Source organism: Melozone crissalis, unplaced genomic scaffold (genome assembly GCF_028551555.1).
Source record: "Melozone crissalis strain CALT ecotype California unplaced genomic scaffold, PUWL_Pcris_2 ptg000042l_1, whole genome shotgun sequence".
Classification (NCBI taxonomy): domain Eukaryota; kingdom Metazoa; phylum Chordata; class Aves; order Passeriformes; family Passerellidae; genus Melozone; species Melozone crissalis.
Window position 1 is genome coordinate 47302461 of NW_026535820.1, and position 1153433 is coordinate 48455893.

The 1153433-nt window shown below is 36.2% G+C and overlaps 1 protein-coding gene across 2 annotated transcripts; it reads right to left on the reverse strand.

The window, feature by feature from the left end:
* Positions 1–266060: 266060 nt before the first annotated feature.
* On the reverse strand, positions 266061–795599 carry CDH12 (cadherin 12). Of its 2 annotated transcripts, XM_054284702.1 has the most exons (13): positions 795400–795599; positions 489312–489448; positions 422972–423387; positions 391165–391459; positions 344673–344792; positions 337845–338012; positions 318969–319156; positions 308896–309149; positions 284021–284157; positions 277252–277373; positions 276514–276631; positions 271972–272223; positions 266061–268525 (listed from the first exon to the last, which is right to left on the reverse strand). In XM_054284702.1, the coding sequence occupies exons 3-13, from the start codon at positions 423200–423202 to the stop codon at positions 268029–268031; spliced, it is 2382 nt and encodes a 793-aa protein (XP_054140677.1). In that variant the 5' UTR covers positions 423203–423387; positions 489312–489448; positions 795400–795599; the 3' UTR covers positions 266061–268028. The 2 variants fall into 2 exon arrangements, with proteins under 2 accessions (XP_054140677.1, XP_054140678.1); XM_054284703.1 differs by lacking the exon at positions 489312–489448.
* Between the last annotated feature and the right edge of the window lie 357834 nt (positions 795600–1153433).

Consider the following 1153433-nt stretch of genomic DNA (forward strand, 5'->3'; position numbering starts at 1 on the left):
TGCATCCATCATGAAAGTGCATGTCACTACACACTAATGGTTATTTGATTAGCAGCAAATTGAAATTATCTGGATGAATTGTCAGTGGCAATGATTTAGGTATAAATCAGTGTTAACACCAGGGTGAAAGATAAGGGGGACGGAGCACCGAGGCTGCAGTGGGCTCTTGAAGAACAATCAAAATAAAGGGTATGACCATTAGTCTCAACTTCCTTTACTGGAATGAAGCAAAGACACAGTTTAACTGGTTTGGAGGCTGCTATCATTTTGGATGCTGCATGCTTAATTTAAAAAGGATCATTAAGAATTAAGCAGCTAGTCCAGTTGCAGTGGTTCTCCTAGGAGGAGGCTTTATTATCTGAATTACTGTGCAGGAAAATGAGCAATTAAAAATGCAAATGTTCTCGTGCTCTTGATTCATTTGAGTATTTCTAGTGAAGACAAAATGCTGCTTATAAAGAAGTAAACAAGAAAAAAGAAAGTATGATTATAAATAAAACATAGAGGAAGAAATAGCTTCATTCCTTAGAAGCTCAGATAATCTATTCCCTCAGACATTTAAAATAAGCAACATTGAGACAGGAGATATAAGTAAGAAGAAGGACATATGTCTACATTATTAAGATATTAGATTTTAAATGTTTTTTTTTCTTTGCTATGAATATCTATGCGATATGTCTTCTAAAAAGCTCTTTAAAACATTTATTGAATTCAAGGACAGGGAAATAATTTGTATTCAGTCTACAAGGTAGAGAGATTACATGTATTTATTTGCATAATACAGAAGCATAAAAACCAAGACCATATTCTGTCATAAACAAAATATGATTGTACAGCTATTAGTAACGGGTGAATACCAGACCAAAGCATGTACAGGTACTTTATGGAGGAGGAATTATTATATGCTTGAGTGTTGCTGAATGGAATAATAAAAGGGAGTTTCTGCTAGGATTATACCTACAAATGGGTCTTTTTAGCTGTCAGCTTATGTGTAGAGAAAAAAAAAATAGAAAAAAAAATCTAAAGAGGTTTATCCAGTGTGATTTCAAACACAGCTGAATAGGGGTCAGGATTGCTCGTTTTGAGAAGAAGCAGTCTGGGACAAAAGCAGGGTAATCGTGAAACCTCACGTGGTCCTCTGCATTCTGCCCACAAGTCCACACCCTAGTCCTGTCAACGTATGCTGCCAAAGGCAGTTGGGTGAGCAGGGCAGAAAGCAGGGCAGCAAAAAGAATTCTAGGAGGAAAGTAAGGATTTAGAAAGTCTTCCTAGGCATTGATCAACAGAGAGGAGATGATGTCTGATAGCTCAGCATTTCAAGCATGAATGGCAGCTAAGTAACAGAGAACCCCTGGTTTTGCTGGCACTGCAGAGTGCAGCTGTGGCTTAATGCACACAGAAAGATAACAGTACTGAAATCAAGATCGAAGGATCTATTTGTTAACATTTCCAGTTGCCATAGGATAAAGCATAAATGGGTCTAAAAGATAAATGAAATTTACTTAAACAAAGATGATAAGCAAGAGGTGGAAAGTGCCTATTTAAAATCAGGAAAAATCAAGGAAGAAAGTGAATGCAGCAACAAGACCTGTAGTAACACAGATTCTAATTCACCTGGCAACCTTCAGAAATGTGAAGCAATCTCCTTCTCTCTGTTTATGATTTCTGCATCCTGTCTGTTGAAACACCATCTCTCTGATTAAATCTGCTGTAAGATCCATGTTCCATGGTAAGTTCATGTGCTACAGGATATGGGATGCAAGTTAAGTAATTCACAAAATTTATTCAGCAAAATCTCCCATTCCAAATGTTGAGAGGAACACATTTTTGTTTTAAGGGTAGCATAGAAAATATCCGAGTATATTCTCTTTTGAAATCTAAAGACTGGATAATACAGCCTGAAGACAGGTGTTAACACATCAATATGTCAACTATGTGAGGAGGATAAGCAGAATCAAATAGGTCAGAGAAGGTCCTGCAAATCAGAGAAGTTATTGAAAAAGAAGACTGAAGGAGCTTACCGTCTTATCCATATTTTTCTTAAACATTTTACTTTATTAGGAAAAGGAAGAAAGCACAGATTTCTGTTCATTTGTGTTCATTGTCTTATATGTGTTTACCTTAAACAATTTTGTGGGAATTAAGCTAGTGACATAGTGATATTGACCTGATCACAAATTATTTAACTATAACTCTGTAAAAGGACTAGACAGAGCTAAGCTTAAAGTAACTAACTAGACATGTATCGTGTAATAATTACTTCAGTGTAATTAGAATATATCAATCTCCTCAGCTTTTCTGAGAAAAGCTGCTAAGGTTTTGAGAAAATTTTGAATACAAGAATTGGGCAAATGGTTGCACAAAAAAATATTATATTATGTAAAAAAAAAAAAAAATCTTTTTCATGGAAAAGAAAGGCTTTGATGAGTCATAGGACTGTTCAAAAAAACGTATGTTTTTCAGGTAATGGGCCAGTGATCTCAAGTATTAAAGACTGCTCTTCTTTCTTGGGGTCCTCAGATCAGTGTGTGTTCTTTGTACATGACTGTAGACATAAAGAAAAAGCTACATAAATATAAGAATACAGGGTTGTTGTTGGTCGGTTTTTTTTGGGGAAAAAGTATTAGCAATTACTTTTGCTAACCTTGTTTTTGTGCTGAAATCTGTGTAAAGTATCATCTCATCAAAGCAAAGAAACTGAGAACGAAAACTCACTGCTAAAGCTGGAGTGAGCAGACATTTGCCTTTGAAGATTGCTCAAGATATAAAGTTTAGGTGCCTGCTAAGGGAAAATTAATTATAATTGCAAATGAAGAGGGCTAATAGAATAGATCTTAGTATAAATGTTGACTACTTCAAAACATATATATGTATCTCAATGCTTCTAGATAGATTAAACCTGAGGAAATCACATAGCTAATACAGACACACTGACAACATCTGAGCTAAAGGCAGTCATTTGCTTTTGTCAGAAACTCAGTAAAATTCCTTTCCATACTTAATTTTTTTTGGTTTTCTTTGCGGGAAAGCCTATGAGGTTTTTATTGGACATGGGAAAGTGATGATACATGTATTTTTAAAAGACCTGATTTAGATTTATTTTTTTCAAGCACTTACAAGAGCTTTTTGTCATTATAAATTATATCTGAAGCAAACACTAACAAAGGTATCTGGTAATATCAGAGTTCGTTTCAGCTATTTTTTTCAGTTCTGCTCATTTTAGTCATTAGAGTGAGGTTCTCAGACTTTCTGACTAACAGGTGAGCTAGCTACTTTCTCTCTAGAGTAAAAAAATTCTTGATTTTTTGGTGGTGTTGGGGTTTGAAAGCTTTACCTATGAGCTCGTTTTGTTTTGAGACCTTGAAGCAACTGCAGATTAACATAATTTTAACAGGACATTGAGCTTCAATATATGTGGTTAAATCAAAGTCTGGTCTTGATTTCAATTATATTGTATTCATTCCTGAATCAAATTGCAGAAAGCATTAGTTCTTGTTGACAGAGTAAAATTTATTTTACTAAAAGATTACTTCATTGTATTATATACACGACCTATAACCTGGCAAAAAATATTGATTTATTAACAGAAATAACATATTATGCATTTCTCAGATTGATCGGTTTTCTAAATAAATAAGGTCTGAGAAACATAATTTTTTGGATAAAATGTGAGGATTTTGCTGAAATATAGTAAAGATTCAAGTAAATATGTTTAGAGTTTAGATTTTGGTAGCCATAATTTGGCAGCTTGAAGTAATTAAAGTTGTAAACATTTATACAACACTCTGAAAGAATTTAGCTACTGAATGTCAAGTATAGGGATAGCTGAACTAAAGTAATATTGGCCATTATTAACTCAACTTTCATTTTGTTTTTGGTGACCTTGTTGTATGAGAAGATAAATATACTGAATAAGTGTGTGTATTCAAACATGTAAACTCTTTCTTTTCCATCAGTCTTAAGTAGTGGGGACCATCTTAACTCTTCTATGTTTCTCTGTGTGTGTGCATATGAGAAAGAAAATTTAAAATTTAAAATTTAAATTTTAACATCATAGTAAGAGATATTTCTCCTGTTTCTTAGACATCCTTCAACTCAAAAAGACATCTTACAGGTTTTCCAATACTAAATACTCTGTTGCCATATGATTTTACAAAAGTGGGGGAATTTTTGTTGAAGTTTGATTACTCTTCTTTGGGTCTAAGGAACAAAGGGAAAGAAGGTGAAATCTATATAAAATTATAATATATTGTCATAATACTATAATTTACATAATATTTTATTATTAATATAATATTACTTAAAAAGCAAAATAACTTGTCAAATTTGGTCAGAAAGAACGCAAACAATACTAAATGAAAACAAAAATAATGTTGATTTGTTAATAACTTCAAAATATTAATCTTAGTTGTTCTTAACAGTTGTGTTCCACCAATGTATACAGATTAATCCTTGTTCTGCTATGTGACAATACAGATTATGCATATATGTGCTGTAAAGGTACTTTGAAATATGTTTATTCTAAGACTGCAATGCATTTTTTCAATGCCTGAGATGTGAACATTGTGAAATAGATAAATCAGTATAAAAACTCAATATTTCCCTTCCCACCTCTGACTACCCTGTGCTGGGTTGTGTGGTGGACAGCCCACACTGTAGTGGGAAAAGTAGTCTTTGGATCTTCAGCCTCACACATACCGTGTATGGAGCTTACCTGTGGAATACTGTTCTAATTAACAACCTTGACCTTGCATTTTAAAGTTTTTAAATAAATTCCTCATCTATCTTACTGAGAGATCTTTATTTCTTTGCTTTCTTGAACTGTGTTCGCATGCCACAGCCAGACATATACAGTGTAATCTTAGGGTTTTGGAGCCGCTCCTGGTAATTTTTTTCCTGTGAAGACACTCATCTTATTGTCTCTATTACTAGGAATTTCTCTTTTACTTTGGAAATTCTCTTTTACTTTGATGATGATATTGGCCTAGAGCTGTAGGTTTCAGAATTATCTGCCACTTGTCCTTTGCCCTGATACCATGGCAAAGAACAACCAATTGTTTTAAACTTTTTGAAGAGAGGGCAATTTAAGCACCAGAACTTGGAAACTGTGAAAAAGCTTTCCTTGTTATTGACCTCCCTCTATATTTTTTCCTCTATCCTGTGACAAATTTTGTAGGGTAAACCTTCTCAGTTACTTTTAGTTAATGTTAAGCCTTTAAGTTTTCTTTTAGGTCAGGGAAGATGATGAAGTATATTGGAGATGTTACATGTGTCTGAAGCTGCATCTTCAGATGGGACAACAGCAGATACGAACATTTACCTATTGCTAGAAATAGAACTATAAATTGCATTTTCAGTATATCACACTTGGAATATATAGAAATCTACTCAAATGAGGTGTATAAAGCATCACTTTTGCTGCCTTGCAAGCTCAGACTAGTGATTTTGTTTGAAAATTAACTGGTTAAGGCAGGCTATAGCCAAACAAAATAACAGAGCTGGAAGGATTCCAAATGAATGACATAAAAAAGTGATTACAAAAATGAGCTCTTCCTGCACACATCCAAGTTAAAGTAAGGATTTTACAAAAGAATTATGTCCAGAAAAAGTAATTTTCTTTTGTTTTATGGAGCAAATTTCTCTTGGACTGAATTTTCTGTCTCAGTTTCAAACTGCAATCCCGTAGTCTTCAACAATGCCCTACTATGGTATTGCTTCATCTTTGTGTTCAATTCAATTTAGTCTCTCTAACATTTTTTTATATAGTTTATGAAACAAACAGTGATATTTTCTTCTCACAATGAAATTTTAGGCCTCTGCAAGGGTCTTATTTCTACTAATGTCTTTTCTTTATGACTTCTGCAATTGTTTTTATTTCCAACACACCTAAAAATCCTCTAATCTTCATGAAGATTCTCTGATCCATTGTACAATAGCCTATTTTATTGCCTGAAATACGAACAGAATGATGCAACATTTCACTGCATGTAAGCAGAGATTTTTTTGTTCTTGTAGGAATAAAGGACAATTCACTTCTGAACTGAATGACAGGGTTATATCAATTAGTGACCTTGTTTATACCTGCTTCTGGTTAGATAAGGAATTCTAGCCAAAGTGATGAAGGTTTCTGGACTCTGCATGTGAAGTAATTGATTGTCTCCCCTTTCATGAAGCTCACACCTCAGGTAGGGAACTAACCTGTTTCAATAGCTCAAACTGAGTCAGATGGAGAGTTCACAGACCTGATCTGAGAGAACAGAGCCCTTTAGGATTTTTTTCATTAACATTCTTCATTAACTAAGATTGATTTCCAGAATAAAACAACTAGCCAGCAGCTAAAGTCTCTCAGAATCAATTTACTTTGTAACAATTGCAGAAGTCGTCTCCCCACCGTCCATTTTTTGTTCAGAAAATATGTTACATGGAATAATGCAGAATAAGATCTTGAACTTATTAGAGTTAATTAGAGTTAACTTTAAAAGATCTAGAACTGATGTAAACCTGTTTTGTTCTAATGAATCAGGAAAGCAAATACTCTAGAAAAAGTATTAATGCATATTTTGGACTAGATTCTAATGTTTGGAATCAGGACAGTTGGGCACATATGTGCCCATCTAGGACTACAGCTACCTTAATGTTTTAGGTATCTTTGGAAGTTTTCTAGATAAAATATATTTAAACCTCTTGTTCTAAATATTTTCCATATGCTCTGAAAAGATGTACATGTATTTTCTGCTTGACAATTCAATTTTCAGCAGGATAATAAAAAGGTAACAAGATAATAAATACTTTCTTCAGTGTCAGTATTAGAATTCAGCTGAGAGGGACAGCTTTCTTCCAAAGAATATTGATTTTCTAAAACTTAAAATGTACTTATGTCTTGATTTCTACCTACAGTTCACAAGAAATCTCCATCCTAAATTTCAAGTCCATATCTATTGCAGCTATCTTGGAGCTATCCTCCCAGTCCAGGTGGGCACCAGAGGCAGGATATTGCCTGGCTGCGCTGGGAAGTCCTCAGGACAGAGGCTCCATCACCTGTCCCAATGCCCTGCTCCCCACAAGGAGGCGCTTCTGGCTCCTCTGCAGATGCGTTGGAAAGAAAAGGGTTTTTTTCAGAGAAATTCTGAACAAAATATGACTTTAGATGAAATGTGTATATTTTATGTAGCATGCCAGCACTTTGAGTTAGCAAGATGTCAAAAAAAGCCCAATGTCTGTTTATAAAAATATTTGTCCTGAGGTTCATCGTTAACAAGCACTGACTGAAATAGGTGTAGAAGGTAATATTTCAAGCCTGATTTATTACTAAAGTTACCTTAAGACTTACTTTCTTGAATTGTGTAAGAAAATTATTTAAGACATAGCTTTTTTTTTATTAAGAATTTGCAGATTACCATCATTCACCTCAGATTTGTTGGCTATAATTATAAGCTTATTTAAATTCTGATTTATAATGAAGACTTTTCAACAAATCTAATGCAACATAAGAAATTTTTTTGAGTTCTGTATGCTTATCATGTATGTCAAGAAAGAAGTTTGGTAAATAAAAAAATTGGTAAATAAAGTTATCTTCCGGACATATTTTTGATTAAACTTTTTCTGGTATAACTTGTCTGGTATTTTACTTCTATTTGCTCCCTCAGGATTTTTTCCCCTAAGAAATGCCCGTATGTGTTTTCTTTTATTACAAACTGCGGAGGTAGAAAAGAATAAAAATTGCTTGCTGACTGGCTTCAGCTTTGGCTTCAGCAAAAGGTCTTTTGATACAAACACACAAAAACATTTCTTCTAAATATGGGAGAAAGCAGAAGGAAACAAGGATCTTTCTTGTTCATTTATTGAAAGTTTGTATTTCAAAATGATTGTAAATATTTTTAATGGAAAAAATATTTTGTTTGTGTTGTGTTTACACAAAAAAAGCAAGCCTTTAAAGATTATATGAATTTATTACTAAGGTCAGAAGAAGGTTGGAAGAGAGCTCAGATAATTAATTTTAAAATTGTGATTTTTTTAGTATTACCCCTGTAATATCTTCAACTTCCCTCATTTTAAAGCACTGCTCTATTCAGTTGTTGAAATAGAAAACACGAAACAGCACAACATGTTTCTAGTAATCAGAAATTGTCTCTTACAGGTAATCAGAATATAGCAGGTATTTCTTAAGTCTCAGTGTCCATGAATCGTGCCTTTCTGCTTTCCACTGTTCTTGTATCTGGACTAAAGGATTGATTCAGGAGCCAGGATTTGGTGTTTAGTCTGCAAACTCAGCCTCCAATTTGTGTCTACAAAAGGTGTACAACACTTCATTTCTTTGGTATGTCTTTCTAGTTTTTACTTCAAAGTCTTTAAGGAAGAACTTAATAAACTAAAGACCTTCTCTTTATTTTATGGTTTTTTTAATGTTTTCTGACTTCCAGTGTATTAATCATTAAAAGTACGAAGCTCACTTTTTACAATGTCTTCAAGTTCCTGGTGATATAAAAGTGAAACTTTACTTTTCTCAGAGATCAAGATAGCTCTGTCGAAAGTACATGAAAGTGAACACCTCTGACAAAGTTTTTAGTGGAAATAAAAAAAACAGCTAAAAGAAAAGCCAAAAACCATTAACTGTTTAGGGAAAAACTTCATGAGATATAATTTGAAAAGCCAACTGAGTGAGCAGGGTGAGTTTCAGAAAAGGTTCCATCTTGTTGTGAACATAAGCAATATTTACACATCTCATCTTACAAACAGGAGTAAAGCTTGTAATTCATTGTCCTGCTCCCTGGAAGGGTAGTAGAGGCAGAATTTTTATCTTTTGTGGAAAATTCTTTCCCAAACCTTGAAAAAATGTGTCCAGTAGAATGAACTTCTCTATACCTCGCTATTATGATTACTTATTTACTGTTCAATAATTTTTTCAAAAAACAAAAAAATAGTGGGACTTATGTTTATTGGTCTCTTTTTGTTGAAATAAACAAGCTATTTATTAAAACATTAATTGAGTTTTGGAGATTGAAGAAATGTCTTCCCAACACTCATGATTCTAAACAGAAGAAATTGAATTGTAAAATTCCAAAACTTTCTGTGAATCCAAAATAAAGACATAAATAAAACATCCAGGGAGATTACAGAATTCAATGATTATGGCAATTCAACCTCCTTTTTTCTGCTATTGTTATTGTGGTGTTTTGTTTTGTTTTGTTTGTGGATTTTGATTTCTTTTTAGTGTCTGAATGCAGATTTAGGAAGCTTTATATTGACAAAAAAAAAAAAGAAAGCTGGACAGTTTAATGGGAAAACTATGTATATAACACAGAAATCTTTATTAACATTAGTTATATATAAGAGCAAAGCAGTGAAAGTAGACTCTGACCTCAGTCTCAGACTGTCATTCTTAACTTCTCTTGTACTATTCCTTTATTGTTTTCACATAGAAAAATGCTAAAACATGAGTCATGAAGAGTTGAGGAATCATATTCCCCAGTATAAATAAGCAATTCTCATTGAAATTGTACAGAATTTGGTTGTTCAAATTAGGTTTGCCTAATGTGACATATGTTTCTGCTAACCATATGTCAAACTGACAATGACCTTTTTTTATAAGATAATATATAATATAAAGATGAATTGTTCTTGCAGGTGATAGGAATAGTAGCACAAACAGGATTCTGTCAATGCCACTCCTTTCTGAGGCAATTGAAAAATCTTTCTGCCTGTATTTGATTCCTCTCCAAATTCACCCGCTACTAATGTGAATTTTCAGAGGTGGAATGAGTTACTATTTCATAAAACAGCTAAAGACTAATTTATAAGTTTGTTAGTAATTTGCACACAGATTGCCCACAGAAGAAAAATACCACTCGTAGGCTTTACAGAGTTTTAAGTAGAGTAGTGACAGTTCTGAACAGTTAAAACAGAAGGGTATACACATCTTAATTTCTTCCTTTGAATATTGATTTTCCCTTGAGCTCATACGGATTCAGTAGGAAGAGATGAATTTCTCTAGAAAGGAAATTCAGAGCCATTATCTTGCCATTATCTTCTATAGGAGTTTGCTGTTCTTTTATACCGCTGTCTAGTGATGTTACTGGATTTCCTTTCCACAGACGAAATTTGCTTGAGTATAGGTATGGGTTGCCATTTAGAATCTGAAGTCCCATGTGGCCATTGTCAGCTTAGTAGAAAATTTGATTACATGTAAGAATTTGACTCCAAAATACAGTTTTAATGGTCTAAAGTAAGAATTCTTTTGCATAGAGATATATTTAGATCATATATGCACATAGTTTGGGAGTTTCAGAGCCAAAATGCATTTAGCATCTAATCTTTTGAGGCATCTTTATTGATGTGGAATGCACAGCTTTCACTGCTATCCAAGCTGATGTGCTACATCCAGGTTAGTCAGGCACTCCTATAGTTAAAATCTCTCATTGCAGACTACACAGAAAAACCTTCACATGAAAAATGCATTTACTGGAGGGTATAAACAAATGAGAAAGAGCTGGAAAAAACAAAAAAAAAAGGTTTTTTACTGTGTAAATGTGTATAGTCTAAGATCCCTGGAGAAAGAGAAGTGCAAAAACATTTCACAAAACAGAGAAGAAACCATGAAGTTTGAATGAGCCATGTAGTATGGATTATTTAAATATTTGTTTCACTAAAGAAGGATAATTAATCTATAATTTCAGATGTAGACAAATTTCTGACAGATGAGAAACTTAATATCCATTAAAAAATGAACTTGAATTTTCTGTCTCAATGCACCTTACCAACCATTCTCTGAAGGCCTTCTTTCCAGCTCATATAATATATAAGTAGTCCATCCATTCTTGTGAAAATACAGGAAATAAATCTAAATCCACAAGGGCTTAATATGCAATAGCATGATGATGATTCATTCATATAGTGTATCAAAACTTCATTTCATTTGGAGGTACAAATTCAAACCTGAAAATACTTCTTCTATTTCTCCTCCTAGTTTAGTTGTTGCATTTTACCTTGTGAAAGCTCCTGGTTCAGCCCTTTCCTTGTGGTATGTTATCCTGATGTGTTTCATACACAGTATTATTAATATTCACACATAAGAAACTGGAAAATATTTTGAAGTTTTCATTTATTCTGTTTTATGGTACATGCTACATCACAAAAATATGTCAGAATTAGTAAAAGTAAAATTTAAAAGTATTTTATATTCATAATTTCAACTGAAACTACTTAGTCAGCTTTGACACAAATTTTGGAGGACTTTTCCATGACCTTTAAGTTCAGGTCTGTGATCATCTCTCTGCATCTGTCAGTCAAGGATGTCCCTTGACAGCTGGAGTTAACCCCGGCAACAAAGTGCTCAGCCTGGAGAAAGTTCTAAACCTGCTTGAGCATAGTCATTTTCCTCTCCTTGCTCCTCTCCATCTCTGTCATTTGAATTAAGCTCCAAGAAACCGTAACTGTGACCCAGGGTGGCATCAAGTGGTACTCATTTGAGCCCTTCTTCCTGCAGCCCTGACTTAATACAGCTGGGGCCCCTCACTCTGGCCATAGGCTAGTGGTGAGGATTAAGTTCAGGGTTACATCTACATCATACAGACAGACACAGAAAAGGAAAGCAGCACATGATGCCTCCCATCCTCTTCCTCATTCTTGTGAATTAAGATATAGAGTTTCTTGCAGCCTTAAGGCAGGAGGAGAGAAGCTCAGGGCTCACTCTGCTCTATTTAATATCAGGTATTCAGTGTGTGGGAGCAGAGATACCTGGGGTCTATCGCTGCAGGGATGGTTCAGTGTATAACACTAAAGACAGCCTCCCTGCCAGACAGCACTTCCATCCAAGGCTGTGCAGGTACACATTCACTTGAGAGAAGAGTGGTTACGTGTAAAAAGGTTTGAATGTAGGACAATGAAGTTGTTGGTCTCCTAGTGAATACAAAAAATGATTCAATGATTCAACTGGAACAGTGTTTAGGAGTTTAGCTTTCCAATGTATCTGAATATACAGATACCTCAAGTCTGAGAATGACACAAATATACATGGGATATAGTGTTTTGTGTGGTTGCAATGAGTGATCTCCCAACAGAGGGAGATGTGGACTTTCTAAACAGGTAGTCAGGGACTTAGTAATTTGCTGAGCAACTAATTAGAATCATATGTTTATCATTTACAGACAGAAGTGTATGGTACAGGAATTATATTATCCAGCATTATCAGTGTTTTTAGCAAGGCTTCTTATTAGCTTGGAGTTTAGGATACCACAGAGTAAGTATTTATAGCTGTATAAAGGCATGATCTTCAAATCTAACTAATGTGTATTTATTTTGTTTTAAAGTGCTGGATTTATTGCTAGTAATTTATTGTTAGTAATAAAGCCAATTTTATTACCTCTATCAATAAAGGTCATTGATTGTAATAATTTTTCCTTTTTCCTTCCATCCACACTGGACCATTTATTAAAAGGCACAGACAGTATTACGATAAATATTTTTGTCACCAGTTTTGCACAGAGAACACATAACTTCATGTCCATCAGTTTATTGGTGGCAGAAGCATAGTGCCACTCTTTTAATGGTATTGCCACAAAGAAGCAAGCTGAGAACATCACTAGAAGCAGTAAAATAGTGTCCATCCTCCTGTCTCTCTTTCTAATCCATATTAGCTATGTCATGTGCTGACTTTATTAAGAAATTGAACACAAGTCTAGCAGATAAAAGTCTTGTTCTTTACAATTCCCTTGGCTTTTCCTAGGCTCCCCTCCCTCCTGCTCCACCTTGTGGCAAGGATTCTGGGCATAAACTTCTGTGTGAGCACAGCTGAATTATCAAGACACATGTGAGGTGTCTTAGAAGCATCTTACTAATTACCAAGCTATGATCAGAGGTTATTGAATCAATGGCTGAAAGGAAGCCAAATGGTGGTTGTGCAATTATTGATTTTTAGCCAAACAATTATTTAAGAAAAATATGACAATTATTTAAATCATAATTTAGGCAGTAACTCGATGATGACAGACAATGAGTTGGACAGCCCTCAAAGTACTACTTCCTCCACTTCTAATAGTTAAGTTTATCTCTGGCTATATAAAAATACCAGTAACATATAATCTACATTTAGGCCCAATGCAAATTGTCACTTTCTTCATTATAGATATCAGATGTTAGGTAAAGCATCTTTCAGTCTCAAGGGGCAGCCTTGAGAGAGTTCCTCATCCATGGGGAGTTCACCAGCATGCAGCCTGCTGCCACATGGGATAGCCTGATGAGTTCACAAAGGCTGCAGATTTTGTAGCATGAAGGTGATTAGCTGGTAGTCAACCTTCCCACTTTGGTGTGTGTCCAGGGGTACAGCTGTAGGAGTTTTAGCTCCAGCTTGAGTTCATGTTGTTGGCTGCTGATAAGACACATCTTAAATTCCTTAGTTCCTGAGAAGAGGCAGACTGGTGTAACTCTCATGGTTTGCACAGCTGGGCTGATTTCAGTCAGGATTGCTGTCAATGAGGACTGAACCACAGCACCAGGCACTTGCTCAGACTGGGTGGATCTGTCACACTGGTCATGTAATTAGAGACCCTGTAAAAGGGCTCAGTCAAGGTGAACTATGCAACCTTAGGGTTACCTTTGATATATAATTTATAAACCCAGTAACAGGAGAACTTTGTGCTTCTGAAATAACTAACTTTGTTTATTGCCAGTATCAACTGATATGCAAAGGCTTTTGGTACATCATCGCTATAACAGTACAGTATTTACTCTATATTTCATTATGGCTGTGGTAAATATACAGGGATGAAGTTGGCCTCAGTGCATGTGGACATGACGTTACTGACATATAAAGATGCATTATTGGCTTCAGTAGAGCTGTGTTGTCTTACTGCTACATCTGATTATTGCTACTTCTGTAGTATATGTATGGGCCAACATTGTTATACTAGTGTAATTTAATTAAAAAACAAAATACTCTAGTGATTGTCCCCTTTAAAATGATCACTACAGAACATTTCTTCAATTAAACATTGTTTTAGACAATAATGTGCTTAACACTACTGGAAATAAAATTCAAATTTTCATTAATAAATAATTTTGAAGCTAAGTTTCTTTATATTCAAGTGTCTTTCTATTAAAAAAAAAAAAAAAAAGTAGAAGATGAAAAGCATTACTCCAATATTCATTAACTTTATAGAGTGGCATTTTAATATTGAGATTTAGTGTATAATACAATCTAGAAGGTGTACCCCTATTAGAATGATGTATTCTTATCTATGAATAAATATTATGAAAAAGCTTGATTTAGTGAAATATTTGGTTATTTAGAAAAGTTTCTTCATAAGCTATTAACTGTACATATTCCCTGAGATACCACCATTAACTACATTCTTAGGAAACCTTGACATTAGCATACATATAAAGAGTATAGTTTTTGTTTAGAAGCTCTTAAAGTTTTTTCAAAAGTAGTAGTGAAACCTCTCTTACTTAAAACCTTATTGCTTATATTCACCAGATCCTTCTTTTTTAAAAAAGAAAGAGAATACTTTGATTTCCCCAGGAAGAAAACTCAAATAAACTTGCTGTAGAATAACATTACATGGGACAGCTCATCTGAAGTTTTTGCTGGAGAATATTCTTTTCTCTTTTAAGAACTGACTTCAAAATAAATGCTCTGAATTTCCTTGTTTCCATCTAGTTTTCACTTCTAGTTCTGGTCAGGAACTGGAATTGTATCTCTTGGTATTTGCAAGTTATTGGAGCAGTTCTATGATATGAACAAGCTGATCAAATAGGTGGCCAAATATGTTCTTTTATAGTTTTGTCTTGTTTTAGAGGTATTTCTTAGCAAGTAGCTTTGCAAGAGAAAACACACTAAAAAGAAATTCTAAAACACTGCAGGTTTTTTCCTAGCAATTTCTTCAATCTTGGCAATAATAATGCCAAAAACAAAGTGACATAATTTTTTAATAGGAAATGCACAAGGGATGGTTGCCCTTTGTCTTTTTTCCTTTGTAACATTCATCTTCTGCATATATATTTTTAAAACAAAGCACAAACAAACAACATTTCCTGAAATCATAACCCCAGGAGGATTTGAAACAGTGATACAGTAAATTTTGTCTTCTGTGATTGTTTCTATGCTAAGAAAAAATATTTCCTCCAAGTGAACAGTGAATGGCTTTCCAGTGAACTTTATCTTTGGAACCTTTCTAAAGTAAAAAGCTGTCCAGAAAATATGGGACTACTGAAAGAAAATTATTCAGGCATCTTTTCTGATATTAAGGTCCTAATTATTTTGTAGTCATTGCCTCATTTGTGAAGTAATCCAATTTATTTATGGTTTAGCCATTAATGTTCTCTTTATTAATATGCCAAAGATTTGCTGAAGACCACAAAAATCTCCCAATGCATAGTTTTATTCCTGCCTATAAAATCTTTTATATAAAAATGAAATAATGCAAAGACTTCAAATTGGTGCCAGATATTCTGTCTATAGTAAGTCTATTTGCATTTTTCATTTCTACTCTTAAAAATGTATCTAATGATACTCCAAGTTTTTAGGTGAAACCTGGCATGTTTTGAGGCTTTTTGTTGCCTGCATTGCCTTTAGACTTATGATGATATTATTTTTTTCTCTGTCTGATACTAGAATGTAATTCCCTATTGAACATATTTGCTTAAAATGTTTGCTGGAGATGTTTGTCATTTAATGTGCCAGTTTTTCCAGGGCTCTGGAGACTGTCTTTTTTAAACTTATCTTCACTATATTCCCCTAATTTTCCCAGGATAAGCACTTTCAGTTTTTATTCCAATTTGGATATGAAATTCACATACACAGGTTTCTGTAGTTACTCTGCCTTTTCTCTAGTGTTAAATACTGTTGTTTAGAGAAAAAAAAGATTGATTTTGGAGTCATATGTAGACATCTCTCATCTTTAATATATTGATCTCACAAAACAATTCAATTCAACATAACATAAGTTTTATGTTTGTTTATATAATCAAAGGGCTTTGCAGGAAAGAAAAAAAGACATAGAGGAAAAACTTGTTCTTAGGAGTTAAATCTCCATTTTGATAGATGCCCTCCTCATTGGAATACAATATTTGTTAATTATTAAAATATATCCTTCTCCAGTTCATATAAGCTCTATGGTTGTTCTGAGGTTATGATTAATACACCTTGCATATTCATCAAGTCTTTTCCTCTCCTTTTCCTTTCTATCTGAATTTTATTCGGGTTTCCTGATTTTAACATAAAGATGGTAAAAACCTATTTCACATACATATATAATATATCTGGTTTGTCTCTTTCAGTGCTTAATATTTGCTATTTGGAAGCTATAAACCCTATGCAGAATCAGTTTTGATGTCTTTCAATCACAGGTTTTTGAGATTATGTGTCAGGACTTTAAAGGATGGGTCACTTTCCATGTACTTAGGATAATAAAAGGCTTCTGGTACAATGTCTGGACCTCTGTTTGTGTTAGAAATCACACAGGTAACTGAGCTTTCAGTTTATCCTGCCATCCTTTCCTTCCCTGTGTCTTCCCTTCTTGGACCTTTCCTACCTCCATGGAATATGAGCAACTTGAACAGATCCAGAGGTTGACTGCAGTGGAAGCCAGACAAGGCACTGCTCTTTCTTATCTCTTTCCTCAATATCTCTAAAATGGAAAATATTTTTCTCTACCTACTAGATATGATAATTGCATTGTCTTACTCTTTTTTCTTTTTCTTATTTTAATTAAGAGACAATGATCCAAATATTTCTTAGTTACAAAGGTAGAGAAAACAATTCAAAAGACTTAGAGAACATAAATAATTAAATAAATAAATACTAGGAGCCACTAGAGCCATTCTGGATAGGAAGAGTGTGGAGAAATTAATTTTAAAAAGAGTAATAACAGAACCAGAGGATGAAAATAATAATAAAAATATGTACCTGGATCTTTAGGAATCCTATGGCATCATTTGTAGAGTGAAATTCAAACAAAATTGTTGTATAAAACACAAAAAACACACATTAGTCCTGATTTAAAGTACATCTCAAATGCATGCAATATTGAAGAGAGGTCTTTTCTTTCAATTCAAATTCTTTCAATATTAAAAAGAGGCCTTTGAAGCCTTTTCAAAAAGTGCTTTGATAAGGACTGTTGCATTCTCTGTCTTAAGCATAACACCTAAATGGACATTTAACAAGAGTATAGTACAAGGAGTTTGTTTTCTTTGCTCTTGAGCACAGTAATAATCCATGTGACAACTCTTACTCTGTAGATATAAATTGAGAAAGCTAAGCAAGCAGAATTTTTTTTTTTTTAAAGTTAAAGTGATCTGCTTGGTAACTTCTCTGTCCAAATTCTAGTTATGCACATTCAGGTCACATACAATACTCAGCTGAATTCTGCATAACAAACAAACAAACAAACCACCAAAACCTTCACAACTCATTAGCAACGTGTACAAAGCAATGTGTACAGAGACATCATTACCAGGCATTGTAGAAATACGTCCTGGACACAACTACAGTGTGCTATTCAAATGGATTATAACAAAATTAGGAAAAAAAGGTATTTAATTAAAAAGCAGCATAACTTCTAGTCTGGTAACATTTTTTCCACCAGTGACAAGGGCTGAGATTTTCTGCTGAAACTGTATATGAACAGAACTCAAATAATTCCACTTTCATTTTACACTTAAATTCCAGAGGGATTTCTTAGAGTTTTGCATACATGATTCATAGGATTTTTGAAAATCTAAAGCCACTGTCATAAAATATGCAGTAACCAAGGGTCTTCTAAATGAATTATCACAGTTTATTATTTTCAAAAATTGAAGAATACAAACAAACCAAAACTATGCATTCCCAATGTACAATGCAGGTTTCTGTTTATTTTTCTGAAGTCACACACTTCTAAAAAGACTTCTAAGACCAAAAAGACTTCATAGACCATAGACCAAGAATATTGCCATGATTCAATAATTAATTGATCTGAACTACCTGTGGGAGCATTGTTGTTGTTGTTTTGTTTGTTTGTGGTTTGTTTTCTTCTGTTTGGGTTGTGTCGTTTTGGGTTTGTTTTTTTTTTTTTTTTTGCTTTTTTGTTTTTTTTGCGGTTTTTTTTTGTTTTGTTTTTTGTGGGGTTTTTTTGTTTGTTTGTTTGTTTTGGTTTGGGGTTTTTTTGTTTTTTTTTTTTCTTTTTAACAATCTACAATAAAAGCCTTTTTTTGGGAGGAGAAGGAAAAAACTCTGCTGGATGATGCCCTGTGGGGGAGGATTGTACAAAACCCACTCAAGCAGTTTTGACGTTAGGTGCTTTATCCTTCCTGGCATTTAGGCCCGGGGACTGAGAGAAACACAGTAGTTTCATGGATGGCTTTATGCATAGCAGCATAACTGATTTAATTACAAGATATGCCGCACTCTAATCTTTTGAGGTGATGTGGGTATGCTTAACACAATGTAGGCATTAATGGGACACAGCTCACAATAAAAAGAAAAACCTAATGAAAGCAGAAAAGTAGAATTTCTGTTTACTGAAATTAAGTCACCAATTGTTACCTAAAAATACTTTTGTCACCGCAGAAAATTAGACATTTTATTGCCAGATTCATCTGTCCTATTTTATCTGTCTACTTTATTATGAGGTGAATCATGTCTAAAGTGTCAATGCCTTATGGGAGAACTTCATCAGACAGCTCAGATGTGTGCATACATATTTTGTCAGATCAAATTGTAGCGAGAACAGACAGACAAACCTGAATTGGTTGAGTTTATGTTGAAGTTATTCTTACTTCTGCAGGAATAAAGGAATAACAGGGAAGAAGAGTGGGAGGTGGTGGACAGCAGTGACACAACATATAAGTGGAATTTTAGTGTTGCATAAAAGGATTTAACAAAAATAGCCCTTACAAGCCAAGACAGAAAGAAAATATGGTAATTTTCCCAAACTTGTGTTCAGCAGACGCTGAGGGGCCCTTCAAAGGCAGTGGCCATAGATGCCCTGAGTGAAATAGGGGTCTGTTTTAGAGGGAAGCAAGTTCACTGATAACTTCTATAAAGAAGGAGATGAGTATCAGAGCTCTAGAGGCCTGAGGAAAATAAAGGAATCATCATCATGTGTTGTGAAAGTTAATGCTCTACTCAATCAGACCTGCTGAGCATGGAGCTCGTATCTTTATCTGCTACTTGGAGAAATGGATATTATTTACTCCAACAGAGCATTTGTGGTGGTGAGCCTTCACATTGCCTTGGTGGGAGGCAATGGTAGGTGTTGTTATCCAGGAGGTTACCACCCTTAAATATCTGGGTTTATCTAGCCTTTGAAGGAAAACAGCCTGTTGCTACTTTCTGACTTTGTAGCCACCTTTCAGAGGTCTGACTAAAGCTATTTCTTTACTTAGGTAACAGTAAATGTGCTGCTGAGCTGAGGCATGTTTCTGGAGAAGTGGCTGAGCAAGGGAAAACTTGAAATGCAACAATGGTATTAAAGTTACTACAGCTTAAATGGTTGGAATTTTCCATCTTTTCCTACAGTTATTTCCCTCTTATGCACCTTAAAAAAAGTTTGCAAAATCTCTGATAGGGGTTAGAAAAAGAGACATTCACAGGAGCTGGCAGGAAACATTTGAAAGAAAAATAATCAAATATTTAAACCTGCAAGAGTGAAAATTACACTGTTTCTCACTGACCATGTGGTAACAAGTAATTTGCAGAGTACAGACTCTTTTTCACAGCAGATTTCAAAATTTCTCTTAGCTCCAGATGAGAGTGAAAATGGAATGTTTTAAATTCACTACTGGTCATGGTTTAATCTCTGCTGGCAGCTGAGCCCCATGCAGCTGCTCACTCAGTTCCTTCTGCTGAGATGGGGGAAAGAATCGGAGGGTAGAAGGAAGAAAACTTGTAGGTTGAGATAAAGACTGTCAATGGGGAAAGCAAAAGCTCTGCACACAAGCAAAGCAAAACAAGGAATTAATTATCTGCTTTGCATGGAGTGCTGTTTTTTGCTGGGATAGAATCAATTTTCTTCACAGTGCCTGGTGTGGGGCTGTTTTGGATTTGTGCTGAACACAGGGTTGATAATAGAGAGGTGTTTTTGTTACTCCTGAGCAGGGCTCACACAGAACCAAAGTCTTGTCAGATTTCTGTACTTCCACAATTGTGAGGAAGCTGGGGGTCCATGGGAGGCTGGGAGGAGACACAGCCAGGACTGGTGACCCAAAATGACCAAAGGCATATTCCAGAACATGTGACACCATGCTCTGTGTATAAAGTGGGAAGAAGAAGGAAGAAGGCGGGAATGTTTGGAATGATGGTGTTTGTCTTTCCAAACAGTGGTTACATGCTGTGGGGCGCTTTTTTCCTGGAGGTAGTTGATATTGTTAGTTAAAAAACCCTAATAATTCTTGGGCATAATCCATTTAATTTTAGTATTTCTAATTCTGCCAGGTAAATAACCAAAGCCATTCTTTCTCAGACCTATGTCCGCAATTTTTTCTTATGTTATTATGTTCTTACTTTAAATGAATGGGATACTACTTCTATTTGCCGTTTTCATTATATGGTGCTACCTATTATTAATTGTGAGAAAATTGATCTTTTGGCTTAAAATAGGTATCATTATTATTATTCTCCTCAGATATTATGATGACCACAAAGCCAAAAAATTTTAACAATGGTCCATTAAACCTGTACCTCGACTGACTGACATGAGTTTTCCCTCTGTTTTTTTGACCACAGAGACCTCATGAACATCTGAGTCCCAAGGAAAGACATATTTTAGTGGACTTCAGCATACTGTATAGGCATATGTGTTTGCAAAGCTCTGCTTGGCAAAGCAATAAAGCTTTCACTCTTCCATACAGGAAAGTGTACATTTTAATGGCTAATACCATTAAAACAGAATTTTAGTTCTCTCTGGATACAGAGATAGTCTGAAGAATGACATTATATATCTTTGGCATCTAAGCAGTTTCATTACCTTTTATTTTATGCAGTGAATACTTAAAATGTCCATTCAAATGACAGTGTAACACAATTTAATGGATGTCAAATGCATCCTTTTCCAATATAGTGAATGTTATAGTCAGCAGCTCTAAAGTACTGCCATCCATTTAAACATGATTTTATTCAAGATGAAATCGAGCAATTTGCATCTAAATGCAATATAATAAAAAACTTACCAACTGGATTCTGCATTCAGTTGCATAGGTGTGATGTCTTGAACCTCAGTGAACTCATGCAAGTCTGTCAGTGGAAGTATCAATGCCCATCAGCTCATTAGTGCTCAGACATTTCTTTAAATGCAGTTTTTTGAGAATAGATAATGAAATTAAAAAAAAAAAAAAAAAAAAACAAAATGCACACAATATTTGGTAGTGACCAAAGTCTCTAAAATTTTATATCAGCTGAAATCTCTGGCCCTTTTTATATTTAGTGTTTGCATTCTGAAGTCATGTCATTGCCAACCACTTCATAAGCTCTTTAACAAAATTATCCATTTTCAAAATGTCAAAAGCTCTTTTTATTAGCAGTAATAAAATTTCAAAAGTGAACTTCAGAGTGCAACCCACTCTTTTCAAAATCATTACTAATTCAAAATATTTTCCCCAGGATTATGATATAGACATTGCTAATATGACATCTGTTGAAAACATATTTAGAAATCATACAAACTGTCCCTAGCATTTCCAATTTTTGTATCTTTAAAAGAATTAATCATTAAGCTAAACTTTAAAAATAAAATTATTTAACTCTACTGTTATGGCCAGAAGAAATTGCGTCTAAAATCAAAATTCAAAGACCTATCACAGCTACCACTCATAGAAGCAAATTAATCAAAAGGACTCCCATTTCCTCTATTGTCTTTCCTATATTTTTTACCCAGTTTTTAAGGGGGAAAACTCCACTATATTACCTATAATGAGAGCATCTGAAGTAAGGTTTGAGCTGCAACACCACTACTCCTTTATTAACCCTGGACACTCCTCAATACTTCTTCAATATTTATATTTTTAAAAATGTAGCTCACAACATACTTACGCTGTTTTAAATGCTGAACCATCTAAAAAACATTTTGTTTGTTATCTTGTTCCTAAGGTTCAAAGTAAAACTGGAAGAATAATGACTCTCTTTCAAGTTGATGGTTGAACTGCAAAACTGTCAAAATTAATTCAAATGGAACCAAATTATTTTTAGTATTAACTTTGAAAAGTGAAAAACCCTGCCAAAAAAATTGCTATTTTTAAGTCAACTTTATAATTTTTTCCTAGTTGCCATAATGAATATCAAAACCCACTAGTAAATGAATAAAAAATGACAGGGGAGAAAATATGACTTTCAAAAGAAATGTAGAAAAGTTGATATAAATTTTTTTAATGTTTCCAAATAAGCATTTTTTCTCCTTTAAAATCTATTTTAATGATTTCCAGGTTTTCTTCTGTCTACCTCTACTCAAAACCCCCAAAAGTTTGTACTGATTAAGATTTCAAATGTCAAATTTTTGGGAGAAAAACTCTTATCTTACCTAGTGCTAGCAAAGCTTTCAAACTTTGATGTAATATCAATGGTTTCTAATCCTGTGGAAGTTTGATCTTTTAATGTAATGAATAAGAATTTATGGGAGATTTCAATGTTCTTCCTGAAAAATGTTTTACCAAGTAATTTTCATTTAAGATTTAGTATATGAACTCTCAAAGTTTTCATATGATGAAAGACAATAAAGAAAACATACAGCAAAATTGAGTTAACTACAATCAATGTACAAAACACCTGCAGAAATTCCTACAAAATAATAAAAGTCTCCACATTAATTTAGCTGCAGAAAATTTGAACATCAGGAAGGCTGCTAGGAATTTTTCTTGGGACTATTAACAAAATAGCACAAGAACTTACCTTAGTATTCAAACTAAATTGCAAGATTTCCACAAAAATTTCCCCATTTCCACAAAATTTTTCCCTGGGCAAAATCTCTGGTTTTGATTCAAAACTTAGGAATGCAAAACCCACCAATTTTTGAGGGGGTAGAAAGGGAATGTTAAGGATGTGCAAGACTGGGAGACACAGGTTGGCAATATTTCAAAAGAGAAGCACTAAATAAAGAAAGAAATTAACAAACACAAAAAACCTTCAAAAATAAAACCACTTATACTGACATCCTATTTATATTCATCACCTGACTGCTTTAAGGAACACTGAATTTGAACAACAAATATAAGATTTTTTGCTGTCTGGGACTAGTCTCCATTTATACCAAAGGCCATGAAGTACTCTTGATTACTAAATATCATAAGTAGCTTAATATTTTAAGTAATTGTTGTAGTCTCCAAAATTGTCTTTAAAAAAGAAAATATATATGTATTTTCTGATAACATTTCTGATTAAATTTAAAGTTCCTGAAGCTTTATCTTAACTGTCCAAACTTGCTCTTTTGCTTTCTCCCTGTGATTGGGAGTACGTGTGTTGGTATGTGTGCATGTGTGCAGGTATCTTCATGCTTAAACTAAAGATATCTTCTGTTTGTGAGGAAATCTAGATCTCTGCAACAATAAATCCACAACTGACCTGATTTTTATGCCAAATACCTCCCTGAAACCTTCCTCAAAGCTTAGATGTCACAGACACTCTGACATGAGTTCCTGAATTTTGCCTTTTGACTCATGTGCTGTCTTATTTCATTGACAGTCTTGACTGAGATGATTTTTCTTTGGGAGCCAAGGACTAGTCTGTTACAATTTCTAGTCTGTGCAAATCACATGCATTCTCTGAACTAATTATAGATTATTTATACATGTCCTGATGCCAGATAAGCTAATCATGATAGTTTCATTAAAATATTTTATTTATTATATCAAATTGCCTAAATTAAAATTCACCTGGGAGTACAGAGATGGAGAATAACTCTTTATTACAACTCACATCACCAATATATCCATCTTTTTCTATTTTTAGACCTTTGCATTTCCAATAAGAATGGCATACTCTCAGTACTCATTTTTAACAGAGTACTTTATTTATATCCAGAAATCAAAGGCCCACCACAGATGTCCTGGACATATCAACCCTGTTTTTGCTGTTTTTCCAGTGCAGACAATCATGTGGTGTAAATCCAAGAGAAGCAATACACAGAAGCACCCAGCACCCAGTCTCTCTGGTGCACAGTAGCCTTGATCTGGGTGAAAGTAGAGTATCAAAGTCTAGCACTGCCTCAAACACTGGATTCTTAAAGGAGGGGTCAACAGTGAAAATTTCAAGTTTTTAAATCTGGGTTTCTTTTTCTTTTTCTTTTTTTTTTTTTGGTGTTTTGTACATCTTACTTGGTGGAAAATGTCTCCTGCTCTTCTTTCATGTGTGCCATTCATTGACTGGTGGCTGACAGCAGTAAGAATACTCTGAAGTTCTCATCAATCATTTTTTCTACCCTGTAAAATTTTTTAGGCTGGCTACATTTTCCTAGTGTAAATCTCTGCATTCATTTATTTTCTTCATCTGATTTAATGATTAGTTATTTGCTTTAAATAATGTGAGGGAGATGACTCTCAATGGGGAGAAAAACTTGAAGGTTCTGCTGTGGTATGATGAAGGAACTATTACTAGCATGATTTTGCAAGACTTCTGTCGTCCTATCACATTTTGGAAATTGAAGGGCCTTTTGTGGAATGCTACTGGGAAAAGAACAAAAAACAGCAAACACAACTAAACGGTAAATTAGTTTTAAAGTTTATAAAAATATTTTGTGAAAAGCTCTTTGCATCAGTCCTCTAGCTCAGAGCATTAGTCATATCAATGTTAGTCCTTGAGAGATGTTTTTCAGTATTGTTCTACGCAGTTGGAACAGCAGCACTTATTTTACTGCTTCTCTTGGAAAATGAGGTCAGCTTAATGAAATATTTTTTTCTCTTTCCTGACTCATCTTTTGAACTTGAAACTTTTATAATTTGGTTATATAGAGTTTTTCCTTTTTAATATTTTTTAAGGGAATGTCAGCCCTCAGGACCTCTCCACGTATTTCAATTTCTATTTCTACTGGATACTTTGTTTTATTTATTTTGGCTGCAATAAATATATTTCTTTGGTTTATATTTTATTTTATAATCATCCTGCTCAAATTACACACACCAAAATATTTGTCCATCTTTTTACTATCTATCACAATTCTTATCTGAGTCTAGATATGTCATCTGCAGCGCACAGCTGAAAAGCTAGTTTTCCCATTCTCACTCCAAAATAATAGATAAATCTGAAGTATGTGGAGATATTTTACCCCAATGCAAAGAGGCTGGTTTAGTCCTGATCCTGGATAGAATTACTTAATTTAGAGGTCGTTCCAACAGCCTATGTTTAATTTTTTTTGAGTTTTTCTTCCTGTACTATACAACACTGTTGTAAAAATATATCTTTTAACAAAGCAAATCTTTCACAAGGACAATATCTTCATATGTAAAATGTTGTCAGAAGAGAATTCTCTATATTATGGCATTCCATGGATTCTTATGGATATGATAACAAGAACACTTTCTTCCCATTTTATGAATCCAGAGCTGCAGACAATAAACCCAAGCCATCACATGCCATGAGCTTCTAAAAAAAGTGAGCTGAAGCATAAGGCACACTGGATGAGAAAAAGTCCTTGCATTGAAAAGATTGCATCAAAAATGATCAGAAAATAACAGGGCTGAAGTTACTTCTGTTTCTCATTTCCAAAGTTGTGGTATATTTAGGTTTCAATGGAAACAGCACAGGTATATGTACAAACTCAACCTGTCTAGGCACTGCAACACATTTTGTGGAGAAATAAACTTTTAAATGTGTATCTGGCTATGTAACACTGTAAGATAAAAACTTGGAGATCCCTTGAGGCTTCTCTTGTGGATATTTCTCAGTTCTAATGAAAACATTCATTTTGTTTACTTCTTCTGAAACTCACCTCTATATTTTGAAGATTGCCAAGGTGACAATATGGCATGCTACAGGAATTTAAACTTCTGTCTACTGAAAAACTAGCACAGCACATGTTTATTACAGTAAAAAGAGGAAGAAATAACATTTCAGAATCTCTTCACCCTGAAAAAGCAATTCTTCCTAAACTCAGCAACATATTAGAAAACCATTAGTTTTTAAGGTATGATCCTAGACTAGCAATACATTCTAGGAAGGAATATTACTGAAATAAAAAACATATAATAGAGTCCATTACTAGCTACATTCATATGATATTTTTTTGGCAGCATGCTTTGCAAATTTTTTGTCGGTGCTATGATTAGCAACACTTTTTTTAGGTCTTGGTCAGTCTTCTGTGTTTCCCAGCATCACTGAATATTGGAACAGAAAGGTTTCATATAATCAAATTCCAGCCCCTAGTGAAGAGGGGAATAAATACACTCTTGTGTATCATCTTTAATAGAACAAGATTTTATTAAATTTCATCTTGATTTTTCTTAAAATTGTGCAATTGGAAAGTTCAACTAGGGTGTTTTAGTAAGAGAAAATAAGAAAAAATGCAATTAAGAAATTAAGACAATTTTTAAGGGTATATAAGAATAAAAGCTGTAACATTAATCTAATGGAAGATACAGTTGCAATATAATTGTTCTATAAGTAACATGTTGCATAGCATAAATGAAAGAGCATCAGTGTGGCAAAGTGAAAGAAAGTAATCAAAGGGAAATGTTCCCAAATGTTTACGCTTGCTGTTTTGATGTGCTTAATTGACTCTCTTTTGGTGTTTTCATTGCCTGACAGAAGCAGAAATAACAGAAGAAAATTCTGATTTCTTAACTTCTTGTTACTTGTTCAGGAGGGAGATAGACATTCTCACACTTTGTGTCGTACATTGTCAGAACAAGAGGTATGCGAAAAGAGGAACATGAATGAAATACTCAGAATCCCCAGAGCTTCATCCAGAGTTACTGGTTCATTGTTACTTTGAAAGACTAGGGAGATCATCAGCCTTGTACTGCAGACATTGGGAAAACTGGGGCACTGTGCTGTCATAAAGTGGTAAAATCATTTAGGGAACTTTTTCCCTACTGAGCTGTTTTCTTGTTATCTATATCATAATGGGAAGCAGTTCTCATGCTAATGCTGGATTATTTACTTTGGCCATTAAGTTATTTATTAAAATTATTCAGAGGAATTTCCAAAAAAGAGATTTCTTTTTAAAAAGGTCAAAATACAGTAAGATGTCTAGTAAGATGTCTAGTAAGATTCAGGTTTTAACAGCTATTTATTGCTGATTAAAGTACATTAGTATATTGGCACCTACAAGTACAGTGCTTCTGTGCAAGGACAAAGTACTTGTTCTCTGAAATAGCAGGCACTCAAAAGTACTTCAGTGAGAATAAGTGTATGAAAAATCTCTGAAATGAATGTGAAACCTTTCCATTGATGTTATGAGAGAAAATAAATAGAAGCCTTATTTTATACTTAAACAGTTACAGTAAAAATTAAATACTTTGGTGCCATTATCTTAGCGACAAAGAGTAGAGTATGCACATGAGAAGTTAAATGAACACTGTGTTTTGAGTGGTAACTATTCTGGCAGGACAAGACTCTTCAAGGCAACAAAGTGAAGGTCCCACTGAAATAAAGTTTAATATGATAAATTAAAATTTTCATAAAAAACCCAGAGTATCATTCTTCAGCCAATGTGTTTCACTCTGTGTTCTCACCTTTTATGCCTAACTATGCTGCAAAGATGTAACAAAGAGGAATATTTTTGAATATTTTGTTTTCTACTTTCTTTATTATTAGCCAGTCCTTTCCTCCTCTTCTCTTCTTCAACCTCTTTCTTCTCTCAAGCCTTGCTCTCACAAATTGTTCCTTCTTTTTTTTCCTCTCTGATTTAGATATCTAAGTCTCAAACTAAATCTGGGATAATCACTTTATCTTCTATGTACTGGTACTTTTCAACTGTAGTTCATACACCCACAGACTTAAATTACCAATCATTAAAAATATCCTGCTTGTTTTGAATCCCTGCTTGTTAACTTTTATATTAAAAAAAAAAAGTAGATATAGGATTTTCTAAACTGAATAATTTAATAGAAAGCAAGAAAAAATGATCACCCACATATACATGCAACAAAGACATTGCAAGGAGTGAGGTAAAATACACTCTGAAATAAAAATAATTAAATACCTTTTTCATACCTCTTATTATTGTGAAAAAGATAATTTTGTTGGGGTATGGTCATTACCTCCTGTGAAATAAACCGTTAGATTGCTCTTATGAGGATTAGAACTGTTATTTGTAACTAAGCTGCCAAACTAATGAGGTTATTTGACACCATGACAATACATTTATATTTATATTAATAAATCGTGAATTTCACATGAGAATGGCTCATCACTGGCAAGGAGAAAAGATATTATGCATACTATGAATTAAGAAAGAGTCTAAAACATGCTGGTTTTGTTTTCTTTCATCATACTTCTGAACAATTTAAAAAAGGACTGGCAAAGCAGGGTCTGATGCTGATCCTGTTCATAATAAAAGACATGCTTCCTTAGGGCCAGATTTCAGCTTCTGATTTTCAGCTTCCTACAGTGCAGCCAAGATCAAAGTAGGATTCTCATAACACCGATGCTAGATAGCAGGCATTAGAAAATGCTGGAAACATCAGTCATTATACACATAGCAGACAATTCTTCCCCTATATGAAAAGAAATGGTTTTGAAAAATTGAAACAGGGTCAGACAGGAACTCTCATATGAACTTTTGCACTCAGACCATGAAATATAATCACTGATTATGAAAGAATGAAGCTTACAAGTGATTTCTGTTCATTTGTGCTTTGTTTTCAATGTGCTGCTGGCCAAGAAGGAAAGAGAAAGGCACTGAGTTTTGTTTACATAAGAGAAATTTCCTAGTGAGATCAATAAAATTTGGTTTAGACACTTTTATTAAAAATGTGACCTTATATAATAATCATTTAAACTGCATCCTACCTGATGTAAACCAAGATGAAAATAAATATTGCTCAGATCAGTGAGGTATTTTACACAATCTATTCCACCTAAACCTTGAGAACAGTTTGAATGCACACACTCACCTACTGGGAAACAGAACTATCTATGGTAATGGTCTTTCATCACAAATTTCTCCCCTAGGAACACTGAATTTGCCACAGATTAGGAAGGCGTACAATCACAGTCATGACCAGTGACTTGTCTGTGATGAATTGTAACTCTGACATATTTTTGTGGTTCTTCTGAGATTTAATGTAGTTGAAGAATTTAGCTTAGAACTTGGTATTTACATTAACTGAAGATTTTATGCCTAAAAATCTTTTGCATGTATTCAGAACCTAGAGGATTTTCTTCCAGTAGGTGTGTCTCTTATTGGATTATTTAAAACACTCCAAGAATTCTTCAATTCAGATTAATATTCTCTATAGGTACTCCTTCTCTTTAAATAATTAGTGATGTTGAATTCTGAGCCTAGAAATGTGATAGTTTTGTTTCCTCTATTCCTTTCCTGTTTCTCAAAATATTGATACAGGGGCTGGATGGGTATGAGAAACATCCATCTTTTGTATTTCACTGTTCCTCCCCAGAAGTATTTCAGAAATAGAAAAAGAAAGATAGCTACTGAGGGATATGACTATCCAAATGTACTTCCAATTACAGCAAGTGGGGTGTAACAATGTGCATAGGACTGAGAAAGTGAATAGTCCAATAAAGATGAAGTGTGGGAATCTACTCCATGGAGGAATAATGGATGTTCACATGCAGTTTCTGCTGCAGTGTCATTTCAAAAACCCCAGGCCATTATGATTTTTTTCATTTATGTAATTGATATTTTGTTGGGGTGGGGGTTTTGTGGGGTTTTCATTTGTTTATTTGTTTGTTTGTTTTTGTTTGTGGGTTGGTTTTTTTTTTTTACTTTCAAAGTGGACATTGCCTATATAGAAAGATTGTAACTCATTCATCATTTGATTGCTATGTGAAACAGTAGCAAATCTATGTAAGCCAAGAAAACCTTCAAAAATATTTGGTTTGGAGAAGCCAGTCCTCAAAATATGCAGCTATCTTCAACTTCAGGGAAGAGGATATTTTGGAAGAATCCTATGAGAAAAATGCAGAACTCTAGATAGACAAAAGTTCTCCCAAACCATCAAAAACTTAATTCTGAGCTTGGCTTCGCCTGATACAAAGAGTCAAACCCAGTCATTTAAACAAATTTGCAAGAAAACTAAGGCCAGCCCATATTTTGACACAAGCTGTAAAACCACCCACTGCTGTCATTGTATCACGTCTTTTCTGCACTGAATCAGCAGCATTTCTTGTCACTTTTTCAAAAAAAGTCTTGCTGCTGCAGATTTTTCAGCAGAGCAAGGTATGAGCGAGAGACAATAGGAGGGAGGCCTTTGAAGAGTTATAAAAAGCAATGTAAAACAAAAGGGAGATCAACAAAAGAAGCTAGAAGAGAATACAAAAGTGAAGGCATAGGATAGGCTGGTGGGAAATAAAGAAAACTGCACATGGGTGGGAAATGATTAATTTTGTGACAGTTTATAAAAATAGGTTGTGAATCTGCAGAGAAATCATGATTGAGACAGCCGAGGAAAATTCATGTACCTTTATGCATGTTATTTGTGAAGGAATGGAAAGAGAAATTACCTCATTTCAGACATTGAGGCTCCCTAAGACTTGAGTGGCCTCTCCATCTCCGTGTAACATATCTGTGCAAAATACTAGCAAATGCAATTGAGTTCAGTAGTTATTCTCTGTCACTCTGCTATTTTATTGTGAAATGTTACTATCTTAATAATTGCAACACAGATTGGTAACAAGGAAAATATTTTTATAACTCTATTTTTTAGGATAGAAATTTTTTAGATTTCATTCTTAATAAGAATTCAAAAGCAACTCATCTGAAAATGTCTGAAACTTTATCACAGAACTCCTACATTAATTTGTGAAGTTTACCTTTAATTTCTCAAGTTTTTCTTGTACCAAAAACCTTAAGCTTTAAAAAATTTTGTTTCATTGTTCTCAAGTGTTGCTGGTATGTTTGATCTATGTTATTTTAAATTGGTTCCATATTTAGTTTTTCCTGAGCAATTGAATGAGAACCCCACAGGTGCTTTGGTACCAGTAATACCAGAATCATACCTGGGCCCTGGATAACAGGGCACTGAGGGCAGCAGGGTGCAAGAGGGATCAACTGAGCCATCATGTACAGGATTTTGTAGGATCTAGAAAGGGATGCTGCAGCACTACAGGTGCACCTGCAAAACCTGACAGAAGATAGGTGCACTCTCAGCCAGTGAGGAGCACACCAGTCTTGCCTAGATGACCTCTTTCCTCTTGCAACCCAGAACTGATTTCCTGACAGTCTTGAGCACATATCAGACCCCTATGTTATGCCAGAAGATAGTACACCCAGGAGCAAGTGGTGAAGTCTATTACATAGAGATATTGCATCCCTAAATTATATTATGGCAAAGAGTGACCTTCACGACTAGGATATAAAAATGGTTTCAATTTCAATAAAGTGTGTTTCAAGGCAACTTGGGAACCTACTTACAGGATGCTTCAGAGTATCTTATTTTGACAGTTTGTGTTCTTTTTGAGTTCTAAGTTTTTCTCTTTCATCTTTCTCTAGTTTTTGTTACCACTTGTTTTATTTAAAGTATGCATATGAGAGACAGTGGTGCCTTCTGAAACAGAAAACCATACAATACCTTCAATTAACAGTGCCACATGATCCATAGTTTGCTGTCAGTTTTTCTTTACTGTGCATATTTCATTATACCAATTACATTGTTTTTACCACTAGATCAAGCACAGGCAAGAATTTTAATAACTACTAATTTAAGAAGGCACTGAGTCCCATTTGCAGCAGAATAGCAAACATTTCCTTGAAACTTATTATTTGCTAAATGCTGTTGTGAAGCTGGGTCTGAGGCTGATCTCTTTGTTAGTCTTCTTTAAAATTCTACCTAGCAATTCAAAGAAAAACATGGTCTTTTATGCACAGAAATTTCATAAACTAAACTCTAACAAATGCCCAAATGAGAGAGTATTCCTGGACAATGAGTGTGTTAAAAACAAATGGGGTCTACTAGAATTTATTCAATGCCTTAAATTCTTGATGCTGTATAATGCATTTTGATTAATTTTTCTGTTAGGATGAGCTCTAACAAAATTATTGGTTTCTTGGAATTCCCAGCATTACAGACATCAGACGAATTTAAAAAAACATTCTCAGTAACTCTAAAACAGCAATAAAATAATCATAAAGGTATGCTGGAGTAATAGAGCAATGAGGGGTCCCCAGGAACAGAATGAAAGTAAGAGTCTTGAGGAAGAGAATACTATAAATCGTAATTTGTTTGATAACCACTTGTTTAAACAGATTCAAGCAGAAGCTCTAATAGAGTATAAGGTTAATTAATAACTTAGTTGTAGATAATAGGATGAAAATCATACTTCAAGTTACCTAAGATGACTAAAAGGCATACTCATGGGGAAATTTACATATGTAAATAACAGTATAATTAACTGCAACAGGACCTCCACATGCACATTAAGAGTTTAGTTATAGAATCATGAGTAACAAGCCATCTGTTTCAGTATTGCTCTTTCTTACCTTTGTTACTGTGCTTTCCTTTTTTAAAAGGGGTGACAGCTTTTGTTACATGCCTGTCAGCCTATTCTGAAGAATGATAATAAAATGAAATGTCTTGGATCAGTGCATTGACTTGCTCTTGCACTTGCTCTTGCAGTGGGTGAAAGAACACTGCTTAGGGACAACTTTATGGGATCAAAGGCATATGACTGTTGCATATATGAATTATAAAAAATAAAAGCTGAGAAAGCATTGTTTTTAAATAAAAAAAAGAAATCTATGAAATTCTTTCTGTATGAAAATAGTGGAATTTAAATTTGATGCATATGTGCTGAAAAATGCACAATCAGGTTTGAGTAGAACAAATAAAGCAGGACAGCAAGTCTGTTTGTGTCATTTGTTTTGATCCTACCTATGAAACAGGATCCAAACACCATTATTCCCTTCTCTTTTTTTGACTTCAAGTGACTCACTCAGGTTTTTATTAGGTATTCATTAACTTCTCTGTAAGTCAAATAACTCAGTTTTGTGGCTCTGGTTCTCCCTTTATTCATGCTGTGAACTTCCATTTATCGGTTATAGAATAGGCAATGAATCAGAAGTCATTTCATCCTTGGAAATAATGAGAACAGTTCCTTGAGTTTATTTCTGACTTCTTAGGTTTTGAGCAAATCTTAAAGGAAGACAATTAGTGTCCTGACAGTCAAGAAGTAATTTGAACACAGATTGGTTCCAGTCTGCTGGTTGTCTCAGAAAAGCTTAATTACTTCATGACCTCAGAAAGCAACTGCATTGTACAACTAGACTGTTATTAAACTGGTTTTTTATAATTATTTTTTCTACTATGTTAGAGAAATGTCAAATTTAAAACAAAAAATTAAAATTGAAAACAAAATCTAAACCCATAAAATTTAAACGTCAGTATCAATATTTTTGAAAGGTTGAATTCTTACTACAGTAATTCAGAAACTGTACTTAATTAAGAGGAATTCCTCAATAGTCTAGGTTATACTCAGATATTCACAGTGAGATGTTAATGAAACCTCTTACACTCTTTCTGTTCTCTACATATTTGGAAAGGAAATTCTTTCATTTTTAACTCTGCAGAGTAAGGTTTTAATCTCTTGAAGCATGAACTCTCTTATTGCACAGTGGGACTGACACTACTTATCCTGTTTACTGTCTGTGGGACATACTATGGTACACAAAATTTAGTAGTAATAATATATCTTTAATTAAAACAACTTAGTCTTGCTTACTTGCATATATTCCATATGACATAAACTGGGGACCTGAATCATTGCAAAGTGAGGTGATGGCAATGTGAGCATCTGCTAACATAAATGTGATTCTAAGAATGTTGATGCTTTATTAAAAGGATTTGAAATCAAGAAAATTAAAAGGTCACAGTTCATACGATGTCATACATAAAATCTTTGTATAATATTTTTAGACTTAGTTTAAAATCCCTATAACCATTTTTGCAGGATTTCTTGGGTCATTACAGTTCCACTCTGAATGTACTTACCAACATCCATGAACAGCAACCCAAGTTAATTTCATTGGGCTACCTGCTGCTTATGCTGAAGAATCTTGTATTCAGAAAGTCAGTCTTGTTCACAAGGCTTAGAAAACCCAAAATACTTTTCAAACTCAGCACTTGAAGACTATCTTTAATCTTTACCTATATATGGTAACAGTTCATAAATCAGAGGTGATGGATAGGTGCATTTTGGGCTATAGGTTGAGGACACTAGAAGAGAAAAGCCAAAGTTGCCAAATTGCCCTGTATTCTGAAGCACATCTATCTCAGTCTCATCTTCCAATGAAATGTACAAATGTGTACCTTTCTATAGCTATGGAGCTCCCTCACACTCTTCAGGTTGCTGTTTCCGCCTTCTCTCCTGCCAGATTGCTGAAGTGTGTTGCACCTGTCCTGTGATTCAGCAGTGTGGACAGGACAAGTGAGAGGGAGCAGGGATGGGTTTCTGACTGTCTTATTACTAGATTATAAGGAAATGAGCCAAATGTGTGTTTAGAGCAAGATTTGTGTATTCTGACAAAGCTGGTGGTCTGTGTGAAGATTGTTGGGTATATAGAAGTCACTTTACTTTGTTATCTTCATGGGGAGGCGTCCATAAGAGCATTAGTACTAGAAGCAAACGATTTCCAGACAAATTGTGATAAGAAAAGTGAGGAGAGCAGCCTGAATTCTTACACTATTATTAATGAAAGGGATGGCCTATAATTATGTCAGTTACCCTGCATATTGTTATCTTTAGAAGCCTTGGAGAAGATAGAAAATGGTTCTGAGCATGCCTCTTTTACAGAACAAGCATCATCATCTGCACTGTTCATTCTGCCAGCTGCCAGTTGCTGGGAGGGGATAGCTTTTAACAGGCACCAGAAGCCATAAAGGTGTTCCCTGTGGAACATGCCAGAACATGTCAGAATTTGTCATTAAGGAAAATGAAGAAATCTGAGAAATGTGATGGATACTGGGGAGTAAACTGTCACAATAACATTTTGTCTCATTTGAAAACAAAAGCACATGTGAATAAGAGAGTAAAATATCCCCTATGCATTCAGAATAAGACACAGTTAAAGATCAAGGTAAAGCATCTCTACAAGGTAACATCTTAAGGCATAATTAAAGCACACATTCTGAATAAGAATAGACTAAATGTTGTGATTTGTGAGTTTTTATGCTGGATAAAAATTTAATTCAAAAAGTATTTATTTGGATGAAATGAAAGCTGGTGAATAGTCATGCCTTATAATATGACACAAGTTTGAATGAAAGATGGGGTATGATAGACATATGCTGTGGGCGTCCCACTGTGAAAAAATTCAGAAAAAAAAGTAGAGATTTCTGTGTCCTGCATCTTCCTGAGTTCATATTGTTGTAGGCAAGGGAAAACCTTACCTTTCACAGAGCTACCACCCGTTCTCTTTGGGAGGCAGCTGCTTCAGCTCGTTACGGACTCAGAGTGAAACTCATCCATGTCTGGCCTCGGAAGCCACCACGGCTTACAGCTGTGATTGTAAACCCCATTTGCTCCCCTGCCTTCTTGTGCCTCTTTCTCTTCCTTCTGTCTAACAGATTAGCTTTCAGAAGGAAAATTCAGTGCTTCTCTGCTGAAATACCACAATGAGAGTCTGAGCACTGAAAGCAAAACATCATTACTTACAGCCTAAGAAGGTTCTCCTGTAAACAATCAAACCCCTCACATCTAATTCAGTTTAGAAGGATTCAAGTGAAAGGGAATACTTTTCTTCAGTCCTCCAAGGTGGCTTTTTTCAGTGAAAGGTGAAAAGTCAGGTTTTATTGCTCTCTTGTATCCTTGAAGAGGTGAAGATATTGGATGTTGTAAGGAGTATTTTGTATACTGATTTTCTCATATTAACTTTTATTATGTTTATGCTACTGTATATAGTATACAATGGTATGTAGTATTTTATTCTATATTTTCCCATGTCAGAATAGATTAAATATGCATTGACTTTGGAATATCTTCAAAAATATCCACATCTTTATTTTTTTCCCTTAATACAAATCTACAGAAAATTTGCAAGATGTCACATGTGCAAACACATCTTACCAAACAATAGTAGATATTATGTAGAAAAGAATTTTAATTTCATATCCAGATTTTTAAAATGAAAATATAGAAGGAAATTTGAAAAAGTTCAGGACTATCTGGAGTAATTTTTATAGTCATGGCTACTTTGGTAAGTTATAGACAGGATACTCAAGATTTCAAATTGCTGTTGTAGTCATTTATTTATTTATTTATATAAATTCTTTCACTTTTTAAAATTATTTCTATGCAGTTATCTGTTACATGTAAACTAAAAGATACCCTGGTATATTTTCATAGCCATATACTAAAAGCAGCTACTTATATCCATGTAAAAAAACTCTAGCACAACTAGTATTTGTTATGATAGTCACAGTGAACCACAACTGGCATGCTGTTAGAAGAAAAAAAATAGCAGAAATAATGGAAATTAACTTGTCAAGACAAAGACTGCAGGACAAACTCTTTATGCTATGCTCTGTCTCTTGTCAAATGTGCAACTGAATGAGGTTTATAACAGAAAAGCAACATTATTTAATGATATGATTTTTGGATGGATTTTTTTCCTCAGAAGGAAATGAGATTGGGATGCAAGGTATATGTTAGTGTGTGCGTATGTGTTTTGAGCCACGATGCTACTGAATCTCACAGCTAAATGTGGGCATTGAGAGACTTTCTAGTCTTGTAGTTTAGGCATAGCTGAATAAACTTGGTAGCTTCAATATTTGTTTTAGACTCTCAAAAGAATTCACAGCTGGAATTACTACTCCCATTCCTACTGGGGGAACTCTGACCTGGACTCACAACATCCACCTGGCTGAACAGTTGACGTCTTTTTAGTCTTTTAGCCTGTAAATTATCACAGATCATGTTAATGGCGATAGGTTGCCATATATCTTACATTTAGGCTAAATGAGAGAAGCAATGAAGCAGCACATGAGTAAAATAGTGGGAAAATCAAGCTGGAGCAAAAGCTTCTCATGAAGTGAGAGGGAGAATAATTTCTGAGAAGTGAAATTAGTTGACATGTTTTCCTGCATGTATATATGAAGAAAAAAAAATAAGAAGAATGAAAAAGAGAAAGTAATTTGTGTTAAGAGGGGGCTAATAAAGAATGAGATTCCTAAAATCACAGGCCTGTCTGGAAAAGTAGCACTGGAAACCATATCATGTTTATTCATCTTTTTTTGAGGAAGCAGGATTACATGGACTTTTTTTTTTTTTTAATTAATAAGTGAGGGAGCACCAAAAAGAAAGTAATAGTAATATCCCTTCTTTTTCTCTCCTTTCCCTACCAATTCCCATGCAGAACAATACAGCAGGATGCTGGTAGGCTGGACAATACCAGAGAAGGGTAAGTGTAAGTGAATATGATTTCAAACTATGTGGTAGGGGTTTTGGTCTTCCTAGCATAATATTCTGGTTAATCTCTAACAGATATATTTATTTGTCCATGTTGAATATATTTACCATTTTTGTTCCATGTGAAAATGTAACTCATCAGAGAAGCAGTTTGATTTAGAATATTTCAAAAGTTAATGCTCTGCTACACAATAAACTTTAATTCCCTTATCTTGTTAGTATTTGCAATAAATGACATTTCATTTCCCTATTATGAAGCATCTGGTCTCAAGTCAATAATTTTGTCATTGTGCAAATAGAAGGATATCTAGAGCTATGTCACACACTGACAGACCAAATGTCCTCAATTTTTATGCTGTTACAGTGAAATATTAATCATCTGGGTGTCACATAGATCCATCATCAAAATAAAAATTTGCTCATATGATTCAGTCATAGTTTTGCCATGAACTGCATGGGAAAGAGAGAGTGAGAGAGAGTGAGCTTGTGGGATGTGACTAATTAGCTGGTACCTGTCCTCTAAGGCTAGAAGATTAAAGAAGAATAATTGGTGTTAATAAAGGCCAGAATAAAAAATCTGGTGCTGGCTTCTGCAAAGTGTTCTGAGTTTTCTTAGGATTGAAGCTAAACTGAACTACACTCCAAAACAAAAGCACTTGTGATTTTGGGTCGAAAGAGCTGAAAATGGGGTTGAAAATTTTCTTGTTTGCAAGAAAATTTTAAAATTATAAAAATAAAAACAGTAGGCATGAAATTAAGTAATTTGATAAAGTTGAGCAGAAGGCTTTCATGTGGATCCAGGGCAAGAAACAGATGGACTTAGATACCAGCTGTTTGGATGGAACAGAAAGGCAAATTCGAGCTTGGGGAGAATGACTGTAAATCAATAAATGTTGGAGTACACTCTTCTTCACTACTGAAATGGTCCTGATATGCTTGAGTTACCTAAAACTGCATATATTACATAGTCTGATGGTAAGAGGCTTTTAGGGAACTGACTTAATTGTGATGTTTATGAAAATTTATTTTCTTAGTTCAAGAAAAGAGCCTGCTGGATGTATAAGCAGTTGGGTAGCAAATTCTGATCAATCTTTATTCTTACACCAGAAGAGTCATTTAATTTTAACTTAATTGAAGGTTTTGTTTTGCAAAGTAATTTAGATTATGTTCAGCAAGTTATTTCTTTTTGTGTCATTGGAAAAAAAATTGTATTACTTATGTTATTATTTTTAAAGTTAACAAAAAAAATACCAGTTGTTAAAATATATGTTTTGGGCAATAATGGCTGTCAAGAAGAAAAGGTAAATTCTGTGTTACTTTTTCCTCTATGTAATTATTGCCACACAACTCCAGTGATGCAGTGAGCATGAGGCTGTTACTGGGTTATGGTGCTTTTACAGTCCTAATCAATACACTGATTCTAGATAGCATCAGATTGATCTTCTGGCTTCATGGTTGCCTTACTAAGGGTAAATAATAATCAGCACTTGATCTGCTTTATTTTCTTGTCAAGAAGCTCTTGCAGTCATTTCCTCTCTTGCTGGTTCACAGGGAGGGTAACAACCAGCAAAGGCTATCAGATTCCATCATCAGGTCCACAAGAAAAAATTTAAAAGTTCAATCCTGATGATGAATCACAAGGCTGACTGGGAAAAGAATCATATTTTCTCAATAACAACTTGAGAACTTGTAAAAGGATATTAAAGACTCACCTCTTTTAGCAGTATTTACAAATACTGATTGCAGTTAAGCACTGAAAATTAGAAAATGTCATCGATCTGTGTTTTCTTGATTCTCTAGATATAGCTGAATATTTTCTCTAAGGACACAAATTTTACATTTCCATCATTGTATTCTCAGGTCATATTGAATAGCACATGATTTTTCTTTCCTATCATAGAAAATTTGTATCAAGTCACATAACCAAAACTCCTCTAATGAAGCTTCTTTTCTTTCCACCATAACCTAAAATTTTGTTGCTAGTTCCTATTTTCTTTTAGTTGATTCCATTCAAACAAGAAATGTGCACATCTCATCTAAATTTCAATAATTATGGATGGGGGGGGGGAATGAAAAAGGATAATGAAATAGATTTTCCTCCAACATAGACATCCAAAAAGAGAGGAAAAAAGCTCTCTTCCCAGCTCAGTATTAGAAAAATATGTGGATGAATTATTTTTCATTATGCAATATTGAAAAATTAGTTGATAAGATATAAAGATATATTCCTACCTATAACAAGTAAACTTCTCTTTAATATTCCAAATTTTTCTTGAACAGATTCCTGTAGTGTGCATCATTTATCAGAAAACTTTTTAACTAATATGTAAGCCTCTTTTGTCAGGTACATTATATTGCTTGTAGCATTATTTTGAGTAGCTCAACTTAATAATGGAAAACAACATGTCAATACAACCTAAATTTCTTTACTATGTTTCTAAATATCTGTATCTGCATACTTTAGTAGTCTTATCAAATATATTATAGCTTTACTCAATATTGATTGCTTTTATCTTGTCAGAAAGTAAACTATAAATCATCTGTGTTTTTCAAAGTTCCAGTTCAGAAGTTTTAAAAAGACTGTCTTCCAACTGTATGGAATGACAATTTTTTCCAGTTTTATATTTTCCACATTTCAATCCTTTTGGAAGGTATTTGTGCATGTAAATATCCCCCTCACCCCCCACCCCTTTCCAAACTGGAATGTAATCTGTTTGCTAGATGGTGATATGTTACTGACAATGCAATTATTTATGATTTGTATATCCCAGCTGTTGTGAATGTGTGTGGTGAAGCAGTTGTTTCAAGAAACATGAACAAAATCAGATTGTAATGAATGTTTCTGTTATAGATCAAGGGCTGCTGTAGCCTTCCAGATCAATGTGATTTCTGAGAATGCCTGAGAATCACTGAATGGAGGGAAAATTAAAGAAAAAAATCAAAATTTCCCTTCAAATTTTGTTACTGTGTTAAGATATCAGGCTCCAAGCATAGCCATAGCCATAACATGCAGTTGACTAGGTCTGTAGATAGTAGTCTAGTGTAAAATATTTCTCTAAGTGATTTTGTTCGTATAAATTGCTCATCTTTGTTCTAGGCCAACTTTCATCTTGGGTACCTGTAGCAGGATGCTCTACCTAGAATGGGGTAAACCAACTCAGACAATGTCCTTGCTATTGTCAAATCTACCAGTGACGAATGGAAGAGAGGCCATCATGTATTTTTTGGTGTTAAAGAGTGCTAAAACCAATTTGACTCATCAATTCCAAAGTTAAACATCCTGACAGTGAGGGGAAGATCTGGTAGAACTGCTAAAATACCCAGAAAAAGGAACAAACAAGTGATATTGATGTTAACTTATTTAAACTCGCTGAGCTGACACAGATGACCTGGAGACATGTGACTGACAGCCATTCACTTTTTACTACAAAGCATATAATAAAAAATCCCACTTTTTAACAACAGGGTCTTGTACCATACCCCTTCTTGGGGTGTGTGTCAAGATTTCTTTCTTGAATAGGGACACCCTCTCTAGGTGTCTGAGCAAAAGAAATTTGCCCACAGTAGTGGGTAAGAGTAACATCAATGTGTATTTAATAATTGATATTGATAGCTTTTAAACAATTGCTTTAATAAAATTGCTTCAATATGGTTTAGAAGGCATGTACTATCTATAATAGTAGTTATAGCTCCTATACTGTTTAATAAATAATTGTGATTAAGTATTTTTGTTTATTCACTGTCATAATAAATGTTTGTATCTATATAAATATATCAGGTTTGACATCCTTTGGATGGACTAGTTGTATAAAAGTTCAAGTATATCTGTAAAATCCTTTAGACATAAACCTTTGGCAAAGTGTGGCGCTAAGGTTGGATGCAGCCACACCTGGGATCCTCTCTGAGAAGGAGTTCAGAAAGCAAAACACTGACCTATCTGAATATTCTGAATTTTCAGGAACAGCCTCAACTGACTATTGAGAGTATCTTACTTATCTACAGCCTAGTCTATTTTAGAACAGCAACCACCGTGGGGAGTCTTTGGGATAAACAGATTAGATTCTCCATTCAGATTGCTAATTGATAATTGAAGCATGCAGATAATGTTTAACAATTTGTTCAGGCACAGCATGAGCTACCTGGGAGAATCTCCAACTCCATAACAGTCCAAGGTGGACAACATGAAGATGGAAGGAATTCATTTAAACCTATCTCTCCAGTCAGTCCTTTGGTTCATCTGTGCAGAAGGAGGAGCAGTGGAGTTCCTGGACCACCCAGGGAACTCATGACTAAATCCACTGTGTGTGCACGCAGGCACAGCCCTGACACTCAGCCGCATTGTAGCTACAGGACAGCTATGGGACAACTGAATTTTTCTGTTGTGGTTGCCATATCAGCCATACAGCATTTGTCATGTGGGATTGAGTACCAGGAGATGGTAAAGTGACATTCCTCCTCAGGAATTTATCATTCCTCATCTGAAAGAATTCAACTTTTCTGCACTCCTGAAAATCCTGGAGGTGTCTCTGAATTTGAAGATTCGCTGGACCCCTTGGAAGCATTCATCACCTTACTTATTGTATTTTTTCTGCTATTTTTTTGTTTATATCTTGCACCTATTATAATTCTGGTTTAAATTCTGGACTCTAAATCACCATGCAGTGTTGGGACACAACACATTAAACCAAACCACCAAGCACAAACCAAAGCAAAATCACAGAGCTGCCCACATATAGAGCTGTAGAAGAATTACTCCCCCAAAAGAATGAGACATTGTCAGATGTCCTTAATTGAAACTGTCTATGAGGATCTGAATTGACATAAGGGGAAAGAAATTCGTCCACCTTGTGCATAATTGAGCATTAGCACGTGTAGTTCAGGGAGATACTGTAGAATATCTCTCCTTGGAGGTTTTTACAGCCCTCCTAAGCAATTGGCTCCTTTCAGTGTTGACTATTCTGCATAAAAGACCGGATGTGAGGATCTCTGCAAATCTCTTCTGAGCTGATTTATTCTATGATACTGTGATTCTATGAGAGCTGGAAAAAGAAACAAAGGAAGCAAGGAGATAGCCATCTGAAGATACAGAAAAAATATTTTTTAATATTTTGAATCTTAACTTTTAATTCCTCCTTTTTTAAATTTCAAAGTGGGAGCAAATATCTGTGTGGATTTTCTGTTACAGTAAGCATTTACTATTAGCTATATTATCGTATGTCAGGCTTCATTTATATTATCTGAGACTTGGTTTAGTCCTTTTTAGAGTACATATCCATAATGTACACAATGTAATTTGCTCAAGATAAAAAAAATGAAAATTAAGAACATTCATCAAAAACAACAAAAAACCAGCCCTAGGAAATAGGAATAATATGGTGAAAATTTAGACCTTTGTTTACTTTACCTTGGTAGCTATAGGACTATAGCAGTTTTTTTCACAAGCAGTTTCCATGTAATAGAGTCACTTCTTCAGAAAATCTAGAATAACATTATGGTGAATCTAGTTCAAAAGGGACTTTTTTTATCTACTTTACAGGACAAGATCAGGTCCATAAATCATAGCAACTCTAGTCTGAAGGGAAAAAAGATTTTTCCAATGTCATACACATTCCTAATAGAATGAATTGCCTAAGGAAGGTATTTATGAAAACACTAACCAAAAGTGTGAGCCAGAAGAAATCTTGTGCTGAAATTGGAGTAATATATCAAAGTGACAGAAATAAGACAGTGGGGTTTCTTTTAATCAGTGAGTTCTGTGTAATTAAATGTGGAGTAAGCAAAGAGACTTTTACTGAAAATAAATTAAAATATAGAGGTGTTTACATGTTTGCTTTCACACACCTTCAGTAAGAATGAAAAATAAAATTACAGGAAGACAAAAATATATAAGTTTTCTTCATGGATGAAGCACAATGCTACAGCTTTGTTCAGTGCATGTTGTTAGAACCAGTCAATGCTCTTTAAATTAGGAATTCTCTGGTTAAAAACCAAAACAAGGTAGAGAGGCTGCTCATCATTTCATTTCTGAGATCACCTAAGACAGAAGCAGAGTCACAAAGAGCTGTGAATGTTCCCATATATTTGATAATTATGGTGCAGTTCACTGGCAAAACTCAGCATGGAAAATTCATAGAATATTTCTGTTATCCTTGAAACTCAGCAACAAATATGAGGGAAAAGTAATTTTTGGCATAGTGTTAAAAATGCCACACTCCAAATCATTGCCTTAAAAACTGAACAATTCAGTCATGGGAGCTAAAAGACATGGCAGGATGACAAGCACTGCAGCATGTGGGTAAAATAGATGTCTGTTATTTTATAGCATTCTGTCGTGAAGCAATCACTGGATTTGAGGATGTTTCAAATAAAATCTCTTGAACTGATATGCAGTGTAGAAAGTTGATTTATGTAATGAGTTCAATGGGATATTCAAGTTTCTATTGCTGCTAAAACAAATAAAACCCAGAAAAGACATTTCTATATTCACTAAAAATTCAACTTTCATGAGATCCTAAGAATACAAACCACCTTGACATATGCCTGGCCCTGAAATGCCATCTGATTTCCATGAATGTCTGAATATATCTCACTTCATATTCTACTATTCTTCTAAGGGTGATCATTAAACCCTCTCAAAACAATTTCTGTCAAAATTCAGGACTCTGTGTTCAGTGTAAATTCCCCAGTCAATATGTAAATATTCTGAAGACTGACTGCAAGATGTAACTCCTCCTATTCTAGCTTGCTTACAGTGAAGATAGCTTTCTGCAGTGCTCCTCAATAACCTTCACCTTTCCTAAGTTTATGCCTTTGCAGCTGTCTGTCTCAATTCCCCTCAATGGCTTGAATAACAATTGCAAAAGAGAAGGGAAATATGCAAAATTTTCATACAGATTCATAGGTAGGAAAGCAAATATTTTAGTGCCATCTCCCAAGGGCTGAAGTCTTTCACCTTTGTTTATCTCTTAGCTTTGTATGCTGACTGAGAAACAATGGTGAGAATGTGAGATAATACATAAATATAAGCTAGGATCAGCCTGGAAAACTGGCAACAACATTCTCTATTCAGATAGATGTTTAGAGCATTGTTGTTTCAGGAAGTCAGCAGTGATGGATGCTTCTGATTAACATCTAGCCGGATGCTCTGATCTGCTAAAGAAAGCTGTAGACTTGCACTAGGATGTTTTCAGCCTTTGTCTATCTCAAAGCAAACTATGCAGCTCCCTGAGAAGAACCATGACATTTTATATCCCACTGGACTAAAAATGTCTTTGGGAATGCTCCAGAATGTAAAGCTCTGTGTGTCCTCCCATTTGTTCCTTGAAATCTTTATAACTGAGCAAATCCACCAGCTGGTGTGCGTAACGCACAGATATAGTGCCCAGTCTCTTTGGAGTACTATGTACCAGGATTTTTCACGGATTGCAGTTTCAGGACACTCTCTTTAAAGGAAAAATCCTATTACCTGGTGTAAAAACTTATGATTTTCCAAGTATGAGAAGCAACATCTGCTCTTACAAGCATAGATATTTGAACTTCATTAATCCTCTACATCCCCTCTGGGTGTATTTGAAGAATGCTGAAATAAAACTTTTACAGCCTTTATTTAAGAGAATTCTACCCCATCAGGAAATTCAATCATCAAGTTTGGAGCATGTTGCTCTTTATATTGAGATCTATGAGCAAAATAGTAAAATTTTTTGCCTTGATTTGAGGGCAGTGTGGTCACATCTGTCAATAGTGCTGTGAATGGTGCGTTTTTATTTATGTGAATATCAGTGGGAGTTGAACATTTTAAGAATTATATTCTGTACCTCAGATATTACTATAGGTTTATATTATAGTTTGAGTCACCACTGTGAATCATTGTAGCTTTTTGTTTGTCACCTGTGCACTTCCCACAGCAAGTTATTTATAGCACTCAACGCCTGCATTTAGGTTATTGTTTGACAGCTTTGTAGTCAGATTTTTAGTATTGCTATTGTACAGGTAGGTTTGCAGAACTTCATCCATAAGTTACATCCTGAGTGGAATTGTCCTAGAGGAAGGGACTTCAGCTGAATTTAACTATGAATCAGATGTAATAGCCTGGGAAAGTCTTCGACGTTATCTTAAGCCTAGAATGATAATGTGGTACTTATGGGCAATAGTGCATTTTTTTATGAACAGGAACAAAAGATGTCTCACCAGAAAGTACAGTTTTATACTATGATTTGAAGCCACAAGGGAATCAGGATGTCTCTCTCTATTGACTTTGGAATCACCTTCTCTGCAAACACAGGCGCAACAAAAAGCCACCGTCTGGTCAGAGATGCCTACTAACAGGCCAGAGAAAATTGCCTACCTAACCTAGCTAAGATTACTAAAAGTCCAAAGCCCTAAATTATACATTCTGTGTTTAGCTCCTAGTGACAGGAGCAGGACTGAAATGGAGAAATTAAAATAAAGCAATAGGAGAAAATCAAACATGATGATTTATGGGCTTGATGTGCTAGATGGGTCAAAAACTCACAGATTTCCTTGAATTGTATTGGCAATAATATTCAAAACATATATTTCAATACCTTGATTTTTACCCTTTTAATATCTGCTTTTAATCTACAGGGTTTTTTCTTAAGGAAACGTTTTGTTTGTCTTTGTATGTCTACTAGTGGGATGTTTCTGCTTAATTGATCAACTTAATGTCATATTTATATTCCTAATTGTAATTTTTATTTAAAATTATATTGATAGGAAAATTCATGACTCCAAGATGTTTCTGTAGCACCACTATAGCTCATAGATATACTTTTAAACTTCAAATCTGGTTAGAAGCGTTTTAAAGCTGTGAAACATATACAATGTCTTCATTGTTTTCTGCTGTTTCTCCAGGTAGTAATATTATATTGACACATCATGCAAGAAACATGTAAAAGGTGCTAGCTTTGCTTAAATAATAGGAAAAAAATATTCTCCATCAGAACTTCATCCTAAACCTATTTTTTAAAAGAAATTTTATTAAACTCAGTTGACTTTCACTAAGAAATAGTACACTGTAAAAAAGCCTCTAAAAGCTTGTTTTCATTAACTGTCATATTCATCAACAAAGGAAGACCTTGCAGAATATATTACCATCATAAATTATGTGGGAGGCTTTTTGAATGTTTAAGGAAGGCAAGGTCTTCTTTACTTACCAAAGACAGCTTATGTACATTCTCATACAAAGAACATAAAAACATAGATAAAGCAGAAAGAAACCTCCTTCATTGTTAGAGAGTTCATGGTCCATTATTTGTTTAGGCAAGTCTCTGTGTTTCCTTAACATAGAAAGATTAATATTTCTTTTTTATCTTGCTGGTGTAGTAAAGGAGAGAAGAAGCAAAAATTATCAGTGGGATTCAAAACTTTATTTAGAAAAAATAGCTTCCATATCACAATTCAGAACTTTGATAAAGTAGTGTTCAGAACATGATGGTGGGATGAAGTCCCTATGCTGATGTCTACTGCTTTATCTGAATTATTATCATCTCAACTTTTGATAAAATTTTGTGGAGATCAGGATTTAGGAAGTTCTTGGAGGAGAGAAAGGGTATAAAATTTTCTGACAAAGCCCTCCCTTTAAGAATTGGGACTTTTTTCTTATGTTTTTTGTCAACAGCACAATTGATTAATAAAAACTATTTTTATCAAATTTGCAGCATAAATATTTTGAACGGACATATTTGCAGCACACAGACTACTTTGTGTCTTAAAATGACTATAAACTTTTTCTGTGTGACATTATTCTGTTTGAAATGTTAAGATGCAGCTCACTACCTACAGTTACCTGTCAGATTTTGTGCACCGGAATGAGTTTAGTTTGTATTCCACCTTCAAAGGCGGAGCTTCTGATGCAGAGAATTGTATCAGTATGGACTCGTGCAGGTGTGTAAACCTGGACAAAGTGGTTTGTGTTCTTCAGCATGGCAATAACTGGGGTATTTTGTCACAGAGCTGCTTAGCTTTTCTTTCCAAAACTTTGCCTCTTCAAGGGTAAATTGAGACTCCTTTTTTCCATGGTATTCACATCAGCAACTTTTCTCTAATTGTGTCCTTAGTACAGTCCCTTTCCAGTCTGCCATTTGTCATCACAAAATCAGGGAAAGAGAGTAGATTAATTGCAGTGCCTGCTCTTAACTTATGGCTTATCCAGTTCATTGCACCAGTAAGTAATTCCCACAGAGCATTCACAGAGTAAAGCTACACATTTTATGAGGCCACTTTCTCAGATTCCTTTAAAAATTTCTGTTATCACATTGCTTACTTATGCTATTTTTTCTTGGTATAGACCTCAGTAATTTCTACATGTTTTATTGTATTTAAAAAAATGTCTCCAAGTACAATCTAAGCACAAAAGTGTGTCCATGCAGATTTTCACATACCCCAATGCTTTATGTTAATACATATAAATACACATCTTGAGATTGCATGAGATCAACTTTGAATATAAGGCAATATAGGAATGGTTCACAGAAACTGTATTGGGGTTTTGAGGTGCTTTGATTCTTGTAATGTAATTCTTGATGTAATTATAGGAGTTTATCATGAATCTGGTGGAAAGTTTTGTTCCCACATAACCTTTATCACTTCCCTTTTCCTATGGTAAAAGAATGCATAATAATTTCCTTTTAGTTATTGCCCTCTCTGATCTGACCTTCAAATGTCAGACTTTCTGCTTTTTGATCATGCATAGAATATGCACCTTGACTCACTTATGTGAAGCTATATAAGACAAAGGTCCTGTCATGATTCAAGCTTTGAGTGAAGTAATCATATTATATCCATCATTTACATCGAAAGAGCAGATATTTCATCCAAACTTAGCATGCTTCCTACTGATGTAAAATAGAAGTGACAGAAACAGAAAAAAAAAAAAAGACAGCTTAAAGAACAAAACAAATGTAATGTATGCTCCTTTTCAGACACTACTGCTTGAGCAAAATCATATTGGATTGTTTAGGAGCTAAAGTAATTGTCTTCCAAGTACACTTCAGTCTTTAGGCTATATTGTATTTCATGCTACAAGTGTTTTCAGAAATGGCTCAATGCTTGCAAAATGCACTTAGTGCCATTAATCTCTCTAATTATTGTGTGACTGCATAAAAAGCCAAAACATTTTCTTCCTTGTGTAATTATTTAACACCAATGACTTCAAATTATGAAGCATCAGGTGTTTTTAATTTACTTAATTATCAGTTGAATTTCTCTGTATCAGTTGAAAGCTTTATATAACCTAGTAAAAATGTCATTTGTTCCCCGGGTAGGTCAGCATAATGTTGTTTCTGATTTTGAAAACTGGAAGACATTAAAGATAGATGGTTCACAGAGGAACTTTATGTAGAAAATAATTATTTTCAAGGTATTGAGCATTTTCAAAAACAGTGAAATCTTTATAGAACTCTCTAAATGAGAAAAATAAATATGAAGATCTTAGAAGGCCTCATTTTCTCTATCTATTTACCTGCCTAGATCAGAAATTGCACACTTTACTGAAGTCAAATGAGTAACTTAGATGCAACATGGTTGTGAATGAAACCAAATTCTTGCAATATTTGATTTTGTTTGTATTTGATTTATTACTATTACTTCCCTTAAAATTTCCTGTAAAGAAATTTTACAAGAACTTTAATGTGTTCCATGAAATCTTGAAAAATATTATTTCTTTCATCATGATAGTGAATCACATTCAAGAGCTTTCAAAAGAAAGTATTCTTATGGGTCAAAACAACCCCTGAAGTTACATAACAAGTAATGAATTTTCTCCTTATTGGCAGAAAAAAAAGAAAAAAATTCCAACTCCAGCTGCTAGGAAGATTTTCCACTTACCTTTTTGACATACAGCAATTGTGTTTACTTTGTTCTACATATTTTTTCAGCTTTTCTATGAAAAAATTATCTCAAATAAAAGTTCTCCAGCCTTATCAAGCTTTACACACTGTAAGTACCCAACAAATGAAATTACTAAGTAAACACATGTTTAGTTTTTTGGGTTTATTTATTCATAGAAGCTATAAGATATATTGAGAGCTGTAGCACCTGAGACTACATGACGGGATAGAAATGCCAGTCCTTGAATGATTCCAGGTCATTTCCATATAGGATGGAATCTGGGCTCTTCACCATTAGATGAAATTAATATCTTTATTTTCTAGTGAAACCAACATATCCAGGCTGTTGCAATGTGCTTTTGGGAATCTCATGCTAAGGATGCCTGGAACTTAAGGACTGAGGAGCATCACACAATTCCCGATAGTCTCTGGTTTTGTGTAACTAACTGGTGCAGGACAGGATGTCACAAGAATCTCCTCCCAGCATTATAGCCAACTGATCTAATGAGAATGGGCACTGAACAGTCTTCTCCAACCTGCTTTCTCACAGAATTTATTGTTGGTATGTCTCTTCTATCTTGGAAATTTTTAACCAGAAACTGTTAGTAGACTTGGCTCTTACTATCACTTCCTCTTTTAAACAGAAAGATTTTTAAAAGAAGGCTGGGGGGAAATAAATACCTATTTATTAAGAAACTAGCTTTTTTTGAATGCATTGTGTATAACTTTTCACTGTTGCAGTCTTTATTCCTCATGTTGTGAAACATTTTTCATTTATATTACTTCCACTAATTATATGCTTGGATTAATGGTTTTCATTAAGAATTATTATTAAAGTTTTGTGAATGATGATTGATTCCTTTTTCTCTTAGGAAGGAAACTCTGATGAATTTTATCTGAATTTTTGCAATCTTTTGAAAGGCATGTGAGTGACTGTATCCTAATAGACATGCCATTACTCAGTTTGTGGAAAATTTGTGGTTGGGGAGGACTGTGATACCCCTGTGGTTTAAGATTTCCCAGAAATAATAAGTTTGTAGGCAAGAAAGACTATGTAATTAGTGCTTTTGTCAGAAAGCTTTCTTGTGGAAGAATAACTTTAAGCTAAATGTAGGAGAAACAGGGTCTAAATGTATGTCCTTAAACTAGAGTGAAAAACTAGACTGCTTTAAAGGTTTTGTCCTTTCAAGGTATCATGGCCAGGACATTTATTCCACCTTAAACTGGAGAGCTGAGTGTTTGAAGTAGCAGGTGGAGATTCCTCTTTCAAAATTTTAAAAATAATCTGTTTTTTAAAATGGTATTTAGGCATTTTACTATTGTCCTGATTTTAGAGTTAATTTTTGCAATAGTAAGGAGGGGGCATGGCTAAAATGGGGAGGTTATTCTTTACCAGTTCAGGTCATTGTCAGGTGCAGGGAAGGGGGATTTGGGAAGCAGCATTCTTTCTGAACCACCTTCTCCTTCCCTTTTGTTCTTAATGTCATTGCCATTGCTCTTCCTTTTCTCATCTTATTGCTTTTTCCAGTAAATTATATCTTACCTTGTTATCTCAACCCATCATCTTTGTCTTTTTTGGCACCAATTCACCTCTCAGGCGACTCAAAGACTAGGGTGGGGTGGAGGGGATGAAGATGGCAAGAGGCAGCAAGCAAATGCCTTGTAGGGAGAACTAAATTGGGGAGTACCATTCCTAAACCATGGAAAAGCTATGAAACAATCTAGCAAAACTTAAAAATAATGTCTTACTGATCATCTTTGTAAACAATTCAGATATGAATCTTTAACTGGTTTTGAAACCAGAAAAACTAAAAAGAACAAAAATAACAGAAAACTGTGAATAGTTTTTTTGGTATTTCTTCACATTGGCTCTTTTGGAGTTGCATGGATAAGGAGAGTTTATCTGTAGTTTAAGAGGCATTTTGCTACAATATTATTTGTTGGTTTTCCCTTATCATCAACTAGGAGTTTCCTGCTTTCTTGAAATATGCATTTTGAGAAATAATGTGCTAATTTTTTTCTCTACGTACGGTAAACTACACATTATACCTTATTGAACTCTATCCTGTGACCTATCAGTTCTGGGAGATTATTACACAGCTTCCACAGCAACAAGATTGCTCATGTGTCAAGGAGAGCAGACCTTTGTGTACCTGCAGAGAAAAAGGGTATCACTGACAGGAGTTTATCATGAGAGAAGCCAAGCTTTTTAAGGTATAAGGTGAATTACACAAGGAAAAAAACTCCTGAAAACTATTGCTGAAAATTAGAGATACCCTATATATTTTAGCTTGGCAAAAGAAGTCCAAGGGAACCAGAGGTCCTAAGGCACACTTGCTTGTCATGAGGTTTGCTGTTTGCAAATATCCTGGACTAGGGCAGGAAGGAGTGTTCTGGTGACACTACCAAGGGCTTCCCAACTCTGAGGATCCTGTTCATTTTTTCCATGTGAGTCACTTCTGAGGGAGATCTGGGAAGAAATAGATACACTGAGAATGATGAGGACAGCTTGCAGGTAAATGAAAAAGTAGAAATCAAGGGTAATAAGCACATGGGACACTGTGATGGGAGTACTAGGGCTTTTGGAAAGGATGAAACAAGTGTCAAAAGGCACTTTTGAAGTTCCTGCATACAAATGCACACAGCCTGCTAAGCTAGCAGGAGGCCAACATGTGGCGTGTGGGACTGAAAAACTAAGATGTGATTGCAGTAACTGAGATGGGGGCAGCCTGTGTGTCGGAAGGGCTGTGGTGGATTGATGTCTGGATACAGGCCCCTTAGGAAAGACAGGGAACAGGGAAAAGATGGGGTTGCCAGCACACTAAGGAGCAGCTCAGATATATGGAACTTTTCAGCTATCCAAACAGGTGACAAACCTATTGAGGGTGTGGGGATCAGAAGTAGAGAACAAAGCAACAAGGGCAACATTATGGTGAGAGTATATTATGGACTGCCTGACCAAAGGCACAGGTGAAAAAGTCATCTTTGTTGGGCTCAGATGACAAAACCCTTCCTTTGGTATGCTACATGAGGAAATTTAAAGCAAGCTCAGCCTGCAGCACATGAAGAAATGAAGGGGTTAAGTTCAGTGCTTCATTTACTGCTGTAAGATAGGATAGACAGTAAAACTGCAAAATCAAAATGCATTAGAAAGTTCTATAATTCTTGACAATTTTAATATAATTGCTGTTTATTCATATTCATATGTTGACTTTCTTTGGAAGTAGGATGCTGGGATAATAAAGTTAATAATATAAAACAGATTTACTTTATAAAAAGCATATCAGCATCCTGTAAGTAATTTTTTTCTTCCCATGTCAATTTTTGTAGGGCATTAACACAACCACTGGATAGTTAAGTCATTCATTATTCTAGTCTTACATCACACCATTGTTGATGAGAAAAGGTTCACTTTCTTAAGCTCTGAACTTTCCATTTCCTTATTAAATAAAACAGAAACTTCAACTTCACTAATGCAAGCAATATTTATGGTATTATATTCCCAGGTATTTTACTTAAATGATGACTGACATTTGGAGATGCTAGCAAGTGGCTAGATCTCAAATTAGATAAGATTAACTAGTATTAGCTAGAAATTATGTCACATATTGACCTCCTAATCCTATGCATTGAAAAATCAAAACAAATATTCCATTCCTGCTCTAAAAATCTAGTTCAAGAAGTAGATATAGCAGGCATATATACACCTTGAAAATGAAATTTAAAAATTCTATAATTAAGTAACACCTTGAGGAGGTCTATCTAATTTTTTAAATTATTTGAAACATTTGTCTGTTATCTGCATTAAGTGCATCACATTTTGAAAGGCTATGCTCTTTTAACAAGTCAAGTGTGTATTTTTTCTGTGTCCCTCCCATTACAACATTGTTCCTGCTTTTCCAGTAGACTAGTTGAAGAAGCTAAAGAGTTGTTATCTTTTAAACAAATGTTATAATGCTCTCTATTTGACTATATTTTTTAGTTTGGTCTCTTGGGAACAGAAAAGAGATAGGAATCCTGAATATTTTGAGAGCCAAAGGCTTATAGAAATTATTTTACCACATTTACTAGGCTTTTGTTTTTATTTTTTAAAGCTTGTGCAGCAAATGAAATTAATTTTACCAAGCATAAAACGCATTAATAGTAAACCACAAAATTATTCCCATCTTGACTTTCTCTTGAAATGCATATACAATCTGTAATTCACTGATAAAGGTCTGTTGTTTAAAATTGCACTTCTATTACTTATTAAACCTCTACATTTGAAGAAAAATAGAAACTCTTCTGTTAATGTATTAATTTTAACATACAAAATTACATGCTAGTTAATTTTCAGTTTTTAGAGTGTACCACTTTGAAGCAGAGCCTTCAATATATTTAACAATTAAATTTAAAGATAAATGCTTATATCCTTACAGGGATGCAATGCCATGGGAACTGGGCTGTAATAGAAAAGGCAAAAAATTGTTATTATGAAAATACTAGAAATGCCATCTGAGTTAAAGCAGTGGTGCCTACCATGGTGCTTCCCCACTGGCACCTATAGTGGGAAGGAGATGACAACAGTGTGATCACCACCAACAGTGTCACAGTAAACAACAGGAGCCTGGCCAGTGGCCTCGTACCTCCACAGCCTGCATCAGGCATCATCATTCCCTTTGGAAAACTCAACTCTCTGAACCGGTGCTGAGCTCTCAAGCTACTGCAATTACTATGCCCTGTTTTTGAGGAAAGCCAGCTTTGTCTTATATTAATATTCAAAATAAGCTGTATTAATTTGGTTGAAAGCTGAGGGTTCAGGGACCAATTAACAATCAGTTCAGATATTCCTGTCTCAAGGGTGGTACTACCGCTTGGAAGAGTTTGACACTTGGACGTTATATTGGTAATATCCTTTAACATTTCTCAGGAATCTGGGCCAAGCCTTTTCAAGAATGCAGCCAGCTGTTAATGTATTAGTATTTATCTCTTATAACCTTCATACTACTCGTTTGTTCTACTATTTATTGTTCAGGACAAACTGTTATTCATACAGGAATAATAATAAAGCGATATGGAGGTGACGATTTATAATCCATAAAGAAGGTTGCTTTTGTTATTAAAAATGGCAATATAATCTACAAAAATAAAGGTATGTAAAAGCAACAGAAAAACTATATTAGTGTACGAACAAAAAACTCCTTAATGGATTTTTAAGATGAAGAAGTTGCATTTTTTTAATAGTTTCAAGAACACCCTTCAAATTTGTTCTCACATGTTAATAATAATTTGAGTACAAATGCCTATCTCTTTTCTAAGACACAGTCTGCCTGAAGCTTACTTTGAAACCTGGGGGTTTTTGCTCCTTGGTTGTGTGTATTTTATTAGAAAGTTTCATGTGGAGAGGCAAATATATTTTGCAATTTCATTTTTGATTGTTTATTGGAACAAATTCATTTTCTGACAGTTGATGTGCTTTGAATCAATGAGAAGATTAAAACTGAATTTCATTGTCTTGCGCTTTCCAGATGCCAGACATGTTTTGAACAAAAACCAGAACCAAAGTAAATTTTTTGGCTACAACTTGGCAGAGAAAGCCTTTACAGAATCATTTAGGAATTATTGCTTTTAAAAAGCTGTTTGAAAAGCAGAATTTTTCATTAAATTCTTCCATTAAATACTTCATTTTTAACAAACACAGACATTCCCAAGTGCACTTTCTCTCTCTGTTAAGGGATTACATTTGCAATCAACACAGGTAAAGTAACAAGCATAACTAAACAACATGAAATAAGGAGGGATATAAAATTTAAGAGAGATTTATTTTTAAATCATGATTTTCTATCAGCTGGATGTAGTAAAGGGTCTGGGAGGAAATTCTAAACACTCTAAATCAAGAGTGTCTAAATTGTCATCTAGAAAACAAACCCACAGTCTCTTATTTGGCTGTTTTCTGCTGGGGTTAGTTTGGATTTAAGTAAGTGTACACTCAGCTGTCTGCTATTTATTCTTTCTTCTGAAATTTTTGTTAAGAATATATTTCCTAGCTCTCTGAAAATTCCCCCTCCTTTTCCCCCTCTCCTCTCTTTAATTAGACCCTCGGAATAGGAAAATGATATGCTGCTATTGTCCAAAGTAGGGCTGCCACCTAATAGGGGAATAGTAATTGTCAGGATGATGCTGTGAGTGTTCCTTAGCATCCTGTGGAAGAGTGCATATCTAGGATTAGTGAAATAAAGCAGCAGTTAATTACTTTTTTTTTAACCCAGCCTCCTTTCTACTTGCATTAATCCAGCTGTAAAGCTTAAACTGCATTGATTTGTTTTGTGAACAGTGTTGTCATTTCAGTGGTGTTCATTTCAGCTGGGATAGTCCTTAGTAGCTGATGGCTTTTTAATGTTTTAATTATCAACTGTTTGCTGGTTACTGTCACAGACTGCCATGTAATAGAATGCATTTAATCTTCATATTTGTATGCAGTGGAGACCACTCCAATAGGCATTAACATTTTGCAGCTTTGTTCTTGTCTTAAAGAAGCTATTATCTATTAGCTCACACTTGGTTCCCTTACTTGTGTATTTCTATTTTTTTCCAATTTTTTCTATTGTCCAAAGCATCACAAGCAATTGGTCCTTGTTTCTCCCAAGAACTTATTTCTCTCTGCAACCTTGCCTTTCTATATTGATTATATGCCACCGGCACAGTAAACTGCTGTCTACAGTGGAAGATTTGAATTTACAGACAAATTAATTCATATAAGCCAGACTTGGACTGGTATTGTGTGGTTGGGAAACAAAATCAACAGCAACTGACCTTGTCTTAATCTCTTGAGGCTTCCTTTGCAACTGATGAAGGAAGGAGAACAGACACAAGTCCCACAGCAATTTCAAAGCCATGGGCTCCCTCTCTCTGTCTTCATTCCTTCACTCACTTTCAGGAAAGCATGCAAATTAGTTTCCAGCTGAGAGTTGCATTTACAGCCACCTCACACACTGCTCAAAGGTCTGGAGATCCTCCTTGAGCTGAGGGAGAACTTTTCCTTCTCTCCCTCCTTTCCTCCCTCCCTACGTCCCTCCTGTCCTCCTTGTACTCTTTGCTCTGCATAGATCAGCAATCCCATGGAAGCAATAGCCCTAGACTCTTACACTTAGGACATAAAAGCTAAATTTGTTTTTTTGTTCTTTTTTTTTTTTAATTGGTGTTTTCTACCCTTTCATGCTGTTTCATACCCATCTTCTTTCTTTCATATCTGATGGAAACATAAAAAAAAGCCCACTTGTTAAATCTCTTTTTGATCACATGGGAGAAACACTGTTTCTGCACTCAGGACACAATTAAATACCCACCTCCATACTGACACAGGCTTAAATCTCTGTCTGCTCTCCTGAAATTCATAGGAATTAGGCTGTGTTTGATTTTTCGAACTTTTTGATGAGGTAGTCCTGCCAACAACACCTTTTATTTAGATTTGTATTTTTAATAATTTATCCTCTTAGACTCAAATTTTTATGGTGGGTCAAAGGGCAGATACTGCATATATGGAGCTAGGAGTGTTTTGGCAGTTTTAATGTAGTAATTTTCTAATTATATACTAAAATTTCAATGTATTTAAATCCTGCTACTATGATGTCTTTTCTCTCAGGCAACAAGTGCCCTTTTTATTTACCTCTACAGATATAGGTCCTGGTCTTCATTTTTCATATCTGTGTTGGGATCTGGAGGCTCAGACTCACACACAAAGGTGAAATAGAACAATCACTTGAAGTTCTCCAAATATTTTTGTAGCATTCAAGGCTTCAAAATTTGATCAGGGAACCTGTATCCACACACATATAGTGACATTTTTTCAAAAATAAATAGATTTCCAAGATTGATCATTTACCTGGAGAGAAAGCAGTACCTTGATTACTTGCGTGTGGCACAAAAATGTTCAGAGTCTGTGAGCTGCAATTCTTCCCTGGAGTCAATGGAAATTCTGAGCACTGAAATGTAAAAAGAATTGATCAGTCTATTGGCTTAGCATGCCCCTGACCTACTATCTAACATTTATATTAATGAAGGCTGACAAGTTGCTTTAACCCAAAGATGTGTTTGCTTTTAGGTAATTTGCAAGTACTGCCCACACATTTCAGGAGTGCAACACAGAGAAGGAAAAGTCTATTTCTGGATCTCTACTTCTTTGAACTGTTCTGCCAGTGCCATCTGTGGTTTGTGCATTGGGATTTCAGAACTCGGCAGTTCTGATAGGGATAGCTTTCTTCTCTGCTGGCCATCTGTCACAGGTGCAGGCACCAGAACACATAATATTAATTTTATAGATTAAAGCTGCGGTTGGACTAGCATGCTTGTTCATTACTGTCTGCTTTGGGTCCATGTCTTTCTTTATTTCCTTTTTTGGGTGACATTCAGAAATGAGCTTGTGAATCTCAGTGTAGTCTCTAGGAAAAAAAAAAAATAAATAAAGAAGGAAAATGTTACATTAGGTTCCCATTGATTTATGAAGCCGAAATGTTTGCAGGAAGAAGTCTTGAACAGCTTGTTTGTTCAGCTCAGCAGCAGGGACAGCCTGCAGATGATTAGTTCCACTCATGCCCATATGTGTCATGGCAGTAAATACTGATTAGTACAAATGGGTTTGTAGGAGATTAGGCTAATTGAAAAAAAGTCAAAAACAAATGTATGTTGGTGGCTTTAAAATGTGTAAATAACAAGGGGTCTGCTTCCTGTTTGCATCATTGCTTTTAAAGGGAGCAAATTTATGCAAATACATGCAAAATCTCTCTAGGATGTTATTGGTTATCATGTGTCACAGTTTTCAATTTTTACAACCTGTCTCTTTAAGACAAAAAGAAGACCAGATTTCAAAAAATGTCACGTACTAGAGAGACCTTGAGAATGTGACAGATTAATTTCATGGAGCTTTGAGGTTCCAAAATTGTGTATTTATTCCATAATGGGACTAAAGTTAAACATGTTCAAATGCCTTTATTAAAATGGATGGCTGGAAAGAATGGTTTTGTTACCCCTGTACAAGTCCAGTTCTTGTTCTCACTTCTGGCTATTATTTTCCGTCTTTTCAGGATATAACAAGTCAAAACAGATATAATTTCTTAGCAAATTGTGGGGTTTTTTTTCATGATTGCTGTGGTACTGCAAGCAAGCAATTGCTTTTTATGTTGAAAATTCAGCCACCACGCAAACAGTGCAATCTTAGGTAAGTATGTATGCAATTTATTAGAGAGCTTGTAATGTAAAGGCTATACCTGATTTTGAGTCTTTAGGTCAAGGCCTCACAGTGCAGACTGAAGTGCATAAACTGTAGAAATTTCCATTAAGAAGCTTAACAGTTTTATTAAGTACAATTACTATTCCACTGATGTCATCTGTCAGTCCAAATCAAGGACTGAAATCCTCAGCAGGAAGTCATAGTAACCTATGTCTTCCCTCTAAAATTCTTGAAGTTATCATCAGCTTTGTTAATATGAGGATCTTGCCTTATACACTTCAGGAGGATGTCTGAAGTGGCAACAGGCCAGAAGTGTAACATTTCGTCTGAAAAAGTCTTTTGTGCACTTATTATCTTGGTTATTACCATCAGAAAATGGTAAAAAGCTGACTTTATTTTTTTTTAAGAGGACCCTTTGAAACCTGAGTATTTATGTACTGCACCCTCCTTTAAGACACAAAGTTGATTTTAGTTACTCTGCCTCAGAATTCAGGGGAACACACAGAGGTAATAACTGCTTGATTTTGTGGAGAGGAGCATCAAAATTTTCAGAGAAGTACTCCTCCTCTTTCTCCATGAATTTAGCCAGAGAATTTGAAGACCAATAATAATACTTGAAAAACTTAGCATTAATTATTTCATCATGTCTCACTTACACTGTTGACCTGGCTGAATGACAGGTTACAAATAAACTGATAACTCTTTATTAAAGCTGCAAAATGTTAATAAATAAATTAAGATTCTGTGTGTTTGGAGTGTAGAACATAGAAGGCAGTGTGTAATGCCTATGATTATGTATTACCTCCACTAAAGATTACCAAAGCTTTTTATTTGAAAAAAAAAAAAACCCTATATATAAATGAGTAAAAAAAAAAACCAGCCAATTTTTAGGGTGAACAGAGAAAGATATCTTTATTTTATAAGATAAAACTGGGAGGATTTACTCTGTTCAGTCCAGAAAGAAAAATGGAAGTGTAGAGAGTAAAGGTCTGTTATCAGGAAGTACAGAAAGTTGCAGAATTGGCAAGATACAGGGAAGAAAAATTAGCTGTTTATTCCAAGCTCCTGCTCCTGATGGAGAGGAAATGGGTATCTAGAATATTTCTCAATACTGTGATTGGGTTTTTTGTTTCTTATGGAAGACAATAATGTTTTCTGTTTGAGTTTTTTCTTTCTTTGATTTTGAAAGATTTTTAGTGTTTGGAAAGTTTGCTAGCATCTTTCTGGCGCATTTGCGAATTCTATGAAAAACTTTGCAAGTGATCAACAAGTGCTTTTTTTTTTCTGAGCTTTATTAAAACCTGTTCCAGAAGTGAGAGATGAGATTTTAATTCCCAGAAGGCTTTCTTCACAAATTCACCATTCACTTTCTCAACAATATGCAATGGTTAGACAAGAGACTTGCAGCTGAATTTTTCTGCTCAAGGAGGCGAAATAACTACAGAGGAAGAGAGGACCTTTATGGTAAAAGGATATTTGACTGTGGGACTCTCTTGTGGTGGAGATCAGATTAATATTTGTCCTTTATCATCTTAAAAGTTGAGATAAAACTCCACTTTCCATGTGGTTAATATGTGATTGAGTATTAGGGAAAGTCCTCAACTGTATAGCAATACCAGGGATGAAGCAAAAAATAAAATTATACTCTCTAAAGACTAACATTTCTAGCTGTGCATCTTACTGATTCCATTTCCAATTACCCTTTTATATCTGAAATATTGCTTTCTGCCATAAGGTAAATGAGCTAATCTCTGTAAATTAAAAAAAAATAAATTAAGTATCAATTACTCTTTTCCTCAATTTCAAAACACCAGACTTTGTGCTCCAGGTTTTTTTGTTGGTTTTTTTTTTTTTTTGGTTTTTTTTTTTTTTTTTTTTTTGTAGTTTGAGACAGAATGTTGTTTGGGGGTGTTTTTGATCTGGTAGTGGCTGAGGGAATTTCCTTTTTTCCTTGGATAATCCTAGAATCATAGAATTCTGCTCCTCTCAGGACTATATAAACTATGTAATATGGTCAAGAGCACTGACCAGATGCTCCTTGATCTCTAAGAAGTTTGGGGCCTGTTAGAATTGTGGATGCTGGGAATTTTAGACTTTCTGTGCTGACACACTCTGACCCCCAACAGAGCATTTAACCTACAGCCATGGAGAAGGCCTCCAAAATAGATTGGTAGCACTGGGATTATGGGTGTGTAGTTTGATTAGAAGTGTGCAATATCACAGGATGGAAAAGCCTTTCCACAGGATGGGAAGGGTTTTAGAATATAAATAATATAAATAACATTAGTAATAGAATATTATAATAAAAATATAAGTAATATAAATAGAGCAAGATGGAGGTTTTAGGGTGGACGCTGGTCCTTCTTCTTCACCTTCTTCTTCATGGGTTTGGGTGGTATTTTGTAATTGGACAGAAAAGTCTGCATTGTGGACTGTGATTAGTTGTTGGGTTAAATTGCTGTTTGTTTTGGGGGTTTTGTTGTTTTTTAATCCTACTTGTTGGTAATAAAGGCATTCCAAAAAGTACGAACTTCCTTTACTTCCTTCTGGTTTTTTTTTGGTTTTTTTTTTTTTTTTTTTTTTTTTTTTTTTTTTTTTTTTTTCACGAAGGTAGACTCTTCAGAAGGCGAAATGCAATGAATTCTTCTACTATACTTTGTGCAGTGCCAGCCTAGCTGGTACCATGTATGTAATAATTTGTGTCATGCAGGAAACCCATAAGAAAGAGTTGATTCCAGATTCTGAATATCTAGTGTAAAACAGTAGAGCAGAAGTTGCATCAACCATCAGCCAAACACATGTACATTGCCATCTCTTCTTCATCTCTGCAGCAGTCTACAGCCAATCCTTGTTTTATGTCTGCATCCATTTTTCTGTTATCCGTTCAATATCCAACATTTTCTAGACTGCTGTGTGCCCAGAATATTACTGTTGATTTTCCTGCAAATTAAGTTTCACTCATAGTGTAAACATGGGGGTTTGAATAATATAATCCTCTAGGAAGTTCTCAGAATATGGCTCCTAAAATAAATTAAGATAGCTGAAACCCTTGGGTACTATGAAGAAAAAAATTTAATGTTTATAAAGTGCCCAACAGATGATTAACTGCTATTATGTCTACTCACAGCCCTAGAGAGAGTTCAGTTATAATAAATAAGCAAGAAGTGGCTGTCTATTCCCAGATTTTTCTTGGTTTTTTTGAACTGAGTTGAAGTGTGTACCTTCTATGTTTCAAGAGCTCTCCTTCAAATAGGTCAGTTATTCCAGTTGTTGGAGTGGCAGCAAATACTTCATGGCATTTAGAAGTTGTATTATTACTCATTACAAAGATTACATGTATTTTTGAGATCACCATGAACTTTCACTTGCACAACAGCCTCAGGGATTTCACATCATTGCTTGAATTTAATCTAAAAATTTATCTGTTGCCTTCTTTCAATTCTTGCTCTTTCAACTAATAATTATTCTTTTTAAAGTTGATTTAACTCGTGATGATACCGTATCAAAGAGGTGCTTCCAAATTCTAAAATAAAATTGGCCAGTGTTATGTTTGACAGGATTAGTTATAAAGGGGAAAAAAACTGAACTTTATAAATTTTAGTGTCAGATAAATGCACAATTCCTAAAATTTGTTCCTTCTGGACAGACATATTCTTGTTGATTATGTTTCATAATAAGTGTTGGGAGGAAAAGCAAAAAGGAAGTATTCATGTTTACTATACTGTAGATATAATTAATTCATCTGAGCATCATTATCACTGAATAGTCCCAACTTTCTTCAAATTGTATTTCCTAGTGCACCATCTCTTTTCATCCTGTGTTTGATCTGCATGGTTAACTCTCCAGTAATACTAGGACTCCTACCATGTGTATGAACTTAAAAATTGATCTGGCAATGGACATGTTGCATAAAAATTAAGCCTCCTGACCAGCAACAGGAAATCTTGTTCTCAGTGACCTCTGCTGGTATCCAATGGCTGAATGAAAGAAATGGTCTGCCCATAAAGTCTGCCAAGTTGATCTCATCTTTGTGGAGAAATTTATGTATTTATTTAGCTGTGATTTTTTTCTGAGCTGTGAGAAATTAAGGAACTCAGAGGCTATCAGGAGATTAATTTCCAACATTTTTTAGTGTACCTCCACTCCTTAAATACTTTTGGCTAAAAGATTCTGTGATAGAAGTCCTTTAGTGTAGTCATACCTATTTCTGACTTCTATAGATATTCTGTTTAAATTGCTGCAAATAACACACAACTCATCTTTGGATCCATGCTGTGCAAAGACCCTCTGCATGCTTGATACACTATACTGGCTAAAAGATCAAATTTGTAGGTCTATAAAATAAATGGTGTAAAATATCTCTTGCTCAGCTCAACATTTCTGTTTTCAAAACAGAAATCATCTCTGTCTTCTATGCAAGCTTTCAGCCCAAGCAGAATCTGTCTATGTCCAGGATGGAGCTTTAATTCCAATACCATGCTAAGAAGCCAACCTGCTATCATTCTTAGTAATAAAAAGTCATATTTCTTTGTGGGAAACATCTCCTTCAAAACACACTAAAAGAGTATAGACTCTTTATATGTGCAAGTACAAGGAAACAGCTGGTTTGAGAAGACTCAGCTGGTTTGAGAATCAACTCTCATTCTGTTTTTTGCATTGTTCTTGTGGGATTAATATTTTCCACTGTCAGTCTTAGAAATAGATCAGGAAATGTAAATTATCATTAAAAATGTATCTGGTTTCTATGTTGATTCATCACTACCTGAGGCAACTGCTTACCACAACGTCCATCCTTCAGGAAAATGTTTCCCATTCCAACATGCACAGCTATTCTATAGCACTGGAAAAAAAGTTGTATCTTTGAATCAACGCTTTCTACAATCAATTTAGTGAGCTTTTTGAAGAGTCAAATACTTCTCTAGTCATGTTTCAAAGTCTCTTCTAGACTAATTTTATTTTATAACTGTAGAAAACTATTGTGAATTGAGAAGTCAGCATTAAGAAAATCTATGCAGCAGCCCAAAAAAACAGAGTAGAAAGGAGATGCATTACAAATGTTTCTGTGTGGGCATAGAGAAGGAATTACCTGGAGAAAAGTCTGCCGTCTTCATCCCATATTAAAATAATTAAAATACATTTCTGTCTTTGTTTCTCTTTTGTCCTCTCTGGATTTCCTTGCCTCTTACTCTTATTCTTCAATCTCTAATTGATCTGCCAGCTCTCTGCCCTGGTCGACTTACTCTTTGTGCCCAGTTTAGCACACTGTGCTCGTTGTTGTACTGCCAGACACTCAGTTGAGACAGCTGGAGAGGAGAACTGTAAGAGAGATCTCCAGAGGTGTATCTCCAATGCACAGCAGTGAGGGGAAGAGCCAGAATGCAGAGGCTGGAAGAGTCTTCTGCCAGGGCCAGCCAACACCACTGGAATGCAATAATTATTGGAAAAAGAAAAATCTGCCTTGGTCAAATAGAACATGTAGAAAGACAAATACTGTGCCATTCTACTTTAAATAACTCCTTTTCTTTTTTCTTTTTTTCTTTATTTCATAGCACACTTCATTAACATTCAATATTAGGTCAATATTATGCCAAAGGGAAAAGTGCACACCTGGTAATTACTGTCCTATAAACCTAAATGCTGAAATTAATGTGGAAGATTTTAACACGAAGTCAGTAAAAGTCAAAGACAATATAAATTACTATTTCTTAAGTAAACTAATACTGGAAACTCAGAATGACATAATTCACCAAATTTACACAGTTCAGTTGAGTATCTATCTCATTACTAAAAGGGACAGGAGTCTACTAAAGCTAAAAATAATGATTAAAAAATAGGTCTCAAATTGCACTGGATGTCCATTCCATTTGTATAATCCATTGCTTCCTATGAGTCATCATTCCTTAATAATCAACAAGGAAAACAAATTAAGCAGAATTTTAATGAAATTACACAAAATAAGGCATGCATATATTCTTAGATTTACATGCAAAAAATGCATCTTTTGAGATGTTTTAATATGAAAAAATGTTCCTGTTAAGGGATTAATGAATTGAAAAACTGCATTAGTACATTATTAAAAGCATTATGCTTTATTTCAGAACACTTTAATATGTATGCTCAATAGGCAAAATCTATGTGGTATGCAAAATGAAAACACGTAGGATGTTTTATTTTCATGTTCAGTACTCTCAGTGTTGAACCTATCCTGCATGGCTTATTCCCCATAACGTCACTTATTCCTATATAGCATGTCATATTGTTTAATAACAGATTCACAGGCTGTATTTCAATTGAAATTTTCTCTTTCTTTTTATATTGGTTTTGTTCATCTGTTGGATGTAAATATCTTTCATCTGACCACAATTGTTTAATGCTTAGAAATTTTATACTGGAGGAAGATTACTTCCAGTCAAACTGAAACACCCTTGAAAATGAGTGGTAAGCAAAATTTTGCACTTTACATTTTCAGCTGAATTGTTGTTTGGGTGTTTGTTTGTGGGGTTTTTTTGTTGTTTTTGGGGGGGGGGGGGGTTAGGTAATTAACTCCGGTCATGTTGCAGCTCATCATAAGTAATGGGCAATGGTGTCATGATCTATTTGGATCTCTCAACTTCCTAGGACAATGTACTCTGTGAATTAAACTTCATTTTTTGGGCTCACTTGCAAAGAAAACAAAACACAACATCTAAAATACAACATCAATTTTGTTTGTACAGAGTTGTCTGATATCTAAATTCACGACTAATCACCTAATTCATGATGTTTTTAAGACAGATATTCTCTAACCTGCAGCTGGTATACCTACGAAGAAAAAAATAGCCACCAAGCTGATGGTAGCTCATCCTTCCTCCCCCATCAAGGTGTAGGTGCTCCCTGTAACACACTGGGAAGCACAAAACCTTCAGCATTCAAGTTGCTGCTGGATCTGCTTCAAAATCTCTTTTGGGTAAGCCAGTATATTTTCCAGCTTGGAAGTTTGATCTATACCTTTTGCTTTAGTCAGCAGATTCTGGAGAAACTGTCAGAGACCCAGTAGACAGGATTACAGCTGCTGGAGAGAGCAAGCACAGGTGATGGTGACTGCCTCATCACCTTTTGCCCTTCCTGCCATGGTCCTGACTACACGTTGCCCCCACTTTGACATAGTGGTACTGCTCCTAACTTACCTCAGCCCTTAGCACAAGCTGCATGTCAGCCAAAGTCTAAGCAGGATTTCAGAAAACAGTCACACTCCTGCTGCATGATTTCCAAATTCTTGTCTATGTAACAAATCCAGCAGTTTGGGGATGCAGCTGTTTTTGCAGTATATTTTTTATGCAAAAGAAATCTTTCTGGGGCAAAGAACATGTGTGCATTTGACTTGGCTTCTTTTTCAAGGCACACACAACACATCATAATACATTTTTCCTCAGAACAATTTTTTTTTTTAACCTGATTAAAAAATCAGCTATTTAAAATTATTCATCTAATAGAATCTGGATTCCTAGTGCTTCAAAATCCTAGAACTATGCAAGCCTATTGCAATATTTTTGCCCACAGAATTTTTATAAAACATTAGATTAAAATATCTGCAAATGATGACAAATTTTAGAGAACTTTAAGATGTTTCTAGAGAGCCTTATTTCTAAAAATTTTGAACAAGAGCCATACCACTACCAGCAAATTAAAAATCATTATTCATACTTACAAAAACTGTAAGCAGTTATAAGGTAAATAATTTCTTAATATTATCATTAAGACTGATAATATTATTCACTTTGTAGGCCACATAAGAAAGAAAGGGCAACATCTGCTCTCTAAATTGTACACAGCTTAACTTTTACTTTGAAAACCAGAAATTATATCAGCTTTTCCTTCAGTTGAATAGCAAACAAAAATTAATTGAAGCTGTAGATCTGATTTCCTTCCTCCTCATCTACATTTCATTGCAGATGCCAAGCAATCCACTATCCCCCATGATCTATGTCAGTTTAATATACAATTTTGTCAAAGTGCCACAAACTATCAGGGCAGAAGCAACATGCAAAGATATTGCAACAGAAGACATTTTACTTCTCTAATTATAATTATTATTAATTATTAATTCTTTGGGTTGGTTTTGATGATTTGAGGGTTTTTGGTGTTTTATTTCTTAAGTTATTCTCTCCTTGTTGGAAAGGCATACAGAAGAAAATATTTGGAAAAGATGGCCGTACAAGCAGGAGCTAGAAGTAGGCTATTGTATGTCCAGCAAGAAGGTAAAATGAAAAATCTTCCCTCCAGACCTCTGTTTCTTCTGTCTTTCTACAGTGAAAGGAAGGATTAATTAGTTATGCTTTTCTAACTATAAGCAGTAATTTTGAGGATACACAACTGCAGATTAAAACTGTGTGCACTAAAAGAGAACTGAGCAGAGCAGATGTTTTGCAGCTCAGCAGTCATAAAAAGGAAAAGAGTATGTGAGAGATAAAAAAATTTCTGAGTACTCTCCAATATTTTTTACTTTGATGTTTTACTATTTTACTTTTTATATATAGTATTACTCAGGGATTTTTAATAAGAGAATTCCACCGCAATATTTTAATTCAAACTGCATTTCATTTTTAAAATTGTAGAACTCTAGGTTTGAGCTGTAGCATTTCATGGATTTGCATGCTTTCTTAGCAAATTTAAAGATAGCCATAGTATTTATGAAGAGCTTCATCTGCTGTCAGATTTTCCTCTCACTTTATAGTCAATATTAGAAGCAGATTTACATTTAATTTTCTAGTACAGTGATCTACACCTATCCTTTTTTGTCCTTGATCTTCTGTTTAATTGTAAAGGAGTGTCTTTCAAAAAGCAGCTTCAAAGTCCACAAAATGCCACTGGCATAAGGAACAATATTTAACAAGCTGTATCTTTGAATATGGAATTCAAATGGACTGAAAATTTCACCTTTTTGAATGCATGAAGTGCAAGGGAATACCAGCTATATGCCTTAAGATTATTACCGTTCAATTTGAATAGGTATTTCATAAAAATTTACTTTTTGTCTTCTGTAGATAGAAAAAGAAATAAAGGCAGTCTTTTCTAATAAAAAGTATTTTTCAGGACACTTTTAAAGATTCTATGTGTATAGTAGTACCACCCACAGAAAACTGTATTAAACAAGAAGTGTTTAAATTGCTGTGTTGGACACTCAAAGTACCAAGGAAATTTGCCTTTGGTAAAAGTTATTATGTGATGGTTCAAATACCAATCAGATTGTTGTATAATATGTACAAGAAGTAAAAAACTCTTTCCTGGGTAAGCTGTCAGTATGTGGCATCTCAGTTTTCATCCACTTATTTAGTCAAGGACGAAAAATTTATATGACACTATCTATAATTTATTCATTTTTTTATAGCCTCTACAGCTGTTACAAAAAATTCTGCTAATCCTATACCCTAATGAAGAAACCAAGAATTTTGTCATCCCATTGATGGACTCTAGGTGGAACAGCAACATAGGTAAATAGATGGATGGATGGATGGATGGATGGATGGATAGACAGACAGACAGACAGATAGATAGATAGATAGATAGACATAATTATTTAATCATGAATGCCATTTTTTGGTTACAACATAAGTTTTAAGATTGACCTCAACTTGCATTTGATCCAAGACTGAGCCTTGTTTGTCCCCATCATGATTTTTTAATCTTGCTGTCACTTAGTTGTAATTATTTTAACTGTGGATAATCTGGTGCTCATCGTATGCTGTCCTATCATCCAAGTGTTAACTAGGACTGACCATTAATTTTGAGTAGTTTGATTCTGGAATATTAGAGGCTATTGTGAATTTTTTGTAATTTTTTTTTTTGTAATTTTTCTGCTTTTCATCCTTCCAAGTTTACCTCTGGAGAGAATCTAACTCTCATTTATGGTAGCAATTAGCAGTCATTTCAAAAGTTACTGAAGGACCTCTTAAGTACCCATAATCTGTAAGTTCTAAATTCAGTAGGCAAAAATCAGGAGAAAGGGTTTGTTTTCTGTGCTGGCACACAGCAATTATTCTGTAGCAGTGTGAAAGCCTTTGTTAGCAATATTTGCCATTAGTTTGTTTAATGGATGGATTGAAAGGGCTTTTGGTTTGCTGGTTTTTTTTTTTTTGTTTGTTTTGTTTTGTTGGTTTTTTTTTGTTGTTGTTGTTGTTGGGTTTTTTTGTTTTTTTTTTTTAATTTAAATAATTCTGGACTAAGTTTTTTTGTCATGCACTGCAGTGGGTCAGAGACTTAATGCCTGATGTTTTAAGGACTGTAGGAGTATGCTAAGGCTTCATGAGACAAGTTTCTAGACTCAATCTCTTGATGAGCATATACTCTGTTGTGGACAAGCCTTCTGCCCATCGACCTTTGCCTTCTTGTCTACCTAATGTTCTTTTTTCCCCTAACTCCTAACTACTTTCTCACATAAAGGAGTTTCCAAGCTTCTTATTTTTTTTTTTCATGTTTCTCTTTATCAGTCTTGATCTCACTTATCCCATTTAAGCCCCCTATCTTAGTTCATGTTTATGGGCCTTAGGCCTTGTTTATGGGTTTAAAGAATTTGAAACAGCCTTTCCAGCTAAATTATACCTGAAATTACAAAGTTATCATGCTGTGCTGGAGAAAGAACACTCATTTCATTCAAAATTGCACATAGGAGTTGCAAAGGGACAGAGCATACTCTGTGCAGTTGCCACCTTTTGAGATCTTGAGAACTTTGCAGCTAATATGTGATATTTCAGAGGCTTTTATTGAACACAATTTTATAGGCTTGGCAGGAAGTTTATCTTTTTCAGAAGAGGATTTGGCATCCCTTGTATGGTTCAAGTTCTTGCTCCAATACCCCACTTTCACCTCTCACTGCACATACAAATATCCTTTTATTTTTGCTCAGAAAAAAAAAAAAAATTCTTTCAGTCCCAGCAAACAAGAATCTGACTTATCCATCTTGTCATTGTGGACAACTGCAGCAAAAATGTGTAAAGTGGGAAGGATGTTTACATGGAATACAAGATCAGCATTAAAATAAAAGTAGGAAATATAGCAGAAAAAAGTAGAAATAGGTGGGATTACAGAAAAAAATAACGGGTGCTAAAATTCTTTATACTTTACATTGATATCTGTAACATTGATTTTTATATTTTCCATTGATATCTGCAACATTGATTTTTATATTTTCATACATGAAATTTTCTTTAATATGTAAATTAACTTATAAAAACTAGAAATCTTAATTATAGAATTTGCTTCAAACCTGAGTTTTGTTTATATAACTTAAAGTCTCAAAATGCAAATTTATGCCAGCTCATTTCAGTGGCTGAGGCCTCTTGGAAATATCCTAAAGGTGGGTTTAAAAAATACTAATTTTTATAATAAAATAATAAATCCCGACTCATATGGATAAAAATAAATCCTGACCAATATGGATAAAAATTCCTTTTGATCTTACCTTCCAGACAGTTTTGTAAATATCACTAAATGATGCATGACATGGGAAGCAGCAAAGAGCAGACAATCCTACTCTAGACCTGCTTTAAGCAATACCTCCACCTAGGATAGAGTAGCAGTTTAAACAGTGTATTTTAGTCTAGAAATAACAAATGCTTTTTGTGCAGAAACTTGCCTAAGAAGATAAACTGCAGACTATTAGGAAGGTTGTCACGGTATTTTTCTGTTTCTGGCCCTAGAGAAGACAGTTTGAACTGGAATGTGTTATGTGGTAAAACTAAACTAAGAGATGCTTAAAATTATTTAAATTAAATTGAAATAACATTCTCAAGTGGAGAAGACCAATTACTAGTTTTAACAGTGTGTAATTTGAAGTACGCTCTTAATACAGTTGCAGTGTATATAGTAATAACAAACTTGTTTTGATTTGTAGACGGAAGAATCAATTAGCAGATCCAAAGACAGCATGAAGTTATATATTCATGCATAGATTCTATGTCCATATACCGTTTCAATACAGTTTAATCTACAGAAAAAACTTGAACATGGCTAGGCATAAAATTGGGACTATCTTCATCCCACCTTCTGTCTCTGTACTCTTGAAAATAACTAAGGAGTAGATCTTCTTGTGAGTTTTATTTACTTCTTCAGTTTAAGAAGCAACAATCAACCACACCCTTTTAACTATCTATCGCTCTGACAGCTATTTTGTATGGTCTTTGCACTTCTTTGTTTTGTGGCTTTTAATGAGTACTAAAAACTCAAGACTGGAAATTCAATATTACATCATTTGCTGAGTTAGCGTAGGTGTCTGCCCTTTACATTATACAACATTTTAGCTAATGGACAACAAACTTTTAAAAAAATATTTTACGGTGTTCATGTGCACAGGAAAAACATGGACAGCAGGAAGAACTAGGGAAGTTCTTTCAATCAAACAGTAATATGAACTCTTTAGAAGTCTATATGAGCTTTCAGCTAATATCTGTGAAGAACTGGAAAAATAGAACATTGTAAGAAATGACAGGTTTAAATTTCACTTGGAAGAACAAACAGGAGGAGTCAAGAGAGCAGCAGGCTTTGAATTTCCCATTTAGCTGATATCCCTAAAATTGAAATGAGTACGTTAAAGTGGTAATAGTGTAATTCCATGAAGAATTATTTGTAGTCTGCATATTTACTTAATATGGGCGGTAAAAATTTAAATTCTGCTCAAATTTGAATTCTGTATGTGTGTGTTACCTAAACAAGGGAAATCTGACTCAAGCTAGAGAGATATTTCTAAGATTAGAAAATTATTAAAATATGAGATAATGAAATTACTCTGTTGCCTCCTGTATTCATTACATGGTACATACAGATTAAGAAAGATGTTTGCAGTCTCTTCTTTTTGAGGAAATTTCCTGTTCATGCAAGGGTACTCTTAAAATAGGAGTGGGAGCAAATCATCTGCTTATACACAATGTGGAGGATTCTGCTGTGCTAAAGAACTGATGTGATGATGATATATTTAGTAGTCAATTATGTGGAAAGATTCTCAATGCTTCAGAATCTAAGACAAAATATTTTGTATCCTAATCTACAGCTTGATTTGCTAGTACCTCAGGAAAGATTTCAGGATCAAACATTCCCTCCCCTAGACACCCAGAGATGGTTTCAAAGTGTTAAATACAATCCTATCCTGCACTTAATGCTGATGTGCAGGAGTTGAGAAGGAAATATGGAGTAAAGAGAGAAGTGTTTTGAATGTTGAGGGAGGAAAAGAGGTTGTGCAATAGCTATGAATGGGGAGGAAAAAAGAGAAACTGTCTTCAGCCATCAGTAAAGGTAAAAGTATTAAAATACGTAAGCCTGTAGAATGTAAAAGTTTTTTTGTAAAATTAGGAGATGAAGAACATTAGGGGAACAGCTTAGATGTACAAGGGTTTAAAAATCCTGAGGCATACAAACCTAAGTAAATGCTCAATTGAGAAAAGTAGGATTTCTCTGAGCTTCAGTGTTGTCCTATTTTTGGAAGAAAATAGATAAAACATGGTTATGTTTGCATATGAAATATTATCCCTTTAGGAAGAAGGTATCTGAAATAATTGCTTATTCCCTCTAACTTTCTCTTTTTATGTAGAGTTGGATTAGAGAGAATTGATCTAAATTACCTGGGTAAAACATGAACACCTAACATTCCTGTGTAAGTATACAGTGCAGATTCTGGAGCTGTCTCTCACATGTAACAGTTTTAGGTTTTAAATATGCTAAAGTCATACATGGTTAGAGAAAAAAAAAAGGGAATATTATGGGAGCTCTATTTCTTACAACACATTCTCAGAAAAACCCCCAAATCTCAAAACTGTTGTCTGTTGTTTTGAAGACATTACCAGATGGTTATCAAAGTAAATCTCAGCTGGAGCCTTTCTCCTTAAGCATTTGAAACTTCAATATATTTCATGCTTCTTTTTTTTTTTTTTTTTTTCTCTCTATAATGCTAAGCATGGAAATTTTCAACTTCAAAGAGAGGTTTTGTCATTCTCTTCCATACATCCAGATGCTGATTTAAAGTTTTTTCAAAGATTGTCCAGCAAAACTTGTATGTGTTGCTGACTGTACTGTGCACCACATGGTCCCAGTTTGTTGCTTCTATGGTCCACTGTAGACCAGCCATTGATTTGAGAAGTGTTTGCAAACTTTGCTGCTTCCAGATAGAATACTGAGATGCTGAGAGTTCACAAAGTCATTTAACTTCAGTGCATTTCAAACAACTGTGCCAGTGCTGGCAGAAAAGGGAGCTCTTATGCCCAGGAAATTTACATTATTACTGGCTGGCTTCTGCAGTGAGTGCAGAGTCAGTGCAGTAACAAGCTTCTAAGGAAAAATATATGTGCTGGTACTTACCATGCTTATATACAGGAAAGACACTAAATATGGATTACATAACTTGAAAGCTCCTTATATATTTGCAAATAATTAATCATTATTTTTGTCAGTCTTCAATCCATGCACTTCCAGGAATTCTTGATCTGACTTAAGTTCTCACCCTATTATGGTAATGTGCTATGAAGGTCCATCATGAAAATACTTCAAATGAAAATTTCTTCTTCCCTTTTCCTGAAATCCATTATGAGGAAATGACTCTCTAAAGCATTGCATCTTGGAGCACCCTTATACAGGTGAAACAGTTCATTCTGTGAGACCCCACTGTAGATACTAAGTTAGCAACTGAGTCAGCTGTCAAATAAAGTTGTTTGTTAGCATCAATGCTAATGGAGTTCGTCACTCAAAATTCAGTGAACGTTAATACATATAATTATTTAAATTTATCTTACTGAGGATTCTGTTGTGTGTGAGATGCAGTAAGCAAAACAAATTTGACTGTTTTTCACTAGCAAGCCATAATGTTCTGCCTAACTGAGAAGAGGTCATGGCTTCTCAAAACACTTGTGAAATGGCTTCTTTTTTTCTGTTTCTATCTTTGTCTTCACATAGGCTTCTGTTTCTACCTATGTCTTCACATAGGCTTATAATTATTTAATGCCCTTGCTGAAATCACTTCTAATCGATTTGAATGTCATTCCCTATATTCCCACACACAGTCAGTTAGGTAGCACTTCAATATGTGACCTCTGAATCGAGGGACTGAATGTTCAGTGATGTTGTCTGCTGATTTTTTGCATGCATTGTTCTGTCTCCAGACACTTGCTGACTTTCCAGGAACTTGCTCTGCCAATTTTAAGTTTGAACACATTGTAATTTTATTCTCCCTTCTCCTTATAAGTTCTCCACCTTTGACACCTAAAAAACCCTTCTCTATGAAGAGCTCGTGAAAGTGCTCTGCTTTCCAGGGATATTATGATGTACAACACGACAGTTCCCAGTCAAGGCTCAGTTTGTGTGAGCATGCAGCAGCTGTGGTATTTTCATCAACATTTGCCATAAATTTTGAAATCCCAGACATAAGCACCATCTGGCTGTTCAAGTTGCTTTCATAAGCTGGGCAGTTCCTAAGTAGCTCAGTTTCTGTGGATACATGCAAAAAGATCTATGCTTCAGAAAGTGCTGGGGTTGCTGAGAAGGACTACATCCAAGGTAATCTTTTGTGATAATAACCTAGGTACATTTTTAATTTTAAATGTGCATTGGTTCTCTTTTTATACAATGCATTAATGCTTTGTAGATTTAGGAAAAGAAAACTAAAGTTTGGCCTGAATGTAGTTTTATGCAGAAAAGTCCTGGTCAAAAAAGGTACCTAGCATTTCTTCTTTAAAATTAATTTATAGATATTCATGATAATACTGTTAATAATCTTGAAAAACATCCTGTGATCAGGCTAATGGTTTTTTCTTCATTTGATATCATCACAATTCACTGCAGGGAGTAGCAGGTGCTATGCAGCTGTTCCTTACCATCCTCTGTCTGCTGTTTAAATATGTCAGTAACTCACTGTCCTGGTGTGACTTTGTGATGCTTGTATCCCCATGCACCTGTTTAACCCAGAAATAAGATTTGCACCTTTAAGACTGGCTGTGAGAGCAAAGCTGGGGAGAGAAGAAGTGCAGAGTTTATTATCAGAAGCTGCCCTTGCTCCCCCACTTCCTCTCCTGGACTGTGCTGTCTGCAGACAGACAGCAGGACAGCGCTCTGCTTTGCTTTTAGCTAGCTTCTAACTAGATGAGGGAGAAAAATTCTGTGGACTGTGGTTTTTTCTTTCCTTTGGACCTGTTCAAACCTGCTCTGGACTAAACACCAGAAGAGCACCAGCAGCTCGCACCTGTGGTTCCCTGAGCTGGGCCTGGGCCGTGGCATTTCCTGCAATGGATGGACTGATAAAAGACTGAGTGGGCCAAGCCCATGAAGGGGACTTGCTGAGTTTGTCATCTCTTCAGAGAGGCAAGAGGTTTTATTGTTTAGTATTGCTTTTTAGGGTTCTTTGTGCTGGTAAATGTTTTCGCTGTTAAATAAACAATTTTTTTCCACTTTTCTCCATGGAAATAATTTTCCAAACCAGTTTTGGCGGGGGGGGGGGGGGGGGGGGCACTCCAATTTGCTTTCTAGAGGAACCCCTTTGGTTTTCTCCCAAATTTTGCCCTAAAACAAAATAGTCATTGTTATGGTGACTGAAATACTTCTCATTTTGATAGTTGATAGATGTATCCATTAACAAAAAGCTGCAGGCCATGTCATTATCATCATATTCTTTCTTCTTTCCAGCATTACTAAGTGGTTTGCTACATATTTGCTTACATCTGGGAGAAGAAGTGCTCTGCTCAACAATTAATTCTTCTTATCATGTTCTGGATGATTTCCCCTCCTTTCTTTTTCTTTTCCTCTTTTAAATTGTGATAGTGCAACAAAATTCTAATCAAATTACATTTTGATCAGTAGATTTATGCAGTGATCGCTTGCTAGAGAACTATGTTAAAAGACAGTGTCCTTGAACAAAATGCTGATCAATTTACTGTCTCCTGGTGTTTTTCAAAATTGAAAAAAAAAACTATGACTAAATCTGGTTTCTTGAACTGGAAGATAGCTAGTTGAATACTGATGTAAGAATTCATCAGGAATGTTTGCACAAATTTCAAACATCTGGATTGGTTGCTGTGGGGTTTCTCTGGCTTATTTTTATTTTTTTTTATGCAGAGGCTTTTGCTTTACTTACCTTTTACATCTGATATTTATGAGGGTTTGTAAGAACGGCTGTACTCTTTAAAGAATGCATATACTACAATGTCTATAAAAAAGGTTTTATATTTCTTGTTGACAATCCTTTTAAATAATTGTTTTGGTTTAGGAATGGTATTCTCCAATTTTGTCCTCCAACTGAAACCATGCACTGCTCTTTCCCCTTTTCTGCAACCCCCCTCCCCACTGCAGGATGGAGAGCAGAACTGGAGGTGCAAACAGAAAACATCACATGCTGGGATAAGTACAATTTACTGGAAATTGCAATGAGATAAGAAAAAAAACCCCAGTAACAGCAACAATATTAGTAATAAAAGCGTACAAAGAGTGATTCATGTGCAAGATGCTCACTGCAGAGTTCACAGCCCACCCACAGCCACACCACTCTGACTGGAAAAAAGCCCTTCCCCATAGAAGAAACTCCCAGCAATGACATGAGGTGGTGTGGAATAATATCCATGTCCTACCCATGTCCCCTCCTGTCTACTGCAAAAACTAACCCTGTCCTGGCTAGAACCAGGAAAAAAATGTTTAAATCAACAAAGCAAGAAGACAAAAAATATCACTTTGCCAATATTCATCCCTAGTAATGAGTACTGCTGACTAACATATGAAGAGCTAACCACATGTATATTCTTCTGCAATCAACACAGGCAGAGAATTCTGTGTTGTTTGCAGAGCAACCCTGCAGAGAAATAAACTTGAAATTACTAGCTTCCAAGGATTTCATAAGTCTAAAGTTCTTGGCCAAGTTATTTCGTGGACAGATTTTTGCAGCTCAGCAGAAAAATAGGTAGAGATATTCCACATCTTAGTATCATAGCAATGTGGCCTCTTGACATTTTGGGAAACAGAGTCTGAGAATCAAGTCTGCAAACCACTGAGGTGGAGGAAAGAGTGGGATACCTCCTTCTGAAATGTTCACTTTAAATATACTCAGATTGGTAAGCACTTGATTTTTCAGAGAGTTTTACCAACCTGAGTTCCCACTGAATTCAGTTTCTTTTCTTAACGAATGTCAGGCCTTAATTAAATCTTTAACTTCAAGGGAAATTTAGACAAAACACAAAGGTTTCAGGATATCCTTTTTCTATGTGTGTCCCTGAAATACCAAACTTTCTGAGGCTTGTTAGACAATTTTTACATTTGTAAGCTTATCAATAGTAGTGAAATTTACACCAAACTGGTGAATACACTATGGGTTATTATAAGCTTTTTGAAAACATTTATTTGAAAATTGCTAACCAAAAAGGAAATCTGTTAATTTTTTTAAAATCTATATAATTTCTAAATAACTTAAATCCATAACCATTAACTACAATGACTTCTGCTAGCTCTTTCGCCTTTAGCTTTTCACTGATTCTTGTCAAGTATTATTAAACCATTTCTGTTGCTCAATCAATTTGCTATACTTAAGCTCAGGAATAAGACTAAATTCTGTGTTTTCGTGAAGTTCCACCTTCATATTCTTGAGGCAGAGATGCACTGTTGATTGGGTTGGTTCTAGGGCACTGTTTTAAATTGATCTTTGACATGTCAATACCCTTTACATGCAAAATTTTCTCTCAAGTACTGATACAAAAAATTATTGCAAAAATTAATTTCTTTCTCTTTAAATGCAAACCAAAATAAATGTGCAGGGAGGGAGAAGCCCAATGTTAGGTCAAGGTTCCTTAAAACACTATGTTCTGACTTGCTTTTTCATAAATAAGGGTAAATGCACAGAAGATATGTGTGGAAGAACTCAAAACTCTATATTGAAAGCAATGACAATAGGATTTTTTATTATTGTTTTTCTGTACTTGCCCTGAGAAACACCAATCAGACTATAGAAAACACTTGTGTCTCCAACAACCATTGCTAGATCTTCTGATGAAAGCACTTCCAGTCAATAGAGACCTCTCCAGATTGTCAAGACCATGAAAAAATCACTAAGTGAGGCCTCATGATACCATCAGAAAATTCTTTATGTAGCCTTGGAGGGGCCCTTTTAGGCCCTAGAGACCTACAGGGATGCAGCTGGAAAAGCACAATGACACAACTTGTCATTATGTCAACTGCATGTTCATCATTCTCACAGCCATGGTCCTCCAGCTCAGGGCTTGGCACCACCTTGGTCCATCACTGGTGTCGAAAACAGAGGCACAGAAAGAATTTATAAACTCTGTCTTGTCTATGTCCACGTTTGTGAAGCGACCATCCCCATCCTCTAACAGGCCAATGTTATTTCTGCACTGCATTTTGCCATTAATGCATATAAAACCCCATATTTTTATTTTTCTCCCACCATTCTGGTCAGCTGGAGCTCCAGCTGAGCTTTGAGCATGTGAATTTTGTTCACATAGTGGCAAGAAGCATCTCTGGTTTCCTTCCATATCACCTCACCTTTGTCCACCTAATTTTTATATTGTTTCATGGTAAAAAAATTTAAATAATTTTCTAACCTGAGAATCCACTGCAGTGCAATAATATTTTTAGTCCTAGGGAACCAAGATCAACAATAAAAAGGTTTATCGTAACCATTCCTCAGCTATTAGAACACTGTCAACTACATCCTTTCTTGCGGAATTTTTATGCAAATGGATTTTTCATGTCATGGAGAATCATAGAATACTTCAGCTTGGAAGGGATCTTAAATGATCTAGCGCCAACCCCACTCCCCTTGGGCAGGGACACCTTCTACCAGACCAGGTTGTTCAGAGATCTATCCAAGCTGGCCTTTAACACTTTCAGGCATGAGACATTCACAGCTTCTCTGGGCAAGCTGTTCCAGTGCATCAACACCCTCACTCTAAAATTTATTTTCTTTACATCTAATCGAAACCTACTCCCTCAATTTGAAACCATTCACACCTGTTCTGTCATTACATGGTCTCGTAAATAGTCTCTCTCTGTCTTTCTGGTAGACTCCCTCCAAGTACAGGAAGGCCATAATTTGGTTACCCTGAAACATTTTCTTCTCCAGGCTGAACAATCCCAACAGTCTTAGTCTGTCTTCTTAGGAGGGGTGCTCCATCACTCTAATCAAGTTGATGTCCCTCCTCTGGACTCATTCCAGATCCATGTCCTTCCTGTGTTAAGGTTCCCAGAGCCTCCAGACAGCACTCCAGGTGGGGTCTCACCATAGTAGAGCAGAGCAGAGAGGCAGAATCCCCTCCCTTGCCCTGTTGGCTATGCTGCTTTAGATGTAGCCCAGGATAGGATAATGTTGCTGTCTGAAATGATAAGAAAGGACATGATTTTAAGATAGGGGTTCATGTTTCATACTGTACAAAATGGTGTAGCACAGTGGTTTGTTTCCTTCGCAGTGTTGCTTGATTGCTGTACAGGGCTGATCACAAGCCTAGCCTGAGATGTGAGAAAAAACCAACTCCCCTTGCTTTACAAGAGTCAGTGTGGAATGATAATAAATAAAGAACTTGAAAAGAGGGACTGACAAAAATGTCTACTCCTTAAAAAAATCACTGGAGAAATTGTTTTCAAATATTCAATTTTTATTTTCCCTACTGAGCATTGATATATTCCCTTTGGAATAAGATGCAGTGTATGTGACTACATGTTCTAATGAAATGTGTATTTAAAATTCTTGTTACCTTTTCCCATACTGTAAGTAAAAGGGAGAGAGTTGAAACCTGTGATCTGCATGGGACTTCATGATCAGTTTTGTGGTCACATTCAGGGAGAATTTTTAACTCTAGCACCTACATAAGCAGCAAACATCAATCTTGGAATTCATGATCAGATGATACATTTAATAGCATGAAACATGAATATGAAATTTTGAATTTCAGATGTAAAATAAAAATAGATTTTCCTGATCACCAGAGACTGAATCCCTAGAGAACCAAGTTCCTCTGTACTCCTTGAAATGCTTTGCTCATACAGGCTGTTGCCTGCAGGAAGTAGTGAACTCACAAAATCTTTTGCCTATTTTACTGATCAGCAACCACTTTATCCTACTGATGTTAAAAAAAATCACAAAACCATAATGATACACTAGCAAGTTTGCAGTACAAATTTGTGACCTAAGCATACCAAGATTACACAAATAATACCTCTAAGCTTATTCAGATTCACTCAGATTCTAGCAGTAGTGCACATGAAAAGAAAGGGAATTTTCCTGTCCTAAATCAGCTCCAGATTTTGGCAATTTACTGATTAGAGCTTTCCAGCTTAGCAGGGTCGAGAATCACTGATTCATATCATTGAGCACAATTTGGATGAATGAGCTGCTGTCAGCATCAGCCACCATTTTGTTCAAATGACTGCAAGTCTGGAGATTTGAATGTGTAAAAAAATTATCAGATTTTGGATATAACAGATCTCTGTCCTTCTGTGCAGACACTCTTGAGTGGCTTGAGGTTTTCTTACTTTGGCATGAAAATGAATGCTTGAAGGCATTGAGAGGTGAAGTAATCATGAAAGACATTTTGTGATGTCTTGGGATGGAGTAAATTTGTTCCTCTGCTAGTTGAACTGAGTTTCTTTAATATTTTCTTTCTTTTCTTTCTTTCTTTCTTTCTTTTTCTTTCTTTCTTTCTTTCTTTCTTTCTTTCTTTCTTTCTTTCTTTCTTTCTCTCTTTCTTTCTTTCTTTCTTTCTTTCTTTCTTTCTTTCTTTCTTTCTTTCTTTCTTTCTTTCTTTCTTTCTTCCTTCCTTCCTTCCTTCCTTCCTTCCTTCCTTCCTTCCTTCCTTCCTTCCGCCACTTCCTTCCTTCCGCCACTTCCTTCCTTCCTGCCTTCCTTCCTGCCTTCCTTCCTTCCTTCCGCCACTTCCTTCCTTCCGCCACTTCCTTCCTTCCTTCTGCCACTTCCTTCCTTCCTTCCTTCCTTCTGCCACTTCCTTCTGCCACTTCCTTCCGCCACTTCCTTCCGCCACTTCCTTCCGCCACTTCCTTCCTTCTGCCACTTCCTTCTGCCACTTCCTTCCTTCTGCCACTTCCTTCCTTCCACCACTTCCTTCCTTCCTTCCGCCACTTCCTTCCACCACTTCCTTCCGCCACTTCCGCCACTTCCTTCATTCCGCCAATTCCTTCCTTCTGCCACTTCCTTCATTCCGCCAATTCCTTCCTTCCGCCACTTCCTTCCGCCACTTCCTTACTTTCTCTCTCTTTCTCTCAATTTCTTTGTTTTTTTCTTTAATTAATCAAAGAAGAAAGGCCTTCTGAATACTACATCTCAAAAATCACAAAAACAGTTAACAATCCTTGGTTTTGCAGTCTCATGGTGCCAACTATGTAGGGATAAAATCATAAAAGATATTACAAACTTTTGCAGCAGTTTCAAAGTTGTAGATTACTTTTACCCTGGTTGTGAGCAAGGTACTGCACAATGTGTGTAATATCTTGGAGTGGGATTCATGAGTGCAAGAGCTCTGATTTGGAGTAACAGTTGATGATAAATCTTGTGGAAACTAATATGTCTTAAATCTTATTATTCCCTGCCACTTAGTTATTTCTCACAGCCTTAAGGGAAGGCTGCTATCTTCTGGGGAATCAGAGCCTACACATCTCCTGGAATTCACACTTGAAGCTTGATTGTTGTTTTGTTTTCTAAAGGAAATATTATTTCACTTGTAATGCTCTGACTTGGATTGTTTTTATTCAACAGTTTGAATGTTTTGTCATTTGATTATGAAGAATGTGTAACTACTTACTATCCCTCCCCTGAGTAGGCATGGAATTAATCTATTTTGTTGTTATTCCTACTGGTAATTTACTCTCAAAGAATAGGTGAGAATACCTTTTCTTCTTTCTGTTGTAAACACCTCCTGGCCCAGAGAGATTTTCCCAGATCTAGCAAAGCAGTCAACATTTGTCACATCATGGTTTATTTTAAGTCTTCATATAAGGCATCTCAGAAGCCAAACATGCAAAATATTGAAAGAAGCTTGTAAATAAATGTTTCTCATGCCGTCTAATTTTCAGAGTAATACTACCATATTCTATGTGGCTTGTATGTGGAGGAAAACAGCCTCCGGCGAAGCACTGGGATAAGTCTGATTAAGATAAAAAGAATTAAATCTTAAGAGGTCTTGAGGAAAGGAGAGGAGACCAGACCAGACCAGACCAGACAAGAAAGGGAAAATCACAGAATGCCCTGCACTACAGTTATGTGTTGCATCACTGCCTCATCACAGATCTGCTTTTCCCTATCCCTCATGAAGGACAAATGAGTTACGGTATGCCATTGTTTTGGGGGATTAGTTAGGGGCTTTTCAGAGACGCTCTAAGAAGTAGCCCTCTTTCACTATAAGAATAGGAAATATTCAGAACTATTCAGAACACTACACCTTTTTATGACTTCTAGAGCTAGTAGTATAGCCTCAAAAACTTAGAGACAGTCTACATAGATTAAATTTTAAATGTAAATCTTGATAATATATTTTTAACTCTTACTGTGTTATCATAATGGTTTTGGAAACACATCTTCTTTAATACTTTAATCTTGCCTAAGTTCATTCTTAGTAATAGAAAAAACTCTCAGGGTAAGTAAATACATTATGACAGACTCTATCAGGCAGTTACTTACTAACATGAACAGAGTTTTGGGCTGCCAGAATACTGTAGAACATCTGTTGAGCACCATTGTGCTGCTGAAACCTTTTCATACATGAGCATTATACGCTTCCCAAATACAGATTAGCTTTTGTAACTAATAAAAACCCTGTTTGTCAGCAGAAAGATTTTATGAAAGACCAAAATTTTGACTCTTCAAGAGCTGCTGGCGCCCTATTGTCCAGATACAGCATATTTAAAATTATTTAAGGTCATTAGCCTAGATGAAAGTTGTGAAAAGGATCATGACTTTGAAGCCTCACGATGGCAATGCTCATGAGTGTTCACATCTTGCTTGACTTGCTTGACTAACTATTTGATATAGGGTTAACACAAAGGTTTAGGGGCTATCAAATGTAAAATAATTGAAAATGTATTGGAGCAAAGACCACAATCCAGCTCTTTGTCCCATCAAAAGACTAAACAGTCTGCATCACTTAGGTCTCTAACTCTCTCAATCCATCAACTAAATAATTATTCTCTGTAAAGCCAAGTAGTTTCAAGTCTCTTCTCATCACAGGCATCATAGCCTTTATTGAGATGCATCTTGAACTCCTTTTTGGCATAGCAGAAAGTTATTGTGTGGCTAGTTATTAATCTGTGACAGCCTAAATTCTGGAGTCAACCACACTTCACAGGAAACTTGGAGTCGGGATTGAGGTGAGGAGATTGAGTCATTGGAGCTGAAGTATGAAATAATGTTAACATTTAAATGCACACAAGTCTGTAGATGTCCCCAGAGTTATGTGTTTAAGTGGAATAGTGGTTGTGAATATAAAAATGAGTGTTCCTTAAGTATCTAATTTTTGAGTAGTACTAGGTTGTTCTTCAAGTCTGAGGATTTTTTCATGGTCTTGTTCTTGGATCCTCAAAACACACACACAATAAAAAGAAGCCACAAGATTTTCCTGCCATGAGAATGTACAAAAAATTGTGTACAAGTTGGGTTTGATCCCATTTTAATCCTGTTGAAACCAATAACAAAATTTCACTGAGTTACACAGCACAGTGTGGATACAAAGGGAGCGTATCCCTGCAGGGACACTATGAAATTAGTCTGTACTGGTGTTCAGCATTGCTCCATAACTGGTGTGTATCTCACTGAGTCATCACTAGCTTATTGAACTGCCAATTAGATGTGGGTAACATTACCCCTTTCATTTGTTTCATTATTTGTTTGATATTATTATGATTATTTTATATCAGCTCTTAATACTGATTCAAGAAATGCTTGGCAAAGCTCAGAGAGAAAATTACAGTATTAGAATTGCATAAGGACCTGGGTTTCATGGCTTAGGACAAGACTGACTGATAAAAAATAAATTTGCACACATTATTAGCTTACCTGGATTGAGGAAAAAGTCTTTTCTTTTGACAACTGGTGTCAGTGTTAGTTTGCACAAATCATCTTGGACTCTAGCAGCCAAAATGTTGTTTTCCTCTCATGCCAGACCCCTGTGACTACAACAGGGTACAACTGTCACTGTGAGAAATGCAGAGAACAGAGAGTCACGCTTGTTTTCTGAGCACCAAGTTGGCAACTAACTTTGTTTGGCTCATGAGCATGTCCCTGACAGCATGTGAGAGGCAGCTCTGAGCTGAGATGGCACCTGCAGTGCACACAGAGCCAACTGCTATTCAGAAATGAACAAAGGTGTCCACTACAATTTTAAATATACTTTGACTGATCGTAGGGTGTGGTTTTTTTCTCCATTCAAGATCCACAGAAAAGATGCCTACTTTAATGCTTATTACTAATAATGCTACTGTGACATAGATTTTAAAAGGATCAAAAACCATTTGCTTAACTTGGTTATGACAACAAATCAAACAAACAGTTTATAATGTCTACGAAAATGAAGAAAAAGCCAGGCAACTGGGGGAATTATTTTCACAAAATTTGGAGTCATTATGAGAAAAAAATCAGTCTGACAGGCAGATCATCTTATTATCTTTCTTTGTTTTCTGCCAAACTCACTTGCCGTGAGAAAGATATGCTTTGGAAGAAGTTGTCACACATTTCGTAATGAATGCCTACTACAAATGTAAATATTTCACATAAAAAAAAGTTACCAGCTCCCTTTTTTGTCAGTATTACTTAAATATAGAAAAAACACAGCAACAACAACAACAACAACAACAAGAAAAATAATAATAACTTTTTGGATTAAATAATATCTAATCTTCCATAATAATTATACAAATTTTTTCCCTATAGATAACACATTTTCTGTAAATCAGTTTCTGGATTTTTGCTGAATTAAAATATTTTGTCTTTATGCCCTTGGTTTCTGAAGTTCAGGCTAATTAAAAACTTGGGATCCTGCCCTGTGGGCCACATAGCTGGCTGTTAAGGACACGAATAATCTTGCCTGAGAGATATTTAAAATCAGGAATTATAACAAATAGAAAGAAAACAAGGTCATGTCATATCTAAATCTGGGCTAAAGCAATAAAGAATTGTCCACCTCTATTACCTAAATAGGTCTGTCATCTGCACTCCTAAATTTAATTTCTGAAACATGGACCAAGTAATGGGCTTGCACTTTTCTTGAATAGGTGCCAAAACTTAATATAATTTCAACTTAGATTTGAAGATTTTAAGAACTAATCTTGGTTTAACTTGTCTTACCACAAACAGAAGTGGTTTATTTCAGACAATGGCTTTATTGCATCTTCAGCATTCCTGTGACTACAGGATCTTGGAATATCCCTTTGAGTTCTTTGTGTTTGACATCACTACCATGTTGTTTATTTCACCTCTCATCTACTTCTCAAGGACAGATTAATGAATAAAGACAGTTGTTTCCTTTTATGCACTTTGCATTGTCTACTTCTATTCTTAGAGGTAAAACATATTTCTCTGGTTTGAAGATGGCAAATTAAATGGGCTTGGAACACGACAGAGCTTTGTTGTGATCACCACAGATTTGTGGTGGTTTTAATACCTGAGGGCAAATTCATTTTAGAGTTTTGGACAATCTGCCTGTGAGATTTACTCTGATAACAAAGTCTTTATTTCTTTATGTTATGGCAACACTGGATCTGGAGTCCACACACTTGGAGAAGTTAATCTAAATCTTCAGTATCTGGAGACCTCCATGTTGAGGCCTGTTGTATCTTCCACCCTTGACATCCATTGATGTTATTTATACATTTGATAACCTGCTTTTACATTTCATAGTTCCACAAGTCCATGTTAAATCCAAATGTGGTGCATTTGACCTATGGCTTTTATGTATGTTTGATCCTACCTCTTTGTCCTGATACCCAAGCAACCAGCTTTGCCCCATTTCAGCTCTGCATGTTTTAACCAACCACTGGCAGGTTGTCTATAGTCACGGTGTCCCTGTTGCAAGCCCACACCTCATCTTTCCTCTTCCCAGTCCTCTTCCCAATCCTGCACCACATAATGTATTTCAGCTTCTGAGTGGAGAGCAGCTATAATGCCAAGTATTTCTCTGCGCTTCATTGTTAAGGATGCATAATTTCTTCTACAGAGAGCAAATTCTGTTTGCTGAATTCCTGCTGTCTCTATAGAAATGTCATCATACCATACAAAGATAAATAAAAGAAAACAAATTAACTATAGGCATCTAGTCAACAGGAGAAATTCCTGTCATAGCTAAATCAAGTAAAATCAAGTTGCAGAGAAGTAAAGAATAATTAAGGCCGATTAAAATGGCAAACCTTCATCCTGAGGCCTTATAGATTTTCTGCAAAGTTTGAGGACTACTACTGTAAATGACAGTACTGTATTATACAGCTATGTGACTGCAAACTTCACTCCATTACTGTATAATACATTCATGAAAAGAATTACCTATAGTCCATAACACAGGACTTCATCAGTCTTTGTCCCTGTGATTTTACCTCTCGTCAAAGAATGTATAATTTGTGCCAAGTTTGATGATAAGAGCAAAGCAGAAGATTGTAAAGATTTAATTAAAATCATAGAAGAATCTATGTAGGATAGTGTTTTTAAAAGGAATATCTAATTAGCGGGTTCCGAATATGGCACTATGCTTTCAGAATGAGTCTGTCATTTTACAACAGAAAAATATTTGATCTGCAAATTTATTTTCTACTATTTATTTAGTGATTTAAGAGCAGTGTTTGTGTGACTCAACTACATAGGCAACAAATTTTCTGTCTCGTGAGCATTTTTGATATTTCTAAGGGGTTCTTCTCAAAAGTGTTTTCCAAACTTTATCTCAATAGAAACAAAATGTATTCAACATTGAACAAATGAACAGTATTTTAGGGGATAATGAAATTGTTTACTTTTGATTATTTAAAACTCCTTGACCTCATTTCATCTTCTAGTTGGATGTGCTTTTAGTTTCAAAGTTAAAGATTAGTTTTACCTCAATATCAAAATTGTCTCAGGGCAATGTTCCTGAACTTAAATACAAGAAAGATATTGTGAATTGAGGGAAATTAAAACCAACCAGGTTTGGCTGACAGTAGTTTTTAATCATTTACTGAATTTCTAATCAGGCTGGTTTACTTGCAAACTCTTGTAAACAGAATTCACTATGAGAATGAATATCTATTGACTCTTTAAAAATCCTATGTTCTGTTGTAGATGCACCCAGCAACCTTCCTATGGAATTCAGAATCATAGGTGCTTTTCATGAGAGATATAAACTACCTTACCCAATTTCAGTCCCTTTTACAGGGGGCAGCCTACCAAGGCAAAGAGAAACAGTAAGCTGTAGCCAGTAGTGCATACAGTATTCTGTACCACAGGTCTCAGTCACTGCTGAGATGAGCAGAGTAATAGCATTGGTTTCATTAAATATACTCCAGCATATGAGTGGAAAAATGTAACAGTCCGATGCTTTTAGCTGAATAAATTTGAAATATAGTTGAATAATTACTTCTGTATCTGGACTTCTCACAAAATGAGTGCTGTTAGACACTCTTCAATGGGTATGAACCATTGCAGTTCATTAGATATTAATGATTCTTTTCCTATTTTACATCACTTGAGGACAATCTCTTGGACCAATTATAAAAGAAATTACAAAGTCACATCTTGGGAAGGACAAAGGGATTAAATAAAATGCCAGCTAGGATGGAAAGTGACAATCAAGGTATAACTGCTCTTAGACTCTTTATAGTCTTAGCTCTTAAAGCTTTTTTATTCTTTTGCTTTGGATTAAATTACTAACAAAAACTCTAACTGCTTGCTTTTAACCAAGTTTGGACTAGTACAGTACAATGCAATATGGCAAGAGTAATCATTTTTATAGCAAGTAAAGTAGTTAAAGACTTCACAATTCTTGATATTTGACACTTTCCATGCAAATAAGCCTTTTACTAAACAATACTGGCTAAGAAATATCCACAAATTTTTAAACTCATATTTAAAAGACTTTGTGGGTTTTTTTTTCTTTTCTTTCACATTGTTGTAAAATATAGCAAAAAAGTTTAAAATAAATTACCTTGTTAATTGGTTGCACTTACTGGATATTTTATATTCTCAATGTAATGTTAATATTTGCATCAACTAGAAGTTTTGCAGTTTTATGTTTGAATCAACTTTTCTAATAGAGCAGGTCATTATAAGCACAAAGAAATGGTTCCTCTTGAGTAAGTGTACAACAGGAGGATTATTTGGAGAAAGGATAGCAGGTAAGTTGTTATGAACAAAAACAAGTGATCCTGATTAAAATGTCTATTCTAAAATCGAGGATTTACTTACTAAGATTGTACCCACTTTTTACTCCAGAAAAAGAAGGGTGACATACCTTTTAAATATTACTATTTTTTTAACTGTCTAATTTCCTTTCTTTTCTCATGCATAGATTACCCATTTTACTCTACTTGAAAAGTTATATGTAAAAGTCATTATGCCAAAGATTTAGGTAATTTCAATTTTTTTCATGGCACATAATGAACCATATTTTCCTAAAAAATATATCCATTTTGAACTTTAAAATGTCAGTATATTCTGGCTTATGTGGACATAGATTCTCATTCCTAATTCATCAGAATACCTATATTTCTTTTTCCCAAGGTGATCACTGATTGCCAGGATTGTTCTACCATGCAAGATCTGACAGACATAGACCATCTTCAGTGTGATAAGAGGAATTAATATAGGAAAGGGTATATAGAAGAGCACCATCTCTACATCTACAGATGTTTTGGTGACAGAGTCATTGGGAACCCCTTTTTCACCTTAAGAGTCTACAATTGCAGGAATGCAAGGCAATTTTAAACATCTATATGAATTTGTGCCCAGGTGTCAAATGCTGAAAAGCTCTGATTAGGCCTCCTGTTAATCCTGAAGTTGATATACCTGCATGTGCTAAGAGGAACATTCATCTTTACAGGTTTTAGTCTATATTTCTTTTTCTTGAATTGTTTTTCTTAATGCTACTGCAAATTTTTCCTGGATGTTTGTGTTTTTGTCACTTGACTGTACCCAAGCCTGGTGGTTGCTCATTTTATTTTATGTATCTTCTGTGGTTCTTTAGGTTTTGAGAAAAGAAAAAAGGTTCAAACCTCTGAGCCAGCAAAGAGACTGACAGGCACTGTTGTTGTTGTCAGCCATTTTCAAACAGCGCGGCAGGACAGAATTATTAGACTCAGGATGACTGAAGTGATTGTGCCTTACATTCAGTCATTTTTCAACCTCTCTGGTTTTTTTCTAGTCTCTCCTTTTATCAAAGCCTGGTGGATTACTGCAGCTCTGTGATCTTCTCCCACTATGCTCTTGCAAAATAGTTTGACATGTACTCACTCTTCTACTTCTTTCTCCTTTTGTTATGTGTCTACAGATTTTTGTCTTGTTTCTTTACCTTTTTCTTGTTTCTTTTTTTTTTTTATTTTATGTCCCCTTTTTCTTTCTCCATTTCCATTATATAGCAAGTGAGAGAAGTGAGTAGCCTTTGTTAGAGCAACAGGATAAAAGTCCTCAAGATACTGCTTAATAAAAAAATTTAAAAAATATGTGAAACAGCAAGCAAAAAAACCCACCCTTATTTCCCCCTCCAAATAAAACTCCACTCCTACACCCCCCTGATCCTAGAGACTCACCTTGCATACACCTTATATCTTGCATACTTGTGTAGAAGGGAGGTAGAACAGTGAAAGTATACAGACCCACTGCTGAGTGATTTGATCCACAAAAATCCTAAGGACCCAACAGGCTCTATCCAAGGTGCTGAAAAAGATGGCCAGCATCCTTTAAAGATGCTTTCTCTTGTCATTGATAAGTTGTTGTGGAGTTCAGGAGAAAGTACCAACAACTGGATAAAGGTAAATAAATTCCACACCCATCTCCCAAAAGAAAAAAAAACAATCAACCCATGGTTGTCTGACTTTGATGCTGGAGCAAGTCCTCACAGACCCGATTTTTGGGCACACACAGGAGATGATTGGAACCAGAAGTCTTGAATTCACTGAAGGGTAAACCATGTCTGACCAGACTGATTCCCTTCTGTGATCAAATGCTGAAATATGTGGGTCAGAGAAAATTGTGGCCATTTTTTATTTGGACTTCAGCAAAGTTTTTGACGTGTTCTGTATTCCTGTATCCCAGTTCAGATGCTATGGACAGGTAAAAAATGATGATCAGGTGTGTAGAGGTGTACTTGGTAAGGTGTATTCTAACTGAAGCCTGGTATCAGACTACCGCAAATATCTGTCCTGGAACTGTGTCCTTGTAATAATTTTAATAATGTTAATAATTAATTCTTAATTATAAGAATTTAATTTTTTTATAATTTAAAATATTAAAAATTTTTAAATTACTAAAAATAACTCACAATTATTTTTTGCTAGACTGAAAGAGGTGATGAATACCTGTCTCTTTTAGTTTGCAGATGACTCCAAACTGGGGGAGAATAACCAGGTAACCCTCTTGAGGACAATGCTGCCAGCTGGAGAGGTCTAGACAGGCTGTAGGAAATGGACAGTAGGGACATTATAGGGTTCATCAAGACCAAGGTCAAGCATAGCCCCGGGGTAGGAAAGACCCCTGCAAGCCATAAAAAAGCAGTGTCTTTTTGTTATATTGTGTAATGGACAGCCACACTAACAGGAGATTAGTGTGTGCCAGTTTTCCTAAAATAACTTCAACCTAAAAGGAAATTTGATCATACACATAGCAGCTCCTCTTGCACTGTTAAAATTTACCATCTAATAGATACACATAAATAGGAAGAGAGAGGCATTTTAAAAATGCAAAAGGTTTTCTTGCATATAAGATACAGAAATAAATATATTGTTACATAAGCTGCTTTAAGTATTTAGGAATTTAGGTGATTTTTTTTGATTTCGGGGTTTTTGGAGGGGCCTAGCCTTTTTTCTAAAATCGTCCCTAATTCAGTAAAATAATGAGAGCATTATGGTCTTAGGAACTTTTATGAAACTTTATTTTCATAAACCACTATTATAAAACTTATCAGGCAATACTACAGGAACTATACAAAGCTCCAGTTCCTCTAGTATTCAAATATTCATGCTCTGTTTTCTGTAATCTGTAGTGTTAAAACATGTTAAAATTAAAATATTTTATGACTCGTTATGCAAAAATGTTGTGAAGGATCCAATTTCAGATGAGACCTCTCCTGAGTAAAGATTAATAACTTTTTCTTTCAGCTGTGTACACAGATTTACAAAGTGATGTAGAACAATAACTTTTCCCAAGGAGGAAAAGTTCAGTCTAAGAAATAGGTACAAAAGTCAGTGGAAGCACAACAATATTTCTCATGGGTATAAGAGAAAGAAAACTTATTTTAATTTCTTCTCATAACTGGAAAGGCATAGAAAAGAATAGGACTTGTGTTTCTACATGGGGCCATTTGGTTTTTTTGTGTTGCATCATTCTTTCCCCTCTGTTGCCCACATATTTCACAAAGGCATAAATCAACACATACGCACACCTGCTCTGGATTTACAAGCATCTGGTATGTGAGACACTTGTTTTGGTGAAAATCTGCGAACTCCATTGGAGCAAACTGGAAAAGGAAAAAAAAAAAAACAAACAGAAAAAAAACTCCCCTAAATGACAGGTCATAAATCTTGTCTGTGGGCATCTGTTTTGTAAAGAAACTTTATATTTCTCTCCTATCATAATCTGCAACTATTAAGAAATTAATTATTCCAAAATGTTAAAATTTAAATTCAGGCTTTAAGCCCTAATATCAATGGTTTATAGCTCAAAAATAGATGGTGTTTTGAATGGCTCCTCTATAGATTTTTACACCCCAGAGAGCTTATTCTTAGAAACTTATTCAAAGCTAGGCCATACTCAAGAAGGTAAACTATATTTGACCTTTGCAAAGCCTCATTTAGGCAGTAGAAGCCCTTAAGTCTTTCTTAATGCATGATCAGAAGTTAGCAATTTTCAGCCTACCTCACACAAAATTGGCAGCTGTTTAACATCTTTTCAGTTCTTCTTTGCAACATAGATTTTCTGACTCTTCATAATAGCTTTTTTGGTGCTGAAATAATTATCTCTGATTGAAAACACTGTTGATGTCCTTAAAGCTATTAATAGATTTGCTTTGAAAATCCATTTCAACCATTGGAACAGACTGCCTATACGAGTGCTGCAGTCACCATCTCTGGAAGTGTTTAAAAGACATTTACATGACAATTATGGGCATGGATTAGTGGTGGAATTGACAGTGTTGAGTTAATTTTTGGACACAATGATCTTAATTGTCTTTCTCAACTTAAACAATTCTACAATTCTGTGATTCTTCTGTATTTTATTTCAGCAGACTTCACGTTAAATATACTGATATGATTCTGATCTCCCAAGATGATTACATTGGTTTCTTGAAGAAATTTTGATCTTATGCATGATGTATAGAGATAGTCATTCAGCCACTGGTCTAAACAAAAATGACTGCTTATATAATTCTCTGGAGCCATTAAGAGAAGTAATTTAAGTGTTTCTGTTAACATTCAGAAATTCCTCTTTCCTGCATAATAATGTTTCTTACATAATACTTGGCTACTCTTTCATGAAGAGTGGGTGGAAGGGAATCAGGGAAGAACCTACAAGATATGCTGAAGAAAGATCCATTGTTTTGAGTGACTGCTAGGGTTGTAAAATTATCAGGAAGTGGTAAAGAAAATAGAGATACCTTTTCTCAGATTTAAGGGCTGTGCTATATCTTTCCCTTGATGATCAGCTCAGGCTCTGCTACAGCACATGAGCTGGAAGGTGGTAAGTGAGGATCTTTTAGGACTTCAAGGTACTTTCTCATTTTATAGCTATGGATTTTGGTTCGACAGCAAATGGACTAGATCCATAATTCCCAAATCTGACATTTTTCCCCTTCTTGATCAGTGAGTAAGCGTGTTTAGAAAAAGCCTAGTGAAACTGAAAGAGGTGAACAAAACTGATGATAATGCTTCACTGTAGTTTGAATGTTGATAATGAAAAGACTAAGGTAGTCCCTGGTACTGTAAGAGCTGCTTGCTTGGAAGACTGAAATCGAGCAAGAGGGTTAGTAAGCCTTTTGATGACATAGCTTTAGTATGCAAACTGATTAATGAAGATTTTCTTCCGCTGAAATCAAAATCAAAATAAATCAAAATTAATTGGGATGATTACAATGGTTATATATTACGGTGCCATCTGGTGTCAAAAGAATGAGAGACAGAAAAATGAAAGCATGTTTTCTGAAGATGCTTCTCATGGTAAAACAGCACTACGTTTAGAGATAGAACATGTTTCACTACAGAAGAGGTCATGAGGCTCATAAATATTGCCAAATTTTGACAAGTTTTTGTCTGTATCTTTATTTGATTAATGTGGCCAGATTTTGGTAGTGGCGGCTACAGGGGTGGCTTCTGTGAAAAGCTGCCAGAAACTTCCTCCATCTGACAGAGCCAACCCCAACTGTCTCCAGGACAGGCCCATACTGGCCAAGGCTCTGCCAGTTAGGGATAATGCATATATGAAGGAAATAAAAAATCATTGCACAGATGTAATTATTCTCAGATATGAGAGGAGTGAGAATATGTGAGAGGAACAACTTCTGCACACACCAAGGTCAGTGGAGAAGGAGGGGCAGGAGGTGCTCCAGGTGGTGGAGCTGAGATTCCTCCGCAGCCTGAGGTGCAGACCATGATGAAGTGGCTGTGCTCCCTCTTAGAGGACCATGGGGATGCAGAGATCCACCTACAGCCAATGGAGAAAGCAGTATCTGAAGGACTGCACCCTACTCCATGCTGGAGCAGTTTATGAAGAACTGTGAGAAGGATTTAGGCAGGAGAAGTTGTTGGAGAGCTGTCTCCCGTGGCAAGGGCTCCAGATTGGAGTAGGGTACGGACTCCTCTCCCTTAGCTGCATCAGGAACAACATGTGATGAATTCACCATAACCCCATTCCCCCCATCTCCCTGCACCACTGGGTGGGAGGAGGTAGACCTAGAAAGGAGGGAGGTGGTAAAGTGTTTTTAAGATTTGTTTTACTTCTCCTTATGATGCTCTGATTTTGATTTTCAATAAATTAAATTATTTTCCCCAAATCAAGTCTGTTTTTTCTCTGACAGTAGTTGATGAGCACTCTCCCTGTCCTTTATCCCAATTCACAAACCTTTTGCCGTATTTTCTTTCCCCATTCCAGTTAGATAGAATTACTTTGGGGGGGGGAAGGGGGGCACCTGGCATCCAGTCACGGTCACCCCACCACAGTATCATACTTATATAAGCTGCACTGCTATTCCAAATGTTTTTGGACTTCAGGCTACTGTATTACTGAATTTAGCAGAAATTCTACCTTCATACTATGTGCCATATCAGTTCCTTGAACATTGCAGGTTATTAATAATAAAATATTATAAATTGTGTAATAAAGATCACATCTAAAATATGTGAGAGACGTAAAGATCACAGTTGCCTCAAAAACTCTTAAGGCCACAGAAGGAATATGCCATAAGACAAACCACCATAGCAGGTGGCCATTTCCTTTTATTTCTTTTTCTCTCACATTTACTGCTACATGAAATCTGTACTATTGGCTTTAGCGTATGGTCTCATTTGCACCTTAATTTGGGCTGAAGCATCTCTCAAAACTTGATAATAACAATGTATCAAAAGCTTTTTTAAAGTAAAAAATTATGTCCTATTTTACTTTGCACTGAGGCTTACTAGCATAGAGATATAAAAGATAAGGATCAAAGTCAGTTTTCTTTTAAAGGTGATTTTTTCCTTTCAACATAATAGAGTCTTAAATCTATATTATTGACATTAATGAGTCATTCCGACGACACTATCTAAAAATGCATACCTTGCATGTGAGTAGTGCTGTGTCTGGCTTAGCAATGGGCACATTGCTGTACATACAGCTGTACCATAGACATGTAAGCAAAACCTATCTAAAATTATGCACATGTGCATAGGCTATCTAGGAATATAGGTATGGGTATGACTATTATCATATCTTGTGCACGCTTGGCTATTTGCAATAAAAAAGCATCTTGTGGTCCCAGGGGAGACTGAGGTTCATTCCACTGACTGCAGCGCATAAAGATGTAGATATTGCTCCAGAATATCTCTATATATCTTTGTGTACAGGTGCACATGGCCATGCAGCTCTGTTATTCCTGCTCCAAGACAAGCTGATGCAAGCTGTTTGTAACCTGGAGTGGTGCAATAAAGGCAGCATGCTGTGCTGAGTCAGAGTCTCAGATCATGAGCCATGGCAGTATGGTTGAACAGCTTCCAGCCACCTCTGAGCATAGGCAGAGAAGATGCACAGATGTTTGCAGCTCTCTGCCTGGATATGACCTCAAAAATTAGTTCTCCTATATAATTTTGTAGCTGTAGCATTGTAGGTTAACACCCTCCAAGAATTAGAGGTCCTAGTTTGCTCTTAAAATCTGCCAAGACCAACTTGGATTGCTGTTCTCTTACAAACTAGTACTTGAGGAGATTCTGTCTCTAATAAAAACACAAACTAGTCATAGCTATATAGATCCAATATTACAGAAGTTTGTGGTGGGTATGTGGTTAAGATAAAGGAAAGGAGATAAAGGGCTGGACCAGGTGTAGTGGGTTGACCCTCTCTGGATTCCAGGCATCCACCAAATCCCATCACTCCCCTCCACAGCTGGACAAGGGAGAGAACATGTAATGGAGGGTTAATGGGTTGAGATACGAGCAGAGAGAGATCAATCACCAAAGGACACCACAGGCAAAACCGGGCTTGAAATAGAGATACTGCTTGAATATTTTTATTACCAAAATCAGAGCAGAATAATGAGAAGTAAAATAAGACCTTGAGAGCACCTTGCCCCCACGCCTTCCTCCTTCCCAGGTCTACCTTCTCCTACCCAGCAGCAAAGGGAGACAAGGAACGGGGATAATGGACAGTTGTTTCTGCTGCTGCTCAGGGAAAAGAATCCTTCCCCTGCTCCCGTGTGAGTCCATCCCACAGGATGCAGTCCCTCAGGCACAGGCTGCTCCAGCATGAGCCCCTGCAGGGTCACAAGTCCTAACAGGAAAACTTGCTCGAGAGTGGGCTCTTCTCTCCACAGGTCAGCACGTCCCTGCCAGGAGCCTGCTCCAGCAGAGATCTCCCACAGGGTCAGAGTCTCTTAAGCATTTCCCTGTTCTGGCATTTCCCTCTTCCATGGGCTGCAGGTGGATCCCTGCATCTCCATTGACCTCCATGGGCTGCAGGAGTCCAGCTGCGTCATGGTCTGCACCACAGGCTGTAGGGGAATCTCAGCTCCAGTGCCTGGAGCACCTCCTCTCCTTCCTTCTCCACTGACCTTGGTGTGTGCAGTGATGTCCCTCTCATATATTCTCACCATACTCTTCTCTGGCAGCGATTACAACTGCACATCCACATTTTGTTTTTCTTTCCTCTTAAAGATGTTACCACAGAGGTGTTACCACCATTTCTGATTGACCTGGCCTTGACCAGGGCATATCTCTCCTGGAGGTAGTTGGCATTGTCTCTGCTGGACATAGAGCAGAGACATAGCCCCCCACTACCAAAAGCTGGCCATGCAAACATAATACACCTTACTAAGAGATTTCAACAACAACAAGCTACTGAAAAAAATGACAATAAACTCTTCCTCACATCCTCTGGGAAAAGTCATGATGGGCTTAAACTGCAACAGAAGAGATTTAGACCTGACATTAATAATAGCTTTTTAATGGCAAAGAGAGACTGTAACAGATTTGTTAAGGGACTGGGAATCCCTTCCTTTTAGACATTATTATAGAGATGTTAGACAAATATCTCACAAGCACTTTTGAGATACAGCTGATCCTGCACTGGAGCAGAAGAAATTTACTGATTTGTTGAGCTAACCTCTTTCATCTCAAATCTTCTAGGCTTTTGTGAGTCACAGATCTAAAAGAGAGCAGATAGAATAGTCACTGATAAAGACTTGCAGCCTGTCACAACCTTACCTTATGAATCATACTCTTGGAGAGTTCTAAAGATTCATTTGTGATGGTAGAGTTACTGTCAATGAACTGAAATGCTCAATCCATTTTATATAGATTCTCATCATCCTGATCACCATCTGTACACCTCAAAAAGCCTGAAACATGTTCTTTAGTATTGTCAGTCTTACTCAGCTTGTTTTCACCTTCCTGCTGCTGCTGAAGGTGAAATGGAAGAGAAGAAAAAAGGATTGGGAAAACTCAGTACTTTGTTTTATCAGAGGGGGAATTTGTTGTATTGTATTGAATGCATGATGTATTTGTTATAATTTTGAAATTAATTTAACCATCAATACATGAAAAAGCTGAGGGCTCTAGAATTTTGTGATAAAACTATATTTCAGGAAAAAAATCTTTTTTGACAACATCGAAACGTTACACAGAGCCAGCATTTAGCATTTAGCCTACATGAGAGTTTTCTGCCTGATTGTCCAGTGAAAATAAGGTCAGAAACTCTGACTTTTATTGTTACATGTTGACCAATCCATTACTGAATGTTGCTTTGGAATAAAGATACGAATGCTTCAGACTTAGCAGCCTTACAGTAAGAGACCCTGACCTGTGAATGACCTATAATTCAGTGTTTCCTGGCTCCTTTTCACGGACTCAGCAGTCAATTTGGCAATAAAATAGGGGCTGGAGAAGACTTCCAAATTCACTACAGCTGTGGTGTTAGAAATGCAAATGCCTAATGTCTTTCAAAGCATGTAGGACCAAATAGATCTCAGACAAGCCAGGATTTGTGGCTTTCTCACTGTATCTCATAGGAAAGGAGTTTTGCTTCTGTTGTTATGCTTTATGTTTAAATAATTATGGAACTGTGTAATAAAATAGTTTATGTATATTTCTTTTAATATAAAAAGAATTTTTCACAGAAATTATTGCTTTTTGATCATCCTCTCTCACTGCCATGTGCAGAGAACTACATCTCTGTGTCATTATTTTCTAATGGCATCAGAAAGGCAGAAAACCTGGGAATGATTTGCTTTCATTCTTACCTTCAGTTACATTTCCAAGAACCATATGTAAATAATTCCTTCCTAGCTTCTAGAACAGTGTCTTTGATTCTTTTCAGTGTTTTTATGCCATCTGCAGGTCTCTTCAAACCACTGAATTCTTTAAATATTTTTTCTATAAGGCTTAATGGCAGACAGCTTTATTTTCAAAACAGTTTTAATTATTTTGTAGATTTACACACCACTTAAATAAATCCTTCTGTAAATTACTTATTAATCACAAAATCCAGATCAAAGACATCAGTTGAAGTGGCAATAGGAAAGCTTCAAAAGCCCTGAATTTTTAAATTTTATTTTTTCTCATTGTACAATAATTTTGTGGTGGCTTATGATAAAAAACCCTTTGTCTTAAATCTTTATTTGAACTATTTCAATTAAATGGTAAATTTTTTTTTGGAAGAGCTAATTGTGAAAATTTGTGTTTTAGGAAAAAGCTTTTAAAACATAGTCCAATAAATATTATAAATGCATCTACAATATGTATAGATCAAGTGCTATTTTTATTTAAGAATTAATAGAAAAAGTATTTTTCGGAGGATTTTTGCACCAAAAAATCTGATTGAGATTATTTTATAGTCAGAGGGATACAATAAACATGTTCTCTTCAATATAGTTTGCTTACCAAAAGGCCCCACAGTCTAAACCTAACCATGAACAGACAAATTGAGGCGACAAGATGTAGGGTGGAAATATAGTGTAAGGAAGCACAGAGATTTGTGACAACAGGATTACATATATTTGTTGAAAATGGTATGATCTTTCAATCACTTTTGTGCTGTGTACAGTTAAAGAATCCACTGATGAGATTTCTACCTGTACTGTCAAGGACAAAACTCTAAAGCCCTCCTCAATGTGGTTCATTGTGCTCTGTATAGATAAGGCAAACCACTTAACACTGACAAAAAGTGTCACAGAGTATTTCCAGAAATGACTACAAATAAATGAATGCATGAAGAATCAAAATAAAAAATAAATGCTAGTAGCTGACTCCTACATGGACTAATCTATGTTATAAATATTCAAGTAAGACATATAAAATATGGTTGAGAAGAATTTTAACTGAGAGACAATCTTTCCTACAAGCAAAACTTTACAGGTCTTGTTTTTTCCTTGTGTTCATTTTCTACCAAGAAAAGAAAGTAACTTTTATTTTACAATTGAATGGGTTTTTTTACACTATAAAATGTCATTGCTTTTTGTTAACTGAGGAAGAAGTGTTGAAGTGACCTTGTTTCCAGGTAGATTTATGACATGTTTTCCAGCTAAAGAGAAATGAGAGTTAAAAAATGCAATTACAGCTATGCAAAGTAACTCAGTGTTGTGAACAAAGTGATGCACCTCATTTTTGAGAAGTAAACTATAATATAACTTATTTTAAAAATTACCAAATTAATAAAGTTCAGTGGAAAATATGACAGCAATTTAACAAGATTCAATGGCAAGGCTTGTGAGACTTAATTAGGACTTGATCTCAAAACAGTTTTCAGAGATGTAGTCCAGCTTCAGATGTGTATATATTTACCTACAGATGAAAAAATCATGGAAGAAACTTGGGCAGTGGAGTTTGTAAATTTGATCTAGTACAATAATTTTATGAACTTATTTAAGTATGTATTGACCTATTAGGTATCAGGGTCAATCAGGTATCACAGTGTCCTTACAGTGTGCATCCTCATCATTAATACATACACGTTTATCCATTTTAAAAAAATAGTACCAACTTCCCACTCTTCTTGCACTTTCAGCCATATAAGTACTATATTTTACCATTCCAAGCATCCTATTTGTCAGAGATGTGAGAAGAATTCCCTAAAATAAAGTGAAAACCTTAAAAAAAAACATTGGAAACTTTAAAAAGTATCTTTAACAAAGATATTTTTCATGTATTGCAGCCATTCCAAAGTTTTAGCAGTTGAATCTTAGTCAACAAAAGCAAATTTCTGCATTTTACCAATAATAAAGAACCTCAGGAAAAGGTTGACTTGATGATCACTACTCTACTGCATTTTAAGATTTGAAAATGAGATGGAGATGAGAAAAGAACCAGGAGAGAACCACCTCAGTTTGCAGTTCCTCTTCACCACAGAGTTTTGGGTTTTTTTTGTGCACAGGGATCTTCTACTAGAAACCTGATGAAGCACTGCCAAAGATGCCCTAAATTTAAATTACCCTATCAGTTTAATACTCACAAGATCACCAAAATAACATGCAGTAACATACAAAATAATTGCCTAGGAAATAGAAGCAAGTACTTGTTGTCTCATTTAATGGCTTTTGGAAGAGTTTTTAAACTGCTCATGTCCATGCTGTCAACCATGCTAGAAGGAATCAAATTACTCTATTACCTTTACTCCTTTTGTTTTTTTCTTTCCTGCTTCAAAATGTTATGGACTATTTAGTACACTGTAGGTCCTTTCTTTCTGGCTGACCTGAAGATCTTCTGTATGATAGTCTTGTACAGCCAAGTTGAAAACTTCAGTATCCACTTCTAGAAGTGCTAAATATTAAGGGTAGAGGAAGTAAGTGCTGGGTTATGAAGACAGTCCAATTACGTAATTGTAAAAATCTTATTAATTTAATTGTAGATCTGAACTTGAATATATGCTGAAATCTTCTTCATTTGAATTGGGTACTAGTACTACTACCTGTAACTTTTATAGTTCTACTACATGTATGCATGTGGCATTTATGAAGTTGTTTTTAAATTAGTGACTTTAAACACCTATGTTATTTTTACTTAAAATTCTGGAATTCAAGTTATTGAAACTCTGAAGACCATATGTGATTTTAGGAACATAACTGCACCAAAGACTATCACTGAAGCATTTTAAGCTTTTAAGAACATTCTGTTGTGTATGATATGTATCTCCCTGCTATACAGAGTAGAATAGTCTAACAGTTATTTGCCACTTTTAAGGTTGACTTGTTGTGACCTGTGACTTAACTAGCTATGGTAAAAATAGTACAGGGGAATCACACTGAATCCCATTTATAGCACACTGAGTATAATCTGAAACTAGGTGAAGACAAAGGTCTTCTAGAATGCTTGAGGTAACTAAAATTATAAAAAGAAAAAAAATTATCAGACACAGATGAACATTTCCTGATTTTAATCAGGGGCTTCACCAAGGAAGACACTATCATGTTTCACTGATAGCACTTAGAGTACCACTTAAAGATCAAAACTGGAAATTAATTCAGGGGGCACAGTATGGATGATAAATAAGAAGAAATCTGTAAACATACTAAAATAATTCAATCAATGGAAGAGTTAATATAACTTGTATGAAGTGGGGTTTTGTGTGTGCTTTTAAACCAGATTCACAATCACAGATGTATTGAAAGAATTCCAGTCTTTTTCAGAGTACTTAGTAACAAATTCTTGCCAAAGTCTTTTTGGGTCTATTCACCAACACAGGACAAGATGTGGAACCAGAGTCTGTACATGACAGGTTTATATAGGGTTGTTTGTTATTGGATTTTTGTAGGGTTTTTTCCTCCAGAGTGGTTAAATATCTAAAAGAATATGTTCATGAATTTTAATTAACTTTACTGTGAATAAGATTATATGTCTTAGGTTAGTATTACAGAAAGAAAACTTTTATCTATCTAAACTTTTTTTTTATCTACCTAAACTTTTATCCTTTATCATGTATTTTTTTAAATGTGGTTAGGAATATTGGGAACTAATGTTGCAGTTCTTTTTGTAAATGTAATAATTTACTAAATGGAAAAAAAATGCCTCTTCTAATTTTCAGATAATTGGAATTTTAACAGTCTGTGTTATCCAGAACTATTGCTACCTTTTAGTATCTTTCCTTGACATTTTTTTTTTTTACTGAATAGCAATGCACATGCCTGAGTAATAATGCCATGTGCTATATTGATTCAATGTACTATAACTGCCAAGATGATTGAAATGCACTCTCTAGTGGTCCTTGGCAACTCATATATTGGGATTATGTTGCATTTAGTCCCATGGGATTTGGTGATTTTCTGTATCTGTATGCCCTTTGAGAATGATGTACTTTAAATCTCTAAGTAGAAGAAATCTGTGTGGGTGATGAACCATTTTATTCATAGCCCTGTGGGAATCCATAAACATAATTTGTCCTCTCTTGTCAGTTCATTGGCTCCTAAGTAGAACTTTCTGTGGCTTCCTTCCAGGTCACAGCATATTTTGTGAGAAAATTAAAAAACAAAAAGCAATGAAGTTTGAAACATCAGTTTAAAAATCACATTCCGAATCAGGGCTGTAAATAACAATCTGAAGTCCTCCATAGCACGGTTGTACTAAAAAGAAAGAAAAATTTTTTCTTTGATTCTTCTGCAGCAGTCAGCTGGAAATGTTGCAAGTGTTTGATGAAGCATGAAATTCAGGTTCACATGATATCAGAGTTTCATATTTTGAATTAATTTCTGTTTTTCTGCATTTCTGTAAATTAATGCATCTGGTTTGTGTTCCTCTTAGTCGATAAAAAAGTTGATCAGTAAATGTCCTGTGCTGGTGGAGATTTGTTGATACCTTCAAAAGCAAATGTTTATGTATGTGTACATAGGCATGACTGTCCTTATGTGTGTGCATATACATATATGTAAACCCTTTCTTTGACATAACCTTATCACCTCTATCCTTTTTATATCTAGCAATTCATTAAACAAATGGAATTTAAAGCACAATTAGAATCATGGCTTTACTCAAGAGAAGGAGAATTTTCTCAGTGGCCACTATTGTTGAAGAGTGCAATATTGCTGAGTATTCTCCCTGTGAATTTTAGATCAAACTGTATTACTGTTGGTGATTTGTGATCTATTAGAAGCACAGTCTGCCCAGAAATACTTGTGTAACTTTGGTCTTGAAAAGATGTCCCGGTATTCCTTCATGGATAAAATCCCTCATTTGCAGGTTTCCTTAATAGATTGTTTGTTTTTTAAACTGGTTATAGTGTAGCATTATGTCATAAGACCTATATCTCACAAAAATTGTTCTAAATAAGATAAAATTGATTGCATAAACCAAAGCTGTCTAACAAAATCTGATTTTGTGAATTATTCTTACATGATGCTTCCATTTCTGTAAAAATGCAGATGTCTTTTAGAATCTGTTTGAAGCCATATGGATGCCCATGATGCATAACACTTGCTGAAAAATACACTTGTATATGGGAACTTAGCTCACAGGGCAGATTATGTTCTTATTGTCTAGCCCAGCAAAATTTAACTGACTTTGGTAGTTTGCTTTAGCTGCACAGATTTGTACTTAATTCAGCATGAGCTGTGTCCTCCAGATCTGTGCACACAAGATCAAGTCTTGTGAATTTATGAGAAAAATGTGTTCTTTTTCTAGAAAAAAATATTTTAGGCTTAGCTAATGAGAAGGGACAGAGATCTGTATCTATTCCAATGCTTGTGCTGCTGGTCTTGAACCAGTTCCTTTCAAACCCTGAACAATTTTCTGCAATATCAACCAAAAGTTCTCTACAGAGGTTATTTTTTTCCTTCTATTGTACCACATTGTTTACATCTTCATTCACATTGTTCTTCAGAAACAATTGAATAGCTGCACTTTGTTACATGGTTACATTTATCATATTTATAATGGATAAATAATTGTGTTTTCTAGATAGGAAAATTATTTGATTGCAACATCTGTTGCTGTAAAATAAAACATTGCAGGTTATTAATAATCTTAATAAATGCAAAATTGAGATTGGATTTCATAGTCTGTGAGCAGGCATCACTGTCCTGTTCACATGGAAACTACTTCTGTGGGACTCCTTTAGAGTCATGGAGACATTGACAAATGATTGCAGATGTTCATTCTAGAATATTTTTGTTCAAAGAAAATATTGTTGGTGAGTCTCTTAAAACTTGAAATTTGACAGTTTTATCAGCAAATTCAAAATCCTTCATCAAAGCAGTCATGTGGAAACTTGTGGTGCTGTTTTGTTTTGTTTTGTTTTGTTTTGTTTTGTTGTGTTGTGTTGTGTTTTATTGTGCTTTCTTGTGTTTTGCAAAAACCAGTTAGTCCCTTGTTCAGTACCCTCTTTAGAAAAAGTCTTTCAAGGTTTCCCTTTCCAAAGGAAAATATTTTTTATTTTATTTTTAGTAACAAACTGAAACTGAACAACTTAAGGCAAAAATCAAGTATGTTATTTTTCTTTGTCCCCCATTTCATAAATGTAAGGGGGAAACAAGACTTGTCAAAATAAAATTCATCATTATTACTCTACCACTTTTTATCTGCACTCATTAAGTCAAACATGGTCCTAAAACTAGGACAGATTCATTTTATGAGTTTTTGCTTTTATTTCCCAACTCCAATTTCTATTATGGCAAGTATGATTTTGGCATTAAACTGTGTACCATGTAAAACTAAAAATAATAAGAAAGCTTCAGGCTGCATGCACAATATTTTTTTTTTTCACTTCATCCTTCAAAACTCAGGATGGAGAATGACTGTTAGAAGAATTGGCCTGTTAGGACTAATTACTTTTTCACTTTAAGCCAGACTTTGTATATAATTTTATATATATTTGGTATTCAGGGTCTTCTCATAAGAAGAATGTGGAAAAATCACCTGAGAATTCACGCTTCATTCCTGCTTCGTATCAATGATGTCGGTCATAATATGAGTTGCCACACAGTTAATCAGAAGTATCTATGAAAACTTAATATTAAAAATGGATTTTTCAACCTTTACTCTGGCTGCCATGGGATAAAACTATCCTTAATTTTGTGAGAAAGATAAATACGACTGAAAATAACATATAATACTGAGCTAGGCAAAGCTGAGAGAACAAATTATATTAAAAATAACCTTGGATTGATCTGGATTAAGTTGATTTCAGTTTAAATTAAATTAAATGGATGAACTAACAAAATTAAGTCTAATTATCATGCTGAATTTCAAAAGATAAAAAGTTACAGATCAGGATAAGGAGACAGGAGAATGCTTTAAGCTGCTTCTCAAAAATATGGACAAGGTAGGGGTCTTCATGTCTATAGAACCAGAACTATCAAAATGAATAGCCTAAAAAGGGGTTTTGTTCACAAATTTGTAGAAACAGATTGAAGATCAGTGCAAAGTTCTATATTAGTACACTGTGGCCCCAGTCTGGAAATTCAATTTAGAAGACAGATATACTCATACTGAAATAGCTTTCTGACTGTCAAAATTAATATTATGCAGGGCTAAAGAGATTTGCTGTCCTCATTTGTTGCATGTATGAGTTCAAAAAGGGAAATTTGCTGCGTTCCTGAGCCCTTAATTCGCATTGTTTGCAGCTTGTTGCTTATCTAAGGTGTGGGATTGTGGGAACGGAGGGAAGCACTATTTTCCAGACAGGGAAAATTAGAAGGAATAGGCAACTTTGTAAAACATTGTCGAATCCCAAGTATTAAGGGGTTTTCGATAATTATGTGTACTTCCTCACCTATAAGACAACTTTGGTTGGCATTATTATGTGCAGCTTCTGAACCTATCGACATATTAAGGATTTTCATTCTCAAGTGATCCTGCAGCTAAGACTACAAGGAGAGTCAGGGGAGGAATAAATTTCTATCTGTAGCAATGAATTTGCTCTAAAATTACCCCAGTGTAACTTGAGGAGCTCCAGAGTCAAACCATATTTTCAAAATGTTTTGTCTTCTGAGTCAATTTCCCAGCATTTAAAAATACGTATCCAATATCTGTTTTACTCTTGGTTTTCATTCTTGTCTGTTTGTTTACTTTTGTGGCTTTTATGTTTATGTAAAAGCAAAGCACAGAGAAATAATGCTTTCCTTCACATTTTGTATGCCTAGCTGTATTTTGTGTAGTGATTCTGGGTATTTTAATTAAAAGCAATTCTACCCCTCAGTCTCTTTTTCTGCCATGGTGTTTAGTCAGAGGTGGTGTTGCTCCTTTCCTTGAAGCCTTTTTTCAGCAGTTATCTGCACTCCTGAATGCAGGCAGGATTGCTCACAGAGGGTTCCTTCATATACTGCATGGTAGTGTGCTCAGAGACAGCTGCCTCTTTTATGTATTTTATTTTCTGTTTGAATTAACTTCCCCTTTAGGTAAACAGTGAGACATCTACTCTACTGTTGTTTCTGACATTGTATTAAAAGCTCCTTTACTTTCTGACCAGTAAACAGTTACTCTGTAACTTTCCCTCAGGCCAGGTTCTAGCCCTAGACTATAGGCTTGCATCCCTTGTAGGTATCTGTTCCTCTGTAGTGTTAAGCAGTACAAAGAGTGTCTGAGGGCATTCATTTTACAGAGAGTCAGTTTGCAAGCCTGAATTTTTTCAGCAAAATATATTTTTTTTCTCTCCTCTCCCTCAGGAGTGTTGACCCCAATCAACAGCTAAGTACCCACCTAGTTGCCTACTCACTCTCCCCACTGAAGAACAACAGAGAGTATTTAAAACACAAAAGCTGTCCAGTGGTGGAGAGGAAGGACAGAGCAGCTTTAGTGAGTGCCTGGCATCCAGTCAGGGTCAACCCACTGCAGAGGGTCTCGTTCACTTCACTGATCATTGCAGAAAATCCTCTAACAGGCTAGTCAGCCTTGTTTTGCTCACTTTCAAAATGAAGTCAAGATCAGGCATATAACTGCTATATTGCACAAATTATAGTAGCATCTTGGTCACTGAAACCTGAATGCTGAATTTATGAGCCAGTATTTATTAATGGAACTGATTATTACCACATTTTTGATGCTAAAATTCAGAACTGTAAAAAGGCGTCTTTTTTTCACGCAAACCTTCTCGACAACATAAATAAATTTAGTTTATTTTCCAAGCAGGTAGTATTGCTCATAAAATCCTAAGGCATCAGTGGTACTAGAAGGATATCTACAAGCACAGAGGACTAACCCAGCAGTGCTTTAGTATATCAAGATGGACCTATGTTATCGTTTTGAGTTGTATTGTGAGTCTGATTTAGAAGAATATTTCTTGGTTGTTCTTGCTGACATCTGATGTCATGGAGAAGCCCTGAGGCGGCTGAACTGAATTGTTTTCAGACAAAGCTGAAGCAGAGATGAGCTTAAGAAAGGCAGGTCATACTGATACCAACCACTGGGACTGCAGGATCTGACTGGGCCTGCAGAGCAAAACATTCTGTAATAGAGATGATACAAACACTGTGGCCTCAGCAACAGCTGTCAGGCTCTACTCTTATTGTTCCACACTACTTGCTAATTTCAGCATAAGATAGAATAAAATTCAAGAAAACATTATCTTCAGCAAAATGTACTGTTAAAATTACCTAAGATAGCATAGAAAACCAGGTGCACTTTCCCAGAATAGTCCAAGCTGGCATATCAAATGGTATCTGGGAAAATGAATAATTGCTGCAATGGTATGCAGCTAATTGGTAGTACTTCTCAATGCCACACAGATGCAGATTTAAACTGCTTCGCATTCAAAAACTAGTGTGGTTTCAGCTTAGGTATTTCAGGATGGTTCTGCACTGTGCATAAAATACAGCTCCTTGTTTTGCAAATGGTACTGATGAATTCGCATAAGAAAACTTTTGGTCTGTTTTTCCCTGCCAGAACAAGACTTCCAGGAATCCTAGGCTTTTAAAGTAGCCATAGCTACAATTTTGGATATTTCTATTTGTTCTTCTTAATAGCTACTAGCAGAACTCAGGCGTCTAATACTTCCACAGATTCTAGATGGACAGCAACAAGAGCTGAATTAAAAGTCAAGCAGGTTGCTATTAAAGCATTAGCTCAGGCCATAAACTAGCTAGATCATAATAAGCTAGGAAAATTAACCCAAGATTTCCTGGGCTTAAGCAGTGTGTCTGGCTTCTCAGGTTGTTTTGTCCTGGTTCTGTCAGTTGCTTCTTGCTCTCCACTCATCTACCACCTGTCCTCCCCTGACAAACTTAAGGGAATCTTTCTCTCCATCATCTGTCCTGCAAGGTCCTGCTAAGTATCCCTTACAGCCTTTCCCCACACAAACTTCTTCCAGTAGCCTTTAATTGCTCTGCTATCTGCACTTTGCCATCCCTTTCTGCCATCTCCAGCAGCTTTGCTAACAGTTTTTATTTTCCAGCTGTTGGAAAATTGCATGTGGTTCTGAAAACAATACACCACCTTTTAAAACACAGCAAGTCCTTCCACAGTTCCTTTTATTCTCCCTTTATGTGATGAGACATCTTTTGTTGTTGTTTGCTTTACTCCAGTCTAAATCAAGCTCCATCACTCCAGAGCAGGAAAACATTGCTTTAACTCAGCATGACATCTCTGTAGGCAGACTCAGATGTTGCTGGCCTACACTTCTCTACACTATTACAAATGTAGCGTTTCCTCAATTTGTAAGTGTAAAGTCACTCAAATGTACTAAAACAGTGTCTGCAAACCAAAACCGGTTCCAGACTAGCAATTGGCAATTTTATCTCCTACTCTCATCTTCAGATACTATTTAAGCACACCTGGTTTAAGCTCCTATCACTTCTGGAGTTATTGGAGGAAACTAGAAATTAGACATCTGCTTTGCACGTGTTCACACAGCATAACACAAAATTGCCTCTTTTCCCATCAGCAAAATTCAGGTGCTCGATTTTAATAGCAAATCTTATTTTATCCCCAACTCAACTAAATGATCCTTGATTATATCAGTATTATAAAAGTATGAAACTAATTTTCTGAAGGAAACACTGTAAGAAAGGTATAGTAATATAAAGACAAGAACCTCCTTTTTCACCTCTTGCATATCCCAGAAATTTTTTTCAATCTCCTTGAAAATAATGAGAACATGATTAAGCTTTAAGGTCAACAGAATGAAACATTTAATTGTAGAAAATGAGACAAAGATATACAGCAAAAAAACCACCTACATTTCTTCTTTTGTCTCCATGGTAAAACTTTAAAAAAGTCAGAACATATTAATATAAACTTCAACACTTGAAATTATATTGTTGGGAAAAAAGGAATCAAGCACACAGAAAAAAAAGTATACCTGAGCTGAAGCTGAGGAGGCTATGTTCCATGTGCCCTTCATGAAAGTTAACTAAGAAACAAAAACTAAAGGGGGAGTAACGAGGAGAGCTGCTAGAATGTAATCAGTTAACTAGTACTTCCCACTGTTAATCATAAATTTAGTTAAATTATGACCACTGCCTTACCAATGCCCTGATGAAATACTTATTAAAAGAAGTGTATTCTTTAAATTATCTATGAAGTATTTAATGGCTTTGAGATATCTTACAGTCTCAGTACATCTGCTCTTAAGGAAGTCTGATTACTCTGTTGGATTCCCTTATAGAACTGAGCATAATCAAGAGAATAAATCCAGAATTCCTCTTTTGGATAAAACTTGCAAGGTTTTTTAGCTTAGTTTCTTATAAAGGTGATTTACTTTCTAGGGTTTTGCTTTAACTGCAATGTCTGTATTAATAGTGTACAAATTAATTTTAAAAGTGTGTTAAGTGATAAAATAACACTACACTCCATTTACATCTTATGCAGTTAAATAAAACCTGCTCTTCATAAAAGCTTAGGCCAATTGTGAAGATGGATTTAGATCTGCCAAAATTACTTGGTTTTGCACTCATCCTGACACACTCTAATACTTTATTAAAGTAGTCATAAGTAGAATATCTGTTATTCCCTGGCTGTTCTTCCAAACATAATGTTCCAGTGTTAATGGGCCTTTCTAGGTCAGAAGAAATATTCTCAAGATCTCCAGAAACCCTATTTGTCACAAATATTTCCATGTTGTTTCCATCTCACTCATCCTCCTGCAAAAACATAGCTCCTACTTAGGATTTCTCCAGGTAACTGGAGAAAATAGGAAATATAGATTTCTTCAGATCACTTGAAGCAATTTTCTTGAGGGAGGAAGGAAAGGGGGCAACACTGGGGCAAGAACTGATAAAGTTCATGGTGGAGCTGGATGGGCAGTAAGACATGAATTTTCCCTGTAAGAGATTACTCAGAAAATCTAGATTCTTAATTATTGCTATCTTTGCTTTAAAGATGAAATTTGGAAAAATTGCATTAGAAGATTTTTTTTCTGTGCAATTTGTATAATGTGCCTCAATTTTCCGATGTCTGAGCTAATTTACATCCATTTTGATTAAACTTTTGTGCTCATGGCAGCAAAGGACAATTGGAATTGCCATTACAGGTCAAACCACTGATCTGCTAATTCAATGTGCTATTTCTGTCAGCGGTCAATACCAGCTGCTTCAGGGAATGAGCACACATAATAAACAGTTATGGAATAACCTGCCCAGAGGCAAATCATTCCTAATCTTATCTACTTGTGTGTATATCATTAATTGTGAAACGAAAAATGTAGAGAAACCGAGAAAGATAGCTGAAGAAGCAGGGAATTGCCAATTACCGCAATAAGGGATCAGTAAAACTGGAGTCTTTGGCACACTTTTTAGAAGCATTTTGTAAGAGTTTCCATATTAATATTGCAAACAAAGTGTTTATCTGATCCTACCCTTGCACTATCTACCTGCATATAAAGACTGGTCCCTAAAATCAAAAGAATGATTGCATATCCTGCTTTTATTACCTGTGTATGCATTTACATGTATGCATTACTCTAACTCTCAAGATCAGAATTTTGCTGGAGTGTAGGGGAAGATTCTTTCCTACCCATTTGAATCACATAAGAAAACCCAGCATTTCAATTCATCTTGTATAGCTTGAATGAAAATGAGCATTCCAGATTACATTTTTAAATTGGGTTTTGGAAAAACATATTTTTCCCTGACTACACTCATTTTGAAGAAACATATAGAACAAGGTTATGTGTGTATATATATGGACATACATTTTGTTCAGTACTAGCGTTCTGTAGAGACATCTTTAAACCCTCTGTATCTTGATATTCTGTACTTCATGGGTTAGACAAAAGAGCAAGCTCTGGTGCAAAAAATTGCTACATAAAAACAGTTTCAGCTTGAATAATCCCAATGACTGTAATAGTCTCCAGATGGAAATGATCTGAATTTAATGAATCCTCCTTTTTAAAAAAATAAAAATTCTAAACTTTTGTTTCTTTGATATAATATAATAAAAATCAAGATGCCTGGTTAATTTTAGGATGTCCTGCAGAGCCAACATATGGTTTTTAGTTGCAAGTGTCTTTGTACATTGACAGCTCTTTGTTTTTGCAGCTAAGTTGTGACTTTCAAAGCTGCCTACTAGATTTAATTTCAACAGGGACTGGAGCATCTGAATCTCTCAGGTGGCTTTGGAATAAACTTCAGTTAAAAAATCTTTTTCTTGAGACATCATAAATAGTCTGAAAAACTTATTTTAATAATTTTGGTTGCCCTCTTAACAACAATATGAGATACATTCCTATTTTATTTATGGAATGTAATTAATGTTGCAATGTATCTTATAAATTTGGAAAAGACCTTTTGGTCATACAGGATGCCCTCAGTGCAAGTCTATTTTCTTGTGTGTTCAGAGAATTCCTGCAATTAAGACCTTAGAATACAAGGAATTTTTTCCATGGCTATCATTCTCATTAGCAACAATCCGTTTCTCATATTCTGTCCCTGTTTTGCCATCTTAATTTACTCTAAATTTCCTGCTTGTCCTAATTGCTAAACCATAATTGCTTCCTCTGTCACTAAGCTTTAATTTCATAGCAGCCATGCTGTGAATGTACTACTCTAGATAATACCATGAATATAGTATGTAGGTATATAAACATAGCAAAGGATATTTTCTGTTACAAAGAATTCACGAAAGCACCATTATGAGCACACAATAGGATCTCAGAAGGATTATGTACTTAGTCTAAATAAGATAGGAAATTGGTAAGAGCACTTGGAATGAAAATGAGGTCTTCTGAATGCCATCCCATTGTTTGAAACTGTTTTTGTCTGCTCTCTTATCCTTCTGTTAGCTAAGAAACATGCAGTTGGCAGAGAAACAACAGGTGTAGCAGGGCTTCACAGAAACTCCTGGCACTATAATGGTGTTGCAGACATTTCAGATTAGACTCACTGCTTAAAGCTTTCATTCTTTCTGGGCAATTTAGTAATTTGAGCTCTCTGAAGTGTGCTGTTTTCTTTGGAACTTGCAAAATGTCTGTCTTGGAGAGATACTCTGATACTCATAATACAACAACATATCTGCAGTAAAGTAAGAAGAGCCCTAGAGGAAGAATATCTCTGAAATATTCCTGTGTTTAGTTTCCACACTTGTACTGGACTATTCCTAAAGAATTGTAGTATACAAAAAAATGTATAATATAATATTCAAAACCAACTCTTCATCCATCATTATTTAGACAGTGGATTAACATTATTACATTGTATTTCCCTTAATCCAAGGTGAATATTATTCTGCCTTATGTTTCTACTCTTTTTGAAGTCTCTGATTTTACATCTTTTTTCCAAGCGTTTTCTGCAGTTCCTTTGTCCAATGAGTTTTATTTTTAAATATTTCCTTGAAGTCTAAATCATTGCAATTTCCACTGATTCTCCATTTTTATAATCTAATCTTGTCCAAATGTCTTCATTATCTCATCCACCTTTCTTATTTGTACACTGGCAGTTATTTTAATTTAGAGGTAGGCTGGCATCATGACTTAGCATCCACAGAGAAAATTTATGTTGCAGAATGAGCAGCTGGCAATAGCAAGGTTCAGCTTTGAGGATGCACTTCTCACCTGTGTAAGCACCCAGAATATCTCTTTGTGGCTTGAAGTGTGTTGGGTATTCTGGATCTTACTGCAACAGTATTGATAAAGAATGACAGTCTCTCGCTTGGGTATCAGTAAGAGACTTTATAAAACCTTAACGAATGTATGCATGAGAGGTCAGATCAGTGCAAGAAAAGTGAATCTGCTGCACTCGTGTCCATTGCACCTTTTCCAAGGAGAAAAAAGTGGTGGATAACCCCGTATGAAAAAATATTTGGAGATTTCTGACAAAGAAGACAGTTTTTTCATTGGCATAAAATATAATTGGATCTAAAACAAAAACAAAAACTCCAACACATAACCTGAAGGAAGGAAACTTCAGAAATATGTTGAAAAGTTCTGATATGCAAGTAATTAAATATTTGAAAACTCAGATAAATTAAAGCATCTCAACTTATATGTGAGCTTTTTAACAATAGAAACAATTAATTAGAGGAGCTCCATATCTTGGGCTATATGTTGGATATCCAGTTGCAATCCTTTTTTAATTGTGTCTCTGAGTGCATTTTACTGCCATAATTATACACAAAGGAGAAGATTTAAAGTAATTAATTTTCTGGACAAATATTTTTTCTAATGGAGTGGAAGGCCTATAATGTCAGACTTTTAATAGCTCAGTTTAGCTTGTCAATATATACAATTAATTTTTATCTGTCAATTTGAAATTGTGTCAGCTCTTTGATTTATCTTATCTGAAGGAAACAGAAACATGCACAAATATTAGTGTTGAAAGGCCTTAAGGCTTGAAGTTGAACAACAATAGAGCCAAAGCCAGTATTAAGCATTTTTCAGAGAAAGCATTTCTATCTGGAAGACCTTTTAATATTTCCTTAGATATGAATTTTCTAAAAGACTACAAAGGTATTTAAGACAATACAAATAAGAATTATGGACCACTGGGGGAAAAGAAAAAGTGTGTAACCATAGCTGAAGTTAAACGAATTATTTCTTCAGAGAGTGTGTTCTCAGTCTTTGAATGTGCTATCAGAGAAGATAGTAAGCTTGAATGCAGAAGTGTGGATGGATTTATAAAAGCAATGAATAAATTTATTATCCGTAGTTACACTGAATATTGTGCATGTAAGAATGTGATAATGAAATTTCATAGTTGAGAATTTAGGCTGGTCACCCCATCTGCTAGATTGGACTCTTTCCTAGTATGGAAAATTTTCTAAGTCCTCTTCATCTTCCTTGTCACCTTATGTTTTGAAGCATCAGCTTATCCATACTTTCAAATTCATACTGAACTTGAAATTTTTTCAGGGATGGAAAATTCTGTATTTTCCTGATAGCAACATATGTCAAAATCGTTATAATTGGTGAGTAACATGACTGAAATGGGGAAATTTATATATTTATATCAAAAGAGGCATAATGCAGTAGAGAGGACAATACAAATCTGAAAGTTATGGTAAATTTCCAAGCCTTTGACTAGATAGACTGCACAGTAGGATTGTTTACTGACTAGACTGGAAATTATGAAAATGTAGCAAGAGTGTTCTTCAGCTGTATAGTGACCTCTTGCATAGCATTGGAGATATCTGGAGAAACACTAGCTAAGTCACATTTGAGTTTGTTGCTTTGCCAGTTCATGTTTTGGGGTTTTTTTAAAAATATATATTAAAGTGTTTCTCAGACATTTCTCTCATAAATTTTGAATGGACTTCTGCCACTTCTAAGTACAGAATGTTCCAAAGGTTGCGACATCCTTTCATGAATGATTTCCTGAGATTTAGTTTATATTTTTCCTTACATTATGTTACTATATTTTAGCTTAATATAATAATGAAAAAAAGAAAAAAAAATATCTCAAATATCTCAAAAAGAACACATCTAAACCAAAATAATCAAAAGGAATTAGGATATGGTACAATACTACAGGGTAGTTTTCTTTTATCATTGCTGTTAAAAAAAGTTCCAACGTATCCAAATTTTTATTCTCTGGGGCACCCCTATTTATAAACATTACAATATAGGGATGAAGAAAGCTGCACAATTTTAATTAAAAAATCAAAGGCACCGAAACTTATTTTAAATGTTATATGAACTTAAAATTGGAAAGTTGTTATAGGCTGCACCAATTTGAAAACAATTATGCAATCTAGTTCTTTGATAGATTTCTGTGTAATTCATAAGCAGATTCACGACTAAGCCACAAGTACACTTAGCTTAATTTGAATATTTTCCAGATGCTCATTGAAATGAGGTGGTTGCCTCAAAGGATATAAAAATTCCTTTGTTGTCACAATGGATTTCTCTCCTCTAGAAAGGTACATGTAAGCAAACCACGTTTCACTGCTATTAGGATTTAATTTTGCCTTTTGGTACAGTCAACTCTGCTTTGTTTGGGAGAATTTCAGAATATACTTATTGTGGATGTGGCAAATATTGCCAAGATTTATATCCAAGATGTTTCAGGACCCAAATCACCTCTGGGATAGATTTGTTTCTTTGGTATTAGTTCAATGCACCTTCCAGGCAGAAACTAAAGTTCTTGTAAATTCAAGTGAAACTCAAATTTAAGTGCATTGTCTTGATTTCTTTTTTCACACTTTAAGTTGTTATTGAAATAGGTTCAGCGTAGACTCAACCCATGTTTTCACACATCCCATTTCACCTCTCAACAACAAAATATGACCTCTATCTGCCCCTGATTACACAGCCAGGCACAGCCCCGTTTTGATGCCCTCTGAATGACACATCCTTTTTCTTTGTGGTGAGCCTTCCACCAGCACCTTCTGACACCTGTAGTTCCAAAATACAAAATATACTGCCTACATGCAGACTGTTGAGAGGAAATGAGGTGAAGGACACAGCTAACTGAAAATCAAAGTAAGACTTGGTATATCCCTGGATTATGACTGGTCTCCAAAGTATTTATGGGTATAAGTTTGATTCATTCGTAAGTAAACATGTCTTTGATATTTCAGTCCTTTTTTCTTTTCCAAAATGTATTTTCAAATCAAAAAACTACCTTAAATTTCCATTTCTAATGACAGCAATTTTTTTTGAGACTGAAGTGTGAAGAGCTGTCAAAAGATAATGTATTCATATATTCTGTTCTAGTTAAGCTCTTTCTGCCCTCAGCAGTTTCCTGTAGTGACTGTAGGTCAAGTCTCCTGTCAGCAAATTTCTCTACAATTCAGCTGGTAAGTTCCCATCCACTCTAAGTATCATCAGGTAAAACAAGTGGAACATGAATCAAGGACAATGTATGTGTCAGGCACGAAGAATCCCACATTCCAGTTTGCAGAAGACAACAGTGATTGTAGATGCATCTGTAGTGCTGCCAAAGTATGACTAGACTGCCCCGGATGAGGTAGAGCTTCAGATAATTTCCTGAGGTCCTTCTCCCAAGAGAGTGAAAATAAAGTTTTAGTTTTAGGACATTTAATTAAGTCTGACCTATTTTTTTTTCAGCCAAGAATGATATAAAAATTTTTATACCTTAATCTTCATAGGCACTCAAATAAAAGAAAGCTTTTTGTGTTATTTGTGCCCATCCTGAATAGATTACAACTGTCCTATGAGCTCCCTTTTCATTCTTTGGAACAAAAACATTTCTTTAAACTTTTAGTCTCTTAGATTGACTCTTTACGTATTTACCTTTGAAAATTCAGAAAAAGTTGAATTACTCACTGCCTTCAGACTGCAAAGAGACCTCTCTGTTATCTTTAATCTGTTCAATATAAATAATTTGCCCTTGATCAACAACAGTTAACAAAAAACTGGTGATGATGAATTGTCTTGATAATTTAGGGGGTTGTTTAAGGCTAGGAAAAGGAAGTTGAAATACTTGTAAGACACAAAATGAGGTGACAGAGAAATGTCAATATATAAAGAAGTGTTTATATATTAGAAAGAAGGTTGGAGGGAAACAAAGCAAGTATCAATAAACAAATTGGAATTTTATTATAAGTTGTGTAATGTAGTCTTTCTCATTCTCTAACAGATTTTCTTAGGTTATTCACAGTACACATTAACAAGTCATTCACATGTTAGAAGAGAAGATCTAGTTCAGGCTTGAGACATGAATGAAGCTAGTGCTTTCAGCTCTGAAATACCTCATTTATTCGGGTTCTTCTGCATAATTCTGCATTCAGTTTTTTGCATATTAGCTCTGCTGCAGAATGTGCTATTTCCTCAGCTGCGAGGCATTCTCAGTAGTAAAAATTAGATGTAGAGAAGTGGCAGATTGAGTTTCTTTAAAATTCTACATTTATTCATTGAAAAATGATTGCAAATTGCCAGCTTTCATTGTTGATCATGTTCTTGCTCATACTATAGCAAACAGTTGGCTAGAGTATTTCTGGTTGGAATATTTCAGGACCTACAGAGAGGCTCACGTCTCTCAGGGTGATAAAGCATGCCAAGTTTCTGTCTTGCTGCAACTGGGTTGTGATTTGTCAAGCTACAGTGCAATGGACAGGGTGACTGGGACCCGTACATGCTGTTTCTCAGATATTCTGCTGAAAGGTCAGCTAAAAATCAGCAGGTGATGTTTGGAGATAAAAAGTGCAGCCTTGCTGTCCACAGAGCCACAGTATAACAAGAACTATATGCACTTCTGAAATCAGGTAATTTGTTTTACTCATCTTTGTCTGTGCAGCATAGTAGTCCAAGCTCAGGTTCCTGGGACTATCATAAATCAAATATTATTTGTAATGTACTTTGTCAGTGTGTGGAGTCCCCTCAGATGAACATATTTTTACAGAAAGCAACCATTTGTAAAGACAGTGGTTAAGAATAGTCCCTAATATACATAAATTAATAACTAAGAAAGAAACTTTAAAATTAATATGTCTAAAGCCTTAAAGAGGAAAAGCAAAAGAATACTGACCTTATAAATGAATGTACTCTCCATGCATTATACACGAATATATTTCATAAAAACCTTAGGGCCCTCAAAAATGAATACCTATTTAAAGAATAGTATGTTAAAAAAGACAATCCATTGCTACATGAAAAGTTGACAGGTTTTTGTACATTTTGAAGCAAAGCAGAGGCAATTCTGAAGAAGAGCCTAAATGTTTATGAATTGCATTACCTTTTGTCAATTTATGCAAGCTTGTTAGACCTAAACCAAAGCACAATCACTAAATATCTTATTTAAGTTGCACAAATATAATTTAGGATAATGCACATCTAATGATATTCCTTTTATTATTTTACTTACACAGAGATCCATATAAGGCTCAGAAGCCCCTTAGAACAACTAATGGATAAACACACACATGTTGAGAAAGACAGCTTGCCCCAAAGGTTTGCAGTTCAAATAGAATAACCAGGAAAACATGCTCTGAATTGAGTCTGCACAGCAGAGCAAAGGATTCTCATCTCCAAAGTTCTAGTCCAGTAGCCTAAATATTGGTGCATGTGTTTTATTTCAAAGGCAGTAAAACCTTGTCTCTTGAAGAGTACTGAACTCCAGTCAAGGAAAGCATTCAAATCTAAGATAAAAAGTAAGGGGCTAAGAAACACCATGTTTCCAATTCCTGGGGATATAGGTATGAGGATAGCTCTTTCAGATCAGAACCAATACACCTTACCCTTGACACAATATAAATCAATGCAATAATACAGACTATACCCCACAGAGAAGCCTCCAAATTCTGATCAACTTAGGCCTCTTTTCATTTAGATATTTCTCTCTGACTAGATTAAATTTATTTCTGATGTTTTTATTCTTTTCTTAATTAAGATAAGGTTATTTTTAAGTGGGTTTTAATACTGATGTTCTCCATTGCCTATTCTTTCCTGTTCCTTCAAGTGATACTTACATGGTAGATGCAGAGTGAAAACAATCAATGTTCTTTCTGTATAAATGTAAACTCTTACACCACCCCGCTAATATTAATTTCCTTGTTATGCTGCCTGAAGACACACATAACAGGTTCATAAAGCCAATGCTCCCAGAAAATACTTACCATGTCTCTTGCAAAAAAACCCCCAGAAAACAACAACCCTGGTGATTTTCCTACATGTCTCACTGACTTTTCTCTCCTTAGACTGCTCTTTTATAAAAAAAAAAAATCTAAAGCTAAAACATTCCCTTGTTTCTTGCATCCTATCCTACTATTTTTATACATCAGACTCAATAATGCTTATCTTATCTATTCCTTCTAAGTAATTAGCATGCTTGTGATCTAAAGCCTATTACCAATTATTTAATTTATCTAGTGAACAAAACTTTTTTTTTATTATTCTTCAAATGTAAAGAAAGGAAAATCAAGAAACATATGGTAAAAGTCCCACTGCAGGAAATAGGATGAGGTTACATGGGTGATGTTCAATAACAAACTGAATTTTTACATAGTTATTTGTCATTAAGGAATTATTGGGGGTATTATACAGAAAAATATTATTTGCACACCCCTGTACCACTGAACAGGGGAGAGAAAATGAACAAAGGATTCCTTACCTGAGATAAGAACCAGAAGAGATTAGTCATCAAATACTGCCATGCAAACCTAATACACCAAGGGAATAAAAATGTTTTACCTACTCAAATACTTTCCATTAAGACATCATCTCTTGTGTTTAAAACTGCTAAAACTGTTCAAAATTAATTCATAAACATTCGTGACTGAAGCACAGATAATTTCTTGGGGATTGATAACTAGTGAGAGAAGCTGTAGGTATGAACTACAGTCAAGTGCCATAAAATCTAGTTAGACAATAAACTCCTTGAAATGCCCTATGCTTCAGTTGGTATTTGAGTGAAAGGAGAAAACAAGGTTCTGCTTTGTTCGGCCATAAATGTTGGATCAGTCTATTGACTTCGAATTTGCTTTGATTTATCAGGCAGTAGAAATTGATTTTCTTCATTATGAGATTCAGCTACTTAATTTATCTCGCCTTTTGTCTTACTTTGCAATGTACAGTACTGCTACAAGAGGAAGAAGTCATTTTGGTCTGTTGTTATAATAAATAAAATAAAAAGCTACTTCATGCTTGATTCAAGAATGTCATTGAACCATATTGAAAATGTATAACAGAACTTAAATGCTATATGAAATTTGTTTTTAATTAATTGGCTTTTATGTGTGATCACTCTCCTGTAGTTTCATTGTTTAATGTATTGTTGTCAGCTCTAATTTTCAATTTTCTCTTATGGTTGGACTGTTCATCCAGTAGTGTGCTTTGTTATTTTATTGTCATAGTAGGCCAGAATTTCTTGCTCATCAAAGCAGGAATGAGAAATTTAATTGCAGGTCTGCCAGTTGTTTCAAAATGTGGCTTAATTATCAACAAATTAGAAAAATAGTCTCTAACTAGAAATGCTATATACTCCTACTCTTTACCTTTACCCCCTTCCATATTCTAAAGGACAACCTGGTAGACTTGAGAAAAATATTACCTTGGATTTTTCTAGGATCCCAATGAAGTAATTTGCAATCCTTTAACACAATAGAAACGGGTTTAATATCTTTTTAATTCATAAATATGCCAGTGTTTAGGTGACAAAACAAGATCTGCATCTTGAGAAGGTTTCAAAAGTGTGTAATTCATGGATTATATGTAAACACGGGAAAAAAAATGGGAAAAGTATGAGCCATGTCAATTACATTGCCACAAATTTTGTAGAGGGCAAAACCAACCAAACCAGAAAATACAGAAAACTTGATACTCAGAGGAATAGAAAGAGAATAGTATCACCACTAAAATGATACACTAATAGAAATTATTGAAAGGAACAGGAATAGATTTTCCATATACAATGGGAAAGAAAAGGAAACGGTAGAAGACACTTCTGGTTATGTAGCTGAGTTCAGAAAACAAATTGAAAAAGATAACACCATTTTTAAAATATAGTAAAAGAAAAAAAAATCACAGAAAATAAAATCAATTAAGTATATTGAGGGACCTGAAATTAAAAATTTTGAGTTGTAGAACTAAAAAAGAAGAACATTGAAAAGCTGAGAAAATACATGCTTATAATAATTACAGCAGCTAGAACAGATACAGATTAGGCTGTTAAACTTCAGCTGCATTGTTACTAGAAAAGGGAATATTTTTCCTTTTTAAGACACTCAATGTGAGGCTATAGCTGATGAATTTATACTAACTGATTCAATTCACATAAAAATATTTTGGAGCTGTAAATGTTTTTGAGTGAACACAAATATCAGTACATGCTGCTGAATTCAGCTTTAACTTATTTATCAGCAACAACCAATAAAAGATCACATTCTAAAATCTTTGTAGTGTTCAACTGCTGCAGCAGAAATAAACATGAATAAATAATTAGATTTTGATAGGAGTAATAGGTATAAATAATAAAGTATCTTTCCTTTAGTTAAAAAAAAAATGAGATCACAAATGATTTTTCATAGTTAGATATGAAATGACAAGAACTGGTGGAAGAAAAAAAAAAAGGGTTTAAAAATGAAGGACAGTTTGAAATGCAGGTGTGAACCCACACAGCTTGTCTTAAGATATCTGGACCTCCAGCTGCATCTCACAAGAGGAATTTTTCCAAGGTTCTCTGCAGTGTTTCAGACTTTATGATGTTGCCATGACCTACCACTGTGCCCCTTAGTTGTAGCAGGAAAATCAAATGTGCTAATTCTTAGCTCACACAACAGTGAAACAGCAGAAAATGCTGAGGAAGGAGTTTTAAGGCAACACATTTACTTCTGTTATAGTTCACTGTGCACAGCACTAGCTTAAACTGACAAAGAGCATGGCTCAGGTGAATGTATTTACTGCAAGATGCAGTGGTGGAAAAGCCAGCACAGTTTGAGTCCACCAACACTCTTGTGATGAATTTCCAATGTGGAGGAAGGGCAGACAGCAAGAGTGACAATGTTATAAATCAACAAAGCTACACATGCCAGAGCTTGGGAGAAAATATTAACTTATATCTGTATAGTTTATGACAAAAAAGGGAATCCAGTCATCTTTGGAAACATTAGTTATCACTGCTGTAGACCATTTCCATTGCACATTTTCCCAAAAAAGTAGTGTTCCCTCAATTGCCTCAAAAAAATTCAGCTTCTCTGATCTTCGCCCATTTCCCAGTTCTGTGGGGAAAAAAAGCTCTGCATAGTTCCAGGTAGGTGTTCATTTCAGTGTCAGATCTATTGCAGCCAACATGTTAGCTCTTAAATATTTTGGTCAGACATCCTTTTATTATTCTATTGTTTTGTATGCACCTTGTCTTATTTTGGGGGTCAGCTTTTGCCTTTCAAAGCATATGACATATTCAAAGCAGATCAACTGCTGTACTTTCCAGCAGTTTGCAAGACAAGTTCATGATACCTTTTCTGTTACTTTGTCACATTTTCTCCTTCAAGAGAACAAAGTTTTATAAACATAGTGTTTCATTGATACTTAAATTAATTTACCTTTGTGTCCATAGCTGAAAACATTGTAATGGGAAGAATCACATTTACAGATAGGTTGTATTCAAGATTTCAGAATGAGTTATAGTTTTACAGAGATCAAATTGTCCAAAACATAACTGCTCTTTTTTATCTGATTTTTCTCCTGCCTAGGTTGAGTAATGTGGAGATAAGTCAATGCTATTACAAATAAATAACTGTCAGCCTTTTAATAGAGATTTCTATAGCCTTTCTATTAATTGTTATAAAGCCACAGAGCTCAGGAAATATTTTGACTTTATTCTCAACTATTCTCAGAAATTTATGAAATGGCAAATATTAAGCAGAATGACAAAGATTAAGATGATTTTGCTAGCCCTCTGTTGAGCTAATATAAAGACCATTAAAAGATGAATATTCTGGCTGTCCTTAAGCAGCTTATCTTGCTGGCATTTTGTACCATTGCAATACTAACTGGAATCAAGCGTGAACATTTCCTCTGCTCTACAGTAATAGCTTCCTTTAAACATTGCACTGCCTATTTGAGAATTAGAGTAGAAATATTAAGAGGTCTGGTCCTGGAAAACCAATACCAATACATATAAAACCGTTGGGAAAATACAAAATAGACACCAAGAGATCAGCTCAGAAGAACTTTCCATATAACCTGCACTATTAACTATCTGCTCTGGGGGACCAATTGTGCAGAGCAAGAAGCCATGTCTGTAGACGGTGTGTTCACATATGACAGGAGAATGATAATTTTTTGAGAAGGATGCACTTCTCTAAATCATACCAAATACATAGAATAAAACATGTTTGTCAGATGCCTGTATCCTTGCTTTAGCAAGTTGAAAATAACGAGTGCTACTTGGATGCTGACTCAGATATGCCCATTTATGGGCATATAGAGACCAGATTTGCATCACCTTCTACTCATGGCAGCACATATTTCATTTTTTCTGATTTACCTCAATGTGAGACATCCCTTCAGACTCCAAACAGTAGAAAATTTTTGGCAGGTACAATGTGACACAAAGAGAAACTGTGGCATCTACTGAGAAAACAGACAAATTAGCTGTTTCTAGTTACTTCCATCATGTCTGCCATTCTTACTGTAGTGAGCAAATGAATCTTTTTTCTCTCAATGCCTCACCTATAGCAACAGGAAAGGATGGATGGAGTAAACACAGATGGTAAGAGCTCAGAAAAAAATTAGGTATGGGGAGCTCAACTGGTGAGACCTTAGCAGCCATGTTGTAGTCTCTTTGGTTTGTACCCTGCCTGAATTCCACACATTCAGCTTTTTGAGATGCAGGGTGCTTCCACCCTGTGTTGTTCCCACTGGAACTATCTGGAAGTTCCTCCTAACATTTCTCTGCTTTTCTCGCGCCGTGAATGCATACTCAAAATGTGAACACATGCAAATACTGAGTAATTATGACTTCTGACTTTACCTTTCATAAATCAGTAAAACTAGTCTGTAACCACAGAGTGTTTCAGGCAGCTTAGATTTTGTCTATAATAACAAATTTTTAAGAGTGCCTGGAGAAGTCTGTGAGAGTGATAAGTGGCATGAACTGTAACTGTCCCTGAAAGCAGGCTTACAATAGAGCAGTGATGCAGTTGCAGACAGATAATTATCAAACCCATCTGAGCTTCTGGTGCAGCACAATATGAAAGTGCTCTCTTTGCTACATTGTGCTTTCCTTGTGAAAAATGTTTTAATGGTAATTACTGCTTACCAGAAGATTCTTCTTCATACTGGAACAATGCTGTTAGGAACTGGGCACTTCTAGAGCATCTTAAAATCCGTTTTTTGGAGTTTCCACATTCCCTTTTTCACTACAAAAACAGTAACAGCTCAACAAATTCAAAATACCCAACACACTTTTGTATAGATAGAAGCCTCTACATAGGTTTAATAAGGACATGAAATACAATTTTTTATTATTATTAATGGTTCAGCTAGCTTTAAATTTTATTTTGTCATATAAGCATTGATTTGAAATATAATAGATTTTTCACAGTCTTTATAAGAAAAGACTAGTTATTTTGAAGCCGTTAGCAATCAGATTTTCTTCACACAACTGAGTTGAGTTTCGGAGGGGAACTCATTTTGCATTATACTTGATAATACTCTTCAGATTCAGACAATGATGGGAGAGGAATAAGAATAGTTTTTCAGAATCCAAATAATTTTCCTTTCTCTCCATTTCTCCTTCCATTTGGAAATGTTTAGCTTACATTTCAGGAAGAATGCTCTGCACATTCATATGTACAGGAGAGTGTAATTTCACAGCCACATTTTACAAAGCATGTAAAAAAATTGAGTCTATGGTTACAACCTTTTACCTATTTTTAATTAAGAGCACAAGAAAAAAGTAAATCATGCTGAGGTAATGACAGGCTTGATGTGTGCTGGTGCTTCTGACTTTAAGGAATACACTTCAGTATATTTATGTCTCTTAAATAAACAACTGCAGAGTGAAAAAAAGTATAAGAACTCAGGTTCTTCAAGAAAAACCTCTCAGGGATGGGAGAGAGAGGGGAGGACACAATACAATATGGTGGGGGAGCAGATGTGGGAATGGAGATGTTAGAAAGGACAGGGTTTTCACTATGTTTTTACTCCCATTTTTCTTTTTCTCTGCAGTGACCTCTTAGTCTTTAATGGCCAGGTCATTTCTTTATTTCACTGCAGAAATCCTTCTCATTACCTTTTTCACAGTAAGAGAGGAAAGTTGACTGTGTTAAAGTGGCCATTTAGCATCTACTTGGTGAAAGGTACTGCCCATCTGCCTGATGAGTATTTTACTTCCATTTAAATTTTTGCTGACATAGAACTCTCTTAAATACCTGAGCAAATTGAATGCCCAGACCTTGACATAGCATTCTGTGACTGCTTGCCAGCATTTGACTCTAGGAGGGATTAAAAAAATTTCCTTTCAGACAGCACTTGAAATATACTTTGCTTCTAGAATCTAAAAGGGAGATAAGTCTTTTATAGATGATGTGTCACAGCTGATCAGATATTTAGAGCATGATGCATTAAATAAATTCTTATCAGAGTAATAATCCTGTAATTCTGAGAGAAACATAACCTCTTGTGTTTCTTTTACATAGTGAGGGGTCTTTGAAATCAAGAATTTTGGCAGTGTAGAGCAAGCATTACTCCACCCACTGCTGTGAGCTTTTTTTCTCTTTCAGCACTAGCTTATGCTGACCGATGTTGGCTTCTCTGTGAAATACAACCAGAAATTCTTAGTTTTGTATAAAGATGGAGTTCTGTTCCTCTTAACAAGCAATGCATAGTAAAGTAAAATCAGCCTAATGAGTCAAAAGTCTGGTTTGATTTTTTGGAAGAACATTTGTTATTTTTAGCCCCAAGGAATAAATAAAGAAATTAGTTGCTCTATTATGTATATTCAAATAATATTAATTTACCAATAAACTGTAGAAACATACTATAGAAATATAGAAATGAAAAATTACTTCCCTTCCTCTTTTTTTTTTTACAAGAGATTGTGCATATAAATTTTGACTTTAGTTTGAGTGATGGCTGCCATCTGCTGAAAAAGGTAAACCTGGAATAACACAGGGATCGTACTTGAAACTTAAACCTTTTACCAAAAAGCCTTACAGAACAACTTTTTCATCACAGACAAGGAGAAATTACTAATCAGCTTATAATGGGATCTTCAAAGTCCTCTAATATGTGCAGTTTGGGGTAGTGAAGTTTCTTTCATGCAGTTTCTCTGGTGGTTTTGAGGTTTTATATTTCTTAATGTCCGAGCAACATGACTATGCTCACGTGATGTGCTCCAGTTGTCAGACTAATGACAAGTCCTAATTATGAGATTCTTTTGGTTGATCCCATGTGACTGGATTTTCAAAACAGAACAGAGGTAATGAGGTACCGAAGATCAGCAATTTTCTGACGGTCAGAAAAGATCAACCCAAACTGACATTGTTGGAATTTATTCTAAACATAAAATACTTTACTGCCATCAAGCATCCAGTGGGTGTGCTGTGTACTCCAGAGCATAGCACTTAATTCAAAACTTCAAAGAATGCTATTTGAATAATTTATTCTATTTTGCATAATTTCCTGTATGATTCATGCTCATAATTTGGGAAAAAAATCTTGCATGTAAATAAAAATATTATAGTGTTAGAGCAGTTTAGAATCATATTACCATTGTATTAGGAATTGCTTCTTGTAGCCATCTAATACAGTCTAAAGGCAAATATATGTTTTTCTGCATTATATATTCAGAAAAAGAATGCCGAACATGCCCAGGTTTGTGCCTTACTTCATCTCACCAAGAGGAGGAGGGTAAGGCTATTCATTTGTATATTAAGCAAATTGAAATTGATTTTGGAAGCTCCTGCTTCTCTCTTCTGACTCAAAGCCAGCGTTTTGGACACCTCAAATTCTTAAAATTAAGTGTGAAGGATTTGGGCCTGAATCATGAGCTTTGCAGTAATGATTTTGTTGATGGAATGGAAGGAGGATGATGAATTTTGAATATCACATTCCCAGCAGCCACACAGGCCTTTTTTGTCATGTAAGCTGGTGTGAGCCTCATGTCCTGGAACTGCACCTACTCAGGAAGATTCTACCCCAAACAGTAAAGTAAACTGTGTTCTGCACATTGGCACTCCCCTACATTAGCTAGGAAATTCATGGATATCATCCTAATGCAGTTAAGATGAGAAAACTGCCCTCTTGAAAAGCACACCCATGCAAATCACAGTTTTAGTTACTTGTGAGCCAGTAGTGCTGATTTAAGCTTCCCTTTTTACACATCTTAAGGCAGGGTGCAGAGAAAGCTGTTCTCATTCTCATTTTACAAAGCCAGAGGTGCACACAACAGCGACTTTTCTTGGTGACATACACAAAATTGACAGAGCCAGAACTCTGACCAGGTCACTCTTTCATGCTGTGTTTGGGATTTTCCTTCCTAAACCACAGGGCCTCTACTGAGAAAAGCAGGATTAGGAACTATGGTAACTGTTACCACCTATGCCAGAGAGAGTTGAATAGTGTGTCCTGCAGATCTGGTTGTGGAATAGGTTATCTTAAGTATGATCACATGGCATATGCAGGATAATGAGGGCATCAGGCTCAGCCATCATGGATTTAGGAAAAGCAGATTCTGCTTAAACAACCTGATCTCTTTTTATGACCATGTGGCCTACCTAGTGGGTGAGGGAAAGACTGTGGATATTATCTACCTGGGCTTCAATAAAACCTTTAATATTATATCCAGGCTGAGTCAAAAAATGACTGGAAATCTGCCTAGAAGAAAAGGACTTGGGGATGTTTGTTGACAGCAGCTGAACGTGATCCAGCTCTGCCCTGGTGGCCAAGAAGGCCAATGGCATCCTGGCCTGTATCAGCAATGGTGTGGCCAGCAGAACCAGGGCAGTGATTGTCCCCCTGTACTTGGCACTGATGAGGGCACACCTTGAGTCATGTGTTCAGTTCTGGACTCCTTACTACAAGAAAGACATTGAGGTGCTGCAGTGTGTCCAGAGAAGGACAGTGAAGGTGGTGAAGGGTCCAGAGTGCAAGGCCTATGAGGAGTGGATGAGGGAACTGGAGTTGTTTCATCTGGACAAGAGCAGGCTCAGATTTTAACCTTATTGGTCTCTAACACTGCCTGAGAGGAGGTTGCAATCAGGTGGGGATCAGCTTCTTCTCCCAGGCAACTACTGACAGAACAAGAAAAAATGGCCTCAAAGTGCACCAGGAGAGCTTCAGGTTGGACATCAGGAAGAACTTCCTCATTGAAAGGGTGGTCAGGCTTTGGAACATGCTGCACAGGAAAGTGGTGGCGTCAGCATCCTTTTAAGCGTTCAAGAAATGACTGGATGTGGCAATCATAGCTGTGGTCTAAAGGACATGCTGGTGTTGAGTCAAAGGTTGGACTCCATGGTCTTGGAGGTCTTTTCCAAGCTTAATGAATATTGTTTCTGTGACCTGCTACATCGATGGGATCACAGGGCAGTAGGAAGGTCTCTATCCTGGACTGCTCAGAGAAATCTAGCAGGAATCTATATTTCCCAGCAGTAGGATTGAGCTACAACATTGGCTCTGCCATGTGGTCAAAGCTCCTCCTCTTCTTGTGTGACACGCTGTACACAGTATCACAGCTTGTAACAAAAAAAAAAAAAAAAAAAAAAAACAAACCTGCGCATACTGGACAAAGGGAGAAAAAAACCCTGAGAATTTTCAAGACATGTATCTGTTAAGTGTTCAGATTAAAAGCCCCTAAATTCCTTTAATTTCAATACATATTTTAAAAACCCCAGACTCCGACAAGCCATGAAATACCTTATCTTTAATACAACAAGCTTTAGTAACAATATAGCCTATAAAATACCATGTGAAGAGGAAAGGATTATGCTTGTTTGACCAGAAAGTTAGTTATGCTCCAGTTATCCTATCTCAAAAAATTTCAGAGTTGCGGAGTTTTTTCCTTGCTGCTTTTCTTATTTATTGATCTCAGTTTTGTCTATCAGATCACAGTGTTGAGAAATATGAACTACTTGACAGCTTCACATGATTAGCTTAAAGCTCAATACAGTGCTGTTCAGCTCTGTCTTCAGTACTTATGAATACAAGGCAGACTACAGGGAAAGGAGCCATTGTCCTTTAAAGTCTCTTTGCAGGAGGAGGTGGATACTGGTGGCAACTTCACAAACCCTCTAGTAATAACCTCCAGACCCTAGCTGCCACTCAGCAATATTTTGTGACCTTTGGTCCCTCAAATTCATTTCATCTTTACTTCTGTGATAAAGAATGAATGTCCTTCAGTCCACAAGCTACATCTCAGAGGACAGACAGGCTTAAAAACTCAAAGCACACATTCCAAATCCAATCTTCAAGCACAAAATTCTTTTGAGATATGAAGCTTTTCTTTATTTTTTTTAATAGAGTGCATTTGCAATAGTAGGAAAATAGAGTTTATAATTCCATTACTTGATACACTGCAAGAATTCTCTGATAAAGAATATATTCTAAAATGTGGTGGTCTTTTTTCTTTAAACTGTTGACAAAGCAGTTGTGCTATTTCTGCTTATCACTCTGTAGAAAGTGAGGTCCTGGGTCTTAAACAGGAGATTTTACTTACATAGGATGGTGCCATTCTAGTTCCACTCAATGTGCAAAGGGCAAGCATTCAGTGAGGCTGAAAACAAAAAATGATTGAACAGAAATTATCACTAAACATTGCATAGGTGGCAACAATCCTTCATTTCACAGGGAGTTGATATATTTTATGCTCTCATGACAGTCATCTGAGTTAGGAGTTGAACCAGAAATGTAGAGACCATAAAAATAAGAATAGTAATTCAAGTCAAAAAAGGCAAAGCATCAAGAAACTAGAACTAAACAATACAAGAAACTTTTTTTCCAGCTTGATATGAAAGACTAAATACAAATAAGTTGAAACTATTGGATTCTTAACCTCAGTTTGTGTTTTTTTCCAGTTGTTTGCTCATTATTTGCCAGCCAAATTGTCCATGTTGCTTTAGTAGAAAAAGAGTAACACATATTTCAAGCCTTTAAAACACAAATCCCACTGTCTTTGTAATTAAGGTACAAAGGGTAAGAGAAACCATCACTTTGACTCACAAGGTTCAGAGTATCACACATACACACACAGACACACATACCCCCTTGTTTTTGAAACTCTGTCCTGGCTGTCATGTGGCTTAGTTACTGAAAATATTCAAAAGGACAAACCATTCCATTTGGGTTACATTTGGTTGTTCAAAAGGACAAACCATTCCATTTGGGTGACACTTTGGGTGAGAAATGTTCCAAGGTTGTCAGGTGATTACTTTTTCAACTCCTTGATATGTCAAGAGGTATCTGTGGTGTGTGGTCAGTGCACTCCCACCTAAGCCGTGCAAGAGTTCCTGGTATGGCCAAGGGCCACTCACCTGCCAGCCCCTACACAAAGGTCAGGGCCCACTTAGAGCTGCTGAGGTCGTACAGCAGCCCTGGGCATGAGGCAGTGCAGGGGGGTGCACCGCCACACCTGGGGAGATGTCAGCCTGGTGTGTGTTTCACACAGCACCACTTCTGGTGGCAGCTGGTGTGATCCCTACACATTGTTTCCATCCATTGCATGGAGGCCAGACATCTAAATAGTTTTGACCACAGAGCACTAATCTGCCCAATCCTGATGCTCACCCATCGTTTAGTGTCCATGTAGCACCATGACATAATTTTTGTTGTAAACACCAGTGAAGATGAAAAGTTTTAAAATACTGGCAGATTTTTAATAAACATGTCAAGATATTAGATTGTGAGCCACCTCTTACATCCCCTTCAGTTTTATTCCAACTGCCTTTTGTTCTCAGCCCTGGTGTTATCTTCATGCCCTTCCATGGAACAGAGCTAAAGAGCCACAGTTTTAAAGGGGAAAACGAACTTTTTTAGAGCCTCTTTCCACTGTGTTGCTTGTCAATTTTTTCCATTTCAATGCAAAGATAAAGAATATTCTAATTAAATAATTTGTTTTTGATCACAGGTTGTAGATATTAACCTTGCCAAGCAAAATATTTTTTGCTATTGTGTTCTCATCTGCAATCAATATTCCTGATAGTAAGGAAGAATAAGGCATGTAGTGGGAATAAATGTTAAACAAAAGGAAAGACAAAATAAATACTAAAAGTCAAAAATTGGAGCTTTGTCTTGCAAGTGCCTGTAGTATTTGTAAAATTAATGTGGCTTTGCACAGGAAAAAAAAGGATTCTAATCCATGCATTAATGGTTTGACTACAGTTTGGTGAGTGTAATTGATCAGGAAACCTTTAAAAATAATATTTTCAGAATTCATTTCATGAAGCTTCTCACTAATAAAGAAAGGCAAGAGGCAGAAAATAGGAGAAATTTGAGACATCAGTGATGCTTGCTTTGCCTCTCCCTCAGCGTCCTCCAACACAAAAGAGGAATGAAGCACCAATACCTGGTTCTTAAGAAAGTGTTAAGGTACAGCAATCTCAATGCAATAAAACTATTTCAGGGTAAAGAAATAGGAAAGGGTGAACTAGCAATTCTATCCATATTTAAAAAGATTTGCAGTTTAAAAATACATCAAGCTTTCTGGACAATAACAAGTATAGCTATCAAATATGCATATTAGACAGAGACACGATCCTAGTATACAATGAAAATTAAAAGACTGAAGTTTGAAAATTCTACATTACATATTTTCAGCATCAGGCCTAAGGTAAGTATCTGTCACTACTGAAGAAGAGAGAGAGGTATGTATTTATATATTAAAACAAAACAAAACCCCAAATACAAATCCAACCAAACAACAGAATAAACAAAAAAAACCCCACAAAAACTAAAAAACCAACCCAGGTGTTCCAGGAGAAAAAGAATTCTGGATTAGGTTACAGAAGGTATCACATACTATCAAGCTGTGCATGTTAAAGTTGTTTTTTCTTGATATAATGCTAGACTGTGATATCCTTATTTCTGTAATGACTCAAAATGGAATACTGTATGAACCAGCAGAACTGTATCACTGAGTCTGTGTAATGGTACAAAAACTTGTTCAAAGATTTTCTTTGAAATCTCCTTTTAGTGTCTATTTTAAATAAGATTATTACAATAAATAAGTATCAATATTCTCCAATAGAAACAACTTATGCAATATAAAGAGGCATTAATTATTAACTAAATTAATAATGTGTTTCTAATGATGATTTTGCATACAAACTTGTATTGCAGATGAATTTCAATTTCTAACTTATTTTAATATTTGTCTCGCTGTTCTCTTTGATTAAGATTAAACCATTCTTGATTTTTTGTTCTTTTTTTTTTTAAGATAACACAACTTCTTCTCTTCAGTGTTTTCCTGATTTTGTCCAAGAAGGTTTTCTTTTTAACAATAGAAATTATATTCTAATTTTAAATAACTGACTTAAACCAAATTTTCTGGACTAGTACATGTAATTTCTAGAAGGGAAAAACAATTGCTTGTATAGTATTTATTTTATAATCTCCGATTCACATTACATTCTGAAGTGAGAGTTTTTGGAAACAAAGGAAGGACAATCTGTAAAATCATACAGTTTCTCTCTTCACTTTTTGAAAACCTTTAAAAATATTCAAGCTAATATTACAAGTTTATTTTCTTTTATTCCCTTTATCTTGTCTGAATCATTAAATGGTTGCACAGCTGAGAGTAAGGCTGGTGTCTTCCCAGCCCTCAGCATTGCAGGGCTGCTCAGAGGTCAGAGCCCCAGGTACCAATAGGTTCATCAACCTGCACCATGCAAGGACTGTATTTCACAGCTGTTTGAATTAGGGCATTCAATTTTTCTTAGCCCATATTCTGTTGTTAAAATATGATCCTTTATTTCAACATAAGGTAAAGTCAAGAAACACTCTAAAATCTAGTTCAAAAATACTATTCCTGATAAGGAAAATCTGGTTTTTTTGCAGTTTAGTGTGAATTGTCCCTGAGATTCAGAACCATTTGCTTCAGTATGAAAAGTTTTCTCTTTACTTCTGTTTGCTGTGCTAACCCTGGGTCCTGTGCAAAGAGGGTTTCAACTCCCTCCCTCAGGTGTCGCCCAGTGAAGCCACCTGGAGCCACCAGGACTGTCTGTGTCCAGTGAAGGGCAGTCCCAGCTGATCCACACATGGTCCATCCTGGCACGACCCTCTGTGCTGCTGCTGCTGCTGCTGTCACCAGCACTGGGGCACCTGCATCTGGAAAAAGGCACGGTATAAGTCCTTCAGCATGGCCTCTGATTCCAGCACTGGCAAGCCCTCCCAGGTCCCCCTAGCCCAACCACCTTAATGGGGGTAAATCTCTAATGCTCTATGAGGGAAGCTCAGGGTCCCAGAAGATGATACAAAGTGGGCTGAAATCTTTTGCACTATTGAAGAGGGTGTCAATAAATAACAGAACACATGGTGCAACCCTCTGCTCAGTGAATGGCATCTGTATGTTTTTATGTGTTTCCTACATGTTCTGCACAGTATCAGGTCTTGCTATTGAGTGTTTAGTGTCAATTTTTTACACTCACTACTTTTCACTGGACCACCATGTGAGTCAGCATCTTTGAAGCTGACTGGTGATATGACTGAAATACAGGCATTTTGCCTCATTGATTCACTTGGAATTGTTTTTAACTTCTCTTTGAAAATGTCTGCTAATGAATGTATTTTGCCTGTCTGGACTGACCTTTGTTACCAAGTTAATACTTCAAGCCTTCTTCCCAAGAGTCACAAACATTTACTCATTTACTTCCTGGAGAGAGTCAAAATGGCTCTTAATCACCTCTGAAATGGCTTCCAAAGCCAGCTCCCTCCATGAACCTTCAGTAAAACACATCAGGCAAAGCTGCTGTCACATCCCTGGAGTTTCTCCTCGTGGAAGTGTTCAGTAATGGTGCAGCACAGGGGAAAGCTGACATTGTCTTTAGTTTTCTCTAACATATTAAGGACAAGCAAGATTATCAAATAAACATAATGAAAAAAAACCCTCTTGAATTACGTAGTAGTTGTCTCTCTCAAACATTGCCCTCCTTGTCACCTTGTGTTTTCCTGTTGTGATGTTACAAACCAGGGTATCAGTACGCTTTGTAACAGGCAAAGGTTCCTGCTCTCAACCATGTTCTCACACCTTCAAAGTTCCCAAAAATCTGCAAGAACTTCAGCCCTGCAGAAGTCAGAATTCAAACTATTGGAAATTATGTTTCTTCTGGTGTTTTTAATTTTCGTCCAATTTTGAAGACTATGTCCATCCACATGTAGAAAACTCTAGGTCTGCCTGTCATTAACACTTAAGCCAATAGCTTAATTCTTGTATTCTGAAATCAAGTCTGGTCACAGTGGGCTTAATGCAAAACTGATGATAGCAAATAGAGTTCTTATTAAATTTATCAGGAGCAAACATGGCTTAAACAGAGCTAAAAATGACATGTGGAGTCTAAAATTGTCTAAAATGCAAATCAGACTAATTTTACCTGCTCAGAAGGTATGCAAAAAATCACATTGCTTTGACTTGATGTTCACACTCAGACGACAAAAAAATGTATTTTTGTTCATGTTGCTGTGATAAATGATAATGCAAGAGGCTAGAAAAAATTCATTAACAAACCATAGTTCCAATGAAAATGGATCAAAATCAATTGTCTTTTATTTTCCAGTATATGCTTCTGAAATTTTGAAGACAAAGCCCTTGCTGAATGTCGCTACCTAAGCATATTCACTGTGTCAAGTAACAGTGAGAAACTGTAGTCTCTGCTGTATGTGCAGAAAGTATTTTCCTGATTTCAGTTTATTAAATTAATTAAATTCAATTGTCAATTAATTAAACTCAATTGTCAAGTCATTTACAGATGAAAAAAGTAAGAAAACCTTTCCTTTTTTTTTGATTCCATGAGAAATATATAACTGAGGTAAAATCTACCAGTCAGAAAATCTTATAGATACTTCCACCTAGGAGCAATCAATTTAATCCACTCACTAAAAGTCCTACTTTGTTTAATATCAGTTTGAATAAAATTCATATTATTTTATGAAAAAAGTAAGATTACTATTTATTTGGAACACTTGAGTTAATTGTTCTTCATTTGTGTATGTTAATGTCATCGGTTAGACATTAGATTGTCAGAAATTGTTGTCTCATACATTTTTCAATAGTCTGTGTTTCCCACAGTTTGATCTACAAACTAAAATTGTTCAAGTCAACACTTTCACTTCCCTCCTCTTTGGTTCTTAATGCTCATTTCTGCTTTAGCACTACATAGGACTCTGTGCTGCCTGAGCAATAAACAAAGCAGTGGGATGTTTAGTTCTAAAACTGACATTTAAATATATATTCATTTATAAATCTATACACAAAGAGAAGGATTATATATAAGTATTTTTGGATTTATCTAAAAATGTATTATTTTTTACCTAAAAATTTATTTGAGCATAAATTCACTGTTTGACCATAGAACTATAGTTAGACTCCAATAAAAGGGCTGCAACTACGTGAAGACATGGATTACTTCTTTTTGTGGAGATACCAGTTTCCTGACATAAAAAGTGTGTTAAATTGTAACCTTAGATTTTCTCTTCACTGTAAACACGTGAGTTGTTTTCCCAAGGGAGAAAAATAACATAAATCTGCTATCTAAAAAGTGGCATATGGTTTTTGCTTCTGTGTAATTAGTAAATGCCAATAAGATGCATTCTGACTTGGAGCTTACCTAGAGTTGATAATAGAAGCACAAGCTAGTGACTCATTTCCACTAAAATGCTTACTTAGAAGAATGTACACTCAATAATTGATTATTTTAATGAGATAATTCAGCTGATTTTACTTAAAGTAGAACTGTCTCGTTTTATTCTGTTTATTCCTGAGGGTGTAGAAAGCTGACCTGGAATTTTCTAGCTATAGTTTTGTAAAAAAATAAAATCCACTTCTTTTTGTTTTCTAGCCAATATTAAAAAACTGTCAAAATATCCTCTTCCTGTTAAAATAAGCTTCTTAGTTTTAGATGCTTTCAAGATGTTACTATTTGTTATCAAATGGAATAAAAATGTTTTGAATAATTCATATTCTCATAGTATGGGAATTTTATTGCACGTTTATGAAAGAGTTTGCATCACATTGCTGAAGAAGCATTTATCAGGCATTCAGATAAAATATTGAGATGTTGTGTCTTTTAGAGGTAATTTGAAAGCAGAGTGTTTGACTTTTATTACCTCCATAGAAAACAGCACAATAATGTTCTGCACTGTATATTTCAAAGCAGTGGCTACCGTGAGGTGGATAATGATGTGTGCTCCCTGTTTCACATGCTTGTGAATATGCAAACAGGGAGCTCAGCTGCCTATCACATTTTTTAGAGCATGACTCCACACATTTGGGTTTTTTAGCAGCAAGCAGATTTGTGTAGCTACTTCTGATTCTGCTTGTTCCCACAAGGGAACATGGGTCCTTTAGAACAGACACCGCCAGGAATTATTCTCTTTCATTATCTGTGAGATGTCTGAATTTAAAAGAACACTACACAAACCTCACAACTTATTCCAATGCATGCTTTCTAATACCACTAAACCTTTTCTTAAATTCCCTACCATTTAAAAAATGTGGTTGGAAAACAAAACTCCATCATACACAGATACACTGACCTTCATCTTTTTCAGCATATTCTTATCAAGTTTTTTCCTGAGCTGCTTAAAGCAATTCAGAAAACGGTACATCAAGGGCCCAAAAATGTTTGTTTAGCTTTAAATGCATAATTGTTGGTAGTTGTGTGTTACTCAGCTTTATTACTGTGGTTATACACACCTACAGTATCCCCAATTTTTGTGGCTACAGCTGACAGTTTATTTGATGATCACCCCACAGTGCTGATTCAGTTTTTGTGGATATGGGACTGTGGCCATTAGTTATTTATTTTATTCACTGTGGCAAAGATAAAAATCAGATGCCTTGAACTGTTATAAAATCATTATGTTGCTCTTCCAGCATTTATAAATAAGGAGTTTAATATTTCAGACAGCTGTAGTCCTTAGGATCTCTATATTTGAAACAAACCAATGAGCTTGAGTTGTGGAGATCAAGAAGCAAAATTTCATGCAGGGAATTACATCATACAGTAGATGAACAGCTAAAACTTCTATATAATGAACATTATGCTAAGAATTCAAAACATTTAGATTATTTTCTTCTTACAGTGAATTCCAATTACAAATGATGCTCCAGAATATTTTTAGAAAGCTTTATAAAAATCACTGGTTTTGCACAACTCCAAGTTCGTAGACATAACATTACCGAATCTATTCATTAAAAAATCGTACTGAAAAAAACAGAGAACTTCTTATGAGCTTTTGATTCCTCAAAGCACTGAGATACACAGTTGGCTTAACTGAAATGAGTTGAAATTTTATATTTATGTAAGGACTGAAGTGTCTCAAGACAAAGACATGAACTGACTGTCAGTGTAGACACTCACACACAGTTTATGGAGCAAGTCCAAGTTCTTTTGCTCAGCTGGCATCCAACAGAGTGAAACTATTTATAAGGAAGGCAGGATTTATAATTCTAATTCTATATCAACAGTTTCAAAGGTAGGGACATCAGACAGAAATTTTACTTCACATAAATTGTTTCATTGGAAATATAGCAACTTTTCTCACCTCAGAATGAAATAATTTTCTTTTCCTCACCCATTCATTTTACTATATCTCACTACCGGACTGAGACACATAGTAAGAACTTGTGGAAATGAATCATCATCTTCCATTTCTATCCATTTGCAGAGTGTCCATGCCCTTAAAATACACATGCTGAGAGAACAAATCTCATTGACTTGCCCATGTTGGATGTGACATTTTTTGAGGTGCTCTTGTAATACTGCAGGAATTGTTAATGATATTTTGTTAGATGTTAATCTTTGCTATATAAGCAATAAAATTTTTAATCTATCCTTTAAATGCCAATTTGGGGGGAAAAAAAGGGGATAGCAAAACAAATTTCAAATATCTAGACCAATAGAAAATTTAGAGCTCTGAATGAGTTTAGTTACATTTGTGTTATATCACTACATCAATTTTCTATTGGATTTTCTTTTAAATAGCAGCTTTGAAATTGAATTGTAGTTTATTGCAAGGGCCTCTTGCAAGATCCAAGAGAAACCTCTAAGTTAAAGCCTAAATTAATTCATAGCTGAGAAGAAAACTAGAGATTCCACTGTGGGGAAAAAAATAAAAGAAAAAAAAGTGACTTTTTAATTTTTTTCCATATCCCTTCGGGAAAACCACTTTGAAAGTTTAGTCACTTTTGTTATTTACCTTATATATGTATATAAGTGTTTGCATGTATTACATTATTTTAGCTGACAGATCCAGTTTTGTAATGTTTACTTTATACATAGAGTGCTTTGCTAAAACTAAAGTAATGCAATTTTTGTTCTGATATACTCTGCAGATTGTATGAAAATTAAACTTTTTGGAGGATTTTTCTTGAAGATAGCTGCTTCAAATTGAAAACTAAGATAGCCATTTATAATCACAATTGTACATCACAGATTTTCTGTACAGAAGGAGTTGATATATTCTCAATCAGTAAAGAAAGATTAAAGACTTTTGCAGCATAAAACAAAATTCATTTCAGCTTTACAGTTCTTCAGCACAATTCTCTCTCCATTTTTAATATTCATTGTATAAATTTTATATATAATTCTAATTTGTTAATCTTCAAGCAAGTCAAAGATGAGGCAACAGTGTGCCCTGGCAGACAAAAGGGGCAGCTGTGTCTTGAGGAGGTTGTGGCCCTGTGGAGAGAGCAGCTCACACTGGAGCAGGTTCCCTGGGGGCACTTGTGACCCTGTGCAGGACTCACACTGGAGCAGCCCCTTCCTGAAGGGCTGCGCCTTGTGGAAGGGTCCCATTCTGGAAAATTTTGTGAAGAAACGTAAGCTGTGGGAAGGACCCACGCTGAAGATCCTGGAGGATTGTCTCATGTGGATGGATCCCAAGCTGGAGCAGGGGAAGAGTGTGAGGAGGAAGGAGCAGCAGAGACAACGTGTGATGGATCACAGAACGTGCTGGTTTGGAAGGACCCACAAGGTTCATTGAGTCCACCTCCCGGCCCTGCACTGCCCCACCACCAGGAGCCACAACATGTGCAGGACCCATTCCCTGCGCCCCAGTGCAGAGAGAGGAGGTAGAAACATTGTGGGAGGTGAAATTGAGCCCAAGAAGAATGGAGGGGTGGAGGCAGATGTTTTAAGATTTCTTTTATTTCTCATTACCATACTCTGATTTTATTTGCAATAAGTTCACATAATTTTCCTAAATCAATTCTCTTTTGACCATGACAATGTGGTGACAACATAACGATTCTGTATGATCTCTCCCTGCTCTTATCTGGACCCACGAGCCTTTGACTGTATTTTCTCTCCTTATCTGAACCCATGAGACTTTGGCTGTATTTTCTCTCCCCTGGCCAGTTGAGGAGGGGGAGTGATAGAGCAGCTTATTGGGCGCCTGAAACCCATCTACGATAAACCCGCTACAAACAGTTTTCAGATATTTTTTATTTTTCTGTTTCTATTCCTAATCATATTTAACCAAATGTATGATTACTTTCAATTCAAGGCACCTGCAGCCTCTTTAGAAATAAATGAAAGATACGAGTATGCAACAGTTCTGAAAACCTTGTTAGGTTTTTTTTATGGGTTGAAATAGGCTGTTGTAGCTAACTTTAGGACAGCTTCATAGGATAAGACTGCTTTTTAAATAGCAATCACCGAATTTAATCTGTGGAGCCACAGCTGTGAGTTACATGGACAGCTTCTTAAATGAGGAACACTCAAGACACATTACTTCCCAGGAAAAAATTATATTAAGAGCCAAATACAGTTTCTCTTTTTGGCAATGTATAAAAACATGAAGCTGACTGGTATTTGGAAGAACTTTATAGCAAAATAGAACCCATTATAAATACAGCCAGACATTTCAAATTCTGAATACAACAAAATGTCTTAAATAAATAAAAAGAAGAAATGGGATTATGGTTGCTACTTAATCTTTCTTCCATTTTCATTATTACATTTGTTTGCTACTTCTAAAAGGTTGGTTGTTTTTCAAAAGCTGATAATGAATTTACTTTCCCAGTCTATTTACAATGACTGCACACATAATGCCCCTCTGACAGTGATTTTTTTTCTTTTTTGCATAGATTTTCTGTACAATGTGTAAAAAACAAACAAACAAAAAACAAACAAACAAACAACCCCAAAAACAGATTCAGAAAAGATATTGCAGTCTTATTACAGAAATACTTCTTATTTATATACAATCAGACTCTGAAAACTGGACAGAATGGGACTATGTAGCATGGTCCCTCTTGACAGACCATGTGCTATTTCATCTAGTGGATACAATTTAAGCCAGTGATAAATTACCAGGCTATTCAAACAGAATATGGTTAAACAAAGCTCTTCCTGAATATAGTTCCTGAATATATAATAATACTACTAATAATATGGAAAAATAGTCTCAATTAATTACTTAGTAATTAATATACTGTTTAAATAAAAAAATACTAGAATAATCTACTTATTTTCAGTAATGTATTTCATATATTCATTGATCTTCACTAATTTCCCAGGTCATTATTTATTTCACTTTTTATTTCAACTAACTCCCATGTATATCTACTTGTTTGACTTTTACCAAGAACATAATCAAAAGCTTTGCCTCAGGATTTTATGAACCGGATTTTTTATATGAGTAGTAATAACAATTTGTTATTAAATGATATTACCTGATCAGTTTTGTTCATCTCAAGAGCTAAGGAAATACACACAAATCTAATATTGAAGCAAAGCAAATAACAGTTAGCTTTAATATGTGCAGACTGTTGCACACATTCCATATGTACCAATTACATTTTTGCTGTTCCCATCTCTGTGATTCCCAAGGCTATTTTCTAATGGTTTAATATCATAACACCTTTATGACAAACTGTGTAGCCAAAATACCACTGACCTTTAGCTGTAATGTAAATTTCTAGAGAATATACGAAAACATGATTTTGTAGCAAAGACAAAATCATCCTAAGGGACCAAGAGGAATCTAAGAGCTGGACTTGTTCTACTAAAGAAATCTGGGTAGTTGTGCTGCTGGCCAGTGACTTCCACAGCCAGTTCCTGGATCAATGCCACATGTTGTCATCCCAGCACAGCATATATTCACTCTCAGGACTGAAATTCACCTTTATGACATTCTTTAATTTGTCCCTGAATAAATGACAGTGATATAGCTGTAGGGGCTAGTCTGGGACAGCCCAGAAAATTAGAAAGTCTAGGCTTATGTTGTCCTTCTCTCTTTGTAGACAGTAACATATTATTTATTTATTCTTTAACACTACATCAGGTATGGATGACTACATGAGGTAATTCCAATGATGACCTAAATTAACATACGTTACATAAATTAGTTAATAATTGCATAAATTAACATACATTTCTGTATGTGCTGTGAGGGACTTATTTTTGTTCTTATTAATCCATCAGCATTTTTTTATTCTTCTTTTACAATGTTAATGATTGTTTTTAATTATATCACCTAAACCATCCTTCAGGCAAAGTTCAAGCACTGATAGTGGAAATGAATGAATGGAACACGTGCTGCCAAGAGAATGATACTGTACTTTCCAACAAAATAACCAAGAAGGCTGCAGGCAGCAAACCTTGCTTATCCAATCCCCTTGGTTCCTGGGAAGTTAGAGGTGTGTTAGCATCATGAAAATAAATAAGAAATAAAAATTATTATTTAAATATTGAACAATCAAAGGAATACTCAAACTACCCAGTCAGCAACGGAAGAAAAGGAAAGCTGTCTGAACTAATTTTGCAAATGCATACACTTCTGGTATTGCTGCTCACAGAAAACAATTCAGAAACTATTGCCAGATTACAATATATCACTGCTAGCTGCTTTAACAGGATTAGATGAAAAAAGGTTTATGTCTGCACTTTAACAACAGTGTGGATTCTCATTTGCTTTAATGCACTAAGCATTTCCTTTCAGGCTAGATACGTGATGGTGGATCCAGTGGCCTCAGTCAGGAGTGAGCTGTGTTACACACCATGCACTGGAGAGTTTCAGCCCTGGAAGATTCAGGGATGTAACCTCTCACTCTTGCAGAGATCTCTGCAGGTGTCTGGGTGCAGGAATGATGCATACCATTGTGATGAATAGAGAAATAGAGACAGGAAAGGATGACGGAAGCATGGTAGCTCCAGTTAGTTACACTGGCTGAATTATGTGTATATTACTGGTTTCAGGTTCATTTAAAAGGTTTAAGAAGAGAATTTTATCGTTCTCTTTTTAATTTTTATTTAACAATGACTCTGGCTTTACTTCTATAAGTGTTTTTTTTTTAAATTTACTTTTCTTCATTTTCCAAATCTTTGTTTCTGCTTCTTCCCACCCCCCAATTTACATAAATATGCACATATTTCAACTATTGTCTAAGATGATGGACATAGTAAAATACAGTGATGGCCTACAGTACGATGATTTTTCCTGTGTGAGTCAAGTTTCTCATTTAAAACTTGGCAATGTAAAGGGCCTGTAATGGAGATACAGGCTTCTATTATGTTTAGTAAAGAGACATTTCTCTTTAGAATAAAACATTTAGAGAACATTTAAATTCTAATTTGTCTTTTAGGTCAACCATATGTGTCATAAAATGCTATTTAAAAATAGTGTAATGGTGATAAGCCCTGAGTATGGAATAACATGGAGAGACAAGTTGTAGGCACATTATTGTGTTTCAGACAGCATCTAATTCTTTTGAACTACTGCTATTTCCCTTTCTTTCCAAGACCATAAATTAATTTTATAACTTGTAAGTCTATGGTGAAAAGGATTGAAAACACAATCTTTAACACAGATAGAAATCAAGAATTAGAATTAAAACCTCTTTCACGAGAAGAGACTTGCAAGTCCATAATTCAGTTAGCATGGTAGGAAACTAAAATTATTTTGATCACTGAGGGACATAAATATATGGATTTCCTAGATTCAAAATACAAATCACAGCTGGTTATGAGTGAAGTGGATGTGATAATTTTGTGTTGCTACCTACAGAAACAATGACTAAGAGTTTTCTCTTTTTCTAGCTGTCAATGTAAATACTCTAGAGCATTAACAAAAGCACTCTTTCACACTCTTGATATCTGCCACCTTTATAGACTTGCTTGAAAGAATATGCTATCTGAAAGGTGCCACATGTGGCATTGACAGACAGCAATTCTGAGTATGGCAGACAGCCAGTAAATCATTCAGTAGAACTTTCTGTCCTTCCAGCCATATCTCACAGAATCCACAAGTTTGGCCTTTGAAGTATACTCCAAAGTCAGAGGTTATATTCTTTTTAAACTTTTATACCTGAAAGTGACAAAAAGTTACACATTCTCCTGCTAATTGATTTTTCTCTCCTTTCAGAGCTTAAGTTCACAAATCCCAGCATGTGCTAACAAGTCTCTCAGTCTTTCCAAGTAGTCTGAGTGAAAAGAGTGGATATTTTTCCCTTCTCCAAGGGTGGAAAAGAAAAAAAATATTTATAGGTTTTTTTGGTCATTCATACTATTATCAGTTTGTTAAAAATCTGTAAAAAATATTCATACCTGAAATTAAATATTCAGCTCTTGCCTGATTATAAACAGATATGAAAAAATATGTAGCCTTTTCCTATTTCTTGTACATTCATTTTTTTCAGCTGTTCAAATATTTCCAGTAATGAACCAACTCATCTAAGGAAAACTGCTACAAAGACTGCAGTAAATACCCTAATAAAGCCACTGTGTGTGTTAAAACTGTAATAAATCACCACTACAATCCTACCTGTTCTGTCAAAGGGTCAGCCTAGCCTAGAAATTTCCTCCATGAATGGATTTATTTGAACACCCAAAAAAGAGTAAAGAAAGGACAAGCACATGTGCTATCTACTCTGAATGTGTATAACATTATCACATAAATTAGTCTCATTAAACACTGCTGTCACAAGTCAACACTGATCATGACTTCACATGCTGTGGTAAAATCTGTTTTCAAAAAAACACGGATCTCTAGCCCTCTGAAATTACTGTCTTTGGGATGACTCAGATATACTCGATACATCCCCCAGGTTTAGAGCATTTGAATTTTTATCACACAACTTTATATTTCAATCTCAGGAATGCAAATGCACTATTACAAAAATATGAACGCATCTGAAACAGAAATAATTCATTTAAATGTGGTGTATAGGCTGTGGAAAAATTCATGCTGTGGCTGTGTAAGAGACTGGGGAGACGGCCTCGAGACATTTTGGGGTGAGAGTTTGAGGCAAGGGGAGGGACAGGTGAGGCCTTGTGCTGCTCCACACCTCCCATCACTAAAGCCTGATCCCAACCATGCAGTGGCTGTCAATCCCTGCCACACTGAGGCAATGCTCCACACCTGCCTCTGGAGCCCCTAACCCAGCTCCTGAGTAGCTAAATGACAGGAATTCCCACCTAGGAGAAGCACCCAGGAAAGCCAAGTGGTATTTAAAGCCAAACATGCAGTGAGCACATGTCTTGACCCTACTTCCTCTTGGAATTTCCATCAGCTTGAACATTTCTACAGCAAGAGTGGTAGCTATATTTGCTCTTTTCTACACCTTGTCCGTCTCACTTTCTTCTAATTCCATCTTTGCAGAATTTTTGTGTATATAAAACCAGACTGGCTTAGATTTTCTGGGGTTGAATGGGTCAAGTTAAAACTGTGGCAAGTGTTTTATATTGACTGAATGTTGCTTAACACCTTTTGTGAAAGTTCTTCGATTTACTGAAGTTGCCAATAAAGTTCTTTTTGGTTTTTTGACCTCTTGAGAACATCTTATCAGTTTTTCTCCTGTGCTTCTAACTCAGTGTGCACAAAAAACTTTTAAGTCTTGTTGAGTGGTATTTTGGCACCTTACAGTCTCTTACAGACCTTCTGTGTATCCTGCAACTGCTTCAGTAATTCTGACCTGGCCATAAAACACAGGGCAACATGTATTTGCTCTTCCTTCATTTTATATAAAATAGTAATTTAAAGGCAGCTTTTGTTTCGTGCAGTGGTTTCCAATGGATGTTCTGAACTCAAAAGGAATACATTTTGTTTTTCCCTTGTCTTAGAGATAGATAAGTTAAGTAATCATTTCTCTTAGCACAAGCTCAAAACTGTCACAGTGATTTGCTAATCCTCTTGCTTTCTTTGCTGCCTCAGGCACACAAAGCATATTTTCTGTCTGGTCAGAGCCAAGGGTATGTGGAGATCCCAAGGGATCTTACTGAAGGATCCCTCACAGGGCCAGCCAGCAGACGCAGGAGATACACACACCCCATGCGTCCTGGCCCCTAAACTAGATTTTAACCTGGTGGGATTTGTTCTGCCTTCACTGTGAGAAAGGCACCAGCCAGAGGGTGATGGAAGTGTTGTGGGTGTGCTCCTGCCTGGCAGCTGCAGCCTGGATCCCTCACAGAGGGTGGCCTGGCTGGACTGTGCTAGGGGAATCGTGGCTCAGAGCCCCAGATGGTGAGGGGTGCTGGGACCCTGACAGTTGACATCCTTCTTTCTTTTGATAAAATTGGTTTAGTTAAAGGCCAGAGTTGATAATCCATTTGTTTTAAGGAGTTTTCAGAGTTTTACGGAGGCTATGGAGTTTTAAGAGTTTCTGAATGCATGTGCACGAAGTGTGACCGCTCCCACACATTTTTATATATAAACACGTGAAGGGCTGGAAGTCCTTGCAAAACAAAAGAAATATCAATTAATAACTTAATAACTGTGACAATTTCAGTGTAGATCAAACTAAACCAAATTTTAACACATCTTCCATGTTTACTAAGGAGATAAAGTCTCATGTGTTGGGTCCATTTTACTTTGTGGAAGACTAAAAACATTTTCAGGGAAGATGAAAATCAAACAGCATGACGGCTTTTACCATTTTTAGCAGGCCTTCAAGGGAAAACGGAGATAAGAGAACTAAAACTGCACAAAAGGCCCCCAGTCAGACCCATTATCACCTAAGTTACATTCAAGTGCTACCACTTGAAATAGCATGGACTCTTTAGCAGACCCATTTTCTCCCTGGTTTCACTACTTTGGCAGCAGGTTTCAACAGCTTTTACCTGTAGCTGTGACCTGGGAAATCTGGACGTATATCATTCAGTAATTAATTGCCAAGCATATTGCCTGGAAGCAGCTATAGAGTCCTTGTGAGCCTTTTCCAGAGATGAAATTGTCTCCAGCAATTTCTTCTTCTGAGACTTCGGACATAAAATGTTAAACCAAACAGTCAAAACAAAATAAATATCTCTCTGTCTGGCACGAATAGTGGAAATAGTCCCAAGGTGATATGCAACAACCCTCAGTAAAGAGAGTTACAGCTTCCTTTTTCCAGTTTTATCTTCAACTGTGATTTAATTCTGTTTTGTCATTTTCAGCACTCTTCAGTGCTGGGATTCTGAGGCTAATGGGTTTAGATGAAATGTGGGCTGAATGAAGGAAAGATTTTCAATGGTGTAATTTTAGAAGAACTAAGCTGTAGAGAAGAACTAAGCTGCTAGGGGCAGGGAATGACTTCTCCAGGGTTTCCCAGCAAGCCACTGGCAAGGACAAGAAGTAGAATCTTGGTCTCCGGGGGCTGTGCCTGCTGTTCTGTCCAGCAGCCTCCACAGCTGATTTTTATAAGTAGCAGTCACAAAAAAGCAGTCACAAAAATGCCTTCATCATAAACCAAGAAGCAAGATGTATTCAAATGCTTCCAGCAATTGTCAAGCTGTTGATTCAGTCATCCCTCAAAGCATGAAGAACAGCAGCTCTTTTCATTCCTGAAGTGCATATCTGCACTGCACAGGCATTAGGCAGAGAAGGAGCTGCCTAATTAGGAGGGCTTGTCCTGGCTTTAATAAAGCTTAAGAACAGCTGCTTTAAGTTGCATTATTGGCCTACGGATGCCACTAAAGATGATTTCTCCCCTTCAAAATGGATCTGTTCTGTGGCCTTTAGCAAATCAATAAGTCTACTTCAATTGAATGGAAATATTCTGATTTGCTGTCTTGTGTAGGGTGTGCCAGCAAGTTATGGGCTGCCCGCTGTTAACTCCAAATCCAAAAGGAGTCGTCACCATTTAGAATGACATATTGCACTATTTTGTAGCATTTTCAGAAAGGCTGCTTAGCCAGGTGCAACTTTGATCTCACAGGGGAAGGAGCTACAGCTGCAAATGGATGGAAACACAGGATTTTGTAGTGGTAGTGAGAGAGGATCGCCAGATGGGAAATTTAGCAGGAAATTTCAGTGCCATTATAAATCTCATCCTCTGCATTTCCAAGTGAAAACGAATGCTTGAATGCTGAAAATTATGACATATTAAATCATTATTGTGAATTGCAGTTCGCTGGCTCAGATATACCTGAGGTTCTGGAATTACAGATGGCAAATTTAACCAAGCATTGTGATGTGCTTTTGCTGCAGATATTAGGGAAGCAGGGAAAAGTGTACTCAATCTCTGACAATAGCTTCCAACAGTATTGAGAAACGCAAACAAGGGCAAAGAGAGAATTAATACCCAGAAGTTTGTTCTCTGGGTATACTCTGTTCAGAATAACATAATCTACCGCTTCTGTCATCACCTATTTAGTAAAAAAATATATCTAGTGAGTACTGAAGGTCTTGTCCTTACAGCAGAAGGATTGCACACAAAGATATAGATGTGGTATTAGATAAGTTAGATAACTAAGTAATTTTGGGATCACTTTTGCGTGTATGAGGCACACTATCCTGTAGACTAGTCAAGAAAGGGGAGGTAGGGGTGGATAAATATCTTGGATATTAACTTTATTTACAGTGGGAATAATTTGAGTTTTAGGAATGAAGAATAATGTCCCACAAAATGACATATTTCTAAAACTTATTGATGAGAGTAGGTAAATTTGATCATCACAAAAAATATATGTCTAATATGTATTGATAGGTAATAAAATCTATCATTCTTCACTGTCAAACAATGGAGATAAAAGGAAATGTAATAGGACTAAAAAGAATAACTCCATCTGTTTCCATATACTTCTTAATCTACTCTCAAATATCTGGAGCTTCATTTCATTCTAAGAGCAAAGCATCCAGCACTTTTTTGGACATCGAATATTCTTGAGGACTTTATTAATATCAAATTACATTAGAAGTCTTGTCAAGTTTTATAATCAACTTTGCAAATGAATTACTCAGGAGTTAATGAGTTATCAGTTAAGAGATATTGCCAGTCTAGTTTCTCTAGACTGTTTTGCTTAATAGCCTCTCTTAACTTTTGTAACATGCCCCATCTCAGACCTTTAACTGTCTTTGGGTAAGACTTTCTCCAACCTCTTTTTCACATGACTCAATGCATTGCTTATATATCCTATTATTTCACTTCCTTCATGACATTTAACTTCTCTTTGAGAAGTGATAACAAAGTTATGCAGGTTCATTTAGGAAAAAGATGCCTTTTGCTTTTATGAAATTTTCCCTTCAGCAAAATAATTTTATTATCTGTGTCAATATATAGAAGAGTAAAAAGAGAGCACAAACAGGCAAAAAAAAAAAAAGGACAACCCATTTTTTTCATTCATGTGGATGTGGAGTAAAAGACAAGTTGTGCTTTTGACTGAGACATATCAGTAGCACATAAAACAAATTCATGAACTTTGTCTTTTATTTTTTCAAAAGGCAAGAGAGGTAATGACTTTATACAGTGCTTTGGACATCATCTAGTTTTTGGAGCTAAAGAACATAGAAGATAATCTAAAAAAGAGCTGGGTCAAGTGTGAGAAACTGCAGGGGCTCTCTTCAGTCATTCGGGAGCTCAGACCTTTTGGATCCAAACATTCACAAATGCAGGAGTCAGACAAGACATCCTGCATATCCAAGCACAGTCAAGGCAGCTGCCAGAAAAACAAGCAGGCAAAGCAGAGAAGGGGTGGTCTTTAATTGTTTTAACAGCGTTCTGAGAAATTACAATAGCACCTAACTTACTTTCCTGGCTTTAGAACTTTTATTGCTGCACAACAAAGACCATATTCAGGTACCATGAAACTGAGTACAATATTTGAAGGATGTGCTCTAGCCCTAAAGGTAATTGTTTGTTCAATATCTGTGCCCTAGCCAAAGACTGAAGAAGGTTATTGTGTCCTCTAAAATTGCTTAATTTGCCTATCACGAGGTACCTAAAAGAACAGTCTGCAGTCACTAGCAAAGATAAATAGGGATCAGCATTTAAGCTTCTAAACCTAAAAGTCATGCACCTTTATTACCACTATTTATCTTATTTATTATCTGATCAATTTTATTTAAGACCAAGACACTGAATGAGACATTATCACTTCAGAATGGCTATTTCTCAGAAAACACACTTCTAAGAAAAGGGAAGTGAATCACAAAGAATTTGGCTTTCTTCACTGCATGACTTAGATGTAAAATAATTATGTATATATATACATATAATTATTTAATAATTATAAATGGTAACTGTGGATTGTTAGGAAATAGTTCCATTCTGAACACGATCATTTCAAGTGCATGGCAAAATACCAAAAAGCTGATAAGCCATAAAACTTTTTGTCTCTGTTTTGTTCTACCCTTGTGTTAATATAATTTTTTTCACAGAATTCTGAAACCCAAGAGGTCTATTGTCACCATTTCCTCCAGTAGGCCACGTAATTTCCTTAACCAATTTATGCATCAGACCTGTAATTCCTAAATGAAATTGTCTAGAGTAATTTCCTGTATTATGTTGTTATTTTCCCTGTTAACATTTCAAATCTTTTTCTCCTGAATTTGTAGGTTCTCACAGATGTTGAGAAAGCAAATCTGAAACACTTGTTGGATGGAATAGATTGATCTCACAAAAACCCAATTTTCTAGGTAGGCAATGTCTTCCTCTTGGGACTTTTTGCTGCAGTATTCTAGAAAACAGACTTGTTTTTAATAGCATTATAGTTGTTGTGAATAAATTCCCAGAGATGGCTGGATAATTTTTTTTTTTCAAAATTTGATCATAACTATCTCAAAGAATTACTTATTTTACTTCTGTATACTCAGTTCTACTAAAAATAATAAATATTACTAGCTTTTTTTCTTGGTAGCTGACACATTAGTATTTCAAGATATTTCAAGTGTCAAGAAGAATCTCACACTTTTCTTTTGTAATGCTGAAAATCTCACTAGGAGTTTCTTTAGTTTAAACCTGCCTTAAGCAGTACCAAAGACAATAATTTTTTAATCAACAAGATCTACTTAGCAACATCAAAACATATAAATATTTATCTACTACAAAGAAGCCTAACTATGGAATTCTTTCAGACTCCACTGATTTACACCAGCTAATGTTATGGCCTAGAGGTTTTGATCTAAATGACCAAGTAAATGTGTTCAAACCCACTTTTTTCAGTTATTGGATTTTCCTGCATTTAATGAGGAGTATATTTTTTGGCACTTTCAAAAAGAATTTTAGTTTTAAATAAGAGCTTATTTGCTAATTACTTTTGCTATTTGCAGTTTTGAAATTAAAATATCTAAATCATAGATAATGAAATGCATAAAGTTTGATTATACAGCTATGGAATCCATCTTAAAAAGACAACAAATTAAATATAACTATAAGGCACCCTGAAAAATCTTAACAAATTAAATAATAAGAAAGCTTGTATGTAGCATTTATTTATTTTTTTAAATTGTGTATTTGTACACATATTATTACAAAATTTTTGAATTAGAAAATTCAGCTGTGTTCCAAAATTACAAAGAACTAACTCTTGCCTTTGGTTAGCTGATAACTAAAGGAATATTCTTGCCTTTCTTATGTCCTCCTAAAGACTTAGTGCAAATAAACTCTTAACAAATATTTTAATGTTTTATATAGGGTATGAATGTGTACATATTGCATACGTACACCTATTTTATGTACACGTACAAATATACATAATCTTTCTAATCGAAGAGAAAATGTTGAACTCAACTCCTTGATATGGGGTAAACCTTTGAATTAGAAAATTATCACGCAGAGGAGAAAAAAATCTCATAATCTTCAAGGTATGATCTTCTCTTTAGTTTCATCCTTGAAGGTTTGTGTCTTGAAATACACTAAGACATGAAAATGTTAATATATTTTAAATTTAAATCTTTTAAATGTATTTTAAATTTCAATTTTTTCTTCTAAAATTTTGATTTTTTTCTCCATAAGTATTACGAAACAATTTCCCTTTTACTCTCTCACCAAGTATTCCTGATTCCAATTTTTCCTCCATTTTTACTTTAAATTTGTTTTTTTCAAGTTTGGACTGTGGAAAGTGCTACCTCATGCATTTCCTGCATGCCTGGAAAAGAAAAGCAAACTTCATCTGGGTCAATATAAATTTTATGAACAGTGGAGAATGACCTGGAAGATAAGAGCGACTGTTAACATGTATTACCTCCGATAATTTACTGCCACCACCACATCTTCCAGCTCTGTGGAGCAATGGTGTCTCCTAGTGGACAAGTAGCTGCAAACGGCAGGCAACAACTCTTCAGAAAATATTCAACTCCATTTCAGTTGGTATGTGCAAATGTATTATCCTAATAAAGCTAATAATTGTGTAAACTGTTTCTGTTGGAAGTTATTTGAATGGAAATTCATTCAAATACTCCATATACCTGGATTTACATACTTTGGAAATAGATAACTTCTTTTGGAAAAAAAAATTCGTTAAAACCAGCAAATTTTGTGCCTTTGGTTTTACTTTTCTTTGATTATGACTTAAATTATCTTCCCTTCCTTGGCCAATAATGTATTGACCGGATTATTTTAAACAAAACAAAAAAAAAAAAAAAAAAAAAGAAAACAGAAAAAAAAAAAAAGAAGAAACTTAATTGTGCTGAGTCTTTACACATTTTCATGTGCCTTGCTTGCAGTTAATGGGAAATCTCAGCCCCTTGTGCAAAGCAGTGCTTTATAAATCACTCTAATTCCTTACATTGCATTTTCTCTTCCACACACAAAAAGGGAAGAGAGTAAACGTCTCCCTATCTTCAAATTCAATTGGAGGCATTTTACTTGATGAAATGTGTATTTGCATAAACATTTCTCACTGGGGATGGCATCTAAATTTGCACTGTGGATCTTGACAGCAGAGCTTATAATCTTAAATTCTACAACATTGATCTAGAGCTCCTGTTTGCTAAGTAATTTCCTATTCATATTTAGCTTAGACTTTAAACAAAATAAGATCCTGATCTTTGTATACAAAGATACTCTTTGTATGAAAATACTGAGGACCAGATGTTGTTACTTTTCAATATGTCTGACAAGCAGAGTTGAGACATTTCTTTCACAGCAAGCTTACAGACTGAAATGAGGTTTTATTTAGCAACAAATTATTTTATGTTAGAAGAATATAAAAAAAATACTTGACTGCACAAAAAAACCCCAAAAAAGTTGAGTAAAACATTAAGCTGGTGAGATTCCGGTGTCTGTGAAAAATCTCATATTGAACAGGCAGAAAAAGAAGTGCTCCTTCAGAAATACAGATAAACACATCAATTGGCATCAATATTAATAGTTAGGAAAGAAGTATTCAGAAGTCTGAAATGAATTTTCAAAATTATTGTTCCCTTCTCTGTTTCCTTCTTTTTTTTAGTGGCTAAATATGTCTATGAAGTTGTGAGACCCAGTTCTACCCCTGGAAGGAGATGGAGACAGACTTACACAGAAGCCTTAAAGTGGACAGAGAATGACATGAAACCAGCTATTACTCAGCTTAAATCAGGTTTGTTGAGTTGACATACTAAAAAGCATTGCCAAGGAACAGGGCTAAAATTCATTTCAGACTTCCTGCATATAATGAAAGGTGGCAGTTGTATTTGTTCTAGGAAATGTTATGCACTTGACTTTTACTCTCAACAGGAAAAATTACATATTTTTAATTAAACTTAAATGGAATTTATACATGGACATTTAAATCCATCTGAGTGCTTTAAATTTTTATGTTTTTACTCCCTAAAGCTGCTGTTCCTACTATATAAAAGTTCAATGTGTGTTCCCATATATGCCACTTTGTACAAATTCATAAAAGGGTTGAAGAACACACTTAGGTAAACATGAAGATTTTCATAGGCTATGTATTATATGGATGGCTTATTACCTTAGTTTTAGCTACATTTCAGATCCTGTAGTTTTTCAGTAGTTTGAAATATTTCTATACTAAAACTCAAGTACATTTTACTCAGGAGGTCCACACAGAAAATTCAGATGCTGTAAAGCACAAATTTGGAAATGCTCAGGGCATAAGGTTTACTTAATTCCATTTCTACCAGTGTTGTGATTATAAAAACACTTTGCTCTTGTTACTAAAGGCCTTGTATGATGCTTTACATTTTTCAATAGTGAGGTGCTTTCCAGGGAAGGAGGCATCAATATCTTCAGGTTTCAGTTGTAACAAATTCTTCTCTAAAATGTAAGCCTTCTAATGTCTTTGGCAATGCAGCATCTGTATATCTGCTTTAATCCTTTCTTGCATGAGTGTCTATTCCCATAGGTGGAATAAAGATCCTGTAAGGTGAAAAGATGAAGAATAGCTGTGTCCAAGTTAACCTGTTGATAGAGCAGAGATTACTCTGTATCTCCAATGCAATTTTTACAAACAGAATGACTTACTGTAGTAAGAGCCATTTAGCTTCTTTAACAAGAGTCATTCTTTTTGCTGTGTTTCAGCCATTAAAGGAATCTCTGATGTGGCTCGTGCTTTTCTTTTTCTTTTCAGCAGAAGCTTTTACCATGAAGGGAATACTGAGAAGAGTTGGCTGAGTTTTCCTAACTCCATTAGCACCTTTAGAATTATTCAAGACATTCAAAAAACATTACTAATTTACAGATAGTGTAAGCTAGACAGTCAGAAAAATCGCAACAGAACACAGCTTTTATTTGCACATAAGACTGGCTCATTTCTAATTTCACTGTTAAGAAAAAACTTGATAGTACTGATCAAAAGCTGTGGCACATACAGATATTCACTGTCATTCCATTTCTGCAAATTTCAGTTGCAAACAGGCAAAGTGCTTATCAATAAAACACAAGATTTAAAAGTCTGTATTTTGGGCATTCAGATTGCCATATAGGACCATTGCTTGTAAGTTAAGATAGCTTTGTTTTAAATGTTAGTGACTTGCAAAAATATCTAAAATCAACACAACTCAGGAGGATGGATTCACCAGAGGTTTGCTTATAAGCATGTGCATAAAAAATGGGCTGTTTACTTCAATTTGGGAAAGCTAACAAAGGTTTTTTTTATTGATTGCCTTCTATCTTTAGCTGCATGCAGGACCGATGAGCAAAACAAGTGACACTTCCACCTAAATTTGTCTGCAATGCAGAAAGCTGAGTGAGAATAAATACAAATCAACAAACCAGAGATATCTGTAGTTCCCAAAAGAGAAAGGGAACAAAGGAGAAAAAGGAAGATGCTTGAATATATTATGATTAATTATCTTAGGAGATACAAATAAACTATATTAATTGTATCACTATTTCTAAAATTTGGCCAGAAAAAAAAAAGTCTGAATCAAAGTCCTAGAAACAAATGCACTCACAGAGCTAAAGTTATTATAGAATGAATTATAGTAATTGCTCAGATAGTGGACAGCTGCCATTTTAAGCATTTCATTTTCTCTTTGGTACATATGAAGTTCATCTTTCTGGTGCAGAAAAATTGACAGTGATAAGTTACTTGAAGATGGCCTTAGAGAAGACACAGCAACAATTTCTCATCTAATTCATTTTTGCTGTGACATTGTGAACCTGAACTCTGCTATCTATTACAGCTAATGTAGGGGCCAGATTTTCAATAAAAGGCTGAACACTTTTGAAGGTCTCTGTTTCTGAGACACCCACGTAAGTGGCCAGTTGTCTTTGAAAAATATCCCACCATGAACATTTTGCTGAGAGGCTGCAACATGATCACACCTGACACTAAGCCATTGTTTTGAAATAACTAGACATTATATTCACCTAAGATTCTTTCACTGTGGGTCTGGAGCTTACAGATGCAAGCTGTCTTTTATCTGATCAGGCTGGAGAGGGTACAGTATGTGTATGGTTCTACCAGATAAGATAAGCGATATAAACAGGTATATAGAAACAAAAAATATATAATGGTATCCAGGTTTGTCTATTACAGCCCCTGCTCAGGTCAAGGGAAAATGAGAAAACTGTTTCAACCCTGGGTTAGGGTACAACCCTCTCTGTAGCTTGCAGCTTGTTCTGCATTGATCCACCACTGAACAGCATTAACAGACACACTGTGGTTGCACTGGATCTATGTGAGTTGATTTCATCTGAAAGACTGATGCGAAACTTTCTTAAGAAAAGGTGATTTGCAATTTTTCAACAGGTTTAATTGAATCCAAAATTCAATTTGTTCATGCCATCTGCAACCTTTAAACAATCAATGGCTATACAATTTCAGCAATGACTCTTTAAAATTAGAATTATTGAAAAGGCTTACAAGTAGTGATAAACAGACTGAGGTGGTATTGATTGGCCAGTGGAAGACATTGATTTCAACTGTAAACAGGTGTTATGCTAGAAGAATTGCATTACAGCATGTCTTTTTGCCACTCTTATTCTGAGTCACCTGTAAACACAATAATGACATTTATTTGATTATGATTTTAATATGCTTTTAATAGCTTGAGGAGATTAATGGTTGAGGAAACAGGAAAGACTGAAAAAGGTCATGTAAAATGGATTCAAAGCACAAGTTTCACAATATTTTCTTATTGAATAGATTGTGAATGTTTATGATTTACTGAACAATTATGCTTACCATATAAATGTATTTATACTGTGCTTGAAAATTGGTTTTCTCAGAAAAGGAGAAGAGTTGTGTACATTCTTTTTCATCTAAATATTTTCAGTCCTTAATTTAAGCAAAACATAAATTTTGTACTGAAATTTGTGAAATATATAACGTATGTATGCCTATTCACATGCTTTGTGGATATATTATTTCAGAGAATAAACTTGAAAATTACTAGAAATCTTCCATTTTATTTGATTTAGGCTATGATTAAATATATTGGTATTATATCAAATGACGTATCAACATAAATAAATAAGAGATGAGGACTAGAATAATAATAGGCACTGTTTAAACCCAAAAGATGGTACTCTACTCATTGATGGGCTTTTAATCCAAATGTGAAGACATAGAATGACTAATCTAGCAGCAGAAAATGGGTTAATATATTCTCATTCTAACTTTAATTGGTAGGTAAACAACTGAATGGGGAAAAACTGGGTAAGCCACAAGGGTAAACAAGATTACATAGAAGAGTTAAAACCATGTAGAGAATAGAAAGAGAATTAAAAGAGATATAAGATAAACAGCATGTCTGCAGAGTTTAGAGAAAATTCACTAAAATTTAAGTTTTGCAAAACAAAGATCAAAAGTTCCTGGCAGACTTAGAACCTTACCCTTCACATCTGCTGCAGGAGCCTTGGTTTTGACTGTTGTTGTTCATCTCTTCTTTCATCAGCAGGGATCCATGTTGCTAATTCTATACTTGCACTGTGTGCAAGTCTCTTATCTATGTCAGTGGAAATGTCAAGCATGAAATGTGTTTAGCATCTGAAACAGATTTGTACCAAGAGGAAAAATTTCCCTCAGTTTTGTCTTCAGGCTTAACTCAGACCTGACCTTAGAAAAGCATATGCAAATCTGAGCAATTCTTGGAACGAATTTTGAGTCACATCTTTTAAGGAGCTGATCACCACCTCATACTGACTGTATACCCACCAATTCTGGTGAATTCAGTACAATGACACCCACTGGACACATTTCTGAGAGGTAGTTTAAGCCCTCACAGTCTGTCACTATGTGTCACTTTCATAGATGTAGAGTCTAAAACAGTTAAAAGGCATCACAGTTCTTCTATTTTTTACTGGCCTCAGTGGGAGCTAAAAACTGCAAAATCCAGAAATGGGATGCAAATATCCAAATGACAGCTGGTGGTTTTGAGAAACGAGGTTACTTATTCAACTTACATAAAATCTAATGGCAAAAAATCTGTTTAAATTTAAGCCCAAAGTTTAGGAAAACTGTATTTTTAACCCCTGGCAGCTCTAGATTTTTCTTTCTTTATACATCCATTTTGTAAAGATCCTAGGGTTTTTCATGTTTATTCCCATTTTGGTGTTGCTGTGCACCACTGTAATGCAGTATAACTTCATAATATATCTGCAATTTTCCATATGTCCACTATAAGATATTCCCTTCTATTACATTTGAAAAACAGAGTGATTTGTATTTTATAAGTTTTCTCCACCTGTGCTTATGGAAAGTGTAATGAAGAATTTGTCATTTGCTTAAGTCATTAAGAAACATAACAGATGCCAAATTTTAAAGCTTGTACTCACTACAACATGATATGGAAGGGATTGTAGTATCAAAAGAAAATGTTTTTAATTTGATGTGTAGACATGACTTGCTTCATAAGGCTTCAAAGCTTCATGTCAGCTTCATACAAAAATATTTTCAGTAGGATCTAAAAACCACATCAGCGTAAGTTTTGCTGATTATCTGCTTCTATTGCCTATCACGCACATTCTACACAAACATACAAAAGGGTCAGGACAGTAGGCAGTCTGAAGATCTTGATTATTACTTTTTTACAGATATGTTTCTGTATTTCTAATTTGAGACCATCCTTACACAAAAGAAGGGTGTACTCCTTCAAAATCTGAGATGTGAGAGCAATGCATGCTGAACAGGAACACTTCGCTCTCTTGGGTACTGGGAAAGGTTGGACAAGCCAGTGAGATATAAACTTCCTCTCTTTTATAAACACAAAGAAGAACACATTCTAGAAACATCAGGAACCACAAAAACTTGAGGACAGAAACTGAAAAGTACCACGTAGATCAAAAAAGACAAGATGTATCTTGGATGAGTGATAGCAGTTCAGAAGTTGCAAAAAAAACCTCTATGAGGGCAGCTGAAAGGCATGGACCTGGCTGGCCTGCAGGCAGCTGCTGGGCTGTGGCACATGGTGGATGCTGGATGCATATTTACTGCCAAAATGCATCTGAGTCTCAAAAATTGTGTGAATACTGTAAAAAAATATTCATCTGAACACTTTTTAAATACTTTTATTAGTATTCAGAACTCTTACTTTATTACTGTCCTGCTTCAAAACTTTGAGTCATCCAGTCAAGGTGTAGAAGCTACACTTGATGGTCTGGGTAACCAATAATACAGGACTCTTAAGCCAAAACAGACTTACAGCCAAAATTGAAATCAAATTTGAATTCTGTACATAAACACAGAAAAGTTTGTATTTCGGAGACAGAATCTAGTGTTGCCTTTTATATGTTTGCTGAAATGCTACCCGACATTTGGGTCTGATATATTTTTTATTGCAATTTTGTAATGGGAAGGTGCTGTTTCCATTATAGTTTTTTTTTTTTTTTTGCCAGAATCTGGTTTTCATTTAAATCAAAAATGTTGATATTTATTTCATTTAGATACATACATGCCTAGAGATTTCATCTGCATTAGTAGGCTTTTTTCTCTTAAGCAATACAGATGAAAGCATCAAGAGATACACTCTTCTACTGCCAGAACATCCAAATGCCAACTGCATAGGAACAGATGCAGTGCTCTATTCTGCAAATAGTTTGAAAAAAATGGCTCTGGATGGTGCAATGTGACCCTTTATAGCAATGTTATATTAAGTGTGAAATGGAAAGATGTAATCAAGAAAACCATAAAAAATTGACTACTGCTTATGCAATTCAGATCATAAAGCCAAGGTACTAACTCAGACTGTAGATACTGTCATGTTACTGAATGCAGACAAATTTAGCACAGGCTGCTGTCCAAATGCAAAAAGCTGTAGTTTAAAGGTAGTAAGGAGGGCAGATTAACAGTTTCTATGTGATTTTGTAACACACCGAGATGTATGGAAAACATCAAGTAAATTGAAATTAATACTATCTAATAACATATGCATACAAATTTATTTGAATTTGTGGTCATGAAATAAATCCTTTAAAGATTTGCAAAGCACATTATAGAATGACAGATTTTTTTAAATTTCTTTCAATAAATTTTCCTTAGTTTTAGAAAATACTGGGTACTTACAGTGGAGCAAACCATGATATGGAGGAAATTTCCTTGCTTATCTCTCTCTCTCTGCGTCTAAACTCTACAGTGGAGTGAGGAAAAACTCCTGACTTCCACTCTGTAGATGGTTACACATAGCCTCCATTCCAGGGCACTGGTCCCAGAACTAGGAGTAGGTTGTGGGAGTAATTCGGGTCTGAATCTTGGTCTGTGTGGACTTAAGAATTCACACAGGTTCATGTGAACTTGTGTGGGTGGAGGAGTCGCATGGCACAGAATGTCCTTGTCTGCAGTGTGAATTCTGAGTGGGCAAGGTCAAGACAAAACAGATTATTTTTTGCCCAGGTGAGGTCTAAGCCATATCTTGTTTCAGACTGAAATACCTGAGGCTTTATGTTAATTGATTGAAACAGTGACTGGATTTAGAATGAAGAGTTAATCCGCCTTCAGCCCTAACAAATGTCTTTATTACTAGGGAGTGCTTTCTATTTTTGTAAAGGTCATAGATTTAAAAAGGAACAACAAAACTAAAGCTGATCTACGACTCTGAAGAAATATATAGCTACTATTCTGAAGAAATATGCAACAATGCTTAGCATAGTACCCCAGTTGTTGAGATGATTTTCATCTTCTTGGATGATTTTCCTAGCCACTTTGGTGTTGCTGCCAGTGCCCTGGGGACACTAATAGGTCATAATAACCCTGCCCAACCTCACTTGGTACCACCACCTACACCCTCTACCAGTGAGCCCAGGAGCCTTCAGAGCAGCCCTGGGTCTCCCTCTCTTCCCTGGGCTGAGCTGCAGGTGTGCCTGTCTCCAGTCTGGTCCATGCTCTACTTCTTGGCATGGCTTTGATTCTGTACTGTTAGCAGCCTGACTCCAGCGCTGTTTTCTGGTTGAATACCTCACTCTTGTAACTCCAGTCCTGCCTCTTGGCCCCATGTTATCTTGCTCCTGACTGGCCTCTCTGGATTGACCCCAGTCCTGATTTGTTGCCTGCTCTTGATGTGCTCTTGCTACTCTCCAATACTTGTACCTGACTGCCTGACATGATTAGGGATGTCAGCAACTGGTGAGGATGATGGCCTTGTCTGGTCATCTTTATCTCCTGGCTCCTCCTTCATCTGGGACAGTCCAACTCTTTCTGCTCTTTGGAAACTGTAGGAAATGGGGACACAGATGCCATGTTTTTGTCAGGAGTGACTGGGGCGTGTTGTGTGCACCAAGAAGGGCTGGAAGGAGCAGGTAGAAGAGCCTTATCAGGCTGAGGACTGGAATGCTGAACGCTCAGACCCACCAATGTGGTGGCAGTCCTGGTGCTGACAAACATGCCCTTTCAAGGAGATAACAAATGTATAACCCACAGGAAGGCCTTGTTCAGAGATTACACTTAGCATGCCTTTAATTCTCCCAAGTTCTCTTGGGGATCTGTGCTCCCACTGGGCTCACAGCAGCAGTAATTATGCAGTGCTGAGTCTATTTCTTACCACGTTTCTGCTATGAAACCAGTAATTTCACTAGGACACCTATACCAGTGCTTTGTGATTTTTCTGTATTTTTGTTACTTCTACTTTCTAAACTGTAGTTTTGGAGTGCCATGAATGCTGGCACCCAATATTTTGTGTCTACCAACCATCTGCATAACCTACCTAGCAGGCAGCCTGCCCAGATTTACCTGGCAAAACAACAGCAGACAAAAGTATTGAAATCTGCCCTACATATGGGATGGTCTGGCAGGGCTGGAGGCTGCAGATCAGAAAGAAAAATTGCTGTTGTGGGCAGACTCAGACTGTTCTTTCTGACATTCCCAGGAAATAAACACCTTTGACTGTTTTAAGATAATTAACAAACATAAAAAAGAATCCCTGCATTTCTTTTGCATTCTTGCCACCATGCTACCTTAAGTGCTGAAACCAAACATGAGGTAATTTAACCTCAAGTCACTGGAAAAAAAATCATTTTCCTCCTAGAATAATTTCAAAATAATTTTTATGCTCAGTTTCATGGATGAGATATTTCAGTGTGATGATTTCCATCTTAATAGCCTAATCAAACTATCTTTAAGGTTTAGGTAATTTCTTATTTGTCTGAACTACTTACTGAGTATAAAATATCTGTTCAATTCATTATTCCTTTAATATTCCTGAAAAAAAAAAGATGGGTGTCTGGTATGATTGGGGTTTTTTAAGACAGTTCTTTGCTGGGAAAGTGAATAGTGGTTTTGAATTCAAGATATAGGATTTAAACTTCAAAGTCTTTTTATGTTCTTTTATTTCTTTGTCCTCCAGTACAAGACAATTTTGTATGTGTGTGTATATATATATCTGTACAGAAACAACCTTCAAAGATCACAGGAAATTATTTTAGCAGTATCTCAGAAGGTGGCCTCAAACAGCAATTTTTATTACTGCAAGGGATGCTATAAAATAGATTTTTGCTTGTGTCTGTTCCCACATTGAATTCAGACTTCTCTACAGAAACAATGATATTATTACTTCTTTACCCTCTAACTTACTCCTCACTGGTTCAATTCTATCTCACAGGCTACATAAGACTTTGGGAGAGAGTCTTCTAACCAAATTTAATGGTACATCTGCCATTTTTTTTAATGACATCAAGTTTACTGTATTATAAAGAATGGAAAAGGTACACCATTATTTTTTTTTTTCTGAAAGACAAGTACAACCCAAATAAGCTAAGGATTAATTGTGCTAAATGATTTATCTAATGGAGATTTTTCACACAAGAAAAACTGGGCATATAGATAACAAGTCTGTGGAGACCTGGTAGAGGGAGAAAAAAAGCTGCCTTCATTTGAGAAACTGCAGGTTAAAAATCTTGATTCAGTAAAGTATTTTAATACTTTAGGCCTACCTTTAAGCAATTTGCTTCATTGTATGTGCTATTGTTAAGAAAATATTTGTGGCTATATCTGGGAATACATTCCCAAATCTATGAAACAAATGGCTTTATCACAGTCTCACAGGAAGCCTGTTGCAGCCTTAGGAAATGGATTACTGCCTAGTATTTATGAATCCAATACCATGACCTTAAATTAATTTATTTTATGGCTGTTTGGATAGGAAAATCTTGGCCTCTGTACATGCATTCTGGCATCTTAGCTCTATACTGATGGCAGGATTACAGATTCCACCAGACAGGTCTATTTTTCTTTTTGCCTGTACTGTCCTTCAGCATTTGTACCAGAGTCAGTTTATTTTCTGTTTCTGACTGAGGGCAAGAGATTGTACTAATCAGATAAAATAGATCTCAAGTAAACATAATGGATATAGGCTCTTTTAAGCCTATTGGGACACAGTAGAAGAACCAGTGCAATAAGATCATCTTCGTTAACAAATAGGCTGATGTGCAACTGAATAGGGAGAAAATTCATGTTAAATTGTATCTGGGATTGGTCTGGGTGTACAAAGATATCTTAATGGTGCTGTTTAACCATCATTGCAGTTTGCTAAATAAAACCGTGGCGGGTTGGGGGTTATGTTTGGGGATTTTGCAACTTGAAAATGAAAGGTGGGAGATGAACTTAAAAAAAAAAAAATCATCTGTGGTGAGGAAGAAAAAGTGTTATTCCTAGTGAGCATAATCCAGGTGAAACATATTATATTTACCTCATGCTATTTGTGGTAGAAATTAGTGGGTTAGTGCAAGTTAACCAAGCACTTCACTGAGAGAAGTTAACTTCTGCCTCCAGAATGATCATATCACTTATTCTAGCAATGAAAAGACCCCACCTGAACAAGACATCTTTCAAAAAACCAAAATGCTCTTTTTAATATTACCACAAGCTATCCTGCTCCTATTTTAACTTTGTTGCAGTTTGCAACTGATTCATTTTGGGGATAATGGGGATAATATACCACATTGCTGTTTAGAGTGATGTTTACTGTATAAAAAATACAATTAGAAATACATTGGAAATTATGAGTACAGCTTCTGTTTCAAACTTAAAATCACTATTTCAAAATGTTTATATTGCACATTCTTGTAAGATGCTTTCACCTTGTCTTTAACAGTAGTTAGTAGATTTTCGCAGTATAACAAAACATAATCTTTTTCATCTATGTAAAAAGGATTTAAAGCAACAGTATTTAAAAATTATGGAAATTCTGTAATATCCTTCACAATTAAAAATAATAGTTATTTTAGTTTCACAGGTGATTACAGAAACAAGACGCTTTTCACTGTTTTGTGTCTGGAAAGGTATAGATTACAAATGGAGAAAAAATATCAGTACTGAGAAAATATTTTTGTTAAAGTAGATATATTTTATATTTGATATTTTATGAAACCATTAAAACACCTTGGTTATTAAGCTCTATTAAAGCATTTCCTTTGCAAATACAATATAATGCAAAAACAATGAGTCTTACTTGAACTCATAGCAGCTTAGCTCAAAATCTCTGATGTTTCTAACCTCAATCATATTCCTATTTTATACTGACCCTGGAACAAAGCACGTCCTTCAGAATGCCCCCGGGAGCTCATCCAAGCGTCATGTTCCCCATGCCTGTAGTTGCTCCGGCTGTAAGCTATTTCTGAGTCCCTTTCTCACTGTCCTTGCTGATTACTAAAATTCCATCTCTGTGGGGATGTGGGCACTGCTCACTCATGCCTCCTGTTGAGAGGAGAGGTGGTTTCCTACCACAGCGCTGGCTGTAGCGTCCGAGCAGTCATCAGCGAGCTGGCAGTGGTGATCCAGCACCTGCAGCCATGGCATCGCCTTCTCCAGGTGGTGAGCCCTTCCTCACTCTGCTGAGGCTCACAGGAGCCACCTCTGGGGAATCCATGGGTCTCTGGTTTGGGAATAGCACAATGTTGTCCCTGCAAGAAGGAGCCTCCCCAGACATCCCCCAAGGCCCACCAGGGATGGTGCTGTGCTGCTGCTGGTATGTGCAGCTGCCCTGCCAGGTGCCTCCTGTGACAATGGTGACCCTGATGCCACTTATCCCTGTCCTTGGCGTGCTGACTTCCAGCCCCGTTGCTACCTGCCAAAGGAACAAAGGGCCCTGGAGTAAAAATTTATTGTCACCGTCATATTTTCTAGAAAAATTCCTTTGCTCGGGATTCTTCTCCTGGGAAGCTGAGAAGCCTCAGAGAAAATGGAAAACGATATTATCTGATTTTCTTCCCCTGTGTTTTGGTGCGTTGGAATGTGTTTGGAGATTGTTTACCCACAGGTGATTGTTTCATTGGTTTCATGTGAATTATTTTGACTTAATGACCAATCACGGTCAAGCTGTGTCAGGACTCTGGAAGGAGTCACGAGTTTTCATTACCATTTTAGCCTTTCTGTAGTCTTTATTATAGTTTAGTTTAGTATTCTTTAATATTATATAGTATCATAGAATAATAAATTAGTCTTCTGAGAACATGATTTCATGATTAATATGAAAGATTTTCCATTCGAATAGAAATCCCTCCTTCTGAAAGCATCCACACAGTCATGGTTATTCTGAAAACTTTTAATATCATGGAACAGTAATATTAAGGCCATACATGTAAGAGAAATGGAGAAATATTGTGTGGTGTTTTTAAATACAAGATTAAAATCCAAACTTTAATAATTAAATTTAAAGAACACAGCATAAACTGAGAGTTCCTTTAGTAGTATTTTCAGATAAATTTATGTTAGGAGTAATGATGCAAATTAAAATTAAAAATAAACTTTTTGATTCAAGCGATGGCTCATTACTTTATACATTTTATAAATATTTTTTATAAAAATACTTTAAAATTTTAAACTAGAAAATGCTGAATATAAGGAACATTAAATAGAAAATGTATACATCAGTAAATAAGTTTTCATAATCAACAATTTGATTACATAAGCTACATGTGTACAAAGTTTGGTATGTATCTTTAACATAATTTAAAGGACATTAGGAATACTTCAGATAACAAAGTTTTTAAACTTTATTGACAATTACCCTCAGTCTTATTAAGTAAAATTCCATTAGCTATTCACAGCATTTTGACCACATAAATATAAAATCCCGTGAAGTCCACATATCTAAAAAGTCCACATATCTAAAATAGCTTAACATTTTCTAGAGCCAAGAGGGGATATCTTTGCAGCCCTTGGAGCATTCAGGTAGAAGAAGCATGGTGCCAACTGTATTTCAGTTTGAAGAAATTTCATGGGGGAAGAAAGCTCAGCTTCATTCAAGAATGTCAACTTATATGAAGCACATCTTAGTGATAAACCAGCAAATGGTCTGCATGAGAAGGTTTTTTTTGCAACTTATAAAAACAGGGTGTTCAAGAAGTCTTGTATGAAATGGTTAGTTGTCTTTATGCATTAGTCAGTACTTCCATTGATTTGATGAAGTCTGAAATATCATAAATTACACTCTCTAGCCACAGAATTATGTCAGAAGGGAACTTGAGAGTAATTGTGAATGTATACTGAATTTTAAACCTGCTTTCTCATGTCCTCCTAATTTCCACTGTTGGACACTTACCAATACACATTTTTGAGATGCAAATGCAAAGTGGGGAAATCTAATATGTCATGTACAAAGGACTGCATTTGAAGGAACAGATGTTTACTTTAAGCATCCCTTTAAGAATATGGTATTCTGAAGCACAGAGACATTGGACACAGGATTTTTGGACCTGGCTATTAAGCAAACTCTAGTCTGAATGCTGGGTCATTAATGTGAGCCATACTGCGTTAGTGATTGTATTGATTGGTAGTTATTATTGAAGTTAATTTTGTTGCTGATAATGATTGGGTAATTACCTTAGGGTCAATGAATTCAAATTCATCAAATGCTGACTGTGGAAATGACCACGGGAAATGTTAAAAGGTGACCAGGCTGACTACTTCTGGTAATTATTATTTCTAGTTATTAAAAGTTCTCAAAGGCAAGCCTATAAATTTACTCCAGTTTAGTAGTTTGCCTACTCAGTGCCTTGAGCATAGTACTTAGGAAGTTAAATTAAGTGATCTTAATACAAAAAATGTTGAAGTGATTTGACCTAGTTCTTATAGATTTTATCCTTTGGGAATGAGGGAGAACCTTGTTCAACTGTGACACTTGTACCTTAGGAATTTTTTCTTTGAACAAATTTCTAGAAGAAGATCTTTTCTGCTTCCAGTTGAGAAAGGATACGAGAATAGAGGGAAATAAGATAAAACTTAGGTCAAACAGTACCAGTTTTATAAAAATAAAAGGCTAAATCATAGTATCTTGGGAGCTCATTTTGGGCCTCCTGAAAGCTTTCCACTTGTCTTCTCTAGTTAGTTGTTATCAGTCTTTGCCAGTCACCCTCCTGAAGAAGCTCTGACTAGAAGAGTTTGTCCCACACAATATCTAGACAAGTGTTGAATATTTCTAGGGGTAAGAGCTGAAAAAACTAGCTGAGGAACCTGACTGGTCTCACAGTAAAATAAGTTTTTCATTTTTTTATATGCAATTTCCTATTTTTCTCTTTCTGGCCATTTATGCAGGTTTTGGTTTGAGTAGAGTTGATTTCCCTACCTTTATTTTCTATAGCAATCACTTTATGAAGGAAAAAGGCTACCATGATAAACATGTTGTTTAATGTCTACACAAACCAGCATCATAACTTATGTCTTTAACATATTTAGCAAGAGAATTCCCACTAGCTGATTTTATATGCATGCATGATTCCGTGTTTCTTTTCTTATTCTAAACTACCCTGATTTTCTAACCATAGTGTAGTGCTGTTCGTGCGGACAGTTTCATGTTGGAATGTCAAAACATATGAAAGATTACCGTTTTACAAATAAGATTTGTAAATTAAAATTATATTTTTTAGGATAGACTAAGGATACTTATCTGTATGTATCTATATCTTTATCTAGCTATATCCTGTATTCATCTATTTATGTCTATATCTATATCATTTATGTCTATATCTAAATATATTGCACATAAAAAATTTTTCCTTAAGCATGGAGAATTCTCCATGGGCACCACTGTTACCTTCACTCCGCCAGACCAGTTCATTTAGCTGATTTGGCACCTTGATTTCTGTGCAGCTCTGGCGTTAGTTCAAAAAAGCTGTTGCTTCCAGGGGCAAAACTGCACATGTGCAGCTCCTTGGCATGTTCACAACCAGGTTTGCAGTGCTCATGGGGTGAGAGCAAAGGCAGCACCACACCAAAGGCAGTCATGAGTGTTAAACACTCATGTGTTACGCAGTGACACTGGATGAGCTCTGAAATAAACTCCCGGCAAAAAATATCCCAAGTGCAAGAGGATAATTAGAGTTATTTGGTGACTTGAATTTTGTGGTTGAGGGAAGCTCAGGCCCAACAGTATTTAAAATTTTATGAATTCAATTTGCTTAATGAGGTGCAGCAGAGGTGACAGTATCCCTAGTGCAAAGTGTGTATTTAATTTTGACAAGTTATGCATGGGCAGGAACAACAGCAATTTCCTTTTGACAAGCACTATTACTTATAAATCACACTAGTGGCACAGCAGCACTAATGCAAAAGGATGAGCAGATTAAGGAAAAGCTACCTGATCCTATTCCCAGCTCTCATCCCTCAGGTAGTAGAGACAGCCCTGTAGTTTTGGTCCTGTGGCAGACAGCACCCATTTAATCCTTGTCGTAGGGGAATCTGTATCTTTCCCCTTTTCTGCAGTAGCAGGTCTGGCCAGACTATGTGAGGGCCAATGGAACCAAAGGAGGGTAAGGGAGCCCAGAGACATTGAGCTCAGAGGTCTCTGCAATATTCAGTATTTGAGGAGGCTTTGCTGGGGAGAAGCCCGTGCTCTTGAGAAAGAGAAAGCAGGAGTGCGAGAAAGAGAGAGCAGGACTGTGGGAGTGCCCAAGGAGCAGCTCCCAGACAGCATCAGTGACAATGTACAGGTCAGAAGACTGTAAATTTACAGTCAGTGCTGTCAGTGAGGAAGAGACTAGGTAGCCTTTTGAGTTGGGTATCGCATTTACAACATGGCAAAAAAAGTCTTAAAACTTGTGAAACATTCACATTAGGAGGTTAAAAAAGAATCTGAAGATTACGTCTCTTCCTAAAAATGGATAATTTGTGTGAATATTAGAAGCTAAAGCACCCACCTATTTGAAATATCTGCTTTCCCAAAAACCAGTTGTATGCAAAACAAGCTCTAAGATGTTGCTACTGCTTTTCTGCAAATTTGTTGTCATGCCATGGATGCCCTGTAAAAGTTGTACAAACTTGAATATTACTTACCATGATTCTTTTTACAAGAAAAACTGCGTTGTTGAAAGGTTCAAAAGGGAAAGAAGCCACAAAAAGAAACTGTTCTGTCTAATGAAGACCTGTGTAAATATCATAAGAACATTTCCCTGACATCCCTTCAAGATAAAGTAATAACTGCATTATTGTGTATTTTTATAACGAAAATGAAATTCTGAAATCATATAACCTTGGAGTAACACCAATTCTTTCCCTTTTTGTTGAGAAATGTGAAAGAGGAACTTTTTATCTCTTCATGTGATTTAGAAAAGATGAAGCTCAGTGTATATTTTAAGAAAATATTTGAAATTTGTTTTAATTATGTGTCGACATATGGTAGTCTGACCACACCTTGATTGCAAAAGCCAGCAATGATGTGCTGCAGTGGGATCACTGTAGTGACACCACTCCAACAGCCCGTCTCACCACAAAGTGAAGGGGGATACTGAGCACTAAAAGGGCTGCTCAAAACTATTGCCTGTCCTAAGGAATTATCATACTTATTTATTGTTTTGAGATCTTAGTGCTGTTAGGGCCTATACAGAGGGACCATCTCATGATGATCTTTCTGTTTGCAAGGAATTATAAAGCTATTGTTACTGGGTGAAGTTGCTTAAGGATATTTGCTATCTCGAGGATGAAGGTGCAATTCTAATCACCTGATCAATATGGCTCTTCCCATTTATATATATGTATAGCACATAATTGTATCTATATCTATACCTAATCTAGATCTATGAATGTGTGTAAATTCATGTTGTTGCTCTCTATATACTCCTAATCGTATTCCTGTATATAAAGTAACGTTCCAAAATTCTTTGTCGATCATAACAGTCTTTTCTCTGATGAGTCACATCATTTTAAGTTAAAATCTTTCTTTTTAAAGATACAATGAACTGCATGTAATTAAAATATTGGAAGATAAAACTTGTGGCTTAGCAAGCTGTGAAGGCTATGAAAACTGGAATAAGATATGCAGCACAAAAAGAACCGTGAAGATACACTGAGTTTCTGATGAGGAAAAGATCAGCAATATGAGCTCATCAGTAATGATCATTACAGAAGGAAATAGGTATTAAGGCACATGACTCATAATGAAAATAGCAATAAAAATGGTTCATTCAAGGAACTGAAGTCATATAAACACCTGTGTTAATAAATGTGAGTAGATGAAACAATGAATAGATGAAAAAGCAGTTCACAGAACTAACATATCACATTATTTCATCTTGTGGAAAAAATCATAAACTAAAATTCTCTCTGGCCTTGATAACTTTTGTTTTCATGGCTAGCTGGCAGAAAATCCATTGAAATAAAATTCCACCAAGTTTACTGGTTGTTTTCCATAGTCTCACCTAGATGCTTCATGCTTTTAAATTCAATTTCACCATGCATAGCAAAGCTAAGTTAAAAGAAATTTTTAAGTTAGACAAAAAGTAGCATGAGAAACAATATTTTCATGAAACTGATAGAACAAAAGAGTGCAACCAGAACTGTGATAAAGTAGTTCATAACCTGCCATAGACTGCAAACAGTATTTTCAGAATACAAAACAAGAATATAGAAATTAATTCTACACACCTCTGGCTTTAGGAATTGTTATTCTTCATTTATACTGATGCCTCGGAGAGGCTATCTGGAACAGAGGCTAGACTGAGTTAGAAAATAAAGTAGGTTTTTCTTGAAAGGCCTTCAAAGGATACATCTTGGGCAATGTAGGAGCCTTACAGAGGCTGCGCCCAAGATGGATGGTGGCCACCAGTTTTTTGGACAAATGTGAGTTTGGTCTCTTTGCCTATCAGGGATTAATTGTGCAATTACAGCTCCAGGCAATGAAGTCACATTCCCCCACTTTGCTCTCCCCCAATTCACTTTTGTTTATAATTTTCTGGCCTGAGGCTGAGATGGCCTTGGTTCCATCTGAGAAAGGATTGTTTTGTCTGAATAAACTGTGAAGACACTCCATATGAATTCAGAGTTATCCATTAATGAAGCACAGGATCTGAAAAATACCAAATCTAAAACTCAAGGCATTAATAATTGTAGATAGAAATTCCAATAAAAATTAATTATTTATTCAGATACTACATAGGTCTTTCAATTTCATAGAGCAAAACATCCCAAGAATTCTTATATTATGTAGACAAAATATCTCTTTTTTCTTTTTTTTTTTTTTTTTGTTTTTAATATACACAGAAAAGAATTTGGTATGAACTTAAATTCCCTTTTTAAAATTTTTGTCCAGAAATTATGTGTAAATGCAACTCGAGCAACTACCATTTATTTAGGTCACCAGACACTAAAGATATTCCTTCAGGAAGCACTTGAGGTGCTGTAGCTGGAAGAATTTGCTCGAGGAATAATAGTCAAATACCATCTTTAAGCACAGGTTGTTGGTACTCAGAAAGCATGTCTCATACCTTTAATTTGCCATGCTTCAGCAATGATTTCAAAACCTTGAAAAGCCTTATAAGCATAATCGATTTTTTTTTTAATTGGATTCTATAAAAAAATTCCTTTTATTAGATTGTCATACCACCAACAGCAACCTACGGCTTTTCTTTCACTGCATAAGTTTAGCTCAACAGAGGTCTTTTCACGCTTGAAAAATATGTTTTTTTATTTAAGTTTAGGAAACACAGATCCTAAGGAAATATAATAATGGTCACAGATCACATAGTCCTCTCCTTCCTACTGCCTCTCTCAATTTATTATATGTTGAGTAGTGGTTTAATAATAATAATTATTCTATTTACTCTAAATTAAGCAGGCAGAAATGAAGACAACTCCTTTTGGCTGAGGAAAAAAGTTACCATGTATACTGTAAGTTCTTTATAGTTATGTCAAATCGTAATATATTTCTATGTCTTACAGGATTTTCTGATATCTGGATCTTATTGGAAGAGTGGTTTCTAACTTTCTTCATGGAAGTGTGATTCCTGAATTATTCTGGGGAGCCAGCTGGCTACAGTGGGTTCACTGCTGCACATGTCCCTGAATCTTCTCTGTGTACACAATATGAGTATGTAAGTAACTCATGGCTTGTTTCTTCTCACAACCAGAGGAATTCTGCAGTGCAATTGTTACCCAGATTATGGCACTGTATTCATGTGTTATGATTCTGTCAACATAACTGTTTCTCAGGTTACAATTTTGGTATATGAATTCTTTAAATGTGAGTTGAGAATACTGACAGAGTAGACTGCTTCACAATTAGTCTTTTAATTGCTTACAACTTATTAGATCAGGTCAGTAATAAATTGGTTTTGTCGGGTTAACATCCAGAGCAAATCTTTGAGAATAAATCTGCTTTAAAAAGGGAGTAATAATATGGTTTGTTCAGCTACTTTTACATGACAATATAAGGTGGATTTTTGTAGATTTAAGAAGTCATTTTTTCAACAATCTCTCGGTGTGGGGAGCCATCAAGTCGAAAAACATATTTTGAAATGCTCTATGGCACAGATAGATTACTTAAGTGTCAGAAGGTGGCTTAGGAGGTAGCCCCAATGATATCCGTGCACAGATACTTACTTAGCCTCTTGTAAGCAGTTTCCAGGAGAGTGCAGTGAGATGACAGCTCCTGAGGCCATTGTTAATCTTTCATTGGTTCCTGGCATCAGGGATGACTTTACACACTACATGACACTAGTTATAGTTTAAAAGTACTGAGAAATTACCTTGAAATTCAAATTATTTATCCTGAAATTATGAATAGTCTTCACCTCCTCTAATCTCTTGAGGTAGATGTGTCTGTAAGGAGGCATATGGATTCAGCTAGGAGTGTTGGTGTACATGGCAGGTGGTTGCAATCAGCAGTCTGGAGCTTCTACTTTGCATTACTCTGTGGACTTAGGAATAGAGAAACTACACAAAGACTTTCAGATACAGTCTTCTGCTTTATGCATTTAAAGAACTTTTTAACACTGGGCTATCGGTAGCTTTAGCAAACTGGCAAGCATACAGGAAAATATTAAATACACTTTTAGTACCCTTTTCAGGTAAAAAGCTTAAACAAATATTTTAAGATTAAGCACAGATAAACCAAACATTTGCAGCAAAACTACAAAGACCAGCAAAGGTGCACACAGAGTAAAGCATTTAGAGATTTTGGTGATAAGTGTTAACAAAATATAAGGTCACAATAAATAAACATTTGGTGCAATGTGAAACAAAGCACTGTTAAACAAAGCACTATGCCAGTTTGAACTTGGCTGAATGAGATCTAAAAAAATTTATATAAAAAATAATTATTAAGAGATCTATCTGGGAAAAAAATTACTGATTTTGAAGGTCTCACTGAAATACAATGCTTATAAAAAATATTTTAAACTGTAGCTACTGAAACATACAATACTCTAAGACCTATTAAAAGATTTTATAGTTTTGCAAAAAAAAAAAAAAAACATTTAAAAAAGAACGCAGCTCTGTAAATCTGGGATACATTAAAGCTACCGAAGTGTGTAAGAGCATAAAGTACTAAATTCAGTAAACTTTATGGCTTAACATGCCATTTATAAACACATACTGTAGGTACTTTAAGTAAGAATAATTGTCTAAAAGAGAAGAGAGAGCATAATATTAGACACTCATACAGATTGTTGTTTGGGAGTTGTTAAAGCTGCAGTAAATCTAAATTGACTTTTTTCTAGGCGTACATATATATCTCAAAACTTTGTTTTACAAACTTTACAAATAATGTGTTGTCTAAACTACACAGAACAACTTGAGATGGAAGAGGAAGAATATTTTATATTATCATCTTTATTTTTTCCCCTCAGAGTTTATATACTTCAAAAGTTAAATGGAGGTCTCTGTATCTACTATGTAGGCAACCGTATGAAAAATGTAGTAGTCTGAAGATCAGTCACCGGTCCACAGTAGAACTCACCAATATCAGTGTTTATGACACTGGGCATTTCTTTGTGCTCTCATTTGTTTTTCCAAAAATCAATTGAAGTTTATGTAAATAATACCATGGTGTGGTTTAGAAAGCAGCTTGGCTTGCAGTTGGTGTCTTTGTTTCTGTTCACATTTCCGGTGATGCTCTTCAATGTTTTCCCTTTAAGTCACACAAACTTAATCTGCAATTTTCAAGATATTAAAGCACCATATTTTCCACAGCCACGTTGGATTTACATATTTAATGTCACTCTAAAATGAAACCAAACACTAGGATTAAATTTACTGTGATTTCCAGCCTAATGTCAGAGGCTAGGGAGTCTGAAGAAGTCGTCTTAGCTCCTCCTGTCTTTGGAGGTAGCTTTACCCACCTGCCATGCCTTCCTGAATCCCTTCTAGCCATCCTCTCTTTGGTGCACTTTCTTATACTGTTTTTGTCTTCAGACTTGTGGAAAGAGTTTAATTTCATTGCAGTATTGTCATGCAGTGAGAATTCCCAAGCAATAGTCAAGTATCTACCCTCCCTCATAAAATCAAGGTAGACTTGCCCCTGACATATCCCCTTTAATGTTCTTTTTGATCTTTTCTTGCTTAGGAAGAGAAGGGAATGTGAAAGCCAGGTGAATCAGGATTATAAAATCCCTAACTTCTCTCTTCTGCCCTCTTAACATGGATCTGAGATACAAACATAAACTAATGAGATACCTGGGTATTACTCTCTATTCTCTGCTCTGGGTCTAGTCCATTACTACTCATAAACAGTGTTCACTATGTTTGACCCATTTATTATTACTGTAAGTGATTCAGAGAAACAGCACAGAGAGGGGTCTTATATCCCGTGTCACAGTTTATTAGAAAATACAACCTGATAAAGATTCAGAGGCAGGTTCCTTCTTTATTCAGTACTTCATCAATTCAGCAGGCATGGCACATATTTTGACAGTTCTATAGCTTACGCTTTCTCTTTTCAGAATGAATTAAATGATCGGTGTGTTGTGTGAGAACTGCTAAGCATAATAATCTCATTAATAACAATTCCCTTCATATATTAGGTGCAAAGATATCACTATACACTGAACGAAACAATTTGTTGGCTTAGAATACCTTGCAGCAGGAACTTGATGGATTAAAGAAAGATGAGTTGTGTGAGAGCTGTTCTGAGGTATCCCCTCAGTTCTGTTTTGGCAGCAAAAATGTTTCTCCCAGAAGGAAAGGGTCCTCCTTAGTATACATAGATGCCTTGCTGACAATCTCAACCCAGAGACCATCCATGTAATTATTTTCAGTTAATAACCTGAACTGAGACTATCCCTGAGAATTACATCGTGAGTAGGAGAGCATTGTCCAGAGCCCTCTCAAGCTCTGTAAGACTTGGAACTGTGAGCACTTCCCTGGGAGCCTGTACCAGTACCCAGCCACCTCTTCATGGTGAACCTTTTCCTAATATCCAACATAAATGTCCCCTGACTCAGGACACTCCTTCAGGTCCTGTCACGGGTCACGACATAGAAGAGATCATAGCCTGTTCCTCCTTTTCACCTCATGAGGAAATTGTAGATTCCAATGTGGTCTCCCCTCAGTCTCCTCAAGGCTGAACAGATCAAGTGACCTCAGCTGCTCCTCATACAGCTTCCCCTCAAGGCCCTTCAGCATTGTCATAGCCCTTTTTTTGGATGCTCTCCAACAGCTTAATATATTTTTTGTATGGTGGCACCCAAAACTTCATACAGACATAGGAGATGAGGCTGCCCCAGTGCAGAGCAGAGCAGAGCAGAACAATCCCCTCCCTTGCCCAGCAGGCAATGCTGTGCCTGATGCCCTTCAGGACACACTTGGCCCTCCTGGCGGCCCAGACACACTGCTAATCACAGACTAATGAAGATTCTTTGAGCAGTTTACAATGAAATCTGAACAGATTGAAAACAAATCACTTCCTAAAAATTTTCCCATTTTCCATCCCCCATCCCCAGTTGAAATACAGGTCTTGCTGGAACACAGATGAAAACTTAGCCACTTATATTTACAATTAACAAGAAAATACTGGTTCTTGAATAATATTTTCTGGTTTGGAGAAGCATTTGGTGTAAAGGTATCTTAAAAAAAGGTTTCATTTTTAAGTGTATCTTGCTCATTAATAACTTTTTTCTAAGACTAGTTCATTTAATAATGTGATAGAAATGCAATGTAATGTAATCCCAATGCTCCTTTCTGTGCATTAGGAATTACTTTTCCATTTTACCATTTTTGAAACAGAAATGGTGTTTTTTCAGTATGACAAGAAAATATAGTATAATTTCTATTCCTTTTTGCGTGGAGGCTTGCATCCTAATGAAAACTTTTCACTACTCAAGATTTGTATGTTATGAGCATGGTTTAGGTCAACAATTTGCAAGCACTTATTTCCTCAATATTTTGGGAAGTTTATATTACTTGAGGAATATAAAGAGTCAAAAATGCTTTGTGGATAACGTTGTTATGCCTGTATAAGAGTTTTGTCTGTTTGTGTAGTTTTCCCAATCCATTATTTCCTGATCTCGTCTCTGCTTTTTGCTTTTTTAAGAGGTTTTCTTAAGAATTCTGTTCAGCTTAGCTCTGAGTTTTGTACAGAGAGGAAGGTGTATATGGGATACTTCCTTCCTGGGCACATGCAAAATAGACAGCTGGACAATTTATTCTCATCATACCAAAGAATGACAATATTTTAGAGAAGGATGAGAGATTCTTACTTCACCCCAACTGAGTGGCTGGTTATTTTCTGCTGGAGTTTACTTTTAGAGCTTTCCAGAATAAAAGTAATAAGGCCTGAGTATGCTTAATGTCATTGACAAATGCAAATGAGGAGCTGCAGTATATATTCCTGCAAGATACATTTCTATTAGTGGGGCTGCTTTGGCCCCTATACAGCAAAAGGCACAGTTTTCTCCATTAGAAATCTGAAATAGTCCTTGTACTGAGCAGGACATAGTCTTGGCATAGCCAATGGTAAATGTGAAGTTAAAATTACAAATAAAGTTCCCAGATTTCTTCCATAATTTTATGGTTTGGTTTGGGGTTTTGTTGTTTTTGGTTGGTTGTGGTTTGTTTGTTTGTTGGGTTTTGTTTTTGGTTTTTTGTGTGTGTGTGTGTGTATATGTCTGTGCTGTTGTTGTTGTTGTTTTGTTTTTACTTGTGGCTTGTTTGGTTTTCTTTTGTTCTATTTTTCAAATTGAAAAGAGGCTGCTGAACTTCATGGACTTTAAGCTCCAAATTCTGTGTAAGTAGTTTTTTGTATGTGACAATCACAAGCCTCCTGATTGCAGTTAATCATCAGCAGAAGGAGCTGAGATTTATCCAATATTAATTATTAAAGTTAGCACTACCTACACAATGAAAAAAGTGATATAAAAGGGATGCAAATTCTAAGTGATCAGGAAATGTTAGGGTTGTACAGACCTACAGAAACCATATGAAAATTCTGCTAGGAAATTAATTATTTTGCTTAGATTTTTAGTCTTTTGATAATAGTTGAAAGGCTTCTTTGTAGAAGAAGTCCTTGATGACATGGTTTGTTACATCTAAATTTGCAAGTAGTTGTGCTAAAATTTGGGACCTTAGGAAAGGATTAGTCCAGATAATAAAACAGTGGCCTTAATCAATTCAGTAGGAGGAGAAACACACTGAATTTAGAAATGTTCTAAAATCAGACATGTTTTGTATACCTTGAGGAAGGGAACCCTTCAGGAAGGGAACAAAAGTACTGCTAATAGGTCCATTATTTGAGCGATTCGTTCTTGGTGGCAATCTCTGCTACAGTTCTTAAATTCTGGGAGTGGATTGTCTTTCTCTCACTTGGAAAAAGTCATCCTTGTTCCTACTAAATATTGGATTCTGATGAGACTGTCCAGAAGACCCAGTGAAAATCTTAGTGGATTTAGAAAGAAGTAGATCAGTAGGTGATGGGAATTGCTGGTACAGACAGGCAGGAGATATTATTTTGTCTTTTCCAATGCTTGAGTGTGAGTGATTTTTCTTTTTTTGCAAGAATCTACATTTGCAAAGAAATGTCTTGTTGATAATATTGAATACTTTATTAGAATCTGAGTTTGGTTTTTTTTGTCATATAGAATGAAAAAAATATTTAATCTACCTAGAAATAGTGTATATCTAGAGTGTTTCTAAAAAGTAAGGTCTTAAAGACTAACCTTTTCAACATTTAAGTCTCACCAAGAGCTGTATCAGAAATGGCACAAGAATGCAAAAGCAAAAAGTTGTGGTCATAACCCATCATGTGGTAAGGGTGAGGTTTCCTGTCTGGTGCAGCAAGCTGAAAACACTTCTGTTATAAGGATTTAGATTCTTAATTTTACTCTTCTTCAGTGTTTAAACACATGCAGCAGCATCAACTTAAATATCAGCTTTAATACCGTATAGGTTATTGCTTTTTTTTCCCCTTTGAGTCTGTGAATAAGCATACAGATTTTATTTAACACACTTCTTGCTGATTGAAGTTCCTTTGGATGCTGATAATATCCTCAGGCTTTCCTGCTCTCTTTAGTCAAATTATAATTGTGACATTGGACTTCATTTAGTGGGAAGATATTCTCATATGTTCAGTAGACATGTATTTGGAGAAGGTTTAAAAAAGGTATTTCACTGGCTTTTCAGAACTAAATCTCTATTTAACAGGTACCTTAGATTCTGCCCCATCTTTGTTTGTTACTTTTTACTTCTGTATTCCTAAATATCTGATGAATTCTCCTAGACATAACCACATTCAAAACATTGAAATCATCTGGTTTCTAATCTCCTATTATTGTGTCCACATGTAGCTGATGGAACTAATGAAATACAGTTTTAATCAAGGTGTGCAACATGTCCCTAGCCTAAAGCTGGGTCAGTGCTACCTCCACAATAAAAATCCTTTGTTTCAGTGTAGGGCAGTGAGCTCGTTTTGCACAATATTTCCCCTTTGGGAATTTGAATACCTAGTAAATTGAGAACAGTTTGTGGTTACATTAAAACACTTTATAAGGTTAGAGCAGCCTTCATTCTCTTTCTCTGTTGCAATAATAAGTGGATATTACTGAGAATTATTTATTGTCTTATCTCTGCCAATATGGCAGTTCAGTATTTATTGTTCCCATATTTCAGAGTAAGAAAGAGAATAAGTATTAAACAGCTATGACAACCTTGTTTGCTTACCTAAGAGCCAAAATTTTATGGCTGCTCTAAGCAGAAGACCTAACCTTTACACAGGCTAATTAGTTTAAATTCCTTCATCTTTTTTCTCCCACCTATACTTTTACAGAGCCGAAATTTTTTATTGCTGTAGCTTGAGATAATTCTGGTTTTTCAGAAAGTAGCTGCAGTGAATTAGTTTTCCCTTAAGCTTTGATTATATTTCTGCACAGAAAGTCAGTGGGAGGCTAATGACTTTAAGAGAGCCATTGTTGTGTACATGTTATTTAGCTGAATTAATCTTACTTAAATGTTGGGAAATGTTACTTACTTTAATGTGGTTCTATTTTTGTAAGCAGACTCTTACAGATCCGAGAAGATAACTTAAAATTATAATAATAGTTTCCAGAAGTAGTGCTTCCTTCTGCAGGATGTTTTCCCTATGTTAGGAACCTTGAACAACAACATTCTTATCATTAAGATTGCCAGTCCTTCCTTCAATAATTTTATAAATAAGAACATTCAGGGAAATCAAATCAATGTGAATTTAATTCTTACAAATTACTTAAACTGCATTAAACCGGCACATTGTTGTTTCTATTCAAAATATACTGAATTTACTTTAGACAGAAACGTAAATCCAGATGGGGTATTTTTATGCTTGAACTCCTATACAAGTATTTACCTGAATCAACAATTAGGATTTAAAATTTTACAAGAAGTTCATAATGTCTCTGTGTCCATAAGGATATCATCTACGTTGCAATCAAGTGTAGATGATCAGCTCATGACTCCTTTTCAAGAAATCGCCTTCCTATACTTAGTTCCTTTATAACAATTTTCTGCAGGGGATGTTTTCACAGTGGTAACAAAGTGAATATTAAGTTTGTTTTTTTAATAACACCTTTTTTTTTAATTGCACTAACTAGAATAATTTTGATATTAACACTATTCATGCACACGTCAACATGCATGTTAACAGCCTGATACATTTATTAATATAATAAAAGCATGACATATTTTCTAGTGATATTTTAAAGAATGAAGATTGACTTGTACAGTGGTTTGTCTCTGGAGAAAGTATAATGGGAAATGTAATAATTTCCCATGAATCTCCCCCATTGTACCCTTTGTAAGGCAACAGCATGATCCTTTCAGTCCCTGCATTGCAGGGTTTATTGAGGGATACAATGGTTTGAACTGCAGCAACACTGATAATACTGATGATTTTCACTGACCTACTGGTAAATATGATATTTTAGTTTGTTTTTCTAGTGACTAGCAAGGATGAGAAAAAAACTGAAAACTGAGGCCGAGCACAGAAAAGGCAATAGTGGCACTTGGTGTAACCTAGGGCAGAGGGTAGGAAGACTCCTAAGAGGGATCTGGACAGGCTGGATAGATGGACCAAGGCCAAAGGTGTGAGGTTCAATGAGGCCACGTGCTGGGTCCTGCACCTGGGTGGCAACAACCCCACACAGCACTACAGACTGGGAACAGAGTGGTTGGAAAGGTACCTGTGGTATCAACCTGTGGAGCAAGCTGCCCAGGCAAGTGGTTGAGTCACCATCCACAGTGATATTTAAAAGATGGAACAGGTTTCAGTGGGGAACTTCGTAGTATTATTAGGCTTATGGCTGGACTCAAGGACCTTAAGTGTTTTTCTCCTCTAAATTACTCTATGATTCCATAGATAAGCAAAGGTGTTTTAATTTATGTAATGACTTTTAAGACTGTCAGCTATCTTCATCATTAAAGATTAAAAAAGAATTGTGAGATTGTTTGTCCTCAGGGAGAGGTGGGGGTCAGGAATTTTTTTATTACCTATATTTTTTCAAAAACCACAGACTTTCAAGATTTGTAAATTTATGTTCTATATGCTGTATTACTTACAAAATAATTCAGTCTCACCAGTGTCTGTCACACCGAGAAATGTTGTGGCTCAGGACATGATCTTGCTGAAAAAATTTGATTTCAAACATACAATTGAGTGTGGTGGAATTCTTGGTAGCTCTCTTAATGACCCTTATTCTTAAATAAGAAAAAGTTCTGATCTTGAACGTATGAAAAATATAAAAATATTTAGTAAAAACACATTTTTGAAAAATGTCACCATGCCCTTAAAAAATGTCAAATCTTTTTAAACAACTGCATGACATTGGTTCCTCCCTGGGAGGGGTGAGGTGTAGGTGATCAGAATTATACAGGGAAGAATTTGGATATACGACAGTGATCATATTCATGTGCTATTTTTTACCTCTAGAAGTAGTTTTCACTTCCTGCTAATTTTTTTTTTCTTATTGTTATTTACATATTCATAAAAAACGAAATCAGATTTAGCTAGAAACTGTGTTCTGCCTGTTAAACTATTTGACATTATCAAATTGCATAAATCTTCTGATATCCATATGTCAGATGATAAAAAAAGTTATGATCTAGTTCTTTTTATAAGAAATTTACAAAACCCTTGAAATCAGTTCAGGTCAGTATGTGCAATACCTTTTCACTGTTAACAAGAATCAATCTGTCAAACTCTATTTTGTTAGTTTTCTAGAAAATGAGTTTTGATGATCTATAGCTTGAGGCTCCTAATTTTAAATGGAACAACAGATAGAATCATATACTGTATCAATTTTCTGAGCACACTAAAGTGCAAAGTTTTACATAGTTTTAGCTTTTCAGCATGACTTTTAAATGGTTTGGATTTTTTTTTTTTTTTTTTTTTTAGTTCTTCAACACACAGGCTCTGCTATGCAGGCACTTTCTGTTCTGTATGAAAAATGGAAGAAACACATGGATCACTCAGAAAAAATCAGAAGATTCATAGATTGATTGATTATATATTTTACAAATCTTGAAAATCAATAGTTAGAAGAAAAATGTTAAAATGGTTAGACACAGTAATACAGTAATGGACTAGTTGTTTTCCATAGCCTTGTTCCTAGGTTTCTCTAAGGCAATGAATCAGGAAAATCATAGGCAAATTTGCTCATTCTTGTGTCAGTCAGTAACACAGAATTCCTTTTCCTAGTTCTCCCTTCTTTTTCTTTTCTACATAAGAAATCTTATAGAGATGTCTGGGGGTTCTGCATAGCTCAGATTACATTAGTAAAAAGTGAGTCCCTAATATCCTTTTGTATATATTCTTTTTTAAGTTTAGTTAATTCTAATCTGTGGAGAGAATGGAAATTCCTGTGCCCCACTTAAACAACAGCTTTTCTATTATGGAACGTCATTATAGAGCTAAAATTTTGATGAAAAAATTTATGCAACTATCTACCACGGAGTTTGGCAGGCAAATACTGAAAATCTTATTTAAGATTTTTGAAGTCATGCTATCACCATTCACTTATTTCAAGAAAAGCTTCCATTCAGGAAATACTCAGGAAATACCTTCTTATTCAGTATTTTTGTGACCTCCAGGAATGGATTTGAGCTGTGACCTTCTCAGACTAAAAAGAGCATGATTTTTACTAGGTCCTTTACTGCTGCTTAGTGCTGACCAGCAACAAACTGATATAAAACTAAGGTCAGTTTTAGACAGTCTCATCTTACAAGGAACAGATGTTTCTGCTTCTGTAGGGATTTTGATTCATAGAAAACATGAAAGCTTTTGTCTTTGACCTCATTGGTATGGAGTGCTTTTAAAATTTTGACCTATCTGAAAATGTAAGTCATTCCACTGGCTGCTGGTAATAGCTAGTTCTTGTTTCAGTTTAGTGCATTAGGATCTTGACAGTGTTTCACAAAAATCTAACTCTTTTTTCCTTTCTAGGATGTATTTTGGAAGCCTTGCTAGACCAATTACTAATGAGAGTGACTGTAATTACAGGAATGCACTAATATGTCCAAGTACAATCAATATTAATTCCATTGGAAATAATGTGGATTTATAACTTCCTTCAAAAAATAAAAATATGAGTTGCAACTTTGCCAACCATAGTTAGTAAGTAAGAAGTAGTTACCTACTAAGACTCTTATTATGCTAATTTATACTTTTAATTTAAAACCTTCAATATATTTTTAAAATGCTATGGGGGGTTTTGTGAATAAGAAAAAAAGTCTGCAGTTTATGAGTCCCATTTGTGAAAAATATGATTTTCTTTTAGAATAGTTTTGACTAATTTATGCAGACCTGAACATAATTTTTAGCAAGAACAAACATGTACCTTATTATCCAGTATAGAAATGCCCAGTCCATTGTGCGATGATAAATTATAATTTGCTGATCATTGTAAGAACGACAAATGTTTAATGACCAGGAGAGGTGAAGTGAGCTCTCAATAAGTAATCATTCTCACTAAGTAACAAATATAAGTGTGAAATGAATGATGAAAAACATATAGACGAAGTGGTGACGTATTTCTTTGCAAGATTGGTTTAGACATCTAGCATGGACCAAATTAGGAATGACTTTTAGAACCAACACAAATGAGTAAAATTCTAATGGAATCAACTAAACAGTCACTTAATAATATGAGATTTTGGTTTCAATCTTTCTAATAATGTGTCAAGTATTTAAATATTCATATAAAATATTAACTTTCCCTTGAAATTACTAAAACCTTCTACCATTATGCACTAATACAGAAGGCCTAGCTGTATTTTACTGAGGGTTAGGTATCACATTTTATTGAACCTATAAAATTTTATTGGAACATATTCTTCAAGATCTATTAAAACTAGAATTTATCATTACATTTTATTGCCAATCCAACACTTAAATGTCTTAGAGGGGTTACTACAACTTACCTTTGTGTAATAACCTATTTAATGGTCTCACCTTTCAGTATGCATATTTGGAAGCAGTAATACATCTGAAAGGCAGTTTGATACAAATTAACTTTGCCAGTGGATCAAAGTAGGTAGGTACCTTGCTTGCTCACATATCACCTCTGTGCAATCAGTCCATAATTCACCAGTAGTTTTACCTTAGTTAGCAGCAACAGAAACAAAAAGGCTAAAAGTGCTGAGGTAAAGGAAAAGTTACAGTTACACAAACCATAAAATCTGAAATTCTTTCCAAATCCTTCCTGAAGGAGTATTTGTGCTTTCTGCAGTGAATTTTATTCCAAGGTTTGAGAAATCCACTATATTGTCAGTGGCTATAATATCTGTTCAGCAATCCGCATAATATAAATTAAATCTTTTAATCAATCATCAGGCAGCTGATGTTCTTCCTATTTATAATTAAGTAGCCTTGGATGAAGCTATGGGGATTACAAACAAAGCAAAACAAACCAAACCCACAAGAGACTTGGCAGGTATTTTGTAAGTGGCTCCCAGCCAGAAAGGCACTTGCTCATAGCCTTGCACAAGTGCCTCTTATGCCTTGCCAAATTTCTCACATTTCCTGTTGACCTCTGCCTCCAGGTTGATTAGATATTTATGAACAGTACCCCTTCACGCGTTACTGACCAGCTTCCTTGCATTTGGTGTCGTCTGTAATCTTTGAGAGCGAGCTCTGACAATTTTTCCCAGGGACTGACAAAAATGTTAAATAGGTGTGGTCCTGCAATATTGCCCTCATGGTTCATAAACCAAAAGTAGCTGGAGAAAATGTACTCTGAGAACTGAATGTGAGGTCTCAATTCCAGCACATCCATCCTAGCCAGTTCCTTCTGCTGGTGCCACAATCTGGGTTCCACCAACAGGCCTTCCTTGCCCTGACCAGCTGCACTGGGGTCTCTGCCCAGGTGTCTTCTGCCAGGTCCAGGAGCTCTGTTTGGGCTCAGGCTTGTCAGGCTGGGACACCTCATCACACCTTGTGCTGAGTTGTTGTTGTCCCTGTGTTCAGTCTTAAATTCTGCTCTCTCTGAGCAAACCCTCTGGTTTGCTGAGCCCTGGTTTGATCAGCCCTGACTGATCCCCTCACCTTGCCTGGGATTGCCATCCAGTGGATTGCCAGCCCCAGTCCAGCTCTGCTTGGATCCTGCTGGGCTGCACCCTGTTAGGGACAGCCTGGCTTGTGCTGTCAGCATCTGCTGCTCCTGCTCCAGCAGCCCTGGAGGAGCAGCCTCACTGCTGATGTTTGGTACATGGCTTGTTTAAACATTTCACAGGGCAAACATACCTGCCTGTCCAAACCAGGCATCTGTTATAGAATACACAGGGTTTTGGTTCACTGAGCCTTCCATAGTTCCAACCAAATTCTCCTCCAGCCTCTGAAGGAGGTCAGTGTAGGGAAGGGATAGGTACATGGAGAATTCTAGCCTTTTTATGGTAGAATAGGATAAGAATAAATAAGAATAAAAGGAAACTTCAGCCTTGCCATAACAAAAATTACTTTCTCTTACCTAATAGTATTCTCGTTTTCAGTTTACATCATATTAGTGTTTCTACTGATGCATTTACTGCTAGCACTACAAAAAATCTAAGACTGATAGATTATTAAAAATTCAGAAATTATCTTTAAAATTTTTCATTTTCTGCCCAAAGGTGTGTTTCATGGTCTTTCTTCTTTCGAGTAAACCTGTAGGAAGAAAAGAGAAGAAAACACATCTAATTTTGCCCAAATTTTTCTTTATTGTCAACTCACTATCTTCTGAAAAAAATGCATAAATGGAAGTATAGAAAATTATTATTGTAAATGGGATCATTGCATTCACTTTTTCCAAGAGTTTTGATAGTTCTGCCACTTGTAAAATGTTTATTTTCCATTTCATTCAGACCATGCTATATAAAGAATGCCAGAAGGACCTGAGAGATGACTTCTTAGTTTCAAGAAAGTAGTGAAAAGTGCATGAGAGTGACAAGCACTAAATCTTCTTCTTGATGCTTGCAGCTCAGTTTAGTAAACAAAGCACTTCCAAGATTTTGCACTGTGATTATACCAATTTTCTTTCATCTATAGGACAGAAATTATTTTATTGAATGGTTTTGTCTCCTGAAGGAAAGTAATTTTCTGCATGACCAGCAGTAATGTAATGTGGGAGATTTTAATAAGGGACAATTATTTTTAAAATTAAACTTTAAACAGAATGCAGATTGTAATAATATAGCAGGGAAGTGCTCAAGATTATCGCACTGCTTTTAAAATTGTTAACATTGAAATGCACTCTTTGATGATTCAGAGCAGCACAGAGCTTCCAGAATTAAAAAGATTTTTCCACTTTTTCTATCCTTATTTCTTGCATCATCAAAACCTTCCTAAACTTTAAATATAAAAAGAAAAAATTACAACATTCAAAGAGAGAAATCTAAACATTGTTGGATTTTTTTTTTTGTTGCTGTTGTTGTCTTTGCTTTGAGGGGTTTTGGCAAAAAAAATACAGTGTTAACAATAGAGTAAACACCAGAGAACAAAATGTTCAAGTTAGGAGCTGTCATGTTCCACTCAACTTTTTATTTAAGTACATTGATGACAATCTCCAAATATATGATCAATGCCTCATTTTACATCCAGCAATGAGACAATATTGACAACATATTCAGACATTCTCCTGAGATCTTGGTCTTGCCATACACAGCTTCTCAAATGTTGGAAAATTTGTGAGGTTTTTAGAATGTGAGGATGGCACAAATAAACTACAGTTAACGTTAGGACTCTAATGATGATCTCTATACATCTGTGGGTCTTCAACCAGTGCTATCAAAGTTTCTGTTATTTTGTATAGTCAGTAAGGCCAGAAAAATGTGCCCTGTGACTTTTTACTAGAAGTGAGAAAACCAGAAAAATGTCATGTTTTCTGATTTACTGAGCTTGTTCCAACGAATGAGTCTGCTGCAGCGCAACTTTCTCTCTTTCAGTTATTTTAGACTGGATAACTTATGACTTATAAAGGAAATTCTGTAAAGAGGATACATACAGCTAAAAAGAACAAGCAATTACACAGTGGCTACTCATAGAGCGGATCATCATCAACTAATGAGTTCTTCAGCTCTGCCTGGTTAATATGCCCATTAATATGCTCATGATGAGCCTTTGCTGGCCCATCAATCTTAGATCAGGAAGAATTGGCCTGTGTTGCTCCCTGGAATGGACCAGTGTTCAATGTCAATCAATGCTCAGCACTGTAGTTTCACTGTTTCAGTTTTTGTTTTACTTACCATTGTCTGCTCTTTCATACCTGTAGTTTTCCTCCTGAATCCCTAAGCTGTTGCTCATCTCTGTTTTATTTTTCTTACATTCCATGACTCCAGGTTATGCAGTTTCTTACATGCTATTTTTCAAAGCCTAAGAGTTTTAATGGTAAACCTGACCCAAGGTCGTGCAACTTGATATGTCGAACATACACACCAGATTGCAAATAACTGAACTGCTGAGCTAATGGACAGAGATGCAGGGAGGAAAAACCCCAATAAAATAACATGTGCAACAATTTTTTTTTTTGTTCTTTTCTCAAACGTGGCTAAAATGAAATGGTTACAAAAATTCAGCTTATGGCAAAACACTTGATGCAGAATCTCAAGCATTAATTTCTAGAAACCTAGTGTGTAATTAACACCCCTGTCAGGCAGTCCTAATCGATGGTGCTAGAAATAATTAAGGCCTAATTTGGGATTCTCCTCCTGATGCATGTTTTCATTTGATTCAGATCTGTGTGACAGCTGCCAGATTGGTCAGTACATTAACAATTTGGCTGGGAGCATTGCCATGTGCAAGGTCCTACTGCGTTAGCGGAAGCTCCGGAGTTCTGGGGCCAGTAACAAGATTTTGTGTTTTGGTACAGATTTCATACTGGGAAGAAAGCTACAAAATCCACTTCTCTGTTAACCTCACTTCTTAAGAATCTCACTTCTTAAGTTAACCACTGATTAACTTAAGGACAGTATTTTTTACTGATTCCATGCTACCTTGAGCTTGTAAATGTGGAACTTGGCCACCTTTTATAAGGGTGCTGATTATCCGTTCTAATATTCAGAGTAACTGAAAATAAAATAATAAAACTTAACTTTGGATCTGTGAACAGTTATATTGGACAGAAAAATATTTTACAGAACAGAGAGAGTCAGATCCTGAAAAATTCTCTTAGAGCTCAAGGACACTGCCATGAGGAAGCTCAGTTAAAATTTTGGAGATATGCTTTTAAGATACAAGTTGATTGGCCAGATTTTAAAATAGGAAACTAATACTTTGTTAAGGCTCTATTAGTTTCTTAGGGATAACTATTTCTGTCTTAATAATTTTACGTTATTTTCTTTTACTTTCAGTGGGTGAAAAAGGAATTTTAGGGAAAAATAAAATATCTGAGCCATATTCCAAATTTCAAAGCATACTTGACAAATAAGAATGTACTCAACAGGAATTTGTTGTACAAAAGAAGAAAAAAACTTCCACATGATTTTGGCAAGACTGATGTTAATTTGAGGTAGAGAAATTAGTCAGTGAATATGTTTTTACAGAAGACTCTGCAAAAGCGAATAGTGATTACCCAACCAGGATATGAGAATATCCAGGTCTTCAGACAGATGCAGATTGATTTTAAAAAAAGTCTCGTATGTGTTAGGTTGGCAGTGTTTTGCAGAAAACTAATTTGTATGAAATGAACACATTTCTAAAACCCAAGTAATGTTTTTCATTTCTTTTTTTGTTGTTGTTTTTTAAGTGATTAGGTCATTAAATATCATGCAAGCTCTTTCAAAAAATAATTTTCAGAGATTCCTCATTAAATCAATTATTGACAAGGAAGGATATATCACCTTGCATAATTATTTCTAAATCAGACCTTACACCATGGAGAATACTGTCAATTAATTATCTCATGTTGCAAACAGTTAAGAAAAAAAACCAAATACTTTCCCTGCCCCCAATGAACGCATTTTTTAATGAAGTTGTCAGCTTCAATTAGCTTTGAGAGAGACTCAAAGATAGAAATGCTGAAAAATTTGTAGAGTATATGTACTTATCTCTCGATTATTAAAAAAAAAATAAAATTGAGAGATAAAATCTCTCAGTGTCTTTTACATCTGACATATGAAGCATGAAACCTGAACTGGATTTTATGCTTACAATGAGAGTGCATTTGAAATAATAATCAGGATTTTAAACTGAACTTTTATTTCCTGTTCTAGATTGAATGATGGCAATATGGATTAAAACTAGCATGTTTTTCTGACAAAAAATCTATGCTAGCATGTAAAAGGAAGATTTAAAAAATATTTCTCCTATGGTTGCCAGATCATGTTAAGTAAAGTGAAAGAATTTCAGATTAGCAATCTTTTCTGACATAGAACATCTGGAATTTTCTGATGAGAACTTCCGAAACATTTCAGAAAAGACCAAGAAAAATTGGAAGGGTGGAGAAGGGTTTGTTAGGAAACAATTTAAATTAAATTACAAAAGTGGAGGTTAGATTTGCTAAGATTAGAGTTTTATGTTATTTAAAGAGCGCAGAAGAAAAGGATCCAAAGTGCAAAGTCTAATAGCCTTTTGAGTGGCTTTGTCACCGAGATTTCTTATAAATTTTGTTATTATTCAGATAAATCTTTGAAAGTACATATTTTTTTTTTACTCCTTTAGCAGTCTCATGATCACAGTGTTAGGGAAGAAGTATGTTGGATAAGTTCCTCTTCCAGAATTTAAAACACCAGCAAAAAACAGGAAATGGCACTTTCATGCAGCCACTCTGAACAAAGAAACAGATAATTTATTTCATGTCCACAAGTTCTATACAGAGCAAAAGCCCATTTGAAATTGTAATGGAAGTGTTAGTACCTAAATGATAACTTGCAGAAGAAATACATAAAGAAAATGGGGAAGTCACTTAGTAAGTGTCAAAACTATAATTTGCTCTTTCCTCTTGATACACTGCCCATAGTTTATCTACTCCACTGCTCTTATGTAGTAAAAAGAACACAAGTTCAGGGCGTAACAGATTAATGACATGTTTGTAGCAATATGAACGAGAAGGTTCAGAAATTTACATTACTGTGAGCTACAAGATGGATTAATGTAATTTCTGTTTACAGCCTCACATTTAATTCATCAGTTTTTCCAGGAGAAAATTCATTACTGGTATCATGCTTCGAGAGAGTTTTGGAGTACGGTTATATTAGTATTGTATAACTGGAGACATTTGTTATAAATACAGAGCTTAATTCCATAAAATGCTGAACAGTTTCCTAATGGAATATAACTTTTCTTTGATAACAGGGTGAAACAGCGTCAGTTTCTTGTCTAGGTCTTGGAATATAAATGAAACTAAAGTATGAAAGTAAAGGTGATAAAAATTGTAGAGCTCTAAAACGGCATTTTATTATTTCATCATCTTATTATCTCTAGCTTTATTGTTTTTCTGAAACTTTGTTTGAATTTTATCTTTCTTAATCTTCTCAAAAATACAATTAAATTAAATTAAACATAGACAGAAATTGAAAATATTTTTTTTCTTGCAGGGTACAACAGGATAGTCATGATGCACTGCTGATACTTAGCTATATTATAAAACCCAATATAGAAGAGGATTTAAGAAGAAACTTAAATACTATGTCAAATAGGAATGGATTTCATGTATGTGTGTCACTGTTATTTTTCTCTTTTCATCTTTTAGTGTATTAGGCCTTATACAATTTCTTCAAGGTTTTTTACAATCAGTATGATATTCTCTTTTTTTTTTTTTTTTTTTTGTGAAAAACATCTGGAATGAGGGAAAAGCTGCAGTTCTGTACTGTAAAAACTAATTTTTCTTAATATTCAAATCCAGTTAAAAATGTAGATGTGCCCTCCTTTGGGAGAATTTGCATTTCTGTAAAAGATAGGAAGCAAAGTAACCTACCTGTGATGAGAACTAGCTCTGTTCTTGGCTGCTTGCTTTCCATTTATGTCTGCCTCCCAAGCCACAGCCCTGTGGCAGGCCCTGCTATAGTAGCTGGCTCTTTAAACCAGCTCTGCCAGTTTAACACATTTTTATATGAATATATCATCTGCAGTCGGGAGGATTTGATAATTTTTATGCTGTTAGGAAATTGAATGGTTAAACAATATAAAATATAAAATACAAGACACACAAGGCAAAAAGTTCAAAGATGGTATTTCACCAGAAATTAATAAATTGGTTACTGGAGCTTTTCTCCTTTGTTCCTAGGGGAATTTAAGACAACAGCAGAAGCAGGAATTTGTGATGGGTTTGGGAAAATGAAGACTCTAGGCAACATTTAATTCATTTTGTTATTTCTCCAAGCAGTGAGCAGGCAAAAGAAAATACTTAACACTGTATTGCCAAGATCTTGAGGTATTACAGCAATGTGTATTTCTTGTTTGTTAGTAAATTAATAGTACCTTATAGTTTACTTACAGTTTGCTTATATATGGGTATAGGAAACCAGAGATCTGAATGCCACTGAGTGTAGCTCTCATGTACCCTTTCAAAGATGTGTATTTTTTGTCCCTTCCTCTCATTAAAATGATGGGTTAACATAGTTACTTTTGGTATGCAGAAGCATCTGGAAGCAGCTGGAAAAAGGAACAGGAGTATTGTTATTAACAAAAAGCCTAAATGGACATTAATGTTGTAGTGTATTTTTTACTGGATAAAAATACTGAAGAATTTTCTTCTAAGATTATCTTAAATAAAAACTGTACCAAAATATTTTGGATGATTATGTCTTATATGTTCACAATGCTTTTTCTCTTGTTCCTTTCCATGTGTTAATAAAATGAACAAACTAACAAAACCATAAAGCCACTGTAAGTATCTAGGTCTTTTAAAAATCTGATCTTTTATATAAACTAAGTCAAGAGGTTTAATTCTTATTGCATATTTCCAACAAAAATGGGAGTTGTACAATCTAATATATAAGACTGTTAAGTCTTGGCAGAGAGACTTCTTATAAGAATTATAAGAATTTAATAAAAATGACAGCCTTGTACCATTGTAGAGGTTGTAGCTGTTTTCTTCCTGCCTATTTGCTTTCAAAAGGAATACAGTAGGGTTCAGCAAAGCTCCTGGCAAAGGTGTGGTACCTCTGCAACACCTCTTCCTCTGAGAGAGTTACCAACAGTCAGAGAGGAAGCAAAGCACAAGGCGTCAGAGAAGTGGGGGCTGCGGGATTGGGTGAAGGGACAGAATTTTGTACCATTTTTAAGTTGTACATGGTTGACTATGCATTCTGGGATTGGGATTTCAGTACAGCAAAAGTAACACTGTGCATCTCTACAAAGGGAGCCGATATTGATCATTGCCCATGTTGGACAGCATTGTGGTGCTGTCTTTGAGGTGAAGTCAGAAGGTAAGGAGAGATGATGTATCCCTATCCTTTGCTTTTTTAATCAGCCCATTTTGAAGAGACAGGAAGCACTGGGAAAGATCAGGGGATGCCTCTGGCACAACTATTGTACTCATTTTAAACTTCCTTCTGTCACTATATTTCAGTGTAGAGAACCTAAGGCTAATCATTGAACAAATGTCAATCTATCAGAATAAATTTAGTATAGACAGCTTTAAAATCTTTCATGTGATTGTAGTTCTCTACATCCTAAGGATAGAAATTTTAAGACAACTTCCAGTTACTTTTCCTCATTCCTAATGTCAGCATTATCCTTCCACCCTCATTTGGGACATTCTAGTAACAAAAATATCTAGGATTTGTAATACTTCCAGACAAGGATATACATTTTCCCTAGTTTCCTTTACAGAGGTAATTTCCATCCTTTTTGCATACTCTCTGGGTATTTTTTATTATTTTATCTCAGTGTTTTAATTTTAAGCTTCAAATATACGAGACTGGCAGCCACACAATAAACCAATTATACTCCAGTTTAAAATTATGCATACTCATTTAAGTCCTGCAATTTCTTGCTATTGATCTGCTGTTGGATTTCAGACGTTTATTCCCTCTGCCAGTCCCAATTTTCAAGCTAATTTGTGGCCACCTGGTATTAGTAAGCTCTGTTTAGAACACCAACATCACATGGCAGCATGCAAAACAAATATTTTGCCAACAGTTTTTGACCTTTAAATAGCAGCTTATGTCAATGTGGCTCTATGTAGTTATCCAATAAGCTATTATCTGATTTACAGAATAGAATAAGATAGTGCTTAGTTGAGACTTTAGATTCTTGTATGAGCCCTAATTAAGCATCTGGGTTTAGTCCTTCCATAAAATTATGCTGATGTAAGAAAGATTGTACTGGGTTAATCCAATATGTTTCCTCACATTGTCACATAAGGGGGTCATAGTGGAGACCCAGCAACTGCAAGAGTTTAGCATTCCATTGTTTGGTTTTTTTGTAACTTCCCGATCAGTGGTAGAATTTATATCACTGTACTTATTGCCAGAGGTCTAGAAATTTTTGTAAAATCATCTGGCATTTGGCCACATCAAGAAAGAATTTTGAGCAAGTTACTTCAGTGAGTGTGGTGTTTTTCTTGACTTAGAGTAGGCTATGAAAAACATGGCAAGAAACTGATCAACATGAAGTGGTGTGACCAGGTTATGGAAAATTTTTGGGTAGGTGGTCAGATACCCCGTCAGTCATGTCTTTTCTTTATTCACAAGTATCCACTAATCAAAAAAAATCTTTTTTCTTACCTTCTTTTGAGGCTCAGGATCATAACTGCAATATTCAAAACATAGGACATTACCGATATGAATTTATGCACATTACAGTTTTGAATTTATACCTTTTCTAGTAACTTGTATAATTCTAATTACCTTTTTTGACTGCAGACGAACTTCATTTGATAATCTTAGTTCCTAATATATGGTAATATGGAAATGCTCTCTCTTGAATCTGTAGTATCCTTCCTTGGATGTGGGATAGCTAAGGAATGTGAGCCCATTCAGTCTTCCTTCCCTTCTCCTCAGCCTTTTCTATCATCTTGAGTGCTGATGACTAGCACTCTGATAATGTTTTGAAGTTATTTGCATTGATTTACATCTCTACCCCTTTAACAATGACAATTAACAAAACTTAAAATACAGATAACCTTTTTCCTTTGGTAGGAATGACCTAAATAAATAGTGCCATTCTATGTAATTGTGGGAAGGAAGGGAATGGAAGGGAGGGGAGGGGAGGGGAAGGGAGGAAGGGAGGAAGGGAGGAAGGGAGAAAGGGAGGAAGGGAGGAAGGGAGGGAAGAAGGGAGGGAGGGAGGGAGGGAGGGAGGGAGGAAGGAAGGAAGGAAGGAAGGAAGGAAGGAAGGAAGGAAGGAAGGAAGGAAGGAAGGAAGGAAGGAAGGAAGGAAGGATGAGCTTAATTTTAATTATAAGCTGCATAACAATCTGTAAATAGGCCATGACTTCTATGGTTTGTTTAAAAGGCCACAGTGATGCTAGACTTCAAACATCAGCTGCAGAAATTTTGTAAAAAGAGATGCCTTTTGGATGGATTGCTGTGTTGCTTATCTCTGTGTGTGCTGACTTCTCCAAAGAATTGGTAGATAGCTCAGACAGCCTTTCCCTTTATAAAGGCTCCTCTCATTATTCTCCCTCATATTTCCATTATATTTTATCTTTTATAACTTCTTAGAAATGAAAGTCATACTGCAGAGAAACTCAATCCTCTTTTTCATTTGCTAACCATTTGCATAACAGAATCCACTTATTTTTCTTCATAGAGAGCTAATGTTATAGGCTTGTCTACATTAGGAAAATAGGTCATATTTTGAAAAAGCTAAATTATTAATGCTTCAAATAGCATGAAAATCAGAAGGAAAAATGGTAATGAAATCTTGATATGTTTTAATACCAGGAGAAACTAAAGCAAACTCAGCTTAAAGGCATAATATCACTGGACTGAAAATTGTTATAAAATGTGAGAACAAATTAAAAAATAGTATTTGAGAAGTAAGGAGATGAAGACAAAAATATTTCAATTGCAAGAAAATTCTGAAAAATAATAATGCAGGAAAATGTTAGTAATTTGAGCATTTGTGTTTGCAGGATTTGTGCATATTTCTCCCTTTAAAAACATAGTAGCAGAGCAGCAAAAGTCCCCAGATTTGTGACCTCCTGGAGAAGGTGGTATGGGGATTCATTATAGCATAATATGCAAAGCACAGCAAAATCAGTGTGTTCATCAGTCTCTAAGCAAGCTCCATTGCTGCCTAGATTAATGCATGCCATGCTGCTGGATCCAGCTGCTCAGGCATGAACAGTCATGTTCATGGGGAAATAGCAATAGGAGAAACAGCCTTTCATAGAGTTTTCTTCCTATGAGGGTCACTTCATGACAGCAGCATAATCTATTACAAGCCAGTTTTGAAAAGGGGAAATGAAAAAAAAAAAGAAAAAGAAAAAAATAGGGAACTTAAAGTGTTGAATCTTTGCAATTGGACTGGAGTCTGGGATACTGTATGCAGTATCCCAGAGAAAGACAAAAACAGAAAGCAGGCACTTGGCACTGCTAATAGTTGGTGTTGGAGCCGTGACTCCACTAGGAGGCTGTAATAGGTAGCAATGGTAGATAGTTATTATGTATGGAATGGGCAGTAGATGATGATAAAATAAAAATGCAATTCAGAGGCTTATGGATGCGGGCTGATAGAAAGAACATGTAGGCACATGGTGAAACTACATGTAAAGATCTTTGAGCAAATAAATGATCAATTGTCAACTACTGGCCACTAAACACATGCAATGCTGAACTGGGAAAACTGGTTTCAGAACTAACAAAGGAAACACAGAATAGCTATTTAGCATATGCAAAACATGTCATATACATTAAGTTCAGATATAACACAGAATTGCAGACCAGTAGAACTAAAACAATGTACAGTGCATGTTCCGGAGTACAAAAAATTAGTCCATAGGATGAGGAGGGAATAATATTTGCTATCAATTTACCAAATTTGCCAATTATTACAAGGGGGAAACAGCTTCATTCACTTAGATTAGTCTTACACTAGAATCAAAGCTATTGATATATTTATTATGGACTTGTGTTAACCATCTATCTTTGATTTATCCATTTGGGATTAATATATGTTGTACAACAGACAAGGCAGAATCCTAAGCATTTATAAATTGTTGATAATCATCTCTCTGCAACTGAATGCCCAAAATTATAAACATGCTTGGGCACAGTCTGAATACTAGCTGCTCATGGCTTCCTATGTGGAGGTCATCCTCTTTAGCAAGGGCAGAAGTTTATAGTGCCAGCAAGGATGGGCGCTGCTGTTCCTACTCTAGGGTATCTACCTCTCTTTTGTTACAAAATCTCGTTTCTTCTGTATTTCTTTGGTGAACTTTTCATTTATTTCCAAAATATGGTAGAATTTTCCTATTTACCATTTACTCTGGCTGGTGTCTTTCTTGCCCATTAACACCTCCAGAGTCAATTGGTACCCAGCCATGATATTTAATGCGATCAGTTTTGGGCAGGCACGCTGCTGAGCTTCGTGTATTTGATCTGTATGCACATACTGTGTACACTTGTTCTAATCCTGGCCAGGTTGCTTTCAGTCTATTTGCCAACAGCGGGCTGTATGAGCATGCCCACACCAGTGAAGAATTCAGATTATTGACAACTCACCACAGTAATATCCACATCTATTCTTGAGGAACGTAAGGTTGGGGATCATAACAACAGGGAAGGTTAAATACAATGAAATCTCTATATAGGAGATTTCTAGTCTTGTTGTTAAGAAAAATAGTTTGAAAATTTGATGAATTTCTTGTAAAGGTAACACATAATGTTTTTAATATATTGATCATTTATTAGTTTAATATCTTATTTAGAGTATCAATACATTTACATGTAAAGTGGGTTTACTTATCCCTCATAGATTGCATGGAGAGTCTGATATGGTACTTCCACTTGTAGATTTAATTTGCATGAATCACAAGGCCAACAGTTCTTTAAGACACATTGACCAATATATTTATAAAAAATACACACCAGAAAAAAAAAATTAGAAACAAAATTCTTGAACTGCTGCCTATGACATATACATAACATCTCCCTGGAAATGAATTCACTTCCAGAAGACTAGACAATAGAAAAAATGATGGTGATTTTCACAGAGGATTTCAAGAGTGATGAGTTAAGCAGATAAATTCATTGAGGAAATTAATTGAAAAAGATATTGATGCTGACATCGCGAGAGTCAGAAACAGTTAGCAATTTGCCCAGGGACTTACAGAGAATGACAAAGTGGTTGTGAAAGAGGGTCACGCCTGTCTAATGCAAGGGATAGGTGCCATTTCATGGCCTCTGGAGTCTGGCAGTGAGAGATTGCAACCACTGACTCATGGACCAGTGACTCAGGAAGCCCACCAACTCAAAAAGGAGAGAAAGATTGATCATCTGGCCTAATTAGTATGAGATGCAAGAAAATTATTTAACAAATAAAGGGTAATATACTAATTTTAAGAGAACTAAGTAACTTGTAGCCAACAAACTGGTTTTTGGTTTTTTTTTAGTGTTCTAAAATGTAGCAATAGTGTTAACTTTTGAGAATCTGTGTATTTAATTTCTGGAAAAGCTTCCACCTTGCACCCTGTTCAGAATCAACAATGTAGCCTATCTAAATTAGGCCCTCTGCCCATGTTCAGAGTCCCTAAATTGGCAACAGTGCCACCCTAAACTCAAAGGTATTAAGCTGACACAGGACATCTGTGAGTTTTGGGTGATGACGTGTAATTTCATTAAAAATGTTGGTTTGACAACAGTACGGTTTTATAAATAATGGATTAGAAATTTTTTTTCATACTTTGTTTTTTTTTTCTCAGTACAGGTACATGTTAACCTCTTAAGTGCTATTCTCTGATGCGTGTGTGTGTAAGGGGGAGGAGAAATCACTAAACATTTCATCCTATACTGTGGCTAAAATACATTACTGACAATCATATCTAACTCAAATCTCAAAACAATAACTTGAGTTGCGTACTTTAGCAAGTTAGCTCTATTCTAAGTGTATTTCTTAACCCTAAATTCATTGTCAGGGCACAGGACCAAATGATCTTAAAAAATTATTCAGAGGAGGAAAGAAAAACATCCTAATGATAATTTTATTTGGGCTCTCTAATTGCTATTTGGCAGCCTTTAATTGATTCTGCTTCTGCTTCATGGACAACAGACAGGGACTTTGAGAGATTTCAGGGTGTCTTAAAGCAGCCTATGCCTTATCCAAACAGTACCTATTGTGTGAGGAATTTACAGATGCACAACACCTCTCATTCTTGACATTTATCATCTCTGCCCTTCTTTGAGAGTTGTTGCATTGGCATATTTACATCCATTTATTGGTACAATATCCCTTTTCTAGTAGACATAATGAATCAAAGACCTTGCATTTGCAACCTTGCAACCTTCTTCTGCTAACCTGTCTTTGTTAGCAGAAGAATGAACTCCATAGGCTTGGATTTTCCATGCTCCCAGAAGGTTTCCTTTATTTGCAGTGCAGCCCTGTCCAGCTTAGGAATTATGTTGTTGCCATTGCTGGTAAGAGGCTTGGTGCCAGTTACACTGATCATGTCAGCCTTCGGACCTGCCAGGCTTTACCTGGGATTGGCCTGTTCATGGACCTGTTTCAGCTTGTTTAGCTGTAACACCAGCTGTGTGATGGCCAGGTAACGGATGCCACTCTTGGTTTAATATTTTGTTTAGCCTAGTACTGCTGTGTGAAATAACAGTAATTGCTACTACATGTTTGTAACTACTAGGCCAAAAAAGCAAGTAATTTTTCTGCATAAAATAATGAAAAAATATATAGCTTTAGAACAAAATGCAGAGCATAGGGATACAGCTTTTGGATGACAGCAGAAGCCTACAATGTACAGGTGAGAGTGATAACCACAGGCCTACAAAAAACTGGTAAACGCCCAGCAGTTGTTCAGCAGCAGCATGTTGCCTTGGAAGCTGGGCAAAACCAGTTTTAGGGATAAAAACATGAAGAAAGGGCAAGTAAACAACATAAGCAACACAGACTTTAGTAAACCTGAGTGCAACGGGGAGTTGCAAACCACTGGGAGGAAAAACAGTAAGGTAGATCACATTAATATATATAAAATCATGCAAAACAAAGACAAACCCTTAGACAAAGACAAAGAAGAAACACTTAGCATTGTGTCTGTCCTGCAGAAGGACTTGCTCTTGAAAATGCTTTGAGTGTAACAAACTGATGTGAATTCAAGCAAATCAGAAAGTAATTCAGATGCAACAAGTTTGTAACCATATTTGAGCTTTGCACATATATTAGGACACTGTTTTGTACTGCAGACACTGAGTTAAAAAGCCCCAGTTTTATGCTACAGCATTAGTAGTCTCTTTATTTTTTATTATTTTTCTCTTTTTACAGGTTCTGGCAGCAGAAAGTATTCTATCGAAAGTTGGTAGCAGATTTAAAGGAGACTGGATAGTAAAAAATCACATGATAGATGGAAAAAATACTGTTGCTTTTTCAGGTTTTATGTCTATCCTAACTTTTGCCTCCTTGAAATACTAGGAATAAATACGAGTTGAAGTCGACTATGCAGATTTTCACTGTGTTATTCTGGTTTCCATCCTGTTCCATGGTTAAGGGAGAAAAAATCCAGACATTTCACCCACTGATAGTACAAAAAGTAGTTTAATAAAACAAAATTGGTTTGAATAACAATAGAACATTTTATTTTTACATATGTAAATGTTTGGATTTGTAATGTTTAGAGTTTAAAGTACTTTCTTCAGCAAAATTTTCTGTGCAGGTTTTATTAATTTCATAGAATTAACCCTGAACTTTACAAATTTCATGGAGGCAGTTATTTCAAATTCCCCATATGATTCAAATGATTTCCTAACAATTTCATAAAGGCTGTATGCTCTTAGTCCTCTATGTGCTGTGTATAGCATGCATGTGTTAATTCAAGTTTACACATGGCTCACAGGAGTACTAGAAAAAACATTTTACAGGGATGTGTTTGGAAATTTCTATTTTCTGTGCACAGAGAATGGTATTCCTTAGGGCAGAGTCCATGGCATATGAATTTTCTGTATGAGAAATAGAAACACTTCACAGGTCTAAGGCTTCTGGTAGAGTTAAGATTGCCTCATAGGCCAGTGCTTATGGGACCATGGGCTTTGAACTAATGTATTGAGATGAGCAAGATTGTTTGCTATCACAAAGTCTTTACCATTATCTGTTCAGTCTTTTTGTATGATTTCAGTGACAGCTTCGAGAATTGCTTGTCTATGCTACAAATTTTTTTCTTTAGTTTTGTGTTTCAAAGTTGCAATTTGTTCTTTAGTAAGCAGCTGAACTAGTCCTCTGTCCTTACATAGTTCTAGTATGAATGCTCAGTCTTCACTAAATTTTGCTTATATACTAAAGGATATAGCTTTTAGGCAGAGCACTGTTAATTGAGAATTTGGATGAAGATACTTAATGCTAAATTATGTATTAAAACAGCTGAAATTGGAATGATTTCATAAGTGTTTGCCCAATGCTTCTTTAGATACAGACTCTTACTACAATGCACTAGACTCTTTTCTGCACCTAAATGGAGCTAGAGCTTTTTAAGAAGAATAAATAATAAAGGATAAAATTAAAAAGTCTAGAATAAAATTAGTGATTCAGGTCAGCAGAAAAAATCCCAAATGAACACTGTCATGTCCTAATAGACATAAATGGTTATTTTGTTTCTGTAAAACCAGATATGGAAGATGGTCAGGGGAATATATAATTAGCCAACTGCATCCTGTTTGCTGTGTGTGGTAAGATTGGCAGTCACCAACCCTGGTGCTTCACACCAGCAGGGGATTTTTTTCCTTTTTTTTTTTTTCCTTTTTCATTTTGTAGTCCTTATGAAAATGAAAGCAAAAAAATGGGGTTTTTTCTTTTTTTTTCTTTTTTTTTTCTGCATGTTTCCTTTTTTTTATGCTGTGGTCTTTTTTATAACTTTATTCTATTAAAAAGGAGAAGTGAATGTCCCTCAAGGGAATAAAAGCCATGACCTTGGCATTATCAGCACCACGCTCTGACCAACTGAGCTAATCTCAGGGTCACACTATGAACTATGTTTAAAAATTCAAACCAAATTCTATGCATTTTAGCAGGTGAATTCATAAAGAAATTCAAATCTTTTAAGATTAAATACTCCAAAAATATTTTGCACAATACTATGGCACATTGTTAATATTTTATTAAGGTGTTGTGTTTTGCAAACTTAAAGAATAAGTAATTTTAAGATTAAATATTTGTACAGGGATCTAGATCTCAGCATTTTAACAGGAGAAAATCACAATTTTTCATATAATGGATTGAAATCTAGACCAATTTTATGAGTAACTCTTCACACACATTCTTTTCCTTATATGTTTTGGGGGATTGGAGTGGTTGGGACCACAATGTTTCTTGTGAAGTATTTTTAGCATATTTATGTGTTTTGAAGTTCTGTGATAACATTTATAAGTATTAACTGTGGAATAATCTTATATTTTTAAGAGATATTTGTTCCTGTAACATGTTCGTGGCATTTCAGAATGGTGACCTACATATTCAAATGTATTCCTATGATAATATTGATAATATATTCAAATAATTTCTATTTAATTTTTCATATATCCCTTGAAACTTTTACTAACAACAGTGGTATATGCTTACACTGCTGATTATGGAAAGTTTAGATTTTAAAAGTCTTCAGCACAATGGTCCTCTTAGATGAATCTGGATGTAACCTTCTAGAAATAAAAATGCTTTTAAAATTAAATATTCGCTGGCCTCAGTGTCTTGGGAACATTTCTCAGGGATGGGATCTGAGCAAGTGCTTTAATTGCAATTTAGGATAGTTCCATGGAGCCTGAAGATAAGTTAAAAATTCAAGAGGAAACACTTAATATAAATCTGCATGTAGATTATATGGTTAATAGAGTCTTTCTGTGTTTGTGACTTTGTTTTTTATCTTGTTTTTATTATTTTGTGTGACAACTGATTGCCCAGTTGCAGCTGACCAGCAGAACTGTGACATTACACTGAAGTCGTCACCTCTTAGAGCCCTTCTCAGCAACAGTGGAGTAAGAGGTTGCTCTGCCTGGGACTCAGGAGCCACTATTAGAAATTAGTGCCTGAAATGAGACTGATTTTACTCCATTCCTTTGATGAACATATATTTTTGGTCATTACACTGCTAGTCCCTAAACAGAAATATTTGCTCATATATACTGGATAAGGCATTTAGAAGAAAAGGAAGCTGATACCTGTTGAATCTGTGCATGGAAAACTCAACAATTTTTAAAGGAAAATAGGGGGTACTAATGCTACAGTATGCATGGTCCACATTAAATAGGGTTGGATTTATTGTTTTTTATTCCTGGCTGAGTAGGAAATATCTCTGCCTTTCCTGTGTTCCAGCACAGTGTGCTATGAACTCCTGCAGACTGCAAAGCTTACTACTTCAATGAAAGGTTATTGTAAATTTTATTCTGTAAATTACCCTGAAAAAGTATAAAATTAATACAAGTGACATCTACCAGAGACAAAACTAAGAAGTTTTAAAGCTTTAGCAGGAAAGGATAAAATATAACTTTTTTTTAAAGAACTGAGGAAAGTTTTTGAGAGGTTTTTTTGTATGAGTAAAAATGTGAACTATTTGGGAGAACCGCATAGAATGTGCCTGGAGAAAATGGGTAAAGAAGGATATGTAATATTAATAGTTATCCAAGAGCACTTTGTGATGACTTCTTTTGGATAATTCATCGCAAGAACTGTGTCAGTAGTGCTGTGTGCTCATCCATGAAGTACTAAAATCTTTGTAGTTGTGGCAAGGATAAATCCCCATATGTAAAAATGATCAGTGAAGGAAGAATTACTTTGCATTACTGAAAGAATGTTAAGATTCTGAACATAACATTTCAAAAGCATCTGTCTCAGCTTCAAATTACAAGTTCTACCTCTGGTAGTCAAGGGTATTACAAGCGCCAACTTGCTTTATAAACTTACTCTTGGATACCTATCCTCTATTTCTTTTTTCAGTCTGTAGTATCTGATAAAAAAACAAATCACTTTTTCTTGAGCAAGTATATTTAGTTCAGGGAATAATGGAATTTCTGGCTTAGCAATCTCTCAGAATTTTGGGTGAGTTTACAACTTTCCCTAATTTGGAATACTGAGGAACTAGAGATTCAAGCACCTCAAGGCCAAGTCTTACAAGACATTACCAATTAAGTTATAGAACTAAATGATGCAGTTTAGTCTCCAGTGAAAACTATTCTTAGAGCAGCTTTGATCTGTCAGCCTGTGGAGGCTCTTACCTAGTGGCAAATCCTGACACTTGAATATGTCACTGACTGTAGGCTGAATGCTTTGCAAGTGTGTGGCATTTAAAAGGAATATCAAGGAGGTAGACTTCCAGTAAGAGATGTGTTTATGTAGTTAGGATTGCTACAGAAAACACTCTGGTTTTGAGACTCTGCATTTTCTGCTGAAACCCTAAATATGACAATCCTGAATTGGTTCATCAGGAAAAATTCATGTAACCATATGAAACCTCAATATGTAAAATATTTTATTTTGGCTGAAAAAGCACTGAAACAACCAAACTCCCTATCATGACTGTATAACTGTAGATTTTAAAAATAATTCTTATTATGAGAGAATGTGGTTTTCACTGCATAGCCTGAGGTCCTGATGCCCCACTCACCCTTACAGCATAAAGCACCTTAAATTACTTTTTTCCTTCATCCTCTAAATTTTATGCTGAATACTGTTAATAGTTCTCTGAAAGAAGCATGTCAGACTTATCATAAACCTCATTCCCAGAGACAACTGAGATCACTGAAAAGATGTTCCCTTAGCCACAGGTAGGCTAAGTTGGCCTAGCAGTTACTTTGTAGAGCCTTTAAAGTGTATGTGAGATCTTTGTGGAGTAATAATTTTGTGCTGAAGTGTCCCCTAAATATTCTAATTTTTCCTATTGACTACAATGATATCTGTAAAATGTGAAATTGCAATCATCAGGGAATTACATCCTCTGTAACAGCTGGAAGCAGCAAAATTTTTTCACTTCAGAAACCTTTCAGATCAGCAGAAAATCTAGATTACACAAAAGGAGTTAGAAGGTAATGGTGACGTTTTTGTATCACACAAAAGGCAAGTAAAATATTTCAATGAACACTCAAATTTCTTGCAGGGTTTCAGCTACAGTCAGCCAATAATGTAATACAGCAGAAAATTAGCTTATATATGTTGCTGTGAACATATGCTTTTATTATTCCCCTTATGTTATGCCCTTGGGGTTATTTTATGTTCAGGAGTTTTCAATGCAGACATTACTTAAAATTCATCTCTTAAATTATTATGTCACTTACCCTCTGTCCAATAAATCTGGCTTAATCATGGGATAAACCCTGCATCTCTTGCCTGGGATTACTAATAATAGCTCTTCCTTAAAGCAATGCTTGAGTGGTTAAAGAATCTATTTTAATTATTCTTCACACGTGCTGTAAGAATAAACACTGCTGTTTTTCAAGCATTTGTGTTCCATAATGAGATGGCTTCTTGAAGCTAGGGATTACAAGGCATAGAAGTGCCAGCAGTCATTAACTGGAAGAGAGTTCATTATCTCCAACTGAAGAAAATCAAAATGGTTAATATACATCTTATGCATCATTAAATTGGCCTTTGGGGGTGTGTGGTGGATGGAGTGACATACTTCATTCTTAACAGATAAGTAGCAGTATGTTCATTGATAGAAACCAGCAATTTAACAAATTTTGATAGTAAATAGTACAGTGCTTGAACAAGATTTGATAACAAAGCACTCTTGACTATTTACTGCACCGAGAACCGGGTCAGACAAAACTGTCAGAGAAACCCTCATACAGAGTTCTGAGTTTCAGAAAGGACATCCTTATGTTCTTAACTCTTCTTAAGAGTGGATTTTAGGTGCAGCTGGATCCAGATTTAGTCCCAAAGTTGGTCAGTGCTTTATGTGTAAAGTATTATATACGCACAATAAATCATACATGTCAGCAAAGATTTCAATATGAATTAAACGCCAAGGATCTGCTGTGTTAAGGAATATTTCAGTCTAAAGGAGTAACCTTCAGAAGCTTCTCTGCCCAAGGGGAGATTCTGGCACATAGCCCACTGCCATGCAAGAGAGCTCAGCAGGCCCTGGGCTGTCCAGTATTTATAGGATAAAACAATTGACTTAAAGTCATATTTGCATACTGACTAGAGATGTTAATTTCTTCCAAACTTTGCTTGCATCAAACCACTGACCAGCGCTACTGTTAGGTACTTGTGTTGCTGACATTAGCTCTTGGCTCTTGGGTTGTTATCTGTCTCCTCCAAATCCACAATGAGAGCTACAGCCAAAAGGACCAGACACATCCATGGTAGCTACTGGAACTGGTGGTAAACACTTAGTTAGACTTATGGGCAATAAAGCTCAGGTTGAGATCACAGCATGTGGAGTGGAGAACAAAGTATCACAGGATGTATGGCACCAGTAGATATTTCTGAAGTCCTTCTGTTATAAGAGAAGCAGATCTCTATATTTCTTTGCCTCTTATGACTTCCATTTTCTATGCATTTTAAGATTTATTAGAGAGGAGACAACAAAAACAAGTTTGGTGAAGAGGAGCTCCTAATAAAATTAAGTCACAATCTTTGCAAGTGATTCACTAACAAGAACATACAAACCTTTTAATGTGTCAGCATTTTAATCTTGTGTTGCTTTAGTAGCTGGAAGTCATCCTGGTTAGCCTGGTTTAAGAAAAAGTTGAAGACAATTTCACTTTTATAATCTTGCTCACTAAGGTTTCCTCCACAAGCATAGTGAGTAGGAATGCTGAAACAGGACCCAGAACTGAAAATAAAGAGGATAACGTTTCCTTTAATAGCTCGTGTTCTTGAGAGAAAGCATTTATTACTTCACTGTGAAATATGTTAGTGTGTGAAGAGAAACAATATGCTGGTGTTCTCAACTAAGCTGGCCTTGTTAGGATTTTTATGAGCAAGTTCTGCTAGTGTTCAGTCCGTAATATTAATTTAAACAAAATCATACTGCTAAAGGATCTTCAATTTATTAATAATGCATAATTTACATTTTTGATGCTTACTAATAAATGGATGTATTATGCCAATTTTCTCTCTAACATTGAGGTTTACTGAGCTATTGTAACCATCTGGTTTCTGGTAAACAAAGGAAATTTTCATTTGTTCTGATTATCTCATTATGCCAGAGAGTTCCCACATAAAATTGTTATGGGTTGTTTTTTAGGATTTTTTATTGCATTCCTTTGATGATATCCATAGATAACTTTTTCCTATAGTCCTGCAATACACCCTTAAATGTCTTATCCTTGCCAAACATATGTCCCTGTCACTATCTCTGTGTTCTTTAACTGAAGCATAATTTCATGCAAAGTGATGTTGTGTTCTGTGCTGCCACTGGAACTTCAGTCCAGATAGAACCACAGAATTATGGAGGTTGGAAAAGACCCTGAAGATTGCCAAGTCGAACCATTAACCCAATACTGTCAAGTTCACCACTAATCAAGTCCTCCCTGAAATCTACATTTACCCATCTCACAAATACCTTCAGGGATGGTGACTCCTCCAGTTCCCTGGGCAAGACATTCTAATGTTTGGCAGCCCTTCCAGTAAAGCAGTTTTCCCTATATCCAGTCTATACCTTCCTTGGTAAAATGGGAGGCCTTTTCCTCTTGTCCTATCCGATTTCACTTGGGAGATAAGACTGACCCTTACCCTGGTGGTCAATTCTTTTCCTGCTGCAGCAAGACATATAGTTGGGCATTTTTTCTTTCAGAGAGCACTGCTGACTTATGCTCAACTTAGAGTCCACCAGGACCCCAAAGTCCTATTCTGTGCTTCAGCTTTCCAGACAGTCTGCCTGTAGCTTATTCCGGCACAAGGCGTTACTCCTTACCAGGTATAGGTCTTAGCTCTTTCCCTAGCTGAACTTCATGAGGTTCCTGTCAGCCGTTTTCTCCATGTTCAAGATACCTCCTGGATAGCAGCACAACACTCTGGCGTGTCAGCCACTCATCCCAGACATCTGCAAACTTGCTGAGTGTTTGCTCTGTCCCATCAGAATCATGAATAAAGGTGTTCAACCGAATTGGACCCCATACTCTGGGTTACATCTCTAGTTTCTTGTGATTTATAAAACTGTGGCTCTAACTGTCTGTTGTATGACAGCACTGTTATTCCAGGGTCTTGCCCTTTTTAAGTAATTAGTCTTTAAAGTACTATAGAGACATTTTTACTAATTTACTGAAGTAGATTGATTTGCTGTCTGTAGGAGCAAGTTGCTTAGTATGAAATAGGTCCTTCTCTGCCTGGTCTCTGAAATTTTTGAAAAAATTTGGCACATGAAAAAAGGGTGGGCTTTTAAGATTATTTTTGATAGCAGTTGTTACTAACAGCTAATTGATCATTATGCATGTTTTTCAGTTGATTTTTTGGCATCCCTTTAAAGAAGTTATCAGAGAAGACTATTGTCTGCATTTAGTACACTCCACCTGAAATGCAGGTCTTTAATATTCAAAACTGATGTAGGGATGTCTATTTCTGTGAATGATGAAATATGATAAATGTAAAAAAATTTCTGTGTGTAGGTAGAATATGTATACTTCACACATAACTAGAAAAAAATAGCATCACTTAGAAGACTGTCTTTGATATGCTACCACTTAGATCCTTTGCACACCTTAAAAATTTGTGAAAAACTCCACTGTCTGAGAGGTATTCTGACAAAAAGTCATGCTTCTACTGAAATGAATACACTTTGAAAAACATGTCAAGTTTTATTATATATGGTTATTAACCCATGTACTTAAAATCTAAAACACAAATTCAAAATGGAATGTTGATTTGAATTTTGATATGAGAATAAAAACACTCAAAAGTTGAGGAGGATTTCATTTAATCATAGTGAATATTCAAAATATGAGAAAACATAATTTTAAACTGTTAAAATAGGGATGAGCCCATAGAAGTTCTTAAACTGTAAGATTTTGCTCTTACCTACACCTACTAAACAAGTTTCTTTTTTTACTGTTGGAACTCTGTATGCATGAAAACACGTCTTATGACTGAGTTTATGGCCTTAGGGAAAAAAATAATGAGTATTGGGTTCAGTAGCTGTAATCAAATGCTTTCTTCAAATACTTTCAAATTTCTTGTGTGTGTATGCGTGGGTGTATGGGCATGTGTGTGTCTGTGTGTGTGTGTGTGAGAGAGAGAGAGAGAGAGAGATTATGTTGCTTAGTATTTGGACCTAGATAAAATTATTTGAGGTTTTGTGAATTGTACCATTTCTTTCCTTTTAATTTCAATTCCCTTGAAATGTGCTGAAAAATGCTGCCGCAAGACTTTCAAGTGAAAAAAAATCTGAATTTTTTTCCAAAAAGTAGAAGTATGCTTATCCAGTTGTGGGTTATCAATCATGCAAATGACAAGGTACTAGCTATTATGTTAAGTCAGTACCTTTTTCTCCAGATCTTTGTAATAAACATCTATTGCTCTTACAAATAAGTCCGAAACCAATGCCTTTCACAAAATATTGTGCCTTGTTTTCATCTCTGAACACAATAAATAATGACATTCATACTGCAGAAATACCTGGTACTCTGAAGAAAAATTTAATCAAATTATCTATGCCCTTGAGTAATATCACAGCAATCACTTCAATAAAGATAACCTCTGTTTTTGTATCAGAGTATAAACTTCCATGGGGCTGTGTAATACATTCACTTAACTGCATTTTGTATTGAGAGCAACCTGAGGGTTCAAATGAATTATTCGGTTGTCTGAGATTTTCTTTTTATTCTAGATAAATGCTAAGCCAAACTGCTTCCAAAATGTGAAGTACCTCCACACTGAGGTATTTGGAAACTCTCTAGAAACTTGGAGAGGTGCCTTTTGCTGTTGAGCTGCTTGAGCCTATAATAATGATCCTGGGCTGGTGGAAGTGAATAAGGTGTGTAAGATTGTACAGAAATAATATATAATTGTTTTATGTAAACAGCCCGTTTGCCTGCTTTTATTTCTGCATTAGCTGATTTGGTATTGGAATTTCTTTAATAAGTCTAAGTGATAAATCTTCCTTTTGCCTGTAGGAAGGCAATAGGTAGCCTTAGCCATGGAAGTTCTGGTTAAAAGGTTAAGAAACTTCTGTTTCTGTTTTTCTGGTTCTTACAACAGTAGATTCTCCTAACTATTCACAAAAACAAACAGACAAACCCACCCCAGTAGTTATGAATACTTTTTCTTCCCGTGGGGAAGAAAGGGCAACTTAGTTTATATGCCTAACGCCTTGCCAATGCAAGGAAAGGTGAACCAGAGTGCAGTTTTACACACATCTGTTCTCTCGGTATTTTCATATCGAGTACACCATTTTCACACTTTGCATTTTGTTTTCTATTTATCCCTTTAAAGGATGGGAGATTAGTTAATTCAGGAAGCTTAAGTTCAGCCACACACTGTTCACATTCTTATGTTGTTATTGTTGTTGTAAAGTACTTGACTTCTCTGTAAAAGCAGTAATGTGTTCTGTTTAAATTCTATTACAACTCCTAGAGCAAGCCCTTTTCTGTAAGTTCAGAAGCTTTTTTTTTTCTTTTTGTAAATGGAGGTCTCTTCAGGGTATGCATTTTATAGGCATGAAAGGAGACCCGTAGAGCACTGACTGTCAGCTTTATGAATATTTTTTCAGAACACTGGTTTCATTAAACTACTACCAAAGTAGGGAAGAGGTTTTTTTTTTGTTTCCCCCTGTAGCTGTGAAATTAATTTTATAAATCCTAGATGAAATACATAGAAGGCTCCTAATCTTCATTGTGAAGTTGTTCGGAGGTACAGCAACAACTTACCCTCTGGAGCATTTGCACAAGGCATGAAAGTCCAAAATCATGCCCTTGGTTTTCTTCATCTGCATCAAAGTTTAGTTTAGTTTTTTTACATTCCTGGTGGTTAGAAAAACCTTCTGTGCATTGGTTCCTCTATACTGTATTGTGCTGGGAGGCCTTGAAAGATACTTTTTGAAGCTTATACTATTGCATTTGTAGGTGTCTGGCTACATCATAGTCCCTCCTCCCTGTTTATGTTTGTTACACTCATTGGACGGTGAATGAATTTTTATATATTTTTCCACTGTCCTTGGAGAAACTTACTGGATGTGTCTCAATCTGTTTGTATCTAATTTAGATATGTGGCCTTTTAAACAACTAATATTTTCTTGTCAGCATGGTGAAAAACTTCCATGCTATATGACATAAACTGATAGATCTTCTGCCCTACATGTTCTCCTCTAGTATGAATAATCTGTTTTCTGAGCATTTGAATGTGTTAGACATCATACAGAACATTTGGAAAAAAAGAACAAAGTGAAGTGTCATTACATTTTTTTCCAAATGGCTCACTGTGCTTTCTGTCTTCTTGGAACAGTACACTAACAAACTGATTTATGACTGTAGTTTATTGAAAATCCTAATTTCAATGAGTCATTTCAAAAGTCCTTGAAAAAGTCAGGAAGCCCGAGACATCAATCATTATAACTTTATAAATCATTAAATTTCATTTTATTCAGGGAAATCAGAGATTTTCTGTACTACAGATCTTTGCCCCACATTATGTTAATAATATTCTTCTGCATATTTTCCTTCTCCTACAGATTTTATCATTTCAACAACTGCAAATCCTTAACAGAAAAGATTTTATTTATTGGAGACCAAAGAATTTAAATAATTTGCTTATAATTACAAAGTGTAACAAAGATTTATTTTGAGTGCTTCTTCTTGACTAACTGTCATTTTCCAATCACTGTGAGAACTTTCAGTAGAAATCAATGGGCTTGGACTTTATAGCACATGAGAACATGGATTTTTAACATTAGTATTAATCGTGTGTCTAAAAGTTAAAGACAGAACAGATGACACAAAAAAATAAACCAGGCAAGCAATTCTGGGAAGTACAAAGTCCTGACATGACTTAAAAGGATGTCAGAGCAAACCAGATTTTTGTTCTGTCAACGGTGTTAAAGTTAATCCTAACTGTTCATTTCAAGCTGCCTGCTCACCCTATGACAGCTATTTTAACAGAAGATCTGGGAGTCTGAAATTATTCATGTGTTAGTGACTGTGGAACTTAATACCAAGATGTGAATAAAAAATACTTAATAGTTAGATCACAGTTCTTTTTCAGTTTTACTTTGCCCATCTAGTAATGATCTATTAATAAACATGAATATATTCCAGTGTAATGATAATAACAAAGATATATGTGCTGATTAAATCAGTTTGTCTTCCTTAAGTAATACTGATATATGCTTTGTTTCCTACTGTAAATTTTAATTAAGGTGGAAGGAAGGCTGGATGAAGAAGATAAAATATTGAAGTTGAGAGCCAGAATTGAAGGAGAACTGGAATACGGTGATAAACAAAATGATGCGCACATGAGGCAGGAATATTTTAATAGATATTATGAAGTATAAAGCACACAGATTGCGGTGATACAGTCAAATGATTTAGCATACCTGACACACATATCTGGAAGAAAATGGCTCTAACAGGGAAGAGGTATGAAAAAAGAAGTAAAAATTGAGACATTGAGAAACATGGAGTCTCTCTTTGCTCTCTTGATTGAAGAGAGAGCCTTTTGAGTTTCACTCCTTAGAGACCTGATTTAGCTGTTTTGTTGGCATGAAGTTATGAGTAGTTGCACCAACCAAGAATGTAAAAAAAGTACATTGGACTTCCTGAATTTACTAATTTTAAGTATAATTCTTGAAACTCTTGAAAGTGAACTCAGATTTCACTGTTTAAATTTTTAAACATTAATAAAATAAGGAATATGAAATTATAGGATGTTGCAGAAGTGCTGGCTACAACAGGATGAAAATGTTACTGTTCAAACACCAAAATAAATAAAAGTGAATAGAAAGCTGATACAGATAGGATTTTTTTCTAGATGTCTCCCTTAAATAAGTACAAATTACCTGAAAGAAATAATTAAAACACTCAATTGAATACAAGAGGAAAATAAAAGGATATCTTGCCAAAAGTTTCTAAGGTCAGGAACCTTAGTTTCTAAGGTCAGGAATGTGGCTGCATGTGTCCTATTTCACTTGCAAGTCAATATGCAAATAAATGAACATAATTCAGTGCAACTTCTGTGGGTTTGACTAATTTGTGTGATGGTGCACTGCAACTGTAAGTGGAAATTACAAATTATCGATGAATGTTGTGTTTTCAGATTTTTTGTCTCTGTTCTTCAGTATTCCAATATCCTACTCTAATGCTAGTTAGATAAGGAAAAAAATGCATGGTACCAGAACATACATTATTATGCACCAATGCTGGAAGAGGTCAATTGAAAGTAATTAATACATAAATACCTTGCTTACAAAGAACACAAATGTATGCTTAGTGGATTTCTGTAAAAACTACCTGGAAAGGCAGTTACTATACTAAGAATCAGAAACAATTTTTTTAGAAACAAGAAATCTGCTGCAGTTTTTTAGACTCCTGTGGTCATGTCCCTTTGTATATCAGCTGAAGTATACCCAGTTTTACACATTTCAGTCTGTTGTTAAATGCTTTATGATCATTGAAACACCTTTGTGATGTGCCGAATGCATCCAACTGTAAGACAAGTGTCATAATAAAGGGACTTGAACTCTTACCTCTTTCCCAAAAGACCAAACTGCCAGTGAAAAAAGTAAGCAGGGTTAGCTTTCTGTGTGTGTGGTGTGTGGATCCGTTTTGTTGGGTTTTTTCTTGTTTATTTATTGACTGGGTATGGTGTTGACCCTGGGAATACATTCAAAAATCGTTTAATCTTTCTAAAAATCTATTCTACAATGCATTTCAGCATTTCAGTTACACTTTTCTGAATGATAAATTAAAAACACTGTGGAGTTCTAAACAAGCTGAAAGCTCCCCCTGCTGTTTCAGAGCACTAGGAAATGACTCATCCCTTTGGATTTTTTATTCAAAAGAAAAGACAAGATCAAATGCTTAAAACGAGCTAATGGTCAAAAAACGTTTATTTCAGGGATGACATTTTCAGCTGATGAAAGGCAGAAGATGATATGTATGCATTAGTATTAAATTGCGAAGAAGAATCATCAGAGATAGGAAGAAGTTCTTTTAGTTAAACTAAATGAGGAAAAATGTTACTCCACATTCCTTTTTTTTTAATTGCACCACTACTTAATATAGGAAGAAATATTCAAGGTATTTGAAAAATTTATTGTTAAGGTTATGCATATATTTCAGTTAAGTTCAATTAGCAATCTCTGAAGATTACACTTTTGTGAATATTGGGTAGTTCATCGTAGCAATATTATATTCTATAAATGGTGCTCGAACTCAATCTCAGTTACCCCTGTCTTCACTTGTGTGTTGAAGAAAAACACCTACATATCTGGCATAGATGCCTTTCTACCATTCTGCATAATAAACAGTATGTCTTATTACCCATAAAATTCAAAAATCAGTTGGTGGAGGGATAGGTAAAACTTAAGGGCATGTTTTTGAGCAAATTTTGATTTAAGGAGAGTACCAAGAATATTTTGCAATACATTATGCAAAAAGCATGCTGTGCTTGGATGAGGTTGCAAATTACACTTGTGCAGTACAACAGAAACCAGAGAGATTGCATTGATGAGAATGAGAGGAAACCACCTGAATTGCATGCAGACAGAAGAAACAAAGTGGAACTTAAATTCTTTTTCTAGTTGCTGCATTGTGCTTCCGATGTCTTTCACAGGGAGAATAGGATCACAATTCTCACTTTTCCTGTTTTTTATTCTCCTTGAAATGCTGATCACACATCACTCTCTTGATACGTGTCAGCCAAACATGTAACAGGATATCCAGGTCTATTTTGTTCTCAAATTGTGTCATCTACAGCAATCTGTGCTTATCTTTCTGGTTGACCATGCCTGGTTGCCAGACACCCACACAGCCATGCTCTAATTCCCCATCCTCACAAGGAGAGAGGGAGTAAAGAGAATGGAAAAGCTTCTGGGTCAAGACAAAGACAGGCAGATCCATTACTGTCACAAACAGCGACAGCAAAACTGACTCCACTTGTGCAAGATCAATTTAATTTATTGCCCATTGAAAATAAGAATAGGATGGTGAGAAACAGAGACAAACCACCCCACATAAATACTTTCCCTTTAACTGTCAACTTTAGTTCCAAAGATCACCTTCACCTTGAACCTTCGCTCCCAATTCCTCTACTTCCTTTCCTCCAAGGCATTCCTGGGAATGGGGGTCTGTGGTCACAGCTTTCTGTTGCTCCTTTCTCCTCCCACTTTTCCCAGCTCCCGTGGGAGACCTTTCCAGAGGCTGCAATAGTTCAGGATAAACTTGCTCCAGTGCAGGTTTTCCACACTCTGCAGCCTTTCAGGAAATGTTCCCCGTCTCTGGTGTTGAGCCTTCCCACGAACCGCAGGGCCAGCCCAGCCGGGCCGGGCTCTCCCGCAGGCCGCAGGGCCGCCCCTGCCGGGTCTCTCCTGCCCCCGGCCCTGCTCCCGCTGTCCCCTCGGGGCTCGCAGGGCTGTTTCTCGCTCGCTTCCCCTGGCTCAGCCCCGGCTGCCGGGCAGAGTTTTGCCCTCCCTTGCCCAGGCTTTCCCCGGGGCTCAGGGGCTCAGCCGTGCCCTGCGCTGGGGCCGCCGGGGCAGACGATGAGTTGCAGTGTGCACACCATGCCTCTGGTCAGCGGTCAGCCACCCCAGTGATGTCCCCTTCCAACGTCCTGTGTATCCCCAGCTACTCACTTCGAGCAGGTGAGGAAGTGCAAGCACAGCTCAGCAATAGCTGGATATGTTACCCGCAGCCTATTGGCAACAAAGGCAGAGTGGAGAGATTGCTGCGACGAAAGTCAACCCCAGAACTCCATCCCTTCAGCCCAGTCATAGAATCATAGAATGATTTGTGTTGGAAGGCATCTTAAGGACCGTCCAGTTCCACCCCATCCTGCAATCAGCAGGGACATCTTCAATTAGATCAGGTTGCTCAGAGCTCCATCCAACCCAGCCTTGTACATATCCAGGGATTGGGCATTGACCATCCCTCTGGAAAATCTGTTCCAGCATTTCAACATCCTCGTCATAAAAAAATTTTCATTCTTATACCTTATCTACATCTATCTTCCCTCAGTTTCAAGCCATTACCTTCTGTCCTATTGCAACAAACCCTGCTCAAAAGTTTGTCTCCATCTTTTTTGTAAGGCCCCTTCAAGAACTGAAAGGCCACAATGAGGTCCCCCTGGAGCCTTTTCTTTCTCCAGGCTGAACAACCCCATCTCTCTCAGCCTGCTCTCAAAGAAGAGGTGCTCCAGCCCTCTGATCATTTTGTGGCCCTCATCTGAACCCGCTCCAAAAGGTCCATGTCTTCCTTGTGTTAAGGGCCTCATGGAGTAGGGGCAGAATCACTTCCTTCCACCCTCTGGCCACTCTTCTGAGATGTGTATGGTTGGCTTCCTGGGAGCAAGAACATCTCAGGCTCGTGTTCTGCCTTTCATCTATCAGCACCCCTAAGCGCTTCTCATCCAGTCCCTATTTTATTTGTGGTGAAACCGTTTAAGTTCCAAGTATTCTGTGTCTTATAATTCCCTCTTGATTTAGGATTATGAAATCTTACCTATTGTGATACTATCAGGTTTCTCAAGGAAAGTGTGAAAAATTTAGAGTTTCTAATATCAGTCCCCTGTTATACACATTTCCTATCTTTAGATTTTCTTTTTCTTTTAAGAGTCCCGATCTGCTGTTTCTTCAAGTTTCGATTTAAATCACAGCAAAAATCTAGTTTAACTCTGTCAGGATTATTTTTAATAGCTCTTTGATTTTCAATTCCTTCTTTTTAACTTTCTCCTTTTACAAGGTTAAGGGGTTGTGAAGTTCTTGCCTCCTTTGTTTGAATTCTGAGTGTTCACCTTGTCAGAGATACTGCACAGAATCTTTCACAATATTGAATAAAAAAAAAGTCTTTAAAAATCTTATTGCTTTTACTCAAAATATTCTCTATTGTGTTAAGAAAGAATCTCAAATCTCTTCATAATCTTGCATACAACAAAATTTCATTTGGCTTAATTGACTTTAATAAAACTGCTTCATATTTAAGCTTGTCTAATATTTGATGCAGGATTCACTGATGAATAATGTAGTCCAACCCTCTCTGAGGCACAGTTCTATCTCAAGAATATTTTGGTACTGTGCTTTTCTAGTGTTTCTCTCATCTAAAGGGGTCAGTTAAAATATAAACTGATACAGAAATCCAAATTACTCTTTTTCCTCTGCTGTTTGAGATTTCTATTTGAGTTTCTTAACTGCAGTCTGTGAGTTTTTTAGTACATCAGATCTATAATGAGGGGTTTTGTTTCTGCTGGTATGGATAACAGTGGTGGATGAAAGGTCTGTTTTACATAAGAGTTTATAAAAATATGAATGGCTTATGTTGGCAAGTGTTCATTATCCCAAATAAAGGCTGTACAATAAATCCCCTTTACTTATGTTTTAACATTACCCTGATCGTCACTTCATTTGACTTCTTCATGCTTATTACATTATTTTATTTACCAAAACACACAAAGAGGGAAGCTATTGCCATAAAATTAGAATCAGAAGATTCTTTAGTTTGGAAAATATCTTTAAGATCACCCTTAAGTCCAACCATTGGCTCAGCACTGTCAGTCCAAAACTAAACTACGTCTTTAAGTGCTACATCCACATGTACTTTAAGTACCTGCAGGAATGGTGACTCAACCACTTCCCTTGACAACACTTTCAATGAAGGGGTGAAACTATTATAGAGAGGAATGAAGTCAAGTATCAGGGAGAAGTTTAGAGGGAATAATTGAAAATATAGTCAGATGTAGACTGAGTAGAGCTAAGCAGCTCATTATTGTTTCAAAAGGTCAGGGTTGGATTTGCCTGTTTCCATACAAAGACTGACTCATAGGCTGCCCTTGCTCCCTTCTGCCTAAGAGCACCTTCTATTTTCTTCAACAAAAAATCATATAAAAATGCTTAAAAAAAGAAATCTAAGCTAAAACTCAAGGGTTTATGTTTAAATAGTTAGGAAGTGTTCTTAAAAGCTGACAGTGTAGGGTGCTAACTGGTTAAGAGAGAGCCCTCAGACTGTGGCTTGTGTGATTTAATAGGAAAACTGACTGAACCAAGGCTGATATCTATCAGCCAGCTCAGGATAAGGAAAACTAAGACCATGTTAGTATAGCTAAAAATCAAACTATTCAAATAGGAGACTGCTAGTAAATTTTGCCTGCAAGTGATTGATGTCATAAGCCTTGTAAATTCTCATTAAAAAAAATAGTATTTTATTTCTAGTAGGATTTCTGCAAGAGCCTAGCAGAACATGTAAGCCTTTTCTGTATAAACTAGAAGATGGATGGAAGGAGAAATTATTTCTAGATCTTATTTATTTTTCACAACATTTGAGGTTAAGTTCATTTTGGCAGCTTTACCATTTACTTGGTATGTTCATTGGTTTCTGCCTCTTTTATTCGTACAAGTTTTGCATTTATATATGAATATATATATTTATACATACTTATATGCGTATTTATATATGAACAGAGATGAACAAAGGACAAATTAGAGTTAATATTTTGATGGATCTGCAAGGAAAGAAGAATGAAACACTCTACCTTTCATCATAAAAAAATGAAGTTCCAGAAACATAGTGACATGAAAAATACTTATTTAAAGCTATTAAAATATACCAGTTAAAGATCCTGCCTCTGGCATGTTGATCAAAAGGGTGAGAGAGAAAAAATTGATCCATCATATCACCATTAGTTCTTTTACAGAAATAATCAGTGCAAGGTAAACACAACAAATACTGCTTGATGGGCTTCTAATAAAAATAATTTCATGTCCATGAAGTTCCCAAAATCCATGAGAGACTGACAAGAAAATGATGCAAATACCTAAGATTTCAGCTGATGAAAACCAGCATTGCGGCGAGGTGTATCCGGCCTCCAAAGTCAGTGTCTGGCTAGCTGAGGTTAAGGCCGACACCCAGCTGCAATCCTTCCAGCACCCCTCAGCATCGTAAGGCCTCGGGCTGTGCTGGTTGCAGACTGGATCGCTGCTAAACGATGAGAAGGAAGGAGCTGGACACTTGCTGGGGGCGAAACAGGTTTATTGGAAAGCCCATAATGCCAGCCAGGGAGGGACCTCCTGACGTACCGGCGAATGACCAAGAACAAAGGGTGCATCAGGGTCATAAAGGGAAGGGGTGGATCCGGGAGGGGTTTACAAAATACCAATAGGGGGAGAAGAGGGGATGAGCTTAACACAAATGACATAGTGGAGAGCCCAATAGGTACAAGGTATGGGAGGGGCCCCGGGACCACAGCTGACCACAACCCCCAAAGACAAGAAGCTTCTGGAATACTAGGTGGAGTGGGGGTGTGATTGACTTGGACCAGGGAGGAGAAAAAGCATACATATAAGGGAAAAAGGGGAGGAGGGATTGTATAACCTAACAGATTGACAATACACGTAGCAAGGGTTGCTAAGGGAACAACATAACTGGCAGGGCTGTGGCGGGAAAACTGAGGCGGGCAGAACCATTTTACACAAAATGGTGGGGAGCAGATATATAAAATGGGGGAGGAATTAAATGAACTTAACGAACACACTACAACACAGCATTAAACTTAACTGACTATATGTAGATATTTCAAGTTTCAGTGTTTTGGGATGAGTACTCTAAATAATTATTCATTGTTTTCCAAGGACTACTGAGTGTAATTTTAGACACAATAAATCAAATATTTTTATTTTTTCCCCAATATCTTATTCAGGATTTGTATTGTATATTATGTATATTACAAACATTAAGTTTTGGAGGAAGGCCTGGCTCTTTTTGCAGTTGTGAATAAAAATGTGCAACTACATTGTTAGAGATGCAGCTTGGTCTGAAGGGAGATAAAATATTACATTATTTGAGAATCTGCCACTGAACTGCTTTGAATGATTTTTTTTGCTATGAGTGTGGACAATGTCACTGTGTCATTGTCATAATTGATATTACATCAGAAAAATACTTTTTTCTTTTATTTTCAGAATATTAAACTGCTATGCACCATTTCAACGCATAATGAGAATCAGTACGTTCCTATTGATAACATATTATGTTGGAATTTGGGAGGCCTAGGTCTTATTTCTGACCGGTGGTGCTTTTATAAAATATAATTCATTTTTTTGTTTGTTTTCTGAGGTGTAGTAAACTTTATAAATGATAAAATATGACTATAATTCTGTTTCCATGGATTATAACCAAGCTTCTTTGTCAGTCACTGCTCTTCTTATTCCATTTGTGCAGGCTTAAAATGTGCCTGAACAAACTTTTATACTGATTCTTAAAAGTATACTGATCCTAAAAATTCCCCATACTGTAATATGGCCTTAGAAATAAAAAAGGTAACTCTTTTTAGGGCTCCTGAACTCCCAGCATTAGCAAACTTTGCAATGGCTCCAGTGACTCTCATATTGCAGCATGTTTTCACCAACCTAATCTGTGTATACTGGAGGATGGAGAAAAACAAGACAAGCACCTCTATCTAAACAGATGTATTTTCAGTTTATATGTTTGGACAGATGGTTGTGGCTGTGACAGAGTGATTATTAAGACAGTGCTTTTGTTCATAAAAGCAATATTTTCTCAGAAGAAGAGTTTGTTTAATGACGGTATTTTCAAAATTCTTATTACTAAAGAAGGATTACTGATCTGATACTGCTAGAGGAATTTTGGCTGTCATCCACTGACATGAAACTGAGATATTTTCCAAGGCCTTAGGTGAGGTCCCCACCAACTCAGTGCATGTAAAAATGTTTCTTTATAGTGGCAGTTGAAAGGTATCTTTCTCCTCTTCTGATGCTTGTGATATCAACTCAGAATCTAGCTCACATTTATCATCTAAGGCCTGTATCTTCTACCCAATTAATTGCCCTTTAGACATGTTGAAATAGTGTGAGGAGGAGTATCTATGCTTCTTGAAGTTTTCAATGCCCATTACTTAGATGTTGACCTTTGCTGGACAAGTGGTTCTAACGAACTGCTATTACTTCCCCTCCTCAACTGGACAGGCAAAGAACCATAAAAAAAAAAAAAAACTGCTTTGCTGGAAGACCTCTTTGATTATGTGAAAATTCTATACAAAACAAAAGTTTTCAGGAGATTAGAGTTGGTCAATTTTTTCTTGCCAAGATTTAAACCAAAATATTATTTTGAGTAAAATAAAGTTTTTTAGAAATTTTAATCCTTTTTGAAAACATGGGGTTTTTTTCCTTCTACTTTCTACTTCTAATTTTGAGTACTTCAAACTTTTTTATTCCAGTGCCAAATTTTGGCATTGATCAAATTGCTATTTACACAGTCAGCATTTGGGAAACTTTCTCCTAATATTGAAGCATTTTCAAATGAGATTTCCATCTGTTAGAACTCATTGGAAAAATACATAAGTGGGTAGACATAGAGTTTAAAATGTATGGTGTGGCACTTGATCCTTTTCCATGCAAGTTTGAGTCTATGCCATCCTAGGGCTGGCAGCAGACTGTGATGGTTATCTAGCTGAATGTTTTCATTAGATCTGACAGTCTCTTCAGATGTAACATGGTGTGTTCAGTTAACTGCATATTTTGATAGGGATGAATGGTACTGCTAACCTGAATAGCTCTGCTGATTTTTCATGGTTTTGTTTTAGAGAGAGGTAATGGATAACAATCTTCTAACAGAGGAAAGCAATTGCTTTTGGACATTTATAAAAAATCACTTGGAGAGATGAGAGTTAGATTTTAGGGATGATAGTACCAAAAATGACTTCACTTATAGCTTATCAACACTCACTATTGACTTATCAAGTCTCACTATTGACTTACTGCTTTTTCAAAAAAGCAGTGAAGTAAATCAGTCATTCAAAACTCCTCATAGTTTCTAGATATTTGTGTGAGGATGGAAAATTGTTTGAAGCATGTGCATATGCACTGGAGGACTGGACTGTTCTCAAGTGGATTCAGTAAATTTTAAAGGTTTGGAAGGTTTAGGAAGTGAGTGAATATGTTAATCACCAAAAATATTTAGAACATGAAACCTCTCTTTCCATCTTTCTTTCACCTTCCTAGCAAGTGACAATTGTTCATGATCTCCAGGTTATCCAAGCAGTTAGGCTTGTTTTATGCCAGACAAAAGCATTCTTAGCTCTTAGCAAGCACTTGTGAGGAGTTATGTAAAAAAAATCTGTGGTAGCTGTGAAAAAATCCCTCATTGTAACTTCACTGCAGGGGTGAAGCTGATAATGTGTACTTCTATAATACAGTACTTAATCTGTTTTACACATGGAGCTTTCAGGACAGTATTTATAAGACTTTGAATTAGTCACCTGAAACTTCATGAGCTCTTCATGTCCTAAAGACAAATGCTATGCTGATGGGCTCTTTTCTAAATGTTCTATTCTTGCACCACTCACTGTAGATGCAAAGCTGGGATATGTACCTTCATTTATATTTAAATAACCTGTTATTGATTTCTTGTTCTTACCTTCCTTCTGGCTTCACAAGACAAGCAAAAAGTGAGATGACTTTGCTCTTTCAATGATCACATAGCTCCTCTGATGCAACATTTCCATTATGCTGAACTGGTGTCTGTGTTCTCACTTCTCGTGTTCTAGCAGGGACATCACACTGTGTAGTGCAATGAAAACACCACACTTACACAATTTTAGTATTAAGATTTGTGGTTTTTAAAATGCAACAGAGGGTTTTTTTATTAGTCTAAATTTTGGATTTGTTTTTTTTGTTCTAAGAATAAATGAATACTGCCTAATGAAGGCAAGAACTGTTTCTTGCATGACATGACTATGATTCTGCATGATATAAACAAGCTTATTTCTGCAACACAGTTTGTTAAAGGGAAATGTGTAACCAAAAATTTTGTAAACTGGGGCACAGTAATGAAAAATCTTTACAGTTCCAAAATACTAGCGTTGAGTAAGCACACAAAAAATTCAAATATGTACAACTTTACTCATTGTCATGTTTTCTTAAAATCTATCCTTTTGATTGTAAGGTTACATGTTTACATCTGATATAATGTCTTGTGTACTGATTTTTGGTCAATCTTCAATCCTAATGCAGAGTGTTATAAAACCCTGAAGACTCAGTGATAAATGGAAAGGATTTGGCATTGATAGCATTATCATAATTCAGAAATTGTTCAACAGAGAGAAGTCATTGTTCTGTATGTATAGGAGAAACAGTTACCTTGGTTTTGTGCCACAGAGTGAATGTATGTACAGTGGCAATAAAACTGTTGCTTTTTAATAGGTTTTAATCAGTGCAAAGGAGTGTCCTAGGGTGACATTAGGATGCTTGTGTTCCCATTCGTGTGTTCTGTTTATGCTGGATATTATGTTCTGTGCCTTCAAGACTGGCTCTGAAGAGTGAATGTTTTGTTTTGGTTTTGCTATCAGCCGCTCCCCCACAGCTGGTGGGACACAGAGATGGGGCACTACTTTGTGCTGCTCATTAGTTAGTTTAGCTAAGCAGTCCAAATTTTTCCTAGACTGTTTCTCCTTTCCCTTTTTTGGACCAACTTGAGCCTGTTCCGGACTGGGACCTGGGAACACCGAGAGTTTGCACCTTGTCGCTGCAGCACCTGCCCCGGTGCCAGAGGGATTGATAACAGAGCAACCACCCCCAAGAGAGACTTTCTGAATTTGTCATCATTTTCAGAGCGGTGAAAGAGTGGTGTCATCCCGTATTGTTCATTCTGTGTGCTGGGGGGTGCTGTGCCTGTTAAATGAACAGGTTCTTTCCACTCCTCTCTGAGGAAACCTTCCTGAACTGTTTGGGGGAGGGGCCGTGTGGGTTTACTTTCTGGAGGGGCCCCCTTTTGGAGGTTCTCTCCCAGATTTACCCTAAACCAGGACAATGAGTAATACAGCAATTGCTAATTCAAAATTGCAAATTGCTAGTTGACAAGAACAGAAAACCCAACAAAAATATTAACAGCAAAACCTCCCCTCCAAAAAACCAAAAAGAAAGCAAACTAAAAGTTGCGTAATATAAATAAAATTTAGCATCAGTTTTCAATTTCCTACACCATTTTTATTTAAATTTATTTTCTATCTGTGTGGCTTGTTTTGTAGTCTGTGAACTTTTAGTTTGTGTCCCCTGGTCACCATTTTATCTTTTGATTCCTGTCTGATTTTCCAGCGGATCTCATGCCAGGGTCATGCTTTGTAGTTTGCATCTCATCTCTGTTACACTGACACTTGTGTTATGCAGTTCATTTTCAAGTCCAGGTGTTGCAGTCATCCAGGTTGACTCTTTAGTTAAATCTCACATAAAATGTCTTTTAACATTTGCAAAAAGAGATTTCTGTTTTTGCAGACGAACAAAAAGGTTTAATTTTTCTGGTTGTCACTAAATCAGACTATCTTGTTCTATCTTCAAGGATACAGTCTTCTAGAGAAAAAAAAACAGAAAGCAGGAGTATTTGTAACTATATTGGAGCTCATAACTCTTTATTAGTTAGCTGATCCTGCATTGTGCATAAATAAGTTCTGTGGAAGAAAAAATCATCTTGTTAACATTTTAGATTAAGGTTCAAGGACCACATAAAAAGGATCAAGGCAAGTCTACGCAGAAAATGATCATTTTGATGAGTTGTTGATGGACTCTCTGAAAAGAAATACAATATGTGCTTAGTTATATTATTATCATAATCAAGATCACAAAAAAAAAATTAAAATTCCCTTTACAGTTGGGATACACAGACTGAGTAATTTTGCATATTCAAACATTTATTCATTCTTTTTGAATTATCCTACATATTAGACTTTATTGTTGAACAGGTTTATTTCCTTTGGGATACAGAATACCCATGTATTTTCTATTAACAGAATCAATTTCATAATAAATTATATATCAAGCATAAATTTATGTAAGGTCTGAGTTATTTTTTAATATTGTTTTCTCAGTTTAAAAGTATCTAATGATAAAAATAGCACCATTTTAATTACCACTCATATTCTATTGACTTAAAAGGAATTATAAGTCCACAAGCATTCTGTTTAGACTAGTAATATTGTCTAGTATTTTTGAGTAATTTTCCTCAAAATAAAAACTAAAAATTATTTTATAATTTTTCTAGTTATAAAGAGCATTTACTTAAAATAGTATTCATGTCAAAACTTTTTTTTTTTAAAAATATTTTCTTAAATGCTATATTTATTTCTCTTAGCCTTCTTCTGTAGGCATCCTTATCGCCCTGTGTGATTTTTAAGCATACTACAAAACAGATCCTGTTCTTAGCCTCAATAATCTTGTGTTCTAGTAAAGGAGGACATAATACATAATTTGAACCACATTCATTTTATAGAAGTAATGAGAACTTGAAGGCTGCATTAATTTATACTGAAAAGAAAATGAAAGCTGTAGGTAAATAATTAACATTTATTTAGTTAGTAAAAATGTAGACAGTCACGCATTAAGGTCTATAACTTTGACATATATTGAAAATAATTTTGCAAAGAAATCCTATGTCACATTCCCATAATAGCAACTAGTACCTATGGAAGACTATCTACACACTTCTGAAAGTGTGAAATTTAGCTATTTTGAGTTTGATCCACCAAAAAAAGCACCTTTTTAATTTTAAGTATGCAAGTACTATCCTGAGGCGTCCCTAGATCTGAAGCAAAGCCATTATTTTAAATGTTATTTTTGGGTCAAGATTAGAGAGATCACCTTGTGGATGCTTTCTTAAAAAAATAATAACAGCAGACAAAAAATACAAAACACATACACACTTGCCTCCCAAACTTTTCAAGACCTAGAATCTTCTTTTCCATAGTTATGTGAACTCCATTCTCAAGTAAGTTAGATACCAGTTTCAGTTAGTTGGGCTCAGAACGGCTTTTCACAAACTTAATCTGCTTTGAACAGAATTTAACCCGAGAGACATTCCTGGGATTCTATGCAGAATCATAGAAAAAGATAAAATCAAAATCACAGATAACTGAAAAACCCTTTTGCAGAACAGTCAAGTGATAGTTAAGTACTGAAGTCTGTGCTTCAGGTACTTAGTATTTACAGTGCCCTTGCTCTGGTGTCATGTCATTACCTTACCGTCAGGCCCTTCAGCCACCCCTGTCATCTCTGCTGGATTCTGTGAATAATTTTAGCACAAAGTAGACACATATGAGGGAGAGACTACAGCAGTAATCTAGAAATCCCAGTGGGTTATGGGAGTAGCATGAGAACTTGCCTTTTAAAGCTCGGCTTTCTGTGTGACAGCATTTATGCACGCTGATGAGTCTTTCATAACTTAGATGAGTATTCTAATTACAGGACTGTATATTTTGGAGTAAAAGAAAATGGTTTGGGCTTTTTTCTGCACAAAGTTGACAAACTTTTGTTCAAGTGTATGTTGATATCTCAGTTAGTTAGAGGAGGGGTAATCTTTTTCTAATCTAGCCTTAAAATATAAATAGGACAGTGGGGAGTGGAAGTAGAACACTGAAACAGCGAAAGGCCTAAAACACTGTTGAAAGTCTAGTTTTCTGTAAAGCTTCAGTTCTCGATCATTCTGATGGATACTGCTCCACTATTTGTGTTGCCTTCTTTTAGGGCTTTAAGTTCTTCATCACTTCTGTTGATATTTGCTGCTTGTTTTCACAACTTGACCAGTTCTTCTTCCTTTGGGATTATCCAGTTCAGAAGAGGATCTCCTGATTTTGGTTTATAGGTCACATATGTCAAGACATATGTTCAGAACATATTGTCAGGACACTCTGCATATCTCCTGGATATATGTGCTCAATACTAATGTGCTTCCAGCAAACATTGGGATGACAGAATTCCTGGTTGAACATCTGGGCTTGATGTGACTCATGAATAACATGATTTGTTTCAAAAAACTTTCATAGGAATAATTTAAGGTTTTCCACAATTATTACTTTCCAGGTATTACATATCTATTAGGCTATCAAAGCATATTTTTCAATTATTTCTGTTTAATCCATACATAGTCTAGTAGCTGTGCCCTAAGTGACCTTCTGACCACAATTAATATGCTGAATAAAGAAAGTAATGATAGCTGTTTAATTATTCATTCAATTCAGTTCATTATGAATCATTCTAAAATCTTAGCAAGACCTGCAAGATTTCAGCTGAAAGGATATTAACTGACTGTAATTGTTAGACTAGTGGGCTTAAACAATGAACATTATAAAAGACAAATAGTAATTATTTCATACTTTAGCTATTCTAAGTCTGAGTGATCTGCACTATTTTCAGTCTAGATTTCCTTCTGAAAAGTTTTTTAAAAATAATTGTGGATCAAATGACAAAGAAAAATAATCTTATTTTTGGTTTATGTCAGATATTTGATTGTTTGGGTGGAATTTACTATGGCATTCTGTTGTACAACTTTCAAGATCAGAAGAAGCTATACTTATGTCCATTTTAATAACCCGTAGGAAATGGTCTCAAATAAAAAAGGAATTTTGCATTGCATCTGATCCAAAAAGTTTCAGTTCAGTTTGGTAATAATTTAAAGTGATGCATACACTACCAAAATATTTTGGTGATGAGCCCTTGCTTCAATTTGGCTAATTAGATAATTATAAATAAGCTAATTTAAAGTTTTCCCTCCAACTCAGAATATCCAATGGTTCTGTGATGTTTCTTCCTTTGCTCATACAAAGGATTTGATTTCAGGGTAATTATTTGTCAGATATATATCTGTTTGCCTGCATTCTGCTGCTTTCTACTTTGAGTGATGTGTAAGCAAATTAAGCGACTCCATAAGTCACACATGTAAGTAGGAAAAGGTAAACTTCCTGTTTATACATCTGCATGCACTTATTCATGAATATGTGTTTGATACATGAATACCTGCATGTGATTTTTAGCCACTAAATTTGATTTTTTTTACTGAAATTATAATTCACAAAGTGTTGCTTAACTTATTAAAAGTGAGATGTAGTTGGGAATTTTCTCCTTTAGCTCTTTAGAAATTTAGCTCTTAGCCATACCAATTCTTAAGTAAACATACTTGAGTTGACTCCAAGTTACTCCGTTTGCACCTGCAGTGCAACAAAGTTGCTGAGTTATACCATATTATTGATTTCTGCTCAAGAGTCTCTCAGAGATTGGGAGGTCTGTTTCAGATTGCTGCCATTGCAATTTGGAAAAAAAAAAAACTTTAATTTCTATTATAACTTATTAGGTTATGAAAAGATTACATAAGTTACATGAGAATTCTGTGAAATAATAGCTTCTGTATGACTTAGAGTACTGAATGGCTTTGGATGAATATATGAGTCAAAATATTCCTAGTATTTTTCAGGGTCATAATGATTTTAATTTACTCACAGTGTTACCTAAATGGAGGTCTCTACTTTCTGTTCTTCCAGTCAATCTCTATATCACATTCATATTCATAATTAGAGCCACTGTACAAGAGTAGTGCAAGGATTGATGAACCATCCCATAATCTGAAGGATGGAAGAAAAAAATTCAGTTATCTGCCTCACCATTTCTGATCAGAGAAAACTTAATTACAGGTTATATTTATGCCCATTTTTCACTAGATGAAAGGAAGTAGCAGTCACACACAGGAATATGCAAGTGTGAGATATTGTAAATCATATTGTCATTTATGAATGACCCTTTTTGTGAAAAAGTACTATAACTGTAAATTTAGATACTTCAGTATTGAAAATTTCTCTTTTATCGCAGAAAAAAACTGCAGAATCATAGAAAAAAGATAAAATCTTTTCGTTTTGATCTTTCTAAATCTGCCATTAAAATATTTTCTAATAGATATATGTTTTGAATGATCATGCTTGAACCTATTATTTCAAAATTCTTGAAACCCATACATTATTTAAGGTCAATAACATTCTGTTCTTTTCATGCAGTAGAAAGAGAAGTATATGAGCAGCAGCTCATGATCTTCCACGTAATGCACCTTATCATGGAGGCAGAGAAATCACATAAATTACCAATAATAGTATGAGCAAACCCACAACAGAGCTGGAAACATAGCTTACATCTCTGCAGGCTCCACTTGTGTGATTCTACAAACATATGGAGGATGTGCTGTTCATTTGTATAACTCCTCAGTCAGGAACACCACCTCTAACATCCCAGCCAAGTGTTGTAATAAAATGTGATTTCCTGCAGTAATGTGAGGATCCTGCTCTATACTCAGTACTCCTTTCATGTGCTGCAAACATTTTATTTATACAACAAATATCTTTAAGAACTGTGGATAAGCAATATGCACTGACCTAGAGTATAATTATTCTAAACAAAATATGAAGGTTCTACACATGCATAAGTGTAGGGATGCATGGCTGTATCATGCTGTCCTTCACTAATATATGTTCAGTGTTTTTTTCCTAGCTTATACTTTTCCCTGTCAGTTGAAAGGATACTCCAGGGTTTTTCACAATCCTTATTCTATAGTATCACTACCAGGGGATTGAATCTGGCCTTATACCTTAGATGAGAAGGATGCTAATTTACTACTTTGTTCACATAAAACAGCCTTCCTATAAACACAGTTATTCTCAATAAAATGTGGAATCTGACACATTCGGTCCCTAATAAGCAACAAAAAATATCTAAAGCAATTAGACACCTCTAAACGCAGTAAAAAATATTTTTGCACAAATTCCTTTATTTCTCCAACATATAAATCTTAGTCTCTGGCCCTCTGTCGTGCTGCAATAGAACTAAGTCTGAGTGGGTTATCTACTATGGTAAAACACACTCTTGCTATTGCTTTTATAAGAGAGCTATGATTCTTACAGATCAGTACTACAGTATTAACAATTTACTGAAATGCATTAGTAACTTGGTGCAATCTGGACAGTAGATTCACTGTGCAATTGCAGTCGTGCAAATACAAAACTAACTCCCAAACTAATCACATGCTGAATGACACAAGGACTATCAATCCTTAGACAAAGTATATCCAAAGCTCTGGTATAATAAACTTTTGTCTTAGTGACTACTTTATCACTCCTGAAATATTTTTTTTCCTAAATTAAACGATTGATGCATCTACTTTAGTAGTTTTTGGGACTAAAACTGTTGACAGTGCTGTACTACAGTGCAAGGACATTACCACCTTTTATGCTGTATTTTGAAGGGAAGAAGTCTCTCTGGGTTCATCCTTTTGCTTTTAGGCTAGTAGGAGGAAGATTAACTGGGGCCAGACAGGTCTGGAGTCTTCTGGAGTGTACTATATGGCTCAGTTAACACAATAAATTAGAATAAAATACTTTTGTCGTCTCCATTTTGAAGCAGATATGACTGAGATGTGAGGCTCTTTATCTAAAATTCAGCAGAAAGAAGACGATACTGTGAATTCATGAAAGGAGATTAACTGCTGATAGTGATTGTAATGTAAAGCTCTTTTTCTCTTTTTGGGAGAAATAAAGCTATTTCTTCTACATTTTTTTTTAAACTGCTTTACAGAGATTTTTGTCTGGATGTCGGTTATTATCGATAAAAATTGGGGATAGACTGGGGTTTTGTCATCTTCTAAATTGAAAGACTTCCATGGAAATTTAGATATGATACCTTTTCTTGAAAACAGAAGCATGTGAGTTGAGTGATCTGTTCAAGGTATACAAGTGTATCCATGTGTTTGATCCCAGAAAATATGTTTCAGCAGTGTGTTGTATAATAGTCTCTCCATCTTTGTGCCATAATATTCAGTTTGTTGCTTTTTCAGAAAGAAGTTATATACCATTTCACAAATTTATCAGCCTGCATTTTACAAATTCACTCCTAGTCCTCATCCTATATTCCCTGAAGAGAATCTTTTGGAATCTCTCACTTTGGGTTGTTGAGCTACATGTACAAATTCAGATTCTGTCTGCTTTGTGTCTGTGCCACTGCTTTTTTGCTTGGTCCTGTCATTCATGTACTCACAAAAGATGGACAAGTCTTCCAGAGAGAAGGAATGGCTTTTACTAGAGGCAACTAAATGAGATGTTGGAATAAAAATTAGGAAATTTCTTTGTATGCATTCATTCTTCAGATTTTCAGAGGGTTATATCTACTCTGTAAACAGGCACCTGGAAATTCTGTACACTTAGTCATCCATGTCCAGGACACAGCTGAAATATGTTGTGGCATCTTCCTGGACTTATTTTTTTTCTCCTCCTAAACATCTCATTTCTGAGACATACCACTCTGACAATGTTTTTCAGCGTTCCAGTCCTTTTTTCATTATTGATGCTTCACAATTTTTTGGGGTCCTATTCAAGTGTCAGGATATTTGTTTTTTTTTTTTTATTAAGGCATTTTCTCATGTCAAATCATATGTGACCTGTGATTAGCAGGTCATACTGGTGCTCATGTAAGAACATTTGGTTCACTTTGGTCTTTCATGTTTCACTGTTACTTTCTCTCTGATGAAAAGAGAAAATCTGTTGTTCACACAGCATTCCAAAGAGTCTGCCAAGTACATGGTGCTGAGCCTGAGCTAATTCATCTTGAGATAGACTTACTAACTCTCCCTGCCCTGGCTAATGGAAATGTTCTGTATTCTGGGTTCAAAGCAGTGCTGTGAACTCTGTGCTCATCCCTGAGACATAGCTCGAAGTATCTGTGATATTCTTTGGTGACCCATATAGACATGGGTCCATAGTCAATCTTCAGGAGACCTGATTTGGAAATAAATACAGAAATTATTCTAATTATCAAACAGTCTTAAAACAAGTACCAGTATCATAAGATAAATGAAGCCACTTCCTGGCACCAGCATTCTTTGCATTTCCAGAAGCAGTACAACTGCAAACAGCCTGAGATTAAACTCAAGAGGGGCAAAGGCAACAGAGTGGTAAAAACAACACATTTGACAAGCTGTCAGGTTATTTTCCTCTGTAAGAGTATGAAGTTTACATCAGTTTATGCCAGAAGGTGCAACCTTTTTGTCAGTGTTTTGCAGCATAAGTTTCATTTCATTGATACCAAGTTCATTTTTTTAGAAACAACTACATAGATGTCAGTAGGATACTGGCTGTCAGAGAATTTTTGGCTTTGTTTTTGTTTTTTGTTTTTCCCCAGATTAAAGTAGCATGTTTTTTAATTGTACTCTCTTGGTTATTCAAGCCTGTGTTCATGCCCACTATAAAATTAGGCCCTCTTAGTAATTCAGAATAATATGCTGAATATTATAATATACTTAAACTTATTATGCTGCACAAAGAAAGGACACTATTTTGGAATAACTTTGAAATGTCAGAGAACAAAATGTAATTAAAATTAAAACTTAGAAATGAAATGGAATATTGATCCACTTCATATTAAATCAATACAGTCAATGTTCATCAAAAATGCCTTTTCTTCACTTAAACACAGTGTTCTAAAACTCCTGCAGGTGTTCCTGGTCTGAATAATTGCTAAAATATTCACTATATATTGTCTTTCAAATTTTTTATAAAACCTAATTATCAGGAAACCATTTGGAAACCATTTTAATATTTTCCCCTAAGCAGAGAGGAAATAAGAGTTTTAAAATTTAGAGTTTTTTACTTTTTCTGAATGAGGGAGGTACTGTTGCACCTTTTATCAGGATTAGTCTTCCATGTTTTTCTTCCTTTTAGCATTGGAGAAGTTTGGAAACAGAGTAGAAAAAAAAATCAGCACAGAATAAGAAAAGGTTTTTTACTCTTTCTGGAAAACATGGGGAGGTTAATATGAAAAGAACAGCAAAAAGACAAAAAAAAAATCAAAACACCAAGAGTTGATTTTGAGTCATTCAGAAATGGAGAGGAAAAAAGATGACAAAGATGACACACTGAATTCCATAACAAGCCTCTTTCTTTTAATTTTCCACCCAATTTTGGTCTAACCAGTTTCTCATCATAAGCACTATTTATGGGTCAATTTCATAAGTATAGCAGAAGCAAAATCTGAGGGAAAAACTAGCAAAACCTTATCTGGCTTGGTTTTGTTTATGTCTGTTATTATGCAACTCTCTTTTGCTATGACCAGAAAGGATAAGATTAAAACATTTTCAAATTTTTAGCAAGAAATTAGGGGCAGAAATACTAGAATGTAATATCTTTTCTTATCTCTATTATGGTAGAGAGTTTGAATGAGTATGGCTCACCTTTTGCAGTACTTTATCCTTCCCACATTACAATAAGGACCAATTACTACCTGAGATGTGGTATAAAGGGGTAAGATTCAATGAAACACAAAAGTGAAAAGTGAAATCCCAGAGATCTGAAAAGCAGGAAAGTGACCTGTCAGAAACTGAGATCTTGGTCTAAAAATTGAGCATAACTCATTCACTATAGAAGTCAGATGACCTCCTCAGGATCAATCAATTTTAAGGTCATGCAGAGAATTTTTTCCAGTAGCAGGCACTGTGACCTGATCTGTCCCTATCCAACATACCCAAGAAAAGGTTTGCCCTATTTTGTTCTTTTCCTTCTCTCATTTTTCTACCAGCTCAAGCTGTCCAGTTCTCTTTTGTTTGCAAAGCTGTAGTGAGCATTTCTCTCTTGTTCTTCTTTCCATTATCTCCACATTTTCCTAGAGTTTTAACTGTAAATTAAGATTATGTAGGGTGTCAGAAATTTCTTATAAGAGGTCTGATATACCACATAAGATTTTTTTATGGACATAATTATATTCAAAACATTAGTTTTTTGCTGCTGGCAAATAACTCTTTCATTCACAAAATAGGGGTGCCTCTTATAAGATTTGCATCTCCAGCTGCAGCAGGTTATACCCAGGAACACATAGTGCTACATTTCTACTTTTCAGGTCTGCTGAATTTATCGCTGGCAAACTAAAAGAATTTATAATCCTTTTCTCCAGTAATTTGCACTATTTGTGAATTTGTAATTGTGAATGAGACCAGACTTATAGTGTAACCCACATATGCACCTGGGGTCCTACTGAACACAACCAAAGTTGTAATTCCAAATTGGTTCCAATTGGAAATTAAGCCCAGCCACACTCAGCACATCTAATCTCCGAGGACCAGATGGAACACAAGGGGGGTTTATTTTCTGCCAAATTTCTAGAATCTTAATGCAACAATTTTCCACTTAACCAAATAATTTTTTTGAAAACCCACTAAAACAACAACACCAACAACAACAACAAAAAAGTTAAGAGAATTTTTTAAAATTTAAATTTAGATATTTTTCCATTGATGAAAGGAAACCAGCAGACAAGGATAGATGGAAAATTGTATTTATTATTTAAAAGAAGCAGTGAGTTTAATATCCTATTAAGACTCCAATGTGATTTGCTCTTTGTTAAACTTAGAAGGGAAATAAAAAGTGGGAAAGGTCTAATGCCCCTTTTGATGAGGGTAGTTAACCATTGAAGTGGTTTTAAAAGGTCATATTTTACTACGGTCACTAAAACATAGTATTTACGTTAAAGGCTCTTATTATTGAGATCCTCAGAGAGATAATTTTGAACACAAAAATAAAGATATTTAAGTTTTTCTAACACCTAAAATCCTTTAATTTTACTCACAACAATTAAACTTGCAGTCTCTTTAAGTCTCACAGTTGAAGGATCATATTATTGATTTCTCTTTACTTTCTGTTCAGTGAGAAAGTCTTTGTAACTTGATTTATTGGTAAGATTTCCATGATTCCCAGGCTTGAAAGTAAGTAGCAATTAATTGTCTCCCCTTAGTGTGTCTCTAGAGGTGACACTGAAGTGGCTTTCTCGGGATTTGGAGGTTAGTATTTTAAAACTTAGATTAACCTTGCTCAAAAGACAGGAATTTTCAAAGGTATAATCGATGTGGTCCTGAGATGTACTGCAGTTTTTCTTCAAGCATATTTTAATTCTGATTTTAGTTGCAAAGATAGCTTCTGATTGCTCTAGTATGATACTTAAATTATTGTTAATTCTCCAGTAATGCAGGCACAGGAACACTACAAACTACCGGCAAAATAAAGCCTTAAACTCATCCTGGCATTATAAGTAAAACTTTGTGGAGTAGTGAAGAGAATAACTGAAAGCACTATGATTAAAAAAAAAAATCCTCTGATTCATTGTCTGAACAACTTGATTAGCTAATACCTTAGTATCATCTTGTGAAGTTTATCTTTAATTGGTGGTTACAGATTACCATGGCAATGGTATCTTATAGATTTTTTGTATAAATTGCATCATTCTTTTCAATGTTACTGCATACAGAGCATCAGTTCCCTGTAAAAAAGTAGCAGAAGTGTCTGATAGACTAGCATAGTCAGGAGAATTATATTTAAATGCTACCCAGTATCCTTGGCGGATATCCATTAGTTGTTGAAACAAACCTCTACCAAAAAACCAAGCTATTGTATCATAGTATATCAAGGAATTGGCAACCAGTTTGACTAGCTGATATTCACAAGCAGGTTCTCTTGGAAACTGAGGAATTTTCTTGCTCTGAGTGTGAGGAATTTGATGAGGTTAGTTTGGGGTTTAACACATTCTGGTATTGTACCCTGCATGAGCTTAATTACTATTTCTTTGAATTTTACAATGAAAGACAAATTTTTATAATGATGCATTATATTAAGGAAGGAAATTATTTGGAAAATTAAGTTACTTTCTCACAAAACTTTTTATCCTTACATTTTTGAGAGAACGCTACCCTCATCATTTGGAGAAAGTTCGTTAATGCTGACATTTCCTGCCAAGACTTTTTAAATCAGTTTGTAAATATTAATATCCTTTTAAATTAAATTGGAGGAAGAAATTGTAAATGTATAAAAGATATCCACATCAGTTTCAGGCTTATCAGAATCTTTAAAAATAGGGCAGAAAGGTGTGTTCCTATGGGAGCAATGTAGAGCCTCAGCTGCCACTTGAGATGCCCACACAAATCATGACTTGACCTCTACAAATCAGATGCATGCCTTCCTTTTCATAACCATAATTGTCATTTTGTAGTTAACTTCACGTTTAACCTCTGGTATATCCTGTCACTTATTTTGCTGGGAAGGTGGAATGTAAATTTTGAAATGTGAATCAGCATAATGGAAAGTTGCTCAAAGTATTGCATTTATACTCTGCAATTGCATTCTAAGAGTTTTACTGACCTTGGGGAATGCAAGTAAAAATCATTTCCACAAAAATTGAACATGTATTTTCTAGGAACCTGTAGATAAACCTTATGAGCATTTGAGAACTTATTAGATGGGCACAGCTTTCTCATTTTTGAGCTTTATCATCTAGCTAAAGCACTTTGAAGTAGTTTTACAGATTTGTGTAGCGGAGAAAAGTCAATTACATTCTTGAATTTATTACTATTTAGAAACTGATACATTGCCAGGCAAATTAGGAGACCACCAAATTAGTAACCTTATTAGCAAAGCCAGAAATGCTCAGCAAATACGTGTGTCTAAATTTATTCCATTGGTTTCCATTGCTTTTTACATGTTTTTTACAAGTTATGAAGATTAAAAAATAGATATTAACTAAATGCTGCTGAAACGTACATTGTCGTGGGGAAACTACTCAGTTTTCCATAAGTACCAGAATGCCTGGTACACTGATGCTGAACTTATCTTTAGACAAGCTGTTACATCTGCACAAAACAGAGCATTGCAGTTCTGCACAGATCTAATACTTTGGGGTCCAGAGCTAAGGCCTATTTATTTCAATGGACCTGTGTGCTGGGTTTGTGTGGTCAGGTTTGAGTGGCAGAGGGGCTACAGGGGTGGCTCTGTGAGAAGGCGCTGGAAACTTCCCCTTGTCTGACAGGGCCAATGCCAGCCTGCTCCAGGATGGACCCACCACTGGCCAAGGCCGAGCCCATGGGAAATAGTGGTGGCGACGCTGGGATAGTATGTTTTAGAATAGGACAAAAACTGTGCAAGTGATGCCAGAGGAGTAAAAATATGTGGGATAAACAACTCTGCAGACATCAAGGGCAGTGGAAGAGGATGGGTAAGAGGTGCTTCAGGCAGCAGAGCTGAGATTCTCCTGCAGCCTTTGGAGGAAACCGTGGTGAGGCAGCTGTGGCCCTGCAGCTAATGGAAGTCCATGGGAGCAGAGATCCACCTGCAGCCTGCGGAAGACACCGAGCCAGAAGAGGTCGATGCTCAAAGAAAACTGCGACCATGTATGAATACCTATTAAATCAGGCTCCTGGCAGGATCTATGGACTCATGGAGAGAGGAGCCCACGCCGAAGCAGGTCTTAAAGCAGGACTTGTGATCCGGTGGGGTGTCCATACAAGACTACACTGTGCCTGAAGGACTGTGTTCTTGGAAGGGACCAACACTGCTGTAGTTTGTGGAAAACTTTAGCTCACAGGAAGAACTCGCATGGGAGAAGTTCATGGAACACTCTCCCACGGTGGGTACCCCAAGCTGGAACAGGGGAAGAGTTCTCTCCCTCTAAGCGGGAAAGAGTGGCAGAGACAATGTATGATGACCTGACCAAAACTCCAATCCCACAACTTGCTATGCCTCTGTGGGAGAGAAGGTAGAAAATCAGAGAATATAGTTAAATCTGGGAAGAAAGGAGGTATGAGGAGAAGGCATTTAAAAATTTTGATTTTATTTTGCATTATCCTACTCTGATTTGATTGGTTGTAAATTTCATTCATTTCCCCAAATCAAGTCTGTTTTACCTATGGCGGTAATTGGTGAGTGATCTTTCCCTGTCCTTACCCCAGCCCATAGGTCCTTTGCTATACTTTTTCTCCTCTGTCTAGCTGATGAGGAGAGTAATAAAACACTTTTGGTGGACATCTGGTGTCCAGCCAGGACCAACAACCTTCACAAAACTGAAAATTGTATGGCACTACTGCTTTTATTCCCAAAAGAGTATCAATTAAACTTTGAATTTGTACATATATGGAAATAATCCTCCCAATAAGATAAAAAACCTCCAGCTGTATCAACAAAACTGGACTTCTTTCATCAAGAGAATCCTCAGTTAAAGGGTGGAAACAAGTTTGGTTTGATAATCAGCTTGTTCTCACTTGCTTTTGAAGTCTCACGTTCCTAATTAGCAGCTCACAGCATGCTTCCCATGTGCAATGACTGAGAAAAACAAGGGCCTCCTCATCCACTGATGAGAATCTGTATTTTTTATTTCTTCTCTGTTACAGGTATTTACACTTTATTTCATGCTATTGAGCATGAAAGATTAATTCCGTTAAAGATTTTTCTAAATGGTATTTTCCATTCTGATTCATTATCTTGCCTAGGAAATCAAAACCAAAAACAATTTCTACTCAGTAGTTTCTCAGAGTGAGAAAATGGTGGCTTCTTTGAAGTCAGGGAAATATTCTATTTAAGTTTGATAACTCAAGGGTTGTTCTAGTTCAAATGCAGGATGAATAATATGAAGTGGTTGTTTACAAGTGGAAAAGTACCATGAAGTTTAAAACAAACAGAACCCAGACTTAGGGTATATTACAGTGCCAGATGCTGCTATGGAATGAGAAGGCATAACAGCAGAGTTACCTCCAGCTATTTAAACAGATAAATTCCAGATTTACCGGCAGTACTGTCAGCTGGATGTGACTCTGGGTTCCTGCTTTCATATGTGTCCTTGACAACAAGACCTTCTAAAGTACTCTGATAAGGAATTTTTGACTTAACATGTATTTGCATGCTTAGGGAGCCTATAATAATATTGCAAAACCCATCATCTTCACTTTTAAATTCTATGGTGTTTATATCTTTGCTGAAATTCACTTTGCAGTTTTCTGGCAAAAATGAAAAGTAAGATACCACAGTTGAGGTAGAACTGAAAAGAACTTGATTCTGTATTAAAATAACCATTATAATATTAATAAATTTAGTTTATTTTTTGAATAATAAAAAATTTTAATCCTTGTGCTTAAATAGTGGAATGAGCATTAACTATTTGAAATCTTTTCCACTTGTGTCTCCTGACATGTCCTAGGAAGCCCTTAGAGAGTCACAAGTCTTGCTTGTGATCCACAGTTAATCCATCATAATTTCAAAAATGCTGCTCTTTATTAAAGTATGTATTTTATGGAATTATCAGTGTTAAAACCGTAAAATTTATAAAACTCGTCTTCCTTTCAGACTTTATTCTGCAGAACCACATTTGTACAAACATACCAGCTAGAATCAGAGATCTCAGAGAAAAATAACCAAAAAGTATACAGATACACTTCTTACCAGTAGTCTACTTAGACCAAAGGAAGGGCGAGAGAGATCATACGCCCTGAAACAAATGAAGATACATGGATGAGAGAAATGTGAGTGTAGTTCTATAAAGAAAAGCATTCAAAGATTCTTGCTGTATTAGCCATGAGAAAACAGTGTGAAAAGTGGCTTAGTGGAACCCCTGGAAATGTCAGTTGTTAATAAAAGGGTCTGCAACATTAGCACTCTCTTTCAAAATATCAAAACCTGTAGCCCTTACATCAGCTGGCACCAAGCCTTGGTACCATTTTACTGCACAAGAAAGCCCATTCTCTTGCCTTGGAAAGATTACCTAATTGCATTGAAGTACTTATCCTTTATAATAAATGGTTGAAAAAATTGCTTGCATCATTTCTTCTTTCTGTACCTTACAAAAAATAGCTGAGTTTTTAATGGCTTTTCTGAATGCCAGAAGAGTTTCTTCTTGATTTTGTTTTTGTGTTCATCAGAGAACAAAAGAGATTCATGAGACTTAGGTTGCCTGTCAGCATATTATCCTCTTCCTTCCTCTTTTCTATTTTATTTCTTTCTTATGGAAGGTTGCCAAAGATGTTCAGTATTGTTTCCACTTATTCTTGTGTTTTCAGCAGATTTAAACAAAAGAAAACATAGTAAATAGGAAGTTACATATAATAGCTGGATGAGAAAACTACAAGTGCCTTTATGCCATTTCATAAAAATTACCAGAGAGAACTTCAGGTTTAGTGCTCAGAAAGACTAGCTCAGACACTTAAAATTGTCACAATTGTTTGAAGATAACAATTATACAGCTGTTTACAGAATATAACTTGCGTACCAGCCTCTTATGATTCTATTATGCTATTCTTCCATAGAATCTCCACCAATGGTAAACGATAATACAATAAAATAGAGTTCTGTTTAATGTAAGAAACAAAGGGTTGGAAAAGAGCAAAAAAAAAAAATTTTGCAGAACCTTAGAAAGTAGGAGATAAATTTTTTTTTTACGTTTCCCAAGATGGATTTGTACATATAGAATTCCAGTGATGGCTAGATCTTGTTCTAATATACAAGCAAATACAACATTTCCATGAGTGAAATTAGAATTCCAAGGTTTCTCACCCAATTTTCTGTGCATTTTACATATAGTGCAAAGAAATACTGTAAAATATCTTCATACAGTTCAGTCATGATTTGCTCATAGTGAAGCTAGATTCTTTCAAACTGTGATTTTTTTTACAGCATACATATAAAACAATGTAGACTAAAATCCTGCTAGTGATACTCATTGATGTTATTAACATTATATTGAGAGTAGAATGAAGTTACGTGAAGTTTGCTAGTTATATTGGGTCTGGGAAGGCAGCAAGAAAACAAGATGTACAAAGCTGTCAAGCTGTCAAGAGAATAGAGTCAGGCTCTTCTTGGTGGTGCCAAGCAATAGGACACGAGGCAATGGGCAGAAACTGATGCACAGGAATTTCCTCCTGGCGATGAGGAAGAATTTCTTTACTGTGTGTGTGAGCAAGCACTGGATCAGATTGCCCAGAGAGTTTGTGGACTCTCCTTCACTGGAGTTATTTAAGAACCATCTGGACAAAATCCTGTGCCTTGTGCTCTCGGATCACCCTGGTGGAGCAGGTAGATTGGACCAGAGGACGCACTGTGATTCCATTCAAACTGGCCCATTCGGTGATTCTGATTTTGTCAGAAATAGATCAAAGTCTCAGGTAACGCTAGATCACGTTTCCCAGAATTTTTATGGCATCTCTGTCTCTGGAGATACTGAAAACTTGCTTGGACAAAAAATTTGGAAAACCTGTTGTAGCTGACCCTGCTTGAGCAGCAGGATTTGACTAGGTTACCTCAAGTCCCTTTCATCCTAAATTGTTCTGCAATTTTGTGTAAATAAATACCAACATATATTAATTATTTTTATAAATTTGTTATATCAAGTACAACATTGATTCGTGCTGTCAGAACTGTGGACAATTCTTAAAAAAAAAAAAAAAATAGTCCTGCCAGGAACAATTGAGACAAAGTTGTGAAATCATATGACACAACTATGTGTCATACATTCTAAAAAATGTTTTTCCCTTTATAATAGTGTGCCACTAGATTTTTGTTATTAGGAATTTGTAACCATTCATTTTGTTTCATTACAATATTTGTAGTCTTTCATTATAATTTGCGTTGTCTACTTCAGTGTGTTCTGTGGAACAAAACCTTTCCGTGGTGTAATCAAACAATTTGTTTCTACAGTTACAAATGATGGATCAGACTGATGTTTCCAAATATCATTTCTGATTGCATATTTTTCCTGCAGAATCTTATTGGTCTTTTTTCTCTTTACATTTGCATACTCTGCCTCTGAAAATGCACACTTTTTTTTTCTCTTCTCCATACAGTTGTTCCTACTAGGACAAATAAAGGTCAATGGATACTGGGAGATTAGGTTATTTATATTGCTCACTGCCTTCTGAGTCCTCTACCACAGAAAACAAGCTGAATCACTAATACAGTGTGTGCTGCAGAATGAGATTACACTTTTGGGTTTTTGTACTGTACTTTGAATATGGTAAAGGTTTATTCATATTATAAATACATTTTTATTAAGATAAATCTCACAAAGGTTTTCTCTAGTTGCACAAGCTGAAAGTCCTAAGAGAAAGTTCTTCTACGCAATTTGCACTTACTTCCGATAAAATACAAACAGTGCATTTTTGGCAAAAAGCGAATTCCAGGTGCAGTTCCATAAAGTTAATTTGGGGCAAATTCATTTGAGAACAGCAAATTTTGGATGCCTGGTGGATGACCAGTTTATGTTTACGTGATGACTGACAAGAGAAAGATGGAAAATTAATTTCTGACAGGAACAAAATGCAGGTTGCAAACATTTAATAGAGCATCTTTTAATTATTAGAGTGAGGAGGATGTGCAGAAGTGAATTCCTGCCTAACAAACTCTGTATGGTGCCAGGAAATTGTCCTGTTGGCAGAATCAAACTAGAGCATTTATTATGTGGGATAGTATGGTCAAAGCTTTCATTTTGCGTGAGAAAAAAAAGACTCATAGTTGTGATTTTAAATACTCAGGGGTTTTTGTTTTGTTTTTTTTTCAATACAAACTGACATTACATGAGAAAGGAAGGCAGAATCTGTGTAGTCTTAATTGTGATGTAAAACTAGTCTACGGATGTAAGATAACTTTGAAGTTGCATACTTGTTTCAAATAGCATCATGTTTTTATTGTGATAGGATAATTTGGCTTTACATAGTTAAGAGAGAAAGAGTGAGTATTTTTCACCCAATTACTATTCTCCATTGCTTTTTTTTTTTTTTTCCTGTTCTTAGGAGCTGTTTTCATGTGGAGTGCAACTACTGTTTTCATAAAACAACATACTTCTTGCTGTGCACAAATGGCTCCACAGTGTCACTTCAGGACAGCATATACTGTGGGCTGTGTGGAATCACATCATCCTTTATGAAGCAGAAAAGGCTTTATGGCTGCAAGCATCTACTACACTGTAGGGATTTGTTTAGTGTCTCACCAGAATCATCAGTCAATTTACAGAAAAGAGGAAGAGCCTGGGCCCAGTATCCTGCTGGTACATAATTTTGGAATTACTGGGCAAACTAAGAAGTGAGTATCTGCGCAATGGTGTTATTTATTGAAACTAAGGCTGGAAGATACTTTTTTAGGTCAGCTTTGTGGATAAGTACAATTTACCCTAAAGAAGGGGGTTTTGATCTCCTCCAGAAAGAAAAAAATATTCTGAGCTGAAAATTTGTTCAGGTGATGAGGTCAATATTAAAGTATGCTCTCAAATCCTAAGTAGCCATGCATTTCACCCACATGTTTGGAAGGGCTAGATAAGGATGACTATCCAATTAAATCAGAGGTTCAAATCCTGACACAATGGGAGAGGCAGAAACTAGATTTCTCAACAATCAATATAAAAGTGAGAAATAAACTGAAGAGAAAAATACAAATATATTTTAAACTTTTTCATAGGGAATTAGTAAATTCTTTGGTGAAAGGGAGAAATGTGGGGGGTTTTTGTTGTTTGTTTTCAAAGATGCATTATATTAAAAACAAAAGCATTCACCTAAAAAACTCATTGCACCATTCTCAAGATCAGATTGTATTATTATTTTTCAAAATAGAGTGTCTAGAAATGCATGGATGTTTGCCAAGTGGGCACCCACTTGGATTGCTTTCATACAGTGGAAGAATAAAAGTAAATGTGTAAATTCCCTTGTTCTGAAAAAAATGCTGTCTTCTATTTTCACCAGATGTAGCAACTCATGCACTGTGTTACAGGACAATGCTAAAATCTCTTTACTCAAGAATGGAAGCATAAATAGCACTTGATGATAGTGTGCAGTCTTGGATAACTTGGTGACAATTTTAAGCTTTATAAAAGTGGAGAAGTATATTTGACAAAATTCGCTCGGATGGACTTTCTGCTTTTTTCACTCACAGTATTATTTCACTACTCTCTGGCTGAGTTTCTAATGATTTAAAAAATAGATTGATTTAAATCTTTTGCCTCCTGAAGGAGGCCAGCTCTTATCAGGTGTTCTTCTTGAAAAGTCGGTGGAATTAGACAAATTCATAGCAAAGTAAAACAATCTCTTTTGTTTCTTCTTTCATTTTGAAATGAAATTTGCAAGGAACTTATAAATGTTCTAACAAGAAATTCTTGTGGTATTTTCTGAGACTCCTGTCTGAGGGAGGATAAATGAACCTGACTCCATGTTCTTAGAAGGCTAATATATTATTTTATGATCTATATTATATAAAAGAATGCTATACTAAACAATACTAAATAATAGAGAAAGGATACAGACAGAAGGCTAAAAGAAAATAAAAACTTGTGACTCTCACCAGAGCACAGACACAGTTGGATGGTGATTGGTCATTAAGTGAAAACAATTCACATGAAACCAATGAAACATGCACCTGCTGGTAAACAATGTCCAAACCACATTCCAAAGCAGCAAAACACATGAGAAGCAAATGAGATAATATTGTTTTTCTTTTTCTCTGAGGCTTCTCAGCTTCCCAGGAGAAGAATTCTGGGCAAAGGGATTTTTCAGAAAATGTGATGGTGACAAATTCTCTTCTTAGCTGAGAAATATTTATGAAAAGTTTTCTTCAGGCAATGAGCTCTCACTGCAATATGCACCAATGAGGATGAGGAAACGAAACTGAAGGTATATTTGGTTAAGCTCAATAGACAAACAATAGACAAATCATTGTATGCCCAGAAGGCTTGGGATGGAGAGCACTCAGAGGAAAAAAAACCCAAAACCCCACAACTTATAGTGATTCAAAGCAGCACTAGTTTTAAAGCCACCGCTGAATACATTGTTTGGCATGACCTAGACCTACCTGTTATGTTCTTTATTGCTTCTTGTGCAGGCAGATGTGGTAGTTACCTCCACATTTATCTGTTTTTGGTTAAAAAGGACCACTGGTTTATGGGGAATCATTGGTGCTGCTTTCCCTTGCTTTTCCTTGCTTCCTGGAAGAGCCTAGTGGAAGGGAAGTGCTAAGCACAAGAAGGGGGTCTACTCTTTCTAACTTGTTAGATAAGACTTATGTAACACTTCAGAAGACAGCCCTGCAAATAGAATCCCTGCAAATACTGGTGAATGTTGTACAAGACAAAATGCTAGAACATTTCTTGCTGGGATGTGACTTCTACACTAACTTTTATCTTATGCTTTAAACACAAACACCACAAAATGACCTTGCTGTCACAGCCAATTATGTGAACAGGGTTCAGGATTCACCACAGGCCAGAGTACAAGTCTGTAGCTAGAGTACAAATGTATTACAGACTTTATAAAGTACAATTTTTGATTACTTTATAGAAAAGATCCTGTATAATGATCCTTCAGTCCCTCAGTTCTCAGAAAACAGTATAGTTCAGTTATGAGAATTTAAATGTTTCAAAGCCATTTTTTTCTTTTGATTTATACACTTTTTAGAAAACCTTTAATGGTGCAACATTTGCTAATGTTAAATAAAAAATATTAATGGCTATAAAAAATTCTTTTACTTAGAACACTTAAAGCACTACACACTCAAATGTGGCTTGGGGAAAAAGAAGGGTTGAAAGCTGATGGGAAAAAACAGAAAGTCATAAACCTGCTGAATTTGAGACAGAATATATTTATAACTTCACAGATTAATGTTCAGTGCATCTTTCTTCCCTCAACTATTTTATGGATAGATTATCCCTTTTCTATTAATCTTCTTTTTCTTCCACAATCCTTTTGTCTTTTGGACTTTGCATTCTTATATAGATCCTGTATGCAGACCTGCTTCTTGATTCTATTTCTGACTGCAGATTTGGTGCACTGATACAACAGCTGTTCAGAAAGCTGCCTTTAACAGGATGGTGGAAGAAGGGTGAGATGCTCTGACTTCATACCTGTGCATGCAGTCATGCACTTGTGGCAACTTTAATGGGAATAATTATGGAGTACCATACTAGTACTCAGCCTAAAAAACAAAAATAAAAGAAAAACCTCAAAGGTTATGGAATTGATTTGTTTTACTTGCCTTTACATCCCAAGATTTGGATCTGGGATAAAGTTCACTCCTTGAGTTATGGCCTGGCTCACTGAGCAATCTGTGATGAGGACAGGGAGAAGAATGATGGGAAGAAGTAAAAGATCAGAATGAGTTTCTGTATGTGTGTGAAACCCCAAAATGCTTCAATTTGATGTTTCAACTTCCTGTTTCAAGTCTCACCCCAAAATCTAATTACATTAAAAATAAACAAACAAAACCCAATAACTGAAATAAGCAATGCTCCCCCCCCCACAAAAGGCCCAACAAGAAGAAAACAAAACAAAATTTTCTATTTTTAGCTCCCAAGGACAGTGTTTACTTTGACTGAGAATTATGATTTGAGGGAATAAGATGAATATAAATAAGAAATCCTTTCTTTTTATGAGTCTTAAATACTAACATTTTTTCATTGTTTTTGGTGACATATCCACACAATCAGACATATCCACACAATAAGTTGTTTGCGCAGCTTTACCTTCCAAAATAATTTTATAATCTTAACGCTAGAGGCTCTTTCTTCCTTAACAGCAGTGTAGTTAAGAAAATTGCATAATTTATTGTAGATATAAATCAATGTAGCTACATTGCTTAGTTTTGAAGGAATTAAAAGTATAATCTGATGAGTCTGTCTTGAGTACTGCGGCCTTCAGATGAGATGCAGAGCATGTGACGGGCAAAGGTTCTGGGTTTTGGTCAGAAGCAGTGTTTTATTACATTATCCTTAATGAGACTATAAAACATAAAACTGGTTTGGGTAGCAATGATAAAATAAAAAGGTGGCATCTGGAATTTAACTTGCAAGTTCTTTATATAATACACAGACTGGCTTGGTTATGAAGTACTGCACAAAGCTAGCCAGATAGTTGTACGTATCATTGTCTGGCAGCAAAGTGATATTTCAGAATGAGAATGTGCCATAAAATCTTTTCTGCTAAATAATCTATAAAAAATATTAAAGGTGATTTTGTTTGTAATGTCAGAACGGGAGTTTTCATAGCAAATTGTGTCACATAAATGAAGTATTCAGACTGAAGTCAGTCATGAGGGAAAGACTTGTTTGGCTTCAGGCTGTCATTGCTATTATTGTTGAAACGATAAATTGTTATGAAACGACATAAATTGGTATGGACACAAAATCTTGGTATTTCAGTTGGCAGTTTTATCCACCTGAGAAATGGTATTGAAAATTGTTGCCTTAAGACAATTTCTGCATAGAGTCATCTCATCATGTAACTCTTACTGCTTTAACATTTTTGGATGGGAATAAAAACAATAATAATTTTTCACAGAGGCAGTCTAGAAAACAGCTTATAGAGAACCAATGTGTCTCCATTGTCCACTTGTTGCATCAGAACTTGGAGTGCAGTCTGGTGCTGAATTTGCAGTAGTAAAGAGTAAGTGGCTCTGTTTTCCCCAATTCATTTGTCTCCAGATGTATCCACATATCCAGAGGTGGCCTACCTACTGTCTCGTCCCCATACATGATCTCTCAAGCAATTAGAATAATGCTCCAAACTGACTGAGACACTGATCTGGATGTTTTACTTTCTCCTGTACTTGCTGTTGTGTCCCAGGAGAATAGGAAAAATCAGTTTTCTTGCTTGTATTTTTCTAGTTTTAAATACCCCTTTCCAGACATCATCTGTCTTCAGGACAAAATGATGACAGAAGCCTTAAGTTAACAAATGCCTTAAGTTAACAAATGGAGTATTGTCAGAATTGAGGGGTTTTTCTGGTGGTTTTTAAAGGCAGTAAAATAGAAACTGATTAATTCTCATGAGGTGATTCATGAATGCTGTATTTAAGGAGAACATTTCCCTTAAATGGGTGCAGATCTTTGTCAAGATAGAGTCTATTTTCTTCATAATATTTTGTATGGGATTCTGTTTTGGATTTGTGCTGGAAACAGTGTCCTTCACGCCTGGCACAGGCATGTTCTCATTATTGCTGAGCAGGGATTACACAGCACCGAGACCTTTTCTGCCCATCACACCACCCCACCAGCGAGGAGGCTGGGGCTGCACAAGGAGCTGAGAGGGCACACAGTGGGGACAGCTGATCTCATCTGACAAAAGAATATTTCAGGTCATATGGCATCCTTCTCAGCATATAAACATAGGGGAACAAAGAAGGAAAGAGAGGTCTTTGAAGTGATGGACTTTCTCTTCCCAAGTCACTATTACACAGGATGGGGCCCGGCCCTCCTGAGGAGGGCTGAACACCTGCCTTCCCATGGGAAGCAGTGGATTAATTCCTTGTTTTTCTCTGTTTGTGTGTGCAGTTTTTGCTTTCCCTGTTAAAAGGCATTTATCTCAACCCAGGAGTTTTCTCTCTTTCACCTTTTCAGTTCAGTCTCCCATCCCACCAGGTCAGAGTGAGCAAACAGCAGTGTGAGGATTAGTTTCCAGCTGGGAGTGCACAAGGAGAGTAGGAAACAGAATGACCTTTTCCATCCATTACTGATATGTGTTTCTTTCATTTCCATGGTTTGTGAAAGGAAATTTATGCAGGGTTTCATTTCCCACTGTAGCTGGTGCAAACCCCGCTGCTCACCATGGGATGTCTGCAGGGACACTTGTTCTTCTCCACAATTCCCACAGTGTCTTGAAGGATTATTCTGCTACTCAGTTAAGTTTCTAGTCTAAAATATTTCATATAACTTCAGCACATGTATTGTTTACTAACTCCTAGTTAGATCTGTTTGAGATATTGGGGGAAGGTCCCTTTGCCCTCCCCTGCCAGATTCCTTTACATGTTTTGGTTATCCTAGAATATATATGCTGAAACCAAATTTTTGACAATTCTCAATTCGGTTTTCAGATGGAAACCATTGTTTTCAAATGGTTGAAAAATTTGACTTTGTAATGAATTTTATGTTTTACCTTTTCCCTAAATAAGAGTTTTTGTTTAGAAAATGTAATTTGTCTGTAATATATTGTTGAAAATTCAGTAACCTAAATGAAGCATATAAAAGTTTTCAGGTTTCTTTCCTGAATTAATTATTATTGATGTCAAACAACTCTTATAAAATTTTAAATTATTCCAACCAATTTAAGAGGAGAATAATTTTCAGAGCTGTCAGAGAACAGGGAAGTTTTCTTTCCTCCTGTTTTACTCTCGGTTAAAAATCTGTGCCAAATTCTGTCTTAAGAATTATGAAAACTAAAGCAGGCAGCAAGTGCCAAGATAACTATGTTTGAGCAGAATCATTACCTTTTTCAATTAATTGTTTAGGTGAACATTCTGTAAATGTGAAAGTCGTGTTGAGTTTACATTTTTCTCCCTTCAGGTTTGCTGAATGTCTTAGTGTGAAGTTCTTCATTATTCATCACCTTATCGAGTGAAGTTTACCATATTATTGCTGGGACAAGGCTGATAAATCCCTAAAGGAATAACACAGTGCATCCCACCTGTCAAATCAATAACTGCAGATGAAGGTTAGCTGGTAAATGGGATTAGGTCTTCTGTTATGGGCTGTGTATCTACACACCTCTAAGATGTTATTTTTCTCAACATCTTTCCCTCAGGAAGTCTGTTCATTCTGGCAGAGGTGAATGACTCTTGCTTCTTCTGTCAAAAATAATTGAAAATACCTGAGTGCTGCATTCTTCAGCTTAAATACATTGCCTTGGGTTATTAGTTGAACAAACATCCAATTACGTTTCTCTGATGTTTTAATAGTAAAATGAATAATTATTGGTTTAAATGTTGACTACAACAAAATGAAAACTTTCTTTGTGGATAGAACTTTACATCTACACGTATCAGAATATTCTGACAAATATCAGAATTTTTATCTTTTATTTTGTCAGATAACTGGAGTTCTTCTTAAAGAGTTCAGTTCTCTGAAGTAATGGGATAGTTTACTTGGGACAACCACCTTTCACAGTGCTTTATTAGAAGCAGTATAAGACATTCACTAAGGACTTTACATCCTTGTAAAATGCCCTCAGTGATATGTTTGAAAATTGCTAATAGGAGTTTGAGGACAAGGGAGAAAAAAGTACCTGTCATTCTTCAGGCTTGCCATCAAGTGGCATGTTCCCTGTCATAAGGTTGAATATTCCCAAAAGCTGGCTTTATCAGATGTCAGGTATCTCCATAGGCTCTTCAAACAGATTGCAAAAACGTGAGAAAAGCTTACATATGTACTCTTTATTTATAGTCCCCAAAAACTTACCCTGGGGAAAGGTAAGACACTGCTTTGTAAAATTCTCCAAAAAATGTAATTCAGAATGGGACATCTTGAAAAGATTGTCCTGAACCTAGACTGGGAGCTGACTTATGAGGAAAGGTGGCATGAAGAGGAAAGAGTAGAAAGTAGCACAGCTAAAGATGCTTTTGTTTAATTTTTTGCCTGTAGTTCTCAGATAAATAAATAATAAAGCACAACTTAGTAATGGTAGGAACACTCCAAAATCCTATTTTTTCCTTCAATAACCTAAAAAAAAAATATCAATAGAGCCACTTTAAATCATTTCTAAGCTGCTGTAGAACAGAGTAAGCAAATGCCTGGATGCCTCTCCTTAAATCAAAGGTTCCAGCTTGCTGATTATTTTCCTTTTTTTATTTTCTTCCTTTTTTTTTTTTTTTAATTATAATGGTTATTTAGTTACATCATCAAAGACCTAATATTGCTAGTACTACCTGCATGCCTCTCAGGCACCTCTACAAGCACCTAAATGAAACTGTATCAGAGAATGTACATCACCCTGCCTCCGTTACTTCACTATAAACCAAGAAATGGGTTTCTATCTAAAATATACAGGTAGTTTCCATATGGAGATTGAACCAACAAATGAGCCTTAAACTCAGCTAAAGGAACTTCTTACCTTCCACATACATCTCACATTTCTTTTCAAATATATTGTGACTGTGATTAACTACTGCTGAATGGTTTCTGAAAGCTGAAATACTTTCACCTTTTCCTGTACTGATATTCATATTTTAAATTCATAACACTTATTAAAAGCATGTTAAAGGAATTGAAAATAATGCAGACAGAAGATTCTTTTTTTATCTATCTCTCACTGCTAACATTTTTCTGGTAAAGATCTACATATTTAAGTGAATAATTGTATAGACACCTGATTAAATTAACACTTAATGAAGAGAAAAAAGGTTTCTCTTATTAATGAGCTTAGACATATGAAATACAAACTACAAGCAAAACTATACCTTCTTACCCATTCTTGTAAAATACTGAAAGCGGAAGCTCTCTTTCTTAGACAAACTGCAACGTAACTACATTTTGTAACTGTAGCCTGTGTCTTTCTTCAGAAGAACATTTAAAATCAGTAGCTTTGTAATCTGCTTTTAAAAATGTTTGTTTCTTGGCAGTAGGTAGAAATCTGAGATTATGAAAGCTTTTCTAGACTGGTATATTTTGTTATAACTATGCAATAAATTATGCCAGCCTAGATTAAACCCATCAGACATATGTTATATTCTTTCCTGGATTCATCAAAACAAGCATTTTGTTTTTTCAATGTGTAAATACACATCTACTTTTTGCTTTCATGTAGAGCCAAATAGCCTGTTGATGTTGTAGGAACCCTGCTTTTAAAAGTATAAGTATTTCAGTGTCTTGAAAATGTAATTTTTTGCTTGCTTGCCTTAAAAATTTATCTGAAAAATCTGGGGGAAAAAGGCTGTTTATATGTATGTTTATACAGCCTGCAGGAAGGGCAGAGATTAATTAATTTTTGATTAAGCCATTCCAAACAAATAATTTTAATAAAGATGTTATTTTTCTTAAATTAGACAATGCTTATTTTAATTTCATATTTTTTATTTGTTTAAGGAATTGATTTTATAACTTTTATTTAAAAATAGGGATTGATGATCAGGAAAAGCTAAGGAGAAATAGATTTGAAAAATATACTTCCACTAATGAATAGCAGTTTCTCTTTGTTTCATTTCAAAAGGTAAGTGCTTCCTAAAAATTAATGCATTTTTCCTCCTTCCTCTGAAGTAGGATGGTGTTATTTTTCTCAGTTTGAAAGGAGAAAAAGTCTCTGAGAGATTTTCATTACACAATAAATTGTCTGAATTTCATAGTTACTACTGTAGAACTGGAGATGTCTGATAGGCAGTTGTGGGCACTATTCATACTCATACCAGTAAATTAAAAAAAAATTAAAAGTACTCTGAGCGCTAGTGGGAATATTTCTATCACACATATGAGGAAATTGCAGCAGACAGAAAATTTAAGAGAGATTAAGGCAATTGACATTTCTATTAGGTGTTGGTATTTTGGTACTAATGAATCTTTGAAAATATTCCCAGAAATTTAGAACTATTCCACTTAATTTAAAATAATAAACTGGGACACCTAAGATAACCACCTATTCACTTTCCCCCCATAATCAATGAAAATAGCTGCACTAAAATGAAGTTGCATTAGTAACTGGAGTATTCTAACACTTCAGAGTAGGAAGGAGACCAAATCATCCTGAGAAGCCAGAACATGGAGGAAAGCGTTATGTGTAATTAAATACCTCCCTTTTCTCACCCTGTCCATCTTCTTTTCTATGCTTTTAAATCTGCAGGTCATTGTTCTTTATTCATCATTTGGGCATATTGATGATCTCGTTTTCTACTGAGAAACACTTTTATTGCAGATTGACTAATTTCTGAAATAGGGAATGAAACTGTTCTTTAACAAGAAGGAGAAAAAGATAGAAATACTTAAATGAATGCAGTTTTATAACATATCTACTACAGTTCTTTTACAATTTTTAAGTTCTTCCTATGGTGCAGCAAATAGAATATTCTCTTTTTTTCACACATAGTAGTTTCTGATGCAGAAGACATGGACCCATTGATAATTGCTTGCAGAATGATGAAAACTCCAGCTGGTTTATACAACTGGATTCTTTCTGCCTAGAGTGTTCAAAAAAAAAATCTCTGTGTTTCAATTCAGGCTGGTAATCCTTATAGTTCCCTGTCCTTCATGTTAAAACAGGCAGCAGGAGAGATTTTCTAACACAGTGAAATCTGTCAAAAGCTCCTCTTCCCACAGGGAGCTGCTGATTGCTGGTCTATTGTGCATAGTCTCACAGTAGTCAGTGGGACTTCTAAAATGGAAGCAAACTTCTCAGTAGGGTAAATGGAAAACAATTAAAATTTGTGAGAGTTGAGAAAGGTCATTTTGATCTGTGCTTGCCATCCATTCATGGCCTTAGTCCAGTATGGACAAATTCCTGCCTTTGTCTTGGGGGGTTGAAGGGATTACTGATATGCCTAAGAAGTTTGTGTGAAAGCACTTTACAAAATCAAGCCAAAATGAAAGTTTTCAAAAGCTTTTCTTCTTTGCTCTTACAAATCATTATTGTTTCAGTAGGAGCAGCCAAAGGCAGCCTTCTCTATCTTTCTCAGTGCCAACTATTGACACATATTATTAGCAGCTACATAAAATGGCCCAGTTGGAAGTCAGAGGTGGAGAAGGTTATATCTGCCTGGTAATTTGAGTTCCTGTTAGAAAGTACAAAAAAACCTATGCACTGATACATGCATTGACTTTTCATTGCTTCCCAGATAAATTCTTACACAGTGTTCTTAAGCTCAAATCCATAACAAGTCAAAACAAATAACATTCTCATGGACTTTGGCCAGAGCAGAGGGTGCTCAAACGAAGCTCATGAACATCTACAAAATCCCATATGGACGGCAGACACCATGTTACTGCAAAGTTTTACATTTACAAAAATCTTTTGATTATGATTTTAGGGATTTTTTTTAAATGCATCAAAAACTGCTTAGACTAGATGCTTTGTTTATTCACAATAGGAAAAATTACAGAGCAAGTAACATTGGATGGCTTTTTCTAGCTGCTTTTCAAGAAGCAGTGAAAAAATATTTGGCAGGGCCTCACTGCTAGTTTAGGTTCTTTTGTATGTACAAAGTTTTAAAGTGCAAGGTAAATAACATAAGGTTGTCCATTAAAAACTATCAATATTGCTAATGTAAATATTTTAATTCTTTCTCTTTTAATTTCTTCATATTCATATTTCTTTTGTAGGAGTTTTGATGCAATTCAATGTTTCTGTGCTAACACACTACAGAATACACAGAATTTTAACTGTTTCTATGCCTACTTCACAGAACTCAATAAATGCCATTATTTCAGCATTACATAGTAATGATTTGAGGACATTTTGAATGTCTTCACATATTGATTCATTAAGTTTATACAATATTTTTTAAAGCATCCAAAAGAATTCATTTAAATAGCAAAAAAAGTGAAAGAGGGGGCTAACTGAGAGAGACAGACTGTTTGAAATCACTTTATAGATGGTATCTCTGTAATATAATTTCTTCCTATAATTTTTGTCTTCCCTTCTTAGAAAACCAAACATTTTGCCCTTTCTAATTTAACAAAAGTTTCCCTTTGGATTTAAAAAAACACAACATCAGAAAGTTCCTGCTGGTCAGAATGAAGAATTAAAAGAGCTGTCCATCAACTGCATTGTCATTTGTAAGTAAAAGTCTGTGGTCTCTTTGTCTATATAGAAAACCAGTTCTTCTAACTCAAAGAACTGTGGTGGTTGTAACTCTAAACTGAATTGTGTGCCTTAAGTAATTGTGGTGATTTTAGCCTGGATGGACACCAAGAACCCATCAAAGCCATTCCATCACTCCCTTCCCTAGCTGGAAAGGGGAGAGAGAAGAATTGGGAAAGATTATTCACCAATTGCAGTAAGGGGCAAAAGAGACTTGATTTGAAGAGAGACTTCATTGGAAAATTATTGAGTTTATTATCAATCAAACCAGTGCAGGAATGAGAAATAAACCTAAAACTTAAAAAAAAATAAAATAATTCCCCTCTCCCTTCTTCCCAGGGTTAACTTTATTCCTGAATTCTGTACTTTGCCTGCCACAGAGGGGCAGGGGGACAGGGAATGACGACTGAGGTCAGTCCATCACATGTTCTCTCTGCTGCTCCTTCCTTCTCAGGGGGAGGACTCCTCACTCTTCACCTGCTCCAGCCTGGGGTCCTTCCCAAAGCCTTCAGATCTTCATAAACTGCCCTAGCAGGGGCCCTTTCCATAAGGTGCAGTTCCTCATGAACAGCCTGCTCCAGTGCAGGTCCCCCACAGGGTCACAACTCCTGTCAGCAAATCTACTGCACTACAGGCTCTCCTCTCCCTTAGGTCACAGTTCCTACCAGGAGCCTGCTCCAGCACAGGCTTCCCACCATGTCACAGCCTCCCTCAGACATCCATCTGCTCTGGCAGGAGGTCATCCATGGGCTGCAGACAGATCTCTGTTCCCCCATGGGCTGCAGAGGAATCTCTGCTTTAGTGCCTGGAGCAGGTCCTCCACCTCTCTCTTCACTGACCTTGGTGTCTGCAAGGCTGTTCCACTCAGATGCTCTTATCCCTCCCTTGTTATGAGTAGAAAAGCTGCCCATTTTTTTAAAAAGGTTGCAGAACTAACAGGTTGGGCCAGTTGCTGCCAGGGTGGAGTTCTAACTGTTTGTTATTGTAATCACCAGTCCTTGATGGTTAAGAATTCCTCCTTTTTTTGAGTGACACCCTGCTGCTTCCTGGACGATAACACCCAGAAGGTGAAGGGATATCGAGTTGATATGTAAATGGCATTGGATACAGCATGCAATGGGGGAGAGCTCACCAAACCTAGCCAAAAACCCCTAAAACAATGACCCAACACAAAATTGACGAATCAATGTGATGCCTAGATGTGAGGAATAGAATCTAGTATTCGCCAAGGCCTTTTTAGCCCTCACTCTAACCTAAGATGCTGGCTAGACAGAGGACCTCTAATGTTGAACCAGCAAGCAAGGGATTTCCCAATGCTCTCCTGAGGATGGAACCCCCAGCTCTGCCCACAGACCAGCGGACAAAGCTTTGGTCTTCCTCCTCCTCCTAGTCACTCCTGGGAGCAGCGGCAGTGTGAGCACAGACCCATTGGTTCTCCCCACCCGAGCTGATCACTTTTAATAAAGACATTGAAAAGGAGAAAAGTCTCCTGTGTTTATTTCACCCTGGCTGCAGTTGCAGCTGTGCAGTAACACATTCCATTCTTGGATGCACTTTACCAGAGGTGCTGTCACTGCTGCTCATGGGCTCAGCCCTGGCCATCAGTGGGTCTGTCTCAGACCCAGTGGCCGTTGCCTCAGCCAGGAATGGGGATGTTTTTATCAGGTTCTCATGGAAATTACAACTGGACTGCCCTCACTACCAAACCCTGTCCCTGCAAACCCAGTAATTGTTCAGTTAAATCTGGCTCACATGAAGCTGTTACAAGTCTTACTGACTTGGAACGTTCAGCACTTTTTCTTAGCTGAATCCAGTTCATTGCTCTTAATAAAGTTATGAGCGCTTAGCAAGAGAAGCATTACACTAAATACAGGAACTGTGGAGAGCCATTGTTGGGTATTTGCTACTAATTTATGCTTTTGAGGTACACAAAGCCCTCTACTGTGTCAATATTCATCAGACTGTGTTGTTCTGGTGGATTCAAGCTTTTCCTCACAGTCAGTGGTACTCCTGAAAAGAAATCCAAGCTTGTTGATTTCGGTTAGCTAGTATTTGATTGTCAAATCCTTTTATTCTTGCTTCTGTGAAGTTTTGGGCAAGCTGAAATGACTTTATTATAGAAGGAGTACTACCTCTGATGTTAGTGTATAAAAACTTACATTATAGCTATATATATATCTGCAGTGACTGCCATTTTTATATCCATTTCTTAATGCACATAAGAAAATTTTGTTATTAGCAATCAGCTTTACAATTTGAGATTTAATTGACAACATCCAATGCTATTTTTATGAAATAAAAAGCACATAAAAAAATGAAATGAAAACTCACTAAAAAATAAACATGCATGCTATACTATGGAAATAGGTCTTAACAAATATTAATAAGGACTCAAATAGGAATCGCCAATACTACCTGGTATAATTTGTTTCTTTATGTGCATATACTGTTTCTAAGTGCAGCTCCATCCCATCGGATGCTGCAAATTTTGGATGTACTGTAACAAAGGTACACTTACCCGGTGTGAACACGGTGAGGCCCCTTCCCTGCCTTGGAAGGACTCCTAAGGCTCGGAGCCACATGAGAGCAGCAAAGAGCCAGACTCCAAGGGAGGGTTGTGTGAGCCATCAACAGAAGTGAAAATGCCACTGTGGCTTCTTGATTCTCCTCCTTCCTTTTGCTTTTCCCAGATAAATTTTAAGAAGATCATAACAGTGATGGTAGAAAGTCCATCGCTGCAGTCTTTTAGAAATCACTGGACAGAGTTGATGCCACTCTCTTGCCATGAGGAAAGTTCAATGGCTTTCAGCGGGAACTCCCAGCATTACTTTGGAATCCCAAAGCAGATTTATATAGCCTGTTTTATTCACACTATGGGTGAAAGGAACTGTATCATAGTTTTAAAACCAAACTATTCTCCTTTATTCCTAAGGTATGGAATATGGAAAGTTTTCCTCTGGTGCACTGCTTTAGTAATATTTTTTCTTTTGAGTACTCTTTCTTCTTTTGACCCACTTTGCTGTTCATTTTCACAGCTACTTTTTCTGTCACATTGATTACAAAACATCTGAATACCCTGGTTCTTATAATTGTTTCAATGCTTTATAAATTCACACATTCATGGGAACTTTAGGTAATCTGAGGCAAGAGAACCCCCCAGTATCTATTGCCTTGTCAGTACAATCTTAGCTGAAATTGCAGGAGTATACATTTCATATTTCAGTATTTTTACTTTCTATTGTTCTACTTAGAACAATTAACAAAGAATGAACTTAAACAGCAATAGAAATTCATAGAAATCAGATTAATAAGCATGCATGGCCTGCAGTCCTCTTAGTTTGCACTAAACAGAGTATTTCATAACTACACACAAGGAAATGAGTCACAATTTCTGTCAAAATTGAGACAAGTTCCTCCAAATGTAAGACATTTGTTACAAATTAAGATAGTAAAACCTACCAGCTCTATGGTTTGATATGGCACTCAGCAGTTGTGAACCAGGATACTTCCATTTTCTGAAATCTTAGTACTGATCCTATTTCATATAGGCAAAGAAACAGATCAGGTGGTTACCCTCTTATTTCATTGTTATCCTGATACATTAGTATTCCATTTTTATGCTGATAGAGAAGTTGGTCATTACTTTTTATTTTTCTAAATTTTAGTATAAGCACTTTTACCAAATGACTGTGACACTGATGTCTACCTGCTCAAACAGTGCAGGCAGAGCTGAAGGGCAGACATCTCTGCTGCAGTATCCTTCCCCTAACCATAAAATCCCAGCTCCCACTGATCAGAACCAGAATCCAGTCTTTCAGACAGAGAGCAGTTTGAGGTTTTGCTTACACTACTGTTGCCTTGAACATGCTGGGGTACTTTAGAAAATTCTTCTCAGATGTTCTGTTGAGCGAAGGAATCAAGTCCTTGCAGCAAAGTATTCCTTTTGTGCTTGCTGTGAGTAAGTGTCATAAAACATTTCTAACTGCATCCCACCATTTTTCTGGGGAAAGGACTGCATATCTGCCACATTGCATTACAAGCACAGGCAAATATCTGACCTGTCCCAAGTCAGAAAGGCTGCTGGATTATCAGCAGCTAGTGTTTTTCAGATGTGTATTTGTGTTCTGCTCCAGGGAAGTCCTCTTCAGCAGTTTTTCAGTACCATTGAAACACCTGTAAACATTCTTTCTCTAAGACAGAGCCTATCAAGCAAGGGGAGGGAGGCAAAGGCTAGAGTGTAGCTGGAACAATTAGAGCAGAAGGGGATCTCAATGCATGTGAGTAGTTGTAGCATGGTTGAAGTACACCACAAAATGATGGTAAGAAGAATATTGATTGTACATCAAGATTCATAAGGGTTGCAGGACTATTGTGAGTGCTTCAGCAAATTGTTGCCAAAAATGTGAGTTAGTGGACAGGCAAGAAATAAATGATATATTTTGGGCTGTGGAAGGTATATCTGAGAGAGCATGATTTTGTAATGCCCTCTTAATGATCAGGAGTACCAGAAGAGAGGTAATCCTACTGACACTTCAGAACGGATCAATATAATAATATAATAGTAATTCAGGAGAGATCTGGCCACCTCTTCTAGAACTGATGACATATCACTGTCCATAGATCACAAGAACTTTGGTATCCAAATGATTCATTGTCCAATTTTCTGTAAAAGTGGAAATAATTCTGGTAAGGAGACTTAGAGAAATAGGTTAGTGAAATAAGCTAGAGCTGAGGTCTGGAACATGAAACTAACTCCAGCTGTATATTAATGCTGTACCTGTGTTTATTTTCCAACCTGTTTGTATGCCACTACCGTAATTTCTTAGCAGTGTAACATTTTTCAGTCAGTCATGCTGACTCAGCCAGTCAGGCATTGTAGGCTGGAAAATGTTGTGCCTGACTCCGGTGAAAATATTCAGTGACAGATTCCTCTGTGGTGCTAACAGAGGCTTTAAACCACAAAGGCTTTGAAGTCTTTGCAAATTCCTTCTCAATATTTTTAACTTCATTTCCAGAGGTTTTTTTCCAATACAGAACTGTTGATTGTGCAGCAAACTGAGTAATCTCAGTCTGTGTCTCTATACTGTAATCATTCATCCTATTAGAGTTGCCAGATTGATGATGAACTCATTTTCTTAAGTTCCTTCATATACTTAGAAATCAATGTATTAAATGTATTAATGATTTTAAAAATTACTTTCACTGTTTATAATACTTATTGAAAATGGTGAACATTTGGTTTTAAACTTAGTAGTTTAAGATTAATTTAATAAAATATTATTTAAAATAACTTCTTGATGACTGTGTGGAAGTAAAAACATCAACAAAAAATTCAAATACAACTTAATAAATAAAATCAGGCATAGCCACATCCAAATATATAAATTATTTCTTGTGTAGTAAAAGTATCAGCCTAGTGAACTGTAAAGTTAAAAAAAAAGTTTCAATGTAAGAAATCTGGGGTTAAAAAAGGGGTGTTATTGTTTGGTTACACAATACTCTAAAATTTTCATCACAATTTTCTCTTTTTCTCTTTTCTCTTGGGATTTTTTTGGAAAGTAGACTGTTAAAAAACGTTACTGTCAATTTTTTTCCTATTATGTTGTACCTCCTTTGTTTCAGTGTCTTCTCTACTATTTGTTCTGTGAATCATACTAAAACTTTCTGAAACGCTTTAGAGCCATAGTTGAGGAAGTTTCATGTATTAGTTTTAAACACATTTCCTGTTAAAAATGTGTTTCTTGTTCTAGTGCCTAGAGTTGCCAAACTAATCTACTACACTTCTATAAAATTTTAAATTAAAGTTAATGAATTAAAAAAAAACCTAATATAATAAAATATACATGTTTTCAGTGAAAACTTGTTCCATACACCAGAACACACTTTTCAACTCATAATAGCCATTATTTTAATGTACAAGTCTTGTGTCACTGCAATTCAGGATTATTTCTATTAGAGTTCAAGGTGTTACAGTACTGTAAAAAAAAAACAAGACATCCAATCTCAAACATTCCAAACACATTACCTGGCAAAAAATATATTAAAAATTATTAAGTTTTATTGTTTAAAAATGTTTGAATCTTTAAGTAGTTATGTAGAATATCCATATGTCCCATCACATAGGGTGCAAATAGTGTTGTAATATCTCATTAAAAATTGCTTACTTTTTATGTAGATTTTTCATGGATATACCTTTTGTTCTAAATTTTATTTTTCAAGCTCTTGGTATCTGAGCATTGCAGGAGAAAGGCAGGAAAGTTTCCTCTGCATATTTTTAATAATTATTATGTGCAATAATCTCTTTTGCAAGTTTTTTCTCATTTCACAAGTGAAACAAAGTTCTTCAGTTACATTAAATATTGCAGATTCAGCAAGTGCAGAACAGACAAAAAGAAGAACTGTTGCACACTCAGAAAAACTTTTCTACTTTCTATTAATGGATAGTTCCAGAAAGCAACTCTAAGCCAGAGAAAATTCAACTTGATACTTCAAGATTAGCTGTGTCTAGGTGAGTCAGAGCAGCCAATGTATGAGACCAAAACTGAGGCGTAATCAGAATGTACCTGGTCAGATCTTTCTGTGATACAAAATCAGGCAGAAGGAACTTTCTAACACAGTTTTGCATATTATAAATTGAGCATTTCTTATTGCAGTTCATTTGCCAATCTGGGGATCCTTCCCCTAACGGAGCACCCCAGCATCAGCTGAATGGAGTTTTTATCATGCTCACCTGATTACATATTCATTATTCATGCCCTCTTACTTGATGTATATGTATTAATTTATTGTACATAGTCACACTCCTTGTCAGAAGTCCTTGTGTGGTCTGTTGGGGTCTTCTTTGGTGATCTTTAGTGTCTGTCATAATATTTGAGGTGGTCATTCATTGACCCCAGTCCTTGAGTAAGATCAATGCTGTTGTTTTGTATGACTCCTGCTTTGTCAGCCTTGCAGAACTGAGCTGGCATCCTGTTTGCTTCAGTTTCATCCTTTATCTGCTTTCCCAAGCCTGTGCTGTTCTGTTTTACTGTCCCTATCAACTGGAGCATTTTCAGTCGCAGTCCTAAGAAACATCCAAAGGCCAGCCAGTACTTATTCATGGTTAATTGAGTCCAATCCTCTTATGGTAAAGACATTTCAGTCTTCATGATGAAGGAAGAAAAATTCCTGGAAGAAATACAATGAATGAAATGTCATTATTTCTCCACACAGGGAAGAAGAGTTTGCCAGGGATTTGAGATTGTAAAGGGCAAGTATTAGCTGTGAGAGAAGAATCCAGAGGGCACAGTGCCTTGCTTGTGAGCCTAACCTTTCCTACAGAGCATGTGGGTTATGTTTTATGGGCCTGACCTGCTAAATTATCTATTCCTTTGCACACAAATTTTATATAGTTTCAGCAGATAGTGACCTGAATACACTATGAGAGAAGCAAGATACTTTACTTGCTGCAGTCTTTGGAGTGCTTTAAAATTGGGCTCTTCAATTTTGTGTGCATACTTTAACTGTTGAGCTACTGCATGGGAGAGAATGGAGTTTTTTGTCATTGGCAAGTTTAGTTTTTTCTTCTGTTTTGATTGATTTTTGCAAGTGACTTTTGCAGCCTGTGTGATACACTAAGACTGTGCCAAATAGGATTCCAACTGGTGATTTAGAAAACAGAGGATTTCATCCTTCATTTCAGTAGAATGTAGATATGTTAGCACTGTCACTGGTTTTCTACCCTATCTGAAAATTCTTCACAGAAAACTTACCCTGGTTAGTAAAGAAAACCTATGGACAACTTCTCATCTGAGAACCTGGCACAATCTTAGGAGGAAAAATACTCTGCAGGGCATGTTTTCAATTGTGTAAAAATTAAGTCATGTATACTATGTAGGTGTCTGTGAGAAGTTTCAGATTAGTTGGTTTTCACCATCCCTTTGGAGGCTGTGCTGAGTCTAGCTGGGATGGAGTTAGCTTTCCTCATAGCAATCTTTTGCACCTGTGAGCAAGCAGCACTGATAAACACAAATCTTCTGGCTATTGCTGAACAGTCAAGGTTTTACTTTCCCCACTCTGCCACTCCAGTGAGGAGGCTGGGGATGCACAAGATTTTGGGAGGAGACACAGATTAGATTACTCCAGCTGGCCAAAGGGATATTACGTACCATATGGTGTTGTGCTCAGCAATAAAAGTGGAGAGGAAGGTTTTTCTTGGAGGCAGTCCTTGTTTTTAGACTGGCTGAGCATTGGTGTCCATGTAGGGGGAGGAGATGTGTTCATCACTTGGTCTTGGTATGTGTTTTTTTTCATGCTTTTCTCTTTCCTTCACTTCTTAAATTGTTTTTAACTTGTTCCATGCATTATCTGACTTTCCTCTCCCTATTCTATCCCCCAACCCATTGGAGAGGGGAATGAGTGAGGGGCCATATGGTGCTTAGGTACTGACTGGGGCTAATCCTCCACAGGGGCTCTCTCACATGCAGAAAAAGACAGATTTTTGTGTAGAGAGAAAATAGGATGCATGATGGAGCCTGGTCAGCTCAGAGACTTTGAACTAAAGGGAGAGAACAATTTTGGTTTGCAACATCATTTCTGATTCATGTTACGCTGTTTTATTTAATCCTGCAATGCCTTGTGTAAATGCATGCATGGTCTCTGAACTACAGAAGAGCAGTGGAGGCCATTTTATAAGGAAATTGTTGTGCCTTACAGTCCCTTGAAGATCATTTCAATGCGAAGAATAGTCCCACTTAGATTTTCCCACATATTTAAATTTTCTCTGCTGCTGAGTGTTTTAAATGGGGATCCCACTCTGCTCATCGCAACAGTTTTCTAGAGCAATTACCCAAAGGAGTTGTCAAGTCAAGGCACTGTTTCATTAAATCTGAGCCATGAGAGAGCATTCTCCTCACCATCAAGAGAGAACTCAAGCACTGCTTTCAGCTTGGGTAACAAAGCACTATCTACAGATAGGCAGCAATTCAGACATCAGTATCTTGTCTTTGAACATCTCTGGTCAGCAAATTGCTTCATTAAATCGTTTTTCTGATGTTACTTACTGTGGTCCCTTGCTACATATCATATTAAGCAATTTCAATCATATCATTTGGATCAAGCAAAAAACCCTTATTGTATGTGATATAAAATTTTAATTTAAATAAACAGAATTGCAATCATAAAAATTAGTCCTAGAAAGAAAAATGTAGCACTTACCAACTGTGGGAAAGCATTACTGGAAGCAATACCCATTCATTGGTGAGTTAAATTCTTCAAACCTGAAAAAGATAAACTGAAATTTTGTGCTCAAATTTCACCTTTTATGAAATGAAGATTAATATCTTGCTGTACTGTATTTGAAGCATTTCTGTTTCATTTGTCACTGACAAATTCCCCTTCATTTCATAGAATATATTTTTCTTAATTTAAGACTAAAAACACAATTGAGCTAAGAAATGTTAGCTTGTTATTTATAGATACAAAAGGATGCTAAATACAAATAGCCATAAAAAAAAAGGAGGACATAACAACTCTAGAGTCCTTCATCTCCTACTCCTTGTGTCTCCATCCCTTAACAGAGAGGATGTGTTTTTACATACTGTGGTAGAACAGGAGAAAATCCTCTACAGGTTTTGTTATTGCAGTTAGTTTTTTTCTTTTCTTTTTCACACTCTGTCTGGTTTTTGCCTATGTAAGTTGGCAGAACATTAATTTGATGTTTGTTCATTCTGAAACATCTTATGCAAACCCAAACTACAGTTCTACACCTGTCCTCCTGTGTCCTATACTTTTTGGTCAGATGTTTCTAGTGTGAAACTTCAGCTGTAGTCATTATGCAGCAAGACCCACAACTGGGAACATAATGAATACACAGGGGGATAAAGATCCAATTTCAATGTAACCCAAACAACCTAAAGCAGCAGGGGCTGAAGGCAATGGGAGCATTTGAATAATATTAAATGTATCCTCGGACCTCACTTACTGCTCTGACAAAATGAACTCCAAGGACAAAATTAAAAATATAACTATTTACTGCAACCATATGACCAAATAATATAAGACAAGCTTTCAAGGCATATTTATTTGTGACTCCTCTTAATTTTACTTAATTTCCTGACCATACACCTTTTTGTGTATACTTCTTGAATTGTCCTTTCTATGGAGGCATACAGTAGAAAAACGTACATTTGAGTGTAAATGCAGGGTATTCAACATTTGAAATCAATAAATCACTTCTAACATTACAACACATAGCAGAAGAGCAGTAGTCTGCATTCTAGAATAGTGGACTAATACTGGCCCCATTTCTAGTCAGTCACTTCATTTTCCTCTCTCTTTTTCAGGTGTTCTTGGAACACAGGGATGTATTCAAGACAGCTAACAAATGAAACACATGCAAAAGAGGACATGTATTGTAGAGGTTATCTTCTTTATGCAGCAATGGTTTTTTTCTGTTTGTTTGTTTTTTTTTTTTTTTTTTTAATATAAACTAAGCCAAACTGTGTAATCAGCCCTAACAGCAGTGTTGGTGCCCCTGTTAAAGACAGAAAATGGTAAGGTCTATATAAGGTGTGCAGTATTGAAGGAAATACATAAATTACAATGGTTAAAATCTGAGGGAAATAACAAAATATGCATGCATATAAGCATATGGTATGTAATAAATAGGAAAAAACTTTTTATCTATGTGATCTGGAAAATTAGAACTGAAGGAATGTTGATATGAAGATCAAGTAAATTTACAATAAAATAATAATAGGAAAATAAGTTAGTCAAACTTGGGTAATAAACTTTTACTCAGCACTGGCAGAAGCTGAGATCCCAGCAAGACACCAAGAAACACACCATGTTATGAGACTTCTCAGATGCTAATCAAGCACTATTCAAGAACACATTCAGCCAGATATGATTCCTATGTATTAAGGAACCCGCAAACTATCCGTTTTTCAGGACTTTTTCAAACCTCTTTTTCAACCTGTGCAAACTCTGAGCCTCCATGACTCTCTCAGCTAGTCATTACATGAAGAACCACATCTGTTTTTTTTTTTTAATTTCACCCTTACATCTACTTGTTTCATGTGATGCCCCTTACATCTTGCACCGGAAATTACAGTAAATAATTTATCCCTCTCCACCCTATCCTCATTGCTATTCTATTGCTTCACTCCTACCTCAGCTGTCTCACTGAAACAAATCATAGTTACTATGGATGGAGCTTTGACAAACCTGATCTAGTGGGAGGTGTCCCTGCCCATTTCAGGGGGTTGGAACTAAGATCTTTAAGGTTCCTTTCCAACACAAACCATTGTGTCGTTCTATGATTCTGCTCTGCTTATGTAGTTAGGCCCCGAGTGCTATTGAGCTTGCTCAAGCTAAGGAGTCCAAGTGTGATTTTATCACAAGTCACAAAATGGATGAGGCTGGAAGATACCACTGGAGATTATCTAGTCCAGCCTCCCTGCCTATAGCAGGGTCAATTACAGCAGGTCTCTCAGGAAAAAATCCAGTTGGGTTTTGAAGAAGATCTCCAAGGCTGGATACCTGAAAACTTCTCTGAGCAACATGATCAACTGTTTAATCGCCTGACAATAAAAGCAACCTTCTTCTCGCATTTTAATGGAATTTCATGCATTTCAATTTAAGTTCATTAACACTTGTCCTGTCACTGGGCACCACTAGGAACACCTTGCTCCACCTTGTTTACTTCCATCCATCAGGTATTTATACACATTGACAAGATTTCCCTGAGTCCTGGGAAGCAATTTGTTTGGAAAAACAGGCATGAAAGTAAGATTAAAAAAAAAGTTATCTGAGAATTTTAGTTTAAAACTATAGTTGAATAAAAGAAGCCTATGAATTAAATAAATAGGTTAAAAAACATTCCAAAGTCCCACCAAAAAGCTCCAGGTACTTTTCTTAGTTTTGCTCAAAATAGCAATGGCTGCTGGTCTTCTGACTACTTATCTGATTCTTGATTTAAATAAGAACAGAAAAGGATTAAGGTTATTATAGATTTTCCATTACAAAAAGATTGTGAATGAGTGTAATATAAAATTTGATTTTCATTCACACTTAAATGTCACCTCAGTAGGGTTATTATTGGGGGTCATTTCATTATTTGCTTTCATTAAGTTTTTCAAAGCTCAAATATGTTTTTATACACACAGGATTTGAATGTCAATGCTAATAACATTCATAGTAATAAAAGTAATAATATAACTGCAAAAACAGTACAACCTCAAATCTCAACAAGTAAAATACAGTCACTAATGTAATATTATATGCCTTTAACCCAGCAAATTATTACCTTTCATTCCTGTATTCATTCAGTAGAAATCTGTTATTCCATAGCAATGCAGTCTTAACTCTCATATCAATAATGGAGGTAAACCTAGTATGAATATATCATCTGCAGAACCAGATTTTTAGCAGTATAAAATAAGGATATGGAAATCTTATTGTCAAGGCAAGAATATTTTGAAGGCAATCTCTAGAACAATATTATTAGTAAACTATTGAGTCATTTATTGTCACTTATAATGAACTCTGTTTCCAAAACCTAGAGTAAACCCATACTAACTGCGATTGTATTGCTAACAGTGAAATTAAGCCAATATATAAAATAAGTAAAAATAATGAAAGTATAAAATATTCAACCATATCTTTGTGCAGGAGACATAATCTACTGTCATTGCTTTCCAAATCCTTGCTCTTTGACTCACTGTCATTTTTGCAGATCTATGTTACAAGAATAGCAGTAATTTCAGATTTGTGTGGTAGAGGTCTTAAATCCAAATATTAATAATCTTTTATATTCTGACTCCACAGAGAAATTGTATTAATTCCCTAAGTATTGACATTTTCAGTTTTCTTGAGAGGGCAGGGAAGATTTTTTTTTCCTTCTTCGCTGAAATTCCTGTCAGATGTTCTGTTATACATTTGTCTTCAATTCTTAATGATTTAAGTTTAATAGTTGGCTTTCCTTAGATACTTCCACTCTTAGCTGAATGCTTTATTTCAGCACCAATAGTGTATGTCATAAATATTTGACTTAAAAAGTGGATTTTTTTGTGCCAGTGAAGTATTTCAATTACTTCATATGTAGAAAGTGTTTTACAGAATGTTGTGATTTGCAGGGGATGTACTGATTTGAGATGATGTTAAATGTGTATGCACTAGTACCCTATTTTTGGAAATTAAAACAAAAACATTCTCTCCATTCTGTGCCTTTTATACATTTTCTTAGTTTCTTGACACTCTGATAGTTTTTGCGGTTTTGACAGAAAGAGAGACATCCACTTCAACATCTTAACTCTGCAAGGCTTGTTTTAAGACATAGTTTTTAAAACCAGAAGAAATTAAGTGATACAATTTACATGTGCACTGGGGCTCCCTAATCCTACTAACTTCATGTCATCTCAGATGCCTTGACATATTTTAATTCTTGTAAATTTCATATTTCTTTAATTATCATTTAAAAAATAAGATGTTAAAAATCTGACAAATATCTTCTAGAAAGGGAGTGAAAGAACATGGAATTAAAAACAAGTTTCCTGAATCCCAAGCTGTGAATAAATGAAAAGCAATTCATTTTCTTAGTTCTACAGAACTGTTTACAAAAAATACCCCTATTATGTAAAAAATGTTTGATCACTTTTCAACAATGGTCTTCAAATATTTTAATCATATATTTTTAGGCCACTTTTTAAGTACTTGCATTATTTTTCTAAAATCTTCCTGGATGTGTATTAATTATGTGATAGCAACATCTCAGCTACAAATACCTTAAATGTCAAAAATATACACTTACTTTCCATTTTGGTATTGATTTAACATACAGCCACTCACTGTCACATACAGATTGTGTGTAGCAGCATGTTAAAGATCATGTGTTCTGTCTACCCAATTTGGAAGTCAGGCTCACATATACACTGTCCAACTTAGAAAAGAATGCCTACCTATTCAAGAAAACTAATGTTCAGCCAGTATGAGCTACAAATACAGAGAATTTCCTCAGGAGTGAGCATGCCTCACGGTGTCAAAAAAGTCAAACACTGCTCTCACTTATGGTGATTTTACTAGTGAAAGGCATATAAAGAACTAACACAGTTGCTAAGAGCAGGGCTTGGCTACAGTTTGGCTACAGATGTGCATTTTCAGACTGCACGTCTGGAAATGAGCAGAATCAAAGGTATGTTTTAGTTGCGACAACAGGGCAGGAAGCATTACCATGCACATGCTACATGAGGAAGCTTTGCTCATTTGTTGTGACTCTTGTATGAATCAAGTCTCAATTGTGAGTAGTAGAAAATATAAATATTTCTTCTTTTATCCAGTGTTCTGTTTTAGGCCCATTGTGCAGTATCAAGTTGGCTTTGATATACTGTCAAGATGTGTGAAAATTTAAAACAATCTTCCACATGAAAACTTCTGTGCTGTCAAATGAGGTCCATCACTTCCTATGCTTTCCTGACCTGTAAGGAGAGAGCTTTTATTGATTTAGTCTGTCTTTAGGAAATGCAGGATAACTTTCCTGAAAACAATAAAAACCACGTTTCCTTGTTGCCATTGGCTGTGTCTCTTCCTCAGCACACTGCTGGTAGAAGCTATGCCAATTGTGCTTTTGATGCAGCCCTGTCCAATTGCACTGAATGATCCAAAACTCATCTATAATGTGTTTCCAAGTCTTATTGAGAGATTAAGTTCTATAATGTTGAAATACATTTACATTTCCCCCAGAGGGTAAAGGGAAACTTACGCACATTAATATCAGATGTGTGAGCTAAGTATATCTGATAGTTATTAATTCTTTAGCTGTACAAAAGGTAAGCTATAGACCTGAGGTGAACAAAAGACTTCTGGTTCTAGAAAGACTCAGGCTGACCTTGGCAGCGCCATTAATCATGAGTAGAGCTCAAACAGATTGTATAGCACTGCAGAGACTTTGGGAGGAGAATAAAAGGATATATGCACTTTGGGAGCCATAAACCATTGTCTTACAAAATGTCTATGCCTTAGATCATCAGAAAAAAGTTACATAAAATAGTTTTGCAAGACATTTTCCAGGACATAATGCCTTGTGCATATCTGAACTTCTGCCATCTGCACAGCTACATTTAGGCATGAGTATGTACATAAAGAGTAAACAAAAGTGCTGGTTTATATATTTATTCTGCTTCTGTTTAAATTTTTTCAAAAACAAAATTAAGAAAATGTCCAACCTCAAAAGTTTTTCTCAAATGTTTCCTTTGGGTGTGGCAGTGAAATATGGAAATATGCTGAACTGTAGCAGATCATCAATGGAAAAATAACTATATTTATAATATATATGCTTATGGTGACTACAGAGTAACAATCTAACTGCAAAGAAGAGTGGTGTGGAGTTATTTACATGTATTTCTTTAGTGATACTTATAATGGAAGAGGTGTCTTAGTACTGAAAATACAGTAATAATCTTTAAAAACCCTCTCCATTTTTATGTTCTAATAATAGTCTCATTTCAAAAGAAGCAGGAGAGACAAGGGAAATTTCCTTAACATCAAGGAATAGCTGCTTTCATCTTTTTATTATTTTGGAAAAATGTAGTATTTGTATGAACATTTTAAATATTCATCAATTTATGTTAAGATATTTTCCTTTTTAATTTCAGCTTTACATCTTCAAAGTGAGCAATAGCATTTTAAATTTAAATTCTCAGTGAAACTTTGGGAGAGGAAATATGATGTCTTGACATATTGTTTTCTGTAAAAAAAGACAACAAACATAACCCCCAAACACAATGTACACACCCCCCTCCTCCCCCACAATAGTCATTAGATACTCCAGGAAGTGATCTCCATTTTTTTCTAAAAGAAGTCAGCATGTTGCTATTGCTTCTTGTCTTAAAGTTCATGTTTGATTTACCATTCAGTTTTGTAACACCATCACAGCAGACAGCTTACCACTTAAATGATAAAAGTTTCAATAGGCACTTTAGTGGAATTACGAAAAAGCTACCACTCTTCCACCATGATGCCAGAAAGCTACCTTCTTTCTAAGTCAGGTCAGTAAACTGCACCTTGTAGGCCTGAGCTTGTCTCAGTGTAATTCCAGAGTAACAAAATAACAACAACAAAAACCTGTGTATGTTACAGGGTTTATCATTCTTTCTCAAATCAAACCAAAGCTGACGGTATGATAAATGTAGTAACTTGCTGGAAACAATTGCTGTCTTTTATAATCAAAGTAATTGTGTCTTATATAAAGCTTAGGTTTATCTTTTAATTTTGCTGTTGGTTTGCTTTTCTTTTTGTTTCACTGTTGTAGTTGTACTTAAGTGACTTTGTCAGGGTTATAACTTTCTTCTCCAAACATATCTGCCAAGATCTTAAAGCGAGGTCCCCAATCACTCAGATAGTCATAATCCTGATCTGCTTCTGTTGTGAGGGAGTCTATAGAGCTGAGAGACTCTGCAACAGATCCATTTCCTTCATAAGCATACGTTGCCAAGGAGTCATAAGGGGGTGCAGATGGATCTACATCATTTTCCTGCAGCCTTTGATTAATGAAATCTCTTATGTCTGTGTTATCTTCTGCTGGTGGTCTGTGGCGCATAAAACGCAAGGTGTCTGGTTTTATGTCCCTGCGTATTTTATTATCTTCAATCACTTTGGGATTCCTCAGGGCACCTATGTCAAAAGCCTGGGTGTCCTCTTCTCCACCTCCTTCATCATCATAATGGATAACATTATCTCTGATGTCTTCTTTAGAGGTCATCAGGGTGTCTTTCTTCTTCTGCCTCCGTAGTGCTACATACAGTACTACAATAACTGTAATGAGAGACAACTGAAGTTAAGACATGCAGAGAAATAATTTGGTACTCTGACGACACATCATTATATCTTTCTGTGAAAGCCACAAGCAATCAAAGGGACTTTTGTCCTTAGAAAAGAGCAGTGCTTAGCAGTGCTGTAGCCAATGAAAAATTATATGCTCTTTGACATACGAATCTAACTTTCCTAAGTGATTGCAGTACTGCTGGAGGAAGTATCAAATAATTTTCCTGCTGGCCTGCTCTACAAACTAATTGAATTGAAAAGAACTTCAGGTTTTTAGTTCAGAGAGACATTTAAAAATATTTTTAAAAAATATTTTGCATAGAAAAATAGAGAAAAGAAACTAAATTTACACTTTGAAGACAAGAATAAAAAACTAAACCAAAACCCCAACCCAAAGAGTATTACAGAAAAAAACCCTGGAATTTTGAATAATAAAAATTTTGAATAATTTCAAATTTTGAATTTTTGGAATACAGAAAAAAAAATCCTACTGTATATTTTTATGCAGTATACTTCAGCCTCTTCAGAGATCTGCTTCAAAAAATTACTTGTTATAAGGTTCTTGGGAGAAGAGGGGTCTAGGAGAACTGGTTGATTTTCAAGTATCATGTCCTCCAAACTCAACAGTGGTCCAACCTGAGGAGCAGGAAATCAAGAAAAGGCAGCAGGAAGCCTGCATTGATGAATAAGAAGCTCCTATTTAAACTCAGTGATAAAAAAGAGGTGTCTAAGAGTTGAAAACAGCGACAGGTGAGCCAGGAGGAAAATGCAGTGCCAGTCTGAACACGCAGGAATGCGGTAAGGAAAGACAAAGCCCACATGGTGCTGTCTCAGGAGGGACACAAAGGGCAGCAAGAAGGGCTAGTACAAGTAAGACAGAAAGAAAGGGTAGAAAGGTAAAGTGGGCCCATTGCTGAATGGGGCAGGGGAGCTGTTTTGTAAAGTTCTCCTTCAGTAATTTCATGTCTCTGAGACCAGAAGGAAGAAAGAAGGCCTAATCCTTGGTGGAAGAGGATCAGGTTAGAAAATACTTGAACAAACTGGAAGCACAAGAGCATGGGATATGGTGAGATACAGATATGAATGATGAGGAAGGTGGCTGCTATCATTGTGAGGCTATTTGTGATAATTTCTGAAAGGTCATGGTGACTAGGAAAAGTTTCTGACAACTGCAGCAAGTGTCACTCCTGTCTTCAAGTAGGGCAAGTAGAATGAGTTAGGGAACTAGAGCAGCCAGTCTCACCTTGATTTTTAGAAAAATTATGGAGAAAATAATTCTGGAAACTAAGAAGGGGCATAAGAGCAACAGGGATGGATTTATGAAGATGAAATTGTGCTTAACTCACTTGATAGCCTTCTACAATAAGGTGACTGGTTGATGAAGGGAGAAAAGTGCAATAATTTTATCCTAACTCTAGCAAAGCTTTTGATATTGTCTTTCCTAACAATCTTCTCAGAAAACCTGAAAGTGAGGGCTATCCAAGCAGATGGTGAGGTGGATTGCAAAGCTGCCAAACTGCCAGACTGTAAAGGTTGTGAACAGTATTTCAAAGACCAGATTGAGGCCAGTCTCTAATAAAGTATTACAGGATTTGGTACTGGGACTACTTTTGTTAAATACTTTCATAAATAGCCTGGATGTGGGATTGAGTGCACCCTCAGCAAATTTTCAGGCAATAAAAGAGTGCTTTTGCCACTGTTCAAAGGGATCTCATCAGGCTGAGGGAGTGGGCCAAAAGGAACTCGATGATGTTCAACAAATAGAAATTCCAAGTCCCACACACAGAGAGGAGTAATTGCCTGCTGAAGATGCTGTTGGCCAACTGACCAGAAAGCTGCTTGATGGATGAGGCCTTGCGATCCTGAGGGACAACAAGCTCACCATGAGCCATCAACATGCCCTTCTATCAAAGAAGATATGGGACTGCATTAGGAGAAACACTGCTAGCAGGTCTAGTGAGATAGTTATTGCCCTCTGCTCACCTCTGCTTATGCAGGCTTGGAGTTCCAGGCCCAGTTCTGGGCTCCTCACTAAAAGATGGACATGGACTCCCTGAAGTGAGGCCAGTGTAGGCCCACAAAGATGATTAAGGGATGGGACCATCTGCCACACAAGCAGAGACTAAGAGAGCCAGGTCTGCTCCTTTTGGAGAAGGCACAGAGGGATCTTACCAATGTGCATAAACACCTGAGGGATGGAAGTAAACAGAGCCAAGCTTTTCTGAGGGGTGTCCTGTCACAGGAGAAGAGGCAATGGGCACAAAATGAAATGTGGAAAAGTCCATTAAAATGTTAGAAATAAAAGGTTTCTTTATCACCAGGATGTCAAGCAGTAGAATATGTTGCACAGAGATGTTGTGGGGTATTCATCCTGCTCTAACTGGAATTGTGTCAAAGGAGACAGCATTCTTCTTGCTTCAAAATACTCACATAAGTCATTTGGTTTACTTAGTTTTGGTTTTGTTTTAAATTCTTCAGAATGAGTATATTTGTGAATTTAATTGCTACTCCATGGGAAGGGTGACCATTTGCCATTCTTGTTCTGATTTGAAATAATATTTTTTCTCACAACATCACTTTTTGACACAGAGCAGAAATCCTGACTTACACCCACTATTACTCAGAAGCTATTTATGCAACCCCGAGTCTTTAGTAATTTACTTAAGTGGCACCTACATCATCCAAATGCAATGAGGTATTCACATGTTATATATTCTGTGTCAGGATCTATTTTTGGGTATTCATTAGACTATCACATGACCTTGGAAGCCATTAGTATCAAAACAAGGCATAGGCCAACATCTGTATGACTCAGTCTGATTTCTGAAGCCCACATGGTGCTTGTATAAGCTTTAAAGTTGATTTTATTTCATTATCAGTTGCTTCAGGCTATATTCCAAGTAAGATGCACTTTGGATAGGCTGTTAATAAGACAGTACATAAATATAAGTTAAAACAAATAATAACGCCACCTTATGAAATCAATGCCTGCCTAAAATCAAAAAGCTTCCTGTGAAGTTTTAAATAGATGTGGCCAGTAACAGTCTGTTACAATTACTTTCTTCTCTTCCATTTCTTCATTCTTCTTTTGCTTAAGTGAGCAAGAAGAATTAAATAAAAGCTCTTACTATGTTCTTACTGCTGTTACTGTCAGTAGGACTTGTCTACCTCAGTAATAATCTAAAAATTGGATCTTTTAATAAAGAAATTGAAAATAATTTCAGAGAAAAAAATTATGATTTGGATTCCTCTGAAAACTAATGCAATAATATCCATGTGATATTGCATGGATCAGCAGATTCATGGTCATGAGCAGTGTTTTGGGGTATTCTTTTAGAAATAAACTGCCACACATTTTCTATGGTTTTTGTTAAAAACTAGGGGAAGCTAGTGAATAATCACAGTAAAGCACTTTGCAGGGTTTCGTGAGAACTAACCTAGAAGTATAACAATGCACAACAAGATTGCAATCAAAGCTCCTGTGCTGAGGCCGACTGGTAAGAAGATTGCTTCCACATTGCAGGACTGGATGGTGCCATCAGAATCACATCTGCAAACACGGATGGTCAGAGTGTTTGTGCTGCTCTGGACAGGGTAACTGCTGTCTTCAATTACTATTGGAAGAAAGTACAGCTCTTGCTGCCTTCTGCTGTAGCCATTTCTCCTGGTTTCAATCCCAGCTGTGTTGTCTGTAAAACATGACAGTCATTAGCAGATTTTTATTGCGTACTTCACTCCATATTTTAGCCTATATCACCTTCAGTAATAGCCTGGTATTTCATATTTGAACCTTGGTGAATTACATGCATTACATAATTGCCTTGCTTTGCCATTACAGAAGGCATTGTATTCTGACTGGTGCAGTTATTTTTTTCAGAGCCTGAAACAATTTTCCTTTTCTTGTAAGCCTTTTAACAGCTGAAATTTCAAAGAAGACAAAAATAACTAAAAAAAACCCCAAACAAAACATTAAAAGCATGCTTCTGAAGGCTTTTCAGTTTTTTCACCTGATCTCCTTATATTCTAAGCCTGTGGTCCAAAGGATTTTGATTTTGTATGAATTTAGAATCATGTCTGAGTCAACTACCTAATCTCCTTAAAAATACAAAATAATACACCTGGACAATATGCAATCATTTTAGCCTTCCTTCCCCATTAAAAATAACTAGAGAAATTAACTGAGTACTAAAAATTCAGTACAGTTTCCATCAATTAATCCACTTCTAGACTTTGTCATTGCTTCACAGTCAGTTATTGATGCTTTTCTGAATCAAAGCAAGGAATTGATGTAAAGATGAAAATAATTACATTAAAAACAAAACTAAAATTAATTTGGCAGGGAATTAATGAGATGACAGAACTAAATGAAAGTAAACTGCTGCAATTACCATTTTTCCATCTCACGTATATTTTTAATTATATTTTTTACAAGATGTCACATGATGGTTTTCATGCCTCAGAGATTTGATACAATGTAGAAGGATTAAGGGCGCTGAATTTCACACTCAAATACTGGTATGGAGTTCTGATTAAGGACAATTAGATGGAATCCTAAATATCCAAAATTAGATATGCTATGATTAGATGCCATTGAGAAGGTGCATAGATTAAAAAAATACGTCAGACACCTCCTTTTCATCAAACTCAAACATGGACAGGTCAAGTTCAGTTACACTTAGTTTTGAAAAGGAAAAAATATCTCAGAGTAGTTTGAATCAAACCAGCTTCCATCTTCAGCTTTTTATTTCTCTCTATAATCACTTGCACTGTATAAAAAGTTAAGGAACTAATTTGAAGACATTCAGTTACATCTTATTTCTATTATTTTTTCCATATTTCTATTATTAGAATTATTTATATTTTATTTTTTCTTCTAATTGGAACACTGAGGATCACTTTAAAAGCTTACAATGCAACTAAATGACTTTCCATCCTCCTTTGAGAAGAATCAATCAGATAAACCTCTTATCTCCTTGGTTTTGAACAGTTTTTGTTGCTCTTTTATGACCCCTTTCAATTGTTCATAGTTCTTTTGAAAATACGAACACAGGCAGGTGTTTGAACTCTACACGGGAGAGTCTAGAGAAGCTGAGATAGCTTCTGGTTCTTCAATCTGTTGGCAATAAATTAATTTATGGGCTATGTGTGAGAAAAGGAAATTCTGTCTCTCACATGAGCAATGGAGTGTACTCCACATGGAAGCTGCCCTCCAGAGAGCGGAGTGAGGCCAGCAAAGCAGGAGGAGGGAGATCTGCACTCCCTTTGGAAGAGTTCCAGCTCTGCCAGGGCATCACTTCTATTAACACAGTGGATTGGTCTCAGTGCTGCTGAAAGGCAACCTTGAGCTTCTGTCTCACTCCAGAACTCATTAAGTTATATTCTGAAGTTCGGGGCCTGGCTTCTCTTGGGTGCAGCACAAGAATACCTGCTGAAGTTACACCTGCTGAAGTATCAGACCACCCATGATTTTCAGTTGTATAGAATAGCGCAGGGACTAGTGCTTCTGGATTTATTTAAAAATTTTAAATGCCACCTTTACTTGTAGAAGCATTAATTGTACTACAGTGAACAACACCGTGTCCTCAAAAAATAGAAAAAAATTGCTTTCACAAAATACCTGCTTGTTACTAACATAATTTCTAACCTAAAAGAAAATGGTACTTGTCTTTAAAAGGTTTCTCCAGTGAAAATAAGGTTGTGTTACTACACCTCTAAATTGTGCACAGAACAGACCTTTCTCCACCTTTTTTGGCAAACAAAAGGCAGATGAAATTGCAAGAAAGGGTTTTTGTTTGGACAGATTTTTTCCTAATATCTTTGCAAATCATCAATAATGAAAAAAGATTTTAATGGGGTTTTTTTGTTCCTTACATTCAAACGAATTGCATACTTCTTTTTTATATTTCTTTTTGTTTCTAAGTGTTAAGAAATGCTTTTAAAATTTTATGTCTTTGTGGTTTCCACTTTTTATCAGAATATTGCATTTGTTTTTATACAGTAATGAAACTTCATTAACAGATTACTGAGATCCAAATCATTTCAATGTCAACATTACTGGTTTAAACAGGGGAACTTAATTATCTAATAATATTTGAACAATTTCTTCACCAACCTCACATGCTAAGTACACTTTACAAAAGCTCTAATTATCATATAGACTTACTAAGTTTAAAAATTATTTTGATGAATTAAATCTGTTAAAATTACCTAAGAAGACTTCTTTTTAAAGTAGAAGTTCGTAATTGTTATTTAAAAAACTAAAAAAACAAAACCAAAATCCTTGTTGAAATTAAAGGATATTTTAAGAAACAGATATGAATAAAATAAGTTAAAGCTCTTACTTTAAATAAATATTTATAAAAAAAAATAAAAGTATTTAGAAATACATAGTATTTATGTTCTAAGACTATATAATTGTGAAGATTCTACCCATATGGGCCTTAAAATATGTTCCAGAGCAAAGTAATGCCCTAATCTTCCAAGAACAGAAGTAAGGGAACATGGATCTGTTGTAAAGTCATCCTTCATATTCATTGAGCTCTCTGTCTCAAGAAAACTGTTTGAATGCTATTTGATAAAATGTGTTAGATCTACATAGTATTGGTTTTATAAGATACTATTATTCATGTCTACAATATTATGAATGGTTTCACTATATTCTCTATTTAAGAATCCTTAAGTGAAGTTCTTGGCTCATGAGTTCAGTCTTTTTAGCTACCTATGACACACAAAGATAAAAGTCACTATTTAGTTTCAGAATAAACCATTTTCATTGTATCAGCCTCATAGGAGAGCTATACATAAAGAGAAAAGAGGCACAGTTTGTTTTTACAAATTTATTTCTTCCTGATGTTTCTTCAGGATTAATAGTGGTTACCTTATGTAGTTGGCTTTAGTTTTGTATTACATAACAATTCAATAGTGCACGACTTCAAAAGTTTTGTGCACCATATATATAATTTAAATACATTTTTTAAAATATTGAAAAAAAAGCTTTCATCATTTTATTTCAATTGGTGTTTTATTCATTTCTAGGATTTTTAAGAGCTTGGGTCACTTAATTCACAAGAAAGGAACCTTTACCTTATGAACTATGTAACCTCAAATTTAAATTGAAAACGGCAATTAAAAAATTAAGAATTATGTGCTTTGTTAGAAAGTGATATTTATAACCTGCACAGTTGAATGGTTTTGAACTTTGTTGAATGGCTTTAGATGTTCTTTCTTTGAAGTGTAATTTAAATTTAAAGATCATCTAATAGCTCAAATACTTCTTTTTTTCTTATTTGATTAAAGTAGTTAGTGATGAAAATTTACTACAGTTTTGGTTTAGCTGTGTCTGTTCACAAGACTACATCCTTGAAGATCCTTACAGTAGAAAAAAAAAGATTTTTTGTGTGTTTGCCATCTAACAAAAGAGTTCAAGTTAAAAAGGAGAAAAAAGGATATTCAGTTATGACAAAAATTGGAAGAAAAATCAGGGATGTCAGTTGTACAAATTTACAAGTTATTAAGGATGTTGTACCTCAGCAGCTCTGCAGATATTTAGAACGCACTCTTCTGCAGGATTACATATCCTCAAGAAAGCACAATATCTGGGTACTTTTAAAATGGTTAGCAAAATCATAGTATTTAAACAAGACAGCAACAGTGCCTTGTTTAAAGGTATACCTTCATTGGCATATGGATTCTTCCTGAGATACTGAATGATAAAAGGAAGAAACTAAAACAGGTAGCAGTGTTTTTGAAGGCCTGTAGGGAAATCTCAGCCTTTGGTGTTCTGACAATTCCTGCCCCTAAAAATAAGAAAAGGTGCAAGACCTGAATTTATATTAATACAAATCCCAGAAAGTTTAGCAATTAGAAATGTCAAAGAAAAATGTTAGGTCTGCAGACACAACTGTAATTGGAAGTAAACATATTTGTCATTGTAACTACAGTCTGCTGCTCTGAAAGAGAGTTATGGGTAACCAACTTACTTCTGTAGTCATGGACTGTGAAGTTTGGTTTGTTGGAAGCCTCAGATGACAGTTTGAAGGAAAATCTTTGCCCAGCTGGTGACAAATCTTTATCTGCTGCAGTGATGGTCTGTATCACCTGAAACCAGATTAATTCAGAATCAGTTCACTCTTACAAAAGAAGCAGTTTTGTAGAAGTGCAAAGTGAAAATCAAACAAAAGTGTTGAAAGTGAGATCTTGTTGGATTACTGTCATTCCTTTAAAACACTGCACAGTGGAGGCAAGAAGTCTGAATTCTATAACCACCAGAGAACTCAGAAGGTCTTGCTTTGACATATCTGATAAAAATCAGAAACATTTACTGTATATTCACAGTATTTAATATTTATTGTTTATATTAAAATGCTGGTGATGGCTTTTGGTTGAATGGTTATGCTTCACTTCATCTGCTACTACTCCTGTCACAGTTACAACCCTTCAAAATCCCTTTAGAAAAGGGATTCTTTCTCCTCTCATAGCTTTTAAATGCACAATAAAGGGTGGTTCAGGCCCATACAATTGGAGAAATTTAAAAAAAAATAGACTGCAAATTGACCATAAAAGTCAACAAACAGAATTCCAATATGTATTTCCAACACAGACATTTTGTTTGTAGAAGAATTCTGCCCATGATATAATTTTTAAACCCAGAAATTTCTACTTCTATAAATAATAAGGAAAGAAAAAGCAAAAGAGTAAGCATCACAAATTTGAAATACCTGTCCTGGCTTGGCATTTTCACATACAGATGTCTCATAGGGAACTGAAATTTCAGGAGGAAACTCGTTGACATCCAAAACATTTATTATAACATTGACTTTGCTGGTTAATAGTGGGTTACCTATAAATAATTTTAGAAAAAAAAAACATTACATTTGTTGTCATCACCAGTCTTATAAACTGACATAAACTTGTGATCTCAGTACTGTGGCTCCCAAAAGCCCTTGACTTCCATCTATTTCTGATTTGAATTAAGAAAACAGAACCAAACTTCTTATCAGTTTGTACCAGAATTTGATCCATTACTCTTCATGGGTTAAGGAATCAGTCAGGGTGATTATGTTTAGAGCATAAATGGAAAAAAAGTGAAGTTGTACCTGTTATTAAGCATGCAAACTTTTCTCAGACCACTTTTCATTAGGCCTGTGGACTTCCAATGATTAAAACCGAATTCTGTTTTCCACAACTAAATGCAGAAAATCACTATTTATTGCCTAGCCATTTTTCAAATCTTCAAGATATTAAGGAGGAAAGCAGAGCATACCAATTTAAAAGGCAGAGAAAGAAAGGAAGATATGGAAAAACAAAATCTTGCTGCCAGCCAGAGTCAGTGTTAAATTTAGCAGTGGAACACTCACAGCTAGCATTCAAATATTTGGCCATGTCATAAAAGGTATTTCTTTAACTGCAAAAGTGTTTGCAGGCAGCAAATACTTTTGTGCAAAAGAAATGTTAAACAAAAGTACACACCACATTTCTTTCCACTGTCCTTCCTCTATAGATAATTTTCATAAGTCACTCAATGTATTTTATAAACAAGTTTACTTGCAAGTGCAATGTCTGACAAAACAGAGACCCTAGTACAATACAAAGCACATCATGTTCTCTGTTACTTTATGCTGGGACCTCCTGCAAAATAGCAAATATGAGAAAAATAGTATAGCTGGTGAGTCAAAAGTATGATTATTTTATCCTTTTCCACTTAAGATGAGTGGCAGAAACAGTTAACTGTGGAAAAAATCTATGCTATAAATCAGAATGTTGTAGGACTGACAACATGAGATCATGTTCTAGTACAAGAGGAGCTGTCTTGAATCTTCAGGAATAATTCATAGAGTCATAGAATGGTTTGGGTGCGAAGGAACTTTTAAGATCATCTAGTTCCAAGCCCCCTGCCACATGCAGAGACACCTTCCACTAGACCAGATTGCTCAAGCTCTCTTCCAACTTGGTCTTGAACACTTCCAGGGATGGGGCACCCACAACTGATTCCTCAACCCATGTGCCAGTGGCTCAGCACCCTCACTGTAGCAAATTTCTACCTCGTATCCAATCCAAATCCACACTCTTTCAGTTTGAAGCCATTTCCCCTAGTCCTGTCACTACATGTTGCTGTCAAAACTCCAGCAGAACCTACTTCTTGTAGGTTCCCTTTGGATACTAGAAGGACACAATTAGGTCATCCCAGAGTGTCCTCTTCTCCAGGCTGTAAAAGCTCAATTGTCTCAGCCTGTCTTCATAGGAGACATGGTCCAACCCTCTGATCATTTTCATGGCCTTCAGTGGACCTTTCAAATTATTTGCACTGGGCACTTGCTTTGCAGCTTGTATAATCCTTGGCATTTCATCTGTTTATAACTAACATAGCAAAGGGAAAAGTCTCTTCATGTTGTCACTGTAAAAAAAAAAAAAATTTGCATGCTTTTTTCCTTATTCTTAGGAACTACTAAATGCAGTAGTAGTTTCAGGGGGCCTCTGTTAAAACCAAAGGTATTCCCCAATTATTTCCTAGTTACACAGGACTAGCTGCAAGATGAACTTTTTTTTACCTATTTACAAGAAGTAGATAAACTGACCAATCTATAAACACCTCTTGGAACCTAGAAGATGACAAAAATGCACTACCCAGATCATACATTTGTAGTCCCTATTTAATAGAGAAATATTTAATATTTATTAGAGAAAATATATAATGACGTCTCTTTGAATTCTTGTTCATTTTCAATTCAGCATCATCCCTACGTGCAGAATGTCTCTGTGGAGGAGTGAATTGTGCAGTACAATCAAAGACAGAGTTTGGTCTAGCAACTAGGAATTGTGCATTCATTCTTCAGGTGCCTGAAGAGCTGGAAGAAATCTAGATCACTTGTTCACAGTTGAATTGATTCCTTTGTATAATGGGAAATTTTAAAAAAAAAATTAAGAAGTTATTTTATTCAGTAGAGGACAAGACCTCTATGGAGAGATCAGAAAACCCCTGAACAGGTCAAATTCACACAGCTACTGGGAGAAACAATTTGACCTAAAACTTCCCTCCTAGCAGTACTCACTGAAAAGGACACAGCAACCCACATGGAGTAACTCAGGCTTTGCTTTAGATGTTTTTGTGTGTCTGTGTTCATTTTCAGGTGCAACACTGATAAATGGGGGTTCAGGACATATTCTTCAAACAGATTAGAGATCATACATTGCCACAGTATAAAATATAAAATACAGGCATAGGTATCCATTTCCTTTTATAAATATGTTCACTGTGCCTTTCCAATAAAATTTTTGAATGTATTTAAAATTTATGCATCATGTACGTGAAAATATCAGATGGTTTTGATAATTTCTGTTAGATATGTCAGTTTCTTTAGGAAGTTTGTAGGTAATGTTTTTGTAAAGTAGCTTGTATAAATTACTTTTTTCTACCTTTTGCAACAATTTAGGTAGTATGTGACCTATATTTTTCAAATTAACAAAAGGATTTGACATTTTTCCCCCCTCAAAATCACAACAGGATAGCATGCTCTGGAAATATACGTGAATATGAGTATACTTTTTAAATTTATTTCTCACTGATGGTATCTGATTTATTCTCTCTCGTTCTTTGAAAGATATATTGAAGGCCAAAATCTTCTAAGTATTCCAGTAAACTAGAATTTTACCTTGCACAAATGGTGTGGAAAAGGCAGAAATGAGAGTAAACAGAATTACCAGAGCCTAAGATGAACCTATTTCAAGTTTTCATTCTGTTTATATGATTTTTTCTCCGGTTTGCACTGTCATCACTTTAACTACTTGCATATATAAATGAAGACTGCAAGAAGATTGTGTACAGCTTTGAATTCACATGCAATACCAAAGACCTGTAATACTTGATGTGAGCAAGCATGAAGAATTGCATTTAAAATACTACTTTGCAGACTTGACCTCCATTTTCTGTGCTTTTTTGTTGATGTTTCACTCAAATTCAAGTCTTCATGAACCCTGTGGACACAATTGTGATGTATATACTGGTATCACTGAGTCACTAAAACATCTGCTTGTGCCTTTTAAACCCAGATTAAACAGATGAAAAGAGAAACTGGGTAAAACATGAACTTAGAAATTAAGGAACTGATTTCATGTTTCAATTCTGCCTGTAAGATATAGGAAAATTAATTAGCTTCATTAATTTCTTTTATCAACTTAATTAATTAGTTGACTTCATTTTCCCTTGTTTTTCCTGTCTGTAAAACAATGACCATCCTGCTTCCTTTTTTTGCTTGATTACCATCATTTGTCAGCATCTTAATGGTTCAAAGCCATTACAGCAGTAGGAAACATGTAACATTCTTTGAATAATGAACTTGTGAAAATCCAAAGTATCTGAGAAAATAGATACTGACTATTGAGGAGAAGTTCAGATTCTTTAATCCCAGGTATGGTACACAGGAGAAGATCAACTCCATCTTGTGATTTAGGGTGAGATTTCTTTAACATTCTAAAAATTTGGAACTAGGCATAGCTGAGTTAGGGAGATGGTTTGGACAGGAAGGATTATTACTGCATTTTTACCCTTAAATTATGCCTTGAGGATGGGAAAGCAGAAGTAAGTTCTTATGCGTTTTATCTATCTCCTCTTTTGTAAAGTGGAAAAAAACCCCCACTTCTATACTAGGTAATTAGGCAGCATATGGAGGAATTTTGAACACTGGACTGTGGTTTTTTATGCCAGTATGCTCTTATGGCAGCTCTTGGTACAGTTTTGGCCAGCAGCAACCAGTGATCTTGTGGACAATTCACATGCATGTGCTGGGAATTAGCAAGGGCAGGGACTACTCTTAAAGGATCAAGTTACATGTGGGGACTCTGGAAGATAAGAACGCATAGAAATAAGCTACTTCATGCCAGCTGGGCTTTGTCCTTGAAATGAATGACAGCCATGTTTAATTTATTAGTTTGGATAGGTTCTGTGACATCAAAAAATGTTCACAAACAGCAACCATGCACTAGGGTATTGATTTATTAAAATTATTAAGAAACAAAACAACAAGCTAAAATGAAATATACTCATGTAATGAAAAAAAGGACAGAGGAATTGGGAAGTGAAATGGGGGGGGAAAAATGTGAGTCTGAAACATCCTCTACCTGCTCAAGCACTTTGCTCTATACAAAACCTGAACTTTATATCCATGAATGGGTTAGGGATGTGCTACATTCAGCTGCCTTCTCAGCATGTCTGCAGAACAATCATCCATCTCATGCTTAAAAACATCTCCATTTAGGGACAATTCAAGAAAAGTTAGTTTACAGAATGACCATTAGGATGTGCCTAAAAAGTGTGGGAGGTGTTGTTGCTGCTATTCTCTCACAATGAGAAAACAAAATTTTAGCAATTACATTTTTTAAATAACTTAATCTGTTACTAGCTATGAGTCTACTTATTTATTCTTATTTTATAAAGACATATTTATATATATATATATATATATATATATATATGCACACATATGTCCTTATACAGAGATAAAGTCACCAGGAAAATACTTCAATAACAATACTGTCTGTTCTTTTCTGAAGAAAGTTTATGCAGCTAATTTCAAAATTGGGCCACTTTTTAAAATAGTCATGTATGTGTCAAGGCACTTCTCAGTGTGTTTTTCCTGTGATAAGGGATGACAGTTTTAGTTTCTATGTCAGCACTGGACAACAATTTTTTATATCAATATTTCTTCAAATATAGCAATTTTCCTTCAATCTTTTTCATTTTTTTTTCTCTGTAACCATTATATTTTGCTTTTGTGCAGTGTGTCATCCCTCAATCCTCCACCCTTTTTTCTACGCTCTTAGTCAGACAATTGCACATAATGTTTTGACAGTTACTATAGCCCAAATCCTCCCAAATTTTGCCAGTTGCTAGTATAGTAGAGATCTGGTAATTGTTACCATTATAGATAATGGTCAATATATAAATATTTTGGGATAGGCTGCAATAAAGCACAGATATGTTTTAGCTGCAGATTCTTAGTATAGCAATTCATAAAATTCAGGATATCAAAATATATACTATTTGCTACAGCTCTGCTTAAATGTCATACTATTATATATATGTGTCCATGGACAAACAAATTTCAGGATTTTAGATATCTTTAATTATTATTGGGAATAATAAACAGATTTAAATTATGTTTACTAAAACTGTTTCCCTTGCTGCAGGAAAAAAATTTTTAAATCTCAAACGTCCTTTGTCCACTACTAAGCCTAAATAGTTAAGCTTTACTGAAACATAGACCTTGATGAGACCTTCTTTCTGCATCTGCCTGCCTTTCAGTTTCTCTGGAAACAAATTACAGTTCTGCTGGTTTTTTTCTGTGAGTATACACCTGCACATATATCTCCATGGACTCAACCACTTCTGACAGCTTAGGCTTCTCTGTTAGTGTCTTTTCCAATCTAGGGATAAAATTCAATCATTCATTTTACCGGTGTTCTCTTTATATTTTCAGGTTCCCACGAGTGAGCCCATCATTCTTTCTGAGATAACTACAACTGAGAATTCGGGGTGGTTTTTATCTGAAATAATATTTACCATCTCTGCTTCCCAAATCTCCTACTTCTAGTTAGTAGCATGCATTAACTTTTGAAGACTCAGCCAAACAATACATTGAGGAAAACATGCTATTTTCTACAGAAAGTTGCCTTTTCTGACACATAAACAACATAGAATGAATAAGAAATACAGCATGACCCTCTTCTACAGCATATTGATGTCAACAGAAAGAATTCTGTGGCCTTTGCACAACTGCTAAGTGACCAAAAGATTTGTATTCAAAGCATGAGATACACCCATGAGAGTTACAGTTTGACAAGAAAATGAATGAGAAATGCCACACACATGGATAGCAATGAAGAAAGTTGCAGGCACATAATATAGTGGAAGAAATGACTTAGTAAAAAAAAGGCTATGGAGAAGACACAAAGACAAGAAATGAAATTATCCCACCACAAATCTCACAGGAAAAGAAAAAAAGGGGTTAGACATAAAATTTTGGGCAGAGAGAAGAGATAAGAGCAGAGATGCAGTACACAGATTGTTTTAGGGCATTAAATCGACTTAATTTTAGTGTACTTTTTATCTGAGTATAAAATGACTCTTTAAATTTTTCTGCCTTCAAAAAACACATTGACAGACCTGTTATTTGACTAACTTAATTTCATATGAAGTGACTGAGAAAATCAAAAATCAGAACTGGAAGGCACCCATACAGCTCCATGATGACAAAATATTTTTCAGCTTCTAAGGGAACTGTGGTTACATGAGATCTGCTAGCAAAACCTTACTAAACAGGGCTGATTGAACTTCACAATTATCCTCATGAGTCTGGGAAAATGATATTCATTGAACCTTCTTAAATAAACACTTGGCAATTCAAGTAGTCTTCACGTTACATTTATACCTGAGCATTATATTCTGAGAAAAATACCATATTAGCATATTAAGTCAGTTTGTGTCATACTTACTAACTTTACTTGCAATTATAGACAAATTGTATTGTGCTGTGCTTTCTCTGTCCAGTAATTCATTAGTAGCAATGGTTCCTTCAGTGGCATCTATTGTAAAGTAGCTGTCCACATCATTCTTCCAATCCATGAAGTATCTGTATGTGAAAAATATTAAAGAAAGTAGATGCAAATGTGCAAAGATTACTCATTTATCATAGCAGCAGTGCACCTGCCTCAAGTTTTGTTATTTTTCTCTTCGCAGCTATTACCATCCTTGCAGAAAGAAGACAATGAAGAATTATTTGTTAATTTCTTTTTTTGCTGGGTTCGAATGCTCAAGGGGAAATGGGATATAATAAAAGGTTTAGTACTCCTGGTGTTCAGATTATTTGAAAATCTTGAAGTCCCAAGAAGTTGATGCACATCTTCTGTGACCCTGACTACTTATATCAGCCACTTTGAAAGCACTATACCTGGCTAAGAGGGAAAAAGAGAAAAAATATGTGAAATAGGGCTTGAGGTGATGAATGGTGATGAAGAGTGTGCCAGATCCGGTTTCTTTACATCTATTTTTAGTTGCAGTGGGCTGGACATAGCCTCACAAAGAGGTGTCCCAAAGGATTTTGTCAGGGTAACAGCAAGGGAGATGGAGAAGAGTATGCTTATTCCCCCACATATATAGGATCAATAAATAGCACTTTGCCTTTGTGAAGAATAGGCACCTTTTACTGGACCTGTGCGGAACAGGGAAATACCATTGTTTTGCATTGTTTTGCTTTATTTTGTTTTGTTTTCTTGAGCTCTTATTTGTCAAGAAGTAGGAACATAGAACAGATTTAAAACTAAAAATGTTTACTTCTTTATTATTTTCTCTAGCAAAGAATAGAAAGCAGAGATGTACCTGGTGACACAGATGCTTAAAAGCAATGTGACAACTATCCCAAACCCATTTCCCTTAAATGCTAATTAATTTGAAAGTCTACTTTAACACTTAATGCTACTGTTTGTAGTCATAACAGAATAATATTTTTTTCTGATGCAATTGCCTCCAGCTACTAATTTCCTTTTCATTGTTAGTCTCTTCATACCTTTATAGTGTTTCTCAAAAACAAGGCAGGATTAAATTGAGAAAGCCATTTGTGAGCAGTAGGCAATAGGAACAAAATGGCACTCAACAAGTACATTCAGAAGATCATAAAGCCTAAAGAACCACTCCTATGGCACCTAATTTCATGTAAACCAGTGAGAATTGGAATAAATCTGCTTTTTCCATCTGTAATTAGAGTTATTTATGTATTTAATATAGAGGGAATGGAATAAGCACTATGTTTACTTCTGTAGAAGGAAGTAATGGTAGAAAGGCATATATGTCATATTCACAAAGAAAATATTTCTACTTGGTACTAAAAATGCCAATAGCTCTGGAAGCCTTGAAGAGTAAAAAAGCCACAAAGAAGGTGATATGCTCGTTTGGAGACATTTTGTTCAAAATCACAAAAAATTCCTATTTATAAATGAAAAAAGTTTTTTCATCAATTGACAGGCATCATTACCAGTTTACAGCTTTAATTAAAAAGCCTCAGAAATGGTTTGCTAAAGGCAGCATGTATCCTTTTACATAGTTGAGCAGTCACGTTTTCTTGAATATGGTATTATTATCTACACATATTGTAATTTCAATCTCTTTGTTCAAAATTTGCTTGACATTAAAATTATGAAAAATATATAAACCATTTATTAGAAATATCATTATCCTAAGATACTCTCTCAGGAACAGCAAAATTACTCTGTCAGGCTTTGCATGTTTAATAAATTATAATTTCTTCCAAAATTAAATATGCAGCAACACCCAAATAAATGAGTTCAAAGCATGAGAAAGTAACTTTTCCTTTATTTCCCCTTAGGAAGATTAACATTGTCTGAGTACCCTGCACATTGCAGCATGAGCCAGGGGAAAAAATACAGGCCTTAATTCAAAGCACCATGTAGGGGATGGCCTCCTTCACTGGGGGCTTTGAAAGTACAGAAAACATATTAGGTATGAACACTGTTGTGTTTGAAGAGAAGTTCAGGCATGAATATTTGCAGGATCAGAATCTGATAGTCTGTCTGGAAGCATTCACACAGGTGGTAACTTCATGCACAGGCCCAGTGTGCCTATTCCTGAGCATAAGCACCAACAGCATCAAAGTCCACAGTAAGCGCTGCAGGACTAGCATTACTCCTGCTGGTACTTCTGGCAGAATTCCTCATGGCTTCCATGGAAGTGGGAATTGAAATAAATCAGGCTGTTGTTTCAGCTCCTCTCATTTTAATAATCTACATATCCAATTAGACTACCAAAGGGAGAGGTATAGGCAGAATTGTTGGAGATGTACTGTATAAAAGAGAGAAATTAACAGGAAAACCTGCAAACAAGCATCCATTCTTCCTACTTTAATTCATTCTCTATGTATAGTACCCAAGAAAACATACCTAGCAGAAAATCCTCTCACAAGCAGATCTTCTGGACACAGAACTTCTACCAGGTATACCAGTAAGTCTATAAAGTTTAAGAAAAGTGGGATGGGACCCCACCTATCTGGTCTGAAATGGAAATTTTTTGGGACACTCCAAGGGGAGGTTACTTTTGACAAAAACCCTAAGAAAATGTATTTTCCTTTTATAGGCAGAAATTGCTCTTTCACACACTGATGCTCAGGGTGTGATTTTTTTGTAAATAGGACAGCAACACCTAATCTCTTTCTAAGGCCAACTGCATAGCCTGAGCTCTGTCCTTAACATGGAAGAGATGCTTTGAAGAAGAGAAAAAATGGGAAAAATGTCTCCAACCAGAAAAGTCAGTAACTTTCCAGAGGTGAACCCAGATATCTAGGACATAAAGCCTGACATTTCTTGTGAGATTGGGATACACAGAGGAACACTGTTGAAATACTGCTATTAGGACAGCTGTCTACATCTTCCAGTCATGGTCTAGCAGTTTGAAGCAACTGAGGTTGGTTTATTTGACTGCTCAGAGTCCCTGCAAGACAGACCATGGATAAGTGCACTAATCCTAAAAGGCATTTCCTTCCTTGAAAAGTTAGGGAGAACTTGTTGATATAGGACAAAGCAGAATTATTTTTCAGAAGTCCCTGTACAGGACTGCCTGGCAGCTCCCAGTACCAGACATTGATATCATTCATATTCACTGTCAGTGAAGAAATTTTGACATATATGTCTCGCTGAATATCCTTCCAGCAGAGAAGAATATTCCAGATTATACTGTTGAAGGCAGGGAATGTGTGGACGGATATATCTTTGCTAACACTGTCTGAGTTTTCTCAAGAATAGCTGCATCTGGACATCATGTAGGACAGAAGAGATAGAATGGAAATATTTCCGAATATATCAGTTTATAAACTTATAAGATTCAAGACTAAAAAACTCACCCAGAGTCCATGATAACCTCTTAGGACCTCCAATCACCCTGACTAGACAGTGATGCTGCATGTCCCTCAGGAGCTCTCACAGAACACTCCCATGGAAGAGGGCTCGCCTCCATTCCAAGAGAGGAGGACAACAAGGAAGGCTGAGTTGATTTTTGCTGCAGCACAGAAGGTGGTAGTGCTTGATGGAGTGCTATTGAATAGATGAGTGACAGCAGGTCATCCTTGTGAGGATAACAGCAACTCTGAGCCATCAAGCAGACAACTGCAGTGCCTTCAGACTGTTATGCCATGAATAAAAGAACTGGACAGCTGTCCTGTGCTGCTGGAGAAACCCGTGTGACAACTTGCTCTGAAGGGATGGGAGGTGGCAGGATGGATGCTAAGGAGGCTGGGAAGCTTAGGACTCGGGGGGTATTTTTTGGTCTTAAAAACGTGGAGGGGAAGATTTCTCCTGCCTATCATGGAAAATGTTCTTGATATTATGGTCATGTAATTTAAGCCAGGAAATGAGCAAGGTAAGACATCTAAAAGTGTGTGCGTTTTAGAGGAAGAGAAAACTGCTTTAAAGCTACACTGGGAGGATTAAAGCCAAATGCCAGAGGTAAAACTCAAGGATTGACCTTTAAGAGCACTAAAGCACAGATGATAAATAAAGTGAAAGATAAAAAAGGTAGTGGCAGTATAAGATCAGCATAACCAAAATTAGGCATTTGAAGGTTAATGGCTTCTGATCATTGTGACTTTGTGCTCAATAAACATTTCCTTAAAAATTCCTGTTGATTTGTTTTTAGTTTGAGAAGGAGAAATAACCAGGTGATAGAGGAGCTTTACAAAAATAACTTGAATTCGTCTCAACTCACACTTTGCTGATGTAGAGCACATTGCATACTCTAGTACCTAGTGACTTAGAACACAGGCTATTTTTAAGAAAAATACTGTAAAGAAACGTAAGGGGTGAAATAACAATTTTCTGTAATGTGATAGATTACTATTTGTGTATATGACCTTAAATTGTTTAAACGGCATTCACTTTAAATTTTATTTAAATATTAAACTGCAACTAAAAGAAATTCAGGGTCTATGAAAACTTGGGATGTATAAATACCACCCATCATATCAGAAATAATAAGCAGTAGCCTAAAAACATTGGGAACATAAATGAAAGCTAAGAGAATTCAGTTGGGTATTTTGATTAGTTACGATTTTTTGTATTTCCAATACATATATAATTAAATAGATGAAAGAAGCATTAAATCAGGAATGGCAAAAGGGAGGAGAGACTGGAAGAATACAAATGAGATTCTAGGTGTGATGAGACTACCTGAAAGCCCAAAGGAATTTTCATTAGTAGAATGATCATGTGCTGTGGCTTGAAATTATTAGATCTCTGCATATAACTGGATGTTGAGAATATGACAAAATACAATTTTGTCTTGGTCGTTAAGTCAATAGATAAATATAAAAATATAGAAAGCTCACAGAAAAGCAAGAAAAACTGTCATGGGTCTAGGAATTTCCAAGTTCTAAGGAAAGATTAAAAGAACTAACATATGCTTAGCATGGATAAGAGATGAAAATAGGGCGACAGGATAACAGCCTGCAGGTAACTGAAGAGCTTCAACAGCGAAAAGGGAAGGGTAGGATTTTGTTTCGACACAGAGAAGTGAAGGGCCAAAACTCAGAAGGGAAAAATTATGTGTTGTAGCAAAATCTTTCTGTCAGTGATGTACATATGCTGCACACCAGAAGAATGACAGAAATGCTGTCACTTGGTACTAAAAAGGCAAGCTGGGCAATGTAACACACACAATGTGGAGTAAAGGAAATTTCTAGAAAGGTGGAATGGTAATCCTTATAGTCTCTGTAATTTTAAGCTCTGCTAAATAGGAAACTATCATCATACCAATCATACTCATCATAAGGTGCAGTTGCAAATATTTTAAAGTATAACAATACTTTTCAGGTCTTTTTAAGATTGTTGTTAATAAAATGTAGGAAAACAGGTAAATCACTCCAACAATGAGAAACAAGAAATTTAGTCTTCAAGTCAAGCATGAAAGAATTTAAAAAGCTGGAGAATTAAATGTGTTGAAGGATACAAGCTATGTGTCCTCCAAAATCCCATCTTGCCACTAAAATTTACTTCCTGCAACTCTAAATCCATTCACTCAGTTATTATTGTGTAAAACTCAAACATATCTTATTATCATAGTTACATGCATAAATATGAGAAAATCTAAGTTAGAACTTTATTGCTCTTCACAAAAGTAAGTGCTAAACTCTTCTTCCGATTACTGGAAGTATCTTCCAGTCCACTTAACACAGAGGAGTGATTTCAAAGATTTTGCTAGACGTGCAATCAAGAATTTTCAAAATGAGTCCCCAGTGTAAAAATATTGAATCAAATACTCCAGCATAAGATTTTCCAATTGCTGAGCAGCTTTTTTTAATTGGAAAAAAAAGGTACAAAAGTCCATCAGTCCCTGCTCTCAGAGTCCCAGCCAGCCATTGAACAAAGGGTTGCTGGAGGAGTCAGATGCTCTGTGTGAGCTCCTGCATCACAAGGGCACAGACACTCATCAGCTGCAAGAATTCATCAGCACGGCCTGCCAGGCATTTCTCTGCTCTGGAAACTCTCAACAACGACAGATTTCCTCTTGTTGCTGTAACCCATGCATACCTAAGAAAGTCATTGCGTTCAAACAGGTCTAAATAAATTTAACAAAACATTTTATTTTCTTATGCTAAATGATACAGTCATCTGAGTATTTATGACTAAATAGGATTGTAAAATTACCAGTCTTTCTCAGGGCTACAGCACTTGACTCAGAATTATATTAATTTAGTTTCTTTTCCATATCTCCTTTTGACTTAAAAATTACCCTAGACTCAGTTTCTTGTGGTTTTCTATTAACTTGAAAATGTTGTTTCACACAGTGTTACAGGAGCAGAAATGCTAAAGAATATTTTTTCTCCTCTGTAGTATGGTAGTATGAAGTGAAATGTCATGTACTACTTGCTCGACAGTAGCAGGCAGGTTTGCATATCATTCATGTTGTCCTGCACTAATACAATTGCAATACAACTGCAATAATTTACACTGCCCTTTACACTATACAAACCAATAGCTGTTTTGTTGTAGGCATGCACACTATTATATATGTAAAATATTAGATATTTTAAAAAATTAAAGTGCTTGTTATAAAAAAGTACTTGTTATATAAAACTTGTTATATACTTACTTCTTATATCCTTACAAAGACTCTGTTAATATAAAATATTCTAAGAAATAAATTTCTTAGTATAATGAAAATAGATAGGACTTGTCTTTTGCAGAACTCCCAGTTTTAATACTCTGGGTTTAATATTGTGATATTCTGCTTGAAGGAAGTAAATGCAATCAAATTTACCTATTTTCACATAAAACCATGATCTGATATATTCATACCTGTCTTGAGTTGGTTCTTATGTAGCAGATGCTGTTCCACTAGGTTGTGGGGTATTATTTTTGTTTATATGTTTTAAATAATTTATTAAGCCATCTCCCTTAATGGCAGCAGAAATTTTCTGTACCTTTGCAGAATATCTTCAGAACACCGCTGAGGCATCAGAGATCCAAGCAAACGAAACTTGGAATGGTCAGCTGTCAGATCATATCCCTTCATCATATCCCTTCAGTAATCTCATGGACACCAAGTAGATCACAGAAGAAACCCCCTACCCATGCCAATACATAACAGTCTCAAATACATTGGTTTTGTTCTTTTTTTTTAGAAGGAAAACTAGAAATGGAGGATAAATAATAATAAACAAGCAAGCAAACAAATAAACAAAAAGTCATCAATGGAGAAAACCCAGTTCTATCTGAAATGTGGAATCAGCAGAGTCACAGAAGGATTCTGCTGCTGTTCCAGGTTAAGTAGCTATGTCCTATCCTGACCTCCCTTCCTGCTTTGAATCAGCATTATCCTGGTGTTCTCTCAAATGCAATTTCCTTTTCAAACGAAAAGGGAGAGTTCGTAAAAATGTATTTTGGTTTCAGCTGCTTTGTGACTTATCCAGTGTCACAAATGGGTCATTGCTCAGCTGTGCTTGCAGAACTTATGTCAAAAACCACCTGAGGTGTGATGCTAAGTTTGCATAATAAAATGCAACCAAAAATGAGCAGCCAATGTGGTTGGTCGACTTTACTGTCATATAATAACACAAAACCAACAAGGGGAGCATACACTGAACATTTTCAGAGGCATTACTTTGTTCTAGGGTGTCCAAAACTAGAGATGCCTGTGTGTTTGATGCTGTAGAAGTGGCAGAATTGTCTTTATAGAACATCACGCTTGACACACCTAAAAAAAATGCACCCTCAAGTTTACTGACATACTAAAATATTTCTGTCAGTTTAACTATGTTTTTCATTCAGCATTTCACACAAAAAGCCATAATCCTACATGATTTTGCAGAGATTTTCAAATGTACAATACACTGAGGAAAAGCTTTTGTGATAGTCCAGCCTAAGTGCTTTTGAAGATCCCAGTGCAGTAATGTATCTTGTCTTTTAGGAAGGATAGTTTGCATTAGTTAAAATATTTTGGCTTATAAACCAGATAATTCTGGAATTAGTTTGACAGAAGCCTAAATAAGTTCTGCCTCTGTATCCCCTTCCAAAGGAGTTCAGCAGTGTAATTTCTCAGAATGCTGTCCTGTGATCTGTACTTCAGCCTCCCCACAATGAGTGTTGTCTACAGCCCATGAGGTGGTGGTGATGTTTAAGAGAAGGACAAAGAGATTGTTACACCCTGGGCAAAGGTATGAATGCTTCCTGTCATTGTTCCATGCTTATCATTTGCATGTCTTACATGTAACACTTGATCTCCCACAAGAAAAAAAACAGTTTGAGTATTTGGCATATTACTTGATTGAGTTCACAGTCGTTAGACACGGCTCCCTACTTCTGTGATTTTAATCAGGAGGTAGAAGGTTTAGTGATGTTAGGAGTCAGTATCTTACTTGGTCTGGAATGAGTAGCATCACCGCAAATAAATTACATTTTTCTCCTTTGGAGAAGATCAACCATTATGCCAAATTAATTGACAGAAAAGCAGTGGCTGCAGACAGCCAAACTAATGATGGGTCAGAGTGAAGCGAAGGAAGCTGTTAAACTTTTCATAAGCCTTATAAATATTACATAGGAATTTTAGTAAAACATGGTAGGTAATATAGGAATTAAAATGTGAGGCAGTTCTGTTATCAACCCTTTCAAACTGGCAATTCTGCCTGTCCACAACTTCCTGTGATTTCTCTTCCTTCTGCCTTTAAAAGGTTTTGTTCATTTGCTTATCTGACCCTCCAGTCAGCTCCACTGTCTGCTCTGCATTTCTCATTACCAGCTGAGTATCTTATCAAAAGCTGTTGTCATTTGGAAAATGCATTGTTTTCATTCAGTCTCAACATCATTTTTCCTGCTTCATTGAGCAGGCAGAACTGCAAGACAGCCAGGCAGAGGGAAAGCTTTGTCCTGCAATTTAATTAAGTCTCAGTTTTTGGACTGTGAGCATCAGTAGAAGACATGTTGGACTTAACACCCTCACTCCTGGTTTAGCAGTCAATCCTGCTACTGTGGGAAAGCAGTAGAGCACTTTCTATACCAGCAACACACATTATAGACCCTGAACAACATTTTACCCTGATTTTGAAAGGTGTGCATTTGCCCTTTGCCCTGCTGCCCATGGTCTGTTCTGTCCCCTTTCATCCAGCCCATAGCAGGACAACCCACACCCTGCATCCACAAAGGTACCCAGGTACCAGGGGCCACATCTCATGCTTGGTGAAGAAGACAAGGGCTCATGCTTGGCTGGTTTTAGGTGGGGAAAGAGCATGCTGGAATGACTGGATGTGTATGAGTATCTCTACTAATGGACAGAGTGAGTATAGAAAGATGGAGCAAATAAACCTGAATGAATACCTCCAACCCTTAAGAAAGTTGAGAGGGTTAAAGCAGATGCTGTGACTCCATCAGATAGTCAGCCTCAGTAGACACCTACACTTTATTTTGCACTTGGGTGCATCTGACATAAACCCCAAAGGATAAGACAGAGGCGCTTCCTGGGCTGCTGTTCCCATGCCTGGCCTGGAATGCTTTGTCTTCTGATAAAGTGCTAAGGCATTAAATATCATAAATACAATATAGGAGAGCTGGCCCACTGGCATATATCCAGTATAAATAATCTTTGATTGTTTTCTTTTGCATCATGTAAATACATAAATATTAGCTCTGTTCTATATCTTTGGGAACCAAAAACTGAACAAATATCTTATATTTTTATCCATTTAAAAAGCTGAAGTAAAATGCTGATGCTGGGATAATAAAAGGAAAAGCAAATAAAATAACCATGCTGACTCTAGAGAAAACTGCAGCACACAGTAAAAGATTTATTGCTTGCTTAGATCATCACTTGGGACTCAGATTTTCAGCTGGATCTGCAAGGGGAAACAATGAAATCAAGAACTGGAGGCTTCTTTGTGCTGCTTTGAAGCTGATTTGGTGAAGTGCTTATAAAAAAAGAGATTATACAGAACAACTCTGATACTGCAGAGCTGCTGCATTTTCCTCTTTCTCCTCCCCAAGCCTCTGATATATCAAGGAATGCAGAATCTACAGAGGTCAGTGTAAGTATGAAGTAACCTTTTCAAAGGTTTTATAAATTTCATGAGGACGCCAGGCAAAAGTTGCTGGATAAGCATCTCCTTGCTCCCGTTTGCATGCTGATGGTCTGACCTGAGCAACATCAGGTTTCATCATTTACTTCTAAAATTGGTTCCTCTCTCCTCCTATCGGGGCTGAATTTCTGTACTGTGTTTCCTTCACAATATTTTCAGATTTATTTTCTAAAATAATCTGTTGTTATAGCTCCGTATTCTTACTATTTCAATGAATGCTGACAGCAGTTTTTTAGCCATCATAAATAATTCTCTGCCTTTATTTTCCACAGATTCTGTTCCAGCTTATTAAAAATGGATGCCACAGAATCAGAGAAGGGTGGAGGTTGGACCTCTAGAGGTCATCTGGTCCAAGCCCTCATTTCAAGCAGGGACACCAAGAGCCATTCACCCAGGACCAACTCCTACAGTTTTTTTGGTTTTTTTTTTTAATATCTCCACAGACACTCCACCACCTTCTTGGGCAATCTGTGTCAGTGCTTGGTCAACCTCACAGCAAGAAGTGTTTCCTGTTCCTGATATACAGAGGAAACCTGTGCTTCACTTTGTGCCCACTGCCTCTTTTCCTGACTCTGAACACCACTGAGAAGAAGTTGCCTCCATCCTCTTTGCGCCCACCTTTCCAGTGCTCCTATGTGCACTAAGTGCTTTTATAACTGTTAAGACCCTCTCGAGACTTCTCTTCCCTGGACTGAACATTCCCAGCTCTCTCAGCCTTTCCTCACAGAAAGAATAGTCCAGTTCCTTCATCACCTTCTTTTACTGGATTCCCTGCAGTATGTCCCTGTCTTTCTTGCACTGAGAAGCCCAGAATTAAGAGACAGTAAAAGTAGAAATATCTGAGATCTGTTTGTATCTACAGTCAGAATATGACTGAAACTTCAAAACACAGAGATCTCAAAAAGTGTAAAACTCTCAAAAACCCTGTTCTTTAAACTTTATTACTTAAACTGCAAACAATAAACAAAGTGCAGAATATATAAGAAACTCTGTATGCAATAGCTATTTAAACATAATAATAAACTTTGAGTATTTTAGGAGAGGAAAGTATGGCCAATGCTTACAAACAGACCTAAAGGAAAAATTCAGAAGGAAAAGACTTGGAATCTGACCAGGCTTCAGTTATCCTTGTGGATGAAAGACCTTAAATGAAAAATATTGGGAAGCTTATTTCTTATTCTATACTAATGAGATAGCTTCATGGTCGACTTGGTGTACCAAAGTGCAGATTACCAACTAACACACTTCCCTGTAGCACATAGGTTTTTCTTAGACATAGTTTTGATTCCTTAGCCCTCATAATTCTCTGTCAAGCCCTATCAAGCCAATTGAGGTGATTTGATAATGGCTGTAGCCATTAAAGCTGTTTTATTCTCACAATTGCTTTCTAGAATCCTTGAGAAATCTGTCCCTGAAGAAATTTGAAATAACAGTTCTTGATGAAAAATCAGGAAGACTATTATTTGAGGTAAAATTACAGTTTGTGCCTCTGGGATAAGAACTGGCTTTTCAAAATCACATCACCAGGTGGTACAAGTGCTGTGAAATAAACCAGAAACTATTATGAACTATTATGATCATATTGTGCCTTTCCCTTCACTTTGGCTACTTAGCTGTTCTCAATTAATTGAAAAGCTTTCCTTGTCAAGTTGTTCTTTCCCTTGGATCTGAATGCATACTTCTTTATTTTCAGCATCCACTTCTTTCACAAACAGGCCACTGAGAGCTGTAGTCCATAAACTTCTTGGGTCTACACATCTATTTCAGTTCAGTCTCCTGAGTGACATTTCATAGCGTAATATGACTGTATATGCCAACAGAAGATCACTTGCTGTTTTTCACAAGCTTCAGTAAGTTGATGAATGACTGCCTGTAAATAAAGGTTGCTGGCCTCTCTCAGTTTTAGACTTTGTTTTCAGTTGCTTTTGACTTGCTGGACTTAGGAAGTAATATTTCACACTTCAAGTGCATCCAGGAGTTGATCTATGAAAATTTATACAAGTCAAATGAATCCAACCAGTCTGTTATTTGGCAAAGTCTTTTTTTTCACTAGTACAGTCTTTCTGACTTGTGCCAAAAAGTACTTACCTTTGCTCCGTGTTGCTGCCAGTCTCGAGAAAACCCACACAGATCAAAATGTCAGTCTGCATGTGTCCCAAAATTTCAAAGAAGGATTTTTAACGCACAACTCCATCTGCTTCCAGTGAACCTGCTGCAGCATCACAGAGGGCTAATGAGTGACTACATTTACCTTCCCCACTGATCATGTGTGATCGCTGCAGCCTTGAGTAGATAGATTTAAGATTAAGGTTAAGACAAATTCACACCTTTTTGGTAGTTTCTCCTCGTAGTAGCTCCAAGCCAATCACTGAATCAAGGTACCACAGACCTGAATTGATACAACTGAGCCACATACAACTGATACCAGCTGAGCTGTGACAATTGTCTGCATGCACCTAATCCATCGCAAATGTAAAATGAAATGTAATAATTTAAACTACCATGAAGAGGATTGACACAATCATTTGTTATTCACACTTTGTTTCAGGTGTAGAGACTGTGCTGCTAGAAATCAGTTCCTTTTGATGAACAATTTTTACACAGAAGATAAAGACTTTTTCTGCCTTCTGTTTCAAGAGAAGTCACTTTTTTGTGCAGTTCCTTAAAACAACCCAGTTGCTGGGGAGGAAGACAGGCCATTCAAACCTAGAGAATGACAGAGCAGTACATGGAACCATAGGGGAAAAATCTTACAGGAAAAGGGCGGTGGAGCAAAGGATGTGATTGCTTGAGTTCATGAAGGTTGGGATCTAGAAAACAGAACAAAGGAAGAGTCAGAAAGTGGGGAGCAGTGGGATCCAGAAGTAGGAGTTAATTGCCCTATATCATACCCAGCATTGCTGGAAAGTAGGTAGATGGAGATCTTGTTGATTTATGGTAGCTTGGTGTTCAGTGAGCCAAATGAGAATGGGAAGGAGAGGATAGTGAGGAAAGAGCAGATTTGTCTGCTAAATGTGGCATTGGAGTCCCTGGGTGAGCAAGGATAGGTTGGATTCCATCTACACAGGGACTCTCAGCCAATGTTATCCAGTTCTCAATGCAGATGTAGCACTGGCCAGAGAGCTGGATGAGCTAAGGCACCACCAATCACATGTGCAACTGGGGCTCCTATAAAAGGAGCTGGAGGAATAAGCTGGAGGCTGTTTGTCACATGGAACTTTGGGGTATGTGTGTTGTCCCTGTCTCCAACATCTGACCCCATGGAACACGTGGATAATGAACACAGTAGGTGGTGGTTTACCACACACGTGTGGGAGGGTGGGAAGGAGGGGCTGGGCTCCCCCCCTTTTTCCAAGAAAACTGGGGTAAAACCCCTACAAGAGAATGGTGGGGAGAGGTGGGTGGTAGCGTAGTACTGTGGGAGTGGTAACAGTTGAACCTTCCAGTTGAACCTTGTGGTGACAGCCACATGGCACAGCCAACTCACAGCAGCAAAAGGCAGGCCACTCTCTCAGTGGGTTCAGCGAGACACCAGCAGCCCCAGCGCCAGCATCCCAAACAGTGACCCAACAACAAAGCTCCAGAGGCCAACACAGCACTCTGAAGAAACCCCAACTGTGCAGAAAATTGCCACTCCAGGGGGAAAGGAGGTACTCCTGGGAAACTTTCTCCTACACCGGTCAGGGCACGGGAAAAGCCCCTGCAGGGGGCCCAACAGGCCAGTGGCAATCTGGAGCAGCCCACCTCTCTCATCACCATGGAAATGCCAGGACTGCCCCCTCCTGAGACCTAGTGAGCTGGCTCCAAAGAAACACACGGAAATGCCAGGTCTGCCCCCTCCAGAGACCTAATGAGCTTGCTCCAAAGAAACACCTGTGCTGAGCATAGCCATGTCTCCAGGAAGTATGGTTCCATCCCGATTCAGCCTCTGATGGCTGTGACAGTGTTCACAGGGGTCCAAGGAAGAGGGAAGAAAGGATCTGACTCTATGCTTCAGAAGGCTTGATTTATTATTTTATTATATATATTATATTAAAAATATACTAAAAGAATAGAAGAAAGGATTTCATCAGAAGGCTAGCTAAGAATGAAGAACAAAGGCTTGTGCCTTGGACAGAGAGTCCGAGCCAGCTGGGCTGTGATTGGCCATTAATTTGAAACAACCCTATGAGACCAATCACAGACCCACCTGTTGCATTCCACAGCGGCAGATAACCATTGTTTACATTTTGTTCCTGAGGCCTCTCAGCTTCTCAGGAGGAAAAATCCTAAGGAAAGGATTTTTCAGAAAATATCATGGCTACAGATGGCCGTGCCTGCTTGCTGTTGCCCTACAGGGGAGAGCCCTAATGAAACACCACTAGCATAAAGGTGCCAGGTCCTAGACCCTGCTACAGCCTCTCTGAACCTTTCTCTGCAGAGGTATGGCAGCAAAAGTAGTGAGGGAGAGACACAAAAATCTGCAAAAAACGCCGACTATTACTTCAAATCTACCAAGGTCTATCATACTACATACTTTCTACATACTCTAATAAGCTGATACTAAATAAAAGAGAAGGTTGAGCTAGTTTAATAACTCCTTCCTCAAAAGGGAAGACTGCAACATCTACATATGTTAAGGTTAAACTGACACATATAACATATGGCAGTGATTTCACTTTTGCTATCTCTGTTTTGTAATACTAAAGATTATGTGTGTTTATAGTTTTAAATGGGTTTGTTTGTAACGAGAGGGCAAATAGTGACATTTGTCTGTGTGTGTATTAGTTATAATTGTTTATAACTTTTAAAGACATTTGTTTATATAAGCACTTAATTATAGTTCTTTATAGTTTTTTTATAATATCATAATTTAGCTAGAGTTAAACAACAAAGCCAACTATTCTGTGGGATATAACTGAGGGATTACTTTTAAGGATGTCATGGGGAAGCCCATCCAGTCTAGTCTCAGCTCTGGCCAAGCTGTGGCCGTAACTGGTGAGAAAGATGTTCCATCAGACCCTTCCAGGCTAAGTCATAGCCCTGGCTAGGCTATGGCTTTGTCTGGCAGGGAAAGTTATCTAAACCAGGTATTTCTGTGCTAGCTAAATTGGCTTTGCAAAAGCTTTCCTTTGAGATAAATATGGAGGCTTCTGGAAGAAGCTGTCCAAGTCCTCATTGGGAGAAAGAGACCCCTCAGCAATGGCAGACCCTGGGTGATGGTAAAGCACATAAGCAATTGTAAGTTTCACCTTATTGATTTTGTTCTAAGGTACATGTTGTACTCCTATTATGCTTATTAGAACTAAGAAAAGGGGAAAAGAGGGGTGGATATACACTCGTCTCAAAGGTCTTAAGTATCCTCATATTCTCATGTTTTTCAATAAAAATCACAGCATGACCTGGCAAGCCAGCGGCTTGTCAGAGGCAAGAGATTGGCAATAGGGAGGCAGTCAGTCCATCAACTTACTCAAGCTCCAGGAGGCAAATATTTAGAGAACATCAGTGCCAGAAATATGTATGGTTATCACTGAAATGGTTTTGAGTTGAATTATTATTGTTTGTAGTGTTAAGTTGTAATTTTGTAACTTTTAAGCATTAAGCCTGTAAAATACAACCCAAAAAGATTGCAATGTTGGTAGTTTTACTGACAGCTTCTGGATGTGAGCATCACAGCTCCAATGATACACGAGGTACATCACTAGCTGTTGAGTGAAAAAGCCTTATTCAACTAGGCTCATTAATTACACTTTTTAATATAACTGAAAAGGTGAGATGTGGCATTGGAGTCCCTGGGTGAGCAAGGATAGGTTGGACTCAATCCATGCAGAGACTCCCAGCACTGTCATCGAGTTCTAAACGCAGATGTATCACTGGCCAGAGAGCTGGATGGGGCTAAGGCCTCAACCAATCACATGTGTAACTGGGGCTCCTATAAAAGGAGCTGGAGGAGTAAACTGGAGGCTGTTTGTCACATGGAGGTTTAGTGTGTTGTCCCTGTCTCCAGCCACTGACCCCATGAAGCATGTTGATAATAAACATAATTGCTAAAGATATTCCTTGGGATTCAGAGAAAATGTTGGAGGGAAACGGTCTCCGTAGTTTTCAAAAGAAGATAAAGTAGCTGAACAAAGTGAAATAAACACATCAAGACACTGAGACCAAAAAAGGTATCTGTCCTCAGCAGAAGAAAAGAAGAGGATAGAGCAGCACTCCCATGAAGCTGATGGGAAATGGTTCAGCTGTAAAAATACAGAAACCAACTGTGGGAGAAAGAAAGACTGGAGTAGGAGACCACTATTAGACAGAGCATAAGAGATATAAGAGAACACTGGGCTAGTAGGAGGACAGAAAACCATACCAAGGCATCTGCAGCAGAAACTGAGAAGTAGTTCTGCAGGATTTTAATTAAATAGTTTGGATAAATTAGAACTTGGACTAGAGGTTTTGAAAGTGGGGTGTGCAAAGGATGGAATATAGCTAAAATTGCAACAGAAACTGACAGGAGGTAACAGAGCAAGAAGTGTGCAGAACAACCAGAGCAGCTGAAAAGGAACCAAAATTCATGAGTGTCAACATCTATCTGTACAAAACTGACTTGCTTCTCTCCAGCATGATACCCTACACAGAAAAATGGCTGTCACTTAATCTGTTATTAAATGAAGACACTTGAGGTGCTGGAACTAGATGTCCCAGATTTTCTATATATGTATGAAACTGCAAGATACATTTTAATGTCACAGGGTGGGACCTTTTTTTTTTCGAAGAATAAGTAAATTCAAAAAATGCAAGCACAAAAAGATTGGAAGAATTATGGGACTGAAAATTGAAACTCTTACATACTTTAATTCTTCTTGGTGCTTGCACATTAAGGTATGGTGTTCTAGGATTCTGGAAGAAATCTTTATATTCTTGACCTTAACATGACAAAGTATTTTTTCTAGGAAAACAGAAACTATTCATAAAAGTCTATTGTGAACTAGTTAAAAAAAAAAGGTTGTCCTTTGAAAGTAGATGCAGGGAATACAGTCTTATCCCCTAGATACTGAGCACAGGACTGACCTATGGATAGTACACGTGACTTTTTACTTTAAAATTTCAGTTTCATGACTCTGGACTTAGTCAAGAAAATGCAGCTTTCCTGCTTTGATTGGTTCTTTTGGTTCATACGGCAAAACTCCTGAGTCAAACAGAGAAGACCTGAAGGACAGTGTTTTGGCATAGAATATGAAACCCATTGTTAATTAGAGTTGTCTGGGATTCACATCAGGGACAATAATCCCATTATACTTTATGCTGGAAGATCATCTTCATGGAAATCAGCCAACTTCAGACGTGTCAGTGCAAAGTTGAACTTCTCACACACTGTTAGACAGAGCTCACGAGGAGGTACTGAAGGTAATTCAGTCTTGCCCTTCCTTTCTGCTTTCTTGTTATTTAGACAGCTTTGTCTGTAACATTGATGCTGTATGGACATGTAAAACAGCCATTTTTAGGAAGTCTTAAACCCCTTGTTCCAGAAGTACAAGGATCTTTACCAAAAACTTGCATAGTTACAAATTACAGACCTTGCAAAATATTACAGGACAGCAGCATTTTTTCCTCCCAGTCATCTTCAAACTGTCATGAACTAGAGGAGTCTGAGAAGAAAATGAGATCAGAGTTGTTTTTGCAAGTGTTTTGGGATTTTTAATGGCCAAAATGTACATAGGTCTTCATATTAACATGTTTCTTGAAGCACTGTGGATGAAATGGGAATAGACAAACAGATCACTTGAGACACATAAGCTCCAGATTTAACACAGTTTGAAAATTAGGTGCACTGGGGTAATGTTCCAAAACAGCCGCAAAGCCAGTTACTCTTGCAGGTGTTGAATACCTGCAGCTCTTTTTCTCCTTGTGCTTAATTTCCTGTTCATTTCTAAGTGTATGCTCTGTGCCCTTGCACTCCAACATCTCTAGCAAACACCTTTCTACAAAACAAATCTTTTAAGTTTTCTGACTTGTCTAAAATTTTGATACCAGTAACAGAAGAAAAGAGAAAAATAATATAACCTTCGCCATTTTCAATGTCCTCCAGCAAAATATTTTCTTTAACAGCTGAATCCGGTTTTCATCCTTAGTCGTTATCTCCCCCTTCCTGATGTGTCTAACATAGCAGATATAAAATTTTTGTCTGATAACATGGATTTAGTTGCTGGAACAAATATTGTTTCTTTTCATGTGAGCTGCTCTAGCTTGCATTGCTCTCTGGAGTTTTGCCTTCTGTTTCATGCAGTGCAGATTTTATCCCAGTCTTTATTGTTTGACAGAATGTTGACTATTTCTTTTTTCTGTTACGGACTTCTTAGGGCAAACCATTCCAGGAAAACATTTCACTGAAAATGAATGAATCTGTGGAGAAACTACAACCAGTAGTTGTAGTACTACCAGTACTATCTGGTACTTTGTATGGCCGTGTCTTCAAAGAGCATGCCTTGCTTTTCCCCATTTGTTTAGAGCGCATATTTACTCAGAAGTTTCTTGGACTCTTTTGCAATATGATGAAATTTATGAAGTCATTTTTTAGATCTATGGTTTCATCTAGATTTTAAGCAGCTAACAGAGGTTTGTGGGATCTCAGCCCCTCAGGACTGAGGTGCAGGGTGACCAAGACCGCCCTTGGGGGGCTCGGGAGTCCTGGAAAGTTGCCAGAAGTGTCTGGTGGCTGGACTTTGATCCTACACAGGAGGCGACATCTGTATGAGGATGGGAGGATTTCACTGGGGTGAATGGTGAAGGGATAAGTTAGTTAGAGTGAAACACAAGGTTTAAGATTTCTGTACAGGGGGGTCTAAAGAAGTAAGATGGAGGAATTGGGGCGTGTCCTGTTCTTCTTCTTCTTCTTCTTCTTCTTCTTGGCCTCCATCTTCTGTGGTGATGTTGGCACTTTGGGATTGGTTATTACTAAAAGTGCACTGGTTAATAAGGATAGAAGGTATTGGGGAAAAATGATAAATATTGTATACGTAACTTCGAGTATAAAGATAGGTGACCGCCCCAGGGGCTCTCAGTGTGTGCTCATGGCTGACTGCTGAGCAGACCGCCGTCGGGCCAAGAGAAAATCTTTTAGATAAACAATTAATAAACACCGAGACCGAGAAAAGATCTGAAGTCCCTTCTCGTCCTTTGAAGCGCGGGCTGTCCAAGGCCACCCTGGGCCTTTCCAGGCCATGTAAACAGCCGAGAATCCAGCAGAGGTTAAGATAAAAAAGGATACAATAAGATACAATAAGGTTATTGGTTAAGATACAATAAGGACTTGCAAACACATTTAGCACCTTCAAACTCACACTTTTCTAAATTATGATCTTGTTTTGTTGTTGTTTCTTTGTTTGTTTTTTATTTAGAGCATATAAAACTTACAGAATATTGAATACTTATACATTGGTGTATTGGGTCTGGTTGAGATGGAATTCATTTTCCAATAGCAGACTTCACAGTGTTGTGCTCTGCATTGGTACCTAGAAAGGTGTTGATAACACACCAGTGTTTTGTCTTCTGTTGAACAGCTCTGGTACAGCATCCACTCAGTGTCTCCAACATTTCCCAAAATCCTGGGAGGGGACACAACTATGCCAATTAAATTAACAAAAGGGATAGCCCATATTGTATAACATCAGCCCAGATATAAAAGCTAAGGAAAGGAGGAACATTGGTCATTGTAAATATCTTTGCCTTCCAGAGAAACCACTATGTGTGTTGAAGTCCTGCATCCTGGGAAGTTGCTGAACACCCCTTGCTGATGGGAAGTGGAGAATAAACCTTTTTTTTTTCTCTTCGCTTATGCATACACAAAGCTCCATTCTTTGCCTTAGTAAACTGCCTTATCCATCTTATTTTCTTTCCCCGTCCAGCTGGAAAGGGAGTGATAAAGTGGCTTGGTGGGCATGTGGCATGTCTCCAAGGTCAACCCACCACAGTCCTTTTTAGTGCCCAAGGAGAGACACAAAGGCAGTTCTATCTCTCTCTCTCTCTGACTGTCTGATTGTCTGTCTGTCTATCTATCTATCTATCTATCTATCCATATTGCATGCTATAGTAAGAGCAGCTATCTAGTAGCAAGCTCCTTTGTGGGACGTGGGGTTTGTCAGCTGTGCTCCTTATCTCTCTGTTTTGCTGAGTTTGCTGGGAATGTGTTAACACAAGCAATAGCTCTGTGCTTTGCCCTGACATGGTAGCCTTGTTATGCAGGGGGAGCTATCTTCTGTGGATGATGAGGAAATACATCTCCCTCTCCCTGCCCAAAACTGATGTGAATGGGTTTCTAATACAGGCTCCCATGGACATTGCTCATCCTTATTTAAGCTGCTTAATACTGTTAATAGTATTAAGGAATACTATTGGCGCACTATGGGATTTGTGGAATCTGATGTCATCCTGGTGTTAGAGAAAACAAACTTTAAATATGGAAATATTGAAATGTGCCCTGAGGCATCCAGTTCCTGGGTGGTAGGATGTGTGGAAGAATTTGGGCAGGTTCCTAGGGTGGTTATTACCTCCAGTTGCCTGTGACTTTACACCTGAATGTGACCAACCCTGGCTAAGTGACCTTTCCATCAGTGATGGAAGGGTGCCTTGCCCACCCCAGTGAAAGCCAGCAGCTCCCTGCCCTGTGCTGGGGCTGGACCTGTGCGTGCCGTGCCACTGTTCAGTCCTCACAGAGGACTGTAGTTGAGGCAGGAACCCAAACTGCATTTGAGGACACTACATCTGACACAGGGCCTCAAACCACAGCCACTACAGTACTTGCACCAGTAGTGAAAACAAAATAACAGATGAGGGAAGCTACAGGTCCATATAATTGGTAAGAAAGGGAAGAAGAGGAAAGGAAGGAGGACGAGGAGGACAATCAGGAGAGGAGAGGTCAGATGAAAAAGCTAGTCATTCAAGAAAAAAATCTGAAGGAGTGAGACAAATCAAATAGGAACCTGAAGTTACCTGTTCCTTGACCTCATCAGAACTTTGAGATTTGTAGAAAGACTACAGTCGCCAGCCAGGTGATGCTGGGATAACAAGGCTGACAGTCAACAATTAGAAGGTCATGAGGCCACAACAGCTAAAATCCCTTGCTAGAGATGGGGAAATTGAAGTAGGAATTGGAAAAGAAGGAGCAATTTACAGTCTCTAGAGATGGCCTCTCTAAAGCATGAGGGCATGAAATCCATTTAAGGAAGACCTTGTGAATTCCCCAGGAAGGTGGATCACTGCAGATGAAGATATCCAGTACTTGAGAGAATTAGAAGTCCTGGAAGTGCTTTATAGTACAGTAAAAAGTGATAATGTCCTTGTCTAGGTTTAGGGACAAAATTTAGGATAAAATGCCCTGGAATGAGCATTTTCTCTAAAGAAAAGGACTTTGATAATCCTGCTTGCCAATAAGAGAAATAAATCCTAGCAGGTCAAAGTGAAAAAAAATCCGAAACAGTTTATTAACAAAGAAAAAACCAAAAAAGTGCCTGCAAGGCACAGAAAAGGACTGAATAAATGCTAGATACTGAAATTTTAAAAACTTGACCCCAACCCCCCACCAGACAGCATAGCCATGAAGCAAAGATGGTATCAGGGAAGAAACAGGAGTTAGTGTAGCTACTTTGGCAGGATAGATTGGAATCTTTCTGATGTTAGTCTCTTCCTTGCAGAAGGAGAAGCTGGTGGGTTTAAGTGTCCTTTCTCCTGTTGGTTTAGCTGCTTTGAGGTCTCAAGTTTGGGGCGGCCTCCCCACCAGCTCCCCACATGGGCCAGAAAAAAAGGAAAAAAAAAGGAAAAAAAAAAAAAGAAAAAAAAAAGAAAAAAAATCAGAAACAGTTCAAGGGGGAAAAAAAGCAAATTAAAAAAACCCCCAGCTGTTACTGGGCATAAGCAGACAATTATGAAATAAAGAATCATTATAAAATCACCCCAAGACAGTCCCTAAAGATCCAGAGGATGCCCTTTGCACAATGACCATATGGAGGAAGGTGGCTCAAAGTGCCCAAGAAGCACCATCATATAACAAGTTGTCCCAAAACAAAAGAGGCCATGCTCTATTTACTGCTGGATCTTTCTGCATGGTAGGAAACCATTGGAGGTGGAAAGCTGCTGTGTGGAGTCCTACACAATGGCTGCTGAGGGAGAAGAAGAGTCTCTTTGCAGAAGTGAAAGCCATCCAACTAGCCCTAGAGATTTCTGAATAAGAAACAAGGCCTGTATTCTACCTCTGCACTGACTCCTGGATGATGTCCAACGTCCTGTGGTGGTGGCTGCAGCAATGGAAGAAGACTAACTGGCAACACAGGGGCAAACCCATCTGGGCTGCTGCATTGGGGCAGGACATCGCTGCACAGGTAGAAGATATGACTCTGAACATAACTCATGTAGATGCACACGTGCCCAAAAGTCACACCACTCAACAACACCAGAACATTCTGGGACATAGTTCATGTTTTTCTGTGGGCATGAACCAGCTGAATCCACTCATAAACCTGACCCTGGGAAGACTTACGCAGCTTGTGGGTGTAAGGGGTCACCAGGAAGAGCATAAAATGTAGGGGTATTAACTGAATGTATTAATGTAGATGGGCATTTGGACACTTAAGTAGTGAGTTCAAGGTTAAAAAACATAGACATGGACATTATAAAATGGCTTAGGGTTCAATATTCCAGTGAACACAGTACGTGGACAAACCATCGAGAGACAATTATTTTTCTTGTGTAATACAAATACAAAAATACTGAAATGAGTAAATACAAATACAGAATGAGTAAAAAGCACTTGAGTCTCCTAGGAGCATTTGTGAAACAAAAAACTCACTGAAGAGTGGTTATACATCCAAATGATTCCACTGTCATATGAAAAACTGCTCAAGAATGTGATTAAAGACTTTCTATCTGGTTGCAAGAGAGTATGGTTTTAAACAGAATATTGACATCACTGGGGCTATTTTCATAGGCTACCACCAGGGAAAAAGGTTCAGACTTGAGTCTTTATTAGTGAAGGTTTTGATCCTTTGTCAGAGAAGGAATGTGTCACAGACTCAAAGACAAATGCATCTCTATATTTAAAAAAAATGAAGATTATATTAAAAAAAGTGAAACAAACAGCAATAGTAATAGTTTTAGGCAAAAATTAACAGTGACTTGACAAAGCAGGACCTAAACAGTCACTGTTATATGTTAAATTTTTTGCATATGATTACAACTAACATGCTTATTGTATCTTTTGAGAATATAAGTACTGAGCAAAATACACATAATTGTTAAACATGGATTTTAAAAGTCCAAATTCAATTTGTAATCAAATATGCATGAAAATGCATGCACTCAGTAGATACTAGTGGCATTTTCCTGTTCTGTCAATGTCCCATTTGATAAACATTAATATTTAAAGACTGATGACACACACTATGTTTTTAATATTTGTTATGAAAATCTGGGGATAAAAATGTTTCCTGCAGTCAGATAGGCCGAGCACAAATTGGTACTGGAAATATGTGTTAACAACTGCCTACATCTTAGACTGTGTCTAGGCTTTAAGGAGCTTCCTTATGACTCTGGTTCACTTTAATCTTTCTAATGTGGCTGTAAATAAGTTCTCAAAATCAATATATTACATTTGTATACCAGATTCCCCCTCCTTTTTATATCATTAAAATAAGCTATAGCAATAAATGAGAGGCTTGCCTGGCAGGAGTTTCCTTGTGCTGAACACAGCCAGGTTGGTCACAATCATGTCCCCATATCCTCAGCCAAGACACATGGGATGATTGTTTATGAGAGCATTTGTTCTTTGCAAGATGTAGAGAGTAAGTGGTGAAAGGGGCAGTTCCATCACTCATAGGAGTCTAACTCATATAGACATAGCAAGTAAAAACAACTTTCTCATTACTGTACTTTGGAGATATATTTGTGGAAGACTCAGTGTGGAGAACCAGACCTAAGCACATTTTGTCTCAAACTTTCTGAGCATTGCTACAGGAAAGGTGTGATCAGAGGAGAGGATCCTGCAGAGGTGGGGCTGAGCTGTTCTCACCCAACATCCTGCTCCACCTTGAGGCTCATTCACAGCTTCCACCCGCCAACTCATTCCGTGCAGAAATGCTGGCTATGCATGTGCTAACCAAACAGTGTGAAAAATCTCCTTTACATAAGAGGTATGGACCAGGTTAACTATAAAAGTCACGGATTGGGCCCCCTCAGTCTCTCTGGAGGTGTGTTGTGGCATCCTCCAGCACGGTTTGAGGAGCTTGTTGTGGGAGTTGAGAACCTATTGAAGTGTATCGTACAAAATTAAGGGTTACCACTCTTGTGGAAGAACATTTAAGAATTTAAGGGCTTGTTAGCCAACACCTTGTGAGTCAAAGTGATGGTACAATAATAGCATGAGAGTTCCCTGACATGTGTCTTTGTTCAGAGTGAAGGAGAATTTACAGCAAATATCACATCCTCTACCAGTGGGTTGTGACACCCAGGCTCCATGCTGTTCCTTAGTCTTAGCACACCATCTCTGAAGCCATAGTGTGTGGTAACTTAAATGATTAGTATGATAAGAAGCTGTGAGCAATTCATGATAATTCACCCAAACGAGTACCTCCTTCCAATATTTTGTTCAGAGCACCAGTTACCTGTTACAGTGACAGACTAGGTACATTTTATATCTTCATACTAAGTTCTTTGCCAGTGCATGCACCCAACTGTCAGCAACACTTTGGGTTGTCAGAGTTACTAAAGGAGGAAAAGCTCTCTTACCTAACTGAGCTGCTGCCAGCATCAAGGTCTTGTGCTGTCACTGCACCTATAATGGTCCCCACAGGTGTATCCTCATAGACTTCCATCGTGTACACGGGCTTGCTGAACACTGGAGGCTCATCCATGTCCAACACATTTATCTTCACGGTGGCAGTATCTTTGAATGGACCCACTGAGTGAAATCGATGGTCAAGATGGAGATTGGAGGCCTCCACCTTAAAGGTGTATGCCTTCTTTGTTTCAAAGTCTAACGGCTGTAGAAAGAACAGAAGCAAAACATTAGATTTACCAAAAATTAGGCATTGCAAAATCACTTTGGTTGGATTAATCTGACAAAACTTAAGATGCCTTTTGTGTAAAACTCATCTCCTGAGCTAATCAATCATTTAAGTTTGTTTTGCGGTTCAGCTTATGCTAAGGTGAATTTTGAAATAGGCCAGATGAATCACAGTCAGGAAATTATTGCTTCTCTACATCAAAAAAATCAGGATGACTGGCATGGATGTAAACAGTTACAGTGTAGATGTCTGAAGTTAAATGAGCGAGATTCATCTCTTGCAAATGAGCTGAGTGAAGGTTAGTCAGAGATTTGCATTTGCAGCTCCCATGCTCCGGCAATCAGCTGTCTCTAGTGGATCCAGCACCTTAAATAGAAGATTTCCCGTTTTTTTTTTAGCAGGAAAGGCTTTCAGAAGACCATGACGATGATGAAGATGAGCCCAAATGAAAACCTGATATATACTAATGAGTCAAACTAAACTTCAGGTATGACTTGGAATGTGAATTCTAATTTGATCTGAAAGAAGTTTTCTTGTAAAATGTCGATCGTTGCAGTGAACTGCTATTCATGCCATATGTTTGATCTGCATGTACTTTGCAAAATGCAGACTTTGGCTCTGTCTTATGATCCTAGGTGTAATTCATAAGGTCTTGAAGATGACACAGCAGCTTTTGTGTAGTTATGTGGGGTTTTGACAGAATGTATCCTGCAAAATAAGGTTGTTTTGATGTGGGTTTCTGTCAATGCATATCAATTTTGTGCCTTTACTTCTAGAAAAGTAATCATCTCAAAACCCTCAATACGGTCTTATTTAGTTGAAAAGATGCAGAAGCTTTATTTTCATTTAAAGGGTTTTTCTGAATTGACTTTCATGTTGTTTTTAATGTTTCTAACAAAGCCTTTTCCTGATGTCTGGGTAACACTGGCACCTAGTGGTCTCTGCCTATAGCTGTTAAGCTGGAAATTTGCTATCGGGAATGAACAAAAAAAGAACACGTTCACATGTGTATGAACAAGAATATTTCAATGTTTGGGTTTTTTTCCCCAGTGTTTTCAGACAGTTGTCACAGCCAGGATAGATTTAAATTCTTCAGTTTTCTCTCCTTGTCACAAGAGGACATAATTGGCCAGATGACTGGTGTAAATTGAAATAGCTCCATTAAAATCAATTGAGTTACCTTGACTTGCATTAGCTGAACCATAATGATTATAAATCCTTATAAAAGACTTTGTCAGTTAAATAGACTAGATGCTAAGTCTTTTTTTTTTCTTTGAGCTGGGGACTTAAAATTATCCATATAAATTTTAATGCCATAGAAATAATCACACTTGAAAGTAATTCACTACCAAACACAACCATCCTCCTACAGACAAAATTACCAGAAAAGCCAGTATGTGCTGTACCTTTGTATCTGGACTGACAGAAAGAAGAAGAAACTGAGCCTGAGAAGAAACAGACAAAATTAAGTCTGGTAGATCTCATGTCCCAGTTGTGAAATTAATTTTACCCAAAAAAAAAAAAAAATCCAAAAAAAAAAAACCAAGACAACTCTTTTGCAAATATTTATATCAATTGGTAACATATTTTCAAAAAACATAATAAGAGAAGAAATATGAAGTTTAAGGACTTAGTCTGGAGAAGAAAAAGTCAGGGGTTAAACTAGAGATAAATTATTAAGACAAAGAAACTAAGAAATATAAGCTCCCACATAGGTAGTAATTCTGGGTAATACCTTGTAGGTATCTTTCATACCACCAAAATTGCATTAAAACTTTTCAGATTGGCTCCTGTAGTGCATCAGTATATTTGCAAAGAGAATTATTAATGGAAAGAACCATAATTCATGCAGTCTTTGCAGGCTGTCTTTCACCAAATTACTCTTCAAACACTTATACCAGATCATGGTGCATGGCCAGTGCCCAGTCACAGCATTTCAAGGGGATGCAAGGGAAGCAGAAAGCAGGAAGATTTCAAACAGTTCTTCTGTCCATTGGTAAGTTCAGACTGCCATATTCCACTGCACAGGTACCCAGGGAGCAGGAAAATGGCTGCATTATTTTTCTACCCCCAACATTATGGGGAAATAGTAATGTATATTTTAAAAAAGACAGTGTGGTCCCACAGTGTGATCCCAAGAAGGGATAATGTTTTTCCACTGAAACCTCAGAGGAACTCTTCCTCTCTTTCTGTCCTTCTATGGGTCCGATGATAAATATAGTTAGAGGTTATGCAGCCAGTGCAAAGCACAGATGGCAGTCAAAATAAGAAGAGACAGGCTGAAAGTGATGAGCCATCATGAGAGAAGGAAATCAGTGACAGACTCCCACAAAATAGCAGAAATTAACCTTTTGCCTAAGTGAGGCTAAACCACAGCTGAAATGTATGGAGAGTTGGGAAGTGTTTCAAGTGGTAAAGCTAGGACTTAATTTCAAATAGAAAAATATTTTATACAACATATATCATGTAACAAGAGTATGGTTTTATTGGCTTGTGTGTATGGGGATTGCATGCTACGATCTGGTCTGGTTTTCCCATATTTGAACAGTTGAGTCATATAGATAGCATTGACAGTTTAAGATTCAGGCATTGCTCTGAATTGTCAAGAGTCTGCCTGAAAACAGTAGAATTGAATGTCTGCATAGGTCTCAGGCAAAACTTTTTGGATGTTTTTGATTTTTGGTTTAAAACATGTTTAAAAACCATTTTATTATATTTTTAATTTTTAGTAGATATCACTAAAATCTGTCAAGTAAATGAGTGGTCCACATAATACCTGTTTTTGTTACTAAATCAAAAAAATAAACCAAACAAACCCAACAAACAAACTAAAAACCAACCCCATCACTGTGTTTTACTGTTATATAATAGCTGTCTGAGAGTGCTCAGTTCCACTTTTATTTTGAATCTGGAATGCTGCTAAGGAAAAAAAACACAGTAGAATTCTTGAATGATACAAAAAACTCCAAACCAGTCCTGTAAGGTTCTTAAAATTTTTTTCAATTAATCAGATTTTAATGAAATTACTTCATATATTGTTTTAATAAGCAAGAGAAATATTTAATTCTCCTATAAAAGTAATTACATGCAGAAGGTAAATTTGAATAAGGCTTTTGTCCTTTTTTTTGGTGCAGAAAACAGTATTTTTGCCAATAGTAAGGTGATGCCTTATTAACTGTGAGCTGTTCAATAACTGGAGTATTTCTAATTGATATCCTATGTACCAGTGACAGAACAGATGTATTGGGCCCCCTCAACTTGTCCTCATCTGCTTTTTCCTATGTTGAGGTTACAAGCTGCTCTATATAGTTGCCTAGTAAAGTGCTATCAGCATATACACACCTGTGCACAGCAAAGTCATTCTACAAATCCCTAAATCAAATACATACTGACAAATCACTTTACCTTGCAACTCTGTAAGCACCATGAATGGACTTATTTAGTATGACTAGGACGGCACAAAAACAGGTCTATATTAGAAATAAATGTATTTTGAAATGTTGCTCTTTTCCACATTCAAGGCAGCAGTTAAGAAATGCTGCTATAGTGGGAAAGAGAGAAATAATTTAAAAACTGAAAGAAAAAATATGATCCAAAAGATATAATGAATTCTAATGATAAGCACAACAAGGGTGATAAAAGAATTACCCCATCAGTTTGTTCTGCTTCACAGAGACAGGACTGGAAACTCCAGAAATTTCTGCTTTTTGCACATAGATTTCCACACATAAGAAATACTCTCTCACATAAGAGAGTATTGTTTCTGATAGAGGCTTTCACCTAAAATGGTGGAAAAGCTGTATTTTGGGATGAGATTTTAAGCCCCAGGACATATGGATAGTTATGGATAGTAAGAGTGGGTTGACAGAAAGTGCATAATAACTTAGGCTTGACTTCATATTAGCATTGTGCAATTGCAGAATAGCTCTGGGTCATATGGGATGCCCTCAAAAGCTGGAAACAATCTCCCCTTTGAATGGGTTGAGCACCTATGCATGTTGTTAAATATTGGCACAAGGCAATTTGTTGTGCATTGACACAACTTCCAGATGAGCAGTTAAATTTCAGTAACTGGACTTCTACACTGGATTCTAAACAGCATAAGGAAATAAGTGGTATTACAGAGCAGGTTTTGTAAAGTAGTCTCTAGATCAACCAGGAGCATTCATTAGTTAGAGTTGAGAAAGCACAGTAAAAACTGAGATCGGTAGTGAGTATTTTGAGATTCGATGGCAAGTGGACAAAATATATGTCTGATCTGTATCTGGAGAAGGGGAGAAGCTGACCAGTGTCAGGGGTTCAGTTGTTTGCTGCTCTCAAGTGTCTCACACATTTTTGAAGGTGTTGTTTTTCCAGGGGAAACCAAACCAAACAGCTCTATCCACAAACTACGAAGACTGGTCTCCTCTTCCTTACTTTTCCTGTTGTTCTTTGTGATTGTATCTGCACACATCTCACCACTTTCTGCCTGTACTGAAGGACTTAATACCACTTGCTCTTCATCCTCAAAGTGCACAACCACTATTTGCACTCCCACAAACCCACGAGTTATGATTACAGGCAGACAGTTCCTGTGCTCACACTTGCAGAGGAAATTCCCTGCCTTTGGAGAAAGAATGGGTGGGGTGGTGTGTGATGAGAAATCTGTACAGTTTTGGTAGTAAAACAAGGAGTAGCTTTAACACAGTTCTCACTGAAGGACATTGGGAGTCTGCCTTATGCTCACTCTTGTGTGGCACAGGTGTTCTCAGACTGCTCTTACATTACAGCAACATCCCAGAGCTATGCACTTGGGCTGTCCCACGGGCAACACAACTGAACTTAGCCCACAGTCAAAGCACTATTTACTGACTGCATTAAAGGCTTCTAAAAAGTGCCTTCTGAGGTTAAAAGCAAGCACACACTCCTAATACTTTCCTGCAGCTTGTGGTTCTCTTCATTGTCTCACAATTTCTTCTATTTTATCATCACTAAAGTTACTATTTCTCACTGTGCAATGCTATGGCATGCTGAGATTTCATGGCCACAGCGTTCCCATCTGATCAGTAAGTTTTAGTCATGGTGCACAACTTACAGAAAACAAGATGTGTTTGTCCCCTGAATTTCCACTGAACCATGTGGAGAAGTTCACCGAGGGTAATGGAGCAGTGTAGGATCACAACACGTGGAGCTTAGAAAGAGCTGTTTTCCGAGGTTTCAATGAAACACTACACAAATTACTAAAACAATGTCTTCAAGCAGAACAAGTTCAGTGCCTGAACCCTACTCAGTTTCTGGATTAGCACACGCTGAGCTAATTAAAAGTCTTCTGCACAAAAATGGGGTTATTGTATAAACTCATCCTTGGTTTAATAAATTTAGTGACAACTTTTCAGAGAAGGTTGGAACCTTCTATTTTCCTTTACTCTTGTGCCTGTTCACTAAAGATTTCAAAATAAGTCCCTTGCCTGGAACTGATGCATCTGAGGTCACTATACTCTGGCATGAAGGAGATGGCCCCTTCTGTCACCATGTTTCTTATAGCTTATACCCACTGTAGTTTGCTGAAGATTCAGGTACAATAGAAGATGCTATCTAAATACCAAATACAGTAAACACTTTTTTAAACAATAGTAGACAAGGGAGGGAATGATAATTCTATTCCTAATATAGCAATATTTCTGACTGTCTGCAGAGACCTGCATACAGCACTACCCTTAAGCCAAGATTCCCTCCCTTTTTTTAAGGGATATTATTTTCCTTTATCTTTTATTTTGAGAGAAAAAAAAATTACAGTACTAACCACACAGTGGTGCTAGATGGCATTTGGATGGTTTATTTAGCAGAACATAAGAAAAGCCATTTCATTTTTAATACATGTAATTAGCACAAGAGTAGCAGCAATCAGATTTATATAGGATCATGGCAAAAAAAAAAACCTCAAAAAAATAAACGAGCAACCAAAACAGATTATCCAAGATCTGCAACTTGTCTAGCTGTAGCTGCTCTTACCAATTTCCAAAGCAGAGAATGGCACCCCTGAAGCAGAGAATGGCCTTCTGCATCTGTCAACACACTTAGTGTGCGAAAAGGAACAGTTGCAATTTTTTTCTCTGTGCAATTTTTTTCTCATCAAGTGTATTTTCCACCAAAAATAAAGGTAATCCAGGAAGGCTTCATTTTTATCAATTTCGATATAGAAATCTCTCAATGTTTTTCTGCATAATAACAGGCCAAAAAGCATCTGTGCAGTGATGGACAGTTTCTGCCTGCAAGAAATTTTTCAGGGAAAATAAAAGCAAATTTTATAAATGGTTTTGAAGTGGCTCAGCACTGAATTACTGCAGCACTTACAGCACATGCTTACAGAATATGCTATGATAGAGAAGAAATTGTGAACCTGTTTTTAAAGCATATAGCACTTTTTATTAGTGGCTTTCACTGTTTATTATTTATAATTCTTAATTGAATGTGTTTGTCTTATTCATTTACCCACTAAAAAGACTTCAATACATACTTAAACGTTTGCATAATTTCACAAGGTCAAATTAGGTTGTGTCAATTTTATTTTTTATTTCATGTCTCTAATTTTCTTTCTAATGCATGCCCTAATAACATCCTTAAACATTTCCTGAGTTGCTTGCCCACTTTTCCAAAGATTATATAGCCTCTTTTTTCTCCTTAGTTTCTTCAAAAGTCCCTGTCCAGACAGGTCAGTTTGTTGACATTTTTTTCCCTGCAGCTGTAGCTGATCCTGTAGCTTGTCTTTTGACTCATAGGGATGGCCTGCTCCTGCACCTTCAAGATTTTTTTCTTGAGGTATATCTTTCCTTCCTGGACTCCTTTGTTTTTAAGGGCTGTTTCCCAAGGTACTCTCTGATCAGCATCCTGAAGACGAAGAAGCTTGCCTGCCAGAAGTCCAGCGTAGAGCTTTGTTGATACCCCTCCTTGTTTCATCAAACATTGAAAACTCTGTGATCACTGTACCCCGGACAGCCTCTGACCACCACATCTCCCACCAACCCTTCTCTGTCTGTAAACAGAAGAGCTAGCAGAGCCCCACCCCTGCCTGGTGATCTTCAAACATCCTCCAGCTGCTCACAGAATAATTTATCCACCACTTCATCCTGGTTGGGTGGCCTATAACAGACTCCCACCAGGATGTGTGCCTTGTTGGCTTTCCCCCAGATCCTTACCCTTAGGCACTCAACCTCATCACCACTGATCTCAAATTCTATCTTATCAAGAGACTCCCCAATGCACAGAGTAATCCCACCACCTCTCCTTCCTCTCCCATCCCTTTGAAAAGTCTGTGACCATCCATTGCAGTGCCCCAGTTGTGTGAGTCATCCCATCATGTTTCTGTGATGGTGACTATGGCATAGCTTTCCTTCTGTGTCATGGTTTCCAGCTCCTTGCCTATCCAACATTAGTGTACATGCACTTCAGCTGGACTGATTTCACCCTCGACTCAGACTTACCACCCTTAGGCTTATCTCTGAAGAGCCTGGTTTCATCCCCTTCCCCCTTCACACCTAGTTTAAAGGCCTCTCAATCAGTCAACTCATGGGCTAAAATCCTTTTGCCCTTGTTAGATAGATGGAGCCCTATGATGGTGGTCACAGGGGTTTTCAGGTGAAGGGAGAGACGAGAATGTTGACTCCATGATCAGAAGGCTTGATTTATTATTTTATGATATATATCTATTACATTAAAACTATACTAAAAAGAATTAGAAGGAAAGGTTTCCTCAGAAGGCTAGCTAAGAATAGAATAGAAAAGAAAACAATGATAACAAAGGTAGCTCTCTCGGACTCTGTCCCAGATAGCTCTGTCCTTGATTGGCCATTAATTATAAACATCCAAGATGGGCCAATCACAGGTGCACCTGTTGCATTCCACAGCAGCAGACAACCATCATTTACATTTTGTTGCTGAAACAGCAGCTTCTCAGAAGGAAAAATCCCAAGAAAGGGTTTTTCATAAAAGATGTCTGCATCATGAGTCCATCTGACTTTAGAAGTCCTGGTGCTTTAAAAGTTACGCTATGATCAAAATCTCAAAATTGCGTGGATGTCATGAGCCCTTAAACCACTTATTGGTAGCATGGATTTTCCTGTTCCTTTCATCATTCATCTCTGCTACTGAAGGAACTGAGCAGAGCGCTGCCTGCACTCCTGCAGTGTTCATCAAGAGTTCAGGCAGTGCTCTGCTCAGTTCCTTCAGTAAGAAGGAACTGAGCAGATTTTCACCAACCAATCGACCCAGAGCCTTGAATTTCCTTTTTAATTACCCTGGCACCCTTCTTATCAACATCATCACTACCAACCTGGATAACCAGCAGTGGGTAATAAATACATTTAACCACAAGTATGGAATATTCTATTGTTGCATATTAAAAAAAAAAAGAAGCATAGAGGAGGCTTAGGACAAAGAGAACTGAATTCTATCAAAAACCTGCTCTTGATGATGAAATAATAATTTTTCAATGGTTCCTACTTACTGCATTTTCCAACTGACAGTGCAAATGGAGGGGTATGCAGCTGCTCAGCCTGACAGCTCCAGATGGACCCATTTTTGAGTCATCTGCATGGAGGGAAAAAGGTGACCAGAAGGGTGTTTTTAAATGAAATTAAGTCTACAAATTCCCATTAGAAGGAAACAGAACACTCAAACCTTTAGTCAGAGAAGAAGGGGGATGTTAAAAGGTCAAAGAATTTGTGTCTCATCGACAAGTTACTTCCTGTGAGTATAGTGGCTTCCATTTTATGTCATTAAAAGTAGAAGAAGAGTCAGTGACTTGACATCATCTTGTTCTTTAATGCATCCATGGATAATTTACTATTTCCCAGGTCAGGAGGTTGAAGCCAGGACTTCCATTATTTGAATGGATATAATGCAAGTGTAGATCAATGGTCAGAGGCAAGGAAAGTTAAGCACCAGCATTCTAAATTTTCTTAGAATTAAAGCTTCACTTTTCCTAAAGCTTATCCTAATATACATGTCCAGAACTCTTTCCTTCCCAGACCCTTGTAAAGTGTCCAGCAAATAATTTGGTTTTTTTAAAAAATTTACACCTACAAGCCTGAGCTGTCTATAAAACGTAACTGTGCCTTCCAAAATGACCCATGGTTCAGATTTCTTTCTACTGAACAAGTTGATCGTTGGTGTATATGTAAATGCCTGGGCTCAGAAAATAATAACTGGTAAAATGTGAAACTCCCTGTGTCGACTTCTCCTACTGAGTGCTTTAGTCAGTAAATTCTAAATTGAAAAGTGCCCTTCCCATCTTTGAAATTCATTAATTCAGTAATTGTGAACTTATTCTAGTGTACTAAAGCAACATCAGTGACTGAGATGTAGTGTGTTTTCCTGCACGAGTATTCATTATCAAAATAGCAAACACAAAGTCAAAATTTTCAAAATAAAATGCCTCTAAGTCAAAATATATTACATTCCATGTAACATAAAATATAACTCTTTCATTTTATGATCTGAACTAAAATGTTTTTCGCATGGTTTTAGGTAGAAAATTTCCCAAGAAAGAGACATTGTATTTTCTGGACAGAGATTAGAATAACTTCTTCACCATGGCATTATTTATGAAACATCACACCTAACTGTATGAGAAATGAAAGGCTAAACTGCAATGCCTTTTAAAATGAAGTTCAAAACCGTGGATTCAAATAGAGATATAAACTACTTATGTAGCACTTCTACTGTGAGCTATTTATGCATAAAAGTGCAAAATGTTTCATTCCCTCACCTGGTTTACCGCTTGAGTCATAGGCACATCCACCCATTGGTACCACATACCTTTTTCAGTTTAATGACTCCTTCCTGGGTGTACTCATCTGTCGTGATGTCAAACAAGTTTCCTCCATCTCCTGGAACTATGTTGTACTCGATTTCTGCGTTTTTCCCAAAATCAGGGTCCACAGCTCTGATCCGTCCAATAGCAGAACCAACATGAGAGGTCTCAGGTACTTTCAAATGGAAGATGCCTGTGACAAAGTGGTAGACAGTCATTCTTGGGATTTCTTGGTAATTAAAACAGATATTTCTGATTAAAATCATAGAGCCTGGGAAAAAAAAAAAAAAAAAGACCTAAGTAATCAAATTAAAATTAGGAGATGAAACCACCAAAGGTTTTGGAAAATATATTCCTGTTTTATCTATTGACTTCCCCTAGATTCTAGATTTTTTCCATTGTAACTGTAAAGACATTAGCATTTATATTTCTTGAGATATCTATCTATATTTCTATCTCTAACTTTTCACATGTGATTGACTCTCTTGAATTAAATTGTGCTTATAGACAGTAGTACAATTAGATAGTACATGTTTTTAAACACTTTCCTCCGTTTGTTTTTCTTCTTGTTTTGATTTTAATTTGATTTTGCTTGTTTTTATTTTGTTTTGTGGTGGGTTTTTTTTAGAAAATATATTTATGACTTTCACATTGATTGAAAGGAAGAATTCAGTGGAAAAAGTTTTCATCCATTTCTTTAAAATTCAATACTATAAATAAGTGTGCAACTCCTTTTGGAAGAAGATATACAGTATTGTTCAGGCATGAACCACCAGAGGGTGCTCTTACAAAAATTTCAGAGCTAAACAATTTTTATCTTAGAACACTCTTGCTTTCAGATTATTTACTACAAGCTATAATAAAAAAATGAAAACAAACCACAAAAAATATTACACACTTTTAAAATAAGTATTGCTGCTGACATGTAAGGATAAAATGGTTTCATTCAGGTGAACAACCATGTTGGAAAATGCTAGACATAATAGAGCTAAATGTAAAAGTCCAAAGTGCTTTGAGGCAGCCTTGATTTTAGCAACAGCAGTAGCAGCAGGCCTGGGCTCGTAACATGGTACCCTGACCTATTTCACTGCTCCTGAAGTATCTGTATTCCTTGTTTAGCTGCACCTCTCGCAGGAGTTTGTGAGAAACAACTGCTCACTTTGAAAATTTTAGAAAGGTTTATTAAACCTTAACAAAAAATACAGTGAAGGACTACATCAGGAAAAAGCTGCAGTGCTGGGAACTGCCCCTTGTGCATACCACATGGCCAGTTCATCTTCAAGATGGATGCTCAGTCTTTTATACCCCCGGGGGTTGCATCCAGGGTTGCAGCCCTGGCCCTTCCTAAAGTCTGTCAGTCAGTTCTTCTCTGCCATTTATTGGTGGAGAATGCTTTCTTGTAACTTGATTGGAGGTCAGGTGTTGCCATGCTGCACCCCCTAAGCAACCCCCTAAGCTTTTCCATTCCCAGCTGCCCCATGCAAGGGACACATGTGCACACCTTCTTTCGACCTGTCCTAGACAACCCCAGCTGTCTGATGGTCACAACACAGGGGGTGAAAAGGGAACTATGGGGATAACAGAGGACATCTAAACTACAACAACATAACCATACATCCATAAAGCTTTTGTTAATATTCACACCATAGTTATCTTTTAATTGTGAGAGCCAACCATCTCATTATCCATCTATAACAAGTTGTTACTTTGCTCAGCTGCCGGTGAGCACCTCCATGATCAGTGTTTACAGTGGGCAGGCAGAGCTCACCTTTCTTCATGTAGCAGTCTCTGCTGTCAAAACTGCTGGCTACATTTGGAGCTGGTTTTGAGCCCAGGATGCTTGTTTCACTTCATCCTGTCTCTCAACAAAGCTAGCCCCATCATTTTATTTCCCTCGGTCCATCTTGTTTTCCTGGGTCAATGTTCCACAGCTCTCACAGAGCAGCCCCTTCAGAAAACATCGGCAGTGGCCGCTGGGTTCTGCTACATGTGACATGTAGGGGGAAATTTGCACCTCTTTTTCAACAGCATAGCAGGACAGTTTCCTGTGACTCTTGGGAGGCACATTTAGGGGGATGTCTCAGAGATTTCCACCCAGCAGTGGTTCAGCCACACATCACAAAATGAGGCTTTGAAAAGCTGTATATTATGTAACAGCAGGATAGATGACTTTCACATTCAGCCGCTGAATTAAACTGCAGACAATGTTCCCTGTCGTTATCTCCTTACCATGCATGCTGTGCCAGCTTTTCAGCTTCACAATATTTTCAGGTGAGGAACAAAATGACATTAGCACTGGTGGATTAGGAGCAGGCTTACTGTTTTGTGAGCTAGTAATTTGAGCTATGGTACCTCTATAATTGTCTGTTTGATTGCCTCTGAAAAAAATCCCTTCTGTTTGCTTCCACCCTCTGGCCAACAGTATGCGAAGTATACCAGAAGGCAAAATTTGCCTTTTTTCTTAGAGAAAATCCCCATGAGTAAAGTCAGCTTGTGCCAGCACTTACTTCCGGACATCACAGTGTATAGGTTTGTACTACCCATTGACTGAGCTACTAAAGACTGAATAATTATCATTTCACTACTTTTCTTTCCAAAGGAACATACTAAAGGAAACTGTACTTCTTAGTGTTCTTCTAACAGCAGGAAAGGATTATTATGACACAAAATGGTGTCATGACAAAATATTCTCAGCTATGTCTCAGATGTACTTCAGTGATTCTGACTAAAGAATAAAATTTTGACATGCTATTCATGATACAGTCAGAAATCTTCCTATTATCTAAAGCCATTTACAAACACTTATATTACTGGGTCTATGCTATGCAAATTATGAAGAAAAGAGACCCAAAAGGCCTTTATCTGCCCTTGGATCTTATATTAAGTTTCCACAACTTAGTCCTAGCCCTGATATCCCAGTCCTATACAGGTTCTTATATCAGATTACAGAAATCATTGCTGCAGTCATTGCTGTTTACAGCCACAATTTTAGTGAAAATGAAATGGAAGAGTGTATGATCATAGATTTTTCCATCTTTGACAGCTTGATATCTTTTTAGTGATCTGAAGATCACTCAGATTCATTAAAACAAACAAAAATTTCCCTATAAAATATTGCACCTGGCTGAAAAGCATATGGGACTTAGATGGAGTCAAAGACTAAATTACTAATTTCTCATTTTTTAGGTTTTTATCAGTTATTTTCAATGACTTGGCATTTCATCATTTCCAGAAATTCAACAACAATAAAGATGGGGTCATCCAGACTAATTTGAAACTCTGAAGCAGTCTTCAACCTTGCAAGAGTCATATTTCTGAAGACATAGTATGTAATTACAGTGCCCTTGTCCTCCTGTTATATTATCTTCACAGCACATGGAAGCTGTTAACTGTTCTACTGTGACAACTTACTTTCAGAATAAAATAAATGAAAACAAATCATGTATATTGCTGCCAGCTTGCAGAAAAACTTTGACAGAATATAATATACAGCATGAAAGCCTCATTCCCTTCCTCCCCACCCTCAAATAATAGAATCCTAGATTCACTAAATATGTTGAGCTGGAAGATACTCAATAGGAACACTGACTGCAATGCCTGACCCTGCACAGGGGTCCCTGAGAGCCACACCATGTGCCTGAATGTATTGTCCAAACGCTTCTTGAACTCAGAAAGGCTCAGTCTTTGTAGGGAGGACATTTGAAATGATCAATATATGCTATACATCAAATGAGATAGAACGACAGCTTTGTAGATTTTCATTTTTCTGTTTCCAGCAGACATTACTTCTTGCTGTGGACTTGCTGTGACAGTTTAGCATTATTCACTTTTTATTGTCCATTTTGCCTGTATACACTACTGCCTCCATTTGCTATAGAGATATATTGAAACAGGCCTGAGTAATAGCCTTTTACTCCCAAAGGTCCTGAAAACCTTGTTCTCTTCAGCTTCCAGGAATGATGGAACAAGCACTTCAGACAAACTTATGCAGCAGCTGGTTATGCTGCTCAAACAGTTCTGTCAAATTTTGTTGATGTGACTTCTCTGCCAAACAAAAATCTTTCTTCTACTTGCATAAATCTCTTTTAAATGTGTTTTCTGAGTTTGTTTCTGTCTTTTGGGATGTACTAAAGGAGAAAGCCCTGATTTTCCTCATACTGCAGTACAAACTGGACTCTGAAACTAGCTCCCCACTTTGCTGATTTTGGTCACATATATTGCATGCAAGTCAGGATATTTTTACGTATAGGAAAGCTGGTAGCAATAAATATTGTTTTATTGCTTGGTTAGGAATTTTTCTTCCATGTTGAGTGGCATCAGTGAGGATGATAAAAATAAATGAGTGATGATGCTGTTGAAGCTTTTAAGCTGAAATAACTGACAGGGCTAATTGCTTAGACCCAAAATCATTCAGGAAAATGAGGCAGAGGTTAGCTAACAATTCATACACACTGCCTCTGAGTTTCTAAAACAAAGATGGTTCCAAAGCACACAGTGGGAAGAAATAAGAGCTGAGTAAGTGACAGGTAATCAGTCATATTGACTGAAATGCAGCACACATTTACAGTTCCTCTGACGTGATTAGATTAGTTTTAGTTTTTAAGGCTCAAAAGCTGTTCTGGGGTTTGATTTTTACTTACAAAGATGTTAGGTGATTTTTTGTTTGTGTTTCACTTAAAAAGAGATTTTTTTGTTGTTGTTTCTCCACTCTTGAAGTTTACACCATCATTTACCAGAAAGCTTTTCAGGTCTGATAGGAATAGCACATAAAAACCATCATTACTTCTTATCAGCAAAACAACCATTAAGAAATAACCCATGTTGGCATCCAAGGACTTAAGCTAAATGCATAATGGCCTTCAATCAAACAGCTGTAAATGATATTCGAATATTTCTTCCTAATCTGTCACCATACTTGTACTGATTTTTCATTGTCTCTACTTCTTTCAGCTTTCTGGCAGTTGCCAAATTATTGCATTGCAGCGGAGCACAATAGCATGATTCTTAAAGGCAAAAAGACTGAAGTAAAATAATTAATTTCTCTTTCTTCTAAATCTTTAACGTTTCTTCAGGAGAAAAACAAAACACCAAAACAAACAAAATAGAAATAAACAAACCATAAAACCACAAAATAAAACAAACAAAACAGACAAGCAAAAAAAACCCCAAAAAAACCCCCAAAAACAACAACAACAAAAAAGAAAGCAACAACACAAAAACCAAAGAACAAAGCCCAAACCCACCAGACAGTGTATTGTAATATTCTTTTTTAAATTAAATTATCGAGGTATTTTAATTTTTATCCTAGATCCAAGCTGTAAAGACACTGATTTATGTCTGTTTAGGAAAAATCATAAGGCATCAGTTAATATTTTTTCACTGGTGTTTTAGCTACAGTATAATAGGCAAAGGAAAGTATAATATAAAGTATATATAAGCATACACTCATTATATTAAACCTGCTACATCAGCTACAGCTAATCAGCCTAATAAATAGCAGCATCTGATGCATATGCTCCTAAAACTAGGGAGATGTGATTTGCATATGCTCCTAAAACGAGGGAGATGTGATTTAGCACAGCAGTGAGATGCATTCATTCCTTTCCTGGATGTGGCTCTGTGCCCTGCAGAGGGGCTGGGACATTGTGTGGGGGAAAAAAAGCCAGGCTGTGTCACTGTGTGTCAGATGCAGGTCACACATGATCTGGGGTGGGCTTGTAAAACTTCACTTATGGAAAGGATCCTTCCAGTCTTTAACCCACTTCTCTGAGAAAGGGTTTATGGCCTCATTAGATATAACATAACCATGCTTAAAATTTTCTGGTTCTCTTCTGTGGATTCCAAAGTCCACACCTAGAAAAACCTCCCCATGCTGCAGAGATTGTGTATGTTCAAGGGTCACCAGTACTTCAAGGGGAAAATGCGCAGAAACAAAACTCATTTTGAATTTGATCCTACCCTAGTTTAGGATTATCCACATGATGGAGCTTCCCCAGAGCTGGCAGCTCCTGAGCCAGCCCTATCTGGCTCCTGAGCCAGCCCTCTATCACCCCCTGAAGTGAGTTAGCAGACTTTGTTTGTGAAGCCATCCTCCTTCCACCTTCCCAAAGGAAAAAGTATTTTAATTATACTGGTATAATTTTTATATACTGAAATATTCAGTACTAACATTTGCCTTTTTTTTTTCCTACTGATAAGGCATTATTGTCATATAGCTTTCTAAAAATAGACCTACGCACTCCAGAGAGTAATTCCACAGACATGAACATCCTCCTTGATGGAGCAAGGGTTCAGGAAATGGGAAATTCCAGTTCATTTTCACTATCTCAAGATAGTCAAGCCCACAGCTTTTGCCTTCAAAGTGTGCTGGTTGTTGCATAAAGAATACTTTTTGCAACAGAGAGTACTCTGATTACAACATAATGTAGAAATAATTATAGAAGCAGTTGTTTTGAGCCATGCACACTCACATATGTGTCCTAATATTGAGGCAAGGATAACTTAATCTTCTTTAAAGATCTTAAAATCATCTTTGTATGGTAGCATAGTTTTACCAAGAGGGGAAGGAAATACTAGGTTCTGTAAATTCCTCAAGTTTATAAAGAAGACTTTCTTCTAGTTTCCATGTTCCAGCAGGCTGAGGAGAAATAATCAATTCCTCAGTAATTGCTGTAATCCTGATGTTATTGTTGTATACGAAAGACGCCACCTTTATCACTTCATCTTTTTGTGAAAAATTTGACTTTGCCAGTGCATTCACATGTTAGTGTAGCTTTCTGTAACTCTGAAGGCTTATGTGGAAAACCAGTTCCACATGATCAGCTTCACAATGTATCATAACCAATGAAGAATTGTTCTGCTAATATCCAGTCTACTAATTAGAAATTACTACCAAAACAAATAATCCAATGAGAGAAATACTTTTTGGAGGGTATAGTCTAAAAGCTTGAATCAATTATTTTGTATCTAAATTATATAGTAGTTATAATGAATTAACAAGGTGTAGCATGGTCTTATAGATAGAAAAAAGTTTTCAGGAGAAGATGTCTTTCCCTTTTCAGAATTCCAGGCAGCATGTAATTGACATTTATCAGGTAGGTTGGTTGGTAATATTCCGGTGATCACACCGTCACCATGAAGTAAATCAATACGCTTGTTCCCTCTATAAAATTTAAATTGAAGGATACATGTGAAACATTAACATGATAAAAAGTACATTTTTCAAGGATGGGACATAGAGTTTGTAATGCTTTGCTTAACATCCCTGCTTCTTAAATATCTTGCCGGAGCCTTTTCATATTGTCTTTATCACTCTTGCACAAGATATAATAACACAACTTTTAGTACAATTCATTCTCTCTTAAGAATATGGTCAAACCATTTACTTTAGGATCTAAGCCAGGTGCTCTAAATCATCTGTATTGGAAGAATAATTTTTCTCTCCATTGACTAAGGAAATTAGGTTCTATTCTTAAGTCCTCCAAGTCAAACCTCAGTTGCATACCTAAAATCACCTAAACAAAGCACGCTCAACATCTGTATTACTCATAAAACTCCTTGTGAAGACTTGATTTTAACACACTCGTTAAGTATATTCCATGCATTTTTTCCCCTGAACTCCATATTACTTTTCTTCCCCATGAGGGCACAGGATGAGGCCAAAAATTATTATTTCTAAAGATGAAATTGTGAAATGATCAAGTACATGTTTATAATAGTTTACTATACTTTGTTTCAAGTTTTGGTTTACTCTCTGCAGTTTCCTTAATTGCTTGTGATTTAGTGTGTGATATAGATAGGAAAATAATAATATAATGGGATAGCAATTGCGTATTTTGCATTTGTCTTCTCTTATACTTCTATAGCAAGTACACTCAGATTATCACAAGTGATGCTTATGTTTTACAATTTAAGTCTTTTAAGTAAGCTCTCCTTATAAATACTGCTCATTTTGCAATAAAATGCAAAAGTCATGAATGCTTAATTACAGGCCTTTCTCTTGTGAGTACTGGACAATCACATTTATAAATTGAACAGATTTTCCATAGAAGACACCAAGAATAAAATAATTGTCATGAATTCAAGACAAAACTTTAAAAATATACTCTAGAATATTTCTGTTACTTCCTTTTTATTTTACAGCTTTCTCTCTGCAAATGTACTGAAGACATATTTTGGATTCACGGAAGACAGTTACAAACTGCTTGGTACCTTCAGCTCAGCTCCTACTGCTGTCATTAGGAACGTGTGGATTGTTGCAAGCACTTGGGCATCCCATTTAATGCTTTTAGAAGGAGTGGAGCACTGCTGAAATTCTGCATACAAATGCAGTTCTTTGATATTCTTGAAAATCATGAGCCTAAACTGTTGTGATTATAATTAGATAATTACATATGGTCTGCTTCACTTTATGTTGCCCTGTAGTCTCTAAATTTTCAGAAAGTAAGCTCACCACGGTTGGAAGCAGAAAGGATATGTTGATTTCTTACTTAGATGGAAGACCTCAGGGAAAAAGGCAGATGCTGCCAGAACTGATAGTGACACAGCAAGTGGCACTGTTGTCAGTGAGTCACTTTGGAACCAATTCTCAAAGCATTGCAAGGCAACCCCATGCTGTTAAATCTGTAGTCTTAGCTCCTTTTCAATATCAGAGTAGGCGGAGATGCATGGGGCTTTCAAGACATACCAAGGTTACTGAGAGTTATTTCATGCATCCAATCTAAATACTCTCTGTGTTTTGAATTAATAATTTCTTCATCACTCCCCATAGAAAACACATTGTAGTGGAATGAATGACGTGATTCCTGCCAAAGGTTGTTGAATTTCTATGAACTGTATTTATTTGTACCTTCTCTACATAAGGTAGCAGATGTAAAATACCATTATTAATGATAATAATCTACTATGATGATAATTATAGTGTTTAAAACAATTTACCTAATCTTTCCATTAATGATCAATTACTGCTTAGAGATGATGATATGAGGGAAATGAATTAACAACAGAATGTTATGACAAATAGATAATATTTAACTTCCAATCACTATTGTGCTCATTTGTATTTCTTGAACTATTGTTTACAGTGCAATCAGAGCATGGTGCTTCAGCCAGTGAGAAATTACCTATATTTTTCATTGGCTATGGGGTAGTTTAAAGAAACAGCTATATTTGGGCTTATGCTCTGCTTTGGAGCTAAGGGTTCAGTCTCTATCAGCTTAGACCTTTAAACAGGTTTTTTGTTTCATTCAATGTATACTCCAAACAGTCCTCAGATAAACTTTGCTACTTATGCATTCTTGAGAAAGTTAAAAAACAATACAAGTGCAGCAGACAAAGAATTTGCTAAACACTTTGTGTTTTGAGAATCTGTGGTAATTGAATATCTGCCCTCCAGTTTATTTCTCAGTTTTCTTCCAATTAGCATGCTTTGGCTGGGATTCAGTTATTCAGTCTGAATAAAATGATTTACTCTTCAAGATGCTTTATGATTAATAACTTGCAACAATGACAGCTACAAGAAAGAGAAGAAGTTTCCAGGGAGTTTTTACTAAGGTTACATGCACCTTGGGGGGAAAACCAGCTCTTACTAAAAGTGCACGAAGAATTCTGATATGAACAGAAATAAGAAAAAAATTAAGAAAAAGTTGGCGTAAGTGTAAATAGAAATTTTTATAGAGGTTAAATTTTAACTCCCTTATGTTGGACTCACACAAAATGATAGAAAGCTACTTAACTGTGGGGTACTGTGACCCAAAGAGGGCTGCATGGCCTGGATTACAAAGCATAGGCTCAAAACTATTACAAATATCCAAAGAAGTTTTATGTACCAGTCATACTCTGTGGCCCAGAAGTCAGCCAATATAAATGGCCTAATTCCATGTTATTAAATTCTTTTACCCACACCAAAATAGGTCAATTTCATGGAAAGTGACTGTAGAAAATAGTTCCTGACCTGTACTAATTTCTCCAAATGCCCTAAATTTCTCTGAGAAAGCTTTACTTGGTGTTGGTCAAAATTGTGCCCTGGACTGTTCAAAGACTAACAGTACAGAAAACATAAAACTTCAGGAACTTTCCCAGATATTCTCATGTCCATCTTTTGCTTTTAAAAGCAAAATGCAATAAGCCATTGTATATCTTCTTTTAGTCTATGTAAAAATGCCCATAATTTCACTGATTAAATGGTGTTGAAGGGAAAAGAAAAATACAGAGGCTTTTTTATGACTACCTGTCAAATATGTAAGTCAAGTGAGTGAAATAGAAACAGCAGGCCAGGGCCACTGAGCTGTGTGATAGGGTGGTGGCCAAAACAAGTAACATGAAGATGTAAAGAGTTTATCTGGGATGGTGAAGACCATGATTTCAGTATAGTAAAATATGAAGAAATGCAGAGCTGGGAGTGACTCAGCAAAGTACAAATTCTTTTTGCAGTGCTACCAGTGGGAAAGAAAAAAAAACCTACTTGTGGAGTTGAAGGAGGACATGGCCACAATCTAGTTATACAATGACAATGAGATCAAGGATAATTATGTGTCTCTCACACAGGACAGTGGAGACAAGGGTGCGTGTTGAAAATAAAGATATACAGGATGAGGAGGAAAGAGAGGCCAAAGAAGGACGAAAGACGTGAGGAACAAATGAAACTAGTACACAGGTGTGAGACTTAGAAGGAACCTGGATTAAACAGGAGCTACCTTTGGTTCTCCTCTGATTCCTGTAAGAGCCCTGTGCAAATACTGGTCAGCTGGCATTTAATATCGTACTGATTTGACTGTAGTTTTACTGATGCTGAAGCAGTAGTGAGTCAAAGGTATTGCAATCCAAAATGGGTGCTGTTTTCCTGACTGGCTTGTGATTGTTATGAGCCCATTTCTGGAGCCTTTGCATTCCTATCTTCCATCACTCTTTGAAATGGTTGGTTAAAGTACATGCTTAACTCAAAAATGATGCTTTAATTTACTCAAAACTCACAGGTAAGTGAAAATCAGAATTGCATAAAATTTTCTGACATTAAACAATGTAAGCTTGATTAACAGGATCAAGCTGGTGGTTTTTTCCTTTTATGTCTTATGGCACAGACATAGAAAATTAAAGATAGAGAAAACCAGGATTTGACCTTCCCTCCTCTTCTGATTCAAAGCAGGTTCTGGCTCAGTCTCATAACTAATCTCTGCCTGCAGGCTAGTCTGCAATGAATCTGACCACCTGTCCTGTGCAGGTATCTCCCAACTGGTATAACGTAAGTAATTAGTTGCTGGAACTGAATTAGGGCATCTTGTCTGCCAGACAAATTCTTTAATCAATGAAAGATGGACTCATTTTCATTCTCAGATGCAAGTGCTGTATATAAAGCACAACTTTTAGTAGAAATACTGAGAGAAGCCATGTTTCACTATCTAAATTGCAGGGAGTAGAACAACTTCCCAGAAACTCATGCAAACTTGTTAAAATGTTTAATTAGGCAGATCTGAACCTTAATCCTGAGAAAATTTTCTAGCTAAAGAAAAGTAACTAAGTTTGCTAGTTCTATATTGTCCAAGGATGGAATAAGTCTCCCTCACTTATTTTTAAATCAAATCTATGCTTTCATTATTTAATTTTTTTAGATTAGTGAACAGAATAATTTATTAATCACATGATCTTTTTCTATAAATTTCTAAAGCGTTACTGGTTGGATTTGTGTTGCATTCTTCTGAAATCTTTAAAAGTAGATACCATTGTCTTTCATATGCCACTCATCCAAAGCAATGGATTAAAATATTTTCCTTTTTATCTCTTGTGGACCAGAAGACCTCTTCCTTGCACTCTGCTTCTAAACCAGTTTTTCAGTGTAATCTGAGCTAGACTTGTTCAAAGTCACTTGAATGGAATCAGACACATTTAGTTTACTGAGTTAAAAACTGAACAGCTTTAATGTAGTAAAACTTGGGACAATTAATGCATGTGCAATTTCTGTGATGCACTAAGCTTCCAATAACATATAAATAAGTAACTATGATAAGAATTTTCAATCTAAAAAGTGTATATGCATATGCTCATATATGCAGGCTATTTCTGGTTCAGCACTTGGTTGTTCTTTTTTTTAAATATTTCTATAGATTGTAGTATTTGACGGTAAGTCTATTAAAATAAACTACAAAACAATAAATAATCACAGAAAAAAAGATGCAATCTAAAGGGTAATAATATGCAAAGCCTATTCCTAATATATAAAACATACTGTGTCTATATAATAGGTCATCCAGTTAATAGATCATTCAAGTGCCATGCCAAGGTTAAATAACTAAGAGAATAAAGGGCTGGTTTATGTTTGCAAAAGTCCTTTTCACTTACGCTGAAATTCCTGGAATTGCAGAAATGAAAGGTGTTTTTCTGTTTGTTTCTGAATTGTCTATTTTATGAACTTTTTTCTCTAAGATTACGGTTTCCTCTGCTGTCTCCAAAAGAGGATTTAATATATTCTATGGAATACACTGTACTGGCCACTGGTGAAATCCAAATCCAATTACCTGCAAACTCCTACAGTATGGAATGATACGCAAGGTCATAGGAATGAGCCTTCAACCTTGTTTAATTTTAGGTGTCACCCACCAGAAAGATGAATAGTCGTGTTTCTGTTTCCAAACATGTTAGCATTTCTGCAAATTTGCCATGTTCTTTTATGCCAAATATCTTGATGGATTTCACTGAGTTGCTCTTGGAAAGACCAATGACAGCAAAAAAAAAATGGCCCTTGTGATGTCTAGGCCTTGCTCTACAGCTATCTGAATATTTTAAATGTGGTTACACACCCACCCTGAGATATTGGTTTCTGGCCATCAGAGATGCAATTTTTTTTAAAGCAAAGACATGCACAAGTAGACAAAATTCAAATATTGGGTTCAAACCTTAATTAATTTCTCTTCTATTAGAAAAAGCTTTTAAACATTCTCTCACAAAATTGACTTCTTTTAGCTGTAAATGATATGATAAAATATAACTTTAGCTAAATAGTTCTTTTGAGTTGCAGAAAAGCAAATTTGGGAGGTGACACACTAAAAAATACACACCCTAAAAAGAAACCAAACTTATTACTGACTTCAAAAGCCACTTGAAATATTTTATATGCTAATATCAGAATAAATAGTGTATAAACTTTAAAATTCAACTGCATTTTTTTGTCAGGGCCTTATTCTCTAATAGCATATTTTTGTCATATTAAAATAAAAGGACATATTATTCCTTTGACTAAAATGATTCTCATGTGCTTTTATTGCTCAGCATATAAGAGCTTATATCTCTAAATTGTTTTCACACTCACTCTGTCAGCAGTGAACAAAAGAAAGAGACTGGGAAACTGAAGCATTATAAATTTACAAAGTATGAATCCACCACTTCACTTAATTAGTTTGATTCCATAAAGCATAATTTATAGCAAATTATTATGCAGCTTTTTGTCATTTAAATGTTGAAATAAATATAACCCATCCATTTTTTCATGAAGCTTATTTTAAGAATTGGAAACAAGCCACTGCTGTCCTGGCAGCTGTCTCAGACTGGTCCTCTGCTTGATGAGTTAAGGGTTAGCCCATTAGCTTTCAGGAATTAGGTGCTTAAATATGTTTTTACTTAGCCAGCTATCATGTACATAAGTAGCTGAGAGAGAAAAGCCATCAGTTCCCTTGTGGACCAGGATGCATGCCTACACGTACACAGCTTTTGTCCACTCCTCTCTGCTCAAAGGCACTGCTGTGTTATACCAAATTTTTTTCAATTACTCAGAAATTTTGTTATTATAGGAAAAGTACTTACCTTTTCAGCCATTGTCTTATTTTTTTCCTCTTGTTTTGGTAAAAATAAAACTTTGATATGAAATATGTATTTTAATATTTACAAAAACGATCTATCTTTAACAATGAAAAATGCACAGCAATGCAGAAAGCTGCTGTCCTAATGAAGAGGCAGGGAAGAAAGAAAATATTTCTGGAAATAAATTTTTACTAAGAAAATCATTCAGATTAACTTTTTTCTACTAGTTTTAAAGAAAATATCAGTTTATTGAAGTCTCAGTTTTCTGAAATATGGGCCAACAGATACCTGCAGGTCAAACAACTCTGACAGAAATCTATGTTTAGAGGTTTCCTCTCTGTTACACTCCTCATTACTAGGAGACATGCAAGGTGGGAGTTCCCCACTGAATATGTTCAAAAGCACAGGTTCTAAATAAAAAATTCTGTGTTCAGCAGGATAGTGAGTGGTTTTTCATCACTGGATGCTGATAACCCATCCAAACCTGCCTGTCTCCTTAAAGGACCCTCAATGAGATGAAGGTGTTTCGTGATACTTTTTTTTTGCAAGCTTGTAATGTATTATTTATCAATGTAGCTCCTTCCAAATATTAATAATATATGTTCTCCTACTTCTGCTCTTCTGCTGTGAAATCTTTTTTTTTTCCCTCCAGCTTTACTAAGTTCAGAAAATAAATTTAACTTTATCCTGTGAAATGTTAGGTGATCTATAGCATGACTTATTTGGCATAAGTCCCTTGCAAAACTGTGGTCCTGATTATGTGACACAGAAACATTAACCCATTAACCCTGCAGCAGTTTGTGTCCCTTTTTCCAGTCTGCACCTCCTGGCTTTGTTGACCACCAAGGAGCAATGGAATACTGGAGGTCTCAGTCCCAGCAGCACCCAGGGGTCCTGACCTCTTGCCAGGCCTGAACTTGGCACCTACACTGACCGGATTTTAAAGACTTATTTTTCACAAAACTAAAATTGTTCCCAAGTATTCTTTTAGCTATGGTAGTCAAGCAAATGGCACCCCCATTTCCTGGCAGGTAATTACTCCAAATCATTTCAATGCTTTCAAGGAAAAACAAAATGAAAAATACAGTTGTTGTGTTTGAAATATGATTAATACTCCACTTTTTCTCACTTATTTATTTTGTTTTGCTGTAATTAGCCTGGTATCTCTGTGAATTTCAGGCACACTACACATCATCTCATGCTGGATAAGCAAACAGGACTGGCTAGGTAAATCCCCATTGATCAAGACTGTTGCCTGTAACACATGCAAAAAAAACCCAATAGGCTTGACCAATACACTGGAGTCACCACACTGACATTTTAGCTTGTAAGCCATTTTAAGTGTTTGTTATTTTTGATATTAACACAAACTTCCAATCTTATTCTCATTTGTTTTGTTGAGCATCACTGCTGTAATTTGTCTTTTTTGACATTTGATATAATAGAAACAAAAGGTTTTCAACCTTACTAGCATGCAAAGTACAGGACAAGCTTGGTCTTGGTCTCCTGTGAGTGATTTATTTTGCTTCTTCATGGCAACAACTGGGCAAAGATGTCATAACTGCAATTCATGCATTAAATGAGACCTGGAGGCTATTTTCTTCAAACAGGATGATATATTCCATGGTTTCCCTGTGTCATGAAAACCATCTGACATTATGCAAAAAATGTGCTTTGTTGCACACCACAGTAGATGAAATCATACAACAAAATATAAAATACTAAGGCCCCTAACAACAAAGGAAGTAAAATATACAACTAAAAACCAGAATGGGAGTGAGCATTGGGCACATGAAGCTTGCCAATGAACTGAGTCTTCAGTCCCCAGACAGTTTCATTGTTTCCTGTTGTACCCATGGCACCCTTCAAACAACAGAGGTTCCAGCTGAAAGGAAGGCGCAAACTGCAATTGTGGGCAGTTTAACAAGCACTGAGGATGAAGGCAGAAAGAATGATGGTACAAAGAGGCCCTCTGGGATGATTTGTTTATTGATCAGGTTTGGAGCATCCCACAAGTTCTTTGACAGCATGTCATGAAGCTAAAGGAAATATCATGTGAGGTCTGATAAAATAAAAAAAGTCTTAGGATTGAAGTTCAGGCTAGCAAACGAAACCCGAAGATAAGGACGTTCATAGTAGCATAGTTTGAACTAGTCTCACCATGTAAAATCAGGAGAAAAAGATTGAAAAGTAGAGCTTTAAATAAATGCCTGGCTGAGAAAAAGGGGTGAGGAGAAGTGAGTCACAATATTAGAATGTTGGAGCACTTGTTAAAGAATAGGAGAAATTGTGAAATTCATTTTGGCCATGAGAAAAATAGCCTTATGAAAGCTTAAAAACTTTTCTATCACCATTGTGATACCTAGTGAAAGGTTCAGGAGAATTTTAAGGTGTTGGAAAGTGCAACATTAGGAAAAAAAAATGCACAAGTATGCAGTTCAGACAAAGGGTGAAGTAATGAGAATTCTGCATTCTTCACTGGAGAATGCTACAAAAGAAGATGACAGCCCAGTAAGAAATGCAGAAGTGGTAGTTCATGCAGAATCAAACTAGGGACCATTAAGGGGAAAAAGAAAATCATAATATAAAACCAAGGGTTAGACCTAGTTACCTAGTATAGGAAACTTTGATGCTTAATGCTAAGGAAGAATATCAACATTATACTTGTGTTCAATATCTGTGGGAAAGAAGAAAATCAGTCAGGCAGCATAGTATCAAGGAGCAAAGTACGCAGGAAAGTCACTGCAGACTTTGTCCATGGAGGAATAATGATGGTTGTGAAAGGAATCTTTGTCAACTAAGACTTAAAAAAGAGGACAGTATTACCATTAGCTATTCAGGAAAAGTTCCCTAGTTATTCTGCACTTTACAACAACTATAATTAGTTTAAATGCAAAACTTGTGCAGGAACAATAAAAACTAGAATTACAAGATGGTTGTATTCAGTTAAATAAATAATAAGAAGAAAGTAGAAATAAATACAACTGAGGCATATTACTATAGAAATTCTGAATGAGATAGCTGAGATTGTTAAATCACTACGGGTGGTGTGGATGCTATCTAGGGATATCATTTAGAAGATCCACAGCAAATGCACATATCCACAAAAAGAAAAATCTGTAAGGGCAAACAACATAGCTAATAAAAGAAAGAACACATCTTTCAAAAAAATGAAGTTGTGTCTCAGAAAGGACAATAGAAAGAACAATAAACCTGCTTTATCTATAAAACCACAATAATGAAGACGAAAAATGAGTTTGAATAAATCTCAGCAAACAAGCTAATAATAATTGTGTTTTAAGATATCTGGAGGCAAAAGCCTGAGAGGAACTGTGTAAAGCCAGCCCAAAACTGAGATACAGAAGAGCCCAGAAAAGATAAGATCACAAATGTAAAACCTACTATGTTTTTTCTTTATTGTTAGTGTAGAAAAACTTGGGATTTTTTTCTACCCTAGAACTTTATAGGGGACTCTGGAGAAGGTTAAATTAGCTATGGAAGCAGTTGAGGAACAGACACAACAGTAACAAATCATTTGGATTAGCTGTTATATGCCCAAGAGCCTGAAGAATGAAATAAGGGAACTATTATGATGTGCAATATTTTGCTTCAAACCACTGTGGCAAAAGAACACTTGGAGGTATAATATAACACTGAATTTTTCCCCCAAAAGTTATGAAGGGAGTCCAGGGGAGATAAGGATGGATGTGACTGACATGTACAGGCAAAACAGTAGGCATATCAGTAGGAACAGATTTACTCAATTCAGAGAAAATTTCCCATTCTGAAAAAAGAGAAATCAACACAGCTTCTCTAAATAAAGCTGATATTTTGTGTTGCTTTCTGAATTCTTTGAAGAGGTTAACATGCAGGCAATTATATAAAGATGGATTAAAAACAAATGAGGGGGAGCTCTTAGTTATATGATTTATATATATGTACATGTTCTGACAGAGCATGTGGATTCTGAAATTTAACATAAATTTCAAACCAATGGAGCAAATTGCTGCAAGAAAAATACGTTAAATGTTGTTAAATGCAAAGATATCATTAGAACTAAATACAATTAGATAGTAAGGAAGTCTTATGAAGTATTGCTTGGCCTGTTTTGTGGACACCATCTAGACATGAGTGTAAGAGACAGAAGAAATGACCAAATGGATTCTTCTCATAACATGATTTTTCTTACATGCCTGCAAAAGCACAATTTATTTTCAGACTGAGTAAAAGAGGTAGAATTTTTATGTGTGAAAACTTCACAGTTGCAGATTTGGTTTTGGACCTATGGAGTATTCATGATACATATAGTGGGATTTCAATTCATAGGGAAGAAAGAGAAGCAAAGTAAAAAGCTGCCATGATCTTACTGCAGATTCATGCAATATATTCTAATATGAATTAGCCTTACTAACGAATTTTAGCAGCTAATTATTTTGGCGTAGTTATCAAGATATATGCTTGATTGGTTTCTGCATTTTGAAGGTACAGAATATACTAAACTTCAGTAAATTTATGGAGACAAGAATATGACAATCCTCCTAATCATACACAGACTATAAAACTCTTTAAATTAGCATACTTCTGAAAAGCTTCATTTAAACTAACTGATGTGAAACATAATAAATTATCAGTAAATGATCACTGTTTGGAGGCTGCAAGTGTTTTCAGGGACAGATATAACCTTCTGTGCAAAGAAATATAAAAACCTGTTCCTGAATATAACAGTGATGCTTAGCATGAGCTAGCTCTGCCTTTGGTACCTGGAAGTCTCAGGTTATAACTTTTTTGTAATTTGAAGGAGTTCATTCAATTTCCCTTGACAAAATAGTATTTCCCAAATAATTTTTATAGTGCAAATGAAATTAACTCAGGCTCAGGCAGGTTTTGTGGAATGATGGTGTATATACTCTTAAACATTTAACTCAAACTTTCAAAGTCAGCTTTATATTATTTTTAAAAAACAGAATGTCTGATTTTTTTTCATCATATACTGGTCTATTTCCATCATCTCAGCTTCTTATCTACAGGGCTTTTCCAGATTAATACTTTTAGTAATGCTTATTTGAAAATCTGTGCTTTGGAATATTACATACTCTTAGGAAATCTGGGTGGGTTGTCGTTGACGTCCGTGAGAGTAATGTTTACAGTGGTAGTACCAGCTAGTCCTCCCAGCTGTCCTCCCATGTCCTTGGCTTGGATTAGAACTTGATATTGTTCTTTCACTTCTCTGTCCATGTTTGGCAAAGCTGTTCTTATTACACCTGTGAGAAGAAATGAAAAAGAAAAGGAGCAAATCAACAAAGGGCTGTGATTGTCTACTCTTACAAATTAATATTGGATTTCTTGAACCAGGTATAGAATTCTTCTGAATGGTTTGATGAGACGAGGTCACATGAAAACACAAAAATCACTCAGGCTTTTCAAAAGTGTGTTTGTCTGCTATTCAGCCACTCAAAATGACTGTTTTACCTTTTCAATCAGATATGAATGGATGAAAGAGAATGATGCATTTTCACTAGGGAAGTGAATGCTGTGGTCATAGGTTTGCCACATCAGGGATGAGGAGCACTGCCTTGCACAGAGTAAGGCAATGTAGAAAGAGGTGGCATTGCATTGCAGAGCCTGCATCTTCAATTGTTTCCAACCATTCACTTGACAGTAAATGCAATTTACTGTAGGCCAAGACAATGCTCCTCTGTAGAAAAGGAGGCCTGTATTAGAGGACTCTTCCTTTCCTAGAGAAAGTTTTCTTGATACAGCACAAATATGCAGTGAAAATTTGAGGAATTTCCTTTTAAAAAAGGAATTAAATATCACTGTAAGACATGACTTTTAGTCTTTAGTGATTTTGGATAGCTGCTATCTAAGCAGATATGCCATAATCTCCCTTCAGATATGCTAAGAATATATAGAATTAAAGGAAGACTTGGAGAGAGAAAGAGAGAAAGGGAGAGGTACTACTGTACATACAAATTAACCAGTGAGATTGTATAAAGCTAAAAGGTTTGGAGTACTGAAGGCTTTTTCTTGAAATCAAATGTGTAGGAGGAAATACATGTCTTCCTCAAAATTTTACAAATTTAACTAGCATTGCAAAATGCTATTTATTCACCAACAATTATCAGAAAATGTCTAGGTGCACATTGGTGCAGGTAACATGCAAAATTGAAAAATAAACCAACTGGAAGTATGACCTTCCTGGTTATTATTTATTTAGAAAGTATTATTTTCTATCATTAAACAATTTGATGTCAAAAGCAGGTTTTACCAGGTATTAAAATGGGTATGGAATGGCAAGAAGCAAACTTTAAGGACCATTCTTATCTTTACAGCAGCTAACCACTGCTGCCTTAACAAGCCAGAATAGGAACCATTAGTTTATAATACTTTTTCAGAGTCTAGAAATAACGTTGACCTAAATCTCCTATTTCTGGAACCTATTAATAATTCCCATTGAATTGAACTCTGTAATAGTTTCTTTCCACCTGTAACATGATGATAATGACAATATTAGAAATCGTCATTTTCCTGCCTCAGGATGGCATACTGCACGCAGTTTGTTCCAAACTGAAATCTTTAATTATAAAACTGCAAAAAATTGTTCATATTCATGAGATTCAGAAAATGAATATTTTTGCAAATAGGATGAACTTTACAGCTTTCCTCTTGAATCTCTTAATCTTAATTATTGCTTAATTTGGCATTGTGGGGGCTATATGTTCCGCAGCATTTTACAACATCCTTGGTATGTTCATTCCAAGGGGAAAAGACCTATGGGAATGAAAGGCCTCCTGTGTCATACTAACAAAATGAAATATAAGAATTACAGAATGAGAATATGCTAAATTGGAAGCCACCCATCAGGATCATTGAGTGCAACTCCTGTCTCTGTGCAGGACACACCAAGTCATAACATGTTCCTCAGAGTGTTTGTATAAATGCTCAATGAACTCTGTCATGCTGAAGCTGTGACCACTTCCCTGGTAAGCTGTTCCAGTGCCCAACCATCCCCTGGGTGAAAAACCTTTCTCTGATATCCAACTTAAACCTCCCCTGACTCAGCTTTATGACATTTCCTCGAGTTCTGTCACTGGTCATGAGAGAGAGATCTGTACCTGCCCCTCCTCTTCCACTCATGAGAATGTTCAAGACCACAATGAGACTTCCAATCAGCCTCCTCCAGGCTGAACAGACCAAATGACCTCAGCTGCTCTTCATATGGCTTCCCCTCAACACCCTTCTCTCTGAGAGCTCACATGGGTCTTTTTTATATTATGGCACCCAAAACTGCCCCCAGCACTCGAGGTGAGGCTGCCCCAGTGTAGAGCAGAGAGGGACAATCCCTTCCCTTGCCCAGATGGCGATGCTGTGCCTGATGCCTCCAGGAGATGGTTGGCCCTCCTGGCTGACAGGACACAATGACTCAGATTCGATTGGCCATTGTCCAGGACATCCAGGTTCCTTCCCACAGTGCTGCCTTCCAGCCCCTCATTCCCCAATCTGTACACAACCATGGTATAGGCTGCAGAATCTGGTACTTTGTTAAGCTTCACATGTTCGGTGACTGCCCAGCTCTCTATTTTGTCAAAAATCTGCAGGACCTCCCTGCCTCCAGGAGAGTCGACAGCTCCTCCCAATTTAGTGTTATCAGCAAACTTAACTAGTGTTCCTTGCAGTCCTGTGTCCAAATGATTTATGAGGATGTTGAAGAACGCTGTTGAGGATGTATCCCTGCAGAGCTCCACTAGTGCCAGGTCACCACTCTGATCACCCCATCACTCAGGTCACCCCATTCACTGCAACCCTTTGTGCCTGACCTGTGAGCCAGCTGCTCACCCATGACATGATGTGGTGTTTACCCAGCTGTGTGCTGGACATTTTGTCCAGAAGGATCCTGTGAGAGATGGTATCAAAAGCTTTGCTGAAGTTCAAAAAGGTGACAGAAAAACATGACAGAAAAAACTGAGCATGGGCACACAGCAGGTTGTGAAGAGAGAAATGCAGTTTATTTGGTTGATATAGGTGTTCTGGGTACAACTAAGTGACTTTCTCAGAAATGTTGCAGGATTTTTTCAGAAAATGAAGAATGGGCAATCACTCCAGCAGTAAAGTTCCAAATCACCCACTATTTATTCCTGTCTGGAAGTGTAAGGTCATTCTATATATTTTTCTGGAAAAAAAAACCTTTAGAAAAGCAGAAATCTATTAAAATAATTTTTATGTCTTGCAATTCATGGGCAATTTTCTTTTTTCTGCCTACTCTATTTCAAAGGCTTAGACAAAATACTGAGAAATATTATTTCTTCCAAAATCAGTTCGTATGGACAGGAAAAATGTGAATTAGAGTTATCTTACCAGCAAAATTAAAGAATAAAGTAGAGCTAAGGAAAGGGCTACAAATGCTGGTATTTCAACTTCAGCATTATGAAGAATATCTAAATTTAAATCCAAGGGTTATTAAAATGTAGAGGCCTTATGTGCTTGTGATTTTTTCCGAGTTTTTGTAAATCCTTTTACCTTAAGATTTTACAATATTGTTCAACTGCAGAACTGAAAAACTTAAATTTTCTTTTTTGTCTTTTCAGATGTCATCAATATCAAATGCGTAGAAAAATATGGTCTCCATGAGATCGCTGAAAACTCAAAATAGTATGTATGGGACTTGGGCCAGAAGATTTGCTTTCCAAAATTATTGACCTGTAATTCAGCAGGAGATCATCCACTTTTGTGTAAGAGAAAACACACAGGTTCCAAGAAAAACCTCCTGCATAAATATTAACATCAATACTCCTGCTGATACCAATTTGGATTTCAATAATATTACTGAAGTCAGAAGATGGACTAGAATGCAAAGTCTAACAAAACTTGGTTACATCTAGCCATAAATAAGAATATTGACCTAATAAACATATCAGAAAATTGGGTGGAAAGGCATTTTCATGGTGAAAATGGACACTTTCATAAGAAAGAGAATATACAGAGGAAAGAGAAATTATCTGTCTTAAGAGAAGTTCTCTTTAGAAAAAAAACCTCACATTAAAATCAGAAGAGAAATTTTATAGTATTTAAAAGTATCCCTGACATACAAGATTTGAGGCCTTAGACTGTGGCATTCAAGCAGTTGCTCTCTAGAAGGTACTGTACTGCATGTCACCTCCCTGAAATAGCAATGAAAGCTAACTGTCCCTCTTCCACATGGTTTGCTTATCTCCAACAAAAAAAAGAAAAAAGCAAAAAAGATTAGGAGGTCAATAAAGACATAGAGTAAAAGGGGCAGCTGTGACATTCAGATCCATAGAGGTTAAATACTATTTAAGTGTACTAGTTTCATATCAGAGTAAATGTGTAACACCTATTAGGAGTGACTTGAGAAAAGAATGTGTGCTAAATCATGTGCTTGACAAGCACAATCCTTATTTCACACATAAAGTTATGGTCAGTGTTTTTTCTGTTACTACTTTGCAATGAGATCTTGCAATGGGATCTTTGCAGTGAGATCTTACTTTAGCTACTAACAGACGTTTCCACAAACATATCAACATCTGTAGTAGAAGCTAAAGACACAAACAGTTTTTGGAACTGTTTGGGAAGGAACAGAGAACAGAAGTGCTATTAAACAGCTCTAGATATCCATATCAGCTGCCTTCCTGCATACTGTGTGCACTTTCTCACCCTGAGGAGGAGAAGGATGATTACTAGTACAGAATGGCTTCTGTTTAAAGAAGTCTTCAATCTAGAAAAGAGTCGTTTCAGAGAGAATATAAATAGAAGTTAACTATTCACTGCTTTACGCAATATGTGAGGTATGAAACAAGTCAAGAGATGCCCCTCTTTCAAAAAAAGAGCAAGAGGAGCTGGTTGTTAGCCAGATAAACTTTTGCTGTGGAATTTCTAGACAGTGGGTATGCAGCTACTGCACTCCTGGACAAGTCAAATCTACTGGGAAGTGGAAAAGTTGTGAAGGAGAAATACTTTCAGACTTTTAGCTACTTTGACCCTGCTAGTCATCCAGGAACTTTTCAAGGACAAGTTCTTTCAAAGCTAGAAGAGTATTCCAGGGGTTCATCACTAAACACTTACTCTTCATCCCTCACTAGAACTAAGCAGGCCATCACTTTGGGAAACGTGACACAGGGCAGAAACTTAGTATAGATGTTCTTGGGTTCTTTAAATAACCACAAGACCATGTCTCAAAATTGTTTCTGGAATGCAAGAGATGGCAAAACAAGCCAACAAACAACACAAAAAATGCTTATTCATCTGCTGGCAGCTCTGGGTTTGTCATTGTACCGAAATGGCTTTCTTCCCCTTTCCTGCCAAAAGCACTCAGGACAGATTTCTGGCAGTAAAACTCTCCGATGAAAAACTACCATATAAACTCCTTAGTTATAAAATAAAGACTATGAAAGATCAGATCGGTAGTACTGCCCTTGACTTCTGGATTTTAGAACAAATTGTTAAGCATCATCCTGTGCAGTGTTAACCACGTATTGCTTACCTCTAAAGTCACTGCTAGACCCATGAGTAATTGTCATAATGTGAACTTTCTAATGTAAGGCACATTACAGCATATTATTGATGCTTGTAGAACCATGAATCTATATGGTTTTTTCTGGTATAGGATTTTAAACTACGCTGGGCTACTGTTTCACCAATCTTCCTCTACAGCTGTGCCTGCTCTTTTAGCACATGAGTAATTCATTTAAGGTAATAGCCAGGTTTGTATGATGTTCCTGGGCTTGTAGGGTGCAGACCATCACCTATGGTTGCCTCACTACTGAGTAACAGATGAGAACATATGATACAGTCATTCAAAGTGCCATGGGAAAAATAGTTTTTCTTCCACGTACCACTAACTACTCTTTTTTTTTTTTTCTTGTGGAACTTGTACTAAAACTCCAATTTTGGCTCCAGTGAAGCTTTTTCTTGCCACTGAATTTATACCGATTCTTTACAAAACTGAAATGAAAAATTAAGTATAAAGGCAACTACTTTTTTTTCCCCAGACACCCAAAGAAGTCCTATTTCAGTTTGAAAAGTAAAATTGCTCACTGCAAATTGCAGTATGATCTCCTGCTAAATGGAGCATGGAACAAAGGAATGTGTACAATGGAGATGCTGCGCTCACAGCCTTACAAAGCTCCACCATCAGGGCTAAAGGCCCTGAATCTGACAGTCTGCATTGGAAGGTGGAACTATTTGCTGAAAGGAGCATATGGATAGCTTTCCCTATAGCACACTCAGGATGCCACAATGTGTGTCATTCACCACGTACGCTATCGCTTCCTCAACCGAATTACTAAATATAGAATCAAGAATGACATTTAGAAATATAGGACAAGATGCCCAATTAACATGTCCACCAACCTCCCAAATACTTCAGTCTCTTTAAACATATTATCTTTTTCTGCTCACACATCCAGTAACCCCAAAGATAATATGCCCCAGGAAAAGCGGAGGGAAGGAGACAATTAGCTGTTCCACAGTCTCAAATCAATTCAATATAACAAAACAATAATTGCTGGAGAATTTCTGTCTGTATGTTCAGCAAGTAAAAATGCTGAGAAGACCCAAGTAAAAATACTCAATCATCAGGAAAAAAAAAAAAAAAAAGGATACATTTAGAAGACAAAGCTTGATCTTAGGGAAATGGGGAAATACTAAAGCATTGAAAAAATAACCATTCAATGTAGACATATTTTAGATATTCCAGTACTGGTTGGATGAGCATGTTTCTTTTCTTTTTACAACACATTGTAATTCATGAAAAGCTAGTCAATACTCAAAAATGAATCATGTGGGAAATTGCTCTTCTGGATTTTGGCCATATCAACCAGATCCATATTTATTCATTGATACTGCCCACATGAATCAAAAAATCCAAAGCTTAAATCTCCCACTGTTGCTGATAAACTATTTACCTGTCTTGGGATCAATGGAGAAATATGGTTGCCCCTGAAGAATGCTGTAGACCACTCTAGCACTGTTTCCATAAGTGGGATCATCAGCATCTGTCGCCTTTACTTGAAGCACATATGCTCCTGCAAAGAAACAAAGGTAATCACATTTTTGTCATATATTAATGATCAGGGATATTTCAGACATATTAGTCTAGTTGCTAGTGGATTCTGTTACAATTCTTGTTCCACTGGAAAAAAGCTGAGAATAAAACTGTTAATTCTTCAGCTCCACGCTAGCAGCCATCTAGGTAATAGCTGAGGCGTAAAGGGGAAGAAAAAGAAAGAAGATATTTATAAAGATACTGACATCAGAAGATATTTATAAATAGTTTATGATTTTTTGCAAAAACCTTTTACATAACGCATACAGAATGGAGGTTTGGGAAAACTCAATATTAAATTTTGAAAAAGGATTATACCCCACAACTTTGTGAAAAAGTAGACAACCATGAAAGTAAAACATGGGAGTTGCCTTTAAAACAAGTATTTGGTCAATCAACTCCTGAATCTTCAGTAAGATCAAGTGAACCAAGCTCTAAGTACATTAAAGAACTGCACTGCAGTCTCCTAAAGTCAGAATTCATATTCTTTAGAGTATGAAATTAGGTGTTTAGTTCAGGTAGTTGTCTTTAAAATCCAGACATGACTACCCTTGCCCTTCCAATACAGCTCAGTAAGAATTAGAAATAATGTGGAGGAAGCATTTTTGTCACTTTGTCTTCAGCCATAACTGTAGACCAGACCTAATGCAGTTTTCTTTACATTGCAACCTAAAATGGACCAATGAAGCAAAAATGAAATGCACATGAAATCAGAAAATTTTCTGCAAATAACAAAAGTCCACAGAAATTTCTTGTTCCTCCCACTGTTTGCTAATCTATTTACTTGCATTTCCTCACTGCCCCATAATTAAAATTGTTTTCAAACTACAAACTGCAGCAAAACAAACGGCCACATTGTTAGGCTTTTCCATCAGCTTTGAATAATTGTTTCCTATGATCTTCTGTGCAATTCAGTGTTGGAATTTTCAGTGCTGATTTGGAGTGAAGATTGCCTTCACAAGGAACAGCACAGTGATGTGCATTATCTCCATCATTCCTGTTTTAAGCAGCATTGAGCATTTGGAGCTCATTTGATTTTTTTTTCAAAAATATCCATGGAATACTGCAAGAGCCTAAAGATTGCTACTTTTTTGCAATGAAAAATGACAAGTTTTAAAAAATGTTCAGAGTTGGAAATGGACCTCAATGGATTTGTCGAAGTTTTGTTCTGGGAGTACCTCACTGAGAGATGTTCCTTGTGAAAGGTCCTGTGACTTTGGGAGGAAAGTAAAAGCGTAGGTTAACTGTTTGAAGGACAATTTTTTCAGTGTCCAGCCAATGAAATCTCTTCATATGACAGCGATGACTGACAGTGGTGCTGAGAGGTTTGGTACTAGCATTGTAAAAACACTTGCTGCATGATGGCAACATCAGACTTCTCCTGATATGGTTTTTGAGTAAAAGAGAATGAAAAGTGATTCCAAGAGTAATATTCCAAGAGGAATATCTACCTCCTGAGAAAAACACAAAAATATAAGTGTTCTTTGATTAGCAATCACTTTTTAAAGTTAATTGGTGCATCATGTTCTTAAGCTGATAGCAAGTTTCATTAAAATCAACTTCTAAAACAAAGAAAATGTTAGCAAATAATAAGTGAATCAATGAAAATAAACACCACCGCTGAATCCAAATCTATATCTCCTCACGCAAAAATGTGATGATGCTATCTGAACAAAGCAGACACTGGACATCAAAGTGCCTGAAAATTCTGTCACCGATTGAGGTGCTTGATGATTCCTGCACATACTGATTATTCGTGTAGATATTCCTAGGTACATGATCCAGGCAGTCAAACATTCTTACACAAAAGAAGGAAAAAAAGTTAATTTACAAGTATTATTAAGGGAAACATACAGAGTCTGATAAATACCTGGCACTGAATATGAAAAACATTGCATTTTGAATTAACAGCATTTTCACCTGTATTAACCCACCTGTCAGATCTTTTACCCTAACAGATAATATGTAAAGTTTATATATTTTATGAGAGATTTGGCATGTTGGTTTGTATTTTTCTAATATGCCTCCAGTCATTTACTTATTTAAATGCATACTTAATGTTCTTAATGGATTTTCTGAAATTGGTTTCTCATTTTTTCAGTATTATCAAGCATTTCTCTTTGTATCTGACAAGCTTTCTATTTTCTTGCAAAGCACGAAACCAACGTATTTTTAAAAGTAGATTCTAAAATCAAATTATGTTTTTCCAGGCAATAATGCAGGGCACTGCAGCTGTAAATCTTTAATGCACAAATGTAGTGATGAAGGATAACATTAACTGTACTTCATGACATTTCAATTAAAATATATACTTACATTACTACATGGAGTAATGTAATGAGCAAAAAAGATACAATTTTTAGGAAAATACCTTATAATTAAATATTATTAAATATTATATTTATATTTTAAATTTTTCATGTGCAAGCGACACATATTCGATGTACGGCATTATAAAATGCAGAAAAAATTAATTATGTGCTTTAGTTATTTATGTTTTAGAAAGAGGAAAAAAATAATGTTAAACCATTCACACAGCTCAAGAAATGGTATGGAATTTTAAAGATTGTGTTTTCTTTGAAAAAATATAAGCGGTATTGAAAACTAACATACTGTAAATCACAGCAAGCATGCTCACCTGAATTTTACCCTAGCTAAAAATAAAGGAGACTCATCAATATGTGCTAATAGAATGGACCCTAAGATCTATAACTTGTTGGCAAAACTGACAGAAATAGCACTAATAAAAAAGCCTTGTTGTTTATGTCAGAATAACATTAAGGAACTGTAGGACATCTGAGTTTATACCATAACAGAAATGTTTATGAAATACTGATTTGACTTCTAGAACAATTACCTTCTTTTTTTTCTGACAGTCTCTCGTTGGTAAAAATGTTATTTTGCCAAAACAAAAAGAATCTTTGAAAGAAGACCAATATTTATGGAATCTCTTTCTATCCAAACAGTACTACAAAGAAATTTCAAAATATTCTAATACAAATTGCTTATGAATGTCAACATTTGTTTAAAGAATTATTTTAAAATTTAGACTCTCCCAAATTTTGAAACAGAGTATTTGATTCATTGATTATCTTTTATGTTTTGGGTTTCTTTCCCCTTATAAAAGACTAAAATAGCGATCATTTTTATTATTTCAACATGGAAACAAATTCTATCTTTTCCAAAGTGTAGTTGGGGTGGGATATCTTGCTCTCTGTGGAGCTATTTCTGTCATCAAGTAATTTCTGTCATCAAAGTAATCAAGCATGAAATCTGAGGGTTTTTTATGTTTAGTTTGTTGACCTGGAGAGCATGACAAAGAATACACAAAACTCAACTGGGACTAGTTAAAATGGTTATTTCATTGTAAAGGAAAATGAGATGTTTCAATGGTATGAGAATAACGGAGCAGACTTATTTAGACATGATTCCCGAAAAAAAAAAAATGCTCATTCAATAGAATTGCAAAGACAAACTGGAAAGGAGATGGTGATATGTTATGCGTTTTCCTGTTAAGAACAGCTTACACTATGCCTGCAAATCCCATTAAGTTTGGTTACAAATGCCAAAATTCAGTTAGGTGGTAGCAGTGTGTTGTTTTACACAGGAAATGAGGGTGGCCTGCTTCGAGGCTTTGAAGAGGCAAGAGAAGGCTGGATGGGAGCAGTAAGTTTTAAAGATTAATTGAGAAAGGAAGAGATGCTGAAAATATTATATCACAGGACTTCAAGTGTCCCATAGGCTCTGTCTGGAGTCTCTCTCCACTCCACAGTGATCAGAGGTTCAGTCAAAGCATGTGACTCAGGCCCTCATCCTGCCTGGTTTTGTAATTTCATCCATACAAAGATATCACTGCTTTGGTGATACTGTCATGCAGATTCCTACCTCAACTCTCCTCCTTTGTAATTCAGGGCTCTGATCTTGCCATTTTTCTTGTTCATCTTTTTCCTGTCTTTTGTAAGTAGGAAATGAATATGTGACACTGTATGTGAATTTTCATGGAACTATTTTTTGTAATGGAGTACCAAAGGTAGTTTCATCTACTTCATGGTGAGTAAAGATATGATTTCCTTGTACAGTCAAAAGAACTGTCATCATCTTGCTGCACAACCTCTCCCCTTCCACATGCATTATGTAGTACTTTTGAAAGAAATTAGATGATTGTGAAAATATTTTTTTTTTATGGGAAGGGTGAAGGAAGAGCGCAGCTGCTGGCATAGAAACTAACTACTTTGTGCAATATTATTTCTAAACAATTTCAAAAATAGCACCATGGCAACCCAAACAACATCCATCTTCTTATCAGAATTCAAGTAAAAACCTAATCAACAGATTTCATAGTTGTGGGCTTTGGGGTTTTTTTAAGTTTAAGAAAAAAAAGACGTGAATTTATGGCTCACTGCAGCACTACATTGCAATTCAGATCAGGAGATTTTGTACCTCAATAAATATTCCCCTGACCTGCCACCAGTAGTTTCAGCAAAACTCCAGTGCTCAGAAGACACAGGCATTTGTAAAAAGAGATGCTGACATTGCCCTTTTGGGGCTTATCTCCTATAGAAAAATTACCAGTAATACGTTTTGAATATATACTCCGGACGCTGACTTCCACAAAAGTAATGTGAAGAAGACATATTTTACTTGGAAAAGTCAGTTTCCAGTTTATGTATTCATGGCTGTGCAGCCTCAATAATAACACAAGCTTGCTGGCTCCATCAATATCTTGAACACTAGACACAATCAGGGAAGCACACTTTATTCCTGTTTTGCATTCCAGACATCCCCCTGAACATATATATTTCTCTCAGATATCAGAAGCGGCCATGGCCACAAAAGCAATACTGCCATTCCCTTTTGTAGTTGATGAAGAATGGCAAGCCTTTTGCTAATATTATTGCTGTGCTGGTAGCTAAAAGCAGCTGCTGCAAATCTCAGCATTTAGTGCATAATCAAGCATTTTTCTTGTATGTCTAGAATACCATTTAACTTATATTGGCAACAATCCAGGGAGTATGGAAGCTGGCTTTTTTATTTTTTTTCCTCCTGGTCATCCCTGTCTTCCTCATGGATGATGAGGGAAAACAGGGGAAGCCTGCTGTGGTAGTTGTAGCTAATTGTTTAGCATAGAAGTCCGTGAAGCAATTATTTTCTTTCACCTTTCTGTTTTTTTTTTTTTTTTTGGTACCATCATCTGTTGGGGTCAGCCAGAGTTAAGCAGCTCTGTGTGGCTAAGCTAATAGTGCCTGTTATTTACTGAATATATATTTAATTTATCTATTTTTATTAATTTAGGCCATTCATTTATTTATAAAGACATTCGGTGGCTTACACAGTCTCAAGGCTGTGATAATGTTTACAGAGGTTACAATTCTGAAGAAAATTAGGAGCTTGCAATAGCAACTAATAGTCTAAACCCAAAATGCACATAAAGGAGTGGCCCGGTAAAGTAACTGCTGGAAGTTATGCATAAGGAGAATGGCAGAGGAACCAATTAGCAAACACTAAGCTTAACATCTATCTGTTTGAGAAATGCACCTCTGGAGAGTGATTTTTCCTTTCTGTTTTCAAGATTGTTTTCCTCTTACCAATATGACAGAAGTTCTTCTCATATATATATGAAATTTAGCAAATAGAAAAAAATAGCTTTGACTTCTGCTTTTATCATCTTGACAACTTGATTAGTTTTCAGGCTATGACTCAACAGGGACTTAAGTGTGCCAGTATACCTTTATGGCTATGGTAGGTGAGATAAAAATAACCAGTACACTCTCTATCATGATAGCTGTGGTGGCAAATCTCCCACTGTAGATGTTTCTGTGCTGATAAAAACATGGTTTTGCTGCCTTAGTTTATGTTTTTCAGACAGGTAGTTTAAGTTGTATTAGAACCTTTATGATAACAAATGCTATGTCTTAACCAGACAACTTTTTCAAAAGCACCGTTGGAAATTGGACATGTTGTGGGAAATACCTTCTTCAATGGAATTGCAAAATAATGAATTTTAGCCTTACTCAATGCACTGATATCTCAAAGGCTTTAAGAAAAAAGAGTTAACCCTAACAGCATAAAGAGTTCCTATTCATTTATTAATCTGCAAAGTTGTTTCTGTGTGATTAAAATATTTTTTCAAACATAAATGTTCAAATAAAATACTAACTATTAAGTTCAATTTGAGCAAGGAAAGTAATACACGATGGAAGTGATCCAAGCTGATGCACCATGCTGGTTGTTACGATATTTACCTGGACAGGAATTGTTAATATCAGCTGCCTGGCCTTTCAACAACATAGATTCTTCTCATGCCAGATAAAAAAGTAATAGATAAAGAATTTTTAAGCATTCACTTGTCTCCTGGAAGAGCTCCTGGAGATTCTTAATGTGTGACAAAGAACGTAAAAATTGTGACACTCCTCCTGACAGCCTTCAAGCCCTCTTGCCCCCAAAATAAAGTATGCCAAAATGGTGGCCATCACATAAAGAACTCAGGAGAAAGCAAGTCACAGTGTTACTTGCACTATTTCATGATTTGAAGTTTTCATGAGCTGGATTTTCACACATCAGTTCTACAAATGTCAAATGATTTATTCAGAATGTAGTAATAAGAAAACTTGAGCTTTACAGGGGATACAAGAAAAAAGTTACTGTGAAATAAATGTCATTCACAGTGAATGTCAGCTAAAGAGACCTGGTTTTGAATCTCAGTAAATGTTCTAATGCTATATGGAGGCTGGATTGTTTCAATATTTTTTTTGCCAGATATTGGACTTGTTTAGAAATAATTTAATTATATGTTCACCCAGGTATCTTTAGCTAAGCAAAGTTAATTTCTAAACCAGTATTTGGTGAAAAAATATTTTAAATTTTGAATGGAATAAAGAAGTTTATCAAGGCCATTTCCCCAGTTATATTTAGGCTCATGCACTTAGGCTCAACAACTGGTAACAGAATTACATATTTATGTGGTAACATTTCAAGGAAAAGACGTTTGGAGATGTTGATGACTGAGCACTTCTAAAGTTCTAAAGTTTGCATTGCCTGTATCATATTTCTTCCTTCTTCCTACCTACTTAAAATAATGTTGTTAAATCTCTCAGTAAGGATGCAGAGTCATCTTCATGAACATTTTTTCCTTCTTTTTTTTATTTTTTTATTATTTATCACTTTTTCCTACTAAAAATCTACAAATATACCGAGGGCACTTTTAGATTAGACAGTCATGATAACAAGCAAAAAGAACTTCAGAATACATCAGTGACTTCTACATAACCGAGTATGCAATGAGATTCACTGTGAAAGTTGCTGACTTTGATTATTTAATCAGAATATTGCTTTGAAGACTCTCCTGCTACTTGAAGATCAAAGTACTGAAGAATTCACAGAATTTTACCCTATACATTTGCATTAAAATTTAAAGTGCAATCCGATCCATTCGGTGACTTAATTCATAATGTCAATACTATTCTATGCAGCTTTCTGCATCAATATCCAGCTACACTAACCTGCTGTGGTGAGAAGAGAGTGTAACCCCACATACCCACCATGGGGGTACGACTATAGGGGCTTCAGGACATGGAACAACATGAATATCTTCAGGCTCGACAAGAGATTCCCCTCATGCAAACTCCTTTGCGAGAATAAGAGAAATGGCAAAAGAGGGATTGTTACTTTAGGTGACATCAGGCACATCCTCCATCAAAAATGGTATTTAGGTAAAAAAAAAGAGGGAAGAAATTCAGCATCTGAAAACACTGAGGATAATAAGCCACTGTGTAAGCCCTGGTCTGATTCCTACCCATGACCAACTTACACCATGAAAAATACAATTTCCAAGTGCCTCTTACTTTCACCACAAGAACTGGGCCAATTATTCCTTAAACAAAGCTAATGATCTAATTTCCTTTCCTACAAGAACAGTACAAGAAACTGAAGGGCGTCAGAGGTTGGTGATGGATGAATAGAGAGAGCTTGAATAGAGCTGACTGTAGTGACTCTTCATCTGAGCTTTGAGTTCCCTCTCAGAAATCCCATCCCTGCTGTAGGAACGACCCAGTGACTTATAAAGATACAAACTCAGGTCAGCTTCATATTGCCTTAATAATCCACAGCAGTTGGTGGACTTTGAACATGGAACTGAATCATCCATGCAGCAGAGACTCTTGAGAGAGAGTAGGAACAAACAACTGGCAACAGAAAATCATGCAGGCATTAAGCTTAAGAGTGGAAAGACTTTAAATAGAGCCCTCATGTTAATGGCAAGCACATAATTAATTCCCCTTTGTTCTTTCACTAGAGGGATTGTAGCATCACTATCTTTGGAAGTTCTTGGGAGCAGATGCATTAGGAACGACATATATGTGGTGATCCTCATGGAGATGCATTAAGCGAACCTGAAATTCCTTCTGCCCTAGCTTTTTGATGACTTGTACTGCATGAAGATTTCCCTCCCCTCAGAGAACTGTTGTATCCTTGTTCTTATGGCTATGATAGAAGGCTTTAATTTGGTTCAGGAGAGCACTGTTGAAGCAGATCTTTCCCTTGCCTTCAGTACGCTCTTTCAGCATGTGAACTGGATTATTTTGGGTTAAAACTAAGACGGAAGGTACATGTGCACTTGATTCAATGCTACTGTTAATAGGTAGTTGATAAGACCTTTTTGGAAACCACGAGGGTTTCAAATACTCTGGATGTCAAATTCTCATCACACACTGTTCCATCACACAGCCCTGCTTCCATTGCATCATGCTGCTGCCTAGTATGACATCATGTTCTTTTCAGAGCCTTTAGACACTATAGCATTACATATGTATCATTATTATTTCATATCAGGAACAGTTGCAACTTAATTAGCAAAAATCTAAAAAGTTTTACCTGAAGATATAAAAGGCTATCATAGTACAACTACACATATTTGGCCAATTTCATGGCACTGAAAAGAGAACATTTTCGTGATTAGGAGAGAGTAGGAATTCAAACCCCAAGGTCATATTACACATATGGAAGTTTTAAATATACACACTTAAAGCTGAGCATGACTCTCCTGTCTCAAATATCTTATATTACTGTGAAAACTCCCTCCTTTTTATGTGCTTGCATTAGGTTTTGATATTTTTTCCATAAAATAATTTTAAAACCTTCTAGTGTACCAGTCTGATTTTTTTGTTGATGTGAACATTAAAACAAATGTTGCATTTAGTTCATAATTTGGATCAATATAATGCTTTGATAATACAGTCCTAGTAAACAAAACCTCAAGCATCCTTCTCAGCAGGCAAATTTCTGGACTGTGTGCTGCCAGAGGGGGGATTTACATCCAGTTTTGTTAGGAAAAGTCCACTGAGCCAAAGCAGATGTCAGTGTTTCACCGGAGGAATGCACTTCTCAGGCATAACTGGGAAGATGTTTTTTGCCAAAAGGTCACAGAAACATGCTTTTCCTTTTTTTCTGCCTTACTAAGCATAACTCAATTTCAGGATGCTGCGTGCAGTTTTTTCTCAGCATGAGGAAAGACTGAAGCAGAAGATGGTAACAGAGATCTGGTCCTGTTCTTAATTCAATACCAGACTGTTACTCAATAAAATATCTTACTGTTTCTTAGTTTCTCCAGGATAAAACGAAACCAGGAACCTTCAGACCCTCAGTGGTAGATACTGTTTTAAAACAGTTTAATATGCAGTGAGTTCTGGTGCTCTGTAGTGGGATGATAATAGAGATGTCTTCTGTTGCATCATTGATCATTACATAATAATATACATAATTTGGAAATGTAGCAATATGCAGAATACCACACCATCCCAAAGTAAGGCATGAAGCAGTACATCCTATTTTTCAAATCCCTCAAATTCACATCTTTGAAAGAATTATGTAGTACAGTCAAGAAGCAGTCAAAAAATGATCTCAAGAACTGACAGAATTACAATATTGCTTATTTTGAACAATATTTTATGAGACAAGATATTTTATGATAGAAGAAAACATCTTGCAACCTGTGGCTATGCAAATACCCAATATTCTTTTTGGTCAATTTGTTAAAAACTGAAAGACAGTGTGACTTTTGGAACAAAAAAAAAAAAATACTGAAGCAAAAAATGTGAGTTTAAGTTAGCATAATGCTAGTCACTACATGAAAAGCATTTCAGTTTTGAGCATGGTAAACAGGCAAGAATAAGACAGCTTTTGTTTCCAGGCTTGCATTAGGAGTGGAAGACACTCTCAGCTCAGATGATTTTTTTTTTTGCCTGAGGAAGTTCAAATTTGTACTTCCCATCTTTCTGGAAAATTTTGTACATGCAACTGCTCATATACTTTAATGTTTCATTTAATCATTCACAAGGGTATACACCTGTTTTCTAAAACAGCTTCCTGACTCATGCAATGTTACTCTTTCTTTCATTTTGTTCCATCTCAGTTTTTTCTGTATGAGCACTCCTGATCAATGGAAATCTGTGTTTTCAGAAACATGAAACAGTATTATCAAGTGAGCTTGAAAGATATACATTTATCTATGATAGGTAGAAAAAGACCACTGCTGGTAGAGAAACAAAAAGAAATTGAGTCTTCTACATAAATTGGACTACTGCATTAAAATTTTTTCCTGACACATTTTTATGTATGCATGATTGGCTAACTGGAAAATTGGCAATCTTGAATAGAGTTTTCAGTGAGTGAACTCTTCACTGACACAAAATTGAGTTCAGTATCATTCCTGCCTTTTGTGGCTCAGTTTTTACCTCCTAAGAGAGATTCAAGGAAATGTTGCAGCAAGAAATATGATGGAGAATATGGTGAAGAAGAAGGTTTGAAGTATGGGACAAAACCCCCACCTCCTCTGTTTAGAGAAGACAATAACTCTAAGATTGGTCTATTTTAAAATTAATATTGTTTTCATCAGTGTGTCCTAATTGTGGGTACTGAAGTTTTACTGTTGAACTTCAGGCACCTGAAACTCAATATCAACACTCTAAAAGTTAATGTACCTGCCCATCCCAAAATATGAGCAGTTACCAATTAAATTTTAATTCATCTGTTATCTAAAAAGAGGCCTGAACCCTCATGGGATAGTCTGTGTTATACTGATTGTGTGGGTTGTGGCTGCAAAGCTTCTAACTGGAATGATGCCAGATCAGATGAAGAGCCAGCCAGTGGTCCTGGGGTTATTCCAGATGACATTAAAGGCTCTATTCATGTATGTTCCACTCTTCCCTGTGTGCCAGAGGTAAGTTCACACCTCCACCTACAACAGTTCTTGTTTAGCAATGGATGACAAAAGAAACTATTCTCAAAGCTAGTCAAAAAGTGTGTCTTCTGGCAAAGTGTAATTGTTACCCTTATCTTTTAGCCAATTAAGACTATTTTAGCTCATTTTATGCAGAACTTCTCATTTTAAAATTCTGTTTCAGAAGGCTGAGATGCTATTCATCCTAAAATAAACAACATACTTGTCTTTACCTTAGATAGCAAAGGACCACGTGTTTAGATACTCCTGGTGTTTTGAAATTCAAAATCTATCCAGCTCTATCAGTCTATATCAAACCAGATGTTTCCCATCAAGTTGATAATTATCCAGAGAAAATGGATAGAAATTAAATTTTCATAATTGACTTTGTGAGCTATCAGTTGGTTTTGAGCAGCCTTTCTGTTGGAAATACTGACTCAAAGCATTGCCTGAATGAGTCTTCAAGCACTCCTTTCTTCAAATCACTAACTGAGAATGCATTCTGTATCCACAGTATGTGATTGAACTCTGTAGGAACTCTTAAAATACAAAACCTTGTGTCACCTATCTCAGATAAATACAAGAAATCCAAAATATTTTTTTCTCCCCCTTGCAAAGAGACATTACCATCTTCAAAAAAAGAGGTGTTTGGATTCCAAATAATTTATAATCTTATGTTTCTTATTATATTTCTCTAGCTTACTAGATCAGTTTGAAGATGTTAGCACTTACGAAAACATGGCAGCCAAGATTCTTTTACCTAATTCATTTGAAATTTTTACCTAATTCACTTGAAACCTAATGCACAGAAAAATTTCAAAAGTTTTTAGAAATGTACTTCAACCTATGTGTTACAGATGCTAGAGGAGACAAAACCCCCCAGCTTTTAATAAATTATCATTTATTTCCCAAATATAAACATTTTTGACATAATTTTCTTCCCCAAGAGCCACAATCACATTTGTCAACTTAACTGATCCCTGAAATGAGATCCAAATTATTCAACAGGGATAAAATTAGTAGCAAGCCTCAGGCATAAGACAGCAGTTGTCTTTAGCATTCATTTTTGGTTTATTAGCTGCTAAAGATCTACAGCAAATAAAATAATGATACTGCAGTCCAGTTGAATAATCTCCTATTCCTGCCACAAAATAACTTTTTGTTTATTTGTGGTTTTTTTTTTTTTAATTGGTTTAATTGTTTAGTTTAGTTTGATTTTGTTGGGGTTTTCTGTTTCTTTTAGTTTGGTTGGCTGGTCAGTTTTGTTCTTTAATTTTTCTACAACTCTGGAACCATTTAGATGAAGTGGAGCAGAGGTATCTGCAAAGGCACATTGAGGTCCTCCAAATCCCAGCATCTGAAAGCAGTAAGTTCTCAATTTTCCTCTCAAATTTATTAAGATTTCTAGTCATAGGACAAGTTACCATCTAAAAGCAAAACCAATAAAAATGCCAAGTCATCCACTGAGCTGCTAGAACTAATATTTCTTTAGAGAACAGTGATGCTCTTCCTGGGCTGACTGCAGCTCTTGTCCTTGGCTACTGACAAGACTCATACCTTTTGCAAATACCAGCTGTGTTCCTGTTCCCATTTCCAGAGCCTCCATCTAGTGAGCTGCACAGAGGAAATTCATCCAGTCTAAACTGCAGTTTCCCATAGTTATTTATTACATTTTCTTACCCTCCCCATTTTTCCTGACAGGTACCCTATTGTGCCTGTTATGCAACCACCTCCCTTGTGCCCCTGCTTCTTTCTTCTCTAGGTCTTTCACTCTTGAACCTTGCCCAGGTCTAGCTTGATAAAATGTTCCTGAGGCAGCTTCTGTTTTCCCTAGATTTGTCTACACAGAAAAAAAGAAAAACAACCAACAAACAAAAACCCTCAAAAACCTATGCTTCTGGATGCAGCACACTCAGTCATTTTTCATTCCTCAACACTAACCAGCCTACTTCTCTTGTTTTCATATTCTTTTGCATTTTATTTTATAAAATAAAATTATTTTCAAAATAACTATTTTTGACATATTTCAATCTTTTTAATCAACTATGGAATAAATAAATGTGACATTGTATTTTCTGGAAATGTATTGCAAAGGAATTATTTCACACTGCATCATAACAAGTTTTTTCTTGGCCCCATTGTATCTACTGTCAACAAGAGGCTTCATGTCAAGATACTGAAAAAAAATATACTAAGTAAACAATATGGACGCTTTAATGAGAAATCTAAGCAGTATCAGGCCATTTATGATTTTCTGGGTTTTAATTTATTAATTTTTCTTACTCTGAAGACTGCTGTGATTTTTTTTTAATCATCAAAAGTTAAAAACAAAAAGAAAATTAATAGTAAATTATGTTAATGGAGATTAGTTGAGGATAAATGTATAGGAAGATAGTGGAGAAAAACATTCATTCATTTCTTTTTTCTTGCAGCTAAATATAATGCAGAATACAGTCTTATTTTCTTAAAATTCAGTAGGCATGTGAAGGCCACACTGAATAAAGGAATGTGCTCTTTGACCATTTTGTAAAAATGTCTAATTAATTTTTCTTTGTCACTTTCAATATGTTTCTATTACATGCTTGGGACTACTAGGGTTCCCAATGGTAACTGAATTTTGCAGCTGAAAATTACTGTCCTTAAGTAATTCTAAGAATTTCTCCCTGAAAACTCTTAAGCACACGTCAGATGGTGGTTGAGGCCACACAAAGAAAGACTCTGCTTGGTTATACTTATTATTTTACAGTGACTTGAGTATTATTTGTTTATTTAGGAAAATTGTAAATTTTTTTGAAAAGTCACCTGCAATATCTTCCTCTTCACTATAAATGAAGATTATGTGTTTCTTAAATATTCTTCTCATGGGCAGCCATGCATGAGCAGGGGATCCAATAGACTGCATAATCTTTGGCAGAAATGAAATCTGGGACTGTATCCAGTTCATCCAGTTACCTGAAAAGTTACAAGTAGTGCAATGCAGCAGGGCAAATACCATGGGCAGAAGGAGCCAGCACATGCTGTAGTCAAAGATTCCCATGGATAAAGGTCACCTGTGTTGCCTGCATGGGAACATCTGACTGGATAACTGAGATTTCCAATGCTCTGGTAACCCACAGAATGCCTTTACCAGTGACTGCCATTGTATTTGAAAATACAGAAGTCCTACTACTACAGAAGTCCTCAAATCAACTGAGTCGCAAAGTAATGAAAGAGTAAATAAGGGCATTTGTGTCCCCCCAAAAACTCCCCAAATCTATATATTATTTGAATTTCCTGTATTCCATTATCGTGTACAGAAAACTATTTCACAGATTTATATAATAGGTTCTTTAATAGATGCTCATGGCTTTGAACAGAGAGTTCAAGTAAACACTTAATAAATTCTTTTTGGCTAATTTTCTTTGTTCTCTTTATTACTCACATGGCATTTATTGTGCAAAATATAATGGTAATTTTCCAGAATGAACAATGGTGAAAATTATGTTTTTAATAACTGTTACATTTCTTCGCATCTTATTTAACTTTTAGCACTTCTTGCAACATATTCTGTTTTGAGAGTAGGAGAACAGCCTCTATGTTATGACTTCATTTTCCAGGAAATATTTTCCAAAATACAGATCCACCAGATGGTGCCATTCACCTAGCCAGTTGAGGAATGTGGCCCAAGAAAACTTTCAATTTCTTATTCATAGATAATATTTAATAATCAATATATCCTTTTTCACCATTTTATCATTGTCCTATGCATTTATGAGTGTTATGCTGATTTTTGTTTAAAGACCTATACTTGTCATAGCACCTGTTTCTCAAGAAAGGGTAGGTAGGTAGAGATGACCCAACGTGTTATTCAGTAGCAGAGTGTTCAGTTTTGGTTTTGGGTTTGTTTTTTTACTGAGAAGAATAAAGCAGAAAGCTGGGAGGAGTGGCCAATGCTGCAGAGTGCTCTGCAGCCCTTCAGAAGGACCGTGACAGGCCGGAGAGATGGGTAGATAAGAACCTTCTAAAAATCAACAAAGGCACCTGGTCAGGATTAAACCAAGGGACTAGAACAGGCTGAGAGCTGGGAAGCAGCACTGCAGAGAGGGACCTGGGGGTCCTGTTTGACAGCAAGCTGCCCATGAGCCAGCAAGCTGTTCTTGTGGCCAAGAAGGCCAATGGGACCCTGGGGTACTCTAGGAAGAGCGTAGCCTGCAGGTCGAGGGAGGTGATCCTGCCCCTCTGCTCAGCCTTGGTGAGGCCACATATGGAGTGCTGTGTCCAGTTCTGGGCTCCTCAGTACAACAAAGACATGGAGCTCCTGAGCAGGTCCAGCAGAGGGTGACAAAAATGATTCAGGGATTGGGGAACCTCAGGAAAGGCTGGGAGAGCTGAACTTGTTTAGTCTGGAGAAAGACAACTGAGGGGGGGCATGATTATATGTATGAGTATCTGGAGGAAGGGTGTCTACAGGACGGAGCCAGCACAAGAGGAAACAGGCAGAAACAGATACACAGAAAGTTCCACCTGAACATGAGGTGACCAAGCACCAGAGCAGATTGCCCAGAGGGGTTGTGGAGTCTCCCTCACTGGAGACATTCCAGAACTCTCTGAATGCAATCCTGTGCCACGTGCTCTAGGATGACCCTGCTTGAGTTGGGAGGTTGGACCAGGTGACCCACTGTGGTCTCCTCCAACCTTACCCACTCTTGTGATCCTGCAGCTGATGTAAAACTTGCATGCGGTCACAGAAAATAAAAAAGGTAAAAAGAAAAGAAAAACTTTCTACCTCACGCCCCTGCTTTTTCCCTCAGTAGGAAGCAATCCATGTCTGTCTTCCAAAACTGCTCAGAATGCTTTACCATTGGCTAATATATTTAATTATTCTTCTATTAATTTTGATCTCTAGATTTGAAATGAGCTGGAGCTGAGTCTATCCATTAAATAAATGCACAGGTTTTTCTGATTTACTTTAAATGGACTTTTCAAATTATTAGTATTTTTTTTCAGAGAATAAATATGTTTACATCTATTGTTCTATTATCAATCTTAGACCTTAAATAGCAAATACAAATCCAAATTTTCATTTTAGCAAGAATATTACCCTCTTTCTATCTTCATACCATATCTTAGGTAGTATTTAGTTTTGCCTGATCCTTCATTTAAGTACAACAGTAGACCATTGCACAGGGTCCTATACCCTTACCTGGTTGACCTTTAATGAAAATACATTATTTTTTTCATCAGACTTAATGTAGCATTTGTCAGAGAGGGGGTCCTTTTCTGTCTCCATTCCCCAGAAGTGACTCCCACTACCCATTCCACAGGCTGCCTGTCATTACTGTTCTCAGCACAGAAATGACAGTAGACCAAACATATCTGGATGAATCAGCAAGAAATTTTGAGGTGCCTGAGAAACAAAGCACTTATCTAGATATAAACACTGTACTTATTGATAAAGCACAAGCTAAAAAATGATCAGACATAGACTAAATGGTTTGGTGCTAATTCTGGACACTTTCCCACATGGCTGTGTGCCAACACAGGGCTAAAAGCCACACAGGCATAACAATGTTCATCCATTCACCTGAGATACAGGACATGTCAGTCTCTGCACAGACATGTGCTAATGAGCTCAGGCAGCCCTGGGCACAAAGCTGCTTCTCACAGTGCATGCCCAGGGATTTTGCACCAATGGATAAAAAGTCTAAGTGAATCCAACACAAATGTTTCTCTATTTAATGCAATAAATTCATATATTGAGCCAAAAAGAAAAAGCATCTATGATGTCCAGTTTCATTGTCATCACAACTCTGGAAAGCCCTGAAAGCAGACTCCTCTGAGGAATCAAAGTGTCTCCTTGCTCAAAATTCCTTTTCCATTTAAACTTGCAGTCACTCAAACTTTACTCAGGACAGCACTAATTGATTTTGGCAGAACTCTTACCTTTATGAGCATGTTCTCTGCCTGATTTATTCACAGAACACCTTAGCTTTCACTTTCTTTTGATTGCTTCTCTGTTTATTTAGTTTTCTATGTATTTTTCATTGAACTAAATTTGACATCTTAATTTTACATATATAAATGCTTACAAATTGGATCTGTGGCTGTAATAGAGCAAATACATTTGCTGCTCTGTGTGTGTGTGTGTCTCTCTGTGTGTGTGTGTATGTATGTGTGTGTGTATACACAGGTATTTATTACTGACCTGATAAAGTTAAAACTTTTCACATATGTAATTAGCAGAATTCCATATTCAATCAAGTCATCCTTTCTTGGGTTTTGGGTTTGCTTGGCTTCCGTAAACTGATGGTGGTAATAACAGGCTTGCATATAAAACTACAAAGTGCCAAGACTGTTAATAGTGAATCATACAAATCATAAAAAGCATTCTGTAACAGTTTCTTAGCTTTTTTTAGGGTAATAATTCCCTAGTCAGGAAAAGGAAGATTGATTATCACTTCAAATTTTATTTCTTAAAAAAAATATGTTTAATGAGAAAGGTAAGCCATGCTAGTTTCTAGGTATCTGGGGATCCAGCCAAATCTGCTTAGCTTGACTAATTTTTTTAAGCCCAGTGGTAGTTTCCACAATGGATTGCATTAGTACACTCCTAGAACAACTCATTTCGTGAAATTGAACTAAAATGACACAAGTTCAACAGAATCTGACTTCTACCTCTAGTATGCTTCTTCTTATTGACTGTGGTTCTTTTCCATGTCTCACAGTGTAAGAATGCATTCAAAGAATATATATATATATATATACTTTTTTATTTTTTTTTTAATTTGCCTTCACTGAAATTAGTTTCTCCCCCTAGACTCCATTGCAAAGGCTGACTTACGTTTTCATTATTCCTTATTTTCAGTGAATGCATCAGGGAATGCATCTAACTGAAGAACAGTGGCAGTGCAAGAAAGGTTAAGCAGAAGCACCCTTGCAGTAAGCCCTTTGTCAACAAAGAAGAAATGAAAGATGTCAGATAGTTTGACTCAAGACATTAACTTCAGTGTGATATCCTGAGCCAGACTCTGTAACTGTGGGACATACTTTGTTCCAGGTAGACCAGTGCCCTTGTGTCAAGATAAGCAGGTCTTCATCCTAAGTTCCTTAAATACACAAAAATTCAGGGGTTTAAGCTGAAATAAAGCAATTAAGTAAACTATTTCTGCCATTTTTAGACTTTATGACTGTTATTTGCAATGACTAATGAATTATGTTTATAGACACGGTTGCACAAATCACCAAGGAATTTTTCTGACAGCAAACCCCACAGACTAAGGACTCCATACACCCTCTACTAATGGTGTGGGGCAGGACTCACTTTAACAGGTAAGTCTTTCAATGTCATTGCAAGTGTGTCTGAAATTATATGTTTATTTGAACTCTTCTCTCTCCAGGGTTTATACACTTTATGTTCTTAACTGAATTTAACAATATATGACCATTAGAAAGACACCATCCTAATGGTATCTCATTTTTCATCTCTTTCATTTCCTGATTAGAATGCACTAAAAGATGCATTAGTATTCCAATCATTACAAGGAAATATTGAAACAAACATAATAATTTAGCCTTTTTTTCTGTCCTCATCCCCTGGTAATAAAATTTTTGTGCACTTCTCTATAAGAAACTATGTAATAGCCTTTTACTTCAAGCTATGTTACAGTAAGGCAGATTTCCTTATAGAATGATTGAATGGTTTGAGTTGGAAGGGACCTTAAAGACCATCTAGTTCCAACAGCCCTGCTGCGGGCAGGGACACCTTTCACTAGACCAGATTGCTCAAAGTCCCATCAAACCCTGAAACTTCCAGGGATGAGGCATCCACAACTCCTCTTGGCAACCTGTTCCAGTGTCGTACCAGCCTCACAGTACAGAATTTCTTCTGCATTTCTTAATATCCAATTTAATTCTACCCTCTTTCAGTCTAAAGCCATTAGCTCTTGTCCTGTGACTTCATGCCCTTGTGAAAAGTCCTTCTGCAGCTTTCTTGCAGGCTCCTTTTAGGTACTGGAAGGTTCTCTATGGTCTCCCTAGAGTCTTCACTTCTCTGGACTGAACAACCCCAACTCTCCCCACCTGTCTTTATAGGAGAGGTGATCCAGCCCTCTGATCATCATTGTCATGGCCCTCCCCTGGCCGTGCTCCAGTAGGTCCGTGTCCTTTCTGTGCTGGGACCCCGGAGCTGGATGCAACACTGTAGGTGGGGTCTCACCAGAGCAGAGGAGAGGGGCAGAATCCCATCCCTTGCCCTGCTTTGGATGCAGCCCAAGACATGGCTGGCCTTCTGGGCTGGAAGTGCACATTTCTAGGTCGTGTGGAAGCTCACAAAAGGAAAGAACTGAAAATGGCAGCTGTGTTACCATAATTAGTATATAACCCATACAGTATGTGGAAAAATGCTTCTGATCAGAACTGAACCTTTGCTAGAAAACAGAAGCATGCAAATGGTTAGATTTCAAATCCTTTATCCCTTTCATATGGAACACAGGAATTTAACATACTTTATTAATCCACATAGGCCATTAACCTTGAGTTTTTCCTAACGAATACCACTCTTTAGAGGCAGCAGCACAAAAAAACAAATTTTGTAAAGTATGCTCCCACATTTGTGAATGCAGTGTGCTTTGTCCATATTTGCACAAAGCTAATTTAATTGAATGATAATACAATAAGCAACATAAAGACTTGTTTCCTTTTGATAAAATTTTGGTTTTTTTCTAAGAAGCAATGTCTCTTCTGTAAACATGAAGTCAGAAGTTCTACTCTACATAATTTATTTTAGTTTCTCTGGACTCATGGTTTGATAAAGCCAAAGCTCATGCAGTTATCTGCACAACTGACTGCTAGCATGTTTGCTGTATTTTGCTTGGTGGAAAGCAGAGAAAGCTAGTGATTTCTCTTTGGCAAGTTATAGGTATGTCACCATATAGTGTACAAGAAAGACTTACCAAAGCACATCTTCATGTAATTATATTTAACAACAAACTTCCATCCTTTTTTACCCTAAGAAAAAGAAAAGCCTCTGTAAAAGATATCAAGACCACAGAAAGGCTGGGAAGACCTTTGTCCTCCTTTTCAGTATGTATCTACCTAGATGCAATTCCCCACTACTCCCATTCACTTTCCAGGGATAAACCTCTGGGACTGCTGACAGATGGTTATCAGCACCTTCTTACAGAGCCACTCTGGGACAGAAAAACAGACAGCTCGTCAGGGCCACAGAGAATGAGGAGTGCTACAGCCATGGCTGAAACCTGGTATACCCACTGCCCTGGTATACCCAGATTCTGTCCTCTGCTCTTTCTCTGTGGGCCTTGTCAGGTGCCATCTGCAATGGCCCCCCAAGCAACACAGGAATGCAACTTGCAGGCAGCTGGCTACCTGTCAAAGAGCTAACTAAATAAAGATGTCTTTTCAAATGTCTTTTCAGAACCCAGGCAGGGCATTTCTCTTATCCCAGCCCTCTGCAGTCACTTAAAATTATAAGAATAATGCTACTTAAATATTGCAGTAAAAATAATTATATGATTAATATGCTGTAAGGTTTAATTGAAAAAGAGAAAAGCAATTGGAGGAATTTGAGTTTAATTTTAGATTAAATTTAAAGATGTACTTCTGCACTTGAATTAATTTTTACTTGCTCTTTAATATGCATATATCTGATTTTTATCAAATTTAAATTAAATATGGAAGGACAACTTACCAAACATGATATGTGCTGTGTCCTTTCCTTCCCTTACTTCACATGCTTAGAAAAGATTCTTTTTCTTTTTTTTTCTTCAGAAAACTTGCTGTCAATTACTTGGATTTTTAGGTCATCATATTAAAGACCATTCACCACTTCAGTTTCCTTTAATTATTACATATTTGATTTTAAAAATTCTTTAGGCAAAATTCTATTCTCAGTTACACACATGCAGCCCCCACTGAAGTCACTAATTACCGTTTAATCAGATATAGAACTTACTCTCAGGGAAAGCAGATAAGAATGAAAGGAAAGACAGGAAGAGAAAGGACTCAGAGCACAAAATAATAGGCTGACTAGCAAAGATAATTTAATAACATAGACATAACTAAGGCTTATGGTGAATATTCTCTTTTCCTCTGATTTTGTGAGCTAACAGCCATTTAAGATCAATGACTATGTACATTTCACCAGTTTCATTTAAAAGACAAAGGGAAAATTATGTTTAGTTATAATTACATTTATAAGGACCATGCTGGCTTTTAAGTTTTCACTGTTGCTATTTTTGGAAGGTACTAAGTAGTCAAAGAGCAGAGAGACAGAAGGTCAGCTAAAACACAAAAAGGAGTATCACACCAATAGTAGAAATAACAGTAGAAGCAGTGATGCAGAGAGATTACATGCATTGCATCACAACCTCCTCTACCCCTGAACTAAGCTATCTAAAACTACCTAGTTAGGTCTTCTTATTTAATGTATTGCTGCACTGAGATGAACAAGAGCTTGATTAGTTTGAAAAAGCAAAACATTTACAATGACAAGATAAACTATCCCAGGAAGAGAGCATACTGGGGGTTTTTTGTTACTTTTAATGTCCATACTAGTTTCTTGAGATTGTCTTATACCAAAGCCAAACAACTACTGCACCATGTTGCTGCCACTTGCTGACAAGGTTAACAGCATGTACAACATGAATAGTATGGGCTGCAGAGCTCTTTGTCTGCTCTTGTGCCCTGTAATCAGGAGATGTGGCATCCTTAGGTGCTCACTGACATGTACTGCCATACCTGCGCTCACCATCTTGTCTAGGTCAGATTTTGTGCAGCCAAGTTGCTCAGGTGGCTGTGAGCTCTCTGCACCTGAACCCAGTGCAGTGTTCTCCAGCTTGGCTTGAGCAGCCTGCAGTAAATGTCCAAGCCAAGACAGATGTTTTGCCCCTAAACCAGATAAGGACTTAATATGCCATTATTTCTGCTTGCTCAAATATGGGGATGGTACTTTTGAGACACAGCAACATTCTCAATTAATGTAATTATTTTTTGCAGCAATTGCCTGATAGTGGCGTTTAACACACATTTCAAAAAATGCTATCAGAAGACAATTGCATTGGTTCTCCAGAATATTTTGAACCATTGCCAGTTATCCATGTTTATTAATTTCATTAAACTGTATTTTCAGTGGTTAGCATCACTGACCTGGCTTCAGTGGATGTCAAGATTAAAAGCTTTTCACTGTATATATCGTAACTGTGTATAATAATACATTTTCACTAGTCATGGGTGCAATTCAAGAATTTTGGAGTTCTAATTTCAGTTGGGTAAAGGCTTGGGAGTCTGAAAGTTATTCCTATTTTTTTTCTAGATGTTTTTAGTCTCTAAAATTGAATTTGAAAGCCTGTTAGGGAAGACTCTTTCAAGAAGGCTTCTAAAAGTCTGCATTTGGCCAGGAAAACCTGCAAAACACTTCTCCTTATGATTTCTCAGAAAGACTGGAAAATAAAGATGTTCTGCAAAGATGCAGAACATCTTTGATGGATTGCTTCTAGAAATGTTTTGAAGAATATTTATTTTTCAACGAATTGGTTTGTCTTTACCTAAATTTAAAATATAACTAAACACAACATAGTTAGTTGCGTTAACATAGTTAGTTGCAGCTTTTAAAATGGCTGTATGCAAGAACATGGATTGTGAAAATATAATATTATGCAAATATCCCCAAAATAATGATGAAAACACACTTTAGTTGTGCTTCTTGACAGGAAAGTTTTTAAAGCTGTTTTCAAAACCTCCTCAAGAAAAGCATTCTGATTCACAAAGGCAGCCTTCCATGCTTCAAATTTATCTTCAGTTCTGTGCTGGTTTTGGCTGGGTAGATTTAATTTTCATCCCAGTGGCTTGTATGAGGCTATGTTTTGGCTTTGTGCTGTGCACAGGGTTGACAATACAGAGAAAGATTTTTGGTATTGTCCAAAATAGACTGTTGTGGCTTAACCCCAGTCAGCCACCAAATCTTACACAGCCACACCCTCACTCCCCTGCCAGGAGAACTGGCGAGAGAATCATAAGAACAAAAGGTAGAAAAGTCATGGGTTGAGATAAAGACAGTTTAATAGGGAAAGCAAAAGCTATGCACACAAGCAAAGATAAACAAGGAATTAATTCACTGTTCCCCAAGGACAGACAGGTGTTCAGCCATCTCCAGGAGAGCAGGGAGATGACACAATGACTCCATGATACAGAATGGTGATTTTAGAAGACAAACACCATCACTGCAGATGTTCACCCACTACCTCCTTCTTCCCTGAAATTTATATGCTGAGCATGATTTCATATGGTTTGGTACATCCTTTTGGTCAGTTTGGCTCACCTGTCATGGCTGTGTCTTCTCCCAGCCTCCCAAGCATCCCCAGCTCCCTCAGCAGTGTGGCAGTGTGAAAAGCAGAAAAAGACTTAGCTCTGTGTAAGTCCTGCTCAGCCATAATAAAAAAAATCTTTTGCTTTTGCTCTTGCTCATCAATAAAAAACCAAAAAAAATTCTCAGAAAGTATTATCAACCCTATGTTCAGTACAAATCCAAAGCACAACCCCATACCAGTCACTGTGAATAAAATTAATTCTACCCCAGCCAAAACCAGCACAAGTTCCTAAGTTATGTATTTTACAAACTTTTCTATCATATTGTCAGATGCACAGCCATTTTGTGATAATTGCTTTTTAATAAATTAAATACTTGTATTTAGAAAAAAATGACCATACGATAGAGAGGGGATATCTGAGGATTGATTTGTTAAATCTCTTGAAACATAAGTGATTACAGAACGCTATTGCAAATCAACTTGAGTTTTTATTATATTTTTTTTAGTTGTTCTGTATGTGATAACATTTAGAAAGGTGAAGGAATAATACAGGAACTTTTTAATTAAAATTGTCATTGCCCCAGATACTGTGAAAAACACATCAACATCTATGGCAAACGGAGCATGAAACACAGCACTGTGAACATGATGGTCAAATTGCTGGGTAAGTAAATATTCTGCCTCAAAATCTTTTCAATGTCAGAGATGGCTAAACATTTAAAGTACAGTTCTACTGTGATAAAAGCTGTCAGAAAGTAACTGTTTTGTACTTTGGAGATCTGCTTCTTATGTGACTCATGTGACTGAAAATATCAGACTCTATTCCAGCTAGCTGCATTCATTTCATCAGCAAGGCTGGCTACACAGACATGATTGAGAGTGCTTATTTATGTCTCTGGCAGTATTAACATAATTGTTAATTAGTTTCCAAGAATAAAATCTTAAATGCTGATAAACATTGTGTATCAAAGCACAAGTGAGCATTTTCGCTCATGACAGCGTGTGGGTAACATGAGTTCAATATGTCTAGGCTTCAGCCTACACCAAACACTGTGAATGCTTAGTACCTTAGATTACTGTGCCTACGTTTTCCTCATATGTTAGAAACGGTGAGCAAACATTTCAAGTGCTCACTGTGAGGAAAAATTGAGGAGAAAAAAACATGAGAAAGACAAACTACAGGGAGCCAAGAGAAAACTTTCTTCCATATCCACCCCAAGCTGGCAGGACATCTGCTTGGTGCCCACCATCTGGGTGTGTCTAATTACAGCCTACCTGGAATAGGCTCTCAGACAGCTATTACAGAAACAGCTCCACAGCAGATGCAGCTTCAGTCCCTGAGGGCTGAAAGATAAGGCTGCAAGAAAAAGGGGACCACTGAGCAATGGGAATATTGTATCACTTTGTGCAGTAGTTTTGTAGAGTGAAATGCTTCCAGAAGAAATAAGTATTGCTTGCACTTGGAATTTACATGTAATCCAACAGGGAGTGATGATTACACAGAGCAGCAAGTACAAAGACATTGCAACAGCACACTGAGATGTAGTAAATACATGCCATCCCATACTGATGCTTCTGATACATCACAGTTTAGACTGATGTGATATGAATTTTTTGCTCCTTTTTTTTTTTTCCCTTTTCCTTGAAGCAGCATTTTTTCCCCCATTTTTTAAACTATTCTTTTTAGATTTTAATATCACTTCAATTTCAAATCATCTTCAGCTGAAATTTAACACAGATCTTCTCTGTTTAGTTTCCCCCACTCTAGCCAAAAAATCCTAAAGATAACTTTCAGGGGTTAAAAAATTTGCAGTATAACATCAGGAGAAGCAAAGTTAATTTCCCCTTTTTCTAACTTTTTTTTCCCCTGCAAAAGCATCACACTTGCCTAGCATAGTACTTTGCAGACTGAAACAGAAACTCAGAATCTTTAGATACTTCAAGATAACTCTGGAGAACCGAAGCAACTTCCCTTGTACCAGAGGCGCATTTATGTAAAACTGCTGTTTGTCAGAGAGCTTGTGGTTTTTTTTTTTTTTTTTTTTTTTTTTTAACTTTTGATATCGCCACTGATCCTAATGGTTCACTATGTGGAACATGCAACAGGGAAGAAAGACCTGGGTTCTGGCCGAGCATCTCTTGATATAGCCATGTACATGTCATGACCTGGCTCATGGCTCAGGGCACAGGGCCAGCTACAGAGCTCTCTGGACCCCTTCTGTGCTGCTCTCAGACGAGCCACCATCAGCTCTGCCGTCTTGTTAAAATAAAGCCATGCTTTAAAAAACACAAACAATAACAGGTATATTATATCATAAAGGTTATACCTTCTCCATGAGCCATTTCAGCTATGTTGCATAAGAAATTCCTGTCCTTTCCTGGGTTTTTCAGGCTAAGTTGTGTGTCTCAGAGTCTTCACTCCAGATCACCTTCACTTTGCACAGCAGCAGGAGCAGCTTCAGGGAGGTACCTGACTGTGAGACCCTCCAAAGCCTAGCAGCTCTCAAACACTCCTGATCTTTGGCCTCTGCTTTTCTAGTGCCTGGAGCCAGATGTGAATAGACACCTCTAGATACTCACCTTTGGGGCTGACACTACATGTGAATAGATGAATAAAGTCCTCTGTAAATGGGCAGTTCCCATTTCCTTGGCCAGACAATCACTCACTTGATCTTACTTAAATCTTCTGCATTCTATGATTATAATTTTCCCAGAGATGATCTGAATAGTGTAAAAAAATCCATATGGGACTGCAAACATTAAGGATGTTTTCACTTACAGCAATAGCAATATAAATTGTATTCTTAGGCACAAAAATATATTCCTCCTTCTATTCTAATTTTTGTTAGAATTTAATACAGTTTCTCAGCTTTATCACCTAGCTTTTAAAGGCTCAGTGCGATTTTCAAGCATAGAAAGATGATTTATCAAGTTCTTCCCGTTAGCTTAATAAAAATGCACATAAGTGAAAGCCACTGTAGTAAATTTGAGGATGATTAGAGATCAGTAGCCCCAGCTCTGACTGTGCAGTGTACCCATCCAGTGTCATCAGGGTGCTCAGAGCTCAACAGTCTAATGACAAGCACAAGAATGGATTAAGCCAGCTGGGATCAGAGGTGGAAAGATGGAATAGCAAGTGACCTGAACATGACCTAGTTCTGCTTATTCTTTTGAAATGCTCAAGGTGTGTGTTGTAAAGAATGTTAAACCTCCTCTAGAAGAAAATAAACCTATGCTGATATTTGTGACATGAGAGAAGATAAAAGTACTAGGAGATGTCTACGCAAAACCCTCAAAATCTGGAAACATTTAATATTTATGAAAATTTTAAATATGTTGAAAGATCTGCAATTACATTCCTCTTGCATGCTGACATGATGGGAACTCTACTGTTAAAATCATCTTGATATGCACAAGACAATCATGCAGTCCCCAAGCTGATCTCAGTTCCCTTTGTTAGTGCCCAACTGAATCCACAGAGAAGTTTGCAATAGCCATGTTGCAAAAGATAATTGATCTTCAGTGAAAACTTTAGTTATAAACATTTCATATTTTAAAAAATCTTTTCAATGTTTTTCCTCCCCCAGGAACATAATACTAAATGCTGTTTTAATTTTGGATATAGAAAAATAACTAAATAACTGAGGCTCATCTTAATCAAAGATATGTCTATATTTGTGCTGAACAACTTTACCCCAATTATCTCTGAAATAATATCACAAAAGGTCAAATTATTTGGGTTTCAAAATTTTAATCTTTGATTGTAATTTTTTTAGGTGGTCCTAATTTTTCAGGTCCATGAACTAAGAAGAAGAACCTACCAGTACAGACTACTTGTATGTCAAAACTCTTAATTTGCATGTCACTAAAAATAATATTAAAATAAATACTAAAATAAAGGCAAATAGTTTTTCCATACATCTCTGACTCCCCAATAAAATTAGATCCTGATGGTTCTCCAGGGCAACAGCAACTGTACTTCACAACATAAGCATGGATTTGTGAAGCAAGAAAATTCTATGTCAGTGTGGTTCCACCGACGAAAAATGGACAAGAATAGAAAGTGAAATTTCTGCTCACAAGTTAAAGATCTGCTTAATGAAAGGGACCAGTGGCAAAAGCAAATAGATTGGACATTTGGTGTGACATGATGTTTCCTCTTGTACAAATGTAAAAGAAAGGCACAGTGAGCATGTTCTTAAAAAAAGAACCCAACAAGTGTATGAAAAAAAAAATCTTTAAAAGTCATTAGTCTTTCCTATGGCCTCTGGCCAAAAAAAAACCCAAAAAAAACCAAACCAGCACTGAATGTTGTATATCACCACTGTACTAAAGTGCAGCTGAGAAAATGTGCCTTAAGATAAAACTCTCATCCAATGCTTGACATTCTTATATTTTTTTCCTGGTATCCTAAATTCTTCTAGCAGAATTTTCCTCTGTATTCTTCATTTAGTGAGCATGTAATGAGCGTAGATCATCTGCTAGTCTACATACAGAATGGACTCACTATGCAAAAGTAGTTTAAAAGCTGCATAATTTATATCTAAAGTATTTCAATATGCTTGAAATTAGGTTTAAGATTAAGTGATACACTGTTTTGCAGATTTGGGGCATAAAATCTGTAGGAATGCTTGGGAATTCACTCAAAAGTAGAACTAATTTACAAATACAGTGGAAAAATAGAACTGATGTGAACATCTGTAGAAATAAAAGATCATGGGAATTCATCAGCCTAGTGAAAGACACAATTTTCATAACTTCTTCAATTGTATTTTCAGAATATACCACTTTATGGAGTACTCCTCTTGATTTTAAAAGTGCTAGTCTCACAAAATTCTCTGTATTGGAAGACTCCTATTCCTTCTAAAACAAAGGTGAGATTTTTCAGAAAAGGGGAATTTTTTTCCACTCATAGGTGGATAACAGAAACAGTGTATTTTGCTAATATGTCTCATGTTGAACTGGAAAAACAAAACATGAAATATCAAACAAAATAAATAAACAGGATTAATATGGGCCTGGGAGTTCTGGCTTGCCTCCATTCCTCATATTGCAGTACTACATCATTGCCAGAAGGGAGTCCCTAAATAGAGATGGGAGATTAGGGGGAAAAAACACTGAGGAGAAAAATGAGGTTCTGAGATGCTCAGATACATAAATCTACCTAAGAGCTTGAGTTACCTATTTTTGCATGTGGGAATGAAGTTGTAGATCTTCAACTCTGAGATTGTTTTACCTTAAAAATGAAATTCTTTCAATTGTTCTTTTTAATGAAAATATCTGAAAATTTTCATGGACAATATTAACTAATCCCACTACACTTTTAGTGTACAATATTTGGTGTTCTGGAAATTGGAATGCAGTGTTAACTGTGTGTAGTTCAAGAATCTATGGAAAAAAAAATCAAACAACCAGGGACCCCATTTTTTTTCCCCACATTAGAGAAATAATTCAATATGGCACTTTATTTGTCTAGTTTGGAGAAGAGAGAGTACAGTATGGGTGAGCATTCAGTACAGATCAGATTTTAAAGGTGTTTATCTTCCTGACAATAAAAATGAAGGTATTTCTAACAGTGAAGACTGTATTTTTTTTTTTTTATCAGATAAACTTTATGACAGGGATTAAGTATTTGTTAGCACAATGTGTGAAGAGAAAAACAAGTGTGTGTGAGCTGTGAAGCTGACCCCAGTCACCAAGGATGGCTGCCATGGTCCTGTACCTACATCTGACCGTCACCACCTGAGGGAGCAGAAATGTGCTGGAGACAGATGTGTGCACAATATCAGAAATACAGGGGCTCATTAACTCTGGGCTATTCAAGGCAAACACCCAAAACTGTTAATTTCTGCCTCATTATTTGAGTATTTAGAAGGCAGCACTGAAAGTCACCACTCAGAAAGGCTTCAAGAGAATCTCACTCCACATCTACACAATCCTCACCAACGCTGTATCCCCGCCCTAGCACAGAAACAGGGCATGCTCAAAACATCTCACTTCCCCAGATGCTTCATCAGAAGACTTCTGTCGGCAGGAGCTGAGCCCTGAAACTCACCTGCAGGAAGGCTTCAAGATGTCTTTTTCTGGGATTTCTCTTGGCTTCATCCTCACTGTCCTGAGTTCTCCCTGCCACCCAGTGTAGCTTATCCTTCTCCCCTTCCCTGTCATTTGAGTACTGTAAAAAGCTTACACTGATCAAACAGTAGCAGTAAAAGTTGTTCTTTCTTCATTGAGGGTTATCCATGGGTAAAATGACAAATACCAGGCCGAGTCAGGACTTCTACTCATGAATCCTATTGCTTTGCTCTATGGCCCAAATATCTTTGGTAAGCACAGCCTCGTATTAATCTGTGAATGAAAGCCTGACTGCAAGCTTCAAGAATGCAACTACTCAGCACACCACTTTAATTTAAAGAAAACTTTACAAGGTACTGAAGTCAGTGAGATTCAATAATTAGATTTTATAGTAAGTAATTGGGATTTACTATTGAATAATTGAAGGATATATGGTAATACAATACAGAGTTTGATTTCCTTTCTCCATGCTCATTCCTTCATCATGTTCTGTTCCTTATTGATAACTCAAAATTCAGGCGCATAACTGGTAATCAGAGAGCTCTGAGGAAAAATCTAATCCCAAACATTCTTTATCTGCCTAATTTCCCAATTGCTGTAAAATGTTAGCAGAAAACATTTGTTTGCCTTCCTCTGCTGTCACTGCATTATGGACTGACAAATCTTTTTACAAGTCTTACAAGAATTCTTCTTTGAGAAGATTTTCTCTTATTTGGGAGTACTGAGCCATCACCTCTACAACATATCCTTCTCCTGATGTGATTCAAGTATATATATACTTTGCAAATATTTCACTGGTAGTCTGTTAGTTTTATAAATAAATGTGTTGAGAAATGATGATTTTCCAATTAAAATATCTGGACTTTGGAAAAAGGAGTAAAATCAAACAATGATGCTTAACTGTCTCTCTAGCAAGGGTGCAATATTCTTTTATAATTTTGATTTTTAACCCTTATTTCCTATTTGATGGCTTCTTTAATGCCTCAATTTTATTTCAATGCATTATGTTCTTTAAATAAGACAAAAAAGACAAGAACAACACTCAAATATATTGTGGCCATACCTAAATGCATAAATGCAAATATTCCAATATTTGTATACCAGAGCTAGGATACAGAAAATTCTAGTTAAGGGTGATACAAACAAGCCTGACTCTGTATTTCACACAGTTAAAATTATTAAGGTAGAAACTCTACAATTCTTACCAGATAGGAGTTTAAATCATTTACTCATTAGAGTTATTCTGAGCCTACTCTGGGATTTTTCCCCTCGATTTGCATTTCTCTCTCTATTTTGATGATCAAAATCACTTGTCTCTGGAGATCAGATAAAAAGCAATGCTTAAGTTGGCACCACTGGCCAAAAAAAAAAAAAAAAAAGAAGAAAAAAAGAAAAAAAATCAAACAATTACAGATAATTAAAATGTTAAAATAGTAAAGGCAGAGCATATCTGACTGTTGTGCTGTCTGGGCTGATGTGTAATCTGAAGATTCTTAGGTGAGGATTCTATTCTATAAATTTCCCTTTTTATTCAACTCCCCAATATTTTTATGTTTATTCATGAATTCTAAAACCTGTGAGGTAAGCAAGCCTTGATATTCATAAAATTTTGAACTTATGAAATACCAGAGCTAAAATTAAATGCACCTAAATATGGCCTAGATATCCCTAAAAACAGAGTTCTACATTTCAGAGGAAAATATTTGCTCAATGGTTGTTATGTTAAAATTTTAGAGATGAATCTACATCTGGTAAAAATCAAACCTAGGTCTACATGTTGACTATATAAAGTTTTATTGTATTCAGTGTTCAAGGAATCTTGTATTCTCCTTAAAATTTCTAAATAAAATACAAGATAAGTTATTGATTTTTTCCAGAGATCAAGAGTAGTAAAAATTGCAAAAGAAAATTCCATCCTAATCCCAAATAAATCAAAATAAATTAAGAACAAAAACAAGACCAAAACCAAAAAAAATTAGACAAAACCAAAACCCAGAAAAAACAAGCAACCAATTAAAAACAAACAAAAAAAACCAGATCCTAATTTTAAATAGTTCATGCACAGTCCTTGCTCCATACATAAGAACAGACATAATGGTTATCAACTCTCTAAACTAATACTGCTCATATTTTTTTAAATGAGCATTAATATTTTGTCCTATTATTCACCTGGTTTACTAACTTTTTCCTGCTTTTTTGTTTTGCATTCATCAACATTTTTTTCCCTTACACCTTCACAAACTTATTTTAAAAGACATACTGTTTTTAAGGTAATTTCCCCCAGTTCCCTTGCACACACATCCTGTCTGTTTTTTCACTTTTGGTACCAAATAAGCATTAAGAGTCAAGCTCTGCAACGAATATTTCTTCTCAGTTTTCACCAACTTCAAGACTACACCTATAAAGCAGAGATGTGACATTACATGGTGCTTTTATGCACAACAATACTGAGGGCATGAATCATAAAAACGAGCCACTGCAAAATGCAATAAGCTCAGATGCAGTTTTTTCTCTTTGGTGTTATTTAGATGCCTAACAAAGAGATCCATACAAGCAAGCTTATTAGTGAAAAGGTGCTGCAAGAAATACCAATGAGAAAAGCTGTATCCTAGATATCTTCTTTCTCAGAAATTATTTACTGGGGATAAAAATTTTAACCCTTTTCTGTGTCAAGAGTTTAAAGAAAGCTTATTGTGATAAAATGAAGAAGCAGATGATGTTGCCCCCTTGACTGCTCAGTGGATACATAAGCTACAGATTTTTTTGAGTCATTCTCCTGTTATATGTTGGTTGAATGCTTATTTCCTACCTCCTAAGTGAATGCTCTCCCAAGAGCATCACTCAAAAAAATAAAAAAAAAGGAGGAAGCTGATCTGTTTTATGTAGGGTCATTAAATATTTATCAGGCCCAAAAAAAGGGAGAAGGAAGAAAAACTACAAAGACTCTGGTGGTTAAAACATAAGGAGGGGGTATTCAAAAAAAGCAAAGTATTAAATCTGCATCTGCAGCATCTTGTGTGAGTTTTCTACCTACCTCACTGAGAAATGAAAAACATATAACCTCTCCTCCAGCCACATTTTGCATGGGATATAACTCTGAACTCTGAAAATGTCACCGACTGGCTTCCGAAAGAGAATTAGGTATATCTACTTTATGATTTCTGACAGTGCTTAGGCATTAATTGGCTTCTAGCTGCTCAGCAGTGTAAAGTTCAGATGCTTCTATGTGCAAGCAGATTGGGGACAGTCTAAGATGACATTTTAGGTGTCCATGAAAAAAAAAATCATGGAATCTTACTTTTTTTACAGATTCAGGCAGGTTCTAAGATATTTCATGTGGAACCAGACAAATAAATGCATGTGGGTGTCTAAGCCTCAATGGCATGTCCTCACTTACTGTAGTAGTGCTGAATTTGATTTGTGTCTGATCTGATTGGGCCCCAGAGACATTGCTCCAAGTACCAATCCAAAATTTGAGGACATGTTGACTCATATTTACAATGTAGGTCAGCAAAAGTTAGATGTCTATAGATAAGGATTCTCAGTATGGCTTGAGGAACTTAGTGGTACAGCTCAAGCTATTAAAAGATATTTGGGATTCTAAAGACTGACTAGGGTTTTCAAAACCATTTATATGCCCTACACTTAGTCATATCAAGGAAAAAAAAATACCCACAATCTGCATGTAAAACTCTCCAAGTTACCAAGTTACCAAGTTACCTTTAAAAATCTGCCCTGAGAATGTGCTGATGAAAATCTTCTATGAACAAGACCCTACAAAAGAGTCTAAAATCTCTCTTGTGATAAAAGCAGTACCAACATGATACACACTGTGTCCACAAGAAGGTCAATACTCAAATCACAGAACGTATTTGCAGTGTGAGAGGTGCAGCCTCATGTAGTCTTTAATATGGGCAGTCTGAGCAACAGCAGCACTGGAACTGAGCCATCAGGACGTTCCTGCAAGGAAGCTGGTGAGTTAGTATCCCAAAGTCTCTTGTACTATGCTGCCATAAAACCTGTCCTGTCATCACTGTTACTGTCCCCCTGTGCTAACCAAAGTAAATCGATCACGGTGGCTAAAATATAAAGCATCCAGATTGCAGTAGAGGTATTACTGAGCTGCCACAACCCCATCTCTACAGTAAATCAGTAGGATGTGCTGGTGCAGTTCTCATCCCTTATCTTTCCTTTAAATCAGCCTTTCAAAGATCTCTTATTGCTGTGCAGTGGCCCAAAGAGAGGATTCCTTCTTTACAGCTTGCCAGTTCAATTACTAGCTCCATATGGATTTTGGAATTTAAGGAGCTGATGCCTTGCTCCGATCTTTTGATTCAGGCAGACGGTGACATCTTGGCACCTCTCAGGTCATTTATGTAAGATTTTCTTCAGAAGGAAAAGCTAGAATTTGCTTTTGCTTATTTCTTATAAAGAAAAGCTGATGTGGGAACTGATTATCCAACACTTTATGTAGCAACAATTCCTAGTACAGCAGCGTCAGAATCTGGGTTGTGTGAAATAAAAACATTTGTTCACTCACTGCATCTCCCTCCACAAATGCTGAGCCCCCCCTCCCTTATTCCCTCACCAGTATTGCAAACGAAACTATCAAAAACAGTGCTTTAATACATCATAATAAATCTATTTTTACTACTCAACCAAAAAATATTTCTCCCTCCCTCCCCAGCTATGTTAGCAACTGCATGATCTTTGGAAGGCACACAGGATCATCCACTGTTTGAACAACAAGTTGCTATGCCTCACTGAGTTATGCTCAGTGATTAATATTGATTTAGGACTTAAAACTTATGAACAAAGGATTCATTCAGAATCACATGGAAAAAAATCATGAAAGAATCCCAGGACTATCAAGCATCTGTTGAAAACTGTCTGAAAGTGGTTTGTGTTCAGGCATAAGGTGATATGGAGTGAAAGCAACAAGAAAAAGTGGATGAATTTGGAGCTACTGAAGCAGAGAAGTAGCAAGTAGGGCTGATAATTTGAGCATCTGTGTCTGTATCATCTCCTGCAAGACCATAAATTGTAGGCTTGAGCACTTGAACCTGCCCTTCAGGCATCTTTCTCATCTGAATTCTCTCAAGGCTGTTGAAAATATTGATTACTGCTGCCTTATCGCTAAAAGGACAGCAAAAGTAACGGGCCTCAGAGGCAAGCAGTAAGTGATTGAGACATGAAAAGTTTTCCACATAGAACTTTAAAGATTTTATCTCTTTAATTTAGAAGGGAGACAAAAAGATGTGGTTTGATAGAGATGCATTCAGTAGGTAGGACTATACCTACATCATCTGTTATTATACAATTTTTATCTTCCAGACTGAAAGTCACAAATGTGAAAAATAGGAAAAGAAAATGTTTTGTAGAATGACATGAGCAATTTAGGCAATGCACAGCCACTACACCTAACAAGATCAGGATCAGAAAAATATTTGACATGTATGTGAACCCAATCAATAATCCTTTTTAAGAGATAGAGAAGTAGTAAATTGTGCTAGGGTAAAACTTAGTCTCCAATAGGCTGTGACATTATAATCTCCCTGAATGTGTATTTACCCTTCTCCCAGGCTCTAGTTCTGGAAATTTACAGATATTAGAGGACAGATAGGTTTCTAAGGTGATGTTTCTACAAAATGGGAATCTTAGCTGCATAATTATCTTATGTTTCAGGTAAGCTGGGATACTCTTTTAGATCACAACAAATGAAAAAATTGATGCTTGCTGTACTAACAGCAATAAACACAGATGGAAAATGAAAGATATTATTGAAGAAATGATCTCCAGCTGTAGGTTTCTTGACCAGATTTTTATTGGATTTTCTGTTAGGATTCACATTATCCCTCACCAAATATCTAGAATATCTATTCCCAAAGCATCATGCCAGCCTCAGTGGGATGACAAGCAGTCAACAAAGTGTTTCAAGAGAAAATCATCTGTTGTTAACAATATGTACCAAGATGTGAATGGTTCACTGCAATTACACCTCTGAGAGTTCCAGCAGCAACATTCTCCATCAATCCTGGTGCAGAATGGTGCATCATGTAATCCTTTGGTTGGAGGTCCTCTTGCCTATTCCTTGCTGTTTCCTTGTTCCTTCAAGAACTCCATAGGTGTTACTGTACAAGCTGGCTTGTACTGATAAGTAAGAAGAATACTGATACCTTGAGTGCCTACGCATTAACACCCTTTAAGCTTTTTTATGAAAATAAAAGAACCGCTCTGAGGTTTTGTTAACAGAAATAATAGCTGTCTTTTTAACAGTGTCAACCTAAATCAAGTGAAAGGCAGTATTAAAGGGGTTGATTTCTCTCCAGAAGCTCTTGAAATGAAAGTTGAACAGTCTATAAAGATTTTTCCTCTTTCTCTGCTGTCATTCTTTACTTTCACACCTGCCTGAAGTCAACTTCCCTTCTATTTCCAGTCTTTGCCTCTCTAATCCTCAATGATCTCACATTTACTGCTGGCTTCTGCACAAAAGGTGCTTAGACATAACTGGCAAGTAAGGATGTCTAGACAGTGAAATTTTACTTTACTGTGATATTTCGGATAGTTTTGGATTTTCACTTCATCCTGCATCATTCCAGGAAAAATAAAATTAAAATCACACTCCAGAAAACAATACTGGCACTGCCGAGTGTTTAGCAAAGAGAACAGTTTCTTTCATTTCCACTGGTCTTATTCCTACTTAGTTATGACCTGTTTAGCTTGCAAGCTTGTCTGGAAAGCATGACAGCCTGTCTTGTCATCTACTATATGGAAGAGAAATCAGGGAACAGGGAAATGTACCATGTTCCAAGCTTCAGAGAATGCTGCCTTATCTAGGGGTTCCAAGCCAGCCAGTGCTTGGCTTGTCAGGGTGATATAAAAATGCTCCTTTACTAATACAGCAACCACCTGTTTCATTTTCTAGTCATCAGCTAACCTGTGGAATGGCTCACTAGGCAGTCATCTGGTTTTTCATAAAAAGTTTTAAGAGAATTACATGTTTTCATCTTTCAGTTGTACAGAAATTTAGCAAAATATCTATTGAGGAAAGGTTTCAGTCAGCTGTATCAGGACCCTTGTTGAGAAAAGGCTGGAGGGATGGCAGATTCCTGTTCCCACAAGATCTGTAAAGGTTCCTTAGTTAGGAAAAACCTACAGTGTGCATGACAGATATTGGACTGGATTGCCAGTCTATGCTGTTCCTTACTACAAACAAGGAGAGCTGTTAAGTACCTAGCACTCATTAAATCCAAGGTTGGCAGACAGATACACCTACTAATTGGCTGACATTCCATTTAAAGGTACTTTTGTATATGCTGTTCCTCAGTCTGCAGATATTTTTAGACTTCTGGTTTATGTAGATTTTCTTTTCCTAAGGTATTATTTTTATCTGCAGTGTCTTTGCTGTAGACTTTAGGCCTTATGGGATTCTCTAAACAGAGAATAATTTGTCCTTAACAATATGTTTTTGATCAGTGATTTTTCTCTTAGTTCTTGTTAAGCCAAATTCTTGTGAACACTTTGCTTATCACTCGAGGCCTTCCTAGGATTACATCTAATTTGCCACACAGAATTTCTGCACACAGAATTAAAGCCTTTAATCATATTTGGTTTAGTGACTCCCATTTGCTTAGTAATCTTGAGAATATTTTGCATTCCCTTTTGTCCTCCTCTAGGGCTGATGATGACTTGATTGATTCACACAATCCATCAGTGACTGATTTCTTAGACTTGTAAGATTTTTTAGTACAGAATATCAGTCGTGTCTGCTTTTATTGTTTTGTTTTACTGCAGAGTAAAACACAAATATGGGCGACTAGAACACTGGATATGCACTCACTTTCCATGCAAAATATCCATTAAAATCCTTTTAAAATTTGGCTTGTTATTATTACCTGCAGTGTTTTTATGAGAAGATGGGTAGGACATGATTACTTGTCATAAATGAAGAGCTGCTTTGTGCCAGTGAAACCTTGCACTTGTTTTTCCTCTGAAAAGTTATAAATAGAACTGAGTGCATAACAAAAAAAAAAAAAAAAGTTCAGTGGCTGAAAAGCAACTTTAAACAAAATTTATATTCATAGCCATGCAGGCAGTAGCTTGAAAAGCAGCTTTTATAAAACATATTTAATGTTTACAGTCGCTCAGTGGCTGAGAAGAGTAATACTTCTAAAATATGTTTAATGTTTAAATCCATTTGGTGGCCAAAACAACGTCTCTTAGCGAAAAGCTATTTAATGTCCAGAGTAATTTTGTGATAAGAAAAAAGCAACTTCTTGCTAATTTTTATCATTTACAGCTGATCTGTGGCTACTAAAGCAACTATCAGTACAATGAGTTTTATGTTTACAGATATTAGGTGCCCACATAAAAACAATTTGTACATTTTTCAATACTACACTTAAATATGTCAATTTCTTTTCCTCATCAGCTGCGTAATTAACAAAAAAAATTTAACACATAATCCCAATAATTCTAATACAATATATCTTGAACCTAAAGGTGTTTATGCAAACAGCAAGAGTGCACTAATAATTATAAAGCTTTTCCTTATATACAAAAAGAACTAATACTCAATACCACTGAAACTACCAACAAAATTCAGAATATAGATTTAGAAATAACCCAAAGGCCTAATTTTAATAATTAAATAATTGCTTAGACACCTAAAAAAGGTTAGGTTGTATCAAAAAATGTGTATGACAAAATATATTATTTGATTTATACTTCTGAACTGCAGTAAAGTCAGTGTGTGGAAACAGAGTGGTTTTAACTCCTGTGACCTGGGTTCTTAGCTTTGCCCACATACATTTAAAAACAATGACATAGAGAATCAAAGAATGGGTAAGGTTGGAGAAGACCACAGTGAGCCATTTGGTCCAACCTCCCTGCTCGAGCACATTGCACAGGATTGTGTCCAGATGGTTCTTGAGTAAGGGAGACTCCACAACCTCTCTGGACAATCTGCTGCGGTGCTTGGTCACCTCATGTTTGGGTGGAACTTTCTGTGCACCCATTTCTGCCTGTTGCCTCTTGCCCTACTATCTGGCCCCAACAGGAAGAGGCTGGCTCCATCCTCATGACATGCTGCTTACCAACATTGATCAGGTCCCTTCTCTGTTCTTTCTCCTCAAGGCTGAACAGGAAGAGCTCCCTCAGCCTTCCCTCATAAGAGAGATGCTCAGGTCCCATAACCCTCTATTTTACCCCCCACTGGACCTGCTCCATGTCTTTGTTGAACTGAGGAGCCCAGATCTGGAGCCAGCACTCCAGCTATGCCTCCCCAGGAACAGAAACACCTCCCTCAATCTGCAGGCAACGCTCTTCCTAATGCACCCCAGGGTACCTCTGGCCTTCTTGGCCACAAGGACACACTTCTGGCTCTTGGAGAGCTTGTTGTCCACCAGGGCTCCCAGGTCCTTCTCCACAGAGCTGCTTTCCAGCAGTTCATCCCCCAGCCTGTGCTGGTGCATGAGGTTATTTTTCCCCATTTGCAGGACCCTGCACTTGCCTTTGTTGAATCTCAGGAAGTTCTCTGCCCATCTCTCCACCCTGCCAGGGTCCCTCTGAGGGGCTGCACAGCCCTCTGAGGTACTGGCCACTCCTCACAGCTTTGTGCCATCAGTGAACTTGCTGAGGAGGCCCCTGCCCCTTCATCTAAGTCCCTAAGAAGTTAAACAGTATTGGACCCAGTATTGAACCTTGGTGGACACCACTAATGACAGGCATCCAACTAGAACCTGTGACACTGATTGTAGCCCTCTGGGATATGCCTTTCAGCCAGTTCTCAATCCACTTCACTGTACACTTAACGAATTCCCATCTCCTGAGTTTGCCTTTAAGGATATAATGAGAGACAGTGTTGAAAGCCTCGCTGAAGTTGTGGTAGAAAATATCTAGGGTAGGCTTAGACATATGTGAGGAAAGAATCAAATGCTTTTAAATGGTTTCAGCACTAATACTGACATTTTGGGACTGTAAAAACAGCTAGTGGAAAATAGGTATCCAGTGTCTCTTTTTAACATCCAAAACTTCTTAGCTTTGCTGAGAATTTTGCTGTTCACGTTTGCATAGTCCTGTGTTTCACAGCTTTCATTTTACATAGAGTGTCCCACCTCACAGCATTTGCCAAATGTCTTCAGTTTCATTGACAATATCCAACAGCCAGGGTAAATGAAAGGAAACTCACAGTATGGCAGAACCCATTATCCTTTAACTAATCCAGACTTGATTTTCTGCCTTTCCTCACTCTCTTTTGATCTAATTTTTTTCTGGCTCCTCCCTGCCCCATAAGGGAAGCTGCCTAGTCGCCCAGTGGTCTACCATAAAGAAACACTTTTGTTTCAAAAACTTTCACTGACAACTTGTAATATCCTCGCAATATCTCAGTGTTGGTTTTTTTTTTTAATATGCTTTTTTTTTTATGTTTTATGCAATGTCCTGTATAAAGGGAAAAACACTCTTTGAGAAAAAGCTAAGCAGCCCTAACCTGCCTTCCCCTCTGCTCCTTCCTTAAAACTCACTTTCCTACACAGTGGCAAAAAAAGTTATTCTGATGATAAGTGCAGTAGATGTATCTTTTCAAAATTAAAACAAAAAGAGAATCAGAAAGACAAGAGCTGTAATTAATAAAAAGTTGTTCTTAGTGAGAAACCACTGAACCATCAATTGCAATGAGTCATCTGCCACCTGACATAGCTCCAGGAAAGAGTGTGGAAAAATAATGATGGAGCATGAATTTTTCTGAAACATAGTTCAAATGACCCAGGGCACCAGGTCTGACCCAAGTGATGGACAAAATTTGTACACTTTAGCAAAGTATCAAATTAAAGGACATGTGGATATCATCCTGTAAGCTCAAATTGAGTACAGTTTTGTGAAATTGCTCTTCACTAAACCTATTAAAACTGTTGGGTGCACCAGTGAGTATACAGCTCAAGATTACTGGCATATATTAAGAATATCTAAATTTCAAAAAAGTTTTCAGCAAGGTTCCTAAGCAAAGACTCTTAAAAAGAAAGAAAAAAAGGAAGTTTAAGATACAACAGCTTTTCCTTATATAATCCAAATAAAAAGAGATCTAAAACAGTAGGAATAAATTGCCAGTCTTTATGTGAGAGAGGGGTTGCCACTGGCATCTCTCTTGGATCTGAACTCATAGGTTGCCAGTAAAAGAGAATATATGAACAGGTGACAGCTTGACAAAATGAAAGCTTTGCTGCAAAGTGCTACAGGGGAATCTTAACATAGCATGAAACTGAGAAAACGGAACTTCACATGGAGAAACACAAAGAAGCTTCAGAAAAAGTAACTTATCAGTACTTCTGCAGAGGTGGGTTGTAGCTCCATCACCTATTAACTCTTGATCTTGGGATCACTATCTAATCCTCCAAAGTTTTCTTCTCAATGATCAACAGCAGACAAGAAAAAGGAAAATAATCAATAGGAATAATTCAACAAGGAAAACTGGATAAAAATAAAACATATTCAAGATGTTTGTATCTTGAATATGACATCCAATTCACATCATTTTCTCTAAGGACTTGATAACACATGAAAAACCACCTGGAGATCAGGCTGGAGCTGGAGGGGCTGCAGACAGTGGCTGCAGAATGATTATGCTGTCAGTTATCTGTTCATGAGCATGCATAATGCCACTCAAAAGTACCTCTGGTCTCTGTGGATTCCCAAAGTAATATCTTCCGCACCAGCCTGGGTAAGCTTTTGGAAACCCTTAAAAATATATCGCCAACAGCTATGAATCTATATCAAAGGCAGGCTCATTCAGCCTTTGCTCATAGTCCTTCCTTCCCCAGCCCCTGCTCACTGTAAGCTTCAGGCTAAACTCAGGCACACAGTGCTAAGCTGAGCCAAAATAGAGTGCAGGTTCACCAGGGTAGTTTTCTACATATTGCAGTTCTCGCACATGTAACTACATAGATGGATATATTAAACATATGTTCCATTATATAAGCCAATGTTTAAATAAAAGCCAATTAAGTATTCACTCCAGAAGGAAAACTGCTAGAAAATTTATAGAGACTATTTTCACACTGACAGTACCATGGGAAGCAAATCCATAAGACTCTTCAGGAAGCTGTTTTGCACCGCTGAGGAACACAATAAAAATGACCTGATATCAACTTTCTAGTATCATTGACCATTTTAGTCTGCTATGGTCATCTGGGGTTTGTAGAGTCTAATCAATAAAGAGTTAATGTAGTGGAAAAGTACGAAGTGAAATTGCGTAGGAAAGAACATATGGTATCTGTATATTATGGAATTGAGGGGTTTAGTCCAGCCCTAGCTGGTCTACGTGTAAGCATAGAAGAATAATGCAAAGACCTTAGAAAACAATTAGGAGACTGTGACAGTAGAGGTTATAAATTTGCTGTTAAAATCAGCATATTCAGTGAAAGAAATGCATAGGGAAGCAAATGCATTTCTGTACACGTTTTTATGTATAAATATATAAAATATATATATAATAATATCTTTCCTTGAATGTGTGCTTAATGCTGCTTTGCCCCCATTCTCAGTCATCTGGACTGATAGCTTTAATAAGGGGATAACCTTGGTTTAAACTCAGCTATATTTGCATGCTTACGTCAACTATATTGCAACAGAAGCTGGCACAGCTGCCAGAAGCAACAACACAGTTGATTAAACTATACTTAAGGAGAACATGTTTTGCTATTACAAACTTAAAAATGGAGATATTAGGGAACCCTTTTCAGTTCTCATAGATAAATCCACATTTCTGTTTCACTATACATTTTGGAAGCTACATTAAACCAAGAGCATATTTTTAAATAAAGATATTGATAAAATCAATTCAATATCAGACAGAAAAAAAAAAAAAAACTAAAACAAAACCCCACAACAAACATTAGGAGTTCAGCTCTTAAGCTTTTATAAGTCTCTTACTGAGCATAAGATAACAGCATAGCAATCTATGTTCTTAAAATATTAGTTCTGCATTGTAATTTGACTCCATCTGCTGAGTTTTTCTGCAGGGAATTTAAAATAGTTTGTAAAATATTTTTTTAAATAATAATAAATAATAAAAAAAATCAAATAGTCATTTAAAAATAAAATCTTCACCATAAAGTATTATGCACCCCATTTATCATGTGAGCAATACAATGTCAACTTTGGAGGCACTGATATCTTTCCACTACAGTGTGGAAGCTGTGCCCACTTTGAAACTATCAGAAGCACTGGAAATCACAGATGGGTACAGCAGCCTGCATGCTACAACAGTTGGTAACCCAAGGGGCTTTTCAAGAGAAGATCTTTCTTGTTTCTGGCTGTGATTGACTTTCCTCTTCATCATACAAGAACAGATTACAGTGCATGTATGGAAAGAGCAAGGCTGGCTGTCCAGTCAAACTTTGGCATGAAAGAGGTTTGCATCCCAACTTGTATTGAGTAAATATTCTTCTAACTTTTTTCCGTAAGAGCATATGAAGGAATTTGGCTCCTGGTAAGGAAGGCGCCACTAACTAAAAATAGCAGTCCTAAAACTGTCTTTTCAGAAAATAATGAAAAGATATTCACTACCATTATCTCCTTTAATGAGTGATATTGATTAAAAGGAAAAACAAACACTAGAGTACAGAAACTGTAGGAGAAAATTCAATCTGCCCTCAATGTAAATTTGAAGTGCAAAAGAAAACTTCCACCTTCAACGTGCAAGGAAAGTAACAAAAGTTCTAAAATCTACTGTGAAAAACAAGGCTATGACAGGTTTATCTAAGTAATACCTCTTTTTAGAAAACCAGAACTTGAGAATGCCATGAATTTTCTTTTTTTTTTTTTGCACTTTTTCCAGTAAAATATTACTAAGGTCCAGTTGATGTACGATTTTATTATAACACTGTAACTGCAATCCTGATTCCAGAGGTGAATGCTATGGCATTATTTCAGCCATCCCAGGTTCAGCAATAGCAATTATTAGGAAGTCTAGAGACATTATAAAACTGAGAACTATGTAGCCATGACAATTTCTAGAAAGTACCATTACTAATAATATTACCAATAACGTTGGGATAAAGTACCAAACTGGGTAAACCTTTGCATGCAAATATCATGAAACAATAAAAGATTGAAAGCCACTAGTCACAAAAACTTGTCAGGCTCACATAAGAGACTAGTAAGGGTAAAAAATGTAGTATTTCAGTGAACTTCCCACAATTTCCCAAGAAATATGTGCATGAGTGCAGTTTATAATCAATAGTGTTGTAAAACTATAGTAAGTGAAATTTGGAACATTTGGTATTTAAAAAGTAGCAACTAGAAAATGAAAATGTTAAAAAAAAAAAAAGAGAGGAAGAGTTTATCTGGGATCTGGGTTTTTTCCTAAGCCAAGACAACCATATGCTGCACCAGCTGAAAAATCAAAGTGATTTTCAGTGTCAGCCTCAGGCACTGGTAGGTCTCAGCATTTCCAAAGGTGCAACTAAATGGTACTGATGATAGAAAGGAGTAGTTTTAGATCCTCTGAGAAATCAGTGCTTGCATAAGGAAGGAAAAACAGATAAAGAGAACAAGAGAATAGCAAGACCTACATCAGAGAAGGCACAATCTCCTGACACACTAGAGAAGACAAGGCATTTCTGGATATTTTTGCTGCAAGACAACCTAACAGCAAAAATTCTTATCTGCTTAGTAGCCACTAATTGAAGTTTAGACTTCCATTTAGGGAACTCTTTCCTTGTCTTGCCTTTTCTGATCAATTTTCATCCATCTTTTATTTTTTTATAAAGGAATATACATAGTGAGCGTGACCGAATAAAGAGAAGACCAAGAAGATCTATTTTGCCATGGCATCTACTTCTGTTTTTCTAAAGGAGGATAAATTGAAAGGCATTTCTTTTAAAATGCTGCATGAATGCCACAGCATGCTAAGTTGTATCTCATTTATTCATGCAACTCCTCATCCATGTAAAAGCTGCCAATATATGGCACACCTTGAAGAGTATTTCATACGAAGTAAAAGCTCTGTTAGCATTTAATCTTCTGCTTCACACACATATTTACAAAAATAACAAAGAAAGATGGGGTAGAACAACAGAGTAAGGGAATGAATGAAGGCGCTGTGTTCTGCTGTACTAGCACCATCACTGAGTTTCATTTTTTCTTTCTGATAAGGTTTTAAACACAATTTCACTACCAAGAATATGCTCACTGGTGAGAAATGTTATTCTGAATTTGCCACAGACACAGGTGTCAAAATGTAACAAATGTTTTTCATCTATACACGTTACAACTGTAAGTAATATTATTATGCATCTCATTAGGGGAAACAATAGTGCATTATATTGTGAATCTACAGACAGAGTCCTGTAGGTGACTACAGTGAATGCTTCTCAATACTTCTCTAAGATTAACATGATCATCTCTACATGTCTACTCACATCGCATTTTATCATATTCTATAGCATTCTACTGCTCCTTACCACAAAATTTTAAATAATACCTCATTAATTCTGTGTAGTACACAATGCTTGTGTAGACAGCTAGTCACCTCCCAGATTGACTTTAAAAGTATCAACATCTGAGGTGCATAGCTGAAGGGGAACAGTATCCCTCTGCCACTTTAAAGTCAGAAAACTTCCATAAGTGTTAACAACTACCAGGAGTATTAAATGCCTGGTACTGGCTTGTGAAGTACTGGGAAAAAGCAGTTTAGGAGAGAGAAGGGCAATAAGCTGGAACTAGCATTGGGAAGTTAAATTACTCCCAGCCCAGAACAAATTAATTTCTGGTGCCTGCAGGGAAACCCAAAATGCCATCTGGCAGCAGGACACAAGCACTGTGCATGTGTTACAAACACACTGCTCAGGACCACTGGAGAATCAGCCATCAGGAAGAGACCAAAAGGGCCCATTTAGCCTATTCTCCTGCCCCAAAGCAGGATCCATGCTCTTTATGTCATTCCTGGCAAATATCTATCGTGTTGTGAAAATTCTTCAAGCAAAAACCTATTCCAGTACTTCACTATCATTACTTCAGTCCACCTTTCTCAGAAAAGAAAATTACTCTGTCCTCTGCACACTAGGTTTTCGAAAACTTACCATGTTCCCAGGCAATCTTCTTTTTTTTTTTTTTAAAAACTTAGGAGTCTGATGCACTAAAGATTTTTTTAAACATTAGGCTTCTGACAACTTGAGCCACTCTTGCAGACTCTCATTCTTGCATTGTGACCAAGGCAAGGGCAATAGTTACTCTGAGCATGCAGAGTAAAACAGGACTTGAATAAAGAATTGCCCTCTATTGCATAATTAGGAGATCATGCTAGTGCTGTAGGAGTTTAAGAGCCACAAAGACAAAATCATTTAAATGACAAGATACTTTGCAGCAAACGGGCAATATAGTTTTTTCCAGCAAACAACAAATGTAAACTAGGAAGAGAGGGGAATGCATCACATCATGTGACATAACAGGTTTGGGGTTAGAGACCCTCTGGACCTTATCATACCTTCCTTGAATATCTTTTGTTTTTTGACTCATCCTACCCTCAGAAACTTAACATCACAGGTACTTATATTGCAGAAGAATAAGTTTCTAAATAAGCAAACAAAGCTAAAACAAAATTGTAATCTGTGTACATCTAGGCACAGAATATTAGAAACATTTCCAATAATAAGTTTTAGAAGTTTTGTTTTTTATCATTTCTTCCCTCTCTCAGCAAGAAAAGTACGCTGAGACAATTAAGTAATACACAATTAGTTATCAAGAATTTGCAGCTTCTTACTCACCGACTGGAGACATTTCTGGGACACTGGCAACGTAAGGCCCATCCAGAAACTTTGGCTCATTGTCATTAATGTCCTGCACTTTGATGATGAACTCTGATTCAGGCTCTAGTGGTTTCTTGGTGTCAACATCCACAGCCTGAGCCCGGAGTGTGTAGAAAGGCTTTTCTTCTCGATCTAGGCTCCTTATGGCATGAATGTCTCCCGTGGTCTCATCAATGGTGAAAACTGTGCCTGCACCATCTCCTGAAAGGGTATATTTAACACTGCCCACTCCCTTGTCCAAGTCAGAATGAAGCTGGAGAAGAAAAAGAGCAAAAGAGAGGACAAAAAAATTAATGGCTATTCCTAGGCTACACAGCAATTGTTTTTTTTATTGTAATAAAAGACTTTGGAGGAACCAATTTCTTAAGTCTTTAACTGCCTCTAATTGCATGGAAAACTTGTGGGTAGTATGTTATGCAAGACTTTTACTCCTATCTAGTACAGCACACACTTGCTGCAGTTCAGTACCTAAAACTGCAATGAAGCAGGGCTTCGCATTTGTTATAAACTGAAATTTAAGACCAAGTATGTAAAATCACCTGTAGCCACATCAAACAAATGTGAGATGACATAAGAGAGTGGCAAAAGCTTTCACAGGCATTTGGTTTTCAGAGAAGAAAAAGGGAAATATCTAATTATTTCAAGAGCAAGAGTTTGATGGCATCTGAAATGCAAAGTCAAACTTGGTTAAAGAAAAAAATATATACACCTCATGATTAGAGTAAGTGTTAAACAGCCTTTTACACAAATACTTGATCCTTTACTTTTGTCTTTTCTGAGATAATCAGACTGCAGACTGTGATTACAGGAGTTTCTTGCTCATTTTGAAAGAGTACAGAACTCAATATTTTCTGCCTTAAACACCAATATGCACATTTTTTTCTGGCTATTACTCTGATTAATCTCAAGATATAATTTAAAAATAAAATAAAAAGCTTGAATTTAACTTCTTGGATGTTTTTGTCCCTTTAATCAGTGCCTATCCTACAATAAAGTGGACTTAAACATTATTTTAAATACAGGATTCTTTTAAATCCAACTACAGTATGGTGAATTTCTTTCTCAGATCCTTTACCTGCTCCATATCCATCCTTTAAATACATCTAAAAGCTTTGAAAAGATACACAAGGTTCTATCACTGATGCTGAAATAGCTTTTAAAATATTCGTAGACTTTTCCCATCTAATGAGGACTAAAAACATCTTCTATAATGGCCACTGGTTAGAATGGAGTTTTCAAGAGTGAATTCTCTTTAGCTGAATTGTAAAGGGATTATGGATACAGACTTTATTTACATGATGTACGGCCCAAGGTGAAACACAATAGAGGAAACATGGGATATGAAAGGAGATTATGTAGAAAATGAATTACTGAGAAACTAAATGGTTTCTGGTAATGGGGCAAGAAGCTAAGCTACAGAAAGGAGTTAAAGGCAATTACTAACATTTATAGCTATTGACTTGAAATTGAAAATAGGTCTTTGTGACTGTGGAAGAGGTCGTGGTTTGTGGCACAGAGCGAACACAGGCTTAGTCTCCTCTTTGTCTACTTTTTCATCTCATCACTCTTGCTCAGTGAATATATTAATTTCTGATCTTTCATCTAGCTGCCCCCCACATGTGATTTTAAATTGTCTCTCCAGTCCAAACTAAAGTATTTTGCTTCCAAGGTGTTAAATATTTCCTTGCTTGCAAAATGAAAAGATAATGTAGTCTGAGATAATTAATATCAATTTTCTTCCTCCTTATTTTAAATTAAATGGCTCAAAACTTCCTGCTGTTTCATTACACTCTGCTTAGTAAAAACTTGGTATTTTCCTTCCATTATCATTTAGAGGCTTACAGACACACATCAAGAGAATAAAAGAATCAAAATGATGATGAGAAAGGTTGAAGAAAAAAAAAGTCAGAAATTTAAAGGGAACCAGAAAACTGTTTTAGCAGTATCCCTATATGAAATAAAATTTTTGGGCTTCATTGTGAAGACTACGTTGATGCATACTCCTGGAAGTCATAATATCACAGAGCAAAATAATGCAATTATGAGACAGGAATTTGTAAACAGGGAAGCTTAACAAGATTACTCCCATCTCCTGTCATTGGATTTGGCACTAAAGCTGAGATGGTTGGGTGTGTTTCTGATTGCCAGCTGTAGGTTTTGTGTTCAGCTGGTAACAAATCAGGCTGTATTGCATGTCTTATCTGAGCCCTTGGATTATACTAGAGAGAATCAATTATAGTTGCTTCTCCTAGCTGGAGAAAAAGCAGGAAAAGCAAGGGCTCCCAAAACAAAGGAAGACTGAAATACAAAGACTAGACTAAACACAGGCTTTTTTTCCAAAATATATTGGAGAAAAAAAGGTTTACATCTGGTAGGAATAGCAATTCTATGGTTGCAGCTGTATTCACTGGGCTTCACAAGGATCACTCAGGTGGAACCATTCCACCTATTTCAGCAGAGCTGCAATGCTCTGCAGTAGCTGGGATGTATCACGTTGTATTTGTTCACCAAATTTGCTGATTTTGACATAAGTTTCCTAGATGACACTGCAGGGCAATGTGCAAATGCATGCTTATTTGTAACCCACACCAAGCTATGCAATTTGTGGGTCAATTCAACATTGAACAGTGTCAAATTACTGCAGAGGAATAGCTGATTGATTAATTTAAAATTAACTAAATTCTCCAACAATAAAGGGAATGCAAAACTTATATTCAGATGCAAAGATGAAGAGCAAGAAGCTGGCATTAGCTGTACTTACACAACACTAGGAAATAATCCTGATTTTCAGCGCCTGAAATTTTCCAGAAAGCAGTTTAGGCTAAAGAATAAGTGCTTGCTATTGTGTCTTGATTTATGCGCTACAAGCTGCATTGCACTGGAAGAAAAGACATTTATTTTTTGTGCTGAAAAACAGAAGATTTGTGAGAGACTAGTTTTTCTGACACTGTGTCCACAGCAATTTTGGGTTTCTATCCCATTTCACCTTCTTGCTTGCACTTATTTTTTAATTCTTGGTCTTCCGTTATTTCATTAAAATTAAAGGGCAAGAGAACAAGTGCTCAGATATTACCTACTTCCTCTCCCCACAAGGTGTTTACATTCCAGAATCACCTGAATTTACTGCAACAAGGTTGTACAAATTATTGGATTCACACGGGTTGTCTTAATTTTATGCTTTCTCTATAAATCTTGAATATTAAAAATGCAGCAGAGGCTTGGAAATATGAGGGATTCATTTTTATCTTTGTTGAAATCTACACTTGTATTCTACACACAGTTTAGTGTCAGATCTTTGGGCAAATCTACACCAAGTGTAAAACTAATAATTTCTTGCAGCAAAATTCTGTTAGTGCAGAAATTCATGAACATTTTTCCACGATGGCAGAAAAAGACATATCATTTGATAATTCTTGCTAATGTGTACAAACAATAACACATATGGCAAAGGAAATTACTGATTAAAAAAAAAATCATGAATAATAAGATGGAGACTATTGTAAGATACATTGCAGAAATCTATGCAGAAATTATGGCAGCATTTTTGAATCACATCCAGTACCAGATGCCAGACTGAATCAGTCTACAAATCCATGTGATCTAGCAATCTGCTTCAGCCTGTAATAAGCTGAATGCTAGTTTGCTTCAAAGAGGATGAAAAGTTGATAACAACTCTCTACTAGCACATCTGGGAGAAATTATTTATTCAATTCTTCTGACAGTTTCTAGCAAGAAGTATGATTGTTTCTATTTTAGTAATAAATTAAGATCTTACTGCTTCAATAACTCAATATTATCAGCTCTGTGTCACTTCAAGAATTCATACACCTGTACAGATAATTTCAAACTACATGAAAGACCAGTAAATGCATTAGGTAATGTACATCAAGAATGGGGCTACACTCCTAAGTAAATTGAGCATTGCAGGAGTATGGATCAGATGTATTTGTTCCTCAGTGTCCTGTGGTGCTGATTTTCCCTTCAGTATCCTATTCATCCGATGCTCAACTATTCACCTTCTCTTTCCTTAAATACTTCTATGACTTCTATTAATACAATGATTTTGAAAGTCAATTATCTAAATTCGCATACATTAGTAAAGAAATTGGAAGCAAAAGAAGCTTAAAAAATTGCAAAATAGTCTACTTTAGAATGAAGCAATCACTCTATCCCACAAATCATGCCAGAACAAGGGCTATGACATCAGCCACGATTGCTGTGATCTTGATTTCACAGCAATGCAGACATTGAAAAGTTTTTGTATGAGTTGACAACTTCCCTTTCCGCATTTCCCAAATGTCCAGGAATGTATAAAACTCCTAAACTGATATATTTACCCTATGATACACTCAGAGATTCTACACCTTATTCCACTGCCAATTTCACAGCCTGGAAAAAAAATCACTGTCCCAATTACTTGCTACTAGTAAACCAGTTTAAATGCTATATTGCGTGCCTATCTGGTCTAAAGAAATGGTAAATATTCCAGGCTATTAACCATTCCTTGCTTGCACAACAGTGTTAATTATACATCCCACATCTGTATCTTTACAACATTTTTCTTTTTGCAATATATTTTAGGACTTTACTCCATTACATTCTCTTCCTGCACCTACTCGCAGGTATTACCATTCATTCTGTAGCCACCAGATCCTGTAGTGTCTTGGGTGAGATGTGCAAAGAATACTTTGAGAAACCAGGACAACATTCAGCTCCAATATTACCTGAAGATACAGAATGATGACCTGAACTGAGGAAAGGAAAAAAAAAGGCCATTTTTGTGCAGTTAACATAGACCCAAGCAGACCCATTTTGGCAGATCTCTACTGAAAAAGTGTGTGTTGGAACAAGGATACCCACTACAAGAGAGAAGGGTGTAAATGAGTCTGGAGACTTTCTATTTGGAAGGCTGCCCTTTTAAAATATAATTATTCTACACATATTTTCTCTTGGCAAGAGCTCTATGGTCTATACAGATTGCAAAGCTTCTTTTAAAAACTGATAATTAGAATCTGATGTAATGCTTTCACACAAATATACTTATTCCTTCCATCTAAAAATACATAAATCTTGAAAATTTTCCTAAGATTCAAAGGGGTAGGGGGGTGCCAGAGACTTTAATTCAGAACATGGAGAAATTAAAAAGAAAAAAAACTCAAAACAAAACAGTGTTTTGTTGCTAATCAAATCCAATAAAATAGCTTTTATTTCTTTCCCTCTCCATCACACACACACACACTCACACACACCACTGCAGAGGACATTTAGGGACGAGGTCAAATCTGCTCACAACACAATCAGAGCAAATGTTTCCTGATCCTAAAAGTTTGGATTACCTAGGGCATCTTCTAAATAATAAGTTAACATGAATTAGTCATGCAGACCAAAGCTTGTGCTGAGAAGGGTTAGGACGCTACTGCAAATGGGTCAGATGAATCACAATAGGTATATGGAAACAAGGAGCAACTAAAATCACAGAATCAGAGAATCCTTGAGGATAAAAAAGACCTTTAAGATAGATGAGTCCAACTGCAAAATGATGAGGTAAAAGAAAGGTGAACAAAAGGAGAAAAGAATGGTTTTTTTAAAGGTCATTTGGAAAAGAACAACTTTCAAAGCTGAAAATTATTTGTACTAGGAAGAGGTGTGTTTTTTACTAGCTTTGTAGAAGCCTTTTATAAGAGACTTCTGTCTGTGAGCTGGCTTCCTGAGCACTATGAGAATTTCAAACAATAACAAATAATAATATAATTAAATAATTTAAAATGTCAATTAAAGGACACATATGTATGTGTGTGTACAAATATATGCAAAAAATTTAAAAATATTATTTGAATTAGTAATCTGTGCATCTCATCATCATGATTAATTTACTTAGTGTTCTATTTCTTTGTCTTCTTTTTTTATGTTTAGCAAAATATCTGCTTCCAAGAATTGACACTTCTATAGTCACAGTGAAAAAAACTCACTATATTCCTTTGATGGAATGCCATATATATAAAAATATTGGTCAATGAAAAATGCTATGCACTAGTAAAACAGTAAAAGAATAAAAATTTCTTAACAATGTCTTAATATTATTTAAATATACAAGTAATTATACACATAAGTTACAAGTTGCATAGATTTCTGATGATTATTTCTGCATCACGATTTCAACTGGAGCTGATGCATACAGAAACACAGTGTTTTGCTCTGCCCTCTTCAACTTTAATGCAAGAATCAACATAAAAAGTAAGCTTTAAAATTAAATTATTCTTATTGATCTCATATAACTCCATGTTACAATGTGCTCTGTGTACACATGTTGATAGGGTTCAGTTCAGTTAAGTTGATTGTCATTTTAGAGAAATGTTCTGCAGAATGGTGACAGCTGATAAGAACTTCAATCTGTTGAGGTCTCTGGGTATAGTCACTGTCAAGTAACAGCATAATCACAGGTTCCAACAACAAATTCCAGTATTGGCCATTAGACAGACACAGGAGACAAAATTTGAGGAAATTTATCAACTTCCAATTTCTTCTTTATCTAGTTCAATTTTATATATCCTTCCAAAGGATTATGAGCTACAATGTAGTGTGAAGCTTCTGATAACAGCTCAGTGTAAAAAATTCTACCATATTATTAAATTTTTCTAATGTTAGAATTTTTCAAAGTACTTTACAGGAACTGAGGAGAGGATTGAAAGTGCAACTCTCGCAATCCAAAACCCTTAATGCATCACATGGAGAAAAGTGAGGTTGTGCCAAGTATCCTCACACATAGATGCAGAATTTCTTTCCACTACCGTGCACCCAAAATTGGGGGTAAATAATCTTCTTGGTTAAAGGAGGCTTTGGAAGACATCTCCTGTTACTAATGGATGCATTTGAGTTGGCATCAGTGGGACTGGTTTGATCTACACCTGTGAAAGCACTGCTACTCCCTCTGTACCCATGCCTGACTGGAGTCCCTGGGGTTAAGTCAGAGGATAATGTTGACGTCCAAAACTCAGAAATGAGGGAAGGGAATTTGCCACAAACAGGGCCCTGGGGAAAAAATAATCCCAGCCTTAGGCAGGAGATATTTGTATTCCTCTTCAAGACAACATTAATTCATGGATTTCAAAAACTAAATGAAGAAAAAACAGCATGACAATTGAATTCTAAGTCTTGCTATTTAATTGTGAAAGATCAGCAAAATGTTCAATGGCATTGCTGTAATCAATTAAAATTGTAAGTATGAAGGGGTGGTGATCTTTTTAGGTGGTGATTGCAGTATTTCTTTTTTGAAAGAGGAATCACTATCAGAATATCAAAAAGAGCTTCATGTCTCTAGATAATACGTACTGACAGCAATATATTATGTTGCATTGTGTTGCCTGCTGTATCTCTTCTACAACACATATAAAAGATCAGTGCATGAAAATATTAATAATGCTGTATGAATAAATACAATAAAAATAGACACTAGAGACTTAAGAAATCTTTATGCGAATTTTTTAAAATGTAACCCAAAATTTCTAAGACACCTATTAAAGTAGAGATTATAATTTCTAATGACTGTCTACTTATGTTTATGAAGATAGTCTCTCTGCAGATCACCAAATAACCACTGTTCAGAAAGTTGAGAACAAGCAGAAACTTTATACTGTAGTGTCACTGAAATGAAGCTGTTGGAAAGGTTAGAAATTTTCAGTTTAGAATAAGTTGTTTATGCTCCTGAAATTACAAAATCTGTTTTCTTTCTAGGTTGTGTGAATGTGATCCAGTTTCTGTAGAATTATAGTCAATAGATCTTTTAAGCTACAAGGTATAAAATCCTGGTTAGTTACTTGGACTTTTCTACACGTAATAAATACCATTATCATCAGAGGACACATGCTTTACTCCTCATTTCACCTAACAGTTATGACATTATGGACTTGGGTTTTTTTTTGAGATTTAATTTATGATGGAAGCTCTAGCTACAGCCAGTCAGTTGCATGTGATTTTTTTTCTCTCACAGGAGTTGCCCTACCAGTGCTAGCAGGAATATCTTGTGTGATAGGGAAGAAAGTGTGGGGTGTGCCATTCAGTTTCTGAAGTGACAGACAAAAAGACAGCTGCCTGTTGACAACTGCCATGCTGCTGGAAGAGATCTTGACTCTGAGCAGCTTCCCACCACTTTTCTTGGTGGTATTCACTTCTCCACCCTAAAAATCTGGAGCTAATTGAATTCTCCTAAAATTCTTTATATCCGACTGTCCCATCTAGTTAGAGGAATTGAATAGGTGACTTTTGTAAGCCTGGTTCTTTCAAATTAATTATGGAAAACACAAATTTCCTGCTGGAGTTCCTCTTCTGAGGAGGAAGCAACCTGTATGAGGGATGGTAGTTGTGAGGCAGCATCCATTTCCATACCACAGCTGCAGCTAGGAGAAGAAATACATCTCCAGCTATGCAGTCATAAATATATAAAAGCAAAGTAGTCACAAAGTAGTTATCTCCTACTCTTCATCAATCCCTAACACAGAAAACCCTACTTAGAAGTTAGCTGACCTCCACAGTCACATAAATGGTGCATGTGACCACACACAGAGTGAGTCCCAAGCCTGACTGCCTTCCTGAATCAGCTGTGCAAAATATCCAGAGATAGCTTCTCTGTAAAGCCAAGGGCTCAGTAGCATTCCTAGAAGTCCAATTAGGCTTCCTAAACTAGGTTTATTCTACTTCAGGAAGTCACAATTTTGTGATATGCAGAGGCACGGAAGGACACATAATTATACACACTCTCATTGCCTTGCCCATTAGTCTAAATAAGCTGAATTTTTGAATTTTTTCTGTGCCCAAGATAATAACAGAAATAATAATAACAACAATACTGATAAATACACAACTTTTAAGTACTTCAAAAAGTCATAAACAAAAAGTAATAGGTTCTTGAAGTTAGAACATAAAAAGAAAGACTAAAACTGTAGCAAACACATGCCTAGAAATGTGTGTTGAATGAGAATCAGTTTAAATTCATTGCATGTGTAAAGTTAAAAGATTATAAACTGATTATAAAAGCTTATGCTTAATTTTATACTGATTGGAACCTTATTTAGCTTCTACACTTTCTGCTATTTTCTGATTTATATCAGCCCTTTAACTCTAGATGGAACTTGGAAGGGTTTAGAGTAAAGGTCTACTAAATTCTGCTGGTGCTGATGAAGCTTTCTTCATTTTTATCCTTCCTTTAATTCATTTTTCTTTGTTTTTTTTTCAAATATTTTTCTTTATTGACCACCTAGCAAATGAATGTTAAAATCTTCCTTCCTCATGTATTTAAATTTCATGTTAAGTTAAATACAAAAATCTTGTTTCATAAATCACACTTGCTGTATAGCTCTGTCAGTTAAAGTGTCTCTTTTTGTTTGATAATGATATACTAGAAGAGGTAGGGAATGACAGAGTAGAAAGATTTTACCTCAGCCTGTCTATCACTGTGACAAGGCATACTATCATAAACTGTTTGACCAGTTCTCTTTCATAAATAGGAAAAAAAGAGTTCCATCATAGAGGTGGAGAAAAAAAAAACCCCACATATATTAGAGAGATAATTGTAAGGAATTTACAGGGACAGAATTTTATGAGTGAAATATGACATATTTTGAATTTTTAATCTTTTTTTCTTAAGCTGGCCCAAAAAAATTCAGGCAAGCATTCACATTACAAGACACACAAAAATATTGCAAAATAATCCAGCAAGCATGAACAAATAATGCTTAATGTGCACGGAATATGAGGTACAGCAAAGAAACTGAACGGGCTCTTCTGTGCCTTATGGATCAACTCTAAGAAAGCACACCCCCTGAATAATGTTCTGTCAGCAAGATTTCCTCAGAACAATATTTTTAAAGGCTGTATTATCACACAGCAGTGTTGATTTTCTTCAGGTTCCAGAAGTAGCATAGGAAAGCTTATGACACAGGTTTTTTTGGCTTTTTTTTTAAGGTTTGAGGTTTTGCAAAAATGGCTAAATATTTTATTTTAGTGAGTTCTTTTGACTAATCAACATTTGCATGGGAGAAAAGTAGGTTCTTAAGACACAGGTAAAGCATCAGATAGAGTTTGTTCTTCAGGCTTGGATTACTCAAAACAAGCAGCATTTATGTGGAGCTATACAGAAGTGAATCAAATCCCAGAAATCTTGTATATATTCTAAGTTATGGATACATTAATATTTCACATATCGTTAAGCTACAATGTGTAAGAACATTGGTATGCCTTCTTTTTAATAAAAATGTCACACCTATGTACTAACAAGCAAAAGAAAAATATCTTTCACAGCTCAAAGTTACATCATTTCTGCTCAAATAGAGCAGTTTAATTATAAATCTGAATATGATTGTCTCTGCTGGATTTTCTCAATTCAATTTTAAGAAAAACATGTTGAGTTTACATACAGTTACATGCTAGCTACAGCAATCACTTTCAAGATTTACTCATGTATTAAATGGATAAAGTCAAATATTCCTAAGAATCCATTGAGAGTACAATACGATAGATTAAAAAAACTAGAAAGCTTTATAATTTGGAACAAAAATTACTGTATGGCTGATGTAAGATATCTGTTTTTTATATCTGTGGCTGTACTTGTGTTTTATACTGATGAAATGGAAGAACAACCATATCTGCTGCTGCTATTGGGAGTGGAGAAGGAAGAAAAGAGCATAGACTCATTTTACCCCAAAGACAAGAGGGTGGGAAGGTTATTCCTACAGAGAACTTGGAAGAAGCAGGAAGTGAAGTAGAAAAATTGTTTCTGGATGAGTTTATATTCCATTTTTCACTCAAAACTGCTCATTGAAAGAACCGAGATGTTAATTTGTTCCTATCTTGTATTTAATTCTTCTAGAAGTCCTGGGAAAATCAGTTAACAAGGACAAAATCTCTCCAGGGTCCAGGGAAGTGTAACTGTGTCCATAAAGCCTAAATCTTGGACTTAAGAAAGCCAATGGAAAACTCCCGTTGTTTCCAATTTTATCCAGTAATAATCAAGGCCTTACAAGAACTAGCAGAGAAGTCTCCTGCAGAGTATTGGCAGGGTTCTCTCCTGCAGACTGAGAGTAAACATTTTCTATTGTTTAAGTTCATGCACTTAGGGAAATTTTCTTTTCACCTTTAAGTTTTACCATACTAAAGATCTCAAAATGGAAACAACACAAGTTTTTTTTTTCTTGTGTGGAAATCATTCATCATCTCTCCCCCTATCCCTCCCAGCCCTCCTTTTTCACTTTCCAGAATTTCAAATACCTCAAATAGTAATATGCAATTGTTTCAAGATTCAGGAGTAGGATAAACTTTATCAAAAAAATGCTTTTGCTATTTAACACTAACCTTTGTTAGACAGAAATTACTGTGAAATCCTTTCAGTGGTGTGGGAGTTAGTTGTGATGTGGCAGGGCTTTTATCCATCCATAAATGTTTACAGAAGTCAGGCTTCTTTCACTGACAAATATTGCAGCTATTGGTAGCTAAATTCACCTGCATTTGAAGCAGCTGTTAATTACGATCAAGGAAGTGATATTCACAAAGGGAACCAATTTTAGCAATTTTCCTAAAAATATTCCTGTGATAAATGACACATGCCCTTTTTGAACATAAGAATAGACTTATCTATTAAATAATAACATATTCACTGGCTGTAGACCTTCTGAGCATCAAACATCATCTTTCTTTTGTTGTCTGCCTTTAAGCTTTTACAGATTTCATCATCATATGACACTTCCCAAATGTAGAAACCAGGACTGTGGAAAGTGTTTGTGCCTCTTCAAAGAGACTGTAAATACTTTACTTACTGAATAATAGAAAATCTCTATAGTGAATAAGGCACTTCAAGAAAATATATAACCTAGTGATGTTAATTTTTGATTATGCCTAAAAGACGTATGTATAGAATGAACAGGTAATTGCAGTTATTTACTAATGAATTTGTCAAAATTGAGTAAACCAGGAATCAGTAGTTATTTCTGCTGCTTCCACATTTTCAGGGAAAAATACTCTAGATATTAAAATTACCAAATCTGTTGAAAGCTAGCATTTTTAATTCTATTAAAAATTGAATAATAAAATATTTATTTTTAGTGAAAAGTTGTTTGTCAGAAAATCTCATTTCTTTCAAGGATATCTGATGATGATTTGTCTTCTGCAGTACTGATTTAATGAATCAGAATAGATGCAAAGTGAAAACTACCTTATGAGCATATTCTTTTGTAAGAATTGTTTAAAGTAATTGAATAGTAATTCACTCTAGTATTGAGGCAAGTTGTATTTCCCTATCTCATTAAGGAGCAAGCTCTAACTACCAAACTATGATCATAGTGTGTGACTGACTGTAGGAACATAGCAGGTACAAGCCCTAAACAGACAGTCTGCAAGCCATCCTTGGAAAGCCATGCAAGGATGTACTCTGTATAACTGCAAAGCCCATATCCACAGTAGGGCACAGGTCTATTTACAACAGGCACAGCCCCACAGAGCTGATTGTATTAAAGGAATAAGGCTTTTAAGTAATAGAGTCTTATTTGACTCAATAAGAAGAAAAAAAAGGCTTTGTGCTCAGAGCTTCCAACCGTCCCACCCTGACCTTCAACATCTGCACAAGGAAATAGCCATCCTTGAGCTGCTGTGAGATCCAGCTTAGGGCCACATCCTTTAAGTATTTTGAGAGGCTGGCTTAGCAGAATGAGAAGAATACAGCATTCACCTGTAGCGAGCCTTTTTAAGCTTTCAGAATAGATTCATCTCTTGTTGGCATCCAGCTGGCCTTGTTTTGAGTGCTGCAAAATTTTCTTTGAAAAAATCATATAGCACAGACAGAAAAAAAAATTAAGCAAGACCAAGCTTTTGATTTACTATATGTGCGCCTTAAATGTACATATTTTTCATCTTAATGATACATTTTCTGGAAACATGAATTGGTGTTGTGGGATGCCAAACACCTGTCACAATGAAATTTCATGCTATAAAATCATGAATAATCTATGTCCCAGCACACTTACAGCCATATCAGGATAATGTTGTTCTCTAAGAATTCAACTGAATACCAAATTTACTATAAATATTCTTTTAAAATTCATAAACTTAGTAAGAAACACCAATAAATATTTTAAAATTCATAAATACATCAAGATTTCTTTGCTAATCATTAACTTAATAGCCTAGTTAGACTGAGCTTAGCTTGATTACAAGACATTTTAGTATCAATATCACATAAAATGAAAATATTTTTAAAATTAGTTTATTTTAAGTAATACTACTAAGTAGTGGTGTTTCCATTAATGGAACAGCTGGTACCTGGAGCATAAGTTAGATACTTTCTTCATATTTTGATATACCAGCTGCACTGTACCACTAGTAGCAGTGTAGCATTTCTGATTTCCTGAAGCATCTATTTTGTGGTCTGGGTTAGTACTGTGGACCCTTAGAAATAATTTTGGGTCTTGTATGACTCGTTCGTTATCAGCACCATATGGCCGACTGTGGAATATGGGATGCTTTGGATTTTTTTTTTTTTTTTGTAAGAACTCAAATTTTGTCCCTGTGAGATAAACATATAAAAATTTTTTCTTAAGTGTGAAATGAATGTGAAATTGAAGCTGTATTTTATAAGAAAAAAGAATGGGACAATCTGAAGATGTGTCTTCAGTACATAAATAAAAACTGATTTGATGCTGATTAGCTTGCTGGCAAAAAAATTCTTCAGTTTAAGAATTTAAGCAAGTTTGCACTCAACAGGCACTGTTTTCAAATTTAAGAAGGAGCAGCAAGAAATATTTTTGGAAGACAAAAAAAAAAATATATTCAAAGTAGTTCTCCAACTTGCCGGTGATCTGTGGATGTCATGACTTTGATAGACAGATGCTTCAGCCAGGCTGGGCTATACAAAGCACAGCTATGAACAGACACATTCTTGTTCATAAAGAGGTTATAAAAGAGAGGCCTCAGGTGGAGGATATTTCTCCCCATGAGTGCAGTGCAACTTTCGAACACGTCTCCTCAGCACAGCAACATAAATGCACCACAATCATTAATGGAAGGTTGTAAGGTGCTTCCAAATGACTTCCCAAAAGGGCAAGACTTCCCAAAGGAAAAGTAAACCACGGTTTTCCCAGCATTACTGACTACATTTTGTAGGCTGATCCTGCTGTTACACCTACCTCTGTCCCACAGGAAATGTATGTATGCCAATGCCATTCCAGGGCAGCAGATACCAGCTCTTTCTCTACTTAGCCCACAAGAACTCCTATATTGCCTGGCTGAGCAGTACTGCCAGCTGTGAAAAGAATGGAAAAGCACTTTTCCCTGTGAACTGGCAAAATAATAAACTAGTCATGGCAACAGCAAATTAGCAGCACATATCAGCACTGCAGGGTGTATATAGGATTTGTGTAGCAACACGCTGAGTCCCAGCAGTATTACGGAGTTTGACAAAGGAAAGTTAATGATGTTCAGGTTCTACAAAGCCATGTTCATGTAAGAGCTACAGATGATAACTTTACATCAATTTTCAGAGAGCATTATCAACCCTACTTAGAGGAAGGGAAACAGACAAAGGAATAGAATGGGACAAAGAAGCCCAATGGTACAATTTGTAAACAGAATTCAGGGAAAGTGTACTGACTTTAATGGCAGTACTCAATCGTTCAGCTGCCTTCCAGCACAATAGTTGTAGATGAGTGTGAAGTTTGCTTTTCATTCAAGCCATAAAACCTCAGAAGTCAGAGAAATGAAGAAGAATAGTCTAATTTTGTAGAACTTCAGCTAGGAGCACCTAAGAAATTATTGATCTTAGTAACTCCAGCTGAGTTAGTGAGAGAGACAGAGATGGAGGGAGAGAGAATAGAGAAACATCAACTCTACGGAGAACACCAACTAAAGCAACTTGTTCTCCTTCCATATAAACCTGGATCAGTTTGACGAAGGTTTAAGGTCAAAACCACTAAAGGTCAAGATTGCAAAACCAGAGGATCCATGAGAAGAAAATTTGGATCATTTACTAGCTCAAAAGTAAATAATTAAATGAAGCTTCCCCAAGTGCAGGTTTTACACACACAAACAGACACCCACAGACTGTCCATATGCTTGTTTTAGAGCAGTTCTTTTCCTAGTTAACATGGAAGAGAAAAATGAAAAAAAAAAAAGAGAAAGGAAGAAAAAAAGAGAAGACTGTGATCAAAGGTGTAAACTGCATGCATTACTAATGGATGTTGCAAAACAGTTAACAAATGTTTCCAAAAGAAAGGGCAAATGAATTTTACATAGTCAAGTATTTTAAAAATACACATTTTATGAGAACCTTAAAGGAAAAAAGCAGATGGCATTTTAGACTGTGTTCTACATACAAGATTTCTCTATCACGGATTGTGAATTATGTATATATCTTTCTCATATCTTTTATATATAAAAATGTTTTTAAATATTAATTTTCCTAAGTAAGAAAATATTACCATGAATATTTTCAGGAGCACATATTCAGAAGTACTAGCCTTCAGAGAAATAAAAATAATGATAAGAGTCTAAACAAGTATTTAAAAATTACTTCTCTTCTTCATAACACCTTGTATCATTTTTACAAGAAAATCTTTATCTTGAAAAATACAGATTTCAGTTGGTTTATTCTACTTATCTTTCCATTTAATTAAAATAATTGAAGGACACTTCATTTTACCTTTCATTATTGCAGTAAAAAAAGCTGTTTACATAGACCATCTATTATAAACTAAATATAACAATAATTTTTCATTTTTCTGGCACAATTCTTCTAACTTTGCATTGCCTGTTTCATTCTTTGTCTTAACAATCATTTAGAGCAAGTAAAATTTTATTCAAATTGAAATATCTTGGTGACTTCAACATAAATTTGACCTATCTCATCATTCTTATTGCTCTTGAGATGTTTTTTTGCAACATGAAAAGTAATGGGTGAACATGTTCCAACACAGATAAGAACTAATCATAAAAGATAACTTGGATAAATGTAACTTTTACTTACAGATGACACACAGACACATAGACACACAGACATGCAGCAGCAAACTTGGAAGTTAATTTCTTCTAAACCAATAGCATTTTACACAAACAATGTAAAGACTTATTTTACTACCTAGATTTTTCAAGGATTGTAGTCATGAAAGATAGACACTACAAACTTGAATTTTTTACATATACTGACATGTAAGGACCATAAATATAACTGTCACTAAAAGTTGCTCCAAAATTCAGATCGTATGCTCGTGCTTTATACTACTATTCTGCTTACTTTCTTCCCCACCTTAGTACATGAGCAGTATAAATCCCTTTTGCTCAGTAGATCATCTTAAAAACACTGGAAAATTAAACGAAAACTTAGGGAAAGATGGCTGACTAAATATGCCAGGACTCACCTAGCCCTGGGTAGTGTCTCTGTATCTATTTTTTATTAGACACAAGCTGTACCTGTGTTAGCAGGTAACGTGAACCAGTGAGAGTGTTCTGTAGAACGGAGCAGCTGATGGAGAGGAATGATGCAGGCAATAAATGCACCTCAGGGTTTTCTGCTGCGAACAAAATCTCATCTGGTTCAGTGGACAAAGTGCCAATTCATGTAGTGCATCCTCTCAGCTTTTTTTACCAAGAAGGGATCTTGTTTTTACTCTCCAAGACCTCTCTTGATGGGAACAAAACTACAGTAAGTCAGAATGATCAAAAGATTTGCCTCAAAAGTGCCCTTTAATTCAGAATTAAAACACTCATGGAGATCTGCCAGCAATCTGGTAAGGATTCTGAAACACAGCTATGCTTCAGAGTTTAGGAAGTATAGTATTTTAATTTTGAAATAATCAAAAAGAATTTTTAAAGAAAGGTCCCATTTATTTTTTGGACAGAGCCCAAAATGGAAGTGAACTTTATGTCTGCATGGTATCTTTAAGTAAAGATATAGCGCTCTCATTAGCTGATCATAAAATTTCTGGTGGTACAAAGTGGACTGGAATTTAACAGGATAAAATGAAAATTTACTTAAAAATCCCTGAATCTGAAAAACAATTTCTGAAAATGTTTTTTTCTTAATAAATTTAGTCAAAATGTGTGGGGTATTGACAATATTTAGAAAAAATGTCTTTATTTTCTTTGTAGGCATTGTTTTACGCTCACCTTCTCCTTTAGTGTATAACATTAATGAACATTAAGACTAAGAATGACTTTCAGAGTGTTTTTAGACATTGTCATGGAAGAATATCAATGGCTTTGAAAAGTCCTTGAATAAATTTACTCATATTTATCTTTGTAATTTACTTTTTTCCTACAGTTTGAGTTACATTATTGAAAAGTAACACTGGAGATAAATTAGTGGAGCAAATAATTTCTACCTACTTTTTTAACTCATCATATGGACTTGTACACTACTAACAAACATGAGAGTAGACTCCCCACAAACACACAGAATAAAAGAACCTTTGGTTCCTGTCCTAGATATTAGGAAGAAGGATTTCAAATGCTTTTTTTCTCTCAAAAAATATAATTTTATATTTTTACCAATAATAAAAAATTATCTGTACCATGCATAAAATGTGATCAAATTCAGAACCTATTATCTTGTATAGCCTATAGGAAAAGTAATGCCAATAGGCTAATTACTTATACCATTACTTTTTACAAGTATTTAACCACTAATACTTGGAGATAATTAAAGAAAATGAGCAGCCTGTCAGAATTATTTAATACACCGAGGAAGCCATTACTTCAGAATCAGTCTCTGGGGCTGGGCTCCCCAAAGAAACATGTTAACAATCTATTGCAAGGAACACAAGTGAATACCCATAAAGCACAGGGCAGACAGACTGTTATGAACACAAGACTCTCGGTTGCCTATTTTGCCAGTTATTTTCATAATTTTGTCACCTATTCTGATGATCCATGAATACTGTGGGCTCGTGAGGACTTAACAGCACTGACCTTTAATCCCCTTCCCTCTTCCCCCTGAGCTTACTTTACCTCACTTTCTACCTTGCCGTTACAAATTTGACATTATTAATGTCAAGACTGGGAATGGACTTGGAAGCTAACTATTTAATCTAAAGAGCACTGCAGTGCTGGATGTAGGAAAATTTAATCAGTAATCCTTTATTTAATTTCCAGGTAGGCAGATCTGCCCAGCTCCCTGTAGCTGTGTCCTTCAACATAGACACAACAGCCTACTTATCAATGCAGACAATATCAAACTATAAACCATTATTTATATAAAAAGCCCCACATTTAACAAAAATTAGAAAAAAACAGAAGGATCGACTTTCTAGTTTTTAAGGTATCAATTTCATTTGTAAATTATTCAAGCAGATAATTCAGTCTTGCTGTGCTTCGACTCCCTGCTAAGGGAAGAGAGCTGCTACTTTCTTGCCTCACAGAGCCACTGCAAGGATAGTGACTGAAATGTTCAGATGCCTAAGTGATGAGGCCCATAAAAGCATGTCTTTCAATCACTCTATTTTAAAGACAGGTTAAACAGCAAAGAGGACAGGGCAATTTTTTTTTTGTAGGATCAATTAAAATTTCTTTCTAAAATGTGTTGCTCCAAAACAAAATGATAGGTCAGACATTAATTTATTTTTTAGTTTTTAGCATATCTAGTTTTACTACCCTGGGTAATAAAGTTATGCTATATTTGCTACCAGACTCACCTGGCAGGAGACAGCTTGCTGAAAAAGGAATGATCAAATGCACTTCAGAGCCTGGCCTTACAATAGCTTTCAGATATGACAGTGCAATAAACATGTCAAAATGGTGAATAGAGTAAATAAAATAGTACATAAAAAGAACCAAACCCAATCTTGTTTGCATCCAAATGAAAGAATGACTTATTTTTGACTCTGTATTTCGCTATAAAAAAAAAAAAAAACAGCTCAAGTTCTTGTTTCTAATACGAATCATACACTTGTTATTGCCTTTTAACTTCCTGATAATATCAAATTAGTTTATTAGCATATAGATTACTCAAAATAAGAAAATATTTTACTTTTTAAAAATACTACAGCAACTGAAAAAAAAATTCAGTTGTACTGGTCAGATTCTGAAGTTTTATATAATGATTCCTAATCTGCACAAATGCTGTCTGCCAGAATTCATTTGGCTTGTGTAGGAATCTCCTGATTCTGCAAACACTCATTGATTATTTTCTTGGACTCTAATACTGGCATCAATTAAACTAGAAGCAGTTACCTGCTGTTGGGCTGATACAGCTGGATTTGACAAGCAAGAGCTATTAACTGGCTTATATGACAGTGCTGAAGTACTTTTAGTTTCTAGAAAATATATACTGCACTAATAATGTCAAGGAGGCTTTTTTCCTTAGCTTTCTTCTTGAAGTTTATGCTTCAATTCTCACAGTAAAAAAAAAAACAACATTGTCACACCAATTAAATTGTTCTATCTCACTCTTTCATTATAATCCTTAATTCACATCAGCAATAACACATACATATTTATAGGCTGATGGGTTTTGACACAATACCTCTTGTTGACTATCCAAATCTACAACACGACACACTCAAGAAAATACCTTTGGATGCTGCATTATGAAACACTATAAAACTGTACTCTCTTCAAAGTAGTAATTTTACACTGACACCAAGGTACAAGAAAACATAAAAAATTCAGAATCAGCTGTGATCAACATCTTACTCAGACATCACTCCTGAAAACCAGTGCTATGAGAAAAAAATTAAATAGAACAACCTCTGCTGAATGGTATAGAATAATCATCAGGGACTACAATTTACCTACTGCCACAGTGACATAGAAAAGGATTTGCTAATTAAAACTCATTTATTTACATTATCCTCTAGGACATTGGAACAGAAAATGCTCTCATCTTGTCTCACCTTAATCTTATTTAAAGGACAACTTGAACTGAAAACCAAAAAAGGGTTTTTGAAGACCCAAAAATTAAATAAAACCCAAAAGGCTGGTGTACACCTTCCTGACAGACCTAAATTCTTATTCAACCAGCACATAAAACACTTGCTTTCCCTCAGTCTATGTGGAATTTTGTATATGAAGACTATATGCAAACACAGACAGAACTCTGAAGGTTTTTAAGCTTGCAAGATGAACAAGGAATTCTTCCACAGAAGTAATGAAGAAGGTGTAATAAAAAAATCCTTTCATTTACTTCTTGATTTTCAGCTTATCAGGCAGTCAGAATAACAAGACATGATCACAACTCTCATCCCTTTAAAGAGGTCATTTTATTTTCATGAAGCAGATTGTAAAGTATAATTTAAATCACCTACTGTCTTTTGTAAGAATACCATAAGATTTGCATAAGAGGGTAAAAATATCCCAGCAAGAAGACATACAGGAATATTTGTGCTTTGTATCTGTCTGTCTTTTGCAAGCATGTTTGAGTTTGAGGGTGGGTACCCCTGTGGTTCAAGGGTTGTCACATTCATGCTGCATGCGGATGATGAGCATGCCAGGGAGGTTTCACTGCATCTGATTGAGTCCCCTCACATTCCCAAGTTGGCCTGAGCATAGGCTGAGCTAGTTCCCTCTCAGACTCAGAGAGGAAACCAAATCACCAACTGAGTGTGTGGGCTACATCCTCAGCATAGCAAATGTGTTTTGTGCTTAGCTCAGCTTCAGATGGAATAAATCCTCAGGGAGATTTGTAAGGGGTCTGAAGAGGCTCAGCTTTTTTTAAGGATGTTTTAAGGACAATCCTCTGCCAGTGACATGGACTAGAAAACTAAAGAAGCAGTTTGGGTGGAATGGCTGGCAGTATGAGATACTGAAAGAGACGAGGATTTGCAACAACATCCCAAGCCTCTTGCTAACCAGACATTTTTCTTGGCATTACGTTTGTAATAGTGACCTGCACTACTGTTTTATGTTTTTTGAACCTAACATTATTAGTAATACATCCAAATCAACAAAAAAAATCAGTAAATTGCTACATGAAGTACTGCAGATGTTTGCATTTTGCAGATAAAGACAAATGTTTATAATTTTCACTAGGAGAAATGCTATTTAATAAAATTTATTTTTTCTGTATAGAACTGATTTCTTACTTGATGAAATTCCCTGCCCATTAAACTCTCCAAACCACATGCAACAAAGTTAAATGAGTCACTTTTGGAAACTAATGACTAATACAAACACTTACTGCTATTTTATTCTAGGTGGAGGAGCACATCTGTTACCACCCTTGGACCCCAAAGCATGCTTGGCCCCAGTATGCTGCACTGGGTGCACGTGGCCTCCAACCCAGAACTCTGCCTCTGGCAAAGGTGAGGGCCACAGATCACCACATAATTGCCAAGTATCCAGTGGTTCATGGATATTGGTGGTGACTGCAGTTACTAGCCTTTGGCAAATTGATTTTTTTATTAATTTCTTCATTCTTTTATCATTAACATGAAAAAATTCTGTTATCTCCACAGCAGCCTATGGCATGGAGCTACCTAATTTGGATTGATTCATTTTGTGAAGAATCACTTCCTTTTCTTTGCTCTGAATGGGCAACCTGTTGGCTTCATTTGTGCCCCACACATCCTGCATTGGTGAAGGCAGGAATCTCCTCCCTTTAGTCTCACCCCTATGTTCTAGACATTTTTGAGACCTATCCTATCTCCTTCTCTTTGTTTCTTTTCCAGGCTAAGTGAACTTATCTTGCTCAGTTATTCCTCACTGATGAGTCAATCCAAAAGTCCTGATAAACCTTTTGTCCTTGTCTGTACTTTTCCAAGTTCTTTGGGACACATGCTCTCTGAGACTACAGGCTCACCAGAAATTTAGATGCAAAGCTATATTAACAACATCTATTTCCTTCAGCTGCTGCTAAGAATTTCTAACATCCCATTTGCTTTTTTTGGCACTCAGCGCACACTACACAAATGTGCATACAGCTATTATGAAACAAGATCCCATTTGAGAGAGATTATCATTTCCACAGAGAACAACAATTTATTAATGAAACTGGAATTATTCCCCTCCTCCCACAGTATTTACTGCTTTACATCAGATTCTGTGTCTTATTTTAGTCCTGTTTCATAATGTTTTTCCCATTTTTTTCCATCTGGCTTTTGTCTTTAGTAGCTTAATTTGAAAAGCAAACACTTCCCTGGATACTCTCACACTTTCCAAGATAATTTATGATGACATTAAACAACATAGGCCCCAGCCAAATCCTTACTGATGCTGAATCATAGTGTTCAGGATGAAACACAGTAATGTTTTTTCAGTGGTCAATTAAGACTTTTCACAACAATAGGAATGAATGATCCATCTATTACTGGAAATCTATTTTTTTAGCAAGGAGTAGCAAGGTTTTAATGACATAACAGTAACAATCATTGATAACAGAATCAATAACAACTCTAACTTACATGCTCAGAGACTGACAGCTAACATAAATACAATGCACACAAAGTAATAATTTTTATAATTACAACTGATGCTAGAAGACAAGAACTTTTTTGCAAGTTTCCTTTGTTCTTTACACACCTTTTTCCCTTATTGTAAATACAAGAATAACTACTGCACACAGCTATTTAGACAAAAGCCATTGTATTTATGTATTTATGAAACACAATCTTCTCCAGGGGAAAATTAAATTTATCCAGTTATTGAAAATTAAAACTAATGTAGTTTTAATTTTAGTATGTGGCAATGTTAGTGGACATTGTGTTCTCTCATGAGTATATCTTTCAGCTTTTCTCCTCCCTTTTTCACTTTTTGTGGGATCAGCCCCTGGGCTGGGAGAGTGAGGAACATGTCACCCAGCAGTGTGGATATAATCACCTTTCTCCTTAGTCACCCTCTCAGCCTATAGGGCACATGTATCACTGCCATACAGCAGTCATAGAACACATGATTCTGGTACTGCACAGTGAACTACATCAAGGAAATCATCTTGGAGTTATTTTGGAGTTTTTTAAAAAAATACTGGAAGGAAAAGGCAAATTTTACAACAACATGTTTTTATGCTTTACATCATCTTCCTCCCTTAGAAACAGTATCATCTGTTTCTAAGAGTGTGCAAATGCCTCTACAAGGCATTTGGATTATTTGGAATTTTATAATCTCCATTTAGATTGACTAAATGATAAGCAAATGACAACAGGGAGAAAACTATACCATAGTGTTCCTCTTACAGAATTATTAACCACTACGGGGCATCTAATAAATATTTGGTTATTTTTATGTATTAAGTCCTCAGTTTTAATCTTGTCCCATTCCACTTTCATTTGTTAAGACCTTTTTTGACTTTTCATGTTGAGTTTTCTGCATTTTTTCCTGGCTAGAAAAATATGTAATCTACTCTGTTTTATGAAATAATTATTATGTAATAAAGGTTAGGCTCATTTATGAAAGACAGTTCATTTCACTAACTCGTGTAGAAAATATAAGCAAGATTTTGGGTACACAAGGTCTATTTGAATCAGGAAGAGAAGCTGTGGAGTTCTAAGCTGTTGTTAACTCTGTTAATTCCTCAGAATTTAATAGGATATATAACAGATCGTATGCAAGAAATAAGTTGATTGTAACTTTTGCACCACAGTGGATATCAGATACAGGGAGACAGAAAGAAGGATTAGGGAATGTCTGTCTCTAGAGGGAGAGGAGATACAGGTCATGTAGAGCCTGTGGGACATGAAGCATTGCTAGGAGGGAGGGAAACAGTCATTGCCATAAAGCCAATATTTGCTCCAAGTCCACTGCTTTCTATGCCATATAACAGAAATTGTGGTTTGAAATATCACCTTCAGAAGAGCAGGGGGTTTTTCACTTTAGGACATCTGCTGTTAAAACATTTTCAGGCCCCTAAATCACAAACTATTTTATGTAATGGCAGCACTTGACAAGACTGCCAATCCCAATCATTTCTGTTTATGACTTGCACACAAGGATGTTAACTGCAGTGACTGAAGATGAGATAACCTTTTCACTTGCTAGCTTCTCCTCTATGCTGGTGCTGGACAGCTGATAGGAAATTATTCTTTCTTTTTCGTATGAAACATGTTTTATTAATGACTGATTCTAGCGGTGGGGTTTTGAGTTTGTTTTATGGAGGGTTATTTTTGGTTTTTTGTTTACTTGCTTGTTTGTGGGTTTCTTTGGGTTTTGTTGGTTAGTTTTTGGGGGGGGTGTTGTTTCAGGATATTTATAATTTTGTTTGAAAAAATGAATTTAGGTTTTAATTTTGTTGCATTCTGTTTTATGCTCATACTTTGGCTCTGAATTTCAATTTTTCATGGTGATTTTTCATGTTATGTTTTCAAACATGCATTTTATTGAGAAAAATTAATCACAGAATCACAGCATATTCTGAGTTAGAAGGGACCGATAAGGAACTTTGAGTCCTTGCCTGCACAGAACAGCTTCAAGGGTCACACCACGTGCTGAGAGCACTGTCCAAATCCTCCTTGAACTCTGTCAGGCTGGTGCTGTGACCATTTCCCTAGGCAGCCTGTTCCAGTGCCCAGCCACCCTCTGGATGAAGAACTTTTTCCTAATATACAGCCTAAAGCTCTCCTGACACAACCTCAGGCCATTCCCTTGGGTCCTGTCACTGGTCACCAGAGAGAAGAGATCGGTGCCTGCCCCTCCTCTTCCCCTCATGAGGAAGTTGTAACTGCAATGGGGTGTCTCGTCAGTCTCCTCTTGCCCAGGCTGAAAAGACCCAGTGTCCTCAGCTGCTCCTCGTACTTCTACTCAAGGTCTTCACCATCCTTGTAGCCTTTCTTTGGATACTCCCTAATAGTTTAATGTCTTTCTCACCTTGGGGCACCCAAACCTGCCCCCAGCACTGGAGGTGAGGCTGCCCCAGCTCAGAGCAGAGCAGGACAATCCCCTCCCTTGCCAGGCTGGTGATGCTGTGCCTGATGCCCCAGGACAGGGCTGGCTCTCCTGGCTGCCAGGGCACTGCTGGCTCATGCTCAACTTGACATTAACAAGGACCCCAGGTCCGTCTCCATAGTTCTGCTTTCCATTGAAAACTGTATAAATATCCAAATTATATAAATATTCATATTTTGACAATTATTTAAGTAGAATTAGAAATTATTTATATTTCTGAAATTTGCAGTTTAATTTTTTTTTCCCAGTTACTGTTTTAATGCTGAACCTGCATCCCTCTACAATGAGTAAAGGAGTTAAAAATGTCCACATTGTGAAAAAAGTTATCCATCTCATAGATATGAAATCCTGAGCTTTAATCTAGTCTCCTGTCACTTAGCAGTTCCTTAATATTTCTATAATTTCTTGTTTTCCTGCTGAAAATTTATAATTTTGTAGCACATTTGAGGCATTATATTATCTCCTTTTTTAAAAACGCCTTGCATGTCACAGTAATCATAAATTTTATTCAATTTCTGAACCTTCTTGTTATTTTGGTTTACACATAATTAGCCAGATACAGGAATGACTCCAGGTATTTAATACTTTCCCACAATTTGCTGTTTGGAAAATGTTATTTAATTTATTACTTGGCATTCTGATGATTTTCCAGAAAGAAAGTCTCATAATCCCAGCTGAGTTTTAGGTGATGGTCTAATGTTTCACTAATTATAAATTCAGCTTGTATTGCTGACATACAGAATACATGCCCATGTTTGATCTGACTATCAACAACAATATGTCTACCAGGTGAATCAGAAATTCTCAGCCACACTCCATATTTAGGTCAAAAAGAAAAAAAAAATCTTCAAATTTCTTGGATTAAAGGAGGACACAATGTTTTGATTTGTCCGTTCTCCTCAAGTCCTTTGAAGAATTTCTAAATATTTTTTAAAGTATCTTTTCCCGTATTTTCCTGTTTAAATAAACTTTCTGCCCAGGTGAAGCCATTTATACAGAAGCATTCCAAATAAAGCTACAATATGTGTAAGATTTTTCTTTAGCAGTTTAATTTCTACAAGCTCATTTGTATTTCTCCACCTGTGATGGCAACACAAATTTCAGACACGCAAGCACCATTAGCACACTACACTCAGCTGTGTTGGGAGGTCTTGTGAGACCCAGTCATTCACTCTAACAGGACCATTTCCACAGGCTCTGAATCTTCTACAGGGATCACTGAATCCTTGCATAGCACAGCCTGCTAAATTTTAGAGTTTGAAGTATTTCAGTCTGTGACCTCCTTAGCTGTTCAGAACAATAACCTCAACCTTTTACATCCTCTAAAATGTGGGTGACAGCTCAAGAAGTTGATCCTTCCTTTTTATTTTGCTTTTGCCTCATCCTGATCTCGCTCTGTTTCCTCTCTCACGCAATCAGTGAAAACATAGTCCTTCCTTTTTTTTTTTCCTAGCTTCAAATACCTCATATAATTTTCATCAATGTAAGGACCACAGGCAAGAGATCTTACTACTACTACGCTCCTAATTTACCTGCTATGAGCTACTGAAGCAAATCAATAAACAAAGTGAAGCCACTAGATCAATAATAAACATTCTGTTGCAAGTTGTTCGTCTCTTCTGCATGTCTTTGTACACCTTGTAAAAAGGTTAGCTTCCAGGAGTAAACATTAAATGCAAGTCTGGCTTGCTCGTGGGGGTTTTGTGTTTCCATGGTTCCATTTCCTTCTCACACTTTCATGTGCAACTGTCAAAATTACTTTGTGTCTCACACACTCTATGCAATATACAGGATGCAAAGCTTTTAAAGTCATCACTTTTTTCACCAGACAGACATAAGTGGGAGAGACAAAGGTCTCAGCTCAACAGAGCAAGAAAAGAAATACAGAATTCTGATACCAGTTCTGATTCCTCTTACACCTTTTTTACCATTTATTTTCTCCTCATCAGTTTCCTTGTCTGTAATAAATTGTGACAGTGCTTTTGCTTGAGTTTGTGCACGGCATAAACTCCATAGGCCAATTTAGTAAGCCAGGTTAATGTGATCATGCCTGATTGCTCTTTAAATTATTATCTAAAGAGCATTAGGGCCCAACAAGATTTCACTTTGATGTCAGCAGACAGAGGTGAGTATATGTTCGATGTACTGAACAAGCTCATTCTTATACATAGCATATCTTTCATATTAAAATCATACAGAATGAGTAACTCTGATGTCCTGCATCATGGGAGTCAATTAATACATTACTAGCAGCATTCCCTGAAACAATTTTCATCTCCTTGATGATGGCACTGTGCAAATGTCTAATGGAAATAATACACAGCTATCTCTAACACTGTTACTTCTGTTGTGGGAACGGAATCTGATAAATTACAAAAAAACATTTCGACAACTTTAAATGAAATATTATTGTGATCATATTACCAGAAATCTAGTGGAAATACAATTTTAAAAAGTGAGTTTAATCTGGGTAAATTTATGAATAGATTTAAGTGGTTTCTTTTCCTTCAAAGGGCAGGAGTTTTCAAATTCACTGCACGTATTTCTTTTCCTTAAATTTTAGTTTTTCTTTCAAGTTAACTCAGTGCTTATGAATAATGCCAAAATGATAGCCACTGACTTCTCAGAGTGTTTGTCTGAACAGATTCAAATAAAGCAGTGCATAATTTCCTTTACAGACTGCCCTGTCATACAGACACTTACCCAGGAGGGAAAATAACTGTAAAAAGAGAACATGTACTCAGAAGTACCTGTTGATTTAAGCCTAATGGAAGGTGGTCAACATTAATTCCATCCTATTAAAAATTATCCACTAAAAAGTGCATAAATAAATTCTATGCTAATATTTCAGATGCAGAAGATAAATGATAAGGTTTTGAAAAAGCATGCTGTTCTACTCATAGATGTAGAGCTCTGCTTCCTCCAAATCAGCACTCTTTCTGCCTGGATATATGGGCAAAACTTTGAAGATGATGAGGCTTTCTCAGGACAGAGTCAGATGAAAAATACCATATTGTTACATTACCCTGCACTGCCATAGAACAGTCGCGAGTATTAAATTTTTCAGCATCCTTTTCTTAACAAAAAAGATCTGTAGTTGTTTGTGTGTGAGCATGCATTAATTTGACAGAGGTTTAAACAACAAACTTGTAAAACATAGGTTATTAATTGGCAGAAAAATATCTGGTAAGCTGAGGTTCTGGGATTTTTGTTGGACTTTTTTGTTGGTTGGTTGGGGGCTTTTGGGGTTTTTTGTGGTTTTTATTTTTGTTGTTCTTTTGTTGTTTATTTTTTAATTTATTTTCTTTGGTTTTTTGTTTGTTTTTTTTTTCTCTATTTTTGCTACACTGGAAAATAGAAGAGAAATGTCCACTACACTGAAAAGGACTGTGCAATCTTTTCCTATGCACTCAGTACAGTCTGCATCCAGTACAAATACCATATGCCTGTCTCTGCAAACTTGAGGACAGACGGCAAAAAAATTCTCACTGAAAGCAATTGTGCAGGTGTGCAACACAAGAAAGATAAGATGCATTTACACAGTAGGAATGCAAAAACATATAAAGGGAAAATGCCTTATGCAGCACAACCAAAACCTTTGCTAGTACTGTCTGGACCATGTTGTTCTCTTGAACTTTCATTTTATTTTGCTGCCTCTGTATGTCACTGTTGAAACACAGCAATAAAGAAAGGTTATGGACATATTTTAGTGCTGGTGGGGCTGCACCCCCTTCAGCTATACTTGCATAAGGGCATTTAAAACTGCTGCCTTGTTTGTGGGTGTAAATTCTGCTGGAACTTGTTTATGCTCAAGGACCTGATCCTCTGGTGATTTCTGTCACCATTCACTGACACCTGTGATTTTGCACAAAAACTAATCATGAACTTTTTGTCTTCATCCACACGTGCTGGTTTTGTCTGGCTTTCTGGAGTTTCACAGTACCAGGAAAACAAGTAAAGCACTGCAGAGTAAATGAGCAAGCCTTATTTTACTCCCAGCACCCTGTCCATTTTCATGGGTCGCATGGTAATATCATACATTAATTTTACTTTTTAGACTAGATCTGCTTAATGAACGTTGAGCAAAGAGGGTTATCCTCTGTTATCAATCTAATGGATTTTTATTCTTCTTCCAGATTACACAAGCAGATTCCCAAACTTTAATAAACAAGTTAAATGCTTTTAATGTGTAAGCTTCAGCCACTATTTCAAAATCACCACCTGTAAGCTAAACTAATCCCCATCAGTTTGTAAACTGTATTTTGATTTGCAACCTGACATTCCTTGAGATTGTCATTTGAAAACAGACATGAAAGGAATTACATGCCCTGGCTGATAACAGAATACATTATTTCTGTAAATCTGTGTTCTCTTACAAAAGGGATGCAAAATTAGCTAGTCACCCTCAACTGTTTAGTGAAACTGTCAGCTGATTTAATAGATACATTAAAATCCTATTTATAAATTACTGGACATTATTAGTACAGTAGTTCTATAACAAGTAATATAAATGTCAATGCACAGGTGTCCTGATAACATGGCTAGAAGAAGATAAAACCCTTGTAATTTCAGGTCACATGAAACATCATACACTTTATAATATACTTATTACTACTTAAAAATATATAACATTAAAATTATAAAAATAATTAAATTGAAAATAAATACTTTTGGAATAAACATGTAATTTTGGTGAATCATTTGATTCTGCAGATTTAGTTCTGCAATCAATCCAGAACTCAACTGCATTTAACATCTTAAAAATTTTATGTGATTTTAAAAAATTGCATGTGATCTAAAGATACTGATTAGTGACTGTTGGATATATTTTAGCATGCTGACAATGGTTTGAATTTATATGAAGTTTGGCTTTTGCTATTTAAAAGCACAATTTCTAGAAGGAACTTCTCTCTTTCAGTGTTATACCTGCATTGAGAGTTTTGTGGAAAATAAGGGGAAAATACCAACATCTCCATCTTGGTTTTGTTTATTTGTTTGTGTTCTTTTTTTTTGTAGGAGATTTGGCAATTATGACATAGAAAGACTGGCAGGGTTTGTTGGGTTTTTTAAGATAAAGGAAATAGTTAATATAGATAAAACAAATTGTGATAAACATCAAAATAAACATTGTTGAGGAAAGTTGTTACCTAGATTTAATTGCTGTCCTCTAGAAGCAGATGTTTTAACATATAAAAAGGGGTTTGACTTTTTGGCTTTCCTCATACTTGAAAAGTGTTGCACAATTTGTAACAGTTCCAAAAACTCTTAAGAGGTAAAAATATTCCAGATGAATCTGTAATAAGTGTTAGTCTTAATGAAAATATTCCATTTGTTCTAAAGTTGCTTATAAGGGTAATGTCAGTGGAGCAAAAACAGGACAAAGGAAGAAGCTGACTCATTAGTACGTTGATAATAGTCAATTTTGTGCAAAAGTTACATTTTTTTGGCAGTTTAGAACTGACCCTAAATGACTACCAAAAAAAACTTACACAAAGGAATAAAGACTAATGAAAACATAGTGATGCATCAGTAAGATCTGTCTTTTGACATTAAAGGCACAGCAGTCACATTGACTGTGCTACAGCACCAAATGTGATGAGAGTCCTTGCTGGCATCTTCAGCAAGGTGCCAGAACAAAGGTATGTCTTAGAGAAAGTGTAACTTGTACCCACTGGATATCACAAATATGATTTTTTTTCCCATTATATGGTCCCCCCTTCTTCAGACTTACTCACTGCATTAACTTTGTGATACAAACACACTGCTTTGCAAATTGCTTTGACCAATACATTTTAGGGCTTAACACAAATGTCTTCACGTGCAATATCCAAGTACATTTTTGGCTGCTGTGTTAAAAAATATTGTGTTTTATTTACACATCCTCAGAATATTTTTCTGGAAGATTAGGAGGAAAAATTAATTTTCTATTGATTTATTTATATTTAGGGAAAAATAAAATTTCCACTTGTACACTGAAAAAAAAAAGTTCACAATAGTATTAAAGTAAAAACTGAAACATGATGACTCATTTTTACAGTAGGTGAATTTGAAACCTTGCTGTCTAGGGAAGTGGTATTTAGGGACTCAGGAAAGAAATTCCTGACTTGTTATTTTCACTGAGTAAAGTCCTTTACTTAAAATTATACACAGCATCCAATTATACACTCTGCTAAGATTTTCTTCAGATGTCCTTTGCAGCTTTCCTATCTGAAAACTCTAAATTCACCACCCTCACAACCATCAAACAGTTTTATGTCAATTACTTACCCCCTCTTACAGAAACAGTGGACATATAATGAGAGAGGGAATTGCAAAAATTCTCTGCAGGTATGATTGTGCATGTCTACACACAGTATAAAAGCTGTAGTGCAGGACTTTGAATTATGAAGCAATAAAACATATTAGAAATACTTGAAAACAATCTGAAAAATCAGAAATAAAAGTAAATGGTTCTGAGACATGAGACAACAGACCAAAAATGATGTGTCTTCATTAGCTGAAAATGGACTTGGAATAACCATATCAACCACAGGAATAATTGCTTATTATGGGCATAAGATTTAAAATTCATATCTTATCTCTTGATATCAGTACAATGTTGCTAAAACTCAAATATGCTATCACAGTCGTTTCAATTAAAATTAGTGGTGAAATACAGATTTATATCAGAACTCTCTTATTTTGTTTTTTCTTATATTATTGTTGTTTCTGTTGTATTTGTTTAATATGAAAAGCAAGAATAGGGAAATAAACATACAAAGACAGAAAGTATATAGTGACTACAGGACAGGCTGGATGACAAAAGCAATGAGCAGAGGGAACTACTGCCGGTAGATTTGTCCCACCAGAAACAGGTACACATTTATAATACATTATATTACTTCTCTGTATCATTTGAACTTTCAAAGAAATAGTAAAAAATTACCTTTCCCACATACTGAGGTTCAGAGCCCATGTACTCCTCCAGCACAAAAAACTGATTCCACACCCAGCCTCGTTTGACTCGCTGGGCAGATGATCTCCTCCCTGGCACTGGGATAACATTTTCTCTTGGCTGTGCTTCCAAAATCTCTTGTGCTTGTGGGTGCAGTGGTGTTAGGAGACCTCCATCGAACAGGACCCAGAGAAGGAGGGATAAGCAGTTCCTTGTGAGCATTGGCAATGGCTTCCCTACCGCAAGTAATAAAAACTCCAGCACTTAATGCCGAGCACAGGAATCCAGCTTTGAGGTGTCTGTGGCCTTCACCACTTAGCTTCTGATTTTATTGCAGAAATGCTAATGCAGGCATTAATCCTCCTGATGACAAGGTATTTGCCGCAATAAATTCCATCTATAGGGACCTATAAAAGAGATTTACATGCAACATCAAATTACATAGGATTACACTGAAGCATTCATCAAAATTCTCACACCTAGTTAGTTTCTAGAGACAGAGAAAAATATTAAGATTCACAGTTTAAAAGAGATTGCTATTTTCATTGTAGCACTGAGCTGCTCTAGAACATTGTTTAGTTATTACCTCATTCTTCCTCTGCTTAGCATTACCTTTGTGTCTGTCTGAGACAGGGCTGTAGCATTTGTTTTAGGATCAGTTTCCCATCAGTGGTATCCAAGATGTTTACTCATTTTTTTTTAGCTTTACTCAAATTTTACTCAAATATATTTTATTCAAAAAAGATTTACAAACAAAATACTGGAGAACAGGGGATGCACTCTTTCACCCTACTCTCCAGGGCAAGAACTTTTGCTCACTTTCTCTGCCACAAAAGCCTCTTCAAATCTTCTCTACAGTGTGCTGGTTGCCAGGTATAAAAAAAATAACTGCCTGTAGGACTTCAGATAGATGCATTTTACATTTTAAAAACAAAATATAATTTATAGCACTATGGACTTCACCACTTTGTTAGAGTCATATTGTGTCATTGATTTTTAAGCATAGGTTTCTAGGAAATCAATAGAGTTCTGCTTAAAAAGCAATGACATTATATGGACCTCAAAAGAGAAGAATAATAAATTACTTAACCATATATATTTTTTCTTTTCACATACTGCCAAAGGTTGTATTTCCCTTATGAATAATATTATTACTATCCATAACAATAAATAGCATAGAAATTCTTATTTGTTGGGTACATGCTGAAGTATTTAAATAGAAACGATTTATAATCAGGAACCTGGAAGTCTTAAAAAAGAAAAAAAACAAAAACACCCTAGAAGAATAACTGCACTTCCTATGCTAAATTTAGGGTGAAATTTTCTGTTCTGATTTGAAAGGCTATGTTTGAGGTCTTAGTAAAAAAGTAAAAAACCTGGTGAAATGTATCTACTGAGTGTTTTAATTCTAACTTCAGAAAGGATAAAAGATGAGGAAAGAACTCCTGTCTGCTCAGAATCCTTTAAATAAAAGTTTTTCTAAGTTATGTTCATGACATTTCGATGTTTTTCATCTACAGTAAAATAATGTTTTGTGCAATGAGTACAAACTTCTTACTTGCACAGTCATTTGCAATCAATGAATTTTATTCCAGCAAAGGAACCTTAAGACATGAGCCAACCACAACAGAGATCTGCATTCAATATATTTGGTATGAATTTATTTTTTACTGAACAGTTCAGATGTGGTTTTCTGCTTCTGCTTTCAATGTATTCAGTGGTATATAACATCACATTCAGACTGTGTTCATCCATAATTCTGTTCCAAGATTTCCAAACTTTTTTGCCTCTCCTGATCCATGGTTGTAGAGTGCATGCCTTGTTTTTATGGCAAAATCATAATAATCATGAAACATAGCAAAAATTAAAACAAATCAACTCAACATATCCTTTTGAATTGCCCAGACATAGATGGGAGGTGGAAAAAAAATCTTTAAAAAAACAGGGTGGGAAAGTCTGCACTGCTTCAGAAATGCCAAAATCTTGTTGTAGTCAATTTAATTGCCATACCACTTCTCTTTGCTCAGAAGACTCTGTACATTGCAGGTCTCCCAGCAGAGCTCTGCCTCCGGCCATGCCTGTCAGTCAGGGAGCTTTTAAAATGTTATACAGCACCAAAAGTAATGCAAAGAGATTGAAAGGCTTCAATGAAAGGAGAGCAATTCCCCCTCGGCTGGAATGTTAGTAACCAAGTGCAAGACACAGAGCACTTTAACCTCCTCTCCATTGGTATCCCAGACAGCCTCCCAGAATGCCTACTGCAGAGTCAGGAAAGAGCAATGCCACTGCTTGCTTCATTTCCTACAGCTTCAAAAAGATGATGAATGGGAGGGTCAGAGAAAAAATGGGAGGCTAATGGATGTTGCAGTACAGGATTGTAGCACAGATGCCCTCATCAGCTGCGAAAGAGTTCAACGTGAAGAATTTCTTTCAACTTTTCTTTTTTTTATCTTTTATTTTTTCTTCTATTTTTTAATTTAAACCTCAGCAAGGCAAATAATTGAAACTCTCATATTTTGGCACTTGAAAGAATCACTCCAGCTTGCTGTTCTGTGACATTTGTGCCGTAGGAAACTGAGGCCAAAGGTTCTCCCCCAGTAGCTTCTTCTTCCTCATAATTCATTGCTGGCTTTGCAGGAGGCTTTGTCTGATAGAATATACTTTATAGCACCATTGGAACTTGTACAGGAATTCAAAGGCTAATATATATGTCTTATTCTTTAAGTCTGTTCTTATTGTTTTGCATTTTCTTTTTAAGCTATGTCAAAACTTGTCTTAGTGCTTTTATATTGTCAAATACTCATTGGTCCCTTATGTACCTTTGATCAGAAAACTCCTAAGACAAGTAGGAGAAAAGGATTTAGAAATCCACTCAGAACAATTAACCATAAGGAAGGCACTATATTTCCTAAATTTTTAGGATATTATTTCCAGTGATGCTCATAAAGGAATACTTATCCAGTGAGATAGTTGTGAACAGACATGCGCCCTCGTTGCATCTCTTTCCTATATATTACAGAAGTACAGATGGTCAGATTTTTCTGAGATCTTGGGGTTTTTTCAATATTAGCTGTTTCAATATTAGCCACTCATTTCTTCCAACTAGCTTGTAAGGATTTAAGTACCATTATGCATGATCTAATTTACCCATAGAGATACAAAGGGATACCCTGTATGAATTTAGCCCCACATATGCTTTTATAACCTGTGATTATGTTTATTCATTTCCCCAGTTTGATAAAGGGAAGTAAATGACCCAAAAGCAAGCATGGACAATCTGTTAATACACAATTATTAAGAAATCTTGATCATATTTACTGTGTCCCCCAAACTGCAGGCTTAGAAATGCATGAAATGCAAATGATGAATAAAATATCACTACTAAAATTATTTATTGGGAATAACAAAATACAGTATAAATGGTGCTCCTGCAAGAATTTTGATTCTGACCTGGGCTATACTGCCATTAATCTAAACAGCCTGAGCAAAGAAATGCTTTTGGAATACAAAACTGATGCATGCCATTGCTGCTGCAACAACCCTTTATCACTGGTACTGCAGACACAAATCACCTCACCACGCTTGGCAAAGGTTATCCCTTGCAGAGAGAACAGCCATAGATCCTCTGCAATCACTCGTATGCACATAAGGCCTCACGTAGAGAAGTATTTGAAAAGAAACTTTAAATGATCTTTGATCTTGTCATGGTTTAATGCCAGCCAGCAACTCAGCCCCACCCAGCTGCTCACTCACTCATGCCCAGTGAAGAAGAGAATCAAAAAGATAAAAGTGAGGATACTCATGGGTTGAACTAAAGGCAGTTTGATAGATAAAGCAAAAGCTACAAATTCAAGGAAAGGAAATAAGTTCATTTGCTCCCTTCCCATTGAGAGGTAGATTTTCAGTCATCCTCAGGAAAGCAGAGCTCCATAATACATAGCGGTGTCTTGGGAAGGAAAATGCCATCACTTCAAATATTCCATCTTTTCTTCTTCTCCCCAACCGCCCAGCTTTATATGCTGTCCGTGATGCCCTATGGTCTGGAATATTCCTTTGAGTCAGCTTGGATCAGCTGTCCTGGCTGTCTCCCCTCCCAGCTTCTTGTGGACACACAGCCTCTTCACTGGCGAACTGGGATGAGCTGCAGAAAAGGCTCTGACTACGTAAGCAGTGCTCAACAATAGCTAAAACATCCCCACGCTATCTACACTGTTTTCAGAGAAATTCACAGCATAGCCTCATGCTTGGCTATTATGAAGAAAATTAATTCTATCCCAGCCAAAACCAGTGCAGACCTGCATGATGTATCTACTTGGATCAGACCACAGATGCACTGCTGTCACACACAGACAAGCAGGAAACACTAAAGCTCCATGATGCACTCAAAATTGTCATCAGTCCAGCAAGGCTGGTAATTGAACCTCCATGAATGGAGGCAAATTGCCTACTGACAAAGTATCCATTACGCACTGATGGTGGGAACATTTCTGCAGCCACCTTTACCATAAATCTATCAGCATAGAGAATGCTTTAGCTCCTGTGAAATAAGAGCTAATGTAGAGCAACCATCTTCCTATGCAGAAAGAGGCTTGAAAAAGCTTGGCGATGCTTTAAAATGGTTGATCATGCCAGCAGGAAAGTCAGATAACATCTGCAACTATGGATATGCTGTAACAGCTGACCATGTAATCTTGTTTCTCTGCAATACCTTGCATAAGAAAATAAAGCAGCAGGAAAAACAAGTCCATGGTTTTTTTATCTATTACAATTAACTGCTTAAGTATTTGAGATGATATATCTTCTGGTTAAAGAACAAGTAAAATTATATGATAAATCTTTCTCTGAGTTTAGACAAATCAGTTGGGTGGATATCCTCAAAGTTATTTAATTAAACAAATCCCATTAGATTAGACTCTAAATTACCATATTTCTTTGAGAGTTTGACTTTCCTGAGCTTCACAACCTATCTAGATACTTTGTAAATAAAGTAATTCTTCCTTTTTTGCCCTGGTCTTTTTAGTTAGTGTGGGAACAACTTGGTAATATCAAAAGAGACGTTAGGAGAGAGATTACAAGTAAACAGATTACAAGCCACAAACTAGAAAAGACTTTAATTCTCAATCTGCACATCCCACAAGTCAGAAAATTTTTAACAGATTAAGCAGGTCCCACCTCTGCAGCTACTATAACATCTTGGCAAGAGTAACATCTGGAATCCATGCCAGGTAACTGTCATGGGGAAAAAATAATATCAGTGTTTCTACCTGCTGGAGTCTTAACATCATCCAAACCACTTATTCCTTTACCTCCCTTTGTGTGAGATTCAATAAACTGTATAAACTGTCCTAGTTTAACATCTGTCAGCAGCCAAGCACCACACAGCTGCTCACTCACTCCCTCAGCCAGGAGGGTGGGGACAAGAGAACTAGAGGAATAAAAGTGGGAAAACTTGTGGGTTCAGATAAGAACAGTTTAATAACTGAAATATAATTAAAATATTAATAATATTAATAACAATAATAATAATATTGCTATGAAAAGTAAAATAATTGAGTGAGAGAAGTAAACTCCAATAAATACAAAGGAAAATAATTGGGCACCAGCAGTGAATCGATGCCCAGCCAGTCCCCAAGCACCTTCCCCCTAAGTTATGTGTGCATAACTCCATATGTCATGGAACATTTCTTTGGTCCTTTGGGGTCAGCTCTCCTGGCTGTGTCCCCTCCCAGATTCTTGTGCATCCCCACATGTGTGCTGGTGTACAGTAAATGTCTTTTACTCTGTGTGAGCACAGATCAGTGATCAAAAAAATATCCCAGTGTTATCAATGCTGTTTCCAGCATAAATCCAAAACCACTGCCCCATACCAGCAACTGTGAAGAGAATTAACTCTGTCCCAGCCAAAAACAGGACAGGACCCTAGGCTGGCTCTCTGGCAGTTTGGATTGAATCCTCACAAGGCTGAAAATCTGAATCTCAGTCCCATTACTTCAGAGGTTGCTTATATGAAATTGCTGATTGAGAGAGGGAACAGAAACCAAAATCACCTAAGCTATTCCCAAATATTCTGTAGATAAGTGATAAGAGCATTCTGATTGAATGTGAGAAATATATGAAGAAAATACACATATGGAATCTAAATCTTGGTATTTCTGGAAGATGTATGTCATCATACAGACAAGAATTACACTCTGTAGACTACTACACAACAAATAGATGGAAGCATTTCTCCTGCAATAAAGTGATTTTAGCTCACTTTTGTTAAATTCTATTACAAAAGCCCTCAAATCCTACTATTTAATGTCTAATATTTTGCTTATTATAAACTCACTAATAATTCAAATTGACAAGAATAATATCAGTTTGGTTAAGGCTATGATTTTTGGATTTGACTGCCAAAGCCACTTCCTCTCCCTGTTCGATTGTCCTGTGCAGAGATGTATTTTGTATACTAGTTAAGAGATCAATTCTGATGATAGTTGTGCCTACAGAGTAACATCATCTATGAATCTGGACTAAACTATTGAGTTTTAACTGGCATAAAACCAAAGTGAGATGAGAATGATGTCCTCCACCTTTGAGTGCAATTGTCCTTGTAAGCACATTCACGGGAAGGCTGCCACAAAGATATATTACAGCACAAAAAATGTGTGATATATTCTATCAATAACCAGTAAACACATTTATAAAATGTCTAACATTGGAGAAGAGTCTAATTATGTCTGGCATTTCTAAGCCTTGCAATAATAAAATTAATATAGCTTCACAGATATGCTTTAATAATTGGCTTTCTAGTGTATAAAAAAGTGATGACTTTAGGGAGTTTGGTAAAATAACAAAATCAAATGCTACAAACTTCCAAAAAATGGTGTAGTTTTACAATGCTGAAGCTTATAGAAAAACTAATGAAGAAGTGCAATGTAAAAACATTCTGAGTGCCAAATAATTAACTGGTTCTGCATGCAACTATTTACACATATTGTGTCAGTTTTGTCATCATTACTAATATTTACAGGACATCATTTATGACTGAGCCATCATCCTCTACCAGGGAAATTAGCACTTTTAAATTCACAATCATGCATAAGAAAATGATGGAAATAATTGTTAAAAAAAAAAAAAGGATTGGAACTTTCATTGTAAAGTGTAAGTACATCAGTAAATGCACAAGTCTCCATGGCTCATTGAACTATTCAAAGTTAACTCAGGTAAAAAGAAATTTCACTCAGTCTAGGTTAATAATGTATATTTTGCTGAGATGCAAATTCAGGCCAGTACTACTCTGTAAATGCTTAATGCAACTCTAGAGTTTAGTCATCAGCTGAAAGAAAGAAACAAACTGGCTCCAAAAAGAACAAAGTTTCCTTTACAGATATGGTCAGATGATGAAGCAGTGTCATCAATTTCATTTTTATTCTGTCTTGTGGCATGTTTGACTCAGAAAAGTCCTGTGGTCAATCTATACCTACTCTGTCAATGATCTAGAATCTTTATTTTTGATAAATTACAAACATTTTCATTTCTGCTAGGAATCTGTCAATGCCAATGCTAAAGCATGGACAATCAGGAAACAATCCTTCATTCTACTGTCGTACCACACTTTTTGAATAAATATATGAGATGGGGGAAAGGAGGGAAAGGGAAATAAATCAAAACATTTCAACACATTAGCAATATATGTAAAGAAATAATTGACAAATGTAAGGCTGCAGCTCAAATATATTTATAATTTTATATGTAACATGAGATATTGAAATGGATGAGAGCATATTTTAGTGTACTCTTTAACATTATTTTCTTAATCCTGGGATATTTCTGTTTTTCTGAACCTGCCAAAAATTCTATCAGATTGCAAACATACTTTAGTGAAGATGTCACTATTAAAAAATTTTCTGCTATTGGTCAGAACCTGATTATAAGAAATTTGAAACTATTTATTATAGTTTCTGGTGTCAGAAGGACTAAAAAATTATACTAAATTACAAAAAACTAACCCAAAGATAGAAATTTTGAAATGAGATCTTGCAGGCATTTGTTTGGGTGTTGTGTATATGGTGGTGCAATTCTTGCTTAATACCAACTTGATGCATAACCTTAGACATTTAATATTGAAAAATGGATCTCCTCTTGCCCATTATTGCAATTTCTATAAAGTAGATTTAAATGTCCTTCTCTCCATCAACATAATATTAAAAGGTGTTTAATTCCCAATATTCCTTTCTATAGTAGATTATGGAAATCCATAGTCCAACTTTTAGACTTTCAGTCTTCTGAAAGGTTAATAGAATTGTTCTAACAGCACTGAATTATACAATTTCAGAGGACAATACTATCCTTACGAAAACATGACAGACAGCAGTTGTGCCCAACAGGTTTGTAGCCATTAATCTTGTGAATTTTAACAGGCAGTCCCAGACACAACAGGAGTGAGAGATAACACATCCATTTTCTGAACTGTGAGAATATCAGCTCAGACCTCTCAGTATTCTGGAGTCACCTACTTTATTCTGGACTTTCTCCAATGCTCAATAAAAAATAACTCTTATGGTTGGTAATTTATCTCTTTTCACAACTCATTTTGGTTTGTTTTCACCCTAGATATATTTACTGGTAAGACTAAGTCTCTTTTCTGGTCATTGATGAACTAAAAAAAAAAAAAAAAAAAGAACCAAACCAAAACCTTCATGGATTTTAAAATATCAGAAATAGTAATTCTACGGCTTCTATTTTGATTCTTTAAAAGTTTTCTTTGTTTTTCCCAGAATTATTGCATAGGAATATAAGGTTATTAGAGCAACTAAGGCAGGCTCTAGTTAAATGGGCAACAGCTATTCTAGAGAGTACAGCCATCTACAAATAACTTCAGCCAAAGTAATCCTCTTTTTTATTTTGTTTTTTAAAACTGGATTTGTTTCATGAAGACTTGCCAAATATCAAAGTTGTGTGTGAATAGCTGTGTCTCTCATCAAGAAACCTTTCACTCAAGTAAAACCCTCTACTTGCCAGTCAATGTGGAAGTGCTCCCAAACTAAGTCAGTGATTAAACTCAGAGATGCTAACTAAAAGCAGCGAGGAGACATTTTGTGAGCAATTTCTAAAAGAAGATTAGATAATATTTGTGCCTCACTTTCATCTGTATAAACCCTCGTGTCTCTTGTGTACGATTGCTCATTTCCCAAATTCAAGAGTAATGAATTGAGTAATTCTGTAACAGGTGCCTGCTGTGAATTTCAGCAATTATGGCCAAGCACAGACAATAGATGAGGTGGTGCACAAGGAAATAAAGTGACACTCACTACTGCAGCTCTGTCTGTCTTGTCTAGAGAAATAAATGCAAATGTTATTAATGAAAATAATTTTCCTTTTAGATTATTTCCTGCCTTTCTAAATTTCAAATTAAAAGGACAAGAAAACAGTGTATTAGAAAAGAAACGTCTTGTCATCTGTGTAACACTCACACTCAACAACATAAATTATTGATACTTTTTTTCCCATTTGATACATGTCTTGGATCTTTATTAACTGGTGTGATTATATTTTCATAGAGTCATTCACAAACATATCTGCTACAATTAAATAAATTAAAGGCAAATATTATTTTCAGTCTGTTTCATTGTTCATACATACATACATGCCCAATCCCATAGATTCAAAGAAAACACAGGAAATAGACAAATTTAAATATGAAATGCAAAATTTCATCAATTCTTGTAAGCTTACAATTTCAAAAGCACTTTTTTTTTAAACAAATGTCCATAAAGAGTCATAAACCATTTTCAGTTAGCACTGATTTAACTTAGAATAGAAACCATTTCATCTTACTATGTTTCACCCTTAACACCCTCCTTTGAATGGCTTCAATAATTAAATGAGTATTAATTAAAACAAAGCACATATTTTCATAAACTATTACAGTCAACATCCTCATTCTTTAGGAAAGGTAGTGGTTACTTTTTCTTTTTTGTTTGCAACTTAAGCAAGGTTTTTCCTTTATTTTGGTCTGAGCTCCTTCCACGCTACAGTAAAAATGCAACTGTATAGTGGCTAGGTGGTTTATGATTTATGTAACTTACCTCAAGACATGTAATGAGCATCTTGTTTATTGCATATATTGCATATTTTATTTTTTTATAATAAACATAAATTTGTCTAGTTATTTCCGTCTTCAAAACTGTGGTTTAGATAGGAAATCAATAGTGTCTTTTTAAGGTTAAGCTCAATGAAATGAAGTGCTGAAATAGTCCTGATGAAATTGCACCTCAGCTGAACCCAGAAAGATCAGCATTATGGCAAGAGGATAATGTCATACCTGCAGTATTATAGATTGCAGCCAATCAATCACTAAGGGCACTGTAATCACTAAGGGCACTGTCCTGTTGTACTAAAAAAATGCCTTCAGGTCTCAAGGTAGAAAGATTGACACATTTAGTCTGGAGCAACCTAAATCAAATATTTCCCTAAGACTAGTGAATTAACCTCACAAGAGGACACAGCCCAGAGACACATATTTTGTCCTGGTATAAACAGAGTACTGGGCCAAAGACAAAGCTGCAAGGAAGGTTACTAATTTGGTGGAAATAAAAATGTGTTTCCCTCCATGAAACCTCTGATCTATGGTCAAGTGGCCTCCCTGTGTGCCTCCTCTAATTGCAGAGTCACAGAAACACAGAAAAGTTGAGATTAAATGAGACTTCTGGAGTTCGTCTGGTCCAAATGCCCAGCTCAGTCTGGGTCAGCTACAAGAAGCAGCTGTAGCTACATAGGCAAGACAAGTTTTTCTACAGATGGAGACTACACAACCCCACTGGGTGATCTGTTTCAGTGGCGTGGCCATTCTTCAAGTTTTTGATCTACCTCACTGTCCACTTAACTTCACCAGTTTCTCTGAGATTGTTTTGCAGCCAATGTGAAAAGCTGTTTTAAAGACTACATTCACTAGACTCCCTTCACCCACCAAGCCAATTGCCTCATTTTAGAAAGCTAGCAGGTTGATTAAGTGTGATTTCTCCTTTGTAAATCCATACTGGCTTCTCTCCACTGCCTTCTTGTCCTTCACGTATTTGGAAATGGTTTCCAGGCATTAAAGGGCTTTACGATTTTCCTGAGGACCTAGGTGAAGTTGATGCCTTAGGATCTGTGTATGTCCTGACTGCTGAAGTGCTCCGAACCTGGTCCTCCATCAGTGAGAGCAAATCTTCTTTGGTCTATACCTTAACAGCAGGTACTTCCTGTTTTCCTGGAATTTCAAAGCCTCAACCACAAGCACTATAAACAAGTCTCTTCATGAAGATAGCTTTTGTTGTTTACACTAAGACAGTAAGTGAGCCAAAATAAGCCAAATTATTTTTCAAACCCTCTTCACCTCCCCCTAGGAAAGGAGCCTTTAAAAGTCCAAGGACTTTTAGAGAAGATTATTGCTAATTTTTCAATTAAATTTCCAATTTCTTCCTTATAAATGATGAAGTCTCTTATTATTTTTATTAGTTATTACATTTGTTAACATGGAAACCCAAAATACAGGTATATATTATGTGTTCCTAAATAAAGTACTCTGATTTTTCAGAAACAGTGTGGAATTGAAATGCCTGTTGAAACCCTTAAAATGCTTTCAAGAAACAAGTTATACTCTGTACTCCAAAGAATTGCAAGCAAATAGCAATACACATGTTGATACTCAACACATATTAAATACACTAAATAAAAGTTATTTGAAAGACAACATTTTAATGTAATGGACAAAAAGAGGAGCTCACCTATGACATCTAAAATATTGATACAGATTTTTTTTTTGCATGAAGATCTAAATTTTAATGGTAAGGGGTCACACTTTACCATAAACATAATGAACAAAATTTTTGGCTTTTTAATGAAAAAAATCTTGTTCAGTGACAACTTTTACCTGGAAAATTTTCATATATAAGTACAGACAACTCAGTTTGCACAGAGAGCTTTAAAAAATATATCTGTAAATTAATTTCTTTCTATTTCTAACACTTTACAAATTTACTGTTTCCTATATTTCTTTAACAGAAATAGTAAAAACAATTCTCATCATATTATGACAGATCGTTCAGATATATAATGAGAACAATTAATTCACCATAAGATCAAGTATTTGCTTTGCAGAGTTTTATAAGATATTAAAAGCAATTGATGATATAAAAGACAGTAAAATCCTATTCGTTATGCAAATTCCAACTGAAATGCTTTTATAACTTTACCTCACTTTAAGTAAAACTCTCTCTGATGTTAGAGCTTTCGCAATTCCTGGGAGAGTTTTATTCCCAGAAAGAGTCTTATCTTCCATTTCAAAAAGAACAAAACCAATTCTTAGGTTTTATCCCTTTTTGATACACATACATATTTTTATATGGTTTGTGGCAATAAATAACATTTAAACCCAAACCCTGCACCTTGGAAATGGAATAAAGTTGTACTTTATAGATTATATAAAAAGTCACTATTGGCTTTACTACTCCTTTGTTTTTTCAGACAAAGCAGAATGCAGCAAACTCCTGTGACTGAATATTTTCCATTGATTCACCACTTGCAACTCTTCTGTTTCTCAAGATCTGCTAAACCCCCAGATGTATTTCCACCTATTCACCTGCCAGTTCAGACAAAGAGACAGAATTTCAGATGAGGACCAAAGGAAGAGAGAAACCAGACAGGAGTCCATCAGACACACCTCTCACCTGATGTGTGTGAAATAGAATCTCTTTTTAGCAGTCCAAAACCATGACTGGCACTAAGATCACAAACTTGAGACCCCTAACTATGTTTTGATATTGCTGAAGAAGGGGGCTATCCTTCTACTTTTGCTTGAGTAAATATCATGAGGTTTCTACAGAATTTATTTGCATAATAATGGAAGGTGCAGAAACAAATCTAATGTCCCCAAAGGAAACAAGAAGGAATAACAAGGTTCCAGGATTCAGATTTGTCATTAGCACAGAATGAGCTATTCATTCTCTAGGATACATAACCCCCAAAACCAGAAAGTCCTGAGCCTACTGAAGGCTCTTCCTAGCTCAGTAAAAGAGGCTGTAATTCTCTGTTACCTGTGTTAGCCATCATTATGGTATTCAAGCATCACTAATTGTAATTAAATATTTAACTAGTTAGCATCTGCAGCAATAGTTGGCAGCCTGGCTGGGCAGCAGCACACAATCAGAGCAGAAAGAATTGTTGTGATTATTTCTTAATAAGGTAGCTGAAATGGCTCTCAGCTAATCAATGAAAAAGACTGATTTACTCAGCCCTTGTTTAGAAACAAGCTGAATAATAGTTATGCAAATGAGAGTTTTCAGACAGGTCACAGAGACTTTAATATTTTACTATTACTGAGAAATAATCACACTACAGTTACGTAAGAAAACCTGCAGATGAGGTGCAGGGAATTTCTAATTGCCCCTATATCCACAGATGAGTGTCAGCAACTGTGCAACATCCCAATTGTCATGCTGGCTCAGGTTACAAAAATTAGGAACAAAATACTGCAGCAGCATTCCAGTATGTCAACACATCAATCAAGTCACCCCTTTATTGCTCACTAATTAATCACCTTCCCCATCTCGCTCTCTTTGCTGTTGTTTTTTTCTCTTCACCAATTTTAGAAACGGTACTTAGAAGAGAGCAAAGGGAAGAGAGAAGAGATGAGACTTTGTCATTAAAATGCAACAGCATGTTAAAACAAGACATTGAGTTTGTAGTTAGACACATGAATTAAAGAGGTCTGTTTCACAGGTCATGTGTGATGAGTACTCTGAAAACTAGGGCAAGCTTTGGATGCATATTAGCATAGGGCACCATATATCCTTTCATGATCAATTTGTACAGGAAGTTATGGATTACATGCCATGTTAAAACTCAGAATTTGTTTCCTTGTGTGAGTAATGGAAAAAAAATTACAGCATCCTCAATTATTTAGTTCACATGCTTCCTGTTTGATGTGATCTCTGAAACAGAGAGAGCAAACTGTTACCAATCTGATTTTGAAGAGCACTCATTTTTTCAAAAATTTGCAACAAATTTAAGATTTTGATTGTCTTTCTACTTATGAAAGGCAACAAAGTTTCATCTGCCACACATCCCTTTTTTTTTACAAAGATTCGGCATTTGACCACTTAAAAAAAATAAATAAAAGAAGTAAATTTTTCTCAGAGCAAAGCCAAAACCAACTATTGCAATGTCTCCTATTGATTTTTTTTTTCTTCTCCTAGGAAATCAAGGTAAAACTCTCAGGTCTCTAAGTTTCTTCAACTTATTTCAAAAATAATATTATTTTCAGTCATTCTCATGATACCAAAACAAAGCTTTCATGACAATTACATTTGCTTTGGTCTGCAGGCCAAAAGATCAGGACAGCAAATAGCCCTTTATTTTGTATTCTATGCACGTATTCTATGTGTATACTTGCATAAATAGTAAGACACACAGAGACATGCTTCTATACCTAAGAAAAATGGAAGTTTATTCATTACATGCATACCCGAGAGTGGTAAATTCTCAGAAAAACACCAAATATATTTTCTGCTGAATAACATGAATTAATCTTCCAATACAATGCAGAAAATCCTTTCCACACCTAGTTTTCTTAAAGAAAAAGCATTCCTGAAGGACACTGCCACTAATATGTCATCCTCAAATGTTTTTAAGGGGCAGTTTCCCTTGTCATATTGTATGGGTTCCAAGAAAGTTGCTGTTTGCCAGTAAAATAAGAAACAAAGTAGGCACTTGGTGTATCTTCCATTTTCTACAACGGGCTATGGTCCAGTGCTTAGAAGTGAAAAAAAGAAAATTAAATATATTCTTCTGCTGAAAAAAAAAATCCCAAATATAATGCATTATCCAAAAGGGTATAATGTCCCTTCACAAAATTCAAATGCATTTTCTAATTTTGACTGTGTATCAATGACATTTATTTTGCAAAGTGAAAGCACTTAGTGCAGCACTTTTACATTCCATACTTTATTTTTAAATTTTCTCTAGTCCAAACTGTAACTATAGATTTAAATTTGACAAAGGAAACAAAATGAATCCTATTTGTGTCCCAAAAGCTTCTTGAGGCTACAGAGGGCAATGCAGCAGAAATAACATAATGAAAACTAAGACTAAATGGATAAATTGCAAACACAAGAGATGCTACAATACATTTTGCTTTCTTTCAAAGTAAGGAGTTAATAAGAGAAATAGTCCTTGTTTACCAAATCTTACTGCATCACTCAAAAAGTACAGCACAACTAAGAAGGCCAGAAAACTTTCAAGCTGTGAAAAACAGAATCAGACACTTACTGAGACTTTAAGAAGATGAGAAAATGCAAAAGAAAACATGACAGAAGCTAAAAAGACAGGTAACCATTTTAAATGTCTAATCTTTTCATACACCCTTCCGTGACATTTTCTCGTCTGATACTGCTTTAGTTTTCCTTTTTAGAATATAGGAAACAGACAAAAAAAAAAAAAAACAGAGGCCTGCACAGACTCAAAAAATAATGGAATTTGATTTAGATTAGGATTATATGAAGTAGGAAACCTTGCAAGATGGCAAGCTCTTTCTTTTTTAAACTTTTAGATCTGAATTGTCTTTCCATTGTTTAATAAAAGGTGAATATGACCGATAACTTATGTGAAAAACTTGTATCAGAAATGCTATAGTTGGCTAAAGTAAGTCAAATCAGGTGAAACTAAAGAAAAATTATTTTAGAAATGAGGAAACATTTTTGAAAATTCCTTTTCATTTCAGACTTTTTCAAAGTATTTTCAGATATAAAATATCACTTAGAATTGGAAAAAATTGAAATTAAAATATTCAATAATGAACAAAGTCTATGACTTCAAAATTAAAAAAATATTAAAAATACAATTTCATTTAATTTCATATGGTATTTTGAAATGTCATCTATTTGTAAATTGCACTTTATTCATAATTAAAGGGAAAAAATTGAAACACAGATTCCTTCCCTTTTGGAATGATCAGTTTTTTAGATCAATCCTAATTTAAAATCAAGAACAATTGTAAAACAAATTTTGTTCAAAAAAGGTTTCCTAAACAGAAAAGGAAAAAAAAACCAAACCTGTTTTCCATTCAATAAAGCATTATAAGGTAAGGCTTCTCATAAAACCAGTATGTTGTAGTGTTGTATAGCAGTTGTTTTCCATTGCCCTTTAATAAAAGAAGCTCTCCAAATCTTTTTGAACAAAAAACTTCAACTAAAAAAAAAAGGAAATAAACCTAAATACAGCAATAGCCCTGCATCCTGAAACCACCGCTGTCATAAATTAAATGGAATACATTCCAATTGGAGATATCAGTTTTTGGAGGTATAAACAGAAGAGAAAAAGAGAAGATTAAAAGGGTCCATCCTGTAAAGCAGACACAGGAAACTATAAAAGTAATTTTCAACATAAAACACAAGCCAGAAGTCTGCTCAGATGGTTTAACATTTCATATTAGCAGAGAGGTAAAATCTATGTCCCCATGATGGGCAATGACCTTATAAGTTGGAGACTATAGAAATCCAGCAGTTGTAAGCAGGGAAAATTGAGCCACAGAAAGAGTTATGCAAAGGAGGCCACAGTGTTCCTGGAAACCAGCAGGAAGAGCAAGGACTCAGAGGTAAAGATTTTAAAGTCACTTTACTTATGTGCACATTATCAAATTTTATAACCCAGCAGTTCTAAATAATTCTCTCCATAAAATGACAATTTAATTCTACAAAATCAGGATAATTTTCATCTATCAAATGCTAAGCCGCGACAAGAAAGACTTATTTGCGTGAATTTCCGTCCTTCTGTCAACACAAAGTTTCCTAGCAGGCCTGTGCTCCTGCACCTGCTCAAGCTCTCAAGGTGTGCAAACCAACCTCCATGCGATCTGTAAGACTGGCTTTCCTTTCTTTAGCCACTTTTGCCACTTGTGTTCTCCTCCCACCTTTCCCCATTACAGAAAGGAACAGAAAGTCCTTGCTTTGAGTCAAAGGCCACAAAATCAATTAGGAGTTCTCTCTTACCAAACCACTGCTCCCAATACTCTGGTGCTTTTGACTCAGGAAAGGGAAGTAACAAAGATAATTAGGTTAAACCAATTACATTTCATTCGGTAAAAAAAAACCAAAAAACCTCTGTCTTAAGACTGATATTCTTTTGTATGTTCATCAATGACATAGGCAGTGAGATCAAACACACCCTCAGCAAGCTGGCAGATGAAACCAAGCTGAGTGATGCAGTTGACACAACTGAAGAATGGGATGCCATCCAGAGAGAATTGACCAAATTAGAGAACTTTGATGATGAGAAACTCACAAGGTTCAACATGGCCAAGTGCAAGGTGCCACAGCTGGGTCAGGGCAGTCCCAGAAATGACTGAAAAATAACTAATTGAAAGCAGGCCTTCAGAGAAGGACTTGGAGGTTCTTGTGGACAAAAAGGTGTACATGAGCCAACAGTGTGTGCTTGCAGCCCAGAAAGCCAATGTTATCCTGCTGTATGGCCAGCAAGGCAAAGGAGCTCATTCTGCCCCTCTGCTCTGCTGCGACCACCCCTGGAGTGCTGCATCCAGATGTGGGTTCCCCAGCACAAAGAGGGCATAGATAGACCTGCTGGAGAGAGTCCACAGGAAGCCATGAAGATGATCAGAAGGTTGGAGCCTTCTGATCTCTCCTATGAATACAGGCTGAGAGAGCTGGAGTTGTTAAGACTGGAGAAGAGAAGACTCCAGAGATGCTTTATTAGTAGCCCTCCATTATTTAAAGGGACCTTATAGGAAAGATATAGAACAACTTTTTACATTGGCAGACAGGACAAGGGGGAAAGATTTTAAAGTAAAAGAGGTAAGAATTAGATTGGATGTTAGGAAGAATTTCTTTACTCAGAGGGGGTAAAGCACTAGCAGAGGTTTCCCAGAGACATTGTGGGTGCCCCACTCCTGGAAATGTTCAAGGCCAGGTTGGACAGGTCAGTCTGGTGGCACATGGCAACCAGTGTGAACTAGATGATTTTTAGTCTCCCTTCCAACCCAAAACGTTCTGTGACTACGATACTATGAGTCTATGAGTCTTTGGATAGTTCTGAAATAAGAAGGGGAAGAAAGAGATTCTGTATTTATTTATAAAATAAAAGAGATTTTAGTTTTAAATTATCAAATGTCTGAAAATATTTTAAAGTTCATTATACCTATTCATATATATGTGTGTGTATATATATATGTGTGTGTGTGTATGTATTTCGTTAGAGCAAGGTGATGTGGTCAAATTTTAACTGAGTTAGCAGATTGCTTTCCATTTCCATCAACAGACAATCCACAATATCACAGATCCCATGACATCCCTGTATTTTCCCATTTATTCAATTAAGCATTATCTTCTTTCAGATATGATGCCTTTTAAGACAAGGATTTGATTGCCCATTTCAACCAGAAAGATTTTACATTGGGATGAATAAAGGAGACTCTTGCAGAGCAGAGTATATCCTAAGATATTTTCCACTCCTGACATACTTACATGATCATATAATTTTAGTGGAAGGTTGGGATGTTTGTTTGGCTGGTTTTGGTTGGTTTTGGTTTTGTTGTTTTTTGGTGGGTTTTTTTTTGGTTTTTGTTTTTTTGTTTTAATCACAGAAGTGGTAACATCTCCACTAAGAATGTTTAGCATTTCAGGGCTGGATAAATTACAGGTTCCTTATCAAGGTCTGCTCTTGGCCTCATTTACTTTTCACAAACTGAAGCTTGGCAGGATACTTGCACATCATCTTTATTCAATAGAAAAAGGCTTCTTGAGCACGGTCTGGGATGAAAAGCATGATCACTTAGCCTGACGTGCTTACACTAGCTCATTCTGATTGCAACAATAGAGCAGATTTGTCCTCTTGAATAGAAACAGCTTAAACAAGTCCTTCACCCTATTTCAGCTTCACTCATCCTATAGAGTCTAAGGTTAAAACTGTGATTTGACATTATTATATTGACACCAAGGGGTTTTTTGCTGCCTACAAAAACATGCATGAAAACTATAGTAACTTCACACCTTCAAGTACTCATACCTAAACCTTTTCACAAATTAATGCAAAATAATTATTGTTCTATAATACTGTGGGTACACTGAATTATAGTCAGAAAATAATTAAGAAGTAATTTCTTCACAGTATGTCATCCGTGGTTTATTTAATTCTGAGGGCATCCTTCGGCATCTTTAAGCCTACTGGGATTCTGAAATCTTCTGTAAGATCACTGCACTACAAAAAAGACTCACTTGGATACAAACAGCCTGTCACCAGGCTGACAGCAGACTTGGCCAGTCACAATTCTCTCTACATCTACCTCCAACTTTTTCAGAAGGGAAAAATCAACTCTTTAATGAGTTGTGTGAGAACAATGACTATTTTGATACCCTGTAGGAGATAATCAGCTCTTTTCCTTAGGAGGATGGGTACTTGTGATTACCACATGTCACCCCAGAGAGCTGGTCTGAAAGGGCTGACCTTGTGTGGCTTTGCCATTCCAGGAGCAGAGGCCTGACAGGACACTCACCCATCACCATTAATAATCTGAGAAAGCCAGGCTCCTGGATGGAGAACAAGATTAAAGATGGTTACAGAGTTCCACATGAGTTATTAGCTGTTAGCCTGATGTAAACATGACTAACGGATAATGGGATTAGCTTGGCTGAGCAGAAATCACCCGGAGGATCCAAACACTTTCTCTTCCACCCTAAAATACTTCAGAGAGGAAGAAAAAGGGTGAGGAAAGTCTTGTGTGTCACTTTAACAGCCTGGGTAGGTTATGACATTGCTTGAAACAGAATCCTTTCAAGGAGGCAGATGTGCTTTTTTTGCACAGATAATTTGGAACTTGAAAGAAAATAAAATTAATGTGGGGAACAAGACAAACAGATAGAAAATGTTTATTTTGCTTTTTTTTCTGGTGTATTGTTGCTTTTTTTTTTGTACCACCATTTAACTTTATAAACAGCAAAAGACTTGACACTTCATTGTTAGGCAAGCGCAAAACAAAAAATTTAGGATGCAGCAAACCTTTCTGCAGGGGTTAACAAGCCATTTTCTCCTAATTAGTGATCAGATCTTAAAAAAAAAAAAAAAAATTCTGTATTTCAGATACACAGATAGACACCTAGACAAGCACTAAAGACAAGCAAGGCATTGTTGCAGATTTTTATCAATGTAACTGACACAAAAATCTGCTTATTAAAGCAGGTCTAGGCTTATTAAAGAGCCCAGAAACACGCAGCTGAAAAGTGCAGCATTCACACAGCATGCAGACGCACGTCTCCCCCCCACCAAAAAAAACCAACCAAACAAAAAACCCCCAAACAACAACAAAAAAAAAAAAAAAAAAACACCAAAATCAAACCAAGAGAAAAAAAGAAAAAGGAAAGTAAAATATTAAAAAAAAAAAAATAGAGAGGGCTGGGTGTTAGTGAAAAGTCTAAATTTTTTGCATCTGCATAAGGCATGAAATCTACAACATGTCAATGTATAAGTAATTTCTCTGAGTCTCCTGGCTCCCTTTTGTTTTGCTAAAGCTGATCAGGTGAAAAAAAATAGAAGAGAGGCTAAAGATTTGTGAAAATAATGTTTGAAAAAGTTCAAAAAATAGTTTTCACTTTTCTTTCCACTTTTCTGGAATGTATTTTAGAGCAATGATATGGATGGAAAAACAAACCTTTGTGCTCACAAGACCTGCAGGCATTATAAAATGGCATTTCAGAAGAAGAAAATGTAACTTGCAGGGAAGCTTAAAAAAAAAAAAAAAGAATCAGTATACATCATTTCCACATGAAATGAACTCAAATGCCTATTGTCCTGAAAAACTGATACTTGACTTTCCTCATTCTTATACTACAAAGATTCAAAAAGCATTATACACACTCAGTCGGGCAAATTTCAATAATTTAATCAAGAAATTGGGGAAAATTTACTTCTAGGATATACTGTAGTTGCAATTCTGGGAGCACTTCTTACAAAGCCTAAATTTCCTGACTCCTTTGCTGCATATGGTCACTGTAGATAACATATTTAAGGACAGTCAGTGTTTCTTCTATTCAGAGCAGCTGCAAAGCACAGTGGGATGTGAGCACACATTGCCCTGGGTAAACAGCATGACATTCAATGGTCATTATGGACCATTTTTCCTGGTGGTGCTTTTGGTTCTGTTCATTTGTCTGTTCAAAAGCATGTGCTCACTCACTCCACAAAATTATTTTTCAGTGCAGAAGCTGAAACACTGGAAACCATCTTTTCTGATCTTTAGAGTCAACCAGGGAAAAGAAAAGAAAAAAATGAAGAAGGGAAGGGAAGAAGGAAGTCAGAAAAGGTAAAAATGTTCTTCTTCTAAAAACCATTGTTAATAACAAGGCAACTTCATTCTTTGACCTTAATACTATGGCCTTTTGCATCCACTGCAAGTATAATAAAGGAGAATTTTTCTGCTATCTGTTTACAGTTGAGGAAACAAAACATGATAACACTCCATTCAGTTTTGCTTTGGAAGAAGATGTATGTAACACTTTTCAATGTTTCAGAAGTTGAGTTTGCTAACATTTTTTTTCTGTTGGTATAATGCCCTTTCATGCATCTCCTCAAAATGCTGCTCTTTAAAAACAGGTTAACAACATTTGACATATTTTTTTTTTTTTGGCAGAACTTCCATTGTAAAGGAAACACTTCCCTTTATAATCCTAATTTCATTTATAGGTCCCCAGCGTCTAACACACTTAGCATACAACTTCAGAAAATACTGACACAAGTGAAATTCTACTGTAAGACTTACAGCTACAATGTTAATCCATATTTTCCTTCCATTTTCCTTAACTTTAATCCTGAATGTTAAAAAAAAAACCCCAAAAATTAAAAACAAACCCAAAAATTGATACAATTCTTTCAACCTTTGTTGCAAGAAAACCAAGAGAAATATACGTTAAAATGCAATAAAAATTCTTTTTTAGGTTTTTTCCCATCTTGTTTGGGGAAAAAAAATAACCTCACAAAAAAACCCCTACTCACGTGGAACTAAGAAAGAATAAAGTGTTTATAATGTAGCAGTATGTTTATTTATAGCACAATTTGATGGTGGTGAACAAAAAGCACATAAAACCTTTTAAACATTAAAGTGTATTTACTAGATTAAACATTGATTTCATAATCTTCTAAAGACCAAAAAAAATACTAAATAGTGATCCACGTAATAATGAATAGTGTATATACTAGGACTGTTCATTTATAAATCCGCATTTATCATATAAATAAACTCTTCAGAGCGTAACACATGACTTTCTAGGCACTAAGGAATATAACATCTTGATAGATTCTCACAGAATATGAATAACAGCCACTGTATTTCACAAAGAGGGAACTGAATACAGAGCAAAGGGATCTGAAAAAATCCACTGAAACAAACAGAGCTAGGGTTTGAAGTGAATCCAACCATGTGTCTTCAACATTGGCTCAGTCCTTCTTGGCTATAAGTGATAGACTGAAATGCCAAATGGCTCTTATCTAAAAGGTTACGTCACTTTTAAAAACTGCATTCTGAGAATACAAAATTCATTTAATAGATTTCTGTGTTACTTAAAAGCTACATGACCTGTCACAGCAAGCGCTCTCCTCAGCTTCCAAGATTACTCTTTTAAGACTGAATTGTTGATGCCTTCATGTTGCAGCAAGTCACACTCACAGAGCAGGCAACGTGCATTTGCCTTTATGATCTATCACACTTGTAAACTTGAATGCCCATAGTTAATCAAAAAGAGAGCATCCAAAACACAATCAGTTTCAGTGTGCTCCATGAGAGCCCAAAACAATGAGGTTTTAATGAAGGAAAGCCATCCAAGGGAAAGAAAAAAAAAAAAAAAAAGAAAAAGAAAAGAAAAAAGAAAAAAGAAAAAAGAAAAGAAAATTAAAAGGAATAATAAAAAAAGAAAAGCTATACGCCATTACAATTTTTCAGGTTGATTTCAATCTTTTGAAAACATACACCAATTTATTTGCTGACTTATAATTTGTGGCTGATCTAAATTGTGTAGTGCTCAAAGGGAAGTTATTCTGTGTAAAAAATAATAAGAAATTTGGTTACTCAAGTGCACTGTCTCATGAATACTATTGATCTCTCTCCTACAGAGAGTGGTGAATATTCTCTGTAAAACCTTTGTTTATAACAATTACATCTTAATAGCACCGCATGCAATTTTCAGCTTTTGCTTAATATATGCTGCTCTTTTGCTCTACACTGCCTTGCTGAAATGTACAATTATTTTCAAGATAAATTGATCATATTTTTTAGTGTTACTTATCCATGATAGTGAGCATCAATTTGAATTTGTCTTCTACATATTAACCAAAATTTGGTTTCCTTATTCAATTTACAAACTGTCTGCACTTAAGCTGACCTTTTACTCTGTGTATTCCTACTACCAATAACATGATAATCATTAGGACGTATATACAGCTGAAAGAAAAATCAAAATGATTTGTTGGCACCATAGGAGGCTTCTTGGTTTTCATACCTGTTTTTCTGCTCTTTATGGTGCATAATCTATGGAGATTAAATGAAAACTCATATTTTTGGTTGCTCCAAACACTGCTGGAGATAGAACATTTAGGTTCCTCCTATTCTTATGTTCATAATATCTAAGTGTCAATCAAGTTATCAATGCATTTAAAAATAATCTTAACTGAATTCAAGTTAAAGTAAAATGCATATTTCCCCCTCTATCCTTTTTTTTTTTCTTTCTTCAACTCTAATACTTTTAATGTGCTCACAAGAGGAACTTGAGCTATTTAGCTAAGGTTAAAGAAGAATGTTCTCCTCCTCCTCTCAAAACCAGATATAGCTGGTATGCTCTTACACGTAAGATGGCAGAAGCATTTATAATCTTTTCCCTACTTTATACCCCAGACAGTACCCTTGTAGAGAACCTCTGCTTTACTGCCTCCACCAAAAATCATTACATTTTTGCAAAATGTTAAATTCCTTTAGCCATGTTCCCCCATCAAATCTCCCAATGCACCCAGGCAGCATCATTGCTTTTCTTAGAAAAATTAATATCTTTAGTACACACAGCGAAAATCTGCTGACTCTGCTTTTTGTGTAAAATAAGTACTTTTCTGCTTCCTTAGATATGTTTGTTTGTTATATCCTGTGCTTGAGTGACCAATTAACATTATTTTACTCAGTCAGAGAGAACAGCCATCTCCTCTCTTCCCTTGGTGAACCACTGATACATTTTATTGTTATATACAATCAATAAACACTACTAATTTTGTACTTTTTTCTCTATATTAAAAACACAATTAAAAAACATTTTGATGTAGCTCATTGCTACTACTAAGATAAAACATAGTGGTAATTAGTCATTCTCTGGTGAGTGATCTTCAGGGTCTTTTTCTAAGCCATTGTCAGCATGTCCTAATGACTAAAACTGTACAAAACCTGTACAATGATAAGCAGACCAGGATCTTTTGCCTCCATTTGTGCATGCTGCAGATCACTGTCACTTTATTTTTTGCATGAATTATGCTGATTACTCATTCCCACAGAAGTCTGCTGAAAATTTTTAATCTTTTATACAAGACCTTCAATACTTTACTGCATCAAATCTTAAACTAAAGTGTCAAAATAGTCTTTTCATCCCTAAATTACTAAAAGGAAAATATCACAGTAACAATTTTGATTGGGCTGAAGTAGTTTTTCTCCATAATAGCTGGTATGGGACTATGGCTTGGATTTGTGCCGGAAACAGTGCTGATAACTCAGAGATGTCTTGGTGGCTGCTGATCAGTGCTCAGAGCCAAGGCCTTTTCTGCTTCTCACGCCACCCCAACAGCAAATAGGTGGGGGTGCACAAGAATTTGAGAGTGGAAACAGCCATGACAGCTGATTCCAACTGACCAAAAGGATATTCCAGACCATATGGCATCATGATCAGAAATATATGAAGGGGAAGGTGTCCCATAGGGCTGCTGCTCAGGGACAGGGTGAGCATTGGTCAGTTGGTGGTGCGCAAATGTTTTCATTTTCATCACTTGTCTTTCTTGGGCTTTATTTGCCTCTTTTTATTACTTTTTAAAATGAAATTAAAGATTTTAGGGTTTTTTGTTATTATTATTGCTGCAATTATTAAGTTGTTCTAATCCAAACCCAGGAATTTCTTGCATTTACCCTTCCAATTCCCCTCTCGCCCTCCTGCTGTGGGGAGTGTGCATGAGCAGCTCTGTGGTGCTTGTTTTCTGCCTGGAGTTCAACCAACACAGAGAATGAAAGAAATTTTTTCAGATTAAGAAGGTGGTGATTAATTTTGAGCATTCAGTTCCTGTCTTCTTTTCATCAGCCTTTCAAAGCAATGAGATTTTTATAACACATTGTTATCTAACTGGGCATGCCCAGAACAGATGTTAAATTAAGGTCATATTATATTAAACATTATGATAAAATATAACCAGTTAATGCTTTTTTTTTTTCTTTTTTAAATTAGGAGTCAGCCTGCAACATAGTTTCCATTACCAGCAGAAGACAGAGTCCAACAAATGCAGTATTTCCTCATATTGCTCATGCTGTCCTAGAATGTGATTATTTCAGTTTTATTGGCAATATGTTATATTGCTAATTCAGTATATGACAGGACAGCAGCTGAAAACTCTGCAAGGCTCTCCTTTGCAGATTGCCAGATTTCTTTTTACACTTTGATTCTCTGCTTGTAAGATAAAGAAAAGTCTGAACCTGGTCTTTTATGAGTTACATTACAGAGTGATTCTTCTGAATCATGAATGGACGTGAAAAGCTTTCCAGTAAGTTGGCAAGGAATATTTTTTTTACAAATTTAAGGCAGTCACTATTATTTTGGAAGGAAGGATTTTTACTTACTGAGTGAGAGGCATTATTCGATTTACCAACTACTGCTTTAGACTCTGTAACCTATAGCTTGAGATTGCCTATGCAATGGGCTTTTGCAGCTTGTTATATTTCCTTGTGCAGCTGAGGTTCATATAAATAGGTCAAACTTTTTTTTCCCAAAGTCAGGTAACCTTCATGCAACCTTAGAAAGTATGTTTTTATGACAGAGTCACAAGTCTGCTGCCTTTGTTTAAAATCTTAGTTTGCAGTAACAGTGACATAGAGGGTAACTTGAAAGGAAATGTATATAAATTACCAGGCTCTAATGACTTAACTGCACCCTGCAGTGTCTCATGCCCAGTGGATGCTGGATTGCACTATACTGAATAACAGGTCTATCATGAATCTCCTGTCTTTCCTCCATGAGCATCTTAAGTGTTGGAAAGAGTGGTCTCTACGATTTGTGCAAAATCTCATACTCTGAAAGATCTTTTCACCAAGCTACTAGTGGAAAAATCAATAACAGTCGATTTCAGCAATACTTAATATCCTTTTATAAAATGATATTTCTATACATTCTCACGATCATTGCTGAAACACCTTTCTTTTTCACCTTTCTTGCTTTGAAAATTTTTCTTTTCAGCTTTTGCTCACATTTTAATTACCAAAGCAGAAGTTTTCTTCAATGCTGTAACTCCAAAGTAACAGGCAAAATATGGATACAAATATCCTAGCTGGAAGAATCAGTAGACAAATCTAGAGGTTTGCTTCCTATAAAATATTTTAAGGCCTCACTGCTCTAATAGCAACTCCTTTATTTTCTCTAAGAAATGGAAGTTACATTTTTTGTATCTTAAATAGTAAAAAAACAAACAAAAACAAAAAAAAACAAACAAAAAAAAAAAAAAAAGGGGGAGAGGGGAAGGGAGGTATTTTCCTTGTGTATGCCAAACTGGGGACGTGTTGTACCCCTACACTGCTAAAAAACATAATTTCAAGATGGGCAAGATGGACTTAGAGATCTTTACATACATTTTTACATTTGTTTTAGTTACTATTTCCATTATTATTTTCTCCTCCATTCTCCCTAGTTAATATTTTCCTATTTATTATTTTCCCTTTTTGTGTTTCTTATGGTCTAAATTTTTAGCTCTTCCCAGTGCTGCTCAGAATTTCTAGTCATTGTCCTTCATTTGTCTCTTTCCCTCAGAGTAAATGTCCAATTTGCTCTTTTTCATATCACACATCCATGTAAATGTTCAAGGTCAGGTTGATGAGGCTCTGCACAGCCTGGTCTTGTAGAAAGTGTCCCTGTGCACGACAAGGGGTTTGGAACAAGATGATCTTCCAGATCCCTTCTAATCCAAGCCATTCTATGATTCTATGATATCAAAATAATCTTTCCCAGAAAATATACCAGATGCCAAAGACAGCCCAAGACATAATCAGAGATTATTTTTTGCTTTAATAAAAGCATTGTAAAAGTGTTTCTCCTAGAATTTAATTCTTACCAAAAAAGATCCTCCATATTCCTTTAATTACTTTTCTCTCTATATATGGAAAGAATTTGATCATAATTTTGTTTTGGGGGTACAGTTAATTTAGTGGTTGATTTTGTACTTAATTTATGTCTTCGGGTCATATTAAAATTAAAAAAGTATGGAATATCAATTTTCCTGAGGAAAAGAGGAACCTTGTAGTTAAATAAGTTTTAGGTAAGGTTGGAGTCTTTCTCTGACTCTGAGCTATGATATCTCCTAAAATATAATAAGAACAGTCTTTTCACAGCCCAGGTATTTTACCAAGACAATATTACAAGCCATCACTCTTTCTCCACTTAATTGACCTACACATGTAGTTCAAATACTTAAATAATATGGGTAAAATTGCCACCACACATGATTAATTTTACCTTATTGTTCCCTTGTCACCTGCTTGGTAACTATTTCATTGTTTCTGATGTAGAAGTGCCCAGTCTAAAATTAATAAGTGCTTTCCCTATGTAGATAATCTGTTCCTTTTTAGCTGTAATATTCATCATGAGTTGCAGCTCAACAGAACTTATATCTTGTCAAAGTATTTCCCTTTTTCCAGACCCTAAATACCATTAATCTTTACAAAGCAGCAAGGTATTACAGTGCTTACTTTGTTTTCCAGACAGGCTTGCATTCACTCATATCCATAGACCAAATGCTAGAGATTTATTATTTCCAGTTTTGAACTATGTTCATTCTTATGCCTCATGTATCTTGTTTTGGCTTGTTGGCAGTCTCCTGAATTCTGTTTTCTGGTTTCAGAATTTTCACCTTTTTAAAAAAATATAACAGATCTTATGGCAAGGGGCATATAGCCAGACCATATGCAAAACAGCTGTAGGAATGAACAAGGAACAAGTGATAGGAATATTTTCAAATCCAAGCAGAGCATTCTGGCACATGTATTTAATAAGTTTAGATAGCCGATCAAAGACCTGGGCTTATTTTTTTTTGTGCCTGTTCCATCTAGTTATGGATTCATTTAAATTGTCATTAACCCATCCCAGCCCCTTTGGGCCTTGAAGTCATATATTTAAGAGCAGAACCAAATATCTCATTTTAAAAGTTCTGCAGTAGATCTGCTCATATCAGACTGACTCAAGGACATTCAAAAGCAACTTCATATAAGAGTTGTCTTCTACCTCAGAAAAGGTCAGGCTATTAGTGTTGTTGCAATAATACCTTTAGTCTATTGAGATGCAACAGTAACACACATTCTAATAATTTATCATAAGTAGTTTCTACTTTTCATTATTTTTCACATTTCTAGTTTAAGTGACCTGTCCAAAGTCAGATGCAAATGGAGAAGAACACAGATTTCCTAATTTTTAACACAGATTTTATCTAATTTTTCTGTGGTTGGAATCTCTGGGTTTTAAGCAGTCAATATCATAGCATGGTATCTCTCTCAAAAATTATTCCATCATAATATTACACATCTTGAAAAGTGACCTAGTTTTGTATCAGTCCATAAATTACAGATCATAAATCAGATGATTTATGACTAGCTAGACCATGTCTGAAAATGTTTGTGAGTACACATTGATAGGAAGGTATTTTTTGTTTGTATTTTTTTAAACAAAAAAGCTGCAACTCTGGATGTAATTACACATTAATTTATTAAGAAGTTTAAAATTTCAAATTGAGCTATTTGATTTCTTTGATATACACTACTGAATCATACAATCATGAGCTGAATTATTCTTTCAGGGTTTTTTTTAAACTTTTAATTTTAAAATTTTCTAATATTTTCTTATTCATCCATGTTAGATTCAGCTCCAAAAGTTCTCATATACAAACCGTTATATGGTTCAGGAAGCCACATAGCCTCTTGTGCTAATGTTCAGAGAAATAATTCCCAATCTTTTACTTGATGAAAAAAACAACTTTATAAGACAAAAAAAATCAAGTTTACATGTCCCTCACATGATGGATATACAGATGATGTATCTGCTTATGTGACTGCATGCCCAAAAATTGAACAAAATGACACAGTGTAATTAAATATACACAATGCCACTCAGCAACCAAAACTGAACCTGCCACATGACAGATGCGATGCTGCCATAGGAGAGGCAAGAAACAAAGGAAGATATAGAAGAAAAGGCCATAAGGAACAAAAGACCATGGCAAAGCAGTCAAGACTGCTAATGGCTAAGGGGCCACTGAGTAAAGAGGGTCATAGACAACACCTTTTGGACATGTCTGTGCATACAGGGGGAATTATTGCTTTGCTTTATAGCCTTAACAAATATAGGGGACTTCCCATTATATACAATAATGTAGAGAAATGCTATTGAGGAGATGAAGTGAGCATAAAGCACAAATGCCTCAGAATCCATTGGTTGAAAAAAATAAATGTTATGTCATTACTTACATTTTGTAAAGCATGTTAATGGTAAGGACATTAAAATATACACGTGGATGTGAATGCTAATTTCAGAAATTATTAGGAAGTTGACTATATGTTTTTATGTTTATGAGATATTAAAATTTAATTAAAATTTTGAAGGTAACATAATGTTTAAGCAAAACAATTGGGGCTGTAGGCTGTAAATTCTAAGTTGTGCCCATACCAAGAGAAAGCTTTGCAAACAGCCAGGATACAACATCAGTTTTCACTACTACCTCTCATGCTCAGAAACTAATATAAGTTCTGTTCTAACAGATGATCTCTTTTGACAGCAATGTTAACAAAAGCATCTATGCATGTGCAGCACAGTTGTCCTACTAAGATGCTAAAGGTAAAGCTCTAGCTGATATCAACTCAGTAGGTAGCTAATTTCTAGTTAATTAGATATGCAGCAACCAGCTAATACAGTGTGTAAAACTCTTACCCTCTTTGAACTCCTTAAGACCCAAATTTTCTTCCAAAGTGAATGCAACAAAAAATAGACATTGAAAAGGGATGAGAAGGACAGAAACAGAGCTCATTACATTTAATCTAAAAATGAGCAGCACTTCATTTAGTCCCCATTACATTTCCAGTGCTCTTAATCAGCCTTCGAAGTGCTATGCATCTCCAGACTTCTATAGTTTGGGTTCTGGCTGTGTGATGGAAACTTAGCTCAGATTTAAAAACAAAACAAAACAAAACAAAAAGTTTGTGAATCTACCTTTATATAACAAGATTTCATAAAAACAGCAGTTTAATGAAAATCATCACATTTCAGAATGTTTTGCTTACTCAGCTGTAATTTCCAGAATCATGTCTTATTTCACTTCTGTCAGACAGGAATATGAGTGGCTTCTGATATTCTCTCACACTCTTGGCTGATAAATGAAATAGACTATAGGAAAAAAAACAAATTATGAGACTGAAACTTTCAGTTAGTAAAAGGGACTCAAAATTCACACACAAGTTGTTTCACCTCTCCTACAAGAAGCTCCAAAAATTTACTTTCAGCCCTTGAAATACAGTATGTTTCCCTCAACTTCGCTGCATTTTGGAGGGACAGAAGATAGGGGGCACATTAGGAGGACTTCAAAAATCCTGGATCTCCTGCACTCTAACTGTTCTGCTTCACATTTATAGGAAGCCTTATTTTGTAGCACTTTCCAGGTCACCAAAACCACAATCTAAACATCACTTTGAAGACAGTGCATATATTTAATACTGTATTTATATATGACACATTTATCCCTGTATCATAGAAGTAGTTTGAGAATAATGAGAATCAAATGCACCTAACACATATAACCTAATGGTTAGCTTCACTCAGGTGAGACCTCTAACTTGAAAAGAAATAGAGAAAATGTCCTGGTAGGGTTGAATTGTTGACAGCAGTGGCTTTAATTAGGCTTCACTTTGTTGTCACTACTGCTCTTTCTGGCTGTACACAGCTCTCTCACAAGAGCTATAGAGAACTGTCTAGCCAGTCCTAAAACTGAAAGTCAACTGTCACTCATTCTTCCCAGGGCTGTGGATCTCTGGCTTGCATCTGACACAAATTCCTGTATGGAGGTTGTCATTATTGATGTGAATAGTGCTGATAACTATTTCTTTCACAAGAAAATGCTGCTCTGGTGGAACACCCACTCTTCAACATAAAAATGAAACTTGTGAGAAAGAGCAAAAAACCTTTATCAGAGACAGAAAACACACAGAATAGTTCATGCAGCACTAACCAATGGAGCAAAATGGAAATTAGTATTAAGAATTCAAATTAAAGCTCTTAAAATCACTAAAAACTATTTAAACTCATCACACTGACTATTCCCCTTCAAATTATACATATTACAACCGTCTCTTCCTGAAAAAGTGAAGCACAAAAGCATTTTGATAATTTCTGGGGGTTTTTTTCCCTATGGTGTTGATTTTTTACATCTGATTTTCTTTTTACATTTTTGTATCAAACAAATTTCAGACCCTCCTGTAATTATGTTTCAGAACTACTGCTAACTTGATATTTTCATTATATTTCAACTTTTAAGTTTATTTTTATTGTGTACATTGAAGTAGTCTAACACCATTATCTAAGTCTTATTAGTTACCAAGGCTCAGGAAACTGGGATTTTTCTTTTTTTTTTTTTTTTTTTTTTTTTTCTGTTAGATAATGTACTATTTAAATTCTCTCCATTCCCTTGTTACTAAGCTATGTTGGTGAAACAGACTTTGCCTTCAACCAAAAGACTGCGTTGCTTTTTCAGTTGCTTCATTACAAAACAAAATAAAAGCCTTCTGTCTTAAACTTCTGACATCTAAATGAATTAAAAAATAAAATCACATAACAACAAAAATCTTTTCTAGAGATTAAATTTGTGCTCTTGTATTTTGCAATCATTTGACTGCATGAATGCTGGAACAGATTAATTTGAAATCCTGCTTGAGTATTTGGAGTTGAAAACAGAGCAATAAGTCATTGAAAATTTAATTTCCCTTAGATTTACAGTGAAAGCTCAGCTTTGATCTATGGCATCTATGTCCCAAGAAACTGGCCATTCTTAACGTTATCACTCTTCAGACACATACTTCCACCACTGAAATATAAGGTATAACAGATATTTGGAAGAGGACTATAGTAATGAATTAACAAACTGAAAGTGACAGAGGAAGTTTTGTAGAATGTAGTTATGATGAAGTGACATCCATCAGCATGCTAAGCCTCTGATTCAGCAATGTGCTTCTATGTCAAGCCCCTCTTCAAGCCAGGAGCTTGATTTGAGCCAGACCCAGCACAGAAAGGTGCACTCGAGGAGCAGAATGATGCTCCAAAAGCAAAAACCTGCCACAGCTCTGCTCCCATCTGGAACAAGTCAGACTCCTGTGGTGGCAGGAGCAGCAGCTGATGACAAAGGCACAGCAGGCCTGGAGAGTGGGGGCTTTCAGACACTTCCAAACCAACAGAGAAACATCCAGACGAGCTGTATGGCCACCCTCCTACTCAAATCTCTCTGGGTTTGGTTTATTGGTTTGATAGACGCTGTTGTTGATTGTGGCCCTATAAACAGCAGTCCTACATGAGCCCCTCTGAGCTCTCCTGGACCACAGCAGGCTGTGACCAGAAATCTCCCTCTGAGCGGGATGCCTCTCAGCACCAGCCAAGTCTCAAGGTTGCTATACCTGGAGGATCACCCAGCAACGATGACAGAGCCTTGGCTGATACCCCCCACTCCTCAAGACTCAACCCTTTGACCACTGGGAATATGCAAAGGCATCCAACACAAGTACCTTACTGAATTCAGTGGGAATTTTTCACAGGTACATGCCTTGCACATACTCCTTTAGCTCTGTGTGTCTATGAGTGTGAAAATGGCTTAGCAACTGTGAATATTGCTCTTTTAGATTCTTAAATATATTAGATACATAAGTAAGGCCTAGAAGTGAGTTATTATTATGCTACAGTAAATTTGATAGAATCTTTGGTGAAATTGTTTAAATTAGGCTATCAATTAAGTGCTGTAAAGTTTATGTGTTCTTAAAACCTCCAGGCCTGAACCATTTGTCAAGTCTGGGGCTAAATTTGACAAGGAGATCAGCTCTCAGCATAGTTACTCAACAGGAGAGTTTCCCTTATTTTTTTTATCCTCATAATTTTGTATTCTTCCGCTTTTTCCATCCCAAGCCTCCACACAGATTATTTTTGGTTGATTTTAGATTTTACTGACTTTGCTCTGTGTGCTTTAAAAATCTAGGAAGTAGTAGAGTGAACCTTGCCAACAAATTTTGCCACACTTCCCCTATAGTGCTAAATCTGCTTTTGCCACTATACTTGTGTGATCTGAAACCCTCACTTGTGGAACATCACTTCAAATAAGCCATTACATCTATAAAATCAAACAGTAACAAGAAATTAAAAAAAAAATTGCAATTTTTTTTGCATTTTCTAAGAAACCAACACAACTCAAGACAATAGCTGATGAAAACTGAAAATTTTATCTCCTTTTCTCTCTTTCTGGAACCAGGGAAAAGAAAATTCCTATGTAAGTAGAAATTTTCCTGCTGGTTGCTTAATTTTTCTGACCACCAATCAATGTAAGTTAAAGCTAGAATTTAGCTATTTGAACCAATGAGTCAATTATGAATCTATGAAATTGTCCATAATGTTATTGTGAAGATTCTTCATTATCTCTTTCAAAAATTTATGTTCATTATAACATAATATAGCTTTGAACTTCCAATGAAGATTTCACATTCCCTTTAAAACTTCATAAAACATTCCAGTACACTAAAGTTGTCTTGTCCACCTTTTTCAAATGCAACATTAAAGAACAAAATTATTGACTACCGCATTTATAAATACTTAAGTAACAAAATGTACACAGTCCAAATTGTATTACTTAAAAAGAACTGGGTATGACAAATGACATCCTTACAATAGAGGACCTTTTAGACTAAGGAGAAGAAAGATATATTGGCTTCTAGACTGTGTGCCAATCACAAGCTGAATTATTCTGCTCAGTGGTATTTTTGTGGGATTTATTTTTTATAAGGAACTAAGGGAATAGTACTGAATGAAAAATAACCTCACCATTTAAAAAGCTCATCCTATTACCATCAGTGAAGCAGCAGGAAATTCAGCTGCTAATGAAAACCTCTAACCTTAACCACATCTATGAAAAAACTTCCTTTGCCTAAGCATAACTGAGAGGAAAAAGAAGGCTTACAGTGCACAAAAAATGACATCTTCAGAAGTATTATAACAAAATGATCTAATTCCACAAAAGAATTTTGTAGGAATGTAATTTATGTACTTCCTGTAAGAAGACAGATGCTTATCTTCTTGTACGTGACCAGAAGGAATTTATGGATTGCACTACAAAATGGTAATTATAGCATTAGTGTAAGATTAGGACATGATAAAATTTCCATTTAACCTAAACCATTGCAGGCAATATAAACCAGAGAAAAAAAGTTAAAAAAACCCCTAAACTTAAAGCCCTCTCTCCTGACTTTCTAAGGTCCTTCCGTCATTTAAAAGTATAATCAAATTATTAAGTCTGTCACAAGTTTTCACATTGATCTATATATCCATCTTCTTTTTAACAAACCAACCACAAATGTTGTATTCTTGAATTCTTCATATTCTTCAATAGTATTTCACATTACTATGGATGCACAAGAATGACTACAAAGCATTCTGTAACTCATCTTGTTAGCAGCAGGTTCTTGAACCAGCACAAATACTCAAATAAGCCAGCACTGAACAGAAATAGAATCCTTTTGTTCTATCTCAAAAGAAAATCAATTTACAATCTCCCACATGAGCTACTCTCATTCTGTTTTGTTTGTCCTTGTTTTCTCCTTATTAAAGAAAAATTGCAAAAGCTACATTTCTGTCATTAATTCATTTTGGTCAATTAATGAAGCATGCATATTTGTTGTAGGAGATAAAATTAAGTGAAGTAGTTATACCAAATTATATGAATGTTTGCATTGGAATTAATTTCTCTAGAATCTACAGCACGTTCACAGTTTTGGCTGATATAAATTCCTGGAAGACAGGTTTTCACAATATACACACAAATGTTTAAGATAATTAGAATATGAGGAAAAGACTGTATAATGAGAAGGAAAAATAAAACATTATGTTCATTTTGGTTTGTTTTTTTAAGATTTTTTCTTTAGTTTGGTTTTTTTTTTTTTTTGGCATTAGAAAGGGACTCAACGTGTATTTACACCCTAACTCAGCTTTAATTCTCTCCTGTCCTGTACTCCCCAGACCAAACCAGCTCTACGATACTCTTTCTGTAAACACAAGTGGAAATCTGCAGAGGCTGGCTAGAAGCAACCTTCAGGAATACGACAGCAAAGAGTTGGATTGACCTAAAACCAGCCCAGACATAGGAACTGAGGGAATATGTTGACAGCCCATCAGGCAAGTTAAATCAGAGGAAATGCTCCTGAGATGTCCCTGAGACAGAGGATGGTGTGTCCCACACATGGGAGTTCAGCACCAGAGAATGCATGCACAAAGCAAATGGAAGTACTTAGTGTCTCTTCTTCTTCCTAACTAATTAATGTTGGTTTTAATTTTTATGCCTTAATTACGTTGGTAACCTCCTTCCTGTGCCTCAAAAGCCAGGGACTGGCTGACCTTGTAAAACAAACTCTGTCACTTTCTCTGTGTCATTCTAGTCCCTGATAAACCTGAATTGCTTCAGAGATCTCTGGTCTAAGCTGCAACTAGGTCTGACATATTTGCAGGAAACATTCATTACAAAACCTGCAATTTTACTCTTTTTTTTTTTTTTTCCCTAATTAAAATATTATTCAAAAGAATATTCATATTCCATCAAAGTAATGGATTTTTCTTTGTCTTTCGTCTGGCAGAACACATTCTAAACTTCTATAGAAAAGTAACTGTTTTATTTCTGGATCATGTACTATGGAAGCAATTATTTACTATATTTCAAATCTGTGTTATTTGCCTCTTACTGCACAAGGGTTTTAATCAAGAGTGACCTCCACCAGTGACCATGAAGCACTCTACTGAACAAAACTCTGCCTCAAAGCCTCCATTTCTTCTCAAACACATTATTACTTCTGTTAATTCATGGGAGTTGATGCCTTTGTAGATTAATGTAAGATAAAAAAAACCAAACTCTGTTCATCACGTTAATTAAGAACTCAAAATCCCAAGTCTTTCAAAATTGTCTGTATGATTCTGGTGTTTAACAAATTATATTGTTTCAAGTTACAAGCTAGAATAAGTTAAAAGAAGCAGGCAAGTGAAGAATTCTTCTTTGTGCATCTTTATGATCAGAAGCAGATAAAAAGCCCCCCTCTCTCATCAGCAAGTCCAGACCAAGTTCACAAAGAATGGTAATTTTCAAAGGGTAAAACCTTTTGCTAAAGGGTAAAACCTTTTGCTAAAGGGTAAAACCTACCTGAAAGCACCTGCCCTGGTTGAAGAGAGGGGGGAAGAAAAGGTGAGCACATCCTGGAAGTTCTGCCATTTTGCTTCCCTCTCTCCAGTGGGAAGGTTGTCAGCATCAGCCCAGTCAACCCCATCCTCTGCTGCCTCCATCCATCCCCTCCCTCTCCTCCAAGACATGGCTGTGGGTTGTGGCGCTGGAAAGCTCCTGTGTGGCTGAGCCTGGTTGAGCCAGCGTGGTGTGGAGGCGCAGCCCCAGAGGAGCCTGAGCCCCAGTGCAGCAGAGCAGTGGCAAGCATGACACAGTTGGTGCAGCTTGCAGGGGTTTGGCCATTGTTGTTTTCCATTGCCTTGGGCTTTGGGACAGGGCCAGCCGGTAGCACGGGAACAGCCACCATCTTGTATTTGTCCTGGCAGGCAGACAGAACTAAGTTTATGGGTATTTTGGGGGAAAAAGCACCTTCTCTTTTTGTATACTTTTGTTAGTGCTATTGCTGCTGTTACTGTGTGTTTCTTATTCCACTGCTTTTTGTTTTCAGTAAATTGTTATCTCATCTCCCAGTCTCTGCCTTTGTCCCTCTCGTACTGGAAGGGGCAGAGGGGAAGGCAAGCAGCTTATTTGTAATTTAATTTCCACCTGATGTAAAACCACCACAACACCACTGGAATGACTAAGACCTTGACTGAATTTGCCTAGTGCCCAGTTTGAACTGTTACATGACTCTGGTATGTGCTTTAAAATCAAACCAAAGACAAACTGCTTCTATGCAGAGGCATCTCTCAAAGCTGTGGGCTACACCTAGCCTGCTCTGATGATTAGGTATGCAGAGAAAAGAAATAAAGAATATAAACTCAGAACAAATTTGTGCCCTGGTAACACATTTCGGAGCAGGAAGCCAGGAGGTGACAGTAACCTAGGTATCAATGTCCAGATGGCTACAGCTATGGAGAAAGTAAAAGGAAATTGTGATGTCACTAATTAAAACATTGGTTACCTACACCAGTCAGCTGTGCTAGAAAGCAACAAGCAGCAACAACAGAAGCCTTTCATGGAGGACATCCTTGCACAGTGGTCCCATTCTATCTACAAATACCTTTTATATTATTTGTCATTAAGCAGTGTGGTTCTGTTCCTGTGTCTACCTCACCCATGACAATTATCTAAAATTGTCAGTTTTGCAATCCTCCATCATATCCAGTGACTTATTTTACCACTAGAATCCGAGGCTTAGATAGTCAGTAGTATACACAAAGTCTCTTCGAATTGTGAAGAAAAGAGATGAATTTGGCAATTATTTTGCAATATTGCATCAAGGAATTTACAGCCCAGAATAGATCGTGAGCTTTATGAAAGCAGCTAAAGATATAAGCATTGCCAAAACTCTGACTGGTGTATTTTAGTAATCATGAATCAATTAATTTTTACTTGGCAATCCTTACAATTAAAGACCTCACAAAGAATCCAAACCAGCTCCTCACAGTGGGGCTGTTTTAAAGCCCCTGTATGCAGAGAACAAACTCCCTTGAGGCACCAGACCTTGTAATGTGCACTTCTTCTATCCCAGTGTAGCTCAGACTGTAAAGAATGCTAATTAATCTCCTACTGTCTGATAGCACAACACTATTTTTACAGTATTATTCAAATATTTAAAATGCCTTGACAAAATATGTTGTGAGAACACTTAACGGAATATGAAAGGACTAAATCATGGGAATTCTTCATTAGAGCCGATATGCTGCATGAAGCACAAGAACATGACCAAATACAGTAAATGGTATTTATAATAAATAAATTGTAATTGTAAAATTTTGAAGATGATAATAGTAGATTTAATACTGTGAGAGACTTTAATTACTGTTAATTGCTTAAACACTGTTATGAAGGACCTGTTTGCCCATTATGGTAAAATTGTGTAAAGAAGGTGTGACCACCAAAGCCCCCCCCTCTCTGAATATGCCTCTGGCCTGGAACTTTGGACTGTGAGTTAAACTGCCCAATGGAACTTGAGATAAGATAAAGGTGACATTATTGTCCATTTAGCTCAGATTTAGGGAAGAATACATAAGGCTGAGGGAGAAGAATGTATCAATAAAGATACCAGCTCTGGCTGGCTTCAGGGACAAGGAGAATGGGGAGAGAGTTTTTGGATATGTAGCAGAACCTTAGGGGAGAGGCAGTGAACACCCACCCTCCCTTACACAAATTGTCTCAGCTGTAAACCCCAGCCCCCCCCCAATCCATGGAACGTGATGAGGCAGCTGAGGAGGTGTCACAGCCCAACAAAGACCCCCTGAACTTCTCCCCATTGCTGAGGCCTTGAACCGGAGTGTTGCACGTGATGCAAAGCGATGCTGCAGATCCACAATCTGTTGCAAGAGACAGCGTCAAAATTGGCCCCTGCCCCCCTGCCACGGAAGGTACCTGGACATTCTCACCTGGCCTGAACCTATATTATTCCACAGAACTGTGTGTTTTGCAGGACACTCACCACCCAGAAGCCTGGGAGAAGACAATCAATGGGAGTGGTGGTATTTTCCACTTAATCTGTCTCCGACACTCTTCTTCTCACCCCTCGCCCCACCTCTTATTTCTATTTCTTTATATCTCACTCTCTCTCCCCCATGTATACTGTTAAATATCATCCATACTTTTGACTTCAGCATATGGTGTCATTTGCACCTTAATTCAGGCAGAGGTATCTATAACCCCATTGCAACAAATATACATCAATGTTTCAGTGTTTTGGGAGGATGAAACTTTTTTGCACTTTTTTTTTTTTTTTTGAAAAAAAAAAAAGTTTTATGAAAACATAGGCATGTAAATCAGAATTTGCTAATAGGCACTACAAAAAGCCAGTAGCAGGTAAAAATAACTACTTGTTCCCCAAATTACAGAGATAAGGCGTATTGTTTTATTTATTTACCACAGTAATGTACAAGAAAAGGTACAATATTGAGCTTTCTGCCCTTTGATCTTTCTCTAAATTATTGAAATACTTAACACTGAAAGTTTCATGGCTGTTGCAGAAATAAACCAAACTGAAAGTGTGCAGTTAGCCTCAGAGGTGTGTTCTCCCATCCATGTATGCTCATAGTCTCTATTAGCATTAATGAGAACTAGCCATGCATATGGATGAGAGAGCAGACCCCTTAATTTGTTCAGATGAGACCAATTTTAATCAGTGTAAGCTAATGCATAATTTTGCAGCATGCTTGTGTGGTTGGTAAGTCAACATGTTTCGAGGGTCTCACTTCATATTCCAGGAGCGCCTGTGTATGCTGAGAATATGTGAAACATAAGCATGTCAGAAGATTAGTCGCGAATATTACTCTCAGGGTACTTTGTCCCAGTGAGAAGGGGAGCCACAGTGACATTGACTGACCTCACAAAAGCAAACCGGGACAGAGAGCCACTGGTGAATGCCAGAAGCATGATTTTGCATTGAATCCCTACCATTAAAAAACCCTTAACAGCCATCATTAAGGTCTGTTATAATAAATCATTGCTCTTGATCATTAAACACAGGTCAGTAAACTTATGTTCCTCGTGAATATTCAAAATCTATATTACTGCCTATCCTCACAGCAAACTCATAATAAGCTCAGTAAACATGTTTATTCAAATAAAACAACCATCAAGGAAAAATATTAAAATGCATGCCAAAAAAATACAACCCTAAAACACAAAATGCAAGGTGAGACCAAAGACCTGCTCAGAGAAAAACTTATGATACTCTGCCCCTCATTTGAAAATGACTTTCAGTCTCAAAAACAAAATCCCAAGATCAGATTGGTTTCAGAGACACAGAATTGTGAAGGCATTGTTTGTTTCATGAGAAAATGCAAAGACAGATAAATATGGTAGCTTTTTTTTCCCCAAGGTAAAATACAGGATATGTCCCCAAACTGAAGACATATATATGTGGGTAAAGGACAAGAAACTTCACCTCTATGAATGTACCTATAAAAGAGACCACTAGTGCACATCTATTTGGAAGATAATGATCCGTAATTGTCTTTAGGTCATTTTGTTAATCTTTCCTTCAAGGTTTCAAATTATTGGTGCTCAAACCTTCTATTTGACAAATGTAACATTTGGTTTCTAAGAGGTTTCAGCTATTGTGCTTTATAAAGTTCTGTGTGAAACCGTGAGTAACCTGTAAAGATCATCCTAAATGAAGGTCTAGTATAATCTTGTACTACACCTTGTATTACTCCCTATAAGTACTCAGCCTGAAACACAGAGAATCAACTAAAAATATATGAAAAGTTCTAAAAATATCCTCATGTTCTGTTTTTCTTGCCTTATTTCCACAAAGAACACACAGCTTTTCCCACTAAATTCAGCATGAGGCCAGAAGAATTTAACCAGTAGCTGACACAAATACAAAATGCTTCCATTTCAAGAGATGTTATTTTTAGTATAACTGATGGAAAAGTAAGGTGACCACCCAGAAAACTGGACTATTTAATTCTAATATGTTGCATCACCCTCAATATCTCCGTGGGGAAGAGAAGAGAGAGAAATTATATAAATGCACATGTAGGCATTCACTCTATGCTGTGTACATGTAAATTGCCAAATTCTTGGAGATCTACAATTTAGATGCAGACTTAGGAGAATTTATGAAAGGAATCATGAGCATGTGACAAAAAATGCTTTATAAGGGCAATTAGCACAAAAGAGAGTGCATTTTCCTCTTATATATAAACTTTACTTGTTTATTTATTCCAAATACGCATTTCACCATAATAAGTGAGATGAGAAAGAGAAATACACTATTGGAGTACCTTTTTCATCTTGGTAAAGAATAAATGATTTTAAGGCAGGCAACACATTGGACTACTGATTTCTTCAAGTGAAAAGAGTTTTTGGAAGTCAATACTGTTACTGACATTGAAACTTAAATGCAAGTAATAAGAGAAATGCCTCTGAGATATCTGTTTGGATTAACTAATTTCAAAACAGAGTATGGATAGAGAAGAGAAAACTGGGGAGTGAAGTATTTTTATCAAAGATGATGTTTGGTAAATTATTACCACATTATTTTTATTACATATGTACAAAAGTATGAAAATAAAAGATTGTTATAGGCATTTTCTAAGTGAATAATATTTTGCTGCTGCCTAAATTCATGTAATATTTATAAGATAATGACTTATTTCAATGAATCTTAGCATCTGAGGGAAAGCAAGCTGTAGTGTGCATTTACTAAAAAGTAACTACATAGTTAGTTACTTAATAATTTATAACAATAAATTATAATAGTAATGGTTTATCTTAACTGGGAGTAAACTCAAACTTCAAATCTTACACTGATCCCAGCTGAATATCATGTTACATATTTGAAAGATTTATAAACTCTATCTCTGATAATATCCAAATAAAATATATGCACAAATAAATTAACCTCATGGTCTCAAACTAATTTCTAACATTATTTTGTTCTCTTCCCCAGGCCAATCTATGTTCCATATCAAATTCAGCACATCTGCACAACATTCAAGCAACCTTCCCAACTTAGAAATGTAGTGTCCAAGATACGTACTATGGTATTTGAGCTGAATCTTCAAATTTTATTTATTTACATGGTATCTCTATAGTCAGTGAAAGGAATCTCATCACTTTTAGTTCTCTGGACAGTTAAAACAGACCTCCAATAAAACTCATTAAAATGAGGCTTCATTGGAGTGAAAACTTCACCGCCAACAACAGCTCCTAGATTCAATAACCTAACCTCTCTACTACCTCAGTAATTCACAGGGTGAATTACCTTATCATCATCTTTTAGTTGAGTTATTGGAGGATTTAGCATTACTGAAAGGTAAAAATGAAGTTCCTATTCTGTTCAGTATAAGTAAGGTAGACAGAAAAATCCAAGGGAACTTTCAATGTTGCTGATCAGGTGTGTAATCCCAGACCTATTAAGCAGAAAATTCTACACAGAGAAATGAGTATTTTCTTTCTAGCTTGCTCCTGCATTTTGTAGAACTGTTAAGAGAGACAGATATCAGAAAAACTCTCTCCCCCAGTATTGGATATTTTAGAATAAATGTAAAAGATGCTACTTTGCTATAGAGGGGACAGTTTGAATGAAATCCAATAGTCACTGTTTTAAAAAAAATTGTCCCTTTCCAAAGAACTTGGTTTGGATTGTGCTCTCTCACTTTTATACAAAACTTCGGATATAATTTTTCTTTTTATACTTTTTGAAAGCTCTTGTCAAGAAGGTCTTCATCTTGTCAGTAAATTATTTACTCTCAACCTTTATGAACAACCCTCAAAAGGTCATTTACTCCCGTTGTAACAAAGACTTAAAAAAGTTTTTACAAAATACACATGGGTAATAATCCATGAAATTTTGCCTGTACTTTCCTCTTCATCTGTTTTATTTACACTACTCTAAATAACCTATGGTTATAACCATCCCTCTGTAATTAAATTAAGCCATAATTGCATCAAACTATTTAGACAATAAAGGTAGTTCACTTGCTTGATGAAAACAAAAATAAATTAAAAAAAATTTAAAAGGAAAATATAATTAGTTCAAATTCAACTGCATATCTTAAAATTAACAAGCAATTCAATTGCAAAAACTTAATGAAAAAAAAAATACTCATTGAGTGCAAAACATGGCACCAAAATGGTTCATTAACATATACAGCCTCTCCAAAGAGAATTCACATTAGGGTAAAACTAACGATTATACTTTCATAAATTCTGTGAAGAAAATAATTTTCCTTTTCCATCAATTTATATAGATGCCTTAATCACCATAGCTTACGTAGATCAATTAGATATACATGAAAAAATCAACTGAGCAGTTCTTGTACCTGATGCAAAAGACCTTGCCTTTCCCTTTCCCTTTCCCTTATGTATGCTTATAAACTAAGTTGAAATTTAGGACTTTGTCTTTAGGTAGCTGGAAGCACCTCTGAAAAAATCAATGTCTACTGAAATTTAAAGTAGGGCATGAGGGCCTGGGACAGACTTGAGGGTCACAGACATGTTATCACAGGGCACCGAGCCAAAAGAACACAACACTAATGTGTAAAAAAAGAGTTTAAAGCCTTCTGTGTCCTGGATCCTTTTCAATCATTTCCAGAAACTTATTACTGAGTAACTAATATGCCCCTCAAAAATCACAGATGTAGGAATTTGTTTCCAGTGTACAAAAAAACTCACAACTTCTCACTCAATCTAGCAATGCATTGGGGTATGGAGATTTAATATGGTCTTGAGTAAATTAGGTTAAATTCAGTCAGACTGGTAAAAAAAAAACAAACACCTGTCTGAATTCTTACTCAAAATTTTGCATGAAATTCTGCATGTTCATTGCCCTTTTCTCCAACTGCTGCTTTCTATGGAAAATAATTTAAAATATCAGAAATCATGCCAATCTTTGATTTATGACTTCGCCCAATTTTGTCTTGAATTTTGCAGCTATTTTACACAGGCTAACTTTACAATGACTTTTGAAATGAAAAAGACAAAAACAGCAAATAAAAAGTATTGATACAAGGAGCTATCTAGTGCTTAGAGTTATGAAACAGACTTTAGAGAAGGGCACAGCTACTCACCACCTGTTGGAGTCATGCTGTGATGACCCAAGGCAGAAAAGGAAATATTTTTATACCTTTTCTTTTTCTGTTAACAGGGAACACACTTTTTTCAGAGCAGTTTCCTATTGAAATTTTGAACTGGAAGACTATACAGCTCCATATGCTCACATACTTTTTATTAGCAAGTCACTTATATGTGGTTTTAAATTAAGCATGTCAGTAGACTTACTGTGCTCATCAGTACTAGCCACATGCTTAAATAGGCTTGGAAGTCTTTTTGGTTAAAGAACCTTAGTATCTTATAAAAACAAGCAGAAGTAGTAGTTTAGGAACAATTATGAAAATAACCCCAGGAATTTCAGATATAAAAAAAACCTGAATGCATTTCATTTAAAGGTAATATGGATGAAATAAAGAAATAATAACTCCTGATGAAAAAGAAAATCAAAATTTACATTAGAACAGTTTCAAGTCTTACTGATCTATGATTTCTCAATTCTAATGCATTACTACCTTCCAATCTGTATACCAGTAGATGTTCTTAATTGCATTTGCTATTCAAGTAGTTACACACATACAATCATACCAACACAAAGATTTGTTGATACTAAATGGAAAATCAGACTCTTCCATCGCAACATAATAAAGCTTGACAGTGAATTGTAGCTTAATTGCTACCAACACCTATCATACCTCTGCTAGAAATTGCTGATCCAGGCAATTGCTTACCATAGCTCTTGATTAACATGAATGTGTAAAATTCTAGGTTTATGACCTCTGGGAAAAGGGGCAGGGAATTCTGGAGGACTAAAAGGATATTGTGATGTTGTTCAGGGAGAAAATCAGAAAAGTCAAAAACCCACCTAGAACTTAAATCTGGCCACTGCTAATAAAATTAAAAATGTTTCTATCCACACATCAGCAATAAAAGGAGGGCTAAAGAGAATCTCCATTGTTTATTGGATGGAAGAGGAAATATAATGACAAAAGTTGAGTAAATGTCCAAGGTACTTAATGGTACTTCTTTGCCTCAGTTTTTATGGTAAGACCTGGTACCTTTGGGTGCCCAGTCTCCTGAGCTGAAAAACAGGCATGGGGAGCAGAATGAAGTCCCCATAACACATGAGAAATGGTCAGTGACCTGCTATAACACTTAGTCACACACAATCTAAGGGGCTGGGTGCAATCCACCCAAGAGTACTTAAGAAGCTGGCAGAAGTGCTCACTAAACCACTTTTTATCATTGTCTTGGTTAACTGGGGAGCTCCTAGTGGACCAGTGCGATGGTCATCTATAAAAATGGTGGGAAAGAGGATCTGGGGAACTACAAACCTGCCAGTGTGACTTCAGTGTCACTAAAAGGAATGGAGCAAATAATCTTGAACATTATCACATGACATGTACAAACAACCAGATGTTCAGGCCTAGTCAGCATGGGTTTAGAAAATGCAGGCCCTGCTTGACCAAGTAGATTTCCTTTCCATGGCAATTCAACACCCTTAAGTGGGTGAGGGAAAAGATGCTTTCTACCTGGACTTTAGTAAATCCTTTGACACTGTCTCCCACAGCATTTCTCTGGAGAAACCAGCTACTCATGACATGGACAGGTCCACAGTTTGCTGCGTAGAAAATTGGCTGGATAGCTGAGACTAAAAAATGTTTACATCCAGCTAGCAGTAAGATCACTAGTAGGGTTCCTGAGGGCTCAGTTTTGGGGTTAGTCCTGTTTAATGTCTTCATCAAGAACATGGACTAGGGGATTGAGTGCATCCTCAGTCATTTGCAGGTGACACAAATTTGGGAAGCAGTGTTGATCTGCTGGAAGGCTCTGCAGAGGGATCTGGAAAGGCTGGATCAATGGCACAAGGTCACTTGTAGGAGCTTCAACAAGGCCAAGTGCAGGGTCCTGGATTTGGGTCACAACTTCCTGCAGCACTACAGGCAGGGTGCAGAGAGGCTGGAAAGCAGCCCAGCAGGAAAGTACCTGGGAGTGCTCATTGACCACCAGGGGAACATTATCCAGTTGTGCCCAGGGGGCCAAGAAGGCCGATGGCATCCTGGCCTGCATCAGCAATGGTGTGGCCAGCAGGAGCAGGGCACTGATTGTCCCCCTGTACTCACAAGGCAAGGCCACGCCTCAAATCCTGTGTTCTGTTCTGGGACCCTCACAGCATGTCCAGAGAAGGGCAATGGCACTGGGGAAGGGCCTGGAACATAAACCTGTGAAGAGCGGCTGACAGAGCTGGGGTTGTTTACCCTGGGGAGAAGGAGGCTCTGAGGAGAACTTACCACTCCTTTCTACTATCTGAAGGGGGTTGTTGTGAGATGAGGGTTGATCTCTTCTTCCAAGTAACAATGGCTTCAAGTTGCATCAGAAGAAAGTTTGTTTAGATATCAGGAAAAATTTCTTGATGGAAAGTGCTGTTGAGCACTGGAACAGGCAACCCAGGAAAATGATGGAGCCACCATCACTGGAGGAGTTTAAAAGACATGTAGGTGTAGCACTTTGGTCCATGATTCAGTGGCAGTATAAGGTTTGTAGTTGGGCTTGATGATCTTAAAAGTCTTTTCCAACCTAAATGATTCCATCATTTCTACTTGCATCATTTCTTGATGCCTACCTGATGATGGATATTATACTACTTATTTTCACATTTTTGGAAAAAAGTCTCTTTAGTAGTCTCAAATCTACAGCTCTCATCATGACAGTTTAATGTTTTTTAAAGCCCAAAATGCAAATTAAATACAAAAAGAAACTCAGACAATATATTTCAGGCAAACTGAAATTAATTGTTAGTCTTTTAAAGAACACTTTCACTTAATATTTTGTCTACTTGAATATGTTTTATCCCTTGACATAAGTCTGTGTTTGGACATAATACCTTTGACAATCATAATTTTAAAGTTGTGTTACAGAGTTGATGAGTTACCAGCAACCCACAGATATTCAAATGTTCATGAAACCAAATGTAACATGCCCTTTTTGTTGGTTAAATGTGTCAACTTATTTCAAAAAGCCCTGCATCTTGTGAATTTCCTTATACACATCAAATAAAATAAAATGAACTCTCATTTGAGGTACATATGCAAATGTTCCTTTTCTTACAAGCTCATGTATTTTGTCTTGCTTTGCAAAGGCAGGGATATGTTCTTGGCTAGCTCTTCTATGCAGCTACACTTCTATCCCAAAAAAATCTTCCAAATTCAGGAATTGAAAAAGTGAAACAGAAGATTGTGGAACACTTGGCCAACCTAAAATTTGGGCTGCAATTGAAGTTTGTCTCAGAGACCCGCCTTAGACTCCAAATGCTCAACTCTATCTTTAGGCAAGGTGAGGAGTGTAGTCCATACTTTTCATAGTGCACATCATCTCTGCAAATCTCTGTTGTCCTGCCTCTCCCATTTTGAGATATCTTTGACAGAAACTCCCCATTAAGCTCTGGAAAGCTTTAAGTTCCTGAATTTTCAATTTCAAAAGGCAGTTGGAAGAAATTTTATAGCATTTTTCACACAGGAATAAACTTTTTCTTTCTACTCTCTTCCAGAGGAAGCATTCCAAAACTATACAGGCAGCTGGTACTACATGTTTCAGAAAGACTGAGACCTAATTTTGTCTCTTAATGTTTTGCTTATGAGAACCTAGAATTCCCCAATCAAAGTTTGGGATATAGATCTGATCTTCTGTCTGCTCCCTTGAGATTATGCAGAAAAACAATTAATGTATTCGCCTTAGCATAACACATAACTGGCGAATAAAAGAAAAATAATGATTTTTGATTTCCTTTGTATGCCTCTTGAAGAAGACATGGGACTACAGCACATGCCTTGAGTAAAGTTAGAGCCATTAGGGGACCAGCTTGTATAACTGCGTTGTTTTCCTTTCCAAATGTGAATTGGATCATCCCCCCTTTCATAGGATAGGTTTCAGACTTTTATGTTTTCACTTTTGGCAATGGCCTTTGCAAATTAAAGTGTGACATAAGGAGTGAATTCTGTTATCAGATGCTCTTCAAATATACCTCTTTAAAGTACACAAAGATCATTGAAACTTCATTGCTATTGACTGACAGGCAGATAGTGCCTGTAACTTTAAAGAGCTCAGTATTTTATATTCCTTAAGGAATAGGGAACCATGGTGTCAACTTTAAATTTGATTTTTTTCAAGTTAAATGCACTAAGGAAATTCACATTTGCTTACTACTAAAACTGACAACTAAAAGACTACCCAACTCTTCTCATTTTCTCTTTTTTTTTTTTTTTTTTTCCTATTCAACTCTGCTCTTGTGGTTAAGTGGGAATCATCTTCTGGCTACCTGCAAGACAAAGTTTAAGCTGTGAGCATGGAAGTGACATACAGGGCAATTTCATGAAAAAACTTGCTCATCTATTTCCCTCTCATTCTCATCAAGAAAGAACTTAATTACTGACAAGAATTATCAGGATGACAGCAAGTTGCTGTCATATCAAAATAAGGAAACATTATGGGAATTCAAGTTTAGAGGGTCTAAAATTAAGAAAAGGACTTAAAGTAGTATAAAGGGATATGGGTTTGTACTTTGATTACTTCACTGTCTCTATTATGGTGACCACTAATTTTTTCTAGAATTTCATATAAAAATAAGGGATGAATAATGCTAGTTAATTTGCCAATTTTAATAATTTAAGAATTTGTTTCTTTTTCATTATGAAAGGGGGAACCATGAGCTGCAATTACTATCACTTCTCTCTTGAGCGATACATTTGCAATTACTCCAACTCTGGTGTTGAGTTGAGTATGGTTAATACTCACTGAGTTGGTTGAATATGGTTAATAACTGAGATATACTTTAGTTCTTCCTAGTTACTGCACTAGGCATTAAAGAACCAGAGTTAGAAGCACTGCCTCCACCTTATTGGAAAGTCAATAAGAAAATTCAGGTTCACATCACTGGGACTTGAATTAGTCCTAAATACACAGAAAAAAAATCCAGCTGATGATACAGTTCTTATGTTCAGTTTACAATTCAAACAGAATCCTTGTGAGTGTGGGGAAGTTAGAACTAGCAGTAGGAATTCTCTGGAATTTATTCTGAAGTTACTCTAAGCAAGTAGGTGGAGAAGCTAGAAACTGAAGAGATACTATAAATGATAAGGACTTGGATTAACAACAACACGAAAAAGGTTATGACCAATGATCACCACAAGCATTATATAAATAATTTGATTTCCAGTATCAATTGACTATTTTTTCACATTAAATTGCAAAAATTGATGTTTATAGGAATTGTGGAATAAACAGATTGATGTCCAGTATGTTACTGTTATACAAGTCCTTAAAAGGTTCAAAAAGGTCTCATGCTGTAACAGCTTCACATATAATGAATTCAAATCAAGTTATTAAACTTAGAGCAGCTGTAGTTGTACAGAGAGGATGGAGAGTCTTGACTTAATGTATTAAAAGTTACAGGAGTATAAAAAAATTTATCAGCATCCTTCATACCATATTCAGATCTTGATTTTTATACAGGAAAGAATAGTGCCTGTGTCCACATGTCTTCTGGAATATAATGAGTCTCAAAGAGAACAGGCACTGTAATTTTCTTCCTCTGTAAAACTGGATTAATGCTATCTCATGTCTGACTTATTCCTGTCCTGAAGGAGTCTGAAGAAAAAAAAAAAACAGCTCAGTAAAGCAATAGTACAGAGAACCTTTGCAGGGGCATGGCATACAGGACGACATACATTGCCTTCATCCTTATCTAATAGGTAAATCACCACCTCACTTTGACTCTTTTTTCTGACCACTTTCTCTATTTTCATACAAATTACATGAGAATTAAACACATACTGAACTATTGTGCAGGACATTATAAAACCAGTTTCTTCTTAGTGATTGCACACTGTAGAAGTTGAAGTTAATTGACATAAAATAGTCAACACCATTTTAAATAGAAGCATGTGTCTCTGCCATGGTCAGAATATTTTTTCTCCCCAGGAAAATTTTCTTTTACACTAAAAGTTTTAAGCTGTCTTTATCACCGTACTCTTCCTTTACTAGTATGCTCATGTCTCAAGATTTTCAGAGGAAAATCTCAGCTGCAAAACAGTACAAGACGATAGCCATAAACAAAGTACACAGCCTCCTAATACCTTTAAGATCTTCATCCTAATACCTATCAGATCTTCATCCAGTATCAATGAAATCAGTATTACAAAAGTTACACTGAATCAAAATCTGATAATCTTTTTTTATGGTATAATTTAAAACAAATAGCTACTCTTAAGTTAGTACACTTGATGAAACTTATTTAAGGAATCATCCCAGCACGTGTCATTGACCTCAGTGTGAAAAGCTTTTAGTGATGCTTTTAAACAACATGTCTAGACACCCAAGCATAAGACATTTTATAATTTCTTTTACTTACCTTACCATAGCAATTCAATTTGAAGCAGCAGAAAATGCTGATGTGATTCTACCAGACAGATACTGACATTAGCTGTTCTTATGGAAACTTATAACATTATGGAATAACCTGACTGAAGTTACTTGATTTAGTTGGTATGTCTGACATATGATATATTGATAGGAGTTTGCATGCTGCATGAAGTTTCAAGGTGCATTTTCAAACTTCAACTGCTAATGTAACCCAAATGATCTTCAGAAAGAAAGCCTTACCAAAAATGACAATTTGAATATAATAGAATAAATTTATGATAGAGGGATCCTTTGGCTTTGGCAGAAATTATTTAAAGAAATACCATCTTACTGAAATGATCCTTTCAGACTAAATTCTCTGTCTACTCTATTGTACCGCATTAGTTTTAGGTAAAATTCAGTATTTTATCACAAAGGAAAATCTAAGAGTTGACATCCATTGAATATAGGAGTTTGATTTTGAGACAAGCTCTAACTTGTCACAATTTTTACCCACAAATGTGGTATTTATGTAAATGTATATGTCACAAACAGTTGTACTGTGTCAAGGGTTAGATAAAGTTATTCTAGTCTCATTTACATGATACTGATGCTTTACCATTGTTTCATCATGTAGAATGGAAGAGGCAAAGGAAGCATTATCTCCCTCTGTGATTAAAGGAACATAGATTTGCTTCTTTCAGGACCCAAAAGAGCTTCAAAAAAGATGAACCCGTCTTACACACACTCTACAGTCATCTGCAGTATCACAGACTAGACATTTTAATATTACATTCTTCTCATAGGCAAAAGTAATTTTCAAAAGAATCATTGCTGCTCACTTTTACAGTGTTTCCTGCAACAGTAAATGATAGGATAGGAAATGAACAAAAAGAAAAAGGTATTATTTCTAATTTTTACTTCCTAAATTTGCTATTTTAAAGATGTCCATGGACCCAATAAACATGAATTGGTTTTCAGAAAAAAGAGAATATTCTATGATCACAGCACTTCCACTCTCTTTTAATTCCTTGCAGTTGAGTTAAACAAAAGAGAGAGTACTTCCTTTACTTATAGACTAAAATATTTACTTTCAAAATCCTTCATAATATGCCCCTAGTAAAAATACTTAGCCTGACCATCTGATGTACAGTCACTGTTTGTCTTCATGGGGTGTCTGTGAACACTACTTCTTGGGTGCTGTTTCCTTGCATTCAGGAATCCACTTTGACCCCAAAAGCACCAACCCAGCCAGGCTGCATTTCTTTTGGTACTGTCATGTAAGATGTGCTCCACAAAAAATAAGGAACATTGACCTTGAAAGGAAAGGGGCCGGCGGCGGGGGGGGGGAGGGAAATAATAAATCCCACAACCCAACCCATTCAACAGCTCAGACCAAGATCTAAGCTCTGTCAAGATGATTTCTTATTCCATTTCACTGAAGCAGTGCCATGCTTTATCACTTCTGAGTTCATGCCTTACAGCTGAGGCAACCCACTTGAATTGGTAAGTTGTTTAGTTAAAGTATACACATGCTATTTACATTGTCAATATGATTTAAAAGGAAAGAACATTTTGCAGGTGAAATATAGCCACAAATGCAACAGGAAGCTGAAATCCAAAGCACCTGAGCACATGCAATCAATGGTTGTGTGTCTCACTATGCTCCTCCTTCCCATTTACAGCAACACTATAGTTAGACACGGGGCACATGTGGCTCCTTGGTGGAGGTGGCAGCATTAGAGCTTCCAGGAGCTTCTGATGAAGTCTCATAATCATAAGCAAAATTTGTCAGCTAACCTGAGCTAAATGTAATGTAGTACTACTTTCTGTTTCATTACATCACTGCGCACACAATTATACACAGATTTCAGTATAATGTGAAAAACTGCTGAATTTGTTTTGTGACTATGCAGATGGCGAAACACCTAAATAAACTGTGAGTTTGAAAAATGCTTTCCAACTCATCTAAGTGCTCAGTTTACAACCAATAAAGTTTACACTTCATTACATCTCTTCAGAAGTAGTTGTGTTTATTTATAGATATTTTTATACAAGCAGGTTGAGTTGCTTGGCTTTTGCGGTCCAGCCAGATTGCTGCTTTAATAGAATAGATCAAGCATTGCCATACAGGCATAGGCTTTTTTTTTTTTTTTTTTTAAGCAAAAGTCTCTACATTAAAGCACAAACCATCCCTTAAATACTATTGGCTCAAACAGGAAGGAAATAAAAACCTTTCTCTTCTCACAATTTGCAAATGAAGAAACCCAGAATCATTGCAATGTTCTATAACTCAGTTTAATTTTACTTTAATGTAATTGAAAATTCTTGTGAAGGCAATCTTGAAAGTTGAGATTATTTTCCATTGCACTGCAGTAGAATAACAACCTCTATGAATTTCATGTAAATTAACAACATTATTAGACTACAATGAATCTAAACATTCCTCCATCTGTATTTTGTGATATGTGAATAAATAAAAACTTGAAAGTAATGCAAATGAAGTCACTGACAAAGGATCTATAACATTCAGAAGTAGGTCATAAGTGAATGCATTAGGGTTCAATATAATTCCATCTTAGGTTCTAATGCTCACTTTCTTCTCTTGTTCTTGCTGCCAATTGATTATCTTTCAGTAAAGTTTACACGTTACCATTAAATGTTAATAATGCATAAATATTAAACATACCATTGTAAAGTTAGCAACACTATTAATATCCCTAGTCTCTGTAGGCAATACTAGAAATTACTAAGATCAGTATCAATAGTCAGAATCATAAAAATCCTATCTTTCTGGAATTGATAGCAATAAACAAAGTACAAGGTACAATGGATATTTAACATCTTCCTACAAAACTGGTACCAGGAAAGAAAAGACAACACTTTTTAAACAAGATGTTCCTCTTAATGTTTCACTTTTTTCTGTTCTTTTATCTGTATCTAATACTTGGAAAATGCTGGAAAATGTTCAGGCAATGCATATTCTGAACAGCTTAACAATATTTTGTTCTCTAGATTGTTCAAGGAAGAAAAGAAAAAACAAACAATAAAACACCACTGCACCACTGTCAGGCAAAAATGTCACTTTCAGATTGCAGATCCCTGTCAGGCAGAGCATTGTTTAAAAAGCAGATAAAGACTTAAATATGCATAGTTGCTCTAGATTTCAGTCCCACTAGGTGACAACAACTAGCTAAAGTATACATGTGTGATAAGATTTACATGCTCCCAAGGGTGCTAAATCATTGTGTTGGCTCAAATTTACTTTTTAAGAGCTTTGTTGACTTCACAGCTGGTGAGTTGATGCTTTCTATCACTCCACCACTTGGCAACAGATGCCTCTTACTTATGCACAGATGCTGAGTATCCACCCAACCCTAACATTAGCCTTGTGTTTTGAACTAATTGGGCCAGCACAGTTGTAATTAAGATTTGAATAATTAGAAAACTAACATGATTACTTTCACAATTAATCCTTCTATTGTACCACTACATTCTCATTTGGACTATTCTACAAAGCTCTTATTTGTTTGGGTCCTGTAAATCCATCAGCCTTCTAAATAGTGGAATAAAATCACACTTTGCCAATAATACTAAAGACATTTTAAAGGGCTGGTTTCACCCTGATTTATAAGAATTATAGTATGCAATTTGACTGTTCTTTTTTCTTTCATTCTATTTCCCCACTATATGGGGAAATATATATAATATAAAGATATATATGCACATATATATATTATTGCTCTTTATAACAGCCACACAGGAAGAGAAACCATTCATAAGAACGAACAAAGATTTTTAAAAAGACTTTGTGAACACACTTGGATAGAGTGTAATATAGAAGATCTTTAAGATGAGCTGATCTGACATATCCTCTTTTATTCCTTTGACTTGGTGTCTGTTCTAAAGTGGGTGCTGAGGGGTAACTGTCAAGCACAGGAATAGGAAAGGAAAGGAGGAATCTTTTAAGCAGGAAGCCTGCCTGTCCTGGGAAAATGGCAACAGTAGTACTTGGAAAGAATAGTGGATCATCTGATTTTAGAGTGAAGAAATAACAGGAAATGAACAATTAAAAATTGAAAATCATTATGTAATGTCTAATCAGAGCCCAAGGGGCATACAAAGTGTGTAAAGACAGGATGATTATGCCAACATCCCATTGCACTAACTTTAAACAATTCTCTGACAGTAACATACAAAACCAAGATGCTCGTGTATGTGCATGCTCACAGAAATGTCACTTCCTTTTTTCAGACACATTTACTGACACATGCACACAATAGGAACTCTCTTGTTCTTGATAGTAAAAACCAACACTGGTTAAATTTTCATTATTTGGCATGAGGAAGACTGAGAACAATAGAGAAGAAACATTATAGCTGCATGGGAATATTAATAAAAATCATAATTTATAAGTACATATTAACTGCTCTTTAATCAAGTGCATCCAGTCATGGGAGGAGGGAAAATTTGGTGGAGACAGGCTCTCTTGAACTAATGATTTATGTTTGCTGGTCTCCTTCAAGTGTTTAGAAGGTATTATTTGCACAGATATCTGAACTTGCTTTAAAGGCCATTTCAGGAACATATTCATCAGGAAAATCAAAGAAACAACAAAAAGGAAGGAGAAGTAGTTCACAAACTGTTTCAAGTGACCCTAAGTGTTAGATAGCAGCAGCCAGTGGCAGCTCAGCCTCCCCTAAGCCATCAGCAGTTCAGTTCCTCTGAGACAGGAGAATGAGCAAAGGCTGTAATTACTGTCTACCACTGTTATTGAAAATAAATATACTGCTTCCATATTCAAGAAGATCTATAGCCTCAATCCCTCTTCCCCTACCAAATCCTTAATCCAAACTAAGAATGCTCCTACTTATGCCTATGATAATCCCTGGAATTAGTATCTGACATTATGGCAATTTGTGATCACAAGCCAGTCTCTTGTAAAAACATGAGTTAGGTCCTGAGACAGTGACTCATTACTTCCTTAGGAACAGGAAAGGGAATATGATGCTAAGGATCTGTGGAGGGAAATATGACTCCCAGAAAGCCGTGGTTAGTATATTAACCCACTAATCATGGTTTGCTGGGTTGGGATAAATGAAAAAAGGAAACAGTCTCTTGACTTTTATATTGGGCAGATGGACAACTCTCCAAAAGCTGGAAACAGATCTCTTTGTGGGCAACATGTGTGGGGAAAATGAGACAAACCAAATTTGTCTTTTTTATTTATTCTTTTGTTTTATTTAAAGGGAAAGGAATTTTGGCAGAGAACAACAATAATTTCAGTACTGTATCAAGTCTAGCTGAGCCAGAGTTCATTTTCCCACAGCAGCCATCCCAGTGCCGTGCTCTGCATTGGTAGCTGGAAAGGTGTTGATAACACACCAGAGCTTTGGGTACTGCTATCTCTCAGCATTCCCTACATCAAGGGGCTGGGGATGGACAAGATCCTGGGATGGCACACAACCAGGCCAGCTGACTCAAAATAACCAAAGGGATATTCCATACCACATGACATCTGCTCAGATATAAAAGCTAAAGAAAGGAGGAGGAAGGGGGGGCATTTTTAATTTACAGTATTTTCTTTCCCAAGCAACTGCTACATTGAAAGTGGCCTGACCATCACTTGCTGATGGGAAGTAGAGAATAAACTTTTTCTTTTGTTGTGCACATGCAAACTTTCACTTTTGCTTTAGCAAACTGTTTTATCTCAACCCACAAGTCGTTTTTTATCTTATTTTTCTCTTCACTGTCCAGCTGGGGAGTAATAGTGTGATTTGGAGGGCACTTGGAATCCAGCCAAGGTCAACCCGCCAAAAGTACTTATAAACTTCAATTTGTCCAAGACAAAAAGCTCAGCAGCTCTTGATGGCCTCACATAGGTAATCACATTCTCACCTAATCTCAGTCAGAGATGCTGCACTGTCACACACTTGGCACTTGGGTTTAATGACTGAAGCAGGATCTTGTCAACTCAACATACTCAACATCCTAGCCACTGAATGACACTTCAATCCCAGACATCAGGGTACAGTAGAAATCATGACTTAATTGTTGTAAGACTCTGTTTAGACATTCCATGAAACTTCAAAGCTCTCATGAGTGCTGATCAAACCTACCCGCTCAGTTAGATTTTCTAATTCTATCAATCATATCCAGTGTGCTTCACAGCCATAGCCTGATCCAGCTCCTGATGAAATAACAGAAAGTTAAATTCATTTTCCATCCATGTGGACTCTTCTGAATTTTACCTGCTCTGTAAACCAGAGTTCGCCGGATATTTCTGTAAGTTTTTTATCTGTGTGGCAATGTACTGAGCAGACTCTTGGTAAACATGATAGATAAGATTTTTAATGAAATTAAAGCCAGGTTATAGTACCAGAGCAGAGCTCCTTTCACAATACCCTCCATAAAACATATTTTAATGCCTCTAAGAGGGATGAATAAGATTATCCAATTACAAAACATTTGCAAATGATTATCAAATAACAGTTGGTTTTACAGAGAGCTTCAGAATTTTTACAATTTTAGAATACTGAATTCCAAAATACATGGGATTATAGTCTCATAAAGAATTATAAAGTGATATTTCAAATGATTACTTAGAATTAGTTTTAATTTCTGCGGCTGTGTTTTGCATCAGTAACAGGGCAACAGAATTTTGCATAATAAAGAAAATACATATTACGTATTTCATTTATATTACTAATTATTTTCAGAATAAAAAATAAAGACTTAAAAACATTTTGGAAGTAATTAAAGAGAAAAAAACCTTTTAATATTAAAAAAAACACAATGTCTTATTAGAGGTATGCAAATAAACTAAAAAATAGAACAATAATTTTGATTACTAATACTTCCTTTTTTTGGACAGGAAATGTTTCTCACTTACTTGTATATATTTTGCCTTCCATCCTACTCACAACATTCATCTTGGTGTTATCATGCTCTTTGCCTTTTCAAATGTTTGCCTTCAGGGGTATTGATGTTACTAAAGAGCATCTATTTCATAGATCTGCATTAAAAATCACTTCTTTTTCCTGATAAGCTATTTAAAACATCACATTTATGCTTTATGAAGTGCACTTTAAAAAAATATACCCACATATCCCATGAAAACTACACCCATTTGATCCAAGTTTTGTTTCTTTTCAAGAAAGACAATTTCTATCTGAGGAGATTAGCACTAAAGAGATATGAAGGCAACATTTTCCAAAACAAGCACTGTTGTTTATTTTTACTGGGGAGGGGGAGGTATCCTATCACAGACTTCAGAAGAAGGACTCCTAAAATGGCTAGTTTAACTGTGGAAATCAGTAGTATCAGACCACTTTTCTTCAAAATTAAAATCTGAAAACAAGATGATCAGGTAAGCCGCAGAGCACACATAGATATGACCTCCACCACTTGTATAATTTAAAATTTTAGATGGCAAAATACCTCTACTTCCTTAATCATTTTTGCACAAGACATACAGGCACAAAGAGGCAGAGAGTCTAAGAATGATCCCAAACACCACAAAATATGTTTTGAAATTATAATAAACGATGTCTCTACCATGACATTTGTCCAAAGACAACCTAAAGAAAAGCTGGTAGAAAAACACGTCTGATACACCTAAACACTGCATTCAAACCATTTTAGGTAGATCCACTTGTGTCTTGGCTGGTAGAACCTGCACTATCAGAAACAACTGAGGTAAGGTTAATGGTAACCAGCTCCAGCTGCTCTTTATCAAATAAGTGAGATTATATCAAGTTAGATTTATTAAATCTCAGCTGTTAGTAAAATCATCATCTGTCACGAGGTACATGAACATAAACTGTGTTCATGCCTTGACTGGACAGAAGACACATTTAGAAATAGCTGTGAGATCTTCCACACAAAACAAAATTTAAACATAGCACCTTGCTATTTTTACCTGAATTAGCACCCCTAGGTGTGTACCAGAATAAGGACTGTATAGCCACCAGGTAATGAGAAGGGAATGATAATTCTGGTTGTTCAGCAACCCCCTGCAAATACTTCTATTGGAAGTATTCATGCTCTTTGATCACAAATAGGGCAAAAAATGTCATACAATTATTACAGAAAAAGTGAGTTGATTAAAAAAAACTGACCTTTAGAAAGCATTTGCAAAAAATGCCCACTGTTTGTTGAAAGATAATGCTCCAGGCAGTTCCAGGGGAAAAAAAAAGTCAAACCAAATAAACAAACAAACCCACCCAGTTTAAATAACAGGCTTGGAGAAAAATACTTCTACCAGACCAAAAATACCCTAAACCAAATTAAATAAACAAAACTAAAACCAAAACAAAAAAAATACTTTGGGGTGGTATTTCTGTGGTGGGTTTTTCATTTATTTGTTTTGTTGCATCGGGGTTTGTTTTGTTAGCTCTTTTGAAGGGTATTTTTGGTGTTTTTTTCTTTCAGTTTTTGTTTGTTTGTTGTTGTTCTTCTCTTGTTTGGATTTTTTTTTTTTTACTCTTTAACTATTAAAACCATCCAGTTGCTTGCCCTGTTAACTCTGCTCCATCCTACCATACATAGTATCTTGTCTACCTAGCCTAGGATTACTCACATCGTTGGCTGCTGGAACACAAACATGTCCTTGACAGATAAATTTTGGCTCTCAGGGTAAGAAAGAATGACAGGTAATTGCTATGTGCTGCATCTGATGGGTAATGCAGAGTGGGATTGGAGTCCATTGATGCACCTGAAATAGTTGCTTATGCATTCTGCGCATTAACAAAGGACGTTTACGAATAATAATAAAAAGAGGATGGTAGAGATGAGATGAGGAGACATGAGGACAAATGGTGAAGAAAGTGATAGTGTCTGAAAATTTTATTAGATTTATATGCAGTGAGGACCAAAAAACGGGATAGCAATTTTTACACTGAATCACAAAAACATCAGAGTCAAGTGATGTTCTTTAAAAAGCATTTTAATTATCAAATTAGCACTCAAAATAATTTGAGTGTTTTCCTTATCAGCACTTACCTTTTCAACACCACCTCTCACACTCTGTATTTATTCTGACATATGTATTCATTCAAGTAGAAGCCATGTGTATCACGTTTTCTTTCTTTTTTTTTTTTGACACATTCTCTTTCAAGTAGCAGTTCAGAGGAGGAAGGGCCAAATTACAAAAAGCTCTGGTTTATAGAAAATCTGAGTGCCACTATCTAGGAGGTCAGATTTTAAAAACAACAAACCAAAAACAAGCAGGCAATTTCATTATGAAAATATTAAACACAGCTCTACTGAGAGGTCTGCTCATCAGTCAGGACCTTTATTGAAAGGCATAGAGCTACTTTTTTCTTTCTTTTAACAGTGTACATCAGGACTTCTGTAATATCTGTTTGGAGCTACAGTGAGATAGATCTAAACTGGATATGTTAACTTATGCCCAAAATTACTACTATTTATAGTAATAGTAAAGGAATAAGGAATAAAAAGTGCTCCTCGTGACAGTAAATGAAACGTTTTAAGAGATATAGTTATATATTTAAAATTGTGCAAACATGTATCATGAATACTATTAATATTTTAGAAAGAATTGAAAAGACACTTAACATGCAAACATACAAGGCTCCAAAATGGAAAGACAACGGCTTTTCATTTTGTTATATAATTATTACTCCAGTTTAATGAATGAAATATTACTTGAACTAGAAGAGATATTATAGAAAGCTTGTTGCAATAGATTTGAATGAACTCAGATTTGGCAGAATGGCTTCATCATCAAATACTTCCTAGCAGAAGTATTGTGTAAAATTCTGCTCAGACAGTTCAAGACAATGAAAATCTAGCAAAGAAATACTAGTTTCTAACTTTTCTTCATGCTATAAGTATTCTTAGAAATCTGTAATTAAATTTTCCATTTAACAATATTTTTTTTATTTTCAGCATTTTCTTAAATAGGAAAAATGAACAATGGAATTGAGGGTTTTTTGTTTGTTTGTTTGTTTTTTTTTTAGATTATGCATTAAACTTAGTATAAAGCAGATCTATGAAAGTGTGTAACACACACACAGAGCCAGTATGCTGGAGGATAGAATGTCAAGGAGGTTCTTAATAAATGTACTTGGTGATCTTCATACTTGGCTTTTAAGAGAGCTGCCTAAACTATCACCTCAGCTCCACATACAGAAATGCTGCAGAATAACTAAGTAGATAAATGGTCCAAGGGGACTACAAACGAACAAGGAAAAGCAAGTCAGAATCTAGGTCTCCATTTCAAGCCAAGTCCTGTGGGTAGTATTTGAACTCCATAAACAAACCAAATTTTTTGTGAAATTAATAAATGGCCACAGACAAGTGTTTGGCAAATGTGTGTCTGCATTTACAACTACACTTAGCACCTGCTGGGAGCCTTCAGAGAACAGCAGCCAGGAGCCTACCGAATGCTTATAGACTCTAGGTCAAATGAACCAGTTCAAAAAGCTGCATGATGGGATCAATGCAAGAGTACATTGCTGATCAAGAAATGTCAAAAGTCATGTATGCTTTCTGAAAAAGGAATGGGTTTGCTTGCCTATTTACCTTTAGTGGGAAAAAAAAAGTTTCAAGCATTTTACTAATCAAGTCAGTCACTATGGTATTTTGTAAGTGTATTTGGTGTGCTGGACAAAGGATTAATGCAGTCAGTGAGTAAATTAATGCATGAAAAGAATAATAAATCTGGCCTAAATGTGGAAACAAAAACTATTCATCCAACTCATTTAACTGAGTATTTATCATCAGTTTTGGAGACTGTTCCAAATATACTGTACTCTGAAAGCTAACAGAACACATAATTCTGGTACCTAAATACAAAACTTTTAAACTTATGTGGTAGACAGAATTTTTCTTCAACAATTTCTTATTTTTAATCTCAGACATCTACTTTGTTATGAATATCTCCATAAAGGTTTGCCACATCTGAGCTGTGGTTTCAGGTCTGGGCTATTCAGTACAACAGAGATGGACTTCAGTACCCACAGACCCCAAATCACACTCTGCTGCAACACAGGACAGTAAACAAAGCTTACAACATACATATCCCAAACAGCACTGCCATTGCCTTAAAAAATATTGACAGCTGAGACATCTGCAGCAGAAAGATGGTACTCCAGCCCAGGACTGTCTGGTGTACGTCAGCAAATCTGATCTTTACAGGAAGACCCCTCACCCTAAAATCTGAAGTGATAAAGTCAACAGAAACTGAACCACAGCTGCTCTTAAAGTAACCTGACCAAGTCTCATGATGTAAACTCTCTTAGTTCCCATCTGGTGGTTAGAGGAGAATCTTTAAACAATCATTGCAAGATCAGCATTGTGAAACCTGACCTCTGCTAAATCCAAATTCCAGTAATCAATGTGGTTAGGTAGGTGTGTATTTCATTTCAAAGTAGAATTTTTCTACCTGGAAATATTTTTCCTCACTCAAACCACCAGGCTAGAAGGTTCAACAAAGAAGCAGACTGAAGCTTTGTCTCTCCCAAAAGAGGGACAATCCTCAAAGCTTTGCTACAAAATAATTACCTGAACAAATATTCTGTGACACATGCCGGTAAGTTACACCTCTACAAAACAACTGGGCCTTTGTGAAAGGTTCTGTTAATACAAAAGAAGATAGTGCTTGAAAGTCATTCTTTAACATGCTATGTTACCTTACCTATGACAAGCCACAACAAAAAGAGAAGCCAGGAAGAAGTAGTAGCAAAGACTAGATTAGCCTCTATATGAACTTATTAGGAGATGCAGCTTTCGCTGAGGCTTGAAAATAGCAACCACTGAAAATATGCTCAAAGTTACTCATTTAAAAGCATAATATATACATTGTAATCTGTGCTTATTTTTAACTGTAATGTATGCTTTTGCAAAAACAATATCATACTGAGGCAGATGACTAAAACTTTGCATTGTTTTTATGAACCAGTGAAGAGCAGGAGATTTCTGCAGTCTAGACACACACACAAGCTCCAAAGCTGGAAGCAGAACCACATCTCACTGCTCTAGCTACTTACTGTACAGTGAGATACAGCCCCTGACACAAAGATTGTACAATCAAAACCCATTAAAAACTAGACAAAAGGGCGATGAAGAGATGGTAGAGTCGTTGGAGCGCACATGTCCCATTCTTGTGAGCACTGAAGCGTCGTCAGTGCGGCTTTTGTTCCAATTAAAAATGCAAAATTTACACAGATGGCCCCAGTGTAAAAAGTGATGTCCCTGCAGCATTAAAGAAAGGCGAAGAATCATGGTAGGTGAAGAGAAGGAAAGGATGCTAAGAGGAAAAGAATAAAGGTAAACATGTATCATCAGGAAGAAAATGAGACTTTACAAAGAGGAAGATGTTACCCTGAGATGCAAGAACAAGTGTCCAGGAAATAGATTATGAAAACAACAATGAAAAAGAGATAATAAGAGTCTGGTGGGACACAATGGTCTTGCTAGGAAAGCTGGTGTCAGCTTCATAACATGTAAATATCACAGGGTTAAAAAGTCTCCCTTTCAGGTAAAGAAATTTCCCCATATATCTTCAAGAAGGGAAACTATGGAAACTCATTAACACCTGAAGTTTGTTCTAACTCACTGTCACCCCATACTCTTGAAATTATATATAATTTAGGATATTAGATCTCTTTTACATTATCTGGATTATGAACTATAGTCATTAAAAGCTGTTTCCTCTTTCACATGTCGCTATCCCAGGACTGTTCCTCACTGGTTTGTTGTTGGTTTCATGTCAGTTTTCATAAAACGCCCTTTCCTTTACCCATTTCCAAGCCTCATTTTAATGAATCTCCCTAAAAAGCTCATAAAACATTAAAGCAATAGTATCAAACACTAATTTTCAACGGAGTTGGGCTAGATAATAATCGTACTCTGCTGTCAGTAATAAGGAGACTTAGCTTGAGGCAAAAAAAATTAACACCAACCTCATTCAAAGAACTTGAAATATTTGAAATAAAGTTGAACTCTGCATATAGATATATATTTAACAGTATTTGATACAGCCTTAGAGTAAAAAAACCAAGAGAGGGAACTAGGCTATGCTGCCTTCCTGTGTAATCTGTCTGCCTGTGTTTAACAAGTCTGAAAAGCTTCAGTAAGTCAGATGCCCCAATTTATTTGCTTAATGAGAGGAATATTGCATCCTCATATTGCTGAGGTCACTTCTAGGATCATTACTATGTATGAACAGGCTCACAACCCACCAGCAGAAAAGATCAGGAAGTAATTATAGAATTATTGTTGGTTTTTATCAAAACATGAGAAAAGCAAGCTTTTCCCTGTGTTTGGTAAACTTTCATGTCATAAAATCTCTGAGGCTGGCACACTGGAAAGTAAGCACTTCACTTACAAGCAGATAGAACATGTGATCTTGTAAAATAATAATAGAGATGCATTTGTAAGACTTGTTTAGAAAGGCACAGACATATTGCCATGAAAGTGTGATTTATTTATTTTTTACTTACAGCAACAGCTTTGTGAAACAAAAGGAGAACAAAGCCATCATGTCAAACAATGTTTGTAGTCAGACCTTGTGAAAGACTGGAAGGGAACTTCCTGCTATCTGTAGGTAACTTAGATGTCTCCAACTGCAACTGCTTTATGCTGGATTTTTTTTTTCCCTTGCATGCATTAAGTTATTGTGTTTTGATTTTTTTAATAACGAATACTCTGAAGTATATGAATGAATACTATGCTGAAAAAACACTGATTAGTTGTGAAAGAAAAAAAGTGAAGAAATATACAATGCATCCTTATATGTGCATTGAAATACTTCTACCCTGGTCAAGACTTGCATCTCTGAGTGGAGGAAGCACTCAGGCATTTAGTAAATGTCATATAAACATAACATGAAAAATGAAGTGAGCCATATGCTGCACCAAAATGAGGATCAGTGCATGTAACTACTTCCAAAATCAGCTGCCTTTCCTTGACAACAGTATAATAAAAAATACTACTTTCCAAAATAATTTTCAAGGAGAATATAGAGATTGACAGTTAAAACTGTCAGTGTTCTTCAAACACCCCCCTAAAACCTCAGGTCATTTCCCCCTATGCTAATGTTTTTGCAAGACAACTTGGTCTTTTTCACTGAAAAGGTTAATGGAGTAAGTAACCTGCAGGTAACCAACATTTGCTGGAATTGTTCTTTTTTTTTTTTTTGTTTTCCTTTTCTTTTGGGAGCAAGGAGGGGGGAGCAGAGGGGCAGGTGGTGATGCGGAGAGGAGGCGTGGAGCAGGGCAGAGGCTTGAGAAGTATATGTCCATATTGATTAGCTGAGTTCTTAATGCAGGATATAGTGCTATGAATTGTATTTCCAACAATAAACAATAATCAACAATAGAGATATATAACAACAATAAACACCATTGGCTGAAAACAACCAGTGCAATAAATTCACACTTTTATAAACTGCCTAAAAGTTATACATCTGTCAAAGCTATGAAGATTTGAAATCACTTAACTTTCCCTCAATGCTTTCTTTCCATTATGATCGAGTTTTAAAAAAATTCGTTAACTTTTAAGGGCAACAGAGAGAACTGACATTTTCCACGCAACAGATCCTAATTTCATCCCTTACAGTATTAAAAAGTTTGGCCTCTTTGCACACTCCTTAATTACATCCCCTGATAGCACAGTTATCAAGCATGGACAAGACTGAGACTATCCAAGTCAGTTCACTTTAGAAATGTCAGGGTAGATAGACCATAGGTACAAGGCTAGCTAACTCCAGGCTGTGTAAAAATCTCTGACACTTTCCTATTACTCATTTAATCTTTCAAGACAGCCTCCCTCATCTACTGTCTTATTTCCTTACAGATAAAGATCTCCAAGCATCAGTCTATTTCTTTTGATAGTCTCACTTTCTATCAGCCCATGAAAAAATGCATCCTCTCCTCAGTCAAACACTGCTCTCACCCCATAGCAACCAATTTCATTTTCTGGCCACTTATATTGAAACAACACCCCTACTCACTCTTTCCCCCCCACACAGAGGAGAAATGCTAAGCCCGCAAAAGCAACTATCCAAATCCTACCACCCTCCAAGCATAACATTCCTTCCACATACCAGTTGGAGTCTTCAGTCTGACGGCAGCCTGGAAAGCTGCATGCATATTTTTGACTCACATTTCAAGAATCCCTTACTGTCTCATTTAAATGGCACGGGACTTTAAAGCCCTGCATCTAGGAGTTCCTGCTGGTGAGGGAATGATGCTCCTTATTCAGGGTTATGCTTTATCATAATGCACTTTTGCTTTCCAGCTGCTGTGCTTCCTCAAATATATACACAGGGAGGGAAAGTGCACTTGCCTTTCCTCCTCCTGCCTTCTCGCACTCCTGCATGCTTCTAACAATTTTTTTTTTCTTCTTCTCTGTTTGTTGGTTTGGGTTTTGTTTTGTTTTGTTTTTTTTTTTTTTTTTTTTTTTTTTTTTTTTTTTTTGCAAGCTTCAGAGAATCACAGGGTGGGAGAAAAGGGCAGCCATTCGTGAGATGCTGCCTGGAACTGGCCTCGGTGCCGAGGGGTGCTGCGGGCTGGGACGCGGGTGCTGCCCCCAGCCCGCTCCCCGGCGCGGGCTCCCTTGCTGCAGTGCAGGCTGGCGCTTCACTCTGCTCCAACTTTCCATGCAGAAACTCGGCACGACGCAGGCAGCCAGATAAAGCAGCACTTACCTTAATTGAAATCTTTTCCCTGGTAATGCTGGAGCATCAGTCCAATCAACAGCGATCGGGGAGAATCTAAGTTTCAATCAACACCCTCCGGGTAGCCGCATGCTGCTCTGCCTTTTTTTCAGTGAACTCCTCACTGTCTGGAGGAGAGAGAGATCAGCTGAAATCCTCAGAGGCTCGTGGGGAGTGAGAGAAGAGGCACCAAAGCAATGTTTCTTAGCGGGAGATTCTCAGCCGGCGTGCTCAGGTCTGGAGGATCCTGTAAGTGCTGTGATAGGCTCCTGTCATGTCCCCTGAGCCGTGAGATGATCATTGACCTGATTAGCTCGGAACACTCCCTACATGCAGAGAAAGCGCTCAGAGGATTGGCGGGTCGCAGGGGAATTGGGAAAGGCACCAGGGCCGCTTGGGAATCTTCATTCTTCCAGACTAATGGATGTGCTGCAGCTGAGGCTGTAATTTGTGAGGAGGTTATGCACAATGTTAACCATCTGAGGACTTAAACAATTGTGCTGTTGCGTGCTGTTTCTCAAGGTACACCAGCATTCAACGCGGGGCAGAGCTGAGTGATTGGAGGCTGATGTAGCCATTTCGTAATACAAGGCTCATTGTGTGAGATGTTCTGTAAGCTGAGAGATAAAGTGCATCCTTACATTTGTCTCTGACCCCGGAGACAATAGCAGTTAATGGGTAGAATAAGGGAAATTAGTATGGTGGGCTCATGTTAGCCCCCAGATGGCAATCAGTCAGCATGGAAAGAAAAAGAAAAGAGCAACAAAACCCAAGCAGACTAGAATTATTTAACAAGTGCATGTGGCAATTTAAATAAAATGTGGAGAAAGAATTTCAAATTAGTACAGAAAGGACTTCTCAACATGGAGATAAATCAGTAGAAAAGAACAACAATAGAGCAATGCAAGTTCTTCCCTCTCTTACAGCAGAGGGGAAAACCCAACAAGGAATGCATTTAAAGGATCTAATTTGCCTTTCACTTGCACTGAAACAAATAAATCTATTAAAGATGACAGTTTAAATTTACATCAGGATAAAAAAAGGCAGAGTGAAAGAGGAATGAGGTGTATTCATTACTTGTTTTTGGTTCAAGGGTATTATGGAAACTAGACTTCAGTGTATCAAGTATTCAGGCTTGCATGGTCAAATGAGTCAAGTCAAAGTGTGTCAACTTTTATGACTGCTCTCATCTGCTGTTTCCCTGTGCTTGGACAATCATTACGGCACTAGGCAATTGACTCCATTTTACATTCAGATTTATCTATGGAAAAACCAGCTTGTGACTTAGAATAATTTTGTTCACAGAATAATATATTTAGTATTGATGATCTGGAGCACCAATATAAAATAGAAAAATCAATATTTTTATAGCAACTAATGAAGAAGATTTAGAACCTATAATAGCAATGCTAGTTCATATGTAGTTACCATAAGTTACTCTATGAATGCTGAAATAAAGTTAGTCATAAACATATATTGAAATTCTTAATCAAATTTATTTACTTTGGGTCTACTCATACATTTTTCTGGTAAATTCGTGTAATTGTGTTTTAGTAGGAAAAGCAGTAATGAAAGCAATTTTAAAGTTGTTAAGTGGCAGAGAAAATGGATTATATGTTTGCTTTCTGAAGGCATTCACATCAGAAAGCTCATTATTACAGAGAAAAGAGTATCATGTGATTTAGATCACAGAGAAGTAACCATGGAAGTTTGAATCACCAATTTATTTAGCAAGATGGAAAACAAAGGTTTTTCACCCTGGCTTTAATGCCTAAGAAACAGGAAATAAATGTAAGTGCCCCATATTTCCACTAGACAATCAGTAGGAACATATCAATTTTTCTACCCTAGTAGTGTTAGCAATATAATTTTCAGGTTCCTCCTCTGGAAGTGCCACTCTTCACTGAAAAGTGCCTCAATGTGCAAAATCTGGATTATAAGATTAGCAAAATTTTATATTCAGACAGCAAAGTTTTTAGAATGTGGGTTACTTTTTTTTTTTTTATAATTTCTTGAATGCCTATCACCCAGGGATTCATGCCTGCCCTGGGACTAATGGTAAAAAAGTAATAATTAATCTACTAATTAATCAAATAAGAAGGCTTTTATGCACGTTAATATGAAACATAAACACACTATTGAGTAAAGGGTTTTATGTGTCAGGACTAACATGATTTCCTGTTACAACCCCCACTGAAAAAGAGGCTCTTCTCCTTACCTATACATTTGTACCAGTGAAAGGGTGGAAGTCATCCCAAAGCTTACAATCTTATCTGTTCTGACATGGCATCCCTCATGAAACATGCAATCCACAGACACATGTTGTATTATTAATGATTTTAAATACAATTAAAGAAATTAAATATGAAAAAGACCTTATTAAGACAATTTATTTGCCACTTCTGTAAGCTTCCAATTTCAGGTTTCATGCTGCTTTGTTTAATTGAATCTTAGCTCTCACCAGTCCTAGAAATTTCAACACTTCTCTTAAACTGCTGTTCCAACCTATGAGATCTCCATAACAGGAATTCTTTTCCATTTATTACTTTTCAAACATCTTTCAACAGTTTTATACTAAAAAAAAAAAAAAATTCTAATAATTTAAATGGTAATCTTTCACATTCAATGGTCTGATTGTCTTTTTAAGGTTTAAAGGTCAACATTCATCAGAAGTTCACTGTACAAAAGTGAATTATTTTAATTGTTTCTCACCACAAGTAAAGGTCTGGGGAAAAAATAACAGCAGATCCAGAGAAGGGACTGAAGCATGAAGGAAAAAAACCTGAAGTGACAACATGATTTCAGTTTGTGCAGAAACAACTGGGACTTACTGTAGTCTTGGACTATTAGGTAAGACACTGGCATTTTAAATTTCGTGTTAACAAAAGAAAACAATAATTTGACTCGCTCATGAATCTTGCTACAGTCTAAGTAACAGAAGCAAAGTCTGGCGCCTTGGGTCCTATTCCCAATCCTAAATATAACTTAAAATTTTGAATTCAGTTCCTATGAGTCATCTTAATAAAGGGACAAAGGTTTTTCTGAACAAGAAAATTAATATGTTTTCAATAGGAAATTATACAGTAACATATAGAGATTAAAATATTAGGCACCCTTCTCAGCACATCACTCTTACAGACAGGGGGCAGTATACTAAAGCAGTAAAATAATAAAATAAAATTCTATGTAATCTCTAATTAATCTTTTGAATTCACTGCTCCAAGCCATGATTATAGGAAAGAATCAATATGTATGTGTGAGAGTATTTTGAAATCATAAGAGAATCTAAAACATTATACAATAATGATTTCTTTGTTCAGTATTGTTCCTCAATGCAAAGCAAAAACATTTTTTCATGGGCAAGACAGGTTACTAGTCATGGGGAAAAGAATCACTGTCCAGCTAATGATTTAGCAGCAAAATTTAAAAGACTTTTACAGTATCATTGAATAAACCATAGTATTTTTACTGTCAAATGCCATTAGATATTTGTGCTTCTCTAAAAGATTTTTTTTAAAGATGAGTAACATATTTTAAAAAGCCGTATTTCCAAACTTGATAATTTGTTTAGACTGAATGCCAAAATACATGCAGAAAGCTGTACTAGTGTAAGTTTCTTAATATTCTTGTAAAGACCTTTGGTTCGCAGACACAATACTTCAGCTCAATACCTTATCATGCATCAATGTAAAGTCAATACAGAACAAAAGGCCATAGAGGAACACTAAGAAAAGTGCTAATACAGTCACAACTTCCCTGCTGGCCCAAGTCCCACACAGAGTCTGTCGTGTCAGCTCTGTTGATTCTGAGAAACAGAAAGGAGTAGAAGCAAACAGTGTCTATGTCCATGTCAACACACAGATTTATTCTTCTCCTACATTTAAAAAGATCCTTTGGTATGAATGAAGAAAAATGCTATACAGGATGCACTTAAGAGTGTTGATTTTGTGCATAATTTCTTATTTTCTAAAAAAGAAATTTTTTAGAAATCTTAACAAAAAAGAAATATTGTCTGTTTCATTTTGGTTGGAAACACAGAAACTACAAGTAAGGTGTGTGAGTACTCTAGGAAAGCAGCAAACCCATCAGAGTACATAGAAAAGATTAAATAAAACTATATTTGTCCTTCATCTCTTCAGAGAAAAACATAAATAATAAACCACTTAAAGACATTAAAAATGCTCTGCAGAAAAGTATTTGAGCTATTCAAACTTTCACAACCATACTTTCCATATTTTGGCAACCAGTTTTTCCCCACAGCCTCTACCGACAATGAGACTAGTTAACTCACAGTAATACTTTACTGCCACACACTGTAGCTCTGAAATGTTACTCTCATCCTGATTAATTTCAAAAGTACCAGCAGAGCAAAGGCAACTCCAAGCTCTCATCTGGCCTATATCAGCACAGCTATATTGATTTAAGTGGAATTGTACAGCAGATTTATAAATCAGTGAAATTTCATGTAACGGCAATACAATTGGTCATCAATGAATACTACAGCAGGTTTCAAAGATCAGCCTTCCTGAAACATCATCCAATATTTTATTTTTTGATATGGATCATTTCTTTCCAAAATTCTTGGTCATAGTGAGTACAGGCAACATGGGGAATTTCTTTGCACCAAAGAGTTTAATCTTGAGCATTCAGGGCTTTAATTCAACATCTTATTCAAGAGGTTCTTGATGTTAAGGTAAAGATGTGATCTGGATGGAATCTGAATCCTTGTCATACTCAGTGGAAAACTGCTGACTTCATCACGCTTCCCCTTGTGGTACCTCAAAGGGCTCAGACAAATCCAAACTGCTTTATGTCATCTGAACACAGTTCTCACTCCCAGTTTAGCAATAATTATCGGTATAACTCTTTTTACTTAGGTCATACTTCCAAACATAAGAAAAGTAGCACAGCATGTTGCTTTAAGACACTTCTGATACTGTTAAGTTGCAATTTGAATTTCATTGTTCGCTTTTATTAAGCCAGCCTTGTAGGCTGAGACAATTCAATGTTGGTGATCTGTTTCCCTTATGACATTCTCACAATGTTTGAGACATTTCAGAGGCATGGGTAACCCTAGATTTAAATAAAGGCCCACAAAATGACTAAACAAATGAAAGTTTTGGAGCATTTTAATACCACAGTGGAATGGTCCCAAAGTAATGATGAGAGGGGAAAAGCAGGTGCTGGTTAAATACTCTACAATTCAGTTCTGGGAAAAAATTATGAACATTATGCTTTTTAAGAGTAGGGAACTTATAGGTAAAGAGGGTACATAGCTCTGTGAGTGAAAGGAAATATGGAGGGATAATATTTTTAAGGAAATTTTCAGGTCTAGTAAAGAGAAAATAAACGTAGAAAGAAGATGTAAAATGGAAACAGGCCACCACTCTTTTGGAGTTTAACTACCATCTGAGAGAAATAAACTTTGCATCCCAGAGGAACGACATTCATGTTCAAGAGCCAAGTAAATTATTGTTGTGTATAATTATAAAGAAGGAAACAGAATGAACAGTTATTCAAAAGTGATATATGCTTGCAAAACTATTTCATTTACAGATGCATACTATAAAGGCATTTTTGTGAAATAATGGAATCAAAATTCTGTTCAGTCTGTTTGTTGTGTCTTTCTGTATGAATTGAGATCCTTAGGACCACTAGAATGTACCCTACAGGACCAAGGAAACTTTGAATATAGAGTTAGTTTATCTCTGCTGAAAATTTCTGTCAGCAATGCACCTACATAGCTCAGGTGGAAAAGAAATTAAACAGTTGTAACTAAGAGCATGGTTTTGCAGCAAAGTTTGCAGTTTCTGGTCTGGGTCTTTTTGCTGGGGGCTATAAAGCTACTTTAGACGTAGCAGCAAAAATAGAAGCACCCTGCAATTTGCACCACAGGAGCAGTGTGGGAAACAGAACGACTCAGGGACATCCTTTCTAAAGTACAATTCCTCCCTCACATCCTTCTTGTTCAGGTGAAGGGAACAGTGTGATTTGTGGTATGATCTGCCTCAGCAGCAATTTACAACTTCCCAGTAAAATCTCTCTGCTCACTCCCTTCTGCCATCAACCTGCTTTAGCAAGCAGGGATGGGGGGAGAGGATAGTGCAGAAAGTCATGTGCAGGGATGCAATGTACTGCTTGTAACCACATAAATATCTTACACTCATCCATTAGCCTCCCTGTTCCTGTCTCTCTGAATAAGGAGGGGTTGCTTGTCCCCTTGAAGGGGACAAAACTGAGCTGCAATTTAGTCTTGGGATTCTCCCTGGCATTTTTATGGCTGAAGCCTGTCTGCTACTTACTCAGACTAATACTATAAATCTAGTGCACTTTAAGGGCCACATTTTCAGTGTCATAAAGCATCATATCTGTCCATTTTTCAGGGTAACCATAGGGCTTTTATAATAATAAAGAAAACCTGATCTTAGGATGTGACAACATCTCTGCCTGAGATTTTTCAGATGCTACTAGTTTCTGGAAAAGCTCAGAAAAATATAGTAACATGGATAAACACTAATTAACTTTCCAGCAATCCTCGTTTGCATGTGTCTGAATAGATTTTAGTCTTCTAACTGTTGGGAACTTGGATTTGTTTCCTTTTTCTTTTTTGATTGTTCTTGCTTGGTTTTATATTTTATTTCACCCTTGACTGTTTTCTTATATGATATTGCTCTTCTCTTTTGCAGTTTTTCCATTCCAGAGTCAACTTTAATCTGCTGGGTTTTTTTTATTCTTAAATTTCCAATCTCTTTTAGTATTCCTCCTTTTTTGTTTTCTTGCTCTCTATTTTGCCAGTCTTATAAGGAGAAGTATACTGCCTTTTCTTGGCAGTATTAGAATGGATGGGTATAGAAGGAAATAACAGGGAGAATAATAGATGCATTTTTCCATATACAGATAAAAAATATCTTATGTAGGAAAAGGAAATCAAATGCTACCAAAATTGCTTTTATTTTTCATTCCCTCAACTACTATTCAGGAGGAGCTGGAAAATCCGTAAAGGAGCATGACTGGAAACATTTTAATTCCTCATACAGTCTCATTCTTCATAGTCTGAAACAAGTTTTCCCTCAGATGACACACACCTGCCCATTGACTGTGAAGGACAACTTCCTTGCAACAGGGAAGAAGGCTGAAAATAAAATAAATAAAATAAAGAGTACCTGCAGCAGTATTGTGCAAGCCCTGAAGGAGTAGGCTGATGGGAATAGCAGCCAGACAAGCCCTTATATGGGGTCAGCACTCTCCCTTCATGAGGGCCCATGCTGGCTAGCACTTGGTTAGATTTGCTGTGGGAATACTCAAGCTGGCACAAAGGTGACAGTGAGCAGGAGGGTAAGGCAGTCCCTCATCCCAGCTTCTTCAGAGGTTATCAGGAACAGAAATTATTTAGTGCCTTCCATGTTCCTAATGGCAAGATTATTACTCCCAGAAGCATTGCACTCCATCCAATTGTGTAATAAGTTAAGTGCCTTCCATGACACAAAGAAGCTAAAGTGTGTACTGTATATAAATCTTATTTTTAGATACCAAGGAACATGAAGATTTCAATCTAGCACAAAGACACTGACACTGATTAGCAGGGTCTAACCCTGTCGAGTTTCATTCTTGTTTTTACCACTCACATCATTACTCCATCCAACACCTTCTATTACAGGCATTTGATACATATTATGTGCTACATATTACTCTGCCATGAGTTTGCTTCCCTATAGCAAAAATTCAGAAAAAACAGTGCTTCCTTTTTCAGACCTGCATGTTATTTCTCATTTGCCTGCTTGTTTTGACTACATCCTGAACTTCAAAAGTCTCATAAGCCTTTGTGATTATCAGGTTTCTGAAGGTTTACCTTAATCCATCAGGTGAAAAGAGAATGAAAAGGAAATAATATACAAAGGTGTGTTCTTAATTTTTCCATCCTGTAGTCATTATTTCCAGTTGGATCTATTAATGCCTTAATTTTAAAAGCTCAGAAGGCAGAGATTCAGATCACGATATGAAATGTGACACTCAGTTCTAGCCAGCAGGAAACTGAAGGTGGCAGGAGGAGATCAGAGCTAAAAACCCAGACTCCTTAGCTCAGGCAGCCCAAGCAAAAGCCAAGTCTCAGCTGCTGCCTCTTCACTCAGGGAAGCAGAAACCATGGTCTATCATAAACTTGGGCATTGTATCCTGAAGAGAGAATTCAGCAGTGGCATCTTACACTTCTACATCACTGCAGTTTGCTGCCAAAAACCAGTACAGAGCATGCTGGAACAGTTTCTTTAACACAATCCTTCTCTGGAAACCTTTTGGAAGAGAACATGCTTCCACAAAGCACAGACACCTGTTACCTCTTTTGAAGATGGTATGGCTTGAGAGAGTGGCTAAGCAATAAAATTTGGCCTCCACTGATTAAACAAAATAGAATTCTCTAGCCACACATGAAAGATTAATCATATGACACATTTGAAAAAAATTGTTCAGGTTAATAATCATATCCTTTCTGGACAGAAAGTATCATTATGTGATCATACCCATTTGAGTCATTAGCCTCTCTTTTCCCTTTTTATGAATATGGAGGAATGAAAGATGGCCTAATTATAGCACTAGGAAATTACTTGCCTTTTGGTGGGGGGTAGAGAAGATGGTCTCATAGTCACAATACAAAATTGAGACTGTACAATATTACCTTAAAATATTTATTCTAAGTTACTTTCTCAGTTCCATTTGCATCTGTAATAAGTAGCATGTTTAAGGGACACTTGCATATATGGAATGGGAGTAGAAGAATGTGGAAGCTGAAAGATGCAGGGCCTCACTGCCCAAATACACAGTCGCATTTTCTCTCATGCTTTCCAGCTGTAATTTGTGATTGATGTGAAAATGTGTAATATTAACACTGTCTGTTAAAAACAATGGGTAAAAACCATAAAAAATACATATTCATTCATGTTAACTTGTCTCTTTACTAGCAAAGCCAACCAGCTTGTGTTCATCTATCTCCAGAACCACCTATACTGATATTAATCAGTTTGCTGAAACACTGCATCTTTTTTTTCCCCTATTCATGAAGGCACTTCTGAGAATAATAATTACACTACTTAGCCTTTATCTAGTGCTTCTCATCTTTCAAGAGCTTTACAAATATTAATTCACTAATTAATCTTTCCAACAACTCACATTACTCCCATTTTACAGATGGAAGAGCATTAGCAGAGAGGGTGAGTGACCTGCCTGAGGCCATGGAGAGCAGAAAAAAGGGAGAGGACTAAGAGAAAAGATGCTTATAACTAGAATGAAATGGAGGCAGATGGGACAATTATGGTGATTGTTCAGCAAATCATCATGAGATTCCAGTGAAGAATTCAACATACAGGGTTATGGCAGTGCTAGTTCTACTGGATATTATACAGCCACTCAGTTTGCCAAAGGATCCACAAATATTTTTTTTTTAAATTAAGAAAAAAGAACTGAAAATAAAACTTATTGCTCTTTTATAATTTTTTTAAAAAACAAGAACAGTCTGTTCTTAGATGCAGGCAAAAATCTTAAAAGTAATCATGAGCAAAAAAACTAGGGTCGAGAAACTATACAATTCTAATTTACTTGGTATTTCATTTGATGTGAGGCTATCTGTACTCAAAATTGGATCAACTAAATGCAAAGACTGCTCAGTCCTAGTGACACTAGGATTTCTATTCCTGATTCATTTTGCATCTAGGGAGTCTAATAGAAAGTATGCTCTCTATAAGACTGGATTTAGCTCACGCATTGAATTCCAACTGTAAGTGAAAAAACTAAACAAATAAACTTCCCTCTTGAATCTTGGCTTTCTGCTTTCCAAATAACCTCTGTTTAACTCCTTTTTTTCCACTTTGTTTTAGTTTGGTTTTGCTTTGTTTGCAATCCCAAATGATCCAGGAAAACAGACATTTCTACATTAGGACTGCAGGAGAACATGGGATAATACTATTTTATGATACTGCTGTCAGGGAGACTTTTTCCTTAAGGCTGCAAGAGATACATCATTCTCTGAAATTTAGGACAGAGACTGGCAATGTGAGGTATCCAAGCCAAATCCAGGAAGTGAATTATCTAAGAGCAAAAACTTTTCTCTGTGCCACAGCTGATAAAAAACCTGGGGACTGGTTATTAATTGTGTTACAATCTAGCAAGCACAGTACGCATAAATATCAAAATCAAAATGATTACACAAATATTCAATGAACTTTATGCTCCATACAGACTGGGAACTAGGAATAAAGTAAAAAAAAAAAAATACCATCAGTTCAAACTGAGATGACTTTTGCCTGTCTCTGAGAAGTTTTGCTTTCTGCTCCATTGATATGTTAAATGTTTGTTTCAGTTGCACTTTATGAGGATATTGACACTTTGTATAATACTGTAGCTCACTGAATAGTGGATAAACGACCAAAGAGTACAGAAAGCCCCAAAGAGAATGAAGAGGAGCAAGGGGGGATGTAAAAAGGTCCCTGACAATTTCAAATACTGCATATGTGCTGTAATATTCAGCACTAAGAAGGGAACTCTTACTCCTGTAACCTGTGCATATCTCTCACTAGCTATCCTCTTGTCTGGAAATACCATTAAAATGAAATTTAATTTTATTTTACAGAATAGAGAATAGCTACACTTTTTCAGGTGCTTAGAGCTTGGGAAGAAAATAATTTCCAAGAGACAGAACAGATACACCTATTCTGTGTGTTGGAAAATTATCTGCTTCCCAACCTCTAAGAACTTGATCCACAACTGTTGTTATTTCAAAAAAGAATAATAAAAACATATTTTTCTTCTCCAATAATTTGAAAGTATAGCTAATTGCTTTCTCTCTCTCTGAGTTCTATATCCTTATAAAATTAATTCTCCCTTAAACTTCATTTAAGATGCATATTCAGGAAAACATTTTCTGGGAATGACGAGGTGGAAAAAAGCCTCTATTTGCACTATTTTGATATTAATAACACAATTTTATGGCTTCATCATTTGGAAGCTTTTCAGACAATACACATTATTACCAATCCAATCACTGAACAACAGCAAGCAACTTACCACTTGTGACCTCAAAATTCTGTAGCAGTAAGAAGCAAATTGACTGGGAAGAACTCCTACAGTACATTGTAATCAGGATAAAGCTATTAAATCTGTGATTTTATCCAGTGATTAAATTTCTGGTTAGCTCCTGTGATAGAATGGGGTTTATGTTATTACAAAAAAAAAATAATGATCACAAAACTTTCATAAAAGATTTCGTACATAGGTACAGGACCCTTGAGAAGGATGCTGAGTGATTACATGAGCGTATCATGAGAAGCAAATGCTGCATTTTGTCTGTGAGGTTTAGTTAGATTTGCTTGGCTTAGGTCAGCCTGTTGGAGTAAGGCTACAGATCACTCTCACCAAAATTCAGAGTGCTGTACAGAAAGGACTTGCAGCAAATAGGAAAAGTGGCAAAGAAAACAAAGTGCCTGGGTCAGCTATGGTATCACCGAACACAGAGAAGACAAGCTTTGTTTATGCAATGGACATGAAAATGTCACAGATTCAGACCAGATATCCTGAGTTTCTTCCCAGATGCTCCTGGGTTGCACAGAGGCTACTGTAGCTACATTTTGTGCCCTTTCTTCAGTATATTTCAGTGTTAAAAAGAAGAGGCCGATTTTATTTACATGTCTCCATAATTATATTTGGATGCTGTTGAGCAAAGATGGAGCTCAAAAGTGCTGTTGATAGAAACCTAATTACTGTCTTAGGAACCAAGTTCCCTTAAAAAATTATTTTTATTTATTTACTTAGCCTAAATTTTTGTCAGAAACTAGGCAGTGCTGTGTAGTTCAATGCTGTAAGTTAAATGGGTGGTTATCAAGGTAAAGTAAATGGTTCTTAGATGTTGGGAACTACAAGTGGACTAGCTTTACATATCAGCTCATCTTTAATTAAAATTTGTTAATACATTCTGAATGTTGCTGATTCTAACATTTTAAAGTACCTAAGGTTATTCTAGGCTAAGCAGGAGAGTGTCAGTTTTCCTTCTTTAGCAGTCTTTTTGTTTGCATAGGCTTTAGTTTTATATTCTTCAAGCAGGAAACTGTATGTAATTATTTTGGATGCCTTCTTTTATTGCTTAATTAAAACTATAGAAAATGGCATAAAATAAACTCTCTCTATCTCATTGACATTTGCACAGCAGCACATTTGCAATCAACCAAAAGCATATTTGTCCTATGTCATTAATGATAAAAAGGCACAAATTACTTATTTATGATGATATTAAGAATAAAATATTAATTTGTTGAAGAAAACACTGTATTAATAATAAATAATCCTGATCTCCATGAACATGATACCAGGATGAAAATTCTTAATTTGGTTTAGAAAATAATTAAATACAGGCATACACTCATAAAAAAGAACTCCACTGTCTTGTAAACTGTGGTAAAATGCATGTCTTGGAACAACCTCTAAGTAAGAACTTGCACAAGAAGTGTGTTATAATGATGGAGGAATTTACTGTACTGTATCATTGACCATTAATTCTGAAAACACTACTTTTTCAGAAAGAAAGTTCCGCATAAATAAAAGATATGACATGTCTAGAATTCACAATCAATGCCTAAAAATAAAGTGTCTGTAGTTTGGATCACTTATTATCTAATTTTAAAAATATACATGTGAGATTAATGATAAATCCACTCATAACACATGTCCAAAACCCTGAATCATTTTTCCAAATCATGGAACAAAAGAATAATGAAATAATGAGTATGATGGGCCAGGATATAACATCCTGGGTATAACTATGGATTTACCACAACAGAAATTCAAAGGCAATGTTGAATACAACTGAGAATTTCTAAAAGTAAGTTTACATAGTTATTCCAACTTTTTCTTTTTCAATATTTTGATCACTTTCCCAATAATTAAAATACTTGTGAAAGTGGCCTAAGTAGCTGTCTGCTTTTTAAGTGATTAGGGCTTTCCCATTCTTTATGTCTACCTTCACCTCAATTCTTCATCGTTTACACTTGCTCACACAGAACATCATCCCTTTTTTTGTATGCAACTTTTTTCCAAACTGTTTTTTGAAGCACACAGGAAAGCTATGGCAACGGTGATGACGTCTGCACCCTTTAATTTGTAGCACAATGCTGTCTCTTTCCATGCCTCATTCTCAATACTAATAGGCATATTTCCAGTCACTTTACTTCCACTTGGTATTATATACGTTAACAATCTTTTCATGCAGGTCTCAAAGCACAAAGCTCATGAGTATCACATTTTGTGAAACATCAGACACAAATATTCATGTTCCAGAAAATATGAATGATTTTATTCTCAACAGCAAGCAGACTGGGAATGGTTGAAACTCACACAGACATATCTGAGTTAGTCCTAATTAGCTGAAATACCAGTAGCGGCATAGCAGGGCACAGTGAATAACTGCAGGCGAGCTGCCCAAATATGTTCTTTGCAATATCATGCCCAGCAAACAGTAAGTTTGAGAAACCAAAGGAATAACAGAGGATGTATCCCTTGCATTTCATTAAAGAAATCTGCCCCATGCTTCAACTTTTTTTTCACTGCATTCTCACAGAAAATGGTTCCAGTGAACTAAGTGAGATTATTTACATGAAATTTGTGACCCAGTTGATTGCGGGCCAGACCTTGCATACATTTCTGCAAGAGACTGTTCTTATTTGTGCAAGTAAGAGACAAGCTAAAAAGGCATTGCTATTATATACACACACTCACATCACTAATTTGAGAAACATCTTAATAATGCATTACTAAAATACGTGATATACACATTGTTCTGGTTTCAGCTGGATTGGAGTTCATTTTTTTTCACTGTGCCTGGTGTGGTGCTGTGTTTTGGATTTGTGCTGAACGGAGGTTTGATAATACAGAGGTGTTTTTGTTTTTGCTGGGCAGAGCTCACACAGAGACAAAGCCTTTTCTGCTTTTCATACTGCCACGCTGGTGGGGAAGCTGGGGCTGCTTGGGAGGCTGGGAGGAGACAAAGCCAGAACAGGTGACCCAAACTGACTGAAAGGATATTCCAGACCATATGACAACGTGCTCTGCGTGCAAAGTGAGAGGAAGAAGGAGGAAGGAGTGGATATTTGGAGTGATGGCATTTGCCTTCCCAAGTAACTGTTATGCTTGATGGGGCCCTGCTCTCCTGGAGATGGCTGAACACTGTCCTGCCCATGGGAAGCAGTGAATTAATTCCTTGCTTTGCTATGCTTGTGTGCATGACTTTTGCTTTCCCTGTTCCTTCATGGGTTTTTACCTCAACCCATGAGTTCTCTACCTTTTACCCTCCCGATTTCCTCCCCAGTCCATGTGGTAGGGAAGTGATCTGGCTGGGGTTAAACCATGACACACATGTACACTTAGATGGAATTATTCATAAGAAGAAAGGGTGGTATACGACACCCCAACTAAAACTAAAGTTTTCAGAATTGCAACATTTTCACAAGAAAAAGTCACATTTTAAAGAATAATGCAACATAGCTGTATGCCTTGCAATATCATTGCAACTCTAGGCTCTCATATGTGGTTTATTTGAGTTTGCACTCTAATTTATGTTACCTGATAGTCCATTATAAGACTAGAATGTCAGTTAGTTTTCTTCCATCTGAACACAGACATCTTTTTCAAAATGAGATCTATCATTCTTGTTTGGCATCCAAGTCTTACTCTTTCAATTATGAAAATATCATAGACAGTTTATTAAGATCAGATACCAAAATTTTAGCCAATCGATATTAGCTGAGTATAATCCCACTATTCCTGGCAACAGGCTTAGTTTAGAAGACATGGAAAGAGAAAAAACCCTTATTTTTCTGAAAAGACACGTTTGGGTAAGTGCTTTGTCTTTCCCCATCAAGCTTCTACAACTTTTCTTTGTTTTTTTGTTTTTTTTTTTTTTTTTTATCATTTTATCCAGATGTTTATAATTTTGTAAATATTTTGTAAACATTTTTCCATCTGTGATTCAGGCTGGGACAAAGAGTAGAGGATGAGGAATAAAACTGCATGAATATCCTTTCACTGAGATGGTTTAGGAATCTCACTCCCTGTTTAGTGCTGCCCTCCCTCCAAGACTCCCCACCCACTTGCTTCCCTTCCTCCCCTCTTCCACCCTAGGGTGGGCTCATAGGAGGACTGCAGACTCAAAAGGGAAACATCACGGGCTGAGGTAAGAGCAAATGAACACTGTAAACACCTTTTCCTCAACTCAGTATACCGTGCAATTTCTATAAATTATCATTTAATACATTTAACCTTTAGGCTGTCAGATAACTATTGAATAAACACCTAAATGAAAATTATTTGTTACGTGGAGTTTATGAGTGTCTACAAACTGATTTAAAACATAGAATGGTAATTTGAACTGCAGACACTTTCAGGTATACTATGGACCTTAATTTCATATAGTTAGAAGAAGGAAATCTGGTGTGTAATTTCATTATTTGTTGTTGCCAATAGATGATATATAAATGGGAAAAGAAATATCACAATTGGGATTGGCTCTTTAGGTTTTTATTTAAAGGCAACTAACTCCTGCTGAATATTTTAAACAACATTCAGCAAAGAAATAATGCAGAGCCTGTGTATGGAAAATCTGAGGAACATGGCATATTTCTTTGTTACTCAAGAGTGGAGAAAGATGGACAAGGCCAGCTAGCAAAGACAGGGGAAGAACTGTTTTAAAAATATCTTGTCAATATCTTATTTTCTGAGCAAATTATCCATGCCAGCTATGAGAAAAAGCAGCCTCAGAATATAAATGCCTGGTTTGTCATTATGTCAGCTTTTACCTTTTCTAAAACCAACTTAATGGGTTTTTTATGTCATTTTATAAATTAAATACTGTCATCCTAGAGATTTTTAGTTTACAAATAAAAAGTGTATTTGAATCTTAAATAGTCCAAACTTAATATTATTCATTAGTTATATATATTGATGCTTTGCTCCTTTCTGTATTTCAATTTTAATTATAAACAATTTAAGAAACTGAAATCAAAATAAACTAATTTTGGGGTTCTTTTAGAATTCATTTTAAAAATAATTGCAAAGTTTGTCTGATTTATTAATTCCTAAGAAAGGAAAATGTCAAAATGGTTTTCAACTTGATTTCATTTAGGATTTTTCCCTTCATATCAGCACTGCTCTGAAAAATAACAGAAAAAATTTCAACTACAAAGACAGCCATGGCTAAATTCCCCTTCACTTAAATAAGGTCAGACTTTCACCTCATACCTATGCTATTTTATCTTTCTATGCCCTTAACTGTAAGCATGAGGCACTGGACAAATGAAGTCAGCGGAATTAAAGAGAGATGGGATTGGCATTAATACACATTATTATTGTTCGCCACAACAATTCAGTATGGTTATGTGGGAATAAAAAGGTTATAATGAGAGCAGAGTATGGAACAACATGAATTCATTCTCACAACAGTGATTGTAATGTTAATGGCACATTGTGCTAACACAACTCACCCCAATTCAATTTAAGGAATTCAATCATATGTCCATTTCCAGTTGCAATTTACTTTTCTTCTTACTGTAATAAATAAATTAATTCACATACTAGGTGTAAATTAAAAATAGAGAAAACACCTCCCACTAAAAACTACCTCTAATCTCCCCATCTGTCACTGTGCAATGTGTGAAGCAACAGATATGTAATATCACCTCTGCATTTAAACCCTTTAGTACTGATAACTTGGCTTCCCATTCCCCGTGTTCCATTCCCAGGCATACGAAGGACAAGCAGGTCATCAGGTACAGCCAGCAAGGATTAAAAAAGAGGAAGTCATGCTTGATCAACTTGATAGCCATCTATGGTGAAATGACTGGCTTGACAGATGGGAGGAAAACAGTGGACATTGTCAACCTTGACTTGAGGAAGGACCCCACAAGATCATCACAGAGAAGCTGTTGGACTGAGGGCTGGATGAGCAGATGGTGAGGAGGATCAGAAACTTTGCAAATAGCCAGCCCAAAGGGTGGTGAGCAGTGGCACAAAGCCCAGCTGGAGGCCAGTAGCTAGCTGTGTACCCAGGGATCAGTTTGGGCTCCAATCCTCATCAATGCCATCGTTCCTGCTCTGTACTGAACTGTTACTGTCAGCAAGTTCACAAATTACACAAAATTGGAAGGAGTAGTTGATACATCAGAGGGTCATGCTGCCATCCAGAGGGACCTGGGACAGCTGGAGAAATGGGCAGGCGGGAATGCTGCAAGGTTCAGTCAAGGGAAGTGCAAGTTCTGTGCCTGGGGAGGAACAACCCCAAGTGTGCTTGTAGCAACCAGCTTTGCCAGAAAGAACCTGGGGATCCTGGTAGACCCCAAAGGAAACATGAACGAGCAATATACCCTTTGCATATTTTTGGTTCTATAAAGAATGCTCTTTGACAAGAGCATTTTATACCAACAGAACAAGTTCCAACAAAGGGATACAGCAATTACTGAAAATATTACTGCAAGGTCGATTGCAAAAAGGCACACAGAAATCTACATTTAAAAGTACTGCTGTCCTTAATACTATATAAGCAAAGAGTTTGTTGCTTATATATCCACAGAACAGAGATATCTTAAAGCAGGCATTTCTTGGAGGGCTAAAATACAGCAGGGTTAGAACACAAGGAGCTAGATGAAGAAGAGTAAATATGAAGATTCTCCCAATTATGGCCCAGTGACAATACCTGAATTACATCATGCAGATTTGTGACTTTCTGCAGCAGCAAGAGATAACAGCATAACATTTTTTTAATAGCACTGTGGCAAGCATAAAACATTCAAACACAGAACTAGTTTAGGTCTTGAAGTAGCAGTATAATTAAAAACAAGGACAAGATGCTTGGACACATATTTAGTTATTCAGCATACTCCAAAAGCATTATTTCTTACAGAAAATAGGATGTCTGTGCCAAGTGTCTTGCAATTTTACTGTGCTGTTTTGTTATTTTATCTCTCAAAGAACTCTGCAGAAATCAAAACCCCAAAAATGTGTGTATGCTACGAAGTCTATACACATATAATACAAAAATATTTGACTCTATATAGTCTGTATTTGCTACAACACAATAATCTATCAAATAGCATCAAGGTTTTCTTTTGCTTTTTTGACATTCTTAAGAGAAATTCACAGGGCAGCCAAAGAGGGGAGCTCGCTAAACTGAGTTCTGTATGTTGCAGTTACATCACTTACAGCATCTCACACAATGGATTCAGAGCTAGCTTTCATTCATTTGTCAAGAGATGCATTTGCATCTCTGAGCTGGAAGTTACCATGGCTCAGCTTTCCATATGAAGACATGCATAGTTTTTTATATCCCATCTAAGTGGCCTCAGGAGCAAAAATTTACTTTATTAGGCATTGCTTTAATTGTGTTAGGCTTCTTCTTTGGTGGAATCAACCGCCTTGATGCTCCTCCTAGTATTAACATTGATCTCAGTTTCAATCTGGCATCTCTACTTCTAGGTGAGGAGACAGAGGAGCTCTCTGTCATGTTACACCTGTAGCTGGAGTCCGCCGAAGATGCAGACAGGGAAGTGTCCTGACACTGTTTTCCAGCCTGCATGCTAAATGGAATCCTATAATTTAAGAAAATATAGTTAACACCTGAAATTAACTTTTCACTACCACAAAAGAAATGCTTATGCTATTAAATTACCCAGTGCCGACGACTTTTCCTGGGCACTGGGCTCAGTCACTCATACCACAAATTTGAACAGTGTCCAATAGACTTGCAGCCTCAGTGTTTTCTTGCAGGTTATTCCCATGGCAATGCGTTATGAGGTAGAAAAGAACAACAGGGAATTTATATAAAACCATCTTATTTTGGAAGTTAAGAGAATTAACTTACATTGCTGCTCTCTGCTATTTGGCCTCGGTGCCAGAGAATCACAGAATGATGGAATGGTTTGAGTTGGAAGGGACCTTTAAAGGTCATTTGGTCCAACTCTCCTGCAATGGGCAGGGGCATCTTCAACTCAGTCAGGATGTTCACAGCCCTCTGCTATGACCTTGAGTGTGTCCAGGGATGGGGCATCTACCACTTCCCTGGAAATCCTGTGCCAGTGTTTCACACCAATGTCATAATGACCCTGGTGGTTTCACTTCTTGTAACAGACATGGCCAAAGTGACCAAGATCTGGAAGGAAGACTTCTCCTATTGATGTCCTATCAAGATTTCAAGTTAAGAAAAAGGAAGATTTTACAGAGAATGCATGTTACATAAACTTAGAACAAAATGTAAAAAACCCTCTGCCTTTCAAGGCTGTCAGCCAGGCACATATCTAAAGCCTTAGTGTTACTCATGAAGACAGAGAAAAATTGAAAAGATTTTAATTCTAAACATATAAGCAATCTTGAAGATATAAGCTACCACCACTAGACAAAGATGTAAGCCTTCAAGATTGAAAATCTAGTTGTTGTAGTAGGTAGCAATTTGCAGAGTGTTTAATATAAGAAATCTCCCAGACAATAGAAGACTGACATTTAAATTACAAAGGAAAAACAAGTGGTTTGTATCATTCACATCATATGTCATGCATGTATTCTTCAGCTGCTGAAGAGCTCTTTACACTTTTCAGGCACTTTTTACATTAATGATTTCCAATTATGACTGGTCTTTCTGGAAGTAGACATCCTCAAAATACATTGTATTTGGCTCAGGGCTGCCAAGTCCTGCATTTGTCTTCCATACATACAAGTGTAGAGATACCATTGAGACTTCAGTTCCCAGAACAGTTCATTTCCACAGTGGAATGAGAAGGGGGGTTTTGGGGTTTTTTTGTTATATTTTCCCCTCCTGATGCACCAAAAATCTATTTTATAGATAGCAAGTCATGTGTCTGTTAGTAATTTAAGGGAGAATTATTAAAAAGATAAATTTCCTTTGCGTTTTTTTTGTTGTTGTTTGTTTTGACATCTTCAAAGAATGTTACTTATAAACTGCTATTTATTATTAGTGATTTCCATCCCATTAGTGAATAGAGATGCCAAATCTCACAATGAAACAGAGAAAGAAGCAAACGCTGAAAATGTTTAGTGTTTCAGTGTGGCAGGCAGTGTTATAGATAATAATAAAACTTTTTTAGATCATTAAGAGCCAGATCCAGCTCTCCTTAACATAGGTCAGAAAACTGCCATTGATAGCAATTGATTTTGGATGTGATCCAAAGCAAGTTAAGAATACAATGAAGTGTCAGCAGCCAAGATGTATTCACTACTTGCTAACTACTCCGAGATAGGAAATAACCAGATGCATCATTGAAATAATGGCTGTCACAGAACTTTTGATCAGCTTCTGGGTTTGCACCAACAAATGTTCCAACCATATTTGCGCATCTTACTTATTTGGGAACATCACTTCCTGTAAAAAAGCACTGCTTAGAGTTTGTTGATTGCAGCCCTGTCCTTGACATCAGTAAGTACTTAATTAAGTACTACATCATAGCTGGAAAATTGCTGATAAAACTAATATTTTGCATAATCTATGTTGAAAACATTTCAGCGCAAAACAATTCAAGGGAATCATATTTCATGAAGAACACATTTTTTAGTACATATGTTCACCTCACTCTAGAAACTCCTTGGAACTTCCTGGGGGTATATTGATTCCTTTCACAAAAGTCTTTTACTTTCTAAAATAACAGACATCCCAGAATTAGAGTTATGCAAACCTCATAATTCCTGTGGCAGAGTAAATCTACATTTCAACATTTATCTTTTCTACCAACAAAGAGGAAGAAAGTTCTATTTTCTGGAACATGAAACAAAATTTCAGTATGTAACAAACTACAGTATCCTGAAGTTTCTTAACATTAAAAACTTCACTTTTATTTAAGTGTACCTTGGTATTATTTTTTTTTCTATCTTAAGCTTAACAAAATTTTTAATGTCCTTCCTTTTCTAAATGTAACCAAGATCAAGCAATCAGGAGCATACATACATACATACATCACACATAAAAAGAGAGAGCAGAATTAAATGAGCTCTTTTAAATTAACGGCTCAGATTACAACATTTAATTTAGATTTTTCTAAATGAAAAGCAATATGCATGTTCAAAGTCTTCAGTGACAAATTCATTCCAATAGAATTGGGTTTTTTTCTGAAGAAAGTGACTCTTTTAAAAAGAATTCCTCACTGTGACATTGAATTATTTATTTTTTTAGGACCAGATTTCTAGAATGAGATGCTAAAAAGACAGATCTTGTTCCTGGACCTCCTGTTGGCTTCCTTGATAACTTGGATGAGGTATTTTTCTGTATCTGGCTCGTGGCTTTTTTTACCTTAATGAATATTTCACAAAGGAATTCCATATAATTTTAAAAGTAAAATAAAATTTAAAAATTTATATGGTTGAGTCTATGTGATATATAGAAATAGCTTTGTATTGTGGTCTCCATTGATTTTGTTATCTTATTAACAGAGAATATTAAAAAATACAGCTTTTCTGTACAATATTAAACTGCTTTTTATGAGATTATTAAAAAACCTCAGATATTTCAAGAAGTTTTATTTAACTCTTGACAAGAATCTTCCAACCAACAGAAAGGATTCCTGAAAAAGAAAAAAAAAAGAAATACTAGTAGGACTGACTGCTATCATCCTCTGGATTCAATATTCAAAGCATTTTCCTCCCTGCTGGTCTAAAAGTAACACCTCAGACTGCAGCTTTGGAGTCAGGCTGCACTTGGAACAGCTGATACCCTGTTCAGGTTCACTGCCTACCAAAATAGCCAATCTTCTGTGGGAAACACCATCAACAGCCTGTTGATTGTTTTCAGGAAATGCATGAGAGCATCCCTCTAAGAGTTTATAGAAAAAACCCTCCCCTTTGTATGCCCCTAGGGATATATGTATAGAGCAGTAGTTTCACAGCAACAGCTCTATTTCCAAACCACAACATCCACATAATGTCAGGCAAATTAGTTCACTAAGCTTTCGGAGATCTTTTTCTTTGATGATATTCCCCTCCCTACTGATAACTTAGTTTAAAATATTTATCAAGACACAGAGGGAAAAAAAAAAAAAAGAAAAAAAAAATCAACCAAACAGAAACATTTTTAGTGTAAAAGAAATAATATTTTACCTGATGTGAATTTTAAGGATATGCTGCTCTCCGTTGTATAATTACAGCTTCATTCTAATTGATCCTAGTTAAATCTCAGTGGTCAATGTCACAAATTTTCCTGAAACACCATTTGTAACTGCATAGCTCCCCAGAATCAACTGTTATGCACAACACAAAATATTACAACAAATATATATATATATATATGCAACATATATATATACATATATATATATATATATATATATATATATATATATATATATATATATAAACATATATGTAACTGAGATTTATTTATTTATTTATTGAATTATAGTATCTTAAATGGAGCAGATATGGAAAAAGGTTGAATGAAAGATTAATCTTTCCAATCTACAGAGATACAAGGCCTATTCAGAGAAAGATTCCTAACCAAAGTCTGTCCCTGATGCATTTAAAATAATTCACGCTGTGCCTGCCTAAAAGCCAGACATGGTGAGTCTGGGGCTGATGTAAAGTCTGGTAAAGCTGATGCTTCCTGCTACAGGAACCTGCTCAGACCTTTTCTGCTCTGAAAGGAAAGGTAAAAATCAAATTTAGAAACTAAGCAAGGAACATACAACATAGATTTCTTGTCATGGATATATCTTATCCTTCTGCTCTTGGCAAAGCTCTCCATTGAAACAAATGCGAGGACTGAATTTTACTCATAATTTACATATGCAGTACTATAGATAGAAGAAAGACTATTCTATCTCAGAGACTCAGAAGGCAACTGAAGTACATGCTTATATCTTTTTTTGTTCTAGATGCAATGAGCCAAAAGCATTTGCAAATGATATATTTTTCTATCAAAATAAAATATTTGTCTCCAAAATCTTAATAAATCTCCAGATATTTTAATACTTTGAAAGTAATCTCTCAAATAAAAGTAGACCTAAAAGCATCATAAACCAGTAGTAAGTAATGATTTTTAGGCCACTAACCAGAATGCTTATGGTGATCAAAACTTCTCTCAAAGGGCAGAATTGTATTCTGGAATTTAGTGCTCCTAAAATCATCCAAAATGAGAAAATGTAAAACAAACCCCTAAACCATAAACAGCAAAGCCTTAAAATTTTTCATGCATATAAAACTTCCCCTTTGGGATGCAACTAAAAGTCTGAATGTCACACTGAAAACAAAACTTATCCAATAAAAATAAGTGTATTATTTCATTTTACCTGCAATGTCAGTCAGCCTTATTATTCATATTATGAGAATTATGGGATCATGTTAACATCCTCAATGAAATACAGTCTTATTTCTACTCTGATTGCAAATTGATAAAAGTTTCAAAGTAACTATTTAAAATCTTACCCATCATGCCTCTGAAACAAAACTACAACAGTATAAGGAAAGCATTACAAGGATGTTCACACGGAGAGATGAAAGTATTAGTACTATGATCAATTGGATTTGACAAAATACAAGATGTAGGATTACCTTTGATATTTCAGAGCTTCTTAAAAGGATTCAATAAGAAGACATATTAGGGGAACTGAGCTATGGAAAAGCAAAGGATAAAAGCCAACCCCTAAATAAATGCAGTAGTTCCTTTTGCTCTTAGAGACTTTTATTGTAAAAGCATTTGCAAAGTCTAGAGGATGAAGTACACGGTCACTCTATTCAAGTACTGATGAGAATTTGAGGAAAATGTGTAAGTCTGAAGAATGAGCAGTAAGGATTACTTAACAAGTCCTTGAGTAATTCCACCTTTACATACTAAGTTAAAGGTATGAAGCCCTGGATATTTGCTGTGAACAAAAATCAAATGAAGATTTCTTCAAAACCACCCCCCAAAAAATGTTATCTTTACTAACAGACCAAGTTTGTATAACAGAATGGGAGAAGGACAAATCATGACATGCAAATAGTGTAATTTGGATTGTTGTTTTTTTTTTTTTTGAGATTCACCTCTGGTAACAGAAGTCTATATAATCTGTGCAAATATCTGTTTCCCCTCCTGGTCTTTCAACCAGGTCACAGGCATAGTTGCCTCTTTTTATCTTTTATAAAAAACTTCCACCTGCCCATGGGAGACTTTACTCATAGAAGGGGATCAAAAGTATAGATATGGAACACGAACCTTGGCTATCTAAAAAAATAGTGAATAAAATTTACAGAAGTGTGTACAAAATTTATAGAATACAGTATGCTATATTGTGTATCTGTATAGAAGGAGAATACAACTTCACTCAATTCAGGGGAGTGGAGAGATGGATCCATCCATAAGACCACAGCAAAGTTCAGAGATTTGTAGAAGTTCAAACCGATTTAAATTTCACATAAATTGCACTCTTTACTTTCCCCCAACTCATGGAATGTATCAAAACAACATTTAATAGAACCTCAGGTAAGAGAAGATTCTGAAGCCAAAGCCCACACTGATCATACAAACAAGATATATGCAAACCCTGGCAGTAAAAACAGAGCATGTAAAGCTACTTCAGCTCTCTAGCAAATCCGTTCATGAGAACTAGGCAGCTCACAAAGTGACACACCATGTTTCTGCATATAGCTAACTTAAACGTAGATCTGATTTTCAGCTGAATCCAGGCAGAGCTTTCCTTTCAGACTGATTTGGGATGTCCAGCATTAACACTCTTATTATAATCTAGATAAAACTGTGTCACAGGAAGAGCAGATAGAACTCTACACTCTTATCTCAGGGTTGATACATTCAAACTGGTCATATTGCAAAAAAAATTTCCTACGTGTAAGGATCCTAACAAACACGTATTTGTCTAATTGCATTAACACTTCTAATTCAAATTAATACAGAAAAAAAAACCAAACCCAAACCACTTTAAACTATGCCTACATTCTCTTTTTATCCAGGTGCCTATTTTCTTTTGTTTTTAACTTCAGCCATGATAACTGACTTCAAGAGAAAACTATCCTATTTGCTTTTTCCCATATTGGGATATGGTAATAAAAAACCCAAATCAAACCAAAATTCAAACATATAATAGCTGTGCATTACACAGCTAACAATACCCATAGGACTGAAATTGGTTATTCATCTCTTTTTTTCCTACATATAGGGATAAGAAACCATATAAACAAACAAACCCCACAAAAATCTTACAACCAAGACTGCTTACAACAAGTAGCTATCTTTGTCAATCCCAATCAAATTATCTCCTTCTAGAGGACTTTCTGGTGATATTCCAGCTAATTAGCACCACTGCTGCTTTGACAATACATTTTGCAGTATCTTTTATGAATGATTTTATTACTAGGTAAGAGCATTTTACTTTGTGTGCTTAAGGAACTGTTCAGTGATCACACAGCCTTACTTCTTACCCCTGGGTTTCATCTATTTTTTAGAGCAAACCCATAAAACTAGATATTTTAACTTAAAAAAAAAAAACAAACAAACAAAAAACACCAAGCACTTGTATTTAAACTTTTACTTTTCTCTTTTTATTCTTTCCTTTCAAAATAAATGTCTTTGTGAATGCATCAATTGCAATCATCCCTTACAGGTTTATATTCTGGCTTATGCAGTTAGCTCTGCCTCACTTCACTGACAGCTACTTAAGTATAGAGAGCACTTAGACACTGTTTCTGTGGTTTAAAGTACATTTTTCCTTTCTCCTTTTTACTATGGTATTATTTTTTAACTGTGGTCTTTTTACTTCTCTCTCTTCTTTGGATGCCAGTTTTCCCAGCGAAAGCTCTGGAGAGTTTCTCTGCAAGAATCCCTATGCTGGAAGCCCAGCCCCAGGGCTTTGGTGCCCCTTTACTCAGCTGAGCTCAGCCTTGAGATCTCATGCAGCAGCAGAGCAGGGATTGAGTGTGGGGTCAAGAGAGGGGGAAAATTGGCCCTTCTCCTCCTCCTTGCCTTCCCTATAGGTGTGTCTGGCCTTCTTCCCATTCCATCAGTTCATAGAAAAAACTGCCAAGAAGACCAAACACCTGGATTCAACCAGTTCACAAAAAATAACAGAAAACAGAGATCTCTGATCTCGTCAGACTGTGACCTGAGATGGAAGCCAAACTGCAGCAATCCTGAGATTTTGACCTGGATCCCACATCTTCAGGGGCTGCCTTTTTTCTTTCTCCTTCTCAGGTTTTGGGCTAACAACATGAGACGCCAGTTCCTCTTCTACTTCCTCTCCAAACCAATCTTTTTGCAGCTGCGGTTTGTAGCCTGACAACAAAACCAAGACAAAAGAAGTTTGTCTTCCCTTCTCCCTGTGTTTTTGGGGAGCCTTCACCTCCTGAACCATTGATGAAATTAACATAACACAACACAACATAACATAAAATAAATGCAAAACAAAATAAAATAAAGAAAAATTTCACAAGAGCTAACACTCTTGACACAAGCTCTGCCTTTCTAGTCTTCTCTGATCAGTCTGGTCATCTGCAGAGACGTGTTTGCAGAAGGCAGGTCACTGGGCCTGGCATCACTGAAGGGTTTGCCCACTTTTTCACCCTTGGTTATCCTCAAAAGCCTGTCATGGGCAAAACCGTTGTTGTGCCTGCAGTACTAATAAAGCACTGCTGGTGCAGATGATGTGCTCATGGTTTTGACAGTCCACTCTCCCAAGTGCAAAACCCCTTCATTAATGATGCAGTAGAAATTGCAGTAAAGCTCACACCCTTCCTATCCCCTCCTGTTCTCTGCCTGTCCATGGCTCCTGGGCACCTCAGACTTGCAGAATGCACAGAAGGGAGGGTGGGCTCCAGGGGCCTTACAGCACTTGCTATGCTCATGAAAGGGGTTTCTCCCTCCCCAGATTTCGGTCTGCTCCAGTCGATTCCCACACATTCCCTCAGCGAGTCCCACACCACTGATGGCCCAGGGAGTGAGAGTCACTCAGCCACACACAGCAGGGCAGCCAGTGTCACTCAGGCCAGCCCCAGGCCCCATGAGGCTGCTGCTGCCAATGCCTAAATCTCATGTATTTTTATTTCGTTGGGGTTTTTTTTACTTTTTTTTATGTGTTTGTTTTTATTTATTGTATTTGACAGCAAATAAATCTCATTTATTTGCTGTCAAGATCTAACACCACTGTCTTGGCGAGCTAGCAGGGAGGTGCAGAGAGTGGAACAAGAAAGAACAGGGACAGTAGCTGTAGTCTTAGCGTACAAAGAAGAAATAAAGTAATAATTAAATAAATAAATAAAATAAAAATCTTCCCTTAATGTAATCAACTGTATTTTTCTTATTGCAACACCCTTGTCCTTCATGGAGGATGTTAAGACACTGAAAATTTGGTAATGGGTCATGAAATGCACTGGAATTGACAATTGCTATAATGTGTTGAGTTCCTGCATTCTCCAATTCAGAATGTTTTTTAATGAAAAGAAACTGTTGCAGCATTTTGGGTATTGAAATGCTGTAGAGACACAGTCCCATCTTGTGAAAGACAGCCCATGCCTACAGTTCTTATTTTCCTAAATTTTAATTTTAAAGAAGATGAGGAGAAATGGATGGTTTTTATTTCTTCTCCTGGGCCAACAGAAATCTAAAGCTTTCATGTCCTTCTGTGGAAACACTGTGGAAACACAGTACATCATGTCTGGAAACTTAACACTGCAGAAAACATGGAGATGCTTTCTTATAAAGTCTGCCTGACCATCATTGTACATGGACAATAAAGACCCACAGACAATGATTAACTACCAGACCAACACAGAGAAAGATGACTCTTCAGGTTGTACCATTCATGTGTATTTAATTTTTTTTTTTTTTGTGATGCGGTTCAAGGAAGAGGACAAAGGAACTGAAATAAGAACCGGGTTCCACATAAAAAGCCTAGGATAATTGAACAAATAGATCTCTGTGTATGACGTGGAATCTTCCTCTGGACCCAGTCATTTGCTTTTTGAGGTTAAAGAATTTTTCTCTGACTCAGAAAACTTGTAGACTGTTGACTAAATACACCTCTTGATCAGTTTTTAATCATTTCCTTCTTGTGATCCAGGTAAATTTCTGTTACTGAACTTCATAAAAGCTCACTCTTTTTTTAAAAAAAAATCCCTCTTTCAGAAGTCCTTACTCTGAGAACTAGCAGTATATATGAAATTTCAAAGAATATATTTCAATTTCTTTTGATAGCATGCAAACAACAATAAATAATTCTGTTCCTATTTTTCCATTTAAAAAGTATAAAAAATAATCATTTGAGGAGGAACTTAATTTGTGAATTAAACAGTAAAATTATTAGTAGGGTTTTGCTCTGAATTTCTAACTCTTTTGGTCACTTCAAGGAACATTATCTAGAAAAAGATCAAGAATTAAGCTATTACAGAGCTGGAATATGGACATCAGAATCCAGTTTTAGTTCAACAACAGGCCAGTCCACATGTATTCACATCCTGAAAATTTGCTGCTCTTAGATAACTCATGTTTGATTCATGAATTATGAATATTTTAATATGCTAAAAGAACAGTCCAAATTCCCTCAGTTAATGCAATAAGAACTACTTCAGACATATCACAGAACTATCATTTCACACAAAACCCCTTTTAGAGATTATTGGAAGAAACTGAGCTGAAAATCTACCTCTGAATGAAAACCTTGTTTTTCAAAAGGAATTTAATGGTCATCAAAGCACTTTGAAAAAGTGCTCTTTTTTTGGAGCAAATAAGCCAGTTCAAATGACAAAGGCTATCATCTGTATAGCAAATTATTCTATGCTATTGAATGTTTTCTATTTCGAAATAATTTTTTTAACTGAGTTAGCTTTTTTATTTCTAGACTCAGCAAAAAGGCATGTTCAAATGCTGCAAGTTAGCATACGGACTTTTAAAAAATATGAATCTCATTTCAAATTAGAAATTCCAGTATCTGTTATAGGAGTCAATGAACATTAGGACGTGCAATGCCATTACTTCAGTTCATTTTTTTATAGAAAATATTACTGTGAAGTGCTGCAGGTAGAATAAAGCATTGTGTGATAACAAACAAACAAACCATATATGGAAATAATCTCTAAAAAAATTAGTTTAAAAGTTAAATGAAATTTAAAAAACCATTGATTACTGGACTCTGCTGTAGTGCTTTATGTGACCTGAGTCCTTGGCACATAGCTGACCAGGCTGACTACCTCAGACACTGCTGATCCTGGGTAAGTGGTTGCTATCCCACGGCCTGGTACTACTATTTCAGTTCTGATGGCTTCATTATTTACCTGATCCCTCTGAAGCTTCATTAAATGATCTAAGATAACAATAAAAAACAAAACAAGATGCACAACATCCTTTGTGCTGAGTACCATATGAGTACGTGCAAACAATGCGAGTCTGCTTCAGCTAACAAGGTAATTAGACTCTATTCCTAGCTATCATAAAAACAACTCTTTTACAGTCAATCAATTTTCTGACCATAACTGCTCCTTAGGGTTCAAAGAGAGTTTTAAGGGTTTTTTTCTTTTCCTTTTTTGCTTTTCATTAATCAATAACGATATAATGCTAAGAAGAAAATGCATCTTTGGGAGATTTGCACATGGCTTCTGGCCTTAATGGAAAAATACTATTTTAATGATATCAATTCAAAGTTCAATTAATGTTTATAAATGAATATACTTAATATACTTTTTACAGAGTGCTTAATCTGTTTGCTGAGATAAATCAAATTCACTATTTTTAATTTTCATGCATGCTGCTGACTATCATATATTCTTCTCTGTACCTTTTAAAATAAGAGTATAGCCTAAGGAACTAATCGTCCTCTAAGTCTTTCCAATAAGGCTGTTTGTGTGGATGACTTGCTTTGAAGGCAAATTTTTTTCTGCACATTGATGTGTGCTGGTTACTGTTAGATGGTGGAAGTGTGGAAAAGAGCTGAGTTGCAGAGCACAGCAGCGTGATATGTATGTGGAATTTATTTCAACAGGGAAATGGGGAGTTGCAATTACTCACATGCCAGTCTTGCAAGATAAATTACACTACTTTTACACTTCAAACAAGATTTATCTCTTTACTGCTACATTTAAAACGCCTAGTTTAATTGTTCACATTTTATTCTTCATGTTGCATTCCAGCTTCACATACCAACCAGATGAATATAAAATATAACTCATTCTACAGTCAGTCAGGCTTCTTCAACTATAAAATATAAAATTTGAAGTACTTATGAACCATGAATTCTTTAGTAATAATATGTAAGCATCCTATCATCTACTCTGACAATTGAAAGAAAATGTTTCACTTAAATTGAAACATAAAAATTATGGTAAAATGAGCTTTCTTAGAAATTGGGTAACAAATAGCTTTGCATGATGTTCATAAATCAGCTTAATTTTATTTTTTGATACTTGATTTTTTTTTCCAAAATACAATATTATATTTGATTCACAGATTCATTTCAATTTTAATTCTTTTCTATTCCATTAACAACTGAAAATCTATATTGATGCTGATTTCATACTTCTTGCATGTAAGTCTAACTTTTGCTTTCTCCATTATCTTACAATTGTATCCTAGCAAGTTCGGTATTTCTGAGCCAAACAGTAAGGAATATTCCATGCATTCACAGACATAAATATGTTCTTAGCAGTACCTCAAATCCTCCTGGTTTCCACAGAAGCCTGATATCTCTTCTTATCTTTTCACTGGTGATTATTCCCAATATATTTAACACAGGCATCCACGCCTCAGCAATTCAAACCAAATCCATTTGTCCGTTAAATAGTTAATGGGTCAGCATATACAAATCACCAAACTGCCAGAGTCTTTCTTAAGCTGCTCCTAAAAATTTCAAGAATCAGTAAAAAGGCTAAACTGCTTCCTATCTTTTTCTTCAGATCAAACCACCATGATAAAACTTTTCATAGTAAAGTCCTTCACAAAGTCTCAACCTCTCTTAGCACCTGAATAGCCAAAACTAGGAAACCTGACCAGATAGTGTAAGCAGATGTTGTAGAAAACATTATTTTCATGTCTCCTTTCCATTGCTTGCATGCAGACCCATCTCGTTTCCTTAAGCTTAAACAAAATCATTAAACCATGACATGCAGTTCAATACAATGGAACTTGGCAAGGAAAAGCATCAACAAGGAGATCTGAAAGAACTGAGAACAAATCTCACCAGCTACAGTCTTCTCTAAGATCACATAGGCTGAGATTAGAAAGTGCATTCTTACTCTTCACATGCTTTAAGTTTCATCCAGCATATCTCTGAACATAATTTATCTGTGAGCAAACCAAGCTGGTGATTAGTTGGTCATTAGATGATGACCTAGCCAAGCTGTGTCACATAGCATAGAAACAAAAAGGAGATGATCCTTGTCTCTTAAATAAGTATGACCTGGATTGCCACCCACCAACTGAAGAAATAAAACATGGCTTAGACACTTGTTCAATTTCCTTTCTCATGACAAAATAAATTTTAATCTTATTCCTTATTTGACTTAGAGGCATCTTCTCCTGCAAGATGAAGTTTTACCAGAGTTCAGTTAGTGTATTTACATATAATTTGGAGATTGAACAGATGAAAAATGAAAGATGTATCTAATTTCCAACCACATTCTGTAAAATGTATTTAATATCTTCTAACGTTAATGTTTTAAATTACATTTAAAGAAGGTGTTTCATTTTAAAGTGTCTGAAATCTTTCTTTGTAACACAACTCTTCCCGAAATATCAAGAATATGAAATATTTCCTGAAATGAAAAAAAAAAAAGACTTTCTGAAAAAAGAAAAAGATATAAAATAATGAAACAGTGAGTCAGAGGGTTTTTCATTATAGACAAGATGAGGATACTTGTGTGTGGCAAACATCAGCTTCAGATCCCTCAATCTATTGGTCTTTCACATGCTAAATGAGAGCCCCCTTACAGCTACTTTGGAATATTTTGGTGTCAGAATCTTCCACTTGCCCCCACTGATTCTGTTTAGATCATTCTATTCATATAGGAAACCATTTTTGAGTAACTTAAAATTTGATGAATCATTGTAAAAATGTCTCTTTTTAAAAGCATATCATTATATTTACTAACAATTGATAAGAGAATTTGATATTGAATCATTATGTCTAATAACAATTGAAAAGAGAACCTGATTTAGCATTTCCCACAGAGTAGGAGGATGAAGCTTTTCTCTTTTTGATCAAAACACTACTACCTGGATTTCACAAAAGATCTCAGAATAGATATGCCGGCATGAAAAGAATTTTGCTTTGATGAAAAACATGTTTTCCAAGAAGAAAAAGTTTGCAAAAATCACAAATGTATATTTATTAACAGAGCAACACAAAATAAAACAAACAAAAAAAAAATTGAAAGAGAGAGAGGGAGAGACCACATGTTTAACTGATCCAATAACTCACTCATGTTAGATGTTTTAGTACAGAAAAAGCAGGAACTCATGATTCAGAAACAGAGTGACACTGTTTGGTACTCTCTTAAATATTGATGCTACATCAAGATTATACAATTTAATGTGATCTATAAACATGGGTGTAGTACTTTAATGTAACATATCTAAAAAGTATTCATTCTGAACTCTGTGTCTATTCATTTCCTTCCTCATAATTTCCAGACTAGACACCTCTAAAATAATTTACCACAGAAAAAAGGAAAAACAAATACTACAAATGTCATAAAGTTCAGTCAAGCAAGCACTAAAATAGATAAAAAGCACAGATTTCCCATCTACAGTGAAAAAGCTTTCCCTTTCTACAAGCTGCTGATATAATTTAACATATGATAATGGTGAACTTTTTGGGATGATTTCTGAAACATCAGAGTGGTAAAGAACATTAAATAAAATCTTCAGAGAAGTAGCATCGTATTTATAATTAGGAGTATAATTTTGCAATGAAAGAACTTATTGCAATCAATTTGACTTTACCAGTGGGCAGTTTGTAGGAGATAAGAATTGACTTTCAGAGGAAGCTGGTTCTGTTTCACCTAAACAGTTGAACCTCCCTGCATTCAGGTATAAGACTTGGGTACACAAGGGGGTGTTTTTCTTACTCTTACATGACAGATCGTGTGGCATTTTGAATTGCTTTGGGGATATTCTTCTGCACTAACACAATTAGTGCTGAATGTCTACAAAAGCCCTGACAAATGAACTTGCGAGTTAAAACTGAATTCCAGCTTTGTAAATTAAAGTTGTATAATCCACACTGGAAGAGAGGGAAGGAGGAAAAGCACATTGTGTTTTGGGATGCAGTATTTGCTGTCCACTTTGTACATGGGCCTAAAAATTAAAGTCTGGAATTACATTCCTAGTAAGAGTTCCTACTGAAGTTAAAGTATCTTGTTGCATTCTGTATTGGAAGAATAGGCTTCCCAGTTCACTAAAAAGGAAGGAAAAAACTAATTTAATACTTTTTTCACAATGAAGCATTCCCTCAAATCAATTTTCATTAAGATCTGTTTCTTGATGCTATACTTCTGTGAAAATGATAAGAAATAAAATGCCTGAGATTTCTAACTGATTATCCACACACAACTTATGGACCTGCAGAGAAGGACAGTCGCCTAAAGAGAGTAAATTATTACACTTTTGAATTACAGGGTCAAAATTTTGACAGAATTTCACTAGGCACTAGAAAGACATACAAAGTTCCTTCACACGTAGCAAGGCCTTTTATTGTCCTGTATTATTGGTTCCCTAAAACAGGTTCTTCTTATTGAGTCAGCAAAGACATTACAACTAGCCTAAACTGGAGCACTTTCCTCAGCATTCCAGGGAGCTGCTTGTGTCAAACTAGGGTGAACAGGGCCCTGAGTACCTTCAGGTTTGCTGCCATTAATCCCCATTAGATTTGCACCAAAGAGCAAGTCACACAATATGCTGCAGAGCTGACAGAACACATCAAACTGCCTCAGAGAATTCAGTGAAGCTGATGATGCTGTAGGATTGTACCTAAATGTTGCAGGATGCCTCACTTCCTAGACCAATGGAACCTTACCTCTGTGATTTAAAATATTTGTTAGTTTTCTGTGTTATCAACTCAGGATGAAAAAGTTCTCTTTTCAACATTTAATGGTCACTAAGGCCAGGAAAAGCTCAAGAATTCTCTTTGTATTCTGCTGCACAAGGTCAATAGCAAGGCCAGAAGACCATGGAAACTGAAAATAAAGGAAATTATTCAAGAGAAAGAAGTCAATTGGATGAGAACGTGTCATGAAGGCTAAAAAAAAACCAGTTTTGCTGAGTTTCTATGAGACACCACAAAAAGACAGATGAGATGTTAGAGTAGAATTTTATACGGTCCAAAAGCTAAACAGGTAAGAATTTGCTGAAATATGTACAGAAATATAAATACAGAGAGATTCCCACTATGGCAGACCATCCAATTTCATCCAACTAGAAGCAAGAAAGTGCAGATGCGGGGAAAGAGCAGAAAAAAATGCAAATGAGAGGGTGTTTTGCAAATGCTGGCTAGTTGTGGCTATTCACAGAACAGTTAATCCAGTATGCTTCCTGATTACTTACTCCCTCAGAAGTCCATATACTTCAAATAAATCAACATGTCAGATTTATGTTTAGATTTTAAAATTAACCCACTTTGGATAAAGATAGTTTAGAAGAAAAAAGAAAACAAAAGAAAACAAAAGAAAACAAAAGAAAACAAAAGAAAACAAAAGAAAACAAAAGAAAACAAAAGTGGGCCCAGCTTGAAACACAAATCAGTTTTATTAAATTTTCATCTTAACTACTCTATTTCTTGAAACTATATGGACCTTGTACTCAGGACAAGCCTGTGATTGCACATTAACTAAGGGTGTGGCTAACACAGAAAGCTGTCACCACAGTCACATCTGTGGCTTGTTCCTTATTCTTCATAATCTCCTAGCACTTCTGAACACAGAATTTATAATTAGACAAAAGACAAAGTCTTTTAATTTATTTGGTCTTAGATTTCCAGTGAAAGAAAGTTAGCCTCTAACTTGTCCTCTTTCCCTTTTCAGATAGCAAATATGACTCAATGAAATCATGGCCTTGGAATGCTTACCAACTTACAGATTTGACATTACCAAAGGGAATAGCCTCAATGCAGATGCTAATCTCATGTTTTCATATTTTATTTAAAATGTAGGGCCATTGAAATAAGGTATGATTTTACTGCATTTTTTATGGCAACACCAGCTCTTAATGACATCAGCTGGTACCAAAGTTTGTGGAGAATTTATCTGATCATCACAAAGGTACTTAATTAAGTAATTATGTACTAGGAAATTTAGCCTAAGTTTAAAATGAACAAGAGTTACTGAATGAAGACGTGAATGAAAAATAAACTCCAACTAGTCCAAGTGTGTTTAAATCTGAACTAAATGACGCCCAATAAAATCTCTGAATCCTAAAAGAGCACACCACAGGTGAAAATAAGTATTTGCTCTAAGCAAATAATTCAGGATCAGACACCTTTGTATCTGTATGCTACATGACATAAATAGCAATGCCCATGTTTCCTACAAAAAAAGTTTAACAGGCTTTTTCTCAAGCACAAATACAATGTAGTATGCAGTAATTATACACTCAGATGTTATTTTAAGTCATGTGGCAGTCAGTCACAATAATCACTTTCATTGCTTTTGATAATTTTATATACCTTGTGCTTCTATTCTCTTAATAAAACTAAGTCTTGAAATACATAGTAAATACAACTCCATGAGGGTCCATGTCTGATTATCTCCACGTGTACTTTTAGCATTTCCATCTGTCAATTTTCATCCTTGGTCATTCCCATAGTAGTGTTTTCCCTTTTATTAATTCTTCACATAAATGACTTATTGGTTTTTGCCACTACATTTTAAATTTGTCTTCCCCGTTAAACATCTACTACTATTTGAAAAATATTAGTTAACTACTTGTAAAATACATACCTACTCTTTAAGGAAATATAGCCACACCATTATAGTTAAAGTTCTGTCAATATTTCTGCAATAAAAAAATTGCATTTCCAAGATTTATAATTCAGACATAAAGAAAAAAAACCCTTCTGGGATGATGTTCAACATACAAGGTCATAGCCCACAACAAATTTGTTTTTACCAATTTTCAAGCAAATTGATTCTGCCATTTTGAGTGCTGCAAGTATAAATCAAAACAGAGATTTACCTGTTTAAAGCTAAACTCTTTTGGCCATGTACTCATGTGTGCCAGCAACAGGATTTTTATGGCTTTTCATTTGGAACAAACTTAACCCTCAATCTAAACTGCACATTGCCAATTTTACATATAAATATATACATATAAACATGCAATATATACGTATACATACATATACATAAATGCATCTATTTACATGCATAATAGAGGACCTTGTGATCCCTACAGCTGACATCTTCATTTAAAGGCTAATTCCATTATAGAACACTGGCTTGTATGAATTAAAGACTTGACCCATATTTTATGTCTGTCCTGCTGTGAAGGCGTAATTTTCCTAAGGAAGCTTTAGCACAAAATGCTCCAATGCTTTTGTTCCGATCACACAGCTGTGGCCAGGCTGCCCTTGACTGTCAGCATGCTACCTGGCTGGAAAGCTCTGGGCTTGCTGGGTTTTGTACTCTCAGAAAAGTATAAATGGGTTCATCCTTCAGGATGCACATGTAGACTTTGTGTGGACAATAGGCCCATCAGGATCTCCATGAGAACTCCTGCTTATCTTGAACACATTTAGAAAAATAAATGAAGATATTTTTATTCAGCCTTTATTAGCACACAGCACTGTTGTGCGAATGTAGATGTCAAATAAATCCTTGCTCCAAATGTAATTTTCATATTTTCTAAACTGATGCATACCAATATTCCAGAAGTGCTAGGAAGATGAGCCCTTGTACTACTGCAATGGTTTTAATAATATCCTTGACCTAATTTAGCAATTGTCACTGACAGATATCAAGGCTTTTTATCTTTATTTCATGAAAGAGAAAATATCTCTTTTAAAACAGAGTTGACCTATACTATTATCTTTTAGTATTGACAGAAAATTTGTGAAGAGTCCTTCTAAGGGTCAACTTTCCTTCTAGGAAAAATTTGCATAGGATGGTTTGGCTGTAACTTCATGCCTTTGGACAAATTTTGCATCATGCTGAGAATTAACTGGCATCTTAAGCCTTTAAACAGTGCAACCTTCTTGTGCAATACCATTTAAGAAGTAAAAATCACCTGTGTGTTACCTCACAGATGTAATTATGATATAAAGTCATCAGACATAAAATGCACCAGACTAGCTGAAAATGTAATCTGTAGTGTGGTCTGGAAAGACACTTTTCAAGTCATGCTCTGTCTTGAAATCAGAATGAGCATTTTAGTGGCTAATTCTGCAGTGACTGAACTGCTCTGTTTTACTATAGTATTTCTCCCTGACCTATTTCAACTCAATACTTGCATATAGTTCTTCCATTTCCAAGCTACCTTCAGTTTATCCATACAGAATTAAGTTCCATCCTTCATCTTCACTTTTGCTGTATTTTAAAAACTTTATTTCGTTTCCTCTTTTAAAACCTGCTTGAAAACTAATCTCTCTGTGTTTAAGAAAGATCAGTGGACCTAAAAAACACATTTTGCCTCATTCCAACTCAAAAAACGAAATTATACTGGCTGATTAGGTGGCTGAATTGTCACCTATCTTGGCCTCTGTCGATTTGGAAAGTTGTGTGTCTGATGGTCTTGAATGATGAGATGTATGAATGTATTTGTACACATGGATATTCACTGATTTTCAGCTTTTGAGTCTTCATATTAATCTCAGTCATCTACCTATCTTCTCTCTTTAAATTTGGCCAAGAGTGTTTAGATCACCATTCTTCACTTAAAGAAATGGTTTTGCTTCACTTTCTCTATATTTTTACTTGGCATTTATTAGGATTGTGCCTAGTAATAACAAAAATATTTAACTTAGATATTGATCAGACAGACAAAGGAAAATTTAAATAAAGTTGAGAATGCTTTCTAACATCCTGGTCCTTTATTGTAGAGATAGTAAATTTATTCCTACAATATGTAACTGGCTAATTAAATAACCTGCCTATCTTCTTTTCTGCCTCAATTTATTTACACAAAAAATGTGTTGACCATGTTAATTAAGTACACTGTATGTAATAATGCTGAAAGCAGCATTATTACTTTCATGGTAAAAAAGTAGACAGACTATATATAACTAATTACCATTGGGAAACTACAGTTTAGATACCTTTTAAAGAGCATCAAAACTGGTAAGTCAACAGGAACTCAACTTTGCCTAGCCTTCCAAGGTGGTACATCCTTTAAAATATAAGAATGCCAAATGCTGCAGGAATTGTCCAACAGGCTGTTTTATCCGAAAACACTAAGCTATAATATGGTTCTCAGTCAAAGGGAAGTCAAAGGGAAAAAAATCTCCAATAATGGGGACCTACCCCTCGTAGTTTGTTGTTGTGTATTCCCAAATAGCAACTCCCTTAGGATCTCCATTTCTATTGTGTTCTAGGTGGAAGGTGCAGACTGAGTGTAGAATATTTACTGACTATTGAGAGGTCTGAGAAATTAATGAATTTTAAAATTAATTGTTAATTAAATATAGAAGGGCATATCAGTAGAAATTTTAAAGATAATTAGGAAGCTGAATTCTTGCAGAATGTCCCTCCATTGAAAGTGGAGGGAAAAAAAGTAAAAAGTGTGTATTGTTATCAGAAATGTTTAAACAGTCATTAGGCAGCAAAATAATTCCTACTGAAAAAAACAGGTTTTAAAACTACGAAAAAATTAATAAAGTTTGCTTAACAAAATGACACACAGGGGCTACATAAATAAAATATTTGAGAGAATAGAAGAGTATATCAATAGAAAAAAATAAAGTAAAAAAGTTAAGGACTACCACAGCAGAACAATAATTTGAGTTATGCTCTTCACCTATAATAAGATCTGACAGAGTGAATCTTATCTTCAGTGCACTTAAAACCAAATGGAATGACTTCAAATTCAGCAGTATGGCACTTGGTTTCAGTTGGCTCTCAGAAATATATGAGTGTTGAATGAAATTCAATTTTGTTCTAATAACCATGCTTAGAGGACAATTTTCCAGATTCATGTAAATATTTCAGGGTTCCATAAATATTACACATTTCAGGAAATTATATGTAATCTGATATTGATATGCGAGTTGCCATTTATTAAACTTCTGAGTGGATGGTTGTTTGACTATTGATGATTTTATAAAGTTTTTAGAAAGGGTATAAAGAAGCAGGTCTATTTTCTTCTGACACAGATGATGTTCAGCATCCCTCTGGTTTTTATTCTTTTTATATGTATTTTTTTCCCCACAAAATGAAATTAATTATGCAAAGAGCAGGGAACACCAAGAAAAGTCACAAAGCCACACATCCATTTAATTAATAAACAAAGAGAGCACAAAATGATCTACTCGTGAAGCAAGAGTAATCTCAGCAATAAACACTAGTTCTATTTCTACAAACTGGAATAACCACAGTTAAATCAACAATACAAGCAGACTTCAGGGAAAACAAAAAAAGACATAAACAAAAAAAGTGCAGGGAAAGTCTTGTAGCACCATTACACTTTAGAATTCTTACTCTTTCCTTAGTGATCCTAGTTTAATGCCTTAAAACATGAAATTTGCTAGCACCAGGTGATAGCAAGTGAGAGAAAAATTCAGCACGTTAGAGCAGGGAGGAGTGTTAAAATATATTATTAAATGCTTATTCATATTGCTACAAAGTGTCTGCACTGGATATAGCCCCAGTCAGGAAGCAAAACAACTGTCAGATTCTAATAATTGCATTCAGGACCTAATGCAAAAAGGGAACAGATTGAAAACCTTTGTTCCCTCCCCAGGGACAGAAAAGATTGTTGTCCCCAGGAAGTGGGAAGTGAGGGAGAGAGCGTGCAGGTGGCTGACATCATCCCACCCAGCATTAAGCAGAAGTGATTGCCTAATTTAATAACCTTCTGCTGGCAGAGAGACACGGCTCAGAAATGGGTGATCCTGCCCTCCTGCCCTTGCAGCAGGTGGCATTCAGTCAGATGGAAAAGTACAAACGTCAGTGTAAAGAGCAGGACGGACACCAGCTGCAGCTTCCATCCATCCAGACACTTGGGGAGAGAATTTTGACAATGATATTTGAGATTGATGAAGATGAGATGGTTTTCATTAGGCTAAAGGCTGAGGTTGGATTTTAACATTTATCAGCCATAATCAGTCATTCCAGACTTTACAGTTGCAGGAAATCTGACAAAGTTAGTCAAAGACAAAATATACTGTTTGCAAAAGGGACTTGTGTCTATCAATTAATTAAGGAAAAAGGAATATACTGTTTTTAGCAATGTAATAGCAGTGAGGGAAAGTGAACAACAATCTTCATGGCTGAAGATTGTGAAGGTAAGGCATCAATTATATTGCTCTATATGATTCCTTGGTCATTTGTACAGATTGCTAATATTCTTTGAATGGCAGTTTCACAAAAATATATAACAGACGATACTGTTTTTCTTCCTGTTTTTATTTTTCCTGTCTATTAGAGATGCCAGAGTGGAGGAAAATCTCTTTTCTTTTGTCTAGAAGTAATTAGCCCAATCAAACCATGATTGATTAAGTTTCTCAAAGTATTCTACCATTATTACTATCACTATAAATAACCAAAGATCCCTACCAGAAGCCAAGCCTGTATTTAAAAATGAAAATATTAACTCAGCAAAGCAGTGAAAAAAAATCCTCAACCTTAATGCATTCTTAAATGAATGAAATTCAAGCATATGCTTAAAGGTTTGGCTGAATGATGGAACAGCTCAACTGCTTCTCCAAATTGCAGCAAGAAGTCTGACAGAATGCTTAAACACCTAAACACAATGACACATTTCACTAAAAACATTTTAAAAACTCGTAACACAGGTCTTAAAACAGAGGAAAAAAAAACTTAAAAATTTAAAAAACCTCAAACTTAAATCAGAAATGCCAAACATAGCTGTGTAATTGGTATTATAATACAGTGCAGGCAGAGACTCATTTCAGATGAATGATGGGAACAAAAATTAAAAATCCTTAAAGTGTTAAGTACCATGCTTTCTTCCTTCACTCCAAGGCCAAAACACTCAATCACCAGGTCCCAAATGTTCCTTCACGAACTGACAGTTTTGCAAAAGTTTGCAACTATAGCAAGTGGGTCTGACATGGAATGATTTGGGGTGAACTACAAGCACTCTGCTGAAAGACAAGCCCATAGTGAAGGTACAGACTGAATTTTAAAAGTCATGAAGAGGGTATTCCCAGAGATATGGTTCAGATGCCAAAGAACATAATTCATAGAAACAATCCATAGTAATCTACTCCTGCAGGCCAAATGCCAGCTTTACTGCTGGGAATTATGCCTAAGGAGTAGATTTGTTTACTGGCAGTATATTCCCTAGGACTAGTCAGTCTGCACAGGCTAGGATTAATGACATGAAGAGGCCACTACTTTTTAAATTACTACCTTTATGCAAACATTAAAAGTGCCATGTGCCCCTGAACCAAAGATTTTGCAGCTTCCAGGGTAGTAACTAATGTTTCATCACATCCCTCTGGAATTACAGAAAGTTAATTGATACAAAAAAAAAGGTAAATTGATGATCTAACTATCCCATTTCCTAGCTTCTTCTCTCTTCTAAGGCTTTTTAAGTCCCTTAGCAAGGAAAACAGCAGGAAAAGAACAACATACAAACAACATCGACCCTAAGTGAACTCAAGGCAAGTTTCTAGATTTAGAGATCCTGACCCAATAAAAAGACTCTAAAAGTACACAAATAACAGAAAAGAACATCAGAGGAAAGGTTTCTGGAGAGGAACTTCCTCTTCCCATGAACTGGCAGAGTCCAAGGCATGTGCAAAGAAACCAATCAATCCTATAAAAGTAGTCATAAATGCACGAGTTCATAACACAATTCCTCCTTGGGAAGAAACGTCTTGATTGTATTAACACAGTTCAAATCACGTCAATGCCCCTGCTGACTTGCTCTTATCTTGAAGTCAAATTTAGTTACCATGAAAAACAAAATACTTGTAAAAGTCAGCAGGCTGATGTGATGAAGACACTTCTCTTCCCAACACATAATTAAAAATGCTTCAATCTATTAAAGCTAAAATATGCTGAAGAAATCCATATTTCCTCACAGTTGTCTCTTATGTGGGTAAGGTGGAGGCTCAAGTGCTCTTTGCACTGTATTTATAAATAAATGTTTTAACAAAAAAAAAAAAACAAAACAAACCATGTATTTTTTGCAATTTATCATTAATCTTTGAATAAGCTCCAACTCAGAAATACTTTCAGTATGTTTTAACGCAACTAATTGAATATCAACCCTCCTCTCTACCCCCACCCAATATATAAATTCCTATAGCAACACTTATCTTGCAATACTATGATAAATTTTAGTACAGATTCTCAAATCAGACTTACAAGATGTTCCAAAACAGTTCTCTTCAATCTGTTTCTATTGGTCAAAAAAAGGAATGATTTTATAACTTAAGTTGCACTGCCACTAAAGCATAAGAGATTTTAATTAATAGTGTATAGGGACAGCCTGTATACTATTAAGCCTATAGCCTGCCTAACTTATGATTAGTTATATTTGGGGAAAACATGGTGTTTGTTACAGAGCTGACTACTAATTTTATGGCATTAACAGGACAGACAGTCTGGTCATTCTGTTTTCTTTTAAAAAGCAATGCTGTGAAGTACCCAGAATAGGCTGTGGCTAGCAGAACAAGGCAATTTTCTGCTCATGATGCCTTTCCTTTCTTTAAGTGCCAAAAATGTCTTTAATGACAACAAGTGTCCAAAGCCTAATTCTGCATCTCAGATTAGATCTAAAAATCTCAGTAAGGCTGTGGGATATTGCTATGCAGATCACAGACAGTATAATAACTAAGGAGAAATCAGCTCTGGAGAATACAAGATAATCTTTCTGCAGAATAAGTAGTATTTCAAAATAAAATAATCTGATGTACTGGGATATCTATACTGACACTTTCCCTTCTTTAGTAGTTCACCTTTAGGTTTCTAAGCCTGAAAGAATTATCCATATTTATAATATCACATAAGCAAGAAAACCTGGGTCACACACTGTGGGTGCTCTGTTTGTGACTGGGGAAACATCAATAAAATAAGTTCAGAGCCCAAGAGATAAAACAATTTCAGTATTTTTCGTGGGCTTCTCTGTAGGAGAAATTGTGCGTAGACTCACAGGAACTATCTGTTTACTTGATCTCTGACATCTTGAGTCTTTCTTTATATTCTGTAATTCTGCTCTAGATTCCTGCAGCACATTGCAATATGACAACAAGAGTCACTAAAGAAACTTGTCTTTTCACACTCCATAGACCATTGCTCAGTACTACTACCCATTATATTAGTATTATTTGAATATGTGTATGATTAAATAAAAATATTACATTCAATTTTATATTATATATATTACATAAAAACTACATGTATTCTGCTCAGTCTTACAATATTTTTAGTCAGGAATAGGTGGTAATGACTTTAGAAGACTCAAGTTCCTTTGAAATGTCAGATTTCACACTACAGGACGTAAAGGTATAAAAGAAAGGCAATCTAAAATATCATGCTTTGAAACTTGGAGCCTATTAATCAAAGGGGAAAAAAAACACTGACAAGGTGACAGCATCCTGCATGACAACAGTGAGCTTGATGTGGTGTTCAACTTTATTAAAAATCAGAATTTATGATGCAGCAATTGAACCTGTTCAGTTGTGGTGACATGAATTGTCCTGAGTGAATAACATACTACATTAATATTTTAGTTGAAATTCCTGGACTGTATGGTTGATTAATAAGCTGCACTTCAGGTTGAGAATATATGGCTGTTCAATATAACTGGGTTATGAATAATCCTTATTACAGAAAGAGCAGCCTCCTCTGAGGTTCAGAACAGACATGTCAGTGGAGCAGAGGGAGTTGTATTATTAATCCTCCCATGTTCAAATGTATGTCAGCAACCAACAGAGGTCAATACATATCCCACAGCATTATGCAAATGCATGCATTATTAAAGATTTTTTCCTACTCAGGAGGACTACAAGAATGTCATGAGGTTTTGCAGGGGGGAAATCAGAAGGGCCAAAGCCCAACTAGAACTTAATCTGATTATTGCTGTAAAGGATAGTAAAAAATGTTTTCACAAATGTATCAGCAACAAAAGGAGGGTTAAGGAGAATTTCCATCATTTACTGAATACAGGGGGAAATAGTAGCAAAGATTAAGGAAAAGGCTGAGGTACTAATGCCTTCTTTGCCTCAGACTTTGACAGCAAGAACAGTTGTTCTTAGCCCCCTGCGATGGAAGACAGAGATGGGAAGGAAAAGGAAATTCCCTAAGGGGGAATGGTCAGCAACCTGCTTATACACACACAAGCCTATGGGGACAGATGGGACCCATTCAAATGAGGTGATGGAGTTGGCAGAGGAGGTTGCCAAACCACTTTCCATCATTTACCAGCAGTCCTGGCTAACTGGGGAGGTCCCGGTTGACTTGAGGTTACCGTATGTGACACCCATCCACAAAAGCCAGAATGTGCAGGACAACCAGCCATGCTCAGCATGGGTTTGGAAAAGACAGGTCCTGCTTGACCTGATCTATTTTCATAGAAAGGTGACACATTCAGTGGATGAGAAAAAGGCTCTGGATGTTTTTTGCCTGGACTTGAGTAAATCCTGTGACACTGTCTCCCACAGCATTCTCCTGGAGAAACAGGCTGCTCAGGACAAGTCCACTATTTGCTGAGCAGAAAATTGGCTTGATGGCTGAGCCTGAAGAGTGCTGGTGAATGGGGTTACATCCAGCTGGTGGCCATTCACGAGTTGTCTTCTTGAAGGCTCAGTATTGGGGTCAGTCCTGTCAAATACTGTAATTGATGACCAACGTGGGTATCAAGTGCATCCTCAGTAAGTTTGCAGGTGACACTAAATGGGGCAGCAGTGTTTATCTGCTAGAGGGTAGGAACCCTCTTCAGAGAGATCTGGACAGGCTGGATCAAAAGGCCAAGGCCAACTCTAAGAGGTTCAACGAGGCCAAGTGCTGGGTCCTGCTCCTGGGTCACAGCAACTCCCTGCAGTGTTACAGGCTGGGGTCAGAGTGGCTGGAAAGAGCTCACAGAGAAGGACCTGGGGGTGCTGGTCAACAGCCGTGTGGATCTGATCCATGTGCTCAGATGGCCACAAAGGCCAAAGGCATTGTATCAGCAATGGTGTGGCCAGCAGGACCAGGGCAGAGATTGTCTCCCTGTATTCAGCACTCATGGGGGCACATCCCGAGTTCTGTGCTCTGAGTACTCGGTCCCTCACTAAAAGACAGACATGGAAGAACTGGAACATGTCCAGAGAAGGACAACAGAGCTGCTGAAGGGTCTGGGAAATATTATGGTGCAGCTGAGAGAGATGGGAGTGCTTAGCCTGGGAAAAAGGATACTCAGGGGAGACCTTATCCGTTTCTACAGCTGCCCGAAAGAGGGTATAACAAGGTGGGGATCAACCTCTTCTCCCTGGCAATGAATGACAAGACCAGAGGAAATGGCTTCAAGTTACACCAGAGGAGATCTAGACTGGATATTAGAAAAAATTTCTTCATCAAAAGGGTTGTCAGATATTGGGGCAGACTGTCCAGAGAAGTGTGCAGTTAAAGAAGTTGCAAAGATAAAAATCTCTTGTCACTTTATATCTAGACTAAAGATTGACATCAGGAAGGAACAGAAGTGGCTCTTGGAAATAAAAACTGGCGCATTAATGAGATTCTAACATGGGAAGTAATGTTTGATTAGACAAAGAGAAATGGTTTCCTTTGGAGTTATTAATGAAATTTGAGATAAAAAAAATGTTGAGAAGACTCTGATCAGATGTCATTCCTTGTTTGAGTGACTACCCAAAGGTTTTAAACTGCTGTTATGCACTGTTACAGTGAATCATATGATTGCTTCATGTCCAGGTTTGACTTAGTCATGCTACACTTAGAAGTGCTCTGGAACACTGGAACTTCGTAGGAATAACTGGTATTTAAAGTCTTTGAAAATGAGAACCACTTCCCTTTGAAGATTTGTAAAAGATTACAGTTTTTTTAAAAACTCTGTCTACCACTGACAAGCAACCATTTCAAAACAAAACAAACAAACAAAAAACCCCAGTGAAACTGAAAATTATGGTTTTGATCCCCGTTCTTGCCATACATTTCATGGTGGGAGGTCTGTAAGCTTTAGTTAAATCAGTGAAGACCTAGAGAAAATCCAGCATAGTAGAATGGTTCATAAACGCTCATTAAAATTCCAGTAAAATGAAGTTAGTAATTTGGGGAAATGGAAGCCTTTTCATGTCTTTGTCCCTAAATCCTGAGAGTGAAGACTCTCCTCAGCTGTGGCTACATGGCTAACACTTTTCATAGACATTTTTAATGCAAGAAAATTGCACACTCATCTAGTAATGTGGCCAGAAATATTTCTTGAGGCAGAACTGCAAGGGGCTAAAATTTTGCAAGGAAAAAATACTATTATATTTTTCAGACAGCTTTGTGGTTATGAACACAGAGGATAAAAATCCAAGAAGCATATCTAACACTGCCCAGAAAGAGAAACACAAAATATTGTCTCTCTAAACTTATTTTGGTTACAATGAAGTTTAATAAAACTTAGTTGAAAAAATAGCACACTAATCACCTAAAAAGATAGTGAAGTGACACCGACTGTGCCTACACAAAGCATACACAAGCTCTCTCCTTCATGCCTGAAGCATTTGATATCAAATAACAAGTTCTGGACTTATAAATCCTGCACTAATACAATATTCCATATTACCTAATAGGGATTACTATTTCCAGGCCAGTTGTGCCCTGTGACCCAACAACTCAGAAATTTTCTCAGGATTGTCAAAACCTATCTCAAGAGAGGTAGCAGAGTATACTGATATAGAAGCATTTTGTTGAAATGTTGGAAAAATATTGCATTTAAATAGCATGCTTAGTGCATTCTCCTATATAATCACCCTGACTGCAAAGTCTCAAACAGTGAGACTTTGTAAAAAGTCCAGTGAAGCAGCCACTGATCTCCATGCAGCTCCTTGACAAGTCCAAATACTGACAGTATTCAGGACATGTTCTGCAGCCATCTGGACATCATAAAACAGGGAAAGGAAATTAAATTGGAGATAACTTGCCAGCTAATTTGATCAGTTCAAAGTTAAGAGTAGCACTGCAGTATTTCCAAGAGGTGACACAGATCTGCATTGTTTGGGTTTTTTTAAATTAAAAAAAAAAAGAAAAAATCCCATATGTTTTAAAAATATCAGATCAAATCTCTAAAAATATTTGGCTGTGACTTAAAAAAAAAAAAAAAAAAAGAAAAAAGAAACCACACAAACATTTTGTTTGACATTTCAGGTACTGAAAATTTTGACTTCTACTCAGATTTCATCAAATTTTTCCAGTGTTGAGAAAACAGTAGGAATCAAAAGATCAGTTATTTGTCCAGCTTTCACTGGTCGTATCTCAGTAAGTTTCCCAGACAGAGTATCTTTTGCTCATGTCTTTTATCAATGTGTACCTCTGACATACCAACTCCATTCAACCAAAATACCAACCTTGGCAGGCTTTGCTAGATTTTACATCTTTAATTTGCTTATCTGTTCAAAAGATAAAATGAACAAAAATAAATCATAATTCAGCAAGCACCTAATAATATTAGCTCTGTATTGTCTCATCTACATAACTCCTAACTTGAGATATGCAAAGGTGAAATTTGACCACAGATTTGGATTCTGGATGCAAGGTTCATTCATGCTTAGAAATAGATTTATCTGCATATAAGACAACACATCACATAGCTATTGCTTATGATTGGTGATCTGTAAATTAATGTGTAGCCCTTTCATCTCTCATTTCTTTTACGAATTGCAAAATGTGTAAAGACTTGTAAGGGTCTTCTTGCTTGCTAGGCTGGGGATAACCTATAATAACGTAAATATTAAATAAAAAAAAAAAAAAAAAATCAACAAATCTTTCTCCCATCCTACCAAGATGATGAACTTCTTTACAGAATAAAGAGGAAAGTACTAAAAATCATACATTTGAAGTGATGATGTTTCTTATCCTAAGTCACCATTACATGTCAGGGGGCCCTGCTTTCCTGGAGATGTCTGAACACATGCCTACCTTTGGGAAGCACTGAATTAAATCCTTGTATGGCCTTGCTTGCATGCACAGGTTTTGCTTTTCCTATTAAAATGTCAACCCACAATTTTTCACCTCTTACTTTTCCAATTCTTTCCCAATCCCACTGGGGGAGGAGAGGGTGAGTGATTGCACGGGGCTTTTTTGCTGGCTGGGATCAATCCAGGACAGGTGTGAAGGTAAATTCTCCACAATCCTGAAGCTGTAAAGATCTCTCATATTTGTGAGAAATTTGTTTTCTGTAAATATTTCCTGGCAGTGTTTGGGGTTCAGCAACAGCTGAAGGTGCATAAAGAGAAAACTAACAGAGCCAGGACATCAGAATAAAATCTCATTAATCAATCCACAGTGCCCGAGATGCTAACCCTGTTGATATGTCATTGCAAATGCACTTTGTTTCAGGAAAATTTAAAATAAGAAGGATAATTGGCAACAGGATAATTAATCTTTCTAGACTGTAATTTTCTCAGAGCCCCAAAGCTCAGTCCCAAACTACTCCATATAAGAAAATTTCAGAGCACACTGAGTACTAGACTTCTCTTTCCATCTCAGTCACCTAATATTTTTATTAGGAATGCAGAGGGAAAGATAACTACTCTTGTGCTTCATGCATTTTGCAGCTGATACAGAATTGAGAAGAGATGGCAAAGACCATGTCAGCAACCCTTATCATCACACAAACTTGTATTTTCTCTGCCAATACAATTCAGTTGCCATGGTGCTGTTTGTGGTTCTAACATTTTGATTACATGCAGTCATTTTCAAGGGAAAGGATTGTTACTGTAACCACAGTAGCACTTAGTAGTTTTCATCTTCAAAGAATATGACAGGCATCAGCTAATTATTTCTCATAGCCCTTTAATTCTCTTTAGAAGGTTATGGAGAGACGAATTCAATCCTGGCTGTAAATAAGCCCAACCATCTCAGCTTTACCACTAGAGCTGGGACAGGAGAGTTAACACATTATTGGCCAGTGCCAGAAAGATTATTTTTGCTGGCATCAACGGCAAGTTGATTTTATATGGCACATCTGAAAAACAAGGAATAATTAAATCCTTGCATTATAGGGTTTGTAAGGTTCAATTATAAGTTTACCCCATTGCAAAGCAATGAACCCTGGTTTCTCAATCCAGTAAATCTCATTAAGTAGTCTAAACTTTCAAGCCTGTGAGTGATCCTACTGACTTCAGTTTAGAAGCTTAAGCACAACTACAGATATTTTACAGGTTTGGGAATGCAAAACCAAGCATTTTCAGGATGAGGATGACTGTCAGTTGAGGATGGAGGCACAAATTGTTCTGGCACCTAATTCTAAACCTGTGATTTTAGATAGTGCCCTCTCTGTTAGCCACCCAAAAGAAAGCTTGTCAGGTCATTACCTTCCTTTTCTCCTCTCTGTTTTATTGTGCATGAAGGTAGCAGGCATATATATATTTGAGACATGCACAGGACCATAACCATATACTTTATCTTATACACTACACGCACCAGCAGCTATTAAAATCTGATGGTCCTGAAAGGCTGTGAACATTATATATCTAGTAAAGCACTCATTACTGCACTGCTGAGTGTCTGGCTGCTGTAAACTCACTGGTTTAAAAAGAAACATGCTTCAAATCTGCGGGGCTTATAGGCGAACTGAAACAAAGCATCATCCCAGTGAATCAATACACGTGCAAATATTTTCTTTGAATCTTTCTTAGAAAGCTTCATTGAAAAGGATGGGAAATTTTTCTAAATTAGTATACATTGACACTCAGATATGGATAAGTACACATTTTATCTGCAAGCAGCTGGAGGTTCCCCATAAATGTCACAGATCTTAGGAAAGAAGTGACTGCAGAGCAATCCTTCTATGCAAAGAACCCACCCTTCACTGGCAAGCCTCATATCATCCTCCTCCTCTTTCATTTCTTTTCTCTCATTTCTTTCCCTTCAATAGCAACAGTTTCCTTTGGATCTTTAGAATCCTCTGGTTTGAGCTATGCACCAGGTCGTATGAGAAAGCTGGGTGAAGGAAAAAAGAGAGAGCTTTTCTTCTGCCTTCAGCACTTTCCTCTATGCACATATAAAATAGGACACTCCACAGAGGATGTCACTATAAGACTGAAACTTGCTTTATCTTGACTGCCATACAAGCGCACTATGTATCTTGTCTCACATTGCAGCTCTCCATTCCCCATAGCCTGCATTTCATTGCTCCCTGTATTTCTTTCTTGAGTTCAGCCCTCTTATTTTGGAGTTCTTCCTTGAAGTTAATGTCTTTTCTGACTTAAAAATTAATGGCTTTTCTTCCAAAATAAAGTATGATAGCTAAGAGTTTTGGCTTGACTCAAGCTTATCATTCTGCCCAATTCCCATGCCTGTCTCTTCCTGCTCCATCACAGCTGCAGGAGTACACATAAGCCAGACTGACGTCTGTGTGTAAGGAATGACAGATTTGCTTACCTCCATTAAACCCAAGCTGGGTATACTTGCCTTGGCATTTCTGGGAGGACAGTGTAGTGATGGAGGACTATTTAATAAAAATATTATTATCTCTGGGGTTCGTTTCCTTGGAAGATTAGCACAGCCTTTATTGAGAACCCCCGGCTGAACCCCACCTTACCTGACAGGCTGCAGAGTTCAGCAGCCCTTCTGCCCAGATTGGAGCTAAGACCCACAGGACACGAGTGCTGACCCTTTCAGGCAGCCCATTAGGACAAGTGCACCTCAGACCTCCACCCAGAGGATAATTTAATTCACCGTTTACCATGTTAAAAAATGTGTAAAATGTAAATCATGTGAAAGCTGAAACCAGTAAATCAAGAGTTTTGCAGATTCATATTTTATGTACACTCTTCATAGGTTTTAGAAATTAGACTGACTCATAAAGGATTACAGTGAAAGGAAGCTTTATGGAAAAGTGAGAGCACTCCTTAAATGAAAATAAAGTGTATGATTACTTGAACTCTAAGTTAGACATCCCCACATGAAGAAACACTGGAGGTGACAAATCTGCTAGGGAGAATTCCTTGGATAATTTTTTTTTATTCTTTGGGTCCGGTACATCTCTGAAACAGACTTAATTTTTTTAAGTTTCAGTGCAGTTTTCAGTCTCTAACACATTGCAGATCTACTAAAGAAATCTTCTATGCCTAAAATAACACCATTTATTTTAAAATAATCAATACCTCAGACAGATAGAGCAACCACAGCACATTGAGCCTTGAAGAAATAGGTTAGCCTAATGTTCTACAGCCCAAGGGAAGGACAGATGATATTTATATTACCCCTGAATATGAATTAGAACACTAAAGTTTATAAGGTTATTCCATTAACTGGATCCATCACTGGACAGCATGAAAATTGTATTATGTTTCCGGACAAGGTCTTGGGAGAATTGTAACGGGTCCATTGATGTTATTTTTGATTTTGCCTAAATTAAATGAAGGCTTTACATTTAAAAGATTTTCATTTGGCTATAGATCAATATTCCATTGCAAGTTTCAATTTATCCTGTCCCGTGTACTGTAAAAATTTTCTTGCTGTTATTTATAGGAATACTTGATTAGCAAATACTATGTAAGTAATTTTTTGTCCTAAAAATGTTTGTCTTATATAAAACAGTTGCAAGTTATGTACAACTACTTAATAAGACTTGCAACTGAGAATTTTAATTTCAAGTTGCAATAGTTGGGAAGTAATCCTCTGAAAAATACAGAGATGTTCACAGTCTGTCTCCTCTGGCTTCCTTCCATTCAAAACTAACACAAGGTATGAATCTGACAGTTCTATGACACTTAGACAAGAATTAGGATGACAGTGGTGATATAGATGTGTTATGATCTGGCTTAAGTGTTATTCTATTGGTCCTGGAGATTCATCACTCCAGGCACAGAAAGCTTGATTGCTCAACTGTAGACTTTAATTAGCAAGAATAAGAAGATACAGTCTGCCCATGAAAATGTTCCAGTCATGTTTTCTGGAGACCAAAGTGAAGGTACAAGTCTCCTTCCTCTCCAACTGTTTGGTCACATGGGCTGGGCATGTACTGGATGCGTTCTGAAGCTAACACGCCTATTCTCCCACATAATCTCCTGTGCAAGTCTACAATTGCACACAGGCAAGGGAGGTCTGAAACCACACTTCTCAGAGGGAGAGGAACACAAGGCTGTGGCAGACAATTTGGGCAGGAGGCAGTGTTCTGCTTCTAGATGATGAGAGAAGTAAACTCTCATTACTGCTCATTAGTAACAGTCAAAAGCTTCACTCCTCTTTCTCACCTTTCTCTTCCAAACCCATCCTCCAGAAGGAGCAAAACTCCAAACTGCACACATCAGTGGAAAAGCACATTTCTTTAGGGGACAGAGGACCAGGGTCAACAACATGGCCATCTCTTCAAAGGCAGTTCTATTTACCCAGTCAACTCACCTGGAAAATTATGTAGGAAAAAAACCCCAGTAAAGTAGAAAAGGCATATTCTAGTCGATAAAACTGGGACTGAATAGAAAAACCAAAACCCTTAACACCTGATAATCAAGCATAATGTATTTTACCATATGGACTGAACAGTTACAGAAGATCTGCTACTTTTTAAAAGGACTTAAAAGATCCTCAAATCTAAAAATAACCAGACACTGAGAAGGCAACTGCCATGCAGACTCACACCTATTATCCATGGAGAAACAGAATTATAGTCAGAGTATGGCATGTAACACCTCTGTGCTCTATGGGTCGGGCAAGGTCATTCTGAAATTACCACAAAGAGCCAGCATAGAGGAGGAAAGATATGAAACATTTATTCTTAGTAGCCTTGTCTTCCCTCTGAGGAGAAAAGATGAGTTTCTTTCTTTGCAACTAAACTAGTTAAAATTCTAATGAAGAAAAAGCAGCTTTGTAGTTGTTGTGTGAGTTAATTTTATTTTTTTAATGAATTAAACTGGGCCTTAATATGTTGTGGTCTAACTCCAGTTGTCAAGGAAGCACCACACAGCTCCCTGATCACCGGCCTCTGGTGAGATGGGTAGGAGAATTGGAAAGTCAGAGAACTCATTGGTTGAGATAAAGATACATTCATAGGAAAGAACCACACCCACAAGCAAAGCAAAACAAGGAATTAATTCACCACTTCTCTGGCCAGGCCATTTCCAGGAAAAGTAAGGCTCCTTGACGTACAGCAGATACTTGTGAAGATATTTGCCATCACCCTCAACATTGCCCACTTTCCTTCCTCTTCCCCTAGCTTTACATACAAAGCATGATGCCATGAAGTCTAGAATCTCCCTTTGGTCAGTTGGGATCAGCTGCCCTGGCTGTGTCCCCTTCAGAATTCTTACTCACTGGCAGGACAGTAAGAAAAGCAGAAAAGGCCTTGACTTTAATAAGGTCTACTCAGCAATAAAAAAAATTATGCTGTACCATCAATCTTGCTTTCAGCACGAATCCAAAATACAGACCCTTGCCAGCAATAGTGAAAAAAATTAACTCTACCCTAGCCAAAATCAGCACATAATGGTATATAGGCTGAATGTCATGTCTGCTGCAGTCTGTTTCATATGGGGCTCTAACAGCCCCAACCATGTGAAAAGGTTCAGAAAAAAATATATAGCGTATGTAAGAAATTTATGGATGATTTAAGATACTTATTGAGAATTTCCTGAAGGAAAGTAACCTTAACATAGAGCAATCATCTCTGGTTCCTCTGACCCCTTCTGTACCTGCAGCCAAGAGCACTTGGCAGAAGAGCAAAAATGAAAGGCTATTGTTGTCTTGGATAATAATAAATTCAGTCAATTACCATTTGGCTTCTGAATCAAATCAATTCAGAAGATTAAAAAAAGCCCAAATTATGATTTCCTTGCTTTCTGCTAGGCAGAACAAACACTGTTTCATCATACCTTGCCAGGCAGTGTCATATTTTAAACTGTTCACCAGTTCATCAGCCTCACTGTCCACATTAAATACTGACTCTCCTGTGTTTGCTTGGAAACTATTCCCCATTCTCCCTGTACACCTTCACCACCTTTCAAAATATCAGAGTTCCAGTCTTATCAAATTTAGAAAATACATGCTATAAGATCTGTAAATATCATAATCTTTTGCTACTGAATACCAAATTCACAGTGTGTTAGCATAAAAGGTATACTCAATAAAAATGCTATTTTTTAAACTTTTCCTATGACCAACAAATCAGTTCAATGAATCAGAAGTAAACATATTTTTCAAGATAAAATACACCTAAAAATTATAAAAGAGAAAAAAATGTAAATAGGGAAATCCTACAAAGATAAAAAAGATGATGGGTAAATGTCAAAATAAGCAAGGGTCTTAGATGCTGTCAGCAAAATCCTGTCGATTTCAGCATAAATTTTATTATATTAAATGTGGTTGCTGGGGGAAATTCATAAGTTCTAAAGTTACAATATAAGGATGAACATAGAGTGTGGAGCATAGAGCTGAAAGTTGTATTTTGTCATCCTTCTTCACCTTCAGCAACACCTGAAATCAATACAGCTTTGAATATTGTCAACTGTTTCTCTGAACTAACGCAAGACATACAAGTCTGGAAAATAACATCAAGTTACAGACAAGGTAAACACTGTACATCACTCCAGAGGGTGTTTCTCTCTGAAATTTTTTATACTGAATGGCAAGAAAATTTCAGAGTTTTCCTATGTACAGTTATATTTTAACAGACAGACATAGGAATTTAGAAGGCCTAAATGTGTTTTTTTTTACATGTAACAATAACAAAAATGGTGTGCCATGGTGTCATATTTCCATTATTTTATTTTATGGACAGGTCACTTAGCAGTAGTATTATATCTGAGATTGTCATCTCATAATAGACATAACATTATCTTAAATAATGTTTGATAGTAGATCAGTAGTAACCTAATCTTCTGTTTTCAAAACAGAGTGCAGAAGATGACTGAAACATGTAGGGTTCTACCCTCCTAGAAGACATTTGTGCAACAGTAAGAATGAAGAGTAAAGAATTATAAAATAGCTTACTAAAATAACTATGGAAACATTGAGAATGACTGGTAGGACATGTGTTATAAACATTTTAAGACACTTTATGGGCTTTTTCACATAACAGCAATTAAGAACTTGGGCATGTTTTCTTCCTTGTGAATGAGGAGTACATTATTCTTGTGCAATTGTTATATCTTAGGTAGAGCCTTGAAATATTCTGAGAAACCTGAAAGTGTGGAAAACCAATTTTGTCACAGCCAGGCTTTTTAACACAGCAACCCAAATAGGAGGCTAAGGGACTATTAATTTAACTGCATTTCAAACACCTGAATTAGATGGCTAATTTACCAGGCTAATCTCCTAATGAAGTTAGAGAGGTATAAAACCTTCAGTATTTATTGCAGAGATTAATTCAGAGTACTTCCCTTTCTTTACCCATCAATTTCAGGAATCTACTAAACTAGACCCAACTGGATTCTTACCCAGATGTTTAAAGTTAGATACTATACATAAATATTAAACCTTTGATTTGTATTAGAATCTCAACTCCTTTAAGAGCTAAAATATTGAAGTAGTGTTAGAGATTAATTATAATAATAGATCATCTGGAATGCTAAACTAAAAGAGCAATGAAATCATCTACATTTCAAGACATTACAAGCCAGTGAGCTAACTATTATAGTAAGGGTTAATAAATCAATCCCTTCTTTCAGATTATTGCCTCCCTATATAGGCTCTTTTTGCAAACATTCCACCTCCTCTTAGGAAATGAGAAGAAGTAATGGTGAAATTATTTTGAGTAATAATACAAATACTGATAATAGAAAAAGAGTTATTACTGGTTTATTTCTCATTGACTTTCTAATTTGTTTTCCAGTATAAAACCTATCATTTTAGACTGAAGGTTTAAAGTCATTCCAGCATCTCCATAACCTGGAAAGTACTTCACATTTTAATCTCAGTTGGCTTCATAAATTCCATATCCCTACCTTAAATAATAAATGTAGTCAAAGAGCAGTTATTATAACAAATGGGACATTTGACACTGGTTTCTATACAGGTTTTTTTGTGATGCCTCAAGCAGTTCTGCATGTTGTACATCACAATACATATGTGATCATTTAAATGTTCAGTGTGATTGATGGTTAATTAAAGTTTCTCATAGCAACCAGTCACCATAACTTTGCAGTGCTGATAAATCCCCAACAGTGTGGTTGTCCTTTCTTTTCTAATTATATTGCCCGTGTTCTTTTATGAAAGTTATAAGGTGCCACTAAATGAGTATCTGTATTTTTATGACATGCAAATAGAGCTAATATTGTGCTGATAGACCAACTGAGCTTTACTTTGCTGTGGATGTTTACAAATGGTTTCATAAAACCTTTTTAAGAAGGGATGTTTTAGTGTCTGTGTAAACTCATTGTGTGCTGCTTAATTAAGAAGTGTAACAATACAAATAACATCATGGTGTTATTAATCTCTGGCTAGAAAGTGAATTGCTTTTAAGGATTTTAGGGATTTCAACAGACTATATTTTTAAAGATGTACTTTATTGAAGCATGTTGAATATGCTGTTTATGAATTTGCTGAATATGTATCATACATTGAATGTACTGTTTTAGTAATCTCTGCTACTAACTTAGCAGAGTTCATAAATTAGCAGCCTAGCATTTAACTTGTGAAGACAGGCCCTTTGTTTAATTACTGTTATAAAAATTCTTGTTCTATATTCTTTTTACTTTATTCTTTTTTGCAAGCAACTAAGAAAAACCTTTAAGCCTGTGCTGAGTCCTTGAGATCAGCTGAAGTATACTACTGAATTTAGAATCCTCTTGTATCCAAACTTAAAATCAAACAATTTTTTCATTGTCAATAAGTAAACAGAACATTTCCATGAACTTCAATATACTTCTCAGTTACGGACTTTGGCTTTTAAAAAAATACAGTCATGAAAGTCATGTTAAAAATTACATGGAAATCACTTTGGCTTCTTCTGATCAACTGTTCTTTTTATTGCTCCTCATCTAGATACTTTTACTCATTTGAAAGGTAACCTGTTGACCTGAGATGTCTTTTGCGTATAAGATATTCTCTGAACAACAATATTTATCCAAAGTATGGTATAATTTAAAAACTAAAACAAGATATGACATCAGAAAGAATAGGAACATGACCAATGCTACAGTGGATCTGTGAACATGTTCATGCACTTTTGTCAGTTAACATCACAGGTAATAAACAGAAACAAAGAAGGTCCCTTAAATATACTAAGTAGCTTCCACCGACTTGTAAGAAGTATTTTGCTTTGAAAGCGAAATAAGAAAGCAAAGAAAACACAAAATTACACATAGCACAGGATTTACAACAGTAGAATGGAAAAAGTCTATTCAAAAGCTTGAAGAATGCTTTCCATTCTAACTGACCCTTTCTCAGATCATCTTCTGAAACCAGAGGATTTTGTTCAGCTTTTGTTTTACCTACTTGTCAACTTTGGAACAAGATTGTCTTCTCGTGTTAAGAACACTGAGCCCTTTACTTGCTGCATTGGAAAGGCCTCCTTAAAAAGAACGATTTATTGTAGTCTTCTTCAGCCATACATTGTCAACTGTTCAAGTAGCTCGCTTTTGGACAAAGCAATTCCTAGTTAATTGAATTTTTTCCAACAATTTTAAATTGCTCTACTTTTGGTTGTAATTACACATGCAGCCAATAAATACACTGTAGGCTCAAACTCTTCCTGTTCTTTGCAGTCAGAAAATGTATTTGCAGAAGCATTAATAAATACTATTTTAATGCTAATTTTACTGCTACAAATTCAACTTAGCTTGCTTTCATTGACCCAGGTCTTCAAACAAAGCACACCACCATAAATCCCAGCAAAATTATTCAAGTTATGGCAATGGCTAAACAAAATGAAAGATTTGTTTTGTGTATTACCTGTAATATTTTTGCTATCGAATAATTTCTCTATCATGGGCCAGACGTCTTTTTCTTTTCTTTTTGGAAAATGAAATCTTCAAAATGAGGGAACAATAATTGGACTCACAGATGGTTTACACATAACTGATGTTATATTATTTCATTTATATATAGACATGCTTTAAGTCGAAAGGCTTAAAGACATACACACTTAAAATAACTTGTTTGCCTTTGATTTTATTCTTTGGGAATCAGGGCTAGCTTCTTTGGACCTCCCCACAAAACAGGATATTTAGTATAACCTTCTAGTTTTCAATTCACATGGATGAAGCAGGATCCTTCTCTGAAAGTATCTCTAGAGGAAAAATTGGGCCTGTATCAACTCACAAACCTATAGCAAGATCTCAGAAATATATAGGTAGTCCTGATAATATGCCTGGCTTTGATATAACCATGCCAATGTACAAATCCATGGTAGATCTGCTTCTTCAATATCATATGCAGTTCTAGCCCTTCCCTCCTTCTACATCTCAGGAACCTGGAGATTAACAAAGGGATGGAGGGTCTTACCTACACGGAATGCCTGATTGAATTTGATCTCTGCATCCCGGGGAAAAACAAAAGCTGAGAGATGTGGTAAATTTTATAAAATTAAGTAAGAAGTAAAAAGAGATGGACAGGGTTAAACAGTGTATTTCAAAACAAGATAGAGAATAGTAAGATAAGGCAGGAGGAGTCAGGCTCAAAACCAATGGCTGAATTGTGAAACTTCTTGCCAAACCATATTTGATTGCTTATTTCAAGAGGCTCAGGGGAAACTTGGAAAAGTCATAGAAGACTGTTCCACAGCAGGTTGCTAAATATCCAGATAAGATGTTTATTCATATCCAGAGTCCATGACCTGAAAATAGAGGAAGGCTGGAAGGACATATTGTAAAAATACAATAGAATCATAGAGGTCGAAAAAAGTCCTTTAAGAACATCAAGCCTAACTGTGTAAAGCTAACAATGCCAAGTCCACCACTGAGCCATGTCTCTAAGTATCACATCTACATGCCTTTTGAACACCACTAAGATGACTCAAGCATTTCCCTGGCAAATGTGGTCCAATGCTTGAGAACCCTTATGGTGAGATTATTTTTTCTAATATCCAATCTAAACCTCCCTGGCAATTTGAGGCAATTTCCTCTTTTCCTATTGCTTCTTAATGGGAAGAAGAGACTGACCCTCACCTGGCTACAGCCTCCTTTCAGGCAGTTGTAGTGTGATGAGGTTCCCTCTGAGCCTCCTTTACTCCAGGCTAAACACTCCCAGCTCCCTCTGCTGCTCCACATAAAAGTTGTGCTCCAAATCCTTCGCCTGTTCTGTTGCCCTTCTCTGGATGTGATCCAGCTCCTCAATGTCCTTCTTGTAGTGAGGGCCCCAGAGATGGACAAGGGGTTTGTGCTGAGCCAAAGTAGAGGGGGACACAATCACTCTCTATACTCTTTTCTAGGCCTTCATATTTGATCACTATCTGAGACAGAACATTAGATTTTGGGGATATGTGACTCAGTATAGCCATTCTTATACTTTATTGCAAGTGTTCATGAACCTAAACTAGCAATTCACTGCTTTTCATCTCTTTCAAACATCACATGGGAAGATGAAACACAAAAAAGAGCTAAATTTCACTCTATCATTAGCTCTTCTTATTTTTACATTATGGATTTATTTCAATCTACCCTGAAAGCATTGCATTAGTAGCTTCCTTTTCAACATCAAATTGAAAAAAAATATATTAAATCTATAGTGTACCTTGTCCTCATGTAAATTTTACTTGGCACAGCTCTGATTTTTGCTTTGAATTCATATATAATCAACTAAGGAGAAGAATCAGAGGGGCTTTTCTTTCCTCCCCTCCCTCCCCACCATGTCTTTCCAAACAATTCTACATTCACACAGCTGTGATAAATGTCAATAGAGCACATCTGCAGTTGTTCCATCTTTTATTGGTTAGTTGTGGGATGCAATGATGGTCAGATGTAGATCAATGCTACATCTGTTTCCATTTGTTCTGTCCTATCCTGGAGCGAGTTAAAAAGAATTCCCACCAGTCTCCTTTTTCATTTATTCATTTAATCTTCTTAACACTCTTCAAGCCTGTTGCTAAGAGATAATCAAGAGAAGAAAAAAGCTACATATAGAAACTATATAGAAGTCCTTACTTCAGGAAAAAAATCTTCCAGAGTGCCTAGCAATCTTTCCAGCTGGCATGAGATGTAATGTATAGTGTACAGCAACCCAGCTCTGTCCTTTACACCAGAGAGAGATTAGCTGCTCCACGCAGACTATAAACTACAACTGGCAACCTCCCACAATGAGAACAGGCAGCCACAATCCACTGAAACTGATTCTGTGCCAAATGCCTCCAACCAGCCTTCCAGCCAAGGGACCAAACCATAATTCTTCAGGTAAATACATTCAACTAAATGAGTCCTTTCATTTCAGGCAAAGACAGGGAGCAAATAAGAGCACGAGAGACAGAAACTGGAACATAGTACCAGCACAGCAGTGGCAGCCCACATCCAATATAATTAGCAGTCATTCTGGAACATGTCAGGAATGTCAGACCAAGCACTTTGCATTTGGAATCAATGCCCAAGGCTACATCATGACAGGGGCCCAGAAGATCAAAAGGAGGAGTCTGAAGAATGGAAAAGCACAGGCTATGTGAATGCTGCTTTCTAATCACAGAATTGGTTAGGCTCTAGAAAGTCTTCCCTGGAAAACCTTGGTCAGACTTGCCTCCCAGAGGCCAGTGAAAACAACTTAAACAGCAGCAGAAATGTTACCTAACTTCTACAAGCCCTCTTCTTAATGGTACTGCTCTCTACTTAAGAGATATAGGCACTATATAGTATAGGCACTGCATACACCTGCAGCATGCAAAGCATCAACCAAGTGCAATTTTCTGTCCAAACATCCTGAAATGCCATTTAGAAAGCACAAAGGCAGACAGCTTTTCCATTCAGAAAGACAGAGGTAGCAACATAAATTATGTCCCTTCACTAAATGACCAAATTATAATTGAATAACAGCTTTCCCTCCTATCCATTCATGTTACAATACAAACCTACTGAGCTAACCTGTTTCTCACAAACCTGTTTCTGAGCACCTCTGACTTTTGATTTCAAAAGGTGCCAAGAGTGGACTCTGCTTTACATAGTTACTGTGAACCACCATGCCCCACTTCTTTAAAAGCCCAGATCCACGCAGGAGGCAGATGGATGTTGCTTTTTGTCTTGGATAAGAAGGAACCTTCTGAGGAAGAGGAGACTATTCCTTTATGCAAGGTAAGGATTGCCTAGGTGCCAGAGATATTTTCTGGTATGCAGAGAAGCAAGGGGCTCACGGGACAGTAAAAGAATTGCCTTGTAAGAGCATTCAGTGGTGAAGAAAAGGGTATCATCAAAGGGTATTTTCAAACATACACACATTCAAAATGGGAGTTAGCCACTTTCAAGGGATCAACAATGTTCATTTGTGCAAATCTATCCTCAAAACTTGGCCTAATACCAAGACTGGAAGACAAGAGAACTCTGAAAAGACAAAAAAAGCAGGAGAAATTTCTTTCCACATTCTGTCTTAGCTTTATGTCATTATCTGAGTTCTGTACTTTTAAAAGTTGATGCTTCTAGTCTCTGTTCTAATAAAACCAGCACTAGAGGTTCCAAATGTATTCAGTGTTTGGGGAATGATAAATTCAATAATTACTCCAGTCCCATCAGTCACTGAATGATACTTCAAAGAATGGCCCAGAGTCTCTTGCCTTCAAACTGGCACTAAAAATGGCACTCTGGAATCCTGTGCACAGCCCTGCCCCGTGAGACTCAGTCAGGGCTGAGATAGGCACTGCAATGAGAACCTCATAAAGAGGAGGATTTTTCAAAATATATGTCTGAGACACAGTGGGAGTTGCTTTGTGGAAAGAAAGAGTACTACTGGTTTATGGCCTTTTTTTTTCTTCTATTTTGCATGTGAAATCTATAGGTAATTCCTAATGGAAAAAAAATTAATAAAACCAAGTGATTTTGTTTTTAAGAAGGAAAAATTTGTTACACAGGCCCCAAAAACAAATGCATGCACACACAAGCCTCCTAGGAGGTAGAATTTTCCCACCTGCTAGAAAACATTCTCTCTCTTGCTTTCTCTATTTTACAGTAAAATAACAAAAATATCCAAATAATATTGAAAATATACACTAAAAGGAATCTCCTGGAAAGAAGAAAAATTTATCCCTGTCTGGAAGCAGCTTTAAAAAAATTACTTTACCACAATATCTTATGCTACACATTTTCTACTGCACACTTTCCCAAAATGTCTGTCAGACTTCAGCATTGAGCATGACTAAGAAAAAAAAAAATAATATATATAAAAAAAGGAGAGGTAGGAACAGTTAAGAATCAGAAATGGGCTTGTATGTTTGTTTACTTATAAAAGCAGTGCTGTATATTTTCTCCTTAAAGTTCCATTTGAAAATTATTAGGATATGAATTTTAATTTTCCAACATTTCTCCTAAAACTTTGCATCTACTAGGAGTCCCAAAATAAGAATACTAAAGGTATTTAACACTTTAGAAATTGAGACTTGATTTTCTGAACATTTACTCCAACAGGATTTTTATCAACTTTACAGTGTCATGTTGATAACATCCATTTTTACAAATACCAGTACAAACATAAGGGAAAAAAAGAGTAGAAGAAGAGAGTATGAGAAAGGATAGATGAAGAATTTTTACAGTTTCTGCTACATCTTTATCATCAATGGTATATTAACTCTTATGGGTTGTACATTTTGTCCAATAATAGTGTCCAAGGAAGTATTTAGGATTATTAGGATTCTATGGTGCTAATTTAATTTGATATAAAATTAATTTTAATGTCACTGTTGCAAGACACACTATTAATCTCCTGTTCTTGGAGAACCAGCATCCTTATAAGCAAACTAAGAAGCATAATTTTTCTCCAGCCCAAATGCATTTCTATATTTTATCTAACTATACAGCTTCCTATGAATAATATGTATGTGGAAATTTTTCTAGTATTACCAGAAGTGGTGACCGAGAGTCTGAGCCTGTAATCATTACCTTGAATGATTACAAACAAATAGAAGCAGAAAACAAAAATAGAGTTGTTATATTTTCCGTAGTCAAACAAGAAATAACAAAGAATTAATCTATGAAATTAAGAGGTATTCATTAATATTCACCTGAAATGCATAAATTAGTTTTTAAAAGTCACAGGTATATAGAACCAAAGTAATTATTCTCAGAGTTACTTAAAACACTGTGGAAAAACATGCATTGATGTAATCTCTTTAAAAATCCAAATATCACATCTCCATTAGTGTCCCTATACTGTTAGGCATCAATAAGAGAAACGTGCAAAAAAAGGTAAACTAACCCTAGTAGGTAAAAAAACAGAAGAAATTTTTATTCAAACAAAACATATCTAATCCTGCAGAGTTCTCTTACTATTCAAAATTGAAGTATAATTTCCTTCTGTTGCCTGTCCTGCTACGGAGGTAGCACTGTTTAACTACCAAGATGACAAACTGTTATCCTACCTTGAACTCTGAATTTATTACTTGTGCTAAAGTACAGAATGCCAAATGCTTATTTATGGTCAACAAAGTTTTGCTCTACATTTTTACAGTTAGAAGTCTTTCAAAACATGAGATCCTTAATTCACAGTCAAAGAATAAACACAAAGGAAAGTCATAGTGCTATTTGTCTGCTCAGTTTCCTTTAATTATAATTTCTAATTAAGCACTGAAACCTCCAGACAGCATATTCAACTTATGAAAATCATGTGTTTTGCAATATTTTGTAACATATAGGAATTGTTTCAAGAGAACTTCATTTTTCATTTATCATATACTATTCAACACATTGTATTTATTGAAATGGCTTGCCTACAGCTACTTTGACCAACAGCGTACAAACCTCATTAAAAATTTAAATATACCACAGGCTAAACTACTGAAGACATGAACTCTTGCAGACTCATGAGCTCTCTGGGAATTTTTGAAATTTAAGAAAAGAAAGTCTAACATAAGCACAATATATGGCACAGTCTTGAAAATTTTTATTCTTCCACAGAAAGCCAGAAATAAATGCCATCTACCAACCATGAAAACACATGCATGTTGTTAAACCCAGGGAGGACTGAATATAGAAATCAAACTGAACACATGCAAAGTGTTTTGAACCTGAGAAGTGTATCAGGGAAAACATGATCTATTATCTATATTTAGTAGGGAAATTAAAATTATATTGAGGTGTCCTTGGCTGGCTATTATTAATTGTCTTTGCTCATACTCTTCCATATGTATGGCCAAGGATGAGTCACAGTGCCTAAGAGAAGAGACTGAATACCAATACTTCTAGAAAAATGTTATATTTCAGTGCTATCAATGCTGGGGCACAGATGGAAAAAAATTCTCTAGCAAGACCTCAAACAGTAACTTTTCTTCATGTCACTATTCCAGTGAATACCATAAAAAGGGTAGTTTCCTGCATTCCTTTTTATGGGACTAAGATCCCAATCATAAAACTAGTAATTATGAAAATATCTACTCTGCATTCTCAAGCAACCAAATCTACCAGGGCTGGAAACTCAATTATATAATGTATTAATATTACATACATTAAATTTCATAAGATGTACTTGGCTGAACAGAGTAACTACATTAAAATTTGATTTATAATTAAAAACTTATCAATCATTTCAAGAACATTAACATGACCAACGTTATATATATTCTACTCTAGTACCTCCAGAAATTGTAGTGCAAGTAGTCAGACAGTGTTAGTCATCAGTTCTGTGCAGCAGGCAATGTTTGTGGCAATGCAGAGAGCATTTAGAATGGATCAGCCATAGCACGATGAATTATTGGATTAATGGAATGTGTGCTACACTACAGATATATGTTGAAAACTGCAAATATATGGAGAAGCATTAAATTTCAAAATTGCAGAGATTTCAAGTTTCTGACAGGTCTCTATCCTTTGTAAGCTGTGCATGACCATCAAGGAGAGATGCAGGGAAGAAATGGGAAGAGAAATAAAGACACTTGGAGAAAAAGATCAGACATTTTATAATAGCATGTGCATGATTACTTATCCCCTAGGTCAGAATAGGGCTCCATGTACTTTCCACAGAGTTAAAAAGTGTGGTGATTCTGAAATATTAATCATTATTTCTCTTACAATTACTAGAAAATGCTGATACAATAGGTTGATGTATTTAGAAATTATTCATTTGGTATAGTTATGGTGGTAAAATTCAGATAATCATGCAGAGTTTATGAACAGATTATCTGCACTATAAAGAATTGATTTCTTTCACTGTCAATTCTAATTTAATAATTTATAAGCAGAAGTATGTGTGCCTGATTAAGCAAAACATTTAGTAAATGTGGAGAGAAGCTGAAAAGCTACCCACTTATCAAAGCAGTGACTTACTGAATCAAAGCCAGGGTCACAACACCTGTCCATATAATTTCATGCAAATAAATATTTTCAACTTTATCAAGAACTATTAGATTAGAATTAGACTGTGTGATCAAGTACTTTTTTACCACCAGATTCCCAAATAGAAACCATTTCTGTAAGATGAAGTTCCTTACACTCTGCTTCTCATGGAACGACCAGTGATATTAAATATTAAAAACTACCTTTAATAAAACTCTGCCATTTTCATGATATAAAATCTGAAGAATTTTGATTTACATTTAACAAACTCAGATATTTTTCAAAATACACTTATACATTTTCTGTTAGATCTGTCTGCTTCCTTTCACAAGACCTTCACAATATTCTCCCCTTCACATCAACATTTACTGCATCTCATGTGCCTTTTTTAAAATTTTTTAATTAGGATGATTATAGTATTTCTCCATTATATTACTATAAAGCATGAGACCAATGATCAAGACATCCTTCTTGGATAAAAATGTGTATGTTTTTATTTGACATACCCCAGTGAGTATTTCACTACCTAAGAGGGGCATTTCACTACCTAAGAGCTTTTGAGAATGAGAGGCACATTATTTAGGCTTACCAATAGATATTTATCTGCCCATTCCTCATTTTCTGATAGAATTTACATGCCTTGTAATCCAGAGGGAATTAATATTTTATTAATATCTCGGTATCCTTATGAAGCAAGAAATAAAATTCCCCTTTCCCACACAGAACATAGAATAACTTCATTTTTCTCATGGTTTGGAAAGTTGAACTCATATCTTTTTTTAATCCCAGACTAAGTCTTGTCTCTGGTAAAGCAATTATTAAAACAGCTGAGAAATATAAAAGCGTTTTCTGCTGACTTAAACAGAGTAACTCACTAATTTTTCATGAACACACATAACGTAGGTCATTTTCCTGAAAAAAAAATCTAAAATAAAACCCAGGCTTCTGATTGTAACACGAATAAAGAGAAAACTGGTGTACCCTGGGTTTAGTGCTGGGGTTATTTATTCTAAGATTGCTATAGGATGAAAAAGAGAAAAAGAACAAATAAATAAGGGATGAGGAACCCAAAATTCATCTCTTTGGAAGCAGGAGTAAGAAACAAGAGAATGGTTGAGCCTAACAGAATTTTAATTTAAACATTTATAGTAAAAATGGCTATCTCTAATGCTTTCATTTGTATTTGTCTTTGTCTGATGAGGGCAAAATTCAGACTCTTAAGTATAGACTGTTAAAGGATGTTAACCAGAAAAAACCCACAAATTAAGGAAATCCTTCAATAAGATCATACTACTCAGCAAAGAAAGATTTATTTGTATGGTTTTATAGGAAGTGAAAACTTTGGAAAAGGACATGGAAAAAAAAAGTGTATATTTAAAATAATACTATTCTGCAAGCCAATTAAAATGAAAGTCAATTTGGTGAACAGAAACATACATTTCTAAAATCCAAATGCATGAAAATATTGCATTTAAAAATATAAATAGGGAACAAGTTTATTCAATTTCTTATTATTTAAAATTACTTTAATAACATATTTAATTTAAATTTTTTGTTTGACTTTTTGTTCCAATGGAATTTTAAAAATTTTCTCCTGATCTTGTCTTTATATTTCAAACACTTTTTCTTTTCATACTGCAAAATAGTGATTTTTCCAAATATGGAAGCTTAGTCTAAACTCCAAAATCCAGCTGAATTTCTTCCATCCATGTATTCATTATTCATAAGATTCTACAAGTCATGTCAGTCCCTCAAGTCTAAAGCACTCTTAACAGCTATTCCATCCATGGAAACAGTTTAAAATAAAAGTGGTGTCATTTTTCCCCTATCAAAAGTACGATTAATATTATCTAAATTTTCCAAAGGAATGCATGGAATTATATCCCCTATCTTGAACTTCTTCAAAACATACTAAAAAGCACCAGTTGAGAAAATTTATTACTTTTTTCAGCTTCTCTTAGCACTATCTTCTAGGTAGTTATAATATGTTACAGAATCTTAAATTTTAAGATTTAACTTTAATGTTTCTTGTTTTAGACTTTTCTTTCATTAACAGTTGATCATCAAAAAAATTACATTGGAGAAATTTCTTGGAAGGGAATTTTTCCTCCTGATTCCCACAATCCTCTATGCAGAAATAAAATTAAATCAGGAAATGCTTCTACTGGTATTGCAATATTTGAGTACAACTTTTTCTGTGGCATTTACCTTGGATACCCAGACCAAAACCAAAAAAATCTAGCAAAAAGCTATTTCAGAAACAAATTATCACCAATAAAACACTGTGGATACAAACAGAATTTGAACAATAGTGGACTTCATTTTAATCTATTCTTTCAGAATGTCTCTGGAGAAGCCATACTGCAAGATACTGCTATGGGGTTTTTACTGTTTTTAGCACTATTACTTGATTTTTAACATACTAATATGTGGTTGCAGCAAGAAAAAGTAAAAAATACATTGCTCAGTAAAATTAAAATAATGTTTAGAAATGTTTAGGGATGGTTCTTAAACCAAAAGATTGAAAAAAAGGTATTTTAAATAAGCTGATATATCAAAATTGTTGCATTTTACAGCCCTTATGTTCTAAATAATGATGAATGAACTTTGAGGAAATCTTGGAAAAAGCAGTTACTCGGTAAAGAAGTTATTAAGTACAAAAACAGTTTGTAAATGGTTTGCGTTTTAAAAATTCAAGTTGTTTTGTGACTAGACATGCACTGGAAATTGTAGTGGTAAGGTTGGTTCCGTATCAACATGATAGAACATTGAAACAAAACTCGTATTAATTTGGATCTGACAGGGAGGATTTTTTGTGATTTTTTAATTAAAAGACAATCTTTTTTTGTCCAAATTGCAGCCAGCAGTTTATTGAATCTAATCAGATCTATCTCTTCCTCATCTTGCCTATAAAATGCAGAAGAGTTAATATTCACATTCAGCTATATTTGAGTTGAGAGAGCTAACAAGAATATATTTTCCTTTCCTGGGCATACAACTGTCATCATGTAAAATTCGAAGTCCTTATGAAAGAAAGGGGAAGCATACTAATTACCTCCAAAAATTGTGCTCATGCTGCTTCTCAGGATATTTGCTGCTAAAAACTTCATGCCAAGACATACAGCAGGTGAGATGTTCCCTTTGAGTGACTAATAAATTCACCTTATCTTTAGGTTTCTTCCATAGCACATGATAAAACATTTCCCATGGTTGGACTGCTGTAAGTAAGGTGGACCTTGTAAGAAGGTAAGATACTTTGATTTCAGCTGGGGTGGAATCAATTATCTTCATAAGAGCTAGTATGGGATTGTCTCGGATTTGTGCTCAAAATGGCACTGATAACATGGGGATGTTTATTTCTTGCTGAGCTGTGCTTGCTCAGCATCAAGGTCTGTTCTGCTTCAGACTCTGCCCCAACAGTGAGGAGGCAGGGGGAGAGCAAGGAACTGGCAGGAGACAGAGTCAGGACAGGTGACTCCAGCTGACCAAAGGGACATTCCACCCATGGCATCACGCTCAGGATTTCATGTTTGGGGAAGAAGAAGGAAGCAGAGGATTTTCCGAGTGATGCCATTTGTCTTTCAAGTCCCTATTACACATGATGGAGGCCTGCTCTCCTGGAGATGGATGAACACCTGCCTGCACGTGGGAAGCGGAGAACGAATTGGGACGTGACAAATGAGTTCCTAGCTTTGGTATGCTTGCGTGCACAACTTTTGCTTTCCCTACCAAACTGTCTTTACCCCAGTCCAAGAGTTTTCTCACTTCTACCCTTCTCATTCTCCTCCCCAGCCAGACTGAGGAGAGTGAGCCAGTGGATGTGCAGGGCTTGGCTGCTGGCTGGACTTAAACACAGCCCTTACACACGAAGGTGCAGATAATCTCTGGCTACTAGAAAGCACATCTCAGTGCTGACTAAATCCCAACTGTTGCCTGAGAAACCCTGAGTTTCTTTTACACCTGAGGCACTTAAAAAGAGATCTTATTATATTCCATATTATAATGGACAACAGAATACCAAGAACATATTAAATACAGTACCAGTAATGAAGAAACACAACGTAGAGAGTAGTCTGAATTCCAACTGTTTTACATAATTCTTGTAAGACAAACCATAAATTATCTGACTCCTTTTAAAAAATTGCTTTACTTATTCTCTTTTCTATTTCAATCCTAATTATTTCCTGAGTTATTTAGAAAGTTTGTTTGTCTGTTTTAGGTATAGTATTTGAGCAAAAAAAATTACAGACTACATCCTGAAGAAAATAAAATGGTCAGCACTGTAATAAATCCTCAGATGAAATAAAGTGGAAACAAACTATATTCAATACTGTCACTCTGGTCACTCTTGAATGACTTTAAACCATTTCAAATATTAACATTAAAAAATAATATAACTATAAAAAGAACACACTCTTTCCTAAAGAATAACTTGGTTGATATCCATGCACTAAGTTGGAAACAGGTTAATCATGTTTAAATATTTGGTTTGCCTTCACTGCAGAAGCCAAGGAAAAGAAGTGAAGCAGCACAGTCAGAGGATGCATTCCCTGATGATATTGGACAGCGATTTTCATTACAGAGACACAGGAGAACTGAGAATCTTATTGAATCATGGAAGTTTTGAAAGGAAAAATAGAAGGAAAAATTAAATTCAATGTTCACATATACTCAGTGATTCTACTATTCCTATTAAATAAATAGCATTATAGATAACATCCAATGAATAAATTGTGGTAAAAACACAACCCTCTTTGATTTCCTATGAACTACTACTAATCAAGACTAAGAACAACTTAAGCATGCAAATATGCCCTCTTCTCTTAAAATTTTCAAGCAGTATTCTTAAAACCCACAGGGTTCTGAATACTAGAACATAGTTGTTACAACTGCCAGAAAGAGTCTCCTTTCTGAGAAATATGAGGACTAGCTACTTTTTGAAGAGAAATCTGAATGTGTTTCAATGTTTTTATTCCTAATCCCATATAGTAAGTAATGTTTATTAAGACCTTTTCAAATGGGAAGTAAACATTGCCAGAAAATTAAAAACGGGGTCAATGGTCACATCAAACCTTAGAGTGGTACATCCTTTTATGTTGCAAACATTGGCTTGACTGCAGTGAAAGCATTATAGCTGTCATACTCAATATACAGACCTGAACTCTATCAGTCACAATGAGGTCCTTAATGTAGGCATAATTTTGTTTATTTTGCCAATCTGTCTTGGACTTCATACTATTGATTACAGCCAGGTGATCTGCAAGCTTGGATAATGAAGTCTGTGCAACGAAACCAATCCTCCTTAAGAAATATAGGAGTAGAAAACCCAACCCCTACATATCTGCATTACAGGAATCTGATTTACAACTGGCAAATCAAGTCTATTTTTGTTGAATGAAAGCAACTAGGAGTAGGCAAGTTCTGTCACATAACATTCCTGATATTTACTAGTTGGTGAATGCAAACACAAATTTTTGCTTGGTAAGATGAATTAGTCACTTGAAAGTACTCACTTTCCAAAATGCCTTTCTGTCCTCAGTCTTATTATTTCAAAATGACTGCATTTCATATACCAGTTTAAGACAATTTTTCATAGCTCAATGTAGCTTCTATCTGGACAAAAGTACATTATGTAATGCAAGCTTCACTATATATTCGAGAAGGAAAAGAGAGACACCCCATTTATTTTTCTAAGATATCACTTAAAAGTTTAAGTACTTGTCAGATTCAGTTTGCTAAACTCAATATTTGCAAGTTTACTTTCGCAGAGGAACATAAAAGAATATTTGATATCTCAGTGCAAAGTAATCTTTGGTTTACACCTCATTTTCATCTGGTATTGATCAAGATAACTGAAACAATCTCATTTTATGCCAGAAGATATACTAGGAAGAAGCCAACTCCTAGCTAGTTTAACAGTAAAGAGGGAAGTACTGTATTCTGGACTGTTCTTCTTCCTCCTTTCATCCTCCACTCAATCTATATTTTATTTGCAGTGATGTGGTAGATAAAAAACACTCTTAATAATTTTTTTACAAGTTACACTCCAAGAAAAGATCTCTATTTCTCATACCTTTATTTTCTGAAGTAATCCTATTTTCTTACTGCAATTTACTTTATTATCCTGATCTTATCCTCTATTTTGTTTTCCTTTAGTAGGATCATAATTTTCACACTGCCAGCACTGTTACTATTGCAGTTCCATGTAGTTCACAAAGAACCACTCCCATTTATTTCTTAATTGTTCTTCAGTTATAGCCTCTTTCATAGGTGTATTGTTAGGTGTTTTTCACATCTCCTCTTTCAAACGTTTGAGATTTCTAGCAGGTTCGGGGTTTTTTTCTTTTTTTGGAGTATGAATCATGTCAGTACAGATGTTGCTGTATCACAATGCTGCATTTATATACAGTAAATTGTAGGAATACAAATGTGCTTGTCTCTTCTAATATGCTTTCATTCCTGGTTCTTATTCTCCACAATTTATTTTACTCCTCATAGTTCACATTCATCTAGAATTTATCCATTCTTAGCTCAGCTTCTAACTTTTTTCTGAATATCCAAGCTCCATGTGCTCAGCTTTTTGTCTTTTTCAGTTGCTACATAATAATGTGTACATAATAATGCATACAATGTGTTAGTGCAGTTACCTGATTTGGAGATCTTGCCTTCCTCTACCCCCGAAAGCTAGGGTGTTCAGTTTGCTCAAAACTGATGAATTTCCATCATTCCATGGAGTATGATGAAAATAGAGAAAAGAGCCTCCTAATGGACACTGAGAACAGTCACATTTACTGAAGAAAACACAAATTCTGGCTCAGAAGTAAGGGATATTACAGTCCTCTATTTTAATGCAAAAGTTCCATCTCTGAATTAAAAGAAGTTTCTTCCCAAATGCGGTTAGATTCTTGCCATGAGTGACTATCTATGATGTGCTATTGTGTTTTGAGCCACAAACTCCAGCACTTTGTCTTCAGCTTCGGCAGGATAGCAAATGCTTCAAAAAGAATGAGAAATGGAGCAAATAAATATGCAGTATTCCTTCTCACCTTACAGAAGCCACAGGCACATGGCTAAAAGATTTGAAGACTGCATCCAAAGCATTGCATTTAATCAACATCATGGGAACCATCTGCTATAAAATTTTCTTTTTCCCTGCTTAATCATTAGATGTTTTTGGTTTTATCATTTGCCTGATAACTTCACTAACTTCACTAGGGGCCTTCTGCCTTTTTCTTTTTTCAAAGAAAATTACTAAATAATTTACTTTTTTTTTTGTCTTGAATAACACATAAAGCATAAAAACAAGCTTGTAATTTCAACCAGACAGAAGCACATCAAAAAAAGGTTAGGAGACAAACAAACTGTGATCACATAAAGCACAGTCACATTATTTCTCAATATACATATTTATATTCTTCACTATTTGACCAACATCGCTTGCACTTGCTGTGCAATAAGTTATTATCAGGGCCATATTATTGCACACATGAACAGAAGAGTAAACTAAGATCCTGATATGTTAACTACTACTTGTGAGAAAAAATCTCTTCCAAACAGAGTTTTCCAAGTTTTCTATGTTAGGTTCTGCAGTTTCTCTTTTTTTTTTTTTTTCCCCTATTATTTACTGGAAAGAAGTTACCGGCATGATATCACATCAATATTTTAAATATAGACTGTCAAAATGCAAATAAGAAAAGAATTAACAACTACTTCTGTCTATGATGAAAAGTATCAATAAATTAAAAAAAAACATAACTGAATAAAGGCAAAAAAAAAACCTGATCGAGAAAACAAACCTGCTAAGTATAAATGATCAAAGTAGTAGTGAGGAGAATGGAGAAGAGGTATCACTAAGCCAGAATAATTTTAAAATGAATTCTACCTTACTAGATTAACAGCATAGCACAGAGGAGGAAACAGACCCCATCTAAAAGAATTTTACTGCTTCATAAAAAATAATTTCTCTTTCATCCATACAAAATTCTCACAATCCCAAAACAAAAGCACCTTAAAGTTTTGCTCAGAAAGTCAAAAAAGAAGCTGTCCTTTCATCACTGTTTATTGAACTCCCGAACCCAAATCTTGCATGCTATCAGGTTTCTAGTCACTCAGCAACCAATCTGTCATCTTTACTCCAGTTATAAAAAGTTTTATCACCTTCCCACCTTTAACTAAGGCTTTCTATCCTTTCCCTATGCTTCTGTGCTGTGAAATAAGCCAGGAGCTGCAGAAAACCCCTACATAACCCTCCAGCTTAAAACACTTACAACTTGTATAGCAAGTACTTTATGCCCAGTACAGCTGCTGGCAGAGAATTTGGCTCCGATCTTACCTCCCACGTCTCCTGTAGCTCAACAGCTTCCGCTGGGTACTTGTTTATTTCTCTTTTCCTTTCATATCCCTGACCTTTTTTTCTAATGTGTTGAGCTGAGTTTGGAGCCAAGGTGATGAATGAGATGTGATCATGAGAATCACAGTGAGGGTGCGATGTGCGGGGCTGCTCCGCGGGCAGCGTAGTAGCAGGCGGAGGAGGGGGGAAGTGGAAATCTGACAGGTTTAGCTTGCTGACAGCCCATGTTTATAGACTCTGTAAAGAATACAGATGAGACAGAGGAAAGGCAGAGACGACAATGACCTAATGAATCTTAGCCCCAGTGTTTTCAGTCCAAAAAAGTAGAGAAATAAAATCAAGTTTGGGATGCTGTTAATGGTTAGGCTGCCACAGAACTGAAGCTCTTCACTGTCTGCTTCTTTAGATGAGATTAATAGATACACTCCACTCCATTCCACTGTAAAGAACAGTACTTCTGCCATCTGCACAGAAAATTGCAGCCCTCTTCCCCCTTTGACCAAGAAGTACTTTAGGTAATAACTGAGTTACACATTCTAGTTCCAATAAACAGTGTAATAGAGCTGCACAGATTTAAGTAAATAAATAATTATATAAAGTGGCAGAATAAAGACCAGCCTCCATTCTGAAAGCAGCAGCCAGTTCCTCAGCTGCTTCAAGCACTGTGTTGTTTGGCTTCAGTGAAAACATGCCAGCTTATATCAGGTGAGGTTCTTTCTTGTTTTCACTTGTGAAAAATTCCAAGTAAATTTCAAGTTAATTCAAAACTGTTAAATAAACAATGCAAAATTTTATCAAATATCAAATTTTAAAATGTTTAGAACCTTTTCCCTCTCCAAGGTTCCAGATATAGTACAAGTTTCTTTCACTGTTTTGAATAGATCCATCATCACTAACACAACTTTTGTGATGCAACTGGATCTGTAATAGGTTACATCTTGCAGATAGACTTTTTCAGAGCTGCTCTTATTTCTCAAGTTAAATTTATTCCTACAAGAGCTACAACTTTTCACAATTCCCAGTTGTGGGGAAAAAAAAAAAAATCAAGAATTTAAGCTATCACTACAAAGTATTTTCATTCTATTTAACCAGTTATCACCAAGCAAAAAAAGACAGTCGAAGTAAGAAACTATGACAGCATTCTGTCCAGATTCTGGACAAGACAATAATGATTTCCTTCTCAGAAGCTGTAAAGTCTGTATCTATCTTCATTCATCTGAGTCCAGTGTTAGGAATGGAATAGTTAATATTCATCTTGCTGCCTTTGGTAGATTTCCACATTGTTGAATGTACTTAAGACAAGGCTCTTACACCCAAGTGAATTAACGGAAGAGATCAAAGAGTGCATCAAGCACTTTAGGCAGAAGAACCATGCTGGAAAACACCTGTGTTTTCCCCTCTGTCTTCCAATAGCAACATCTGCTTTCAGGCCAGGTATCGTGCTTTTAATAGCTTATCTGTTAACTGGAAGCTGTTTCTTACCTTTTTTAGCCTCCAAAATTATGTCTTATCCATACCTGGTCAGTTCAGCCATCCATCAGCATGTGCAAGTGCAGCCAGTGTAACCTTAGTTATGTACTGTTTGAAATATACATGATGAATAGCACTGCTGCCAATAACCAGCCTTGAGAGCCAAGGCACTTTTGGTGGAACACAGGCTGAATTTATAAAAAATAAGATTAAGAAAAGGATCAGGTTTTCATTAAAATCAGATTTCTTTGAGGCATGCAAAAATCCAAGAATAATCACTACAATAACACTAGTTTTCGAGAGAGAGAATAAACTTGTGGGGAGGCAACGGCAAAGGGAAGAGGGAAGTCTTCCATCTTAAGATCTCAAATTATTACATGCATCTCTCAATAGTCAGCAAAGAAGCAAAGTATCATTTTGATAAATAATTAGTTTGTTAAGAATTAAGCAAGTTTAAGCATTTTATCCAGTATCTCCAAGAAAGACAAGTGTAGCAACTCTGACTTCCAGTTACCTGATCTAATTCTGACATGATGCTCCATTATTCAAGCTTTCTAACTGCTTGTCCTGAACCCCCAATTGCTGTATTAAATACTATATACTTATCAGCTCCATTATATTTAGGCAGAATAATTTTATTTCTTCTAGTATCTCTAGAAAAACTATGACAAAACAAAAAAGAAATCATCTAAAAGAAACTGTATTTTTTGTTATTGCTTTCTTTGACACACTTTTAAAATGCTCTCAGCTCTTCTCCTATGGAAATAAGGAGGATGTGAAAAACAAAATAGTTTGTAAAGATATATAAATAGAAATAATAAAGTAAATATAATAAAAAAAAAAAAACCAAGTCAACAAACACCCACAATTAATCAATTTACCTATCTGGTACTCACCAGAAAACCAACCTAGCATATAGTCTCTTGATACTACTGTCTATTACTACAGATATTTCATGGCAGTTAAAGTTCAATTTTTATGTATATAATTTCATTTTTCAGTTGAAAATTATCAAATTGATGAGCTAAAGCTTCCTGCTTTACTGGCTTCAGCTTTTGTACTGTTTCTCATAAGGAGATTAGAAAAAACAAGACAGATTCTGTGATTAGTTTGGGGAAAGGGGTAAGAAGGAAACCAAGGTTTTACAATTATCCCTGTGTAGTCATAACTCTTATCATCTGCTAACCTATGACAATAATGGCCTTTAATACCCATGCCAGACCTTGCCCTGCTCTCCATTAGTCGCATCATTCTACACCTCAAAACAAAAAAAGGTAGCTCACACAAAGAGATGAAAAGAGCATTTTTTCTCCTGACAGGTAATGATTTTTAAAAGCATATGCATCTTCCTAGCATTTTGAGAGTATAAAAACAAACCTAACCTCTACAGTCAAGAATCCTTATGTTTTCTTCTTTGCTTTTCAAAAATTTCTCTTTGAGGGTGTAGCTGAACATCAAGAAAAAAACTCTGGTAGAAAAATACATTGTCTACCCACCCAAAGTCAAGCTGTCATCTCAGCTCAGGATGTTGACATTCAGTGTTACATTCAGATGAAGACAAAATGAGTGAGACTGCTGCCTAATAGAGCTACCATCAGTGGAACTGTTTCATCCCAAGCCTAGAGACTAGTTCTATTCTTATGGTAAAAACCATAAAATTTTGATTCTTTCCAGACCACTGCCTAAACAAATCTCTCCTCGCCTATGTACGATGTTAAATTCTAACATTGTAAGTATTATTTATAAAATCAGGGACTAGGAAGGAGTTGAGGTTTAGACTATGTGGTCATTCCACTTACAAATGGAGAACAACAAAGAGGCCTATTTGAGTGCTGTTAGCTAACTAATATGTTCTTTTCTTCACAAAGAATTTTGTTCCTGTGTTATAAAACATCTGGAGTTTACAAACAGCCTATCTGTTACCAGATCATGCATGGGTCTGTAGAATTATCTAATCTCTAAACAGAAGCTAAAAAAAGAGTATCCCAGCAAGCTGAACAGCATCTAAACAATTCAGTGAGATCTCAAATCCCACCCTTTTTTCACAATGTCCTAATTTTTGGCAACACTGCAGAGCTAACACCAACAGTTTTTCTGTGAAAAATCTTCTAGCAGTGAAGAGCCATTCCAGCAGAAAGGAACAGCCTGACCCCTAGAAGATACTCTGAGGGAGGAATAGAATAGAAAAAGGGATCAGGTTGTGCATACCAGATTGCAAATGAATAAAGACATCCTCAAAAGGGGCTCAGAATTAGGTGGTTAACCAAAATGTGCACTAACTGTACACTCTGTCCCCTCATTCTAGTGTGAAGGCACATCAGGGGCAGAGCAAGAAGTGCATATCAGAATGTGCCTCAGCTTCCTGAGGCACTGTCACAGACCAGTGAGAGAGGAGACCTCACTGCTCTTCTTTTTCTATCCCCTATGAGGGAATGAGATTTAGTTATGGAGGAAGAGTTATCACACATAAAACTTCAGAAAATGTTACTTGCATGAAACTGTGCTTACTCTCAATTTTAGTGATTTTTTTTCCCCTTTTTTCCTTAAGAGTATAAGAAAAATATTTCTGGACTAGTTATAGGTTGGAAAAAAAGAAATCACAGCCTTCCAATCTCATTTTCAGAGAGCAGACTAAATTCTTCCTTGTTTTTTTTCCCCCTACTTATTAATACTTATAGAATATAAGTATATAAAAAAGGTATAGGAAATCTACCAGCTTCTGAAAGGTCAGACAAAAAGTACCTTGTTGCGATGTTTACATCCAGGCTGTTAAGATATGACATTCCTCTTTGTGCAGTATTTGATATTGTTATGACCAAAAAGAAAAGCTGGGGTATGCAATTCATTTACAACTTTATTTGTTATGTTACCACAAATTACCAACTTTCACAGATGAAACAGAATCTGAACTCAGTTTGAAAAATAGTGCTGGAGCTCATTAAATCATTTCAAAAAATATAGCAGGATAGCATCCCTGTTGGAAAAGTTGAATTCAGTGTTATCATCTTTCTCAGAGTAAAGTGTTAATGATTCATTTTATGAACTTCTAGCATATGAAACAAATTTCAGCAATCTGTTTTCTCAAAAACAGAATTATTTCACACATATTAAAAAGAATAAAACTAAGACAGCAACATTGACATTTTTTCCATTCAATCATTGGGTCAGTGACTTTTACACCTTTGGATAGTGACTTAAAGACCTTTTCAAGAGTCTTTAAAAATTGCAATAATATTTGTCTAAATACATAGCAAAATCTTCAGCGTAAAGTCACTTCACTGTCAAAAATTTCCTGATTAAGGAACTGATGATTTGTCCCAATACATCTCCACACTCAAAATGGAAGCTGTTTTGTATCGATAAGAGGATATAGTGTATAAATTAAAATTATAAACAGTACTATCAGTATATTACAAACACATGTACACATATATAGTACATATATACGCACATACATATATACAAGTTGAAAGCAGAATAGAATACGTACAAGTTAAGATATTATCAAAATAAGCAATATAAAATCGCAGCTAAGTTAAAAAACACACGTTCAAGCCCATTAACAACACAGACTGGTGTTATTTTGGCAGCTGTCTCACAAAAGCTTAAAACACAACATCCAATAGCACAAACAATGCATGTAAAATTATTTGTTAGTACAGCTAGCCTGCATTTCATTTTATAGTCTAGAACAAGATGTGAGTAGAAAGGTAAAAAAGAATTTATCAGAAACTTTTTCCTGCTGGAGTTTAGATTCTATATAGTATATAGAGATTAAATTGGTTACTATAGGAAAAGAAAAAAAATTAAAAAGAGTAATTAAAAATACTCCTGTTTACATCCCTAAATCTCACTCTATTTTTGAATATATTTTATTCACCTAAATAAAAGAGATGGTCTTTAGGATTGGGCCAGATCAGGTAGCTTTAAAGCAGAGACAGGAAACAGGTCTTTAAACATATATTTAGTTATACACTCAGAGTTTTTCGCATTATTTGTCCAGCACACTAACAGTTTGGAAAATCAGCAAAATCCTTTAGCTGCAATACAATATGCACTTTTTCCCCATCACCTATTTATTTTTCTCTTTGATATATTTTGTGTATAAAAATGTGAAAACCACTGTGTGCAGTACTTTAATAAGAATGAACATCATTCTTATTTACTTTCCAGTTGCGAGCCATTACAGAGGCTCAACTTATCTCACCTCACAGAGATCCAACTCATTCCCGACTCCTTGCTGAATGACAAGAAATGAAACTGCCTGCCTTGGACCCTTCTCCAGTGGTAGGTAAATATCAAATAGACTTTCATTATGACTTACTGTATCATGAAGTCCACTATTTAACTACTCCAGTCCTGTGTGAATTTTACTACACAATCTCAGCACACACAGCACTCAGTTACTGTCCGGAGAAAAAAAGCCAAAATCCACTAAAATTCAAGCCAAAGTATATTAATACACAGGAAAAGAAGAATCTGAAAGTATTTTTCTCATATATGGAATGCATATAACAGCTCGCCTATTCCACTATATGTATGCATATATATTTATATATATTCTGTAGTGATTGGCTTTGCTAATGATAAATGTCATGAGTATACACATTAACTCATTAAACAGCATGAGTATCTGGCAAAGAAGAGAAATAACTAAAGGAGTTTTGTTGAGTAAATTTTTTATGCAGCTAGGAAAAGTTTCATACACTGCAGGAATACCTAAATTTCTAAATTACAGTTTTGTTTTATTTTGGGTACTCGCTATTATAATAACTTCTTGCTTATCAGTGTAAGAATTTTCTGTGTAACTGGCTGGTCTTTGTGAATATTGTCATCCTTGGAATATTTCATCCTTTGAAGACCTGAAGAAGACTGCACCATTCTCCAGAAAGTAGCAATGAAAAGTCATATATAATGAGTACTTCTTATCTATTCTTGTTTGAATGTGTTTCTTCTGATAATTTCTAAAACTGTTATATCATATCTTAAGTAAGAATACAAAGCAAAATTTATATTATTTGCCATATTTCCTTTACCTGGCTCCTTAGATGAATGAAATGGCAATATTTAGGGCCCTCATTTATTGCCCAAATGCCTATTACTGACCTTGAAGTGTTTCACGTGGAGAACAAGGTCAAGAACCCTCCAGAGAAAACCTTACAGATCACTGCAATTTAAATGGAAAACATAATATAAAATGCCTTTTCCAAACACAAATGATGGCATACAAGAAAATAACATACAACAAGAAAATATAAATACATTCATTAATTTATTTTTGTGATTTTTTCATCTTTCACTGGTGTTTTTGAAGAAAGCACATAATTTTTGAGTGATTACTCTGAAACAGAAAACAAAATGTCTTTTTTGCTCATATTTTTTGATCAGTAGGAAGTATTCGTCACTACAATGCTTCCTATACGGTCACAGAGCACAGAAGACCTTTTATTTTCATTTCTCCTTGAAATTAAGTGGAAGACTGCCTACATGTCTTGAAGTCAAAATGAGGGGAAAAAAAGCAAGAAGTTGAAAATTACCAGAATACCTGGGGAATTTATATGCATGTAAAGCAGAAAGCTTAAAAAAAAAAAAAAACCCACAACAAAAAACCCTAAAAAAACTCAAACAAAATTTCTTGGTTCAGGACCTAAAGGACATAGCTGCAAGTTTCCATGACCCTCTGACAAACTCTTGAATTATGGCTCTGAAGCATGAGAGGAAAATGAAAACATTGATCAGGCTGCCAGTCACACTTTGGCAATAATTATGCAGAATTAGCTCAAATCCTTGCCAGATTCTATAACTTCATCCTTACTCTGACACCATCAAGCTGTAAAACATTCACTTCTAAGTCACGCAAACAGGACTTGAGAAACATTACATCTCATTGTTCAAGCACTTCCCTTCCTAAGCAATGTTTACATTTCCTGTACTTCACACACGGCTAAACCCTGTATTTTTGGATGTATGGATTGCAAGTCTCCTGTGCAGAGAAGGCTTTACATATTTGAGCAGGAAATGCATTTCTGGGGTATCTATAGGACATTAGAGTACCAAATGCTTGACTGTAGATTCATCTGCATAGACAACTAAAGGAAAATAAAACCCCAGTATGTTCTGGCACTTACTTAGAGGTCAGTGAATCAGGGAACCTCAAATCAATTAAAATTTGGTGAGCTGTAATGTTCAAACCGTCAGCACTTAAACATTCAGGAAAGTGTCTGTATTACAGGAAAGTTATTATTCAGCCACCACTTGTCAAGCCTGATAAATGGCCATCCCTTTTGGCTTACTAAAATGCATTACCACAGGCTAGAGCTAATATTACCAGACTGATACTGGTAAAGGCTCTGCCCTACATGGGAGGAAAAAAGTAACATGCATTTCTTTGCATAAAGTAACAAAGTGAGAGGTAATAACCATTCACGTACTTTACACATTACATATGGAGACAAATTCACCATTTTTTCCTCATTATATGAATAATTACCATTAAGCAAATTAATAACAGTTTTAGAACTCTATGTGTTATATACTGTTACAACATTCATTATGACTTCACTGTCTCACATATTTAGTTTTATGAGATGTGAAAAATGATGTAGCTGCATCTTATTAAATTAAATCAGACACCACATGCAGTTTAAGCAATTGCTGTAATTACTCTGTAATTTCTAAAATACGTATAATAGGAATACACAAATGTTATAAAGCTCATTTTTATATAAACAGAGTAATTAATACAGAAATCTCAAACTCTTCTAACTGTCAAAGACAATATGCTTGCAAACTTTAGGAAGGGCTGGCACAGCACCTTCAAAGACTTTAGAAGAAATTGGGTAATCAGCTTTCAGCATAATAAACATATGCATACAGCATACAAATGAAATTCAATATGTATTATATATCACTCTAGGATATGAAGCTATGACTCACCAGTTTGTTTTTTTTTTTTTGGTCTGGATAATAAAGAATAATAGTAACTGTGCTCATTTGAATTGGAAAAAAGCCAAAACCTCACTACTAGAATGCAAAATGTTGGAGATGGCTTCTACCACATCTGTGCTTTATTTTGATGGTCAAACTTTTACCATGCACAGTTCAAGCTGGACAAAATTTCAGAGAAAAAAGGTAAGATAAGGTGTATGAGTTACTATTGAGCTTTTCCATTCTCAGAGACAACATCACCATTACTTTCACTAGTGTTACACAACTTAAAATTGTCCAGTACAATAGAAAGTCAAAGCATTAGAGCATATTAGAAGGCAAATGACAGCCATTTAAAAGGTAATCTGTGTACCAAAGGCCAAAGAAACTATGAAGGCGATGGATACAAAAGGAACCACATAAAAATCACTTCTGTATTTTATATTATGGGGTACACTTCACATATTGTACAGGTTTACTTGAATAAATAGTGTTAAGTATTGCAAGTGAAGCCCCACTTGTCATTAGCCAACCATACTGAGAATTAGTGTGGAAACATAGAAATTATCCTCCATCTATATTTTTTCTTTATTGTTAACTTTAAACATGTCTTTCCAGGAATCCAGACTATCAGAGTTGTGGATTTTTTCTAGCTATTGGAGTATTTTGAGGGAAAGGACAGCAGTTTAGACTCATTTTGCAATAATTTTCTTCACTAGAGAATATTCATAGAGCTAATTTATGCTGATCTCCTCTGACTACATTAGGACCAACAGTCCCAGATACTGCTGGGCAATTGCTTTTTAACTTCTTTAGTAGAGTCTAAGGGACATTCACAACAGGAAATATTTTATGCTTGCGCTACAAGACATTCTTGGTTTTCTATTTAAATCTTCCAAGAACTCATGGTTATAGAGAAGCTTTTCTTAATCAAAATGCAGAGAAACCTAGAACCAGTTACAGAACAACTTGACTAATATTCTAAATTTCTATACCTCAATTAGTGACAGATAAACTGCACAGAAAAAATACAACATGTGAAACTTTCCACAAAAGTTGTTCTAAAAACAAAAGTTTTATGAAATCTGGAAAATAGATTCTGTAGTTTTTTTTCTGGTGCAAATGCTCTTTTCAGGGAGAAGTACTTTATAATCACTCCTGCCTGATGATCTGGTAGAAACCAGGTACCTGAAATCTCATGATTATATTCACTTGCCCTATTTCAATTCAGAAGAATGTCCTTCACAATGTGTCCTATTTACCAGTGTTGTCTGTTGCAGTACATGGGTTGTACAACAAACAGAAAAATAAAAATTAATATCACGATTTTATGAATGTAAACCATGTAAACATGCACATTTTAACCAAACAACTTGTCAAAACTCATACAAGATGCGTGTAGCAGAGCCAAACCTAAGACAATCAAGTTACAAATCAGTACCTTAAACAGAATATGAAAGAAATTTCAGAAGTCTCATTGTTAGAGATCCAGCTGTAATGTACAGGATCTCCACTGATGTTGATCCTTTTTGTCTGGTTTACCAATTCAACTGGTCATCCAAGGGAAAAGAAAGACAGAAAAATCAAACCATCTTCTACCTATTTCTGCATTCATATATACAAACTGTATTAGATTCCAGGTAAATTTTTGTGATAGTTTCCATAAAACTACCCATGTTTTGTAATCAGTTACATACAACACGAAGCAGCTTTTAAGGTTAGAATCCAAAAATAAAACTAAACAACTACATAGCACTTTCTCTTTACCTATCTCTAAAAGGGAAGCTAAGTGTAATTATATTTGTAATGAATGATAATAGGGAAGTGACTTGCCTAAAATGCAGGAAAAAGTCAATGGAACAGTGTCCTATTCCAATTTCCTACTCACAAAACATAAAAGTAGGGCAAGTTTTGCTCTGATGGACAAGTGATAATTATCTGAATGGAATCAATCTAGTTTTACCTGAAACTTCTTGTGCTTTTGTTCTTTATTGATATGCCATCAGATTTACTGTCAATTGGAATCGCTTCTGATTTGCTTCTGGCAGACGACAAAAGCACAGAAAGTCATCAGAAGAAAACAAATTTAAAAAAGAAGCTAATACATTTTGATCTTACAACATCGGCTTTGAAAAGACTTTTCTTTCTGGATGGTCCTTGATAATTCAGTACTATGTGATTACTAAACAATGGTTTAGGAAGAAACTTGTCAACATTTGCAGGGTATTGAGGGTTATACTAGAGTACTTATCTGAGCACTCAAGACAAATCCCTCATTCTACTTTCTAGTGCTTTTTTTTCCTGTTTTCCAAAGGAGAAAGTGATAGACTGTTTCAGACTCCTTGTATTCTGCAGAAAAGCAAAACAGAACATCTTGGTTCACTAATGTTCAGGCAAAGGTTTTGCATAGTTATCTATTAATCTCCCTCTAAATAACCCACAAAGTAGCTGTTTAATATATTTTGGTCTGTATTGAGCAGTGTAGAAGCGTGGTTGACTTGCTATGAAAATCTATAGCCAGTGGGCTTAAATTCACCTTACATCCCATAGCAAGACAAAGTATGCACACAGAACACAGTCCCATAGCCAGATTTTAAACAAATGGCAATCCAGTAGAGTGTTGGGGTTTTTTTTCCTCAAAACACTAAAAAATTCTCTTCTCATAGATTTCAGATAGCCTGAGGACAAGCAAAGTTTCTTGTTAATTTATAGCCAAGTTTATACCTGTAAGGTCCCATGGGGCTCTTAAGACTCGTACGAATGTCCATCTCCTTTATGCTGCACTTGGGCTTTTGAGACCCATGTTCTCCCGGTGGATTAATGCTGTCTGAGACTCATTAATACAGCAAGATAGGAATTTTAAGTGATGGGCTGTAAGATGATGTACTTATTTTAGGATTCTAACAAGTAGTTTCACTAAAGGTCTCTATACCATTAATTCTGCAGTACTCTTAGTAGAAATATATAACAAAAATATAGTAGAGACAAATTAATGTCAAGCAGTAAAGGCAATTCCAAGTACAGTAGTAAAAAGAATAAGAATCCAACTAAGGCAAAAACAAGTTTAGTGTTAACACTTAGAGGTAACTTCCTATCAACTCAACTTTCATCCAGTACTATTTTTCTCTCTTGCCTGTTCCTACTGATACACTTCAAATGCTTCTTTATTTTAGAAACACAATATGGTTCACATTCTCTTCCTCCTCCACACCTTTGTGGGTATATTTCTTACTCTGTTTCATTAGGCATCTCACTGCCATAAAATCATCTGGAGAGAATAGGATTCATTTGTGAAAGAGAGACAATTAGTCAACTGAACATTTATTGTTATGAGAAACTGAACACCTTCTGCAGCATTGCAGGTTTTATTTTTCTTTCTAACCAGTTCAGGGGAGCAGAAGCACCAGGAACCATAAGACTCAGTAAAGAATTCACAAAAAGGTAAACAAGGTATTAAAATCTCAGCAAAATATTCACTGACTTCAGAGTCCAAATTAGCTGAATAACCAACTTCAACGGATTTCAAATGCTGTCCTTAAATACATCCTTACTTTATGCAAATTTAGAAATCTTACCAAGACTTTACATATTTACTCCACTTGGGTCTTCAAAAGTCTTGTAGATTTTGGTTTTGGAAGAGAAACTTCACTTGAGAATCTCAGAAGAGAATTAAATGCCATTCCACCCATTAGGGAACTTAACAGTAGGAAGGTTATTAATGATGCTGAAGAATAGAACACATGTTGAAAGACATATGCAGATGTAGCAAAAGGAACTTTTTTACTTTTTGACATAAACCACCATAAATCCATAAACATGATCTCCATACATATCAAGTCTTTTCCACATAAAAATATAGGTTGGGCAAAAAACCACCTGTCCAAACTCTTACTAAAGTACAGCTAATTTCAATGAGAAACAAAATTGTTCAGGCTCTTGTATGTTCTACCAATTTTCTTGATAAACAGCCCTGTAGTATAACATGCATTATAGTATCTCCTTTTCCTCTCAGACAAAATTCTTTAATAATGCAGTACATGGTCTTGGTACTTTCTTTGTGTGAGCTGACAAAGCTTTCTTTGTAAAAACAAGTCAGAAGACCACAGCAACAATAAATTTAATGATGATGTAGATGAGAGAGAATCACAGATGAAAGCAAATTATGTTTAAACTATGAAAACTTTAAAAGGAGAAAATAAACAAAACCCCAAAACTAAACCAAACCAAAATCCTCGAAAACACAAAACAAAACAAAACCAAGAAAAACCCAAACAACAACCCCTCCCCCAAACCAAAATTCCCATCCGCCCAAAAATCCCTTCCTTCCTGCCTAATGACTTTTTTGCAACAACTAAATAAATAAATGCAGGTATTTCAGTAATGCTTTTGAGCTTGCTAACAGGACATCTTCCACTGCCTCAGAAAAGCCAGAACACAAATAATATTAATCACATGTTGAGTTTCATTCCTTGTTTTGTCTTCTTACAACCACTTTTTCCTAAGACTGCACAGGCAGTATGTGAGCTATTGGTGTACTGAATCATTATCAACTCATAATTTTCCCCTTGGCAACAACTCAGCTACTGAGATTGTGACCAATGCCTCTGTATCATAAAGAGGATTCAGAAGAGGTGCCGTGGATCAGAAATATCTTTCTACATAATTGAATCATTTTCAAAATGGAGAGTTTATTTTCATAGTAAAAGAGGTTAAAATTTGTCAGTTTCAAATTTGGCAGAAGAGTTTACAGGCCAAAGACTTAGGGCCACATGGTGTTTGTTCTCCGTCCTTCATCTGGAAATTGCACTTCCTTCAGCCCAGAGCTCTGTCTGTGCCCAAGGCATGTGCAGGAAAAGTGCTTTTCATTATCTGCTGAAAAAAAATTCTTAGATCATAGAATCATAGAATATTTTGGGTTGGAAGGGACTTTTGAAGGTCATCTAGTCCAAATTTCCCTGCAACGAACAGCAACATCTTCAATTGGATCACATTGCTTAAAGCAGCATTAACCCTGGTCTTCAACACTTCCAGAGATGGGGCATCCACAATTTCTCCAGCAAGCTTATTCCAGTGTTTCACCACTTTCATTGTAAAAACATTCTTCCTTTCATCTGTGTTTAGTCTAGACTCCTTCAGATAAAGCCATTACCCCTTGTCCTATCATAACAGCCCCTGCTAAAAAATTTGTTCCCATCTTTTTTATAAGCCCCCTTCAGATACTGAAGGATTGCTATAGGGCCTCAGTGGAGCTCTCTTCTCCAAGCTAAACAACTCCAAATCTTTCAGCCTTTCCTCACAGGAGGATCATTTTCATGGCCCTCCTCAGAACCCATTCCAACAGGTTCATGTCTCTCCTGTCCTGAGTGTTCGTGAACAGATACCATTACACTTGCTGACAAAAGCTAATCTCATTTCTGCTTGACTGACTATCATGCACCACATGCTTAAAGAGAGACTGCTAAGAACACAGACAAGTGGCCACAGGATAACACCACTGTATTAAAAAAGGTTAACTTTTTATGCTCTTGTTTAAAATATGTTTGTGATTCACAGCTGTAGCAACCATAACATTCACAACCAGCAAAATGAATCTCATGTATCAAGGTAATGACCAAATCCTTAGTTTGATGTATAATACCCTCCAGTGTCTTGAGAAATGAGTAACACATCATTGTGCAAAATATATACATGTAGCAGGCAGCAGCTCGCATGCATAAAATACAAGAAACTTAGCTTTAAAGCTATATATGAGGGAAATTTTCTCCAGAAAAAAACTACTGACAAAGGTAGTTAACAAAAGTATGTTAATAACTAGTTACTACTTCCTTTAAAATTGAAATTTCATGAGATTTGTTAATGAAGCATTCCTATACCAAAGTCATCACACTGGTAAAGAAATGATTTTTTTTTCTAAATAAAGATGTAACACTAATAACATCTATATAAAAATGTTCTTATTCCAGAGTTTCTCAGTATCATCATAAACATTTTCTCTTCAGTTTGTGCTACTCTCTGTTCTCCCATACATTCAGCTGCAGGACCAACCAGCCATTTGCTGGGATAACTGTTTTCTCCATTCTGAGTGCACCCACATAAAAGCAGGACAGGCAGAGTGATCCATAACTGCCCTGAATATGAGGGATGACAGGGGATAACTGGCAATGACAGAAAGAGAAAGGAGTGTGAAATATAAGCCATGTGGGAAAGTAGGAAACCCTGGAAGCCAGTCCCTAGAGATGGCATGTAGAAGAGAATAGCCAAGTTCAGGGCTTCAAGGTTAGTGTCCAATATTTTCAAATGTAGTTTTCTTTCTTTTTTTTTCCTCCTTCAAAACCTGTGCTACATTATAGATGCATATAAATAAAAAAAAGAAGCATTCTATAAACGCAATATGGTTTTGCATCTATCTTAGAAAATGTACTCAGATATCATACATGTTCCTTGGAGAATTTGCTCGTCTTTATAATGCTGCTCCCTCATGAAGAACATTGAAAAGCTTGTTTTACAGGCAGTGTGAAAGCAAAGGAACCTCTGAGGCTGTTAGTATAAATTCATGTCTGACACCAAATATTAAAGCAAGCAAGTACAGAAAGGAGAGATGATGTTGAATTCAGACATTTTTAGGGAAAAATTTTGCTACTTTGTCCATTGGAAAGCCTTTATATAGCTCAGTAAGCAATCAGGGAGAAACTTCATTGTGCCTGGAGAAACTTTATTGTGCTTGAATCAATAGACAGTAATGCAGTGCATTTCTGCCTCCTACACCATCATCTTGGCTGGAGTAGCTTCCATTCAGAACTCCTTTGTCCTTTTCATTTCTGGCTTCAACTAATTTATTCTCTCTTTTCTTGTTTGATTGTTTACATTCAATTAAGGATTTTCTACTTTATTTATCAGTAGTGTTTGATCTAAATTACAAGAATAACCAACATATATTCGAGGGTTATTCAGAAAGTCTCATTAGCTTGTTGATTATTTGAGAGAAGGTTTCATTACCTTGTAAATAGAAATAGGTTCTTTACTCAGACTAATGTTTAGTGTTCTGTGAATTATGTCTTGCGACAATTAAACTCCTCAAAAGATACACAGTACATGACATTCATATTATACAGACTAGTTATTACTGCTACAAAGGATAAGAGGATAATTATTTTTTTTAAATTTTTAAACTGTCACTGCCTTTAATAAAATATAGCTTAAAAACTCAAATTCAGACCACACAACAAAAAGACGATAACAAAATACTCATTCTGAATCACTTTGTATGGGTTTCTTTACACAAGACATTCACTACTGATGTTTCTAGAAGATTGCACCACAATTCATTTTGGCCCTTGCAGCATAAAGGTCAAGCTTAAACTAGAAAAACAGAGAAATGAATCGTCAATCCACTGAGAATATACCACAGCAGAGAAAATATCAGCTGACAAGTTGACACTGTCAAGTCCTAGACTGGTATGATATTTACACAACCTACTTTATGCAGACTTTAATTGGGCTTCTCATTTATGTGCTCTGAAATGCCATGTTAACTCCTGTGTAATCCTTCAGCATGTAGGGACTAAGCCATTTAATTTACGTGATTAGATTTTAGCTCTTCATCATCCCTTTCTACTTTGAAAGCATAGAAAATTCTTACTGACTAGTAAGACAGAAGAGAAAAGGGAAACCTTTCCCACTCTGCCACAATCAGTGGAAGTTCTGCCCCAACCTCACCCCCCAGTGTAATTTCAGCAACTCAATTTTCTGACTGGAGCAGCTATCTGTGCACAATCTGTGGTCCTAAGAAAATGTTTTGATTTTGTCATTCTGGGACCCTCGCTCTATTTCCATTGCCTGTTTTTATCAGCCTTCCTACCCCTCCTGCACTGTGCGCTCTCTGCTTGGCTTGGCATTTACCCTAAGGCTCTGCATAGCTGCTGCCTGCAGCCCAACATCACCTGAACCTTCCTATCTCGGAGCATGCTCCCTAGGCTACCTCCATCTCTCCATCCCTCAGGAGCATTTATCCAACCTTGTCATTCTCTTCCAGATGAATACCATACAGAAATGCACAGTACCATAAAATAGAATACAAAAAAAAGGAAAAGAGAGTATTTTAAATGGGAGGAAGAAAATGGTGCAACCTTTTTCTGAGTGGAATAAGCAATAGATGTTACCAGCTTGATTGTGAACCAAGTAAAAAAAGTATCAAGTTCTTACTGGTAGGTAAGCATGACTACACGACTATTTCCAGTTGACATAGAGCTGTAGATTTTTAGCCACTGGATTACTTTAAACCATCAATGTTGATATCCCATATTGAATAAGATGAACAGCTAGCCAAGCAGTTTAGTCAGTCATTCAGTTCTGCACTTATTTGATTAAAAGAAGGATGGAGAGTGATCTCCCAGACACACAACATTAACCTTCAATCAATAACCACTTTAATGGTAGATGGACTCCTTTCTTTAGGCCTCTTCCAGTTGCATTACTGTGGAACTGCTCTTTGGATAATGATTAATATGCTCAATACATCGAAGATTAATTCCTGTTTACACTAGAAGATGCAGCATTACATATTTTCATACCATAGCCTCTGTCCTCTAGTCATGGACCTTGAGAATGACAGGGTTTTGATTGCTTTCAGACTAATCTCCATGATAAACAAGGATTTTATACTTGTAGCAATCAGTAAAGTAGAAAATGTTTAGAATGATGCAATTTGAAGGAACCTACTTGTTTTCTGAGTTCACAGAAAAAGCATTAGGGGCTGAGCACATGGATTAAAAAAAAAAACCAGATGTTAAGCATTTCCCCCCATATTATTTTAGTCTGCTCCTAATGAAGCAAGAAGGCAATTTATAAAAGGTTATGGTTTAGGTAGAAGAAGAACTTTCTTCTTAGCTCATCCTTGTTGAAATACAGTGGACACCCACAGTCAGATAGTAAATAGATGTCCAGTTCTTAGAAATACAGCAGATTTAGGGAAAAATCATTAAGAAACGTGCACATTTGAATGACATTATAATATAAATAATCTATGAGTAGCTTATGTTGCCAAATTTAAGATTCCACCAAGACAAGTGGGACTCCTTCCCACTAAGACTTTGTAGAGTTATGATCTCCTTGACATTCTCTCTAAAACCTCATTCCCTCAAATCTTTAAGGACAAAAACCAAACCAAAACAAAACCTTACCAATGTTCAAAACAGATTTTATGTTTAAGTAAAATGTTTGTATGATAGTTAGAAGACCATAACATTTTTTATCAATGTGCCAACATTGGAAAACTATTTTGATAGGTCAACATATGAAAAAACTCTTAAACTAATTTGAAAATTGCTTCCTCTTTTTTTTTTTTTTAAGAAAATCCTTGCTAAAACAAGAATCTCAAATATTTTATTTAGGCTCATGTACTAATTTTCTGTCTAGCTAAAGTATCAGTGGCTGTATTTTTAACTTCCAAATTGAGCCAATGGGATGCCAAGTCCTTGTGTGAGTGACCTTACTCCTTTCAGCACATCCTTGCCTCACAGACAAAAACAGATATTTTATTTTTGAAAAGCAACACACTGACATCATTTTGAACTGAAGAAAAAGAAATAAGTTGCACAGACAAGAACCACTTTTGTCATATTACAAAAGTTCCATACCTTCTTGGTGATTTCCTCATGGGCACCTCCTCATAGCACTAACACTGCCTCCAACTCCTTCCTCACAGCACAGCCAACAAACTCCAATGCTCTCCTCACCCCGCTAGCCCACTCTTTTAGAGCACTCATCCTTATTAGACAGAGCTGTGGCCTGTTAAGGTCAGGTCCGTTCCTAATCTTTGGGATTAGTACAGCTGCAACTCCTCAGGGGTGAGACTACCTTCTGCACTATCTTCATTTTCTTACATTCTATCCCCCCACAAAACACCCCCTTCAAAGAGTCCTGCTATCCTCCCTCACTAAAACCACAGCTTAAAACTCATGTGAGAGCATCTTGATCCAGGTTCTTCTCCACTCCTCGAGACAGAATGGAGAGGCCGGCTGCATGTAGGGAATATGGGAATGTGCCTACACTGAGTGCATGCAGAGCATGCAAGGCCACATTCACCGGTCACATATACGTGATTTCTGCTCTGTGCTTGAGCTCACCCAGACAAAGTGTCTTTAAGATACATGTGGCATAGTCATGGCCATTCCAGGGATGGGACTCTGACACAAGCAGGCAGCAATCTCTTCCCAATCAGAGAGGATGAAGGCAACTGTGGCACAAATCATTAAAACTCTTTAGCGCCCATTCTGACTGACTGACACTAAGAGTTTAGCTAGAAACCAGGCTTGATGCTGACACACCGCGTTTATGTCAGTGCTCTTCTCCGCCACTAGGAATTTCACTCATGATGCAAAGTTTCCAGGGGATGGAAAATATTGCCAGCAGTACCACCTCCCAAAGCTCAGAATCCACATATTCAGCTCCAGCAAAGTTTTACACAGCATGCCATAAATATTACGGTTTATTATAGCTTAAAAGGAGTTCATCATTGCAGAAGTTAAGACTAATTGGCTCTTGACATCATTGGTGCCAAGATTTATCCCTGAACAATTTACATATTGCACAGCTTTTGAAGTCCACTGTTAAATAAGTTGCTTCTGCCTTCTAGTCTAAAATAGAAATACAAACTAAAATTAAAACTAACTTTTATTTTCCACTAGCTGGACATCAAATACACACCACCAAATTAGGATCTTGGAATAATAGTCCTATCATGAACCTTTTCATGTGAGCTTTGTATGTAAAAAAATAAATTGCAAGAGTAACACAGAGGTGGAGAAAATAAAGAATTATCTCTTTGCACTGTTGGACTAATTCAGAAAACCATGGTTGTTGGTCTTATGTAAGGAAATTCAGGAAATAGGCTGATGTGGGCAGAAAACTGCTGACAATGACAAGATCACACTTAGAAATTCAATATTTAGGATCAGAGAACAGCATTTATGCATGGCTTTTAAAAAATAGCTTCTTTTGACAAAAAAAATGGGCTATATTCTAGGTCTGATTTTTAAAGGGATGTCACACAAAGAAAACAGATCAAAATGTTGTTACTCTCACATGAAAGAAGATATGAACATAACTGAATAATTAACTGATCTGGCTCAAGTTTAATGACAAAATATTATACTTTTCCACGCAAAGTACTCCCCACCAAGTTTTCCTATTTCTTCCTTCTCTTTGACCCAGATGTGATAATGGCTTCACATGTCATTGTTACTGTGCTTCCCATAACAGTTTTTAAGTATCAGTGTTTCAGTGCTGAAGGTAATATTCACTTATGACTTAGAAACAATTAAGTGGTTACAGCAAAAACCAGAATATTCATTAAAGTACTATTTATATTCATGCTCATCATAACTCCAAACTTCATTTAAATTTGCACTCTTTCATGTTAGTTGACTCAGAAAGAGTTCAGTTCTGCTTGCTTAAAGCTCAACTGAAATTTCATGTAAAGGTAATAAAATGATTACTTTTTGGTAACATTTGTCAGAAAATAAATAACAAGGCTCAGCTTTTTCACCTTTCTACATCACAGGACTCCAGGAGATCAAATCCTGTCAGCCTCAACAAGCACTAGTATGGTTTATTTTTCTATTTTTATGGTTTTATTCCTCATTATCTTTGTCATGCATTAAGTGAAAGAGAATTAAAGGAGACAAGTGAGCTAGAGCAGAATCAAAGGTGAGCAACAGTTTGGTCAAGAGGTGATAACAGGAGAGGGGAAAATGGGTGCATTGGCAACATATCAGTTGTTCATTTAATTATGATGAATAAGGATAGATGAAGATTTGGCCTCACAGAATTATACAATTCAGGAATAGGAAAAAGCTATGTATATTTCTGCCTCTTTAAACTTGCATTGGCAATCTTTCCTGTCTTTGAAGATGTAATCTTTCAACATATTTATTAACATGCAACATACTTACCAGAAGTTCTATATATATGCCTAACCTCTAATATATCTATTATATATATAATATCTATATATGCCTAACCTTTAATGAAATAAAGTCTTATTTGCATAATTACAGTAAGAGTGAATTCTTTAAGTGAAGAAGTAGAGCAAAATGGTTATTCTACTCTGCATAAAAAACCTGCAGTCTGAAAGTATTTGATGAACTGTAATATATAAGCATCCCCAGTCTTTAATTTGCTAAACTATAATGTAAAGATCTTTTGTTAGAAAGCAACTATTATATTTTCCATTCAACCTTTTGCCTTAATGGCACAATTGTGTGCCTCACAAGGCTTGTACAGGAATGTAAAGCAACATTCATTAATAGATATGTGGCAAAAGGCCAAAATTTTTCAAACTATGTCTGACAATTGAGCATTATTAGAAAATTTACCAGGTGTTATCACTTGTGAAGAAATGTCTGACTTATTGACAACCATCTGTTTCTAAATATCTGTCTATTCCAAGTACATAAAATGCCTGAATTTACATATATTTTTTAGCAATAGCTGTTGCAAATAGAAGATAGCAAATTGCAATTTTTTCCTTTACTTGCATTCATCACTGGAACTTGTAATACTCACAGTGGATTTTGATGCTTTCTGTGATCCATACCTCCAAGATGGAAGGTTCAATGCCAAAATCGGGGCATGACAGACTGGTGGGATCTCACTACCAAAGAGTTGGTGATGTTGGTTCTAAAGGAATTAAGGAATCAAACTGCAGTGCAGTGTTCTTACCTTGTCCTTAGCCTGCAGGCAGTACCTTAATGAAATGAAGAAAAATGACAAAGACAGATGAGAACTCAATGTGACAACTGCTTTTAAAGGCAGGCTGAGCCAAAACAATTTGATGCAAGCAATATTGTGATCAATAACACCTCCTAGGCTTGCTCATTCCATTATGTACAAGACTATGTGGCTCTACTTTTTTTTTTTTTCTTCCTTCTTACTATATTTTGCAATTAAAAATATTTCAGACTAGTTACAGTGAAAAATTTCCACTGCATTCATTTTTGGAACAAACTGTCACTGCCACTGTGGTGCAGCTTTTGTTCACGCTCTGTAAAGTTTAATGGTGAAGCAAGACATTTAAGGTGTCCTCATTTGCAACAAACTGGCTAGTCCAGTTCACTAAAGGCTATTAGTAAAGTGAAAAAGGTAGTGGAATTTCCTGAATGCTTCAGGGAAAGAATAAATACAGTAAAAGTATTTATTAAAAAAAAAAAAAAATGTGTAGTGCTCTCAAACTAAGCAAAGTCACTGGATCAAACCGTAGCTTTGAAAACTGAAAATATTCTATCAGCATCTAACAAAGTAACAGAAACTGTCATGCAATGTCACATTGCAAAATGCAAACTGGAACCTATTTGGCTACCATCCCTAAAGAATACATCTTTTCAACATCCCTCTTTTAGCACAGCTCCTTTTTTTTAAATGTCAGCTTATTATATTTTGGGTACATCAGTAGTTTTAGTTAAGTCAAAGCAATTCAGGAAAAAAATATAATTCTGGCAAATCTAGGGGGACACATCCTATTTTTTATGAAGTCAACTGTTTACTATAATTCCTAATCTAATTTTAAATTTTGTATTCAATGAAATATAGAAAAAAGTACATTGAAAATGAAAATTGTCTTAATTAGGGAAATATTCTTCTATGCCTATTGACAGAGCCTCTTGTTGAGGGTGAGCTGCACTTGACAAGCATTTCAATTGTTGTACCATCTACACAGTTGACTAAAACCACCTGATGTTATAGAAGGAGTTCTACATAAAGACTTTGCCTTTAATTTCTCCTTTATCTTTCTTTAAATGAGTTGGGAATTCTTACTTTATGTTATCAAACATGGTTGATTAGACACACTGGTAAATAATACAGTTTTCTTATCTGCTGTAAATGCATTCAGTTTCACACTTGTTTTCCTCCACGTGAGTTAATAATAGAGGGGCTATATTGTTTCTCACTATGTGGCACAGTTTTTGCATCATGCAGTCAAAAATCCATACTGAGATTACTCAATTTGATAAGCTATTTTAGGCTTAGATAGGTAATGGAATGTTGTCATGGAGATCAATAATTAACATGTTTACGTTTGACCTGTGCTTACCAATTGATACAAGGTACAGCAAAGCAAAGCAACCTTACAGTTGTAGTTCTGGAGGGGAAGCAGCAAAAATGCATAAATCTAAAAATGGCATTAACTGATTAGAGCTTTTTTTGTTTTTCCTTTTTTTACAAAGGCTTTATAAGTCTTTGTAAGGACAAAAGAAATCATTATTTTTTATCTTAGAACTGCATTTTAAATGACAATGAGGAATCAATGAATTTGTTGAGTCCATGCCAGGCTAGAAGCCTGCGTTCTAATGCAGTCTATAAGATCTTTAAACTGGAGACATTGTCATAGCTCTAGTCTGAAAATAACATCCCCATCAGCTGACCTATAGATCTGGATCAATAATAATCTATCCAAGTATCTGTGCTGATCTTCATCAACAAATATTTTATCTTAAAATAAAGAAACCTCATGGATCTTCTCAAATCTCTATGGAAAGAAGTAGGAGTACTTGTTTTATTTTAATTATTAAGGAATAATTCAAATGAAGAACAGTGCAATTCTGATAAAAGTAGCAGCACCCTGTACATGACATCTTTGTCTCTTAGATTTCCTGCTTGGAGGATATGTAGATTGCTGATGTCTTCGTTCTTTAATGGACAGGAAAATGTAAACCAATTTTTTCTCTTTTTAGCTTCCCCGAAGTATCTAGAGCCATTTGGGCTAAATACCAAAATAAAAATAATATCACTGGCAGCGCTTACTGTCTCTGTTTCAGCCTGTGACAAGACTGATAAGTTCTCATTGATAGACCCCAAAATGCATTTGCAGAGGAAGAATAATTCACTTGAAATATTTTAATATAGTACTTCAGGGGAAATGAAAATCAATATTCTGCACATATTTATGCATATTTACGTGAGCTATTTGGAAAAAAAGAATTTTTTATAACTCAGATGACACAAAGTCATTGACATAATAATTCTAAGTGGAAGCCATTTTACAAAGAAATTAAAACTCTTAGGAAAACTAGGTGCACTTGAGACACATATATGCCTATACCATTTGCTATATCCTATATGTATAAATCAAGAACACATGTAAACTTAGTGAAGAAAAAGAGTGAGTGTTCTAAACTGTATGGGAAGGATTTAAGAGAGGATAACTAGATGATTCCTGCATATAGTATAATGAACTAATTAAATACCCTACTTGCCTCAGGTGTACCTGAATAAAGGGAAGATCTACTAAAATTCCAGAGGAAATATGACCTGTATAAAGCTATTAGAAAGATAATTTATACAAGAGTTTGGTAAGTTCTGCAACTGCACCTGCCCATGGGGATGATCCAAGGTACAGAAAATTTGTTACATAGTGAAATATGAAGAAAAATTCTAATTCCTCTAATGAGAAAATCAGAGAAATTTTGATGTACAGGTAGATGGTTTGGCACAAATATTACTAAGGAAAAAGGTCCATTAGACAAGCTAATACAAGCTAATAAAATCCTAAGGACAAATAAGTACAAGCATAAAATGGGAAAACTAGAGCTAAAAATGGTGTCATCATTATTTTGACAAGGATAATTTCATCCTGTTTTGACACCAGCATCAGTGGGCTTTGATCTCTGTTTGATTTATTTCTTCAAAAACTTTTGAAAGGTGTTAACAGGTTTATCCTTGTTTCTTTCCTTTTAAATACATGTCAGTTAGTTGCAAAAATTATGTTTTCTTACACAGTTATACATCCAATACTAAACTAGATTGCTTGTGTCACAGAATGTAATTGATTGTTTCTGTCACAGAATGTAATTCTTACTTTAATAGTTAATATTTTTCTCATGTAGAATACTTTGGGTTGCATGATTACATTGTAATTTCTGTGATTTTCTGTTATTTTTTCTTTAATTGACTGATGTCACATGTAACAGCTAGGCTCTAAAGAGCAGCTTGTCCTACAGGAAATGCCAGGCCCTTCAAGAAATAGCCACAAATGTCACACTTCAAATTTGGCTCTCAGTATGAACTTTTCTGCAACTCGGAATTGTTCGGAAGATGATGCGCTTTAATTCATCATTAGTAAAAATATCACTCTGAAGCTAGCAAATTATCAATAAAGGTGACAGAAGATGGCTCTGGTATGGGACATAAAGTAGTCTGGAAGAGGCAAAATGCTATTTACAAACAAAACCACAAATTTTAGAAAGGGTTTGATGCCAAAACAATGATAAATGTGGTTTAATAAAATTACCCCTTTTCTCCCCAACAACAGTCCGCCCACAGTCAAAGCTGAGACACTCTGAAAGCAAGGATGCAGTCCTCCTGCAGTGGACAGGTTGGAATTGCAGCTGCCAGCATCCTGTCACAGACATCTCAGGTTCTCATTGACTACAAACAGCTGTCTGGAGAATTTACAGCTCTTAATTCCCAGCAGGATAGAAAGCTGAGTGAGTAAATGGCAAAGATATAAACACAAACTTCTCCCAGGAGTCACCATGAAGTCTGACCCTAATGGATCATTTATGAAATGGTTGATATTAAACACTCTCCACTGGTGTCTGTGAAACATGTAACATATGCCTTAACCAAACACTGATTTCTAATCAGAAGAATCTCAAATTTTAAATATCTTATCATTTTGTGACATTCCTCATGTTGGCACTAATCACAGGTTGCTCCCATCGAAACACACAACTATAGAGATCATGATAGAGTGCCCTCAAATGGAACTACTTTTTGTTCAAAAAAGTCATGGATTTCTTTCATGATCAGGATTGGCTTCTGATGCAGTCTTGAGGGAGTTGGTATCTTGCCACACAGTAGAATAGGCTTTACTATTAGGTTCATAGTATGAACAACAGTAATATGAACATCAGTTTGCTGTTCACTAGTTCAACAGTAAATTTTGAAAGATCACTCTATTTTCCTAGAAAGATTTGTAAGGCTTGGAATGACTCTCTTCTATGGCTAATATAAATCATGAAGAAAGAATAGAATATTTTGAGTTAACAATAAATACTCCCTATTGTTATGCCCTCCTAAGTAATTTCCCTTGAAATACTAAAAAACCCACCTCACAAAAATTTAAAAAAAAAAAGAAAAAAAAGAAAAAAACAACACCAAAACCAAAACAAAAAACCAAAACCCCAAACAAACAAAAAATGTCAAAAAACAAAAAAAACCCCAAAAACTCCCACAACTTGCTGGGGAAATGGAAAAAGTAAATGTATCCTTTGTTTGCAAGGGAGAACAGTTGTGTACAGGATGTAGAACATGCAGTGCTGTATTTTAGCTCAGTTGCATAAAAAGTAATTTTCTTTCTATTATCTTCAAATAAAATTGCCTATCTATTTAATATATCTGTTACAAAGATTTGGATGTAAAAAGAATAGAACAATGTTTGGGCAAAAAGTTTTATTACCTATCTCCACCTGAATCATTGTGACATTTACCTATGCTACTCCATCATTTTCTATCTTTAGAATTGACAGTAAATTACAAAAATGGGTATAGTGCTTGAAGGCAAAGAGAAATGGGAGAACAATGCTGGGTTTACTTATCTTCTTGCTGTTGCCTCTGGGAAAAACTAAACAACCCCTTTTAGTTTGCCTTACAGTATAGCCTAGATCCATTTCTCAGGCCATTTCCAATGTAAGTACTGTACCTGCACACTTTTAGAACTTGGGAATAAAAATTTTGCAGATGATGAGCTGTGTCTTGAAATCATGATAGTAAAAATATTTTTTCTTTGTTCTTTTTCTTTTCCCACTGAATATAATGTTAAAGAATAACAGCTGTGACTGAATCATTGCTATTTACTAGTTTAGCTAAAAAGAGATGATGCATTTGTGAAGATTTTTTCCTATTCTTTTGTTCACATGTGTCAAAAATCAACAAAAATGGCTCTTCTAAACAATTTTGCTGATGCTATTTCATTTGTTATCTAAACTTTACTTCAAGTGTCCATCTTTTGTCCTAGTCAGAATAAAAAATGGATAAGTCTTTTCTTAAATCTGTATCAGGTAGAACATTTTAAAGCTTGAAATTTGTGCAGAAGTGTACCATAACTAGATAGTTCACACTAATTATCTCTTTTCATTAGTCTTTTTTCTTTTTGTGTTGCTATAACTTCTTCCCATTATACAGTGCATGATGCCGGTGCAGAGCTCACAGCTGCTATCCTGATCAAGTCAAATTCTGAAAGTCCTTTTTCTCACAGTGAACAGGCCTAACTAATAACATAATAGTACTTAGATCCTACCTCTAGGACAACTTAGTTCTGATTCACATACTAGTGAAGATTTTTTTTTTGTAGGACCTATTAAAGACTTGTTTGTATGTGATAATATACTGGTACTTAAGGTTTGTTGATTTTGGTTTTAATTTTAGTTAGTAATTGCTAACATCTATGAAAAATATAATGATTTTTTCTTAATGCTAAGTTCTTCTTTCATTACATGTCAGAGAATTAAAAGTGTGTATTGTGGAGATTTCTGGGGATACATGAAGACAGGCAGAGACGTGTGCAAAACCAGTACAACTGGAGGTACAACTGGAAATGAGACAAGTTTACCTTTAAGTAAGTTGGAAATAAAACCAGAATGGCACAAAAAAGATCAGTGTGAACTTTGACATTCTGGTGAGGCTGAGTGCCTTCAAAAGGATGAATTAGATGAGTCTCAGACTGTGATTTGATGCGGCAAATGATGAAAGGGATTAGGGATTTCCTAATTTCAGTCATATCTCACAAAAAACCCCAAAACAAACCAACAAAAAACCCCAAACAACAAAGAAACACCCCACCCCACAAACAAAAAAAACACAAACCCCAAATGAACCTGCTACACCTGTGTAAGTACATATTCTTTTTCAAAGACAGAGACTGTAGAAGCTGCTACAGAGCAACTATGCAACTACTAAGGGAAAAACAGTCCTATGGAAAAAAAACCTCATGTTATACTGCATGCAAAATAGCTGAAAACCTGGTAGATGAGTTATAAAGAATATGGTGCCTGAAGAATTTATGCTTAAAAAAAAGACAGCCTGAATACATAAACCTGTGATTGAGTACCAAAATTTTCGTTAGGCCTCAGTCTTCTCTGAATTTTAAACAGAAAATAAACCAACAACTCACTAACTGGGAACACAGCTTGAAATGAATTATGGGCTGATATCACAGATCACGAAAAATAAGCACTTGCTGTATTTTGTGAAAACTAACGAAAAAACCATTGATAGCAGAAATTAATAAAATAGATAAAGGAAACGTGTGATAGATTGGTAAGAATAATAAAAAGTTCAATCCATTATTTATTATAAAGAAACAAGCATTAATTTTTCTTTTGCATTTAAGTGGCTATAGCATGTCAGTTTTTGCCACTCATACCAGCTGAACAAGACTGTCAACCATTTGAAGATGAATCATCTTTTTCTAGGAACAAAGTGATTGGGTTGTTTGAAACTTCTAATGACATACTTGTTACACACTGATTTGGCAGAGACTCTAGTTTATCAGTAATTGCATTGTGAAAGCACTAAATTTAAACAGTAGCTAAACAGAACTTCCAAATAACTCTCCAGTCAGAGGTTTTAATTTCTGTTTAGGGTAGTCTTTCAGAGCTAAGTCTCTTGATGTGGATAAAGTGTTGCTTTGATCACTGGTTTCCCAAGTTTGCCGTTAATATTAATTCACTGTTGCAATCTGCACCTCCTCCCTTCACCCCTGCCAGGTTTGGTCCTGCATGGTGTCTCCCCTCTTGGCCCCTGGGTTTGAGGAGTGAAACTGCCTTTTCTTGGTGGTTTGAGAATAGCCCTTGCTGTCAATTCACAGCTCTATATGAGACATTTCATTAGCATTGGTGGGCTGTGTTGGAAAGAATTACCCAACTGGCCCCCAAGCCAACAGTCTGTGTTAACCAATAGTCTCACCGTGAGCCACACGTCCTATTCATAAACAAACCAACCCACCCAGAAAGCACTGAATTGCATTTTCATTTTTGTTCTTACGTGTTTGCTGGGCACACAATAGTTCTTTATAATTGAGCTGGCCACCTAGATACACTATATACTCAGGCAGTGTTTGTTGTGTTATTTTCTTCAAAGACTTCGAATTTGCTGATTTGTTTACACAGCTTGGGCCACATAAGTAGTCAGATTCTGCACACAGCATTATTTCTGACCCTTCATTCTCCTTTAATCCTAAAATCCAATTTGTCTTCTGAGTGTCCTGGTAGATGGCAGAGGAGAAAAGAAAACATCTCAAAAGGAAAAATAGGTACCTGGACAATTTAAAAAGACATTTTATTTTCTGTCCTCTTATATGTGTATAAAAGCCATAGCTTTAAAGGCAATCTAGTATTTAGGGACATAAAAGTTCTTTCAGAAAAGAGCCATGACGAAGAGAGAGACAGTTAATCAGCTGTTTAACATGCTTTGTATTGATCCTTGTGCTTATTTTTATATACGAGAAGATGTTCCAGATAAAAGTATGAATGGTCAGCAATTTTTGTCTCTTTTTAAACGCTGTAAAGTGCAAGACAATTTTCTCCTTCATCTTTTCTCTATGTATAAAACTCTAGGCTATAATTTTAGTAGATATAAGTAGGCACAAATGCCCTAAGTTTTGATGAAGAGCACAGCATTTCTGAATCGGAACCAGTATTTTTTGTGTTAGTCCTGCCCATGAACTGTTCCTACAAACTTGATTTTCCATAGTATTTTAGTAAGTCCAAAGCACTATACTGATTCTTGATTATTTACTCCATTCTATTAAAAAATACTTATGCATATTTAAGAATTTTACTTGAGAAAATTGTAAGTAAAATTCTGATTTTCTGTCACTGAACATGAACAAACAGAAAAAGATAAACTATTACAGTAGAAGTGTTCTCCTTTTAATAATAACAAATGGATTTGAGATAGAAGTCATTTTATTGTGTAAATCTTTCCAACAGAATGAACAAGTATATTTTAAGCATAGTTTCCAAACAATTACATGCACACAAGAAGCACATACATTTCTCAGTTTATCAAGAAAGATACCTATTGCACTAATGTTGTATCTTGATAATGATATTCCAGTCAAATTTCATTTTGCTTGTCGCTGTACAAATCTGGCAAAAAGGACAGCTCCCAGCACAAAACTTTAAAAGCTAAAAATTCAGAATTATGGGTTAAATTTTATAATCTATTCAATATTATTCCTGGCTTTTAAAAGATGTCATCAAACTTCAGACTGCCATAGAAATTTATTTTTAACTTTACTTATTTTCTTACTAGAAACATTAGTTAGTCTTGTAAGCAATCATATGTTCCTGCAATAGCAGTTAATAAACTCACTCTGCTGCTTCTCTTTGGACATGATATTCAATTGGTATAACATCAGAAACATATATGTGGTCAAAACAGTAGGACAACAATTATGTACTGTCAAAATATTTTTTTGCACCTTCCAAACTTTTCCCACCACTTTGGGATTTCTGCAAGTATTCAATTTTAAATAAATAAATAAATAAATATGTATATAACTATGTATATGTATGATGTGTATCTGTATATGTATGTACATATATGCATATGGATATACAGGGTAAAAGTCACAGTGTTTCATGTTGAAAAAAGATCTCACATGAAAAAAGTAAGTATTCCTTCAAGGGTTTTAGAGCTCTAATTTTTACTTTATATTAGTTACAGCCATTACGCTGCTCCTTTCAGAGCTGCCCCCCGCAGCAGTTTTATATCAATTGTTATATAATTAATGTGTCAAGCTTGGCCTTCAGGATTACTGAGAGATTTACCTATTCACTCTCTGCCTGCCTTTCAAAATGGAGTACTTTGAACCTGAAATGAGCTACCAGATTTAAGCATTCTGTGCTTAATGAATGAAAAATCTACTTATGAAATGAATTCTAAAAAAACTGATTCCTAAAGTCATGGAATAAATGAAATAAAAAAATGTAATTCCGAACAATTATGTGATGAGAAATCATCCAACACCCTATGAAATTTTGTTATTTCTAAACAGGTCATCTTCAGAAACACCTGAGTTTTTCTCGTGTGAGAAAACTCGCTAGTGACACTAAGTTAGAAGTTTATTGTTGGCTAGTCAGTGTTGTAAACTTTATTTCTCCTCCCCATCCCCACAATTATTTCAATTAATAAAACCAATACTTTTTGTATTTTTCTATTTTGGAAATGGATGTTTTAGTAAACTATTAAATAAATTCGAAATTTTTTCTTCTATTTTTCTTTTGTTATTGTGACTCAGAAATCACCTGCAGTTCTTTTTCATGCTTTTTTGCACAGAGTACAAGTAAAATAGTGATTTCATCTTTATGAGACTGTGAAGACAATCCACTTACAATAGATAGAGCAATTTCATTTCTCTTTTACATTTTAATGCAGAATGGGTTGGATCCAATACCACCATTTCACTTAATTCTCTGCTTCTCATCACTTTAACTACAAAAAAATCTATATAGTGTGGGTGTGTGTCTACAGAAACAGGTTCACTGCTTAAATTACACCTGAAGGCAGAAAATTACACCAGAATACAATAAATGATTCCATCGAGAAAAGGTACAGTGCACAGCAAACAAACTTACCCACACATCAACAGGAGCTCTCTTAGCTATAGCTACACCCTCAAACTGGTTTTCTATTATGTCAATTGTTATGCAATTAAAAATAACTGACAGTAACTCGTACACATATTAGAGAGCTACAATTATAACATGAGTGAGCAGAACTTAGAATTTTTTTTCCCCCTCCAGGTTTGGGGGACTGTGTGTGTATGGGAAGAGGCTACTTGATCCCAACATCATTCTCTACACCACTGACTGTGGGTAACTGAGCCCTGGAATCCTATAAAATGCTGTGTAAGCTAGAAAGGATCTCTGTCCTTGGTCTGTAAGTAAATGGATGCAAAATATATGTGCTGGCCTTCAGAGGGTATGTAATTCAAATATTCAATAACATATACTAGTCACAAAACAGCCATCACAGGAATCCGATGACACTCACTTAAGAGCTGAATAGGAACTCAAGGAAAGAAAAAAAAAATGAATGCTAATGATCATAGAAAACCTCCCAGGGAAAATTACTTGATAGCTCTGGACTGAAGGGAGGCAAATGTGAATGCTAGTTCTTACAAAAGGTTTCAAAAGGATTTAAGCAACTTCAGACTTATTAATACGTATTTATCAAGATAAAGAAAAAATAATAAGGAAAATAATTGTGAACATCTGGGTGAATACTGTAGTTTGGAAGGGACAGCAGTCCCTTCTTTAACAGAAGCTGATGTCACAAAATTTGTAGAGTCACCTGACTTTCCAGCACATTTGGACGAAAGAGACCAAGTTCTTGTGTCTTCCTTAGATTTCCAAAAGACTTTCAGATAAATTTCTTTACCTCAGGCTTTTAATAAAAATAAGCAGCCACTGCATTTAAAGATATGAATTCGGACTATGGATGTAAAGAGCTATTTTGCACAATGGAGGTGTGGTGGTAGGGCTTGTCATCAGTGGACTCCCTCCAGAGCCTCTGTTCTAACTGGTTCTGGCCCTGTGCTGTCTGATATCCCCATCAATTACCTGGGTAAGAGGCAAGCAGCAAGGTGAGCTCGTTTGCTGGTGAAGATATTTAAGAGAACAAGGAAAATTGCAAAGAATCGTTTAAGGCTCTTAGGGGCCCAAACAGAAGAATGACAAAATGAGATGTGAAAAATGTTATAGATTAATAAAGGTGTATGACCAAAAATAAATCTACTTCCACAAATAAAACAATGAACTCTAGTTTAACATAAGGAGGATCAGGTTGGTGTTTGCAGAGTTTCATCAGAAGGTGTACAAAACAAGCAAATGCTGATAGGAGTGGGGAGCAAAAGAGCAGATGAAAAATCCAGGAGATCATCCTGCAATGGAATAAATCTATTTTCTTCCATACCCTATTGGAAAAAAAATCTATATAAAATGTTATTGTTTGCCCCCAGTAAAGGTAGTAGCAACTAGACTCAAACTAAATAAGTCATTATTCAATAGCGCTTCTTGCTAAAGGTGACTGAAAATAGAAAATGGTATATTACACATATTCAAAGGTTATTCAAAAGTTACTAGGCAGGCAAATCACTCAACAATGTCTCCTGGTATAAAAAAAATTAGAGAATGAAAAAGTACCCCCTTTTCCTCTTATTGCTGATATCTTTTTATCTGGAAGTCATAGTATTGTCAGGCTCTTAACTGAGGCACTGCAGCTCATGCAAATGGAATCATCTGAGCACTGCTTCTATATTTACCCTCTGCCTTTTTCCCATGTGTTGGGACTTGTGGTATCTGGGACACCATGCAGGAGAGTAAAAGTCACACTAACCTTGTGAATGTTCAGAAGACGTTGTTTGCTACAAGGATTGATTTGTAATTTAAAAGAATTCCAAACCAACAATCAAAAAGTCCTCTAGCACAAAAGGTTTGTTGCATAACGGTTCGGTTTGTTTGTTTGTATATTTATTTATTTTACTAAAGTTTGGTGTATACAAAACCAGCATGACACCTAATTTATCATGTATCTTTTTTCAATCTTGAAATAAATTGCAAGGAAGTCATAAAAAAATTTAATAGCCTTATTTTGAAATGGTTTGTGGCTCCAAAAATAAACTGTTAGAATAATATATGGCCCCATGATTTGTCTCAGAAGAGTATCTTTCATACATTTCTATGTTTCCTTAGATTTTAACAGTCAGCAAACTCTGCATAAAACATATGAAGGCAATAACTATGAATGCTTTGCAGTGAAACTTGTTCTGAGTTCGCTTTTTTCATTGCAGACAAAAAAGTGCACCTACAATTCGAAGAAATATGCTTTAGATTCTGAATGCGAAGCACAAGTAAGTTGTAATACAAGTCTCTGGATGAAGAACAGTTTAAAAATATTAGACTCCAGAATGACAGAATAAAAGAAATCAAGTCTTTGAAATTATTGAGTCATTACTGATTGGGTTCTACACTTCTCTGAATAAATTTTCAATGGATTTTCCTGAAGAACATGTGCAGGATAATTTGAGTTTGTTTCTTGCTTTAGAATCTGCCACATAGCTGGTCTGCAGATATATTCTGGTAACTTTTGATTTATATACAGGTCTATTTCAAACACATTCTATATCTCTTTACGCAGACTAAGCTGGAGAAATATGTTTGAAGTTTCATCCTATTGTTTTTCCAATTTTTATTTATTATTTTTCTGTGCTTAGGGAAGAAGATATATTTGTTTTTGTGAAATTATTTTTTAAAAATGCTTTGCTTTGGTTCCAAAAACCAAACCAACAAAACCAAACCACACCTTATCTGGAGTTGTGGAAGGAAAACTGGGTACAAATGCTCTAAGGTGGAATAAAGACAGTGGGGCTGGAGGACAAGAAGAGGGAGAAAAATGAGGTTTACTGTGAGGAATAAATAGCATGATGTTACCAGCACAGAAGGACATTTTCAATACAATCTTAGAGAAGAGAAAACAACAGTTCTCTGTGTGTATTTCACTGAGGACAGTATTGCACTTGGCCTTTTGTTGATTACTTAGCACACGTAAAAGATAGGTGATGGCTCTAGGTGATCTTGTTGCATGGTAAAACTGTTATTCATGTCCTCTTACTTGCTTACCAGATAACAAAGAAAGAAAATAAGGCATATCTTATATATAACCAGACACTGAACTAAAAACTGAGAGAATAATCAGCGAGAATAATAACCTTTGGGTGAAAAAACACAGTTCCACACAATGGTTCACAGATAGGAAACTAGTGGAATAAGTCTGGTTGAGATTATTAACTCAATCAATCTTGGACATGTGCAATTGTGGAAAGGAGATTGAGGGGGAGGAGGAAAGGTCAGAGAATGATTATGTCACCTGTAAATAACAGGAGCTCCAGAAAAAAGAAAATATTTGCAAAAGCACTAGACTTAGACCCTGTGTGAATTCAGAGCTCATCTTATCTATCCTCTCTATCAAGTGATGCCAGACACACAGACACATTGTACACTGTTATTGTGGCTGTTTAGAGCCGGACTGTCTCTGACCTGGGGAACCAGCTGCTCAGGTGTAACTCATGTGGCACAGAACCATCTCTCAAAGCCACCAGGCGGTGCATAAGCTTTAACATAATGCTCAGACAATAATATCTCCTGTCCAGGGTCCTTATTGTAATGTCAGGGCTTCTCAAACTAAAGAAAGGTACATTTGACATTCACTGAAACAGGATTAATTAGTTCTAGGGATTTTTAACAATAGGAAGGAAAGAAAACCCAACCAACACTTGGCATATTCATAGTATGATTGAAGAAAAAGAACTCCTTTTCTTCCTGTATTCTATTTTTCTATTCTTTTTTCCATATTTTCAACTTTGCCTTCAAAGTTTATTTCAAAGTAAGAATGTCTTTTCATCACTATATTACAAATCCTGTAACAGTATCACCTGCTATAAAAAAAAACTGGCAGAACTGCCAGAATTATGGCAATTTTATGAAATAAGAGCAACAATCTTTTACCTTTAACATATTTTAATCATGAATGTCAAAATTAATAACCACATATTAATAAGCTCTTAAATTTCTTTGAAGAATTTGATTTAGCAAAATAACCATCTAGCTTGCATCTAACAATGTGATGAAGTTTCTGCTAAATGGTTGCTAAATATTTTTGTCCCCAAAGATCTTTGAATATTAGTATTTCTGAGGTATTGTATGATTTCTGTTGAAATAATTTCTCTTTTCAATTTTTTTTTTTTTCAGAAAACAAAACATTCTCTGATATACTTCCACAAACACCAGTAGCTTTCACGGAGTCAACAGGCTAATTAAACAGTACCTTGTGAGCTAAAACGAAAATATTTCAACCCAATGAACCTACAGGCTCACAGAATTGAATTCCTTATATATATGAAGTATAGATATGAATACAAATATATATATTTCATGCATATGATGTAAACATACTGTGCTAGAGTCTGCAAGTGAAAAATGTGTGGTGTCTACAAAGATTCATGTTTTTTCTGATGAAAATGGAGAATTTATCTTCCCTGCAGACAAGTTTTCTGCTAAGTTTTGAACTCATTAAATGCTGTTTCTGAGGTTCCTGCATTTTCTATGCTAGCCATTGTCACCACTATTACTATACTTCTTAAGTGTCCTATAGGTCAGGATCAGCACCAATGTGTAGCTTATAGAGCCATGGAATGGTTTGGATTGCAAGGGACTCTAGAGATCATCCAAATCCACACTCTGACATGGGTAGGGATGCCATTTACTACAGTCAGGCTGCTCAGGGCCCCATCCAACTTGTCCTTGAACATTTCTATGGGTCAGCCACCACTCTCTGGAACCTGTTCCAGTGCTTCACCACTCTAAAAAGAACTTTTTCCTAAAGGAGAGTAAAGAATTTCTTCCTGACTTCTACTAATCTAAATGTGCCCTCTCTAATTTTACAACCATTGTCCTTTGATCTGTCACTATCTGCCCATATAAAAAGTTATCCTCCCTCCTTTTAACAAACTCCCTAAAATTCTGAAAATTCATCTCCCCTGGCCTTCTGACCATGCTGCTTTTGGTTCAGCCCAGGGCAAGTTTGGCTTTCTGGGCTGCCAGTGCACATTGCTGGGTTGTGTCCAGCCTCTCATCCAGCCCAACCTTAAGTCCTTCTCCACAATGGCTTCCTCTCCCAGTCTGCACTCATCTCTGGGACTGCCCCAAATCAAGGGCAGCACCTGGCACTTGGCCTTGTTGAGCCTCATGAGGTTCCCATAGCCCACTTCTCAAGTTTGTCCAGGTCTCTCTGGATGGCTCCCATTTGTCAGGTGTGTCAACTGCACCACTCAGGCTGGTGTCATCTGCAAGCCTGCTGAGGGTGCACTTGATCTCACCACCTGTATAACCAATGAAAATATGGAAAAACACTGGAGCCAAGGCAGGTGCCCTGAAGGACAAATCTGTCAGTGGCCTCCACCTGGACATGGAGCCACTGACCACAACTCTCTGGCTGCATCCATCCAGCCAATTCCTTATGCACCAAGTGGCCCACTGCTCAAATCCACGTCTCTCCCATTTGGAGATAATGATGCCATGTGGGACCATATCAAAGGCCCTACAGAAGTCTAAATAGATGACTTTGGTCAATCTTCCCTCGCTAAACATTTCTGTCACTTGAACAGCAGTGCTGGCTATCTTAGATAATCTCCTTGTCCTTACCACATCTGCTTGGCGTATCTGCCCCATGATCTTCCCAGACAGAGAGGTGAGGCTCACCAGTCTTCCTCAGATCTTCCTTTCTCCCCTTTATAAAAATGGGAGTATGTTTCCTTGTTTTCTATTCTTTTTCTAGCTGTAAAATTTTATCCAATAACAATAATGGACAGGAGTGGGCCTTGGATATCTATTGCCAAGTTTACTCATGAATTAAAAATCTAAAAAAGGAAACATTTGTCTTATTTGTAACATGCAGGTTCATAGATTAGTCTCTTAAATTATAAAAAGGAAACAAATTGCTTAGTGTAGCTCTGATTTTACTGCAGGGACTTTTTTTTTGTTAAAATGTATATGCAAAAGTAGTGCTGTCACACTATACAGCACTACTTTTGATTAAAATATCGTATGATTAATGAATGCATTATGTTCTTAATCATTATAAAAACCACCAAATATTTTATTGAATAACTTAGCTGCTTATCCTTCAAGTATTTGGGGAGGTTTGTTTCTTCCCAAATAGTTACAGACTATAATAAATATACAATATTTAAATATTTAAGAGCTCATCAGTAACAACTTGAAAGATTGCTTGCAGAGGTTTTAGTCGTATACTATAAGAAAAAAATTACTGAGTATGAACAAGTTCTTTTATAGTTTTCCTGTTCTCTCCATAATTTTAGAGATGAAAAAGTAGTAGTTTCTACTCCCCCATCACCCACAGCTTTGTTGGGACTGCATATACAACTTATTGCTTATTCCTCAATGTATTCAGCAGCAGAGTTGATGGAAGACAACACAGAGTATTTAATTTGAAGGTGCCTCAACAACAACAACCACAACAATAACAATAACACACCTTTTCTGAACAAGACTGCCTTCAACTGTCAAATAACTCCAGTATCACTGAAAAAGCATTATCCAAAGACATGAGTCACTATGACACAATCATTCCAGGTGGGTCCTCATTCTGCTGTGACAGCTCTAGTTTTCCACAAAATGACAAGTTCTGCTGTAGCTCATTGTACACAGAGATAACCAGAAGACAGGAAGATGCTTGCCAGCAAATAGATGGCCTAGGATCTTCACTCAAACCATGTATTTCCAATGTGCTGTTGAAATTAGTCTTTTAAAACAAGCCTTTAAAACGTTTCTCAGGTTGATATTTTACTCTCATTTCTAGTTTTCATTACAAAGATGTGATGGGTTGACTTTGGCAAGTTATCAGACACCCATCCAGCCAATCTCTCTCTCCCTTCAACTGGACAGTGGGGCAAAATAAGACAGAAGAGCTCATAGTTTGAGATAAAGACAAAGAGATTGCTGGTCAATTGCCACCATATACAAAACTGTCCTGAACTGGGGAAAATTAATTTAATTATTATTAATTTAAATATTAAATATTAAATAAATATTACACAACTCGATGGTGAGGAACAAAAGCAAAATCAAAAATATCTTCCTCTCCTACAGCTTCTCCCCAGGCTGACCTTCACTCCTTCACTTCCAATTCCTCTACCTCCTCTTCCCTGAGCAGCTTAGAGGGATGAGGAATTGGGGGCTGCAGTCAGTTTTAGGAGCTTCTCTCTATTGCTGCTCCCTCCTCATGCTCTCCTCTGCTTTAGCCTGGGCCTTGTCCTGGAGCTGCTTGTGCAGAGCAAGAGCAGCACCAGATCCTTGTCACAGCCCCAGAGACCCTCACTGCTCCTGCTGGCACCTGCACCTGGCATAACAGGAATATTGTATCCTATATATACATAAATAACCTGGATCTATCCTGTAGGCACAATTATATGTGCGTGGGCATGAAAATATGTACAAGTAAATAACATAGTTTATTAAATCTTTGTCAAAAAATCTGTGTAATTCTTTCTCACCTACTCCTGGAAGACATTTCCAATAAACACATTTCCTGAAATTAATATGCCTATGCCATAATATTCCTTCAGAACATTAAAGAAAACCAAATCTAACTCCAAAAAATCTCGTCTTTAGGATTTTATAGAAAAAGCAACAAATTCCCTGGAATCCCACACACCTACCAGCACCTCAGGTTAATGCATGTTGACTCAGTTATCCCAGAAAATCATCATTAGGAACAGAAGCATTAGACTTTAATGTATGAACTGAGACCACCTGGAATTGAACTGAGACCACCTAAAATGTTTGCTATGTATCTGGCAGTTCTGGTAATTGGCTAAATTCTTGTCTTACTACAATGAAGAATGTAATTTAAAAATTCTTAAGGAAAAAAGAAAGTATAATCTTTTAATAGAAATCTAGGCCCAGCTATGCTAGAAATATTTTTTCTTCAATTCTTAAGACTGAATGTCTTCCTTTCTGCCATTTTTTTTTTATTCTGTTATTTTCCGGTGAAGGCACTGATTTAGTCCTCAATCTCTCACTTTGGAGGGAATAGGTACATGGCTCAAACAAGAGTACAAAATAAAATTTTAGGATTATAGGGGATTCTGTTCCCCTTCTGCCCACCTGTTTACCCTTGACCAGCTCACTTCAACTTTCTGCTCCTTCTCCTCATGCCTGGTGCCTCTGCACTAGAAGGAATGGTTTAACAGGCAGAATGTCTGTTTATTTATTTATTACTGAAATAATTCATTTCAGTAGGATTTAAACCTGTACAAAGTTGCTTTACTGAACTGAAAGCCTATAGCATATTAGCATATATCCATTTGGACAGATTTTTTTTTTACCATACATAAGATAAAAGTGTGAAGATAAAATTAACAATTTTTTAATTTTTATTTTCTCTCTCATAAAATGCAGAATATATTTCCCTACTTACTACAATGCATAAGTATAAGCTTGAGAAAGTTTATTAAGGCATCTGATTACTTTTATCAATCAAATTTTGTTATATTTTTTTTAAGCATTTCTGAACAATAAATTGGGAAAAAAAATTTAGAAGTTTAAATTTCCTTCCCATACATATAAAATATATACATTATATATTATATAAATAATATAAATATGTGTAAGTACATAATTACATCTAATATACAGTGTGTACCATATGTACCCACACACACGCATATATATATATGTATTACAATGTCTATTTTATTATTTTGCTTTCTGTCTTCTGGTGTTTAATTTAATCTCATGCTATTCTAAGCTAGATTCACTGTTCTGAAAGCTTGAGTTTTGCAGTAACATACTGAGATAGGTAGGATTCTGGTGTTGTTTAGCCATTCAGAAATTGCATTATTTCAAATTACCTTTTTTCTCTCAAAGAATCACATCCAAAAAGTTTTGGCGCATGTCAGGACAGGCATTTCTCATGATTTCAACTTTTTTTTTTTAATACTAGGACAACTAAATAATGTAGGATTACATAAATTTATCTATATCAGCATTGATCCTTGAACATTGCTTGGGAACTTCTGAGAGTTCCTGATGATAAGATTCAGATAAAACAATAAAAACAAACAAACAAACCAAACGAAAAAGAGAGTAATTAATATTGTCAAAATTACCCTTTGGGACAAAACACAGTTTTTTAAAAGGTGGTACACTCTAAAAAGAAAACCAAATTAAGACACTATTTTTGAAAAAAACTGGCATAACTAATCTCAATTCTATTTGTTTTGGTTTTGTTTTTAAACAGGACTGAAACAAATATTTGTGAAGATACTTAGCCTGAAATTATACATATAAATGGAAAACCATTATTGTCCATGAGACATCACTTTTATAATCCTAATACAATTATTGTACTAAAACTTGGAGTTTATATTGTGTTTCTCTTTCTGTCTACTCAAGGCAAGCTTAAGGAAATTCTATTACCAAGTATCTGATGCATCCAGGTTATAGCAGCAGTTTACAGTATCTAGGACTGCACAAAATGAGATCATTAACTTCACTGCTGTAATTATTACCTGTATTATTAACTGCACCTTAGGAGTAGAATTAAATACTTATCTGTTCCAGGTACTAGCTCTGAAAAAGAGGAAGGTCCCCAATGGAAAATAGTTCTGTCACTAAAGACTGAAATGTTCCCTGTAATTTAGTTCCTTTTGCTGACTTTTCTCAATAGTGTAAAATCACTTTTAGCAAGGAGACTATACCACTTAGAAAAGGCAGTGAGAAAATCCATACAGGTTATCTTTCCCAATCTGTGCCAGGTAGGCTCTTACCAGGCCACTCCAGGAGAATGCCACTCAAAGGGCAGAAGTGATTTGGTAAAATTTAAGATGGGAGCCTGAAACAATAACTACCATGGTGCCTTTGGTATATGTGTCTTGCTGTGTTGAGATTTACTTCAGGCTTTGCTTTACATTAAGGTTGTTCATTATTTGTTGTCCATATAATTATGAGAACAGAATAGACTTTGTTTTTACAAACCTCCTTTACATATTCTGATGATTTTCATACAATTGGTTTTTTTAAAAAAAAAAGAAGAAGAAACCCAAGCCTCTGCTCAGAAGTATGCTGGTCACATCTGTAATTCTCAAATAGCATAATGATTACAGCAAATTGAATATATATAGCAAATATAGCAAATTGAATTACAGCAAATGCTGTAATTCAGCATAATCTGCACCACTTGATTTTTTCCTAGAAATACCACGTGAACACACAACTCAAACCACAGACAATATATGAGCAAAATCTTTAAAGATGTCCTAATTAACAACAGCTAATAGATCACTGTTCCAAAAAGATCTCCTCTTGCTATTTCAAATTTTTAGAAGGCATGAAGATAAAGATTGAATAGGTGAACCTATGTAAACAATGGGGGGCAGAAATTATGTAGACAATTCAGTAAAAAAGCTAGCAAGGATGGAGATACATAGATATAGATGATATAGGTATGCAGGACATACCGTAGATCACTGTGGGAAAATTAACCTCTGCCCCAGAAATAAATGTACACCACAGAATTGTATTTCTGTGACTTTAGCTTTTGTTTACTATGCACAGGGTATATTATAAAGTATAACAGTCATTATTAATTGTAATTTTTCATTACATGCATGCACCACTTTGTCACAAGAAGGTGTAGTAGTTCCAAGATGGTTTGCAGGGAAACCCAGTTTTCATTACCTGCTTTGATCTTTTTCAGTGGTAAGATGACAGGTTCATTTGTACTATCACACACATTACCTAAAAGAAGTGCAATTCAATAGTCCCCCCAAACAAAGAAGTTGATGCAATTTCTGAAGTTATTGTGTATGGAATAAAAAACTTCTCTAATCTGTATTTTTATATCATTTTGATAAAAGGTATGGAAACTTCCAGAATGTTTCAGTCTTACAAAAGCCTACAGTCTAACAGGACGCTTCAAAGACATAGGTATTTTCCTCCCAAACTAATTTGTATCATTGTTTATTAAGCCATCTACCTTGTGTCTTTTGATGTGTTGTCAAAATATTACATTTCTTTATGTTTCCTAAAAAAACTCTGACTTTTGTGATAAGTTGTTTGCAGAGACACAAAGTTAATTGCAGAAGGAGAGGCTTTTTTAGACTACTGAGACAAACATGACATGAGCACTCTGGACATTATTCTTCCTCATAAATATTTACATGGGTTAAATTGCCCATAATTAAAACCAGAAACCCAAACTTCTTTCTCTTCATGTGACCTCAAATCAATCTACTTCAAGGAGACACGAATAATTTAATGAAGTTATTTAATAATTTCAAGAATAATTTAATGATACTTGACATGCCGGAGATCTGTACAACTCAGCATCAGAGAAGTTGTGCCCTTTTGTATTCATTCAGTTCCAACCTCCAGCCTCCTCCCCAGAAAAAAAAACCCAAAGAACCAAACACAAAGAAAACCACTAAAACACACAACAAAGGAAACATCAACCTTGCACGTGTGTAAGTTCATTGCCATTACATGGCTTTAGTTGCAGAGCAATTTTTGATACAGAGCACCACTTAGCCTTCTCTCTAGCATTCAAAATGTCCACCTAAGTATTCAGGGAAATATTAACCTATTGAAACAACTACACTACAAACTTAAAGGTAAATATTTTGAATTTAAGCTGTGACATTAAAACACTCTACAACATTCTAGAGAGAAGTTTGAAATAGAATCAAGTGCCACGCAACAGAACCTTTTCTCACATGTGGTACTCCTTGCAAAGGTAACATCCAGTGTTGACTCCAATATAATTTGAAGAGACATAGGTTGCTTTCAACACTACAACTTTGCAGCTTTATATTGATATAAGAAGAGAAAACTGAGAAAGACCATAATCTCTGCTATGACCCCCTTTATGCAGGTTGCATATAAATAGGAAGGAACTCAGCAACTCCTTGCTCAGCTCGAAGTTGTATTATGAATTCCTCTTATTTATGATTCCTTTGATTATAGCCCAGGAAAGAAACATGTGCTTGCTTGCATTAGCATAATTTTTTTCCAGAATTGCAAAGCACCTAATCCACACAGAGTAATCCACACCATTACAAAATGGCTGACTCATTGCAAACCCATGGCTGCTGTCATTACATAAAGTTATACTATTACACAGCAATTTATTTCATATAGGTCATACTAATGATTGAAAAGACCAAACTAATTCCTATAAGAGAAGAAAAAAAACTTATTTCTATTGTCATTTGTAACTCCTCAAACAACAAAGCTAGAAAAAGTTTGTTCATGGAATTTAATTAATTTTCTTCTGACTCAACCACAAATCTGTGTTGATTTCATCTGAAAGACACAGGAACAGTTAGCAAGGGTAAAGAGCTATGAAACCCTATTAGCCAAGAATAACAAATGGCAGTGAAATGAAACCTACAGATTTTGGATATTTCAAGCTATTGAGCTACAAAAGAATGAACTCTTTTAATTGGGACTCAGTGCTTTTCTTCCTCACCATTCTTATGTCAATTTATTCCTCCTCTGGTATAATCAGATGCATCCAAACTTCAACTTTTGAGTAAGGTCAATGAATTGTCCTACCTAGGTGTCATAAAGTCCTTATAGTGAATTTTCAGATATAGATTTGTCACTCACCCCTGCAACAGAGCCCATGTATTTTGAATCTGAATTCTGAATCATTCTTTAAAAGTGACTCATAGCCTAGCTCAGCTTGCTAATGTCAGATAAGAAGAGCTAGAGACCAGAGCAGAAAAGCTGTCAAAGATCACGCTTCAATCACTAGAATTACACACCACTTTTACTAATAATGCCTACCTTAGTGCCTCTAGTAAAGGTTGCTTGGTAGCAGGATTTTTTCAAGGGCATTACAGATCTCAGCAGCTTCCATTTGCCAATTACACAACACTTGGAACAAAACTTTTAGCTCTCTTACAATTGTAATTCTATTAGTTTTCAAACACAGGACAAGTGATATAGCTACATCTGATCTGTGCCCACATTCATTATTAATTAAAATCCAAACTATGGTTCCCAAAACACTACAATCCTTGCTTACTGCAATACTAAATTTTCTGGGTGATTTTATTTTTTGATCATTTTTATTTGATCTCTCATTAACTTCTTTCCTCTAGAGCCTTGACATGAAAAAAAGAGAACTTTTGTGTAGGGATGGAAGAGTTCCATCGTCTTGTCTGTTCTGACAAACCTCATCTCCTGAAAGCACCAAAAGATAATTTGCCACCCTCTCCTTTAATCCTTCATTACAGCATCACACAGTCTTTATAACATGAGCAGACCTTCTTCCTGCAGGTCTTCCATGTGCCTGCCCTTCTCATGCTTTATTTTTTTTGTTTTCTGTTATCTTATCTAAAAGAACAGCTAGGATCTGATATCCAAAGCAAAAGAAATGTTATGTTGGAAGAGGAAAACAATTCAGAATATTCGGAAGGGATGTCTCCCTTTCTGTAAATACCTGAATTCTGTCTTTTAGAACACTAAACCTTCCACAATGAATCTGCTGTTCCCCAGCCTCTGTGATACAGCCTCATAAGATGTAATAACCTAAAATAACCAGGGAACCAAGCTACTGCTCAGCAACTTTAAAATTTGTTGTTCATATATATATATACAGTGTACTCCCTTAGAAACTCAAAACAACATTTTCTTTCCAAAAGGCTTTATCTACATATTATTCATTTTATAATAATTTTATACATATTTTTCTTCTCCTTTTTCTTATAACAACAATCAACAAGACTTTGCTTCACTTACATTCTTCTCAGCACTTCAAAATCATTAGACTTCCATTTTGCTTTATTTTCAATATATTTGTTATAGTAACAGATCAAAACTATATTGTGGTCTTTAAATTCTGCCTTCTTTGTTTTTATACAATGAAGATACATAGACACACATATAAATAAATACTATGCATTTTTGCATATGAAAACACATGAAAGAGAACAAAAAATTAGCCATAGAAAGAAATAGACAACTTAGTGACACAACTTATGATGCATTTCTTCTTTATTTACTTTTTCAATTCAGCTATAAACATGTTTTTAAAACATGTTTAAATGTTTAAAACTAAATCTAACAAAGTAGAAAAATATTTTATATTTCATAATATTGGCCAACTTAATTGGCATTTTTTATTTCTTAAAAGCACTATGCAATATGAAATGTGCGTGCTTACCAGGGCCATGAAAAGTAGAAGTTAAGGCATCCTGGGTGTTTATGCTGATGACTTTTAACAGTGAGTTTCACCAAATTAATGTGAATTTAGTCAAGAATTCTGCTAATGATCCATCCTACTTTTCTGAATTGTGTTCATATTCCAGTACTCAGAGACAAGCCACAAAAATTACTCGATGTTCAGTCAGCAAAATAATCAAACTGGTTCTCCATTTACATAAATCCATTGAGTAAGACAAAGCCATTTTACATTGGTGCTTTTCAGGATACTGTTGCACAATGTACACAGCCTCCAGGGAGCTGCTTCTATTTCAGTGAGCAATTTAATTTTCAGCATAATTTGCCATATGATTGTGTCTTTAAATTTAGTCAATTCATTTAGTTGTTCACATAATTAATCTGATTTATTCTTAAGCTCTCATCTTGCAATTCTTTCATTTCTTCATTCTTTCCTTATAATTTGCTGAAGATTACATTAGATTCTCAGATCCTTTGGAAGTTTTCTAAAACCTATGCACTGAATATTAGAAGTGAAAATACTTTTTGGCCTTATTTTTACTTCAATGAAGCCTCAAGTTAAAATTGTCTTTGAAGGATGTGGCAAAAGCAATGTTGTAAAGGAATTCTGGATAGTTATCTGCTATAAAAAAGAGCTGAATTTCTTTCATGACTATGACCTATATGTACACTCTATGAAAAAAGTCAAGGAAAAATATATATCCCATATTATGTAACCACCACTGAGGTTTTTAGTTTTGTATGCAGTAAAAATGAACAGGGCAGAACAGCCTTACAACTAATTTAATGATATCCATGTACTACACTAACATGTTCCTTATCATTCAGCTTGATGCACACAAACTACCCTTGCTATCCATCAATTTAGACTGCTCCTGACAACAGGATCTCTACCCTAACAAGACTAGAGAGTGATAAACCTTTGGTTTGACTTGCTATGTATAGGACTGACTGAAGCACTGAGGTTTCTGTGGCAAGAAAACTATGAAGCATAAATAGGGTTATTCATATTTCAGCTTTTCCTCTTTTGTCTATGTGTAGATGGAGCAATACCTTCATCTTTTATTATTGTCACAAACTGTCCACAATAATGAATGATGAAACAGAGATTGTGTTTCTTCGTCATGTCAATGACTTTTAGTCTTACACTGTATCAGAGCTCAGTAAGTTCTTATTCACTGTGAATAGAAGACTGCTGTTTCAAATTAAATTAAATCAATAATGACATCATTATGGTATCATGGCACCTACATAAGAAGGATTTTCTATTTCTTTCCTTTGTCTGTATGGCCATTTTTACAGAATCATGGAATTTGTGTTCAGATGTGTTTTCATATTTTCAAATTTACATCCATTGCTTCTTAGCCTGTCACTGGGCACCACTGACGTGAGCTCTCCTTCACTCCCTCTATATCAGGTACTTTTCCAAATTTATAAGATCCCCTTGAGTCTTCTTTGTTTCATGCTGAACAGTCCCAGCTCTCTCAGCCTCTCCTTCTAGCTGCTTTTATATCTTTGTGGCCCTTCAATGGACAATTCTAGTAAAGTCTGTATCTTTTTTGGACTGGGGGAACCAGAACTGGACCCAGCACTCCCAGAGTTGGTCTGGTCAGCGCCAAGAAGAAGAAAAAGAACGACCTTCCTTTACTGGCAACATTTTTCTACATGCAGCCTGAGAAGCTGTTGCTGACCTTTGCCATACAGGCACTCTGGCTGGCTCATGATGAGCCTGGCATCCCTAATGATCCCAAGGTTCTTTTCTGCAGAGCTGCTTTAAAGCTGGCAAACCCTACTCAGTATCAGTGCCTGGAGTTACTCCTCGCCAACAGGAGAACTTGGAATTTGCTACTGTTGAATTTCATGAGATTCATCTCTGCCCACCACTGAACTTGGGTTCAGCTTGGTGAATCACACGCAAACAATGGATCAGCTACTTCTCACAGTTTTTTCATTGTCTGGAAACTATCTGAGCACACATTGTGCCTAATTATCTATCTCATTAATGAAGATGTTAAACAGTATTGGCTCCATCCTTGACCCCTCAGTTACTGCACTAGTGACTTGTCTCTAACTGGACTTTTTGTCACTGATCATCATCCTCTAGGACAAGTCACTCAGTCAACTGTCAATCAATCTCATTGTCTAATTATCTAATCCATGTTTAGTTTTACCTAAGGATGCTATGGGAAACATTGTCAAAGAATTTACTAAAGTCCAGGTAAAAAAAGATCTAGTGCTCTCTCTTTATCTATGAAGCCAGCCACCTCATTGTAGAAGACTATCAGGGTGGCTAAGCATGGTTTCTCATTCACATAAATTAACACTGACTACTCCTGAGAACCTGCTTCACATTCACATTTAGAAATGGTTTCCAGGATCAGTTGTTCCACTGGCCTCCCAGGCACTAAGGTGAGACTAACCCATAGCCTAATTAACCCATAGCAGTTCCCAGATCTTTGGTCTTTGCTTTCTGGAATATGAGGGATATTTGTCCTCTTATATTGTTCAGGATCTCTCCTGAAAGGTCATGAATGCCATGACCTTTCAAAGATAACCATGGCTCCACAGTGATATCAACCAGCTCCCTCAGCACTTGTGAGTGCCACCTATCAAGCTTCATGGAGTTATATATATGCCTAGTTTCTTACAGTTCCAGAATGCTGACTTACCAGTAAAGACTGAGCAGGAAAAAGCATTAAACGTCTTTGCCTTTACCACATTCTTTGTCTGCAGTTTATCAGATGCATTCAGCAGCAGACCCACCTTTGATGTTCTTAGTTTGGAAGACTTTTTGTTTAGGTTTTTGGTTTGTAGTACTACCCAAAAAAATTCTTTATGGAACTGCGCCTAATCCTGTTTCTTGTCAATATAAATATTCAATAACAAAGTGAACAAATACCTTTTCCTGAGTGTTTCTTTTGTTGCTTATGTACTTGTAAAATTGGCTATTTCCTCCTACATTCCCTGGAACATTCAATTCCAGGTGGGCTTTGGCTTTCCCGTATTATTAGCTACATATGGCCTCTAGTAGAGACACTGGTATGAAATCCAATATGAAATAATTTTGATTCCTCATTGCTGTTTGTCAAAAAGTTACAATCACTGCTCACTTTATGCTTAGTATTCCTTGGATCTACAGAGAAAATAAAAATGCCCCAGGGGAGAAAATCCTGCTTTTTCATTACAGGCCTGTAACAAGAAGTTACCCAAGTATGGGTTCACCTTTGTGTTTGTTTCCAGAGGAGGTACAGGTGACATTATTTTCCTTCCAAATGTTTTCTCAAGGGATAAACACAGTTGGAAAAACCTTTTCTGGATGTATCAGAATCCTGCAGTAAGGAATGGAAATTAACTTCAACAAGTAACTTCAAGTTACTTCAGACTGAAGAACTGCCAGTTTCTAGAAAAGACCTTCAACTGTGTGTTAAGCCTCTGAACTCTATTAATCCAACTCCAGTTTATGGCACAAGTTACAAAAGTTGCAACCTTTTGTATTTCATGTTTAATCATTATCAAACTTTATTTGTGCATAATATTTATTTTAGGTTTTTAGGAAGAGAATGTGATTTAGAGTGTTTTTTGCCCATTACCTCCACCTCTTCAGGAGATTATAGGTTTAAAACTCTCTGCAATAGTACGATGCTTCCTTGAACAAAACTCAAAGAACTCAATGTTAAATATATTTTGTAGTTTACTATGGAAATTCAAATAAAGTAAATATATGAAAAGTCACAAGAAGGAAGAATTCAGCTCTGAACAGATTATTTTGAATATGAAAAATATTTGATTACAGGCATCACAATAATAATTTCTCTGATAAAGACAGCAAATGGATTTTTTCTGCTATTACAATAGCTTTGAAATTCTGCACTCCTGCTTAGTGTCTGTTCTTATACTAACGTAATGCCTGAGGAATAGAAATTATGCTTTTGCACCAAGGTTGGGGTTTTTTTCTGGTTGATGTTTTTTGTTTAGGAGATTTTTAGTTTAGGTATTTAGTTTGTAGTGCTACCCAAGAAGATTCTTTATGAAACCTCACTGAATTCTATTTCCCATGAATGAGAATATTCAATGACAAGGTGGAAAACACATGATTATTATGAAATTCCAAAAATAAAGAACAACAAAAGCATGTACTTATTCGTGCTAAAATGTGTCCTTTCAAAAAACATTAAAAAACCTCTCTTCCTTTCTAAACAATTATTTGGTGATAGATGTAAACCAGAGATTGTAATAATAAAGTAAGGAGTAAATGTTTGTAACAAAAAGAACCCAAGAGATTACTTACCATGGCAAGAGATAAGGAAACTGTGATATAAAATAGAAGTACAGTATGACTGTGTGTTTCCACATGGTGAAATTGTTATAAATATAAGCAAAACATTGCTCCTTTAATGCTCATTTATGGACCAGAAGAAAGTGGAATCAAATCCTATTCATAGTCTATTCTATAAATCATGGACTTTTATTTTAATACATTTGTTTCCTGATCTGACATTTCAATACAGGTCCTGCGTCTTCACAACTGGTTTTGCAGAAAATTATAATAATACTCTAAGCTTTATGTTTTCCAAAAGAAGGCAGTGGCTTGAGAAAAAAAAACATCTTCAAAACAAGCAGAATAATATCTAAACACGTGCATTGAAATTATCTACTTTTCAGTGCGTTTTCTCTACTCTTTCAATTAAAAATTGAAAATGTCAACATCATCATGTAATGCCCAAAATATCTATCGTTTTAACTCTCACTCTCTGGTCTTCTTGGAAAAAGCCAAACAAACAAACAAAAAAAAAACCACCCCACAAAAACAAACAAAAAAAACCAGGAAACAAAACCCCTCACATATTTGCTACACCAAAAGAGAGCTCTAATGTAGCAAACTGAAAGAAACTTCCTTGCTGAAGTCAAATAATGAACACTCACACCTATCCCTATTCCCACCCACAGAATTGAGGCCATGTTATTCAAACACCTACAAATAAACAAGAGATGGAAAATGTCTTTTTACTTCATCTGTGCTAGTTTGAGCCTTCTACCTGGGATAACAACCTTAAGATATCAATTCACAGGAAAAAACTTCTTAGCTAATAATTTAGAGTCCCTCTTTGAGTCACATTTTGCAACAATGTGATTATTACACCCATTTTCAGCATTTATTAAAGTGTGATTTCATGCTGTAAGTTGTTTGAGTAGAATTTTTCCAAACATAAAAGTCAAAATGCTTTGGCAAGTGTTGAATGTGTCTTCCTTTCTCTGAACTCAACTTGTGTGTACATGTCCCAAAAAAATCTCATGCTTTCACTGCTTATTCTATCTTTTTCTTCAGTTCCCCTTTTGCTCCTGAAACTCTTTTACCTCTGTTCTTTGTTTTCTATCCTTCTTGATCTAATATGTCCTATGTGTGCTTCTTCCTTTGAGGCAATAATAAAAACCAGCTACAACAAAGGAAACAAAAAGGTGTCATGCAAATATATGTCCCTAGAGCAAGATAGAAACTAGGCTTTCAGAGCAGCTTAAAATTGTGTTTGACTGAGCACAGCGTACTAGGCAACAAATAAGAAACTGAGAATCATTGCAGTAAGCCAAATGATCTTGGAATTGAATAGGAAAAAACCCCAAAATACAGGATGTGTCAGTGGCAGATGCTAAACTAAACCCCATGTGTAGTGACTGCCAAAGTCAATAAAGGTGCTTCAGAGAGCCACATAGGTAAGTTTTGATTTCCCTTTATAAACACCAGTGCAATGCACAGACACACTGCAGCAATGTGAATAATGCTACCATCTCCCTTTTGGAAACACAGAACTAGCAAAAAGTGGGAAAAAAAAAAAAAAGGTAAGGAACACAAACAGCATTTGGAAAGATCTCTCGAGTTAAGCAGTCTCATACTCAAATTCAAGCATAAGCCCATAAATAGCCCCAGTCAAAAAGTGTGTTTCCTGAATGCCTCTGTACTCATGTGGAATAGCCTCAAAGTCTCCAGATGACTTAGTGTCAATCTTCATCTGAAGACTCCTTAAGATGATGAATTGTACTTGCATTTAGAAAATGAAATTCACACAAGCATAGCAATGATACCAGCTTTCATTTGGACTCACAAAAAAGAACAGTAATGCTGTTGCCTCTACATATAATGTTAAGGATAAAGAGTTTGCACAAAAAGCCACATGTGAAAACAATTTAACTTTTTTTTTTTGGTCCGGACAGTTTCAACCAGTAGAATGTCGTATACCCAGGCTATAGAAAATACTATTGTTATAAAATATAAATTCTACATTTATATATATACAATATATATATAAGAGCAGCTTCCAAGTGTTGTTGAATTTTATAATCTACAAATTAAATTAATTTTCTTCAAACATATCATGGCTTAGGAATGGTTGTCTTCAATTTATTGCTCCCCCACCTCCAAGACTCCAAAACCGCATGATACTCACACTCTTCCTCTCTCCTTCCCTCTTTCTCCATGGGTGGAAAGAGGAGAGTTGAAAGCACAACAGGTAAAGATCATGTGTTAAGATAAGAATAGTTTCCTTGAAACAGCAATGAGATAAGAAAGTAAACAGTAACAGCATCAACATTAATAACAAAATTATACAAAAGGAGAATGCAGAAACTCAATCTGGCCACAGCCATTCCACCCAAGCTGCTCTCTCTGGTCAGGACCAGCATTACCCCACTGCTGAAGCAGTCACGCTTGTTCCACTGGAAAAGCATGACCCTCTTTCCTGGAAGCTGCTCCCTGTCCCTGTCAATGACCTAATCTGTAATTGAATAACACAATGTCTTGGCCTTGCCCTCTTCTGCTGATCTGAGCTGGAACCAGGACAAGCCAGTAACAGAGCAATGCAGAAATACCTAGCAAAGCCCTTACAGCAATGGAGATCTGTTCTTTTAAACCCTAGTCTAAGAAATATGTGGTAAGCAATACAAAGTGTTTGGTAAAAAAACTGAACTTGAGCATGGAGTGGATTTTTTCTAAGATTTCAAAAGAACTATCAAAAAAATCTCAGAAAGTAAAAAAACCTTCAGTTTGTCTGTGTAACTGTAGATACTCAGAAGTTCTGGCTACTTTTAAAATATCTTTTCTGAAAATACGAATACACAAAATTGGAAAGAAATTAGAATTCAATTTTTATTCTTTTACTATCATTACCAATTATTTGCATATAATTTTACTCCTAGAGTTTCACAACTCTGTGAAATCTTCTTATGCCTAAGCTGGACCAGTGAGCTGCAGAAGTAATTTATTTGAGACCAGATTTTGGCCACCAAAGATCTCTTATCCTAAAAGGTGTCAATAAACACACAGCAGTCCTCCTCATTTTAACAGCCACTCCACATCTTCCACATTTTGTTAAATGTCACTAAGATTTTGTCAATTTATAATTATTATTGTGCAATACAGCATACAGATTTCAGAAGAGACAAACTGTTATATTTACCCTTTTATTCAGCTAGCTTTTCAGCTTTTCTCCTTCCCAGCATATGTTCACTTTTAATTTGATGTCTTTAATCATTTAACATTCAATCATTTAAGTGGGACTTCTTTCATCTCAATCCAGAGCACATAACCAGGTCATGATTCACACTGAACTGCAGAATAAAATTAAGTGATAGTGAAAAACATTTATTCCAGTATCAACATAGAGGATGGGGCTTACATAATCTCTTTCCATCCTCAAAAGCTCTCTCTGCACTTCCCCAATTTACCACCAAATTGAAATGAATTCCCTTCTCCCTAAAAGGCCTTCACTGCATTGATTTCAGAATGAACTGATTATCAAATAATGGCTTGAGAATTACAGTTTTTTCATTTATTTACCTCTTTCTTCTGCTTATACAATAGAGCTCCACACACTGCTGTGGGGAGATCCCTGAACTCTTAAAGAAAGTCTCATAAATTTTTGTCACATAAAAGCAGAAAAAAGTAATTTACTACTCAGCAATATGTATAATTGCTATTTAAACTTTTATATGGTGTAGAATATCTGAATAAATGTAGTGATTGAAAAAAAAACCACAAAAAAACACACACACAAACCAACATAAGCAAACAGATTAAACCAAGCCTGTACTACAATAAATGCTAAATATGCAATTATATTTGAAATTTTATCATTCCTATACACCCTGGATGTCTGTAGGTGTAACCCATACATGCACAGTGTTGTTAGAAAACCCAACTACACTGACAGAAAATGCTGCTTCTACAAAGGCACTAGAGTATTTTACTGTAAACTCTCAGTGTTATGTGCAGATCATGGTTTTGTAGCACAAACTCAATTCCTTTTGGTAGAGTCTAGAAGCTCATGCATGGAAGTATTACCAAACCACTCCTGAAATTTCCATTCAGGCTCAGTGAGCACTAGGTAGGGCAAGATTTTACCTCTTGCTTTTTCTGTGCTGTGCTGTTGGGTGCTTTTCAACTAAGGGAAAGGTGGAATGTAATTTCAGAGTCATGGAATGAAAGAGAAAAAAAAGAAAGTTTTCCCATTAAACTTATTAGAGGATGAGGTTTCTAGAGAAAAAAAGACTATCCAGAAAATTAAAGGGATGGCCCATTTGAATAAAACAGTAAATAGTACTTGTAATCTAAAAAATGAGGTCACAACTGGAATAATAAAACCAAAAAACTAGAAATCACTGACAGAATATAAATCAATTTTACCATGTCAAACAAAAGTTATTTTTTTCAGCTGTAAATTAAAATCGCATGATGCCACATTTATTTACTTACTCCAATTCTTACTAAATTACAAAGGAAATCCTGACTTCCAAGATTCCTTATAGGAGATCTAATCTAAGCCTACTCTTTTTCAGTAAGAGTATCAGTAAGCATTTCCTATAGTCAGACTCATAGCATTTAAATCTACTTACAAGTCAATGAATTCATAGTATAATTTTAGCAGGCACTAAATACTGACTTCATATTCTGAACCTATTGTCATCCCATACTGAGAAAGATTGTAATGATCATGACCTAGGAATTACTTATGAAATTTCTGTACATTAGCTTCTCTCCTTACATAGGTCAGAAAAAAACTATGATGGTCAAAAAGCCATCTAAAAGAAAAAAATAATTCTACACTTCATAAGCTGACTAGAGATTATTTTACATTATTTAGCAGTAATTGTAACAAAGATATCATACTTCTTGTAGTAGTGGCTTTTCAATTCATCAGGGACAAGTATAAAAAGTCATGTAAATGTAACAGATCCCACAAAAACTTCTACTACACATATAAGAAGAACCTCAAAACTCTTATTAATAAAACGTGCAACTATAGAAAACTGGATTGCTGTCAACAAAAAATCTGTGAGAGAGCAACATAAAAATATAATAATATCTAGGATTAATGACACAGATCATGACTTAACTTTCTGTCACCAGATAACACTTCAAGGATAACAAAAAATTCCCATGCATGGCTCATATATGAGATCTTGAAACTTACACAAGAAGACTTTCAACTCTTTTTATAACCAACTGCTAAAAAGTATCTTCGAATTATAGCAAATATTTCAATTTTTCAGTCCTGAATACAGATTTGTATATTTTAAAATATTGGCCCTACCCTGACACCCACCCATCCACTTTTCTAAAATACATCATAGCAAAAAAAGAAGAGATGGGAAAGAGATTTCACACAGTAATCCTACAAGCTTTTGTTCGGGGAACAAAATTATCTTGATTTAATTACTAATTTCTTTAAAATAAGTGTTCAAAAAAACCCCCAGAGATTTTCTTTAAAGCTGGGAAATTCAGAAAAAGATTTTATGCAGATCATTTGTTTAGGGATTATAAGAGATTCAGAGAAATGCTTCAGATGTCTAGTATTATGAAAGAATCTGACACTTATTATCAAATCTTAGCCATCTCAATTTCTTAAAACTTTTGCAAATTTGTTATCTCCATTGCCACATGTCCATGGTGAAAAAAATATTTTCCATAAACAGAATTGATTGTCATACAAAACTTTTATAAAATGCAATGAATTTATGGAAAAGTGCACTGAAATAAATCAACATTTATGAAAAACTCAGCTGTAACTGATACACTGAAGCACCTTATAGCCAGTCTGTACATGGCAGCTTTGGGGGGTAATGAAAGCAGAAATACACTTTAGTAAGAAAAACACATAATATTGTAAAAGGAGTCCTCCCTTGCTAAAGTTTAGAATAAAGCATTCTTTTTGCAGGTATCTTCTTGCCTCACTTTCATGTATTTCACTGTTATATTCCTTTTTCATCCACAGAGGTCTGCTACATTTATTAGTACCAACAGCTGATCATGTAAGTACGCACAATTTTTTATCAAGCTTCCACATTTATTCACAAAAAAATTTAATGTTCTTACCAATCCAGCTGGTTGCCTCCAGAAGGAGGCAAAGCTAGCATTTACTCTATTTCTTATCTAATATTATGCATAGAACTGCCTCAAAGTATTTGTACTTTCATATAGTTAAATATTTGTCTTTTCTAGCCCATTTCTTTGTTCAGTCACAGAACACATCTTTTGTTCCTGATAGAATACGACAGGGGCAAAAAGGTACTTTATATACTGTTACTTGTTCTGTGTGCCTCCCTAATCCATTCCTTGTTTCCAGGTAAGGAAGTGTTGGGATCAACTGAACATCAATGTAGGCTCTTCTATATTCTTCTTTGGGATTTCATTCTTTCCTTTATTTCATAATCAGTCATTGCATTACTTGGTGAGTGCCTCTGACTCCAGAAAGATGAATCTTCTACTGTGACAATTTTTATTCACTCAAGATTTCCCACTCTGATCTGTTAGTCTGAAATTTTATATAACTTCTGAATTTTAATGTTTCACTCTTCTCCCAGACTCAAGATATGAACTCTAACTTGATGTTTTGTTCAAGATATTTCTACCTAGGGTATTACACAGTTCCAATATTCTTTCTTTTAATTTTATAAAGTAACAAAAAACTCCCAACTTTTCTAAACACATCTTTGAGCCTTCCATTTGAAATGAGAGGTAGAACCAAGGAGAAGTATGTGAGAGTACTTCTAATTAGCAACACCCTGAAACCACACTGAGGGATTATTCTCCACTTCTTTCAAATATCTGTAGCAACAGAGAGGACACACTTTGCTCAGCATGAGGCAAGAATGCCAATTTTTAGGAAAAAACCATACACCCACACTACTGGAAAAGTAAAAATAGGAGGAAACCTTTACTACAAAATTAAGTGCCTATAGGTTCAGCACAGAAGATCTTATTATACAAATCACCAGGTGTCAGGTGATGCTAGGTGAGCTCCAGATGATATTTCATTGTACACGTCTTGTCTAGCTTGTAAGGTCAACACACCCATCTGATCTTGATATCATAAGTTATAGGGCACAAAATGAACTGCAGATGTCAAAGGTAGGTGAGAAAACAACCAGAATGAATCCAAACTAACATTCTTACTGGGTTGTTAATCTTTTCAGTTTTCTGTAACATACTACCACACCAGCCTTGGTTGTAAAGTTCATAAATTGTATAATTGTATCCTGTACTACTATAGTATTTCATATAATAATATATAATGCAGTAAAATTCCAGGAGCCACTATTATCTTTATCAATATAAATAAATCAATGCAAAATTCAACTTAAATCAAATGAGCAATAAAAATACACAAACTGTGATTATAGCATAAACTCAACATCGGGCATGTCAGATGAGAATACCAGGACTTCCGTAAAAAAATGGAAAATCTTTTGTTTTGTCTAATAAGGATGCCCTTCCAGGCAATTAGATCAGGCAATTAGTGGAGCTCTCCCTACTGATAATATTCATGTAATACTGTCAATGGTGAGGGAAAAACCTCAGACTCATGAGATCTCATGAGAGTCACCACTTTAAACACAACTACTGACACTCTGTAGAGCAAACAAGTCAATCAGAACACATTTCTCTTCCAGTGTCATCAGGCATTAGGTGCGTGGAGTAATCCCACAGGTATTATCATGATTTATGAAGGTAAGAAACAGGAGCTGTCCATTAACATGGAAATATTTGCCAGTTTACTTAGTACAAACCTGCATTTTCACAGAAAAACCATCTGAGATATCTCAGATGTGCTTTCGGCTCACGTATATTATACACCACAAAGTCATCCAAAGGAATATTAAAACAAACAGAACTAAAAGTGTATTTTACCTTTTTTTTTTTTTCCCTGTTCTCTTTCACCTGATCAGCTGGGTGAAATACCACTGTAACTCACATAGTCTACAACTAAAGAGAGAGTTGTTTTTTTTTATTTTTTGCTTCTAATTAGTTCCTAATGGAGTCTGTGAGGTATGGCTGAAAGAAAAAAAATGCAAAAGGACTGTGGAGCAAAACAGCACCTTAAAAACAAAGCGTAGAGGGCATATTGTAATAAAATTCATTTTTCTTCCTTTGTTTATCTAGTTCTAAAATTACTTGGTCCATGAGTCAGTCCTTGCATAAGATGATATGCCTGCTTCCGAGACCCCTTAGACTAAAACTGAGGTTTGACCTTTAGAGTAGTTATCAATCTTGACAATATAGGAAAGAGATTATTTCCTTTGCAATTCATTTCACTTAAAGCCTTTAATCTTCCAAGAATTAGAGTCTTCACCCTCATCTCCATATAGGCAGACTAGCAGTCTACCCTAATTCTCATCTCCAGCTTGACTGCGTTCCAGCAAAAAATAGTCTTAAAGGGACCTGAAAAAGAAGCATCAGAAAGCCACACTTCAGACAAGGCTATCTTGTCCCGCCTGAGTGGTGGAAAATGAACAGTTGTGGTTCCAAAACACCTGAAATAAATAGGATCACTAATTCCTGTGTCAGCTGTTATTTCTATTTCAGATATCTAAACTTTGCAAGATGACAACAGCTTAATGGCTTGCTTTTCACTCTTTTAACGAGGTGCAGGAAAAAAAAAAAGTGTCATATAAGTATTTTATTAGAAGCTTTTAAGGATACATGCTGTGAATGCTTGAATTGCAGCAGTCCAAACTCTAAGAAGATTGCGTGTATTTTACATAGACATGTGTAAAAATGTACTGTTATATTTTAACATGATTTGACATAAATCTTACAGAGAAAAGGAGTGAAACCGACAGCTAAGTCAGTCTTTCAAGAAATCCTGACGCACTCAGTGTCTGAAGGTTTTTTAAAATATTGCCTCCCAGTTATACTGCAAACAATAGAGGCTTGAGGTCAGGAAAGCTTAAAATCATTTCAGCATAGCCTTCAATGCACAATACAAAATATATTCAAATATTCCATTTTCTACTCTCAAAATCACTGTTTCTGACAGATGCTTATGTTCCTAAATACCTTTAATAATGAAGAATTCATGATTCTCCTACACAGTCTATTTCAATGGTATTTTCCATAATAAGATTTTTAATTCTATGTAATCCAAGTCTCTCTCGCTATAAAGTTAAAAGTGCTTAATTCTTGCCCGATTTGTCCTGGGAAAAAACAAGTTATTCTTCCCTCTTTCAGGAACTTACCATGGCAGATTAAGTTATCTAATTTTTTCCATCTTCCCTTTACTTTGAAGGTATACTTGTTCAAAGGTTGCCTCATGCAATGAGTATGGTTTTTGTAACCAATCAGATATCTCAAAGTATAATGTCAAAAACACCACAAAAGTATTACAGGAGCTGAATAGAGATGAAAAATCCTCTCCTAAACTATATATAGAATCACAGAATTATTTAGGCTGAAGAGACATCAGGACATCTTTTGTCCAATTTTCAACTCAGAGCAGTAGTAAGCTGTGAGGTCAGAGCACCATGCTCAGGGCTTTATTCAGTCTGGTCTTGAATATGTCCAAGAACAGAGAGACTAAACGGCCTCTCTGAAAAACCTGTTCCACACTTTGACTGTCCTATGACTTTTAAGATCTTTCCATACATCCAGTCTGAACTCCACTTGTTTCACTTTATACCTGTAGCCTTTCATTCTCTCTGATGTGTGGCCATGAAGAGCCCAGATCCATCTTTTTGCTAACTGTCTTGCTGGCATGGGCAAGCTGCTGACAAGTTCTTCCAAAGCCGTCTCTTCTCAGGCTGAACAAGCCCTGATCCTCCATCCTCTCATCAAAGAAAAAATTCTCCAGCTCCTGACTAGCTTGGGGATCATCTGCTAATCCTAATTCAGCTAATTGACGTCTTTCTTGTACTGAGGAGCCCAAAACTGTAAGCAGTAGCTAGATGAGGTCTCACAAGCTCTGAACAGCAGAGGGATAATCACACTCCCTCAATCTCCTTTCTGTTTCCCTATGACTACAGGCTAGATGCCACCTCTGCTGGCCCAGGTTAGACCCCTCACATATTTAATTAATCACAGGCCTTCAAGCAGCACATGATTTATGCTTTTGTCTCAGCCATCCACCCAGCTTTTTATCCATCTAGTTTTCTACCATCCAGAGTATAACATTTAACAATGTAAAACTTATACAAGCCAAGGCAAATATTACCCATTTCTTTCTCCATGCTCACAAAACAGAAAGTGATCAGGTTGGCCAGGCATTAATGGGAGCCTGACTGTTCCCGACCCCTGCTTTCTTCAGGGGCCCAGGTGTGAGCTTTAGAACTCCCTGATTTCCTCAGAAACTAACATGAGATGTCTATACAGTAATTTCCTGTGCTGTCTTTTGGGTCTTGTTTGGAAGATGTGTGCAAAATTTGCTTTTCCTCAGTCACCAGATCATGTCCCAAATCATTCGTGCTTCATTCTGAAATAATTTTAGAGCATTGTCTTCAGTTTGCAATCCCTCCTCTCCTCCTTCCTTCCCCTGAATCGTTATTGAATCAATTTTTCCTCAGTCTGTATTTTGTCTCCGGTGATTTTTATGCAAGGATATTCAATTTGTCTAAGTTTCACCACACCTTTTAGTGGTTACATCTCAGGGTTATTTTGAATGCAGAGTCTAGCCTCTACACACTCTTAATTCTCATCAGCTTTGTAGATGGTAAATTTATCTTTGCGAAATTTACAAATTTATCTTTACAAAATTGATAAGAAACACAGGTTTCTATTTAGTCACCCACCAGGTTAATGATAATATCAAATAAAGCCAGGTCAAAGCCCATAACAAGATCCTTATGACCACACAATTTCACACCAAATGTAAAATATCTTCTCATTATAAAGAAAGTTCTGCCACCAATTTTGTGCTTTCTCTTTGTTGATACATCTAGATTAAAACCAGATTAAAACACTACACAAAACAGTACCAAAATTCTTAGTCAGGATTTAAGGCACCTGTTTTTTCCTCTCTCCATAAGGCTACAAGATTAGAGAGCTTTGACATAATTTATTCAAATATGCGAATTTCTACAATTTAATTTATTTTTTAGCTCTCATTTCTGAAGAAAAATGTTATAAGTGAGGTCATTTACCAGCAAACTAGAAGCATTATGTATAAAGATTACAACTATGTTATAGTGACATTGATTCCATATATAACTTTTACAGCAGAGGTTTTAACAAATAAAGATTTTTGGCTTGGTCAGGTGAATGGTCGATAGAAGAAAGCAACTAAGGATTTTTTTTTGTTTGTTTGTTTTGTTTTACATCACTGAGGAATACAGATTTCCTGTTTTGACCTGGTCACTGTCATAGAAATTCAACAGGCCTATGTTGTAAAAGTAGCTAACCAAGCAATCTTTTTTGAGATATGGATGACAGCGTGATGTCACAAGAAAATGGATAGGCAAAAATAGAGACAAAATAATTACTTACAAGCAATTTTTTGATTATGCAATTTTATTTTTTTATATCTAAGGAAACTTATAATCCCCCAAATATTCCATTCTCCTTGTAAAATTTTAGAATTTTACAAAGCATTGAAAAATTTTTGTGGCATTGCAATAACAACTTGCCATTTTAATTATTTGTTTCAGGTGAATAAGAATATTGAATATTTCCAGTTTAATTTAGCTCTTTCAATCATGAGAAACAAATTCATAATTTCTAAAGAACTTGATTACCTTGGATTAGATTAACACTTTCATTTTTGAATTCACCATTTCATCAGGTTTATTCTTGGAAGCTTGTTTTCAATCAGCTTGTTTCTGATGCATGCTCAGAAAATTAATGTTTTTTAAAATTATATCAAATTGGCACTAAAATCTAAGGAATTCCAAATTAGTAACTGGTATTGAAAGGTGAATATGTTGGAACATGAGATTATAAAAACATGTCTCTGATATGCATTTGTAACCTAATCATCCTGCTTTCCCAAAACAGCATGTTCTATGTCTGTTATGTGTAGTACAAATTGCAGAAGGCTTTATCAAAAAGAAAACAAAGACATTTACATGGGGCCAAATTAAACTTCCTAAACAAAGAGCAGTTTCTGCCAGTTCACTAAAAAGACAGCTGTTTCCTTCATAGTTTTACTCTAATGGTTCTTGTGAATCATGAACTCAATCTGTGACCCATTCCAATGATGTGTTTTATGAAGATAAGAAACTGTGCATGTAGCACATATTTATAGCATGAAAAAGAAGTTTTATCATAAAGAACTAATTTTCAAGTTTACAGGAAATGAGAGAAAGAAAACAGTTTATCTACAAATAGTATTCAAGGCCAGCGTTTAGTTTCATAGCAACAGCATCATTCCTGACTAGCATGGTAGATGGATAAGCAAACTCTCTCTTCCTGCATCATCTGTTTTATTGGCTGGATTTCTAGAGTAATCAAACCAATCTAGTATCCCAATGGAATACTAGAAAATAAATGAACTTTCACTTCATCAAAGCAGGAAAAAAACTAAGAAAGGAAAATAATTGCATTAAAAGAAAAATCACCACAGAAAATCTACCCAGGAAGACATTTCCAGTACTATCTCTATAAGCTAATTAGAGGAAACAGCTATCCTGAAGAGATGAAAAAAGTCTTGCTGGGGGCCTGTAAAACTTTACAGCACTGTTTAAGCAGCTATCAAGTAGTCTGGCCTCAAGCAGTTGACAAACCAATATTCTCCTGATTGTGATCTTCTGACAGTACTCAGGAAGTGCTCTCTAGAAAACACTCTCTGTACATAATGACTGAATATAAACATCCTAATGCCATGTCTGCCTGTCTGTTGGCAATCCAAAGGTTTGAATTATCAAGAAAACTCAAATGGCACACACACCTTTTTTTTTTTTCTTTTTTTTTTAAGTCATCAAGACATAACATTGTAGTCCAACTTTATCTTTCACCTTTAGATTACAGAATCATAGAATGGCCTGGGTTGGAAAGCACCTTGGAGACCATCTCTTTCTAATCCCTCTGCCATGAGTATGGACACCTTTAACTAGATCAGGCTGCTCAGGGCCTATCCAACCTTGCTTTTACCACTTCCAAGGATAAGGCACGCACAACTTCTATTAGCAACTTGTTCCAGTGCCCCATCACCCTTACAGTAAAGATATTTTTTCCTAATATCTAATCTAAACCTCTTTCAGTTTGATGCCATTCCCCCTTGTCCTGTACATGTCCATGTAAAAGGTCTCTTTCAGTCTTTCTTGATTTCTCAGTTTACTGCGCTAAATATGTAATGGATTAGAGCTTTAGAAGTTTCAAACATTTTTTTTTGTTCATAATACATGAAACTGATCACCAGCATTGTCAGTCATGCAGTACAGAACTCTGCTGAACATTATATTCCTGTATTTCTTTCCATGACAGAAATGCATAGAATTTTGAGAAAAAACAAAACAAAACAAAAACAAAAAAACAAAAAAACCCCAAACAAACAAAAAAAAACAAAAAAAACCCCAAACCAAACCAAAACCCAAAATCTCTTGCTTCCCTGATTTTCTTAGTTTGCAGGGCTATGAAAGGGAATCCTTATGACATCACATACATTCAGTTCTCTTACAAATGTTTTCAGTCCCTCTACACTGGCATTCTGAGTATGTAAAATATTTTCAATACATTGGTGGATAAAATTTATTTGCAGGTATACTGGCAATATCTACAAACCTAACAGATAAATTCAGGCTTTATGTTGCTTATTTAGCAGACTGCACGCATGTTATGTGTTTTCATTGTGAGGTTGTTCTTCAATCACCATGAATATTTGAGTTGAATACTTATACTTGAAAAAGTAGCTGCATTCAAGCAAAGGTAAAGGGAAAATCAATTCAAAGGCAAAGGGTTGCTCAGGAGTCCACCAATTTAAAATGGGAAAGGTTACTATTTTTTTTTTTTGTCTTGTATCTATTAAGCAAGTTTTTCAAACATATTTATAAATTTTAACTTTTAAAAGAAGATAAGGGAGTAGAAACAATGAGCTCAGCAAGAATCAATTTTTTTTTTCCTTCTTTTGCAGGAAATTCTAAGTATTCCTTCAATAGCAGAAATTCTTGAAAGAACCACTTTACAATTTTTTCCCTTTAAAAAAGTGTTACTGTTAATTGAGAGAAGCATGGAAAACATTTCCCACCCTCCATCCCTGAAGAAAGATTACATGAACAGTAAGTTATAATCCTTGGCTTTGCAACACCACCCTATGAGGTTAAGAAGATGAATGTTCATTGCTTTTAATCCTTACCATGATTTACGAGGCTCTGGGTATCCTTTCCCCAGAGCATCCACAACTGTGCGGTTGTTCTGCCTGCTGCTTAAATTACAGAGACATCTGCAAAGTAAATTATGGATTGTTGTCCCACAATCAAGCTGCCTCCTGATCTCTGCTGTAGTATTTCTTTGATAACAGCAAAAGGCTTTTTTTACCCTTGTTTATCACTCTTGTTTTTCCAGACTGGGTGATGCTATGATGACCTTGATTACTGCCTGCTCTGATCACTTTCAACCAACATGTTCCACTGTAAAAACCCACAGTAAAAAGAAGAGGAGGGAATGAGCTATGAAGGACAGAGCAGGCAGCTACATAATGTGTGTTTTTTCCATGAAGCTCTTCAAAGTTCACAATTCACAAACCTGGAGATTATTTTCCTCCTCCAGAAATATACATAGCTAAACCTAACATATGAACACTTAGACCCATTATGAATGAGGTGAATAACCCATTATGAATGAGGTGAATACATATTTTTGTTATTCTACTACCTCTCTATTACATATTCATTAATATGTTGATTTCCACATCTCTACTTATGTGCACTTACCAATATAAATTTATGAAATACTTAAAGGGTTATCTAAGCCATATGAAACGCTGAGTCAGACTTTTAATTATGTGCCTAATTTTTTAATCAAGCAGTTTAAAATGATATTTCATAATAAATGTAGTGAGAATATAAACTCATTGTCAGCAACAAATCATAAACTGAGCATGCCAAGATTTGTCTTTGTCCACACACAGGCATTCTTAGAAGACAGTCTACTCAGTGCTGATGCCATTAAATTTCAAATAAAATTTAATAAAATAATTCCACATTACTTGCTCTCTATTATCCTTCTCATTGTATTCCCACACTGTCTACCTGAGTGTCCTGAAACAAAATGCAATTTAAATTACAATCCAGGTGTCAAAAAAATAATGTTTTAAAGGCAAAGTGCGTGGAAATATGTCATCAGACCATTTTACTAAGCAGAAATGATAGTCACATCCTAAACTCTTCTGGCACATTTCCAGCAAGCCTAGTCAAGATAGCAAGTGCTGATCACATTGACATCAGAGAAGTTCTTTTCATTTATTTGTCAGAGTTACTGAGATATAATCTCAATTTCCTAATTTCTTTTGACTAGTCAGAAGCCCAGAGTTTTTTAAGAGAAGATGCATAACTGAAAATTGCCTTGTGCTCTTTGTCCTAAAGACGACAAAGACAGACTTGAGCAAATAAAAAAACCCCAAAACTTAGGGTAAAGACATTTTTAACCAAGATTAACAGACCAAATCGCTAAAAAAAAATTATAACCCCAAAAAATTCCCCAACCTTTGCCATCTTCTGGAGACTGTACTTTAAACTCATTTAGGCTTTTACTTCAAAATACATTGTAGCTAAAGTTATAAAATTCATACCTTCATACCTAATTGATTTTTTTTTTGGTCATTCCCAGCATTAAATTGCTGTCCAGAATATAGTAAGACCAGTTAACAGTACACTCCATATGCAACAACTGAAGCAAACAATAGTGTATTAATAAACATGAGGAAGTCTATGACACTGGTTTTTACTTGTGTGAAAGGGTTCTGCCAAGGCATGCCTTTGAAAGCAGACAAATACCATTTGGCAAAAATAATACCATGCAAATACAAGGAAAAAAGCATCATGAAAATAAAGCTCTGAGAGAAAACCAGTTTCTGTCTTTTAAGAAGAACAGAATAGACTGCAAAGGTACCTTTATATTCTCCAATCTACATTTAAATTGAAATAGTCTGAAGAATGTAGCATACAATGCAGCTCTCTGTAAATAGTGAATTTGTCTGTAGCAGTGAAATATCTCTAGACTGCATCAAGTATTTTTGCTGAGATATGTCAGCAAAGATAATCAGAATCCTCAATTTCTTGAGCTCAGTTAAGTGGGCCTAAAACTAAATCCTGTTTAATACATAAATAAGAGCAAACAAACAAATAATGAAAAAATCCACCAACTAAAAATTGAGAAGTGAGTATTCCAAGTTTAACATAGTACGTTCATCACAATTATTACAGATTTCTTTGCGATGACAGAGACATCTTTTTAAAATGATGCCTGTGAATATGATGCCACATCTTCCCAGACCTTATACAAATAAAGTTCAGCCCTTAGCTGGCCATATTCACCACAATCCTCAACAGACTGGGTCACTAAACTCTGTAATAAACATACAAAAGTTATGTATGTTAAATTGTCATTGTTAACGATTGTTCCTCATGAAAACAGGAAGAAGAACAGCCAAATCACAATGATGTGTTATTAGAAATTCAATCTAGCATAAAGAAATATTACAGATCACCACACAGCACATTTTTGTGCCTGCTGACTGAATATGGCAAGGTGAGGAGCAGGACACAGATGTCCCTTGAAGCTGATGGACCCCACCGAGCAAACACTCAGATTAAAACTACTCACATTCTTTATAGCTGTCTAAAACTAGGGGGATTTTACTGCCAGTAGGCATTACTGCAGAACATCATATTACAGCTCTGATTTGTATGCATTGCCTTGGCTGGGCTTCCTTTGTGTCAGCTATCATTCATCACAGCATGAAAATAAACATACAAAGACCTTTTTGAAAAGGATGGAGTAGCAATAATACAAGCTAGGGACATCTCATATAATGATTTGTTCTTTTCACAATGGTTTTACAGCAAATTTTGTCACTGCTATAATCGTATAAATCAGTTTTATATATGGCAAGATTGCAATTTTTCTCTTAAATGCAATTCTGCAACTCACAGAAGCAACTTCTATAACTAGCCCATTGTGATCTGACTCCTATTACAGCTCTGAGACACATTGTTAGTTGAACCTCAAGCTGATATTTACATGATCGGATGGGGGGAAGCAAACAAAAAATACTGGAAAATATTTTCAACTACTTCAATGGATGAAAAGTTGGAAGACTCTTTGCTGCTTTTATTTATTGTCTAGTTGCTTGCATAATGGATTTTTTTTAAATGCAGATGGACAGAAAGGTAAATAAAAAGAGGGAAAGAGAAAAAAAGGAAATTAAAATATATAAGACTCCAAACCCAAAACTATAGGGGTATTTAGAGAGAGACGGAATCCAGATACAAAACTATAAAACAAATGAAAACTCAAGGGAAGACAAACAGCTGAGTTGGTGACTCTCTCTGTCTTCTTTCATACCCCAGGCAGTGTCCTTACCCAAGATAAGAGGTTATAAGAGAGAGGCATAACACCCACTCTGAGCCAAAGCTTTAGATTATATTAAATTGAAGCTTTTAAGAATGTACAAACTTGGGAGTTTCAGGTGAATTATGCCTGCAGAGGAGAATAAGACATTCATAAGACATCAACAACCCAAGTCTTCATACTTCAAGAAAACATTAAAAGAAAACCTAATAATACACAACAACATAAACTACATATATAAAAGTTATAAATATATAACTTCATTCAACTATATTTTTTTTATGCCCAAGGCATTCTATTCACTGACAATGAACTTACTGTAGGAGTGATTGACTCCAGTGCAATAGCTATTCAAACACTCGCTGCACGTGGATGTGATTCTATTTTACCCTTTAAATTGACCGTATTTGTGAGGAAGGCAGCACCAGAAACAAACCTACCCACTTAACAGGAGAATTCTTTTTTAGTTTCTTGCTAATGCAAACAGAATTTGAATAACATGATTTATTTCAAGCTTACCAAACCAAATACATTCCCTTTTCCTTTGAAGAATTTACCTATGGTCCTTACGCTAAAAATTTAATATACCTGCCAAAAACCAAACTTACAAACAAAAAGAAGCAGTCCAAAAGGAGAAGAATCCCAACACTGTACAAGCTCCTTTTATTGCAGAAACCCCTAACAGAAAACAGAAGCCGTAAACAAAACAACTTGCTCTTTCTCAGTTAGTTCTTCATGTCATTGGATATGATAGCAACAATATTAACTTAATGGATGAATAACACTTGATATCAGTTCAAAAGAGCAGCTGAAACATGCATCCAGAACTACATACATTGCAGGGCTCTAGAGGCTGCTGATGTAAAAATAAATAAAGAACCTCATTAAAGCCAAAAAAAAAAAAAAAATCCAGCTTTTTGGTGTTAGCATAGCAAGTTCCTAATTCCTTAAAAATATTCCTTAAATGCAGCATACAGCCCTAGTTATTTATTGCTTGGCACCTCTTACCAAAAACATTGGCAATGAAAAAGAGATCCCAATGACTCTTACTGCAAATTAAGACCGGAGTGGTTCTGTAAACCTTATTGATTTTTTTCTCAGTTGCATTGATTAAATTTGAAAAATCTTTTCTGCAAATAATCTAGTTTACTTAGCTGAAGGAAAAGTACAGCATGAAAAATGTAATATACAGTTTGCAATAATCATCTAACCTGAGGAGACTTACTGGGAACTATGGTGCAATTGAGTACCTTGGAACATATCCAAATTCAGAGAACATTTTGAACACATTTACAAAACAAAGTTAAAACTGTCAGGATTATAATCTGTGAACTACAAAAAGTATCAAGTGAAAAAGAATGCACATGTTTGGTGAAGTATCACTTTCATTTACAGATATTTTTCACAGTAAAATATTTAACTAGGAGTCACCTAAATTTTTTCACATGAAATGGTCCCGTACTCTCTTTTGTTTTGCAGGTATACTGAATTTCATAGTGCTTTTCTGTCTGTGCTCCCTTGCCCCCACTGGGGAGAGATGGATCACAACTGCTAATGACAGTGATGATTCATCCTTTGTGAACCTGGCATCTGGGCCTATGTTTTAGGGCTTTTTTCAGATTCCCTTTATATCAACATTTATTCTCCAAAAATAAATGCCTTCGGGCAAAAAACTCCTCACACACAAGGTCATTCAGGAAGAACTTAATTATAGACTGAAAGGCCTCACTTCTCCCTGTACTTTTCAATATTCTTAGTTTTTCATTTTACTGCACTAGTGTGTTTACAGATATTTGGCAGTCAAACACACTCTTCAAAACCATAATAGTCAATTTTGTAAAGAACAACATTTCCTTCTGGGCTTATTTGATAAATATGCTTCCAACACAATTATGCAACAATGTACAGCTAATAATGCTTTCGTGTTTACTTATTGACAAGTCAATAATAAAACACACAGCATTAACTCTTTTGCTGAATTCTGGGATTCCTGTGGCAGAATTCAGTAATAAAGCTTTCATGAATTGCAGCACTTCAGGGTAACTCTTTGCATCCACCCCTGCGTTTTCCCTGTTTCTTCTGCCTGCAGTAGATGGAGATTGTTTCCTGACATTGCTGGCAGTCTGGAACCACTCATTACACTAAAACAACCTACAGCATTTGCTACAAAATTATAATTTTTCTTCACCCTTTAGCATTTTGTATTTTACAAAGACATATCTGAAAATATTCCAAAAACCCCACAACAGTCCAGTGGGTTTCTAAATCAGCTTTTTCTCCACGGAAAGAATGCAGCAACCTCTGAATCAGCATCTTTTACCATAATTTTTGCAAAAAAACCCATGAGCTTTCAGTTTTAAATGGCCCAATGTTATTTTTATTCTCTCCTATGTTTTTTGGTTTTTTGTTTTTTTTTACTCTGGAACAAAATGCTACACAAAAATCCCTACTAGTCAAGTCCACTAGTTGGACTAGCTACAAAAAAATGAGACAGGGGTTAATTACAGTTTAAATTCTGAGGATTTGGGAGGGGTTCCAGGTGAGGCAGGGAGGCTGTATTTGGAAGAAAAGGAACCTATTACCTTACAGTGACAATACACATTAAGCAGTCAAACGATAAATTTTAAGACATCTAAAAGAAAAGGTGATAGAGAAATAGGCAAGAATAGACACATAATTAAATTAAACATAAATCCCATAAAAGACATGGGAATACAAGCATGCTGAAGCAAGAGAATTCCTCCTGGTTTGCTCAGGATTCAGAAATCAGACTGAAGAAACTGGCAAACCTAAAAGAAGTCAGAAGAGTGCCTGAGTGAGCAATATTGCCACATTCCCCACAGTTAAAAAGAATAAAAAATAATGCATAGTGAAGGAGATTATAAACATAACTTTTACTTAGAAGAGTAAAAGGAGGACGAATCATACAATTGTTTAGGTTAGAAAAGACCTTTAAGATCATCAAGTCCAGCCATTAACCCAGAACTACCAAGTTTGTAATGCTCCAACATTTTAGTATGACTGTGGTTTTTGAGATTGTCAGCAACTGAAATGATTTCTTACAGAATTGAATTCTGCTGGTTTCAGGTGGCATTAATTATTAACATCAGGTCATCCAATTAAGGAGGAAGAACACAACCCAACACAGACAAGCAGTTACAAATCTTTAGCAACCCAATTCAGGTATGAGTCATCCATTCACTTAAAACAGGTCAAGCACAGCTCCAAGGTCAAACAGATTCACATAAATTACTTAAATGACAGTTTTTTTCTGTGAATTACAAGTGACAAAAACAAACAAAAAAACCCAAAACCCACATTCTTTCATACTAAAAATGGTGAAAACAATCCATGAGAATGAGAAATATTTTTATAAAGGTGTACAGAGTTGCATCACATACAAAATTTTCTCTTTTATTGAGGTCAATGAGAAGTGTCGTGTGGACAAAACAGATGGCTTTAATTCCTCAAGAAGAGCTTTGACAGGGTGTTGATGTTTTCAATGTGCCGATGGACTGCATCTTCTCCTATCCCTCTCTGCTCAAAACACTTCCTAAGATAAGCATGTAAAGAACTTTCTCATCCTTTCCTTCTTTAAGCCCCTGACAATGGCACGAGGTATTTTTGCAACATGAGTACCAGTTTGCTGGAAAGTGGAATGAAACCAATCACCCATTTCACACAGCAATTGCACTGCTATCAGAAAGTAATGATTTTCAGTCACTACTGGCTTAGCTTGAATCTGAACTACCGGCTCAAAGGTCAAAAGCTTTATAACCAATTATCAATCTCCTGGTCCATCCAGACCCCCCTATTATCTTGTTTTCCTTTTGAAGATTAATGCTGTTGCCATAGTTTAATCAAATAAGCCTTTGGCTCTGACATTTACTTCCATCCTACAGCTCCTTCTTCACAGAAATGAGTCAAGAAAACCATAATAAAATGTCTTCTATAAATATTACTAAAAAATTAAATACTGACTGTTCAAGATTTGTCTAGGAATTAAGACAAAGAACTCTGTCACTACACTAAATTTATTTAATGGTTTCTTAAACATCTGTATTTTTTCTGAATTTCTAGACAGGATTTCATGTGGTTTTGAAGACCAAGAGTGCAATACGGCATCTAAAAGTATTTGGACTTACCATTAGGCCATCAAAATTTTGACACAATTCTTGAGATACATAGAAAAATCTATACGTGGCCTTCTGAAACCCACCTTGTGGACTCTGGTCTATCTGCCTTAATCTTCTTCCCCCATAAAGATATAATTTAGCAGAAGGATAAGCATGACAGGATTATCTAAGATCATGCTAGACTATTTGTGATACTAGCCAGTTTATTGCTATCTCCAGATCAAAAGTATAGTGATTTTCTAGGTAGTTTTTTGGTCTTTCTCATGTCCTTTTATACCATACACATGCCTCAAGAGAAATGAGATGTTCTTTTTAAAGTTCTAGTAAAGAAAAAAAAAAGAATTTGAAGATTACTTCTAAATATATATGGCTTACTTCTTAGAATAAATCATCATGAACTCTCAAAATATTTTTATATCTTTTTCTTTTGGAATAACTCGCACAAGACTTGTGCTGCATGCCTGTTTCAGGAACAACAGGGAATTGACGAATAATTTGCTATACATAAATTCTTCTGTGAAATCATACCATATGTCTACTTGGTTAATGGCTGTAAAAAGATAATTTATCTAAGTGGAAAAACAAATGGGTATTCTCTTAGTTTCTCTCCATTCCCTCTGTAAGAACCTACTTAGACAGACTCATAAACGTACAAATACAATTTCTTTCCACTACATAATGATTTTTATGACATAGGGGTTTTTTCTTATATTTAGCATGTTTTTCATTGTTACTTTTTCTTTTTTCCAGTAACTCTAATTGATTTATTTTATAAAAATATTAGAAGTCTAAATTAATGGAAAAAAGGAACATTGCCTCTACTATCAATCTAACACTACTTCCATTGTGCACATGGGCAATGTAAAAGAAATTAAAGGAAATATAATGTAATGAAGCCATATGTTCTTATTTGATATAGTACATTACCATGCTTTTTCTAGGCTTATTAGTCTAACACAACAGATCCAAACTGAATTCATAAGGTGGCCATTATCCAGCACATTTAAATACTAGCCACCCCGAAATTTATTTTTAAATTAACAGTAGGAAATATTGAAAATATCCCATTTTGAAAATGGGATGACCATGCAATTTTGTACCCTCCTCAGATCTATTCTGCAGAAGTTTGAATGAACAAGCAGCCTGCCTCAGTTTCAGCTAGGCATCTGGAGCCATGATACAGCATCCACTCATGTACAGAGACAAGCTCTCTTAAGATAAGTTAAGCCCACCTGTACAAGGGCGACTTTATCTTCTGTTTTGAAAACCTCTCAGGATTTGAGATCATTTTTACTGTCACTTTATAGCTTGAGGAAAGCAAAATTGCTTGCTTTCTTCCACAAACCACCGCCAAACATAGCAGTTTTTTGCAATGCTCTGCCTTTTATTTTTACTTCTCAGAAGTCGCTATCTTTCTTTCATATTATCAGAACCCAGGGTTTTCACCAGCAGTGCACTTGAACCTTTCTAAATGTTCAAAAATGTATGTTTGCTGTCTTGGGTTAGACTCCAATGCTGAAAATTAACTTTTCTGCACAACAGCTTTGAATTACACTTTACAATTATGCTTTTCAATTTTAAAATTGAAAAAAAAAATCATTGTTCAAAGAATGTGGTTATCAGTTATGTCTTATAACTAGGTTATTTCTTTTTCTTTTATCTCTGCGGTAAGAACTGATCTAAGCACTTCTATTAAACATAATGACAGTGTTAATAGTGCTTTATTCCCCCATTACATGCACAGCTTCACCGGTCATGACTGTTCCTGGGGGTTCTAGGCTCCATTTCTTTTTTATAAGGCTTTCCACAACAGACATTCCAGCTTAAAATTTTATGTGGTTGCTTTTGGCAAGTAGAATTTCAAAGAGAGTAAAATATTTTGGTAAATTTATTTCTGAAGTTATTTCTCAAGAAAAGGGCAAACAGTTGCAGACCTAAAGATAAAAGAGCTGTAATTTTCAAGTTTTAAAGACAAAATATTCTCCTAAAAATAAAAACTCTAAATAAAAGAAAGGGTAAAAATCTCAAAAGATTTTCCATTTTAACAGCTCAGCTGGCTCCTCTATAGTCTCGAAATTACGTTGTTTAAAAGAAAAAATGCATCACTAATTATCATAGCTTAAAATCCCACATTCCCAAGGAAAATCCACTTCATTGAGTAACAGTGATTCACAATTAATTCTATGAGATCCAGCTTCTATGTGATTTAGGCATTAGCTCCTTTAGTGGTAATTATTGTAGAAACTTAAGGCAAAACAAAAAATGCTGTGGTCTACAAATAAATGCTAAGCCCAAGATACCAATGCAAGGTACATTTTTTACATACAATGCCATGTGCAAGTATGGCAAGATCATCTTTTGAGGAGGCTATGTAACAAAATTCTGTGGTTAAGCCTAGATTCATCCAAAAGCTGGTGACTGTAAGCAAGCCAGGGATCAAAACTCTGCAGACTCAACACCTAAATCTGGTCTCAACAATGCAAACTCTCTTAACCTCAAGGGAAGGAATAGCAACTATAGGCAGGACAATAGTTCATCAGCAAACAATGTCAGATTACAGATGAATATGTCCACTTTTAAGAAAAAATTAGAGAAAACAGATTTTTCCCTTCTCCCATCAGAAAACAGTATATCACTATAAGGTGTTTGTGCCTAAGTAACCAGCCTTCTATGCCATAAATGAAAAGATCTTTTATTATTAATTTCCTTACGATTTTTTTTAATTATAGGAATTTTACAAATGTGAAGTGGAAACAATAAACATGTAATTTTAATATTTCAAAATCAGGTTCAGTAATAGTAATACTTCACATCATCTGTAGTATTAGGTCTCACTACAAAGAAAAACCCCAACAATCCCTCCAAAAACGTCCAATACTAATCAGACAAATAGAAATCAACTAACAAAGACTTCAAAATCCACTTAGTTCTTTCAAATTACTTTCTTCTGTTCTGGAGGTTATGAAATAGAACATTGCTGAAAAAACACCTGTGAAGATAAAGTCCTGTGAAATTATTCCAGCAATGTAATGGCATTTGGAAGTCATTGAGTAGCCCAAATGTCCCCTGGAGCATCTGAAAAAGTGGCAGCAGAAGTCCATTTTGCTGTAATGCCAACAGCCAAAACTACGCAGATGTACCAGGGAGAGAACAGGTAGTCCTAATGTAACCCCAGACTCCTTTTGTCTGTGCTCCTTCTCCAACTACATGAAAAATGCAGTGGCAATAAAGGGCTTTCTGCTGATGAACTGTGTAAGAATTTCACCCTTTATTTTGAGAAATACTAAACAAAGACAATGGAATTCTGAGCTGGGGGGACCAGGGGGAGGGGGCACTCAGGGTTTGAAACTAAGAAACCCCCAGATGTATATGAATTTTCCATAAGGCAGAAAAATTATATTTGTCATTCATTCCTTTCTTGCAAAGAGAGTGGAATTCAAGTGTTCTAATTACAGGTCATTATGATTTACACTGATACAAACGATTAAGCAGCCAGAAACTATGCTCAACAATATAAAATCTTGGCTTTCAGTTTTATAGAATCTTTTAATCATTCTGAAATATAAAAGATCTTACTACTTTATTGAAATTTAACATTTTAATCCATGAAGTTTATGAACCTTCATATTTTTTTTGCATCTATGCATTTATATGTTTTCACGCAAAATTCCTAACATGTAAAAAATGTGAATCTTGCAAAAAAGTTAGGAACAGGAACCTGTATTAACTCTTTCTTATGAAACTATTTTCCCAGACAGTGACATAAAATACAGTAAAGTTATAACAGTAGCATATCACCTTGTTATTGTCAATTCAAGGGCACACCTGGAGATTCAGATGGTTGGGAAAAAGTCCACAGCTGTGATAAGTGCTATGTCCTATTACAATTTCATGACAAGCATAGTAGTAATTTTACATATGAATATACCCACTGCAGAGCATGAAAAGTTTATGATTCGCTTAACTACCAAACATCGGAGGAACACATTATGCATAAGGAAAAAAAAGAAAGAAAAAAAAAAGAAAAAAGAAAAAAACAAACAAGATATTTTGGAGCAGAGGCAATGTTCTTGTTTCTCAACAGAGTAAGAACCACAACCCTTTATGTCTGCAGCAAGTCACTGAGATGAGAATAATTTAGCTTAATCCAGCTGGAACAGTAGAACAAACAAACACAAACTGCGCTCTTCTCTCTGTTTCGCTAGCTCACTGGAGCAAGCATCAGTGTGAGTAACAGCACTGTCTGAAGCTAGGAAGTCAAACTGAAGTGCTTAATGAAACACTAGGCACGTCTTTGCAGTTCTATTAAAATACAGCTCCTGACCCAGGTTTCTTCTAAGGTCTGAGTGATGCACCCATTACCAATGCTCACAGCATCTATGATTGCAGAGGATGAGATGGTCCTCTAATGTTTTCATCTTCAAGAGTATGGCTATGAGACAAGACAAAGAACTGGAAAATAACCCTCTTTTTGATTCCCTTCTCTTCTCTGTACCATCACATACTCTGCTCTGTCAAATCAAAACTCTCAGACAGATTGGAAGCAGGAGCAATACACCTTTGGCCATGAGACTGGCAACTCCATAATTCACTAATTATGGAGAGCACGAGCCGTAAATGGTTGCATTTTGTCCAACAGAGAGTAAACAATTACTGATTATCTGGGAACCCCATTTAAATTTCTGACTCCCACAGCCAGTTGGGGGCTAGGTGTAACCCTAATTTTCACATCAAAGTGATGTGTAATTGAACATGTGCGCACCCTACACAACTTAGCTACAAAATACATGACCTACAGGGATCCATCCTTGGTGACTGAGAATCCTCCTGCACTTGACCTGCCATGTGCTCCTTCATGGATTCAGGTTATTTTAAAGCTATTAGCATAGATTTTTTCACTAGTAACTTTTATTGCAGGGCAAACAAAAGTTCTATTATCTTCAGTTAAGCTAACAGTCTTTTAATCTTGTTTTTAGTGAACGATTATGCAATCTTTGTACTAATCTAACTATGGAACATACACACACATCTCCTTCTCCTTCACCTGTTAATAGTAAAAGCAACACTTGCTCATTTTATTCATATGCATTTCACTATAAACCTTCCCAGGATTCAGGATCTATCCTGTCTATTAATCTGCCAGGATGTTTGCTCCCAAGTAGCCAAATTTACATACATCATCCACTTTGCAGTCAGAAAAAGCAAAATTAGTGGGCTGGATTTCAACCTAACCATGGTAATTTTGTCTCAGCGTATTATTAGTAGATCTTAATTTCCTGTTATGAGTGATGGGAAGGGATGGAAAGTCACTGTATCGCTATGATACATGCCAAATGAAATCAGCTTTGATCAAACAAACCTATCATTATTTTGTCATCACTCGATGGAACAAAAACCCCCTCTAAAACCCACTAAATCTCTAGAAGTTTCTTGTAATATTATATATATATATATACACACTAATTTTTTAAAATTCCTTTCACTCATTTTTAGTCAAAGAGTTTTTTAGAAGTACCATTGACAAACTATATGAGTTTTTCTTGGCATATTTACTACAATCACATTCAATAAGAAATTGATAGCCATCTGTGAAATCTATTTCACATTAGCAAAGGTTTTATTTGGCTACAATAAGTCTATTTCATCTAACTCTGATTATTTTAATCAATTTTTTCTCCTATTTTTAGTTCACAATGAGGACAGTAGGAAAAACCTGGCGATGGTTGAAGCTTTTCCCATACTGTTGAATGAAATTGATGTAACAGAGTGGCCACCGAGAGTCACAATTGGTGGAAGAGGATGGTGCTTCCACCATACTCCTCTCATCAGCATTCAGGCACCACAGGAGGATTCTCAGTTATTAGACTGCTCCCGAGGCAATTCCTAGTGCTGGTCACCAGAAAAAGAAAAGGGCAAAGATCTGCACTCAACAATTGTGGAGTAATATTGACCTGAGTTAGTTTGTCTGCAAAGTGACAAAGACACCCTATTCAGTACACCGGTATGACAATTATTGGCAGAACTCAGTCATTTTATTAATTATTTCTTTGAAATGCTAGTTGATGAAATTAAGTTAAAACCAAAACTTCTTATTTAAAAATATATTCTATTTGATCGGTATTTCCTCAGACAAATTTGGAACTTGTAAATCAGATTTTCCTATGGACTGCTAAATATTTCAACTTCAAAAGTATCTGTTTACATACAACATACAGTTACGGTAAACATCAGATAAAGGTCAAATGAAACTATCTGTAAAACCTGGTTGGCATTTCTTAATGTTTACCTTTACACTCAGATTGTGTTTTACCCCCCTCTGTAAGATGACACGAAAAAGATCTCCGTTAAGTCCCCAGTTCCCTAGGACTACATTGATTCTTTTTGGCAGTGCCTATCCAGGAAAGCAATGAGTTCTAGAAACACATACAAAACTAAGAGCTGAAAATTAGGATTTGAAATGTTTCTAATCCTAGTATAAAAAAAGAAAAAAGAAAAAAAAACAAAATAACAAAGGTTGGGGGCTGGAAATAAGATATTTTAGAAAACTGCCAAAGCTTTGTGCAGCTGCAGTGTCAGGTGGGACATTATGCTGTATGACGGCAAAATAGCCAATTTAATACTTAATACTATTGTTTTCTCATAAGATGTAATTTAGCAGTAATTAATCCTCATGTCAGGAAAAGATTTATCTGAAACATTTGTTAGCAACTGGTAAAAACACTGACCGGGAGCCTGTAAAAAACCCAAACAACTAGCTGTTTCTAGGAGGACTGATCAGGATGGATAGAAAGTCATATCACACAGTTTTCCTTCACATTCTCTTGGCAAAAAACAAGTAGTTTTAGGATTCATTGCAAGACAGGCGTTAAAAATAACTTTGAAATAAATTTAAATAACCTAGAAATTTACACACATTTTTTACAAAATTATCAATTTAACAAGGTTAGTTTACTGAAATTTTCTTTAGTTGGGGTGTTAATCTTTGAGTGTAGAAAATACTTCAAGTAAAACTTCATAATTTTAAAGGTATTTTTCAATTATATTTCATGAGTAAGAATACTTACCATATTAATAAGTCTTCCCATACACAAAATACATTAAATTACATAGAATTAGTATCCTAGAACTAAACCAAACCATTGATTTATGTTATTTCACTTCTCAGATTCTATGTGGGTTTTTTTTTCTATTTCAAATATACAATATTTCAAACCAACCATGAAGCAAACTCCAAACAAAAACAAACCCCACCATGATACCGTTCTGTATAGGGAGGTACTTTATTTTTTTTTGGGTAGACAAGTTATGAACTAATTCCATCATTCCAGCAGGCATCACGGAAGAAAATTTAATTTATTAGATGCTATCATATGGTTTCACTTTTGTAAAGCTGAGGTTTATAACTGCTAATGCAAGCATTACCTCACTATTTTCTTACTTTCATGAAGATTTTTTTTAGGAGTTTAAGGCAAATACAAATTATGGAGAAAACCTATTGCAGTCAACTGCATCACTGTCTTCTTACGTAACAACAAAATTAACAAGAAATCAAAGCTGAACTTTAGAATCCTTCAATGTGATTCTTGGATCACCTGGAGATAGTTTCTTCTTAGCACAAGAGCTACATCACTTGCAGAAGCAAACAAATGCTCTCCTCCAAAAGAAGAACCAAACAACAAAGCAAAAAATTACACCATATAATAATTTGTAAAATTTATCATATTTTGGCGCTAACTATTAAAGCAGGAGCTCTTATCTAATAAGGTAAGTTAAAATATAGGTACATTGTGAGGTGTGGTTTCCAAGGAACCCATCATTTGACATTCAGATGCCAGTAAAGAAAAGAATGGGAAAATGCAGCAGCCGCAGCCACTGTCACCACAGTGGTATGGTGAATTGGTATTCTGAAAGGAAGCACTACTGACACAATGTTACACAGACTATCATAGTTACAGGCCAAGGGAGTAAATTAAAAACAGTATGATAGCTGTCTTCACATTTTCACAAGCCAAGCAACATGATACTTGAGATTGGGTTCTGTTTTAGCAAGACGTTTTTTACAAGCCTGCTGCTGTGAGTAAGCGGAGCAGTCCTTGTGCCTTCGCTGCTCAGGGGGGCAGCACAAGCTCCATGTACAGCCTCCTCTCTGAAGTGTTCCAATTACAACAGGAGCCCATGGAGTTTACCCATTGATAAAGTCTTCTCACAGAAGGATTTAAAGGATAGCTTTTCAGCAGTCTTCTTAGATCTATTTTCTCTCATCATGTCTGGGCTTCCTTAGAACTACATTGGCTCTCTTTCCTCATATAAAATGATAAACTACAGCTACCATATCTAAATGTCTCTGTGCATGAAGAATGGGATCTAATGATATATTCTGAGACAAAGAAATCTCTTAAGTACGTAGATCTGGACAGCGTTAAATATGCAGTATAAATATGGTGCACTTACATTGTAGAGACATGCTGGTCTTAAAGTGCACTGTTCTTCACAACACTTTATAAATTGCACAATAGTAAAGTAACAGTTGCCTTTTCTTATTTTGGTAATCTGAGAAGAAACAGACAACTACACAAATAACTGATAAATATTAATTCAGTAGATAGACAACATGCCTGGACTCTATCTTTGCAATAAGGCACTACAGCTTTTTCCCTGTTCCTCATAATTAATGTGTTCCATCTATGACCAGTTACTTGGAAAATAAAATTATAACCCAAATTCCTTCCTCTGTGCTTCCTTGTAAGTTTTCATAGAAAACTAACCCCTTTAGTTTTTTCAGGGAAACCCCTTTAGTTTTGTAAGGAAGACAATGAGAAAAAAATATGTACTCAACGTGTAGACATTTTGCTACAAAAGATGAAATGACAGTGAAAGTGGAAGTGAAAACATCCCCATCATTCCCCCAGTCTCAAATCAGTCTCATGTGTGACTTACTCATTGATGAAAGCTTGAGAGATTTTGCTATGATAAAGGACATCAGTTTATATGTGTCCCAAAATACTACCTTCCTGCTATCATACAAAATACAAACTGTTACTGAAAATTATAGTAACAAGTTGCATAGCATTGCAAAGAAAGTGAAAAGTGAAATAATTGCATTTTAATTAGAATCCTTGAAATCAATCAATCAAGCATAAAAGAACTCCGACAAGAAAAGAATTGTACAAATTCTTTGTGTACTTGTGCCACCTACTGGGTGTTGTTGAACGATGACAAAAATTGGGCAAAAGCACTTTCAGTTTTCTGGCAGAATTCTGGCAGAAACCTGTCTCTACATACACCATTGTAAATTAAACTGACACCTAATTAAAGACTTAGTGTTTTCAGAAATTGCTACATTTACAAGTGCTGCTTCTCTTCTTATTCAAAACTTCCATGAAAATAAAGAAAATACATTAATCTACCTTGAACAACTTCTCCTTTCCACCTGGGTCATTCTTCCAAGGAGTTTTGCTAAAATTAGTAAACTGAAGAATCCAGTTTGTATTTGGTATAGGCAAAGAATCCCCCATATCTTCAGAGCACGTACTAAAATTTAAGATGCTGAGTGTGTCTTCTTTCTGAACAAAATACACAAATGAAAGTTTATTTTTTGGTTCCCTCTCTGGAGAAATGCCCTCCAATTAAAGGCATGCTTGCATGCTTCCTCAGAACTAATACAAAATATCTAACATACCCAAAAGATAGTAGCCAAAATCTTTAATTTGAAAACAAACCCCATATATTTTAAAGTTTGGTTTTACAGATAGTAAATTAAAGTTGAAGCTTATCAGGGGGATTTAGAACACTGTAATCAAAAGAGTAAAACATATGTGGTCTGGGTCACATGACTGGGCATGTTCCCATTGAGTTCATTCAGCCTTGAAAACTACTTCTAAAGAATTCTAAACTACTACTAAAGAATTTTTAACTGCTTACAAAGAAAAAAACCCTCTGTCTTTGTAGAGTTGTTTTGCTGCAAGAATTTGGCAACAATTGACAAGGAGTGACAAGGAATACACTGAACAAAGAAAAGTACTACAAGTTTTGTCTGCCTGCACATTCAAAGGAGCATAGCAAAATCACATCCAAGTTAACAGTTTTATCCCTTTTTGGAGGTCTTGAATGAACGCTGAAGGCACCTTGTTAGCACTAGAGGCCACATGGCCAGGCCCTGCCCAAGCAAAGCCCCTGTACACTTTGTCCCCATAGTCCACACGTGGCACTGAATGGGCTGTGAATCAACTGCATTGCTCCTTTGGCAAACACGTTCATGAGATTGCAGAGGACCTTGGTGAACTTGGTGAGGAAATCAAGTGTGCATCTCAAAGCGATTTCATTTTAGGGAAAAATAACCTTTGATTTGAGTTGTATTTTAGAGGAACTACTACAGCAGCAACAACCTGGGCCAATGGAGGAGGGGTCCCACAGGAAAAACTGGGCACATATAGCTGTGATCTATCCTGAGTCATCTTTGATACCCAACAAATCAACACAGCATCTGCCTTCTCCCGTCTTGAACACCACAGTCAAGCAAGACTGGAAACAGAGAGGTGGAAATTTATCTACAGAAAAACATGGAAGTTAAAAAGAAATCCCATGAAAGAGTGCTGAGCATTCTATACCTATGTTGTGTGTAACAATAACATAGCTCATTATTCCAAAATTATTCCAAACTCTGATTTTCATGTCAAACCAATCAGCAGAAGTTTCACACAACGCATACTTGTAGAACTTTATGTTCTTCTGCCACAGTCCAATCTTAAGGCTCTTTCCTAATGTCAGAAAAATAGAAGGATCTGAAAGATTTTTATGATTAAGTACATCAATATAAATTTATACTCCGATTCTCTTGTCAATGTCTTGACCAAATACAGACTGTCTCCATAAGACTTAAACTAAATTTCTCTCTCTAATTTAAAAACCAAAAACCAACCAAAAGCACAAAACAAAAAAACCCATCCCACATAAACAAAATTTTAAAAAGAAAAACAAACAAACCACTATAAAACAATCAAACCTTTGACATTTTTTAAACCTGAAAACAGCAAGGTCCTGCACAGCTTACAGAAAACAAATGAAGTGTTTTTGAGAATCTTTGTATAGATTGAAGTGATATTTTTATAAAATTATCTCCTTGTTAAAAACAGAAGCACACTGTGTAAACTTGCCTGTTGCCAAAATACGGGGCTATATACTAGCTGTACAGTGCTTTAGTAAATCCTTGATCCTACAATATTTTAGCATTCATCTAAACTAAACATTACATTAATAATATGGAGAAAATTAAAAGCTGTGATGATAAAGAATGAATTGTTTAAAATTTAAAAATTACTAACTTTGTTAGTAACGAATGAAATGATGAATCCTGGCAGGAATTCCCCAAGGGTGGACAGCTGCAATATGTATATACCACATGTCAACAGTCAGAGGATCACAGAGTGTGGCTTGAATTTCATGCTTCTGTACACTTTCCTGTTAGAGCAGGAAAATACTAGGGTTTATAGGTCTTCACTTTCCTGGAGTGGATTTTACACTGTAAATAGAGATTGAAAAATTGGACAGAGTAGAAGACATTAACTCATCTCAGAATTCAGGAACACAAAGTTCCAAAGTTAATTTTCTGTTCTGCAACATCTTGCTGTTCACAATGTAACAGATCTGACATGAATCCAATTGCTGAAACTTCTTTAGAGCCCTATTACTTTGCTGGTTCAGTTTCCCTCCTGATAATATTTATGAGCAAGTCTTTATGTAACTTGATTAGGATCATCCTGTAGGGTGGAATTTCAATGGTAATAACAGGTAATTTTCCATTTACTGTTCATATGTGCATGGATAAAAAATAATTACTTGCAAGATAAGTACTTTACCTAGGGAGGGAATATAGTTTCAAGTCTTTGAAACTTAGGAAAATCTACATTCTGACATGATCTAAGGTCTTAATCAGCTCTATAAAGCATAACCATTCAGACACTTATGTGTGCACCTGTGTACTCAATTTATTACACTCAGCTAGCCATTCAAAAAATAGAAACACACACACAAAAAAAAAAGCCTAATAAAAATTGGTACAAATGAAATCTTCAATTTCACACTCATTTTTCTCTCATGTTACCACATGCCTGAATGGATTTCTAAGTTCTTATCTTCTCTGCATGCATTTTTGCAAATATCTCTAAACCTTACAAACTATATGCAGCAGCAGAAGTTAAAGCTTATTTAATACAATCACTTTCCACAAGAGTTTTTGGTGAGTCTTCAGGATTTGCATCTGAGCTAAGTGTAAAGAAACTGCATCTCAAGGTTCTGTATTTAACCTCTCATGAAGATAAAGCAAACAAAAAATCCCCATCTCTATAAATGAAAAGAATTGCATCTCAGTTTGGGACTTTGCTTTCTGATGGTAATTTATATTAACATCTAAAAGCAAGGTACACCCAATCTATCTTGGATGTATGACCTTACAAAGCTTGTTAATTTTAAGAAGCACTTAGGATGTGAGCATGGGGCTAGGATACCTCTTAGCCAGAAAGCCTGGCTTCAGTGCTCATCACTAGAGTCACCAGTTTAAGTGTGACATCCTGTGTCTTTGTCTAAGATGGCTGGGTAAGTCTGTTTCGACATCTCATTTTTGCTTTGCTTGTATTGCAAAGGCAGTTTCAGAGTGTCCATGTGGACAGCAGCACCTATGGTACATGATCACTGGTAAGGAAGCTTCTCACTGTGACCATTCAGAAGGCACTCTGGCAGTCATGTCGCCACCAGCAGAAACTTTCACTGCTGGACCCAAAGCCCTTCACAAGTCCAGTGAGTGGTGGGTGCCCATTCAACTCCCTACACATCCCCCCCTCACACAGTTAGACCAGGTTTCCCTTAGCAAAAACTGACCTATCTCTTCCCATAAAGCCGCTTATCTATGGTGCAGTAACACAGAAACAGCCCAAGCTGGTGCCTCTGAGGAGAGACCCCCGACTCCATGAAATACTGGATTTTTATACCCTCACAGTCTAAGTATGCCATAGTCTGGGCTCTTCCAGATGAGTCCTTGGCTTCTCTTGTGCCTCTGAGTGTCCTCTCTCCTGGCTGGTGGGACTGGTCTGTATGCCCTTTGTTAACCAAAGGGCTGGCCCTTCACAGCATCTTGTCTCAGGCTCCCACCCAGAGCACAGTCTGCATCTCCTCAACCACCCCACCAACAAGCTTTGCTTAGAGCAGTGCCCCTAGACAACAAGGAGGTGATCCCACATGGTCCAGCTGTACTGATGCTCAACAGCAGTGTTGCAACTGGCAAAGAAAGCACCAGGGCAGCTGCAGATGCCCTGCACAACTCCATGCTCACTGCCTTTCCAGCACTGCTTCCCACCCTAGCTAATTAGCAAATGGAGCAGCAGGAGCTGTCTTGCGGACCACATGTGGTCATGGTCAGATATATACACATCACCTATATGCATCTCAGGCTGAAATCCTAATAACTGGTAAATATGCTTTCCCCTCTTCAACAGGCAGGTGGAATATATGGAAAATCTGGAACAAATAAGAAGCTTCAATGCCGAAAGACTAGAAAATCTTTCCAGTCACCATATTCTCTTCTGAAGGATAGGACTGAACTCTCAAAATCATAAAAATCATAACGTTTTTTCCATTGAACATATTGGTTTTTAAAATGAAAATATTGTTAAAAGACTGTATTGTTCCTCCTTGAGTATTTGTATTCCATGTAGCATGGCTTCAGCGAGTTATGACACAGATACTCTGCAGTGAGAAGATAATGACAGGCCATAAAACATCACAAGTCTGTACATGTGTTTTCAGACAACTGTCAGACACTTGCCAATGCTTGCCAGCAGGCATAACCTGTTTCCAAGTTTCTCTTAAAATACTTATATATAAATGGAGGATGTACTTACATCAGCAAAGCTAGGTTTGCTGAACAAGGTAGGAACAGTGCTCTATGAAGCCAAAGCATTTACCGTCTTTGTTTTGAAGAAAAAAAAAAATAAAATTAAATGAGGTAAGTCTTAAAAACATTTCTAAAAATGTTACCCTGGACAATTTTTCCTGTAACAGTATCATCTGATGCTTTTTTTAATCTCATCCAAAAGGATATTAGCATGTCATGTAACTCCACACTTCCTACACAGATTAGCTAGAGAGGGAAAGCTGTGCCAGTTCACATTACAGTTTAACAGTGTTACCTTTAACCTCTGGGAGTGATGATGAACAAGTCTTTGGATTTGATTGTCCATTTCACATGTTCTTAATAAAGATTTTTGGGTGGTTTTTTTTGTTTTGTTTTTTTTTTTTTTTTGCTTGTTCATCTTCTAATGCACACTCCATTTCTTTGAAGCACAAAAACTGTTGTGCTTGTGTGCTGTGTTAAGAGGACATGCTGGATGAGTGGAGAGATGGCTTTGAGAGCAAATGAGGATGCTAAATCTGAGAAAGCTTCCTGAAGTGCAAGATGTGATGGGCAGAAACAGCATCAGAGCACAGAAAGAGCTTGCAGACAGGGTGCATGCTGAGAAACTCTTAAGGAGATAAAGGGAACATATACTCCCTTGGCAGGGAGTACTGCCAAGTTTTCAGAGGAGGCAGACAAAGTTAGAATAACTTTGTATCTAGAGGTATCTGTGTGAAGAACTGGAAATCACTTGAGAGCCACGCCATGGAAAAAGAAAAACCCAAACTGCTCTAGAAGAGCAAAATAACCAGGGAGACAGTGATTCCAGCTCCTGTGATTTCCAGATGTCAAAAGCTGAATTTTAGTCTCTTTCCAAAAAATACACCTTGTTCCGGCTGATGTTTCTTTAAACCTCAGCTGGAAGATTTTCAGTATTTTCAGTGCATTTATTTTAAAGAAAAAGTGCCAGCAGATATACTTAAAAATTGTCCTAGATTCAGATCTTGTCAAAAATACGTAGAGCAGCAATTAACATTTGATAAAAGTCATGCCCACAGAAATGTGAACTTTGAATTGTATCCTAGAACACCATGGCCCAGTCCAACTCCATGGATAATGATACCAGTGCAGGAGATGCAAGGTAAATTAAACTCATCTTCCTCAGTATGAAAACAGACATTTTAAGTTGGCATAGAATTACTTAAAAAAAGCCCCATATATAACAGTAGAAGTCAATGTTAAAAAAAAAAAAAAGAAAATACTTCAGGATATTTTAAAAGGCATGCTTGTTGCCAATATTTTAATATAGTTGCAGTCCTAAAATTAAAAAAAACAAAACAGAAAAAAACACAAAAAACCAAACCAAACCAAAAAAACCAAACCAAAATGAAAAACAAAAAGCAAAAAATATCTAGCATAGAAAGCTAATATTTTTCAAGTATTAAGCTATTTTACCCACTAATTCTATAAAAAGGAAAGCAATGGTTTAAGTTTCCAGAGATACCGCAACTAGGAAATTCCAAACTAGGAATGCAATACAGCCTGATTACTAAGAGACCATGTTTTTAGGAAAGGAGAAGAGTAAAGGCTTTCTTCTCAGATTATCTTTATAATTCTGCAACACAGAACATATTTTGAAACTTTTCTCCTAAACTACAGACATCAGAAGAATGCTCTTTTTTTAAGGAAACCCAAGATTCATTTGTTCCTTTTTATCAGAAGCCTGGGTTTTAGAAAAACAGCTACAACTACAGCAAACCTTACAATTAAAATCATCAGGTGTGATGACCTTTGCACTACCGACGACCCAAAGAAGCTTCTTTTAAGAACAAAAGTATGAAACAGCCCTCCATGTCCTACTTTCCAATTTTCAGAAGACTACCACCCATAGGTGTATCTTTCTCTGAATCTCCTTTTCAAATTTTTTATAACTCCAGTCTGCAGTCTCACTAAAACTGCTTAAGAAACTCAGAAAGAGCTGGTTTAAGGGAAAAGTGCATAACAGAAATTCTGTAATTAAAAAAGCTCTCTTCAAACTCCTAATTGAGATACTATGCAATGATTTAAGAATTTCTTTGGCTTTTCTACTTCTAATAAAATATATGAAGTTAGCAAGTCATAAATAAGAGCTAACCTTCACTCTAAATAAGAAAGCTTGGTTTTGTAAGGCCAGCTCCAAATAACTGGCTTCAAAAAACATACTCTCTGTCAGCAAATAGGACAGAAACAAATGCTTAATAAAAGCACGAGTTTTTAAGACTAAGAAATACACACACAACTCATATGTGCCACTGGGATTATCATCTCACAGTACCTCCAAACTCCTTTCAATTCTCCTCCATTCTCATGGATTCTTAGACACAGAAATTTTTGAAAAGGATTATTCACAAACCTTTCAGGAGATTCAAATGTAATCCCTCCATTATAAAATAACCCCAACACAGACCCTCAAACTAAGGAACACATGGCTGTCACCACCAGCATCAAACATTTCCCGGCTGCTGAAAATGTCCTGCAGCACCTCAGCACTGTTCTGCTACAGGAAGCCCAAAAAGACATGGGAGCACTGGACACTGACAAACATAAGTAGGTGCCAGCAAGTTAATGCGTAATAACTTTATAATGCAGTATTCATAAGGCTGTCCTGCATTATTTTGGACTACAATCATTATTATTGCAAATAGACTAATAATAACTTAGTTTCACATGCAGATTTTATTTTGACTGCAATTAAACCAGTACAGGTCTATGGTGGATTCTCTTTTGTCCACAGTATTTTGACTGCAAGGGTGAGGCACTGACACAACACTTTCACTATTCTGCACAAAAGGGAAAGGGCTGTGAGCATTTAAACATAAATTCCATTATTGCAATTTCAAGGATCAAAAGAGAAGAATTGTGAAAGGATCTTTCAGCTCTTAAAATTTGATATTTACTCTTTTTACACTTGTGCCTACTCAGGCCCATAGTAACCAGCTTTCTTCAAGTTTTGTTAATATAATCCACAGCTCTTAAAATCAGGCATGGAGAATTAATAAATAAGAATAATATTCACATTGGCAGAATTTACCATTTCATTTTCCTTTCTACTGTTGTGAATTATCAATATCACTAAACTAAAATTTTCCTTTTTTTTTTTTTTCTTTTTAAGTGATAAACACCATCAATGTGGAAGACTGAAATTGTTTTTCCTCTTATAAGGGATCCTGGGTAGTCTTTCATTGCTGAGGACAGATAATATTGAGCTAGAGAAATTATTATCTTCAGGTCTAATGAAAATCCCACTGTTAAATGCTACATTACTGTTTCTGGGTTCATAGCTCCAGTATTTACTTTATAATAAGCTTTGCATTGTTAAAGGAGAAATCACTGCCTGAACAATCTCACACCATGCAAGGAGTCACACATCATGGTTTACTGGTTGCCTTGTGAACTCAGTAACTTGTTGATTTTCTACCAGCTACAGAGTGGTAAACTTGGTGCTAAATTAGTAGTATATGGTTCTGCCGTTCATATTCCTTAACTACAACATAATTCCTTTTCATTTACTGTTAAATTTCATCACGGATTGATTAAAATATAAAAACAAGAAAAAATAGTAAAACATAAAACAGTACCAGGAACACTGGGGAAAGATCATATTTCCTAAAAAAAATCAGATCAAACTGATCCTACACAAGTGGCAGGAGAGAATCGTCACTTGAAAGGATTAGTGGTAGATCATGTGAAATAATTATATACTTTTATGTAATTTTTCAACATTTTCCACCTGTATGACAGTGCCCATCTTCATATTCCAGAAAGGCAAGGTACTTGTGAAGAATGGCCAGGGTTATAGCATATAAAGGGCTATTATGCTTGGATTACATTGGTGACATTATTGTGTGACAAAGTTAAGGAGCTTGAGTCTTTCTTAATAGTCTCACATTATCTGCCAGTTACTGATGGATGTAAAATCTGCAGAGGCCACTCTCAAGTATTTTTCAGAAATTCTCAATTCAATCTGATGTTGAATAAAGAAAGAGTAAGAATGATTTTTCCTCTGTTTACTGGAAATGTACTATAAGCTTCCTGAAGGCCTGACCTATTTTATAGTAACTTCATTTGAATGTATCAAAATCAAGGAGGCAAGTGAATTCAGACTGTTTAGGTTTTTTTTTTTCCCCACACAAACTAAAATTACAGAAATACCTGGAACATTTTTCAGCTTTGCTGATAAACTAATCAATCAATTTTCAAACCTGAAATTATTTTGAAACCTGAAGTAAGGTTAAGCTTACTGAGGAGGATGAGAGAAACTCCTGAACATTGTGTGAGAATCTCCTGGACACAATACAGCCCTCATCAATAAATTAGTAAGATTTTCACCTGGTGCCATGAGGAAGGGCTGAAATTCATTTCATTGAATGGTTCAAGAGGATGGGACTGAGAGAAACAGATACATGAATAACTCAGTGGGGATCACTGAAACATTTTAGGGAGTCTCGTAAACCAACAGAGCTTTGGCAAACATCATAAGGCTACAATGAGTCTGAGATTACCTTTGGTAACACCAGAAATACCAAAATGGAGAACGTCTGTAGTTAAAAATGGCCCTAAAGGTTTAAAGTAAATTGGGGCAGGCTGTTTATCTGTGAGGAGATAGGATAAAAACCAGAGGGATTAAGGCGACTCAGAAGTAGCAGCCGCAGCAAGGAGGACAGAAGCAGGAATGAAAGCAGCTGGCTGAATGCAGGCATGAGCAAGTCTTGTGCCTGGACATGGCAGTCCCTCCTGTCTTCTTGTTAATCTCTACTCCAAACTCACTACACCTTCAGGAGCATGTTGTCTATTCCATGTGTGCTCAAGCAAGATGCTTGCAAATTTCAAACTTAACTAGGCAGCAAGGAAGTGAAGATAGGAGAGACTGTAAATCTGCAGCTGGATATGAGTGTGAATGTAGGTCAAAGAGGAGCTACAAGAGGGAATTTTGTGTGCAACTTTGAACATGTTTAGTGGGTAAGAACAAGATTGACATGTGCAGTTCTGGCTTATGTGAGGGCTGTTTGTGGGTCTGGGACACCTGAACAACAGGAGGGATGTTCTTACAGCCAGCCCCATTCACAGTGTGTGTGTCAGGGGTAAGTACACTGGTGTATTAGAGATAACAGGAAGAGAAAAAGTGGCAGCCTGGAATCTAGCAGGGATGGCAAGCCCTCCTCTCTAGTTTTGAGAACTGCCATCAGTCCCAGAGTCCACTTGTCTTTTCTTAACATGCATAAAGAGTGAAACAATTCTGAGCTGAGGTATTTATCCTTTCCTGCCAATTTATATTCATGTTGCAATCTACACTGTTTACCTTCACCTAAATGCTTTTTGCATGCAGGTATTTTATAGATGCATAACTTGCTCTGTTCAATATTTATTGTTTGTCAGGCAAACAATAATAATTCCACTGTGAGCAGTTATTGAGGCTCTTCATAAAACAAGTACTTGAGTTTTTTCTTTCAACCGATTATCCAGTTCTTGCAGTGATTGCAATAAGTTTTCCTTCTATAGATTATTGGCCTGCTTAACTTCCATTTCATTGATAACCCATTATCATATATCACAGCGAAACAACTGCTGATAAGGCACACTTCATGCAGAAACCTGCCACCTGTGGCCTGCAGGTAAAGAAATGGATGCAGGGAGCCTTGTGAATGCTTTTCACCTGTGAGTAACAGCTGCTCAGAAGTGTGGTAAATTGAAAGACTGTGTTACTGATCTGGCCAACACCAACACTCCTGGGAACACCTTTGCAAGAACTCCAGCTTTGCACCTGCAAGAAATGAGTTTTATCTCACCACAGTTCCAACTGGTGATACACATGGCAAAGATAACTCGCATTACCTTTCATGGGCTTGATGCAGGCATTTCAGCCATTAAACTAATAACTCACACTAGAATCTACTGTAATTTTAGCAGCTTTAAAACAAAAATATCTATTTATTTCAAATAGCACTTCCCAATTATGGGTTGTGTCCATGATTTCTATTAGAATAAAGCTGATGTTTCAACAGGCTGGTAATGAATTGCTTTGTTCAGAGTGACACTGAGCATTCAGAGCTCTTTTGTTTCCTGAGAAATTGAATTTTAAGTTCATTTAGAATTGTTTCCCCATAAGGTTTTGATCATCACAATTATGCCTTCAAAATCTATACACAGGCTTTTATATTCCTGCTCATTTTCTTAAGTAATATGGCATCAAAAACATCAATAAGGAAATTAACTTCTTCGTCTTCCACAGAGAACAGGAAAAGATGCAACATGCAATTTTTAATTTGGACTGCTTTTTAAAAACTGTTATTTTTACACTGAACCAATAACAACAACTAAAAAATTGGTCCCGCATTTCAAGTGTAGAGAATGCATTTATTACAGAAAAATGGCACTAGGCAATAAAGAACTGCATTATTGAACAATATTTATATATGAACAATTTCTGTCTGTACATACATATGGTTTTGTAGTGGCAACATAGGAAATTCACTGGTTATATACTTGGTGAACAAAAATCAGGTTTAAATCTACCTCACAGAACACAAGCTGTAAATGAAAAGATCTGTAGTAAAAGAACAAAAGAATTAGCAGAGATAGCTAATATTTTTTAACATTGGCAAAGCATATAAACTTCCAGCACTATTCATCAATATGCTTCATCTCACATATCCATATTCATCCAACTTGTATCAGAAATGAACCAACAAAACCAGAGACACATCTGTGAATGTTTGAATCAGCCTCATCCTTATACTACAAGTCTCATAAACAACCAACAAGCCAACAACCACATAAATAATAAAAATTACTCTAATATTCTCTAACCTCAACCTTCACTTCCCTCTTTAGAAAAGAGCACTATATTACATAGAAAAAAAGTGATAGGTTAGTCAATTAAACAGATTAAGTAGCAAATTGAAAGGTCTTTACATAACATAATTAAGAGTATTTCTCCATTTTCGAGATAAAATTTCCAGTAATCTTTTACTATTATTTTTGCAGATTTGCATGAAGGAACCCTAATAATCTTACTTGTCTCATGCACCTAAAACCCCAAATAAGCCAATGTATCAAATGAAAATCAAATACACAAGTATTACAGTTTTTACGTATACATCAAATCCAAATAATGGATCCAGAAGAGTTCAACATTTCAGTCTTGTATTTCATTAAAGTACATACATTCATTCAGCACTGCTGACACTTGTATACTTATCTGATGAAAGCTGAAAAATTACCTCTCACAAACCTCCCACTAAAATACCAAAACAAAAAACCCCAACAAAACAGGAAAAAAGCAAAAAAAAACAAAACAAAAACAAACAAACAAACAAACAAAACAGCACTATCAAAAAACCACAGAGCACTGCAACTTTAGTTTACCAACATGCTTCTTTTCCTCAGCAACAGGACATAATAAAATAGCCTAAGTGTAGTCTTTGGTCCTGCCTGGATGCTCAGCCATCACCAAAGGTGCTCTATCACTCACCTCTGCAACTGGGCAGAGGAAAACAATTATAATGAAAGATGAATGAGAAAGATGAATGAGGACAGGGAGAGATCACTCATCAATTACTGTCACAGGCAAAGTAGACTTGATGATATTAATTGAATTTATAACCAATCAAAATTAGAGCAGGATAATGAGAATTAAAATGAATCTTAAAAAAACCTTCATCCCACTCTTCCTTCCTTCAGGGGCTCTACCATCTTGCCCCAGTGGTGGAAGGAGACAGGGAGTGGGAGATATGGTCAGCTCATCACAGGAGGATTTTCTTTGTTCTTTTACATAGTCATACTCCTTTCTGAGCACAATTGCATCTGCACTATACCTTTATCTTTTACTTCTTAAATATGCTATCACAGAGGAGCTACTACCTGCTCTGGTTGGCCCACTCTCGGCCTGGGGCACATCCATCTGGGAGCTGGTTGGCATTGGCTCCGTTGGACATGGGGGAAGCTTCTACCAGCTTCTCACAGAAGCTCTCTGTGTGCCTCCCTTCAGCTACCAAAACCTGGACACAGAAACCCAATATGCCTAATTGTAAAAGTGTCATGTTTAGCAGTAATGAAATGTTTTGTGTGTCTCTCAAAATTCATTAGTAATGTGCATTTCAGGTAAAATGGAACCTCTGCCTGATAGGTTTTGTAAATCCTTGTTTCTTTTTCCACTTGAGCTTCCAGTAACCAGGAGATCTCAAACAGTGAGACAGGTTAAACTGTCTAGTAAGAGGACAATTTAAACAATGTGGAACTTTGCAAATGTAGTAGGAAAATATGAAGCCCTATGAATTCACTGGATTCTATCTTCAAATAAGTTTGTGAGTTACACACTGAAGTTAACTCATGAAGGAAGTTCATCTAAGTGAACCTGACATGTGTCTGAATGCAACATTACCTGACTCCAGAATTTTCTACCCTTTCCCACTAGATGTCTTCCAGCAAGAGTTCACTGCCCTCACCTTGAGGACAGTGGATGTGGAATATCAAGATGGCAGAGAGAGCAGCAGGCAGAGACTACCTGGCTGATGAGCTCTGTTAATATTCTCACCTCATTTTCACAAAATGTCACCAAGTACTGTGACAGCCATAAACTTCAAAACTCAAACTTAATTAAAGCACATTTAACACAGATGTTGCTATTGGCAGCAAAGTAGCACCGTTACTGTAACCTCTTCTGTCAAGGTGACTGCTGCCAGTCTTTCAAAACATAGTATTTGTAATTGAATATAAGTAATTGAATATATAAGTAATTGAAGTAATTGAATATATAAGTAATATTCCAATTTTGTAAATACTATGCAATCAGACAGCAGAAAAGAACTTTTTTCCAAACAGATTTACTTTTCTTTGCAATTTTTTTCCTCTGGACATTAATTTTATTGGGAGAAAACAGGTTCAAATAAGTCTTTAAGGAGTTCTGTTATTTAATAATATTGATTTTTAGTGAGATTCAGAATGTGTTATACTGCTTTTCATTCCCCCAAGCAGTCCAAGTGCTTTAGGATATATATATATATATATATATATATATATATATATATATATATATATATATATATATATATATATATATTTGGACATTTTTTCAGACTGCCTCCAGCACCTGCTCACATTTCACAAACACTTTCTAGGTCTGTTGAAAGGACAGACAGAGACAGATACTCTTTTTACCCTATAGGATATTCAAATGAATAGGTGAAAATGTCAGAAGCAGGGCAGATGTAAATTCCTTACCTATTTATCTCCTAGAGCTACAATAGGTAACAAAAAACTTGTGGTTTGGGTTAAGTGTCAGCAGTTATCCATCTTCTACAAACTTCTTTCCAATAAACAACCAATTTTTACACATGAGAAAAAAAAAATTATTTTTCGGTCTCAGTTTGCATTAGATAGGGCAGATACCTGATGTATGCAGGTCAAGATTTGACATACAGTCTCTGTACACAATTAGTGATAAAGCTTCCTGATCTTTCTATATGGAGCAGTAGATCAAAAATGAATGTGTCTTTAAGTCTTCTTAAAAATGTGTGGACATTTCAGTAAGCAGGGTCCTCTGTCCATACAGCAGTAGCTTCTTTCACTACAAGCATGTGCCTCACTTCCCCTCACCTCTTTCCCACAGTGTTATTTTCCCCTGTGCCATCTAAAACATTTAATTTTGCTTCCTCCCACTCCTTGTTTCCATTTTTGTCTAGACAGCTAAAACAGAAGTCAGACCCATGTCAAAGCCCCAGTAGCGTCTGCCTTGGGCACAGCACCGGGGCCAGACCTCCTGGCTGCCCTTCCTGCAGTGCTGCACTCTGCATGGACAGAGGCACAGACTCGTCTCCCACCTCAGAATTTCCAAGCACTTGCCAAAACTCCTTCACTGCCTGAAGGCTTCTACTGCCTGACAAATTTAAGATGAACTGGCCAATATATTCAAAAGCTTTCACAGAAAACGGACAGACACAGACAGTGTGACACTATTGGAAAGCCAGTAAACCATTAAAATTATGCTGAATTTCTTGATATATACAGACACAACAGAATTCTCTTAAACTGGATTTCCCTTACTTAAAGAAAAGAAGATATTGATTATTTATTTGGATTTTTTTTGTTGTCATCTTGTACTTTTAAATATCCACAGCCCATAAAGATCATTCACTTCTGACAGGATTTTTCTTCCAGGGTGCATGCATCACTGATTATAGTCTGGCTCATGTACAATCAGAGTTCCATTACTTCACACTGTAATTAAGGTTATGTGAATCAATTACTAAATTAATTCCAGGGTTATAAAGCTATCATTAAAGTCAGAGAATGATTCAGGGAATTAACAGGTACCAGGGAGGTAATGCTTCAGACAAAACTGCCTTGAATGTTTTTCTCCTAACAGCAAGAGTGCCTCCTGAAGTTTCTAAAAACTAGTTTAACAAATTTAGTGGTGGCAGAAATCATGGTCATACTCTGGCTTCAGGGTTTGGCCAAGCAACCGGAAAAAAGATATTCATTGTTTTTATATTGTTTTAGTCTACGTACTGCATTCCAGCTGTGGTTTCCTTGAGCTTGAACACAAGAGAATTATAGGTCATTTCCTTGGCTGACAATGCATCTTCAGAATAGCTACATCAGCATATTTAAATATGTACCAAAACTTCAGAAGCACTGGTTCATTACACAAAGTTTGTTTTGAAATTTCTTATTATTTTTTAAACTGAATGAACACATTTACTAGTGGAAAACAACTTCAAGATGCAGTCACCAAAAGCAGTACACAAACCATTAAAAAATAAATCTATTTTGTGTATTTTTTAATTTAAAAAAATAATTTAAAGGCAATATTGAAATGCAGACAAAGGAAAAAGGAATATAAACCTTTGAAATAATAGAATAAACTACACATGGAATATTCTCCACTTGAGGATAAACTATGCTAACATTTTTAGTTTTTCCAGCTTAGAAGTCTGTCAAGTACTTCTCTAACTTCTTTTTACAGTACTATGACATAGGGATGACTCAACCACCTTAAGACAACTTCAGATTTTAACACTGAGCTCCCCAACTTGCATCTGTTTTACTTATAAGGATCAATTATTGTATTGTAAGAGTTGCTTACCACACAATGAGAAAAACATCTCCAAACTGCATCTTCCAAAACATAATTTTAAGCCTCATGAAACATCAACAATGTTCCTACATAGTTTTCAGTCTGCTTTTAAGGCCAATTATAGTAATCTAATGATAAATAACTTTTAGATAAAAATTGTTTTGTTTTGTTTGTTATCTTAGAGATGTAATCACTGAACCACATTTTACTGGAAGAGCTTTCTAAAGGATACACCTAACATTTTTTGGCTCAAAGAAATCATATGTATTGAATGCAATAAACAACTACAACATTTTCATTTTGTGGGTGGGGTTTACATGAGTGGGGTCTCTATATGTAGATTCAGCTTTTTAGTTAGTATTGTACAGCCAATTTGTGATTGCCTGGACCACTGTTGATTTCTTAGACTGAAAGGTTGCATTTGTAGGAGATTTCACAACCAATACATAACATCTTCAGAAATTTAACACCATTTAGTAATTTCACTTAGCTATTTCTTTTTCCAGAGCCTAAAATAATTTCCAAAAATCTTAACGCTCATTATGAACTGGCTTATAGCAAAGCAGAGTCAATAATTAATTGCAGGAGGAGGAGGTAGCAAAATAAAAATAATGGATAGTCACCACTTTGGCTTGGGCTGAACAGACAGAACTAGCTAAAAGAAACACAGAAGTCAAGAAATATCATGACATCTAATCATCAATTCTTTGCTAGTTTTTTTGTCTAACACCACTTGACAGAGACAAATAATATCCTTTGAAGAAATGTCTGGTACTAACAAAAGCTGTTCACGTACTACATAAGAGGCAGCATCACTTGAGAACATTTTTCCTTTTCAGCCTTCTCCCCTTAGACCCTGGTCTTGCTATCTGCTCCAAAACAACAGATCAAAGCACCTAAGGAGAACTGATGAAACGTGCAACAACCCAAAAAACCCAAAGAAGAAGCTTGTAGGTTTAGGTTTGACAGCAGCTGGTAAAGGTGGCAAAATTGTGTAAATACAATTTCAAAAGAAGTAATAAAAAGTTAAGAAACTACAACTTTGAAAGAATTACTGACACTTCTATGTCCTTGCAGTGCCTGGTAGCAGACATTTCTCCTGCTGTATTGGCATAAGGTACTAGAAGGAAAGGCAGTAAGAAGCTAGCTGCTTGCTCCCTCTGGTTTAGCAAGAATACCATGATGGTTTAATTCACAATCAGGGATTCACTCAGTTGGCATCTGAGGCAAGAAATCCAGCCAGCTGACATAGCTGCATCTGGGCCTTTGCTCCATGAGAAGTTAAGGCCAGTGGGGCTGACTTGAGCTGGCTTGTAGCAGCTCAGCTTTCCATCTTCGGTGACCCCAGAGGTCTTTAGTCTGGAAACAGAGAAGCTTGGCCAAAAGGACAAGTCCTCCTGCTGAAAGGCTGGTGGGAGAGTCCTTACTGCAACACACATGACTTAAGAGGAGGCTCAGATATATAACTTATATTAGACATGCACATTTAGGCTACCAACATCAGGTCAGAGGGGAATCACACATAAATGGCAAATGCAAGACAAGAAATTTTCCCCTAGGGAGCCTAGTGCTTTGTTATCCACATCTTCCCATGGATCAGCAGACAAGAAACCATGTTGGCTAAAAAAAGGGGAAGGTGAGAACAAAAAAGCCCAGCTCAAACCAATATAGTTTATACAGACATAGGCCCTCACTGGTGTACCCAGGAACTTCAGCACAGACTGGTAATTCAGCTGCAGAAATAAGTACAATTTCCTAAACTTCAGAAAACCAAAGCCACACTCTATTAACATATAGATTCCATGCCCTACAAGACTACAGATGCACAAATTAGTAAGCAGATGGAGAGACTACCCAAATTATGCTTTTTTTAACTGTAAGTACAGATCATATTCCAAACTACAGAAGACAAATTTGAATAGCCTTCTATTTGTAATAATGACTAGTATCAAGTAATGACCAAGAAATATATAGAGAGGTCAGTTTCCCTATTTGAAACATTGACCACCAAAAGGTTTGAAACCTTGCCCACAAAAATCCCTTTTTTTTTTACCTAAGCAAAAGGGACACAGGATTGGTCATCATGAGATGAGAGCATGAGAATGAGAGCAACACACAGAGGAAAAGTTAACGTGCGCATATTTATACAGATATATACAGATATTTATATAAAGATATATGCACATATGTATGAGTATGGACAGCACCTTGTTTGAAATTGGTCACTTGCCTTATGACAAGACCATGATCTGGCATAGCCAAATTATATTTTTTGCTGTGCATTTGTGTGGTTGCATACAACAGGCAGCCATTGCATTGTGCTGTATACAAACTGTAGTACACTCCGGCAGAGGGAATCCAGTCATATTAAAGTACTTGAGAAAAAGATGAGGGTGCTTATAAGCAAAGCTAGATTTAGCAGTCCTTTATTAGGTACTCAATCCTTTTACTTCTCTATATATTTTCCTTCAGAGAATATTTTCCTTTTTGCTCTGAACTTCTTTAGGCTTAAACAAATTATCTAGCACAACTGGCAAAATATTTAATCCAGCACAGATGTACTGTCTAGAGTTATGAAATTGCCTGTTTCCTCAGCTTGTAAATTCAGGAAAAAAAGTATCTATCTAGTAAAAGTCAGGTGTCTGCAATGGCGACAAGCACAATGATACAAATCTAGCGTTTTAAATGCAGGAAATGAAATGTTGGTTTAATAAATGCATAATAAACATATATTCTCACATTTAAAAATTGACATATCAATAAATATGTGTGCACACTTAAGAATCCAGTTAGGAAAGCTGATGTGCAACAAATCCTTTTTTGCATTGGTAATTCAGGCTACAATTATTCAGCAATATTCCAAAAACATAAAAATGCCAATACCACTACAGCAACCAACAAAGGTGCTCAAGTGTTGTGACGACCAGTGTTTTGCATTGCTGTCAGTACAAACACATCTTTCACATCCTTTTACCACCAATTACAACAAGAAGAATAGAGCTGGTTACAGTCAACCAAGCTGTGTAACACCCTGTTCAAATGGTACAGCTCTGTAGTACAACCACAAAATATCCAAGTACTCTGAACTGCTAGATATATATTATGCACATGTTAAAAGCATTGATGTGCTAAACATATCAAGATAGACACCAGGATTATTCTTCATTAACAAAAGAACTGATGGGCTAGGTTCTATAAACAACTCAGATTTTTTTATGAAAGCTTATCTTTAGGATCATTTCTATTGAAGCTAGCATGAAAAATATGGAAAAGCACTTATTAGGAAAAAAGTGTAAAAATGTTGAAAATTGTCATCCATAGTAACATGCTCAGAGATGTGGCAGACATTGACTTTAATATATTCTAGCTATATTAACACATCATAGGTATGTTAGGTATCTTGCCTAATGTATGCCAAGACAGGCTTTGGATAGGCTTTAAAATATTGGACCTGTGAGCAGAAATGATGTAATTTACAGGGCTTTTTGTGCACTATAAGTCTGACTGTGAATAACAGACCAGGCTGAGGGTACAAATACCAGCATCAAGGACCTTTTTTACCCACTTAGGATATGCATATAGTTACTCTATCACAGTATCTTCCAATATTCTGTAATCACCCCTTTTTGAGAACCATCCAAAAAAACCTCCAAAAAATCCCAACTTACTCTCTGGTTTTCATACAGCTCAAAAGTGCTTACTAAAGCTACTTCTTATGATAAGGAAATAAAGGAAACTAAGGTGATTCTTTTAAGCTGGTGTTCACTGGTTGTTATGAATAAAAATTCACCTATATTCCTTGGAAGCCATCCACAAGAAAAAGCTGTTATATTCAGTAAAACAAAACAAAAACAACAGTCTGCTCTGCACAACAGTAAAAAAAAAATATACAGTCTATTGGATGACTACTGATCCCAGGATTTGGAAGACTGGCTGTTACTTCTTGCCTGATTTCTGTCAAGCCCAAAAGCACACTTATACAACTTACTGATACATCAGAAAAATTACACTCACTCTAAACCAATCTTTTTAAATGGTGAGACATCACAGAATTTGTTTTCTTCATGTTTATAACCATGCAATAAAATTTTGGTTTTGAGTTGTATATTTCACAACAATTTTGCAGGGTTGTCATGAGGCATGTAGGCATACACTGGAAATGTTACAGAATGCGATTTTTCCTTTCAAAATAAAACATACGACTTTTGATTTTACCTAGTGCACATCTTGAATTAGGCATATAAATTCTTTGGTATGTGTGCACATTGTAATACCAGTATAAAGACATTTTTAGTAAGGTTCTTGTGAATATTATCAGCACCTGTAGCTGGATAAACCAGGCATGGTGATGATCATGCAAATTAGCAGAATTTCTTTGCTACATCTAGATTAATCTTAATTCCTATTATTATGCAGGAGCAGGAATGTTTTAATTCTGTCTACAAAAGGTGTAATTATTTTCTATTTGTTTGTGTTCATTCCAGCAGTTATCAATTTGCCCCATGTTTACTGCTACTCAATTACTTGACAAACAGGAAATTCAATACATTTTTATCTATTATTATTATTGTGACGATGAAATATTACTTATTTGTATTGTTACACTTCACGAGGCAATGTTTTTGTCTCTGCATAATTATTAGCAGGTTGACAATAATTACACAATTTAAACTGACTTCTTCATTGTTCCCTGAACTCCTTTATTTCCCATGACTTTTTCACAGATGATAGAATTCCATGTCATGATCTACATCCTTCATAATTCTGTAGGCAATATTGCCTACATAAGCAAGTAAATATGCTGAAAAACTCCTCTTTAATTTTATCCATCATACAAAGTTTCCCACATAAGCCTTCAATTGTATTAATTAGTATACAAATTAGGAGGGCAAGTGATTTACAAAGCCAAAAGTATGCTAGTCTCTTTTGCCAAAAGATTTTTAAATCACATGATTTTCAAAAATTTTCCTTACCTGAAAAGCTAAAGCAAGTGAAAATACTGTAGTGTTCTGAAGTCCAAAACACATGAATAATCTAATACTACAGTTTCTTGAGTCATACAACCCAGATATTTTTGGATTTCAGTTCACGCTCACGAAACTTTCTTTAAAACTCTGTATTGTGTTAATAGAAATGGGTTATTTTGGTAATTTAATAGTAAAGAAAGAAAATATCTTGCCAAGTGGCTAGTTATCACACCTGTGAGCAAGCAGCACTCCAGCAAGGACAGAGGTAGCGCTGGTCAGAGTGTTTTGGATGGCTCAGCCTCCCACAGGGACAGGCATCTACAACTCTGCATGTTGGCTTCTCCATCACTTCAGTCAGCTGTCAGGGACAGCAGAGCAGAACTGGGCCTTGGCAACAACAACCAGCACCAGACTGAGCACAGACAGACTCTGACAAGGGAGCATGTCAGAAGAAACATATGCAGCATAAGATTTTCAGCTGGAAACATATATAGCTGCAGATAAAGGAGGAGACAAGTTAAACAAAAATTAAATTTGTCAAGTGATGAAAATAACATAAGCATGAGCAACTGGTAGAATACTGATGTGTTTTTTCTAACTGCAGTCATTAGACACCATTCCTGGCCTTGGGAAATTTTCCAAATTAGAATTTGCTGTATTGGAACTACTGTAAGCAGTGTTTTAGAGTCACATAAAACCACCTTATGTGCTTGACAAATATACATCCTGAAGCAGTCATCAGGTGATGAATTTTTTTCCCTTTTAATTTAATTAGAGACCATAAGGACTATGAATGGCACCCAACTGCTTAGGTTAAAAACTCACATTAAGTTGCAAGGAAACATGATCCAGCACAACTACCACTAGCAAGAATCTCTCATAAACAAAAGCGTAAGCTTACCAACACAAAAAAATATTTCCATTTTTTTTGGAAGGAAAAAACCCAACAAAACAAACACCAACCAACAACCCTCCACACTAAAAACCCTTTTAAAATGCAAACCCTTGAAGAGTTTCTAAAGCATTAAAGCCTCAATAGTAGCTGAACTTGGTTCCAAAAGTAATATGCCTAAACCAGTTCCATAATTTTGACTTTAGTTCCCCTTTCCATCTACTTGAGCTTAAAGTTTACAACTATGGTCCATGTACTTAGGTGTTCTCTTGCATTACAGACCAGAGCAGCTAATTACTAGCTGCACCTTTATAGAAGTTGCAGAGTATTTCAGGATTGTTTTATGTGACCAGCAACCGAAGGTGCAAGGAAGAAAATCCTGTACAATGAACAGTTCCTTTATATAAGACCATGATTACACAAAGAAATTTGAGCATTTATTTTATGTTTTATCACAAGTTCCTCTTGAAGTTTCCCTTATATGTGTTTCTTTACAACAGATGAAGGTAGACAGATATGCTGGAGGAAGCCAAGCCTGAAGTATAAAAGCCTTGACAGAGTGAGAGAAAAAAACTCAAGTAGATCACTAAATTATATAAAAGAAAAGGCTGTACATAGATGGTAAAATACAGATAAAAAGCAATATTGCCTTTTTTTTTTTTTTTCTTTCTCCTGAAACCAAGTTTCAGGTCATCTACACTGAAAGTTTCAGACAAACTAGAGTGAAATTAGAGAGGATTTCAAAGTTAGGCATCTATGAAAGAAAAAGTATTAGAAAAGATAATAAAAAGTTAAATGTCCTATTTACTTCTCTCTCTAATTCTAACAAAATCATCTCATTTAGGTTAAATGGAAAAAAGGAAGAAGTAGAAGTTAAAGATGCAAAGTAAATTACAAGCATCTGTTGTGAATGAATTTTGGCTAGTTCAGAAGTCCAAGGCAGACAAGATTTATCCCTTAAGCATAGTTATGCACAAACCAGTTAGCTTTTTGAGAAAGGATAACAATTCTGCAAGTAGTTTTCCCACCACCTAATGATTTATAATTACTGGTGGGCAAAAGAAAGACAAGAACCATAAGAAGGTCAAAATTAAATATAATTATTAAGAATGAGACAAGCTAATATAAGTGCAACTGTCAAAAGAAGTTGATATCAATGTGGGGATTTATGAAAAGAAATTGAATGCAAACTGAAAGATTTCACAAGTAGATTTAGTGTCTTTTCTTTCAGTTATCACTGAACTTCATTAACAGAATATTTGGCTCAACAGCTACTAGCAAACTGCAATTCTGATTAAAATGCTGATATGCATGTAACATTTTATTCTTTAGCTATTTGTTAGAATAATAAATTGTTAGAGTAATTAATTTATCTTTTATTTCAAAGATAACCTCTTAGAACTTTCTCATTATAACTGCACTCCTTGTTTTGGGCTCCAGACATTTCAGAGATAAATTCAATTGACATGATGTATATGTGGGCTGAGTTGATAGGACAAAAGCCACAAAACAATATATAAACTTCTTCTGCCTTTGGCTGACTTTCTTTTATGATAAGAGATGAAATGCATTACCAGTACTAACCCAAAAGGGGACAGGCAGCCAGAAAAGTAGCATAAAGAGCTTTTCTATTCATTTTATCTATTATAAAAAAGGTCTTCAAATAGAACATTTTTTTAGCTTATTCTACAGAAAGTTACTAAAGAGAATTGTTTTCTACTTTATAGAAGAGCAATTAAAAATTTGTCAGGAATAAACTACTTTTCTGTCAGATTCCTAAAGCAAATAACTTGAATTTGATTAAATCTTAGAGGAACTTTCCACCAGCTTGAGGCAATTTGAAATAAATAACTATTTCCAAATATGAATACTACTTCAAAAGCAGATGCATCATATGCCTTAAAGGTACAATTCAACATAAATAATTAGATACTTGCCTGAGTGACCTTTTTTATTTTTTTCTTTAAATAAAAAAAACCAAACACCCCCCCCCCCCCAAAAAAAAAAAAAAAAAAAAAAAACAACACCAAAAAAAACACCAACCAAACCCTCAGGATATATTTTGACTGTATTTAATACATGTGGAAGAAAGAAGTTTGAAGTGTATTTTTTGGTAGGATGAAATAAGTTAAAGGTTCAGTTTATGTAAGCCAGTATCATTTTGTCCTTGGTAAAGGAGCTGTGAAAGTCGATGCTAACACTCATATAGCCAAAAAGGGATTTTTCATTTTTAGAACAATGTACAGATTAGTCAGAACACCCATGCGTCAGGCAGCGAATTGATCAGAGAATTTATTGTGCTCCAATTTCGAACCTCATGACTCTTCCTACTTTCATCTGAAATATTGCACACAGGTGAATTCCAAAGAAAAAAATTCAGCCTTGCGTGGCAAACTTTATATTCCCAAGAGACAAGCAGGGATGTTTATATTTCAGCCTGAGTTAGCAGGGTGTCCTGGCCTCAAGGAATGCCAGCAGCATCCTGGCGTGTGCTAACAGGAGCACAACCAGGAGGCTGGAGGGAGGATTAGTCTCTCCTAGTCAGTGCTAGTGAGACAATATTTGGAATACTGTGTCCAGTTCTGGACCCTAGGTACAAAGCAGATGTTGAATAACTGAGCCAAGTTCAGCAAGGGAGGGCTAAGCCAAGCTCTTGCCCTTTGGGAAGGAGCTCTTTGCACTGAGCTGGAAGATGAGACACAATGAACATGAAGTAAAAAAAACACAGATTGCAGTTTGATATAAGGGGGAAAGGACTTGTGGCGGCGAGCAGAGGGGGATCACTGTGGGGATAATTAGGCAGTAGAACAAGTACTCCAAAGAGGTTGTGCAGTTTCCATCCTTGTAGATTTTTAAGATCTGGTCTTGACTCCGTGTTGATCCTGCTTTGAGCAAGAAGTCAGACTAGGGGACCTCCCAAGGCCCCTTTGAACCCAATTACTCTATGATTGTAATGCAGAATTATACACACATATTTTCAGCAGAAATAGAGCCTTTGATTTGGGTGGTTGTCTTAACTAATCTGAAGACTCGTAGCAGGCAGCAGTCTCCGGTTACAAACTGCCTCGATTCAAAAACTGCAGAAAATAAAAGAAAAACTTCAGGAGGAACAGAACATGTGACTGGAATCTCAACTGGCTCCCAGTGCAGTGCTGCTAAAACACAAAGGGATTTTGTTGATTTTTCTTTTAGTTTAACCCTTTCCTTTAAACCTACGTGTAGACAGACATTCCTACTAGCATTTGAAATGCATCCACATGCACAGTTACACACAAACTATTCAAGACCTATTTTGCAGTAGATCCAAACACACCACTCCATACGATGTTTTTACTATGGGCTTATTTCTCTTTCATGGTTTATCCCAGTTGCACGAAGTCTATTCAAGTCTATCCCCACCAATAACAGGATAATATAGTAGCATACACACACTCTTTTTCCATTTTTGAAGGGAATGAATTTGTTGAACTTTATCAGGCTGTTTACAGTACTGTCATTAAAGTAAGTTGGTTAATTAAGTTCATAGGAAGAGGAGTGATACTCAGGCATGAAGTTCAGGCCTAAAATACCGAGTCAATTAGTTATAATCAGGAGACCGAGTCAATTAATTTTAAAAATGAAAACAAGCCAAATTTTCATTAACAATTCAATGTTTATTTTTGATGCCTATTCCATTTTCAAATTTCAGAGTATGCTGTGATGCTAAGACACATACATACACACTTCAAATTAAAACTAATTTGAGCATTCTAATAAAGCATCAATACTAATTTGGTGTTCATTTGTAGCTACGGAATCATAAGCAGTTACAGGCAATTTTGCTGTTAGACAAAAGTAGATATCCATTTAGACTGGAGTTCAACAGAACAAATATTAGTACAACTACAATACCAGATTAATTTATCTAACTCTCTTTATATTTTTGGAAAAAGAAGCAAAAAATTGCTTCATTCTGCATGGAATGAGTCCATGAGCAGATAGAAGAATGGAACTGATTACACTGAGTTATAATTTCAAACAAGCATCCTTATCGATAACAAGGAAGGGATCTTCTCAGAAGGCAAACAAGGTTTGGAACCCTGGTTGTAAAGCATGAAGTTATGTGCTACAAGAGTTCTCACATGAAATAAACCAATCCCAGAAGGTAACTGGGGGAAAAGAGACATTATACAGGGAAAGTCTATAAGAAGGACACCAAATAAGTAAAGTTGTCTAACCACACATGCTTCACTGATAAGAAAGATCATTACCATTAAAAGTCATCAGCATCATATTGCTTAATTTTACAACACAAAGTTTTTCTGCAGTAGAAGGGATCAGACTTATCTAAGTCTACCAATATAAGAAATTTGATTTCTTCCATGTTCTATTATAGGGCTGAAATTGAGAAAAAAATTACCTTATTCTCATTTATAGTAAAAACAAAGAAACTTAGGAGCAAGCAATATGTCAAGAAGGCAGATGACAGTAAGTCTCCCTAAAGCTTTAGCTATCAACTCATCCTAAGTAGACAGAGATGTCATAAAATAACAGCAGTGAAACACAAAAATAAATTTGTGAGAAGTAGCACTGATTTGTCAGGAAGTCAAACTCACCTATCCAGTCTCAGTAGTGACTATAGAATATGCATCAAAAAAAATTCCTATTTCAAGGAAAAAATTGAAAATTGGGGGAAAAAAAGTGTAGTCTTAGGTGCATCAGGTAGTAAGAAAGTGCAAGGGAATTTCTACTTTCTTTAAAAAGATATATTCTCTTTATTAGCCTAAGGCTCAACTTTGTACCATCTTCAGTTTAGTTTTATGCTTTTCTTGTGTATGCGTCCACTACTTTTTGCACTCATAATTCCCACAAATTTCTATGAAACACACACTTCTCACCTTGCATAGTTTATTATATATGCTTGGAATAGATTTCTCATTATGACATATCTACTTCTTTCCCAGCAAAAGCTTTTTCTTAATTGTATGTAATATCTGTTATTCTAGGTATCCCTTCATCTTGGAAACTCAGGATTGTTTTCTTTATGGACAGTTACAGTATGGTTATGGAAAACAGGAAAAAATTTGAACTCCTAACAGTTTACAAATAGTTTTCCAGGTAGGGCTGTTTCAGTTCCTGTCATGCACTGGTTTCATTTGTTTGCCCTTCATTATGCTTACAGACCACAGACAGTTGAATGGAAACAAAGAAATCAAGAAGAGGAAAAAAAAAAAAAAATCACTCTTTTCCAAGATAATTTTTCCTTTCAGGCTTGGAGGCTTGGTAGACAGCTTTAAGAAAGCAGATATATCTCCAGCAAAACAGAAAATTAATTTGTTGAAGCATGCCATATCAACTGGTTTCTTGCAATAATTCGTTGACTCAGTAATTGTTCCCAGGAGTTTGGTACCAATTTTCTGGAACATTCAGGGTTTTTTTTTTAAAAACAGTATTGCTAAGTGCAATACAGGGAGAGAGACCAGACCATTATGACGTGCTAACACAGTAATGATGCAATTTGAAACCATTATGAACAGATTTGTTAAATGAATGTGAAGATCAATTTATACTAGGGCTTCACTTGAAAAAAATTCTAGTTGCCCCTTATTACAATTATTGACTCTTCATGGTACCTCCTTGATGCTGTTGGATGAATAGCAACTTAGGAACTGGACAGTCAACACTGTCAATGCACTTCCCAAAATCTTGGTTTTACTGAGAATTTCAGAAAGTGTTAAAGAAAAACTGCATAAGAAAGAGGTACCTGCTTAAGTCTCCAGTAAGGCTTATACAACAAAAGTTAAAATCACTGTTAAAGAGTTCTAAGGAAAACCATTGCTTCCTGAACAGCAGTAGAAGCATTTATCAATTTTAGCCCAGGATCCTAACAAAAATTATATTTCTCTAGCTGGCATCATCCACAACCTTGAAATGGGATGAATTTTCTGAATCAACTATATACAATAAATCCTCATTTTTCAGGAAATCCACAACTTCTGTGTTGTTTTAATATGCTTGCCTGGTTTCTAGGTTCAAATCTAGGCTGTAAGAACTTGCATATATGTGTACTTCGTGCCACTTTAACACCAATCTTCTCAGCAGATCCATTTCTGTCGCTTGCCAATTGATTTTGCAACCTGATAAGTTTATCTATTTTTCCAAATAATAATTTAAAAAATAAAATTATCATTAATGCAATTTAATTCAGAAAGATTTTATGCTGCTGAGAAAGCCATCAAAAGAAACAGGCAAAACGACGCCTGTCTGTCACAATGTAGATGTGCTTAAATAATAAAGACATTTTCTTGGGATCCACTTGTTTAGTCTCCGGATTACTTACATGAAGTACAGTTAGGGTCTTTGTTCAACATTCAATACAGTAATTTGAAAAGTCTCCAACACATAATGTAACTGTAAATCTATTGCTGGTCAGAGAGGTGGAGCACCTCTCCTACGAGAACAGGCTGAGAGAGTTGGGATCACTCAGCCTGGAGAAGGCTCCAGGGAGACCTCACTGTGGCCTTTCAATGCATGAAGGCTTACATGACAGACTGGAAGAGAGTCCTTACCAAGGCCTGTGGAAACAGGACATGGGGCAACAGTTTTAAACTGAAAGATGGTGGATTTTGGATAGATTTAGATAGGATATAAGGAAGGAATTTGTTTGTTGGGAATTTTGGGGTATTTTATTACTTTTTGTTTACTCATTTAATTTTACACAATGAAAGTCATGAGAGGCTAGGACAGAAATGGACCAGAGAACTTGTGGATGCCCCACCTCTGTATGCGTCTGAGGCTGGGTTAGGCAGAAGTTTGAGCAACCTGCTCTAGTGGCAGGCGTCCTTGCCCATGTCAGGGCTTGAACTAGATGATCATTAGATGCTGGAACTAGGTGATCATTAATTCCCTTCCATCCCATACCTCTTTGTGATTCTAGTTTATTCAGCTTTTTGCTTACTCACCTCTCAACAATACTTCTGTAGAATACAGTGTACTCATATTTCCTTTTTCAGTTACTAGTAAAGGCATTTTTATTCTACAGCTAGAGAATGAGATGAGTACATCCATAACCACATAATACACCCAAATCAAAAAAGCCTTGCAAGATAAGATTATGGTTTCCCATAGATCAAAAATAAAAAAGATATTAAAAAAAAATAAAAAAAGGCAAGCATCAGGCATGTCCTAGATGGGCCAAAGCATTACAACATGTGACAGATAATGGTTAAGAGAAGAAAACAACCTTGTCCTAAATCTAAATATCACTTGCCACTCATAAGCATATCTGATAACATGACCAGCTGTATTTTATCACATCATGGAACTGTTCCTTTGGCAAAAAAGATGACATAAAGCTACTCCAGCCAAGTCTAACTAGATATGCTAGGCTAGAAAATAAACAAAACAAATGAAAACAAACTCCAATATTATTTATTCTTTTCTCAGGTAATAGAAATATTAAACAATTGCATAGGGAAAGAGAAAAACTAATTTTTGGAATATTGGAATTCCAAACCTATGTTTTTGCATAAATAATTTTTTTAACAGAATACATTAATAATAATGATAGGGAAGATTTTGCATGTAAAATTACAACTATGAAAAATAATAGATGGTCTTGACCAATCCTGTACCTTACTTAGCACTAAAGACTTGTGTATTTTACATAGTTAAATTTTGTTAACATTAATGCAAGAGTTATTTCCATGGACTGTTAATGTGAATCTTACTAAATGGGGAGATCTGAACTTGTATGACTGCTTCATATTCAAACACAACACCAATTTGCCAGTCATTTTGTTTACCTCAGGGAAGGCAAGAATATTTCTGCTTTCCCAACATTCATTGTAAGCAGCAAACAGTGGCACAACTGCAGCTGTCCCTCACAGTCAGAGCACAGCTTATTTCTGAAAGTGCTGGAATCCAGCTAGTGCTGGAAACACAAGCCACACTGAGTTACAAACCACTTGGTGCATAAAATACAGTGGGGAAAATAGGTAGCAGGCAGAACTGTTCCAACATTTAAGGCTCAGAATGTTAAACCCCCATTTTTACAGGATAAAAGCTCATACCCAAGGGAAAGGAAACAGTGGAGAATTAGAAAGCTGCATAGTAAGTATGAGATGTGCTTTCTCAGCAGCAAGAGAAATCTCTGGAGACAGTTTTATTTGTTGTAACCTCCATATAAAAATCAAAGCAGAAAGCAACATAAAACACATACATATTTTTGTAAACTATCATAACAGCTTGTAATTACATTTGTACCACACGCTTTCCTATGCTGCTGTCTTTGAAGTTTATTAACACTAATTATTGGACTTCGCATCTTACAGTGCATAGCTAATCCAAGATTTCAACAGAAAAAACATATGTATGCTGCAAGTGGCTGTTTAAATACCCAAACAAAACTCCTCTCCTGATTTCATTCAGTAGGGATAATGACAATATGACCTTTTGAGATCTCTTCAAGACACCTCCATCTACAGAGCACTTTTTTCATTATAGGTGGGATATCATCAAGTGAGTCTCTCATTAAATATTTGAAAACTCTTTCAAATATTTAATGGGATATGAAGAAGAAAAAAAAGAAGGTATTTTAAGGGGCTTTGATACTAAGTTATGGAAATTAGTTGTTTGGATTTTTAACCAATTTCAGAAAATTCTAACAAGTCACAAATATTATTATAATGTTCTCTGTAAAACTATCTGCTATAAAAATTTTGCAGATTCCAATTTTTTTAAAACCACTTGTGGCTGGAACATGTTCAGAAGGCGCCATCCAGCTCTTCTAACTGATGTTTTCAAAGACTGAATTTATTCTTACTACTTTTATATTTGTAAGACTACAGCACTGCAATCTTATAAGCAGAGATTCTGAAAACACTGGATTTGCACATTAAACTGGTAATAGCAGTTACCTCTGTAGCCATTGATACATCTATTACATCAAATACACAGCCAAACTGCCAGACCCCTTTTTAGATCATTTAAGGGTAGCCACAGAGTGCCTATTATAAGCTAAAATGCTAAAAAAGTCAACCAATGAAGATGCTAGAATAATGGCTAATTTTCAGTCAGTTAAGCCTGAATGAGATATACTTACATAAAAATGCTTTGATCTGAACATTGGGCTCTTTGTTCACATTCTCATTCTGCAACACCCATCACTATCTCTCATCCCTGTTTGTTGATGGACTGCTCTAACATAGTTAGAAAGAAGCCCATTAATAAGAAGCTACCAGAATATTACTGTTGAATGTTAAAATTGCACTGACTCCAACTTTTTGTTGACATGAGTTTATAAAAAAGATTGAAAAGTACTAAATCTTTATCAACTGTGCAGATTTAAATAGGGTAAGACGTAGCTGTGTTCTAACAACACTTCCACCTCCCTCTAAAACCCCCTGAACACCTCATAGAAGGGGAGATCTGAGAAATACAGTTACTGAAGGGATTTACTTCAGTTACAGGCTGGTTTTAATCAACGTTTTCACCATGGCTTCTCATACCAATGATAAGACATAGGTAGAGTTTGAGAAAAGGCAGTTCCACACATACTCAAACCTATTTAAACACATATTCCAGAGACTGGCATCCACCAGTGAAAGCTTCACATCTCTACTGCCCCGCAACCAGCTGAATATAATTAGTCAAGCTCAACTCATAAAGGCCTTCCCATAAGCACTTTTGAGTATTTCCTTTGTCTTACATTGCCTGCTTACAAAATTATGTGTTTCCTTGCAGATAACCAACAGGGAACCAAACATTCACCAACCAGGAGATAAATTCTTATGCCCATCTCAAACAGACAAGAAACTGAGAACTCAGCTCAATGACTACAGCTGAAGTCCTGTGATAGCACACCAGCTGACTGTTTTAGCTTCTGATTCTGGAAGTTTTTCCTTTTTTCTGTTTTTTTTTAAATATTACATTAGCCAAAAGGCCATTTACTGAATTATGATCATTTCCATTGCCTATCTTCCTGTCACTGATTTTTGAAATCAAACAAAACACAAAAATAAGAGTTATATCTGCAGGGCATATATCCTCATGCTGTGTGTTCCCAGTTGGTTGGCACCTTACAGAAAGGTCTCAATTCCCCGATAAAGAGCACTTATCCTTCTCTCTCAGGGCCCATTCAGCTTCATCTTGCTGCAAAAGTGACAGGCAGTTTTGTGCACTGGAGACTGATCCTTTTAAAGCTCTAAATCACAGAACTGTCTAAACTTGTTTTCCTGCTGACTTTATCCCAAGCAAAACTTCTACATGAAACAATAATGTCATGCCAGAATAACTCAACAATTGGTAGAACACAGCATAACCTTGTAAATAACCAGCATGACAGATAGCTAGGGAAGAGTAAAGAGAACAAAGTGAATTTAATTCCCCTTTTACAAACTCATTTGTGAAAGACAATCTACAGTTTGAGTATCCTGAAGGAAAATCATTAAAACCAGAAGTCAAAAGGATCAGTTATGAAGAGTATTTTAAGGACAAGGCAGAGGCAAACAACATAATATTCTCAGCAAAACAATCTAACTTACAATTATTTCATTTTGGGACATCTTCCTCTCTGGAGACGTGCATACATTGCAACTTGTATAACAGTAATCCTCCATTATAACTAACTAGCAAACACAGCCTGCTATTCACAAGGCATTATGCTGCATTCATTACTGCTAGGTTGTGTGATAAAGCTAATCCCCAGAACCACAAAGGAGCTCAGAGGCAATGGCAGGAATGGGAGCACTCAGCTGCACTCAGATCCATCCCAGGAGGCATCTGCCCCTCACAGGCCCATCTCCACAAACTCAGAGGAGATGCACAAATGCAGGTGGGCACCCAGCCTTCAAAGAAGTCGTACAAGATGTTAGAGTGAGCAGCAGCTGAGGTGCCTATACAGGGAGCTGCCTATCCATGAACCTCTTGGATGCTCTGCTGTGTTCAAGGTACAAATTCCTGATGCTGCTGCTTCCAGTATCAGTAGGTATACTGGTTTGGGCTACAATTGAGTGAAATTTTCTGCACAGCACCTGGTATGGGGCTATGTTTTTGTGGTGCAAAGTGCCAATAACCAGGATGTTTTCACTACTGTTGAGCAGAGCTTACACAGCACCAAGGCTTTTCTGCTTCTCACACCAGCAGCAAGGAGTCTGGGGGATGCATAAGAGGTTGGGAGGGCACACAGCCAGGACAGCTGATCCCAACTGATCAGAGAGATATTCCATGCCTAATACATAGAGCAGAGGAGAAGGGAACAGTGATGGTATTTGTCTTCTCAAGTCACTGTTGTGAGTGATGGGGCCCTGCTCTGTGCATCATGGCTGAACACTTGCCCTCCCATAGGAAACAGGGAATTAATTACTTGTTTTGCTAATGTGTGTGTCATGGTTTAGGAACTGTATTCTCCATTTTAGTATTCCCACTGAAACTATGCAGTACTCACCCACTCCCCCTCCCCTCACCCAACTGTGGGCTGGAGATGAGAACTGGAGGCAAAAAAGGTACAGCTCAAGGGTTAAATAAGTACAATTTACTGGAAACAGCAATGAGACAAGAAAATGAACACTAACAGCGACAATATTAATAACAAAAGTGTACCAGAGAGAGGCAAGAAATCCACATGAAAATTCTCACTATGGACTCTGATCCAATCACCACCATGCTACCCTAACCCACAAAGGAGCCCCTTCTCCTATCTCCAGACAATGATGTGAAGTGATATAGAACTGCTGCCATGTCCTAGCTCTGCCCCTTCCCTGACCCAAATTAACTCTGGCCTGGCCAGAGCCAGGAGAGCATGCTTTTTCTCTCCCTATTAAATTGTCTCTGTCTCACCCCACAAGCTCTCAGTTTGACCCTTGCAATTCTCTCTCCCATCACACACCAGGGTGGGGGGTGAGCGAGTGGTGTTCAGCTGCTGTCTGGGTTTAAACCGCAACACCAGGGATGACAATTTCTTATTTTTACAGCAGGCAATTAGAGTCCAGCCCAGCCATTCTGAAACATATTTAACTAAATCCTGGCATTTGCTGTAGTTCAGTCGTAACCCCTGCTGCCAGCATATGCTACTAGAATGGGATTCATCCAATAAAACATTTATCTAAAATGTTCAGATGTACCCATGGTTCTTTCTAAAAAAAAACTGCCTTTTATATTCTTTCCTCAGAGAAATCTTGAAGCATGGGGCCTTCTTTCCAGTTCTTTGCCCACTAGCTCTCTCCCAATTAAATTGCTTTTTCTGCTGAATTTCTTTTTTTATTTTGGTAGTGAAGCAGTTGCTCTTTGTAGATTTTTCTAATAACTTTATCTGTTTGTTGCCAGGAATGCATCTTGAGAAAAGTAGGAGAAAAAAAAACATATTTACCCAGGAATGGGATTTTTATTTATACTCTAATAAATGAAGCAACAACCATTCCTTTTTTATGTTTAAAACCAAGTACAATTCCATAAGAAAATAACATTATGGTAAGACTTTTTAGCAGGTCCTGCTCTGGGAAGACATGGGGTAAAGGTTTTAAACTAAAAGAGGACAAATTCACTGTAAGTATTAGGAAGACATTTTTTTATAATGAGGCTGGTAAAACACTGAAATAGGTTGTCCAAAGAAGTGGAAGGTGCCCCACTGGACAGGGTCAGACTGAGAAAACCTATCTAGTTAAAAATGTCCCTGCTCAGGCCAAGGAGGGTGGACTAGATGATCTTTAAAGTGCCTTCCAACCCAAACTATTCTGTGATTCTATGGTTTGCAATACAGTGAATTTGTAGTGTCTCCATATTTCACCTCCATAATTTTATGAAATTCGTCTTCCCCTACAAAGTAAATACTTACAAGCTAAAATTTCTTTCATGATGAGCAGATGGTGATACTGTAATCCTCTGAAAGCAAGAAGAGTTGGTATTTTTCCCTAAAACCAAAGCCAACTCTGTTAACATTGCAAGGGGCCTACAATTAATAGGAAGCTAGCAGAACTCTCTAAACATTTCAAATATATGCTGGGACAAGGCTGTTTGCTTGAACTCATTCGTCATACTGGGGCACAAAACTACTTCTTTACCCATCCACCTCTGGCATGTGGATCCATCCCACCATTCCTAAGCATTTTGGAATAGTGAGAGTACATTCTCTCACAATGGGAAGAATATTTATTAAATAATAATCTATGACATAGACTGAAGATTGAGCTATAGGAAAGCTGGATTACTTAATCAGGACAGCTTGAGAAATTTGTGGCAGAGTCAGAAATCAAATCTAGATGCTCAAACTGGGTTCCTAGCCAAAACATATGCAATAAATACTAATGAAATATGCAAAAATAAAATGCTAAAAGTTTATCTGGACAAACTAGTTTGAAAAATTTGACGTTTGTGCGTTTTCAGTAATAAGACTAAACACCTCAAGAGAAGGAGGTCAGAAAATTAACATGACCACATGAGCTGGTTACTTTGTCTTATCTAAGGTTTTTCACAATGGATAATTCTAGAAGCTTTGGTAGGTCTTTCACTATGGTCACCCTATAAGATGCTGTGATAACTTCAAACATTGTAATTCTACTTAAAATTTTAGACCAGAAAATATCTATTTAAATAGATTTTTTAAATGCATACTTTAAACCTGTTCTATTCATTTTTTCCACAACCCTAGCACATATTTCCAAGCTTTATGTTGGAGTAAAAGTCTCATATTTTCATTACATCAGAGAATACAGGCTTTCAGCACACAGTAAATTCCCAGAAAAGACCACCATGACTTATTACACAGAAATCATTATGGCAGTAAGACACAAAATATATTAAGTAAAAAATAAATAAATAAATCTATACTTTCAAGAACAAGAACCTTGTTATTTCTGTGAGGAAAAAAAAAAAAAAGAATAAAAAATACAAGAATTAAAATTTAACAATGTTTTTTTCCTCTACAGAAATTATAAAATTCCAGACACGTTACAAACTTATGTAGACTGTATGTTCCTACAGTGCTTTAATATACATTTTTGTCTTTGTGTGAGATTTAAAACCAAAGCTCTATACAGGGATTTAAAAATCTAGTTATAGATATGCTACCAGAAAAGATGGTAAAAAAAATATTCTTCTGTATTAACAGCATACTCCCCAAAGCCCTGAAACACAACAAAATCTGATCTGTTGCAACCACCCTTGAACCAGAATTATGGCCACTGCAATCTCAGTATCTCTTACGACACAAAGTATCAGGGAAAAATAGCAACCATGAGAAAAAAACTCATTGCTCAAGAGTGAGAGGAGCCTTTGCAAGTTACAAACTAATCAGAATATTTCCCAGACAACATGCTGCGATATTTGCGTTGTCAGCTGGTTATTATGATTTATTGGAAAAGTGGGACACGGACACAGCAGTACAACGGAATTGCACTGTGATAACTATAGTATTCTCATTACACAGCTTTTGCTTTTTCAACCAAAACTCTGCACAGCCATTGTTCTCTTTAAAGCACAGAGGGCAAAAGGAGAGGGAAAAAAAGAAAAAAACCAACCCACAATAAAACCCAGGTGTTTGAATCCATAACTTTGTGAAATCTCTGCTTTGACTTTTCTTCTCTTCCTATTTTTTTTAAACAGTGTTTTAGAAAATCTACCATCTACATACTATTCTAGAAGCAGTTGTGATAATTAAATAATAAAAACACAATCAGAGCTCTTCTTTTGACTTTACATACATGATAACCATCAAATTAGGCTTCCATTAATGACAAACATGATCAGTCTTTCAAAGGTTAACTTTGTCTTGTCATCATAACATGAAAGTGTCCTTCACAGGCTTTCAGATAGCCTAGTAACAGATATTCTTACACATAGAGATGGCTTAGAGTTTCGGGTTGTTTTGGATTTTTTTTCAATGGGTTCTACCCGAAGAATTCTACAATAACAATTAGCAGCCATAAGATTATAGTATTATACACACAAAGTAACCACTTGCAAGTAGAAGAGTCGTAACATCATAACATAGGACTTGATACTAAAAAAACCTTAAAAATAACAAAGCATCTGGAAAATACTTAGAAAACAATGTGAGAAATATATACATATATCTATATTTAACTCATTTTCATCATACCATGATGGAGTGCACCCTCTGCAGTTTTGCACTCAACACCAAGCTGAGTGGTGCAGTTAACACACCTGGCAGATGGGACACCACCCAGAGGGACCTGGGCAAACTTGAGAAGTGGGATCATGGGAACATCATGAAATTTAACAGAGCCAAGTGCAAGGTGGTGTAGCTGGGTTGAGACAATCCACTACCAACACAGGGAGATGAACAGATCAAGAACAGCCCTTATGAGAAGGCCTTGGGGTGTTAGTGAATGAGAGGCTGGACACGACCTGGCAATATGATCTCCCAGCCCAGAAAGCCAAACGTGTCCTGGGCTGCATCCAAAGCAGTGTGGCCAGCAGGGCCAGGGAGGGGATTCTGTCCCTCTGCTCTGCTCTGGTGAGAGCCCACCTGCAGCGCTGCATCAGCTCTGGGGGCCCAGCACTGGAAGGACAGGGACTGTTGGAGCTAGTCTAGTGGAGGGATGTCAAGATGGTTGTAGACCTCTCCTGCAAAGTAAGGCTGAGAAAGCTGAGGTTCAGCCTGGAGAAGAGGTTCAGGGTGACCTAACTGTGGCCTTTCAGTAACTCAAGGGGCCTACAAAAAAAGCTGGAGAGGGGCTTTTCACAACAGCATAGAAAAAGGGATAGTATTTTAAGCTGAGAGTAGGCTTATACTAGATATTAAGAAGATACTCTTGTGGAGCAAAGGTGAGAAGCCTCTTTTTCTTTCCTTTCCCTCTATAACAAACAGGGGGATGATCACACACAGATTGGTTCTTCACCTATCCTTAGTTTGTCACTTAGATACAGAAGGGACAATCTAAAAGCTTAACTCCTTATGTATTTCACTATGTGAAGAAAGTGCCACAACACTTCAGAGCCTTTAGCTTTAAAAGCATGTTCATTCACTGTGGCACCAGAAAAGCATTTGGTGGGGGCTGCTGCTTTTCATTTTGAGACAGCCAGTCAAAGCATTTGGCTCACTTCCTAGAAAAAAACAGCTTTCAGAAATAAGCATAAAGATTCTCTGAAAAGCAAAGTGCTTACAAAATGTACCTTGCAATAATCCTATACCTAACTACATCCACGGCCCCTGTATGTTTCTGTGCATCAGCAGCAGAAAGCACTCGCTCTCCACTCACTCAATTTAGGATGAACACTTAAAAATATAAAAGACTCCTGAATACAGCAGACTCCAGATGTTTCAGATTGCTGTGTGGGCACAGAATGAGGCTATTCAGTTTCACAGCAAGAAAGTAAAATACAGTAAATTACCTTGCCAGGGCATCAAAGTGGCACAAATTACCACTCTTCTTCTGTAATCATCAGATGATTAAAGAGTATTTTCCACATTAAAATCTCTTACAAGGGACAACCATTATCCAACTCTTCATTTACTCATTAAGCTACATCTAGGTTTTTACTTTTCTAATTGCAATTTGATACAAGCTCTTGAGTCCTAAAGTGTTTTTTTTTTAAGAAAGAAAAGAGGTTTTATCACCTACAGAGTAAAAACACCATTTTCATTGAAGAGACCTTGAACTTAAAGCAGCATAATTGCAATGTGAGTTGTTTAAAAACAGACCAACAGATCATAAAAAGCCCAAAACAACAACCTGACCAAAACAAACAAAGATTAAAAGAAACCCCCAAAGGGCAGAAGTGAGGTCTAGAAATTCCTCTACTTTATTTGCATGCAGTTCTCGACACAGGTGGTGTCAGAAAGCAAGAATTCGAGTGCTTCTTCCTTCACTACAGTAAAAGTGCCCCAAAATCATATAAACCAATGTCTGAAAGCAGGAAATGTTATTATCCTCCCTACCAAAAAAACCCCACATATTAAGACATCACATGACTCAGTTTACCCAGAACAAATGAGACTGGGAACTGTATCTCCAAATCCCAAGGGGAGAGAGGGAAGAGGAGCTCCAGGCAGTGGAAGGTACCCAGGTGGAGCAGGCAGAAGTATGAGGAGAAAGGAGATGCAGAGGAGCTGTTTCGGAGTGACCACAATCCAATCCCCCACGCTGCACCAGGGCCACCTGAGGATGCATCAAAGACCTTGGAGTGAGGCTCAGCCCAGGAAAGGGCAGGGGAAGAAAAGTGTTGTTCTAAACTCTGTCTTTGTTCCTTACAACTCAGATCTATTTTAAATGGTGATACAGGTTCTCCCACAGTCAAATCTGTTTTGCCTGATAGTAACTCATAAGGGATTCCACCCTCTGCTTAAACCCAGAGTCTTCCATGGCAGCATCTCTCCCAGTGAGGGAGTGAGAGAGCATCTGGGCAGGCATCTGGTGGCCATGCAGTTATCTACCTATCACAGCAGAATATTCAGAACTCCTCATGACAGCCCAAAATATTTATTTTCTTTCCTCCAGAATCAGAGGACAGAATAAAGATCATCATATTTTGGATATAGTAAGGAATCTTAAAATTAAAGTCTGGTCCATATACAGATAAAAAACCAAGTAATTCTGCTCTTACTACTTTTGACTTTGCACCTAATCCCCTTTCTTAAAAATATGGATATTAACGTGGATACTGCATATTATTAACAGATACTGCATATTAATGTGGTGCTAATATGTTTAGCTCTATACATGCAAATTAAACTGAATATGGTTGATAGAAAATCAAGTATCATAAGCAAACCCATTAAGTTAAAAGGTATTAATTTCCAGCAAAAGACTCTGCATGATACAGGTGTGCTAAGTTTAACATAAGCAGCAATGAAAACATATTTGTGGCAAAGCAGTAAGAACAACGTCAGTTGAAACCAAGCTGAAACACTAACTCTATCAGAACACATGCCCCCACTTTTTCTTTTAATAAAAATATTGCTTCAAGATTAATTTGTTAAAATTATATTTCAAATAAAATTTTAATAAGGAGCTAGTGTGAAAGGGCTTGTGAGTCAGTTTAAAGAATTTTTTTCTACTATGCACACAAATGAGGCTATATATGACTAAAGTTAAGTAAATCAGATCATCTGCATTGCTCCATGTGGGCACAAGTGTGAAAATTTTGGCCTTGCAGTTAATTACCTTCTATTTCATCTTTGACTGTATTCACATTGCATTTTCTTTTCCAAATGGAAATGCAAACTCTAAATGCACAATTAGCTATAAAGTGCAAAGACCAGAAGAAGAGAGATATTGCTCAAACCAGTTATTGTCAAGGGTTTTACTGAAGTGTGGGTTCACAATGTTTCCACAATAAAATGCTAAGCCTTCTGCTGGAAATGTAGATGTTGGTCAATAAAGACTCCTTTCTGAAGTATCCCTTATGGATGCAGATGTTAGTCTTCAAATCACTTGTTTAAAACCAGTGACTTAACATCAGAAAAACAAGTTTTATCTACAGAAGACGAGGATGAAAGATTGGGTGGTACTTGAGAAAAGGTTGAGAACAAATTGCAGCATAAAACAAAAAAATATTTTAAAAAGTGCTGAAACAGAAATCTGCATAACATCCTTAGAGAAGCACTTAAATTTCTGATGAATAGTGAAGAAAATAATAATGCAGTACCTAATTTTAAATAATGCTGCTAAAAAATAATCTAAAATTTACAGCCTGGTGAGATTTGTCCCATTACTGAGTAAACTGATAGAGAATCTTATTAAAGATAGGATGGCAGAACAGTTGGATAAATATGATTTGATAGACTCAGGCCAGCATGGCTCCAGTCTTTACTGGGAAAGGGGAAGAGTAGAAAGAAATCTGGGAAAAGGGAAGAGTAGAAAGAAATCTCACTCCTTTAACCCAGTAGAGGTACTTTTTAGCAAGCACACATAAAATGGGGGGGGGGGGGGGGGGGGGGGCAGGGGGAAGGAAAGGGAGTAAATGAAAATGGGCTTAATTAACTTCAGTTTTCAAAAATAATATAATTAGATCTTTCCTAAAGGAATATTAATTTCTTTGTAATTACACATAAGGATATAAATTATTTAGCTTCATGTCCCCAGCTGTGTGCTAGGTAGTTTTCTAAGGGGCAAATATCTTGATTTAGAAACTAATTAAGCAATCGGAAATAAAGTTTAAAAGTTATTCCTCAAAACAACCACAGCTATTTTTAAACACAAAAATCTCATGGGTCTATGCAGTCAATGATTTGGAAACGGAAACAGCTAGCAAATGGATGACATTTCCCCAGTGCCACTACATTGCTTCTGTTACAAAACAAGCAAGATGATAGTACATGAAATGTAACATGAGTATTAGAACTTGTGTTCCCAGCGAACAAAGGATAAGAAACCTCCAGAACCATTCTTGAATTTCTCAGTGATTTTTCTTTCCCTTTTTGTTAACATGAATCTTGGACTTCTCCACAGACCAGTTAACGAGTTTGGTTGTCAGATATTAGGCATGCAAATGGAATGCTTGAGTACATTTGGTACAGGCAATCATAACAAAAAAATGTCAGAACAATGGTCTGATATCTTCATAATCATAAATGAAATTTAAGATGACCCCTCTATAGAACATATAGAAACTAGGCATTCAGAGAAATCAAAGCCTAGCAGGCTCCATCTTGATATTTCTCCTTTTCACAGATACTGCTACGAAGCAGGAATGAAAGTATTTTTCCAGAACTTATAGAGAGATGGATGCGAGAAAACCAAGGAGAAAAAAGGCTCAAATAACCTTGAGATGTTGCTACTGTCAACCAAACAGTCAGGGCATCAGAGTAGTTTCTCCCCTCTACATGTACCAAGGAAAGTAGGATAGCGGCAGAGTAATTAGTTTCTAGGGGTAGTGAGGAAGCAGGAAGGGTAACTCGTCAAAGTGCTAAATCACAAAACTAATAAAATTTGGAGAAATCACCAGCCAACAAGTAGAAACTTCAGGTGATGTTGGGCAGCCTATTCTTGCAGACAGAGGATTAGGGGGGAGCCACAAACACATTTAACAAGTCAGCATTCCCTGTGTCTCCCACCAAACACAGATGACACCTTGCAAACAGTGTGGCAGAGCAGAGGAGCCCTGAAGGTCAGGCTTGGTTCTGGTACCTGCTGTTTCTCAAGAACTGGGTGCAGGCACCTTGGCAGTGCTCTTGGACACACACATTTTGCACAGCACTCACTGGCATGCTGCTCTCCTTTCAGAGCTCATCAGGATGCACTTCACAATTCATAAATTGTCACTCATGAAGACCTCAGCAAGTTACAGGAGCTCTTCCTCAAACCTCTTTCCTGCTCTGGCCAAGACAGTCACAAGGATCTTGAGCAAGGTGAAATCTGTTGCTGCTCTTAGGTCACTGAGGCTTCATCTATCTGGATACCTTTGGGATCAAAGAGTACTGCTGGGGAAGGCCTGCTTATTCCTCTTTCAGTTACTTCAAGTTTCTGGTTTTACAAGACTCACAGCTATCCTCCTTTTCCCCTTGACTTTTTAACTCATTGAAGTGAAAGGCCTCTGAATGAAGCCAATAGATGCTCAAGCAACCTGAAAAGGCAGAAGAGCACAAGCCCCTAACAGAGCCACAGGGATTAGCAAAAAAGAAAACTTAAGAGAAAGGAGCTGGCATATCTAGCTCCAAAGAAGGCCTTGATATACAAGGCACATCAGAATTTTGATGAAATGAAGACAAATATATCCAGAATAAACAATTTGCCAGGAAAGCTAAACTAACCCATGCTGGAAGGAAAGCAATACTGTATGCTCAAACAAACTTAGAACTGAATTATGACTAAACAAGCTATCTGTGTCAACAATTAGCACCAGGAACACACATAAAACATCAATACCAAAACAGAATAATTAGAGTGTTGGCTCTTCATTAGCAATTGCCTGAAGCTTGTCAGGGTTATCCACAAATCTACTTTTCCCTCTATATATTTTCTTTCCCTCTATATATTCCCTCAGTATATTTCTGCCTCTAGGCAAAGCATATTGGCCTCTTGGATGCCTTCAGCAAGTACTGGAGGTTTTTAGGTCTGGGGGTTTTTTTGCTGTTGTGTTTTTTTTTTTCCCCCCCAGTTGCCCTACCTGCTCACCTCATTCAGAATTCATGTAGTAGTTTTTTGTTTTGTTTCTTGGAAACACTCTTGCTCTTCCCTTATCCCCATTTCCCCCCTCCCCCCCCCCCCCATTTATCTTCTGCAGTAAGTTTCTTCATATTCTGGAATCTCAGAAAGGATTTTGATTTACTTGACCAAGTGGGATGCATCCACTCTGACTAAGGAACCAGCAGAATCACAGAATTTCTAGGTTGGAAGAGACCTTTAAGATCATCGAGTCCAACCCATGTTCTAACACCTCAACTAGATCATGGCACCAAGCGCCATGTCCAGTCTTTTTTTAAACACATCGAGGGATGGTGACTCCACCACCTCCCTGGGTAGATGATTCCAGTATTTGACCACTCTTTCTGTAAAATATTTCCTCCTTAACTCTAGCCTGTATCTCCCTTGGCGCAGCTTGAGACTGCGTCCTCTTGTTCTGTGTGTTGTTGCCTGGAGAAAGAGACCGACCCCCAGCTCACCACAGCCACCCTTCAGGAAGTAGAGAGTGATAAGGTCACCCCTGAGTCTCCTTTTCTCCAGGCTGAACACCCCCAGCTCCCTCAGTCGTTCTTCATATGGCTTGTGTTCCAAGCCCCTCACCAGCCTCGTTGCTCTCCTTTGGACACGCTCCAGCACCTCAACATCTCTCCTAAACTAGGGGCCCAGAACTGGACGCAATACTCCAGGTGAGGCCTCACCAGTGCCGAGTACAGGGGAAGAACGACCTCCCAGCTGTGCCAAAGGATGCTGTGTGCTTGAGAAGACAAACTTGGGAACACACTGTTCTGAGATATGTTAATCTACATTTCCTGGACTCTTTAAAGTAGTTAAAGTCTTCACCTTGGTGTTAAACACCTCTTGAAGAACTCATGAGTTTGTCTATTCTTTCTGGGAAGTTACACTTTGCTTTACCATGCTGACTGCTGGCAAGAAGATTCCCAAAATTCAACTGCATTTTGTATGATAAATATATATTTCTTTTTGTTCTCTACCTCCTGCTTTATTATTCTTTTTGTCATTCATTCTTGCATCATGAGACATGAAAAATGAATATAAAATGATTAATTTATGGTCATTTGTCATTTTATAAGCCATTAGCCAATTTGTTTCTTCCTCAAGTAAAAGATCTAGTTACTTCTTATATTGAAGTCATACAAAAAATCTGGCTATCCTGGCTGTTGCTATCAGCAGCTAGGGGATCAAATGATGAGACTTAATGGCAAACATTTCTTATCTCTTTTGTTCACTGGAGGGAGAGAAGCAGATTTAAACTCCAGTTAGACAAAATCTGACATTTTCAACCACTTAGTTCAAATTAGCTAATGTGAGTTCATAGCAAATTATTTTGCCATACAGATACTATCCTGAAAACAAAATATTCTGTTGCTTCAAAAACCATTAAAAGAGAGATCCCTTTAAAGGGTTACAGGAGTATCTTTTTTTAACAGATGAGAATATTGTATTTCGCAAAACCTAATTTTTAAACACAACACTGTGTAAATCCACTTGAACTGGGCCAATCATTCTTCATACATGAATAGCAAAACTTGAAACAATCTACAACTCATCATAGCTAATCAAGTAACTTCCAAATGAAAGCTCCAATTAGAAAAAAGTCACATGAAAAAACTAATGGAAGATGAACTGAATTGACATATATTACAAGAAGTCTCAGCTGAGCTGAAACCATCTACTACAAGACTAGGCAGCTCTCATATTTCCCACTCTTTTCTCAATTTCATATTAAAAAAAGGCACTTCAGTATATGCAACTAGATTTTTCTTTTTCTTAGAAAAACCACACTGGTTAGTCTGGGAAATATTATGTATAATTTAGTAGCATTTCTACATTTTTTTTATAAACCAGTGAACTGATTTCACTTTAATGATTCAAATCTTCTGCAGTATCAGACCATAATACACTCCTTACCATCAGCAAACTTGTTTTCTTAATATTTAAATTTGAATTTTTTAAACAGAGTAGTTAATCCTGCATTTCCAAAGGCCTGTTACTCTACTCTGTTTCTGTACAGCACTAAGTGACTGGGGTTAAGTGCCTTCATGTCCTCTGAGAGCATAAAAACCCAAGAAACATTTACTACACAAGTAAAAGTGGGGAGATGAGTATAGAGAGAAGCACATATCAGAAGTTTACAAAGCTCTGCATGAGGTAACCAGACAGAGGAGCTGAAAAGAACAGGCCTGAAAGCCTCCAGCAGTAGCTGAACAATCCCTTAAGATCCCCCACAACCTGAAGAGTGGTATTTAACTCTTTCCTGTCTACCTTCAAAATATGAAGTTGCTTCACTTTTTAAATTTTTAATAATTTGGGGGAGACAAAAAAAAAAGTAGGTCTTCATAAGGAGAGTGAAGTCTAATCCCCCCCCCCCCAAAACAAACCCATAAGATCAGAGCACTAACTGGACAGAAGCAAGATGGATAGGTCAGAGCCTTCTCGTAGGCTGCACATCCCAGTTTGACAGAAGTGTGGAGAATACCTCTTGTTTACATGACACAGTCATTGCTCAGTGAGCCTCAAAGGTTTCTACAAGTTTGGCAGCTTTACCCAAAATGCTGATTAAATAAAACCAGAGAGAACTGTTTTCTTACATCTCACATTCCTGTACTTAGCCCCCTCTCATTCTGATCACGGTAAATAAGCATATTAAAAAAAAAAAAAAAAAAAATCAATATTACTTTGGCACTTTCAGTGCATTCTAGACACTCTTCAAAATCGTTCATATTCATGTTAATGGATCAGAAGCTCTATAAAATTAGTTTGATGCAGTGCTTATATATGCAACTTATTGAACTTATATATGCAACCAGTTAAAGCCCAAATTGAATGGAAGGAAAATTCAAGTGTTTTTAACAGGGCTTTAGAATCTGTAAAAAGGATGTCTGCTGTACTCCCTGGAGTGGAATACACAAAACTGAATACAGTCATTCACCAGCAACAATAATGAAAGGCCTGTAGCTGTAGCAGCATCATATTCTGATTATGCAACATCACACAGTACAACAGTAATTAAGGATGCAGCTGATCTAACTAGATGCTAGGACAGTGAAAATATATAAGCATCAGCATGATCTAAAAATCTAATATTTTGGAAGTGTTACAAATCTATCACAGCATGATATGCATCAAAACCATCCCAAAGAATTTGATTACAGGTGACACAGAAAAATTAGTAATTACTCTCCCACCTCTTGCATCTCTCTGGAATATATTAACTAAAAAAAAAAAAATTCATTTGAAAGGCTTTAACACAGCTATAAAAACTGATACTACCTTCTAAGGCTGTGTAGTTACAAAAAAAAAAAAAGCTGAGACAGAGCACAAAAACTTTAAACTCTTGAATTCTTTAGAAATTGGCCAAGCACTGTGTATTTTTACTCTGACAAGAAATTATGGATTCTCAAAACTTCAACATTACAGGAAGCTGTAAGTGCAGCAGATTAATGTTGGAGCATGTATTGGAATTGCACTACAAGATACTCAGGAGAAGCTCTTAATGGCTCTCCCTCTGTGAAAGTTAGGTCTTGAACATGAAATCCAATCAGCAGGAAATGCCACAAAGCCCATGGAAAACGGAGATTGATAAATGTTGTCTAAAATGTAGGTTAGCCAGCTAGGTGACCAGATAAATTATTAATTAACTACTCACTAAATTTGCATTCACAAAATATTTTTTAAGTATGACTGGCTCCTGTTGAAAGCAATATTTTTAGGTTCAAAAAACCACAATAAAACCTGTACTTATTCTTTGGACGTTTTTCTTTTACATGAAAATAGCAAGGGTGTTTGTTAATAAGATGAAAATTTAGGATATCTAATGAATGTCTCTTATCCTTCCTAATTACTCCTTTTTGATTATTCCTTTACAGATATTAATCAACAAGGATGACATCCAGCAGAGCTTTAAGAAAACACTTATCTGTTTATGAAGAATTCTAAAGCATGGTTCTTATCACATGCTAATTTAGCTGTCTGTATCAAAGCTGTATAATTGGATCAGACACTCCAAGGATAGTAAACATTCAGTAACAAAACTAAGATGTAGCATAAGAATATAAAAAAATTATTTGACACAAGCAAAGAAATTCTTATACTGCTGGACTGCTAATTACCCAGCATTAGCCAGGAAATGTTACTTCTGAAAGACAAAAAAAAAAGACAGAGAAGGCATAGAATGAAGAAAAAAAGACACAACAACAGGGAAAAAAAACCAGTTGTATTTGATAATATCTGCCTAAACAGTTGGTTGGAAGCAAAGAAAGCAATCATTTTAGATCCTTTTAGTAGTTAAACCACCATCTTGCTCTCAGGAGCTCCTCTGTTGACTAGCAGCAGATCAAGGAGGGTATCTTTCTGAGTCAGCTCCCTTAGGTCCTCCTCTTCCTCAGCACAAAGTTGTCATTCAGGTCTTTTAAGAATATTCTGGTTTGGGCTGCACCAGCTCTGTGATGCTCCCAGTTGATTTCCAGCAAGTTGAAGTTCCCCATAAAGGCAAAGGCAATCACCTTGGAAGTATTCCTTAGTTCCTCATAGGATAATTCATCAGTGTCACTGCTCTGGCCAGGAATTCTATAGTAGACTCCCACATTATTTGTTTGCCTCTTGATTCTCACCTAGAGGCTCTCAACTGTGCCATTGCCAGCTGTGAGCTCCCTTTATTCCAACACTCTGTTGCACACAATGCCACCCCTCCACCTCTTCTGCCTTATCTCTCCTAAAGAGCCTGTAACCATCCAAAAGGACACTCTAGCCACTGGACTCAGCCCCACAGGTTTCACTTATACCAATGATGTCAAATCTTGGACTGGCCAAAGCCTCAAGCTTCCACTTGCTGTGTGCATTAGTATACAAACATTTCAGGTATGGCACCTTCTTTGTAGCCAGCTACTCCTCAAACATACTGAGTATTGACTCAGTACTCATCTCTTCAAGTTTTGGCACACCATCCCATTGCTTATCACTGGCAACCCAGGTTTGTCCCATTCCCCCATTCCAAGCTACTTTCAAGCTCTGTCAATGAGCTCTGCTACTCCTGCGCTAGAACTCTTTTCACATTATGAGAAGGGCATACCTGGTCACCTGTCAGTAGACCAGGTGTTGAATAGAAAATCCTGTGGTCAGGAAACAAAACTTTTTTGCTGACACCAACCTTGTAGCCACACATTGATGCAGTGGACTTGCCTATTCCTATTACCTGCTGGTACTGAAAAAAATTGAAAATCACAATCCATGCTCCTTATATCTCTACCAATTCTCTCAGGGCCCTGAAGTCTCTTTTGATTGCCCTTGAACTTTGTTATTTCAATGCTGCCAGCTTGAACAGCCAATAACAGATAGTAATCAGAGGACCTTACTAGAGAGTTTTCCATTGATGTTCCTTATCCGAGCCCCTGGGAGACAGCAGACTTTCCTGGGAGCTGGCTCCAGTCTGTACATTGGGCCCTCCATCCCTCCTAGAAGGCAGCCTCCTGTAAAAACTACCTTCTTCCTCATACAGCAAGAGCTCCTTACACTTCAGGACTAGGCTGTCATTAATTAAGTGTATTTAACACACTTGTGAGAGAGCATGTTCTCTTCTAGTAACATTCCAGATTGATATTGGTTGGTAAAATTACTAGGAATAGAAACTGGACTGTGTTCTGTCCATAACTTACAACATGAATTGACAACTAAAGTAACAAATTAGTTAACAAGAGTTGCACATGATATGTGTATTTATGAACTCAGCAATTTGAGCAATAAAAGAGGCAATAAAAAGGAGAAAATAGTAACATGGCCACATTTTTGCTCATCAGTTGAAATTAAATACTAACATTTATAATACAGCACATCTATATTTCCTTTATATTACATTTTTTAATAATAGTTAACAAAAAGAAGAGCAAAAAAAATCTCAAAATATTACTGGGTTTAGTATGTTGCTGCAGGTACTGAAGGCACAAAGAAACTTGAGAAAAAACAAACATGAAATAACTTAAAACAATCCCTAACGCATTTCTCACTCAGCATACCAAAGTTTCAGAACACCGGTTTCTCTTTGTGAGCCACAGAGAAGTCTGAAACCAGGCATACAACAGAAGCCTGAGTTTCCAGAAGGGACTAAAATTTTTTTCCAAAGTATCAACTAGGCCAACATAAAAACATTTCCCAGAACTAAGCCAAAAAAGCCCAAGAAATTAAGTGAATATTTCATGAATGCAAAAGCTATTCACAGTTATACCTATGGATACATACATGCTTGCTTTCCAAAATATCATCCTGTTAATACTGCCAATGTTGGACAGTTTTGTTTTGTTTGTTTTTTTTTTTTTTAATAAAGCTTTAGCAATCAAGCTACTTCAGCATATGTTTAAATTTGAGATCAATAAAATTTAATCAAACACCTAAAATATCTGGTGGAATTCTCATTCATGAAAGGAAATTCATCCAAGCTCTTTAGAAGTACAAATATCTGAGCCCTACCCTTACATCCCATGGCTTTGATGATTATTTTATTGAAATAAAAGTTTGGGAGCTGTTTGCTTTTTGGTTTGGGGCTTGTTTTGCTTTTGTTGCTTTTTAACACAGTGTTTCCTAAAACATCAAACAATTAATGCCCTTAATAGTAACATCCTTTAGGACTGATGCTCTGTGTGGTGTTCAGACTTTATGAAAAAAAATAAGGTTGAACAGAGGTAAAGTCCATACAGCTGCAGTCAATAGTGCAAGTATTAAAAAAAGGAAACTGCCTTTGAAAGCCTTTGAAATCTCATACCCATGAAAATTGTAGTAATTACCCAAGGCCCACACCTATAACCTTCTCTCCATTTTTAAATCTCTAAGAATTACATCAAAGAAGAGAAGAGAACTTGTGAGTAGTAGAAAAGCATTTAAACAAAATTCATGCCAAAAACACAACAACCAGCTCCTACAAACAAACCACAGGGCTTTGTAAATATTCTTTGCTCAGCAACTTCAATCAAAAGCTTGAAGAACAAAATTCTCAAGGAAGTCTTCTTATACTCCCTACAAACATACCAAACAAAACCAACTCCAATCATGCTGCTCAATAACACCATTTTGGTTGTTCCAAGTTACTGTTCCAGTAAGAAACTCTTCAATAAAACCTCAGCACACAGAAACCAAGTAATCCCAAATTCCCCTACCAACCCAATTGCTCTGCAACATGAGATTTTAGAAACAATTACACAGAACTTGCTTCAACCACAACTTACCATAAAACAATTCAGCAACACAAGGACTATCCCAGAAGCACCCATAAATACTTCCATCACATCCCAGCCCACCCAAACCACCTGCCTGCCACTTCCTCATATAGTAGAACCTCTCCCATTGATCCCAGGTGTTCCCCCAATACAGGTTAATGAAGAGACAAGGGCTAATTGATTTCCTCTTATCTATCACATAAGCTGTCCTGCTTTAATTCACTACACTCAGTAGTGAAATTTTCAGCTATGCTTACCCCACCTAGTTTTCAGTAAAAAGAAGGTATTCAAAAAGGAGTTTCCTTTTTAATAGTCCCTGGGAGCATAACAGTGTTCCCTTATTCTCTGTGATGTTGTCTATTTAGAAGGTGTTAGTTAAGATTAAAAAAAAAACAACGATAAAGTTTTTGGAAAGTAAAAATAAGCTTTTTTTGGAGGGAGAAGATGAAGTAACATTAAAAACAAAAAATTGTTTAAAAGGAAAAACTCAATTGCCTTGATTAGACTGGAGACTATATTAAGGAAAACTGACTTTTGATCAGGAAAACTCCAAATCAGAACTTATAAAGAAAAGAAATTATTTACAAAGAAAAGAAATTATTTAAAAAGAGAATAAATTTTTGCAGTAAGATGGAAGTCAAGTATTGAGGGTGTGAAAATATAGATAGAAAAATTTAGGTAAGAGGGTCTGAAAATATACAGCAGGTATGTCAACATCTGTTAAAAATAGCTCATTTTCAAATGCCCAAAGGGGAAAAAAATTATTTAGTTTAAATAAACATTATGGAATATCACTTTGTTGTGGGTATGAATGCACTTACAGTATGTAATAAAATACATTATTCCATGCTTACTAGAGGTTATTGCTATATCACATGTATAATGAATACATTGAGTAAAACAGGATAACAGAAGCATGAAATACAGTCTCACTCAAGGTCACTGTGTATCTTGTCACAGGTATTGTGTCTGACTTGAGGATATAATACCTTCCACTGTCAAAACAGACTTTGATTCTTTGATTCTTCTAACAAGGCCAGTTACCTTAATAAAGCCTTAGTATACATACATATGTGTTTGTGCGTGTTTGCAGAAAGATGCATATTTTTAAACACAGTAATATATTACAGTGAAGATCTATCAAGTCTGCCTCATTTAAATTTACTCTGCTATAATATCTCTAACTTTATTTGTGGCTATTAAAGGGGATGAACCAAGAGCATAAATCAAGAAACAGAGTTTGCTGTTTCTTTGATTTTGTTTGCAGGTCAGGAGTGCATGAAAAGTTCTGAGGGGACACAGCAGGACAGCTGACCAAAAGAATATTCCATACCTTAGGTCATGTGCAGTAAATAGAGTAGGGGGAAAAAGGAGGAAGAGGGGGGACATTTGGAGTGATGGTGTGTGTCTTCCCAAGTCCCTGTTACACATGATGGGGCCCTGCTCTCCTGGCAATGGCTGAAGACCTGCCTGTCCATGGGAAGCAGTGAATTAATTCCTGGTTTTGCTTTGCTTTTGTGTATGCAGCTTTTGCTTTCTGTTTTGAACTGTCTCCTCAGCCCAGGAGTTCTTCTACTTTTACTCCCCTGATTCTCTCCCACATCCCACTGAGGGGAGTGAGTGAATGGCTGTGTGTAGCTTAGTTGACAGCTGGCATTAAACCATAGCAATTTGGAACTTATTGCAGAGTTCTTGACAGTTTGGGTTTCCATGCTCACATCAACAAAAAATATAGTTATTTTCTAAAGAACAATACACTTACTAGGTACAATCCTAATCAATGTCAATTAAGATATTTTAAACATCTGATTAGTCCGTGCACATTTTATGGCCCTGTGAACTCCCATGAGGCTCACAGTTCTTGATGATTAGGTTTTTCTACTTGCTCTAGAACCACCCTAGAAAGGGTATTAAGTAGTCCCATATTGTAGGACATCTAATGTTTAACTAAATTGGCACCATAAACAGCCCAACACAAATGTTCCAATTCATGACAACTCTCTCAAGGTGATACCTTTCCAGAAACAGAAGATACATCAGCTGTTCTTCAAAAAGCTGAAAATACCCTCTGTATCTTCATGAGAACTTTTACAGAATGAGTGTGACTTTCACAAGTTATGCTCATTCACTTCTAATTATCATCTCTCTTCTCTGCACCGATCCAAAGGAACACCAAATAATTTTGTCTCCCAAGAAATAAATTTGATCAAATAGATTGATTAGGTAATTGAAAGTCTGTAGAGCACCTTGGCCCTGGGTCTCCAAATTTACAGTCCACAGGTAATTCTCCCTCAATAGGAGGTACACAGCACTTTAGTCTGACAACCAGAAGTGAGTAGAAATTCTGTTCGGGGCTCTTGTCCACTTTGTGCACATTAGATTCTGAAGTCATCATTAACACCCTGAGCACTTGTGCATTTTATGAGTGGTAAGTTCCACCAAACAGGATGAGGAGCTTTATCTGATCTCTTTACAGCTAACAGGCTCACCAGTAATTTATCAAGGAAAATGTTTTGTTCTACTTGAATTAAAAAAAAAAAAGTATATTAAATTTAGACTTATTGTACTTTAAAAATGGGTGTCATCATCTTCTCTGGTTTGTAATATAAATGAAAAAATGTCACAACTAGTGACATATATAATATAGTAAGAAAATGCAACAAAGGAATTTTAGTAAAGTGTTATAATTTGCAAATAGGTGACCATATCAAAGCCAGTGAGACAAAAAATAAATTGCTCTAAGCCTAGTCATAATTTTCCTACAGTTGACATTGATTAATTGTTTACCTGGTGCTGTGGTGGCTGAACCTCTTATTAAGATGCTTAGTAGTAATTAAAATTTTAAAAGATCTCTTTGCTTCAAATGCTTGGGTCTCTCTCGGGGTCCATAAATAGCTTTTTTCCCTTTTCAGTGGAGAAAATGATGAATGAATGACAATTCCCAATGCCTGTAACAGTTCGGGCAGCAAGTCTATTCTCACATCAACACCTTGAAGAGAAATCAGTGTCTAGTGTACTTCTAAAAGTTTGAAAGGATGAAAAATGTTGGAAGGTTTCAGAAGATGGTTTTCATCTGAAGACAGAGATGAATTCAAACCAAAGGGCTAATAAACATGAGAAATTTAAAAAGTTTGAGTCTGAAAGTTAGATAAACCAATGCCTGTGTGAACTGCTATTTTTATAAGAGCGAACATCTTGAAACATCTTTGCTTTTCAAATTTATAATATTAGTTTTGATTTCTAACTATTTTGATTCTTTGGAAGTTTTTTCTCAAAGTATTTTGAACATTGTGCTTGTGATAGTATAGTATGACTTTTTTATATCTTGAAGTTGCAGCTCCTGATCCTGGAACTTGAGGTAGTCAGTTGAAAGTAGATCAATACTTTATGATCTATTACCATGCTTACACCTATTTCATAAGCAGATTTCATTAGAATCATCTGATGGTCTTAACGTTTATACAGTGCAAAAATGAAAAAAAAAAACCTCAACCTGCAAATTTGAAAATCATCCTATTTTTAAGTAATAGTAATAAAACAATGTCATGCTTTGATTTTCAGTAGATGAAAAGTGAGTTTCAAAAGATGTTCTTTATTTTCCATTTTGATAAGCTTTGTAAGCTTTATCTTATCTCATATTTTTACCAGTGATCTTTAATCTGGAATAAATAACAAAGAGAATGTAAAAGAATGGAAGTTATTTTTGCAGTTTCACCTGCAATTGACAAAACGTATTCTCTAGCAAAATGAAAATTCAATAGGATTTCTGCAAAAAACTGCTTCAGAAATCTACAGAAACAAATTTTTATGGGCCTGCAGATGAAATGCTGAAAAATGTGGCGGCATAGTGTTCAGACTGGAAGCTAATTAGTATCACCGATAGGAGACAGAGAAAAGGATGGAGGGTGTTTGAAGGAAAGAGTGCTTTGGTTTTCCATACACTTGTAATTAATTATCTTTTTGATTATGCTAATAAACTGAGAAGACCAGAATCTTCTGTCTTTACTTTGAGGACAGCATAAAAAGTGAGCACAAGAGTTTTCATACTCAGTTTTGCCCATTTGTCTTAAATCAGTGCAAGTGTGCAGTAAGCTATAAAACTCAGCTTGTAGTCTCCAAAATAGCAGCTGAGGTAGTGAGTCTGATGAGTGTACTGTGAGATAAGATCAATAGCTTTGGAATCAAGACTCAGAGTCCTAGGAGCTGCAATTGATTTTTTAAACTTTTTACCACTCCCCTGAACAGAACTGTATAGATTCTTGAAAACAAATTCTATTTGTGATGGGGATTTGAGATTCAATGTAAAGATATATTAAATTTCAGGGATAGAAAAAAATCACCTTTTTTCATACAGGCTTTCTGTAGCTAAAATGAAATGGAAGCTTACAACACAATTCTTTGATACCAAGAAGGGGTTTTTTTCCTCTAATCTTTGAAGGTGAGGAGTGTAGTGGGAAAGAGGGTTTATTTTCTCCCTCTTTTTCTTTCTCTTTTTTCTCTTCCTTTCTCAGTAAAGAGAAGGAGAAAAGAGGAAGGCCATAAAGATAAAATTTTCAAAATAATACTCAGAATATTATAAGAACATATCTTGCCAACTGTTTCCAATACTTTCTTTTACACAAAATTCTTCTTGGACTATGGTCTATCATCTCATCCTAGCTGCAAGAGACTCAGTAAAGAAGTTACCATGACCCACCTGCACTCAAGGAATTATGCCTGGTTTTCATGCATTGATTCAATAACACATACTCATGCAAACAGTACCTAAGTTCTGTCAACAAAATTCAGGTAGAAAAAGACCTACTAATAAAAGAAATAAAATACTGTTTTCCTGATGTTACAGAGTAAAATACTTGCAATCTATTAGCTTATATGAATTCCATGTTTCAGAGTTTGCAATAATGATGATTTTGCTAAAAAATCTATATATGCTATATACTATGCATTTTTGAGTATGGTTATCTCCTGCACTCACATTTATAATAATATGCATGTCTGTGATTGTACAGTTGTATCATTTTGCATTGAAAAAGAGTGAGACTTAAAAGAAGTTAAATAGAATTCTCTGTACAAGTATTTGAAGTGCATAATACTCAGAATTTGGTTGCTATCCACTATTGCAGGAGAGGAAGCAAAGCTTATTATAGTTTTGTTCTCTCTCTTTGTAATCAAATGAATAAGCTACAAATCTATATTTATTTTGACTGAGTGAGTCAAACTCATAGCTACACAGAAAATCAGAAGTGATGGATTAATTCTGGAAGACAGAGGTGCAGAAATCAGACTGCAGAAATCAGATTGCTACATAAGTACTAGATTTTAAGAAATATTTTCTAGGGTTGTCCATCTCTGTTTTCAATTCATAGAATTTTCTGTTTATTCTACTATTTCAGCTATTCACAGAAGCTCTAATTATGTGTAAGTATCCTTGTTCCTACATGGGGCTGTATGACATAATGAATGCAGTTTTGATGCCTTAAGCCTGTCTCAATATTGGAGATTCATATAAGCATTTTAAAGCTGAGGGATTTCTCCTATTAAAGGAGAACAGGCCTATTAAAGGATACAAGAATTAATTTGAGCGTAAGCATTTCAAAGAATAATTCTGATTTGATCATATATACAAAGAAAACAGCATGTCTTGAAACATTGTGATAGTCTCTTCCAGTTCATTGCCTAGTTTGAAAGTGTGACAATACACAAAGAAATTAGAATGCTCAACTATTTTTAAATCTCAGAAATCACTGTACCAGTGGAACTGAGAATTATTTCTTTTCTGAATGAAATTAATTCAATTCTGTAATGTAAACTCTGCAACTTAAGTGATCTAGACCCAAAATCATCTCAACATTATATTTTTAATTCTGCTATAAAAGCTTATATCCAGACAGCACAGCTTGTATTTATTCTGTATTTGCCAATATGGCTTTAAATGTTTTCAAAGTGGAAAGAAAAGAGAACAGGAAAAAAATTCAAGTGTATATATTCTTGAGAGATAAAAATCAAATCAGAAATCTACAGAATTAAAAGATATTAATCTCTTTACAATTATAATGGAGCCACAAAGAAACCAATAAATCAAGGTTTAAGTGGAAATTGAGAACAATTCTCAGAATATGCGATCAGATTTAGATAAAATTAAAAAAAAATTAAATGTCAATACAATAGACAGAAAGAGAAGAAGCTCCTGAACTCACTGATCCTGAAGGCCTCAGATTTACCTTCAAAATCAGCTTGTCTACAGGAAAAATCAAGCCTGAGCTAAATAGGGTTTGAGCAAGTGTCCTTACGGATATTTTTGCTACATAACAAGCTGATTTTTTTAATTTTTTTTTTTCATTTCAAAATAGAGTGAGATAAGTCAGAATGATCATTCTTGTTACAGAATGAGAGGAGGGGAGCACATCTAGTGTGACATTTTCTATGCTGCTCTACCTTGATTCCCTGTCTAGAAATGTATTTTGGGTCACAATTTATGCCAGTCTGCTCATCTTCAGAGAAGCAGATGTATTCCTCTGCCAAGACAGCAAATCTGACTCATGTTAATAAAAATTGTGTCCATTATCATTTCTGATCCCATCTGAGGCAAAGGTGGCAGCCATGGAACAGCTAGGTGAGGTTATTTATCTGGATTCTGTAGTATTTACTCTTATCAGCTTTACTCCACCCCAGGACCCAGAAATTTAATTTTATTTTTCTGTGCGAAGGAACTGATTCAAATGGCAAAGCAGGATACAATGCTTGCAAATAAAGGTACAGTAGGTCATATCTTGTAGCTAAATACATTAATTCTCACATCATGATAGTCATGTTGCCCCTCTTCCCTCGCAATCCAGCATCTTTGTTTTTCCCATTCCCCCTTTCTCCCCAAAACCTCACAATCAAACAGAGTACAGAAAGTCAATACACTGCAACAGGTCATTCCAGGAACACTTCCATAGTTATCAGATATTGAGGGGTTTTTACATTTGTAGTCGCTGATTTTAGACAATAGCATTGATCAGAGCTGCACTGAATACTTCAAAGCCACCATGTGGATGGAATTAGTTGATTTTATTTCCTTAGGATGCCAACATATGGACTTAAAATGTCATTAAGCACAGACTTTCTGACTTGAAGTTTTTAAGTGTTGAATATCTGCAGAGAGGCACAAGAAATTAACAAAAAAATAACCATACAAAAATTTTTGCTGTTACTGATTCTCAAGAAAAACTCCGTGGTTTGCAGTGGCTCTGTGCAAATTAATCAAATCCTTTCATACCCAGGATTAAGGATATAGACAGAAGTCCAGACTCTGAGCTATGGTAAACTCCATCAAAGTCAATGTGCTATGCTCAATTAAGCTAAATACTTCAGGCACACCACACCTTTATTTCTTCTTGCTTTATATACACCCTAAACCAAATGTCAGCCTGTTCCAGAAATGACTATTGAAAAGAAGGCTGGAGTCTGCATAATCAGGCCTTATTTACAAGTAAAATGTGTATCCTTGCTCACTCACAGCAGGAAAGTTTTAGCAAATAGAATAATAGGATTTTTTCCATAAAGCTCTAGCTAGGAAAGTTCTGTGGACTTTTTTTTTTTTTCAATTTGGAGGCTGTAATGAATTTTTTATTGTCTTTCTTTTTTTTTCTTTTTAAATTCCATGTAGATTTTTCCTGCTGATAACATGATCTATTGTTACCAGAAGTATGGTGAGATTGCCATCCCTTAAATAGACAGCACTTATTGGAAATTAAACCTCTACTAATGTATTATAATTATTACTTCAGAGTAATTTGCTGCTCCAGCAGGGAGTCAGAGCTAATCTGATGGTAACATTTCTTCTGTGGAGCTGTTAATATTTTCTCTATATTGAATATCCACATAATGGATCTAGCCTGAGGCTGATGAATGATCTTGGTGCTGGAACAGTGATTTGTAGCTAAATCAGCCCTCACTGAAAGAGATTCAGTGTTACTTCAGTCAATACTGTTAAATAAGTGTAAACAGTGACTTTGGTTAGCACAAACGTAATCTAGTAAGGTGAGAGAGAGGCAATAAACTGAAATAAACAAGGGAACTTCTACCATTCGTGCATTTCATTTGAACATGGAAAAAAATCACAGAAACAAGCAACTTCTCAACATCCCAATGTTCACTGCAAAAAAAAAATCAAAACCTGCAGTACTATTTAGCTGAATTGCCAGTTCCTGAACAATGTAAACAGGAAATTGAGCAGTATGGATAATAAAACCTAATATTTTGTCTTCCTTTATCAACATGAAGCTGAAGACTAAGGAATTAAAATCTCCTTCCCTTTTCCTTCTAAATTCTAAATGTTTCAGAATAGGAATATTTATTATACTACACTGTTATGTGAATTATCTACAGGTAAATGGCATGTATATAAATACAAATAAAAACACAAATCTAAATATAAATGAAAAAATTATCCTCACCTTCCACTACAATTTTTATAAGAGAATGTTTTCATTTGAAGTTCTATATGTCTGATTGGAATATGGCTTCTTGAAAAATTTTTTGAGAAAAAAATAAATATAACAATAATTTCAAAGCTTGAATATGTTAGTTACTGCCTGTAATAACTTTAGAGTTAATATTTTGTGTTCTGAATTAAAATGAAAATTTGCATTTTACTTGTACTAATATTACTTTCTTAGGAAACACAAATATTTCAGATTGTGATTTTGGATTACAAGTTTGTTTTCCAGGTCTTTTCATTTTCACCCTATTTGCTTTTCTTGAGAAACAGACAAAGAAGAATGAGAAAGAAAGGTGAAGTGGGGCTCCCTTTCAGTTTCCTACATTCCCTGTCTTTGAAAGCAATAAATGTATTCAAAAATATTAATTTCACGCAATGCTAAAGAAAACTGAAAATATTCAGGACTAAAATTTTCTCAGATTCTTTTGAATTTATACATGAATATATACATATTTCCCTGAATTCTTCCCTTTATTCTGCAGGGCATTTTCCTGAACATCATTTAAGGCTGTTTCCTTATAGACTGGTACTACCATAATGAGATGGGAAACAGGAGATAAGATCTGAGTCCATCTGAGGATGGACTGAGGGCAGACACCACAGCAACAGATAAAATCTCAATCTAAATTTGATGAGAACTCCAACTGACCTCTCAGAGGAAAAGCTCCCTCTATTTTTCCCCTTTTTTTCCCTTTTTTTTGCTCATTCGTAATTGCCAGGGAGCCCCTGCGGAATCCCAGGGCAGTGGGGAAGCCCTGACCTGCTGAGCCAAGAAGTCACCTGCCCCTCTGTCTCCAATTCCCAGTTTTGACTCCTTCTCCCTTCACACCCAGCCCATCACCTCGGCTTCCAGTCTGGCCTGCAGCTACTGTACAGTGTTTCTGAATGTTTCTCAACTTTACCATGTGAGACTATTTCAAAATATTATATGAAATTGCCTTTTCCTACTTTCCCAAATCCTCCTCTCCAGCAACAGCTGCAGCTCTTGGGGGCAACTCTGTAGTTCATTGATATGAAAAATTAATTTGGATCATTTTTGGATACCTGGGAAATTTCAGAAAACTGGGTTCTGTTAAGGCCCAGTATTGTTATAAATTAAAATCTTCAATTAGACAGCTGTACCAAAGCACGGAGACACTGCTGCAATAGTAAGGCCTTGTGGGAAGTCTCATTTGTTGCACAACCCACGTATAAAATGATTAGCCTCAGACACTGTAGCATTTGAAGTTCACTGATTATCACACAGTCAGTAAATTTTTATACATAAGTACTTTGCTGGGAAGAACAGTTTATGGGATCTTAGGAAACAGATACTATCTGCCTTAGCAAACAGCTATATTTTCTTTGTTGAGACAACCTGACTTACTTTAAAGTGTGGGTTTTGTACTTTAGATTCACTGAAAGCTACAGTTTTATTCTTAAAGACCTAAAGATAGGTACAGTCCTTGGTTCTGTAAAGACTGATTTAGTTCCTGGCTCAAATTCTGGATTTATTTTTAAGTTATTTTGTAATCTTTCTTGTTTTCTGTTTTTTGGGGGTTTTTTTGAACTTAATAATATTTCTCAGAAACCTAAGGTATTGGACTTTTGAAATTCAAACATATTGTATCAAATCATTCGGCTTGTAAGACAACAAAACACTGCTATGTTAACATGTAAATCTTCTAGTCCTTATCATAATAAACCATCTATCTACTACTATCTACTAGCTATCATCTCTGCTAGTAAAATGACACTTTCTGTATATGGAAGTGTCTTATACTTCCACCTACAGAGACTCGACAGACATATGTCTTAATCGGTGAATTTTTAGCTATTATTGTGTGAATATATGAATATATACGAATGTGAATAAATTTGGTAGTTTTTAACCAGATGAGCTAAGAATAAAAACATCAACACATTACCTGAGAAAAATAGATTTATGGTGCCTTGGCAGAGGCAAATGGCTGGAAGATTTAGGAGTTCTCTCAAAAGAATGACTTTCTGCTCTGTATACAGAAACATTTGTGTGTGTACACATATACATGTGGGGTGTGTATCTGTATGTACAAACTCAGTTTGCACCATTTCCAGTTTATTGCTCTCACGCCTCAGTCACCTTCTGTGGTATCTTTCTTACAACCATTCCTAGCAGTCAGGTTCATTGTAAGTCTGGGATCCCACAACAGGAACAAACTCTTCTCCCAGCATTCTATTTGCACATAGAAATGAACCCAGCCTTGGAACTCATCTCTGTTCACCAGCAAAAATATGTTTCAGGTTTTATATTTTGTAGTTGGATAAAAGTAAAAAAAAGTCAATGTTTTCAATATCCAATATTTCTTTTCATTCTTCCTTCTAAAAAGTGTATAGATTTCATTAATATGTCAGTTGTTATATACAAATATTTAGCATTAAATATATTGTTCAAACTATTTTCCCTATTGATTATGTACTTCATCTGCTACAAGCATGAAATTAAATCCATCTTCTAAGAAATGCATTGCCCTGTACCTCAGCTAGAAAAATTCCCATCACTGATAAGAATGTATTAATGCTGTTTAATGGTCTGCAAGAGCTCAGAACCACAACCTGCTTCTCTTGGTTTATCTGGGCTTCCTTATGATTCCCAAGTTCTTTCTTTCTACTTGTTTTGCTCTGTTAGCAATTATCAGAAATCAGGTTATTATTGCCTAATTCACTTCAGTTTTTCTCAGCTTTGAAAAACTGTGTGTTATGCCTGTTGTAATAACTTTCTGGAAAGCAGTAAGCTATGACAGTGTGTAATTACTCTGTACAGAAAGAAGGGGCACAGTAGCATAGCCCTGTGATTTGAGTAGAGGCATGGGATGAAAGCATAAGCCTTGGGAGCACCAGGACCAGATAAAATGAAGAGCTATGAATGATTCAACAATATGCATTACATGCCATTGTCAGGATGTAACCCTGGGAGATAGGCAAAATATTCTTCTAGGGCAACAAAACAGAGAAGAAATATCCAACAAATACAGAAAATACCATATAAATTAATTTCACATGCAATGTGGCTAACAAAAGGGGCAAAGGTCATTGTAACTGCCCAAAGGAGGCATCCAAATAACCCAAATTAACTAAAAGAGAGCTGGATAAGCACAAGGGAATACAAATAGGCACATCATCTCCCTGAGTACACAGGCCACCTCCAAAGCCCTCTGGGTATTAACCAATGACTATGTCAATACCAGCCTCTGAGGAATACCACTTGTCACTGGACATATTTGTGGATATTGAAATTATAAGAGACCAGATGTATGTTCTGATTTTTCACAAGTTTAAGGAGATTCATCCCAGTTTACTGAAAGATGTAATGGCAGGACCATTCTTGATCCTCTACAGAAGGTTTTGGGAGTCTGGAGAGGTCCCTACTGACTGGAAGCTGGCCAATGCTATTCCAATTTACAAGATGAGCATTATAAAAGACCCAAGGACCTACCAACCTATTAATTCTAACCTCAACTCCTGAAAAAAATTACAGAGATCATACTGAGAACTAATGGAAGTTATTTAAAGAATAATGCAGTCACCAGGTATAGTCCACATGGGTTCACAGAGGGAAAGTCCTGTTTCAGTAATTTGATATCCTCCTAGGATAAGGTCACCCCCCTAGAGAAAAAAGGGAAAGTGGTAGGTGTAGTTTTACCAGATTTTAATAAGGCTTTTGATACTGACCCTCACAGCAGCCTTCTGAACAAGTTGTCCAACTGTGGGATGTGTGGATTCACAGTGTGTTGGTAGAAGAACTGACTGAAGAGTGGTGACAGGTGGTGTTCCTCAGGTGCAGGAACACCTTTTCAATCTGTTTATCAGTGATCTGGATACAGGAGTTGAATGCACCATACAAGTTTGCTGATGATCCCAAATTGGGAGGTGCCATTGACTGTCTTGAGGGACAGGAGGCCCTGCAGAGGGATCTAGAGGCATTGGTGCTTTGGGCTATGATTAATGCAATGAAATTTAACTTGTTCAAATGCTGGACTCTGAATCTCTGAACTAGGACACAGAAATGCTGGGGAAGAGTATAAATGATGTGGAACAGTGGCTGTAGAGCAGCTCTTCAGGTAAGGAACTGAGGCTGCTGGTCAGCAGCCATTCAGTGTGAGCCAGCAGCGTGTGCCCTGGCAGTCCAGAGGGCAAACCACATCCTGGGGTGCATCAAACACGGCACCACCAGCCAGGCAAAAGAGGTGATTATCCCACTGTATTCAGCATTGATGTGGCCCCACCCTAAGTATAGTGTGCAGTTCTGGGCTCCCCAGTTTAAAAAGGGTATTAAGGTCTCTGAAAGTGCCTGCAAAAGGCTAACAAAGCTGGTGAAAGGGCTGGAAAGAATATCCCCTGAGAAGCTGCTGAGGGCCTCATGCTTGTCTAGTTTGGAGAGAAGGAGGCAAAGAGTGACTTCATTGCTCTTTACAGCTTCCTGAAGAGGGAAGGGGGAGAGGGAAATACTGAGATCCTCTATCCAGTAACAGGATGTGTGGAAAGCTGCACTAGGGGAGAAGGACATTATGAAACAACTCTTTACCATGATAGTGGTCCAACATTGGAGCAGGCTTCCTGTAGTGGTGGTGGATGCCCCATGACTGTTGGTGATGATGAGATATTTGGACAATGCCATTAATAACCCTTTTGTGGAAGTGGATGAGATGACTGCTGCAGGAGTCACGGCATCAGTCTTCTAGATATTCTGATTATGGCAATCTCTGATTATTTTTTTTTTATAAATATACAAATATATTCATGTATAACATGAGGAAATAAAATTAATGGTTGTTCCGCTAAGAACAAACTGTGAACCTTCCATGCATAATACTAACCTGACTAATTATGATAGTGGTTTGTCTTCAGTGTGATTAAAAAGGTTTCAATACACATTATAATACTTCCATAAAGTTTCAATTTTTTTTAACAATGATTTCTAGCTAAGTAGAAATGAACTTAAACATAGATGCGAAAGTATAAGTATTATTGGTATAATAAAAAGGGATACTATAATTTCAAAGAAAATAGAAACCCTATGAAAAAATACAAATATTCTCCTGATAATATGGAATATTCCATTCTTATGAAATGAAATTTCATTATAAAAGAGCTGTAATTAATGGGAGTGAGATCATGAAGAAGAATAAAGATAGGAAGGTGTCAGCAGAAAATGATTTTTACCGGTTTGTAACATTTTCAGAAACAAAGAAGGCATCTCAGGAATTGGGTCTCAATTGCATGGGAAAGCACTAGAATTATCTCAGTGCTGTTATTTCAGACAACTGAAGAGAAGCCCTGAAGGACAAATAAATGCATCACAAAGTCCCCTGTCATTCATTTTTTTACTGTACACTTTCCTACAGTGTTAAACATGTTGAAATATGTTTTGTAAATTTATTTATTAAAAAAGTCTACTACAAAACCAGTTGCAGAACATATTTTAATTTGGCTTAATTCTTTTCTTTCCACTATCTTTGGGACAAATTACTTTCAGGTTCATGCTGCCAACTATTAAATAGCTTTTATTGGCATAGGACTAGAAAAGTGTTATGAAAACTGAAGAATGTCAGTTTATCAGCTGACATCATCTCTTGACTCCTCTGAAAAACCTTAGAGGAACATGTGCCTTAAAGACTGTGCCCTTCCCAGAGACTGACATTATGGGTTTTCTCTTTTTCTTTGTTTTTCCTTCATCCGGCCTTTCCACATGAATGTTTATATATTGTGCATCAGCCCTTATTTCAGCAAAGGAAGGAACAAGGCTAGGAATTCCACCTCTATTAATTGTCCTTGGGAGTGGCTGTTCCCAAAGAAATACTGAGAAGGGATCATTTTACAGCCTAGGCACCCTAATGAGTTGCAAACTGTCTGACTTCTATGACTTATTCTCAAAATTAGCGTAGGGTCAGGCCCCTGACTTATATCTCCATAAACTCAAATTAACAAGATTAGTCCTAATACCTTATGTTATCCCTGAATTGCTTCCTAGATAATTGGTGAATTCAGTAATGGAAAGAGGTTAAACTAGCATTGCACTTTGGAGGGAATATTATTGCTGGGTAAACAGCCTAGAGAAACCCATCACTGAGTGATATGTATTGGCATGGCACTCCTCTCCACAAGAAACAGAAAAGCAGATTGCATTAAATTGTCAGGGAGAAAAGATTCAAGGTGACATAATGTAAATAGACCAGGTGCATACTCTTACTCATTGGTTTAAAGCTAGACACAGATTTTGTAAATGTAGAGAAAGCAAGTTTCTGATTGAAAATGAGTTTTGACTGCTACATAAGGTGGCAACACTTCTTTGAAAAATTAAAGTATGACTGTGATTATCTGGTAGCACAGTCTCAATACACATTTACTAAGACGAATATCTAGGCCAAGAGACACTGGGTTTGACTTCTACTTGCTTATATAAGACAAAATGTCTGATTTTTCTGCTGCAGAATTTCAAAGCCCTCATTTCTAGTAATGAAACCAAGTTGACCAACATATGAAGCAACAGGGAACAGCTCAATTATAATAATTATTTAAAATGTTTTGTGTTAGATATGAGAGAATGGAGGGATAGCAGATTATATATATATGCAGATTCCGGGTATCCAGTCTGTAAACTTCCAGTTCTAGAAGAAAACTTTCTGCAAATTACGCACCCTCAAGGATACTGTTTCAAGAATGCCTCTCACTACTGTTGGACAGATGGTTTTTAGTTCATAACTGAGGGGAAAAACATCACAAGAATGTCTAATATAGAAATGTTTTCCTCAGTAAAGAAAAAAACTCTGGTTTTATAGCCAGATGTGCTCTCTCCACCCAGGAAGAGAGACAAGACAGAAAAAAACAAGATGATAGCAAAGCAACACTAATAATGACCTGTGGTGTGTGACTAGAGATGGCTTCTGTTGTCTGTGGGTTTCTTTAGTTTGCTATGCTGTTCTCCTTAAGAGAGAGTTGTGTATTCTGCTGGAGAAATATATGAGATGTGCATTGAAGTGAAAGACAATACAATGAATTCACTTGCAAAATAGTGATATGGATATCAATGAGGTATGACTCCCTCAATCTCCACTCATGTGAAAGAAGCTAAAATAGACAGCAAAGGAGAAAGGAGTTTTGAATGTGGTTATTAGGAAACTTTCTTTCAATGCTGTGACAATGGAGCAAGTCTCCCTTGTCCAATCCAAATACCAGTCTTCTGAATTTATATTAGGTTTTCCTGTGTTTAGATCATATAACGGATTTCTAATCAAACTGCATAACTTAGTAAAGCCTCAAGTAATTTTTTGTAACAATAACAAATAATCCTAAACTACTTAAAAATATTCAGACTGACAAAAAAAAAAAAAAAAAAAAAACAACCAAAAAATGACCAGAACAGGTTGATTATTATCCACTTTGCACACACTATGACATTGTGATATAAATTTGTTGTCCACAAAGTCCCTGTCTCATCCGATGAGGACTTGCTCGACATATCTTTTTATTTCTTCAGAGTTTCATGGGAAAGTGAAACACTGATATCAACATTTCCCTAATGTCATCTGGATTCAGATTTTTGTTTTACAACTGTGAAAATTAAGACAAGACTGTCAGAAGTATCTGGTAAGTAACACCAAAAGTATGGTTTTACAGAACACTTCTCAAAGGTTTAACACAGGTCTGGTTAACTTCAGGGTTTATGTGTCAGATCTTTGGCAAATTAATCCGTTCAAGTATTCAGAAATGAATGACACCCAGTTGCTAAAAAACCCATGCAACTGAGCTTTTCAGAATCATATGAAGAGTCATTTCCTGAGATGGAGAGAAAATACAATTGTTTATGATGGCTTTAACAATTTATCTTTCACTACCTCAGGAAATGGGCTGAAATTCTGCAATGAACTCCTTGACATGTCCAACGATCTGACTAATCTCTAAAGACTGTAAAAGTAATTGCATCATCATCCAAAAAAACCCCCAAAAACCAGTAATAAGGACTATTTAAACTTAACCACGAGTAAATGCAAAAAACAAGCACAGTTGACACAGAGCAATTGCATTTCCATTGTATTTTCAAATAAGTTAAAAAATTATAGAAACTAAATTGTCTATAGTTTGTATTCACATAGTGATTCAGGATGAAAGGAATGTCAGAACAGGATCAGACATAGGGTCAGGTCAGGCTGCTCAGGTATTTGTCTGGTTTTGTCTTTAAAAACTCCAAGGATGGAGACTGAACAACATTTCTAGGGAAGGTGCTCCACTTCTGGACTGTCCTCAGGGTGATTTCCACCCCTCTTATGGCCTGATCCTCCCTTATTTCACCTTATGTACTGTGAAGAGCCTAGTTCCATCTTCTCACAGGTTTTGGGGCGGGTGGTGGGTACTGCTCCAGGTCACCCTGGAGCCACCCCTCTGGGTTCCTCAGCACCTCCTCATGGGATAATGGCTCCAGATCCCAGCCAGATGAATTTACTTAAGTCCATCACTATTTTCGGTGTTGGGACCCTAAAAGTGGACTCAGTATTCACACGTGCTCTCATGGGCACTAAGTAACATCCACAGACCTGTGAGGCATTAAACTTGGTAAATTCAGGTTTAATATAGATTTTCTAAACTTAGAGTGGGTTAAATCACTGCTCCCGCTTTTTTGCATACCTAAAGAGTGAGATTGATCCACTTAATTCCATGCACCTCTGTAATGTCCCAAGAAAGAAAAAACATTTCAAATTTATAGATTTTGTGGGTTGTAAGCAGAGGTATTAATGCTCCATTAAAGTATAAATTTTTAAGTGAACTTAGTACACAGTTGGTATTGCTCTGGACAAGGGACAAGGACAATATAAATGGCATGGATGTCTACCAACATTAGGCAGCTGTTTTACAAAGATTAATATTTAATAGTTCACTGCACAGAATTAAGAATTATTGACAAATACCCACTTCTCATTATAGTGGCTGACTTAGCATTAATTGAAGTAATAAAGTTGTTAATTGAAGTTTAAAAAACGTTTTTTTAAAACTCTACTCAAGATGCTGATCTCATTAAACAAAGATAAATATACCAGTGGCATGGGAGGTACACAAGTATAGCTAATATATCCACTTGCTAACCCAAGTAATTTCAGGGTGCTTGACTTTCAGAATTGTACAACTAGAATTTCCTTTCAAGACAACATCATCTCATGAAGAGCAATCATAAAATGAATTGTGAAAAAATCAAAGACATTCAAGCTTTATTAACAAATTTTTACAAATTCAGGATTTAGATATTCATAATAAAAATTATGAGTTTAGAATCAGGGTGTGAATTAAGTTATCAAATGTAGAAATGCCATATATAGGGAATTTAGGAGGCCATTTCTTCATTGCCCAAAATGTATAAACACTAGATGAGAAAGAGACCAATTACAGACCAAGCAGTGTATGAAGAGAGAGGGCACTTTGGATGGCTTACAGTAAGAGTAGCATTCACAGCCTTGTACATTTACATGGACGTTGCCCAGAAGGAATGAATAACTTGTTGTTAATGTCCATTGGGAATAGAACATGGAGTAAGAGGCTTAAATTGAAGCCTTAAGTTTGATTATACATTAGTAAAACTTTTAACTGTAAAGACAGCGAAGCACTAAATTAAATTGAGACTGTGAGATTTCCATCATTGGAGGTATTTACCAGGATTTGAAATAACTGTCAGGAACAGTTGAGGCAAGAGGATGAAAAAGATGGTCCCTTTTGGGTATATTCTTTCATATTTGCCATATAATGTAAGACTTTTTTTCTTTGATGCGTCTTAGAAAAGTAATTATATATTGCATGCTGTGAAATCTCTTCTACTAGAAGAGAAATCCCAGCCAACATCCTGAGACTCATTTCTCTAAATGCTGTAGAAAATGTGAAAAAAAAATGTCCCAAGGATTGTCACAAATAAAAATGGAAAATATAGAGGAGATATAGTAACATTTGAGTACAACATTAAATGGGAAAAAGCTAATACAAAAAAATGTTAACGTTAAAAGGACAAGGTTATGTCTTATCTAACTTTGATGGCTTCAAAGGTTTTTATTAATAAGTGGGAAAGGTATTTATGAATTCATGTACAAGCTGTCTGTCTCACTATTATTAGCAAGCTAATTTGCAGTCCTAGAAGTAATTTCATAAGAGAAGCCAAAGTCTAAGTAGGTTTGGGGAATGGCCCCTCAAGGATGTTCATATCTAGCAGGTGGGAATAGCTCTGAGACAAAAACATCTTTACTACTGCTTGTATCATATTTCCTTTAATTTAAATAAAGGATTCACAGGGTTGTCATTGTGCAACCTTTCCAGAAGAAGGTTAGAATACTGATGATTCTGTACCATCTCAGCCACCAGGCTGCTTTTTAAAGCTAACTCTAATGAGAGAAATACAAGGAAATGTTATGGACAATTAGGATGTAATGAAAGCCGTATCATTGCAGCTGATGACAAAAGACCTTGAAGGACATTGCTATATGTTGAGTCTGGATATTAATCTGCTAGACTACTGCATTTCTCAGTGGTTGAATTTATTTTATGAAACAACTCCATTAATAATCCAGGAGAATGCATAAACACAACATTTGTTACAGAAGATGTTTCTATCACTGGGTTAAACCGACATAATGAGGAAGAATCTACAGAGGAGAGAAATCAAGACTGGAACTACAACGAGATTCACTGAGAAAATATATAGTCCTAGAAATGTGTGTGTGGGGAAAACATTCACTTCCCTCCACAGTGAAGGGCATCACACCTTTTGAACAGATGGGACAACAACTTCAGTGTTATGTCAATAGTCACCGAAGTTAGTATTAGGATCAACCCAAGAGCATCCTGAAGGGAATCATTCCCTCCACTGATTTGCCAAACAAGAAGCACTTCACGTGCAAACCACAGTGGTCCTAAAATGCATCTCTGCAACCCTTCCAAGTCCCCTGTCTGTTTTCAGACTAAAGCAAATGTAAGGGTTAATGAGTGGCATGAGGCAGGTGCATAACCCATTTATAAAGCAATATGGCTGACAACTGCAATGGCTTTCTAAAACCTTTAAAGTTATGGTTTTTTACCTCAATTAAGGCTTTTTTTTTTGGGGGGGGGGGGGGGGGGGGCAAAGAATTATCCAAAGATTAGAACAAACTCCTCTCAAATTTCACTGTTTTTCTCCAGGCATACTGGTTATGTCACCCATCTACGCTTCATTACTGGATTACTGTCATGAGGGCCTGCAGCTTGTGGCTGCCCTGAAACACCAAACTCAGAGCAGAGATATAAGACAGAGATACAACCTCTCATTATATCTGACACTCATCAGTGCACTTAACTGTAATCATGCTCCTAAAGAGTCACAATCTTCTGAAAAAGAAAATGGTTCTAACATCAGAATCAAGACTGCCATGCAACGCCAAGATGTACAGCCATGAATTATGCATTGTGTATCTCATTTGCCTCAGAAAGGCATTGCATAAATCAAAGATTTTCTGTGCATCCAGTACACAGATATGAAGCACTAACCAAGTATTATGCTACCAGATGGTTTAGATTTGTTCTTTAAAAAAATTGCTCCAAATGTAAGTACACCACAGAAATATGAAAAGAATAATTCTATAGAAAGACTCAAATTTGTTCTCAATCTCTCTCCCCCTTATCTTTTCAAGTTTTGAAACTCTTGCTTTAAATGATCTAGAGCTCTAGAAGTGTTTACACACAACTTCTATGTTTTGCAGAGCTGAATTTAAGAGCCTAGAAAGCATTATTATCAGTAGGAAGAGAACACAACAGTATTTCATTAAGGAACTCTCAAAATTATTATACTCAATTTCAATTTTAAAGGAAAGACATTAATGCAAACCTGTTTAACAACAACCAAATAGGAATGAATCCTTGAACACTAACTACAATGGAGCAATATCCCCTGCATCTCAAAGAGCTACACAACTGAGCATGATGAGTGTGAACAAATGATGACTGGCAGAACAAGATTTCTTTTTCTATTTGGTGAATGCATGGATTTCTTCTGCTTACCTCTTAATAACATCTACAACTGATTGCCCACAGAAGGAGGATGTTAAAAGTCTGTTGTGTCAAGTTTTTAAAACAAATTTTAGAGACCCCTGGGTATTCAAGAGTAGGTCACAACAAAAGAGTTTTCTTAGGAAAAAGATGTGTCCTATGAAGATCAGCCTAGCCACAGACTGGAGTTACATGCTATAGCAGGAAGACACATATTATAATTCTTTCCATATAGGAATTAATTTCCAAGACAAAACAAGCTTAGTCTTGGGCCTCACTACTGCCATTTGGAAGGTGGTTCCAAAATCTTAATGACCCTAACAGGTAGAAATCTTTTAATTCCAGACTGAACTGACTCAAGGTCAATGTATGCATCTTTATTTGCTCTTGAGCCAGTAATTCTCTTAACATTTCCTCCTTCTGTTCAGTCTCATACATAATCTGAGACAGTGATTGTGCTCTCTCAGGCCTCATTTTAAATTGGGGCAATAGTTTCACATTGATTCATTCAGGCTGGAAGGGACCTCTAGGAGGTCCCTAGTCCCACCCTCTGCTCAGAGCAGGGTCAGCTCTGAAGTCAGACTAGGTTGATCTTCTCCTCTGGCTGTGTAGTTCTATAAAGAGCCCATCTCTGTCTTCTCAGTATATCCACACAAGTACAAGGAGGCTGCTTTTAGGTTCTCCTGAAGCCCTGTATTCTCCAGGCAGAATAAACCTTTTCCAGAGTTAATTTTTTATGATTCATCTGCCTTGAAATTGCCTATTTTTGATTATGTTTTATGTTTTCATTTTGCCTTTGTTCTGCCTCATGGGGCATTTTAGTTTGATTCCATGAGCTCCATTATTATCTTTACTGAAAATCAAGACAAATAAGGATTTTCTTTAATTTCTGCCCAATCCCCATTACATAGCAGTCTCACTATTTCTTTCCTTTTTTATCTTATTTTATGCATACATTTGGAGAAATAGTAGTTCTCATTTTAATTCCTCTGCAAACCTGACTTTTGGCACTTCTTACTTTATTCATTATTGAGCTCTAAAACACAGACTTAATTTCCTTTTTCCCTTTCTAATCAGTTCCTCTTTCCATTCTCTGCTTAATCTTAGCATCTTTCAAGTCAGTTATTAATCTGATATTGCCTTTATGTTCCTCCTCTTTTAATGAAAGCTAGCCCCTGATCAAAGAAAACCAAACGGTATAAAACCAAAATGAAATTCAGGTAAACATAATAACAATACCTGGACTTCAGCAAAGCCTTCGATAATGTCTTCCATGGCAATCTCCTGGAAAAGCTGGCAGCCTATGGCTTGGACAGGTTCTCTCTTCACCGTGTTAAAAGAGAGTGGTGGTGAATGGTGCTGCATTCATCTGGAGTCAGGTTGCTATTGGGGTTCCTCAGGGCTCAGTATTGGGCTCAGTCCTGTTTAATATCTTTACTGATCATCTGGATGAGGGGATTGAGTACACCCTCACCAAGTTTGCAGACAATACTAAGTTGGGTGGGATGGTTGATCTTCTGGAGAGTAGGAAGGCTCTGCAAACAGATCTGGATTGATAGAATGAGGCCAAAGGGATGAGGTTCAATAGGGTGAAGTGGTAGGTCCTTTACTTGGGTCACAACAACCCCAGGCAGTGCTGAAGGCTGTGAGAAGACTGACTGGAAAGCTGCCCAGTGGAAAAGGACCTGGTGGTGCTGGCTGACAGCAGCTGAACATGGTCCAGCTGTGGCCAAGGTGGCCAAGAAGGCCAATGGCATCCTGTTCTGTATCAGCAATAGTGTGGCCAGCAGGACCAGCAGGACCAGGGCAGTGATTGACCTCATGTCCTCAGCACTGCTGAAGCCACACCTCCCTCTCCACACTGTCCTGTGTCCAGTTATGGGCTCCTCACAGCAAGACAGACTTTGAGGTTCTGGACCATGTCCAGAGAAGGACAATGGAGCTGGTGAAGAGTCTAGAGAGTGACTCCTATGAAGAACAGCTGAGTTCAGGAGCTTGAGTTGTTTAACCTGGAGAAGAGGAGGCTCAGGGCTGGCCTTATCACTCCCTACAGGTACCTGACAGGAGGCTGCAGCAAGGTGGGGGTCAGTCTCTTCTCCCAGGCTACTAGTGATAGGGTGAGTGGACATAACTTCAAGCTTTGCCAGAGGCATCAGGAAGAATTTCTTCATGGAAATGGTTTTGCAGCATTGGGAAAAGCTCCCCTGAGAGGTGATGGAGTCACCAATCCTGTAAGTGTTCAAGAAATTACTGGATGTGGCGCTTAGTGATGTGGTAGTCAAAGGTTGGTTTGATGTGTTTGGTCAACGGTTGGTCTTGATGATCTTAGAGGTCTTTTCCAACTTAAATGATTCTGTGAACATTGAACTAAATTAGACCAAATTAAGCTCACATAAGATGTGCATACATTCAATGTGGTGAAATACATATTCAATATTCAACCCTAGGTGAAATACACAGGTGTACCTCCATCTGGAAAAACTACACAGAAGCTGCTGCTAATATCATCAGGATAACCATCTGCTTGTTAACACAGCTAGGAAAGAACAACTGAGCAAAGATGACTCATTTGTCTTTCAATGTGTATGTTTTTAAAGGGCTTTGTTACTTATTATTAAATAGTTCAAACAGACTATCAATTACTAGGAAGTCTAACACACATGACTATTCTTCCAAATTGAATTTCAAATCTGTAGTAGGTATCTACTTGTTAACAAATTAGCCAAACAATGAAATCAGCCAATCAAAAAAAAAGTCTGGCTTGGAAGGATCCTTAAGGATCATTTGTTCCAGTCCCCCCTGCTGTGGGTAGGTATCCTTTTACTAGGTTAAGTTGTTCAAAGTCCCATCCAACCTGGTCTTGAGTACTTAGAGGGATGGGACATCCACAACTTCCCTAGGCAACCTCTGTCAGTGAAGAACTTCTTCATGACATCTAATCTAAACTGACCCTCTTTCAGTTTAAAGCCATCACCCCTTGCCCTATCACACCAAGCCCTTGTAAAAAAACCTTTCCCAGATTTCTTGTAAGCCCCTTTAGGTACTGGAAGGATGCTAGAAAGTCTCCCTGAAGAGGGAGACCCTGGAGACCTTCTCCATGCTACCCACCCCAACTCTCTCATCTCTCAGCCTGTCTTCACAGGAGGATTGCTCCATCCATTTGATCATCCTTGTGGCTTTTCCCCAGGACTCTCTCCAACAGGAGAGAGGTGACCTTTTCATGTCAGTGACCCCAGAGCTGCATGCAGCACCCCAGGTGGAGTCTATTGAGGGCAGATTCAATAGTGGAGGAGGAGAATCCCCTCCTACACCCTGCTGGTCACACTGCTTTTGATGCAGCCCAAGATGCAGTTGGCTCTCTGGGCTGCAAGCACACACTGAGGCTCATGTCGAACTTGTCATCCACCAATAAACCCCACATCCTCTCTATGGTGCCGCTCTCAATCCACTTGCTGCCCAGATATTGTATCCATATTTGGGATTGTCCTGATCCAGCTGCAGGACGTTGCATTTGGCCGTGTTGAAGTTCATGAGGTTCTCACAGGCCCACCTCTAAAGCCTTTGAAAATCCCTCTGCCTGTCAAGCATCTCCTCCCTACAGCATGCTGACCACACTACACAGCCTGATGCCATCCACTAACTCACTGAGAGTGCACTCAATCCTGCTGTCCATGTCCCCAAAAAAGATACTGAAAACTACTGGAGCCATTATGCAATCCTGAGGATGCCATTTATAGCTGGTCTCCCCTTGGACATGGAGCCACTGAATACATTTTGAGTGTGACACCATCCAGCCAATTCCTTATCCAGTGACTTGTCTGCCCACCCACTCTCTTGTCTCTCCATTTTAGAGACAAGGATGTCATGATGGTTGTAATCACAAGGGACATTATAGAAGGCCACCATATTTTTCAGGCATGGTTTGCTCTTAGTGAAGCCATTCTGGCTGTCAGCAATCACTGCACTGTTTTTCATATGCTTTAGCACAGTTTCCAGGAGCATCTGATCAATGGTCACACCAGGCACAGAGGTGGAATGGACCACCTGTAGCTCCCCAGGTCTTTTTCCCCGTCTTAAAAATATAAGTTGTTTTGATTGTTTCTTATTAAAAGACTTCTAGAAGTTTAGAGGGCAGCACACTAGCTGGGGAAGAACAAAGAATTTTAGTTGGTGTAAATCCTCTGAATACTGGAATCTATTTTGAATCAGTTGTGTTTTCAGAAAAGGAAATGCTTTACAGACTGAAGTGGGATATGCATCAATCTGTGCATCCCACTTGAGTCTGTAAAGCATTTCCTTTCCTCAAAGAGATTAGTACCATATTGTTACCCTTGGAACTACATGAAAATGTTTTTGTTGGAATAGATGGCAGAAGGAACATAAAATACTTTAAGTGTGAATTGAGGTTATAAATACAAGCATGAAGAAAGGTAGTTTTATTTTAAAAATATGTCACCAGCAAAGCAGTAAAGACATTGAGACTACAGGGAAGCAGTTTCACCACTATATGATATGGTGGTTTATTCCCTCGGGTTGTTCCTTGTATAGGATCATAAACACTTCTGAGTTTTGGTTTTAGAAATTAAAGTCTATGTCTACTGGTAATGAATCAGGCAAGAGTATGGCTTTAACAGGAAGCAATGCATTCAAAAAGATTGATAAAATTCAGATCTCAGAATGGGAAGACTGCACAATCTTACAGGTCTTCTAATTGTAAAACTGTGAGGTTCAAAGCCAAAGCAGTGAGAACCTTATTTAGATATCCTAGATTTGGACTGTTATCTTTCATTATCTTCAAAGATCAAAGGTCTAAAAATCTGAATAAATCACATCATACACAACAAACTTTCTGGGGCAAATCTATTTCATTATACAACCAGGCAATATATAATAATTCAAAGTTCCTAAGTGTAAATACCAAAAAATCTAATACTAAAAGACAGTTTTATGGTATTTCAGCAGTAGCACCTCCTGTCTGTTAGCGAAGCTATATAGAAAAACTTTCCAGGTACTGTTTACATTGAAGTCTATCTGATAAATACGTATGGACAATAACCAGGTGCTAGCCTGTTTCACTGTGTGTTTTTCCTCAGAGCTGTCCATGCTGTAATGCAGGCACTAGGAGGCCAAATGGGGATAAAATACCCTAGTAAGAAATGCAAATGCAACAGTAGAGGAAATGTGAAGAAACAGCAGTTAGAGGTTAGGGTAGCAAAGATTAGATAAGAGTCAGGGGAAAGAGCAAGAGCATCTGTAATTAACTGCACATATGTTCTTGAAGAAATCCATAAAGTCTGTCAGTCTGATACCCTAAACTGCAAAACATGTTAGCCAAATTCCCTCTTGGCTACCTGGTGATAGGTAACCTGTTCAGAGGTCAGTTTACGTAACAGCCTAGACTGATAAATGCAGAAAGGGAAGCTTTGTTTTCTGTATATGAACTAATGCACAATAACATACTGGGACATCAGAAGTTTTTAAATTTGGTATAGATAAGACAGGGAATGCCAGAATTCAGATGCTCTCTGCAGACTTAGTTCAGCCATCTTGAGCATAAGCAAAGTAAAACTGTTGTTAAAGGAAAGCCAAATTTGCATTGGAAATCTCCAGCAATTCTTAGGCTCAAAGGAGAAAGCATACAGTACTCACTTAAAATAGTAGCCTAACCTTTTACTGTTGGGATCTTCTGAGTGCATTCTTCTGTTGCTTGCACACATCCTTCATGCACAGTTCTTTATAAAGGGGTCTAAGAGAAGGATATTCCCTAGCAGCTACACACTGGTATATTTTCCTCGTATTGATATTACTCCAATCATCAAATGGCTAGTCTTCATAAATAATGAAGAACTACAATAAGTGGCTAATAAAATCCTAGATTCCTTCACTTTTATTATGCTGAGTAGGGATAAAAGCAGCATGTGCCCTTCCCTAAAAATAAATGCCATGGCCAATGTTACTAATTAGAGATATCATCACTGCCTCTGGAGAGACTTTATTTCTTTTCCAAAGCTTATTTATGTTTTGTTCTTTTTACACTTGTTCACTGTAATTTAAAGCCCACAAACTCAGGCTAAATCCTTCTGTCTTTTCTTCTAAATGAATCTCTAAATTTTCAGTAGCAAAGATGGGCAAGATAGAGGATCTAGACCACCCAGTCACATTGTTTTGCTTATAATTTGATAACAAAGTATCATCACTCCTAAATGAGTCCTTCTGTTATTAATAAAAATGGAAAACAAGTCTTTCAAGTCATCCAATTATACTACATTATATATATAAGGAATGAAACAATACAACAACTCAAGTACAGAAAAATGAAAATGAAAGTCTAAAGATTGCTTCTGTAGCCTTCTCCCTTTGTGTCTGGATTATTCCTTCTTGTCTGGCGTCACCAGCTCAGGAAGAAAACCAAGGATGGAGATCACAGAACAAATTTTTTGTCCAGTATCTCTCCTTCACATATTTCCATGGTTCAAGATATTGTTCTGTCACTCACCTCCTTCAACCTGATGGACTTTTTAGGTATAGGTATATACTTTTTAGCCTATATAGAACTCTATCATTTGAATTAATACAGTATGGTAGCCTGGGAAGTTTTTTCAGCCGGACAATAAATTAAACCTGATGGATGTTTTAGTCTCATATAAATAATTGCTTACACTACAGGCAGAGAACTTCTGTTCCTGAGAATTTCCTTTAAAAGCATTACATAGTTATTGGGCAGACACATTCATAGTCTTATAAAAAAAGGGCCCAAATTTTGTTGCTGAATTAATTAGACTTCAGTCGGGCTAATTAGAAACTGGGGAGGGAAGTGAGAGGGAAGAAGGAGGGAGTGAGGGGATGTGCATTAGAGATCTCTTCAAGAAATTACTTCTAGAAGTCTGACATCCGAAAAATGGAGATGAAAATCAACTGAAATAATATCAGAGCTATGGTATATGAGACACAACTGGCACCTGCAATCCATTCAGCAAATTATTTTAGGAAAGTAATTTATTATCATGGAATTGAAAAAAATAAGGATATCAAAAGTCTTATTTTTCAGATATAGATAGCACAAAAAGATGGTGGTCTTGATAGACCTTTATATTAGAAAAAAATGCAGCTTGGCCTCACACAAAAATCAGTTGGCAACACCAAAAAGCAATGGAATTTGTTGGGTAAATAATACTCTGCTTATTTTCTTAACATATTAGCAAAAATTTTTTTCTTAAAACTTGTTTCACAAACAGTAAGACTGAAGAGGACTGCAATAATGGACTATATTATTGTCAGAGACAAATTCTGACAATACTAAACACAGACAGAAACAAAGACTTATGACAGAAAAACTAATACCGAATAAAATATTCATACACGTTATTATCATGATTTATGAACCAACTAGTGCTGAGACAAAAAACACACAAACAAGCTGTAATCATGGTTTGACATCCCAGTAAAGAATATAACAGATTAAAAAAAAAATACAGCATGGAAAGCAGATGAGCAGAGATATGTCAGCCTTGCAGAAGAGAAACAAATAGTCCAGGAACAGTGACCCACTCTCCTTCCAGCACGGAATGATACAATGATGGTGCCACTCTACTTTTGCCACAAGAAATGCCCACACATTAGTAGATAAAATTTAGGACTTCTGATAGAATTCAAACTTGTTATAGAGCTTTGGGTTTAGTGACAGGCTTGTCCACTGATGTATATTTTGTTCAAAAATCAGTTTGAGAGTCAAAAATTTACTTTTTTTACTATTTTAGAAATTAAAAAAGACATTTGAAATGTCAACAGAAGGTGGCTGACCTTTCCAATGAATTACTGAATTTTAGTAGGCTAGAGCTGTGTTTTCACTTCACAATAAGCCTGCATGCTTTTATTCTCTTCTGTCAGACTTCTATCTCGGCAATACGAAGATTTTTTTCTTACAGTAATTTTGAAGGGAAGGTCACAGTCTTACAGATCTTGGTCTGGTAAGGTCCTGACCACTCACTCAGAGGTACAGATTGCCCTTTATATTCTCTGAAACCTCCAAGCAGCTTGCAAGATTGAGCCCATAAATGGCATTTGAAAGTGGGTTTTATTGTTCGTTTACATGCATTATATTTCTTTATGTCCTGCCATTTGTGTGCAGCGCTCATCTCAAGCATACATTTTCAATGCAGAAGATTCCATCAGCAGCAGCAGATGTGAAAGTAATGACAGGCTGAGCAATGATCTGCTGGCTGATTTTGGAAAGTACTTTATTTGGCTCAGAACAAATTTGGTTGTTTAGAAGACCTGCATCATAATCATATTCAATTTCAACTTCTGGGAAAGGAAAACCCCTAAGAACAAAAGGTTTTTTTATAAAATGTATTAAAAAAGGATATTCAGAAGAATTCTATTAGAAAAGACAAAAGGCTGCAGAGTCACTAGAAGTAAGTCAAAGTAAGTGTGGAAAACATAAGGGGAGACAAGGAAGAGAAAATAAATCATAATTATCAAAACATAAGGGGTACTGTGCTAATTCATAAAGGGAGATAGTGGTTGAGAGTACGTGGGGCAGCTGTCCTGCGCATGTTGTTAACTTCCCTCACAGGCCTTAGCAAGAACCTTGATTTTCAGAGAGAAGGGAATACTGCCCATGGCCGTCTTTCATGAGATACCAGCAGTGAAAATCTTCCCCAGATGTCTCTGACAATTATAAAAGTTTTGCATCTTTTCCCACTGCAGACTGTCATTTTCTCTCCCCCTCATCCCATAGCTCTTCATTTTGTGTCCTCTCTTAACCCTTTCTATTATCTCCACATCCAGTTAAAATTCATCTAACTGAGTCTTGTTTGGAGTTTCTGAAGCCTGGACGTGCTATGCATTTTCCAAAGATTTCATCAGTGGGGGATTTGCTGATTGCTGAAGCTTTGAAATATTAGAAAAACTGACAACTTAAAATAGTGAAAGAAATGTTAAAGGAATGATAGGTTTAGGAAGCAAAAAAGAGAAAGCCTGAAATTTAGTAGGAAACAAAAAATCCTGTGCCCCAGGCACTCAAATCACTCAAATGCTTGTTAATCCCCTCAGAAATGACACCCAAAAATCCCAAACAAACAAACAAACAAACAAAACCCCCAAAATAACAACATTGAATACAACTTGTTGTATTCTAGGGTTTTAATTACTGCTTGTTAAAAAAGAAAAACATGGCACTTCCTGGCCTCCAGAACTTCTGCAGGGTTCACAAACAGAAACACAGAAAACAATCTTTTCTTCTCTCAAAAGGCTGCAGATTAATTTCTCCATGAGTATATATTTCCTATTATACAAGAGCTAAGGTAACTTAGAAGGTAATTTAGAGGACAAAAACAAGTTGTTAAATCAGAAAAAAATAACCTTCTACTGCACATGAAATTTGTTCGGTATTTGTCTCAGGTTTTTGCTAATTGTACAAAGCCCCAGAGCCTTTTCTTATATTTTATGTTGTCTGAGAGCTGCAATTGCAGCTTCTGTCAGCCTCACCTCTCTGACTGGATTGCTATTCTGCCAGTGGCTGTCCCTTGTCCCTGCCGCTGTCCCACTGCACAGCTGCTCATCAGCAAACAACCTGAAATGACTTTGCCTGGGCTGTCCCAAGGCAGTGCCTGTGATACCAAAGGACTGCTGGGCCTAATCAAACCTCAAAATACTGCAGTGTTTTAGTAACTCCTCAGATTCAGTTCCACTAAGCTGGCATCCTTGGATACCCTTGTTATAATTCCCACAGGCCACACAGCTACACAGACTTTTCACAGCTCAACCCCAAAATATAGGAGATGAGACAAAGCTCAACCAAAAACACTTTCAGAACATTCAACACCACAATGAAAAGAGGCAAGAATGCAAATGCCCTCTCCACATGCTAGGAGAAAAGGCTAAGAGGAAGGAAAGAAAGAAAGAAATGGGACTAATTGAGAAGGAAGATGCTGAATCTAACCACGGTAAAGAAAGTTACAGATGTTCAGGCTCTAATGGAGATCACAAGTGGTTGAAAAGAGCTAAATGAAACCAGGCAGAAAGCAAAACTGGAATAATGTGAACATTAAAATGCCTGTAATTGCCCATATGAAAGGTCTGTGTAGCCTGAAATCCTGAGAAGGATGAGCAGCAGAGACTGCAGGAAGGAGCAGAGGAGGAAGCACAGAAAATGGTAATTCTTTGAGAGATAGAATTAAACATTTAAGTATGTGACTGAAAATGAGACTGTGTCTGGATGACATTTTTATTGGTCACAGCTATAGGGCTATCCTAAACATACTTTTAGCCTTGATAACATTCCAGGGCAATCAGAGCTATTTTAATCTTTAAAATGTAACCTGATTTATTTGCTTTAAGCCTGCCTAAAACTGCCATTGCATTTTCCCTTATTGTTGCACTGTGGTAAATATTGGAAAGCCATTTCCTTCTCCACTTTTTAGTATTAGTATTATTGTAGGAAAGACATTGCGAATAGAGAAAAAAACCTAAGTCTTTCAAAAGGATGTGTTGATAAGGTTAATAATTCAGAAAAACATTTAGCAGATAAGTCAGAAAGACATTTTAGCAGATAAGGGGTTTTTCTAACAATGGATGTAAGGTATTTACTTTGGATTCATTGCACTCTGTCATTCATGGTTAATTTGTTTCTGGGCTTACACAAAGATCAGAGATGATTTTAATATTATTATTATCATCATCACTCAATTGTGCATTGTCTTCTTGTATTTTGTTTTAACTTTCAGCAGGTAAATATGTTTCCTTTTCAGAAACAGCTCAATTAGTCTCCTGTAATTACATGCCACACATACTTCATTTCTCTTTCTACCAGCTAAAATGATTGGGACATAATGCTGGAAATAAAAGAAATACTAAGTTTTTACTTAGGCTTTCCAAGAAATATTGAAAGCTAGAAACATTCTCTTGCAGAAGAAATGTAAAAGAGGAAGTTTTGATATTTTTATTTCCAATCTAACTAAAATGTTAAATCTTGAAATGCATAAAGTGCATTCAACAGCTGGATCTTAAAAGGAGATGAGAAAAATGAAAGCCTTTCTGATTTTCAGCTTTTTTGTTTAAAAGTTATTATATCATTGAAAAAGCTGTAGCTGAAACAATATAACCACGTGACACAATGTTTCTCTATTAAATTTTCTTTTTAAGAAAATTGTTGTAACAGCCGGGCATGTGGTAAGTATGCAAGGTATTTAAATGTCAAAAAATTCTTTCATACTTGTTTTATCATAGCTGTTGTTAGACACTGCAAATATCTTTGGGCCAATCTTTCCTTAGAAACTATAAATAATGACATATAAAAAAATGGCATGGGGGAAAGGTGTCATTCCTGTTGCCAAATAAAAGCCCTTACTAATAAAATATATTCTGGCAATCAGACTAAATATTAAAGCACATCTAGTATGATAGAGAAAACTCTGAACTACTCCTTACTTGGAAGAATACCAAGCACTGTTAGTTTAGGAACCTGTTGTGTGTCCTGTTTTCCTGTTACATCTGCCATAGAATAACTACTTTCCATGGAATCCACAGAACTTGCATACAAATACAGATTTATTTGTCTAGGTAATTCTGCTTTCTGTAGAAGCAAATCAAAAATCTTTATTCAAGCTTAAGCTCAGAAGTACTAGATATTCATTAAGCATTTTTTTCCTAAGTGATTTCTGACCAGGAATTTTGTGATTTACTCTACAGGATGAAAAAATATGCCACATATGTTTAAAGAGACAAGATCAGGAATATGAATCATGATATACTGACAAATATTCACAATGACTTTTAAGAAGTCCTTGTGACTTCTTAAACTTTTAAGAAGGTACGTTTAAGAAATCCAGTTTTTGTTTTGATTAATTCTTTAGACTAAAATTAATTATCTGCTTTTTAAAATAAAATTTAGGATTTAAAATGTATGAGCTATATTCAAAAGTAATTCCCCCAAGAAGAAATTTCAATTAGATTAATCCTATCCTAGTTTAAATTAATCCATGCAGCTTATTTAAAATGCTACATGAAGAAATAAATAAACACATATTAAAATTTAGATGGTAAGAATGTTTTGCTATAATCCAGAAAAAACAAAGCAAAACAAAAGTAACCAAAGAAAACCAAAGAAAAAGTCATCAATATTTTAGTTAACTCATAAAATTATGCAGAAAAACATCTCAGTTAGTCTCTTTGTACAATAAAAGTAGGAGTTATCCAGAACTGAAGTTTGTTTGAAGAGCAGAAATGTGATAGCCATGCAAACCAGGAGCTGGTTATGACGCATCCATGGGGATGCTATCCCTTATGTTCATGGGAGGCATTATAATAACTGCTTCTAATTTAACTGTCCAAAGAACAAGGATTGAATATTGTTGGATGTATGTGGATGCAATTCCATGTGCAATCACTGCTGCTTCTGGCATTGATTAAATAATTCCATTTGTTTAATGCCACATATACCACTAAACAAAATGTTTTACCTAGTTCTACATATTAATTTTACCCAAACCAAGTAATGAACAGATAATGATACAAACATTCTAGATAAGTAAGCATTCAGAAAAACAAAATCACTTTTTAGTTTTCTCAGTTACAATCACGATAAAAAGAGCCAGGCTAAGGTATATTTATAAATAAACTTACATGAGATAAACAGAATCAATCTAATGTAAATTGCAAACATTGCATTCACTTCAGCAAGCTGGGTTTTCTTTTACATAGTCTAAGAACCGCCCTAATCTCTACCTCATTTTGGTATGATAAGAAAATTAAAGTTAAGAAACAAATTATTAGAAATAGGAAAATATATTCTTTTGTATTGCTCATTACATTTAAAGATGAAACACCAGTTTTTTCTCTTGAGATAGCACCACAAATTAAGATTGGAGATTCTCAGCTGCAGAAAACTATTCCAAATCTATAACAATTTGCTGGCAAAATTACCTGTTTTGCCCTTCTAAATATCTTAACTTTTAAGTTCTAAGAAAACAACCAACCAACCACAAAAACACCCAAGCAACTCTCTTCTGCAAACAAACAAACAAGAACAACAAAAAGAAAAAGGAAAAAAAGCACAAGAATGTACTGTTTTTCAATTAGAATGAATGCTTAAGTTTTTTCACATGGTAGTTTTAAAGTAATTTTATAATTTGGGACTAGTTTTTAAAAATAATTGAATTTTTTTCTTTAGAAAATCCCTGAGGTTTTTTAAACTCTCTGTTTGGCAGAAGGCACAGATAACAATGTTCTGAAATGCTCAGACAACTGTTCACCTTTACTGCACATATGACTGCTGAAAACTTTCACAGAATCACAGAGTGAGTCAGGCTGGAAGGGGACACAGCGGTCATCTGATCCAACCTCCCTGCCCAAGCAGGGTCATCCTAGAGCACATGGCACAGGATTGTGTCCAGATGGCTCTTAAATATCTCCAATGAGGGAGACTCCACAACCTCTCTGGGAAATCTGTTCCAGCACACAGGAATCTTACTGTAAATAAGATCTTCCTGTTAAGAACTTTCTGTTCAATTGTGATACTTAACATACTATACTTGACTACTCAGACCTTTTGTTATGAGAATATGAAGATCATGACCACATCCTACTATAAAATGCAAACATATGACAAATGACAATTAAGACTGATTTTTTTTTCCCTCTTCCTGAGGCTAGATAACTCTGAGGCTGGAGAGCTAATTTTGATTTAGATATTGATTAACTTAAGATATTGGGCATATTTTCTGTTGGAGCCACTTTCAACATGTTATATAAATGAATATTTAAAAAAAAATACTAACATATCTTATAGGTGCTATCAAATAGTCTGGAATTTGGCTTTCATTCAAAGTCTGCAGAGATGGAAGTCACCAGCTATGTTTCTTATCTGTGTTAACTTAGCTCTTGAACTTGCCCTCATCCACCACAGTCCTTTCAGTGCAGCAAGCTGCTCTGGACTCTGGCTCTAGTCCGACTTTTGCTGATAAATCATCTGAATCCTACTGCAGGGCAGCTCTGGCACAGGAGGAGGCTGACAAAGATGTATTTCACTAGATAGATAATGAGATATGTCTTTTCATAGCTGACCATCTGCCCTTTCCTCAGAAACTCACACCTTTTCTTTAAATGAAGATGTCCTCTGGTTTGAGAGTTTCTTGAGAAAATGGTTTCTTGATATCCCAAATGCCTAAAGAGAAATACAAACTGAAATGTAAAGAACACAAAGACCTAATGAAGCTGAAGGCTTGAAGAAGCTTCTTTTTTTTTTTTTTTTTTTTCAGCAGTGCCATCCTGAGCTAAAAGGATTATCAGTGCTACAGGAACTGTGTGAACTGTGTAATTTGAGTAGGATAATTACCTGCACACTATGATGAGCAGGAGGGTAATAATGCAACATCTCATCCTTCTCATTCAGAAAATTTCAGGTCTGAAAAGAAGGAGGGCGCATGATAAAAACATGACAAAATTGTATTCTTTTATTTAAGCTTGAAGATTCTTTCCCCTAGAGTTTAAACAGATAACTATGTGTTATGCTGCCCCTAAATACATGCATGCATAGCGAATAGTTGTGCAATGTAGCATACAGATTTTAGGCTTTTTATTAAGTTATTACTGACTTTAGCAACCTGTATTGCCACAGCTGGAAGACCATATGTTTCTCTCTCCTGCTTTGACTATGTGTAGTACTGCTGATCATTACAATCCCCCCCAGGAAAAATTCTCTGCCTTTTCTTGTATTTAAAGTTATAATACTGCACATTTAAATTGTACCTTAAATTTTTAAATATCTTTACATAAATCCATGATAGAATTTAAAGGTGGCAGTGATGACTTGTTACACAGGAGCAGATCAAAGAATTCACTGTTGAAAAGCTGTGTCAATTCATTAAACAAGTCTGTAGAAGCAGATATCCCTAACATACCAATATAAGGCATAATCATTCTCTAATCTACTAAAAATGCCTCTGGCATTATCATTCTCATATTCATGGAGGCTAGTTCAGGGTCACAGATAGTAGTCCCCATGCCACAGATTATAGCTAAATCTATTTTTTTTTTATATTTCTGAGGAGTCATTTTTTCTAAGAACCATTTATTAATGACTAATCACTCCTAATCAAAAGAAACTGATAAAAATTATTTCAAATTATCTCAAAAGCAGAAAAGCACTCTGAAAGTATCCAAATAAGAACAACTTTCTTCTACACCCATTGTCTACTACTACAGGTAATCAACCAGTCTAAAGTGTGACATGCAGGGCAATACTTGTCACTGTATTATGCTTTCTTTACAGGTAGAAAGCTCTATTTTCAAAGAAAAGTTTAAAAGTTAGGCAAAAAACAGTATTACAGCAGGACTACTGGTAGCAATGATAATTAAACTTGCTTACAGTTTGCTATTCTAAGAGTGTGCTTTCATTCTTATAGTGCTAGAATATTTGTCCTCTCTGACTTTTATTCTTTGAATAATTCCATGCCCAAGTGTAGTCACACACATATATAGAAATGCCAATATTTCTCTTTTGTTTAAAATGGTTAGGAGCAGAGATTGAAGTCCAGAACTGCCTTTGGGATATGCAAGTTATGAAGAGGTGATTTAAAACTCAGCTTTCATGACACACATCTTTGGCCTGAATATGAGCTGGAGGTGGCACATAAAAAATTGCTTGAAGCAATACTAAAGATTCAATATTCATCCTCGAAAGGACATTGTAATTTTACAATTTAGACAAACCCCTTTAAAAAAATGTTGATACAAAGCGAAGAATTTGTGCTGCCAGAAATGGAAAAGTTTTTTAGCATTTCAGGTTTTATGAATTCTTTTTAGTGAGTAACATCAGTCACAGAATAACCACATGAGCCCTACTTGCAGTCATATGTCACTGTGCCAATGGACATGCTGTTTGGCCAGCCAGGTGATTCCTACAGTAGATAAGGAGGCATAGTAATACAGGAAAATGACTTCTTTAGGATGCTGGAAACCTAGCTGTTCCATAGACATGGACGTACAGAATGAAGACATACTTCAAATATGTATGACAAAGCAACTACGTCCTCTTTTTAGAAATATCCAAATGTGAAATGGAAAACATCCACTAAATACTCCCTCTTCTCAGATGAGAAAGACTGATCTGCCCAGATATTTTAAGGGCTTTAGTGTTTAAAGGGATGCATATTTTACTACTTCTAGGGGAAAAATAAAAGGTTCTCATTTAAGCAGAAGAGCGATAATGTTTACAATGAAAAGTCTGCCTTGTATTTTTATTTATTTCTTTCCCTATTATTTCATTGAACTATGCTAGAATAGAAGCATAAATAATACTAATCAATTCAAGTAATGTGGCAAGATGTGGTCACACTTGGACCACATTTAAACGGTCTATTACTATCATTACTAATGTTCTGTTATTCAAAAAGCCTAACATTGCATTAGCCTTTCCTTTGATTTTTCCTGATGTGCTCATGGAAATGTAGCTGTCTCCTGTGATGACAGTAAGCCTTGTTCTTTCAGGTGTTACTGCCTTCCAGCTGACAGTGAGCATGCTGTTTGTTTTCCTTGGTTACACTAACTGTTTCCCTCCCCAGGATGGCTTTCATCTTGTTTTTGTTCATGTTTGAATACCCTTTAGTTTCCTATTCCTCTTTTTTTTTTTTTTTTTTGATTAATGCCAACAAATCCACCCTAGTGTGATGTGCAATTTCATTGATAAACAGTTAATTCTCCCTTCCAGATAATCTCTAAAGGCATGAAGTATTCTGCAAAGGTATTTCTGCAATGCATTGCTGGTATTTTTGTGCCTATTGCATTACCATGTTTCTTGTGTATTTTCCCTTGTTTAGGTATTTCTGCAGAAAGTGGTCTATTTCCACATGATCATGAATTTTGTAATTTTTGTTTTTCAAGTAAGATATAGAGTAGTCTAATTTTGTTTGTGATACGAGGATTGAATATTTGCCTAAATCATTAACTGCTTAAAATGTTAACTGACTGTCAATTGGTCGCTTTTCAAACTCATTCTTCCTCCTGTTTTTTCTGCTTAACTTACTGCTGAAGGGAAAACAAGGTTGTCCCACATAACTTAAGATCATCTAGAAAGAACTTTTTCTGGCTGGTCTCAGCTACTTCATGAGAAGAAAAATTGCTCTCAGAGTGGAAACTCAGCACAATTGTGGATATTTCTCTCAAAACTCTCATTTTTAAAGTGAACTACATTCTTAAAATATTGATGCAATGTATCTATATGGAACCAGGCAATAGCATTTGGGTTTATTAAGACTTTGTATTTTAGCTTATTACCATTTACAACATGCTGCAGGAGTTGGTTAAAAGATGCAACTGAATAAATTGTGGTCATGAGGCCTGTCTATAATGATAAAGTTCAAATTTCTAGCTAAATTGATAGAAATGCATGCCGGAGAAAAAAATTATGTCCACATGCCATCAGTTCTAATAAAAATCTGATTTGATTCTACAATTTTCCACTGAAAATATTGTCTTGTCAAGGGAAGTGGGATAAAATTTAAAGGCTTTTACTTGCTGCTTTGACTTTTACTGATAATGGAGTTCCCATAGTCAATAAATGCAAGAAATAGTTTTCAAAAATCAATGCTCTATTTGTCTGTTTCACTGTCTTGTTTGTTTGGTTTATTTTCTTGGAACATATTTTACAATGGCCTGAAAAACATTTTTTTAATTAGTATATTTTCTCTCTGTAATTATTAGTAACTAATACGTTATTAATTTTTTTTTTTGGTCATGGAAGTTTGCTTATTTTAAGTAAAAAGAAAAAGACCAACATTCACGCAGCCCAATTCTGAAAGTCAACACCACTTTTAAATCCCGCAAAACTTTATGTAACTCCACAGAAACACATGATGAACAGAAATTATTAAGAAAAACTATTATGCCTCAAAGTACTATGCCCTTTGAGTCAAAATGCTGAGGCTTTTTACCAGAATAAAGATAATCCTGTACAAGTAACTTTTATCTCAGTGTGCATTGCTCCCCTTACCTGCACATTTCATGGCTATATTAAAGAAAAAATACACTTAATAGGTATGCATGGAGGGGTTTCTTTTAATGTCGTCAGTTGCTTGACATAAATACACATTTATGGTCATTCACATTCTGAAAGGTAAATAACATTAAATACCAAATTAAAAAGATCAGAAAATCCTGCATTTTTTATCCTTTTTTTTTCATTCATTATATTGTAATGGTTCTAATGAGAACAGAAAGGAAAAGGATTTAAAAAGGAAAGCATTTAATAAGAAAAAGTATTTCTTTAGAATGAACTGGAAGGCTGAATTGTTATTTTGGTTTTGAACACCCAGGTTATCACCAAAGTCACTAGAATTAAGAAAAGCTGCGGTAATTATTTTGCTGAATATAGATGGCTGAAAAAATCTTTACACTTAAAAATATAATGAAAAGACCTTTTTTTTCTGAAAACAGCAGTTTTAATTAGTGAATTTATGATTCTTCTACAATAAATACTATACATAGCTCCAATGGAGCTGAACTGCTCTAAAATATGACTAGAAACTCAGAGTTCACACAAGGAGTTCTTGGTAAGGACTAAATGAAAACTCAGCAGAAAATAGCAAGAACATCTTAATTTGGCCAATATTTGCTTATCCTGTGCTTTCAAATGAGCAAAGTTCTGCATCGATGAAGTTGCAGCAAGCTTTATAAGTAATGAACATAAAATCTACTCAGTTCTCATCCTGATTATTAAAGTGTCAAGAAATACTGAGAATGAAAAGAGTAGACCAACAACAGATTATACACCTATTTGCAAGGCCCTGTTGTAGACAGCAGAAGCAGTTATCTAATTATCCTGATCTTCTAATTAGCAATTCAAACAAAACAAAACAGTTTCAGTTACTGTGGAATTGCAGTAATACAACAGTGCTTCCATGCTCGTTGTAGTAAAAAGATGTATTAAGAAACAGAAAATCTAACAATATTCAAGTTATGCATAGAGATTTGAAAGTATAAAATATATAGTACACTTCTAGCAGTATCTTGCAGCTTTCTTTTTTCCTCTACAGATATTGTCTACAGTATTGCCACTTCTCCCTCATACACTGTATGGTGTTTTGGTTGCTTAAATGTCTTCCTGTCCTTCATATTAGGATTAATATGATTCAACTGTAGCAAGCATACCTTTGGGAATCAGTTATTTATTCAAAAAGAAAAAAGGTGCTGTTAGAATCTATGAGAATAAATAATTCAAGATAGTTCTCTTCCTTTTTGCTTCAATACTCAGGTGTACAAATCTCATCCATAAGAAATTCCACAGGGTTCTTCAATCAAATTCAGATTCACATTGCGATATTTAACCCCTTCATGTTTATCCTGTGAGGTTAACCAGGGAGATTCTGGGAGTCAAACAGAAGAAACATTTCTAAGACTGCTAACCTACTTGAGAAAGAAGAAAGGAGGCATTCTCACTGAGGAGAGAAACTTGAAAGTCTAAGAATAATAAAGAAGCAAACTTGAACCAAAAGGTTTATGTTGATGTTACTAGAAAGTAATTTTTAATATTTATTTAATGCATTTTATGCAAATATCAAAGGCGTAATTTTCTGTAGCATGGTTTGAAAAGCTCAAAAACATGGGGTTTTTTTCTATTAAATTATGCAGAAAGAGGAGGAAAACTTTTTGACATTTTTAACCTAAAAAGACAGTCATTTCCAACTGCAGGAATTCTATAACAAGAACAAATCAATGTACAAGAATATAATCTTTGGTCTTGAGGTTATGGTGGATGCACTGAGGAATAGATAATAATAAGTATTAAGGAAAGCCCTTTGGAACATTTCAATTGTAATATATCTGCGCATTGCAACACCTCCCTGAGAAGCACAGTGTCACATATAATTATACAGTGCCCAGAGATAACACAAAAGACCATCTGTAAGCTTTGAACAGATGTTTGAATACTTGAGCTTATCATGGTGTTAACATTTTCAAACCTCTAAACAAGTGCAGCTTCAAAAACAATACTGGAGTAGGAACAGATTCAAAATTGGGATATTCAAATTCCTGTGAAGTTGATATTTTGTTCACTGCTATTTAAAAGCACGTATCTGTTCAACACTTTGTGTTTTAAGGTAAAAGGGGTTTGTATACATAATTAAACGCTTGCCAGTTTTATTTTTCAGATTAATCTCCCTACAAAGACACAGAGTAAGAACAGAACAGACTAGAACAGACTATATCAGTTGGAATAAACATAGAGCAATCATCCAGCCCGACTGCCTGACCATGTCAGGGCTGACCAAGCTGTCAAATCCAAATACTTAAACACTGACAGTCATGAGGCATCAACCACCTCTCCAGAAGCCTGTTCCAATGTTTAACTACCCTCTTGGTAAAGGAATGCTTTCTAGCGTCTACTCTAAACCTCTTCTGATGCATTTATGAAACCTTCCCATTCCATCCTACCACTGAACAGCAGGGAGAAGAGATCAGGACTTTCCTTTCCATTTGCCTTCCTCAAGAGGTGTGGAGAACAATGAAGTCTCCCCCTCAGCCTCCTTCTCTCCAAATTAGACAAGCATAAAGTCTTCAGCTGCTTTTCACAGGACATTCCTTCCACCTCTCTGGCCAACTTTGTTGTCCTCTGGACACACTGAAGGACCTTCACATTCTTCTTTAATGGTAAGACCCAGAACCGCATACAAAAATACAGAATACTTTAGGTGGGGCCACACCAACACTGAATACAGCAGGATAATCACCTCTTTTGACTGGCTGGTAATGCTATGTTTGATGCACTCCAGATGTGGTTTGCCCTCTGGGCTGCCAGGGCACACACTGCTGGCTCACACTTACCAGCAGCCCCAGATCCCTACCTGCAGGACTGCTCTCCAGCTCTCTCCACCTATACTGTTCCCCATCATAACTCCATCCTAGGTGCAGAATATGGCTGTTGGAGCCATATTCTGTATGGAGCCATCAGTATGGAGCGATTTATGATACTAGTCCATTCCATGATTCTCTGCTTTATGCTCAAAAAATGGCAGACCACCTTTAAGGCCCGGGACTGGGTGTGTTTGGGGCCAGGGGAAATGGCCAGCTCTGGGCTTTTTGGAGGGCATTTTGCAAAACCTCGTGGCCCAAGCATTCTGTGGTGCTGGGTGGTTCGGTTTTCCTTGGTTTTCTTGGCCCAGGCAAAAAGCATTTCCCTCCCCTGGCTGGGAGAAGGTGCAGCAGCAATCTTTCAGCTGAGTCAAGGTGAACAGAATGGCTACTAGTCCAAGACTAGAGAAGCAGGAGTGGGGCCGCCCCATTCCAGCCCTAAGCCTTGGGTAGCCAAGCCAGGGAGAAAGTACATCAAGAGGCTCCAGCTCAGCTCTTTTGCTTACCATGAGTTCCATGGTGAGGCCAATGCCAGAGAGCCACCAGGTTTCTGCCTGCTGCTGAAACTCTTCCAAGGAAGCTCCACTTCCCTCAGCATAAAAGCCAGCACCATCTTACACCATACGTCAGGGGTATTTCTTTAACCTTTGCCCCATTCTCTGGGCATATTTGGGGCTTTATTCCTGTGACAGTGTGGGACAGAGGGTGAGTTCTGTGAGCATTCTGTTGTTAATAAACCATTGGGGTTTTGTTTTTTTTTTTTCACTTTCCTTAACATTCATTTTTCTGTTGGTGTAGGGGGATTACTGTAACCATTAGAGGAGACTACTCATTGCAGTGTCTTCTTTTAAATTTGTCTCAAAGCTGAACAATGGTATTTGAACTTTTGAAATTTCATCCCAATAATTATAGCCAAAAGCACTACTAATCCATCTAGATCCCTCTGCAAGGCCTCCTGTCATTTAAGACAGTCAACACCACCTACCAGTCTTGCAATTTGGGATCATCAACAAGCTCATCATAGGTTCACCTCCTGCATCCAGATCACTGACAAACAGATTGAACAGGACTGGCCTTGGAACTGCACTGAGAAACATCGCTGGCGACCGGTCACCAGCCAGAGGTATCTCCACTCACCACAGCCCCCTGAGCTCTGCCCTTCAGCCAGTTCTTCACCCAGAGCACTGTGAACCCACCCATCCCACAGCTGGACAACTTGTTCAAAAGGCTACTGTGAGGGTCTGCATCAAAAGCTTTACTAAAATCCAGGTAACAACATCCACAACTTTCCAATCCACTAGGGGAGTGACCTTATCCTAGAAGGATATCAAATTACTGAAACAGGACTCGCCCTCTCTGAACCTGTGTTGACTGTGCACGATGACTGTATTATTCTATTAACAACTTACACTAGTACCCAGCAGGATCATCTCCATAAGTTTTCAAGGAGCTACAGTTAGACCAACAGATCTACAGTTCCTTAGACCTTCCCTCGCAGTATGTTTGTAGATTGATATAACATAATTTTATTTCAATCAGATAGCAGGAAATGGTGAGAAGTTCAGTGTGGGATGTGGTTTGTTTTAGAGATTGAAGAGAAGGGAAAAGGGGATGTGCCAAAGAAGGCTGCAAGAAATAGGGAAGGAAGACTGAAAGAGGAAGGCATAAAGAAGATCAAATCCTACCAAACCATATGAACCATGCACTACAGAGGTAGATCTTCACACACCTTGAACTAGCTTTGAGAATGGTTATAAACTCTTGGTCCCAAAGGTATCATACACCTAAGTGGAGATGGAATTTCAATAAATAGGACTATCAAAAGCATAGATTTAATGATCCTGTACTTACACCCAGCTAAGTAACTGATAGCATTCTAGAGTGCTGCCAGCTTGGAGTGCTCTGTGAGCAATAAAATTATAACCAAGCTATTAATAAAAACTGATTTTCAATTCTTCCATTCAATAATCACTTGCTAGGAACAGCAAATACCTAGGTGGAAAGTAAAATGCAAATTTCTCACATGGTTTCTCACATGCCCATAAATCTCCCAAACCAAAAGTCTATGAAAGATAAAAGCCAAGCTTAGAAGTTACTTGGTAAAATGGAGATAACAGACTTATATGTGAACAAAGTTATCACTGCAGACTAATGGAAACTATAGAAAAACAATATTTCAAAGACAAAACTTTAAAGTTTCTACCCATTTACAGGTTCCTTGTCTTAGGATACTGAAGAGAAAAAAAAGAAAGGAAATTCAACACCAATAGATTTCCACAGTCATAAGAGCAAAGTAAACTTTTCCAAATTAGAGAAAGGTTTGTTCACATGGGATGAGATATTAAAAGCACTATGTTAACTTGTAAAGATGTGTACTGAAATCAAAACCACTTCTTATAAGGCAGGAATAATTATAGGTTTTACAGTGTACCTGAAGTTTCTGAAGACAACAAATCAACCTCTTCCACTTCCAAATAAATCTCCTTTTCATAACCGCGGGCATAATTCTAAGGTTTTGTTTGCCTGGTAAGCCTTCAATTTATCTCTAGATAGGCAAATATTCACCCATAGTTTATCTGTTCCTATATATTAAAAAAAAGGGTTCTGGTATCTTTAATCTGTTGCTCCTCTTTCCCTTGTGAATGGTGAATTAGTTTAGAAAAGGCCCGCTTGAGAACTGAGGGCCTTGTATATACACCCAACAAAATACAGATAAAACAACTGAGTCTCTCTAGTCAATCTTTTAAAGGCTTGGTGGTGGCTTTATTAATTCAATTATTTATTCATTTATTTATTTATTTCGATCACCTACAAGAAATAACTTGTGTCTATGTTTAGTACAGAACAATAGGAGTGTCAACTCCTTGACACTCTTAAAAAAAAAAATAAGAGTGATAGTCTGACACTCTGTAATAGTCTGACACTCTTTAAAAAGAATAAATCTAGATTCAGAGTTCACCGTGGCCATCTTAGAAACACGGAGAATAGAATTTTCAGCCCTGATCTTTTAAATTTTAGTTTTCTAAGACAAAACCTTACTAGATTCTTGTCTGCACAATGAAAATTGTGCATATACACAAAAAATATTGGAAAAGAATTATATCCCCAGGAAGTATCAAAATGAATCTTACTTCTAGATACCATTACAGATGGAAAGTAGATACATTTTTGGACAGAAAATGCAGTCATTAAAAACCTTGCATGCAATTTAGGTGCAGAAACTTTATTTGCTATAAAGTATAACAAATGAAAATCAGTGAATTTCACAGAGCACATGGAGTTTGGTCAGCTGACTAGTTCCAAAAGTTTATGGCTGCTTTAACTAGAAGCTTGACTAAGTTGTCTAATTTTCTGCTGATGTTAGAAGCAACTATATATGACATCCCCAAAGGTTGATTTGGATGAAAAAAGTTTAACACTTCAGTCTTTTAAGATTTTCAACAAATCTGTGGAGAAATAAAATCTTAATTTCTAAGAATATGTGTGTGTATTGAGGGGCAAGGGGGAGATACATATGTGGATTTTTAGAATCTAATTAATCTTTTATATAACAAAGAAGTTTATTTTTTTTCCTGAGTGTTACTTCCTTGTTATCACTAGCCCAAGTGCATTGTTCAAGTTATCTGTAGCCAAATCATACCAAAAACTTTTTATATATTATTACTGGAAATGCATCACAGATCATCTTAATACTTAGATTTTAGGGAAAACCACAAAGAAATAAATGGGTTTAAATGAAAATACTTTGCCTTAGAACACAAATATAAGTTTAAACAAACTAGCAATATTTCTGTAGTCTATAAAGAAAGTCAATGCAATACTGTGAGTCTTCTTTCTTTTCTTTCAAGCGATTTCATTGTTCAGATGATGTATATTTCATAGAAAGAGTGAAAAAATATCATATAAAGACATATTGAAATAGTGCATATTGCGTATACACAATTAGTCCAATCTTTATTCTATTAAAAAATTAGAGGAGTCGTAATTAATTAATGCTTAAAAACACTCTCAGTATGTGATAGGCACACAATAATTTGTATCTTTCATCATTTTTTCTGTGGTTTCAGATATGTGTTTGTTTCAGAAATACCAAGCACTTATAATTTCTTTCTAGCCCTATTGGAAAACTGAGTCAGGATAAAGTAGGCCTTAAAGAAATGTATTATTCTCCTTTTTAACTACTATTGCTATTATTTCAACTTTATATGGATGATATTTGGGGGGAAGAAACAAGTGAATGAGTGAAACTCTGGTACATTTCTTAATATTGGAATGATTTATGATAATGCTAAATTGATGCATTTTCTTAGATTCCATCATAGTATATAAGCTAACCAAAATTTGCAGATACTTCTAAACTGTAGTTGGAAATTTGAAGGAATGTTTACATGGTAATATCTGCCATGTTGATTTGATTTTTAAGTTTCTATTGTTTGGAAAACTGCATTTTCAGGATACAACTCGAGGGCATGAAGAGTTAGGATTCCATTGCATGGAAATTCCATTGCATGTGTGTTCATCACTGAGTTCTTAATAACATTTACTAATTATTTCTGTTTCCTAATCTCTAGCTTCCTTGGCAGCCCAGCTATAATAAAACAACAGGATCTCACTAGAAATAGCCACCTTCCCCACAGTCAGAATAAGCACATTACAGTCCTGAATGATTAAAAATCGGGCTGCTAAGTCTTGCCAACAGAATATATTTTACATAAAAAATAAAAAGTAGTTTCTCAAAAGATGTCACATAAATATGTTCCTAAACTTCCTTTCTACTAATAAAACTGTGCCCTACTAATTCAGACAGAAAAGTAAAAGGTCAGAAAGATTTAAAAGCCATAAAAATGTATTAATTGCCAGAGCATTAGGCCATCTGTCGTGAAGCAACAGTCTTTGTCCTCTGTGGTGGACTCAGCTATATCAATAGTGAAACTGCTGCTCAATAGCTGTGTGTTAGCTTAGCTCCTCCTGGAGCAGACATTTAATTGAAACTCAGACTGGCAGCGTACATGGCTCCCTGTTGTTAATTGGTCTTTAGAGACTGTTAAGAAGTATGGCAATTATCTGTAGCCCCAGTCCCAAAACAACAAAAAGATTTTTAAAAGAAGAAAATAATAAGGTCACCTTGTCTTTTCATTAACAAGCACCAATAAAAAATTTGTCAGTTCTTTAAATAAATGTAAGCCTATGTGGCATTTTCTTTAGACATAGACTTGAATAGAAGTATGGCACAGCAGTTGATCATGTACCACTAAGGCAGGTGGCCCAGAGATTGTCTGATCAAAACCAAAAGTCCTTTTTTTCTCTCTTCAGTGAAAAATACTCTTTCTAGGATCAGGTTAAGAGCTTCAATTCAAGGTGTGTAAAAAATAATGCACCATAAAATGTCAAGATGCCTGAAGAAGATGGATGGGAGAAATAAAGTAACAACTGATCTGTGAGAGAATCCTAACACCCTTCAGAGAAGAGGACTTTAAGAGCTAATTAAAAACATTTTTCAGTACAAGCAGCCAGCTGTATTTTCTGTCACAAATTATTTAAACTTGGAAAGGGAAAATGAAAATGTTCAGCAATCACTCCAAAACACAAGACAAAACAATAGAAAAACTCTGTAATATGCAGCGACTTACCTTTTAAAACATCACTTACAAACTAAAAACATCTCCTCATTAAGCACTAAATCTTTCCTTAGAACGTAGAAAAAGACTTTAGGTAACACAGTCTCTGTGACATTATTTTAGATTCTTTAAAAGTAGCAAAAATTGTCCTCTCTATATACTGAACAATATTTATATTATAGTATAAGTCATAGTAGTATAAACACTTATTTCACGAAAAAGGTAAAGGCAAAAGATAAAAAATTCCATGTATATAGTCAATAGGAATTAATACAAAATTAAATGTGATCACTTACAAGATTTTATTTAGTATCTCTCAAGAACAAAATTGACTTTGAGAATACTGTTTCATACATGGATCCTCTTGTATTTACAATCAGAATACTTAATACTCAAATCTAGAAATTTAGGAAAACCATTATCTTTGCACTAAAATTCAAGCTGGTTTTAGAAACTTTCCATGCTACTATTGGAGAAAGAATGGTAATTTTTGCTGAATCAAAATAGAATATTTTGGGAAATATTCAGGGACATGTCTCTAAGAGAATATTCAGGGAATACTCTCTTCTAACCAACCTTCTCTTTATTCATTGAAGCAAGACTCAGGTAAATAGTAGGAGTGCAATCCTGGAAAATGCTAAGCATTTAAACACTCAGAGTGCTGCTAGCGATTGCAAAGACACCTCACATTCAGCTGGTCAGGGAAATCACTTTGTGTGTTTAATGAAGCAGATGAGGACGACAGAAAGACAGACTACCAATGCAAATAATGCTGCTCAGGGTAGTTTTCTTTCCCTTTCAAATGATTACATAGCATAATCTTTGTGTATGTTATACAATCTGCAGAAAATCTGAAGAGTTAAACACAGAGCCATAAACAAAATACCATGGTGACTACTGTGAGAGTTGCAGCCAATATATTTTGTGTAGCCCCACACCAGTGCTGTGGTGGCACTTTTGGGATATCACGTGATGCCTTTGAAAAGCACTACCCTCGTAAGCTACTCAAGGACTCGAGGAGTTCCATATTTAAGCTTTAGTGTGAATGACCAATGGTCTAAATTAGTATTTTAGATGGCCTTCAAGCAGAACACTCTGAAAAGCTCACGGCAAATCACCTTCAATAATGATTAACAAGGACTAAAAAATACATATTTATTTCTGTGGACTTGGACTGTGGACTTTCCCAAAGGAAAATTTGATTGTGAGACATTGAATCTGCTTCAAGGTGTGAGCTAGTGGACCTGGTCATGTAGCTCAGGAAAGAGCTTGTTAAAAGAAGTCCTGAGTTTTCACCAGATTCCTATTTATGCCATTATACATTTAGATATTCAGGAATTAATTGAAAATGCCTGAATCCATAGTACAAGTACTTACCCTACTGCCAAATATTATTAAAACACAACAAATCTGAAAAACAGGCTTTATAAGCAGATATATCAAAATCTGCAGAAGGGCAATTTGGTGTAACTATGTGCAGAAAATTTTAATAAAGAGGGGGAAAAAATGATATTACATATTGTAAAATCATCTTTGCTTTTATTCAATTGTAGGAGACACTTCTCTCAGATATAATTCTGGAAAAACATAGCTCTTGTCTTTGGTAGCTCATTACATTAAATACAGAGTTCAGGCTAATTAAATAAGACTGCTTTAAGGTAAATCTTAGTTCTCCTTCAATGCATACAGGCATGAAAATCTTCCAGGTATATACCCCTTGCTGGTATCACTGTGAGGTCCATTCCATAGAATTGGAAGTCCAGCTTTTAAAGTTCTACAATATTTAATGCTTCATATATTTTTATTTGGTGTTATAAAAGTGCATCTAAAAGTTAGATAGCTTTTGTGGGTTCTCTTTTTCTCTTTTTGAGAAACTGTAATGATTTTGAGAACCATAATGGTGAACTGCACTTCAGACCATTGCCCTTTACAGTTCTGGTTACTGTCTGTCTTAAAGAAAAAAAAGCCATAGGAGTAAATTCTCAAAGACCACATAGACCAAAACAGGAAAAGAAAATTATTCCATTTTCAGATCTCTGAATTTTTTTTCTTTTCAAATTTCTTGCAGGTCTTATTCCAAGTAACCCAGATTGGTTACTGTTAATGATCCTTTTGTCATTAATGGTTCTCTCAATATTTGCACTGCTTGAAAGCTTTGTTAACACAACAACATCAATATTAATAAGTGATAAAGTAAAATTTGACAGAGTTACTGATGACTCAAGAGTGTTTAACTCCCTACTTTAGCTTGTTTTATGTGTGAGGGAGCAGAGCACAAACTGCCATGACTAGGGAAAGGATGCAAATAAAAGCATTGCAGAAGACTAATATTGAATTTTTCCCGTCACAAATCTCAAAGTCATTGTATTTACCACTTAACAACTTCTGTTCAAGTGCCAGGTTGTTATGCTGCATATTAATGAAGAGGTGCTTAAGAATTCAAACTTTGTTTGCTAAAATTAATAATAAGTTTCAATCTGGAATGTAGAGAGCTTAATGCAACTTTTTCCTTTTTTGTTGTTGTCGATATTGTGTTGAAGATAACTTTTTAAAGTGAATTGAAGGATTTCTGAACTCGTTTTCACAGGATGGAGTTATGGTAAATTAACTGCATTGTAAGGTTCCATATAGGACTGAATAGGATTCCCTATTCCCCTAATACTTAAATGGAACTCTCCTATTTATTTTGAATTTTATTGGATATTTCAAAGAATCATACAACCACAGAATGGTGTAGCTTAGAAGGGACCTCTGGAAGTCATCTTGTCCAGAAGACAATTTATAAATATATGTGTAGCACCTTAATTTAATTGATGATATATGAGATATATCCCAGGTATAATTCTAACCTTAATTAAAAGATATTAATAAGAAACTGTGATAAAGAGATCTCAGTATGGAACAATTGTTCTGCTTCTTTGTGCCTTGTTTTTTATTTCTTTCCTCATTAGGAAAAAAAACATTTAAATAAATGTTTGTTACTTGTTTTCCACTTTTGTACCATTAGTCCAGAGTTAGAAAATCTGTTAAATCTGAAGGGAGCAATATGTCTGGAATGTCATTGGATATTAGAACCATTAGGATTATATTTTCTTTTCTTGTTTGTCTCTAATACATGTATATGTTAAAAAAAAGTGTGATTTTTTTAAAAAAACAGATGAGTAAATTTAGCCAAGATTATGGTTTTGAAGCTGCTTTCCTCATCTTAGATATTCCATTCCTAGAAAAGGGGCTGTCGTGATCATTGTACATGCTCATCTGAGGATCACTTTGAGCAATCAAATGTCTCTGTTTCCCAGCAATTACTTCATATTAGAGCAACTGCAAATTCCTTGCCCAGAATAGGCAGTTCAAGAAAGATGAATATGAACAAATAAGAGAGGCAAGGGCAGAAAGGAAAATTGAAGCATAGATGTCAGAAGTGATTTCTCCCAAGTCACTCACTAGGTTTGCATTCAGCTTCTAGGTCTGCTAGGAAATCAGAAAATTCCAGTATAGTTTCTCTTACCTGAAACTCTAAGGACATGATTCCTTTCCTGTTTTTTTCCTAGCTTTTTCCTAACTGTCAGCAAAGAAATACAGTACAGGTTTCTCAAAACTTACCTTATCAAGGTTTGTTGAAACACTGCTGCTGACCTGGGATCTATATAAGTATCAGTAATTTACTAAAGGCATCTCAGTGGTATTTTCCTAAAAATAAAGAAATTCTAGTTTCCAGATGATGTACATCAGTGTAACTTAACTGATTTTAAATGGGGAATAGTGGTTCATATAATCTAAGAAATTGATTGATTTTTTTGTACTACTCTATTACTGGGTGTAGATAGTGCAGCTTTCATTTTCTGATTTAATCCTTTCTATTTGAATAGCTTGCAGCTTCTTGTTAGGATAATTTAAAATAAATTTTTTCCACTGTTTTAGCCTCAATCTGCTTGCTGAAATTCAAAAGAGAAATAATTAAAGGGCTCCTCAGAAGCCTGGAAATTACCTTCACCTGAAAGCACTGTATTTTAGATACAAATAACATATAGTAACACTCAATCATTAGCAAACTTGCTGTGAAACCTGTATTCCTAATCCCTATTTAAACAATCAGATTGTCTTTGCTTAAAAAATACTTTGAATCATCATGATAAAAATATTTTAAGCAAATAGAGAAGTTCAAGACAATCAATTTGCATAGGTCTGTGGTTTAAAGTCTTTTGCCATCAAAGTATTTACATCTGCTGAGTTCTAACTGCATATCAATTTAGTTATTTGGGTAGAAGGTTTGTTATAATTCCATCTGTCACTGGAAAATGGTTGATGAAAATAAAAATTCTATTGTTTTACAAAAGAGTTGAATCTGAATCAAAGGAGGACATTGGATTTGCATTATCTCAATACTGTCATTGTTTAAGTCTTCAGTAATTGGCCATTCTGTACAACCAACCTACTACAAATGTAATGATCCTGTGAATTCTTTTCAACTATTCTATATGGTAAAAAGTATTTTTATCTTCTTATGAGCTTTAATTCATTATTTCATTCAGTTTACTGTTCAAGATTTCTAATTGGTTTCATCAGGCCATAGCAGGAATTTAACTTTTGTTTCAGACAACTTCACACACATGACTGAAAGACTTTCAAAGCAGATTTTTTAGTCTCAAAAAAGACTTCTAAAACCGAATTTTTCAATAAAGCTTATCAGTCTTATAGAGATAGTGAAAATACTTGAAATCATCAGAGATTGGTTGAGGCCAGTTAAAAAGTTGTACTGCAAAAGAAGATAAATCCTAAGCACCCCAATAATTAATATTATTGTTACAAGTTATATTTTAAGGTCTGACCCATAAATTTCACTAGGTCTTTTTCATTAAAAATTATCTTAAACACCCATGATACATTTTATATAGCATCAATTACTTAAAAGGAGTAACAGAAAACTACTCTGTCAGGACATGAATTCAGGAGAAAGGAGTGGTTTATCTACACTTTAGTGATTTAGATTTTAACAGTTTCTCCTGTATCATCCTTATAAACAAACTGATTTGTTGGACTTAGTTGGATGAAGTACAGACAAAATAAACAGAGAGTGAAATGGACTAAAAGCTGGTTGAACTGCCAGGCTCAAAAGATGGTCATGAAAGAAATCCATCAGGCAAAATACTCATCTTGGCATGTACTGGCTATATTTGCATATTTAGCTTGGTTTCTAGCTTCTTTCCACTTTATTTGTTACTGTGTCTGCCTCTTTTTCTTATTCTTACAACAGATTTCCCCTTCTGCCCTTACCCCCGGTGAATCTCTATAAATGTGATGCAACATAAAGCAAATCCTGCTCATGAATAGCCAGTTTCAATTGAAACAGCATGCTTGTTAGATTTAGATATGGAAATAATAATTGAAGCATATTGGGCCTGATTCTTCCCTGGTTTTTATCCAGTCAGAGGACTATAAGAATTTAAGAAAGTGCAACACAAGCAGTTTCTGTGTCAGTTTTCAACAATTGTGGGCACTTTAAATACATTTTTCAAACTTTGATTCAGTAAATAGGTACATGAAAGCAATTTTTTTGCTTTAAATACCCATCCAAGTTCTCCCAGTAAATACAAATTACAATCCTTCTTCAATGTTAGATCAAGATATTATTTTAAAATTGCAACATCAACACCAGAAACCCAGGAAAAGCTTTTGCAGTTAAAAAAGTCCAGGAAAGGATTAAAAAAATCTCCTGAATGTATCAGGTCTTGCTTGATAGACCCCTTTTTAATAAATACATTTTAGCACTTATGTTAAATACACTTTTTTTTTCCCTAACATTGGAAAAAATTGTTTAATAGAAGGAGAAGCTTGGTTTTATAGTTTATGTCTTCATCATATCCCTATCTATCCTTGCCAAAAAATAAAAAAATACTTTTATATACATAGATCATGGTTGGAAAAAACTGGCTGCAAACCATATACTAAATCTAAAATTGAATGATTTTTCAAAGAAGCAAGTTCTTGAAAATGCATTTTGGAGTGAGTTGATGTAAATACTTAAAGAACATGAATTCTTCCCACATATGTCTATTATTTGCCAGTAGGACAGGCAAATTTCTATAAAAGAAACAGCTGACATTTTCTTCCAGGTTATTTATAAATGCTCAATTTTTTGATATTTTAAATATGAGAAGAATTCTATATAAAATTTGAACTGGATAAAGGAGCTCAGGAATTCTTGAGCAATATTTCTTGATAATGAGCCTCATACACAGGAAATTAATTCACTGTTCACATGGGCTTTCTCTGTATATTTTTGGAGTATTTTCATTCTTGCACACCTTCCACTGCTATTTTCTATCATATCTGCAACAAAGGTTTATAGCCCTGTATCTCTGGGCATACTAAACCAAACTATGACCTCAACTGAAAAAATTCTGACCTTGGAATTTTTCGTTTTACTCCCCTGTTTTAGTGAACACAGAAAGTTGGGAAAAAAGGTATTTTCTCTGTGTGGTACGCAAATGAAGTAAATTTTGATGTCTTCCAATCCTGTACTGTACTGTACCTATCACAGCAGACAAAACCATTCATTCACCATAATTAGTAATCCAAGGGGAGGCAACTACCTGTTACATGTACTACTACAGCAGGAATTACTGAGAGAAGGGGAAAGAAAACTCTCCCAGCAGAGCTCAACATGACAGACTGCAAAAATCAATTTTAATTAATTCTGCCTCTTTAAATCTGCCTGCTCTTTTGGAAAGATGGCTATCTGTGTCAGGCACTATGGCAATATAATTAACAAAAGCACTGCAGGGCACTGATAGCACTCGCAGCCAATTTACTTGGCAACATCTTGGTTTTATGAGAGCGCCAGGTGAGAAGGTCCATTGTATTAAGAGTGGGATTTGTGTTCCATCTTCATGTAAAAGGTACTCATCTTTTACCAAGAAACATCTTGTGAGGTTTTAATTATATGCCTTCAAGCAAGAATTAATGAGAGAGAGCTTCTGAAAAACAACTGCAGGGTTATGAGACTGAGACTGTTTCAATGTAAGACTACTGACAATCAAAACCCAGGGTGTCAGCTATAAAGTTCATACTGGGAAGCACAGGCTTATGAAGACTTGTTTTGTTCTGGTTTGTTTTTCCATTTTATTTGGCACACACATTTCAAGCCACCTACTGTAGAGGACGGACTTTTCCGAAGCAATATCTCTGTTACGTTACATTGCTTCATTTCCTAAAGCACTTGACAGAGTGGTAAAATATATTCATCTGGTAATAAAATGTCAATTGACATTACTTACAGTAAACTCATCTACCTTTGAGTATTTTTCAGTGGAAACATCGCAAAACAGTGCCCATCTTTCAGAAATGATGAAGCAATCAAATGCACTGTAATGAAGAAGAACTTCAAAATATTGTCAAAACGTATCATTAAAAATCAGATTATCAGTCTGATGTAAGTGTATATATAGATATATAAAGTTTATATTTTCCAGCAGCATTCCATGATAATTGAGGGATAAATTGGTAAATAGCTTCCAGAAGAATCAGGATGGTTCTTAGTAGTTCAGAATGATTTAGGTTTAGGTTAAAATAAAAAATGTCGATTATATCATGCAAAGCATTTAGTTGGTAAAGGTTCAATCTGGTATTTAAATAATTTGGGAAAAACCCCTCATATTGTCAAACCAGGTACCATCTGTTTTCTACAGCTGACACGAAAGACTAAAAAAAATAAAAATTGAAGGTAGCACTACTTCTTCACCCATACCTTCCACTGGTGCTTGAGGAGGGCTTGGGAGCGGAGAGGTGAAGTTAGGCATGACAAGCAGGTAAGGAAAGGTGTTAATTTTTTTTGTCTTTTGTTGCTCACCACCTAAATTTATTTAAATTGGCAAAAAATTCATTTCCACCATATAGAGCCTTTTTCCTGTAGTACACTAACTGTAAGCAATATTGAAATTGACAAAAAATTCATTTCCACCATATAGAGCCTTTTTTACCATAGTACACTAACTGTAAGCAATCTCCCTATCTCTGCCTTAATCTGTAAGATTTCTTGTTTTATTCTGTCCCCTCATAGGGGGAGTGAGAAAGCAGCTGTGTGGGGATCTGACTGTTAGCCAAGACTTACCTACCACAATCTTACAAGAACTTGGATAAATCTCATACATATCTCCCAAGATTTATCTTTACAGCTTTGCCTAACAGAAAAGCAATCTTCACTTTTTTCTTCTTCTTATATACTGGTGGGACAATAACATTTTCCTTTGATTAATTGCAGTTTGGTTTTTTTTTAAACAAATTACTGTGTTGCTAGATCTATCTGCTCTTTAATTTAAATTATTCATTCCAGGAGGTGAAAATATGAATTCAGAATCTTTTCAGTTCACCCAGAAATTCTACAGTTCTGTTTACAAGGATGATGTACAAGAAAACCTGAAGACTGCTAAAAGAAACTACTCGTGTTTTAGCAATCACCTCAGTGAACCAAGTATATCTCCTCAAGAGAAGTACAAAAGCACAGTCAGCCATAACACTCTGTCATGAAACAATGCCTACAAAATCTAACACTGAATGGAAACAAAGCAAAATATTTGACTCATGCTATAGCAAAATGATCAAGCTTACAGCACATTTTGTTTACTTCTGTTGTCTAGGTTCCTTTTTCTACAATACTGGCATATTTAGAATTAATAAAACAGAACAAAAAAACTTGCACAGAAAAATGATAAAATACAATTTTTTAAAAGTTCTTATCAGAAAATCTAACTGGACTCTTTTGCTATGAAAGATTTCAAGCATTCTGAGGCCAAACAATGCAACTTCTCTCTCTCCTATACATAAAAATAAAATTCAAAAGTAGGCTAAGATAAAAATTTTTGTGTAAATTATGATTCATTAATTACAATTAAGTAAAACCAAACAAAACCTGAAACACACAGGTAAGAAAGTGTGATCAAGAATAAAAGAGACTGTTAATTGATATTGGAGACTGCAAAAAATTTAACACAGCTATAAGCCTCTCCTTGACACTATAGAACGCAGTTTAGTTATATTCTATTTCAATATTTGAAATACGTGGCTATTGTTTTGACTTTGTACCATATTAATCTTGAAAGAATCAGCGCAACTTGGGGCTGCACCATTCTACCTCTTCATTTGGAACAGTATGCATCAGTGTTTTACCTTTCCCTCCAGACCTACTGAAGTCAGTGAGAGTTCCCTATTGATCTTAACTGCTACAGCATGCAGTAAAAATTTAAGTTACTCCTAACATTCTTCCTTGAAGTTAATTGAAAATGGTCAATTGTGAAAGACTTTATGTAATTTTACAGCTCATCTATTCTATACAAAACTGTTAAATATTTCAAGGATGTAAGTCCGTTTCTTGTAAGTCTAGATTATAAGCGCTTAATCATGAGAGAAAAAAGTTCTAAAGATAATTCATGAGGTCTTGAAGACTCTAGTGCTCTTTCCATCATTACAGCTGGTGCTCATTCTTCCGAATTTCAGGATATTATTAATGTGCAAGAAACACTCTCATGCAAAGGAAAAGTGTGGAGCTTATGAGCAGCATTACTTAAGCTTTGTCTAAATGGGAATGTTCCAGATAGCTGTTTTAATGACAAACTACTCCTTCTCTGACTGCCATGGCATATTACTGGGGCTGCTTGGTATGAATCAGAGCAGCTGCAGTTATGATAGCTTTACTGCTCCATGGAAACCAGCTGAAAAGAAAGTGGGTATTGAAGTTGACACAAAACTGAATATAATCCAGCAGTGCTTTCTTGTCACAAATAAACGAACCAGCATGTTAAATTACATGATAAGGACTGCGACCACCAGACCATTTATACCACTCTACTCAGTGGCAATGGACCCAAACTTGGACTACTGTGACCAGTTTTGGGCCCACAGTTGAAAAAGGTCATGACCTTCAAGAGAAATTCAGGGAGATGTGCTTATTTCATCTGGAGAAGCCAAGGTCAGAGGGCAGTTTAAGAGCAAACCAGAGTACTTGAAGGAAAGTTAGAAAGACGACTGAGTCTCTTTCTAGAGGTGGCAGACAGCAAAGTCCAAGGGAAAATGGCTAAAATTACCTGCCTGAGAGGTTCAAATTAGCTATTTGGAGGTTATTGCAGCTGTAGAACAGGTAACCTAGGGAAGCAGCATAGCCTCCATCACTGGCCACTTCTAAGACTTCATTAGACCAAACCACAGCTGGTGTGATCTATTGGTGATAATCTTGCTGAGAGCAGGAGTTTGCTCTCACATTTCCATACATGTTTCTAACCACCATTTCTATAACAAACTCCTAAATATTATCCCGTAAAGCACAAAAGTTAAACCAGATGAGCAGTCATTGGATTTGGAGGTTTCTTTGGCAAAGGTTGATCCCTACTGGAAACAAAATTGAATGCCAGAAAGAAAAAATACCATTTTGATATTTTCTCTCTTTCTTATCCATTCTTAAAAATCCTGTAAATTAGAGAGTTATAAGTCTCTAGTAGCTCTTCCCAACCACTATTCAGTTTTTTCTATCACAGAGAAAATAATCTGAAACTTAAATTTAATATGTTTGCAGAAATATTGTTTAAAAGAATGCTTTTCTCCCCATACACATAGGGCAGCTGCGTCTCATATACAACTGAATACAACATCCAAAAAAGAAGAGAAACAATATTTCCCTTTGAAGTTCAGCTCCTCAAGAAAGAAGTGCTAGTGGTCAAACTTCAAAGAGAAAGTGCCCTTCCTACCTGGCTGTAGCACTTCAGAGAAAGCTAATTTACCTCTGTGGTGAAAGGCAGGCCTTTCAGCAGTCGAGCTGACTGAGACAAGATGTAACTGGTGGACTCCAGAATTAGATGACAATTTCTTTGAAGCTTGGCTGCTCTTCTCATTAGCATTTCAGACATGTTGAAATGATTTACTTGCCATTTTGATTTCACATAGAAAGATAAGTGGAAGCTCCCAACCTAGCTCTTAAAATTGTAGCTGGACTTTAAATGCCTTTTATACTCTTAAATGGCAGTCATGAAGTTTCCTGACATACATGTAGAGACACCCAAATTTTTCATTTTATACCTCGATTGACATCCACAGGGGACAGCATAGCATCTATCTAAAAGAAGTCAACTGAAACTATTTGTAAAAAGAGGATGGTCTTACTTTAAGGGACCATGATTCTACAGAAATGATAAAAAAAAAAATCCAATGCTTCTTTGAAATATGCTATGATTAAAATTTACCCCATATAACTACTTTGTTTAAAATAGCTGGCAGCTTGCACTTCATTATATTTGTATGGTGACATCTACACAACTAAGGAAAAGGTCAAACATACTAGAATTCTGCTGCATAACAATTTCCTAAGCGGAATATTTTTCTGGATACATTATACATTTTTACCATTGACTTTCACAGAACTTAAAGGGCACAGCTCATATGGTCTGCGAGGGCTTAAAATAGCCAACACATCTCTTCAACCCATGAGGGACCTGACAGACCACAAGTAGAACAGTTGTCTATATAAGATTCAGCACAAATTTCCATCTTTCGATAACCACCATTTTTATTTAGGCCATTTTGATTAAGCCTAACAAAAAAAACCCTAGAGGTTCTGAAAAGCTTAGGATAGCTCTTAAGCCATTCAGTAGCTTAAAATATAAGGAAAATTGCCATTGCTGGTAAAAACAAAAGATAACTAAGAAATTGTGCAGCAGAGAACATTTGCTGTAACGTGGAAAAAAAAAAATACGAAGAATTGGAAAAGCAATGAAAGGAGAAAGCAGAGCTACACTTGAAGGATAGGAAAAAGACAGTAAGATTCAAATGTAATATAGAAAAGGGAATACAAATTAAAATATTTTATAAAACAATATATAGTGAATGAAAAAATACTATTGACATTAAAAAAGTGTGTTTCCTATTTTATTCTTTCAGTGCTAGAGGGATTTTAATTTTATGTAGAACGAAGTAATCTTAAGAGAAAAAATGTTTTAAAAACATAGTTTAAATAAATTAATTGATGCTCAAAGAGACATACAGTAAGAGTACTAAAACACTCCAGGGCATTTTTTTTAGCCTATTAATACAAACATCAGGTGGTAAAAGCACTCGGCCATACAACACACCTGAATTGTACTTTAACTGACAAATTAAACACACTTGGTTGTATTTCAGCACGTCGCTATTGTTGCAAGTACATCTACCTAAATGTACAAGTAAAATTTTGTTTACTACAGCAAAGATTTTGACAACAGAAAAATTATTATCTAAAAACTTTGTTTCCTTTTCTATAAATAAGTATATTTTGATTTTTTTGTCTATCTCAGCTTTTCAGGAGTCAAGTCATAAAAGATAATAAATCACTTCATACCCTATCAGGTCTCAAAGGCATGGGCAAGTCTAGCTTTTCAATGCTGAACTCAGATCAGACTCACATTCTAGGTCACAGAATATCATGATCCAACCATCTGATTTACTATCACTTGAAAAAAGGTGAAAGTTGAGATATCATGAATGAATAGAGATTTGTGTTATTGTTGCATACAGTGTATCACTGCCATGGGAAAGGCATTCCAAATCACCACTGTCATATCATGAAATTAGGAACATGTGTGTGAAATTAATGGTTTGCTATCAATATTTTTTTAAAGACTTTTAAGCTAGCCAGTCCATGTCACTTTCCTCTGCCTCTACCTATAAAAAGTCCCAATAGGAGAGTGTTCTCTCATTTCAAAGCCTTTAAATCAAATTCAAAGTATTTCAGTAAAAATACAAACTTCAGTAACATAGCATGAGGTTCCCAGAGCGACAAATACATTTCTTTTTTCTTTAAACAGGAATAAACAAAGGAGCCAGATGTGTATAAAAAACTGTACAGTATTACTGTGTTTTTCAAAAATGTTCACTGATTGAACAAAAAGTTGATGGAAATGTAGAAAAATAATGATGCAAAAAGGTTTGTTTTCAATTTTTTTTTTTAATTTATAAAAAAATGTTGACCAGTCTATAATCATGTTTAGAGTTTTAATTTCTTACTATCACTTTGGTTTTGACGTCCTTGGCAAAATTTTTAAAAGAATTCCCACAATTCTTTTAAATTACAGTCATCCATATTTATCACAGATAATTGTGTGGTTCTTACACATTGCAAAGTCTTCAAGTACTATACTCCTGTAAAGGATTTTTCCCTCACACGTCAATCAACTTTTAAAAATCTGATAAACTTAATTCCACATAGACCATTTAGCTGAAATTTGAGCTTCAAAACGATTCAGCCAACAAACTGATTTCAATTTCTATTGATTTGTCAGTCTCTTGGAAAAAGCATCAGCTAAACACAAATTGAGTTATTTTATAATTAGTGAATTATTATAAATTTTTTTCTGATTTTCAGAGGCAATTTTCTTACTAACTGGTATATTTAAAAGGCAAATTTTATATAACTTGGGTGCAATCATTTTAAAAAGCTTATAATTAAACAGTACTTATAAACGAGTACCGCAGTTGCTATTTGTGACAGTACTTGCCAAAAGATATCTCACAATGTCTAAGCTCTCCCATTTTCACTTTATAAGCAGAAACTGTAATAAATTTACCAACTGTGACTATGTGAGGTCTGCCACTATATAAATTTTAAAAGTTCAATAAGCAAGTGTCTCTTAGAAAAAATAATGTGACCGTTGGGAATTGAAAGCACCCTAGTGACCCTCCTGTGGCTTTCTGTTGACAGGTCTGAAATCCTGAGCAGCACGGACATCCAGACAAGTTACCTCTGCTAGCAAGTGCCTCGCTTAAGCGAGGTGAGGAAAAGTTCATGACAGACAAATTCATACATACTTTTGAAAATACTAAATTTATAGTCAGGAAGTCAGTGAGCTGAACCTTGAGGATGGAGCTAGGATGTGCCCCAAGGGCTGATACCACAACAAACAATTGTCTATGTTTTTATCAGTGACCTGGGCAATGGATTCAAGTTTGGAGAAGATACAACTCTGGCAGGAATTTTTGATACACCAGAGCATCATGCTTCCATTCAGAGGGGCCTCAGCAGGCTGAAGGCGTGGGCTGACAGGAAGGCAACGAAGTTCAGTAATGGAAATTGCATGTAGGGGGAATACAACATAGTTGCATTCCTCCTACATGCATTTTCCATTACTGACAACATATAATACAACACATAATAAAACAAGTTGACCATGAACTAGCTACTCTGTGCTTAAAGTATACTGCCCAGATGAACAGCATCTGGGCAGTATATGGAAGACCTTGGATGGTAACTCAAAGGAGAAGATCCTTTCCATCTGCCCAGCCCTGACAAGAGATGTCTAGAATATCGTATCCAGTTTTGGGCTTCCCAGTACAACACAGATATGGATATTGCAGGGCATGTCCAGCAAAGACCATGAAAAGGATTGAGGAACTGGGGTGGCTGACACAGAAGGAGAAGCCAAAAGAGGGCTGGGACTGTTCATCCCAGAGAAGAGAAGGCTCAGGAGGATCTTATCATTGTGTATAGCTGATGGGAGGACTTAAGAATAAAGAGCTAGACTTTTCACAGTAATATCTGTTGACAGGGCAACAGACAATGGGCATAAAATGATATGAAAAAGCCCCATTCAAACCATAAAAAGAAACAATCACAAAAATAAAAACCCACTTCAGAAAACAAAAGCATGTGCCATATGTGCTTTTATACTAGGAGGATGAGCAAACACTGAGACAGATGACACAGAGAGGTTCTGAAGTCTCCATTCCTGGAGATATTCAGTGCTCAATGAGACACAATCCTGAGCAACTTGCTTCAACTGGCCCTGCTCTGAGGAGATTGGTCCTGGTATTTCTGCAGAAGTGTCTTCCAACCTCAATCATCCTGTTTGATTCTATGTCTGGACCTTATTTGACACTATTTTAGGCTACAACTTTTGGACCCTCTTTGCTAGAGACAACACTTCATGTTGGAGCAATGTTTATTCTTCCCAGATACAACTGCTCTGAAAAGAAGCTGGGTCTAGAGATAATTTTTTCCCCTTAATCTATGCAACATTGGGCGAGATGTGAATACCCAGTGGCTGTTGACTGCATGCAGCTCAGGCAGCCCAACTGTGTCCAAGATGACACCATCAGTCAAGGAAGATGGTGTATGGGCAAAAGGAAACTGAGACATACAACTGTGAGGGAAATAAGTCAGCAATGACTGCTAGTATCCAAACTGCTCCTTTTCCTGGCTGTAGGCTAAATACTTACACTTAGTGTCTCAAAAAATCCAATCATATCTCCTGCCTCACCTGGGAAACCATAGTTAACTCTTCCCAGGAGTGCCCACATATTTCTCTTCTGGCTATCTGCATGATATAACCTCAGTCTTGTGGCTCTTGGTAATACAAAACTTTGATATGCTGCTCACAGGGGCATGAGAAATAACTAGAGACTGACAAAGTTGAAGCAACATAACTCCCAAAGGCTTCCCTCTTATCTCCCAGCAGATAATAGAAGATCACAAAGATGGAAGGACTTTTTACTAGAGAAGTAAAAGAGATAACTGGTAAATTTGACACTCAATCTTAGGTCAAGTAAATTTATAAAATGAGAAGTTACAACTCTTGGCTATAAATCCTACCTAAGGCAGGAAAGTGGTACATCACTGAGGAGAAAAGAACAAGCCTTTTTGTTCTTTTGTTCAAGTTAGGAATATTACAATAATCTAGTACCAGGAAGGTACTTTAATATCTACATGCCAATACTTAGTAGAGAAATAGCCTTTATTGCTCAATTCACTCATCTACAGTTATTGCACTTGAAGATAAATGTAATATATGTGGAAATGTATCTATAACCAAATTTACATACTGCACGCAAATATGCACACTATATATACATGTAAGTTATGCCTATATACACATGTACACATTTAGGTAGGATGTAGCCTGATTAATATTAGTTCTATCAAGCTTTTTGATTTCCTTCATGCAGTCAGATAATAGTCTTGTGAAATATCTTCATTTCGGAAACAAATAGAATAAATGAACTACATCCAGTTCCTGGAATAGAACATAATAAACAAATGATAAGCATCAGTACTAAAGCAAAACCATTTTTATATTCAATTTATCCAAACTTCGGCAAAATTTTTATAACTGCTATTCACAGAAGCTGAATATACTGAGTAGTGGCACTTAGTGTGCTAATAAAGTATATATTGAAATTACATCAGTATCTCAAGTGTTTGCAATTTCACTGAACATGTTATACCTAAAGTACTGAGCCTAAATCCAGTGCTTCCTGGATCTCTATGTTTCTTTTGTCTTGGTTTGCAGTCACATCCTTTTATCCTAGTAGAAAGATGAGGAACTCATCTTTCTTGAATGAGGGAAATGCTTGAACGAGGGAAGAATCTCTGGAACATCTAGCAAATTGTGTTGGTAATTGAGCTGAAAGAACATCTTGTAAACTGTACTGCACTTCCCACAGCTGAGTGTGGGGGAAGCACCATCCTGAAGCAAATACATCCTTCACAAAAACTTTTATCAAGACTTTTATTCTATCCAGAAAAGTTTGCAGAGTACTTTTTCTGGCTAAAAAATTAGAATACCTCAGACAAAATTCCACTAGCAATAAATATCAAATCTCTTAATTTAAACCTCAAATCCCTTTTGACAGACTATCTTAAATGCTAAAAAAATCACATCATTTCCACATATTAGTTGACTGAATGCACTTACAGTGCAATCTGTGAGGGTCTTTGAGTGGAAAAAAGAAAATTGAACATAAGATGCACTGTTATTGGTTTTGTTATACAAGTTTTGGGTTGCATTTTTTGTATGCACAGAGATTTTAATCTCCTTTAGAAACTAGATGTGAAGTATTTTCCCCACGCCTATCCTTGCAAAACATTCTGACACAAGTTTGAAATGCCAAAAATGCACAACTCCTAAACACAATAATGAAAAAATAATCTAGACTTAATTTTTATTATTATTTCTTTATAATATTCTTCCATATCCTCTCAGTACATCTGTTTCATTCACACAGCTCATGTAAAATATTTGACATCTTTTTAAAGAGAGAAAACAGCTATTCTGTAAAGAAAAAAATATGTGAATTTCTGTGAATCACGATGTAAGGTTTATCAGCACACTTTTGAGTTCTCCTATGTGTCAGCAATACTGTATAACTGACTTGTTTAATGCAGCTCCTCTTATCTATATGAAATTTCAATTATTTAAGGAAGTGGAAGTTTGTTTCACTCCACTAAGTAAAGCTCTCCTATCCTTAAAAGAGAAGACTCAAAACTTCTAGGTTAAATCTTGATTCAGATTTAAATAAGTTTTTAGTTGGTAGTCAGAAACTCTTAATTGTCCTTTGAAAAATTCCCCTTTGAGGAGCAGCAAGCCTTCAGCATTTTTTGCAAGACGGATTCTACAGTTCCTTCTTGCCTACACTTTCACTCTGCTTTAGGCAAAAGAGAAAAGTGGAGATGTCAGAAAAATATAAACCATACTACTGGCTATCTTCTCAAATGCAGTGGAAGATTCTGAAAAATAAGAACATTTTGCTCTAGGCTAACCTATGAATACTTTTTTCTGTCAATATACATTTCTTCTCAGTTAAAATGGGTAGGAGACTGAGATGAAACTGAAATATTATGCAGTTCTTGGCTAGAAAATTTTAAAACTTCAATGTCTTGCTGCCTATTCTTTTGTTAAAATTTATTGTCCTTCATTCTGTCCATTTTTTTAATGAATGAATATATATAATACCATTTTAAATTACTCAAATTATATGGGTTCAAACTTTATTCAAGTATTTACTGTATTTCTGCAATTGTTTATGTGATGAAACACAGAGCCTCCCTTGAGGCAGAGAAACCTCAACAAAAATTAGAGATGGACAATCACCAACTGTAGGAAGTTTAACAGGAGCAAGTTCCATATTCTGCACCTGGCTGTGAGTATGGACTGGAGAATGAGAGGCTGGAAAACAGCTGCAGAAAGGGACCTCGGGGTCCTGGTCAATGCCAAGTCGAACATGAGCCAGCAGTGCCTTGGCAGCCAGGAGGGCCAACCCTGTCCTGGGGCATCAGGCACAGCATCACCAGCCGGGCAAGGGAGGGGATTGTCCTGCTCTGCTCTGAGCTGGGGCAGCCTCACCTCGAGTGCTGGGGCAGTTCTGGGTGCCACAATATAAAAAAGACATTAAACTATTAGAGAGCATCCAAATGAGGGCAATGAAGTGGTGAAAGGCCTGGAGAGGAAGCTGTTTGAGGAGTGTCTGAGGGCACTTGGTCTGTTCAGCCTGGAGAGGAGACTGAGGGGAGACCTCACTGCAGCCTACAACTTCCTTGTGAGGGGAAAAGGAGGGGCAGACACTGATCTCTTCACTCATGACAGGACTCAAAAAAATGGCATGAAGCTGAGTCAGGGGAGGTTTAGGTTGGGTATCAGGAAAAGGTTTATTCACCCAGAGAGTGTTTGGGCACTGGAACAGGCTCCCCAGGGAAGTGGTAACAGTACCAAGCATGGTTGTTTAACAAGCATTTTGGGGCAATACTCCAAGGTGCATGGTGTAACTTTTGGGCATGGTCCTATGCAGGGCCAAAAGCTGGACTCTGAGGATCCTTGTGGGCCCCTTTCAACTCAGCATATTCTATGATTCTATAAGTTACACTTCGTTTAGGTGGAAGTGTATAAAACACATAACCTAAGACTGGAAACTGAAAATAGACATCAAGCTTCCAGCTGCAGCCTGAGCTCATCACAAATGCTTTCACAATCCTGCACCACACAGAGACTGCGTTTAGATTCTCCGGGAGAACCCTCACAGGTTCTCAATACAAGTACTGAACAAGTACAAGTCCCAGTTGTGACTATCCTGGTTAATTTTAATCAGTCCAGTAATCAGCACTATGAGATAATGAAATTATACTCTTGTGTCCTCAAGAAAGGACAAAACATCAAGTGGGTGAAATCTCAATATCCACCACTCTCTTGATCACTACACTTTAACAGAGTAATGTTACAGTCCTGAACTGGTTTTGTCATTTTCTGACCAGCTCCCATTTTAAAGGTTATTCTATTTACAGTCTGCTGATGTTTCAGATTCCTTGTTTTCAAAATTAGTAAGGAAAATTTATGATTTGGATGATTTTTTTAAAAAATTAACTTACCTTTAGTAGCAGTACTAATAGTATTCGTTCAAGGGTTAAAACTTTCAGAGTTTTATGGGGCTTTTTTCTTGGTGTTTTAACTCTGCTTCGGAATTCAACATGTTAGATTCCTATTTTCTCTTCATAGTATCATATTTTATAATTTCAATTTCCCAATATAAATTTTAAAAACCCTTGTACTTTTTAGATTTTTTTATTTTTATAGCTGTTCCCCACTCACTTAAAAGCATTTTCTTCTTTTTGGTACCTTTTCCTTCCTTAGCCATTATTTTACTTCTTTTTCATACTTAGACTCTCTTGCATTGAAAAGGAACCTTCTTTTCCCTTGCTGGGTTTTCTGTCCACTGTGACAAGTATTTTGATATAAATGTGCGTTCTCTCCTCACCTTGACATGCCTAAATAATTTATTTTGCCCTTGCCACAACATCTGCAAACACTGCGAACCAAGACCGTATGCAAATCTCATTTCTCAAAATTACATCTGGTATTGTTTTCTCTTCTGTGCTCTTGCATACATATAAGTGATACTTTTCTTTTCCTGTTCAGAAACCCTCAATTCTGCCAAATCTACAAAGACAATAATGGTCCTACAAACATTAGCATCTTATTGGCAGTATTACCCTCCACAGAAATGCTTCATAAAGCATTTCCTTTTCCAAGTAAAACTTGATTTTCTAAAACTAAGTGAAAGACCACAGGTAAGAGCTGTCTTACCCTTTCTGAAGTCTAAATTCAGTAAAACTCCTAAGTGATTGTTTTAAATGAGTTGCAGATACTTAGATGTCCAAACTGTTTTGCCGACATCAACTATTTAAGCAGATTTCCAGGTGTGGGGGCACTGTTTTTTCTCATTCCCCTCTTTTTTTCTCAGCTAGATATTTTCTCTGAAAAGATTAATTTCCTTTACCAGTAGCTATAATGACTGTGGAGATAAATACACCCACATGAACAGGAAAGATAATGCCTCATTTCAGGTAAGATACATCCATCTGCTTTATCTACTGGTATCTCCTGCACCAGGCTGACCTCTAGCAGAGTTTGGGTTCTCAACCAGAAGCTCGAAAAAGGGCAAGCCACTGAAAATGCAAGAAGATATATTCTACCTGTGCATGAAACATAACATTACAATGTTTTATTTGTAATAACTCTACCAAATGCAAGGCATTGAAACCGATTAAAACTCCGAACAATCTGATTTTTTTTTCCTTTTCCCTAAACATATCAAGTAGACCCTTAATATTTCCTTCAATAACTTTGATAATTGAATAAGTAGGCCCCTATGTAGCAACAAAAAACATTATTCGTATGAAATAAAATTTAATTCACATAAAGGATAGATTAGCCTCTACAGGAAAACAGATATGTCTGGCTAAACTAATGATATTCTCTATAAATTATGTATGAATTTGATAACTCTTTGCATTATTTGATGACTAAAGAAGACTGTTGGCTTAACTGCAAAGATTGGGCTAGAAAATTCTAAATCCAATTTTGAGAGCTCTCTCACAAGTAGAGTAAGAGTCGTGAAAAGAAACTGAATACATCTGAACCCTTGTTATTACTGAAAATAAGAATGTGATCCTCAGGCTTAGAGGGAAGTGGGCTCTAAGCCTTAAACAAGCCATGGCAACCTTCATGCTTTCCCTACAGCACACACAGGATTCTAACATTCCCCCATTTAGCCATGTAACTCTCTAGCCATCATTTCACTTGGACTCTGCCTCCTGCAAACAGATATTCAGGTTTCCTTCAGGCACTCAGATAAATAATTTTTACCCTCTCTTATTCTTGCTACAAATTATTAATTGTAGTGAGAATGATCTTGTGTATCAAAATAAAAGTGAGTACTTAGTACTGTGTAAGGATGAACTGAGCATATAAAATAATAAATCCCTTTTCGAAAAAAATTTCTCCCCTGAAAGTTCTTCAGTGTTAAGATTAATAAACGAATTTACATAAATTGAAAACTAACCAGTTATAATTCAACCAAATTAAGTGACTAATACTAATCCTGATTATATATTTTGCTTTGTTTACTTCAAAACAAGAAACATCAAAAACTACAGATTTGCCATTCATTCTAAAACAACTTCAAATTTTCTTTCTTTTTTTCTGCATTAAAGAGGATATATAAGGTGCACTAAAGAACCAGATTCTCACAGCAGAAGTATTTTTTAAAAACCTATGTATATTTTCACATTTCCACACTATTTTTTATTCAATTGCAATTTACCCTAATTCACTCTTAATTCAATTCAGCGTAATTCACCCTAATTCAGTCTTAATAGGTAGTGATATTGGAGAAAATTGGAGTGTGAAATTGAGGTGAAAATATAGATTTACATTTCAGAACCTCGTCAGAGACTCAAAACATCTGTGTTTGGCAAGAGAGGTCATTTATTTTCAGTGCACCATCTTGTAAGAATCCTTTTCTTGCAATGAAAAACAAATGAATATACTGGTAGTTTTTACTCCATGTACAGCATTTCAGGCATGGATTCATAAAACAGGAAAAAGAAAAAATCTTGGTGGCAAATTTGAAATATGATTTGAAAGACTCCTATTTGATCTTGGGAAAGATAAACATATAAGATGTTTAAAGTATTTCAATGTTCAACTCTGCAAAATTTAGGACATTTAGTAAAACATCTCTTGAAGAGTGTAAAACATCTCCTTAAGTCACCTGTGCACTAATGAGGAGAATTTCACTCGGATTCTAATGCTTTTTATTGCTAGAAAAATCTGAAAAAGAGCAACAACAAAAAAGAGGAAATAGGGAAAAGAAAATCTGGCTATGATCCAGTCATTTCTATGGTCACCATTAAAGAGCCAGATCCCAGCCCATTAAGAAGATGAAGGTCAAAATACAAGAGAGGTGTCCATAAGGAAATACACAGCCTAGAAAGCTATGATTTAAAGTCAGGGCAGATCTCGCCAAATAGGAAGTTCTGTCTGCTGATGACTCACATTTTGTCCCAGCTAGGCAGCCTGATGAGGACAGAGCTGAAGTCATCCAGACCACAAGGTTTTACCACACCAGATGGGGCCATCAGCCATATCAATTTCTGTCACACAACCTCCCAGCCAGTCATTAGGGATCAGTTGGAATTAGCAGGGTTACATTTGAATCTTGACTTCAGAGATCTAAGTGTTGAATGTCATATAAAGCAAAAGAAAAAACAATTCATTCTTTTTCAAAAGGAATTACAGGGTTTTTTTGTGGTGCCTCAACACCCACTTATAAAAAGGGAACAGCAGTACACCCTCTGTATCTCAAAGGAATTTTGCATGAATTCATCAGGGAGTGTAAACAGATTGAACTACAATAACCAGGGCTGTATGAATACCAAAGCCTGAGAGAGAGAGACCAGAGTGAGTATCTTCTGTCCCTGGCTTATGCATGAGGCCACTTGGATATGGCAGATGCTCTAGCTGCAAAGCAAAGCAAAGCAAACAAAGCACAGTCACTGAGGATTTTATGAATTAAGATTACAGAAAGCTTAGACAGAGAACAACACCAGAGAGAGCTTACATGTGGCTTCATATGCAGAAAAATGACTCTCTAACTAACTGGGGAGATTGGGGAGGGAAGAGTAAGGGAATAATGTAGCAGCATGAAGTATTGATGACCTATTTGGGAAATAACTATTGTGCAGTTAACTTCAACTTCAGAAAAAAGGAAGAATTTTTTATCTGGTAAAATAAAAACAACCAAAACTAATTTTTAGAAATTAAAATTATTCCAAGAATTTCATTTTATGTTTGACACAGCATTTCATGGGTTTGATTTTACAATATCCCTGATCTATGTCAGACTGTACATCACATCCGGTAAGAAAACAAAATATTGCTAACATTTTACAATCTCTAAGATCATTTTCATGTAAGATGTAACTTGATGGTTTCCAATATATATATGTTGTTTATATTCCTAAGCACCAGCCAATATTAAGACACTCTATCCTATGTTTCTGGAGAAGGGGAAGAGGAAGCAATGCCTCAAGTCCAAAGAGTCTCTCTTGGTTTGGCTTCTTTAAAAATGTCATCCTTTACATGTTCTATTTTGACCATTCTAGTCTATGGCAGTCAAGGACAAGATGCAACTAAAATTATTTTCGCCAAATCCAAAACAAAATCTGTTAATCTATTTTGGTTTTCAAATTTCATTTTGATTTTCAGTAGTTTCAGACAGTCGTTTAACCCTCCCCTACCCTTCTCAATAAAATACCTTATAAATTCAGCTAATACTGCCATATTTATAGCTGCAGTGTTAAAATGTGCTTAGAATTAAGGACATTCAGAGGAAATAATCTTAAACGAATGTTACCACACATAGTATCTGATAACCTACTGTACCAGACTTTCTTATTTTACTGCTTTCTTTTACTACTGACTTGGGTCTCTGATGCCCTTGCAACTTTTTCTTCCTCACTTTAAACTATGAAAGAATATTGTACTACATTGTATCAGGTAAAAATTATGAAAAGATGCTACCACAACAACAAAAAAACCACCCATGTCTGTAAGCTAATGTTAGCTGAATGTATTCTGCAAATAAAACACATGCTGGTTTCCATAATGGCAGTAAATAGCCACTGGATCCACTGGCCAAATACTACCAAGAACTATCCAAACCAGGAATTTGTAAATCAAGAATGATGCCTGATTGGAAATAAAACTTAATCTGAGGAAGTCCTCCATTTCAATTTGTGTATTAAATCAGATCAGATGAGCCAATTGGTGTCTCCCAATGGCATCAATAGCCATGGGGAGACACTTTCTTATTTTTGAGGCCAGCTTTTAAAGGAGCTGTTGCAGCACTGGGAAGCAGATTTCCACATGCTACTTCTTGAGAATTCCTGATGTATTAGCAACTACCAGGAAAGAAGAGATAGTATTTGTCAGCAAATCATCTCAATGTTTTGCCCAGACTGAGGCTGATTTTGATTTGTGATGGAGGTTTTCTCTCATTTCATACTTTCTCTTCAGGCTTTCTACTGAAGGCTCTCTGAAAATCTGAGCTGAGGCAGATACTCTTCCTTCCTATCCTAAAGAGCTTCTATGCTGCACCATTGCCTGTGGAACGCTCCTTCCTGGTGGAAGACCCAGCTGAATGTAGCATTAATTTTACTAAAAAGCTCTTGTATGGACTGTATGAATGTACTTCTACCTGACAGGCAGACAGGTGAGCATAAGCAAATGAAAATACATCCATGTTATCTTCATGAATATTGGTTAAAGATACCAGTGAAACCAGCCGTACAACTCATGACTGGTATTTGGTAAGAGTAAGGAAGAGATGAGAAGAAAATGAACTTAGTATTTGGTATAAATACCTCAGAATAATTATTGAAAAGAGAGAAGACACTGTGGTGCCATTTCTGGATAACATGGAGGTTTTTAAAAACATTTAAATAACTGGAAGAAACCAAAAAAATATGACTAAAAATACAAATAATAGTCACCTCATTCCAGAAAAAAAAAAAGCTTAAGATTTTAATAATCACTAAAAGGCAGATATTTTGCTGATTAACACAATCAGTGGAGTGGTAACGATTTCTACAATCTGCCAGCTATTCTACCAGCATCTCAGATTCGATGTTTCTGTCACAACAAGTATCCTTTAAGTTGTTTAAAAAAGTCTCTCTTCATCTAGTTTTTGCAAGGCAGGGCAGAGAATGAGATGGACTCTGTAACTTTCTGTCATTTAAGAGAAGCATATTCTATAGGTTTTGACTATTTAAGATGTATGAGAACATGCCTTCCTCAGAGGACTGGACTCAGGAAGGTTTTGTAACAGAAATTTTTCATACATTTGCTCACTTCCCACAAAAAAACTTTTTAATAAGCTAGCACAATTTATTCTATTTAAAACACCTGTAGTTCACCTCCTATCAAAAACTCAGCATACTCTACATGTGAAGACAAGCAGGAACTGTACATTAAAATTGAGACTGTTACTGGAGAAGACAATTATCAAAATAGTAAAAAAGATTATACAGCAATCAGGAAGAGTATTACATGATAAAATAATATCCTTGTGGCCTTCCAACATTGTCATTTACAGAATATATTCTAGGCAGAAAAATAACCAAGAACATAAAAAACCAGTAAATGTTAATGGGCAAGGAAGAAGAAATCACTGAAAAATACAGAATTCTAACCAAGCAGCCCTTAGAAACCAAAAGAATTTTTTTAAAAAGTCAATGAACTTCCGAAAAGAAATTCTAAAATTGTCTCTAGGTCTATACTGTTTCTCAGGGGAAGAAAGATGGTAAAATAATCCTTCCATATAAATTTAACCCCAAAGTAAAAAGAAAAAACAAAAAAATCTACTTTGATTCTCCTGGTACTTACATAGCCATATTTTTTGACCATATCTAATCTTCAATGAACACTGATATCTTTAATGAAACTAGTAAGTTGCTTTCCAAAAACACGAAACAAGTCCTTGAGATCTCAAGGATCTCAAGATAATTTTCCCAGAATCCTTGGGGGGAAAAAAGTGATCACATTTATGACTATTGGAAAGGACATAAATTCAATTTCTGTAGCATGTAAATGTGCTAAACTGCAATATAGCAATATTTGTCCAGGTTGTCTTCTGTTGGCTGAAGAGATAATAAAATTCTTTTTGACTGCAACATACGAAATGGCTTGTGGACCAGACACAGTGTCAGAGAGCTAATTCTCTACTTGTTTCCTTAACTCTAAATTTCAATCTTATGTAACTTATTTTAAAGTTCTAGGGGGTAATAAATGGTTCAGATACAAGAATGGAACAGGACAGCCTAATGACAGACAGTTCTCTTGATTTTTAAGGGTAACATCTCTGCCCAGAGATGATTTCCAGCACTTTAATCAGTGTTTTCAGTTAGGTATCATTGACCTTTCATGTCATATGCCCTAGTTCAACCAGAAATAACAAAAGAACAAGCATAAGTAACACATTATCCACCACTTCCATTGTTAAGCTTGAACTTTTAAGGAAGATACAACACAGGAGCTGGAGTTTAGAATACAAAAAGAGAAAAAGAACTAAAATAGTTTAGAGTAAAGAGAAAAATAGAAAAAAAAAAAAAGACTATGATTCAAACAGAACTTTGCCTTGGAGAAAGCCATGGAATTTATTATCTTTGAAAACAATGCTAAAGTGGGGCCTATTGCCTCGCACTAATCAGGAGTAAATCTACAGTCCTTCTTAAAGGGATAATATTTTATCATGTCAGACACCTTGATATTTCTTCATATAGACAACTGGAATCAGTTTTAAATTAATCAGTGATTAATTCAGTATATAATTCATTTTTTGACCGTTTAACGTAAGTTCACATTGTGTATAGTTTCTTTAGAAAGCATTATAAATGCTCAGTGCATAATCAAGTATTAAGGGGATATAATTAGATTTGGTTTTCATTTCATCATGAAAAAGAAAAAAAGCAACTGTTCCTTACAGGTTTTCCCTGTCCAGATGTCCAAAAATACCTTTGTCAAACTTATATTCAAAATAGTTGCAGAAAAAACTTCTTTGGTAAACTCTGATACTACATTCCCACTATAATCTGCATTTGTTGCACTCCATGTGAAGACCATACAAACTAAACTTTAATTTCACAGAAGTATTGAATAATAGAATGTTAAGGGGTTGGAAAGGTTGTTAAAGATGATCCAGTCCCAATCCCCCCTGCCATGGGCAGGGACATCTCCCACCAGAACAGGTTTTAATCCAGTCTTGAACATAAGACGTAGTGATTTCATAAGTCCCTCAAGTGAATCTCAAAGTCCAAAAAAATACTACAAGATTAAGAAAATAAGACGAAAAATAAGAAGAAATGCTTCTTTAATGCAACTTTCATGTCTTCTCACAGCAGGACATATATACTTCATGCGTGGCTAGAACAGCAAATGTATGTATATTTTACTAATATTTTAGTGGTTTTTCCTTGTACAAAATAGTCCTATAACCCTATTACTGTTCATTGCACCTAAACCATATGATACCATATAAATACCTATGATCCAGATGTTTCTAGAAGGAAGGGAGGAAAGGCACACACATTTGTAAGCAAGGAACCAAACAAAATTAAAGTAATAAATATTTGAAAGTTTAACTTATTTTTCATTGTATTGCCAAGGAAATGTATTGAGACAACTACGCACAATTTTATCCTAACTTTAAAAATGCCCTTCTTGGGTTTTAAAAGTAAAGATACCCTTACAGTACAAAGGGATTTTTATAGTACTTATGTTTTTCTACATTTTTATTATATTTAGTGTCTTTTGGTAGTAGACACTAAAACTTATTTTTATTTCACTATGGCAGATTTGAAGCATTAGAAAATATGTAAATTATGCTGCACAACACATATCTAAGGATGAATTAAGAGCCCTGCCAGCTTAATCCACAGACATTATCAGTGGCATGTATCTTGAGAAGTCAGACAAAAATTGATACTTAATCTCTTATTACAAAAACCAGACTCCGAACATCATTAGCACTGAAACGTTTCAGTGCACTTCATCTCCAGTCCTGGTTAACAAGGAGGTCCTCAGTGGCAGCAACAATATTTTTTATTTATCATGTAGTATTTAAAAACAAAGAAAAAAAACTTAGGAGAACTTAACAAACCTACTTCAAATAGATGATTTATGATGGTGCACAGAGAAGAAAAAGTCCACATAAACATGAAGACAGAAAAACAGCCAACCCAACAAGTTAAAAAACTTCTAAATGCTTTTTATAGTAGTCCCAATAAACCTCCAACAGTTTGCTTTCTTAGGATAACCTTTGTGAATTTCAGATATCAATAGGATTGGAATGTTGATTTGGACTTGTTGAACATAAAGCCCCAAAGTACTACCTTTGTCACAATATTTGTTGGAGGATAAATTACTTTCAGAAGGCTTGAGGAACAAGCTGCTAAGAAGCTTTCAGTTTTCCATCTTTTGCAAGTTTAAATGCTGCCAGTGACCATGATCCAAACTACTGTAAGGGAAAATAAATACCAACTCAAAATTTCTTCTGCACCCAGAAAAAAAAAGGAGTTTTAGTGATAATTTTTCCATTAAATATTTCTATTTTTTGTTTGAATTTGGTATTGTATGAAGATAAATTTTATTTCTTCGATCAGTTTTAACTTTATTCATACTTTATTCCAAAATATTAATCTAATTTCCAGGTTCTTGTGATCTTATAGCACATTTCATTCATGAGGTATTTCTAAATCAATCTCATGAAAATATCCAAGCGTGACAAGTTTTGGAGAAGGCCACTGACATGCTGAGATGTGTACAGAGGATAGGTTGTTGGATAATATAGTTGTCTTATAAAGGACTAGGAAATGGTGGAAACCATCACTTTGGATAACACAGTTAGGTCAAAATAAAACATCCATCTATGTCAATGCAGTGTCTCTTGCAGCAATCAATAAAATGTGCCTGGGGGAAGAGTGTAAGAACATGGCAAACATCTAGTGGTTTTTCCCAATAATATCATCCCACCCTTCAACAGTTTTTGCACCAGGGGTTCCCTGAGACAGATGTGAGGTTTTCTAGTTGTAAATTTTGAGATTTTTTTTTTCTTCCATAAAGGAAAATCAAATGGAAAATTCCTGCTTAAAAAACTTGCCATACACAACAGGACATGATTTGTTTTCCTTTCTCTGTAATCCTATTTACAATAATTCTACATTAAATGCATGAGAACTGACATAAGTTCCCATCAAAGACATGAATAATGTGTGCATACACATGCAAAATAAAGAATTTACTATTCTTTTTTACAATCTTTCCCCCTAAATAACATCAGTTCCCTAATTAGGAAGCTGAAATAGTGTCACCTGATTTATGTACCCATCAAACACTATTAGCAGTAAATAGCAGAAGTGAAAAAACTGCCTCAATCTTCCAGATTCAAACAGATAACCAAATGGCAAGCACTGCTTTTTGTCCAAGTACTCAACAGGTTATTTTATTCTTAAAGTATGCTAGGCAGCTAATACTAGCAATAATTCTACTAGATGTAGAATTATTGACTGCCCAAAATGCAGAAAAGTAAAAAATTAAAGCCAAGTGTAGCTTTATTATTAATGCAATAATTAAACAAGGTCCACTGGATGAGTAAGATTTGTTCATAGAGTAATTACTGGAAATTTCTTTTTGGGCTATATTTTCTTACCAATTATAAAAGTGTGGGTTTTTTTTTTTTATTTTTAAATTTGGATATTTCAAGTGTGTTAATATTCTTACTTAAATATCTGTGTAAGTTTTCTTCTGTTTTAAAAATGTATGTCCTAATATGCCATAATGGCACCTTTAAGCAGGTTGCCTCATCTAATTCAATGGTATTTGGCACAGATTTGCAACCCACTGATGACTAAGATCAGACAAAAACCAATTTTAACTGGGTTTTTTTTCCAGGCTTTTTTTTTTGTCGTTTGATTTTTTTATTTTTTTTTTCTTAATACGGGAAAGCTATTTGAACCTAGAACAACTGTTTCACATCAGTACTTGGAGGAGATAAATGGAAACACTTGAGTACAACTGAGCAAAATGCAGGATGTTCCATAGGAATTGTAAGATTTTAAAATAATATTGAAATTAAATAGAAAATGGTTTTAAGAACACTAGTGATGAAGGATTAAAAAAAAATCATTGGATCCAAGGAACTTTCATTCAAAATATTTTGCTTTAGAACCACAGAGCACCTACAGCTATGTCTGAGCATGTACAGCTGACATTTGTTTCCTCCCATTGCTCAACACAAGCAACAAGCAGGATGTTCTACAGTCATGCTGCTTTCTCCCAAAAATTCAATACATTGTTTCCTGTCAAAAAGGTTTTTTCTTGTGCTTGTATGGCTAGGGGCACAGTGGTTAGACTGGTCACCTGGGCCACAAAAGACACAGGTGAATGTCTGCTTTATTTATCTAGAGGATTTAATTTGTTTGTTTTATACACTGTAAGGTCTGTGACCACAGAGCTTGGAAGTAAATGCCTTGTTTAATATTTTATGTTCTTCCACCTTTTAAAAATACTTAAATACCACCTCTTGTAGAGAAATGCTCTCTTGTGTCTATGATGTTTGCGTTTCTCCCTCACAAGTCTTCTATTTCAAGACTCCAATGCAAATTGAAATCCTTGTTCTGCCAACTGGAACCAAGACTTCAGCCTGCGACTTGTGTATCAGAGGTGAACATTTTGGTTCCTGCTTATCACTCTATTCTCACAGACATCCACACACAGCCTGTACTGTAATACTTGCAAGCTGTGCTACAGCTGACAATGGCTCCCGAGAAAATCCCTGTTGAGCATACTCTGGCTTTTTTGGGAAAAAAAGAAAAAATTAAAAACCCAAACCACACCAGCATTTTCTGACCAGTTATACAGTCTTATTGCAAGCACTTTATGCCAAAAGAAAGATTTTTTTTTTAATGCACATAAGAAAGAACTTTGTAAGGACAAAAGGAAAGGATTTTGGCCATGACACACTGTTTTTCTAATGAAAAGATCATCTCAGTTCTGCCACTGCCAAAAGTGCTGGTACTATTCACACTTCAAACATCCATGAAACCAATCAGCTCATTTTAATTTTTTTCAATTCTGATAATTTCATTTGTGACTACAACAATTAAGAGGATATTAATGTTTCCTCAAGACTGCCTTTGCCTTGAAATTTACAGGATTCTTCTTAAACGTCATAGATTTTTCCAAATAAGATGACTCCTTTTAAACCTATATATATATATATACACATGCAATTAGAGAGTTAGTACATAAAGCTCTTCAAAAGAGCTTTGTTTGCAATATTACATCAGCTTTAACTCTGCAATTTGTTGTGGAATTACATAAAAATCTTTGGTTCAGTTGACTGTAGAGGTGTACACACCTCTCCTCAATAACTTCATTACAAAGCAACCAAAGTGAAAGAACTTAGGTCAGCTAAAAAGGCTTTGCTAGACCAAATCAGCAAGGGAAGTAATTTATTTGAGCAACCTGGTCATATATGTAAATACCCTGCTTGTTCAAAGGCTGCTGAAAAGTCCGCTTCAAAATTTGATATCACTATCCCTTATAACAAAAGTCTTACGCACACAAAATCCCAGCTGTTAAGGGTGCCATGTATTAATCGTTTCTTTACATTTGTGCAAAAGGCTGAATTTTTGAAAAAACACAAAAGCATCGTCAACTTGACATTGAAACAATTTCAAAATATGTGTGTTTTTGAAATATTTTTAGAATTTACATTTATTATAGTTTTAAAATTTAGATTTATCTTCACTATAAAAGTATTTGATTGAAACTCTAGTATCTAACATTAATTCTTCAAACCTGTGCAATATGACCGATTTTTTGTGAGCTGCAAGTTCTCTGTTTCCCAAAATGCCCCAAGTTTATTCAGCTCTTGTGGCCTCAGTGTTAGTATATTTATTAAAACTGAAAATACCCATTTTGATGGGTTCTAGTCTTTAATGTTGTAGTTGGAGAGACAACAATTTTAATTTTTTATTATGAGTCAATAACAATCACTGACATTATTGCTGTTTATCTTAAAATTAATTTACCTCTGAATTTTATTCTGGTCCTTATTGTCCCACAAAATAATACAGTTCGATCTGAGCAGGAAATGGAACCATTTAGTTGCCCTTCAGCTAAAACCCAAATACATTTCTGACACTGAAAAACTGGTTTGAAATTTAGACTGCTCATGGTCAGATATTTCAGATATAACTAGTGAGCTGTCAGTCTATTACATTTCAAATCTGTTTACTTCCATCAAATTTATTGCAGCTTTCACTGAAGTAAGAATGAGTGCTTTGCTACACAGTAAAGTGCCTTTCAAATATCATACCTTCTAGCAATGTGAAACTGTCTGAAATATTGGAGATTTAAAGTGGTGAGATAAATTGTCAGCTGGTCTCCAAAACATGTACAAATAATAGGTCCATTTTCAAATCAGACTGCCTAAAATTAGATACCTAAACATCTATTTCAGAGCTCTACATTTTGAGGCACTTAGGAATGATCTGAACTCAGTATTTCTGTTTGCTGATACCAGAGCGTAATTTCACACCAGCTATAAATTCAGACACTTCATTCTGTTGAAACTAGGACAGCTACTGCCAAGAATCTGTGACAGTGAAAACTTAGTGCAGTTGCCCCCAAACCGTCTCTAATAATTTCTTCAGTTGAAGAAACAATTTGTTCTGCTTTCCTTGCTCATTTTCCTACTCATTACTGGATAAACCCTCCCCAGTTTCTCCTTCTCTGAGGTCTCCCAGGTCACGTGGTCCCTGTCCTATACATACACATAAATATATACGAGTGCATCTTGAATAATACATATCATATCAAAAATTAGGAAGTGTAGCTATATGTAGTTCAGAAACTGATAAGAGATCTTTGGGAAAGCAGGAAAAAGATTACTTAATTTGAAGAAAAAACTGAGTTAAATTTCTATAGAATAGGTCAATAGGGGAAATACAAGAAACTGAAAATACTACTGAATAATGAGCATTTATATCAAGTGAGTTTTCAGAGTTTGCATATCACAAATGTATACACAGAAAAAAAGTGTGGTTCAGAGATGTTGTTGTAAAACCAGTAGCAGTTTTCAGCAGCAGTCCATTCTAAAGTTACACATTTAATAAACCAAAGCCCAGCAGACTAGGATTGATAAATGAACACAAAACATGCTACCTGCCACTTGAAATTCCTTTGCAGTTTAGCAATGGGTATCAGTCTCTAGAGACGTGTTCCTGCATGAAAAATTGTATGCCAACTGTTTTAGACAGTTTTGTAGGGTTATTATTCCTCTTCTTGAGCAGCTTTCTAAGGAGAACCAAGGGAAGCAAGAGGTATAACTGAGACATGGGCATTCAGGTATTTTAAGATCTTAATGAAAGTGTACATAGACATTGTATTTCACCTTTGTTATCTCTGTAGAGAAGACAGGTTTAAACTGAGCTAAAAAACCTCTTTATATGTCCTCTTTTTTGCTTTGTGGATTATGGGCTTTACTGTAGTGCTAGTGGATGATGTATCATCAGAAGAGAGATAACTTCTTATGCTGGGAATTGCCAGCACAGTAAAACACAGCCCTTCTTGCCTGATGAAGATTTTTATTTTTCATTTTTTAACCAGTTAGATGCAAAGTAAGACCTCAAACTGGTCTTGCTTTCATTTGCTCTGCCAAAACTCAAAAACTTACTTGCTTAAAACCATCAGGTGACACTACTGAAAAGCTGATGGAAATAAGTACAGAATCAAAAGTTGTATTTTCAGACAAAAGCTTTCAAAACCTCTAATAAATCTTTCATGACCTCTAATTAAGCTAAGCTTCAGTGATCATTTAGGAGCACTTATTTCAAGGTAACTGAAATTCGGGTAAGGTGATGTAATGAAGTCAGAAATAACATGTAATGCTAGAAAAGACTTTCAGAGACAAATTTTTTTTTCTGATTCTGTAATACCACAGAGCAGTGGTTACATTTATCTGCCAGTGCAGTGACAGATATACTTTACTTCTTCTCTTCCCAAATAACAGTATAGTCCATAACAGTTCTATGGCAAATTGAGCCCCAGTTCTATTACTTCAATTTGGCAATTCGCAAATCCTAAATTCTGAAATGCTCAATAACAGACTAAGTCCATATCAACAAACACAGAGCTTGAAAAACAACTGAATATTTAAACTGCAAATTAACTGCATTTAAAGCACTCTGAAATGCATGAGGAAGACATTCAAGGACATATAAATCCATGCAAAAAATTTCATCTGCTTGTAGAGATGTGTAATAGTTAATTACACTGTAAGAAAATTATTATGTCTAATACATTGATAGTCTGTAGGCTAACAGCAGCTACCACTATCTTTTATACATCTTTACTTTCTGACTGATAATTTTTAGAAAGCATTCCTCCAGAAACAGAAGGAATTCATAGTAATTGTGTGGTAAATTGCCTTAAAATGTTTTTTATTTTAACTGGTTTACTGTTTTTCCTTGATAAAACAGGTCTTTTTATGAGAAACAATATTGCACAAATGCACTGAGTGAACACAGAGGTTCCTCTTCTTTGTAGACGTTATGTTCAAAGGAGTAAAATGCATCTCAGTCCTCCCTACTAACAAGCTCCCTAATAACCGAGAATTAAAATTCAAATGGTCAACAATGCAGCTATAAAAACCCCACCAAGGCAATTTAACCATTAGGACAGCTTGAATACAAATTTAAGATCCCAAAGGACAATAAAATAATGAAAATTTTCTCCTCTTTCCATCTTTCCAGCACAGAGAGGCTTGCACACCCACATGAGCTGAGGGAACAGAAACTTCTGTAGAAGTAGCACTTTTGCTGTTGGTTCATTATTGTGATTGTCTTTATTCTGCTGCTGCCCTTTTAGGTATAAAGCTCCAAGGGACACAGAGGCAAATACTGCTTTGAGGACAGCTCTGGTACAGTATTTGCTAACTGAAATTATTATTCTTGCAGAAGTAACCCTCCTGGTTACTCCCTAGATGCCACACAATCAGCTCTGTTTCACTGCTACCTCTCTGTTTCACAGCACTTGGTCCCTTATAGACAGAAGAATATTATACCAAACATGATACCAGGTATCAAAGATAGAATTTCAGTTTGTCTACTGCTAATAAAAAGCCTCCTAGAGAAAGCTGTTTTCATGGCAACACAGATTTAATGACCTATGAAAGCCCTACTCTGTTCCAACAAGGATAACTCTACCACATATAACATGAGCAAGTCACAGAATCACAGAATTTCTAGGTTGGAAGAGACCTTTAAGATCATCGAGTCCAACCCATGTTCTAACACCTCAACTAGATCATGGCACCAAGTGCCACCTCCAGTCTTTTTTTAAACACATCGAGGGATGGTGACTCCACCACCTCCCTGGGTAGATGATTCCAGTATTTGACCACTCTTTCTGTAAAATATTTCCTCCTTAATTCTAGCTTGCATCTCCCTTGGCGCAGCTTGAGAATGTGTCCTCTTGTTCTGTCTGTTGTTGCCCACCAAGTCAAGTAGGAGGGAGTAAGTTCATCTTAAATGAACTTCTTACAGAAGTAAGGGATAATGCTTTTTTTAGGAGCTAAGATGATTTGATTAAATCCAACATGCAATGAACAAACTGAATGGAAAATAGAAACAGGAACCTGTTAACACGGGAAAAGTGCATTTAGAGAGAATTAAGTGTGCAGGCAAGCAAGGCAAGGTAGAAGTAAATATTGTACTTCTATCTATGTAAAAGTATCAGAAAATACATTCTCAAAACTTGGACGTCACTAAGTCAGGTTTCATTAAAGCTGGGGGAAGACATTCACTTCTGAAAGAATACTTGTAACAACAGACTGTTTCTTTCTCAGAGGATAAAAGCAATGCTCTTTCAATTCACCAAGAGAAGAAAAATTCAGGGAAAGAGTCAGAAACAAGATATCTTGAAAGAATAAATCTGCTGTATTTTCAGAAGCACAGATTATGTAATAGTACATGATAAAATGCACATACTTACTTGAAAAAAATACCATTTATTTGCTCTATTTAGGGCAGTGTACTTCTCTGCTAATGAATATGACAAAGTCCTCCAAGATACTGCTCCTTCCCAGAACTCTTAGGCTCTACATAGACTCTCACCTGCACGTTGTTACAAACCCTGATTTAGGATGCTGCCAGCTATGCCACTTTTCAGGAAGAATATGATCTACAAAATACAGATATATGATATATTGTATAATCCCTAGGATGCAGACCATTTGATCATGTTATCAATGTTGTGCTTTTCTATGCTTTTAGCTTTCTAATACACACAGTGTTCGTAGAATCTGTATCCATCCATGCTCATGACAGCATGTCTGCATAGTTTTATCCTTTACTTACCCCCTGCAGTGCGTAAATAAGATTTTTAACAAAAATCAAGCCACAGAAAGAACACAGGGGACCTATTTTCTTTGTCCCTACATCTATATGGGTTGATTACTCTGTCCTGCAGCTTTATCATCCCTAACTGTGTGCATGTCTCAGGATTATGCCTCAGGCTAAGGAGAAAAAGCCATTTTCAGAAAAAGCCAGTGTAAAGGAAGAAATGGTAAGTGGCAGCTGACCAATTAGTTATTTTTTTGTTTGGTGTCATGGGTACTCCATTATGGAAGAACTCTGACAAAAGAAAGTTAATCAGCTGCAGCCTTTGATTAAACTCAAAGTGGGCAAAATCTGATTTTTCATCATATGGATAAGCAGCAAAATTCATTATGCCAAAAGTAATTACTCCAAAAGTAATTATGCCAGGTGTAACTGTTAGATGAAGTTTTACACATTTTTTTAATAAATAATATAGAGTCAAATACATTTTGGAAAATACTTCCCAGCTTTTTTTTTAAGATATTATCAGTAAAATTACTCTACTTGGTCTCACTAAAACCTTACATTTGAAGTTACTGCCCATAGGTGTTAGACATATAAGCAAACACAATATTGTACAGGTCAAAGTATTAACATATTCCATACGATGAACAAGACACATTCAGAAAAAGGGTTTGTAGAAAAATTAAGTAAGGATAGTTTCCCTTGGGGAAAAATTTTAATTAAAGTATCTGGTGGACCACTCAATTAGCAATTTTAAACTCATCAACTAACTTCTGTGCAGTGTCTATTCACATAGCCAAGGGCTCAAAACTACATTCTCTTCATCTTTCCTATTTAACACTTTCTTGTCTCATCCTGTTTGGCAATACGGGACATAGCATTCATTTGTTCACCTGTGCAAATCCTCCTTAAACTAAGAAACAATGAAACATTTAACCTGCTGAAACCGTTTGTTAGCTGCGCACTATTTGGTACAGATTTTCTTGTCTGAGAGGGTCACAGAGCTCCTTAGAGTCCCCCTGCTGTGGCAGTCACGGTCTCAGTGGCACAGCAGAGAAGCTCCTGTGTGGCTCTGCAGCCCCAGCTACCGGCTGGGTTTCTGCAGTATCAAGGGCTCAGCTGCAGCCTCTATGGTCAGCACTGAAAGAGTTAATCCTTTTCCAAGGCTACTTGTTTTCAGTTAACATATTTCAAAGGATGCAGGCAGATGGCATCACTTGCAAAGCTATTGTTTTAGTTTTTCAAGAGACACAGCAGCACCTGGAAAGCATTCAAATGTTCCCAACAAGCAAAATAAAACCAGAGCTTGTATATTTGACAGAAATAAGCTAAATTCTTTGAAAAATAAAACACTGGGCATCTTGAAAGATTGCTGAGATGTGTGAATCCATGTGGAAGTTTCAAATCCATCCATTTTTCTTGAAATCATATTGTAGAAGTCCTCGTTCCAAGTCTTGCCAAGGTCAAGCAGAAGGTGCCTGAAGTACACGAACATAATAAAAATAATTTTGCATCTTTCCAAAAGCATAAGAGTCGAGGCTTAGCCTAGATAGACGGTCCCATTTCTTTTTTGCTGAATGCCTAATCATTAAAATGCCTCAATAATGAATAAATTCATTAGGAAAATATTTCTTGTGTAATGAAGAAGACATTCTAATTCATAATTCTTTAATAATCAGAATTAAGATTCAGCTTTGCACAATAAAATGCTATCAGAACTTTTGCAGAAATACAGTTGTATTGATTACCTATATCTAGGAGTTGCCAGGCTGATCCTTTAAATAATTTCCCCATAGATCAGTCCATATTATATAGATATAGATGTCCATCATAATTTTCATTAATTATTTATGTATTTTCTTGTCTTTACAGACAAATATTTATAGAGATTGGATGTGTCTTCACATCCTCAATTCCTTGGTGCAATTGTGCATAGCTACAAAGTACAGAAGTAAAAATAGACATGCAATCAAATGGGAGATGTCTACTAAGGTAGAGGCATGATGCAAATGAAGTTCACTACAGAAATATTCCAGCTCTTTTTGTGCTACATGAAGCCTCAGGCTTCTTTCCCTGTATCTGATGCACTTGAGAACTATTGTTTGCTGCAGATGTGACCCAGCTTTCTTGGCATGAAGCAGAAGGTTCCTTAAATCTAATACAGTAGCATTACTGAACTTCATTACCTCTTTCCAATGAGAGAAGGGAAAACACAGAAAGACCAGGGAGGTAGAAATTAATGGAAGAAAAGAAACATGCAAGAGAAAGGAAAAAAAAAAAAACCAACAAAAATCAAAAGCTTAGAAGAAAGAAAAAGTAGAAAAAAAGGATAATAATAACATCAGCAGCAGGACTAGCAGGATGCTGAGATTTCGCTTGTGCACACATACACAGAAAAGATGCTCTTCACATCATGGAAAAGCGGGCAAGAAAGACTCTTACTGAAGAACAGACACAAGTTTTCTGCCATTTTTAGCTATTCTTGTCAATGACAGCCTATTGAACTGATCATTTTTATATGCTATTTAAAGCAGTAAGAACCAATGGTCGACCGTACATGACTCAATCTTACGCACTGCACCGACGTAATTACAAGACATAGAATCAGAGGAAAGAAAAATGACCCTGTGGCTTGTTGCTGAGCCCACAGTGAGTCACAACAGCTGCTTGTGTGTGCAGCTGGATTACAAGGACATAAGCATTTCCAATGACTTGGTTTTATTGTAGCCAGGACCTTGAGAGCTTTTGCACTGTGAAAATTCAGGATTACGAATCTTCAGATTACAGTGTCTCACTGTCTGCCTGTATTTTTGAAGCATTTTGGATCTATGCTAATTGAACAGAAAATAAATTCAGCCAAAACACAATCCCTAGACTAGAATGCCAAAAAAGTTGAAAGAAGAAAAGTAGTTAACATGTATCTTTTGTACTTACATACTTTTTCAGATTTCACGTGGGAACACTCCTCACAGGAAGTATTGAATCATCTATAAAAAGCATCAAGCTAAATTTTAGACCAAATAATATTGCAGAAGGCAACTTATCTGAGAGTTAGGGAGACCAAGGTTTGAAGCCTCTGCTTGGACTGATTCAGAACAGAAGCCCAACCTGCCTCTGAAAGAGTGGGTAAGTATTCTGCCCACTGTGCTACTGAGAAATTTACAATTCCTATCCCTACCTTTTAGCTTTTATAAAAATTCAAATAACTTCCTTGGAGAGACTCAAGCCGTAAAATTTGGAGGCAAAATTACTTAAAATGAGACCTGAGTTAAAGTTGAAGCAAACAGGGATTTAAACTTTATTCTCTTACAGCCCAAAAATATTCCTTAACTGCTAACCATTGTGCTAATTTCTACTTTGACATCTTTCTTTCTATCTCTCTTTTCCTCTACTGGGCACATAAAACAATGACAGTACTTCAGAAAAAGAACTAACTTTGACTGATCAGAATTTTCCATACCTTGTACCACAGGCACCTGATGTGTTTGCCTGTATACTCAGCAGATTCCCATATGAAAACAAATACATTGCTTTCATATGCACATTACTATATCATGGAGAGACAAGTTACTTTGATGCCACCAAGCAAGATGAGTACAAATGCGAATGTAATGCGGAAAATTTACTCTCTCTTTTATGTCCTACTTTCTTGCCCTAAAATACACACATTAAAACAGAGACCAGCAATGCAGGTAGTGGAAGCACATAACAGACACCACAGCAAACTCAGACTGGTAGAATAAATCCGACATAGGGAAAAAACACATCTAAATGAAAGTTTCCATTATACATTTCAGATCCACAATGAAGCGGTAACAATGTCAGAACTGTTTTATTATCACCACCCATTTGGTCCATTTCATGTATTTTGATGTTAAGTATGCAAAATGCTGTTACACAAGCCAAAACCAAAATAAAATGCTTTGGTCTCACGTGCAGTACTGGTACCGCAAAACCAAAATAAATGCATTGGTCTCACGTACTACTCTGGTACTCAGAATATATATTAATACTGCATATTTTAAAAAATATACTCTGTCATTTCACAAGAGAAGCATTTCACTTGCTGAAATAAATTACTAATCTGAGAGATTGCAGACAGAGTCATGTTTACAATATTTCAAGGTTTATCCAATTTCCTTGTTCTTTTGTACTGTCTTGGCAGCAAGACATAATTCATGATTTCTTTTTATCTGTCTGTAATGGCAGTGCAGTAAATTAAATCTGGGGTTATTTTAGCCAATCATAAATTCTGATTAGTTGTAGTCTAATTAGGGAATAATGAATGGGGAAGTGACAAATTTCCTCTTCCTCTGTTTTGTTTTTTTTTTGTAATTAGAATGCATACTGCACATCAATCAAATAATCTACCTTATTAAAAATCACAAACTTTTTTTTGGAATCCACGTGTTGTTTTGTTGGCAGGAGCATTTATCAGGTTTTATGGCCAGCTGTCAAGAAATCATAAGGTACCAACATTAAGCTATCTATCTGATAAATATCCTCAAGGAAAGATTAAAAATAATCTGCCTTAGCTGTTACAAGAATGACAAAACAGCATGCAGTCTTTTCACTAAGTGTAGAAGAGGGTCAAGCCTTGATGTTAAAATAATCATTTAGGTTGTCAGACAACAGCTAGGGCCTAATATTTCTTCCAAGGTCTTAAATTTCTACAATTTAGTCTGTGGTGTCACTGGTACTCCTCCAAGTCTTGATCTGGAGTGAAGAAGCAATAGAATAAAGTAAGTGAAGTGCTGAATGAACTAGAGGTGAAAACCTCTATAAAGAAGATGGATAAACACAACTTTCCACATTATTAAGCTCACAAGCGACAGATAAAATATACTTTGGGGGCTTAAATCTTATACAAAAAGTGTGAACTAAGGTAGTATTAAGTAAGAGAGTTAAAGAATCTTCAAAATAAAGGTATTTTCTTTTTAGATAAAAGAGGGGCAAAAATACAAAATTAATTTTTGTTGATCTTATATGAGATAGTTCAGATTTAAAGTCCTACTCTTTATTTTAATGGGATTGCTCCTACTCCCTGTATTCTCCATGCTCCAGAGACCAACACTCTCCTTAGGGAACAAGACTGACAAGGCCTTGAAGCATTACATAGAGGGACACAGAAACAGCGTTTCTGCTTTTCAGTCAGGAGCATGAGACAACAGCTACCATGTCATGCAAAGTTCCTCAATTAAATGCTTTCAGTTTTTATGTCTTTGTCTGCAGAATATTTTGTTTCAACTATTCATTTATGTCCTTTATTTTTCATCTCCAGGAAAGCAAATTCTGTTTGCAAAATGATTTCTTCAGCTACAAATCAAATTCTCAAAAGAAAAATATTTCTTTCAGGAAGGTTTTGACCAGGGCTTCTACAGCTCATCCCAAGGCTGAAAACACTGACTCATTGTTGAGAATTCACAAAGTAATTCTCTTTTCATTTCCCCACATGTGAAAGCTAACCAACACATTTGTACATTTACTTAATATTAGATAGCATTCAAATCACCATGATTTTATGTTTCCACTGGCTTAATTTCCCTTTTTTTTTTAAATAAGAATCTCATTATGCCAACATCTATTGTTGCAACTGTGTGACTTTAACAGGGGAAGAAAAGTTTCAAAATAACAAATTGTCACATATAGTATGGAAGTACAGGGCACCAGGATTAGATGCCTAGCATCAAAATAAGCTGAACCACAAAAATTAATTTATACTACCTACAGCATTAGTGCTGAATAGCCTCACATATTACATAAATAAATGAGTAAATTGAATTGAAATTATACAATGATACTGGTCACCAGGAAAGCACCATTGTTTCCAAAATAAGGTCATTTTTTTCTCTTAGTCATTCCTTTTACCAATATACCATGACAGCAAGTTTTTCTCAGAACTGCTAAATTTTATCTGAGGCAGAAATAACATTTCACATGTAATTTTAAATTAATTGGACAAGAAAGTGAAATGTTATAATTCTAAACTAAGTCCATAAAAGTTTGAAAAGTCTATTCTTTATAGAGGAAAAATCTCACGACATAAAGAAACTTCCAGGAGAAGCTGTGAGAGGAAGATTCTTTTCCTGTCAGGTGTTCTGTCTAAGAGTGGGATTTAATGAGCTTCCCCTGACAGGGGTAAGTCTACATGTCTGTGGGTATTTAGGTAAGACACAGGCAAGAGATATTTGACAGATTCCAAAGCAAAGCTTTCCACTTTGCACTTGACATAAAAAGCATCATTTCTCGCTTTGCATTTCTTCTTATTGGGGTTCAGTCTCTATATAACATTTTAACTTAAAGCCTCAAAAAAATCTGAGTACTCATCTCCTACCTGAGAGCTAGAATGCAACAGAAGGGTATTATGGCCCTAAATTCTCTAAGGATCATTTCCCATTTAAAATATCAAGACATGAGAACAACAACCCTAATTCTATCATCTCAATGACAATAAAAATAATAACGGTTTAAACATGTACATATTTTCACACAGAAAATAAACAAGTTCACAAATTCCTATGTAGATATTTCATAGTGGAGACATTTACAATTCCTTCTTTCCTGGGATAGATTCCACTAGTCTATATGAAAAATAATAGAACCAGGAGTTTGTTTCAGGACATGTTTTCATTGTGCTGTTTTCAATGTAAAGAAAATAAGAATACAGTGATACAGATATGCCACATTAAATTTAGGTGCTGAAGATAAAGATAAAAATAAAAATCCTATGCTTTTTGCATTTCACCTGGCAGTCAGCTTAATCTACAATTAACAGCACTAACACAAGCCTTGAAATCTTGAAGTGTTTTTCTGTTTGATTGCAAAAAAAATCACTCTGTTGTCAAATTATTAAACTAAAATTGTTAATAATAACTCCACCTATGGTTATAGTTTAAGTGAAAATCTTTGCCTTGCCTGCAAAAAAGCACACTTTCCTGTTATTAGTCCATTAAGCTTGAAGGATTGGTCATTGTATTCAGATTATAAACTAAGTCTATATATTTCTTAGATATGACTAAAACACCAGGATTTTTTTGATAAATTTATCATTGGAAATGGGATCTGTGAAGGAGAGAGAATGACCTTGGATTTTGGTCTTTGGAAATGATGAGTTTGAATATCCTTTCAAATTTCAATAAGCTCAACATGCTTAAGTAGGAAAACATTGGACAGAAATAAAATTGCATGAGTTTAAGCTTCCAAATGCAGAAATACAATATTGATCCTCAAAAATCATTATACTGTGGATGCAAGGGGAGGGAAAAGGAAGAAAATCTCTTTCTATAAATGCTTCAGGCAGCAATCACAAGAGACTTTCAAGTCTGAAATTAGCTGCAACACTCAGAAAATTAAAATACATAAAACTTCTCAGAGTTTTAATGCAGTACACATTTCAAAAGCCATTTTTCACTATTTGAATGTGAGTATATACCACTAAGCAGCTGGGAAACCTAATTTAGGTTTGAAATCTGCTTACAGTTTTGAGATCCTTGGCACTGTTTCTGGGAAGGTCCTTGTATAATACTTCTAAAACAAAATAAAAATGTTACATAATGAGAGCCAAGTATATGAAATATTTTAAGTGCCTATCCTTTTACCATATTCCATGCCAAAAAGGTCAACACAGCAATACAATTCAATCACAATTCTATTTCTAATACCTGATTTGAACAACAAACTCCTTCTATAGTATCTAAACTCTTTAGGAAATATTTTTATGAGTGGATGAGAAAAAGTCAAATGGGTTAAAAAAGTGCATATTTTTAAGCATTTCATCACTACTTGATGCTGTTGAATGTACCTGTTTGCCGAAGTGTAGAAGCAGAGAAAGTGGAAGAAACAATGTTAACAGGTACTTTCAAGTTAGATTTTTTTCACTGTCAGTGGCTTTCCTTAGAAAAATGTTAACTGAGTGAAATTATTATATTTCCTTAGTGACAGAAGCTGTTCGAGAATGTTTAAATTCAGCTATAAGAAAATTAATTTATTTGAAGATAGCACTATTTCTTATGGCAATTTCTTCTGTATCTAGGTTGCATGTGCAGTAGAAAACAAAGTTCATCTTTCTAATTTTCATAGGCCTTATATCTTTGTATAAAAAAAATATAAGGCAACTATTCTTCTGCCCATTCATGTTTTAGCTGTACTATATATTAACTAGGAGTGGTTTATGTCTAGGAGAGTTTAGAGCTAGTGAGGTTCATGGCAGTTTTATTGGAAGCATTTATCAAGATTTAGTGTTTGTCAGCAGCAGAACCAGTGAGCAGCCTGATGGTCATTCAGCACAAACACAGTGGTAGGGTGAGAAAACCCAGATCATCCCCAAAAATGGGAAGTAAAAATAAACCTTAAGAGCACTGTACAAACATTTACAATCACATCCAAAATGTCTTCTCATTCTACCCCTTAGACTGTTTTGAATTGCTATGCCTAAGTGACAACAGTTCTTCAGTGTAAATGACAATGTGGAGACAGACACTGGGAGAAGAAATTATGTTGATACTCACAGTGTATCCACAACTAGAAAACATATCCTTTTATTCCCTTCTTAGTGTGCCTACCAGCCTGAGTCTCTCCTGTGGGTAACTACAGCAGGACACAGTATTGATGTTTTCTTCCTGTTGGAAATTGGTCCATTTTCATGTCAGAAACTCAAGCTGTGCGGAGGGTACAGGGGGGAAAGTCATAAGGCACTTGACTTGTAAATAATCTGTCACAGCAGGTCAGGGCCAGCTAACTTTCCTCACCTAAATGAAGGAAAAAGAAAGAAGCACAAGACAGGGAGAGACAGATCTGATTTCTGCAAATGTCCAGCCCGTCTGCTCAGCCAGATGGCCAACTGAATCACAAGAGGAAGGTGTCACAGAGAAGCCTGAGACTTCCCTGCTTTATCATTCTCTAGCCAAAAATAATAATTCAACAGCAGCCAACAGAACCCTAAAGGCTTTATGTACTAGCACGCTGAGCTTCCCTGTAATCACTGTGGTATCTTCAGGAACAAGGGGTGGCATGAATCATTATTTGGATGTGATAACATGACCCATACAAACATTAGGGGATAATAGGCAAGTCTGCACTCTGCAAATCGAATCACACCATGATCCATCATTAACCTAAGTGAGCTATTGCTTTATTGAAGTAGCCCTGTAAATGAATAGGTCACAGTCTATTTAAAAGCTGAGAGATTTGTTAATGCTCCAAGGTCTTATATTTTATTAGAGCATACAGCCCAAGTAAAACTGAGATTCTAAGTGTGTTTTTAAAGGATAGGAAACAGTGAAGGGAAAACCAAAGATTTAGACTTGAATAATTTTACAATACTCCATTAAAACACTTATTTGCACATATATAGAAAGGTATTCTTATGTGTCCTAATTTTAGTCTTGTCTTAAAGAAGAAAGAAAATAATCACTAATTTGATTTCTTTTTGTTTTCTTTCACAAACTTTCATAATGCAAGGAGTAAAGACTTTGGGAATGCAGAAAATTAATGCACTTCCAGTTGTTCTGAATCAGCGCTACATGGCAAATTAAGATTGTCCTTCAGAAAAGAGATTCACAATTCAGAATTAAGCCAATTAATTGCTACTTTAGGAACTCCGGATTTTGCATAGACAGAAGTCCAGGTGTTAATACCAGTTCTTCAGTGTTCAGTTTTGATAACAGGACTGAGCTTCAAAACCGGCTAAGACAAACCTTTCAAGGACTCCCATGACCCTCTTTTTCTTATGGCATCCTGACATCTTTATTCAGTTATGGACACAACAAGGAACTATGGGCATCCTCTGAGACTGCTGGACCATAAAAGAGAAGGAATTATTTTCCCCCTAAATACTCCTGAAATCAAGTTTAAATCATATATTCTATATCTCTTTACAAAAAAAGTTTTATTTTTATAGCTATATTCTTATAGCAATTCTTTGCAATAAGGGAAGGAAATGAAAGAATCTTTTAATCAAATCATTATACACTATCAAACCATTTTTGCCTGAAAAAGGTAGGAATGGGCTTCACAGTTGGGAAGAGAAGATCTTCTCCAAGTACTGCATGGATAACTTGGGAGGAGCAAATGCCAAAGAACTTGATAAACAGTGATAAATACGTAATCACTTGAAAACACTTCTATTTCCTTCTAGGGAGGACTGATAATTAACTCCCACATTCTTCACTTATACCCTGAAAAACTGAAAATATCTGTGACCATTTGCTATACGACTCTGTTAAACAGTTGTTCCAAGAATATGTAAGGTGTTTTAAGGGACCGTGCGTTGCAGCACTTCTTGTGAATTCTAGGCCATCCACACAGAATAATTTTGGTTGCATTTCTAAAGGTTTACCAGAAAAAATTACTATATATTACTGGTTTTTTAGCTAAATTCTTTGTTGGGACATGCTTTTCTTTTGATAGTCTTCAATTATATGCTCATTACCTGCAGACTTCCTCAAGACCCTCTGACACTTCCCCCAAATGGGCTGAAATTCACTGGGGCCTGCTGCTTTTACTGACAAGAGCCAAGTATAACAGTATGCAATTCTTTTCTCTGGTTGCAGCTTCAAGACAGAGATTCATATTCATGTTTAAACAACTCAGTTCACTCAGTTGACTCTACACTCCCACTCTACAGCTGTGGGAAAAAAATTCTAGTGAAACACCTTTCCTGTGCATAATAACAAAATTCCCATGAACCACACACAGCCTTTGCAGAATGTTAGATGCTGGAGTAAGCTGCTGTATCAGACCCTCCTCCAGCTTTGAAGTCTGACTTACACTTGTGTTTCTGGAACCTCCCTGCTGAGATCTATGACTGTCTCTAAAATATAAACAGCATATCAACTTTTTAGGTAGAAGACTTTTAAATTGTTAGGATTGTATGCAGGCCACTGATAAGTTCTTGATTTCTGTTTGATCTAATAATTAAATAGAAGATGAAAATGCATTGTCTCAGTGTAAAAGGGCAACTAATAAATTAGGGAAGAATGTATAGAAATCAACACAACTGCTTACGACAAGCATTATGAATATAGGACAAAAAAAAATCTGCAACTTACTCTTTGATCATCTCTCTCTCTGTCACAGCCAAACAAATGATGCTGACACCTAATTCATTTTCTTTTGACTTGCACACTGTAGAAATAACAGGTGCATTGTCCTGAAAAGTTCATTCTTGTCTCCTGACTTATATGGATGAGCTTTTGGAATCCAATGTTAGCAACATTTTGGGGTTTTTTTTCTCTTTTGTTTTTTCTTTTATACTGATACTTGTTTATAAATAGAATTAGTCTTTGCTCCTATCACCAAGATACTATGCTATCAGAAGAAAAAAGAGAATGAATACCAGTATTTCATAGAAATGTGGAGTGGTTAAGATTGGGAGGAACCTTAAAAATTATCTGAATCCAAAACCCCTGCAATGGGCAGGGATATCACCCACTAGATCAGATTGCTCAAAGCCCCACCCATTCCAGTCTTGAGCACTCTGAAGGATACGGCACACAAAGTCTCTCTGGACAACCTGTGCCAGTGTCTCACTATTCTCAAAGGTAGAGAATTTCTTCCTAACATATAATCTAAATCTCTCCTCTTTTAGTTTAAAAACATTCCCCCTTTCTCTATCAATATCTGCTCAGTCACTGTCCCTCTTTTTATAAGTCCCCTGTAAGTACTGAGAATTTGCTAAAGTCGACATGGAGCCTTCTCTTCTCTAGGCTGAGCAACCCCAACTCTCAGCCTGCCTGCTAAGGAGGGACATTCCAGCCCTCTGGTCACCTTGGTGGCCCGCCTCTGGACCCACTCCAACAGGTCTACATGTTTTCTGTGCTGAGGACTCCAGAGCTGCACACAGTACTTCAAAATGAGGTCTCACAAGAGCAGAGTAGTGAGGGACAATCGCCTCCCTCAATCTGCTGGCCACACTTCTCTTTAATGCAGCTCACGATGCACTTGGCTGTCTGGGCTGCAAGCACACATGGTCATCAGGCTTTTCACTCACCCATAGCCCAAGTCCTTCTCACAGGGCTGCTTGCAATGAGCTCAGCTCCCAGTCTGTGCTCATGTTTGGGATTGCCTCGACCCTGATGCAGCACCTTGCACTTGGACTTGTTGAACCACATGAGGTTCTCATGGTCCCACTTCCTGAGCTTGCCTGGATGGCACCCTGTCCTTCAGGGTCACTCAGTATGGGGCCATCTGCAAACTTGCTAATGGCACACTGGATTTCACTGTTTATGTCACTGATAAAGCTATTAAAGAGCACTAGAGTTTAAGGGCTTCCCTAAACCATATTAACAGCAGCTCCCAAAAGAAGCCCTACCAGCAGGAATGCAATAAGCAGGGCAGGAACACAGAAGCCAAACTCTCTGCCTGGCCAAAGGGCTGCTGTTTGCCAGCCACAGAACAGTACAAGCTTTTTGACTGAGGGAGTCTCCAGCCAAGGTTAAGCCAGATTTATTCCTGCTCTGTGCTCCTAAAGAGGCCAGAGAATCAACCTGGCCCAAAAATCTAGCTTCAAAGCAAATTTCTATAGGAATAAATAATTACTACTGGAATGCAACAGGGAAGATTTTGATGAATCAAGACTGTCACGCTTGTTCATTGAGCTGTCTTTTCAGTGAATCATGCAGCTTTATTTCCCTGACAAGGATCAGAACTAGAGCTGTTTCCATCAATGACAGGAAAGTTGAAGCAAAGAGCTTTCATTTAACTTTAAATAGGTTTTATTTCTCTTCTTCTACCTTGGTGTTATTTCCCTATCTACCATCAGTAGTTTTTATTATGCAGTTCAATCCATCAGATCATTAACGCATTATCCTTGAGGCCCATTTTGTTATTTTGAAGTGTTTTCCCGTGGCTGAAGTAGTTTTCAAGGTTAATCTCTAATTCCACAAAAATCCCATTGTTTTTCATGCTGTTGCCAGAGTTTTCAGTGGTTTATAAGAAAGATGTAAAGTACAGAACAGAACTGAAAAAAGACACTGCTTCTGTGAGTGAAGGCATTGCACAGTCTACCACCTCTGACTACTACTAGAGGACAGATGTTTGGAGAAAAAATCTGTCATTTCCTAACTGACAGTGGGAATTAAAAGACAATGAGTGCAACAGGAGTGTCTACATTGAAGCAGTGGTCAGGACATCTCAAAATTCAGTTTATAACTAAATTTTACATTAGATATTAAGAATGTGTGCACTACGACAAAGCGAAGAATAAACACAAAGCAAAAAAAAAAAAAGGAAGCAAAATATTTGTTACAAGATTTCAAAAAGGAGGTAGATATAACAAGCTATGACAGGTTGACTTGATCTGTCAAGGAAATGCAATCCCTTTCTGGAGTTTACCAAAGTAGCAATTTCAGAGTACCTCACAATTGGTTTTACTGAGTAGAAGAAAACAAATCAGCCAAGATAAACTAATAAAGAACAATGAAATTAGGAAAGAAGTTCTTTTAAAACAAAGAGGCCAAATAGTATGTCTCAGCCCTGTCTTACTCAATAGCAATGTAAGCTTTTCAGTGATGAGAGGTGATTAATATCTTGTACTATGTCTCAGGGAAAAAGAGTACTTTAGCAGACAGCTTCTTAGAACCATACTGACACGCAAAGGAATTATCTCTTAACATGAGGCAGATTCTTAAGTGGCATCCTAAAAAGAGACAGAGTTAACTATCTTCCTGAAATTTAGGTCTCTGAGCAGCAAATTGTATTAATGAGGGATGACAGAATCTGTACCCTTGTACCCTCATTTTTCCCTTGAGAAGTAGGCACACTGTTCTATTTACTCTGTGAAATCTGACAGTATTACAATACAAAATAACGTGCATGTGAAAACATACCCCAACATTATTTCCACAGCTATGACACAATCACTTGTAAGTATCACCCAGCTCCGAAATGCAGCCCAGTAGGAGTGAACACACTGAGAGAAACCAGTGTACCACAGCAGACCGTAGACCTCTCTCCACATCAAAGACTTTTCTAAAAGTGAAACCTAGAGCTGAAAAGAGGCGTCATCTCATTATAATAGACATTATGTTCCAGTTCCTTTAGTGAACAGTACCTAAGAAACAGGAAAGATCACACGATATTTTTCACAATGCAGTTATAAAACATAACACTTCATGTAACATACCTTCTTAGTAGCATGTCTATTTTTTGCCATCCTGAACTATAATTCATTCCTTGCAATGCCTTCAACTCAATGTGTTATACAAACTCAAATCATGTTCACATTTTAAAATGTCTTATAAAAATTGCTTCATGTAAAGGGTATGTGTACATAAACTAATGTATACATAAAATGCTTTAAGTGGAGACATTTTTATGAGTCACTTAAAAGCAGAACAGCACTTGGCTTCATAACAATTTTCACACTCAAGATACCTCAAAGAGCTTTGCAAATGAATAGCTTGGAAACCAACAAAGATACTCATGCTGTAGGCAAACACAGATGATTTGAAGGGGAGCAGACAAATGCAAAGGTATTAGAGCTTCTTCTCTGAACACATGAATAGAAAACTATGGTTAAATTAAGAAAAATCGAAGACACTATGGCATCAGCTTTAATTCTTTTTTGTTCTGTGTTTCTCTCCTGTGTTGTTTTTTTTTTTTTATTAGGAGTCTTTAATATAGAGGTTCAAATACATAAGCTCTCAGAAATTAATGATAATGTGGAAATAAGATTAAAATATGGCTGTTCCACTCAGCAACATACTGGGAAAAACCCAGTATATTTTATTGCTTAAAACAATTCACACTAAAATTGAACTATGTTTCTTTTCTAACCTTTCAAAAATTGTTGAATAACTCCATAGAACTATCATCAATTTGCTTGTATTTGACTTTGAATTCACAGTTTATAATGGAATTGTTAAGGTTGAAAGAGAGGTCTAAAATAATTGAGTCCAACCACTAACATAGTTCTGCCATGCTCACTCCCAAACCATGTCAGAATGTGACACATCCACATGCCTTTTGAACTCATCCAGGCATGACCATTCCACCACTTCCTTAGGCAGCCGATCTCAATGTCTGACCATGTTCTCAATGAAAAAACTTTCCCTGATATCCAATCTAAACCTCCCCTGGTGCAGTTAGAGGCTTTCTCTGTCCTGTACCACTTGTTGAGTGGGAGAAGAGACCAACCCCACCTGGCTGCACCCTCCTTTCAGGCAGCTGTAGAGAGTGATAAGGTCCCTCCTGGGATCCCTTTTCTCTGGGCTAAACAACCTCTGCTCCCTCAGCAGCTCCTCACAAAACTTGTGCTGCAGACCCTTCAGCAGCTTTGCTGCCCTTTTCTGGACATGCATATAGTCCAGTACATACACACACATCACTGGTGGTCAATGCTAAGAAAAATATTCTGAAAACAGTTTGGTATTCCTAAAAGAAGAGATTCTCAACAGCAATATGTATATGCAATCATTTTTCAAAGCCTTATGACTGTGAATGGGACAACTGCTGTAATTTAATCAAAATGCCAGTTGTCATCACAAGATTATTTCACACAGTACTCAGTATAATACTTACACTATTAAATAATAATGTAAGTATCAATATCAGTAAATAATTTCTGGTAATGAAGTGTGAGAAATAGAGGCAAAGATTTTAGTAAATTTTGAATATTTTTATTTTAAAACTGATATGTGTTGTTGAAATCAGAAGTAGAATATATTACAAAAATAAAGGTTTTAAGATAAATATATCCAAACTTGAAATATATTATTTTTCTTTGTTGTTTCAGACAACTTTATTATAGATAGAAAATAAGGAGAAGACTTGCAATGAGCACATGCACACTCTCCTAATCTTTAAAAGCATAAGTAAAAGCAACACATTCCAGAGGAAAAGGTAAGATCCCTCTGAGCAGGTACTGTTGTGAAGAAATGTCTGTGCAGAAATTCCCTTTAAATGGCTCTCTCAAGAAAGCTGGTATTTATGATATTATGCCTAATGAGAAAAATGTGCTCCAAATAATCTTTCTTGTTATAATCTAAGACTCAGTCTTAAATTGCACAGGAAAGGATGAGTGTTTTACCAGTTTCACAGCAGGGCACACGGCAAGGAGAGCCCTGCTCCCCACCTTGAGAAGGTGTTTCCAGGTACTCCAGAGTCTGGCTCCTACAGGCAGCACCAGGCTGTGTGCCCACCCTGAGCCTCTGTGCTTCATTACACAAAAACAGCACAATGTTCCAGCCTGACTTTATCTGCTCTGCTTTACTGTAAGGCTTCACACTGCATGTCCATGTCAGAATAGTTTGGGAAAGTTGATATGAGACTAGCAGATCCTCTGAACATATTAAAGGCAATTTACCTGAGCTGTGGGTGATTATAAGAATATTTGAAAAATTTGATCATGATGCTTTGCACAGTTACGTGTAAGTTACTCCCTTCTCTAATTCTGTGATAACTGCTTAAATACTTACTTAAGCACAATTTTGCAGCCTTTAATGAAACATTTACAACCAAATCTTTACAATACTGTTACACAAATGTCAATGATTTCTAAAACATTCTCTTATACAAAAGTGTTTAAAATCATTTGATTACTGAAAAAGCTGTTAGTCTAAAACTCACTCACGGAAAAGAAATTTAGGAACTTGCTAACCTATACATTTTTTTAATCATCTCAAGCACTACTATTGAACTAATGGGTTACTTAAGGTTGACAGAAAGCAAAATAAGCATTTGTTTTCCTGCTGAATACTGATTACAAGTAATGTTTTTCTTCAGAAGAATAAAACTCCAACTGATGGGTGCAAAATGAGAAACTGCATCTAGAGAGACAACTGTAGCCTTTATATCTGCTTTCTATTGCATGTCATTGCAACTGAAATATTATTTCTTCTTATATATTTGGAAGAAAATATTACAAAGTATTGAACACTTTAAGAAAATTCTGTCTAGGTATGATAAATACAAATTGTGGGAGATCCCTCCAGCACAGTGGATAAACAAATACCACAGACCTGACATTCAGAACAGGTGGGAGGAAAGGGGGCAGGACAGGCACAAATTAATTGAAATAAAGCAAACTCGAGGATGAATGTCATCTATGGGATAGATGCAAGAATGAAAAAATAAATTTTCTTATAAAACTGTCTTTTCAAAACAAAGTGTTTCGTTTATTGCTTCCCCAAAGGAGAATCTGTTCCCTCTGCAGTCTCCCACAGGGGCCTCAATCTCTGAAAAGAGCAACATCAGGTAACAAGTTTGATCAGTTTTGTAGGAAGACTTTGGTCTGCATGCTGGTGTGTTCTTGAGCACTCAAATCAGTTTAGCAATTAACTGCCTATGACTTCTGCAATGCAACCATCAGCTTTCAGATCTGGCAAAGTATTTTGTAAGAAGCCTCGAGACCTCTTGAAAACACACTGTCATCAATCAAAGGTTTAACATGTTCAGAAGACAAATAACGACATCCTGACAAATTTGCTAATTTCATAAAAGCATGGTTTCATAGAAATATCTTAATACTGATTTACTTTGAATCTGAAATGCAATCACATACACAGCAAAAGGTGCATTATAATAAGACCTACTTAGTATTCTTGAATTGTTCAGTTTTTGCTATTTATATTTGGATTTGAAAATAGGGAAAGAAATACCAGTAACCTCAACCATTCGTGCTATCCAGCATCCTATTTAGCTCTGGACAGATATTTGCAGATACAGAAAAAAACCCAGTTAGCCATCACTCAATAAACACAGACATTTGCACAAAGTCCATCATCACCACTACACCATGGCATGCTTTAAAATGAGTATTTAAAAGGCAAGAGACTTTTATGTTTCCTCCTTACTCTAGACTGTATATTAAGAATTGAAACACCAAAGCCACATAGCCATTAACATCAAAAATCACGTGAAATACTCAAGGTAAGCACCTTCACACATCGCTGTCACAGGCACACTTGCAGCATGATTTGTAATTCAGAGCAAACCCCACGATTAAAACGTTTGTATAAAGATTATGCATGTCATACTGTTCATCACATGACTAATTCATAGAAGATCAGTTTGAAACATTATAAAGATAAATCATGGCTCGCATTTGAAAACCCTGTGTCAGGGCTAAATTTTTATTTCTCCCCATTAAAATTTTTCTGCAGTGCCTTTTTTTGTTTGTTTGTTTGAAGGGGGGAGGCTGCTCAGGTGTTTTCAAAGTTGTTTCAAGTCGAATTCACATTCCTTACCTTCTTTCCTGTAATTAAACCTTATTACTTCAAACGTCAGCGCTGCAGAAATTCCCCCCTGCCTCCCTGTCTTCACATACACACACAGAGTACTGAGCGCTCAAAAAATAGAAAATAAAAAAAAAAAGGGGGACATAAAAAACGGCAGATACATTCCCAGTCCCACGAGTTTCACACCATCTCTCAGCTATTCTCCCTTTTAACAGAGTGCCCGGTTTGGCACGCTGTTTTCCCTTCTGCGAGCCCAGCGTTCAGCAGAGCCGCGGCGGCTGCACCCACACACCCGCCCGCCCTCACGCACCTCTGTGGCCCCCAGGAGCTGCCCGGCCCTGGGAGCGCTGCACTCCCGCACGGCGGCCCGGGCACCTGCGGCTCCTTCCTGACCCTGCTCGGCTCCCTCTCCCCTCAGGCACCGCGGGCTCGCACACTTTCTTGGGAACTTATGGAAGTTTTGCGGCTCCAGACCGGGATGAGCAGGGAATGGAGGCTGCTCTATCCGCACGGCCGGGCTCCTCGCCTGTGGCCCTGCCGCTCCTCCGGCGGAGGCAGCGTCCGTCCCTGGGTGCCCGGCTCCGGGGGCCCCCACACGCAGCCCCGGCCACCGGGGGGCCATCCCGGGCTCTCCCCCTTCCCGGGAAAAGCCGCCTTACCTGCTACATGGAGCTGCAGCGGCAGCAGGCGGAGCAGCGGCAGCAGCGACCGCAGCGGCAGCAGCCCGCTCGCTCAATCGCCGTAGCAGCACCACTGCCCTTTCTCGCCTTCCCCTTCATTCACCACGGATGTCGCGGGGGCAAAGGCAGGTAGAAACCACTTTCTTACTGGAAGAGGTCGGTTCCCTGCTCAGAACGCCTCTGAACGGCTCTCTGAGGCTCCCGACACATTCACCCTTCAGATCGATACTGCACTTGAGCAGCAGCCTGAGCTCAGCTGCGGCTGATAGAGAGCAGCCAATTGGTATTGAGGATTCCCTTTCGGCAACCCCCTCCCACAAAAATACACCGTCTGCATCTGAAATTTCTGAGTTGTGAAAAGTAGTTTTAACCCCTTGCTTGAAAAGCACCCTGTGCTCTTGGAGCTCCGGATAATCTCATTTTTTATTTTTGCATTAAAAACACCTCTGACTGTCCAAACTATCCCCACCTGGATGCTTTTAAGCTGGGTAACAGACAGTGAGAACACTAAAACACCTGACCTCGCAATCAACTGACTGATTGATTGACTGACTGGGAGGACGATGTTTTTGCAATCTAGTAGATATAGCCGATGACCAAAAACAAAACAAAACAAAAAACAAAAACAAAAAAACCCAAAAAATCAACAAAACACAAACAAACAAACAAACAAACAAAAACAAAAAAAGCAATCAAAACCCCCAAAAACTACACCACAACCCCCTCAAATAAAAACCAAAATACATAAGAAAAAAAAAAAACACACAAAAAGCTGCTCCCCCACCAAAACAAAAAAACCCTCAAATCTCTCATCCAGACATCATCATCATCTTTTTTCCCCACAAACTCCCCATATTTCTGACCAAAAATATGCCTGTACTTCAATCAAATAAGAAAAAAGATGGCATATACAGTCACAGTAACATACTTAGAGAAGAGAAATTTTTATTTTGGCCAGTCCTGAATTTTATTTAGTGGATAGGACTTCACCATTTCATCAAGGACATTGAATGCTTTACATTTGAAGAAATAACTTTACTTGTAGAGCCCTAGAACTTTATTTCTAGACCCTCATAGTAAATACGCCACCTTCTTGCTTGTTTCTTGGTATATATCTGAAGGCAAGAGCTGTTTTAAAATAGGTTAAGCCTGAGACCTTTTTTTCTGACTTAAAGTAAAAGGTATGCTACATGAATTACTGCAAAAATATAACATTTTAAAAAGACTTAAATTTTCAACAAAACAAACCTGGCTAAAATACACAGAGGTAAGTTAATCATGTAACATTAGCATTTCCTCTTCCATGTGGATAATACCATCTTCATAGCATTTCAATATTCTCAAGTTTGTACTTGCAAATTAAATAGCCAGCCTAGTAAAAACACACTTGGGTTTCCCTCCATTTAGTTGAAAAAAAGTGCAGTGCTGTATATATAACATAATGTTCATTTGACAGAGGCAGGCAAATAAATTACAGATACATGCATGGATTTTAATGTGGCAGGCAGAAATTTCATAAGTTTTAGTCAAATAGGGAAACAGGCCTAGGGAAACACAAAGCAGCTATCACCTATGAGGTAAGGCCTTCCTCTCAGTCAAAATATGGAACACTTTCTGCATTACAAAGACATAGTTCAGGACATTTGGGCTTCTGCCTCATGGGTGACTTGCAGCCTGTTAGGATAATTTGTGTGACTTCTAGGCTCAGTTTCAGCTGCTCTCTTCTCCCAGAATAACTTGTGGAAGAGAGTAGAGTGTGCTGAGATGTTCTGATAGCGGCTGCAGGACTGCTTCAAGCTCCCTTTCAGGGAATTGCTTCCCCAAAGTAGTTCCAGTTCTGAATGTGGTATCTGCAAATGAAAAATGCACCTGATCCATGGTTTATCATTGGAGGAGCCCTAAAAGGTCTTTATCAGTCTTTATCTGCTCATTTGTGCTTCTCAGATCAAGTCTAAGAACATTTTGTAGAGGGTAAAAGGTAGCCAGAATATGTGCTGAAGAAATAAAAAATATGTGGTATATCTGAGGGACACTATCATAAAGTCAGAAGCACAAGAGACGTTGCCAAATTGATCATATTGTGCATCCTTATATGCACACACATATATGCATAACTGGCTATATTGTGGAGAACATCTCATACTGCCATCCAGTTGCACGAGATTGGTGAGCTTTCCAGCAAAACAAAGTCGTAAAACTACAGATTTTAGGCTAAGCTATGACAAATTAAGATTCTCTGTCTCTGCCCATGCCACACACCATGTTACAAGGGAAATCAAACTGCATGTAGCTGTGATACTTGCTAAAACCAATTTCCCAGTGATAGGGAAGATGTGTGCTAATGTCTTTATAAACAATTCCAAGGGTGAAGGGATGGGTGTTAATGTCCTTGAAATGGCCATTAGTGTCTCTATAACTTCAAGCAGCAGGTTTGTTACAGAGCACAGACACCTTGGCTTCTGAAACAAACAAGGGGGTTTGCACAAGCCTGAACTTACGGACTTGGGGGTAAAATAGTAGGTTCAAGGAGGGATGTGTGATAGGTGGTTTGGGAAGGCTATACCTTCCTAGTACTTCAGACGATGGGGAAAGGAAGAGGACAACACAGGGACAGGAGTTTAGGATTAAAGGAGGCTGCGCCCTCTGAAACCTCAAAAGAGAAAACCCCGCGGGCATGTGTCCCAATGGACTCTCTCTCCTATTCAAATAAAGTTGCCGGACTCCTCTGTCTCCTTTTTGGACACTGGCTTTCATTGCATGGTTTTCTGTACCCTAGATAATACGAAAAAAAGGGCATTTCTCTTCCCAGAGTTAATAGATTGGAGCTATCATGTAGAAAAAGGAGCATGACTAAATTAAAACCTTTTCCTCCCAGTAAGCACCAAGCCCATCAAGATGAAAGATTCTAATATTGATAGTAGGGAAATGGAGTCCTCCACAGCTGGTCAGCCCTCCCAGTCCTGCAGCAGTCTGGTCCTGTAGCTCTCTCTCGTCCAGGTATGATGTATGCTCTGAACTAACTCTGAGCTATTTCTCAAAGTCCAGCTTCCCCAAAACAATCAGTTACTGCATTGTATGTGAAAATGATGGTACTTCACCGGAAAAAAACTCATGCCTTAAGAGCTGTTCGTAGGATTATCAAAGCCACTAGGTTCTCCTCTTTATTGTGTGAAAAGCTGTGGGCATCATGACATTGAAATACTTTCTAGGGACTTAAAAACAAAATAATTTCTTTTTTGTCCATCATGTGAACAAGCCATGAAAGCATCCTCCAAACATTGCAGTTTAGATGTGTAGTGACTGGAAAAGAGTTGATGTTCCACAATTTAAATCTAGGAGATCATCAGCAAGTATAATTTTCATGTTTGTCAATTCTATTAGCTGATGACAAGGAAAATGTTGTTATTGCACTTCCTTAAAGGATAATATAGAGGTGGTTATAAAAAGTTCATTCAGTCTAGTTATTCCCTTATAATGGAGTATACCAATAATAAAGCTCATACTAGCTGCAAAACTATAGAAACACCTAAAGGCCTACTTTAAACTATCTTTACTTCAGCTTTACAGTTTGATTTAAAATTTGGCAATTAAAAGTTCAAAATAAACCCCAGAAAACAGACCAATATCATTTACAAAGAAGTATGCAAGTCCTTGCAAAGCCACAAAGTTAAATTGCTAATTTTAGCCTACAATTTTGCTATCTGTCATAAAGAAGTATGTGTGTGGTTTAAAATTCCATTTGTTTTTAAAAATATTTTTTTAGAAAACACTGAAGCATGAATAGCTCATTTCTTAGTGTCACTCTAAAGGAGAGACAGAGCTACTTATTTATGAGAGAATACTTATTAAAGTTGAAAATGTATGTAGCGTGGAAGACAATGCATCCAGAGGAAATGGAATTCCTCCTTTTTTGAAAAAAAAATACTTGCATGCCAGTAGAAGTAAACATAATTGCATATTGCCCCTGTATCCCTACAAATCCTTCTAATATTGGTCCAGATAACTCAAGTTTCTACTTGAGTACCTTCTTGCTACTCCTAGGAGTTTTCAAAAATTTCTGTTAAGAAAATGCAGGCTGGACAAATACCCTTTACAGAGTCTAAAAGATTTCCCATGCCATAAAAAACAAAGTCTGAGATTTTTAGCCTTGCAGCATCATGGAAACACATTTATAAGGATAACTAACTCATACTTATTTGCCTGACTTTTGCATGGTAGAATTCAAGATTTAGCCATTTCTGAGGAGAATTCATTCATTTACACATGTAAAACTAGGATTAAAAGCCCACATGCTGCACAACGTGGGTAAAAGAGATCTGAGATTTCACTTGTGAACTTGTTTAATTGATAAATATTTATATATATGTAAGATCAGCCAAGCAGTCTTTGCTTGAGAGTTTCTTTTTGTTGGGCAACCTTGTTCTAGACAAGATTCAAAGAGAAAGCCTAATTTTATGGGTATACTTACTAGGAATCTATGGTATCTTCCATAATTTCTGAAACTTCTGCAGTTAGACCTCCCTGAACTTAAACAAGTATATTGCATTAATAAAGTGGTAACCTGCCTCTAAAGTGATTTCCCACCTTGTTATCCATGTAGCCATCAGGCCTCTGGTTTTACTGTAGTTATAAATACAGATTGTTATAGTGACACCTAGAGAAACCAACCAAAGATCCAGAATTATCCTAAGAGAGCAGGATAGTATTTGAAATCTCTCCCTAAGGTCACAAGCAGAGTCAGAAACCACAGGTGTCATTTCCAGATGATGTCTAATCTGTCCTAGAAATCTCTGAGGACAGACAATTCACAGTCTCTCAACTAGCCTCTTCCACATTTTAGCTACATTTACAAGTGAAAGATTTTCTAGGTGCTTAACATGAAACTGCCTGGTTGAAATTTAGGTCCTCTGCGTTTTGCTCTACATATACTCTGATTTAGCATAATGCGTATTATTCTCTTCCTTTTTCCTATGATATTTCACATCATGCAGATATGAAATACAGATATCTCATCTCTAACAATCCCCATTCCTTCCATCTCTCTTCACAGGACTTTTTGCTTCCTAGATTCTGAGCACTCTTTTTACTCTGCTCTCTTCTCTATTCAACAGATTTCCTGTTTCCTAAAATTACATGTTTAACACTGGATACAATAGAGCTGCTGTGCTCTGTGCTGGTAAGGCACATCCTGAGGATTATTAGAAAAGTAATGCCTTCAAATTTGAGTACTGTCTTTATTCAGGGTCAATGCCATTCTTCTCTTTGTCATGCTGTTATCCCAATAATCAGTCCTCCTCTAAAGAACTTGCCCTTTAAACAAAACATGAGAGAACTCTCAGATGCAATCAGTGCAGCAGCACACTATGAACAGAACAGAGCAGGCATGACTGTTTAATTGTCATTGGAAACACAGAAAATGAGAGACAAAACAATAAGGTGCAGTAGTGTTTGCATGAGGCATTTTGACCTTCTCATATTTCTTACTACATCCTTCCACAAAGCTTTCAGTTTCTCAATGTCTATGGCACTATCTTTGTCTCATCCAACTGTCTACTTCTCACAATGTCTATATGTCTGCAGATTGTAGTGCTTTTTGTCTAACTACCCATTGGAAGATGTACCTTTAGACACAAAACATAACCTCTATCACATTTAATTTGTAAATATTTTAATATAAAATGTTTAGTAACCTGGATTTTTTTCAACTTTATAATTGATGCTACCTCTTAAAACGTGTTCTGTGGATTTGTTGACTTTGTTTTACTCTTGTGTTTTAGACATGACTGCTAAAAAAGGGAGAGCAGATTTCACCAGCTGAATAGTTTTCCTTGCTGGTGATTCCAGCACTGAGTCACACTTTGCCTGTCCTACTGCTGAAAACGTGAAACAAAGCATCAGGACAATCTCCTTGCACCCTTCTTTTGTGGCTTATCCCCATTTAAGGCCTGCCTTCTATTTCAGTTAGCTTTGCTCTCCTCCAACATTGTCAATAAACAATTACTCATCTCACTTTTCAGTAAGAGTCAGGTTTTGATTCATTCACAAAAGCACATTCACAAAAGTAAGTCAAATAGAACCATAGACGTAACTCATGCAATTATGAAATATGTCAGATTGATGCAAACTAAACCTGGCTGTGTGTGAACTTAATTAATATCATGAGAGGGACAGCAAAGGCTATAGCAGTTATGAAGAAATACAAAGTTATGTCAGTAGCATAGATGAGAACTATGTGTGGTTATCACAGAATGGAAATCAGCCCTAATGTACACAGGCAGTAGTTCATAAAATAGTTAATTTTTGTTTTTTAAATTTCAGTATAAACTTTACTTTTAAATAATGTATTCTATTGACCCACATTTCCTAAATTGTAAGTTTTCTACATTACATATTTTGATAGTACTGTTGAAACTGTTGTGTTCTAGCAAGTTATCACAGTTTTCCTCTGGGGATAAGTGTATCTCCATAAATTGTTATCACTAACCTTAGGTTTTTGCAGGCTTTTTCACAGGAGTGCAATTATAAATACATACATATTAACATAATCCATTTTTAGACATTTCTTATTTTACTGCATCTCTAACAAGACAGTGAATTTATTTCACTGAGAGGTAAATTTATTTTACTGCAACTCAGAAACTCTTAAATCCCAATACAATCCCTCCTCTAAGCAGTAGACATTATCTTTGAAACAATGTTATATTTTGTTGCAGTTATTTTAATTTCCAAGGCAACTTATAAAAGTCTGTTGTCATTTTATATACTTATCTAGATGACACATCCAGGCAAAGATTCTCTGAAGAAACCAAATAAACTTACTCACGTTTCTAAATAAGTAGCCATTCTTTATACTTCTTAAAATTACATTTCTGTCTTGGTGAGTTTGCAAGTGTGTTCTATGTGCAATGTACTCATCTCCATCAAGCGTTTACCCCATGTATGTTACACTTGAATAACAATTTTATACATGTAGATCTAAATATAGTCTTCATAGCAGTAGCAGCACTATTTTCACAAGGAAATAATAAAGAAAAAAAGAGGGAAAACGTTCTATAAACAAAGGAGAGATGAGTGTTAAATCACTGAACTGGAACAGCATGGCAGACCTTAAAAAAGTCATATCACGTACTTGTTTGCAAATCCTCAAAAAAAGAGCAGCATGAATTTTGCATGTACCTATCTGAAGTGTTTTAATATCTACTGATGAAAGTGGATGCAATTATTGTTCTGACCTCAAAAATCAACACACTGTTTTTACAAGTTTCTTGCAACTTTTAACAAATTCCCTCATTTATGTTTTTTTTTCACGCTAATGTGTGAAATTTGAATACAGACGCTTTCATTAAGATAGAAACTATTCTGGGAGAAGATTGGGTATTTTTCACAGTGAAGCACTAGGTACTGGGGCACTGAAAAGTGCCACATAATTACCAAATAGTCAGAAGTTTTTTCCTGGAATTCAAGTTAGATAAAACCCATTGAGCCTGAGCATACGTACACAGGGATGAAGTGTTGCCTTAGAGCTTACAGAGAGTAAAAATACTTAGAGGATATTTTGGCTCTCTCTTTGAGGGGCAGCAATTCAACAAGTTCCTGCTTCCTCTAGTCTACTCACATCCACTTTGTGCTCCAACATCAGTCAGTTGGAACCAGAGAGTGCCCTTCCTTTTGTTTCTACTGTGTACCTCTACATTACCCTGAAATTCATTACCCTCTTCTCCTAAGGCTTTTGGAGGTGGCAAGATTTATCGGCCTCTGGATAAGTGAATATAGTCTATAGCACAGTAGTATTTCATCCAGTATTCTCCACAAAGATGCCTGAGAAACATCAAGGGATCTCCAAGCCCTATGTTCACAGAACATATGTTTGCAGTCCACAACACATCTATTAGTTGGGAGTTATTTCTTCGATTCTGCACCTTGGTTACTGTTGATGTACATGGGCCAGCTCATCCATCCATCTTACTGAAAACAGGCCGCTACTACTAGGTGAAAAAAAGTAGTCAGTTCGAAATAAAAGCATAAATGTTTCTTGACAGTCCCTGCCAAAAATAAATAATGAACATTTATCAGGCTTAGAATAGAAGCAAATTAATATTACTGAAAATATGAATGAAAACAATTGTCTTCTTTTTCAACTTTAATTGCATCTTATAGCATGTAGAAATGGCTATCTCTTATAGCATGTAGAAATGGCTATCTCTAAACTTACATATTAAAATTTTTGAATGCTTTGCATAATTTGTTTCAACAAACTTTCAGTATTGTTCACATTAATTTTGTATATATACTCAGACTGCTTACTCCAGCTTCCAAGAGCATTAATAGAAATAGGACTAAAAATATGATGGAACAAAAATTGGGCCAGTGACTTATACAGATGTGGTCTAAGTGCATATTGCAACATAAAAATACAGCTGTCTATACAGGATTATTGCAAGGTCCATTACTAGCTACAGATAAGAAACTAGTACATAATTCTCTTAATTTCACATATAACTTAGAAATCAACCTTTAGAAATATAACTTTAGAAATCAAAGAAACACCTGATTTTTTTTTTTTTCCAGTTACTGAAATGCTGTATTCTGTCCCCCCCCGGCTCTTTTTCCACTCACAAAAGAAACAAAAGAAGCCAGCTGATTGATATCTGTCTCAACCACTAGAAAATGGTTAATTTTCTGATTCCATTTTCAATTAAAAGTATTCTTGAACAATTTTCTATTCACAGAGAACACTGAAATAGTGGTCTAAGATTTAGGCTTAAAATCTTGAAATATTTGTCATTTTTTCCAACACTGCAGTTTCAAAAGAACTTTGAGCAGACAACACATAGTACCACTGCTACCAAAAGAAGTTGTCTCTGTTTGGGACAGAGTGGGTCCTAACCACTGCTTCCTTTTATGTAACAAGCACAATGAGGACCAAGGAAACATCTTTATGTCATTTTTAAGTAGATGAGTCATGAAAATCAAAACAGAGTTGTGAATAAAACAGTTTTTTTTTTTCATTTACACCCCCCACATACACACTAGTTTGTTAGGTTTTTTCCCCTGAGGTCTAATTCTATGTATACACACACTTCCAAAGAGAGGTGAAATTCTATTATGTAAAAACATTAAAGAGAATTTTAATATATTAAGAAATGCAGGTTTGCTGTTCTGCTTCAGAACATTGAACATATATAAAGAAATTATTGCAGATTTCTTTTATCATGACAGAAATTAAAAGAATTCACAGACAAGGTAGTAAAGGATGTGAAGATATTGTTTTATAATCCTATGATACCTGTAGTAATTAAAATACACTGCTTAAAGTCTGGTACCTGCTCCCAGAAATGAGTAAGAAAGGATGCTATAAAGATGAAGGAAATTATAGTATGTGTAATTCATTTTGTAATCCCCCTCACATATGAACATTGTTCCACTATTGAGAGAAAGGTAAGACTTGATACTCTTAGATTTGGCTGAATATCTTGGTGATATCAAAGTATCTTGGTGATATCAAGTCATCTTTTTGCAAGGATCTGCTATGTTATGTATTTATTTCCAGGAAGGTTGTTGCTTTACAGAGAAAATCAGAGAGCACCTGATTTTTGAACATGGGAAAAATTGGTTTTCCTTCTTTTGCCAACTGAACAGTCAGACTGTCTCAATATCATCTATTTCTTTCTACTCACTTTTGGTTTATTCTAGTTTTCTTCAAGACATAGCCTTCAAGCAATGAGAAGAACTGAGCAGACAGAGGCAAACACTACTATAAAGTATTAAATTTCTAGTGCCAGGTAATTATAATATTGCATAAGTATACCTGAGAAACTGAAACTAGTAAGTAATTAAGAAACTGTGTATAGGCTGTGGAAATTTACTTGGGTGGAAAAGGCAATAATTTTATTTTTAATTTCTCATATGCTTTGGCACTTTACCTATTCAAATACATACCAGGGAGACTCTTTTCAATATAAAAAAAAAAGCCAACAAACCAAAAAACAGAAAACAAACCAACCAACAACAAAAAACACTGTCAAAGAAAATAAACATAAAATTAACTAAAATATAATAAATGGAAAGGAGTGTCATTAAAAATACAGGAATTTCCACCAGTTCTGTTTCATTTAGAAAGCTTTGATTTTGATTGTTCTGCAGCTGGAAAACATTAAGAATACCTTGCATAAATCAAGTTTATAGAGCTGAAAAAATAGAGTGAGAAATAATTCTGAGTAAATTAGATGTCCGAGATAAAATTCTAATGACATTATATCCTTAGTGTTTTAATGAAGCTTGAAGCTGAGATAAATCTTGGAAAACTGGTTCCCGGTAATTCTTAGCTACATCCTTCTAGTAAAAAATATGTTTAATCAGTGAAATCGTACTGATTTGGGGAGATCACAATGCATTTTGCTGAACTGGGAAAGGAACACAGTAAAGTCAAAAAGTCTACTATGATTTTTATGACTAACACCATCTCTACAAAGGCAAATAAATTTGTATCTAGGAATACGCTGATGATAATGGAGGATGTCCTTCTTGCTAGCAGCAGCTAAAGAAGCAAGACTTATGTCTCTCTGCAGAAGGAGGTTAGATTGTGCTGAAATTCTAGTCCAAGACTCATGTAAAAACTCACTAGGGACTATATATCCATCAGCTATCCTTTATTTCAAAGACAGAGGAAATGCAGTAGCTCTTGAGCAGATTTTGGTTTTGTTTTATTACTCCCAGTAGAAATATGCCTCTAACTTTTAAAGAAGCTATCATGGATACAAATAAGCCATCCACACCACTGCAATGTGTAGTAAGTCACCATAAATGGATGTACAAACAGAAGATTTAAACATAAATCTAACAAAGGAGAATTTCAGAAACTTTTCATTTGGGTAAGCATCAGTGCTTTTTCAAACTACTGAAACTCTCCATTGCCAGAAAAATACTCAGCTTCCAACCCAGCTTCTAAACCTTTTCCTCTGTATTCACTGCCACTTTCTCAGGAAGGTGAAAAGACACCAGCTTCTCCGAATGAAAAAATAAAAGAGAGTATTCTGGGACTAGACCTTTCTATCCTAGATATGACAGAAAAACTTTAGAAATGTCGTGCTCCGTGCTGGCTAGAGATGTGAGGCAGAAATATTCTGATAAAATTTGACTGACTATAAAGAAAACCTATGGAGAGAAAGCAATGGTAGATTTAGCAGGCCTGATCATCAATGAATAAAACAGCAGTAATTTGAACTCAATCAAGTGTATGTCTGTAGGTATTCCACTTAAATTACTGCAGGGGAGTACTCTTACATGGCACTGTTAACCTCCAGAGGAATTTGTTTCAGAGCTGAATCCTCACTAAAACAATGCATTTGATTTCTTCCACTGTGACATAATGGTATTTCTGGTATTAACTCTGTCTCCAGAGTTAATTTTCACTGACCAACTTGAATTAGTAGGAATGCTATAACAAAATTCTATGGGAACTCAGAGCTTTTCTCCTTTAGTGCTCTGCTGTGATATTTATGGGTCCCAAAATGATAATTTTATATGCCAGCCAAAAAAGAAATCTGACATCAAAGTTACATTTCGCTTGCAATTCCTACATGACTACCATAAGATCTTAACAAGATCTTTAATGATGTGTAAGGCAGAAAGCTTTGTAGTTTCTTTAGTGCATTGGTCCTGTATAAGCTTCTGTCAAAAAACCCTGCACTCATATTGCCAACAGAGAGCTACTGTTGGCAAGATTATGATATCTCACCTACTCAGTAGTATATATACAATCACACTTCAACTAAGGTGGATATTTTTCCTCTTTTTTCTCTCCCTTGCAGGTTGCTGAGCCAACAGTATACACAGCATATGTCAAAACAAAAAGATAATTTTTTCAAATCCTCTGCAAAGTTATTTGCTCTCTCTGCACTTGAACACAAACATTTGAATTTGAATATTTTTTTCTTGTTACCTCAGTAGTATGATAATGAGATTGCATCTTAAACTTGTAAAAAGCACTTGGAATATTTCAGTGGTTCTTCAAAAACCTTTCACAATTACATTGATTTTGACTGCTCTTGAAGAACATTTCCATTAAGAATCTGAAAATTGTATTTAAGCCAGATTTTTGTTTGTTGCTTTTCTTGTGATTACACATGCAATTAAAATAGTAAACTTCCCGAAGGAAGTTTTCAAGCAGTCTGGGAGCCTGGTTGTGAAGTTTCTGATCTACATAATTAATGACACAGTTTGGTTGTAACTCAGTTTGGTTCTGAACGGCGACTACAGTCTGAAAGTTCTTTGGTAAGTGGAGTGCAAGGTCTTGTCAGAAATGAGATAAGAAATTATTACTTTCTGAAACAAAAACAACCTTTTTAATAAAAAAAATGAAAATATTTGACAAGCAATGTCTATTCAAAAGGTATTTTTAATCTTAAACAAATGCCCTTGATTAAAAGTAGCATGAAGCAACATCTGCAGTCACTCCAGGTGTTTAATTTCTCTTAACATAGGAAACTAGCTTTCTGATGAAGGTGCATTTCAAGCACTGATTAATTCTATCTCCATGCTTTTGCCAAAGCCCATTCCGGACCTCACAAGACATAAAATAGTTATAAGCTCTGTAAAAACCTGAAAAATATGTAAACTGTGGGATTCTGTGAGAAAGAACACTAAGAACATGGAATAATTACAAGGGACTTTACGGATGTAGAAAAGTAGTATGAAATTTTAGTAATGAAGAAAATTCAATCACAAAGAAATTGGATGAATATTTGATAATTGCATTCAATAAGCAATGGTGTCTGAGGAAGCTAGATCTCTGAAGCTAGAAATCCACATTCCAAATATGTCTAAATGGATATTTAAAATTAAGCAAAATAATGTAGTTTTTACTTTGGAGACAAAGCACAAATTATTAACTTTGTCCTTGCAGTTTTCTCACAGCTGCTCTTTTTTGATTCTTCCACTAAAACAGTTTAGCTTAATGAAATTAAAAGGAATTCAAGTAATTGTCTAAATTTTGGAGCCACTGTCATCACTTGTAGCCTTCAAGGGCTGGCAGATGCAGTAGCACAGTTTCTCTTTCATTTGTGGCATGTTGCCTACAATTATAAGAAGAAATGCTGCACGTTAGTTGTTTGCATCAGAAAGTGACAGTCTTCACAGCACAGGGATAAAATCATCTTTTTCAGTGCTCAGCTTGATCAGCCTGGGGGCAACAGCTGCTGTCATTTCAGCTGTTTGTTTTAAATGTGTACTTTTTGGTACCTCAAGATGGCATTTCTTCTTCAAGCAGAGCCCAAAGCTCACAAAGTCATCCTTCAGTGTAAAAACTATAAATTCCTACACAGTACTAAACTAAATAACCACCAGCATGCTTTATCTGGAGGTAGGTGCTGGTGACCTCAATCCTAACCACAGTCAGTCACTTTCTGGCTGAGGGGGTTGCAGCATTATCCTTCACTGTCTGTTTCTAACTGAAAGGGTGTGGGAAGAAATAAACACACAAAGCCTCTCATGGCCCTTTCTACCAGAAGAAGAAAATCTCTTTTATGTGTCATATTTAAGTACACAAAACACTGCCTTATTTCATGTCCAACCAAATGCTATCCCATTCCTGAAGACTCTAGAAAAGGATTCATTTGTCACCATGCAGCTCTCATCACTGCTAATAATCATTTCATTTGAACAGAATCTCCCTTGAGGAACATCTAGAATTAATTAGAATTGATTGAACAGCATAAACCATAATTTGTTGATGCTTTAGCACATATAATCAGTTAGGCCCATAATAGTGGTAGGGAATGTTATTTGTTTGTAAACACTTGGGCAGCTACCATTTTCTTTATAAAAAATGATGATAATTGCTGAAGGGCTTGTGAGTTTCTGCATAAATCTTGATTAATTTCCATATTAATGATGTATTATATATTATTTCTCATTCATTATTCCTCAACAGTTATTTTCTTCTAGGAATTTAGGCCATCTAATTGACTGAGCAAATACAATGCATTGTGATTTAAGGGACAAATCACATATCAGGAATATTGAAGTGCAAACTTCAGTATTCAAAAAAAAAATCTAAATTTCCCACAAAAACTTCTTGATAGTATTTACACATTGCGCAGTCAAGATTAATATTGCAGGTAACACACTTTCAGGAACAATTGAGAATGTTCAGGAAACACCAAGTATTGTTCATTCCTGTTATGTGATATAATATTTATCGCCGTGTCATGTAACTCATTGTACATATATACACAGTCATGAAGAGACTGGCTTTCTAGGGGAAAAAGTTTGGGGCAACCATGTAACCACACACAATGCTGTGCAGGAGTGCACAGTCTAACCTACAATAGTTAAATAAAAAGCTAATAATAGTGATAATGGCAAGGAGGCAGCTAGTAAAGGCATATAGAGAAGGTGGTGTTGTTTCCACTGTAATAATAAGCTCTTCTATAAAATTCAGAAGCTATTCATATGCAATGCTTGGCAGCCTTTAGACTAGCAGAGATATGCACAAATATTAAATATTTATATTAAGATGTGTTGTTAGAGTTGTTCTCTGTCTTTTCTACACGGCATTGAGGATGACAGAAACCAGCTCTTGAAGATTATTTTCTTGCATTTAAGATGCAGAGCTACTCAAAACACAAGGGCTTGGTAATGGCTTACAAACAGACTGCCCCCCACTGGTTGCTACAGGAGGAAGATCCGCAACATTATTCATTTAAACAGACTTTTGTTTTCCCTGGTCACAGCTCAGCCGACGCAGCGTGAGGGAGTGCAGGAACAATGATCTCCTCCCTCCGTCCCTGCCTCGACTCGCTCGCTCCTTTTCTCCCACAGACCAACAAACTCAGCAGGTTCTGAAAGCAACCATGCTGATTGTGCTTGCTAAATATTGAAATATTAAATTTTGGGACTCATATAAATTACAGCATCTGCAGGCTGGAATCAATGGACCAGAAAAAGAAGGGTGGTAACAACATCCTGACAGACCATAGATTAATGTCATTGTACTGTTTAAACTTCATCTGTTGTATGTGCTTCAGAGGTTAAAAAAAATTGCAAGCTAAGACAGTAATATCATCTTACTGTGTTAAAGACACCTATTAGTCATGTCCCAGGCAAATGGGGATTTATGACTCAGACATAATTCTTCCAAATATGCCTGCTGTTCATAAAAGGCAGAGATATATGACTCAAAAATAACACTGAGACAGGAATAATTTTACACTTCACTTTGCAACATTGACTTTCCTCCAGAACTTACAGTGAAATCTCCACGTTGTATGAATAGGCTTCTGCCAATACTATAGATCTATAGCTACAGCTTCCAAATCAGGAAATCAGGTGAATCTCTCAGCCAAACAGAAGAGGAATAATTTCAGACAGAGAAGAAAGATATGTTTAGATCTTTGTCTGCTAAACAACTGTACACAAATTACACAGAATCACAGAATTATTTAGGTTTAAAAAACCTTTGGGATCATTGAGTTCAACTGTTAACCCAGTACAACCAAGTTCACCACTGAAACACGTGTACACATCTCTTAAATACCTCCAGGGATGTTGATTCCAGCACTTCCCTGGGCAGCTGTTCTACTATTTGAGCACCATTTCAGTGAAGAAATTTTTCCTGAATATCCTGTCTAAACCTCTCCTGGTGCCACTTGAGGCTGTTTCTTCTTGTCCTGTTACTTGTTAGTAGGGAGAAGAGACTGATTCCCAGCTGGCTACAACCTCCTCTCAGGCAGTTGTGGAGAGTGATGAGATCTCCTCTGAGTCTCCTTTTCTCCAGGCTAAACAAGCACAGCTCCCTCAGCTCCTCTTCATAAGATTTGTGATCCAGACCCTTCACTGGTCCCATTGCACTTCGCTGTACAGGCTCCAGCACCTCAATGTCTGTCTTGTAGTGAGGGACCCAAAATTGAATGTAGGATTTGAAGTGTGGCCTCACAAGTGTGGAGTACAGGGTGATAATCAGTGCCCAGATCCTGCTGGCCATACAATTGCTAATATAAGCTCACATAGCCTGTGTTATGGCCTTACTTATAGTCTCCATTTTGCTGTAACAATTTGATACTTTAATTTGACTACATTCCTATGATCTTTCCCCAAAGATTCTTCCAAATTCTAGTTTTGTTCTGTCAGGATTATGTGCATTTCAAGAGTGAAATGACAAAATATTAGATGCAGGGGAGATATGCAGCTGCTGTTTATGTCTGAGCTGTAACAAAATATGGATAAAGGTTCTGTTGCCAAAACTGTTGCAATCAGGACCCAGTAGCTGCAATGTGAATGGCAGCCCCTGGCCATTGGAGAGTGCAAGAGGACTGGCCCCTGGCCAGACTGCTGAGAGTGCAAAAGGACATTACCTTTACCTGCTGCATCAGCCCTGGTCTGCCTCTCATGTCCTTGGGCAAACACATACATGGCTACAAAAAATCCTCTTCTGAAGTTTGCTTCCATTTAACTCAGGTCACACCTTCAGGAGGGGCTTTGCTCCTTTGAGAAATCATAAGTTTGCAAAAGGTTCACCTTTTAATATAGACAACTGTCTTTTGGTTTCAGATGTCAAATATTACGTTCACACCTCTCTTCTTTCCTCAAGAACACTTCAGTCCCTCTTTTTGCTAAGCACCATCCACCCATCAGGGGTAGTTCCTGAAACATCACCATACAATTTTGCCCAGCTGACCTCTTGGTTGTACTGTACATTTGATGGGGTTGCTTATTCTGAGAATTAAAAATATTATTATCTAATAAAATTTGGTAAAAGTTTAACATTATATCCCATAAGTCAGCACTCTGTTATTCTTTATTTTTTCCCTCTTCAACAGTTCACTTATCCATTTAAGAAATACCATGAAAGTGATTAACCACAGACCTGAGGAGAAAACAAAAATTAATACCCAGAAAGATCTCATGATGTGGCTTAGGACTGAATTTTGGTTTCTTTTATTTCCATATTTCCTAGTCAAGGAGATCTTTGATTGATGCACATTGGCACAGCTCTTAAAGCTTAGTGATAAATGAATATCTGCCCTTGCAAAAAGTCTGTACAGTGTATGGTTTTCTGTAAGGAGTTCTGGAGAAACTAGATATTTCAGTGATCTAATACCAAAATTACAAGTTGTATCTCATCTTCTCTTTAGCCCAAGTTATAACCACCACATTTTTCACAGCAAAGAAACAGTGAGCATTTAATCCTCTGTGAACCTGCTATGGTGCCGGTACTGCTGCAATTTATTGGCTTGTGCCCAACCAGACCAGTCCTCAGAAAGGCCAAATGTTTAGCAAGTACAGCCAGCCCTGTGTCACCCCACATAATTTTGTGGGTATAAATAAAGGTACTCTCCTGTCTGTCATCTGAGCCTCCTGTCTATGACTAGCATGAAATCCAACCTACTTCTGTAAAAAGTCGAGAACTAAATTTTAAACTCTCTCATCCACAATCAGTTGAAATAACATGACACACTGCTTGAATTTTTCTTTTTCCTAATGTAGCCACATATTTGTTATCACAACGCTAGCAGCCACAATAATTCAGTATCAGCTTTCCTTCCAAAATCTCAAGAATATCTTAAGAGTAATGAAAAAAAAAAAACAACAGAAAAACCAACCATGGCTTTGGAGTTCTGCTGATTTCTTTCTTAAAATAAAATTAACTCCAACAAACCTAAATGAAAATTCAGGACATATTTTAGTCATATTTTCAATTGATTACAGAACACTTCAGAGCCTAAAAATAAATAAAAAACCAGCAACATGTTTTCCAAGAAAATAACCTATGTAAGAACCCAAAAATATCCCAGAAAAGTGATTCCAGGAAGAGGGAGTGTGGTTTAAATAAAATACACAAGTAACAGTAATATCCTGGAAATAAATCAATGCTAGATTTTTCCCCACTTTTTTTGCAATCTAGAATCACATTTTAAAGTCAATAATGGAAGTTACAGAAATATCCTGCTTATCACTCATACGAAGAAGCATGGAGGACACAAGATTTTTGCCTACTTCTGCTGAAGAAGCTCAGAGTACTTACACTGTTCTTCAAGGAATATGAACATAAAATGTTGCCTCACTGCGACAAACTAAGTATACGCAACTGCACTACATGTTCCAAGTTTATGATTAACTGTAAACATTTATTTAAAACCTCTTCAGGGTCTTGCTTTGTAAGAAACCACGGCGGCACATTGTGGTCTGTAAATTCCAGAAGCTCTGTAACTAGCAATTTCAGAAGATAGAACACAGTGTCTTCCTCCATACTATTTAGGCACACAGCTGCTGAATGATTTTTTCTTTCCTACAGCCCATTTGCTGGTCTCCAAAGCTGCTTTTTGCATTTCCTATATTGCTGCAGTATACATATTGAAGTTTAACTGAATCCATTAATTGACATATTTTAGCAAATAATAAGGTTAGATCAGGGATTCCATCACACACACGATGTGGCTGTTCTTCCTCTAAACATTCTTTATCTTTACTAATCAGCACCTTTTTTTTTTTTCTGTAAGTCCACTGGACCTCTGAAATCCTGTGCTGCACTTCCTTCAACCAACTCCACCTCTACAGGAATCTTCCAGCTGCTGTGTAATACTGTAAAGTGATATGAGCTATTAATCAGCCAATTAACCATACAAAGCTACTCAGTCTTCAGTCTTCTCTCCAACACTATCTGCCTCCATCTGTTTCTCCTTCCATGCTTTTTTGTAGGTATTTTTGATGGTGCAAATTGGGATAAAGATAATGTTTTTAAAATCAGTGAGATGAGAAGAGAGAGGATGATTTCTAGAAAAATCCCATACTAGGTGTACAAATGGGAAAAAAAAAAGTAGTTTGACTGTTGCCTGTCTGAAAGGCTTTTATCCAACTAATTTTCTCACTGCAGGGTAGTGTAAAATTGGCATGCACTTCCCTGGCAAGTTGTTGGAGCCTAAGTGCCCTGACTGTCAACCCCTCCTCCTCCTCCAGGCTGACTGCCAGCTTGTCTCTGCCTGTTCTGGGAAAGCTGGGAATACAGAAATCTTGAGGAGAAGGCTGTGACTGAGAGCTCCTATTCACCTTTTTCCTGCCAATAGAAAAATAAAATAAAATTAAGAGCTTTATTAACATTGGCAAGAGAAGCAAGGTGTCTAGTAGAAGAAAATTCAATTGCTTTTAAGGTCCGAGGCTCATTAAAGACTACAGAGAAAAATGGTATGTAGATTTACTTCCTTAGTAAGAGGAAGTCTTATTTGTTAAGACAGATAAAAAGACATGTAATTTTTTTTTCATGTGAATTCAAATTAACATGATAAATTAACCAAGTATACTATCCTGAATTTACTGGCAGGTTCTTCATTATATTATATATCATGAGAATTATTAACCATGAACATTTTCTGATTTAGAAAGGAAACAAAACTAATGATTTTTCTTTAACTGTTCCATAAAGTTTTATATTAATGCTCCTCATTTTGTGCCCATTCTGTCAAGGCTGCAACCATTAATTCCTCTGAAGTTTTATTTATTTTATTAATAAAGACAATAATGAACCTTACTTTCCCTTTTGCCAATATGACTCCCTAAAGTGACTTTTGGATGACTGTTGTGAATGATTTAATGAATTTAAACGTAAATGGAAATCTCAGGAAATTGTTGCTTGCTGACCAAGTTTTGCTTACTCTTCCATCTTCCAATCAGTGAGATGTGGAAAAATTGCTCGAAACAGAGCAGACTGAGGATAAAAAAATACAGTCGCTGACATGGTGGACATGTTAAAGTCAGTATTATTTTTTCAATTGAGAATAGATCAAAGAAAATTTTGACAGTCAGTGTCTTATGTCATTGCTGGGAGGCTTGGAGAAACACATCATTTAACCCTCTGCTACAATCTGGAAAATATCAGCTACACAGAGCTCATCCCAGTGTGCTGCCCCCTTTTTAATTTTTCATGTGACAAGCAGATTCCACATATTTTACCTCTGTATTAACTGTGCAAATGGAAAATTATGTAAGCTTGGGCATCAGTAAAACATGAAGTATTCTGTGCTTGAAAGTGCCTCTTTTTTTACCTCTGTTTTTGGATTGAGATGCTGACTTAACAGGGCTGAATATATGCGTGCTTTGTATTAAGCTTCCTCCAGTTAAAGCATGTCACTATTCAGTCTTTGATCCTCCCAAGTCAGAGCTGAGTGGCAGAGATGGCTCAGTGAGATCGCTGCTGCACTGAGCTCCTTACCATCATTCTTAATTGCTTATCCTCACAGCTCATAATGCAGTACTTTTTGGAATGGCACCAGGTTCTCTGTGTGTGCTGACCTAGGGGAACCTTTCCAGGTTCTGCACTAGCAGCACAAGATCCATCCTCTCTGTCCAGTTTTTACTTCCCATTGACATTATGTTGCCACACTGTAAAAACAGCTACTCGAGCTGCTATCTTTCCTTGCTTCCCCCCGAGGTTTTTATCAAGTCCATGCCAACACTTAGAGGTGGTGTTGATTACATCTTTCTTGCCTGATTCCTGAGGTTTGACCCCATACTCTGATACATCCAATATCTGCTGCACCATCTTTGTCATTTATAATAATAAATCTTGAGGAGAATTTCTCTTTTGAAGCTGTTTTTAAAGAGAGTTCAGCTAAAACTCACAAATGTCAATATGTTGATAGTCATATATCGAGTACATTATGCCAGGAATCTGTGAAAACCTCTTAAGAGTTTAACCTGTGCAACTTTATACGATTTGTGGCCTTGCTTCCCGGGGAATTGATAATGAATCAAGTTACTGCGGCTTACCAAGCATCTGCTGAGCTAGCTTTCACATTCACTGCATGTTTTTAGCTTACAACAATAGGCAAGTAACGTGATTTTTCTGAACTCTTCCACTATGGGTTAAGCTATACTATATGTGAATTAAATGTGTAGATACATGTACTTAGCTCTATTCATGACATATTTTGACTGCAATGCAAACATCCACCAGAGTAAATATTTGCCTCCACACTAGTGAAGGGGGAAGGGAGGGAAAATTTGAACAAGAGCTCCCTTGCCCTCCGGAAGTGAAAGCCATCAGCCAGCTGCTCTGTTTCTTGGTGACTGCAGGACAGAACCAAGTGTTGGGATTTTCTGTGTCTCTTTGCTCATGTTTCACAGCCTATTTAGGATGTCAGAAATTCCCTGGAGGAAGAGGGTGGCTTCCCTGTCAAAGAACTGACCCTTCTGGTCTACACTTCCTTGGGGAAGCAAGTACAAGGATTTCACTGGGAAGGCTCACAGTTCTTGTCAGCCTGCAGGACCACTCCAAATGTTGCTGAGTGTACCAAAGATTGGATTAATGGCTCTGTCCTGCAGCTTATTTTTTCTGCCAAGCATGGCACACAGTGAGAGATGAAAGAATACTATCATTACTCCTTCTGTGGAGTTATTTCTTTCTGTGTATAAATTTTTAACATTGGGCTTCCATGAGCCATGCATTATACTATTGCAGAGTACCTAACACATATGAAATACGTTCATTTATAACATGTAATCAAGTCATGATTGCCTAAAATATAATCTACAGTGAGGATTTTAAGTTCTCCTGTCTGGTCAATGCAGTCTTGGCTTATATAAGTACTTGTGATTTTGTGTAGAGTTTGCTCAAGGCCAATGCAGGAAGAATTTCTTCTCCATTCATCTGCTGTCTAGACAGGCATACTTTTAAATCTGTACAAGCTTTTTCTGGGTTTCCCTGCTAATGACAGTATCAACTTTGTTCCAAAAGAACTGCAGTGAACTCCAGTGACATTTACTGCAAGCATGACATTATTCCAAATATTTTCTGAAATTTTAATAAAATAATTTTTTCACCTATAAGATGATTAATAAAACACCAGCCCTGAAGAAGGAGTTAGGTAAATGTTTAACTTTAAACAAGATCCAGCATATGATGAAAAGAACATTATTAAAAGGAGGCAAATGAAGTTTGCATATTGCATGTTTGTTTGTTGGGGTTTTTTTAAATTGGTCTTTTGCAAAACTTATGAATTTAGCACCAGCAAACCCAGGACGTTTCCTTATAGAATATATATTTTCACAGTAATACTCACTTTGAACAAATATGATACATATTCAGATGCAATAAAAAAGGAAAATCTATTTTATCCAAAAATTAAATAAGAATTGAAGTGCATGCAAATAATGTATGCTTAAGAGAAACTTTTAAAAGCAATGAAATCCTTTATGGGATTCTAACCCATGCTGCTTGGTTAGTACCTACCATATCTCACAGGATGAGAAACACTAGGGTCTTAATTGACTAATATAAAAATGTCAAATTAAATCTTAGCTATATGCAGTAAAGCAAAAAAAAAAAAAAAAAAGTTGTATTTATTTTGGTTTGTCCTAATTTTTAACACTACCTAAGAAAAAAACCTCAATATGAGCAGCATTCCTGAAAACAGTTATATAATCAAAACATATTTTTAATTAGCATATATAAGAAAGCCAAAGAAATGCTAAGAAATCTCTTTTATTTTCTCCATTTATGTTAAGAGTAATTAGATTAATCTCTTATTAATAAGCATTTTTTTTGTTTGAACTGCAAAACAATAATAATAGAGTATGCAGTTTAACCCTAATATAAACCACTGCTTTTATTGAAAGAATTCATCACTTTGCTTCTCTATCAATAGAACTGAAAGGTCTTTAAGTTTCAAGAATAAATGTATCACACATCCAGCTCTAAGTGATAATTAGGTTGTCAGTAATGTTCTTCCTTGCATCCATTTGAGTGTAAATTGAATACAATAAATACTGTGATTTTCATTTAGCTTTAGCAGGAAAGTATTTAAATAGGTATTCAATAGGTTACTTTAGTAATTGTTTTAGGTACCATCAGCATGTAAGGGATGCAATACTAACCTCTTTTTTTTTTTTTTTTTTTTCTCAATAAATACAAAAGAAATCTCTGTAGATGTAGTCAATGCAGTGGTACTGATACTCTTATAATGCTCAGCTGGATTTTAATTACCAAGTCCATTTTGTGTCTTATCATTCATAATACTCCACAATAAGGAAATTAATAGATTTAGTCACTATATTTTAACAGTAGATAGAGAATTTGCATATTAGATCTCATCAAGAGCTGTGAACTCTTGCAGAGAGTGCCTGTAGACCCTTTCTCCCATATATGATATTCTATTTGAACCTCTTTTTTTTGCCAGTGGAGTTATATGAATACAGAAAGGAAACATTGTATTTGAAAAGTATTATGGAGGGAGAAATCTCAAGAGATTTATAGCATTCTGTGCATCTGATTGGCCCTTCCTTGGGACAGGTTGAATGAATTGGTTTATATTTCATATAAAAAACTATTCACTGGGATATCTTCACAAGATCCTCTAGGAATGTGGTAATTTGTTGTAATTTACTGCTTGCTTGGATTATTTCTGTCAGAGATATTTAAATTCAGCTTCAGTTCTACACAGAGAACTGAAACAATGCACCACCATCCACAGATCTATCCCTTAATTAAACCATACAGCTGGAGAGGGAGTTCAACTTGTTTGGGGAGGGCAGCCCAAAACCTCCCCAGGAAAATTAAATAATATGGCTGTGTCTGGCTTGTCCTTCAGCATATCTGGCATTAAAAAAAAAAAACAAAAAAAAAACCAAAACCAACAATCATAAAAAACAAAAACAACCATAAAAAAAAAAACAAAAACCCCAAAACCAAACAAACAAAAAACCCAAAACCCACAAAAAACACCCCCCCAAAAAAAGCATTCAAAGCACTTAAAAACAGCAATCATGACCAAAGTGAAACCTGTCACAGATGTGAGCTGTTCCACTGCAGGCAGCTCCATATGCCTTATCCACCTCAGGCTCTAAAGCATTACATAAATAACCAGGAGGTTTCTCCTCTGTAGGAAGAGTGTCATATCTGAGAAGATTAATTCTAACTGGAACATTAACCACCTGACTGCTAGCTCTGTAAAGCCTCACAATGAGGACAACTCCCACCAGAACTTCTAAACTAAAAACAAAAACAACCAGAAATAGCATCTACCATACATATAAACACATATTTATGTGAATCTATAGTGGTTAAAACAAAACAACACACAATATAAAATACACTTCAGGTTTCAGGTGCCTTCCTACCAAGGAAGGCAGGTGAAGCTTGACCCAAACTTTCCTACACAGGCAGATGGGATGGGGGAGCTGCGGTTGGCCTTAATTTAAAGGTACAGCACCACCTGCTGCCAGCGCACACCGCTGCTGGGGGGTGAGCATCGCTTTCATGGATTACCCTTCGCTTCACCTGATCCTTCTTGGCAGCTTGGACAGTCTGCCGGTACTCGGGTAGCATCACTAAAGTTAGGGTGCCATGTCCAAACCGAGTGAGAACAGCTTTTGCAAAATAAAATTCATTATTTCAGTTTGGATAGCACAGAAATGAAGGTAGTGATCAAACAGTCTCTTCATGGTGCATCTATGGTTGATCCTTAGAACTAGCAATACAGTAATTTAACTAATGAGTGAAAATCTAGTGCCAAGTTTGTATAAGATCTCCCCAAAAAGAAGAATTTTAACATGTTTTTGTATGGAAAATATCTGATTGTTTCCATAATTTTTTTTAAAATGTTCTCTAAAAAAATAATATTTGCAAAAATTTACCTCTTATATTAAAAAATTTGACATCTTGCTATTACACAAAATCCATCACTTCAAAATTGTACCACTTTATTAAAATTATAATTTTTAATTTATTATAATTTTATAATTTTAGTTTAAATTATAATTTAAAATACATTAATTTCTAAGGCAAGTTGTTTTCATACTCGTATGCATTTATTAAGGCTTAAATATCTCTTTTGCTATGAGAATAAAATTTCACTTATATGCCTTATATTAGCATTGTTGAAATGTCAGGCTATTTTTTAGATTGTGCAGCCTCTATGACAGGGATTAGCATTTCATTATATGTTTGCTTAGTGACTTCTGTAATGGGACCCTGCTCTGGCCTCATTTTCATAGCAGGAAAGAAAAGTAAAACTAATCATAATGAGAAAGTGCTCAGCCTTATGAATCAAATTTTCCTAAAACTTCTGAATCCAGTCTCCAGAGCAGCTTCATGAACTCTTACAAGGAAGCCTGAAGAAAACATAACCTTCCTGGCCCCATTAAGTGTACTGGAACATCACTTGACTTTTCAAACCTACTAGAAAGATGATTATTCAATACACTAATAAACAGGCAGCTAACCAAATGTCATCTATTAATTAACATTAGATTTTCTTATTTTGATTTTTCAAACTACTGTCTAAAATTTCAGGAAGCTTAAATCAGTTAATTTTGCCAGATTCTCATGGAATGAAGAAGAAATTCCTCAGTGGAGCACAGAGGGTGTACGTGATAATCCCAACTCTTCCAAGGGCTTTTTGATGGAGTCCAGAAAATTTCCATTTCCTTTGTTGTTCTATTTCAGCGACATCTTTTTTAGTGGTCTCCTGTTTCTCCAGGCACTTAAGATTTCCACCATCTTTACCATAAGCAAGTGCAATAAACCCCACTGCAGTCACAAGTCCTGTATTAGAGCGTGTGCCCAGTGGGGGAGAGAACTGGCAGGATACAAGCTGACCTGTGCCAAAACCATTATTAATTCTTCAGGTACTGTTAGCAGCTTCAGGCTACAGAGAAATAATTTACTTAGAAAAGCAGTAGGGACTTTTATAACACCTTACAAGGTGAACGGACATTTTTAGCTCTAAATACTGACGGACAGTAGTTTTCAGGGAACAAAGTACATAAATCTCAAAGTTGCGCTTTGTTGATGTATATTTTGTGGAATTATACTTTTTACTATGAGTATTTAAAAATCTGCTTGTTAGGAAACTGCTAATTTTATTGCCTATTGTGCTAAGCATCCAGATGTCCCAAACAACTCTGGATTTCTATACTTATACCGAATCAAATTATATTATTCATATAGATTTTGTTGCAATCCGAATTCTCTAGATACTGGTATTCAAAATGTCTTTTTCTCTAGTCTCATGGACTTCTATGATCATGACACTGAGTAGTGCTAACTCAGTATCTACACATTAATTTATGACTTTCTGAAAGATACAGGCTGACCAAGAAATTAGACTCTGCAGGAATACAGACAAGAAAAAAATTGCATCTTCAATGAAACACTATAAAATCTAAGATATTGGAGATTCACATTGAAAACCAATGTTTTCCTTCTGGTCAACAAGTCAGACCAAAACATGATTTAAATAGATGTGCTGTTGGTTAATCAAGATTTTTAACTATATCTGGGTTTAAAATATTAATTGCAGAGAGCAACAACTTTTCTGAGGAGATAACCACAGTGATAGGGCTGGAATCATCATGCTATGAGAAAAATCCATAAAAATACTTCTTTCTCCTAGAGCATGTTTTGATGAAAAAATACAAGTCTTCACCTTTTCCACCTCCAGACTCTTTCTCATCTAAATAGCTTCTCCATTGAACCACAAATGTGGTCATAAACCACAAATAAAATTGGATCATTGACACATTCAAAAGGTGCATGTGACCACTATTTCTTGGATATGAAGGTTCTGAACCTCTTCCTTTTGCTAGTTTTGTGTGGCTGGGCTTTAACCCAGCTTCTTTCTCCTACATACCAGGTTATAGCAATGTAAGGGCAGTAGCTAAAAACAAAAGTATCAAACCCCATCAGTTGGATTTAAGCACAAGCCTGAAGAACTCAGAACCATTGACTTCAAAGATGGAAAACTGCAGAAATCTCAGATTCTCAAGAACTTCTAGTTCTTGTCTTAGAAGTGTCAGATACTCAACACTTGCTTGTCTTTGGGAACAACCGAGAGAATTCTAGTGTATGACAGCAGTAGGTCTAAGAGCAAACTCAATCTTTATGACCAAAGAATTTGATGACTACTGAACAACAATTAATTTAATGTCATATCTGTAGACAATCAATGCAGAGATTTGAGGATGAAAGTACTGTAGAAACTTAAGGAAGTACTTGTGCTACAAATTAGCTTTGCCTGTATTTAAAATCATGTGCATTTCAGAATTAATGAAAGGCTGTAAATTAAGAATTTTAATAAGCTTTACTGATCAAAATAGTAAATACAAAGTAACCAATAATCTTCTTTTCATTGATCAAGTAGTATACTATAGTCCAATAAAGAGGAAACGTTTAAACAATAAGCATCATCCAGTAAAAGAAAGGGGAAAGAAACATTTGTGAAAAATTTGAAGGTAATTTTGAATGTTAAAAAATAAGGAAGACTTATTTATGATTTTATATTGGATGACTTCTCATGCTTTCTGGTTTTCCTGGGTCTATACCTAGAGAAAGATCAGCTCACTACTCTGTCACAAATATGAAACAGCCAAACAGCCATAACACATACAGAAAATTTGTGTGGGGGGAGCAACCTTTATTAAGGTTTCTAACTTTAGCATGCTGAAATACATTTGGAAACACTCCTAAAATTTGCATAGCAATCCAAAATAAAATTAATTTCCAATCTTTCTGGGAATTATTTTCAGTGGTTTGGCTACTTTTTTGAAAACAAACATGGAAAGAAAAAAATCTCTTTCTGTCTCTAAACAAGAATCTTTAAAGGTTGAGGCAGCTGAGGATTCAGCCTCCCTAGTTAAATCTCTGTGCCTGTATAATTTGTTCTTCTCCCAGTACTGAGTTGTTAATTAAATCTCAGTAGTAACCAACACCTCAGCATAGATTTTTAGTATAGATGGTTTCATTTACCAAATTCTTTCTGCTTGTTTGCCTGTTTCAACACTGAAGGTCTCCTTGTTTTGATCTTGTTCTCTTTTCTTTTTTTTACTGTCTGATAGAAGAGAAAAAACACTTGGATATTCTATGATTTGTACTACAAATTGATTCTTGAAGTAGTTCTTTCTCAAATAAAAATACTGTCTTTTTAATGGTCCCAGTTGCTTTTGTCACACAAGATTAATTCCATAAGCATTTTCATGTTTACCACAATTTCAATGTCTGCATTTCTGCCAAAAAAAAAAAAAAAATAAAAGAACCAAAAAATACTCTAACAGACCAAACCAAAAACCCCTCCAAACATAAAAAGGTTTCTGTAATATGGCAACAGTAGTTCCACTGGACTAAAAAATCATCCTCAATTTTTTTCTGTTGCTATTTTTTTCTTATGTTTAGATTCACTTTGCATTTACAGAAAGACAACTATGACTAATATATCAACTTCTTTACAATTAAGGAAACTCTTCAATGAAATTGTCTACAGCACTGGTTTGAAAAGTCCATTAAAAAATGATGCCAGGATATTAAAAAAGAAGCATCTATATCTATGAAATCTATTTGCACATTTTAATACATAAGAAGCATTCCATTTAAATGAGATAGGACTTTCTTTGAAATAAATTTTAAAAGTATTATTGCATCAACTATGAATAAGAACATGGAAGAAATTACTATAAAAGAAGAAATAAACAAAAACCAGGTTATTTCAGGTGAATAGTTAAAATTCTTGCACCTTTTTCTTGGTAGCTTAATTATCTCTTAACAAGTCTTGGTTGTTGTTCTGGAAAGTGTGATTCTGGATGTTTTTCAAAAAACCCATTTTTCCCCTCAGCACTTTGTAGATATATACACCAGACCGGAACAAATATGAATTGCACTAGAAATAACGCTTTAAAAGCAGGACTTTCAAAACAGCAAGAGAAATAAGTGAGTGACTTGTTGGCAAATATATTTCAAAGCATAGCACTGGACTGAAAAAGTTGACGTTAACTTGTCAAAAATAAATAATTTTTTTTACTTTCTTAAACTCAGCAATTTTACCAATCTTCAGACATTAAAAACTGCTCACAGAGAAACTGTGATTTTATTAATCACATTTTTTGCTGGTTCAGCAAACCCCTAAGATCTATCATTCTTGGAAGTTGCCTACTGGTTTGATTCACCTCAACTTCTGAGCCAGGATTGAATAGGATCATTTCCTTGAGAATGAACTTTGACTATATTTTATCTTTTGTTTATTTGGTAACTTGGTTATTTGTTTTGGGGGTCTTGTTTCATTGTTTCAGTTATTGTTAACTGGTAAGAGACCAGTGATGCAGCTAAAAAAAAAAAAAAAAAAGGACATTTTTTCTTCTCTATGGTCAAAACAGTCTGTGCTGAACACATAGTGCGCACCTGAGGCATATTCCCAAGCTTTAGCTTCTGCCTCTTTCTTATGAAATGCCTTCCCTCGTGGGTTCATGATGGATATTTTAATTTCCTCTTCTGTTTTGAATCATGTTGGAGTGGGTTTTTTAAACTATCTATAATGAATCTGATTTTTAAAGATGAAGGTCAAACAGTATGTCACGAATTTTTATAATCTTAAAATGGAACAGGAATTTATGCTAGAAAAACAAAATATTAAGGCTAACAAGATTATTTTAGATGTCTAATCTCATGAGGTTAAGGTCCATTCATACATTCTTTGGAAACTAACAATCTTTGCATAGGACTGACAGTGGTACAATGCTGGAAATATATCTTAGTATCAAACCATCCTTCTAAGGCCTGTGGAAAAAAAAAAATCTGGTTATTTCAGTGTGATTCCTACCACACTTCTTTATTTATCACAGCAGTATAAATAAAATTCATGCAGAAAGAAATCTTGCCTTCTGCTTATTCCAGAAAAGAGATTAGGTCACATGATAACCTCTAATAAATGAAACCTTCAGATTACAGCTGGAGTTTTATTTTGCCACAGTAGTAAGAAAGACTGCATTTTGATAGTAGTTATTGAGCAAATCCTCCAGAGAAAGAACAGGTTTTCTCTTATGGCATAGCCACAGACAACTTGTCTACCTTTTGACAAGACTTACTTATACCTGTACTTCCTATTTAAATAAAGTTGGATATTTAATTTCTTCCATTCTTTGAAATTCATTAGAATTTATAAACACCATCTCATTCTGGGAATAATTCAGCAAAAAGAACAAACTACTGTATATTAATATAACACCACTGCAATTTTGCAATAATACCCCATTTTTGTAGACTTCCTTGGCACAAATTCCTTCCCCAAAATTGCATGTCATTTTTTTAAATAATAAATTGCAGATCATAGAATTATAAAATATTTTCAGCTGGAAGGGACCTTTAAAGATCATGTAGCCCTATGCCCATGCAATGAGCACAGGCAAAATCAGATTTCTTGAAGCCCCTATCCAAAGTGAATAGAATTATTTTCTCTCATGGGATTATGCTGAACTCATGTATCCATGCTTGATGTAATTTATTTGTAACTGCTAATTGGCATTTAAGATATCTGAAACAGGATCTCGGGTTTTTTTGGTCTTTTTTTTTTTTGGTTGGTGGTTTTTTCCCCTCTATGTCTTTACATAGAAAATATCTGGAAATGAATAATTTAAAGCCTAAGCTTGTGCAACTGTCTAAATTTTCAAGAAACATGATGTGAAATATTTTTCTAATGCAAATAAAATGCATTTTACAGAGTTCTGTTTAAAATTCCTTTTTAATATGAACCTTCAGAGAATGTTTAAAAATGCATTTTCTGAGCTTTTTCTGTCCTATGTTGACTCTTAAACAAAGTAAATATTTAATCAAGATACCAGGGGAGGAAGCCACCTGGGCACCATAGGCTATTATATTTCATAAAATGTTAGATGGTAATATTTAAGTGGGAAGAAAAAGTTTTATTTCTGCCATGGGATATTAACATTTTCCATCTTTTTCACATTTGGTCATGTATCCAAACTACACTGGCTCTTCAAAACTTGAATGCGATAGTAGAAAATTAAGAAGAGCTGTGACATTAATTTAGTTTGAATATCTGTAAATTCTTAAATGCAATAAAGATCTATTACTCCTTATCAGTTCAGCCTCAAGTATCACCTATCAGCCACTTATAAAGAAAAGAACAGTAATATGGATTTGATGTCAGTTGGAAAAATTATAAAGTCACCAGCAGTTCTCTGTGTGTGAAATAGTCTGATCTTTCAAATGAACAATCTTTAAGTTCATTTCAGAGGTGAGGTGTTTTTGAAGGTAGATATTGGCTGAAGAAGATTGGACTTTAAGGAAATTGTTTCATTGAATATACCTTTCAAACAAAGAAACAAGGATTAAAAACTATGTTTGGCACTCCAGACAACCACTAAATATCCTCCACAAACTATAAAACATTTGGGATGATGTGAAACAAACAGCTTTCCACCTCATTGTTAAAAAGGAACTTGTGTACACAGCCCGAACATCTGCATAACTCAAAGTAAAACTGTCATGGTTTGACAGTGGCCACAGTGGCCAAACACCAGCCAGTCATGAAAGTCACTCACTCACCGTCCCTTGTCACAGTTGGGCAGAGAGGAGAAAAAATTAACAAAGAGTTCATGAGTTAAGGACCTGGAGAAAACACTCTAAGGGCAAAAGAGGTTCAACTTAACAGTACAACGTGAATTAATTGCTAAAAAAAGTCAGAGGAGGATAACGAGAAGTAAAATAAGCCCCTAAAACACCTTTTTACTTCCAACCCCTCCCTCCTTCCCACCAATAGCACAGGAGACAGGTAATGGGGATTTTCATCAGTTCATTATCCGGGGTTTTCCTCTGCTGCCCAAGGAAAGGAGTCCTTCCCCTGTGAGACTGTGGGGTCCCTCCCACGGAGACAGTTCTTCTCCCACATGGTTCCACTCTCAGGAGCAGCAGCCCTACCACACCTGCTGCAAATGTGGGTCCCTCCCATGGGCAAACATCCCTCCCAGAACTGCTCTGATATGGGTCTCTCTTCTTCCACAGTGTGCAGTCCTCCAAGGCCAGGCTGCTCCAGCCTGGAAGCAGGGCCCCTCTCTCTGCTGGGTCTCCCACTGGACCACAGCCTCCTCCACATATCCACCCATTCCAGCATGGGCACCTCCCCACAGGCCGTGGGTGGATCTCTGCATCCCCCATGGATCCCCACGGGCTGTGGGTGGATCTCTGCATCCCCCATGGATCCCCACGGGCTGTGGGTGGATCTCTGCATCCCCCATGGATCCCCACGGGCTGTGGGTGGATCTCTGCATCCCCCATGGATCCCCACGGGCTGTGGGTGGATCTCTGCATCCCCCATGGATCCCCATGGGCTGTGGGTGGATCTCTGCATCCCCCATGGATCCCCATGGGCTGTGGGTGGATCTCTGCATCCCCCATGGATCCCCATGGGCTGTGGGTGCACTGCTGCTTCACCATGGTCTCACCACAGCCTGCAGAGGAACTTCAGCTCTGGCTCCTGGAGCACCTCCTGCCCCTCCTTCTGCACTGACCTTGGTGTCTCCATGTGGTTTCTCTCACATGGTCTCACTTCCTCCTCTTCTCTGTCTAGAATTAATACTGCACCAAATTTGGTTTTGATTTTCTCCTTAAATTTGTTATCACAGAGGCATTACCAACCTCTCTCTAATTGGCCCAGCCTTGGCCAGCAGCATGTCCATACTCAGAGCCATCAGGGATTGGCTCTGCTGGACATGGTGGAAGCTTCCAGCAGCTTCTCACAGGACCCACCTCTGTGACCCCACACTACCAAAACCAACATAAGCAGAAGACACAAAGAATACTAAGAAAATCTATCCAATCCTGATCTTTCCAGGTTCCAAAATAATGAATGGTTTTGACTTGCTATGTCATTAGTAATTTTATTCCTGTGTCCTTCAAGACAAGCTGAAATTCTGAAAAATGTTGCAGGCACATTCCTTGTTCTTCCTGTGATCACGTTTCTATTTCTTTCCAGAATACGGAATCACTGGAATCATATACTCCAACTTTTTTTTTTTTCCACTATCAAATTTTCCAAGGACAGTAGGTGCTTTGAAAATGACTGAATAAATAAAATATTCATTTATTAACTTAGTCTAAAATTGTGTTGCTGGTTACACCTAAGGTGCATAGGTTCTCCTCTACATCTTTGCCTAAAATTTAGCAATATTGTAATATTTAAAATGACACATAAAAATCAATATAGAACAGTTGGCAATCTTATTTGTTAAAGATAGCATTTTCACCCACTCTTTGAGTAATCTGTCTAGGTGAAGTCTAAAGTATTAAATATTGTATTTCTAAGCTATTTAAGAGAAGCAAAAATACTCATTATGTAGTTAAGTTCTGCTCTGAAATGAAACCAAACATAGGCTTATTTTCAAACTATTTTAGTTAATATTACCATTCTAATTTGTGTCTCATCTAATAACGCCAATATCAATGACTTTTTCAATCAATGTACAGTGTTTTCACCAACACACTGAGGTGTCTGGAGTACAGGTCTTAGGAAGAACAGCTGAGGGAGCTGGAGTTGTTCAGTCTGGGGAAAAATAAAGCACAGGAGGGACCTTTTTGCTTTCCACCAACTATCTGAAATGAGGCTGTAGCAAGAGGAGAGGCCAATCTTTTCTCATAAGTAACAAGGGAGAGGACAAGAGTAAATGGCTTTAGGTTGCACCAAGGGAGGTTTTGATTGGATATTAGAAAAATTTCTTCATGGAAAAAGTTATCAGACGTTGGAACAGGCTGCCCAAGGAAGTGGTTGAGTCACCATCCCTGGAAGTGTCCAAAAGGGGTGTGGATGGGAGCATGGTTCAGTGGTGAATACAGCAGAGCCCGGTTAATACTTGGACTCAATAATTTTAGAGGTTTTTTTCATGATTCTCTATATATAAAATTTACAATTAATTTAATAAATTAACACAAATGTATAGTATAAACATCAAGAGACAAAGAAACATTGTAAATTCATTGCTTTTGAACAAAGAAAATTAAATCTTTTCGTATAAACCATGAAGTTAACCTGTTAACATTGCCTCTATTAGAAGGACTGCAATGATGGAATTTGAGGAAAATAGAAACTAATGGATGTTAAGGAAAAAGTACACTACCACAGGTGCACCTACTTGAAACTAGCAAAGACCAGTGAGATATAGAAAGAGAGAAACTCCCAAAAAGTAAGGGAAAGCTGCTGTAGGACATAAAGACTCAAAAAGACTGGAACATTCCTGAAACAGATTACAGGATGTTTTATGCTTATAAATCCTCAGTCTTTGAAAAATAAGTAAATAACTAGAATTTGGGGGGAGAAATTAAAATGAGTATTCAAATGAGATTTAAAAATTGATGCAAGTACTTCAGGCAACTTTCCCAATAGAATTTACCACCCTTATACATGAAATAGTATTTAATACCAGCAATTGTTGTCATTGTAACAATTTTTGCAATGGGCTAGAATGACTCTTGCAAATGTCAAACTAAAATCAGGGCAGACATAACCTAATCGTACCCTTGCAGGGGGAAATAAACACAGGGAAAGCTGACATCTGTGCCCCAAAAATCATTATTCTTTTGCTAAGAACTTAGACCCTTCGTCTTCCTGTCAACTCACTTTTGATTATTTCACTGGCATGTTTGTAATTTGGCAGATTTTAAGAAATCAGGCTAATTATTCTAACCTATTAGTGAAAGACAGGTTTTCAACTCATTAAAATGCTGATAGTCTTCTGAAAGCCCTCAATTGCCTTTTCAGTTACTTCAACAACAAACATGATCATTTCTGGGCATAAAGGTATTTCTTCAAAAATTACTTGTTTTCAAAAAACCAAACAGCTGTCTGCTGGAGGTGAGTAGGGTATAAGACAAAATCTATATATGTATTTTCATTTAAATGAATAGATTTTATGCATCTGCCACAGACTGGAACACTGCTATGCGCCTGTCTTCAACACTGAATAAAATACAACTCCTCAGCTTTATTCTTAGTCCAAGTTCTGTCAGCAGCTAGGATTTAATTTCAAGAATTTTTTTTATAAGAAATGTTTTCCCTAATTTCTTTTGTCACACAGTTTTTTAATTAGAGCTCAAGTTAGTAAACATACTTAATCTCTCACTCGACATTCCTCAGGCTGATGACGGCTATGTTATACTGAGATTAAAATGTCTCAGTGTAAGTTTGTTATTCGCTTATTAGTTGTTTTGGCTCGTTAGTTTGTTTTTTAAAGTGTCTTCAGGCTGCAAACCCTTTGGCAATGCCTCTAGAAACATGGACTGCTTCCTGATTTTCTTTTCTTTTTTATTTTGTTTATTTTTCCTTCAGTTTATAAAATATGCAAACTAACTAAATTCCCTCAGTATATGAGCAGTGGAAGAAATACAGCTGTTAATAGCAGGTTTTAAATCTTGACAGAAAAGCCAATTTGCAATATTTTACTAACAAAAATAAACATTCCAAACAACCATCACTTCAAAATTCTCTTCCTTACTTGTCATACACCACACTGTGAAATAATATATTGTGTATAAGCAACCCAGTGTGGCAGTAGCACCAAGCTCTAACAAAACAAGCAGGAACAAATTGTACACTGAATGATTTATTATTTAAAACATTTTCCTTACTTCTGATTTCAGTTGAATACAAAACCACTAAATACTTACACTGTCTTTATTATTTTTGTTAATTTCTATTACAAATCTGTAAACATTCATCACTATAGCAAAACCTGCCTTTCATTTCATTTATAAATCCATTAATTTTAAAACTGTCTAAAGGTCCTTATAATTAGTTGCAGCTAGTTAAACAGGAAAAAAATCCCAACTCATCACCACGCTTTGGTTGTGAATCATATGCGTTTTCATTTATCAGTACAATATCAGGATAACATATGGTCCTGTTCAGAGACCCTAACTCCATTGAGCTTCATACTGCACAAACACTGAGAATTGTCTAAAAGGAAATTTAAACAATGAAAGTACAGGAAGAATTGTAGTAGAGAAGAGCACGGAACATTTAGACTATTAGCAACTTTGTATATGCAACACAAGACAAGAAAAACTTGAGATTTAAACATTTAAATCTGTTCTCCTTTTTTCAGACACAATGACAGGAAGGAGTAAAAAAAACCTGGTTGTGCTTAAATGAGGAGCATGAGGGAAGCTGCCAGCAAAGACTGGTGGTCTGCACCAACATTTGTGATTATAAATTAGAGATGACAGGAAGGGTGGACAATGAACTAATCAACCTCAGAGTGACAGTGATAAACTTGTACAATTTTACATTATTAAGAGAGGGAAACCGAAAATGGATGGAGAGAAAAGAATGACATGATGAAATAAAACTAGTTATAAAATTATACGGTATCAGCACTCAGTGGACAGACGTGAAGCAAGATTGTATTTGCCTACATGAGCAATGAACTTGCAAAAGTGATTGATACATAAGCTGACATACTGGTATATTAGACTCATTCTCCTTTTCTGTACAAACAATGAATAACCCCCAAATATCCAAACATTCTGTATTGAGCGTATCTGGAATGGAGTTAATAATCACCATAGCAGCTTTCATAGAGCTGTCTGCATTGGCAGGTAGAAAGGGGTACAAAGCAGTGCTTTTCCTGGGATATTCCATACCATATGATGTAATGTTCATTAATAGAAGCTGAGAGAAAAGAGGAAGGCCTGGAGGGGACATTTGTTATAGAGATATTTGCCTTCCAAAGTAACTGAAATACATACTCAATCCCCAAGGTTTACAAAGTGGCTGGACTCTGCCTTTTAGTGGGAAAAAAAGAGAAAAAATCTTTTTGGTCTGCTTTGTTTCTTCCTTCTTTTACTTTCATTCATTATACTGCCTTTTTTCCTGGTCCATGCATTTTTTAAATCTTGTGTGTCCCCATCCTGTTGAGGAGGAGGAGTGAAATAGCAGCTGAGTGGGCACAGCTGAGGTGAATCTGCCTTATTTTCATTGCTGCTTTTCTCATTAGTTATTATTTCTGTAGAAAAAGTTGTCTTATGATAATAATCATTACTTTTAGAATCAGTCTTGTAATATCCTCTCATTTCTGGCATTATTTTTAGGGATGTCTCAGTTTTCCCCACAAGCATTCTTACAAGCAACATTATCTTCCTTTCTAAATTACTAAGTAGGATCATTCCAGAAGGATGATTCTTTGAAGGCTGAATCTTAAAAGAAGAGGAATTGTACTGTAGTTGTGCCTCTGCAAATGATTAGAAGGTCCTGTGGTGGAAGACCAAAACAACATGGATGTCTTACCTCAAAAGCTCTCTAAGGAATTTTTTGGTCTGCCTGGATGGACATTTTAAATTAGAGAATGGAATATCTGCTGAGTCAATGGGCCTCAGGCTATACACAAACTTGACAAGGAATGAGCCAGGTCTCTCAGGCTCTTCCAGGTAAGGGGGACACAAGACTGCAGGAAACAGAGTTTACTAAATTCAGGTTTATATGCTGAAATTCCAGGTGGAAAACTCAGGACATAAATTAGAAGTTAAAACCTTCAATGAATAAAATAATAGATATAATTTTGTCCTTCACTATATTTTAATCTCTTAGAAGTTTCTAAGAGAACGTTAAATGAAAAATGGAGGAAAGCTTTCCTGCCTTTAAGCTGCTTTTTTGCTATAGAAAGGTAATCAAACACATTTACGATAGAAAAATAGAGTAATGTAGAAAAACATATATAGGGTAGATTTTCCAGCCTGTTTCATATGAAAAATAATTCATTTCAAAAATACAAATGTAAAAGCTTGTAATGCCAGGCTTCTTAGAACCTATCTTGCATAGGACATGTCAAATTAAGAATACAGTATGAATGTACCAGGGCAACTCAATGGCTTTTGTTTTAATGCCCTAAATATTTGAAGCACACTTAAATCAAAGTACAAAATTTTATTATGGAAAATACAACTGCTAAGCATTTGATCTCCATAAAAGGATTCAATTTTGTTGTCATCCTATTGCAAAAGTTCCATACCTTCTTGGGGATTTCTCACAAGCACCTCCCCACAGCACAGCCAACAAACTCCAGCTCTCTCCTCACCCAGCTAACCCACTTTTTTATAGCACTCATCCTTATATTAAGCACAGCTGTGGCCTGTTAAGGGCAGGCCTGTTCCTAATCTTTGGTAATTACTACAGCTGCAACTCTTCAGGAGTGAGATTACCTCCTTCACTATCTTTATTTTCTTATATTCTATCCCCCCCCCACAATTTCTCATCTATTGGTTATAAAGATAAACATGAAAGCTTAATAGAGAGTAAGAACAGCGAGTTTATAAAAATTTCTAACATAAATTATCATTCTTTAAACTCATCTAAGACAAATCTTAGATCTTCGACCTTCTCTACTTAGCCAATTACCTGGGTTATTTGATGGAACTAGTTTGAGTTTTAATTTCAGAAAAAAATCTTTGAATTCAAAATCCTATATAGAATGATACCAAAATTTTATTATGCCCATACTTGATTTGTGAATAAAAGAGCAATTTAAACATTCATACATGTAACTTTACATTGCATACATTATGAAGTCATCCAGAGAAGACAGTTGACAATTTCTTCCTCTTCCTGATACTCTTTGCCATTGTGGTTTGAGATTGTCTGTGCTAATACAAGTATTTAGGTCTCCTTTGGCCTACTGCTACAGCTGTATTTAAAGATAGACATTTACACATATGAAACTGGGTATGCAAAACACCAACTGATTGTACATTATGCACATGACAGTCATTCTTTTATTACCAGAAGGATTATCTTTTGAACATAAGAGCTACTTTCTATGAAAGCACAATAAATCAATCAGAACAACACTTAAAAATGCATTCAAGTTTTTGTCAATAAAGTCCTTAAAATCATGTGCATACACAGAATTATTAGAAGTTGTATATATGCGATCTTCCCAGAAAAAAAATTAAAATCCTGTAGCAACTATAATCTACTGCAGTAGATGGGGGATAGTCTATGAAGAAGTAAGCAAAAAACCAACATTTATTGCAATTCTATTTGAAAATGTGCATGTGGTGAAAAATTAATCAACATATGGGAGATGATATAATCATGGACATTATAAGAAGAAAAATACTGAAAGTTTTCCTTCAAAGGATATTTTTTGTCTTCAGTGAAACTGTTTCCAATTCCATTATTTTTCTAGGCTTTATTTCAATTCAAATTAGTGTGACTTGATCTGCTAGTTTTAGGATTTAACATATACTTTTATATTCTGCTATGATATTAGCCATCATGATGGAAAAGAAACTTGCAGAGTAATTAAAATTATGCTGTTAAAACAAAGAGTTTGGAAGTGCACTTTTAATATGCTTTATGTAGGACATCTAATCTCCTTATATAATGAAAACCAGGGAAATCATGTTTATAACAAAATAAAAATAGTGTCTCTGAAACCTTATTTTTCTTTCAGGAGGTAATAGATTTGCATTAAGAGAAGTCATGATTTACAATTGATATGTATTTTTTTCTGAGGCTTGAATTAGAATAAAAAATTGTTTTTCACTACAGAAATTATGTCAGTGTGGATTATTTGCCTTTTTTCACCCTTTTTTATGTTGCACAGCTTTATGTCATGTCATAATATATTACAAGTTGTGGTTGACAAATAAGATAAAATATGATGCCAGCAGAGCAGCCACAGAGCACCTTAAGCCAAGAGTATCAATTACAATGTAAATGTACTGCAATGACAAGCACAATTACAATAAACACAATTGAGATGTCCTAAATATGTGATATTATTTCCTTAGCTACTTTGGTGATAATCAAGCATTTTGGTAAACATGTATGGTATTATACTTTAATATATTTTAATGGTTTTATATTTTCCCTCCTGATCCAAATATTGGCATCTGTTACACAGATTAGACAATTTGGATATAAAATTCTGTAGTGTTCTCTTTATCACTTTCATATTGTAAAGCATTCCTTTAGGCTGTCGTTTGGGGTTTTTTATGGAGTCATTGATATCTAAGTCTTATATTTTAAAAAGTACTGAGGAGGTCACCCAGAGCAGCCTCCTGCTCTAAATAGTTCGACTTATATCAGGTTGTTTTGGACTTTATATTGTTTTGTTTTGAATATATCCATGATAAAGATTTAACAGCCTGTATGGGCGACCTGTGCCAGGGTTGGACCATGCTCAGGGTCAATTCCTTTTTCTTTAATATCTAACCTACCTTTCCTAACGTCAAGTTGGTTTTGTTGCCTCATGTGCTACTGCTGCGCACCTCCTAGAGGAGGCTGATTCTGGTTTTTCTGTACCCTCTCACCTCTATACAGAAATTAGCTTTCCCCGCTGCCTTCCATGACTATGTCATAGACCATCCTGCACTGTGGAGCTCAAAAGTAAGTGTGGTACTCCAGACACAGTCTTATAGATGCCAGAGGGGAAGAATTACTTCTCTTGGCTCTCTGAATACTTTCTAATACAGCCCAAGAGAAAGCTTAGTCAAAGAGGGACCCTAATTCCTAAATCTGTTTAAGAAACAATGATTAGAATAATCTTTAATCACCGTGGGAGTACCTTCCTCTCCAGGAGCAATGCATAGTCCTACTGCAAGGAGTGTTGGTATGGCTCTTCTATGCTGGTAATACTCTTCCTTGATCTCACTTCAGACCATTCATACAGCAAGGTAACACCTGCTATAAAAGCATCACAATGAGATCAATAATAATTGATACACAACTTTGAAAACTACTGTTTACAACAAAATGGCAAAAAGATTTTGTTTCCTTTAAGACTCTGCCTTGTTACTCATCACTGAAATGCACTTCTCCCAAGATTTATTGCATCCACTTAGTCAAATGGATTGTGCAAAATGGGCACCAATGACTTAGAGCATAGCCTTGGGCCAAAGGTCCACGGTAGCAGCATGATAACTGCATAAATAAAGACACTGCTGAGATGTCACAATAAAAGCAAGTGAATGAGGGAGCCATGAATAACACAGATATTCTTGAGCTGGCTTTGTGTCACTTACTTTGTGTTGCTGTAGAAAAGCAGCTGATAAATTATTGATTGTACAATGATGAATATTGACAAAAGTAGGAATGAGAAAGTATAACCTATGAGCTTCTCTCAGGATGTCACAAAATACTCTACAGATAAAATAGGTAAAGAAAACTCATTGCATTGAAAAGGAATCAGCAAATTCTTAAATTTACTGCTATACTGAGAGTTGCTAAGGGAAGCACCAAACTGTTGACTATCCCTGTTTGAATATCCAAAGGTCATTGAGGAAAACCATAGCACCTCCAGATGCTAAGATAAAACTTCCACTGAAGGAGGAAACACATTTTTATAAATTATAGGAAGAACTTACTAAAATAATTAGATCTAAAATTCCACAATTCTGTGTCGGTTTACAGACTCCCCTTCTTCAAATTTTTAATGCTGCTGCTTCACTGTCCTGTTCTTGTGTTTTGTTCCCTACCTTAACATCTTCATCTTCAAATAAAAGTAAATAATAAACATGGTGAGAGAATAATTGCAGTATCTACTGTGACACTACTATCTCACTTTTCATCTGACCTACCTACTTAAACTGTAAAGGGTAAGAAACAAATTGCTTGTTTGCTTTTTAAGTAACCTTAATCTAGCAAAAGAATAATGACCATCCATTATATACTTTTAAAATTTCTGGTTTAGTTTTCTTTGGAAAGAGGACAAGCTTATAAAAATATAATTACATTTTTAGGGCACTGGCTGGTAGTATTACATTTGCAATATAATACTTGGGCTATATGATACATGGTTTGTGGAATGAATTCAAATAATTGCTGAAGTTTATGTTGTTTTTACTTCAAGTACAAAACATCATTTTGCTTCATCAGCAGTCTTCATCTTAGTGATTCTGTGAGTTCTAAAGTATGCATTTCTAAAGAAGTATTAAGGACAAACCTGTTCTTATGTTTAAAAATAAACCACTATTTTTGTGAATATTTATGCCCATAAGTGACAGCTCAACATCCTCTGACCTATGCTTCCTTGCTCTGAAATATAGTTTCTAGTCCGAGTCACTAACTGCAAGGATTACTGAACATCTATTTAAGTATTCTCCTTTGATTCCCTCTAAAAATAATTTTCTAGGATTTTTGCTGTGTTCACTTGTCATGTAAGACTGCTGAAAGTCAAGATTCAGAGAATAGCAGTATTTAGGAATGTTTTCTATATGGACCTGAATAATTATTTAGAAATGCTATTATAGAAAGAGTTATTTAAAAAAATTATGAAGCTTAAATTGGAAAAGATATAATAAAGGAATACACTACATTGAAACTTCTAAAGCCATAAGAGAAATGTCTAATGGTATCCACAACTATTCACAGTATATTTGAACAATTCAATTTAAATTTTAAACAATCAAAAGTGGCACTGTGAGTTGCATCTCTATTATGCCTGTCAGATGCACTTATATGTGATCAAGAGGGCAATTCAAATTTACAGAAGACAGAGTTTCTGAAGAATCTGGTGAAAAGTATCTTATTTGAACTTTCTGACAGTACAAAGGAGAACAAGGCTAAATAAAAGGAAGCCTTACTAACTTGGGCACAGTCTGACTCTGCCAGCCAGTGGCCAGCATACTAATAATTTCCATAGCTAATAGGCTATTTCTGTAAGATGGTGATTTTTACAGAGCTCTCACAGAAGGATAATACTGATGTGATCAATAAGGTGGCCAATGCTCTAATCAGATAAAGATCTAATGCATTGCTTCTAGGCAATAAAAGTCAGTGTAATATCACTACAATTTTGTTAGTTGGAAGAAATATCTTAATTCAATTTCATGGAGAATTGACAGCTGAAAAACAAGGAAATATCTTGCAGTCACATAAGTCAAGCATTATGTTACCTATCCCTCCTTGATAAATTTTAAGAGAAAATTCATTGCAATCATTCTCTGTAGCATGCCAGTACAATTTGGGGAAGAAAAATGTAACAGTGATTTCAATTATCATCAAATTATACCAAAATTCAGAAGACAAATGCTATGATTAACAGATGAAATAAGACAACTCTGCTTTAGGAGGATTGACATTACTCCGTGTGGGAGGAACAAGAAGCCAGTGAATACTGTTCTATTGCACAAATCATGCATGTAATGCTGCAGTGCTGGAGAACCATGCTTTTGAATATGTGACCATTGACCATTTCATGCAAAAATTATGAGATTATTTCTAGCACACATGGACAAGCAATATTAATTTATGCAAGTAATATATGGTCTGTAGGCCAAAGATTATGTATTTTTATCAATTCACAAAAAAATTCTTACCAAAGAGTTAGCCTTGTGAAATGATAATTACATTTGAGTGCTGATAGGCACAAAATTTCAAAACTTCTGTTGATTGCCAAAGTATAAAAAAAAATCCACCTTGCCAAGCAATGAATGGTAGTAAATAGGATGGACATCTTGGTTCAACATAAACTCAGAATTTTTAAGAGAGGCATACTGAAAACCACTGAGTAGTTCTGTGTACTAAGGGGTTTTGCTGGTTGCTATGTCTACAGTATGCCTACTTTATTTTTTACTAGTCTTTTCATGCTGCTCCATGCAAGTTTTACATATGTTGACAGTGATGACCAAAGATGTTCTTATGCAGAGCTATAAATATGCCAGGCTTGATCTTTCTTCAGCTCCAGAGACATGTAGAAGAAAGTAAAATTTCATTTTACAGAAATTCTCTTGACAGTCATAACCTCACACTATGAACAGAACAAAACCTTTAGGTGAGAAATTGACAAACTGCCATGAATGAGCCAAACTTCAGGCTTCAGGGTTTTGTCTGCAATCTCTCCCTCACTGCTTGCTGTTCAGAACACAACAGCACGAGATACTCTATATTAATGAAGTTTCATGCTAGTGAGATGAGATAATTGCAGATGTGGGAATACACCATACACAATTAGGTTTCAGTGACATGCTGTGACACTGTTAAAAAACTTTGCAATGCTTAAATTATCATAGGACTTCTGAAACATGTTTATATTGACACAACTGAGAAGAGAATTCTGCCTATTATTTCCTTGATGCCTTCAAGTTCCTCTAGACTTCCATTAAAAGTAGATAACAATGAAACCCTTTGTCCGTAATAAACAAGTTTCGCATTAGAAAATAGAAGCCAAGGGAGTTTGAATGTTTCTGATAAGTACTAAGTTAGTCATTCAAAGTGTCCCAGGAAGAAATTTGGACAAATAATCAATATTAGTCTTTAAAACATTTTTCTGATGAATTATGAATATAACAAAGCAGTTCAAGATGCATATAAAACTGGAGAGCCTGTCTATGTGCTATGCCCCAGAGACAGCAATAGACTCCTAATGTCACTTAGAATGATATTACTTCTGGAGGTGTTAGAAATTTAGGAAAAGCAAGAATGAACAATGCTGAATTTCTCTGTGTACTCTTTGTAAGGTCTTATGTGTTACTGGCTTATTACAAAAGAGTCATGAACATTGTGTGACAGACTCACTCCTAAGGTCAAAACAGTGTCTTATACTGTAAGGAGTTAAAGAACACAGGCGACTGTCTCACACTCTTCAAGCCACAGAAGGACTTTGCCATGAGATAAGAACAGAATGGAGAAACAGAATGGCATGAACCCCAGGCCTGACAGAGGTGAGGTCTGGCTAGATCATCCTGGTTAACACATCTGGGTAGAAATTACCACTATGGCAAACTGTGTGAAGTAACTTCTTGTACACATATCACTGCTCAAACAAAGAGCATCCCAAGTTATGGGATAGATGGCATTTGTGACCTATGAACACCAAAGCAGCCTCAAATATTCCTGCATGGATATCCAGAACTTTGACTGTAAGTTAAGCCATCACAGAGAGAACTTGGGATAACATAAAGGTGGCACTGTTGTCCGGGTGTTTTCTCAGACCTAGCAGGAGTTTAGCAAAATTGAGGGAGAAGAGCACATCACTGATATTCGACACAAAGAATACAGAATTTATGTACCACAAGGAAAGCCAACTTAGCAGCTGTGCTGAATCAGCTCTGATTGTATACAAGGTAATTCTGGCAGGGAAAGATCACAACCCACCAACTCAAACACCCACCAAAGAAGAGAAAGACTGAGCATGTGGACTAATTAGCACTAGAAGCAAAGGCAGAATTTAAGCAATAGAATAGGAGAACTGTGTAGCCAATGAACATTAATTCCTTTGTTTGCTAAAATGTATAAAGGGTGAAAAGTTTTCAACAACCTGAGGATCCCCACCACTAAGAAGTCCAGAGTGAAGGGAGACCATCAAGACACTACAGGATATGACACAGGTGTTGACTATCTTGTACTTGATCTCTTTCTCTTCTCTCTTTTTTATTCTTTATATCTCTCTACCTCACATTTGTTGTAAAAAAAAAAAAAAAAATCTGTGTTACTGATTTTGTCATATGGTCTTGTTTGCTCTTTAATTTGGACAGAGGCATTTCTCAGTAACTGAATCTCAACATATGCCTTGATATAAAATAGATCTTCCTACAAAATATACAAGTGCATTTAGTGGTAGCACAGGGAGAAAATGGAAAGAGAATAGGTTAAAATAGGTTTAAACTAGATATTAGGAAGAAATTCTTTGCTGTGAGGGTAATGAGGCACTGGGGCAGGTTGCCAAAAGAAGATCCAGATGCTCCATCCCTGGAAGTGTTCAATGGTATTTGAGCAACCTGATCTACTGGAAGGTGTCTCTACTCATGTCAGGGGAGTTGAAACATGATTTTTAAGGTCACTTCCAACCCAAATAATTTTATGATTATTCTTTCTTTTCTTGAAAAGGAATAGATATATCATCCTCTGTAATTTTTAAACTTCAACTTCATCTGCAGAATCTATCTCTGGATCATTGCTCATTTTATAAATATTAGCTCGCTTGTACTTAATCCTGTATGCCATTTTCCAATACTTGGATCTGTTTTCAGATTCTTATAATTTTCCTAAACTTCATACATGAAGGCTAAAACTTTCCATGGTAGCTATTTGCCTTATCATATAATACTTTACTATTAATTTTTAAAGTAGCAAAAAAGGAAATTATTTCCACAATTACAGTAAAGAAATGATATTTACCCTTTTTATTGTTGTTTTGCTAGTTCACAGCTGATTTTCTGGTGCTGTACTAGTTTGAATTTGAACACACAGTTGTCAGTCTGTCAGGGACATGCCCTTGCTCATTCCTCTGGAGAGCAGGACCTGCCTACTTGCTGGTGCAGCTGAGGCTGCCAAATGAGCACATGGTCCTGCCCTCCCAGGCTCTCTGTGCTCTCCTGCCTTCTTGCAAAAATAAGTGTAAGAAGTGGTGGAAAGAGACTACAGCTAAGAGTACTCCCAAACACAAAAAGATCTGACCCCAAACTAAAAATTGTGATCTGTGAGCATCAGTATTGCCCACCAGTCAGGAAACTTATCTGTCAATCTCAGAAATATTTCACAGTTCTAATTGTGGCCTAAGTTTTGAAATGCATAATTTTCTTGACTATTTTTAGAACGTGTATGAAAAAGGTCACAAACTCAAGGATCACAAAGTTTTAGAAGATTGGTATTAAAATTGCCTGTCCAATTCTAATGGGCATTCTCCTTAGGATTCAACAGTCTATTCTCTGCAGATTTTTCTTGCTCTATACATAAAACTGGGCTTGTTCAAGGAACAAGCCAGTGCCTGAACACTGAGGTATTTATTTCCAGTGGTAAGGATGCAGAAAAAAAGCCTCTTGCAAAACAGAGACAATGCATTACAGCCGTGAGCAGCTGCACTTCACCCCATGGAAGTAGGTGCTGTCTTCTCTTTCAGAATTTCTGTGCAATGGTTAACAACCTTTACTCCTAGTACTGCCTTTCACAAATGACCATCATTTTCATATTATATCTCATTAAATAACCTAAATACAGAATTGATTGACAAAGCTTAGTGAGTACCCATGAATATCACAAAAGTGGCTTAAAAATTACTAAATATTATTCAAATGGTAAATTACTTGAAAAAATTAAGCTTTTGTCATTTTAGATTAAGATTCAAAATCACTGGATGTTTTGAACAATTTTTACCTTGTCTTGTGCCATTTCTCCACCTGTCAAATGGAGATAATTTTTCATCTCTCCTCCTGGAAGGGAATTTTCAAGATGAAAAAAGGCATCCACCTGTTATTTCATAGGCAGTTCACTATAGAGAAGATATAAAGTAAAATACGGCATGGCAATGGAAAATGAATGATGGCATAAAATTAAATTAAGCTTCAAATAACTCTTAGAACATTGTTCTTTCCACAGAGTCAGAATTTCCGTAGGAAAAAATCGAACTATAAATCCCAAGTGCACACAATCCTATGCTAAAATATAGATTACATTAAACAATTTCTCAACTGTTAAAACATCTGAATATTTAAATTACATCTGCTAATTGTATTGTTATATCATTAATCAGGTAATTAATATATGTATGAGCTTGTTAAAATTAAGTCAAACACTTCTCCATGTTGCATGTTTCTTGTTTTTCTCCTTTCAGATATTTTTCTTTCTTCTTACCAATAACTTTCATTACCCTTTTAAGAACATTAATCTCATGAATAGCATTCTGGTGAGATACTTTAAAAAAATATGGCAACAATGCATTTGCAGCAGAAGTTTTAAGGCTTAAGAAAAATTCATTGCTTTTCCAATTCATGGCATTGGTGAGAGCAGCTAAAAATCATAGTTGACTTTTCCTGATGTAGGTGATATTAAAATCCCCTGTCAACACACTATCTAATTTCAGCTTCATGCCTTTCAGTCCTGTATTTTTTCCCAGTTTTTGGATTTATTATTTTTGACCAATTTGCACAATATTTCTACAACTCAAACCAATGCCTATACTTGTAACTCCTAACTTTATTTTCTTGTTTGTAATCTGAAATATTGTTGGCTTGTGATTTTACAAGTGGGATGTATTATCAACTATGCCTTCTAAAATGTTCCAAAACCACAGTAGCTTATCAATAGTTTAAAATTCTGATAGTATTTTCAACAGTATTAATGAGTTTGAAAAAAAAAGTGTCTTTCCCATCTGCCTGAACACAAACCTTGTTGTGAGGACTGAAAAAGCAGCAGAAATTCAGTATCTTTCTGCTTCAAAAACACCTGGTATTTGATAGGCTCCTATCTACCTGGAGCTAGAAAAAGGGGCAAATATTTTAATTCTTTTTATGTTCTGTTTTTATTCATGCAAGAAGGAAAAGTCAGCAGCCCAGTATTCATTAAGAGAGTAATGAAAAGGATGTTAATTTGTTGTCTCAAAACCAGAAGTCATTGAAAAGTCACTAAATCTGTGTTCTATATGTGCCTTCACACACACACATATATGTATATGTGGGACTTAGGAAACAAATGAAACATCAATTTTTAGCTCTTACCTGGAGAGGATTCAACACATTCATAATTTTTAGAGTGTGCATGCTGTAACTGCATTCAATCTAAGAACTCAACATGTCTCCAAAAGCATCTGCAGGAACAGATGCCTACATAATTTTATAGAGTTCCTGCATGCAAAACACTACATAAATTGTGTGAATCTCTTCACAGAATCTGCTGAGAACATTAGGCTAGGTAATATAGCTATAGGATTTGCAAATGTTAAAAAGAACCCCTTAGAAATGGATCTTACCTTGCATTTTGCATTTGCATAGACTATATATATTTATAATGTGTCTGTGTTTGTATATTCATGGAAGCATGCTTACAAAAAGAAGAAAAATATCAATATTACTCTGTATTCATATATTGGTTATAGGCAGTTATCTCAGACAAGGATAGGGCAGAAACACTGCATTTAGAAAGCAGAGTGATATCAGTAAGGGTTATCACTTTCACTGATATCTGATAAAGAGAAATTTTCTGCTTTGTGTTGGATTTCTAGAGAAGAAAATGATAAATATGTATGTGTAAGCAAAGCAGTTCATGCTGCCAGCAAATGCAGCAGACCTTCAAACGGGTTTCATTTTTAAGTTCCTTCTTTTGATCTACTGTTATTTTCCACAAATATTCATTTTTGCAGTAAAACACAGTATAGGTCATTTCTGTAACAACATTTTAAAGTTTAGAGCCAAATACTTTAATAAGGTTATCCATTTCCCTTATCTATGAAACAGTTCTAAACATCCTCCTTCCTGGAACACTGATAATATTCAAAAACTACTTATTTTAAAATTCAAATGTAGTGTGCAAATTGCTCCTGCTATAATATTGCAGCATTGAATTGTCTAATGAAGTGGCAGAATAAGCAAGCCACATACAGGGACTGACCTGTTAATCCCATGAAAATGAGGGATCCTCTGAAGGCAAAATATGACACAGTCTAATTTTTTTCTCTCACTTCAGCTGGATTAGAAGAAATTCAGGCTGAAAGAACAAAATTGAATTTGTAGAATTAGAACTTGATGTATCTCTTTCTTTGTGGAATTGCATCTAAAAATCTTAAAACATTCACAGTATCACAGCAGTGACATATAAGACTGGTTTGAGTGTAAATAATACCTCAGAAAAAAAGAAGACAGCAAGTCTGTTCTAAGATAGAGGATAATTAGATAATTATTAATTTCCATGGGTGATTTCCAGCTGTTGCATATCTTCCACTGCCCTGCAAAAGCCTGGATGAGCTTTCCCAAGGAGCTCTCCTTGTGGCACAGGGTGGCCAGCTTGGAGCTGTGGCCATGCACCAGAGCACAGGCACACGCTGCTGTCCCATAGTCACAAAGGGCTGGCAGCAGAATCCTGCCTGGTCAGCATCCCTTGGCTCCAAACAGGAGAAAAGTAAAAACTTCCCTGAGAAAACAAAAAAAACCCAACAAGTCTGTGGAAAGAGTTTTCACCTCTGAAAAACCTATTGAAACAAAGTTTAAATAAAGACAGGGTGTGGCTTTTGAGGGAGTAATGTCATAGGAATGACCAGCTGGCTGACTCCAGCTTCATGAATCTAAAAATTCTCTGTTTTATGAATATGATTTGTTCAATCTTTAAACCAAGTGCATCTGCTTATTTAAAATCCACACTTAAGATGCAGATTTTGAGGAATGTGAAGGGAAAGAGGACATTTAAAATATAAAGTTAATTGGAGGGTTAAGAGGTCAATAAAGTTTACTGAAGATTTGAAACTAAAATTCAAGCCATAGAGGAACCTGAGGCTGGATGAGGAGAGGACATGCTTGTCTGAAACAATAAATAAAATTAACAATTATCACTAGAAATCTGTTTAAATTTAAAATTATTTTCCCACAATTTAGCTGAATTTATTGACGATAAAAAACTTAGTCTTGATCTCTGACATTGATCACCTGTTTCTGAAAATACTAAGCATCTCTTCTGAGGAAGATGAAAGTCCTAAATTTTGAGAGAACAGTAAACACCATCTAAGTAGTATAAAGCAATCTTTTAGTAGCTAATTCACCTAAAAGGCTAGGATTAAGGAGTTAGGCTAAGAACTATTATGACCACCTCTGATAATTATGTCTTGTGAATATTTGCTGTCTACCTTTTATTTACTTAAATTTTTCTTATTTCATGTATCTTCAACCTACGTGTTGACTCACACCTCAATGAGTTTTTGTGAGTTTCTGAGCCCAACCAAATGCAGCTGCTCTATCAGGTGCTGAGGGTTACAAGGCTGTGCTCCTCTGGTATGCTACAATTACACCAGCATTCCATGACCTGTAGATGAATCCTCATCCTGGTGCAGCAGCACATCTCCTTACAAGAATACAAACCACTACACTCATCACTGTATACACAAGATTATGAGAAATGTTATGAGAAAAATGCACTTTTGTTTTTTTCTAATAATGTTTTCAAATATATTCTGTCATTTCAGGACAGATCACCAGGCACAGAGATTGCTTTGTCAGCCTCCTAGTTTGTGCTACAGCTAGTGTGGGAGCTGGAAGTAGATCCCATCTGTGAGATGAAAGGTGGGATTCAGACACTTCTATTTTCTATTTTGTTATTTTAGAAAGAGCGCAAATATTAAAAGGCTGCTGATGGCAGCCTCTTTATGAATGCATTAACTCTAAGAAAGTGAGCTTGTGCTCTGTAACAACAACAAGGCACCTTTAGGGAGACATCCACGCATGTGCACTTTATATTTCCTAAATGATAACTGTCATGTCAGGTGCAGACTTCTGCCCCATCCCACCAATGGGTGTTGTCTCCCTGATCACAGCTTCTAAAAAACAGAAATATGCCTGTAGGAGGTGACCCAGATGGTTTCACTACTAACATACAGTGACTGATGGGTCATCACATATTTATAATTTGTTTCTTCTCCTGTGGTATGACTGAGGGTACCACTTCCAGCAGGTTATACCCACTCTGCAGCAGCTTGTCTACCTGACATCCTCCTGAAAAGTTAGGTTTCTCAGCTTGAAACAGTGGGGATGCTTCTGACATCAGGAATATGATTGATGAAAGCAGCTAAGGCAGAGGTCTCAGCAGAAGGAACAGAGAACTGCTCTGTTGTCACAACCATCATAAGTGGTAACAAATTACTGGTGGTACTCAGGGCTCAGCTCACTTTTAACGCATGATGTGTGCACAAACTAGAGAAGTGTGTATGTTACACATGCCAAAAAGAAAACACACAAAGGTGTCTGAAACATATTTATCATTCACAGTTGTCCTACTTTTGGTATTCAGTGTGCATTCAGCATTTCTGCTTTAGAAACAGCCGGCTCCTGATGTCAGCTGTGCAGGGCCAGTTGGGCAGGGAGACATAAAGCATTCATTAGACAGGATCACCACAGCAATGACATAGTCTCATTGTCTTTTATAAAATTTAAAAAAGAGAAAGTCCTTCCAAAGAGAGTTCTGGGAAGGAAACCATGTCATTTGACTGTTAGAGCTAGCAAACTAGAAACGCCTTCCCTTTGGCCCATAGAACTAATTTAGTACTTTAAGTCCTATGTCCAAAATGAGGATCAATTACACAAGAATCCTCTCACATTTTAAGGCTATTTTCATTTTTAATTCCTTTTACATGTTTTGGGCACCTATGGGAAGCTTTACCTGCCGTACCCTGCTACCAGCAATGCAAAAGACTGTGTTGTACCCTTTGTTAAAGAATGGAAATATCATGCTTATCATGTAAGCAGCTTTGATAGAGCTGCCCTGGGAGCTGGCCTCTACCTCACCAAGTCTGTTTTTGTTTGGTACAGAACTCACTCTGGGCAGAAGTAGACAAACAGCAGATTAGTATTGATCATCATGGATCTACTGGCACAAGAACCATGCTTCCTATCCCCTGAACACAGTCTAGTTAAAGATACCTGTCCCAAGAATACTAAGGACAAAATGTGCATCAAGTCAATAACCTTACACATTACAGATCACGAAATTTTTCACTTCTATATGCAAAATACTCTTTTTTTCCTAATTAGAAACAAGAAATGTAAGGAGCTTCAGGTAAAAAAAAGACAGGAAATATTCAGCCACAATACAATAGAATGCATATACAGGAAAATATCCTTTCCTGATCATTAAATAGGAAACTATACAGAAGTGGCTATATAATGCCAAATTACATAAACCAACATGTCATGATTGATGTATCAACAAATATCACTAACTATATCTTTAATGAGAGCTTTCAATATTTTCTGTCAAAAGGATATTATATACTTTTTTTATCCTTGCAGTCATGTGCCACTACACTACAGTTTCCTGAGTTATGACAAGTCACTTGTCACTCCATGGAGCAAAAAAAAAAAAGAAATTAAAATACTCAGATGAATTTAAAAAAAAAATCCATTCTGGAGATAGAAGCTTGTTTAGTCTTAAAAAAGAGTCTTCATAATTTTTCAGTACGGAATAGCAAAAAGGGAAACCTCTGAGAACAATCTTCCATGAAGAACACAAAACCAGTCACAAATTGCTTCTTGGGAATGTTCATGTGAGAATAATACCACACCTTGGTCACCCTGGCCATAAAGCCTCTCTTGAACAACCACTACACACACACACACACGCACCTGCAGAAATCCAATGCCTGAGAATCCAGTTTCATACCAAAGTAGGTGCTGAGGTAAACCAAACCTACATGTGAAATCCTGGTGGTGCTACAGTGAGCACCAATGAATACATCCCATATTGTGAATATGTAGATGTATTGTTCAGGTAATAAGACAAAGCAATGCTGACTCAGTCCCTCTTTTGAGGTCCGGGGAGATTTCATCTTACACCTATTTTCACTGAAAAGTGTATCCATTTACAGATAAATCCTTTAAATACGACACAGAGTCTATAGAAAAAGCAGTGCTTTGTGCAGTTCCCTTGACTCTTCCCCCTAAAGAATAAAGTACATAAACTCTTAAAAACTGTACACTGAAAATTTCAAGACTTTCAGAACATTTCTTTAAAGTTTTAATTAACTTTTTAAAAATTATTTTTTAAATTAATAGCTTCTTTTCTCTTGTGTTTTGAAGGTTCAACACTAGAGACTTGTGAGTGTTTTCCAAAATGGAAATTCCATAACAGACTATCCAGCTGCAAAATGGCTTCTACCTCACACTTTTATCAATGTGACTGTGACTTCTAGCAGCATAAGATGCTCAAACATCTCCTAGCTTTTATTCCTCAGGGAAAAAGCAAGAGACAGGATTTTTTGGAAAGTGACAGTTTGTTTCAGTGCTGTTAAGAACAATGAGATGCAGCAGTCACTTCAGAAGGAAACTTGGACATTTCTTGGAACAGAAATTTCATGTAATTTCTCTAAAGATAGACAAATTAGGTTACAAATATCTAGCAGCCCAGTATGGCTGTATAAGTAAAACTATTTATTTTCAATAATTCTCAATTGCATTCAGCTTGACTGAGCATTTTGTTTTTTCCTCCCAAGTAGTCTAAGACTTAGAAACACTACCAAGTATGCTTACATGTAACCTGTGCATGTGACAATGTACATATAGAAAGAAATAAGGTTTGGCTGCTTCACTCTCACATTATATCATATTATCACCTGGCTCACGCAGTGCCTTGAACACCTTCAAGTTCCAGAACAATAATTTCATTTTCCCACCTCCCTAACAGATCCAGGCCAGCACTGAGCACCTCCCAGCACACCAGTGCATATCTACAGCCATTGAAGACCTTTAGCTCTTCCCAGTCCTTAGGAAATGTGTTTTCTCCTTTCTTTCCCAAGACAGCTGCCAGTGTGTCAAATAAGAACAGATGAGCTAGAGGAAAGGGACAGATATAGCAATGTGTATGTTAACAGCATTGAAAAGGAACACACAGTGTCTTCATGAGGGATATTGTGGCTGTGGAAGAAAAATGAGGGACTGGCACTAAAGAGGTAGAGAGATGTCTGAGAATACACTTCAGCTACTTTAATGCTGTTTTGGTAAAACAGAATAGCTGTGGATGCAGTTTAGCTGATGACTATAATCTACTCAACCTGCATTGCTTGCTGTTATAAAGAGAACACTGTTGAAGTTAGATCTGCCATAAGGTTGACAAACTAGTTAATAATTTAGAATTAGACTTCAGTGAATTAGATTTCTGCTACTGCCAAATAAGCTGCAGTGTGACCCCACTAAGTCTTGTGGTTTGAGGATAGAACACCAAGAACTGATGAATACTTAAGCACCTATTAAAGTCAGGTATTTATATTAGCAAGTAAAGTCTATGATATACTCACTTTAATTTTACAGGCACCTCCATAGTTATTCTTCTAGGAAGAGGCCTAAATTTATCTCAAAATGCTTTTTCTTGAGAATGATGGAATAAATTTCAAGAAAAAAAAGAATCTGTATTCCAACAGCATCTAAAAGCCGCCATCGAGACTAGAGTATTAGTGAAAGAATTGTGCCACTGTAAAACGAAAGGCAACCAGTAGAGTATATTTTTCTAAAATTTAAATAAATAAGACAAACTGAAGAAAGATGATAAACCCATTCTTCAAAGCAAATTTTACGCAGGTTACACAGTAGTTTGTAACATTGGGGAACAAAGGTGTGGAACAGAGATCAAAATCTAATTCCCAATGTATGTCATTACCCAAAACCAAAGGTTGCTCCCCTTTAAAACCAAAGAAATTAGTACCCAACCAAAGAAATTAGTATATAAATTAAATAAATAATTTTTAAAATTTTAGATCTTTTTCATTGTGTACATCCTTTAACAGCCTACTTCCACAATGATCAGCTTTCATCAATTTTGACACTAGTAAATATGATAATATGAAATGCACAGCATTGGAAGAAAATATAGAGAAACAAATATTATATTACCAATTGTTTATTTGAAGAAGTTCTTGGAATCAGAACAGCTGTTTTAATTAAGAATTACTATGAAATTATTTAAAAAGTAATTTTCATATATGTTTCTAGTCATAGAAAATGAGCTATATTTATCCATCTATATATCTGCATAGATATGTGGTTATCCTTTTCTACAGAAAGGCCTTAGAAGAAAAAAAAATACATTTCTTGCAGGTATATATATATTTTTTTTCTCAGTGACAGAGACTCTACAGTAACTCCTCTTTCAGTAACTCTGTGATTGTTTGCTTTGTCACAGCCAATAAATATTCAGTTATCTTTTTCTTAAAAAAACAAACACCACTAATGCTGCCCATTTGTGTTAGCATATGTTAAGAGGAATATCTACTTAATTCAGCCACGCTTTTCCTTTTATTGGGAAGAAGATTTGTCAAAAAACATTTACAGAGGACTCTAAATGGATTTTTAAATGCTTTGTTGTTTGATTTGGTTCAAAAAGTTGATACTGACAATGGGCATGTGAGACATTTTGGCAACTCCTGTTGCAAAGGGCTTTTGCTTTAACAGTAATATCTTTCAGAAGGCTTGAATTAATTTCTTTGTGGCAGGGGTGGCATTCCTGTCATACCTTATGGTGTTTATGATTGCTTCATACAGGAGTTGTCTAGAGAATTAATGTATGACCTTTATATGTAAATTAAAATGCTACAATAAAACACAAAATGACATGAAAAATAACTAAAATTTTCCTCAGTCACATAAAACCAACAAAATTTTTATTTACTGATGGAAGAAAAATCAATGGAAAATTTAAACTTCAAATGTTACACACAGATGCCACCCAAAATGCCTGCTGATATATGGACTTCACTTGCTCTTTTCCTTTGATAATGACAAGATCTGCTGGTTGTGTGGGAGGTTTGGTCCCAAAACTATGCAGAGAAAGGCTAAAAACATTCAACATCCATGGAGGGACTTATTAATTCCTACAGTACAAAAAGTGGTGCAACTTCCAAGAAAAACAGTGAGTTACTGGGAAATGCAGGGATGCACAAGAGATCTCTAAAATTCCTACATCTGCCAACAATTACAGTTTATTTTACTGTTACAATAAATATAAGCTCTGTTAATGGAAAATAGTCCATTTAAGCACTCTTAAGACTGGCACTAGAGAAATGATATTTTGTTGGACAAGCTTTCCATTCAGATAGCTTTGAAAATAATTTCTTCACAATACAATTTCCTCAACCTATGAATTGCTGCCTGTTTCTTATTCTGTTTGCCAGGATTTGACAAGTTCTTTGCCTATGTTCTCTCTTCCCATCCTCTATTAAACCACTGTGTTAATCCCATCGGTTTCAGCTGCTTAAAGATTCATAAACATGGGATTTTTTGATCACCTCTGCTACTAAGAATTTCATTCTCTGGATGAAAAGCCTTCCTTTGCATGATTATTGCACATTACTTGTCTGTTTAGAATAAGATTTGTATTTTTCTACGCTGATTGTGTGAAAATGCAAATTTACTTTCTGGGGGATGGGGAAAGAGGGCATACAATACTTTAAAAATATCATATTGGTTTATTCATGTAGGAAAAATGGCCTGTGAGACATTCTTGATCTTGTTTTATGAAAAACTTAACTGTGCTAGTGTACCATCCCAACTACCTATAACTTTTGATGGAATATGTCATTCCCACAGTTTAATTGCCATGGCTAATGGTGGTTGCTCCATCAGTTTCATAGCACCTCAGCTGCTGCATTTCTCCCCCCACTACTACAGTGGAAGTGCCTATGAGAGGTGACATCTGGAAGATATCTCAGTAATTAGGAGTGATTCACCCTTTCCTTCCTTTCTCACCTCTACAATTCCTTTCTGTGGCTCTCAATGTACTGCAGCAAGATGCTGTCCACTTCCTATATATGGATTTCACCACACAGCTTCTTGGAGATGGTAGTTTGGACACACAATGTTTTTCATTCTCCTTCACAGATTCTTAGTATAATTTAGGACTGAACACTGAAAATTAGATGAGTGCTTAGTCCTCCAGTATTTTTACTTTGTTTCAAGACAATTTTTTGTTATGTTCAACTAGAGACAGAAGCATAGGAAAAATGCAAGACATTTCCCATGATTTTTGAGTTCTGCAGAAAGTCTGGACTAGCCCCACCACTTAGAATTTTACTTTCCCCATTACAGTCTATTAGAATCAGATTAATTGGTTTTCTACCTGGTCCAAAAGCACACGGAGTGAAAATTGTCTTTACACCTGCTCCCTAATTATTATGAGACATCTAGGTTCAGGAGAGTGTTAAAATAAAAAACAAACCACTAATAAGGTCCAGCATGGTTTCTCATCACAGATACCAGAGCTTTTCTTGGGGTACAAATCTATCATACTGAGCCATTAAATTTCTAACTCTGGCTTTTAAATGTCAAGCTGGAGATGTAAAGTTTTTGCCTTAATGACCTAATAGTAACTTCTCATAATAGTTTTTACATGTGTATAAATAGATCAATGAATATCAAGGATAATTGGAGATAAGTTAATGCAAATCCTGTAATTACTGGCATGTAGTTCGGCTGCATGAAACTCAGCCTCAAATAATGTTAGGTATTTCTGAATTTTGAATCAGTAGAATCAGGTAGAATCAGTAAGTTTACTCAACAGCATGAATTGAGCTCTTAAATTGCAGCATAGCATCTATTTCCTTCCACTCAATCAAGAGAGAGGACTCACGAGATGCAAGCTATATTTCCACTCTACTCTGGTAGACACTCCACTCTGGCATGGTGAGTACCCAGAACATCCAGTTATTATTCTTTGTACCTTAGTTTTCCCAACACACAAAATAAAAACATATACTGACCTCTTGGTATAATACTGTGAGGTCTCCTGGCTAGAAAGAACTGACAAGATTGGGTAAAAATTATTGAGATCATACAGTTTAAAAATTCTCATCCACATTGCTGTCACTGGATCAGCTGATTCACCTGCAGACTTGCATGTTTTCCTCAATAATAAAAGAATTTATCATATTTCAGTCCTCATTTATTTCTGGCATTGCAAAACTAATTTACTATTTGCACTTCTCTATACCTTCTCATTATTTATTGATTTCTGTAATTGAATGTTGCAATTTGTAAAAACCTATAACTAGCATAATTGAACAAACTAGTATTTTTCCATGTGTTGTAATGGAATATGAAACAGTTAACTGGAGTAATTTTGTATTCCTAGTTTTCACAGTATCAAAAGTACATCGAGAAATGTTGATATATTTTCTTAGCAAAATGTAATAATTTAATAACATTTATTGAAAACTTATTCACTTACAGAACTTTTAACTACAAAGTATTTCACATCTACCTTAATTTGACAAAAACCTGATCTGTTCTTACACATACTGGGAATTATCACATTTTTGGCAGTGAAGCTTTGGAAAGGAAATAGTTTCACTTTCAGAGGCTGTTTTTGAGAAGGGTTTGGAAGCAGTTTTTAAGCAAAAATTGACGAAGGGGAAATTACCTGTGGTTACCATCTGCAACAAAAGTCACATACTTAGGACTTGATTTGAAGAAGGCAGATGTTAGTCTAAACAGAGTGAAATAACTTTAAAAATACCTTGGTTCAACTACCTTAGTTATTTGAGTTAGTGGCCTGTGTAGTAAATCAAGAAAAAAATGGTTTATGTGTCCATTTTTACATTTTATGAAAATTAGAAACAACAAATACATCACTAAACCCAAAAATATATTCTTAGAAAATAGATTAGAATAAAATAAAACTATTTTAAAGGTCAGCATTCTAATTAGATCAATATTTCAGAGAACTGAATCACTTGATCACTAAAGATGAAGGTTTTTTTTTCTATGCTACTATATTCTTTCTTACATCTCACTGACAGCTAACATCTATTGTTTTTTACCACTTCCTCATACACAGTAGCTAAATCATTACAAAGGTTTAATGATGAAACACGTGGCTGTTTAGAAATAAGAATCTAAGATCATAATAAGTAATTTCCTAATGCCTTCATTGCTTACCTACAGTATTCACCTTCTGGGCTGGAAGTCATTTCCCTTGAGAAAAGTAAGTGTTGTTAGGAGAAAATTACTGCTGCCTCTAAGTTCACTTTCTGTTTGAACAAGGAACTTTCTTTCCCAAAAGAAGATTGAAAATTCCCAATATTTTCTCTTTTGGGGAGGATGCAATGGGATTCATTAAATACCAGCGAGATAGAGAACATCCCAGGCAAAGTGAGAAGAGAACAGGACAATAGCAGCTTCCTTCCTCAGAAAAATTGGTCTGGTTGATACAAAAAAAAAATGGTGAATCACCCCTTAGGATATACAGTCTTGTGCAGAAAGAGAGGTGATTCAAATCAGATTTGATTTCTGCCCTTTACAGTTAGAGTGTTCTCACTCTGATTTAGAAAATACAGACACAGACTAAAAAACTTGAATAGTGTATGTGTTTCAGACAGAATCTTTGTGTCCCAGCCACCTTTGTAACTCATCTAGAAACCTCTGAATCTCATAAGCTATTGTCATAATTTAACCCCAGCAAGCAGCTAAGCCCCACACAGCCTCTCACTCATTCTCCCTCTGTGGAATGGGGGAGGAAATAGGAAAAGTCTCGTGGACTGAGATATAGACAGTTTAATAGGCAAGGTAAAACCTTCACACACAAGCAAAGCAAAATAAGGAACATTACTTCCTGTGGTATTCAGGCAGGTATTCAGCCATCTTTGGGAAAGCAGGGGTCCATTCCCTGTTGTGATGTCTTGGGAAGACAAATATCATCACTCTAGATGTGTCCCCTCCCTTCCTTCTTCCCCTGATACTTATGCTAAGCATGACACCATATGGTATGGGATATCCCTTCGCTCCGTTGGGTCAGCTGTCCCAGCCTTCTCTGTCCCTTCTCTGTCCTCATGGGCACCCCCAGTCTCCCTGCTGGTGGGTGGTGGGATGAAGGGCAGAAAAGCTCTTGGCTCTGGGCAAACCCTGCTCAACTATAGTGGAAGCTGTGTTACCAACCCGTTTTCAACACAAATCCAAGATACAGCCCCTACCAGCTACTGTGACAGGATTGAATTCTACCCTAGACAAAACCAGCACACCTATGTACAACAAGCAGTGAAAAATATGAAACATATTTCTAAAAGTTATGGGCTTTACTGGGAAGGAGGTAGGATTTGAATCGGTTATTCAAAGCTCAAAACCTCAGCTAACACAGTTAGACAAACCAATTACATAGGACTTCTCAAGACTAATTGTACTAAATACTGGAGCAGTGGCATGAAACTGGTCTTTTTTGGTTTTAGGATTCCTATCAGCATGATATGAATACTCAGCTTCACTATACTAATTTGAAAACTCAACAGATGTTCAATTTTTGTCTCTATGAAGGCAGTATTAGAGCAGCATAAAGGTATCAAGACAGACACCTGTTCAACTGCACATATATCTATCTTGAAGATTTGTTAATTTCTGTATTTCTTAATGAATCTTCATTTAAGGATGCCAAGTAATTTTAAAAATGCAAATTGCACATAATAAAAAGTTTTTCAAGTACACAAGTACTACATGTATTTTACATAGAGAAAAATAAATGCAAGAATAAGTGGTTTGCGCAGCCTCAAATAATGTATTTAAAGAAATTGTACCAACTTCTTTGGCCTCCTGGACAAGTCTCAGACCAGCTACCCTTAATCCAATGAAAGCATGGTTGATTTCCATGTATAATAATTTGAATATAAAAGTATGAAGAGATTTCAAAGTTGCATAATACTACTATATCTTATTTAAAATGCTTAGGAAAAGTACTGCAGTTTTTCTGACCAGTCCCCATTTAATAAACAGTGAATGTTTTTCCTCAAGCTCCTATTAACCAGGTATAATTGTGATTTATTAGTTAACCATAAGGATTTAGCTATGCTACTAATTCAAGATTCATTTAATACTTGGGAGAAATCTGCACAAGTTTATTCTACTCCTTCACTGCTCTTAAAGCTGTACATACATCATGAAGAGCAGACAGGAAACACTCAGCTATAAAGACATTTTACATCTTTTATTTACCATGGCTAAAACTACAGTGGAAATCTTGAGCATCTGTACCAGCTGATCAAACTAAAGCAGAAATACTTTGGAAGGGAACATCCAAGAGTGAGGAAACCAGCTGAATTATGACCCAAGGTCTGCTTATCTCAAGTAGCCTCTTTTGCCTCTCAGCATCAAGGGGCAAAAATACAACTGTACTCTGATCGTTTGCTCTACAATCACAAAGCCTCTTCTGCAAATGAGACACAGACCACAGATGGAAAACATGAAGCGTGCTGTTACAAAGTCTACAGCAGCATAGACATAAAACAGCCATTAGCTCCATTTTACTGGCTGCTTTTCATGCAAGGGAAAAAAGAGTAAACTAGAGAGTCACATGGTTTATGAGGCAATTTCTAGAACAGAGGCAATAAAAAAAAAAAAAAAGAAAATATGCTTATGGGTTTGATAGGAAAAAAATCACTTAAACTGATCTAGGAGTGGAAGTAATACATTTAAAGAAATGCAGCAGATGGAGAGCAGAATAACATCTCAAGTTAATTTATTTTTGAAGCCCACAATGAGTTTTAGGATGTAATTGAATTAAAGCGTCAGAGAATGAAATAACCTTTTTCTTGTTCTGAATATTGTTCTCACAAAAAAACAAGCGCAGCAAGTTGTCTGCAATTTTTAGAATAAACATCCCCAAATATTTTTTTTTGCACTTAATGGATTCAATATAAACCTGCTGGTTGATGAATGTGTCTAAGTCTAGCAACAGTCACCAGGTGCCTGGATTTCTTCCTTATTTTGGCATCGCTAGGGTACATGCTTGTCATGCAGGTGTACCAGTTTTGTGGATCTTCCAGCAACAGTTGTGAGTGAATTGTTTCCTTTGATTTATAAAATACCTGCTTTAAGTACTTTTCTTTTCAAAACATACATTAAGAAATGCCTGTAGTGCATTGGCTTATAAGAGTTACAGTCCTCTGTACCTAGACTGGTTTTAGCATTAATTCCTTGTCATTAAAATTAATAGCCCTGCGTAAGCAAAACAAGATATTTTTCACCTCTGGTCATTCATACAAAATAAAAAACCAAATACAAGTTTATTTAAAAAAACCAAATACAGTTTTATTAACCCAGTTCTATTGCTTCATGGAAAGTGTCAAGACTACCATAAAAATAAATTGATTCATTTGCCTTGTCACAGACATTTTCTTTCTTATAATGTAGGTACCTACCAGATCATGGTGCATACATTCTCTCCACTGCCCCCAAACACATGCAACTAAATAAAAACTTCTGAAAAATGCCTGAAAGTTAAAGAACATCAAATTTTAAAAGATAATATAATGCATTTCCTTCCATCAGTGTTAACTTTGCTGCTTTTCAAATTGATCTTTCAGAAACAGGGATAATCTTAGTAGGGTATTTTTGGATAAGTATTCTGACCAGTTGTATTCATATCATTATTATTGAATTATGTAGTGATAACTAAGAGGTACTCTGTGTAGTCTTTAGAGATAGTCTCTAGATATCTGCTTGCATATTTGCAGCATTCAAGGCATTATAATCACAGAACTCTTTGTCCCTTTTTCTGAGCCTTTTTATTTTACAAAATGTCCTACTTTAAGTAGGGCAATAACAAAAAAGGAGGAAGAAAACAGTTATGAATTCCAGTATTAAATAGGGTTAAAACCCACATAATATAATTTCTACTGCCTTAAGCACTCTGAAAACCATAAGTCATACCTAGCATCCATGGAGAAAAAAATACAATTTTAAAGGTGCAGAAAAGCTTACGGAAAATAATTATAGCGTACAGGATACATCATTGATGTGAGAAAAACAATCTTGCATTGGATTGTGATTTGGTTTGGATAGTAGTACACTAAGAGAGAAAAGAAGAAAACCATCAGGCAAATGTGGACTGATGGTGAGGTGAGAGAATTTACAAAAAGGTTTTGCAAAACAGCATTATGCTTTTTCTCCTAGTTGGTCATCTTCATACTCAGGTGAACTATGAAAGGATGCACAGAGTAGAATAAAGAAAAGTCAAAATGGATTGTCATTAAATACCCTAAGCATACTTTGGGAAAGGGAAAGTGAGAATATCACTTCAATACTCCATGAATTATGGAAATACTGGTAGCAGAGATCATTCTGCCTCTATCAAACTGATCTCCAAAGACAATATAAATTTTTTTCACATTTGCTTTTATTCCAAGTTGGAATTTTAAAGAGTAAGACACATCGTCCAGGAATTTTGAACTAGCTTATTTAACAGAATGCTTTACTGAAGGCTAAAACATTGCAAGTCCCAAGACTGATGCCATGTTTGATGAGGTTTGTAACAGCATGGTCTAGAACATAATTCTTTCAAAACATCTACATAGTTAGAATTTGGACAGTGCACAACTGACATTTGATGCAGTGTCTGTGTAACAGCTGCGTTGGCCCTGTGAGAGGTAGATCAGACAATACTGAGACAATATTTTACTGAGGCAACTCACTTTTATTATACTCTAGTTCTTCCTTTTATTTTTGATGAAATTTTACTGTGGGAAAAATTTAGAACTACAATATGCAAAGGTATGTCTGGGAGGACAATTAAATTTTATTGACCTTAAACTGGAATTTTAAAATCCATTAACAGATGAATTGATCCATTTCTACAGTGGGGATAAAATAAAAAATCTATCCCAAAAGGTCTTCATAAAACTGTTAATGCCATCTATCTTCCTCCATTTCCCACCTCCCCCCGGATTTTCTCACTCAACTCTAATCTACCTTACTGAAAGAAAAATCTCCCAACCCCCACCCTATTCCCACCACCCAGTTGCCTCTTTTTTCCTGACAGTCTATTTCTGTTTCCTTGATCTGATCTACAATTCCCTCTCTGCATCACTTCTCTTCCCTCAGTTCCATGACAGAGTACACAGCACAATTCATAGCACTAGGGCCGAGTCAAGGGATTTGCACAGAGATCATGTCCTGGTAACACTTCACACATTTCTGGCTACTAGGTAATATTAAATTTTATTGTTTCTTAAGAACAACAGGTGCAGGATAGCTACATATCCTTCTCAGTGACAGAAATGGTAATGACCTGTAAACCTACATACATAACAGATAGCAGTTGTCGTATGTTCATGTGAAACTTTTTTTGGTGCAAAATATAACTTAAATCAACCTAAAGATGAAATACAGTCCAGAAAAGTGGACTATAGCAAAGGGATCTCATTAAGTATTCCCTCTCAGAAGAGAAAAAATAATTCTACTTCTGTCAGTTCTTTAATGCATTTGCATATTCAGCTATCAAGTGAATAATACCCTCCAGGCCAGACTGTCCAAGAGAATAAAAATCTGCATACAGCATTGGCATCTTAGAACTGAAGCAAAACTGAATATGGAAAAGGAACATATCTAACTTCTCTGGAGTTATTGTTTGATAACCTCTCTGGAAAGGTCTGGCTAAGAAGCCACACAGGAGTTCATTGTTTTGTGAGCTGTTACAGCACATGAAGCTGTGACTTGGCACCTTCAGGGGACGAGGTTTACTGGAGCTAGGTTAGTTCTTTCACACACACACACACTCCCCTCCTTTCTTTTTTTTGTGAGAGACATTTTGTGAGATCAGGTGTGCTGTAGAATCTATTATAACCTATGCAGCCAGCACATCTTCTAATGACAGGTGACTTGTCATTACATGCTTCACTTTCCTTCCCTTGCTACAGACTGGCAGCTTCTGCACACTTCTCATTGTGCAGGTGCTTTCTTTTGGCAGACTTATTCAGATAATAGAGCAATCCAATCAAAACATCACTGGGAACTCTTGACAGAACATTTGCTGCTTTAGAAACATTTGCACTCGCCATATGGCAAGGGCAGTTTAAGCTATGAAACTCTGATAATTTTGGGTTTTACTCAGGGAGGGCATCTGAGATTTATGATGGCCAGAATTCATTAAGTCTGGACAAAGCCATCCAAATATTTAAAGCAATTCTGTAGGCTAGTTCCAGAGCTGAATAAAGGAGAAGCATTTGGTTTTCACTGCCATTTATATAAGGACCTATCCATTTCAACAACCATTCTGTACCTTACAACCACCAAGCCATATTAAAGTGGCACAGCAGCTTTCTATGGCAATAGAGCAAAATATAACAGCTTGCAGTACTAGTAATCTTGTTTGCATTTTTTTATTGAGCATTTTCAGTAACATACTTACCAAAACATGAAAAATAATGATAACGTGACTAGCATGAGAATGAGATTGGCTTCTTCACATTTTAAAGTCACTGCATTTCTTTAATATACCAAACTCTAATTTGCTTTAAAAATAGAAAGGGATCATTTGTGTTTACTGGAGTTTTTATAATAGAATTCCATTCTGACTTGGAAATTATAGATAATAATTATCTTACATCTTTTAATACCATTAAAAGATGACATCTCTCCATAAATAATTGTAAAATATGCACTAGCATAAATTATCAAAAAAAAATACCTTTGCAGATTATTGCTTGTTAGTTTAGTAATATAGCAGATTTCATAGTAATAGCATTTTTTACATGATCAGGTTTCAGTAGTAACAGCGACTTTTATTCCCATTTGCCCTTGAGCCGAGGGAGCTTTTGAAAAATACCTTTAGCCCTTTCCTATGGATACCAGGTTCCTTACTAGCCAGTGTTCAACATTTTTTTACATCAGTGGAAGAGATGCCACTAACAGAAAAAAAACCCCATAACATACAGGCATATTGTTTGAGGAAAAAAACAAAAAGGAAAAAATGAAGCAGGTGTTCAATGGTTATGGAAGTAATGTAATGGTATGTTATCAAGACAGTGTTTAGTCCCTTTCATGCTTTTGATTGTGTGACTGTTTATTTTTTTTAATAAAAAGCTAATTGATTATATATTAATAATTCACTTTTACTTTGTGTTTTTATTGTTTTAAAATTGATATTATTCAGTACACTTGTTTGTAAATTAAATACTTCCTGTTGATGACTGTTTCACTTTCCTCAGCATTGGTTCCAATAATTAATGTGATGTCAGAGGATTAATTATCATAATGAAGTAGACCAGAGTTTCTCATTAAAAAATGAAAAAAGTAATATTTTGAAGTTTCATTTCTTTTAGTTAGCACAAGAGCAAACCCATGATACATGTGCTTATGTTTACCAAGCAATCCAAAGACTGAAGCTCATCTACTTGAGAGACTACTCTAAAAGATCATGGATCCCAAAGACCATCTTTCTTTAGGAAGAAATTCTTTACAGAAAGGCTGGTTAGATCTCTTGCCTACCCAGGGAGGTGGAGGAGTCACTATCCCTGAAGGTGTTCAAGGAGTGGCTGGATGTGGCATTTAGTGCCATGGTCTAGTGGAAAAGCTGGTGTTTGGTTATAGGTTGGATTTGATGAACTCAGAGATCCTTTCCAGCCTAATTGATCCTGCCATTCTGTGATTCTCTATGGTTTGAATAATAACTAAATTACTTGGTTTCTGCCTAATCTACCCTGTGAACATGAAACATGTATAGAATTACAGATACACAGAGAGAGAGCCCTGTTCCAAAAGCTTCTATAAACTGAAAGGAAAAATTGATTGAACATGTGAGGTCTTGAAACATGAAGTGGGAGTAATGCCTCTTTTGTTTGATCTCTGAGCCAACACTAGGGCACTTTCTAGCAGACTTTAAAAAACCTCCCCAAAAAACAACCTAGCAGGCTGATGCACAGCATATCTACAGCCCAGAATATAAGCTAATTTAACAGGCATTTAAAAGTCAGGAATGATCTTTTCCCCATTTCAAAGAAAAAGTCAAAATTAGAGGGCACTAAATAAATCCACTTCATACAACTTGTTCTGGGCTCTCTATCCATAAGGATGCTTCACCATTTTAGTATCCTTAAGTGCTAAAGTTGTGCTATGCTACTCCAAGTAGGAATACCAGTAATAACCAGTGCCTGGTTACATCACAGAGAGACTTTGCACAATTCTAATTGTGAAGAACATGATCCTTGGACTCACAGTCCCCAAATCCCCTACTGGTATGTTGTTTAGTGGTTGGTGTTCAGACATCAAGTCTAAACAAGGAATTAGAGAAGGGAAATACTATATTGATACAGACTACAGATTGTATTTTCATGATCAGAGCTCCATAAAGCTGAGACAAAGGTTTACAAAATTGTATTAATCAGCTTAGGCTATTTAGCTTTCTGTGAGCTAATCCTCTTAGCTCAGATGCCAGGTAGGGTAAGATAGTAAAAGGTGGGTTGTTCCTACTCAAACTAATCCTTGGGCCTGAATGTTTATATAGCCCAACTATTGTCCTTCCTCATTAAAAAAAAAAAAAAAAAAAAAAAAAAAAGTTTAGTCTTACAATCATTTTATGAATTACACAGAGTTTTTACTGCTAAACAATTACATCTGAGGGGGGGAAAACACCCCTAAAAACTTAAACTAAACCATAACACTAAAATCCCCACATTCCAATCATATATCTACTGGAGAATATTCCATAGATTTAATCTACAAAAACTATCATAGAACAGTACTCACAAGTTCTAAATTGTGTAGTAACAAAAATCTTCGTTTAGGTATTCTGCAATGCAAACAGGATTCATAAGAGCTTTTTATATTCACATGTGAAAAATATTACAGTAATGTATAGAAGTGGAGTTTGAGGTATTGATTTTTTTATATAATATCGTTCACTGCTTACTTCCAAATACATATTTTTCCAAATGTTTGGAGACCAATATTTCTTAAAATACTTCTAGGTAACCTGTACACATCTATACACTTCAGCACTTGGACGTCAAGTTATTTATTCAAGATATATTTAGATGTTAGAGTGTGAGAATAAAACCAGCAATTTTCAAAACAACTATTTTTTTTTCAACCTGCTACTTGAAATAACAAAGGATACACTGCCTAGTTGAATAACATTTCTCCTTCCATGTTTTACAGAGAAGCTATCTTTCTTTGTACTTTAAATATTATTATCCCATTTTATTGCATATTGTGAAGAAATCTTTTGCCCAAAATGAGATATTAAAGGAATTTGACTTTGCAAAGTCAAATTTACAAATGCAGAAAATCCCAAACACACCCGTTTCCATATGAAATCCTGTTCATACATTAATATAACTTTTCCATACTATTTATAGAAGTATATATACTATTAATATGAGTATTCCCATACTATTTTCCCAGAGGAGCTGAATTTTTCACAGCAACCTTCATATGAACCTTTAAGTATTACAATTATCATTCAATATATGAGATCTGGGAAATATTTAGATAGCAAGAATAAAAATTAAAATTATTCACTTTCTCATGAATTTTAATTCTCTCATAAGCATATCTGAATTTTCATGCTTTATAGATAATTAATCCTCAGCTGACTTAGAATCTACAACAAATCATCTTCCAATGATCAAATGACACAGAAACAAACAAGTTCTAAAATTATAAAGTAACTTCCAAGCAACCAAGGTACCTATTACCCTCAGTTTAAGGAGGTGGATGATCTTATTTGTTCTTTTGGACAACCCTAGCTGTAAGTGAAGTAGAGGAATTAAGTGCTTTGCTTAAGAGTACCCTTAATTCCTGGCAGTGCTTTGAATGATGTATACACTAACAGAGTGCACTTTGAAGAAAGTGTGGCCATGCATAACACAGCAAAGATAAATGTCTACAGAAAAGATGAAGGTCTGGTGTTTTCCTCAGGAGAGGAATCATTTCATTGCAGTCACAGCTCCAGTTATATGACCAACATACATAATATGAGATCAGAATGTAATACATATTGGAAAGAAAGGATATACACAGCCAGCTTTAACCACTTGAAATAAGAGCACAAAAAAAAAAAAAATTAAGCTCCTTTACAACATTACACAGGTGTCTTGCCTGTGTGAGATTTCTTCTCCAGATCATTCAGCCATTTCAAAGGCTATTCCATAGCTATTCATTTTAGAAAGGGCATAGGTATCCTGCTTTAAGATCCTGAATTTAGATTGCTCAACTCTGATGAGTGAACACATCCACAGCCTCTGATATCAAAATCAATTTTTCAAGCTTAAGGATATTAATCTTTATTAACTTTGTTCGCCTTCATTAGCTACACTCAAATGGAAGAAACATTCCCCTGGCTTACCTTCCTCTCTCTCTTTCATCTTTCTCTTATGAAAGAGGGCATTCTTTTCTTCAATCGTGCAAACAGCAGAGTTTTATCTAAACAGGTAATTCTGTGCATTAGAGGAATTCACAGGCACCTTCATGATCCATTTTTAAATGCAGCTGGTTTTACAAAGCTCCAGTTGTTATGGCACTCTGGAGTCCATGCACTAGTGAAATTAAATGGAAGTTAGGTTATTAAATTATTTGTAATCTCCATTCCTGAGTATTTCCAAGGCAAATATATGGTACTTGAGGTTTAACCTCCATAATTCTGTCTAAACTTTAGGAAGCATTCCAGCACATCAATCAAGCCTTGTTTATGCTGCCCCTTACACTTAAGCATTTCCTCTGCGAAGTAACATTTAAAGAAATTTAGGTACCTGATGGGCCAGCCTCTGGTTCTATGTAAATACACAGGTCAAGTTTACTCTGATGCATCCAAACCCTGCTGGGCATAGCATCATACCTGGATTTGAGTAGTTCATTTATAGCTGAAACAATAAACATTCAGAGACTTCTTTTAAAAACAAGCCTTTATCCCTTTCCTGAAAGGAGACATCACAGCAAAGTTGCAATACAAGAAGGAAGCATATCAAAGTCTCATTTAGGTCCCCTATAACCACTTTGAAGTATTTATGATTCAAAGTCACAGCAACCACAAGATATCCAAAACCTTCACTTCAGCCAAAAATCAAAGTCAGAGAAAGAAAAAAATATGAAGATAGGATAATAGCTGTAAAAAGATGATGACAGATTGAAAGAGAAACAAGTCATGGCTTTCTCATAAAAGCAATCTCTTCATTCTATTTTTATCAGGTTTGTTATTTTTCACATTTTAGTATTAGACTAGAAACTCAGATATTTCCAGTTTATGACTGCAAGAACAAAAATGTTTCATACAAAAAATTTATTAAAATGCATATGCAGACCTAAAACTAGAATGGATTATTTGTGTCGAGTTTTTCAAAATACCATTGTGATCTTTATAACTGTGTAAGAAGAATCATACAGAAGAAAACTTCAAAACAGATTTTTTTTGCAAAAAGAAATGTCAATATTCAAGATGTATATGATTGGGTTTGTTTACTTTGAATTAGAAGTGAAAGTCTGGAATTCAACAGTTTATGGGAAACCTGTACACCTAAAGGAGGGAGTTTATTACAGTGCCAGAGCTGTGTTGTCTCAGCCGCTTTTCTATTGATTAGCCATGCTGTCACAGGATGTCAGTAGTCTCTTGAATTGTGATTGTGCTTTACATGTACTAATGGGTGAGCCATTAGAGGTTAATTAAAACAAAAAGCTGCTAATATACTTACCATGTCACTAAGTACTTAAAAATCTGTAGGTGGCTGATAAGGCAAACAAAGTGTTATGAAATACTGTCAGCTTATGCTTCCCTGATCAAATGGAATGTCAAGTTATATATTGTTTTAATAACTGCCACCATAACGATAATATGAATGGGAACACTCCAAAGCAAAACTAGATGCAAGTCAATATCTAGCTCCTGTTCTAAGACCTTAGTCATACCTTCCATGTGTGAGTTAAAAACTATTCCTTTCCCCTCCCACAGTTGTCTATTTGAACAATAAGATATTTGTAGTAGGACATACACATGCTCCACACTTAACACTTATGCTAGCCTACATAATTTCAGGGAACTATCAAATAAAGACAACTGCAAAAACTTTCATGGAGTTGTGTTTATGATATACTGGAAATCAGCTTTAGAAGAACTTTGTATTTAGCTTTATTCTGTATTGTACCTTTTCACCAAAGAAGCACTGAATAGGTTTCCTGAAATCCTTAAATTATGCATGAATAGAAGTTTGAAAAGTCTTTGCTATCAAGAAAGTAAAATCACCCAGAAAACCCTCCTATATAGCTTATTGCAGCTTGAAGTCACAGCATAAGAAAAACACTTTTTCCCTGTAAAAAAAAAATTAAATGAACAAACAGGTGAGGAGAGGAAGAATTAAAAGTTGGTTAGTTTCTGCCTTCATGATTAGCAAAGGAATGTGTTTTAGCCTTTCCTTCACCACCCAGGAAAAAATTCCTTGGCACAGTTTCCCTTTACTTACATCAATCACAGCTATTAAAAATTCCTGATTCTTGTCTTAGCGATCTTTTAATCATTGAAGCATAGTATTATTTGATATGGAAGAGAGCTTGTATCACCTAGTAATAACCCTGTGCCAGGGACACCTTCCACTAGACCAGGTTGCATGAAATCCCATCCAACATGGTTTTGAAAACCTCCAGGGATGAGGCATCCACAACTTCCCTGGGCAACACATTCCAGTGCCTGCCCACACTCACTGTTGAAGAGTTAACCAGGCACTGAGAACTCCACCAAACTGCTGTGGCTTCTCAAACATGGATAGCAATTTAGCTACTTTCTCCACCAGTTTCCTCAGGACACACAGATTTGTCTTATCAGGTTCCATGGGTTTGTGCACTCTCTTGTTTCTTAGCTGGTCTCAGATCTGATCTTCTCCTACAGCAGGTGATTCTTCACTCTCTCAGTTCCTGCCTTTACCTTCTATGTGTGTGGCTCAGACAGCACAGCTGAAGCACTTGTCAGGAAGGACTGACACAAAAAAGTTGTTGAGCACTTCTACCTTCTTCAAATCCCAGAAAATTAGATTTCTCTTTTCCTTATGAAGTGGGGCCATATTTTCCCTAGTCTTCATTTTATTACAGACATAACCCACAGGAGCTTTACTTCTTGCCATTGACACCTGTAGTCAGGTTTAATTCTGTCAGGGCATTAGGTTTCCTAACCTGATCCCTGTCTGTCCAGGCAATCTCTTTATATTCCTCCCAGACTATCTGTCCCTGCTTCCATGCCCTCCAGGCTTGCTTTGTGCTTGTTTTTGTCCAGGAGACCTTTTTTCCCTCCATTAACCTCCTGGTCATTTTGTCTGTCCTCCTCTTTGTTGCGATGCATAATTCCTGAACTTGGTGGAGGTGATCCTTGAATATCAACTAACTTGCTTGGGCTCCTCTTCCCTCCAGGGCTTTTTTCCATGCTATTCCACCAAGCTGACTCCTGGAGAGGCCAAAGTTTGTTCTTCTAAAGCCCAGGGTATACCGAGTTTGGTGTGCACCCGCCTCACAGCCTTCAGTACCTTGAAATCAGCAATTTGAGGGTTACAGCAGCTGTAACCAGATGCACATACCCCACAGCAGCTCTTGGTAAGAACAGGGTTCAGCAAAGCACTTTTCCTTGTCGGCTCCTCTATCACATGGAGAAGAAAGCTATTGTTAATGCATTCCAGGAACCTCCAACAGACACAGAATCACAAAATTATGAGGTTGGAAGAGACCTCTAAGATCACCGAGTCCAACCTATGCCCTAACACCTCAACTAGACTATAGCACCAAGTGCCATGTCCAATCTTTTTTTAAACACATCCAGAGATGGCGATTCCACCACCTCCCTGGGAAGAGCTTTCCAGTACTTTATTATTCTTTCTGTGAAAAATTTCTTCCTAATACCTAACCCATACCTTCCCTGATATAGCTTGAGACTGCATCCTCTGGTTCTGTATGTTGCTGCCTGGTGGAAGAGACAGATCCCCACCTGTCTACAACCTCCTTCCAGGAAGTTGAAGACAGCAATAAGGTCACCTCTAAGCCTCCTCTTCTCCAGGCTCAACAACCCCAGTTCCTTCAAACATTCCTCACAGGGCTTGTGTTCCAAGCCCCTCACCAGCCTCATTGCTCTCCTCTGGATGCGCTCAAGTGTCTCAATGTCCTTCCCAAACTGAGGGGCCAGAACTGGACACAGCACTCAAGGTGTGGCCTCACCAGTGCCGAGTACAGGGGAAGAATGACCTCCCTGCTCCTGCTGGCCACACAATTCCTAATGCAGGCCAGGATGCCATTGGCCTTCTTGGCTGCTAAGGCACACTGCTGGCTCATATTCAACCAGCAGTCCACCAGCTCCTGCAGGTCCCTTTCCGCCTGAACGCTGTCCAACCGTGCTCTGGCTGACATGCCAGGTCCTGTTTGCCCACTCTGCTCCTTGTGTTCCCCAGGGCTCTCTGTGGGCATTGGGGTCACACCGTTCCTCCTGGCCCCCCACATACACACCTCATCAGCACTCACATGAGAGCTGCCACCTCCTTGCAGGTCTCAGCACTGCCTGGGTTTTCCCTAGGTCAGGACCACTCCTTTCCTCCATACACTACGATACCCTGCTCTGCTACAGAATGTGCCTGCTGTTCAATCTGCAATTAATGTTTTATTAATAACAATGTGGTCTACAACCATAAGGCCCAGCATGATGAATATTAATAGTTGGAAAGACGATAAAAATTTCAGAGCTAAGCACATGTGATTCATTAATATGAGGGGATCATCGTAAAGGTCTACTAGACTAAAATGTAGAGTTAAAAGGCCTTTTTAAAAAAAAAAAAATGCCTTTGTAGTGATCAAAAACATCACTTGGTGCACTGATATTCATACTAATTGACAGCAGCACAACCAGTGTTCCCCTAGACCTACTGCTTTCTCCCTCTTCACTCCAGCTTGACTCTTTGCTGGGTAGATCTCCCACATCTAAGCTCTCAGCTTTATATTGATATTTAGTTGAACATACAAGATACTTCCCCTCACTGTGTTCCCCAACCCTTATTCCCCTCTTCCCAACAGACTACACTGGTTTTTCTGCCTATAAATTAGATATAAGCATTAGATATAAGCAGGCTTCTGAAATTGTGTTGGTTTCAGCTAGATTCAGAACACAGTATGAATCATCTAAATCTAACCTTAACTCCTTTGGGTGAAGTAACTATGCAAGAAAACAGAACTTTGAAGGCATCTTTCCCCTCAGAACAAAACCAATCTGAGTATCTGCATCACATTCTACTGCCCCAATTAGAGTGGAGGGTGGCTTTATTTTTCACATGGAAGATAAGTAAACATGTTAAGCTTAATTGCATTAGAAAATATGAAGTGTGAAATACTGCTGAAAAAACAGTTTTAAAAGCTAGTTGTGAGAAGTTCTGAATTGGACTGCAATTAGAAACAATGTATGTAGATGGAAAAAACACGCCTTTGTAGAATTACTTCTTAGAGTTACCTTTCTTTGTACTAAACCTGAGGATTTTTAGGACAATACCTTGGATTTTACACATTTCAACTCCTGTAACATGTGCTGCTTCTGTAATTTTCCCCTAAAAATTGATTAGTGTTGTTAAGTATTTACTGTTTTCATTGAAAAGAAGCATTAAGCCTTTATAAGTAACAAGTCGAAGAAGAGTAAAATCTGAGCAATTTAAGACATAATAAAGTAGGAAATACAATGAATATTATGAGCAAATCAAACATGACTGCATGCTACTTTTATGCTTCATTGTCTTGCATATACTTCTCTTTGTCTGTGAGATAAAGCATGTTCTATTAGTTTGGTATGGTCAAGGAAGAGATCCAACAAAATTTGTACATTGATGAAATTGCAGAGTGGGACACAATTACCATTATGTATTCTGATACAGACATGCTAGAGCTCTTAGCATCCCTGTGTTAGGTCTTTTCTTCTTATTCTAGCATAGAGAAACAGAGAAAGGTAGCTGTTTTTAATACATGCATTTACTATTTTTCCCTAATTTTGAAATAGTGCTTATGCTACATTTTTTTCAGTAAATTTGATGCTAAAATTTACCCTGCCACATGAAAATGCCTAAGTGTATATTCATATTAGTCAAAAATGCAAAGCTACCCAGGCTCCATGATCTCCATAATGTACATGCTTGCCTTTTCTGTTTGCAAGTCTAAAGAGGTCTGCAAGCAACTAGATTTTAATAATAAATATCTATAACACTATCTCAGTGCATGAACATCAAACAAAAGAAACCTGACTTAAAAAGAATTTTCCCCCCAATAAGTACTGTGCTCTTGTAGTAAACAAAAGAAGTATAAAGAATAATGGAATCCTTAGGGTTGGAAAAGGCCTCCAAGATCCTCAAGTTAAACCATCAAACTAACACTTCCATTTTCACCACCAAATCACGTCCCCAGGTGTCATATCCACACGGTTTTTGAATGCTTCCAGGGACAGAGATTCCACCACTTCTCTGAGCAGCTAGCATTAAGGTTTGACAACAATCTCAGGGAAAAAAATTTCGTAATACTTAATATAAATCTCCCCTGGCATAACTTAAAGCCATTTTCTCTAGTCCTGTCACTTATTTCACTGGAGAAAAGACTGACCCCCATGTCTCTTCAACCTCCTTTCAGGTAATTCAAGAGAGCAAAAAGGTCTCTCCTGAGCCTCCTCTTTTCCAGGCCACACAATCTCAGCTCCCTCAGCCACTCCTCACAGGATTTGTGCCCCAGACCCTTCAGATTGGTTGCTCTTCTCTGGACAGGCTCCTGCACCTCAATGTCTTCCTTGAAGTGAGGTGCCCAAAACTGAACTCAAGGTGCAGCTCCACCAGTGCTGAGTACAGGGGGACAATCACTGCCCTCATTCTGCTGGCCACACCATCGCTGATACAGGCCAGGATGTCTTTGGCCTTCTTGGACATGTGGGCGCAGTGGGATCACATCCAGCATCCCTATACCCTCTTCCAGTGGGCAGATTTCCAACCACTCTGCCCCCAGCCTGCAGATCTGCCTGGGGTTGTTGTGAGCCAAGGGCAGGACTCACTCCTTCAAAATATGCCATGTTTAAGGGTTGGTAAAATAAGAGTAATCTACTCTCCAAAGTAAGTAATAGAACATTTTACATAAAAAAAAATACTGCCCCATTCAAGGTCAAGATAGATTATGGAATTAAGTTTCAAAATTATAACTTTATTTTGAGTTTTCTTGAATTTTTTTTCTGTGGGTTTAGCAATCCTCCCAAAATCTCCATCATACATTTCCTATAGAAAGACAATTTATTTGGATATAGAAGTATGAAGACTTCACCTTCTTTAATATTTCATCAATATCAGAGAAATGGAAAAGCTATGCAAATAGGTTAATTTCTCTAACTGAAGTAGTAGTCATATTACAGTATGCTTAAATGAATGGCTTTTAAACTGCATAAATATTACAGCTCATAAAATGTCCTGATTAGAAATGTCTATAACTATCACATTTGTTGTTGCATGTTGTCCTATTATCTTTTTCCTTCTAAATCTGATAGCAGTACCAAAAACTGGAGTTTGAAAAGTTGGCAGCTGTATTGTGATATTTTATTAGCCAGGTGAGATCAAATTATGTTACCAGTTTAAAGTGCTGAAGCATTCCCTAAAGCAGCTTTCATTTAAGATATTAAATGCCATCATTTTCATACTTCATTGACTCTATAATTCAACAGGAATAACTTCTTTCACTGCACCAGGTTTCTAGTATCATTTGTTTCTTGATGAGGTTTTGTTTACCTCAAAAATTAAAGTTAAGTAATGATTCTATTTAATGAAGTATTAAACATAGTAATAAAAATAAAAATATTTGCTTCTTACATCTCAAAATATGTAAATTTCAATATTTAAACTTTGTTCACTAAGGAACTCTTTAATTAGCCAATTAAGAAAGCCATTTATTAAGCCCAGTCATTTTTGATTCCTCAAAAATGGAAATTATTAATATTACAGTAGTTAAAAAGCAAAGATAAGGCTGACACTGGGGAACTTTTTCCTTGAAATGAGATTAAATTGTGTTCTCTCATCATAGCTTACTTAAGTGTTTACAGGTAGCTGAGAGTTTGATTATTTAAATCAGAATATCTAATGTAGATAAACACTCAATATTGACTACAAAATCCTAGTGCACTCAAAATCTTTGAATCTCAGTCTTATAAACATTCCTCCAGTATCCAAGCACTCAGAAACTATACCAATGAAATCTGGGTGTATAACTCTATAGAACCCCCTATCATAACTTCCAACCACAACTGACTATGCTGAGGACTACAATAATCATTGAAGTGACATATTATAAGAACATATTTTCTATTTCCATGAATTTTAAGAATGGGGTAGAGATAGTATCCATTTATGTCTCTTCCATCAGCTTTTCACAGAATAATTATAACTGAATAACATGATTTAAAAATCCTGAAACTGTCACAGGTATATGCTTCTCCAAGAGACTCCTGGAATATGAGTTTGCAAGGCTGACAAAAGTATGGCTTGCATTAAATGATCTACAAAAACTTCTGGGAGTTCCAGGAAAGAAAAGTGGCTAACTGATAAAGAAGCACTAACTTGTTTTTATATGCAGAACTGTAACATCCTGCAATTCTTGCTCTGAACTCTCAGTATGCTAGGTGTCCTGAGTTCCCTCCTCATGACATCTGTGTGAGAAATGAAATCATTAGTTAACCAGGGCCAAAACTAGAAGTTCTCAAATGCAGAACATCCATGGATCTCCTAAACAAGAGGTTATCTCTCCCATGTCTCTTTCAAAGGAGTTACGAACACTGGGGACATTTATGCAACCCACTCTGAAGTAAAGGCAAAGCCAGTCAAACAAGAAATGTATTTTTCTGACTAGTCTCCTGTGCTATCCTCATGGAAAGAGGAGGACAATCGAAAAAAAAAGAAGCAGAGATACATGAACTATATTAAATTTGGCTCTAAATTACAATGTTTAAGTGCTCTGCTTTTACCACTTTATGAATTATTATTTTTCAAATCCTGCTGCTTTAACTGAAAAAAGAACATTTCCCTCCAATTCTTCTTTTTAGAGGGAAGAACAAAGTCTTTCAGGTAGAGAAGCTTCTCTTCTTAGTGACAGAGCTCTGGTGGGTAGGTGGAGAAATCCAAGAAAGATCTGTCTGTCTGGATCTGCCTTCCCTGGGACAGGCCTCATAGGAGATTAGGATGTATGATATGGAAGATTACCTATCCTCACTCCTCTGGTTGAACTGACTTCACCTCAGGGAGAAGGGACTATAGGGATGCCAGTAGGTCATGTAAGGATATAATGAGGTTGTGAAAGGGGAAAATTAAAAGAGTCAATCAGCTGCACCAGTAGTGTAGCAATGGTAAAAGAACAAGAATTTCTGATAGAAGTTCAAGTTCTGGTAGAACAAGAACTTCCGTATCCTCTGAGCGTAAGGGCTGGTAAATTTAGAATAACTGACTGCATTCTTCTATTTCCTTGTGCACTATGTATGACCATCTTGTATGACCAGCTTATTGCACATTGTCACAGGATGGCAGAATAAAGCCATGATTGCCACAGAACTTCAAAAAGTGAGTAGATACTGAAAAAGGACAAAGTACTCTTAATAATTCAAAGCAGATTAGAAGAGCTGCTATATCTGACGATTCAGGCTTCATTCACCATGTCCTATCTAATTGCAATTACAAGCTTTTTTGTCCTTAGTTGAGCACTACTGAAGGCAGTAATCAGCGAATGAACCCCAAGTTCAATTCAGAGATGCAGTTCTTCTGTTTTTATGCATTTTGAATATGATTATATCAGACTTCACTAGGACAAAAGAAAGATGATTGTCAGGAAAAAGAAATATGGTCCACTTCGGAAAATAAAAATAACACAGGATTTGTACTTGAAGATATAGTCCAATCTTCAAATTTCATATTCATATACTTCATGAAAAAGTAAATATATTTAGATGAATGACTAGCAAATTAGTTTTTTTCTTTTTAATTTTGTTAATCAATTATCTTTCATGAGCATAATATTCTTCTTGTGACTTGGAGGTTCAAGTACATAGCCCAGTATTTCACTGCATACCAAAAAGCCTTCAGCGTTACTAGAAGTCAGAATTAAGTTTGCCCCTCAAATCCTTTTAAGCCAGACCACACTTTGAAAACTGTTTGAAGATAAAAATTCAGGACACCCTTATATTATCAATGTTATGGTTTTTTTCAAAAAATCTTTAAAAACATTCAGGTTAATCCAAAGTAAGAGTAATGCAAATAAAAGCTTTTTCTAAACATGAAACCAAAACCAATTTAAACGTTAAAGACAAATAAGAGCCTAAGTATAGCATGCTCACACTTACATGCTATAAAAATCCTCACTACCTTCCCTATAGTCTCTGTATAATCAGAATTAGTATTATGTGCTTTAGACTTCCATTATGCTACAGATGATACTTATTTAGGAAACTATAGAAGGCAATGAACCAATCATTAGGCCATTTTTAGACACCTTCAAGGTATTCTCAGAGGGTTTTTGCAAAGGAGCCCTTTTCTCAGATCTCCTGGACGGTGGTGGCATTAACAGTGGTGTTATTTCTAGAGCTGAGCTTTGTCTTGAATTCTTCTGCCAAGGCTCCTAAGTCCTTCATGCTAAACCAATTTTTCATTCCTCCTGCAACATTCTGGTCGCCTCTTAATTAAAGACAGAGTGCTTTAGTTACAAAAAATGGTTTTCTAGTACTGGCAATTTCCCTCCTTAATTAAAATAGCAAATCCTTACTTTAAAGAAGGGTAAAACCCTGTTCCTTTTGATAGTTGCTTGTACTGATTAAGAGAGAGTGCGTGTAGCACTGGAAAGTATACCCTCCTTCAACTGAAGCATTAAAAACTGTACAAGCAACTTAAGAATTATTGCTAGATCATTAACAGTAAAAACTAGGCAGTGTGCAATTGAATTTGGGATTACTGATCCTCAGCTTCTGTTTTACATGAAGAATATCAGTACACCATTTTCTTCTGGTAAACAACATGGACCATTAATTTTGCCACGGGGAGTAAATTTCAAGTAGAGAGTTGAACTAAAAACCAGTAAATTTATTTGTTACGGTAGCGTTATGTATAATAGTGTTTATACATTGGCTTTATTTCAAGATAACAGCGGCATGCATCAAAAGCTTTATTACTACCACTTACATGTTTCCATTCTTAAAATTCCTTGTTCAGCCTGAGCAAGTTTTTGAAACCTATTTCAAAATATTATTTGTTGGGAACTAATTTTTTAAAGCTCTGAAGTTACATCAAAAGGCTAATAAAATAATGCATGACTGAAAATCAGTTCACAATCTTTTTCAAAAAACACCTAGGATTTTTAGCAGAAAATGGTACCTGCTGATGCAATATCCTTCTTAGTCCTAAAATAGCATTTTTTGAAATTGCTAGTAATTAGTAGGTGCTAATTCCTGCTACTAACCAACAGAAAAATAGGTGGTCTCATGGAAGTATCATAAAAAGACAACTTATATCAGTGATCTTATCTTTGATAGTGCTTAATATGAAGAATTTTATTTCATAAGACTCAATTATTTTTACTACCTTTTACCATACAAATAATACCTTAAAAGATAGCCCAAAATATACAGTTACAACACTGGATATTCAAGGAATTAATTTAGGAAAAATTATTCAGAGAGATGAAAATTTCATACTCGACATTACATCTCATTCTCTGCTGTCTAGTACTTCATCACAAAATGAGCTTCTGTTGAAAAGTCATTTGTTGAAAAAGGATGGGATAAAGCCTCTTGATCTCAAATATGTCGTTAATAGATTATAAAAAGGCTTAAAATAAACTTATACTTTCCTACTTTTCAGGCCATGTTGCAAGTCAGATACAGAATAACTTTGTAAGTGTAGAGGAAGGGAGCAGCTTTTGTCTAAAATTGGTTACAGTCACCATTGATTTTATTTGTAGAGCTCAGAGCTTCTTATCAGGCTCTTAATGAAGGATCTCAGACACATAGCTCAGGTTTCTGCATAGGTATACTTGACATTTTTACCTTACCAGTGCTAACAAGCCATAATTTCTCACCTGCAATTGTTACTTCTTTGCATTTTTAACATTTGCAAGGAAACACCTGCTCAACAAAGTGTGCTATTATTATAGTTTTTCTTTTCCAAAATTGCTTTTAATATCTGGATAGTTAGAAAACAAACTCTTCACCATCCATCAAATCACTCATGAGTAATAAGGAATTTGTATTTGTCAGTTTATAAAAAATGATATAATTTGCATTTGAATTTTTGTGTGCAGTTTAATGATTTGTAATAGTAAAAGGAGAGAGACTTCCAATTCTCTGAAGATCTTGGTTTAAATGCCTACCCTGCCAGTCACTGATTGCTATGTATGAATATGTATACTTTACTCTTGTGTTTCAATCATCCAGTTCACAATGAACATGATTCTTCTTTCCTCCTAAACTTTTCCTCCTTAATTACAAGTCTTTTCCCAGCGTGACTATTCTGATCACACACTTCTGAAATTTCACAAACTGATTTTTACCCATATAGGCATATTTAGAGTACAACTTAAAGACTAGTTGAGGCAGAAGATAGGAAGAGAAGGGAGGAGAGCAAAGGGGAGGAAAACACAAAATAAACCTGACCAAAACAAAACAAAGAAAACCTTTCCCACGAGTAAATTATTCTGATAACCTGAATCACGGTCAAAGAATGAGATGCAAAAGTTGCCAATTAGGTTGCAGGGATATGATTTGAGTGTTATATACAGGATAAGAAGGCAGGTATGCATATCCTGGATATTAGAAAAAAGCAACAGCAAATAAAAACTGGAAAGTTTGAAGTGGACCAATGATTATGCTTCATACATGCCTCTATATAAAATATCCAGTTGTCAGACATGATTGCATTCAAGCACTTGCATAATTCAAGAAAGGGATTTAGGGAGGGAGAGGGAAGACTGAGACACTTTCAAAGAAGTAGGTATATAAATAAGATTATTTTGTTCCTTTGCTGTTCCAGGTAAATAAATTTTGTAATATTAAGTCCTTCTTTTTTGGCTGAACAATTAGTCCCAAGAGAGTAGGAATTCCAGTAAAACAACCAAAAATTACCTGCAATATTATAAAATTGCATTTCACAAATCTCATATATCATGAGAAGCTTTTGACAGTTTTTGAGGGGTAACATTCTCTCTCTCTCTCCAACTACCTGAAAGGAGGTTGTGGCCTGGTGGGTGTTGGCCTCTTCTCCCAAGCTGCAAGAAACAGGACAAGAGGAAGCAGCCTCAATTTGCACCAGGGAAGGTTTAGATTAGTTATAACAAAAAAATTTTTCATGGAAAGTGTTCACAATATGAACAGCCTGTCCCCAGAAGTGGTTGAGTCACCATTCCTGGACGTGTTTTAAAGGCACATAGATGTGGCACTTAGGGACATAGTTTAATCGTGGACTTAGTTCTGGGTAAACAGTTGAAGTTGATGCCCTTAAAGATGTTGTCCAAGGGGGAAAAAAAAAACCCAAAAAACAAAAACCCAACAAAACAATTCCATAAACAGAATAACTTTCTGAAAACTATGTTTTCTCAATGCTTTGCAACAGTGTGCAAGACTGGCAATAGAAAGATTCACACTAGTTCTCTAGAGCATCCTTCAGAACTGCAGATGCGAGGGCTCACAAAGACCACAAGATACAGAAATATTTTTCCTGTTGCAGTTCGTTGTCTACAGTACAAGTTGCTAGTAAGGCCATTCAGTAAGGAGCCCACCAATGCTTCCTTCCTAAATGGAAAGTCACTTTTAACTGCCTTAGTGTTTCAGTTTGCAGACCAGGAATAAAGGGAAAACCTAAGAAATTTTAAAAATTCTTTCAGGGAAAAATATGGATCCCTTTCACTAACACTATTAAGTCTGTATTTCAGTCCATATTCTCTTCCTATGCTCACATTCTAGAAAGGACTATTTCTTACTGTACAAAATTACAAATGGATTTTACTTTTTGGCCAGCTGCAAAATCATAATGGAAAGACAGGAAATATTGTTTTTGAAGCAAAGTCAGTACACCTGTTTTTGAAGTATGGTGCATGCAAGTATGTTGTAATTTCTACACAGAAAAGCATCTCTTAGAGGCCATCTAAAAAAGCATTGAGATCTCTGTTATTAATCACAGTACAAATAACCTAACTATTAAAGCTTCCAATTATATCTCAATATTTATGACACACATTTTGCTTAAATGTAAAGAAGTTGCACATCTCTTGGGAGGAAAGTAGCTGAAGTTAGAAGCAATAAAATGCTTAGGCTGTCTTTTTCACAGAATTATGTATTTACCAAGGTCTTTAATAATATTTTATTTAAAAAAAAAAATCAGGAGATTGATTTTTACTGGAATATCTTTGTATTCTGGAAGAAAACCAAGTGCTCTTCCTTCACAGCAATGAAGGAGTGATGAGGAGTCAATGAAAGGAGTGAAATTAATTCTGTTACAACCAGATGATAATTAGGTTTTGTTTACTTAATACGACACTTAAGCTGGAGAATAAGTTAATTAGACTGGTCTACAAATAGCAGCATGTCCCACACACTGCCTGGAATATAAATGTTACTCTTGCAAATAAGGATGCACGAGTGGCAATATAAAACCAAAAATTGGTGGTAGTGTTCTCCAAGAAATAAAAAAGCAGGGAATGTAAGTCTAATGCCTTCCCAGCTAATCAAAACCCCAGCAACTCCATTTTCTAACTAAATTAAAAAAAAATACTGTGATAAGATCATTAATATAAAATTTAAAATGTATAATCCATTTTTTTGGACTTACCTGCATGTAAGTTAGATTCAGAGGGAAAATATTTTTGAGAACTAAGAGCATCTGGAATCCAGTGTCCTAGCATTCACATACTTTAATAGATAAGCATAGATCCTCAGTAATCACGCTGATTGCTCATGAATATCTTCATTTTGGGACTAAAAATACTGTGATGTACTGCAAGTCTCCTAGAAAGTCAACATCCTTTTGAAAGTCTCATTTCACAGTAAGTATGTATTAAAGACCGTATTTTGCTCATTATTCATGCAGTAGTTAATGGGTTGAAGTGGTCAGACTGAATCAAGTTTTGAAAAGTAGGGGAAGACAAGATGGCATAAGAGAACCTCTTTGTTACATAAAGGCAACAGATTATGTAACTGGTTAAATATGAGCTCTGAGATCCTTAGAAATTGTAATATTTGCTTCCTATTGCAAATATATCAAACCTTTAATGGTCTACAGATCTTATGAAGATTTGTGTGTTTCTGGTTTACAGCTCCACAGTACAGTCCAAAGCAGTACTGGATTAAAAGAGTGAATGCAGAAATATCTATGTCAATTGAAAAGAAGCTTTAACCTCAGTCTGGTCAACACAATCAGATTTCTTGAAAAGCAGGAGGTAAATTAGATCACTTGAACTATATAGCTTTTGACAAATACTGTCTTCTGCTTTAGAAACTCACTTGTCTTCTGCACATTCCAGCTGAATTCATCAAATCAATTTGATGGACAATATTACTGGCAGAGAACTGTTTCAGGACAAGAAAGATGTTGGCCTGGTGTTAAAAACCACAGAAATCCTTAAAATGTGTCACAGAAACATTTAATAGTATGTGAACAAGAGTTGGGTGAACCAAAAGAATGACTCCCATATATGAATGTTCATCCTAACTTCATGATCAAGAAGAAAATAAAATGATAATTGAGAAAAAGCAAACAAAAAGCTAAACAAAACACCTTACCTCCTTCAGTGGAGATCGTCCAAGGGTAATTTCTCTGCTGGGATAGCAAGGGATAGCCTTTCTTATGCCTGAATCCCAAGACGAAAAGCATGAGCAAGACTCAAGTATTCTGACTGCTACCTTGTTACAGGAAGGAATATCGGAGATTGAGAGGAACAGCCAGAGAAGGTTACAAGCAGCTACAGAGGGAGAGAAAAAAAGGTGCAGGGTTCTATACCCTTGACACAAATGTGAGAGGAAGAGAATTGAAAGCTTTTCTATTATTTAAGGCTAAAGGACTGTCATACCTATTCCTCATTTACCACAAAATTACAGGGTTTAAAGACACGCTGCATTATCATTTAAGTCTATTTCCTTACATTAACTTTTTTATCTACATAATTTCTGTGACCTGCTTATCTGCTTCTCCTCCACAGTTAAAAGCTACATCCAGGCAATTTATTTCAGTGCTTACCTGCTTACGCATTTTGAAAAAAAAAATTAAAATATCTAACCTTAACCTTTCTTATCATTTCATGAATTAATTATCTTTTATCTTCACATGGACATGGAAAAGAATTATTCCAATTTTCTTTGCAACAGTGTTTTACATGTTTAAGAGTATCATCTTAAGCAGAATAACATTATTGAATCATATTTTTTGTTGTAAGCCATGTTTAGTTTACCTATGCTCACCCTTATTATCCCTTCTGAGCTTTCTCCAATTGTTCAAAGCTCAGAACTGGACAGAAGCCAATATCCTCCCAGTATTCTGTGGAGCAGGATTATTTCAAAAGGCCTTACAGAATGCAGATTCACTTTTACCAGAACACAGTATTAACTTTTTTTCCCCGGAACAGCAGGATATCCCTGGGTTATGGCTCAGCTAGAGGTCCATTATTGAGCTTTTTAGAATAGCTGTCACCTGAACATTTATTTGACTTCCTATACTCATGCAATTTTTAAATTCCTGCTTTAATGTATTTCCCCATAAGTTTTGCACCTAATTTTTTTCCCAGCAACTTCAATTTCAACAATTTTAATTATCAAGTGTGTAGTCTTTCTCAGTTCAGTGACATCACATTTTATTCTGCATCCAGTCACCCCCAACCTCTAGCAAAGCTTTGATGAAATAAAAGCATCAGAGAATTGTAATTTGCATCAGTTCTCAAAACTTAATGTTTAAAATCAGATCTGGATAAGATTAATTACACCTATAAGTTGTCAAAATATCTTTTTTTCTCCTTTGGTAATATTAAGATCATATGCATTAATTATTTCATCTTTCAGCTGATAACATCTGGTATTTCCGTTTCTGTGGGTTTCTTCTGAGTTTTGGTTGGTTGGTTTGGGGATTTTTTGTGTTTATTTTGCTAAGAAAGAGTGTTCATGATCTTATTACAACATACTCTTCAATGGATCCAGTCTCAGAAGCAGTGCAAGAATTTGATTTTCATTTTACCACTGACAAATTGACAAAATTCTCTGAAGAAAAAATATTCTATGAACTACCTGTCCAAGGACAAACATGTATCCTTGGGGAATAATTAGGTATTCAGAGATTAAAAAATTCCTAAGAAATTATTTTTTTTAAAAAAATAGTGCTTAAGAGTTCAATAATTGAGGAACACCAGCACTAAAATTAGAGCTTTCCCTTCAAATTCAAATCTCAAGGTACTGTATTTACTTCATTGATCATTTTGGAGCCATAACTTGTTAAGGTAAGTGGGATACCTACCTGCTGACCTATTTGTGATATAATTAAGATCATCCTTTTCCTAAGTTAGTGGCAAAGATATTAAACCTAAAACCATGCAAAAATTCTGTATCTCCTACATGTTCAGTGCTTAATAAGGATATAACAGTAGTTGTATCAAAGTAATGATTCTAAGTAATGTGTTACCTTAGTGGCACCAAGAATTGTCTAAAATAAAGCTGAACTAATCAAAAGACAAAAGGTTAGAAAAGTAGATTCTAAAGTAAAACTTAAACTTTCTCTTTTTAAATTTGTAAAAAAAGAGATTTTTTTTTCCATGTAATCTGATAAGCATGAGTAAGATTTCTAGATTTTTCTGTTTCGCCCTATCTATCTGTAAAACACATTGTTGTTTACGCCTTGAAATTATCAAAGTATTTGGAGATTTTGACATTTTATATAAATAAGTACTCATCACAGAAAGTATTTGTTTTATTTCCTCTTTTTGGCAATATGAGTTCAAATACAATAAATTACCTCTCTCATGTTAAATAGATGCATTTCAGTTGAAAGAAATTTGAGTTAGTAGCCCTTTTTCAGAACCTAAGCAAAGTGAGCTTGGGTAGTTTTGCAACTCTTATGTTACCATATAAGCATGCATACAGATAGCTTTAACTGAGCTTTTTGTCACCTCAGAATTGTTGCCTTGTATGCCTGAGCTCTTCTTAAGGGTTGCATACAAGCAGTAATAGTAGTGAAACATACAAATAAAAATTTCTCACTTAAAATTATTGGGGGGTTTTAATAACCTATTATCTTAGACAATAATATTAGGATAATAGTATTACTATAATACTAATTATATTATTATTACTGATAATAATATTATTATATGCAGATATCTTATGAATTTTAATAATTCTATAATAATTCACATTATAGTTACAAGTAATCTATCAAATGTAATTTATCTGAAAGCCAACATGAAGATCTTGACACTGTTAAGTCTTGTCAAATAGTTATAACCTGAACTAGAAAATACCTTGACTTTGCTTAACTGTGTGTTGAATGAGCATCAAGTGAATGCCACAAGTATAAAAAACTAGTTAGTGTCACTTGTGCTGTCAGCATTCAGGCATCCCGTGTAAGTCACCATACTGGACCTTCATCTGACTACATTTCCACATATCTTTTATCTTTCATAGGACATGTGAGAGATATTCAGTTGTTTACTGCCAATACACAGATTGGAAATAGTGAATGTTAGATACTAGCATTTTGACCAAATTACAAGTTCAAGATGCTGTCAGAAAATAAACTACAGTGTATACAAGAATGTTTTTAACAATGCTGTTCATAGGAGATAGTAGGTGGCACACAAAGCTGACCATCCTCCTCACTTGATCTTGTTGCCCTGCATAAGACAGTCTGTCTTTTGGAAGGACTGTAGTTGAGGTCTTTGTTTGTAACCACAGTCTGTTGTTAATCTATTTTGGTAACCACTTAACACTTTTCCCCATCAATGAAACAGTATTTACCTTTTCTCCCTTTCAAAGTCAGTTAATGCTAGCCTTTACAGTGTAGCTTTTGTTTTTTCTTCTTTTAACTATTTCATTCACTTGGCCTAAAATTACTTCAAACAAGTTTAATAAACAGTCACATGAAATGACTATGCATCAAATTAAATTGATGAGCCCTGTGTAGGAGTGTTTTCTTCTTCTATCTCTCTCTTCTATAATACAATGCTTTTTCTTTCTTATTTGGTCAACAGAATTCTGTTTGAATTTTTTCTCTCTGTACCAAACAGAGCATGACAGCTCTGGAAATAGTTGAACTTACCAGCTGGAAAGGTAAATTACTCAATTCAAAAGTTAAGATTTTCTTCCCACAAAGTAAGAACAGAAATATTTCCTTCACTATTTAATAAACATTGTTTTCCTCTCCTCCTTGTTCCCTCTCTGAGACTATAACAAGCTTTTCTTAGACTAAAAATTCCAAAGCAATGACTTGGTTTTTCTGTACTTTATAAACATTTCTGCTTTGTGTACTTGAGTAGCTTTTCTCACTATAATGCTAAGTATTTCATAAACTTACCTTCATGTCAGGACAAAGCAGATTAATTTAACTATGAATATAAAGTAGACAAAAATCTAAGTTCTTATATTTAATGAAGAAAGAAGCAACTTACAGGAGTAATCAAGAGGCTTAAAGCTACTTAAAGATAGAGAATAAGGGAAGTTTTGGTCACTCTAACGAAAATGAGGTGCTAGAACTCATTTTTACAAGCTTCTATTGCAATTGAAATACTTTAAAGTTGCATTATTGCTGTCACAAGACATTTTATCATGCTTGCATTAGAAAGAACAGTCAATTGTCAAATAATTTAATTTCCCCATTCGAGCTGGTAATGAGGGTACTGTTCAAGCATTATATAACCAAGTGACAGAAATCTGCTGCACTAATGTGTTTGAAATAGTAAAGAATTGCATTATGTAGTAAATATTTCCTCAAAAGTCTTCTGTGGATAAAACTATAACTTCACTGCAAGAACAGGATGCATTCAAAAGCTGCACTGCACAGTCAGTTTTCAACTGAATGGCTCAAGGATTGTTTTATGACTAGATAGCAATAAAAATTTAACTTCAGAGACTAAATCTTATGATTGGATATCAATAACAATTTAATTTCAGAAACTAAATGTCAAGTTTTAGTATCTTAAAGCTACAGTAACAAAACAAGGCAAGTGCACTATATAGAGCACGTTTCTTTCTCTCAGTGGTTGGAATAAGAGGCATAACAAGAGGTATAAAAGAAATCATCTTATGAGAAGAGTATCTTAACATTTTCAGAATGCATTCCAAATGCAATGAACATCATTCAAAATTTTTTTCAGATGCTGCTTGTGTTCATAAAGGCTGGAGGTGGCTTTGTCATTGTGTTACAACAGATGTCTAGTTACCTGATAGAGAAACATCTGAAGGGGATTTGAGAAGGCAGTCCCTGCAAGACATCCAGGAAAGATTTTTCTAGAGTTCAAGGTTGCAAAAACTAAGAATTTTTGCAAGACTCATGGATTTCCCCAAGAGTAAAGTACAATGAGAACCCAGGCTGGACCAGCTACATAAAGTTAAAGAACCCATGACAAGTAGCCACTCAAGGAAATAAGTTTAGGAAAATGCTGAATGCTGTCATACTAATCATCTCTGGATTATTCTCAAGTTATTTAGCCACCTTCATTCAACTACTCCTCCTGTATGTAGAGCTTCACTACAGATGTATGGTAAGGCCAAAAGTATGACAGAAACACAGCTTCCTCATAATTTCTGACTTATTTTTTAAAGTAAGTCCTTGTTATAAAGAACCCAAACTGGAACCAAAACCTTTTATATGCAAAACATAGAGAGATCACGCACTAAGAAACACAAAGTGTAGCAGTCTAAGTCTCCCTGTTCCTATTCTTATGACTAATACTTTTTTCTTGATTTCTTCTTTCTTCTCCACTTTGTAACACAAGAAACATTCTCAGATTTATTTTTTTGTTTGATGCACCATAACTAGTGAAGAATAGTTTTTATACAAGATTTGCAGATTTCTTCTTCAAGATTTCAGGTTTTCTTCAGTTCTTAGGTTTAAGTCAACATAACATTCCGCACTCACTGGCCCCTATTACCATAAAGACAAAAAGCTATCAAAGGATCATTGGTGAACATGAGGCAAATTCAATTAGAAACAGTATCTAACTTCAAAGGTAACATTTAAACTAGATGAAACACACAAATATCAAACCCAGATTCAAATTCAACCATAATATGGATGGGAGTAGGGGAGGAATTTCTAAAATGGACAAGCAACTCAGTTGTCCTTGGTTGCCCAGGACAGCCACATCACACCAGGAGAAGTAGGCATCATTGAGGTGTTTTATTAAATTATAGAATTTCATATTTTACTGCCCTTGGGTTTGTCTCTTCCCCTTTTGTTGTTGTAAATTCACATCCACATTCAATTCAAAGAGATATAACCCACTCAACAAAGTAAAGTGGGTTTCTCAAAGTAAAGTGCAGTTTCTCAAATTCTATAAAGTTTATAATGTATAATATGAATTTTACTAGGCTAATACTGCTTTCTCCAGTTAGTTAACTATTTCAGAACTTTAAAAACTTGATTCCAGGGGACAGCGAAGAGCATCTTTGTTGATGATCTTAAAGTCAGTATATGATTGCCTTTGATTCTCAAAGCCTTCAATACTGCTCTCAAGTGCAAGTTAGCATATTTTATTTTCCTTTTAATTTTTTTATTTTCCTATTAATTTGTTCAAATCCAATTGCACCACTTTATCAGACTGATACCACAACATTATTTGGCATTGAATTTTGCACTTTGACATATATCAACTTAACTGGATAAGAATGGGAAAGACAAACAAAACTAATCAGAAACAAAATTAGTTTACTTCCAAGCATAATTCAGTGAAAGTAATGGGAAAAGGTCTGAGTCATTACTTAAACTGCAGAATTTCAGGAACACAGATTGCACATTTACTGGACTCATGAGCCAGCAGTGGCCAAGAAGGCCAAGAGCATCCAGGCCTGTATCAGAAATAGTATGGCCAACAGGACGAAGGCAGTGATCATCCCCCTGTACTAGTGAGGCTGCCTGTTGAATTCTGTGTCCGGTTTTGAGTCCATTTATTTAGGAAGAACATTGAGGTGCTGAGGCATGTCCAGAGAAGGGCAGCAAAGCTGGTGAAGGGCTTGGGGCAGCTGAGGGAGCTGGAGTTGTTCAGCCTGGAGAAAAGGAGGCTCAGAGAGATTTTATCACTCTCTACAATGACCTGAAAGGAAGGTGTAGCCAGGTGGGGGTTGGCCTCTTCTCCCAAGTAACCAGTGACAGGACAAAAGGACACAGCCTTAATCTGCACCAGGGATGGTTCAGGTTGGACATTAGGAAGAAATTCTTCACAGAAATGGTGATCGGGCATTAGAACGGACTGCCCAGGGAGGTGGTGGAGTCACCATCCCTGGAAGCCTTTAAGGAAAGATTGGATGTGGCACTTAATTCATTGATTCAGTTGACAAGGTGGTGTTTGGTCACAGGTTGGACTTGATCCCACAAGTATTTTCCAACTTAATTGATTCTGTAGTAGAACAGAACATATTCCTGTATGTGCATAATTAATGCAAATTCTGTCCTAAGGAAGAGTGTCACTCACTCTAAGGACCCAAATAACTCTCTGGTAGACATTAAAAGGGAGATTAATCTGGCTAAGGACAGTTCTGTGCGAGGCAATGATGTCAGTACTGTTGAGAATTCAATTCCTGCTGGCCTTGCACTCTAACATGTAAACCCACTTGTACACAGGAGTTTTTTGTTTCACAATGGTGGTTTGAATAGAAAATGGACTAACATATGTGACAAATCTTACAATTTGCAGATTAAAGTATATTTAGATTTTTTTCTTTTTGTTTAAATTAAAAAAAAGAAAAAAAAGAAAAAAAAGGGAAGGCTGCTAAGCCTGCAGACCATCTCCTTAACCTACATCTAAGGCGACAGCAACCAGCTATTCCACCACGGTCTGCTGCTTCACAAAGCCTATTCCTGTCTTTGCAGCCCCCTCCTCCTGCTGCTGAGTTCACAATCAAGCATATGAGCAGGTAACTGGAGTAAGAATTAGTAAAGCCTTCTCAAAAACAGGCTTCCTGCATTCTCTCCGGCCTCTGGTAGCAAACAGTTCACTTTTTCTCCACATGCCTCCTCCACCTACTACCTTACAAGCATGCAGTAATATCAGTAGGAATTTTAATCCCACTGGGTTATATAGAATATAGGAAAGCAAATTGCTTTTTTCCAAAGTACGTCCTAAAGCTGCAAAAAAGATGTGACAGGTAAAGCATAGAACACAGCAACTCTGTCGCAAAGAAGAAATAATGTACCTAGATTAATTTATCATGGGAGAAGTCTTCAAAAAATAAAACAGAAAGAAAGAATGACTGAATCAATTTTGTGAATTTTTTACATGCGATGAATAGCTTTCATTGTTTAAGAACACACAACTCTAGAGGTCCTTCAACTGCAGAGCAAGTTTTTACTGTCACATTTTGGATGGCATCACTTGTCATGCTTGTAGCACTTGCAGTTACAATGCAATATTGTAATATGAGGGGAGGCCACGATGTTTCAACTTAAGAGATATTCTTCTGTCATGCTTTCTTTTCACTTCACTTCTTTACCCCTTAGACATACTTGTTTTGGTCTCCACTGCAAGAATGATTTTCTCCAAACTCATTTCCTTCTGCAGGGGGAAAAACTGACAAGACTGGCATGTAAAAACATCTTACTGTTATAAGCTTCAAAGATGAGATACATTTTTCCTCTTGTAAGAGCTGTTGTAACCAGCAAGATATATTCACCATTTCCCTGCTGCTCCCAGAGAAACAGCCCAGGATCTGTGCTCTTAATAGAACCAGAAACTGTTTCAGGTGTAGCAGCACAACGCATGATAAATCTGAAGGCTTAAACTGGGATCAGGTATTATATTAAATGTCAGTCAAGCACTATCCTACATGAAAGTGCCTCCAACTCCCCATCCGTTCCCCACCCACTCCATATCCTATGAAGAACAAATGTCTGAAAGGGAGTCAATGCATTTTAACAGGTGTCATGTGATCAAATATTATTCTGTGTTCTCTTTTATTCTTTAAAAAAGCCCAAAATTGTAATGAAAGAAATAGACACTTCTAAGTTTTATCTTATTGAAGCAATACCCTAAATATGCTTCACTACTCAAAAAATGAAGAATGAATGGCTTCTCAGTTATTTCAAATTGATGATAAAATAGTCAATATCATTTATATGACCTGTTCCACATGGCCTTGTCAGATAATGCATTTCTAGGCAAAAACACGATAATACACTCATACTAGAGAATAAGTCTGAATGAACCTAAAGCTAGTAACTTGTCCTTGTTTGAACTGGGGTAGCATTAATTGTCTTCACCAGAGCTAGCACAGAGCTGAGTCTTGGGTTAGTGCTGGAAACAGTGTTGATAACACAGGAATGTTTTTTTGTTTGTTTGTTTTGTTTTTGTTTGTTTGGGTTTTTGTTTTTATTTTTGTTTGTTTGTTTTTGTTTGGGTTTTTTTTTATTGCTGAGCAGGACTTCCACAATGTCAAGGCCTTTATTTCTTTTAGTATTGCCCTGCTGGCAAGGGGTCTGGGGGTGCGGAAGGAGTTGGAAAGGGACTCAACTGGGACAGATGACACCAACTGACCAAAGAGATAATCCATACAGTAGGACATCATGACCAGTTTATAAAGCTGGGAGGAGAAGAGGGAAATAGGGAGGGGGATGTTTAATGTGAGGACCTTTGTCTTCACAAGTCACCACTGCTACATGTGATGGAGCCCTGCTCTCCTGGAGGGAGAGTTAGCCATCTCCTGGAGGTGTGTGAACACTTGCCTGCCCTTGGAAGTGATTAATTATTTCCTTGGTTTGCTTTTCTTGTGGGCATGTGGCTATTACTTTCCCTATTAAACTGACTTTATTTCAAACCATGAGTTTTCATTTGCTCTTCCTATTCTCTAACCCATCCCACTGCGTGAGAACCTGCAGGGTGCTCGGTTGCTCGCTGGGGTTAGCCATGACACCACTAAAAATCAAAGACAGCTTGGCCTATCAAATATATATTTCAGTTACCTCACACTCTCCAACAGAAAGAATTCACATTATAAATCAAGACATTACCCTTCATCCTTCTGACACATGATTATTTCATTTGAAGATAATTTATTCCGTTGGGGTTTCAGTCTATTTATCCTCATCTACTGACTGCTGGAAGAAGAAATAGAGTTACCTGAAAAAAGCTATTATACTATTAAGTCACAAATGAACAGAATTTTAAAGGCAGTTCTCATTGAGCCAACCTCCACTGTTACAAGTATGATTTTAAACTTTATACCTAATACACCCAGAAAGGAAAAAAAAATGAAAATGGGGTATTTAAATGAATTACTTTGCACAAAATGTCAGCTTATCAGGATGGATATGCAAGATAAGGTATTAATAAAGTTAACATATTTCCTACCATGACATAAAGAGAATTATTAAAATCTCACAATCAGTGATGTTTAATGCCATAACTCCTTAAATCATTATGTTCTACTCTGGTAAAATGAAGGCTTCACATGAAGTGTGGAATATCTTACTGCCAAGTCTGACTAGGAAACTGCCAACATGTTTTAAACAGGATATACAGTAATAAACTGCAGTACTACTCGCCAATATGTAATGGCTCTCTTTTTCAGTACTGTTTGCATTATAAAATTTTAAAACAACAATGCTGAAGGATTTCCTTTGCCATCTCTTTCCTGCTTGTTGAATTTTGAGCATCCTAATGACCACCCAATTCTGCTAAAGAAAAACCCGCCCCCTATAAAATAACGGGATATTTTTCCCCTGTAGTTGCATATAAGCTATTTTAAATGCAAAAATCCTGAAGTAATTTCTCTGGACTGTTTCTATACTTCTCCAGAGGATGTTGATGCAATGCTACAACCCATTTAAGGGGACAGGTTAGAAGCTATTGTTCCAGACCCTTGCTGTGAATATCTTCTTGAATACTCCTTCCAGGTATTTGTTGATATAGTTTTCATGTAGTATTATGTTGTGAATCCTAGGTGTCGAGCAGTTCGGCTTGTTTTCTAAGAATGTTTTCCCTTCCCTCACCTTTCTATCTGTGTCTGGAGAGGAGGTCAGCTGTGGTTAGGCAACATCTATGCATTTGGAAAAAGGAAGAAAAGTGTCCCGAGGTCAAGCCATACAGTTTTAATCTTAAAAACATCTTGATAGCAACCAGGGATGTGCTGATCCATAACAAGGGCATACATAAGTCTGTAATAGAAAGATCTTGCTCCAGATATATGGATTGATCTGTTCATGAAAAATAACTTTTTCAAAGTGTCTGAGGGGTCTTTAAATTGCTTTCTTAAAAACAAAACAAACAAACAAAAAGCTCTGCAACAACCTGTTTCAGGCAGATTCCACATTTTTCAAAGCAATGCCAAAGAAGTGCAGTTTGACAAACCAATCAGCATTGCTGCTGTATAGAGAGGCTCCCAGCTTTCCTGAAGCTCACTGATGATCTAATTTTTTCAGATCTCCTTGCTTGTGCAAAGAAGGTTCCTAGTACTACCAAGAGGTAGTACAATACAGTTGCTTTTGGTCAAGAGAAACAGCTCCAGCTTTGTTTATTTGACACAGCTAACTTGCAGTCAGACCAAGGAGTGCTGGTGCTAACACTGGAAATGGGATTGACTGCCTCTTGTAACAGTATATTTAAATCTTTCATAAAACTGCACTTAAATCTTTCCTTTCTCTCTTGCCTTTCCTTTTTTTCCCCAAGTGGTTTTTCATCACTTCAGAAATTCTTTGTTAGAAAACTATACTGATGGCTGATGTTTCCACTGCTCTATAAATCTACTCTCCCTCAAAATATTCTGCCTCTCATAGTTGATGATCCACTGAAGAGGTAATTGAAAGCCATACATTAGTCAGCCCATATTGCATTTAGACCATTCTTGTTTATCAGCTCTTCACAGACATTTTGGGACTCTGAGGTGTATCAAATATACAGAAAAATTCAAAACAATAATCTCATGTTTTCCCCTTAAAAACAGAAAACTGAATGTCTGTATAATATGGAGAGCAGGGATGACAAGCTTCTCTGGCACAAATGAGTGAAGTCTCACAGCAAGGTTAAAAAGTTTTCTACTTTTTAACAAATTCCTTTTGATAGCAGAGTACCAGTTACAGCAGTTGACTCTTTTCTATACAATTCTTCCTATAATTGCACCAATTAGGTGCTCCAGAAACACTGATGAACATTTAAGGGCTGAACATGAACGCATGCTATATAAACCCTTGAAGTTTGTACAGCAGTGGGGAAACATACTTGCTCACTATTTTACAGATGTATGTTATCATATGTTGGTAGCTGAAAGCCAGAAGTTCTGATTTCAGTTTCTGCTCCCACTGAAGATGCTCAAAAGACCTACAGCCTTAACAAAAGGGGGAGAAGACCACTAAGTAAGCAGATTATATGTGCAATATATTCACAATATATTGGTTAATCCTGAGTCTAAAGGTACTTTTCTCCAACTCTTAGCACTCTGATATTTGAAATAGTCTAATATAATGAAACAGAACATTTACAGAAAACAAATAAAAGACAAATGAAAACAAAGAAAACATGCCATTTTACAAAATCATGACTTGATTCGCTACATGAGTGAACTGAACTGTTCAAGGCTGTGTCAATTATTTTGTCTGCAGCTTAAACTCATAATATGCTACCTTATTAAGGCAATTTGTGTATGCCTCCATAAGTGCCAATTCTGAAGTTAACTGACAAATTGAAATGTACAAAACCAAAACACTTTTTAGCTTATTATGTTGGCTAGATATATACTATTTCATTAGAAGTACTAGGAAGTGTTCCACAGCATTGGAATTCAATTATCTGTGCTTTTAATTGTTACAGCAGTCCTGTCTGGCATGGTTTTTGGCCAGGATTAAACAGTGCTCTCCCAAACTATTCTTGGGCACAATTCAGGAATTGGCAATGTTCAGAAACTACTCCCAAATGCCAATTCAGAAACAGCAATTATATTTTTAAAGACTAGGATTCTAGTGTTCTGGCATTAAGGCTATCTGACACAATGCAGTTGTACTCATGACATACCCATAGACTTATTTAATTTACCAATGTAAGCATATGCAAAAAATCCCCAGAAAGTACTTCTTAAAGCAAAAATACCCCAAAAAAATTTTAGATGTCAACAGGAGTTTGGCAATGCCCAGATGACTAAATGAAATCATTTTTATATTGCCAAAGATTCAGATATTTTCTAAAGGTGTCCATAAAAATTTAAGCAAGAAAAGAGCGAGACCAATTCAAACCCTCTGTACCACATGTAAAGAATCTCAATTTTAGATTTATTCTTATTTTTCATCTTCAGCGCAGGGGAAGAAAACCCTGACCTACAAGTGCTGGCAAGAGTCATATTTCATTCTAGCAAAATTTCACCTAGCAAAAAGGTACCTCTTCACAGCTCTATAGGATACCTATTGATTAGTACTAAAGAATGACAGTACAGTCATTTTAGGATAGATGATAGAGCAGACTAAGAGAAATCCATTTTCCTGAACAATAAGTTTTAACTGCTTAAGGACACCCTAATACAAAGAGCTGTTTACAGAAGTGAAGCTGTTTAGATGGATGCCTAAACATAGACCCTAAAGCATCTTCAAATATTGACTATTTCCTTAATACTGAGATTTCCAGAAGAACAGAGGGTTTAAATAATGTAAGCCAACCAGCCTATATACATATATTTGTGTTCTATACTAATCAGTCTCTTCCCTTTTTGGAGTAATTTGAAGCTGTATTATTCCCCTTATAGGAGCCACCTGAAAGCAGAAATAGGAAACAGCTCCTTATTGGATTCAGTGATTTTTTTAATGCACCATTTAAAAAATATTTATACCTTTATACATATGATCTTCCAATTGAAGCAGTGTCGTGTATTAACCGAGGGGCTAGAAGCAGTCTTTTAAAGTAGCATTCCTTTCTCCCTGCAGACTGAGAAGTAAAACCAATAACATTTCTTGATGACAAAACAGTCATGAAAAGAATTAATTTTTATCTTTCTAGGCATCTACCTCTAGTCTCTAAACCTGACTAGTAACAATAGCTTAATGCATGCTGTCTTCCTTCAGCAGAAATGTTTTCCTCAATAATTTCAAGTGAATATTTAGTAAGAAGAGCTTGGAGTAAAAATCACTGTAAGGGGAGGGAAATTATCTAGTAGAATGAGATACATAGGAAAACACTGTGCATTTAATATACTTCAATAGTGGCCAATTGCAGGTATGTGCTCTACTATTTATTATTTATTGTGAAAAAAAAATTCTTAGTCTCCCTATCTGTAAATAAAGTGCTAATGAAGATACCAATGGACTATCAATCAAATTAGTATGCAGTATTATTAACCAATACTGTATGGCTACTTCCAGAGGTCTGTTGCAAGAGGCCTCATATAATCCTGTACATATTTGCCACAGCTTCCAAGAATTTCTAAAAGGTTAATGAGGATTTTTTTCCCTGAAATGTCTAGTATTTTAGAAAATTATATCCTGTGCTTTAAATACTGAGTGTTTAGTTATGCAACACCCTACAGATCATGGAGGCTGTCTTTGTCATATCCCTTTCCAACTTCCCATATTTCTTCTCAAGAGCATCCTTGAAGTCACAGCTCTATCGCATCAGTAGATCTTCCAACTCTTGTTTCAATTAGAGAGCATCAACCTATATTAAATTTTCTGTGCTTCATTTTCCTGTTAGCATTTTCTTCTGATACTCTCTCAGTAAGTTATTATTGCCATGAAGGCATACATGGCAAACTTGGACAACCCCCATGTCTAAATACTTTTAACTCCTTTGTTTTCATTTGCCCAACTAACCTTAATGTCTAGAAATGTTGACCATTCTTTTATACTCTAAAAGCTACTATAACTAGTTTATTGCCTTTTAAAGAGCTGCAAACTAGCAATAAAAAAGCCCCAAGAACATGTCTGTGTTAAAGGAACAGGCAATCAATGAAAACAAAACCAGACATTTAAAATAAACCTGAGAAAATTTGCATAAATGCAAGGTCAAAAAGCCCATGAAGGGAGGGCAATTGACATGATAAGAGGGACCATCTCACCTTGCAGAATTTGAGTCTTAAAGGCATCAAAGCCTGTCCTGTAGCTTCACCCTCTGTCTTAGGCAGACTGGCCATTACACATCCAAAACTCACCTCCTGCTGGCGTCAGCAAAATACCCTGACACCACCACAAATGGGCAAATATGAGTCATTAATCTTTAATAGCCCAGTCTCACATGAACTAAATAGTGCAAACTCAAATCTACAAAACCCACACAAAAAAAACCCCAAACAAATAGAGAGGTGGAAAGATGAATTTTATATCAGTGGCTGTCACTTGCCTCATGAACCTGCCACAACAACATTATCAGGTACAGAGCACAAGACCAGCAATCTGAGATTAACAACATGACAGAAAAGAAAGAAAAACAGGGCTACAGAGGCCCTGGAAAACTCTACCTCAACAGTTTTATTGTGCCTTAGTAAAGAACTTCAACCCTACTAATTCCAAGGGACCTGCAGTGCCAGACATCATATTTATTTGTACATAAGGGATTTCCCCCCAGATAAACAGTGTGCCATCATAGCTAGCACTGTGTAAGAATAGTCAGGCTATTGCACTAGTCATAGCTGCAAAGCTCTGTCAATATTGAGAAAATTTTAGTCTCCATAGGATGGCACATATACATCAAATGACTCTTGATAGCATATGGGTTATATAGAGAAAAATATTAGAGTGCTTCCCTTTGCTGCTGTTTTTGATGTGTTGCTGTGACTGCCTTGAAAGAGATGTGTTTTCATCCCTGCTTCAAGACCCACATTAAACAGATAAAAAACTCCCAAGAAGAACCCTAATGCAGTATGTTAAAGTGAAAAAAGGGTGCCAACCCAAATAAAATTAAAGCACTGATGAAAAGGAAATTACTGAAGCTGCATTTTCTGAAAGGTTCAGTATTAGTATCAGGACATGTTTTCAGAATAGTTCAGCAATAAGGAAAAAAAAATCTTAAATTTGCAGCTTGCTACACAGGCTGCAAAGTAGCATAGCCAGTAATTTCATAACATTTTTCACAAACCAGTATTTGCTGAAATAAGTAAACAGGCACTGAAGTCTTAAAGGAACAACTACATATGAAAACAATTTTTTCAAAAAGGTGGATTAAATTTCTTTTGCAAAAATAAACTCTCTGCATTTCTAGCAATTACACCAAAAAAAAAAAAAGGCTTCTAGGAGCTTTTGCAAAATCTCTAGAGGGTAGTCATAAAACTCTAAGTTCAACTCTCAAGTATTGAAAAAACTACTCGAGGAACTCAGACATTAAGCTCATTCATTTCCACCTTCAATGTATTAGTTAGGCCCAAGCCTAGAGGATCTCCAATGATCTTCAACAAGCAGTTATGACAAAGACAGGAATTCAAATTTATTTATAGGATTAATAATCCTAATACTGTTGCTCCAGTTTCATTAGCAAAAAATGGCAAACTAAAAAAAATGTCATGCTTTCACTTTAGTTTGCAGATCTCTATGAACTCTCTCAAGAGTTCCTTGTACTCTGTACAGGTCCAACACACTGGGGAAAAAAACTGAAGCACAACAAAACCACATACCTCATAAAAAATGCATTATGCAGTTACATGAACAATTTCAGAAAATAAGCCATCTATTTACCTAGCAAAAGGGATTGTGACCTGGATAGTCCAGACTTAACAGTAAAAATTTTGATATTGCTAAAAACCATAAAACTGCCTTACAAAAAATTCGGACAGGCATTCAGTCTAGCTGTGTTTATGACAGAGTATCCATGCTTGCTTTCAGCTGATTTTTCAATCAAAATTTTTAAGTGTCTAGCCTTCACACTTATTGTTTTTTCTATTTATAAAGCAATAATACTACAATTCAACCAGCAAAATCCTCTCTGCTGAAGATATCAGCCACTTCAGAGCCAAAAGACATCAAGACATTAAAATGTCTTTGACATGTTGACATCAAGACATTAAAATTACTCACTGCATACCCCTGAAAACAATACAACAAGCAAAAAGACTTGTTAAGCACCTGTAAGTACTAAATTTATACGTAAAAGCTGATTAACAAACAGAAAGTAAACCTTAGACAGCTCATTCTAATGAACATGCTAAGCAGTTAATTTAGAGAAGACACAAAAGACTGCATACAAAATATTTTCCATCATGGTCCAGTAAAACAGTAATTTTTATTTTTGTCTTTAGCGATTATGTTGAAATCACAGACTGTATTAGGTAACAATTGTGTCCTGTCATTCTATACCAGTTTCTAGGCAGGGTTCTATAGCAAAGGAAAACTCTTCCTTTTTAAAGGTCACATAAGGGAATTGCTGAGGCAGGAAGAATGCTTGCACTGTTTCAATTATTTCCCACCTTGCCCTCTAAACAACTACAAATACTTCTTCATGCCTTTTCTGCTTCAAGGGAAAAAGTGCAAAGCATAAATATCCTGAGTGTCAGAAAAAAGTATACAGTACCACTTCTTTAAAAAAATATATAATGGAAAATAACTACTATCCCAGGCCACACAAATCAAAGATAGAAATAAGATGTTTCAACAAGGGTATTGGAAGTGGATGGAGATTAAGTGTACAGTTATTACAATTTACTCACACAGTGAGGAAGAATCCATTGACAGTACGAATATAACAGACATTACATACTTTAAACACTACCCTTTCTCAGTTTTCTTGTGCAAGCACAGGGCAGACACGATTGCACCAATGTCAGATGGAATTTAGGCTTTCTGCTGTGTTACCCGAGTATAAAGGGGTTTCTAGGCAACAGCTATATTTAGGGCAGTTACTACTGCACAGCTGAAGGGGTCCACAGCAACATGGGAAGGCAACACATCTCATACATCTCCAGAAAAAGACTGAGCAAATAAAAAAATGGAAAAGGATGCGCCTCACGTTACACTATATAACTGAGGTGTAACTTCAAACAAGTTTACCAAAGGAAATGGCTACAACTGTATAAAAGCAATCTTCCCAGCTCCTTAGACCCCTAATTTATCTCTTTTACCAAGGAGATTCATCTCCCTGGCACAGAAAGGAGACTAAAAGAAGATTTTTTCAGTTATATATCCAAGCAAGGCCTAGGGAGATACTGAAAAGAATCTAAAAGTTTAATTCCTTATAGATATCTAGACATATTTAAAAAAACCCCAATAAAACGAAAACAAACAAACCCCCTAGTTCTTAGGAAAAAAAAAAAATCTGTAGATCAGTCAGATACTTAATGATAATACTTGATGACTATCTACCCTTCCCTTAGAAATTCTAGCATATACTTCATAGAATTTAATATAGAGAGCAACAACTACCTAAAAACACTGCATAGAGAAAGAGCAAAAGAAAATAATTTCTCCCATTTACTTTTTCTTCTTTAAAATTTTAAGGAATTTGGTTGTATAGATCAGCCGACATTTCTTGTACATTTAGCGCCTCAGTCTCATAATTGATAATAAAACTAAACAGTGCCAGAAACAACACCAAACAAGTTTTCATAACTGTCATACAGATTAATTTCAATCGAAAGGGCTTCAACTTTTCAACATAACAAACAAACATATTAGAAAGAATCTCCTATTCTACACAATCATTTTTGAAAAAATAAGGCTTTGGAGCAAGTTGAAGTTGGTAGTTCTTAAAAGGAAATTCAGACATCCATTGCCATCCACAGGGTACAAGTTCAACCTTGTGCAAAATCCTAGTTTCCTCCTCTACCTATCTAGATCTTATAGTTATGATCTTTGATACCTTTGAATATAAAATAAGCTTCTTTTCCAGCAAAAGGCTTAACTTACACAACTCCCTAAAGCAAGTTGTGGTTTTGTTTTCTGGTTTTTTTTTTTTTTTTTTTTTTTAAATCAAGAAACATCCTTTTTCACCAGGAGAACTATTTGGACCACATAATTGCATTCAGTTATTAACCTACCAGACCACAAACAGATTTTAGGACCTTTAAAGACAAGTAATTTTATTAGTCTCCTTTGCTGACTAATGAAAAAAACCCCAACAAAACAGACTACCACAAATATGCATTGTCCCTCACTGCTTTCTGCAACTGAACCAAATTTTAAACTGAAAACAGAAATATAGGTTGCCTCATTGAGACAGGCAATAAATATCAACTGATCAAAAAACCAAGACCCTAACAATGTCACCACACAAACACTTGCAAAAACAAACAAAAAATCCCAGCTTACCAGAGGAAAGACTCTTCACTTCATTAGCAAAAACTTCTCCTATTCCTTTTCTGAGAGAGCATCTTCTGGAGTGGCCTGCTTTCCCTCAGTATATCTGATCAGGCACAGCTGTGCTTCAATACCTTCCCCTGCACTGCTGTGAAAGATGAGGCAACAATTGGTGCCTTGACTGCTGATATTTGTCAGTTTCTTCAAGCTGAAATAGAAATGGGATTTGGGAAGTTAGAGGAAGAGTTTCCTACTAAAATGCAGTTAAACAGTCTGGTGTTTAAAGTGTAACTTTATTCCAAAATATGTTATTCTTTTGGTTATGTGCAGGGGTAGATTAATTAATAAACACAACAGAAAGGAGTTGGCCTAGCTGTTTCTCTGCTACATACCTCCCAGATAGCCAAACCCCTCCTTTGGCCATTTTTTACTTACCTTCCACCTCACTGCCAAATTGAATGTATATGATCTGCTATGTTTTACAGAGGATGCAGCAACTGAAGCCTCTTCTAGCGTAACTTTTCTTTCCATTAAAATAAAGTATGTACACCACTAGAGTCACAACCATAGTGCAAATTCCACAGCAGCCTTCTGAGAAAGTTCATCAGCCTCTCCTCTGAGAATATATTGAAGGTTGTCTTTCATGGGCTCACATCCAGTAGTGTATTCAATATTAGACTGGAGTGCCTAAGGCTAGTGGATGTAAATCTGTGTATCCTGCCTCCCACTTCTACTGCCTACAAAAATGGGTGTGCCTTAAAAACTATAGCAAATGAAAACCAAGATTTGGACACATCTGCAGCCTCAATTTCTGACACATGCAAGTATCAATTCACTCCATAATCAGGATTTAACCCTGAAAGAAATTAATAGAGGATCAAAGAAAAGTAGAAGAAAAGGCGGAGACAAGTGGTGATGTATGAGAAACTTACAGAATGAAACAGATCAATGAACACAGGTGGCATTTCTGAAGAAAAGACAGAAAAAAAAGACAAAAGGTACTTAAACCACTTGTGCAGACACCCACTGTGAAAGAACAGGGTAAGAGCTCCAAATTAAACAAAAAAAAGGTAAAGAAAAAATGCATACAAAGCATTTTAATAATGCTTTAATGTTTTAATAATGGGTACGTGATGAAAATCAGGATTGATATTTGGTTTTAGAAGTTAATGTTACAGCTCAGTACTTTACAAAAAATTAGTCACCACATCCATTAGTTTGTTATTAATTTGAGTGAACACAAGTATTGTAAAAACTATTCTGAGTAATTATAACACCATTAATGACTCTATAAAGGGACTATTGCTTGCAGCTTTAGAGACTATTGCTAACACTTTTATTAGGTCCCTCAACATGTTCTGCTTTCCCACAGGCAATATCATGTTTTGACCTAGCTGTCTGTTCTTTCTTGATGAAAATTTATACATATATATAATTACTTTGTTATAGATATTGCATACCCAAATATGTATATTCTGTGTTTCTTTGACTTGGATCTTCAATTTTAAATTCATGGTGACTTCTAAGGAAGTTCATAATTCTTTGAACAGGATTCCTCACTCAAATATTAGATGACCATATTAAATTTATTTACTTGAAATGAAAATAAAAATAAAAGTGATGTTTCTCTCAAAATTAGAAAAACTTCAGAATCATTCAGCTTCCTGTATATGTCAGGTAGATTATTTTCTTTTGTCTTAAGTGCTTTTCTTTGCACATCACTGACATCTTCCTGTTTAACAATATCTTGTGTATGTGCTTTTTCTTTCCGAATATCTCTCTCTCTTCTAGAAGGAGAAACTTACTATTGCCTCCTAATTCTGGCAGTCTTGTGATGGCTTTAGAAGAATGACAGGGATGAAATTTTGGATGATTAGACTGTTTGGGGTGTGGGTGCAGAAAAATAGGATGGATCTCCCACAACACAGACTGGCTGTGATGTAACATCATCCACCTTTCATTCAGACCAGGAATAAATACTCTCAGATATTTGGGGATCAGTCAGCTCACAAGTACTTGGACAAATCTAATGTTGTGTATTTTCTGTTAGCCTCTTCCATTCCAAACTAGGGTGCACAGACCATTGCTTTTTGTTTATTGCTGTATATTTGATATCAGGGTGACTAAATGTAATGGATTAAGGACAGCTTTGATTTTCTTAATTGCTTCTCACAGTATCAGCCATGATTTATAATTATTTCAGCTTTTACTATTTCATAATCTCCTGCAGTTTACTAATGCCTTGCTTCTGGCTTTGTCCATCCAACACCTTTCCCTGCATGATGAATCAAATCCCACCCTTTCATGTCACTCCAGGAGTGAAAGCAGGAGTACAGAAGGCCACATAAGAATTAGAGTCTTCCATGATGCGGAAGCTTGAGAAGTGCAACGGAGGAACCACGCAGGCACCTAATGCCCAGTGTCATGTGGCATTTCTCACTCAGCTTGGGTGGGTGTGTGTGTGAGGTGGCACAGCATGGGCAACTTGAGAAGAGTTCTTATGGAATCATCACTCCTACATTTTCAACACCTGTAAAAACAACACAGGAATCCTATTTACAGTAGCAGGTGTAGAAGTGAAATAAAGTTTGTTCTCAAAAAATATAATGGTTTTCATGTTATTTAAGCAGTGTGACATTTATGGTAGCTTTCTCAGCTTTATTGTTTACATGCTGGTACCCTTTTTGAGTAAAACTGGTTTGCATTGCTCCATTGACAAGATCCACATTTCACAGATGACACTTCAGTATTTTGCCCAAAATCAACATAATTATTTTTATGTGCATACTTTTTATTACTTACTACTGTCTGAATCCCACAGCAACTTGAAAAGTCATTGACTTTTCTTATTATACTCAAGTGTTGCAGTGTGTTTTGATTGATGTGAGTCAATGCTAAGTGCGTACAGTTTAACTTAAATCTTCTGGGGAATAAAGTTAAATTACTGGCCAGACATAGGCTTCACTCTCAGATGAGACAAACTATGATCCAACTTGATACTAGAGTTTATATAAATGAATTTATCTAAGTAATATCCAGTAAACTTATCCAGAAACTTGAATGATGTCTTTGATGGTAACAAACTGGCTTTAATCACACACCGAAATTTCAGTTTCTGCCATTTCAGAAACCACTGACAGTGTGCTTATGCTTATACATTTGCTCTACTAGAGTAGAGATTTTTAGGCTATATTCTGTTAAATTTGCTTTCATTACACTTACAAATTTGTGTTAGAGCTTCAGAATCATATATGCACTGCTGACATGGCAGTCAAGGAGAAGGCCATTTGGACTCCAGGCAATTTCTTAAAATAAGATAGTAGGCCAAGAAATTTGCCATTCCCTATTCATATAAGAACTGACAGAATAATCTAAAAATCTATCTTTTCAAAATTTTTTCATTAAATTAACGAAAAGTTGTTTGATACTGAATTTGTGAAGCTATAGTTAGTAAAAATAAAACGATGGATAAAAAATGATTAGTCATACATTAAGCAATGTGAATTGTTACCATTTCCTTTTTGTTCACATCCTTTGATGTGTCAAACATATTCTGCTACTTCTCAACAGAACATAATTTTGTTATATATTAATATTTATGGCTTTTTGTCATGTAGAAACACAAGAAAACTAACAGCATGACTGTATCTCTTTCAATGCACTATTAATTTTTTTTCAGGTACAGTATTCACTTGGAGCATAGTTTCCTAGCTTAAAATACATTTTAATGTGTAAAAATGTATCATACTTTATATATATTCATTTGGCACTTTTAAAGCATCTCATGTATGCATATAACAAAACTGTTACTCTCCTGCTTATGCATGTCAACTCTTGACTTTTTTCACATGCATAGATCATCTCCTGAGATTGCAGGCACAGAGCCTGTATGGATGGTTTGATTTAAATTTTATGTCATTTGAGGAGAGAAGACACTAAGGTAAAAAGTTTGACCATGGAGAAAGCAGGTTTTTAGTGACTGATGTTGATAACATTTACAATAACGAATAATGAATTTTACATCCTCACACAGATATAATATCGCTGCGGTATCCAGAGAATTGCTCTTCACGGCACAGATTTGCTTCCATTTTTTGCCTGGCACAATGGTGTCAGGCAAAAAATTGCTGCTAGATTATTTAAATATTATGGTGATACAAAAGACAAGGTTGTCTGGAAGATAAGCATCTTTTACATAGACATACTGATATAGTTGGGGGAAAAAAAGCAGAAGATTTCAAGCACAAAAGGCTTTCTACATTCCATCATCAGAAAAACAACAAATAAGAAACAAGAGCATGGGGGCAGCAGTATTATAAAGAACTTCATCTGCTAAGGAAATTAACTGCACAGACGTATTTCATTGCCTGGTATCATCTGATCTTTCATTCAAAGTGGACAGCCTTAAATCTATGTCACCTATTCTTTTCGCAGGCCTGCAAATCCACACCATATTGCCACAAATAATGCACACATTTCTTTGTTATCATATGTTCCCTCATCTTCAGATGACAGTTTGATGGAGTTTATGAGCTTGCATAAGTCTATTCTGTATTTTTTTCCGACAGACAGTTGATTTTTGGGGTTGTACATAGATTCAGTATTTCTGGGTTTAGAAGCCTAGCCTTATAAAGACCTTCAAGGAAATCAAGCAGGGTTTTTTTAGATTTATGGGTAGGAAAGTGTGCCAGAAACATTGCTTTATTGCTTAAAGAACCCCTTACACATTATAACCTTTTTGCTGTTGACAACATTTGGCAGAAGATAGTTTAAAGTAATGCCAAGGCACAGATTTTTGCAAAATTGCTGGCTATACATCCTTAACTTGTGCTGAAATGAAAGCACAGTTCTCTTTGAAGTTACTGGCTCAGAAAGTTGTATCCCTGTTGGCATTCTTGTCAGTGGTCTCAGCAGAGAGAAGCACCTTCTCTGTTGAATAGCTTTTGGTTTAAATCCAACAGCTAAGTACAACTGTCCCCACAGTTGAACTAATTCAGTGGACAGATAAAGGGATTTAATTCTCCAGCTTTCCCAAAGCTGTTCCTTTTGAAACAGTAAATTCAATGATCAGAAAACAAAATGTATAAGCCTTCCTAAGATAAACCAGGCAATCATCAAATTAAATCTAAGTATTATGTAAATGCATTCTTGGTATTGGACTTGATGTATTTTAGGATATTGCCTTTAAGCTTTCTAGTTCTCTACATACTATAGTCTTTTTGCCTCTGGTATAAAATACTGCAAAGCCATTCTTCTTCCTCCTGCATCTCCAAAGCTTGAGGAATCTGACTAGGTTAGGCTTTATAACTAACAGGCTTTTTGGCACAAGGATAATTAAAGCGTTAATGCAGACAGTTATGAAATTTGCTTACTCTGACTAACAGGCTTAAATAATACTACAGTTTACATATTCCTATGTGATTACAATAAGCATATAACAACCCACTATCATGGGAAGCTCTCTACAGGCCTGTGGTGCCCCAACAGGTGTTCAGCGCTCCGGTGGTCATGCACAGATCCATGACATGAAGTACCATAAAAGACACTTTATGTTTAATATCCACCACAGGGGTCATGTCTGCAGTGCTCTCTGCATGTTACAATTTGGGAGAAATTAGGTATTGAGGTGTATTTACAATCCTGTAGGTCTTTTGCAAACACATCCTAAATATGTATTACTGTGGTCTACCTGTTATATTGCTGGCACTAAACCTGAAGGTGTAGTTCTCTCATTACTGATTAACTACTTGTTGCTCATAAATGCTTCAACCCTGATTTAGCTCAAATCAAGTGAACAGAGAAGTTTTTCCCTGCATGAGTGATAATATTGAGTTTTATGCCATACATCACTCAACTCCTTGGAGATCACCAGAGATCCTGGGTCAGCTTTATTTCCAGGGACTGAAAAATATTTAGAAAACCTCTGTAAGTCACTGCTGGAATAATGAAGGCACTTAGAATGGAAGAGTATACAGGAGTGACACCTAGGATATCTGGCAGTTCTGGAACAAGAGCAAGGGAGAGAAAATTCCTTGGAAGACAGCAATCAATTTGGACCTAAGGGAGATGCTTATATCTATAGAAAAAGAAGCAAGGATAAATTCTGACTGGGAATGCAATCGGCAAGTTGTACTTTTCTGTGAGCAGTGCACAGAGGAATAATAAAACCCACACACAAGAAGACCATTATCACTCTGACAATTAGTTCTCTCTTAGAAGTCCTAATTTTTTTCTTGACTTCAGATTCTGAAAACAGACTATAAGGAAGCTACAAAACACAGACACTGGATGGTGTCATTTCTGTTAAGTTAATCCTATTTTTTACGGTTTGTGTGTAATATTAACAATAAAGTATAACAGGCTAACCTGGTTTTTTTTTGCCAAATGAAATATCCATGATGTGCTGATACACGCTGGTATTTTTAAGGTTATTCTCCTCCTGACTGGATAGGATAAACTGCATTTACGTCAGCATGAGGAACTGATTTATATTGTCACAAGAACAATGTGTTTTATAGCGTTGTCTGACTTTGCCTATTTATTTATAGTTCCTAGTCCAGCTCACTCCTAGACAAGCAGCCTGTCATGCCTTTTCTTTTCTTAATGTGCTCAAAACGGTGACTTTGAGCTGTCCTTCCTCTTTCTCTTCCAGCTGGGAGATCAGAATTATACTAGTTTCTAAATAAATATATTTGAGTACTGCAAAACTAGATTCCATCCAAATTAATTTGTTTCACAGTTTGGTCAGTGCCCTAGCTGTCCATTTCCTAGGACTTTATGAGGTAAATTTTGTAGCATTGTATCATCACTGTATGAGGTAAATTCCACAGCTTTTTATCGAGATGTTTTATAAGACATACTTGACAGCATTTTATGTAGCCACTTTATCAGATAGCATAAATATCATTTTAACTACAAACATTTAGGGCATATGTCATGGCGTACAGTTGCCTACAAATATATAAACACAGAAACAGCGATAGAAGGCATGAAGAACAATGCTAACGCTCATTATTCTGAAGAAAATAATTGCAAAACTGGACTTTGAGTACAGTATATCTTTTTCTACATGACAATGTACTGTGCAATGATTCAAGCAGAGAGTTTTCTTGTTTTGTTTCTTACATGATAGAGCTGCTCTCTCCCAGGTGTACTACCAGTCCAACAGTACTTGTAACATAATATTTCTCTATATCCTGCTAACATATACTCACTTTTTTTCTGATATATTTGCTGTTTTTTCTCCTCACAAATCAGTTCCAAGTCCTCTGACATAAGATGCTCCTGCAGAACTGCAGTCCCTGTCCTTACTCATCCAAGATCCCTGCAGTGAGTGCATTTATGCATTACTCAAAGATGCTCTGCAGCCAAGCTCCCCAGGCAAGGTCCACAAAATTAGCTCAGGCATTAGACAAAGTAGGGTACCAAAATACAGAAGTAAGAGGGGTAAAATTCATATGGTTTCCCTGGTAGTGGGAAGAAGTCAGAAGAAAGGAAGCACAAAACTGATGATTTATTTCTGTATTTGTTTCCATGGAAACTGAACAAAAACCCCAATAACTTCTGGGGTTTTTCTCTGTACTTCTTACAGGCCTGCCATATTTGCTCAGATAACATGAAGTACAGAATCATTAGTAGACTTCCAACACTTGTCAAATATAGAAAGGAAATAAGGAAGGCAAAGAGGTTATATTTGGAGAATTTAAAGCGATGCTAAGAATGGTTGGAAGGGATTTCTTTGGTCTGAAAAAGAGCAGGGCAGAATATCTAAATGATCTGAAGCTTAGGACTGACCAGTCTTGATGTGACTTGGTAGGAAAAACTCTCAAAATCCAACTTGGAAAGATTTTAGCGTGCAAAAAAAAAAATCCATTGAAACCAGCTTGTTTAAATCACCATTACATAAGCAAACACTGAAAGTGGCATAAAGTGACAGCGCTAAATGAACACCATTATTGCCCTCATTTTTCAATACACTGATCTGTAAGAGCAAGGAGTTCTAGAGGTCCATCATCCACCTCCTAGAGTCTTTCTAAACCAGCATCTCAATCTACTCATTAGAAGAGTAACCATGCAGAAAACCACACTTACATATTTACACAATCAATCCAAAAGACAGAACTTTAGAAGCAAGATAGGTTTCAAAACTTGTTTTCTTTATGCTGTAATCATTTTTTCAACAGTTTCTATTTTAAAAATATACTACCTTAAATGATTCACATTTTCCTGTACAATGCACTTAAGTTTTTCATTGAATTTATTAAAACTGAAGAATTGTGATAAGAAGATTCTATTTCAAGGCATAAAAAGTCAAATCCCCTACATGTGAAATACCAGGCCTTGCAAGTTCATTAGTATGTAAGGAAAAATAAGAACAGTGCACCTGGTCTTAAGATAAGAATATGGGCACCCATAAATTGAGCATGTAGGATCTTGGGGGTGACATCCAGCTGTCTATCCTGAAGTTCTGTGCATAGAAAAACTTTAGAGAGATCTCAGATTTCTCATCACCTCCCTCATCATCTTGAGGGTAAGGAGGAAAATATAATATTCAAATTTCCTTCAGGATACAGACTATGCAGAACAATCTGATGTGGCTCATGGAAATGCCACCATGTCTTCTTCTAAATACATGTTTTTGACTGCTTTTTTATTTTTTCAGCGAATTAAGTAATTATTTGGAGCAATGCTTAATGCTCAGGGTAAGATTTCATCAGCCAAAATTGCAGAGTACCAACACCATTAATACTTACAGGACTAAACAAAAATCAAATATATGTAAAGACACGAGTTCCACAGTGTATACATGATCAGAGAAAACAGTGCTTATAAATATTGCCGAAGGAGAGGATGAAAAACAGGAACTTGGTTTCCTCCTTTGTGTATAGTTGGAAAACCTATGTGAGTAAAGTACTACACAACTCAAACATGGTAAATTATGTAATCTGTCCCTCAGCATTTTTTTAAAGTAATGATTTTCTCATCATTTCAGGCACATTAATCTGTGTAGTAAGGTCAAATCATGTTTCTGCAGTCTAATAAACAGTGGAATAGAAATTTCAATACCGGTTTGCTGTTGATGCATGAGAAAAAAGTCTCAGGTAAGCTCTCTGCCATCCTGATTCTCCAGAGCAATTGCTGGAAAACCAAAGTCTGCAGCAGTTTTCTCACACCAATAGCCCTTAATCTAAAGAAATTAGACTCATGAAGAGCAAGTCCTTCACATCCTGATACAATTGATACTGCCAGGTCAGTTACTGGAATGTCTACTGAAGCTGCTGTAAAAGCCGTTTGATAGTACAATGGTAATTTCCAGTGTGAAGGCAACCAAAGACATCACAATTGTGTTCTCATGAACTGCTTCATATCATGACCATTTAATGGCACTGAGTATTTTTCCTTTAGGTCTGATAGTCATAATTTGCAAGTAGCACCTCCTGCCTGCTGAGCTGTTGATGAAGTGACTGAAAAGTCACATATCTGTCTGGCTCACTTTATGCTTCCCATGGTGCACCACAAGAAAGAAAATGAAAAAATCTCAAATTTTGTCAGACTGCCAAAATATCTCATATAATTCTGAAATCAAATCAGCTTTTTTGCTTCAGGATCAGCTGAAGGGGCAACGCAGCGGGGCACAAGCCATACCTGATGCAAGCACTGGTGACGACATTCTGACATAGATGATTGAAAAGTTAATATACCACTGACAAACAATAAAGAACTGGCTGAGGATGTGAGGGTCAGGGACAGTTTTAACAGCAGTGAGATGCTGGAGTTTGAGATCCCAAGAGAAGGGAGCAAGACAAAAGCCAGGATCACAATCCTAGATTTCAGGAGAGCAGACTTTGGACTGTCCAGGGACCTACTTGGAGGAACTTCATGGGATATAATTATGAAAGACAAGTGAGAGCCAAGAGAGCTGGCTGACTTTCAATTTAACATAGGAGCACATATAAAAATCGCCCCCTTTACACATATTGGTATTCAATAGTTTTTCACCGGGAAAACATACAAAGGATTTCCCTGGGAGAACTTACATTGCTTTAATTTAGTTTTCATTCCTATTCAAACAGACCCTTTAAATTATCAACTTTGCAACATTCCAAAACTTTACTCTGGTCTCATTCCGTCCAAAATTTCTCATTTAGAAATATCAGATTTAAATGATGAAAAAATAAAGAACTTGTCATAAGACAGATGACAAATAACGCAAACAATAAAAACGCTTACCATAAAATATCTTTCTGACATCCAAATTGAAATCTAATAATAAGTAAAGTAGCAAAAGCCAATTACATTCTGATCCATTTCCTATGAACACATGTTTAAGTATTATACAATATCCTATTAACACCATTAAAAAAAAAATTTCTTTCCTGTCCTTTTTTTATTCATAACCAGACAAAAACATTAAACTCTACATTTCCGTTTGAAATTGAAGTACTATCTGGCTCATTTTATCTTGTGATGTTGACCGAACATGGAGGAAAAAAAATCAACAAATATGGAGAAAAAGCAATTTAAGCTCAACATGTGAGTGGATGTACACAGATGCAAGGCCTGATTCTGTAACTTCCCCCTTATACAACTAATTTTAATAATGTCAGAAAGAACCTATCGGCTCAAGGGTAAGAGAAGAAGGGAGAAAACAACTTCACAAACTGTCTAAAGGAGAGATAAAAGCTGTAATTTTAGTTCTGTAGGGGTCACTGAAAGGGTTGCTGTAGAGGTGTCTGTTTATACAGAATCTTAGCTGCAATCAAAAATCAACTACAGAGACACAGTAAGACCCATGTTCTCACATATTCAAAATGAGGAAATAATGAGTAAGTAAAAGAAAATGCACAAACATGGGGGCTGAAAGACAGACAATTCCAGCTATGCTAATTACCATAACTTTTTGGTCATGATATAAAAATTTCATTAAAGACATGAATAAAACAAAACTCTGGCTGATGAGTTTTTAAAAGAAATTTCTTGCATGATATGGGTAGCAGCAAACAGAGAGAAAATAATAGCAGCACTCTAAGACCTCCAGAAAGGTCAAAGGTGTTAAAACTCAACAGCATAAGAAGAAAAAATTGTGCAGTTTTCTGTTTTCACTCTTGTATGTTACAGAAGATGGACTGCAGCATTGGAAACTTCTTTTAGTATGTGCTGAGTATATTTTTTCTTGCTTTAGCCTGGAAGAGGGAAGAGTAAGTTCAATATCACTGTAGTAATTAATTAAAATCCAGGTTATTTTGGCACTTCTGGAAGCTGGAATCACATATAACTAAACTGCAGTTACAAATAGTCCTTGTATAAAATCAGCTGTTGTCTAGGCAGGACATTACTTAAAGTGGTCCTCATTACATTTGGTTATTCAAAAAAAATGTTGCTAAATACAGTGAACCACCAGAGAGAATGTAGAGTAAATTCTGCAATACTTTGCCAGGTTTTGACAATCAGGAAAGAAATGAAGATATGCTGCTTTGCTGCTTTATTGAATCAGGGTGAACCTATTTCAGCAACTATATGTGTAAGTGTACACACAGACATACCTAATTCTGTTAGCATTTTTAAGCAGTGAATACTGACTTCACTGCACTCACAACTATGGTATGTATGCAGGCTTACACTGATCCTAGGCAAAAACACAGACTGGATATCATGGAGAGACAATCCAGACCAAGACATTCATTCTTTGCTGAACTGTCTTTCAGTAACAAGAAAAGTTTGATTCCATCTTTCAATAGGGAAAATTCTCTCAATCTCCACTTGAACCATGAGTTGAACACCATGGTCTATTTGCAACATTTCCACATAGTTATCATTTTTTCTCCATTGCCACATTCCATATGCATAATCAGGATATTGTACTTTTTAGATGGAGAGTAGTACGTCAAAATTATTCTTTTCCTGTTTATGACCTTTACAATTTGTATATACATATGCATGCATGAATAAGACAAGATGCTGCAATCCAAAACTTAAAAAAAATCACAAACTCTAGCTATATGCATATTTTTACAAATATTAAAATACATAGTTACATAAATGTTGTCATTGCTACATTCAGCTACTAATGATCAGCACACAAGACAGCTGGCAGGATTTCACAAGAAATATATCAATATGTCTTTCTTAGTAACCTATTTTTAATCATCCTTATATTTTAAGCAAGAGACAGTATGGGAAATAATAAAGGAAATTGAGTGAAAACTTGAAGGTAACTTAGAAACGGCTAGGGCTATTCTATTTTGTGCTTTTAAGTATTTTTACAGTCTTTTAGATTTCTTCTTATTGCTTTAATGTCAAACTTTTTCCTTTACAATTTCCTTTCTCCACTCCATGGCATGATAAAGCTACTGAATACTGACACTTTTTATTTGCAAAAAAGGATTCTTTCTGATTGAAATAGAAATAGCCTTTTTCCTTCTTACACAAATTTACAGTAATAGAGTAAACTATTATAATGATTCCTCAATGCTGTAAAGAAACAAGAGCTTTGACAGTTAAAGATGACATGTCATGTGGCATCTATAATGACATCTTGTGACGTTGCCCAAATTATTTTGGTCATCACTATATATTATCAGCAGCCTCATTTACTGTCTTTTTACTTCTCATGTATTTCTCATGTATCGTTTCTTACATAGCAAGTGGCAAACATGTATTGGCACACAAAATTTTGAAAAAATCTTGTATTCTTCTTCAAAGAAATTAATTCCTACACATTTTTATCTCACATTGCTAAATCTCAGAGTTCTTTAAATTTCAGACTATACTTAAAATTTAAAATACAAACTTGAGTCTCCTTTATAATAAAATATTGCACATTTGGCTAGGACATGACTGTGCTACAACAGGAAATTCGTTACTAATCTAGTACCAGTTATTAGGCTGATATTCTAAGGCTGCAGAGAGAAATCGTATAGACAGTAAAAAAGTAGTATTAGGACTTGTAATTCAAGCCTAATGAAGCAACATTAGCACTTTTATGTTGTACTTTCTAATTAGAAAGTCTGTTAATGAAATTGGGGCATTTACTTAATTGCTGTGAACAATTATTTTCAAATTAAGCCTAGCAATTAAATAGCATGATTAAACTCATGCTACAGGCTTTTTAGTAGAGATATGGTAAGTATCTTTCCTGTTGTATTATGCACAGTAGTCAAAACTGTGAAAATCTTCTGATTAGCCAATGTAAATTAAGTGCAATGCCATTTCGCCAAGAACATGAATGAATATGCAAAAAGGGGGAAAAAATCTACCTCTGTTATGGACTCCAAATAACAGCCAGAAAAACTCTAGTAAAAACTAGTTGTATTGGGGATATTTTTTCTCATTATTTCCTCTGTACAAGGGAAGGTCAAGGAGATGAATGCAAATTTATCACATTAGCTTGCATTCCATGTAGCAAGGATGATGAAATAAAATGCATTTTCCTGTTAAGGCCACAGTTAATGCTGACAACCCTTCAAACCATTCGATCTCTCCTAGCACCTCACATAGGAATTTTTCTGGTGAACAAACTGAGATAATTGAGTAACCTGAATTAGTTATACCAGTAATAGTAAGATTGAAGGTGATATGTCTGACTTCATAGGACATACATGTTTCTTTTTATAAAACACAGGACCCCATTCATCAATGCAGGACACTAGATGCAGAGCTGTGTCTCACACAAATCCTGCTGCATGCTATTGCTTTGATTCTAATGATAATAACGCATTGAAACTAGGAAATGGGTATTTTCAATGTTCAGCAAACTAGCTAAGGACCTATTAGGAATATATAATATTTGCAGTATTAGAATGCCCAGGAGAAAGAAATGTTAACAGCAAGACAAAAATTGAGATAGTGTTCCCTTTCATCAAGTAATATTTAGGTGCAATTAATTTTCTACTAATAGCACACTAAATTAAAAAAACAAAAAGAATACATTAATTAAATAACAAATGTTCTATCCTTTTCATGAAAACTTTGGGAAGTGATCAAAAATAACTGACTTCACAGCATTAGTTTTCAAGTATAAATAGATCCTAAAAGAATCTTAAATTTCATTTAATTGCAATAATTCAGCATGTGTTAGGTACTATTCTTAAATACTTAAGAAAAAAGATAAGAAAATGAACATGATCTAAATGTCAAGCATATTCTGAAATAGTTTGATCAAGGATGTAGAAAGTGAAGACTGCAAGTTACCTAATGTGGCAGGATGGTTCTAAAACATTTCAAGAAATTTAATGGAAAAGTTTGAATAAATTTGGCCTATGACTTGAGTTAATTTTCCCGAATTAGAATCTCTTCTAACATGGCATGTTGTCTTGGATGCAAATATCACTCAATATGAAATAAAATGTGAAAAGCCAGAAATAAAAATAAGATAAAGAGAATAAAAGAGAAGAAAGAGAAGAATTAGCACACAATTACTTTCACATTGAAAAGAAAGCTAAATGGTGGCTATATTTTGCTTATGATTTGTAAGTGTTCAATTGAAGACATAAGAAGTCCTTTTTGTGCACTCCTTTGGGCAATTACAGCAATCACCTTAACCACCTATCAATCAAAAATTTCTGGATATTGAGAAAAGTTGCTTGTGGTTTTTTTTAGAAAAAATAAGACTAATCCTGTGATGTGGAGCGCTATACTGCTGTATCATTCATAAATTATAAGCATTTATACAACTTGTTACAAAAGTAAATACATTTTTTAAGTTTGAAATGAACATGGGAAGGGACGAACCTATGATTAAGTGCTATGAAAAAGCTGAAGAAGTCAATTATTGTTGGAAGATAAAAGTTTACACAGCTTAATGCTCCAAATTGCTTGCCATGAAGGTAAACATCTTACATCAAAATCAGGATCTCTACCAACACTTGTGTCTTGTGAATTTATTTTATGGGAAAGATCCATTTCTGTCCCTTTAGATGGATCATTGTTTTTCCTCTCTCAGCTAACAGCCAGAGCCCCAAGGCCACCACAGGACTCTCTAAGCTCAGCCTGGGCTGGGGATTGACTTGCTGCAGGAAGGCATGCTCAGACTTTGAAGACAAAGGCCAGGATCTTTCAGGGGATGCTTTTCCCTACCACAGCACCCTGCATCTGCTGAGCAGTGTTTTGGTCACACAGCCACCATGGTTACTGTCACTACATATGTACTAACACCCCGGACACTTAAATGTATGGGTTAAACTGAGGTTCCTCTGCTCTTGGTAGCCACAAGGGAGAGATTCCAACCAGATATTCTGAAGAAGTGAAAACTAAACAAAATTTTTTTTCTAGGAAAATACAAAAAAATCAAGGAACTTTGGCAAAAGACTTAGCACAACATAAAATATTTATCACTGCTTGGACTTAGCCCATTCAACTTAGCAAACTAACTTTTGTTTGCACCCATTTGATGTTACATTCCATGAAGAGAGTGTTAGAGGTAGAAGAGAGGAAGTCAATAAGACAAGAAAAATATAGAAAGACAAACATATAGCTACCAGCTTCTGGGTTCCAGCAATGTAACAGATCGAAAACTCCAAGAAGAAGGAAATGTTAAAGAACAAACTGCTTATCTCCCAGTGACCCCTCTAAAACCCTTGGCCTCTTATGAACTTTTCCCCAGATGGAACTTCCAGTCTCTCAGACACCCAGGGCTTGGTTAGAAACAGTGACGGTGATGCTGAATTGATTTTTGCCTTTTTACTTTTATGCATTCTCTATATTCCTTACATATATATTTGTAGCTCTGTACCCTATTATTGTAGTCATAGCTATCATCTTACCTATTCTATTAATAGACAGAAAGGCAAGAGCAGCCCCAAGCCTTGGGGGTCCAAGGTAAGGCTCTCTGGGAGCCAAGGTTGAAACCAGCTCTCTGAGACATATTTTCATAAACAAACTTTAGTTCCTATCTAAGGAGGAACTACAGGGGGAATTCAGAAGAGGGCAGAACCAGGGACAAAACACCTCATCACTTATGTCTCTAAATGAGGATTCCTGTCAGTTGTGTTAATTTTCTAAACATAGAGAAGTTGTCTCCATTTTATGTTACTTATACATCTTCAGTGCTTTCCATCCAGCAAGCTGTGCACCATATGGATCCTTATAAAGGTAACCACTTTTTATCACCCAAGTGTGTCTGGCTCATGATTATAGGACCAGTAGAAAGGCATCAAGGGGCTGCCTCCAGTGTGCCATGGCTGACAGACACTGTGGGGCTGGGGGCATGGGGACAGGGCACTGTCTCACCACCCACTACCACACACACACAGGCATTCCAAAGTGTCTCGAAACATCAATCTTTCCATTCTCTGACACCTGCTTTGTGGGACTGTACTATCTCACCAAGGCCACTGCCCCATGCTCCCTTGTCAGCCTTAACCCATTGCACGCCTCCTCTTGCACAGCAAAACCATCTTTCTCCTCTGAGACTCCATTACACCAATTCAGACTGTTTCACTTATAGAAACAGTCATTCTTGGCAAAAGACAGGCAAAGAAGAAGAAATATTCCAAATGGGTATGGCTGGCATGTGGTAAAGCATTAGATGAATGTAGCATAAATTTCCTACTTTAATATATTTCCATAGAACATACTATGATAACATACTATGAAAACACACTAGCACAATTACTGATGTCCCAAATAAAAAGAAAGCAACAAAACAAAAGAGAGATTACTATCTCTTCAGTATCGAATTAATAAGACCGCAGATTCAAAATAAAAGCAAGCCATGAATATTTTCAAAGTGAAATAAGACATATATAATATATATACATATAAAAACCTAATTATATAACCATTGCATCAGTACATAAAAGGAATGAAAATATACTTTATATTGTGCTCTACTAGATGACAACACAGTACAGTATTTCCAATTACCTACCAAAACAGACTTTTTATGCTATCTTCAGCCTGAGTTTTGTGACCCTGTAGCCCTGTAATACAGAGTAATGTCATTGTCAATTGTCAATATTAACAGGCCACAAGATTTTTACTGACTTTGGAAGTCTCAGGACTTGTCAGGCTACCTCTGTCTGAAATTTTCATCTGCCTGCACCTTTGTTTTTCTCGGTTCAGCTGCAATAATCCTCTTTCTAATTGACATGGGGTAGCTGTGGATAACTTTTTTTGTTGATGTTTTCATGGTGTGATCATAGTTCTAGAGATGACAGTAGCAGGCAACTATGCTTCAATGAGATATTTATGACTCAAATACAATGTTGCAATATAGAGAAAAATGGTGTGAGAGCAGAAAGCTTATATCAGGAGATCCAGGATGCAGCACAGGGGAATACAGGCATGCAATGAGAAGAGCTGGGATACAGGCTAGAGAGGAGATTTCTTCACCATAAGCAACTTTCCACATGCCAGTTAAAGACATGTAGACTGGAGCTAGACAAAACTGGCTTGGTTTTAGAAAGAACAAAGAGAACTCACACCTAACAGCATCTAACATCCAGAAAGGGATCTATTGAGATGTAGCATGGAGCTGCAGACTAACGAAAGGAAAGTTTACAATGCATGTTAGAAAACATATAGGAGCAGACCCAGATGAATCTAAGGCATGTAAGAAAGAAGGAATAAAGAAGGGGTAGAAAAAAAAAATCAGCATTTTTTTGTAGGAGAGGTACTCTTCCCTCTCATTCTCTTCTTTGCCCTCCTCTGGACTCACTCCAAAAGGTCCACGTCTTTCTTGTGCTGAGGACCCGAAAGCTGGATGCAGAACTCCATGTGGGGTCTCATGTGAGCTGAGTAGAGGCAGAATCACCTCCTTTGACCTCCTGACATAACCATGATCTCAGACTTTGACTAGCACTTACCAATACAACCTTTCTGCATCTTCCAGGGACTGGAAACCTGTTCTTAAGGAAAGTCAGTTTAGTTTTTGGTTTGTTTGAGGGTGTGAGGTTTGAGTTTTTTCTTGGTTTTTTGTTTTTGTTTTGTTTGTGTTCCTTTTTTTTAAAAAACTAGATTTCAAATTGTTTATGATTCTGAAGAAACCTGGTGGAGAAATGCCTCTGCAAATGGGAAGTAAGATATGAATAAAGCTGGTAGAACCTGCCCCATTTATTTCACTGGTTCATATACTCTGATGCTCTCTAAGAAATACAGAAATATGTATTAACTAAGGGAGAGAGAAAGCGGAATTTATTCACATCAATGCTTTTCCTATTGAAGTCAGAAGTACACATCTACCACAAAAGCATTCCTAGTGCAGGCAGAATTACATCTGAGGACCTGCAAGCACATTTTGTTGTTACAATGAGGAATTAATCTAAAGAAAATAAATACATTTCAAGGAATGTTGCAAATACTGTATTTTGAACATTAATATAACTTAGCATGGCAGACAGCTTTTTGAGGTACTTATACTGTGACTCTGAATCTAATCTGAAATTATATTTACTGCATTTGCCACTACTTTTCTTTTTCTATTGCTTGAAATGAAGAGCTAAGCTGAGGAGAAAATGAGTCATTTTTAATAGTGAATTGTCCCTACACAAAGCCCAGGAGTTTCTAGATTTGGCAGGTATGTTTTTATCACAGCACTCCACCGACTATGAAGAAGATCTTGTAAGCCATTTTTCATAGATGTCTGCACTGAATAAAACTTCCCTACATTTATGTATGTGGGAAAAAAAAAAAGAGTTTGAAATGATAAAAGTATTCAAAGGTTTGTTGCACATCAAACACAGTGAGAAGAGGGACCTGAGAATTAGAAAAAAATCATGCTAATTACTCGGGGGCAAAAGACTTGGAAAGCATGATATCCAAGAGAAGTAAATGAAACAAAAACTGAATTATGCTTTCCAAAAGTCTTTTATGCATATGCCAGCCAAGTAAGGTATCATGACCTTATTACAAGAAAAATATGAAATGAATAGAAACTGTTCTGACAAAAGAAGAACAATTTTACTGACAAGTACTAAATCAACTGCCTTTGCTGACTTCTTACTTCTTCAAATTAGCACAGCCTTTTAGTTCTTCAATGAGCTAATCATTTCAATTTACAATGTAAAAATAAATTTACCCCTGTCTGGTATTTTAGTTTTCCTTTTGTATGTGTATGCATATATGTGAGTTAGAGATTTTAAATTCTTCATATAATGATCCTTATGTTCTGGAATTAAAAAGTACACAAAAGAAATGACTGAATTTCTATCAGAATATTTTTTTCTTCAATATATAATCCATAATATAGTTCTTCCAAACTTGGTATTATGATTTATTTAAAATATAATCATGTTGGGTTTGGAGTTAAATTCAACTCAGGTTATTTTTTTGCTGTAATGATTTCAGTAAGAGTGAAAGAAGAAATTCCAAGAAGAAAAGAATGTTTGACTACATGTTTTACCCTGGTTTAAAATATTTGACCAGAGCAGCACACGCCACACTTCAGGAACCTTCCTTTCCTTAACATGATTAAAATTTTTAGTGTTTTATAAGTTGCATATAGAAGCCAAACAGTTCAGAAGAATCCTCACACTGAAGCTGTTACAATTAAAGCTTAATTTAAAACGCTGTATCTTTGGAGATGGGACACTACTTGGAAATCCTTTACCGGAGAATTTGGACCTAATTAATAGATGCACAATTTTGACCTCTTATATAGTTGATGACAAAAATCTGTCAAGTATTTGTGATGGCATGCTAAGCTTTTTAATATGAAAAAGAAATGGTGGACTAAGTAAAATTAATCCTGGATTATATATATTTGCACACATTAAAAAGAGTATTTTTTAATAATGCACATTTTAATGCTATACTAATACATTCTATCCTCAATTCTGTTTGCATAAAAAAAATAGACAAAAAAATTAATTTTTTTGTATTATTTGGGGTTATTTTTTTGTCTAAATCATTGCCTTGCAGATTTTGTAGCATTTTATGTTCATGTAAAGTACCAGGTACCTAGACAAATCATAACATTGTTCTCACTGGTGTCACTCTTTACGTAAAGAGCTACATGACATAGTACATGTGACTATGCTTATATTTACGCCAGTGTCAATCAAATAGATATTAAAATCTGTGGTGTCATCACAGATGAGAAGAAGTTACATTACAGACAACAGACAGCAATGAAAAATTTGAAGCAATGAATACATCTGAAAAAAATCATTAAGTGTTAATTTTAAGGGATTAATTGTGAAAGAGTTATGATTTACAATAGTTAATATTTTCATTAGACAGAAATGGTTTGTAGACACTGACAATACAACAAGGAAATCTTTAATTGTCCTCTTTGAGGAGTCCCTAGGGACAGTTACTAATTCAACAGAAATGTTGCTTGTTTTTCTACAGCACCTAGAGCCCTTCAGAAGCATTTACCAAGCTGGAAGAATTTACAGAATGTCAATTTAAGAAACCTTTCACAAAGGGAAATAATAAGAATCAAATATATATGCATATGTGAAACAAATTCCAAATTAGTGATGATTATGGAATAATCTAGAATTAAATGCTACAAAAAATATGCAGTGAGCAAGCAAAAGTTAGAGTAATGAAAGAAGGGAATTTTACTCTTCCTCTATGCACACTTACAACATACTTGATAGAAACAACACATTAGGTACATCTGGTAAAGTACTGGCCATTGCTTAACCCTTATAATAAAATGAATGGCTCTAAAAAAGCTGAGGCTAAAAAGCTTTCTTGGAAAGCCTCTTATTAAGGGAATGAAGGGTAATGTTCTATAAGCAATGATTAGGAGGTTTATTCCAAACAGAAGAAATTTAAATGCTTTTTAAATGCATCTACGATGGCCTTAGATTATTCTGCAAGACCCTTAACTGTTGTTTTTCTTTATTGGACTTGTTTTTAAAAAAATGGGAGAAAAGCTCACATGAAAATGTTTGAATTAAAATAGAAGAAAAGTTGTTCAATGGTGAAGTATTTGGTTTATTCTTTCCATAGACACCAATGTATTCTCTATGGTGAATTTTGCTGTAAGGTTTAAAGATCTATCAGTCACTGGTACGTTTGGCATTTTACAAACTGGAAGTGTTTTCCTGTGGCGTAACTAAGAGTCCTTCTGGGCTAAGAAGTAATCTGTCTCACAAAAGCTGTAGGCAAAAACAGCAATTCTAAAAAGGAGAAGTTAAGAGCGTGAGAGTTCAAACTCTGGGAGAGATGTGTATTTTGAAGGAGAGAGAAATTACTTCAATTGAAATACATGATGCTAAGCTCTGTAACATACAAAGGCAACAGTGGAGTAAAATAAAACTAAGAAAGAATTACTTCAGTAGAAATACCTTAAACCAAGCCAAAGAAGTAAAATTGGCACATAGAAAATGTAATACGGAGTGAATTCCAGCAAGATAAAAGTTGTATGGTTTAAGGTCACAGTGTTAGAATATGGAGTTGGAGTACACAACCCGTCCTGCTCTGGATCATTATTTGGGTAAGAAAAGCTATCTCATCAACATGAGATCCTTGTTATTCTTTTAACAATTATTCTGCAAAATTTTAGTCAGTTCCTGCCTGAGACTACTACTTTAGCCACAACTTCTGCTTGGTTTCTAGAAAATCACTAAATCAGGCATTGACACAATTTCATGTGTCGTTGTCCCAACTCATCCCAGAGGATTATCTATGACTATTATTCTGTTGAGCACCATCAAACAAGCCTATAGAAAGACTGTAAGGAAGTTCACTGTGGAGCTTGGCACATACCCTATGCAGCCATTTGTTTCTGTATTCAGAGGATGTACCACAGAGGATTGCTGCTGCTAAATGAGGTCCCTGAAGGCAGAGCCTCACCAGCACCTCAGACTCTGTCAAGAGTTGATACTGCCTGCTCAGTTTTTCTGTGCCATTCATGCATCCTTACTTATGCATTCTGAAGACCACTGTTATTTCTTCCACTTATTCAGCTCCTTATCTTTTTTCCCAAACATACATAGATGTACTTTGAAATGTGTTCTTCCTTACTTAATATTATCGATAAATATATTGTAAATCCTGAATTTAAAAAAAGAAAATTGCCAAGAAAAGAGGACACAGGAATTTTCATCATACCAGGCATTCCTTATTGCAGTCTTTCTGACTGCTGGCCACTCTATTTTTCACTGATTAATGGTATTTACCTGAAATTTTGCACAAACTGTAGATCTTATCATAGGTCTCTAACTAATCCCTGCTTAAATTCATGGTCAATAGTTTGGATTCTCACCCCTCCCTTGAACACCAACCTACTCTGCTCCCTTGATACTCTTTAGAGCAAAGCATTCTTGGATCCCTTCCCAACTCTGAATGTTTACCTTGAGTGTCCTTGACATTGTCCATATCATATAAGTTATTTCTCTTCTAAGATCTTCCCTCCCAATTCTCAGGCCTAATTATGCAATCAGTAAAATAAACTGCTTGGTCCCACAAAACTCTTAGTCCATAGCTATTTCTGTCCCATCTTTTTTTTCCAATTTATCCACAGTCCTTAGTGTACAAGACATTATATGGGGAAGGAGGCTTCCTAGACTTCAAACAGGATTCAAGATAAGGGGGAGAGAGAGGTAAGCCCATCTAGAGCATTCCACTTGAATTGGTCAGCAAGAGGGAGGAGAGAGCTGCCAAAAACAGAGCATAAATAACTAATAGAGAGGTAATAAGAATGTTGGCTGCCCAAGTCTCCACTAGTGTGACTGCTGGTCACTGTACATAACAAGATGTCTCTTAGACTCTTTCAGGCAGTAGATTCTGACCTCTGCCATGTCCTCATATGCATGTGCCACAGTTTAGATGGCCATTCACAGGAAGACTGTCAAAATCTCAGTTCAACAAAAGAATATAGCAGTAGCCAAAAAGATTATGTTCAAAATGCCGAACTTCACAGAAAAATAAATATTTTCAGATGCAATTCACAGTTTATACATGGTGCAAGATGCATTGCATCTTACAGGTTTTTGGAATGCTGTGCTAATCAAAAATAGTACAGCTTCCCTGTGAGAAGGTTTGTACAGTTCCCTTGGATTCACAGTGGGGCAGAGCACTTGTTTAATTCCACTGTGAAATCTCTGCAGTTCCCAGAATTCCTAACAGCAGCTGCTCCTAGGCTGAGTCACAGCAATAGTACTAAACATGAAAAAAAAAATCATCCATCAGAGTCACTGTGCTGAGATGTTTAATGGAAAAATTTACATCTTGCCATTGTACTTCCTTGTCTCACACAGTCTCATGCTGATGGATAGTCTATACTTGCTCATTTTACATGTAAGGAACTGATGGGTGGGAATGACAGTTAACCTTGAAATCATGTCGCACTTTGGAAACCCCTGTGAGCCTTGGGGGGGGAAAAAAAAATGGGAAAACATTTCAATTTTTTTGTTTACCTGATGAAACACTCCAGTAAAATTTGAACTTCTTCATATTGTTTTTGACACCCAAAATCATATAAAAAAAAGTCCCTCCGACCAGCAGGTATTCATAATACGCATTGTGCTGCACTAAGGCACAAAAGTAATGGATAATTATAACTGATGAGGTTTTCAAGTACTTACTGCTTATGATTCTCAACATTAACTTCTACAAATGCTTCATCCTCCTTTTATAACTCACATTTTTACCATTTGCTTAAAAGAAATCACAATAAAAGAACTAGGGTATATTTTACCAAGTCATTATCCATAAAACTTACAAGCCAAACTCCAGATCTGGAAGTAATTCTGACAGATCCTCACACTTGTAAATGTCTCTGTAACATCAGTAGGACTCTCAGGGGGCCACTTCCATGAAGTGGATTCAAGTATATCTCTATCTTTTCCGTGTCTGGGAAAATGTTTGGTAGATTGCCTAAGCTACAAAGAGCTGAAAAAAGTTCTGTGTCCTTTTCATACATGTGTTTATTGGGAGAAATGTAAGGAATTAGATAATACTTAAAGAATAAGTAAATACTGCTCAATATTTTTCAGATTCCTTTTAGCTTAGGCAGTTGCACATTATTATAGAGATCTTTCTCCACTTTGTCTACATAAGCATTTAGCAGAGTATCAGATCACATATGTTATTTTAAACTAATATTTTAACCTTAAATTTTGATCATCTATATTTGATTTACCACAATAGTCATCTCTGTTTCCTCTGTTCTTTCTGTAAATAGCATTATTATAGCATAGATGAAGAATATTATTTTAGATTTTTTCTAAAAATGCTTTTATATATATATATATATATATATATATATATGTATGTATGTGCAAGGAAATTGCTTGGAAAAAAAAAAAATCACTCAAAACCCAAAAAATCAAGCCAGACCATAATAGGGAACATGGAATATTTTTAAAGGAATGTAGTTCCTTGTTAGGTACAGCCCAGGAATTAGACCTGCTGTTGTTGCTGCTGACTCATGTTCGGCTTGTGGCTCACCAGCACTCCAGATCCCTTTCAGCAAGGCCCCTCACCAGCCTTGCACATGCTACCTGTAGTGGGCATTTTGGTTATTTCATACCAGGTGTAGGAATTATCACCAGTCTTTTATAAATTGCATTCTGTTCTCTCTAGCTCACCTTCCCTCCTGCCAGGTGTCTCTGTGGGATGGCTCACCCTTGAGACAGGTTCACCTCAGCACCATGTTTGGCACCACCAGGAAACTTGGTGAGGGCGCTTTCAATCCCATCCCCTGAGTAATTTATGAACATGTGGGACAGAACTAACTTGGGCAGAAGCCATTGATTACCATCTTCTGGGTGTGAAATGTTTGCCATTTCCTACACTTCTCACATACAACCCATTCAATCTGTATCTTCCCAGTGTGTTGAGGAGAGGCCATGGGAAACAGTGCTGAACACTATACTGATGTCCCAGTAAAGAGGTTAAGCAAGGAGATATTTTATGTCTCTGATGTCAGTAAAGGAAATTCTAGCTATGATTTTATTGCTTATGTTCCCAACTAAAAGTTCAGAAAACTAAGAAGGCAACAAATAAACTGAAAACAAAAAGCTTAAAAGGTTTTGTGGCAAGAAATATTTTGTAAAGAGAAATGCAGTGTAGTAAAACTCAGTACAAGTGGCTTATTACAATATGAAAATAGATAGAAATTGAGAAGTAATTAGTTCGCAGTGTACAACTGCCTTCACAAAGACATGCTGGACACTGAAAGTCTCTGGAATCTAGTAGCCAAAATCAACTTAAAAGAAACAATCAAAAGAAATTAAAACCAGAAATAAGGCTGAATGCATACTTTGCTATTTGTGGGTCAAGTTTGAAATTCAATTTGCCAGGAATTGCATATTCTTTTCCTATTGACATCCCTAAATAGACTTAATGGTTTTCTAATTTAGCTCTTTGGTAAATTCAGCTCTAGATAAATTGAAGTATTTTCTACATTTAACTAACACTTGTTTAATATATCAGTAAAGAAAAACACTCTCTCAACCAACTCAGAGCCATATTCCAATGTAGCTTCAGAATTCAGAGGGAGCAGATCAGAGCTGCACTGAACAATTTTTTTCTCTTATGATTTAGGATGTAATAGCAATGCTGTGTTTGTGTTCAAAGGAGCTGTACTGCCACAGGAGGTCCTATTCATACTGAGCCTCAAACAGACACTCAAGCAATAATTATCTGATCCCCAAAAGGCATTTGTTAAGTATCTGGAGAGCTGAGGTTGTCAAAACCTTGCGGACACTGTATTTCCAGAAAGGTTTTAGAATGTATGAGATGTAAAAAGTAGTGTCAGCTTTGAAACCTATCACTGAACAATAAAACCTACCTGTTCTTACATCCATGAATTGCATCCTGCTCAGTCTTTGCAACACTTTTTTTTCCCATTCCTTTTCTGTGGTACCATGATGGCCTCCCCATCCTTTCATTTTGCTTCTCCTCTTTTAGTATTAAGGTCTGAGCCTTTTTCCTATACTTAAAGGTATTCCAACTCCTCTTATTCCAGCACCCTATCTAACCTATGTTACACCAGATGTTGAGCAGTTTCTAGAGTAAAACTCTCTGAAAACCTGCGCATTTGATATTCTTACAAGCTTCAAGCAAAAGAAACAAAACCCGAGAATTTTCAGTGCAGATGACAGGCTGGTTTGATTTGTTATTGTATTCATTTTTTCTTATGGGAAAGACCAGAGGGAAGTGAAGAAGATCAACATGCTGAATATCATTTCACAGCATGAACAGGTGTTACAAGGAGTTGATGATATATAATTGAGGGAACAAGGATATTACTTAGTCCAAGCCTGTGGTGTGTTTGTACTTTTGCGAACACTCTTTTGTGAAATATGTACAAAATAAACATTCTGAATGAAAACCAATCAAAAAAAAAATGAAAAGAAAAAAACAAACCCAAGCCCCAAAAAATCATATTTTTTGCAAAAATAAAGGGGACTAATGAAAGATGCACAGTGCTGCTGAGACAATGTTTTTTCCTTAATCTGAGCTGCAGTGAAAGATCAAAACTACCAATTTAGGAGCCAAAGGGGAAGTAGGTCCTTTTGTGAAACATGGTGCAGGGCATTCTTGCAATGAATTGTTTACACTGGAACATTAATGTTTTTAAAACACCTTTTCATAGAATCCTAGAGTCCTTTACATTGAAAAAGACCTTTAAGATCATCAAGTCCAACCATAAACCTAACACTGCCAAGCCCGCCAGCTACACCATGGCCCTAAGCACCACATCCATGGGTCTTTTAAATACCTCCAAGGACAGTGACTGGGCAGCCTTTTCCAATGTTTAACAATCCTGTCCATGAAGAAATTGTTCCTAATAGCCACTCTAAACCTCCCTCAACATATGGTGAGACCATTTCCTCTCATTCCATCACTTGTTACCTGGGAAAAGGGATCAACACCCACCTGGCTACTACCTCCTTTCAGGTAGTTCCAGAGAGCAATAAGGTCTCCCCTGATACTCCTTTTCTACAGGCTAAACAATACCAGCTTCCTGAAACACCCCACACATGACTTGTGCTCCTTCACCATCTCTGTTGCCCTTTTCTGGACATGCCCCAGCACCTCAATGTCTTTCTTGTAGGGATGATGTCTTCATGATACGAAACTGGACAGAGGATTTGAGGTGCAGCCCCACTAGCGATGAAATCAGGAGGAAAATCAATTTCTCTCTCCTGCTGATCACACTTTTGCTGATACAGGCCATGATGCCACTGGTCTTCTTGGCCTCCTGGGCACACCCTGGCTCATGTTCAGCCACTGTTCATCAGCATTCCCAGGTCCTTTTCCACTGGACAGCTTTCTACACACCCTGCCCCTGCCTGTACCCTCACATGGGTTTGTTGCAATCCACGGAGGAACTGGCACTTGGCCTTATTGAACCTCACACCATTGGCTTTGCCCCAGTGATCCAGCCTGTCCAGATCCCTCTGCAGAGCCTTCCTACCCTCCAGCAGGTCAATGCTCACAATGAACTTGGTGTCACCTGCAAAGTCACTGAGGGTGCACTTAATCCCCTCATCCAGACCATTGACAAATATATTAAACAGGACCAAACACAATACTGAGCCTTGTGGAATCCTGCTTGTAACTGGCTGCCAACTGGATGTAACTTAATTCATCAGCACTTCTGGAATCAGCCATCCAGTCAGCTTTTTACCTGGAAAGCAGTGAATCTCTCCAAGCTATGAACAGACATTGTCCAGGAGAATTATGAGGGAAATGGTGTCAAAAGCATTGCTATAGTCCCAGTAAAAAACATACACAGTCTTTCCCTCATGCATTTAGTCAGACACCTTGTCCTTGGAGGGGATCAGGTCAGTCAAGCAACACTTGCCTCTCATAAACCCATGCTGGCTGGGCCTGATATCATGGTTCTGCACATGCCATGTGATGGCACTCAAGATCACCTATCCTGGCACTGAAGTTAGACTTCAGACCTGTAGTTCCCCAGATACTCTTTCCAACCTTTCTTGTAGATGGAAGTGACATTTGGTAACCTCCAGGCAAATGGGAGATTCCTCCCCAGTTAGCCAGGACTTGTGGGAAATGACAGAAAGCTGCTCAGTAAGCCCCTCTGCTAGCCTCCTCATGTTATGATCCCACTTCTCCTCTCTCCATGGGTCTGCAGGTCCCTGATAAGAGCCTGGTCCAGCACAGGCTTCCCACGGGTTCTTCTGCCTCCTCTCAAGCATCCACCTTCCCTAGCATGTGTCTCCTCCATGGGCTGCAGGCGGATCTCTGCATCCCAGAGGTTCTCCATGGGCTGTAAGGGTACAGCTGCTTCACCATGGTCTGCACCACAGACTGCAGGGGAATCTCCAGTGCCTGGAGCACCTCCTGCCCCTCCCTCTGAGCTGATGTTGGTGTGGGCAGAGTTGTTCCTCTCACATGTTCTCACCCTACTCTTCTCTGGCCATAGTTGCATCTGCCTGATAACTTTTGTTTTTCTTCATTTTAAATCTGTTATGCCAGAGGTGTTACCACCATTTCTATTTGGCCTGGCCTTGACCAGCAGCATGTCTGTCTGGAGCTGCAGGCATTGGCTCTGCCAGACATGAAGAAAGCTTCTTATAGAAGCCACCTATGCAGGCCCCTTCCCTACCAGAAACTGTCATGCAAACACAAAACACACAGAACCATTAATTCCAACAAAGCTTGAACAGATGATTTTCTAAAGAATTCAGAATAGGGGAAAATATTTGGTTTTCTGTCTTACAGTAAAACATGAGTTTCCAACACACTAGCATCAGATTTTTACTCTACATTTAACACTGTCAACTTTATTTTGATTAAAAATCTTGGTATGTCTGACATTGCTAGCAGCATTCCATCATTTTAATAGTTTGCAATGTATACAATGTATAAAATAGAACTCTCCAATCCCTTTCATGTAAGAGTAAATAAAGTGCTGAGGAAGCGTTCCTTATAAGGGATAATGACCAGAACATTCTGCGTACAAAGCCTTTTGCACACAAGACACAGAGTAAGATGGTGTGGAAGCAATCAATGCTGGCATAGCACAGCGTAACAAAAGACAGATGTCAAACAATATGACAATGCAGAATAATGGGAATAGGGGAAAGTGGAAAGCCAGAGCATGAAGTCTTTGATGAGCTGTAGAATAGAAATTCTCTTCCCTTTCAGTACATAAACAGAAGGGTAGTAATTTGGGAGAGTGAGAGGCATGCTTACAGTCAAGAGTGCACTGAAACTCTAGGTCTGGATATGAATCTATCAAATTTCCCCAAGCCTGGTTTATGGTATTTCAGAATTTCCAACTCAAGTTGGAGAACAGGAAGGAAAAAAATACTGCCAAAGCCTAAAAAGAGCTTAACATACAGTTGTATTCAACAGCCTTAACAATTTTAAAGGTCTTTCCTTCCATTCTTTGTGAAATGATTAATCAAAAAGTCTTATGAAATGAAAGTAAAGAGGTCCCTATAAATGTTGCTTAAAAACTGTGTTTATAGAAACAAAAGGAAGGACAATAAAAATGCCTATTTTGGTTTTTTGTCCCCTTTGTTGTCTGTTGTGCTAAATACTGCAGGTGGCACCAGAAAAACCTGGTGAAAAGAAGCATGCACTTCAATACATTGCACAACAGGGCCACTGCAGATGGTGGTAACACTTTTCTCTCTAAGTTAATGCCATGCAGATACCTTTGAGACCAAAAAGAATCAGTTCTATATAAATTCAATTTCTTGAGAATTCAGTACAAAGAAGACTCTATCTGAATGTTAGATATATTGCATTGAATTCCTGTTAAGAGAGACAAAAATATCACCTATTTATTTACTTCTTTTAACACTGGTTAAAACCAAGTCTTAGGATGGATTTACAGAATCTATTTCTGCACTGATCCTGAAAGAATCAAAAGCAATTACAAGAAAATGATAAAAAGAATGAGAGACAAATGCACTTCAAACACTTTTCATTCACGAAATGGCAGGACCAGGCATGCTGGCTGTGTTCCAGTTTCAATATGTGTTTTCAGTCTAAGTTATTTTTTGTTCTCTCTCCCTGCAATTAAATATAGTGCAAGTGGGGTGCTAGTTACACCTTATCTCTGCAATAGAGTAATTCCCCTATTAATGGAAAGGTAAGAGGGAATAAAGTGGAATGAAGCTGACACATAACTCTGAATTAAGGCCTAAACAAGTACAGCAGTGAGACATTAATTTTATTTGTATTTCTCATCCTCTACCCCTAAGTTTTCCACTTAATGTTTCTGTTTCTGATTTTTATCTTAGGAAAAACAGTATATACTTAGAAGCAGTAGTTGCTTCAATTAGCATGAAACGGAGACATTGTGAACTAGAAAACCATCACAAAAATACTATGTTTCTGACCTTAGCTTTAATCTTTGAACTAAGCATCATAATTAAATAGATTTTTAGGGTTTTTCAGATCTAGGCTTTTCACAGTACAGCTAGTCTGTAGCTCAACAAGGTAAATCTGGCCTAACAGATCCAATTCAGCTGACCTGGCTCACTCCAGAGAAGAGGTAACAGCGACCTCAGCCAGCCCTGTTCAAGCTTAGATGCAGACACACCACTGGCCAGAGAACTGGGTGGAGAGAGATCCCATCCAATCAACTACCTAACCTGGAAAATTTAAAGCCCTAACAAAAAAGGCAACCATAGTAAACTTGTGGCTGTTTGCTGATGACTCTTGGTCTGTTGTGTTGTGTGTCTGTCTCCAAACCACAACTCCACAATACAGGGCTGTTATTTGAAATTCTATTTTATGTAACCACCTATTTCACTGGTCTTTTTATGCAAAGCCTGATTCCTATTCTCATTTTGCGACACTTTGGTATTAGGAGTCCAAAGTAGTGTGCAAAATCCATAGATTCTCACTCTATAATTTTCTCTCTTTCTTATCAGCATTGACTTACGACATGGAACTTGCATGGAAGAGCAGAGGTTGCTAGAGTGTGAAAATGAAGGAACATACTGTTCTGCTTGCAATAGTCAGATTTTGGTAAGAAAAGCTGTAAAAATAAAATAAAATAAAACCTCTAGTTTGATGTAGTTATTAACCAGCACACAATAATGAAACATATTAAGAGCCATGAACAATGTGGCCTACTAAAAGGAAAAAACAGTCAAATTACACAGCATTTAAAATCTCAAACTAGAGAATAGAAAAACTTAACCTAGATGGTAAACCAGATTTCCAGATGAAGAAAGAAAGGAAAACACTGTAAATTATACCAAAAAATGAGTCTGCATGGAAGATGTGGATTTTTTTCTATTTTACTGAAGTAGCAATGAGAAATTATTAAAAAGAATGCTAGAAATGAAAACATGTTTACACCTGGTAAAGTTGTAAAATGAGTAATATAGCACTCAAGATAATGAGATGCAATTTTTCATTTGAAACCAAGAATCAAAACAAAAGTAGACTAGATTAAAGCTGACCTTCATATAAATATTCTGGAATGGTACAGCTTTCTTAATTAGAGACAGACTCATCATCTAACATGAGCAATCTCTGTGAAAAAGTAATCAAACAGAACAGCAATAAGGAAACTTCTTCCAGAAAAACCAAATGGAAACTGAATCACCATCATCATAAAAAACCTCCAGCCCGAAACCAATAAAGTTATTTTTAACTGAGAGACATATCAGTAAAGATATTGCAACCTAAAGTTTGATAACATCTTGGAAAATTCCCCAAAAATCTGGGTAACTTCTCAGGCCTGTATGACATCTATCCTATTCAGCTGCAGTGGTCCCAAGTTTAATGATAGTTCAACAATATCTGCACTGCACTACTGCCTAAGTTTTTGTGGCTACTGATAAAAAGTATAGCAAGCAGGATGGAACACTCACTCAAGAACATAGAAAGAAAATCATAAAGGAAGAATGTCTAACAATTGAACAGGACAGAAAAGTAAAAGAAAAAAAAGGCTACACATATAGTAAACACATACCTGCAACAGAGGAAAGCATCTACATTGGGACTCAGACACAGACATTTCCAATGTGCACTCTGTGCAATAAAGAATCTGCCAACCATCCAGCTGCCATATTTACAATCACTATTGGATCAATGACCCATTTCAGCTGCATTGTAAAGCCAGCAGCAATGTGATTCCAATAATATGAAGCTCTAACAGCCTGGACAATTGCAACTAAAGCTTAGGACACACACAATGAAACCTTTCTCTGGAGGGTGGATACATTCAGGCTGTCAATAAAAAACTCACAGAAAAGACATCTTTCTGCATCGAATTGCACTGAGTTTATAACAGCTGGCACACCAAGGTGCTGGAAGAGGGAGGACATCACTGCAGTTTCTGTTCAGCTTTCTAATAGAATGCGGGGGAGAATACATCCTCTCAGTAAATTCACAGGCAGAGCAAGCTGCACTGTGTACATCCACAAAAGTGTGCAGACAAACCAGTGAAGTTAGTAAGACAGAAACACATTTCATCTCTGGAGACTAACACCACACTTGTCAGCGGACTTGTAAGAGCAAGACAAAGTTAAGTAAACACAGAATCTACATTAAGACATACTTCCTGATTTATCCATGGCAACGTCATTCACATTGCTTGTGACACCAAATGGGTGCTGGGATTTTACACATGCTGTGTCAATTTTCCTCATGCCTTCTCCATAGGTATCATAAAACATGAACCCACTGTCAAGTTTCTCTAAGAAAACACAATAACCTGAGACAGTCAAGATTATAGATGATGATCTTATCCTACAACTGAAAGAAAAATAAACAAAAGGCAAGCCAGGATTTTGGACAACCACAGGATTTCCACATCTCAGCCAGTCTTCACTCTCAAGTGACTGCCAGGATTTAAATACCATCCTAGAAGAAGACAGGCTGAAACTGATTTAAGAACATAAAAGCATAAACAAACCTAATGGATATTTAGACATTTTTTCTTTTTTCCCCCCTCCTCTTGCCTAAATCTGTGAATATAATGTTTGGAAAAGCTGAGTGATGCTGAAGAAGGAAGCAGCAATTCAAGGGAAGAGGAAGTTTCCTTCCAGAACTTTTGGCATTTGCAGTTGGTTGCAATTAGGTAGGCGGGAGCTCTGCCTAAAATTCAGGCTGGATGTCTTGAGAAGCAAGTAATGAAATATGTATATGCTTACTAATTGTTATTACTTAGTTTTTATTACTATGCTGCCACAATTTGTGTGGAGGAGAGACATTCCTACAAAAGGGGTATCTGTATCTGATAGCCTTTAATGGATGACAGTGAGATTTTCAATCACCCTTTAGACTAAAGTGAATTTTTATTACTTTTTCAGCCTTAATATACATCATGTGAAGAGCCCAAAATGGACACCTGTTGACTTCAGAGATCTTCCAGCCAGAGAAACTGAGAACCACTAAAAAAAGGCTGAGTAGAAAAGATTTTAAGAGGGTCCATTAACTGAGGGGAACAGCCAATTGTTATTCCAGATTGCGTGAGTATACAGGAGAATCTTTTGAAGCCTTCAGATAGCTAACGTACAAAGTGCAAGTGTAGAAATACTTATACAGAATAAAAGAACCCAAAACCCCCAAAGTTTAAAGAAGTACTTTTACTGGTACTCTGTGCTAATAAAACAGTGAGAGTACTTCTAAATTATCAAAATATAGTCAACTTTGCATTTGTGAAGCTTCCCCTAACTGCCTTGAATATTTTCACAAGGCTCTTGTAAGTACTTTCTCAGTCATGCAGAGAATCTATATTAGCAGAGAACTAAATTAGGGTTTCTTAGACACTAGTTAGCTTTTTAACCACCAGCTCTTACTCTGAATGAATACAATTATAACTGAGCCATTATCACAAAATTTTCAGAAAATCTAATATTCATATCACAAGATTTGTTCAATAAAAATTGTTCATAACATATGTTCAATCTTAACACCGTCTTTTCCATAAAAAATATTTTTAAATCTCCTCTGTAGCAGAGATATCATGGAGAAATTTTCCAAAGCAGGATTTTCTAGGGATGGACTGAAGGGAACCCCAAGCCTTTTTTGATAACATCTTTACCTTTGAACTGAACAGCAGCAAAGCTTTTGCCATTCCCACAATATTGTGACTGAGATAAAACATGTTCAGGGTTTACAGTGACAAAACATATTTGATGATTTGCAGTTGCAAGTAGTTTGGTAAGTCCAAGCAAACAGATTATTACAGAATTACTGATTCTTTATTAACTACATAAGTACATGTCCAGAAACTTCACTGAGTCTAAAAATTATGGATGTGCATAGTATTCACCAAATAAATTACGTGACCCTGACTGAATAATGATCAATATAAGTAAAATAGTTGTTTAACTGGATCACAGAATGAGGTGGTTTGGAATAAAGATCATGTTATTGCATCATACTTTGGGAGCAGAAGAAGAAAGGTCAGAACTAAAGTTATTTAATTCACAGTGTCTATTTAATCAATACATTGTTTCAAATAAACATAGTTATTACAGCTACATCAGATTAAAAATGCTTCCTCTTTTCTAACTGTTTCTATGAAGATCAAGCACTAGAACAGATGAAGTTAACAATAACAGTATTCTCAGTAGCCACAGGGCACCTTTTGCTCCACTGTTTTTTCACTTGTTGCTCTGCAATTTACAAGGCTTAGAATAAAAATTAAAAATACCTGTCTGACTACATAAAGAGACAGCCCTTATCAACTGATTCTATTCTGTCACAGTAGTTACATTAAATAGCAGGGAGATTTTTCATTCTGAGTGACAAAATCAAAAAAGACATTGGAACATTGCCTCTGCTGGTTTTTGAGGTACTGAAATCCAAAAATCCTAGTGCTTGCTACTCCTGAGCACGTTGACAGCAAAGCACTAGACAGCACTTCTCAAAAAGCTCTTCTAACATGAAAAAACACATAATATAAGCAAAACCTCACACTGTAGACATCGATGACTTAGCTGCGCCACCTACTTCACACTCATCCACTATTAGACCAGACTAGGTATTTGAGGATGATTTGAGTGCAAATTGCAGGGTTTATTGTTTGTTTTTCAAAGAAAGACAAGGAATGGAAAGCACATTAAGGGCTTAATCCTATCCTCTCTCATATCTAAACACATTGTATATGATGAATATTAAAAAGTATTCAGAAGTGCTGTTCACAGACTGACGCAGATGAGTGGAGGCAGCTGGGGAAAAAACCTTACACTTGTAAAAAGGGAATTCATGTTATAGATTGTCACATTCACAGGTTTCATGGGAACAGAACAGATGACAACAGTCTAAGGGAAAATGGAAACTTGTACTATTTGGGAAAGTGGCCTAGTAAAACAGGTCAGTGATCCACTGATGCTATCTACTAGACACAGTTAAATAAATAAGAAAAAAAAATAACACTGACATTGTTGTGTGCAATATCAAAATAATATAGGTTTGAAATTACTGCCTCATTCTGAAACTAAACTGCATATTAATGGATCATCAAGTTGGCAAAACGGATTGAGACTGTAATCCTTTACTGGCACTAGGTAATACTAAAGAAACTGTCTTAAATGAAAGTGAATGAGTGACATAAGATCATCGTTTTCCACATCTAAAAAGGCATAAGGATAATTTGCAATTTTTTTCCTGTTATTTCAAATAAATTTTCTCATTGAAATAAAATTGTCATTTTGGGGATATCTCCCTGTGTTTAAATTCCTTACTTCATAGGTCATTCTTCAAAGGAAAAATACAAGTGCCTATGCAAGATATGAATTTTTCCATGTATGCATTGAAAGCATGCTTATGACTACTTTTGTACACATGATTTAAAACTGCATACTGGTTAATTGTTTAAATTTTGTCATTTTTCCTCAGAGATAGTTTCAGAGGGTTTTTTTTCCAACAGGTATAGTTTATAGTTGCTGAGATTTTTATAAAACTTTTTGGCTCCTCTAATTGATTTCTTTGTTTTTATGGGTTTTTCTTTTAGTTTCTTTGAAAATTTATTCTTTTTAGTATGCAAAGTCATATAATATGTGAATGTATACTCAAGAAACATTGTTATCTAAAAAGTGTCAAAATGTGTATTTTTGCAGCTACAAAGATAAAAAATAGGTAGCTGGACTTAATTTATAAAGTGAGTTATAATATGTTCATAAGAATAATTAATATTTACTGCACTTTTTGTCCATAGAAATAACTGCTCATATTTCTGGGTTTTATTAGGCAATTTTCCTGTCCCTTAGACATTTAATATTTCTGGAACCATACTTGTGACAGGTTTTAATGCTTGCTTTTTTCTTTTCCCTAGAAGTCAGCTCCTCCGTTACAATTCGGTGGTTAGTGATTTTTGCCCTGTTTGAAAAGCCTTTGCTGTAACACACTGCTGGTCATCCAAGAGGCAGATCAAAAGTGGTACCCACTGAATGAGTAGTTGCCAACAAAAAGGGAATTCCTCATAGGAAACTGATTTAGTTTTAAATGGTAACTCCTGAGAAAATACTTAAATGGCCTGAAATATCACAGCAGTAATCTGGAGGATTACTGTTTAAATTGCATTTTTTTCAATTAATAAATCTATGCAAACTGTGCCATCCTAGTTGCAGAGAGAGGGTGGAACTTAGGAGCAGTGCAGGCATGGCCAGGTTCTGTACCACATACATGATCACTGGGGGAGGGTGGCTTGGGGGGAAGAAAAAGGAAAGTGCCCCTGGAAACACATCATTTTGTCTCCCTCCCCTCATTGGGGGGAGATTGCCAGGATCAGCCCAGTGAACCACATCCTCTGAGATTCCCCATCCCCTTCCCATTCCACCGAGATGCAGCTCCAACACACAGGGCTTAAAAACAGCACTAGCTGCTTAACCCTAACCTTAGGGAATGGACTCTTGTTATCATTATATTGCAAGAGTTCTATGGTCATTACATTGCAAAGGTTCCATATCGCTAGTGTTTCATACCTCCTTGATGTTTCTTGTAGGCATCTCCTCCAGGCATTGACTCTTCCCTCATCCTCATAGCAGCCAACAGACTGCAGTCCCCCCTGAGTGAACCAATCCACTCTTTTATAACACTCTTCTTATTGGCTACAGCTGTGGCCTGTTAAAATCAGGCCTGCTCCTAATCCTTAATAATTGGCTCAGCTGCAACTCTTTAGGGGGTAAGATTACATTCTATATTTCCTTTATTTACTTATGCTCTATCCCCCTACAAGCCCTAACCTCTAGGGAATGGAGCTGCAGAGGTGAGCCCAGTTCCAGCTGAGCTGAGCCAAAAGGAGCTGAGTCGTGCCATGTGGAGCAGGGTGAAGCAGTCTGAAGTGTCAGTGCCACATGGATTTGAATCAGCAGAGTGCAGTGGTCTGGAAAAAAATGGGCAGTACAGTGCAGAAAATCCATTTTTTTGGGATTTGTCCATCATTGTTTGTCATTGTTTCAGGCTCAGGTATGAGAGTGCCTGCTGCAAGGAGCACCCTCAATCTTGTCTTTGTCTGGGAAACCATGTGGTGATGCTCACAGGAACAGCTGCCACCTTGCTTTTGTCCCAGCAGCCACATGGAACTAAGTTGAGCTGGTGAACATCTTTTTGTTTGTAAATCACCATATCTTTTTGTACACTTTTTTCATTAATATTGTTGCTATTACCATGCTTTTCTTCAATTGCTTTTTGCTTTCAGTAAATTGTTTTCCTAACCCATAACCTCTGCTTTTGTGTCTCTCCTGCTGTAGGGACTGGGGGAAGGGGGGTGGCTTATTTGGAGTTTAATTTTGGTCCAGAATTACAATACTACATATGTTACCTTAAAAAAAAATTTCAATGTAAACCTTCTCAACATTTTTTTTGAGTTCATAACTGGCCAAAATTGACTTTATTTGACACCTCATTTGGGTTTGCATTGGTGACTCAGAGCTGAAAAAGACAATCTCCTACTATCTCTAGTCACCCAATACCACCTGGACATTTTATGCTTTCTGGTGAGCATAACCTAACCTAGACTAGCATGATGCTCTAGCACATGCTGTCAGAAAGACTTGCTTTGATATAGACCTCTGGAGCTGAAGGCTTAAATGGGACTTCTAGGCAATAACTATATAAATTATCAAAGGAAAAAAAGAAAAGTAAAAAACAAACAGAAAATCCATACAGAAAAGACAAAATCCTGCCACTCACAGTAACATCTTTTTCTGGTATGATATTTATACCTCATCTGCGCCCTCATCTGTACTGGTACAGCTGGTGTTGAGAACATACTATGGAAAAAAAAACCAAACCCAAACCAAAACCAAACAAAACAAAACCCCAAACAAAATAGGGGGGAATTTTTAGCAATTAAAAAAAACCCACTTTGAGGTTCTATTTGAGATGGACCTTTTCACTAATATGGTGTGTAACACAGTGTAACATTAACACAACTGTTGTGGCAATGACAAAGAGCCAGAGGAGAAGCAGGAGTTTCTTAAGAGTTTCTTAAGGTGCCTCTTGACTTTTCCATCAAAGTCAAGAAGTGCATAAATACTAACCTTTCTTGTACAGCCTTGAAGTCCGACAGCAGAAGATAGAAGTGGGGAGAGGATGAGGGCCCCTATTTTTCAGAAAATTTGTTGACTGGGCAGGCAGGGAGATGCAAAAATAGGAGTCATGTACATCTCAAGGATTGTAGCTATTTTACTTACTATGGAGCACGCAGCCTGTATTTTGGCACTGAATGAAAGGAGGAATGAAAAACGCTGGTTCCACATTTGATTGCATTTAGACTATAGGAATATTTAAAAGGCAAATCTAGAATGCAAATGTTTTGGCTAAATAGTTTCTTTGTTTTGCCATAAGCAATGATGAAAACTGTCTTGGGTTATATTTACTTAAAATGTGTAAAATGTTAGTATAAAACAAGTCTCAAGTCGAGAGGGCATTAGCAAGCAATGCGAGCAAAAATGCAATCAAGCTTAAATAGATGTTTGTTTTGTCTCTAATGATTTTTTATTATTTGTTGTATTCAATTTAATATTGTCCAAGCATATTTAATAAGGTTTTATTTAGATACAATGCCTTTTACTTGCCTCTATATGAGTTTCATTACAGTAATTACTTTAAGAATCTGAGCAAACATTATAAGTCATCGGTTAATGAAAAATGGGTTTGTATGTTTCACTGAAAAATTTCATTGGATTATCCCTATCTCAAAAAAATATGAGCAAATTCAAAATTAAAGAGACAATAAAATACTACTCATCAATAAACCTGCGCATGTGCTAAATCAGAATAATTTATTCCTCCTATTATTTAAAGTCATAAGAGATGCAATGCCTATATAATAGGATGACTATCAACCTGCATTTAGAGAATAGTAAATGTAGACAGAAAGCCAAAAAAGTTCTTTTGCATTTTGCTTCGTATTTCTGGCCATACACATTGCATTACTAAACAGCATTCAGCTGAAGCAAACAACTTTCCTTTTGCTCAGAACCAAAGACTTGTGTTTTTCAGTCCTCTGCCTGCCTTAGTTAGATTTTTTCAAATTAAAATATTTGTTGAGTGATGAAAAGATAGGCAAATACATATAAACTTATTTTCAGGAAGGCACAGGTGATTTGATTCAATGCACTTTCTCTGGGAAGCTTATTTGATGAAACATGCATTTATCTTATAGATGCTTAGTTTTGCCTCTAGTTCACAAATAATTCATGCAGGTTTATCCAAGAGAGTTATAGGGATGGGGTCCATGCTTTAAAAATTTGTGGACTATGTAAACAGTTCAGTTTCCAAATTTTTAAAGCTCTCCACGCTTCTTCCCCTCTTTTCACAATATCTTTATTCTGTGGAAAGGAGAAGCCATAAAAATTTAGATTATCAAATTATTTGGGTTAGAAGGGACTTCTAAAGACCATGTAGTCTACCTGCTTGCCAGGAACAGGGACATCTACCAATACCTATCAGGTTGCTCAAATTCCTAAGCAACCTGACCTTGAACACTTCAAGTGATGGGGTATCCACAGCTCCAGACAACCTGTTCCAGTGTCTCACTACCACCATCATAAAAAATCCTTTGTCTTTATGTCCATCTAAATCTACCCTATTTCAGTTTAAGATTGATGCCATTTGGTTACAGACTTTGAAAAAGAAAAAAATTATATCAGTGGGCTGTCTGTATTGAACCCTCTAATACTGGGTGGACAACCTGGTCTTGTGAAAGGTGTCTCTACCCTCTGCAGGGGCGTCGGAACCAGATGATCTTAATGGCCCCTCCCAACCCAAACAATTCTATGATTCTATGAAAAGCAGTGTTAGAACTCTGCAGCAACACAGGAAAACAGAACGGCCACATGTTTTTAATACCATAAATGGTATTGAAGTTTTATACAGGAAATCTCCTACTTGTAAATCTCAGCAGCAGCATCTGTTTCACCTCTATCAGACTATGTATGACAGACAGTGAAACCTTTTTACTCCCTCGTTAGCCAATTCTCCACACGTGTGCACATAATTATGCTCAAAGATGCATGCATACTTTAGTCAGAGCACTCTTTCCTCTCTTCCTTCTCCATCAGCTCCAACACCAGCTACTCCAAAGACAGATTACTGCACAGAGGCAAGAAGTATATTTCTTACCTTCATTCTGTCTTGAATTTGAATTCTCTGGCAGAAACAGCAGCTTTGGGCTCTCTGACAGGCATGCAAAGGCAGGTGCTACCTCAACAGTCATTGCCTACTTCTTCCCAGAGAAAATATTTCCTGTTTTATCACTATGTTCTCTGTGCTTTTGACCACACATAAGCTAAGCTCACTGAGGATCCATCACAGCTCACAAAAGATAGCAAAAATACTGATTTTTTTTTTCTTCAAAAGAATAAAGCAAAATAGGCTCTGAATTTTGGCAGAATTCAGACCTGAGGAATTTTACCTTGAGATGAAAGCTTCAGAGATTGTAAGAAAACACTCTGAAAACCCTACCCATAGAATTTCACAGAATTTTTCTGCTAAAGAAGACAAATGGAAGGTAGAAACAAATTTTGCCTCAAATAGAAATTCTTGGCAACAAATGGGAAGTCATCCTATTAATTAGATAAATAGGACAGGGGTTTTATATTTATTCTTTATATTACAGAAATGTGTGGTAGGAAAGACAGAAGCTTACAGGAAATATATATACAATCATACATTAATACTGCAAATATGTAATATCTGCCCTAAGCTACAGAAATGCTTGCATTCTCAAAAAAAAACCAAAAACCCACCAAAAACATGACATGAAAAAAGTCAGTTAAAAGAGGTATTTTGAAAACACAAGATTGTGTTTTTGCAGTTTTTAAATTTTTATCACAATAAAAATATTATTTGCATATTGTCTATTCTTCTAGCCACTGGTGTATGAGAAAATATTTTTCTTCAGGGAAAAAGGAGGACAACATGAAGGAGCCCTTCCCTTTCTGCTTGTGTATTGCCAGCACTTGCTCCCCTCCTCCATCATGCAGCCTGTTTTGGGACTCTGGCAAGCTGTTTTTCTATCTCTGAAAAAAAGCTTTGCTCTTTCTGCTCCATTAACATTACAGGTGGAAATTGAATTTACTCAAAGTGGATTTAATGTACAGAATCTGCCTCCTTCTGCCTTTCCTGGTTATATGGCTATGTAGGTGGCCTTTAGTTAGGTTTGCTGCTACCATTTCAAGGGCAGCAGCATATGCAAGGAAGTACCTGGATCCCTTGATGGAATTTTAAATGCATTAAATTACTGGTTTTTCAGTTTCAGCTAAAGAGTTTGGGATCAGCTTGAAAGTTTCTTTGTTGGATGAGTCACCAGGTTTTGTTACTACAGAGTGACAAACATCTGACAAATGACAACCTGCCTAGAGATAAGGATACCAATAAAATAAACATCTAGTCACTGCAGAGAAGCATCATTCAAGCAACAGGGATTTTCTTAACTATATTCACAACTGAATGATGGAAAAGGATAAGCAGACATTAATCTGGTGTATTTTATAGAGAGAAAAAGGTGACACAGAACTCTGAAGGTCTAATGGCAATTTGTGCACTTCATCTGATTACTCTTTCAATATAATAAACTATTATGAGAAATTACTGCATTGTTATGATATAAAAATTATTGCCAGGCAATTCTAATAAGCAAGAACCACACAAAGTATATTTATTACATTTTATTGCTTTGGCTTCTTTTTATGTTAAAAATGAAAATGAGAGATACTCAGAGAGATGACTTATGCAGGAGGCACTATGACTCACAGGCCTCACAAAACAGATGGGACTTGTTATTAGGGCTGGGTAAATCAAATAACAAGTATGCTCCACACTTTCCACATATTTCAATGGCAGGAATAGGGCTTTATTCTCTCTATGTCTTCAGTAATTTCACAGTAGCGTAAATTCATTCCCTTCAGTCAGACAACTCCACAGGTGTTACGAGTGACTTATGTCCCAGTGACGCAGAAAGGGCTGTATGTCAAAAAGTTCTCCTGATCCCATTATTTATTGTATTTTTCACAAACATCCATAAATAACTTCAACCATTTCAGCACTATTCTCCATCTTTTTATATGAGATTTTCTTTTATTGTGGAACAAAATCATACAAATATTTAAACACACACACATCCTAATTAGTAGCATAATTTTAATTAACTGGATTATACACATGATCAAGTGAACAAATACTTAAATATACTCCAAATCATAATCACAGTGAGTCAGTTGCTCTTACTTCTGTTGTGTGATTCATCCCATGATGAACAAAAAATTCTGTGAATACTTTACCGTGCTAGTAGAGCTCTGTATAATAATGTTGCAAATTTGAATATAATTGGTTTTGTAGAATTTGAATACTGCTAAAGATAGAACACTATCAAAAATCATTAAGAAATTTACATTTTTTTCCCAGAAATTAGGTTAAGCACTGAAACAGTTTTGTTTGGAACTACAGTTTTATTTTCAGTGAAACTTAATATATGTCACAATTCTCATTGGTCTAGCATGGAATTAATCTGTATGAAAGACTGACATGAAAATCCATCCAATATCTGCATCAGTTTTAAAAAAGTAATGCTCTTTCTTTCCTTTCATGACCTATAAGTATTTTCTTCACCTATTCTCCTCCTAGTATTTTGGAAATAGGGGATAAGGCTGCTGTGTCCTTTATAAAAATGTTGCTTAGAAATTGAACAAAATAGAAATAGAATATAGAATATTAAATTTTCAAATATAGGATGAACAGAAAATACCTGTAATGATTCTGTACACAGCAGAGTTCCTTGAGGAGAAGAAACATGCACCTAAGCTTATTACATTTACATACAAATTGATGTAGTCTACAGGACTCAAGCAAAGCCTTAACACTGGCATGTGCCATTTCCCATGGCATTCTCCTGGAAAAGCTGGCAGCCCACGGCTTGGACAGCTGCCCTGTGGCTGGGTTAAGAACTGGCTGGATGGCCAGGCCCAGAGAGTTGTGATGAATGGTGCTGCATCCAGTTTGTGACCAGTCAATAGTATTGCACCCCAGGGCTCAGTGTTGGGCTCAGTCCGGTTTAATACATCTTTTGATTAATTGCACACAGGGATTGAGTCTAGCATTAACAAATTTGTAGATGACGCCAAGCTGAGTCACAGTGTCGATCTTCTGGAGTGTAGGAAGGCCCTGCAAGAGGGACTGGAGAGGCTGGATTGATGTGCCAATATCAACAGCATAAGGTTCAACAAAACTAAGTGCCAGGTCCTACAATTTGGCCACAACAACCCCATGCAGGGCCACAGGCTAGGGGCAAAGTGGCTGGAAAGCTGTCCAGTGGAAAAAGACTGGTCCAAAGCAGCTGAACATGAGCCAGCTGTGCCCAGGTGGCCAAGAAGACCAAAGGCATCCTGGCCAGGATCCGCAACAGTGTGGCCAGCAGGAATGGGCAGTGATTTTCCCCCCGTACTTGGCACTGGTGAGACCATATCTCAAGTGCTGTATTTACTTCTGGGCCTCTCAATTCAGGAAGGACACTGAAATCCTGGAAATTGTGCAGAAAAAGTCAACAGAGCTGGTGAAGTGTCTGGAGCACAAGTGTCACAAGGAGCAGCTGAGGGACGGACCTGGGGTTGTTTAGCTTGGAGGAGAGGAGGCTCAGGAGTGACCTTATGACTCTCTGGAGCTACCTGAAAGGTGATTGTAGCCAGGTGGAGGTTGGTGTCTTCTCCCAAGCAACTAGTGACAGGACAAGAAGACACAGGCTTAAACTGTACCACGGGAGGATTAGGTAGGCATTAGGAAAAAATTCTTCACAGAAAAGGTGACTAGATTTTGAAATGGGCTTCCCGGGGTGGTGCTGGATCACCATCCCTGGAAGTATTTAAGGAAAGGCTTGCCATGGCACATAGTGCCATGGTCTACTGACATGGCAGTGTTAGGTCATAAGTTGGATTTGATGATCTCAGAGGAGTTTTCCAACCTAATTGATTCTGTGAAATCTCTGGGGAAAAACCACTATTTTCAGCTTATGCAAATGAATATTTGATTATAAAACAGCATGTAATATATTCTTCTATTCTCAGAAATAGATTTATACAAATAATAATGCCTAGGGCTTAGAAGCAGAGGAAGGTTTCCAGTGTCATTCCCTTTACTGTTGGTATTACACAATGAAGTTTCAGAGACCTGTGCTAGGAAGACAGTAAATATCACATTTTCCTCTTTTAGAATGTATAACACAGATATGAAGAAACCTCCAGTGACTTTGAGGCTGAGTGCCCCAAGTGATGCACATCTCTCTGCTACTTAGGAACAATTGAGCAAAGCTGAATGCAGCACTAACAGCTGTTGTACTGGTTATAAACAGTTTTGCCCTCTCCAGCACAGGGAATAATAACGTCAAAATCATGCTTTCTAGAGTATCTCGCTTGCCTCATGACTCTGAGATTGTTTGCTCAGAGGGACATCACATCCTCTCCATGCCTTTTGCTCACTCTGAGAATAACAATCTGTTCCTGCTGCCACTACTTTTGCTCCAATTGGGGAATGAGGTGTAAAGATTTTGAGTTCCAAATCTACACAGAGACTTGAAACATATGCAGGGAGGATTTCAGGGTTTGAGGCGTGGATTTTTTAAGGTTTTTGCTTTTTTTGATTTTTTAAATAATTCTTTGGGAAAAAAAATCCTAGCAGTGATTATAAAAGACTCATCATATTAATTTTCTACCTTTGTTGCTTGGAATTTACTAGAGTTGTAATAGGGCTTGAGCCCATATCACAGAAGATTCCACATCTAATCCCGTCACCAAGAAGATGAACAGCCTCACACTTACAGAACATCTCCTAAGTTTCTTTTAATAAAGACATCATAAATGAGAAAATTACTCTGTTGTTTCCATAGAAAGTTAAGAATTCATGTCAAGGAAAGCTTGATGATGATAGCTGTATTGTAGATGAAATTCTTGCATTTTGGTACTTAATGCATCTGGTTTACCACTTCTGGCTTTATAAGAGATTCCTTCTAAAAACCTAAACCAGTCTTTTATCTCTTCATGTCACAAATTCCAATTTTTCCCAACCAGAATAATATTTCCATCCTGTTGACTTTTTTATCTCTTACAATTTTCATTTCTCCAGAGAAATGACACTAGAAGTGGACATTGAGCACAAGGAAAGGAGTATAGTAGTCCTTAAAAACTGGGCCAGAAAAATCAATTTTAACTAATTCTCTGCAAAGAGCAGACAGTCAAAATTAGTTTTTTTATATTAACCTTGTCCAGATCATCTCTTCAGAAATCCTAACCACTGCAGATCTCATGTTTTATATTTCAATGTACTATGATAGCTCAAATAATAATTCTTTGAATCAAAGAGCATTAATAGATACATCACATTGAAAGATGATGTTACAACAGCTTTAAGATGAAGTAAAGTTCATCAAGATTAAAGGAAATTTATTTTCATCACCTTGTGACTATATCATCATATAGTTACAGGTTTCATTCTATTTCCAAGTGGAATGTACTACTTCATTAAACTAGTTTCCATTGAAAAAAAACCCCATAGAAATTCTGTTCCCAGTTAGATCTGTACTTCATAGGTTGTAAATAGTGTAGAGCTTATGATGAATGAGACAGAATATTCCAGGAAAAAAGCACAGTCAAGAAGTTGAGTATGATCATGAATAAGCAGATTTTCCCTCTCTCCCTGTCACAAAGCCCAGAGTAATACAGATTGAATATTTATACTAGATTATCGAAATTAAGAAACTGAATTCTAGTCTAATTCTCACTGATTTCTCATTGATAAGGTTTAAACTTTAAAATAGCTAAAAGTCATAAATGAGACATTTCCAGGAAATCAGTAACTACATGTTCCTCATCAATTTGCCTATCCTAGATAATACTATATAATTTTAACAACAGCTGTGGCCTATATAAAGACTTCTCAAGTTGATATAACGTCTAATCATTTTAAAAGCATAAAGAGAGTTTTGGGAAACTAGATACCAATGTACTGAAATTATCTCAATCTCAACAAGAATTTCTGACAATTTTTTATTGTAATACTTGTTTCTTGGTTCTCCAAGAGTTTTCTAGATTAGTAGTAACAACAATTGCTCTTTCAGGTGTCCATGAAAATTCACAAATTATTAGGTGCAAAGGAGAGAAATCCCTGTACGTAGTCCAAGTGGTATGTTCACTGCAATAATAAATTTGCTGTTGCTGTGAATACAGATAAGAGCAACTAAATTAGGCCTATAGATAATGATAATAATTAAATGTATTCAAAAAATAATTCTTTATAGGAATAAAACCATATGCATTGCTGCAATTAATTCATATTGAAATAAATAAATGTTAATGAGTAAATTTTAATTCTCTTATTTCTCAAGTTTTGAAGCAATACAGATAAAGAAAAAAGTGAAATTGTTTAGAAGTGTGTCATTGTAAATACTAGTGTTTGCTTTCAAAAAAAAAAAAAAAGACAAAAGAAAGAATACACATGCTCATAGGTGGCCAGATTGAGGAACATTTCCTGTTTAAGTATTGCATCACTGTCATGGCCCAGTAACTTGATGCTCTACCCACTTAACCATCTGTCCTATCCTACATCTAACATATTAGCTATTGATCTTCAGAAATGAAATTTCTAACCAGTAGTGTTTCTTGTTAATGTAGAATGTGTAACTATTATTTCTGCATAAAAAGATAAATATAATCATCCATTTTTGGTGCATGAATTAGCTCTGATGCTATAAAAACTATAATTCTTATGATGAGGCAAAATAATTAGAGGAATTGATGACAAGAAAGAACAGTAACTACACTTTCTCCCCATTTACAGTCACACCTGCTTAGAGATTAAATTGTATTTTTATGCTACATTAAAACAGCATTTTCTACAGGAATGCATTATGTTTCCAAAAAGCAATTGCAAATGCCTTTGTGAACTCAGCAGTATTTTGTGTTTTCCAGCCAGCACTTGTGTTAGTGTCAATTAACCTGTAATTCCACTTCCAAGAGAAGAAAAAATAGAAGAAATGTCACTCAAAGAAACATGCATTTACTTCTATTCAATGTGTAGTTTGTTGTAAATTTTTTGTGAGAGTTTTGTCAGCCTTTTCCAACTCCTGAATTTGGCAGATAAAACTATAATGCAGTGTTTGATCTGAATACAACCTTTTAAAATTGCCTCTTTTAGATTATCTGCAGTCTAGGAATACATATTTTTGTCTAAGTACTCCAATGTCCCAGCTCCCAGAACACTTATGATGGTTTTGATAATCAGATTTGATTACCTAATTTATATATAATTTTTTTTATTTTAATATTTTAATATTTTTGAAATGGCAAAATAATTTTCCTCAGGAACTACTGATCATTATTTCTGTCAAATCACCTCTACCATGTCACTGAATTTCTTTTCCTTTCAAGAAGTTATAAACATAGTTGGATATTTTCAGGCTGTTCTTTCTCCTGGCATCTCAGTCAAGTGAAAAGAATTGTAGTGAGTACGTAGCTACTATATTTACTATGATATCTCACAGATAAAACCAAACATTGTTTAATGTCTCTTAATATCAAAAGAAACAGAAGGAGAACATCTGTTCTAAAACTCTACACCTTGGGAAAAGGGATTATAAAGCTACTCTATCTGGCTGGAGTGGTTACATTATTTATGAATGGACTGGGGTTAATATAGTATTTTTCATTTTGTTGTGTAGGGTTTTGAACAATTTGGTCAAAAATAGCCAACAATTCAGAAAAAACCAAATAAGCCTAGTTGCTCTTAACTGCTCAGAGTGTGCTAGATACATGACAATGCCAAACCCAAGATACCACCAGCAATGTTGTCATATGCAAAAGTGGATTAATTTGACGCTTTAACAACTGGCTAAAAATAAGCTGTTAGAAGTCATGATAAAATATTTTGAAAGATCCCTATTGGCACCAGAGCTGTTCTAAAAAAGATCTGACAGACTCTCTCTTACATTCACAATCATAACAACAATACTTTAGTCCTTACAATAGCTACTTTTGTGCATGCTGCACAGAGTTCATGTAGTCTTTTAAATCTGGCTGATTACTGTCATTGAATTTAAGTATTATTTATTTAAAATACATTAAAAATACTGCAAATGCAAAAAACACCATATGTAATGCTCTCACACCATCAGCAATAAAATCTGACCTTAATAAGTGACTAACATTCAGAAATACAGTACCAAAAAGATTAAAACAATTTGCAGAACCACTATAAGATCTTGAATCAATGGAGCCTCAGAATATATCTCTTACTTAATTACTGGTCAGTGTTTGTATTTGCAATTTGGTAATTTGTATTTACCAAAATTCTTTCTTCTTTATCTGATGGCAGAAAAATATTTCAGTAATTACTTAAAAATTATCAGAGCTTTAAAAGAAGTACAAGCAGCTTTCCAACTACAAGAATACTAAGAAGCCCAGAGGTGACCCACCAAATTAATAAATACAGGAGTCATAATAAATGTAAATTATTTGGCAACTTGCCAATTTACACATAGAGAGAAAAAACATTACATATAGAAAGATTCTGACCAATCAGATAATACTTTGTTCTAGGCAGAAGATGGCAATACATGACTTCCAGAATATCTTTGTAATCTGAACATTCTGACTTCCCATGTAAACTCACACAAATAATTAGTGTCATAGTCTATATTTACACATACAGATTTTAAAAAGAAAGAAAAATGTGGCAGATCATTGCAATTTGACAATCTAGTTAAAAGATCATGATGCACCTCCCCTTCCCCATTCAGAACTGTGTAGGGGAGGACTTTTTAACATTAATTCTTGTACTGAAGAAACATCACTGGGCATGCATTCCTCCTCCTGAGACTCAGTCTTTTTTGTCTCCAGTGTTTTGTCCTCAGAGGTTCAGACCTGGCCTCAGAAAAGCACCACCCTGCTTTTGCAAGCTGCTGGGTATTGGGGCATTAACCTTTCTAACTTCTTCTTCTCTCACAATTTTTGATTAGGAAGTACAACTGAAGTACTTAATTTACCATGATGTGTGCATGTGAAACTAGCTGTGATGTTTGAAACACTAGTGAAATGCATAGTGAAGAACTGTTAGATCCTTACCAGCTCCCTGTCTCCCTTTATGTTCAGTGAGGTTTTTAGTTCTTTATTCTTTCACTCAGAAGAGCCTCTGTTATGTCTATCTCCCTGAATTGTTCAGAGGTCATTCAGCACCAAGGAATCTGGTGGAAAGTGGCTTCTTTCAGTTCTGCATTCTTACTGATGCCCTGAGCAAGACAAACCTCTGAACCTGAAGATCTTGCACAGAGCTATCACTGGCAAGTATTTATTTCCATGTACAGGTGTATCCTTTTAACCATCTGTACTTGGATATGGTACGTTTCCTTTGTCTGCTATCTACATAAGCTCTCCTTGTCTAGGGTGCTTGAAAAAGCGTCCTAAGATGACTTTAGATATGCGCATCAAATTCTTCCTACATATTGTTCAAGATTTCTATCAGGAACTTCTTGTGAACTACAAGGGCATTCAGTCTGAGGCATCTGGAACACTTTGGAAGTCTTCATAAATGTACTTCATTTGTAATGGATGTGTGTGGGAGTTCCATATGTCCTTCAGCCTAATCACAGAAACAGTTTGCTGCCAAACTTTCTGACACCCATGTACTTCAGGAAAATATCTAAAATCCTATTTCTTTTTTGATTCCTCCTAGGACAGAATTGTAGGACAGAGAAATGTTGGTTTGGAAAACAGGATATTTTGTAACCCTGATTACGTAAAGAAAGGATCAGTTAACACTTTAATGCTTCGGACTTGGTAAGATAGATTTATGGTGTAAATTATTTTAGTATTTAAATACAGAAGGAAATAGCCATGTTTCTTGGATTAATTTGGCCCTAGTAAAATTGTAATTGTAAAATTGAAAATCATATGTGTAAAACGTAATCTAGGATGCTATCTAAGTTATATGCAGATAGCACTCCTGCAAAATTAAGTCAATTTTTTTCATTATTTAAAATGTTTTTCTCCGTGCCATTACATAACAGTGAAATCTTGTAGAAGCTTTGGGTTGTTATTTGTCTTTCCACAATAGATTCTGTGCTGCTTCAGTACCATAAAATTAATCACCAGTGGATTACCACCACTATAGACTAACCAGCATTTTTGGATTCAAAGCCAGTGATATCTTTTTCTGTGTCCCTATCACTATCCCTATCAGCTATCTTTCTTTCTCTTTTCCTCTTCCCTTCTGTGAGAGCAAATGTATGTTTTTTGATACTTGATTGCAAGTTTTCCTCGGTCGCAAATTCGAATCTGTTCAGCTGTTGCCAATATTGTTATATTTGCAAAGACCCCTGGATAAACATTATTATCCCTCCTGTTACTGCACAGAAAGGAATAAAGCAGCCTACCTTTTTCCAACTGGGTGGGATGTGACAAAAATTAACAAAATTTTTGCATTCTTGGAAACCCTCAGTGCACTGAGATTCTGAGTAAAACCTCCCAAGAGTCATAATAGTAACTGAAAATAAAAACCAAACCCCAAACAATCAAGTAAGTTTCCAAAATCTATAACACAGGATTTACTGTGTTCTTAAAAAATACTAACTGCTAGATTCTACAACATAAAATTAAACATAACAAGACATGATAAAACTGAGAAATAGAACCATTATGTTTTGCAGGTTAATAACAGCAGGGCAAGGGTCAGAGTGGACTCACAGAGCGCAATGAAGCTTCTTTTTATGTGTAGAGCCTATGTGGAACCTTATGAAGCAACAGTATCTTTTATATTATCTTTCTTTCTTTGATTCCTAAAAATTACTATCCTTTTCCTGCAAAAGGGAAGGATTTTGTTTCTTTGCATTCTATTTGTTTTAACAAAGTGCTATCAATCCACCATGAAAGCACCACACATTGTGGTACTTTACAAAATGTGGTTTCTATTGCTGTTTCATTTATGAACTACTCTAGAATAAAAAGAGGTGATCTTGAGCTTTTGCCATCTGATTCTTTAACTTGACATCAGCTTGAATTATCTTCTATCAATTGTCCTTTACAGTCTCTTCCCTGCTTAATCTGTTTTTTCTAGTATTTGAACTTATCTAATTTTCTGAATAACTGAAATCCTTGAGTCTCAATTCTAAATGCTCTTTCCTGTCCTTTTCTTTATTGCCTCATTTCCTTAATACTTCTATCATAATGAGCTCCTAAGAACTGCACACTGTATTTCAAATGTTGTCGTGATCACTGCTGTCTTTTTCAGTGCCAAAATTATATCTTTTATTTAGTTCTCAGGTAACACTCCTGTTTTATTTTAGCGTTAAAGATATTACTTCAGCTTTTTAATTTCTCTTTTTCGGTGAGGTGTAGATTCTGATATTTTTAGTCATGCTGTATGTAAACGTTATTCACAAATGTTACCTCTCATTTAAGATGAGAGACTAACAGAAAAAGAATTTGTAGTAGTTTATGTTTTTGAGAGTTAGAAGATGTGTAGTGTAATCATATGTCCTTGTTTTGGCTGGGAAAGAATTAATTTTCTTTTTTGTAGCTCGTACAGAGCTTTGCTTTAGATTCAGTATGTGAATAATGTTGATAACATTGAATTTTTTGTGGTTGTTATGGAGCGCTTACTCTGAATCAAGAAATCCTCAGTATCACATTCTGCCAGCGAGGAGCTGCACAGGAAGCTGGGAGGGGACATGGCCAGGACAGTGTCCAAAGGAAAAGTCCATACCATGGAATATAGAAAATGAGTGGTGCTTTGTTGCCAGCTTGTGTTAAACTGCAGCATTCTCAGGGCCTCTTGCTGGTCAGAGTGACCCCGAGAATAGTTCAAAAGTGTCTTTTCCCAGCCCAGCACTTGAAGAAGGAATCAGGGCTCTTAATTTCTCGGTCTCAAGGTTGTTTATTGTATCTTATCTATAAAATTCTTTTTCTTGTCTTGCTGAGGTCTGCTCAGCAAGACAGTCAGAGGCACTCTGCCTGCCCCCGGGGCTGTGTTATGTCTTTATACTAAAAACTGTGTATACAATGCTTACAATTACTTTCCAATACCTATCACCTATGTTAGACAGTGAGCTTCTACTCTAAACCAATCTAAAAGTGCCAAAATCACAGCAGAAGATGGAGGCCAAGAAGAAGGAGAAAATCAGAACACACTCAGATCCCTCCATCTTGAATCCTGAACCTCAATTCTAAAAACACCCCAAAATCTACTTTTTCACCTAGTTATAAATTCACTGTCATTCTACTTAATCTTTCATGGCTTGCAGATCTTCATCTAAGGTTGGTAACTTGCTCCACGGGCCATAATCAAAACCACAGGCATTTTGGGCTCTGTGCCAGGGTCTCTGAGCCCCCTGGCAGGGCTCTTGGCTGCTCAGGACAGCCAGAGGGGTGTCCTGGTCCTGACACAGCATGATATTGAATTTCAAATTTTTAAAATTTCTAGCTCTACAGATTTCTGCCAGCATAGTGAGTGGTTTGGGCAAGCGTGAATGTATTCACATGTAGCATTACTGTAATCCCTAAAGCTGATCCTCTTGATTTTAACTTCCACTGCCTGGGGGTCATACTGTACTTTTGACAATGCAGCGCAAGATCCCAACAACAGAAAATCTGATGGAAAGCTGTTGCAAAGAAGTGCAATAGAAATGTGAAAATTGGTATATATGGAAAATGAATGGGAATGTCTGCATGTGGAAAAAACAGAAAGAACAAACTAGAGAGGATAATCCCTGAATATGACTTGTATTGATGGCACCTAGATGAACAAATGATGAACAAATGTCCCAGAACATCTTGGGAAAACAAGGTTAGGAAATGTAGGACAAATTAAAGGAAAAGCCAACCAGGGAAAGCCAACACTCAGATTAAACAAAAGATTAAAGAGATGCCAAAATGAAGTTAGTGAACAGAGTAGGGGACAAAAGACACCCAAAAAGGGAGAAAAAGCACAGTGAGTTCTGATGAATCAGACATACAAAGAAAAGAATGAAGACATTGCCAGTTTGTTGGTGGCACTAAAAGGCCGACCAAAAGCCAGCACACACTGCCTTGGCCTTCTAGCTTCCCGTCCTACCTGTGAATACATCTTGGCTTTTCTCTTCTTCCCACAACTTATTCCAGCTTAAATTTCTGTTCTGTTGAAGCAATGGGAACAGCTGCAGCAACAACCTAACAGGCTTGGGTATATTTTCCCCAACTTAGTACCCTTGCATATTATGCTTCTGTTCAACTACCTTGCATGCAAGTCTTCAATCTAAACTCACTCAGATTTTTTTTTTCTAAAATATTTCCTTCCATCAATATACAACAAAGACATCTCCAAACTCAAAGCAACTGTCAGTTAAAAGCGTCATTGTTTCCTAATATTTACAATGCAATGTTACATGAACTAAACAAAAAATAAATACTTAAAAGATGCCTGTAACAGTTATAAGGATAACACGGAGATAAACCACCCAAAGTGTCTAGAACAAAACCCTCTCCTTTTAGGGGTCTCCTTTGGGATTCTTTTTGTGTGCTCCCTGCTTCTCCCTTCCAAGCCTCCTCCCTCTCCCCAGATTTAATACGAATTTTACAATTCTTGAAAAAAAGGAATCATCACCACATCCTGGGAACACTTTAATGGGCTTTCTTCCCATGTTTTCTGATTTGCTTATTGTCTGAGAAATTCAGCATATTGTTTGCATTCTGCTCTGATGACCCTTTAAATCTTTCCTTGAATATAGAATTTGCACATGTCTAGCAGCTCCTTCACAGTCTGACAATGTGCAATAGATTTTTGAATAATTAGCTATGCAGACTAAAACCTCCTCAAAGAAACAATCACCCAAATAAGCAGCATTTGAGTCAATGCACATCCAAAACTGATTATGGATTAGGGTGATCAGTAAGCACAACACATCCATCAGATCAGGTATCAGACTTTTTAAACCAATGCCTGCTTCCGATTGTAATAAAATAGTTAATTTTAATCAGTGCATGTCTCTTCAAACAGCACTGTAAGACAAGGATATACAACTATGCCCTTTCCTAGCAAACCAATTGTTATGGTGTATCTTGTATCCATCTTGAAAAATTTTAGAACAACCATCCTCAATATCTCTACCCAGTTCTATACAGAGGGCATGTAAGAGACATGTTCTGAGAAAATAGGAGGAGCATAAAAAGCAATATTCAAGAACTGTTTTGTATGTGGAAGAAGATTATTTCATCTCCCTTTTTTTTTTTTTTTTTAAACCTTACCTAGGAACAAACAAACTCAGAAAATTCAGCACAACTATATAGACTTTCATTTTTACTGAAGACTATTTCCACATCAATTCCTTACTGTCATTGTTCATAAGATTTCCCATCAGACTGGAAAGTCAGACAGAATAACTATGAATCTTACATTAGCCCAGTATCTTTTTGGACTACATTTTATCAGAGCCACATCTGATCAGAAAGTTGCATTCTTTACTAAGAATGAGTCCCAGTCTTGTTTTGTACCTTTTCACCATGGACTCACATATGGATTAGACAGTCTGAACTGTGTGGATGTATGAGGAAAGGTTCTAGGCATGTTACTGCTATTTCTGTTCCCCATCACTATACATGAAAGCAGTACTTACTAGATTTCCCTCTTTCTCTGGGGTGAATACCAGCTGCTCAACAATGCACTTACACTATTGATAAACAATATCAAGGGGGTAGTGGTGGGATAAAATCACATATTACATGATCTTTCAATACCCATTCCATTTTCCTGGTAAGGTATCCCTCCAGATATTTACAGATTAAACAGTAACAGCTCACACTGTGACTGGCAGATAACACTTGGAACAACTACATGGCACTAAGTTGCATAAATAAAATGATCCTATAATCTATGTCAGCAAGCCATAATCCTAAACAAAATGTTAAAAAGGGCATTTCCCATTCTTTACCTCTTCTTGTACTGCATTCACTTGTGCCTCTTCTCAGGCCTTCAGGGAGAGCACCCTATGATTAACTGGGCTGTAAAAAGCTGAGTTACTCCTCAATTCCCTTCTATTGGATTTTTGGAGGATAGGTTTGAAGATCTCTTTAGGGGCGTACTAAAGGACTGTTATCTGTACCACAGTGGTTTAAACTCCAATTTCCCTGGAAAGCATGGTGTTATCAGCCAAGAACAAAAGTTGAACTCATATGTTTGCCCTTAGCCCAAGATAAGCCAGCATGAAGGCAATAATACATTTAGATGAGATTTTTCATAAGTGAGTAGGACTCATTTAAAAGCCCAGTTAAACTCTGCAGTGAAAAAATGTCTGACAGCTGAAGGTATTTATGTGATTCAGGATAGAACATAAGGGCATGAGTATCACATTAAATTATCAGCAGAGATTTCAGTAAGAAACATACTTTGGGATGTGCTACATCTTGAAGACTTTACTGCCTACCTTTCACAATGCATTTTAGATACAGTAAGCAATTTAAGGGAGAGAGTGCTCAATTCGAATAGACTTTTAAAACAAAAGGAACATTCCACTTGTATCAATGAACTTGAACCAAAGCTTTAAGAAAGAAAGAAGGAAAGCACCAAAAACGCCACCAACAAAAATCCAAAACAGATTTACAAGAAACTTCACTTAAGTTCTATACATATCTTCAATACATGGAAAAAGACCACTGTTGATTGGAATGTAAAATACATAATATATCAGTTATTGCTATTGTACTTATGTTGTACTAATTTTCAACAATTTATAAATGAAGCTGAGGTATGTTTGTGGGAGGTTTTTTGCCTGTATGTAATTTTTTTTACTAAAGTTGGTTTTCTTATAACTTTCATAGTCACTAAGAAAAGTAGAACTAGGAAAGCACAAGAATTTGAATACTTTTGAAAAGTGAAATTTTTTACTGTTTTGTTTTCATCCTCAATTGGAATAAAATGTCAAAATGTGGAAAAGTGGTAATTTAAAATAAATAAATTTTAAAAGACAAAAGGATCCTCCTTTCTTTTAAAAACATTTCATCCTCCTTTCTTTTAAAAACATTGGTGCCTTCTACATTATTTCATTCTTGCCGTTAGATTTTTTTTGCATTTTGAACTGCATTAACACTAAGTCTTGATAGTGGTTTACACAAGACTTAGTTCATGTATTTTCACACGCATAAGACAAAAGAACATTATTTTATTGAATATATAATTCTGTATTTTTTACATAACCCAAAAAACTGCCATGACTACACTGGGTAGCATCACTAATTTACCAACCCATTTTTAATTTATTTGCAAAAGATTATGTGAGACTGAGAGCTCTTTGTGGTGTCCAGTGAAGATAATACAGTCCCATTGACAGCAATGGTCTTTGGATGACATTCTGTTGCTCTCACCAGTGATTTGGAGAGAGCATGAATTCTCAAATGTCTTTCTGAAATCTCCCCCATATAGAAAAAAACTGCTTCAGATCATCTCATGAATTATAACAGCTCCAATAATAAGTGCTGGCCCTGCTTCAAAAGGCAAAATTTTGGAAAACAATCTGTCTCTCGCTAAGTGCTTAAACTCAGTTTTCAGTAGCCTGTGCCAAACAATCTATTTTGCATAAATGGAACTGAAGTTCTCCAAGGAGATTTTCTGTTCATGTTCCCTAGAGATTTCATAGTTGCCAGCTCAGTCCATGTCAAATTTACAGATAAGGGTATGACAGTCAAGTATGAACCTAGCTGGTCTCAGAAATATATAAAGAGAAAAAAACCCCCAGTTTTTCATTCAAGTTCCTTGTGATAATTCAGCCTGAGAATTATGAAAATTCAGCATGGGGATGTGAAAGAAGAACAATACAGTCCTAAACCTTTGTGAATTCTGTTTTACCATTGAAAGTTCTCTGGTCTTCTTATTCCTTAGTAAATTGCTTTTCTCTGTCCTTTCATTTCTCTGCATCTTTATTAGAAATAAAACCTTTCCTCTACTGCACCTTGTTCTGCTTTATTCCCTTTCAGTCTTTCACTATATATTGCATGGTTTCACACAGGAGTAAAATTTTAATCTCTGTATACATCCCTCAGACTCTTTGCTGACAGGACAAATTTGTTAATTTCTTATGAATAAATAGGACAAATTTGTTAATTTCTTATGAATAAATAGCTAATGTTTGGATTACACTTAAAGCATAGTTAACTGTGAGCTTCTGGTGCCAAGTGTTTCCCTTCTGCAATTATTTATGCAGAGTGATACTGAATTTCCTCAGAAAAGGCATGTGGCATTTCTTTGTGCAGCCCATTTAGATAACATTTCCAAATGTTCAAAGACATTTTTGTGCTTTGTTCCTGTTGGAACCAGTCCATACATGGAGCACAGTGATATAAGTTATAGCAGCTTACACTCTCTCTCAGCCTATGTATCTATCCAAAAGCTTTAAAGAATGCAAGACTGATCCTTCTTCAATCCTCTGGAAAGCACACTCTCCTAAAATAAAATATAAATCACTAAACCTGTACCTTAGATGCACTTTGCACTGGGCCTGTAAACTGATCAGTCACAGTTACTTTTTGTGTCAACTCCCCTATGTTTGATATATGTTATGTCTCTTGAAAAAAATCTGTAAATTGCTATTATAGCTCCATGCCAACAACATATAACTACTCAAAACTGGACAGGTGCTCTATGAAGCTACTGAAAACAATACTATTGTCAATTCTTGACACTGACAAAATATATTCTTTAAATTGATTTTTAAAGTGCTATCCAAATGCTAGCTCTAATACAGCAAATGATTCTGTGCAGAAAATCCCTGATTTCTACAAAAAAGTCAGAGCCTTTGAGCTTAGGGAAGATGAGAAAATCAGGCACATTAGATATCTCTGATTACATTTTCCTACACCATCTTTTTACTTGTATGCACGTGGGGCACATTATCATAAACAGGTTCTTTCAGTGATGAAAGTTCTGCTAACTTTTGGTGAAAAGCATAGAGCATCCCTCTAAGAGGAAAGGCCTAAAGGACTGGGTTTGTTCAGGGAAATAAGAAGGCTTAGGGGTGACCTACTTCTGGCCTTTCAGCACGGGGAGGGAACCTGCAATATGTAGAGACACTGTTTACAAGGGGGAATGGCCTCAAATAGAAAGAGTAGGCTTAGATTAGATGGATAATTCTTTTTTTTTTTTTACTGTGAGGGTGGTGGGGCACTGGAACAGGTTGCCCACAGAGGTTATGAACACCCTATCCATCCCTGCAAGTGTTCAAGGCTAGGTTGCATGCATCCCTGAGCAACCTAGTTGCTAGGGACACCTAGGAAGGTGTCCTTGTCCATGGGAGGAGGGTTGGAAACGGGTGACCTTTAAGGTGCCTTCCAATCCAGACTTCTCTATGTTTCTGTGAACTCTAATAATTATTTGTCAAAGCTGCAGTCAGGATGATGCATAGCAAAACAAACACATGCATGACCAGGCTTTCATGCTGTTAGCACTCGAGATTGACCAAGGGAGAACTTCACTGGAGAAGCCAGGTATCTGCCCTTTCTTTGGGTCATCAGCTCAGACATGCCATACCATAAGAATCCTGTAGACCAGTAAACACAACACAGTAATTGTTAATAATGGCCATGGGCTCTGTGCTCAGCAAACTCCTGCCTTTTGGCACTGAGCCCTGACTGGACACAGTGGTACTCTGCCTGCCCTTTCCCTGTTAAACATCACTTAAATGTTGACAGCAGCAGCTCTTCTAAAGCACTGGCAGAGGGTATATAAAATCGTCCTGCGGGTGGGCTGCCATTGGTGTGTCAGTCTTGCCTTGCAGACACACACAGTGCAGTTAATGTTATGTATGCACCTCAGGTTCCTCAGCTACATTTAAACCAGGCACGAGGCTGCTGTCAGTGCAGCTGCAGCGACAGCACAGCCTGCAACAATTCACCAGCAACACCACCAGGAGCTTTGTGCTGCCATGCCCGAGCTGTCAGCAGCTGGAGAGGGGCTCAAACACAGCTTCTCTTCAGCCTATGCATTATCTCCTACAGATGTAGTCAGTTCAAAGACAAGAAGAAATAGGTACTCGGAATCTATTTATGGTGTGTAAAGGTTTTGCCTAAGGATAGGGATCTCCAGATCTGCAATAAAATACACATTGATTTAGCAATTTACTGCAGGTCAGTTGTAGGTCACTGGTGGGGTGAGGGAGAAGTTCCCAACCTGCTGATCTGACAACACTAAGACCATCTGTAGCTGGAGAATTGAGGTTGTGACAGTTCAGCTATCTTATTTACATATTTAGAGAAATAAAAGGCTAGTTATTAAAATGTTAAATATATTACAATTTACTTAGCTACTGCATACGCATGACTAAAAGCATTATTCTTTTATGCATATAATAGGTTTAATTAGGATAACCTAATTTCGTCTGCACAGTTATAAAGGATCTGATTGGAAGAATTTAAGTAGCTCAGCTTCTTAATCCAAGTAGTTTGAGCTACTTAAATTGGTTTTAGTTGTATCTTTGACAAAGTTATCATAGATATTTACTTTTTATGAAAAAAATTAATCTAAATCAGCATCTAGTTAACAAAATTAATAAGGTTTCTTTCTTCTCTATGAACAGGAAATACAGAAATATTTCAGAGTTCAGATAGCTTTCAAGCGAAGTGACCTAAGTCCCACCACATCCAAAACAGTTCTCCTGGAACATGAAACCTTGGATATGGAGTCTCATCCTTGTGCCTAGTACAGTACTTCAGTGGGATTAATGCAATTCAAAGAAATTTAAATAAATTAAACATGAGATCAAAATGAAGTTATCAGATATACCAGAAATTTTTTTCTTTATTTTCAGTTAGTAATCTACTTACTGATTAAGAAACATAGTAATTATGTAATCAAGCAGTATTAGTCACCAATATTATTTTTAACAGTGTAACTTAAATACAAGTTATTTTCACAGAGTATTCAGAACTGGAACAATAATGGTGAACTACAGAATATGTTATTTAGTTCTGTTATTCAATGAGGGCATAACAGTTTCTTGGGCAAGTTTTCTGGCATGCAAGTAAAAAGACTTCTAACTACTACAAATATGACTTTGGGGGTTATTTTCAATTAGATATCTCATGGATAGATCTCACTTCTGATGGAAAAGAGTAGGAGAAAAAAAATAAATTAGGTGTCCCAATGATTTATTGAAGAAAAAAAAAATCCCCACAGTAAAACAAACCAAAACCAAAACAAAATAAAGCCCCAAAAATCCCCCCTAAAAACCTCTCCCAACAAAAACGTGGAAGCATCTACATGGAAAATAAATGGCTGTCTACTAGGGAGACCAAAGATTAATTTTTAAATGACAAAAGGGAGATCACCTCAGCTAACATCATGTCTACAAGTAGGCATGTCCTAGTCATCCTAAACTCCTTTTGAAGTTAATGGAAAATAACAGGCTTCTGTATGTAATTTTCTTTTTTCCACTTGTACTCTTAATCTTCTTCAATGAAATTTCTCTGAAGGGATATTTTATTTCCCTGTTAATTCCAGCATAGCAGTCTCTAATTAAATTAGTAGCTCTTGGGCAACAAGGACTTAAATTGTCAGCATTAAGTTTAAAGTTGTCACGCATCCTGTATGAAATGCTACACTTCACGCAGAGTTTCACATTAAGTAAAATATATGAAGAGAAAGAAAGATATCTGGGTCCACAAAAGTGACAGAACTGAGGTGAATAGACGTATGTCTTGTTCATTAGCCAAATGCAATTATTCAAAGACTTTTCTAACTCATTATGCAAACAGCATAGTGCTGAATTATGAGCAGCCCTTCCAAACAGCCTCCCTATCAAATGAGTGAGGGAGACATATATTCTATCTTGAATTTTATTGCAGTTGAACAAATATTTATATCCTGAAGGAATTTATTGCATTTCAGAATTCCTTATTCTCTAATAAGGGTGAAAAGTCAAAGTACCCTCACAGGTTTATGGTTGTGCTTACATTCTGAACTATACTTTGAATTAAGAGTTTCCTAGGAATACACTATGAATGGCAAAAATTGCTTTTGACCTTTATAGTTAAAAAGTATGACATATTAAATGTGGATTTTTTTTTCATATACAAGATTTAATTTTCATAAATTTATGCAGAAAAAAAATTGAGGGACTTTTGTGGGCTTTTGCTCAAAGCAACTTTTTTTTTAAATACAGATATTGTATTAAATTTTATTGCAGAAAACTAATGTTAAAAATTAAAAAGGCAGAAATTATTTGCTACCTTCATTTAATGATTTACTATAACTATTGAGTATTTCCATTATCTCAAAGGATCCGAATTGCTAACCCTATTTCATTCAAAAGTGTCATTTTTGTATTTTTCTAGTTTAACAATACTCTGGACAAAGGGACATTAGACCTAGATAATATTCCTTAGAGTCTAAATCAAGTCAATCAATTAGTCACTATTTCCACTTTTGGAAATAGTGACTAATCTGTGGACAGCAGTACTCTTCCTGATAATGGCTTGGGTAATCTCTGTCCTGAGCGTCCAATTAACCCTGCTTCAGGGATACAGTTGGCAACTGATTTATTTGGAACACTTAAAACCTCCAATTTTACAGCTTTCTACTAATCAGCCCTTTATATTTTGCAGTGATCCAGTAGTCAGCATGTTTTACTGTTTCCTGCCACATCAGGCACATGGAGTTGTTTTTTTGATTTTTCCATTAGCTGCTAATAGATCTGAAAGCATTCCTCATTATTTTCTTTACCACCCAATTTAGACAGTTATTTAGCTTCACTGAATTTGCAATTCTGTTTAATGTCACTTTGGCAGAGGTTGTACTAAGCTTATCTGGTCACAAAGCTTTGCCTTGACACAAATGTTCACAAATAAAATTCAGGAATTGGTTAAAAGTTCGTAATGTACTTAAAAAATGATAAACATAAAAAAGTAATATTTTATAATTCAATGCACTTGGGAAAAAAAAATAAATAAGAAACTTAGCAGTACTTGGGTTTCACTTTTTTTCTGTTTTATAAGAGACTTGACATGATCCTTAAATTTGGGTTAAAGCAGGTAAGGACAGTGACTATTTAGTGTGTGAATTAACCTGTGCGTAACTCAATTAGATGTAATTGCAAAATGAAAATTATCCATTTACTTTCCGAATAATCTGCCCAATTAATCAGCTACAGAAGGTCACTCAGCATTAGACAGATAGTGCTAGACTTCATGCAAATCTTCCATAGCATTCATTAATTTTATGTTAGCAGACCACTGTAATAACCCAGAATGCATTAACTCAGAGGTAGAGAAAAGAGTTTTATGGACCTGACCAATAGAGTTTATTTCAAGTGCTATAAATAGGAGGGGTAAGACTTTTGCAGTTAATACCATATTATCCTAAAAGACATGGTTTTCACCATTTATTTGCTTTCTGTTTTTCATTACATTGTTAAAAAACTCACAAGACTATCACCTTAATAATAGAAATTTAAAACTGGATTCAACTTCCAAAAAGATAACCAAGAAACCCACTAAATAATCATAACATTCCCAGTGAAGAATCATATTTTTTTCTTAATTTTCAACTCTTTTTCTGACCCAGTCAGAAAACAGACTATCCTATTTAGGGGTTTTTTTGAGTGTTGAGAGCATGTTTGTGGTCAAAACCTAGTTGGGCTTTTTTTATATGAAAACCTTCAACAGCCAAGCTTCAGTTTAGCCCATCTGGGTGTGCAGCGTAAGGCATTCAGACATTTAAGTCAGACTCTGCTCAGTTTATTGCTCTCTGTAAAATCTACTTACGTGAGCCTAAAAGTGTCCTTGATAGAAGATTCCTGCTTCAGCAAGGATGGACTGATTACAGCCCATATACCTACCTAGGTGTACCTGCACCAGAAATAATAAATTTTTTCTCCATAATAACCTTATTAATATTATTAATTTGTTTATAAATCTAATATTTTAAACCTGATATATGGGACCTCCATATATATTCAATAATATAAATAAAAAATAATTGTTTTGGCTATAAAAATCTAAAATTACTTAGTATTTTAGCTCAATAGCACAAAACTTTTAGGGTATCTGTTTAGAATTTTCTTCAAAATCATTTTCAGTTATTTAGAAACAGAATACCAATCAAATGTAAAATTACCCTATAAAAATAATTCTCATGATGAAACATTTCCCATTCAACAGTATTGTCTAGAGATATATCCCATATACTGGAGAAAAGTTATTACTGGCAGAGATAATTTATGGAATCACCAGAGTTAACATTTCTCCAGGAATAAAGACACACTTTAAAAGCTAAACTGTTGCGTGGGTTGGTAAAAGCTTTGCACATGATGGTTTTGTGACAAAGCTGAAGCCTTGAAACAGCTTTGAAGTAGAAGTTTGGCAGTGCTTCAAAGCTTAGAGATGGCACAGCATAAAGGACTGTTCCCACTTTTCCCTACATTGGAAATAAAGAGACTAAGGCAGAAGGATGCATTAAAAGGAGGAAAGATTAAAACTGGTTTTGCCAATTGGGTAAAACATAAAAAGAATAAAAGACATGAGTTTTCTTGGTTTAAACACACAAAAAAGAGGGAGAACATGTCTGAAAGGACTTTTGAAAGACGAGTATAATTGACTGAATGGTCCAAGTTTAAAGCCAAGAATTGTAAAAATAGTTTTGAAATAAACTGCTGTTCTTTTGAAGAGAGATTTCCTCATGTTTATATACCATTTATTCTTTTCCAGAAAATTTTAACTGTGATTTTTCTCAGTGGATCTCTTATAAAGAAATCAAACAATTAACACTTCCTCCATTAGCCTGTTCTACATTAAAGGACATGCAAATTTGTGGTAATGATAGAAAAAGAAACAATTAAGTGAAAAAGGAAGAAAGCCCTTCCAGATGTACTGTCAGAAATGAAAACAATTCCAAAGAGACCTACACATAATGTAAATAAATTATAAGGAATTTTTTAAATAGGTAAAATAAACACCTGTCAAATAGTTTATGTGCAGCTGTTCAAATTTTTGTGCAGAGAAATGTATTGGATTACTTATCTAACAGTTGGGTTCTTTTGGGGACAGATTTTTTATGTATAGATTGTTTTCATGGCTAGATTATTTTCAATGCTAAAAGAATACATGCATGAAGAATTACTGCAGAAATCTAATCCATGTTTCAGACTTCTAAGGCACAGATAATTTTTTTTCTATTGAAGGCCAATAAAAAGCTAACAGAAAACAGACAAAATCATCTGTGCATAGAACAATTGTAATAGCCAATTGTGTGGGAAGCTGGAGGGCTGTGACTTGCACACCACACAATCTAGGGAGGAGTAAATTTCATTCATCAAGGCAGGAGACGATAAGGATGCAATCATAGACTTCAGGCTAGAGAGGTAAAAGTCTCATCCTAAGCTGTGGTCATTCAGTGCCAAATTTACAGCCTCTGTGGAACAAGACACTATTCTGAACCAATGGAAAATGATAATCAAATAAAGGGTCATTATACCCGAAGCCCAGTGGGAATGTGACAAAATTACAGGTTCCCTTTCCATGCCTTACTAGGTGTGTAGCTCTATTACAACTTGCCTAATGGTACTGCAATAAAACATCACTCACATTAACAACACAAGAAGCTGTCTCCTCAAAGCACTGTTCCTAAGAGTGGCTAGAGCTTCTGCTCGTAATAATCGAAAGCCCTCAGGGTCAAAACATCTTCCAAATATCTTCACCCAAAGTAAAGTACATATTTTTCAGTTCTTATATTTTCAAAGCAGCCTATCTTTTAGACCTTGTTGTCATCACAGAAAACCCGATTGTCTGCTGGCATCTTTACAAAAAAAATTCTTAATTTCAAGAAAAACCCCAAAATCAAACAACTTGATGAAAAGATTTTACTAAGCAAATGACAAGCATAAAAATAAATAACATTAATGGCAATAAAAAAAGCAGGGCAAAATGCCACAACACTGTTAGGGAATTTAAACTCATCTTTCTGCAATAGCTGAGAGAAGGGAAACCACCTCAAACCAACAGAAATTCCAAATTATTTTGTTTTTCCAAAACAAAAGTATTTTCCAAAAGACCAAGTACTGTCTAAACAAGTATAAATTTAATCATAAAAATTCAATGATCTTCTGTTATTGATGCTTGAGAGGCTGTCTGGAACAGAGGCTAGACAGAGTTAAAGGAATAAAGTAGGTATTTATTAAAAGGCCTTCAAAGACACCTTGGGCAGTGCAAGAGCCTGGCTGTGGCTCCACCCAAGATGGACAACAGGTTTTAACACTAGTTCTCACACTTTTATATCTTTTGGTCCATTTACATATTGGGGTTAATTGTCAAATTACAGCTTCAGGTTATGAAGTCCCATCCTCCCATATTGCTCTCCTCAATTTGCTGCTGTTTGTACTTTTTGGGCTCAAAACTGCAACAGTGTCCTCTGCCCCTCAGCCTGGAAAAGGACTGTTTTGTCTAACTAAGCTGTGAAGAGAAGTTGCTAAAACTTTATATGAAGTTCAGAGTTACACACTAAGGCAGTACAGAATCTGGAAAATATGAAAGCTAAAACTTAAGGCATCACTATTACCTAACAAAATACACTCCCTTCTGTCCAAAGCAAGCTGCACTATTACACCTTCTTACTAATTACCCAGGACTTCATACCATGCCATCGTTTCTTCACAGCCTTGGCTTCAGGAGCCAACATATTAACTACAGCCCACACAAAGAAGACCCAGAAATCAATTTAAATGCCACCTTTCCACCTGTCTAGATTTCAAGGAATAGCTGCTTTTCTCTACTTCTACTCCTCAGTAATCATAAAACCCAAAAGGTTTCTGCCAATAGTGTATACAAAATCCATCAAAACTGCAAAACAGAGCAGATGCAACTTTTTTTTTTTTTTTTTACTTACTGACAATCATAAAAATACTAAGCAAAGGTCTCACAAGCTCAGCTGTTTGTTGTGTCTGCTAATTGTCAGATTATCAGGTTTTTTAACTCACTAATTATTCAATAAATTAAATTTAGTAAAATTAAGTTACTGATTGTTTTCTAAGTCACTAATTATACTATGAATTTCATATTATGAAGATAGCTAGAACAATGGCTCAATATAAAAGATCAACAAATATATTAATCACTATCTCTCCTGCTACAGAAAGTTATTATTATAATCTGGTTTAAAGGAACTAGTTGTATTTAAAACCAACATACCTAATTCTAGAGGCTATATTACAGCAAAGTATTTGCATGTCTTACATAAATAATGCAAACAGTGAGTGAATACTTGTCTGACATCAGTGTATTTCATGAATAGGTCTGAGGAAGAATGCAATTGTATCTCTGCAAGTGGATGATCATTGGAATCTTGAAAGAAAACTAGTAATTTCTTTTGCAGATTTTGGGAGGAAAAGAAGAAAAGAAGCAATATTTCACTGAAACCGATGCATTAATATTCTGCATCATTTATTCCTTGTGTAGAGATTTTTTACATTATTTCTGTGCTTTCTCCTCCCTCCTCCCCATCAGTAAAGCATCCTTAAAAACAGAATATCCAAAAGTATACCAGCTTTTTCTGACAGGTTTGGAACGAGCTCTCTCTGTACTAATTAGGAGGATCCTTGGGTGTTCTCTTACAGCATGTACTAAAACTTTGTCTCAGAATTAACACTATAATCCACCCACTATTAGAAGTATCACACTTTTTTTTTTTTTTTTCACATTATGATCTCCTCTACAGTCAAGGACTAATGTGCTTAGCTTGTCAAAACGTCAAAAATTAACTTTTATAAGATGTTATATAACTTGTAAAAAATATTTTGGTGTTATGAAAATGTTGCCAAAAGAAAAGAATATATGAGCTCATTAGTACTTGAAGAGTATTATCAGATACACCCCCAAATTCATTTTTCCCACTGAAAAAATGCATTTGCTTTTCTTCAGAAGTGACAGCAGTTGTCCATAAGTAGGTCCTACTTTATATATAGGCTTACATTCATGGAAGGACTTTCAGCAATTTCTTAGTGGAGGTTATTTTCTACTTCTCTCCTACCAGTCCATGCAAACATAAAACTCACCGCTTCTTTGTGTCCTGCCATCCTCAGACAGAGCAGGTGTCATTTCATTGCTTGTTTTCGTGCAAATGTGGAAGCTTCCAATTTTAAATACATTGGTTTTTTGCAGGCACAATAGGAAGCCTTGCTGTGCTTCTTACTCTGGGTACAACAATTTGACAGCAATTGGTCAAAAGTTATCACCTTTATGGGCCAGACAACACTGAAGGAAGAAGAGCTGTTCTCTCCTTAAGTATGGCTCATTTGCCTGCAGAAAGACAAACACAATGTACCACTTTGATGTAAGAAATTTGGAGTTGAGAACTATACTTTTAGAAATTTTCAGGCATCAAACAGTATCTTGCAAGGATGAAACAACAGCATGCTGGGCTGTATCAGCAAAAGCGTTGCCACCACTTCCCCTTTTTTTGGCATCACTGGACCACATCTGGAATATTATGTTGTTTTAGGCTCCAAGGTATTTGAAAAATTGGGAAAAGGGAGTGACTACAACAGAGGGCTAGCAATGTGGTAGAGGGGGACTTGAGGACATGAGGCAAGGTAGTGAGAGCTGGCCTTCTTCAGCCAAGATAAAAAGGAGGATCTTATCACTGTCTTCAGAAAGGTTGTTCAGTGTGGTGGTATCTCAAACCTTAAACACTACACTTTGATGGCAACAAACTAAGATTTCACTTTGAGTAGAGGTTAATACAAGATGGCTGTGAGAGATCAGATCATCTATAAAGAATTTGGGTGGGTATGGAAAGTGACAGTGACTCTGTACTTCTGTTGATCCACTTACACACACAGGGTATTTCCAAATTAATTTTTTTCAGAACAGAACTGGTATATCCCTTACAGATACTTAAGAGATTCTATGTCAAATTTCCATGTTAATTACAACTGTAATCTTTAAATTACATTTTTCAGTCAAAAGTAATGAATGTACTTCTCTCTTATGAGAGAAGGTATTTTTTGTCTAAAAGACCAAATTAAAGGATTGCTACAGTTCTCAATGAGATATTTTCTCCATCACCAGCCAGCGAGGGAAAAAAAATTGGCAAAACTTGTCATGCATACTTTTCTTCCAATTGACTTATATTTTCACAATACAAATATTCTACGTAAATTCATTTACCTCCTCATCTAAACTAGCCTCAATGTTATTTAATTGTACAGAACTACCATAGTGCATTTTTGGTTATTTTATTACCTTGTTATAGGAGGATGAGGTAAATAATCAGCTCCCTCACAGGGAACCTTGTTACTGCTCCTTGTTCTGGTTTGACAGATTGAAATGGATATGGTAATACCCAGCAAAGATCAGTTTCACTTTCAAAGTGTCATGATCATTTTATCTCACAGTTAATGTCATCTTCACACCTTCCAGCAGCACATGATGCCACAGATCATTTCTTTTGAGAAAATAATTCTTTTTAGTGTTTTATTTGGAGTGACAGTGACCGAGCCACTACTATTCTACCATATGAGTAGATAAAAAAGGGTGTTACAGGGGATATATCTCCTTATATCACCCAAAGATACCACTCAATACCACACTAATCTCATCTACAAAGAACCACTTTACTAATAGAAGAAAGGAGGTATCAATATGCTCCTTCACAACCTATCATATTTTTTCCATTTTCCATTATAAATGATACTTCTACACATGTGACTGGATAGGAAAAATTATTGGTTTATAGAGCTAAATAGTTGATTCAGTTTTGGAACTGAACTGACCAAACTATTCCTCTACTCCTCCCACTCCCAAAAAACATATGTATTAATGCACATATGCATTATTTTCCTCCTCATAAAAGTGAAGTGTAGCTTAAATAGATGCTAAATCTGATTTCATGCTCCTTGGCAGCAAAATGAGATTTCTTTAAGTTATTATAAACACAACTTTAACAAAGTCCACTGCATACAAATAGAATTTAAAAGGGTAAGCACTCAGGCATTGATTTGTATTTTCCAGAACTCCTCATTACCTTTACTTTCAGAATGTATCCAAATTTTTCCCTATCTCTTACAGTACTACTAACAAAACAAGTAAGAACACATAAAATATGGTGTCAACGTCTTCTTCTATTTGATTGAAAATATGCAGACCAAATGAAATATAAAGCCAAAGGGATATTAAAAACTCTATGGATCGACATAAAAAAAGATGCCTTCATATGCAGACACATTTCACTACATGAACAAGTATACTTTATTCTTTCTTTCAAGTTAATGGCATTGATTGCTTTTTAATTAAAGGCATATAGCAGAAGAAATGCAAAAGAAACAAACAAAAAATAATATGATTCAAATATTTCTGCATAAAGCTCCAGATCTTCAATGGATATAAATCAGTTCAGAAGCTTAAAAATAAATAAGACATGCAAATTTGCATATGCAAATGCTCCAAAGCCCAAATCAGAAAAAAATACATGAGTTATAGACTACAGATGTTCACATATTAAGTGTATCAGGTGTATTACTTTTTTAGATGAAACTGCAAGAATAAAATTTGTTATAAACATAGATACACAACATTTGAATCAAAGTGCTCAAAGATCTTTTGGTTGGGATTTTATGGCTGTGAAATATAGAAATGGAAATTATCTTAGTTAAAGTAATTCTGCTTCTTTTTCCGCACATCAGTAGTCTGCTGTAACTGGTAAAACTTGGCCAACTCAATAGAAATAACAAGAAAATAAGATGGGTATTCTGTGTGTGCCACTTTAAGCAATGGTAGTTTAAAGAGAAGAGTTTTTGCTCTGCTTTGTTTTTCTCTCAACGTACTTCATATTTACAGCAGCTAAACAATGTAAATATACTTCATTCCCAAAGTCATGCCCCTTCTAGTATTGGCAAATGACACAAAAACTAATAAAAGCACATGCAAAAATATTGATTTCTGAAATCTCCTGAAAACCCCAGAAGAACCTGGTGCCATCTTTCATGACATAAACACAAAGCAACAGGTTCTGATACCTCTGACATATTTTGAAAGGCTTTCAAAATACTATTTTGAAAATAGAATTGTACTGATTTTTACAGATATTAAATCTGATTGATCTGAATAAAAATACCCTTCTTGTTTTCTTCTCTGCACATATTATTATATTTATTACATAATCTGCTGTATAGCTCTTTCTAACTTTGCTAATGATCTCTGGGTTTGCAAGAAAATTCTGTTTACTAGTGTTCAATGTCCTCAGAAATCACAAGTTCTCAGCAAACTCTATGGTGAAGGCTCAGCCCTTTTAGATAGGTTCTTGATCAATAATGAAATGTTCTTAACAAAAAAATTTAAACTTCTGTTCATGGGATATTGAAAGAAACTCACAAGTGTAAGGAGTGCTTTGTAGGACATAATTTTGACTTTGCCCCTGTGCTGTAAGAACAAATATCATGCAGTCAATAAATAGCACTCACCAAGACAAAGCATCAAGGTTGTGTTTAGGAGTTCCATCCTGCTAGCAGAAGCAAAAATCCATATGAGGACGCCTGGGACATGAGAAGAGCACAAAATTGCTTTGAGCCACTGTGCTCATTGATAAATGGCACACTAAGAAAAAGACATTTCTTTCCTCCCTCACAGTGGTAGCACTAATGGAAATCTATAATAAGTTATTTTCAAGATCATGGTTCATATTATTTAAATTCTCCCCCAACATATAAACCAAAATCTTAAGAAACAGACAGAAACCCAAGCTGTACTCTGGGACATAGAAAGCTTCCATTGCCTACAACTGACAAGAAAAGGATGAGGACGATATAACAGGTACTACAGCCTAGGACACAAGAGAATCAGGTTTGGTTTTCTGACCCCCTCTACTCTAAAACTTTCTCTAAAAGGCAGTCAGCTCACGTGGTGTTTGGCTAAGCTAAACCAGAGGCACAGAGGTGTAGCTCTGTTCCCTTTCTGAGTAGAGAACTCAGATGGTTTCTGCAGTATATTTCAATGAAATCCATCTCTCCTCTTGAGATTTCAAAGTAGAAAATCCATGTGTGAGGTAGGAGAGGAAACAGCAGTCCCAGAGTTCACAAAGGGGCCAGGTCTGCAGACCATATGCAGCACACATCTCTATGAATGTTCACCAGCCTTTAAAAAGAGAATATTATTGCAACAGCTACATCTCATGAATTATGAACACTGCAGACTTTGAATCCCTACAAAGAGAATTCAAAAAGCTTGTTGAGCCCACCTCTCACTGAAGGGAGCTGTGTTTGGAATACCGATCCTAGACATTACATATTAAAAGCACCAAAACTATGTAAGCAACCAAAAAAAAATCCCTTTGAATGAGTTAGTTCAAACATCTTGTTTTGTTTAGTTTCTATCAGGCCAGAAGGAGGTATTTTGGTACAGCTATGAGCAAAATATGCTTACAAGATGGTGGCTTTGCCAAATGAAGGACAAGAAGAATAGTACGTCAAGAATCTTGCCAAGCTTTAGCTTGACATTTGGAACAGCCCATTCTTGGATAAACCTAATTAATTCCTATTTTATGACCTTTTAACACTGTGCTGGCTGAATGCCTACATATTGCAAACCCTGCCAAAGAGGAGTTAGAGTGACCTCCACATCACAATGATGGGCCATCATTTGGACACAGCACATTCTTCATCAAGAAGCAGCACACCGTACTTAGAGCAAACACCAAGCATATGCTGAGCTTCAAGATTTAAAGACTGCTTGACCGAAACGTTTCAGGATAAGTAACTTAAAAGTATTTACCTTATGCACATTACTGAAGTTTCTGATCTTTATGAAAATAAAACACATGGGCACACACAATTTCTGGGTAGTTAGTGTTGGTTATCCTGAAGGATGACTCATGGCTGCCCATAAAGTCAAGTAGAAATGGTTACTAAGACTGCAGACTCAGTAAATTTAAAACTCTTATAATTTGTCAATCATGTTGTCAGGAGATGGCAGGTTCCCTTAAAAGAGACCTTACAGTTACTACATTGGTACAGATAGAAAAATGTGAAAAAATCTAAAAATTAATTCTTTAATATTTAGGTAGAGGAAATCAGCATGAATTTGGATAGATTTCAAAAGTCTAAAAGAGTGAGAGAAACTAATACAGGCAGTCTTATCCAAACTTATTTTTGTTCATTTGCTTTTATTCAATTTCTCCTTGAAGAAATTTTTTGCATAAAATCAGAACAATAGAATTCCACTAATCCAACCATACAGGGTAGAAAAGCAGACAAAAACCACTTACACGTGACTGCAAATAAATTTATCCATATATCTCTGTCTTACAAAATTAAGACAATAATGTCCAAAACCATAGGAACCTTGAAGTACTATGGGGTTTCTTAACCATTTTTGGGGAAATAAGTTAAAAATGAAAATTCCATTTTTATCTCTTTCATAGACACAAGAGCTTCTATAAATTTTTAGAGCTTCATTTCATCCCAAATGAGGATAACCACGCAAGGTTTAAAATATTTTCACAGCATCAAATCTGAAGAAAATAAATTTTGTTTGAGGCAATGGAGTTGATCAGACAATAAATTGGACTATTAGATCTTAAAATATGACACTGAAACATTTATCAGAAATTTCTAAAATTAAGTCAATTTTCAATTAAGTCATACTTTCACAATATTAGTTATGAAAAAACCCTAACAAACAACAAATAAACAGTAGAGAATGTGCATCCAGTACATGGCAGACTTCCTAGGAATCTTCAAAGAAAGTGGATAAAACGGGGATATTCAAAACAGAAAAAAACCCAAACAAACCATACTTTGAGAAATTTCATAAATGCTTATTACCCCTCCCCAAAATGCCACCTTGAAAAAGACCTACACTTTTGTTACAAAGAAACCATGCCCACAAAACCACATCACTTATACATGAAAATTATAACTTGCCTAAGCATTTTTAAATCACCTGCTCACATATGTCCTTACCTGTTAAATGATATTCACTTGTAATAATTATGAGGTAACACACTTGAAGTCAGTAATCCACATAGGCTTATTTGCTTTCCTAAAAAGCAATTCCTCAGTGAAAAGAAAGAAAGGGTGAAAGATGGAAGGATATTTATTATTAAAAATAGCTGGTGTTTCAGACTAATTGGGATTATGAAGGGGTGTTAATAAATTTGGGGAGATTCATTTAGCAAGCAAAGCTAGCTGGCCACATTCCTTAAGTGGAATATTGTATTTATTTTAAATCCACAAAAACACTGCTGAAGAGGTACATGGCTAACTGCAATAGTTAGACAAGACACACAGAAGAGTAAAATACTTTCAAAGAATATATGAAACAGATTTTAACAGAATAAAGAGATACATGGCCCATTGTGAAGTGCAGCAAACTATGATTTTTTATAATTAATGAATGTTAGAATTGTGAGGATAGTGTCACGTATATCAAAGGAGTTAATGTTCAACAGCCCGGGCTAGCTCATTGTAGGGAGAACAGGGGAAAAGTTTTTTTTGACAGGTCGAACTTTAAAAGAAGTAGGGTGTTTCGAGCTGCTGAGGAAGTCTGGATTGTGAAAATAAATCCCTGAGAGATGGATTATTGGGCATGTAATGGCAAAAGGCATCTGATAAATTGCAGAGTTACGTGGTAAACTTATTTATTACATGCCTATGCAATTTGTCACAGGGCTGTGTCATTTATCACTTCCCCATGCGAGATGCATATATTAATATTGCACACTGCTATCATTGCCTGACAGCTTATGATCTTGCTTGTGAAATTCATACATCATTTTTCCCTGCTCTCTCCTATCACAAGATGTTCCATCCAGCTATATTTCCAGAAAAATGCTAAGAAATGATTCCTGACCCACCTGGTGTCGTGCCGTATGCTACTAATAACGTAGATTATAAGTTATGTATTTTCATATACAGACTGTAGGGTCAGTCGTTGCTGTCCTGTCTCACAGATTTATTCTACCATGATAGGTTGTTGATCAATCTGCAGAAGCTGGTATTCTCACTCAGCTGAAATGGATCTTGTCAACACCACTCTGCTAAAACACTCTTTTAACAAAATGGCTGATTCATGAGAACACTTCTTGCAGTTACTGTTGTTTTGCAGGACCGTGTTAGCTCTCAGCGAGAGCTTAATATTACCTTTCACTGAAACACCCACATCAAGAGGCTGCAATTGTATGTTCTTAAATTTCATTTTGTCTACACTGAATCATAATAGCAGTTTCCTTTGAGCCAGCCAAGGCTGCCATAGGTATACTGTATGCAACAGGGTAATAGGTAAGTCATGGAAAACTTTTGATATGATAATTTTGATTATTATGCTGGTGATTGGTTATTTTGCTATTAAGCTATGAGATATACATTGCTATTGTTCCTTTTCTGTTTTTTTTGTTTCTTTAAAGCTTCCTGGGTTTGAGAGATGAAGGCTTATCATCCTTATGAGCTCAAATATGAACTCCCTATTAAAAACCATCGAGGAATGTACTTGTACCTGCAAGACACCAGAAGATCATATAGGAAAAGAGTAGTACTTTGTGAAGCAAAAAGGCAAAAAATATATGTAATAAAATCAAAGAGGAACACTCAGTTATAACTGGAGCTCTCAAGGAAGCCAACAGACAACAAGAAATAATTTAAACACATGTGAAATCTGTTCATGTAGATATCTGGATCCCTTAAAAAGCAAACAGAGCAAGAAACCATCACCAGGGAAAAAGTTGGTTTTCTGGCATAAATTCAACAGTCTACAATTAAATGTCTCAAGCATAACTCACTTTCCTTCTTTTTTTTTTTTTTCAACTTTTTCAACTTTTTTTCCCCAGAATTTCTAAGAAAACTCTGTGAGTCTGCCTTGTTTAGAAACACAGTGCCTTATTCTCTCCTCCCTCTTCCTGAATAAAGCAGTGAAAGTCAAATCAAAAATTTTGACACAATTTTCAGGCTGTCCTATGGAGATGTAAAGAATAAAATGAGCTTGATATATACCATTTTGCATGTAATTTTGAAATGGGGGAAAACTTCACATTTATTTATATCAGCATTTGGATCAGCTAATCACAGATGTATATAGATGGCTTCGGAAATCTACATTTATATTCCGGTCCTAGCTGGGATCGTTAGACTGAGAAAACAACGGCAAGAAGATTTTATATAAAGAAATTAAAATTTTACAAGCTGCAGAGTAGTGTTGTACCATATTATAAGTTTGGTAGGAAGACAAAAACAATCAACTGTAATCAGAGAAAAATAACAGAGATACATAGTAATACAGAGAGGCAAAAAATTTCATCAGTATTTCCATAGAGACTTCATGATGCTGACAAACCATGTTTTCAAGGACAAAAATACTTTTAATATAGAATTTAAGAGACTTGAGCAGTATTTTGCCATGGAAATAGGGCCATGCTTTGCAAAGGCTAAAACAGTTTTGTAAAAGCACATGGAAAAGCACTGAAAGACTTAAAAATGAAACTTGCTATACAGACTCCATACAGTGCACAATCAGAAAAATGTTCATGAGAAATCTTCAAGAGAGAGGTACATTCTGAAAATATTCAACAGGACTGAGCTCTAGGTAATTGTAAACCATTCACTGCAGGTCAATATAATAGCTGAAGTTCCACACCAGTATTTTCCCCAAAAATACATGGGAAATGTTTGGCTCACCTGATGGGTACCCTTTGTACTGCAGGGTACGTGAGGTATGCAAAGGCAAAGTTAAAACCTAAAATGTTGACATATGTAGCTTTTGCAGGAGATAGATTGGTTACAGTGCGTCAAAAACATGTCAAATACTAAATCTAATTCTGGGACAACTCATGTAGAAAGGCAGTGAAATGCTAAAGATTGATTCCAGGATGTCTTTACCAGCACAAGGAAGTTGACAACAGAATATAAAATTCGGTTGACAGAATTCAATTGTACTGTCACAGAGGCATCGAAAAACTGCTGGCAATAAAAATTTTAATGACAAATTTGATTGATTAAAAAGGATAAAAAAAGCAAAAAGGAAGAAATACAGAACTGATCAACATCCGTTTTAATGTCAAAAGTGGAATTACATGTGGACTTCCCAATGCACTAAAAATTATGGAAGAAAACTCTTTTAAAACTCTTTTACATACATACCACTTTAGTCAAGGTGGGTTCATTGACCCTTTCTAAAACTTTGAAGCAAGGGTTGTTGAAGCAGATGCATTAAGAGAATTTTACCAAGAACTACAATCTATTCACTGTAGTTGATAGTTTACAGAAGAGAGATCAGGGAAATCAGACGAGAAATTTCTGATATAAACAGCCTGCAGTGGTAGTCACAGTTTCATATTCTTGGATCAAATAATTATTGGAAAATATTAATTCCTAATAGTTACAGCAACTGTCTAAAAATGGCACTGCTGGAGCACAGGAGCTGCAGTGTTGAGAAACAGTGGTTTGTAACTAGTAAGAAGCAAAATGTTTTGCAAAATTTATGATTTTAAACACATTGCTGCCAATCCTGTATTTGACTAAATAACCACAGGATTCAAAAAAGGCTAGTTTAAGTCTCTTCTATAAAAAAAAGGATTCAACCCCCCAAACAAACACAAACAAAACCTCCAAAGAACCGTAGGATAATCAAAAGATGAAAAGCATTTATAACCATAAGACAGTGTCCACAGAGATAATCAGGGAACAGGCAGCCATGATAGAATTTTCTTGCAAGGTTCATTTTACAAGTGATAATTAAGGAGCAAGACTTCAGCCTTCCACTTCTTCTATAGGAAAATAAATAATAAAAATAGACTCAGACTTTAAATTCCAGAAACTCAAAAAGGCAGAGCTGACGAATAGAAAGAAAAAAAATGCAAACAAATATTGAACTTAACCTACAGAGATTTACAAGGTCAAGGAAGCCAGTTTAGAGGTTGCCTGTACATTTGCACACTTCTAGAAGACCAAAGAATGAATTCAAGCATAGGGCTCCTGACTGTTCCTTAATTAATATCTTGCTCCCTAGCTCTGTTCTGAAACTCACCAAGAGCGATTGTACATAACAGGGCATGATTCAATAAGCAGAATTAAAGAGACTACATAAATTTCTATTCTTTTTAACCACAGTTCTGCCACACTTGTGCCTTCAAACCCCCTGCATGTCTCCATGCCACATCTGAGGTTTACAGCACACCAGCAATGAGTTTTGCAGAGAGAGAGCAATGTGGTGGGCAATAACACAAGTCTCACATTTATACAGACACAACTGACACAAATGTACCAAAACACCAGCTTTAGGGCCAGAGGAGAACTTCCTGACACTCTTGGTTGTGCAATGTGGACATGGCCAGTCTTTCCTAGGGACAGCAAGCCCCAGGCTGTGATCCAGTCTGGGCTACTCAATTCTAGAATCAGGGACCAATTACTTGTCCTTTCTTGTTTATCAAGGTACAGACAGACTGGCACTGTAAACTGGTGTATATGGTTAACTTCATATTTTTCCAGTTGGAAGTGAAATATGCAAGAATGATTATTTTCATGTCTTGAAATGAAACATGATATCTGTAGAATGTTTTGGTTTACTAGAAAGTGTCAAGTAATGTTAGTGAATCAGGGATGAGTGAGTGATGGGAGTTAAGGATATGTTATATTCAAAGAAATTACTGAGAAACAGGCAACTTTTCTCTCTTTACTCTTCCACCTTTTTAATCTAATGTTTTAAGATTAGTTTTTATTATATTAAGGATTCATTCACAAAATTTGGCAAACACTTCTCACTACACATCATTTAAGAATAATGCATGTGTGACAATCAATATGCAATGCAATGTTAACAATGGCAATAAAAAAATGGAAATCCTATATGCTGTAAATATGAGCATTCTGTGTGGTAGCCTTCCTAAGTTAACTATCCACAATGATTTAGAATTTTGTTAAAAATAGAATGGTTTTCCATACATTCTAACTGTTTTCTGAGAATTCTTCTGCAGAGATTTACTATATAGGTGAGATAGCCCAGTGTAAAATTTGCCTATGAAATGTTAAGCTTTTAATTCCTGTACTATATGTTCATATTGTGCTGAAAAATGCAGCACACCTGTCCTCTGTAGACAAAGCCAATGGCTTCATAAGTTTGTCTCAATTTAAAAATTATTTAAACTCCACAATAACAAGAATTACAAAAAAGTAATGTACTTTTTTGAGTACCTTTAAGAGTGTACTTATTAATAAAAAAAAAAAAAGGAGACATTTCCAGGACAAGCCAAAGAGTTTCAGCCACAAATGACAAGCCACTTTAACACATTTTTAGCAAGTATCATCACATACTTGAAAAAGTATGGTATGTAGAAATAAGACTGTGGATCTAGTTAACTTGATCAGTCTTAGTTGTGCCAAAAGTGTGTTCCAGGATGGTTTCTTTTTCATAGGACAGCAGAATTATCTCACAGACATTTATGCATGTAGCTCTGTTTGGTACTTCTTATTTAAGTGCTACATACACCTATCCAAAAAGCATTCATCACAAAATCATATTCCCTTAATCCTTATTCAATCTTCAGTCTCCTTATAAAAGCTTCTTCTAAGTATGTGCTTTTACCAGTGCAGAATTTCCACTCCTTAATTTTCATAATTTACGAAATTTTCTTTGGAAATTTAATTAGCCAAAGCATCAAGGATAATTTAACCTTGTGCTTACCAGCACACTCTCTGACTCTCAAGAGCCTTGGCAGTAGGCAGCTGTGTGATAACACCTTATGGCAGCAATACCTTGAGTCTCCATGAGTCTCCATTGAGTCTCACAATGCTTCCATGACCTGATATTCTGTCTTTGCTTCCTGCCTTAGGTTCTTTTTTTTTTTTTTTTATTTTGTCTTCAGGCAATTTGAATATTTTATCAGTATAAACAACAACAACAACGTCAAGCTGTAGGATTCTATATCCTCTGTTGTCAACTCCTTAACACAGAGACCCAGGAGATTAAAAGTGTTCAATCAAGGTAAGACGGAGAAACCTTGACCAAAAACTACTACTAGTCTATAAGCATTACCAGTTAACAACAAAACTCACTGAACATTATTTTTATTCTGCTTTGAATTAGACTCATCCAGAGCAACCTGTTAAATGTATTAACAAATCCTTGCTTTCTGACAAGAAAAAATTCTCTAAAACACACCCCATTTTGCTTTCCAATCCCTTCCTGTGTGCCGAACAATGGGGAAGAAACACAGCACAGAGCTGAGGAAAAAAGCAATAGCTGGTGGAATCTTCATGATTTTACGCCTCTCAACTGGGCTTTCCATGTCCCGGTGGCGGCCGTGCCGGGGCCGTGCCGGGGCCGTGCCGGGGCCGTGCCGGGGCTGCCCGGGCCGGCCCCAGGCGGTGCCAGCGGCTGCAGCGGCCCCAGCGCAGGGCACGGCTGAGCCCCTGAGCCCCGGGGAAAGCCTGGGCAAGGGAGGGCAAAACGCTGCCCAGCAGCCGGGGCTGAGCCAGGGGAAGCGAGCGAGAAACAGCCCTGCGAGCCCCGAGGGGACAGCGGGAGCAGGGCCGGGGGCAGGAGAGACCCGGCAGGGATGGCCCTGCGGCCTGCGAGAGAGCCCGGCCCGGCTGGGCCGGCCCTGCGGCCCCTGGGATGGTCCGGGCTGGAACAGGGAAAAGCGTGTGGAGAAAGCATCCGCAAAAAGGAGTTGCTGACCGCCCTCTCATTCCCATTCCTGTGCATCCTTCAGTGAAAAAAAAGATTGATAGGAGAGAAGGACTGATGATGAGCCTGGAAACAAGGGGGAATGGAGGGAAAGATGACTTACTTTTTTCTTTTTTTTCTCACCATCCAGCTCTATTTAACTGGCAAGAAATGAAACTAATTTTCCCTAAGTTGGGTCCATTTTGTCGGTGTAATTACTGTCAGTAATCTCCCTGTCCTTATCTCAATCCTTGAGAATTTCCATCGTATTTCCCCATATGTCCTGTTGACAAGAAGAATTGAGAGAGTGGCTAGCAGACAATCAATGTCAATCCACTACATCCTCATACCACTCAGGAGAAGAATACATTTCATCATACTTTTGCAGTTCAGTGATCTTAGAGGACAACCTAAAAAGAGATTTGATCCTTTGTAAATCTGTGAAATAGTAATAGGGGTCCATAGCATGACAAGCAGAGAAATAACATGAGCATTTGGTACATAAGAGAACTGGGATGAAAAACTAAGATAAAATCCAGGCTATGACCTGGAGCTGTTCTACTCACAGTTCTCACCTTGATGCTACGCAATGGCAGCTGCAAGCCAGTGTTCCGAGAAATAAACGTCTCTAAAGCAAAATGGTTTGGCCTTTTTATAGAGCTTAAGAATAAATAGGAAGAAATCTCTATGATGGCATGATTTGTATACAATAGAGAAGAACTTTTAGCTATTTCTTTTGTCTTTTTCTGGAGATGAGAACAAGTGGATGGAGACACAAATACGATCCTCAAGTGGCTAAGTATCTTCTGTTTGCTTGGACAATTAAAAAAGTAGAATAAGTATTTTATTGAAAAACCTCAATAACTGAATGCATTCATTCCATGTGGCATCTGGATTTTGGTGAAAATATTGAGAGGATCATAGAATTATAGAATAGTTTGGGTTGGAAGGGATGTTAAAAGCCATGTAGTTCTAATTCCTCTGCTATGGACACAGACAATTTTCACTGGACACTTCCAGGGATGGGGCATCCATGACTGCTTTGAACAAACAGTTCCAGTGCCCTACCTTAGACAATTTTTTTTCTGATATCTAATCTAAATCTGCTCTCTCATGGTTCTCATCTTGGTGGCTTCCTCTTAAGTACTGATCAAGGTCTGTAAAAACTGATACAAGAAACTGACAATTTTAGAGGGACCTTCCATCTGTTTAGCCAGAATATAATAGCTAAAGTGAATTGGAAATACATTTTTATAGTTAACTAGAGAAAAAAAATTACAATGGAATATTGTGACTTTGTCATCACTTAATGCTTTTAAGTTTAACCTAGATTAATGTATAAACTTGCATGACCACAAATGATGGAATGTGATAAAAGAATTTCCAATCATATGATTTAGACTAGACAGGCATTTGTTCTAGCTCTAGCATTCATACAAGATTGCAATAAAGCATGGTAAATTTGATAAAGTTAATGACTAAAATATTCTCATTTAATTCACTAACTTTCAAGTTATTTTCATGTATATTTAATATTTTCTTAATTTTTTTTGTCCATGTATATTCTAAGAAATCAACAGGAAATATTTGAATGGCATAGCTATGAGATTTATTGGAATGAATTCTTTCTAAACAGTGAGCTCTTAGCTGTTATCTATTTCAATTGACATTTCACAATATTTTTTTTTCTCTACTGTATGCTTTATCTTGCAACTTTTTAACTATGGCTATTAATTTTCACCTATTTATTTTTACAGTTTGGAGCTATTTATATTGTCTTAATGGGTAATATTTTCTGCTAAATGAATTAGTTTTGTGAGAGATTTGCCCCCAGTTTGGTGGGGAAATTATTGGACTTTGCTTGGTCTATATTTTACCTTCTGAGTACATCAGATTCTGCTTAGAGACTTAACATTTGTTTCTACTATTCATACCTGGACATCATAAAATATTTCAAGCTTCTCTTGTATATAGACAGTCGCTATTGCCTACACTTGGCATTTTTTAAAGCAAAATGGTATTTTGTGACATATAAAATTTTGAAGTAGTGCCCTTGTAAAGAATCCCATCCTAGGTAGCAGATCCACCTATGCAGTCACAATTTAATTTTATTCTTGGAAGAATCTCTGCTGCCTCTGTTTGCCATCCATGAAGAATCACTCTCAATCTGTTCTAAGCCTGGATCATTTTATCTGTTTGTTTGAGCCTGACATATTTTGCTGAAGAGGTGGACAGTACCAGCATCATTTACTCTAGATGTTTCTTCATGCAACTCCTGTCTGAATTAATAGGTTGTTTTGAAAGCATAAACTTAATTTAATAAATATTCTTCAATTAAATGCTAATTGTTTGAAGCTGATATGATGGTTCAAAACTTCCTTCCACAAGAAACATCTGTCAGAATTTATCTCAAATGATTTTAAGTCCTCAATCACTAATGGAAATTAGAACATATGTTCTTGCTTTTTTTCCCTCAATATAAATATGCTGTGACTCAACTTGAAATCCTAATCAGGATGTAGCTATTGTAGACTAATAAGAACTAATTGGAGAAAAGAAAATTTTCATTGGTCTATTCAATATGAATACTTGCATTTATAAAATCTTCATCAGACAGTAGCCAATGAAAGAACAGTATGTTAAAAGGTAAATATAATAAAATGATATGCCTAAGAAACAGCACTCAAATACCTGCTGCACAAGAAGTTGCTGCACTATCAGGCAGAGAGCTTGAGGCTCAGAGTTGGGAGCATTGTGAATTTAATGTTTACTATGCAAACTTCACTGCCTGAATCCCTTCTTTTCCTGGTGAGGATCTACTGAACTTACTCTCAGCTTTCTGTGCACTGGTAACTGCAGTACTTCTTTTGGGTCAAAGTCAGGGAATGCCAGTAGGACAGAGAATGGGAAATTTTTTTTGTTGCATCTCTTGTGTTTGCTTCCCAAGCTGCCAGCTTTTCATAGTATATCTAGTATATACATAGCTAATCAAGGTCCACATTCCAAAAAGTCACCCTGTACTGGTCGGCCAGCTTTTCATAGTATATCTAGTATATACATAGCTAATCAAGGTCCACATTCCAAAAAGTCACCCTGTACTGGTCGGCCAGCTTTTCATAGTATATCTAGTATATACATAGCTAATCAAGGTCCACATTCCAAAAAGTCACCCTGTACTGGTCGGCCAAGAGAACACTGAAGCGTGGCTCACATAGATTGGTTCATCAAGAGTTCAATCAGTTAAAAGTAGTATTGGATATTCTGTGGTATTATATTACCATCACAGCAGTTCTATGGCATACCATGTAAGTATATCTGTGCACTATAGTGCAAAAAGCATGTTAAAAGATAAATAAAATATTTTAGTGAAGCCAAGTCTCCCCCACTGTGCTAAGAATTTTTCTAGCCAAATTTACCAAAGTGGAAAGAAAGGAAGAGGTGAAAGTTCTGCCTGTGAACTAGTGGGTAACAGTTCAGCAGCTGCCCAAATTATTCTCAAGTACTCGGCACATCTGTAGATAAAAATTTACATGGTTCAGAGGATTTGATGTAGACAGGAACATTTGTCAAATGATAACCAAACTTTTTCAACTTGCATTAGTGAAGTTAGGAAGCTGAACTATGGCAGCCTTTTTCACTAATCCATTAGTTAAAGAAAAAAGCCACAAGGCATGACATGCCTTCAAATCTATCTATATGCGTAAGCAAATCTGTATATTCAGGAATGCATTATAAGCATCATTAATACTGATACAGAAAGATACTGCAGTCATCTTTCATAACCATAGGTTTCACACATGCAGTCTGCCTGAACATCCTTCCTCAGTTCAGAGTGTTCATCTGTCTTTTGTAGAAATGGTTCAGGATCTTCATTCATCATTTGAATGAGATGAGGTAAAACCTCTAACTTTTTTTTGGGGTTTTTTTTTTTAGGCTTGAACTAGTGTATTTTCATGGACTGTGCTTCCTGGGCCTGTTAATAGTAATGATATTATATGGTTCACTGTAGTCCTTTCCATGGGCAGCTGCTCATATCAGAGCAAGTAATAAAGAGGCAAAGCCCTCCTGGATGGAAATGCATGGCCTCACTGGAGGGGGGTGAGTGGAGAGCAGTTAAAAGCATCAACTAATAGAATCCAAAACTATTTTGCCTCAAAAAAGAAGCAAGTAAGCAAGCACAAAACAAAAGGGACCCTCACAAAAGAGAAATGAATTCTAGGTTTGTCTTGTCCATTTTTAATGGAATTTCATGCTTAGACACATTCACAGGAGTAAACAGTGTGTTTTTCTGTATGGTTTATACAGGATATTATTTTCAGCTGCCTGTTCATTGCACTCTTCTAGATATGTGAATAAAAGTGAAAGCTCACAACCCTCCCTATTCCCCAGGAAACTATCAGTTGTGCCAAATTACCACCACTTCCTGAACCGTGCTGCATCCTTCATCTCCCCAGTCTGAAATGATTTTATGGCATCCAGAATCATGATAATCATTATTGCCTGAAGGAGACTTCAAATGTTATATTTGTGTGAAAAGAAGGAATTAATCAATTTATTTGGAATTTTCTCATCTTCCTTCCTCTACTCCAAGTGCTGGGCTGCTGGCATCTATATGTAGTTTCTCCCTCTATTTTTTCTTTTCAAAGATCATTTGCCCAAATAAGCTGTACATCTTGGGACTGGTAAATATCTATCTTCCAGAGGTCTCCAAATGTGCTTATGACACTGTGTGGGAATGAGGCCTGTAGCCATGATATATATCATGAAACACGTGGTAAAGGGATTTTCATGAGATATGTGGGGATGGGATTTCTGTGGCTATGATGGGATTTCTGTGGACATGATGGCCTGTGGAGGTGGTGACAGGCTGTCAGGCAGAAGCCAGACAGCCCTTTTTCTGCAGTTGCCTGGGTGGAAGTGTGGGACTCTATAGTGTCCCAATTTCATTATGTCCTTGTGCAAGACCCACAGTCTTTGCAATCTTTCTTTGTAAATCTTTATATCCTTCATTTACACATATATTGTCAACCTTCTCCATTTATGATGGCAGTAACAAAATATTTGACAACACTCTCACCTCCACGTACTCCAGAAGTATAAATTGGCATTTGAAATCATCAGCAATGGAGGATGAGAATATGATGACCTTGCATGCGAGTGGATGAGGCTTGCTCCTCTTTCCTCTCCAAAGTGAGGACACCTCTGTGATAAGATTTGCACATCCGACTGCACTGGAGTATACCCAGGAACTCTTGTTCACTATGCTATACACTTACATTTTGCATCTGCAGTAAATTTATCAGCAGCAGTCAGAAAGAATCTATAACCTGTTGTTCCAATAAGCTGCACTATTGGTGAATCTGTGTTCCTGAAAGCTCCTTGTTAATTCATCCAAACTTTTAGTGTTTAATTGGTTAAAACTCACTATTTGTGACTCTCTCACTGTGAATCAGACCACATTAGAGTGTAGGCCACATTATTTATGCATCTGGGGTCTTACTGAACACAGCTAGACTTCTATTTCCAAACTGGTTCTAATCAGAAATTAAGCTCAGCTGCACCCAGTGCCTCTGATTCCTTAGGACTCACTGGAGCAAGGGGGTTTATTTTCTCCAAAATCTCTATACTCTTAAAACACTGATCTAAGCTGAGAGTCACAGCACAGAAATCAATATTCAAAGGAGATAAAACTGATACACTCAATTCAGAACTGCTGTGACCAAGGATAAGTGAGAACACTTAAGATTGTCAACAACAGCAAATCTGCATTGCCATCCCAGCACACTCCACTGAATTAGTTTCTTGAGTGCCTACACAGTCCAAAGAAAATATCAAAATGTCACAGCAACTGTCTTACTCTACAGTGGTCTTAACTATAGTATAAGAGGATAAAAGAAGATAAAAAAGACCCCAAAAAGCCAAGTAAAAGTAACCATCACACTGCTTTGCGAATCCACATTAGATGTGAAAGCAGTAAATTGAAATAATGTTGTCATACAGTCAAAGCATGCTAAAAAACCAAGAGAAAACGAAACCAAACCAAACCCAAAACCACAATCAATGAAAAAACTTCAACAGAACAAAACAAACAATGAAAAAACTCAAACAAAACAAAGCTCCAACAAAAAACAAACCAAATGCAAAACCAAAATCAATTAAAAATCTCCAATAAAACAAACTAACCAAACCAACTAACCAACCAATAAACACCTTCTTCCCCTAAAAAAAGCCTCCATTGCTGGCCCCACAAAACCATCACCAAACCCTCTAAGCATTCTCTACAAAGTTCCACAAAGCAATGAAAATAAAAATAACCCCACAATACTAATTTCGTGTTGCACATAAGGAAGGAAACAGTGGAAATATTATGGGTATGCACTCCAGATCTTGACACTAGATTTCCTTCAGAAGAAGCTAAGCAAGGGAAAAGAGGTGGCCTCAAAACCCTAAGGAAAACTCTTAGGTAATCTAACATAATGGTCATTCAGCGTTGTACCAAAGAACAGCAACTGATAGTCAGGAGTGTAAAGGACCCATTTTCATTTTATCATCAGAAGTATAAAGATAACAAAAAAAATCACTATTGCCTTTTGAAAAAATGAGTTTTAATTATTCTCACTTTCATCCGTTCACTTACTTTCACAACATAGGCATATCTTCCCTTTGCTTATGGAACACAGACATTTTTCAGATAGATCAGACACAAAAGACCATAGAGCAGCAATGATGCCTGCAGATACCTAGATGACATTAATTAGAACCTTTGTTTGGCATAAGAAAGCTATGGCTGTTGTCTTGGAGACCAAACATATTAATTCTGACTGGTTTTTTGAGAAGGATGGCATTATGAATAACTTCCTCATATGTCTCTTTGAAATGCAAAATGGTCCTTAAGGTTGAATATAAAATTTCTCTGAAGCTGAAATAAAAAGTAGCAGCATTTCTGTTTTAAGAATGTAATCTTAATTTCATATCTGCAGAATTTTAAGAACAAAATTGTTCAATATTCACAAGTCTTAATTGGTGGGGCTTTCAGAGCAGACACCATAGACACTACACAAGTTGCAAATGTGCACTTTGTAAAAGAAGTTGAACAGGAGCTATGAAAGCATACTTTTCTTAAAAAGTATGTTAATTTAACAGATGGTTTAAAATAGTAAAGTGTTTGTGCCCAGTGGATGATGAAGAAAGCATCAATGAAAACATTAAGCAACAAGTAAAGCTGCAATATTGCTGCATAGCAGGATATGTTTAACTTCCTTTTGCAAGGCTGAGGAGATGCTGAGAAGAATTTTATGAAGAGGAAACTGTGGAATGTCATCCAGGCTCTGATCCGATCACAGTGGAAACCTGCTCTGGCAGGTCTATTTACTCTGAATCCCAAGCTCCATTGTCTGACAGAGCAGCACTACCAGAGAGTTGATCAGAAAGATGCATAATGTAGAGAGGTCAGAATTAATAAGGATTTGCTTCTGACATCTTAGAGCTAAAACATCACACTTCATGCTGCAGTTCCTTCAGCTAAAAATACCTTCCTGATTGCAGACCACCTTTTATTTTACCAGCAGTCACTGAGATTGAGAGAGCGCTCACTGCCAAATGTACTATTTATTTATTAGCATACCAAGTAGGGGACAACAGTAAAGCAATTTCTTTCCTGTGGATTTCAGCAAAATGCGAACAATGGTATGATAAAATGCCTGTTTTGTTAAAATTAGAGTTGAAAAGTCCTTACTGTTCAAAGATCTTATTCCTAAAAATCCACCTGCTTAGTAAGACCTTTTGTACTGGATCAGAACAAGATGCATTTAGCCCAGCATTAGATCTATAACAGTGGACAAAAATAAACATTCAGGAAAAAATATTTGGAAAATAATCAATACGAATACCTTCCAGTTATAGCCTCCACAGTTCTAAACATCTGATTCAGGAAATTCCTGAATTGTAGTGGAACCCAGTACATGAATACTACATCCATAGAATTATGGCTTCAACTAGCAGCAGCTTGGATACTTGCTTTAACACCTTTCCCTTTCAAAAATTGTAACAATTTTGAGCAATTATGGAGAGTTCTTGGAAGAATTGCTAAGGTTCTTCAGTCAAGAAACCTGGAGGGATAGTCTGTTCTAGAGCTCTTCAGTCATCAAGGATCTCATGAGTTTTCCAAAACCGTCTGGCTTCCCTTGGATACTGTTATCCAGAGGAAATAATATCCTAGTTCTGTAGCACATATAGTGAGGCTCAAATCTTTTAGGGACCTAATACTTTCAGAACTATCTAAAAAGGCAGGAAATCTGTTTTAATAAATATCCTAGGGTGTGTCAACCTTAATAATTTCTTCATCAGTTAACAGTCATTAATGCGCATTTCATCCTCATTGTTTCTAATCAGTTCTTCCTCTAAAATTGCAAATTGACTCAACAGCTCTGTATCCACATCAGTCAGGCAGCAATTCATGAAGCATTCATAATGAAAGCTCACAAAATATTTTGGTTTATTCCTTTTATGGGTTTGAGTGGTTTTTAGCAGGTATTCCTTGCATTCTCAAGTGTTATATAGTCTTTTTTTTCTGTAGAAACAATAGTTTCAATTTTTTAGGAAGCATTTCAGCACTGGGGGAGGAGGTATCTGAATAAACTGTTCAAGATTATAAAATATTTTTGTGGTTATCTTTACATTAAATGCAAAGAAAACATGACTTTTCAACCCTTGTATTATTTTTTCAGATTCCACTTTTATAAGCTTTTAGAAGAAATATAAACTCTAAGACTGAGAAGGTGTTTGTGATAATTGAGAATAATCTACTGCATGGAATGTGTTCCTGTATGAAAATGCATCACTTTAATTTTTTTTATTTATTGCCTTTTGTTAAAATAAAATGTCAAATGAGAAATAATTTTTGATACTGCTAAAGATCTTCAGTATTTTTTTTGCATTGAGAGTTAAAAAGTATAATTACTTTATAAGTAAAGCTGACTTCCTCATGCTGTCATACAGTGTGAAGGTATTTTATGGTTATAATAATTATAAGTATAACATTGTGAGTAAATTTCAATATGGCTTTGTTTTTAATGACAGAACAGGACTGAAAAGGATGACAGAGTTTGCTGTGCTGTGTGGTTCTTGCTACATCAAATGATGCTGTATAATATAGTTTCATGAACTTTGGGAAAGAATGCAAAGCTTTATGAAAGCACAAAATAGGAGAAAAAACTGAAGAAAATAGTGCCAGAAGGGCAAGATGTTAAAGGTAGAGAGAATGAGGAAAGTGGAATGCCACTGTAATGGTCTTTTTTGCTTGATGACCGCTGTTTTCAGCGATTATCACTATACGACTTTAGTGAAAATTACCTCTAGACATTGTCTACTCCAACATCCTCTGTTCCATGTCTGATTTACCAGAGACCTCAAAATTAAAAATTGTCCTTTTAAAAATCTATATTATTTATCACATGTCAATTAATTGATAGGCCTCTGAGGAGGTTTTGTTTTTGTTTTTTTTTTGTACACATTGATACAAATTGCAACTTGTCCCTTCCAGAGGCAGAAACTGAACTCTCCAATTAGCTGCATACAGTCTACTAGTTTTCATTAGGTTTTATATTGATTGTCCCATTTTACTTTTGATAAAGGTAAAGGAAAATGTATAATTTTTGTGCCAGGGAAAGGGGAAGTTCTTACTGCAGGGAAAACAGAGATAAAAAGGGCAGAGGGAGCAAGAATTATTATGTAAATTCCTGAAAATTGATGTTCACAATCAACTTTGACCATTCCTATTTTGTATGAGCTAAGAACTTATCATGCATTTGGTTATCAGGGGTGCAATTCAGGTGCCCACACCATTAGCATTTACACCCATTCATGCAGCCCCAGAGTATAGCTCCGTCTCCACTTGCTGTTCCATACAGTTTCCTTTAATTCATAAGTCTCACTTGCTTGATCAAAGCAGAAGGTCTAGAACTTCCCATACAGCAAGAGATGCAAATAGCACGACATGGGAAAATGTCTGACCTGGAACAGAAATGGAAAAAAAATATGCTATCTGTAAGAATAACCTGCTATCATTCTGAAAGTGATTTTAAGATTTTTAATACAATTCTCTATGTGTCTCTAGTAAAAGGTGAGGGATTATATTCTGTTGTCTTACATAGACACAACAGACAGTCTGAAGTAAATCTATGAATGCTTTATGTCTTAGCAATGATGAAACACATGCGTATGGCACATTTCATTTACCGATTTCCATTTTTGTCTGTGCACCAAAACCAAGCCTCTTCTACAAATTGATAGTCTCACTTTGCAATGCAGACAGGTACCTACTTTATCAATGTTGGGATTTTTTTTCTTTTTGCTGTGGGACCTTTATATAAAAGGCAGAACAAACCACAAAGCTGTGTAATGAAATCAAAGTATATTTTCCAGCAGTAAGTCAGAAAATCAACTCTTGGGAATAGATATTTTTCTGTAGCTTTCACTGAGTCACTAAGTATCTGACAAAGGAAAACTATTCCTTGTTCAAGGAGTTGACCCAACAGTAAATCGGAACTTTGTCTTCTGCTAAGGTTTAAAATAACTTTGTGTACTAAGAAAAAAGGAGGTAAAGTAGAAACTATCCTTTTAGAGTGATGAAGAAAACTCAGGTTTTGAGATACTCATTAAGCACCAGATAAAAATAACATGTCCCCAAGAAAATCCTAGATGTGGCTAGAAGGACTGGAAACTAAAAAGTTTGTTTATTGGAGTTCTGATGGACTGATTTCCACAGACATGATTTGAAACAAGTCAGGTTTGTTGGTCTTTTTGTCTGTCATCATGTTTATAAATATTCAATCCACCCTTTTCTGCTAGCAGAAGTCCCATGATGAATGAAGGTGCTACTCATAGTTTCTACAAGTTTTTTCCCCCTTTCTCATAAGCCTTCATTTTTTCTTTCCTTGACATTTTGTAGATTTTTGTGGGTTTTGTGTGTGTGTGTCTGTGTGTGTATGTGTGTGTTTTCCCCTCACTTGTCAGGTTTCCCCTCATATGTACTGGTTTCTGGAAAAAAAAAAAAAACTAAAACCAAAACCAGTTTTCGTAAAACAAAAAAAAGAGCAAAGCACATTGTGTTTAAGGATTAAAAAAGTGATTATAAAACATAATTATCAAAAAATTTTTTGAGAAAAACATTTTTGTAAGCTAAAAATAAATCCATATTTACCATGCACAGATGCTCGGTAATGATAAATATTTTAAACAACGTATTTTTTAAAAAGTTTGATCTCACATTCAGTTTAATAAAAAAAAAAAAAGCAGATGGCAGCACAGTATGTGCCTTTTGGATATTATGATAAGATCTCCATTGCTGAAATATGAAAATTACCTTCTGGCTACTTCATCAGTATACTAAACTATGCTGTTTGAGATGCAGAAACAAACATTTAGAGTTATGAGTTCACTCAGCGTGCAGGAAAGTTTTCAAAGCAAATTACAGTTCAAGTTCCTAACAGACTTTTTTACTTCAATAATTTTTGTAATACTATAGTGAAAAATCCCCTTAAAACAGCTATTAGTTAGGCTTCCTGCCTTCTTTTAATATGTCAAGAATAAATTTTATAGCAACAATAAACGACACAATACCTAAAAATTGCTGTTGTGAGATCTTCTGCTACTCAGAAGTTAATTAAGAAGTGTTAGAACATTAAATGCAGTATGACATAGTATGTTCCACAGCACTTAAATAGTTTAAATTATATCTCTGGAATGCACAGAAGCTTAAATATATTTTGCAGTTTTAATATTAATTTTTCAAGTGCTGTATACCAAGGGTATGTTTTTTCACCTGAATCCAAGTGACTGGAGAAAAACAGTGACAACACTGAACAAGAAAGACAATGAGAGATAAGTGTTCTTGAAGGAACAGCTGGGGTTATTTATCAACATTATATTTATCAAAGCATACTCCCTACTTGGCTCCAGACATTTTAAGAGCCACTCCTTTAGAGAGATAAGCCTCTAAGCACAAGGCTTCTACTACATATTTGCAGTCTTATTTTAAAGAGGGTTTAGGGAAAGAAAGGCTGACTGCTGTGTAAAGAAACTTGGGTTGCGACTACCTGGCATTTACAGGCAGTCATGACTGGATTTGTCTGCACTCCAGGCTGGCTAAATGTAAGCCAGCAGAAGACCAGAAGATGCTGAGGTGCAATTAACGTGGCACTGAGTTTGAGCTAATAAGCCTTGCTGGGAGACAGGGATTTCAGGCTGGTGTGACACTCTGGCTCAGCGCCGTGCTAACACAGCTACACGCCTTCCAGTTTAAACCTGGCTTGCATCCAGCTGGTTCAGAGTGGTGCAGGCAAGGACAGCTGGTATTTTCTCTGAGCATGGACAAGATTTACTAGTGACTGCTACTGCCTGCAGAAAATTCACACAGCAGAAACCGTGTTGAGAGCAGCACCTTCCACTTCTGATAGCTGGATATCCAAGAGATAATGAAGGAACTCATAAGGCGAGAAGATATAAAAAAAGAGAGATTTTTATCCAAGACACATTTTTGTAAATGTATTTCTTCTGTCAGTCTTCAATGACTAAATAAATTATGCTGTCCTTCTATGACACTGCAAATGTAGCTGCCCCATGATCATAGAAGAAAATACAAATATTCTTCAGCCTGACACAGACAGTGCAGAGAAAGAAGGTCACATCTCTCTGTGACAACATTTAGACATTACCAAAAATCCTCAAATTTGCTTATATCATCATGTTCTGAGTCGCCAAAGCATTCAAATTATATCTCAAAGCCTAGTCTGTGAGTTGCAGGAAGCCTGGAATTTAAAACAGGGAAGTGCATGAAACCTATCAATCAACTTAAGCACTTCATTTGAGAGAAAGGAAAGTCTAATGCAGAATCACTTTATAACCTTAACAGTACATACATAAGGAGCTTAACTGAGAAACAGTATGTAGGTAATCACAGAATATTCGGAGCTGAAGAGGACCCACAAGGATTATCAATTACGAATGGCCTATATGGAACCCACAACCTTGGTGCTGTTAGCATGATGCACTAACGACTTGAGCTAAATGGTTTGTGTCCCTCTTTCCCCAGCAGGGTAGGAGGCAGTTAGAATAAAGTTTTTTACTGAAAGGATATCTGAAAATCAGAAGTAAGCTTCCCAGGGAAGCAGTGATGGCAGGGTTTTCCAGTGTTCGAGAAGCATTTGGACAACACTCTTAGACACATGATTTAACTTTGAGGTTGCCCTGTGTGAAGTTAGGAATTGGACTCAATGATCATCATAGGTCCCTTCCAATTCAGGGTAGTCAATTAAGTCATTGAATTTAGTCATTTGAATGCAAAATAAAGTTATTAAGGGTGGGAGGTGAAAATAATTTTTAAAGGAAGCTTCTTCAAAAAAAAATGCTATTACATGTAAGGATGCAAAATGTAAATAAATAGACCTTTTATGTAGATTGATTATGAAAAGCAGGCTATAATGAATGCAGTGTGCTTAAGCCAAAGTACAGAAAAGAAAACTACTTGTTCAGGCAATGCATCTTTTTACCAAGTGCAATCAGCTTGTAACCCTTAAAGGTAACTTGCAGCAGCTGAAGAGCAGCTCTAACCAAAGGAGACAGTGTGCAATAGGGAGGCAAGAGCATATGGGGGAAGGTGTGGAACAGAGCTAGCTCTGAACTAGTTGCTACTGCTGTAAGGTAGGCAAGAGTAAGGATTTCTTCCTGACAGGATGAAAACAGATTAGGTGAGGAGCTGGTGCTTCTCTGAACCTGACTTCTGAGAGATAATTTTTGAGAATTCTTCACCAGCCAAGGAAATGAGCCATGCAGCAAGATCTTTGTACTGGAGAATCCGCACAGGGTTTTTTTTTTCTGCCACACATCCTCAAACACCAAGTACAGGTAGAACTTTTAAACTGAGAATTTTCTCCCTTTGAATAACAGATCTCAGTTCTTCACTAGAGGCTGAGGTTGGTTGTGCATCTGGATCTCCAAACAAGGTCAGCTTTGTCCCAAATGCTAATAATTACATATATTTATTCTTGACTCCCCTGAAATGATGATACCTTACACGCCCAGGACAAGTCAAGGAAGAAAACAAGGTTCCTGTACCACTCAGGCTTTAATGTTAAATCCAGTATTTTTAAATTCTGAATAACAGTCATATGAAAGAAAAAACTAAAAAGAAAATGAAAAAGAAAGAGAAAAAAAAAAGAAAGATAAGGAATAGAGTTAAATAGAGTTATATAGTAGCAGTAAAGATGTATTTCTGAATGAAGCAATTTATTTGAAAAAATAAGTGTCTTTTCAGTTCTTAAAATACTTAATTACTTTACTCAAACCTGAACTCAAGTTCCTTTAAAGGTTGAGATGCTTTTGAAAGCTGAAGGGTCATGATTTTGGGGGCTAAGGTTTTAGAAATGCTTCTCAACCTGACAGGGATCATGAAGCAAGAAGTGAAACCTCAAGCTTGTAGAAATGTCAAAACATAAGGTCCAGCAGCCGCAACTACACTAAGAGAAGTCTTACCTTTAACAAACTTGTATGAATTTTAAAAAGAAATCAAATTAAAACAAAAATCTCTAACGAAATTAAAATGAAACCCAAAACTGAATCAAGTCTATTTGAAAACCATATTTTTAAAATTTGTAGGGGGAACGTAGTAAATCATACTAAACAGTGCTTTAATATAAAGCATAACCACTAACAGTCTCCAGCTTCTTATTTAAGAGGTTGTAAAAAGCATAGACATTGAACAAGTTTAAACTCCATTTAAAATTTTCTCTGCTGGTTTTGACTTCTTTCTTCACTTGTACTTAGCTTTTCTTTAAAATGTATAACAGCTTCTCCTTTGAGATATTCTTCCATCCTACCCTCCCACCCACCCCTCAGAAAGAGAAAGAAAAGCATCCCAAAAGAAAGCATAATGTTATAGAGGAATACATCTGGTCCAGGTGTGATGGTATTTGCAGGGATCCCAGGATGAGGGAAGAGATGAGAATCTTGACTCCATGTTTCAGAAGGCTGATTTATTATTTTATGATATATATTATATTAAAAGAAAATTATATACTAAAATTATACTAAAAGAATAGAAAAAAGGATTTCATCAGAAGGCTTGGAAGGAATAGAAAGGAAAGGAATGATAATGAAATCTTGTGACTGCTCACAACCTCAACACAGGTGGCTGTCACTGGTCATCAAGTAATTTCACATGCTAGGTAAACAATTCTCCAAATCCCATTCCAAAGCAACAAAACATGGGGAAGCTGAAGCTTCCCAGCTTCTCAGGAGAAAAGATCCTAATGAAAGGATTTTTCATAAAATATGTCTGTGACATCCAAGGTAGCTTGGCTGCAAGCTGCGCATTGAGATGCAGATCCAAATGCAAGTTGAGCTCTGCATGTTTGCCCAGAAAAAGGACTGTGAACTGCCAACTTTTGGGATAGCAAAGGGCATGAAGATGGGTGACATTTGCCGGGTGAATGGACAGTGAGACATATCAGGAGCTGGGAAGTGCAGGATTTTTGGATAACAAAGGAGATGAAGACCTGTGACCAACGATGTGGATGGACACAGAGAAGGCAGGACCCAAAGACTCTGGAGGAAAGTCAAGGTTTAAAGCCCAGAACTTCCTTTGTTGGGTGTGCTCCTCAGAGGTACCAGCTTTGGCTCTTCCTGTGTTACTGCACCATGGATAAATGGCTTTATGGAACCAGACAACTGCCATGAGAAACCTGGGGTTGAACCAGCTGGGAAAACTGGTCTGACTGTCTGGAAGTGAGGTGTGCAGGGAGTCAAGCAGGGCACCCACTGGATCATTGGAGCTGCCCCCTGTAAAGGGGCTTCTGCCCCAGCACTGGAAGTCTCTGGCCTTGGGAGTCTGACTGCCAGTCTCAAGAATGGTCAGACTTGAGAAGATTCCTTAATAACTTAAGCAGCATTTGCTTTCTCTATAGCATATGTCTTGTATATTAAATAATTCTGGCTCTAATTGGCAGGTTTTGGAAACCCACCCATTTTGTAATAGCCATGAAACAAAAAAAAAATATTATTATTATATTATATTAAATAGCTTTCTAAAATACAAGCATTTCATTATTGCTTGGATTAAAGAAAAGATTATATTGACCATTATTATTTCAGTATGTGTAGGTAAAATTAAATAACCTTCATCTATCCTGTGAGCACTCTAGATCTGACAGCAAAGTCTTTGAAGCTGACATTCTCTCTGACATTACTCTGACTCCAGCAGAATAAAAATACTACTTAGCACTTACCTAGCACTTTTTATCTTCAAAGCACTTTGCAAACATTATAATTAATGCTGACGACAACCTGGTGAGGCTTTTAAGAGTTATCCTCCCCAGGTGGTAACATGGGAGAAACACAGAGGAGTTGCTCATCTAAAAAGAGAGGTGAGGAATAAAAGTTTAGAGTTTCCAGTACCTTGTTCTGCACTTTGATCACATCCCTATACAGCATTTTGAATGGTGTTTATTGCTACTATTGCCCCATTACAATACATTTTAATCTTAACACATGAAAGGTAAAAGAAACAAAAAAATTCACATGCTGAATATTATAGAACCCATCACATTAGTACTGTGGGTGTATTTTGAAATCTGAATTCATTACTTATGGTACATGTACAGAAATGCAAAAAAGACCAAGAGATCTGGGTTCACTGTGAACTAGTCAAATTTCAATGCCTTAAAAATTACTGCAATTTCCATTTCCTTTGCAGGCAAGATTTTCTACTCTTTAAAACACTGCTATCATTTCCCTATTGTGCAAATCTGACATTTTGTTTCCTGACTACACAAGTAATCTTTGCAAAATCCAACAGCACAAAAGGCACAGGGAAGGCAGCTGAAAATCCTTTTCACATTAGTTTAATCCCTGAGTGACATGTCTGTTGCAATCACTACTCTTGAAGGCAAACAGTTGGGAATCTTCTGCAGTAGGAAATCATTTTAGGTGTTAAACAGCAGCAGCCCTTGTTCTTCTCATCCCTGCATTTCAGGACCAAGGCCAGGGAAGGAGCTGGGATTTCCCCCTTCCCCAGAGAGCATTGCCGCAACGGTTACTGTGCACACCCGCATCTGCACAGGACAGAACAGACTGGAGGATGAGAGCCTACCATCCAAATATTATCTTGAAGATGGCCCATAGCTGGGAAAGCATTAGACTGATATCATGCCTTTTCTGTGGGATGAGAGATTTCTCATCATTGTTTTCTTCCCTTTGATGCCCATGTAACTATACATATCAAAAAGACTACATACAACTTCAGCAGTGCAGTAGAAATGCATAAACAGTAGTTCTTGCTGAGAATAAGTTTGAATGTAAATGACAATAGAGTCATCTTTCAGGTATTTGTAGGAATTATAATATTGTTGAAAACTTTTGTTGGTGGTGGTGTAGGATCCTGCAATCAAAATCATAGAATAATAGAATAGTTTGAGTTGGAAGGAACATTTGAAGATCAGCTTCTCAAAGCCCCTTCCATTAGTAGAGACATAATTCTCTAGGTCAGGTTGCTCAGAGCCCTGTCTAACTTGGCTTTGGATGCTTCCTGTGATGGGATATCCACAATTTCTGTGGACAGTGTCTCTCAGCCACTATATTCACCAGAAAAAAATGTATTTCTTACTTCCAATCTGAATTTGCGTTTTCTTTCAGTTAGAAATGGTTGCCCCTTCTCCTGACAGAAAAGGTGTTGGTAAAGAGCATCTGTCTTTCTTATAGCTCCCTCTAAGCATTGAAAGATCTCCATGGAGCCTTCTCTTCTTCAGGCTGTACAAGCCTAACTCTCACAGACTGTCTTCTTAGGAGAGGGGTTCCAGGCATCTGATGGCTTCTATGGACCTTCTCTGGAACCATTCTAACAGGTCCATATCTTTCTTCTACTGTGTACCTCATTATTCTTAGCATCCCTTGCCAAATTTAACCCTTACCATACCTTAGATTTCCTAATCCTATCCCCATTCAGGCACTGTCTCAGTATTCCTCATAGGATAAATATCCTTGTTTCCACTGCCTGTACAGAAAGAACAACCATAAAAGGCAGAAGAAAATGTAAAATTTACTAAATTCCCATGGTTTCAGTACATTATGGATTTTAGTTCTTGGCTTTTAATATATTCCTTCAAAAGTTACTGTCATTACCCATGTGTATGAGCCCCAGTATATTTACGTGAATAAGTTAATTTCATATCTCGTTCTGTAATCTGAGTCTGTGAACCCCAATTGATAAGATTTCAGACACAATGTAAGTAACATCTTCTTTACATAAAATGCAAAGAAGGAGGAATGCAAGTCTTGAAAGCTGATGGGTAGGGTAGAGAGAGAACTACCCAAGGTAACACAAAGCATCCATGACAGGGCTTTTAAACCTTCTGCCTTTCAGGGGCAATTAGATCCTTTATGCTGGTTGCCCTTCACTTGGGAGTCACAGCTCTGAGTAATCACCCAGAGTTCAGTACCTTTTAAAAAATATAAAAGAATTATTCTTTCCTATCAAAGGACAGCCAAAGGAGGAGGAGCAGATGCTGGCACAATTTCATCTAAAAAGCATGGGTAGTCACCCTGAATTCAATTAATTTCTTTCCTTTGCCAGAGAATATTTGAAACACTCTTTTGCCTACCCTACAGTAACATCTTGGCCACAAATGGGAGAGGGTTTATTACCTCATTGCTGCTTGTTAATTTTTTTTAAAGATAATTAAGTATCATTTGGGACAAATAGAAGAATGGTGACAATGTCTTTTGGTAGCTAGACCACTTTCCTGGGAGAGGGAGTCCTACACTTAAGACTATGGTACCACAAGTTCTTAATAGGAAATTGCAAAGTATTGGTTATATAATTAATAGATTACCCTGTAATGGATGAGTTCATTTTACTAAATGCTGCAACCAGACTAGGATACAAATGGAGTGGTGGGACACTAACAGCCTCTTCTCAAATCTAATTGTCTTAAATAAAGGACTACTTCAATGCAAGTACATATTTGGTTACACTGTTAGGCAACTATTAGGCTACCTATTATATTATTAGGGAACTGTATCAAACAATTATGTTTGATTAATGAGAGAAAATAATAAAAAGGGTAGCAAAAAATCTGATAAAGAAAAAACTCTGTAGTCCTGGTTTTTTTTGCCTTATTGACAGATTGTGGATTATTAGGTGTTCAATATTAGGATATGTGAGACTTTTAAAGTATTAGAGGTTAATATGTCCTGCCCCCTGCTCTTTTTTTTTTTTTTTTTTAATTACAAGGGCTTGCAAGCCCACCACCTGGAACTGAAAAAAACACAAAAAAACCCTACAAAGAATCAAAAACTGAAGTTTTTGACAAGCCTAGGTGATGATACATTTCCTTTCCTTAAAGATCTCTGAACCTAATAAAATTCAAAATATAGCATATTTCCCTAAATTAGGTACCCTGACACCCAGCCACAGACACTCATCTGAAAATCAGTTATTAGAGTAAAACAATGTTAAGGTGTTTGACTCCCACAGCTCAGACTATCTTATGTAAACCCTAACTGATAACTAAAAAGAAAGATTTTTTTTTGTTCTGTATTTTTTTATATTACATATTTATCTTCAAGCATTTGTTTAACCTTGTCCAGTTTTGTAAATAAAACTTTGCATAAAAATATAGTAAGTGATTTTCCTTTACTGGAGGAAATGAATCAAAACCAGTAGTGGCAGACTGAAATTCAAAGAGAAGATGGGGACTCTGAAGGCAGTTTTTGGGTTTGTAGCACCAGTGTCATACATGTAACATTACCTAAATCTATAACATAGATAATACTATGATATAGTTATTAATATAATGGACAGCATTGTAATGAGGTGTTATGAATTCATTATATAATATTTACGACTGAATATTTACATCAAGTGTTTTGCATATTAGGACTTTTTTGCTGCTAAGACTAATTCTTTTTCAAAGTTAGCTTTTTGGAATTTTTTTACTATCCTCAAAACATGTCTTCAAGGTGCTGCATATTTGGCTACTTTTCTGTATGAAGCACAGATCTGGTGATCCTCTTGGCTTTATATTTTGTACATAAATGATGGATTTTTCAGATAGTGTGCGGAGTTCGCACCGAAAGAGTAAAGTAACTACATTTATATCACATATTGCTTGTTTCTGCTTTTGTAAGTCCTTACAAACTCATATAAACTCCTCCATGCTTAGACAGAAGCCAACAAAAAAGCGTATCCACTCTCACACCATTATAATTACAGGCACACAGTGAAATTGAGGCAAATACAAGAGCAGCAGAATCTGTTACACAGAAAGATGAAGGACATGGTGTAGTGGAAAACTAGTAGCAGAGCTCTAGTTCTAAGTAGCTGCATTTCAGTGCTCTCATTTCAACTATTTGCATGCAAAAGTAGTGCAGCATTAGCATAACTACTCTGCAATATGGTATAATTTCTGGAGCAATACAACACTCATATATTCTGAAAACATTTGTGTACACCATTTCTGCAATAATGTCAAAGGAAGAAAGACAGCAAAACCAACAACGAAAGATTTAAAACATTTTTTGAAGGAGGAGGGTTAAAAATTTGGTATCAGCTAAGTTTTAATCTCTAGCTACCTCACTTATTTTCATCAACATTCTCTACGCACAGAAGAAACTGTTAAAGAGGTGAATACTGTAAGAACAATTTCAAAGTAGGAGTGTATATCATACTAACTGTTGTTATTTATCTACATCAGAAACTATTTCAGTAAATGCTGAGATTTTCCTGTGATGAAAAAATATGAAGATAGTAACTTTTTCAACCTACCTAGCTATTTCTCCAGTATTAGGGGATACTAGCACATATAAAGCCTTTGGGTCTGTATTGTATTCCTTTGAGAACAGACAGCTGGGAGTAAAGAAAGGAGCCATGCTGCCATAATTCTTCTAAAATCTCTAGCTCAAGGCCTTTAAGGGGAAGTCAGATATAATTTAGAAGTCTTCAGGTTACTTTCAAGAATATTGAAAGCAAGCTAGCTGCTGGCCTGTGTCAAGCAAAGTAAAAAATTTATTTTTACTTTACTGATGTTCTTCAGCATCAGAAAAATGGAAAGATTCAGTTATACTTTTCTATAACTGATAGACCAGAGCAAAACTGAATTTTATTGCCTTTTTTTTTGTATTTAGACATCTGTCATGTCTCAAATGTTTTACCAAATCTTCTACCAGTTGTCCTCTGGAAAGTTGTTTATTTCTGAAAATAAAATATCAGTGAAGGTTTTAAAGGAATAAATGTAATGGATCACTCAGTATATTAGCGGAGATGTAGAGTAAATGTTGCCAAGACCTCTCTTAGATTCTTGAGGGTGAGTCTGTATTTCTTAATAAATCTGCCAGTCTCCCTTCAGCTTTCTGGGTATGAATGTTATTTGATATTGGAAGATATCATCTTATGAAACAGCACAATACTTACAAGGATGAAGGAGCTGTGCAGCATAGCTAGAGTTGTTAATTTGCCATTACACTGATCCCGTATCATACAGGCACCCACTTAAGCTGACTGCACAGGTGAAGCATCAACATGAAGTGAATTTAGTCAGGTCCATCACTTTCTCCATCTGGATTCTGTGAATGTCACAGAAGAAATCTGCCTTCCTGCACCAAAACATTCATACTAATAATAAGCTAAAAGAAAAATATTCCACAATAAAAAAAATTACTATTAAAATAAACAACTTGCTCTGTTAGAAGTGGGGAATCTAAGGCTACTTCAAACTGATGTAAGACTGCAGTTAGTAAAAGCTGAACTTCAGATAAGGACCATAATAATACAATGAATCAACAAGATAGTGCTCCTACAGCATTATCCAATCCAACATGTGTACATATAATCAGCAGTTCAGACAGTACATAGTTAAGGTGATGCAAATCACACTGGCATAAAAATTGAGATGCTGGTATAGCACTTGTTTAAATGGTGAATTCCATTTGGAAATTGAATGTGTGCTGCCTGTGCTTCCTGCTGACAAGCAGCAAGAGAGCTATTCTAGCACAATGCTGTGATAGAACCAACCAGCTTAGCTGAAACATTCTGCAGCTAAATTATGAGTTTTCTTCTGACATATGAAAAGGTCTAATGCTTCAAGGAATGACTCCCACACTGACATGGTTTTACTACTAGTTGGTTTTATTTATATCATAGGTTCCAGGGACAGTTGACTCACTATTAAAAAAGAAATCATGGCATCATTTTACTGCACAGAAGCCCTTTCTTATTAGAAGGCATATGAAGCATTTTTGGAATGTGTTGCACTTCATTTCTCCAGCAGCACTGCAATGGCAGCACTGCCTTCTGCAGGCACAGCCTTGCTGCATGGCTCTCATTGTGAGGGAACAGCAATTAATTTACTTCGACAAACCCAAAGAAAATGCAGCTGGCCATACTTTAAAAAACATAGGAGTCAGGGCCTTAGGTGTTTCTCAGTTCTCCAGCCATTTTGTATGTGCACATACCAGGCTGTATTTCAGCTGATACAAACAAGAAGAACCCCTCGCAAGCACAGGTCACATCCCACAGTGGGGAATGTGTCTGTATTTGTGTCTGTGTCCTCTTCACACCCTTCACCTCAGACACTGCAGGTTTGCAGCCTGCAGCCACAGCCCAGGGTACCGGAATGTTCATTTCAACTGGTTAGTACACATCAGCAAAGCTCAGAGTAGACTGGATCACAGGTGCTGTACCGGAGATTTTCTCTGTTTTGCAATATGGTTGGAGCCAAAATGCTTAGCTGAATCTCATTCAGTGATTTGACAAACATTGCTTAAATAACAGCACCCATTGCCTCCTTTAGAATGGTTTCACGACCCTGTAGGAGACTAGATGTCCAAGAGCTGGGCACGCATACTAGCCCCAAAACAGCCTGTATTCGCTCCCACTTTGAATGGAATTTTGAGTCTGCATTTGGTGAGAGACCAGTGATGAAAGATTAGGCATATCTTTTTCTTCAGGTAGCTACTATTCTTTTTCTAGCAATAAACTAAACTGATGTCATCCATCTGAACCATTAGATTGTTGTGCATTATAGCAAGATAAACTCACTGTAAAGTCTATCTGCTGACAACCATAATTACTACAAAGTTTTACACCCATACAAGGTACAGACTCTTCAACACATAAAAACTTTTCTGAGAACTTATAAATCACAGAACTGCATTATCTCTCTATACGAGCATATGGGCAGGACATGCCACTTATCCTGCCCATAAGAAATTCCTCAGGGTCCCCATTGGAGCAATCTCCAGGACAAGCTTAAATCTGGCCTTTATGCTCCAAGGTACTCCAAGCAAATATCTGTAACCACTGCTTTTGGATATACCAGAATCAGCTTTCAATGAATGACTTACCCATATAGTAGCACAGGGCTCCCATGAAAACTTTGTTAAATTATTCATACATGGGGAATGAATTCATGTATGAGGAATGGCAAAAAGTCACAAGTAATGTGCCTTTTTAAAAGTACAAAAAAATACATGCCATAAAACATTTTCTGTAGTATGATTTTAAGCATCTTTGAGTATGTGCAAATACAAGAGAAACAAGGAAGACAGTATCAAATCCATCAATTTAATTGTAGTAATATAAGCCCTACATAAAGACCCCAAAAAAAAACCCCCGGGATTTTTAACATTTCAGGTCTCACCGTCTCAAAACACACAAAAAGAAGATATAATGATTCTAAAATAACATTTGCCATATTTGAAACATCTGTTCCAGTCTGCACTTATAATTCTCCTGTGTTTTCATAATTTCCTTCTATCTTACCACATATTACTAAAAACAATGTAAAAACAGTTGTCTGAGTTTTCAGGGCAATGGGAAGGAGTAAGAGACATGCAGGTATCTCCATGCCCATGCATAGAAATAAAAACATGCTACAGACAACAATATTTATCACTTCAGCAATTTTTTGTATCGTCTCTGCTCTCAACTCAAATAATTTCAGTCCTTCCACTCCATCTAAAAACATTTCTTATGATACTGCTGAGAATTCACACATAAGTTAGACTTAAATCACAACAGGAACAAAAAATTAATCAAAAAGCACAACTTCAGATGTTACCATTGTGTTTCAAAGTACTTTTCTGTGACAAAAAGTATTGAATTCCAATAATAACATTTTGGACTCTGGCTATGATTAAGGGAGGGAAGAAGATATTTTTAAAAGGTATTTGAAAGACATTTGTGGGCTCATTTTGGGATTATTCCTTTATAGGAAATTAATAGATATCCTGCAATAGTTTTGTCTGTAAGGTAAATGATTGGATTCTTCTGTGAAGATACTGGGTCTTCTTTTTACAAGAACACTGTATAATCGAAAGCAGAAACTATGACAGAAGAAAAAAAGAACAAAACAAATGGAACTACAATTAGAAACTGTACAGTTAGAAAGAGTGCTATAAGCAAAATAGCTAACTCAGAAAATACTTTGATTTGAACTCAACTGTGTTATTTTATAAAACTGTTGCTAAAGTTGTGGATCAGGAACTTTAGGCAGCTACCCTACTGCAGGCAGGACAAGTGACAGGTGCAGTAATCATGGTGCTGGGTGCATTATAATATTCCTTTATATAACTGATTTGGTGATATCTTTTAAGGTGAATCCCTCCAATATCACTACACTTGTTCAGAATATATGCTCTCAAAGGTACTAATTCTCTAATTCATGAAGGTTGAGCATACAAACTGGCAACCCCATCACTGTACCAGAACCTTCCATTGCAGATAGTAGTTGCATGCTTATTTTTTAATCTAAGAGCCTGATTTCAAAGTAAGAAGCAGGGGTAAAATCACTGGCAGCACAACACAATTACCAGGTAACAAATAAATTAAACTGAAATTTTATTTAAGCTTCTCCAAAAATCTCCCAATTAGTGCTACAGTATTTTTATACAATTTTCTTTTACTTTAAGGATGAATCAAAATTTTTCATGTCCATTTTTGTATGCATGTGTGTTTGCATGTGTGACACATTTTAGCCAACCTGGGTAGCTGAGGTCATTGTCTAGATACTGCAACCTGTATTCTAGTAAACCCAGCCATGACACCAGCTACATATGTCTTTAGTGGCTTAGTAGTTTGGAAGATTTTATGTAAAAAGATAGCTCAGTCACTCACTTAGAACAAGTGAAAAGCATTAATTATTTTGCTCAGAGAATTTGCAATGGTAAAAAGAGTAAAATATTTATGGCAGTATTTTTTCTGTATTCTAGAATAAAGGTAAATCCCACTGTGACCTGTTTGACCAATCAAAACTAGGGAACAGTGAGAACCAGAGGAAAGGTAGCTTTAACTATTAGTCACGAAAGAGAAATTCTTCCTTGGACAATATACCACTCAAAAAACAAACAGAAGTCAATTTACTTTGAGATATTCCTAAGAGATTAAATAGAGGCATTTGTATGATAAATTATTCATCATAGCTTATTCACACAATTTTAATTATTATATTATTTCCATAATAATCTAAACATAGAGCAACTCGGGGGACTCAAAGGCCCAAGACTATTGATTACAGGATGCAGAGCTTTCACCTTTATATTGACTGTATGTGTGGGGACTGGATTCAATGAGTAAAAGCTGGTATCACCTGTAATCTTTGTGGTTCATGGAAAAAGAGCAGGTGATGATGAAAAGGAAATAGCAAGCCGGGGATATGCCCTCAAGAGCTGCTGGGTGAATTCAGAGGCAATTAAAAGTACTCAGTCCTTTAGGAGGTCCTTTAGCCCAAGGGCTGTTACAGGAGCAGTGACAAATGGCTGCTTCAGAGAGCAGGCCTGAGGAGACGAGGACATGCTCAGACTTCTGCACACTGCAGTGTGTCCTGGTTAGAGAGCGGAACATGGATTCAGTGACTTTTCTGCCATTGTCCTGCTGTCCTTGTGAGGTGAAAAAGCTGAGTTTTCCAGAGCTGAAGGGGCTATGCTCTTCACAGGGAATGCATGAAGATCTTTTCCTTCTTAAGTGAAGAAAAACCTCAGCACCAGCCTCACATAATTTATAATCTACCTTGCAAATTTTGGCACAAGGCACTAGTCTTAACCAAGTTTAAAATAATAAAAACACCACAGGAAAAGTGCAAACTGTTGAAACCATCCTACCCAGATGACTGCCTTCCTTTTATACTTTCTGTTATGAGATTTTCTGCCTTGCTTTAAAGAGTGATCCAAAACTTGAACATCACACTTGACAGGAAGTGAGAGAAAAGTTAAACTCCAAAAGAGCACAGTCAAACTAATTTTTATTCTTTTATGCATTAGGATGCAGATTAGAAAAATGTTGGTGTGGGACCATTTTCTGTGAACAACAACAACAAAAAAATCACTAACACCACCTATTTTCAAGTGCTCGCTGTTCTTGCAGAAACTTTTCTTTCACTTTTAGTTAGCTGGCCCTTCTGGGAGCAAGATTACTTGACCAAAAAAATCCCTCTTCTCTCCAGAAACCCCCAAACCAACAACCACCACTAACAAAACCCACACTATTCCAGAAAAAAAAACAAGCTAACAAAACCAATCTAGATTACAAAAGTAGCAGTATTTTCTGTATGATTTTGGTGTGTGAGCATATTTATTTCATTATGTCTTACAAGAGTGTATGAGAGTGAAAAATGTTATCTATAAACATGGAAAAATCCCAGGGCTGGCTATTCCAAGTGTTACAGATACAAATTTGTTGTCTTTATATATATATATATACATACATATATGCATATATATGTGTGCGTGTATATATATATATATATATGCTCTGACCCTACCTGCACCCTCAGAGAAAAATTCACTTTTCCACCTTCCAGAAAAGGCTGAGGTAACAACAAAGCTTCATCCCTGAAATTTTAAGATCGGTTTATTTTTCTTCTTCTGTACTTCAAAGGAGCTCCTCTTTCCCAGAGCACCGCCATGAAGTACTTATGTGGAACACAGGTTAGACAGATTTAAGTGTGGTGCAAATTATAATAGGATAAACAAGAAGGTATTGAAGAGGCATCTGAGTCCTGCAAGTTTTGGAAGATCTAGGATACAATCCAAATTCAAAGAGGGAAGGAGATTGATTTATCCAACCAATTACCATTTTCTTCTTAAAGGAAATTCTCACAAATAAAAGTATTCCATTTTCAGTAGGTTTTGTCAAGACAGCAATGCTAACTCAAAATCAAATAAAATACGACCCTCAGAAAATACTGAAGGAATTCTCCTCTGTATGAGAGGAGAATGAAGTCTCCTCTGTCCTAAAGCTCTTCTGTTGAATAATCTCCACATATATTCAGTTTGATTAAGGCTGCTGGCACCATGTGGCAGGAGAGGTCACAGAGTGCCATGGCCATACCCTGTCCTGCCCCGAGTTTTCTATAACCCAGTATTGTCTCTATGTCAGAAGAGACATGAGATGGCTGTGGTGGGCACCATGGTACCTCAGCCTTAGCAATGCTAGGGGCTTCTATTGGCAGCACTTTCCACCCATGATGTGCTGGCACTGCCTCCCAGAGTCTGTGTTACACAGCTGCTGTCAGCCTGCCAAAACAGCCTTTGAAATTCCCAAAAAAACTTCAAGCATTTAAATCAGATTTTTTTTGTCATATAATTCCTCCTGCTCTTTCTCAAAAAACCCAACCCTCCACCTTGGAATTTCCAAGCCATTATTTGTTTTTGAGTACCTCTTTACCCACTAATAAATGCAAAGCTCTTGTGAAATGGGAAGGAGAGCTTCTAAAGGAGATGGAAATAGTGTCAGTCCCTCAGGTTGAGATGAGGTCAACCAGTACAAGCCTATTCCAATTGCATATCCAGCATATTCTTTGCAGAATATGTTTTGTTCCAGATCTTCTAGAAATAGTCCTTCGGGTGGAAAAGTCTTTTCAAAATAGGAATCTTTTCTCACCTTTTACCATACTAAGTTGTTGCCTTTTTAGCTCACCTCCAGACAATTATGCTGTTACTGGCCCAAGCACAACAGCCATAACTGAGTGGCTAAGATCTTATATATAACCTGGACTAGAGGCATGTTAAAAATCTTCATCAGCTATCCTCTTTCTGCTCTAGTGAAACAATTAAATTATGATTTGCATTCGGAGGTGACCTGCCTGGGTTACAGAATGCTGCCATCATACAGACAATATGTTGATCCTGCTCTTGGCTCTTCTCTTGCCTCTTCAGCAAAGGCACAATTTGATTCCTGAAAGGCCAGCTGCAGTAGCACTATCCTGTTAACAATGGCTCTCAAGTGAGATGAGGATGCTCCTGAAGGTGAAATATCTACCTCCTGCAGTCAAGGAAGCAGAAGCACCATTTCTTGTGGTATTTATTAACTGCCTGCTGCTTGCAAGGGCACATTATTCCCTGAGTACTGTACAATTAACACAACTCCAGGGACAATTCTTTTCATTCTCCTGTGCACATTGGAGTAACTGTCTCCTGCTGTGTAAACTTCTGCCCAAGTGCTGGTGAACAGGCCAGTGCATGTAGGAGCTGAAGACAAAGTGCTTAGAAAACAGAAAGGGAAAATACCTTAAGCTGTCCTTCACAGCACTGCAGGGTGGCACAAAGACAAAGACTCCACTACAATTTTACAAAGACTCAAGCTATTTTTATGCAATTCAAAAGCAAGCATAGAGGAGCTAAAAAAAAAAAAAATAGTCTATCACTGCCATACAGAAGAGCTAAGCTCTCTAATATTCTGATTTGCTACCTTACTTTAATACTTCTTGGGAGAGACTTTGTAGTACAAAGGAAGATGAATGTGTAGCACATTAAGATCCTAAAATCACTGCAACACTGAATTGCTCTTATCTAATTTATTTCTCTTCTCTTTTTTCCAGACCTCTGACTTTGCTACACTTAAAAGTAGTTTTGGTATAAATGAATCAATCAGAAGACACATTATACTTTTATTGCCTTCTGATCTCTGCTGATTAAGACATGGCTACTGAACTTAGAAGTAATTGACTGAGTACTAACACCTCAATTGCTAGATGTCTCGACTGAACTGCATGGCTGATATGAAGTATATAATAAATTTCATAAAAATAATTTATGTCTTTTAATTTCTGTAATTGTATTATCATTGGTAAAACACAATTCATGTTTCAAATGCTGTGTCAAATGCAGTGCACTTCCATGGGTGATTGTGAAATGACTGCATACCCACACAGAAACAAATAATCTGTTTTCAGCCTTCCTGAGGAGAAACAAGTACTTCTGCAGAGTGAATTATATGAATGAAGTGATTGCACAGACATCTGCTGAACTTGTTTACAAGAACTCCAGTCCCAAGTGACAAGTCAGGCTTGAGACCAAACCCATCACTGCTTTTGAAAGCTGCTATTAAAGTCTGTGCAGTTCAGTGCAGTCACATTAAAGCCTTTAAAGTATTACTAAAGTCATTGAACTGACAGGAGACTAAGTCAAACTCATCTGCTCCCAGGTTTACCAATGAGATTTGGGTAATTCCTGAAGCAAAAACATATCATTCATCAGGAAAATAAACCAAACCATTTACTTAAATTTCTAGAGATTTCACATTCATTGCATATTTTCTATAAATACAAACTACCCTTTTCCATTAACACTCACATTCTCCACATGGACAAAGCTCAAACCCCCAATACATTAGATTTTTTTTAATGGGTGTCCATGGATTCATAGACAGGCTTTTTTCTTTTCCTTTCTAGAATAATTTACAAGATAATAATAGACTTGGGATTTTATATGCATGTGCACATAGACAGATATTTCGACATTGCACTGACAATTATTTCATGGTGCAAGGCAGGGAGAGGTATGTTTTAGAGATATTGGGAAAGTTGGCCTATGGAATAGCAATGAAATAGCATCGCATGTTGGCAGTATTAGGCTGCAAAGTTTGTCTGCCACAGATGTTTATGGATCAGTGGTTGCAAATGAGGAAAAAAATATTTTCAGGCAGAGATATTTTTTCCCAGAAGTAACCATTTCTTACAGAAAGAATAAATTCTTTGTGAACAAATATTCATTGAATTATTTTTCTGTCAAAAATATTCTTTTTAAATTGTGATAGGGAATCACATGCAAAAAGGACCACAAATTTTAAAAATCTCATAATATAATGCAAAATAAATCTCTATAATAGCACTAAATGATCCAGATACATAATGATTTTAGACAGCAAAAATATCTGAGGATCAAAGACCTTTGTTGCACAGCGGTCTAGGATGACTGACTACTTGGCCAGTCCTTGGAAGGTAAGCCTTACTGAACTTGACCTTGAGGTCTTAATTAGATCACAGATTTTTCATGAAAATATGTATATCTTTATATCATAACAAGAAAAAAAAATACCGCTTCTATTGTATTTTTTTTTCATTCAACTGCTAACAGTCTGTCTTTTTTCTTCATTCACAAAACATAGTATTTCAGAAGTATTATTGTTTTTAGGGGTCATTATTTACAGTAGGTTTTCTTTTCAAAAAAAGTAATTTTTTCCAATTAAGCCCAACAGTCATACATTTCCCTCCCAACTTTCTGACAATACTTCATGACTATGTAATCAGCCTTTCAGAGTAACAGTACATTCCTTATTGTCTTAAGGGAAAAAAAATAAGTGTAGGGTATGCAAAGCAGCTGGAAAATAAATTTACCTTTTATCACAGAAAACTTTCAGAGAAAGCATGGCAGAAGATATACTCCACTTGTCTGGATATACTGATTTCTCTCACCTTCATTCTTTAAAATATTAACATACTGGTGCAACTTTTCACTCAGTCTGATGACAGTCGAGTTTCCAACAAAATTTGTTTCTGGTTTCAGACATAAATTCCAGTAACATTGAAAATGCCACCTTGTTATAAAGGCATGATCAGAGCTGGTGTTCAGCATAGGCAAGGAATACAGTTGTTCAGTGGATTTCCCCCTCCCGTAGGCCCTCAGAGATCAGTCATGGATTGGTTTGGGTTGAAAATGACACTTAAAGGTCATCTAGTCCAACCCCCTACAAAGAGCGGTCATATCTTCAAGCAAATCAGGTTACTCCAAGCCCCATCCAACCTGAGCTCAACTATTTTCAAGGACATCCATCACCTTTCTGAGCAGCGTTTCACCATCCTTTTTGTAAAAAATCTCTTACTTCCCTGTAGTCTGAATGCACACTCTTTTGATTTAAAACAATTACCCATTGCCCTATCAGAACAGACCCTGCTGAAAAGTTTCTCCCCAACTTTCTTGTATGTTCCTTTTAGGTACTGGAAAGTCTCCCTGCAGCCTTTTCTTCTCCAGGCTGAACAATGCCAGCTCTCTCAGCCTGTCTTTATAGAAGAAGTGTTCCATCCTCCTCTGGACCACAGTTCTATGATCTTCCTCTAATGGGGACCTTGGAGCTGGATGCAGCACTCCAGGTGGGCTCTCACCAGAGTGATGTAAAGGGGCAGAATCTCCTCCTCACTCTGCTGGCCGCACTGCTTTGGATGCGGCCCAGGATGCAGCTGGATTTCTGGGCTGTGAGTGCACACTGACAGATCAGGTCCACCAGCACCCCCAGAGCTGCTCTCAATCTCTTCATCCCCCAGCCTGTGTTGATACTGGAGGTTCCCTGGACCCAGGTGCAGCCCCTCCTACTTGGCCTTGTTGAACCTCATAGGTTCACGTGTGCTCACTTCTTGAGCCTTTCTGGGTCCCTTTGGATGGCATCCCATCCTTCAGGCTTGTCAGCTGCACCACTCAGCTTGGGGCCATCTGAGAACTTGCTAAAGGTGTGCTCAACCATACTGTCTATGCCATTAATGTTGATATTCATCAGTCCTGCTCCTCGTATGGAGCCCTGCAGAGAACCTCTTGTCACTGATCATCAGGTCATTAAGGCATTGATTACTGACCTCTGGTTGCACCATTCACTAATTTTTATGATGTCATGTCTCAGCTTCTTCTCCTTTCCTTCCTTAAACAAACATTCTCCTCATCCTCCCTTTCTAGCTCATCTTTGTGGTGTGGTTCATCAGTTTTGCAACCACAATCTGAATTTCTGCCTCCTACAACTGACCTGCTTTGTATTGCTTTTCAGATCCTGCAAAGGACAGGGAATTCTCTCCTCTTGCCTATGCTGAAGCTCTCAGCGATCATGTTCGAAACCCAAGTTTATTTCCTTGGAGTCCGTGAGGAACTGCAGAGAGAAAGTCCCTTAAACACCCACCAAGAGCCACCCCAAGCATCACTGATCTTTGCAAATCGATTGCCCCTGAGATCTTCCAAACTATTACACTGGGAGGATACTAAGCAGCTGTGACAAACCTGAGTTTTGCAGAAACAGGATATGTTACCTCTCAAAATTCAGATCAGTCAACAACTGCCATCTGTGGTTTAAGCCAGTTCTGTGATCTGTGCTTAGAGAATTTACCTTTTTATTTGAGGGTTCATAGAGGTATGATCTTAATGATTCAAAGAATTTTAACTTTCTCAAGTTTTGAGGTTACATTTGATTTCACATCAAAGTCATTGAAAACATGAATTACTTGAATATGATATCACATCACAGTTTAGGTTAAGTTCCTGTGGAATTCCAGAAGCATAAGTCTCACTCAGGAGGAGCTTTTGTGCTTTGTAATATTTAATTGCAATTTTTGAAAGGCACAAATACAAGCCAGATGTGTATCTTTTATTCAATTTAAACATGATATTAATACTTAATTTTCATTCCATTTTCCCAGGGTAGAGATTGAACAAAAATATTAAACTTTAGCAGTAAGGCCAGTGGAAACCACTGGGTAACATTCATCTCTCCTTGGAGAAGGTTCTGCATATCTAAAGACCCTGAGCCAGGTGGGTACTTAGAAAATCCTAATATGTTTGGTTCATTACTGGTTATTTTACTGTATCAAGGTGCTAACATGAAAGTGGTTTTCCTTTTAGAGATTATAAATAGAAAACAAAAAAATTACTCAGTTTGTATACAAAGAGAAAAAAGGCACTTATACATATTCCTGACACAAGTACAATTTGTTGCTGCACAGAAAGCAACAATACAAATTCTACAGTAATGGTTTTGTCATGGGAAAAGCAATTTGAAAAACAGGAACTTATCATTACCCTAAGCAGTAAAGTTTCCTTTATAGCCATGTATACTCTGAGAAATACAAATATTGATGCTTAAAATGAGAAAAATATTAAGAGCAAATCTACAAATAATTCTGTAGAAACAGTGATTTTGTAATATATACTCAAGCTGAAAACATAAACATAGAAATTATAAAAGCTATTTAGCAAAATGTGTTAACATAATGGATCAGAAACAAGAAACATTATTTTAGTTAGATTCATAAGCTTAAATATATTCAAAATTGTGTTTGGAAGGAAATTTTGGGGTTTTTTCAGTTGTCAAATAACTACCTGCATTATTTGAGATCACATTTAAAGCACATATTGTCATTTAAAACTCCTTGGGGTCCTTTAACATGATAGTTTCCCAAGTATATGTAATTTTTTGTGAAGAAATCTTTGTGACTATGCAAAGAGAGCAGGTGAGTTCTGCAATGGTATCAATTCAGATTTTTAGCAGTCTCTATAGGATCTATCCAAATTCTAGATCTATAACCATATTTTTAATCCAGCATTAAGTAACAGGAGATCTTTAACATTTTCAAGTGCTAAGAGTGTCAGCTTTGTTTAAAAGCAATACTGTCTTTTATAGGAGATTATACTATCCCTCCTGTGAACAAACAAAAAAAATCCAACAAACACCATTTTACACATATTTAAGCTTATGAATCTAACTAAAATCACATGTCTTATTGCTGATACATTATGTTAAGGCATCTTGTTAAATTGCTGTTAACATTTTTATGTTTGGGTTTTGAGTCATAGAATGCTTTGGAAACTGTTGACTTTATAATGACTGGGACTGCGTGGGCAGTGTGACAGACAGCTATTATGAATTCAGTAATAGCTCAGATGCAGCTCTGGATATTAGAAATGGATTTTCTCATGTCACAGTCCTCCTTCCATTGATCATCTGATCAAATGATACCAAGAAGTAAAAAATGAACAGAAGGAAGCTTTTCTTAGCTCAGCAATGGGCACTGGCCTCATCACTTCATCCTCCCAGATACCAGGCAATTTACTGAATCTAAGAGAAGCTACAGGGCTTCTGTAATGTAGTCAGTGCTGTGGGACAGGTTTTCTGTGGCTTATTCCTCAGGGGCTGGATGAGATCTGTATGCTTTTGCCACCGTCAAATCTCCAAGTCTCCTCTATTTTCCCCAAAAAGATACAGAGTTCCCCAGCTCCATCTCAGATACCTCTGAGATTGGCCTATTTATCATTTACTTGAAGTAAACAGAACACTGAAACCAACAGTAAAAATATTGCTTTGTTAGAAAGTATTAAAATAAGCTCCAACAGGAAACAAAAAACACCTTTCAGATCTTGAAAATAGGGAGCTCACGAGATTCACAGAGCTTTGGGAAGGTGGTTAATCATATCAAGGGAGATAGGAGAGAACTGAAAGCATTGGGTGACATCTACAGTTCCATGAAAAGTTTTGAAAGAGAGAACCTATCTGCCTTCATTCTGTTTCACATCATCAAGGAAACACATCTACTCCCCACTATAGCATACTCTGAGTTGCCTGACTAGCTGAGGCCTGATGGGATGATATGGAGCTTATTTCCAGAAGCTCCTTATCTCTTAAAGTATCCCTTGCTATCTATTTCCTGAATGGAAATGGAGATACAAACTACTATGAATCCTGCTGCCAGAGATTTCAAGGGAGTGAGAGCAACACTTGAGGAGGTTTGCTCAATTTGAGCATGTCATGAGGCCAAATGGACTGTGAAAAACACAACAGAGCAGCCACATCACAGCACTGACTTTTTAACAATAGTTGCAGGACTTCAGGTCAAATGTCATCTACTCTCTTGTCCTTTCATGTAGCCTTCTGCAGTATTTTACAGTTACCATATACAAAACAAGAACTAAAAAAGGAGCTCTTCCCATCTTGAGCAATGGGAAACATTAAGGTGAAAACTTGAAAATACCTAAGATCAGTTTAAAGCTGGTATCTAGGGCCTGACAAAAATTAAATGGTTGTGGTGTACACTTTGTTATTTGACAGGAAACGCTAACTTCTTTGGCCATGTAAGAGGGATAACCTGGTGAATTAAGTCTATCTTGTTTTTTGAAGACTGAAAATATATAGGAAAAAAAAGAAGGGAAAATCAATAAATTCTTTAGCAAAATGTGAAAATGTAAACTGAAACAGTTAACATGTCAATTACCTGTTTTCTCAGTAGTATCCCACCAGACAAGGAAGGACAGCTCAATGACTATACCAGATATCTCAGAAGTTTCTGCTATTGCCCTATGTGAAACAGTTCCAGGACCTGCTGCCATGATGCTCTGGCATCGTATTGCACATCTTGTTATGTTTTAACCTGGAAATTCTTAGCCAATGTAAGAAAATTTAGTTATGACCATCTTTTTAATCAAGTCGTATATTTCTAGGAGGTTTAATATACCGAATTCTGAATACCACTGTATGTTTGTGAGACATATCACAGTTCATTTGAGATCCTTGCACACTTACATGATCTTAGCTTAAGACTTTCTACATGCTTAGTACTCTAATTTCTTTCAGTGTGCTAAAAATTCTGATTTATGTCTCAAGAGCTCCTTAACAATTAGTAGTATATTTAGTCACCTGAAACTATTATGATGTGATTTCTGTTTTTTTATGAGTATGCTGTAGTTTCACATTTCAAACATACCTAGTTGACTAAATGATCTGTGACACTTAAGTTTTGTTTCTCGGCTTGGCATTATTATGGTTATTGTGCTACATAATGTAATTTAATTAAATCAGCTATTATGCTCTGGGCAAGTCCATTAAAAAAAAGAAAAAAAGACTCTACTATGTTTAAACCAAAGGATTCTGCCCTGTTTTCCATTTTACAGTAGTCTTTTATTCTAGAAATGTTGCATGCATCACATATTTTTAATTAGAATATTATAATAGCCCTTACCCATGCTTTCATTATAATAGTTATTGTTGACTGTAATTTCCTCTCAGATCGCCTGCCAAATTCAGCTTGATAAAAATGACAGCAGTAAATTCTGCTGCCAGAATTAATTTTTTTAACACATTCTGTATAGTATTTATGTGTTGCTACATTCATATATTTTTTTCATATAGTTTCAGTGGCTGCAAACGCTTATTAAACATTAAGGTAAATATAAGATTATTTTTGTCTGCATTCATGCTATTTATCAGAAATCTGTTTGTTGAAAAAGTGGCAATTGGGTACCCCCTTGTTTGTGTCACTCATAGTAGTCACAGAGCATGGATATGCAGAACTCCAGTGACTCCTGCCAGATGACAGCTTTACAGTGAAACAAACATTTAAGAGCGAAACCACCTCTGACAGAAACATGTACTTCGACACATAGTTTCTTATCCTTCAGTTATATTCATTTATCTGTATAGTAGGAGAAGAAGTCACCATTATGCAATATGGAAACTAATCTACATTTAAACAGTATTTTTCCTTTTTAATCCACATTTGTTCTCTCTTTCAGATCATATTACAGCCCCACAAACAGTTCCACCTTGGGAATGGAGGGTACAGTACATGGACAGAAATGATCACCTGGGAAAGAAGGTTAACTGAATATCCACAAGCTCTGTCTCATAGGGGAACTGGTTTGCTCATGTTCAGTAACAGATAAAAAATTTACAACGCACAGCTAATCCCACTTCTTCCTTCCAAGAGGGAGATGAGAGAAAGGGAAAACAGATCTGTTAGAAATGGCAGTTATTACACTTAGGATACCATCTGACAAGTTCAAACACTGAGACAACATCAGAACGAAAACCTAAAGGAAATAGTGTTGCAAACATTCAAGCCCTGTGCTACTCATTAGGCAACCTGTTTCCCTACGTACTCAGAACTTCAAACATGTCTTTGTTCTTAACATTTGCTTTCAAGATTTATAGGCAAACTCACTGTGCCTGACATAAATATTTTGCACACATTATGCTTGCAAAAACTCATAATGGGCATGCAAATTGATATTTATTCACTCAAAGACAGTAACTACAAATAACCTCTCCTGCTGCAGTATCCATTGGGAGTAGCTGTGATACTTTGGTGTATCCATCAAAACCTTCTTTCAAACAAGCAGTTTTCATCAGGGAAGAGGTATAGGGACTTTTCCCCCAAGCAGTGGTCAGCAGGGTACAGGTATAGGGGCTTTGTTTCTGCTTTTTGGGGGTCTGGTGTTTTGTTTGCTTGGGGTTTTTTAAGCATTAGTAGGAACAGCCACCAAAGAGCTCGAGATGCTGCACAGCAATAATTGCTGGAGCTTGCTGACCTCCGTTGGGAGGTGCTACGTGAAACAGAGAATGGGCAGCAAAAACCCTTCCAGTACCTTCAGGTGGACTGCTTGTTTGCACTCTCATTAAAATGCAATTATGCATGGTTTTACTTTCACAGAATCCCATTCTAGAGACAATGAGATTCTTGCCCTAGCAGCCATGGAAGCTGGATCAAGTGCTCTTCCTCCTTCTCTCTACACCCACAAAACTCCACAGGAATTATCATCAGGCTTATGGAGATTAATTTAAAATTGCAAAGCTCTGATAATGAATTCTACAGCAAACAAACACAAAATGCTTTTAACCACCAGGCCTTTAGCCAAGAACAGTAACAAAAGTCATTATTTCCTCCCACTACCTTAAAAGAAAAGAACTCCACCATTTTCTGATGCTTTTACAGCTCTCATTCTAAATCAATTCAACACTACCTTTCCCTCATAAGGATAGTATATGAATATTTGAACTTTATAAACAAGAACAAACACTAATTACCTGCACTGTTATTATTAAGATGAAGAAAATAATTGTGAAATTAATTCTATTATGCTCAAAGAGAAAAATAACAAGTAGCGTTAACATGCAGAGGTTTTCTCTGTGGAGGACAGAAGACACACTACCTTCTCATTCAGCTTCACAGCTCACATAAGGTTAAATCACTGCTAGCATTTTTCTGCTGAAGAACTGTTGGAATTAAGTCTGTGATGCAATACAAAGATCAAATATTTTGTATTGTCCATAGGATGTGTTAAGAAATGACTACTCAGATTGATAAAATATTTACTTGTAATTAACATGATCAATTAATACATTTGATTTCAATGTAGTGACTGTTCAGAGGCAAACAAAACAGACCCTATAGTATTCCCATCTGGGATGTCACATGCTCCAATGACTAGCACTTGCTCTTTCAAGGACAGTGCATTTCTTTCTCCTATCATTCAGAGCAAAAATTGTCTTACTTTGCAAAGTGCACATTCATATCAAATTGTACTGCATTGATAGAATACAGCCCAAAATTTATATTTGGGGCAGGGAGTGGGAGACACTCTTTCTATAAAAAACAGCTAGCTGGTTTGTATTTTGAAGAGATAAGGCATATTTGCTAGTCTCTTGTTTATTAGGAATAACCAAAATTAATTTAAATTTAAGGTAAAGAGTACTTTTATTAATTTGTGATACAGTTTAGGAAGAGGACACCAAAAAAAGCTTCACAGAGTGGTGGAAACCTGAAAAGGAGGTGTTGATATAAAATGTTTTTATACTGTGCAATTATTTTATATTAAGCCAAGCCTAAGTCATAAACATCATTACTTCCATGATTTTAAAGTTTGGATGACTTTCTTATGGTATAAAATACACATTCACCCTTATTGCAAAATTATTTGAGAATAATTGTGTCCCTGTTATTGTTCCAAAAATGTTCTTTTTATGATTTAATACTTTCTTCAGACTTAATGGCTAAAGCAGATGAAACAGTGATGAGTGGTGACTGGTTTTCCTCAGTTCTTATTCTGCTATTGCTATTACTCTGAACTTCCTTATTTCGCTTCCATTGCTATCTTAGAGAAGCTCAAGATGCGTGAAAATACACCCCATTCTCAGTTAACCTGTGTTCAATACAACTTACTTTATTGTGAAAGAGGACACTGCTGCCATATTAGACTGACTCCACATATAAAAGAGATCCAGGACTGAGGTTTTTAGCTTCTGAATTTGCCTCATGATATTCTGCACTATGCCTGAGGCAAGCTTTTAACTTCCAGACTTTATGCTTGTTTTCAAAGTGAAAGTGCTACGGCCCTAAGACAATTTTATTAGCTTTCTTTCCTTTTTTTTCTTCTCCTTACATTTTTTATACATAGATCATAAACATGGATTTCATCTTGCTTTGTTTACATAGAACAGATTTAGTTCCCTTATAAATCTACAAAATGGAAATAAACACTTGTGAATGTTGTCATGTTTAAGCCATTAGTCACAAGCCTCAGAAGACAAATTACCCTAAGCATGGTTCAGGAACAGCAGAAGACTGCTCATTCTAACTCATCTTTATTACAAGAAAAAAAAGAAAACAGCAAAACTGAATGTTGCCACTGATGCACTATCTTTTTATCTGACCATTTAGGTAAGGTTTCATGGGAAAGGCAAAACTTTTTATACTTTTGTACCATGAAGTGTAAGACAAACTCTTCGGTCCTTAGTTGCCCTATTCAATACTGCATGTTCCCTCTATACCCCAAATGAATCAAGTCAATTCTCCAAAACAACTCCATCACACAAAAAGAGAGGGACACGGTGGGTAACCCAAAGATAAATAAACACACTGATGAGCCTCCCCAGGTATATCAGGAACTAGTTTCTGTTTGTTTTTCCTCTCAGCAGAGGTCACTGGTTTTCATCTCTGCCATACTCAGGTATTCTTCTCAGAAAATATGTAGGAATCTTTGAACATAGAGCTTTGAAAACTTTACTGGTTTTAAACCATGTCCAAAATTAATCAGTGTGTTCTAAAATTACTACAGGGAAATATGACTGACAGAGGCAGTTAGTAAAACTGCACAGGTCTCATTACACCCAAGTGGAGATGGGCTAGAACTGCATTGTTGTAGGCTTTGAAAAACAGGCTTCTGGGACGGGAATTGTATTTAGAAGAAGGAATTTTCCATCTCTTGCTTTTCAAAACTGAGGAACTCTGAAAAAGTAGTAGAAGAATATAGATATAAAAATTAGAGAGGATTTAGACACAGACCATGATTAATTTGCAACATAGGGGATTAATCCAAAGACCCCTGCTGCTTTTCTTCTCCCGCCTTGTAACATCACTCTATTAGATATTCAGTTTCTTCTATAAATGTGTTAGTATTCTGATGGCAGAGTAATATAAAAGAGACAGATTATTAATCCTAGTTATTAGCAAACACATAAGTAAAATTCTAGATCTAGCAATGCTAAATAACTACAAGATGAAGCCCACGCTATCTCCAGTCATCACGGTTTCTCAGGCTTTGTGACTGCGTTGCTACCATTGTCATATTCCTGAGAAAAAGCACCACAATATCTTAAATTACTCTAACACACTCTCAGACATCTGACAGAGCTCACTGGAGATAATGGCTGCAGAACTGCTTATCCAAATTTCACATCAAGCACCACATCTTTGAAACTACTCATTACACCATTAAGTCTACCGACACATGCCAAATCACATGCATTTGATTCAATGAACTTCTCAGACAATAGGGGTTGACAGGACAGGTTTCATTTTTTGTTTAAGGAATTTTTTTGGTTGAAACCATTGTTTTTATCATTTTACTTATGTTTCCCTGTTTAGTTAAGTGTCTGCAGATGTCCATTGGGGAAGTCTTTGGAGTAAGAAAAAACAGGAGTTGTGGAATCCTTTGAACCCTCCAGGGAAATCCCCAGGGCCTTGCCTTAGAAGAATTTACCATAGAGTCTCCACATAGGTTGAAAGAGAAAACTTCCCCATGGAGCCTTGTACAACACTAGAACCACCCCCGTTCCTTCCCCCATATGTCACTAATTCTTGTGGTCTCCCTTTTCCTCATTGGTTGTGGAATTGCTGGTGGCCGGCCTCGTCTTCCCCACAGGGCAATGCCCCTTTGCCCTGCCCCTGCACCCTCAGACACCATATTTAACTTTGTGCATGCACACCACACGGTTTCATCTTTTGTCTTTGATTTCCCTTTGGCATGCTGGAATAAACCTTCACTGGAATTTATAATGCAAAAGGCTCTTCTGCCTCTCTTTGCTGAGCTAGCCATGGTAAATATGGTGTGTGGAACTTAGCTGCTTTGCCTGAGTGCTTTTCCCCAGGAGATGCTTATTAGGAAATAGGTAGCAGCATCCCCAGCTAAACCCCACCCCACTACATTTGATTTTTAATTTTAATTCAAAAATTGAGTAATATTTTTGACTACTTACACCTTTTAAATAACACAGGGAAGCTTATTACATGATCTGATCAGTAAGTTTCTGTGGCAAAAACATGTTTCCTGTCTCCATCTAGGTAAGAAGCAATAGTGTGGGTTGACTTCAAACATTTTGTAGTGCTGTCTTGTTAGCATGCAGAACACGGGAACACATGGTATCACAAAAAGTTAGCATCAGTATGGTTATTCTGTCCTTGAATAATAATGGCTCCCAAGTTTCATGTGTCCCCATATATCAGCCATATTTCCTGAGAGGTTATGCTTCCTAATGCAAGGTAAAAGAAATCTGGTAAAACCAGAATAGAAAAAGCAGACCTGCCGTTTCCTTAGCAAAGCATAAGACTGTTGCCCATATCAAAGCTACAGAAATGAATGCATTTATTGCAGACATATTTCAGCTACTTTGATGACTGTTCTCCACAGATGAGGGAAAACATAAGAAAATGGCCTTTCAGACCTTGCATAAAAAGCTATTGATTTCACTGGCTACAATTTATCTGGTATCTCATTCTCTTTAGAAAAAAAAAAATACTCAGCTGGGTCACATAATTATTGCCAGCAGCATAAGACACTTTACAGTGTAAGATCACACTAACACATTAATTGTTTCTTTGACAGCTCTGTGAGAAACAGGGAAGAGTCCTGCCTATTTGCCAGGAGATTCATAAGCAGTCTCACACTATGCCTCATCCTGCAGATTCCCTCTACAAAGAATTTATCATCATAATCACTGAGCAAAGTATGTGCTACATTTAAGAACAGGTTGCCAAATCCTAATAGAAATTCAAACATATTGTGGAACTGAGAGACCAAGTAAGATAAATTGTTATGCCTCACAGTTAAGTTTGAATTTGGAGAACAGTACAAAAATGCAACACACAATCAGAATGGGTGAGGTTGGAATGGACCCCAGTGGGTCATCTGGCCCGACCTCCCAGCTCAAGAAATGCACATGGCTCAGGATTGTTTCCAGATAGTTCTTCAGTGAGGGAGACTCTACCCCCTCTCTTGGCAATCTGTTCCAGGGCACAGGCATCCATACAGTAAAGAACTTTGTCCCCATATTCAGGTGGGACTTTCTGTGCACCAGTTTCTGCCTGCCATCTTTTGGTCTGTTGCTTGGCACCACTGAGAGGAGTCTGGCTCCATCCTCTTGACACTCTCCCTTTCAGATACTTACATCAGTGATGAAGATCCCATTTCAGTTGTCTCTTCTGAGGTCTGGAGAAACCCAACTTCCTTAGCCTTTCTTTGTGAGAGGGATGCTCCTGTCCCTTAATCATCTCTTTCACCCTCTGCTGGACTCACTTCTGGAGCTCCATGTCTCTCTTGCACTGAGGAGCCCAGAATGGGCCACAGCACTATAGACATGGCCTCACCAAGGCTGAGCAGAGGGGCAGGATCACCTCCCTCAACATGCTGGCAATGCTCTTCCTAATGCACCCAGGATCCCATTGGCCTTCTTGGCCACAAGGACACCCTGTTGGCTCATGAAGAGCTTTTTGTCCACCAAGACTGTTTCCTGCATTCTGTGTGGTTTCTGGTCCCTGGAGCCTTTTAAATCTGGTAAAGTGGCTCCGATAACAACCTCCTGTCAGCCTCAACAGTTCAGGCTGGAAGATCCTGTAAGGTTCCTGAAAAGCTCTCAGCTGTTGCTAAATTCATCTTTATTTAAAAGAGTATGGTCTAAGAGGTTCTGTTTCTCTCAACTCCATACACCTACAATCATCTGAGAGTAACAGAGATACTCAACAAGATATTGTGGAATCCTTTGAACTCTCCAAGAATTTCCTTTTGGTAAGGGAAACAAAATCTTGTGATTCCAGTGGAGATCAATTGGGCAATCTTTGTTCCATGTCCCTGCCCTTGATGACATCCTATGCCTTTTGATGGCTTTCACTTTGGCAACAATTTTTGTTCTTTTTATTTTTTCCTGTATCCATGCCATTTCTCTCATATCTTCCCATCAAAGTTGTGTCTTCCTCCTTGATTTTGCATCATCTGTGAGCTTAGTTTTGGCCTCTTTTGGTCCTTTGCACTGCATCTCATGTAAACCTGGTCCATTTTCATGTAGTCACTAAATCTCCCAATTTTCTGTTCGGCTTTTTTTTTCTTCAATCACATTTCCTTTGATCCTACCTCCATTCCAGAGCTTTTGTAAGTCCTTCTTTTCAGTTTTGCAAGACTTCATTTCCATTTCTTACTTTGAAATTTCTAGCAATCTTGATTGGCTGTGCTGTGGTTTTTTAGTCCTTGGTTGTTTTTTGAAGGGCCTTGGGATCAAATTATGCCTGAAGATTTCATAATGTTACCAGATTCACTTTCTATTTCAAGAAGGAGGATTTCTCTATATTCTGAACCATAAACCTATGTTTGCTTCCCTTACATATTTTTTGATCTCTCATCCTTGAGTATTCATAAACAATTATTGCACATCCTGATGGAAATGTCCTAGAAAAAGCTGTTGATGTCAACAAAATGATCCGTGTTGAAATGTAATGATTCCCTACTGAAAAAAGGTTTTGCTTGAGAAACTTTCAAAAATAGTTTATTAGTCAAATTTTGAATCATAATTATTGCAGAAAAGTAAAGAAGATGAAAGTGAAAGATATATTCTGCACATGCACTAGCAAAGTACTTAAGCATAATCTTAATTGCAAGAATGTGAGTAATCCCAGGTGCCTGTATAACTGCTGAAAGGAAATCACATTACCAGGATACAGAAGCATTTTTTGTCTCTCAAGCAATTGCTGGATTTTTTGGATCATAGGAGACCTTTGAAAGGTCACTCTGAGATGATTAATTTCATAAGAAAAGAGACAGACTGAATGACTGCATTGCGACTTATTTTGAGATGCATAACATATAATTTAAACTGAGTAAATTATGGACTAAATAATAAAGATTTTTTAAATCATTTAAAGTCAGCTCTACAGATCAAACAACAAACAAATAAAAAGCTATAAAGAAAATATCACTGATAACTTTAGTCAAAACGCTTTCAGGAAAATAATTCTCCATTACTGAAGATATTTGATTATTTCCTGCTTTTCACATAGAAGAAAGCCATATGTTCTGTAAACCAGTCTTAGATACAAGGCAGCTCTTCAAGTTCTTGCAGGACTGTTTCAAAACATCTGATGGAGCCAACAGACACCTGCAGGCTGGTGGGGATGTGTCCTGCCTTCCTGGTGAAGAAACGAGGATGAGACTGGAGACAGGTACTGAGGTGGGCTGAGGAATCAAGACAGTGCTCCAGAATGTTGTGGTGCCTCCTGAGCATCGGGTAGAGTCCTGCCAGAGTCTCTCCCAGCTCCCCCTGCTCACCAATCCCTGGCATCCACAGCCTAAATTACACCATGGTGCCTATTTGGGATAAGCAGGGAGCACGCACCCAGGAACTGCTGGTACTGGCTGCATCTCCCATGGTGGCCCTAGGTTTGTAAGCACATCTCTAAACTGTCCAGGTGGACAGGAAAACTCACTGAATAGGGTCTGCACCTCTTTCTCCATCCAACATAAAACCAAAAAGGCTGGGAGGAGCAACCTAAGCACACATAGGAGCACCCTAGAGCTGATATAAATGAAAAACCACACATGCACCATCCCACCTCACAGGCTTGGCCTCCTGTGGTAAATATTGCCCATTTCAGTCATCTGCTGTAACCCAATAAGATTAGTATTGCTTCACACCTATTTCTCAAAGAAGCTTGGATTAAAATGAAATTATTTAGGAGTAGACCTTGCTTACTTGCTTGCTTTGAAATTCCTTGGAAATCATCTAAACCACAGGCATTTCCGTGCAATAAAGCCATTCAATATACTCTCTTCTAGCTCTTCAAGAATACCCTTAAACATCAATGAATTATCTGCTTTTATTATGCAAGAAGATATACTCCCAAGTGATGAAAAATTAACTTACTTCATGCCAGGGGAAAGTCATACTGAGCTTTGTTAAATGTACCTTTATGTTTAAAGCATATTTTCAATGTTAACACTTCAAATTGCTTAGTAAAGGATAAAACAGTATAGCTAGAAATACAGACTAAGTACATGGTTTTAAAAAAGCAAATGGTATACTCTAAAAAGCAAGACTAGATGGTAGTGGTCTCTTCCCTCCCACTGGTGTAACAGAAGAGCAGCTGCTTTGATGTTTTCAGTGTTATGCCACATAAAAGTTAATGCAACTGCAATAAAATACCAGTTTTGAAATTGGTATGAGGCCCAATGTAGAAGTTGATCAGCATTTGGATTTATATTCAATAAAATGACTCAGAACCACATTATCATTGGACAGATTTGCTGGTTAGAAACTGCACAATTCAAGAGAACTACGTTATTCAGAGAGGAGATCACGGAAATACTGATTTTGGATGACTGCAGCACAGCTGGATTTCAGCTTTAGGAACTATTATCACTACTTCTGGCTAGTTATAGAAAATCACAGAATACCACCAGTTTCAGTGACTAATGAGTAAGTTTTACAATAAGAATATTGGACTCCCAACAAACCAAAGCATCTTAAAAAGATTATTGCTCTTGGGCAGGATCATTATTGCTGTCTACTAAGAGGAGCTTCAGAGAGTCAATTCAATGGTCTCTGATTTTAGTGTCAGGGATTACTAATTGTAGGTACCTTACTAAATCTAAGTATCACCAAAGTAAAGAAGATAAAAATGTTTTGGATTGAATATATGAATGTTGTATTATTAGTGCTGACCCATGCAAGGGATCAGCAATACAAACCTTAAGAAGGTCATTTATATTATGTTAACGGCATTTTTCATTTCTGCAGTGAAAAATGTAATCTATGGAAGATTACTGCCACATTCTTGAAGTGCTACATCTTCAGTACCAGGAATAGGAATGGATTTTCTAAGTTGTTTCCTTATACTAATCAGAAAATCCCTGAAGTGACAAGTACCATAGGAAAAAAGGAGATTACTTAACATGCCAGGATCTGCTTTCACCAGCAGTAATTTGATTAGTTTGTTATAATGTCAGTCTGCTGTTCATGCTCTATTTTACATATGAATACAGCAAAACTTAGTGGAGGAGAAGTGTTAATAGCTTCTCATCCAGCTGCCCTAAAACAACCACTTATTTCACTGTCAGTCCAAGGCTAGGCTTTTTGATATTTTTCCTTCCTCTTGTAACTCATCTACTACTTTTCAGTTCATTATCAGCTGATGTATATAAGCTTGTGATGCCTCACATTTTTAAACATAAAAAGGAAATTTTTATAATAGAGCATAATATTATTTTTTTTCTCATTTGCATTGACAATTGACTGTTGCTGGAAGTGCTTTTGCACTGTATCCAAATGCTCAAATGCTGGCAGAAACAGCATGAAGCTTTTATTTTTTCCCTTGGAAACTGAAGGCAGTAAGTTCTACTCTAGTTCAGTAGGTTTCTTATTTCCTGCATTCACACTGTTGTATTTAATCCATTGTCTCATGGCAGATAGGACAAAATGAATTTGTTGCCTCCCCATTTTTCTAATGTGGTACCATTCAGCTTGATTAAAGGGAATTCTTTTCTCTTACATAGCTGCACATTTGGGGGGAATTTATTGCAACTTAATTTGCCTTATCTTCCAGGAAAATATACCACTGAGTGTCCCATTTCCTCCGTCCATTGCTTATTTATAACTGTATATAATCTGTTTCCTGTTTGCAACTGTATTTGCTTTTGTCAGTGCATTCCATTATTAGCTTTTCTTTCTATAATTGAATATTTGTATTTCATTTGGCTAATAAAGTTTTTCTTTCTTTGTATTGTTAGTTCTGCAATCTTTATGTTGAAGTATCTTTGCATACTAGACAACCTACAGACTTATTTTCTTGTTGTATCCTGGCATTTTATTGCATTTTATTCTACTTGGTTTCTTTGTAGTCTGCATTAGGCAAAAATTATTTTCTCCAAAATTCAATATGAATGCACACAATCCCATTCTATTTGATCACACATTATTGAAGTACATAGATCATAACCAATATAATCAATGTAAAAAAGCTAAGAACAGCAATAAGTGTTAAAAGCAAAAAAAATGGACTCTATTTTCTAGAGTCTCTCAAAATGCCTGCCAATAAGGAACTGAAAACAACTGATGCAACCCCAGCTACAGAGTGCTTGAATCAGCCTTTACTCTTCATCCTCAGTTATTTTTAACTATATTTTAAAAATGGACTGCAGCTTTTTTCTTTCCTCTATTGTATCAGAACTCAGGTGATGATAAACCTAAGTGCACTTGCTTTTTAAAAGCATCCAACCCTGTTTCACTGCTTGAGACTTATGTCCAGGTGGGACTCAGCATTGGTAGTCAAGGTCAAGATATTCTAGACCATTGTGTGTCACCATGTCCTGGTAATAAAAAGCCAGGGCCAGGGCTTTGATAGAAACATTTCTGTGAGGATGTCTTTCTGTCTCTCCGACTACCATGAAGCACAGATACTGTGTGTACTGATTCTGAACAGTCAGGAGGAATGAGTACATTTTTTACCTGTCTGTCCTTGATATACAAGGGAGAGGGGGAGGCACATTTGGATTATCCCAAAACAGACGGATAGAGCATAGGAAGGCTGGCTGTGAAGTCTTATTTAAGAGCAGTTCATAGCTTTTAAGTAACCAACACCTCTTGGTCAGGCAAATATTCAGGTGGTAACACTGATGACTGTTCAGACAGGGCCTTTCTTTTCTCACCTTTATTCCCCCTAATCCCTGACAAACATATTTGAATTGCATTCATGGTGTAAAAGCTCTGGTTGAGGTCACCATTGAAAATGTGGCTGCACCCTACAGAGCAGCTAGCTCCCCCACTGCATCTGAAAATGCAAAAATTGCCACTGTGAAGCAGAGGTACTCCCAAGAAATCCTGGCCACTGATCCACCAATGCATTTCTCTGTACCTGGTTCAGAGCATTCAGACCTCGAGGCACCATTATGGTGATTCCTGTTCACCTTCTGCATAAAATGAGACTTTGCAGGTTTTATTTCACTGCAGCAGATACTAGGGAGTTGGAAGCTAAAGATTATTATGTCTAACTGACCTTATTGTATCAAAATGAAAACCCCATAAAAATTGATTTTTAGCAGCAAGGCATTATGCTGTTCTTCTAAAGGCAAACAGTTTGATTTTTCTTTTTCATTTCCCATTTATATCTATGAACTTAATTTATTTATAGTGCTAAATACACATTCAAGCTCAGTCACCTCAGTAAAAAACACGGAGCTGATAAGATTTTATACCAAACTCATCCCTCATAAATATATACATTGAATTCACACAGGCTGCAATTTAACATACAGATCCACCCCAGTAAGTAAAAAGGGAGATGTTTTAAAAACTCATGGCTTATGTAGAAGTAACAAAAGGTAGAATTTGCTTTGACAGATATTTATAAAGTTGATTTCTGAGAAGAAATTCAAATACTAACATGATTATGCATTTAGCTACTATACAGTGGCACAGGTGTTATGTATTAAAGCACTCTCTTCTGTTCTAGGCACAAAGTGCTACCCATTAACAAGACAGAAGCTCAAACTATTGCCTCTTTTACTAAAGGATGGCTTCCCAATACTAGCTGAGGATGGATAGGACTTGAGATTATGAGGTAGAAGGGAATTCCAGGCTTACAACCAGGATTAAGATCCTGTGGGTATGGGCAACCTGAGGAGTATGGCATATTGTCCACCGATTTAATTTTTCTGCCCATCCTGTGAGTTTTTGTGAGGCTTTAGGTTTCTGTAGAATTCCTGATTGCTTCACAAGTAAAGGTCATGGAGAGGTTGATATATAATTGATGTAGAAGACTGTTAGGGCAAAGAGCTCTTTGCCTAGAGGAAGGCACACAGTTCCTAAGAATAGCACCTGGAGTGCTACAGAATGAGGCCTCACAAAACTGCTGATGCAACAGATTTTTAAGCAGTCCCTACTTGAGGGACCTTCCTTCCCCTTGACAAAGTCACTAGCCATCTCTAAATACTGATACATAAATTTTCAGCTATGAAATCAAAGTTAATTTGAGTTTGTTTTGCAAACACATATTTCAAATGGAACCTATTCAAATGTACATAAACTTATTTGCTGTATTTGTGGAATATTTTCCCACCTTTTTAAAAATACATTTTGTAGCAATGAAATCAAAACAGTCAACCAGGGATGAGTTTTGTAATGTTTCAAAAATGCTTCATAAAACAAGCTTGATAAGAAGCAAAAAAGACAATGATGTAAATACTTTAAACACAATGTAAACAGGACAGCTCCACCTCTAACAACCCCCATGGAAATAAAAAAGAAAAAGTGGCCTAACCCCTCCCAAAAATCCCCTAGGCTACCCATAAATAGTTTTCAAGAATACAGCTGAAGAAGAAACTTCATTGAAACAGACACTTCGATGATAAATATTTAACAAAGCAAGAAATCTAATGAATCAAAACCACTAGGAGATAGCTTTAAAAAGTCTCCTTTTCATCACCTAAGAAATAAGACTTTCATAAAGGTCTAGCATTACTTGAAAATACTGTGTATGGAAGATAGATCTTTGCTTGAGCCATATTCTATACAACAGACAGAAACTCAAAATCAAATGCAAACTGATCATTATCAAGTTTTTTTGAAAGACTGTTAAAAGTGTTTAAGTCTGTTAAATTGCTTAATAATAGTCACCAGAAGAGACAGAAGCCACATTATTTAAATTGGTTAAAGCTGGAATGTGCAAGACTTCTATTCCCACTGGGAACATTCCTACACCTACAAGGTATTGGACAAGATGACCTCAGAGGTGTTTCCATCCCTTATTTCTTTGACTCAATGAATAAACATGAACCTAATCAGAATAGCTATACTGTTTATCTAAGCAATAACATTCAGTTAACTGGAGCACACAAGGGAATTGTCTACTCTTATGCTGCTGATTAAACAAGATCAAAAAGCTTGAAAATAGGCTTTGGAATTTTGATTTGCAGACCTTAGTAGGCACCTGTAATTTAGTGACCTGTATATAACCTTGGACCTATGAAACAAATCTTATTTAAGATATTTTTTTATAGGAAAACAGTTTGTAAAACACAAAGACTACAGACTTCAACTGTAAGACTACATATAAAATAACGTGCTATTATTCTTCAGACACACAAGCTTGAAGAAACTTATTTCACAGAGAAAGAAAGAAAATGCAAAGAGCATCTTATATCAAGAGTGGCTTAGAGTACAGGGTGTTGCAGGATTTTTTTCCTATAACTTGAATTTGGCTATAAACTTAAATTTGAGCATCATTTGCATCACTTTCATTTAGACCTTTTCTTACTTGAATGTGACTGTTAATTCCACACCCCTCATAGTCCTTTGGTCCTTGTCCAAGAACTCAAATGTTAAAAGTAAATCAAGCAATTTCAACAAGGTTATGATGTTACCATTGTTAGTTACTATATTTAAAGTTTTGAAAAGCATATCCTTTCCTGTCATCATTTTATTGCAAAAGTCTCATACCTTCTCTGTGATTTCTCATAGGCACCTCCTCATAGCAGTGACTCCTTCTTCACAGCACAGCCAACAAACTCCAACTCCTTTCTCACCCACCTACCCCACTCTTTTGTAGCACTTGTCTTCTTATTGGACACAGCTGTGGCCTGTTAAGGGCAGACCTGTTCCTAATCTTTGGTGATTAGTACAGCTGCAACTCCTCAGGTGTGAGACTACCTTCTGCACTATCTTCATTTTCTTACATTCTATCCCTCCATGCTTTCCCATAAAAACTGTGCTGATACAAGGTAGGATGTTTTGACATCAAAGCAAGCAGAAGGTGATAGATCTGGTCAGTGGGACTGTATTCCATGCAAATGAAGGTTTACAGGTATTATTAGGTCTGTACCAAGTTGGATTTTAAAACCCTAGAGATAAGTTCCTTTTTATTTGAGGTCACTGTTATTTTCTTCTCACTATACATTAAAAAAGCCATATCACTGGAGCTAGAAGTATAAAGTGAAGTCTCCTTGAGCAGGAAAGAAGAAAATTGCTGACTGCTGATGGTGGACAAATGGGAAAGAAAACAACTTGGTCTCTTGGGCTGTCAGCCAATGCGTGTTGTAGAGAGTCTTTGCCATAAAATGTTACCATGCATTCCTATCCTATTATTCAGATATCTTTCAGGTCATACAGGCATTTTTTATCCCAATATACTGTCGCAGCTTAAAATTGTAAAATGTATCACAGACCTTTTGATAAAATTCACGCTATGCTACTTGAGACAGCTCAAATGGCAGCATCCAGGTAGGAAAATACTTTTTAAAACATTATAAACGGGCCTTTGGGATTGAGAGACTTTTGACAGGTTAATTTTTATATGAAACAACAGCTATTCTATTTCAGAAGGCTCTTGGTTTTGGATCAACAGGTTCTCAACCATCAGACTACTTTGAGTATTTTTTAATAAAATATTTTTCCTTTGGAAAAATAAACTTTTAGGCATGATCTTGATTTTTTTTTAATTATTAGTGAGCTGTGAACCTATCAACTTGTTCTTACTTTATTAAATTTTCGACATTATTGTAATTTTTCCATGCCTTCTCTTAGCTCAATTTTCCCCCTTTCACCAGTCATATAGATGTCCATTTTTTTATCACCTAATTTTGTTTCACCCCTTTTTTCACTTTTTCCAAAAGAAAAAATGTAACCTCCAATATATTTGAGTAAAATTAGTATAAAATTAATGTATTTGATTAAAAATCTTATCAAAGAGGATTACGAAGACAACAAAGTTATAGTTGAAGATTGAAAGGGGAAGAAAATGAATATTTAACTGCAACACAATATCACATTTTGAAAAAAAATCTTACATCAAGAGACTGAAAAAAATGGAACTCCTAAAAAGACAAAGATTTTTGAAAACTTACCTTTAAAATATGTGAGTCAAAGCCAAGTAAATGGTACATAGGTTGCATCTCCCCTACATTTTCTGGTATAAGACAACACAGACAAAGAAGAAATATGTGAAAGTTTAATAAAAAAGAAGGTGTTATGCAAAAAAAAAAAAAAAAAAAAAAGTGAAAATTACTTCAGTAAAGATCTTTCAAACAGATTGGCTAATGAAGACAAAAATCCCCACAACACTATATCAACTGTTGTTTCAAATTGTCAACACGCTGACAATTTGTGGTGCTAAACAAGATATTCCACCTGGATATGTGCTATGCTTACCTGGATTTACCTGGGACAAAATCCAAATACAATCTACTCAACATTTTGCAAATTATTTTCTTAATCTGTAATAATGATACAGGAGGTGAGGTTGCATATTGTGTATAGAAAAAGCTCTTTTAAAATTTATAACTATCCAATTATATTTTCTTTAAAGTGTTCTATTTTATGGATATAGACTTTACCTGTAATGTTAGAAGTACAATATAAGTGTAGACTAATCTCAGTAAAGGAACCAGGGGACCATAGGATAAGGTCAAAGCTCTTAAGTTTCACCATAAAGCTCTTGGAATGCTGTTACTGAAAACATCTGATTCCAAACTAAACAGGAAACTGTTGTGTACTTAAACTCATGTTGCTTCTGGAATGGATTTTGCTATATTTCTAGATGCCTTTGTAAATAAAAATCCTGCCACTTAGAAGGCAGAGTGATTTCAATATCTGAGGATTGCTCATAAAATGTTTTTCTGGTACAGTCAAAGGACTAAAAAATAACAGGTTATTCTATCTATTGTTAAAATGCATGTGAATATGCAATAAAAAACCTCGTAAATAGTGGAAATTTAATTTTTGGGACTAGCTCACTGCAGAAGCAGAAACTTCTGACTAAACTTGATTGCTCTTAGCTGTAAAATGTCTATTTTCAGTATAAAGCAACTGTAGAGTTACTTGTATACTTGAATAAAAATTTAAAAGACAAACCATAAAGTAAAAAGAACAAAGAATCACAGATTATTCTGGGGTGGAAGAGACCCACAAAAATCATCCAAGTCCAACTCCTGGCCTGGCACAGGCCACATCAAAAGTCGCACCATGGGCCCAAGAGGATTGTCCAATTTCTTCTTGAACTCTGTTGGGCTGGTGCTCTGACCACTTCCCTGGGGTGTCTGTTCCAGTGCTCAACCACCCCCAGGCGAAAAATCTTTTTGTAGTATCAACCTAAGCCTCCCCTGACACAACTTCAGGCCATTCCCTCAGGTCCTGTCACTGGACACCACAGAGGTCAGTGTCTGTCCTTCCCCTTGCACAAAAGTCTCCTCTCAGTCTCCTCTTTTCCAGGCTGATCAGACCAAGTGACCTCAGCTGCTCCTCGCACAACTTCCCCTCAAGGCACTTCACTTTTTCTGCCCCCTTTGGATGCTCTCTAACAGCTTAATGCCTTTCTTATATTGTGGCACCCAAAACTGCCCCCAGCACTGGAGGTGAGGCCACCCCAGCTCAGAGCAGAGCAGGACAATCCCCTCCCTTGCCCTGCTGGTGATGCTGTGCCTGTTCCCCCCCAGGACAGGGTTGGCTCTCCTGGCTGCCAGGGCACTGCTGGCTCATGTCCAACTTGCCCTCTGCAAGACCTCCCTGCCTTGGAGGGAGTCAACAGCTCCTCTCAATTTTGCATCTTCTGCAAATGTATTTATTATCTTGAAACTATTATTCTTTATGTTTTATGCTGCATAGTTTTATAGAACAAACAATTTTGATACAAAACAATGGGTTACCCATTTATACGCAATTTTTCACAGTAATGGATATGTACGGTATTTCCTTACCTTCATTTTAGCCACTGTACACATTACAATTTTGTGGTGGTAAGAAAAATTGCAAGATATGCTTTAAATGTAGAAATATTTATTAGGAGAAAAAGAAAGAATATAGGGAATAAGCAGTAAAAATGAAGAATTTTGGAGGTGAAGGAGCCTGCCATTATTACTGTAGAACATTCCATTAATTTATCATACTTTTTCCATTGCTCAGTTAGCTATATAGATGAATCACCTATGCATTGTGAACTCAATTCAGCTTTTGATTTACTTAGTGAATTAAGCAAACAGGGATAGGCTACACTGTTTCTTTGAGGCTTTTCAGACAATTAGACTTTATCCATTCAACTGATAAGACAATGCTATAACAAGTTATGATTCTTTGTAGAAATCAAATGTTGATGGGAAGGGGTGGGTCGAGTCACAATTACATCTCATTAGCTTGATGTCACACTACTGATGATTAGTGTTCATATAAAGCTCCTAGCACTGAGTGTGGAAGTTGACTTTTCCTACTAGTATAAACAGACCATGGGATGTTTCTGTACCACACAGCCATATTTCAAAGGCATGACTCAGACAAATGTTGTACGAGAGGACATTAAAACCCTGTATTTTCCAATGTTAGCAGCATTTTGCCACTGAGTTTGCCTGAGCATGACAATCTATTTTTACTGCTGTCATGTCTGCCAGTTTGTGGTAGCTGTCTCTCACGGTCTTCCCTCAGAGCGTGTGGCACTAAAAGCTTCTGCTGCTAGTCGGACTGGTGGCAAAACAGAATATATGAAACAAAAGCTTTTAAAGTTGCATTGTGAATCAATCCAAAATCTGAACAACTGTTCTAAAATTATAGCAGTCATATATACTTAAATCTTCCTCTGGTGGACAACCTTAATATCAGCTGCGGAACTGAGTGATGATTCAAAGCAGAGAAAAAAATCCTTCCATCTGACCATGATGTAGACAAGTATTCTTAAGCTAATCTATTTATAGATATCAGAGATCAATATAGTCTATTATGTCTGAGTCATAATTTCATCATAAATCAGGTGCATAAAGCAGGACAGGAATTTTTAGTGCTGCCTTGTGCTTATCAGCTAAAAATGGCGGTCAGAAATATTAGTGACTATAGGTGCTTCCATTTGAGGTAAATACAGTAACAGTAATTTTTATCTTGAGAAACATAGACTCAGTTGCCTGCTTGTTTTTGCAACAAATTTAATCCCAATCCCTTCACTTAAAACATTCATTGTAATAAATCCACTAGAAACTACTTTTTCCAATTTGTAGGCTCCTTTTTCACCTTTCTTATTTGTTCAAGGAGGACAGAGGCATAGCATCAATGGTAACTTTTTTGTTTCTTTTTTCTGTTTAATACATTCCTCCTTTGTGTTCCATGCATTAGTTCTGCTTGTTCTCTTCATCAGTATTTGCAGAGAGTTGCAAATATTTCTCTGATAATTTTTGTATTTATTCTCAGAAATTTCCCCCCAAATAGGAAGGCCTAAGTTTTCACTTTTATCCTGTAATTCATTAGATATAAAAAGTGATAAAATTAGTGTATTTGAGGACAGGGGGAGAACAGTGTCTGTAGTTACAGGTCACAGAATTCACAGAATATTCTGAGTTGGAAGAGACCCACAAGGATCAGCAAGTCCAACTCCGAAGTGAATGGCTTATAGAGGGATTTAATTCAAAACCTTGGTATTATCAGCACCATGTTCTGAGCAAATGAGCTACTCTCACATGAGCAATCCCTCACAATATTCTTGGAAACAAATTAAGATGTTATTGTCAAAAATGTGTCAATTACTGATTTCAGAGGATAGTGGTATAGTGCCCTCTATCAAAGCTATTAAATGAAATCCAGAAAAAGTCCTAAGTATTGAGCCGAGAGAAATGCAACTCACCATGGGCACTTCTCTTTCCCTCAACCTCAGGGAACATTCTTGAAGAGGCATCCCCGCTTCAAGAGGCAAAACTTCATAGACATAGTCCAAGAAGGAATATGTTAGAGGAACCTACTTAATGGGAGTGAAACTGGATTTTTATAGGATTGACTGCCAGTCATAGGTCTCCAATCACTCTAGCAGCTTATCTGCCAAATTTTTGCTTCCCTATCAAAATATTAATTTGGGGCTGATAAGCCAGACTGGTTTTAGCATAATTCAACACCAAAAATAGCACATGAACCCCCTCTCAAGCCAGTACTGATAACTTGTAAAATAGGGCATTTTGTGAATTGCTTGACCATATTCCAAGGCAAAACATCCTATTACAAGCTGAAGCAGCAGGTTATATTAGAGACCTCCTGAGGTCCCTTCCAGCCTGAATGATCCTATATGACCCTGTCCTATGATCTTGTCATTCTCTTGCCATTTTCAATTTCTAAAAGTGCTTCCATTTTTTTGCCATATGAAGCATTGCCAAAAACACGTAAACTTGAAAACATCAGTCACACCACCAAAACTCAAGTCACCTTCCAGAGGTATCAGACTCTGAAGAATAATTTCTGCTCTTTTACTATTTCAATACTATTCTCTTGAGATGTAAATGTTTTCCTAAAATAGCTTCTCATCAATTCCCAAAACAGAGAGAGTATATCACCAGCAACCTCCTCCAGGTTTATATTCCATTTCTTCAGAGGTCAAAAAAGTGTTTTAGATATCACCTGGTGTTATTCTTACACAGGTATCTATTTCCTACTGCTGACTAATATTCAGATTCTTGCAAAGTACTGAATATGTCACAGTTTTGTGCTGCAATCACTCATCCATAAAATAAAGAAACTTTGTGTTCTTTTTTTTTTAATTTTGCAGTTAGCAAAAAATATAACAGAGTTTAACTATTGTAGTCATGCATTGCTAAGCATGAAATAATTCTAGGTTTTTAATTTCAGAACTGACTCTCACAGTATTTACAACAACTAAATTCCTATGGGAATTGTACCATCTCATTCCTTGGGAAAAACAGGTATTTCGAAGGGAAATGAGACTTGAGGAAGCTGAACATTAATTTAAACAATGGTAGGTGTATGAGACATCTGAAGAATTTGTAATGTTAAATTTCTGACAGGAATGGATTAATGGAGGAGCAAGTGGTGAAAGGAGTGTGATTAATAGTTTCACATGACTAATTCATTACATTGTGTATGATGCTGTTACATATTGCCTTGCAGGTGCTTTTGGAATATAGGCACATTTTTAATCCTGAAGAAAATGCTGTGCCATGCAGTTTTCTGCTGCAATTGCTGTGCATACCAGCGGAGACAAGTCCTGTCTTGAGCTTGAGAACTTTTACTTTGCCTCAGCCTGCTAAACTGATGGTACTGGAGACACAATTACTTCTCAGGAATATTCTATTGAAACAAGATTACATCCACATACAGTATGTTCACACCTTTCACTCAGTGCAGTGGAGGAGCAGACTCCAACAAAATAACAGGTCAACATCTTCCATTTTATTCCCAATTCAACCCCATAAATCTGCTCAGGATGTGTTTCCCCACAGCTACAGTAAAGAGTACAGGACCAGTGTGATAGCATATGTGACTGTCTTGGGTATACTTAACCATTTGCAACTGGGAGCAAGAATTTTGTATATATTCTTCCTCAAATATTTAGAAACCAAAGAGATTTTCTTCTCTGAATGATCTGCAATTTTATCTACAGTTTGGAGTTTTTGCATGCTCTTAAACCCAGAAGGCTTAAATTGTGGAGAATTTATGAGAAATAGCTGCCATCATTACAGTTTCTATTTAAGGAGGAGAAATAATGGAAAAATAAATTAGCATTCTTGTAGCTAGGTCCTTTCACTTTTTTAAAAGCTATGCATTTATGTTTTACAAATGCCACATTCTTTATTTTCAAATTGAAAGACATTCAAACTATTTCATAAAAGCAATTTGATAAAATAATAATAAAACTGAATAATAATTGGAAGTGATGTAGTATTACTTGGCTAGATTCTCTAGAAATCAGAATTCTATGACTGAATAAAGTTTCAGGAATTTAAGAAAATCAGTATGTTTCTTATGGGGGAAAAAAGCTTTCATAAAATCCATTTTACATATGCAATGGCTGAGTGCAGTGGATATGAATGAAGTTAAAAATCAGATGTGGGAGAGCTGAAATCAGTAAAGGAAGCAAAGGAAACTACAGAAATAAATTACTAATGAATACGATGGGGGGGCCATAGAGTCTTGTGTTTGTTTAAGGAGTCAGAAATAAAATTAATCACCATACTTAAAGTGACTCTCTAGATAGAAATGGTAGATACATTTCAAGCAAACGGTAGATTTATTTTCACTGAGCTTTTGTGACTGATTTTTTTTTCCTGTTGGAAAGAGAGGTGATGTTATATCAGAGGATGGATATACAACTGCAACTCAGATGCTGAGAAATTGCTTCCAAATTCCTTGCTCCTATACAGCCTGCTTCCAGAGAGAGCTTGGAGCAGAAATACCAAGGTTCAACAGAACTTGGCATAGTAACCAAGTTTCAAATGGAAGACAGCTAAAGTTTTGCATACATATTAAAAGGTAAATGAGGGGATATGTGTAGTAACAGCTTGTCAACCTGATATTGAACCTGGGTGAAATATTAAATGGCTGACACAAGACTATAAATAAAAAGTTTATTCAAGTACTAAAGAATTAAAGGATTAAAACATGATCAATGAGAGGAAAAATTCTTAATAGTACTTTTGATAAAGATATACCTGACAAATTCAACAGGATTTCTTTCCTGTTATTTATTTAAATCCTTGCTGGCCAACTCATTGTAGCATAATATTTTAATTTGAAAAAAGTGTGGGAAAGAAAAAAGCAAACTGAAAAAATAAGTAGATTAAAAAGATGATAAATACTTTCTTAAGCTTCTTGTAGCAGGGACTAATAATCAAAGAGGGTGTCTTGCCAGCAGGATTGCATAGAATTTTGTAACTGTCCATAACTACAAGATTGTGGATTCGCCCTGGATGAAAGATTTATGTTGGTGTGAAAAAAATCTCTTCTTCTCAAATACCAAGAATAACAAAATTACAGTGTCTGTTCAATGTCACTCTGGATAATCTCACCAATTAAATCAGTTTGAAATATGAAGTATAAGAAACAAAGCAATACAAACAATTTAAAATACAAATCCAAATTGCCTTACCAATACTCATGTTAGGAGTTCCATCTTTGTATTATTACTTTTCTACAAGTCCAAACTGGCTGTGGCAATTTCTCATACGAACAGTCTCAAATGCTGATTTTATACTCACACATACACACACACACACACGCACACACACACAGAGTGTAAAGACAGCTAGAAATACAACTGGCTGGAGCTGGAATGAATATAAACATTATAATCAGAATATCCCCATTCCCAGGACAAACAAGTAATCTTTTGGAAAATTTGTCTAGAATTCACCAGATAAAATTTGAAAGATAGAGGTATGTGCCTATATTGAATGAAACTTTCCAAATAACTCACAATACACTAATTCAAATGCACTTCAGGAGCTACAATTTGCATTGTTCAAATCATGGTGGATGTTATCTGTATACATATCTTTACAGACCTATTTGTGTAAAACCAGCACCTGTGTAGCTGTCATTGCTGGTCAGATTCCTCACACAGCATACCTTGCACAGTAGCTTATTTCTAACAGTATCAAACTATTTGCCAGTTTCTGCAATCCATTTCCATAGCAATGTTTGTCTAAACCCTCAGCTTTATTGATGACAGGCCATTATTTGTTATTAATATGCAGTCAGTTTACTTTGAAGTACAGAGTCTAAATCACAGACAAATAGGTTCCTTAAGGCCCATAGAGAAATAAATAAATTCATGCTACTATCTCAGAAGTCAGACTCATTTGGGATAATAAAATCAGATTAATGTAGTGGCAAAATGTCATACATTTGCTGTGTATACCATCTGTACATCTGTAACTTCTTTTTCCTTCTTGAGAGTATTTGTTTTTTGCGTGGGCTACAGCACAGACACAAGAAGCCAGGATTCCAACCAGCAGCAGAAATCTGCTCTGACTAAATTAGAAAGTCCAGCTCAACGCACCACCTTTTCCCACCATCAGATTTCACCATGAAGGACATGATCATACAAGTCTAGTGAAATATAACTATTGTTCACCATTTCCCTCCTACCATATTGACAACAGAATGAATAGGAAGCAATGAGAACACACACACAATGATTCCCCAGGATATTCTATAGGTTCCAGTAGTTTGTGGCTCAGACTTCAAGGAACAAAGGGATATCTATAAGCACCTGATCTTAGTTTTCCTAATAATTTTTTGAGCCCTTGAGGCAGGAAGTTTCTCTCTATAATATCATATTAACTATAGGATATCCTATTAATCTACATTTTCTAATTTACTTTTTGGAAGAGTTTCCAATAATTAGCTCTGCACAGACAGCAGAATCACAAATCGAGCCACCTAGATCACCTTTAAAACATTAAAAAAACTCCACCGGTGCCACTTCTGCCTGCTGTTGGCCTGTAATAGCACAGCACTTTTATGTTGGAGATAGCTGAACTATTCATTGTGCTAAGAAGTTTTGACTTAAATTAGAACTGTGTGGCAAATATCATCTGATCATCACAATCTCTATTTATTCTTTTTCTCATTTGTTCATGTTCCATACTTTTTCTACCAAAAAATTTAACAGATTCTCTAACAGACTAAACCCAGAATTTCTGTGCAGGAAGTTCCCCAGTCTTTTCAGTGATGAGCAGTAATGCAAAAAAAACCAAAGCAAGCAACCAAAAAACCCCCCTCACATAATTTCTCTGCTGTGGTTTCAACCTTTAAGTCCTCTTTTTATGCCTTCATCATCAATTAGCTTTACACACTCTTTGCTGATTCTTTTATTTCTGAGGTTTTAGAAAAAGATTTACAACTGCATTTTATGTTTAAAAGAAATTATTCCTTAGAAAATTTGGGATTTTCCTCAATATATATTTTGCACACAACTTCTTAGGGCTTCTGATCCTTTTTATTTTCTCTTTGCTTTGATTTACATGCACAAATTTAAAGACAAATTACACATTCAGACCTCGCACTTCAAACAAGTATTTCAAGATCCTTGGTATTTTCTACTGCATGTTGACACTTTCTTAAAACTATTCCCAAATACTTCATTTACACTTCACTTGCAAAAACAAAACCAAAGCATTCAAAAAAGCCCAGAATTATATTTGTTTTCCTTTATTCAGTGAATAAAGTTAGCAGTTGTGGGCATTTGGTTATAAGAACATACTTAAGACAAATGAATAGATCCTTAACTGTGATCAAAACGGACAAAGAAATGATGACTGCTTTGATATGGGATGTTGTGATTTTAAACAAGATTGCTTAGATTTTTTTCATGGATTTTTCTTGGCTTAAAGGACAAATACTCCAGATATAACAGCTTCATAACAATCTCATGATATATGCACATTACCTATGCAATGTGAATTGTGCAATTTATAAGGATTCTTCAAAGGGTTTCCAAATTAGCTCAAATTTCAGTATAAATCTGTGTATAGATTCATCTATTTAGCATTTTTATGGGGCTAAAACTCAGATGAAAATATCTTATGCTTAGAACAATGTTTTTTTGTTTTGTTTTTGTTTTTAATAGCCCTTCATATACTTTGTTTTTTTATACGCCTTTCCATATCTCAGTTTTCCTTCATTACGCAGCATAAAGCCACAGAGATGTATTGGTTTAGCTGCAGTAACCTGAAGTATCTCTACAGGCAGCACAAACACTCTTGCACATGCTGCCAGTGGCTCTCTGCTCTGTACTGTGCCGTGACAGCATCACAGGACAATTGTATGCTCACACACCATGGCCCCAGTGTAAAACAAGAGAGATTTCCAGCTGGAAAAGCCATCAATTCATTCTGAGGATAGAAAATAGCTCTTGCCACAGGTGCCACGGCACGAGCTGACAGATCAGTCGGCTCTCAGAGAGGTTGCTGTGCTTGCCAGTGCTGTTATGTTTCGGCCCTGCAGTCAGCGCTGGGTGAGGAGGAGGCAATGCAGCTGCACAACAGAAGCACTTCAAGTAGCACATGAGCTCTTTGTCACTTGAGGCAATGCCAGACGGAGGGTTCTTGCCTCCTATCTACCTTCTTCCCAATTAAGCCATCCTTATTGCTTGGCAAGCCCCAATGTGCCAAGAGAAGCAAAACAAAGAAGCCGCAGTAGGAGGGAAGAATCTTTAGGGTAACAGAACTTCTTGAAAGCCAAGCATTGGTGAGAGGACTGAGATTTGGGCAAGATAGAACAATAAACATATACATTTTAGCTCAGGATTGCCCTGTATACATTATTTTACACAAAGAATACACGATATTGTAGAGTATGGATTTATCTTGGAAAACTTATCTGTAATGTCTTAAGGTACAAACCTGCCTTTGTCAGAGGATGAGTTAAAGAGGTGTTATAATAACACCTTTATATCAAAATTTTACTCCTTCTATTTTCTTTTAAGTTTACAGACTGGAAAGCAAAAAAGTCCAACAACAAAATAACCCCAACAAAACCCTACAAAATTTCGAGCTTGTTTCATACCTCTTTAAAAAAATTGTGAGCAGAGTATTTTAATCCTTCTAAAAGAACGATAATGAACTTTTTTATAGCAAAATCAGGGGGATTTTTTTTTTTTTTTTAAGAAAATTTAACTGTCAGAGACAATCCACAATAAAGCCATCAACCTCTGGACATGCAATTCTGTAAAAACACTCCAGTTTTGAAAGAGAAAAGGTTATATTATCATTTCTGCTCACCTCAAGTGTTTCACTTGGGGCTTATCATCCAGCCCAGTTATCCATCGTTCTGGGTCACTCAGTATTTGGGGAGATGGCAGAGCAGGAACTTTGAGGCTTTTCTGCTTTGTACATTTATTTCATTATTTATGAGCCAGCAATAGAATTCTTTCAGCTTATTGGTTGGGCCACTCTCCATAGATAATCCAGTGATGTCTCATTGGTTGAAAGGAAAGGTAGGAAGCTTCCCTGGAGAGAGAAGTAAATTCAATTTCATGTCTTCAGCATTAAAAAAGGAATTTTGAACTACTATTCCTATTTTTTCCACCCATTTCACTCTACTGTTTGAAGAGAAGTACTGCTAGCAACACTTTCCTTCCCTTGGTAGTTCAATTTTTTACAAATATATAGATAGAAAGCTGAAACATACCATAAAAATAAATAAATGAGCCTTTTAAGAAAGTTATGTTCCTTTTTTACATGTGCACGTGTTTGCTCCATCCCACAATAATTCTGAGTCTACACTTTCGGCAAGATGTTTATCATTATATATTGCTCCTGGAACTAGAGAAAACTAAATGCACAGTAGAAAGCACTGGAGAATTCTGACCTACACATCCTACATTCATCTCAGAAACAGGTGAAAAGAGCAAACAAAAAATAGGAACCTCAATTCAAACCACAAAAAAGGATCAATGATAAATCAATAGCAGAGTAACAGTGGTGAACCATCCATTTAACTAGTGTTCCAGACAATTCTGTTCTCCCAAAAATTACTATGTATGCTTTTGATGGGTGGAGGTGTAACTAAGCATTGTTGTTCCCCCTTGTTTCATCACTAACTTTAGTGATGAGCAAAATTTTTGGGTTTTATAGTGGATGGTCTGACTGCAGAGCAGGGACCCAGATATTTAATTTCAGGCATATTACTAACACTTAATGAGGACTATTTGTAGAGTTTCAAGAAAAAGTTAGAGATCGATGCTTTGCAAGACAGCTTTATCAAATCATTAGGCCCTGTGGTTCTAACCAGGATCTCACTAATTAGCTCGTAGCCTTAAATCAGTCTATCACCTCAGACTGCCTTTTATCACCATTAACATGCTCTTTGAAAAATCTGTACAGTTAAGCTGCTTGATTTTAGACTTCTCTGGTATTCAATTGGTAAAGTGTCAAGCTAATTCTTCATCATTGAAGCGTTTTCAAAGTTACATTCATTACTTATGTAATTGCGTACACCTAATATAAGCCTGTTTTAAATGAACAGTATGTACTACAGTATATACTACAGTATATACTACAGAATAATATCTGTAGTAGAATTGTTACATTGGTGGATGTAGAGTAATTATCATTACAGATAGAAGTAATTACAAGACGTCATACCTGAAAAACCATTCTAGGAACAAAAATGTAAGAGAAAGTCTGAGCTCATTAGAATTTCCCAACAAATTATACCAAAATGATTAGATAAACTTTTCTTTGACAGTTTTTTTCAGGTAGTTAACAACAGTCCACAGCTGTGACACCCAAATTCATAGACACTGATATTATGGTCACATATTTAGTATCTGGATTATTTATCATTCAAGAAACTACATTTCTATTGTACTTTTAGTTGACACCTGTAAAGGATCTATATTCCCACACAGCTTCTGCACCGATCATCACAGTATGTGTTACATTAACATTTAAATTGGCCTTCAGTATTTTCTGTTACTTCAGAGGAAGAAAATCCTAATGATCACGTATTAAATTCTCAGTCAGTTTTTGAGGGAGAGCACAAACACAGCTCAAGCTTATTTTTGTGTGTTCCCGAGAGAAATTATCAACACCTTGAGTCTTCACCAAGGCATTTATAAAGGCACATTATTCTTTAGCCAGCTAAGTACAATGGCAAGTCTATTGTTTGATTCTAAACCAGAGCAGGATCTTCTGCCTAGGTTCTGGCAGAGAAAAGCTGTTAAGCCTCTCAAGTCATTCAAAACACGGTGCTGTTCTGTGCAATAGATGACCTAGTTCCCCAGGCTCGTAAACTGGAGGAGGAAGTTATTTATAACCAATAAAACTATATTTTTGTAAGAAGAAAAAATGCTCATTTTCTGAAAAAGATGAGATCCCACCTATTAAATCTTCAGCAAAGCACACACTGTGAGACAGGCAACCTATATTCTGATACCTGTAGGAAAGAAACAGATACCAAGGAAATAAATGCTTTTATTTCTATAGTGTGTTTTCTTGCCTTACAAGTCGGTCTGGATTTAAGTTTTCACCTCAAATGATTCTTGGATTTTACTCTTTCTGGTTATTTTCTTGTGTTATCAAACAGCCAGCTATATTAATTGGTACTATTAAAATGTTGCAATGCTTCTGCATCACTTACTTCAATCCATCACCTAACCATCTCTGGTCACATGCACTGTAACACTCTTGTGAACAATGCTTTCCTTTCTATGCTTTTTGCTACAGTGTTCCTCATCCACTCCCCAGCAAGATACACAGTCACAGTAGCAACTCTTTCAGGGCATGAAAAAAATAAGAAACTCTATGCACATAATTAAAACACTATTCATTTGTTCAACAATTCTGGGGGGAGCAGAAGTCTTAAATCAGTAAATATTATTTATAAAGAGCAATACATTAATAATTTTAATACTTTAAAGGGAGATGATTGACAATTGTTTCTACATGTGGATATTTCGCTCCTGTTTCTGTCATGGTATGCTATGACTTAGACTGCTGTATTTAAGAAAAAAAATATATGTCCACTGAAAATAGAATAATACAAAACAATGTAAAGATGGTAGATGAACATAATATTAAAGTTCAGAAGAGACACTTCTCTAGTGAGAGTTGTTCTGTAACTACTTATTGTGGGATTGATTCTTGCCATTGTACTGAATGGTCATTCCTGATACTTGGAGATAAGACCTAAAGGTTTTTTGGCATGAATTTAACTAGTTGTTTGTTCTTGCTTTGAACAGAAGCACAAACTTTGTTTAGTGTTGTTTTGTGCTGTAAGAAAGCTGCCACAATATCTCAAAATTCTAGCTTCTGGCAATCTTCCACTACTAATTGTTTTATTATTCCTACAGACATATAGGTACTTGTATTATCTGTGTGAAGAGTAGATTCTCTGGCTGTAATATTTGTCAGCTATCTTATATAGTTTTACTCTCATGCTAGACCTCACTTTCACTACTTTTGGCACTTAGGACATACACAAGATTAGAATTACTATATCGGCGCTTCAGTGCTCCCTTAACTACTTTTAAAAATATTGAGGGGAAATTTTAATTTAAAAAAGCCTTCTTGGGCAGAATGCTGAAAAGTACACTGTAGTATAACTAGGTAAAAACAGAAAAAAAAATAAAGCTTGAAAATTTGAGCTCAAAGGCTGAGACTGTAGTGGACAGAGAACAAGACCATCTCTAGTTATTGCCAATGAACTTGCAGTTAAAATAGAACTCACACCACCCATTTAGGGGTGGGAGGTTTGGCATGTCTATGTTGTATCTTGATGTTTTTAAAAGACCTCGATATGTTCTTGGAAGAACAGGGCAAATAATGAACATCATAGCATTCCTTGATCTGTGTGCTCCAAGAGAATCAAGATATTAAGAAAAAGAAAACTATGGGCTTGCATAACAGCAGAGCCATAATAGGATAATGCAAATAACAATGGAAGCCAGATGAGGTAATCTCTTTGGATTTCAGTAAAGCTTTCAATACCATCTCCCACAGGATCCTTCTGGACACAATGTCCAGCACACAGCCAGATAAACACATCGTGGTGGGAGACCAACTGCCTTGCAGGTCAGGCACACAGGGTTATAGTGAATGGGGTACATCTGACTTGTGACTTGTCATTAGTGGAGTTCCCCTAGTGGGGTTCCATCCTTGGCCCTGTGCTTTTTTAACGCCTTCATAAATGATTTGGATGCAGGACTTGAAGGGATACTGGGAAGGTTTGCATATGATACAAAATTGGGAGGAGCTGTTGACTCCCTCCAAAGCAGGGAGGCCTTGCAGAAGGACCTGGACAAATTAAAGGGCTGGGCAATCACCAACCATCTGGGCTGAAACAAAGACAAGTGCAGGATTCTGCACCTTAGATGGGGCAACCCTGGATGTACAGACAGACTGGGGAATGAGAGGCTGGAAAGCAGTGCCATGGAAAGGGACCTGGGGGTCCTGGTGCCAACCCTGCCCTGGAGTGCATCAGGCACAGCATAACCAGACAGGCAAGGGAGGGGATTGTTCTGCTCTGCACTGGGGCAGCCTCACCTCGAGTGCTGGGGGCAGTTTTGGGTGCCACATTATAAGAAAAGCATTAATCTATTAGAGACTGTACCAAGGAGTGCCACAAGGTTGGTGAACACCTTTGTGGGGAAGCCGTATGAGGAGTGGCTGAGGTCACTTGGTCTGCTCAGCCTGAAGAAGACGAGACTGAGGGAAGGCCTCATGGCAGTTTCCAACTTCCTTGTGAGATGTAGAGGGGGGACAGACACTGATCTCTGCTCTGTGTCGTCCAGTGACAGGACTTGAGGGAATGCCTGAATTTGTGTCAGGGAAGTTTTAGGTTGGATATTAGCAAAAGGATTTTAACCCAGAGGGTGATTGAACGCTTCCCCCAAGGAAGTGGTCATGGTACCAAGTCTGAGGGAGTTCAAGCAGTGTTGGGATTCTTGGGGCTGTCCTGTGCAGAGCCCAGGAACTGGCACTGATGATCCTTTTGGGTTCCTTCCAGGGCAAGATATTCCATGATTCTAAGTAATTGTATTAGTCTTTTACATTGAGTGGTGTATTTATCCACAGCAGGTCTGCCATAATTGCTCACATCCCTCAGTAAGAGTGAGTATTGCTATACAGATGCATAAAGAAGACTTTTTAGGGAACTTGCAAAGCAAGTTATTAAGGGTCATTTCAAGAAGACGTATTATTAATGCATTTAGTTTATATGCTTTGGGCACCTAATCACCCCTGGTCCTAAACATTTTGAAATCCAGAAAAATTAAAAGAGCAGTGAGGTTTAAAAAAACCAGTATGGTTTATAAGCATTGGAGACTGTCATATTGCAAAATTTTCAGGTGGTAGTGCACAGGTGGGGGAATGAAGACCTTGACCTTACATACTGGCAAGTGCAGCAAGAAAAAAATATTAGGAAAACCTGAACAGTCCCTTTTGAATGACACCAAATTCTAGTTCAAGATGAATACCAATTGATAATCATCACACTACTGGTTAGATTAGGAGTCTAGTTGCCCTTCATCATTAAATATAAATATAAATATTAAATATAATTTTAAATGCATTCCAAAATGAATGCACACAACATACTCATTGTAATCTTGAGGCTGAGTAGTTATGCAGTTGATCAAAGACTCTGCAAGAGTAGAGAGGAGCACAGCTCCCTTGGGTTTACACACTTGATAGTCAGCATGAGTATAGTGTCTGCTTGCACTTCAGATTTATTTTTTTCACCTGTGCTTCTGAAGTATGATAGGAAACAGAATTTTAAAAAGCAATATGTAAAATCGTTCCTCTTGCAAAGTGAAATGCTCAAATTATTTATAGCTCTCTTCAGAGCCAATATCGCCATGTTACTGGATCACTAAAGAATTGGAAAGTGTATGATGAGAGACCAGCCACTTTCCCTTTTAGTTTTACAAATGAAAGATATTTCAAAATGTTAAACCCCACTATCAACTGTACAAAACAGTTTCATGCTTATCATGGTTTAACCCCAGCCAGCAGCTAAGGAGCAGCACAGCTCACTCCCCTCAGTGGGATGGGGTAGAGAATTGAAAAGTGAAGGTAAGAAATCTCATGGATTGAGATAAAGGCAGTTTAATGTGTGAAGCAAAAGCTGCATATAGAAACAAAGAAAAACAATTTACTGCTTCCCATCATCAGGCAGATGATCAGCCATCTCCAGGAAAGCAAGGCTCCATCACATGCAAAAGTGACTTGGAATGACAAATGCCATCACTAAAGCTTCTTCCTCTTCCTTGTTCTGTGCCCTATCTTATATCTTGAGCATGATGCCATGTGATTTGGAATATCCCTTTGGTCATCTGGGGCCAGGGGTCCCAACGGTGTCCTTTCCAATTTCTTGTCCTCCCCCAGCCCCCTCACTCTCAGGGTAGTAGGAGAAATGGAAAAGGCCTTGATGTATGTAAGCACTGCTCAGCAGTAACACAGTAATCTCTGTATTCTCAACCCTGTTTTCTGCACCAATCCAAAACACACCCCCATGTTGGCTATTGTGAACAAAACTAACTCTCCCCCAGACTAAACCAGCACAGTGATCAATTGAAAATTTGGGATCGAAAATTAACATTTTACATTGAAATTCACTTTGCACAAACTAGTGAATACTCTGCTTTAAAAAGTAGAGTGTTATCAGCATCTTTACTTCATATAAGTTCTGATTTTGGAAAAATGTTTTATTAGTGATGCTCAGTTATTTTACATCATCCCCTAATTAATACATTTCCTCTCACTTATTATTACTTGGTAAAGTTTAACACTGTCAAATTTTATATATTGAAGATACATTGATGAAGATACATATGGATGCAAAACCAGAAGTATTGAAATAATTCAGCACTGTTAGTTTTCATACCTCTTACCACAGGTGAATACCCAAGCTGAGGCTAAAGGCAGGACTGAAAACAGATCACTTTAATTCACCTTAAGAAAAAGACAGACATCCAAGACTAATTTAGTTAAATGTCATGGCACTACAGGGAAAGGATATGGTGAGGATCCATTCCAGATGAGGCTAGTCAGGGTAATTAAGAAAAAAATAAGAAACTCAGAACATTTACACATTTTGGCTTAATTGGGATTTAAGGAGGCTACTGTATAAAGAAAGTAGACTGATAAAAAAACCTGAGGAAATAAAATAGTCCTAATTGGCTCAGAAGAACAAGGAAGATAACTATCTCTCCTTCTTCCCTTGCTTGCATTAAATGTTACATTATGAACAATTTGAGATTGGTGATGGTAGTGTCTTATCATAACCTCCTGCCATTTCTGAGACAGACTAGTAAATTGGACCTCAGGAACTAAAAGGATATAGGGAGAGGGAGCATAGTGCTAAAGAAAAGGCATAGATACAAGGAAGTATATGCATAGAAATCTTAACTGTAATACTAATTAACATTTAATCTGTTAAGTGGAAAAGTAGTAACTTTGTTACATTTTGATTAGTCTAACAATAAAATCTTGTTTTCATGCATAAGGTGTAGTGCTTTTTTGCTTTTAACAAGATTTCATGTTTAAAAAGTAGCAACAAAACATTCTTTCTCAAAAATAGGACTATTTAAATACTTTGTTTTAGGGACTAACTTACATTAACCTAGCTGAAACAGAGGCTTCCTTTCCTGTAAATTATTTTTTATTCATTTATATTTAAAAATTTTAGTTTATTCTTGTAACTAGTATTATATCTTAACACCAGCAGCTTTATTTTTTACATCTTTTTCCCAATGTCATTTAAGGAGGTTAAATGTAATTTACATAACCTCGAACTAAGATTTTCACTTTGGTAATTAGACTATAAATGTGCTAGAGTGCATACAATGAGGGAGGGTACCCAGTAATTTTGGAAGAGTTCAAGTGTACATTTCAAATGTATATTCATTTAGAAGGATGAGTAAGTTCTTCACAAAAAAATTCTCTGTCTGCTTTTTACATCAAGACATGGTGGTAAGGCTTGTAAACGTGGACTTTTGGGAATCCTGACAGAATGATCAAAAAAGGAAATACATTATTAGGTAATTTAGGGAAGCCTCATAGGTAATATTAGGAACAAGTTAGGTTGCAAGGTCAAGTTGTCACAATTTATTACTACATTAAATGATACCAACAACTCATGATCTAGCTTTAATCCTACTGACAATCAAGGCCATAATAAATACAGGCAATATTACCTGCTGTAAAAACTCCTCTGAGTGTGCTTGCTACTGATGCAGAGACATTCAGAAATAAAATCCTCCAATAAGCAAAGCAGTGTGTATTTTTCATCATGGTGGCCTTAATAGATTTTTCTCAGCGCATAAAGAAATTAAAAAGCCCATTCATAGAAGCTGAGTAAAGAAGCTTCACAGTGAAATAACAGCTCAAGTGTCAAGAGGAGGTTTATCAAGGAAAAGTTTTAATCCGAATTTCTTCATATTTTTTAAAGACATGGCTTACTTTATATATACTGTAGAAGTCCTTAGCAACAGAGACTAGATCTGAGACAACTGCAGTTCAGGAACCTGAGGCTAATGCAAAACCCTGACATACATTTTATTTCTGTACAGCAAGCCATGTTTTCAGGAGCTGACATGTGCCATTTTCAGATGATTATCCAACTACTTTAACTCAACCAATGATGCAGAGCATCCTAACACACAGTGGCTCACAAAAGGTTTTTGGAGAGTTGCCATTAGGTGACAGACTAACTGCTGCTGACACCTGCTGCTGTTTTGGCAAGAACAGTATTACAGAACAATAAAATGGTTTCGGTTGGAAGGGACCTTAAAGATCATCTAGTTTGAAGACTCCTCCAGCCACCATGGGCAGCGATGCCATCCACTATGTCAGGCTTCCCATGACTCCATCCAGCCTGGCCTTGAATATTTCCATAAACAGGGCATCCACAACTTTTCTGGGCAACTTGTTCCAGTGTCTCAACACCCTCTAGGTAGAGATTTTCCTCCTAATATCTAATCTAAGTCTCCTCTCTGCAAGTTTAAAAATTTTCCCCATGTCCTATCATTTTCTGCCCATGTGAAAATTCCCCCTCCATATTTTGTATAAACTCCTTATAAGTAAGTACCAAAAATGTCACAATGTACAGTAGTCAGAGATGACTTCCCATTCCATTTGGAAGGTTTTTTCCTCTGATCTCATCTATTCATCATTGTGTTTTGTGAGCTAAAAAACAATGAGTGAGGCAAGACTGAGACTGCTGCAGGCCTGGGAAGTGACCTTGGGATTTCAGATTTAATATTTTCTTACCTGGATGTCTCATGGAATTTACCCCAGAGGTTCTTCATACTATTTCAGCATAGATAGGTGACAATTGCTCTCTTCATTCAGAAACACGTGGCCATCTCCATATGGATGCTTATCACCTCCAGGTCTCATTAACTAGATCAGTGTACGTTGATTGGGTACCGTACATGGTGGGTGTGTCACCATTAGAAAGACTTCTTCACATGGTATGACACTTCTCAATCCTCATGACATTTGAGTGGACACTGAAGTCTCCATCTGCATATGAACAGCTGATGCAACCTGCAGTTCTCTGTATGCCTTTAAACATTCCTGACACTTGATCACCAAATACAGTCACTTCCACCACTTGTGTATGATGAAACTCTGCAGCATGATGACATAAATGCAGAACTGCCTCTAGATATAAATCCTCAACTTAGTAGTAATAAAAACGCGCCTTCTACTTCCAGTAGAAAAGATGAAGATTGCAATGAAGTAAGTATTAGAAAGTAAAAAGGGAGTATAAGAAGGCAAGAATAGAGTTTTATATTCATATGAGATAGAAATGTGGGAAAAAAAGAGATAATTTTTAATTTTTTCAGTGGGTTTCTCTATAGGTCTGGTCCTGCAGGGATGTTACCATTCCATCTTTACTACTTGCATGCCTATGGATCAATCATTTCAAATAATTATCAGGTTTTCTTATGTCAAGATTCTGGTTTTGGATTAAGATTTTTTTTATGACACACTTGTCAACTGCTAATTTTATTGCAATCCCCATGTTATACGACCTTTAAGCTCCAGTTCCTGCAGTCATGTAATTAGAAGAAAATCTGTGCTTCATTTTAGAAGTTCCTAGCTCTCACAGCTTTGGAGAAAAGAAGGACAAATGTAACTGAAATGTGCTCTAAAGCTCCTGAGGCCAAAAGTCAAATAAACTATTACAACTTGTTTGAAATCATTATATATGTCACTTATTATCTTTGCCTGTGCCATGTCCAATTTACAGGGTTTGCATATTTGAGGTACTGACTAGCACATAAAAGACCCGGACAATATTCAGTGGCACAGGAAACCTTAATTTGTGTCCTGGAGAGCTTTGAAATAGCTACTGACTATAAAAAATTCTTTTTACCTCAAAAACCGTCTGCCAACAATGTGCAGTCCTCTTTTACCTTCTGCTCTTTCTTTTAAAAGAGAAATTACCTGATTATTTGTGATCATAGTCCAGAGCAAAACTAGCACAAATCCATCCATCTCCAGTCAGTTACTTTGCATTTTCCTATTTTCACTCATTTAGAACGCTAAAAGCAATATTTAATTTATATTTACTTATTATTACGTGGAACTATATTGCTACTTTAATAATGTATGGGGTCTTAAGATACATGCGGATACAGATATAGATATGCATATAGAAGCTACTTCTTTGTCTCCAAATAAGGAAAGTTTTAGCTTATAATCTCCTATTTCTGTGCCTGCTGAAACCATAGGTTATATCTTACATCAGAATTAAAAATAGACATGACTTTGTTTTCTCACCTTGAATGTGCTATTTTAGTTAAGGGAACAGTACATTTAGTAGAGACACAGCCTAATATGATTGCCCTTGGCATCCACTGTCTCATGAATGAGAAACTGATATAACATGTCTAGATTTAATGATAATGCTCACATAAATGAAGGATCACAGAAGAATCTTCATAAGAAGTTGCCACCTACATTTTTGCTATTTTCTTTCCTAAAGTCTATTTCTCTCATGACACTTGCACACCTGCTCTATTAAGCTGAATAATATACAGTACGGTAGCTTTACCAGACTTTTTCTCAACTATTACTCATGTTTTCAATTATTTTTTGGTGGTGGTGGTTTTTGTTTGGGGATTTTTTTTCTTAATTTATTTATTCTATCCAAGCCAGGGGAACTTGGATATCTCTCTCACATCATGCCTAGCGTGGAAATTACAAACCTTGTCATTAGGATTTCTCTTTCTCCTCTCCTTTTTTAGTAAAATTGATGTTGATTAGCAGATTTTTGCTTGTAGCTTCATACCATGGGTGTGTTACCTGTTTATACATTATGACCAATTCACTGACAAACTGGTGACTGGAAAACTGGAAAAGTTCAAAATCCACATGGCCCCCTTAGGAGGTCTTTTGCCGCTGCATACAAGAAAAGATACTTTACTTAACTTTGGTGGTTAAAATTTGGGGTCTGCTGCAGTGAATTGGATTATGGATATTTGTAACAGATCCTACTCTTGGGCACCCTTGACATCTGCTTTATTTTTAAGGTTTCAGTTTATCTTCCCTGACCTTGGTGCTGTGAGAGCTTACACTGCATACTGTAAGCACTTAGTTTGAACTTACTCCAGTCTTTTTAGAGTCCAGCTGTTGGTAATTCTCTGTTAATAATCACTGTGAACACTGACATTAGGCATGTGCCCAACGAAGAACAGTTGTTCTTGTAGCTCAAAACCACACAAATATTGATTGGATTCCAAATGAAAACTGAGATTTTAAAATAAAAAATGCTAGGAAATAAGTACAGATCATTTGCAGTAATTCCTCTCATTTTACTACTGCTTTCAGAAGTTAGAGTTCCCCAAATAATTGTCATAAACAGATTATTGCTTGTGTGGATTCCACATATGTGTCTTCTGTGTTCCCTGACAAAGTATTTGACTACAATACAAAGAGCAGTATGGCAGCTTAATAGCTGACCTTGTCAGACCAAAAGCTAAACCCCAGCCTTTCTCCCATCTTTGAAATGAAGGCTCACATCATTGAGCAGCATGATATTTAGAACTTATTTCAGAATTGTCAGAATTGTGAAACCAGGCAGTAGACATTGTAGACATTTTAAGTAAAAATGAAGAGAAACTGGAAGTGATTGTTACGTATCACAGGATTTTTATGGAAGAAAAGAGAAAAATTATTAAAATCACTAATGTAACATTTTGATTGTTTTTAACTCTCACATTTTCCAAATGTTGTAAATTATGCCTGACAAAAATAGAAGAAACTGCTATTGCAACCATGAGCAGCAAGGCTTGCCATTCTGTTTTCTTCTCTTTTAGTAAAATGAGATGTTCTAAAAATTCCTCTTTATGCTCTTTATTCATTTCCACTATTACTATATTAGTATTTTTTTCTAAGGATTCTGTTTACATATACATTTTTCCATGGGAATCTAGAGTAATATTACTTGAAATTTTGTATCTAAAAACACATTAGCTCTATGTGAACTGTTTTGTTTGGTAAAATAGCCTCTGTCTAATCAGTCCATAAGAAAGTATGTTGGCAGAAATTCTCTTAGAATAGAGAACATTATTGTTAGTATTGTTAGTTGAACACTTTAGTGTAGGTTTGACAAAACAATGTCTTATGCTTATTTTAATGATAAATTACATCAAACACAAAGATCCTGAATTATTAATGTTTCATAGTTCCTGGGCAGATTTATCCATAATAGCATGTTTCCCTTTCTTAATGTGTTTTGAGGTAAACTCCTTGAGTAGCCCATCCAGTTATGAAATTAGGGTTTCACTGCCCCAAGGAGCAAGATTCATGCTGTTGAGTTCTGGCATTTATGCAACGTATTAAATTACTATAGTCATCATTATCTCATCAAGTACCTTATCAGTTGCAAAAACATGACCAAAGAAATCGAGAAAAATTCTCATTATACACTAATTTTACTAAAAATGTACTTTATTTCTAAGAATTAGTATCCTCTTCCCCAGTTAACCTCAAAACTTTTATTGCGATACAGAATCATACTCAGATTAGAACTCCTAAACTGGTTCTAGCCATGTTTAGCAGAAAATGTATTCATGTTTTCCTTCTATGTGAAATAGCCATATTTTCCCATTATTCAATGGAATGCAAAGCAAGTATTTATTGTATTAGAAATAAAATTATCAAGGAAGAGTACATTAAATCCTCTCTATGTATGAAAGAACTCTCATAGTTAAAATATAATTATGAGAAAAAGTTGAAGTTAAGGACTAGAAGTAACTTTTTTGTTCAATTTTCTTTATGCCTTGAAGTATATTTTATTTATAAGCAGAAAAAAAAAAGAAAATAAAACTCCAAAGTAATAAATAAAATACTTGTCCCCTAAGATTATATTCTAAGCAAGTAGGTATAAAGAAATAGAGGATATCTGTAGAAGTTATTTGCACCTTTACATGGTGCTAGAGGCATAGTTTGTATTATAAAACACTCAAGGCCAATATCAATATCTGGGCTTACAACTTCAGACCCCATACAGACTTCTAGCATCACTGAATTTCACCAAAGTAATCACAGATCTGGGTTTGAATCACAGCCTGTGTTACAATCTAACTTTGCTGTAAGCATCTTTACCTTGTCACAATGGTAGCTTCATATTAAATTCAGTATTTACTTTACTGTAAAATAAAGATAAAAAATGCAGTATTTGCTCATGAACTGATAAAATATTATTTACCTGAACTGTGAATGCCAATATAACTTTAGCTTATGAAAAGAGTTTTTCTGTTTCTTAGTGCCTCTGTTTTGCAAAAATTAAAATTTAAAATTTTCAGTGCTATTCTGAAGCTTACTTTCAGGTGATGACTTTAGCACAGTTTTATGAGTTACAGAGGTTTCCAGACACACAGTTCCCCAAATATTGGTGTATTAAGCGTACAGAAATTTGGCAGAAAATAAATTCTTTTGCTTTCCAACTGATCCTCAGAGGGCTGGGTGAGGCTGGGCTTACTTTGTGATTATAGCCAATTCAGCACTATATAAGTCCAGTTGCAGTGAACAAAAACTTTCACAATCACAGACTCACAAATAGCCCAGTTTAATATGTAACAAAAATTCAGATTTTTAATTATTGTTAATAAATGCACTTAGTGCACTTGATATACTAAAGCTAGCCAACGGTTAACTAAAGTAAGATAGCAAGTCAAACTAAATAAACAAATTCAGCTTTTCACTAAGCTTAACTTCACTCCTAATTGGGCTTGGTTTTACCTGGGTATTCTCTGATGCACTTAGAGAGATATAATTGATTACTTGTTGCTGCTGTTTTGCCCACTAGTTTTAGTTGAACAGTACAGCTGGCATATTAAAACCAGCTTCTTCTTCTTCAATAGTTCTGTGTCTTAGGTAAGTCAGGACTACTTGTTTGACCTGTGTAACATACAGGTACTGCCTCTCTTTTCCTCTTAGTTTATGAAAGCTTTAATTTCACTGATAAGAAAGGTTAATTAATCTGTTTACTCCACCAAATAGGAAAATTCAAAACTTAATTAAAAAAAATTTCAAATGTTTTCCACAATGGGAAAGTCTCTAACTGCTGTGTCCTCAAAATCTATCACAGCCTTGGAATAGATCTTCCCATGTCCCTACCCACCCTCCAAGCTATCTTGACTGTTGATAATTCATTCCAGCTGCTGCAACTATATTTTCTTTCAGCCTGCATTTTTTCTCTCATGCATCCCAGCTCCTTCACACTGAGAAATCAAAACCACAAACCCAAAATACCAAACCACAGCAAGTAAGGGAAAGAAACCACTGCACTATGTCCACTATTCTCCCACAAAGAGAATACTGAAGTTCTGAGAAGGCTCTTGGATACTCTAACAAGCTGACTCACAGAGTTATCACACTTAGTGATTTTAGTTTAGCTGCAGTTTTAGAAGACAAAATAATCATTCGGCATCCACTTGGCAGGTAACGATTTTCAGGTCCTATAACATGCCTTGAATTGTTTTTATCAGCTGAATTTTAAAAAATTTGCTTCTTTTTTATCTCAGTTGCTCAGAGCATATGATTGATTTTGTGTTTGTATAGTCTTTCATACTCTTAAAATCACATTAATATAGAATATAAAACACTTGACATGTACTGGTGTAAGTCCATTTATTTTCTCTCGTTTTGTCATGTGAGAAAATATATTAGGCCATTTTGAGAAACTATTTTGAGCTTTTAAAAGCAATTTAGTACCACATGGGGATTTTGCCTCAAAATCATCTAAAGGCAAAAAAAAGAATCAATATTATTTTCTTAGATCACAAATATACCTTAAAATATATAAACACATAAAACTGTGGACTCTTATGTAATTTCACAGAACAGGTATTTTGCTCTTCTTCCTGAAATAAAATCATAAACGTTCCTGGTAAAAGCAATTATTATTATTGTTCCTATTAATTTAAATTTTTATTGAATTCTAGGGTAAGATGGCTTATAAAACAAATTTGATGGCGTTTAGCTTCTAAAAATAAGGTTTTCTCCCAAACAAAGGTCAGCTTTATTGACAGTCATACTGAAAAGAATGCTTACATGGTCTCACTTATCCAGTCTAAATTAGAAAAAATATAATTTTAGAAACCCTGTGAATACTGTGGTATATTATTTCTAAGAATAGTGCTAAAGAAATGCTATTTAACATTGCAGCTCTCCAGAAGTGTCAGCCTCAGTATAATGTCTGACACTGAAGGAATCAATTTTCTCCCGGTTCTAAAGATAGTTAAGAAAAAAACGGTAAGTCTGATGTCATCTTCTTAAAGGTGAAGTTCAAAGGCTATTTACAGCAGTGGAACAAGAAAAAAAAAAACTAAAAAAAAACACCAAAAAAAAAAAAAAAACCAACACCAAAAAAAAAAACCAACCCCAAACCACCAACCCTTTTCTGTGTTATTCAAGATCAAATTATTTAAATTCAATTTGAAAACAGATTGAATAATCACAATCTTCCAGGTGAGCCATAGAATATTTCTCCACAGAAATTACACCAGAAACTTTAACTGGAAGAAGGAGCAGGGAACTCTGGAGGGCTACATGGATGTCTTGGGGTTCTGCAGGGAAAAAATTCAAATTCCAATTCAAATTCAATTCCAGACAAAACTTAGCTGGAACTTAATATGGTTACTGCAGTAAAAGGTGATAAAAAAGGTTTCTATAAATATAACTGCAACACAAGGAGGGATAAGGAGAATCTCTTTAGTGGATGTAAGCAGAAACATAATTACAAAGGATGAGGAAAAGGCTATGGCACCTAATATCTCCTTTGTCTCAGTCTTTAAAAGTAAAACCAAGTGTTAACAGGAGACCTGGGCCCTGAGCTGAAAGATGGGAGCCCAGAAGGATGGAAAAGAGAATGAAGCCCCAGTAATCCATGGGAAAAAAGGCCAGCAAACTGCTATACCACTTAGACACTCACAAGTCTGTAGGGCCACATAGCATCCACCCAAGGGCACTGAGGTAGCTGGTGGAAGAGCTTGCCGAGCCATTTTCCATCAATTATCAAGGATCCTGATAGGGGAGGTCCCAGCTGAGTGGAGGTAAGCAAATGTGACACTCATCTACAAGCAGGGACAGAAGAAGGATCCAGGGACTACAGGCCTGTCAGTCTGACCTCAGTGCTCAGGAAGAGATGGGACAGATCACCTTGAGCACCATCATTCAGCACAGTACACAAGATCCTGCCCAGCATGAAAAGTAGGTCCTGCTTGAATGACCAGGTCTCCTTTTATGACAAGGTGTCATCCTTAGTGGATGAGGGAAAGACTGTGGATGTTGTCTCTCTAGACTGAAATATAGCATTTGACACCATTTCCCACAGAATTGTCCTGGTGACACTGCTCATGGCCTGGATGAGAGTACTCCTGGCTGGATAGACAACTGTCTGTCTGGATGGTTGCGCACAAAAAGTGGTGGCGAAGGGTGCTACATCCAGATGGTTACTGCTGGTGTTCCCTAAGGCTCAGCATTGTGGACAGCCATGTTTAATATCTTCATCAATGACCTGGACAGGGGCATCAAACACACCCTCAGTCAGTTTGCAGGCAACACCATGTAGGGTGGAAATATTGATCTTTTGGAGGATAAGAAGGTTCTGCAGAGGGATCTGGATAGGCTGGATCCATGGACTGAGGCCAATTGTATGACGTTCAATAAGGTAAATTGCCAGATTTTGCTCTGGGGTCACAACAGGCTTGGGGAAGAGTGACTGGAAAGCTGCTTGGCAGGAGAAGACCTGTAAGTGCTGCTCAATAGCCAGCTAAACGTGAGCCAGCATATGCCCAGGTGGTCAAGAAACAATTGTGTTCTGGCTGGACTAGGGCAGTTTTTGTCCCTCTGCATTGGTGAGGCCACATCTTAAATTGTGTGTTCAGTTCTGGGTCCCTCACTACAAGAAGGACATTGATTGAGGTGCTAGAGGGTGTTCAAAGAAGGGCAACAGAGCTGGTGAAGAGTCTGCAGCACAAGCCTTATGAGGAGTAGCTGAGGGAGATGAGGTTTAGTTTCAAGATTCTATGATTCTATCAACATGGGTACTGATTTGCCATATAAACAACTTATTAAGCCACTTAATATTTACCAACAAAAAACCAGAACTGAACTACCATCATGCTTTCAACCTCCTAGAAGTGAGAAATAAGAAAAAAAAAAAAAAAAAAAAAAAAAAAGGAAAAAAATGCCGCAAGGGAATACTTGCCATTAGACTTTTTTAATATATATTGAAGAGACACATGATGATACCTTTAAAACAATACAAAACATCCAAGACCTGAGTAGAATAACCTTACAGTCTTGTCTTTTAAAATAGAAATATGTTTGTATACCACAGTGCAACAATTAAGGTCATCTCTGTAAGATCATCTCTGTAAGGAAAAAGACTCACAAGATCATTATATAGAGTCCTCAACTTCCCTAACTTGTTTTAATGAATTAAATGTGTAAGGAAAATAAATTGGTTAGAATTTAAATAGACCAGACTATCCTAATTGACTGCTCAAAAATGTGCCCTTTCACTAATGGCTTTGTATCTGTTTTGCCTGAGTGTATTTAGTCTTGTGTCTATCTAAAAACTGAAGCAGCATATCTATTATAAAGAAGAGAATCTTAAAAACACAAATGCATAAAAATGAGCAAATGTTAATGAAATCTTCTTCAGGGTGAACCTAAAGTACACATAAAACACACAAAACCAGGCTCTACCTTTCTAATTAAATTTTTAAATTGACTACTTTTAATGTATTGGGCAATCCCCTAAGATTTTAAAGTCACCTTCTAAATCTAATTGTGAAGGATCATTTACTCTGCTTCTTTTTCTCTGTTTAGAGGATGATAAATTATTCACCTCTTAGTCACCACTAAAACTCAGTAAATGTGATTAAAATGCAGAAAACTAAAGAGTCTAAAATGAAGCTGCTGTGGAAAGGATTACTACTTTGGGGATAAAATGTAAGTAAACAGCTGCAATTGTCATTAAAACATAGAGTAGTACCCCATTAAATGTTAGCATAAAAATTAAGAGATTTTTTTCATAAAAAAAGCAAATTTTGGAACTGAAATGCTAATTAAGGTCTTAAGAGCCCAGTGTCACAGTAGTACAACATTTCTATATGTCATGCACATTCTCTGTAATCAGCACATCTGATCATAGTCTGTGTAGGTTGTGATAGGAAGTTGAGGAAATCAAGAAAAATGCTTTACATACCTTAAAAATATAGAATAAAAAAATTAAGTGATGTAGACTTATCTGGAGGTCAACATGAGGGAAACAAAGCTGCAATCAGATATCTGTCACATTTAATTAATGGTCTTAAAACATCACTGAAAGTACAGAGCTGGCTTAGCACTTTTTTAAAGCATAGATGAAACTGAATTTTGCCAGGCCTACCACATAGGAGTTTGTCCTTGTAGTGCTGTCAGATGAGGTATGAATTAATTGTCTGGCATATAAAAAAAAAAGATTTACACATAAATGCATTCAGATTGATATGGAGAAGTTAGTTGTCATTGTGATCTTTTAACCTAACCTCACAAAATCCTTCTCTGTTTGACGCAATTAATGCGACACAGAAAAACATGTGCACCTGACTGTGTGAATGGCTGCACAGACTGCTGCATGCCCTGGTTGTCTCTGTAACCTGCACCTAATACATGAGGGCACCTATGTTTGATAAGCTCTAGGTGACAAGTAAACCAGTTTAACCTGCAGTAAAAGCTGACCTTCTGAACCACGATACAAAGTAAAACCAAAGCATGCAAATGTCTCGAGACCAAAAAAAAAAAAAAAAAAAAAAAAAATAGAGACAGAAACAGAGAGTGTGATGGATTAGCTGAATCCATAATGAGTGCATGAATTGCATTTTAAAGTAGATTGACTTGACTTTTGTTTTTCAGGACAAATGGCATTTGAGCACATGAAATTAAACATGTAACTATGTAGTTTGACTCCTGTTAAGTTCATCTTCATGAATAGCTTGTTGCTAAGTCTCAGCAAACACAACAGCCGTTCTGCTACTTATAATTTTATTGAGGACAGAACAGGGAGAAAAGGCAAAAAGATAGTAGTTACATTTAAAAAAAAATTGACACCACAGTTATATTTTCTTAAAATTACATCTCAGAGGAGTTGCTTGGTTTTTAATCATTAATTTTTAAAGATCTAAACAGAAAAAAATATACAAAGATACAAGAACAGGCAACTATTTTGCAAAATAGGAATGATTAGGAAAGCTCTTAAAGAAATAATCTGACAAAGACTGTTAAATTCAAACACTGCCTCTGGTTCAACTTGACTTTGAGTTTTATATTGCTGGAGGCTAGGACAGAATACCACAGATGTACTTTTCACAATCTGCTGATAAACATCAGTGGAAGCAATTTAAGTTTAGGTAAATTTTACATATGACAGAACTATGCTTGTGTTAAGGAACATGTTGATGCATTATTAGAGTGGATGAGCATAGGATTACTCACATTATATCTGAAAATTGTTTAATTTTTGCAAAGGATAATTTTTAGTACAAATATTTTTAACAATAACATTTTTGCTTAACAATCTTCCTTCAAATGACCTGTATTTTTGCTCTGTGGTTAGAGCAAACAACTCACTGTAGTAGGCTAAACTGAGAATTATTATTCTAAAGTTTTTTATTTGTTTTGGAAGGACAGAATAATTTTGGCTTTTAATGAGAAAAATGTGTCCTCAAAAAAGCAAAACTTAAAAAAAATGTCATTCACTAGTTTTAATGAAAATCTGTGAGCAGTCCCTTCCCTTGTGCCCAACTTCTACATGACTCTTATATGATCTTAGAAGAAAGAAAAGTGTGTTCATAACTTAAACTTGGCCTTATAAGTCTCACTGACCACTGCAAAAGTCATGTGTGTTTAATGTGAAGATCCCTGTATACTACCAAATGAGTGGAAATGTTTCTTATTTCTACAGCTTTTTTAGTGTGTGTACAGGAAGATAAAAGTGTGGAAGCAGAGGACTCTTAGATCCTGAATACACCCATAAAAATGTACAAAGTGATTGACATTTCCAAACACAATCATCAGTGCTTGAGGATGTGAAAGACCAGATATGCCACAAGTGTGGTAAAATGGACTCATCCAGGGACCACCTTGAGGCAAAATAAGATACCTGCAGGGGAAATTAAAAAACAAACTAGAAAAGATGCACAGTAGCATAACTAAATAGGATTGGGAGCTACCAATGCATAACAAAAAGGTTTGCATCACTTAGAGCAAGATAAATAGACAACAGCTTTGAAGAGAGACTTTGTAGATCCTCACTTGTGATTATCCTGTCCCACTGTGGCACTGATGGGACCTCACCTTGAGTTCTGTCCGCAGTTTTGGGCACCACAATGCAGGAAAGATATAAAGCTATCAGAGATAGTCCAAAGGTAGGTACAAAGATGGTGAAAGGCTTTGAGGGGAAGCCATGTGAAGAGTGGCTTTATGAGAGAGACTGAGGGGAGACCTCATGGTAGTCTACAATTTCCTCATTGTAAGAGGAAAGAGGAGTGGAAGAGGAGTAGCAGACAATCTCTTCTCTTGTTGACTGGTGACAAAACCCAAGGGAATGGCCTGAAGCTGTTCCAGGGGAGATTTAGGTGGGATATTAGGAAAAGATTTTTCAACAGAGGTTGTTTGAGCACTGGAAGAGGCTCCCCAGGGAAGTGGTCACAGCACCAACCCTGACAGAGTTCAAGACGCTTTTGGACAATACTGTCAGGCACATGCTGTGAGTCTTGGTCTGCTCTGTGCAGGGCCAGGACTTGAGCTTCCATGATCCTTGTGTGTTCCTTCCAACTCAGAATATTCTATGATTCTATGATGCTCCCACTGAGAGATTCATGTATACAGGCATCTATAAACAGCAAGCCTGTTGAGTATCTGCAGTGAATGCAATCTCTGCTGAATGATTGACGATATCTCTGCACACCATATTGTTTGGATTCCAGACACCTCTGAAGATCTAATTAGTAGTAAGCTGGCTGAAATCCAGATTTTGAGAGCTTTGACATGGCTAAAGCTCTCTACAAAATAAAATTCAAGTAATGGGCAGTGATTCAAATATGGATTGAAAGTAAGTTTTACCCAACAGACATTAAGGTCCTAAAAATATCATGTTTTCCACATTTGCAGAAAATTCCATATTCCTTATGAGTCTCTCAGTTTCCTAGTGAACACATGCATTTTATCACCACAAGTCATAGCCATAGGAAAAAAGTGGTGTCTGTCTGACTCACCTCTCAAAAAAAAATCTACCAGATATTAAAAAAAGCTGATTGACCATATAGAATCTCTCATCTTAGACTATAGACGAAATTAAAAACAAAAAACCAAATGAGTAGGAAATGTAAATGCACATTAGCAGAAACCTCAGGTCTATCCTGTGAAATTGCAAGAACAAATGTGATTTCCCATCCACACAGCTAATAACATCTAATCTTTGAACAACAGGATTAATTATAATGGCAATTATTACACAGAAGCAGATATGAGTCCATAATCCATTTGTTAAAACTTCACAGATTTAAAACATGGTTGAGGAAAAAACTCTCCAGGTCATCTGGTTCAACCTTTTGCTTTGTACAGTCCCATGTTCCCTCCAGAGTGCTGCCACAGAAACATGAATTGACACAGATGAGTTCTAACTAGGAGCAACTTTTCAGGCCTAACAGTGTAACTAGCCACAGAAGTTTATGCATTCTAATCCTGGTTGCTAAAAACAAATGGTATAATTAAAATGTTTGTATGTTGTCGAAAAAGTCAGATCCTAAGTCACCTCAAGACAAATTGTTTGGTTTTGCTTCAAGACCACTGATGAAGATAGATGCATCTCCCAAACTGAATGAAAAGCATTTGGAATTATCTCTAGAATGCACGCCTCTTTTCAGCATTTGCAAGGATGATGCTTTATATTTTGCATAAATCTTTGCCTTTTATTTTGATTTAGTGGCCACATAGACCTATCATCTTTATCTGTTCACAGAATGCTTGAGATCTACAACCACTGACAGCAGGAACTAACTAGTTGAAATAAACTGTGCTACACACAGACATGGCTAGAGTGCTAACCAAGTAGATTGTTTAATGACTTCCTGGAAGTCTTCTATGGGTTTTAATGAGGAAGAAGTCTAAATTTCATTCATTGTAATTTGACACATTAGATAGAATATTCCAAAATTCATCCTGAAAATAAGATGTAGGGCCATGTGTCACTTAGAGCATGTCACCACTACAAATTTACCTTCAGTTTTAACCTGGCTCTTAGCCAGGTTTACATATTATTTGAAAGAGAAATATTAAGTCTTATATTTCCATGCTTTGAAACAACATGTTCACACTAACATAATTCAGGCACTTTGTTCTTTTTTGAAAGCTTTTGCTCTTTAAAGGCAGATTACTTTCTAGTGAGGATATTTCATGCTTATTTTCAGAGATCAAAAATTTTGATAATCCTCTTGCTTCATCAAGCTTTTCTGAATACTTGTTTCTCAGCTACCTTCCACATATGTAAGCTTTTGTTTAATGTGCAATTCTCTTCCATTTAACACTTTCTTCAGCAGCCCAGGATGTCTCAAGGGGAGACAACTGAAATACACCCAGGCATCCCAATATCAGTAGGGTAGGGACAGCAGGGGGACAACTCACCTTAGATTCTGACAGAAGCAAAAGGCAGATTAATTTTTTTTGGCTTCTACTGAGGAAAATCCTCAGCTACAAAAATTTCGCAGGGAAAATCTGCAGTGATAGCATGAGTGGCATTCATCTTCAACAAAATCTAAGAAGTTGTGTAGGTAGCTTTGATCTTACTGTACCAAAAGCTGTCAGAGAAATCCTTGCAGCTAAATTTTGTTCTGTGAAGTGCTTTAATTTCACATTTTGTTTCCATAAATCAGAGCTCTGAAGAGTAGATTGTAAAATAACAGAAAGAATATAAACATATCTCATTTTGTTGTTAAGCTTCAGATCACTTGAGTTGCCTGGTGCCACTCATAGGGCAAAGATGCACTGGTCTTGCACCAATATTTGCCTTGAAGAAAAATCAGGAAAATACTGCAAGTTGACTGTCTTCTTGGATTAAGCTTATGCGCTCATGAGTGAAAAATAGAGTCACTGCATAATTTTCAATCATTTTCTGTCTTCACACACAACAGCAGTATGTAATTTGAATAAACAGCAACAAAATTGCCTCAGTATTGATTCCTGAATCTCTTTTCCCTGACTGGCAAATATTCAATTTTTTAGACAGGTTCTTACAGGACTGTGAAGCTGGAGCCTCCCACATCCGAATTGCAACTCATTTCTGAATTGTCAGAGTCTCTTCCCTCATGAGAGTTTTTGATGCTTCATGTCCACTGCTGTAAAGATGTAAAGATCTTCCTCAGGTCCATAGTGTAGTACCAGTGCTGAGCATCTCATATTGCTTCAATCACATGGAACAGCCCTGTGCTGAATGTTCCTCTCATGAAACCTGAAGTTGCAGAAGAAAGTGCCAATGTCAGTGCCTTGCACATAAAAGCTGCTCTCCAGGGATTACTCCCACCTTCTCACCACATAGCCTGAGACACTGTCAGCACTTCTAGACTGCTGAGATTACAAACATAAGTAGCAAAAATTAGTTCATTTTTGCTCAGATACCATGTGTTATTGGTCTATCTGGAAAACCCCTAGTAAAATGTAAAATTGGGAAGCAATAGTGTTGCTATTAGCAAATTAGAACCTTAATATACTCTTCAAATTAAACAAATCTCCAGGTATTTCTGAAAGTCTCCTGTCTCCTGTTCTGAAAGTCTCCTCATTCTGCTTAATGCAAGTGCCTTTACATGTTTTTACTACATTGTCAACATTTCTGTGAAAAAGACTTATCTCTTAATTCATACTTCTGCGTAAAATTAGACCAAATTCTATGGCCCTTCTAATTTACCCTAGTAAAATGTTGAATGTGCCCTGATATATGAGAACATTTCATCTTTTTTACACAGTTCTTATTATCTTTCCTCTTTACTTCCTTATTTTTATTTCCCTGTTGTTCCTTCATAACACTACCAATTGCTTACCACACAACAAAACAGGTAAGTTTCAATCCCTGAAGCAAAGGCACTGATACATGTCTCAAGTTTTAGATTTTTGAAGAAATTATAGGGAGTTTCTTTGAAGTGTACAGACAATCAAGGCATAGTCAATTTAACACTTTTTGTACAATTTAACACAAAAATCATAGTTCTACAAAACCTTCACACAACTATTTATGGAGAATATCATAGGATTAAACTTGATTGAAGTATGATATCATATTAGATTATTCTGCTTTATAAGTCCCTAGCTATGAGCAAACCTTGCCAGATAAAATCTAATATGTTCAATCTACACTGCTAAATCAGTTTATCTTCAAATTACATTAAATCTTTCCAGATCTCAGGAGACTTTTGTTATTTTTGATAAGCTTTTAACGTTTTGTCTTTTCAAAATACTTTAGACAAGATCTTTATTTATACTTTCTAGTATGAAATTTTTTTTTAGTTTTCTGCTTTGATCATGACCACTATGGAGAAGAGAGAAAAAAGAAAGAGAGAGATCGATCCCAGTAGAAGTGCATAACAGAAGAAATTAAAGTTATTCTTGTTTTACTCAAAGATTAAGGTAACATTTTCACATAGTCCAAAACTGGATTGTGCTCATAAACCTGCATTTTACATAGATCCAAATATTTTGTAAATGTTTTGATGGGAAAACTACGTATACAGAAAAAAATGTAGACAGAAAACCCCCCACTTTTCCTGATTATCTCCTCAGTTTTTTGATGCGCACCCAGAAAATTTCTGCATCCTTCTGAGTTATGGAACAGGGAGTCACTATTGCATTAACCTCTCTGGGACAGCTGATGTAAAGAAATACCATGTGGGCTGGAGGAAACAAAAACTGGGGAATCCCTGAGAAGAGATCAAGAGAAAAAGTGTCCTAAATGAGATGACAGCATTTAAACATCAGCTCTGCAAAAGTATTGTCAAGTTACTTGGATGGGGCAAGATTGAAGTGGCTTTTGAAGGCCACTTTGGAGGATGAAGCTGTTGTGAAAGCATAAGATATTGAAACTTGCCCTGGATTTTCCTTTGTTTCAAAATGAGAAAAGACTGTATGATGAGAAAAAGGCCAGAGGAGACTGAGGGAAAAGAACTAGAGGGCAGGAAAAGGACACAACTGAAGTCAAAAGTGGAAGGGATTAAAGTAATAATGAGGAAGGTCAAGAAACCAGAAGACATAAGATTCCAGGAAAGGGGAAAGGTAGGGAATGTCAAGTGCAAAACACATCAATACTGAGGAAATTAAAAAATAAAAATGGAAAGAAGGAGGGAAGGTCAAAGAAAGTCAAGGAAAGGTGTTGGTGCCATCATTTTTTCCCTTTCAGAAAGGTCTGCCTGTCCCCATTTCCCTGTCTTAGAGTGGCTGCTATTATGACTCTTCAGAAGTCCACTTGAAAATCACTTTTGTTAACAATGTCTTCTGTGGTACTGCATTGCACATATGGCTGTGCTGTACTAAACCTGCAATATCACAGAGATACTTTAAGTTTACATTTCTAATTGTTTTCTCTTTTTGCTTCTGCTGTAAAGCATGAATTTTGATGAGATCTACAGATTTATTGTATATCTTTCCCTCATGTTGTCACTGTCCCTAACTGCTCCCAGCTCTGAATCTGGTCTTCAAACACCACCTCGTGCCTTGGAATTACAAATTTATGTTAGGAGTGACAAACAGCGGTTAAAAAACCCAAAAAACTGACAAAACCCAACAATTTAGAATTCCTGAATTCAATCTTTGCTCATCCACCAGTACACATCTTGGATGGGTAATGCATTTGCTGTCATTTATTACTAGGCTCTGTTGAAATGATAAGCAGCATTTGGAATATATGATTTTGTAATTCAGTCTAAGGCTTCAGTCTCAAGCACTAAATCCAGACACAGTGGTGTGAGAATTGAATGCCATAGCAACAGCTTTATGTACCTGCAATTTTTCATCATCTGCTCTCCTGGTGCTTTCACGAAATCAACAACATCATTTTGGTGGTCACTTTGCCTGCCTCATCTCTGCAAACTGGAAGATAAATCCCAGTGTCTGCTCTTTATTACTGGGTCTTTTTAGCTAACTGTTGATTTAGTCCCAATTACTTATACGTACTGTCAGATAAATTAAAGATTTCCAGGTTTATTTCATTAGGCCTTTTTAGTCAATTTTATTAGGGCAGTAACTTACCAAATCAACATACTTAATTGGCCAAATAAGTTACACAGAGAGTTAAGAATAATGTCACTGTTAAACTGAAGGCCTGGGTAAAATAGACCTATACTGGTGATGAACCACACACTGTGAAAGTTATCTATGCCTAAAGCTTCATATTTAGATACAGATTTTAACTTTCTTATTTTCCTATCACCACTTTGTTATGAGTGGAAATGACCCACCAAACCACCACTAGAATATGAGTAGCTTTCTCCTTTTCTCCTCTACCTTAACAAACAACTAGTCCTAGTCTCAGACTAATCCTTTTCTCTGAGACTATATTCCTTCATGCTACAGGCATGTGTGGCACCAGCCTGTAAAAAAGAGCTGTGACTTTCAGAGCCACTGTCAAAGAAATGGAAGTGCAATAGATCACTTGTACATTTTTCATTTAGTTCAATAGGTTGCTTAAGTCTGGTATCAGCCTTTCTAATTTGACTTCTGCATACACAATGAAAAAATCTGGGCAGAGTGCTAACTGCCCTTTCTTGTACTAGTTTGGCTGTATTTACACTATGCTCTGGATTTCAGGGGCTTTTTGTTAGCATGAATTAAAACAATCTTGTGCAGTTTTTGAATTAAGTCACAAGCACTGCTCAAAGCATGGAGCAAGAAAGTCTCTGTGTAAAACCAGCTTAATTGGCTCTGCCTTCCACTACATGTTTTCTTTTTTGTGGATGGTGCAGAGCCTTACAGATAAACTTTTCATGGAATCATTTTGTCTTTGTCTGAACTTTTTAGCTTAAAATGGATGCTGCTTGAGTTTGACTGTTTTTCTCTTCATACAAACTACCTCTGAGCCAGTACTGGAAGTCTACAAACACTCTGACAGAAAACTCTCATAAATCCTGTAAGTTTTTCAGATTCCTGGAACTCTCAAATAGCATATTGTCCATCACAAGAAGCCAGTAAATAAACAGAATCCCTACAAGCAAAAATAATGTCACTTTGTCACGTAATACTGCTGTACTCTTTTCAACACCTCCATCAAACAGCAAAAACCAGCAGAAGTCTTGCAGGCTGCTTTATCACTGAGCAAAAATGCAGAATGCATGTAAAGATCATCCTCCCAGTGTAATTTGCCTTTCTGCATATAGATACTCACAACTCTAACAGGCTCTAGAACAATACTGTGTCCTCCTTGTGTCTGCTTTTGCTCTCTCTCCCAAGAATAGAGAATCATATATTAAAAAAGGTGGAGAAGAGTAAACTCCAGATTGTTGTACAGATCCATATTCAAATGTGACAGTCTCTACTGAAAACCGGGAATAGAAGCAGACATGCAGTAAATACTTGCAATATTGAAGATTTCTGTACTAAGAAAAATTCTATTTATTTCAACAATACAGCTAAGCAACAGCTAGAATTTATTTTGGGATCTTGTTTTAGCTCTGTCAGAATAAACAAAGTTTTATATAAGTCCTAGTTCACCAGATCTCATAAAAAAACAAAAAAAATGCCCAGTGGCAGTAATTCAGGAAAAAACAAAACCTGTGGTCACCTAACTTCTGTAAGGGTAACTAAAATAAATACAACGTTATTCTTTCCAAGTGACAAGAGCTAAATATCCGTCAGAATGCAGCAGTTTTATGGTAGAAAATGAATGATTAACTATATTAAGAAGCACTAGTTGAAATAAACAAGGAAAGAAGAGAAACTTTCTTGCCTCTGGCAGTGCAGAGTACCCTCCCTGGGCACTGTAAGCCATCCATTCCAACTGTGATTTTTCTTCTTGGTTTATGAAGCTACTTCTGAAAAGCTGAATATTTGCTTTTGGAAACAATAAGCTGACACAAATAGCAAGGTTTATCAAAGTATTATGAAAATAATGCAGACTGCTATCCAATGTTTAGAAAATTATTTTTTTGTTTATTTAAGCCCTTTTTCACTGTGGAGCTTTTAGTGTCATGTACTTGTAGCATAGTAGCACTTTATTCATGAAAGTAGAGTGGTAATATTACCATTTCTGTCTATTACTAGTTGAAGTAGAGAAGCAGAGAGTGTTTTGTAGTAAACAAGCCTGAGTTCATTTCTCTATTTTTTATTTTATTTCTGTGGTTTATTTTAAATGGATTCTCTCTTGGGCTTCTCACTTCTGCAAGCAGTAAATCAGGCAGTGCAGAGAAAGAAGGCTTGAAAGGATCACAGCACCTGTTGGGCTTGAACAGCTCCATTGCATCAGGGCAACAAGGCCAAATACACTGCAATGAACCCACTGCTTAGGAAGCATCTCGTGCTTTTCCACACAAAGGTTGTCTTAATATACATTATGTTATTTTCCCTACAGTCACTGAGTAATCAGACCAGTTCTATTCCTCCTGAAAAGCAGTGCACAACATTTTGCTCTCAATCCAGAAGTCAGACATCTATGGGTGCATACAACTACAGGATAATGGCCTTCCTGTTCATATGATGGTATACAGGTTCCCCTACCAAAAGGAAACCCAGAAAAACCCTCCCAGTTTTCACCTAGCTATATGGTGAGCAATGCAAGATATTGAAATTGGAAAATTCTATATTAGCCCTTGGTATCAAATGTAAACTGTATTAAAATGTATTTAAGTAGTTTGGGTTTAAGAAGCACAGGATGAAAGAGATGCGACTGCAAGAGATGAAAGATGCAAGCATATTAACATTTATGTGATCAAGAAAAATTCCATTCTATAGGTTTGCAGGTGTAATTATTGTCCTACTTTTCAGCAAACTTTGTCTTTTATTTCTGTGTATTTTTAGGGCAGTAAAGAGGAGAAGCTACATCTAGTTTCTATCCAACCTATGCAGTTCCTGTAGTGTCCAACTTCTCTTGTAATCATGCTAAAAGCTAAATCTAGAGGATGGAAATAAAAGCTCTAAGGAAAAGGTGTTCAAATTCCCTAAGGGCTTCGAATTAATCTGCTGGATCAGGAAGCACAAATAATGTAGAAAATCATCTGGCATCCCTAGTCACAGGTTATCAGTAACACAGTACTTCCAGTCTAATTAAGGGAATAGAGAAAGTTGTACATTTTTCTCTTTAACACAGATTGTTCATATTGTTTCCAGGGCCACAGTTCACTCCTTTTAAAATAATAGGATGTAAATTGTAGATAATGATACAAATTGGGTTAAACACATAATGATCACAGATGGAGAGACAATAGTTTGAAAATGCAAAAGCAAGTATATTAAAATACTACCTCTGGTTGCATATTAACATTTACTACTATAATATTAGAACTATGCACCTGTCACGTGTAAATGGGGCACAAAGGCAGGCCCATTTACAGAAAAAACAATACTAAAACAATGGCCATACTGGGACATGTTAAAAACATCTCCACATCTACTTTTTCTAATTGTATTTTAGGCTAAAATTATCTATATTCATTTGAAAGCCATAATTATATTATAATTAGATATTGATCATTGCACATAATGTTTTCATAAACAGGTGCCTAATTTTTTTTTCTTTTGTTAAAGTTTCACCCTGGTAAACCTTTAGAGTTAAATTTATCTCTATCTTTTTTATTACTACTGTCCCTTTATGACCTGAAATCTCAATGCAGGAGATTCGAAAGAAGACAAGATGGGAAAAGAGTCACAAATATGAGTCTACAACACCAAAATATCAGTTCACAATTTCAGCTTCCTCCAAAATACTTTGGCACCCTTTGAAAAATCTTGTCAAATACACAGTACCAGACTGGATGTACATTTAAGCAACTATGTGCTTGGGACTTCATGACATTGCTTTCATAAACCTTGTTATGAAGTAAAACAATTCAATGGCAGGAAGAAGTAAAAAGAAGGAAAAGAAACGGAGCATGAAAAACGAAGATATGAAGCTATAGTGAAAAAACTGAGCATAGAGAAAGGAGATCAGTAAGTCAGTCGGTTCAGGGTGGATAAAATTGTGGCAAAGCTGTGAAAAAACTAATCAAAGGCATAAAGCAGCAAAAGAAAGTTTCTGATGATCTAGTTGCTCCCTGTCACTCACGCTGTTTGCTCTCAGTAAATTGAAAGCTCAATTATTGTAATATATTCATTTTAGCATCTCAGTATGACTCCTGCTATTTAATCTAAAAAACTGTCTTTGAATGAATGACAGTCTCATTAACATGTTACAATCAACTGGAAAAAGGTGATGTTGAGAAATATGCTTATAATTTAACAAAAGGGTGTATAAAATAAATATTTAACAGCATGAGGGCTAGCATCTCTTCTCATTCAGATGAAAAAATCCCATGTGATTTATGTATCAATGACATAGAAAACAACCTACAATGTTACAATGATGTAAAAACCACAGGTGATAGTGGTAGGTAGACACCTACCACTGCTGGACAGTAAACAAGATTATTTACTATTTCAGTAAATAATCACAGAAAAATAGAGATTATCTAGTCCATGACAGCATACTTCAGATATCTCTACTTCATTTTCTTCTATAATGAGAATTTTGGTTTGGGGCTCTTTTCCTAAAAGCTGTTTAGAGATTAATATGATAGTTCTTACCTCCTATTAACTGATCATACACTGCTGTAGAGCAAGTATTTGTTAGCTGCTATACACTTGGCACCCTACCAGACATTCCTAAACTCCCCTGGAGCCATATTTGTAAAAAGCAGTGTGCCAGAAATTCGAATTTGGGCTGTGGTATAATAAAACCATTTTGCACATCTGATCTATCAATAATGCTTCATTTTGGGCTCTCTCACTCGGCCCTTTGGGTATCTGAACATGGCTTCCGAACAACTGATTTACGTACTTATTCTTGGCACTATGTTACCTGAAAAATTGCTTCACAAATTGATTTAGTATCGCTTTTAAGCAGTTAAACTGAAGTTCTCTGAAGAGTTAAAAAGCTTGAGCTTTGTAATTTATTAATAGAACTAAAAAAAAAAGAGTCACTGCCATACAAGAGAGATTTCTTAGGTGTCTCGATGTCTTCTGTTTCAGTTTTCTCCTGAGAATCAGGCATCGTTAAAATCAGGCATTGACATTTCTCATTTTATGCTTCACTTCAGATTGAAATAGTTAATGTTAGACTTTATGACCACAAACTTCAGTAGTTTTTATTGCTGCTCTGTGTCTTTCTGGCTTCAGAATTCTCCTGAGCTTTAATTAGGGTTGCTACATCCCTTAGGTTTTCAACCTCTTCTAAAAAGCACCAGGTTTTCCCACCAAACACTGCCTCAGGATTTGTCTGACTATTTAAGAGCTACTCTCTTAATAAACTCTTCAATACAAAACATGCAATAAGAAGCGCATTCTGCATGAAGGAGATGCAGCTACTCAACCTTCCACAGAAGCAGTAAGACTCTTAGAACCAGAGTATTCTCTGGGCTGGGTAATTAAAAGGAAAAAAAAAGAAAAAAGAGAAATGAGAGAACTGAAGGACAAAAACTCAATACTGAAAACAACTTTCTTTTTCAGTCAGAGGACTAGAAATGGTTGAGTTATGTAAGGACAGATGAAGCATCGTTCTTTAGATTTTTTTAAAATAAAAACAAAGAAAATATAAAAGTTACAAAGAGGAATATTAATGACAACAATTCCCTAATGCATGAAAGAATTTGTCATAAGATGTTTGAAAGCAGTGATAAAAGGGAGACTGATCTTATGCCATGGGAACTTAAACACTAAATAAAACAGACTCGTAGCAGAATTTTTGGCTGCAGGTGGAAGGAACAGTTGTACCAGGAAAAAAAGGAAAACCTTGCATGGAAGAACTGGACTGCTGAAAACGTCACTGCAGAGGAAGCCTTTTGAAAATATGTAAGAAAACCGTTCAGGTTCTCACAGGTTAATCTTTACCTGTGAGTAGCAAGTGGGGGCCAAAAAGGAAGACTTTCAGATGCTAGTTTTATTTCCAACAGCACCCCTGAAAATCTCCAGAACTTTTCACAAGTTTTCAACCACTAAGTCTTAGGAAGAAAACTAAACTGGGAAACTGCATAGTAGCAATACGAGCAAGTATTTGAGATTGTACAAAAAATAAAATGCAGGAGGAAGGAGAGTCAGGAAGAGGATCGAGGGCTGGAGCACCTCTTCTATGAAGACAGGCTAAGAGAACTGGAGTTGTACAGACTGGACAAGAAAAGGCTCTGCAGAGACCCCACAGAAGCCTTCCAGTACCTGAAGGGTACTGGTATGGGAAAGATGGAGACAGACTTTTCATAAGGGCATATAGTGAGTGAGAGGACATGGGGAAATGAGTCTGAAAGAGGATAGCTTTAGATTAGATATTAGGAAGAAATTGTTTGCTCTATGGGTGGTGGAACACTGGAACAGGTTGTCCAGAGAAGCTGAGCATGGCCCATTGTTGCTTGACTTTGCAAGGGTTTCTCATGGTGAGAGAGATGAGAATCTTGGCTTCATGATCAGAAGGCTGGATTTATTATTTTATGATATATAATACATTATGACTATACTAAAAGGAATAGAGAGAAAAGTTGCAGAAGCTGCTATGCCCAGAATAGAATAGGAATAGAATAAACAACAGAGCTCTCTGTGAGTCTGTCCCAGAGAGCTTGGCCCTGATTGGCCCTTAATTGTAAACATGGAACATGGTCCAATCACAGGTGCACCTGTTGCATTCCACAGCAGCAGATGACAACTGCTTACATTCTTTTTCTGGGGCCTCAGCTTCCCAGAAGAGGAAAAATCCTAAAAGAAAGGATTTTTATGAAAGGATGTCGGTGACAGCCCATTCCTGGAAGTGCTCAAGGTGTGGTCGGATGGAGCCCTGAGCAACTAGTGGAAGGTGTGTCCCCCAAGGGGGGCTGGAAGTAGATGATCTTTAGGTCCCTTTCAATCCAAATCATTTCATGATTCTATGGCTCCTCAGCAATAGCAACAACACCAAAAAAAAAGAAAGGAAAAAAGCAAAAAAGCCAAAAAACAGCCAATCAACCAACAAATGAGCCAAAAAAAGAGGAAGAATTTGACAAATGTAAAATGAAGAACCAACCCAGAATCTCAAAAAAATAAAAGATCTGAAGGTCAATGAGATCAGAATTTCCAAATTTGTACCTCTGCTTATAAAGCAGACAGTATCCTGACACAGCTGGTGTAATAAAAAATTTCAGATACTGCAAAACTGAAGGCAGAGAAGTATGCCAACCAAGCCAGAGCCTAATTAATGAGAACATGTACCACCATCACAAACTTTAATAAACACTAATTTTATGTTTTCCCAATTTATTCTCAGCTTTGGCCAGAAAGAGAAAATGATAAGTAAAAAAAAGCATTATGTGTTCTATGTGTAGTAACATGTACAGACACAATGAAAAGAGCAACATGAGTCTTAATAGCTTTCTGTGGAAACCCAAAGACCTACCAATTCTTGTAACTTGTTATCCTTAAAATATCTGGCTCGTCTATGAAAGCATAGTAATGATATCCTTTGAAAAATGTGCCCACTCAATTTTGAAGTGGGGGATGAAATTTTAAACCTAATTACATTTACTATTAAATTTTACTATTTAGGATGAACGTATTTACCTTACACCTATTAAGGTGCTTGATTTTGGCTTAGTCACCATAATATTGATAAAAAAACCAGGCTGCAAGTAGGTCTTCCATATGCTATTTGTAACAACAACAAAAGGTAGCATATCTAGTAAAATATGAATACAGCAATTTACAATGCATACTTATTTTTGGAAAAAACTTCAGACTTTGAAAACAATCAGATCCAAGGTAAATAGATTAAATAAAGGTGGGGTATTTTTTCATGTGTCATGTAATCTTCAACATTTCTCCTGTTCAGTCTCTATTCTTGCAAATTTTTCACTAAGTTTAAGATGCATTTCCTGCAGCACGTAGCATTACTTTGTGTTTTTGATTTCTTTTCTTAAAATTTATAAGGGTCGTATTTTGAATCATGCTAAATTAAGACTGATCAAAAAATAACTTTGATCATTAAATGTATGAGGGTTAGTAGAGCAATTATCATTGAGGAGATACAAAAGAGGCCTCCATGCTGAGTGCTACAACTGGCACTATTTTGATTATAAAAAAAAGCAAACAGGGGAATTTGAGAAAAAAAATCAAAAAATCTGTGAGTCACGGGTCACAAAAAATCATAGTAAATTAAGAGATATGCAATTTTCTGTTTTATACTACCCAAGACAAAATACTTTATCTAATATAATTACATATAAAACCAGCCTCTTTAGGCATCCACACTGTACATTTTGAACTAGCTTTTAAAAGGTGCATTTTTGTCTTTATGCAAAAGCTGCAGCACTGAAATTTATATGCAAATGGTCTGTTCTCTGTGACTTGAGGGGGAGTAAGGACAATTTCTTTTACACTGTATTAAATTTAGCAGAATTCCACTGAAAGGCATCTTCTCAGTTCCACTATTTAATGGTGCTTTGTACTTGACCTAGAGGTGCTATTTATTTAATCATGTGGAAAGCACAAGTATTAAACGCCTGGATGTACCTTCACAGCCCATAGTACCAACTAGCAGTGGAGAGGTGTCTGTCATACCATAAAGCTGCAGCAATGGATCAGCAGAGGAATCACACATTTACAGATTTCTTTCAATAAAGCCTGAGAATATGGATGTCCCCCGGGGACAGATAACTCATCTTAACATTTTGCAGCACCATTAGAGTTGCAGCAAAGGAATACAAGAGGAGTTATTTGTTCTTGTATTTAGCTAACTATTATCCCCCTTACTGATGTAAATAAATTAATTTTTTCTGCAGTTGCTGAGAATGGCAGGTTCAACAAAAGTAGAACTGGCTGGTACTAAAATTTAATTACTCTGTGAAGTTTTTGAGCAGGTGTAGCTAATAATGTCTGAGCAGTGTCTTTCTCAGAAAGCTTTTTACTACATTCCCTGTGTGGGTAACCCCCATGAGCACTACCAGAAGGCTCATGTGGGTACAGAGGCCAGGGTAGAACAAAATGTCAGGATTCCCCAGTGAGGGAGGTTTGGTTGTTTTTTCTTTGTTGTTGTCTTTTTTTTTCTTCTTCTTTTCTGTTTTTGGGGTTATTTTTCCCCTCTAGGTCAGAAACAAAAAACTGTGCACTGGCCTAGAACTTTGTAGACAACTGCGAGTGGAAAACATTCCTTGAAGTACAAAAGCAAAGGGTTAGTCACTTAATTACATCTTCAAATAAAATACTCTAAAAGTCTGACTTCCTGTCTTGCTCTTTTGTGGAAAGAGCACAACCTGGTCTTTGGACAGGGTGTACACCTCTGTAATTATCTAGCTCAAAAACCTTCCACAAATGTTTTTTCTCATTAAAGCAAGATTTTTAACTTAGTATGCATGAACCTCTAAGCATAATAAGAAGCATTTGCACAAAAACTATAAAATTATTATATTATGAATCTGCACATTCTAAGTACATTTAAAATGCATTAATATTATGTCAAAAATGAAACAATTTTATTATATAAGCCTTTGACATATACATTTTCTGTACCAGGAATTGCATTACACTCTAGCATTAATGTCCCATAAAGTCATTACTGCCAAAGGAATATCAACAACATTTCTACACATTTAATGAAACATGCAGAATCAGATAATTAACATGGAGTGTCAGAGGAACTATGATAACAAATACATGCTTGTGTTTTCTTCTGCCTAAAATAATCAAAGCTGTGATTCAATGGAATTTAAGTGGCAAAAACCACAGTAGGTGATTTACCTGATTTGAAACTCGCAGCCTGTGACACTTTGTTCATTGACAAAGTGTGTCTATGGATGTGATAAGTCTCATGATACAAGGAACTGCTACTTAACTGCTACTTCCTTATGAAGCAAAAAAATATTCTGACCTGAGAAAACATTGCCTGCTTCAGAAAAGGACTCAAGAGTACCCCCGAGCATGCGGATTGGTTTCAACTTTACTTTGGAACTGTGCTAAGTGCAGCTCCCAAATTTTGGAGGAAAAAATTGTGCACAGGCAGGAAGTAAGGTATTGTGTGGCTGTGAGACTGAGATGATAATGGTTAATAACTCAATCAGCCATTTGCAAAAACAGCAGGTGCTTTGCTGACAGTGTGAGAGAGAGAGCAGACCAGGTGCAGAGGGGGTGATCACCAGAGGATGACCATGACAAATCAACCTTTGTTTAGGAACAAGCTGGGGTTGGAGCCAGACAAGGGAGGAGAGTGATAAGAAGCAGACACTGTGGAGGTGAGATAGTACTTTCCATCATGCCAGTGTCCTCTCTTACCCAGCTGGCTCTGTTGTAAAACTCCCTTATCCCAGGGGATCTATTTGGAACATTCACACATAGGCCTGCAAGTGTTCATCCCTTCTGATGGGGCATAACTGGCTCAGCTCCACTGAGCTGACTTGAGAGTGTCATGTCTTTGAAGGGGGTCATAAGCCCCCCCCAGACTCCTTTCTGATGCCTTCCACCTCTGAGGACTGCACATGATCCACAGTGATGCAACATACCCTGGATGTTCCCATGTTAACCCAAACCCATACTAACACACTCAGCTTTGTGTTTTGTGGGCTTCCCCAACCCACAATGGATCAAGACTGCAACCATCACTTCCATCAGTGAATATCTAAATTGCAGAAATTGAGTCTTGTGCATGGATCCACGGGTGGTACTGTCTTTCTACTCTTATCCTTTCTTTCTCTTTCTTTCTCTCTTTCTTCTCCTAACTTGTCGAAGCATATTGTAAGCCAGACTAAAAATTCCAGTCAATGCCTTAGTGCTTTGTTGTGCCTGGATAAATTAAAGTTGGCTAAGTTTAAGCTTGCTTAGTTAAAGTTTGTGAAGTTCCTTACTTTGTCTGGACGCTGTTTTAAAATTTGCCAAGTAATTTGTTCTACCTTAACATTCTAAAGTATAAAAGTAAATCTTGGTTATTGAGAATTTCTGAGAATTTTGTAATTTCTCCAATGTATCACCCAGAGTGAATCAAATGATCTTCCCATGAAAGAGGACTGTAGCATCACAGCTGGTCACTGCATATCACACATTTGCAGTTCCAGGACACAGACTGGGGCATACCTGACCTCTGGTATAGCCAATGGAAGTCTCCTACCAGCCTCATTTCTTAGTTTTTGTTTGTTTCTTTGGAGTTTTCTTTCTTATAGGTTAAATTACTTTCTGCATTTCTGTAACAGCATGATAAGCAGCAAAATGAGTCACAAATTTCTTGTAAGTGACTAATATTGTTTCCTTTACACTCATCCTTTCATTAAGCTTATAATTATGTGAAGGATTCATGGCAAGACTTGAATCAGTCTCTTTCAGTTCAAATCACACTTAACATTAGCTCTGTAAATGTGTTGACAGATCATTCTCTGTAATCAGAAATGGTGATGGTTGCAATAATGTTCCAGTTTTAGTTTAAATCTAAATTAGTAGACAATTACCTCTCTTGCATCCAAACTCTCCAATATCACTGTTTGTATCAGAACACATACATAGGGAGGAGGAAAATACAGCGCTATATATATAATTTCTGTACTTTCATGGAGCTGTAAAACAGAAACAAATGTTGGCAGTTTCTCATTTAATGAATTAGGGGTGATAAAAAAATGCCAACCAACAGAAGTGCCAAAGTCTAAGATGGCAACTTTGCAATAATTTGTTGCTTCAGCTTAACATTAAACAGTATCTTGATGTTTTAAGAGGATTTTCATCATTTTCCTTATAATCCTTAGGCCTGTCAGGAATTACAAGGATATGATCAGAGATAAAAAAAGATGGAAAGAAAGTATTTTGTGGTTTTTTATTATTATTTTTGTTAAAAGTTTTTTTTTGTTGCTGTTGACTTATAAATTACAGTTCTTCAGATCCTCTTTAGATCAGTTGGTAATTGGGCTTTAATGATGTAGTTATTTTCACATTTCACAAGCCTTTTTTTGCCACCTACATTTTCTGTAAATGAAGAGCACAAGCAGAAGCTTAATTGTAGTTGCTTGATGAATATTTACCTCTCAGCCCAATAAATCATGATGGTTCACCTCTTCCAAAGTCAGTAACTATTTAATATTCTATTAAGCTGATGGGCATAAAAGAATAGTAAACCAGGTTTCTGCTATAGCAGCGCAATTAACAAAAACAGGGAACAATTCCCCTTTCATTTGAAATGGCAATAAAACATCCATTATTCAAGGAGTATGATCACTACAAAACTGTGTGGAAATAAGTGAACCCTTTAAACTTGTATTTAATGCAGTTTTCTGACTGAAAAGTTAAAAAACAAACTCTAAAATTATAACTTTGTGTGTTTCGCTGCATAGTATTTCCAAAAAATGTTGTCCTCATCTGATGATAGCTCACCTGACTGGATAAAGTCTGTGAGGAGATAATTTAGAGCTTTCATTCATATATTAATAGTGATTAGGCTGCCCTTGAAGGCATCCAAATTCTAGATATGCTATGCTTTGGAATCCCTTAACTTATAACACTTGGATATTCCCACAGTGTTAGCTCCATCCTACTTCTATTTGAAGAGACTTGGAAACAGGGAAGGAATCAGTTCTTCAAAGAAGAATGATTTCAGACAAAATAGCATGCTACTTACTAAGAAAAAATTAAAAACTTACCATTTTTGAAAACTCTGAATTTAGCTGACACCACATGTAAGATTTGGCATGCTGCATAATTCTCAATAATGGTGCGAGTTTTTGTTTGTTTGTATTTTCTTGTTTGTTGATTTGTTTTGTTGGTCTGGGGTTTTTTTGTTTTGGTTTTGTTTTTTTGAGTTAGGTTGTCTATTTTTTTTTTTTTTAAGTGAAGCATGTAAAAGAAATGTTTAGAATTCATTTTCTTAAGTTAAAGTCATCGGTGGACTGGCTGCCACACACTCATTCATCTGCTCTTACTCATTGTCCTCAACAGGACATGGGAAAAAATGACATGGGAAAAAAATGACATGGGAAAAAAATAACATGGAAATCCTCATGGGTTGAGACCAAAGAATCACAGAATCATGGGGTATGCTGAGTTGGGAGGGACCCACAAGGATCCAGGTCCAACTCCTTGCCCTGCACAGCACCATTCCCAAGAGTCACACCATGTGCCTGAGAGCACTGTTCAAACATTTCTTGAACTCTGTCAGGGTTGGTGCTGTGACCAACTTACCTGGGGAGTTCCAGTGCCCAAACACTCTCTGGGTGAAGAGCCTTTTCCTAAAATCCAGGCTAAATCTTCCCTGACACAAACTTAGGCCATTGCCTTGCATCCTGTCACCAGTCAACACAGAGAAGAGAAAAGAATAATGTTTGTCCCTCCTCTTCCACTCATGAGGAAGTCACAGACTCCACTTCTCCAGGCTCAACAAAGTGACCTCAGCCACTCCTCATTCAGCTTGCCTTCAAGGCCCTTTAACATCCCCATTGCCCTCCTTTGGATTCTCTCGAGGAGCTTAATGTCTTTCTTATATTGTGGTACCCAGAACTGCCCCAGCACTGGAGGTGAGGCTGCCCCAGCTCAGAGCAGAGCAGGACAATCCCCTCCCTTGCCCGGCTGGTGATGCTGTGCCTGATGCCCCAGGACAGGGCTGGCTCTCCTGGCTGCCAAGGCACTGCTGGCTCATGTTCAACTTGACATGGGCCAGGACCCCCAAGTCCCTTTCCATGGCACTGCTTTCCAGCCTCTCATTCCCCAGTCTGTCTGTACATCCTGGGCTGTCCCATATCAGGTGCAGAATCCTGCACTTTCCCTTGTTAAACTTCATATGGCTGGGGATTGCCCAGCCCTCTGATTTGTCAAGGTCTCTCTGCAGGGAGTCAACAGCTCCTCCCAGTTTTGTATCATCTGTGAACTTGCTCAGAATCCCTTGAGTTCTGCATCCAAATAATTTATGAATATGTTGGAGAGCACAGGGCTGAGGACAGAGCCCCACTAGTGGATTCCCACTATTGTCAGGTCGCCAGCTGATGCCACCCCATTCCTTATAACCCTTTGTGCCCGACCCGTAAGCCAGTTGTTCACACATCACATGACGTGTTTATCCAGCTGTGTGCTGGACATCGTGTCCAGGAGGATCCTGTGAGAGATGGTGTCGAAAGCTGCCCGGCCGGGCTCTCCCGCAGGCCGCAGGGCCATCCCTGCCGGTCTCTCCTGCCCCCGGCCCTGCTCCCGCTGTCCCCTCGGGGCTCGCAGGGCTGTTTCTCGCTCGCTTCCCCTGGCTCAGCCCCGGCTGCCGGGCAGCGTTTTGCCCTCCCTTGCCCAGGCTTTCCCCGGGGCTCAGGGGCTCAGCCGTGCCCTGCGCTGGGGCCGCTGCAGCCGCTGGCACCGCCTGGGGCCGGCCCGGCACGGCCCCGGCACGGCCCCGGCACGGCCCCGGCACGGCCCCGGCACGGCCACAGCACAGCCCCGGCACGGCCCCGGCCCGGCCCCGGCCCTGCCGCCACCGGGACACCTCGGCCCAATGCGCACAACTTTCATCTGTTTCTGAAATATGAGAATATAAAGGTGTTACACGACCATATTTGCTTTTCAACTACGTACTCCATAATTTTGGTTTGTTCACTTTACCTCGAGCAGCAACATCACAGATAAGTACAGATGAGCTGAGTGTGAAACATAATTAGAACTTTGGGAAAGAACCTGGCTGCATAAGGCTTTAGGTGTACAGTACAATTATAAGACGGACCTTTGGTTTTGTTATGCAAGTGCAAGAGTTTTTTGTGGATTAAAAGGCTAAATTTAAATCACTGCACATTGCGCAATAAAATATAGATGTACTTCCTGACCATCTTTCAGAATATATTTCACATCCACACACATACACCCACACACATCCCAATGATGGGCTCTGAAACACATGAAGAGCTGAAGCTGCTTCATGGTAGGAAAACAGACATGAAACTTCAGTGTAGTTACCTCTTGTTTTCATTGGGATAAAAGCATTTCCAGTCCCGTTGATTTATTTTATTAGAGAAGTATCCTGTACGGCCAGTCTCAGATCACTTCTGTCATAACAGTTCTGGAATCTAAAGAAAAGTAAAAGTAATGTTGTAGCCAGTGCATTGAGTAACAGAACACTCTTGACAATGCAGGTGTTATTGAAGAAATCAATAATTAAATTACAATAAAACCACTGATTCCTAAACCAGAAAAACATAAAAGCTATAAAATTGTTAAAAGCTGTATGGGTGGGTGGGTGTGAAGTGACCTAATGAAACCATTTTAATAGAATTAACATGAATTAATTATTTTTTTTAAACTCCAAAAATACAGTTTTCTCAAATACACTCTCCCAAAAGAGAGTGGAAGAGCAGCACCTGCTCATACAAAGCAATTAGGGCAAGGAGACAGAGCTACAGTCTGGTAACACATCAGTATGGACACATCTATACCAAACAGCCAGGAGGAGACACTTGTGGCTCTGACTGAGCATCCCAGCAGGCAGTCTGTGGTTGCTCTGATGCAGGGGTAGTCAAAGTGCAAACTGCAGGCAGGGATTGCTGAAATAATTTTAATCCTATTTAAGAGGAAATAGAAACCACATAAATTGCAGTTGTTTCCCACTATCTCTGAGCTTAAATCTATTCCCTGTGTGATTCAGCAGACCCAATTAAGCAGATTTAAGGGCTTCTCAATCAAATACAAAAGACTTTCCAAGTACCTAAAGTATATTTTTTAGTGTACAATTTCATGGCAATCCCACTGGCAATAAAACTAGTAGGGTGGTAATTAATTTTAATCCCTATAAATTAACATTTTCTTATTAAAGTAAGTGTTCTAATTAATTCCTTGTTAGTAACTCCACAGGTGACTATAAGATTACTGTTATTCTTCCTGTACTTTATTTAGCCATGTATAAGTTTTCCTGCCTGAGTTTCAATTTCTCATATAGGTCCTGATCTCAGCTAAGAATCTATTTAGAGAAATGTAGATTTGTCCTGTTGTTCTTGGACTCTTGGTATTTGTTACCTTCCTAAGAGATTTTTATTTTTCTGTCTTCCTGCTGCAAGCTGTTTGAAATTAAACACTATAAAAGCTTGTCTGACTCTCAGCAATACCTTTATTCCCAAGGCAAAGTCTGATCTTTTAAAGCCTCAGAAATTAAAAAGAAAAAACCAAACATTGTTCTCAGTTTAATTTTCACTGGACAGCCACACAGAATGGCTGGACTGGGTAAGCTTTAAAAAAAAGTTGTGGTGGTATCATGTGGCTTCCTACACAGGAACATCTGCTCTACCTGGGAGTGATTCTCTCTGTGTAAGGGGGGTCTCTCCTGCCCTGTGAGCACGGTAAAGATCCTGTCTGCAATGGTGTGTTGTCCCCTGAGCTCCTTCTGTGTATTGCAAACAGGCTTCCCTTTCATGCTGGTAAGAAAGCTTGCTGGTTTAGAGCAGCACTGCCAGTGCTGCTTGGAGTCAGAGTCCCCTACCATTTCTGCCCTGAGGTGAATATCGAGCTCAGACACAGCGGGATGCTGGATGCTCTCTTTTATTTATCAGCTCTTCAAGACTTCTCATTGAAGTACCATTCTTGATCCACACAGAGGGAGTAGGTGCAGTCACCAAGGCCTGCTAATTCTGTCAACACATGCTGGCTTCTTCCTGGCTGTGCCTCTTTGTTTATCAATTAATCATTTTCAGTAATAAAGGAGCAGAGTGTAAACATGCTTTTCACTAATTTGCTATATTTGAGCATCTGATTCCTTAGTGTTGTGAACAGAAAGCACTGATGAGCTTTGTGACTGCACAGTTTGGTTCCAATTAAATTTTTAATGAAACAAAAGTCAAGACCAACTGTGAGTTTTGACAGAATTTTGATTTCAGCAGTGCCCTCTTATGTCTCTAATTTAGCCAGGTTTACTCCACTGAATATAAATATTGATAGTTAACAGTCAGAAGAGACAAAGCAGGGGATGGAGTGTGCCAAGCATTTTCCTTTTCTGAGTTGTCACTTTATGTTATTTTATTTTTTTATTATTTTTAGGGCCTGTTGACAGATTGGCAATGAAGCCTATCTTGAATTTTCAAGCTCATTCAAATCTGCCTTCAGAGTGGATGTCCCAAGGTGATTCTAAGGCAAAGGAAGCAAAGTGTGTGCTTGCACCATTGAGCACACTGTGTTAAGCTGATAGAAAATGTTTGAAGCTATTTAACTTCTCTGTCGGAGCCCACAAAACTCTGCTGCTTCCTGCCACTAATAAATGCCGTGGAGGCCGGCTGCTCTCAAAACTCCCAATAAGACCCACTGGTGCTGTTTTTAAAGGAACACAGCAGAAGGGAGAAAAGCTAATTTAAGAAACATTTGCCACAGTGAAACAGTGCTCAAAGCCCCGGTATTAATGACAGTTGTCAGTAGCAGCAGCTGGCTGCCTGAATTTAAATGGCAATCTGCTTGTCAGTAGCAGTTTAAAAACAATGCAGATATTGGATTGCACTGTCTCTTGTGTAAACCTACCCAACAGGTTACATGATCTGATCTGACCCTTGGACACTGAACTCTGTAACCAAGCAGGTTAGACTGAAGACAAATAAATTGCTTTAATCTCTGAGTCTTCCTTTCTTTAGCATTCATTCAGTGACAATTTTGCTACTTCCACCCCTCCCCCCCCAAAAAAAGAAAGAGGGAAAAAAAAGAAACTTCCCAAGTTTTATGCTAATGCAGAGCTTCCAAGAAATAATTTTAGTAGTCCCCAGTTGGAATAAACTTATTCAGCTCTTGTGACTACAGCAACTTTGCACCACAGGTGTCAGGTGTGGATGGGGCTGCACATTCCTGACATGAAGCTACTAAATAAGTAACAGCAAGAATATCAGAAGTACAGCATCTGCCTTTAGATCAAAGCATTCAAATTTTTTTTTCCTCAAGTTTTGGTGAGAAAAAAGAGTACCTTACTCTTGAAATTTAGATACATATTTAGGAGAATACTTTAAACAGAAAATTTGGGAAAAATATGTTGCCTGTTGAATCCACAATTCAACATCTGGATAAGTTCCATGGAGTTCAAAAGATGACGAACCTCAAATCTACCCTTAAACTTGGGAGGTTAATTTAGTGATTTTAGTGAAGTCTTTAATTCATCTTCCTACATTCTAGGAATGGAAGCAACTGAAGGACCAGATTGCAGAGGAGGAGACATATAAAATCTCTGTCTATAAAAGTTTCATTTAGTTTTTCACAGCATCTTTTCCTCACTATCCACTAAAAAGAGACAGCAGTCTGACCCTCATGGATTTATTTAGGCAGCAGATTTGCATGATGGAATATTATAGTAGTAAAAAAGGATTTACTGGTATTTTTTTTCTGTTGCTCCTGACTTGTGCCAGTCTATCAGTATGCCTGTATGTATGTATGTGCTGGTATGATATGTTACAACTGGAAAATAATTTAGATTATTAATTGCTGCAAAAGTAGGTATGGTTCCTGAAAGTATGTTTTTTTAGTGTTTTTAAGATATTTTATTTGAAACACACAATCCATGCTTTTGGAGACTACTCCAAAAATCCTGCTGCTGTGATAGTTTTTCTCGCAGCAATCACTACCTGATTTCACTTTACCATGCCTACCTCTTTCCTCAAGTTTTACACTAAGTACTGTTTCTTAATCCCTGATGTTAACACTTTTGTTAAGACAATATGTCATGTTTTCTTTCAGCCATTACATACACATGCAATCTTCTTGCAAAATGTTCCCTGACAAGTTTGTCACCCATCTTTCTTACAGTATTTTCAGTATCTTCTTATTTTTTGTTTTTCCTGGCTGGAATCTTCTAACAGATTTAGGCAAACATGGTGTCTGTAGTGTTATTTCTCATTTAGCTGTCACAGCTCGTACAAAGCCTAGGTGCTTTTTCATACACAATTCCTTTCAGAAAGATCAAATAGAGATAAAGAAACTGAACTACATATATAAGTGTCATAGAATCAAGACAATGGATATTTAAAAACTTCTATAGAATATATGATAGCTATGAATGCTAGATTATCTTTTCTTTTGTGTACCACACCAAAAATTATTATTTTGCATTTTACACATTCTTCCAACTGGGACTTTTTTTGGTCTATTATTTTCCAAGGACTATCTGTATTAAATATATTAGGGTCCTCCTGCATAAGACGGTATGGATGCTTTTAAGATGTACTTGAAAGAAACTAAAGGAAAGACAAATGTCTTTATCTCTCCATGTATTACAATGGTCAGATAAATTTCATCTCAAGTTGTTCAAAAAAACATCTTTCTATTCTTCAGCTTGTGATTCCAAGCCCTGTCATTCTAGCCACTGTGATTCTATGAATTTCTAATTTCTATTTTCTGTCTTTGTATTATTTTTTTCACCATAGCCATTTTGTGAGACTCACCTGTTGTGCCATATATTTTTTCATCAAAACACTTAAGAAATACGTTAAGTAAAACTGAACTTAACCCTGATAGTGCAAAAGCACAATGCTTTGCTTGCTTAGAAATATCTTTTTGTTTTCCTCCCATGATAGCAGTCTTAGGCACAGCAATGCCTGAACTTTTCAAATAACAGCTTTAGCTTTAGCTGGCAACTTTAGCTGAAATCTGGAGTCATCATCCCCAAAAGAAGAATGTTTTGTTTTGTTTTGTTTTGTTTTGTCTTGTTTTGTTTTGTTTTGTTTTGTCTTGTTTTGTTTATGCCATCCTACTCCCAGGCACTGGCATGGTAGACTCTGCTTCTGTGGTTGTTTCCCTTTTATAGAGGAAAATAGGTTTTAAAATTATTCCTAGTTGGTTTCTAGGGAATTTTGAGCTTCATTGACCCACATAAAATTGCTGTTTACTCTACTGCCCAATTTTATTTGTCTCTTTCACTGCATTTTAAAACACACTCCAAAAATTGATTACCTGGGTACCACTGTAAATATATACTTTGTTAGACTTAGTTTTCTGAAACAAAAATCTTTGCAGTTATCTCTTTAAGGTATGCATATTATCCTTAAATCTTCAGTAAATTTCAGTAAATTTCTGTAACTCTAACTGGTTGTAAGATCAGCTTTTCCTTGCAGGTTTTTTTTCAGTGGGTCACTATCGTGTCTTGAATTATTTAAGAACCCATTTGTTTTGCCATGTTTCACATTTTTTTAGCTGCCATTCATAAAGTACCCTGAAAATAAGAACTTTCATATCTGAATCTAAATCCGTATATATGTGATTGCCTGGTGCTGTGAAAAGACTAGAAAAACAAACAACAGAAGTGACATTAGCTATGGCTTTCCAGTCCTCCAAAGAACGGAAGAGGAGAGAGAGACTCTTCTTTCAGCAGCCAGAAAACCTGTGCTGCAATATGTTTTCCTTTAGCAGTAGAAGAAAACTAGAAATTTCTATTCAGCAGAAAAGTGGGAAGAGATAAAACACATATCATGTCATGGTATACCTTATTACATAAATATACTATGCCTTTAAGTTAAGCCCAAATAGAAATCCCTGCTTAGGCAGACACATAACACTTAAGTTACTGGTAAGAGGTCCAGTCATTCACTCAATCATGCAACCCTGTAGTCTCATAAATTAGTTGAGGAAGGTTGCATAGCATTCATAGAAGCCAGAATCTTCCTTTTGTAATGATATTAGTCTCTCCCAGGACTAGAGAGTCAGATTATTTCATGATTATTCTCTGATCCCAAGATTCTTTTAATTGTTTTATGACAGTCTTCAGAAGGAGGGATGAGAGGAGCAAACAAAAAATAAATCTCAAATAGAATCTGGAAGTCATGTAGAACAGCATGCTTATTTTAATCATGACTGCTGGATTTAAAAGATGCACTCTAAGGATGTCAACACAGCCTGTCCCATTGGAGCCACTGCAGCCAGCAAACTGCCCTTGCACAGATACAGGGTAGAAGAACAGAACAACCTGTGTACTCCAACTTCCACAGGCAAGTGCAAGTGGCACTTGAAGGGTATTTTGCCCAGGATGAATTTGAAAAATATCTGAATAAAAAGATGAGTCAGGAGGCATCTTTTTGCAGGATCCAGCTAAACCACACAAACAGTCTTCCAAATTAATTAATGGTTACCTAAGACATTTGACTGTCTCACAGATAGGTTGCTAAACCTCTGTGATCTGCAGTCTGACACATCAAGGCAAAACAAATTATTTTTCTCTCTCTTAATATATCTAGATGAAAACTATGCTGCTGCAGGAACTGATACAGTAGGACCAATGCCTGCCTTAATAGCAAGGACATGCATCACAGAAGCAGAATGGATGGTACCAATTGTAAGGCTGCAGCCACCTGATGCTTATCTACTGCTTCAACTCTGCTACAGTTATTACTGCTATCCTAAGCCTCTTTCTGGAACAGAAAGGGAAAGGGAAGGAGCCAGTGAAAATGCGGTGTTCTTTTTCTCTTCACATTCAAACTGCTCTTCTTTTACACTGAGTTGAAGAATTTCTGCCTGTCTAGCTGCCATACACAGAAAGTGGTTGATGTAATAATCTAAGATTGTGCCTCTTTTGGTAACTTCAGGAACAACTGTTGAAAACTGAAATCACACCAGCTTGAGTGTCTAGAACACGAGAATGAAAAATAATTTGAGCGCTTGGCTCAAATCAAGGCAGATTGCAGTCTTGGTGACCTTGGGCAAGTTACTCAAGCTCCATGTTTGCCTTCCTGCTCAGCTGTGAAATTAAGTCAAAGCAGAACTTCACTGTAAAACAGATGCTGCTTCATACTTGATTTTCTTCCCCAGTAAATAAATTATAGAAGAAAATATAATAATTAATTAATAAGTAGCAGTCAACACATAATAATTATGTGGCCATATCTATTATAACAGTACATAAACAAAATCAATTTTCATTTGGGGATATTAATGTTATCAAGTATTGCTAGAAAGACCTCAGCAGTTAACAAAAAAGCTTTTCTTTAATGAAGCACAGTCATTTTTTCATTCTATGTGTACCATTTTAATCCAACCAAATCTTGATATAAAAAGGATGTATATTTTAAGTTAAGCCCAAATTGGAAATGCATTTCAGTACTGTTTCATATATTTATGCACAGGATAGTTTTATCTTCATAAAAGTGAAAGTTTTATGGGCAGTGAACATAGTGAGATGCAGTTGCAGTTTAAACTGGTGTAATTACAACTATTCTACCGAGACTGGTGAAGCTGGCTGTAGCACCAGGATCACTTCAGAGACTTTTTTAGGACATAAAGTATTGCAGAGGGTTTGGGGGCTTTTTTTTGGTTTTTTGGGTTTTTTCTATTTTGAATTGGAGGAGAATGTGAGGTAAAGTTTGTTTTCAAGATGTTTCATGACTTTCAAACAAGCATGATTGATAAAAATGCATTTTCCCATGTTCATAAATACAACAATAAATCAAACAAGAAAACTTTTCCCCATTCTGATGGGCCTCTGCTTTTTTATTGAGGCAGTGGGAAGAGGGCTAGAAAATTGCAAAGAGCCTTGGTATTCTTATTATTTTGTAATGGGATATTGTTGTGCATTGAAATGGTATTGTCAGGTATTTTGAAATCTGGCAATCTGATGCAAAAAGCTACAGGAAGATTTTCACATGTGCTGAGCTGTTATTTTAGAAATACAAGGAGCAAGGAAATGAATAATCAATGTACAATTCACATTGGAAAAATATAATTATGTACTACTAAATCACGCTTCTTGTTCTCACACAGAGGGGTCCAAAATTGCAGTTCATCATGCTAGTCAAGATGTTTCAGAAAGAGCCGTGACCTCTGATATTCCGGTCTTTGCAGATAGAACTTAAAGGAATCTCTTTTCACTGTGTGTTTCAAGACAATCACATAGAGATTCTTTTTTCTATTTACACTGCAGAATGCAACCAATATAATGATTAAGACCTATTAAATTGTATTGCTTCATTATGCAAACCCTACTCTTCCATTACCCCAGGGTTTTGTTTCCCTAACAGATTTTTTTCCTAAACCCATGGATTGATTGTCTCTAGCTGAGATTCAATTGCTAGAGCTAAAAAATAGGATGGAAAATGTATGATTACTAAGCTGCTAAACTTGGCATTGCAAAGCTCCAATTGTATGATTAGCTCTTGTTAATACTGCTTATTTATTTCATTGTAATTCTACAGCAGGATTAGACAAAAGAATGCAACAAGTCATCCACTTAATCCTAAATCTAGGAACAGAAGAGACTATGCGTTTGAAATGTGCACCAAATGGCCTCCTATTCAATCAATTTGATTTTAAATTGGGTATCATAGATTTAGAGGATTGCACTTGTCTATAATTTTTCAGTCACCTTACACCTTGCAGTTGTTCTGCCTTTCATAGAATCTGCATGGAAGACAAGTATCAAAACTTTAGCTGTGTTTGAAAACTAACTAACTAAATAAATACAGACATATGTGGTGCTAAAAATGCAGTGTTGCATCTATTTAATATATTTCACACTGCAACAGATGAGAAGTAAGTATAAAAATTATTTTGATAACCATATTATTTATGTAATATGAGCCATATTTATGCGATACTGACAGTTGAACAACCCTTAGTGCTAGGAACTTTTTTATAATTTTGCATCACAAGAGAGATTTGGAGGACTATATCTGGACCCTTCTGGGTTCTTCAGTGGTTATATTTTTGTGGTAAAATCTCAGGCCTTTTAGAAGTGAACAATTATATAGAATTAGTTTCCTTCCCTTTTTTCAAATCCTCTGTTTTTCCCTTGCTTTGAGTTGGTCAGTCAGTTCTGATGTCAGATACTTTGGGATGAGTCATTGCTGAACATTTTCATAGGATCTGCTTTTCACAAAGAAACGTCACTGTCTTTCAGGTAATTTTTTTATTCAAAATGTTGATGGAAATAATTCTTATTTTTACAAAAATATCACTAGAAACCCTTCTGTGTTCAGAACTGAGAACTGTTTAGAGGTATACCAATTCAGGTTGGAAGGAAATTATGAAAATCCAAGTGCTAACTCAGAATAACAAAACTGGGATTTTGTGAGCTCATAGAAATATCCCATAACTCCAGTTGTCTTTGAGCACTACCTTTGTGGAAAATTTCCCCTCCCCCAAAAAACAATGAGCCAAACCCACAAAAGCTACACAGAAAATGTAAAAATCTTCAGTAAAGTCAGACTTTTGCTATCAGTAACTGAATGGTAAGCAAGTACGTTTTACTAGCATGATGAGCAGCCACACATGATCTTTTCTGCAGCTGATGGTGAGCCAAAGTGTTTTTCAGACTGAATGTGAGCAATGCTGGCACATAGAGATGCCTCTGAAAGTAGTGCATTATTAAGGGGAATATGAATAGGATAATGGGTGTGGGCCAGAAGTCTTGACTGAGAGAGTGAATTAGGGACAGGGCAGGTGAACAGCTAAATGGAAGCAGTCAAAATATCCAGGGTAAATAACACAGGATTGATTTCCTGGGTATAAATATCAAGATTATTATCTACTTTACTGTATCATTTGAGATATTCTACAAATCCTTCTATTAGAATAAGACTTTTAGACAGGACATAGGTTTCTTTTTAAAAATTACCCATTATTATTCCGACATAGGAAAAGTATTTTTACAAGCACTTTGCATGTAGAAATTTCCAGGATTCAATGCTTGCTTAGTATTCAGTTCATTGCACCAGTGCCTCTTAATTTGGTACACAGGATAATACTCATTTCTTAAATGAGTCAGGCTCTAGTGAAATGGAAAAGAGCTACATGCATGCATTTGCATCCAGAATGTAACAGATAATTTGGAGATGCAAGAATAGCTTTGCTGTGTTCAATATCATACAAAATTGGAAATTTATTTCCTTTTTCTTATACTATATGACCAGCTACCATATATTTCTGCAAGAAAATCAGGAAGGAGTCTATACTATCACATCCATTTGTATATATAAGCTTCTAGCAAGAGCTGTTTTACAACAATGTAGGTCATGGCCAAATTAGAGGAACCACTAAAAAACATAGCTTAGATCTGCCACATCATAGTGAGCTTAATCTGGACTTCAGTGCATATATAGAACTAATTCTGCCTGCCCAGAGAAACAATTTTTAATACAGAAAGTTAGCATAAGCAAGGCATGGAATTAGGAGGCTAGAATTCAATTCCTATATTTTTGGATGTCTACTGCTACTTCTACTACTTCAACTGGACAAAGCTGCTGATGCACCTGGCTTTCCTGGCATTTCACAGGCTCTTCTGCAAACATGTAAATTTTTTATTCCTTTTCTCTTTCACTAGCTGGTCCTACAACACTCCGACAGTAATACAACTCTATACCAACAAATAAACAAAATGAGACAGAGGCAGTTTCCAAATAGCCTAGATCCTGTTAGCAAGATACTTCATATCAACTGAATTGTTTTGTCATCTTACTCTTCCTGCTGCATCCCGTGTGTGAGCTGAGGCATAACAACTTCAGGAGCATGGGTAAGGCACATTTATAAGGCAACATCAAATCAGCACCATTAACTGAAGAAACTAGATTCAAAAGACAGGAATTGTGCCTTCAGGTCATCTGAGACATACCACCTTCAAAAGGTGCTTCCCTAGAGATGTTGCTTCAGATAATCCTTTAGAACATGGACAAAAATGTAAATCTAGTCATGAAAAGAAAATGGATGAAATCTTGGCTTTCAAGGGGAGCATTATCTGGATTCACATTTCATTTGGATATAGCTATAAGGGTATTTTCTAATATTCCGAATTTTCATAAAAGAAATAAAAGCACAAGATTAAGAATGCAAGTTTACAACACATAAATAGCATGAGAATGATACTTGAATTTTTAAAAAAAGTAGAATAGTATGCACATTTGAACAGTGGGAAATACTGTTTTACTTAAAACCAGGGTAATTAAAAAAATACTTAAATTAATTATTTTCCTTAGAAACAATGTTGTTCATGCCCTTTAAAATTACAGCAGTTTCATTGAGCTGCATAGAAATACCTGTAATGAACCCCTCTACTAATGGGGAGGAGGGAGTTACTTGCTCCTAACAAAGTAACTACAATTTTTTAAAATACTTTTTTTACTCCACTACCACTTATGTTTAGAAAATAAAAAAGTCATGTTCGATGTTAATTTCTATTGTTCTTTCTTTTATTTTTGAAGTATAGAGAAGTATTGAAATAATTGAGTTTAAATAATCTTTTCTTTAATTCGTTGTCAGGCTCCAATATTTACTAAATGAAGATATCTTTAAAGGGCTTTTTTATCACTCCTTTCCTGAGAATTTTTCATTTTGTCTAAGATTTCTTTTTCATTCTCTTCTCTTCTCTTTTCCTTAAATGATAAATGGCAAAATGTTTTTAAGTTAAAACAGGTGCATAATGTAAATAGTGAGTTTACAATTGTAGAGATAATGCAAAACCAAAAAACAATGAATGAAGGAAACCTATTATTTTGTAACTAATAATAGAGTGTGTTTTATTGCTTATATCACTACTAATGTTATAAATAAATATGTAATATTTTAAAAATGTGTATTTCCATTTTAAAGATGAATGCAATTCCAAAAGTACTAATATTACCAATAAAACTTAGATGTTTTGTCTAGGCTGTTCATCTAAGCTCCTCCTCCTATAAACAAAACTGGTCATTTACAGAGTGTGTATCTTCCTATTTCCACTGATTATACAATGCCAAAGAAGAGCAAAATAATTTTAGCTTGGAAGTCTAAAACTCACTGAAAACTGACTTTTTTTTTCAATTAAAGTTCTTGACATGTTTTTAAAATATGCTAAATTTACAAATACCTTATAGCTCTAGGGAAGCTCAAATAAGCAAAGGATATCAGAAATGCTTATGACTTTAAATGCACACAAGTGTACACACACACACAAGACAGATAAATATATATATGCATACAAGACACTGGCACATTACACTTTGCATACTGAAGATGTGCTTAGAAAACTTCACTGAGGTTTTTTTTTAATATACTGAGAAATCTGTATAATTGTATATATACTTAAAATTGGGGAGGAGGGACTGTTATGTTTAATGATCCTTGGAATAATCCTTAGGTTTAAGTTTGACTGGGTAAAAGAAGATGTGATTAAGTTTTTGACCTTGAGCTAGTTTGGGGCCAAAAAAAAAAAAAAAAAAAAAAAAGAGAGAGAGAGAAAAGATCAGAGATTAAAGAGCTTAGTAAAAACTATACTTCTGAAAATTCCTCCAGTTCTTAACTTTAGCGTCAATAAAATGCTACCTACATGTTTGAAATTTGTTAGAAGATAAAAACAACCCTTCACACAAGAAAATTGGACACTTTATTTCTCTCTCTTCTTTCAAAGATGAAGAGTCTGAGAAATAATTCATAAATCCTTCTCTTAACTCCAGTTCTTCAGTTGTATTGATCTTCCCTGCCCTTAGGTCTTTCTTGGTGAGCAAACAACAGACACTTGGCTTCCTGTCTCTACTCTTCCTATATGAGCTTGTTCTGAATCCCTGATGGACTCCGACCTCCTATTGACTTCAGATAGGAAATCTTCTTATAAATGACAGCACAGCTGCCCCCTAAAAGAGCTTCTGCTGGGTGACTCTCTGCCACAACACTAACCTGCCTGATTATATGCCTTAGCCTCCCCTTCTACTGTCTGACAAGTGCACTGTCTATGAAAGTCAAGATAAAATTGTTCATAATCATTCTTTCAAGTGGAGTATTGCCTTCTATTTTTGATTTCCCTTCAAAAACGATTTTTATAGTAAAATCTTAATAGTTTGCAGCCTGCAAATTATTTTGTACATGTACTGATGTCCCATTAGCACGCTTGACCCTTATATCGCCTAATGCAGAAGACAAACCTGAGTCTATTTGTTGCTGTTATTCAGAAATTTACTTTAAGAAAAAATGAGAGTTACCAGTTATCTATTTTTATATATATATTTATATATATATATATTTATATTCATACAAATACATAAATGAGTCAGCCTAGAGTAAACTGTCTCTGACACTGGATAATGGTAGCTGATTATCAAGAAATTATGAAGAAATCAGGGCATGGATAGATGCAACCTAGTATCTTGCATTTGCTAATTCTGTACATGAAATTTTCTGCTAAAGACTATCTTATTGATGCTAATGAATATCAATCAATGAGTTTTGATTCCAGGTTTTTCAATGCATCAAGTTTCCTGCTCCCTGATGTGGACCTTTCCAAGGGGTAACTCTTTTTGACTTTACTAATTGATAAGCAAATCATAATGAGCTTTTTGACTCTTTCCTGTGTCTTCCTTCCATGCTAGTTTTTAAATTATTGGCCCAGCCTCTCATAAAACATATAACTTGTGCTATAGCAACAAGGTAATCATAGAATGGTTTGGGTTGGAAGGGACCTGAAGGATCATCTCGTTCCAGCCCTCCTGCCATGGGCAGGGGCACCTTCCACTAGATCAGGGTTCCCAGGGCCCCAACCTGACCTTGCATGTTTTCAGGGGTGAAAAAAAAGAGATAATAATGAAAAAAACACCTTACAACATCATGTAATCAAGCAGCAGATTATCAGGTAGCAAAAGCAAACCAGATGATATCAGATGTGTATAAAACATTCTCTTTCCACCTATTTTATCTAGGGGAATTTTGAGGTAACAAGAAGAATTAAACATGATGTAAGATTGAAGAAACAGTGACTGACAGTTAAAAAAGCACATAAAAATTGAGTGCAGGAAAAATTACTTTCCAATTTTCATTTTTTCTTCTTTTCAAGACAAGTTTTGAACCCATTCTTAAGTAATAGATATGACAGCTGGAGCACGTAAACTAATACAGGGAATGGGATGGAGAAAGGCATTTAGCTGCTTCTGTCACACTCCCTTTTAGGTCAAAACTTTCTTGAAAGTCATGTATTTAAAGCAGATAAGTGGATTACTTTCTGAGTACAGAATATAGATTATTGAATGAGGCTTTCCTTCGAAGTCCCTGATCATACTGAAATTCATTCATCTCATGAGATCACAGATGGCTGCAGGCCATTTTGGCACTATCATATTTCTTTTCTTTCTTCAAATTTACGATCATCTTTAAAAACTTCATCAGGCAGGAGGGAAATTAATCAAGTCACAGAACAGTGTTTCTGGGAAGTTCTTATAGACTGCAGAAAGTCTTATACATTTGGTCCAGCAGCTCTGGGGGATTTTTTTAGTAAGTGTTGAGATCAGATTACCTAGTAGGAAATTGCAACTTCCTTCAAGGTGGATTGAAGTTTTCACTGTGAGGTTCGGCAGAGTGGACTTGAATGATGGAAGTAATTTAAGGAAATTAGGTTAACAAAGCACAAATGAAAAGGATGAACACTGCAGGTAAAGGGAAAAAAAGAAAAACCTACACAATATTAGCATTTCCCTGATATTCATAGTTAGAGATTTTCAATATAAAGGTATGATCTAAAAAATATATTTATCCAGTTTTTCCTTATCTATTCAGACATGAAAATTATATTTAGGTATTTTTCAACATTTCTTGCATTTATTAGTCCACTGAAAATAAATTAAACTATTTAGGGAAAAAAATCCTCATAAATACACACCTTTAAAAAATCAAAATGCATTTCAGGAAATGTATAAGTGTTTGGATGTAGTTTTACCAGTTCTCTATCAAAAAAAAAAAAAAAAGAGAAATATTACGAAAATTGTTACATTGCTTAGGAAACTCTATCAGCTCAGCAAACATATTCTAAAAGGAGAACAAAATTTTTAAATCAACGTTCTTAATATTATTATGTTCTAGATGAAGACCATGCATGAATCAAGGCTTGACAAGGCAATCCCTTGCCTTAGGGAAAATAAGTACTTCAGTATATCATGCTGCGATTTCCTGTCAGGCAAAACAAACCTGCCATGTGCTTGCTCACTTCTGACTCTGCCTGTGCCAAAGTCCTGATTAAACAAGACTTGACTTGCTGCCAGAAGCAGCTTTTAATATTTGAATTCCTTTTACACCCCTTTTCCAACTTCCTTTTTTAACTCAATCTAGTGCTATTGCTTAAAGTCTGCAAAAATTAAAATATCTGTTTGGAATCTCAGTCACAAGGGTAAACCTGATAGCTGTAGTTCAAATTTTAGTCTAATGACTGGAAGTTAAAGTAAAATATGGGAACTTATTAGTATTTAAATTTTGTTTACATCATTTTGGGCTACAGACTACTTCTCCACACACATCCGTGCCATTAAAGCAATGGCCACAGAGAAATTGGCAAGAAAGATTCCATTTTCCTTCTATTTCATAGATGTTTTAAAATATATTAACTAAAGTGCAAATATGCAACTGATTTGCTCTTGACACCATGTCTGCATGACTCTAGTTTGGGCTAGGATTACCTTGGTGGTGTTTCAAGCTTTTTTTTCCAACACCAGATAAACAGAGACAGAAATGGTGCTGTATTATAAGGGAACAAACAGGTGCCAGGAGTTAATATCTTACTCTTGTAAAGTTTCTCACTCTTTCCACTGTATTGAAATCTGTGTGACCTTGTCTGATTGTTCTCTACAGGTGGCTTAGTAATATGAGGTGCATCTAGAGCCTGTTATCTGGGATTAATCTGTTGGTCTACAGCACAGATAACCATCATGTGATGCACTTCACTGGTTTATGATGTTGCTCCCTGCAGGTTACTCTGAAAAGATACAGATTACCTTGATCTTTCAGAAAGGCATCTCAGTGCAGGACACCACTTTCTAAGGGTCTCTGCCATAGTCCTTATTGGTCATGCTGTGAAAAATCGATGCCAGTTTATACACTGCCCTTTTGCTCTCACCCTAGTCTGAAAGAAGAAAAACCCCACAACCTACACATTACTAGCATAATTTAAAAACCAAAAAGCAAATAAGAGAGCAAAATAAAAGTGCTATCATTCTGAATTGCACTTAAAGTTATGAAAACAGATCAAAAAAAAAAAAAAAAATAAAAGAAGAGAAACACAATTTTGTAACCAGTATTTAGTTACACATATAAAGAGTTTTGCACTGAGTTCAAAGACACTTCCCATGGATTTGCAGGGACATCAGAGACAAAAATAGATAGAACTATATAATTTTAGCACACAATTTAAACTACATTTAAACACAAAATTCTTTTAATTTTTCTTAATTTAAACTATATGTGGAGAAATACATACTTATGCATTGCCCCAACCTTGGTCATGTTCAAAGCCAGGTTGGATAAGGCATCAAGCAGCCTGGTCTAGTGGGAGGTGCCCCTGCACATGGCAGGGGGATGTGACAAATGATCTTTAGGATCCATTTCAGTGCTTAGGACTCTCTTTTTCCATAAGTCTATGTTAAACTAATAAATTCAATTTTTTCTTCTGTGATAATACCTAGACATTTTGTTTAGAAAATAATTTAAAGAACTTCTCTACATACACTTAGCTTATATTCTAAACATTTATGTGATTGCCTTTGTATATCAGTTTTGCATCTGTGGAAGGAAGGGAAGCAAAAAAAACGAATGTGGGAATGAAAAGCACAGAACTTTTAAAATCAACATTCTTCCTATTAATTCTACAAATATGGAAATACCACTTTTGTCAAGAATGAAGATACTCAATGTAGGGTGTTTTCCCACACATATCAACAGGCCTGTATGTCTTTTGATGCTTCTATGAGGCCTAATAGAGATATATAAATGTAATTAAATAGTCATATAAACGTGGTTAAATATTAGTATATAAATGGCTATATTATTTATTTTTCTAGTGGTATCTGATGTAGATGAATGTGAGTATGTCTACTTTAAAAACAAATTTAAGGAGAAGTGATTAAATGCTATGCTCAAGGAGAGAGTGAGTCTTCCAAAAGTGGAAAATGCAAAGACTCACATCTTAATTACTGAATTCTTTTCATCTTTATTTACCTCCAGATACAACTAAACATATCAGTCACTTCTTCTTGGTTTTGTTTCCTCCTTCTTATATTTAGATAACTTTAGCTCATCAGCTGTCTCTGCCACTGAGGAATGGAATAAAATATCTCCAGCTGACAAAAACACAAAAATTTCACTGCAGCAAAACAAAACCAAAAATCTTCTCAGGAAAACTTCTGTGGAGATGGATAATTATTTTTATTTTTCTTTCATATAAAGGAATTACCTCAAGAAAAATTCTGAAGATGATAGATTTTCAGTAAGATCCACAGTCATTCCCTCTCTCCCATTTTAATAAATTCAAATAAGTTTGGAATAAGCAATAAGAAAAAACCCCAAAAAACTCATTAAGTCTAGAATCAAATTCTCGTTGAAGCAAATATAATGGACAAGGTTGGCTTCAGCAGCAAGCAAAGCTATGCAGTTATATAATCTATAAAATTATGAAGAAAACTGCTCTTGTGTATGTAATTCTAATTCAAAATTACTTGTATTTTGTTTTTGTAGGCTGAGTCAACTTTGAATATTTTGGTTTATGTAGCTAGCTGGCACTAGGGTTGACAGCAATAGGGTCAGGTTTGACAGCAAAGTATCAAAATTATTACCTTTAATCCAAAGATTTGTTGTTTGCCAAATGCAAATTTTGAGGCTGAACACCACTTGAATGTATTGTTTCTGGATTTTATTATGTGTTTCTAATTTCAGTGTTGATTTACTAACAATTTAGAAAGCAAATAGAGCATAATTCTTTGAAAACCTGTAAATTATTTTGATTTAAAAAAAATGCTTTGATTTTTGCAGCAAGATTTTTATTTTTTCATATTTCAATCACAATATGTATCCAAAAATTAAGCAGTATGGACTCAGCAGACTACAGTCATAGCCATCAGCTTCTATGCTTCAGTTTCACTGATGGCAAAGTGCAGCTAATGACATTGACCTCTTTTGCAAAGTGCTTTAATGAGGAGTACTGTTTATATGGGAAATAGTTGTAGTTAATTGAACCAAAAGCATGAATTAGCTGTGTGCTGATGAGCAGAGACTGAATACGGATCTTTCACTAAAATTCTCACTAAATATTCACTAAAATTACAACAACCCCTAGTTTTCAGCAACTTAAGGAAATTAATAGCAGAGATGAAATTTTTTATTCACACACTTATACATACATACTCTTATGCCTGCATTTCTGTACAACTTCTTAGTTGTGAGGCTTTACTGTCACTGGCTTTTTGCAACCATCAGCATCCTAATACCTTTGTCAAGCAGAATCTGTTGTTCATGGTAGAAGTTTCTTCCTTTTTAGTACTGGGGTATGCTTGTATTTGTTTTCCATATGTTCCCTCAGTACATGCCACTGCCCTCCCCAGGCAGCCAGGGCAGTGTGGCCAGCACAAATTGGCTGACCCTGCCCTAGGGACACTCAGAGCTGGTGCTTGTCACTCCTTGGCTGCTCCTGCCTGTGGGGCAGATGGTCTCACACAGCCCCAGGTAAGTGAGAGCCACTCACTGACTTATTTCCAGTCAGGGTGATAAGTGCCAGCAGGACCAAGCTGGCTCCTCAGCCATCAGACCCTCTGATCCTGTTTGGTCAGGAGATTTATCAGTGAAAAACTGACTCATTTTCCTTTAATTTCTTCTTCAAGGTTGAAAGGATAAGGTGGTGTTACATATACATACACATTTTGGTGTATGGCAGTTCCACAGATAAAGACAATTAATTCTTTAACCTTCCTATTTGTTGTACCTCTGCTTTCTCAGAATTGGCTATCAGATCATGCCTTCATCACTGAACAGCTCTTGTAGGCAAGTCTTCCAAGGATTGCAGCAATCTGAGACCCTGGTACATCACCATAACTGTAAATAAATGCTTTAAACACTGTCAGGCTCATAAATGATACAGTCAGGGCACTGCTGTGCTCCGGCAGTGTTTTAGTTATCTGTGGCAACATGACCATTATCATTCTGAACTCATGTGACAGATGAGCTTTACCAGAAATGCCTGGGACTCTGTTAACCTACGTTGTTAATGGGGGACACAGAGAGTGTGCCTATTTCTCTGGTTACTGTTAATAATGCCTGCAGAAGTTCAATGATTTAATTTCAGCATTACCACTTTATGCATTTGGCTCTAGGTAATTTATGGATAGTACCAAGTGATATATCCCATAGCTATGAGCTGGAAAACTACTCACAGAAAGTTTCTTAGCAACATATATGAAGTGATTCCATAGTATACTGTGATTTAGGATGGAACCTTCATTAAAGTCTGCTGCTTTACAACCAGAATTTTTTTTTTTTGTGCAATCAATACAGTAAAAGCAGTCTCACACAAGTTATTTATAACTTGCTAGCATTTTTTCTGTTCCTTCTCAATAAAGTGTAATAGTTACAATGGGACAGAGTCGGATGCTCTTACATATCTCCTTTTTTGCTCTGCATCACCCTTAGGATTGCCTGTGCCTGTCTGTTGGAGATGAAGGGGAGACGACCATCCTTTAATGCATCGAACTCCAACTTTATTGATCAATCAATCACCTTATATAACAGTACTAACGAACTTCATGCATATTCTGTAATCCAATGTCATGATAGGCTAACAGAGAAATTTCTAACCACTCCTCTTGTTTTAGAATACCTACAATTGTTTATCATAAGCAGAAACCAAAACAGAAACCAGAAACTAAAACAGAAACTAGTGTTCCCAAAACCTCTACATCTGTTCTCAGGATAACAGGCCTTCCCAAGGACGGTGTTCCGCTTGCCATGGGAAGACAACCCGGGAACTCCATTGTTTATAGAATGATGCCTGAGAGAGTCTAATTGTTTATAGAAATCAGAAGGCTGAGAACTGTTAGAAACTGCTTTACTTTTCTCTTCTACTTTTCTCTCAATTGTATGTCTCATGGCCTCTTTCTTTAAGCCATTCCTGAAAAACTCTCCAACACCTGTCCCAGTTTACCTGATCTCCTGGAAATGGCTTCCTAGGCAAAGGCCTCTGGTGAAGGTCTCTCAAGTTTTCTTCCCCCTCTTCCCCTGAGCACTATGTCAGATTAAACCCCAGTAGACTTCCTGCACTCTAGGGAACAGGAGACTGTCTTTTAGATTAAGCATAGGGAAGCTTTAGATACTGAGCAAAGGTAATCTTAGGGCCTGTTTTTGCTAAAAAAAAAAAAAAAATTAAAAAAGTTCTCACGGGCTCTGACTTGCATTTTTTTTCTTCAGTTGAAACATAGGGCTGGCATCACCTTGCCTTCTAACCTTTACCACTCTCTCAAGTGCTACTTACATCTGCACATTACATATTACCTCCTCTTTATGGTCTGAGGTGGAAATAGCCTGTACAGTTAAAGTTTTATCATTACCAGAGACAGTTAATTTAACCTAAAGATGTTTGCGCAAAGTACCCATTTACTTTGAGCTTTCCTCCATTTCCCAGATGCTCCAAACACAACTTCTAGATGCAGAGAGCGGTTCATGTCAGCCTCAAGGAGAAACTGCCATGACCTGAGCACCTATCTGAACTGCTCATTTCAGCCTGGCTGCAGCAGGCTGCTTGAAGCGCTCAGGCAGCCGAAGCTCCCATTGAGCTGCTGTCTTTGCCAAGGATTTCACAGACTGAGCCATATTGCAGCCTGCCCATGAACCTTGCTGTGTAAATCCAGAAATGCCAGAAAGCAATCGGGTCACGGCATGTGTGGCACCAAGGGATTAGTTGTAGCTGGGGTGCACATTGTGCCATGTTGTAGAAAAGCTAAGATCTGCAAAGATAAGAACAATCACTGTCAGTCAAGCAAGGTCTTTTCGAATCTTATTTAAATGTTTATTTGTCATGTAAATGCTCTTCAACATCAAAGAAGTTAAAAATTAAAAAACAGATAACCTTTGGGGTGAAATTAAAAATTTATGAGTCATATAGGTAGCTAAGAGAACATTAGAAGAGTTACACTGGAGCACTGCAAAAATCAGGTCTTTCTGGACAGAGTTCTTAAACCTCTCTTCTTGTAGAGGCAAATGAATGTATTGATTGCTGCAAAGAAATAAAATATTGGAAGATATTCTAGGAAAAATAAAAAGATCAGACAAAAAAGCCTCCAAATTATTTTAATCCTAAATGAAGTAATTTCTCTGTAGGCTTGGGGGTCTCTTTTCTTTGTTTGGTTTGGTTTTTTTTTCTGTTTGTTTTGTGTTTGTTTGTTTGGTTGGTTGGTTTGTATTTTGTTGGGCTTTTTTTGTTTGGGAAGGAGGGCATTAAATGAATCAAATAGTGATTGCTAACAAACACTAGTCTTGATAGGGCCTATCTTGCCATATGGATAAACAGGTGTTTGCCAAGGGCAGAAAGCAATATGGGGCAAAAAAATCTTTAATGGCTTTTACATGCATGACTGAGTATGGGCCAGGTGGATCAGCAAAACGTTTAAACATACTAATGGCAGCAAAAGACCCTTGGCTAACAAAATGCAGTATTTCTAAACTGAAATTTATTGCTGCATGATGTCCATATTGAGCAATTCAGTGCTTACTCTCATGATGAGCTGGAGTGTCAAAATGCCAGTTTCAAATGGGGTCTCGAATGTTCCAGTTACACCAATCCCAAACATGACAGTGGCATCATATCAAAAGAATCCTAAAGAATATAAATTCCATGCAAAATACAGGCAGAAAACTATCAAGCATTATGTTTTATAATGTAGTGAGTAATCTTTGTCTATAGCAAAGATGATATTCCTTTTCAGGGAAGATTGTTTCCATAACTGGCTAAACAAACAATGATACTATTTTGACTCTGCAAAAACATTTCCAAATATTCTTTTTTTCCTTTTTTTCCTGCTTTTGCTATGACATGTATGTAAAAAAAATGTTAGGAGATAGCAATACAGGACCCCTTGCTTAATCTATTTGCTCTTTTTACAAAAAGGATTGTGTTCAACTTTCCATACCTAACTAATATACAATCAACTTGGGAGCAAGAAGCAGATTTTGTACTAGCTAACTTTTGAGAAGTAAGATTCCTTTAGAAGACCACAAAGTTATTACCATTATAAAAGAAAGGCCGTTCATCATATAAAAATATCTGGAGAAAAGCAGCCTCTCTCTTAATTAAACACATCTAAAATAATTTAATACAGATAGAATGAAATGAATAATGACACACAAGTCATTTCTTTTCATATTGAGAGAAGTCTCATCTACCCAGTCAACAATCTCTATAGCAGCTATTTCCTAACCCAGAAAGTAATAAGCTATTTATTTCCTGTCGAAATGCGGCTCAGTGTGCCTGGAAAGAAGAAAAATAGAATTCCATGTAGGTACTAACAATTGCCATTAACAGCTCCTGTGCAGGGAAATAAATAGATTTTTTTTTTTTTTTGGTCAAAAAGACTGCATGTCCTTTACTTCTCTTGTACACTTACAAAGGCTACATGGCTTTTATTTCAAAACAGATGGGAATGGACAGAAAAAAGCTCCCTCATTCTTATTTCTCTTCTATCACAGAAATCCATCTAGCCACTGAAATCTCATTCGTGCCTTGATTTAGATACCCTTTGCCAACTTTTTGCAGAATTTCTCACTATTCTTATGTAAGCAGCAAAATTAGGATAATAGTAAAAGGTAAAGCTGAATTTAAAACATTTCATAAACGACACGGGAGGCAGGAAAGGGCAGTAATACAAATGCTGAATCACCCAGAAGTAACACCATTTGTGATTCAAGAAAACAATATAAAATAAACCAAATATAAAACAATATATATTCGAAACAATATAAAATGAAACATTTAGATCCGCTAACAAGATCTGGATGAGACTCACTAACTGTGGAGATTGGTTACAGTGAAGCTTGGTAGACAAAATTGACCTGCTAATGTTCTTTCAAAGGCAAACAGCTGTCTGAGGTCAAAAACAACAACAAAAACTCTCAAGCATAAAACCAAACAGAAGCTTTCCCTCCTCACATGTACTGAATCCAACCCAACACAAATTAGACAAAGCTTTCCCGTGGAATATCTCCTGCTTTAGTTCTTTACCTGCTATTGGCTGGATTAAGGACATGTGTAGTGACCAATGGGATTCTAACACTCTGCTTTCCATCTAGAAAATACAGATGAGAGCATGTCCAGAAAAGAAAGACTCCCTGGTTACAGACTGAATATACCTGAATCAGACAAGCTTGTTCCCATTTAATCATTTATAACCCACACCTAGATCAATAATCAGAATTGTTAAATTAAACCAAAGAGAAGTGTTATTGCATGAAATCTGAATTTATTTTACAATTTAAATCTTGGAGTGCAGGATTAATGGCATGCAGACTGCACAGGCAAGGGTAGTCAGGCTCCTTATACTAGCCATGAGTGCTCCCTTTCTCTGCTCAGTAGAAAGTTTTTAGAGTCTGTTTACACATTTTTTTGAAGTGAAAATGACTACAACTTGTGATCTGGCTATGGAACACAATCCAACCCCAAGCAGTTGAGCGTGATATAAGCATTCCCAGGTGTTATTTGGGATGTTAAATTCAAATAGTTCTTCAATCTCTCAATAGGAAATAAGAATTTATGTCCTGATTTTAAGGAATAACAATCCCTCAGTGTACAATCCTCTTAATAATTTTTATGTGTGGATATTCTGTGCAATCAGGATGACCAGTTACTTTCCAAAATCACAAGGACATTCCTGCTGGATATCCTACCAGGTCCTGTTGAAATGAATGTGCAATTGATCTGTACTATGTCAGTATGTAGCTGCAGTGTTCTGCCCTTCAAATATAAATAGACACCTTCAGCTGCACCAGAAATAAAATATCAAAATAGCTTATAGTGGTCCAGGAACAGTGTAACAAAACCAAGAAAAATATCCTTAACAAACCAACAAACCAAACCAATCAAACAAAGAGAATTTTTAAAAAAGCATCCTTTGCTTTCTTTCTTCCTCTCATAAGAGAATGACTGCATCACACACCTTGAGCTGTGACAGACTTTGTTTTATGACCTATTAATAGGTACAAGCTCCAATCAAGGGCTAACATCCTGCTGTGTTGACCAGCAGAATTCATTCTCAAGTACCTAGGTCAGAGAAAATAGGTCAGAGTTTTCATTTCCCTAGCCTCCACCTTGTACCACTATGAAAACCCCCTTTCTCCTAAAAGAAAGTTCTTTTAGTGCATATTCAGCCAAGAGAGAAGGTTGAAAGAAAGAGGGAATATGAACAATCAGTTTAAAGGAAACTAATACAAAAAGAGGCCATGGGAGGCAGGACCAGTGGATGAAGGGGGCTGTACTAGGGCAAAGGGGAAAGAGCAATGCTCACTTTGCAGAATCTCTGGTAGTGGAATGTCCCACCTTTTGGTGCAGGCTCCAGAAGGGGAGTACCACAGTAAAAATAGCTAGGAATAATTAATTAAGGATAGTGGTTTCTGGCAGTCATGAGCTCACCCTTTTCTAAAGCTTACATTCCCATTGAAGTTACGTCTGCCTGGTGCAGTTCTGTTGTGCAGTTAAGTATCATCCTCAAATTTTTAAGGAACATCCACTGCTTCACCTATTGTCAAAATATAACTCATGTATTATTCCATTTAAGAAGGCTTCTATAAACTTTAACTGGCTAGTAAATAGCCATGATGTACCTAAATATTTTCTGGCATGATTGTACTGAAGTTTATGATAAACCTGAAAGATTTGCTACGTTTCTTAGAAAGGCTAGCTTTGTTGTTTGTGGAGTTCCTATCTGAGATCCCATCTCAGCATCTGCATTTGATAAATACAGTTGTGATAACCTCTGTCTAATGCCATCCTTTCTATACTTGACTGTTTACTCAAGAACAACTGATTTATTATCCCATTCATCCTCCTTCATAGCGATAAATATTGGAAAGGTACATATAAATCAATGTGATTTAAATGACTCATATTATTATCATTGTCTAACATGCCCAATTTTAGTTAATTCATAATCAATATTTCCATCTGACTGGAAGATTGCATGAACTCGAGGGAGTTGCTGTTTAACCAGAAATTCCCTCCATTCTGTAAAGTAGGTACAAGAAGATTTCATGAGGTACAGTAATATACCCAGTTCTTAGTACACAATATCATGAGGGCCAGAGGGTAAATATTCTTCATCCTGTACAAGATCACATTTGCAGATTTTTTGATTGCAAATGCTGTATGTTTAAATATTAATCACTGTGGGAAAAAAAATACAGTGAAGTTATCCAAAAATCAAGGTAAGAAATGTTTTCTCCCATATTTCTGTTCTTCTTTGAGTATTGATACTCAATACCAAGTAAAAATCAATTCAAATGCACATGGAGTGTTTTGGTATAGCAGGAAGTGGTAAGACAGAAAACATATGTTCTAGAATATTAACAGAAATAATTGTCAATATGAGTGTCATGATAATTAATCTTTCTGTTAAAGAAACATGCTCAGATGAATGTCTGATTTTTGTACACTAGAGCACTGTTCAATTAAGGCAATCAATATGTGGCAGGAAATGGTAACACTTCAAAAAACATTAATCAAAGCTTAGATAAACAAAATGAGCTTTACTGGAAACAGCACTCATCTGATATTATGAAAAGACTCATAGATGTGGCACTTAGGGACGTGGTTTAGTGGTGGACTTGGCAGTGTGGGTTAATGGTTGGACTCAATGATCTTAAAAGGTCTTTTCCAACCTGAACGATTCCATGATTCCAATCCATCTGAATGACTAATCCTACAATATTGTTCCATGACTCACTTCAGTAGAACTACAGGAATCAATTAGCATAATGCCATCACAGCTCGTCCTTCTCTTCTTCAGCTGACATTTCAGATTTTTAATTGACTCCTGGGCAGTAGATGGCACATACAATCCTCTGTAGGCTGGAAGCACTGGTTTCTCAATGAGAAGCTGCACCCAAAACTGCCTAATGGCCCTTGTCATTCTAGCAGGTAATTAAAAGTCTTCCCACTTTGGAACTTAGCCAGCAGAAAAGCAGACAAAATGCTCCACTTGTAAAATGAGGAATAAAGCTCATACTTTGAAGGAGGAATAATAATATTGTAATTACATAACGTCTTTTCTTCAGGGATTTTAAGTAAATTAATAGGCATCAATTAATAGAACCTTGCAAATTCCCAAGAAAATACTTGTGCTGCTCATTATAAAAGAGGACAAAAAGGAATCCAATACCTCATTTCCACAGGATCATTCATTCTGGATGTCTCAGGACTGGTGAATTTAGTTGGATTACTGTGTTGGAGGAACAGCTGAGCATTTTTCGTCCTACAAAAACAATATTGTTTTCATGCTTATCATCTCTGAAAGTCAGACTTTGGGTAAGAGACAGAAAATTGAAAATTACCCTGGTACCAGGCAAAACTTTGCTGCTAATGAAGATAGAGTAACAGATAAAGCTATTATACTGTAATAATGTTAAACATAAATATAAACACATCTTTCATTCATTTTGGGACACTTTATGTTTGTACTCAAAATGTTTGAAGAAAACCATATACTAATGTCTTTCTGTTTCTATTTAATGTAGTATGTATATGATGAATAGTAATAGAACACATTTCACCATGGAAAATTGCCACTACTAATTAAAGAATTAATTTAGGCATCAATGCTTAATGGCTTTCCACAACTAGCTCATAGATAATAAAAGTCAAGTGAAAAAGTTTTTCAAAATAAAGCATTTTATTTCTTTCATTTAACTTCTTAGAAATCAAGTTAGGTAAAATAAAAAATCAATCCCCGCAGTTTTTTTACATGATTTATCAAGAAAATCTTTCTGAAATTTGAGAGGAGTTTAAACTCCTGTTAAGAAAAAGAAATCTCTCAGAAAGAAATCTTTCACTAAATGTAAAAGCAAAATATTAGGAAAATTTAGGAAATTGGTACTGAAAATAGCAGCTAGTAGGTATATAGTGCATAATCATTAACAGGACCACATATTGATATCTGAAGTTTTGAAAAGGAATGGAGGTTCTTTCTCATGATTGGAAACAAATTAACAGCTTGTTACTGAAAAACAGAAGTCATTTGTCCTCTTATTCTATTCTTTTTCTGGTTTTATCCTGACTTGAAGTTTATCTGATTAAGTCAGTAAAATTGCAGAAAATTAACCCAGGAAAAAGGGCTTTTCTCTTTTAAGGAGTGCATACTAGTTACTCTGCGAATTTAGAAAATTTAATTAACTACTTTATGTTCAAATAAGCTTCAGACTTGGTTTATGACATAGACTAGGAAAAAAAAAAAACCTGCAGTCCGGAATTTGAGGATGAGATCTTTTGATGGAAGTAATCTGTCCATTCAGTTGTAATAGGAAATAGCACACTGAGAATGCATACTCTTTTTTCCCAGTAGCTTATGGAAGAGCAAATTACAAAACTTTCCTAAACAGTTTAGGTCACTCACTCTTTCCCTCACATTCTTTTTTGTTCCTGTTTTAAACTTAACTCAAACAGGCAAAAGACCAGTGATAAGCACTGTCAGATGGAACAGAGTTGATGAGCATCAGGGGAAGTAATCTGTTAGTACAAATTTCAGTGTGACCAGGTATTTATTGTGAACAGGTAACAACCTGTTCTATTGGTAGCTCTATTAATTAGCAATTAGTAGTATGGTGAAGCTATATTTATTTGTTACTGCTATTTTAGTGTGCAATGAATTGTCTTTTGCATTGAAGAGGTTAGCAGTTAAACCAGGAAATTGTTTCAATAGTGCATAACAATTCATGAGTTAGCCTATGGTGTAGAAAGTGAATAGAAGGCTTCAATTCACACATAGAAGAATTTTTATGATTCAATGGGCCTGTGTCAGAACAGTTCTTTTAAAGCTTATCTGGTTTTAATGTTTGTATATTCGGGGCATTTTTGAGTTGTCGATTTTAGGTTGTTGTTGCCTTTTTTTTTATCTCTTCCTATGGTTTTAATGAGAACAAATGAGAATTAACTGTATTTATTCAGATGACAGAATTTGTTTCATAGATCAGTGTAGGATTCACTACAGATTTGACATACTAAGTTTGGGGTCACTTCCAAGCCAAATGATAAAACAACTAGCACAATCTCTGTTAGAGCATACCACAAAGAGGAGTGCGAAAAATGCAGGAATGTTGATGGTGATGCTAACTCTCCCAGTATTTTTTGCTTTTCATGCCTTGGGCTTGGCATGGTTTTGCCAGCCTTGCTCAAGAGGTGCTCTGTGCATGGAACTGGCCTCTTCTTCCAGGACTTCATCCACACTCTCCCCAGCTATACCTGCTTAAGGCCTGGGCCTTCCCACAGCCTTCTAAGAACAGATGTCTCTTGTACATGGACTACAGATCCTTCCTCACTAATTAAGCATTCATATTTTGGTATGTAGAGCAGGGAAGAGGTCTTTGGTTTAATTTCTGAAACTTACTCTTTGCCATTTTTTCATAACCTCTTTGATGTTGGGCTTTGAAGATTTGAACCTCTGTAGTTTCAAAGGCATGTCTGAATAAATTTCTGCTTGCAAAGGCACTCACTCAAGGCTGCACAGAGCTTTTTTGCACCCAAAGTAATAAAGCCAGCTGTTGCACATTTGAAGAAGGCACATGGGAAATGAGGGAATAAAGCATCCTCTTACTCCTTACCTTGAAAGGCCCACCTTTCACTGCCAAGCTGACACATTCACACCATACAGTCACTGCAAGAGTGCATCTCTGGTGTTGATGTTTTCTAGCTGACATTGACCTAAGTGGCCATTTACTATGCATTGTTTATATTTGCAGATGCTCATATATAACATGAAAGTTAAATAGAATTTCTACTGATTCTTAAATTCAGATGCTAGTGCCAAATTTAAGTACTTTTTTTTTGTAATTACTGATTTTGAGATAAGGTCTGAGACAGTTGCATTGACTCGTGAGTTGTTGAAAAATGTAGGTTGTCTTCTGTATGGGGTTTTTTATTGGATTTTATAAGACAGAAAATCTGACATTGCCATGTGGTGCAATTTAGTTAGTGTGAAAGCTATCTGTAGGTCGGTTTTTCAAAGTGGTAGTTTCATTTTACCTCCTGTGTGGACTTAAGTGACTTACACCTCATTCATCTTTTGGTCTTACACAGAATGGAAAGGACATTGACAAGTGAGAAGGCTGTGAGAGCTTTAGCAATTTCTCATGTTTCATTAAAGCTTGGTCAAATCCAGTTGTTACAAGACAAATAGGCCACCATTAAAAGCTTGCATTTGCAAGGTGTATCTTTCTCAGTGCTATTATAGTACTCTAATAGAAATACGTGAAATTAGGCAGTGAAGATTTGTGATCTCTACTCAATAACATTCCAGACGTTATACATATCAAACTCATACACATTCATGCTACTATTCACTTCTCAAACCACACAAGAAATTCTGTTTGTCCAAATGAGAAAAAAGACAATAAAACTGTAAAAAAAAGACAATCTTTATGCTTTCTGCTTAGGTTATGTTAATATAGCTGTTATATAATAACATATTTCATATATTTTTAATCCTGCTTTCTAAAGGTAATTTTCTGTGATCTTGAAATACACATATTCGTCTTCTTTGCTACTTCAGATCTACTGAAGCCTGCAGTTAGCTGTTAACTTTTCCTCTTCACTCATTTTTTTTTTTTTTGCTCCATAAAAGATCAATTCAGAAGCTCATGTTGGCTGTGAGGCATGATTTTTATAGCAAGGTTGGCCTTAATCTTATACATATTCTAAGCCATGCAACATTGCAATGAAGGACTGTTTAAAAAGAGTGCAAGTCTTGCTGAACAGAAGAATCACATATTTTCAAATATATATCTATTGCCAGAATTCAGATATTCTTCAAATGCTCATGCTTTTTAAAGATGATGTCTCGTAAATCATTCTAATTTTACACAATAAAGTTTTTTGATGCACAACTAATTAAGATGGAGGGCTTTTCCTTTCTTTTTTTTTTAAATTTACCTATTTGATAATTTGTTTCATCTATACCAGAAATTTGATGGGTTTTAGCACCTATATAGCAGATCTTTACCACAGGCCAGGTATTGCCCAGAAGTTCTGCCATCTGTGAGGACTGCTAGCATTTGGGTCATGTACAAGTGCACTCATGTACCTGGAATAGTTGATTTTCATCACACTAGCCAGCATAGGAGTATGTTTTAGATTTGTGCTGAAAACAGTGTTGATAACACAGGGATTGTTTTTGTTACTGCTGAGAAGTACTTGCACAGCATCAAAGCCTTTTCTGCTTTTCACACTCTCCCAGCAGCAAACAGGCTGCTGGGAGGGGATGCATTCAGGTAAGTTGATCCCAGCTGACCAAACTTCCATACCTTGTGGCATCATGCTCAGCATATGAGGAGGAGGAAGAAGAAGGAAGCAGGGGGCATTTGGAGCTGTGGCATTTACCTTCCCAAGCCACCATTATGAGTGAGGGAGCCCCACTTTGTCTCCCCAGGAGTTGCTGGCTGCCATGTGCAGTCTGCTCTGCAGGAAATGCTGACTGTATCAGTACATTATGATGGTACTAAGTGAAAGGAGAAGAGAGCTACTCCTCTAGAATCTGGGCACCAAGTGGAAAACTAAGTGTTTGTGTCCAGGGGAGACAGAGAGAAAGAGAGAGAGACCTGGATATCAATCACAGGAATTTTCCCCAGCCAGGGACACATTGTTCTCCCAAGGAAACCTCATTGTATAAACTCAAAGCCTCTGTTAACAATTATATAATCACATACACCATGCTTTAGCTCCCTCTACAGCTACTTCTTAGGTCACTATATAGGGTTTGGATGACCATAATCCATAGATGACCATGGATTATGGATCGTGCCACTCTTACCTGTCCTGCTGATCCAGAACCACAGCTGCTGCAGTCCAAAGGCTGCTTTCAGATTATGAACTTTGGAGTCTGAGTGGAAAGAGGAGCAATGTGGAGGAAACACTCCTGTGCCAAGTCAGGCAGGTGGGTACGCAGACATGATTTTACGTGCATGACCCTTGTTTCTTTATACAGTATATGCTACAAACCTCCATTGAAAGGCCTGCCCTGTTCTCAGTTATACTCTTTCCTACAAGGTAAGAAAGAAAAATTCACAGTGACAGGGAAGAGGACTTGAGATTAGTGGTACTTTTTTGTAATTTGATTCCATATTGTACATGGGTCTCAAGCTCTCAGTAATGTAATTACCAAACAGTAGGATGGACCCAGTATAATAAACAGTCTGGAAATAATCTCTGGCATTCTTATAGCTTTGTCAGAAAAAGTATTCAAGTTGCCATCTGTACTTTTTCCCCCTCCCCTGTCGCCTTTTTTTCCTTTTTTTTTCTGTGAGTCACGGACCCAACAATTTCAAATACATAATAAACAAAGATAAATCATCAAAAAGAAAAAAATTATTCTCCAAGATTCAGGGTTTATTTTTTTACTTTTGGTACAATACCACAGTGAGCCTGTTGCCATCCTCTAAAATACTGCTAATATTAAATGACAGTGTGTAAAGTGGTATGGGATAAAACTGACAGAATGAGCATAGACTTAGAGAAATTCAGCACAGAAAAAGGCTTCATAGTAAGTGGCATGACACTGCCTTCCCTGGACCTTGGACTAACACCGTGAATAAACTGAGAAAGGGTTTTTTACAGTTTAAATTATGTAGGAGTATCCACCCATCAGGAAGCTCATTGCTTCCCTGCACTGAGCTGACACAAATGTGTTTCCAGTGGCCTGTTCCAAAGAGTCTTAGACACCTGCTGGCATTGTTCACATTTGGGTCGGGATTTATAGCAGTTTAACTAAAATCCATGCAGAGCCTTTTTTTTGCTTTTAACCAAAAGTTGAAGTAAATAAATTATCAGAGGTATTGTCAGTAGGATCCAGGTCATGGAAGGGCAGCAAGAAGCAAAAGGGATTCAGGCATTTTTCCCCCCAGGCTTAGTGGCAGAAAAACATTTGCTGTTGCTCAGGCCTCCTCCTTTTCCAAAGCAGCCTGTCCTCCTGTCACCATAGGCAATCTGATGCCAGATCCCCATTAATAGTCTGGCCCTTGCCTCTCCATGGATATATTTTCTGCCCACAAGGTCTCACCCTATCCCTTTGGCCACTCAGAGTGACCTGCCTGGAAATAACATCTGCTGGGAAGTAGGGAGCTCTTTTAAAGTAGGACTTAGTAATGTGGAGCTGTGTCTGATGCAACTGGTGCAGTCACCAGCAGCATTATCCTCCAGGGGAAACTTGTTAAGTGGGGCTCCAACAGGGTGGCTTTGAAACGAGCCAAGGAAACCATCCTTATTGACTATCTTGGAGCTCTTTAAGGAAAATGGCTGCCTTGTAATCAGGATTTTAGAGCCAGATGTGGGAAAACCAGCCTGTTGGCACTCTGTGCCCTGTGCCTTGTAACCAAATGAGAAGAGCACTTTTGCCTGACTTTCTCTGGTTCCTGAGCAGCATCGTTTCCAAAAACTCATGGAATGTTAAGCATTGTATATTTGAAGAAATCAATAGGGAAACCTATGGAAAAATACAGTTGAGAAGTAGGACTGGGATATTCAAGAAAAAAAACCAAAAGGAAATACTGTCAGTATGGATGACAAGAAAAGATGGAATGATAAATATGCAAGATATGAAAGAAAAAGAGCATGATATCATATTTTCTTGTCTAATCTCCGGGCAAGGAATTTAACCGAGGTGTAAAATGTTAAATAAACTTAATATATTTTAAAAAAGAGAATGAGCAACAGCCAAACCAACATATTTTTATCTTCCTTGTGTGAGAATATCTTCTGAAGGTCCCTGGATTGTGTCTGGATAAAAAGGTTTTTAAAAGACATGTGTGTGTTAGGATGGGCATACCATTTGGTTTGACATTTAGCATACTCCATTACTGTTGTGACAGATTGCTATATCCTGCAGGTTGTCTTGGACAAGCTGTGATGTTAGGGCTTCTTCCTGACTATATTAAAAATCATCTTATCAAATCACTTCCCAGATGTTTTGCCAATTAATTCCATGCTTTCCCAGGTAGCCGGGACTGCATTCAATTCTCCTTTTTATGTCTCTTATGTTGCAGTGTATGTGCAGAACATCACTGTGCTGATTCTAGATATGAGCTATATGGTTTGTTCCTATTTACAAATACTTTTACATAACTTTTTAATACAAACAAAATGAGGACGCATAAGCAAATTCTGGTCAACATAATGAAAAAGAAATCCTTCAGGGCAGCAAAAAATAAATACTTGCATAATGAAATGCAGAAGGCAAAATGAGTGAAGAGGTAAACCACAATACCTAAGGATTGTAATAGCCTGCTAAATCTGATTTCTTAAAATGAAATAAGGGCGGTGAGGATGAGAACCTAAAAGCACAGAGATAATGAAAGTTTGAACTTCTCAAATAGGAACAGTGCGCATTTAGCTCTTAGAAAAAAATGTTTATATAGCAGCTTTAGTAGCAAATAAGATCCAACAGTATCTTGTAAAAGTTTTCATCAGAAGGTTAGGTCGCTTCTTTAATGGTAATAGGCAGAAAAGTTTTCTTCCAACATGCCCATAAAGAGCCAAGAATGCTATATGCACAGTAAAAACTGATACTAAAAGAAATACGGCTAGACTGGGTCTCCTGATATTTTAATGCCTAGCAATGGTCACTTACACAAAAAAAAAAAAAAATTAATGTTGGCATATGTGAATAGAAATGGATACAATAACTGGGTCATCTCCAAAACTTTAGCATTAAGGTGGAAGCCTTGCTGTGCAAGCTTATTACCACAAATGTGTAAGCATTCACCCACATGAATATTTATACACCAATTTGCTGTGGTCAATATCTATGAATTTAATAGTACTATTACTATTTAGTATGGAAAGAACTGGAGGATTTTTCCATGTAATACTAATGCACAAATCAGATAGGCTTGCTGACTTCCCAGGGCAGACCTGTGTTCAGATTGTGTTGAGCACAAGGGAAGAGTGAATGGGGCAACATCAGACTGGTGACCTGTCACATGTGGGGTTCTGCTGGGCTTCAACCTCAGCCCCATGCTCTTCAACATCCTCATAAATGACTTGGAAACAAGTCTAGAAGGGATACTAAGGAAGTTTACAGATGATATAAAACTGAGAAGTGCTGTTGACTTACACCAATACAGGGAGACCTTGCAGAGACTTCAACAAATCAGAGTGCTGGGCAATCACCAACCATGTGAAATTCAACAGGAGAAAGTGATGGATTCTGCACCTGGATGTACAGACAGACTGGGAAGGGAAATGCTAAAACAGCACTGCAGAAAGGGACCTGGGGGTCCTGGTCAATGGCAAGTTGAGTCAGCAGTACCCTGGCAGCCAGGAGGGCCAACCCTGTCCTGGGCGCATCGGGCACAGCATCACCAACCAGGAAAGGAATGGGATTGTCCTGTTCTGCTCTGCACTGGGCAGCCTCACCTCAAGTCCTGTGTGCAGTTTTAGGTGCCACAGAATAAAAAAGACATTAATTAAGCATCACTGTAGTATTCACTTAGTATGAATACTACATAGATGCATTTGTTTAATTATTTGCTTATCTTTTGCTTTTAAGCATCACAGTCAGAATTTCACAGAAACATCCATAAATCTAGAAATTTGAGACAGTCTGAAGTCTTCTAAAAATGTTTGGGGATTTTTATAATGAATCATATGATTGTATTAGGAGTTTACATTATCTTTTTATCATCAGACCTAGTCATAATGTTATATAAAATTACATATTTTCTACTTTGAGGAAGTAGAAACACACTAATCTGTGTTTCATGAAAGTATTTTAGTTGCAGTTTAATTACTCTTTTCTAAGACTGTTTGCTTTTCTTTAACCAGGGAGATTTTTGCTTCCCATATGGCTCACAAGATTTAATCTAACTGAAATTTCACAGCCCTTTAATTTCCCTCTACTGGATAAATAGAAAACATTTACTTCAGAAAGCAATAGTAAATTAAGTGATTATAAGAATTTTCTTGTGATTTTATGAAAAGATGTCTTTGCTCATTTCTTCATTTTTTCCTCAAACAAGACAAAGTACATATAAAGGTCAAATTAACAAGGCATTCAAACATCACTTCGGAACTTCAGCTGTCTTTTGGAGCTGTCTGCTGAGCCAAAATAAGTTCTTACCATTTACCCTTTTTGATTAATCAGTTATGATATATAAACCAAGTGATTTCACTGGAGTCTTCATGTCCTGTTTAGTTCAACGTGCTAAACTAATGCAAATGACATCCATTCAGTATTAGCTCAATATGGCATGTTCTAAATAGACTTAGAACAAATGATTGAAGAGGTTTAGCAAATAAAATCACTACTAAAACCCTAGGATAAATTGCACAAGACTTCCTTCTGCTAGGCTTGCTCATTTGTTAAAACTAGAGAGAGGAAAAAGATGGGAATGAAACAAGACTTCTTTTGTCAAAAGTTTCAAGGACATAATCAATGTCAACCTTCTTCCTGCAGACTCTAAGAAAAACTTTGAATGAGATTATTTTCATAAAGCAACAAAAAATATTTTGCATTTCCATTAGCTATGCCTTATTGCTTACTAAAGGCCAGTGATTTTATTTTTTTTTGTTGCATCCTCAAATAATGAAGAGTACTCAACACCAAGGCTGCATCTACCTCAGCAACTACCATGTGCAAATAAGCACAAATTTATGAAGAAAATAGTTGACTTTGAGGACAAATACCCACACTGCATGGAGGGAAGAGGGTGCTAAATTGACCCTCATGAATCCCCACGGCCTGAATGTTCATTTGTGGATGCAGCGTACCAGGTGTGCTCCTGATGTGTATCTGTGGTTAGCATCATTCAAGATAATTCAAGATAATTCAAGATAATTAAATCTCATGAATTACAAGATCACTCAATTTTAAAATCAAAATAATTTGAGAGTGAATCAGGAGAGTCACAGCAAAAGATGCCTTCTGATCCAAACTAGAATGCTAATGCAGATGCACTCAGAGTGGAAGGAATAAAAGCAGTATGTCTTTCAGAAAAGAACCAGTAGGAGTGTTTTCCAACTTTTTTCTTTTTTTTTTTTTTTTTTTGCTGAGGGATGTCTCTAGTTACTGGAAGGATCACCTTTAAAGGAAAACATTTATGTTCATCTTCTCACTGTCATAAAGCCAAAATCAAAGATGTCTGTAAGTGAAATATCCATATATCACTCCTTTCCAAAGTGGTGAGTCTTAATGAATTAAATGTAGCACTTATTTTTGACATAGGGATATATCTGCCTCTTAGCAGGGTGTTTTCTCTGGCCACTCAAAGCATCCCTATGCTTATCCTGTCCTAATGCATCAAAAGTGCCACAGATGCATTGCAACAAAGCCTTCCATTATATACAATCACTGTCCAAATTTCATAAAGTAATACATTTTTTTGTAATTATGTCCTCTACTTAGCCTAGCATTATAGACCTTTTCTTCATCTCGGTTTTGATGACATTGTATTTTATCTAACACTCGAATAAAACTTATGCCAATTATACTTTCTCTCAGCCTCATAACATTTTGAGACCCCTATATGCCATTAAGCCTTATACTAAATGTGATGTATCAGCTTTATTTAGATCTCTCTCTCCCTGCAATTTCTTTAATAGCTGTATTACACTTTTGTTCCACCAAGGAACAAGAATTTTTATTGCCTTTCAAGCAAATGGATTAAAAATATTTTTATTAGCTTCTCTCATAGCTGCATTCACCACGTTAGTATTTAAAAAGTCAGTGTCACCAATTGTGTATATCTTTTTCAGTAGCCTGTGAACCTTCAGATTCAGTCCTAGGTGAAAATGTATGAAATTTTTTTTATTGACCAAGTTGACTTTTTCTTCTCAAACTCTCTTTTGAATAACATTTTTTTAATGGCAAGAAGAGAAATCCAGTAGAAATGCTTGCAAATTTTTGATTAATGATTCTGCCCATCAGTCTGGCTTTCATGTATTGTATCCTTGCATTTAAAAGAAGAATGAACTATGACATTAGGCAATGAAATAGCCTGCTGTTAAATTGCTGTTTATATTCAGATTATTTTTATACCTCTGCTCCAAGTGTAAGACGTACAGCCCAGAGAATATCATAACATGCTCTGCTACTCAAAATCGCCCGCCAGAAAATCTCTGCAACATTCTGGACCCTGGCCACATCCTTTCATGCACAAAGTCAGCCCTGAAAAAACATGTACAGATGGGTGGAAATAAGGGTACTATAAACCCTTTGTCTACACAACCGAGATCACCAATAGACACAATCTGATGAAAGGATGTTATCTCCCTATATTACTGTCAGTGCAGTCTGTGATGGCCCATTATTTGACAAAATCTCATTAGAAAATCTGCAGTGATAGTAACAAAAGAAGAAAATTAATAGAAAGAGTGGACAGTTTTTCTTGATGCATCTGGATTGAATAAAGAAGAATATACTATGTTGGCTTCACAGCAGTTACCTGAGTGTTAATTAGGACCAAATAGCTTGGGGGAAAAAGCTGATACTGCTCCATGTGAGCAGAAAAATTCCTTTCCAAAATCCAAATTTTGCTTGAAAAAAAAAATTAACCTCCCCACAATTCAAAACAATTTGATGATTAACAAAACAGAACTTCATATTTTTATTGTCTGTGAAAGAGTTTTTATCTTCACATTCCAATGTGCATTAATGAAGAAAAAAACGCAAGAGAGACAAACTTTGAAAAATAGATGAAATTGAAGATTGCTTTTCATTATTTATACCCCTGAATTATTACATAATTCATAAGTAAAATTATAACTAAAGAAATAATTAATTTAAAATATTTCCTCTAAATAATTACACCCTAAATAATGTCCAACAAACCATTAAACAACAATAGGCTTTGTTTTCTATCTTTACAGTTGAGACATTTCACCTTATTGCTATCAAGAATCAGAGCTACGAGTTTAATTGTAGTTCGCAAATTGAGGAAGTATCCATGAAAGCCTGTGGCACACACTCAGAAAGAAGAATTCATTAAAGTTTTGAACAAACAGAGTAAAATTAAGAAGTTTGATTTAAAAAGTTTTTAAGGTAAGTGATATAATTTTTGATTCTCTTTACCAAAGTTTTATAGGAGGTTTTCTCAGGAAAGTTCATGCAAATATCCTTGTCCCAAACATCTTGAGAGTCAGGCTGTGCTCCAGTGAAAATGTTGCCTCAGTGATCTCATCAATATGGGCACAGTGACATACAGTGTGTAAATACACACTAGCATCACCTTATGTGTGCAGAGAAGTTATCAACAAAATTAATTAAAATGAGAAACATAAAGTCACACAGAGGGTTATGTATTAATCCAAGTTTGGGGTAGGTATCTGTGGAAGAGATTGTTCCTATGAGACCATGCTCTCTCTCTGATGTCCAGCAGAAGAGCAGAGTATGTTTTATACAGCTTCTGTTGTTCAGCACATGAACATTAGCACAATATTCCCCAGGGCTTTTTTGAACTTGAGAAATAGTTATCACACGTGTGTGTCTTCTTCATGGTTCTCATCAAGAAGGAAAAATTTAACATGATTTACTTGCAAATATTAAAAAAATAAAGTTACAGCTATGTTTCGTAGTAAAGCTAATTTCACACTAAGTGAATATCTTCTCTCTCCTCAGACTTTTTGTGTTTGTAACAATAAATGTTTACTTTATAAAAGAGAGAGAAAATGTTGAAGTAAATGCAAAAATCATGCTATTGAAATTGTGATTTTCTTTGCTACTCTGTGAAATATTCTCTATACAAAATGAAAAATGGTATTTGTCAATAAGAGCTGTAAAGAAACAATTGTTTTCTAAAGCCATCATTTTAAATTATCATTAAGCCATACTTTCAATGTCTTATAAATAATACAGAAATATGTTTGTTAATAATTTACACAGAGACTTGACAGTTTCCCCCAAGCAAATCAGTCATTATTGCTACCAAAACAATGTAACCCAGAACGAGCAGCATTGTTTTTGCTGTGTTTAGGGAGAAAGAAGTTGCTGATGTTCATCCCAATTATACTGACAAAAACAGAGGAAAACCAAAGCCTGTTTTTCAGTGTTTGTCTACACATGTGAAAGAAGAAATAATGGCACTATAAAAAGTTGGTCTGTGACCAAAACCCATATGTTCTACTGTATTTTCATTATTCACCTGTATTAATGTGACTGCATCATCATTCAAAAAACAGTTCTATATTTTACAGATTTATATTAATTTCCAGTTTCTATTGCACATATTTATTTAAAAACAGAACAAAATACACAAAAAAATTTTGAAATAACTGTACTATTACAAAAGAGATAATGTCATCCATCAGTGGTGATAGATTAAGTACTGGGAGGCTGCTTCTATTTTTTCAAATTTGTCCTCACCTCTCACTCACTGGCCCAATTCAGAAATATAACTCCTTGTGTCAGCTTAATTCTTAAATTCAGATAATCTTCACATCATTTATAAAGAACAGAGACTAAGTACTGAAATGACAGTTTAAACAATCTGTTCCTTGGCCAAATCAAATGCATAATGAGAAACGCATCAAAACCAAAAGTACTGCCACTCTCCTTTAAGCAACTCTTTATCCTTTCTTCCTTTCTGCTTCCCCTAAAAATGGCGTTAAGTACCATATCCCAAAGGTTTTTCTGTATTTATTTCAGATTTATGTGTAATACAGATGCACAAATAAACTGTTCATAAAAAGTAGCTGATAAAGGAAAATGCTTCTTTTTGATACATAGGCAGAGTCTGTTAGGAGGTCATTCTGAATCATCAACAAAATTCTGTGGTTTTGCAAACTGGTACAGCAATAACTCAGAAGTGAAACTGTAATAAATAAGAATGAAGAAATCCCAGAGGTACAATATATTAAGAAATCCCCTCTACTCCACCCTAGCAAGGCCACATCTGGAATCCTGCGTCCTGTCCTGAGCTGCTCAGTATGAGAGAGACATGGAGCCCCAGGAGGAGGTCCAGTGGAGAGCAACAAGGATGATGAGAGCACTCAAGCATTTCTCTTACAAGGGAAATCTGAGGGAGTTGTGCCTGTTCATCCTCAAGAAGAGGACTGAGAAGGCACCTCATCACTGTGTGCTAATACCTAAATTTGGGGTGACCCAGGAGGATGGACCCAGGCTCTTCGTGGTGCCAGCCTCTAGGACATGAGGCAATGGACAGGAACTGATGTACAGGAAGTCTGACCTGAATATGAGGAAGAACTTCTTTACTGTGTGGAGAACAAGCACTGGAAAAGGTTGTCTGAGAGGTTGTGGAGCCTCCCTCACTGGAGATAGTCAAGAACCATCTGGACACAATCCTGTGCAACGTGTTCTAGGATGACCCTGCTTGAGCAGGGAGGTTGAACCAGAAGATTCAATGTGGTCCCTTCTAATGTGATTGCTTTTGTGATTTCTGTAATATATGATCCCTTATTACAAAGGATGAAAGTTTGACAAGCATGCTATCAACAGGTAAAGATAAGAAAGAAATTAATATATTAGCTTCCATCCTGTGTATGAAATTTAAAAAAAATAATAGCATAAATATGCATGCATGAGAGTATAGCTCAAAACTCCTGCATATTCCTACATCCAGAAGCTGTAATTAACTTTAGATACTAATTTGTCCTTAACTGTATCTTCATTTCATTTTACTACTCAGAAGTGGGTATTGCTAGTGTTGAGGTCTGCTGGTACAGCACTGTAGTGAGGACTCCAAGTTTTGATCCTGGAATCTGTTTATTTATTTGTAGCTGTGCATTGATCAAAGGATGAAGAAACAAGCGTAAACAGAATATACTTGCACCTAGGTAAACATCAGTATCTTTAAAATGATCTAATTTTAACTCTGTATGATCCCCATTTTGATTACTTTCTAGAATAGTTCTAGTGAAGGAAGTTTACTGAGAGGAATATCATGAAATGTTTTTGTAAGACAAATTTCAAAGTCAAAACAGACATCCCTGCCAGGAAGATAATCCCTGGATTTATGTTTAACCAGTAATAAAAGAAATGCCTATTATGATCAGATTTCAAATCTAAGTCACTCCACTATATGATCATTAAACATAAAATTTGCAAGCAATCCAGAAAACTGCATTGAAGTTTTCAAATAACATAAACATTTGTGGTTTTTTTGTCTCTTATTTTTTGTCCCATCCATGATGGCTATTAAGTCAGGAGAAACACAGTCTCTTTAATTTAAAGCTTCATTTCACAATTAAGAAAACTAAGAAGACTGTTTTAGTGTGCTTACATAATGGATTTAACATCTTTTCATATGACTCAATAAGATATTTTGATATTAAATCTATTTATGCCTCTCTTCAAGCAAAAAAATAATCTTATATAACCAATTTGGCTTCACCTTCAAATTTTTGGTCCCCAAACATACCATTAAATGATTTTTTTTATCAGTATAACAGAAATATTTGAATGCACAGATGATGAAGATCAGACAATAGATCAGCAAACAAATTTTCTAATGACATTTGGTGGGGTAAAACTACTACCAAAAGTTATAATAAAAGATCTGAGCATTTCTGAAGAAACACTAGCTGCTTAGAAGGAGGTTACACCTGGGAGTCTGAGCAGACTTGTGAAAAATGGTGAGGGTAAGTAAAGCCAGTTGACTACAGAAGAATTTTGGGAGGAGAAAAAAGGGAATTAGGTAAGTACATTTGACAAATATTGCATTCTTGTTTCTATGTTTTTTTAAGCACTTGGTGTAAAGATGAAGTTGTGTTCATATATAGAATACAGAAGAGATAAACATGAACAAGAAAAAGGAAGACCAACTTCTAAATGTTGAAAAAATAATAAGAATTTTTTTTACAGTACAAGGGGAACAGAAAGGGAAATATTCATGCCAGAACATGGGTGGCCCTTGGGAAGTTTTCTCTTGAATTAAAAACTTGCTGATAAAGGATACTCAGTAGAAGCTAGTGAGAACTGTAATAAATCACAAGGATGAGAATATGATTGGCAGAAACTCCCAAAGGATGAAACCCCTGAAATATTGTCTTCATATGAAATTCCTCTCCAAACTGCCAAATGCTGTCCTACTCTAAGACAGATGATGGGTTGTCAATTATTAGAAAATATTCTAGGCCACTTTATGAGATGCCGAGCCATCAAGTCAAATGCCTGTACTAAGCACATCCGTAAGAATAGTCTGGAAACATCATAATTACTGAGATAATTAATATATTAATTTGCAGGCTAGTGAATTCAAGGTAAAAAAGGTGTTACCCAAACATGACCAATTTGCAAAAGGGTCTCATAATATGGAAAATTCTGTAATAAAATGGTAAATCATTTCAACATAGAGGAATGTGAAATGCCATACCTTCAAAATGAGAATGCTAGTTTTATGTAACAGAAAAGTTTAGTTGGCTCTGAACTGGAGAATACCACTCCTGAAAGAAAACTTGGGCAGGCGGTGAACAAATATCAGAAATCAACCTGGAAGGAATAGGGGACAAAAGAGAAAAACATGCTATCTTTCATAGAATCATAGAAAAGTTTTAATTCGTAGAGACCTTGAAGATCATCCTATTCCAACCCTCTGTATGGGCAGCAACACCTTTCACTTGACCAGGTTCTCAGATCCCCATCCAACCTGGGCTTGGACACAGTTGTGTATCAACTTTTGTGTTGAACAGCTCTTGTGGTTTTGGTGCTTCCCTCTCAGAATGAGTATACTAAAACTGGCACATTCTCAAAGAAAATTATAGCAATAACTACAGGATGAAACATCTGATGTTTGTGTAGTGGATAGGGTAGAGTGCTGCCATGTAGAGAAACAAACAGAAACTCAGGACAGCAATCTAGAAAATTGTGAGAATTATAGTTGACTTTATCCTCCACATCTAATAACAATCGCAGAGATTATTACATTAATCCAAGTAGCATTCTAAACACACTGAAACATGTGATTCTTCACAGACAATCTAATAAGCCATGAAACTCCCTGCCACATGTTATTCCGAACTCTGAAAACTGCAAAAGCAATTAGATGAAACCCTATAATAAATTTAAAAGCAAACAGAAAAAAAAGTCAAGGACTATTTACATACAGATAGCAGTTCTGCTTGAAGACATTATAAAAACCTGGTGTCTAGAGGAGTGTTATTGTATAATTTATTTGTCGTAGTGCTAAGTATCTTTCCTCTTTCCTAAGTATCTATTTCACTCTTGAAAATAGAAATTGGAGAATTGAAGGCTTCTGCATATCTGATCTGAACTGATATGCTTGGTCTTATGTGCTTATGACCCAGTAAAGGTATAATATGAAACCATCCCTCAATTCTTTTTGCACTCAATTATTACAAAAAGTACTATACACAATATTATAGTCTGTAATAAATCCTATTCTTTCTGTTTAACCTCTAGTTCATTCATTATTTAACTGGATGGATGTCTGAAATCTTAAAAAGAAAAAGAACATCATCATGTAGCTTATCCAACAATTTGCCCTAATTCTGTATCTTTTGTGTAGGCTTGGCAGTATTCTCTTCAGAGTGAAAGATTAGTTTGTAGCAAAAAAGGCCTGTTATTTCGACGGGTACTTCTGTCAGGCAGCTGGGGTCTGGTAGATATCAAACTACCTTGCTATAGTGCCCAATCTGAAACCATAAGCACCTATCCTCAGTTCATCAGTTTGCTAATTGTGCCAGATAACTAATTATAGGAGTTGATGCTTTTCAGAGATGGTTGACAGCACATGAGAGAGAGGAGAACTACCTGCACTCACCTGTTTAGGTGTACAACCTTGGTATATTACAATGCTGTAAAATAATGCTCTGGTTTAACCCCATCTGATGACCAAGCCCCACAGCTACTCACTCACTTGTCCCCAGAGGGATGAGAAGAGTATTGGAGGAGTAAAAGTGAGAAAACTCATGGGTTAATGTTGGGAATTAGCTGACTAGAGAATTGGAAAAGTACAAGGCCGTGGCTAATTCCAAGTCCTGCACCTGCAAGACAGCGTGTCCTTGGGCCTAGCTGGGCATGATAACAAATAGACAGAGAGACGTGGGAAATAGGGAATGTAGGCCCAAAAGAATGAGGAAGAGTTGATGGTATAGTTTAACCAATAGATTGCTTGGCTTACAGAATATTCATAAGCTTATTACTTGCTGTATAAGTGTCTGATACTCTCTTCAATAAATGGAACTTGTTGATGACTCATATTGAGTGCCCGAGTCTCCCCTCACCAACAAATGGCTCATCCCCAACAAAGGCCTCATTCTGCAACTGGTTTACCCATGGGTTGAAATAGAGACAGCTTAACAGTGAAATCAAAAGCCACGTGCACAAGCAAAATAAACAAGGAATTTATTCAGTGCTTCCCATGGGCAGGCAGGTGCTCAGTGATCCCAGGAAAGCAGGGCCCCATCACACATAACAGTGTCTTGGAAAGACAAATGCCATCTCTCCAAACACGTTCTCCCCTTCCTTATTCTTCCCCCAGTTTTGTATGCTAAGCATGATTTCATATGGTACATTCTGCCCTTTGGGCAGTTGAGGTCAGCCATCCCAGCTGTGTCCCCTCAAAACTTTTACCCAAGCAGAAAAGGCCTTGACTCTGTGTCAAAACCATCTCTCTCCTACCAACACTGTTTCCAGCACAAATCCAAAACACAGCACCATGCCAGCGAGCTACTATGACAAATGTTACTTCTACCACAGCCAAAACCAGCGCAGGTAAAAACAAGTTATAGTAAGAAAATGTTCAAGACTGCATCATTTTAAACACTAGATTTAAACTTGCAGCCTATTAACTTATCAGCAAAAAATATCAATGGGCTTTAATAGGACTAGAAGAAATAGAGTGTCAGAATTTTCTTCCCACTGGAAAAAAGAGAAAAAAACCCAGGATTTAAAAGTTTTATAAATTAATGGCGATAGCATTTATCAACTTTAGTCAATTGACTTCACTGAGATGTGCCAATGAAAAACGGGAGTAACACTAATGGTAAACCAGATCTTAAATTTATATATCAATAGCATTACCTCAATCAGGGTTTTATGCTGTCATCTCTTCCCATTAACCATCTCAAAGATTTAGAGGGTTCTGTTTCACATATGTTCTAGTAGCCCTCATGTAACCTTGCTTTCTATTTATATTTGTATGGCCATCAGTTTTGAAAATGTTCAAAGGCTGCCGATTTTTTTGAAAACAAAGAAACTAAGAAAAATTCCTGTAAATTTTGAGAATAATAAAGAATGTCATGTCTATAGGCAAGTTTCTTTTTATGGAGGACAGCATATGCTGGAACCCAAAACAATGAGGAAGGTAATAAAATAGCTCCCCAGCAGCCAAGACTTCTTACCTCACCTGTATCATGTTGAATTTGTATGTATTAAGATGCTGAGTGAAATAATTTTCCCCAGAATAAATTGATAGTAAAATAAAAGTACTTTGACAGACTGGCAGAGGTAAATACATTAGATTGGATTAAAATTCCATAATGATCTATTTTTTCATTCCCTCCTCTACTTTTTGTTAGAAAAATGAAGGTTTATACCTTATTAAAAATTTTAATGATGATATTTTTGTAGTATTTTAGAAACAAGTTAATTTGCATGATATTTCAAAGTGCTATCTATTTGGAAAAAAGAAGTGACACAGATGTGATGGATTCTGTCACTTGTCAATTATAATAATACAATTTCAGGCAAAAAGAACTCTTTTTCTACATGAAGTATTCTAACACTACTGAATTAATTTCCACATTGAAAAGATGTGCAAAAAGAGGTAGGAATCCACTGGACAATTGGCAATTGAGGATAAGGAAAATATTTGAGAACAAGTAAATCACAGTAATATATCCAAACCCATGTAAGTCATAGAATCAAAGAGAGGTTTGCATTGGAAGGGACCCTAAAGATCTTCTAGATACCTTCCACTAGACCCGGTTGCCCAAGTCCAATCCAACCTGACCTTGAACGCTTCCCAGGATGGGACATGTACATAGAAGTTATTTTAATAATTCTTGTGGAGTTCTGTAGCTTTCACCAAGGAAAAAAGAAAAAAAAAAAAAAAAGAAAAAAAAGGAGGGAAAGTTCTAAAAACCTTAGTCAGGTTTTCTAATTTAAAACTTGAGTGTGCCATGGGGTTAAGCTCCTTAACAGAATACTAAAGTGATATTTTCAGAATATTAGTTTCCACAACTGAATGTGAGGCATAGTAACAAATGGAATCCTTTTGCTTAGGAATTTCTCCTTATAATGAGAATGTTGAAAATTACAAAATGTAAAGCTTCTATTTGATCATAATAGCAGTACTTTTGAAGAGTATGAATACTGCCTTCTGTAAGGTTTTTCTATGATGGACAATTCCTACATGGATTTAAATTTTTATTTTACTTAGTATCATCTGCTACAGTCACCTACTGACAGCTCAGATTTATTCACCCCATTTGACTCATACAACCTCCTGCATTGTTTCTATAATGAGCTAATAACTTCCCTCTCATTAAAAGTCAGTTTTACTCCTTTCTCTTATATGTCACACTTCTGCTCCCACTTACTCTCAATCCTTATTTTCGGTAGCATGATCAGTTTCATCTGGGTATCAACCTCAAAGGGTATTCAGTTTACAATCCAAATAATTATTAAGTGAGGCATCTTTCCTTGCAAGTTAGAATACATGAATGCTAATGTTTTCTTGATTTAATACTCCTCCTCATATAAGTCTGGCATATGACTAAGTTGGTCATTCAAAGAAGGAAAACCTGTGAAAGTGTTTTAGCTTTCTTTCACTAGCTATATCATCAATGAAACATCTTTGTGATCTTGAGTTATATTCATGCTGTAAGGAACTAGGAAAGATCAGAAGAAAAGGCATCCCATACCTACTTCCTTTTCTTCAATTAGATTATATAAAGGGTTGATTTTGTAATGACTGGTTTGAATGATTTTGTACAAGGAGCATTAAGCATAAGGGGTGGAATTTTGATTCTGTTAGGAAATGAGGGAGCTTTCCTTTAATCCCGATCAAGTTATGACTTTACCTTACAAGCTTATCAAATGAAAAAAATGACAACATATTGATTGATTCAAAAATAAGATTTATTTTCTTCTTTCCCTGCCTTATTTTTATTTCTGTCATTAATTCTCCTTATATAGGCTTATATGCATCTATACACCTACATATACTTGCATATCCATACATGCAGATATATGTTAATATAAGTGTATATGTACTTTATATGTGTATAAACTATGTGCAAAAGACACATCCACATGTTGTCAGATTTTTTCATTTGTTCTATAGTGAATGTGGTGGGCTTTTATCCAAATATTATCACTAACATAACTGGAATTCATTAATGCAATCTTATTTTCTATATGGAATGGATGTATAAATCTTAATGAAACCATGATCTTCAGGTTTTTTCTGAAAGCACACTGTAGTGAGTAATAGAGACACAGTTTGTGTTTTTGTGTGTTCTTTGCAATAACAGCATAATTTTTTTTGGCCAGTAAATTTCAGAGAGCGACATGGATCTAGGATCATTTTAAGCATGAATAAATCTATTTAACAACAATTTATATGTGAATAAATTTACAAAATAAAGTTGAAATTTACAGATTTAACAGGCCAAAAGAAATATCACTAAAGGCTTTTAACTGTATTCAATCTGTTTCAACCAGTCCTTAAATCTTATAACTTAGATAATTATGACAGCTTGATTCTGAAAACAGCCCAGGATTTTTTAGCATCTTCCAAATAAATAACCCAGAAATTCTGGATGCAGCAATTGATAAAGTGGGACATAAGCTCTTACTTGGGATTCTTACATTTATAGGTGTAAATTTTTAACTTTATTTTTAAAGTCAGTTTTCTACTCATTCACAACAATTCATCATGCAAGCATCTACTCAGGTTTGTTCAATTCTCTTACTCTTCTTATTTTTTTACTTCCAAGAGGTCAAGTCCAAAGCACTCTGAGTGCAAACTAGGTTGCTACATTTATTTTTTCCTCAAAGTATCTCAAAAATGTGCTCATCAGCTGCTCATTTTTATTTGCATTTTAATTATGTCTCAACTGTCTATTTGAGTTGGTCTCTGGTAAGTTGCTCTTATGAAAGTGGCCTATTATCAAAGACATCATGAGAAATTCAGTTTAATTTCTGCATTCTAGTGAAAAAGATTTTGACCAGACACTTGATTGTAAAATGTGTATGACTATTAGGATGTGGCTACCTAAGCATGGGAGAATTTATACAGTAATAGCTTTTCCTGTATTTGTTTTGATACTTGGGTTCTGATCTCAGTACAGAATGGCATATTATATCTGTTCATATGAAATATGATAAGCTATTTAAATAAATAAATATTTCAACTAGCTGCATTGATCCAAAACATTGATCAGTTTTTGCTTTGTAATTCATAAACTTCAACAAAGTTTAAACAATTTACAGAAGACAGCAGAATAAAAATATGTAGTAGTGTCCATTTACAATGATACAAATGGGTTGCATTCTATAATGATGCATAATTCATGTTAGTGTCTAGTGCTTTAATGATTTTATGAAAATCATAAAATCAAAATCATCTTTAACATTTCATTTTTGAGTTAAACATTTAAACCAAGTAACATGAATATATATCCAGAAAAAAGATCCTCAACTATCCTTACCACAAGTATTATAGAAAAGACCATTCATTAGAAGTGATTAAACTTGGTCCACAGCTCTCCAAAATTGGGTTTTTTTGCAACTCTATCTTTACCTAATTCATAATGTCGTAAAAATTTGTCAGTCATTCCTTTAAAAGATTTAGTTAAGCACATACTCTGATCCCCACTGTTACATGTCTAGTTAATTTTCCACAAAACTTCAAATTCACTCAAGTTCACTCTCTTTCCCTACCCTAACTCTACCTGAAACAAACCAAAACAAAAGCAAAAACAAAAATTAAACCAAAAACCAAACACAAACCAAAACCAAAACCAAAACCAAAACCAAAACCAAAACCAAAACCAACCCACAAAAGCAGAAGAAAAAAGAAACAAAAAAACCCGAAAAAACAACAGGAACGCAATCAGTTCAGTTGACTGAAATGATGAAAAGGTTAACCCAAGCACATGTTAACATTATAGTCTTTTCTTGCAAGAGCCCTATGCAAAGGACTACAAAAAATAAGCCAAACAAATGAATCTGGTTTTTAATGAACAAATCTACTAATATAGCTTGTGCAAGCACATTGGGCACATCCTTCCATTACAATCTTTTCTCATGTGGAAAACTTCCTAATATTCTAAAGAAATATTTGAGGTTTGATATTCTCTATGACATCTTTCCTTTCACAGATGAATAAGTTAAGCAACAACTGGGCCCAGCATTGAACGCTGGGGACTCCACTAGTGACAGGCCTCCAAGCAGACTGTGCCACTGATCACAGCCCTCTGAGATCTGCCATGCAGCTGGTTCTCAATCCACTTCACTGCCCACTCTGAGCTTGTCTGTGAGGATATCATGGGAGACAGAGCCTTACTGAAATCAAGGCAGACAATATCCTCTGCTCTTCCCTCCTCTGTCCAGCCATTGTCCATCACAGAAGGCAATCAGGTTAGTTAAGCACAATTTCCCTCATGTATTCATCAGCTTTCAGCTCCTTTAACACACAAATCAAAGAAGGTGTACAAAGAGCAGAAATGTTCTATATATATTTCTAACGGTTTTTTAAAAATAGTACATGACATGTTTAAGTGAAAAAGTTAATGCTCAAGTTATAGTAGATGAAAAATGTTCTAGCATCAGTTTAACATGGTCCCAGATAAAGTTGTGCTAAAAGAAAGTGATAAAAAAATTCCCTGGTTGAACGTTATATTAAAAGTGCTTCAAGAAATTACTTGAGGGAATCTGGTTGTATTGCTTTTCCTTTTGATAAAATTTGATAAGGTCATTTGGTGCCAAATTACCTATTACTCCTAAGCAAGATTAAAGTTTTTTACACAGAGTGTCAGGTGAGGGATGAAAAGCTCTTTGAAGGGGTTCCCAAAACTCTATACATGAATATTTGGAAAATTATTTTGTAACTCAGGTTTTGTTTGCTGCTCTAGGGAGGTTATTTGCTCTACCTAAAGTAGCCTTCACTGCAACAGTGCTAACACAGCAGTGTGTACTTGTACTGAAATAGGCCCTGTCTAAAATGAGGATTTACAGGATTAAACTGATCCACTGGAAAACCTAGTGCTAGCAAAATACTTCTCCATTAAGATCAGAGTTGAGCATTTTTTTAACTTAAAAAAAAAAAGAAAAATGCACATCCTGGAATTGATGATTTTGAAAAGAAATATAAGGTGTTGTTTAAAATTCTATCTGGGCCAAAACTGGAAAACTGGCAGATTATTATTAAAACATTATTTCCTTTTTCTTCAAGAGCCAAGAGAATAGAGTTCTATTGCAGGACATTCTTCTCTTCCATATATCTTAAAATCTCCATCCTATCAAGACACATTTGTATTTCTGAGTGAAATGGAAGTTCTTATTTAATGGGAATCAAAAATTTCAGTGCTATATTCCTAACAAAAAAAGAGTGTATTTATTTATGTATTGGTCTTGAACCCTGATAAATAAAAATTTATTTTACTAGGTAGGACAGGATTTTCAACAGTTACCAATGAATACAGTACTGTTCTGTACTGATCAGTGACTTGCCTGTAGTGACAGGGGGATCCAAACAACTGACTGTACTGGAGGCTGAGATTAGCCTGACGGAACACAAGGAGTACAATGTGCTGGTTTTGGCTGGGGTAGAGTTAATATCCTTCAGAGTGGCTGGTGTGGGGCTGTGTTTTGGATTTGTGCTGAACACAGGGTTGATAATACAGAGATGTTTTTGTTATTGCTCAGCAGGGCTCACACAGAGCCAAGGCCTTTTTTGCTTCTCCTACTGCCCTGCTGGTGAGGAATTTGGGAATTCATGGGGTTGGGAGGAGACACAGCCAGGAGAGGTGACCCAAACTGATCAAAGGGGTATTCCACACTGTACAGCATCATGCTCAGCATATGAACTGGGGGGAAGTAGGAGGAATGGGGGGACATTTGGAATGATGGCGTTGGTCTGCCCAAGTCCCTGTTACATGTGATGGGGCCCTGCTCTCCTGGAGATGGCTGAAAACCTTCCTGTCCATGGGAAGCTGTGAATAATTCCTTATTCCACTTTATTTGCATGCATGACTATAGCTTTCCCTCTTAAACTGTCTTTATCTCAAGCCATGAGTTTTCTACCTTTTACCCTCGCTATTCTCTCTCCAATCATGCTGGTGGGTGGGTGAGTGAGCATCTGTATGGGGCTTGGTTGCTAGCTGGGGTTAAACCATGACAGTCAAAGAAATAGAAAAAGAAGAATGGCAAAGGGAGGGATGTACTCCACAGGAGTCAATGTCCCTGCATGAACTTGTTTAGCTTCAAGACAGCTGTCTACTCCCACTTTTAATCCTAAGATTTTTAACTGTTTTTCTTGTGTGCCATTTCCTCTTTCTCCTGTTTCACCTTCCTGTCACATATGAAATCTTTGATCAGTGCTTTAAAAAAGAAAAGAAAAATTATTCAAAAATCTATGACTTTATAATTTATCACCAAAATAGCTGTACTTCATTTAGCATACTGAAGTATCACTCAGAGAAGGGCATGAGAAAGTTTAAGCAGTTTCAGCACTCACAAAAGCAGGAATTATAGCAGAATCAAAATCACATTTCCTTTGATGAAAAATCTTCATAGGCACTTCATAGGTCCTTTGTATTGCAATTTAGTGAGCTGGACTCCTCTTACTTCTGTTGACTCAAAATATCTACCCCAGAAAAGAAAAATGTGTGGCTATATTCCTCATGGAATTGTAGTGACCAATCTCTATTGTCCAGTCCTAGTTTTCTACTCTGCTAGCCATAACCTACCTGTAAGTGTTTTTGCATGATGTATGGGGAAAAATAAGTGAGCTAAGTACTTCTTGTGTCTGAATTTTTAATTTTCAATCCATCTCCACTGTTTCTCACAAAAACTTGCACATGGAAGAATACATTTCACTTATGTAATAAAAATACGCTTGGCCCAAATGCAGATTTAGACGCTTTGCAGAGACAGAAATATGTACATAATGTTTCATGTGCTGAAAACAAGAGTCATTAGCTGAGGATATATTAGCTTCTAGCTCTTCTTCTCATTGTGATTCATATAAAAATGAATCACCTATACTGCTTCTCTGCTACACTTATTACCAAGTAGTCTATAAAGTGTTTTCTGTTAGATGCAAGTGAAACAGCCTTTGAGGACAGGAAAAAATGGTGTTGGATCTTTGAAAGCTGAATCCAGTTCTGATTCCATCACTGCTGGGCTTGCCTGATTTAATCAGGTCCATTCTTCACTAATGTGATGATTAAAAGGGAGTCACTCCAGATTCTCAAATCTAGAGTGGCAGAGACAGGCACTGTGAGATGTTCTGCACAGTGATGGGCACACATCAAGCATAGAGGTGATGATAGTGTCTTATAGCAAGTAACAATGTACAACCTAATTCATTGGCTATTCTCACCCGAAATCAAGTCCTTCAAGATACACACTGAACCTCCCCAACCTCCTGCGCTGTCCACAAAGTGCTCTTACATCCTTGGGAGAAAGCAATCCCAAGCAGAGTTTTTCCTTTGTCTGACGCAGGAATAACTCAATCTGTTTTCCTCAGAATATTTTTAATATACACTACAGAAACTTTATCCCTTTCTACATACAGTACATAGAAATTTTGATTGTGAAGGGCCCACCAGATCCTCTGTTGCTGACTAACCATGTGGCTTTTGCTGAATGTGTATCCTGATGCTTGAAGGTCCCACTACCCTTTACTCTCAGAGTAGTCTTTAATAGTGCATGGTATTGCTCAATCTTTCCAGAGGCTGGTGCCTCATAAGGGATGAGACAGACTCACTTAGTGACATTTTTGGCTCAAACATTTTTGGCCCAAATGTTTATGAGGTTGTTTAAAAAATGGGCCCTGATGTTGGACTCAATTCTTTCTGGGTACGTGTCTCTATAATGCTTGGTTTTTAAAGTCCAGGATGGTTCCAGGCAGTGACATGTGGCACAGGATATGCTTCCAGCCATCTGGTTGTGGCTTCCACCATTGTAAGCACTTGAGGTCACAGGTTTGGGGGAGTGTGATAAAGTCAATCTGCCAGGCCTCTCCATATTCATATTTCAGCCATTGTCCTTTATACTAGGAGGCTTTATACCATAAAATTTCACACTCATAACCTGAACCACAATGTCTGTGGTTAAGTCTAATTATCTCAATTGACTAAAGCATGGTGCTAACACCAAGGTCATGGTTTTGGCTCCTGTATGGGCCATTTGCGTAACAGCTGGACTTGATGATCCTTCCAACTCAGAATATTTTGTGATCCTGTGAAAATATGCCCCTTGATCACAAGCCTGTGTATATGTTGCATCAATTTCTTGATGGCCTGGAGTGTCATGGGCCCCCTGAGCTAGAAATAAGTCACTCATGTTTCCAGTCCAGAGCCACCTAAGCTACTTCCGTCTTACCAGCCTAACCCACCTGTTGGTTGTCTTGATGCTCTTCAGTGTCCCAACTCTTGAGTGCCTCAGGACCTTCACAAACAGGTTCTTCACCTAAGCAGCAATACTTTGCCACAGATCAGAGGGGCTTAGTTCTTGCTGCTAGCTGCTCTATTTCCACTTCTGTAACCACTCTCACGGGGCATTTGCTGACACCCATGAGTGAGAACAAAAATAGAATATGAGACATTTTTCTTGGTCAGCAATGTCTAAAGCTAGATGGATGGCTTTCACCTCTGCAAACTGACTTGATTCACCTTCTCCTTCTCTGACGTGTCATGGGAGACTCCATACAACTGCCTTCAACCTCTGATGGTTTCCTGCAGTACAGCAGGACCCATCAAGGCACACTGCTTCTCCCTTCCTGGTAATTTATTACACAGTGGGACTTCTTCAGCACAGGTCACTGTCCTCTGGTGGCATTCCCAAGTCTTTGCCTCCTGGCCAGACAGACCACTTCTAGGATTTCTGGATGACTGGGGATTGATATTTGAGCTTATTTTTTGATCAGTGCAAGTCAATTCATGCAGCATCAGCTGCATGATCTGTACAGGAGTCCCTCCCTTTGAACAACCAGCACAGCACTGGCAGCTGAGGTCTCAGGAAGAGCTGTGCTTCAGTACCGATCACTTCTGAAGCAGCTTAAACCCTTTTGTAAGATGCCAGTATCTCCTCAGTAGGAGTAAAGTGGCTTCAGATCTTCTGTATCCCTGATTCCAAAAGCCTAGGGGTGAACCTCAGGTGTTCCCTGGTATCTTCTGCCAGAGGCCCCAGATAGGGCCATTCTCTCCAGGTGCAGTGTAGGGAACATTTTTTGCATCTTGCTCTGTCCTGACAAGCCCAAGGGCTACTGAATGAACTAATTAATGTCTGATTTGTTCAAAGGCTTGTCTTTGCTGCAATTCATTATTTGAAATAATTTTTCTTCTAGGTCATTTGATAGAGGCAGCTTATAATCAGACTGCAGTTTGATAAGTGCATTCTCCAAAAGCCCACAATAGATAAAAAAATGGGTTTTTTTGTGTTAGTTGGTGGAGACGTTGCCGTTACCTTGCTCTTTGCATCCACTGGCATCTTACAACAAACATCTTGCCAGTTTATTCCTAAAAACTGTATCTCCTGTGCAAGTCCCTTTACCTTACTTTGGTTTATGGCAAAATCAGATTTCAGAAAGATTTGGGCTATTCTTCCTTTTCTCAAAAGCTTCTGTTGCTGTATCACCCAGCCCATACTAGGCACCAAGAAGGATAACTGTGGCTTAACCCCAAACAGCAAGCACCACACATGTGTTTGCTCACTACCCTCCCCACCCTGACCCCACCGAATGAGGAGGAGAATAGAGAAAGGGTAAAACTCCTGGGCTGACATAAGAACATTTTAATAATTGAAATAAAGAAAAATACACTACTAATACAGCTATTACTACTACAACTACTACTTTTAATTGCATTGAAAGGGGTTAGAGAGAATGAGAAGCCAGGAAAAGCAAGTGATGCACAATACAATTGCTCACCATCCACTGCCCAATGCCCAGCCCATCCCCAAACAGCAACCTTTCCCTCATGGATGATCTTAGGTACTGGACATGATGTTCTATGGTATGGATTAACCCCTTGACCTGTTTGGATCAGCTGTCCCAGCTGTGCTCGTCCCAGCTTCTTGTGCAACTCTTCTCTGTCAGAGCATGGAAAACTGAAAATCCTTTGAATCAGAGTAAGACCTACCTAACAACCACTAAAATACCAGTGTGTTATTAATGCTATTCTCATGTGAATTCCAACAGACAGCACTGTACCAGCTACTAAGAAGAAAATTAACTCTATTTCAGCCAAAACTTGGGCACAGAAATAGAAAAATGGGCATGAACTACTGTCTCACATACTGAAAACAAAAGAGTAATCATTAGCTAAAGATGTATTAGCTTCTAACTCTTCTAATATTATCTCTCCATATAAAAATGAATCACCTACCCTCTTTGTCTGCCACAAACTTCATTAGCAAGTGGTCTACAAAGTACTTTCTATTAGGTACAAGACACTTCAGCTTAAGAGAAAAGTAACTCTTGTAGCAACCCTAATAAAAGTTTCTGAACCTTTGTGGATAATGTTTTACAGAAAATGGATAACAGTGGCTGCATGTTTAAAATGTTTGCAGGATATTTAGGATGCATTAATAGTTTCCATTATGGAATACAAAATAGAGTTTTCCAACATATGCAAATTGCAAATTTCAACATTTTTCTGCCTGGCTGATACCATCTGCAGGAAATAAAGAGCTGAAGTAAGCATTCAGAGTAAAGGGATGTGGTGAAACACAGCTAGACCCAGCAGAGGAGAACAACATTTTGAAGGCAAAAATCAGAGTTGGGAATGAATGTACTTTGTGAGCCCATTTTCTGTTTGAAAGTGTCACTTGTGATCTTTGATAACTCCAGGAAAGAAGGGAAAAGAAATAAAGAAGAGATTTTCTGTTATTTTATTCTAGCCTAAAGTATAGCTTAGAAAACCTGAGTAGCTCACAAAAAATAATTGCTAATACAGACTACTTTCGTAAGACCCTTGGGATTGGTTTCCACTGGGAATTCTCTGGTGAAAGCCACACCTCATTTCACAACTAATTTTTGAATAGGAGCTGAATGAACTGTCACTAGAAAGTTTTGGTATGCAAGGACAAAGCTTTATTAACTATTACACAGATTGCATGGCTTTTCATTGAATTAGCATTGCAGAAAACTCAAAAGAATTTCTTTTATCTAAGTGTTTTGTCATTGTGAGCTCCAATAACAGAAATGTGGTTTGTAAAAATTGAACATCTGAGCTTTGTCTCTTGATGAGGACAATCCAAAGCTTCCAGAAGCCTGACATGGATTCAGATTGCTGGGAATAATAAGGAAGTTATTGCTTGATGCCCAAAGACAAAAATGAATATTCTGAGTATATTCTGTGTAAAGACTGATTTTTTGTGGGGTATGTAAAGCAAACATATGACAGTGTATGTACAGAGACTTTAAAATTATTTCAATTTATTGTAAATTTTAGGAATGCACTTCAGTTAGGAGTCACTGCTTCTTGTGCTACCTCATTGCAACATTAAGATCAAATTTCCAAATGAAGTTCAGAAGCTTCCTGAAAGGAAATTCTTTAGATTTCCTAATAATATTGGATGACTAAGACATGGCTGAAGAGTGACTGTTGCTCAAACAGTGATGTTGATGTTACTGTTACCTTTTTCCCTTTTGCTGGCGCCACTTCTATTAGCTGGCAGGTGATAACTGTACACCTGGAGGATCAATGGGCTTGCTTCCTCTGATCAAGATAATATGGTGGACTTAATGTTAAATTCATGTTATATTTGACTAAAGGCAGGTAGAATGACTGACTTTACCATGTTCTTACCAGTATAAGAAGGTGGAATGAGGCTGGATCTTTCTTGGGGACCAGATGACCACACCAAACCCCAGACAGGCAGAGGGACCATTGCCCATGAGAATTTTTTAAGGTGGCAGAGGGGCAGATGTGAGCCAAACCTTGGTGTGACAAGAAAAAAAACAACAGACTCTCCTAGAGAGTCAGTGATGACTGTGTGAAGCCTTTACCAGTCTAAGATGCCCCTGACACTTGATAAATGAGAGCAAGTTTGAGGTGCTAACTTTCCCAACTACAACGTCTAAGACTGAGACGAAGGGAAGAAATGACTTTCAGAACCTGTATCTGCTGGCAAAACTGACTTTTTTTAAAAACTCAAAATGAATTTCAATATAAAATATGCTGCAATATAACATCATTAAATATGAAAAGCTTTCTGATATCTCTCAGTGTCCTTACCTTAAGGAAAATATAAGGTTCTACCTCAATGCTTTTGTTGCTGTGGGGTCTCAGAATGCAATAAATGTTCACACAGCAAATTTCTATAAAACCAAGTGTACTGAAGTGTATACAGATTTAAATTGCTAGATTCAAAATAGCAAATGTGTTTATACTATATAGAATTAAATCACTCTATTTAAAATAGCAAATATATTTATATTACGGGGGGTTTATCAGTTGTTCTCTTTTCCACCATGTCAGCACACAGCACTGTACTAAAATGCCAGGCTATCTAGGGCATTCTGTGCAGTCTGTCAGCCTGCAGCAGCAGATAACTTTCATGTTCCTCTTCTACAGTGCACATCATTTGACAGAAGAGTCTATCAAATCTCAGCTTTTCCTGCAAACACTGTACTCAGAGTGAAGCAAAGAAGTTTGATTGAATGAGCTTGGATATTGCATTGTAAATAATTTCCTAAGTGGGACTTTTTAAAACAATCTTTTTTACCATTACATTCCAGGTAAGCCCACAGGGACATGGAGATGTGCCTGGAAAATATTGGTGATTCTCAGTTCTCTGCCATTCTATGTTGCCCCAAAGAGGTAACACAGCTAATTAAAGTTATTGGGACATTTGCAAACCCACTCTGCAAATGCAGTTGACTAAAATGCAGTAGGAAGCACTAATCCTACTGCTAATGACACAGTGCTGGGGGACAGGAGAATAGAAACCTGGCAAAACAGTAAGCTGAAAGCCATTATCAGCACTGAAAAAATGGGTATTTCAAATATAAGAGACATAAGCAGTTTTCTGACACCCTTAGCATTATGCAACCTAATAGGTATCAAAAATCTTCTGGTCTCCTTCATAAATTACACTCTAATTTATTTGGAAAAAAATAAATAGGTATGATGTAAAGATAGTTGCTAAACAATTACATCCTCCTTATCATGATATTTCCTTAATTTGATACTCAGATATATGTGGATGATGTATTTTAGGGTGCTTGAGATAGAAGTATTCTTTGCAATACCTACATGGTTTTATTTGCAATCCAGTCTCCGAGGTTACCAAAGGGAATGGGGAATTATCTATTTACCATACCATGAATGAAATGGTAGGAGAGTGGCAGAAATACAAGTTTGGTTTTTAGTTTCTTTGCTTTTGTATGTTTGTTTGTTGGTTTGGTTTTGTTGGGTTTTTTGGGGTTTTTTGTTTGTTTTTGTTTTTGGTTTTTTTTGTTTTGTTTTTTGTTTTTTTGTTTTTGTTTTTTGTTTTTTGGTTTGTTTTTTTTTTTTGCTTTAGTTTTTTTTTTCTTCTGTTTATAATCTTTTTTGCAAGCATTCCTGGAAGCAGTGACAATAGCCATTCCAACAATTTATATTTAAAAAAAAAAAATCTTCCTCCCTAAATTAATATTTTACAGACTTAGCAATCACAACAAAACATATAAAATGAGTGCTTTGAATATAGATAGCCTGCACAGATCACAGCATGTGGGAAAAAATCAATTAGTATTTCTCTCTGTGGCATAAAATATCAGAGTAAATAAGCACATTTTTCATATGTGGGAGACATTGCATATCTTCTAAAATTCTACCAATTTCTCATATTCACTTCAGGCCGACATTCATACAGAGAAATCTTTTCAGAAATTATGAAGCTGATTGAGCACAACAGATACATAAGGCTGAATTTAATATTAGACAAATAAAACCAAGCACTGAATGAAGGAAATATAGAGGCCAGCTGTAATGAGAACAACATGTATAGCTTGGAAGACAGGGAACATGGACGTAGGGTGATTGATGACAGAAAAACTGTACTAACAAGAAATCCTTGAAACCTTAAGAGGGTGCCATGTAAGGAAATACAGGTACTAATCCTAGTGCTTTCTGTCTATATGCTTCTTTAAGATGATATACTCATTTTACCTGAATGTCATGTGCAAACGTAGTGACCTGTTTGGTTTTTCCTTTGTGTACTGAAAAAAAAAAAAAGAAAAGACTTGATATTTCTGAGGTGGGTTTCAGAACAAGATCTATTTGGTAGAGTAAATTATACTGTCAACTTGTATGATCTGTTTCATCTAAAATAAGGTCTTGTCTTCCCTCATTAGCTGCCCAGAGCAGGAAATAGAATTACAAAAATGGATTCTTCCTCAGGGGATGTCAGACCTCTCATGTGTAACTCACTGGAGAATTACTTCCTTCTCTGTCATACAAGGAGACATGACTAGAAGTCCCATGATGTGTAAAAGGGAATGGAGACAAAAGTTTACAGCAGTCTTGTCAAAGTATCTGATACTGCAGAAAAAAACCTATATGAAACTTTTAAGAGGACTTAAGACAAGAGTGAAGCTAAAAAAGTTGTAACCAGATAAACTTCATTTTTATAATCATTTTGCCTGTGAAAAAAATCAAATGTTTCAGCAGAAATAACCATATGCTTGTCTTGGTTTAAGACAATTTAGGAGGTGGGCACTCTAAATTGAATTATCTCCCCTTAATTTTAACCAATCCCTTTCCACCACTAAGGAATGCATACAACTGGATATAAGTTAAACCATAATGGTTTACAAACAAACAAAAGAGCAACAGGAGAAAAAATAACAGTAAATAACCACCAAATGCAAAATCATTAAATCTCATTAAGGGTTCACGATTTAAGCGTTCAGGCCAAAGTCTAATTGACCAAGTTTGACCTTACAGGTTTTTGCAAACCTCACAGAGCAAACTAAATTAGTGGGAGTGTATGCAGGAGTTGTTTGTATTTATACCACCCTTTAGTTATAAAATTAATTAAATTTTCTATTTTGAACACTTCTTGAAGAAAAGAGTTTCTTTCATTGTTGACTTTCAACAATGATTGATCCATTCAGTGTGTTTCTGTTGTGTGTGATATCCCTGCAGGTTACTTACATGGCAGTATTATATATATATATATATATATATATATATATATATATATATAATCTAATATAACATGATAATCTTATATAATCTAAGTATTACATTACTTGCATTAAGAATTTATCAATAGTCTGATCATCCTTACTGTACTGAAAAGGTAAGAACACGATACCTCAGAATACCAAATTATGTATTTTGATAATCACTCGGTACTAAAAAATGTCATTAAGATCTATTAAAACTGAAAAATATTATTCAAAGAGCTTGCAGTATCTACGCAAAATGTAGGCTTTGGCCAATTTGAAACTAAATCTAAATACTTGTTAAAATCCAATGAAAATAAAGAGATATCTCAGAGACTCTACTCGATGAAAGAAAGAATTAAATGCCCTTTAAAGGTGTCATGACAGGTCCCCATGATAAAGAAAGTGTGATTATAAAATTTAAGAACAAATCCAACTCATTTTATATATAGCAGCAAATTTCAAGTTCATGACATTAAGTAGAAGGAACAGCTATCCACAGAATTGTTGAGTCAATGAAAAGTAACAGCTGGTGATGTGTGCATCCAGTGAAGTCACTGAAAAGAATAATTTTTTTCAGCTTCAACGTGACTATAAAAGGAGTAACATGTATTGTGGTTGATTTCCTGTTGTTGATCCATTGACTGTCTGTTCAGCCATCATATACTCAATCCAACACCAGTGTTTTCAAGGTAAAAAGAAAAAAGAAAAAAAGAAAGGGCAGAACGCCACATCAAAAATAGCACAACAATCTTCAACAGGAATGATTTTTCTTGGCAGCTCTTCTTCTTTCTTGGCAGAAATATAGTAACATCAGAAGCATCAGAGTACTTTTGTATTTGTGAAGGATTCTAACCTGCACAAGCAGCTAAAGACTAAATTAAAATATTTTTTGTCTAATAATTGCTACAGCACTGAAAGATTGCTTTAGCATAACAGAGCAAAAGCAACTTTCACATATTTCTAAAAGTTTGGTTGTGAAACCAGACTTGATGTTGAAGAGATTGAACATTTGCCTGTACCATTTTATAACTAGTTGGAGAAGAGTCATGATATTGCTTTTATTTCTTATAAAATTACCTCCATTTTTAAATTTTTGTTGTTGCTGTTGTATTGTTGATTTTTTTCAGTTTGAAATAATTCCTTCAGGTTCTCATGATAAATAATTCTATTAGGAAAATTATGCATTTCTAATCAGAACGTTTGTCAAAGAATTTAGTAAACCAGTGTCAGGATTTGATGCTGGCCAACCTCCGGGCACCCACGAGAGTCACTCACTCACCCTCCACTGCCACAGCTGGGTAGAGGAGAGGGGAAAAAAATAAAAAGAAAAAAATTAACGAAGGGTTCGTGAGTAAGATAAGGATAAGGAGAAAATATTTTAAGGGCAAAATAGGCTTGACTTCAGTTGCAAAGTAAATTTATTACTAACAGGATCCCAGGAAGATAGTGAGGAGTAAAATAAGCCTTTAAAACATCTTCTCCCCCCAGATTCTCCCTCCTTCCCACTGACAGCACAGGGAGACAGGAAATGGGAATTTTGGTCAGTTTATTATCGAGATTTTCTTCCACTGCTCTGGGGGAGGAGTCCTTCCCCCGTGAGGCCATGGGGTCTCTCCCATGGGAAACAGTTCTCCATGAACTTCTCCCACATGGTTCCACTCTCAGAAGCAGCAGCCAAACTGCACCTGCTGCAATGTGAGCCCCTCCCAAGGGCAAACAGCCCACCCAAAACTGCTGTGGTGTGTGTCACTCTTCCAGAGTGTGCAGTCCTCCAAGGCCAGGCTGCTCCAGCCTGGAAGCAGGGCCCCTCTCTCCACTGGGTGTCCCACTGGATCACAGCCTCCTCCAGATATCCTCCCACTCTGGCATCGGCACCTCCCCACAGGCTGTGGGTGGATCTCTGCATCCCCCATGGATCCCCAGGGGCTGTGGGTGGATCTCTGCATCCCCCATGGATCCCCATGGGCTGCAGGTGCACCGCTGCTTCACCATGGTCTCACCACAGCCTGCAGAGGAACCTCAGCTCTGGCACCTCCTGCTCCTCCTTCTCTACAGACCTTGGTGTCTCCATGTGGTTTCCCTCACATGTTCTCAGCTCCTCCTCTTCTCTGTCTGGAATTAAAACTGTGTGCCACACTTTGTTTTGATTTTCTCCTTAAATTTGTTATCACAGAGGTGTTACCACCATCTCTAATGGGCCCAGCCTTGGCCAGCAGCATGTCCATCTTCAGAGCTATCAGGGATTGGCTCTGTAGGACATGGTGGAAGCTTCCAGCAGCTTCTCACAGGAGCCACCCAATACTAAAAACCAGTTTGTGCCAAACCAACACAAGCAGTTTCACTTTTAAGCATAAAACTCAGTGCTAGATTTGATAGGAGAGTAGGAGATAGGGAGAATATCTTATTAGCATATTTTAATGCAATTACAAAATCGTAATTTGACAAGAACTTGAACTAGGGGAAAATAAATTCCAAACCTGCGGGCCAGCTTTGTTTAAATGAACACAGTTAAGCAAATAAAAAAGTAAAAATCAATAACTTAAACTTCTGTAAGAAAAATATATAAGTAGTTTTTCCTGTATATATACTGGCTAAAAAAAAATTTAAAAAGCAAGCTTCAAATCAACAGCCCATGTCAAATCCACAGAATAGGTTTACAAGAAGTGGTGCTTTATCAGCCAAGAAACCCACTGGGAAAGAGTAAAGCATTTAGGCACTGAATTTCTTGGTTAAACAAAGAAATTTTAAAAATCATGTACAATAATCATAGGTGTTCTTGGTGGACTTGGAATCAAAAATGGAATAAATCTTTTATTGTTTTTATATTAGTTTACAATGATATCAAATACTTCTGTAAAAATACTCTCTTGGCCTACTTCTAAAATATCTTTAGACCACTGAAATTTCAAATTTTTTCTCTTTTGAAGGACTTTCTTAATTTCCTTTTTAATCTGCATATGCCATTCACTTGATAACTTACTAGGTCCTTTTATTTGAAGATTTAAATTCCATTTTCTTTGTTCATAATTTTTTTCTTCATTTGACACTGGCCTGCTTAAATATTCCAGATTATATTGATTTTTAATATTCCACATCTGTAATTAAAATCTTATTTTGGAAAGAGTAGTAACAAAAACCTGGCCCTTTATAACTCTTCAACATATCCTGCAAAAACTTTGATAAAGTTTCAATTGCTTTCATTTAGTATCATGAGGAGTATCATTTAGTATCAGGAATTGTCAAATGCCATCAATAAAACAAAATATTTGACACAAAAAAAAAGCAGGCACTGAAATACCTGTTTTACTTGAAAATTCCTGGACCAGGCTACCGTTTTTCATTTTCAATACAAGATACAACAAATACCTTTAAATCTTTCAGGATTTTTCAGTAGATGGCAGGAAGAGAAAGAAAAATTGCTAAAAATAATGAACAAATAGATTCCATTATGGCATTTTCTGATCCCAGCATTTCATTCTAGTCCATCTTTCTTTTTTTGTAAAGTCTTCTCAGAGAACACCCTTGAACATTTACCTTCACTTTAAAAACCCAACAAGACAAACCAACAAAACCTACAAATAACCTCAAACTTACTCGAATGTTGCTACAGCTCCCAAATTAGTTTGCAAGTAAAAAAAAATGCTCAGACTCTAAAGACAACCTAGGGAACATTAGTAAAATTCATACTAAGGCCACAGTTCAATTTTCTATTGGCCACTAAAAGAGAGATACATATTTTTACTGCTCGATTTCTATGGATTTAGAGAATTTTATTTTAATTCACATTGTACACTATTTGAACACAATGGCAGCCAAATGATTTTAATTGAAGCAGAGAATAATTTTAGGTTCCTTCAGAAAGGCTATTTTTTCCTCATATTTGCTTTAAAAATTGGTTATGAAAATTGATACATTTTCTGCCTTTTTCATTTCTTTGAACACTGGCAGTATACTTATCTGTTCATTTCTGGGTAACTCCAGAAATAAATTTCCTGTGGAAGGCTAAATTCCAGCAGTGTACTTTGCTTTTAGAGTGGATGCAGAAATGCTTCATCCTCGTTTATTGATAGCTGAGGTGGACTAGAGTGATATGCCTTGCCAGGAAACTGTCTGAGGAAAACCAACACTGTTAGACAAACACAACAATAAAGCAAAAACAAAGGAAACATCCTACAAGACTTGACTTTAAGAGCAGTGCAATGCTGGAATAGATTTGAATATCACAGGATCTGGCAAATGTTCTTCTATAAGACCATAGGTTTTGAGGCTATCAATAAGCATTTAGTAAAAGATATATTAATCTAAAATGGGGTTTAGAGAGAATTAAGGCACCACACCAAAAATGCAGAAAGTATGTGATTGCAGTTCAATACCCTGCTAGCTAGAACATCAGTGATCGATTGCTGGTTCATCTGGGGATTTAATGATCTTATTTTCATTCTCAGTCTTTTGAGAAGTAATACTAGGTGTAATATTTCAGTCAGTTCACAGTATTGAACTTTACAAAAAAAGTCAGTGCTTCCCTTGGCAAGGGAGCACAGGCACAGGTGGATGAAAAGAACCTGGAGGCCTTGGAAAACACTAGCCAAGCATCAGCCATCAGTGTGCCCAGGTGCAGAGATGGCCAACAGCACACTGGGAGTTATTCACAGGGACATAGCCAGGACACTGAGGGGAAGGACTATCCCCCCTGCTCAGCACTCCTAAGCCCTCATCTGCATACTCCAAGCTATGGGATCCCTGAGGAGGGAGGGCCCTCAAGTTGACTGAGGTCTGTGACACTTTTCCTGTGAGGACTCAGAGTCTAAGGGACCAGGCTTGTTCAGCCTGAAGGAGAAATGGCTTCAGGTGGAAATAAGTGCAGCCTGCTGGTACCTCTGTATAGTTTATCACAACAAGACAGAGTTACCTTTGTTGTGGTGCACAGTGAGGAAATGAGAGACAGCAAGCACAGAGAAAAGCAATATTTTGTAAAGAAATTCTTTTTCACCCTGAAGACAGCCAAGCAGTTTCAGAAGCAGTCCAGAGAGGCTGTGCTGTCTCCATCCTTGAAGATTTTCAAGGTTCAGGATTTTCAGGATAAAGCCCTGAACAACTTTGAGCGATTCCCCTAGCATCCTATCATTCTGTGGTTTCAGAGTGAATGAAAACAAACTGAAATGAACATCTAGATTTTCAAATTAATGGTGTGGAATCTGAATGCTCTATTTACTAGAAGCAAACTCAATACCTCTTTCTGAACTTCTGGTAATGAGGAGGGACTAATCATTAAAACATTGTAGGACCTGTTGTAGGCGCTTAATTTCTTCATTAGATCTAGTCTTAGTCACCATGTCATGAAGGCTTTATGGCATTTGTGTAAAGGTTCTATCCAAAGGAAAAAAAAAAATCCCTTTTTGCTGTCACTGGCAATTTAAAAAGCAAATTTGCAAAACAACTTGTGCATTAATGCGAGGCCTTAGGGATATTTATATGATCCCTTTAAATTAAACCCTTCAAATGCACTTTTTAATCCTATAGAACTGACAACTATGCATTTAGCTAAGTTCATTATTCATGTCATAATGATTTATGTGCATTTTAACAAGTTACAGCCCGTGTGTTATGTTGTCATGTCTTTTTGAAGATCAGTAACTTGGATTAGCTATGCAATGCAAGTGTATAGCTAATTCTTGTAAGATGCCTAGCAAAAGACATCTTTTAACTCAGGATTTCCTCCAGCTGTTTGATCAGAAACCATGTTTCTGTCAACAGTTGATCTTTAAACTGCAGCTTTTTCTTCATGAAAATGAAGAGATGTTCATTGCACAGCTTACATTTATTTTTTGTTATTATTCTTATTCCTATAGACCTGTAAACTAACATTACTTCAGCATTATAAATTCAAATGCAAAGTATGTAATTTTAAACAAGATTTTCTCTAAGAAGATTTGTAATAAGTAGCTTGTTAAACTGTCTGTGAGGTTTAGCTGACAAACCTAAGAGCTCTTGTTAGCAGCTAATTCTTTTGGAAGTAAAAGAAGGTACAGATCTGGGAGAGAGACAAACAGAGAAAGACAGACATAAAAAGAAAATTCTTAAAAATGGTATGTTTAGAGACCAATCTAAACTTTTCAAATGATGTCAACGAAATTTGTCTTGTGAACATATGAACATATAAATGATGAATAGTTTATCTGTTGTTAGAATGTCTAGGCAGACTAAAAATTATGAGGTCCCTAAAGGTCTCTGTTTCATTCTCAGTTTTCAGCACCAAAACGACTGTGGTGTGTTGACCCTAGCTGGATGCCAGGTACCCATGAAAGCCATCCTATCAGCTCCTTCTGCAACTGGACAGGGGAAAGAAAATACAGTTCAAGGGTCATGAATGGAAATAAGGACAGGGAGAGATCGCTCATCGAGTTCGGTCACAGAACAGGCTGAACTTGGGGGTATTAACTGAATTTACTACTAGCAAAATCAGATCACGATGAAGAGACGAAAATACATCTTGAGATCTTCCCCCTGACTCCTCCCTCCTTCCCAGATCTAACTCCTCCCCACCAGAAGGGCAGGGAGGCAGGAAATGGGAGTTATGGTCAGTTCATCACACATTGTTTCTGCCACTGCTCAGGGAGAGGAGTTCTGCCCCTGCTCCAATGTGGGGTCCCTTACACAGTAGACAGTTCTCCGTGAACTTCTACAAAACTACTCCATCCTATGGGCAACAATTCTTCACAGACTTCTGCAACATGGCTCATTCTTCTACAGGATGCAATCCTTCAGGCACAGCCAGCTCCTGTGTGGGTACCCCACAAAATAACAAATCCTACTAGGAAAACATCTCCAGCATTGGATCCTCTCTCCATAGGTTTGCAGGTCTCCCACAAGGTCACAGCCTCTCCTCAGGAATCCCCCTGCTCCAGTGTGGGTCTTCTCCTCAGGCTGCAGGTGAATCTCTACACCCCCATGGGTTTCCAAGGGCTGTGGAGGACAGCTGCCTCACCATGGGCTCCACCACAGGCTGCAGGGGAATGCTCCATGCTCCAGTGCCTGTAGCACCTCCTCCCCTCTTCTGCACTGGCCTGGACAGTTGTGCTCCCACATATTCTTACCCCACTCTTCTCTGGCCACAATTGAAATTGCTCAATAACTTTTCTTTTTTACTTCTTAGATATGTAACCCCAGAGGTGTTGTCACCACCTCTGATTTGCTTGGGCTTGGCCAGAAGCACGTATGTCCTGGAGCTGGCACTGGCTCTCTCAGACATGGCAGAAACTTCTGGCCATGTCTCACTGATGTCATCCCTGTAGTCCCCCCGCTACCAAAACCCAACCGTACAAACATGATATAGTACCCAATCACAACCCAGGATCTATCTAAAAGTTCTACAACAATTATAGTTTCAATTTACACCAAGGTAAAACTTTTTGATTTTTCACTTTTTGATTTTTAACATAATTTAAATTTGCAGTAGCCATTGTGCATTAAAAATCTCTGGTATTTTATTTCATGCTGTAGTTAGTTCACACTCTAGATAACAGACAAGTGGAACACCTTGCTGAGAAAAAATATACCTCTTGTGACTCCTCCATGGTTTGAGTGTCCAGCCCAGCTGGCAATCTGCCTCAGCCACCACTGATATGATTCTGGAATGGAGCCCTGGCTCCGTGCTGGGAAAGGGAAGTGCCACTGCTCGTAATGAATGTTACTAGTTTGTACCTACATTTTAAAGATACAAAGAGAACTGAAAACATCAAATGAAATGCTACATATGTGGTAGTTGCTTACTTTCTGTGGCACTATGCTAGAGCAACAGTCCTTGAAAACTATTCCAGAGAGCACAGAGTACTTACTGAAGATACCATCTTTCAAATATCTCCCCTGCCATTCCCAATACTGTGGTCTCCATGGTGAAATAAAATTAAATTATTTTAATAGCATGGCCTGAAAAAGAAATTTTTTTCTGAAAATTCATGTCCTATCTGCCTTTTAATGCAGCAAGCATCAATGTTGAAGTGAAAGGGAGAAGCGACCATCCGATGATGCATCGAACTCCAATTTATTGATCAATCAGCCACTTTATATAACAGTGTTAATTAACTTCATGCATATTGCAAAATCCAAGCTCACGATAGGCTAACAGAGGCTAACAAACTCTAACCACTCCTTTTGTTTTACTATACCTATAGTTGTTTATTAAAAACAGAACCAACGTTCCCACTGTGATATGAAAGGTTCCCAAAACTCCCATATCTGTTCCCAGGGAGCTATCTTTTCCCAAAGAACCCAGGGCCAGAGTTTTTTCTTGTTATGGGAAGACTGTCTGAGAATCTTATTGTTTATAAAGTGATGCTTTGAGAGAGCCTAATAGTTTATAGAATCAAGTCTGGGAACTGCTTTGCAGCTACCTTTTTTATTTTACCCTCAGCTGTATACCTTCATGGCCTCTTTCTTTTAACCATGCTTGAACCAAACTCTCCACACATCAACCCAGAACTGTCATAGGGAAAGAGAAAGAACCAGTGAGCCTTCCAGTCTTCTGCTGGTCCCCATCTATTCCAGGCCTAGCTGAGATGGAAGTAACTTTCCTCTCAGCTGCCAGTATGGTGCTGTGCTTTGACTTGTGACTAAACAGCGTTGATAACACAGCAGTGGTTTGGCTGTGGTTCAACAGTACTTGCACAGAGTTGAGGCTTTATCTGCCTCCCACTCTGCTGCCCCAGTGAGTATGCTGGAGGTGGGCAAGAGGCTGGGAGGACACAACTACAACAACTGATCAAGCAGTGTTCTGTACCATATGATGTCGTGTCCAACAATAAAAGCTTAAGGAAAGAAAAAAAAAAAACAAAAAACAAAAACAGACCCAGGGAAGTTGATGGTTAAAGCATTTTCTTTCTAAGTAACTGTTATGCATTCTGAAGTCGTGGTTTCCATGAAATTGGTAGACCTTTGTCTCCTCATGGGAAGAAGGAAATAATTTGGTTTTTTCTCTCCTTTCACATGCACCTTTTGTTCCCCTTATTAGACTGTTTTGTTTTGTTTTTTTCAATCCATGAATCTTATCACCTGCCTTTTTTTCTCTCTGACATGCAGCAAAAACGAGTCAGTTCCATTAGATGAGGTCAACCCACCACACCAAATGCTGAGTGGCCCATCTCTGTTACTTCAATATGCATAGAAGCAAACTCTCAAAGGAAATGTTATTCACATAGAAACAGCCAAAACTGAAGACTAGAGGTTCAGAATGAGTAGAGATATTTGCATGCTTTCTCACAAGTAAAATCTAATGTCTTTTAAAATATTATAGCTGCTCTAAACTGTTGTAAGCTTACAAACAACACTTACAGAATGATGGCTACTATTCTAAAGAGCATACTTGTTGAGATCTTTGTTCTTGCATTGTGAACAGACAAAATATTTTCACATAATTTACATGATTAGTGATAATATATTTACAGACAATTAGTGCTACGAATTGGATATAATCTGCCACAATTAAAAAAAAATAACCAGCTATGGCTGAAGCTGAAGATAAACAAAAATACACCACATTCCAAGATCAAGAGTATCTGACCTTTTGCACTAAGACACTGAAGCTATTGCCAGACTATTGAGCCTGAAAATTTGGTACTTATCAACCCAGAGGAAAGGTGATTAATGGGCAGTCATACCATGAAAGTGATGCCTTGAGGGGTTACCTAGAACAGAGGCTAGAAAGAGTAAAGAAATAAAGTAGGCATTTATTAAAAAGGCCTTCAAAGGCACTTTGGGCAGTACAAGAGCCTGGCTGAGGTGACACCCAAGATGGACAGCAGGTCACGAGTTTTCACACTTTTATGAATTTAGTCCACCTGTATATTGGGGTTAATTGTCCAATTACAGCTTCAGGTTATGAAGTCACATTCTCCCAGTTCTGCTCCCCCAAATTTGCTTTTCTTTATACTGTTTGAGGCCTGAAGCTGCAACAGTGTCCTTGGTTCTGGGGCTGGAAAAGGGTTGTTTTGTCCTACCAAACTGTGAAGAGAACCTGCCAACACTTCCTATGAAGTTCAGAGCTACCCACCAATGCAGCACAGAATCTGAAAAATATGAAAGCTAAAATTTAAGGCATCAGACAAGAGAAGAAACTGAAAGGTGTGAAAGACACCTAGTACTACCCTAGCAATCTGATTAATCCATTTCAACTAGTGCAAATTGTCTGTGTTGTTACAGGTAACATGACTTCATTTGATCAAGGCTGTGACACAGAATGTCTGCATAGTGTTTGAGGGGGAGGATGACAGACCCTCGAGAGAGCAAGAAAGAGAAAGAGAAGTGCTGGAAGTAAGGATCCTGTTTTTGTGATAGTGCACAAATGTGAAAGTGGCATTTGATGTA

What these genes read in the sequence shown, in the direction of transcription:
- CDH12 (XM_054284703.1), bottom strand. Translation starts at nt 423,202, where the DNA reads ATGCTCACAAGGAACTGCTTATCCCTCCTTCTCTGGGTCCTGTTCGAT. An exon ending in CCCACCCAGATTTCCTAAGA is followed by an intron (nt 319,157 to 337,844) that starts GTATGTAATATT and finishes ACTTTGTCACAG; the next exon opens with GCATCTTCCATTTGAAAGTA. An exon ending in TATAATTGCAAGTAAAGTTA is followed by an intron (nt 277,374 to 284,020) that starts GTAAGTATGACA and finishes AATTATTTATAG; the next exon opens with GTAACCCACTATTAACCAGC.